This window comes from Syngnathus floridae, chromosome 5, assembly GCF_059516105.1.
Source record: "Syngnathus floridae isolate MCC-2025c chromosome 5, RoL_Sflo_1.0, whole genome shotgun sequence".
Taxonomy (NCBI): domain Eukaryota; kingdom Metazoa; phylum Chordata; class Actinopteri; order Syngnathiformes; family Syngnathidae; genus Syngnathus; species Syngnathus floridae.
The window spans coordinates 8888724-9862494 of record NC_142417.1 but is presented as its reverse complement, the minus strand read 5'-3'; the positions used below and the strand labels follow the sequence as shown (position 1 = coordinate 9862494).

Sequence of the window (973771 nt, the reverse complement as noted above, 5' to 3'; positions counted from 1 at the left end):
CTGTAACTAAGTAGCAATTTGTATGCACTGAACTGTGGCATAGAAATGTGTTTTCAAATGGGCCATAGAGACAACATTGGTACAGTTTATGCTATGGCATTTTCTTAACCTTTACTACAACATTTACATGGACCTACAAAATTCTGACGGATTTTGACAGGCTGCCCTACCTTGAAAAAAAGATGCTCTTGATGTTGTGCACTGTGTCAGCATGCTGAGGATTGACTGACAATTCAACGTCTCCATGGGCCTCATTAGATCCCTTCTCCCCCTGAGTGTGTGCATGTTACAGTATTCAATAGAAGGCAACATATAGTTGACTGCATGACTGAGAATTGCAAAGAGGGTCGCAGTTTGCTTGTTTGCATAAATACGTGTTTGCACTCATATTGTCCCCAGGCAAACAGATCTTGGTTTTTGTGGGCTATATTATGCTATATACACAATGAAAGGCATTCTCTTGAATGCCCACACAAAATATTATATTCCTCACAATGTTTCATGCTGCCATCTTGTATATTAATGAGCTAAAATTATATCCACATCAAGGAAAGTAAATACAGAATTTCAAAAAGAAATTACAGGTCAGGGGTAAATCAGACAAGCATGCTCCAGCAGGTGCAACAACAATTTTTCAGGGCCCATGAATGATTAACAATGTAAATTAAATATCAAAACAGGTTGAGACAGAGAATTGATTCATGCATGCATTAGAAGTTGACGAATAGGGATACGCTCTCACATTCAGTTATGTACTATATCTCAGCCACCGTAGACATGCAGGCAGACTCCTGTTGTTCACAGTACAATGTTGCAGCACAGTGAGACATAACACACTTGTGACAAATACACAAATCTTAGCTGAGATGCTTTATTCTAACAGAATGTGCTTGTTGGAATGAAAGGTGTAATACAAGGAAATACAAGGCTCTTAAAAATAATAAAACAGGTCGGTTCAGATGACGATAGCATTTGGAAGCTCGAAAAGGCAATCATTTGTAAAGGTCATGTTGATGCTTTGTGCCAAATCTTACCTAAAATCTGAAAATAGTCTGTGTTCAGCTTGAGCCTGTGCAGTCACAACCAAGACAACAATGGTGGACCACAGTGCCTTTGTGGCTTCTCCAGCAATGCTCACCAATATGCCAAAAAAGGGTATTCAAGGAACCATCGGGGATAAACTAGGAAGAATAGGGAGTTGGTGAGCATGTGTCATGTTTCTTTCCAAAGTGCTGTCGCCAACTACTGGCCTGGCATGCATCGCGTCATTAACATTTCCAGTCATTTATACTTTAGGTGTGTATGAACGGGAATAGATTTTGCACTGTCATCTGTAAGCCACTTTTTAAATGCCATCAGAAAAACTATTTCTTTTTAGTTGACTGTTGCCTTTGCGGGGCACGGTGGTCAACTGGTTTGTTAGCACCCACATCACTATGGTGGGGGGGGGCAGGGGTCACAGGATCAGGGGTGCAAGATGGTCTCCAGTTGCCCATGTCACATGCACGGCCAACTGCATCATCCTTAAAGGGGAGTCTAGTTTACCGGCTGTCAATGTCATGTATGGGCAATAGTGAGTCTATTTCAGTTTCTGCAATAGACAGAAACTCAACATACTACTGATTTTGATGCAAACAAGGGATGCCATTAGGATTGGCAGGGAAAAGATTACTTCCATCCCACCATGGTGCACAAAGACGCAACATCCCCCGTTTTGCCTGGAGTTACACGCGGCACAACGATAATGATCATACCTACAGTGGAGATCGAAAGTTTAGACACCCCAGGTAAAATTTGCATTAATTTTATAAAGCAGCCAAGGAAAGACAGAAACTTTGAGATTAACATCACCTGCAGACAATATTGTGATCAAGCCATGAAACTATAAATGATGGAGATAAAATTTAACTGAATTGATATAAGAATGTCTCATCTGTACTTTGATGCCTTTTGGAGATTTTTCCGTCCTTCTTTGAGTTCTTCATTGCCATGAATACAAATGTTCACCTGGGGTGTGTAAACTTTTGATCGCCACTGTATTTGTGTTTGTTACTACTCATTTTATAGGTTGTATTCTTTCTGATGCCTGCTATTTGTTAGCCGTCGTCACACAAAGACAAATCTCCCATTTGTACCAATTTAATTAGTTCTTCAGGGTTTGTGGAAATTGTTTATGTATTTTAGATTACATGATCTCCCTATTAACTAACCAAACAGCAATCAATGAAGCCAAAAATATTTGTTAACTTTCCGACATGTGTGAAGTAAACAAAAGCAAATATTTGTGATTCGGCACTTTGACTGGTTTTTCTCAATAACAGGAACTGTCGTCATCAAACTAGCAGCACTGAGAGTGTTTCATAGGGGGTAAAATGTATTCAAAATGTTGTCAAAGTAAATAATGTTTTCGCTATAATAAATGCAGTCTCTTTGCCGCCCCCATATTTACCCAAAAATCCTCTTCCTCCATTAGAAATTGTCTCGTTAGAGTGGGATTGATTTTAACGGCATGATGATGAGGGGTCAGGAGAGATTTGAACAGGCGGAATCTCCGCCCGAGGGCAGATCGACTGGTGGCCAGAAAATGTATTCATAGGATGTTGTCCCACCCCACCCCCATTTGCATCCCCTTGAAGTTGCTCACTCTGCCCTGGCATGTCATACATGACCGGTTCACTCTCCTCCCGCACTTGAACGAGTGTGAAAAGGCTGCAAATACTGATCTGTGTTCCACTAGGAATATGTGGTGCCGTGTGTGTGTGCTTCCATGTTGGAGAAAAAAAGAAACAGACCGAGATGAGAAAAAGAGGAGGGCGAGATGATGCGAGCCAGTTTGCACTTCCTCTGAGAATTCAAGGTCATCCTTCATGCTTTGCCAACCATTGGCCAGTCACGTTCCAATCAAAGCAGTGCTTTAATTCAGCAATCATTTCCATCTCATCATGTTTTCATCCCAGTCTTAATAGAGGAGTTCTTTTTTGATCTGTTTTGCCAGGTCAAAGGAGTAAAGCTCTCTAATGATATTTGTTTTTATTGTATGTGGATTACACAATATATTGTAAATAATGGTGCTCCAGTCATACTTGACTCAACACATTACGGAGGACCAACAGACCCAATTTACATCTCAAATAGTAGTTACAACGGCTGGCAACGATTCGGAAAACGGATGGATGGATGGATGGATGGATGGATGGATGGATGGATGGATGGATGGATGGATGGATGGATGGATGGATGGATGGATGGATGGATGGATGGATGGATGGATGGATGGATGGATGGATGGATGGATGGATGGATGGATGGATGATGGATGGATGGATGGATGGATGGATGTGACTGACTCCATTTTCTTCAATGGCTTTGTCATGACAATCAAATCAAGACATTATAAGAGAATTCTAAATGACCAGTCATACAAATGCTAAACCCTTTCCAAATAAATATGAAATAGCCACATATTTCCAAATGTTAAGGACCGATGAGATTTCGATTAAGTGCAATACTCATTGAGCCAGCTCTGAAGTTCACTTCCTCGGTCAACGCGCTACATCTGTCTGGGAGGCGCTCAGCCAATCGTAGATCTTGCGACAAAAAAAAAAAAAGAACAACCTCATATCCATTCTAATCCATAGATAGGTTCCCTTTCCAGACTGGTATGGGCGTAAATGCCATTTAAGATTATGTGAGGTTATGATTAGGTGACAGTCTTTACTGCCTGTAGGGTGTAACTGAAACACTAAACTGCGCAGAGGGGAGGAAATAAAAGACTTAGTTGCAAAGTTTTACTCCTGCTTTTCTCCTTCTTTCTGGTGTTGTGTTGCATTCACAGGATACCTTTTCCAGATGGGTCCTGATTTCAAGACAAGGGAGCTTTTTCCCTCCGATGAACAGTCAGTGGAAAGTAAAGATATGAATCATGAGGAGTTCCTTACAATTCAGTCCCAGTTGTAATTCCTAAATGTGTGAATGACCACAGTTTTGTTGAACTTTATCCTGCACGTTTTTAGAGACTCCAGATGACAATTTATTATTGCCTCAATAAAATAAGGCGGAAATCCTTAATCAACAAAAGCCATTTATTATTATTTGCAAGAAGACATCAAAAATATATCCGTAGTAGTCAAGTAGGGTTCATTTGGCCTCTTGACTAGAATCTATGTTCATGTTTCCAGCATTGTAAAGGATGCTTTTAAGGAGTATAATTTTCTGAGAATTTCAAAGCCGAATAAGAGCACTCTAGTTTTCAGAGTATGCACAGGCTTGAAAACGTACTTACATTTATTTCCAAATGGGGAGGAAAAGGCCTTCGCCAGTGAGGTCATTTTAATGTGGAGGGAGTTTTCATTGTAAATGGTGACTGTTTATTAGAGTGCTTAGCATTTATAGGTTTGATTTCCCCTTAATTTCAATTACAAGAAGACATTCCATGAAATATTTTTTGCTGTCTATTTGGAAATGTATTTTTTTAATGGTTGAAGTGGAAAAATAGCTCAGCCAAAACTATAAACACTCCTTCTGTGGACGCTATTTAACATGCGCAGGTATTAAAGCACTGTAATTGTCCACATATGCTGCATTTAGGTTTTTTTTTTTCTCCTCAGGTTTTTATTGAATTCAGCTATCCTTTGCAAGGTCACAGTCTTTGGCGTCTGTGTTTTCTCAGCTGAGGATGCATTGCTTCGCATCCTCGGAAGAGTGGAAATTCTTTCCCGTGATGTAAACCTAGCCGAAGTGTGAGCCTGTTGACTTCATTGAGTAGCCCTGCCAGATTTTTATAAGCGTTGTGCAAATGAAATGGTTTGCATTACGTGTGAACTATATGTTCCACAGAGGCATGCGCGGCTGTAGACAGCTGGAAGTAACTTGAACCCCCCTCGGTCACTTATCAGCACTGGCATCCCTGCCATTTCCCATAGCCGTCTTCGGGCCAGAAGAATCCAGACATTGTTCGCATCTCCCTGTATTAACTCTGCCTCGCTGATTGTTGCCCATATTAAAGGAGATTGTAGATATATTTTGGTGGATATACCCTTGCCTGTTGCGGAGGGGGCCGTGGTTAACGCTGATGCAGTCGTAGCGGGCGCCTGCACCTGCACTGTATGTCTGGAGCAAGATCCGGAGCAGACACTCAAGTAGAGTGGTGGTGGCTTTCACACCACTGGCTTCCAGGAAGCTCCTTATTTTGGAAAGGCAACAATGACCATGCAGCTTTCAGGCTCTTTGGCTTTGGCACCTGCTCTGTGTGGCCGCAGGATTATCCACTGACTGCGTTGTCTACATTCGAGATTATTGGACATCCTAACGTCCTCTTGTTTTCCTCCTCTCAAGTTTCCAGGATGCTTTTTTGACTGTCTGTTTTACACATAGAGACAGGATCCCCCCCTGGGGGTTGTTAGGAGGAGGTTACAGGAGGAGGGGCAACAGGGTCAGGGAGAAACTGTCTGTCTATTTCCTTTCTCTGGCCTTGGGAAACTTTGTACCGCAAGTCTTTAGCATATTTTTAACTTACTTGCTGTTTGTGTCCGTGAAGCCGCAGAAGATAAAGTTATTTCAAGTTCACTGGGACTTTTGTTTTTCACACGAATTACATATTATTAGGGTTTTAGGCTCCCTTCTACAGCCAAGTCTTGTCCAGTGTACAAACTGTCAGCACGGTGTATAGCGCCCGGAAGCCGTCATTTTTATGTGGGCTTGAAAAAAAATCTCTCTTGCTTATAGAACTGCTACACAACACTCCCGCCCCCAGTCCCCCAGCTTTCTCATACTCACACCGCAGTTTTCAGTGTGTGCATGTGTGTGTGTCCGCAGGTGTGTATGAGCACACTATGGGGAAGAGCTTTTGAGAAATACAACGCAGCACTGACTCACTATAAAGTCCCATCGTTGATGTTGAGTAATTCAAATTTAAAATGGTTATCCTATTCGTAAGTTGTATGAACCAAATGCATGTAAAATACATAGTTTATTGGTCATTTGTTGATTTTGAAAACGAAAATACTCAGAAATAATCATTATGTGGATTTGGAGTCTGAAGATCTAACGCCTGAGGATCATTAAATATGAAGCTACACCAGAATTTCCAGTAAAAGTATGTCTTCACTTACATGACATCAATCTAAACATGACATCTAGAGTTGATGGTATACTCTACAACATAGGTGTCAAACTCAAGGCCCGGGGCCAGATGCGGCCCATCACATAATTTTGCAGCGCGCGAAGACAAATTGTGGATCGACTTCATGTGTCAATACTAAAATTGAAAATGTCTATAAGTACAATGCGACAAAAATTAGTTTGACACCCCTGCTCTACAAGATCCAATCCAGCCGTCTTCAAATTAACATTGTTGTGTTTTACATTTGCCTTTGTTTTTTTTAGGAGTAGCCATACATGGACAAGAAGAAAAGTTACCGCGAAGTAAGCAGACCCATTCAAATAGCAAAGACTAACATAATGTCCAAGCACTGAATATTGCACTGTCACAATAGCTGGAGACAGTTCTGGATTGGCACATAGAATCGGCCCTGTCATTTTGAGTTAGGCCTGCCGGTCCAGCCCAACCAGTTCTGGCCCAGCTTCTGATCACCCCTGGCTACCACATAGCTCTGCCACTGATATTTATTGGCTTAGTTAGTCATGTATTCTGTGTAAATTGATAAATAGTTAGTGGTGGCGGTAGAATGGAGAAATAGAATAACTAAATACGTAACACCGTATTGTTCCCAAGAGCTGCCGGCTCACCGGGCATCTGCCCTGAATGCTCCATGGCCAGTCCAGCCCAGTCAGGAGCTACAATACGTGGATGATCGGGCGGAACTATCCTTACATCTAACTGGCAGGGAAACAATGGCAAAATAAAACATTTAAAAAACTGAAAAGAACAAACAAGGCAACATTTTATTAATATAATGAAGGTAACATGATTAACAATTTGGCTATCCTCTTGAGTCTGAGGGCAATTACTCAATTTGTGCATTCAGTGGAATCAGTGAGTGGTTGTAGATCTGCTGATCAATTGTTATATGTACAGTGCGTTCATAAACATTTACTGAAAACCGACACAAAGATGCTACGGCCCAGATAATCTTGCTCAAATACACGTCTTACCTGCTGAACCACATTTCCTTGTGTTATCTCAAGGTGCACAAACACTGCACTTGCTCTCGTTAACGTCTGGAGTGAATGATGAGCTGTTCAGAAAATAGTTGCAATATGTCTCTCGAATAAATACGGCATGTGAAACCACAGTTGAGGCTTTCTGCTTGAGCTGTCAACAACTTTTCTTACGTCAAGATCATTCTTTGGCTTGGGGCAACAGTCATTATTTGTGTTTGTCTTGCTGTGTTTGCTGTTTGACTCAAGTATTTGAGCTCCGGCATCACACAAGCACGTGCGGCGAGTTCAGTGCGCAGAATTTGGATATGAAAAAAAGATGTGAGGATCAAGGGAGAGTGCAATGAAATACATTTTTTCCAATGTCAAATTATAGTTCGAAACCCAGCGACTTGAAGGGCAGCTGGACGTTAGAACAAGGCATGTCGAGTGTTTTAGTTGGGCCCACCTATCTGTGATACACAACTGTGCAGCTGCACGGCGGAAAACAAACAGCACAGTGCAGCTGGGCTGCTTAAGACAGCGAATGGGGAATTTTAATCAATTTTTTTTTTCCCTTTGGCACCAGTTAGATTTATTCGCTCATAAAGAACGGAAACCAACCCCATCATATGAGAAGGCTTAAAGAGTGCAATGCAATTTATGCCAGAAGTCATTCTTGCTGACTTAGAAACACTCCCGAAGATGAAGTCCTGCACAAAGTGCGGACGAGATGACTCGTCAGTCCAAATGATGGCACATGACTGTTGGAAATGTGCGACTCACATCCAAGTCCTGCAACTCTTGTGTTTCACTCTATCATTCACAGAAACACTTTTATGGCAACACGTGTCTCTCCAACACTGAAATGTTCCAGAGAGGCTCGAAACAGTTCCAGCTGTCACGTCCCTCAGCCCGTGTATCCTAACTTGATATGACAGGGCATGACAAGGTGAGGGTCAGGCCTGGAGGATGATTCATAACATGTAACTCAAACTACAAGCATTATGCTCATAATTGCCTGTGGTTGAAAAGTGGAGACCGCTGTGCACTGCGCCTATTGTCTCTCATGTTTCTCTAACTATCATCTCATTTTACATCAGACATACATACACTAAGTCCCCACAAATACAAGCATACCAACAATGGGAATAAGCAACAATGTAGTTGTGTAGTGTAACTACTGTACCTAGTGTAAGTATAAACGTTTCCTTCGTAGCCTGTTTTGTTTGTGCAAAATTCAGGAGCTTTGTCATAATTATAATATTCAATTTCTATTTCCACACAATTCCACAATACTAATAGAACATCCATTTTCCCCCCTTTTGTTACTTAAGGCATATCCGCCTAATAAAATTGACTCATCATCATAGTCAAATATTGTCTGAATAAATAAAAACTGGGTATTCTGCTGCTATTTACATTTACAGGGGTAAATATACTGCTAACATTACAGTTATGATTGTTGTACTTTTGGAGATTATTTTTTTTCTACACAATGTGACAGTTTACTTGTTGACAAGAAAACTCTTGCGAAGTATGTTATGCTTGTATGCTTGTTAATCCCTATTAGCTTTTGCTTCACAACTTTTTCTCCCCTCATAATTTTACTTCCTTATTATTCCTTGTGGCCAAAAGGCACCCACAATGTTTTCTGAGAGCAAGTTAACTAATTATATGTGTTAGCTGGCGTTACAATAAAAAGTATGTGAACCGTTTGGAGTTTCTGTACCTGGATTTTTGCAAACATTGGTCATGAAATGTGATCTGATTTCCATTCAAGTTACAATAGACAAACACACCCTACTTGGTTTAATACCATACAAATAATTATGGGCCTTTTATTCATACGTTATAAGTCTAACACAAAGTGCAGTTTAACTGTGCGCATGGGTGGAGGTTTCCTTGGGTGGATTTTTGGGGCATTTTCGCAGATGGGTGGTTGCGCCATTGTGGGAATGACCGTTTTCAAATGTGCCAGTGGCATATCATAGAAAATACCCTGGCTCCGTCGGAAAGCCCAACAAGATTTGTCAAATTCACAAACAGGGTAAACTAGACTCGCTCTGGCATGCAAAGGAAGATGGGCCAGTTTTTACACATGCGTCTGTCAACGACAATAGGGCCCTATCCGTTTCCCTGTTTTTGCCAAGCAAAACATGTAAACATCGCAGTACGAGGTGTAAAAGGCACACCTTTGCTTTTGACATCTTTTTGACCCTCCTCCGATGGCAATAAACTCAACTAAGTATTTCCTCTCGTCGTTGCATATCAAACCTTGACAACAGCCAGGAAGAATTTTTAACCATTCGTCTTTCCAAAATAGTTTCAGCTTTGTAACATACTTTTACTACCTGCACTGTGAATATTTACTTGGTGTAGGAAATAAAAATATGAAAATATATACAGTAAATGTTTATGTGTTATTAGTTATTTGTAGACTGTCAATTGTTTTGTTGAATACGAGACGACCTTTTTGACCAATATATGAAGAAATCCAAGTTCCATTCCAAATGCTTCAGGGTTTCTATGTTTATGTGTACAGTATTGCTAAAACTACAAACCTAATGGTGACCTAAGACTTTTGCACATTTCTGAATGAAAACATGAGCTACTCCATAAGTAAATGTTGTATTGTTATGTATTTTTGCGGTGGGGAGTAATAGGATGATACAAGCCAACATCTGGGATATCATTCAATGCTCAAGCTTGGCTCTGTAAAAAAGATAAATGTCTCTTTGTGAATTTCTGCAGGAAAGCATTTCTTCTTATCCAAACCCCTTCAGCACCTGGAGGCCTAAGACAAGCTACAGGCCACCAAACTGGCCTGACCTACATTATGGTCTTCTACACTAAATCTCATAACTTAAAGCACAAAGTGGCACAGGGCCTTTGTTAGCGTGGTCAATTTGAGAGACGTAACAGTTTCCATTGTGGGATTAAGATGTCTCTGCTCAATGTCGATAAACGTCTGCTGTCATATATCTATTCACGCTGCAAAATAGCACTTATACATTATATGCTTCTTTCAAGCTATCTTGTTCAGAAGGTCATTGCTAGCGCCAGTCTATGTTTGAGCTCTGTCTGTGGTTTTGTGTGGTAAGAAGTCTACAATACAATCACTCTTTTCTTGGCTGGTCTTACTCTTTTAATGATATGGTTACCCCCAGTTTGCTGGTTGGATTGAATTTCCCATATTCAGATTGCTTTTAGACTCAATTCTGCCAGGGGTGCAGGAAAGAAAGCATTAAAGTCATTTGGGATGATCAATGCCACAAAGTTTGTTTTTGTATTCTTTTATCTTTACTTCTGTGAACTCTTGATAGAGACTAGAATTTTGCAGTGACTTGAGGGAAAAGAATGAAGTCATTTTCATTTTTTGTTGATGAAGAGGTACGTATGCGTGCGTGGGGAAGGGGAACTTATCACTCCTCCATCCAACCTCTTACCTCCCCTTTTGGGCTTTTAGGAGCATCCTGTGACCTCTGACCTTTTGGACAATAGAGGCCAGGACGTTTCCCAGTGAGCAGCGATGGAGCCAACAACAGGAACATGAGGGGTGCTCATGGGAAACAAACTGTTTATTGTGCAGCAGGATGGGCAGCCGACCCACCACCCCCCATGTCCAAGTCACTCACTCACACAAATACACACACACATGCACGCACACACACGCACGCACAACACACACACAAACACACTCATGCACACTAGCATATACACTTTTATATTGTAAGATCTTGTCAAGTCCTTTATTATGATTGATTATCAATCGTCGACTAATTTCCCTCAGGAAAAAAGAGAGATGGACCCTTTTGTGTTTGTTCAAATAAAAATCACTGGCAAATTTCAGGAAATGTAAACAAAATATCAAAATAAATTTTTGTTTGTTTGATTTTATTTGTTTGTTTTGTTTGTTTGTTTGCTTTTTGATGAAAACCTAAAACTTAATTAAGGTGATACGATATAACCTTTAATACAGTCTTTCCTCAATACAGTATATTTCATTTTCATTATTATTTTTATTTATTTATTATTTTTTATATTTCATTTTTTTATCATTCATGTTTTGTTGACACACATAAATGTCACAAAAAGCAAAGCCAAAGAGAAAGCAAAACTCACTTCTAGAATTATTCCTTTGCTATCACTGAGGTCTTGATGAACCTCATTTGAAACGTCTCTTTGTCTGGCCACTCTCTGCACTTCATGTGTTGCATATGATAAGTTCACATTTAGAGAAACCTTCTGTTTAAATAACACAGCCATGCTATTTGTTAGTGCCGCTAAAGCCAGTCTGTTTGGTTCAAAGGAAATCCCTCCTTTGTCCTCCAAGGAAACTCGCCTCACTAGGAAAACCTGAAATTGACATAAAAAAAACCAACAGCTGGAACATATTTGATCCTAGATGATAACCACTAAATGTGTTAGTCAACACTATATAGAGCACTGGTGGCGAGACTCTGGGGATTACTCATTGCATGAACCGCACAGTTAAACATTTCAAAAAGCCATCATTCAGTTGTGCAGTGGGACACTTGGGATTGGTCCGAAAGTGCTTTGCCGCATAAGAATACTGCTTCCTTATAATGATATGTTCGGTTTGTCTGGTTTCCCCATGATGCGCATCTGATAAGGGAGGACCAAAGGCGATGGAACAGGATTATGAAGCTTTTAAATTCCTAAAAATAATTGCAGTGTACAAGGCAGACATTGGAAATCACATTTGTTAACATAAGACAATGCAGAGTCGGTTAGTTTTGAATAAAACGCAAGCAAAACAGTTTACAGTTTAAAACTAGGTTCTACTTAGTCACTCTTGTGTCCCTTTACTGAAGTGTATTTCAAAAGTAAATCATTGAACATTCCTCCAAAGGCTAAAATTACCACAAGGATTCCAGTGTTAAATGATGAGCGACACACTCCCTCTCCACAAATTGCTTTTGGCTGATTGTTACCGCATGTGCCTTTATGTACAAACTAGACAAGCGATTAAGAATTATACTCTTACTGTACTGCCTTTAAATCTTTCACATTAAACTTTGTAATGTCATGGAGTATGCCATGCTATTCATTCATGCATTGTGAAGAATTTGTGAGGCTAGCTTTTAATGTAGCCACAGAAAGTAGGGACCACCTATAAGTGTTTTTTTTTTTTCATTAGAATTATCAGGCAAACTCAATTCCCAAAACAAAAGGGTTTAAGGTTTGATACTGAGATGGTCTGGGTCAAGGAGCACTGACAAGCAAAATCAAATCCCAGCCAAGGAAATAAGTCATGAAACACACAGATTGCTTCACACATAATGACCTTTTTTTCCCCTTGCTGAGCTCAATAATTATTTGATTGTGCAGAGTGCTGACTTCACTGTAAACATGAGTGCTACTTGCACATATAGCCTGAGTGTATAATCAAATCAAGACCATTGATGCAAGGGGTGAACAAATATCTCTTAGTGTGTGACAACAATGGATCTTTGTTCTGTGGGAGAACCCTCAGAAAGCTGATACACTGACCCAAGGTAGAACACCTCTAGGGACTGTGAGCCCGGCTTGTGCTCAGAATTAATTGCTTCTGCTTTTATTGGATAATTTGGCCATTAACAAGAGCAATCTAAGTGAATTTGGAAAATGACCAACTATGTGCCTTGTCATGGCGACCATGGGAAAAGGGCCATTGAGGGAAGAATACACTCGGGCTCAGAGTCGGAGTGTAATTGCCACAAAAACGTGAAAAGCTTTCTGTTATACAATTGAACCAGTATGATTCATGTGACCAAAACGATGCGTCGCTGAGGTCTGCTGAGTCCATTGGCTCAAATTACAACACTACAGGCTATAGCCATCATGAGACGGCTCGCCTAAGCTCTCACCCCCACCCATATCGTCCTGGTCCTTACACATTCACACCTTGGCTCATACATCAGTTTAGAACTTGCGCCACCAGTCGTGTAACCGAACACTGAAGTTGGGACTGCGGGTGGGAAAGTCCCTCTACGGCGGGGACAGTGATACTTTACCTTTTGGAAACAAATATGTCAACTAACTTATTGCTGACTATTTGCATTCACCTTGTGCCTTCAAGTGTCTTGTGAGTGTCAACTACAAACATGTGGGTTTAAAGTATATCTGGGAGCAAGCAAAGCAATAGTTAGTTTCTTAACTATTGACACTGGTTGACAACATGAACCAAGGCTTGGCACAAACAGCGCGTGTCTGAAAACCTGATAAACAGTTGTTCCAAAGCTTCCAACACAAGGCCCCTGGTTCTTAAGGAGCCAAAGTGCTACCTCTGCTGCCTGCTGAATCTGATTACAGCAAGGCCTCGGGACAGGCAGGTCATTGAGAGCACAGAGATGAGCAAACAATAAGATATTATCTGAAGGAATCTTTAGTTTTCCAAAGGAAAATGGTCTCTCTCAGTGTCACATTGACGATAGCATCCTCAACCTGACACTGAATCAGCCGTTTAAGAAGAATGAACACTGCAGCCCATTCATGCAAACTCACTAAAATAATGAGAGGTCTTTTTTCACCCTTGTTTAACACATATAAAGGAAAGTTCATGAGCCTTTGCAAAAACAAGGCTGTGCAGAAAGCATGCAGTGCATGCAGCTGAGTCAGAGAACATAATGACTTTATGATGATAGCGTGTGGAATTAGCAACCACGGGAATCTTTTTTTTCCCTTTGCGAATGCATGTAAGTCGATAAAAAAAAGAAAAGAAAAATGCTGCTCCATTGTGTTGGAATTCTGACATCAAATACATGTGATGATATGATCCAGTATAACAACGTGTATTATTTACTGATTTACTGGTTTGATTGGACTCAGTCTGTTTGTTCTTTTCAAATAGTGACATCTTGTGGTTACTTGGCCACACCGTTGCCCTTTTTGTTTTGAACGCATTAGCCACTCGCAATACTCAGAATTTGATTTAAGACAATAAAGTAGGACGATTCTGACATTATAGGGGATTTGACAGTTCGCAGTCAACAGACTACACTAACCCTCTAGATTTTTGTTTCTCTCATTTCTCTCTCTCAGCAACATCATTTTTCATTCAAATACCCTTTCAACCAGCGCAAAGCATTTGGGGATAAAAGCAAAAAACACCATAAAGAGTGCCATGCTATCAGTTTCTGGTTTATTAAACTTGTAGTAGTAGTAGTAGTAGTAGTAGTAGTAGTAGTAGTGAAATAGTGTAGTGAAATCTATTATTATATTTTAATTTTCAAAATTTGATTATTATTATTATTATTATTATTATTATTATTATTATTATTATTATTGCGTTATACTAATTTTAAAGTCCCACGGTGCCTTCACGTGTTCGCAGTTAAGAAACACTGCTCTAGATGACTATTTATATTAATATTTATTCTGTATTCAACTGAAGGTTCTATACCGTAATCTGCGAATGTTTGATTTGAAATAATGGAAAAACTGAAATAAAATAATCAATCCAAGAGGTGAAGTCTCGCGATGATTGCCCAACAGTCTTGCGCCTGCCTTGCAAGAGGGCGAGAATACGATCGCAGGGGTCCTAGCAAACACCTCGTCAATTTTTGGACTAGCAACATAGAGAAAATACGATTTTTAAATGTTTGATGATTACGTTGCTGCAGAAAGCAAAATACCAAAGTAATTGTAGTCCCGACGTGAATGCCTGCATCCTCTTGCAAGGTGTAATTCGGAAATTACGCCACCACCGAACATACATTGTATATGTTCATATCTAACGGTTAGCTGACAGGCTACCAAGCACAGCCATTGGGGCAATGGCGTTGAAAAGAATTCAGAAGGTGAGTGTTTCATTCCTCCATGAGCGAGTTATAACAATGTGTTTAATGATAGAGTCTTTCGCGTGAGATGACGACCCCGGTTGTCGCTGCTGCACACTGACTGATGTTCTTGTCTTTATTTATTTTAACGCTATTCAGCTTGAAGACTCAAACAAAGACCAGCTAACCTAAAGTTAACCATTTTTTCCCCTCGTATGTGCGTTGCCACAGTAACGACGCCTGAGGGAAACTAACCCGTATTACGATTTTTTTTTCCTTGTGTGTGTGTTTTTTTTTTAATGAGAAGCTAATATTTGTAATCCACCGATGTCTTAACGGAATTGTCCCACACAGCTTAACCAGCTAGCATCGGTGAACGTAATAAAGATATTTATGTATATATTTATTATGTATGTTTGTATGTATGTATGTATGTATGTATGTATGTATGTATGTATGTATGTATGTATGTATGTATGTATGTATGTATGTACGTATGTATGTATGTATGATTTATTTATTTAGAACTTGTGCATGACATGTCTTTAATTTAATTACTTCTGAGTCGTTGCTATTGCCACAGCAGGTCTTAGGAGTAAGGCAAGTTGTGTGTTTGAATGACAGCTGCTTGCTGGTTGCCAAAATTGAATCCTAGTGTCGCTGTTTCCATTTATGGGCTGGCAAATGGGGCAACGCGGTTGGCCAAGGTGTGTGTATATTTTTATACTGCGGGATGTTTTTTTTTTTTAATAGTGTTGTAGTCATCATGCATACGACGAGATGCTGTAATGCTATGTTGCACAAGTGTTTGGTGCTGTCTTTGTATTGTGTTATTTCAAGTTAAAGTGGGACAGCTTTTCATTTTGCATGCCCTGTTGGGCATAGTGTAGTTACATGCACCTCATTAATTCATAATAATAAATCGTCATAATAACTCATTAGCTACAACTACATAATCTAATGTGATGCAAGATAAATCGTCTACATTTACAATGGATTTATTTTTACCATCAATTGTCCACTAAAAGACAATGCATTCACCAAAATATTAAAATCTCAATGGCATAGATTTTTACATTAGCGAGAACTACAATTTTAGTACCTAAGCAGTCAGTGTCTTTGTTAAAGTAGAATTTGCTGATTTTTACCTGAGTAATGTTTGTCTATTTGTGCCTTGGGATTGGCTGGCAACCAGTTCAGGGTGTACCCTGCCTACCATCTAAAGATTGCTGTGATAGGCTCCAGCATGCCCGCAATCCTCTGAGGACTAAGTGGTTCAGATAATGGATGAATCTTGCTTGTGCAGGTGTACCTGATATTGTGGATGCCTCATGTTTGTCTGGACGTCCTGAGACTAAGTCACATATGTCTATCCTGGCAACATTCAGCACTATTTTGAATAGTTTTTCTTGCTGCTGTATATTGTTGACTGGCCTTAATTTTATTGATACAGGATATAGATATTTGACACAGATAATCATGTCTTACATACAGATGTTATTATTCTTTGTGTCTTTCCCACAGCCTGTAATCATAGCAATGCGTGTTATGACTGTCTTTAAAAGTTATTCTCAAAATTAGGTTTCAACCCCAAAGACAAGTTGTCCCATTTGGATAATAGTTTTATGGTATGAATTATTTATGCAACTGTTCTTTTATCAGGAACTTAGCTATTAATATAAATGGTATATACCAATGGGACATGAATACACTGATGTGATTTGTCTGTAACTGTTTGCCATAGGAGCTGTCTGACTTGCAGAGGGACCCCCCTGCTCAGTGCTCTGCTGGACCAGTTGGAGATGATTGTAAGAATTTTGTTTATAGCATGTTGTTTTCCTGTTGTATGTGTGTAAATATCCCTCCATAGCGGGCATTATGTTCCCGAACACAATAAGTGAAATCCTTGATCTAGAAATACACCTCGAATTGGTTGTTAAAGCCTTGGGCAATGTGATGGCTTTCATTTTATTTTATGACATGTAGGTGGTAGAAAATATTCAATCAAAAGAAATCTGGACTAAAAATGTAAATATCTCTGTTTGCCGTATATAAAACTGAACCGTCATTCTTGTTTTTTGTGGACAAAATACAATTGAAAGTGTATATGAATGAGTCATGTAACAAAATCCTTGGTTGAATGGAATTGGGGCGATAAGCAAGGTGGCTTCATCCAGTTTCCCATTTCGGTTCCCGTTCTGTTTGTTCAGTGCATACAATGAAAAGTGATGAAGCTGAAATAAACAAATCAATCAATCAGAACTTGGCAGGGCCTCCTTTTGTGTTAAAGACAACATCACTGCAGCCCTGGCATGAAGGACATCAGCTTGTGGCACTGTTCAGTGATTCCAGGCAGGTTGCTTTCAGGTCATCGACATGCTGGAGTTGGGTTTTTCTCATCTTCTTCTTGATAGTATCTTAGAGATTCTTAGTGGAATTTAGCTCAGGCAATTTCGCTGGCCTATCAAGCACAACAACATCGTGGTCATTGAGCCAGCTTCTGATACGTTTGGCAGTATGGACAAATGCCAAATCTCTGCTGGGAAATGAAATCAGCTTTTCTATAAAGCTTGTCAGCCAAAGAAAGCATCAAGTGCTCTCAACCTTTGGGCCAGATGGCTGCTTTGGATGTGGACTTGAAATGATGTCCCAAGTCATCACTGACACTGGAAACTTCACACTGGACCTCAAGTAACGTGGATTCTGTACCTCTCCGCTCTTCCTCCAGAATCCAGGAGCTCGATTTCCAAATGATAGGCAAAATTTACTTTCATCTGAAAAGAGGTATTTGGACCACTGAGCATCAGTCCAGTTCTTTTCCTCCACAGCCCAGGTAAGACACTTCTGACTGACACTGTCTCTGGTCCAGGAGTGGCTTGACGTGAGAAATCGACGCCAGCCTCAATAAGTTTTTGTGGACTCCCCCAAATTCTTGAAGGCTGGAGTTCCGCCTCTTTCTGGTGCAACCTTTCCTCTCACGATTTTTCCTTCCACTCGCCTTTCTATGAATATGCTTGGATACGGTATGAACAGGCTTACTGAGCTACGAGCTTTTGTGCTTTCCGCCCTATGTGGAGTGTATCAATGACTGTCCTGGGGATATCTATCAAGTCAGCAGTCTTCCCCATGGTTGTGTAGTCCGCTGACCAAGATGGAGGCTATCTCAAGGCTTGGTGGAACTTGTTTTGTGGTAATTACTTGCTTCAGATAGAACACTCTGACTTTAAATGATGAACGTTTAACGTTTTCATGATGTGCTGGACTTGTACGGCAGTATATTGTACATTCATCCATCAGGAGTTGTTATCCAAATCCATGAATGTGGTCGATGTATAATGAAATTCCTTGTTTTGTCTTTTTCAGTGTTTCATTGGCAGGCGACGATAATGGGTCCTGTAAGTACTACTGTTGTATAATTTTATTTGCAATAAGCTACACAAGCAATATCTGCTTCTGTTTTTATGCCACTAGAGTGATAGCCCCTATCAGAATGGAGTGTTTTTCCTTACCATCCACTTCCCTACAGATTACCCATTCAAACCACCAAAAGTGAGTAACCATCTTCCCTTAGCGCCAGAGACTAAATTGTTGCTATTTGATTTTATTGTATTGCTATCATAATTTTTCCTGGGAGGTGACAACTTTCTTGTTAAATTACAGGTTGCATTTACAACAAAAATTTACCACCCTAATATTAACAGCAATGGAAGTATTTGTCTGGATATACTGAGATCACAGTGGTCACCTGCGCTAACAGTATCAAAAGGTACGTGCCGATAAATTCACACTGTGCACACTGTCTAAGGGCAGAATTCAGGATGATTTTCCAACCATTGAGCCATCCATCCATTTTCTGAACTGCTTACCCTTTTGGACCAATTTTAAATACAGTCAGTGGTTATTTTTCCCGTGGCCGGAATTCACCTGCTAGCGTTATTTTGCTGTGAACATTTCTTATTAGTCACCGTAAATGAATAGCTCAATAAAACTTGGTGTCACACATTAGCGGTTGTGACGCATATTTTTGTGTGACAAAAGTAAGAGTTTAATTTTACTGTCACAAGATCACCACAAAGTAAACACGTCTGATTATGCAAAAAAGCAAATAAAAAAAAAAAAGCCTGATCTACGTACAACACACACAACACTGGAGCGCATTTCCCCACAAACAACAACACACAAAATGATTAAATCAGCATTTCCTTAAACTGCCTGCAGATAACTTTTATAACATTTAACTTTTATTTCCTGCTATGAAAGTGACCATCTGGTTTGACCTTCACAATTTGCTACGAATGTACAGTTGACAGTACAGCTGCAACATACTGCACTTGTTCCATATTTATAGCAGCGTGTATATAGCCTTTCGAAATAGAATATGAACTTGTGAAATGCCGTGAACCCGTTTGAGTTGTCAGGGGCCCTGACTTGGCCATACATGTGAATTCAGGATAATGTTTCATTTTAATGACGAAATACTTAGGGATAATTCCCCATTACTTTGTGAGGAAGCGTCCGTGTTTGGAGATTTAAGTACTCTCGGCTTGATATTAAACACATGTTAAAAATGTTGCTTGTATTTATCATTATATTATTTCCACAGTATTATTATCAATCTGCTCCCTTCTTTGTGACCCAAACCCTGATGACCCTTTGGTTCCAGAGATCGCTCATACATACAAAGCTGACAGGGAAAAGTAAGTGCACAACTGCATCAAACACATTAAATTGCAAGCTGACTGATGATGCTGTTTGGGTTTTGCAGGTACAACAAATTAGCAAGAGAATGGACCCAGAAGTATGCAATGTGAGGTTGCCAGGGAAATGGAAATCCAAAAGAAGAACAACAGAAACATGTTTGATTTGTTACTGGAGGCATAGGGGAAAAAAAAAAAAAACACGAGACAACAGGCAACCTTTTGGACAAGGCAGCGATGTAAAAATGTGCTGAGCTGATCCAATACGCTGTCCTTGATGCGTGCGTGGGTATGAGCAGGACCTGAAGGGCTCCTGGAACCAGACACTACTCACAGCTCATACGCTACACTCAAGACTTTAAACTGTTACTCTTGCTATTATTGTTCTCGCAGCCATTTTTGTTGCTTTACATACAACCCTTTCATTGTCATGTTGTTTTACTGGCTGGATTTTGGAAACCATCACCCTGACTATGAGGATGCTGCCTATGTCCCGCTGGATGTCTTCTCTTACTGTATTTCCATGGATCTAGTGGCCTTTCTGTGTTCTAATGTTTCGGTCAACGTGCAATTGAGACAGAATGTTCCCAGTTCAACACAATAATGGTGCAGTGCCATTACCAGCAGCTGATCATATGGCACATACTAACACTACCCCAAGACAATGTGAAAAATGTAAGAAAAAAAGAAGGACTGATCAGATTATCTTCCTCTGCTTTAGGAATCGCAGCATGTAGCGTTGATAGCACTGGAGCTTTGCCCTTCCACACCCCCCGGCACACTCGCACGTAGGTCAAATGGCAACTGAATTATTTTGTTACATTTTGTCACTGTTCCCTTGCAGTTAGTTGTCATGCATAAGAATCCATTTATGTTGGGTCTGCCAAATATTACCGTAACAAGACATTGCTTGTATGATCATGGCTACTCCTCGGCATGTAGCTAAGCTGTGTGTTACCTCCAGTACAGTTACTCAGGTATCAAAGCCAATCATCAGCCTTTGTCATAACAGAATAATGCCCGGGGCCCATATCGTAAATTGAATTATTACGCTCATAAAACAAAACAAATGTCCTGAGAGACAAAAGTGATCATCTACCCTGATGTGTGTTTTACAGTAGTATTAATTTAGTTGTTGTCTGGTTAGTTGGAAAGGAGTCTCCTTTCACGCTTTACATTTGTTTTATTCACAAAACTTGGATGTGAACAACTTCACGTTTATGCTACTGATGCTTTTGTTGCTACTCTAAAGTGAAATTGAAGTAATGCTTTTCAGGGTAAGTTAATGTTTTTTTTTTTTTTTATTGAGGTGATGTAAGACTGCAGTACTCCATGCTCCTAATTATGATTGCACAGGTATATCTAAACAACCTCAACTTTACCATCTGTCTGGTTGCCACATTTGTGTAGTGTCTTTAAGATATTTACTTTTAGCCTTCTGTTGCCACATCATCTGGTGTAATCATGATGGGAATGTGTTATATAATGTTAGTTTCAATCTAATACATTGTGACTTTTGGCTAAACTAGTTAGCGTGTGCTATTTTTTTTCCATGTACCGATGCTGCCAATATAAAGGGAAACTATTTATTAGCATAGAGTTCAAGAAACACACCATCCCACACATCCGAAATGGTCCATAGCAAAGCATGAGCATTTACTAGCTTTTATGCTAGGATTTAGACCATGGTTTTGATTGCAATATTTATTGTTGTTGTAAGGAAAATGCCCAAAACACTCTATATTATAAGGTTTTGAAAAGCTGTACTCAATGGAGTACAGATTTAGACTTTGTGTACATTATTTGGCTACAAGCACCTCCTATTGAATGACTGAATGCAGCCTCAATCCATCGTGACTATTATTACCATTGACTCTTGTGCTCAATAAAGTTTATAGGCAGCTTGGCATGCTTTGCACTGTAGAGAACCTTCTCTCGGCCACTTGCCAAATATCAGGGATTTTGTTATAATTCATCGCCTAACACATCTGACATTTTTAGCCTTAATCCACATTTTGTATATACGTACGGGGGCAAAAAAATACATCTTAAGTGTCAGTTACCTAAATTTGATGTCATGGTTTGAGTCCCCCACCCCCTTCCCCAATTCAGGGCTGGCTTTCATGCAGCTTAAATTTTGAAATTGTGCTTGAACTGTAACATTGAGCATCCACATATCTTCACTTTGTCCACACAAGGTAACTGTTGACATTAAACATGAGTAAAATCAATGGCTTTGTTGTCATTTTCAATTTTCTGCAATAAATTTCGAAATGTAATGATTGAGTGAAATGCTGGTAAGTAAAGTGGTAGGTAAAATGCAAAGAGAAAAGAACAGAAGAGTGGGATGGCAGCAAGCCGTGTTTCCCTGCTTGCCTAAACCTTATCAGAACTTCCACTACTTACCAACATCTAAACAAATTTATACCTCTATGTGCATATCAAATGTAATCTGCCCAGGGTCTTCACAATTAGTTGTGTTGGACGATATAACTATATTGGCAATGAGATTTCAAATTTGTCCTCACAAGGCCAGAGAGCTGCCGTGGTCAGGATGTTTTTTGTGTGCACATTAATATGATGCATTTTAATTAAATTGTTTGTCTGTGTCATAAACATCGATTCTCCGGGTGATGTACGTCGCACAGTTGTGCTTTGATATATTAAAATGATTACATTTGAATGAAGTCTGGCGTAATGACAGGAGATGTGTTTGATTTACTTACCTGTACGTCTCTGCTGTTGTTTCAAATCTATTTTCCAGATTTGTCAAAGAAATGAAAATATTCAGTGGTTTAGAATCAACGCATAGAATAACTGAAATGGACAACTTGTACTGATTTGATGCAGCACTTTTGTATACCAAAGGTTGCAGACAAGCACCGCTCATTCGCGCTGTCTTTTGCATGTTAGCCAGTAGCAGAGCAAGCTAAACGTCCTGGTTAGCTGAAAGGTAACGTCAGCGCCACGCCTCCAGCAGGCAAGCAAGGAAGGAAGGGCGCATCCCGGATAGGAAAGCTAGCTGGCTAGCTCAGCCCGGCAGAGCTCAACTCAACAGAACCATGGCAGTAAACCTCAGCAAAAACGGGGCCGCGTTAACAGCGGCGTACAAAGAAGTCGTGAATGAAAAATCCGACACCAATTGGTAAGGCTCATCATAACACACGGAAACTCCGTAGTTGAATAAGGAGACATTGCGATATGATGCTGGTTAGCATCGCAGCATGTCAGCCGTGAAGTAACGTTAAGTTGCCAGTGTTTAACAAATATATTTTCTCGTAAACTCCAACGTATACTATATTGTCAAGCAACATGTATTTTTGTTCGTTAATCATCAGTGCGGTCAGTTCATTGACAATAACTTGTCATCTGATATTCTTTTAATCAATGCCCATGTACTATCATTCATTGGAAATACCGCATCCAAAGTGTTAGTTTTTCCCCCCTCAAATGTTTTGCATGTAGATTTATTTCTGACTAACGAAGGAAATCTCGCAATGCACCCACTTCCTGGTTAAGCAATGATGAGGAAATTGATGACAAATTCAATATGGTGCCACGAACTTTTCTTTGTTGTTTGTCATCTTCACGTACTTGCTCGTTGGTGACATCATAAGCAGTTCAAGTATTCATTGAAACGAGCTACTTTTCAGGGATTTCGATTTTCACCATTCACAATCTTAATATGCAGATCAAAATGGGAGTGTACTTATAAAGCTACCACTGGGACCTTTTGTGATTTGCAACTATTGGGCCAAGGCACATTAATGTGTCATGGAGAGATCATAATCCATTGTCACTTCAGTGTTAATGTGCCATGGAGGAGATCATGGTCCACTGTCACTTCAATGAACTATCCAGAGAAGTCAAAAGCATGCATTTGCCCCAAAGATAAAACGCTTCACTTTCATCTTGTTTACATTCTCTTGCTAATTGTTTGTAATTTGTGCTGTGCAGTTTTTCTTTTCCTCATTGCATTTCTCAACCTGCTTCTCTTCACATTGTTGTTCCAAGAGCGTGACTCATCTGCTGGAATTATTGATCGTTGGTGTATTGTGACTAAGAATATCATATACACGTTATTAACTTATTCACTGCCGTAATAATATATAGCCGCCAAAGATCCATTTTAACTGGGCTGGCGGAGAATGAGTGAAGGTACCAAAAACACCTACCCTGGCAATGGCATGTTTTAAAACAAGTACCGCTGCTTTAGCTCTTTCCACATGCAGTAAAACTAAATATGTAAATGGAGCCTCAAAGTAATACAACTGTTTAAAAAGAGCGACATTGTAATCTATTTTCCGTATCCTCCTCAGGGCCTTGTTCACCTACGAAGGAAACAGTAATGACATCCGCTTGGCTGAAAAGGGAGGTGAGTAATTTGTTACGGCGTCTATCAAGCTTTTGTCATCTAAACACAACAATATCAGATGCGTGTTGGAATGTCTCTGTCAGCATGCAACCGCAGCGCTGGAAGATCAGCACAAAGCAAGCGCTTGCCTCTGCTGTCTCAACCCGTCATTTGCAAAGGCAAAAATGTTCCCTGTTATACAAGCAACCACAGTGGCCATTTGACAATTCCCACAATGTTTTTCTATCAGATGGAGGCTTGGAGGAGCTGGTGGAGGAGCTAAACAGTGGAAAAATCATGTATGGCTTCTGTCGGGTCCAGGACCCAAATTCCGGTCTACCTAAATATGTCCTCATCAACTGGGTCAGTACTGCATTCCACCACATTTGTCCTCTTCCACCAGTAAACATGTCCTCAAGAACCAATTTGTTTTGTGTTTAAGACGGGGGAAGGAGTGAATGATGCCAGGAAAGGACTTTGTGCAAACCATGTGAGCTCCATGGCAAACTTTCTTAAGGTAGCACAGCACCCATTTAAATATACATTTGACTTTTTTTTTCCTACCATCTGTTTGTGTTTAAAACATGCCGAATTGCACTTTGTTAATCTTTGGGGGACGACATGAAGAGAAGACTATTCATCAAAGCCGCATGCATGTGTGGAAAAAGGCTCCGTTGGAGTACTTTCAATGTCATACGTCGTATATCATAGAAGCGAGCGCCTGGCAAGACACCAAGTTAACACCAGCGCTTGTCAGACTGAGCAGTAAATGGAACTTTAATTTAAATGTGTTTCAGGGGGCCCACGTTACAGTGAATGCCCGAGCGGATGAGGATGTCGAGCCTGAGGTGATCATGGAGAAGGTGGCCAAGGCCTCAGGCGCTAACTACAACTTCCACAAAGAAACCTCCAGCCGCTTCCAAGACAGCGGCCCTCAGGGTCCCGTGGTATGGCTTATTCGCTGCTCGTCTCTTCTGCAATGCAGTGTTTAATCTTAACTTGAGACTTTGAAGTAGGTAGTAGTTGGGATGGGAACAAAGTCCTCTTTAGGAGCTATTAAATGGAGTTAGTCAATTCTGATGAGGCTGAATTGATTTCCCTACTTGGCTGTAACCAGCAGATGATTTCATGTTGGTTGTCCTTGTTGCAGGGCTCCGTATACCAGAAGACCAACGCTATGTCTGAAATCAGGAAGACCAACAAGGACACATTCTGGGCACAGGCGGAGGTAGGTCCGCAGGTGCTCCTCAGGTCTTCATACCTGACGCAGACACAGAATGAATCCTGGTTCACGAGACATCTTTCTGGTTTAGTTTGCTTTGTATATTCTTTGAACACACATTGTCACTCCAATCTGTGCTTGTCTTTCCTTTTCGTGCCCCAGAAAGAGGAAGAGAGACGTCGTCTGGAGGAGCGACGCAAAGCTGATGAAGAGCGCCAGCATCTGGAGAAAGAGAGGAAGGACAGGGAAGTCAAGGAGGCAGCGCTGAGAGACAAACGGGACAAGGAGAGGACCGTGCAAATTGAGCAACACAAGTGGGTAGTGACAGCCAAGCGAGCGTATTGACTGTTACAAATGAACATTGGTTTGATTTGATTGTTGCTTTGACAGGAAGGACCAGCAGCAGCAGGAGGCTGAGAACAGAGAGCAAGAGAAACAACGCTGGGTCAGTCTTTGTCTGCTTTTGTTTTGTGGTTGAGGGGGGAAAAAAAGAGCTCAACCACAAACTGAATTGGAGGTTTTGACTGCAGTGTCGTCTTCAATATTCTCATGGTTGACTATTGCGATGCAAGTTGTAAATGATCAGCATGCAGATGTTTATGGAGCATTCAGCAGGGTAGCTGATGAGACCCAAATGTAATGTGACCAACATCAGGAGCAGCAGGCGGAGATGCAGGCGGAGCAGAAGACAGTCAAACAAGGAGAGTCTGTGGAAAAGGTCCATGTGAGTCCCCCTTCTCCAATGTTTTTTATTTATTTATTTATTTTTTATAAACTTTAATGCCATGTTTGGTTTAAAACTGACATTCAAATATATGAAGTCAGTCACCTGCTGTTTTTTGTTTTTGTTTGTTTTAGGAGGCAGCTTCCCTCATCTCTCAGCGAGCTATGAACCCCAGAGAAATGTTCAAGCAGAGAGAGATGGGAATAACTCCCAGTGATGCAAAAGTGCCCTCTGTTGCCCCTTCCAGCCCCCAGCCAGGTACTGTCTATCTTTCGCTTTGCTTGAAAGGTCAGCTTTGCCTCCATTTGCACTCTTGGGTAGCGGTGGCTTCAAGCGATATTTGTCCAAAACCCGCCGCCCTCTTGGAGAGCTCTACCTGTCTGAGATCACACTTAAATTTGTTTGTCTGTCCCCATCATGTTTTCTCATTCTTTCTTGTTTCTCCTCATCCATCTGTGCATGCTTTGGATTCCATGTGCCACTCAGGGCGCCTTCAAAGCCCTTTTCTCTCTAAGTATGAAAGCGAGCGGGCCGACTCCCCTCAGCGCCAAGCCTCCCCGGTGCCGGCAGGCTCTGCCTCCCCTGTCCATGCTGCAGGTGTGAGCTTACACACACAACACAACATATCAGGTGACAGTCAGTCAATATCAGTCGGTGATTCCCCAACCCTTTTTTTTTTTTTTTTTTTTTTTTTTTTTGCACTAAGCCACATTTTCCATCTGGGCCTGATTCATTAAACACAAAGCTTCCATTCTTTTCCGTGAATGGCAATTGGTGGATACAGTGTTCCCACTAAATTGTTCCCACACTTATTTTGCAGTCACACTGTATCTTTTTTTTTTTTTAAACAGTATCCTGATTCATTTTTATTCATTCTTGCACGTGACCAACAAAATTCAGTCACCCTTGCACTTTTCAGCCATTGAACACTGGGAGAACAGTAAAACGCAGTGAGTGCACTTAAGCAGATGCTGTTGTTGGCCTCTCAACACTCAAGTAGGTACCATTTGCCAACCAAACAGGCCCCGCCCCGCCTCTTAAAGGCAAGCCTATAATAGGTACAGTATTTAGTTATATAGACATATGTACTTGTATGTAACACTTGTGTTGGAATAAATCTAGTCTAATTTGGATTTTTTTTCCCCCTCAGTATTGCAATTGAGATTTAATACGTGATCTATTTTTCAAGGTCCTTTTCCCTCATGTATTTTTTTTTTTTTTTTTTTTAAATAAACCTAAGCAACAAATTAATCAGCGTTACAACTGAAGGTTAATGTTCCTGTCACTGGCGCACACCTAATGAGCTCTCGCCAGTTTGCGAGTGACTGGTCTAAATTACAGCTGTCCTTTTTTTGCTTTATTTTGCTATCTCATCCCTTAGTCATTTCACCATTGTACTTCTAATTAATCACCCCGTGTTGACATTTTTTTCCCCTCCCATCCGTCTTCATGTCTGCTCCCGGTGGTGGTTTTCATCCTGTGTGGGCTTGTCCATGTACATGCATGTCTGTTCTTGTATTTTTGGGTGATAAGAGCCAGATGTGGATGATGGACAGTCCAGGTGTGAGTATGATGAGCCGGAGGCAGCCCCCAAGGAGCCCCTGAAAGGTGGGGCACTGGCTGTAGTTTTAACACTTTCACGCACCGAGTGACCAGCTCACTGGCTTCTTAAGAACGTCATTTGCCGCACCTCAAGCCTGCCAGTTAGCAGCTGCAGTCTGCTCCCACCTGCTGGGAGATTTAGCACATGACAAGAATTCTTTTTATTTGAACAGATGACGTACCTGCTGCCAGACCCAGTGTGCAGGAGCCTTCATATGAAGATGCCCCTCAGGTGCTGGTTCTATTCCTTTGTAGTAAACCAAGGTATTTTTAAGACACAAATGAACTAAATTCTATGGCAGGTTGAAGAGAGCAACTACGAGGTGACTGCTGAAGAGACGTCAGAAAAAGGAATCTGTGCCCGGGCTTTATATGATTATCAGGCTGGTAATTACATTTCTTTTTTTTCTTCTGTATTCAGTTGATTGAAAAAATGCAATGCTTCAATATTTTTTTTAACTCGGTGTAATGTAACAGGACATACATATACACTTTTTAAAACCTTCTTTCCATTCATAAATATTTACAAGACGCTTTTATGAAATGTATTCATACTTATAGCAATCATATGTGTTTGGAATTATTTGATTGACTGGCAACTAGTTCATAGTGTACCCTGCCTACCCACCCAAAGACAGCAGGGATAGGCTCCAGCACGCCCATGAATTTGGTGTGGGATGCAAAATATGGATGGAGGGATGTTTAAATGCATGCTTTGAATCAGAGAGACAGTTAAGTAAATAATGGAATTAGAGTATTTGCGTCATTTTTTTAACAAAGGTCAAAATAACAAGAGGCAACAATAAACCAACCATTAGTTGGGCTCCAGCTTACCTGCAACCTTAATGAGGATAACTGGTAAAGGGAATGGAAAAAGGGTTTGGATCTCCTACTAGTTAACTCTTTTATTTCCTAGCGGACGATACAGAGATTTCCTTCGACCCCGATGAGATCATCACCGGGATCGAGATGATAGATGAGGGATGGTGGAGAGGCTACGGCCCCAGTGGCAATTTCGGAATGTTTCCGGCCAACTACGTCGAACTCGTATAGGCACTTGCATTCCCCAGCAACTAAGGGAACCTCCCATGAAGAGTCCCTCCACTGGTCACGTTGCTCCGCACCACGGAGCCATGAAAGGGCAAGTCAATTAAAAGGCCTGGCTAATTCCAATTGATCATTTCAAACCAGTTCCATAAACATGTTTTTGTTGTAAGCAGGTACGCCGTGTCCACCTCCACCACTTTACCTGTAAATGTGATGAGCCTTAGTTTGAATCTTGACTTTTACTGAGCATAAGCAGCACTTGAGTCCACATTCCTTTCAAAATATCTCATTTATCTGCTTTTATTATATCACTTGCTGCAGCCACCAGATGTCATTTTTCATGAGACTGACCCATAGGTTATGTTTAAGTTTTGAGGTTTTTTTGAAGTAGATATTGTTTGAACAGCACACTCACTCTGGGTGTTTGACTGATTGATATGAGGGCTGTCAATAGCAAATCAAATTTGGAGGGTGTAATGTGTCATTTTGGTTCCTTCAATTCAATGCATTCAACTTTTTCCTTCGTGCGCTAAAGACAAGAAAACATTCGCAGTGGCACATTTTCCATTATTAATTTGTAACGTGTGATGTTGCAGTGATGTGAGGTAAAAGCGGAAAAATGCTTTCTGTGACGTTTCAGAGAAACTGAAAGTTAAGTATTTTTCAGAGTACCATTCCTGATCAGTTCCAAATCAACTTGAAATATAGTGTAATGTGTCGTTATATGCCAGAGTCTATTGTAATCCAGCCTTTGTAATAAAAATTATAAATCGCCTTTGTGGTCATATCATCCAGTTTCTCAACACATTTGTATCAGCATATGTTAAGTCGGTTTCCTGGAATGAAATGCCGTGTGGGGAATTCACCCTCCTTAATGCATAAGTTTCATTTCATCTGAAAAATAAAAACCAAAAAAATCTTTACTGCATGCTCACCTTTTAATATAGGGGCAGGCAAACTTTTGCTTGAGGGCAACAATTAATGTTTGAAATGAACAGATGGGCCAGGTCATTTGCAGGTCAGGTAAATGTATGTGTATATATATATATATATATATATGTTTAAAAAAAATGTAATAAGCTGTTTAGACTATTTTAGTTGTGAGATAATGGGTGGGTAGATGTTTTTTTTCACCTGTGCAAATATTTAAAAGGAAAAAATAATTTTAATATATAATAACCAAAATTATGCAAATTTCTTACATTGATATATTTAAAAGACTCAGAATTTTTTTTTTATATATATTAGTTGCTATCTGCCAAACTGCTGCTTGTTGGGAGGTCAGTTGAGCAGATTTCACTACCACCATACAGCACATTTAAAAAAAATTGTGTACAGTACAGTATTGCAAAACGCCATTGCACTACTACACAGAATATTGCAAAGGAATATTTGACCTCTGTGTTTAGTGACTGCACAGAATTCTACCAATAAATTCAATTGCACCAATTTTAAGAATATTTCTATCATTTTTCTGACAGTCAAAAAAATGATTCTCTTTATTCATTATGTTGAGGATGAATTATTCTTTCCTCCTCATTGATGTGGTAGGAAAAAATTACTGTTGAGTTCATGCCTTTAAAGGGGAACATGTGTTTTAATGCTTTGTTCCCAGTAAGGTGACTCATTTCACACGATCATCAAATTTGCAGTCTTACTGTTGCTCATCCATTGAGGCCAGCAAAAAAAGCGCAACATTAAACACGGATCCACAGAACTGTAAAATATCAAATCTCACATCATTTGACAAAAAGTACATGAGATCATTTTGTTATTATGACCTTTGAAATGTCGTTATCTGCCGCAGTGGGCATCCCCTTTCTGTCACAGATCAAATAAATGCAGAGGAAATGTGGAATGTCTTATCTAAGTACTTTTGCGTGCTGTTGATCATGGGAACCATCTGGGGCTATATATGAGGCTAAGCAGAGATAAGGCTGACCTGATTTTGTCAAGGATAGAATTATTTAAGACACCATTAAAGACCCATTTACAGTATACGTATACGCTTGCATTTAATTCAACTACATGTTGGCTTATCATTTATAATTCTTTAATCACATATTCATATTAAATTTTTATTCAGTTCACTTTTTCAAGTGTCCAAATGTAGAGAATTATTTGTATTTTTTCCCTCTACCACCTAAAGCACAGTCACCTGCGTATAATTCCAGCCATAATATTAATTGACAACCTACAGAGCATTCTACCATGTTTACATGTCATTGTGACCCTGGTATTGTTTTATCAATAAAGCCTATGTTTCTTTTTTAAAGTCCTTCAAATTCACAGACATCTCGATATCAGTGCATAAACCGTTCCAGAGTTTCACACCTGCGACAGTTAATGAGTGACCTCGGAGTGTAGCGTCTGTTTGAAATATCAACATGTTACAGTTAAATATAACATCAAATTGTTAGGCTATGCATTTTATTAATGATTCCTTGCATCCTGTTCTTACCTCACAATTACATTCAAAAATCCATTATTTTTATTCATCCCAGATCATTTTGGGGTAACAATAGCAGTGAACTTAATTATTCACAATAATTACGAGCATGCTAATTCTGAAATATTCTATGCATAGTATCAATTTGGTATAATTAATTATTATTAACTGTCTTGGTTCTTAGATGTTTAATTTATCAATATACCTTTTTAAACTTCTTGTATATACTGGTTTCATCTGATACCCTAAAAAAAAAATCTTATTTTTGTGTATATTTTAGTTTATATATGTGTGTGTGTGTGTGTGTGTGTGCGTGCGTGGTTGTGTTTGCATGCGAGATAGGTGTCAACCAATGAGTGTGTGCAGTGCGAGAAACATTTTCTTATGTCAAAGCTTGATCTGCAGTCACAAAACACAACTCCAGTTGGAAGACGTCCTCTAGAGATGGGTGAGAATCTCTTTTTACTTTTGAGTTACTTGAACCAAATTAATTTAGAAATAAGATTTTAACACAATGTATATTTTGAAAACACAGTTCATAGTTTATATAATGTCTAAATTAGCAGTGATGCATTTGAAATCCAGCTCCCATAAATGAAATAGAGAAGTCAGGGGTTATATTGAAAGCAGACTTTGAATTTGAAGCCGCAGCACAGGAAGCGAGCGATCTCAAAAGGAGCATATTGGTTTACACACAAACGAGACAGCGGTTGAAGAGATGAGAGCAGACACCTCCGGCCAGAAGGGACTTTCATTCATTTTAAAATGTAAGTTTCGTATACTGTTCTCCAAAGTGCGGCACTTTTAAAATGAATATTTGTATTTTCTTTGGATTCAATTACTGTATCACAAATAATTTAAAATGGACAAGAAGTCAAGAAGTAGTGGTTAATCTTTCACAAGAGTTTATACGCCAACTTTAAAAAAAAAAAAAAAATTATCTATTGACTTTGGCCAAACCTTTCAACATCATGGCAATATCGGAAACTTAGATTAATGATATTTCTAAGGAACCCACAAACTTCTAAACAGTAATGTATGAAGTATATTCGAATGAGGTAATGCAGCGTTGACAACACACAACCCCAAAAAGAAACATCCCGACGAATGTAGAGCTCTGTGATCAAAAATTCTCATATTGTGTTGGATCTCATGAGAGTGCGTTGAAACTGCAGACTGATTTCATGTATTTGACAGTGTGGTCTGGAAACAACAATATCCTACAGTAGTGTGCACCAGAGCTTGTGTTTATGAGCAGGAAGTGGTTTTTTACCTGTGGTTTCATATCAGACTCCGGTGATAATATGTTTATGCAACTGTTGCAATATTATACTCTATTCAAATGCATGTAGGATAATTGTTGATGTGAAATAATAAAACTTGATGTCTTTGTTGTTCAGCTCCTGAGGACCAGAGTGTGAGGGTGGTCAGCAAAGAAGATATGGAGACACCGCCGGGCGAGGTAAGAAAAAGTGCTGCTTGGCCTGCTGATTGCTATTTTCATCCGTTACAGTTGATGTGTGACTGCAGACGTGACTACATTCAGACGGGTTCTCATTTCCCCTTTTGCCAAATTTCATAAGGTGTACAAATTTGAAGCGCTTGATCATATGCGTCGTTTCTGTTCTGCTTGTGAAATGAGTAACAAGGAACGCGTGATTTGCAATTTGAAGACCCAATTTAGTCCTCTGTACAGGAACTACACAATAACCAGTAAGTGAGAATGAGTTGCAATGTGAGAAACGCAGATTAGGTTAGCAAATTTTCCCAGGCTGGTGGTTTCTGCATTGACCTGAGGTTGGCCTATAGCAGTGACCTTTGGCAATGTCGCCCACACAAAGTTCCCCATTAGTTTGAAATCAACAGCTCTACCCATGTTGCAACTCGCATGGGATATTCCGTGTAGTGCAGCAATGCAAACTGACAGCATAGGATTTACATTTAGTGTTATTTCTTTTTTTTTTTATTTCTCAATAATGACACCCAGTTCAAGATCTATACAATGATCATTGTAACATTTACCCTGGTAGTTACATTCGGTGACATGTATGTCAAATTTACATATATTTGTATGTATATATATATATATATATATACATACATATATATACATATATATAAAGAAACAACTTTGCCCTTTCCTACATGCTTTAATCACAAACTTTTGAAAATGGATAATGAAAATTCAGAACAGAAATGAAAAAAGGGCCACATCAGACAGAAAGAAGTTCCGCAATAAAAGGCTTGCAAAATGAGCAGATCAGACTTTGGCGTCAATGTGACGTTGATTCCACACTCATTATTGGAGTACCCGCGAACTTTGAGGTTGCTTCACGCCCACTCAAATCAGGAAAAATGGTTGCGCGGCAGCAAACGCACCTGCGTCTTGTGCAAAGACTCAAAATTTGCATCAGCCACTCATCAATTGCTTCAACAATGGCATCATGGGCATTTCCAACACAGATGATCACAAATATGATAAAATACCTATCACTGGGAATGGGGAGAGTCATAAGTAGTAATGACGAAGGCAATGAAAAATACTAAATACCATTATGAAGTGGACGGAAGTGCCTGGTTGAGTACATTGCATACAGTATCATTTAGGAAATGATAACTGAATGCAGAAGTCCCCCCGATGCAAATGTTGAACAGTTTGAGTGTGAACCTTCTGAGGTGTAGAAGTACAGAGAGCTCTCATTTTGGATCACAAAGACTTCATAGCAGACCACCGAGGGGTTCCAACAGTGGAACGACAAAACTTGAAAGAACACCTAGTCCCGGGTAGATGGAGGGTGACTCAGTCGGGGCTCGCCTGGAGGCCCGCACCTTCACTATTACTCACTGTACTGGCCGATTTCTCGGAAGCAGGAACCACAGAGAGGAACTTGATTCAACATGAAACTACCTTGAGCTGTTAGTTGTAGAGCAGTTGCCCTAAAAAATATGTTGAGTCAACTGGAAATATCAATAGGATTCGTTGTGGTTTTTCATACAGCCAATCTATTGAAAGTGATGGTTTTGTGTTGGACCATTCGCCCTGACTCATTGTCACCATTTTCGGTGTAGCGTCCACTAGCTAGTATTCGCCTGATTACAAAAGTTGACACTCAATGTCATGTGCATATCAAACACTTTTAATAGCAGCTTCTCTTCTTCGCTGCTCCGGTAAACTTCTCTAATACGACACTTTTGTGCAGACTCTCATTGTTTCATTTCTACTTCCTTGCAAACCACAAATAGCGACATTGCTTTCACCGAGTTTGTGGGCAGTCTGAAATGTGTCAAGGATGCAATATGCATGAAACATTTTGAATAATTATTTTTTTATTTATTGTGAATTAAATTTTCCAGCAAGGGCATATCAAATAATGCTTTCTCTCGGGATGTGTGTTGAGGTGATAGATTGATATTTAATACATTTTATTTCTCTATTGTGTAACAGAATTCCCGTGCTTTAATGAATTTTAAAATGCAAAATGAAATCTTTCAAAAAATCTTTCATTCACATTTTAAAACCGTCATCGTTTCCCATTATCGGTACGCTATTTTTACAACATGCCTGCAGTGTAATAACAATGCATTATTATATTGATATTGCTTTTGATGGTTCCCACTCAACGCCCATTTATTACAGTAGCCTTAGACCATAGGTGTCAAACTCATTTGTGTTGCGTGCCGCACCTTAGTCATAGTGTCCTTCAGAAGGCCAGTATGACTGTCAACTTCTTGTAGACGGGCTACACAACAAACTGATGAGTAACTACTTTTGAAATCAGAGACTAGTAAAAACTGTTCAATTATTAAAAAAATAGAGTGGTAATAAAAATTCCTTGCAATATCTCTATTTTTTAAAAGTGATGACAATTTGTAATTTTAGTATTGGCTCATGAAGTTGATGCACGATTTGTCTTTGCAGGTCACATAAATTGATGTGGTGGGCCGTATTTGGCCACCGGGACTTGAGTTTGACACATGTGCCTTAGACTATATTTACTACTTACAAGACACCAACATACAACATTTTTGGATGGATGGACGGATGGACAGACGGACGCAATGGCTGTCCTAACGCAGTGCTTTCTCCACCTTAGACGTCTCCTCCAGTCATTAAGGTCCATGGCAAATTTAAGGAAGGATCGCGGCCCAGGGTGCAGCACGTGGAGGAGAAGTCATTCGTATCAAGTCTGCACTCCTTTATGAAAGAACGGGGCTCGCCCATCGAAAGAATCCCGCATCTGGGCTTCAAACAGAGTGAGTTTGTGACTGCTCAACACTGTACGAATATTAAGTAGCAGCCAGTAAACTTCAGTTGTTATATGTTTTTTTTTTTTTTTTTACTCCCAGTTGACCTTTGGATGATCTACAAGGCAGTTGAGAAATTGGGCGGATACAATTCAGTAAGTAAATCTTCTGCATGGCAGGATTCCTTTGCTGCTGGTTGAAACAACACAGATTAATGGTTATCAAGCGGAAGATGAGCATTACACACATATTAAGCTGTCGATGAATTAACATTGTTGATTAGCCAGCTCATTGCACATGACAGTGGTATTTAACGTCATTTAAAGGTCACTTTACCACTTCTTGTTCTTAAACTGGCCCGCACGGAACAAAGCAATACGCACCGAGCCCATAAAATATTTCTTAATCTACCTTTGACACGCATCAAATTGTTGATTGCATCATAATTTTTGGCTACAATAAAAAAATAGACTTGATTATTTAGCCCCAGGCGGAAAAAAATCTTGGATCCGTTCCTGGTTGTCATTCAGCAAAAGACAGCTGCACAACTGCTGCCGCACTAATTGTCATTTGAATCTATTCCGGTGTAAATTCCAGTGAGGTATATGTAGGAATAAAACTTCCTCATTAACCAAGAACAAATGTACTCTTTTAAATTGATTTGTTTTTTGCTTTTTTTTAAAAATCTAGAACAACACTCAGTCGAATCATTATGCATGTTATATTTAGATGAAGCAAGTTTGTTTTACATCAACATATATATGAACATCTCTAAAGTATCAAAAAATATGTAATACTGTCAATAGGTAACAGCGCGACGCCTGTGGAAGAAAGTTTACGATGAACTGGGAGGAAGTCCTACGAGCACCAGTGCTGCGACCTGCACTCGCAGACACTATGAGAGGTACGTACAGTTGTTCATCTTCCCTAAAACAGATTAAATGTACAAATTGATGTTGAAGCATAGTTTGGCACATGTCGCAGGCTCGTGTTGCCCTATGAAAGACATTTAAAAGGAGAAGATGATAAGCCTCTCCCACTCAGCAAACCAAGGAAGCCTTATAAAAGGAATTCGGGAGGAAAAATAAAAGCCGAGTGGAAGGGCAAAAGGAGCAAGGCAGACAGTGAAGGAGATTCGGAGGTATTGCGTCATGATGGATGATCGCAACTGAAAGTATCCCGTGTACTGATTATTCAGACTTTCAACGGTTTTGTTTTTCAGAGGCTGCTTTCAGGAGGATCGAGTCAGAGTGAAGCAGCAGCGCATCCTGGTTCTGTTCTCTGGTCGGCTGACGCTGACAGGCGCCAGCCGCAAGTGCCCCTGGCGCCTGACCTTTATGCATATTACCACCTGCTGCACGGCCCCGCAACACCACCTTGGCCCGCAAACATCTCAGGTGTTGGAGAGGTCATCTCTCCACTGGAGAAAAAGAAACGCCTGGCACAAGCCAGCCTTCGAGCGAATCCACAGGGGGAGGAAAGGGACAGGCCTTCTGTTATCCACCGCTCGGCATCGCCAGCCTCCGGCAGCCACAAGTGCGACTCCTCTGACGGCTCGCCTCGCCCCGTCTCTTCTTCCTCGCTCTCCTCCAGGAGCCCGTCCCTGTGCTCCATCTCATCAGAGGATGAAAATCACTCTGCACCGAGTTCAGATTTGGCACCCGACTGTTCCATCCGAAATGACGACACGCCCGTGAGACACGTATCGAAAGATCCATCTGGAGAGAGAAAGGACAGAGATCAAGTCAAAATATTAGAGAAAAATATTGCCACCAAAGACCTTACATATTCTTCTCCCAAATTGAAGTCTGACTGTGTCCCAACATCTTCCTCTGGTTTCATCAGAGTTTTGACAAAATCTGCTCAGCTACCGCGGCCTGCTCCTATCCGGCCAGGCAACAGAATCCAACACGATGCTTTGACGCATCACAACAAATCTTTCAAAACTGTCCCACCTTTGTCTTCATGGGAAATGTTCAGAGCAATGCCAACAAAGTTTCCTCCTGCCCAGCAGAGGCTATCCCACACCACCTGCGTCACGCCATCTTATGACATGTTAAGAAGAGACTCTCATCTCCGGACCACGCTGCAGCAGGCGAACTTCCTACCCCGAATGAGAATACCTCAACCTCACCTCCCGTACCGCCATGCCCCTGTCAGCGCGGCTCACTCTGCTCTCATCTACCCATACCCGTGCACCATCCCTCTGTGGGGTCCTCACACCATCCCCCAATTTTATGCTCCACACAAACTATGAGCTTTCTCTCCACGCTTCATCAATTTCTACAGATAGAAAAATAGTTTCTTCACCATTTCAATGCAGCCCTCAAACCATTGGACATTCTGTGATTCCCCACTAGCTACACGTCAGGAGGGTGCCATGCGAGATCACATTTATCCCTAATATGGTGTAAATGAGTGGAGTGAATATTTATGTTGCAAGTAATAAAGTAATTAAAAAAAGTTAGTCTAGACTCTGGTGTTCCTTGACACTTTTCTGTACCCAAACATTGGACTCACAGATTATGTAGTTTTTCTTATGCTCATGTTTCCAGTGCAGTGCTGAAGACAATATAAACACAAAGCAATGCAATAGAAATATTAGTTGCTATATTAATAACATTTAAGATCAACCTTATTAAGTTATTAACTGAACAGTTTGTGAAACTTGTCTGCTGTGATGTTTCAGATTTCAAATGCGTCTATAGGTATTCTAAGGACACAAAATATCAATTCCAGCAGGCTTCTCAACCATGTTAGTCATGAAATAGTATACATAATAACACAGTATATTAATAAATCCCTAATAATCTCTATTTTTGGTATGCAAAATTATGCATTGATGTAAATGGCAATCTAGGAGCTGCATCAGTGTCTAATTTGACTGACCTTTGTGTGTACAGTAAGGTTGCATGCAAACCCTTTAAACTAATAATGAGTACGGAATGACATGTTTGCAATAATGAGCACGGAATGAAATGTTTGCAATAATGAGCACGGAATGAAATGTTTGCAATAATGAGCTTCACGATGACAAACCACTTAATTGCTTTTATTTAATAAATAAGTGCTAATACTGTATAGATACCATTGCACAACAAAAAAACTCGCCTCGCAGTCTAAAAACGGGTTGAAATATGCTCACTCTCGCGAGAACAGGCGCAGTGGCGCGAATAAACAAGTGTTTTGTTTTTGCTACCGACGGTTAGCTAGCATCAGAAGTTAAACTGCGCTCATATTGTTCGAAGTCACAGTTCAACCTGGTAACATTGTGGATAAGTTTATTTTCGAGCACTTTTGCTAAGGCGAAATAATGTCGGACCCGCTCTCCGACAACGACATCAGCCAAGAAGAATGTCAGGAGGATGACATGACTCCGGCCGACTTGATCGCGAAACTAGAGGAGGTGAGTTTGTTTTGGATTCAATCGTGCGCACAATTCTAATGTTTCTGTGTATTTCGTAGGCTTGGCTAAATGAAAAATTCTCACCCGAGTTGCTGGCCAACCAATCCGAGGTGGTGGAGTGTGTCATGGAGCAGCTCACACACATGGTACATTGACCCGTCCATATTTTTTTTAAACCTCATGAAAACCTTGTGATTGATTTCTTGCCCTTTTGATAGAGTGTCCGTCGTAGTAGTTTCTGTTCATAAACTCAGTGGCGTAACCATGGTAACTACTGTCCACTGTTGACTAACTTGACGCTTGTAGTTGTGATGGTCAATCAACTTAATTTACAAATAAACATAAAGAAAACAACAATATAGATACATTGAACTTCAGTAGGAGCCTAAGAATTTATAACAACTGAATTTAAAAAGTCTACACTCATGTTTAAATGCATTTTTTTTTGTGAAATAAAGAATGAGACCAAGATGTACAGTGTAGTTTCACCATTAATGTGACCTGTAATCAGTACAACTCCACTGGAAAAAAAAATGCATCTGGGTAGTTAAAATAATCGAACCTATTTATTAAATGGGATTCAGCACATCTGCTATTACATCAAGTGCCTAGCAAACCTTGGATGTGCTGACTTTTTATCTCCAGTGTTAAATGTTTGTATATTCAACTCAGTCAAGTCCATCTCTCCTTTCACCAGGAAGCAAACCTGGAGAGAGTGAAAAAAGGCGACCCCAAAGCCGGCATCCATCGCATGGAGATTGACCGCATCCGCTTTGTGCTGTGCAGCTACTTGCGTTCTCGCTTGCAGAAGGTCAAGCAGTTCATCAAATGTTAGCGCATCTTGGTGTCCCTACATACTCTTTAACAGCATGGCCTTGTTTTTGTTTGGGTTTAGATTGAAAAGTTCTTTCCGCATGTCCTTGAGAAGGAGAAGTCTCGCAGCCAAGGAGAACCGGCGCTGCTTTCACCTGAGGAGTTTGCCTTTGCTAAAGAGTGAGCACAGCACGGCTTATTGGAATCTCTAAAGTATATCGATCCATTTTCTACACTGCTATGACAACAAGCAGTAAAACTTTAAAAATGTTAGCACATGAGTGAGAATTTATGAGTATAAATATAGTCTCAAATCTTAAAATAAATTAACATTCTCAAAATAAAATAATGGACCGAATGATTTTCATGGTAACAATGCTCAATCACCCGACAACTGAAACAATGATGTGGTTTTAGTTAAGGACTCTGAAGAGCAGATGCACATCATTTATGCACTGCAGCAACTTTGGAGAACATAGGTAATATAGTGATGTTGGTATTCAACTTAATTTCACATGCAATCAAAAATTCTTGAATCTTACAGTGTAAGTAAGCTGTAGGTACACACAGTACGCTCCTGGTTTAGTGTAGTGTGATTCTCAAAATGTTGTTAAAGTGGGCGTCCTCTTGTGGTAAGACAAAGAATGACTGGCTTTAAACTGCAGAATGTTCTATTAGCTTGATTCATCCATCCATTTTCAGAACTGATCTTTTTTGGTGAAAAAAAGTGTGTGAAAATGTGACTTGCATTTATCTCAATTTACATCATTTTAATAGCAAAAATAGTTTTCAAATATGAAAATGTTGACCAGGATCCCAGCATGGGTTATATTGGAATTTCTTTTGTGTTTCAGTTGCAAGCCTGCTGTTTACGTGTGTGTGTGTGTGCATGTTTCTCCAGGTATGCTGCAAACACTGAAGACCACCTAAAATGTGTGGCATTGAGTCACATGCCCCCCATCCTCCAGACACTTGACATGCTCAAAGCAAGTAAGGGTGCTCTAGTTTTTTTTTTTTTCCTCTCAACATGCGTAGCTTGCAGGCATACTTGAATACTGATTCTATTCATTCTGATGTAAACTCAGTACCAGCGCCATGCCTGGACTCCTTTGTTTTCCTGCGAGTGAAGGAAAGACAAGAGAACATCTTAGTGGAGCCCGAAACCGACGATCAGAGGTACGTCACTCTTCTGAGGTCCTCTGAACGGGATTATTTTCAATATGTGAGCAACAAACATCACTGACTATTCCATCTCTTGTCCCAGAGAGTATGTTGTGGATCTTGAAGAGGGCTCTCAGCATCTCATGCGCTATCGAACCATCGCGCCACTTATTTCAAGTGGAGCTGCACAGTTGATTTAAATGTCAAGGTAAGTAAGCCTCAAGTCTGAGCTGCCCCTACAGCTCATGCACGCGCTCCGATTTTTCTGCCTATCTGAGCAACTGCTTTGTGCTGTCATCTAGATTATTTTTAGCACTAAGATTTTTTTGTTTCTTGGCAACACTTTGAGAATATTTATTCTAATTTGGGCTCCTTCCCACATTAAAAAAAAAAACATGCCTAATAGGTTTATTGGAGACTCAAAACTGTCTATAAGTGGGAATGTGAACGTGAATCAACATTATAATGCCGCTAATACTGTGTGTTGCAGGTTCTTGTTTCTGGTCTCTGAGCGCTTTGGCCTCCAACGGGTCATAAAACAAACAGCAGACAGTTTAACAGATCTGGACACAGATCTCAAACCTTGTGTGCTCAGAGCGTGACTGGTGTCCCAATACTGGGCCATAGCTTCAAATGCAGGCACATCTGATCTTCTTAATATTGATTCCTATTACTATTCCTGTTACTATGTCGTAATGATGAAGAGGAATGGGCCGCTTCTGTGCTACATTAAAAGCCGACAGAATTTTCCCATTTGTGCAAATCTATTCTTTTATTATACAAATGGTGAAGAGACTTGTAGAAAAGGTTTTGTTTGATTGTTTCTTTTCATTTCTGCCCTCTAAACCGTATGTTACCGTGTCTTCCCTGGGATGTAATTGGTCTAATAAGCGCCTTTATGTAAATTTCAGCAGGAGCAATCAGTGTTCATTGTGTGTACTATAATGGGCGCTCAAATTGCCAAATAGTTGTCCTTAATAAAGGATGGAGTACTGATTGACCTGATCTGAAAGGCATTATCTTTGTGAGGAATCATTGCAATAATCCAGTGGGATCAGATTATTAATGATGCACAATATTGTTTTGCATCAAACATTAAAAGCTGCATATAAGTATGAATGTTGGAAACTGGATTTTAATATGACATTAAAAACATACATGAATGATTGTGACAATTTCATCTTATCAGATTCTTCTCACTATCCCAGCTTGATTTTAAGATCATTTCACTGCCTTTTGCAAATAATCTGAAGGCTCAAATTGGTTGTAATGGAAATGTTTATTTTTGTGGGAACACCTCAGCATGTGTCCGGTTTCGACTGCACACTTTCACCCACTGACTGCAGCCAGAGGTGACACATTAGATGACAGCCATGCTGAGAGTGGCGCGTAAGCCTTCGCGTCACACATGCCAACATAGTCTCACACAACGATCCCTTCAGGATTTAAGCCATCCTGCAGAGTGGTGCATTTTACAGATGACCCACGTTAATTTTACCACAACAGCTCATGAGAAGTGAGTTGAATATGAAAAGCTGTGTTTATTTGAAATCCAAGATCTTTGTTGTAAAACGCCTCGTCAATCATGCTTAAGCATTTCAAAATCCCTGTGTGTTGAATTATGAACTAAAAGTAGTTTGCTATCAAACAATGCTCAAATGGCTTAATGGTGAACCGTTTGGGTCTTTATTCACTGTCCTTGATATCCAGCTTAAGGATTGCGTTTGAGTACAAGCTTCATCCACATTAGTAGGTCAACTTTGGCATACCAGAAGGATAATGGTATGTTAGTACTAGTGAGACAAAACTGAAAATTGACATCAATGTACAACCCAGCATGCTGTCGCTTTTCTACTAGTGGACTGAATTGATTTCATAGTGAGGATAAAGAATAACTGAATAACTTGACACTCTAATAGGGAATTCAGTCAACAAGCAAAGGTCACACATTCCTCACAGTGCATCACTGGCTGTTAGTGGAGTGTTGTTAGAAAAGCAAAAAGAGAAAAGCCTGCCTACCTCCAACAAACTGGTCAGTAGAGCAGAGGGGGTGGAGTCCTACAAGATAGCTGGCTGAGTATAAATGGAAGGTCATGCAAGATTCTGGGGTGAAGGGAGCACACAGACCTCGAAGGAGCACTGGCTGTCTACCATTTTGTAAGTAAGATGGGACGTTGGAAACTGTTAGTTCACTAACACTCGCGTTTTTTTCTTATTCAAGACGTCTCTGCGCAACACCAGCAGCATGGAGACCTCCAGCACAACGTAAGAACTTAAGGGGAATAACAGGCATGATTTTTAAGGCACGAGCAAATGGAATTCATTAGAGGTGTTTTCTGATATTAATGCATGTAGAAGTAATGTCCATGAAAATCATGATGCCAATTTTATCTGTTTCAAGTTTCCTGCCCGTATTTGGCCTTGGCTCAATGGCTCACTCCGCTGGACTCGTGGAGATTGCCGTCAGATTGTGTTTGAACCAGCGTAAACAATTGTGTCCTCATGTTTGGGTGCCCATCCTGAAACCGCTGCGACCCTGCATCCGCTCCGCGTCGTCTGACATCCTACGCCAAGTCGGTCCGACCCAGACGATCGCAGGTTACTTTGAGGACTTGGATGATTCCGATGATGATGATGTTTGGGCTCCGGTCAAGAACAAGCGTGTGGTTTTCGCCGACTCCAAGGGCCAGTCGTTGGCAGATGTGCGGGTCTTTTCCGAAGAGGAGGACCACTCCGACCTGGACCCTCTGCCGTCCCTCCAGGGTTTGCTTCAGATGACCGAGGCTGGTTACAGTTGCACAGTCAGCACCTGCTGCCCAGGAACACGACTCACGCTCGGCTTCCCGCAGCCCTCCGCTAATTTCCAGGCCTTTCGTGCCAAGCTGGCCGAGAACATGGTCACCCTGGAGAACTGCACGGTCACCGAGCAAGCCCTCAGAGGCACCGCCCGAGTCCAAAACATCAGCTTCCAAAAAGATGTGCGTGTGCGTATCACCTTTGACTCATGGCAGAGCTACAGAGATGTTCCCTGCAAGTACCTGCAGCAACGCTTCGGAGGGCCCCAAACGGACATCTTTGAGTTTGACATAGACATACCCAAAGTACTTGATGCAAAGAGGAAGATAGAATTCTGCCTAAGTTATTCACCAGGAGGGCAGGGTCAAACTTTTTGGGACAACAACAATGGACAGAACTATACAATTGAAGTGTGTGTGAGTTCACATCTTTGTCACAATTAGATGAGCATGTCATGAAGACCAACTTCAGTGCATAAGTAACTTTTTTTTATTTTGACTTACAAGATTGGTTTATTCATTGTGTGTTGTGCTGACTCACTTTTTTATAGTGTACTAATTAAAAAGCACACTTTGTGTTATAATTGTTCGTTTTTATTGAACACCAGTCTTTCGTGTGAGTCGACACGACACACTCTTACTTTTGACTCTATTCATCCATGCTGTAACAGAGGGTAGGCATCTTTGGGATTCACAAATAGGTCACAGATTACTCGTTGGGGACAAATCCAAACCCCTTAGCAGGATACAAGCTAATCTTAGCTCGATAAATGATCTGACTGATAGCAGGGGGGTTTGAGCACCCATTGTCTTTATCACATCTGTTATGGAGAATTTATTTATTTTTAGGTCTAGACAGATGTTCAAAATACACACTTGACAAAGCAAAGACAAATGAAGGATTCACAAAAGTAATCAAACACTGTTTAAGTGACACATAATTAAAGTAGTTGTGTGGGGCAACCCATTTTAATAGGTCTTAAGGGTCACAGACTTCAAACTCATGTTCAACAATGTGAAAATAAACCAAAACAAGTCATAAGTAGTGTATATGACAATTCACGTGGCCACCAGATGCAGGCCAACTTTGAAGATCTCATAGCTGGCTGTTGCCGAGACTAAATAGGGGGATACGGTTAGGATAGGGGTGGTGGTGCAACATGAGTAGAGGAGAGTGAAGTGACAGGGGAAGGTCAATCAGGGCAGCCGACGTTGTCGAGGCGCCTGTTGCTACTCAAAACTACAATGATGACTGTTTTTTGTTGTTACTCAAAATTACAATAGCGACTATTTTCTGTGTGCTCGTTAGAAGACATTGATGAGCTTAAGCCAATCCTAGCACAGATTGCCAATCACTGCAGACAAACCTTCACACTCTCATTCACACCTATGGACAATTTAGTTGTCATTGAACCTAACATGAATATTTTGGGTGTGGAAGGAAGCTGGAGTATCTGAGGGGGAAAAAACATCTCACTCGAACACTGGGAAACATGCTAACTCCACAAAGTTCAGATTCCACCCCCAAAGGTCAGAACTGTAAAACTGGAGACCGTTGCACTGCCACAAAGTTTGTCTTAATTTCTTTTCAAAATTTGAATCACTAATAATTTGACTGCCACAAATAATACTCAAAACACCACCAAGAAACCAGGGATCACAGTTTGTTGAGTCTTGTGCGTCAGATGTGAGATTGATTTCTCTTAGAAAGACTATTCTAGCCAGGGAGGGATTGAGGGAGAAGCAAAAACAGCATGCACACCGCATGATGCGGGTGTTTTCCTCTGTGTTGTGGCCCACAGATGACGAGCTTCTTGTTTTTTAGGCTCGGACGCTCGGCCGCCCCTAGGCCCGTCCTAAATCATGAGGCGACTCAGCGGCCCACACTGATGTTGCATACTTTGCAGCTCGGGTCTTTCTTGGCATTGGCAGTGGTCAAACTCATGAGCTGGTGGTGTCCACTGATTAGCTCCACTGTGCCTTGATCCAAACTCACCGGCTCTGTGAAAAGCACCTCAAGGATGACGTCACTGGCATGGCAGTACAGTGGCTCCTCCCCCGGCCTCTGGGGGTCACTGTATGTCAAGAACGGATTGTTAGCCAAGTCCAGCCTGGGGAGGCGGCTTCTGCAAAAGTGGTCTCCCTCTGTTTCCACAGGGGCCAGCACCAAAACCACATAGTGGTAGGCTGTGTACATGCAATAGAAGTCAGCAAAGTACAGAGAGATGTTTGGATTGAGCAGGTGTCCAGCTGCAATCTGGAAGCGCAGGGGGCCATATGGAGAGTCTTTCGGGGGGAGCCCTGTATCAAACTCGGTGTTGCAGCTAAAGAAGACTCCCTGCAGTTTGCCATTTATGGGAGAACCATGACTTCCACTCGTGTCTTTAAGGGCGGGGCGCATCAGACCCGCACAGTCCTTTCTAATCCAAGCAACCAGAGGAGAAAGCACAATATTAGCATCATTGTCTTTCCATTTAATAGTCAGTCATTCTCATGGTATGATAGTGCTCCATTTACCTGACGCAGTCAAAATAATCTGGATGCTGATTGCGATAAAAGACGGAGAATTTCAAAAGCCTTCCAGCAGAGCCTTTGGCCTTGTCGTGAAGCTGCTGAAGGTGTTCTATGGCGTAGTCTGCCAAGTTAAAAACAGCACTACAATCATTTCAAAAGTCTGCCCTGCTTTCAAATGCTAATGATGCTACATGCACTTCTGTTCTGCAGCTTTTTGTCTATGCTTATGTAACGTCTCAGGGAGTATATTAGCATCATTCTGGCTGTCAGGCCCCTCACCTCCTGTGCAGAACTCCACCACCTGGCTCCACTCTGACACCAGGTATTCGCCATCAGCCTGTCGAACCGCAGTCTGCACGGCCACGCAGTACTCTGTGCAGGGGCTGAGGAACCAGTGGCCCCTCACCGCCATGGGCAGAGGGACGGCTTTGGCCACCAGTTTGGTTGGCACATCCTGAAAGATGGAGCAGAAACATATTTGGCTGCTGTTTTACTCATCAACATTTCAAAGGAAATTTTAATGACTTTGTAAATCAAGCCTTTGTTGCGATAGGATTTGCATTAATACCGTGATATTGCTTTCAAGCCCAAGTGGCCGTAGCTGGGAGACGCTAAATCGAGCCAGCAGCTTTGTTTTGACTATAGTGTCTAAGAAGCACTGCTAAATACTCAAGAGGCCTGCACGACCATGGCAACGAAAGAAGTGAACAGAATACTACAATGCCTTGAAAAAAAAAGTATTTATAACCCTTCAACTTTTTAATATTCTACCATCTTACAATCACAATTTTGCACATCATTGTATAGTGGTACAGAAATTATATGTAGTTTTGTAAATTTTAAGTAAATAAAAATCACAAAAACATGGTGCGGATTTATATTCAGGCACCCTGCGTCAGTACCTTATTTTTCGCGGCTGATTGTTTTAGGGTTTGTCTCCAGTGGACTCATATTTTTTTCCCATTCTTGGCAATTTTTGCCTCAGATGCTCTATGAGATTTAGGTTTGGGTTTTGGATTTAGGGATGTCATTAGGCCATGCCCCTTAAAGGCACACATTAAATAAACAAATGCATCACTCCCTTTTTTTTTTTTTTTTTTTAAAAATTGATATTCAAGTCACGTTTTTTACACCAAGCACATTTAACTCTGTCTACGAAAATAGGGCATTTGGTGTCTTTCTGATTTGGATAATTAAATGTTGGTATCTAAAATTAGTTAATAATTTGCATTAGCAGTGATTAGCATAATAACTGCTCTATGATGCATGTGTATTTGCAAATGGTAAAAACACAAGTAAAAGTGAGTCACAGGCCCAGAGCTGCTGTTGACTGCACTCATTTTTCCTTTTGCTTCAATTGGAACAGACTGAAAGGGCACAACTGCTGCTTTCGGTGCTTAGATTAGTCTAGAGTAGCCGTTAACCTGGCCAGACCTTTTGAAATTGACTTTTTATTTAAGCCTTTTGCTGTCATGTCAAATGAAGACAAAAAGTTGAATCCAGGTAATAGACAGAGCCACAGGCCGTTTTTGGTTGTCTCACCCTGTGTTTAAAGCGGTTGGGATCCCTGCATTCTTTGCGGCTCAGGTCAATGAAGAAGTGCGTGGCTCTGGCCGTGTCTTCGGGAGTCATGTCCCACACGATGCGAAACGAATCACATGTCACCTCACATATTTGAATGTTGCAGGGGGTGGCGAGAACGCTGTCCATTTCTGTCAGGGTATAAAACAGAACATTTGAAAGCAAAATGATGGGCACATCATTTTTGAAAACCCTTCCATTAAAATCAATGTCACATACTTGCAGAGCATAATCTCTTGAGACTTATGCATATTTAAATATTTAAATGTATAAATAGGCTATGCCTGCTCTATTTGGTTGGATAGATGGAAATAAATACGGTACACTGTTTTTAATATGCATCAGTGAATTTTAAACACTATTTATTTTTACCTCATTGGTACTGTATGTGCTTGTCCTGTCAACAATACCTGGATTTGAAAGTGGATTTACTACATCTACTCCTCATACCAATGTCCAGTTATAGTTTTATGAGGTTTCTGTCAATTTAACCTTTTCCACTACATTCATTGAAATAATTATTATAATATAATAATTATTATAGTAATAGTATGTTAGAGTACTTTGAAAGTTTCGGGGTTTTGTCTTTTTAAATCCCCCAAAAAATCATCATTGATCATTTTGTTGTTTTGAAGAACACTGCAGTTAACTAATTGCATGCTACTGTCTTTCATGTCGATCCCCAGCCGCTTGATTATTTAATTGAGGCATATCTTCCATTTTGAGTTTGGTCTAAGATACAAAATATGGTTATTGGTTCAATGAAGGACTGAAACGGAAGGAATGAGATATGGCACTTTATGATAACAAGATGGAAATATGGCCACATTGTAAAGGAACTACAAAGGCACGCTTTGGTTATTATCTCTCAAAGCTGAGACAAATTAAACTTTCGTCCATGAATAATCTTTCATTTTGTCCCTCGCTCCATTTTCCTTTTCGCATTTGGTGGCCTCAACTGACATTTCCCATCATTATGTAACATGAGACGCTTCCAGATGACTCCACGCCTTTTATAATCACCTCCATCAGTCTCCCAGCAACCACATGTCAGCAGCATCCTACCATCTCCTCAATTCTAAAAAAAAAAAAATCTATTCAACAATTCTTTTTAAATGTATTTATACTTGCTGATTCTTGTCTTTACTATCACGGCCCATCTTTTATTAGACTGTCAAGACTGGACAAGTGGAGATTTAAGTGGTGACTGTGGAAGGTGATGAATCACTACTTGGTCACACATCAACCATTTGATCCTCACTGCTGCACAAAGCCTTGAGGAACAGGCCAGCGGTCGGGCACTTTTTGAAATGTGTTTGATTTGCTGTCCGCCTTGTTTATCTGCAGCCCGGCACATTGCATGTTTCCTTTTATTGTGACCAATCTGTCCCGCTTAGTCTGAGCATTATGCATATGTGTGCCTAAAATAACCTCAGTAGCTGTTTAGGAAGCAACTCTAACACGCTCATAATGCTGCATTGGATAAAGATGCTTTCACTGGCAGACTGTGAGGTCTGCAGAGGTGTTGTTCGGACCTTAGATGATGGACAGGCTGCAGTTTCTCATTAAACCTTGTGAACTGTGAAATGTGTGCGTTAGCCCTTCGTTGCAGAAGCCTGAGGAAAAACCTGGCCTCTTCTCATATCTCATCTCCAAGTTTCTTTCAGAAATGGAAAGTGGGCCAACAATAGATCCTCACAGGACACTCATCAAAGCCTGCTGTCTGTGAATGTTCCACTTAAAGATCCATTGCATGTGAGCACAGTTCAAATTCAGGTTTCCAAATCACTCACACATACAGGTCGCCCTTATTTGTCTGTGAAAAAAAGAGCCAATTTTCTCGGCTGCAGCCCGAACTGTAATAACCAGCTGCTTCAAATCGGGCAATTTAGGTCGGTCTGATGGATCTGACAGAAAAACAACTCATTAGTTTAATTATTTGTGCGTGCTCCATGCGCAGATTAATCCCACCATGGGCGCACACACACGGATGCAGCAGATGCTTATTCGTGGAGTACCGTATAGCATAGATCAAAGTATTTTCTTTTGCGCATTCTATCAAAAAACAACAACACTAAAATCATTGCTTGTTGCATCTAAATTAAATTTGCACTACTTTTTTTGTGAATCTTTACAATGCATGAAAATTTGAATTTGATTGTCATTCTGCATTGATGCTATCTAATTATATGTGGTTAAGTGACACAAAGTTTTTGTAATGAGTAGAGAGATGGGAGGATGTAGTCAGCATCGCTGTGACTGTAATTGCAAAATATTCTGTGTGAAGAAGCTGCTACATAATTAAAGCAAGCATTAATGAGAATAATATGAGGCTAGATATACTAGCTAATACTCGTGCTTGGATGATGTGAAATGCAGAAAAAAAAATACACAAACAGTACACTGCAGAGAATCATGACAACAATTGCATAAATCCCCTTAAGATGAACAAATGTAACATTATAATATCACAGCACAAGATATAATGGAATCTGTTGATTTGTAAAATCTCAAGCCTCCTGTGGAATAGAAAACAAATCCTTACTTGTATGCTGTTCAAGGTGTGATTGAAGATTTTAGATGCTGCTTTTGTTTCCCGCTTCTGAATCTCCTTACGTGCTGCAGTCACTGATAGATCCCCTTGGAAAACTGATTAGGAGGTGAAACGAACATACTGAATCCTCTCTCACTCTGCCTCTTTCTCTCCTGCACTCTCATCTGTGTGTGTATGTGTGCCACACAACCCCCCCCCCCCTCTGTCTCATTTTTGCTGTGGGCTTTGAGCATGATGTTTATTTGACTCTTACGCAGCTGCACAGTGCATGATGCATTCAGAGCTAAATGAGGTGAGCCGAAATGAGAATTGTCCGACACTACTAGCGTATCAGCATGTTTAGAACACAGCATCACTTCTCCAAAGTGTTGACCTCAGGTACATACTGTACACACTGAACTCTGCTAGATATCGCCGTTCACAATTTAGTGATGTAGAGGCTGTGATAAAAAATAAACACAATATAAAACAATATATTGATATAAGAGAATATTCAAAAGATAGTGCATGTGATGTCCCAGTAACTAAACTGCAGTTGTGCCAACTGCATTGCCATATGGACTTATTCCACAGGGCATAACCCCTTCCCCCATCACCCCCACTCCTTCAAGCCCATCCTCCGGCGAGTGATGCCTCAGAGTAAGCAGATTTCCCCTGGCATTAGTTGTAAAGTGAGATGTTTTGCATTGGTTCCATGGGACAACATTTAGGATATCACCAGAGATTAAAAAAACCATGTCAGGAGATGCTCTCCTCAGATTAATGGATGTAATCTCCTTTTAAACAATAGGACTGTATTCACAACAAACATGACAATAAAAGAGGCATTGTCAAACAGTGTTCTATGCTATATTCACACAAACATATAAAAATGGACAGTCTTAATAGACTTTTATATATATAGATAGATCAATAAAGCATACTGTACTGCCTGCACTCGCCAGACTACACCTAATGAGATCAAATAAAATAAAACTCAATTTGAAGTAGCCTATATAACAAAAAGTTAGACACGTACACAGCAATTCAGTTACGTATAAGTTTATTCGGTTATTATTAGGGTTGAGTTATGTAATGGTGCAAGATCCTTATATATATATATATATATATATATATATATATATATATATGTACACATACATATATACATACATATATACATACATATATATACATATGTATATATATATAATATATATATATTATATATATATATATAATAAAATATAAATAACATAATAAATAAAAATAATATAAATAAAATTGAGAAACCGCTTTAAAGAGGCTGACCGAGATGTCTGCGTCGCTGTGCGCAGTTGTGATGCGCCTCAACTTTGGCTGACGACACCCGGAAGTGACTTACCGGCAACGTGTGAATAAGCAACATTGGAACTGGATCTCTTGTCGCGATTCTTCTCACAAATGAGTAATTTTCTTCTAAGGATATATACGCTTCGTTAACGTAAGTGTCCCCGTTTGTGCCAAGACAAGCGCCACTGCATGACATTTCATGTTGCTGAGTTTGCTGGTCGGCCACGTGTGTGGCTGCATTTCTGCTGTGTTGTTGACCCCTGCAAGAGTTCATGCTACTCCGATTTGTCACTGAAGTCTGCTTTGCTACTACAAATGCAATACACTTGTCATTAGGTTTTGATTTTTCTTTAAAGGTACATTTGGACAATGTTGTTATTCAGACACAAATACCTGTACATTTGCCCACAATCTTGACATTTTGCAAAAACTTGTTGGTAAATGCAGAATATTTAGTATATCTTGTTTATGTGCATATGTCGTGACTGGTAGATGGTAGACTTGTAGTCACCAATGATATACTGCTTAGGTCTGCAAAACATTTTCATTTGTTTTTATATTTTACTATGTGTTAAGCATGGCCGATTCAGGCACAGGTGATCCCAGTGGTCATCGCATGCCACCACCTGGAGGGATGGGGAAGAACCCACTGATGGGCCGCCGACTACCAGCTACTATCACTGCGGGTCGCCTCCCTGCAATGCGTTCTCGAGATCTCACCCTGGGGGGAGTAAAAAAGGTCTGTTTCCCCAAAAATATTTGAAAGATTCTGGTTGTCTCTTATTTCACAAGTTCTTGTTTTTCTTCCCATCTAGAAAACGTTCACACCAAACATTATTGGCCGCAAAGTTAGAGAAGAGTAAGTTCACAATACGATTACAGTGTGGAAAAGTACTTCAGGTGAAAGTTGACTGTCATTTATTTTTCGAAGTGTCAAGGATGAAGGTCCGCAAAAGAGAGACCGGATGAATGCCACCCGAGGCAGAGGTCCAAGAGAGAGAGGCAGGGGCCGCGGTCGCCCCGAGATTATCCAGTCCCACTCTATTTTTGAGCAGGGTCCAGGAGAAATAGCCATCAGAAGAAAAGGTTGGCATTTGTAACTACCATGTTTTTGGTTTGGCTCATATCATACAAATAATTAATTTCCATGGTTTATTGCAATACACAATAGGTTATGAAAGTGAACGAGACGCCCCAAGCTCAGGACCAGCCCCCATCATCAATATCAAAAAAGAGAAGAGAGAAACTGAAGAAGAGACCAAAGAAATCCTTCGCAAGCTGGAACATGATAGCGTGAGTAACTTGGTTGCATTTGACACTTCTACAGTTTGATTCTTTAATTTTCCCCTCCATGTTTTTCAGTTCATAGACGATCCATACCTGAGGGGTGAAAAGAGGAGCTGCCCGGTTCAACTTCCCCTTGCTGTGACTGGGTGGGGTTTCAAGGAGGAATTCAGTGCTCCTACCATTAAAATTGAGAAGATGGATGAGGATGATCCCATGGAACCTGCAGTGGAAAGTACTGAACTCTGGCCACCACTATCATGCATGTGGGTGAGCTATGGAAGACAGGCAGACAAATAAGCAAACCTTTTGTTTACAGTTAAGGAGGAGCATGAGGAAACACCAATAAAGAAGCCTGAAGCGACTTTCAAGCCTCCTCCACTACCTGAGCCGGATGTCCTGACGGATCTTCTTCACAAGTGGAGTTTGAGCAAAGGTGAGGAGCTGTTCTTCGTGCAGCTGCCAGATACGCTGCCGGGCCAGCCGCCCACCAAAGAGTACAAGCCGATAAAAACCGAGGTGAAGTCCGAGGACGGTCAGTCTGTTCTCCTGAAAACGGAGTCTCAGGTAAGCTTAATGTCTTTATTACAAACAAATGAAATGATTACATTTATGTGTAAGTACACATTGCATATATAACAGGAGGAGCAAAATGAAGATATCAGCTGTAATTTGAAAGATCTACGAGAGGGTCTTGTTGGAAAAATGCTGGTGCGAAAGTCCGGTCGGGTGCAGCTCATAATGGGACAGATCACGCTGGATGTGTCCCTTGGAGCATCATGCTCTTTTCTGCAGGTATGACAGGAGTTTAATCATGAAGGTTACTCTCTTTCTGTCTGTCTTTGGCACCTGCAGCAGAAGCCAATCCTGCCTGCATTGTCTAGTTATAGAAGGACTGAAGTACAACTCCACCCCTTGTGTTTGTCTTTAATGTCTTTCAGGAACTGGTTTCTGTTGACACTGAAGGACGAACAGGAGACTTGACTGTGTTTGGGAATGTGAAACACAAAATGGTTTGCTCACCAGACTTTGAATCTCTGCTGGAAAGCAGGTGATGATCATTGATGACCTTTGTTGATTTGCTCTGCGGTGTCGTATGAAAGTCTGCTAACACACTAAACTATAAAACTTGAAACAAGATTGAAAGGTTATTTTTGCTTAACACATGAATTCAATGATATGCCATATTCCTTCAGTCTACTGTACATCTGAAATAATTTGGCTGTACATGAATGTAAATGTGTGAATAAAATATTTTTTAACAAACGATTTTTTTTTTTACCCAAAATGGCAAAAATCATGATTGACGATATGTGATGTGTGAATAAAATATTTTTTTAACAATTGATTTTTTTTTTTTACCCAAATGGTAAAAATCATGATTGACATATTACTACAATAAGATACATTCTATAGCGCTTTATTTATATAGCAAACGTGGCACTATTAAGAGGGGAAATAGGATTTCCAGCAGATTTTTTTTCTTTATAAAAAATTGCCATCATGCACAAATGTCTATACTTTTTGATTTATAAGTTACATTAGTCAGTAGTATACTGATTATGATGTTCCTGATTGATATGGCAATATTATTTTAGCAGTCACACTGTACCAGCATCAAAGTCCACAAACAATTTGTTCCTCTACACCAGGGGTGTCAAACTTATTTTTGTTGGGGGCCGCATCAGTCATAGTTTGCCTCACAGGGCCATTAAAATTGTCAACCCAAATAAATGTATGAACATCTCATATTGTACATATAGTATCGGCTAAACAACAATTTGATGAATAACTATTTTTCAAACAGACCAATAAAAACTGTTCAAATATTTAAAAATGAAAAATTGAAATCAAATATTTAAAAATAAATATTATTTTTAAAAAATGTAATAAAAATTGCCAACAATATCTATTTTTAAAAGTGAAAACAATTTAAAATTTTGGAATTCACATGAATTCAACGCAAAATTTGTCTTCACGGGCCACTTAAATGATGTGGCGAGCCGTACCTTGCCCCTGGGCCTTTACTTTGACACCAGTGCTCTACACTTTGATGTCTTTAATTTCTCTTTAATGTATTTTATCTGCTTAGATGTCCTGCATCAATGGGATCGCTCAGGTTCGCTTCACCAAGGCCAGTGTGAATAAAATTCAGAGACAACGCAACAAGTTGAGCGTCTCTTTACAACACAAATATGCAGTTATTAGCTGTCATCTTATCTATATCCTGTAGTAGCCAGTTTTAAACAAGTGAGGTCGCTGTAGAGTTGGGTACGTCTTGGACTGGTTGTAAAAACACGCAGCTATTAGCTCCGCTCCTACTAGTGGCCCCCTGTCTGCTCACGTTGTGCGCCGGGCGGAGTTTGGCATCAGTCTGTCGGGATAAAGACAAAAGATGGACTGGTGCCGCTAACCAAGGTTAGTTCTCTCTTTTACGTGCGTTTTGATAATTTTTGGACGCGCTCCCTATAAACATTCACACAATGCACGCTGACAACAAAAGCTTGGCTCAGAAGTGCAACCTTAGTCGCGGCCGATGGCAAAAGCTAACCTCAAAAGCTGGAGCACGCCTGGGATCAGACCCAATAAAGCTCACTTTTAATCATGGTGGTGATGGCTTAGTAGGCATCTTAGGCTCTCGAGCAACACATGCTAGCGTTAAAAAACAATTATTACGTCGATACGTAGTAGAAATGGTAATGTAAAATAAAATGTTAGCCAAGTGCCTTTTCGTGAAGAAGCTAGCTGTGCCTGTGCTTGTGTTAGCCGTCCCGCTGAATCATCAATAGAGGAGAAGGGGCCCTCTGATAAGATATAAACTCCTCAAAGCTTGATAAGTCTAGTTAAAATGAAAGATTTTTAAAAACATCAAATACAAAACGACTCAAGCAACCGAATGTACACAGCGTTTGTTAAACCTCGAAAATCGACTAATCACAACACGTCGAAGATGCAAAGTAGTATTTGAATCTTTTAAATGAGTATTGTAAGTGAGATATTGTGATGATCAACTTTTTAATTCTTTCCAGGCCAACTTCCCACTAAGGAGTAGAGCGGATCCTCACCACAGGCGATTTACCTGCTGAGTCCAGCTGTTTTTTGTTTACATCCTCCCAATGGGACTCTTGCTATAACCACGAGGACGCTTGGATATTACATCCAGTCAGAAATGCAGATGGACCTTTTTATTTTTTGATGTTGCCCGAGATGAAAATGTTAAGATGATCATCCACTCTGTGCAGTGAGAGAGCGCTCCATCCTATAGTTGTCTTTATGAAGACCTTATGTTGACGCCAGATAAGGGGCCAGTTGAGGCCAAGACGTAGAGATTGAGACTTGTACTGACTCAGGCCGATCCAGAAGACCTCGCCGCTCAGCTGTCTTGAAAATGGAGCTGTTTTTTAACCCTTTTGACAGTTTAGTGTGTATCCTCCTGGGTATCTCCCTCACTGTGTGGTTCACACTGCTGCTCGTCTTCATCATCGTGCCCGCTATCTTCGGGGTGTCCTTTGGCATCAGACGCCTCTACATGAAATCATTGTTGAAAGTCTTTGAGGTAAGCAATGCCACTTAAATGTTGTACTCACAAAATAAGGACTTTGTAACAAAAGTCAAACCTACATTTAAAGTGCAAGTTTTTAGGAGCATTTTAACATTACTGTAATATAAACTAAAATAGAGGAGATAAAGTATAAAGAAAAGCTATTCTCTATTTGAAGATGCCTGACAGACATCTAATAAAGAGCAAGCAGGAAGCTCTTTTTGGAGGGGGATACTGAATTAATGTTTCATCACCACTAGTTTTATGACTATGACTTAGAAATTCAATCACGAGGCATATTTTTCCTGAAAATTGTGCATTTGCACTATTATGAAGCATGCAGCCAAGGTTCATTGCTTTCAGTGGTGGTTATGGATTAACTGCAGCCTGCTGTTATGTAACATGTGAGGTTGTAGCTTGTCCCTAACTAGAGTCTGTCAAACCTCCAGCTGCTTTAAATACACCAAAAAGTTGCCTTCCTCCATAATGGGACTAAATACTACACCATAACACACATTTGTTTATTTTTATCACGATCACTTCGTTAAGATTCTAAATTCTTTTAATTCTTCTAAATTAAAAGGTAAATTCTGGAGGAAAACTGACCAAACTAAGCGAGCCAATGGAAACTGTTGCGATATCTTGTTCTCCAAATCCCTTTAGCAAACATGAGAAATGTGGAAACTGTCAAAAGGACACACGCTCTCGTAAACCAAGTCATGACTTCTTGATTTGTTCAAGTATGACAAGTGATTCCTCTAATAGCGTGTCTGTGAAAATTGTGACCTTCATTTCAAGGAATTGTCCAGTGGGATTTGACTTTTACTTCATGAACAAACTTTTTAAATGCACCGCATGGCTGTCAAAGCATCTGTAATTCCAAGCATTTTTTATTTGCTAATTGTTTTGAACATGTCTTCTTGACAATACGCTCACTTAACTTTCTCACAATTGCGCCACTAAGATGACTCATGCCTTAAGTTTTGCATTCAAATGTAATTGCTTGGTCTGGTGACGTGCGTCCAAGCCCAATTCTTCCCTGAAGCTTTTTTGGCTCACGCTTGAGAGAACATAATGTACTTTTCTTCGCAGTTGAAGTACCTCCTTTTTTTGTTGCTTAAAGGAAGGCCTCTGCATTGAAGTGGACTTGAAAAATGAAAAAAAGTTATGTAATGTGGTTTGACTGTACGGTAACCTCCATTCTGTGGTTTGACTGTACAGTAACTTTCATTCTGAATAAGATGTGGAATACATACATTTAATAAATATGTCAGCTCTTCTGTACTCACCTGTTGTTATTTTTGTAGTGGGCTACACTGAGGATGGAGAGAGGAGCCAAGGAAAACAACCATCCCTTGTATAAACCCTACTCAAATGGTAAGGTGAAATATTCTTGGATTTCATTCTGTGCTAATATTGTGTATTGATGACACCACCCTCCTCTGGATGGCCCCAGCCATTATTGCAAAGCACCCCACTTCCTTGGAAGAAGAAATTAAGGAGATTCGACGCAGCGGCAGCAACAAAGACCTGGACTCGGCGCCCGAGTTTGAGATGTCGGACATCTTCTATTTTGCTCGAAGAGGGGTGGAGAGCATCATGGACGACGAGGTGACCAAGCGGTTCTCGGCGGAGGAGTTGGAGTCTTGGAATCTGCTGACACGCAGCAACTACAACTTTCACTACATCAGCCTGAGGCTGACTGTGCTGTGGGGACTGGGCTTGCTGATCCGCTACGGAATCCTTTTACCTCTCAGGTATTAACTGTGCAAATAATTCAAATATTTGTTTAATCTTAGCTGGAAACAATGTAATATCATAATCGTAATTCAAATCTTCATTGTCAAGACGACCACCGGAGTATCTTGAAATCAATTTTGACAGTAACATTAACTGATTGTAGTGCACTAGTAGCAACTGATTGTTTGGGAAGCAGCATTTAACAATTCACACCTAAAGACTGTAATAAAGTACAAAACTAACATTTTGATTATCGTTTTTGCTCAAACTTTAGAGCTCCTGGCGGTATGAGCAGTCTTACCAATGCAATACGTTACTGTATTCTGTCTTGTGTCATGCCAGGGGGAGAGTTTATTTACTTCTTAACTGGACTTTATCAGGAGTAAAACTTTGACGGGTTGGTGGTTATCTGTACAAGTCTCGCAATTAATGAGTCTGTTCTCCTCGTGTCAGGTCAATGTTGTTTAGCTTCGTTTCTTTCACGCCGGAATGCTCCTTGTAGCATTTCACGGCACTTTGTTTTCACTCCCACTGCTGTTCCATAGTAAACATTAGCTATAAAGATCAGGTTCTGTACAGGCATCGTGTTTTGCGGTAAAAACATTTACCACTTCTCTTTCGCAAAGAAAAAAATATGGTTTCATATCCTCTAGCGTATTATGAAAATGACGATTCAGGCTTTGCTGCCAAGTAGAATGGAGACTACTGGAGGGAATAAAAAATGTTATAAATTAAGTTTATTGAAATGACTGCTATATGTAGGCAGAAGGCTGATGTTTCAAGGCATAGGTTTTAGTGTCCCTATTGGATTGTGAAGCCAAACTAGTGTGGCCACGTTCAGATTTGTGCCTTGACTAATAGCATTTCTCTTTTGGCAGATTAAAGAAGTGTAGTAACATACTTTAAAGATGTGTGAATCGTGACGACTTCATGATTGTACATAAAATTTCGAGGGACACTTGATGTGTCACAAATTGTGAGTCACCGCTGAGCCTGGCTTGCACACATGGTGGGGGAGGCATAATAGGCCACACGAACACCGACGCACATCATTTTTTTGGGGTTCTTTTTTCACCCCCGCACACATACAAGCCTGTGTCTTACCACTTGTTTAGTTAAATTTGTCCAAGTGTGTCCTCTTGATGGGTTTATTCGAAATGGTCACTCAATTTGTCTGATGCCCCTGTCCTGGTTTTAAACAAATAATGTCAATAACAGGAATTGATCTGCCCTATTTGTTTCAGGGTAACCCTTGCCTTCACTGGTGTTGGCCTCCTGGTATTCCTCACTTCTCTTATCGGCTTACTGCCCAATGGAAGGTAGCTATCTGTGTCTTGTGTATTTTTTTTTTTTTTACATGATTCGACCGATATTTTCACCTTTTAACTGAATCCTTTGACTACCGTGCTGTCATATTTTATCAAGCTGAATAGATTAAGCCAAAACAAACGCGCAACTTTGTGGAAAATGACTCCAATGTGCTATTTTTTGCAGGATAAAAAGCGTCCTGAGTGAAAAGGCCCACCTTATGTGCAACAGAATATGTGTCAGAGCTCTTACTGCCATCATAACATTTCACGACAGGTAAGGAGAAACCACCCCCCGCATACAAAACAGTAAGCACAGTAAGTTATTGACATTTGGTCTTTTTATGAGGGAGAAAAGGGAACATGTTTAAAATCTAATTGTTTTCTAAAAAGATAAGAGTTTTTATCTCCTAGCTCTTTATTGTAGTGTAGTACAGCTGTTGAAGTGGCTACAGTCATATTGCAGACTTGTTTATTGCCAGTGTTATTGTAGTCGTCACATTTTTATTGCACTAAACACTGATGTCTTAACAGACCCTCATTTGCTTATTACGGTCTTATCAGTAGGGAAGTTAGAGGAAAGATAGAAGTACACAAAAGGAAAACTAAATCCATCCTTGATAATAACAGCTGTAGCCATAAAGAGGCGCACAAGCTAATTATGTGTGTTCTATTTGATCACTTAATTGAGTTGAAGTTTACACATTATATATAAGCGACTTGTGTCTATATATAGTACATGCAGTTGTCTAAATACACACTTGATAACAATAATTTTGCAAATTGTATAAAAGTTCTTTGTATGTGTCGTTTGCGTTACTTGTATTAGTAGTTAATTGCTTAACCTGTGTGGCCATATGGTTTTGTTATTTTATTCCTTTTTAATTTGAAACTTTGGCAAACATCTGTGAGTTTTGAAATCGTCTCTTTGTGCTAACTTCTAAAATAATGTTCATTTACTCTCCAATTTAGCCTAGTCATAAGAAAAACAGATGTCATTACAATTTCTGCAAAATGAATTAGGGGAGGGAAGGAAATGCCACATTGGCTCTTGCGCGTTAACATTCCCATACCTATTTCTCCTCATACCTAATCTACTCCGGTCTACTCAAGATTACATAATGCCAGATGGCTTTCCTCTAAAGTGAGGAGACACGAGTGGGTTAGAACTCAGTCAGAAAATGAAAGTGGTTGTGAAAGGGAGGTTGCCAGAGGCTCAGACTTGGTGCTTTTTACATTTGATTACATTTTACATTGTTATTAGGTTAGACAGGACACAAACTCCTCAATAGTAATGTCTCTTCTATTAACCATTTAAAAATCACACCAGATTTGAGCCATGTAGCCAGATGCTGACTCTGACAATTCAGCAAACGTTAGTATTCTACAAATTTGACAAACCGTCATTCCCTGTTTTTACCCCTGCACACCTGATGATGTCTCACGACACAGTGATTGGGAGACATTCTTAAGGTTATTGTTTCCCATTTGAAGTGTGTACTTTATGGCTACGTGATAGAAACAGAGAGAACAGTGCTATGCTGTCGAAATTTAAAAGGTGGTGGTGTTTGTTTGCATATTGTGCAATGTATTGGTACAGCGGAAAGTAAGCAGGCAATGACACGGCTTTTGTAGCGTGAGATATCAGTAACATTCTCTATGGCTGGGTGATAAAAATACACCAGTCAGTGATGCTCTTTTGTAACTCAATCTCTGGCATGAACACTTGGTACGTGCATGTCAAATAATTTACAACGTCAACATGATTTACTTTGTTGCCCTTTAGAAAGAAATGACCTTTTATTTTTGGTATAAAAGAAATGGAGTTGATGTGTAACTGCGTCATCATGACTTTCAAGCACGTGATTTGAATAGATGGTTCTTAATGTATGTTAGCAAGTCCTCACTTTATCTTTTTTTTTTCTATTTGAAGTGAGAATAAACCCAAAAATGGAGGAATCTGCGTCGCCAACCACACATCACCCATTGATGTCATAATTCTGGCCAGTGATGGCTGCTATGCAATGGTAAGTGTTCACTCTTTTTCTGTACGACTTGTCTTTACAAATTTCTCAAATGTGGATCCCATTGCAAGTCTAACGTTGCATGTGTGTGTCAGGTGGGCCAAATTCATGGCGGCTTGATGGGACTTATCCAGCGATCTATGGTGAAGGCCTGCCCACACATTTGGTTTGAACGTTCAGAGGTCAAAGACAGACATCTAGTGGCCAACAGGTAGAACTGCTACTTTTTTGTCCGCACCTTTATAGTGATTATTATCATAATTGATGAAGAATCCTTTGAAAGAAAAAGACATATTGTTTTCTCTGCAATACAGGCTGAGTGACCATGCACAAGATAAATCTAAACTTCCCATTCTCATATTCCCAGAAGGTGAGTTAGAGTATTGTATTGGGTTGAGTTTCTTTAAAGCAGTGTTTCCCAACCTTTTTCATCCACAGCACACCTTTTTATTGGAAAAAATCTTGAGGCACACCACCAAAAATCTGCTCAGTGTTACACCAGCTTCTATATTAAAATTAGTTGTATTACAATATATATATATATATATATATATATATATATAAAAAGTCCTATTTCTGTATATACGTTCATGGAGAGAGAGTGGAATCATTTAATAAATAAATAAATATATTTTTAAATTGTATTTCTCTTTTTTTAATAAAAGTGACAAAGGTTTTAGACAGTGTAAGGAATAAACTATTGAAAGTGATTGTGATTAAAATCCAAAACAATCAACATGACTTTGTTTACTGTTCTAGACTAGCTCCATAAATATTGCGACAATAAGAACAAAGTCCCGTTTAAAGACGCTCGCTCTCCTGTTCTGGCTGCTGCTGAGTGGTGATCACAGTCGAGGTGTCCTGACTTGACAGTGTATTTTATGTTGGTGAAAGTGAACAATCCAGATTGTCCTGTTGAACTACATACTGAATATGTCCCGATCAAACCGACACAACATGAAATCTCAAGATTCTCCGATTAGCCACGCATGCGTGATTAACAAGCCTTGGCGAGCCTATTTACAATGCGCTTTGTAATTAATATTGGACAATTTTCCACGGCACAGCTGAATATCTCAGTGATTGGGAAACACTGCTTTAAAGCAAAAGTGTTGTGTTTTTAATAAAATATCTTTTTTGTGTGTGTGTGTTTTTGTTTTTTTAGGTACATGCATTAACAACACATCAGTTATGATGTTTAAAAAAGGAAGTTTTGAAATTGGCGGCACAGTGTACCCAGTTGCTATCAAGGTCTGAGAAATGTTTGTCTTAGTATATACGTCCTTACAATAATTTCAACCATGTGTTGACAATGTCATTTGGTTGTTTGTATCCTGTTCAGTATGATCCCAGATTTGGAGACGCCTTCTGGAATAGCAGCAAGTTTGGAATGGTCAACTACCTGTTACGTATGATGAGCAGCTGGGCCATTGTCTGCAGTGTGTGGTACCTCCCTCCTATGTCTAGAAAGGTACCACTCTGACTTTGCTGCACTATAAAGTCATGCAGATATAATTTTTTTTTTTTTGAGCTCACATTTCTGCATCAACATTTTCCATAGGAAGGGGAAGACGCTGTACAGTTTGCCAATCGGGTAAAAGCAGCCATCGCCAGACAAGGAGGACTAGTGGACCTTTTGTGGTAAGACAAGCTCAACACGCATTTTTCATCATGGTCACACAATCTGAGCTGTTTATGTGTTCACCAATGTCACCGTGTACTGTGTAAACCGGATACAATCCACATTCACTGTTAATAAAAGGAATTTATTTCCAATAAGGTCACACGTATTGAATGGGAGAATGACACACCCAGCAAAAGTGACAGTGACGAATGAATGTTTCTTTGCAGGGACGGAGGGCTAAAGCGAGACAAGGTCAAAGATACTTTTAAAGAAGAGCAGCAGAAGCTTTATAGTAAAATGCTGGTGGGTACCCAAGAGGATCGCAGTCGCTCCTGAAAGACTTGCGAGGAGGTGGATCGGCTCAAAACCCTCAGCGCTGACTGCAAATGATGTCAGCTGTGCTCCAGCTTGAGAATGGGGTTCCTCGACTTTTCTCTGCCTCACACAAACGTCTGCTGTTGGCAGCGTTGTATCAGGTCCGTTGGAGATACATGAAACAAGCCTCGCCTGCATTAGAATGCAAAAGTAGAAGTGCTCTGAGCTAGACTCATGTCTTCCTTGTGGTTGAGGAAAAACTTGATATATCTGTCATTAACTTTCAGTTTTTTCACAGTTTATTTTAACATGTTTTTGTTTCTGTCAGGTTGTAATTTAACCCTGGTTTTACCTGGGTATATAACAGAGTTATAGATTTTTTTTAAGACACTGTTTTGAGATTTTTGCATGACTGGCTTGTGTATGACACGATGCCAGACTTTGTTACATTTAAGACTATTTTTATGAGCTTTTTCCAAGAGAAAGAATCTTGTATTCTAAAGCTTTGTGTTTTACATGAAGACTTATATCAACCTGTTATTACAACAGCAGTAGCTGATGTTACTGAACTCTTGTTGCCGGTTCTTTTTCCATGGAATGTGTAAATGCTCGCATTGTGAAGTGGAAATATGGCACCATTTTCCATCTAAAGTTGGCAAGTGTAAGAACATACTTGTGATGCTTACAATCAACGCCCATGGCGAACAGGTAATCATGCAGGTTTAAACCATTACAACACCCCTGGAATGGGAAGAGGCTAATAATAATTACCCCTCTAACAGACTCCTTTGGCTACCAATTTGTTGCAGCAGCAACATGCCTGTTTAATTTATTTTAACTGAAATCCAGAGGCTATTGTTTTAATTTCCCCTCCTTTGGTGATCTTTGTCCTATTTGGCAGACTCTTAAAGAAGAGAAAGGGTAGCTGTCGTCTGGTCTCTGTCTGGCTGGAGTCAACCAACAAGAACTCCACATTTAGATTGCACCTAACATGTTTATCAAAAATAAACCTTTGAGAATGTCAACTATTTGGATCTGACTGTGAGTTTACTTGCAATGCATAATTTATAATTAAGAATTTTTCAAATTAGACTTTTACCGATGAGGGTTGCACAGGTCCACTGTATTGCAGAATTCACATCTAAAAACCTGGGACTATTCCCAACACATTTGCCAGAGCACTCTTTTTCAGGTCGGCGATCAACAATGTAATTCATTTGTATTCCACAAGTGGAGAACAAAGTGCACTCTACTTTGAGAAGGCTAAAATGGTGATAGAAATGGTCGTGGTTGAACAGCTCTCCAACAGTGCTATGGAAACCATGATGTGCTTGTTGAAGCTGAAACTGCACAGATTCATGCACTAAGCCAAGCGTTTCTCAGCTATTAAAACCTTTACCCTTTGGTCTGAATACTAAGTTTACTGTTTTGCAGACTTGACCTGAATCAGTTCTTTGCAGTCAAATCATTAAAACTTTGGAAATTCGTTAAAATTGTTTAACCTGGGAGAGGTATATTGTTTCGCAGATATGTGATGTAGGAACCTGGGTAGATAAACTAGTTATTAAGAAAGACAAGAAGGCGCAATTCAAATCTTTTTAGTGAAAGAAGATGCCTACTTCCTGTTTTTTTTTCCAGAACATTGGTGCGTTTGTCGTCGCACGAATGGTGCGTTCAAGTTCTTCAGTAATTTTCTAAAATACTCGGTAAACCAAAGACGTGGTTCAATACTATATATTTTTGTGCCGTTGTAATAAGCCAGGTCAAGGTAAGACTACGAGTTGTCGACAAGTTCACGTTTTTGGGTGTGTTGTGTTCATATTTGCCTTAGTGACGCGAAGACGACTTCAAGAACGTCTGCGCAGAAATAGGCGGAGCGCCAGTGTTCGTCAACGCAACGCGACTTGATCTTGCTGTTAGTAGTGGATTCGAATAGGCTGACTTCAACAGCTTTGGCTTAGTCCGCTTACTTTAAGGTACTTGGTGATTCACGCAAGAAGAATATCGAACATTTTAGGGGCTCCGGCTACGCTCGAGATGACAATGAGCGCCTCTGCTGCATTTGACAACCGGAGAGCACAGCCCGCGGTCAGCAAACAAGTTGGACGAGAAAGCGGCACGGGACCTTTTTACTGCAATGCTAGTTTATTTTAAGAGCTAACTACACTGTTCTCACAATAAGCCTTTGTAAGCTGCTGAGGAAGTCGCTTATAGGTCTGATCGTGAAGAAGATTGTCAAGTGTGCGCGCGCGCGTCTGTGTTGGATGTGAGTGGACCATGGAGACACACACTGAGGTGCTTCTTGTCACCGCAAACGTGGGGTCACTCTTTGACAATGTAAGTACCCTGGTTGTTGTCAATGTACAAGTGAAACTACACAAAACAACCAAATATTGTTTATGGGCATTATTGGCAATGTTACGTAGAACTACGCCAAGTGGTATTACTGTACTTCGAATGGGCGCCATCTCGTAGATACGTCACGATTTTATTGTCACGCGCACACCTATACGGTTTACGCCCATCCAAGGTGTTTTTACTCTTACGTCACATTACGTTATTTTGAATGATGTTCCATTTGATATAGTTAATCACTTGCAGCGGGACAATATTTATCAACTGCATGAAATATTTGAGTAATATTTCTCACACTATCAATCAAATTATTTTTCACTTCCTTATGCGGTTTAGACAAGTGTCCTAATTCCTTTATCACTTATTAATAAGTGAGATTCTTTATGTTTATGGATAAAAATGTTTTACCGTATATTTTCGTTTGAGCACTTTTGAAAATAAATTTCAACATTCCTTCTATATTTTCATATTTGCTTTTAGTTCTGGTTTAACTGAAAGAGTTCTAGGTGAGGTCAAGTTATTCTCTGCACTCATGGGAATTTGGCTCAGGCCATGTTTCACGTTTCCGGTTGCCAGATTGAGCTTCAGTGGAAAGATCTTAGATCCCATTGTGGGGATATGTAAACATAAGATTATCTTTACTGAGAACTTTGAGCTTTTCTGGTCAAATACCTTCCACCTCTATTCATATAAACAAACAGTCCCAAATATTCGTCGAGATTTTAGGATATTGGCACTGTTTGATGGTTTTGTTGTTAAATGAGATATCTTATCATAATAACGAATCTTCCTCCTAAAGTCAGCAAAAATGAGAATCACAACTTTAAGAAGCTCAAATTTGAAAGCATTTCCTCAAGAATTTATGGCAGTGATTTTCAAAGTTTCCAAAGAATAATCTAAAGTGATGATAAAAATGTAGACTGAATTTGAGCCTGCAGGTACCTGCACTCCATCAAACTAAGATGTGTTTTTATTATTATTTTGGGCACCTAATTTAGCTATGGTAGAGGGGCAAAATATAAGATAAAGCAGGTCTCAATGTAATGCCATTAAGCTCCACACCAAATGAGAACTTGCACACGATAATGTTATCCCACACATGAGCTGCATCAAACATTTTTCCTTTAATTTAATAATTTTCAGGTTTGATTGACACCGTTGAGATAGTTCTCAATCTATGTACGTTTATTATTTTGCTTGTGGTGTCAAGCTATATGTTGTCATTAATATATTGGCTCAAACTAACTGACTCTAATTATGCATTGCATCTCATGTTCTAGGTGAGTGAATTACAAAATGAATGGCTACAGGAATTATACAAGGTAAGTATGCATATCCCCGCCACTTTATGACTGTTCGCCTCATTCCATATGGCACACACTGAACATACATGACTGCGTCATGTAGTGTGGAAAACGGATACTGTTCTGATCCATTGATAAGAAATGAACACATGGCTTGGCTGGTACGCAAACTAAGTGAGCAAAACTTTCCACTTGACTGACACAAAGTGGAAAATGCCCTTCCTCTTGCGGCAAACAAACGTGACTTTCATCTTCTCTGATTATTATGTAATGTCCTGCTGTGGCTTTTTGCTCTCTGTGTAATAGACCATTCGGACGTACCGGCCGCAGTTCATCGCCCTGCACTTTCAGGAGGTGGGGGGGAAAGAGTACATGGTCAACATGGCCCACGCTGAAGATTTCTTTTGGTAGGAAAAATGAGCTATAAATAATCTGTCTGTTTGTGTTTGTTTTGATCACAGAAAAGGAGTCATTGTTTTGCTCCAAAAAGGGCAGCAACTTCAAATGTTTTTCCATCCTCAAACAGTTAAACTTAAAATTACATGAATATCTTTCCCAAGCAGCAAGCAATGCTAAAAATTTTTTTTTTTGAAGATTTGTACCAAATTAATAAAAAAAAAATGTTGTCTTTCCAGCTTCTTTGCTGGACAAACAAGCTGCAGTTCAGCACTTTTACTAATAATTGGTCTTAATTTTCAGGAGCATTGAATCCAGTGAAGAACTAAAAGACTTTGACAGGCGCTGCATTTACGTGGACAACCAGTTTCAAGCAGAAGAGCGTTTCACGGTGAGAACATGTGAAAGTTGTAACATTGATGTAGTTCTCAGAGTTGTCCTCTAGATAGAGCCCTCATCCTTGGTATAAAACTGAAGTGCACTATATATATATACTATCATGCCATGTTATGATCACCTAAACTGGCAGTTTACTGGTTAGTATCAAGTGTGTAGATGCTAGTTTTTGAAAAATTAGGGCATATACTACATTCAAATGAATTTGAATCAGGAAGACATAGAAAACATGCAGGACACCGGCCTTCGAAGAACGGAGTGCTTCATATGGTCCCCCACTCTCCTTCCCATGATTCTTTTATAAATGGGAATTAAACATAACTGATGCTATAAGGATGATTATGAGATAGGGAGGTCTGCACTGCGGGGGGAGTGATCAATCAAAAGTGACTCTGCTCATTCCTTCAAAATGCAACGCACTAGTCACGTGCTGACAGTCTCGGCATTGTGGAATGCGTAATTGGCTTTTGACACAGGCAAGATGAGTCCGTGGGCAGTCCACAACATCGACAGTGTGATGTGAGACCTTAGAGATCCCCAACGCTGATTGCTCAATGTTTGCAATGGCAGGAAACATGCTTGAGTCATACCACCGTGGCCCTGACATTCAACCTAAAGTTGGTCAATCAATGTGTGTTCTTTAGGTTTATTTGGTTCTTTAAGATTCTCAAAGCAGGCTGGAACCTGCAAACTCTGATCAACCCTGATCTATCATGAAAGCAGTTCTTTGCTCTAAACGTTATATTTATTTAACTATTTGAAGAGAACATCGCTCGAACTTTATAAGTGCACTTAATTCAAAGTGCGACCACCTTTCTTAAACTATTAACCTATACTCCTCCCTTTGGCCAAAATCTGACAGCAGGGGTCAGTGGCCATGTTTGTTGGCTGAGGCATCATAAGTCAAAATAAAAAGTCAATGGCCAGGTGTGCGGGTGACAGGGCCAAGTCAATACATTTAAGTCCAGATTAAAACTATTGATCCCAGCCTATTTGTTTACAATAAATAAAGTGTGTGGGGCCAGGGTGGCAGTTGGGACTAAGTTTCCCCCAGCACTCCGGTGTTTGCACCTTCCACTCTTCGCCCTGAGAGAGATCTTGCACCCCCAGCTCCTCCACGCTGTGTAGCCTCATTTTCATTAGGTCCGTGCCACCTGCATTGATTTTCAATTTGTTTTCTGTTGGCTGCAGATCATCAGTTACACGGCCGAGAAAGAGAAGAGAGTTTGGGGTGTAGGGTGTGTGTGTGTGCGGTGGTGTGGTGTGGGAGGGGAGCATTCTCCTTTCAGACGGGCAGCAAAAGTAAATGGGCCAGACTTGCATGCATTTTCAGTACAAATGGTGTTTTGATAAAAAATCACTTGTAAGTCAATATTTTTTTATTAAACTGTGCACACACCTGATTGATGAACATAGGCGATGGCCAGAGTATATGGAGCAAAATGTGTGCACTTTTCTTGCACTATTAAAACTCAACTAGGCTGAATTTCGACCTTATTGCGCAACATGATTAATATGATACGTCTCACATTGAAGGAAATGTATGACGCAAATGTTTTGGTGTACGTATAGTTTTTCTTAACAACCCTCTTCCTGTCCACGCTCCAGCCGTGAGTTTGGACAAGTTGCTCCCTAATTGCTGCTCACTGACGCAAAGCACAGAGACACCTCTGTTTTGTTAAATGAGAATGACTTTGGCACAGAAGAGTGATGATGTCTTCTGGGAGGGGTGGGGGGGTCTTGCACAGTGGTCCGTCACGCCCTGAGCCCCCCTGAGCAATGGCTGATTTTTCTTTTGCCGCCAGTCCCTCCGAGCAACGTTGGCAGACAGCAGCAGGCCCACTGCTTAATACCTTTTAAATTGTTTTAATCTTCTGTCTTTATTGATCTCACGGGACATGATTAATCAGATCAGTGGAGCAGGCAGTTAGTACATTAAAAATTGTCAGAGCATGTTAGGGATGATTAGGTCCTGAAGTGCACTCTAAGGGTGGGGGGCTAGTTGTATTAAGTTGTGGGTGTCTTTGGCAGTGTAACAAACAATCTTACAGTATCAGTCATTGTGCGAGTCTCACACAATGGCGAAAAAAACATCTCAGTTCATCTGCTCGGCTGTCAGCTTGGGATGATTTCTCCTATTTTTGTCGCCACATTGCCTTTTGTTTGTGGGTCAATGCTTTTGCAGTTTGTAAAAAAAAAAAGCCAAGCATTGCTGAATTGAAACAGCCGATATGTCACCTTGCTCAGGTTCATTATTGCCAAACGTGTACAACTTACCACCTTTTTAACAGATGCCAATACTTGGTCCAAAATAAAAGATGTAACTTCTCTTTAGAGTAATTTTAGTTTGTAGGTATGCATTAAACGAATAGCTACAGCATCTAATCCTAATTACTGTCACCAAAGCACTACATATGACTATGATAATATAAAGTATTTTTGTTGTTATTATATTGCACTGGTATCACACATGACTGCAAATATAAGTAGCCCACAACACATAAAATTATGCGCAGAAATAATATTGAAAACATGAATATTGTACGTCAAGGTGAGGGTGTGTTCCAATGGTATTACTGGTACCATTGTCAAAATCTACAGTTGAAGCCAATCTGTCCTTTCGTCAGGTTGCATGAATGAAATAGTTGTTGTAAATGTGGATAGAAATATGAACAGTTACTTGGATGTCCATCCAAGCGCCAGCTCCACTCGTATGATTTGCAAGAGAAGCAGAGAAATCCAAAAATTACCACATTTGCATGCTAAGGACTATGAATTATTAAATTGCCCTCATCTAATTATGCTGCATTGGTTTTAAAAGTATTTTTTTGTTAGCGTAAATTCTAATTTGTTATTGCTTATTTTGAATTTCTGTCTTTCTTGTCTTGTTCTTTTGCATGTAGGCATTGGGCAGCATGTACTTCATCCACAAGTCATTGAAGAACATCCGCCAGTATGACTTCAGTGGTAAAAACAATCTTGATTGTGATTTAGCAAAATTCTTTAGCAAAAAAAAAAAAAGAGCTTTTAATAGCTGATGCCCACACCTCTTTGCACATTTTCAAAGTGGTGAAATTTTTCAAAGGCATCATTTTCCACCTGCATAGTCCAGTCACGTTAAGGCATGAAAAAGCTCCTCCAAAAAGCTTATGGAAGAACCATAAACATCATGGAGCTGCCACTTGCTGTTTGGTCCAAACTGATAGTCACTCACCAAACGCAGTCTAATGGCTCCTTTATGGATCCCCCTCATCACGTATGCCGCACTGATGAGGTTAACACCAGTTTATTGATTGCTGCTTGCATGTTTCCTCACTCTTTTATATGACAACCGCCTGTCCCTTGCTCTTCGTCTTTGCCCCTCACAGTTAAGGACTTTAAAGCAGTGCCGGAACTGGACAAGTATGTGGGTTCTCTGGATGGGGTCACCACTGTGGAAAAAGAAAAATTCCCAAAGACTTTCTGGCCTGATGTGAGTGTTTGTGTGTATTTGTTGGGGTGGGAGTCATGTTTGGCCCAAAGGGAGACGTTTGGACAAATGAGTCCACTGGGAATAGAGGGGGCTGTCTGCCGCCTCTGACAGGGAGATGAGATAAATTATGTCAAAGGATCAATAATTATCTGTTTGGCTGCTGTTTACCGACTCTTGCTAATTTTTCTCTCTTGTAGTTCAAGTGGTCTAGGAAGGGCTTCATGAGGACCCGCTGGCTCATCCATGACCGGTACGTACATCACACTAATCCCAGCTGATCCGGTTTATACACATATACACTTGCCAGCCACAACATTACGTACATCTTAAATCCAGTGGGAGATCATGATCAGTTTTGATCTTAGAGCGCTATTCATTTAAAAATATCTACTATGTTCATTATTGCAGCACTGTACCATATTGAACGGTCTAATTTTACCTTGTAGCTACCTCACTGGAAAATTGGGTTACATTATCAGTTTACCATAAACATCCAATTTCTACTGCTTATTTTATTTGGGATCATAGGCGAGCGAGATCCTTTCCTACTTGGATTTGTGCAAAACACATAGCCTCTCTTTTCAAGACCGGAGCAAGTCTGATTCGGCACATTTTAAATCTGCACTGAGGCATGTACTTTAGACTGTGTTGGTAATTTCACAGGCAAGATGGCATACTTAAAAAAAGGGGGATTTGCGCTGGGCATGGCAAAATAACCATAATAATGCATGTAATGAATTGTTTTGTTGTCATATTTATTAAAAAAAAACTGTTACACAAGTCCACAGCGCACGGGTGTCTCCATGTTCGTCTGCAGCTTGATCACGTTTACCAAAATTGCATTAGACTGGTGTTCTACCTTGTGTCAAAAGTTACACAATCTTTTTCTGACAGTCTTTGCTGTTTTTCTTCTTCATGCCATGTTACTGCGTGTGTGCATTGTCTTCTCAGAGGGCTGGACCTAGTCAACGTCCACCTGTTCCACGATGCCTCCAACCTCATTGCCTGCAACTCCAGTCCTTCTATTTACTCTGCCAACCGCAAAAATGCACTCAGACACGTCATCAACAGGTCCGAGCTGCCACTGCATCAAAACACATTCTTGACCGACAGCCAACAGCACATACACCTTGGTCACAATTGAATGAGTTTATAAAATTGAAATGTGTTGTTGCTGCAAGTGGCCACAGTCTTAGTTTTAATGGTGAATATTGATAATGTAATTGAAAAAAATATATTTTCCATTTTTAATTTATTACAAAACAAAAAGTTTCCCTAACAAGCTTGAAGTTTTGCATCTATACAAGCCTGTTTTTTTTTCCCCCCCCAGGATATCAGACAACTGCCACACACCGATGCCTTTTTTCCTGTTTGGAGATTTTAATTTCCGTTTGGACACTCTAAGTCTAGTCCAGGTATGCTCAAATGTTGCTGCAGTTTGGTCATTGTTAATTGACGAAAATTCCTGTGTGTGCATTTGAGCAGCATCTGTCTACCTCGGCTGAAGTCCAGACCGTAAAGAAGGACAGCAGTAATGAAGTGGAGAAAATCATCTGTGAGGAGAAAGCTGATCGCCAGGTGGGCAAAACCTGAAAGCTATGGCCTTCACTGACAATTCTCTTTACGATGTAACTCATGTTCTTTTCTCATCAGCAGGTGCTTCTACTGATCGAGGACAAGCTCTTTGCCTACCTGTATCAGGCGGTGTTCAGAGAAGACAATGGCAAAGCGGTGAGCTCATCATCTACACTTTGTGCTGTAACATTTTAGACCACATAAGATGTAATCCAGTAAATCCTATAACAGCCAGGAAGTATTTTTTTAATTGCCTTGTAGCGTAACCTAAAACCATTTGATGCTTAAACTAGTATATATAAAAAGAGGACGAAAAAAAACTTTCTCGATGGCCTATTTAAAATGAGACAAGAGTGAGGACATTTAATACATATTGTCCTCCGTCTTCTTTCCAGCTGCTACAATATGACAAAGAAGTCACAGCCTTCCACGATGTTGTTAGAGAAGAGGAAATCCAGTTTCCACCCAGGTGAGATTCCTACTTGTTCCCTTTTGTTTTTGAACCAAAGCCATTGTTTGACACCGTTCTCATTCTTCTAGCTACCCCTACAGTGAAGAGTACACTAAACCAACCCAGTACATGAACACTCGCTGTCCTGCATGGTGCGATCGGATTCTGATGTCACACACCGCACAACAGTTTATCCGCAGTGTAAGTCACCACTTGCTGCGTTTGTTTCAGTATCTATGCAATTGTGTCTTGTCGGGTCAGCGTAAGCTCGACAAAAGTTTGAACAAATTGTCAACTAAAAAATAATAAGTCAATTAAATCTACTAAGTCTGGTCAGGCATTAAAGGTTGAATGAAATTAGTTAAACTAGGTTAGTTCAAGCAAATGAACTCATTAAGCTCAGTTCACTGCTGGTTTGAAGTACCAAGTGGCATTATTAATGATACTCATGTGGTCTTCTCAGGGCACTGATGGTGAGAGGAGCGTTATTTATGACACCGTGGGCCCTAATGTTTGCATGGGGGATCATAAGGTAACATTTGATCGAAACAAGGATGCCGCCGTCAACAACCAAGCATCAATTTACATGCAGATGAACATTTCATTTTGTCTCTTCAACAGCCTGTGTTCTTATTCTTCGCACTGAAGGCAAATGAGCATTGACCGGGGATCATCTCTGTGGTAAACCAGTGAGTGTGTGTCCATCTTGTACCGGTTGTGGCATGTCTAGGGAACGGGTAGGGGAGCGCTTAGCAATCTTGTTGTGATCCCCAGAGAGACATTAGCTAGACGGGGCCCGCAGTGTTGCAGTATGAACTAAGATGAAGTAGCAGCGGGACAGCAGCTCTCCTTTGTGTCCATGTGCCATCAGCACCTTTCACTGATGTCTTTTACATCCTCTCCGCTGTCAATCTGGACCCACAACACAGTGGCTCACATTTCCCACTATATGGCCGACTAGGGAGAAATACATCGTACCCGACATAATATTGGCATTTTTATGGCCATGATTTTGTTTTGTTTTCTTGAAATTAACCCTATTTAGGATGAAAGGCTTTTTAATGAGGCATTTAACAGTCGAGACCATTTTGTTCGCTTCGACAGGATAAACCGGGACAAGTTCATGAATGTGCCGCTTCATAAAATATTTTAAGTCCTTTTTAGGAAGTCACTATCGCAGAGTACATACTGTACATAATGTAAAATTTGGTTGGACACAAATTCACACATCAAATTTGTTCCTTAAAAATGGGCACCCGCACACGTTTCCTCTATTCCTCAGGTGTCTTCTCAGACTTGCGTCTTCTACTCGTCTTTCTTTTTCATTTTCCTCAAACGCCATTAAATATTCTTTCCATCTTTCCGGCACGTGTGTATGTGTATGTGTGTGTACGTGTATGCGTGCGTGCGTGTGTACGTGCGTGCGTGGGTGCATGTGTCCAACATTTAATTGTCATAAACTCATTAAGGAGGTTCTCACAGACAATCTATTTTTGTTGTGTGGGTGTGTGTCTGTAAAGGTGCAATAACAACATTCTCCTCTGGAAATTGGCACCATACCGAAAGTGGAAAATAAATGAAATTAAGAAGAAAAATGCCTGTTGGCCCTGATCTTCCAAGCTCAAGACCTTCAGGTGACGTTCTCACATTTTTTTAAGCATAAGTGATTATTGACAGACTCTCCCCAGTTGGACTTCACCACTGCACCTCGAAACATATTATTATTAGTCAGACCACTTTGCTATCATGTGTTCAGAACTCTATTTTAGAATTCAATAACAATACCATTTTTAACAGTTAACGTATTTTTGTTTCAACTGTAAATGTGTTTTTGTTTTGGATTTTTATATTTCTAGCTATTTACGGATTTTATTCTCTTTACTGTGGCTGTCATTTCACAAAAACAATTTCAGCAGATGTTTTATGTACTGTATGTTTTTGGGAGGGGTAGAATGGGGGGGAGACATTGTACTGTAGTATAATTCGTTGAAAGCATGTAACAAGTATTATTTTTTAAAATTCACAGAAAAAGAAAAGTGCTTTTAAGTGCTCAAAATTCTGACACGTGTGTTGAAAAATGAAATTGTGTTTTTAATTTTCTTCTTTAATTTCTTTCTCTGCCATTGCAATACTGTTGCATTTCTTATAACAACATAATTTCTTTAAGTGTAATAAAGAAAAAGTCACTGGAACTACATTTGACATATGCACAAATTTATGTTTCATCCCTCTGAAAATAGAACCTAAAATTACATTAAGTGATTGCATTTGGGCGAGAAAAAACAGTGAACCCTGAAATATTAAGTGCTTTATTCCACTGTATTTAAGGAGCTACAAAAGAAAGAGGAATGGATTTGCTTTATTTTAGGAAAAACTTCAGTCTTGTTGCACCCTAATGATTTAATTACTTGAAACATCTGCAAAGGATTCTATAAATAGGTTTTGGGTCTGGTTCAGCAGCCTTCACAGTCACGCAGAAGATGACAAATGTCCAACAAGGGTTCTTTTTTCTTTTTCTTAGTTAATGTCATTATTATTGTATTATAATTATTAGTGTGTGTGTGGATGCGTGTATGTGTTTAAGGTACAATTAGCTGCAAAATTTCAACAGTGAATAATTAAAAAAAACAATTCATTATGTTTATGTGGGTGTACTACATACATGCCCATAAATTTAGCTTATGATGTTTGAAATGTATGTTTTCCGGAAATTTCTCCTCCATACAGCATTGCGACTTATGTGGAATCACAGAGACTATTTGATCAATGAGCTGGTAAGCTTGTATTGATTTCTTTAAATTCGACCATACACCACACATGGGCAACAACAAGCTCAGTTTATTTATACTGTCACCTGCCAGGACGGACATTAAAAATATGAGAAATGACACAATTGGCCCAAAATACACTCATTGTGAGAGCTTAGGAGAGGACCAGGAGGGATTTGAACCCAGAACCTTTCACCTCTGAGGCAGAATTGCTAACCATTACTGCAACGTGTTGCCAAGTTTGATTTTAATACATCTGGATTTTAAAAAAGAAAGGGCGGGGATTACATTAGCTATGATGTTGTTCGTCACGCGGTCTCTGCAGCAAAAACTCCCAAGTTATTTGATTCGGCACAGTTTTCTTAACTGTAGCAATAATGCAATACATATGTGTTTATTTACAAATAACAGTTTTTATATAATCTATAGTCTACATCACCAACCACAACATTTGGTTTAACTGCAGAGCTTAAATAGATGTAATACAAGATTTGTTTCAAACATCTGCCTCTTCAAGTTGAACAATGTTTAATGCATTTCCTAACAAAGTTGCTGTGGCAGAGATTCAATACGTGTTCTTGTTACATGGTGCCTAACCATTTTGTACAACACCCATAATAGATCTTGTATGTGTCATGTTCTGCTGGAATTGAGGTAATGAAGCTGTTTGTGTACAGCAGAGAAAAACTTGCAATGAATATCAGTTCTACACCTTTTTGCAGTCTTTTATGGATGCGAATGTCTTCACAGGATCTTCTTTGATCATGCTTGCGGTCATTCGACACAAATAAATACTTTGCATGCAGGTGCAAGTCAGTGGTGTGTGAAACTTGCTAGATGCCTGGGGTAATTGGCCGCGTATTATGCTCCAGAAGATTATTTAGTCAGTTAGGGAGTGGAATTTTTTGAGCTTGATGAATATTTCCATCAGTGGACATTTTTGAGTTTGATGAATATTTCTATCAAAAGCGGATGGATGCCCAAACAGCCAGTAGTTGTCCCGGCACACTGTCGTTCAAAATTTTCCTTGACCGGTGGATGTGTGACACTGTGAGTTGCCTCTGCACACCCCTTGTTAAATGTGTATCTATACGAGCATGCTTCAAACGTGATGAGGCCCAAGGCGCAGGACTGAGAAAGCTCTGCGGTGTTTGCGCAAAAGCAAACGGATTTTGTCGTCGTCAGAGTCTGGATCCAGGGGCTTGTTGTACTCCTCGTCCTCCACCTCGTTGTCCGAGGTCTCCCCAGCCTGCCCCGAGTGGGCTTGCGTGGAGCTAGGCTCGGACGCGCTCTTCTTCCTCCACTTGGTGCGGCGGTTTTGGAACCAAACCTACAGACAGAAGGACAGGTTCTGTCACAATGGCACACACCCGTTGGAAGTTTTGAAAGTTATGGCCTATAATTGGCCTATAATAATAATGACAGTCGCGTAACCAGCCCAGCCTGTTGAGAGTATTTGATCGTTTAACGGAAACACTCATTTGAATAAACTTCTAAAGCGTAAAGTAATGTCAAACAAAACTAAAAGGAACTTACTTGCAGCATCTAAGCAAACAGAATAAGCACCGGATGGAAATCTCACCTTGACTTGAGATTCAGTCATGCCCAAAGAATAAGCCAGTCTGGCCCGCTCAGGCCCTGCCAAATATTTAGTCTGCTCAAAAGTCTTCTCCAGCGCAAAGATCTGATGTCCACTGAAGGTTGGCCTGGTGTGCTTCTTCCGACCCGACATCTCCCCCAAAGGACCACCTGAAAACAGCCAAAATTGAAACTATGAATATTTAAGGCAAAATTTTAATTTAATTAGAAATCATTTGTGAGTTAAAGACAAATTACATTGCCCCCAGACAAAAAAAAACTCCTTAATTTGAGTAAGATACATTTATTAATTACCTAAACTGCGGTGCTAATAAGCGCACTGCTCAAATCTGTTTTTGTTCATCAGAATTGCAAGTTAACTTAAAGATTAATTTTTGCACTGATTCTGCATCTCCTCTTGTGTTTTTCCTCAAGCACAGCAGGTTATACTACTACTACTACTACTACTAATAATAATAATAAAAAAATAATAAATATAATTAGAATGATAACAATTAATATAATTAGAATGATAATAATTATAATATTTTAAGATTAAGGGCTAGGTTCAGCAACATGCTTTTTTTAGCTGTAAATTACAATGCATGGTAAAATGAGTACTGTGCAAGGTTTCAGACATATTCAAAATATCTCAAAAACCTACTTACGAAAAAAGGTAGACATCTGTAATCAGCGTTAAAAATACTTTTTGGGGACTCCTAAAGTCAACTCTAAGCAAAATTTGTTGTTGATCAATGTGGTTTGGAAGATTTGTTCTTTGCCCTCAAAGCAAAGCAAAATCGGCCATCTTTTTGCTGGGCAATCAATCTCTAGGCACATAAACCACAGGTGACATACTCACGGCCCTTTCTTATTATATATTTGATCTCAGTAGATTATTTTAAAACTGGAACTTTTGTCTTCTGTCTCTTGGCCAGGACTCCCTTGCAAAAGACGTTTTTAATCTCAATGGGATATTCCTGATTTAATAAAAAATATCACGCCTAAAAAAAAAACTATGCCAGCAAATGATGAACTCTATGGGAATTATATGAAAGTATAGAAATGATTGTAATTTGTAGATGTAAGAGACTTAAACATTACGCCATAACAACAACTTGGACAAACTGCACAACAAAACAAAAATCCAACAAAGAATAAATATCATCATATAAATTGAAATATGCTTGCCCTTTGTCAGACAATACATTTCTTCTTACAAGGCTATTTCAAACTTTTTTTCCCTTAAACAGCTTTCTAAAGTGTAATAATATTTGATTGGAGTGGGGACTCACTGTTGGCGCACTGCTGCTTGCCTCCTCTCCAGTCGCAGCCGCTTTCGGCCCAGCAGCTCAAGCCGCGGCCCTTCATGGGGCACTCGGTGCCGGTCTTGGCCAAAGCATTCAAGGTGGAGCTGTAGTCTCGGCCATAATACATGGACGTGCTGGAGACAGGTGGGCCAAACCCCCCCACGGTAGAGTAGCCGGGGACTAAAGTGTTGGTGGTGCCCGTGGAGCCCACCCCCACCATGGAGCGGCTCAGAATGTCACTGATGCCATGCGGAGTCCCGGGTGGCAGCTGGCTGCTGAGGCCCGAGTTGAGCTTGTAGAAAGAGTTTGGTACCGAGTACTGGCATACTGGCGCCTTAATCTCGCTGGTAAACTGGTTGAGGCTGTTGCTGAACAGGAAAGAACTTTGGATATTTGGATCCATGGGAAGACTTGGTCTCAGCAAACTCCAATAAGATCCGGTCAGGACCTTCTTGATGACCTACCACACAAACAAGCAAGGTTTGTTATAATGGAGGTCCAAATGCTGATAGATGAGATCAGCTGCTCACTGTTCTTCCTCACCTCTCGGTCGCCATAATGAGTCTGGCCACGGGTCCGCGCAGTGTGAGACGCTGCCTCCAACTGATGCAGGTACCCTTACATATCATACATAAGAAGCATCTGGACATCCGGACGGGGACATTGATAAAGACAGGCCACATTCGAATGCTGCCCGGGATTGGCCTTAGCCACTGGGCTTCGCCATTGGTTGCTTGGTGAGAGGAAAGGGGACCTGTAATTGGACGGCTGCAGATTAATGACCTTTTGAACAGGTGTAGGGGGAACAAGTAGATTTTTCTTGATGGCCTGATGTGCTTGAGCAAGGGTGACTGGGGAGACTCATTTGAGCCTTGTTTTACCTCTCGGGAAACGCATTTAGTTTTTGTATGACTTTTAAGTGCACATACGCACATAAGTGTAGAATTAAGATGTGTCCACCATGAAAAATAGTTTGAAGTAGTAGTTTGGGAATGAACGTAAAATGTTTCATGTTTCGTGACATGTTCAGAAGTTGAAATGATCAATTCAGAACAACAGCATTGCAAAATGTAGATGTATTTACAGTCAGACATACTGAACACATGTTTTCCTGCAAATTTAGTTGCATTTCAAACAAAACTGTATTGCTCACAGTGGTATCTTTTTTTTTTTGCACTCAGGGAAAATGCTGCTGTATTTTGCTGCACAAAATAAAGACCTTTGAACATCATTATTCAAATCTGACTTTATTTATTCTAGTAAAATAAGGAATTTGTTATCTCCTATATTATTACAACATTCATATGATGACACTAAAAACATTTTTTCCATTCCAATGAGATCATACAGTGCCTTGCAAATCCTCTTGTTTCTGTGAAACGGTCATGTGATTTGATCACGGTAGAAAAGAAGGAAGAAAAAGTTTGTAACTTTCCGACGGATGCTGCTTGGATTCGTGGCCAGCCAATCAGAGTGAAGAGATTGTAAAGGGGACGCTCTCGTAAAAATCACATGACGCGCACTTTCATTTTCGAAACTGCTCCGCATGAGATAGACGCAAAATGCGTGAGCAATTTCTGGGTCATGTTTTGTACTAAACTTGTTTCCCATTGCTTATTCATAGAAGTAATTTCGTGTCTTGCAACAAATATCTGTTTGACGTATTTGACCTAGATCAGTTTCCTGAAACATAAATGTACACATAAACACGTGTACACACTGTGATAAGGGGGAGGAGAAGGTAAATTTCCAAAGCGCGGCCTCTTCCCTTGGCCCCTCCCCTCTCATTTCCCTTATTATTTTACGCATGATGGTAGTCAAATGATGCGAACGTTCACTTTCATTAAAGCAGCTGAAATCAACCTGTTCTACCGGTGCACTAAGACAACATGATGAAGATCAGGACGATTGGTGAGTTTTCTCTTTCCAGATAATTTACAGAAATGCAATATTTGCACATTAGAAATACACAGTTAAATCTGATTATGTGTGATTAGCATGCATTTTGTTTGCTTTCCTTTTTTTCCCTCTTCTATATTCAGTTGCAGTAATAAACACTTTTAAACTGTAAAAAGACTTCTCAATTCAGTTGCAGTAATAAATGTTTTTAAATGAATAACTTTCTGACAATCTGTCAATCAAAACACAAGCTTAATATTTTTGTGCAGACAATTTATATGTTGGATATAATTGGACTGGAGGTGCACCTAATGTAGTGGCCATATAAGGTGAAAACAAACAAACAATTGTTATTGTTGCTCTGAGTAATCTGATGAAATGATCTGTGTAAAATGCAAAAATAATTGTTGCTGTACTCCCAGAATGTACTGTAGACAGCTATAGGGTCCTTAAAGCCCACAAAAGCATTTCTGGAAACTCCACGTACAGATTTGTAGAGTGTAGCGTTCCCTTTGGAGTTGTATGCAAATAATTTATTGCAACATGTATCTTTACAATTTTACCTTGCAGATGATGAGTCCATAAAATTGGAATGCGGTTTCCGGTGCCTCGGTCCAATGATGTTCCATCAGCGGGCCGTAGGAGACAAAATCCACTTGAGTCAGTCCTTCTGCCATGCAAAGAAGTCACGCATCACTTTCAGAGATGGACTGTTGTTCAGCAATCGCCCCGTGAAGGTCCAGGAGCGGATACGGCTACGCATCGAAGACGAGAACGACATATGGCATGGATCATTGCGAGTGGGCTTCACCAATGTAGACCCGGATTCCCGATCTCTACCCCTGCCCCATTATGCCATCCCTGACCTCACTAAGACCCCTGGGAACTGGGCTGCTACCGTGGGCAAGCCGTTTTCCAGGGTAGGAACAATCCTGGAATTCTGGATGTCGCGCACAGGCAGCTTGTATGTTGCAAATCAGAGCGGCGACCAGTGCAGACTATTAGTCAAAGAAATCGACGTCAACGGGCATTTGTGGGCCATATTTGACATGTATGGAAAGACATGCTCCATTCTTCTCTTGGGTAGGTTTCATGTGCGCTATGCAGCTTGTCTGTAGCTCAAGGGTGTTCAAATGGTGTCCTTCCAAGGGCCATGTCCAGAAAACAAGGAAATGAGGGATGAGAACAGATTTCTTCATCTCTTTTCCTTGCTTGCTGCCCATCACGTTGGGCTGCGAATTGCCCGTGGACCCCAGTTTGAACACCCCTGGTGTAGCTATTTGAATGAGACCCTTTAATCATGAGAATCCCCTCCTATTTGTGACAGGTTCTGAGAGACGTACGGGACTTTTCACCAGGAAGTCATGTCAGATAGTCCCGCCCTTGCTCACTTTAGACACGGACTACTTGACATCTAATGACCTCTCCTGCCTCAACCTGCCGGTGCCAAGAGGTATTGAGGGCTCTTTTCATAGAAGCAATTGTGATTGTTCTACAAGGTGATTTCTTATCGTGGTGCGTTCTGTCTCTTGATGACAGATGGAGAAGAAGAGCCGACCTGTGTGGTGTGCATAGCCCAGAAATCCGACATCACTCTGCCTTGTGGACACCGCTGTTTGTGTTTCATCTGCTCTTTCAAAGTCTATTATGCTTTTGGTACATGCCCACTGTGCAGGATGAGCATGGGGAAGCCTTCGGTAACTTGGGTGGCTCTACCTAAGAAACATTGACAATCAGTGAAAGCACCTTCTTATCTTCTATCGCTTAACCATAAACAAACAAAATGCACTTTCATTTTAACGACTAATGCAATGTCTGTTGGATTAACTGTTTAATATTCATTTAGTTGTTTGGTGTTTAATTTGAAGGTGGAACTTTGCACTTTTAATGTTCTGTAATTATGTAAATATATGTGTTACAGTGTGTAGGAATGGGCCAGTCCAATCTACCAGAAGGGTATTGAGTCCAATTGACTGGGTCGGTATTGGCTTCTTATTATTAGAACCATTCCGATCCAATCCATAAGCCTTTATGTCAATTATTGCAAATTCACAGTGTTACTCATGTATTACGTGCCTTTTCTATTTATGTACTGGAGTTGATTCTATTTTAATATATTGTACGGAGTTGAACTTCCATTTTACACATTTGAATGGTGCAGCTGAGTCTGCTTTATATTTTAATAAAGCCACAGCAGTTGCACATGACCTGCGTGTTTGCTTCCTTTCTTTAGGTGAATTTAGAGAATGGTTGTTGCACACTCCTCGTGGTGTCACTGTTTCTGGGAAACAGTCATGTGATTGTTAATCATAACTAAAAAAAAGTTTGTAACTTTCCAACGGCGATGATGTCACTTGGATTCGTGGCTGCCAGCCAATCAGAGTGAAGAGGTTGGCTCATACTAAGGGTAGAAATGCAGTCTAACGCATGCGGACTTTAATTTTCAAAACAACTTTGCGCCATGTGTGACAGACGCGAGCTCCGCGAACAGTTTCTGTGCCATGTGTTGAACTCATCTTGATCTAGATTCCCATTGCTCATTCATTAAAATATTTTTCTATCTTACAAGAAATATCTGGATCAGTTTGCTAAAACATAAATGCACACGTACACATGTACACACTGCTATTCGGTGATAAGGGGGAGGAGAAGGTAAATTTCCAAAATGTGGCCATTTCCTAATTTTGAGCATATTTATTTGGGAACTCACGGAAAGTTTTGATTACTGAAGACTTTCATTTAAAAGTCACATTATAACATAAATACGATAGTTAACATTCTGTTCTAGTCTAGGTGTTTGGCGACACCTGTTGGATTTTGAGTCGTACTGCAGTTATAGAAAAAAAAATTACAGGTCGTGCGTTTGATCTTTGGTTATTATCTTTTCTGACTATTGAAAAGCTGTTAAATATTTGTTTTGGGTGGCCAAGGTGAGATAAACTGTCGTTGTTAGTGCAAGTGAAGAAGGAGGAAGGAGACATTTGAGTTGGAATACACTTATTCGCAATTACATTTCTCAAATCCAAATTGAATTTCTCAAAAGTACTTCTTCAATATACAAAATGCAAAAAAAGTCAACTCTGATTCGAGGAATGAACCGAAGTTATAAAAATGAACTTTACACAGTAGCTTTGTGTTGTTGCAGGTGATCTCCCTGCGAGCAAAAGAAAGCTGGGCCTTCCTTCACGCTTGGCTTTACTGCAAATACAGTTCTGGAACACCACATGGAAACAGTGACACCTCCCTGGGGCCCCGTAGCACTTATGGTTGCTCTTTAACATGTGCATGCATGTGTTGTTTGCAGTGAGTGAGGTGTTCACCATGACAAACCTTCCTTTAAAACACACACACACAATGGAGTTGTCTAAAATCTGTATTTTAGCGGGTGCTCATCTGTCAATTGTCAATCAAATACTACTACTACCACCTGAAAAATGAATAACAAGAAACTCACAAGCAACTACCAGTACAGCAATGCGAACAAAGGTGCTCAAGTTCTTACAAAAACAAATTCCTAAACAAAATTGTGTGGCATAAAATATGAGTTCTTAACTTCTCTGTATGAGAACTATGTTAGTTCAGCAGATCCGATTGTTTCAATTCATCAGTAAAAAAAAAAAAAAACAGTTTTCTATTTTACCTTTGAACATTTCTTTCTACATGTTAGAATCTACTTTTTATTCTATTTTATTCTATTCTACTTTTACAGCTCTGGAGTTCTACAACTTTTACCTTGGGTCTTTTTGTTCTCTACAATTTTATACTTCTACTTAAGTACTGAATCTGAGTACTTTTGTCAGCTCCGCTTTCTTTCTTCACCGATAGAGCGTGTTCTGATTCATTGCATCACAGTGCGGTGCTCCCGCTTCACCGAGGCAGAACAGAAGAGGCTTCAGAGAGAGGTCAACGTCCTGAACGTCAGGCTGTCTCATAAGAGCTGTGGCAGTCGCAGGTGACAACACAGACCCCGCCCACCACCTCTTTCACCTTCTGCTCCTTGGCAGGCGCTACCAGCCTATCAGGACCAGAACAAATACTCTCAGCCATAACGTCTTCCTGTAACCCACCAATGCACTATTGCATATTGCTGCTACATTTTTACATTGAAAACATTCACAACCCCTGTAAAATGTGTCTTGCTGTCCTACGCATTGCATCAAGTCTTTTTTTCCTCAAACACACATTTGGAGTTGCATCATACAATGACAGTAAATGTCTATTTTATTCTATTCTATTCATTTTGTGCCTTATGCAAATGTGGCACATCACATAAAAGACTGTGCAATTAAATGACATAGCCCTCAGTTCAGAGTAGACGACCTCATCGTGTCTCGCATGAAAGGCGCTATCACAGAGCCTGAATGGGCTGAATGGGAAGCTCTATTACTTCCAGCTGTGGATGGAAACTATTAGTGAGCGCCATCTCCCTGATGAGCTATGAAGCGTCACACATACACACACACACACACACACACACGAACACGCCTACCCGCCCTCGCCTACTTCCAGAGAAGAGCCACGCTGGAGGGTTCAACATAAGATAAAGTCACACTGTTGGTGGGAAACAGAGAACAAGAGAAAGAGCGAGAGGAGCAGCACAGCTTCACTCACTCCTCTTCTTTCATTACTTCCTTCCTTCCTTCACTCAGCTGTGTTTTGGAGACACCGGTCAGCCCGCAACTTGTCTGTAAGTACTGCACACATCTTGACCACAACCAGGGAGCAGGTCAAAGGAGATGTAAAAACAATGATGACATTCTTATGCTTTATTTGGTGGTTTCTGATTGGGAATCAAACAGCAAAGGTTGAGCAACATAATCATGTTTTGTGTCTTTATATAGGATGGTAAATATACCACAATTCTAGATAAATGGTTAATATGGGAAGTTTCAAAACACTTCACGATAAAATGTGACCGTCCTGATGGTTATCAGCAGTGCTGTGTGTGTGAAAGCTTCAGACACAAATTACACCAGCATTTACTTATTTATTTAGTTAGTTATTTTCTCGCGAGGCTTGATACTCATTGTTGCGGGACCTGTGTGTTTTTAACTACTATAACAAATCTAGCCTAATCCTTACGTGTTGGTTCTCATGCTTACATTCCTTCAGTGCTACCTTGGAAAACAAGATGTGACACAAAGAAGATAACAGCAGCGTTACTAGTGCTACCTGTTTATTGCGCAAAAGTTTTGGACAGTACCTGTGGACTCTTGCAAATGACACCATAAGTTTGAGCAAAAGTTAACTGTCTGGTTTTTAGGGATGTGTTGTAGCTGTAATAGGGCGTTCCGGAGTCTTTTCATTGCATAACATTTTTTTTCAGTTTGTTTTTTGTCATGGTGCATTCACCTGTGCTTACAAAAGTCACAACTATGAGTTGCTTTTGATGAACAGCCAATGTCAAAAATCAGGTGCCAAGTGTTCACACACATTAAACATATACTGTAGTACGGATGGAAACACTAAGTTGGGTCAGAACAACTCTTAAGTCACCTTAAGAAAGATAATAATCATAGAGGCTTTGATTTAGCAATATATTTATTTGTGCGTGTAACAAGGTAATCAAAAGATCAAAAACAACATCAGCCATCCAGCTTGTCTGTGTTTATGAATCAGGCTTTTCTTCTTCTTCACCATGTGATCACATTTTAGGGGATTTGCGTAAAAGGACGATGGGAGGATTAGAAAAAGAGTCACTAGCAGGCACATTGACAACAGCAGCAGTTCTCCTAATGATGGCTCCCCCCCCTCCCCTCCTTTTAGTCATGGCCTTTTTGTCCCCCAGCACCTTTTAAAGTTTTCAAAAGTGAGCGTTGTTGTCAATGGTTTATTAGTTAGTTGGGTTATGCAAGAAGTATCAATATCTACAGAACTTTGTGGTGGGGTGACACATGCCCAAAGAATATTGCATTACATTCTGGTGAGGATATTGAGGTTGTGGCAGGAATTTATTTTCACCATTTCATGTCTCTGTTATCTATGGAGGTGTCTGTCCACGATGAATAAATGGCACCCTTTGTCTATTTGTAATGTGCATTTGTCAAACAGATCAGGAGGTATGCTAGTTTTAACTTTGTGGTTTGAATAAGGACATGATTGTCTTGATTTAATTTTTTATTGTTTGTTTTTTGCAAGTCAGTTTAGCGGATTTCTATAAAGCATCTAACTATCTATCGCTCTCTCTCTATCGCTCACTATCGCTCACTTTCTATCGCTCTCTATCGCTGTCTGTCTGTCTGTCGCTTCCTTGTTTTTCACCAAACTTACTGAGAAATAGACTGAAATGTGGAGCAGAGGTTCATCGCCAACAATAATATTAAGAGGCCCAAAAAGTGGGCTGAAGTGTAGCTATAAAGTGTAACCACACATTAAAATTGTCAAAGGAATGAATGCCTTTCCCAAAGTGTCAATCAAAATATTTATAATTACTTTAATATTCTTATTCTTGCACCAAATCATTGTCTAAATCAATTCAATGAATGCATTACTATTATTTTCACCTTAATTGTATATTTTTCAAATCAACCACCTGACCTATTATGAGAGAAGACACACAACAAAGTTATATCATGAACTGGATGTGTTGTGAAGTCCGGGGTCAAAGTGTCAATCACCTCTTGCGTGATTTGCCACAGAGTGACAGGGTGTTACATGGGCTCACAGTGGGGACAAAGTAGGTTAACGGCAGCAGATATGTTATTGCCCCAACCCGGTCACCTGAGAGGCAAAGTCTTGCATGTTTATCTCTCAAGTTCAGAGGCTCAACTATTTCACAAAAACAAACGCAGGAGGAGAGCAGGCTTGGTAAATGGATATGAGCCTTGGATAGCATCCCCGAGCCAGACCACTGAATTATTAAAATAGCACAGTCCTTCACTTTCTGCCTTGCACCAAACATAATACACAGAGAATGTTACAATAAACAGCAGTCTTTAGTTTCTTGCTCCAGAGATGAAAGTTCACCTGAGAAAGAAAGCAATCAGATTGTGACAGGTAACTGGATCACTTGGCTGCGACGTGGAGTTAGGAAGTGCCAACACAAATCTATCAGCGCATTTATTTTTTTGGCACAATTGGAGATGTGTTGATGAACTGGAAAGCCAAGTTTTAATTGGGCAAGCAATGGCGTCCTACCAGGCACATTCAAATCAGGAATTTGGACTGCACAAACATATAAATTGCCATCATCGGTCTTTGTTTATTTAAAATGAGCTCACGGGAGACTTTTCTTTATCAAGAGCGGATGACGTGGTGTTAAGTAATGAGCCACTAGAAAAGAAAGAGCTCCCGTCCTCCTTTGGTGCTTTTGGCCTTTATTCACACACTAGGGGAGGGAGTTACGAGACAGATAAAGATACTAAGTGGTGGTGTCACAGAGTCACTGGACAGTGTCTGCGAGGTGGAGGTGATGAACTATTTTCATTCCCCTTTGGTTAACCCCAGAGTGTAAAATAGCACCTTATCACAACAAAAGGGCTTCTTCACGGGGTCAGGTGCCCTGAACTGACAAGCCAAGAGCAGGGGTGCTTTTTGAACGGGGTCGAAGGGGTTGCTATGGTGATGTTTGTCATCTGGGAAGTCTTCTGCAGAGGCATGCAGGGTGAGATCTTGGAAGGGAGGGAGAGAGTGAGAGAGGGAGGGGGGGGTGACTTACAGGGTGAGACAGAGAGAAGGATTCTGTATTGTGACTTGATCGTATAGTGAGAGCTGGGACGTTTTGTAGATCCACTTGGGAGGTGAGTAGACTCTTTGCCTTGAAGATCAATTCATAGAATCAAATTGCATGTGGTTAGAGACTTTTTTTTAGATGTTGAGAAACCTGTCTGGCTGCTCCAAGCTTGCAGGATTGGAACATTTATGCAGGAGTGTGCAAACACCGGGATGCGGGTGCAGTGCACTTTTAAAGTCTCATCACTCCTCCTCACATCTGCACTTGTTGACTGATAGACATTGAAAGAGCAACTCAAAGGAATAATATTTTCCCAGGTTGTAGGTCTTAAAGCATCACTCCCACAGCTCCCCTCGCTGTCAGATCCATTTTCACAGCCACCTTTGATTCCCTTTGTAATATTACTGAGGGTCCTCTTGTCAGCCCGAATATGGGCAATACACCATGAGCTTTAAATATGCGAAATGACAACCAAGAGGATTTGTGACATTTTCCTCAAGGTGTCGAGGATGTGGGCCTTCCTCATACTGGTCCTGGAAAGTTGGAAGCAACAGATTATACAATATGTAATTGCTTGCTCTGAGATGTTTGGCCTGATTTTGGATGTGGTTAATGATGACAAAATGCGGCACTTGAGCAAGGCACTGAAGCCTGCTCAGAGGAGAGAAATGCCCCTTGGGGAACGATAAAGCAGAGTGGCAATGTAGTGGTTCATGTTAGTGGCAGCTGGCAAGTGTTCCATTCCCACTTAAAGCATTGTTCCAAACTGGAGGTCAGTCAAGAGTGTGTTCTGGAATAGAGTCCTGCCCCAGCTGTGACCCTGAAAAGAATAAGATAAACGCATATTGATGGATGGAATGACCACATCTGATGGAAAATAATAGAGAAAATAAATCCAGTGCACAGTAGAGCATTTAGTTAACGCGTCTGCCTCATAGTTGAGAGGTTGTGGCTTCTTCCCACATTCCAAAACCAATGAAGACTCAAAATGGTCGAAAACGGTTGTTTATTTCCCCTATGATTGACTCGTATGCAATCCAGCTGGGATATGATGTAGCTCCACCTTGAACAGAAGTTGACAAGGAATAAACAAGTATAAATCTGCAGTTTCTGTCGTTTTATCTATCAGGTGGTAACCATGCTCAATTTTTAACTCATTCACTGCCATTGACGCATATAGACATTAAATGGCAGACCAGATCAATTCCAACTTTGACGTCTATATGTGTCAATGGCAGTGAATGAGTTAATTCCGTTTTGGAGGATTTTCAGGTTTTGTTTTGTTTGTGTTGTTTTCCTTTGATTTAGTACCACACAGTTCCTTCCTGTTGACAAGAAAAACACTCCAGTCCTGCTGCTGCTCACACTGGAGAAGCACCATACAAGGAGGTGAATATTCCTCGCCTGATGAATGAGCGTATCCCACAACAACTACATACAATAAACGTGTGCTGTCGATCCTTGTATGGGCTCCATCCGTGTTGGTTAGTGCAGAATAGTTTATGATCGATCCCGCAGGCCCTCAAACACCCCTCACATAATTGCAGGCTGACTCACCTAACATTTGGAAGCAAGCAGTCACCAAATAGGTTCATTATCATCTCATCAGTTAAAAATGTGAGCTTTTTTTCAATTTTACAACTACGTTAGATCAGCTGCATCAATTTTCTGGCTGGTCGTTTACTACAAGTTACGAGTTGTGCCACATTGCAACACTGTGATTTGATTAAAATGAAAGAGATTCAATTTATACTCCAAAATGGTCATTTAATTTTTGCAGAATAAGATTTAATGGGATGCATCTGTTGTGGTTTAATTTTTATAAAATGATGCAATGGCACAATCATGTACAGTATATTTTTTTGGGCAGCCATCTTTCTTCCATTGACAAAGATGTTTTTTTTACTATGTTCCAAATACTAACCATAATGGCTACATTTTATTTACTTATACTTTGCCGATCTCTGTATTCTGCAACTGATTTACTGCATCCGGCACTGGGTGTCTTCAATCTGTGCACGGCACAATGCAATTACAATCTCAAGACTATTAAAGTGTTCTGAAGTGCTGCCCAGTGTCAGAAAGATTGGTCTCAGATGGTGATCATGTTTCCTCCAACTAGATAGCGGCCCAACACACACACCTAAAAATACCCAATAACGGCTAAAAACAAAACATCTGAAAAGCCCTGATCTCAATTCTATTATGTGGTAGGAGTTGAAACGTGCTATCTGGAGTAGTAAAGTTTCATAAACGAGATTTAAACACATGGTGTTTGCATTTAGTAAAATGATGTGTTTATTACTATAAAGTCAATGATTAACTTTGTGCGCTGAGTCCCAGGCTTAGTTTGTGGGAAGTGTGACCAAGTGACAGTTGGATTTTCCCCCCAAACCGCCATAGATCAATGTCCCAGCTCACATCATTACTTGGTTGTGTGGATAATTTATGAATGACAGCATCTTCTCTCTGACCACAAATCATTCGCTTCCTATTGGTTCACCATCAGGTTGGAGAAGTTCAGGGGTCAACACCGTGCTTTTGTGTGGTCACCTAGACGAGTTTCAACCATATAGTGACATTTTGTTTGATTTGCTATGAACTTCAATACAAACTCTAAATTGTAGCATTTCTTAATTGTGCTTAATTTTATGGGTGTGCTGAAGTCCACTGACCTGCTGAACTCAATAATCTGGCTCCTTATCTGGTTCTTGTTAAAAACGTTTTCACAGTTATCGAATGAGTCACAATGCAAATGTGTGATAGATGGTCCTGCCTTTGAATGAAGCTCTGTAGATTTGGTTCCCTTTGTAGTGTTTCCTAACATCTGGCCCATTGCTCGCAGTAAGCGAGTTTCCTCTAGACAGAAGCACATTAGCGTAGTCCAAGCTTGTCATCTTGCATGCCCTGTGTTACGCCAAGAAAAACCACAGGTGCTATTTGACCACGCTGCAGATAGGAAGCAGGAAGTCTGGTCTGGTTTGCAAAAACTATTTCTAACGGCTCATTTTATCTTCATCTGAGGAACACCTGGCCCTTTTATGGTGCTATTCTTTTGCATCCTAAAAACGGATCTAGAGGTGATAAAAGATATTTCAGAGTGTGTGTGTGGGGGGGATTAACGCGCTACAGCTCTGCATCTGCTCTTGATACTCAGTCGTTATGTAAGAATTCACCGCACATTCAAAGGCAAAACCAGACACTTGGCTGTTTTTTTGAGCTGTCAACTTTTCCTTATTAGGAAGCATTGATTCCCGCTCAAGAGGCCAACGCAGGCGGTGCTGTATGTTGATCTCCGGAGGAATGAGAAGCAGGCTTACGACATTGCCTTAGAAAGACAGTACTCTCCTAAAGGCATACCGTTTATGATGAAGAAACGAGTCTTTAGTGTTTGTCTTGACTATAGTGATAGCTTGCATGTGTGTCTCAGAGCTTTGGCGTTCAAATGTCCGCTCTGGGCTTCCGATGTAGAGTTTGCATGCTGTCTTCTGGCGGAGGTTTTCTCGGAGTCCTCTGCGGTTCTCCCCAAATTCCAAAAACACATTTTTCAATAAGGCCAGGCACAAAAAAATGGATGGATGTATATAATGCCATAAGTTACTTCATAACTGTCGGGGAAGCCTGGAACAATGAATGAAAAAGTATTGTGACCCCTTTTATATATGGCTTTAAAATAAATGTTACTGTTGCTTTCCGGCAAAGAAAACTATGGTGGTGTGATTCAAGCAAATCTTGTGCAGACATTCTTTTCTGCAAATGCCAGTATATTACTCATGCATGTGCTCATGGGCCTTCAGCTGCAGTCTGCTGAGAGTGACGCTGCACTTTGGCCAACACATCAGAAATTGATTTGTTGTGTATATTGTGCCCATTGTTTTCTACTCAACAGATAATGAGCTGGCTGTGCATGTTTTGGGCAATCTCATCTGTCATCACTGAGCAGAAAAGCCATCAAAAAAAACCAAACTGTTATGCAACCAAGTTTATTAAATGAGCCCCATACAGTGACATAGTTGTCCAGAAAGACAAAACAAAAAAAACATTGGACTCATGGGTTATGTGCTGTGCCCATGGCTGTTTTCACAGACTTGACCAGAATCCTTAAAACTGCAAATTCCATACGGAAAACACATCAGTGCAAATTTTGTCGGACAGCCCCCAGCCTGTTGTGTTTCACTTTCCACCCACACATATGGACTTTCTTACCCATATGCGTAACTCACACTAAAACATTCAAATTGTCAGTCGTCGATAGACTCATAACATCAATCCTGATACAGAGCCCCTTCTATGTGTGTTGACATTTACTGTAGTCTGAGAAAGAAGGATGGCAAATGACAGGAATGTTGCCATTCAGGGGGTCATACGATTTCCTGTCTGCTTGATTCCCAATCCCACTGCAGATAATAACGAGAGGCCCTGAATCTTGAATTTAAGAGGGTCAATTGATTAGAAGCTAGTTTTTAGTAGTTGACCTGCTTCATCAGTTCAGCTTGTTCTAACACAACACTGTATGACGGTCAGCAGATGTGAGTCACAGTCGTTGTTGTGGGTGGATTACTTTCCCTGGCGACAAGAAAAGTGAATGATGTTAACTTTCCTACATAATGGAACATTGTTAACTCTGGCTGAATGTAAAACTTGGCTTATGATGACGCCACAGTAAAACGTAAAAAAAAAATCTGTGCAACTGAAGTGACACACATTCTAATGTGGAGTATTTCTATGGATAACTTTGACTGCGATCTATAGATTTGCAGTGACAAATCTGATAAAAGTAACACATCTAAAACATTTTGTTTGACCCTAAGTTAGACTATAACAAAAAAAACCCATTTATAAAATAATGTCCTGGCATTAGTTTGAACTTTTGTGTATTCTTTTAAAAATAATTTTAAACATATTATTACAGTTTTTTATTAAGTGATCAAAAAAAAAATTTCACTTAAATCACTAAAAAAAAACACATTTGAGAATGTCAGTATTGCTTGTATGTATTGCAAAAACTAAAACTCAAATCAAAGACTGTTGATAGCGTGTCTGTGTGAATGTGCAGCATATTTTGATGTCTGTGTTGACATTTTTTTATTGTGTCTATCCGCAGCTGCTTTTGCAGAGAATCTGCCACACAAGAACGGACAAGTGAGCACATGCAGTCGCAGGTAAAATCTTCAAACCTGTTAGAGAGCGACATGCCTCATTCAGTAGAATAGGAAAGAGTACGAACCTTTGACTGATATTGTGTGTTTTGAAAAGACAATCTCAATGAAGCTCTTTAACAACTCTACAAGAGCATGAGGATATATAAAAAAAAAACAACCTTAGATACACCTACTCAGTAATGATGTGCAACGCAAGAGTATGTCAATCAAAACACCGTTACCCAAGGCACATTTTGGGTCAACTTCTTGAATTGCATCCCATTGTATTGTGCCTAATTTTATGGTCAGTGAGAGTTATGGTGCTACTATGAAGCAGTGGAGCTTTCCCATGACCCCCGGCAACCACACACAGAGCGCAAAGCACCTGATTGAAAAGTTCCAATCGTAGAGTCAGACTGACCATCGTTAGGCAGCAGTAAAAAGATCACCATGGCGACCGTAAGACGACAGCTAGCTTGTTGGAGCGAGGTTAACATCAGTGACCCCTTCTCAACCCCTCTTGCCTAGCTCCACCCCTTGGCTGCGAGATGAGGGGCAGCCTGGTGAATGTTTGGGCTCATAATGGTCGTCTCCTGTTTGTGTGCCCCCGCTCTGCACCTTCAATGAGTTCTTTCTGCATTTGTGGCAGAATGAGATGATGAAGTGGGTGGAACTCTACTGCCCACTAGTCCCGCTTTAAATAAATTAGGGGCCTTTTTATCCGATGCTGTTCTTCCATTATTGTTTAGGGAACAGTTCAGCTCTGATCGTGTTCACTTGACATCTCATGGAGATTTTTTTTTTTTTTTTTAAATCCAGAACTAACAGGAGTGCATGTTAGAAGCAAAGTTAAGTTCTCTCATTGTTACCTTCATGTATGTCTGTTTCATTTGCGATTTTTTTTTTCTTCATAATGGCAGTTTGTTGAAGAGGCTGGCTGTCCAAATGGTTTCTCCAAGAAACCTGGGGGTCCTTTTGGTCAGCACATCATAACATCTCCAGATCTGACCAAAGAGGTGGTCATCTCCCCTGGACTGCCAACTCCTCCTCTTAGTCCCCTCCACTCAGCAAGGTTTCCATCTGGAGAATTCAAGGTATGTCCTGAAATGGGAGGAAAGCTATCTTCTCTCAGGCCAAGTGCGCCCTCGTGTGGACATACGTAGCATCACAGTTTTTATAAGTGACTGGAGGTGTATTTTGTGGCACAATGTTTTATTCACACTGATGAATTTTTGTCTTTCTCAAGGCATCTGATGTCAATGGAAGTGGCCCAACTACTCCCAGCTTTGGATCATATTATGGCCCCTCACATGGTAAGTTTCGAGCTATTTTTGTAGGGTGGGGGGGATTTGGATGTAAAAACTAAATAAATAAAACATTGTACCCCCCGCAACAAGATAAGCGGTGTTGAAAATGGATGGATGGAAATAAACAAACAAATACTACGACAAAATAATGTTTAAAAATAAATAAATAAAACAATTATAAGATTATAGGAATCATGGAAGTTTTGCTACAGCACTAACAAGGCAATTGTCTCCCAGGGGGGCTGACCAATGGGATACAGCCTTCTCCCACAAGGGAGGAGAGACTCATCAAATTCTCTGGAATTGGTCCTGTGGATGAAACGGGAATGCCCATTGCCCCCAGATCTGTAAGAATAAAAAAGCATTTGAAAACATATGCTGTATTTCTTTTTGTGTTACTTTTGCTTTGACATTTTATTCTGAATTGAGACTTTTAACTGTACCTGCTCTTATAGCTCAGATATCTGTTCATCCTCCTTTTTGCTTCTTCCACCAGAGTGTAAACAAGACCAGAGACTGGTACAAGAGCATGTTCAAACAAATACATAAGAAGCCCGAGGGTATGATTGCTCTTCCTTCTTTTCTCACACTTATTCTCTTTTCAACTGACAAGACATGATGACATACTGTAGTCTATTATTATTATTATTATTATTATTATTATTATTATTATTTTGAACATGTGGAGTAGAATATGTAAAAATAGAAAATAATAAATTTAGATGGAAACTACAGCAATTACATGTGGTCTTTTTCTAATTTATTTCTTCTTTTTAGAGAGTGAGCAAGAGGAATCAGACAGGTGGCTGGCTAGACGTAAGTGTTTCTTCTTGGGATAGGCATTTGAATAGGTTGCTTTCACCAGCAATGAACAAAAATATACATGATTTAATCATTGAGTTGTTACTTTTAAAAATATTTTCATTGAGAGAATTTCACAAAACATTCCGAAATCTTTAAATATCAGTTGTGCTGTCATGGATGTCTTTATGGATATTGCTCAACTTCCCTTTGGTAATTTTATATGTTTGAGGGTATAATTGTCTCAGCACCTCCTGCTGGTTGCATGCAACTTTACCCACATATTTTATTAATCATTAAAATGATTATTAATGATTATTATGCCCATCCCACAGTTTAGATTGTTTTCAGTTGTTCTGACATATTGTTTTTCAACCCACAGGCCAACAGGCCACAGAGGACGAAGAAGCCGATAAACATCTCTTTAGGCTAACACCACATGGAGCTTTGCCTGACTGGTGAGCTGATTACCCGTCACGCTCACGCACTGCTGAATATATCTTAGTCTGCTCTGGAGAACACTTGGTGCATGTGATATTCCCAATTACAAAGTCCATCCTCGTATTGTAGGAGTGTGACAAGCAAACAGAATTCAAGCCAATTCTTAGCTTCGTTTGAAATTAAACGGAAATTGCTCACAGCATCGTCAATGTAGCAGGTATTGAATGAGTTTCAGTGGAATTAATAATGTACATATATAACGCACATTCTCTGACTAGTCTGTAACATGCCTCAAGTTAAAGAAAGCCAATATTTGTGTCAGGACTCGGGGTGGGGTGGGCTGCAAGTTGGGATTTGTTGTTACAGCACTTACAATCAGGCAATGATTAAGTTGCTGCCCGTTGGTGTGTGTGTGTTTGCACACTCACTTGGGTGTGATGTTTCAGGAGCCAAGATGTCAGCAAGCTGTCAGATCCAGAGAAGCAGCAGCCGAAACCCAAGAGTATATTTGACTTTGAGCCTGAAAAGTTGTCTTCTGTAAGCCTCAGCCAGGTACGTCTCACATTCTTTCATGTACCAGTACTGTCTTTGTGTTGTTCTCAACACAAAGTAATGGGTAACTTATGTAATAGCTTTTTTTAAACACTTCAACAAACTTTGCTCAATTCACACATGCATGATTTTAGTTAGCATTGTAACAGAAGTTTTTATTTACTGTAGTGCAGTGCTGTGCCTGACAATGACCTTTTTGTGCTATTTAAAAAACACAGATTTAGTGCGTATAAAGTCCCGTGTATGCATTCATGAGTAAAAGGAATCTTTATCCCCCCCCCCCCCACACACACACAGGAGCTGAAGTGTCTTGTGATCTGTATTAAGGTTTTAACCTTATGAGGTACAGCATATCCCCCCTCACCCCCATTTTCTAATGACAGCTATGAGTGTCTTAGACAAACTGCACAGACTACGTCAGGTGCTTGACAGTGACTTTATGGTCTGCGAATGAAATGAGAATAACAGCCAATTTAGAGAAAAGCCTTGGCATACAATTAGGAAGTCTGTGTCTTGCCAACACAGATTTATAGTAACATGATAAAATTGGAAACAGATGGAAATGTGACTATCTTGTTAAACTAAACTGTATCGAGTCATTTTCACTTGTAAAATTAAAATTACCTCTAGTATTATTCATATCAATATAAACAACTTTTAACAGCACCAAGCGTGCTTTATTCGTCTCACAATGGGGAAATATGCATTTAAATATTAACAATGGTGTTTTTCCTGTCGATAGGGTTACCGGTCACCCCCAAAACAGGCTGCGAAGTCTCCTTCACTTGAGGTGAGCGGTCTCCCTGTTTATTATTGCAAAAACATTTCTAAAACGACCAATGCCAACTGTGACATCATTACCTGGACTCAGGCCAGCCTGGTCTCTGAGCTGAGTCGCTTTGAGGCCGAGTTGGACTCTGATATCCAGGGCCTGGAAAAGAGACTGTACCAGAAGCAGCAGCAGCGTCAAGGCTGGGGTGAGGTACTGAGCCCCCCAACCCCCCCGCCCCAAACCCACCTTGACTGAGAGCCCTTGTTAGCCCCCAGAATGCTGCCAACTCCTTCCATCTTGAGCCTCACCGCTTGCTACTTTTGATCGTGTTTGTTGTGTGTCCTGACCTGGATGACATGTACAGAATCCCCCCGTCGTCTTGCACGTTGACTCATCTGTTAAATCATCTGCCTGCAATCCCCCCACCCTCCAACTCATGCTCCCACCTCAACAAAGTGCCTGCCGTAATTGCATAGCACGCCCAAATTCACGGTCCTATACACATTCTTTGGATACGATCCTGCCTATGCGCTGATGTCTTGCTCTTCCCGTTTCTGAATGTTCTAAAATCATGAGTGAACTTGTTTGTGAGCCAAGGAACGTAGGACCCAGTTGATTTCTAACTCCCCCCTGGGAGTGGTCAGCACCACCGTGTTGCCTGCATGTGTTGTTCAAAGAATTCTTCCAAGCTGGGAGACAGTAGCCACAGGAATCAACATTTGATCAAAGTGTACTCTGCTTCCAGGAGACCAGCTCCAGAGACCCAGTGACTGCTGCGAGGGCTGGAAACACAAACTACAGGTCTGTGACCCTTGAAAAATTATAATCGCTTAAACTACAAATGCTTTGACTTTTAATGATTATAAACAAAAGAGGCATTGTCAGATTTCAATTCCAGTTTGTTGTTGTTTGGGCACGGATGTTTCCAAAATGATTAAGTGTTTATTTTTATGACTTTTCGAATTGTTTTGTTTTTATGAGGAATGAATCGTTAGCAAATATGTATCTATACATTCTTGCTCAACCTGAGCCAACCGCTGCCAAAGCATGTAGAAATAAATTAAATTCATACAAATTATTCAACAACTACATAAATCTCTGTTTTGCTATTTCTTTACTCTCTGATTTGCCAACTTAGTATACTTAAAAATTCTACCTCGAAAGAACCCCAACATTTTTAAGTACGGTACATTTACTACTTCAGACAGCATTCCGCATTTCTAACCTTGCGTGTAATGCATTCTTGGAAGATTCTCGCTGTTGTTTGCCGAGTCGGGTCACAGGGATTGACCTTGTATGGTTCCGTGGCATTATTTAAAGAGCCTGTTGGTGAGGACGTGTGGAATTACAAGATGAAGTGACAAAAGTAATCTGTTTTTTCTGCATCTTGTCACACTAACTTGACTTGTTTATTTGCTGCTAACACTGAGCAGGTGGCACTCTCTGTTTGCAGAGTAGTTCAGAAATACTTCAACCATTCAAAAAAAAAGACTGTCAGTGACGTAAAAAAAAAAATTCTAACTGAAATGTATATAAAAGTACAAAAGCAAAAATGTTTGTCATACTCAGAGTTACTGTCAAATTTATAGTAGACACCAAAAACATCTTATACTGTAGTTTCATTGTTTCATAAACTTGCTTGAACTGAGATTAAAATTTACTGGACATGTTTCCAAAACAATGTGTTCCCATAACTTTGCTCACATTTTGAACTGTCTAAAAAAAAAAAAAATCTTAAATAGTGAATAACAGCTGAAAATCATTACATTTCCGATGTTTTGAATGCCAGAAGCTTGTGGTAACTTTTTATCCTGGCACAAAATACATTTTGTAGCCATAGCATGAAGAGGTTCTCTTAAATTAGGTGACAACTTAGTAAAACGAAAAGTAAAGTAAAAGTGCAGATACTTGAAAATGTAATAGTAGCACATGTCAACAAATATCTAATTTTTATCAATTATTTTCAGGCATTCATCTGCGCCAAAGCAGCCCATCCATCACTCTGCTGGCCCATCATCAATCTTTGCTCCTACACTTGGTAAACAACATTCTCTTTCCACGTCAAAATGTTTCAATGCTTAGTGAGCTGTCAAAGCCAAGCCTCTGTTATCAAGGTCTGTTGTTTAAAACACCACTTCAAACCACAAGTCTTAATGAGCTCTCTTGTGACTGGCTAGAATTGCACAGTAATTTAATATACGGTCCCATGATTGTATTCCATTGCTTCTTTTGTCTGCTGCTGAGACTTTTCGAGTTTTAATGGTGGTATGGGAGGGAAAAAAATAAAGAAAAAAGAAAAAGTGGCTGAACAGTGCGTGGGTGTGGAGGGAGGAAACCTTGGGGAAAAGGAAGTAGAGCCTAAAATACTTGTTTGAGACCAGCTTTACCCCGTTTGTCTTCCTGTTTTAGTTATATAAGATCAGACTAATTACTTTGGTTCAGTATATAGTTGATGTTTTCATTGATTGATTGATTGGCATTCCTTTAAAAATTCAATTTTCAATATTAAATGATCTTTTTCATTATAATACGGGAAAAAGACGTATTTTTCTGATTCACTAATCCCACTGTATGATAACTTTGCTCAGCAGATCGATTCTCTGCTTCCAATGACGCTATGGAACGCTCGCCTAAGAAAGAAGAGAAGAAGGTGGATCCTCATGGAAATCATAATTGCAATTTTGAGTTTCTGAATTTTTGTCATCTTGTTTTCAATGAAATATTAAGTTGTTTTTCTGTTTTTAGATGAAAGCAGCTCGGGCCAAATTCAATTTTCAGGCTCAGTCACCAAAGTGAGTTTCTTCATTAATCTGGTTTGATAAAGACAATAATAATAATAATAATAATAATAATAATAATAATAATAATAATATACGTTTATAAAGCACAACTGCATAGAGCTGGTAGAAAACGGAGTATGACAACAGTATGAGATTTATAGGTTTGCTGTTCTCGATACATTGTAACGTTAAATTCATTTCTCACTCAGGGAGCTTGCACTGCAAAGGGGCGACATTGTTTACATCCACAGGCAAGTAGACGCCAACTGGTTTGAAGGAGAACATCACGGTCGAGCAGGCATCTTCCCCACTACATATGTGGAGGTAAAAGACTTCATTGTGGTTCTGAGGTCATGCTGTTTGTTCTACTGTTGGTCTCGTTGTTGAGCTGAGCTTTTCACATTTCCCGTCACAGATTCTGCCTCCATCTGAGAAGCCAACGCCTATAAAGCCTCCCAGTGTGCAGGTGCTGGATTATGGTGAAGCAGTAGCACTGTATAATTTTAATGCTGACCTTCCAGTCGAGCTTCCCTTTCGAAAAGTGAGCACTTTATACATAATTAACCAGCATCTGTGTTTGAGTGACAATTTCTGTAACTGCTGAACTGACTATAGTTGAATTTACAAAGGTAGCTTCACTCTTAAACCTTTAAAGGGCATTCAACGATTCTGATTCACATTATTCTTATAGTGTGACTGAATTTTACATTTCCCCCTTAAATATTTGTTTTCTCTGCAATGGTATTAACTTCGATGTTGACTTTGTCAGGTGAGGTAAAGAATGCAAATTAAGTAACTCTGTTCATTCTGTTCCTTAGGGGGAAGTAATAAGTATAACCAGACGTGTTAATGACAAGTGGCTGGAGGGCAGAATCTCAGGGACCAACCGGAGTGGCATCTTCCCTGCCAGTTATGTTCAGGTCACCAAGATGCCCCGCACTAAATATTCCACGGACGACTACCCAACAAGCCCCATGACTCCTCTGTCCCCTGGACTTCAAAGTCCCGGACGTCCAGTCCACTCACCTTGCTTGCAGTCACCATTGTCCCCTTTCAGCATTAGCCCCAAACAAGCGCACTCCCCTCAGAATCCATCTTCACCTCTGCCTTATGGTGCACGACCACCGTCGCACTCGCCCGTTCAAACATCTCTATCCAACAATTGTGCCTATCGGTGGCCTCAGAATTGTGCTTCACCCGCCAACCACAACACTTTAACCTCTGCGTCACCTTCCGCTTCTGCAGCAGCATCTGCACATTGCACTGAGGCGCCCTCAGCGAACACTCCCAGATACAATGATTCCTCACAGGTCTGCCCTTACTGCCTCCTGCGGAAACTCACTGCATGCCCACATCTCTTATGATGTGCTTCTCTTCATTTTGACATACCTGACAGCAGATGTTCATTCTTCTTTCTAGGGTGCTCTCTCTCATCCTAACTCACTCCCATCTGCACAAGTGCCAAACTCTGCTGACTCCTCAGTGGTGCAACGTCAACCGTAATACAGCACACAATCTTAATTTTAGCAAAGCAGTGTTGTAACTGTACTGAATTTGTGATTTCGTGTCCCTGCAGGTATAAAGCGGTCTATAACTACAAACCACAGAATACAGATGAGTTAGAGCTGAAAGAAGGCGACATTGTTCAAGTAATGGAGAAATGTGATGATGGCTGGTTTGTAGGTGAATAATCAAATATTAACTTATGAAACAATTCCAAAGTGCAAACTTTGTAGAATGCAGTCAATGTGTCGGTGCTGCTCTCTAGTGGACAAAATGAAACATTGCAGGATTTACTTGACCTTTTTCTGTTACGTAATCCATGTTCTCAATGTTTGCTATAGGTACGTCAGAAAGGACTCATGCTTTTGGGACTTTCCCTGGGAATTATGTGACACCAGTTTGAGGTGTTGTTTGATCACATTCACATGGATCGCATCACAAGAGCGCAACAACCACCCTCATCACCTACCTTAAGATGGACATGCATGTTCACCCCTTTTCCATGACCCAAGATGAATACAAGAGAAGCTCTCACCTCCCCGCATGAGTGCATGAGTGTGTTGCACTGGCTTTGAATTTACATATCAACCAAGCATAAGATAGACTGGATGCTCAAGACATCCAAAGAATGTATGATTTTTGTCCCGCAATTATTTGCCGCTGCAGCAAATTTGTTTTTCTTTCCAGAATCAGGAGTGTTCTAATGTCCTGCATTCAGCCACCACAAACCACTGAAATCATTTCGTCTGAATTTGCAATATTTTGTGGAATCGATGACTAACATTTCCATAAAATGTCTGTCTCAGACTATTTTTCAGATCTTTGAAGAAGTTTGAAGAAGCAACATGACCCTAGAAAGGTTCCTAAGTTAGAAAGGGACAGACAATTTGTGCCATTACCTTTATATGCATCCGCAAAGATTTTCAGCAAAGCAAGAAGAATTTCACAGCACATGCACTGATTTCTTTATATTGATTGTAAATATCTAATTATGTTTTTTTGGGGGAATTATACATATTTTGTTTAAAAAACAAAACAAAACAAGAAACACGACTATTTTCTGTTTGGAAGAACTCCGAGTTTAGTTGACAAGTGCTTCTAATTTGTCTGTGTTGCCTATAAAAACTCACAGCGCACATGATTTGCATGCTATTATATGTTTCTGAATGTCTTTGCTGCTTTGAACTACAAGATAAAAACATCCCTCATGCCGATGGTGGAAATATTTGTAATCATGAGAACCATTTTGACAATTCTTTTTCTAAGAATTTATGAGACTGTAAAAACTAATCATGTAATCTGAGGATCGTTGTACACAGTGTAAACATTTAAAAAAAATACAAATTGTAATATATATTTGCCTAAGAACTATTTGCTTTTCCAATGTATGTTGGTATGTTAGTTTTTTTAAGCTATTAAAAAATGCTGAATGTTTGAAAATGACTCCTTCTTGTTTATGTATAGGGTACAGCCATTCAAAAATTAAGGAAAATGAGACATTTTTAAAACAAATTTTCTTCAATGCAGACTGACAAAATAGAATGGTGATGTGAAACAGTTTTAGACTTTAACTAGCATCTGTAATAAATCAAATTCCATGTATAGCACAGACACGCAAAGCGAAAGATTTCCAATGCGCATGTCCAACTTTTTAGTGTACTGATTCAGTTCCTTTTGTGCAAATTGATGTTCGCTAACAAGGAACTGAATGGCAAAATTCACAACAGGAGTTTGATGTTTGATGTTGATTTTTCCTTTCTGGTACTCTTCCTGTATCTCAGTATCTATGTTGCAACATGGTGATGATGACATCTGTGACTAAGCTCAGTTTCCACTTCCCTCTGAAAACATCTTGTTGGAAGCTTCACAATGGCAAGGTTGATGAATTGGTATGTGTCGTCTTTGTCTCATGATGTCAACACGTCAACAGGATGATTAAGAGGACAGTTTACCAAATGTGAACCAGGAAATTCACTGGTAGATAGATTCTCGAATGTTTGAATTTTTCCATTGTGTAATGAAATACAAAAACACCAGACAGGTGAATATGTGCATTGAAAATTTTAGAGATGGTCAAATTAGGTCACCAAAAAAAGTTGAGCCAAAGCCAAATTTTGTGGGGCGCTCTTTGTATGTCATCCTCAAAGAGATCAGAGACCCACATCCAAGCCAATAAAGAGCACCAAGCTATTTATCGCTGCAAAGCATGCTGGGAAAGTGCGTTACCTCACCAACACTACAATATAATACCTTCTTAGCTAATGTTGAAGTAATTGCTCTGTTTTTACTGAAAAAAACATGGCACACTGGTTGGAAATCAAAATGTAGGTTCATCCCAAAATTTCACCCAAATATCCCTAATGATTTATAAAAATTAGAAATTCTCTGTAAAAAGTACAAATAAAGAAAAGCTTCAATACATGTTTGTAAAACACTGGGTTCAAAGAGATCAAATCAGAAATGTTTTCAATTATCAGTATGTGTCATAGTTATTAATAATCATCTTTACTGGATGTGCTTCAATAAAAATATTTTCCTCCTTTTGAGCGCTTCCCAAGCGAACCGCGCCTGCATGTCACGTGAACACAATCAGCCAATTCCATGACGTGCCGAAAGTGAGTTACTCAAGAAGTATGCGCCCGTTTCTCATTTCCGTCAGCAGGTGGCGCGCGATCACTGAAAGCGGACGTGGCGGTTTTGTGGGCGAAATGGCTCAATTATCGTCACCGGGGCGACACCCCTCGCCTCCTCCCCCGCCCCTGCCGTGCGACACGCCCCGGTGGCTGTCTTTGTCAAAGCCTTTATTTTGATCGGAGCACATGGCAGTTAGCGCTCATCCTTGTGAGAACGTCCGGCGAGCAGCCACAGGTGGAGAGTCAGAGTTGACGCGTAATATTACTGAACTGTGCAAATCTCTTTATGCAAAGTCAGTTTTGTGCCTCCTAAATTAAGTTAGAGACTTGCTTGTTGACGCAAATAGTCCTCAGGTGGAGACTGCGACCCACAGCCCTGTGACGTAGCACTTGTCTCGGTGAGTAAGCGTTTCATCTTTACCTGAACTTTCAGGACACAAAAAGTCTGATGGATTTAGTGCAACTTGCCTTTGATTAAAATGTGTTGTCTTGGGAATTCTATTTGCTGACTTAACTAATAAAGAAGGCTGTCATTTTTAAGAATATTTACACAAGATGATGTTTGGTGAAAGTCTTCTTTCATTAATGGCTCTAATTGGTATAATACACAACTCTGCCCATTCACCAGCCACCACTTCTCTATTTTACAACGATGAGTACAAAGTCTACCTGTGCTCATTGCACAGTCAAAATGATTTGTAGAGGACCTGGAGTCTGGACCAAGTGTAGGAATTATAAATATTTGACACGTTCACCACTTAACTGCTATGTTCTCTCCTTGCCTAGCAATGCTGGTGGTGAGAGCTTTCACACAGAAGGCAGCCCAAGTGGCCTCTTCCTTTTTCTCTTTCTCATTCCTTACAAAAAAAGTGTCTAGACATGACTGCACCTCAACAGCTCCAGTTTAGAAATTAACAATCCTAGTGTTACTGTGAATCAGCTGAAGAATCACTCTCCAAAACAGCAACAGGTTTTCTCAGGCTGAAACTTGCATTCTAACAGGAAGTCAATTTTATCAGTACAGCTTGACTGATCAAAGTTTGCTCCCATAGTTGTTTTGTTTTCTTTCCACGTCACATGGCTTTATTCCAGAAACAACTCCTCTCGTAATGCCAATGTTTCAACCGCTTCACAAAGCTTTTTGCTCACCCAGCATCAAACATAATTGAATGGGTCGAGTGTCCCCTCTGATGCTGGATCATTCGAGAGGGTTCATGTACTCAACAAAGTGAGAATAGATGGCATGTGCAAAGGATGTGGTGAACCAGCCAGATCGCTCAACAGTGCAGTGCGGATGGAGCCTTTGCCGAATGAGCAATGGAAACAAGAGGGGAAGTTGGGGTAAATTACTAAACACGTGTCACAGTCTGATTACAAACTATTGTGGCAGGAGAGCTGCAAGCCTGATAATCATTGTAATATTTTGCACGATGGCATCTTAGAACATGCTTTCCCTGTCTTGCAAGGGCGTAGCCCTCACAAATTACAGGTATGTCCCTGTGATTATTTTAGATGACACATAAGCCATTAGTGATAAACGCCATAGTAAATGTGGGAGAAAGACTTAAGTCAACAAACAGCCTCTCAGACTTGATTTGTTATTGTTTGATATTTTTCAATCACCCTGACGACTACAGCTAAATATGACCGAAGGGGTGTGATGAATGAATGAATAAAAAGAATGTTATTTCATGCAGTCCAGGGAGAGGCTTGCGGTTGCATTCCTCTTGTTTTATTCAGCGGGTGTGTCGTTTGCAGGTAGGTTTCGACCTGTCGGAGCGCGACACTGCGCCGCTGTCAAAGCTCAGACAAGCCTCCCAGTCGAGTATGAAGCATCTGTTATGTTAATCAGCCATGCTTTTGGGGAGGTTATTCTGACCCAGTGGATTTTTGTGCAAACATAAAGAAACAAATTCTGGGAGAAAGTGTTGATGTAGGTGTCTGTGTTTTGGCTGCCTTGCATTTAAATGTGCAAAGTATATTATACAGATGTCTGCTAGGTCACTCAAATGCTGTTCACTCTCTGGGAGTGTCTACTTTCCTCTGCATTAACCATTATTTTTATGTAGCACAACCAATAATTTTTTTAAATTATTTTCAAATTTGATGATTGGATAGCATTTGAAATTCCCTTTGTGTAAAATCTATTGTGTTTGAGTTTGATAAGATCTGAAACAACAACTTCAGAAAATCAGATGGATCTCTTCTGTCAAAGTGCTCATCTTAGTCACGTGATATGGTGAATAAAGTAGGAGTTAAAAGAACAAAGCAAAATGCACTTGAAAGAGATCATATGGAAAGGGTTATAGGACAAATAATAAAACGGAACTTATAAATCCCTAAAACAGAACAATGTATTTAAGAGGCAATATTGGCAGTCCAACTTTAAGACAAAATTTTTGATTTGACCTCTAGTTTAAGGTATGGCTATCCTACACTGGCCTGCCTAATCTGTTTAATATGTGGCGATTGGCTGTTAAATGAGGTACATAAAGGTTCCATCAAAACCTCTTCTGCACATGGAGTCCACACAAAAGCCAAGTCTTTGTCGTTTTTGAAAGGGAAACAAGATTACCCCAAGATGCGACAATATCTTTGAGTCACAGAGCAAGGCTTGTACTAATTATATTTTGGGGCTGTTTACAAACACACTTTTGGTCTCTGTAAATATGTGACATGCATATCAAAGTTAATGATACTGAAGAATGCAGTTATCGTCTCGATCACTCTTGGCAATTCAACACTCATCAACCGGCTTGTGCTAGCAAGTTTCACACATTGTGCACCGAGTATGTGTTCCAGCAAAAATGTTTAGTTTACTGTTTTCTGTGGGCATCAGCCAAAGTGCCTTCCAAGGATTTGCGATCAAACCCTAATTTTCATCCTTCTCCATTTTGGTAGCTGCTGTGAAATAATTGACCACCAAGATCCACAAATTTCGATAACACAAAAGTCATATGTGCAGAGCCCCGAAGGCTTTCTGCATGTTGGAGCAGCCACTTGAATTTAAGTGTCACATTAGCCTGCTGGTCTCCCTCACACCTCCTCCTTATGCTTTACCCTGAAGGGAAAATCTGTCCAAATTGTGTCAAAATGACTTCACACAAGTGTGAATTCATTCGAGTGAAAAATCTTCTCAAGAGCATAGTGCAGTCCTGACCTTCGCAACATCTTAAAGTAGCCAGATTTGGTGACTTATTGAAGAGATGCATTTTCACAAAAACAAACTGCAGGACGACAAATATGAATTTAGAGGTTTAAAAACAACGTATGTTTGCTTTGCAGCTCTTCAGAGCAGCTGCATCTTATTCAAGCGTTTTCATCGACCACAGTGCGGTTCAGCTGATGCTGAACAGCGAGCCAAACGATGATTTCATGACAAGAATTCCTTCTATTGTTTGAATGTGTTGTACTGTGTCCAAAGTGATGTGGCAGCAGTTCCTAGAGGTCACCAGAACACAAGTCACCTTTTATGGAATTGCCTTTTATGAGACTGACCCAATAATGCTTGGTGCGAGAGCTGCTTTATCAAACCGTTTAGCACTCATGCAGGTGCAACTTGAACCTTATCAGTGAGCTTCAGTTATGGCTGTCCGCCCCCCCGTTCTCTGTTAACAGTTTTTAATTTGCACCACTTGTCGTTTTACAACGCCAATAGCGGATGTAATAGCTGTTTTAGGCCTAAAGCTACTGGGATTCTTGAAACTGCCGGAAATTGACAATCCAGAGGTTGGACAGTCTTCCTCTCCCTGTTCTGGTCAGAACAACCCTTGAGGCTGCACCGTTAAATGACCCTAATAATGGCTAGTCTAGTCTGGTAACCGGCTGCTGTATATCGAGTAGTTGGAATGAATCATGCTCCAATGCTCCGACTACATGCATTTATTTTCCTCGTCTCAAATGTTCATTTAGATTTGTGGAAACTATTTGCCTTTGCAGCTTCTTGAATAATGTTAGTCATGTGTTCATAGTTCGGTTCGAAATTCTTCCCATTCCTGTTTGATGTGGTTATGCAGTTCATGTCAAAGGGATTTAGTCCAGTCAAAGTGAAAGCCGTGCAGATGAAAGGCAAATTTCAATGATCAGTGTCTTCACAAAATGATGTTGATGTCAAGCAATGCCAGCAGATGTTCAAGGTTAAAAGAAAGTTATGCCTTGTAATTAACAGTCTTTTATTTTTTTAAAGGTTCTCAAGAGTGTGTGCCGGACTGATCAATGGCACTGACTGTGGACTTGATTGGTCCATCGCCATGGGGCTTCAGAATAGTTGGAGGAAGGGACTTCAAAAAGGCCATAACTGTATCGAAGGTATTTGTCCGGACTCACCCTGCTTGCTGCTCAACCTCTTCTCGTCTTATCAAACCATATCCTTTGTTTTTGTCAAAACACAGACTTTAATGGCATGCCATGCAAAGTCAATTTCCTCCTCACTCCGTCCCTTTTCTTGTCTTTGTTTGCGTCCGCAGGCTGTCTCATACCTATTTCCTTGCCTGCCAAAGTCATTGCAATAGAATGGAAGTAGATTACATTAGAAGGAAACCACTGATTACAGCTAGAGTGGAAGTTGAGGTGGGAGGTTAGGTGTTCCCAGTCTGGAGTGCACAGTTGAATTTGTTTTTGTCAATTATAATAAACACGTACCACATGCACCAGTAGTTGACATAACCTTATGTTTTAGATTTTTTGTTTTTTGGTGGGGCGGGGGGGCGTCGGCATGCAGGAGACAGAACTCTGCCCAACCTTCCACTCCTAAAGCATTTACAAGTGTGTTTACTTGTCTCAAATATCAAAGGCCTCTTTCTGATTCCTCACGAAATCCTACTGGGAGAAACTTAATTGAAAACGACCAGCAATGTCCAGTTCGACTAAGAGCCGCTCTTACTATTCTGTAGTTGAGGAGCCGTCTGGCTGACGATGTGAGCCTGCTGGCACTTGGCACTGACATGTTGTCTGAATAATGGTGATTTCTTGTTTCACTTGGGCAAAGACTTAAGAATAACTTGTCGGGCTGCACGCAGTTGATGTTCATCCAGGCACGACCTGATCAGAAAAGGCCCTCGCCATTGTGGGTCACCGCAGCAACACTTAATTGCCTCTTGAAGGGCCACAGGCATGGCCCCCTCTGCCCTCTTGCTTGGCTAAAGCCACTGGCATTCTCTCATTTTCTCTGGAGACTGAAAGCTCACACTGTCCAGCACTTTTATAGTGTTTTGCATTCTTTGTTCTCTCTCTTTCTCTCTCTTTTTTTTTTTTTTTTTTAATTACATTATGCTGAAAATGTCAGACCACAAATTTAACAAAATGTATAATCAGGCCTTGATCTTGGCTTTTGTATTGAAATGTCTGTGCATGAGTCTTAAACAGAAACCAAAGTTTGCTTCCATTAGAATTTCCACTGATGTGGCATTGTGGACATTGGCTTTGAGCTATAAGGAGTCCGCAGTAGTTGCAAAGGTCAAAGCTTCAAGTGTGTTACTAAACTTTTTCCAAAAGGATAAAAGGATGTCAATCAAGCTTCTTACTGTTGACTGACATTAGTCTTTTCCATGCATGCCAATAGCTTGCTGATAGCAAATCCTCTTCGTCTTTTACTTCTATTTGCAAACGCTGAATTTCTGTTATTGCGCAGTCAGCCACTTGTAAACCAATGAGAGTTTTGTGTGTTCATTTAAATTCTTTATTTTCCACCACAGGTCAACGGAGGCAGCAAAGCAGAGCAAGCGGCTCTCAAACCCGGTGATGTCATCTTGGCCATCAATGGGGAAAATACTGCTGACATGCTAAATGCAGAGGCCCAGAACAAAATCAAGAACTCCAAGACCCATCTGCAGCTGACGGTGGAGAGGTATGTGCCAAAAACCAAAAGATTATGATCTTCACATCCTTCTTGTTGATTTAAGCATTTAAATGTGAAGATGTGTACTCGAGATTTTTTTCAGTTTATCCCCTCATTTAATGCCAACACTGCTGTCAGTCCTTCCACCGTTTGGTGTTTTAGTTATCCCATAAACAGCGCACAAACAACACAAGTGATTGCAATCAGGGGAAATACCAGTTTGAATTGGAGCCACATTGTTGTTTTCCCTGATTCTCCAACAAACGTGTTTGGAAACCTAAATAAGGATTCTTTTCAGTACGGCCCGATCTTGGCCGCAAATTTAATGGAAGGAGTTTCCTTCATTCCATTTCTTGTCACCATCTCTCCCATTCCTTCTCCGACATCGTCCTGCCTTCTTACTGATGTCCAATGTGCATGTGAGTGTATTTCACCTCGCTGACCTTGTGTCTCGCACTGAGCCAAAGGCCACACTCTTACTTATGGTCTGCCAGGACAATGCATCCCTATAGGAGGGGCACATCTACTGTCCCATTGTTTTTGGTGGTGTATAGCATAAACATGAAACTCTGAAGGGGTTTTTCATGTTTATACAGTACTTTCTTCTTAGCTTACAACGCAAGCACATCATTTTTCCACTTGGCATGTGCTTGGCAGCGATGTCACTTTGAGCCATTGTCACTCAACTTGAGTCTCGAAAATTGAAAGGGGCTTGGAGGCATAATTATCAAGTGTCTGCTGCTAACCATTTAAATGTGCACATTTATGAAATCATCTTTTTTTAACATGTTCTTGAAGTTCTTTCAAATGTTAAAGTAGCAGCGTGTGACCACATTTTACAACACGACTAGTATAAGCGGTAACACATTTATTTGATTTCCATGCAACTTCCATCTGTGTCATTCTTTTGAGTCTTTTTATAGTCTGCCTTAACTGCACCTGAATAACTTCCAGGTGTGAGGGAACTGAGATGGAATGTGAAAAATGTCCAACTATTTTAGCAGCTGAATGGATGACACTGGTGTATGATTTGTGAGTTGCTTGTTGAATCCAATACAGCAGGCGAGTGAGGTGACCTGAGCTCAGAAACGTACAATCAAGTGTATTAATCCCAAGATTGTCATATAGATGCTTAATTTCAACAAAATGGCACTTTATTTTTAAATTCTGTATAGTATGATCTTGGAACACTCTAAAGAGGCTGTTGCTCTTATTAAATAGTGTTTGTACTTCCCAGGGTGTGTTCACAAAACGATCCATTGTTTGCTCTGAATTCTGGAGGATCTGGTTGTGTTGCAATAACCGTAAACCATTTAATAACCCTGGCTTATTTATTATCATGGATAAATGAGCTGATTTGCATTGGCCTGATTTTTAACCATTGCTTCAAGCAAATAGGGGAGTTTAAGCATTTTTTTTTTTTTATTATAAAAAACTTACTCAAGGGACAATCAGACAAAATATGTCTGACGTAAACTACTTCCAATGCATTCTCTATTGTTCTTTTTTTAAATGTTTCTCACTCACATCAGAAAGTTGCGACACACTTTCTTAGCCGACATTTGGGAAAGATTTGGAGCTTCGCACTTTTTTTTTGAGTATTTGTTAAAAAAAAGTTAAGTCATGAAAAGCAAATGAATGCGATGCTGGAGACAGTGAAAGAAAAGTATCAAGATGGCGCCTGGAAAATCATGTGACCACTTTTTGCCAATCACCATCCTTAGCAGCGAGATCGTAAATCGTAAATTGACCGGACTATCGATTTGAGATTGGTGCAAATAAGCCATGTCTGCCTTCTAGTGGTGAATGATGATATTACAACTTAAAACTACAGTCAACCCCTTCATAATTAAGGTTTGGCACCCACGAATTCACATGTTTTTTAGCCCCCCCCCAATATTTGTTTGTATTTTGGAGTTTTTTCAGATTTCCTCTCCAGTTATTAGAGAAAACATTTATTGAATATTCATCTTTTTTGCAACTGGCTGCCAGTTGTTCATTCCTGCTATATATGCTTGATGTGAAATAGTTTCTCCTTCAATTCAGTCCTGAGCAATTCTTATTTTACTTTTCTGAGAGTAAGTGTTATTCTGCACACCTCTGAGGAATCTGCCTCAGGCAGCTCCCTTTGATGACGGGCTACGAAGAACTTCTATTTGCAAGATGAGTGCTGATTTAGGTTGATAACGTCTACAGTGGAAAGTCACACTCAGCGTTTTTGTCAAAAGCACATTTATCTTTGTAATGGAGAGGTCAGTGCTTATAGACTCAACACTGATGTAATCATTAACCTGGAATACATCTGTTTGTTGGCCACCAAATTGACAAAGGTAAGACGCGAAGGGGAAAAAGTGAATAATTCTCAGTCACGCAGCTCCCATTTCACAGCACTGACGTTTTTTCTAACGTCCTCTGGAGAAGTCCTGATTTTCAGCTTCTGTGCGTCTTCCTTTTCTTGTCATTTCTTTCCTGCACACAGTATTGCAAGCCTAGACGAGGAGAGTTGGTGTGTTTCTGTGTGATTTACCACAGGCATTCAGGCCTTCCTGTGTGCCTCATTACACTACCTCAGGCTTGACCAAGAGCCAGTCATCCTCCGGGGGCGCTGTGTGTTTGAATTGGCCACTGAACTGCCCATTTTTCCTCTTCAAATTTAATCATCAAATTGCTTGCAGAATGTGTTTTTATTCATAGCTAAAGTGACTGCAGTAGTTGGAAAGAGGAGAGCCATCAGAAGAACATTTTTGAAAAAGACACACAGTCCCATGCCAACAGACTTGCTTGAACATCATCCAAAGGACTCGGAAAAATTTCCATAGTGTCATTTTAAACGATATTCCAGACAGTAAAAGTTCAATATGAACTTACACCTTCTATTATTTGACTTTTTTTTATGCAGCCGTAATTGTTTCAACATTGTCGTACTTAAAAACCGAAGGATTGAAAATAAAAGTGACTTTAAAGCGAACGTTGATTTTCTGTTTCTTTAGGCTTGAACACTCCAGCCCCAAACAGACAAATGGCATCAGCACCCCTGAGCAGCTTACCGGGCGCTTTCAGGTCAGTTTTATTTTTGTCATCTGTTCATTTGGAATTTTACAATTAATTTGTAAACTATACTCTAAAATCATGTTTATCCACAAATATTTTTATGTGTGTGTATGATTTACTGTTTACTGTCATTAAGATGTTGGTGAACTAATTGTGGTGCTTCTAAGAAATTATAGAATAATCCAATATTTAAGTACTTTTTAATGTTATGATTTGTAGGAAGCTGTAATAGTAAGTCGAGACGAGAACCAAAACTATAGAGAGTACAGCATATCCAGCCCTGCATCGCTGTCACCTGTGCCGTATTCACCACAACCTCCCGCAAGTCCCGATGGCAAGAAGGAGAGGTTGACAACCACCACCACCAACAAGAGGTAGTAACTTGTAGTTATCCTGAAACAATGTCGCTTATCCATCTATTTAAAGCTCCTTTAGTTTTACCCATCTGGTGAACAGTGTTCTGTTTGACAAGTTGAATAGGATTAAAAGAGGACAAAGTGCTCTCTTGACGCTGCAGCATCCAGAGTCAATAGGTGTGAGAACAACAAAGTGAGGCCACAAGCTTTGACTGTAGTAACAAAGGATGTGCATACGATATCACATTCCTCCATATGCAGTCACTTCAACAATAGCAGAATGTGGAACATTCGCCACACTTATTGTATGTTGGCCGTTTGCGGACTCTCTACGACAACTTCAAAGGTCACAGGTCAAATTTTGGGCCTCAGTGAGTTGTTTGGGCTTTGATTTCATTTGTTTGTTGATTATAATCATTAGTCTATATTTGAGGTGGCCATGAATGCAAAAAAAATATGGTTGGGAATGCATCTTGCATGACATTATTCCTGAACTGTGTACTTCATAAATTATCATTCCATTTATAAATATTCAATTCATAAAGAACACACTGCAAAATTTTACATCCCCCCCAAAAAAAGATTGATTGATTGACTGATTGATTGCCCAAATATTCAAACCTCACAACTTTCTTTCCTTGTGTTCCAGTGTTCAGATTCGCTCATGGTCGCCAGAGGAGAAGAGTTATAGACTGTCCAGGCCACTTTCACAGGTTAGTTCTTGCAAAACATTTTTGAGTTCCCTTTGAAGCTCCTTAAGTGTGTCTGCCTCACAGTCAAATATTTTTTGGTTTGAATCTTTGCTCCGGCCTTTCCGTTTGGAGGTCGCTCTGTGCTCTATTTACTTCCTCACACATTCCAAACAACACGTATGTTTGTCTATATGAGCTCTGTGAATGACTCGTGGCCAATTCAGGATGTACCCCGCCTCGCACAAAGTCAGCAGGGATAGGCTCCCGTTCACCCCTGACCCTGAACGGGATAAGTGGTGGAAAATGTTTGGATGAATGAATGGACGGTTTGTTTTCAGTGAACCTAAAACATACTGTCTCGTCCATTAAAGCATAATCTGAATGAAATGTTAAAGTTTGTTATATATTTTTTAATTAATAGCACTGCAAACTAGACATTTTTAAATATTTTCTATTTCGGATAGACAACAGTTTATATTTTATATTTGCTGTGAAACGAATGGTTTTAACATTAGGTCTTTTGCACAAGACTTCTTATCCTAAGCAGTGAAATATTTTAAGAAGAGGCTTGAGGTTATCATGAGTGCCACCAAACAATGTTGCGCTTATTTACAGTTCCAGTAACAAACCCAAAATGGGCCTGATTGGGGCATCCGCAGTGCTTTCAGAGAGCTTTAGAGAGAACATGTTGTGGGAAAGTTCATTGTGAATTATTTCAGCTATGTGTGCATGCTTGGCTTCACTAAAGACCGAACATGTGAGATGACAGAGCAGGGAAAACATACAAGACCCCTTGTAATGGGCGAAGGAATTCCAGACCTTTTTATAACTCTTGTGGACACTTGATAAAGTTAAATAAATATGCAGAGGTTCAAAATTCCAAATATTTGAGTGTTCCCTACAGGAGGCTTCAAGCGAAAAACATTCATAAAAATAAATATGTTTTCGAGTTTGGCATACTTTGTCGTCAACAAATGAAATGGGATCCTCATGCACTAGCCGCTTTCATACCGCAAGTTGGCACATTATTGAGTAGAGCCATGATTTATTTGCTTGTGCCTTTCAAAGAAAACTTGCTCAAGTGGGCTTTACAACAGCAATCGGGCATGTCCCAATAAAATAACAAGGTGCATCGTGACGTCAGCATGACAGTTGCTTTTAATGCACAGGGGCGTAGGCAGGCAGTGACTCATTAGGGTGTTAAACTTCACATTCTGGTTCTTCTGCCTCTGATACTACAGAAAGTACTCTTAGTACTGTAGTAGTGTCCTGTCAGAAAGTAATTGCATGTCTGGCTCCAGCAGACACATCAGAACACATCTAGGGTTAAGACGAACGAAAGAGAATGAGATTTTGCACACAGCAATTTTAACAAGATAATGACTGGCAGCTTTTTAGGTCATAGTTACTGGTCATTCAATGCTCAATTTGAGTTTGTACAAAAAATATCGATGTGTGGTGGAAATGTAATCAGTGTTGTGCATAGTTCTGCTTTAGGTGGAGTTGTATTGTGGAAAAGGTGGGATTGGGATTGTGGGGTTGTTTGTTTGTGAAAGGAAATTCTGAACACGTACACATTCACACGCAATCACACTCAGCCATCGGAATGAACTTGCTCCGGCTGTGGCTGTCGATCTCAATCAATGTCATGTTTGTGATTATTCATAGCTTCACTCGTTCGTATTTTAAATGGTTTCTTTTTGCCAAATTATTTCCTTTGGTCTAAATTTTCACCATAAATTGTGACTTTACCAGAATGTTACAAATGAGGCATCCCTGTTTTTAACTGAACTACAATTTGAGATTGTTGCCTGTCTTGTTTTTTTTTTTTTTTTCTCTCCCTACTTTTCTGGCCTGTAAGCTGATATAAAATGTAATTTCTGCCTGCCATCTGCGCTTGACAGCTATAGTGTCCACTACTATCATCTAGCCTGGTGGATGAGTTATGGGTTTTGGCTGACCCATTTCCATGAACGTTGTCGGCTGAGGTTTTCAAATGATTGGCGTCCGACTGAAGCGTTGTGATTAGTGAGTTGAGTTCTTTCAGAGCGCCCCTTGGGGAACTGGCCGGGAGGAGTCCTGCCTTGGCCGCCCTGTGCATTATACTGCTTGGACTGGCAGGAACACTGCAGCTCAGTAAATGTGCACTGCAGAGGCTCCATGACAAGGTCCACTGTCCCGACTGGGAGCTGAACAAGACTACTATATCTAATGATCGGCCTGTCTGAAAAGCGCTTAAAAGGCTTTTCCACACTTCTTTTTGGGTCTCTCAGCGAGCAAAGTGGGATGTGCGCAACAGGATCCCCCCTTTTCCAGGGTGTTGGGTATCCTGAGAAAATGCTGCGTACAATAGAGGCTGTGATGAGTTCAGACTGTGTACGACTGGTGCTTGTTTTCCCGACGTAGTACAAGGCTGGTCCTTGTGAGACGAGAGCTAGAAGAAGGGGGGGTGCTTGTGCCATGTTGTGGAAACCAAGGAGCCTGCCGACTTTGCCAAACTGTATTTAAGACATCACACCAATTTGCAATGTCAAGATGTTGCTGAAGTGAAGAAGTACTCTTTGTGCTTGACATATTCTAACTCTTGTCCAAAAATTAAAATCACAAACACACAAGTTGTTTATAGGAAATGATTTGGATTCAAAGGAGGGGCAGGTTAAGATAAGTGTTTGCTTCCTTCTCACGCTTCTTCAACGTAACATTTTCAAGTCAAGTTGTTTACTTTTGTGTTATTTTTGATTGTTTGGGGAAAAAAAAGATCAAAACGAATCAGACATGCACATTCATACATATTAACATGTCTGGATGATGAGACATGGTGATGTATGTATTTGTCATAGCTTTTTTGTGTTATGATTAAAAGTTTGCCTGCTGTGACCTATGGACCAAGCCCTTTTCCTCAGGTGTCCACCATTGTTATGTAAGTGCATGTTTTTTCAGGAAGCATTCAATGCTGCTGGAGGGTGTCACTTCCTTTCCTTTACGTAACATGTGATGATAATATAAGTACTGTTATAACCTTAGAAATAATACATAGCTTGCATTCGGCAATCAAGGAATTCATTTTAGTTCTGAGTGGAGCTGCAGATTTGGCAGTGTTAAGAGTTGAGCTGGCATTGGCCACGTTGAAGGCATATTTTCTTCCTTCATCTATAGTGAGCCCTGTGAATGAAGAGTTTTTTTCACAAGGACTTGTAGCCTTTAAGCTTGGGAGCCATTTATCCCCACCAATCGATCAGCCTGTTTTTTTTTTTCCTCTCCCCAGAGCGGGAAACTTTTTCCCCCCTGCTTTGCAGCCCCTGGCATGTTTTATGTAGGCGGAAAGAGATGAGATGTTTATGAAGGTGGTTGAGTTGTGTCAACATTTCCAAAGTTGCCAAGGGAAATGCATGTATAACTCGAGTGTATTCGTGCAATAGCTGATGCCAGCTTGCCAGCAGTACACACTACTAAGTCTGTTTTATGTTAAATGTTGCCATGACTGAAATTATGGGACATTCGAGCACAATTGTGTTTTTGGGACTGTGACCAGATTTCAAGTTCTGCATACCATTCTATGTGATTGACTTTCAGAATTCAGACAAATTCCCCTAGAAATGATGAGTCTTTGGCTGTATTATAATTGTATTCTCGCAACAGTCCCTATGCCTTTGAAAAACCACAGACCTACCACATTGTTTCTTGTTACCAAAAGGCCTTTGTTGCAACTGTATTGCAAGTCTCATGTCTTCCAAAGTACTGTATTTTATTATTATTATTATTATTTTTTTTAATCAGAAGTGTTGTTCTGCTGTTAAATCACACTACTCTTTTATACACCAGCAGTTATCCTTCACCTGTCCTCCCCATTAGGTGTCACTATCTTTTTGTTCCTTGGTCATGTTGAAACTGTAAAATGAATTTTGTTGCTCTGTACTCGTGACATGAGCAATGACACTAAAACTACAGTACGTTGACAAGATTTATATCGGTAGTCTAAAAGTACTTACTGCATTTGTCACAATTCCCGCACATCGTCTATTTTAGAATCATATTTTTTTTAATGCCTTGTACAGCTATTGTGAACTCGGTGACACGTTGCTCATCACCCCTGTTGTCTACTGTTGTTCGTTTGGCCAGTAATCTTCTACAGATGGTTTGTATCAGGAGTAGCCTCATTGTGTGTGGTCAGAAAATCAAGACAGGGGGAGGGATTAGTACCAGCATCACTTTATTCCATGTTAATGAATGTTGCGCTATGTACTGAAAGTTTGAGCCAAGAAACCTATTTGGTACTAATAGTGGATGCAGAGTCAAAAGCTCCAGTTTCTTACAAGACAACTATACCTCTGTTAAAAAAAACTGGATCCTTGCAGACCTACAGTGAAACCCGTGCAGAATTTTGCTGGACATTAACGATCATGATTTGATCTCTTTGGGTTGTGATTCAATTCAGTATTGATTCTCAGGTTCTGATTTGAGTCAGTATAGAATTAATTAAATACTCCAATATCGATTTAGTAAGATTTAAAAATACGCAATTATTAGTACATTTTGACAGTTTTGAAATATTTATCCCTTCCATGTAAATGTGTGGAATGTCACAACACATTTTCCAGCAATAGATTTAATCTGCACACAACTTATTTGTGCATATGAAGTACAAAATTAAAAACGTGAATGTTGTGTATAACACAAAAAAAAGTACAGGCAAATTGAATATTTCTTCCTGGAATTTATAATACAAAAAATATTTCCTCCTGGAATTTTTAAAACCAAAAAAGCATAATAACTTATACTATGTGTGGGTATGCATATCGGTGTGTATTTATGTTTATCACTGACATCTGGTTGAAGTCTCTAATTTTACAATATGGTAGATTTCACCTTTTTTTGTTTTTTTTTACAAATCTATCATACGGTTTTCCACCCCTAGTACTGCAGAATGTAGTTCAGACCTGGCTAACCTGCACAATTGAGAATGCTATGTTAATAATTAACAGATTATTTCTTGAAGTTCCCTCCATTTAAAGTTTACGGTGTCCATATACTGTATGAGACATCTGAGACCTATGACCTCAGATCTTGTCATAAAAAAATATGAGACCATAAACCTTTAAAGAATTACAATGACTGATATAATTTGCAATGCAACCAGATTCTCTTTCAGTTGTGATCGCTGTTGCAGAATGTGAGCACAGTTTTGCGCTACAGCTAAAACTTAATTACAAGGCTTGGGCAATCAGTGACAAGACCTCCAACAAAGAAAATCACTGTGTAATAAACACTGCATATTCACACTTTCATAATTTAAGGATAGTTTTTGGCCTAATTAGTAAGTTGGCTGTCCCACATTGTTATTCATCATTCACGCTATGCGGTGTGAAGTGGATGAACAGATATTGCACTTTCTAATGGCAAAACCAACTAAGTATCCCAAAATAAAATATCCTGAGCATCTGTACTGTGCAGAGCTGTCCCATGCCCTGTAATTGAATCCACAGGGTGGTAATGATGATGCAGAGTGGCTCGCTTGGAGCCAGACTTAAGGCCCCTCGACTGGCACCATCCCCAGCATCTCAGTTGGGCTTGATCGGAAACAGCTGCTCTCTCTTGAGTTTACCGTTTCCTGGTTTTGTTTCTTGATCTGGTCAATAATAAGAGACTTGGTTAGCTTTTGAATACAAACATTCATATTACTCTCAAACTAAATTATATGCCATGCTGTATTATGTCATACTGTATTTTGTTTGGTTAAATACACCAAGCATCAAGGCCAAGTTTTAATCCGGAGTCCAAATCCTGAGTCACAGACAAGGGAGTTTGTGTGAAAGCGTAAAAATACTCAACAGCAACTAATGACTCTTGTGAAATGCCTTTCGACATTGTAAGTGTATCAGAAATTCTGTCTTTACAAAGGTAATACTCAATTGTCGGACCTTTTGTTCTCAGATATGTACAGTATTCATTTACCTATTGCAACTGAATCGGAAAATCGGTTTTGATTTGAAAGGTGTGGCTGCTTTGAATCTAACTGAATCAAGTCATCTGACATTACCACAATTAGCTATGTATTAAATTTTCTTTGCGGAGAGAGAAAGATTGCTGAAATGAACGCCATATGTCCAACACCGGCTAGTTCATTCATTTTGTAAAACATTGCATACCTATTGGGCCTACTGTTTAGACTTGAATCATTATCCAATGACTTGAATCGTTCCACTTTTAAATCACTTACCCTATCAAATATTTTTTCGATTGGAGAGATATCCACCCTCAATTGTACCGAATATGGCAAGTGAAAAAGTTAAATGATACAAATAAAATCTTTTGTCATAGGTAGCTAACTTGATTCTCTTGATTCGTATTTTCTCATGCAATCTGACTAGATGCACAATGGGACCAAGCAATGGTTTTCCAAGCAGTTTTGTGAGTCTGATCCCAAGCACTTACAGGCTGCACTATGTTTACTGCAATTAAAGCCTTCAGAGGCCATTGGTTTGTTTTCCTTCTTCTTTTTGTTTTTCTTTACCGAACTGCATTCCTCTTGAGTCTCATAGATCTCTGTTGGGATTTTCACTGAGAAGAAAAAAAAAAAAAAAAAACAGCTGCCGTTGGAGAGTATGAAGATTCATACGAAGCAGCCAGACAGTTACATAACACATGATTGGTTTGCATTAGTGAGGATTCATCTGCGCCACGATAGGGCTTCTCATTGGGTCTTCCTGAAGAGATGCACGATGGTCAGGTATATACCCTTGAGATGGGCTCACATAGGTGCCTCTACATTATTGTACTCTTGTCATATGGAATAAGTGAGGCTGCAGTTCTTTTGTTGGGATTATCCTGGGAAGAATCCCAGCGAGCTGTGTCTGTGATCATTTTTGGTAAAGGCACCATGGCACGTAGCACCAATCTGAAAATGGGAGCTTTGTTTCCTCACAGGATCTGGAAACTACTTTAAGAATATTTTAGTTTGAATGTGACTGCAGTGGACTGACTAGACAAATGTGATTAATATATTTTGTGGTGGACACCCGATTTATTTGTTGTGATTCCTGAGTATAAAAGAGTCTTGTGTGAGTTATGTGCGTGCAAACTTTAAGTGCAGGTGTGCTGACTGTTGGCTCACTCATGAAGTCTTATGACATAATTATAGCTAAATCGCTCAACCTTTGCCCATTCTGTAACTTTGTGGGTGCTTGTTTTTTTTTATGCTTGGAACAGCAATAATTAAAATTATGCAGCCCAGTTTAGCTGTCTCTTGTCTCTACTGGGCATACAACGCCCTCTTCCGTCCAAAGTACGTATAGGGGAAAAAAACATGCTGATTTGTGCAGTATTGCAACTTCAGATTTTTGTGAAATTGAGCTTTGTTTAAGTATTGTGACTGATTTTGAAATATGCTGCCACTTAAATTCAAGATTCTTTTCCCATCGGACCAAAGTCACTTGTCCTTGGTTGGAACACTTATAGGACTCGAGTACAAAAAGACTCCACAGTCTAATCAGGATAAAATAAAAAAAAAAAGGTAAGTTGCTGTGAATGTGTTGCCTGGGGAGCAAAGGAATGCGGGCTGTGATTCCTATCAAAGGACACCACAACTGTTTTGGTAATACTGTAATGATTGTGTTTGTGTTAATGAAGTGTTTAGACTTCATTTAAACAAGATTTGTGGCTATAAGCTCTTCATGTCACTTATAACTATTACTTTATCTCTGCAAGCTTAATTATTGTTAGTCTTTGCTGCTGACTAACACTGCATCTTGCCCTTTCTTCACAGGACTTCTCTCCTTCAGACTACAGAAATAGTTCTCTGTCCAGCAGAACTCCGACCCCACCGGGACACTACTCACCTCATAGTGCCATTGATCAGGATGTGCACATGTCTTCTTATCGCAGGTAAATAAATACTATATACATTGTACCTGTATTTTTGGTTTTGTAATGCATTGTCATCAGTACTGTCTGCTTATATAGTGGAGTGACATTGCTAAATAATATGATCGCAATATGCCAAAGTGTGGCGGGCATGCTGTTTGGGAAAGTCTTTGTCTCAAGCGTCAATATTTCCTCCTCCTGGCCTTCTATTGCCATTCATACGGAATTTGGTGCAAGGTTTCAATTATTGGGCTGCCAAGTCAGCACTGCATGTCCCGAAGCCAGGGCGGGGGCCACAACCATTGGGCATGGGTTAGTTTCAGACTGAGGCTGGAGACCTCTCATTCAATTGAATTGATTTGACAGGTTGAATTTTTACCTCAAGCTTCAAGATTATTAGTGCAAGGGTGTCCAGACTTTTTCAGAATGTTTTTTCCCATCCAGTGGGCTTGTATTTACACATGCACATATTCTGTGTTTGATCAATGGTGTTGAACCCACGATACTCTCTTGCCCAATCCACAGCTAAAATCTTGGAGGTCTCAACTGCAGATTTTTAAATGTTTCCCGTATCCAGAATTCCTCTGGGTTGAAACCAGATCCACAGACATTCCATCTGTATCACCGTAGATTGTTCCCTTGTTTCAAAGGCCCGTGTTGAAATTGCAAACGAGCTGTCAGACCAATGTCTCCATTGAGTGTGCAATAGCTGCAGCTGTCTGTGGCTCATCGCAGCTGCAAACACATGTCCGGTTCCTGGAAAAGACATCCGTGAGGGTGCCAAACACACCTCACGAGTTCATTAAGTCAGTCCTGCCATCTTTTGTGCCCATTGTTTCTCCTCTTTTGCATGTGTCTTTTCACATTAGACAAGGGTGGACTTTGGCCCCAGTTGGGAAACCACAGTTGATGTGTCAGCAAAACCAGTCATATGCAAACATCCAATGTTCCCAAAATGTTCGATTTTCCCCTAATTGGCCTCTAGTTTGAAGCCCCCAGTCTGCACAGTGTACACTAAGCCCCTCTCTGCTTCTCCTTAGCCAATCACAACCACTACGACCCACCCATTTATGCATTGCGGCCAATGAGTTGCAGACTAGGGACACACCTTTTCATCAAACTCTGGTTTTTCAGTCGTGTCTGCTCTTGATACCGTAGGTGCCTGCTATGCATCTGTCTGGGTGTGCACAGCAATGTTTTTTTTTCTATGCATGTTGAATTACCAGGAGTAAGTGTGGTTGTGTACCTCTGTTCTGTCTTTGTTCTCACAAAGGTGAGTGCTACCATTTAAAGTGAATTTAATTTATGGTGATGTTGTCGCTTAAACATGAGCTGCTTTAAGAAACATTATCTGCATTTAAAGGGTTCATATACAGAGCTTATATCCGCTCCCTACTTTTAGTCTGTAGTTATCTCAAACATTCCAGAAATATTGGCCACATTTCAATCTGGATGAAATTTTGTCCGACCTTGGTCTATGACGCATTCCCGCAGTCTCCTGCTTTTTTACTGTCATCCTATCTGCTGCTATTTTGTTTCCTCCTGGTCCACCAATACTTTGCATTTGCTCTCAGACGGGATGGTGACCGACGTAGAAAGGAAATGGAATTGCTGAGGGTGGAGCTGAGCGAGCGTGTGGAGAACTTGGAGTTTGGGCTTTCCGTGTCTGTTTTTAATTAGAGCCATGTTCAGGGATACAGAGGAAAGAATCTGAACTTTTGCTTTGGCTGTATTTTTGTTGTCTTGTCCATTTGCTGTCTCTGGTTTCAGCCACGTCCATCTTGTATGACATTGCACATTCAAACGTCGTTGTGGTGAAGTGATTCACCTTTGACCAGCATTCTTTAGAGAGTCAAGCGTTCCTGTTTTGTCTGCTTTGGAAGAAGCCATTACACTGTGTAATGAACCTCGTGGCACCACGCAGTGAATGCCACAGTGACTTTAGTGAACCATGCCTCACCTCACTGCTATTTGTTTTCCAGATAAATGGAACCATGACTAGTTTTGATTCAATTCCATTCTTTCATCCTTGCCTTTGTGCTTTCGCCAAACCTTTGAAATGTTTTGCTACGCTGGCTTGTCGTCAGATCATCAAATTTTTATATCAGTGGAACCATTTCAAAATGAAGATTGCAGAGGACGAAATCATCTGCACTGTTCACATCTTGTCGAGAATATGCAAGTTAAATGGTAAAGGCTTGGCAGCGATAGGCGGGTCAGCCGTCAGGCCAATTTAGCTGTCAGCTCACAATCTCACTTGGCTACTGAGCGATTGCGTGTTTGTTGTTATCATCGCACACCTGACTCGACTGGTGCACCCGGTTTGAGGTGACAGCTGCCACTCGGCAGTTCGCTCTCCACACATATTTGTCTTTCAGGTGCTATTTCAATTGATGTTTTTTTAGTGGGTGGTGAAAGTGCTTCCACATCAAGTGTGGAAGGGCCAGTAAATGTGTTTTTTACACCGCACCGGGAACGAAGAATGTGCTCGTAAACAGCACTACTGTTCTCTTGGCTCCGTCATAATTAGCTGGCCTGTTCTACGACCACCAAACTTACTGCGGCCCCCTGCTGTGCGCTGACTGGCTGCATGTAAGCACACGGAGGTGTTGTGATAACACGCGTGGTGGCCCATTTTCTTAGCCTCGGCGCATGTTTGTGAGTTAGAGTGGTGTTAAATATGATGTCGTCTCAAGCCTGTGGTGTGCACTTTGGATTCGATGCGTAGAGGTCAAAGTTCCAAAGCCAGCTGCTGCTGCCCTTTTTTTTTTTTTTTTTATTTCCTCTACATTCCATCCACACAACTTGTCATGAAAATACTTTCTACCAGGCAATCCCCAAGTTTATTGTTGGTAGATGAAACAATTATGATTCATTTTTATTATAATTGTGTTTTTTTTTTTTTTTTTTTTTTATACAGTAATTCCAGCTCTGAAGTCGTCATGCAGAAGTTTGACAAGGACTCTGAGGTGTACAAAATGATCCAGGAGAATAGGGAGTCTCGCACAGCTCCTCGTCAGTCCAACACATTCAAAATGCTGCAAGAAGTTCTGGAGGCCGACGAAAAAGGTTGGAACAACACAGCTAACCCGTTTGTTTGGCAGTGCAAAAATATACTTTGTTGTTCAATGCAAACCTTTTATTTAACTTCAATCATGCTGTAAAGTAGTGGACAACTTAAAATTGATGTTCACAAGCTGAACTGAAAGCAATTAGTATTCACACGTATATTGGCAGCAGGAAAGAGAGCGAGTCCAATGGCGTGCATGGTTTACATCAGCACAGCCTGGAAGAACTTCAGCTGCTCTGTCAAATACTGTAAGATTTACATCACTTGTTAAAGCTGCCTGCTGGCATCTTTTCATTTGGAGAAAAATCCCATTCCAAATGTATCATGCAATTTATAGTTCCACACGAACGACATTATGTGAGATGTGAGAAGACAAACACGCCAGAGTTTATTTTAATTTGTAAATTTGCAGATGATGAAATACTTCCCAACCAATAGAATTCTTTTATGAAGATGGCCAGCAAAACAAAATGTGTAGCTGCAAGTGAAATACAGAAACACTGATGCAACGCTTTCAGCATCGCGACGTCATTAAGTGTGTGTCAATCCGTGCATGTGTGGGCAATTCCAGAGGCTGCATTGAAGTTCCCAGGAAAGTTATCGCCCAATGTTCCGAAACCAAGCGCACCCGTGGGAGGAGTCAGCAAATACCACATCTGTGAGAAGTGTGGCACCAGCATTGTGTAAGGGTCACATTCTCACTTTGAAAATTTATTGAAAGACCAAGTGCTGCAACCCTTTTTTAAAGAATCAGAACTACCACCAAAATGACATAAGTGTAAATAGTAGCATAATCTATTATTTTGGTTATTAATCAATTTTATTGGTTAATTTAAGTTTATTGTGCAGGACAGTTTTGTTTGGTTTTATTTTCAAAATTTCAATTTCAAATATTTTCTGCATTAGATTAGGTGAGATTGCATAAAATATTTAGATGTCACTTTTTTTCTTTTTTTTTTTTTTGACACTCAATGATGACACACTATGATTGCACCCACTCTTCCTTCCACCTACAGCACACAGGCCGTGCGCATCGTGGACGACCGCTTCCGCCACCCCGAGTGCTACACGTGCACAGACTGCGGGCTGAACCTCCGGATGAGGGGTCACTTCTGGGTGGGCGACGTGATGTACTGTGAGAAGCATGCCAAGCAGCGTTATCAAGGTCAGGCCAGCTCGCCGCGGTCCAGCCTGTCCCCTCGCCATTGAGTCTTACCCCACTGGCTGCCTGACATCCGCCTCATCGAACCCCTTTACGGACAATTGGCACGTGGGAAGGGATCAACAACATGGCAGATTTTTTTTTGTTGCTCATTTCATTTAACAGTGTTTGACGATACTGTATAATCCTTCACTTACTTAACTTGCTTTTCTGACAATTTGGGGAGGTTTTCGATGTAGCTCACAGTCACTGATAATTATCAGCTCTAATAATACGCCTTCCATGAGTCCGTGATTACTGAGGTGACTGTACTTTACCAACAAACCAAAACCTTACCATTTCCAAGATTCTTTTTACTCTTCAAGATCTGGATAATAATTGATAAAATAGTTTGCTAATACAAAGGGACCAAATCCGACCTACACTGCATCCCATGCAGTCAGTATGCAATGTGTGTGCTTGCACTGTGTGCGTGTGTATGTGAATGAGAGGGTGAGAACAAAGTGTGATGTTGACCATTAGAGATTTGAATAATTTTGAATATATATATTTTTTTTGCTAGACCAGCAACGTTTTCTACGTCTCTTTGTAAACAGGATTTAGTAGGAGAAAACAAAAACATGTACAGTATTTGCTGACTTCTTTTGCTGTTGTGTTGCTTATGAGGGTTTTTTCAACATACAAAGATTTTGGATGTTTGTGTGATTGAACTGTATTCTATAATATATATATACATAACATTTTCAATGCATAATGTATGCACAAGACATAGAGTGTCAAAATAAATGATACTGTATTTGCCCAGTTACAGCAGTACTCTGCATGTGGCACTTAATAAATTGCACAACTTGAAGCTGCTTGTTTTCTGTGGGCGTGCAATTTTAATTTGCTCCAACACACATACTCTACTTTATGTCACATCCTTTTAACATGCATGTAATTTACTGTAAAATGCGGCATATATTGCTTCTTGAAAATCACATTGTGGGTCAGGGTTTACACACAGTCTACGTATCCGCAGTAAGTACCACCATGACCAAAAAGAGGAAGAAACAAAGATTAAGTTTTTTTTTTTTTTACAAAAGGTAAAGTTTGATTTTAATACAGTAATGTCCCGTTAACTGAGCTATAACAGCCTTGAGTCTTGCTATGCATTAGGTCAATGATAAACCTGCCAAGTTTCCACCCAGGCTTTTCAGCATTTACAGTGACACCAAGTCAACCACAAGAGGTCAGCATTGCCCAGCAGAGAGAATTTGACGTGACGTGCACATACAGACACACACACACACACACAACACCGTACTATCCACTACCCATATTACTTTTGACCTTGGGATTCAACCTGGACATATAATTACGTTAATTTTGTCAGGTCTGCTCCTACTTTAATAACTATCACTACTTATTAATTTTATTTATGGTACTCTAATAAATGAATGTTAATTTGTAGAGTGACAAATTAGACCCCTTTGCATCATTTCAGCACCTCATAAACCATTAAAACTATTGAATATCGTCAAATATAATTTGAACACGTTCTGGAACGTGTTACTCAAGTATGTGGTACACATACACACACATGATTTATGGTTATTTAATAAATATACATGATTATATATTTGGATAAACTGGAACAAGTAGCACACATCATCACAGGCGAAGTTCTCTTGGGCCTTCGTGTATGTAGTTTGTGTGTTCTGTGACTGGTGTGTCTATATGAGCCCTATGAATAACTGGCGGCGAGTCCAGGTTGTACCCTCACCCTTACTCTCATAGGCAGCGATCCCAAGAACAAGAGCTGGAGTCAATGGGTCGATGGACAAAAGTAGAAAAACAATATGCCAGACTTTTTCTCCCGCTTACACACACACACACACACCCTCGTAGCAGTTCCATTGTTTCGCAACATCCACTACCCTACCACTCATCAATCTCATTTGATAATCCCATGAATTGTGCAAGCCATTGACTTTTTTTCTGAATGCCAAATTAAAAGCATCTCACCAGGAACTGTTGCATGAGTAGCTCATAAAGGGACGCCTGCGTGTGCGTGTGTGCTGTGGCAGATTACGCCACTGGATGTCATGTGTTCCTCTAGGGCCAGCGTGGTTGAGGTCTGCGACGCAGGAGGCCTGATGCTGTTCTTTTATAAATCCCAGCAGTCGCAATCGAACCACACTGCAAATGTTTTATTGTTGCTATTTTTGTTCAAAGGGGGAGTCAATGAGATCCCCCCCGTCCCCATGCATTCGTTCACGTCATCTGTTGTCTCGCGTGTCCTTGCTTAGATTGTCTCTCCCAATTCCCAAATGTTGCGTAACTCCCACTCCATCTCCCCAACATTATCTCAGCTCTCGGCACCAAGCAGCTACAGTTCAACCTCTTCTATTTGACGTGTTCCACATTCTCAACGCTGCACCTGGAATCAGGTCCAGATGTGGAACTGGGAAAGAGAAAGATTGCTTGCTTGGCCGTAAAAGAAAAAAAAAAGAGGCGGGGGGGCGGTGTCTGTCTATGGGGTGCATAGAGCAACGGCATTAAACTTTGCCTGGATGCCATTAAGTACAATTTTGATGTAATGTGTAGTTTCAATGGAAACTGGGTTCTTTCAGATGAGAGAGATTTGGGCCTTCTGGACTGGTGTTGTACTGGAAGCCTTTTTTTTCACAGCTTGGATAAACAGTCCTCTGTTTCATTTGCAAGCAGGCACCCATCTCTTGCTACAATGTCGCATACAGAAATAACAAACCTGTGCGGGTCAGAACACAGGCTTCCATTGTACCGCTGGGCTAGAGCTTGCATGAGTGTGGTGCCTTTACTTTTAACATATAGGAGCCAAAATGCTCTCCAACCTCATAGACTCCTGTGTAGGCTATCACAGTCATTATTATAGAACACTTGGGTCGAATTCACAACAAATGAACTGCAGCCACTAATAGCATTCAATCGCACTTCATTTGCACGGGCAGTTTGCTACCAAGCGAAAGATGGAATTTTCAGAATGTGGTCTTGGGGACATGACCGAAGAGGCAAGAAGCAATTGTCACCATAATTCACATGCACATCTCTACTCATACTCACATAAATCTCAGAAAATATAATATAATAATAATTAAAATATTTTGGAGAATATGGACATAACCATTGTCCTCATTAAGCAACATTAAGCTGTAGTGAGCCGCTCTATATGGAGAGGAAGATGATTATTTCAGGTCTATGAAATCCTAAATACGGGTGCCATCTTTTTCAATGTCAGCATATGGGGGAAATGTGCATGTAGAATAGCAGCAAGGCATTGTAGAAAATGGAGTCATTTATCTCATTCTAATCAGGTTACAACAAATAACTTCTTTGCCATCACTGACATTATCATCACCATCATTGGTTTCAATCATTACCAAGGACCTCAATGTGAGTCAGTGAATAACCACTTTCCTTCTTAAATCATCCTGCAACAAAAACTATATAAAAATTATTAACTTTAATCACTGGTGGGATGTCAGGACCAGCAAGGCCTTCCCTGACCTAAACACTTTCAGAAGCACCGGTATGAGATATGAGATGGCATTAATTCAGTCCCCCAATGTATATTTGCTTAACTTCATGTGTATTTTGACGTTGGAATTTTTTTCCCTGTCCAATCAGGCATCCATGCGCACCCTATAAATCAATCTACTGTGATCTAGGGTTCGCAATTAAATTCAAATTGATCCTCATAGGGCGTGAAAACTGGTCCTCAATGACGTTGGCATTTTCTGTTCTCAGAGTGGTTTTTACATTTTGGCATGTTATTAGAGTACTGATTCTGAATGTTTGTTTGTTTGTTTATTTATTTATTTATTTATTTACGATTCTGATTCTGAATATGTTTATTTATTTATTTATTTATTTATTTATTTATTTATTTATTTATTTATTTACGAATTAAGCAAAAGTAAAAATCATCAGTTGTATTGCTTTTTACAAGTTTCAACAAATGTATAGATTGTATATTCGACTTTAGTCAAAATGTATCGGTACAAATTGCGTGTTGTCCCGGCCGGAAGCGCTAGGACCTGGGAGACCACTTTGGGGCGCACCAAGTGAGTGTGGCAAACGGCTGAAAAGAAGTCCGAGATTAGGATTTGACACTTGAGCAATCAACACCGGCTCCCTTCCAACTCTCTCAACTTTCTTCGCTGAAATTTCTGCAGAGAACAGGAAAGGGGGGAGAAGTGAAAAGAGGCGATGCAACTTGCAAAAAGTTTTGGAAAACTTTCCTCTGCCCTGGTGCACTCGTTCATGCAGATGTCAGTGTGATTTTGAGTCCGGAGTCGTGACTTTCATCAACCGCTGGATTAAGTTTGGGAAAGGACTACTTTCATCTGCACACTCAGAAGAGTCATCGCCAGAGATGGGAGACTCAAAGTGAGTAGAAAGCAATAGTTTGCATTTTCCGTTGGATTTAAAATCACCCCCCAAAGGAAAAAAAAACTGGAGCAAAACGAACGGAGCGCCCCGCCATGACATAACGGAACACTAATAACGGGACCAGTGTTTTAATTATTTAAAAACAATACCGCAGCTTTTGTGTTGTACAGAAAACTGTCCCCACGTTTGCCATATTGGGATCGAGAATAACTTTCCTGTCGACCCTAGTCTGGAGGCTTCATGCCGGAGATATGGGTTGACCTGAGGCTGAGCTGAGATCCAGGCTAAGGACAATGAGCGCGCCCGGCTTTGGCATCCCTGTGCTGCCGGGTCGTTTAGTGGTACTGATGCTGCTGCTCCTGCTGGCCGCCCCCGGGCCGCGGCCGTCCCGGGCGTGCCGCGGGCTGCTCGGCTGCAGCTGCTCGGAGGAGCGCTCCAAGACGCATGGAGCCCAACCCCTTGGAAAAAGGGTCAGCTGCGGCAAGGAGGACCTGTCCGAACCACCCGATGCCAACCTACTGCCCAACAGAACCGTCACTTTGTGAGTTAAAAACCTGCAGCACAACACATTTTAAATTAAAACTATACTGTTCAGACTTAATTAAAGTGGGGTGCAAAACTGGGTACACTGTAGTTTTTTTTTTTTGCACGAATTTGCACGTCATCAGCAGAACATGCAATTTCTTTCGTTTTAATGTATTTGATTTTTGACAACATCCCAATTGAAGAAACTGATTATCATCCACCATCCCGTCATTATTAATTTCTAGTTGAGAAACCAGTATGTTAAAGAACTAACATCCCAATACCTTCTTTTGCACCCATGTCTTTGTGACTTAGTCTTACCATTAAGCAGTTGCTTAATTGATTGACTGATGCCTGACACTATCAGAGACAGATAAGTTTTACTTTAGCATCTTGTTGCTGCTTTTTGAAGTGATGCACTAATCTTTTGCACACCTCATAGGGATCAAAATTTGTGGGGGTATTTGGAAGACAGTATATTGCATTGTAAGGGTTTCAGTATTACAAAACATAAAAAAATAATACTATATGTGATGATGACCACATTTAATTTAACATTTAACACCTTCTCTCTTCTCTTGAAAGTTTTTTTCAGGCTATTTTAGTGTTAAATGTGGTGGCACGCGACTACATTGAGTCAACCAAAACAATAACCACGTTGTCATGACTTCCTCTTTGTCAAACTGAGAATTAATTACCTTCCCAAAGGAAGAGTTTTTTTTTTTTCTACAATTCTTATACCGACTATTCCGCATGTGGCCTTCATACGTGACTGTGACCCATTGAACTGAATTTGTAACGCGGACTTGCTACAATTATAATACACGATGATCCAAAGTGGGCATCTTGAACTACTTTGGCCTTAATTTAAGTCAACTGTGCGCAAGGCATCATCATCATCATAACATCACACCATCATGTGACCCTACCTCTTCGACACAAGCCTGTCACTTTAAACGGTCCTCCCCTTCCATTAGAATAAACACAAACACATTTCACTCTGACTGCTTCCATTAAATATGGCTCCCAATTACCTTGTGCCGAGAAAAGAAACGTGTAGCCTGCGAGAGCGGCGTGACATCATGATAATTTAGCTCCAGTTTTGTCGGATATGTTCATACTGGGATGCACTCGTTTGTGTGGTCTATTTGGACTTAAGTTGAAAGAACGGCGAGCTGTGCCAAAACATACAATCTTAGGTGACGAATGGCCTCATAATCTATCGGTGACACATATTTGGGCGGTGTTGGTGGACACTCCATAGAAATTAGTTGTAACGCTTTCTTCAGCTGCTCTCGGACTTTATTCGTTCCCACAGTGTGTGTAGAGTCGATGCACAGTCAGGGCTCCAGTGAAGTGAACGCATGAGGTAAAGTAAGTGGATTTGTGCCCCGGGAGAGCTCAAGTCAGCCAGTGGTCCATTTATAGAGCCGTATGTTTCTGGCTTAATAAAGTTGGGATTATACATCTGGTAAACACATTGCTGCAAACAGGAGGGTGGAAAAATAGCAGTGGTTGAGGTGATTGAAGATAATTTCCAAGGCCACACCTACTCATTATGGTTGGCTTGTTTGGTAAAAATACCGAAGCGGTGGACAAAAAGCCATTTATTAGAAGATTTGATAGACGTCTCTTATATGGACACGGCACGTTACCTGTGCTATGCTCTCATACACACTCGTGAAATGTTCTTGTATATACTGTTGAAATGCTTTCATACACTTCTGATATTTTTCTGCTCAGTATGAGGGCATTTCAGTAGTGCGTATGAGGTAAAAAAGGTAATCCTGAAAAGTGCTACAAATTCAGTGAGTTTGTGTGGTGGCCATGCTCCAATGATCTTTCATGACATTTGGTCCAGATGTGGAATGTGAGATGCTGCGACCATATTTGTGTTATTCACCAACATTCCTGGATCTGCTCGGAGTAATGTGGCGAGTATTCCAGGTGTGGCGGGTCGCTCTCTCCCCGCATCGGTCCTCATCTCTCCTGGGGATCTCCTTCGAGCCGAGAAGGGCTGGAGGACTCGGCAGGTCCGGAGGCTTCCGGGGCCAGCTTCTACGTGTAACGCGCAACAGCTGGCCCCTGCGAACATTCCAGCCGAGGCCCCTCACCCTCCTGGGAAATCCCAATGTGGATTTGTTTATCAAAACGATTTGTTGGCTGTTTATTTTCCTTGCCAGCTGTAAAAAGGAGCAACCGGTCACCACAATATTTTCACCTCCTTCTTTTGGCTTCACCTTGTCTCTGCCACTTTAACTAGATGAACATGTTAAAATACATCCTCCCTTCTTCCCATAAACTCTTATCAGTGCTTTAATGATGCATTACACAAGTGACAGCTATGCGCTCCAATCATCTGCCGCACTTTCTCTCTTTTTCTTTATCTGCAGCTCGCCGATTCGCTCCCTTTCCCACCCCTTTATCACAGGCTCATCCACATGCAGTAACTCTTAACCTAAATATTTAGGCGTCTTGGTAGGAAACTGCCATGTCCAAACTCCTTCCAGATGTGAGCCTGTGCAGGCTTGTGTTTAGGCCTAATTATGCACGGCTGCAGAGGAGCTGCTTCTCTGGGGGAGGAGGAGGAGAGACGGAGTTAGATAAGCCCAGTGAAAAGTGCATTTGCTCAGGACAGACTGAGGACAAATGATGGACGGTGCATATGCAAGCAAGAAGTGGAGAAAGTGCAACATGAGGTGGAGAAAAAGAGTGAGAGCAGAGGAGGAAGGAGAAAAGTTTGGCTGGGGGTTCAGAGGGATGTGCCTCTGGAGACTCCAAATCCCTGCAGCCCCTGACAAAGAGGGCTCCTCAGTCAAGCAGATCTTTTCTCCAGGACTTTGTTATTATTAGACTTTATACGTGAAGGAGGGGGTGAAAGAAAGAAATTCAAGATGGACACACAATGTATGCATTCTGAAATGAAACACACATCAGTTTCTTTTACAGTTGAGCCCCAAAAGTAAACACCATCTGACCTTTTTCCTCTTAATCCTTTTCCACTTATACAAAGTAGTTAATTGTATAACATAGCTCATATATGCAGTATGTGTATATATATATATATATATATATATATATATATATATATATATATATATATATAATATATGCAGGAAGAGTGTGGTGTGCCTCAAACCCTAATATGGAGTACAGGAAGTCACCTTGCGCCTTATTGCACGTGCTTGTCGTCCTTCTGTCATCATTGTTCCGACTGTTGGTGTCGGCCCGGTGGGTGTTGACCCAAATTAGAGGACAGGCATGCTGTGAGGTCAACATGGTCGTCCTTGGTTGATGCCCCCTCACCCAGAACAGCTGCAGTGTAAGGGTGCTGTTAAGCACAAGAGTGGCAATCTTGTTGGCTCTCCAGTGAGACACTGAGAGTCCCTGTTGCACATGTCCTCTTGTCGTGCACACTAGAATTGCAGCTCTTGGTCACTTCTGTCTCGGCCCAAGGGGCTGTTTCTGCTACTTCCTGCCTTTTGCTACAATAAATCAACAATCGTCTCACTCTCGATTCAGCACAAAGAATACAGAAGTAGCATTTCAAAAACACTTTTTAGAAAAATGTGTCTTCAAACTACGTCACTGTTGAGTATAGTTGAATTTAACTTAAAGATTAAAATGGCATTCCATAACTATTTCGATATTCCATAAAAATTCCTCAGGACGGCATTAAAAAAAAACCTGAATAACTGAACAGGTGGTTTAGCAATGTTTTAGCATTCTTGGCATTCACACAAGTGTCAACGTTTTTAATGGTAAAGCTTCAAAAACCACAAAATGTGGAGAAGGAGAATTATTTGATGTGAAAGTAAAAACTAAATGCAGCTGACTGTCTGACTCATAGTACATTCTGTTCTTCTTTTGTTATTTTTGGACTAAATATAAAGCCGTATTGTACTGCCCAACCACAGAGGTGCATGTGCCATTTAAGCGATATGTTCCTTATTTGGGTCTCTTGCCAATCATATGTTCTACTCTTTGAATCATTTGTATTCTCTGTTTTGGCAAATAACACAAAGGGAGCGAGAGGATTTGGTTATGTGCAATTGAATCTCTTCGCAATAAAAAGAAGACACCGCTGACTCTCTAGTGTACATTTGGTTCCTCTTATTGTTGGATTATGTATAAAGAAACTTGCAAAATAGTCAAATGAAAAAAAAGTCACATAGAGAAAATATCCTGAGAACTGACATGAAGACAGTAGAACTCGGAATTTTTGTCTGACTTTAGAAACAATATTTGAACTAACCTTAGATGTTCCTCTTCCACTATTGCACGCTTTTGTATTCGCGATGCCACGCATCCAACATCCAAGCAGCATGTGCGTGTTATTGCTTACATCTGTTGGCTTCTGTTCACTCAAAGCCAACTCACCTGACGGAATGTTTGATCGGCTACATTGGTATCAATTTGAACCCTTCGGTTGTCGTTTTTTCTTATGAGGCCCTTTGTTAAACTCCAGCTTGCGGCCAAACACGGAGCTCGCAGATGTGTCAGAGCGCGCGAGCGTGTGTCCAGACGGGGAGTACGAGCACGTCAATGAGATGTCTCGAGCAGTCGTCTTATCAGCGGGGAGGATCCCAATAGCGGGAGGAGCGGCGCGGGCTGAGGCATTCCTGCAGCGCTGCAGTTTATTTATGTGGGGGGAAAAGGTGTTGAGAGGAGGGGGCACGCCTCCGCACATGTGAGCTGGGGCAGCGGTCAGCAATAAATCAAAAAAGCAAACAAAGGCCTGACACTGGATACTCGGAGTTTACGGCCTATTAGAGCACCTGCCAATGCCACACAAGGGTGGGATTTTATAATACCCCTGTAGGTCAAGGTAATGTGACCCCTCCACCCCTCCCATCATAGATGCACACCTACTGTGCCGTGACATATCTTCATTACTCGGCCATACATGTTGATTAAAACGCCGCAATGTTTCCGAGCCTTGGCAAGGACACAAAGATGTGTTGTAGTCGTCTCAAGTGGCTCGGTGTTGTTTTAGTTTTTCCTTTCGCTCCAGGCTCTTCTTATCTTACTCCAAATATGCCTGACTTTGACGTTTCCTTGCCAGTGCTAACTTCCCTCTCCCTGTGTTTGACCACAGCGGCCCCCGAATTTCCCGTTCTGGCTCTGCAAACACATGGATACAGACGCACGGACATAATGGCGGTCTATATTGGGAATGCCTGCGGCTATAATGTGTGTGTGTGTGTGTGTGTGATATGCATGACAATGGTGCATTCATCTGCTGTTACAATAACATAGGTCTGCGTGCTTCCTTTTTACAATTTGATTAAACACAATCCTGCTCGTTCACATAATCCTTCAAATAATACATAATTGCAGGTAAAACAATCACATTTAGCGCTTTCATTTGAGTAAAGTCTTTGGACACCACAGTATCTAACTTTCCAACCTTTGAAAGAAATAATGGCGAACATACAAATGATTTATTTTCGGAAACTAACAAAGAGCTATTGTAAAGGGATTTAATGTGCAATGAGATCACCGCATTTCTTTCAACGAGTTCGGCTACATTTTGCACGTTGAGAGCCGGGTGCGAGCCAACGGCCACGTTAATTACAACGGCAGAGTTTCAAAGAGACGAAGGAAAAATAAATATCGCTCTCCGGATCATCCAATTAAAAAGAAGTCACTGGAAAATGAAAACATACATTGTTTAGGCAACTCCTTAATCATAAATAGCTACATTTCAGTTTATGGAAGTATCTGATTGCATGAAAATCAACATCGCAATCTCCGGTCTCTCATTTGTCATTCCAAAAGTTCTAGAACCACACAAACACCTCTCACCATAATTCTTTCTGCAGCATGGTGGTCAAGAGGTTTGCATTGTACAGTGTGAATGTTCCCATGCATGCATATTTTTCTTATGACTTCCTCCCACTGACCAAAATCATGAGTGTGTTGTTAAAAGTGGCTGGAGCCCTTTTCATGGTAAGATCATTGACGCCAGCCCTCATTGAAATTCACTTGTAGATTTTTGGGGCAACATATATAACCTTGTTTTGTTATATAATGTTTTGTCTTATTTTCTGGATTGTACTGTGTAATTCCATTATATTCAATATATCCATCCATTTTCTACAGCACCTGGGGTCGTGCCAATTCCAACTGAGTTTGGCACCTTTATTGTTAAATAGAAGAACATTTTCTTTGTTGTACTCAAACACAATGAAAGTAAATGGCGTTACAATATTGAATTTCAAAACTACACTATTAAGCGATATAATCAATAGCCCCCATTAAAAAAGAATGACTCAATCATTGACTCAATCAGTCAAAGTGATGAAGTTGTGTTTTGGTTTTTGCTGTCTTGTTGTGCTAATCACAAAATCTAAAAACAATACCCCAGGCACAATGTGGTCACAAATGCTTCATAGAGAAAGTGGGATAAATTGTTCCGCTCTTTTGTACACGCAATATTTCCCAGCAGCGGGCTTTGCTCATGAGCAGAACACAGAGGCTGCTTATGAGACCAAACAATGAGACAATGTGTGACCAGGCGTCCGCACCGCATTCCACTCGCGGATTCAAGATGCTAAATTCACCAAATTGCCTCATTAGAGATGTAAAAACACTTAACACCGTGGCTAAGATGACTATTGCGTTCGTGAGAGCCAGTCATAAACATTCCGCTTTGGTTTGTCTCTGACTTTTTATCATGTAGCGGAATTTCAACTGTTAATATTCACGGCAGCTATTTTTTCAGGCCTCTCGACTTGGCCATCTTTGGTAAAACTCTTCATGCACACGTTGTCTAATACGACTAATGCCAAGTAGGAGACCTTCTCTCGTGTGTTTGTGTGTGTGTATGTGTGTGTGTATTCATGGCATCGGTTTGCCTGAACACACACAAACACACACACTTATGTGGCAAGGGCGTGCGTGGCCGCAGCTCTCAAAATAGCCGTTCGGTCCTCCCCACCTTAATTAGAGACGTTTCTAAAACCCTGATTTTAATTTTAGACCAGTAGCATTTGGACCACTCGTGAACACACACACATACACTCTCGGAGTTAAAATTGCACACTTTCCACATTTATACATCTGATAGGGTCACACATGAATGTAAATCTGCAGACCACAAACCACACAGGCTCGCTGCCTATAGCCCCGTCTGCTAAATCGAGCACAATGCAGTGTGTTTTATAATAGCGGGATGCACATAGCAAATGCGGGCGTGCACTCCCTATAGTGAACCTCAAGGTTACGCTTGTGAAGTCAAGCAAAGTGAACTATAATAGCAAAAAGGAAATTAAAAACATTTATGCACATCTCAGATCTTTCTGAAAATCGAATGGCTTCTCGAGCAGATTATTTGTGCAATTTTTATAAACAACTCAAAGTATGACATTATATGTTGTAGTTTTGTTTGTTTGTCTATACTTTTTTACAGCTGCTCCACCTTGGTTGAGGTTTTTTGTTTCTTGCGCCACTGTGTTCCATTTAGTTTGCTTTTGAAGTTACGTAGTCGTTTTTTCCACTTCAGGATGCGAGTTAATAATCTCTTCCACCCCTCAATGCGGTCTCTCAGAGTTCTGACTCACTCCATCATCGTCGACCAAGACAAAAAATATTTTGCGTGCAATTACATGGATGCTCCTTCCCATGACAAGTATTAAACGAACCTCGCAGTCAGGCAGTGTTCTCTGGTGGTGGCTCAAGGACAATGATGACGTTCTAATCTTGACATGCATTTGCTGCTAAAGTGCTTGTTGTGCTCAAGGGCATTTAGTCTTTTTTTTTGCATTGAGCACAGTGACCCTCAGATGATGAGCTCAGGATTGAAGGGGGCTATCGGGATCATAGGCTCAGGTTGTATTTTGACAACGAAAGGGTTAAGCAATTTGGACGTACTCAAATGCTGAATAGTGCGGCATGGTCTGGAGGCCTCTTCAAAAGTACTTATTCCATCAAAGATGACACAGCCACTTTACAGTCTGAGAGATCCCTGCTTGTGCTCCCACTCAGTCCATTCCACAAGAGTCCATTAGAGAGATGAGGATTCAATTGACACGGTTTTTTGAGCCCTGCAAACAATTATTGTAAACATCATCAACTGGGATGATAAAAATCCTATTTACTTTGAGATTAGCATAGGCATAGCCATTGGCAGGAAATGCAACAACATTGTGCCGGCTTGGCACAAACATGCTGGTGTGATATTTATATACAGTTTTTTTTCTCCTTTAACTCACACACAGTTTCCCAAAATGACAATTTACTAGGCCAAAACTATAATCACCAAAAAGCCACATAGTGTCTGGCCAAACCTCAGACATCAGAAGCTAAATTAAACATGTTATCTTGCATCTAAATTCAACAGCAAATTGTTTTTTGTCTTTGAGTTGCATAAAGACGCACACGCACTAGTGACAACACCAAATGAAACACATAAATTAGAATGTCATCATCTCGCCATCTAGCTATGCATGAATCAAATATTATGAAGATTGCATACCAGATAAAATATTCTTATTGGAACCTCTTGTGGCACTGAGGTCTTCATACCTCTGCGATATCACTTGCACATCATTTGCGTATAAAACATAGAAATAAAAACATAGAAATCTACACCTGACCTATCTTTACATCATGTGCTTATCCTTAAACATGAAATATATATTTACATGTTGTATTATCATTTGTTTTTACACTTGTCTTTTACAAGGGTCTTGAGTAATATAAAATGTTGCCTTTACTTTAATGAATGCATCGTACTATTTTGGGCCAAGAATTAATCATTCATTGTAAATGGGTGCTGGGTCCAAAAGGGGCCATGTATTGAAGCTAATATGATGATTGAAAATACTTTTCTAAACTTGATTATGAAGCTTCAAACCGCATCACATATATACAATCACAGTTACCCAATAAGTGGGTTAGCAAATAACTCGATTTTTGTGTGTGTTAAAAAAATGAGACTTGGACCATCATCCTAAAATGGATAACGTTTAGCCTTAAAGGTTCAACTCCCTCATAACTCAGAGGAGCTTCAAAATAAACACTGTGATGATTAACTCCAGCAAAATGCATTTCAGTAATGATTTTTCTGTGAACCCATCTTTGTTTTGGCAGCCCTGTATTGTTGATCTGCCATGTCTGTGCTCATTACTCTGAGTGCAAAGTACGTGATGTACATCCATTTATAAAGCTAAGTATCTTTTTGATCCACAGTCCACTTGAACTAAGACGAGAGGAGAAGAAAAAGCAGTAAAAACATGGCGAGCGCTCCGTAGACTCGTCTGAGCCATAACATACACAAATCAAAGTACTAGTCACGCGATGCAGGCCTGTAATGCTTTCACCAGACCTGAATCACCTCTTCGGAAACTTATTTTATTTACGAGAACGCAAGCACGACTGGGACACAGGTTGTTGTGCATCATGGAGTCAGTATGCTGATTAAAACAAGTTGAATTCAGCCACGAGACTCTCATGGAAAAATCACTCTCATTATCTGGCTCCCATTGGTCTCTGAATTCAGGCTGCTTTTACGGCTCTTTCAAGGGTTTCGCTCTTTCACCTCGCGTGTGGTCCTCCAGTGTAAAGACCAAATCTGGAGTTAAATGGTGTTTACATAGTGGTCCACTGGCTTGTTTTGACACTCTTTATTGGACTGAAGCTGCGCCGCTTTGTCTATGCTGAAATAACTCTTGGGGTGCAATGGTTAAGTATCATTATCTTTATCACCGTGTCTCATTTTATGATTGGAGTTTCATACGTTTGTAGTTTATTAGGGCTGGGACGGATCTGATTTTGGGCGGGAAGCGAGGACTGGTTACTGCTAACTCACTGCAGAGCACAAATGAACAAATAACCATTTACTCTCACCTTCACACCTATGGACAATTTGTAGTCTTTATATAACCTGGCATGTTTACTAAATGTGGGAAGAAGCTGGGGGGAAAAAAAACTCATTAGCACAGTGAGATTATGCAAACAAAATGGCCCGAGCGGAGATTTGAACCCAGAAGCCCACAAGCCAATTATACTGCAATTGCATTCTTTTGCAATTTAACAACTTCATTCTCATTGAGTGCTTCAGCTGCAGATCATAAAGTACAGTGTAGCATGTGTAAATATTTAAAGGCCACACAGGCCTATTGGAGTACACACTAATGCATCTCACTCATGTCCTGAAACAAATAGCAAACCAGGATGGAACATTTCCTGTATATGTATTGTATTATAAATACTAAAAAGATGGAGAACTCTGTCACCAAACCTGTAGTGGCAGCAGGGAGGTGATCATCTTGTGTTTGGCTTTTCGACCTTCTGGTTGCGGTTTGGACTTCTGCACTAGGTTGTGATCTGGAAAGCTTCTGCTTCTGCTGCCGCTGCTGCTGCTGCTGTGCACCACACTTCACAACTCCACCATACATGCAATGACCCGCAACCAAAAGCAGCTGTGGAAAAAAAATGAAAGGCAGCTGCAGTGCACACTACTGACAGGTATACACACATACAGGGGCATGCAGCGTTGACCACATGTGGAAATGAACCATGCAACAGAATAACTTGGTCTCTAAGGACCTGGCTTTGAGACACCAACATATTCACTGATGTACAGAACAGCCAACCCTTAAATAAACAATAATGTCTTGTTGTTTTTGAAATGTAATGTGCGGCATATGTTACCATATAGTATGAGATGACAGAGCAGTAAAACAAACCAAACTGTTAACAAATGCTTGAAACGATTCAAGCGGCATATTTCTCTTTTTTACGTTGTAGCTGCCCAACTCTTTTTGCGACGTAGTAATTCTTAGTAGCCTAACTCTTTTCGGGAAGTAGCAATTCTTAGTATTCTAAGTACGATAGACTAGTATTTTTAAAGAAGAACTCAACCCCCAAATTTTCTTTGTAATAATATGTTTTGTACGGCTCAGCTAGTCAAAACACAATGTTCTGATCAGTGTTTCGTTTGTGGAATATAAATGGAACAGGCAAAATCCACCTGTTTTGGTTTATCTCATTGCCTGACAATTGTAATGTCATTTTCGGTCGACAGCATGTGGGAAAATGGCCGCCCCCGTAGATGGATAAAAGCGGGGTGAAAAATTGCTGCTTGACTCATATTGTACAAATGCAATATTAATCAAAATGCAGTGTTTAGACTCGTTGAACATATTATTGTAAAGTATTTTGGGCTTGACTTCCTCTTCCTCACTCGTACTTGGTTTGATATGCAAGACAATTTATATTGGACTTTGATGGAAAGTAATGTATAAATAGTATGTATTTTCTCTAGTATACACCATTTCAGGTTGACCAAGTTTTACTTAGATTGTACAACTCAGAGCTAATTTGTGGATTTGGAAATTTCTATTGGTGGAGTCTCAGAATTTAAACATGAAAAACTGGCGTCAGTGGCTTGTGCATTGCTTGTAAATGGGTTAGAAGAGGTCATTGAATGCGACTCTCAAGACTGACATGAAGCCTCACTCTTCACATGGATGACATCGACTCAATTAGCATCCAGGGCCTCAATATTTAAGTGAATCAAAGATGTTAAATATGGTCTGGACTGAGTTAGGGTGTCTCTCCGCCATGTGTCGTGCAGCTAATTCGATTAATGTACTCCATCTGCTAGTCTCTCACAAAGCCTCAGTTGACGCACCACATGGGGTTAGATCTTTTGAGGACATTTCGTCCATAGCTGTGTTTACCTTGTTTGGCCTCGTGTGTGTCAGCAGCCACCTGCCCGCCCCGTTCACACTGCTCCGATCCGTCTGCCCAATGGCCGTCCGGGAAATGCTCTCTCTCCTAGGCCTGACCCTGGAAGTCGGCTTCTGAATAAACAGCTAATTGGCTGGGTTTCCTGTTTAGCCTAATGGGAGCGCAGACTATTTCTGTCTGTTTACAGAGGTCGGCCGCTCTCTTTCTCAGAGTAGCTCTCTCTTTATTGTTTTTAAGAGAACAATGTCCTCAGTGTAGCTAAACATCATGCACATGCGAGGGTGCAAAGTCTGGAAGTGCTAAAAAAAAAAATCTGGAAATCCGCGACTTTTTTTGACTGCAGAGAGTTTTACATAACTCACTTTTTGTGGTCCTTGCTTATTTGTGAATGTCAGCTATAAAGAAGATTTAATAGTCTTTGCTGGACTCATATAAAAAAGTTCCACATGTCCGCAACACACAGTCAAATACTGTACATCCATCAGAAACCACAAACTTATATCCACCTTATTTCTGAGGTCTATTCTGGAGGAACAAATGTGGGAGGAACTTCCCGTTAAGAGACTTCCGGTCAAATGCTCATATTGGTTACAATGGATTTAATTTCACGAAACGGTGTATTAGAACAGTAATCAATCATCAGCCCTAATTGCACTGAACAATCGCATGCCTTGGGAACTTGTTTGAGCTGCTGGCTATTGTACCAACAAGCAAGAGAAGTTTAATATGGGCCTACAAGAGCATTATTTTTAACTGGCTTTCCCAAATGGGGAAAGTGCTCGTTGTGAGCCTCCAAAGAGTCCAGCTTGTTCTCGAAAATGAGAAACACAGGCAAATTAATTTGAGAGTCACTTTGACCTTGTGTATTTGATACTTTTCATTTCAGGGACAAACCGTGTCGGAATGCTCGCATTGAATTTTGTGCTAATGAGCTTGCACTAAACCACCAGAGCTGGCCACAATAACTGAGTATTTTTATGTGTGTGGGAGACTAGTATTTCTCAACCTCTGAAATTATCAAAAGGATCATCGCAGTATTTTGAGTTTCATCTAAATAGTTCATCTATCTATATTTCATCTCATCATATTACATATTGGTCTGAATTGTAAGCCTATTCTAAGAGTTTAAAGCATATTTTCTTGAAGATGATAGAGGTGATGCCTGCATATTGAGCCAAACATATGGTCACTCCTCTGACTAATGTACTTTTTTTTTTGTTTCACAATAAGCTGAGTCAAAGAAAAGTAATCTGTATTTTAACTGTCTGCATTGAATTAAATGGCATGTTCCTTCACCAGATGGGACTTTCTCCTCTCTATCTGTTTTGAATTATTCCGCCAGTTCCGGATGTCTTAAGCTTTCATCTCAGGGCTGCTTTCTGTTATGGCAATGATACTGTGGCCAAAGTCAAGTGAGAGACCTTATGTGTTGGGAGTCAGAGGTTCAGACTCGGGTTACTACATGCGTCATTTATCCGCGCTAAAATGTCTTTCAGTCATTGTCTCTATGGAGTCATGACAACATGTCCATTCTGCACCTGTGCTGTGCTACGTGTTGACTGCGGACTATTCTACAAAATGATCCTTATGCGTGACCTTTTAAGATGTTGCGATGTTAAATATCAAGGGAAAGGCCTATTGATTAAATTACAATGATTAAATTGCCAGGATTTAGCAATGAAGTAGCTTACTGGTGGTTTGACTAAATATCTCATGCAAATGACGTATCCGCAATTTTCTATGCTGCATTAGAGTCATTATAGGGTCACAGGTGCCCTAGCCCGTATAAGCATAAAACGAGAATGTTTTCAAATGAATTATGTCTGAGCTGCACATATACGGTCTGGACTGATGCATAGTAACACATGTTCACACTCAGTTTATTCCCCCCAAAGTGCCGGTTATAAACATGGTTGCCAAACATATTAAAAGTGGCTCACTTTTGCTTGCCTTTAAGCAGCATAACGTATTACTAGAAGAGGTTGGACAACAAGCACCACCACACCTTGAATGAAACCTATCCATGTTGTTATCAGTAGTCATTTGTGCAACATTTATGTGGTCGTTAATGACGATGTTTGCAGAAAGACGTTGACAGGCAAAAATTATTTTGCTTACAAGCTGCCTTTCTTTTCTTCCTGAAAGAGTGTTTGTGGAAGGGAAGAAGTGAATGTTGGCCAGTTTGTTCCAGTAAACCATAACTGGATGATTTAATCAGGTCATTAAATGACTTGGAAGGCGTGGGGCTGAAGGCAGTGTTTTTATTGATGTGGCAGGAAACAAGTGAGGAGGGGGTGGGGAGTGGTACACAGACTGTTCACAGCGAGCCCTCCTTTTAAAGGTGCAACCATGCCTTGACTGTCTTGATTAGGGCACATTTAATGTCGCAAACACCCCATTAATGGCCACGTGCTATGAAGGAAAATGTTGTGAAACCGGAAAGGTGTGTTAATGATGGCGGCCCCCTGCAGTGAGTCACCACCGGGCAGCATACTGGGCTATAAACATAAACAAAACTGTCAACAAGCTTGGTTAAGAAAAAGAAAAAAAAACTATCACTCTGTCAAGGTTGAATTGTTGACAAAAAGGAAAAAAAATCATTGAGTATATTTTTGTTAGGCAGTCACCGCATGTTGTGACAAGCAGTTACCCAGCAGACAGCATTATTATTAGGATTAATTCACTTTACGGCTAACTTCCAACCATCTTAAGGGCGGTCCAGACAAGTTGTGACTCAAACCGTGAACCACACCAAATGTAAGCACCATTTATGTTGGTTTTCCTTTCGTCCAAACCAGAGTTGTAAACACAACATTAGTGAACACAAATAAGACATTTAATATGAATTATCTCAGTGTGCATTACAAAATTAAAATGACAACATTTTAAAACATTTGTAAACAAAATGAAAACCAAAGAAATAAAAATAGCTTGCTAAACAGAACATACAGTGCAAGAACATGATTTTGGAGATCATAATTTTAACCTGTATTTAACCACATTTACACTTGGAGCTGACTTCATTTTTGCTGGCAATTTATTCCATTTGCCTGCAGCACAACACCTAAACGCTGCTTCACCATGTCTGCTTGAAACTCCGAACTCCATTATTTGACCCGAGGCTGCAGACCTCAGAGCCTTACTTGATTTATATTCAATCAGTGTTTCTCTATTGTATTCAGGACCCAAATCTTTACATATACACCAACAGCAGAACTTTAAAATCTACTCTACATCTGATTTGGAGCCAATGTAAAACATTTAAGACTGGAGAAAACACATCCCCCTGCCTATTTTTTTTCTTTGCTCCCATTCCCAATCGCACATAGACCAGCCAAGACTGAACAACATAAGTTGGAAAAAATGTTTTTGTGTTTGTTTTCATCTGAGTTTGTGTAGGCCACTTCCTGGTTCGTGGAAGATGTTATATATAGATGAATGGGACTGGACCATTTTAGAATCGGGGACGGCAGGAACAGAGTTTTGTCCTCTCGTGAGCAGGTGACTTCCAGGTTTACAGAGAATTGTTCTTGAAAATAATAGCGTGAGGTTCAGCTCATTGTAATTCCAGTTCTATCCGCCCAGTCATTTTCTAACGCCCATATGGGCACATATAGGCAAGCAACAATTCATGCTCATTTATTTGTTTGTTTGAATGTACAAACAATTAACAAAATATATTAGATGTTATGTGGGCAGAAGGCTGGAGAAATCAATGCATGCACTTGAAGAACATGCAACGTGCACACAGAAAGGCTGGAGCTGAGATTCAAACTGAATCTTACAATTTTAAGGCAGAAGTGCTAACAACTATAACACTGCGCTGCATGCCGAAGGTTCCAACGTGACACACACGTTAAAAGAGAGTACAAAAAGCGGCTTTATTCACATATTTCAAGCAAGTTCGTTTTCATCATGTGCTCCCCTTCCACATGTTTATTAGAAATAGTGACATTTCCACATTTGGTAGGATAATACTAGATGACAGTGACTTGAAGAAGGTGACGCAAGGGTCTCTAATTTTGTCCTGATCTTAAGTTTAGCGCAAAATGCAGTTTAACTGGGCATGAGGGTGGAGTTTCTCTCTTTTTGGCATTTTCATAGATGGGTGAGGTTTGAAATGGGCGTTAGCGCCGTTGTGGGCGTGAACACAACTAACTTGCTTCCTGTCCACTGGAAGTTGTTCATTCCCTTTAAATTTAATGCAAAAAAAGTGCATGGGCTCGCCATGCTGGAGATCAATGCATGCAGTTTGTTTATAAGAAATTGTCTTTCGTGTCTATGAAAGTGGAGTCTGAAATGTTGTCTTTTTCACCACTTAAGTATGGTCTACCTTAATGAAGCCAAAGCAAACATCCTGTTTATGGAGCCCTCCCACATTTCCTGCTCCTCTGCACTATAAGAAAGTCACGTAAGTCACATCGCTTGCCACTCGGACTTCACGCTCACATTGTGATGAGTGAAGAGCCTTGTTGACTCTGAATTTCCATTTCCCATGATCCCTTGTCTCGTATCTCAGTCTCACTTCCACTGTGTCTGTGTAGTGATAAGACGGGCAAGCAATGGAAAAGGCCTACTGAGCTGCCTTGCCATGCGCTTGATGCGGACACACTTGCTTTTGATGTACAAAATGCATGCAAAATGATGATCAAGATTAGCATACCGCTTATAATCTTGATGTTCTTTTCCATTTTTAATTGGAACCATCTAGTCTACTGTCTAGCCAGGAAAATTACGTGTGACTGTTGCAGCAAGTGCTCATGTAGTCATTTGGCTCTGGTCCTTGTTGTGTGCAACTCGATGAAAACCTAACTTCCTCCGCTTTGGCTAAAACAAATGTCAGCCGAATAAAATGTGTTTCAATGTATCCTCAAAGGAATATTTAACACGTTTTCTTTGTGTTTCTTTGCAGAATACTGAGCCACAACAAAATTAGGGTCCTGAACAATGGCTCCTTCTTTGGACTTAATGCCCTGGAGAAGCTGTGAGTAGCTCATCAATCTTTTTCAATAATCAGCCTGGCATGTGTATTGCGCGTGTAGTTCACCATATGTGTGAGCTGCTATTTCACTTTGGAGGCCCGTGGGGAGCAAATCAGACAGGATATGATGAGAACTGAGCAGCTCTTGTGTGCTTCCACTCAGTGGGCTCGAGTCCAGCAAGGAGGATGATCTTCTCCTCTGGCTGGATATGCATTTGTTCCACTGACAAGTTCTCATAGTTTCACCTTAGTCATTCTCAGTCAGGTAAATCCCTCATCATGGGAGGTTGTCAGCTTTACCTCGGTGAGCCATCGTTAGTTGCATCGTTAGTTCTTTCGATGAGCTGTTTGACGGGTGACAGGCATGTGGAATTAACAGTATGGAGATTTTATTAGTTTTTTTGATCTATGAGTGGGCTGACCTTATTGATTCGTTCTTAGTGGATCAAGGTATGGTGCGATTGTGTCATTGTGGCGTAGCTTGGTGCAGTCCTGCCATCCATTTTCTATAGCACTCATTAAGGTCACGTGTGAGGTCTAGCCTTTTCCATTTTGACGCTGGGCGTTTCCCAGACAGTTGCAAGTCACATAGTAAAGTTTCAGTATAATTTTGGTTACAGAATTGTATTTCTATAATAATGGAAAATTGCACACAGACATCAGTAAAATGCATTGCATTACTGTATCAATGTAAAACTGCTTCTCAATTATTTTCTGTTACGTCCCCACCTAGAAGCAGGAAAACATTTTGCGACCCCCCCCACCTCTCTGCCGCAAGTACAAATAGAATTGTTTGACGATATTATAAGTAAACGTCAGCATATCGTATTATCTTTTAAATTTTAAATTTCTTTAAATAATTGTATAAACAAATTCAAAACGTCACCACTAAACAATTTTTTGATGCACTATATTACCTTTTTTATATTACCTTTTTTGATTTAAGAAATATCATTAACCACGGATACATTGATAGATAAATCCTGATATAATATAGTATTTATCATCATCATCCATTAGTATAACAGCATAGGTTTTCATTCATTTCCTCATAAGCGCAAATGGAAATCCATAACAAAACCTTCAACAACCTCCAAGATTTATAAGTTAAAAAGAAAAATTATAATTTCTGTTCAAAAATAAAACTCCAAGTAACTTTAATACAGCATTGTAATGGTGCAATATTTTCCTCACATTTCAGTCATTTTTAAAAATGTGTTTATTGTGACATGCAGAAGAGTAAAAACCATATTAATTTGAAAACAACTATAGCCATTACATAATGTACTCAATCATAACTTTGAAAACTGCTGGATATTCCTACTCTGCTTATCTTCCATAAATGGTTGTACATTCTTTGTCTCTTAACGCCCCTTGTTGAGATAAATCCTTTTTCGGAATAAATCCAAAGTCGAAATCTGAGGTCTTGTAAGGTTCTGTGATAACTTTAGAGGCATATTTTTCCCAAATATGCTGGCCGGACTAAAAATGGTTCCACTGTATTATCAATTTATTTTCTCCTTTGAGGTGTGTGGGATCCCTTTTAACACCCCGCAGTAAATCATAAGTGAGTATTATTATCTTTGTACAGACATCGCTTAGAATCTTATTGGTCAGGTGTGCCTAATGTTTACAAGTAACATCTTGACATGTCTGGCTCTCTGTAGTTGGCTCTTCAAGAGTTTTTTTTCTTCAAATGACTGAAGATGCCAGTAAAGCCTTGAAGCACCCTAGTAGCTAACAACAAACACACTCAGTCTGCATACTGCACTGTCGTTTTGCAAACACACAATAGAGGAATATTAGTTCCACATGCCATGCAGATCTGCCACCCATATGAATATAGCAAAGGAACATTTTGACTGTAAAAGGAGCTGGATGTGCTTGTTTTTCTACGTGCGGACAAGGCTCCCCCGTAAGGCTGAAGGGTCGTTGGGTCGAGAAACCCGAGCTCAGACGCTCAGGCCGGTTTTGTATGTGCAGCAGTGGTAAAACTAGCAGGAGGCAACAGGGTGGAGTTTTTCTTGGAGACTGGAAGAGGTTGACAACACGTATGAGAGTTTCACATTTGTGGGTGTTCGTTGCAAGGAGAACACATACAAAATCAGGCAAGCCTCATTTCACTCCTCTGTTGGCTCTCTGACACACAACAGTGGAGGTCTGCTCACTCAGCCTTTAATTGAGCTGCACCGCTCATCATTGCAATGAAGCGCATGGGAAAATGGCTGTCTGACGGTAAAAATGTCACATTCAAATTCACCGTCGTAGCGATTTGTGGAGAGATGGAGCCGTGATACATTTTCCTTCCTGCAGCTTCAATTTCTGTTTGGACAAATGAACCTGCCATCGCCGCTGTCCTTGCCGTCTCATTGCTTCCAGTATGTCATTTCCATATTCTTGTCATTTGGAACAGTAGTGAACAGTTATTATGTGGTCAGTGGTGTAATCAAAGGGCAAGCTCACTAGGACTGAGCAAACAGAACAGGGAAATACACAACATCTCCTCCTCTACTAGAAAATAAACATTCAGTGGCCTGGGGCTGCATACACACGCACGCACAGACGTACACACACACACATACACGCTTAATTTAATTTAAAAGCATTTCAACATGTATTTTACTTATTATAGTCCCTCAAGTGGAAATCCAACTCTCACTTAGCTATATATATTTTTCCATGTTGCTCGCCACACAGAGAACCGATGACACTCCTGCAGCCACAGAGCTGAGTGATGTGGGGAGATGGAAGCACATGCTCAAGGGCACCTCGGTAGTAGTCAGGAAGCAGACCGAAGGTCAAATTGGGGCTTTAAAGATGAGCGAGTGCTGCCCCTTGCAGGAGTGCCGCGTGTACTCTGAGCAAGCTTGCACCCTCGGTTCTCTTCAGAGCTCTGGTAAAGACAACACTCACACCAGACGTATTCTTTGTGAAGGCAATCTGATCTGCTGCCGCTAGCAGGGCGATTAAATGAGTAGGTCAGCCCGCCCTCGCCCAAAAATCTACACAGTTAGCCCTTTCATTGGGACAAACCTCCTCAAAGCCGCGATTGCCTTCATAACTCGCCAAACCACCCAAGTGCAGTGGAGCAATTTAGGCTTGTTTGTTTTTTGCCTCCGAACTGTGTTTTTGTAGCTCTTTTAAATAGCCGTGGCGTCCAAAAGCTACATTTGGATCTCGGAATGCCTCATTTCTTTTCCAGTTTTGGGGTTGAATCATACCTGGCCTCTGTGGCAAAGCGCGCTAGTGTAGTGTGGCTTCTCACACAAACAAAAGTATGCATAGATGGCTACAATGTTGAGCTGGTAATGAAAGTAAACATAATAGTGGATGACCATATTTTGTTTGTTTGTCCATCTGTGTGTTAGAAAGTTATTTTTTTGGGGCATAATGGAAAATGCATGATAGCCAGGCTAAGCCATTTTCAATGCTGGAGGGAAAGGTTCCATGCAGACCCAAATGGAAACATGAGAAAATTCAAAATCATGGAGTCTGGTATAAGTGTTTGTTTGTCTTTGTACTTGTTGGTTATAAGGGTGTTTTTTTCATTCTTGGAGGATGATTTCACCAATTTTTCATTCTGGAAAACGGCGAATGGTTCCAAAGTGACTTCAGTGGAAACGAGGAACATAGAAGCTCTTCATGGCTTTCATGGCACTGTTAAAATGCCCAGATTACTTTTCACTTTGATACTTGGGAGGATGTTACAAATGCTACATTTACAGGAAAGTAACTCGTATTGATCTAAAGTTGACATGCTAATAGTACAGTACTGGCCATTTGGCCTTCACATGTACCTCCACGAACACCCTTTCCGATGGGAGCTAACAAGCCAGGACCTTTATGAGTTGTGGACAGATCCCAGCAGCCTGTCCAGTGCTGATTTGAAGTGAGGTAATGAGAATAATGAGCAAAAGCGGGCCGAGGCTGCCTGGCTCCTGTCCAACCGGGCCCCCACTGCACCATGGGACACGCAGGACAGGCAGGCAAGGCGCAAGGGGCCCTCATTACCGGGTCTGTTCACCCTTATGTGGGGAGGAGAGAGGGAGCGAGGAGTGAGAGCAGAGGGCATCCATGATGATGGATGAAGGAGCAGCAGGACGCTGCAGTGGACAGGTCTGAACGGCAGCAGTCAACTTGGTGACTCAGACGCTTGGCAACATTATATAGACTCCTCAAAAGTTTAAAATGAGCCTCACGGGCGAGAGCACATCATGCAACATTTAGCTTGCATGTCGGATTGGTTTGGTCCACATCCATGTTATATATACTCCAGGCGGCATTATCACATTATGTTTATTATTGATCAAAGTGAGCACACGTTGTGTCTTTTGCTAAATGGGAGACAGGCGACTCTTGAGCGTTTTGTGGTTAGGAAGTAGTCCAATTTAAACAGGCTAACCGACACAAGGGAGGGGTTGCCATGATGGCTATAGATGGTATGGTGGCCGGAGAGAACCAGCGAGGGAGCGAGAGAGGGCGAAGGCATGCCTCTGCAATTTGTCTTAAATAAATGTGGGGTTGTTTTTCCTGAGCAAGAAATTTCCACAGAGGCTCAGCGAGTGACGCTGATGAGTTGGAACAAAGAAGAGGTGGGCAGCACAATAAGAAAAAATAAATACAGAACGAAGACCCTCTTTCCAGACCCGTCTGGGTTCACACAGGAGCGGTACTCGAAAAGGACGTTAGATGCCATACACTAAAAAATGAAAGTTTACGTCTGCACATTTCCCTGCACCATCTTGCTTGGGTAACCTCGCCGCTTATCACGCAGGGGCAGAGCGGGTGAGGAAAGGGTTAAGCGTGCCGGAGAGAGGAAACAGAAAGGGGGGCGCTGCTTGACTTGATAGACTCCAGATGTGTCTTGCAGATAAACTGGAGGAGCGGGGTGTTTGTGTTACAAGCCGAGCTCTGGCATGGCTCTGGGGCTTTATTGAAACACATAGCGAGTCACCTCATAAGCCAATTACTAAATTGAATGCTTTATATGTCACTAAATCTATTTCACACACTTCCTGGGAAAGGTTGATATGGACAAATGCCCTTAAATCTTGTGCTCTCTCTGGACTCACAACTTTTGTTTTTGCTGAAACACTCTCCTTGCTCACATTTTCTATATGTTCCGCCATCACATCAGCCAGCCTAACATCCCTTCCAGGAGCAGAGAAATGTTACTGCTTGTTTGGTTTAGTGGATGCCATATTATAATGCTTTTGATATTTCTGGTCATCTCAAAGTATTTTGATCACTTGGTTTTGGATCACTTAAGTTTTGTGGTGCATTTTTCCAGAATATGTTCCATGATTAAATTGTACTTTACTTTGGGGCATTGGGCTCTGCAGGCTCCACTGTAGGTATCAAGTCTACTTATTGCTGAAGATTTAACCACAAAAATGAGGCGCCTTCTTCATTGGCCTTTTACAGTCCAAGCTATTGTTCCTGCTCTGTTCCCAGTGCATTAAATGTTTTATCACTGACATAACATCATTAATGGCAGACACCGTGCTTGCTAGTTGTGCCGTGAAGCCAACACAAGCGTTAAAGCAGTAATGGTCTGCTTCTTGGGTCCTTCCAAATGCCAAAAAATGAAGTCAACAAGTTGAAGATTATAAAGTTTTTCTTGGCAGGATAGCATCACACTCCTGTTGCTGCAGACTATAACACATTTAATCAACTCGAGAAATGTTGCACAATTATTCCTGTGCACCCATCCGCCCCCCCCTTGATGTCTCAATTATCGCTCCAATCATTTTAAGTATATCACTAAAATGGAATATAGGATATTATTACATAATGAGCAACAACTTTCACAATAGCTTATCTTTGTTTCACCAACTTATGCTTGACTATTCACAAAGCAGTCAGTTTCCAGACGTAGGTTGATTAGGTGCCCAATCTTAAGGGAACAGAGAATAGAAAGAAAATAATCAGGGCAATGGGTAACAAAGCAGGAAATTAGTAGAAAAACAAGACCTCTGCAGATCCTGGTTTCCTGTTTTAGGGGAAAGGCAGGAGTGTGTTTGGGGGGTGCGGCACAGAGACCCCATTGTGAATAAGTGTGTTAAGGAGTAACGAGGTGGGGGCTACACAGGGACAATTTTGCTCAGCGCTCAATGCCCCAAACCACCTGCCCCTCCCTGAAGGGGAAAAACTAGCTTGTGAAAAAAAAGGAGAAAAAGGAAACTGTAAAAATAAACGAGTGAGGGGCTTTGCTAAGACGGCAACCAGACGGGAAATGACACGTGCAACAAAAATGGTTTCTCTGACCTTTGTCAGGAAACAAGGAACCAGTAAATGCTTGTTTTCGCATTTTCAAAATGTACTTTTAACCCGTAGATACATTTAAAACAGGAGATAACTAGAATTACAGTGAAAAAATTTGCCTGAGGACTGCGATGGCTTTCCATATGAAAATTACAGGAACAGGAAATTCCTGATTCCAGTCTAGCGATAATGAGCGGCCATTCCCCGGCCTCGGTCATTTTTCCAGCTCCCTCCGGGGCCGGGCCCTAAACAATGTCAACGGAGCACTCACGTCTCTGACACGGTTCTCCTTAGAATGGAACTCTATACTATTATACATCTTCATTAGCATTTGGCTCCAAGCACGTTCCTCTTCTTGCTCTTTTCCAGCCAAAGAAAATTTCATTCTTAATGGCAGCCTGTCAGATGTTCGGCCCATACAGTACAGTATCAGATAAGAGGCCTCATTGGAAGGAAGGAAGCAGATATAGCAACATATTGCTACAACCGCAACACTTTTTTCATATGTCATATTCTTGCTCAGCATGCATGAAGCTTTGAAGTGTATTTGGGTCTGATACTATCCTTACCTGCTGACAGCTGTTGTCAGACGTAAAGAGTCAAGGCTACTGAGTTGTGAAGTTCTTGTCAAGGTCTGCTCAAAAGGGCACCTCGCGAGTCATCACTTAAATATCGACCTTCTCGTTTGTGAGCAGCTCGTGAAGAGATTTTAAGGAAACGCAAGGATGTGCAACTATTAACATTTAAATTCTATGTCTTCATAATTTGGAAGAAGTATGATTATAAATTCAATGGTTTATTATTTAATTTTGGACTATGCTGATTATAATTGCACCCTTTAGCTGAAGAAGGAGCTGGAACGTTGGTGGCATTAAATTGTTCAAAACCTCCAGCATACATACAAAGTACTAGATTCTTGAGATTTTGAGAATTCCTTGCTGACAAATTTGTGGTAACAGTTTGGACCTGGCCCCTTCCTCTTCTAGCATGACTGTGCACCAGTGCACAAAGTCCTGACCTCAATCCGATAGAACGCCTTTAGTGTGAATTAGAGCGGAGACAGTGCCGGGCCTTCTGGTCCAACATTTGTGTGTGACCTCACAAATGCGCTTCAGGAAGAATGAGGAACATTTCCCATAAACAAACTCCAAAGCCTAGTAGACAGCCTTCCCAGAAGAGTTGAAGCTGTTAAAGAGCAAAAGCTTTTCGTATTATATACAGTGATCGGAAAATGAAGCTTCAAATTTGCCTCCTGAACCAGTTCCTGACTCCTCCAGATGGCACTGTGCCAAGACAGCGTACTTTCAGTCTAATGTTGTCGAGAGTAGTTAAAAAATACAATAACTGGTTCATGAAGCATAATTGATGTTTCATTTCTTCATCACAAGCAATATAGTGCATATACTGTACATACTTTGCGTAAGGTAGCCATTGCTGGCATCAATAATCTAGAAAAGTTCCCATCCCAGATGTACCACACCTTTTTTGTGGAATCTGTTTTCTGAAACCACAGCTTGATCAAAATACTCTAGCTCTGACGTTATGCAAGGCGTGAGGCAGCACTGTAGAGAACTGAGAGGAAAGACAGATTTTGTCACAGCGATTCCCCTGATGACGTGCCTACTGCAGTAGCATCCTTTATAAAATTGGAAGAGATAAAGGCCACATCCTGTATAGGCTGGTGTTAATGCTCGTGCGCGGAAATCCGCGTGATGAAAGTGTGATGTAAATGGACATTTTTCATGTTGAACGAGGGCGGAGATTCCAACTTGCATCGACCGTGTCCTGCAGATAGCCATCAGTCTCCTGACCTGCTTGGACCTCACTATTCCCTCCAGAGCAGTTAAAAAAAAAAAACTTGGATGTGAAATCAAACACAGGACAAAGTTGATTGGACGCAAGGGAGTTTTGCTAAATCCTTTAGCACATGGGTGTGGATGTGGAATGGGAAGCGGGTGGAGAAGAGAGCGGTGGGCAGAATAAAATTAGATCTTCAAAGGCAGCTGAAAGAATTAATATTCATGGTGTCGCTCGGAGAAAATCACGGGATGAATTCTTTCAGAAAAAGAGAAGACTTATCTGGTCTTTTTAGGGGCATGTTTCTTTTCAAGCCCAGGTGGCTGCTGGGATAAGATTTCCAGTATCCTGCTGTGTCCTGCTTGAAGAACCAAGCTAGGCCATGAGAATCCCTTTCTCGCAGTTGCCTTGTTTTTCATAAAGCGTTCCTGAAGACGTGTCAACATTGCCCCTGTGTGTATTATATCATTTCATATTTTCTCTCTCCACAGGGATCTCAAGCACAACTTAATCAGCACCATCATGCCTGGAGCCTTCCAAGGTCTTTCAGAGCTTCGGAAACTGTAAGTGGATGTGGTTCACCTTCCAGTTCACAGCGGCATGTGCAGTAAGAAGAAATTTGCAAATGTTAAAAGACAAGTTATGAGTTTAGAATCATCAATCTTTTTGAAATAGTACAGGTTTGGTCTGGCAGTTTATGGCAGACGTGAGGCTCTCGCAAAATACACAATGGCAGCAGCTCAATGGTCAGCTGCTCGAATGACTCACACGCAATAACGCACTCAAGATATTTATTTTATATGTAATTAGAAATAGATGAGATCACGCCATTCGCATTCTGGGATGGAGGATACGGTTCCATCATGTCTCAAACTTAGCGGCAGGGTTTGCATCTGGCACCTGGACTCACTTTACTTAATCCAACAAGTAATATATGACAAAAATATTTTATTCAAATACATCATGCTAATGAGAAATATTAAATTATACTGAAATCAGAGGACAGAACAATGCTGATGTTATTTGGCAACTAAAGCAAATTTATTTGGCAAAAGAAACAGTTCCCATTGTCACGTCGAACAGTTTAAATATCTGTCAGCATTATAGAATCTTGAAAGCAGATTTGATTGACATGGACATACAGCCAGCCTGAAATCTGTTTGGGCAAAAAAAATATATACTATATCGCATCCACAATTTCAAAACTCATCTTCAAGCTGCACACCGCACAGCAAGTCGGTTGGGTTGACTGGTTAATTGAGATGCTGGTTGGAGCTGCTGTCATCTGTGCCGCCCCGCGTGACTCGCCTTCCCTCAGCCCCATGCTTGTGTTTTCCCTGCAAGGTCTGGGGCTTCTCAAAACAAACAGGGCGAGATAAACACATGCTTTGGACAGTACTCTGCTGGGTAGTGTCAGAGGAGCACCAGAGCACATCTCTCTGGCTGTGGCAATACATCACACTCAGGCCAGGGGCCCTGCTTTTGCCGATAAACATTTACTGGTGTTCCATGGAACCATGGAGTAAAGATAAGTGAGGTGAAGACAACAGACACTCATCTAACTTTGCAGGCCTTCATGTGGTACAAAACGATGGGAAGTCATATGTTAATGATGGAGTTCAGTCTGATGTCACAGAAATATAACGTGATGGGAGTCATGATATCATCGGTTGCTGGGACACATCAAATGTAACCAAATGCATTTCTTGGTCTTTTCCTTCCGTCAGTGATCTGTCCAACAACCGCATTGGCTGCCTGACTTCAGACATGTTCCAAGGGCTGACTAATCTCACTAAATTGTAAGAGGAAATTAAAATGATGTACTTGCATTTTCTGTGTGTTGGGAAGACTACCAACATATCTTGTTGATCCAATTTGTGCTTGCTTAGGAACTTATCAGGAAACATCATATCAACCTTGGAACCAGGCGTGTTTCAGGAGCTACCATCCCTCAAGCTTGTGTGAGTCTCTTTTGTCAATATCCAATAGCCATATTAATCGTAAACTTACTGTGGACACATGTTGATCAGGAATTGCGATTATCTCAAAAATAGTTGCTGTCTCCAAGCCGAAATTCCAAAGAATTAAATTGCGGAGGGTCTTTGGTGAAGACATCACACAATATCATCATATCATATTATCCATTTCCACCCGAGCCTTGAGTCTTAAATTAACCAAACGTGCACGTTTTGGGAATGTGGCATGACTACGAAGTCTTGTCCCAGCAACGCACATCATGACGGTGAGTTTTGTCACCAGGAACTTCAACTCAGAGTACTTGTCATGTGACTGCGGGCTGCACTGGATCCCCGGTTTCTTTCGCAGCAGCTCAGCTCGACTGGGGGATGAAACCCTGTGCGCTTACCCGAGAAGCCTAAGGGGAAAACCACTACGAGGACTCCGGGAAAGCCAGTTGAACTGTGGTGAGGATCTGCTCAGTCGGGTAGCACCGTGTTCTGTGTCAATCTGAATTGTTGTCCTCTCCGTCGTGCCAGATGGCCCTCTGGACCTGCACACCCTGACGCTGCTGCCCTCTCAACGGCAGGTGGTCTTCAAAGGGGATCGGCTGCCGTTCCACTGTACCACCGCCCTGGTGGATAAAGTCACTGCTTTGCACTGGCATCACAATGGTCAGCTGGTAACCTCTGACCCAGAGAAGGGTGTCCAGTTGGAGAGCAATGTAGTGCATGACTGCACCTTCATTACCAGGTGAAGAGACTGCTTCAGGTGCTTTCAGGTCCAAATGTTTTTCATGACAATGTTCACAAAGTTTCTCCTTTGCTTAATATCCAGTGAACTTATTCTTTTCGACGTACACGTGGAGGCCAGTGGAGAGTGGGAGTGTGTGGTTACAACCGGGAGGGGAAACACATCTCGCTCTGTTGAAATAGTGGTCCTCGAGAACAGTGCCTCTTTCTGCCCAGAGGATAAAGTTGTTAACAACCGTGGCGAGTTCAGGTAAGTTACAGTTGCATGTATTAACGCTGACTCTTTAAATGAGCATTGTTCACTTTCTGCTCTGGTGGGAACTCCAGGTGGCCTAGAACTCTGGCAGGCATCACCTCTCATCAGTACTGCCTGCAGCTGCGTTACCCGTCCCTGTCTGTAGAGAGCGACGCGGAGCAGAAGAAGGCCTCCCGCCTATGTGACCGCTTTGGGAAGTGGCAGGAGGGCAACTACACAAACTGTCACTACACAAATGGCATCACTCGTGTCCTGCATACCTTCATCCTGGTCAGTGATGCTGCCATATGTGCTGAATGTGTTCTGAATGTTAAACAATGCCAACTAAAATGTGTTTTCCAAACACTCGGCTCGCAGAGGCCCATCAATACATCAAATGCTGTTACTTTGGCCCACCAAGTGCGCAAATACACTCTGGAGGCTGCGGGCTTTACCGACTCAGTGGATGTGCTCTACGTTGCACAGATGATGGAAAAGTTTATGGAATATGTCAAACAGCTGGAAGAGGTTTGAAATTTTATTACAAATGTCAAATGCATGTACAGGGCTTTTTATGTTATTTTAAATCTGCCTTTACAAAGATGGTGGGTGTTATGACTAACTGTCAAATTGAATTTCATTCCTGTATTTAAAGCTAATTTCTCTGCAGCACATAACTGAATTGCCAAAGAGTACGCATATAATGTGTGCTGTGTCTGTATTTGCCCCAGTTGCCAGGGGTCTTGGTCGAGATGGGCAGTAACCTGATGCAGGTGGATGACCAGATCCTTGCTCTGGCTCAGCGAGAGAAGCGAGCCTGCAGCTCCATAGTTGGCTCTCTGGAGTCTCTGGCCTGGCCTCAGCTGCACAGCCATGCTCAGGACTTTAACATGGTAGGATCTCTCATCTCATCAAGGCTTGTTTAACAGACTAGAACCCGTTTCAGACAACAGACAATGATTTGTACAGGTTTCAAGGAACATTGTTATGGAAGCCTATTTAATTCGACCAGCCCACTTCACTGGCATAACCTGCACTGCTTATGAGCGCCGTGAGCTCCCAACAGCCACTGTGGGGATGGAAATGCCGGAGTTCACACATGAACAACAACTGCGTTTTCGCTGTAGCACAGGTTCCCATAATACATCTCTGAACCATTTTCCCCTAAAGGTGAGCTTTGAGTATTATCTGTGTGTATTTGCTCTATTCAAATGGATGATTAAACCATCTGTTTGTGTGTTTGTTTCAACATGTAACGCTTGTTTTTTTCCCCCCTTTCTGTAGAATTCAGTAGCCGTGGCCTCCGTGACACTCCCTGGAACATTGTTTCCTTCTGATGCGCCTCCAGACTGCAAGCTGCAGTTTGTGGCCTTTCGAACTGGAAGCTTTTTCCCTCTCTCTGGGAATTCAAGCAATAGTGCAGGACACTCCCGAAGGCGCACTGTCAACACTCCGGTTATCTATGTGGGCCTGGGTAAGGAAGAATGAACACCCCCGCTCCCCTAATTTCAACACCCAAATGTACTTAAATACACAAGTCAACATAAATTTCATGTTCCCTAGTGTGGCTGCTGTCCTTACTTTTTCGGCCTTATAAAATTCCAAGACCTCAATAAATGAAATTTGATGTCAATCAAAATCTAAACTGCTGTTGTCTTGTCAAGTAAAGTCTTAATCCTAAAAAAACTAAATTTGCACAGTAATGAAGTACAATATAGCTCATTTCTTCCCGCCACTTTGTATGACTGACTCATAATGTGACTTTGTATTCATTGAAAATGTCAATGTGACACCACCAGTAATGACTCAGCCATTGGGTTCCCTCCTATGTGATACAGATGGCTGCAGCATGTGGAACCACTCCGAGCCTGTCTGGGTGTCACTCCGCCACTTGTCCCCCGGAAATGATGCTGTGGCGGCCCAGTGGAGAACACCTGGAGGTTGGAGCCCAGAGGGTTGCCAGCTCGTCCACAGTGACAGCAGAACCTCCACAATGCGCTGTTCTCTACTTGGCAACTATGCTGTGTTGCAGGTAGGACCATGCATTTTGAGCCTGCCCATGCTAAAGGAGACCATCATTTGACTGTTATTTGCTATCCAGGAGGTGCCAGACTTCCCCAACTCATCAGCCATCTCTGTGAGAGTGCTCCACCCTGTGGTGTATGCCTGCACTGCACTGCTGCTCCTTTGCCTCTTCACCATCATCATCACTCACATACTACACCACAGGTATCATTGAGTGCTACCTTAAACGTTTGGGAACATGAGTGGATTAATAGGCGATTTCAAATGTGTCTGTTTTATCTTGTTTTTTATTAGTTCCATTCATATTTCAAGAAAAAGCTGGCACACATTACTCAATACTTGCTTTCACATCGCCATGACAACAGCCATCTACGTAGGAGGCATAAGCCTGACCAGTTACCCAATTGTTTGTCAAGCAGTAAGTAATTTTGCAATACAATTTTCAAGTACCATACTTGTCAGTAATGTACAGTATAGGCCTGATGTGTGCGTATTATGCAACAGGTGGGCATCGCCCTGCACTACTCCTCACTGTCAACCCTGCTGTGGATCGGTGTTAGTGCCCGGGTCATCTATAAAGAAGCTATGTGGAGAATGCCGCTGCCGACAGAAGGGGATTCCTCTCTTCCGCCAACTCAGCGACCTATGCTCAGGTCAGAGCAAGAACTCACCTTCACCTCCTTATGTTCCATAAGATTGTTGTTAGGTGTCAATACGGTTTATGTTTTAGAGCGATGCAGATGTTCTTGTGCCCGACCACCCTGTCTTAAAGGCGTTATTGTGCCTGACAACCAAAGTCCCTTTGTTTTGGTTTTTATGAAACCTTGGAGGCATTCTGTAAGACACAAAAAGCAGCAAGGCAAGAAGTAGAGGAGATGAATGCATGAATCCAGCATAACAGGGCAGAGAGGGGTCGCTGTAAATCTGGATGGAGATTCGGGGGGGCACTGTCTTCCCAAATAATCCCTTGTGTTTCTCCTCTCCTTGGCCTCCTCTTGCCCCTGTGATCCCACAGCAAAGATCAGACGCCATGCTGCTCCTCCAGACCCTCTTTGTTGCCCACTCAGATATATTGCACCATTCCGCAATAAATTGCTGCCTCACTGACCTCCTTCCACTCAGAAAATAAAGGATCACACAGCTCTATTCATATTACAGCCGGGGACATTTATGACATACTTGCATACATTACAAATGTCACAGGCAAAGGTCAAACAGATGTGTTTTAACTTTCATTTAAGGTTCTATTTGATAGCTGGTGGAGTTCCTCTCATCATCTGTGGGATCACCGCGGCTGTCAATGTCAGCAACTATGGAGACAACAGCCCTTAGTGAGTACCGGACGTCTTCATCCTTGAGTCTACCCCTTGACTTTATGTTGTTATGCCGAGCGGCAAAGTGAATTATTCAGCGTGATTGGGCCAATTTACAATGACGTCCTTGTTGTGCATTGACCCTTCACGTAGCCTTTACTGCCTCTTGCAGCTGCTGGCTGGTGTGGCGCCCCAGCCTGGGGGCTTTCTTTGTCCCAGCGGGCCTAGTGTTGTCAGTGACCTGGATCTACTTCCTGTGCACTGTGTTCTGCCTGAGGCATCGTACGGCCAAAGAATGCACAGGAACCACACCGTCTTCTCCCATGACTGAGAGCCAGCCTGCACTGGCGGCAAGCGTCAGTCTCCTGTCTACAGACTCTGTTGTGGGCCCAATAAATTCCAGTGTGGCTACAGAGGACCAGTACTCGCTAAAGACACAGTTTTTAATTTTGGTGGCCACCCACTTCCTATTCGTGGTGTTGTGGTGTTGCGGTGCCATGGCAGTGTTCCTGACTGGGCACGCTAGCTTGTTGTTTAGTTCTCTTTATGGAATGGTGGCCATAGCCCTTGGGGTGTTCTTGGTGGTGCACCACTGCTTCCGACGAGTGGACGTACAGGCCTCGTGGCTGCCGTGCTGCCCGGGTCACAGCAGCACCCATCCCGCATCCACCTACACAACAGGAAGTGGCGTACAAACCTCTGAGCAGGGTTCACAACTTTACATCAACTGCCATCAACCCGGTGGCTCGCATAATTCTTCATCGACTCGCTCATCGTCCACACCGAGTGGCATCAGCAGTGTCGGCCCCGGGCCCTGTAAACTCACCAACCTACTGCAGGTGACACAAGACACTACGAGCAACACGTCGCGGGCTGCTGCTGGGATCACCGCCGGCACCAGTACTGACAATGTCAGCAAGCCGTCAAACAATATTTTTCCCAGCGTTAACGCTTCCGTGCCAGTGCATCCTCAGAGAAGGAAAGTGAATAGCAGGACTAAAGGCAGTAGCCAGTATCCCCATCGCGGTGATGGCAGAGGTCACTATCGTCTCAAAGCTTTAAGGACAGCGGGAGGCGGGGGCAGCCTCGGCGCTTTGGGTCCCACGAGCTTGGAGCGCCTCAGCTCATCACACGCCGTCCATAAGCAAGCCACCAGTGAGAATGGGAGCATCCATCACAGCCTCCCAGAGAGCCACGCAGGCCCTCTGACAAATGGAAAGCGTGTGGGTCAGTCAGTGGCCACCAGCCCTTCAGAAGGCAGCGACGGGGGGAGCAGCGGCAGTCGCAAACCCTACCCTCTTCTCCCTTCCGTGGCCAGCAGGGTGGCTATGAACGGCGCGCACCGACGCTGCATCAGCCGAGACAATTTGAAACTCGCGGCTGCTGCAGAGCGAGAGGTCAAGCGCTGTTCTTACCCTCTAAACAGCATCACAACAACTGTGCCGGGAGCTGCGGCCCCAAACGGCACCCTGAAGAACTCCATTCGGGAGCTGGACCACGACATGAGCAGCACCGATCACTCCCAAAGTTCTGTGGGTGTGAAGAGCAGTTTGTGGAAGAGCGAAACCACTGTGTAATTTGGATTTATGCATGAACGGCAGTGTTATCTTTACATCTTTTTAAATGAAGAGACTATGTTGTAAATGGCTTTTGATTGATTATTGTTATATAATTTAAGATTTTTTAAAAAGGGATCCAAGACCCCAAACTGATACTTTTGTTTCAGAGGCTAATAATTCAGTGTAAAATAGTCCCGATTTTTAGACCAGTATAAAACGTTGTTTGTTTTATTCAACTGACAATATTGCAATATTGTGCATATATTGGTTAATGAGGATTTATGACTTAAATTTAATGAGAGATTTATTGTTTTACCTTTGATTATCTATGCATTTCAGAAGACTGTTCATTTTAACAGTACACAGCTTTATGCAATTCCTTTCACGGTCATGTTTGCTTTAAGTATTTTTTGCAAATGCGTGCGCAAGTATGTGTGTGTGTGTGTGTGTGTGTGTGTGTGTGTGTGTGTGTGTGTGTGTGTGTGTGTGTGTGTGTGTGTGTGTGTGTGTGTGTGTGTGTGTGTGTGCGTGCGCATGGGCGTGTGGCTGTACATAATCCAGTGTCAATTAAAAGATGGTGAGGTATTTGAATACAAATTGAAATTTTTTTTCATCATGCATTCCACTGAGCACTCCTTGTAATAAAATGCAATTATGTAGCCATGTATAACCCATTCCTGCAGCATTTAGCCTTCAAATGTAAGTAGACCACTGTAAATCATTACTTTTTATCGTTTACATTTTATACAGCAAAGGAAGTTGGATTACAGGAAATTGGGCTTCCGTTGCAAAATTTATCGTCACTCCCTTTTATCATAGTTTTAAGGAAGTCTGTGTGAAATCCAGAGATCCACCATGTCACAACACCCTAATATGGACACACATCTCGTACCGCATTTTCATTTTCACACCCGAAGATATTTATTTATTTATTTATTTATTTATTTATTTATTTATTTATTTATTTATTTAGTTAGTTAGTTAGTTAGTTAGTTAGTTAGTTAGTTAGTTAGTTAGTTAGTTAGTTAGTTAGTTATACCTCCGCAGCGGTGACACACTAAACAATACATTTTTAGTCAACAATTTTCTGTTACCCAAAGTGTTAACAAACGTTATGAAACGGTCTAGAATACAAATCAAACCAAAGTACTGATGTATTCGAAGTATGTCTTACTTCAATATTTTATTTAAAATAATAACTAATCAATGACTTTGGCACATGCTATATTTTCCAAATTATTAACCACAAACACCAGGTAACGTCATGTACTCTTATTCATTTCTATTGTGAAGTATTTCTTTAGTTAGGAACTTTATGAGTCACTGGACTTTTTTTGTTGACATCAGTGACACGTTCTTTTTTTCTTTTTTCTACTAGGCTGAATGTATGCAAAGTGTCCCGAGCAGTGGCTTATCTCTTTGGTTAACAGTTAACTGAATTGTCACGCCCCTCGTCTTCTCGGTCCAATCACCGAAGGACATCAAATAATGACAGCCACATCTAACCAATCAATTGTCCGCATGTAGAGCCTCAATAGGAATCAGGAAAATCCAGGAAGTAAGGTTTTTAACTTTCTGCAACGCAATATTCAAGAGAGTTGTATGTGTTATCAAATGAACGCCATTTCAAATATTTAATCATACAGTTTGTTTTTGTTTGACTCCATCGTCTGGTACCATACCAGAGTCTTAAATGTAGTGTTACGAGGAAGAGGGGGACGAGCGAACCTGAGCTTCCTTAACCGAAGCCCAACTCGGTAACTCTAAACCGCCAATAATAGGACGTTGAAGGTTAACAGCAGCACCACCGCGAGTCTCGCTTACTAAACCCAATCGGAAAGCTTTGGGGCACGGATCTTTTGACTGCGGCGATGTCTCTGGTTGATCAAAGCCAGCAGGCGTTCCCCACCAGTGTGCAGGTAACGGTGCACCAGGCTCGGCACCTTCGCCCCAAGGGGAAGAATGGCACCAACGACGCCTATGCCATCATCCAAGTGGCCAAAGACAAATTTTCCACCGCGGTTGTGGAGAAGACTATGGCCCCGATGTGGAAAGAGGAGGCTTCATTCAACCTGCCGCTCTTCCACCCGGGCAACGTCGATCGCTGCACTCTGTACATCATCGTCATGCACCGTGTCCAGGCCGGGCTCGACAAGTTCCTGGGCCAAGCCGTGGTCAACTTAGTGGAGCTGCACGAAAACAAGGCTCGCCAAAAGCCAGCGTAAGCGCTCTTCATTTTTATCAACACACTTCATGGTGATGAGGATTGAAGTTACATAAAGATGTATGCAAAACTCAAGTGTAAAAAAGGATTTAAAGTTAATCAGTCTATAAGGAGAAAAACAAATGCATTAAATAAATCTTACATTTATGGCTACTATTCCTAACTTGCCATTGTCCTCCCCCATTTCAAAATATTATCTTCATTGAAGACTCCAAATGGTCCATTAGTGTGTTTAATTGTCTACAAGTGTATGGCCCACATGGTTGGCTGTTGACCAGTCCAAAGCCAGCTAGGTTGCAGCCCACTTGTAACCCAAATGACCTATAGAAAACAGATGTACATTATGTTAATTTTTTTTGTAACTTGGTCAGGTTTACAGCCACTAATGAGACTTTTTATTGCGTGAATGCTTTTTGATAACAACACATGTGAAACACGTCCAAAAGCTTCTTATTCATTGTTGTCATAACGTCCCCACTTGCTCTTATTTCTGACCTTTCTCATCATTTTGATGTAGCTGAATGTGTGGGAGGTCGAGGTGATGTTTTGCAGACCCACCCTGAAATCAATGTCTCACGGTGCTGCTGGCAGTTCTGCACATTCCTCTGAGCCATTACGTCTATGCTGTGTGTGCTCACACCCTGATGTCTTGGATGACTTTGGATGACAATGGTGCTTAAATGAAGCTTGGGTGTAACGCACAGGCACGCACACATTCATGCACACACACGTTAGCCACTCCCAGCGATATTGTCTTCATTTTGGAATGACCATTGTGTAAACCATTTGGTTTGCTATCTTGATTACTGTATTCATATCTTCGTCTTTTGGTTTCATAAGACCTTTTTACTATTATGTTCATAGTTGTATTGTTCCTCTCTTCTTGAATGCTCCACTTTGGTTTGAGGAACAACCAGCTCGAGGCTAACTGGAGTCGATTGCTCCACACCTTACGTGCTAATGTGAAGAATGATTATTCAAGATGAAAGCGCTCTTATAATCAATTTTGTTTTCATAAGATTACATAAAAATGCATATCAAGACCTCATCCTATTTAACAAACTGAGCAATTATTCTGTTTTGCATGAATGCAAGCACTCCAAATGTTTTATTTTTTAATGATTGTCAGTAGAGCAATCGGGAAGATGATCCTCATATAATCAAGGGAGGAGGCTCAGATCAGGTTAACTAAAACTGGATGTAAGATTTCATGTTTTTCTTGTGCAATATTGCTTTTATACACTTGAGTGTTGTTATTGTTTTGAGTCTTGTGTGCACTTATGGGAGTGCAAATTGGTAATGCGGGTTGTTTTGTAGATGTAAATGCCGTCCGTCCAGGCTGTGGTGGGCGGTGAGTTTCGAGCTTTGCCACTTAATCCACATCTTAATGGTGCTATTCCATTGCATAATATTGTGCAACATTTACTAAATATAGCGATACGTGGTTTAGCAGAGTGAGAGAGGCATTTCACAAGTTTGGGGATTAATACCATTATTACTAAAGATGTTAAAGATACTGTTTAGCATCTCACAATCAATATTTATCAGATTACATGACAAAAGCATAAAAACTGGATTACTCACCAAATATTAGTGTTAGGCATTGTTTGAATTTGCACAATTCAGATCCTGGTTCTTCGATGCGATTTTTAGTTCTAGTGGGCAAAAACTAGGCACTTTTCCAATCAAATCATTAATTCTAGTCTTACTTCAATTTATTCAGCTTTCGAAATAAAGGTCCCAAATTAGTCGCTACTCATAGGCACGACATTGCCTGTATGTTTCAAAACAAACATTAACGTGCAACAAAAATACAAATACATGTTGTATTTGTGGCGTTTCATGTTCTTGGAGAGAAGGCGCTGTAAAAATAAAAGCTCATTATTTGGCACCAAAATTAAATAATCTAAGAGGTTACCAGATGGAACCTGATTTGCAGGATCAGTGAGCGAGCGCATACTTGAGGAGTATGGCTGGTTAAGTACTGCGTGTTGATGTAACAATTCATTGTCTCTTTAAACCAACCGAAGACACATCATGGTGACATTTTGACGCCTGAAAGTAACAGCAGACAGTTTCCTGATAAGCTTGACAGAATTTGCCCGCATATACAGTACAGTTGAGGAGCTAAATTTTTGGCCAGTTTTTTTTTTTTTCTACAAGTTATGACTTGCATTAGCCATAATGATTTGTTTATAGTAGTAACACTGCTGTTTACCTTGACTTGCCTCATTTTGGCCGACAGAGTACTGACTTTTGAGACCTTTGCAATAGGTTTAAAAATTACTTACTCATTAGTTATTTTTCCAAAATCAATTTAGCTTTGCTAAGGGACTGTGTTTTCTATTTATTGAATTGATTTAATTATGTAAAAGAAAAGGCTAAATTTGAATAAAAAGAAGCAAAAAAAAAAGAGTAAATATAATCATGTTTCACATTTCAATAAGCAATTCTGAATGCTTCCATTATAAAATTGTTTGCAGTGACCATGATATGATTTTCAGGCCATATCGCTAAGACCTCACTCACTGCTTGCAGCTGATAAATCTCTGACAAAAATTTAGGCAAGAATCACTCAATAGCAAGTGCTGGCTAAAAGATCTGTTCTCAACATGTACATTCAAATAGACCAGGCAGATTATATTGGCAGGTACAAGATAAAACACAAAGATGGGAACACTGAATATTTATCAAACACTACAATATAGCTCCCTTTCCCCATTAAGACTTCATTGCCTACGTTTAAATTGACAAAATGTCTTTAACCCAACCAGAGTTCGGATTGAAATTATGTTCGGATGCACTTTTTTATGGATACTACAAGTATTAATCCGATTAGGACATGACTTTTCATGGATCACACTTTTGATCAGAAGGAACTATTTTGATGTGCAGATTCCCTAAGAATGAAAACGCATGAGGCTTGAATGTCACATATTTACAAAAGTCATTTTGTACTTGACAAAAGGAAAAGTGAGTAAAGAACATGTTCAACATGCAGGGACGAATGTTCTCAAGGCTATGTTGATAAGTTTGTTTTAGTAGCTGTTTTATTATTCATGTTTACAATCTCAATCAAAATAGTCGAGAATTTTTTTTTTTTTTGCCCATAATACTTTGTGGCAGTCAAACATGTCTTTAAAGGCACATTTTGTTTTCTATATTCTATATCAAGTGTGATGAGTGCATACAAACCGTTTATAGTTCTGTGCCACGTCAAGCAGCCTTGTTTAACTTGGCCTGGTCCACTGTGGAAGATGAAACACGGCTCAAATTAGTGTGACCTTCATGACATTACTCAGAGGAATGTTGATTCATTCCCAAGCTTGTCTTTTGACTGTTTTCTTTACAAGAGCTCCACTAGAGGTCTGCCAGACTGTAAATTGACGAATGCAGCAGTAAACTCCCCGTGAACTACAGATAACGCCACATAAACTTCCAATGATCATGTTAAAGGGTAACAAAATGACTAGAGTGAGAACACACAATCTAGTTTAAGTGAAAGAAAATGTTTTTGCTTTTCATCAGTCAAGCATTAACCATTATCCATAATGTCTTGACGTTGCTAAACACATTTGTAGAAATACAAGAACACTCCTTCCTCTTCCTTCAGACAATAAGTGCTAATCCTTAACAACAGAAAGAACACTGGTAGGGAATACACCCATAAATGTTTGTCTTTGAAATTGCAGCCACAGTAATATACACACCTTAACCACTGTCGCAAAGAATCGGATGAGTATTTGTGTTGGTTTTGCTTCTCGTATCAGATCACGATGTCTGAATTGAATATATCAATTACAGCTGAAAAGTCAAAATTAATCTGTTCACAGATGGGTAAAAAATTAAAAATTATGACTGGATATTTGGTCTGATGTCAATAATGGCATCCATTTTAAATCAACCCCAACCCCATTCAGGCTAATTGCTTTCATTGATTGTTTTGTTTTTGACATAATTGAGTCAACATCACACTACACTAATAATAATAATATTAACAATACTTCTAATACTACTACTAATAATACTAATAGTGGCACACTGGTTAGCATGTTACCTCACAGATCAGAGGTGCGGGGTTCAATTATTGCTCTTGGCTTCCTGTGAGGGGAGTTTGCATGTTCTCCCCGTGCTTGCTAGGGTTTATTCTGGGTACTGCAGTGTTCTCTTGGATTCCAAAAACATGCGTGGTCTGTTCATTGGGCACTGTCAATTGTCCGTAGGTGTGATTGTGAGTTTGAATAATTGTTTGTCTTCACGTGTGCCCTGCAATAGCCCAGCAACCGGTTTAGCGTGTACCCTACCTACTGCCCAAAGTCAGCTGGGATAGGCTCCACACACCCTTGACCCTCGTGGGGACAAGTGGTTCAGTTAATGGATGGATGATAATAATAATGCCGCTCATATTTCAAACTCATTGAAAATGAGACACTCCCATGAATTGTTTTGTGTTCTTACTAGTACATTATTTTGCAACTGTTGCTTCTGAGTATAAGTCATATGTCAACAAACTATGAAGGAAATAATACACTGAGTTGATCTGGAATAGCAGTTGCATTTTAGGGAGAAAAGTTAACAAAAACCAAGAACAGTAACATTGACTCTCATTCAAAATCTCTGTTCCCCAATAATAGGTGCGTTTGGAAAATACATTCCAAGCACGCACTACCTTACTCCAACTCAAAAGACAATTCTTCTTTTAACCTTTGGCCGCAATGCCTCACGATTCTAGTTAAGCCATTTTAGACTAAAGAGAAAAACATCTGCCTTAGAAGCTAAATTTAAGAATCCAACCAGAACTCGATCGCTGCTGTCAACGCAATTAGGGTGCCAGTCCAAGTTCTAATTCTATCAATATACAGGTTGCACCCGAATATACAGTAAGTCGCAGAACCAGGCAGACTAACCGGCTACAACTTGTGTTGTTTGAGATCCAGTGCAAGGGCTTTGAAAATCTGTCTTGACACATTGACAGTATTTTTTTTTTACATACTGTGCCTAACTCACCCACCCATCTAATGACTTCCTTTTTTGTGCGTTACATAATGACAAGGTTGTAAAATTGTAGTTTGAGATATATTTTGAAGTTCTCATTCACCTTCTCTCTGTCATCTTCAGTTGGTTTCCACTGGTGGACAAGAGTGGAAAATCGGACAAGCTGCGAGGCGACGTACTGCTTGGCATCACGTTCATGAGGAACAACATGTCAGCTAGCATGGTGGACCTTTCTGTGAAGGACAAGCCACGTTCCCGCATGTCCAAGTTGAAAGACAAAGTCCGCTTGAAGAAAAAAGACAGCTTCTCTGACTCCGGCTCGGCTATGAGCCAAGTCCTGACAGACAGCGAGGGAGACCGCGATTCACTCGCCTCCAATCAGACTGCAGGGGAGAAAAAAAAGTCCAAGTTTAAAAACATCTTTGCACCAAAATCCAACTTGCAGCGCAACACCTCACAGTCCATGTCGACCCTCGGCAGTCTTCCTGGGAGGAGCTCATCCCTTAGCGGCAGCCGCTCATCTGGCATCAATGTCGAAACCCCTGAAGGTAGGTGAAGGTGAACGAATGTGTCGAATTTGTTCGCTTCTTAACTGTTTGCGATGCTGCACGAGTTGACTCTACTTTTTGCCTTACAGTGGAAGAGCATTTATTTTTTCTGCCTGTCACTATAAATTGCTTGTATGAATAGATGAAAAAAAAAATTCTAATTAGGTGAGATTTGCTCAATTCCTGTAGTAGTTGCGATTAGAAATGACTGTTCTAACTTATAACAACAATAGAGTTGGAGGTACTTTTTTCCATGAGTCATTGCCAAGTAAAGACAATGATTATTTTTAAGAGGGCAGCAAAGTTGAGTCTGTGGAGCATAATACTGACCAAACAGTGACTATTGGTGACTATCGTATCAGCACACTTAGATATTCAGGCTTTACAGTTAGTAGAAATAGTACTGAGTAGTATGTGGTTACGCTGATTTTTAAACTGTGAGTAGGTAGGGGCAACTTGTGCAATTCAAATAATGTGCTTCATCTAAGCAATCACCTCACATTGTTTTCTCTTCTTCCATAGTCAAGAAGAAATTCAAATTGCTTGGACACAAGCGGAGTGGAAGCTCTGACAGCAAGGGGTCTCTAGGTCCATTGTCCTTCCTGAGCCGCTCCAAGCACAGCCATAGTGATATAAACAACCCTGGCATTAACAGCACCCAGGTGTATGCAGAAGAGCCAGAGGCCAGGAGTGGCTCGACTGTCAGTCTTAGCAGCTCCGGCCAAGGTTCGATGGAAAATGTACATCAACATAACGCCAGTGTCATGCCAGACAGGCACGTGCCTTTGTTTAGGTCCGAGAGTCGCGATAGGCTTATGATGGAAGAACGGCAGCGTCAAGCGGAAGAGGAAAGAAGCCAGATTGATGCCATGCGATTGCAGGAGGAAGAGGAGAGACAAAGGAGATGGCTGGAGGAAGAAAATCAGAGAAAGGTAGACGAATATGAGAGAAACAGGCGCTTTCTTGAGGAGGAAGAGCGGAGGGAAAAACAAAGGGAGGAAGAAGAAGAACGCAGAAGGCTGCAAGAAAGAGAGAATGAGGAGCGCCTCAGAATAGAGGAGCTAAAAATAAAAGAAGAGCAGAAAAGTCACGAGGAGGCTTCCATGAGCGAAAGGCTCTCATCCCTGTTTGGACTCGCAAGAAAGAAGGACGACAAAAAGGAGGAGACACCACAGCACTCTGATGACGAAGTGACCGCACAAGCGCTTGACTATGACACAAGAGATCAGCAAGTCTTCGAGGCCACAAACTCATTTGAGAATATTTCACTCAACTCTACAACTCAATTTAACAGCAATGAAAGTCCATCTGATGAGAAGAAATCCAGCCTTAACCCACAAAGCTCGTCTGCCATGCTCTTCCTAAATCGTACCGCGAGAGTGTCCACAGTTAAACCAAGGTAGGCCTTCTCTTTGGTTTTCATGGTCAAAAGGGTTTTTCTGTTTGAAAATCAAGTTGCAAAAGAGTCTCAAGAGCACGGGACCCCGATGTGAAAGACCATCGTGAAAGGCAGAAATCATGTTTTACGTAAAAATAAAATTGAAGAAAATCTGAAAATTAGACAATAATAACAGTAAACAAATGAGAAAACAGGTGACGCTAAATTCCCAGGAGCCCTTCGCATTAATCAGTACCCAAAAAGTTGCTGTCGTTTTCCCAAAGGGGACCCCTGCTCAAGACTCTCGGGAAGTTTGATTTTGATGTTGCTTGTGGGCACGTTCTTTTTCTTTTGAATTAATTTGCTGTTATGTGTCTTTTAACTCCAGGCTAAAATTTCCCAAAAATGACTTATCTATCAAAATCTGTCTATCTATTAAAATGCTGACTGAGTCTGGCTAGAAAGGCCACTTTAACCTGAGTGCAACGTGCTGAGAATTTTGAAAATTGGATGATGGGTTCTAGCAAAATGAAGTATTTTTGTGTTAGACAAAGATTGCCTTTCTGGGGAGTGTTTTTGTTTGAGAACACCCTTAGAAAATACGGGCAAAAAACACCTTCACATTAGAGGAACAATTATAACTCCTTGATCCTTTCATTTTCTGCACTACCCTTCTTGGCCAATTGGCTGACGAGTTTCAGTTAAAAATAGCCACCAATAAGCTTGTGCAAGCGGAAATTCCAACGAGTTCTGCAACTCAATAAAAATTAAACAGTGTTAGTGAGATGAGTGGTGTACTTCAATCTTTTTTTTATTTTTGCATGAATTTAGTTGTTATGGAGGATTTTAGAGGCATTGAAGTGCTTATTCCATGTTCCCCCCCCCAAAAGATGGCAGCCACCTGTCAAGTTGCTAATAAAAATGTCAAACATTTTTCCCATATTCTTTTCACCAGCAAAAGAGACATCTTTATATATTTAAACGAATTGTATATTTGACATATTTGACTCTCAGACTGGACACTCTTGGACGACTATTAGTATTCTAGCCAGCAGTTGATAGACCTGTTTAGCCAGACTGAGCTGCTGTGTGATGAGGAAAAGGGCGTGTTAGTTTTTGTGAAGATGTTGTGGAACAGGTTGCAGAAATAGCTTGTCGAAGTTGCTACAGTCTGACTTGTAATGTCAACGTTTTCACTGTGTGGTTTTCTTTTTCTCCTTTCTTACGTTTTTTCCTTCCATTTGGATCTTGGTGGCAAGTTTTGTTGGCTTTGGGTCATCATGGTGAGCAAGCTGCACATTTTTTTGTCAATGAATTGTGGTTTTGTATTAGATGTTAGATTGTGGTGCGAAGGGTGATTTTGATTCAATGATTCTGTTGAAATTAAATAAGTTTGGACAATGCTTTACAATTCAATTTAAAAGTATTTAAGAATGCTGAAAGGCAGTAAAGACGCCTTACACCAAACTATTACATTACTTAAAATAGAAGCCTCTAGCTGGTATTGTTTCTGTTTCTGTTGCTTCTCTGTAGAAGTTAACTGATGTCTTTATGAAACAATTGAAAGGGCTTTTAATGATTACAGTTCATAAGTATGCTCAGTGGTTTAAGGAAAGGTATTAACTGTGGTTTTGTAAAACAATGACAGGAGTCGCACAACGTTTGGCAATGTATTTTTGTCAAAAATGTCGCAATCTGGTAGCTACGAGCTAATTTGGTGATGGGCTTGTACACTGGTGGACCTAAATTTGGGTCATTTGATGGTTTCACTTATTTGTAGGCCTTTTTTCCTACTTCTTGGCAGATTGAGCCATTCTCTGGAATCTGAATCTTCTGAACACCTGCCATTGGAATATTCTGAGTCTCAAACCCCCAGTGTTCCTGCAGACCAGCAGTGGACTTCCCCAGGCGCCTCTGAATCACCCCTCTCTAGTGTACCATATGAGTTCCCCGAGACTTTCTCCAACCTTCATTCATCCTTGGCTCCCCTGAGATTCAGGGAAAGTCCGTCTGGTTCCCTGCGTAAAAATCCGCTGGGTTCAACTTCCTCGTACAGAAGTCTGACTGGTTCCTTGTATAGAGATCCACCTGGTTCCTCGTCTCAAAGTCCGTCTGGTTACCCCAGTAGAAGCCCGCCAGGTTCCCCCAGTACAAGGCCGCTTGATTATCCCAGTAGAAATCTGCCTGGTTCCACCAGCAGAAGCCCGCCGGTTTCCCCCAGTAAGCCACTCGGATATCCCAGTAGGAGCCCGCCTGGTTCCCCCAGTAAAAGCCCGCCTGGTTCCCCCAGTAGAAGCCCGCTTGGTTCCCCCAGTAGAAGCCTGCTTGGTTCCCCCAGTAGAAGCCCGCCTGGTTCCCCCAGTAGAAGCCCGCCTGGTTCCCCCAGTAGAAGGCCGTTTGGATACCTAAGTAGAAGCCCGTCTGGTTCACCCAGTAGAGGGCCACTTGGTTACTCCAGTAGAAGCCCGCTCGGTTCCCCCAGTAAAAGCCCGCTCAGTTCCCCCAGTAGAAGCCCGCTCGGTTCCCCCAGTAGAAGCCCGCCTGGTTCCCCCGGTAGAAGGCCACTTGGTTATTCCATTAGAAGTCCACCCGGTTCCCCCAGCAGAAGCCCGCCTGGTTCCCCCAGTAGAAGGCCACTTGGTTTCCCCAGTAGAAGCCCGCCAGGTTCCCCGAGTAGAAGCCCGCCAGGTTCCCCGAATAGAAGCCCGCCTGGTTCCCCCAGTAGAAGGCCACTAGGTTATCCCAGTAGAAGCCCGCCAGGTTCCCCAAGCAGAAGCCCACCTGGTTCCCCTTTGGAAAGTTCAGCTGGTTCCCTTTCTTACAGTGTAGACGACGTGCCATCATCACCCACAATGGCTGATAAGACAGGAAGGGCCCTCTTGCCACCCTTGTATCCAATATTTGAAGCCCAGACTGGTGGAACTCAAGAGGTGCAGATCTCCAGTCACACAAATGGATCTCAGCAAGAAAAAACACTGTCCCTCCCACTTCCTGATTATGAAACATTGTATCCTCAGAGGAGGCATGGAGTGAAGGGGCACACTCGATGGGATCATATCATTGCTGAGGTCAATCAAAGACGTATAGACAGTGCACCAGAACTGATAGGTCCAGAAATGAGTGTGGATGGCCCCGAAGACCCAGAGAAGGCTGGATCTTCATTTTCAGAGGACAGTACTTCTCTTGGGCATTTACAAACACATCACCAGGAACGAAAACATCGGTCATCAAAAAAAGTAGCTGCACCTCCTCCACCCAAGCAAGCTGTTGACCAAACAAAACCCCCAGAGACCTCTGACATACAAGTTCCCACTGCTAGACCAAGGCAAAAGCCCGCCATGAAAGAGCCAGCAGAACAACATTATTCTGTAGATATTACTGATATGCAAATGAGCAGCCACAACCTAAAAACACCAGAAAAACCACCCAGAACATTGGACAGCCTTCATACCAGCGTAGCACAGAGGGAACAAAACCCTGAAAACTTTGGAATGACAGCAGAAGATCTTGATCAAATTTTCAGTGAGGGGAAAACAGGGGACCCCTTCGCAAGTTTGAATGGCTATGAGAAAAACAACTGGGAAGATGCGGACAGTCAAAGCAGCCTTGGTTTCCAAAGACAAAATTCATCGAGACGAATATCATCGCCTCCTTCAAGAAGTAACTCTCTGAAGGCTTCTAAATTTCAGCAAGAACCTTCGGACGAAGAAGAAACTAACAAAATTCAACTTTCAACAAGAGACGTTGTCATTGAATCCATCACACAAAGGCATCCAGCTGATGGGAAGGCACAAGTGCATTTTCTCAATGGAGAGGATCCAGTTGGCAGTGATCCTTTTGCAGTATCGTCGTCGTTCCCTTTTTCAGAGCCGCTACCTGTTGTCATGGAGGAACCGTCCTCACAAGCTCAAGTGTTGTCTGTGAGAAAAAAGCCAAAGAAAGCATTGATGCCACCCTCTGAATCTCTGATTGTCAGTCCTCAGATTAGCAATGGAGATGACCTTGCCTCCACGCTATCCAGGTGAGATTGAAAAGAATGATGACTTTGCATTTGTGGACAGTTGCTATCTGGATAAAGAACTCTCTGGTCTTTGGTTTTACCTTGGTTGGGATGGTTGGTTTTCTTGGTGAATTAAGGCTTGGATTAATTTGAACATTAGACCCTTGAACAAAGACTCAACTAACCCACATTTCAACTCATGACTTGACGAGACCAGTTTGCTACAAACATCTTTGTCGAATTGCTTCATGCAGGATAATATAAGAAAGAATATGCATTTCCTTACAGGCCTCATCCAGTGAAGCCTATGCACTCTCTTGAGAGTCCGAATCCCACCAGCACTTACTCACTGAAGGACATGCATGCTCAAAGTGGCACCCCTAAAAAGGTAGGGATATACAAAACGCATCACAGTCACTATATGATTTCCCCCAGACTTTTGAATCTAGTCACCTTTTGATTCATTGTCAAATTTTCCCCAAAGGACAACTTCTCACCATATTGTACTTAAACAGGTGGCGAGCATGCTTGACAGCGGACCATTCACTCAGCTGACCCATGAAGAGTTGATCACCCTGGTGGTGAGGCAACAAGCCGATCTGTCCAAGAAAGATTCCAAAATCAGCGAGCTGGAAGAGTACATAGACAACCTGCTGGTGCGTGTCATTGAGGAGAAGCCGACCATCTTGCATGCCGTGAAGACCAACCCAGCATGAGGTAACCACAAAGGAAAGAAGAGACCGGTGTGCATAATAGCCCTGTAAAGCTTTTGTTTGTGCGTGCGTGTCTCACTGTGTACTAAGACGCATCCTTTTGGATGTCTTAAGGCATATGCACTTTGTGGAGCAATATTTAGGTTTCTTTCAGAATGCCAGAAATAGCGTCTGGTTGATAAACAAGCAGGTAAAACGTATTTAAGTCAATGAATTCATTTGTTTGAACCTCAACGGTACTTGGTTTGAAATGTCTTGATTTATTTCCATTACTTAATGTGGTATGTGCTTAATTTAATATCATAGATTTTTTTTCCACTGTACACAAAATGTTTATATGACAATCATTCCACGTGTGTAGCCTCACAATGTACATACATTTTATGCATAGATCACCCCCAAACAATTATTTATAAATTAGTACCTCATCAACAAATTTTCCCTCTACCGAGGTATTTTTTTTCCCCTTCTTATCAGCTGCTTTGCCTTCTGTACAGATGGATGCCTTTCATTAACTTGAGAAAACCAGCACAAATCAAGCAGATAATGTTGCCTTATATGCAATTGCCTGTGTCCTATGAGATGATAGATAGTGCAACAATGCAGTCTTGTTTGAGAACTCGCCAAAATAACACAATGTCAGACTCACAAGGACGTGTTCTTCCAGTTAGTCTGTGATAAGTACCTTATTTGTGAGTGCCTTTGCAGAAATTCTAGCAATATTTCCAACATGAATGTAGAGATTTTTGCAAAGCCTTTTGTGACTTATAGTTAAGGAATTCATTATTGGCTACCTCTCTTCTTCTTGTGGGCTGAGCACTGAAAATGTCCCCAAAATGCCTCATGGATTGTACTTCCATTAACGCGCCTGCCGACATATATAACAAAGAGGTAATGAACGGTGGTTCCATTTTAAATAAAGACACTCAATTTCGTCCAAATGCAAACTGGTTTTATTTGAATGAAATATGCTTTCATCGAACCATTTGTCTTTTACACACGTATACAGATTTTGTTTTCCTGACGGAGTAGATTCCTCATAAGGCTTTCTAAATGTTCCTTTCACAAACATTCAGTTGCAGTTGTCAGTCCTGTCTTGTCTAGTTTCCACTGTAAACATTATTTCATTTATCTTTTAGTTGCAACAGCAATACAAGGTCGTGTTGTAGTATTGAACATCTAATGAAATTATTGATGTATGTAATCATGAGAAACACAAATTATATCAGTGTTACTTGCTTGGTATTCATAACGGACTCATTGCATAGTGCCCAATTGAATTCAAATTTATATATATATATATATATATATATATATATATATATATATATATATATTTGGGGGTGGGATAACAAACAGGATAAATTTGCTTGATATTGAAATCACAATTATTTAAAAGTTAAATAAAACTCCAAATCTCATCTTTACAAAATGAATTCGTAACAATGTCAAATTTTAATGCTGTAAAATAATAGCAATCTAAGCAACATAAAAAAAATAAGTACGAGCTCTTCCTGATCTGCGAGCCTTAGCCTCTCGGGGGCAGTGTGGTGCCGTGTAGTCATGGAGGATAGTTTATTAAAGGGACAGTGTGTATTTTTTATTTTTTTTTTAACCATCTGGTGGTGAAATAATAGAATGCTACAAATGCATTTAGAAGCATGCGCTCAACGGTTCCTCAGAGAAACCAGACTTAACCACCAAGTCAACCCAAAAATGTTTATACAATATGTTTAATTTGTCCCCATTAATCTAAAAACAGCATTCTGATTTATATTGCATATGTGGAATATGATTTAAGCAGCTAAATTTACCTGTTTTTATCCATCTCAGGCCGCCCCCTGTATGAATAAAAACAGGTGGATTTTGCCTCTTTAATTCATAGTCCAGAAATTATCAGAACACTGTGTTTCGACTACTTGGGTTGTACAAAACCTATTATTAAAAGAACATTTTGGGGATGAATTTGGCTTTAACACGCTAGCAGTTTTTGAAAAGTTAATGAATGTTGCAACTAAATTACTCAGTTATCAACATAGCTTTTGTACATGAGCAGCTTCTAGACTGGAAAAGTTCAACCCATTTCCTTCTCACAGTGATCCCTTACTTCAATAATTTCAGAAGCCTTTTTCACAGCACAACACTGGCGGTGGCGCCGTTGTTGGCAGCGATGCCGATACGTCTGTGGCACACCATCATTTTGCGCAGCTCGGCACGAAAGCGGCCATGGAGCCAAGCGTAGAGGAATGGGTTACAGCAAGATGAGCTCATGGCGCACAGGTGACAGAGCAACTGAATGAGCAGGAAGTAGCGCTTATCAATCAGATCAATGTCAATGTCACGCAACACGTTAAAGACGCTGATGGGCATCCAGCAGATGCCAAACGCGGCCACCACCAGGCTGACCAGGCGGAAGGTTTTGCGCTTGCGCAGGCGCTGAGCCTCAGCCTGGCTCCGAGTGTGATAGCCCGGAACGACACAGTTCCTCAGTTTGACGCTGATGCACAGGTAAGAGATGCTGAGGGCAGACAGAGGCAGCACGTAGGTGATGAAGAGAGTGCCGTACGCGTAGGCCAGACGCGCGCCCTCCTGACCCATCCAGAATTCCTCACAGATGGTGAAGCCTTCGGTTTGGAACTCCACATGGTAGGTGTGAGCCACAGCAGGAGCCACCAGAGCACAGGACAGCAGCCAGATAGCACACAGCAAGTAGGTGCATGCCAAGATTGAGATGCGCTTCTTGAGTGGATGCACTGTAGCGTAGTATCTGTCGAGGTGAGAAAAAGCCTTAGTTGACTCAACAGAATACAAAAGAATAGAACGGAATACAGGGTGAAGAGCCCACCCTCGTGTTTGCCACTTGAATTTTTGCAGGTTTTCTACCTGAAATTATTCACTCATGGATTTAATTCACAACTGCTGTGCTGCAGCACATTAGAAATGATCAGTTGTACTGTGTAATTTTACTTAATAGTCTAAAAGGTATTTATTTACTCCAAATAATGCCTCAGGGCCCGACTTTGATTTTCACCCACCTCAGGCAGGTCAATTTCATCAGTGGTGTGACGCTTCATTGATTCCTTCATCTTCTGAACCGCTTTATCCTTACGTGGGCGTGCTGGAGCCTATTCCAGCCGTCTTAGGGCGGCAGGCGGGGTACTACACCCTGAACTGACTGCCGGCATGATGTATTCTTTGAGCGTCAGATTACATCCTTGCCGTAAGGAAGGGCTTGAACACATCTCACAGTCTAGATGTGTACTTTGCCACATTCACAGTTGTCTAATATAAATTATGCAGTACTGGTCTCCCTCCACCTATCAAGGGATGCAATACTGTTGAAGTAAATAATTGTTTAAATAAAGCTGTTTTATATTCTTGGAAAACATTGAGAACTCAAATGAAAGTGGATTATACACTGCATCATTTTGCTGTGCTTTACAATCCATACAACAATATTACATAATATTAATTATGACTAAAAGCCCTGTCTTTTCTTATGAACTCGGCAACACAGCTGTATTTTCATTATGATCATTGTAGCTTGTTTTTTTTCTGAATTTGTACTCAGTGTAAGAGGATTGAGAGCCACTGCATTAGAGCACTCAGAGGAGCTAAGAACAAAGGTAAAGTGACATTGCCCCATGTTTTTGTCAGTGAGGGGTCATTTTTTTCACCACATCCAAAAACATTAAACTGTTTATTTGGTTGCAGCCCTAAACTATTTTTCACCGCTAGAATGTGCCACAGCAATTTTGAGCATTTCTCCTTCCCTGCATTTTGTGTGAAATTCTGCACTGGTGTAGCCTTTTATTTACTTATCTAGTAAAATTAGATGATTGACTATTTCCAACCGGAGAGGCTCTCATTTCCCCTGCATCTGATGATTGATGTGCGCATGTCAATGGGACCCACCAGATTTACTGTATGACTCACCTATCCACCCCGATGGCAGTGAGTGTGAAAACTGACACGTACACCGTCACCGGCTGGATGAGATAGACCAGGTAGCACATGAAGCGGCCAAAAACCCACCCGTGTGGGTTGAGGGCATAGGCCAGCGTGAAAGGGATGCAAGTGGCGCACATGAGCATGTCAGAGAAGGCCAAGTTCCCGATGAAGAAGTTGGTGATGTTGTGCATCTTGCGAGTGCAGCAGATGACGTAGAGTAGTAGGTAGTTCCCGACGATGCCCACCAGGGCCACCAGAGTGTAGCAGGGAATGATGAGCAGCTTGAAGGACTGCAGCAGCTCCACACCCTCAAATTGAGTTTTGCGCTCCGAAGAAACGTTCTGGAGCGACAACTCAAAGATCCCACCTGTGTCATTCAAGCGATGGGTCACGGGCAATGGGGATGTGAGTTCTGGGTCCGCCATCCCAATAGGCAGATGTCACCCTGGGGGTTAGCCTGTGATTACTGCACGTTGAACTACAAATGTACAAGCAAACGTAATTCTCAATTGCTCAGTCCAGGTTATCTGCGGAGATGTCACTGAGTTGACAGACATGAAATGATCCTCAAGGGCGATATGATGGTGAATGCATGGTGGCAATATCTAGTTTGTGTGCAAATAGATTGAGTAGTAGAAGGTTCTGATTGGACCTCATTAAGTGCTCTGACAACTAAGATAGCATGTAGCAACATTGATTAATCATTGCCTGAGTAATTGTCACAAATGACTACAGAACAATGTTGGATGACAGATGAGAAGCTGTTGAATGAGGAATTAAGCTACAATCATGGTTCAGTGCATGGAAACGCTTGAATGTCATGAACTGAATCGCTTGCTGGTACCACTGAGCACTTACTAAGGCGCCGTGGGATTTACCACAACAGCGCCGGTACAGTCCAGGCACGTTTGCTGTGGCCCCACTACAGCAACAGCACAGGGCTAAAAATAAGGCTTTGACTGCAGATTAATTGCAACAATTACAATGGCGGATTGTAGTGTTTGTATGCTTATACATATCTACTTTTCAGAACAAAATAAAAGAGCATGGCACTGCACTGGCGCTCGGGAATGCTGTTAGCCTCGTCAAGAATATGTAACCCCAGTTAAGCCCCTCCAGGATTTTAGTTCTAAATTATATTTCGGTATTATTTTCTCAGCCCGCCTTTCATCCCGGAATAGAAAAAGACCCGGAGCATATAAGAGCCACTATCATCCTAAAATTGAATCGGCAACCACAAATCATAATACAAATCGAGTCGATGTTAATACGAATCGTTATACGCTCATTGGTCATCCTGCTCAGGTTTGCAAGTGGGCCTATTCCAGTGGACGTTGGGCGAGAGGCAGGTTACACCCTGGACTGATTGCCAGAGCATAGCGACAAACGTTCATGAAAGCTCTACATGGGAAGGCCACTAGACAAACTTCAAACACATGACATGAGATGTATTCAAGGTGGACTAAATGGGGGAAAAAATAGAATACACAAACAATTTACAAAGTTGAATGTTGGCATAATACTGAAATGTCCTCTTAATCCTGACGAAAATTACTAAAATGTTCCTTTTATGCAAGGAATTTGAAATTAAATGCACTTTACATTGCTCCATCACACACCCATTATTCACAAGCTGAATTTACAGTAAATCTGCCACCTGTTCTTAGAAGCGACCATCCAGCAAAATGAAGTCATTTACTGCTCAATTTCGGTGATCTCTTGATATTTCCATTTTGTAAACAAATGATAATGTACAGTATGATTAATTTCAAAAGTAATTTGTAAAGAAATGATAATGTACATACAGTATGTTCAATTTGAATAGTATTCAACCTCAAGAAATAATTTTTCCATTCAAGGAAGTGTCCCCCCCACCAATAAAACAGTAAAAGCTCACAGGTAACAATAATTACAGATCTATTTCATTATTTAAAATATAATTTTGATTAAAGAGCTTCTGCATAATAATAACATTGAATATACATAATAAATCTGATATAGTTTTATGTCTAACTGATATTATCTTGTTATTTAAATTAATTGACAACCACATTATATTATTATTATTATTATCACTATACTTATTTGCACTTTATTGCATTACTTACTAAAAACCTTTTTGTAGGATAGATAGTTTCTACGATTTTTATAGAAAACATACTCAACGCGTCGACACTTAATGCCCAAATCGTTATCAAGCCCGTTCCTACCTTGTGTTGGTGGCCGTGCACGGAGCATTAAGGTCCCCGTTTATAAGAGGCAGAGGATCGGCGGTGGTGCGGATGGAGATCGAGCGTGCAGCGTGCATGCGCGCGAGCGCGCGCGCCTCTCGCACGCTTCAGAGTGATCGATGCAACCTCGTGTTCACTGAGCCCAGGCATACTCTGTCCTCTTGAAATTGCATTTACCGCTTTTCGTTTATGTCCGAATAGTGATCTTCTTATATGACGTCATGTTTATGTTATTACAGCAGTTAGGATTGGGCTTAAAGAGCAAATCTATCATGTAATGAGGAAAAATGATATTTTTTTGATACTTTAATACTTGAAATGATGCTTTTTATGTTGAAAATGTGTGAAAATTCATTTTTGATATATACATGTTCCCATTGTATTCAGTTCAGTTCAGACAAATTATGTTCAAAATTATAAAACACAAAACAAAAACAGCATAATATGGAAAGCCATCTCACGTTTTATTAAGAGATCCTAAAATAACATTGTGTATTTTTTGTCTTGACAAATTCCTGCATGAAGAAAGAAACAGAAAGAAATAAAAAAGTGCAATATGAGGCACATCATTTTCCTTTGAATATGGAGAATGAATTACAAAATGTCCTTGTCCACATCAGTGAAAAAGAAAAAAGCAATGCAATCACTGTCAGACACTGTTGGAAGGCTTGTATTCAAATTTATGTTATTAATCCATAATTCTGTGACGCTTTTATTTAGAAACGATGCTGATGTTTTTAAAACCTTCAGATTTATGCTCTTGCACTTGCTAATTGAGTTAGCACGATGTGTTATTAGTTTAGCTGTTGAAGTAATGTTGGTATCTAGTTAATTTGTGAACGTAAAAATTCATATAAACTGTGAATGTAAGCTGTTTTTATTATATTTTTAACATGATGTGAAGTGAAATAATATCACCTTGCTTGACCAGAGTTTGGGTGATGGCCTAGACAGCGCAGCACCTGTTGTCATAGCAATAAAAAAGAGATTTCATATTCAGCGGCAAGCACTGTTGTTTTGAAACTGGGTGTATAAATGTGTACTAATGTCAGGAAATGGATTGATTTGAACTAGCTAAATCACTTTGAGTTGCATTTTATTCTACAAAAAGTGCAGTGTAGTTCATTTGGTTCATTTATTATGAATGAATATTTCGAATATTTCCAGTGATTTTGCAATTGCTGTACTGACAGTTCCTTTAAATTATTTCCTTGGTTTGAGAACCCTTTGACCCATGTTGCCAAGGAAACACCCTCATGAGTGTGGCAAATTAATGCCAAATTGTCTCGTTTGGGTTTTGCTTGAACGATTATGTCCAACATTTGACATGAAGAATGTACGTAATGCTGTCACCTGACTCGGCTGCACCTGATCAACAGCTAGAACGTTATTTTTTCCTGGCAAGCTTTCTAATGGATACACAAACGATTTTTTTTCCAAATACACAATATAGCATCATCTAGATTATTTGTGGCATTGGAAGAGAAACTTCCAATGGCACAAAGAACAGCACAAAGAAGCAAGAAACAGTGAAACAGAATGAAGTGAGTGCTTGTCATACAAACAGCTAATGTTAAGGTCACATTTCGTACACCTGCCCAGATGGTCACCCTGCTGCTTGAATGAATGTTGGACGTGGCTCTCCTGTTTGAGGAGTAATCATTCATTTTAGTCAAACACGTTTGCACAAGCAACTGAGGGTTGTCTGATAAGGATGAGACGGGAAGTGATGTCCGAAGGTTTTGTGAGCCTTGTGGACAAAATGTTTCACTCCAAAAGCAGCCCGGGCTTTGCTGACGTTAGAGGGCTCGTTGACAATCGATCCAGTCTGGTCTGGGGAATCCTGATATTATCCTCACAGCGGGAAGCGTGTTGGCATCGTGTCTCTGTCATGGTCATTTTCATTTGAAGTTAAGTCGGGTTGCTGTCCTGCTGACATGCAACTGCTTGGAGTCACGTCGGCACAGATCTGGTAAAAGTAGACTACTGACCAACTCCTTTATTTTATTATAAGTATTGACGCAAAAGGACTTTTTAAATTCATATTCCCACTTCACGGTCATGGAGTGATTCCTTGTCTTTTTGAATGGGAAGCGCACCTTGTTTGTCTGGTTTGTCTTTTTCATCACAAACAAAGAAAAAACAGCTTAGTGTATCTGAACAGACAGACTGTAATATGAGCAAGGATCAACTACACAATGTACAGCATTGTTTATGGTCCAAAACGTTACAGACCCCAGCGTCTAATGGCTCCAGTTTTGAATGACTGTGGATGCTGATTGTGCTCGGTGATACCCAAAGGTCACAGAAATGAAAAGAAATGACCTACTGCTTCCATTAAATGTCCATTTGCAACCGCTCTATCACAAATAACGGAAAACATGGTGGAAGCTTCGAATTGAAAGAATATTGAAGTTAGTGGATAAAAGCATTGTATATGGGTGGGAGGGGCTGTGCTATATGCATTTACTGCAATTGATTCAAGATTCAAGAGTTTTTTATTCGCCATGTTTGAGCGTGCCAAACAAGGAATTTGACTTCGGTAAATCACAGCCTCTGTTCAACATTTAGGTGACTAACAACAACACTCAGGACATGTGAAGAACGAAAGATATTCTCAAACATCCCCTGATCTTAAACTTCCAAGAGGGCAAGGAAAAACTCAAAACTCCAGCTAGGGGAAATGAGAAACCTTGAGAAAAGACCACAGATGGGAGGGTCCCTCTTCTAGGAGACCAGGCTGCAATGGATGCAGAGAGGACACATAGTACAAACAGTGTAGACAAAAAAGGTGTGGAAAGCAGGATGTTATTGCACAGTAATGACTCTGAGACTCTAAGAGTGGTGTGAGTTCATCAGAGCAACAGCCTGGGGGAAGAAGCTGTCTCTGTGTCTGCTGGTTTTAGTGTACAGAGCTCTATAACGGCGTCCGGAGGGGAGTAGTTCAAACAGGCTGCAACCTGGGTGCGGAGGGTCTGTTGAGATGTTACTTGCACGTTTCCTGGTCCTGGACAGGTACAAGTCTTGGATAGATGGGAGGTTGATTCCAATTATCTTTTCTGCAGTCCTTATTGTCCGTTGCAGTCTGTGCTTGTCTTGTTTGGAGGCTGATCCAAACCAGACAGTGATGGAGGTGCAGAGGACAGACTGGATGATGGCAGTGTAGAAGGTCTTCAGCAGCTCCCGCGGCAGGTTGAACTTCTTGAGCTGTCTCAGGAAGTACAGCCTCTGCTGGGCCTTCTTTTGAAGATCAACACCTGCTCTTCCTAGCCAACAAAATTATATGTTATTTTAATTTAATATATCAGCGGTCCTCAAACAATTTTTGCAGTGCCCCCTTTCGGAGATGAGATTATTTTGAGCAATTTGAAAATCACTAGACTATATATTGAAGTTTTCAAAAAATACAGTTGTTAAATCTCACCTTAGCAGCTAGTGAAAACAAGTTTTAATAGTGATATATGACGTTTTGACCAAAGATAAGTCTCACATGCCCAAAAAAACCCTCTCACGCTCTCAAAAAATCCTCGCTTTCCCAAACACCTCACACACAGATACTATATATGGAGCATTCACAAAGTTACTATACCAATAATAAAAAAATAAAAAATAGATTTATTTCTATAACTACAAGAGTTCAACGCAAACATGGTGAAGCAGCATTTAGCTGTTATGCTAAAGTTACCAACAAATGGGGAGAGTTCTCTAAAATAACGGTCTCATGATATTTTATATGTTATGTAAAATATGAATGGGTTTCGAGGCAATTGCAAGAAAATTTGCTGAACGGAGAGGCAGCAGACCTGATTGACTGATTTAACAGCTGAAGCAAGCAGCACAACAATGGATTCAACATAAAGCCTTTCCAAAAAAAAAAAAAAAAAAAAGGCCCAATCACTGACCTGCTGCATGGACGGAAGCTGTGCCATTGTCCATTTTGCAGCTTTTGAGTGATTGCGCCTTCGTTCAGACAACCACTGGAGAACACGGACAGATTATTTCACGTAGACATTATTTAACCTGCTGCTCTGAAGTAGGATAGAAAAAGAAAAGAAAAGAAAAAAACTGAAGAAAAGTACTTGATTAGCCATGCAGAGTGACGACTCAGGCTTCAACACTTGTTCACAAATACTTGCAGATTGATGTGCATGGATTGTCCAGATGATGGCAGTGCTGTTTAGTGTCATATTCCTACGTACAGAATTGAAGTTGGCCTCTATGGCCCAATACTTCTGCAGAAATTGATTTGTTCCTAATTGTTGCTTGCTCAATTCTCCCAACGGCACTCAATTTAATTTTGGCCGACCTCCCCAAAATGCTCTAGAAAGGGAAAAGCTGTGGCACACATTAATTTTTCATTTGTAACCAAAATGTTGGCATACCAAAAGCAGGTCACATATTTTAAAACTCAAGTTAACATATGATCGTGCAAAAAATGTTGCCATCTGGAGGGAAAAACACAGAAAAACACTAACCCTAACCCTAACCCTAATCTTAATGAAAGCCTTTCACAAAATATTATGGAACTCCTCATGTAGAGGCCGTGCAGGTGATCACCACTGCACAACCTAATTACAATTAAGTAATAAGCATGTTGCTGAATGAATATCGTAGTGAAAGCATAAATCAAAATCTTTGTACAAGCAGAATATTGATTATGGCTCTTTGGGTATCATGATATGAGGCAATCATGATATGGCTGGTCGGTCTATGTGGAAATGTAGTGAGTCCTTCCTAAAGTTGTGCATGATCAAATTACTTGCTAGTAAAATTAGAATAAGCAAAGCAATAACTGCAAAATAAAAGCAAAAGACTACCAACAATAAATTGCACACCAAAACGAAATGGAACTGGGATCAGTATTGTTATATATATATATAATAACTACTGTGAAAAACAAAGCCTAAGATATCAGCAAAGTCCTGTATAAGGAAGACAACGAAGACACAGTCAAGCTATATAGTTCCATACATATATACATTCATAATACTTATAAGTACGAATGTCTTATTTTATTGGTATGATAAGCGCTTGCAAATATTTTCTACCCACATTCTACTTTCTGTATTATTTTCTCGTTACCCATCTATGAAATGAAATGATTTTTTTGCGCAACCTTGCTTTCCAGTAGAGATGGAGATGGAATGCTTACTTTTACTGCCACCTAGTGCACAATATAGCTTGATTACTTACACACATACACACACACACACACACACACACACACACACACACACACACACACACACACGCACACACACACGATACAAATTACAAGACATGCAAAAACTGATTTGTTTTCAGTAGTGTACCGCAAGCAAGATTTTACTTACCTTGTATGACTACAGTACATGAGAAGAGTATATTAAAAGAAGTGCCAGTGCGTAACATTTTGAAGAATCCACAGAAATTACCAGAAATGGACACTTTGAATCAAAATGGAAGACTTCCTGTGTCTTTTCGGTTATGTTATCTTGGGATTTGTTTCTTTCTCATGACAGACAGGAGATGGCCTGTGGGAGATGTGGTGGGTCAGCAGGGAGTACACATGCAACAAATACTTTGCATTTCTATTTTTATTTCTCAGTGCAATACAACTATGGCGCTATCTCACACATAACGCACACAAAGGAGTCAGGGGACAAAAGTAATTGATGAGGTGGATGAATTTTTGCTGTATCTTATCAGATCACTCAATGAACCTGGCGAGCAAGCAGACCGGCGGTGTAGACTACTAGCTTTGTGAGACGTTGCTCTAAAAGGCACAAAAAAAAAAAAAAAGGTGGGTATTCTAGCCTGGGATTTTTTTTAATGATTAAACTGTGGCAGGACAAAATGAATCTGCCATGTATGTCATTTGTGGGGTTCTTTCATGGCATGATTATAATATTACCGCGTACACTGGATTGGCCAATACAGTGCATAACATGCTGCATGTTGTTATGCATCTTGCTTGACACATCCATCAAAAATTGTCCTTAAAGTGGTTTTCCAAAAACAGTTTGTTAATAGCCGTAAATGGAATTGGCGACATTTTATGTGCAGCTTGTCATCTGTTACTGCAAATTGATGGAAAACTCCTGATAGTAATTAACTCGGTGTCCTGGCTTTTGTGGGCAGCAAATTCAAAAAGGATGATTTAGATTAGTATATTTCTTTTAAATTTGTTTATTCATAAGATTTAGATCCGATAACTAACTAATAAGTTCACAGTCTCACGATGAAAGCAGATACCCAAATTGATTTCACAGGACAGTCTTTTAGTATTTGTGACATTAATATTCCTAGACAAGGAATCCTAGGAAGCATATTTTTAAAGATAAATAGATAAATTATTATGTCATATTGTGCATTTTTTTTTTTTTTAATATAAATTACAACCACAAGCAGGAGCCTATCAGTTTGTATGTAAATTATTGCTTGGAAGTTCATCTTCAAATCCATTCAGTGTTAAGTTTCACGTTGATGTCGCTGCATGTGAATAGCTGTTGCAAATCAACATTTTCTCTTGAGCTTGTCCCGCCATCTTAGTGCTGGACCTCACTGTTCACTGGAGGCTCCTCATTGGCTTCTGGGAATCACAGTGATGGCTTCAGTAGTATGGCGCATGACAGTCTTCATCCTTCTTTTTCTTGCAATGTGAAGCTGTGGCAAACACACACACACACACAAACAAGCAGATGATGACCACACTGCCTGAAAACAATGTCACAGTAGTTTGATTTGCTTGCTATTTCTGATCCTTCAGCCCACAAACACTTGATTGAGGTTCCCTTGGATTTGTCTGGGGTATTGCTGAGGACCTTGCGCCACAGGAGACTAAGAATCCAATCTTGAGGGTTTAGTGTTGCAGTGATTTTTGCTGAAAACTGAGTGGATTCCCACTCAGAAGAATGAAGAATAAAAGGAATATATTCCTCTCAGTATTGTTATTTAGTTTGCTCTGGCTGCATGTCCTGCTGCTACGTGTGTTTAGATACGTTCTTTCAAGTTTTACAATTATTGTTAAGTTGGTGCTGTTTTCCTTTGCCCATCTATGGCATTGCGTGGTAGCATAAAGCTAACCATCTCGGATTTTTTTATTGCAACTCATCTTACATTTCTTTATAAATGAATTGGCTCATAGAATATTTGATTTCTGAAATATTGCGCAACAGTGGACATGTATACAGCCTTCACAACCCATAAAATAAAAAAATGTTAACCAATAATGAGACCTCCATTGTTTGTTTGCTTTCTAATATCCATTCAGCGAGGCGAAAACGTACATAATTGACAAATACTCTCTGTAACGTCTGCTAACAACCCAGACCAAACTTAGCTCAGAGTTTTGTACCTTAGTTGAGGTCTGGCTCTTCATCAATATTTACTACAAATTACACCACATTATTACTTTCTCATTGACACTTATATGGTTACAGAAAAATCACTTAAATATCTTAATATGTTACTTTTCAGCAAATACTTAAAGATGGTTTTCACAGAAAAAATAATAATAAAAGAAATAATCGTTGCATTTCAGAATAGCTAACTGCAAATTGGTAGGGATTCACTGTGTGCCGTTTATTTATGTTTGGTTTTGGTTTTTGCTCCACAAACTCTGCCAAGTGGTAGGTGACCAATCAACCAAAATCAAACAAAAACAAAAAAAAGATGTGAATCTTTTTTGGTTTTGCAATGCATGACATATATACTTGTTCTCAACCTGTGCGGTTTGTGACATTCCTACTGTTACTGATAGGAAGAAAGGTATGTCAAACTGTAGAGTACTCTGTGTTGTGTTGTGTTTGGTTTCGTTTTGTTTCATTTGGGGGCGGTCGCTTAAAATTGACCTCAGTTGAATGAGGTTGTGCAGCTTTTTGTCTTGAGTTAGTCGTACCTTGTATGGAATGTGCCTTGTGTTGTTGAGTTGGTCGTGCCTTGTATGGAATGTCAGTTGCAATCAAATACATAATTATCACAATTATTTTACCAGTCAAAATATGTTGTCTTTCTTGGGTAAAAAAAACACACAGTTGGTCTCAGTATACTGCCATTTCCCTTGCAATTTTCTCTCATGGAAATTCATCAGTTTTCCCCAACACGACATTGATGCTATCACGCCCACCGTACATGTCTGTACAGGAAAATTCGCACTCTTTCATACTGATAGGAAAAATACAAAATAAAAATAACTTGAGTTTCAAGTCCTTTTACAACTCGTTTTTGGGGTATGTGTGGTGCCACCGTACCAACAGCATTTATTTTTTATGAGTTTCTATAATTTTTTCTTTAGATTTCATAACAATGGATTTTAAATAACCATTTACAGTGTGATGGCGTAGCTCTTAAGTGTTCTGTTTTCATAGCGCTTGGATATAAATACTGGAGCATTTTGATCTTAGTCTGCAGCTAAAACACACTCGTTTAATCAATTCCCTATAACTCCAAAAAATCTATGAATTTTTGTATATTATATATGTATATATGCTTTTGGGAATATTTAGATTTTTTGTTTAATTACTTCATTGCTGACAGTATTCTAATTGTTATATTTAAGAATGTATTGGATAAGCCTTATCCTCTGTTTTAACTTGGAGTAACTAATGATCATGAAAAACAGATACAATCCCTGAAGTTGTCATCAGGATGGTGTATACGTGACAGACTGTGTGGGCCATTGGCAATGTTGATAAGGGCTGCCGTCATATGAAAGCGAGCATTTTTCTGAAAACAAAGTCGCCTAAGTCACCTTTATGTGAAATGTAGCCCTTTAGCCCTCAAGGGATCAGGCTTTATATTGACTTGTCAAGTCACAGCTGTGAATAGTTTGCTCTCGGTTTCTATCGCAGACACACAGCAGAGCCGTACGACTTTAAGAAACACGTATCTGAGTTGAACTCATCCAGAAAGCGCCCTTCAAATGACGTTTTTTTTTTTATATGCCCCTATGTCTCTTGTTTCATAGCAATATTGGTCTTGCCTGTAAAATACCACCAGTATTTATGATACATACAGTGGCATAAAAGAACAGAGTAAATATTTAGAAATCAAGTATTGTATTTCCATAAAACTGAGTTACATAAGCAAACACGGGTGGGGCAACCGAACACGTGTTACCATATAAAGGAGGAATGACTGAATATCTCTACGTTCTGGCTAACACATTCCAAATATCTGAACTAATCCGTGATAAGCACCTGTAAATTACATGGTCTGGAACAATTCATTTTCACCTCGGCTCTGAAATCACCAGGATTTTGAACAATGTGTATGATACCCACTAAAGGAAAGCGTTGTTACTATATAAATATTGTAAGCTATATAATTCAGCAGTTAGAACATTTAGAACTCACAGAGGCAAAAGCAGCATATAGATGCGTGTTTGAGGGTTAGACTCTAATAGCTCATGGCAGATTATTACGGATTTCTAATATGTTCAATTATTTAATATAACTCTTTCATACTCTTCTTATAAATGGTAAACGGCATCATATAATCATTGTCACCATGATCATGTATTAAAGTTCATAAAATATTTGGTCAATTCAAAGATATTTCTTAAGTTTAATTTTGATTCTATTGGCAAGTTCCCGGCACTTTTGTTGATTAAAAACTGTCCTGTAGTCTGTTAGTGACTGCTCTTACACATTAGCCAAATGTTACGCAGTTCCAAATTCTGAATAAACTGTGTGATAAACACCCTGTGCAGCTAATTGGACAGAGTGTTCTGTGCATATATGATAAAGATTTATCTGATGTGTCGGGTGTTGGGTATGGTCCTCGGAGGCCCTCACGACTGGCAGAGGTCCACGCTAATATTTGCTGATATGCACCACAAATCTCAATGTGTCAGCCATACTGGGATACGAAATCCACTCTCTGAATTCATATATCAAAATACTGACCACAAAATGCTGCATGAGCAGTATGACCATTTCCAATCAATTCAGGACATGAATTACTCACGTTGCAAAATAACTGATAATTTTGAAATTCAAGTTTTAAGTTCTAGTTGAATTTTGTAATCCTGAAACATCAAATGTTTTCTATGATTTGTATTTCCGTACTGTTTTGCTGATCGCACTGAAGAAAGCCTAATATGGAAATCAGCCTTCATAATATGCAATGCAGTGAGTCAAGTTTGATCTATTTTTTAAAATGGAATATTTCCAAATCCCAACTCAGACTGTAATTATCCCATTTTCTAATCAATGGCTTCTGCTTATTTTTTTATTTATTGATCATGGGTTAGGCTCCAGCACACCAGCGACCCTCATGAGGATAAAGCGGTTCAGATAATTGATGGATGGATAAATGCTTTATTAATCTAATGGTTTGTCCTTGAGTTTGCAAATAGAATAACTAAAAATAAAATTCATTATTAACAATAAATCTATTAATATATCAGATTTATTTTTTCTCTTTTTGTTGCGTTATAAAGTTTAGCAGATGAATGAATGCTTTTTAACCTGTTACAGGATATATTATCTGCAACAAAATGCGGTAAGTAATGTGATTTGTTTATTTTTGTTTAGCCTTGGCTTTGGTAGATTATTGATGAACTGTCACATGACAGCCCACTAATGCTGCACTTTGTTGAGGAGATCAAGAGTTAGATGAGGACATCAGACGTCTGTCCCTATAACGTTCATGTGGTAGGAGAATGTTTGCATGTAGAAACAGGCAATATGCAACAAAACAGCTACAGTCAGAAAAACATACCATTGAGTGTTGTTAAGACTCATAAAAACTGTTTGAAGGGAAGTGAAGATTAGAAAAACACTTACAATCTGACCTCCGGTTGTGATAAGTCACTGAACTGTGAGCTGCCATTGGACTGGAGAGGAACTGGGGAAGCCTCTTCGCTCTTGTTCCCTCGAGCACTGGCCAAGCTACCAGTTGGAGTTTTTTGGAAAGAACCCACCAGACCTGACTCAGCTCGCCATTGAAAGCAGGAGCAGCGAGTCTGCACTTCTTTGTAGAATGTATTGAGCCAGAGGGTGGACAGCCACGGACAGCTCAGGAGGTGCTTGAAGGCAGCGCGGAACTCCGGGCTGCGGCAGTAGATGATGGGATTGAGGCCAGAGTTGACATAACCAAGCCAGTTCAAAAGTCTGAAGATCCTCTCCGACGGAACGCTTCGATCAAAAGCGTTGATGATGTTGGCAACAAAAAACGGCAGCCAGCACACCGTAAACGTCCCCATGATGATACCCAAAGTTTTTAGGGCCTTGTGTTCTTTGACAAGCGACAACCGGGATGGTCTTCGCTTAACGCCCTTCCGCGCCATAGCGGTGTTGCCCGTAGCTTGGCTTATGCATAGCGTCTGGAGGGTTGGATTGTTCATATCAGAATCGACTTGCATGTGCATTGTCGGACACTCGTGCTTGAAACGCATTCGGCTTTTATCAATGAGCTGCACCTGCCGTCTTGCTATTAGAAAGACCTTTGCGTACACAAAGATCATTATAAAGAGTGGAATGTAAAAAGACATTGTGGAAGATACGATGGCATAAGCCCAGTTGGTGACAAAGTCACAGCAGGCGGGGTCATCGTAGCACATTCTGGCTTCATATTCATCGTCTGCACGCCAGTAGCCTTTCATAATTGGTACGAAAGAGATTAAGGCGGAAACGAGCCAAACCAAACAAACGATTACCCTGGCGCGCCACTTACTCAGTAAAACCTGGTGTCGGAGCGGCCTGGTAATCGCTATGTAACGGTCCACGGCTATCACGCAGAGAGTTTCTATGCTCGCTGTCACACATAAGACGTCCACCGAAGTCCAGAAATCACAAAAAGTTTCGTCAAGCTGCCAATTGCCCGTCAGCACAACGGTGGCCCCCAGAGGCACCACCAGAACCCCCATGATGAGGTCAGCACACGCCAGTGACATGATGAAGATGTTCGTTGTTGTCTGGAGCTGGGAAGTAGAAGCTATCGCGATGATGACCAGCAGGTTTCCTACGACAATGATAATGATGACAGCGACCAGTACGACGAGGATCCAGGATCCCGCGGCCGGGTGGTAGGGGGTTGTGTGGTTCCTCAAAGCAGCTGATGCACTCAGGTTGCCATCCATTCTTCACCAGTTCAGTCACTACATGTTTTGCACAGCAAGATTTTTCTTAAGTCATAAATATGATAACTGCTTGCAAAAAGCAGATGTTCTTACATTTCTCGCCTCTGGAGGATTGTTTGGCCGCATTCAAACTTCAGCCCGGATTTCCCATGCTTCCACAAACGAGGACCTCTCAATGGAGTCAACATGTTCTCAGCAAAAAATACATTTCCCTCAATGCCGAAACAAGTTCACTGAGTTAGTAATAGTCCAAAAAAAGTCAGTCTTGTACACTACAACATCAGAACAGCCATCACAGACAGCAGCACAATCCACAACTGCTACAGTTTGATCATGACGGAGAACAGCGGCACTGTGGCAAGAAGTGCATGAGTGCATCAGACTGAGAGCCCACCTTTTTCATCTGCTCTCTTTCGCTCCCTCCCTCGCTCTCTCCCTCTCAGCTGTCTATGATTGTATCGGCCGAGGGGAGGAGTTGAAGGGTGTGAGCGTTGTCCAGTGTGCAGAAACCAAACATGCATTAGTGGCTTCACTCAATCATGAAGATACATAGTGTTTACAGTAACAACACCTAAGCAGTGGTTTTACATGCACTGTATTTCTTGATTTCTCCTCATCTTGAATGAAGTGGACGTTGTTAAGTACATACAAGTATAACCTTTATATATATTATAATAAATGTCCTAAGCTGCAATTTTACTCGCATCTTTACTTGAAAGTAGCGTAAATATATAAAAGAAAGATGATAAGAGTCTTGGCATTGTCTAAATATTAAACTATTCCAATTGTATTTTTAAGAGGATTATTTTTTCTGTCTTCCTTCCTTTTTATCTTATCACAACTGAAGTGAATCGCATGAAATGCACAACTCGGTGATGGTCTGTTTACAAAGTTGCTAATGTTGTGTGTTAAACGCGGTAGCCACTCTACTTTTGTTAACCTATTAAGTGTATCTGTCACATGACAGTGTCAACAGTGTGACAGGATTTTCCATGGCCAGCCTCTGTTCACACTCTTGGATGGTAAATGAAACTGGAGTGAGTTAAGCTCTCTGGGGTTTTCCATGAACACATAAATAAAAATGTGTTGTGTGGTTCACTTCTATTAACACTATCTGCGGATGTACTGAAAGCTATACAAGAAGTGATAGTTCTATATTGTCCCTCCAGACCACCAGAGGCAGTCTTTATAAGCACGGAATAGGCCGTTAGCGCGAAAAGTTGTTTGACTGTATGAGGATTTCACCCAAAGCAACAGTATATTAATAACGTGAATTATTAATAACATATGTTTATTGGCAATTTGAGTGCTATTTCAGAAGAGCGAAATAGTTGCCCTTCGGTACCAAAGAAATAGCATTAAGTCCTGCTCTGGACATGTGTACACAATAAAATATCATGACAAAATTGATTTGTAATTAAAAATATTAGTATTTTTATTTATTGTGTACATATAGCACATGTTTGTATCTGGCCTAGACTGCCTGCCCAGACATTAAGGGTGAAATCAAGCAAGAAAATTTCTTATATGCCTATTTGTAAAAATAACGTGTTGCATAACAATGTAGGAAATTTACATAATATCCCCACACACAGAGTTTCTCTGATCATGACGACAATCCAGAGCCACTTTCAAGTGACTACACTGTCTGAAACATCAGCTCAGACTTTTTGGAAATATTCTTATGAAAACAACTGGACCCGGGGAATTCTTTAAGCCAGACTTACTTTTCTAAATCTGGGTTGATTGAAGACAAATACAGCAAGCTATGCTCAAGTGTAGGAGGTAGTGAAAGCAGCACCAGCAGAAGAATATGACAAGAAACGCTTACTGTAGTATTTTGCTGGAATCGTCACAACCGTGAAGGGTATGCTGCACGCTGCTACGGCTCTGAAATGAATACAAGACTGTCTTAGATCTCCGGAGGCGGAGGGACCAGACAAAACTGAAAACACATTTCCTTTGTTGAGCTGAGCACAGATGACTCGAGGCTCAAAGTGTTTACGTTGAACAAACATGCGACACCCATCTGTGTGGATGGATACCTGATATTCCTTCCATTACAAGCATTCCTTCCATTTGCATGGTATCTGTTCATTCAGAAACAACACATTTCATTCATTCATTCTCTTCCGCTTATCCGGGGTCAAGTCGTGGGGGCAGCAGTTTACTCAAGAAACTCAAACTTCCCTCTCCCTAGCCACTTTGTCCTGCTCAGTTCCCGAGGCATTCCCAGGATATCCGGGATACATAGTCTTTCCAGCATGTTCTGGGTTGGTCTCCGGGCCTCCTTCTAGTGGGACATACCCAGAACGCCTCACCAGGGAAGTGTCTGGGGGGCATCCTAATAAGCTAGCCAATCAACCTCGTGTGGCTCTTCTCAACAAGGAGGAGCAGTGGTTTGACTCCGAGTCCCTCTTGGATTATGGAACGTCTTACTTTATCTACACTGTGGGGGAAACTCATCAAACTTTCGTAGTGGAGGGATTTACGTGTCCCAGTGATCCTAGAAGCTAAGCTGTCTGAGGCGTTATGCACTTGGCCGGGTCATCCATGGCAAACAGATCCTAGGTGAGGAACCAGACAAACCACAACTCAAAATACCTCTTACGATAAGTACGTTTAATAGATGTTTTTTCCTTGCCCGTCACCAGGGCCCCCTTCTGGAGCCAGGCCTGGAAGGTGGGGCTCGTTGGCAAGAACCTGGCAGCCAGACCTGCACCCATGGGGACAACTTGGGTCCCCCTTCCCAGGGGATCACCACCTGCGGGAAGGGCCAAATTGGTCAGTGCGATGTTAGCTGGGCAGGCGGGGAAACACTGACATCCAATTCCTAGCTAGCGCTAGGCACATGGAATGTCATACAATTCATTAAAACATATTTCTTCTATTATCGGCAATCTTGAGTCTCCACGAATCTTAGAGATTATAGACAAGACTAATAGAGTGATGGATGGATGTATACTGTTGGGTAGTCTGTACAGTGTTGAATATAATCTGTGATCATTGAACAGTTCTCTCATTCTCTAAAATCTCAAATATTATCTTCTGTACTTAGGAGACCAAAAAACATCCTGAGTGCAGAAAAAAAAGGAAATTCATTGCAGTCCTTTTGTCTCTTAGCTGTAAAGGAAAACCCAGAGATGGCTATCAATCCGGTGAACTGGAGAAGAACATTCGGGCAAATGCCTTCCATGAGTCTTGAGATATTCATCTTGAGGGAGTGCGAAGCTGCTATTGTCACTCAGCATCTCCTTCTTTGGTTCTTAGCACTTTGGATGGTTCTTTGTGTTTCCCCACAACGGATTTAACAAATAACTGTTTTCATTTATGGTTTGACATCTTCTGTGTGGGCACATAGCTGAGAAGCAACATGTACCTGCAGATATCATTGACATCAGCAAAAGATCAATACCATTCAGAGGATCCACCAATTAGTCACAGCAGTAGATAATAGGAGGTTGTCCGGGTTCCGTTATTTTACCATAGACCTTCACCATCTTACTGAGACACATTGGTCACTTGTGGGCTTTTAACTTTGAAGGCATTGCATGACAGTGCTACCTCGGGAGTCAAATGTCCTCATAGCTCCTTGTGTTGTCAAATAATGGAAAATGTCTTGGGTGGTTGAAACCTTAAAAGGAATACAGTGGTGTGAACGGCTTTGATGCGAGTAACTGCAGAAGCATTGACAGCCCTGGGAATGTTCTCTTTTCATGGAAACCTGAAAGACGATCTATTGTAATCATCTGCCATTCAAAAAAACCTCCAGACATTTATCATCTGTGGTGAAACAGCAGATCAGTATAATATCGCCTGATCTGTGTCAGCCATCTGGATTTTACAAGCTTGTTTTTCAATCCCCTGTATAATTCATCTCTTCTTTGCCAAAGATCCCATGGTAGTGCCTCGCGTTCATTCCATCATCCCCTGATAGCAATAAAACTTGGGGGAGTTAACGTAATGTTTATTAATTGCGTCGATTCTTTTTTATTGTATCTTTGGATCTTCAACGTCCTCAGGGGTTCAAAGTCACATTAAATTCACAATTTTTTACATTGAACATTTGGTTGGGATTTTTCAGAGCACACCCTTGTTTCTGTACATTAGATGTTTACAAATTCCTTCTGTGAGTGTTTGGAGATCTCAGAAGACAGGAAACAGCCCATTAAAGACTGGAAGTTGGTCAAGACCGGAAGCAGGAGGAAGGCACTGCTAGATCACTCCGGGAGCTCCAATAAAGGCTCTTGTCTTGTTGTCCTTGAAAACTACGAAAACTATTTACACGAGTGATTGGCTCTACAATTTATTAATTTTGATTTTCGTGCTGAGGCAAGTGTCGTTTCCCGTATGTGGGAATTTGGCAGACCTGCTGCTGCCCCATGCTAGGGACTCTTGTGGACCAAAGACGTTTTTTTACACACCACTGGTGTACCTGACAATTTGGTGACAGAAAGTAAACTAGACCTTAGACCAGTTCGGATCAGGGGAAGGGAACTACACGTAATTATCGAGGCGGAAGGCGGTCTACAAGTACCCACTTGATTGCCAGGCCAATTTGACATCATCAACTGGTGGAGCGCTACAGTTCCTTATTAATGCAGAGCTGGAATTTTCCTATTTTATCAATTTTGTCAGGAACATTGGATTTATAGTCTTATTAAGTTCACATTTAGAACATTAGCTTTAGGGCTATTAAGAAAGGAAGGGTATGAATGATTTGCTGAACACCACATCAATTTCTTGTCTCATATTCAAAAGACGTTCATTCGCCAAATGAGAGAAACTTTCACTCAAAATTCGAGCGGGGGCATGAATATTACATTGTTAGAAATCTTGTACTTTATCACCTTATCATTTGCGTACTTTTTTTTCATCTGAATGGAAACATATGCTGGGGTTTCCTGGGGTCTTTTCTGAGGGATATGCACAGAACACATAAATCACCAATAAATCTCCCATCATAGACTCTCAGGAGAACATTGTCAAGTTATTTTGGAGGCTGTTCTAGATATTTTATTTGGGAAACCCAGGGGCCTTTTATGTCTCAGGCTAAATGGGAAGAAAATGATGGAAGTTGCTTTAGGGTTGCTTTAAGCCATAATTATTTTTGTCTTGTTCTTTGCTTTGAATGGATTCTTGAGGCCTTTTTAACGCATGCTTTTCCATACAAACTGTCTGACATATTCAATCCACCCGTTTTCTCGACGGTTTGTTCTTATTCGGGTCTGTTGCATGCATCTGGAATAGCTATCTTTTTTATTACTTTGTGAAATGTTATTACTATTAAAATAGTATTTGTAATGGCACATACCTATGATTAAAATGAATTAGATATGGATTTTCTGGATACAATTTCTGTACAAATGAGAGAAATCCACATGCAATATACAGTATCTAATAATCCAATGTGGTTTTTAATGATCACCTCAACCTTGATCAGTGAAAAATAAAAAGCAAAGTCAGAAAAATTGCAGTAATGCAGTGGCTCATTATGATAGAGTTGCACATGCAGACTGGCCAAATCCTGAATGAGGAGTGGCATTGTCAATACCGATAAGGTAAAATTGACCCAATTTCTTTGGTCGCTCCAACTGTTAACCCAACAGCTTTGAGGGTGTAAAATTACATTCATACCTATTTTAAATTTGGAGTCATCAATTAACATAATGTTCATATTTTTAAAATTTGGGAAGAAGCCACAGTACCCACTATTATATTACTACACAGTGTGTTTCATTTTCCAGGAGTTCATCCAAGATATATTCCAAAAAGAAATATTAAAAACAAGAAATAATGAACACCAATATAATGAAAGTTCAGTGTATCATTCACATCAGATGAGCGTTAAAACGAAAATAAAATCTGACATGGCTTGTTTTCAGCTCAGCTTGTGACACTTTTATCTGTCGTCCTTCTGGCACAAAGGAGCAAGACAGAGCTTTGCTTATGATCATGCTTTTGAAAAAATGTGAATTTGGCATGTTGGGTATATGGCGCCAGTGTCCCAGACACACCCAGAAAGAAGGAGAAGAAGGTCTGGATCAATAACTAAAGGCAACATCAGCAACATGTTGTTGAGTTGCAGTGACGTTAATTGCTGCTATGACTCATTATTAGCACTTGTGACCTCACTGGCTGCAAACAGCGCAGTTGCGGGTCCAAGAGTGAGTGAAATAAAAAACTGTTAAATAAAGACTGTGCACCTCGGGGTAATGGCAGCAGGCTTGTCATACCCCAGATGAATGGGAGACTGAACAGCAGGCAGTTAATTGAGCATAAAAAGGCAAATGTTGCATGGGAACGAGAATAGAACACGACAGGAAGCTCTGCCTCACGTGGAAATTGTGAGTTCATTAGGAGTTTGCACACTCATTCATTTTGTATTTGCAAGCAGATTATTGTACTCATTCACAGGCCATAGCATTAGGTACACCTCGACAACATTTGGTACAAGCGCTTTAATGATAGTGTTCACTTTTATTGATTCATTTCATTGCCATGTCTTTGTTTATTTTATGATTGCTTCAAACTGATCTTGATATTTTCTACCAGCATCCACTTGCTCTCAAAGTCAGAGTGATGACAAGGTAGCAGGATTAATAGAGTTGTTTTTTTTCTATGACTACGGAGGTGTTTAGCAAATTTATTATGAGATTATTTAGATTTATTATTTTTTAGTATCTAATTCTAATTAACCCTAACCAGGAATGGTAATGACAGCAAAGCTCAATGCGTTAATAGTTTATATGCTTATATATAAAATACAATAATTAGTATGTTACGTAAAGAAGTGAGCAGCACAGAGACTAGTTAGCTCATCAGCCTTAGAGTCATGAGGTTGTGGGTTCAAATCTGGGTTTTGCCCTTCCTCTGTGGAGCTTGCATTTTTTCCCTGTGTTTGTGAAGGGTTTTCGTCAGGTACTTTGTTTTTTCTGTTTAAAGCGAAACATTTTTTTTTTTTGTTCTAGAAATATTTACGGGTCGTTTCGTAAATTTGTTAAAAATTAAGTTAAATTGTATTTCCTCCAAGTCTAAAATAAGAGCTCAATATTTTCTGAGAACAATATGGGAGCATGATGCACCTGTCATTTCTTTTGTGATGTGTGATATGATGAGATGATAATGCAACTTTTATAACAAAGGCACATTTGATCATAAAGTAAAGATGACAGGATTATGCGGGACCTTGTTTCAGCAAAATGTCAGAGCGAGAGAGATACAACTTTCTAGTATATTTAGTACGAAGGCATATTCTATTTATATGTTCATTATGTATTATATTTAATGTATATAGTATATTTCATCAGTATTATTCACACTGATCCAGAAGGACTTTTTTTTATTGCTGGATATTTTTTAAAATAACTTTTTAAAGAGGGTATCTTAAATAGACTGAAAAATGAAAAAACAACGAAAGCAAAAACAAAGACAGCGGTTTGTGTGTGACCAGTTTGTTCTGTTTATATCTTGACATTTTCAAGCTATTTTGGATACAAACAATCTTAAGTATCATTACCGACTAAACAGCTTAAAGTCATTTTTTCTTGTGTTAAAGCACAACATTATATGTTGACACTGAACTTTCTCTTCGATGTGTTTTCTCGGAGCTTGCCTCCTCACTGGATTCCTAAATGATTTGATTGGCACTTGGTAGTATAATGTATGCAAATAGCTGTATGCATTTTATAGAACTGATCAGAAAACTTATTCAATGACATTTGAGTTTGAAATAAATTTTGAACAAGAATGCAAAATCCAAAAAAAGGAATTAAATACAGTAAATATTTAACAGTCAAAGAGCATGTTAGCATTTTGACCTGCTGCATTTTTTTCTTGACATTTACAAACTATTTTGAAAATAAACAAATCTGAACTAATACAACCAAGTAAGCAGCTTAAATTTATTTTTCTATGCGGGTTTCCTGTTTGGACGCACAAGATTGCGCACACTGAACTTCCGTTAACTTCTCCCTTGATAACTTGCTTGTCTCAGACATACACTCAGTGGATCATAAAATGACTTGATTGGCTGATTCGTGTCTCATAGGAGGAATTGCGAACTGCCTGTGCATAAATTGTAGATCCTTAAATGTTGCACTGGTTAACATGTGTGTGGGTCCTGAGCGGGACCACAGACCACCGATTGAAAACCTCAGATTTGAATGTACTCATCTTTAAACAAATTTGCCATTTTTGTTTCATTCTAACGTTTTCAAAATAATGACTGAGAGCAACGTCAAAATTTGTTTTATCACGGTAGCCAAGATTTTGTTTCCAACTGCATGAAATTCCTCCTTTAATCCATCAGGGGAACGATACTGACTGTACATCAAAACCATTTTGTGTATAGAACCCCTGGAAAGCCTCCGAGTATATCTTTAAAGGCGCCCTCATCTTCTGACGTCGAATCGTGGCAATCAAATCCACCTACTTGTCATGTGTAAGCAATAATTCAGTCAGTCTGTTTCAAGGGAAGGCTTTGTATGAGTGCCCGCCATCCACAGCGAGTGCACTCACTGCAACTCAACAAGTCATTTATTCAAGCCATTTATTTCATTGCAGGAGTCAAAGTTGTTTTTCATGCAGTCCTGTTGATCGAGCGCAGGGACAAACCATTTGTAACCAGGGCACGTACCAGCACAATTAGTACGTGGAGATCCACGTGATAAAAGACACGAAACAAGCATACACCTACATAACAAACTGAGCTGGCTCTACCCACTTGGGCGCACACAAGGACACACACACTCACAGATCTTTTTTAGACATCACATGCACTTCAATTTATTCTTAATAGCTGACCTAGACTCTACCGTAATATGCCTGCAACTGTATTGAAAGTAGCGTGAAAACATATTAACTGAGGTGGTTCAAGGTGTGGATAGTGGCTGCATAAAGAAAAAAAAATCTGTCTTTTTGAGGTCATGAATGTGGAAAAAACAACATTCTGACATCTTAAACAGCTTGTTTGTGTCACAGTTGATTTATGTTCTGTTTTAGATGCTGAATAGATATTCACTGTGATTCACAATTCAAGCTTCTTGGCTCTTTGTGTCATGTTGAGACTCAGATGGCGTCGTTGACAACACTTCCTTTGCCACTGGCACTGAACATTAATGAGGTGTTAACACTAATTCTTTGTGGAAGTGCTCAGCCCCCCTTTGCCAGCCATAGCGTACTGATTGAAAGGAAAGATGGAAAGGGAATTCTAGGAAATTGCGTTGCATAATGTACAACAAACTTATTCTTTGTTGAATAATGAATCATAATTGGAATAAAAACCGTGTGTGAAAGCTCCAGACACGAGTTCTCACTCATGGCTCTTGAGTCGATCTCAAGTGGCTGAAGAGATAAAAGGCTCATGAGGCCATTGGGGTGGGGAGATTGGGGCATCTGCCTTCCTTTGTGCTAAATTCCTACTCTGCACGCAAGTCCCTTGACAACCTCTCCTGCAGACTAAGATCGACAACCAGACACACTTCTAGCGCTTGCATTCTGATGACCTGTTTACCTGCATGTTGGCAAGAATCTTGACGGGCCAGTTTATGGTCTGATTGCAATGGAGAGACTGAGGGCAGATTTTGCAAATGTTAGAATGTGCGGGTGGAGTGGGATAAGCTTGAGCGGAGAAGATAGGTATGGCGTTTAAGCGTCCGCATTGAGACGGCGGGCGGACAGACTGCACGGTCTGTGATAGCATCTCCCATCGACTTCCTTCTGCCTGCCACGGAACTTTGCTCCCATTTCTAATGATGACAAGCTCTCTTGCTGAAAATAGAACAACCATTGCCTTGTGTTTGCCAGGCCAGTGCAGCACCAGCCCGGAATAGCGAGATAGCTCATCGCTCGGGGCGAAGGAGGGGTGTAGGGGGCAAAACAAACTGCATCAAGTGGACCCAAAAAAAGAATTCTGAGACATGTGTCTTGTTATTCTCAAGATATTTATCTTGTTAGTTTAGTTTTTTTTTTTTTTCCGAAATGTCAAAAGAGCTTACATCTGTATTACCACAGCTGGACATCAGAAGACAATATTTTGCAAATGTAGAAATCTACCCTGTATAGATTTACAAGGAGAAAGAGTGAGTTGAGCCAGTTTAATGCGTAGCCTCGACAAGGTCACAGTACTTATCTGAGCCAGGAGTGCACAGGTCACATTACAGCCAACTCACATGGGACACATTGCTAATGGAATTACATGTTATTGATACAATAATTCTCTTAATTCTGAGCCTGTGCGCAGCAAGCCGGGGCCAATGTGCTCCAGGCAGTGCTTGTACAGTACACTGCGTGATGCAATGTAACCGATGCAAAAAATAACGCATAGAAATTGTGATCACTGCTCTTATGTAAAGCAAAGCTAAACAGGTCTTGTGATACATGTGACAACTAAAAATGTGCTGTACTACCTCAATTGACACTTTTCTATCATGTGTTGAAAAGATGATGATGATGAAAAGGGAACTCCATCTTGTCCCTTTTTTTTCTTTAGACCACAATGAAGTAATGTATGAACATCCTCGATTATGTCAGCGTTTTACCATCCTCTGATTGGTCGGCCTGAGCAAAACTTGTTAGGGTCAACTTCGACCAGCAAACCACCTCCGAGGCGATCCGCATATATTAATATCTTTATTAATCTCTGGTGAATATAATGTTTTAATATATTTTGTGGATGAGGTGTATTTCTAATATATTGAACATTAACCTCTGTACATTTATAAATTGTAATCGAGCATGTGTGTTTGTTCTTATGCCTTGCTTGTTCAATCTCACACTAGAGTTGGTTTTTTTTTAGAATGTTGTTGATGGAATTCTCTTATCGGGGAGAAAGATCATGGTATTTGTTTCTATGGCTGCAGTTTGTTTGGTGCTTTCCTGCATTCCCTTATCCTACCTGACGTTTGCTGGATCGTTGATGCTGGTAGGACAGTTCGATACAAAAGGGGAGCTTTATTTAGGTCAGACAGTTAATCTTCCTTCTATTCACTGTCTGATACGGTCAGTCAGTTGTGTTGCTCACTGACATCTTGCATCCAGTCATGCATCCAGCGTGACCACACAAAAAAAAAAATGCTCGTGATGGTACACTTTAAAAAAAAAGACTAAATGTATGCAGATTTAATTAGGGGTGACATGTGACTGCTACAGTGATACCCTTGAGCAAGGCACCATTTTTGCCCCTGACAAGCTTGCCATTACCTAAAAGTTATAATTATTTATACTAGTGCATTGCAACAAAGAGCTGATCACTCATAATGACTCACCATAACATCTCAAGTAATGCAGAAATACGGTGCTTTATTTGAATTATAAATGTCTCATTACTAAGACTCTGCATAAAGGATTTATTTTCATTAAACAATTACAGCCGTCATCACCCATGCATTATGAAGACTAATTTTACTTAAAAGCATTCAAGATACTTGAGCACCAGCTCATATATTATCTAAAGCGGCAGAAAAGTTTGTCTACTCAGTGTCACATTTGAAAGAGAAATAATAGCAAGTCTTTGGTGCAGATGTTAGTGTGTGGTCTGAGAAAAAGGCTTTTCTTGCCAAAACTACATTGTTTGTCCTCTTAGTGACTTACACACTCAGTATGTGTACCGACTCACCCAGGCGCCGTGTGTAAATCCAGACACATTACATCAGATGATCAGATTCCTCTCATTCCTCATCAGTTAGACCTGCTTTTCACCTTGTTGCCCGCCCACGTGTTTCTAAAAGGAATCAGTATAAGTTCATCCATCTGCTGATTGGACATCACGAGCTACCACAAGCGATAAACGTATCAAATTGGACCAGTTGAAAAATTTAACAAATTTATAATTTTATGGTGATTAACAAGCAAGCTATTGGCGGAGTACAGCAAATAGTCTTAACACGACCGGTGAATATGGATTTATAAGGCAACACTTGTGTTATGAGACCACAGCACAAAATGTTTTCTTTTGTGTTTAGTGCATAATGACTGCAACTGGAATTGGATTTATGTAAGTGCTATTATTAGCAATCTAAGCAATAACAGGCACTGGGGAGTTTGATTGTATATGAGTAAATTGTTGGCTTGAAAATGCCAGTTTAGTTTCACTACAATGATTAATATCTTTCACATGCACAATTCGCGGCTACACACACACACACTCACACACACACACACAATGACAAAGAATGAGAGTTGTGAGTTCGAACCAATTAGAAAGACGGGGACGATGAGAATCATCAAAGAATCCCTTGAGACGTAAGGTATATAATCCCAATCGCCAAGATGGAGCTTCCTGTGTAAACCTAAAGTATATTGTTTATTTGAATTCCTCACAGATTTATTTTTAAATTGTTTTTTTTTTTTTAGTCTAGTTTGCATTTGCTTGTAAAGTGACATACTGACATTCCAGCCTTGTTCTCAGGACCTCATGCTGGCCTTCCGCTGGGACGAATGAAAAACACATTTTGGCCTAACCAAATCATACAGCTAGGTGCTGTACTTGTACAGTGACAACATCTTAATGTTTTTTTTTTCTAGCTACAATAACTTTCATCTTTGATTTAAGTTGTTTCACAAAAATATGACATTTACACTTAAAAGGGACAGCCAGGAAAAGCTATCCATTTTCCAGGCCTCAAAAGTATTTCTCGTAATTCTATAAAGCCCGATTCCAATGAACAATTTTTAAAAAGTAAATAAAACAGATAATGATTTGCAAATACTTTTCAACCTAGTCAATACACAGTATTCTCTCATTTTTGAGTTTGACATTACTGACATCATGTCACAACAACAAAAAATGCACCTAATTAAAGTGACTGAACCTTTCTTTCTCATTAAAAGAGCTCAGTGACACATAATCTGACTGCAGTTCTCCCATTGGCACTAAAGTCAATGCCTTATGCACCAACTAATTAAAAAAAAGTTATCAACTTATTACAAGCTCATTTTTTATGCAAAGAAAGCCCTTGTTTTTAAGCTTTACTTTCTACGCCCATCTGTTCAGAATCAATATATTGTTAAGTGTTTTCTTTGTTTCAATATACTACAGGCAACTTGCTAAAATAAGTTATTAATTGACTAAAACATGTACTTGCAATTATCTAAAAGTCAGGGGGATGAAGGAAAGTCTTATGAAACTGTAACTAAATGCAGATGTCTTGATGTGCTATCTTTGTTTGATTTTCTTAAGATCCGTTTTGACTCTTAAACCGCAGTGGACTTTTTTTTGTTGGCTTAGATAAATTGTACATCATATGCTCGTTTTACAGCTGCAACATTTCATCTAATATATTAATCGAATCTCCAAGATGATATGATATGAATAGTAATTTAAGGTGTGCATTACATGCGTTAATATAATTTACGAGACACATTGATGACCTTTGACCTGAGAACCATGAAACAAGGTTTGAACAAGCCTCTGGAGAGGGGCTGAGAGAAATGATTGGAGCTTACGTCACATTAATGGATCTGATCTCACCGCAAAGTTGCTATCAGCAATGACATACTGGCCAAAAAGTACCAAAAAGCCATTTCTTGTCCCACTATAATTGGCACGATTACAGTCTTGATTACATTGGCAAATGGCACAGTGAGAGAACTGTTTCAGTGCTGTTGTCACCCAGTGACACACCACTAGACTAATTCTCACAGTCAACAACTTAAATGAGTCAATTTGTTGTTCTACACTGGGAAAGTACCATTTCTAATGGAATGATAAGCGATAGGATTTTCATGCTTGAGACCAATTTAAGAGTCAAGACCAAATACAGTCCAGGCTGTACCCTGGGATAGACTCTGGCTTAATTATGACCCTACATAGATCAAGTGGTAGGATGTCAACCTCACAGTGCAGAGGTTGAGGCCTTTCTGCATGGAGTTTGCACTTTCTCCCCGCGCCTGCATGGGTTTTCTCTGGGCACTCCGGTTTCCTCCCACATCCCAAAAACATGCATGGTAGGCCGATTGTCAACTCCAAATTGCCCGTAGGTGAGAGTGCCGATGGTTGTTCATCTATGTGTGCCCAGCAATTGGCTGGCAACCAGTTCAGGGTGTCCCCCGCCTACTGCCCGAAGTCAGCTGGCATAAGCTCCGGCACACCCGCGACCCCCGTGAAGACAAGCAGTTTGGAAAATGGATGGACGTTATTTGTCTTTCTGATGGAAATAACCTGAAAACCTGCCTAGGAACAATGGATGCCAGAGTCAACTTTAGGCCTAGGCTACAAAATTCTACATCCACAAAAACAGACGTCATAAAAACAAACTAGACCACCATCAAGTAATGAAAAAGCCTTATGGGTGGATAAATCAGGGATAAATCCATCCATCTATTATCAACTGTTAAAATGATTAGAATAGTACCGTGACCAGGACTGTGTTACACTTGTTCATACTGTCGCGTTGCAGATTTATGGCCTGTGGTTTAAATCTTGGCTAAGACAGTTCTGTGCAAAGTTGTATCTTCTTACTGTACTTGATTCAAGGCAGCTTCCCCTGCAGTCAGTAAATTGCGGATGGTTTAATTCAAGATTAAATTGTTAAATTGATTATTATTGATTATCCATGTTCAATACTGCTTATCCTGTTCAGGGTTGCCTATTTTTGCTGACTTTGGAAAAAAGTTTGACCTAACCCTGAACTGGTCACCACCAATCAGTAACGGGAAACATATGGAGACAAACCACCATTTACTCCCAAATTCATGCCCGCGTCAAAGTAAGGTACATTATCAGTGACGCTAAATTTATAAATGTAAATATTGAATGTGAATATTTGTCTCAATGATCACTTTATCATTTGGTTTTCTATTTTATCTTGAAAACTCAAAATGAGGAAACACTGCTGATGCGTAAAACAAGCTACTTTAAGGTAAGCCAATGACGTATTTGTGCAGGATAAAATTGATAGGAAAAAATAGCAGATCTGGGTAAACACTCTTTCTGGGAATAATTCAAATGATTTTATCACATTTTTTAAAAAAAATCTTCAGAAATTATTTATTTATACTTACAGTCGTGAGTTCCAAACCACATGATCACACCAAGAAATGGTGTACATTTTATTTTATGGGAACAGTTTGGAGAAAGATGCATTTTGCTTTAGCATAACTCCACCAGGTGTACAAAGCAACGCTTTGATGAGTGTAGTGTGGAGGAATTAGGAAACCCTGACATCAGTTTGGTTTCACTTTCTGCAAAAACATTGATTTGCAGCGGCGGCTGATCTGTTTGTCTCGGTGTCAACATTGAATGATGGTGAACAATGAGACAACTAATCCTGGTGCCTCATCTGATGCAGACGGGGCAGATACCTGTTCTATCACACTTGTGACGATGCGATAAATCCTCACTTCCCACATGCAAATATGTCTTGCTTGAATGGAGCAGGTGAACACACAGGCACACAAATACACAAATAGGTCTAACACAGAATGCAAATCTCATGTCTCGGGGTCTGCGGGGTATTTTGTCATCATTGTCTAAACAGGCAGACTGTGTAGATCTGCCAAAAATACTTTATTACTTGGCCCAGGTCGTCACCTTTCCACAAAGTATTATGAAGACCGGCTTAGCTTTTATTGGTTTTATTTATTTTTTTCATCACCTTGACACTATGAACTTCAGATTATGTGGTTTACCGAGGAAGGACATCAAGAGTGAAATGAAGGCAAAATTAATTTTTGTTGGCAACTGGCAAGCGATGAGACTTTACAAGAAGCTTGCAAGTGTCACGGCCAAACTTCAGATCCAAAAGGGAAATCTGCTCTCAATTTTATGCACTGTTGTTTGCAATGAAGGGAGAAAGAAAGCCCAGACAGACAGTCGCACGAAAGAAAGCGCCACAAAGGTCCAAAAAGTATTTTAAGATTTTTAGTTAGCAAACTAAGAGGCTGACAGCATCACTGTGTATGACACCTCTGGGCCACTCACTCAACCTGTCATGTTGACTAAAAAAAAAAAGGCCCTAGATACAGTGGAGTTCAACTGTACCACTCTAGCAATTACTTAAAAATAAAAAATATAGAAATATATCAAGTTTAATTCCTGCTAAGAATCAAGTATGGTTTTTCTTTGGCACGCCAGGCTTTATATGTGCAGCATGCCTGCAGGTACAGTATATGCATTATAACATAATTTACCCAATATCCCTCATGGGATAAATACTGTCTGTCCGTCCGTCCGTCTAATTCAGCACAAATTGTTTTGGTGGACTCCAAGTTAAGGTACACACACCACTTACTGGGATGATTGTTACGACAGTATGAGCCCACATCTAAAGTAGTATGATGATGGCTTTTATTGCGGATCTCAAATGGAAACACTAAAAGGCTCTATAAAAGTATCTCCTTGGGGAAGGTGTTTGTAGAGGATGCAATACTTTACCAAATAAGGACTGTGTTAAAAGAGTGATGAAGACCACAAACAATATCATGGGTGGCGCCATGAAGTAGAGAGGAAGCTTTTGCTATTCGTCTTCATTTTGTATAATTGAAACAGGCAAACTGAAAACACAACAGACTTTGAGTTGTGAATTGCCATTGTTAATTGTCAGTTCTATTTAGAAGACCATGAATCATTGGAAGGATTATTTACAAACAAAGAATACTGCAGACCAAATGGCAACTTCTAAAAGCAAAGTACTAATTCAAAACTTGACAATTTTATGATTGTGTGAGCAAACGGGAAAAAAGACAAATGCATTTTCCCATGGGAGGGGTTTGAGAAATGTCTGTAGCCGTTTAATTTATGTGGGTTGAATACCACACAGACTCACAAATATTGTTTGATATCCAAGTAATACTTTGATCTTTGGATTGAACTTTGATGAGACCGGAACTGTGTCAATTCTGTTCATAGAAACCATCAGTACAGTGCATTCATAATAGTGATTTTCATAACCCCGCCTGACTTCCGACACCCTCTGCTGAACATATAAAATTGTACGGATGATTGTATTCTCAGGTGACCACACTAAACGAGCACCGTGTGTTTACCTTTTGTTAATGTTTCAACAGAGAGACGAGACATTGTAGGTTATAGTATGTATAAAAAATGTGTATCGTTATTTGTCACTGGAATACTATTGTAATACAATTGTTTAAACAAGTGTCACTACATTTAAAATTGAGTGCACATCACTGTGAAGGAATTAGCTGAGCAAAAAACGTTGTAAATAAAGAATGGTTTGAAACCTTCCCAAAACAAAGAAATTAGATGATCCTGCAGAAAATTATCTCACCATTTTAATGTCTTACAGTTGCTATTGTAAATATTTGAATATAGCAGAATGAGCATGTCATTCATTGAATAAAATGGAGAGGTGACTTATACACTTATGTGAGCCATATCCTGCATGTTAACAAAATATAGTTTAAAAAATGATAGTGAATAGATGGATTGATGGATCAATACAACTTTTTAAGTTGGTTTTAATCGGTGAATGGTGACCTCTAGAGGAGTAAGGGTTACATTACTCCTTACAACTGAACAAATAATGTAGTAAAGATAAATTGCATTGTGTTTAGTACACACAGAAACACACGCACAATCAAACACGCCCATGCTACAACATTGACTAATTTTGAATTAAAAATAAAACAATACGTGGTGAATCTCAACACAAATTGCTTTTATTTTGAAAGGGGTAGTCATACGTTGATTCTGGTTATGGGCGGGGCTGAGACAAAAGGGGTCGGGAAACGTCGCCGTCGTTGCCCAATCAGAGTGAGAGAAATGACGCCGACTCTTCCAGCCAGCTCCTGTTTGTAGCTCCGTTAGCTTTGTTAATAAGTTATTTGATAAAAATCGCCAGATTTATACAGCACTGACTGCCCGAGAAAGGATATTTGCTGGCGATTTAAAAAAAACGAGAGAATTCAATCTTTTTAGTGTGATGTGATATTTTAGATTAGACGCTTATCGCGGGCATGTGTGATAAACCGCTTTGGGTTGTACGGACGGAGCTACCTGGCTGCCGTATGCAGCTGTCATCGCACCTAGCTGGTTAGCTTAGCCGCATAGGTGCGCTCAGAACCGTTCCTCCGGCAGTGCAGTCATCCCAGCAGTCTTCGGAGTTCACAGTATTTCCACTTTTTGACGCTGATCCACTTCTTAAGACAAGGTCTGATCCTGTATTCTGTTGCGATCATGTGTTAGCCTGAAAATGCTGCCTTGCTTTTTTGTATACTTTGAAGTCCAGTTCGTCAGCTAGCATTCAGCTAGCCGCTGTCATTCAGTCAAAGACAATTACCTCATTTGCAAGCAGCACTTCCATCGACAGACTGATCAAAACTAACGACATACTTTCTTTTGTGCTTTTATACACTTGTATTCAGAATTGTCGCTTTGGATAACACCTGGTGGGAATGAAGAAATTTTTTGACTCACGCCGGGAGCTGGTGAGCTCAGGGCCTGGTCCTGGAGCCGGCGGAGGAGGCGCCGGTTCCAGCGGCGGAGGCAGCTTCATCGGCAGGGTTTTTACCCTTGGACGACATCAAGTGACCATCGATGAGATCGTGGCTGAAGGTGAACGGGCGTGTTTTCCACTTAGATCACATTGAAATCATTTTGCACCCCGAGGTATTTGATTTAGTTGTCAAACTGGTGTAAAGCAGGATTAATTTTGTAATCTCGTGTCCCACAGCAGTGTATGGTCATAGTGAAATGTTACATTTGCTTTTTTTTTTATAAACGCAAAGATATCAAAGCTTGATTAAACACTCCTAGGGAAATGTGTTGGACTGACTTTCTAATCACTTTTAGAATGGTTTGTGTTTCTCTTATTGTGGGTTACCATTTATTAGTGTATATAGATTATGGGTTTTTTTTTTTTTTTTTTTTTTTTTTTACTGTTTTTCCATTTTTCTTTGCATTTAATTGTCATTTTACTCCTTAAAATAAGATTGAAAAGTTAATGCTGCTCTGAATTTCCTGGTTTCATATATTACTGGAGGCTGGGAGTAACTTGGTACAAAGGATATAAAGTGACTGACGTGCTGAGTCATTGGTAATTGGAAGCATAAACACCGGCCTCTACGTTTTCAAGCTTGCACATTCATGCTTGCGGTTTTGCTGCAGGGCGGTCCATATAGTTGGAGTAATGTTGTTAACTATTGGTGCTGATTATTAAATTCATTTCTAACGATAATTTCCTGGTGTTTCACTAAACAGTTAAACAGGGTTGTTGTTTTCCATTACCCCAATGAGAGGCGGCCTTGTTGTGGTAGCCAAGAGGGCTTGTTACTGAATAATAGATTTAAAATGACTGATTAATTTATCAGTGTTCTGGCAGCTGTCCAGCTGTCTGACCACTTTATGAGTGGTCTGGTCATCTGACCACAAACAGCAATACAAAGATAAACAAAGTAATGTCATCAAAACTATATATTTGCTGTAATTTATTTTGATGCAATTAATTGGAAATAGAGGCCAGTTAAATAAGAGTTTCTACTTTTTTGAGAACTTTTTCCAACAGAACACATTACTGTCCTTGATTTATTGGAATTGTGCATGCACTGGCAGCTGTTAAAAAGCTTTTTAATACACAAAGTCTGTATGCTGCCTTGAGCTTCAAAGAATATTTTAGTATGCATGCAAATATACAGGGAGACTTGCTTGTAGTAGTAGTAGTAGTAGTAGTTTTGTTGTTGTTGTTTGTGTCTTTCCATTGGATACACGGCATGTGTGTGTCTTGTGATGGTGTGCATAACTATAACTCTTGTGATGGTGTGCATAACTCCAATGATTTACTCCCTGATCTGTGAAGCAAAATTATTCACTCAGCTCGGAATCTGTAAAGAAAACACCAGGCCCCAAGATCATCTGTCTTCAACCGACAGGACAATGCCGCTTGTATCTTGTTTCATCATCACTGTGTAAACTTGCAGTAAAGTAGTTGTAAAGATGTGGAACATTCTAAAGCCTCATCTATTATGGCCATGGCAAGTGGGACCAAATATTGCGCTTTTCATGACTATGCCCAAAGGGTGCATTTTTGTTTTGTGAGCATTTTGTTGTGGGCGTATGCAGAATAAAACAGCGGGGAATAATCCTGACAGTTGGTTATGTCATCGGGCAGTGGCTATTTGTAGCTCTACTTAGTCTTTTGGCACTATCTTGAGAGGCGACCACAGCGAAATGGTGCTCAAGAAGCTTGGTAATCCTTCTAACTTCTTACAGCCATCTTAGATTAGACAGCAGGTCTTAAATTGTCTCAACTCTAACACACACATGCAAGGTGTGGCTCTCTCATGCAAATTGATTCATTATTAGAGTGTTTTCCTCTTAAAATCTCTGATTTACACCTTCTGTGAGACAAAATAATAGTAGACAAAGTGGATGAAACCATATGAAAATTTCACAATTTAGTGAGCAGAATTGATATTTATCCTGTCATGATAAAAAAAAAAAAAAAAAAAAAAAGCGATCTGTTTTCATTAGCATTGGTGTAATTGCTGACATCCTGTATAAGTCGACTAATTTCTTAAATTGGCTGAGCGGGCTCATGTACGTTTGATAGTTTTGGGCACTGGGAACAGTCAGCATTCCGTTTACTATTAGGTGAAAATCTCTAATGAAAGAAAATTCAATGTGACGTAACATGGCCCAAATGTGCTGTGATCTGTGGTGAATAGTATTTGATGTCACATCGTTCCATCTCTTTGCAGGAGGTTTTGCCATTGTTTTTTTGGTGCGAACAAATCAGGGTCAGCGGTGTGCTCTAAAGCGGATGTACGTTAACAATGAACATGATCTACAAATCTGCAAACTGGAAATACAGATTATGGTAAGTAAAAAAAAAATGGAAAAGATTGTAATTTTTTTATGTCTTAACATTGTGATGGTAACTGTTTCCCTGTTTGTTTATTGATGTAGCGTGACCTTGTGGGTCAGAAAAACATAGTTGGGTATCTGGATTCCAGCATAGCTGCAGTTGGAGCTGGTGATGTGTGGGAGGTCCTAATCTTAATGGACTTCTGTCGAGGTAAATTTGCCTACCATGATTTCTGTCTGTGGCTGTTAACAAAAATACCAAGCACATTTCCCAACCTCACAATAAAAGATCATTTACATGATTAATGTTATATTCAAAGAAATAAAATTAGCATTTCAGTCCTGTGCTTTCATAAAAGGTCCTCAGCTCAGTGTTACCGAGGCACTAGCTGATGTTTCAGCATCTGCCAAATTCATTTTGTAGGTGGACAGGTGGTCAACCTGATGAACCAACGCTTACAAACCGGCTTCACGGAGGCAGAGGTGTTGCAGATCTTTTGCGATACGTGTGAGGCTGTTGCTCGTCTGCACCAGTGCAAGACTCCAATCATTCATAGAGACCTCAAGGCGAGTTCCAAGATTCCAAAGTTAATTTGGTTGCCGCTTTTGTGTCATAGCATCGGAGGTAATTGATTGTGTTCTTGCTGCCTAGGTGGAAAATATTCTTCTGCATGACCAGGGGCATTATGTGCTGTGTGACTTTGGAAGTGCTACAAACCATTTCCAAGACCCACAGACAGAGGGGGTACCTGTCATTGAGGAGGAGATCAAAAAGTTGGTTTCCATGGCTTTTTCCTTGACACTTGTTGTGTTGTGCTTAAGTATTAAGTATGTGTGTGGCTCTCTACACACCAGGTACACTACTTTATCATACCGTGCTCCAGAGATGGTCAACCTCTATGGTGGTAAAGTCATCACAACAAAGGCGGATATATGGGTGAGCTGTTTGACTTCCATGATGATAGATGTGTAGAAGTGTAAACTAACTTGTGTTTTTGGAATGGTGTGCGCAGGCTATGGGATGCCTCCTCTATAAACTATGCTACTTCACGCTTCCTTTCGGGGAGAGCCAAGTTGCTATCTGTGATGGCAGTTTCACTATTCCAGACAATTCACGTTACTCCCAAGATATGCACTGTCTCATCAGTAAGCAGCGTTTGTTTTCATTTCCTAGTTGTTTTCTATGTCAAATGGAGTTGCAGGTTCGCTATGTTAAAATAATTTCTCCATTGCCACAATACTTTGCCAATATTAGAATGCAAGCTTAATTTATGGAATAGCCTCTATTAAGCCATGATACATATTCAGGTCGAACTGGAAGTCTGTTTTCTTAAAAAATATGTGGGTGTGCAGTTTCGGTGCAAGTGGGAAGGAGAATATTTATGTTACGGCAAGCTGAAGATCCCCCGTGTGGATTTTTCAGGATATATACTGGAACCCGACCCCGACATGAGGCCAGACATCTATCAAGTATCATACTTTGCCTTTAAAATGAATCGGCGAGAGTGTCCTGTTCCAAATTTACATGTAAGTTCAGAGTAAATACAATTCTGACTTGGAGCTCCACTTGCTATATGTCAGCACATTCTAGTTCCCAGACAAATAAAAACTGTTGATGGTTTTATGCTCCTTCATTTTTTATGTTGGACATATGTTATTGAATGTTTGGGAGTACTATCTATCTATTTTACAGTATTGTATTTTTTTTTTTTGTTGGTTTTGAGTGAATTTAATTGTCAAATTTTAGAATTCCCTTTCTTCTCACCCCTTCAGAATTCACTTATTCCTGCAAAACTTCCCGAGCCTATCAAAGCCAGTGAAGCAGTGGTCAAAAAAAGTCAAACCAAAGCCAGGTGAGAGACAAGCCAAAATTGATGATTTCTCTTCAAATGAATTGAAACATTACAATGCATTGCAAATATATCTTCCATCACTTCAGGATCACAGACCCCATTCCTACCACTGAAACCTCAATAGCACCTCGACAAAGACCTAAGGCTGGCCAGACCCAACCACAGCCTATATCAGGCATTCTTCCCATACAAGCAGGTCTGACCCCACGCAAGAGGCCCAATGTAGCAGCTGCAGCGCCCCAGGCCATAGGTATGAGCTCCTTTGATCCCTTTACATGTCACAGCTAAAACTCAGTCCTATTTTCATTTGGGGATAAGTAAACATTAACATTGGACTAATAATGATCTGCAGTTGCTTCAAAAAAAATAATGTTTCTTCTTTTCTAGGTGTTGGTATCAGTGTCCCACCTTCAGCTGCGGGTGCCCTCCAGACTTCTCAACAGGTTCCTGCTCCCACGCAGGCTTCACTGCAGCCATTGCAGACCACCAACATTCAGCCTCAAGTCACGCCGCCACCTCAGCAGCTCCTCATGAAACCGCAACAACCTTCCGCTTTGTTACAGCTTCAGAATACCCAGCAGGTAGGCATCGCAGCAAAAGCGAAAGAATACAACTAAAAGGTTTGATCGACCACTGCTCAGGTTTCAAATAATAATCTAATATAGTTGTCTAAAAAGGCATGAAAACTGAAAACACAAACTCACAGTATCTTGGGAAGTGCAGTTGAGCACCTTAGCCTCTGCAGCATGACTTTCGATGTCCCTAACTGCAGGCAGAAATGCAGTATTGAAAGTATGAGTAGAAATGAATGAAAGGACAAATATGACCCAAATGCGGTCGTATTCCTGCGTGGAGTCATCTGGCACAGCGCTTTGACCACCAAGTCCAGCATACTGTCACTGCGACACCCACTCTGCTGCAGTACAAAGCTAAGCCTGATTTTCCTGCTCTCGCACTGCACCAGCAACAGCAGCATGAGGTCCAAGAAAGTCCAGCTCTCCGTCTCACCTCCATACCCGAGTGTTCCGTCATTCGGCCAGCTGCTGACCCAAATGTGGTAACTTCCTGCTAATAGTGCCGTCTGCTGCTGATTCGATTGAACAAGCGTCCCTTCTTCCTTTATTGCTCTCTCTATCCAATCAGTGTGTACTTACTGACTCTGCTTGACCTTGAAAGTGGGCAAACTTAAGGTCTTGGCTTTTATTGGCAGGATGTGTCTGACAGACCTCTAATCTTTTTTTTTTTTTCTCCCTGGTTTCTCTTCAATCACTCGTCCTTGATTCTTTTCGTGTGGGAATTGTTTGTTTCTTCAAAATCATGTAGATACCTTTTATATTCATCCCTCATTGTCCTTGCCCAACACAGACAACTGGAAGGGGAAACAAAGTCGGCTCCCTGACACCCCCATCGTCACCCAAGCTGACGGCCAAGAGTGGTCATCGCCGCATCCTGAGCGACGTCACTCACAGTGCCATCTTCGGGGTCCCCATCAGCAAGTCCACCCAGCTCCTGCAGGCAGCCGCAGCTGAGGCCAGCCTCAACAAATCCAAGTGAGCAGAATGAGCTCCCCTCAGTGATGTGAGGAGCGACTGTCCTTTCATGACGCCGCAATAGAAAGTCCTTTCAGATGACACCTCCAGCGTGGAGTAAAAGCAAATCTTTTACATCCAACAGAATCCTGCTGGAGAAGAATCACTTTGTTCACACGTTTTGTTTGCATTCATGACTACAAACATGGTAAACTATAACCTTCTTCTTCCTGATGTGTAGATCGGCCAGCACAACTCCTTCTGGCTCCCCATGCTCGTCCCAGCAGACTGTATATCACCCATCTGATGCTGACACCCAATCTGCCCATATTACAATCAACACTCAGCCCAGTTGGAACCCCTTTGGTGACGATAATTTCTCAAAGCTGACTGCTGAGGAGCTGCTTAACAAAGACTTTGCAAAGCTTGCTGAAAGTAAGTGCAGGATTGTATGTACTCTGGGCTGCAACTCACAATTTATTTAATAATGTTTTGACTATTGTCAATTGTTGAATCGGATTAAAAACTTTCTTTTGATTTTCATCCCTTTATTCAAAAATAGAACTTTTTTCAAATGAATAGTACAGAAAATAGACAATTTGGATTCAGTTAATGCGCTGCGCCAAAACATTTTGGAATATAGGCAAAAATGTTTTTCAAAGTAAAAGGAAAAGTTTCATTTTGATTCAACACAAAGATAATCAGTCTGCTTTTGTGGAGAATGACAGAAATAGGAGAATGAGGATTTGGGCAATTTTAAATAAAAACAATTCATTGACTCAATTAATTTAATAATGGATTAATCGTAGCACCGTTGTAGTGTGTATTAATACACAGACAAGCGAGAGAGTTGTGAAATGCAAAAAAAACCTTTTTTTCTTTTCTTTTTTGCACACAGCTGCTCCAGAGGAGAAGTCCAGGGGTGACTGTCTCATTCATGGGCTCAATTCATTTGCTGGTAAGAGTTTTTTTTTTTTTCATGCATTCACCTTTTTATTTACCATTTAGTCTTGAAATGAAAGATCTTGTAATATACCAGGGTGTAGAATCATGTCTTGTACTTTATTTAAGGAAGTTTGCCAACATCAAAATTGCAACCAGAGCTGTTTTAAGGAGCCTACCTTAGTTGACATAAGTTAGCTGCTGCACAGTGACTCCTTGTCAGTTGCCATGAATAGTCTGTGGCCTACAGCTAGATCGCATCTCATTTGCAGATCTGTGCTTTTACTGCCACGCAGTACAGCGGAACAAACACGCCTTTGTTAATTGGATTTCCTTTCTGCTGGAGGACTGTGTTCACAATTCAATGAGCCCAGTCAGTCAGTCGTTTATGTCCACTTTTTCTTTGGTTATTATTATTATTTTGTATAGTATTTTGCAGTGATGTGTTGTTATTGTATGATCATAGTGAGTTTTATCTCCCTTACAATCCTTTATTTGATGAAATATAATGTGCCCATTATGTATTCAGTATGTAGTCATTATGTATTTCGTAACGCCTACTTTAATTGTCTTTGCAACGACTTGTATTGGGATGTGTGCAAGTGTACCTAATGATAGGACCAATGTGTGCAGTTTTAGATTCTCTCAACTGGATTTTCACTTTCTGATGTTAGCATTAGCATTTCAACAATGCTCTTTCTTTTAGAAAAGGGAGTTAAGGGTCACATCTGCTGTGCCATTTTCTGAGTCAACACATTCCTTCTCTAAGACCACCCCTGCCCCAAAAAAAAAAAAAAAAAAAACACCAATTTTTACTATTGTGGTTCCTCGTAAGTATGAATGAGTGCTGTGAGATTTTTGCCTTGTGCATGGGCCACATTTAAATATACTTAAGTAAATGATGCTCTGTGTGCTTTTGGAAACTTTAGCTCTGTCTGCTCAGGACTATCATGAGTTGTTAAGTTTGGCAGGGCCCTCTCTGTGCAGTATTTGTTTAGCTGAATGCTTGCTGATGGATTTCCAAGGTTGTCTTCGTCCGATTATTTATACTATATGATACAGATGGCCATAGTTTTGCTCGGAGTGTGTTGCTTCATTCACTGGAACTACACATCATTAACACATTGGACATGGGCATGGCCTTTAATAATACAGAAGGCATGCATTGTATCATAATGAGTCGAATATCAAAAAGTTCGGTTTTTGGTCAGATGGAACGCTGCTTGAATTCCTAACATGGCTTGACCGTCTATACTTTCTTTTCCATTCATACTTATTGGAAACTCCTCCTGTTGCCCTTTTCTGACCCCTTGTCTTGTTCTATTTGTCCTTCAATTGTCTCTCTCCATCACTTAGACAACTTGATTGATCATGGACAGAAGTCTCACGAAACCTCTCTTCTGCACCCTGACCTTTTAACCCTGACTGAGCCTTTGAGCACAAATGCTGGTACTGGTACTGCCTTTGTTGATTTTGAGGAAATGGTTTTATTCCCCTGTGTTTTCTCCTCTCCTACATTCACTTGTTAACGTTCATCCAGCAAAGACAGATGTGTGTGTGGATTCACTGATTCCTGGCTTTGAAGCCCCTCAAGCCCAGCGGCACTCAGGCCAGTCAGAGCTCCCCTCCGCCAGCATGCCAGGTTAGCATTGTTGGTCTCAGTATAGGCGAGTTCACGGCACGGAATATATTTTATTGACTTTTTTTTCTGATGGTCACAGTTTGGCTGAATCTTACTTTTTGTTTCTTGGATTGGAAGCACTAATGTAATACTATATCTTCTCCGCTCATATGATTCCGAAAAAGGAATTTGAATGTACCCGTGTCATGATCAAATGGTTGCCATTGTAAAGTATTTCTTGCCTTGTTGGCAAAGTTTATTCACTGACATTCGTAACATTAGTTGTAGAAGTGAACAATTGTAAAATGAAGACGACACCTGCATTCTACTCATGTCAGCTCACGTTCCGACATGACACAGGAATTAAAAGGAGTTCACTAAAGTTATGTTAAATTGTTACATGAAATGTAGCGAGAAGGTCACCGCAATTTTTTGCCTAAGGAAAGCACCGCTTGGATGAGAAATGTTTCACAAAACATTTCAAACATTGACAAGTGCTGGATTGTCAAGCGTGTTCCTTATCCATTGCACTCGGCTGCTTAAACTTTCACCCCACTCTTCAACTTTGACCCCTTCTCATCATGAGTTTGCATTCTTGCTGTGACCTAGACTCTTTAACTGGGAAGGACTCTCTGCTGGGCTGCCATCTTCTATCTCATACTTCTCCTCACGGAAAGCAGAATGTTTCTGCTACTTCCTCCTATCACTCCTCTGCTCCTCTTGGCTCCTGCTCCGCAACCTGTCTGGAGGAGTTGCATCCTTCTCAGACATCTACTGGTAAGCTCTTGCTCTTTTGCAGCACTTCTTGGCCAGTGTTGTACGTGTAAAATGTACTAATTCTAACCTAACCCTAACTGATCCCAGACATTAGTAAAACTGCGTTAACTTGTTAGTCGCCCCTCCCTTTTTTGTTCTCTTTTGCTTTGGCTGAATTAACTGCTTTCCCCTCACATTTGCTTTTGCGCCACATCCTCTTCTTTTGCTACAGACTCCTCCTCTTTCCTCATGTCGCAAGGAGAGAAAGGGAATAATGACGAGTTTGACCCTATTCCCGTGCTCATCTCCAAAACCTCAAGCCAAGGTAAGAAGAACAGAATTCTGAGATGAGCCCTCGCATCTGCTGTCAGCAGGACCAATTCCGAGCCCCTCTCCCCAAACTTAGCCCCCTTTCCTGTGACTCGTGATGTGGGCAGTCTTGCCAGTCAAACTTTCACATTAGAACATTTGAAACTCCACCCCGCAGGGTTTGGCTTCTGTTATCTCAAAAGTCCCCCACCCCATGATAACTTGGTGCTCCTTTTACTCTCCACTGTGTTGATGCAGCCATATTAAGATTATCCCAGCTCACTCTCTGCTTCTTTCTCTTTTCCTGCCCCCCCATTCATGCACCCCTCTGCTCTGAACATCCTCATCCACTCATCCCTCTTATTTCTTTTCTTCATACATATGACTTATATTTGGCTCACCGCCTCCCTCGGCTCTTCCATGTACATTTCTGTGTCTCGTCTCTCTCTTTCTTTCTCTGACATGTTTCAGGTGGTCACTCGCGCAACAACAGTGGCAGTTCAGAGTCCAGCCTTCCCAACTTGGCCCGCTCCCTCCTACTGGTGGATCAGCTCATCGACCTCTAGTGGGAGAGGTCAAGGGGGAAGTGTGCAACCTTAACGTTAGGACAGGGGAGGAGGGTCAGAGAGGTTGAAAATGTAGCATCTTATAAAGTGAAAGAGAGGACTCGGCATAGACTTGTTCACCTAAGCCCCGATAGGCTGTTTCCATAAAGCTCTGCTCTGCACCCATCAATGCTTAAGCATATCTTCTGCCACTAACCTGGCGACACCATGGCCCTCCTCATGCTTTCCCCCATAATCGCTCATTTAACGTGCGGCCATGGTGGTCTACTTTCATTTCATGTTGAACTGCTCTATGATGGTTGCTTTGCTTTCCCCTTGCCAGTGTGTGTTGATTGAGGGTTGAAGCTTTATTTGAAACCAGTCGAAAACTTAAGACCGACAATTAAAGTTTGATGCACTTTCTCTCCAAACTCGCGTAATGGACTCGCAGGAAGCCTCCTAACTGAAAAAACAAACACCCGGAATACACAAACATACATATTCTTCAAAAACAAAAATATATGTCCAATGGTATAGAATGAGTTAAGATAGAAAGGCCAAAGTAATAGAATAATGACACTGACATGATGATGTACATTTCTTTAAAGATAGTCTTCACGTCCTTGTCAAACTAAGAGAAAAGACAACTCTCCGCTCAGTTGTTCACATGTGCTCCTGTTTGATGCTCAGAACTGAAATCCACCTCAAGCTCTTCCCCGTTTTCATAGGCCACGAGGTCTCAAACTGTCACGCCACCAAATTTGCTCTTGTTCAGAAAACTAACAAAATAAAGAGTTAAGTTCCTTGCTTTTGTCTGTAAAACTAATTTCTGAGTGTGTAATATGTAACTGCATCATATCTGTCATGACTCATTAGTGCTCTGGAGCGAATGTATAAATGTGAAATATGTAAATTGTAAAGGGACATACAAAGACCGGAGTTTATTTATTGTATAAGTGCTAAGATTTCGGCCTTTTCGCCTGTCGCTTATCGTGTCTCGTTATTGCTTTAAGACATCACAGTGGACCAATATCTCCAACCCACTGTTTTTTTTGGTTTTGTTTTTTTATGACAAGAGCATCTGTTTGAGTGGATACATTAAATGGACCTGAGCTTTAAGTTGTAAGCCAACTTTGTTCTTGTTGTCATAATCAATGTGTCACTTTAGTCACAGACACTGAATTGACACTTTCCTCACAATTGCAAGTGCTTGGTGAACACAAATTGCACTCGTGCAATCTTGTGGTTTCAGTTGTGATGAAAACAAATAACAAATCAGGTAGCATTTCTCTTTTAACTCCTCGTTGAGAGCCGCCTGTTAACAGCCGCTGTCGACACTGCTGAGGTAAGAGTGAACCGTGCGTTCCTCTGTGCTCGTCTTGTCTAACCGCGCCTCCCTCTGCTGCCAAGGCACCGACATTCCTTGTTTCCGCTGACTCAAGTGCTCACATCCGTTTGAAATGTGGAGAGCAAGTTAGGGAAACAAGGCTGCTCCATGTTGTGACAATGTTGTAGAATGTCTCGTCAGTGTCATGATGCTTCCTCACTTAGCGCTTATCCTACGTACATGTGACCTGAATATGAGCGTATTCAAGCAATTTTAGATAAACTTGTTCCTTTTCTTTTCTCCGATACAGATGTGCAACTGGACAGGAACGGCTACTCCATGCTCGGCCAAGAAGGGCGCGACAGCGAAACTGTGGGCGATGGTGCACCAATCGACGAATGTGATCACTCCAGTGATGAAGACCAGGAGAAAGTAACCTGTCAAGAAGAGCAGAAGAACTTCGGGGGTGCCACCGAGGGTCATACTTCAGCCCACGACCTAAGCGGCTCCAGACCGCTGCTTCTTGACTCCGAGGAGGACGAAGAGCACGAAAGCCAACCGACGCCAGCTTCCTGTGTGGTATCATCTGGTGTGACCTTCCATCCACCTGCACCCGCCGCCGTTGCCCAGAATCATTCCCTGCTTGATCCCGAGCCAGCCAGCATCTTCTCAAAAGCTCCTTTTCGCCTCGCGCAGCAAGAACAGGGTGACGTGTTTGCCAACGCGCCATTTCCCAGCGGCCCGTTGGCAGCCCAACAGCGGCTGGATGTGTTCTCCCAGGCTCCATTTGCGAAAAGAAAGGAGACCGCACCACCTCCGTACCCTCACGGGGCAGCTGTGATACCTGAACAAGGTGCGTTGGGACAGACTGCACCACATCCGTTCCGTCCGCAAGCGCTAGCCAAATATTCCCGCCACTTTGAGGGAACGGTGACCCAGCAGCATGAGGGCCCTTTTAAAGTGAGCAATGAAACTGGTGTACACGCTGCTGACCCCTTTGTCTGTGCGCCATTTCACCTCAAAGCCCCCCAGGAAAAGCCCTGATGACAAGTGCTGCAGCTGGACTGCAGGCCTGCAACGTACTCTTAAATGACATTATGCAAGTCTTTCACCTTGAAACAACTAGTTCAAAGTTTTGGGGCTACTGATGCAGATTTGTATGGGGGGGCATGTGATTTTTTGCATTTCACCAACCGAGTAGAGAAAAGCACATGCATGCGAGAATGCGAACTGCGACCTTTTCCACGTCGCACTCAAGTGTTTCTGTGCCTAAACCTGAGCAGACCTTAGTATCACCAACACATCAAATGCTTATGTTTGAAAATGAAGGCTGTTCCCCTCGGCACTATAACAGCAAGTACCATACAGTGTATACTATTGGGTTATATGGGACCGCTGCCCCTCGGAAAACCAAAATGTCCTTTTTTGTTACATGTTTACATTCCTTTTTCCCTCCAATCACAAGTGTTGTGCAATTGCCATTTATGTCAGCAGAGTTGTTGCTTTAATCATCTCAAATTAGTTCTCACTGACATTCCTTGACTTCCTTATCCTGTTCTCAATCTTGGTACGGCCATCTAAAAAAAAGACAGCAGGGTGGTCAAGCATGTGTTTTCTTGCCTACCTCAGAGTAGCCTCGTTTGTCCGGTTGAATTCAAGCTGATCATATTTTGCTGCGTCTTTTTTCTCTAGTTCTTTAAGTCACTGACCCCGTCGCTGCTGAAAACGTAACATGCTGTATGTGGCCAATCCATGTCACGTAAGGACCTTTGCATACTTGTAAGAAATAGACTCCATTAATACCTAAACACTGGACACTATTCAATATACTTGCGTGTACAAAATAAACCTACTGCATTTACTTGAGCACATTCAACACCAAGTACAATATCTGCAATATGCATTGTGCACGACTCCTATTCACCATTACCTCTTATGTCCCCAAGTATGCACTGTACAATTTACAAGTAACTCCTGCAATTAATATGTTTCATATGTCAATGAAATACTCAATTAATAGCATTTATTGGTCAGGGATTGGAAAACTGCGGCAATAGGAAAAATCGGTGGCCTATTAAAAACATTAGTTGAATACTGTTTTGTTGTTGCTGTAGTCTGTCAAGTCATGGAGCGCTTTGGATTTCATCATAGCACTTTTTTGTCAAACCAGTTGAACCCAAAGTTGAATGAAAATGTTTAATCAGTTATAAATGTTTTCTTTTCTATTTGAATGTAATGCAACTGGAAAGTGCATCTTGACATATTTGAAGCTGCAGATTTCAACAGCTGACTTACTGTTTTTGGAGGAAAAGTGCTTGAAATACATCACAGCCTGCCTTTGTTGTCCTGAAAAACATTAAATTGAATGTAAATAACATTGTAATTTGTTCATTTTGAAACTGTGCAAATTTAGATCAAACTAGGGAAATATGATGCAAATGTGATATCCTAATATATCAGCAAATTGTTGAACCATTTTTATACAGCCCCAGACTTTAACTTTAAAAAAAGATCGAAGCAATCGCCACTAGTTAAAAATATTTATAAACCTCGAACCTGCACATTCTGAACCATAAACACATGTTGGGGTATTGCGCTCACTAGGTGGCGGTAGTTACCATACACCGCGGATATTACCCGCCATTCTCCCACCAGAAGAAGATATCTCCGTTGTTTTGTACCCTCACTTTGCTTACTATTCTTCACAAAAACGGGGTTAAACGCTGAGTCCCAACATTTTGCATGACGTAGTTGTGCAACATGATTGCATAAAAATATTTTTGTTTGGGTTTATAAGCAACGGTTTTTCATGTGCGTGTCTTGCTAACCTGTAAGGCAACATTTTGCGCCATTGTCGTGCAGGACAGTGGTAGTATTTGAATGCCTTTATGTTCATGGGAATACTGTAGGTAAAGCCAGTACTGACTTTGCACGATGGCGACCCAGAGAGCGCTTCCTCAGAGTAAAGAAAGTCTGCTGCAGAACTACAACAAAAGGCTGAAAGATGACATCAGGTCCATCCTGGACAACTTCACCGAAATCATCAAAACTGCCAAGGTACATGAAGGTGATCGTGGTTATGTTATATCTTTGTTCATCTACTGCAGTGCCTCTTAACTTTTATTTAGAGTCAAGTAACTCGTTTTTACATTAGAAGCTTGCACCACAAAACCAAAACATCACTAAGAATTGCATAAATGATGATGATCATTTATCACTTATACACTTTAATATTAAATGTGGGCGTGTGTAATGTTTTGCACAAATACCTGTATGCACACAGGAGGTGAGAATTATTCTGAATAATCCACAGTTTTTTGGAAATTTCTGCTATTTAATGGAGAGCATCACTATATGTCACTGGCAGCGTTAAATGAACAAAGATGTAATTGTGATTGATAAATTATGTGAAAAAGTATTTTCCTGCGGCACCCCAATGATATTTCACGCCAGCATATTGTGGAATCCACGTGCCGCCATTTTTGTAACAGCTCAAAAGTTTGGAAACACTGCTGCAAAACAGTGGTTCTGAATTGTTGTTACCTTCGGACCTGCATTTTCTGATTGTTATTGTTCTGTCTACCTTTGGGCAAGCAAAACAATTGGAAATCACTGCTCTCAAATGTTGTCATTGTTTTCTCCCTCAGATAGAAGACGAGACACAGGTTTCCCGAGCAACTCAAGCAGAGCAAGACCATTATGAGATGCACGTACGAGCAGCGAATATTGTAAGTGCAAATCCATGGAAAGCGTGCCGAATGTCTATTCATGTAAATGAACTGATTTAAATCCTCATTGGATTTACATGAACTTAATGGTCATCGCTTAAGTCCTCTTAAAATTCATGTCGGTTAAAGAAATTACATTCACATGCATTGCTTTGATAACGTTTCTGACGCTGAAACATGCACGGGTTCTCCAGGTTCGCGCGGGTGAGTCGTTGATGAAGCTGGTGTCGGATCTGAAGCAGTTCCTCATCCTGAACGACTTCCCCTCGGTCAACGACGCCATCAGCCTGCAGAATCAGCAGTTGCGCTCGCTGCAGGAAGAGTGCGACAAGAAGCTGACCTCCCTGCGCGATGAGATCGCCATCGACCTGTACGAACTCGAGGAAGAATATTACTCCTCCAGGTACAAGTAGACTCGTTCTCGACACCCCCACCCACCACTGTCCTGTGCTCCCACCCTCACCACTCTCCACTAAGCCCAGAAGCAATCATCATCTTCATCATCATCATCCAGTTGTAGCTTCGTGTGAGTGGTGGATACACATGAAACCATATAGTTGCCTTCCCTAAAATAATCTAGTGCCTTACATTCTACTGCTGTTTCAAATGAGTGTGGTTGACATTTAAGAAGACATTGAACAAAATATCAGAAGGGTTAGAGCAGTTCTTAAATTATGAGGGGAAAAAAAGCACATTTAAATATTAGGTCCATTTTGCTGACACGGATGATTGCCATAGATTAGCTGTGTTTCACAACCCTTGAGCCAAGGCCGATATTTTAACTGGTAGAAGAGTATTGAATTGTACCACCTGTCGTTGACATAGAGAGATGAACAAAGATATATTATTCGTAGTAAATAAATTATTTTTTTGAAAATAAAATAGGACAAAAAGTAAAATTGGCTCATTTGGCGCAGAATACCTCTCTCAAACTAATGTGCCATAGGATGGTTGGGAATCTCTGGATTAAGGCACCAGGAGAATTGGATTGTTTTTTAAAAGAAAAGCGCTTTTTCTGAACAAAATTATATATAACAGCAGCACACTCGCTTGCCACTTTATTAGGTGCAGTTTTGTCTTTTACATGTTTTTTTTGGGGGGTGACTGTTGCTTTAAGGTGAAATTCTAAATTCACTGGTCGGATAGACATTTTTGTGTTGTGAATGTATTTCCCTCTAAATATTGGTTTCCATCATCGTGTGATGTACTAAAACACGGTCAATCTTACATGGTTGAACATGTGTGCTAGTTGTGCGCAAAGATCATAATAATGATTAAGAAATAAAGTAAAATAAAATAAATAAAATAAAGAAATAAACTGCAATGGTGTGGACCTGCGTCACTTTCTGCATTTGCTCGGCTTCCCCTCCCTCCTCAACTAATCATCTTGACAACCGTTGATTAGCATCGGCTGCAAGTTCTTCGTCAGCTTGTTACCTTCATCAATATTCCAATTCTGGTGCTTGTTGCTTGATCTCCACGCTTGCCTCTGACTGACTGAGCTTTCGTGGCCGTATGAATGTGCTTGTTCTCACTTGGCGCTCTTGTCTGCTCCTCTCCTGCTCCTCTGTACCTCTGCCACGCTGATTCTTTGCCTCCCGCTGGCCTTCCGCACCTCAAAGCTACAATCAGTGGGACAGCGCCGACCTGCCCTTGTGCGAGGCGTACCGGCGCCGGGACAGTTGGGCCTCCCCAGGCAGTAGCTGCAGCTCCAGCCAAGGAGAGCAAGAGGAGATGGAGGGACCTCCGCAGCAAGATGTCAATCCTCAGCACCACCTCAACGGACACGCCGGCGCCGCTCCCATCGATAAACCGTGATTTGGGGAGGATCTACGGAAGGAACCTTACTTCTATGGGTAGCTATGCGATAATTGTTATGAAATACATTCCACTGAGTTTAAGCTGAATGTATTCACACAATAAAGCTAATTTGTTTCCAGTTACAGTACTTGATTATTTCTGTACTGCATTAACATTCAATTAGGTCTTCATGAACGTGAAAGCTATTTGAAATTTTTCATCTACCAAAGTATGCACATTTCCATCACTTGAAACTGGGTTTCTGATAATAATAGTCCCGTAATATTAATTTGTAACGTGTTCTGCCGTTATTCTGTGGCATGATGCTAATGAAGAACATAAATGGTGGTGGTGTTTTTAATTATATTTATTAAAAACAAATGAATGGCAGTCATGGAACTTCAAATATTTACATTATTTACATCATCATGGTAGTGAGTTAAGAAGATTCAAACTCAAACTTTGCTTCTGATGCTTACTTATAGTTCCCTTTCCCATCTCTTTCATAGGGAGTATTTGCCTTCTGTTAAATAATGGTACAGTTTCGAGATTTTAGTCTTCCTCAATTTGTGTACACCTAATCGTTGTTGTTTTTTTTTTTTTAATCTAAATCTAACTAGATCTACCTTGTCTTTTTTTCCATCATAATACACTGAGGCAGCCTTTTTATTTGGCCATTTGATGGGAAGGAGGCTTCATTCTCAGCAGATGTTTTCCATCAAAGCATTAATATCGTCGATTCATCTTCTTGAACTTCTCGTAATGGTAGTCATCAGTAGCCTTTTCGTTATTTGGTCGTTTGCGGAAGTTAGGTGGCTCTGATGCTGTGAAGTGACAAGGTTAAATGAGAGATATGTTGCGAATACCCAAAGGGGGAAAAAAAGTGTTAGTGGATACTTACTCTCTATTCCAGGTTTCTCAGTGTCCCCCACGCGCAGTGGTCTTGGTTTGGGTTCCTCTCTATCCCGTCTGTGATGCCTGTGAGCTGCATTAGAGTCCTCGTGATAGACTGTGGGAAAACGAAATTAGTGTGGTAGGAAGACATTTCACCATTTAAAGATATTTACATGATGTTTAAACATACAGCGATTGTGCTGGACATAGTTGACAGCAATGTTGGTAGGTACAAATGATGTTCCGTTGTCTTTTTTCTTGTTCCTTTGTTCCGCAAGCAGTTTGGCTTTGGCTTCTTCTGTCTGGATGATGTTCTTTATCTTCGCACTGAACAGAAATGAAATGTAAGTTGTGTTTTGTTCTCAAGTATCTTCGTTAAACATGTTGAGAGTCTACATACTCAATCCCAAGGTCGACTTCAGGGATTCCACTCAGCATTTGATTTGACAACATCTCTTCTGTCTTCTTGGCAGAGTTGACCCGAATGTTCTCAGGCAGCTCATACAGGTGGTCCTCTGCGTTTTTCACCTTGACCTTTTGTTCCTCTGCCTCCACGAGGCCTTTTTTTCTTCTCAGCTCAGTTTCAATGTATTTCATCCTGACCGGACACGTTAATGTTAACGAAAATGTGTTGAAGAGCAGGATGATTACATTACATACACACAACACATTACTGTACTTGAGGAGTAGAATATGGCCTCAGCCTAGGCAGGTGTTAAAATGTACATTATTTGTAGCAATCTTATTATTGAAAATGATGACTGGTTTACATTATTAAAAATGTAATTTTGTTCTGCAATTGCTAAAATAAGTGGGTATCAGAGATGCTTACATGTCAGCATCTTCATCTCTTCTGTTTGTCTCGGCTGAAAAGGAGGTACCCAGATTAAGATCTGTATCCTCCTCTGTCCTACAAAAACAAATGTAGTATATTAAAGACAATGCCAACGTGGTGAAGATGAACACAATTACTGAAATTGGGTTTATAGATACTGACATGTCTCGATTCCGATCCTTGACTTTCTTCATGTCAACAACCCCTCCAGTTTTGAGTTTAAAGGGGTCATTCTGTAAAATGAATGATGAGTATATGTTATTCACAGCACTGTACAACAAATGCACAAGTGAACAAGACAAAAAATGCATGTTATAGAAATGAAGTCAATATTAAGTTTAACAGCGTACTCACATCAATCTCAACCTCAGGTGGCAATTTTTCTCCAACCAATAAGGCAGTCACGCTGTGAAAACAATAATAGTTATTGGCTTGTTCGTAAATTAAAATTTAACTTATTCTTTGCTTCAGTTGAAATTGAAAGACTACCTGACTCCATTCTGGCGTCGCCGCAAACTTTGCAGCTCTTTGGCCTCTTCTACTTTGCATCTAAACGGAAGAAGAATAGAACATAGACATTTGCTTGGGTAAGAATGATGAAGATAAATTCATTATGATTACAATACTAGTTTACTGTGGCTTAGTTAGCGCTGTTAGCTTGCTCGACGTTAGCTCCGTGTCCCTCCTGTAATGTTTAATTTGTTACCTGACTTCCTGAGTCGTTTCATCCTCTTCCACATCTGAAGAGTCTCTTCGCCTCCTAAAGTTTTTGCCAGAAGGCATTTTAATCAACAACTTTTAGTTGCCTTCCCTTCTGAGCGTGTATAGCGAACAAAATGTTCCTACTAGTATGAGGGGGACAACTCTAAACAGCGCACAACAACAACGAGCTGGCAACTTCCGGTCTCTTCAGTTATCAAAACAAACATGGCCACTTCCAGGCAGGTCGGCAGTTTGCTGGCTAGGTCTGCAAGACTATTGCGTCCGTAAGTTCTTTTTTTATGTTCTGACTGGACGTTTTTGTTGTTTATAGAAATTGTTGTAAAACACCGATGGCCACAGAAAAGTGGCTGATTAGCTGAGAGCGGCTATTATAGCAAAAGTGTGACTGACATACGTGATGTCACCTGGTTCTAATGACACATGCTGATTGTTTGGGAAATTGGGAAACTATTTTTGCAAAGCTCTTAGTTGTTATTTATTGTCTCAAATATGTTTTCTATTTGTTTTGACAAATATGATGTCATACGGCGTCAAATACCCCCTCTCTCTTCTGAGCTTGTCATGTGCCTGAAAATGTAATAAATGACCAGGAGAGTTTGCATTCACAATGAAGTTACCTGATAAGATTATCCTGCAAAAGTGTATTTCTTGTCCCAATAAGTCTCTTGTTTTCTTATTTGTCATTTTAGCAGGCTCGATGCCCCATGGCAACTTGCTGCCTCTCACAGGTCTGTCTTTGCACGAAAGCAGATATCTGAAACTGATTTGGGGGGGGGGGTTGTATGCTTTGATGGTTACCTCAAATACAATACACTAAAAAAGAACAACGCACGCACGCACACACACACACACACTCACATGCTGCAGTTTTGCTCTGGCTTTTAAAAAGCGCCTCAACAAACCTGAAATCAACATGCATGTGTACCTTTTACCTAGAAAGGGCAAAGGGTTTACATAAAATCTGAATTTCTTTTGGCAATTGTATACTTAATCATACACTACAGTAGTATAATCACTATTAATCATTATAAGTGAAAGGTAAAATATTTTTTACCTTAAAAATGGTTGAGTCAAACTGACATGTATGTATGTAGTACAGATTATGTAAAATGTATTTTCACTGTTTTAACAATTGTCATTTGTCTTGCTGGCAGTGTGTGCCGTAGTGCTGCTTATCACTGGCTTTCACATGACACAGTAATCAAGAGCAGATGGCCTCAGCAATGGTTTGTTCCTGGTCTGTATCTCAATTTTATGGATGTCCATACTGTCGTTTGTTACAATAGTTGTGATGTGTTTCACTGTGCAATGTGTCTTCATAGGGAGGAGCATGTTTGTGCAGACACAGGACACACCAAACCCAAACAGCCTCAAATTCCTGCCCGGACGCATGGTTCTTGAATCAGGAACTATGGATTTTCCCAGCCCTCGTGAAGCATACACCTCACCCTTAGCCAGGTACAAGGTTACGTAAAGATTTTGATATCATGTGACATTGTAGAAAATGAGACCACAAACATTATACACTTGAACCTCTAAGATTGAATGCAGTCAGTTATGGGAAGCCGGACAACCTCTGATTTCGTTTGGATTTTAGATTAAAAAAAACACAAAAACATTAAATAGAAATAGTGTATACCAGGGTCAAATTGCTGTAATCAAAGCTTTTGTTGAATGTCCATTACATTTATTATGTTTTTTGTATATGGAGAGAAACTTATTTTATTCTTATTATAAGACATGAAAAACAAAATGTTAATTATAAGCATTGTTCTGTGTTGTCTGCAGACAGCTATTCCGGATTGATGGGGTCAAGAGTGTCTTCCTGGGCCCTGACTTTATCACCATAACCAGGGTAGAGCATACCAAGTTATACCAAGTTAAATAATAAACACAATGGAGTCAAGTAGTCTGGAACATTTTTTGTGTCCCTTTGTAGGTTGATGAAAATACTGAATGGAAAGTAATGAAACCTGACGTGTTTGCCACCATTATGGACTTTTTTACCTCTGGGCTTCCTGTCGTCAATGAGGATCAAAAACCTAGTGAAGACACAGGTAAATTCGACTGCATCATGGACCGTTCTTTCGGCGGACTCATAAGGGATGACATATTTTACTCTTTGCAGCACCGTCGGATGATGACGATGAGGTAGTTGCTATGATCAAAGAATTGCTGGACACTCGGATAAGGTGGATGGTGTTATTAAGTTGCTTAGATGGTATATAGCCGTCCATCCCTTGGTATCATTGTTTTGTCTTTTTTCCGACATTTTCCTCAGACCCACAGTGCAGGAAGACGGAGGCGATGTTGTGTATTGCGGCTTCGAGGACGGTGTGGTCAAACTGAAGTTACAGGGATCCTGCACCAGTTGTCCGAGCTCCATTGTCACTTTAAAGAATGGAATCCAAAACATGCTACAGTTTTATGTCCCTGAGGTTGAATCGGTTGAGCAGGTTGGTTCTGATTCTTGTTGCATATTTGTTTATTTATTTAGCTCAGAGGGGATAGCAGTTGTTCGTGTCCAGGAATTCTGGGCTTCCCTGCTTAAGGTGCTTCCCTGTGACTCAACCACGGATAAGAAGGAAGAAAATGAATGGATGAACTGTTTGTAGTATGTAATATGTACTTTTATTTAACAATATTTGTAATTAACTCACGCAAAAAGGAGAGTTCAGTTTATAAATATGTTCAACAGTGAAAATGGCTTTTTTTCCCTTTTAAAGTTCTTGTTCTTTTTCACCCCCACAGGTGAAGGATGAAGAGGAGGCCGCTGAAATTTGACTGATATATGAGGACAACAAACGCACATTCCTCAATGCACTGTCCAATAAGTAACTCATATGGCTTGGGATACATTACCACACAGTGGGAGTACTCATTAGCCTTTATGCTAATCATAAAATTACATGATTCAATTTGTGTACAGTATATTCAACACAACAGTACTTCCACATCAGGCAACTTCTTCTTTGCTCAATAGTCATTTCATTTATCAAACATGTCCTCAAACTGCTACTCCAAAGGAGTTTCTTCATTAAACGCACAATATTTATATGAATAAAGTTTATCCATAAACATTCTGTGTGTTCCTGTATCTATTTACTATATTTGTAGATAGAATAATTCAATTTTAAGATATGATTATAACCATGGTATGGATTGTAATTTTACTTTTTATTGTAATTTTTCTAAGATAGAAGTGAAGAATCATGACTTTTTAGGATATTGTGTAACTCCAATACGGATTTCCATGTTCCCCTTATATAAATCAAGCAAGAGGGGCGTTGATTTTTGTTTCCTTTGGGCACATGCAATAAACGCCTGTTTTTGTGCAGTGACGCTGACGAACAGGCAAAACATGGCTCCGCATCCGCTTGCCACGTCAGGGGAGATTACGTTGAAAGGTATGGCTTGATTGACAGACCTCTTTGGCCAATCACGAGAGATTGACAAGACTTCTTTGGCCAATCACGAGGGATAGAGAAGATGCTCCTGGGCTCTGATTAGTCCAAAAAAATTAAAAGGCGTAGTGTATTTGACAGACGTTCCTAGATGCTTGTGTGACAGAAGCGGGCAGCCGAACCAGAAGTCATGTGTGGTGAGTGTTGGATTAATTTAAATTTTAAACCCTATTCGTAAAGAGTCTGTCTTTAACTCAAACTGTCAGACGACTGCAACACCGTTTGGCATATAAATAAGCTTATTCTTCTTGGAGCCAGTTTGAATTACCCAGAGGTTGCTAACCAAGTTAGCTAACTGAATGAGAACCAAATGATGCTGCGTGGCCACTCATATATTAAGTCATCAATTGTGGATTTTGACGACACCATGTCGCGCCTATTCACAAGGTTTGGGTGTCAAAATTGTAATTTAATGGGAGTAAGAAAGTCATACTGTGGTACAAGCTAGCTAGTAATAGGTAATACTAATTGCCGTTCGTAGTGAAGCTACGATCATTTTAACTTTCAATCTGGTCTCCATTATTTTGATTTAACAGAGTCATTAATGTCCTCGAGTCAACTTTGCTTATCGACTGAACAAAGGAGGAACCAATAGCAATAACGAGAGATTTTGACTTAATAGTCATAGTGGTACATTCAGCGCTGATTCTTTAATTCTGATAAGAAGTTTATTGACTCACTCATGTTATCACAACATATCGTCGTACTTTTTGCTTGTCGCAATGAGTGGTAGCAGATTCTGTACCTGTTTCCCATCAATGTCACTGCAATCTCTGATCAAAGTTAACGATTAGGTGATATTTTAAGGTTCTAACCCATAGGTGACCGCCACAACAATTTAAGTGGCCCACGAAGACAAATGACTTTGTGTCATTACTACAATTACAAATTGTCTTCACTTTTAAAATAAGAGATATTGCTTGCAATTAAAAAAAAAATAGAGATACCGCTTGCAATTTTTATTACCCTTCATCTTGTTAAAGAATTTGAACAGTTTATACTAGTCTGATTTCAAAAGTAGGTATTCATCAGTTAGTTGTGTAGGCTATACTGTATATAGAGGACGTTGGCAATCATAATGACCCTCCAAGGGAAACTGACTACGATGCGGCCGGCAACAAAAATGAGTCCAACTTTTTTCTTTTCTGATAATTTTGGAATAGACCGAGAGCAACCCTTTGTCAGACCATTAACTGTTCAATTCTGATAAACATTGAAAATATTCAATAATTTAACATCATTACATGACCTGTCAAAATGCACAGTGTGCAAAAAAATTTATTTGATCGCTTGAAGGTGGCTGCAAATTTTACAACATCCACCTGTATTTGAAAAGAATAGGGGAAATTAAATCATTTCAAATGTTTTTGGTTGTTCTTTGGGGAAAGCAAGGTTCAGAGAATGATAAGTGGTTTTGTTTTTATAATCATTTAAAAAATAATGTTTTAGTTATGTTTGTTGTTAGTTGCTATTGGTTTGAAATAAACTCCCTTATTCATTTTAGAGTACAAATGTCCTCCTGAGTATACCTCCCCCACCTAAAAAAATGAAAGCCTCACTGCTCTATCAAATGAAAGAAAGCTCTGTAGGACTAGGACTGTTGGACTGCTGTGCTACTGCTTCATCAGTGCTTAGCTGTTTGCCCAAACGCACATTGCTCATACTATCATTTGACACATTAAGGCAAATATTTGTACCAACAGTGAACCACTAGTTTAAATAAAAACATTCTGTGCCTGTTTTAGTGTATCTAAATATTAGTTGGTAATCTTTGAACAGCTTTAATGTGAAACTTCCACCATTGAATGTCATTTTGGATCTGGTGGATTGACTCTCTAACTGCGTTTCTTTTATTTAGTTAGTTTTTTGGTCTTTTTTTTTTGTGGTTGTTTTTTTTTGTCAAACTGATCAGTGGTTTGTGTACTTGTCTGACAATCCGACATGTCAGTGTTATTTTTGACTGTGTTGGTACCAATGTACTTTCCATGATTTCCTGTGATGTGGAATATAAAGGAAAAAAGATAGAACCACAACTATCAATCTGTGAAATGTAGAAGATCGTGTTTGACATGGGAGGGGCGGGTTTTTCGTTGCCTCGCTGTATTTTGTCTGTGTACGCCTTACACAATACCAATGTACGTATACGCACACGCACGGACAGTCCACTTCTTGACTCATACCTTTTTTCTAACTATGCTACGAAATGCAGTAACACTTGCAAGACTGGTTCTCGTATGTTTTATGTGCACGGAGGACATTCTCTTTATTTTTTCTGCCGAATGTATTGGAAGAATGTGGTTATATCAGGTATGTTTAGTTGCATTTGTTGACTTTTATCAGTTGCTCTAAGAAATGAAATGAAAAGTAAACAATGAGGGTATTTTTGGAAGGGATTATCAAATGTGTAATATTCTAAACAAAAATGTTAGTCATAGACCTGCCTTAAACTTTCCACAGCGGCGAGGCGCTCGACTCTTGTCATCAATGATAATCTTCTTTTCTTCCCTCCAGGAATCTTCGCTTATCTCAACTACCATGTACCAAGGACTCGGCGTGAGATCCTTGAAATCCTTCTCAAAGGCCTGCGACGTCTGGAGTACCGAGGCTATGATTCTGCCGGTGAGACAGAAGAGAAAACGGTTAACAGCAACGCACTCTGCTTTGTTTATCCTTGGCTGTCTTCTCGCTTTCAACCCAGAGGACAATTACCTTGATTATATCACATAGCTGCTGCCATTCACAGACACCGCACAAAGGAAACATGATTGGCCTTCCCTAACAAAAGTTTCAGAAGAAAGATGTGCTTGCCCCAACGTCATCACTCAATAAATCATTTCAAAACATTTCATAAGCATTGTTAACTGTAGTCTTTACTAGTCAATCAAAAAGGAGACAAAAAACTACATCAGAAAAATATAATTTTGTCCAAAAAACTTTTGGTTTAAACTTTTTAGGCAGAAGTCTATCAGTATTACATGTCTTTTCCTTGAAGACTCAATGGCTTTCCAAAAATTCATTCTTCTGTAAACCCATTTTTTTCACTTAGTGATGATTAAAATGGAATTACTGTACCCTATTAAATTAAAAACTTTAAATGGAATGTCATTCAACACTAGCTGCACGTAGATTCATTATTCTAAATGACTGACGTAAATATCAACGTGGTGTTTAGAGTTCAAGTATTTTGTTTGTTTTCAGGTGTGGGCATTGATGGCGGTAATGGCAAGGATTGGGAGACCAATGCCAGGACTATCCAACTGATCAAGCAGCGTGGAAAAGTGAATGCCCTTGATGAGGAGATCCACAGTAAGCTGAAAGTAGTTGATCACATGACAACAAAAGAATGTCTCCTGAATAGGCCACTGTCTTGATTTAAGGTGTTAACCTAGTCTGTTTTGTTTGCTTAGAACAGCAAGATCTGGATCTTGAAGTGGAGTTGGATGTCCACCTCGGCATTGCTCACACCCGCTGGGCCACACATGGAGAACCGAGCGCAGTCAATAGCCACCCACACAGATCAGACAAGACCAATGGTCAGTGATTTGCTCACCTTGTAAATAATTAGTTCAGTTTTGGTTTGTTAGTATATTGGTATTGTTCAATTTCTTGATTTTCATGTTCAATGAAGCCATACTTGTGGAACGAGTAAGTAGAGTGCGTCATTAGGTTACGGTGTCTCAGGGTTCATTGTTTTTTGTTATGCTCTGCAGAGTTCATTGTTATTCACAATGGAATTATCACCAACTATAAAGATCTAAGGAAATTCCTGGTGAGCACAATTTCTTCTTTTTCATTCATCATTTTTTATCATCACGAATGACCCAGACAGGAATTTACTCTTTGATCCCACCCTGCAGATGAGTAAAGGCTATGAGTTTGAGACTGAGACCGACACAGAGTCCATTGCCAAGCTGGTGAAGTACATGTACGACAACCGCGAGAGTGATGACATCTGTTTTGCCACTTTGGTGGAAAGGGTAACACAGCAACTGGTAAGTAAGGACACGCACACACACACAGACAAACTATTATTGATTATCAATTGAAACGTAGTTCACTGTACTTCCCAGGAAGGTGCTTTTGCGCTGGTCTTCAAGAGTGTTCATTATCCTGCCGAGGCTGTTGTCACAAGGTAAATAGTCACTGTTTATTTATACTTTGTTGGTATTGATATCTTGTCATAAAAAATCATGTTTGCTCGCCCCACAATCAAAGCTACTTTGTGAACTTTTTTTTTTTTAACCATCGTATTGCACAGGAGGGGAAGTCCGCTGCTGATTGGTGTGCGAAGTGACCACAAGCTCTCAACAGACCATATTCCTGTGGTGTACCGCTCATGTAAGTTCCCATTTCAAGTCGTGTTTGTCTCTTTTGACTTTAGTTGGATTAAGACCTAGTTTCTGTTTTTTTTTTTCTCAGCTGGCAAAGAAAAAAAGAGCTGCGGTTCCCTCCCCAGAGTCGACCAGGACACCTGCCTGTTCCCTGTGGATGAGAAAGCTGTTGAGTATTACTTTGCCTCCGATGCAAGGTAAGGATCCCACGGCCTGCCTATTCAACTACAAGCATCATCGTGCCACACTCCCGTGGCACTATCTGAATGGCAAATCAATATTGCGTTTGTGACTACAGTGCCGTTATAGAGCATACAAATCGGGTGATCTTCCTCGAGGATGATGACGTGGCTGCTGTGACAGAGGGAAGGCTGTCCATACACAGGATAAAACGCCGAGCCGGAGATTACCCTGCCCGTGCTATACAGACCCTTCAGATGGAGCTGGAGCAAATCATGAAAGGTGAGTTTGGGGTCCTAAATTGCTTTTTCTGCACCTGCAACCTTCCGCTGTACTTCCACCATAGTGCCCTGTAATTAGTTGTGAAATGTCGCTGAATGCCTTTCACAGTTCAGCTAAACAGTTTTTGTTGTTTATTTTGTCAACATAGGGAACCAAAAAGTAACTTAAAAATTTGAACCAAGTATAACTGCATTTGTATGTACACCGTGAAGTGGTGTTCACTGGTGTCTATTCACTGGTTATCCCGCAGTCGACCAGCAGAGAGCAGAAATTAGCCACTGTTGGCTGGACTCGTGCATTCCTTTGTTGTCCAATCATTTTCTCAGCCTCTTGCCTGTTTCTGGAAGCGATCTGCTGAATAACCTAATTCGCATGACCCAAATTTCTTACAGAGTCAAACTGAAAAACACATTTCACTGTTGCACTTTATTAGGGATGGACAAACATTAACTCCCTCATGTCCCGTCATTGTTTTGCTTGATAGAAAATAGTTGTTTTAGCCGATGTGTCAAGCATGTGTTATTGCTGGTGTAACCTTTTACATTTCCAAGCAAGAAGTGAAACACTATATTGTTAGTAGTGAGTTTAATGTGTCAACCATACCTTCTCATGTGGGTGAGCGCTTTATTAAAAACCATCGTGTTCTTTATCTTCCCCTTTCCAACACAGGCAATTTTAGCTCCTTCATGCAAAAGGAAATCTTTGAGCAGCCTGAGTCTGTGGTCAACACCATGAGAGGAAGAGTCAACTTTGATGACAACACAGGTTAGCAATATTATTCTTGTGATTTTCTTGTCTTCATTTTTTTTGTATAATTTCAAAAGTAGTATTTATTCTTTTACCAAAATTAAATGTTATGTATAACTTGAACATTTATAACAAAGAAATATCAAAATACTAGCAATAAATAAAAATAAATACCGGTTGTGCCTGATGTGCACCCATTGGCCTCGAAGATTACATTGAGATATGAAGAGCAAAAGAAAGTAGTAACTGATCAGTAATATACTGTCTTTATAGTAAAAATATATTTGCAGAAAAAATTGTTTGTGAGTCACCGATGGGCCAGTTGGGTTATGTGGGATTAAAGTCCATGTGAAAACATAACGGATGAAAAATTTCTTTGACTGACTGGCTTCTCTCAGCACATTTAATGATGCGGAAAGTGGTTAAGCATAATGATGGATTGCTTGTTTGCTTTGTTCCCAGTGACCTTGGGTGGACTGAAGGACCACATCAAAGAGATCCAGAGATGTCGACGCCTGATTCTTATTGCATGCGGCACCAGCTACCATGCCGGCGTCGCGGTGAGTAGATACTAAACAGTTTAAGTGTAAATTGTTATCATTCAACTAATTATACAGGCCTGCGCCCAACTTGTTTTGATCTAATGATTTTGTTGGTCCTGCAGACTCGTCAGGTCCTGGAGGAGCTTACAGAGCTGCCCGTGATGGTGGAGCTGGCCAGCGATTTTCTGGACCGGAACACACCTGTCTTCCGAGATGATGTTTGCTTCTTTATGAGCCAGTCGGGTGAGGGTGCAGTGCAGAGCACTGGCCTTGTTTCCATGTCAGGGAGCCAGACTGTAAACTGTTGAGTAAACTGTTTATCGTCTTTTGTGTGATGTCCATCATGAGGTTTCTTTGGGGTTTGCTCAATTGGAGCCTTGTATGCATCACTCTCTACCAAACTAACAAGCAAAATCACAACCTTTACATACATTTTCTGTTGCATCTCATGTTTTCTTACATGTCATCCCTCAGGTGAGACTGCTGATAGTCTGATGGCCCTGCGCTACTGCAAGGAAAGAGGGGCGCTGACTGTGGGCATCACGAACACGGTGGGCAGCTCCATCTCTCGGGAGACTGACTGTGGAGTCCACATCAATGCTGGACCTGAAATCGGAGTGGCCAGCACTAAGGTGAGGCAGGAGAGATTTGGTGCTCTGCACATTTGCCAATGCCAAATGTCTGGGTTGCTATACCATGGATGTTTTTTCCAAAACAAAAGTCCAACTCACATTGGTTCTAATTTCCAAATTCTTCCATATGAAATTATAGAATATACTTTGATGTTTCGTGTCATAACTTCAGTAAGTTAAGTTAGCGACTATTGATGACTATCATAAAAACCTTCTACCACTCAATGACGAAAACGTCATGCAAAGTTGAATTGCATCCTGCAAGCACTTCATGCATCTCATTCATTTTTTTGTATTTGTATTTTTTTTCCCTCACATGAGTCTAAAGATATTTTAACACTGTGTTTAGACTTGTATAAGAAGTGACATTGGGTAGGATTATTGAGTGCTTTGAATATCTATACTGTATTCTTCAGATCACTTTACATTAAAAGAATAAGTTTTACTTGGGAATTTAAAAAAATATATATTTTATGTCATTGGTTAGATGACTTTAAATATCAATCTCTTATATAAATGGGCTGTCCCATCTGTTATAAATTGCTGTTTAGAAACAAAACGTTATCCATCCCTGTTCCATACCAAGATATGGCCGTGCAATGTATATACGTAACATCTTATAAGTGAAGCCCACACCTAGAAACTGTGGATGAAACCCAGATGTCTCAATGGACAGTAGCCCAAAACCTGATAACTTAAAGGGCCAGTATTGTGATAGTTTTGTATTAGACCTCATTACGTTGTGCAGGTGGGCCCAATTACGAGGCCAGTGAGTGCATATATACACAATGGCACGCAACTAAAAATATCTGGGCTTATTTGTTTAAAGAGAGCCAATGACGCAGGTTCCGTCCTGGCCCGGCCCTTGCACTTGGCTCAGGGACTCGAGCGGCTTGCTGCTCCAGAGCCTGCAAGCACGCCTCGGAGACGCCATCATTTACTGCTTGGCTGCCTCGACCCAAGCAGCGCTGCACAACCACATTTGCCAAATCACTGGAGAACATGTGTCACAACTCGAATCTAGAGCAGTTCAATTTGACGTTTTTAGAGCTAGATTAATAAAAAATATAATTTTAAACACTTTTGTCATGGGTTGTCCGATTTGGCAGGTCAACTGACAATGAGTGGAAGACTGTGACTGTACATTTGGGGAATTTCAACTTGGAAAAAACGATTTCAGAGGGATTTTAGTTTTGTTTCAGCTGCATAAAAGCGTGGTCATCATTTTTAGATAAAGGTCAGCGTGTTCCACATGAATTACACTGTGCACCATTTGATCACATTTTTGGGCAGCACGTACGGTTATAGAACTGAGGGACCACAATTAAAAAAAAAAAAATCGTAAAGGTTTTCACAATTATTTTTTGGGCATCGGGTCTTATGTAATGAACTGGCTTCAGGTGAACATTGTCTCTCCCAAACGGATATAGGTCTCTCAACTTAAGGCGAGATGAAGGAACAAGCGCACATTGCTGATGACAGCAGACTTTTGTATTCCCCAAGTTTCAAGCATTTGTTCAGGATGAGCGTTGGTTTTGATTTAGCTCCACATTTGCCTGCACCCACCTCATCTTGCAATTCTCATCTGTTGTGCATTATTAGGTGGAGACAAAATTCATTATCAGGACAGCAGAAAAGAGATCATAGTCTCAGAAATGTTGCTTTAAGCGAGATTGTATTCCTTTTTTGTATGTTTTGCGAGATTTTCATCCACTTGGAGATTTTTGCGAATCAGTGTCATTGTGGTCGTATCAGCTTGCATTGTTTTGTCAATGAGAGAAGGCTGCACTCACAACATTCTTCTTTTTTTTTTTAGGCCTACACCAGCCAGTTTGTGGCCCTCATTATGTTTGCTCTGATGATGTGCGCTGACCGGATTTCCATGCAGCCAAGACGCCGTGACATCATCCAGGGTCTGAAGGTGCTTCCGGGTAAATCAAAGATGCTGGTGTATACAGATAAAAAAAAAAAAACATAAAAAAACATCGGAAACTTCATTGGGTTCACTGAATGAAATCCTCCCAAATTTTAGAAGGCATGCAAGGGCCCAAAGTGAAGAGCCACATGCTGAGCCAGTGAAAGTAACTGAACTGGACAATTGTGAAAAATTACAGCTGTCGACCCCGCACATCAGGCAATGGACCCCAAATATACGCTTGCTACGGTGAAATAACTGCACCTGCTAGTGTTTTCATCAGGAAAAAGATTTTGATGTAGTAAATCATTTGATTGAACCACAAAGAACATGGTGGGATTGTCAAAAAAGAAAGAATTTATCCTGGCTGCTGTAGAAACAATTATCGAAAGAGAGGAAACAGGTGAGAAATAAATGCAGTCCATTGACCAAACATGTGCATTTCCACAACAGACTGTCTGCCAGCATCAGGCTGTTTGGCCATTCTGCTGTTCATAGTCAACATTCCGACCGGACACTTCACATGTGTGTGCTTTGCACCACATGTTTCTGACTTCCAATCCTAATTTGTTTCCCCCCTCCCGTGTGCATCAGACCTGATCAAGGAGGTCCTCAGTTTGGATGATGAGATCCAGAAGCTGGCGACAGAGCTGTACCAGCAAAAGAGTGTACTGATCATGGGCAGAGGCTACCATTATGCTACCTCCTTGGAAGGAGCCCTGGTAAGAAAAAACAATCATCCTTTCCCCACTGGCTACGTGTCTTATTTTTTTTTACCCCCCCTTATTACACTCGAGCTTTTTCTTCTAATGAGTTCAATATCTCTGGAGGAGAACATAGAATGTGTCACTCCTTTCAGCATATGTTTTTGGTATTTGCGTAAGTGACCAACTGTGCGTTTCATTCCTCCTGACTAATTAAGTTATTAGTTACCGACGTAAGTGTTGAACTTCAGTGACTTTTCTTCCCCAGAAAATCAAGGAGATCACATACATGCACTCTGAGGGCATCCTGGCTGGGGAGCTGAAGCATGGCCCTCTGGCTCTTGTGGACAATCTCATGCCAGTCATCATGATCATCATGAAAGACCACACATACGTCAAATGTCAGAACGCCCTGCAGCAAGTTGTCGCCCGCCAGGTAGGACCGACTATACCAATCGCTTCAATGTGTACGCTCAAAAATATTGTGTATTGTTCCACTTAATAATCCTACGGCAATAGAATTTTTCAAAACAGGAACTTATATAAGTATAGCTAATTTTTCATGATGTTATCCAATGAAAACCTGCACATTGGACGAATTTCTTTGTTTTGGGATTTATTGAGATGGAAAACATGCACTTTTATTGCTCTTTGGACAAATGGGGGAAAAATATTTGGCCTTGTGGCGCACCTCTTGTAACATGACATCATCACTATTGGACAGCAGGACCACATGACGTTATTGGAGGTGTAAGACTGATGGAACAGATTTTTTTTTTTCCCCCAAGCCATTTTTACCAGTGATCTAATTATTTTTTTTCTTTAATTGTTTTGCTTTGACAGGGCCGTCCGATCATAATCTGCGACAGAGACGATTACGAGAGCATCAGCAACTCGTGCCGCACCATCAAAGTGCCTCACTGCGTGGACTGCTTGCAGGGCATCCTGAGCGTCATCCCCCTGCAGCTGCTCTCCTACCATCTGGCAGTGCTCCGAGGCTTCGACGTAAGTACTTTAGGCTCGCCCCGCCCGCGCTGACACCAGTTATATTTGTGAGGGTTAAAAACTGAAAGTGTGAAATGCTTAAGATGAAAGTGGATTGTGCTGTGTACACTTAGGTGGACTGTCCTCGAAATCTAGCCAAGTCAGTGACAGTGGAGTGAATAGGCCCATTCGTCACCATGTGGTGGGCTGGAGGACACGTAGACATGGCGAGGGACTGAAGAACAACATGTCCCCGTTTATGTGTCTGGTTTTGTACGTCCTGTCCTCTTTTATGCATTTTACCCATATCTGGCTGTTTCATCTCTCTGTTGGATTATTTAGTGTTGTAGTAGACTGACGACGGTATGGGCTGGGCTGGCACTCACGTTATCCACCTTGCTCTGACTCGGTGCGCCAATAAGCATCAAAATGAAGGTTCTTCTTATTCATACGGCAAACTGGTGAGAGTAGTTTATTTCACTGAGAGCATCTTGAAACCAATGTTACTGACTATGAACAACGTTTTGCCTCTTCTTTCAAGTGCTTTTATTAGTCATTTAGTTGGCGTCTTTCTGTTTTCAGGTGTCAAAGTTCAAGCCATGGTATTCATAAATGGTGCCACTTTGAAGCTGTTTGATTTATGTGCACAACTTTAACTGAAGTAGCAGCATTTGCGTGCGTGCTCTTGCTTTCATGATCAAATCGTTTTATGTTCTTTATATATGTTGTTGTTTTTAATATATAAATCACACAATTTCCTTTTTAATGTTGACTAATACCTGTTCTTGTACAAGAACAAGACTTGATTCTCTACTTTGTCATACGACACAATGAAGTGAGATGAAGTTACTGCCAGCCCACACCCATCATGACTACTGCAAATGCAATGTTGGGACCATTTGTAGCTATTAATTTGATATCTTTTTTCATTTCCTTGTGGGAATTCAGAATTTTGTATTGTTACTCTGACTTAAAAAGTGAATGTTAGTCTTTTGAAGAAAAAAAAAAAAAGTCCTCTCAACCCAAACACTTAATGTTTGGGCCGCTGGAAACCAAAATATGTGTATTTGATATGCAGGTGTTTATGGTGTGTTTGTAGACACATGTAATGAAGATGCTTCAAGGCCTTAGACGGCTCACACACTGTCACCACATGTATTCGATGCTGACAAGGAGAGAGATTGATGTAATTCATACACATTTTTGAAGGAACAGGAGCTGCTATTGTTACCATTTTTACATTTGCTTTCCACATTCCTCACGCTTCGGCAATCAGGCCTTAATCTCAATTTACGCATGTATCCTAAACATTGAGCTTTGGTTTGTATGCCAGATTTGAAACCCGTGTCATTAGTGAGCAAAACTGTCTTCTTTCAATTCAGTGATGTTACAGATATTAGTGTTACACATATTAGTGGGATACTATTTAGCATCCCAGGTGATATAATCCCAGGTGATATAATGGAGTACACTGGTTCTTTTTGTGAGCTCATTTGTTGAGACGGTGCAACACATTTGCTTACAAAAATTGACAAATGTATACTATTCAGGATTCATTCCAATAAAGACTTTTATGATGTATACGCTCAATATGTTTCTATGTTGAATTTTTGTACAATTTAAAATTACTAAAAGAGCATATTGTGCAAGAACATGAAAATCATTATGGTGCCTATCGAGTGTTGTTATTATTTGTTGGATGGATATTGGGTGGATCATAGCAACTTTCTGGACTTGGGGATAAACATGGACAATAGGCCAAAGTCAGTCATCTCGGTGCTAAAAGTACAAATAGAGCCAAATGATGATCTAATACCCAAGAAGTTCATGTATACTATGAGACTGCCAAGACACCAGTGAGCGTTAAAGTATGTCTTATACTGAGTACCATTGGTTGGATGTGTGTGCATTACAGAAGGTGACCGTATACGTCAGGATCAAAGAAGAACTCGTTTTAAAGGCGTGAAAACTCATAAGGGCCGCAGATGTCTCCAAGATGGTCCAAATGAGGTCAGTGAAAGGTGTCTGATGAAGTTGAGATGTTGTAGTCTTCACAAGCGTCACATTTCAATCCACTTTAGCACCAGGCTATGACACATGTTGCGCCACCACTTTGGCCCAAAAAATTTATTCATTTTCCTTATATGCGGTTTATTCTTGACCCAGCAATTTTAAAAGTGCTTAGTATTTTACTTGTGTTTTTGTGTAAGTGCTTCTACTTTATCTCAGTTAAAATATGAAAAAAAATTATCATTAAATATTTATACTTCCTTACTTCCAGCCAGTAACATGTTTTCAGGGATTCTTTGCAGCTGCTCGTGTAGTCACCCACAAAGATTCAATGTTGGTGACTTTCCTCAATGTGAGACGTGGCCTGAGCTCGTCATTGCACTCGCCCGCCAAACCCCGCCAGAAGCCATTAGCACCATTTCGCCTTTCCTAAGGTCTGTCCATATTTCCAGAGGATTAGTCGGGCTCTGCTATTTTCCGTGATGGCTCATGCACATGTGTGCATAATGCAGCATGTGAACATCTGGAGCTGGTTAACCATATTGGTGAAGTTAGGACCCCCCCCCCCCCCCGCCCCTCCCTCCCTCACAGTCTGCATTGCGTACGCTGCACTGCAAAGCCTCAGTGTATGAACCCGTTGATCCGAGTCACTGTGTCACTGTGCTTGAATGCAACAATCTCGATAATCAGCTGAGGGTTTTGTCAGAGCCATTAAGAGTTCACTAAAATGGGAACCAGGTGAAAGTAACAACAGTAAAGCAAAAACACACAGTATCGTACCATTTTTTTATTTTGATGCCATTCAGATTGGCAACCTGCAGCAACATTGTGGAGTGATTAATCTCACCAAAACAAATCTTTACACTGAGCATTGTATATGTATGCTTAGCAAAGTTCATACAACAAATAAATGATGACTATACTATAATTAACCCATAATTGGTGCACATAAATTTGAAATACAAACATATCGAAACACACATAATGAGTAGGGAGGGGACCGATAACCGATATTAGGCTGAGACCGACCTCGTTTTAAGGTCTCAGGTACTCACGGAGGCTGCCGATTCCAGCCGATACATAATGCAAATAAAATTGTCCTTCTCAGCAGTAGATGGTACTACACTGTGGCAGATTGAAACATTAGTGAATCATCATCTGTATCAGAAAGAAAGCCATTACATATGAACTGAAAGGGTGAAGCTAGACATAGTGATTGGTGGAATGAAAATTGTTAACTTCTGTGAATAGTATGTGTAACTACCTCACATTTTTCTTATTTCCTAACAACGATGCAGTGCAGCTGTAATTTATACTTACTTAAAAGCAACCAGGTTTTCGCTTGACACTCGGTATGTTTTGAAGGACTTTACAAGGCTGAAGGTGAACTGTATGTTAAAAAAAAAAGAGGCAGTATGGTAAGGCTTGTGACCATGACCATGACCCTAAACAAAAATGGACGGATGGAACTGGTTAGTTTTCTGTCAATGATCAGGCACGGCCCCGGATTACGGCCTGTCTTTCTCCACATCTTGATGGAATGAGCATCTGCAATCGCAGAGTTGAACATCAGCAGTCATACAAGCGCCAAATGTCATGTCCAAGTTTCGGTTGTTTACTGTGATGTGCATAAAAGCAAGCCAGCTGTGACTCGCATCATGCTGCTTCAGCACAATGAGGAACGTGATGAGGATGCTGAAAAACTCAGTGTGGTCCACGCATGCAAATTAAAAGCGAATAGGAAACATTGGTAGTTCTCAAACTGTCTGCATTATCATACATGAGAGCATCAATTAAAACATACTACAGTAGCTTTGGACCAATTAAAAGTTGTCACTATAGAGACCAAATTGCAAAGTTGCCCACACTGACTGTTTTTATAGAATTGCTGGTCTATGTCGACCCTGTGCACACCAGTGAGCAACAAAGGATGTAAAAATGTCATTTAATTCAATTTAATTTGTTCTTTCCAAAGTGACCCTTGGACCTAAAATTGAGAACACGAGTTTACGTGGATCGAAGTAAGTATTGATTTCTCATAAATTATTTAACTCGTCTTTTAAGCACAGTAGTTGCAATTGTAATAGCAATAACATTTTTTATTTAAGCTTGTTTACAAAAAAAGGAAAAAACAAAAAGTACAAGTTGTATGAAACAAGTTCTCCCATCGCAGTCAAGCTCTGGCGGTACGTTCTATTGTAAAGTGTGTAAACGAGGACGTCCTACACGTTTATATCGCGACAGCGCATGCACAGACCGTTTGGAATGGCAAAAGGAATCACCCATTCTGATTTGAAGATTATGACATCCAATTGTTCAATTGACTCCAAATTTTCCAGAGGTGCAAAGGAGTGTGAATAGTTATTCATGCGCTATAAATCTCTCTCTCTTTCTTACAGCGAAACTTGTTGAATAGTCCGGAATCACAATCGGTCCATTGTGTAGCCAGCCTCATAGACCGCTTCTCAGCCAAAGTCGATTGGGAAAGGCTCCAAAACTCACCCCTGACCCTAAATAAGAACAATCGTTATCAAATTTTAAGGGTTTGTTGAATTCTGCATGATGCAGTTGGAGTCGTCTTTGTACAGGAGCACGCTCCCATGTGCGAGTCCATCATCTCTCTGCCGGACAGGGAGCAGACACTTAAAGCTCTCCACGGTAGAATGGATGCTCTCATGTGATTTCAATGTCAGTAATTCAAGCATCCGTTGGGCTAGATGTGTACAAAAGTCAGTGTAGACAAATAGCGGAAGGAAGGCAGGTCCTCGTTGGCCCCTGCACAAGGCAGGTACGCCACAGCCTGCTGGGCTTTGCTCTCCCGCAGACACAATCAAACATGGTCACGCGCTTTGAATTCTTGCTGGGGTTCTCACTTTGTCAGCTACAGGCCGGGGCGTGGCGGGGGGCGGGCCGGCGGCGGGGCTCGTCCAGGAGCAGGGCCTTGAGGTAGCGGGGGCAGCGTGCCGGAGGGCGAGAGGGGAGGTGGCGGGGTAGGCGGCAGCTCGGGCGTGGCGGGTATGTGCAGAGAGGTGGGTGGGAGAGCCCGTTTGGGAGGCGGGGTGTAGTAGGGAGGGGTGGACGGAGGAGAGGGGCATTCGTCGGAGGGCGTCAAAGGCAGGATGGGCAGGGTAGCGCAGAACGGCGGGCTGCCGGGGGTTGGCGGGAGGGTGCCCTGCGGTGCGGGTGGACTCCTGCTGGGAGGGGTGTAGATGGGCGACGGGTTGTAGTGGGGGTAGCGAGAGGAGGGCGACTTCATGCGAATAAAGTTCATGCATCTGCCCTGAAATGACAAAATGGACCAGATGTTAGACAGACTTTTACAATGCAATTCAGTGACTTTTAGTGTCGAACCAAAGGGGCTATAAAAGCAGAAACGGGCTGGTTAGTTCCTTTAAAGGAGTTTATGTTTTTCTACTTGGCTATTGAGCGTGAGTATTTTTGCAACCTGTTTTGATAGCAGCTTTCAAATGTTTGATTAGATAGTAAAGGCAGGTCCTGACATTGTTTTGGAGTGCATCGGTGCAAGGCTTTTTGCACGTGTACGGAGCTCAGCTTGGGGCTAGCCCAATGATTCTCGTATTGCTGGAAAATACAGTATTGGAGTCCAATCCAAACATGATTGATTGCTTCACTTTTTGCACAAGCTTCTACTAAATGCTCACAAGAAAGCACTCCGTAGGAAAGGCCAATGAGGTTAAGTCCATTTGCATTTTCCATTTGAACTGGGAAATCAGAATCAAGTTTCTTTTTTTCCCCCAGGTTAGCATTTAGCAAAACTGCTATGTAATTTATGCAATATCAGATAATTCATGAAATGATGTCAAAGGTGGAACTTATTATCACTTTTGTCGGTGATGGCCTTTTTCGGTGTGATGTGTGTTTTGAACATATTGTTTTAGTTGTGCCTAATGAGTCTGCTTTTGGTTTGAGCTTTTCCTCTTCAAGATAACATATAACTTGTGTGCATTGCATTTAACAGTGTGTTGATTGGAAGCAGACATCTGCTTTCACTTACAACACTGTTTATTTTTGTCTCTTTGATTGTATACAATTTTCTGTCATTTCTTGATTTATCAACCTGGATTCATTTGATAGGTAAAAATATTTCTCATTGTGTTTCCACTCAATTATGTTGATATTCAACACATTGATGAAATAGTGAATATCCTACAGCACGTCATTAAATTGAATATGTCAGCTAAATCAAGATGCCACTTACTGCATATTTATGTAATCATAATATTACGGAAACACTCAGGCCATAGCAGTCAGTCAACAATGTTAATTTTTTTCAGATGTTTTTTTGTCGTCCCTGATTTACTTGATGAATATATTGAGTAAAAACATAAATGTCTTTTCAGTTCCCCTGTTATAGCAACCTGACATTGAGTTTGCCGCTCATGGATCTTGTTAGTCAATCATTAAGGGGAAGTTATAAAAGGGAGGATCCTAATTGCAACCAGAGCAGCCTGTTTACTGCAAATCCTCACGAAGGCATTTTCTTCAGTGCCCAGAAGAAGGTTTACAATAAGAAAGACTCACTCACGCTCAGGATGTTCACTGTTGTTTTCAAAACCAAACATCCCTGAGCTTGTACGATTCAGTTTCGGCACACAAAAGAAATCAAAAAGCTAATATAAAATATTTTTCTTTAGCTTTTTGATTTTTTTTTTTTTTCGGGGTGGGTGGGTGTCTGTCAGGGCCTTCCCTCAACAAAATGTTATTGAGCATTTTTTTTCACCGAACCGGGCAAGAGCGCATAGTGTGGCACATTCACAAACGGCTATTTTGTGCCATCGTAAGCAAAAAAAAAAAAAAAAAAAATTCACTTACGAATAATGAGGATTTCTGAATTTCAAGCGCCCTGAATTCAAGGGCTTGTGTGTGACATATTGGGGAAAAAATGACAATTAAACCCGAAGCGTAACTTTGCTGGAAAAAAACTCGACATCTAATGTGACGAAACGAATTGGTTAATGTTGAACACCTGCTTTTATTCCTTGATGACTTCACTCAGTCAATAAACCGAACGGCTGAATGTGTGTAAGCGTGTTAACATACTTAACATGTATTATATGTCCCGTGTGTGTTACATTACAGCCATGCAATAATATTTGAATCACTGTCATGACGGAGCTGGCCAATATGGTAGCTAGGCAATCCAACACAAAGCACTGCAGCCACGTGCAAAATGTTACGAATGGATCTTCAAATCATCACAGACTCACCGAATGATTTAATAATGATAATAAGTGAACACTTAGGATTGGTTGCGTAACATGGCCACTTCTAAGAATTATCAAAGCACATTTTGTTTTGCTCAATGAATTTGCTGACACTGGTAAGAACATTTCAAGGATGTTGTTTACAAAGTGTTTTCCTGTCTTTTTTTTTGGAGAGGTTTTGCATTTCGGAATGGTTTGGATGTGTAGCTGCATGCATTTTGTGACATACTCTGTCACAATCACCGTAGGTGTGTACGTATGCATGCAGCCTGCATCTCTATAACGAACAACAACATTTTTAATCCAGGAAGCTGGTTCTGCCATTCGGTCTGTTGTCCTTGTGAGTTAAATGAGAAACACTCGAGATGAAGCAATGACTCACATTGTTCCATACTCCCAGTCAGACTTGAGTGTAAACACAGCTGTGTGCCACCTGACACACTTTTGTGAAAACAATCAAAGGGCTGCTAAACGTATAGTTCATGTGTGTGTGTGCGTGTGCGTGTGTGTGCGTGTGTGAGTGTGTGTACGTTATGTAAAGGCCTCTATATAGCACAGCCTGGCTTGTGAAGCTAACACTGCTGCACAACAGTTGGATCTCAAACATGTTTTTATTCTAAATATAAACGTTTCATTATAGCTGATCAAGTATTATTTTGAATGTCATTAGATAGTGAAAACGACACAACTTTATTTCCATTATCTCTTTGAGGAGTTGGTGAATGTGCCAAAATGTTAGTGCGAATTCCAGTAAAAATACTCATGAAGGAGTCTGCAAAGAAGTTGCTCCATCTGAAGTGAAAGATTTCTGCTGAAGTCATCAGTGGACTAAGCCAAATGTTATTTCTCAATGGACTTTTGGGGGGGGTGATAACATTGCATGTAACTGTTGGCAGTAAACATTCAGTCTTGGCGAGTGGAACACGCAATAATTAATGCAACAATCAAAAATGATGTCGTTGTCAGCGAGCACAAATACTAGTATGTCTCGCCAAATATTCATTTCTGTTTTTAGTGTTTAACTTTCGTGTTGTGATTCATTTTGACCGCCTACAGGAAAGCGAACTGTTATCGCCTTGAATGCACAGCTGGCCATTGAGAAATAACATTTGGCTTGGTCCACTGATGACTTCAGCAGACAACTTTTCCCTGCATGTATTCACACTGCAGCCAGCCAGACGTTAGAGCAAGGTTAACTCCCAATTTGCCATCACTTCACCCATGAGGCTCTCTTTATGCAACGGTTCTCAAATTGGGGTCAGCAGTTCTCTGGGTGGGGTTCACAAAATGATTTGCCGTGCAATCATTTAGCATGTTTACCTTGCTAAAATTAAGGCCTATGTCTTTTTTGACAAATATATTTTTTGCCTGAATCATCCCCTCGGTGAAAGAAAGAATATTCATACTTTTGGTCATATTTTTTGTTTGGAGGTTTGCCGTACGGTTTTTCTTAGGTAAAATGGGTGTCTTGGCTCAATACCATTTGAGTAAACACTGCGGTCTCACAGTGTTCACAGATCTGCCAATTTCTCTACAATTAGCAGTGCAAACTGGCCTCCTTGTTGAACAAATTTCACGTGATCGCTCACACTTATTGCGGTTTCCTGTAATTTTGCGGTAATCTTACCTTATCACCTGGATGAGGTCTCATCACTGACACGCGGTTGTAGGCTTTTCTTAAAAGGGCCCACAATGCATCCAGTTTGCTCTATACAAACAAAGAAGTCAATATGATCTTACTGGCACCGATGTTGGAGTGCATAACTGTTTTCTCCTCACAAAAATGCTAGTCAGCCAGCAAAAGATATTTATGTCCCTTAAACGTGGACAAGAATTTCTGAATCCATAGCCGTATGTGATTATTCATTTTCGTACCTGGATGGGCGAGTACCACTTGTGTGCTCCAATGGGTTTTTGCATGCCGTTGTTGAGAACACGCGTGGGGCACTGCACAAACTCCTGCTCAGGCATCTTCACTTTGGCATTTTTGGCCTTCTCCAGTTTTGCTCCTTCTTCAGTGGAGCCTTTCTCACCCCAGCGGACCTAACAAAGACCAGTTCATTTAGTTCAAGTTGAGAAAAGTCCTAAGGTGGACGAACTTGATGCACTTTTCTCACCTCCATCCTTTTGATTCCCCCAACTCCCCGTCCTCCGTAGTAGGACGCATCTACAGTGGGCCATTTCTTCTTTGGTGTATCATCGTCTTCATCATCCTGAGGGTTGTGGAAAACTATGATGAGGGGCTTCAACTTAGAGTTTGCTATAGTGTAGAACTGCATTGCATCATATCAAGTATTGAGCATAGTATTTTGATCACCTTTTTTACATACAGGGTCAAAATATATTTAAAAAAATACCCTCAGTGTGATACTACTAGTTCTTTTATGTCCTTCTCCGCTCTAACATCCATCCTTTTTTTCCTCTGTCTGTCTGTGGCGGTTGACAGATGCAAGGAAATAAGACAGAAGCCCAAAAGGAAAATCTCATGACATATACAGTCCATTTGACTGATAATATATCATCGAGCATGCCAGGCTATTTGTTTTGGGCGTAAACAGCATAATTCGTGCAAATGCGGTATTAGTGTCTTAATGGTTGGCTGTAATTTCCAACAGCATGCTTGGAAGACTCGAGGCTATAAATTAAAATCAGCCGGAAAACTGGGATGGGTCGGAAAATAGCAATAGTCTGAATTTTATTGTTAATGTTGGAGGGCGTGAACTCGCAACACATTCAAGAGATTGTTGGACTTTCGTTCCAGGGCGAGAGGGAATGATAGCACTTGGTCATAGACGTTTAAGATGTCAAAATAAACAAAACACACAACGTGAAAAGGTGCCGCCCCTACCGAACTCTCCTCCGCAATAGGTGGCGGTGGCTCATGGATGATCTGAGAAGAAATAAACACAGGGAGAGAGAAGATGGATCTGCATCAGATAAAGCCATGAAAGCATGTTGAAAACTTTGTTGTCTCCACCCATGGCTGAGGAAATACTTTGTCCACCTTCCATGACCTAGAAATCTGCCTTCCACATTTTGGGGCAAAAACAAACTTCTAAGCTGCTATATTATCTTGTTATTTGTTTATTTATGGAACAATATCCTCTCTATGGAATATATTCATCATTTTCTCATATTTTCAGATGTGCATTGTTTGAATTTGCTGCAAGGCTGCATATGTTGCTGCACGCACATCGCACGTACAGTTTAGTCTGGCTGGCACCGGCTGCACGCGCCTCTCATGTGTGGTTTGGTGTCATTTTTCCCCATCTACAGATGAGCTGTCAGGTTGATTATAAACCAAATAAAGACAGCAAAATTAAATGCATTGCGTGACCCTGACTTTTCTTATTTGTGATTTTCCTCCATCCTTCTCCAAATCCTGGAGCTAGAATGACTCTCCATGGTAACCCGGCATCATTTTCCTAAACAGACACGCATGGGCTTCGAGTGCCATGAAATAGACAAGAACAGAGTGAGTAAAGGGAGCCATAATGTAAAAATGGACAGATTGCTGTGTTTTTTTTCCAGCTGTGGTAATATTAGACTGCTTTTTTTTTCAAGAGAAAAAGACTGAATTTGACTGTGACGAGATAATTTGTTGCAATATTCTGATGCTGGCACAGATGGGCTGTTCCTTGCGTTTTACATTGTGCAGAGCTGCTGACTACTTGACAAATCACCTCACTTTTGGTGATTTATAATGCTATACCATATTTTGTCATCAGTCTCATCCAAACAAAATATTCCAATTATTCAGTGATTACTGATGAAAAAAGTATCAGGGGCCACACCGGGGAAAAAAAAGTACAATTATGTGATTAAAGGTGTAGAGTTTAGAGAATAAAGTTACAGTATTATGAGGAAGTCTAGCTGATGGTGTAATATACCCCCCAAAATAGGTGATTTCTGTCACAAGAACAGAGAAAATATTTTCTCAATTTGATTCCACTGATTATTCTGATTATAGTGTTGATGTGCCAAAACAGTGACTATTTCATTGTTTCGGCATTTTGAAGCAATTATGTTTGTGATTGCGGAAACAACGTTTAAGAGGCAATATTATACAGTTATAAAGTTTAAATTATGCATTTCTTATTGTAAGTGTACAACTTTATTCTTGTCGCATTCATATTTGCTCTTGTGAGATTTTATTCCTATTAAATTTTTTTCTTTTAATATGGTCTTAACACTGCTTTCTAAGAAAAACATAAAAATGAAAAAATGCACTTGCTTTCTTAGGTGTAAAGAACAATGTTAATTTCGGTTGACCCTATTTAAGTGAAGTTCTACAACTACATTAATAATCATATCGTTAGATGATGCCCGTATCAATGAAAGCATTATTATTTAGGAATAATTTTTGACACCACTCTTGTTTTAAATCTCATTAATAGTGCAGCTGCCTAATGTCCCATGATCAGTGAGGATATTAGTTGGCTACATACTACATATACACTGCGGTAGTAATGTGGACTTGAATTTTTAAACAAATAGGAGAAGCAATTTCAACATCCCATATTACTCAAACAGTTACACAACAGCCTTGACCTCCTCTGTTTGTTCCATTCTGAAATATAAGCCCGAAACTGTTGACTGTTGTTTAGGTTAACCAGATGACTTGGGGCAGCGTTGGCCGGACATGAGAACGGCAAACCAAGCTCTATTAGTGCCTTTCAAAAGCAATTCCTCATCAGTGTCACTACTGATCTGTATTAAAGGGTGGACTCACCACAGTGCAGCAGAGGGGCCAGAACCACCATAAAAGAGCCAAGATGAGGAGCAGCATGAGGATGAGCAGAGTGATGGCCAAAATGGTCCCATCAGACTGTGACATATAAACACAGCATCACACACAAGGTAAAAATATATAGTGCAAAGAGTTGCTTTGTTTTTTGCTCCATGTCATTTCTTTGTCATGAGAGGAAGAAATAAACACTGGAAACCGCTGAATGGTTTGTTACTACAGTTGAGTTGCCTCAAGCTTCAAGGCAAGCTTCTTTGGTGGCAGCAATGTTTGCTGTGTTCTAGTCAAGTATAATGGATCTTCCAAGTTAAAAGATTATTTTTTAATTCTTTTACTCACACAACTGACAGTCGTAATGGTGACCGAACTGGAGATGAAACTGAGCCCTTCGTTCATACTGACATAAAGATTTGCTGCCCTGGAAAAGAAATGAGAAAACAACTCAATTGTCATGCTGGTGACATTGTCGGAAAAACAAAAGGGGCACGACGGTGAACTTACATTCCCTCATCCTGAAGCACAGGAGCCTGGCAGAGAAGATATGTATCCTCCACGATCAAAGGTTTCACCACTGGAGACAAAGATGGAAATGTGTTAGGAAAACATGAGCATTGAGTCAAACATTCCAGTCTTGTCATATAAAAGAAAGCCAAAAATAATTGTTGATCTGAAATTACTTTGTTGTTCACCAAAAGACATCACAGTCATTGAATGAATGTTGGGCAATAGGAGAAGGGACTCCAGGAACATTTTCACGGAAAGTTGTGACTTTCACGAGAAGTCACTTCCCAAATTTCGGAGAAGCGTGTTCCCTCAAAATCAAAACAAATACTGAGCGAATGAAGTCTCTCATACAAAACCCTCAATAAAACTGACGGCTTTTGTTTTTGAGGTAAATCTAGGTCTTGTCCGTTTCCAGCTGGCTTTTAGGAAAGCAGCTCCAACAAGCATCATGACCAGGCCGCTGTGTTTATTCTGGCAGGGGGAGAGCATACCCCAGAACTGAGGAAATCAACACGAGAGTCACATGGGTCATGGCTGATCCACTCTTGAAACTTTGTGCAGGATGGAAGGATAAGCGAATAATGTGGCCAGAAACAGCTTAGCCTCAATAGGAACGGCGCCAGATCATATGTGATCTCGCTCCAAGTTCATCCCAACATCCCCTGTGCTTTTTCTTCCATTAAAGAAAGATAAATTGGACTCAGAGGCTTCTCAAGAACAACTAAACAAATCCAGTGAAACGCACACAGAGTTTAATCCCCGCAAGACTACAAAATTCCATCTAACTCCCTGTTGGAAGAATATTCAGATTGTACCCTTTTGTTCCCAAGTTACCATTCATGGGGTCAATTTCATTAAAAGAAAAGTTCATGTCGTGCAAAAAAGTTAAGCACCATTAGATGTAGGGAAATGTATAATATTGCCTCATTTAGGAGACGTGTTTGATCTTTCTTTGTAAACTAGACCAACACCACCCGCAGAGCTGTGGTGTGCACAGTAGGAAGCGGTTTCCACAACTATTTCATTAAGCCACCAGCAAAGACTGGGGAAATTGTTTGTTGCCCTAAAGGCACTTTGTTGCATGTGTGGCACTGGTTACCATTTTCTTTACAGGCAGTAACAACAGAACAACTTTTAAGCTAATATAAAAAAGCCAAGGCTGTAAACTTGGCGCCTTTTTTGATCATACAGGTCTCCAGCTTTGCATTGGACTTTTAATTTACACTTCCCCTACATATTATAATGAACCCAATTATTAATTGAGGGGTGTTTTTAAGTTTTTTTCATATAAAAACACTGTCAGTCTAAACTACAGCCAGAATAATACACATACTGGTCATTTCGGATTTTTGAAGATATGTTTCACTTACTTTTAGTAAGGGTGTCGTTAATGCGAAAGCTGCACAGGACCTTTTCCACATTGCGTGCATGGAGGAATCCATTTCCTCTTACGACAACCTGGAATGACTCTGATGGAGGAGAAATGAAAACTCAAAATGTCATTTCAACAATTTGTGATGACCCCCAAAAATCTTCAGTGCCATGTTTACGATTCTCAGCATGAAAGGAAAGCCTGCTTCCTCACCTCCTGCACAGATACTGGAGGGCTCAGCTGCCAGAATCTCAATGCAAGATCTTTTCAGGATCTGAGGAAATGTAAATGGAAAAAAAGCATTAATGGGAATCACTTGGCATTCTCCACAATATTTTTTCCGTGTCAGTGTTTTCAGTTGTTATAATCTCTTTTATTTGTTTGTTGACATGATGCTGCTACTTCAACAGTTTTAAACCGTTCCTGACGTCATTGAGAACATGGCTTGCTCCTTGAAATTCAAATTAGATGATAATGCGCTGCAGATGACGAGCCTAGCCTATCAAAAAGCAGCCCCGTTGTCACGAAAAACTGTTTTATTTTATTTTTATTTCCTGACAACGCTTAAATCACAAGAGATCCAGAAAGCTCTTTGATCCAGTTCGGCCAAACATGAGCCTCACTGATCAAAAACAGCAAAGTGACAGTCACAGCGAGTATTTTCTGGAATTTTGTCCCAGGCACAGTTTCAGGGATACAAGCCCTTAAGGAAGGCTTATAGTCCTTAGGTCTGGTATGCACTTATGAGTTTAAAGTATGAGGTCATTGGGTGCAGGTGTTATATGTCAAGGTGATTTCCTGTGGGCCGACAATCTATAGTCACTCATTTCCACACACGTGTTCTTTGTGTGGACAAGAGTGACATACTCACAGAATCAATGACCCCCTGCAAAGCTTCAAATCCATCGGTGACAGGGAATACGTGGTCCTTACTGTCAGCAATCTTTGCCAGCTGAAGGTGAGCAATGAAAAACACAAGTGAGACATTAAGTGTAAATTCACTTCTTAGTCATTGTCCAGATTCCGATATTTTTAAACTTGACCCACATTTCTTACGAAATGACAACAATGTATAAAGGAACTACAGCACTGTTTTGATGTCACTGTGCATTTTATATTGAACTCAAAATAGTATTCAATTGGGAAAATTTTACTCATTCGATATTTTATGGAACCTAATTAATCAGCCAATGAATCGGTTTTGGGATTTTTTCTTCTAACGAATATTACAATTTGCATCAGCCTAAAAAAAATCCATATCCATCGAGACCTACAAATTTCAATCTAACATTGCCATTGGAAGAGACAGCAAGGCAGTGTGCTATATTTTGCCTCTGCATTTTTTTATATATATATAAATTCACCATTATAAGATTCTTAAAAATTGCACATAATCAAAGGTTATTTATTGCCATTGTTAAGCACACTAGTTGGCAGCTTGACCTTTAAAGCATTGGCTGGGAAAAAAAAAGCTGTAACCTGTTTATTGAGAATTGATGGGTTTGCTACAACTGCATTTGCCGTAAAAGTAGCTTTACTCTATGACAAATGTGAGTTTTTTTTCATGTTTGAGAAATATGTGCAAAAAGTTGATGTAAAAAGCCACCTGAGTCTCATTGAAGTCCTTCACCCCAACGCAGTAAACTGTGGCCCCCAGACTCCGTGAGCGATTGGCCTGTCAGGTTGGCGAAGATTGAGAACACAAATGAGACAACATTCCTTGCAGCACATGGATTCTGTTACAGCTCAGCATTTTACAACATTTTACAAAACAAAGTTACACAGCTTTGAATTTTGTCATGCAACTAAATGTTTTTACAAGACATACAACAACCAAGACCATGTTGGATAGCAGCGTTTTCATTAAGTAGTATAATTTCCCTGGCTGGCCACATGTGCTTGAACGAACATTACACAACAAAGTCCAACACATCTCACCTGCTCTGAACTCTTATAGAAGCTCTTACGTAGCAGAATGAATAAATAACAAAGCGGTCATGTGACACAGTGTAAAGTGGTTAGTGGTGCCCAAATTGACACTTGATTGCAATTATTGTGAAAGTTGATTTGTCTCTCTGACCTCTCTCTCGGCATAGAAGAAGAGATCCTCATGTAGCTCTCCATCTGTCAGAGCTATAATAACACTGGCGGTACGATAACCTGCGGGTGTAAACCATTTGATCAGATCCTTTTAGTATAAGTATATGATCTAGGCTTAGCTAGACACTTTTGCAAATGTAACCTAATTTATAAGCATGCAGTCAAGACTTTGGCATGACAACAAACCCACGTAGGAGAGTAAAATCTTGATCATACGAACCTTCTGTGTTTCCATAATATATCTGCTCACTGGCCTGTGGAACAAACACACTGACGATAAGCTGGCAATCAACCACATTCTACAAGAAGGTAATATCTGTTCAATTTATTGAGTCATGTGTTTAGTGTTCACGTTAGGTGAAGAGTGAAGACAGAGTGGTGCTGGAGCTCACCCTCAGGATGCCCTCGTGCATGAAGGTGTCTCCACCTGGATGAACTCCCTGGAGCTCCTCCAGACCTTTGCGGATGCGTTCTCTGAGGTGACATACACAAAACAATCACAGCTCATACATATATATTATCATGTGCTTTAAATAAAGATTTATAGCTTTTTTTTCAAATCAGGTAAATTGTGTAGAATTTTTTCACGAAACGGTTCAGATAATGGATGCGTTGCTAGAAAGATATGAGTCATGAGATGCACTATTACGCTGTGTACTGCGTAGAAGATAAAATTAGGTCACGTTGCTGTAAACATGCGCACCACCAAACTACAGTAAAGTCTAAATGGCTGATATTGATTGTATACAATATGTAGTATAGTATGCAAAATAATGCTCCAGATCAGAACAAACAAACAAAAAAAAATCCCATAATAGGTCATATGTACTCACCTGTCCTCTGTTAGGCGCATTAAAATCTTCCCTTCAGTGGAGAACACGATAAATGACATTCTTAATTGTGGACTAAAGCAAAGCAGAAATAAACACTGTGAGATCAGAAAATAAATCTTGAAGGCTTTTGCCCAAAACGTCCATGAGTTTACCTTATAAATTTATGAGCTAAGTGCTCAACAAAATGGTAGATTTCAGTCCAGTGGTCCATCACACTCCCAGATCTAGCAAGAAGAAATGTCACATGGTTAATTTCCTACACATAGAACAATCTAAAAGAACAGAGAGCTGCCTTTTAATTGAGGGTTGTTAATTAAAACCAGATTTCTTGCACAGAAGCAAATCAGCAGGAGTTTGGATCTTTAAGCTGCCTTCCCCTGAGGGAATCCACACTGCTCAAGTTACTGCTAACATCCTTAGAATGCATCCGCAATTAATTAGGTCTGTTCTGAGAATCTGAGAAATGCATTCACCAGTGGAGTGTTGATGCTAATCAATTTTGCTCTCTTTGTTTACCTCCTTATAGTGAATGCGCTCCAAGTTGAGCTATTGGTATTATTTTTTCCTTAATGTTTTTATTGGGCCATAAATCAAATGCCAAAAAATCCTCTATTTCCTGTGCAATTACAAAATAAACACAACAGCATCACATAGCGGAAGGAAGCCATTCATCATTCAGTTACTAACAAATATTGACCATAATAAGACGACCAAATGACACTGAATTATAAAAAAATATATATGTGCATGTATCTCTGAATCACATGTCCTCATTTAAACTTTGCTTTTATAACCTCAGATTCCACCCTCTTCCTCCTTAACAAACCTATTTTTCATTGTTACCATGACATAAGTTCCAATGCAAAAAGCCCAAAACAACATGCTGAAACTTTGAAACATCTGGAGCCAATAACAGATAGGCTGTGAAGATACCAAGCGATGATGAAGCTAATACCGGAGCAGGAGGGTGGGGGCAGGCGGAGGGCATGGTTGCTGCAAGTTCAATAGGTCCACACTAAGATACAATGTAAAAACAATAAAGTGCAAATGGATGCATTCCTTTAAAACATGGAATGGCGTCTAGATATCCATAGACTTTGACACATGCACGATTCCCACTTGGGAAAAATAAACATTTAACAATGCAGCAGCATGTCTGGAGCTGATGACACGCACTCAAGTCCCACGTCCCAATTTCCACTTGATCAACAAATCCCTCTATGACAATGTATTGAATACAATTATCATTCTAAAGGTAAATTTTTTCATACTAGTTTTGCAGTGAATCTCACTAGATTGTGCAAGTGTACCTAATGAACTTCCCTGTGAGTTTGGTGCACGCAGTTTAGGTTTAAATATCCTTCCACGTGGACTGTTATGTTGATGAAAACAAACACAGCTTTGTTTGAGCACTAATGTTGAACATATGTGTCCCATGCTGAAATAGTTTTTGGAGCCTATGACACCACCATCATTCTAAACTTACTGCTGACATGGCAGTACACCTCATCACAAAGTGTATTGTTTTATTTATTAAAAAAATATCACTAGTGATTAAAAATGCCAATTCATTACTTATATGCTTCAAATTCAATGGGTCTTCATACATATGCTTGTATCGTACTTTTACAAGAATGATTTCATGCACTGCATCTAAATTTGGTGTCACAATTTTTTTCTTGTTGTACAACAGAGTTGAACTCACTTGTCCAAGACAAAATAGAGGTCAAAGCCTCCGTAGCATGAGGACGACCCTGCCAGCCTTCTCTCGTGGTCGGATCCAGCATGAACAAGTGGAACAACCAGAGTGGCAGCAAACAAAGCTGGAAGCCAGGATCTTCTACTCCAACATGAAGGCATTATTCCATCTGAAAACCCCACAAAGGTAACGGGGAAAATCTGAGCACCTTTCTCAGGATGTCAATAAAGAAAGTGCCAAGACAGTTCCTCTTTGTAGATCCCTCGGTCAGTCCTTCACAGTGATCTGCAGCATCTCAAAAAAAAAAAAAAACCAACAACAATCATCCAAAGCAGAAGTGTAACTTAAGGGGCAAAGTGGAGAAGAGGGAGAAGTGAGCGTTGTGAGTTTGAGTGGACTCTTTCATCAGTGGGTCCAACAAAGATGATGCAAAGGACTTCTCAATTCGCAACCTCCCACTTGAGCTTTTTGCTCATCAAATGACCTTGCAAAGCAGTGATCTTTTAAACTCTTACTATTTACATTTTTCCTCCCCCACTGCCTTAAGGTGATGGAAGCAGAACAATGGGATCCATCACCAATTAGTATATTCTGCCCCCTAGAGGCAAAAGTATAGAGTGCCATGAAGCCATACTGACTATGATCTGTAATTTTCGTTGTATGTATGTTGAATTATCATATGACTAATGGTAGCAGCAAGCATTCATATTTGCTTTAGATTTTTTTCCCATTCTTCCTTGCATCCTTATTTCATCCGATTTGAAAAAAAAACATACTTTTCCAACTCCTGTCGTCTAGTATTTGCATTACAGTTTGTTTTTAAACTTGGACAGATAATATGATTCAGTCCACGTTGCAATTTTTTATCTTATAAAAGATAAACAAAAACACAAATGAGACTTGAGTGAAATAAAAACATACATATATACATACATAAACAGATTCTTATATTTTAAATAACACAGACAGATTCAGTCAACGTTGAAATTTATTTTATTAAAGATAAACAAAAACACAAATGAGACTCGAGTGAAATAAAAACATACATGTATACATCCATAAACATATTTTCATATTTCAAATAAAATAAATAAATAAATAAATAAATAAATAAATAAATAAATAAATAAATAAATAAATAAAGACTTCGCTTCGTTCTTTACACTTTGCAGCGAATCTGTCTAGTCAGTGAGTCAGACAGAGAAAATCTGTCTGACAAGAAATGCAAAGAAATCTGTCGTCTTCAAAATGACTTCTGTAGCAATTTGCTGGTCATGTTAATGTTTACTGAATGATGAGAAAAGACAGATGTCTTATGTCAGGCGTAAAGTCCATTTCATCATACGTCAGTGGTTTCTCATGTATCCAACAGGGGGCGACAGTGTTGCCCTCTCGTCGCCAGAGGAAGAACCTCGGTGGGTGCAGTTGATGTTAGCTGTTAGCGAACAACACGTACGAGACCGTTGCCTTGCCAAAATAACAATCCCCAGCGCCGCTAAACGGAAGCGTGGAGTTTTAATCGAGCCACTCCGACGACCGCTTCGCCAAGATGAGCTTTCTATTGTAAGTAGACGTGACAAACATTCTAACTCGTGATCTAATTTTGTCCTCGGCGCTTGCGGTTAACGTTAGCTAAAGTTCCAGCAGGGGAAGTAACTTATAACTAGAAGACACCCTTGCTTAAAAACAACTTAACACCATTGCGATGACGGTGTAAACTACTTTGTAGTAAAAAGGTTATTATTATTCATCGGAATGCGTTTTATGTGCTCATTTCGTCTTTTCAGCCAGCCGCCATTTAATTATAACTTCCATGCTAGCTAGACCGTTAATGCTAGCTTTGAGTTGGGTTGCTTTCGTCTGACGTGTAATCCGAATGATATTGTGAACATTCGTAACCATTTATCTCTATCTACATGTTAGTTGTCACTTATTTAACACCATTCTGCTTAGTTATGTCTGAGGCATTTAATTGACCCACTCTTTTGACCATTGTCTGTGGTGACACATTTCATGTACAGCAAGTACACTTTCACATTTATCGATCTAATACCTATGTCGAGAATTCTACCTTAACAAATGTTGTCTCGCACAGTTTTGCTTAAAATCTTCCAAGGGACTTTCAATAACAGGGCACCTGAGATACCTAAACTAAAAGTAGTAAAATAATGTTGATATTCTTTGAGTATGAAAATTAAATCTTATTGACATAAAATTAATCGATTTGTACCAAAACGTTTAGTTTTAAGTTTGACAAGTCCACGTGCTTTCATTCGCACCTATGTTGTAGTATCAGGCAGCTTTCAGCTCTGTTTGTGTTTACCTCCAGCAGTAGTCGCTCATCCAAGACCTTTAAGCCCAAGAAGAACATCCCAGAGGGCTCTCATCAGTATGAACTGTTGAAACATGCTGAGGCCACGCTGGGCAGTGGGAACCTGAGGCAGGCGGTCATGCTGCCGGAGGGAGAAGATCTCAATGAGTGGATCGCAGTCAACAGTGAGTGCAAAAACAAAAGGGACACCACATATTGAGGAAAAGACATTGGTTTACCGATGCATTGAACTTCTATGTATCACAGACATATCGTTCCAGACCCACCAAGTAAAAATCCACAGTATAAAGACAAAACAACACATTTAAAAAGAGCAATTACTTGAGTCAGTCGAGGACCTTCTCTGATTCTGATTCTCATAATTACTACACCCCCCCACCCTACCATTAGACTTTAGTGCTTATGAGTTGTTGTTTTTTTATTATTATTGTTATGACATAAGGTATTAAGTGCATTTTTCTGGATTTCAGCGGTGGATTTCTTCAACCAGATCAACATGCTGTACGGCACCATTACAGAGTTCTGTACTGAGGCCAGCTGCTCAGTCATGTCTGCTGGCCCCAGGTAAGGCAGTAGAGCACACTGAATAAAAAGGAGTCCCTCGACCCCAAAAAGTTCAACAACACCTTATCTAAATGGTGATTTTGTAAGAAATGTCTCCACCAAATTCCCGTTGTCTATAAAAATCTGTTTATTTCCAGGGAATTTAGTAATAGCATGAAAGACTTTATGGGTCTAAAATGTGGCTTGCAGTCTCTTCAGACGCTTGCTGTTTGTTGCTTAAATCTAGATCTGGCACTTCCTCTATCCTCTGACGGTCAGAGTTTAATCAGGAGGAAGGGCTCACTTCCTGCTCACGAAGCAGCAATCAGAAATATCCACATTCAGAAGAGCTAGCCCTGCATTTCCCACTCCCTTGCATATTTTATCTTATCTCTTGCCAAGCAAAGTTTGCATGAACTCAGTTGATATGTAGAGCTTTTAAGCCATTCTGATCTTCTACTTCTCAGTCATATTGCTGTTAGGTTAAAAGCTCGCTGAGTTTAACTTTGTCACCTTTTGCAGATATGAGTACCACTGGGCTGATGGCACCAACATTAAAAAGCCTATCAAATGCTCCGCACCCAAGTACATTGATTATCTGATGACATGGGTTCAAGATCAGCTGGATGATGAGACACTTTTCCCCTCTAAGATTGGTAAGATTTGATTTTGGAAGATTGACACGTTGCCTGATGAGATTTGTGGGATCTTCATTGCAATGTATGCTGCAAAGTCACCAAAATGATCAGTGCTCTTCTGTGTTCATAAGGGAAACCAATTTTTTCCCCCCATATATTAATACTTTCATAAAACAAAGTGCTGTATTTAGATGGGAGAATTCATCATTTAACTACTCTGCAGCCCGAGGACAGATCTGCAGCTTCTTAGCACAAATGACTAATCTTGTGACTTTAGTTATATGGAGCAGTGTGATGAGGTCATGTGTTAAAGGACTCTAAGACTCTTCAGATGAGTGTAGTTAGCACCATCTGGTGAAAGTTTGAGGAAACAAAGTCAGTCAAATTGCACACAAAACAGTATTCCAGACATGACCTTTAGAGATTTGATCACGTTTTATACAAAGTAAAATCTGTTTTCCACCGCAGGGGTTCCGTTTCCCAAGAACTTCATGTCTGTGGCCAAAACCATCCTGAAGCGCCTTTTCAGGGTTTATGCACACATCTATCATCAGCATTTTGATTCTGTGATGCAGCTGCAGGAAGAGGCTCACCTCAACACCTCCTTCAAGCACTTCATTTTCTTTGTCCAGGTAGGTTCCTGCACCACTTTTCAGCTTCTGCTTGACTGAGATGGTGCAGCAAGTGTGTCCTACAGCCATTTCCGTGTAGCTCAACCACTTATTGTGAAGGGAAAAATGGGGTGAAGCGGTTGGCAGACTGCTGAGATGTGTCACATTAAATCTGGTTGAAAAAGTTTTAAAACGGAGTGGCTTCGAATTCAATATCTATTCTTAGCCCATATATTTTATATATTTCTGTCAATGTCACCTGCAGGAATTCAACCTTATCGACCGGCGAGAGCTCGCCCCCCTGCAGGATTTGATCGAGAAGCTCGGTTCCAAGGACAGATAGACATTATATCACACTCCTCTCCTGACTTTTATGCTGTTACTTTTATGCTTTTGAACACTTTTTCTTTTTGCCACTCCCCCTTCTCTCGGCCTCTGCTACCTCTGTGACGTCAGGTCTCAACTCTGTGTGCCTTCTTGTCATTCCTCTCAGCTGAACATTTGGATTGTACTATTTCTTTTGATCCATTTGCTGTCTTTTACATCTCCCGACCCTTCTCCCCATCTTTATTTTGTCCTTTTGAATATGAATTAACATTATGTAATCAATGTATTATTTGCTGGACTGATTAATAAGATAAAAAGTGTTTTGTTTACTTTTTAATTGGACCAAAAAATTTTGAAAGTAGAAATGAGCTGCGTGCTCTTTACAAGCTGGTTAACGTTTTTTTTTTTTTTTTTTAATATATATAAATTCAGTGTCAATCTGTTTTGACTGAACAAATGTCAAATCCTTACATTTCAATCACTTACTGCTATATAGTTTGTGTAAAGTGAAACATTTTAAGAAGTAAATGGGTGAATCTAATCACATTACATTTTTAGTGCAAATTGAAGATGGTTGCTGTGCTTGATGCCATGTAAGCAATACAATGCATTGACGAGTGATTGCAAGAAGCCTTTTTCACTTGTATGACTGCATTCGTCCATTTTATAAGGTTTGTTTCCCATTATTATAGAAGGTAAAATACAAGAAACAGAATAGGGCTTCCAGTAAACAGCTGTATAGTGAAAATATGATATATAGACTGAATGCAAATTTGTAGGTAAATTAGTTTTTTGTTATTGGGTTATTTCTTTCGTGCCAATCATTTGTGGAACTCTGGGTTGTCTTGCGTTTCCTCAGTGTTGGTACTTATTTCCCCGAAGGATAACAACTATTGCCTCTGTGCGCCAAAAGGGCAGAAATATTGTAAATATAATGGTTGTGATCCTGTCTTGAACTCAGGCTACAGCAGCAGGGCTGTCTGTGTGTACTGCCATCTTTTTACCAAACAATTGCAGCTGGGATTCTAATGGATGGTTTTTGGATTTGGCAACATTGACTGCAAATGGACCTTAATTCCTGAGATAGACATTTAAGAACATCAGGAACCAGCAGCTGCCATCTGGTGCAGTAACTAGTCATAATATTTCAGTAATTCTAATGCTTAAAAGCCCTTTGAGTTTTATTTAATTACAGGAAACTTGTCAAATCTTGTCCCATATGTAGCCAGCCACATTTCATATTTTTGTACTTGTAGAATTAGAGAAAGAACAAGGGCTTGCAAGGAAGTAGACGGTTTTATTGAATCCTTTGGTGGTCATTTTGACTGGTAGGGGGTGCACAAATGTACTGTGTCCAAACATTTGCTGTAAATAAGATCAGCATTTTTACCTGATAAAACTGTGCCTTTACATTATTGAAATGTCTTGATATGATGGTATTGGCATATTTGAAGCTCAATAAAAACAATAAAAGGACAATGCTGTTTTTATTTTGTGTATATGTACACAGTACTGAAAAGAGCAGGACATTGATTTGATCACTGCAGATACCCTTACTTACATAAAATGTGTTTCTGTATTTTAATTAGTCCCCTCCTACACATAGTTTGTTCACAATGTTACGTATTATTTAAAAAAACACGTAAATATAATTTTAAGTATGAAGTATATTTGACTAATCAAATACGCTTTACTAATTTACCCTCGGTTGTATTCACAAAGGTTTTCATTTGCTCGATAATATATTAAACTGCTAATACAGAATTAATTTACGCAATAATTAAGTTGTTTAATTCTGTCGTTTTCTTTACAGATAAAAAAAAGTGCATGCAAATTGCAGTAGGATTCTACATCTTCATTTTGTCATACGTGGACCGCCTGTAAGACAAGACTCTGGGTAAAGTGTTCCACTTGTGTTCACGTAGCAAAGAAGAAATTGAATGATCGTGCGAGAGTTGTAGCTATTAGCCTGCGTCTGCGATTTTCTAATTTATTCTCTACTGTTATTTCAAATTATCCGTCATGGTTGCTTTAAGTAAGACTATAGGCGTGCAACATCACTTCTTTTACCTGTTCCGGTTGACAGAACTGTGATGATGCGATAGTTTCTTGGCTCCGATCGCCAGGCTCGTTTGCTAGCACCAAGTTGGTTAGCATTAGCTCAGGCAAAGCTACACTAACGACGTTGCTAAGCTGCGTAGAAGGGCTGCAGGCGCCTGTGTGAACGCCATTTATATTTTATATGTGGTTAAAACACTCCCGCTGGCTTCAGGTGAAGATGCTTGCTGTTCCTCGTTACTGAAGACCGCTTCTGTGTCTGCTAACGCTAACTAGCCGGGTAAGCAGAAGTGAAAGATCTGTCAACCACTGTCATTTTCTTATGTAAATACATGACTGTGTGTATTATATAGTTCGGATTAGTCAATGGACTACGCAGTACTATGTATGCAACAAAGTAGTATCTCTAAGCTAATGATTTAACTATACCGTCTTTTTATTACCGTCTTTTGCTTCAAATAGATGTGATTTAATTTCTCTCAAAAGACCGCTGTAATACTGTTGTAATTAAATGCAGGCTTCAGTAGGATCATGGAAAATGAAAAAACTCAGTTCTGCGGTAATTGGTAAGTGTACAAGTCAAATTAGTCAAGCATTTTTATTTTGGGTTGAAAAATGCTCTATTTTTATTAGTACTTTTTATATTGTAGTAAACATGACATTCCGGAAGCAAATTTCACTACCCATGAGATCCACTGTCGGAGAAACATCGCACTTTGTGATGTCTGCCAGGAGCCGGTGCCACGCTCGGATCTTCAGGAGCACAATCAGCAGGAGCATAGCCAGGTAATAGTATACAGAATTCTGCAGGTGTAGGCAACATTGTGTATTATGCATGAGTGCTGCAATAGTCAAAGCAGGAATGATAGTACACATCTGAACAATTCTGAGTTATCAATGCTTTCCCCTTTCGTTACAGATTACATGCAAGTGTGGCCTCAAGATAAATAAGAATCAAATTGAAGTTCACCAGGTATTTATTAATTCTCTGTTTTATTCCAATTAGCACCAGGACATTGACAGATGTATACATATATGTATTTATTTTTTGTTTGACACTACAACATATTTAAAATAATACAGTCGCTGCAGTCACCTTCATTGTGGCCATTTGTCTTTAAGTGAAAAGCTTGGGATCAGATTCTGAAATGGCTCTTAAAGAATATTCAATTTAGCTGCATCCATGAAAAGGTTGCTCTCAAAAGACTTCTCATAAGAAGGGATTTTTTTATCACCAAGGAAAAAAAAATTCTTATTGTGACGTTATTATAAAATGGATTTTCCACCATGTTCTAACACTATTACTAGTTGCCACTAGTTGTGAACTGGAATCTATCCCAGCTAACCTTGGTTGAGATGCAGGTGGAGGGTACAACCTGGAATGGTCACTAGTCAAGCTCAATGCATATATAAACCAACCATTTATACTCACATTCACACCTATGGACAATTTACAGCAGGCATGTCCAAAATCCGACCTGGGAGCCAAATGCGGCCTGTGGTCAAATTTCCGCCGGCCCACATTCAATTAATCATGTGTGGCATGTCAGCACTGTTGGCCCCAGTACAGATAGAAAATAGACATGTACAAAAACCTATTTTATATTTCACCAGTAGATGGCAGCAGACCAGTGGCAGTGCTCTCGGGTGCTTTTGGAAATATGCTCTCTGTATTATGAACTCTGTGCCTCCCTGAACACACCACTCAAAGTGGTGTTAGGTGTCAGACTGAACCTCCCACTGCATGACCCTTTCCAGACCATTTCTTAAACGACTGTAACACAGAAAAGGAAAGACTGTTGCAAAGAATAGGAAACAGAGCAGCGTCGCTTCCAAGAAAAGTGTAAATATTTTTCCTAGCTGAATGTTACAATAAGAACCTTTGACTATAACGCAGAAAGGCTTTCTGCATTTGTTAACTGCCTGAGTGTAGAACAGTCTTTGAAGACAAAGAAATTGAGCATTTATCCTTCAGTGGCTTCACTAATTTTGCATTTCCACAATTTTCCCTCCTGTAGAATTCTGACTGCTCTCAGAGACTGGTGGCATGCCAGTACTGCGAACTGGAGGTTGCTTTCAGTCAGTCCAGAGAGCATGAGGATTACTGTGGCGCTCGCACCGAGCCCTGCCCGCAGTGCAAGTGCAATGTCATGTTGAGGGAAAAAGCCCTGCATCCGATGTTATGTGGCAGTCCCACGCTGCTCCAAGAGAGAAACAACAGCTACTCCAGTCGCAGTCTGGCAGACCTGCAGCCTCCGGGGGCCTGGTTTGAAGGCCACTCCATCCGAAACACCCTCAGAACCGAAGAGCGAGGCCCCAAGGAGAACAACCTCAGTGCAGCGAAACATCAGGTCTTTCCCCGCGCTTTTGAGTCCACATTTTACAACGCTTCAAGACAAGGAAGCACAGACTGGAAGAATATTGCACCAAGGAATATGACATCCGCCCAATGTGAGTTGATTCTTCTCATTCATCTGTCTTTTTTTTCTATATAGATATATATATATATAAAGTTTATCTCCTTTATGGAATTGCAACAAATGAGGTTTTAAAGTACAAACTGTGAACCTCATTTGTCACAGAGCTACAGCTATCAGGTAAAAAATAGTGATATTAATATGCTTTTAGTTTTACCCACTCACACAAATTTAGCATATAACAAGAAAGAATTAACTATTGTATGTTCAAACCTACAAATGATATATCAAACTACAAAAAAATATCCATCCAGTTCTGCTGAACAATGTTTGGTTGAACCGTTGTTATTATTGTAGTCGAAGAGAACGACATCCTGAGTCGTAGCAGCGCGTGGCCACTTCAAGACGAGGATTCATCGGGCCTCGACTACATGCTGGCCCTCAGCTTGCAGACGGACGGCGAGTCCTTGGCTGGTGGTGGAGAAGCCAGTCTCTGGAGTGACATCTGGGACCACACAAAGATGCCCAACAGCTCTGCTGGCTGTCAACTTCCCACATCCAACAACAACTACACCAACTTCCCCTCTCGCACAAGTGCCCTTCTGGAGCGTGATCAGACAGGTAAGTAAATAGTACTTAAAAACCAGCCACGGTGTTTCTTTCGAACAGTACAGTTTGATGGTCTCCAGTTGACGGGAATGTAAATGATTTCTTACAGACATCATGCTTCCCTGTGAGTTTTGTGAAGAGCTGTTTCCTGAAGAGGACCTTATTTTGCACCAGGTTTGACATAATTTTAATAACATCACCCACAAGCAAGCTGACAAATGTTTTAGAAACAGTTCGATTTGGTTGTGTTGAAGTTTCACTGGAGTGAAGACATCAAGAGAGAAATGTCAACTTCCTCCCACCCCATAATGGCTTTGGTATTGTCTGTTGTTTGTGTATCATTTGATATAGTGTAACTAATGGCGACATCTTGTCAGATATTATGTAGCAGACTTCTCTTTATCTTTATACCTTTGGTTATCGGCAGCTTTTGCCTGCATGTCTGTTTATCTCTTTAAAGACAAAGTCAAGTCCAAAATTATAGGTGAGGGAAAGTCACTTAACAGTTAACATACGCCACAGGATAATCTTTTCGAGACGTCCGCCAATGATTTCATCAGAAAAGTCTTTTTTCAAAAGTTTTCACTTTTTTTTTAAATTGTTTTTCAGACCGGCTGCAGCCCCGCGTCTGCTTTTGCGTCCTTCAGCAAGCAACCGCCGTCCCCCCCTAAAGAGGTCAGGAATGCTACAGGGATGATGCGCAGCCTCCCAAATACGCTGGCCTCTAACATCCCCACCTTCCCTGGATCCGTCTCACCGGCTTCCTACAGTCCACCAGCCAGCCCACTAGAGGGCGACGTGGTGATTCCATGCGAATTCTGTGGGGTTGCGCTGGAGGAGGCTGTCGTCTTTCATCATCAGGTATGTCGCTCCGCTGGTTGGTTCGCCAACTCCTAATGATCAGCTTCCTGTTACTTAGATAAAAACGCCAATGTGCCCTCTCTTTACATCAGCTTCCTGTCTTTTGACCTTATTTCTATGTATGTCTTTTCCCATACAGGACAAATGTGACATGCGCCCTCAGACCGCCTTTCCACTTAACAATATGACAAAAGCATCTTTCAAAAAAACTCAAGCCAAGGACGCGTTTGGACAAACATCTCCAGATTTTCACAGGAGAATAAAGCACCAAGGTTGTGTCATGATAGTGTTACTATAAATGCTAAAAAGGCAGTTGACAATTCTAAGCCATGGAAACCACTTTGAGAGCTTGAGAGATGTTTGTTTCGCATATAGGTGACGTCTCAGATGAAGATCTTGGATTGGCTGGAGCTGTCCCACCTGGACAAAACCAAAGGGAGTGGCAAAGAGGCTACATTGGGCGGCCGAGTCAGAGAAAAACATCCAACTGTGAGGTTTCAGCACAGAACAGAGCTCAGCATGGCAGAGAAACAGAAGGAGCGCTTTCATCTTTCTTGGACTCTGACAAGCCAGGCGCGGACTATCTAAAGGGGTACGTTTAATAGACACGTAATCATAAGCATAGTTATCTGAACATTTTGTGCTAAAACACCAGATGTGAGAAGTGACGTCTTTTTATTTATTTTTTGCATGTGTCAGACTTCATTCAACAGAGAACAAAGAAGGGAGAGGAAACAGAAGGAATGTGTTAACAAAGGTACCGTTAAAATTTTAAGCTCCGTCATTTGGCTTTGTTTGGAGCAAAAAGATTGTTGCAAGCGCCATGTGAACAAGCTAATGTGAAACATACAGTCAGCCATTTCACATTGTAAGCTGCCAGTTTAATGAGGAGGTATAAAAGCAATGTTTAAATTCTTTTGAAGGGTGGATTTCCCCCTTTAGAGTCTAGACAATTTTATTTGGCACTGATTTTTGTTTTTTTATTGACCTTTCTTCCATTCACAGCTCCCTAAGAAGCAGAACGAAGATCAGCAGGAAGAATGAGTACTGCAACATGCGGCAACAAAGATGTTTATTCGCTCTCTGCTTTTTGTTTCTGTCCATGTTTAAAAATCTGAAATATATCTGATAAGTGCCTGTGTCAGCAGCAACACCACTTTACATTTAATAACTGAGGTTGATTTGGTTTTGCTATGAATATTCTACATTTGTCTCAGCTGATACTAAAATTGTTTTGATTTGTTGCAAGCATTTTTATTCACCATCCCTAATTTGATTATTTCTTCATGTTAACCTTAATAGACTCTTCAATTTGTGTGTTTTTATACCATTAAATATACATTAGTAATTTAGCTAATATTTGATGGATTTCACCGTATCCTTAGATTTGTCTCGTTGCAATTACTTTTTCTGCTGTCTCCTGTTTGGTCTCCATTTACATTACGTGTCATGGATTAAAAAAAAAAAAAAAAGGTTTTATATCAAAGAAATGCAATTACAGTATACTGTGTAATTGTACTCATGTGCCACAAATGTCTGAACGATGCAGCAAATCATTTGTTCAAAGAGATGATCAACTATGAGTCAAATATGGAAATCGTACCAGAGAGGAACAAGTGAATGGTGAAATCTCCTGGTTTGGTGTTTGTTCATGCATGTGGATGATCATTCTCTGTGTACCGTGACCATGTCAATGCTCTCAACTCTGTGACTCTCTTTAGGTGTTTTGTAACGTCAATAAATGTTCACGTCTACAGTTTGTGCTCTGATTTCAAAGAACACAAATGCGCAGTTATGGACAACAAACAAAAGTAAAGTATCATTTTGGTACTTGAGTGTGAATGCATGTTTTCCTTTTGGGCTTATGATTTACAATGATAATCCAATCCAAAATATGCATATTTATTTTGTCTGGCTTTCACTGAAACAAAAACAACATATCCCCTCTAATGGTCTGGATTTATGGTAATGCTTTATAGTAGTTTAAGCAGGCTCCATGGGATTTGGGCCACTAATCACCTCCAATGCACAAGTCTTGCGTTTTACAGAGCATTTATGCAATATTCTATTACTGCTCTTTGTCCTCATTAGTAAGATAATTAATGCGCATATGCAGATGTTTTAGTGACGTTTATTTCCATTATTGCCTCCCAGTACAATGTGTAGCATTCCATTTCTATATGCTCAAGTATGATATCGGATATATGCTCAACTGCGATTGTCAGATTTGAAAAATGTCTTTATTTTTGTACGGTTGTAAATCGTTCCACGAAGTGGTGCGCTTTAAACGCTCGCGGGGAGCAGCAGCCGTCCGGCCCCAGAAGGGGCGGGGCTTACATCGTCCACTCTGATTGTGCAGTTCAAAAAGCGGCCAACATTTCCCGTTGAGTGAACGTGTGGCGGCTTCATACTTTCACTCAGCGCGCTGATCTGCAAAATGCTCTCTTCTTGAAAAGCTCATTTTCCAACTTTTAAAATTACCCTCGCAAAGTAAAATAGAGGAAAGACACTTGATCAAAATCTGCCAGCAAAGTTGAACAGGTGGAACGTCGTCGTCGGGAGTCAAGAAGTCTCATCTACGTGGGACTGAAGCCTCAGAAGGTTGCACGTCACCTGAGTGTGATAACGAGACAACATGTCTAAAATGTCCCAGGAAAGTTATGCTGCCTTGGATGAGTCTTCTCTCCGAGCTTTGGTGAGTAGACAAGATGATTTCCTCCTGCTGCCAAAGAACGTGGATGCCCTTGTTTATCACTGCATCTACTCTGGAAGTTCGTCGACAGCTCTCTTGCAGACCGTGTTGTGTTTTCATATGAGCGTCCGTCAACTTTAATTTGGACATTGCACCTATTTTACTATAGATAAATGTCACATGAAAGAAAAAAGTACATCTAAATTAATAATACTTAATAATTTGTTGTTGTTTTTCCATTATAAGTATGGATAGCTGGACCAAGATATATGGTGATTAAATAATTTGTGGAACAATTAAATACAATTAGATAATTGCTTGTGGCAGACCTGATGAACTGTCAAGACAGTGTATCGGCACACTAGATCCGAATTGGTGACTTTTGTCTCAAATTCCACAAAAATTTCCATTGTATGTTTTTTAAATTGCATTTGTTTACATGCAGTAAACTTTATTCAGAGGACTTCTTTGGAAGAGAGCCGATGGAGCAATGTGGGTTCATTGTTTTCCAAAAGTCGGACAAAATTATTCCAGTCACTCACCAATGTCAACTAAACAAGAGACTTTTGATTATTTTATTAGTATTTATTATAGTCTCAATTGCGGGTGAACTGGAGCCCGCCAGCTAATTTCCACTAGATGTCAGGTACAAACCGGTACAACCAAACAACTACAAACAATATAGAGTCCTCAATTTGCCTCAGATCCATGTTTTTGGCATTAGGCAGGAAGCCACTATAATTTAAAAACCTAGAACTCAAGCGAGAACAAGCACTGTAGACGAGATTCAAAGCCTAACCTCAGAACTGCAATGCAAAAATGGTAACAATTTGCACCTTGCTGCATTTGTAAACTGTGTTCATGTATATTCTCTAGAGTAGTAGGAGTCACAGAGATTAGTCATGTGAAATTGAGGCATGTCTGCATTCTTAAGTATGCAATGGGTGAGTAATCAAATGAAATCAAAGTACAGCAAGTTCCTCTCTGTTGTGTAACTCCACGTTGGTTCTGCTCAGACATGATATCACTCATTGATAAGTGTCTGCATCTTCGTTTATTGACTTTAGTCATGTCTTGAATATATTAGAGTGCAACATTTTTTCCGAACGACACCTGGAGGACATGGGGGATATTTCCGAGGCAGTTTGACTCACTTGCCTCCAGCACAACTCGTATCGTTATGCAACATTTGTACATTTATCCATCTGAGCTCTGGCTGCCTTGAACCTTTTTAATTCTTTTAATACTCGAACAATTTTCACTGACCACAACATTTTGACATACCTGCACAATATAATTAGATCCATTACACAAGCTCTATTAGAGTTCCACCTTTACAAAGGTGATAATGTGCACTTTTGATTGACACTGGCAGAGGTATTCAAATTACAATCTAGATGAATGCCTCAGGTTGTAACACAATCTTTTCCAGGAAGATTGTCAACCTGTGATTTGTTTAGATTTTGCCTTAGGAGCTAATTGACTTATCACAATGATCTGCTCGGAGGTCATCATAAATCTTTATTCACACTTTTGTAAAGTAATATTTATGACTGTTGTACACCTGTGAAAAGAATTTAACCACTTCATATTAGGGCAGAATAGCTTTTTTCGGAGGGGGGTGGCTAATTGCTATATCTGTGCTCAGTTATGTGATTTAATAAGGTCCTCCTTTTGTATTTTTCATACCACAAATGATAATTCTGCATCGTAATAAACAAATGTCAGCTTGATTATGCACAATTGAGTGTAATGTGGTGCAAGTAATACATTTGACAACCAAGGCTCAGTTGGTGACTGCCTACTGTCAAGAGACAACTGTGTGTGTGTTCACTTCTAAAATACTTTATTCTCACAAGCTTCCTTTCCCAAGAATTAGTTTTAAAAAAACTCACATTTTGATTTCTCTGCTTAGCTCTCACTCATTAAGACAAGAAAACATTTGTTTACTCTAGAACAAAGGGGGAAAAAATGTAATGTTCTCTTGACCTTTTATTGTGCTATTTTTCCAAATTGTAATCATCTTGCCAAGTTCTTCCTAAATCACCAAAGAGATAAACTTTACCATATTTCCCCCCCTTTCAGTGTAATAGCTGTAATTAAAGTCCTGAATGCTTTGATCAGACACTTTATGAGTCTATTTAAAAAGGCAAAGGGCAGAGCTGTGGGAGTAATGATGAACTTGGATTTTTCTCACCAGGGGGATTTGGTTCATGGTCCCTGGCGTCTGATGTCCGTGTAGGAATCAAGGCCTCAGTTCCCATTGTGTGGAATTGTGAATGTGAGTGGAAGTGATGCTCTGTTTGACTGGCGATCACTTCATGGTGTCGTCTGGTATTTGCCTGAAGTCAGCACCTCTTTATTCAAAAGCAACTTTTTTTTTTCCTGAGTCTTCTCTTATACATATGCAGAACCTGTCTTTAAGAATGGCGCTGTAGAGTGCTGGAGCAAAACAATGAAATGAGGCAGACGCTAGTATCCAAGACTTTTGTCATCATGTGATGCTGAGTTAATCACAGCAAGAGCTCAATGGCGAGTGAGCTTCTCCATCCTGTTGTGCTTCCTCAAACGTGATCACCCTTATAGGTCAGCAAACTCCCACATTCTCACTCAACATGTTTGTGGTGACAGAAGAGTCCACATTTTCCACTCTCCACATCCCCGTGGGACTGCTATCCGGTTTCAACATGGCTCTTGGTACGGTTTTCATTGAAGTTCTTGGTGGTGCAGCTATTAATGAGCACACGCTCCCATCCTGTGTTGTACTTGATGAACTAAGCGGTCAGGAGGTCATATGGCGGCCTCTCTAAAGCCGCTAATCCCATCGCCACTCATCTATTCAGAGCGCTGGTTGCTTTTTATTTGCGCATCTAATCCCCTCCATGGCAACCAACATTTTTCTTTTTGCTCGCCCACTACTATTTGAATATCCCCCAAAAAATAACCAGTTGGTGTCCAAGTTTGTGTGGCTGATGCACAGCATGTGTGGTCATCCGTCTGGATGGCAGAATTCAAGCTCAAGCTCGTCCAACTAAATCACCAGTTTAAGCTACTGTGTACTACCCCACTTGAGCAGTTTCAAATGTTTTTCTCCCCGCTCTGGAAATGAAAATCCCTGCTCAATAGTTACAAATATTCAAATAAAAAGTGAATGGAAAAAGTTGTGGGCTGTCAAACACTCCAAAGCAACAGGTGGCGCTATAACCCCTACCCCAAGGTCCAGTAAAAAGTAGATACAGAAAAGGTGAATTAGTCCTTATTTTTGTTTTGTTTTGCTAAACCTGCACACGCAGTGCTCTCATGCAAAAAAAAAAAGTGCATTTTCCCTTCATCTGAGTGCTGAAACGTTTTTTGGGGAAGCGTTGACAGCACTCCAAATTTTGTAACATTTACTTTGTATGTTGACAAAATAGCTAAGCATCAAGTACACCAACAAACTGTAATTAAAAATAATTCATCCTGGCCTTTGAGAAAATGGCTTTGCAGCTTGGAGAATGGAAACTATCAATATGTGGGCTATGCAGGAAGTCAAACCTGTAAGACGAGCAGGTGGTTTACTGAGCGCGGCATATGGCAAGCTGCTTCAAACTCCTTATTAGCTCCTCAAACCTGCTTTACAACATCAAAAGAATGAAGATTGACTTTCTTCTTCCTGCTCGTTATTAATGCAGTCATTTTGGAAGAAACATGGCCACCATAGGGGGTCTTTCTGAGCATGGCACCTCTTAGGCTGATCTCCCACGCTGGATGCCTGGCACATTGGTTTGTAATTATTCCTACCAGTTGTGGTCCCCTCTCCCTGGTGATCTTGAAGTATTTGTATGTTTAAGATGTAGCAGCTTTGTGCTGTGATCAGGCCCCCGTGATATACCGCACCTCTCCGGCCTTTATTTTATGACCCTCTCTGGACTTGTGTGCATTTTAGCACAGTGAGAGTGGATGAATGAGTTTGCTTGTCAGCTCTCTGTTGTCCCCCCCCAAGAGACATGTTGAAAAATGTCAGCCTCATCAACAGGGGAGCAATAAATCAGCCAAACTGTGCTGTATTATATAACATGTCAGCAACATGGAAACAACAATAATGAACTTTACCATTGCTTCAATAAATTAGTCTCATTCTATTCTGATATTTTTACCCTGTTGTCCATAAATGTCCTTCACGCAGAGCAGATTTTTATGAACATACCAAAGCAACAGATGTGCGACATGTAATGTCTAACCATAAAACCATTTCAGTGAATATAAAATCTGAAGAAAGTTATTTGCAGAAAAGCTATAATAAGACCATCTGGAGCTCAAGGAAGAATCATAAGTTTGGTCTGCATGATGGAAAGCCTAATTTTGTTCCCCCAAGCCCACCATCATTCTTACAGATGTATACATATTAGCGGGGCAGCATAGCATATTTCCTATATAATGCACTTGTAAATGTCCATAATCAGTTTTAGCAGTGAGGAAATGTTCTCTTCGAACAAAAAGCTTTGACATCTCCGACCTATCCCAATAACACAGCACAGAGATAAGAAGTCATAGAATGAGTTTCTTGGATTCAACAGGAAACCTCTTTTGTCACTACAACTATAAATGGTCATATTTGGTTTCCGTCTTATACGCCTCAAAGTCTATATTTACTTTTGGGGCTTTGAGTTTATTGCACTGAAACAATGCAACTTTTCCCTTCCATCTATACTTTAGTAAATCTTTCCTCTCAGCCTGAGGTTGAATTAAAGTTCAGCTCTTTTTTCCATCACCCAAGCGAGCATTTGTTTTGTCATTTTCGAATGCTGCTCTTTAATAAGAAGTGCTGTGTTACTATTACGGCAGTATCATTGTCCCGTAATGGCATAACGTGGCAGTTAAACACGTAGATGACCAAATAAATGTCCCAGAGATGGATGTCGGTTGTGTTGGTGTGCTAATGTGATTACATTCTTACAGTAAGTGAATTACAAGTTTGACAAAGTGCACACAATGCTGCTTTTTGTCTAAAACATCTAGCAATGCTATCCTGCCATGCTTACACATATGTTCTGATGCTCATACCGTATTTATTTATTTTTTTGTTACTAACCAAGAATTTCTGTCCCGCAATCTCCGCGATAGATGTCAAAATTAATCCCTTATCAAACTAATCAAATATATTTGAGTAATTGAGTAATCATTTAGAGCCATCGGCAAATACAAGATACAAGGGCAGCGCCTTTTAAAAGAATGAAAAATTATATTTATGCAAAAAAATAGAAACTCGCCGTGGACAAAGTAGAGGCACAAGCAAAACAGCCACCGTGGACGACAACAGTGTTGTTGTTGTTACTACATCCAGCTGAGTCGCATTACTTGCATATGTCAAATTCTGTAGTCACAGCTGTGACCACACTTTCAGGTAGGACCCATGAAGTAAAAAAAAAAAAAAAAAATGTGAATAAGTGTAGGATTTCTTTTTGATGTTTTTCTGTCATTAAATGCAATAAATAAATATTTATATTTGGAAAATAGTGAATATATTTTTACTTAAACAATAGTGAGGCAGAGGATTCTACTAAGAATCTAAGAGACAGAACATGTGGCATGGGGACCAATAAATGTAGATTGCGAGATGAAATCTCAGAGGAAAGAGTCATTTCCTCACATCTTGCAGGAGTCATCAGGGGGATGTTGATGTTTGGATTTTTAGCTCACTTTTCTTAATGCTTCGGGCTTCTGGAGATATCAAACATAGCTCATCGGTTCAAGTGGCACAAGTTTCATCACTCTTATTAAAGTTGAGTCAGCGCGCATCTGTTTGGACTAATAATTTATGTGTTTCCTGCTGAGGCTTATCCATATTCAGCAGAAACTGGCATGCTAGCATTTTTCAATGAGAAGAAGCCCCATTTCCCATGTGGTAACCACTCAGGAAAATGCCATCTTATCTGTAAACGTTCTGTACTCTCCTTCCCAGTTTTCTTCTTGGTCTCTAATGAGAGAAGCAAGACTCCTTAACCTCGGAAACAACCATTTTTAAAGTGCAGTCTTAAAAGAAAATGAAACATGTATCATTAAATACTTCAATTGCTTAAAATAAATATTGAGTTGATCAATGCTTCATAGAATCTTTCAACTTTTAAGTGTTGTTTTTGCCTCTTGTTCCAGCACACTAAAAAAAAAAAAAAAGATTTTATTGGCCCAAAACTGTTTGGGAACACGGAAATATTTGTTCCATTTAGGCCAAATTTACTTTGGAGCCCATTGTTTATCCGGAGGTTGTAAATTTAGTGTGGCTTGAACCTACAAGGTCACTATTATGCCCCAATTTTAAACACCGTAACGCAACACTTTGCATCACAAATTGAAATAGTCTTTCAGTGTATTCATCTATTGTGTTCTATAGAATGTCATTTATGCCCCCCCCTAACATCCATGCATTCCGCCATGTGTCCCAGTCTTTGTTTCTGCTCTGTGGACTGGAAAGCGGGACAGTGTTTTCCCATGTCTCTGTCTGTCCTCGCATCTACATACTAGCTATGCTTGAAATCTTATCTTCCCGGCACGTGGAGCTTCAGTCAAAGCAAGCACGTTGCCACAAGTACATTTAATCTTTCAACTTTTATTCATCAGCAGTCCCTGTTCAGTCTTGTTTCCACACTATGCAGGCCCGGTGGGCTCTGCACTACAATGCGGCTCCACCTTGAATCGAGTTCATTTCTTTGTTGAGCTTCCAGCTGTGAGGCAAGCGAAACTCCCTCATCTATGAAACGGATTGCCTTGAAGGGCTCTCCTCTTTTCTGACTTCTTTCCCACTTTCCAACAGGGTGTGCACTTGCCTTCTGTCTGCACTCATTGTTTTCTTCCCGGAATTGAATTTGACCTCATTTTGAGACAAATCATTTGAGGGTGTACACTTTTTTTTTTCTTTCATGTATTCTTGAAAGCGCTCATCTGAATGTCTGCATTTGGACAGCGTCTACAGTGGTAGCAAGTAACTCACCCTGAAGCATTGCTACAAGAAGTGTCTTCTGTCCTTATAAGGCAAAACCTCTGGTCTTGACACCAGAGAGCTAAAAGCTCACTGATCCCATCTGCTGCCTGGATGCACTCTAACCTTAACGTGCTCTGGAAATGATTATTCCAGCCTCTGTGGAGCACCCGTGATACCCGTGCACCTGCATGCTGAATTGCACGTGTGCATCTGTGTGGTCTTTCATCAAATATCACAAATTAGTGAGTCGATGTGGTGCTGCAAACGTAACGCGACACAAAATGGGAGTCAAAAGGTCGACTTGAAGGGTCCAGACAGGTTCAGTGAGTTTTCAGGAAGATTTCGCTCACATATAGACTGTGAGTGTTTAAGTGGCTTCAACTGCAAGTACCTTCTCCTCCTTGTGGTGAAGCAAATTATAATGCATAAGAGACCAAAACGCTGTGCAGGACTCCCAGGGGGGGTTAGGTTGAAAAATGTGTGGTCACTGTACTGACAGAATTAAACCAGCTGACCGATTCCGGACTTTCCTGACTTTCGATTCTTTTCATCTTCATGCTATTATTGTCTAATTACGTCCGTCTGTATTGCCACTTATTTTGGCTTCTGTAGTCAGCATCATATTTCCATCTCTGAGAGATACACATTCTTTGGTGGCCTCACAAATTAACCACACAATCGAAAATAAGCAGACAGCTTGCCTGAGTTCTTTGGTGAGATGTTTTCGTGTGAATTTAGAGATGCCTTCACCACAAGAATTTTTGGTTTTAGTCCAAATTGTTCCGTTTAAAGGTCGTCTAAGTGTTCAGATTTATGTATGCAGTTTAACACTGTACTATTTCTTTTTTCTATATATGGTAATTGAGTTGAGTGGTCCGTTTGTTTTTCAGTTCGTTCCAATCTTGTGCCGACATCTGCTAATTAAAACGCAGCTTAAAGACTCACGTAATTGTACCTTTCTGATGTTTTGTCTACCTGAGTAACTTTAAGCATCTGCCACGTTTGACCACATTCCGCTTTTGGCCCAATAAACTAAACTGACCTTGCGTATGTTAAAATTCAGTTCCCTCCGTGGTCTAGAGTGTGTGCAAAAGGCGGCGAGCCGGAGCATTTTGCCACCTGGATGGGATTAAAGTCAACCACCAACGGACCTTAATCGACTGTGATTGATTGAGCTGCTCAGTCAGACATTTGGAGGTGGCCTGCCAGCATCACAACATTACTTAGACTAGTATCTTGCCAAATCACATCCTGCCTTTCTGGTTTATTCCAAGCATGCATGTGAGACTCTGAAACTAACACTATCATTAGTATGTAATATCATCTGCAATTAGTGACCTAGTTTGTTTGATCTCCTGTCATTTTGTCACTCATACACGTCCTCCACCTTCCTCTTTGCCAACATCCTATCTAGTCAGGGCCCCCTGGTAGGTGTGTCGGTTGTTGACAGGTAGCTCAGACTGTTGCATGATGAGACTTAACCTTTTCACGAGCTTGAGTGTTTGAGTGTGACCCACTTGTGTATGAGTTCTGGCGTTTTGTTGGCAAGCAGGGTGGTGTGAAAAGCAGTTCTGTATGTGCTCAACGGCTACCCTCTTACAATGAATGTTTTCGATGCATACACGGAGTTGTATTGGTTCATTTTGAAAAATGCCTTGAGACTTGGTCACTGGCATAAAGGTGTTGCTGCCATGTAAACAGAAGTTTCCTCTCAGATTTCCCGTGACACACTGCTTTCCTTCACTGTGTGAAGGCCTCTGCATCTGGACTCATTTCACCCTCTGGTTCTTTAACGGCTATTCTTGTTTTTGTTGGCATGTGCTCCTGTCTGAGGTGTTTTATTTGCTGTCGTCATGGTCACTCATTACTTTACAGTGCCGGGACAGTATTGGTCGTATTTTTCCCCTTGCTCTCTTTCAAATGCCTGGAGGAAGAACGTTGCAGCAGTTGGCTTTGTGCCAGGTCGGTAATGTGTCAACTTTAAACGTAGGAACCAATCCAAAGGTACTGTGTCCTTATTGGCTCATTTTAAACATCAACTAGTTTGAATTTGTGTCAAAGTCCCGATACGTTTTGTTATCAAGATTTCAAGGTGTTTCTTCCAGTTGTAAAGTCAACCAAGGCCCAATTCTCAGGGGACTCTGAAACTTGGAGTTTGAAATGTAAAAAAAAATGTGCGTGTGCCTGTACTTTGTCTTTGGATTGAAAGTGTCAGACCGGGTCCCCTCCTCACGCCATTCCCTGCTGTTTAAATAAAAAGCAAGTTGACCCCAGTTTCTGAGTCTACTAACATCTCTTTCCTTGTGAGTCAGCAGGAATGTGAGGAATGACCTGTCCCCTTTCCCGCCCAGTTCTCCTCTGCCCATTTTTAGGCAAAGACAATCCCAACTTCATTCTCCCTTATATCCTCGTCAGCATACCTCTATGCTGTTAACGATTACCACTCTTTTCCTTCTCCTCCCTCTTCTGATCTTTCCTCTTCGGCACGTGTTCACTTGTTTGTCTCAGTTACTTTAAATTTCCACGAATGACGGCGCAAGAGCGACTCTCAGCGACTGCATATTTTTGTCAAAAACCGCAGCGAGACCTCAAAAACCACTTGTCATCCTTGGTGAGATCCCGCCTCCTCATATGGGGAGGCGACCCCCAGTTTGGCCTAACAACCACATCCAGCAAGCTGGTATGAAGAGGTGTTCCTCTGCTGCACATTTTGGGCTGAAGCAGCAGGATACCCTGTAAGAGTGCAGCTGAGTGTGAGGACTTCTCAACCCTCCTTGGATCACTCACCTCACCTCGGCATGTGTTGACAGGCTCCCGCTGTCTGCCATAAGAAAGATCTGTCTCTCTTGTGACCCCACACAGCACACCTCTACCCTCTGCTGCTCACAGCTCACAAAGCCTCACGTCTTGTAATTATTAGAAAATTAGTAGCGCTCTTAAATTAGCCTGAAGTGATGAAACAAAAATGTGAGGCCTGGAGAGCGCTCAGCAGCTGTTTGTGTTTTTCCTAACCTGGTTGGACTAATCTCCTCACATTAGAGGTCTGGGCAGTGTGCACTTGTCAGCACCAATCCGCTCTCACCGGCTACTTCATTCTGTATACCTGCACACTCTAATGAAATTGAAGAGAAGCGCAGGAGCAAACATTCTGGCTTTAGAAACGCAATGCTCAGCTTTGATTGGGAGCGAAAGATGTTTGACATCAATGTATTTATTGTTGTATTTATTGTAGCTATCTTACCAACGTTCTAAATAAAATAATCCGCTATGTATGATCTTGTGCATGAAACCTATTGTGCAATTAGTTATGTCTAATTTTTGAGGATGAGGAGTCTCTTGTATTTTATTTATATTATTTATTTTATTTATTTGTTGTTGTTAAAAAAGGGACAATACGTATACTGGTATTTGAAACTCATCTGTAACCATATTAACAAACACAGATTGTGTTTTTTGATACAACTTTTTATTGTCACATTGGACTTTGCTTGTGTATCTATTGTTGCAGTCAATGAGTCTGTGCTTGTTATCACTTTCCCGGCCCATCAACGTAATGACGTTATTGGTCAACTCTGTTACACGACTGCCACTGTCAGACTAGAACTGGCAGCACAGTCTTGTATTTTTCCAGCAACATTCAGGATTTTTTTTTAGTCAGTGCAGCTCAAGCTGTAAAGACTGCAATTTTTTGTAATGTGACTATAATTTAGAAAACAGTATAGCAAAAAAAAAAATGGTTGACTGTGTGACGCCTTGTTATGTCTGCACCTCAATCATTCAGCTCCCTCTGTTTGTTCTTTTGCGGTGGACATGCAGCTGGATGGAACCGTGGATCTGGACGAGAGACGCCTCATCCGTTCAGCTATCCGCGAGTTGAGGAGGAGAGAGATCGAAGACATGGAAGCCGCGTTGGCCAGCAAGAGGTTTCGCCACACACGACTCAAACAGCAGGAGGACAAGGAAAACCAGCACAGGTGAGCCCGCACATATAAACACGCTGAACCTTGGATGTCCTAATTACAAAGCAGTCCAGGTGAAATGGATACACTGTGCTGGGAAAGCGACATTCCTTAACAAACCAGTTGGAAAAGTCTGGAAATGCAGAGTCGGTTAATCGTAAATGGCAACCACGGTAGACTTTCCATTTTCCATCATGGTTGACATTTTTACAACGAATAGGCCAATTTTTTAGGTCATCTTGATATCAAGTTACCAGTCCTCTTTTTAACTGTGATCCAGATTGATGAGGAATTTTATGAATGCGTTTTCTTTTTTTGGGGACTCTATATTAGAATATTTAGCTGAGTCAGTTGAGCGTTTTCTCACGGAAACATAATGAGAAACGCTAGAATTAAAGGTTTTAAAGTCATCCCTAAAGATAATCTTGGTATTACAGTAAATCACTTGCAACTTAAAAAAAAAAAAAAAAAGTTTTTTGCAATTAAGACTGCACAACTTTGCTTGCATTGGCTGCACGCTCCTTTAGTGACAAATCCTTGAAATCTCCCGAGTTAGGCCAAATTGCATCGCTAAGAAGTTGAGCCACAAAATCCTTGTTTGGCAAGTTTGACCGATTAGAGAAACGAATTGGATTACAAGAAAAACTCCTTGGGGAAAAAAAAAAACAGAAATACAATTTGATGTGAGAAGATGAAGCATCAGAAATATTCACTCTATTTTGGTGAACAGTATTTTGCACCGAGAAGTGCTTGATTGACTATTTGATTAACATTTGTGTGTTGTTTAAAAAAAAAAAATCCAATATATACCACACAAATATTATCACGTCACGCTTTCTCGTGTTTGATGCCAAGATATATTTTATCTACAGTAGCGCTTGTGCTGATTTTGGGTGAGACGCAGCAAACTTCCTCCATTGTTTGCCAGTCAATGACAGTGCTAGCAACAAAAGAAAAGCAAAGGAGAACTCAAATAGTGTTTAAGTAATAGACAGCAAAGCAGAGAATTGATTCCAAAAATAAAGAGGATGAGATGGGTCTTTTTCAAACCCGCTGTGTCTCCGATGCCAAATATCTTCTGCTGCAGTATAATTATTTCCAGTTATGGAATATTTTTTGCACAGCTAAGAAATTGAGTGTCTTGCTGCCTCTTCATATAAACCAGTGGAGCCATAGTTTGTATTGTGAAGTTACGGGCCAGTGATGATGACCATGTTTTAACCACTCGGTTTCTCTCTTAGGTCAGAATCCAGCGTGGCTTTAGATGGCCTCTCACACAGACTAAAAGCAATCAGTGATGTCGACGAACTCACCAAGATGGTGAGTATCAGCGGAGGGATGGAATTTTAACTAGGCATGGACATCTAAAGTGATTAATCGCTTTATTAATCGCTTTTGAGTTAGGCACAAATCTTCGTCCATAATATGGCAACATCACTTGGCAGAAATTGTTCTTGCTCAGTACAACGCTAGCATTATGAGATTAACTACCGTGTCATTGCTTGAGCCACACATGGAGCAATACCTCTCCCAGATGCTTGTCGCTTCTCGCCCATCTGTTTGAATAGGAAATGTGCAAATTCAACTATTTTAATTATTTAATTTTTGTAAGAATATAAAGCATATACCGCAAAAATATGAAGTGATACAGTAATGATGAGGGAATGAGCAAACGAGTCTGAGCACAGGCTAATTTCTGGATGTACTCGGTAGCTCCGTGCTGCCGTCGAATACGAGGAGAGGAAGATGATTCGAGCAGCCATTCGACAAATCAGAGACGAACAGCAACAAGGTGAGTTTGATGATGTCACGCTCTGCCTAACAGTTGACTAGACATCTGCACCACAGTATTACTGTTTAAAAAGTCACGTTTCACACAACAATAATTCATATATAGTAAAAAGTGTTTGAATTACAGTTACGTATGAGAAATTTTAGAGGGTGGCTGAAGAATTCACCTTGGCAGCTCTGTAACTGTGGCGACACAGTACGTCTGATGCCCTATCAGATAGTGGATTCCTACCATTCTTTCATGACGTCTACTGTGTGTAATGTTTGTGCCATTTTCTATCGATGTGATAATTGGACTACGTGCTGTAAACACACACTCGCGCACACAAATGCACATTGTGTCCTCATCCAAACTTGTTGCGCTTTCTTTCCATGAGGACACTGTAAACATTTCAGTCATCTCAAGGTTGTTTGCGATCTTTCTCACATGTTAATTGATCCGGCGTAAGTTTGTGCCATTGTTGTAAATTGTGTCTTTTAGGACAAGTGGAGAGGGTTAAAGGCCCTGGTCACAGCCTGGAGACAGAGAGTCTGGAGCCCCACAGCATTAAGGGAATTGCGGTGAGTAGAGGAAAATCAGCTTTTGTAGCAATGCAGAGATCATTTAAATGTTGGAGGCTTATACCAAAATAAATAATCTGAGTTAGGTGTCACATGACAGCCTGCGTTTGCAACTCTGAATTGAGCTCTGGCTTATTTGTGGGTGTTGTTAGCCGGGCTGTGGTGGCCATAGGTGCCTCTGCTGCCACAATCAAGTTAGCAGCACACAATAAGGAGCGTGTGACTTGAGTCACAAGTGCAACGTCTTAAAGCAATGCTAAATGCAATACTCATGTGAGATGCTGGATAAACTCACGGTTGGGCTTTTGTTTTTCATTTTTGTGCACATCCATAGACAAGTGCTTCGTGTGGCTCCTTCCTTCCCGTGGAGCCCATTTTTATAGTTGAGGCCGCTCATTCTCATAGGTGACCAGTCCTGTTGTGGACTGCAATCGCTCTGTTTACAGTTACACTAATACCAAAGATTTTGTAATTGATATTATTGTTCCAGTGGATAATGTGACAGCCTCCCTGGGGCCAGATTTTATCTACTACGTTTGATCAACATTTTTGCGAAGGAAGTCAGAATGGCTCTGACTGTAGGTGGCCACTGTTGTGTTGTACTCAGATTAGGAAGCTATGACAGCAGGTTGGCGTCACAGGATGCTGGAGCATTCAAGTTTTTCTTTTGCCTCACTTCCTGTAAGACAGCTGAGTGCTGTACAGTTGAGTCACAGGAGGTGTGGATGTGCGGTTCTGAGGACAGGGGGGGTGGGGGGCAGCCCAAGGCAGACTCACAAACACAAAGGCGGCGCACCAGCTGTGCTCCAGTAGCCTAAAATCAGCACAGGAAGGTGTACGTGTCCAAAAGCAACACCAGTAGCAGCAGCCAGGGCTCCTTCCAGTCACATCACAGTAGTGGATCTCTTTGAGCCGCACGCAATTGTATCGTGAGAGATAAACGTCTCAGATAGCCCCCCTGTCAGCAGCCACACACACACCATCCAAAATGCATGCCACAATCATCAAACTAACATCAACTTGCGAAACATCAGATGGAAACTATGTAGGCTCGGTTAGTGGATTAGTGCGTGTGTAGCCTAAGCGTTGCCAAAGCCATTACTTAGATATTTATGAGCGTTTTAAATGGCATGATGAGTTGCAGTAAAATATTGCGTTGGCTCCTGGAGAATCAACTTGTGATAGCATAATAAAATTTATTGTATTAAAGACCAAAAGGCACATACGTCAGCGAAGTAATCTTGATGACGTGTAAAAAAAATATTTTTTTTACTCTATTTGATTGAAATCAAACCGACCAAAAGATATACTACAGTACAGTACAACGTAGTATATTTTTGTGCACTATTTACAAAATGACCCATTTGCTGTGGAACGTTTCCCTAGATTTTCCCAAAATAAATCACTTATTGGCAGTTTAGAGGTGCCACCAGATACTGCCAAATGGCCTGCCTAACTAGTAAAGTAGCGCATGTGCAGCAATTTCTTTCCAAATTCAAATCATACTTTTCATTTATTTTAAGAGTAATTTTATATATTTAGGGGTCTTGGTATTTAAATGTTAAACCATTAACAATGGCAATTTTATACATTGTTAGTGGGGTTGTTAATCAATTACTGTTAATTTTCCACTATTCACAGCAGGTCTATATCCATATTGAAAAGCTGCCTTTTTGTTTGGACTGGGCTGGAAAAATGCAATTATCTTTCAGAATGTCATGGAAGTTCAGCGTTTTGTTGATACTTTAATTGATTTGTAGGACAATATATTAATTTTAATGGCTTTTCTGTCTCTATGTACTCTTCAACCTGGTATATCTAGTGAAATATTTTTCTGAATTAATGTAAATGTGGCATTTTGGGGAAAAAACAAGGTCAAAAGGTAGGTTGAGTGTCAGAAGTTAATGTGTCAGCCAGGCGACCCATTAACGGTGTGTGCATTGGGGGGTGTTCAGATCCCTGTGGAGGCAGAAGGGAGGTAGAGGAAATCGAGGGAGTGGCTTGTTTGTATTATGTGGTGTGTGGGGGGTGAACTATATGTTTGTGCACATGGCAGAGTCTGTGTGTAATGAGTTAGCGGACGTCCTGACTCCAGAGGGTTAAAAGAGAGCGAGACAGAGAGCGAGAAAGGGGGCGGTCGCTCTTGCTAAGAGGTAAATGTCAGTCTTCTTTTCCTCCAGATGTGTGTCACACGCCAAGTGCTCCACTGACTTTTTTTTTTCCCTCTCTTCCCGTGGCACCGAAGAAGCCAACTTTACTCTTAGTACATTTTTTACTATCTGACTGAAGAATGGAACAGTTCTGCCCCTGTGTTTATATTTCAGGTTTGTGGAGAATTTTGTCCATCTTAAGTGAGCGTTTTATTCTGGGGATGGAAATGATACGTACCTTCTTGATGCATGCAGTCCAACTTGGTTCATAGAGACACTTTGGGTGATGCTAGCCTTCCGATCATGTGGTGACCTCAGGCCCACTTGCGTGTTTGCATGCCATATAAGACAGGTGTTCCTAACCAGAGATTCACAAGTGAGGGAAGGTTTATGGTTTTGAGGGAAAGTGCATGATTATTTGGTGAACGTAAATGTCTTTTAGGTGGGACTGACACGAGAAATAGCATAAGACTTTAAGATGTGGTTAAGAAATATGTTTAAAATATTTATAAAAAAAAAAAATGACAAGATAGTTGAATGTCAAATGATTCGGGCGATTTCTCAATACAAGCAATGTTGTCAATGTAGTTCTGATTAGAATGTCTTATGTACTGTAGTCTTATGATGATTGTTAGGCATGACCAAGATCTTTCAGAATGCTACAGAAGTTCAATTAAATTAAATGGGGCATGATATGAATGAAGAACTGTTGTCGAAGTACTAGTATAGTATACATTGCATATTGCATTCATGATATGACTGCATCTTACGCTGTATTTTCCTTTTGTAAAGAATGTCTCAATCTAAGAATGCTCATTGTAGAACATGTCTTGAAAAGAAACGTAACCCAAAAAAATTGCAAAAAAATCATTGCTTGTGAGGGTCTAGGAATGGGCAGATGATGAGCAGAAAGTAATGGGAATGAATTTCTTTTGCGGGTTCCGTCATCCCAGACTGTGATGCAGATATGATTGCTACTGTAGCTTTGACTTTGGAGATGAGCCAAGTGTGTGGAGGCAGTCATGGAAAAGCCGCCGGCTTTCGTCTCCCTTCCACGTGATGGCATGGAACACTGATGCAAATTCCATGGCACTGAACCTCACTTTATTAATCCATATGTTTGAAACACATGGCGGAGAAGGAGCTGGCCTTCTTTGAGCTGTCCTTAAGCCGCAGTGTTGCTACTTGCTGCCTTTGGGGCTTCAGAAGAGCACAGATGGCCTACGCCTTGCTGTGGTCGCACAGTCCCCATATTTTTGGTCGTCGCTATGAGCTTTTGTAATTATACTCTTAGCACAAACATGCTCCTGTGGCCAAGTTGGGGTGAGTTCTTCAAAGAAGCGGGGCACCAGACCGGTGTCACTGTTGACTCTTTCAGGTCTCAGTTGTCTGGGCCAGTGGGAAGCCGCTAATAACAGCATGGCGACTAGCAGCAGGTTTGGATCTCCATCCTCCCCTCTCGACTTTCCTCTGAAAAACATGTTCCCGGTGGTTAAGTGGGAGCTGTGAACTGATGGCCGTCACTGTTTCTAGAAGCAACAGGCAGGCACGGAAAGGCTCTTTCTCTCTAATTGTGTTTATAGCTCAAACACTATTATTACCCCCCTGCGGCTCCTGTGTGGGTCTACTTAGTACCTACACAGAGGATGCCCTTTGTATTCAACTTGAACCAATTAGACTTTCCAATGTCATTTTTTTCCTGTGTGTAAAATAGGGCAAACCCCCGATTTGTATTGAATCAAGCTCATCAAGCTCCACAGTATCTCATTAAGGAAGCATTCTTAAGAATTGAGGCGTTTTGATGTGGTTGGATTATCTTGATTTGTGAGCATTGGCTATAGTCTTGAGAATTCGAGATTCTAGTGAGGCAACATCCTTGGTTGCTTGAGACTTTTGTTCCACAAGCGGAGAAAGTGAAATGGAAAAAATGATGGGACGGCAGGCATCTTGGTTCTCCATTAACTTATGTCGGCCACAATATTTCAGTTTATTACTTTCAGGGGTTTTGCACACAAAGTGAACTCAACTAGACTCAAGCAAAGCCTCATAAACACATTGAAGCTTTTGTGATTGCTAATAATGTGGTATGATTGTTAATGCAGAAACTCCGTTCCTATATGACTTGGCTTGAATTTGAAAGGTTAATGTGCAGAGTGTTTTCCTACAGTCTGGGAGCAGGTAAACCATGAAGCAAAATGGCTAACCTATATCGGACAGCTTGTAAAAATTCTGGGTCATCACTGAATCTATACGATGTGTCTTTCTTTATCCCCAGCCTGTAGCAAGGAAATGAAACATGTATGCACTTTTCCAGCTGGCCAAGCATGTTGCACAGCATGGCTGTGTCTCCTAGCTAAGCAGTTGACCTCTAACAACAATCCTCACCTGACCTCAGAAATTAACTTAATGGTTTTCCCATGTTATTTTTTATTTTGCAGCGAAGAGAGCAGGACTGTGAACAAGACCACATCAAATCTCAGATCCGGGAGTTACGTGGCCAGCAGACTAACCAAAGCAGAGAGCTACAGAGACTAGGTGAGAACCAGCTTTCTATAAGTAAGGCGCACCCTCACACTTTTCTCCATTTTTCACATCCCACACATCAGCGATTGTTGCCACACAAACCTTGTATAGGCTGTAAACATTCACCTGAAGGTCAAATTTTGATAACTTGGAAGAAAACACTAACCGTGTCTGTGCAATGAACCCGTGGCTGCGTTAAGGCAGCTAAATGCAACTTCCTCTCAAAGGCTTGTTAAAACAGCCACCTAAAAGAGCTTTTCTTCTCAGATGGCAGTCAAAAAGTCATATTAGTTTTGAATCTTGAAGACCTTTCATGTAACTTTATGAACTGTGCAGAGGCGTTCAAGCCATCGGCTTAAATTGTTTTGCCTTTTAAGCGTGAAGAAATTTCATTGCCTGTTGAGGCCATCAGTGAAACAGCACGACTGCAGGGCTTGATGCTCGAGGGCTCACTATACTCTATTTGCACTTGACACATTTGATCCACATCTAAAGCTGTTGTGTAATCAACCTTGAGTTATGACAAGTGCAGTTCTTGTACAATTAAAAACACGCTCTACAGCCATAGTGTGATTCTACTTTCCTGAGTCCTTCTCATGGATCTGGACTTTGGTTACAGGTTTTCCCAAACCAAGTGGGAAACCCAGCAGCCACAACTCCGCTAAATAAAGCTGATACGGGAACGGAACCGATGTTTTCTTGATGTGGCACAGCAAATCTGCTAATGTTCCTGATTTGTTCATGCCTTCTAATTTAAAACAGGGTGAAGCTTGTGTCAATAAAAAAAAAAAAGACCACCAGTGAAAAGCACTTGTCAACAAAGACAGAGAACATTATGTGGTTGGGACAGGAGTGAGTAGGCAGTGTGTGCCGGTGGTTTTCCAAGTGGCTAGTTGTCCTTTTTTAAGGGTAAAAGTATGTGAAAATGAGAGATGAGCCTGGAGAAAGCGCATTCTTTGAGACTGTCAACATCACGAAAAAACATTCCCATGCTTCTCAGACAAAAAAAGCTTTAACGATATGACAGTCACGTCTTCAGCCATGTTGCATTTTATAGCAACTCTTACTGCCAGGGTTATGATTTAGAAAATCAAATGTTTTTGTAGTAGGGCGCATTCTATCCTTGTTTGACATGACCACTTGATGTTCTGCCCACCATGCTTGCCCAAATACAGTCTTAGCACTTATGTATTTGCAAAAATAACTCTAAACAATGACAACCATGCAACTATCCACTCTCGTTTATTTTTCGGCTATTTCCTGTCTTTGTATTCTTAGATGTAGTGACCAGAGCAATACATTTCTTCCTTGACAATTGTGTTACGTTGTTTGTGGTTCAATAAAGAACAATACAGTCCAGTATATAAAAGGGTAACAATTAGATTTTTTTTTTCCATCAATAAACAACCGAACAAATAAGAGGCTGTAATGTGAATATAGAACAAAACAAAACCACAACAAAAAACAAATGGCTATCTTCTTTGTGGGAGTAAAGGCAGCTGTTTGATAACTTGAGTCTGATCTGGTTTCTTCCATCTCTGGAATGTGAGCGACCACAGATATTCCCCCATAAAATGCTCTGTTGTGTGTTTAGAGGTAGAAAGGATGTGGGCTTTGCTGTGTAGTTTGGAGTGTGGTTTCCTGAAGAAAGAGGGAGCGGTGGAGCAGCTCAGATGGAGGGGAATGAAAGCTCTTGTCTCCATTTCACTTCCATTTCCCTCCTTGACGTCTTTTCACCTTCAGCAGCGCCGTCTCGCCGCTTCCTCCTCTTTTATGCGCAACACAATCTGACGAATCTATCTCAGGAACCGAGGCTAGTCTGGAGGAAATGCAGACATCCCGTCATGTCTCCACGTGTCTCCTCTCTGATCCTGAGTGATATTTTCTATCCCGGTCTCTCTTTGAGCTGTGTGTGTGTCCGGAAGTATTTAATTTCCCCTGTTTTCCGTCTCTTAAACACAACCTGTTTCTTTTGCTCATATCCAATGAAAAAAAAAGAAAGCAATATTCGCCGATACCAAGTACTAGTTAATGCTATTGCGTCTTCTTACAATTGTGATTAAAATGTGTTTTACTTTTAACAATTGCGTACTACAGCCTTGACATTCCTACCTTAAACCTCACTTTGTATTGTTTATCTTTGGTGTTTCAGGATCCAACTCAGGCATGGTACTCGTTCTTGACCATCTGGTGAAAGAGGACGGCTCTGGTCCGCTGCTGATCCAGCCACAAAGAGAAGCAGTGGCCACAGAGCCCGACCTGGTTCTGTCCCACCGTCAGAGGTCTGATTCTGCCGCTTCAGACTGCAGTGGGGGCTCTTTAATTTCCAGATCCAATATGGAGTCTATGACCACAGAAAAGAGCCTGAGCTCAACCTACAGAGCACGATCAGATTCTGGAGCCTCAGACAGAAGCCAGCGCTCCTCTCAGCGCAGTAGACAAGACTCTGGGACGTCAGAGCATAGTCTCGAATCCCAATCTTGCGTCAATCAGATAATCGGCACAGATGGTTGTGATTCTTGTATCGGGCTCCCTTCAGGTTTTGACAGCACTGATTTGTCAACAAACCATAAGGACTCCGATGGCGGTATGAGTATGTTCTCTGAAGAGAGGTGTCCGCCAGATGAAGAGGAGGTGGACACGAGCGTCGCCGCTCACAGTCCTGACTCAGAAAACGAGACCAGAAGCCACGATGTATGGAACGTAGAGGTTCCATCCAGCGATGACCACCTCCTCAACCAGGATCATCCAGATGGAGCCGTCATGTCTCGAAGAAACCTTGAAACCGGCTCAGTCAATGGTACAGCCGAGGAAAGGTCCGACATCCTGAGACAACAGGTAAAGATATTCCGTATTGTCGACTTTACTTTTACTCATTACGACCTTTGTTAAGAACATTTTCCTTCCATGTCAGTCATTGACAGTTACTTTCAAAAGCTTGCCACCAGAGGGGGCTATTTAGTCACAGAGCATGTGTGTAAGAACGCTGACTTTCCCCTGACACCCACTCGACAACTTATGTGACACCCAGGTTACATTGGCATCCATAAACGCACTGTGTTGACATCCAGTTCGGGGCCGTTTATCTTTTGTTGCTCAGCTACACAAATAAACACATCTGCACCTGAGTAGCTCTGCTTGCTGTCAACACAGTATGTGAGCTTCACCTGCTGTCAGAGAGGAGAAGAACTGTTAGTTGTCCTCTAGGGCTCCTTCTTTAAATGGGTTTCCGCAAGGCTCACCTCAACTGCTTTGACCCGTCATTTCAATTTAGGCTGATGCTCAGTCGCCTGAATGTAATGTAAACATTCTGGGGCCCTGCAGCCAAAAATAGAACCAAGGCCCACAAAACACTGATGTTACATAATAAAAACAACACCACCAATTTTGTACTGTATGTTAAATTGTGTAGCTGTCACAACAACCATGCATAACAACTTAAAAGCATATGTGAGACCCTGCATGCTACGTAGAGCACTTTGTGTTTGTTAATCCAATCCAATTGGACTGCAAATCTCTGTATCCCTCTCCACTGATGACTCTGTTCTGTTTTTGGTTTCCTTCATATAGACGGCAGCATGTGATCCAAATCTCACTCATGGCAAGGATGCTGGTAAGAAAAAAAAAAAATAGCATCTATGTGGCATTGTTATAGTACTTTAAGCAATCACTGGCATATTATCTTTATCCTCTGCAAAAACTAACTCGTGGAACTGCATAATACTATTTCGTCAGTATTTCAGAAGGAAATTTTATACATGTTGAAAAAGTCATTGGGGGACTTTAAAAAAACTGTCTTTGTGAGCATTTGTGACCTTGAGTGAACTCTGATGGAAAAACATTTGCTCCATGCGCACACACTCTGAGACCTGCGCAGCTCAGTGATATATGAGCCCAAAACAGATGTACAGCTACAACATTATGAAGATATCAGAACTTCAAGTACCTGGCATCTACATAGAATTACAGAATTGAGTGATTGGAAAAAAGCATTATATAAGTGTGGTATCTTTAGATGGAGGGATTTCACCTTCTCTCCTCAATGTCTTCACAGCACCTGAGAAGAAAGATGTTCTGCCAGAGCAATCCAAACGCACCAACTCTGTACGCGATAGGATGCGCAAGTTCAATGAACCCAGTCAGAACATAATTCTCCCAGCTTTGAAGAAGACTCCTTTGAGCAGCAGTGGCCAGACAAACTTCTCCAGAGCTGCGGAGGTGTTTACTCCCTCTGCAACATCCCTCATCTCATCTGGCAACAGACCAGCATGGGTGCGCGCAGACTCCGCAGCTCACACCTCTGCTGCATCCAAAAGTCAGGCCACACCTCAGCTCAGAGGTGTGGCTAGCAAACCTCTGTCTTCAACCGGCCAATCCCAGCAGTCCATGGGTGGTACGAGGCTCCCGACTGAGAAGAGCGAGTCTGTCTTGAGGGATTCAAAGGAAGACCAGACCCCAGGGAGAGAAGCTGGGCAGCAGTCCATCCAAGAAGAAGCAGACCCAGACATGAAGACGTTTCTCACCATTGAGATCAAGGATGGACGCACTACATCTTCATCCACATCTTCTCAGAGGGGCAACATCGTGCCCATCAGCAACATGTCCCCGCACATCACCGCAAATGCTCTGGGGCAGAGAACAGGTAGGCCATGACAGCAACAGGAAACACATCCACTGCAGTTTCTATTGAATGGTTTCGGTACAATTTCGATCATTACGGCACTGTTGTTTGGCAGCTAACTACTTTGCAGGTCAGAACCAAATCCCGTGTTGTGGGAGGTGGCAAGCACCAGATCACAAGTGGGTTGATGACAAAGCTTTTCGTCAGACTACTGAATATGAAGGAGCTCGCTTGTTCTAAAGGGCGCTTGTTATAGAGAGGCCTTGTTGAGTGGGTGAGGTCAGAGGTTCACCACAGAAAGTATATCAGGACAAAGGACACAACAACTGTCCCTCTCAAACCACATTGAGGAGTAGGATAGACCAGACCTTGTAAACCCGCACAGTGCATTGCTTTGTCTGCTATGTGATTTGCTTTCAAAGTCAAGAAGTCCGAGGGGAGAACCTTTAATATTTAGTCCATTGGACCTCATAGAATTTATACCCTCTTGTTACATATGGTTCATTCTACAAACACATTTGAGGATGCACACTGTTCCATTTTAGGCTCTGCGTTTCAAACTTGTCTTTTCTTCATCCTTTAACAGGATATGCAACCACACAGTTGTTTATGAACAATGTTCATTTGCATTCATTAAACACTGTCATGTTTTTACTGTTATGTAACTGACTAATGGCCTTTCCTGTACTGTATGCATGTTAAATCCCTAAAATGAGAATCTCTGTCTATTTCAGAGCTGACCTTTGGCCTCAGAGCCACACCATTCAAGATCTCCTCTTCCTCCAGCTTCTCCTCTGGATCTTCCATTAAGGTACTGACTTTAGGAATACTAAATGATCATCGAGGCTCTCCAAAGCTGATCAAAACATGTAGAGCATGTTCTCCGACAAACTCTGTGGTGGCTGTTAAGTTCAAATGATTCCAGTGTTTCTCTGCAACAGAAATCCTCCCCTATAAAGGAAGCCAGGATGTCTGTTCAGTGAAAACGGGACAAAGTAAGAGAAGCAGAGGGACGAGCAGTGTTTATCAAATACGGAGAGGGTAGCCAGTCACGTCTTTCCTTCTAGGGTATGTGAAGGAGAGCAAAGGAGGAGGAGGTGCTCAGGGCATTCCTACTTTTCTCTCAGCAGGCAAATGCCCACTGAGATCCATCGGAGAAATGTTGGTTCAATCACATCTGTCTATCATCCATCATAACGAAAGACAAGTTATCCCATCGAGTCTTTATTTGGCCACGCTTCAGATGCATTTCTTGCGGAGGGAGATGACTGCTGATGGAGGAGAGCGACTGCTGTTAGGCTCTTCTCTCCCCTCAGTGAGCAGTTAAAATCCAATTTGTTGCCTTCCTTAACCTACACTGCCCTCCAAGAAAGGAAGTGTTCTGATGAACTGAGGGGAAGGAGGCGAGAAGGTGATGAGAGGTGGGCTCTTGCCTCCTTTTTAATGGCCCTGGTGAGGGCAGACATTATCTGGTTTTGGGATCAGGGAGTTGCTTAATTGGGGCTAGGAGGAGTCTCCATCAGACTGTAGGCTTGATATAAGGTGTTGGAATGAGAGCGTGTCCATCATTTGACGCCTCACTGAGACAAAGGTCCCAACTAAGACACATTAACAGTGTTTCACTAGAAGAAGGTAGCGTTTTGTAGGAGATGAGACCGACAAACCCGAGCACAACAACTTAACGTACAGGTAACCTCTTGGTGTTTTTAAAGGACGTGTACAATTCAGGTAAGTGTTATGAGATATTTCAACCAAGCGGGACATCACTTTATCCAGCGACCGATATACACCAATCAGTATTTTAGCCTAAATTGTTGCTTTACTTCTGAGTTTGTGTAAGCGCACACATTAAGCGCAGACTCGAGGAAACACAACAATGGTATCGTTATTGTATCACTTCAACGTGGATGTCAAAAAATTGATTTTAGGACTATGGCTCTTTAGTTTTTATCTCATTTGGTTTATTTTAATAAGAAATATGTTAATACAAGTATTTAATGTTATAATACATAATATGTAATACAGAGCGGTATAAATGTTTTTACCGTTATATAATTTTGCCTGACACAAACACAAAGGTTATGATTAAACTGTATTTTTATAGTGCTTGTTTTAAATGTGGATTTAGATTAGATTATCGATTAATCTAAATCTGATGAATTAGATTATTCAATAACCACGATAATTGTTTTGTCATTAAGTTAAAATTGGCCAAATCCTTTTAGATTTGGGCATCTCAACAGTAAATGTTTTCTGATTTCTGAAGTACGTCATGAAAGCCAACCGTTTGTCTTTTGTTGAATCAAAATACTGTAAGACATTTGCTAAATTCAGATTTTATTTTAGAAAACATTGAACAACATTTTACAGACCAAACCAGTTACTGAATAATAATCAATTTATGGACTTTGTAGTGTATATCCAATAATCAACATTAAATATTTATCTGATTATCAATCGATGTAAAAATATACAATAGTGTGCAGGTGCACCTAAATTATCCGCGGTGCATCATAAAATAGTGAGAAAACATGTATCCAACAATTTTATGTATTTTATTTTGTTAGTGTCGTAGCAAGGATTCACAGATGAGTTCTTTTATTTTTAATCGCTGGTCACAACACTCTATGATCTGTTTGTGTGGTCGTGGCTTCTCCTCGGTGGTCCTCTAATGAAAACCTCCACTATTTCCTCCATTGTATTTTTATTGCTCATCCATTGGCGACAGCTGTGGCCAGAGGCAGAGTTGCCTCTTTGCTTTGTCTTCCATATGGACATCTGCCCATCATAACTGTTGAGCCCCGGCTCATATTTGTAACTTGCCGCTGGCGTTATCTCTGGACCCCGGTGGCCCGCAGTCAATGAGGGATTGTCATAGATTTGCACAGTGCGATGATGACCCCATTGTTAAAATACCACTGAGCTGTGGCACATGATGCTCGACTGACCACTTCACATACTGTACATTGCAGATAATTATTTGCTTTGCAAAGTGGGTGCACTGCTTACTAGAAAGTTTTACACCCCTACTTGCCCTCAGTTATTCAAGTTTTCAATTTCTTCAGGTTTAATAATTTTCTTTGGCTACCAAACGCCTTTATTTCGAAGCTTTATGGGGTGCTACAATGTAGTATTTTTAGAAACACAGAGGCAGGGCTTTATGCTACTCGCCCTCCCTCCTTTCCCTCTCTTTCTCCCGCTCCGTCTCTCTCACACATTGACATGAAGGGAAGAAGATTAAACTCAAGATTAAGAATTCACTTAAATGATTCCACATTTAAGTGTTTGGCAATGTTGTCACCTTTTTTTTAAGATGAAATGCAGAGTAATTTGAGTAATATGATTGATTGGCGCTATATCCTCATGCTGATGTTCCAGTTGTCGAATTGTTACTTGGAAATGGACTACAACAATTAAGAAACATTTCATGAATAACAACTCGCTCAAAAACTCTACTGGAGTCTGTTGATATGAACATACGTAGAGGAATTTGAGGCGGCAAGTGACGAGTGTCTCGACCTTTCTTGTTTGTGATCAAATGTGTGAAGGACAAAAGGTAAATGATATATGATTGTGCCCTCTCAGGCTTCCACCATTGCCCCACAGCTGACCTTCTCAATGGAATAATGTACGAGGCAAAGATTAATGCCCATGTCTGTGGCACCTGGAAAAGGGGGATGGAACTCCTGTTGCCTTGGAAGCCAGATTCCTTGCATGCTCATTGGTTGGCACGAGTTGAGTCGCTAAAGAGGGGTGGTTTGTAGGGTGTATAAAGACCATGTGTTGTTTGACAGGTCCTAGAAAAGGATTTGGAAGGGAGAACATTTGTCGTGTTGTTATAAGAATGACATTTTAATTTGATACTTTTGGCAAAAAATACAAAACATAGAACTAGAAATTCATGAAACGCTCAAAGTTTTGCTATTGATATAACTTTGGACAAGAATTGTGACGATGCCGGGTGTTAACTTGAATTTCCTGCCAGCCTCAGAGGGTCCAGAGGCACTAGGTAGCCCAGATAGTGCTTGTTCTGCATCTGGCCTAGAGGAGGTCATTGGAGATCTGCTTTCACAAGAAGAGTTTGAAGAAGAGCAGTTTGCCGAGAGGAATTTTGAATTAGTACTTAAGTGTGCGGTGGAGGAGATCCATAGTGACCTCAAATCATTTAGAAAGCAAGTGGATTCACAGCTGGAGCAGGCAGAAGTTCAGATGGCACCCCTGGCCCAGGTACTGGCTAGTTTGCAAGAGGAGAACTTGAGGCTGAGGATTCAACAGGAGAAGCTGGTGAGGCAAGTGGAGGCACTTTGCAAGGCGATGGGGCTTCCTGATCCTTTACCACAAGTCAACTCCAGCTCTCCATCGAGTGATGTCCAAGTCTGCACAGAACCAAATGTAAAACTTCATCCTACCCATGAAGAAAACTCAAATATTTCAACTGGGGATGCGCCACCTGTTGAACCGCAGGAAGGGGAACCTGAACCCCAGGAAGGGGAACCTAAAACCCAGGATCTGGAGTCGGGTTCAGAATGCTCAGACCCAACACCAACTTTGGACTCTGAGCCCGCACCAGTCTCTCACCCTCCGGCCTTTGCATCCTGTCGCTCTCTGTCTGCTCCTGCCCTAATGGGAAACATTTCAGGCAACAACAGCATGGTACCACTCATGTTCTGATTCTCGTTATGATCTCTTTGCATTCTGTTACTTTAATGGGAACATATTTTGTTCCTGTGTTGATGATTGTTGAAGATACCACAGACCTGACATTGATTTAACTCTGCTGAATAGTTGTGCTCCATCTCAACTATTGTAGCCCAAAGGTCAAAAATTACAATTCTTAATTCACAGTATTTCAGATCTGATAACAGACCTGATTGCTTGTCCTGCATAAGTGATCGAGAGAACTGAACTCAATTGGCCTCAACTTTGTTCCTACAACAACTCCAAAATACATAAGACACCAAACTTCTTAAACATGACTTGCACACAAAAGATCTTTTTTTGCCACCCCCTTCAGGCCTACGCTCATTCTGTCTTTGCTAAATTCAGAGGCCTTGTTTGGCCGTGTTGCAACCCAAAACATTCCTTGTCAGTCAAGTGACTCTCAATCCACCCAGTCCCAGAGGCCACAAGTTCACAAAGATTTGGTCAACAGAGATCATGCAATGCTGGCTTGTCTTGACTTTGTCCCTCTCTGGGGAGAGCCGGTCAGGCAGGGGCCTTCCTAGAAGGGTGCTGGACCGGGATGGAGACAGCTGTCTGAGCTATATCTGGACCTGGACCTGATTACGGCAAAAGCGCAGAGGCCAGGCCGCAGCTACAGTGGTCTTCCGCAGGCATTCGGCACCACGCGAACATTTACTAAGAGGTGTTTTGTTTAGGATTCATGGTCACTGACTATATTTTGGTATACGCCTAAGGCGTTTCCCCTCCCAAGCAACTACACCAAGGTATTTCAAGGCATTATCTCAAATACTTCCCTCGGTGTTCCAGCTTCAAAAAAGGCACAAATTGCTGGAAACTACATGAAGTAAATTTCTTTGCTTTTTTTTTTTTTTTTTTTTTTTTTTTTTTTGTCTTTTGCTATCGGTGCAGAGCCCATGATTTAATTAGCCACATTAATGTCAAATTTTATCCATGATGTTCATCCTTGTGTGCTTGGTGAACAGACTGTTCCTTCTTCCTCATGGTTTTTACTATATTTAGTTTGACTTTTAAAGTCAAACTAAATATAGTAATAATTTAGATTGGCTTTAAATCTTCTATAAAGTTGATGCGTATTCTCCTAATGGCGTAAACGACGGGTTCTCGGCAGCTCTGTCACATTTTACAAAACCTCTGTCAGTCACACGTGATGAAAAAGTGACTCTCATGCGCTCGCTGTCTCTCCTTCGGCCATAGTGCAGGGGGTGGAAAAAAATAATGAGCTATGGGAAGTAGGCAGTCTTTGTCCGAGAAGAGATTATCATACGGAGGGAAAAATGTGGGCTTTGAAACCAAGTTCACTGATTCAGGCCTATTATGGTGTTCCGCTAAAATCCTTCTTTGCCTATTACTTCCTAAATGTCAACAAACTTTGGTTGTGTTTTCTTAACATCACCCTGGTCTCTTAATGATAAAACTTAGTCTACGCTTCAGGCTTGGAGATTGTATCCAACTATGGTCAAAGTTGTGCATGTTTTTCTTCTGTCTCTTATTGTCTTATGTTTTATCTTGTGCAGATGGAGACGGAGCCTGTCACTGCCTCAGAGCCGGTGTTTTCATCCGGGCCGTCTGTCCAAGTGCACATCCCCGCAATCCCGAACGGTTCCACCATCCAGGCCAACGCTGAGGAGTGTCCCGGAAAACTGACCGCTGAGCAGTTGGCTGCTATCGAGGATGAAGAGCTCCTCGATAAAATGGTACTTCACACCCAAGTAATGATTGGGAATGAGTCATAAATGCACTAAATCTCGTTAACTGGGCTATTTTTGGAAAATTCACATCATCAGAACGGCGTGCCTAAACAATTATGATCCTCTCATTGTAATTCTTTGTATCTCTTCCAACAGCTTGATGAGTCCAAAGATTTTGAGGAAAGGAAAATGATCCGTGCAACCATGAGGGACCTTCGCAAGAAAAAGAGAGGTAACAAAAAAATCGACGACATCTATTATGAATGACACTAAAATGCAAAGCTCTAAAAGTCACCAAGGCAAGAATGGGTTGTAGCTCAGTGGTCCTTTTCCAAATATTTCCATTCACTCTGCTCTCAGAGGCCATGCTGGGATGTACTCAAGTGGAAATAGGTAGGACGGGTTGCTTTGCAGTGCGGTTTAACGAAACTTTAATACGCTTGTGTCTTCTACTTTGCGTGTGTGTTTGCACCAAACCACGCTTGTCCAATACTTGGAATGCAGAAAATATACATCCAATATGCGCGTTGGTCGACGCAAACATAGTTTGATGCATGCTTCTTTATTTCTGTTTGAGTAATGTTTGCCTGTATGAAACTTGAAGTGCATGATACTCTTTCAAATTTGCAAGTAAAGTAAAGGCTTAAATCATTTGGAATCGTTATGTTTTGTCAGTGTGTTTCACGTTACACTCGACAGAAGTCTTAAAAAAAAAAATCATGCGCTTTCCCTCGAGGGTCTTTCTTTATCCTTATTTGTCCAAGTGTTGTTTGATAAGCATCATCTGCGCCTCTCTTTTTTTCCACCTTGCATCCCTCTATCTGCTCCCCGTTCCATCTATTCATCTCCTTTCCAGACCAGAGAGAAAAAGAACGCGAGGCTCGTCTGCAGGAGCTCCGGCAGCAGAGAGACGAGCGTTCCAACAAAAGTCGTGCGGGAGTCGGGGCGGGAGAAGTGGTGATGAGGAAGGTGGAGAAATCTGCAGATGGCTCAACCCTTAGCCAAGTCACCAAGATGGACCGCTTTGCTCATTCCGGTATATTTACCTCCCTAAAATCCTGCATTTTTATTGAACCTGCTGAAAATGTTCAAGCTGCGCTTTTTTAACTGACTAATATCAATGTGTACGCTTATAGATGATGGAAGCCGATCATCTCGCAGCACGGTGGTTGAGGCTAGTTATGTGCAGAAAACCGACAGTGAGTCTTTCCCCACTTCTAATATATAGCATTTGCTGCCTAATTTGCTTGAGTGTTTTAGTAATATGTTTGTCTCGATATTTTAGGAGGGACACTCCAGTCTAAGTCTTACAGCTATACATCTTCATCCTCCTCTAATACAAGCAAAAAAGTTGGCAGGTGAGTTGTTGGGACTGAAGCACAATATTATCCCACCAGTGGTTACATCATGGAAGTCGTAGTTTTTTATATATACATGATCAGATCTGATATATTATTTTCCAAATGTAAAAAAGGGTGTGAGTAATTTAACAACCAATTGTATCATCTCCAATGTGGTTGTCAGTCACCTACTTTGTGTTCCTTTGCCGACAAAGTGTTGCGTGTTCTGGTTATTTCAGCGTGTTTGATCGCGAGGACGAGACGTCATCTCGCAGCGGCGGGTTGGCCGCCGTAGAGCGAAGGCAAGCTGAGAGGCGCAAGGAGCTGACGAGGGCACAGACTTTGCCCAAGACCTCGGCCATGCAGGCCCGCAAAGCCATGATAGAGAAGCTGGAGAAGGAGGGAGGAGGGTGAGGATTAACACTCAGATGGACTAACCAAAAAAAGAAAAGTATTGACTTGATCTCTCCGCTTTAAGCCCGGGACAGCAGGTGGTCTCCAAAGTAAACAAGGTGCAGCGTTCCACCAGCTTTGGCGTACCTAACGCCAACACCATCAAGCAGATGCTGCTCGACTGGTGCCGTGCCAAGACACGCTCGTATGAGGTGCCACGTGCTCGCCACTCTCCTTCCATACCACCCAAGTCAAGCTCAACCCGCTAATGCGCCCTAGGCTGGGATAATAACTGACTACCCTCGGAATGTTTCCATCACTTAACTCGTTCTGTCTTCTCTCCCCAATCAGCACGTGGACATCCAAAACTTTTCATCCAGCTGGAGCAACGGCATGGCGTTCTGCGCACTGGTGCACAACTTCTTCCCGGAGGCCTTCGACTACAGCTCCCTGAGTCCCAGCAACCGCAGGCAAAACTTTGAGGTGGCCTTCAGCAATGCAGAGTGAGTTCAAACACATGAAACTGCGAGATGTTTTTCTGCAATTTTCTCTTTTCCTTATTTAGCTGCACGAGGCAGGAGCCAAGAACAAAGGTTGCAGCCAGTGTTTAATTATTTTCAAGTCGAATGGAAAATGCATTAAAATGCCAAGCAAGTGCAGTGCCCTTTTTACACATTGAACAGCATTCCTTCTGAATACAGGCTGTCTTCAGTTTACGACAGTGCCGACATGACTTTCCAAGACTGCGAATTGTCACATGGCACAAGGAAGGAAGCGAGGCTACCTCCGTCCTTTTTTTCCTTTTGTTTATAATTTATGACTTCAAGCGTTGTTCAGACAATTATTTGCTACAGTTAGGACATTTTAGAGTTATGAACGGCGTGCAATCAGCTCGTTTGCCCATTTGAATAAATCCGCTCAGTTAACGCTTTAGTGACCGTTTTCTTCTATGGCACAGAACAGTTTATAGTAATTTTGACTTAAATGCCTAAAATGCTTTTTAGTACGAGATCGTGATAGACTAAGTCATAAAATAAATACTGATAAAACATAATGCTGATTCAGTCCTGAGTCTCCACCACGACCCCCGCCATCTCATCCTTTTTCTAAGCCGCTGCCCTGGAGGCACAAATCCCCACCTGGTCAAAAAAAAAAAAAAAATCAGCCTTGCGATATCCTCTCCCTTCTTTTTTCTCTTCTTCCAACACTCATTTTGTTTTCTTCTGTCATCATACCATACCTGTGATGTCGCCCATGTGCACCACTGGTTCGTAATTTTTGGACTGTCACGTGACCACAGTCACCACTTGTGTGCTTGTGTGTGGATGTGCTCTCTTCACATACTCACCTTATTTGCATTTTTTTTTGTGGGAGTCGCACACATACTGCACACGTGAACGTTTTTTTTAGTCACCTTACAATTAGTAGTCGAAATGTTTAAACGCCCCCCCCACAAAAAAACCCACACACCCCGAATAGGCTAAATGAGCATCGCCTGATGCTCATTTGACAATTTGTTGCGTCTTATGTCTGTTTGTGTATTGTTTGCCACTGCATATGATGTATCATGATGTTTAAGAAGCATGTCACCACACGTGTGTGAACACTGAGAATGTAATGTTATTTGTTTGTCTCTCTGCTCTCTCTGTCCACTGAATCTCTATCATGGCTGCTCACTGCATCATCTGTATTATCTCCTTCATGTCTTTCCCACTCGTTGTCCTCTTTTCATTTTCTCTCCTTGTATCGTTTGCCTCCTCCTCTCTGTCTCTGTGTCCATCTTCCCGTTCCTTACCGGGCGCAGGAAACTATTGGACTGTCCGCAGCTGCTGGACGTGGATGACATGGTGAAGATGCGCGAGCCCGATTGGAAGTGTGTGTACACGTACCTGCAGGAGTTCTACAGGGGTCTGGTGACCAAGGGCCTGGTTAAAACCAAAAACTCCTCCTAAAGTTGCACCCGAGCCTAAAAGCGAACCCATGGTGAGAGAGGGAAAAGAAGCCTCGCTGTGGTAGACTTCTAGATTGTGCATGTTTTGTGAAATGTAAATCCAAAGAAGACATTTTGTTCATGTTTGAGAACAAGAACCAAACATGGTATGCTGGTGTCCCTTTGTGCATATTATCCAGACTTTGACTGAGGCATCTGGTCAGGTCAACCCAGCTCTTAAACACTTTAAAAGGAATAAATGTATCACAATGTTTCAAACAGACAGCTCCAGAGACAAAACAGACCAAAAAAATCATCGGAAAGCTTGTGTCGTAGCTGGTGGTTTCTTTTAATTAAGTGATAGTTTACACGTGTTTATGCATTAGGCTTTTAAACCCTTTTAAAGATGCTTTTAAGGTCAGAACTGCTTCTGGCTGTGCTCGCTAAAATAGCAGACTTATTTGACTATGTTGATGTTTATGTTCTCATGCAGGTGGGCCTGACCCTTGTATGTGTCTTTGCCATTTTGGATAGACTGCACTGTGGACAACACTGAGATACAAGTGTCCATACTGGCATCATGTGGTCATTGTGTGTAGTGTTCACACGTGAAGCTTTAGAAGCCAGCCACCCGCAAGATTTGAACTGCTTTAAGGATGGATCTAACTATTTTCAACTCGCTTGATGCGATCGGTTATAAAGTATAATCTAATAAGAGCAATACACTGTAAGAACAGTTTCACATTTCAGTCTTTACAAAAACAATGCTCAGTTTTGTGACCCAGTGTGGCCTGCAGGATAATCTGGTGTATTTAAGACCACCATCAAATCAAAAAAGATTTGTAGTTTTTGCTGGCTCATCTAATGTCTCTCTCGTCGTCATCCTGCTCATGTTGTCTCTCTCTCAAATGCCTCCCCAGGACATATGCCAACTGCATGCCGCTCCTGGAAGTGGAGGACATGATGATCATGGGAAACAAACCTGACTCCAAATGCGTATTCACCTACGTGCAGTCTCTGGTCAACCACCTGCGCAGGCACGAGATGGCCATGGGTCGACCTTATGACCTTTGACCGTGTGCTCCGTAACCAAGGTTTGGCCTCGGTGTGGCGGGTCACACCTTCACTAATGAACCAGGCAGGGCGAATTATGTGTGCGAGTGTGTGTTAAATATTTCCGTAAGCAGTGTTGATGTGTTGTCCTCTCCTGGATAAAATCACATACATATTTTCCAGCAAAATAGTGTTGAAGGAGCTAACATTTTTACAAGTACCCATTTCGTTGCTATTTAAAAAAAATCAGCCGTTTGTATGCTAGTGACACACAGCAACTGAGGAAACAATATACGCTACTTTTTTTTTAAACTTATTTATACGTATATTTTCAATTTTACATTCAATGACATCAGTCCGACTAAACAAGAAATATTGGATTGCATAATTGCTGTTTAATGTTGGTACTTGGAAATTTTAGACCCAACTCTGGTCAGTTTATTTAAAGTTATTGTTCTCCTTCTGGTGTCATTCAGCATATTGCTATTTAATACGCTCGCACTGGGTTGTTTATTTGTAGTAATCTATATATCCGTATTTATAGCAATGTTAAGCTCAGTTGTCTGGTCTGCAGTGCTACTGAAAACAAACATCACATCACGTTTAAACAAAACCTGTGTACTGTCACAGCAAATGATCTTCCCGCCACGATCATCACACTTATTTTTATTCTTATTGAGGACGTTATCAAGGGAAAAGGGCCATCTCTAATAGTAGATTAAAAAAAAGGTGATTTTGTGGGCCTGATGAGCTCCAGCTCTCAGTTAAAACAAAATTAACTAAACTTTAGTGCATGTGTATATTTACAAGAAAAAAAAAAAGATTTTTTAAAAAGTTTTTATTTTATCATGCCTACAATTTGCAGTGTTTTACATTCTTGGTTGGATGAAACAAAATGTATTCACTTTATTCTGTAGAGCAAAAAAAAATGCTATCCCAGTGCTGCCAAATACGACAAGCTTTCCGCAAGGCAGGGAGTGCTGTAAATAAATAGTTTGTGCACCGCACCTCAATGTGAATTCATTAAAGATGTCAAGTCCATTTCGTTGTGTGGGATTATTGCTCTTTGGGGTCTAAATGTGACTTTCTCTAAATGACGCAATGGTCATCGTTCAGATAACTGATCAATCAATGGATTGATGGAACTTTAACACAGTTTCAAAAATCACAAGGAATATTTAAAAAACATTTGAGAAAAGCAAGATTAAGTCCTGATTAGTTAAAAAGTTGTCCAAAAATACTTATTTTTCCAATGTAATGTCTGTGTGGGAAGTCATCCTGAACGATGCTCTTGATGGCTCTTCATACAATAGTAGCCAAAAAAAAACATAATGCATTTGTTGGAAACATTTTATTTTTTCCAGTGGTGACACTTGAACCTCATTGTGTTTAGCAACCTATCCACCACTACATGTAGCATCAGCCTCAGACCAATCAGCAGATTTTTAGCCTGCAGCATCATTGGGTAGCTCAGTGGGTCAGAAGCAAACACAAGCAAGGCGAACTCAAAACAACCACTGACGGAAAATGAAAACTAAGCCTTAAACCAATCAGTGCATCAAAAAAAAAAAAAAATCATTTAGTGAAGCAAATGGTTTGTCCCTCCTCTGTTCCAGGATCTGCTGGCATTGTCTAGCAGCAGTCCCGTATTGGAGCATTGTTATAAGTCAGTGTGCTCGACCTTGGGTTCAGGCTCTGAGGAGGATGGCTTCTGAGTGACCTCTGAGGCAGTGGCAGGCTTATTCACTCGCTCACTTTCAAACGGGCTGTCTTTGGCGGGAGCTAAGCGGAACTCTTCTGGCACTTCATCATCTGCGTGAGCCTTCTTGTAGAAGCCCAGTGTGGCCAAAAGCTCGTTGATCTCCGAGCGAGTCATGTCAGACAAGGCGATCCGCTGAGGAAACGAAAATGTATGCGTTTACTATGACGCCATCAATTCGCATGTGAGCATGTGCACATATTTGAATCTTGACTAAACAGAACTTACATCCAGCTCCTCAAAGTAATGGTTCAGGAGGACAAGCTCAGGGTCGGCCCCAGGAATGTGCTTCATCACCAGATTATGGCTGAGGAGCGCTCATTAAGGATTAAATTGATTAATTCTGCAAGGGGAAATTCAGGATTCTGAACTGACAGACATCTCATTTTCCAAAGCTAGATCACACTCAGTTATGAAGGTTGTAGTTCATTGAAGGATACTAAAGAGGAATGTCCTGGACCACAAAGGCTTTGACCTGCACATACAAGTGGCTGTTCAGTGACATCTTTTACCAGAGATGATTAATGTCTTGAAGAACATTAATTTGATTGCAACCCAACTTACCTCTCTGAGCTTATTTAACTGTCATCCACCACAAGTCTGGAAAGAGAGAAATATTGATGATCAATTATTTGGTTAAATGCCTTTAATTGAAGTTGAATTTAATATTCTCCAATCTGTCATCCTCCATGAAAGTAGACTGACTATATTTGTGTTGAATCAAAATAATATACTGAATATTCTCTGGAAAACAGTGATCAGCATTTTTCATTATGTTACGAACAAAAACAGTAACTGAATCTAAATTATTTTATATTGTTACTACAATAAAATTAGTATAATTTTTTCAATAACATAATGGAAATTTAAAAAGCCGCATTGCTTAATCGACAAAATGATCAACAGATTAATCAATTATTCAAATAATCATTAGTTGCAGCCCTGCGTGTCACGGTAGTTTAATTTACCCAACATATTTTGCTTTTCCTGGAGTATTACTGCCAATTCTTATTTTGAGCTCCTCATTCCACTTCTATTATCTTTATAGGATTATGAAATCATCTCTGCCTGATGAGCACATTGTGCTGTAAAGACCATTTATTGTGGTTACATTTGCCCTAATCCACCGTGTTATTGTTTTACTTAAAGTGGTATTGTTGGGGAATATTAATTTGCACATTCATGTATTTCCACTTTAAATTATAAGTGGTATTTAACAGTCTTTATCATCTTGTTCACATTTTGTCATCAGATCAAGACAATCTTTTCCAATTGATTTACAGAACTTCACAATTGTGTTGCTTTAAACAGAATGAAGGGAATTTTGCCATTCAGCCACTTTGTTAGAGAAACAGTTGAGGTCATAAAGGGGTTAGTATTTTGATTAATGTGTTTGTCAAATATGAATTAAGCAAAACAAATCTACCATTTTTAATCCATCTCAGGCAGCGACAATAAAGAAAAAGAGCCCAGGTTATGAGTCCTACGAATCAGGGGTTAACATGTTTTCTGGTTGTGGTCATGTGACTTTCAGAAGCCGAGCCTTTAAGCACTGTGATGTCAATTTCTGCTCAATCTACTTTGTGGAAATGATACTCAGGTTTCGAGTTGCAGGCGTTACCTTTCCAGCAATAGTGACAGAAGCAAGCTTTTGTTAAAACTGTGAAGACAGGCCAGGTATTCCCCTAAGGTGGTGCAGCAGCATATCACAATTTTCAATAGTACAGCACATGACTCTTTCCCATCCCACCTCTGTTTATGCATACTGTGTATATGGAATTAGATTTTGGTACTATATTGTTATGTTCTCTTTTTTTAGTATGCTGATGCTGTTTTAGTATTCTGCGCGTGCGCACAACGCTATTTGTTCCTAAAACTGCTTTCAAAGTAAATAATTACAGGTGGTACTCGGTTTACGACTGATACGTAAGTCGGAACGCGTCTTAGTGTATCACTAACCTATGCTAACGCGGTGTTAAAGACGTGACGATTGCAGTAAAGTTGTAAAGACCATAAATGTATAACAATGCATATGTATTCTCGCGTCGTTCGTAATATGTCGTAAACCAAGAACCCGTACCTCCACCCTGGCTCGAGCCAGCCCCTCCAGCTTGTTGACGTCCATCTCGTATGAGGACGCACAGGAAAGCAGACTCAACAGTAGCAGCCACATTGTTGCGAACCACAGCGAGCGGCGATGATACACAAGCTGCAGCCGATGCTGCACACCTGAAGATGTGCAACAGAAGTGAGGATGAGGATGGATGATCGGGGGCAGAGCAGGATCGTGCTTGGAGATGTCACATCCGGATCGCGTGCCACGTCAAAGGTTTTTCCACGGGAAGAAAGTGGGCGTGGTCAAACACTGATAGTTGTACAGTCTCAGATATTACGTCTTTACGGTTTATCTCAAAAATACAAAAGTATGTATTTGTTGTTTTCAGGGAAGGTAAAAGTAACTGAATGATTAAAGAAAGAAAAATGCTGATTAGCTAATCTGTTTACGTATATTTACTAGCGAATTAACTGTCATAAATCAGAAGCCATAAAAAATTAGTGCAACCAAATATTTAAGTATGCTGTACACTATTGATTGTTATTTTCAAGAAAGCGTTTGGTGGGAAAGAATACTTTAAATACAGTATATGTATATTATGTATTACAAATATCATTATCACAGTATTTTTATTATCATAATTATATTATTTTCGAAAAATTTGAAATTGCTTTTGAGATACATGTTTTCTGCCATTATGAAAAGAACAAACCAATTCACCAGTAAATATGAAGTAGACTACTTGCTTTCGCGGATAGGAGTCTGGGTTTGGGGCAAATTGTCAATTAAAGCAAACTGATTGGTTTTTTTTTCTTAATTCATGAATTTGAAAAATCTAATCTATTATGATCATTTAACTACTCCCCACCCCTCTTTTTGGTGAAAGGAACGATTCTATTTTGTTCTGCACATGTGCAGACTTGATTCAGGAAGACAGTGTCAAAATAAACCTGTTGGCGTGGCAGTGAGGAAAATGAAGCGGCGTTACACCTGGGCCAGTGGGGAAGACAAGAGGAGAAGGCAAGAGGTAACCAAACATTTTCTTTAGATAAAATTTGCGGTTTCAAGTGACGCCGATGGTGTAAAACCGATAACAGCAGGCCATCTTGCCAGTTGGAGTAGCACTGCTGACAGTGTCTGTGACGGAGGATGCAATAAAGATAGGGGTGGCTGGGGGGCGTAAATATGACTAAATACGCCCCTGCCCGTGCGTGTCCGCATAACCACGCTCTTCCTGAGAGTGCACTTCTCCGCAGTGACCACCGGGGGGCAATGTGGCTTGAATTCCCCGACGAATAAGCGCCCCTTAGTCCCTTTAGTTTTGCTTATCTCGGTCCAATCATGTCCAAGCAACCGGCCCACTCACAAACAGAAGCTGTTGGTGTGACTGTGGGTGTGGTGTGGGGTAGGGTGGAGGTCGTGCCAGACTTGTTCAAGTTGTAGGTGTCACGTTGCCGTTCAATCAGATTCGCCTGTTGTAGCCGAGTGTCCTTCGCTTGCGGTTTCCGGAAGCACTGTATTATTGAGGCTGATTTGAAGGACACTCGGTGGCATCACGGCGGTGCTTGTGTGTCTTTAACGCTCAGTGGAAAGAGGAGGAGAAATGTAGGGTGCTGCCTTGGCCGTGTGTGTGTCTCCAGCATCTGACCCACCTACTGTGCTCCCTCTGGACGAGGACGACAGATAGTCGCTGGGATGCCGATGCTGTCACTAACACCTTTGTATTTTAAAGTCAACCTGTGACAGCCTTTCTTTTTTCTTTGAGTACCGTTTGAAGAACTATCTTTTTTTTAAATCAGCACAAAACAGGTGAGTGACGAATTTAAACAGCCGCATGCGTGCTTACGTCATCTTTGTATTTATGCTGTAACGGTGCCTCTCGTTTGTGTGCTTAACAATTGCATTGATGTGTTGCTTTTGTTGATGTTCATATGCAAAATGCAGGCTTCCGTAGAAGGACCTCATTTAACACACTAAGCAGATGTTAATTTATGGAAAGCTGTTTGAGCATTATTTCAATACCCTCGATATGCAGTTTAAAGGAGGAGTTTGCCATTTTTACAGTTCATTTCCAAAATATTTTTCTGTCATCATGACTTGACTGTAGTACATCATGAATATAATCTGTGAGGAATGTCAACTGTGTTTGGCCCCCATCTTGTGCCTGTGATATAAAAACACTGCACCTGAGAAAAAACACAACCAAAGACAGCTGTCACACGGACACACCCCTGCAGTCTTCCAAAAAATAAAACTTCAAGCCAATAACATTTAAAGGTGAAATTCGATTTCGGATAAGTGCTTTTGTTGGGTAAAATGTCAGCCCGTGTATTTATCATGCATGACTTTCAAGTCATAATGACTGAATCAGCGATGCAACAAAACCCTTTTTGGGTTGAAAATTGCAAACTGCCCTTGTTTGTTGTCCTGACAAGACAATTTAGCACCCTACTAGATCGACTAGGATGCACTAGTGAACAACTGTGTTTTACCAGTAAAAATCTTTCCTTCCAATCTCAGCATTTGCAGAATTATTTTCAAGTTATGCTACTTTATGAGAAACTCACCTATTTACTGTTATTGTGCCAAGAAAATATGTTTGAATCATGGAGTTTTATTTGAAGTAAGTCGTGTTTTTGCATTTATCGACTAAATGCGCAAATAGCTTTTCATAATTGCAACAACAGTTACTCCTGCCATAGACCTTGTCAAGCTCTTTTTCATGCCTATGTATTGTATGTAAAATTTATGCACAGACTCAACTAGCATGATAACGCCACAACAGGGAATCAAATGACCCTCATCCTCTTTGTCCAATCACTCAAATGTCCTTGAAGCCGTTCTGTAATTAGGGCACATGAATACGTAGCCCCCAGAGATGTTAGTCATTTCTTTCGCGATATGCAAATGAGCTGTGACCCCCGGGTCACACTGTGGCTATGGCTTAATGTGTTACTGACAGAACACATTTGCATTATGTACAATATCATTAGTCAGGTGCTACAGCTACTTTGTGGTGTGATATAATTCTAGGTTATAATGAGTGTGTCTGGTTCTTTTCATTTGAGTTGAATTTGCCTCTATCACTCGCTCGCTTCCTCTTGAGAAGTAAATGGTGTGAAGATGTTGCGGTGCTTGTGCAACGCTTTTAGCTTTGGTCTTGACAGGAAGGAAAATGCAGGCAGTTTAGCTGCTCACCCTTTTGCACAGAGTGTAGACACATTAGACTCTAATAGCTCAAGTTTCAGTGCCTTTATACTGTGGATTTTAGTTTCTCTCCCCAGGTGAGTATCAGTTAGACCTCATTATAAAGTTTCCCAGCAGGCACAAGTTTGCTGTCTCAATGGGTCATTGTCTGTGATTGTGGTGAAGTGTAACACGGAATCTTACTTTTCTTATCTCTGATACATGATGATCGGTTCATTGAAGACTCAAAGTTGCCCATAAGTGTGGATGCGATTGTGAACAGCGACCAGTCTGGGTGTACCCCGAGCTAAACCACGACCCAAATGAGGAAAGGCGCTATAAAAAATGGATGGATGGATATTTATTATGTGCTATTAGCTAAATAGTTGTGACATCCTGTCACTGACACTGTGGCTGATCAGGAACAAGATGCCAAGGGTGAGGCGCTAGGACCTGGAGAGAATATTTCCAGCTGTGGCATGATGTCATTAGCGTGAAGGTCAGCATTGGTGGTCAACATTGGTGTGCCTCTCTCACAAGGGCATGTGGCACTGGAGGCCTTGAATGACAACACTCTCTTTTGGCTGCGATGTCAAAATGTAACACCAGGCAATATGGACCAAACACATTCAGCATTGGGCTTGCAGGCTACACATATGTTGAAATCTTTCATCTGATAAAGTCTCTAAAAAAATAGGCAGATCATCTGTCTAAATTCGGGAAACATATGATCTATTTCTCATTTTACCTGAAAGACATCAATTTCTTGACCTAATTTTCTTCTCTAGTTAAGAAGTCCCATTTTGTGGTTGGAGGTGTTGGCAAGCGATTCCTGCCATCTACTGGTGAACACTGTTATTACAACGTAATCAAATTAATCAAGGACTGGCAGTTTCCCATCCGTGGTCTAAATGTTTGCTGTAGAATTGTTGCCCACATGCAGTTGTGTAGAAATTCAGATACAAATTGCATTGCACATTATCAGACTGCACACATGACTTTTCATTAACCCTTTACAAACTCAAAATAAAACCAGCAGTAGTCATACCAATTTCCAAGCCAGCGATGTTGTCAGCAATCGACTCGAGGGTCTACGCAGGACTAGATCAAGCTCATCACTTGAGGTCCTCTACATCCTTTTCACTTGCATCTCTCTCGCCCTCAGGAGCCTGCATGTAAACACCATGACACATTGGTTATTATCAAATTGTTCCGCTCTTCCCTCCTTTGCGGACGTGAGCAGAATAGGGAATGCTAATCTGTCCCGACTGTTGTCGGCGCAGAAAATAATTTTTGCTCATGCTGTGACATACATTTAGAAAAGAAGTAGGGGGGGGGGGGGGGGTGAAGATTAGCTGCAATGTGAATGTTTATTTGACTGTATGCATCGAAGCTTCCGCCTGACCTCAAGATGTCCTTCTGATGTGTTTCTTTGTGTCTTTCTGGCCTTCATTGTGTACACAGTAAAATCAGATTGGATAAAACACGAAACAGGGATTCAGATTGTGTGTGTGGTGGTCAACTGCACACGAGATATTGAAGGAGTTGGGCAAAATAATGTTTTCATGGCAACGCATCAAAGCTAAAATCTGATTGGACAAAAAATAATAATAACCTACAAACGATTGGACGCCACGCGACCAAGACACACGCCATAAAATGAAGACTGTCGGGATGAATTATTACCCTTTCATGTAGGTTGAAAATGTCCTTGATTCTGATAAGTGTTTGTGCCTGCAGAGAAAGTTTTGAAGACCCTGATGACACGCCACTTGTTAAACTGCTCCCTTCTTTGTCATGCCTGACTTAATTTTAGCAGAAAGATCATAGAGTTGAAAGTAAAAGTAAAACAGCAATTTGATGAAGTCAATCAGTCAGTCATAGGATTTAATGCATGGAAGTTTGGTCGATTTTTGCTTCAGAGCAAGGCTAGAGTGAGAATTAGAGAAAGCAAAAAAAGAGAGGGGGGGTTAAATCTTGGTGAAATAGACAGTGCTCCAAGGAAATGATGTTGTTACCGCTAAAATGGGACGGACGGCGGACACTCAACTGTCCATCTGTCTCTCCTTTTATGGATCCACCCACTGCCACGTGAGCACAATTGCTCACCATTCCAAAGTCCTTACTTGCTAAGAGCCATACATGGAGCATCGCTCCCAGGCAAAGATAAGAGCAGAATGTAGCCATGCAGAGCGTTCTGCGTCACGTCACCGTCAATTTTTCTTCAAGGTCATATGTCGTTATGACACAACACTGTCGTTTCTTGGTTATTAATAGTATATATAGCATAGTTTTGTTGGACTGAAGAGAACATAAATAATCATCCGGGTAAAGTTGTCACAGCTTTTTTATTGTAAGAAGAAATCCGTGTCTTTTTAATAGTCATCATTAGTGAAGGGATTATAACAAGTGCACTGCATCTTAACATCATTTTTAATTGTTCAAATGGCTGCAATGTGGAATATCATGTTTTATCAGGCCCATAATCCTATTCTTAGATATAGCGTAGCTCGTACAAGCTTTGGATTAAAATCTCTATTGTGTCTTGGCATTCTCGGCCCTCAGCATGTCTTACATTATTTATTTAATGATTAACTTAGCCTTTTGCTGGACGAAATGGTCTTGAAATTCCTCCTTTATTGCCGCATTACTGTTGACTTGTGCCGTGATGTGGCTCCTTCAGCTCTTCCATCTGTTTGGTGTGGTAGTGTTTGTCAAGTGCTCTGAGTTGATAAGAAGTGACCAAGCATCTCCCTGGTTACTGCAGGCAAGGTGGACACATTTGGCAATAGGGAACAGTGTGCAATGTGCACAGGTTTTGTTTTTTCTGCCCCCAAACACATGAACCGTACCTTACATTTCTGTTTTTCTGTGTTTCTTTTACGATGGATGTCCTTGAGCAATTCATGGTGCTGCAACAATGAGTTTCCAAGGTTTTGAAACAGTATTCAGGAAATAGCAGGGGAGCGTTTCAATGACTAAGGCATCCTGTAGGGTCAACAGAGTAAATTCAATTGACTTGTCATACAGCACAGTCTACCAAAGTGAAGTAGCAAATGAATGTAAATGAGAATAACATTTGACAAGTGCAAAATTCAGGTTCTTTGGATGCATGGTTGGTCATGTTTGGTAATGTCAGAAATGTTCTACGCAAGTACAATTCTTGAAACTCAAACATCCTCTTTGTTTAACAGAAACCACAGGAAATGGACCAAGACCAACCTCTCCAAAGCCAGATGCCAATAGACAACTTGAGTGAAGCAGCAGACACAGTACCATCTCAAAGTACTGCTCCACATCCTTCAGATCCAACATGTGAGCCCACCACCGGACCGCCCACCGCTACTGCCAGGCCCCGACGGCCCCAGAGAAGTGCCAGAGTTGAAGGTTCCGTCGACGTATGCGAACCCAAAGCTGAACCCACACAAGGCGATACGCAGGGCGAATGTGATCCTGATGGCGCCGTGGCAAGTCGTGCAAAAGCTGCCCCCAGCCCACCTGTTAAGCTCTCAGGGGACCGGCCCGGCCTCCACATCAAAGCCGGTCCAAAAGGTCCGGGGCACTATGCGGTCCGGGCTGCCTCGGTACCCCACACTACTTTAAGCAAGGCCGTGCCGCATCACCTGAACCCTCACGCCCAGAGAGCTCTGTCGGTCGCAGGTACGGCCGACACTCAGGCCCAAACTGTGGAAGACTTCAGGCAAGTTCCTTGACTCATGTGTGAACATGCCTCCTGTACACAGCTTGTCAATACGTAATTATTTTGAAAGCCACAAAGGCACTAGAACACCTCGATGCTGTGTACAAGCATTTAATGTCCTTCGATTGCTGTAAATAAATAGTTTTATTGCGGTTGTAATGCGCTTGAGAACTGCACTGCACACTGTGCATTATTTCACATATGTGAGAGCAGGGAAAAAAATATTTACTGTACTGGCAAAAAGATGTACAGCCAAACATTATTTCAGTTATGCAGCAGACAGCAGTGTCACAGTTGCCCAGCCCCACTGGCAGAATTTCATGTAGCCCAATCATTTGTGCACCAAAGATTAAGTTGGCATACACAATTTTGTTAAAGTGCATTGTCCATTTTAATCAGTGAGCTATAAATCATGTAAAATACTATTTAAATTAAAGAAAGACAGCAAAATCTGGCATTGGGGGCCACTGCAGAAGAGGTGCAAAATGTGTTAATATAAAACAAGTGTACATTTATTTTTGACAACACTCGATTTAAATTTATATCATACAAGTCTCCTTTCAACCCGCGGTATAGTATAGAAACAATAATACAAATATTTGTGCTTCAAACAACATTCACTGTCTCCAGAATATTTGCCAGAGATGCCACTACGTTGCAAAGGTGCAACATTAACACATTAAAGCGTCAAGTTAGTCATTTACACAAGGAAAGCAAAACAACAGTTGATTGTATCTGTGGACAGATTAGATTAGACGGATTAACAAACCGTACTTGCTCCTTGATGTTTGTGAACCAGTGCCAGAGTTCTCAAATCATTAACCTTTCAAAGATTTCCTACAGGTACGCACTTAAACAGTCTTCACAAATACTGCACAGCCAGGACATAATGTTTCCCAGATGCTCGGGCGGTTGTTCAAATCATTTTAATTAGCTATTAGTCGGAAATAGTACGTGAGAGAGAGCGAGACGAATGTTAATAAGAGTCTTTGCCGACAGGGTGCACATCATCACTTGGAATGTGGGTTCGGCCACACCCCCTGATGACATCACCTCATTACTGGGCTTGAATATAGGTGATGGGAATACAGACATGTATGTGATTGGGTGAGTGTTTACTGTAGCAGCGCTGGTTTGCCCATGTTGCTGTCATCCGACATACACACATAAGACTAAAGAGTCCTGGAGTCATTGCTCATGTCAAAATGTTAATCTATGAGACAATCTAAGGATCTTATTCTGCTTGCACTTGCTGACCCATGTGCATTGTGTCCTGTTTCTCCAAGGCTGCAGGAAGTCAACTCTATGATAAACAAACGGCTGAAAGACGTCCTCTTCACGGACCAGTGGAGCGAGGTTTGCATGGAGAGACTCAGCCCCTTTGGATACGTGCTGGTCAGTAATGGTTTCTAGTTAGGAACATGTGCTCGCTGATTAAAAATGCACTTCGGCTTCCGTCCGGATGATGTGATGGTTGATGAGGTTTGTGCTCATTGCCTTTTTCTGTGCTGCTGCCTCCACTCATTTTGTTGCCTGAGCAACAAACAGTAATGATTTTGAACAAGCGTGTAATGTTAGCGTGTCCGCTGTCTTCCGCTCTCGACCGGGCTCATTGGGCACAGTCATGTGGTTGTCGTCGTCTCCTGGACTCTATTTTTGCTTTTTTTTTTTTTCTCCTTTTGGATGCTCCCTGTTCCAGCTCAATCACTGTATCTGTATCGATACAAACAGAGACGAGACCACAGAGAAGAGTGTTTTTAACAAGAAAAAATGGACACTTCAAGAAGATAAGACATAACATGAAACAAAACCAAATCCAAGTTGAACAAAAACACAGATTATGACATTTGTAGGTATTTGTTGGTTCATCACCACATCTGCCACACAGAATTTTTCAATGCAAAACACTGCCCACTGTTTTTTTTGGTGCCCTATGACAATTAATACAAATAACATTTGACGTAGCCCGCAATGTTATTTTAATTAAAATTGTAGAGCTCAAATAGTAATAGAATTTCAGAATTTAGAAAATTAAATCAAGACAAAAACAAAATCTAATCATCTCAAGCACTACCTTGCATGTCGATATTTTCTATAGCTTGAGAGTTAACAGGAAATACCATTACAAGCAGCTGGTTTTCCTGTATCCTGTTGTCAAAGGACTTTTGCAGGTATTGCTAGCATGCCAAGCGATGTTATGTGAGCGTAAATCAGCTGTCGAGCCAAAAGAGTGAGACAAACGACTCCCAGGGTGCTGGTTTATTTTGGGATCAGAACATTGTCAGTGTTGATGGGCCTCTGGCAACAATACTGATGTCTTCCGACTGTTATGGTCAGCTGCATGAGTTGAATGATGTTGTATGATGATGTTAACACTTCTGGGCATTAGCCAACAATAGGTGTCTGTAGCCATTATCAACAACAGTGCACAAAAGACTTCATCTCAAATTCACAATGGAGCAGCAATAAAGGGCAAATGCATTTCATATTGTATGACCCAATTAGGCTTACAGTGGATTTGACAGCGTTGCTATTTTTTTGGCAAGTTTATAGAACTACGAGGGCAGTTTTTGCTTGGTCCCGTGCAGAAGAAATGCACACATTTGTGTACTAAATTGTGAATTTAATGGGCACACACCAAGATGCAGTAATTCACTCTGTGATTTCACTCAAGAGTTTTATTAAATATTCCACCTTTGTAAACTTAACTATATTCACTTTGTTGATTGGTGTTAATTTAACAATCTGTTTATTTTCATGGTTGTAGCTTTCAGTGGTATAGATTTGCACCGCGTCATAGTGAGAGGTACTGATATACTTTGTCTCAGGTGCTAATTTAAAAAAGTGAATCAGCATATCATGAATGTTTTTAATTAGGGTGGAGAGCAGATAATTAACTATGTTAATCTTTTCTTTGGATTTCCTTCGGTTGTGCAGGTGTACAAAATGACTGATGTACACATTGTATGGTGGTCTCCGAACAGTCACCATAAAAAAGGTGGTCAACTCCACGCTTCAGTAGAAATCATTATGCAACAAAAGGCGTACATCTAGCCAGTAACAACACAAGTAGGAGGGTCTTCAGTCACGTGGCGATGTGTGCATCCATTACTGGCCATGGGGCATTTCAGGCTCAGTGTGATTATGCTTCATTGGCCTGCAGTTGAAATGAGTGGACTAGTGGAGGAGAATGAGGGGGGGGGCAAAATCACAATAGATATATCCATTGGGGAGCTTGGCATAGCACGAAAATATGTCATCTTCTACTTTAACTAATGCATGTGCTTTTCATTTACATTGTGAATCGTATTGTGCTGCTCAAAAATGTCAAAACATGCATAGCATGGTTTAAATGAGAGCCACCGAGAAAGAAAACAAATGACCTTCGGACAAGCGACATTTACTCTGAAAACCGCCAGCCTTCTTTCACAGTGAGGACTGACCGCGGGCAAAAGCTTGGTTCATTTGTGTGTTCATGTAAAGTCGTGGTTGAGCTTGGCCACAGCCTCCTGTAGGCTGAAATGGAGGTTTAGCACCATCAGCAAGTTGGGATTGACATCATACAACGTGTTTATTGACATTAAAGTTCAGTCTGACACATGCAAAATACTGTATATACTATAACTTACCTCTCTTAAGAATCATGTATCGTGTTTAATGTTAATAATTGTCCATGTGTTCTGCCATGCTGACCTTAGGTGACCTCTCAGAGGATGCAAGGCGTGTTGCTGCTGGTTTTTGCCAAGTACTACCATCTGCCCTTCCTCCGTGGAGTCCAGACGGAGACCACCCGCACTGGCCTGGGGGGTTACTGGGTGAGTACTCTCTTTAACGCTTTACATATGAAAGCATTACACTGAAAAAGAGATGGACATCCCTGACACTAAAACCTACATAGAGTATACATTCACCGGTCACAATATTAGGTACACAATTTAATAGATCTAATAAGCTACCCGCCGCCTGCCAGTATGTCGCATTCACGTGGAAAAGACAGCCATCTCGTGAACGATCGGAGAAATGCTAGTCGCTAAGCAAACTTGTTTTGCACCGACCACGAGCTTTAGTTGGCTGGCTGGTATATGAAAACACTGTTCTCAATAGGATAAGCAATGTGGAAGATAGATGGATTGTGTCTTGCGGTTGATTACATATACAATATTTCTGCAGCACAAACATCCTGACTAATTCTGCATATAGTGAATTGAGTTACTATATGGTTACAACTTAAGCAGAAGACTTGGTGTGTAAACTGTGTTCATTAATTTGTGTCTTCTATACTCAGTACACAACACACTCGTAGTATATCTACAATGACATTAGTAAATCCAAGAGCCGCATTGCTAAAGTTTAGATGGTCAAGCAAATAAAATATAACTACAGCGCGACATAATTTGTACATCTTTACCGTAGTTATTTTGGTAAAAATGTGGGTGCAGCACATCCCAATCATGCCATCACATGGAGATAATTTGGCCGCATTGTCCTCATTGCTGAGGTCTCTGCCTGCGGAGTTATGCAATCCTGACTTTTAAGTTAAATCCCACTGTTGTCGGGAGTGCATGATGGGTGTCAGCACATTCTACATGTTTTACACACTGAAGCGTCTTTCGTGATTCAATGAGGCAGAACATTGGGGAGAGCAGTGGGAGGAAAGCCACACATGAGTCGTTCCAACCCCTGCATTGCATGAAGTTTTTGTTTGAGTCAAATTTTTTGACTCACAATGGACACATTTCCTGTTATATAGCAGTAATGACGTGCGCACAATTAATTCACACATTTAAAATGCCGTTTTGATTTTAATGTAACCAATTACTCTCCCTCTGTACGCCGTAGGGAAACAAAGGTGGAGTCAGCGCCCGCATGTCAGTATTCGGTCACACGATCTGCTTCCTCAACTGCCACCTGCCGGCTCACATGGAAAACTCGGATCAGCGCATGGAGGACTTTGAGAGCATCCTGCAGCAGCAACAGTTTGAGGGCCAGGCGGCCTCTGGTGTCCTTGACCACGAGTAGGTCACATGCACACACACACCCACGCAGTGATAACGTCTATTGTATGTGATTGCATGGTTTTGGTATTTTCAGGTGAAGAGTGTGTTTAGAAAAAAAAGTCACTTTTAATGATCATCTGAAAAATGATGTCCTTTTAAATTGAATTACAGTGTGGTGTTCTGGCTTGGGGATCTCAATTTCCGCATTGATGACCTGGAAATGCACATGGTAAAAACGGCTATCGACAATAACAAGCTGTCCATGTTGTGGGAAAAAGATCAGGTAAGAAATAAGTTCTTTATATTTGCAATCAAGCCCAAAATTATTCATACCCCTGGAGCCTGAATAATTTCAGGCTTGACTGTGTGATTCATAGGAGAAGTGAACGAAAATGACAGTATGTAGGAGAATGCTGTACTTATTTTTCATTGTTACTACATACCATAACTGGTAGAAGTGTACTAAACAATACTTGTGAAGGCTCGACAAAAAAAAAATAATTAACACTCGATACACTGGAAGTGGTACGTACATCCCCTGTACTACTGACTAGTCATGAAATTCGATACAGGAAAAATAAAAATTATTCACGAAGACCACCCATATAATAACACAGTCAGTTATTATCGCTTTGATGGTATCGATCAACATTGAGAATCATTGATACGGCTCTTGGATTGGATCACGCCCGGTACCTTAAGTTGTCTTGTGAGGGTATGATTTGTAATTTGAGTCACTAGGGGGTGGTAGAGAAACGCAAATGAAATCATGGTAATCATCATCATCGTTATTATTGTTTCAGTTAAACCTAGCAAAGGACAGTGAGACGGTGTTGGAAGGTTTCCAAGAGGGGCCCCTCAAGTTCCCCCCCACTTACAAGTTTGATGTTGGGACAAATGTATATGACACAAGGTTGGTGGTGAAGCAGCTGCAGCACCAGCGTCAGAGCGCTTTTAAGATTTGTCATAGTATCTTAATTTCAATCATTTCATTTGAGGAAATCTTCTTTGTCTTCATTCCCAGTGGAAAGAAACGCAAACCAGCTTGGACCGACCGCATCCTGTGGCGCCTGAGGGCCACTGTGCCTTCTGCCAACAGCGGCAAACGTGCTTCTGTTTCAGGGCTGACCAGCGGCACCAAAGTAACGCAGCACTGCTATAGAAGTCACATGGAATACATTGTCAGCGATCACAAACCAGTCTCTTCCATCTTTACCCTGCAGGTGAGACTGTCCTGTTTGTGATTCTGAGGTGTCCTTTCATTCATAAACCTTTCCTCTCCAGTTCCCTTACAAAGTGGATGTTCCCTTGGTCACAATCTTGGTGGAAGATGAGTGGAATAGTATTGCTGATGCCATAGCCAAGTTCAAACTGGCACCCAGTTTTTCTCGCAGCTCCTGGGACTGGATTGGATTATATAAGGTAGAAAATGTCACATTCACCGTGCACACCGAATCTGATTACCAACCATTTCTGATTTCGCCTATCTCAGGTGGGTTTCAAACACCACAAAGACTATGTGGGATACGTGTGGGCCAAACAGGAAGAAGCAGATTTTCATCGACAAGAACATCAGGTAAGATGGACGTGTGCTGTGATCTCTTCTAAAGACAGCTTCCTCTCACATTAAAAAAATATATCTCACAAAACTCTTTTGCAGGTAACCTTTACAGAAGAGGAACTGCCCAAAGGCTCTGGAGATTTTATCTTAGGTTACTATAGCAACAACATGAGCACCATTGTGGGTGTAACGGAGCCATTTCAGGTAATCGCCAACTGTATTATTATCCCATACCACTTTTCTTGTCCTAACAGTGTCTACGTCTTCTCCGCTCCATCTTACAATCTCAGATCCAGCTTCCCACATCTGGCAATGACAGCAGCTCTTCAGACAGCTCCGACTTCAGCTCCGAGGACGACAGCACTGTTGTTCTCACAAAGTCGAGGTCCCGCAGTTCTAGTCCCCACAAAGCCAAGCATCACCGCCGTCGCAGCGGCAGCCACAGCCGCCCTGAAAGTCCCTCGCACGATGAATCGAAGGAGCGCTCTGACAAAGCTCCATCAGAGAGTGAGCCTGCAAAATGCCCAGGAGAGGGCGACCAACGACCTGCTTCTGAGGAGAACAAACAGAGAGAGGAGACCGGAGTGTGATGTTTATAGCAGAAAAGCGAAAAATATATGTGGTTAATTTCATAATAACCATACTCAAAGTTCCTGTTCATAAAACTGTGCGGTTGGGACGCAATCTTTCTCAGTAACAAACATCAAATTCCTCAAAAGGGTTTGCTTTGCCTTGAGATTTTATTCCTAAATATTTCACTATGTCCCGCATTTCCTCAGTCTTGCTCCATCCTTTGGTGTGGAAAATACAACCATGCATGATTGTATTTTTTTAAAAGAATATTTTAAGGGCATTTTCTCGCCTTGTTGGGAAATGAATGCATTCAGGTGCAGATGCATGATGACCATGCTGAGGATGTGATCTGGCTCAGGGGGCATACAATGTTTGTTTTTTTACCTCTTGAACACAGCATGCATACTGTCGCATCATCAAGTATTAGGAGAAAGCCCCATTCAGCACACATATCCATCTTGAATGATCTTACGCGGGTTGTAATGATGCATTTTAATTCATTGGAATTTTTTTCTGTTTCAGAGCATAAATCTCACCAAGTGGTCATGACTGCCAGATCACATCTGCACTGAATACAAAAAGCTATCTTCCACCGTTCCCTTTGGAACTGCAAGACCACTGAACATATTGTCACTCTCTTAAAAATAATGGCCTAAGCCATATTTAAAAAATATATATACAACAATACAAATTATGATTAAATATATATGATAAGTATTTGGTTTATTTTTTGTGTATAGTGTATGTTTTCAGAAAAACTGAGGGGGGGTGGTAATAAGATTTGGGTCATTATTTTCGGAAGGTGACAATATGCTTTTTCTTTTATTAGTTTTTATCTACAGGAACATGGTGACTTGGCAATTCATCACTCAGTGGGAGTAACATCGCTAATCTCAAAACTAAATAATTCCAGGATGAGCTTTTAGCAGGCCTCTTCAACAAGCCATGTCAGCAGCTTTGCACGTCAGTGCAGTGAACGTGTGTGTTAAGGGCCTTTAAATAGACCCCCGAAAGAGTGCAGTGAAAGGTGGTGTCCTGTGGGAGGATCACTGTCAGCTGACACAGCACAGCTGTTCTGCCAGACCTCATTTTTAATGGCTGCAGGGCAGCCCATATTGTCAAGCTAATTATGACAACAGACAAAATCAGATCCCCCTACGTTTAAACAAATTAGCAAAAATAGAAATGACCAGTAATTTCTCTCCTTACCATCATCAATTCTGAGCAGTCGCATGACTTCTGGAAATGTGAGTAAGCTCTCCAACGTGGAGCAACTTCAGGGCTTTGCATTTGCATTGTGAAATAAAACGGTCACACGTCGTAATGAAATATATCCCACCTCTGATGTGATAATATACGACATGCTCGGTCCAGTTTAATTTCTATCTTTAGTTTTTATCGCCAGTGACTGTGTTCTCCTTCACTGACCCCAGTGTTTAATCGCCAGTGCAGTACTTCTGTGACATTGTTAGAGTGTGACCTCTGATGACTTGTCTAACACAATTTTGAACTCTTAGAGTAGCACAGTATTGTGTAGCTGTTACCTCAGTGTGTATGTTGTCTAAGATTCAGTATGGATGCGTGCGTGTTTTTTTGAATGGTGTTTGCTAGGACTCCGTTTGCATGGTGTGGACATTCTCTACATTCCGCTACTGTGATTTTTTGTGCCGTCAAGTGCTGTTTGGGACTCTTTGTGGAAGTTGTTAGAAATTTAGAAAAGATATGACGATTGAAAATGTATCGTCTGTGTAAGTGTTAAGTGAAGAAAACTACAAGGATAAGTACGCCTGTCTAAATTTTTTGAATCATTTCAAAGTGTAACAATGTATTTTATTTTAGAATAAAAATACAGTGTAGTATAATAGACCTTTATTTTGAGTAAGGTGTAAAAAAATAAGAATGTGAGATGAATTAGACAAATATTGTCTGTCATGATCAGTGACCTGTAAAAAAGATATCTGTCTACAGAATGTCATTGTTTTCCTGTGTCTGAAATAGAGTAATATGTATAAGAAAGACAAAAGTGAAGTATCGTATCAAAAATAGACAATCTATGCCACAAAGTTTATTTTCTTTAAATTATGTATTTATTTTCTTATTTAGATCTACTGTACGTGTAACTATTAAATGAGCCTGAATTCTGCTGGCCAGTGAGGGAACATTATTTCAGTGGGTTGTGGGGAATCATTGATTTTTTTTTCTTAATGTTATGAGCTTGATTGCTCAAGTTGCTTGAAAAAATAAATTTTAAATAATGTTATATACACTGTCCAAAATGGCTGCATTACTTTCATCAATATGAATACAATCTGTCATTTCAGTGAAGACTATGATAACATGCTGTTCTGTAATGAAACTGACCTGATAGTGACTCAACTTAAATATGTCAATATTTGATAGAATGGGCCTTTTGTCTACATAGAAAGGTGTTAACTTTTTGGATTTCAATTCTTGATAAACATGAGCAACAACAAACATCCTGCCTTTGTATACTATGTTCAATCGAGGCCATCAGACCCCCGCCTCTAGTTTCATTTTTGCACATTTATTTTAGTTTCTTTTTAGCAGTACTAAATTAGGTGAATTTGGTTTGGATGTTATGTTATGCACTATGGTATCATGTCTAATCATTTTTCAAATTATTTTCTCTTATTTTATACAAAGACCGCATTTTGGTACTTATTGGGATAGATCACAAACGTAACTATGATGATGATGATGACTATGATGCTGTTTTCTAAATGACAGCATGGAATAGGAACAAAAGATCACATGACATCCTGCAGAGCAATAGCAGGTGCATCTTGCATCATGCTTTTAGTCCCCTGAAAAGAAAGTATCTGTTCTGTAAATTCCTGTTTGTTTCTTTTTAGCAGAACTAAATTAGGCTGATTTTGTTTGGATGTTGTTATGCACTATATTATCACAAGTCTAATCATTTTTCAAATGATTTTCTCTTATTTCATACATAGGTCGCATTTTGGTACTTATTGGGATTGATCACAAACGTAACTATGATGATGATGACTATGATGCTGTTTGCTAAATGACAGCATGGAATAGGAACAAAACATCACATGGCATCCTGCAGAGCAATAGCAGGTGCATCTTGCATCATGCTTTTAGTCCCCTGAAAAGAAAGTGTCTGTCCTGCAAATTCATGCTGACTCATTTGCACTGATGCAACACCAGACTGGGACCGTACCATTTTATTGTAATGGGAATGGGAATTTTGAGTACCATGAATGGTATACAGATTGTGTACTATACTCTAGAGCACAATTACAGTCTGATTTGATTAGATCGAGTCCATAAACGACATCCAAAGGTCAAAAGGTCATCTTAGCCTTGCCTCCGTAATGATTACCTTTCATATCTAATCATGATGATGGGAAGAAAGTTTTTTTTTTTAATAACAGCTGTTGCATACAAATCGCCGCAAGTCGACAGTAAAGTATTCTTGATCTTGAAATATTGCATTAAAAACATCTTGAGCTACTTTAAACAATAAAGACAAACTGTATGAGCTATACTTATTGTATTTATCTTCTGCTATATCTTGAAATTCATTTCAAACCCCTGCTAAACCAGCCTCCGAAAAGTCATCGGTTAAATTTGTTTAGTTACCAGCCAGACAGGTATAACATGTTCACAAACAGGAGTGAAATTATATTACACATCAGAGCCTGGAGCAAAATAGATATGAGTATTTTTCCACAAAGAATAATCAAGTTAACGTGAAAGCTAACTTACGCAATCCTCACTGCTACCTGTGGTTCACGTTTTTTAATGTATATTGTAGCTCCAGTTTATGTATTGCATAATATGTAATATTAGATAAAGGGTAATCATTCACCTGAGGATCAATGTGTTGTTTCTAATTATCATGACTGTTCCCTTAAAGTACTGCAACTGTTTTTAACTTTAATGGTGCTTTATTCCCTTCTGGTACACACGAGAAGATGGTAAATCACATCCATCCATCTTCTTGCCTTTCCTCATTGGGGGGCTAGGAAATTTCCACATGTGACACTTAATTTCTAGAGATCTATGCAAGTGTTGACATTATCCGATGATCACTTTTACACAATGCCACCGTTGAGCAACTTTTAAAACATACCCAGGAGCTACTGATGTGGTTCTTGGGAGATACCTGGTGTCCATGGGCACATTGGTGACCCTGATTTAAAGTTGTCAATGAGTCAGAAGCTGGTGTACCCAGAAGAAAAAACTTAAACACAAAACAGGGAGGCTGCAGCTAAGATTTGTCCCTGAACCTTAAAACTGTAAGGCAGATGTGGTAACTAATAAACCACCAGATAAACTCAATCCATATTATATCCCATTCAGAGTGGTGATTAACGATAAATGATTAAACAATCATTGTAAAAAAAAAATGTTTAAGTCTTAGAACGAGCCTTTGCTTGTATTCAACACTGGAAAGCCAAAATGAATATATTTTTAAATTTGACACACCACAGAGTTGTTGACAACCGTACCAAAATTGAACCAATAAAAAAAAAAACTCAGGAAGTGAATGAGCCTTTAAAATTGTATAACTAACTAACTATTAGCGGGGGAGTTGTCACTTTTCATTCCTTGGGAATGGACACTTGTGCGTCAGTAAATTGCGCAAGGACTCCAACACACCTGTCATATTTCAGGAAATATGACGATGGCGTGAGCCGTAGATCGCGTGAACAAAATTTAAAAAAATAAATACGTGACTTGACTAATTCTTCCATCATTGGGGACATTATCTCACCTTCATTTTTTTTATCACTTCACTGAGTATCTGAAAAGCACAAAGCAAAAAAAATATTACATATCATATATAATATTATACTATAATTTACTAAAATGAATGAATGAATGAATGAATGAATGAATGAATGAATGAATGAATGAATGAATGAATGAATGAATGAATGAGCAAAACTGGATAAAAAAAAAAACATAAAATACAACATATCAATCCTAGAATCTGGACATTAAAAGGGATTTCCATAGGCGACTAGTGACGGCAGGAGACCCAGTGCGTCACCGTTGATAGCCGTGCCCCAAAAACTCAGTTCTGTCTTTACACATGTTTTCAGCTTCAATTGTGAAGATTGCATATAGATTCAGTTCTACAGTTTCACTTTACAGAGATTTTAGGCCTTCTTGACTGTCAAGTGGATTAGTACATTTCTTTGTGTTTACAACAGCCAACAAGTTAGTTGTGGAAAATTCTATTACAGTGTAAAACCCAAGTCCTGCGGAAGAGGATTAGGGCCATTGAAGAAAAAAAAGGGGAGTGACAGGATTCTGACTTTTTTCCCTCAGAATTCTAACTTTAAAGTGAGTATGACCACTTTAAAGGAATAAAGTGGGAATTCTCATTTTCTGACTTTATTCTCAGAATTCTGATTTTAAAGTGATACTTCCCACTTTAAAGGAATAAAGTGGGAATTCTCATTTTCTGACTTTATTCTCAGAATTCTGACTTTATGGTGAGAATTCCCATTTTAAAGTCAGAATTCTGTGAATAAAGTTAGAATTTCCACTTGGAAGTCAGAATTCTGAGAATACATTCAGAATCCTGACTTTAAAAGTCAGAAAGTCACTTTAAAGCTTTAAAGTGGGAATTCTCAGTTTAATGTCAGAATTCTGAGGGGAAAAAAGTCAGAATCCGGTCACCCCCCTTTTTTTTCTTCACTGGCCCTAATCCTCTTCCGTTAAAAGTCCCCATAGTTCATGAATAATAAACAAACAAACATTTGTCCTTACTCTAGCTTTATTCAGGAGAGCATGCTAAGTACATTGGAAGTAAGGACTGCTACACCCCTTCAGTCACGTCATTGGTATGGCCCACTTCTTTTGACGTCATGTCTACTGACTTCATGGATGGCATAAATATCCGAGCAGGGCGCCAAGAGGATTACTTAGACTGCGAGGACCTGTCCAGAAAGCGAGGGCAACCCACCGTCGTCAGAGTTGCCAGTCTAAACACACTCCCTTTGTTGATATTTCCACTGTTACACCCTCTTTGGTCTCTTCACAATCATTAGTCGTGAACGATGATGAACGGCCAGATGAATGGTTTTCACAACTCTGTCATTGACGAGGACTGCTTCTTGTTCACCTCGGAATCTGTCGGAGAAGGGCATCCCGGTAAGTACACGCTGACCTTCTAGCCTATTTTTACGTAATTAGCCTGCGGAATGCTAACTGTAATACAGAATCACCGTTTAAATACAAAGGTCGCGTAGCATATTCGTGTCTCAATGTAAGCTGAGGAATTGAGGGGCCGGCCGGCGCTTTGAGGCACATGCGTCAAAGCTATCTTGCTAATCGTGGCTCCAATAGCACTTTGGATTTGGTGCGTCCAAACATCAATTTTCAGTTCAGATTGCGGCACTTCCAAATGTTTATGTATTCCGAGTCTTTTGTTATAACCGTTTTTGTTCGAGATGAGATTGAGTAATCACTATGCCTGTCGGTTAGATAAGCAGCTAACAACATGCGAAGGATAAGGAGTTTTACGGCTTCTAGTGAATGAGTCACTTCATTAAAAGAACATGATATTGTTTTTGTATAGTGCAATGGCAGAATTACACGAGAAATTTGATATATATTAAGTCTGGAACAACGCTAGCATTACGTCTAGAACAACGCTGGCTCCTCACACATCTGAGATTCCAACCGAGCACAGCGTGAACTTGCAAGAATGGAAAAGTCCATTTCAGGAAGAAACCTCGAACAGAGCCGAGACTGTGGGGCAGTGGCGTGCCATTTCGGGTTGCCTTCCCCGTTACCTGTTAGCAGTGGGCCCACACCACATGTGCACATGTTTGAAATGGCGGCTCTTGCGCTTGTTGGGCCACTCCCACTGAGCACGTGGGCTGCACTCTGCAATGGTCCTGTGTTTCGCTGCAACCTTGTAATTGATTGTGTTTCCAGACAAAATCTGCGATCAAATCAGTGATGCGGTCCTTGACGCTCACCTCAAGCAAGATCCAGATGCCAAAGTTGCCTGTGGTAAGACTATTTTTGTCCATAATAACGTGTTGCATATGTTCGTTTTGATTACATCATTCTAACAGGATGTGTGTTTCAACAGAGACGGTTACCAAGACGGGTATGGTCCTGTTGGCAGGTGAAGTGACCTCACGTGCTACGGTGGATTACCAGAGAATCGTACGGGACACTATTCGCCAGATTGGCTATGACGACTCTGCTAAAGGTGTTTGACTGTTTCTGAATGACTGTTTTCTTTTTGTTGGGGGAGCCGCCACTATTCCTGAATTCCGGAACAGCTCACAAATTGATGCATTTTAATAAATAGTAGATGACATCATCTCAATGTTCTTTGTGTGCAGGCTTTGACTACAAGACCTGCAATGTTCTTGTGGCCTTGGAGCAGCAGTCTCCTGACATTGCTCAGGGTGTCCACGTTGACCGCAATGAAGAAGACGTTGGAGCTGGCGACCAGGTCAGTTTTCCACTCATGGTCTTGTTCAGAGTTCTGTTTTCCTAAAATGATTCTTGAACATGACAGAGTGTTGTCTCCCCACTTTGAAGGGCTTAATGTTTGGATATGCCACAGACGAGACGAAGGAGTGCATGCCTCTCACGATTGTGCTTGCTCACAAACTCAATGCCAAGATAGCTGAGCTTCGACGTAACGGCACTCTGCCGTGGCTCCGACCTGACTCAAAGACACAGGTAGTGATCTGTTCTATTTATTTAGTACAGAGATTGCAAAACTTTACCCTAAGGATCAGGCACAGGAAAATGAAAGGAAGAGGAGGAGGCCACAGATGCACCTCACCTCACTTTGATCCACTTAGAACATCATATTAATTTTATTGGTAACAGAAGTTACTTGTGCTATAAAGACGGTGTCTCTATTAGATTTAGAGGGGTAACGATGAATCAACAACGAATCCCTTTCTAAATTAATTGACAATGGTTTTTGATAAGCGATTTACTTCTTTTTAATTTTAGTTTGTCAGCAGTTAATAGTGAATTGAAATGATTTCAAATCGTTACTGCAGAAAATATAAATGAAGGTCCCGTTTTTGAGTAAAGTAATGGATGTTAAAAGCTTTTCAATTGATTAATGGATTATTCAAATCTTTACTTGCAGCACTAGAAGATTCTATGGTCGTTAAACATTCATTCTCTTTTCCTGCCTCTCAGGTCACCGTGCAGTATCGTCAGGACTGCGGCGCCATGCTTCCAGTGCGTGTCCACACAATTGTCATCTCCGTTCAGCATGATGAGGAGATTTGCCTTGAAGAGATGAGAGATGCCCTCAAGGAAAAAGTCATCAAGTCTGTGGTTCCATGTAATTATTTGGATGATGACACCATCTACCACCTGCAGCCGAGTGGCAGATTTGTCATTGGCGGGCCTCAGGTAGGAGTGCAGAATTCCAACGCGTCCTGACTTGACTGTTGTTCACCCATCGACGCGTTGTCACTGCGTTTTCACAGGGCGACGCCGGACTGACGGGGCGTAAGATAATTGTCGACACTTACGGCGGCTGGGGGGCCCACGGAGGCGGAGCTTTTTCTGGCAAAGATTACACCAAAGTGGACCGCTCTGCTGCATATGCCGCACGTTGGGTTGCCAAGTCCCTGGTGAAAGCTGAGCTCTGCAGGAGAGTGCTGGTTCAGGTCAGTTAGCCGCTAGGCTGTAGCCATTTTGAGACTTGAAGTTTCTGTCACCTTCCACGTTTAAATGGTCTTGCTCATGTCTCTTGTATGCTGCGTTAGGTGTCCTATGCTATAGGAGTTGCCCACCCCCTTTCAATTTCCATCTTCCACTATGGGACCTCCAACAAGAGTGAACGGGAGCTGCTGGACATCGTCAAGAAGAACTTTGACCTTCGACCCGGAGTCATTGTCAGGTAATGTATGAGTCAAGCCCCCAGATGTTCCCTTACATCGGAGTTTCTTTTCTTTTCATTCTTTTCTTTGTATGAGAGCTGTGCTCTTGGCTTCATGTAGTTACATAGGAATTTAGTCGACCGCGGTCTTAGCTCAGAGTTGCATGGTGAGAACTCAGAATTAGTTTTGGGAAGTTGGAAGTTACCACGTTGCAGGGAGGAAACAATGGTAGGTGCGGTAAGTCATCAATTTTATTTTCTCCCACAATTTTCACAAACGAGGTACAAAATGACTCTCGACCTTCACTGAGTTTGGCTTGTGTGAAGTTGAATGTGTGTGGTAGCTAGCTGCTAAACCTGTTGATTATGTATTTTAGGGATCTGGATCTGAAGAAGCCCTTGTATCAGAGGACGGCAGCCTATGGCCACTTTGGCCGTGACTCCTTCCCATGGGAGGTTCCCAAAAAGCTCAAATACTAAATCTGTTAAGCTTTTCGCCCCCAGGCTTGTTGGTGTATACTACAGAGAAGCCTCCAAGATTCAGGGGGTGAAATGCCCTTAGCTGTCTCTTTCTCTCTCGCTCTCTCTCCCTCCCTCCCCGTCTTTCTCTCAAATGAGTCATCATTTACCACTTGTCCTCTGTCTTTGCATTATTCATGAAATCATTCTTTTTTTCTTTTTTTTTTTTTCCTCTATTCTATTTTTTTTCTTTTACTTTGTGGTTCCAAGAACATGTCCATTATTCTTTTTGCTCATTACTGTGCTAGAGCCTGATCTGCTGAAGTCCTCATCTTTTTAACATCGGTCTAGTCTGGTTGAGTTGTTGGTTTGGAAAGTCTTGGTGTCATTTCTGTAGTTGGCCTTCACTCACTGGTGCTACTGCAAGAGGAGCCAGAATGACCTGCGAGGTAAATCTTCATCTCGTCGTTTTGGAAGGTCCTCTGATCTTACTGAGCAACATTCCTCCTTGGTCAGTCTGGTACAAATATTCCTGCACCTGATGGTCTTGATATCTTTTTTGCTAGCATTGCTCATTTTCTTAATGGAGGATGCTAGAGTGGCACAATGAAATGGAATTGATTGAAAGGTTGTCGCTGTTCACGTTAAAAAAAAAAAAAAAAATTGCTATGCATTGCATGCCGAAGAGCTGCCAATTGTCGCACCTTCAAGCTCTTCTATGAAATGAATGGCCCACATGCCACTGCAGACCTTTGCTGTTTTCTGACGTCATACAGAAAAGTCAGAGGCTGCTATGTCGCTGCTCTGGTCTGCAGAGGTGTTGGATGAACATAGCGATGAAACATTTGGATTCAATTTTTTTTAAACAGTCTTTTTTTAAAGTGGGTGGGGGGGTGACAAATCTAATGATTAAGCCCCATGGACTCATCAGGTGTATTTATGGCAGGTGTACTTACAGAGAAACCTGGCTTCCCATCTATATCCTGGTGAAGTTTGTTAGACTTATTGGATATCCAATGTCAATACTATTTATTTGTTCTCTGGAGCTCAGCGTGGATACAGAGAAGCTGAGCTTTCAGATGGCAGCTTTAAAACACTTGGTTACTGAATCCAGAATTCCTTTTGACTTGATAATTTGTTGAGGCTCCAGAGTGTTGTACAGAAAAGCTTTGGGTTGCCTCTTCAAATAGCAAATGTTTTTATATTTGGACCGCACAAATACTGTTTTTTTTTTTTTTTTTTTTTAAGATATGCTGACTTTTTTTTTTTTTAATATAAACTGAAACCATCTGCAAATCTTTGGCTCTCACAAATCCTCATCAGTGCGATGGCAACAATTGGTTGGTGTAGTACAGAGAAACCAACCTTGTTTACATGGCCATCCAAAGTAGTGCTCTTATTGCAGGTCATTATTGTTGGCTACAGTAAGTGTAAACGTGCCTTTTCTAGTTCTTTCCCTTTTGCTTTTCTTCCACACTCCTGACACAAAAATGTGCTTCTGTCAAGAATACGTAGCTCTTTCTTGTAATGTGTTTCATGTTTAGATCGAGCACTTTCCTCGTGCTCTGTAATAAACAAGATACTTGCAACCTGCAATGTCTCAATTAATTAATTTTGAATGTACAAATTTGTTGTACTTTACACACAAGTTTATCATGGCCTCTTAGATTATATTTAAATGTTCACGTACAAAACTACCGCTGGTGTCACTTCAACATTAGCTGTCAAACTTCAAATGATAATTTATTGATAAGTTATTTATGAAATGTAAGTATAGGTATTTTCTTGTAGGGGAAACTTGTAGGATTAAGAGTAAACACTGAAGGAAGGAAAAATATTTGTCAAATTAGTAAGCAGAAACTGAACATGGAAGGAAGGAAATATATTTGTCAAATTAGTAAGCAGAAATTGAACAAAAAGCGTGAAAGGGTAGTTTTGCTTCAAGCCCTTCAGGCCTTATTTGGCGGATGTACCCACTTGTGTATTTGTTTTTATTCAGGGACTTGCTCTAATTCAAACTGAAATGAGAATGTTTCTACGTGGAGATCCTTCCCTGGGGACACATTTAATCTGTGAACAAAGAGACACAACACTCCCAGTTTCACATGGTCTCGTGGTCACGAAAGTTGTTAGGGAGGAACTGGGCAACAGCTGTTGTTTGGGTCAACTATTTTGTCTTTCTTAGCCTGAGAACAGCTTGGATTTAGTTTCTTTAGACTTAGTCATGGAGCATTTGGACAAAGATGTTGCCTGCTTTGGAATATCTTTGCCAAGATGTTTTTCCCCAGGCCGCATAATTAAAACTAATCGATTGCGAAAGGATTGAACGTCACATATGTTTTATCACACTGTTATGAAACGGTCTAATTTTCAATGCTGAGTGGAATGAAGTCAAAAACTACTGTACTCACACTAGTTTGAACTTCAGTAAGAAGAACTTCACACTCAAAATCTCTCGTAATATGCTAAACTACCAAATTAAGTTAGTCTTGGTTGAACAATGTTTTCATCTTTAGCCAAACAGTCCCCTGGGAGGCAAATAATGAAACCTAAAACAGTAAACATTAGTTAACTGAGTAAATATGACTTTGCATGCTTTGCTCACCTGCGACACTGAAGCAGGTTTGCAGACTTTACAGCATTGAAGCAGACATTTGACCCTGTTGGCCTTTTATTTCAATGTCATTGATCAAAATTTATATCATGTCACGAACAGATGGCTTTGCATATAAAGTCGGATCACTACTGCAACAGTATATCAGGCTACAGTATATTTGCGGACAAGTTACGTCATCACATTCTGACTGCCTTCCTTACAGTGTAAATACAGTGGCTTTGCATTTCCACTACTGCAATGGCTCACTCAAACGTCTATTTTTAACCAGTCGCAACCAGTGTGGGGTTGCAATGTTGCAGCCTTGAATGGGAAACTCCACTTGAACTTTTAGGAATAAAGCACAAGGATCGAGGAGACCGCTCATTCAGACATGTTCTAAATGGTATGTTCCTCTTGAAGCAGCTTTCAGTTTTAATGGTTTTAATGTCAAACCATGCATTATTATCTTTGGTTTTTTTGTATGTTTTTCAGGTTTTCCCCCCCCTCCAAGTCCGGGGCCTATGGCCTAGTGCCATCCTGCTGTCATAGAGAGTCAAAGAGCTACAATTGCCATCGAAAGGCCTCATGGGACTGCTGGGTCACTCGCAGCACGATCAGCACCATGCAGCGACATAAGTGCGCACTCGGGCCAAATATTTTCTCGAGGTCAGTGACATTTACTGCAGGCTTAAGGTGGACAGCTGATGTAATATTTTTTCATGGCGTGATATCTTGTGAAAGAGTGAGATCCAACACGCATGCATATATATATATATTTGATCACTCCAGGTATCCCAGTAACATTTAGGACTTTTTACACCACCAAAACGAATTATTACAGAGTTTATTTTAGAATAAAAAAAGATCTGCTGGTGTGTAAAGTTCAGATGCTTTTAATGATGTTTTACAGAATATATGGATATTTGTATCGTGTCCATTCTATTATATAGTACACAATTACTTTGCATAATATTTTACTGATCTACAATGTAAATTCCATTACAATTCTACTTTGTTCAAAAGCAGGTTAACAAAATGTGCGAGAGAAAATGCGATGAATAAGCAGCAGTTGCATGTTACAACAATACTTAGTGCCCTGACAAGAATCGATACGCTTCTACTTTATATAATGCCAATGTGAGGGAGAACCTCCTATGTGATTGGGTTCCTTTCAGCCAATTGCTGCAGCCAGCATGAATGGTGGCAAGCTCGAGGAGGCTCCATGGGAATGCATTAGTCAGTTGCTGGCCAAGTCACATGCTGGTTGAGAAGTGTAACTCAAGAAGAGGTGTGTCTCTTTCCCACCAATAGTGGAGCACATCTGGATCCTCCTTGAGAAAGTTTTGCATAACATTCTTGAAGCTTGGCAAACCACAAGGCCTAACGAGACCAGTCCTCATAGTTTTTGTCAGTTCACTTCAGAGTAAATGTCAGGTTTATTGTTCATGCCCGTCACAAAATTGCATGCAATGTTACTTCTGGGACAGCTCAACATTCTTAAGTCTTACTATAGGCAGGTTGGGACCTGTGCTTTAGGGAACTTAAAGTATGCAACTAAAGCAAGTTTGAAACAACTGACAGGTTCAGACTTGTAAAGTTATTCCAATGATGAGAAATGCCTGTGCTATGTAAAGTCAAATGACACAGCAGCATCCAAATCTGATCACAATTAACAACAACTCAGATGGTAAAACTGTGGCAACTGGCGCAATACACCAGTTTGATTTAACACGGCGAAACAATATTTATTAAAAAGCAACTCCTGTGCAGGAACATTGACTTATTTCGCCACCTGCTGGAGAAAACCCGTAATGACATGTCTATCGGTCGTTAACGTTATCAAAGAACACTTGAAACAGAATTGATGGTTGGAAAAGAAATGTTTGCATGCCATTTATTGGCAGTATGCCATGTAGAAACAAAATACATTGTAATGCTACTTACCCTAAAAGTTGCACTATGATACATTTAGCGCAAAAAAAAATTGTGGGTGAAAAAAGTTGTCCATAAAAATACATTACAACAAAACAAAATAAATTACAATACTAGAGGTAATGAAATAAAATAGTTACATGGTAAAAGCTAAAATTCACACATTGGTGCTACAACTTTCAGCACTTTATTCAAACCTGAAAGGCTAACAATTACAGAGGAAATGTTCTCTTTTCTTTTTTTATTTCTTTGTCATCGAGACAAGTACTATTAAGGTGCACAAAACTCCCCAGTGAAATGCAGCTACGACTGCTCTCGACTGTACGTCCTTCTTTTTGAAACCCAACAGGAATGCGGATCGGATATCTGCTCGCCGACTTGACACAATCCTCCATGTCTTCTTTCACGCCAGCTCTGTCTGCAGCCTACCTGCTAATCAGGATGATGACGTTGCAGGCGGGTCTTTGCCTGTTGCAAACTACTCTCTTGCATTGCTCCCTCAGCGTTTATCTCTTCTTTTGTCCATTTCCTTTCGAATGCGAGCCTCCAGGACCGCCCTCATGGCCGAATCCAGGGCGTTCTTTTCAGCAACGCGTTCTACCACTCTCGCTGGTTTATCATCCTAAGGGAACAGAGAAACAGATTAATAAGCAATGAAAAATGAGCGTGTACGCAATTAGCACAGAGGACGGTTCAGCCACCTTGTGCACAAGGAAGGATGTGACACTCCCCGAGTCCGCCTGATAGTCAAGCCAAAAGAGTTCAGTTCCCTGCATCTCTGTCTCAGTACTTGAGCCACTCTCATTCCACTCTTCGGCCTCGGTGCTCGCCTGAGGTTCAGATTCATCTAGAACATTAGAAGTTGTGACTTTCACTTGACCTAGATGAGGATCTAAAAAAAACCTCAATTATGAAAATGCCTTACGTCTTTGCCTGGGATGGTAAACCTGAATGTCAGGGCGCCTAGGTCGTTGAGGAGTTGTGGTGTGTCTTCGTCGTTGAGATTCTTTGGCTAACTTTACCTCTTTGTCGTAGTCATCTCTTGGAGGAAAAGACAGCCAAGAATAGTCACAGATTGTCCTGCCACTCGATTTCAAAAGCACTTGTTCTTTTTTGGGTCACGGGTGAGTAAAGAGCTTGAGGGTTCTCCCTGGAAGGACCGCCAGTCAATCGCCGGGCACATACACACAAACAGAGCATTCCATTTGATCGTGCACCAATTGAATACTTCTTTAGCATAACGTGCTACGTCCCCTCTCAAAAACATGCCACTACTGCTTGTTTGTGTGATATCGAACCAAAAACTACGACTCAAGTAATTGCGTCCTTGTATTTAGCTATATATAAGACATAATTAAGTAGAAATGACTACCCTGATGATTTGCATTACTCTATTAATTGGTTGAGACTCTCTGCGAATGAATGAATGGAGGACCATTATCGAATTTGCTAACATTGTAGCCGCTAACGTTAGCTCAGCCGTAGACACCTGGCAATCTGGTTCCTGCGGATATGGTGCAGGAAGCCGTGGCTCATGTCCAAACGCCCCCCGCGTTTGTACTTCAAGTCGTGCGCTTCTTCGTCTCTAAAAATATCCATTTCATCAGACATGGTCCACGAACGTGGCAGTATGTTTACGCCAATAATGCAAAAAGACAAAAAGCTACATGGATAACTGCTAGTAAGTGGATGACAGACTAAGCACTTCCGGGGTCAATATTAAACGTGAACAATTTTTAATAATAATAAAAAAAAAACTACTTTAGAGTGTATCAAAATTAAACCTGTCTCATAATAAGTGCAATATCACTTGTTTTACAAAATAATGTACTTTCTATTGGTGAGTATTTATATAAACTCCTGTTTAGATTTTGTGGCTACCGTCCGTCGCATTGAGTGACGTAGCACGGCGGGCTCCGACGCATATCGTGTTCGACCGATTGGTTTGTGTGAAACAAAGTTTATGGTGGTAAATTCGCTCTGTTTGGACCAATAACTTATATTATGATAACTGCAATGGATACTCTGAAGCGAGAAAGAGATGATGATCTAGACGATGAAGACAACGAGGAAGGTGGGGGAAAACAAGTTACAACATTCATTCTGGCTGTAGATTAGCTCGTGGCTAACGTCAAATATATATTCCAAATCGCGGTAGTTTTAATAGTGTTTACCCAAGCCCACATAATCTAAGCATATATTTTAAACAATAATAAAAAAAAAGCACACAATAATTTACCAAAATCGTCTCCTATTTAGTATCTGATGGTCTTGCTGATTAGCATGCTTGGGTAGCCAGTTAGAAGCGTGAGATGAATGAAACATTTCACTACCTTTGCTTCACTTCATGTCTTAGTGCCAGTCAAAAAAGGACGAGGTCGTGTTGCAGAGGACCGAAGAAGCCGTCACTGTCCGTATCTTGACACCATAAACAGGCAAGAGGCATTCAGTCCTACGCAAATCTCGGTGCCATCATGTCCCCTAGCTCAGCTCATCATTTTCTGTGTTTGTCCTTCAGGAGTGTGCTGGACTTTGACTTTGAGAAGCTCTGCTCCATCTCCCTGTCACACATCAATGTGTACGCCTGCCTCATATGTGGCAAGTACTTTCAAGGTAATGTGCATTATTTCAATGAAACATCACTTTCTAGTTTTTAAGATGTACTCACATGCTACTTGCCTTCCTTGTAGGTCGAGGTTTGAAATCCCATGCGTACACCCATAGTGTCCAGTTCACCCACCATGTGTTCCTCAACCTGCACACTCTCAAGTTTTATTGTCTGCCTGACAACTATGAGATCATTGACTCATCACTAGAAGACATTACGGTGAGTTGCTCACTGAGGACCAAGAATAACATCCATCCATGTTTTAGAGCTGACTTTGAATGAGAGGCCAAGTCTAGTCAAATTAAGTTTTGCTGATGTCCAGCTCGGCCCTGCGCCCATCAGATTTTCTTTTCTCCCACAGATATGGGGCATGGTTAACATAGATGTTAGCGCACAAAAACATGATTTTTTTTCAGACTAATTGATTCAAATTGCAAATATCAATTCACACCAGTGAATGTCTAGCAAAAACTAAATTATGGCTAGGGAAAAAAAAAAATCACAAGAATTGCAGGTGTGTGTGAGCATTTACTTCTGTGATTCTGCATCATCATTTGTTTGCCACTATTTTACCTTTCACAGTATGTTCTGAAACCAACATTCACCAAGCAGCACATTTCGGGTTTGGACAAGCAGGGAAAACTTTACAGAGCCTACGACGGAACGACTTACCTGCCGGGCATTGTTGGCCTCAACAACATTAAAGCCAATGACTATGCCAATGTGGTCTTACAGGTATTAATATGTCTTCATTCTATGGCACTCCAATTCCTGAGAGGCCGCAATTGTACTTAACTGCTTTGTATCTTCGAGGCCTTTTCCAATGTCCCGCCATTGAGGAACTACTTTCTTGAGGAGGAAAACTATCGAGGGATCCGCAGACCCCCGGGAGACATCATGTTCCTCCTGGTGCAGCGTTTTGGTGAGCTGATGCGCAAACTTTGGAATCCGAGAAACTTCAAGGCCCACGTGTCTCCTCATGAGATGCTCCAGGCCGTTGTGCTGTGCAGCAAGAAGAACTTCCAAATCACCAAGCAAGGTCGGGATTCGGTGCTTTCAGTTGGGAACAATAGTGATGGAATGACTTGCCTATCTATGGAGTTGACTGTAAGCCTGTGATGTGTGCTTTGTAGGAGACGCTGTGGACTTCATGACATGGTTTTTGAATGCGCTGCACGGCGCTCTCGGAGGTACAAAGAAGAAGCCAAGTGAGTGGGAAGGAAAACACAAGTGTTATTTTATTGTCATGTTTTAAAATCATCAATGAAATCAACTCATCAATCAAATCATGTTTTCCTGCCATCTAGCAATCCTAACAAAAGCGTTCCAAGGCTCAATGCGGATCTTCTCAAAGAAGCTACCACACCCAGATCTGGTCAGTCAACTACACAATTGACTCAAAGAATGCTTGTCACTCACACTTTAATGCTCTCGATCCACATTTAGTTTTTAAAATGGACGAATGGGGTAGGTCATAATTAATGAGGTAAATAAATCTGAAATTTGTGTATGGAAAATAGATAAATAAATCATTATATTATTCAAAAAATAGTTTGAAGTTTATGAAGGTCTTTTAGGGGCTGTAAAGTTCATCACTCCACTTGACTACTTCTACTCGATTTCCACTTATTTGATGAATCCTCATGATTTTTCAATATTCCCAGACACCAGAGGAAAAGGAGGCACTGCTCCTATCCGACGAGTACCAGGAGCAGATGTCGGAGTCCACATTCTTATTCTTGACCCTTGACCTCCCAACTGCCCCCTTATACAAGGATGAGAAGGAGCAGCTTATCATCCCACAAGTCCCTCTCTTCAACATACTGGGCAAGTTCAATGGCAGCACCGAGAAGGTAACAATTCATCTGTAGAGATCGTGTGATAGGACAAAAAGTCATTGCCAAAAAGAGATTTGACTCTAAAAACTCGTGACTCGTGTTGAAATTGTTTTCTGATACTCATTCGGTATTCAAAAAGCAGCCCCTTGTCTGGTGTGTCTCCAGGAGTACAAAACATACAAGGAGAACTTCCTGAAAAGGTTCCAGTTGACCAAACTGCCACCGTACCTCATCTTTTGCATCAAAAGGTTCACAAAGAATAACTTCTTTGTAGAAAAGAACCCCACCATCGTCAACTTCCCCATCACGTAAGCGTTGCGCTAAGACAAAGGAGTTTAGTCAAAGAATCGGATACAACCAACACCAAACGTGGGCCGTCCTTATTGAACCGAGTGCTATCAAATGTGATCAAGTGTTGTGTTGTCTTTATCAGGAATGTAGATCTTCGTGAGTACTTGACAGAAGAAGCCCAAGTCACAGAGAAGAACACAACATATGACCTTGTCGCTAATGTGGTGCATGATGGGAAACCAACTGAAGGAGCCTACAGGATTCATGTCCTGCATCATGTAGGTGCAGCCTGAAGATGTACACTGCTTTGAAAACATATTCACACTCCTGGAACTTCGTACTCTGATAGCATTAAATACCATTCAGTGCCATCAGTTAAGTTCAGAAGTCACCTAATTAGTAGGGACAGGGAAGCTTGAGTAGAGTTGATTGGAAGATGGGAGTTGAAGTTCAAGGGGTATGAATACTTTTTCAAGTCACTCATTGTATAATACTGAGAGTATGAATCTGTGTGTTGACTCGGTTCTGCTGACCAAACATTGGTTCTATCAGGGAACTGGAAAGTGGTATGAGATGCAGGATCTGCAGGTGATCGACATCCTGCCCCAGATGATCACGCTATCTGAGGCCTATATCCAGGTGAGCTGTCTGTCTTGTTGCTGAAGTGGTGTCATTTATCACAGTTATCCATTTGTTGCAGTCATTTTAATTTTTATTTCATGAGTGCTGAGTCAAGCATTGTCAGTCATGTTAAACAGTGAAAGCGTATATATTTTTCAACAAATCCAATTGTGCACAATAGATCAAAAATTGTGGCTGTGAAAGTCTCATTATTACTTGTCTGAAATTCAAATAATGTCCAGTGGAACCTATCAAGTTGACTTCAACTTCATTTGCATTTTACACTTCTGTACAAACAATTACAATTGTTCAATTGTGAGATCCCTGAGGCACACTACATCTATGGTGCAAATGAGCTTTGTAGTCAGTTCTATCATTAAAGACTATTTTAGTTTTGCTCTTGTATTAGTTTAAAATGGTAACACCAAGAATCCTTTGAAATAACCAGAGCTTGGAAGTTAACCAGCATTCCGTAATTTGCGTTTTTGGCTACACTCGATAAACAAATCAAATTATTTATTTGCGGTCGTATTCGGTCATCAAATGATTATAGATTCCATTTTCATCTCTTGTAGATTTGGAAGAGACAGGAGAGTGATAAGGACACGAACAACCACACTGCTGCGTAGTGGGTAAAAGAAGCCTAAGACAGAAACACATTTTTTTCCACGACCCAAAAATCGAAATCACGTATGTATTTTTTCCACTGTTTGTGTTTTTATGTTGTTTCTAAATAAACATTCTTTTGCCCTTCCGAGCAAGAACAAATATAGCTCTTCACTTTGCCTTTCAACCTAAAGACATTTAATATCATCCACAAAGATCATTTCCATATTCATTGATCAAACACAACTGAACAAATGCTGGTCGCAATTGAATTCTGAGTGTTAGTTATTTGTTTTCATGCAGACAAATAAGGAAGGCAAAAAATTAACAAAAAAAAGGCAAAAGTGTGTGACTGTGTGTAACCTTGCATGTATTTGATCACAAGCGATTCACTTCTTCCACACATGCTTCTCACAGAAGGCCGTGTTCTGAAAGAACAAATACGTCATCGTCATTAAAAAGGTGACAAATGTAAATATATGCTCACAGGTGGCTAAACAAACAAATAATTGTATGTAATTTAGCTTTGGGTAAACGGGTTAGGTAGATGTGGAGTCATGCTGGCAACAAACAACAAATTCAGCTCTCGCCCTGCACTTTGTGCTGGTTGGTTCTGGTTAATAAGTGAGCAAGGTCTGTGACTATAACTTACGCCACACTTCTGAGCTGCGTTTGTGTCTTTGCACCAGTAGCTCGGCCCCCATGTGCAGGGATTGCTCCCCACCAGCTCCGACTTCTTTGTAGTACACAGATCGACTCTCTGGAGGACAGACAAAGTTTTTGCCTCAGAACTTACTCATCAATACAAATCTAACGTCAGTCCAGTGAAGTGGTTTACCTTCTGTACTTACTTCACAAATGTCCTCATGGTCCGCCTGCTTTTCCAACACCTGCTGCAGTCTAGCACCATATATTTTGGTGAATGACTCGCACTGAAATCACAATAGCTCATTGCTTATTGATGTATCATGGCTGTTGACCTAAGACAATCTTTGATACCTACAGGCAGTTTTGAGTCTTCAATTGATAGAGCAGCTATTTTAAGGGGAATGTGGAAGCTAGTCATAGGCATTATCCACCTAAGAACATTTGAACCCATGCCTAACAGATTTGAAAGACTTTAGCTAGAAGTCACACCTTGGGGATAGCATTTGGGTGTTGACCACACACAGACTGCAGGAAAGAGGACATCTGAGGCTTTGTGGCGTTGACACCCAGTTGAAGCCGGCTCAGCGCAGCCAGTGTACGGCATGAATTGCAGTCCGAAGGGGCGGGCACCTCTAGAAAGTTATCAAAGGATTGTAACTTAATTAGAAAGTTGGCGATATCATCAATGAAGCTGCTACTAACCTGTGCCAGTTGAGTCCCTGAACAAACAGACGTGCAGCAGTGTACATATGGTGTGAGGGGCAGCTGACGACAACAGGAACTCTACAATCTGTACGCCATATGTGCCAACAAAGTCGTCACATTTGTCCTTGTAGCTCTTAGGGAGGAGATCGCAGACTTCGTCCATGATCTTCATCAACGCATCCTGCAAGAAGAAATTGGGTGACAGGCAATAGGTACAACGAAGAATGACAGCAAAAATAGCTACACAAACAGACCTCAGTCATGTTTTGGGGCAAAAGAGTCTCCAGTTTCTTGATGATGAACAAGCACAGGGTGCAAGCCGGGTTGAACTGCTCCTGGATGAAAATGAAAAGGAATACATGGAAGTTGCCACAAAATTTAGGACCATGTGCGCAATGTTATGCGATGCAATGACAATGCTGCTCTTACAAAATAATACGATGATCTTTGATTAACAAAAAGAATTAAAAGATCAAGTGATCGATAAAGTAAAATGACATGCCAGGGTCTGTCCGCACGCCTACTCGTGCGGTCATCTTCTATAGCACTTATCTCACTGGCTTTCCCAGTGGATCCATTCTCACATTTATACATAGTTCCTCATTAGATTTCGCAAGTGGTTATCATGTTTGATATACAGAATATTTCCCTTCTGTGACATCATACGCACATGCGTTTTGGTGAGCGCAGGGACATCTTCCCCATTGTCATTGTGGGGAAGTGTCATCTCTTCCTCATCCTTGTGGGCAGCACACAGTCCAAAAGCCGAGCAGGTTGCTTCCCCGTCCTAGAAAAGGCAAACACATCATTGTAGAACTGATGTCAAACTGTTCAAATTCAGAACACTGGACAACTCATACCCCGTGACCAAATGGTTGCAGCAGGATTTTGGATAAATTCATCTTCAACTGAAAGTCACATTCCAATGCCTGTTTGTCTGGGAGGTGCTGGCAGAGTGCATGCAAGGCTTGGTATACATGCTCCTGCAAAAGCACAGACCGTAACGCAATTAGCCCTCAAGCAACAATCCTTGGAATGTGTGCAAAGTAATTGGTAGACAAAGGCACATTTTGAAAGGGTCACATTTCTTTGAAAGACAAACGCTAACGACCATCACCTTACTGTCTTTGCTGGGAATCACGTTGGCAGAGAGCTGGATAATCTGGCTGCATTCTGAGCAGATGCCCTTCTTCCAAGGAGATGGCACAAACAATAATTATCACTAACGTCCAAATGTGTTTAAAAGCACGGTGAGAACATTTGTCATGAACAAAATATTTAAGATCATTTATTTAGATAGCAATTTCAAAACGGCTTTCGCCATAACAAAGTGCTTAACAAAAACATAAAATAAGAATACCTTTCATTATTTTAAGTCTTACCAGAGAAGTGTCTTTAATGAATGCCACAGGGTCTTTGATGAACATAGAGTCTCCTTAGAATACCAAGACACAAAAAATATAGGTTGAAAATTTTATCAAATGAAAATACAAAATGACACGGATGATAAATGTAATCTCACATATTCAGCATTCCCACGAAAGTAAATAAACCGCACCCCATTTTGTACAGAATAATACCCAACAGTGCTCGTCAGGAAAATGTGAGGTGATGTCGATGCAAACATTAAAATTTCCACCTTTAATCTTACCGGGGCAGAGAAACGCCGTTACGACCACTAGGAGAAACCCAAAAGACGACATCATGTAGGAGCAGGACAGAAACAGCACTGACCAGATGATATGTATTTATTTGACTGACGAAAAAAAAATAAATCTGGGTGACGCTCCGGAAGTTCTCCCAATATGGATGTAAACTTGGACGTCACATACCACCTGAGAAGCACGAATTCTTAACAAATTTAATTTCCCACATTATACATAGTAAGATTGTATCTTTTCTCGGAGGCGTTGTCAAAATGGCAAGTGAGAAGCAAAAAGGAAGCAAAAACGTAGACCCTGCTGTTACACGTTAACGCACCCGCCATGTTGGATGTGGTAGCGCACTAATAAACCACAACATGCTCCATGCATATTTTTCAAACTACTGAAGGGGGAGCACCAGCAATGTGTACATACTCTTATTGGTTTATACCAATTTATATACTTTATCATATCTAATCAATGTGTAAATATTCTTATTCATTTATGCAAACATATTTGCTCAATCAGAGCACAGACACAGTATACAGAGTTTTGTAAATTTCCAGTACAGTAATCCCTCGTTTTTCGCTGAAGTTATGTTTCCGAAAAGAACCCGTGATAAGTGAAATCCGTGAAGTAGAAACCATTATTTTTTTACCATTATTATACAGGTATAACATTGACACCATAGGAAAAAACTTGTTTTCAGGCCCAGCCATTTGTTTAACAAAGAGAAGTAAACACTTTCTTCCAGATAACTACCCTAAAATAATAATTTTAATCATCAGTTCATACTATATAGTGCGCCTCTGCGGCCTGACTCTGCTTTGTCGTGTCTTTTTCATCTGAAGCCATAGCACAATGCACTGTGAAAAAAATCTGTGAAGCAGTGAGGCCGTGATATAGCGAGAGATGACTGTACACATAAGGCACAGCTCAGTAACCGCATATAAAAAGGGACTTTTTTTTAAGTGATCACTAGATATCAGCAGAGAGAATAAATTCCCTGGTACTGTAATTATTTAGTAACACCTGGTAGGCCTACGTAACAAACGTGACACGGAAGTAAAATAAAAACTGCCACTGATTTAATACATAAATATTATAAATTGTAAATATACCCCAAAAAATATTACTGGTGCTTGTTAGAACATTTGGCTTAAGACAGAATGTGTTCATTTAAACCCCACAGTGCAGTGTCACTGTACATGATTCAACTGTCCAGAGGTTAACTCACCCCTCAGTGAGTTGTTGGTCGCCATGGCCACCCTACTAAAAACTGTCTGGCGACATCTTTGGACAATGGATTGGTTGCCAGACAATCGCAGGGAACATTCAGACAAATGCTTGCTCACTCATTATGGCACACCTCCACACAGGCATTGTGTTTTCTCTCTAAAATGCAAATGATCTGATTGAATAATTAGCGCAACAATTAAATATTTTCATGCAGCCAGCCTCTTATATTTGTTTACAGATGCAACACATTGTCATGAACAAGAGCCTGACCAATTTATCTGTGAGTTGAAAATGATTCAGATTACAACACGTCACTGTTAAACTGCTCATTAAAAAACTGATGTAATATTTTTATATTATATATTATATTTAGATTATATTTTTTTCTGTTACACACTGGCAAAGTACAATACAGGAGAAGTACAATTGAGAGAAAACACAAAACAAACAAAAATATTTCCCTTAAAAATAACATTTCAATTTGTAAAACAATATAACATTGTCAGAGAGCATTGTATAAATTTTCTCACTTTATCTTTAAAGACTGCAGCGTGTTAATGTTCTTTGTGGTAATATTCCGAGATTATTATGTGGTTTAATGTTTCTGAATTTAACATCTTTATGAAATGCATGGTAGGCCGATTGAGCACTCCAAATTGCTCGGAGGTGTGCGTGTGAATGGTTGTCTATGTGTGCCCTGCGATTGGCTGGGGACCAGTTCAGGGTTCACCCGCCTTCGCCCACGACCCTCCTGAGTGTAAAAGGTTCGGAAGATGAATGAATGAATGACTGAATGCGAAAATCTGGGATCTTTGTTTACATGCAAAAATGATTTTTAACTCGGAATGAATATCAATGTTGCTACACCTAAAGTTAAAGCTCGGTGCAAAAAAATCTTTTTAAGGTGTGACTTTGAGATCACTGTATGCGGAAACAGCACACAAGCAGAAATCCCCGCCTTGCACTAATTGTAAAATGAAAGTCTATTCTTGACACACAATGGAAATGTCATACATGAAAAATCCCAAGTACTTATTTAACTGTATGGTCACTTGACGTAAATGAATGAAATCCTTGCTTTATTCGGAAGTTTTCTTTGCTCTGCTCGAAATGGAAGAAAGCAAATTACTTTTTGACAAATGACTCTGTATGACTTTTTACTGTCCAACTTATTTATGAATGGGAATAGAAACCATTCATCACGATACAAACCTTTATAACCAGGTCATATAGTATACATATAATTCACTACTTGTCCTGCAATATGATAAAAAAAAATGTGTCTGGAAAGGAAAGTTTTTGCATTTGTTTTGTGATTCATTTGGCTCTAATGAAACAGCAGTTGAACAATGCCAAGTATGTGGTCAAACTTCATCCTCACCCTTTTTAATATTTTCCAGGTGAACATCACATGCTAAAAATAAGTTTAATCACTTTATAAAACCACCTCTATTGCTCCAGTCAGTAATAGACACTTGTGTCATTTGACTCACAACTAGAATTACTTTACTGTTACCTGGTACAGTTTTACCATGAGTGCAAAATGTGTCGTGTAATAAATCTGGAGCCAGCGAATGAAAGTGTTTGTCATCAGTAATGTACTTTATGTTTGTTTGTTCATCCAGTTTCAACTGTTTAATATTTTTGGTTTAATTGTAGCAAATATTGTAATTTGTTATACTTGAATTGTAACTGTAATCAGTTTTGTGTTGACAGGAGGTCAGCACAAAATTGATTGCTGTTGGACTCACATTATTGTACAAGACAATGAAAGGAAGCTGTTGGAAATGTAAAATACAAGAAAGATGATGATTTAATCAACTTACCAAACTGGATTTTTCTTTCATTACTTCCGCGTAATAAAAGTGAAAAGGTGCCATGTGTTGCAAGAACTCATTAAACTGGTTGAACGCTGCTTTAAGGTTAAGTTACTAATAAATTGTGTATTCCACAATAAGACTGGGAGACAGAAACAACCCAAAAAAAACCGAACAACTGTTTGGCACGTTCAACTGGTAAATAGGTTAATTGGTCAGTGGCAGTGGAGTGGCATGATTGGGTAAAGAGGTATACTGCGTACTCTATGTTATTTGACTCCTGTCTCTTTAGCGCACCAATGTTAACCTCAAACGCGTTTGATACTTAGTAGGCCAGATTTTTAAGCCGTTTCATTCACTGATGAATGTCATACAACTAGTCCTGTGGTTTGGCTCTCTGGTTGATGGCTCACCTTTTGCAACAAGACCACAACCTCAACAATGAGGTGACTGAATGCTTTTTAATTAATTTTTTAAGCTGTTGAAATAATGGGGAGGGAGATGGAAGTCCTGATTCCTGCCATAGTGTAAAAAGAATACATGTGCAGGTGATGGAATGAAACCAAGAGATAGAGGAGAAAGTTAGAACAGTCTCAATGAATACAGGGATAGAAAAGCAAGTGAATGACCTACAATGAACTCAGTTTAAGATACTTTAAAGTGCTTGTCCTATTAACATGTGTAACATGTTTATGTTGAGCCAGTCGCACAGTAAATCTGAAACAAAGCATAATATGACTCTTATTGTAAAATGTTTGTCACTGAACAAAAAGGTGTGTGATTTAAATCTTGTATTGTTTGATCTACCTTGCTGTTGTTATAAGTGTGTGACTATTGTGTGTGTGTGTTGAACATAGCTGTGGAATAAGAATGAAAAGACGGAGAAAACAAAACAGAAAACAAAAGGAGGTGGGAGTGAAATTGCTGTGTGACAGAGTGATTGTTTAATAATAGTCGTACATTTTATAATGAGGGAAACAGCAAAGTGCTACAGTACAGGGTTTAAAGCATATTACAGTAAACGACAATAATGCAGAGTTTCAATCAGTTTGTACATGCAAGAATGGCTGAAAAGAAAAGCGGTCGGTGAGTGACAAAAGTAATGAGGTTGTTCAAATTTAGTGATCCCATGACTACAAGGATTTGTGGTGTGTGTTGATCAATATACCGTGGAGGAAGAGGTTGAAGGTGACATGGGGTAATGGGGAAAAAATGGATTTTATAAAATATTTGTGATGTGGGACGTAAAGAGCAAGGTACATGCATCTTACATCAACTTAAAAGTATTAAGAGCATTTCATTGTGGATTGTGAAGGAGATAGAAGAATCAACAAGAGACTTTGTAAGAACTTTGCTGGTATCAAGGATGACCATCAACAGATAATAAAGTCAAGAATTTATGTTGTGGCAATCTCTGACATAATTTCATGATCACAATGGAGCTGGAAGATAATGGATTAGTTAAACAAAACAGCAGATACAAGCAGTGGAAGTATTAATTTGTTTGTGGAACAGAATGTAATATTGATAATGAAATGACTGTGGCCATTGATGATCTGATGAAGACAGGACATCTATTGGGCATTAGTGACGTGCGGACAAAGTTGACAAGGATATCTGTGCTGCAGACGCTGTGGTAAGAGTCTGGTGGTGTGTAGGAACTTTATTTAGGGCTGTGATTATTAAATATTTTTTGGGGTTGATTATATACAGTACAAAATTCTTGTGTATGTCTTTTGTTGCAATCTGCTAATGACACTTTGAGCTCAGTGGGGACTTTCCATCTTCCTGCTCTCGTGATGGGAAAATGTGAACAGCATGATGAAAATAGTTTAAATATAAATCCTCACCGAACCGGAAAGTGTATTGGTCCAATTACGGCTCAGACAGTAATCGTAAATTTTGCCCTCCAGTTCCTTGTTACTGAAGAGCCGGTTGTGCAAAAGAAAAGCACAGAAATATTGAACATTATATGTGCATCTAAAAGTTTTGAAAAATTCAAATTACGCTCACCTGCAAAGGTTATTGTGGTTGTTGATTCTCAAGAGACTTTGTGTGAATCAGTATTTTTTCTTTCATTTGTTTTCGTCAACAAGACTTGGTTTTCATTATACTCTGCGTCTTTCCAATCCTGTAACCACTAATTAAGTCGTACCGTCAGAGGGTGTGTTGCTTGAGTGACAAATTGTGTCGGTTGGAAAACTAAAAATGTGACTGCTTTATGAAGTTGAATAAAACTTTACCGCAACAGGTGCTGCAGGGCAAGGAGCAGAGAAACAGGAAGCCAATTGCTTTTAAGCTCAACTAATTTCCATTTCCAGGCAATGAGACTGATGAGTGATACAATAAGAGAAACTCAACCATGAGACCTGACATTTGAACAGACTACTTAAAACATACTGTAAGATACGTACATATGTAATACCTTTTCCCCATTCTTCACGTAAGGCCACCCATCGCCCTTGGGGGAATCATAGTACCTAGTTCCGGGGTTGTTTATGAGCCGGATGGCGGTCATTGGTTGGTTTTCCGTTGCTGAATCTGTTTCAGAAGATATATATACTGTATTTCCTTCAAAAACTTTTATCCCTGCATATTCAATGGACTGATGTCAATGTGTCTGATTTGGATTTGCTGAAGCTAAAAAGGTCATGCATATGCAGACACCTGTGTGTGACTTCTTATAGACACAGTCAAAGTAAAATCCAAGGTGACTAACTGACTGAGTACATTCCCTCAATTCAAAGGCTTGTACTATGTCAGTATGTCTGTCTTTGGTACACTATCCAGAATATGCTCCTTAAAATGATCTGTTACAAGTAAATGATCAAACTTTGGAATGATTTTGAGTCAAATTAGTATTGTACTATTCACACACAGTCTGCGGCCGATATAGAAAGCCCCTGCTCCACTTGAGTTACACCTTTCTATGAACATCCAAAGCATGTTGCACAACCTGATCTGTCAGGGAGTCGGTCTACTGTAGTTCCTCCAAATGGCAACTCCAACTGTAAAAATAAACCTAACAACATCTTGAAAAGATAGAATCCGGATAGGATCTCTTCCTCCTCTGGCTGGAATCAAGAGCTGCAATAAAAGTCAAAAGTTTGATGAAACCAAATACTGTCAACATTGAAGCCCAGCAAGACCTACTTTGCTGGACTAAACACTATCAGAAGCACTGGCCTGCATTTCTTAGCAAATTTTAATGTTTGTCCCATGAAATTGTATAAATCTACTAAGTCTAGTTTGTTTTGGCTTTGTGGAGTTAAGGTTAATCCAAGGGACCTGAAGTAAATGTTTTAATAAACAATAAATATGTATGTCAATACAGCAAATGTATAATTGATTTCCTTTTTTCATATAAGTCTTATTTATTCATGTGTAACAGAAAGCTATATTTCTTGTCTAGAATGTGACCGTTTATTTAACAAATCCAATTTCAAATTTGTCCAAAACAAGGGCACTCTTATGAGGGACTGTGATGGTGTTAATTTAACAATACTGTACATTTATTATGCTTGGAGTTTGCAGAGATGGAAGGTAACCAAAGCTTAACAAAGCTGGCCTGACTTCAAGCCAATAGAGCAAGCTTTGAACTTACTTGAAGAAAAAATTCAAAGCCTTGCATGCGTCTTCAGATGAGGAAGTTACAATTTGGCCAGGTTAATGAGCTTCATGCTTCTGTCCAAGATGCAAGAGACTTCAACAGAAACATTTAAAATGATGTCTTTCTGAGCTCATGACATTTTAGGTATTCTGAACATTTTTTTTTGAAGGGGATTCAAATGATTGCAAAGGCAATTAGGTCACAACTGGAATTATTCACAAGACGGCTTTGAACATGTGTATATTAGCCTATAAGTGATATTTGATCAAGTCATTTTTCAGTTTACACTTACCGTAACGACAAAATCAATTTAAAAAAGGCATCATGTAAATTACACTTGTCTAAGTGTGTGTGGGTGTTGAAGACTGGAAGGTTTGGTAATCAAGCTTTGCGTCTTGTCACGAACACAGTTCCAGGAAGTTGTTATCTTTGCAATCATCTGTCAGTTCGATTTTTTGTGCACCCATTGTTCATGCATGTTATGTTACTTGTACTTTTTTACACATCGCCGACTCAATATGTTTTAGGCAGCAGTATACAAATACTGAGCAAACATTGCAGCATCATAACAATAAATCCCAAAATATAGTAGAAAAACAATCTATATTACATTACAAGCAACTGATGACTTGTATCTTGTTGCACTTATTGGATTCCTTTGTTGGCGCCATTGTGAGTGGCAGCCTTTTCTAGGAGCCTATTAAGTATGTCCGAAAACCGAATTTTCCCCCCCAGGATAAAAAAAAAAAATCTATCTATCTCTATCTATTTACAGATATTTTCTTAAATGAGCTTTGTCTAATTGTAATAATGAGTAGGTACTGCGTTGCTACCTTGTACAGTTCTCATAATTGCTAAAGTTGAAGTGGTTGAACCGGGAGCTCAAGGCGGAACAAAGAAAAAAAAAAAACGCAACAAAAGAAAAACAATGAAAACAAAATGCTTCAAATTCTTGATGACGTAAAGTGTTTCCAGTGACGCGCCCTTTATAAAAGGTGCCATCATAGCAACTTTCTTAGTATACAGCCTGCCTTTGCTGATTTACAAATCTTGGAGCTGCATCTTTTCAGGTCACTAAATATCTTTCGACTAAAACGTGAACATTTTCTTTATTTCTATTCATGATTGCTATTTAATCATATTCATATAAAATTTCAATTCTATGCGTTTGAAGAGGCAATTTAATGTTTTCTATCTCCTCACCAGATATGTTTCAGCTTCTGCTGCTTGCAGCAATTTGCCTGCAGTGGCAGGTGAATGCCCGTAAGTAAAAATAGCTTGCTAACCCGCATTTAATTTTTTACAGTTTAGCTTTGATATACTTTCTATTTTCTTCCAGAACATCTGAGCAGGGAGAGCCTTGAACAAGCTGTGAATGCTGCCATCACTAAAGTGGACTCGGCGTATGAATATTCAAGACAAGAGTGAGTTCATACATTTGATAAAGTGACTTTTTCTACTGAAGGGGGGAATATTGCATACAAACCAGTGCTGGCACATTTTGATGAGGAAAAAAATGATTCACACGTCAGCGCTGCAAGCTCAGGTTTATTATTAAGATAGTAGTGCATCTTATATATTTTATTATAATTCCAAGCAACATTTGAGGGACAACTCAAAACATTTCTAAAAATAAAAGCATTTCTTGGGCTGTCTGATTACCTCATTAGTAAATCAGTCTCACAGGGGTTCTGGCGGTAAATCTATTGGCTTGGGCTGTGCTATGTAGTACTAGAATACTCTCATTCATCTTGTCTGGGTTTTTTCCAAAGTTCGAAACGTCCTTCGATTAATTGAACACGAAATCATACCTAGAGAAAGTTTATAATTTATAAATGTTGACTAAATAGTAATATAATGGTATGATGCATAATTTGAATGACTGTTTATATTTTTTTTATAATTGGTATTTTCTAGTTTTCCCTAAGTCAAGCAGCACCTTGTTAAAACGAGAAAATTTAATGCTTTCAAATACACTCACTTAATATGGACCAAGTTGGTGTAAGCATGTTGACGTGACCCTTTACAATTGTTCCAGTTCTTTCTGTGGTTACTTTGGACAAAAAATTGCCCAGCCCTGCCCTAAATCTGTTTGTACCCAGTGATTGGATGACAGCCAGTCAAGGGTGTAGTTCATCTGCCACCCAAGGTCAGCTGGGACAAGCACCTAAAGTTATGGCGAATGGCATCCTTAATGAGGACAGGGAGTGTAGACTGGTTTTTAACGACCTTAATCAGCCATGACTCAAATCCAACAGCATGTCACTAAATATGTACGCAGAATATACTAAAAAAACTGATCTTGTCTCAATGTACTCACAAATTTACTTACTCGGTGTAAAATCGAGTTTGCAAGGTTAAACTACCAACACATTTTTTGTCGTGGAAATGGAAGCATGGCTTCACAGGTTCATTGGACCGACTGTCATCTAGTGGAAGAGCATTTAATTGTTCTCCCTGTCAATATACATCGCTGGCATAGCTAGATGAACAGGAGTATTTGGAGCAAATACATAACAATTTGGACCAGTTAAGAGTAACCCCTCACCCCCACCACACCCTCATTGTTGTGCAGCAGTCATTATTGTAATAATTAGTTCCGTGAGTTGATTCCTACATTGTTTTGCAGGGAATGACGCAAACTGCTGTTATATATATTAATTAAATAAGATGACGCCCATCTCACATGTTTGCGAAGCTCAAAGTCTGTCTTCCTATACTTTGATCAAATTACACCATTTGCACCACAATTTAGACCTGTTTTAGCAGTTCTGTCACTAAATTGTCAGGTGCGCCAAGGGCATGAAATGGAAAACGCCAGCGCCCATTGAGGCGCAAACCAAACGTCAAATTACCCAACACAATAAACAAGACTTGTTCTGGCACGAAAATAAAGATGTTTGTGCGCTGTCTCCAAAAATAGGGCTCAAGACTGTGCACATTTACCAAATGACGGAATTTACTCTGAGGCTTGCTGCTTGTAAATGTGACCTCTTGATGCTCCAGGTGCCTTGATCGTATCAGGCGGAATGGAGCCAGACCTCAGGATGTGTTGCGCTTTTTCAAGCAACCTATTGGAATTACCCGTGAGGTGGCCCGATCTGCTGATTACATGGACACCACACTGAATATCATCAAAACTTCTGCAGAAAGACGTCAAAGACGTTCCATTAATGCCACAGGTGAATGGAAATACTATCTCAATGTTAGTCAGAACTCAACATTTGGGACTCTCCAAGATTGGGTTTACCTTGTTTACCTTCAGTGGTTCTGCATTCCTACCCTGATGTGGATTTCGTAATGAGGGGCAGAAAAAAAACGTACTTGTGTAGCCCGTCAATCACTGGTCTGATTTTGTTGCCAGATCTGCTGTCTGAAGAAGATCTGGAGTTTATTGCAGAACTGACAGGTTGCTCCCCTCGTCAACGCATGCCCTCATGCAAGACAGTCCCCAACCTTAACATCTTTCGCACCATCAGTGGCGTCTGTAACAACGAGTAAGACAACAGTGGTTCTTGCTTCCCAATTGGATGCATTGATTAGGTTTTACTTACTAAAGAGAGGACTACCAATGAAAGCTCTGATGAATTTCACTCACCTGCAGGCACAATCCTCGATGGGGATCATCTAACATACCGTTCAGACGCTGGCTTCCTGCTCAGTACCAGGACGGATTCTCGTTGCCCCGAGGTTGGGACCCCTTGAAAATCAATGGCTTCCTTCTTCCCTTGGTACGGTCATTCTTGTTTGTTTCTTGATTATATCGAACGAAGGATATCCAATGGAGCATATACAATTGAAACACCATCGTGGTTAAATGATGTCTTCATCGTTTAAGGCAAGAGAGCTGTCCAACCGCATCCTTGGCGCAGCGATCGGCGATGTGGTGGACGACTCAGTCTTCAGTCACCTGTTGCCCTCCTTTGGACAATGGACGGACCACGACCAGACGTTAGCGCCGCATTCACCCGTCATCCGTTCATTAAGCAACGGTCTGGACTGTGACGAGAGCTGTGAGCGCTCCGAGCCTTGCTTCCCTATTCTGGTCAGTGACGTCCCATAGTGTCTGTCACGCGTGTCACCCCCACAACAAAAGACGTGAGCCACATCCAGACAAACGCTCTCACCGAGTCTCGCCTTCTGTACAGATTCCCAAGGGTGACTCGCGCTTCGGCAAGCAGGAGTGCATCCCCTTCTTTCGGTCAACGGCGACTTGTGGATCTGGCGACACAGGCTTCATCTTTGGTTCTCGCACAGTACGGCAACAGTTGAACGCCCTCACGGCTTTCATCGACGGAAGTCAGATATACGGCTCAGATGAAGAGAAAGCTCTAGAGCTCCGTGACCTCACCACAGATGAGGGCTTGTTGAGGGCCAACACAGAGTATACTGACAAAGGCAGAGAACTGCTGCCCTTCACCAAAATGATGGCCAACGTGTGTGCAACCCGAGCTCGCATCACCAACAACCCAAATGCCGAGGAGGTGTTGTGCTTTTTGGCAGGTGAGTGGCAGGCTGAACAAGCTCATTTGGTATCTTCTCCTTAGGATTCCATCAGCAACCATTTTATTTGATGTCTACTGTGAAGGTGATGAACGCGTCAACGAGAACATTATTTTGACATCGCTGCACACGCTATTCTTTCGTGAGCATAACCGTCTGGTTCGAGCCCTGGCCAAACTAAATCCTTCCTGGAATGGAGAGAGACTGTACCAGGAAGCTCGCAAGATTGTGGGAGCGTATCTCCAGGTTAGAGACTGCCGCTCTTGCATTAACATTAGTCTTGTTTGATGAATTTGGCTGTTTACATTTTATGTTGTCCCTCAGATTATTACGTTCAGAGACTACGTTGGCTACATTGTAGGACCTGACGTTGTGGCGAAGAAGCTCTCCACCTACCCTGGCTATAATAAATTCGTAGACCCATCTATCTCGAATGTATACGCAACAGCTGCCTATCGATATGGCCACTCAATGATTCAGCCATTTGTTGTCCGTCTCAATGCCGCTTACGAGGAACATCCGTTGTACCCATCTCCATTGCTGCACACAGCCTTGAACACACCATGGAGGGTTGTCTTTGAAGGTATGGTCATAATCTGCAGATGTTTTCTCTTACATGTCCTTGCATTTTATTACAGTTCATGTAATAAAATGATTTCAGGTGGCCTAGACCCAATATTGAGAGGACTCGTAGGTCGGCCGGCTAAGTTGAATGTTCAGGATGCCATCATGACAGAGGAGCTGAGAGACTTGCTGTTTAGATTCTCTTTTGAGATGGCGCTGGATCTGGGCGCTCTCAACATTCAGCGTGGACGTGACCATGGACTCCCTGGTATCTGTTTCTGTCTTGGCACATACCTGTTCATTATCTCCTGATTGGATTTTTATCACGTATGATATGTCTTCTCAGGATATAACGAATGGCGAAAGTTCTGTGGTCTCTCACAACCCCGAAATTTCGAGGAACTGGCTGAGGTGTTGAAGAATAAGGAATTGGCTGAGAAGCTTCTGGATCTGTACGGCACACCCGACAACATAGATCCATGGCTCGGAGGAATTACAGAACCTTTGGTAAAAGGAGGAAGAGTTGGACCCTTGTTTGCCTGCCTGATTGGACTTCAGTTCAGCAAAAGTAGAGAGGGAGACAGGTAAAGAGATAACACCATATAGTACATGTCCGCAATCTGCTGTCAAGTATAAACTCAGTGACAAAATGTTCTCATTAGATTTTGGTGGGAGAACGAGGGTGTCTTCACAAAGGCCCAGAGGGCGTCTCTGCTGACGACATCAATGTCCCGCATTATCTGTGATAACACCGGTGTCACAGAAGTTCCAGACCAACCTTTCTTGTTCCGGCCACGAGGGGACGGTTACAGCAACTGCGCCTACATCCCGGAGTTTGACCTCACTCCATGGATGGAAACTCGTAAGTCCCATCAACAGAATCTTGACAAAAAGGGTGTCCGTTGTCTTTGGGTTTTGGAATGATAGACCTCGCCATTTTATGTGTCCTAGCATATGGCTTTCCCGACACCTTTCCAAACGCACCCATGCCCAGTCCAGGTATGTGAAACACAAAAACACCTGTTAATTGGATCTTCTGCTGTAATATAGACATATATCTGTCTTTATAGCTTACTGTATAAACATATATATACATTGCAAATGGGATTGAATCGTTTCTAAATTTTCTTGACTAAAAATTGTGTATATTAACTGACTGCCATCACACCTTGATTGATTCTAGCTCCCTGGTCAGCGTGGCCATCCTTGCCAGGACCGGCACCAGGAGGATATGGACCTGGACTTCCTGGACCCCCTGGACCACCTGGTAAATCTATCTATTTTCTTTTCAGGCTTGAGGTACATACATATGCCTAAAACTGCTGGATAGTTTTTAACCCAGCAGTTTAAGGGTATTACCTATGTTTTTCCTTTTCCAGGAGCTCCAGGTCCCTACCTATCTATCTTTGTTTTTCCTTTTCCAGGACCTCCAGGTGCCCCAGGATCCTATCACAGTGAGAAAATGGCCTTTTCTGTACGACTGAGCAATAATTTCCCCAAAGCCGGCGTTCCGATCCCCTTCCACGAGGTCATCTATAACGGACAGAACAGCTTTGACACCAACACGGGCATATTTACTTGCACATATCCAGGGGTATACGAATTCCAGTTCTCCTGCACCATCTATGAGCATGCTGCCAGTGTCGATCTATTGCGCAATGGCGAGATCATTTTGCATTCATACACTACTAGGCAGGATGGTTACATTACAGCTAGTGGAGCTACATACATCAAACTGAAACGGGGAGACAGAATATGGCTTGTGGCTAACTTTGGAGCCAATGGTCTGACAAGAGACAGCTTCTTCAATGGGCATTTACTCTTTACAGAGGACTAAACACTAGACCGAAACAATTTGAAAAATAGATATGGAAAAGCCCTTTGATCCTGTATAACGCAAAGAAGGTATTGCACATATGCGTTGAGCCCCGTTTTTTAAAAAGTGTGGTTTAGATAGATGGGTGGATAGATGATAGATGGACAGACAGAGTGTGTGTTTGTGTGCATGTGTGAGCGCATGAGCATATACAATTTGTCTACATACCTCACAGTCCTTTCCATTCCCCTCTTCTGAAAAAAAATGACTTGTAACATATAATGGGCTAATTTCGAAGCAACACTATTAACCAAAAAGCTTTTCTTTTCTGAATTGTTATCATAATTTAATTGAATACGTCAATAAATAGATGAATAAAGCAGGTACTTGCTGTCTTAAATTTTCTTTTCACGTAGACAACAGAATTATCACTTTTTATTGGCTGTTTCCAGTATTTCACAAGGTTTACACATTTTAAATAGTAATTACTCATTTAAAATATGAGCCAGAAAAATACATTTTCAAGCGCTACAAAAGTGACTTCAAATGACCGTGACCCGAGTAATTTATTGAACAGAAAGCATTTGTGTAGTGGCATAATTTCTTACGTAGGGTAATTATCTTGAGTTTGTTACACCCACACTTCTTCCCTTCCCAAGCAATAAAAAATTAATAGAAGCTTTTTTTCTCTTGACCAGTAGAGGACGCTAATATTCAAGGTACCGTATATGAAAGAAGGTAGCGCCACAACCTGTGGAATTTTACTTTTTCAAATTCAGTAGAGAAATGCAAAACCTTTTACTCTTCTTCTCTTTAAAAGCCTGAGAAAAAGTTTTTTATATCCTAATGAGTGTTCTTCTATTGTTTTAATGTCTTAAATTATCGTAGATTGTTTTTAACTTTACTGTTTTGTTCATATTATGACTCGAATATGTGGGGGCCACAGAGACTTTTTGTCACTAGAAAATCCTCTCAGAATTAATAACATGATCTATCATTTGTAACATTTACTGATAATAATAATAATAATAATAATGATACTACTACTACTAATTATAATAATCACAGTTTGCTGCATTTATTCTATTACTGGGCAGCTTCAATTGACCTATTGTATGAGTTGCACATAGGCCTACTTTCGTACTATGAACAATACATAGTAAATTTTGTCGAGTACATTTTAGGACAAAATTAGTCTATTTGGTCATGCACTCCCAAATTACTCTGAATATTTTTTATTCTTGTGTTAATTCTGTGTTCAGAGAGGAACCAAATAGATTTGTGTTGGAGTAAAATGTACTCTAAGAAATTAACTGTCCAAAACAACAGACATATAGGTACAGTATTTTTTACGGTCTCTGTTATAACTTTGTTTGACTTATGTTTGTTGTTGTATGACTTAATTTTGCTCCATTTACTGCAGAGCACTTTGTATGCAGCGGTGGTTGCTTTAAAGTGGTCTAGAAATACATATGAGTTTAATTGAGTTGAGTTGAGAAAACATACATTAACAGCATGATTAGTAAAGTGCATTCACAAATTCGAAAGTTTTGAGTGCATTATATTTAAAGGCTCAAATTGAAGTCTTTAGAGTGATGACAGTGCGGCAAAAAGAACATTTTAATGCCATGCAATTCAGATCTCCTCAAGTGACATCTGTGGTAAATTGAGCAAGCTCACTGGCGTTATGCATCTTAATAGGTCAAGAAAACAAAACAAAATAAAATAAAATAAAATAAAACAAAAACAGAATAAGAGTCCTATAGACAGGCAGTCAATGGTAGATGGTTGTGGTGGCTCACATTAGTTCTGCCATTGGAAGGGAGGGACAGGAACCAGCTGCTGTCTCCAACACACGCACTTGACATGTGCATGCTTACACAAACCCACCATTAGCAATATCAATGCGGAGTAGTGAGGTGAACTCATGGATTAATCAATTTAACAGTTCAAATTCTAAAATGTCCTCATTGATCTAAAGTTTGGGATTTAAATCTCTACTGCGGCCTTCCTGTGTGCAGTTTGTACTTTCTCCCTAAATCCTACAATTCAAAAGCAGCCATGTTACTTTAAGTGAAGACTCTAAATTATCAATAGGTGTGAAAGTGACAGTGATTGTTTGTTTATAAATGCCATAACCAATTCAGGCTTAGCCTACCTCTCGCCAAAGTTGTCTCCAACTCAAATAGCAATAGACGGTATGTGGTGCAGCAAGTAGATCTTTAATCCCAGGTTCGGTCCTCAAAATGTGCCTAAGCCTAAATTTCTCCTGGTACTGAGTCACCCATTTGTAAATGAATTTATTTCCTTCCATACATCATCATTGTGTGCAAGAAAAAAAATAAGATTAAGATCGGATATCATACATCATCATTGTGTGCAAGAAAAAAAAAAAGATTACGATCAAACATTAAAAATGAGCAACTTATAAAGGGACAATCATGAGAGTACTGGAAATGACATTTTTAACAACAACAACAATAATAATAATAATAATAATAATGCAAAATAAAATTAATTACTTTTCTGTTGAATGAATAAGCGAACATCATTTTTTGCAGTAAAGGAATGTGCTAAAAGTCTGCAGACTTTGGGGTGCAGTGGACCTGTCAATCATGTGATGGGACGTGCGCGGGGACCAAGGCGACAATGCTGAGTGGAGGTCGCGGGGTGTTGTTGGGGGGGGATTTGATGCAGGGACCACAACTCCCCGGGACGGCTCTTATAATTGGGGGGAACATCTGACTTTGTCCCGCGCTGGCGGCAGATGGTGGGCTGCGGCGGGACCAAGGGGGGAGATTTACTGTCATTGTGATATTGTCCCGGCCAATGAAACAATAGGCTAAGGGGGAAGGACTCAGAATTGGGCAAAACTTGAGGGTTTTAACAAGAAAAAAAAAAAAAGAGGAAATCTTATTTTGTTGACTTACGTACGCACTTAACCAAAACGCATGCACAATGAAAAATCTGATCTGGTTCTCTTTGTGAGATGTGTGAAAAGTGTTGAGAGGTAATTGTGCACAGTGGGTGAGGATGGCGGACCTTTAGTAGCGCTTCTGTACAAGACATTTTATAATCAAAATAATGACGCGCAAAGGAGAGATTGCTCAATGGGTCTACAGGCCCACGGAAGTGTTTTGAATGTGCAAAGTTTGTGTAAGCCTCACGGAGTGGATGCTGAATGTGGCCGTGGTCCAAATAACGGGACGCACTTCACACCAATGAGAGCATCCATTGCAACATATGGCACCGAGGCCCCTCCTTCTCCACGCTCCATCCTCATTCATGCTTCACGACAGTGGCTCACTGCAAGCCTCCTGGCCCTCGGACCAACTGTTTGGATGCGGGTTGCTCGTTTGCACTGACAACCAACGAGACTTGCACACAATATTGTGCCGCGGTAGTTAGTTGCACGGAGCAGATGATTGCTCGCGCTCTACTTGGACCATGACTGAAAACTGTGACGGGATCTATTTATTTACATCTTTGCACCTTTAAACGCAACTGCAAGTGGATTCATATCACGACACACTTGCAATACATCACACTTCATCAGCAACTTAAGCTCTAAAGCTCCTTTTTTTTTCTCCCTCACTTGCTGCGCACTGGAGGAGCGCGGCGCTTCTTTTGGAGTGTGTTTTTTCTCCTACTCTGGCTCTCCGACTGACTTTTTATTGAGTTTCAAAAAGTGCCCTCACCACTCAGGACAGGGCTTAAATGTTCGGGATCCAGGAGCATTTGATGCGAGAAGTGAGCGGATTAAAAGAAAGAAGTATAGGAGAGGAGATGGATCCAGTCCGCTCTTGGGTGCGTAATGTCGGCGTGGTGGATGCCAACGTCGCTGCGCAAAGGTAACGTAGCTCCATCATCTGACTTTAGATGGAAAAACTTAAGTGCCTGAATTACTGGGTAAAGTGCCGCAAACCTGTCGTGAAATGTAACTCATATATTATCGCAAAGTTATGAGCTAAAAGCCTTCAAAATAAAACACAATATAGTGTCAGAATATCGACAAAAGGGCAATAAGCACATATAAGGCAACTGTTTCATTTATAATAATAACAATAGTAATAATAATAATAATAATAATAATAATAATAATAATAAATGCATGTTACACGAACCTCAAGTTCACCAACACATTGGAAAATGAAACATCAGACCACAGAATGTTTTGGAACTTCTTTAGTAGAGGCACACAGTTGGATTGAAATAATAATAATATTATTATTAATAATAATAATAATAATAATAATAATAATAATAATAATAATCTTAACATAAAAGAGCAACATGTTGAATTTGGAAAAAATGCTCTCATTTGTCTGTTGTTTCATATTTTAATTTGCTTAAATACGAATTCTATGTATTCCCCTTTGAAAAGTTTATAGAATAAACAATAGTTTCTCTCAAAATTAAAACCAAGAGGCCTGAAGAAAAGTTAAAAGTTAGTTGATTTAATGCACTTTATTAAAAAAATGCTACTGACGGTTTAATTGGTATTTGGTTTATTTCCCCTGTGTTTGTTTTTGGTTTATGTATAAACAAATATATAAATTTTATTGTTTGAATGTCGCAGGAAAGAAAATGCGTTTGGGTGAAATTTGAATACACAAAAATTGCCTATAATGTGTGCGGTTTTGATTCCCTTAATTTGGCTGATGTTATCAATTCGCATCAATGATCTATAATAAGATGTATCGAATGTTAATGGGTGCAATACAAGGTGAAGATATACTAATGTTAAGTGTTTCCCCCTTCTTTGTTGTTATTATTTAATTTGTTATTTAATACATTTCACCTTGAGTTGCGAAAATCAAATATGGGAACGCTTCAATGTTGTTCCTTTAAAACTTTGATATGGAGAAATGTGCATTTAATTATGTGTAAATGAGTCTTAAGTTGAGAGCTATATACTTCATAATGATAATATATTATATGTGATCTTGTAATGCTAAAATTAATAACAACGACTTTATATGGAAATTATAGCTTTTATTAAACTTGTGTTTTATTGTTGTTGATATTTGTAGAATCACAATATAAGGAACCTTGGCTTCAGTTTCATTCTGAAGCCCGTCTTTGGCTTCATCCAAACACGACAGTGTGACATGATGCCACCCAGAAAAAGTTGTGATGTCCTTCTAATAGAGTGTGCACCTACATGTTTGTCCCCAGTGGAGTGGCCCTGTCCAGAGCTCACTTTGAGAAGCAACCTCCCTCCAATCTGCGCAAGTCTAACTTCTTCCACTTTGTGCTGGCGCTCTACGACCGACACGGGCAGCCAGTGGAAGTGGAGAGGACGGCTTTTGTGGACTTTGTGGAACACGACAAGGTGTGTTATAGTTTTACTCTCCAAGTATATTTCCCCACCGTTCTCCACGAAAGGCAATCAGTCTCCTCAAGTGGCAACAAGAACATACGATAGCAGATTTCATCAATAGAAACCAGTTGCTCCTCTTGATCTTCAGCGCTTGCATGGAACAGCTGACGGCTTCATGCTTACACAAGCTCTGTATAGCCTCAGTGAGCTGATGATGTGGGATTGAAAAAGAATATCTAATGACTAATTAGCAGCTTGCCTCATTAGAAGGCGGGGGCCACCACTACTTAAAAAAAATGCAAATTATTCCCACTCGTGTTAAGTTATCCACAGAGAAATAATCATCAAAGCCTCGTCTCAAAACAGCACTGTAGGGCAAGGGGCGAATTCCTCAGGTTGGCCAAGTGGGACATTGCATTTGAGAAAACTCAAAACGGACTACGGCCTCATGTCCACTGTTGACAGACACTTGTGTCGTGTGTGAGCCCGTCTTGGCTCCCAAGATCTTGTCAAGTCAGGTTTGCTGGGAATGTCAGGGATGGTGTGTGTGCGTGTGTGTGTGTGTGTGTTAACGCCAGGGTTGAGAGCTGTCAGTGTGTGCCAGTGGGTTCATTTTCTGCATGGTTACCCTGGCATCTGTTTTGGCTTTGTAATTATGCAGAGGTAGAACGATGGCACGACTAAAGTAAACAGCCCCCTGTTTAGATTGATAAAACCTACAAAGGCAGTCATCAATCTATCTCCTGATATTACAAATTCCAGCTTCCCCACTTCTCCAACTTCATGCATCTTAATTTGCCCGCTTCCTCTTCCCTTTTTCCCAGTTGCTCTGCTTCCCCCAGCCTTCTTGTTCTTCTCCCCTTGCTCTCATCTTTGAGATGCCTCCTGGGTTATTGGACCAGAGAGCATTCCTTTGAGACCACTTAGAAAGACCAGTAGAGGTAGAAGACAAGAAAGAGAGGGGGAGCATATGAGGAGGTGCGGGCTGAAGGCGAGGAGAAGCAGAGTGCAAAGGAAGTTTTCCCGTCAAGGTTGACCGCTGCTCATTCTTACATGTACTATGGTCAAACACACTTGTCGCACTCCTAACTTCTTCGGCAGCCAATCTCAAGGCTTTTGGAGTTTCCATGAGACATGATAGTTCAGCCTCTCCTATGCGGCGGTGTGACCCAAGGTTAAGCGTTGAGCTTATGGCAACAACGCACACAATGCTGAGCCTTGTGATCTCAACGCCGCTCCCGGAGAAGGTCAAACTGCAGGATTTGGAGAGATTGGCTTTGTGTTAAACCGTGTCCCTAACGTGCTTAACTACATGCTCTGTGTCGTGTGGGTGTGTGCGTGTGTTTCCAAGGAGCAGACGGGAGAAAAGACCAACAACGGCACCCACTACAAGCTCCAACTACTCTACAGCAACGGTAAGAAGCAGAAAATCAAAACCTTTGCACATACAAGTCAATGTAGCCGTTCTGCATTTATGTACCGCACATAGGACTTGAAGCGATAGTCGATTAGTCGACTTTACGACTCCGCGGCGTCGTTTGAGGCTTGAAGTCAACTAATCGCTAATCACCTGTTTCTGGCACTCTATTTACATAAGATTTATAACTCGCCTGTCTGCTGCCACCGCCAGACTTTCACGCTTTGTGGAGCAGCGAAATGTCCGTCTAACAAAGCGATGCAGAATGAAAATATCCGTATAAAAATATAATCGTCGTGGATTTGCAGCCTCACGAGTTTCGACTCGTCGGTCTTCGACTAGGTGTTAAAGTGTGAGAGCAGTAGGCCAAACCAAAGCTCCATGTTCATTGCCAACTGCTATGTCCAATACTGTGGATGCAGCAACTCTGTGAGAAGAGCATGATTCATATCTTGACATGCATCAACCAACATCATAACCCTTCTCGATGCTGTTTCATAACACTTGTACATTGCACATGCTAAAATGAGATAGTTACCACATTCACTTGCAAATTAATAAAGACCATCCTCGAAAATAGAAAAAAGTGAAACAGAGAATTGCTTAACTTTTGGAAGCCTAGTTACGAGATGTTGCCAACTCAGACACTCCAGAGCACAGAGATCAGCAATTTATTAAACATTTCCAACCACGCCTCCGATTGTGTTTCCCACATCACATTAGGGATACATGGAGACATTTGGTTCCCATGAGCAACCACTGCCCCTACTCTGCCATCACAGTGGCACCCATGGGAGAGAAGATAAAAGACATGTTCTCCGGCAAACCCCTTGTACAGCGTACACACACACACATGCACACACACACATGCATCGAAAGCACTTCCTCTTCATCGCCTTCCTCTTGCGGTATCAAAGACATTGCAATAGATGGAGGGAATTTTTTTTTTTTCACCACTGAGATCTTCTGTCAAGCAACAGAGCAGACTCACTTTGGCCTCCGATTAAATAAGACCGGTCGAGCTGGATGTTGTTGTTTTACCTGTTGGTGTACACACTGTAGTTACATAAAGTCTCCAACAAGCTTTGGGAATATGTCATCACTGTTGATAAATTGTAAGAGCGCAGCTGTAAATTCCGTCTTCAAACAGAAGACAACTAATAATCATCAAACAAGAAATAACTTCCAATCCCCTCAGAAACCTTCAGAGATAAAATATAAAGTGCATGCCAATCGTATTTCTTCATGTTTCTTGGATGGAGTTCAATGTTGTGTATTTTCTTTTATTAGGGGGTTGACTATAGGGGATAACATTTAGATCATAAATCTATTTCCAGTTGAAAGAACTAAAAAGCTGATGTATGTATATCTGTCACGCCCGTGCTAGAGCACGCTCGGCCGGCAACTTCCCTCAGCCACACCCCTCCATCATCGTAATGTCTGTCACCTGCTTCCTCTTGTTACCTTTTGTTTTTAAGCCCTGCCCGTGTGTTTCTCCCTGTCTGTGTCCGCGCCTCGTGTCCTGCTCGCCCAGTCTCCCTCCCCCGGTCTTAGCTGGAGGCTCACGGTCAGATTTTTATCCTTGTCCAAGTGGACTTCTGTCGGTCGGTCGGTCTGTCTGTCTGTTTGCTGGCCGTGAGTCTCTGTCCCGTATGTGTCTTCGGTTCCCCACCTGACTCCATTCCAACTCCCTTTCCCTTCAATAAACCCTGGTCCAAGCTGCATTTGGTCGCCCTGCTCCAGTTATTCCTGACAAGATCACTGTTTTGGTAAACTTAAGTCTTTAATTATTATCAGAGTAAAATCAGCATGTTTATGGAGCTGTTTTGATTCCCCTTCCAATTTCCAACGGAAACAGTTTTGCTAATTGTTTTTATACACTTGGGATCAACTGTAATGTATATTTAGTTATCTAGACTATATAAAACCAAGTGTAATATACAAATTCAATTTTAAAAAGATTCACAGATTGTTTTCCTGTTCATATATTAAATCTACAAAGCAATAAGGGGCTGATGAGTGAGGAGTTCTGCAAGTTAATTGCCTCTGTGGTGACTAAATAATTGTCACAGTTTGTGATAACAACATCCATAGGTATTAGTAAAAGAGGTCTGCCGTGCCAAGATATCAGAGACAAACATCTGCTCTTTTTGTGCAGGGGTCCGTACAGAGCAAGATCTTTATGCACGACTTATCGACTCAGTCACAAAACAGGTAGGTAGGCTCTTCTTTTCCTGATGAAATTCAGCTTTCAAGGGAATGAAGCAAAATGATTTGACATAAAACTGATATATTCTGTTCCTTGTTTTCCCTCCTCACAGCCAATATCATACGAGGGCCAAAACAAGAATCCCGAGATGTGCAGAGTTCTGCTCACGCATGAGGTCATGTGCAGGTGGGTGGTCTCCACATCTACTTATACATAGCACAATGTAAATCATGGGCTCTATTTTCGTGTAAGGCGCAGTCAAAATTTGCACAGGAGCTGGGTTTTAGTATTTTCAAAGGCACCAGCAATTTGCCTCAGTTAAAGAGAGGAGTGTTGCACCGTTGTGGGTGTGAACACAGCCAACTTGTTTTGCTGGAGCTTCTTATTCTCTTTGAAATTGGCGCGTAATTTGAGCACAGTTCTTGATAACCGAAAAGGAAACTGATTTGCTGGAGTACATGCAGGACGTCAAAGCGCACAAAGCAACATCATAACAAGCAAACCTCCACAGGTGGATGATATGAAGTTGGCCTGGGAGATCACAGCTCACTAACGTGAAGTGACCACCTTTCACTCCGATGATGTGATCAAATCCACCGCACATTTCCACAAAATTTACCCAAATCGTGTTGCAATACTTAGTTCCAGCAGGTAAAAGGAAACTCTGAAGACCCGAACGCCCAGTCAACAACACCAAAATAAGGATGCGCCAATTTTGACAGCCCAAATGCACCTGTGCATATAATATGATATATATATATATATATATATATATATATATATATATATATATATATATATATATATATATGAATATGAATATGGATCCCATGAGTATCCACATCTGTCCTGCAAACGGAGATATAATGCAAGCATTATTTTTATACCAACCTCCTTTGTAAAACATTTTCAACACAAAAACGAGTTTTCCAATAATTAGTTTCATGTTGTTTCACACTATGTAATAATATAATAAGGCATACATTTGGTTCCACAGTCTAACTATAAAGCAGAATGTTGCCACCCAGTGCACCGACAGCTGACATAACCACAAGCGCTTAAGTGGACTGTTATTACAATTCTTTCATCAAATTGACAGACCAGGAATGAGCCTAGACAGCATGTTTCAACTTTGTTAATGTATGATGAGTGACACGTTTTGCAGATGTAGCTATCATAACAGAGCTGGCAGCTTGAAGAGCCCGTTTGCTCCATATCACAGGGTTTGGATAATAATGATATAATAACAATGTGCTTTATGAAGGTAAATGGATAAACATGGGTGTGTGCAGGAAGAGGAAGGAGAGATGAGTGGGCCAGTGACCCAGAGTTGGAGGGCAGCAGCAGGGATAGGACGGGGGGCTGAGATGGAGTGGGCTCTGCCATTGTGTAGCTAGCAGATGCCCGAATGTGACTCACAGCTGGCTAATAACAGAGCCGAAGAGGCAGAGGGCAAGCGTCACAGCTGGGGAGTGAGGCCGTCTGACAGGGGGGCGGAGGGGGGCAGGGCAGGGCCAAGCTGGGACACGAGAGGGGTGAGGCGAGGTGTAGGGGTGGCAGATGGTAAAGGGTGGGGGCACTTTTGTTATGCAGTGAAGGGGACTTCGCTTTGGGGGGTGAGGGGGGGTGACCAGCAGGCTCCTCGGACAGGACTGCTGACGAATGGTGTGTATGTGTGTGCGTGCATGGGGGTTGAATTTGATTTCGGAATCAATGTGACAGATTGGCTGGCTGCCTTTTCACTTTTGAATGGTCTCTCACTGTTTGTAGGGTGTGTTGTTGTACCTTTTCTTCCTCTTCTATTCTTTTACCCCCTCCTCCCCTCCCCTTTCATGCCTCCTTTGTGTTCCGCTGGATGTTGGTGGACTGCAGAGTCTGGGCCTGTGGACAAATGACGGCTCCTCCTGTTTAAATTGCTTATTTTCCCGGCTGACTTTTCCCTCTTGTTGTCTTTTCTGTCCCTTTAATTGCCCACTCAGCCGCTGTTGTGAGAAGAAGAGTTGTGGTAACCGAAATGAGACGCCCTCTGACCCAGTCATCATTGACAGGTAAGGAGCTCTAATACAGTACACAAAGCACGGACTCGTACTTAGTTGCACACTGAGAAAGATTGCGCTTTTGTGCAAATTTGACCACTCACAACACACTGTTGCATTTCCACTCTGTAACACACCATCTGGTTTAAGATCTGTGTACGGCTGTAGTAGAAGATGTTGATGTATTCGTGCAGGTTTACTTGGAACAGAGCTTTGGCCATGTCACTTAAAATGACTATCGCATAGTGACTATAAAAATAGATCCAGCACAAGAGGTCATTACAAAGATTGAAATTGCTCCTCAAGCCTATTGATTGACACAGCATGTGAGGTATCAATTCAACAATCTGTTTATCATTGTGGTGCTAATTTGCATTGGTGTAATTTGAGCTCCATCATACATTGTAGATGTAAATATCTATGTAAACATATAATTCTTTCCCCTATTACGTTTCAATCCTATGAATTCAGAAGAGTAGAAAAGCCCAAACGTATGACTTTAAAATTGTGTATAGTTTTGGAGAAGAGCCTAATTCTACTATTGCCTTGAGATACAAGTCACTTGAGATACAAGCTGTCATTTAGATTATTATTTTTTTTGAATTTTGACTTGTGAGCGCTATATTTGACCTCATCTTACTTCCCAATGAGCAGCAGTTTGGCAATTAGTGATTGATTCTGAAAAAAGGCCTTATTTCCACTATTGCCCCTTCCAGTTAAATTTGACTAAATATAAAAGCAAAGGAATAAGCTCTAAATATCATTCTGTTATGCTACTTTAACCCTTGAACAAATGTGCTGAATACAAATGGTGCAGCAATACACGTAGAGTCCCTCTTATACGGCTACTGTTGGTCAAAGCGGGAACATGAGAAAAAGCGGAACATTCATCTAGTTACATCATTACTGTGTGTACAATATTGTGGAGGGTTATTTTTGGGGAAGTCTGTAATGGATTCATTTAAATTTCCATTTTTTTAAAGGAAAAGATGATTTGATATAAATTGTTTTGACCTGCAATTATGGTCACGCAAAGAATGAAGCTCACATCTCATAGCAACACTGTATCTCGAAGTTAAATGCGGCATGGATGTTGGGAAAACGTTTCCATGCTTAACAGTGTCAATCATACTTTAATCCTATTTGATACAGCACTTGCATTGGCTTTTATTAGATTGTCCAGGTGAACCTAATAAAATGCTGTGAGAGTAGAATTATTGCGGACGTCTTTTCACTTCTCACCCTTCTTAGGACCAGTTGCACCTGAGCGTCCCCCCCACACTGTCTTACCCGGTCAAACACATTAATCTTCATATGTGAAGCATGTGCATGTTTCATATCTCCGTTGCAGACTCACACATGTAGTCAATGTTCACCCTGACCGCCACTTATCACACTCTAACCACCACGGTAATCAGAGTGTGTGAAGGCCCTCACATTCGAGCGATTTCGGGTTTTCACGGGATCTGTCAGCAGAGTGATGAATGGTCATAAGCAGAAATACTTTGGTTGTGATGTCATCGATGCAACCTTCATTGGCTCTCCCTCCTGCCGCACCTCCTCTCCTTCCGTTTTGCCTTCAGTCCCACTTTCATAACAATTGTGAAGAAAACACTCACTTCATTTATGTCAAGGACCCTTTTCTTCCCCTTCTCAGTTCAAGCTGGCTGCCTGTTGACAGTCTGTCTCATAGGAGTTCTGCTCAGGATATTTTTCATATCATGGAAAAACTAGGCTGTTGTCTTTTCAGTGTTCCCAGATTGCCTGGGAGCAGCTGCTTTTCTCATTTGCACATTATTCTCGCAATGTCCCATCCCATATACACTTCCTCCTTAAATGCCTTAAACCTCAATTTAAGTATCTCCACAGCCTGCTGTGGAGAGAGCAAATCATGTACACAGTATTTCCATTGCGAGATGTTATGACTGATTTGAGATGAATCGTTGACCTCTGCTCCTTTCTAATCGCACGGGGAACATCCCATCTTGGTGGGGGTCTCTCCCTCTTGACTACCCTGCAAAATCCTTTCCTCTGGGAATAGCCCATTAGGAGCTAGTTAATTTCTGATAAGCCAAGAGAATTTGGTGAGGTCCATTTTATTTCCTATTACGTGTATTTTTTCATTTTTCATTTCTTTTTTTTTCATTTTTCATTTCACTGTATGCATGCGTGTTGAAAAAAGGTGTGTGAATGTTGTCAGCGTTTGCATGGTGAGAAACAGAGGTATGCTCAGTGTTTTTGGAACCTCATACGTTTATTTATGTATATGAATGTACGTGCAATTGTATATGTGTCTCGGTGACCCCTAGTCTGACCTTTTTCCCCAGTCACTGCTTGGATCTTAAATTATTCATGTGTGTGTGTGTGTATGTGTGTGTGTGTGTGTTCTTGTGTGAAGGAGGGGGGCGTATAGTCTGTTTCTGTGGTTCCAATAATCAGCCTCCTGCTCCCAGCCCCAACACCTGTTCTCCAATTAACATGCAGTGCGCGGGGGCCCGCTCACGACCATCGCCCATGATGCTTTCCACCCGTTTCGTCCTCCTTTTCCCTTGTTTTTGCCTTCTCCCATCTCGTCTTCTTATCTCCTGATCTCCTGCACCCCAACATGCTCTTTCACACCACTTCACCTCATATTAGCGAATTCACTTTCTTTTTTTCCCCATTGTTAATCATCTCAGTAAACCTTTTCCGTTGGCCTGTTTAATTCTACCATAATTAGCCAGTGTCATTAGGACACCTACCCAAGCCCAAGGTAGTTTGCAATTCCCCAAATGGCCCAAACCCCCACTTTTCTAATCTCCTTTCCATATTGTTTCAGTTTCCCCTCTCCCCCTTCCCCTGCTGCGGCCGTCTCCCCCCCGCCCCCTTCTCTCCCTAATCCCGAGTTGAGTGAAAGGAGAAAGAGATCACAGCTGATCCATGAGGAGGGGTGAAAGGATGGATAGAGGGTGGAGGGAAGACGAGGGCACAAAGAGATGACTCCGGAGTTGTCCAAGGGAGAAGATGATTTAATAGGCCACTGCCCGCTGTGTTTAATAGTTTTACAACTGTCTAATCTTAACTCAAGCCAACTCTTCTATGCGCTTCCAAGACCAGTGTGACGTCTCTGTTTGGAGAGCAGCACTTATCTTTGACTGATAGCCAGTGTTGCTCACTGATTGGTCCGACAAGTGATCGATAGACATATAGATTGACTCCTTGGGGCACATCATCATAAATCTTTGCTAACTCTTCTCACTGCGTTTTCTAAAAACAAATAATTCTTCGTAGCTCTACTTTCTTAATTGACTGCTTGATTGAGGCTCCTTATGTAAGAAACCATACGCGGGTATAGAAACAGAAGCTATGCTCGTTAAAATGCCTGATGTGTATCTAATATGAGACTATCAGAAATCGTTTTAAAATTTGACATGACATCAATTGTCAAATGAAAATAAAAGAATCCCCTTTGGGATCTTAAAATGGGAGAATATAACAAATGTACAATAAGTGCTTGGGCAAGTGTGCAAAAATAAATGAACGAAGCATTGTTAAGGCACTGTTTACTTAAATAACAGTCGTGTTGTTTTTGTAAGGCATGTTGACTTAAAATATTTGGCAATATTTGACCACACTTCCTTCTGAAAGTGCTAAAAATCTGTTTGTGAGAGATCTTGTACACAGGTCGATTGCGATTCCCCCACATATTTTCAATTGGATTCAGGCCTGCACTTTGGCTAGCTTTTGACCATTCAAAATATATTCTTTGGATGGATATCTGGAGTGAAATCCATCATTGTCTTCACCTAGCAAACGTAAATAATCTGGGCCAAAAGTGATTGCTATTTGGAAGTGTTCAAAATCCCTTCCAGTCTGACCTAAGTCCCAGTTGCAGCTAAAGAAAATCTTCTTCCTCAGACTCAGCAATTCTCAGGTACGCCTGTTATAGCGCAATAAAACACAATCTGAACTTTTGACTACAATTCCAAAAGGTATGTGTGGCATGGAACCAATATTTAGCAGTCGTAGAAGAATTCCACAACAAAGTATCTGGAATCGGCGCTGTAGTCACGATTGAAGAGCGCCAGTTACTTTTGGCTTGTAACCTTTCGAAGTCTGTGAAAAAGGTTGAAGGCAAAAAATTTTATTTGTCACAATTTGGCCCGATTTCAATCTTGCAAATTTGTAAGCTGTACCTTTCAGTTGAAAGCTAATGAAAAAAAAATATATATATATATATATATATATCACAATTCTATTTTTATATCGTCTTCTGAGAGGCTCTTTGGAATTAACCCGGCAAGATTTTTTTTAAATGGAGGTATTATTGACGCGATGACCTCTGAGCTAGAACTTATATTGGTTGTGAGCCCAAGCTGACCTTTGTATTTATGAGTGCTGTGGTGGCTTTACAATGGAGACAAGCAGCTGTCAGTATTAGTATTAGTAAGAATGGACTGTGTGCTTTGCATTGGAGAGGTCAGCATTCACTGGGAGGGTGTGTGTGTGTGTGTGCTTTTATATTGGGCTAAGAAGCGGAGATCAATAGTTGGTCATAAGGAGTGTGCGCGGGGATCCATCGCGAGGCAGCGGTCTTGTGGTGTGGGGGTAGGCGGGTGATCAATGGCCAGCACTATCTCACTAATTGATCGTGTTTCTAAGAGCGGTCTTTTTTAACAAGCCGGCACTCCGAGAAAAGAAGAATAATCAATAGGAATTTTCCAATGCTGTCAATATTGCTGTATCCTCCCCCAGACTCAAAATGAGCTCACTAAACCTCCTGTAAGGATCAGCAATTTTTCAAGTCCGCATTTTACAAGTGAGAAAAACAGTACACCACATTTGATGTTGTGTAGTTTTTTTTTCTTTTTTTTTTTTTTTTTAGAGAGAACTTGTGCTTTTTAAGATTTTTACTCCCCTCGTTGAGCAGTCATTATGTGTGTCATGGTTTGACTTCAGATTCTGGACAGCAAGTGGAATCCATTAGTCTTAATCTTGGCTTGTATTGATCTATTTGTTGTCTTCTAGTTCTAGTTATGTGCACAAACCACAATATGTGTGTTTTTTTTTAAACTAGTCTAATCTCTTTCCACAAAAAACATCTCTTTGACAAAATACCCACGTGGAATATTTATTATTACTGATATTGTTTTCTAAATCCTGGGTATATGGTCACAATATAAACTTAAATCTCTTTGGTTAGTGCAGTAAATCTGCAGCCAGCAATTTTGAATGGATTAACACTGTCTGGGTAGTTTGACAAAAAAACTATTCAGAAATCACTTATTGTTATATGTAAATGTCTTGCGGTGTCTCGGAGACCATCTGTTTCAATGGTGGTGGCTCCACCTGCTTGAGCACGGCCCACTTAAACCCATTAAAAAAAACTAGGAACATTGCTTCAGAACTCAACTGTTTTCTCAGCAGTCATGACGGCGTACCCCTGGGCTTGGCGCAGTAGGGGACACAGCTTCCTGAACGCTTGCATCGATCTCAAAGGAAAAATATAATCATTCTTTGGGAAAGAACATTAAACTTTCATCCAAAGAATAAATTCAGCAACAATTTTGGACTGTGTCAGAGGTCACATTCCTTCTATTTCCCAGATGTACACTGATGTACCGCAATGTCCTGTGAGGTCACCATAGTAGAAGCACTCAAAAGCTGAATGTGTGACTCAAAGTCATTGTATCAGGCATACAGTGGGAAGTGAGGCAGATGTGAGTGACGTGATGTGATCACGACATTACAAGATGTTGTTGGTTGTGTTATTTTTAATATTTCATCTCATGTGTTGTGCAAAGTGCTTTGTTATGGCTGCAGCCGTTGTCAAATAAAGTTGTGTTGAGTTGAGGTGAGTTGAGAAATGCAGGGGATTGCTTGTCCTCTAGTCACTGTGCCATCTTGTAGTTCTTCCTACAGAAATCACTGTGGTAACTTCCAATTTATAGAGACAGTACATTGGAACCTTGGAGGATGAACACCATACAAAACATTATTTTAATTGGATGAATCTGCTCTTGAGTCAAGCGTGCAGGCAACCTACAGCCATTCTAACATCCTTAGCAACCATCAAGTATGCTGCTAAATCTGCTGTAATATTTATAAATCAAAACAGTGAAGCCCACTTAATAATTTCTAGACTTTAATGGTCAATGAACAGATCATGTATAACTATGCAATTGGCGGGTCACTAATGACTATTGTCAGCTAGGATAGGCTCAAGCAAACACCAACACAGAAGTGGCTAAAATTGTATAATAATAATAATAATTAATGTGAGCTTCATTTCTCACAGTAAGTCAATTGAAAAATGTTTTTTAGATCACAAAAGTAATGGCCTCATAATCAATCATGAGATGGATACTCTTTTGAATTTATGTCTGGTGTATATTTGGCATCTCGACTATTCATTGTATTACTCACTGGAGAGTTTAAAAATAGTTCATGGAAAAAGCATTTTCACCTCCACTATGGAGGTCTTGTTTTCACCATCATTAGTGTCTGTGTTTGTCTGCTGGTAGGATTACATAAATATTACTGGGCTGATTCTCACCAAACATGGTGCGCAGCATCTGGCATGGATGGAACTTGTTGTTCAGTCTGCCTAAATAACTCTTGGTAGTCATATCTTATGAAGCATTCTCTTACTTGCCGTACAATGTTGGTAGTAGAACACACAAATGCAGAAAATTCTATGCACATATAAAGTCATGACCACTGGTCCCTCCGGTCCACTGTCACGGTGTCTCCCTGGTGGTCGAACCCTGGACACTCTCTTCACACCCCCCTGTCAGTAAGTCCATCAGACATGGGTTGGTGTGCAGGGTGGGGGATGCAGCCTGGCGACCGGGCCCTGAGGCTCCAGTGCACACCATCTCACTCACACAGGCTGGACCACTGAGCAGCTGGCACAGGACCATGGGATGCCTCCTCCCTGGGGGCAATGCAAAGGGAAGAAGGAGACAAAGACAGACAGGGAGAGACCATGCATAGTCCACAAAATCACTTTTTTTGACAGGTACTGTCTGAGAGCCTCGGTCAGAGTCAGACTGCTAAAAGTTTACGGACCTTTATGTCGGGCTCAGGCAAACTCACAGGGGAGGTTTGCTAAGGCAAGCTTTTCACTTGAGTTTGTGTGCATTTGTGAGTTAAACTCGACTTGAGAGCAAAAAATAATGTGACTCATTGTTGCACTAGCAGTTCAGTAAATTTAGCTGATATGATAAAACCGTAAAAACAAAGGTTGTTGTTGCTGTGACATGTTTCCAAAGAAATCAAAATAATTTAACTCCTTATTAACTTAGACTTCCCATACTTAGGGTTAGGGTCGCCTTCACTTTACCCCATAAAAAGAAAATCTGTGTTACCACTGGGTCACGTTCCTTTGTGTTGCTGCTATTTCTATTTTTTTTTCGTGTTGCTATCTTCCGAGGTTGGAAAAAGTAACAAGACTATTTTGACAAAGTAAGGAGTAGAAAGTAGAGAATTTTTATTTTAAAATGTAGTGAGCAAAAATAAAAAAGTTGCTTGAAAAATTAATTCTCACATACAGAACAGAAGCTGGTAAGATGTAATTAAAATATTTTTTTAAGGAGCATTGGAGGAGCACTTTCCACCACTGCTGTTGTGTAAATATTCCATGAATTGTGTGGAGCAGCGTCAAGCGTTCCCATTTATCTGAATCCTAATAGGGTTCACCTTTGCTTGAGCAGTTTGGAGATTAACTGGGGGGGCAAAGAGGATCATAGCACGACAGATTAGCATGATTTAGAGGGCACTTCAGATTGCAAGTAAGTGAGCGGTCTTATGTGACTTTCCCTTCTTTGGGTTTGGTTTCCAGGGGAAAGTTCTCAGCATCACAATTAATTTTGCAAATCAGTCATGTCATATGTGTAGCATAATCAGGCACTTTGTGTGTTCCCCGTGTGTGTGTTTTGCCAAGTCATAGGCCAGTTAGCCGTGGTCTTTAAGAACAAGGGCTGTTTTCTTTAGTTGGACACAAGTGTTGTTGGTGTGTGCGTGTGTGTGTGATGGAGCCTGGTCATCCTCCTGTGTAAAGGTTTTAAATTTCACTAATGACTTCACAATGCCCCCTGGTGCTGCACAGACCCGGCAAGCCTCCCAATTTTGTTTGTTTGTCTGTTTAGCTGCAATCTGGACAGACTAAGTCTCTCAGGAGTTGGATTTCTCATTTTTAAAGAAAACATCCAGGAATGCTAATATTTACACTTTAATAAACCTAAAACAGTTTTATCCTCAGGTTTCTTGTTGGCTAATGCCACAAGGGATATTGTTCTTTGTGCACTCCCCCAAAAAAATTACAGAAAAAAACCCCTAAAAGGATTTTTTTTTTATTGACTGGTGCCACACAATTTTATTGTTAGTTAAAATGGAAAACCATTTGATGTTTTAATTATATTTTTAACATCTAAATTGTTTGTGTTTAATCAACAAGATAAAATGTGAAATAAATTATTCCTAAGACTAAATGACAAACAAAACCCCTGACTTCAGTTAGGTTGCTGTTGTGTGAGGAAGCATTACTTAAAGTCAATTAGTTTTTGTTTTAATGCGTGTACTTAAGTGTGTATTCCAAGCAACAAACAGTCTAATGTGACTTTGATGGAGTGATGCATTTCTCTTTTCATGCAGTCATTTTTTGGACAGACAACAATGCAGTAGATAAGCCAAAAAAGATGACCTCTAATAGTCTTGTGTTTCCATCATTCACGCAGCAGATGTTGCGTAGTCCTCTTCAAGGAGGAGAAGCAAAATACGAGTCGGGATTTAACTATTTCAATGTCACAACAAAGTTTTGGGTGTGTGCTTGTGTTGCTAGCAGCCCTGATGAATCTGTCAGCGCTGAGGGCAGGGGGGGCATGTGACTGCTGACAGGCTCCCAGCAGGCATGCTGTGAGCCCCAAAAGTTACTGTGCCCCCCAACAACACCCAGCAGGCCTGACCAGCGCTGGGCTCCTCTTTACCTCTCATGGTCGTGGACTCCACACATTTGCTGCGTATTAGCCACAGACTGTAAATTACTGCACCCTGGACCTCAGAGCGATTCCATTCGCGTCTCTTCACACGTTCCTCCAGCTCCCCACAGGACCATTATCCAGCACACCTCCTCGCAGTGCGTCTATCTTCCTCCCCATCTTTCCTCTCATTTTGATCTCTTTTCCTCTCCTCTGTCTGTCAAAGTCATCCTGGCTTTTTAGACGCTTTCAACCCTGTCAGATTTCTCTCCCCTGTCTGTCTGTCTTCCTCCTCATCCTTCACTCCTCTATTGTGTCACGCTACACGGCATTCCCTCCCTCACACGTCTCCCCCTTTACTTTCTTACAAGCAGGTCCCTGTTGTGGAGACTTCACAGGTTTGCCATTCGAGCCCCCCCCCCGTCTCTCTCTGTCACCCCCCTTCTCTGGCTTTCAGGAAACAGATGTTGTTTGTCAGATCTTATCATTACTGGCTAATTAAGAAGACATCTCTTCTTCTGTCGCTTCTCCTCTTCTCTCTCCTCTCATTTGGAGGCATCCATCCAAGATCTGCGCTTCCTCTCAGAGAAATGTTTGGGTCACGCTTTGATTTACACATGGTAGCAGTGAAAGTGATAAGCAGTTGATTGATAATGAAAAAGCTGGATTAGTGTTAGCGTATTGCACATGACCTTTTGGCATGTTCAAATCTGTTCAGCTGTAAAGGAGGCTGCATGTCACCGTTTGACAGTTATGAGAGTATATTTTGAATGCTTGTCCCTCAGGAGGAAGCAAACATTCTGGGAGAGGTCAGGCCACTGATGGGACTTCTATTCCCTGTCCTGGTTGTGAATTCATGTTCTGCAGACTCTGAATATCTTTCATATCCATCTATTTGGCGAGCTGACCGCTGTCCCATGTGGTGGCACTCTTTTGGTTAAGCCTGGGAGAGTTCACATTCAATTCAAGTGAAATTAAAAGCACATTTACAGCAAGTAAGACCATGAAGTAACAAGATGAAACACCCGAGTACCTCTTGTTTACTTTTGCTCCCTTCTTGCAGCCTTCCTTTCCTCTCTTCTACACATGAAAGTTTTACAACACCTCCAAGCACTATAAATCAGGACGAGTGCTTGAAATGTTGGCTTTTGTCACAGTTCTCAAGTTTAGAGGTGGGTCGGACAATTCCAGGGGTGAATTTGGAGGGACGCAGTCAATCTGGAGCTTAAAGAATTCCAAAGTCGTTTAGCTCTCTGACCTTTGATTTTTAAAACAAAACCACCAAAATTCCCAACACTAATGTTTTATCAGGCATGATGGTTCAGGTGGAGGGAGCGCCAAAGTCAAAATTGATGGAATGTTCAATTAATAAGTACCAAGAAGACCAAAAAAAGCACTTTGTATATACTTAGAGTTAAAGGAACCAGATTTTGTAACTCAAAACAAAATATGGATAACTGGAGGCTCAAAATTTCTCATAGGTACAAGAGTCTTTAGTAATATGTTCAAGGTAATGCTCCTGAATAGTCCAATGTCATCCACTCAGGATGCCGTTGAAATGCAAGCAGTTGCAAACATTAACTCATCTGAAATGAGCAAAGAGAAAAAAAACAAGGAGTCAGTTTGACTGTGAGAAGCTGATGCCTATGATATGGCTGTATGTTTTAAGAGGGGGTATGTGTGTGCGTTTGTGTGTGTGTCGGGGGGGGGAACTGGATGGCTGGTGTGAAAGGTCTTGTGGTGGTATGCCACAGTGGGTGTATCAGTTCATTGAGGGTTTTCTGTGCCCCATTAGCAGTGTCAAAGGTCACATGCCCCGGGTGTTAACCCCAGTGACCAGTCTAGCTTCCAGTCTGCCAGGGGACCCAGATCCAGGGGTATTTATTACCGATCCACCTCCGCCCCCCCAAACATAGCTCTCCCCACAGAAGAAAACAAAACATCTCCAACCCTCCCCCTTGGCCAGTCTTCGGCCTGGGCACATGTACTAATTGGATGCATATACACACACTGATGCATGACGAGCCATCTGTAGACTTTGTCTTGAGGTGAAACATATCCTAAGTCAGCATGGCTTTATCATAATTCTCACCCAAAGTCGCTGGACACAATTTGGGTCCCATATCCACAACATTTGTTTTGTGGTTTTGCTTATGTGTAATTGACATTAATGTGTCATAAATAGTGTGGAGATTTATTTCTTGCAAGCCAAGCTTGGTCTTGTATATTTTTGGAGCGAACCCACACATGTATGAGGTCTACGCGGCCTTTGCTCATGTGTGACACAGGCATGATGCATACGTGCATATTTGTAGGCCTGCTGTATGACTTAGTGCTCCCAGTGTGTGAATGTGGCAGAGGAAGGCCCTCAGCATGTCAGTATGGTTTAAAGCTCCACATCTGGTTTCTTAATTTTCCCCCCACCATGTCAGGACAGTGTTTTTTTTTTTTCTGTGTGGTGTGTAGGTTTGTGTGGACGTGCATTTGTGTGTGTGTGTGTGTTTATTGAATGAGTGATAGCCTTGGATACAGGACATCAGTAAATCTCCATCTCTCTTCCTCAGTTTTTAAGCGCTTTTGTATTATTATTATTTTTTAATTATATATTTTTATTTTTCATTTATTTATTTTAATTTTATTCTTGCTCTTTTAGTCACAATTAAATTAAATTCAATCTACCCTCCATGAACCAGGAAGTGTATTAGCTGACAAACGGACGGATAATCTTCATTGCATTTTCCACCACAAAATCTCTGCAACAAATCTTCTTGTGGCCTGTAGAATCATCATCATTAATATTATTATCTAAAGTGAGGCCCCAGCTGATTATTTTTAACAGCTCACATTTTCCTCTATGCAGCATAAAGTGGCTGGCTAACCAACACAAATATAGTGCTTCACTCTTTTATTCTCACTTTTGTTCACTGCTGCACAGTGCTGTTATTTTTTCTTTGGGCCATGTTAACATAAGCGGGGATCTCAAGCCTCCGAGTCAAGACCCCAGTAAGGAGTAGAATAAAGTAAGGCTTCTATAACTCTTTTACATCTCATGCCTCAGCAGTTGCTGCAACTGGTAAGCGTTCATTTACAATGAACAGAGAGGGCAAGGTCTTTTATGCCTGGGTGAAACGGCAGTTATGTCAACAGTCATTAGTGTTGATGAATGCCCATGAAAATTTTGTTGGAGGTTTTGTGATGCTTAGGTGTACCCTTCGTTATTAAGCCCATGTGTAAAGCTTAATAGTCTGCCATTATGTGCAACAGATGCACCAATGGACAGAAATGTACAACAGAGTCCCAGAGAAAAGAGGAATCAGAAACCTACTTGTGTTTCCTTAGGGTGATTGTTGTCATTTAAGTTGAGCGAGTTGTCACCATTTGGCCATAGTGGCTGCATGCTGCGAGGCCCGTGTTTAGTCTTGGGAACTGAAACAGATGCAGACAAAAGGGGTTAACAGAGATGTAGAAGTGAAGACAGAAATGAAAAAAACAGACTCCCCGTGGTTCCAGTGCGGAACGTGATCCCTCGGTTTAAGACTTTTGTCTTCACTTTGGGTCCACTGGTTTGTCTACGCAGAGAAGATAATAAAGAAGTTAGATCTTGGATTCATTTTTTGATTTCCTAGTTAATTGGTCATTTTCTCTATTGGCTTCACTTTCACCTTTTTCACCCTATTCTGTGTCATAATACAGATCTTTACATTCTCTCGCAGAAGGGTATGCAAACAGTAGGCCTTCTATATGTACTAGAATATTTGCTAAAACACATAATAAACATAAACACAATTCTTTTTGAAAATCGCCCTTCTCTGAAATCCCCCCCATGGCATGAAGATCACTTCCACTTCTTTGTATGTTCTCCTCTTCATCTCTGCTTTGAGGATGCGGAGGTGTGTGGGTGTATTACATTACCAAAACAAAAACAAACAACGGCAATATTAAACTTTTGCAACCACAATAGATGAGGGGGTATAAAAAAAACAGAGGGTCCTCGACTTCTTATTAATTATGCAAGATTAGTCTAATTATAATTCAGCAAATGAATGTGTGGCAGAAGGTGCGAGGCGACGGGGCTGGGAGATTTGCATGTTAAGTGGGCAGGGGAAAGCAGCTAATACATGCTAATATATGCGTCAATGTCTCGCTTTAATTTCAGCATTTGCAGCTGTGTGCGTCCGAACTGAGGGGGGTGAAAAGTTGACTCAATGGGATTTTTGGAAAGGGTTGGGTTGGGGTGGGGTGGGGGGGACAAAGGTGGGGGTGTCAATGAATTAGAGTGTGCATGCACGCATGTGAATATGTGTTTGTGTGTGAGGCATCTGGTGTCATACAAACAATGAATGATGAGAAGAAGTCAACAAACAAGGTCAAGGGCCCTCATAAAGTGTGCAAAGCCGGAGGGTGTAGGCGATGGTTCCATTAGTGACTGACTGGCAGAAGACATGAGTGGCAGTTGCTAGTCTATTGAACTTAACAACTTTTTTCCATTTGATCGTGGCCCCCAATACTCCCATTGACATCACAATTTCCCGAAGGCAGATATTATTAACCGGAGTGACTGGATCGCTCATCCTGAAGAAAAAGATCAGGCTGCTGACTCACAGATGTGAACGTAGCACTTAGCCCATCCCAAAGCCTGATTAAAAAATGTTTAGTCTTAAGCATAAATATTATCACTCCCTGCCAACAACAATATTGATTGTTCTCTGATGTAAGAGCCGAAATGATACATTGCATACACAATTAAAGTTGGAGATATGCAAACTGGGTTATTCTCACAAGGGAGGATGTTGGAGAGAGTGATTGGAAAATTATTTTTAAAAGATGACAAAATGAAGGAAAGATTAGAATTTGATGGGCGTGTTCGAACCTCCGGAGCTAAAGTCAAGTTCCCTCTCCACTTTCCCTGAAGGTGATTTATATTTGCACAGTGCGCAGTGTGGGTGGGGGAAAAAACTCTCTACAGCATTGTTGTTAGTTTTATTGGGAGCATTAATGGCTGTTTTTCATCGGCAAGTTGTTCCGTGTAAGGCATAGACTTGTTAAGGACGTTTTATTTGCCAATTGCTCTTTCAAATCATTTTTGTTTGCTTTGGCTCGCATCATGTGACTAATTGAATATTACTGCAAGACTAATGTGTTTTTTTACTCAGCGTGGTCCACCCCACCCACCCCTTCACTTAATTTTTCTGCATCTCACCTTGCAAAGCATCTCATTTTTTTTTCTGTGTTTGAGTGGTACAGGATGTGGTCATGTTGTTAGCTTCTCTTTCGCATCGCTGTCTTCGCCTCTCAGCGTGGGGACTTTGGGATTGCGGCAGAGCTGCGTTGCCATGGCAGCGGGCTATGTTGCCGAACTGCGTACACCTGGGATTTGGAGTCTCTGCGTAGTCTCGCTCTCCCCTATTTATCCTATCTTTTTCTCTGGTTTTCTTTGGTGGAGGAGAGGCTATCGGCAGCCGTCCCGATGCATCCATGCAGCTTTTCCCACTCCAAATAAACTCACATACATAATGAAACACGTGTACCTGCCAACAAAATTCATGTCCATGCCACTGCCTCTGTCTCCATCACAACCTTCCTCTTCCTCTGTACTTCGTATTCCAGTTCATTCCCATGTGGCGTTTTCAAACGTGGCATTGTGGGATTCGGCGCTCCCTTGGGTCTGCAGGCCTACATCACCGTCTGTAGTTGACTTTGAAATACAACAGAGCTTTTCACCGGACTCTACTTCTCATCGTATGATTTCGACTTTAATGGCATTGACTTAACAGACTATAAACTTAACTGCTGAGATTGATGTCAGAGCTGCAATCAGCCCGATCTGCATCAACACCCACGTAAAACTGCACCCACGGCGGCCGCCTCTGAAAATAATGAACGTCTCATTTGACTGTTGGAGTGTTGTTTGTGAGCAAAGTAATCATACACATGATCTTTTTCATGTTATTTCTTACTTGCTGTCGTTGTGCAAATACGTGTCCTTTTATTTACCTCTGCAGGTTCTTCTTGAAGTTTTTCTTGAAATGCAACCAGAACTGTCTGAAGACGGCAGGAAACCCCAGGGACATGAGGAGATTCCAGGTACCAGCGGATGAAAAACAAATGCATGCTTGAAGGATGAGGGCTTATGATGAGATGCAGAATTGAGTACGTGCAGAACTCATCGCAGTTCGAAACAACACAGATGTGCACAACTTTAATGATTATTTTTTCATTCCGTCGAACCTTGGAGGTGTTTGTCAAAACATGAATCACAATCAAGTATTTGCTAAAGATCAAGAGGGATGGTGAAATCAATAAGGATGACTCCTCCAGACAAAAGAAAGTATTTATATGTTTAAGAGAGGCTGCTGGGATGCAGGAAATAGGTTGAGGTGTTTCAGGAAGTTGTCAAGAATTGAGTGATTGGCTCCAGATGGACGAGGTCACACTCTGTGACCCAGGAAGTGGTCACCGGGGACACTCCTGCCTCACTTCCATTGCCATCCTTCAGCACCAGCGGCCCCTGTCTGGCATTTTGTTTCTCCCGGCTAACCCTGTCCCCTTTTCCGTCTTACGTGTTCCTCACTGTTTGCTTTAACTCCTGGGATGTGACACATGCTGAGAAGTTATGAGCCCGCAAAGACTCTCATCTCTGGGTTAAAAGGTGCTCAGTGCCGGACACAAGTCAGCTGCTTGATCGATAATTTACAGTTATTTTTCTTAGAGCTACCCTCCCTTTCTACCACCTTAAGCGTGTGTTTTTTTCTCTCCTTTTCTTTTCATTGCTTTTTCACGTGCAAATGTATTACCATGTGTTTATTTTCAGTGGTTTGATTTAAATAATAATAATCATCTCAGCTCTAAATGAGTGTTGGCTACAAAAAAATACCCAAGTACCCAAACCCAGCCCCACTCTTTATTTATTTATTTATTCATTTATTTATTTATTTATTTATTTATTTAAATAAACACATTCTGAAATCAATAAGGACAAACCACAAGTGTCCTTTCCTCAATTATGTCCGTGTCATTCTTGCACGGCAGATGTGTGCTAGAACCCACACATGGTGTGTCCAGATCAAATTAGGGTCACAATATATCATGCCCTGATTTAACAGCCAGCAAAAGTGGGAGATTTGCTCCATATGTTTGCTGTCATTGAAGGATCACACAGCCGTGATGAGCCGACTGCATGCTATATGAATCACAAAGTTAGAAGAGGCCATATGGAGTAGAGAGGTGCCTGGATGCAGATATTTTATCAGGTTCCCACTCATGTCACATTGCAGACTGAGAAATCATACAGCATCACCTCTGTGCCGAGACAAATTGTTTCACTTGAAGTATTTGCTGCTTGAAACCAGAGATTGTAACTCCCAGCATGCTGTCCAAGTCATGCACAGAAACGCTCATGCTTCATTTCCTCTGTGTCAGGTGGTCCTGTCCAGCACGGTGAGCGTGGACGGCCACGTCCTCGCAGTGTCTGACAACATGTTCGTCCACAACAACTCTAAACACGGTCGGCGGGCTCGCCGACTGGAGCCAGGCGAGTCCGCGGAGAATACCATGGAGTATGGTGAGAAAATACTGTGTGACATTAACATCTGTATTTGCATTTGTGTCCAGAAACGGCCATTGTAATTGCATATACTTAAGGTACTCAACTCTCATTCCTAATTATGTAGGAAATTGATTCGTTACTTATGCCACTGAGATTATTCAAAGCACTGTTACAGTACTTGAGAGTGCCATTTCAGAATCAAAAATATAACAACTGCTTCAGGAGACATATATGAAGCTTCATTTTCCTATAAGTTATATTTTGTCTTTCTTTACAGCCACCCCTTGTATCAAAGCCATCAGTCCCAGTGAGGGCTGGACTACAGGCGGGGCCATGGTCATTGTCATTGGGGAGAACTTCTTTGATGGGCTGCAGGTGGTGTTTGGAAGCATGTTAGTTTGGAGTGAGGTAACAATGAACTTACTGTGGCTGACATTTTACATACACATGGGTTTTACATTTATTCCTCTCCTTCCTTTTCTTCTGCCATAAATTTGTGATTCTCCCCCAGCTAATCACGCCGCACGCTATCCGTGTCCAGACTCCGCCTCGTCACATCCCAGGGGTGGTGGAGGTCACACTGTCTTATAAATCGAAACAATTCTGCAAGGGAGCCCCTGGACGCTTCATCTACACAGGTGATTATGCAACAGAATGGGGGTTTTGCCAATTAGAGGTGGTGCTGGTGTTAATGTTAGCTGTTAGAATATGTGACAAATGTTTAAGATACCACATGCCCGTCTATTTTAGCCCTGAATGAGCCGACAATAGACTACGGTTTCCAGAGGCTTCAGAAAGTAATTCCACGACATCCTGGTGACCCAGAAAAAATGGCTAAGGTGAGAGATTCACAAATGTATGGTCATGCTAAACAAAAAACACATTTCAGCTGTGGACTGAATTTTCTTATTTTCTTGGAGATAATCTAAAACGTTAACATAAACTATTTGCAGGAAATTCTGCTTAAGAGGGCAGCAGATCTTGTGGAAGCTCTGTATGGGAATCCACACAGTAATCAGGTAAAAAGGAAAAAGTTTGGACCAATTACCACGGGAAATGACTGGACATTCACCCTGCAAATATTAACTACATATAAAATAATGTCTTTCACACATTGTTTACATTTGAGATAATCTGATCTTCACTAATTGTTTCAGAGGTTTTGCTTTATTGGGAGTACAAAAAGGTGTGACATGACAGTACTTGTTATGGTGTTCATCTCCTGTAGGACATGTTACTAAAAAGAGCAGCGGACATTGCGGAGGCCCTCTACAGTGTTCCCCGTCCTCACAGTCAGCTGCAAGCACTTCCCAGCTCACCAGCCCATGGCAGCGTCATGGGTTTGGGTTCCTACCCTTCCCAATTAGGTGTCAGCATCGGGGAGCCAGGGCAGAGCAGCCAAGGTGAGCGGAACGGCTTGTAATGTGAGTCCAGCTTTACCTTATGCAATGTTTCTTTTCTGCAGGTTATATTCGCAACTCAAGCAGCTTATCGCCAAGAGGTTACTCCTCAGCTTCCACACCTCAGCAGTCAGGCTACGGAGGCGGCGGTGGTATGACGGGAGGCTATGGAACCGTTCCTATGACCAGTCTCGGGGTTCCTGGCTCACCTGGCTTCAGCAGCGCTTCCCCCACGGGATCCCCCTACAGTAAGACAGTTGTGCCTGGCCAAACCTGGTATTGTGATGACACGACATAAGACTGACGGCAAGCTCTCGTCCACAGTAATGCCATCCAGCCCGACCATACCCGGAAGCTCCAGCTCGTCGTCATCTCTGTTGCCTTTCTCCTCTTTCCCCTCCGCTGCTAAACAGAAGAGTGCTTTTGCTCCCGTGCTCAGGCCCCAGGGTTCCCCCTCCCCGGCCTGCCCCGCCTCAGGGGGGAACAGCTTCAGAGGTAGCCATCCGACTCACTATCTGACCCCGCTCTCCGAACTTACGAATGCAGTCTAACCCCTTCCTCTAACCACGACGAGCTTTGACTGAACCAGATACAGAAAGTTGCTGGATGTGCAGTACATGAATGCAAAATTAGAATCATAGATTTTGCATATCTTTTTCTCTCCAGCGATGACGGGCCTGGTTGTTCCCCCGATGTAGCAAATCTACCCCAGACCACTGCTTCACTTAGCCCCTCTTTTGGCACTAAGAGGGCAGGGAGGATGGAAATTTGATCAATAGCAACCATGCCTAACTTTGCTAACTGAGCCCATCCTGCCGTTCCTTAGTCGTCTTTTACGCAGGTCGACGAAAAGGGCAAACGTTAGAAACTATCCAAAGACACGACATCTTTTCCAGTTGTATAGAAAATTATTTCAAACCTAGTGCAGATAGGCAATGATTCTTTGCAAACCAGAGGACCATACCACACTGTGACATGAAGAAAACCACCGGGTCCTAATTCAATCACAAGCTTCAAAAGCTCTGCGCTTTATTCTGGCATATATGCCACATTCAGCATTCTTCCATCGCCTGCCCGAACTTTTGCCAGAGATGTATACACGAGCACTGAACATTTTTCAATGATGGACAGCTCTGATAAGCAGGGTGCTATTCGTCTGTGTATGGACACTTTAAACAGCATGTGTGTACACTGTCTGTGAGTTAGCGACATGTTTTTGTAGTAGATTTTTTGAAGACAATTTACATTCCAGAAAAAAAAATAGACCCTTTATTTTTTGTTCTGATCTCTAAGATTTTACAAGTGAGAATTGTTTGTCTCAAGGGTTATTGCTAAAGGAATTCATATATTGATTTATTTAAGTACAAGCAATTTAACTTATTATAGCTAGTTTAGGGAATAATATAAACATGTCTTATAAAAGTGATTCTTTTTCCAACTGTTGATTAAGTTAATTGAAAAACCATGCGTTTCAATTTTAATTTTTTTCTACATGTGGATTTCATCAAAAATTTGGTACGTATGACATATCCGCAGTTTGCAAGCTCTTTGCATAACTACGATTAATATTATGCATTATGAGTCAGGTCATAAAAGACGCTTATTGTCCTTGTATAAAGGAAAAAATGTTAGTTAGCCTTATGCATGCTTTGTTGAACCAATACGGCGCTGTAATTTTGTCATCCTGCGTTGCAAATTTGAATAACATTAAAATTTTCAGCTTCATTCGACATGTTTCTGCAGAGCACATGTTAGTTTCTATGCAGTACAGTAGATGAAAGCACAATAAAAGTCTTCGGTACATTGTGGGTACAACATACATTGATATTAAACCCTAACACAAATGACATTCTCAGGATGTGAAAACAAAGAACACACAGAGTTGAGGACTTTTTTATACATTTCTTTTGAGAGTTTGGTTAATTTTATTTATTTAAAAATATTAGCAATTTTAATATTATGTTTTGAACCCATCTTTCTTTAAAACGGTACAAACATGGTGTAAAAGTGATTTGTATATCGCAAGGTGTAATTATATTTTGTGCTCCAAATAAAACCATGAAGCAAATTTGGACTTTTGTGTTAGTTCCAACTGCACGAATTTGAAATTGATTACTGACCTTCAATAGTTTCCAAAAGTCAGATCTATTCTCATTTCTATTTTCACCTGTATGGTTGCACAGATTTTTTTTTTGCATGCTAGCTGGCTGATGAGGCAGAGCATCTTAATTGTGATGCGAGCGTTAAAGGAAAGACTGAGTAGAGCATGTCAAGATAAACAACAACACCCACCTCCATCCCCCATCTTTCTCCCTTTCTCCTCTCCAATAAGCTTGCTTGTCTCTGAGGACTCAGCCTCTGGGGGCCCCAAGTGAGAACCACATGAGTCTCCCTCCAATGTGGCCTCCTCCTCTTCATCTTCCCTCAGCTCTGAAATTGCAATGCCGTATAGAGCATGGTTTTCTTGGCTTTTTAAAGTCTTTCTCTGGCACGGGCACATCACCACTTTGGTGCTTGTATCTGTTTTGTTCTGCTGAAATGGCCCTTCATTGTTAATGTAATTAGCACTGGTAAAGGACGACAGTTAATTACCCACTCTATTTTGATCGGGTAATTAATGTAATGCCAGGAAACAGCAAGTGTTTCATTAACATAGCGCTCAAAGCTGTAAGGGGGCAGGGTAGCACCCATGCCTTTATATTATATATTTATGGATAAACAGAATCAACAACTGGGATCATGTGACCTGCACAGTAGCGCCACCTTTGTAAGCCACAAAACTTCCTCCTTGGCTCTTTCCTGCTTTGATACGGCATTAATTTGGTGAGTTCAAGTCAGCTTTGTTCCTGATGCCACGGCATTCATCTTACCGAGTGCTCCTCTTGCCCAGCGGTGCAGGAGCCATATGCTCCTTCTCCACTTGACTGTTCTCACTGTTGCTGTTGTTGTGGCAGCGGCAACAGTGCCATTTACTGCCTTCTGATCACAGTTTGGATAAAGACAAGATGAGATGCCACCTGCTACAGAGGCGTTACACATCACACTGCATGCACCGCTTGAGAGAAAAGCCAGCATCTGCTCTGATGAGAGCAAAGACCACGTTATCTTTCATTATTGGTACTGCAAATGTATTGATGAGTTTCCAAGTTGAAGGCCCAGTACTGTCACTCTCACAACAACATAAAAACAGACATCCCCTCTTTAGTCTCAAGGGAGGTGTTTGTGTTTATATACCCAATTAGCCCTCCGGCCACAGCATGGCCATGCATTAGGACGACATTAGCCTCGGGTGTATGCAATATGTGTGTGTCTAAAATATGCAGCACCCCTTTCTCATTTGAGCCATGCCTTATTAGGCAGTTTGAGGATAAGCTTGACAGGGGTGGCCTACTGTTTTGTCAAAAAGATTGGCTTCCACGCACAGCCAGTGTCCTTTGACTTGAGCCGGTCAGTAAAACCTGCATTGTTGCTCATTAGACCGTTGGACCCCAATTCCTTTTTCTAAAATGAATCCCCTGCCCCTTATGCCATTCCCCTGGGTGTCAGTAGAGTGGGGTGGCAGATGGGACAGACACAGAGCTGCCCCATGAGACCCTCCCCACTCCCCCCAACTAAACACACACAAACACGTATAGGTGCACACACTCAGACATGCATGTATACACGTATGCATAAATAGCATGCACACACACAGGAGCAGCAGCAGCAGTAGCGACACACAACTTCCCTGCCCCCAGACACAAGCCTCATCTGTCAGCCTGCCTCTTTTGTCCCAAGCATTGGACGATGTTCTGTGAACGCACAGTGACGTCTCTGTCGCTACCTCTCAATCTGTGCTCTGTCCACTTAAGCTTGTGCGTGAGCTTGGCTCAAAGAGCTGAAAGGTAATCAGGTCCATTGAACGAGAGCCCAATATGGTCTCAACACTTTCATTACGTAACTTTGGCCTTATGATGGTCAAACTCTTGAGCAAAAAAATGGAGGCCAGTGGAACACAAAGTCTTGAAGTGTTTGTGCTTGTAACTTTTGTCTGGCAAAGTGTTCTATCACTACCTCAAAAATGACAAAGCCATATTAATATCACCTATTCAAATCCAGAGGCCAAAACTTTTTAGAATATTATGACTCAAGTAAATGTAAAACGCAGTCCCTGAAATAATTACTTGGCCAAGAGAATGTACTGAGTGAAAAACTTGATGATGGAGTGCTTTTTTTTTTTTTTTTATCATAGCATGAACATCTAACAAATGAAGTTTTTTTTTCCTATTGGAATATTTACCTGTTTACATGTTCATTAAACTAACAAACAAAAAGAAATAATAGGTAACATTTGTTCACTTTTATTATTATGCTTGTGGTCACGTTTTTCTCTTAGTTCTGTAAATATACTGCTATGGTTTTCCACGTCAGTTTTAGAATGTTAGACAATGCAATACATAAAACATGTGGTCAGACGCGCGCTTTGTTGGATGGTGCGCGCCCGCGGCGGAGGTGAGGGGATCCCGCGTGGCGTGGGTGGGTGATTAATTACAGACTCGGCGTGTGACAGAGGTGAACTCCGTGGTGGTACTGCCTGCTGCCGACATGCAGGGAAAGTCTGCCTGGCTAATTGACCTGGCTTCTGTAAGGCCATCCATCAAGCGTGGCCCGTGTGGCCCCGTAAGAAACACATTATTCAGAGGTAAGTTAGTTAACCGGGCCGCCATTCATTACCCGTATTAGCTTCTCTCCGTCTGTCTCGGCTTGCGCGTTGTGAAACTCGCAACTCCAATTGAATTAGTTGGCAACATAACACACTTTTGTTTAACAAGGGCTCTCTCTCTCTCTCTCTCTCTCTCTCTCTCTCTCTCTCTCTCTCTCTCTCTCTCTCTCTCTCTCTCTCTCTCTCTCTCTCTCTCTCATAAATAAAAGGCCTGCATTCACTATATCCAGGTCTGTTCTGGAACGTAAATGTTATTAGGTATAGATATTTAATATTAGTGTTTTTATTATTTTGCAAAATATTCACTCATTTTGAATTTGATGCCTGCAACTTTCCCAAAAAGTTGGGACTGAGGGATTTTTACCCTTTTGTTGCATCACCTTCTCTGCACTCAATAAGATTTGGGGAACTGTGGATGCAAATTGTTGAGGCTTTGCAGGTTCCCTCTTGCTTCATCCTATCCACATACTATCTCAGATGCTGCCCTTTGAACTAAAAACTTCCCAAAACAATTTGAAAGTTTGAAAAAGATTTGCAAGTCCTTGCATTATGTTTTTATTTGCATTTTACGCAACTTCATTGGGATTGGGGATATTTTGTGACTGTTTCAGGCCGCCTGAAGTTGACTTAATATTAAATTAAAATATGTTGCTGTATTGATTGTGGTAAAAAAGGGTGAATCAAGTAATTTTAACCATCACTGTTCAAGTGCCCGCATGTATGGAAGTCTTCAGCCTTGTGGGTGGTGTGGTTTAGGCCCCCAGAAAGATGGAGTAGCGTGAAGTTGTAGTTCCTCAACCTGGTCATGGCCCACATGTGCTTTTACTCTCCCACTTATAGGAAAATATATTGGAGTTTAGTGAAGGCAGGGGGGAAGAAGGGATTACTCATCCCACAAAGATGACTTGTCATATGGTGTCTTTCCGCTTGTAAAGTACAAAGTTACAGTAAGTGCTTGCTTTAGTCTGTACTGATAGAAACAAGCTGGATAAAGATAAAATCCGTTTTGATTAACAAAAATTGAACAAAATATGTTCCAATATGCTGGATGACTTCAGGGTTGCCATCATAAAACTTCTGCTCACCTGTATTGACTTGGGGCTAGTGGTTTGAGTCCTGCTGCGGGCAAAATAAATAACTTCTAATTGCTGACGCAATGCTTGTCTGCATCCTGATTGCTGGCAAGATGCACGTAAATTTATCTTTGGTTGGTTTCTGAAGATATGTCATCTATTTTACCAGGGACAAGTAGTACATTTTGAAGAACCTGAAACTAAGCCCAACTGCCTTGACAGCTTATGAAATATAAGATACAGTTTACAGTCCTTCTAATCACCTCCAAAGCTGTGCTTCTCGGGGCATTACAACACCAACTGCCCCCTTAGGTCCTCCAAACATTTTTTTCTGTCGACGAACACCCACGCATCTCAAAACTCAAGTTGATAGATTTGTCCCAACCTGCAAAATTGAGGAATAACTTCAGATAGCTACTGACTGACTTTGTTTGCTTTTAAAAATGAATTATATAAAATGAGACAGAATACCGCAATTAACAATGCAAACTGCAATAATAAATACAGGCTAATTCAACGAAAAAACTCTTCGCGTTGCTGTCTTTTAATTCCACCTTTTTGTTTAGGTGTACCTAATCTTATGGGAGTCTGGTGCAAAATCACAACTTTTGCAAGCAGATGTGAGCAGTGCGTGTGCAGCCTCAAAGCGCCACCTACCTGTCAGTTTGTCCTTATTCCCTGCCAAGTTCAGAGAAAGCATTTGTTTAATTTGTCAACACTATCGTTGTGTCAGTGCCCATCCATTTATACTCCAACCAAACACAACATTATGCACAATTGCACAAAATGAGATCTAATACACTAGCTGTTTCAAATATTGCGTTTAAAATGATAATGTTCCATTTAATTTGACACTGCCTTAAGGTATAATAGGTCCATAATATTTATGATTGTGGTTGTATATCATACTGAGAGTTGCTCTTATCGTTGATTCTCCAAATGAGCTAAAACAAAAGTATTAGTTTTCTCTCATCATGAATTCAGTAAACCACACCAATAAACAATACCATACATTAACAGCAATTGTCATGACCTAATTTTTTTTAAAACTCTGTAGTGATTGGTACACCAGTATGTCCATGCTCCTTGACTGAGATGATATCTTTGCTGCTAATATAATTATTGTTAACCATTATTTTGTTTCACAAAAACACAGAAAAATAGAAAAACAGACATTGGCTGTCAAATTCTTATTTTGATGCATTTCTGAGTACAAAAAAAAGAAGAAGTTTAAGTGGTCGAAGTTTGAAAATTCCCATTCCTGTACAAAAATAAACATCGAGAGGTCACCAAAATTTCAGAAGTGCGCATTAAAGCATTTAATAATGCTGCATAGTCACTTCTTGTTTTTATGACAGGTGGTCAAAATAGACATTTTAAGTTCTGTTTATATGCATATTGGCATACGTATCACATATAAATAATGTGATTACATGTTTTGAATGGAGTAATAAGCCTGGCTGGTGTAGATGTGGCATACCAGTACTTGCGAGACTGTGATGACAACCATTTGATATCTCCCCTGTATACCAACATGCTTGAATATGCAGGAGGATAACTAATCAAATAAATCCACTCATTACGAAGGCTGCCGGTATTTCTGCTTTTGCATTAATTATATACTCATTAGCATATCAATCAGAGAAATCAGAGATCATGTAATTAAGGTTTAAGCAAAAGCACCTGCTGCCTGTGAGTCGTAGGGCGCTTTGTGTGCGTGTGTGCATGCGTGCGTGCTCGCGTTTCAGACCTAATCTAATCTGGCCTTTGACAAGATGCTCCCTCATCAATCCTGAGCTGTCGGAGTTCTGTTTTTTGTTTTGTTTTTGTTTATAGGGTTGGGTGGTGGCGTTTGGCAGAGGCATCCTTCACACTGTTGTCATGGTGATCAAATTGATTGGCAGGGACGCCTGGTTAGAATGAAAGAATAGAGAACAGGTGGAAGGAGGCGGGCTGTACATCTAGTCGAACAGATTGGGACAAAGTGAGGACTCGCTGGGTGTCTGAGGGGAGCCACTGTCCGTTTTGGCTCTGCTTACACCTTTTAAAAGACAACCAGTAATTACTCCAACCGTCTGTAATGGACTACTCTGAACCTTTCACGGTATCACCAGATGTTCTTGTTTCTGGGTTGGATCAAATTAAGTGGGACTAGGTACTTTTGAAATTGCCATCTTGACAGATTTGGTAGTATATTTTGTTTCTCCAATAGTTAATCTCTACAACAAAAAAATGCACGTAATAAACCAAAGTTTTGTCTTTTTCTTTAGAAACACCAACATTGTTATTTGGAACAGCATCTTTCTGTGTGTAGCTATGGAAAGCTGCCTTTAAGTACTACATGACTATTGAAGACATGCTTTTGATTGAGGGTGTGCTTGTTTTGCAGAAGACGTTGACCACCTGTGGGGGAAAGATTGATGGGGCTGAAAGAAGGATGAAATAATTTGTGCAAAGGGAAAACCAGAGGAAGCCATTTGTAAGAAATCCATGGAAGAAAAATACACAGAGGAAAAGAGACGGTACGGGAGAAAAGATGAGGAATGAGAACAGGGAGGAGCGAGAGCGAGGGAATGGGACTCGGGGGAGCGAGTCTCAACTGTTTGTGGTGACAGCCTCCGGCCTCTGGCCTCCTCCCCAACACTTCCTGCTCCATTTCCTTTTCTTTCATTCCTCATTTTGTCTTACTTTCTGAATTATTACTTGTGTTCACTCCCAGGTTCTGTCAAGTTCTCACAAACCTTGTTAAAAACAAACATATGGCAAATGCACTTTAATTCTCACCATACATGTGGTACTTTATTGACTAGTAGGAGTAGTTTTGGATGCCCTTTAGATCCCATAATAGAGGCAATCCTATGCATTGATTTTGGACCTATTGACCTGATGACATTTTAAGTTGATACATATTTTTAAGATGTACCTCGATTATGTAAATCTCCTGTTTCAGAGCCCATCACATTATTATGTTGTGAATGCATAAGCGATTTCAGTCCTGTGAAGTCATTAGTTATACCAATTCAGGCTACCTGGTGTATGAAGGCGATGCCTTGTGAGGCATCTTTGAAAGCTGTGACAAATCTATTTTGATGGGACGGTTTATTGACAGATTTCCTGTTTGTGTCGTTCCCAGCCTTTTGCGCCACGCCTTTTATCCATCCCTGGAAATATTCTTTACAAATCCTCTGCAGCGTCGTTCGCATCCTCAAAACGATGACCCCATTAAACCAAGTAGGGCGAGGATGGAGGTTGTAACATGCAGCCGGGAACTGTTGGATGCTCCTTGTAAACAGGCTGCATCATGGTGAAGCAGCCCCTGGTTGTAATGCCACAACCCTCACCTCGTCTCTCACACTCAACCAAGCAAACGCTGCAGAATCTCTGTAGACCTGCTGATTCATCATCTGGCCAACATTTGTAAAACCTTTCGTGGATCTTTTAAACGCACCTTCGTTTTTGTACTACTTTTGCAGTGTCACAGTAAAGTGAATTAAGCATTTGCTTGACATCCATGCAAGCTCTGTGGGTCCAGTTCTCGCTGATAGTGTACAATACATGTGAATAGTTGTCCCCGTGCCTGCGTGGGTTTCCTTATACTACTACTACTACTACTACTACTACTACTAATAATAATAATAATAATAATAAATTTAGCAATATTGTACAAAGTCTGCTGGGCACCAGTTCACACATGACCCTACCCTTGCAAGACAAGCATCAAATGTCCTTCATTTGGATTAAAACCTGTTCCATGTCGTACCTCTGTCCTACCACTGGAGGGCAGGAGTGAATTGGCCTTGGCGCTCACTGTATCCATAAATAGTATTACAGTACGGTTGATTTGTATTAAGTGTTTCAGACACCAGATGGTAAGAATTTGACTTACTTTTGTATGTTTTCCTAGATGGTTAGAAAAAAAATACAAATGCTATTTGAAAATTCAAGGATAACTGGTCTTGTGGGCTAATTCCCATTTTCATTACTATACTTTATGATCATTCCTAATTTAAAACATTGCATTAGCATAAACTGTTTTATTTTTTTTGTTTTAGTAAAACTGATGAATTATGTTATTTTGGAACAAATACAAACATTGATGGGAATTCCCTTTTCTCCTCTGTAGTACCTCCTATGCACCAGCAGAGGAAGCCTGGTCACCTTTAATCCACACTGTCACCATTCCAATTAATCTCCTGCAAATGCTGAATGGCGATCTGGTTCACATTGTTATGTTCCTTTGAAACTCTGAAAATCTCAAAAAGGTCCATGGACTTCAGCCATACTGTGGTAGCATAAACATAGCTTGTTCATCATCCCTCCCCCATGCTGCTAAAAGAACTCTTGATGGTGCAGCGGATGCTGCAGGCCCACACAGAACTGTAGTAGGCCACTGTAGGTTGAGGCCCTCTGCCAACTAACACACTAGAGACATTTGCTATCAGAAATGTCCAGGCTGATCTGACATGAGCAGCATAGTAAACATTTGGCTGAGCGCCTGCTGTTGTCCAATGTGCAACAACAGAATAGATAAAGCTGTTGTCTACCACATCACCCATGTGATCCATTTGTGACAAGGCTGAATAAACATATTAGATTTGATTTATTGTTCAGGGCAGCACCGTGAAAAGTGGTTAACACATCTGCCTCATAGTTTTGTGGTTTGGTGTTCAAATTTCTGCTGCAGCCTTCCTGATGGGAGTTTGAACATTCTCCCTTGTGGATGTGAGACTTTTCTTTGGTACTGTGTGTTAGGCTAATTGTAGACTAAATTGTCCATAGGTGTTAATATGAGAGGGTATTCCCTTTTTTTCCCCACAAATATCCAGACGCGTACTTGAACTTTCTCTCAATTCCCCAAAACATGCATGTTTGGTTGTGATAGTTTGTCTAGAGGTAAATTAATTCTTGTCTTGCCCGGGTGATCCTAATGAGCACAAGCAGTATAGGGAATGGACGGATGGATTATAAATTTCAGAGCTGCAGTGAACAACTCAGTATCTTTTCACGGTTATGTACATCTGGCCAAAATATGATGGCTCCAACTGAATTCGGTTGAATAGCTCTTTAAGACGGGCTTTATGTCTCTTATGTTCTTCTTAGCTTGCATAAGTAGGTACAAACTCCAGTTACAATGAAGTTGTGATGTTGCAAACTAAATACATGCAAACAATATGATTTGCAAATAATTTTCAAATTATGTTAAACTCAACTATCACAAGATGTGCAGGGGCAACAAAAGACTAGAAAAGTTGAGGAATGCTAAAAAAATGTTTGAAACATTCCTCAGATGAACAGGTTAAGTGAAATTAGGTTTGTGTGTCATTATTGGGTATAAAATCAAAAGTATCCCTGAAAGGCTCAGTTGTTCACAAATAAGGATGTGGCAAGGGTCATACAATCTGAAGACGTCTGCACACAAGTCGGAACGCCCAAATCCAACATTGGATGCGTGTTTTTTTTTTTTTTTTTTTTAAATCACAGGAGCTGATTTTGTGTTGGGAAATGTAATGTGTTGTTTCCCACTAAGAGTAAAAATATAAAGAAACAACACTGTGATTTCGTTTGAGTGAATATCATTTCAATGAGGAAGAGCCTATCACGGCCATACTGAAAATAAATCGGCCACGCAAGCCTGTCTGTGCAGTGTGCATGACAAATGCGTCGATTTTGGTGTGCAACAGTCGTTTTTCAACATTAATCTGCGAGTTCTTTCAGTGCCATGGTGTAGTGGCACGACATGTTTGTGAAATATGTACGTATTTGTAAATGACAGCTGAAGACACTGGTCGACTGACACAAGGAACAGGCTGAAACGCTTAAAGGTGAGTCTGACAAAAGTTACCTGCACGATTTTGCATGTCTTATTATTCTCCGCTATTTTAAAGCGCTCTCTAAATAAGGGTGAGTTGAGTTATGTGACTTAATCCCGCAAAACTCGAAACGGCTGTCACCAGAATATGTGGACATATTTTTTGAACGAAGCATTTTCCTCATTAAGCAATATACTAAGCTGTTGTAGTGAGCGCAACTTTATAGAGGAAAAGGCTTTTTGTCCTTAAAATAGAAAAGCCGTATATGAAGAAAAAAAAGAAAAGTGAAATGATGTGCAAGAATCTCAGACAATTTGTCATGATCTAATCACTGGTCTGGAATCCAAACAAAGCCAGAAACGCAGGTACATGTCCACCAAATCATCCAAATTCAGGTTTTGTACAATACAATTCACATTTCCTTACATACAGTACGTATACATAGAAAAAGGAGATTTTAAAATAGCTGTTGCATATGATGTATATGATGTATTGCATTGGATGAAAAATGGAAACAACATCAAATATGCACTTTGACCATTGCTATAATTTTAGGTGGATGTCCTCATTTTATGCAAATTATTGCTGGTCCCTCGATTACTGGGCAGATAATGGTTTTTTGTTACCTTGACAAATCAGGGTGATGTACTTTTTGCCCTCCTAAGCTTAAGAAAGCAAACACGAACTGTGAAAGGCACAAGCCCCCTAAAAAAATGACACTGATTTGTGTTTTCACTCATCGGAGAAAACACTTCATCATCAGCCCCCAATTTACACTTCACTGTATGTGGTGCATGGAGTGGATACCTCGCCTCAAGACCTTAATTAGGTCAAAACTAGCATTCTGTTAGAGAAGCAGGAGTGTAGCTTTATGAGACCTATCTGGTTGTCTTAGCAAAAAAAAAAGTCCTTATTATGATTTCAGTGTTGCAGTGATGATTGAGTTGGGAACATTCCCAGGAGTTCGATATTGTGATGAATGCGCTTGCCACCGAGCTGTCAGTCCATCAGTATTTGTGTTTGTCTGTGTCAAAGCTTAGCTTTGCATGTGAGTGATTTATGTTGCAATGTTGCAGACTGAAGGCAAAATCATCCCCAAGTCAACTCATTAGTATGCTGCTCAATGTGAATCTGCTATCGGATTATAGGAGATTCCTTAATAGGAGAGTAGAGGGTGACGGGGAGCAGTTTGTAGGGGAGAATTAGGCAAAGCAGTATTTCTCCAAAGCAGCCAAGAAATTCTACTTTGTATTTCAAAATCATAAAAAAATAGGATTACCTCTTTTGCTCTGTATACTGTAGCGTGTTTGATCACGTGGATACCTCATTAGGTATGTGTGATGTATAGTGAGCCAGTAAAACGCTATTAAAGGATTTATTTTCTACCTGCGTCAGCAGCATTGTTGGGAGGAGCAGGGAAAAAATGGAACACGGGGAGAGGAGAGCGAGAGTACCAGTAAACATGTGCAGACTCCATCTAAACTTCTTTTCATTCACCTAAACCTTGCCATGCAAATCTTTGAGCAGATGCAGAAAAACAATGTCATGCAGTAATGACATGAAATTTTACAAACAGAAAATTGAAAACTAGAAGAAAGAAAAAAATGATCTCTGGAGTAATTATGAAATGTTTTCGATAGACTGTGAAGGAAAGAGCACTGCATAGCTCTCAGACGTTGCATACACAAGCACACTGCACCAACATCCTTAGCCAGTGCTACGTATCTACTGCAGTGCTTCACCAGAAGAGCAGGAAGAGGGAGTACGGAGAAGAGGAGAGTTAACGAGTCAAAGGCTGTTTTATTTTTTCCGCCCCTCATGCATATTTTACATTTCTTTTATTTCCTCCGGTATGCTGGTGTGTTTTAGTGATGGGTCCCTGTGTAGGACACATGGTAGGAGCACAACATATACTGCAATGGAAAATGAACCAAAATCAATGTCATGTGAGAAGGAAAAAGTAAGCCTTTGATTAAAAGATGCTGAAGCTTTTCCCGAACTGAGCGTTCCGTCATCCCCTTATTATCTTACTCATTGGGGTGGATGGATACAGAAAACACTGTGTAGTAATGGACAAGAAAAAGGGAAGTCATCCTCTCAATTTCATTTTTTTCAAGAAACACTTCTCTTTCTTTTCTTGCAGAGGGACACAAGTGGCGAAGGCTGCAGGAAAATAAAAAAGGAATGAAGGGAAGTGTACATTAACGATCGAGTGAGTGCTGTGCTGCATTCGCATCCCTCAGCAGACGGCTGAGGACTGCCGCTGTGTCTGAGCGCATGTGTGTGTGTGTTTGTGACTGCACTGCTGAAGAGGAGGAGGAGTAAGAGGCAGAGTGAGCACGCTCAGACTCTACAGGACCATAGAAGAACGCAGCAGCAGCAGCAGCGCTAGTGTTGGCACGCGCCGGGTAAAAGTCCCAGCACCGTAAGAACTGGACTCGCCGACGCCACCCAGACCCCTTCAAGCGCCATGGCTCAAGCGGCCAAACACCTCCGCAAAAACAAGGATTTAGAAGCCCAAGCAGAGCAGGAGCGCAAAGAGAAAGAAGAGGAAAAGGTCAAGAAGAGGAGCCGCTCACGGGATAAAAAGCGCAAGGTACTGGGATGATACGCAGGTGTCTTAGTCAGTCAGGGATGGGGTAGATTCGGGAGGGAGGGAAAGAGGGGGGCTTCAAAGCTTGAGATGCCCCCCCTCCCCTTGCTAACTAGTCTGGGGTGCCTGGGCACACATGGAAAACCAGTCATGCTGTGTTTCCACTGTGTGTACTCACATCCTCCCTGGCACACATGTATGTCATGTACATACAAACACGGGAAACGTTCCAGCACACTGCATGCTCTCCTAATCCTTCCTTATTGCCCAGTTTATTGAGTATCTTCAATCAATTGTCTGCCAAGGAAGCAATTTCCCTGTCTCCGTCCCTGTTCACACTTTTTTCGATCCACTCTTAAATTTTCACTGTGGTACTGTCAAATTTGACATGAACACGAGTCATCTAGTGGCCAGTGCGCCGACCTGCGTTTTAGCTTTTTGCTTTTATTTGGCTTTGGAAATCTTGCAGTGGTGGAATACCTGCAGGCTTCTGTTTTCTGTCTGAGGATTCCCATCGTAAACAAGAAATCACTGCTCCGTCACTCACCAACTGCAGGGACCTATGCTAAAACTGGCATGTGCGCGGCGTTACTACCCCTGGTTCAATTGCACCTTTTTTGTTGACATTTAAATGAGTCATCTGCTGTCTAGTGTTGGTTGGAAATAGCTCATCAGCAACCCTGTCAATGTGCATAGTGCCAAGCTGGCTGAAAACCAATCTGGTGCTGATGCGGTAGAGTGTTGTGGCCAAACACATGACTACACCCTCCCTCGAGTTCAGGGAGGCTTACATTTTTCATTTGGTAGCTATCTCAAAACAAAGGAAGGCAGTTTGGCTTCAGCGTTGCGCAAGAGCGCCGAACCAATATTGTTGACGTCAACTTGTGCTCTTGAGCTCTCATACATGTACAGAAGTGTGAGAGCAAACCATTTTTTGCACGTGTGTGTGTGAGTCTGGGAAGAGGAGAATGTAAGTAGGGAAAGCCTGCAGCACTCTAACAATATGCATGATCACGGCTAAGGTTTATGCTGAGGGTCTTAATGCAGCCCAAGTTTGACTCAATGTGCATTGTTTCAGGGGATCCCATATCAGTTACATAATCATGGAGCTTGAGTTGCTTAAATAAGCCTTTCCACCCTCCTCTCCAAACTCCCCCCCCAAAAAACATTTTATGCCTAATGCATGCCTTGTCAAACCAGCAGCTGGTTTTTCTTACCTTGTCAAAGTGACTTTCTGTAAAAAGCTCCTATGGCTGACCACGCTTTATCTTAGTTAGCTCCATAATAAACATTGAGGTCTAATAACAGAGCAAATTCAAATTTAATATGACGATGTTAAGTTGTGGCTACATTAGGGTTTTCTTTCTCTCGTGTGAGGAATTGTCTAAAGCATGTTGTTTATTCCTCAATTCTAGTATTGCTCAAGGTTGTGGGTGAGGCCTGGACCCGACCTAATTACTGTTTGACGAACATTCACGCATACTTGTGAACAACAATTTGCGGAGTGCTGTATGTTATTGTATATGTAGTCAGTGTCTTGATTTAGCTAAAAGGTCACCGTTGCGTGTAGTCTGCTGTTTAGTAAGATGGTTCGATACGAGGCGGGAAATTGCGATGAAAGACAGTTGTGGCAGTCCTGACCCATTAGTGGTACGCACTCACAAGTAAGGCTCATTAATGGAATCCGTCTAGTCAGTATGCACTACGGCTACTTTGCCACTGTAGACGGTGGAGAACTAAGGTGTTGGCTGCAGCACTTCTTTAAGGTAAATCTCAGCGGTATAAGAATGATAAATAAAGGTTGAGTTGGTTTGAATTTAAGTTTTGCCTCTGTCTGCTTTTCACTGCCCTCCAAACTCTCTTCCTTTTCCTGCCCGAACCCTCTCAGAGCTACCTGTGCCAATGTCTGAGAGAGATTGTAATAGCTGTCTTAAGTGTTGATGCAATGTTAATGCATGTGTGTGTGTGTGTTTGGCTGCGTGTGCAGGTTGCTGCAATGGATTAGTGGTGCTGCAGTGGTGACTAAGCCTATCACAGTGAGCAACTGGAGTCTGATCATCTCTGTCCGCTTCCCGGGATTCTTGTTATCAGAGATTAAAGTGAACATTTTTGAAGCAATCCCTCTGTAGTTCCAACCCCTGGCAGTGCACTTTTGCTATTGGCTGACTGATTCATCGTCTCATTAGTTAGTCAGTTTTATGGACAAAGATGTAGCTCTAATTACCTCTGCAAAGTCAGCTATATTTTAAACACGCCTTTCTGTGTGTTGGATTGAGTGGAGAGTTGTAAAAGGCAGTGAGCACTTTCCTCGCCTAGACACCATCATAATCTGGTACCTAATTGTTTTACCAATACAGGTAGGCTCACTGTACTTTGTAAATTACCCCGAATAGTTTATTCTCGTCATTTGATTGATTGCACAATTCATTGCACAGTTTTACTCTTAAGCAAACTCAGCCTTGTGTTGCTACAGCATGTAACATTTGCAATCACCTATAAATTCAAATAATTGATGATGAAATTGTTGATCCTGAGATTGTTTAGCCAATTAGACTTTGAATAATTGAGAACATGGCCATCAGCAGCATCATCTACTGTATTTAAGCATAGTTTGTGGGAAAAACGATTATCTTTGAAATGGAAAATACAATTAAGAGCGCAATATTCTTTTTATACATTTTATAGTTTCATTTGCATTTGTTTTTACAATCAAATATAAGAAAGTTATGGACTGAGATTTGTGGAAAAATTTACCAAATTTTGATATAATGTGCATGTAATATTGCACAGCGGTAACGCAACATACATGCTGACTTTTATATGCCAGCAAGCACTCAAAATGCGACATTTCAGTAATTCATTCAAATTCCATTAATGATGACGCGGCAATAGCAATAATACCTGCAAAGAACACGGTGTTACATATAATGGTCAGCATGTCAGCCTTTCAAGAATCAGTACATAGAGTGGAACCTAGGGATTGTTCGCCGATTGGACATTACTTTTTTTAAGCCACTTTAGTTTCTTTGGCTAAAATTCAACAAATATTGTAAATAAAATTAAACAAATAACCATACACAACGGGGTAAAAAAGGCAAAAATTACAGGTGCTTGGATTTGTAATAAAAACAATTAAATTACATCCAGCCGAATCACACGGAATTGATTTTGAAAAGTTTAATTTACTGCTGACATTTCTAACGTTAGGTGGGAGTATATCGCAAACGGAGGCAGCTCTTTAATGAACAGTTATCATCTTGATTTTTTTTTGAAGGCGGGCGTACAAACAGGTGACCTATGCACTTGTCTAGTGTATCATTGATTGCGCCATAGAATATAACAAACATGGCCAATTCTGGTACCAGCTGACTTTGACAACTATTATCCAAAGGAACATTTTGAGTGGTTTTAGACACTATTTTCTACTTTCTGCGGGGTCTGACAAATCAAGGTTCTACTGTAATTGTTAATTACAGATGCACTTTTGAGCCATTTCTTGTCATTACGTTTGTGAGCTCCTGTGTCATTATGTCCAGGTCAAGGCAAGTTTAGGACTATGTAAGGTTAAGATTAGGCAATAGTTTTACCATGGGGAGTATTCAGGGAAATGGTTGTAAATCACTTGTGTCAGTTCCATGTCCTTTGAATTGATGGAGTGTGCGTTCAGGTGTCCCAGTGGAAGCCCACAGTCAGATGACTCAGCAGGCTTGGTCCAGGCATTCGTTTAGGTTGACAGAGGCTGGAACTGATTGTATTTGAATGCTGCATGGGCAGGTTGGCCGGGAGCTGCAGCGTACACTTCTTTAATTAACATTGCAACGCAAGATGCACATGAGGCCAATCCAGCAACACCACCACTCCCTCCTCCTTTCTTCAGGCTTTTTCGTATGAGGTTGCAGAGAAGGAGTTTGTAGCCAAAGCTCACTGGGTGAGGCGGCGGAACTCCACAGCACCAAGGTCTTGGCCACTGGTTTTGCAGCGATTCAAAATTTGAATTGCATCTCTATGCTACTGTATGAGGAGCCTCAGAATGCAATACAACGAGTCCTTGTGCTATGTCACCTAATGTGCATTTGCCCACCGTAATTTTTTGCAATGTCCTGCTCCTATTCAAATTCAGAAACATCACTCAGCGTGTGTCTGCCCCAACCCGTTCAGGTTTATTTTCTTCAAGAAGAAGGCTGCCCCTATTGTTAGGTTGATTTAAATTCTCTTCTAAAAACAGATGAATGAGAAGAGAAAAGAGTAAACATCAAACATCCAGCTGGCTCTCCTTGTCTGCAGGGGGTCCGGCTTTCCCAGAACTCTAAATCTTTTGAGTATATAGTAGTGAAACACTTTCATTCTGTCACTGATGGATTTTTCTGCGACTGTAATGATTCATTCGAACAAGCTCGAAATTCCGCGTCATAAAAGCACAAATCCACGTGACTGCTGATGGTAAATAAAGCTGAGCCGACACATAGGCACAACTGCGCCAGTCCCAGCGTTAAACCCAAATGACGGCAGCATCTGCCTTTGTTCATCCTCCCACTGCAGCACATAATCTATTTATTTCCGAGACAGCACGTGAAATGATGTGTCATATTGAGAGGGGCTTCCTCAGACTCTCCGTCAAGTGGCCCCCTCTCTCCCGTCTTCCTCACAACGTCTCTCCTTGGCCACTTGCGCTAATCTCTCCCCTCAATTGTTATTCTGACAGTGCAGCTATTACATAACTCGATGAAAAGAGAGAGATCGTGGTTATTGAAATGTATCCTCGCAACGCCAAAATAAAACGGAAGAACGATAGAAACTAATACAGATGCAATACAGTGAGTGAGTAACGGGACAGATAATTGCTGTTTGTTATCAGAAAGCTTTTTGCTGTACAGACCTCATCTCTGTCTTTAAGATCCTTGTCGGTGAGAGAGCAGAGAGGGAAAAGACAGGTGGTGGAATCACGTGCTTATTGCTCACAGATGCTGCAGGTTCTGCAGAGTCTCTCTCTGAGACATCCATAAGATACAAGCCTGGGAAGTCTTGGATCCGCTCCCCATTGATGAGCTCTTAGCTTGCTCGGATTGTCCTACAAGACTATTTTGAAAATGAAATCTCATGTCTTTGGCACAAAAAGAAATTAGCGTGGTCTTGAAGCGATAGTGTGGAGTGCTTAAATGCAACCAGTAGCTGTGCTGTGGAGTCAAGTCTTGTGGTTTGTGAATGAATGAATGAATGAATGAATGAATGAATGAATGAATGAATGAATGAATGAATGGGAAAATGCCATGACGTAAGAAGTTGAACTCCATCCAAGCAGATCTTGCAAATCCACAGAGAGATGGAATTTAAGTAAAGTAATGTAGATTTAGGATGGCAAGACAAATTAATATAAATTAATCCCTACATCTTTGGGGTCCAGTTTCTTTGTTCTCTTTTTTGTTTGTTTGTTTTCTTAGAAAATTAAAACATTAAAATAATTAATTAAAATATTTGTAAAAAGATTTCTAGACCAATATATGATATTGATATCCCTATTTTGACTGCTGAGCAGTAGTTCAATGATTCTTTAAAAAAAGAAATAGCACTACTGAAATGCATCTTACTTCTGTCGTGTGCGTTTGTTATGGCACACATTATCATACAATTCATGTTCTCTCTTGAATGTCCATATGTCTGCGTTATTTCACAAACTACAACTGAATATTGTCAGACTGTTTGTCGTGTAAATGCATGAAACCTGAAAGCAATCTGTGTTATAGCAAGTTTCCATGATGCCGACCTGTCTGTGGCCTATATGTGCTTCCAAGGATACTCAGTGCTCCCAAATGACATTTGACTTTGACTGAGTGCAATGCAGATTTCTTAAGTCGTCCAGTCATCACAGTGTCGTAGCATCATTGGCCATTTATTAAAAGCCTAGCCATTTGTAAACCCCTTCATCTGTATCCTCGCGAGGGGAAGAAATGGTTTCACTTTGATTTGATTCTGCTCTGGAGGAGGGCAGCCAATAAAAACAAGAGAACACGAGAGCTGTGATTCCGTTAACCAGATACATCTTTCATCATTTACTTAAGATGCCAGCATTTTTAGCACATCTGTTACAGCATAGTCCTTTATTGATGAGAGTGTGCGTGGTTTTTTTTTCCCCTTGAAAACTCAAAACATGATATTTGTAAATACAAATTCTCAAATGACAGGATATTAGTAAGTAAAAAAAAAAAAACAACGCTTTTGGGTGGTCTTTTTTGCCATGCTTGTTTTCCTTGGGGGAAAGAAAAATCATAAATATATATTATATACATTCCCCCCCCCCATTCCGTTGCTGTACCAAATATGAACCAAACCGTTGGGCTCGTCTGCCCTCGCATTTATGGAGCAGAGGCACGTGGCACATAGAGTGGCGCAGGATTTACTAGCTAGCTGCGAGGAGAGTCGTGTCACCCTCCTTCTAATTGGCTGACCCTAGAGATTGTTTTTTTTTTCTTCCTCCAGCTGATGCAGAGGCAGGTGCCCACGCCTTTCTCCCTTCCTCTCTCTCCTCATCTCAGTGTGTATCCCTCCTATAATCAATTCTCTTGCTCCAATATAGACTCTCCTTGCTTGTTTCCACCACTCTGCTGCAGTTACACCACTGCAGGATTTCTGATCTCAACACCTCTTCTGCTCACATTCTCTTAAAGTCACACAGGAGTATACAACAAAGACTGAAAAAAGTCTGAAAGACTGGAAACAAAATGAAAAATGAACCTTCAGGTTACATTTTGGTTTCATTCTCTTTCACTGAAATATATTTGTGGGCATAAGTGTGCAGTCTTCTGGGGGGTCTATTTCGGATGGAAAAGAATCTGTGTGATTGCAGTAACTCCACAAGGTCAAATGCACCTCCAACTGGATCACGTTAGTACACACATGCATGTAGACTTGGCACACCCACTCACTGTCAGCAAGCCCTTAGTCAGCAACCTCCGTGGGTGTAGGATGTCGCCACCTAGTGCTCACAGAGAGGGCTCTAATTTGAGTAAGACTGACATCATCTACTGTACTGTACTGTAATGCATGAGAATTGATTGTTAGATGACATACGGTTGCATTGGTTAAAAAAAAAAAAAGATGTAAATAGCCTGTATAAATTCTTCTAATTGGTCAGAGGAAAATATTTTGACACAAAGTACCAAGCCTGGCCTTTACTTGCCCTCTTGAATTCTATCTATTTCTAATCATCTACTACATACTCTGATGTGCCACATGGCAATACACTTTTTTGACTCGGACAGTGGATTGACAGTGAGATGAAGATTATTTTGTGAATTATTCATGGTTATCGATGACTCGAGTCGTATTCTGACAACTCAGCATTCTGCTCTCTTCATCTTATGCTCTTCCCTGTAGCCGACACACAAAGTCAAGCCGCTCCTTCCCTGGTTTCCTTGGCCCCTGGTGCATTTTCCCTGCTGCAGAGTTAGTGCAAGTGCAAGCCAATCTATAGCAGGGCTTGGGGCATCTCAGGGTGCTTAGTTACTGTTAATGGAGAAATTATTTGTTAGAAGAGAGAGCAATGTGACTTTGGCTTCTGCACTCCTCTGGCAAAGACACTTAATTGCATGTACACCCATAAGTGGGCATGCATTTGTGAGTGAGAGAAGCCAATGTAATCGTTTTTGTTTGTATGACCATATGGCCTCTGGGATGTTCGCTGAGTCAAAAATAACCCATATGGTAGATTGATACATTGTCATTCTTATTTAAATGCAATTTCTGGCAGATTCATTGAAGATTTTAAAAAATCGGCAGTTCTGCTATTAAACATAAAATGACACTTAAAATATACAGTTTGTGTTTACTTCTAAGGATGAGCTAATTTCAAGTTCATCAGTTTTCTTTGCCGCCACTCCATTTCAGTCACTTTTGCATTCTTGCATCGTGCTGAGGCAAGGAAACAGGACCCACCTCACCACTTTCTTTATTCCCTCGTACCACATCGTATGTGGGCATACTTCTCAATTTGAATAACAGTCGCAACTTAATCAGAAAAAAAAAAAAACATGGCATTGTGGGAAAGGTAGAATTCTAATGAGTCTTTAACATGTTTCATTTACCTTGAGTATTTCCTCTCAGCTTCAGTTTTCTGCATCACGTTTATTTTTAACACTTGTTTTTAGAGACTTGTGGAATCCTTGACCTTCAGCCTCGGTGGTTATGCAATGTGCTCGGAATATCCTCATACTGAGCTGAGGTGTGTGCGGGAGTGCAAAAATCTGTTTTGTGTGTCTGATGAAGTGCTCCACACTACACTTAATGCAAATCCTTTTGATTTAGCCATTTAAGGCTCTAATCCTAGACAACCAACAGGTTTGCCCTATTTTAGAATCCTACAGCAATTTGTCATAAAGATGCTAGAGTCGGTTTTCTTAGGGTTTATGGAGATTCAAGTCTTTTCGGAATGCTGAAAAAATAACAACAACATATTTAGCTGGGTGTGAGCCAATGGAAAATTACAAGGTCTTACTGTATATCTTATTGTTGCTATTCCACCACATTTGCTAAGAAGTGTTAAGAATTAACTGGTTGTGCTCCCCCTGCTGGTCTGAGCTCTTATTTGCCTGAAGCCTCAATGGTATGATATTGTGCTGGAGGGCAGCACTCCTCGTTGAGGAATGAAAGGATGGAATCTTTCAATAATGTGACACTGTTTTTCCAAGTTATGGTGTTTGTGATGCTTAGAGATAGCCAAGGAGTGTACATTTTGATACAAACACGCACATCCTCGCATAAACATGCACTGTTCACACCCGCCTTTCCCTCACTTCCAATGCAGCAATTCAACGCGGCTCTGCAATACTGGTACGCAGACTCATCTATTATTCATTATTGTTCAGCAATGCACTTGACAAAGAGTGCAAATTAGATGTTAAAGAACTGGTAACTTCCCAGTATGCGTCAGTGAAACAGCTCCACAGCTACACCCTGTTAACCCTGATGGTCAATCAAATCTTAAGCTTGTGATGAAATTGAGCAGCAATTAAGGCCATTTTGGAAAACACCAGTGCACTGCTAGTAAAGCATATTGCAAGCTCGGTACAGCTTCCTCCTCAACTCAACACTTGCTCTCAGCACTGATAGTTGGGCAACTTCTATAAATAACCACCCCACTGCAGCATATTTATGTTGGAATCAGCAGTGAGCGTCTTATTAAAGGGGAAATCAACCTCCAAATTTTTAACAATAGTTGTTGTATATGCCCCCATGAGTCTAAAAAACAGCATTCTGATTAATATTGCGTTTGTGGAAAAATAACAATTTCGCTGTTTTTATCCAACTCAGGGGGCGGCCAGTTTGTCACTTGCTGTCATCTGAAAATGACATCACAGTTGCCAGCTTTGAGGTGACAGCCAATCATGACTCAGCATCAGAAAACTGGTGAGCAGCGATTAGTTGGGATCTGAGTTCTGGCAACTGTGATGATGTGATTTTCAATCGACAACAAGAGGCAAAATGGCCGACCCTGGATGGATAAAAACAGGTGATTTGACCTGTTTAATTCAAATTCTGCATATGATACATTCGGAACACTTCCGATTAGTTGGGTTGCACACATATAATTTATTGTAAAAAAAAAAGTGGGGGTTGACTTCTTCAAGTGGAAGACCTCTGATTCCGTCATAGATCATTTTTTATTTTTTGGATCATTTAAACAACCACCTCAAAGCGGATATGGAGAAACGGAATTCTACCCGCAGGAATCGTAAGGGGATACTTCATGGAGGGAATTCTTCTTTCCCGCACTACAAGCAGATGAGATTTATTGGAACGCTAGTGATGCATTCACTGAGGGCAGAGAAGAGGTGAATGGAGTAATAAGAGGGCCACAAACAATGACTGTGTTTTTTTTTAATATATGTTATGTATCTATGAAGGGCAGTTTTAGTGAGAAAAATTAAACAATGAATCTGGTGGGGCAGGCTGACTCTTGGTGCGGAGATGCAGATTGTTACTGGTGTGGTGCAGGGTCATGAATGATTTAAAGACAGCAGAGGTGACCGTCATCCACCCGCTCTCAAGATACATGTTGTCATTTATGACCCGGCAAAGTAATTCAGTTTCTTGACCAGACCAAACTGTTCTATCAGCAGTACAAATAAATCTGAATTCATGTGTGTTGCAATTCTGCTGTACTCAATCAAGGCAATTGTTATATTTATTCGGTGAACATTGTCTCTTCTTGAGAGTCTTTCAATGGTTCACAAATAGCAATAAAACAAGGAGAGAGTTAATGGGAAGGAGATAGACATTGCAGTTACATGAAGGACTTAACCACTACAACTCCAACTAAATCAGCATTTGAGTAGTCCATTCATGCTAAGATAGTTGGGCAGTCAGTAAAACAGTTGCTATCCAATCGATAATAATTGGATGCTTGTCTTGATCTTCTGCTCTGGTCAGTAGTAATGCAACAAGAAAGAGATGTACTGTAAGACTGACTTCAAGTGCCAGTGAACCAATGAGGACAATTGAGGCTTTGTAGGCAGGAATCTAATCACAGAGATCTAATTGCTCTCAGAGCCCAGATAGACGGAATCTTTCGATATTTTAGTCGATATACCAATTTGGTGTCAGTGCTGTTGCAAATTCATACTGTGGTGAAAATAGATTGATATTTGTATTTATCATGTGCCATTATTGAAGACATCATTTGAAATGAGCCAAAGGATACTTATGGTAACCTATGGTTCCTAGCTTTGAAAGAAATTCAACAAGAAATAAATGTCTTGCTACTTTCTCTCAGCAAACGATTTTTTCACTTAACTTGATTACGCTGTACATCTCACATGTTAATGTCATGTAGGGAATTGCATTGTAATTATAAGGTATCATTTATAAAGAAAAGTTCTGAAAGTCTCTTACTGTTAGGTTATCAATTGTTTCCATATCATTGTCCACTTTAACCACTAAGCCTCTTCCAGAATTATTGTAGATTGACTAAAACTAAGGATTGGTATGATAAAGAAATTATGATGGGGCTGCTTTGGCTCGAGTACAGTATTTAAAAGAACACATTCATCGATTATACATATATTTGTGACGGCCACAATAAATTGTAGTACATTGTCAATGTTATACTATACTACATTCATTACTACATGTTACAGTATACTGGAAAATGTTTAGAGAACTGATTTGCGAAATAGCAATCTAATAACGCCATCGAAGCGTGTGTGTGTGTGTGTGTGCGTGTGCGTGTGTGTGTGTGCGTGTGCGTGTGTGTGTGCTCAGTTGCGAAGACAGCAATTGAAATGCATAGGACACCCTTGCCAGTTCTGGAGAGTACTTGTGTGCAAACACATGTTTGGCATTACTGGCAAAAGGACACATTTGGCAGAGATTAATAGCAGCTTGTGAGTAATAGAGCAGAGCTGAATGCCGCATATTGAGGACGGTGTTGGGTGGTAGCTTGTCTTTTTTTCATGCTGCATTGTTTATTTTAGAAAGAGAAAGCAAAGTGCTGCTTACAGTCGATACTGTTTTAAGGCTTACGGTCCATTTTTTCAGCCTTTTCTTCATAGGTTTTGGTAAAAAAGGGCCATATTGTACATTTTCTCTCAATCTCCTCATTATAAAGGAAAGTTCAAGATAAAACGGAAATGTAATATTTTATGCCATGCAAATTTCTGCTCATATATTTGCCTCCTCATTTCATATCTTGTATTCCTTCAAAAGAGCCATCAACTCCCACATCTTCACTTTCATGCTTTCATTCGAGCCTTCTGTTACAATGCTTGCTCTCCTCACACATCCAAAGCACTCTTCGCTTTTCTTTTTCCAGTTATTGTTCTCACTCCTTCCATCCACTCAGCTTTCTTAGGCGTGCTCTCATGCTTTTACGTGTTGCTTTTCTTTCTTGTCCCACCTCAAGTTGACCATGGTCCTCTTCATGTTTGGTACTTTCCATTGCATGGCTTTGACAACCCACTTCAGTCACTCATGTCCTTGAAATCCCATTTGAAGTGTTCCCTTTTTTTGCTGAGGGTGAGAGTCTCCTCTGTGGTTGTGAGAGAGCAATATGTTTTTTGTGAAAAGAGAAGTGTGTGTTTTTCACAGGCTGCAGGTGTGCAGCACTGGTGACGTTTTGTTTGTGTTTCTCCTTGCTTGAATCATGTACCGAAAGTTAATTTAGGTTTTTGTTATGACCAAAAGAATCGACTACAAAGGCCAGGAAGTTATTAACTGAGTAAAGAAAAAACAAAAAAATGGCTATCAAAGGGTTAGTGGAAGTATGTGAACATGGTTGATTCTCTTTTAATTGTATCCCAGCCAAGCAATGGGATTACATTGGATTTGACTCATACAAGAATCTGTGGTATTGAATCTCTCTCTGTATGCTGTTCAGTCCACCAAATTAAGACTAAAAAATAGTGAAATCAATCTAAAAGTGAATTCAAGCAAAATATGCCACTAAGGTCCCACAAAAATTTAAAATATTAGCATATTAAAGTAGTGTACTCTATGAGCATTAAGAAAGTACCGGATAATTATGTGCTAATTCTTTGACAAAAATTATTACTTTTCTATTTAACAAGGTCTTTGGCGCCATCTTGTGGTATCTTGTTGTTACTTGGATGTTACAATAAGGCCACAAAAACACAAATATGTGAGTTTTTCAGCAATTGACTGAATACAGTTTCCACAGAAATATTAGAATTGGTGAATAGTGAACCGAATAGGCGGGCATTCACTTTGCTGTGAGGATTGGTGGGTGCGTGAGCAAGAGGGTTTTTTTTCAGTTTTATATTTGTTCACTTTATTAACTGAGTTGCACAACTCACATTCCAGATGCTTAAGCCACCATCACTAATGCTAAATTTATTGCCTAAATATGTTACACTATTCAGAATTTTAAAATGTTACTTAAAAGATTGTGTGCATTTTTAAAGATACTATTTGAACAGTTGTAGTTTGGAACAGATTGACAAATTGACATCCATATATCAAACAGAGTCAAATCCGCAAATCAAGTGCTATACTTTGTCGACAGTATTACTTTATACACAGTATGCTTCATAATTAAGTGAAATAGTCTGTTGCATGAGTTAAATTTGTTTGCCAGCTACTGCGGATTTGGGTGACCTTGTGACTTGTTCACATATGTCCCTTTGCCGAGCGCTCTCGTCCTTCACACTAGTCCAGTGTCCGGGTGTCAGCTACCATTGTTTTCGAAGCAAGAAAAAAGAAGAAGAGGGGACGTGACCTTGGGAAAACAAGTTCGAATTTTTACGTGATAGAGGACTAGCGCTGAAAACAGAGTATGAAGAGACTGTGAGGGTGGTGAGACTGAGAAAGCTCCATGAAAGCGCTTTGACTGTCCACGAACTGAATGAGGCCCGCTTTGCTGATAAGGACGATGAAAGGAATAATGATGACGGTGGGGTGCAAATGCGATGCTATTTTTAGATGCATTCAGCTTTCCTGCTGCGTGTGCATGACTGTGCCGCATGTGTGAGGATGGATCTACTCGAATGAACAGGTCATATTTGCAGGCATGTGCTTGGCTTTATTCAAGATCAGGTTTACAATACGGCCCGTGTATTGTTTCCTGCCCGGTTATGTGTACGGCTGTAGTTGGATGTCTTGTTTGTGCCGACTACTCACAGAATCTGAGAGCTGCAGCAAAGTGCTCGCCCACATAGGGCCTGCTTTAAAATGATCCCACTTAGTGGGCACTAAATTGCAAGTTCACTCAAACAGATTGCACGTGCTGTTGCACGTAATCTACCAAGATTGCAATATTTTACAAAAATCACCAAATTTTTATCTCCCAAGTAGGGAAACTGGGATTCGTTGCAAATTACGTGTATGGCGTATGTCATAAAAACAGATACATTGGAGAAAATGACAAAAAGTGTATAAAGTTTGGACAAACACACTGGATACACAATTTGTATTTGCTAATGCATTTTCTACATTCCTTATATAGCCTGCCTTTTCAAAAAAAGTTTTAATTGCTCAATTATTTAACAATACTAATAATATCTCCTCTGGAAGGGGGAAAAAAGCTACATTCATGAAAAAATGAAGACCACTCAAACTGTTCAAGGGCTGGCACCATGCAGTTTGGATTTATTGGTTAATTATTTATGCAAGTGGATAGCAGCCACTGCTGGATAGAAAACATACAAAGTCTACGCATGAGATCAGTGTCAAGATGCAACGTGACAACATTCCTATAGTACGCTGGTGTTTAATCATCACACAATCTTACACTCAGCACATTTCCATCTCACTGCAGTGCTGTCAATCGCACAAGCCAAATGCACAAAAGGGAAACATCTAAAAAGCTCTCAAGGAACTGGAGTTCCCTACCCCTGTTGAAGGTCCAAAGCATATTAATATGTTGATCTTGGGGCCATTAACTTGATAATCCGAAGTGAAATAGTTTATGGTTTTAATTTTCCAACGTGAGGAGGTATGGCCTCACTCTGAATGGGATTTTATGGCTGATCCACATTGTAGCACCGCAGGGTGGACATATTCCTGTTGGGTTCCTTGTATTCGTCCTCTGTTGCTGGTTGTTCACATGAAAAACCTTCTATAAAAAAAAGGGTTAGTCTAACTTTGTCATATGTGTTATATAGTAAGCATGCAGGTGCAGTGGGGCTCATTTAGAACCAGTGATTGAGGGGGGGCTTCAGTGTTTCAAGTCCCCAGAGAGAGCTGGATAGGCTGAGAACAGCTCTGATAGATGGACTCCAAAGCTCCTGACCCATTCTGCTGACTGCTAAGTTCATTTAGAAAGCACTTTTATTCTAGCATGTATGATACTCTCATTTTTTTATACAATATATTAAATAATGGCGGCATGGTAATGCACTGGTAAGCGCGTCCGCCTCACAGTTCAGAGGTGTAGGATTAGAAGCGCCGCCAGCTTTCCTGTGTGGCGTTTGCATGTCCACCATGTGCCTGTGGGTGCTCCGATGTCCTCCCACATTCCAAAAACATGCATGGTAGGCCGATTGACCACTCCAAATTGCTCGTAGTGTGACTGCAAACCGTTATTCGTCTATGTGTGTCATGCGACTGGCTGGTGACGACTTCAGAGTGTACCGCCCGAACACTGCTGGGATAGGCTCTAGCTCACCCGAGACCCTCGTTGGGATAAAGCAGTTGAGAAGATGGATGGGTGGTTATTAAATCATACCAACCGTGACAATTGAGGCAAAATGTCCTTTATATAGCTACATGACTGTCCTTCAATCCCTGGGTCTATTCACACCTACAATTTAGAGAATTATTTTTCTACCATACATGGTGTACTCTGAAATAAATAAATAGATAAATAAATAAACAAATAAATGTTTCTCCTTATAATCAATAATGATTTTGTCCTTTACAAAGTTCAATGTCCTCTGCTTTACAACATACAATGTATTCTCTCACATTACAATATATTCAAATAGGTCTAATGTTAAGCAAATGTTGTAGTCTGAAAAGCAGGTGTCGATCACTTTTGAACTTCTAATCTTATTGCTGTTGGATTTTGTGGCATGACGCCCTTTGTATGTTTTGATCAAACATTTTATGCTGATTATTTCAGATTAGACTGTGTCCACTAATATGACAGCCATGCCCTGGTGGAGGTATTGTTTACCATGATGTATGTGGCACAGCAGATGTTCCTGCTGGTTTCGTCTTGGCATGGCTCTTTATTGGCTTCACTGATTAACGCATGTAACGTTTGTGCTGCAATTGGCAAGGGAGTTTACTGGAGTGGATGCGGGTAGTGTTGCAGTCTTAACATGAGTCTGCGTAATCCACCGGCTGTTCCACTACGCGTGAGCAAGGCTCTAGGCTGGCCCCATACAAAAGGCCAGACCTGAAAGCACAATAATGAGGCACAGGCTGAAAGAAAAGACATGTCTCTTTCCATTTCTCTGAGCAAAAAGAAAAGCGCAACATAAAAGAATAAAATGCAAGAAAGAACGATGAAAATAAGCCTCTCAAATCCAGATTTTTGGCCACGCTGTCTTTTTGAGTTTATCTTGTTTTCATGCATGTGTTTTATTATGGTAATGCATCAGTGGATAAATCACTTTGGTATGGAAAACCATTGCTGTGTAATAAAAACAGGAGTACAAAAACTTTAAGAGACAGCTCAGTCATAGATAAACATCAAATCTAAAGGTCTTCACCTTTTTCCACCCACAGCAGCCAAACAATACAAATCCCATGTTGGGAATGAATGTTTACTGAGTATCATGTCATAGTTCACAGTGCACCTTGACCCCCTGTGTATACACTCTACACAATGGTGTCACAAACGCCTATGTATGGCCTTCAATTAAAACCTTTCCACGTCTATGGAAAATAAGATGTCACACCAAAGAGCCAAGATGGTGAGAAGGCACGGCCAAAGTGAAACTTGAGTTAATTGCACCATCTTTCTCTTCCATACCACCTGGAGCTTCAAACTGTGCCCTTCCAGAATTTACCTCACAAGCTCAATGAGCTCTGTTTGTGTGCTGTTTGCTGTGAACAGAGCTTGCCAGCTGTCTGCAATACATTTTTTCGAGTTTTGTTCCGGCCTTGTTCAGACCAGTTTACATTAGGCCTTTTAAATTTGTTTTCCTGCCGAATCATTGGCCTAAAAAAATCCATATTGGCCAAGCCCAATTCATTCATAGCACTGCATTGGAACCCCATAGGTCGACGGAGAGCCTTTCTAGGTGCTGGTTAACTTCCAATTTGTTCAGGTTTAGAAACAAAACAGTTAAATCCACTTATTTGCAATTTGGTAATATTGAAGCTTCCTATTTGCATTTTGTAGTGGGGGCATATAATTCCTTGCTTAAAAGTCAATAGTTGTTTTTTTTTTTGCTCAGGCATTTGCTCAAATTTCCTGTAATCATTCTAATGTGGTAATAATGAATGTTTTCTGACTTTGTTCATATGACATTCACACGCTGAGCCGTGATTGGTTGTTACCTGAGCCATAGGATTTGTGACGTGGCGGTGTATCCAGCCCTGAGATCGACAAAAATGGGGATTTTCACATTATCAAATGATCACTTGTACAACATTCCGAGGAAATCACAATGTCGCATCACTGATTAACTATTTGTAGAACAGGTCAGGGCCACTCAAGTGGTCCTTGGAGCCTGCGGTGGTGACCCTTGCTCTAAAGTTTAGCGCGTCTAAACCCTACCATAGGAAACAATTGTAAAGACTCACACTTTGCCACTTAGATTAATGATAAAACATTTATTATCATTATTGTATATGCCGGAGCTCAGGTGCGCTACTTTGGAGCTTGGCTCTTCGTATAAAGTATGGCACCTAAACAGAACACATCTGTTCAGGTGTTGTTCAGGCAATGTTTTTTTCAAATCAAAATTCACAATATGCTCATTTATAGTCTAATTAGGGACTAATAGTTTAAAATGATTATCCACATATTGATGTGATAAAGAAAAATAGCGACAGTGCAGAAAGCAGAAAGCCAATTAACAGCTCTTAAAATAAAAAATACCCTGTAAGCAGAAATCCTGGCAGTCTCGCAGATAATTTACCTCATAAGTCATGGTCAGCATGCTAGTTTGGTGCAAGTCATTTTCGGCTAATCTAATTGAAAAAGTTTTAAATACTCCCACGCCTGTAAAGTCAATTATGCTACAGCCATATATTTTTTTCCTGCAGGAAGTCAATATGAATTTTCAATTAAATTCCTCTACTCTGAGGAAAATAAAGGATATATAAATTTGTATTGTATCAGGCTCTCATGCAGTCAATGTAACCACTGCTTTTTCTTCTCTGCTCTTTCTGATTCTATCGAGTATACCCAAATAGCAAGGCGCTGCTAGTTAGGTGTCCAGGGACTACGAGTGTTATCCCCTTTATCCTCCTAATCTACAGCGTAACGCTTTGAGTTCCCTCTGTGTCTTTTTGGCTGCCTTAAGGCTCCCAAAGGCTCCTCAGTGAAACGGCCTTTTTCTCTTATCAGCACCTCTCAAGCCCCTCAGCCGCAGCCGTTTCCCACCTCCTCCTCTTTATCCTCCACCCCGTTGCCCCTCTTCTCCCATCATCACTACCCGTCTGCCACTTAATCCAATTATCCTTTTAAGCTGACACGCTCTGTAACTCACCACAAACTCTGCAGATGACGCCGCCGCATATCATTTGGTGACCCAAACATACAAACAGGACCTCACAAACCACCAACGAAACTAACAACCGAGCTCCCCAAAAATAAAGAAAGGTCACACCAAGTGCAACTTTGACAACTTTGTGTGTAAATCCACACAACGTGCTGCAGTGCCTTCACCTGGTTTAGTCTATTTTAGGCTTTCCTTTCAAAGACTTTGGCCTCTGCTGTCACCGTGTGATTCACTGTACCCTTGGGGTGACTCCATGTGTGTGTGTGTCGTCCTCTGCTGTGTGTTGACTGTTGCATCTGTTGTGGCTGACACCTCACCTTTGCCCGTCTCTTGATGAGTGTGTTAGAGCGTGTGGATCTCATGAGAGTACATGAAACTTCCTCAGAAGAATCCTCAGAGAAAACGACACTCTGGCTTGCTTTTAATATCTGACCTGTTTTATGCATTTATGTTCACGCTTGTCGCATTTAGTTCCCTTTAAAAAAAAAAAAAAAAAAAAGAAGTCAAACAAACTTGAGGAATAAGGTCTCAGTTTGCATCCAAGCAAACTCTGGTGTGGTGCAGTTCAAAATGTGAAAACCGCACAAAACAATAACTTTGGCCAGCATTTAAATGACAGTAGAAAACAAGGAGTAGAGTAAATCCTCCAGCATTCACATGGACCGAGCCTTGTCCCAAATAGTGATCAAATGTGGGTAGTTGATGCCTCCAAAAATGTATATTATTTCCTATATTGATTGAATGACGGATGGATGGGTGGATGGACGGACGGATGGGAGGCCGTTTGTAAATATTATTCGAGTATGGATGCATTTACATCATTGGTCAACGTCATGTTGCCAACACTGAGCTTTATCATCATTTAGTATAAAAGCAATATCCTGTTGCAAAGGATGCACCTACCAGCATCACTTTATCGTGAAGTGCCATATCATTGCCAGTGAGTCAATTGTAGTTGGGGCCATGACAGGGTGATTAATCTGTGGATTGTACAAATCTTGACAGGCATTTTGCTGCATAGCGGTGCCTGACGGCACAAAAATAGCTGTGTTCGGTTGTTGGGGTTTTTTTGTGCTGACGCCACAACAGTCAAGAGAAACAGATGGGAGTTTGTGTGTGTGCGCGCGTGCATGTTGCACAGTGATGCCTCCCAGCAAAGGTGGCTATAGTAGCCAAAAGTTGTACTCTGGTAAGACAATAGTGACTTCTAATTCTTTTTATCAATCATCATTAGATGGACAAAAATCTAATTTATGAATGTGCCACTTGAGATATTGCCCAACAATTTCACTTTAACTGCAGCAATAATAATCAATAATAGTATGAATAGAATTGTGTAGCGGGATTTAGTTCATTGTAATGGAATAAAAGTTTCTCTCATACCAAAAATTAAAAGAACATGCATGGCGCATCAAATTTACTCTGACAAGTACAATTGATCCACCAGGTGACTGGAGTGAAAGTACTAGAAGGGGTCTTGTTTTGATTATTCGTGGGACGATGACACAACAAATTTCCACAAATATTTGTCAATGTGTGGTGTATGAACTAATGAAAAACACAGTACTTTTTATGGGTGGGGGGGGGCTGATCTGTCCCCCCACACTCTGGTTCTGGGTAAGTATACATACATGCAAACCAAGAAGGGAATCCAGATTCACTTGAACCATGACTCTGCTGATTCATGTGTGAGCATCAACACCACCACCTCACCTCGCCCATTGCCATCAGTGGCCCTCTGCCCCAAATGGTCATCGCATGTGTGACATCATTGTGTTGTGCACAGCCATGCTACCTGTTTCCCACAGACAGAATATTTTTGTGGGGGTGGGAATTTTGGGTTGAGTGGTCGCCCTTCACGTTACCCTTTCTGTCTTTTCTACCCGTGTTTCAATATGATGTACATTTGTTGCTCTCTTAATCTTCCTTGCTTCTGATTTCAGTTCTGTCTACTGCTCTCCTGCCTGTCTCTTTTCTATCACTCCATCTTTTGCAGCTCACTGTTGCTATTAACTGGGCTCTGTCTTTATGTCGTATGTTCTTTTAGGCCCACGCCGTGCATCGCTGGCTAATCGATCAGGACAGTAGTGTGAGCTCTGAGATGCCCGATGGCCAAGGAGTATGGCTCTATGATGATGAAGTAAATATCTGCAACACGTATATTTGGCTTTTTTATCTATTAATGTGTATATATATATTCTGTATTGGTGGTCATCCCGTCATGTAAATTTTGTGTCACTCCGCTGCTGTCGTTTTATGTTTTGGTATCACTTTTTCTTCTGTTGCTTATGGTATTGTAGTTGCTGGTTCATTCAAGTGGTGCTGTTGTGCTGTGAGCTAATTCAGTCATACAGGTGTCGTGGGTCACGCTGGAGCGTTTTCACTCTTCCCTGTCCCTGCTTGACTTATTGTACTAACGTGCTGATTTACACGTTTCATTTATTTGGTGAGGTTTTTTTTTTGTTGTTGTGTAGAACTTTTTTGTTGTTGTTTCACGTTAGAGACACAAGTGTGTGTGTTTTGAGATTAACATCTTTCTCAGTGTCTTGTGATATCACAGGAACTGGTGTGCTCAAATCAGCATATTACATGGCAAGAGTCCACGGGCAAAATATAGCTTGTTCTTAGAATACCTGTCGATCGCTCCACACATAGTTTGTAGTTGATGCAGCAGAGGTTCACACTAATGATAACGCAAAATATTTTTCCTGTGGGTTCTTCTAATTTAGTAAATATGCTTGTTTCATCTGTATCGCTGTGATTGTATTCAGGCTTAAATCAAATTCAAGAGGGTGTGTGGGTGTGTGTGGGTGTGTGTTGCGTATGTGTCTTTGCAATCAAACTTATCAATGCATTGTGTGCATGCTTATTCTCAGTTTTGCATGGCATCGTCAGTGTATTAGCATTTAGGTAGTTGCGAGTCAACTGTCTGTGCTATGTCTGTTTGCCGATGCGCTTTTTGGCCGCATCATCATGGTTGTGCATGCTTTTTACCTTACCTTTGATGTGTCGCTGTTTGTGTGTATTGTGGCTCTTGTGTATTTACAATGTGACAGCAATCCACATGCTGTGTCTGTCTTTTGTCTGTCTTTATCTATGTAAACAGTCTGGGACTCGTCCACCAATGGCTTCATTGCAACTATCTTATAGATGATCTTGAATCCATCTTCACAAAGTGGAAGAGAGTTCATCTAAGTGCAATTAAGCTGCTGGGAACCTTGTTCCAGACCTTTCTTTCCCCTCAATTCCTCGCTATTGCTATCCCAAATTACAAATCTCACCCTTTCTATCTCCATATTGCTCCCAATGGTGATGGAGCAATATGAGGAGCAATATGAAGAAACAAACAAGAAAAAAAAGCCAGAAAATTGGATTGTGTTCACTCCATGCCGATACAATAGAAGGCAAGTGGAAGCAAGTAAACTGGCAGTTCAAAACAATGCTGATAATACTTTTCCTGTGTTGCTCATTATGGCAGTTGCATATTTCCTTCTCTCCTTTGATTCATATTTTCCCTTGTACGGGTGGGGTGGACTACATGCAGCACTAAAGACTTAATCATTCGGGACCAACTTTACCTAAATGAAGAGTGGAGTTGTATTTTTTCAAAGTCAAAAAGATGTGGTTAAATTTTACACGGTGTAAGTCACACACTTTACAGCAATTATTATCATGACAAAATAAGCAAAATAATATTCTTGTTGTTTTGATATGGGTTCGGTCTGCACCGATAATTGAGCCAGCCGCTTGGTGATGAGAGAACACAAGCCTCTTCATCAACCTACATTGTATGCCCCCTCCTAAAAGTCATAGTTGTGTATTGTGAGTGGTGAACCCGTGTAAAGGCCGTGGCCCCTCTGCTACTATTAGCACTTATTAAGATTGGAGAAGGGCCCCCGCAGCTCTAACTAGCCCTCATTTAGTCCTCAGAGACAGATGCTCTGGAAGCCAAGCCCCATTCGTCACACTGTGCTTGCATGGCAGATTCAATATGAAGAAAAGCAAACTGTCACACTCTGCACTGTCATATAAATTCTCCCCCGTCTCAGTTTCTCTGTTCCAGCTGCTCCCCAGCCCACTGTAGATGCAGACTACATTAGAACGCCCATTCACATCCAACCACCAGCAGTTGGTTGTAATTTGTTTCAGCTAGGGGGTGCAGGGTGTCATTTACATGTGAAAGGCCATGGCCTATTCAAATATTGTAACACTCATTTTTATCTCAGGGTTATGAAGACCAGCTTTGAAAAATTCAGATTAAACGCTGGTGGGTTTGGGTTTTTGGTTTTTTTTTTGGGAGGGGGGGTGGTATTGTGTCGAAGCACCAGGTCTCAGTTGGCTTCAACGAGAAGACATAGGAGCATAAATCCTCTGAATTTGCTAAACTTGAGATTTTTACAGCAGTGTCATGATAGAGATATATATAAAAAAAAAAGTCCATTTGATGATAAGTGATGTTAAGAAGGAGAGAAACTGAGTGACAACAAATGCATGTATGCATGCATGTGCATGTTATGAAGGTGAATGCACAGACAGCATGGGGAAGGTGGTCAGAAAATTCACAAGGTTACGATTCCTCCTCTGTCCACCTTTCACCAGTCTAAGACGGTCTGCTTTGGGAATTATTGACGTTCCTGTCAGCTGCTTATTCAACATGTCAAAGTGCTTGGAGCTAATGTACAGTGGGACCTATAAGGGCAAACAAATGCCCTTTAGGGGCTCTCAAGTTCCAGTTTTTCATCCAACCATCTAACCTGATTAAATGTCACACAAGTCAACTGCTGTTAATATCACAGGCCAATATTTTTTAAATAAGTGTCACAAGCAAGCTAAAGAAAAGGCAAAACCAATTCCCAGAGTTAACCTTTTGATGCTTAGCAAATCATGATGATTATCAAGACAGAATTTTGCGCAAATTTTTAACAACGCTGATCTTATTTAGCATTTTACAAACTGACTTTTCTATTTTGTTCTTTTAAAATATGGGATTGGATTTCAACACTACCATCAGTAGTTTCATAAAGGAGACGTGATTCCCTGTTCATGGCATATGACATGGTGTTCCTTTGGATTTTACTTTTATTTTCTACCAAGGGAAGTCATGAGCCATAGGAAGGCTGCAGTCTGTCTCATCTCACTGGCGTGCACCCTAAACTTAGACTACTTGGAGTGAAAAGTGTCAAAAACACAGGGAGAAAATTAATCACTAAATGTGCGATTTAAAATTTAAAGCCCTGAAGGTCCTTTCTGTAAGGCAAACGTGTGAATCTAATAGACTGAAAATGTCTATACTATACAAATCCTAAATATTATTCCTGAAATCGGTGTGTAGCCCAATTACTTTACATCACTTATAATGATACCCCAATTACAATGTTCATCAAAATTAATTTTACTCCATTTGAGTACACTGCCTGAAATATCCAGTTTGCCTGGTATGCATTTGGATGATTGCTAATTGCTGCATTATGTTACTATGAATTAATAACTGCATGCATTAACTAATGTGTGTCTGTGCCGGTTTAAGGGTCCATGAACGTGTGCCATTTTGAATGTGTATGCCTGTGTTAGGCAGCATTTAAGTAGTTCAATGAAGCCAGCTTTGTTTTTAGAGTTTATTCAATATTAGGTTGTACTTGCTCTAACTGATTAGAGTTGAGTTGATGAGAGATATAATTTTTTCTTATGTGACTTCAAGATAGTTTTAATTCCAAGTCGTCCAATTTATGTATCGTAATATTGCGGTATAGATATCAAGATTCGTTAGCGGTATCTCTGGAGGGTGTTGCTTCTGTCACTTTATATCCAACTGGAGAAGTTTACGAAGCAGGACACGCCCATCTGCAATATGATTGCCGTAACCATACGCGCCGCCATCTTTGCGAAGCGCTCACAAGAAAAAAAGTTGTGTAAACAGAACAAAAGGAACTGAATCAAAACTTTTGAGCCAAATGGTTTGGATAATTTTCAAAAAAAAGTTTTACCTGTAATTAAGAGCTGTCTGTGCAATGATGCTTTAATGAGACCTTTTCCCTGACAGGTGAGAAACAAGAAGCTTGCTCACTCAGCATGCAGGTTGGATAAAGGCTCAAACTCAATTGGAGATGGAGTCTGGGTGTGTCATCAAATATTCCACAAAATATGGTTCAACTATTCAAAACAAAGTCTAATCTAAAAATCGAATCTTCTCCGTCTTTATTATTGAGATCAAAATATTAGCACTTTTTAAGATTGGGATCAAGATTGGTGAGCAGATCCTTTCTCTCATCTCCTCAGCATGTCCACTGTAGTTGAGTCATGACCATCTGATTCCTTGCTTTCTTTTTCTGTGCATTCAAGACATGTCAGGGTGCACAACAAAAAAACATTCTGTCGCCTATTTTTCTTCAAATTTTGGTCGCCAACCTTTCGCCTTGATCACATATGTTGAACAAGACGTGACTGGGACTGGGTGACAGAAGATCTCTTCCTTCCACTTGTGCCTTTGCAAAATTATGTTCGCCAAAAGCTGTCATGAGCTATGGTCACCAACAAATAATTTTTAAAAAATCATCAAAATGTCATTCTGCATGCCGCAAATGGGCCCCTTGGCCCCAAATTTAAACAACTGAGTGAACATCATCTCAGACTGGTGATTTTATCACTTTTGCCAGGCATCATTTTTGGGTTTCGTCATTTCCCAGCCTAATACGAAGATTTGATGATCTGCGAGCAGATGCTGTCTGTTGCCGACTCATTCGCAGTTCTTTGAAGCTGAGTTAATTTTCTCAGATCGTGCTCAATATCAAGACTTGTGAAGATATATTCACTTCGCTCTGCCCTCTATTTCCCAATCGCTGTCTGTCCACTTAGGAAGACGAATGGAAGCCCGGACCACCGATGACACATCTTATGCCATCTTTTTCTTTTCACACTGTGTTTCTAATACCTTGAATTTTTTCTCCCACAGAGCTTCGCAAATTCAGGAAGGCTTTCAACATCATTGTCATTTAATGTGTGTGTGTAATGATGCGTCCTAACATACATACGTTTTTTTTACCCTTTCAGACAGGTTAAATGTCGAATATTTGTGTTTGAAACTTTTACTGCAGTCAATTTGCCGCAGAGAGTCTCGGTGACACCTGCATGCCATTAAGACAAAAGTATTGTGAGCTATCACAGTATATCACCCCAAAGCTTTCAAAGTATGACAACCTAGCCGTTTCATGGTGGAGAATGGCATTAAAGTCAGCCAAATAAGAAAACAGAATATTTGTTTGCATCACCTGTATTTTACTTTATTATTTGGCTGTTAATTATCTTGCAGGGTACTTTTAGAGCAGATATTCCTTATTCTAAGAGATACTGATGGTTAAAGGAATGCGACAAGTTGAGGCAAAACAACTGAGAAAGGGTCATTATTGATGTTGATTCTTCACTGAGCCTGTCCGGCACCTCAGGACAAAGGCAATATAATCGCTACAAGCAGCACACGTGGACAGCCGAAGCCCTTTATCTTGTCAACAGGGCAGACCCGACATCGGGTGCAGAGGCCACGTCTGTCCCAAATCTAAATCAACTCTACCACCAAACTGGAGTGTGTCTTGGTTTATTTTAACTCCCCCAAAGCTTTATTATAGACATTGATGATCTTTTTCTCAGATGAACTGGATGGCGCTGCAGCAGATTGAGATTACTATTTTGCAGTGGTGTGGTCCTCACTACATTTAGTATGGACAGGAAAGATGTCCCATCTAGTGGTTTTTTTCCCAGGTTACGGTCTGGTGCTACCAAGTTCTATATAGCCGTCTTTCTACGTCGCCCCCCTTCTTGGTCCCTCTCCTCAGCATTTATCTCTCTGCATGGTTTTGGCAGTGATGTGCTTTTCCCAGCATTTAGCCAGGAGAGGCAGTGAGGAGGGGAGAGGTAGAGAAAAGAGAGCCTTTTCAACTAAGGAATGACGGACGCTTTATTAAAGGAGGCAGGGCCTTTTGAGGGGCTGGCCCCCTTTATGCCCCCCCAAGCCGAGTGTCTGGCCCATTGTCATAGGGTGGTGGCAGCAACCCCTTCGCCAAGCGCTTTGTCACTGTAAGTCACCTCACAAACTGAAACAGATCTGCACCCCCCCCCCCCCCCCCCACACACACACACACACACACACACACACACACACACACCCCTAAGGGAAAAAAACACCCATTTTCCACAGTAAGTCTATTTTGGTCTATTTATGGTCCGTGAACAAATGATTGTGTAGCTGTCACAAAACATACAGGGGACGCAGAGATGGGCGTGACATGTTGGGGAGACAGGACAAGAGAAAGGAGGGATAAAGTGGAGGTGATGGTGCAACCAAATCTTGAATGGTGGAGGGTATGTGAGGTAGAAAGCAGAGCAGAGTCTGGAGTGTCAGGGTGGAGGATGAGGGCAAGGTTAGAACTCAAAGATCTGGGTGAAAAGTTGGACGGAAATTCCTCTGGGCAAAACCAAAATCATTTACCAAGGATGTACAGTAGGTAGGAGATTCTTGTTGAGGGTTTGCGGTGCTCATTGGTTTTTGCTGGCTAGTAAAATGTGTGTCTTTAGATACAGGCAACATTCCTGCAGAGATAAAACCCTGGGCCCCTTACCCCACCCTCCCCCCATCTCTCCACCCACCAAGCCGGCCGGGTCCAGCTTACTGAAGTGTGCGCGCCTGTGTGGGTGTGTGTGCTTGTGTTTACGTCGGACGGGGATCGGCGTGCCCTGCATGGTGGCACTTGCGAGGGGCAATTTGAAAGACATCTTTCAATTTGGGAGAAACAGAACATAGGAAAGGCAGTGGAGGGCCAACAGGCATGCCGGTCAAGACCATCACTTTCCGAGTGAGTACGTTTTACTTCCTCTTCTTCTTCTTTTTGGCCATTTATTACTATGGTTACCAAAACATTTTCTCAGATAAGTATCTGCCAGAGGTCCAATTATATCTGCTGGGCTCTCAGTTTTATTGACGTTATCCAACAACTCTTCATATATACATTCAGGTTTCTTACTATCTTCCGTTTAAAAGACTGCCCCTGTCTTGTTCCCCAAATAATTTCCCTCTTTAATTTACCTTCTGTCTGACAAAGTGATTGAGCAAGGAAATCAGAAAGGTTGCAAAAACTTTTACCTGCGATGTTAGTTTAACCTGCCACTTTCTCTTGGTTTCTGGCAATGCCTTCCACAGATTTGGTAGTTGTTAAAAGCATGAGCCAAATTGTTTATTCAGTGCTCACTTTAAAAAGGAGTTTTTGATCAAAGTTATTGAAATGAGAACAGCTATTTCAAAATGGGAGGTTTCCTGATTGCTCAGAATTATCTATGCAAGTGTGTTGTGTGCGCCTCAAAGATTAGTGTACATGTGAGTAGTCTTGTTTTTGACTTCACTTGTTCCTTTATTTGATGTTCCAATCCTATGATGTCAACTAGGATTAGCCGGTAAGTAAACTGTAGGTCAGCGACTAATTAGCTGGTCAATTAATTGAAGCCATTCAGAGTAACTTTACTGAACACTTTATAGACTTTATAATCCAGAGAGCCAACAGAACCACAAACAACTGTTTCAGCTTGCATGTAAATCATTAGAGATGAGGAGTTATCGAAATCCAGGTCGAGTTCCGTTCTTTGTAGGTCTGAAAATGAATTGCGTCCAGTTTACATTGTGCAACTTGTAATTTTGCCCCAAAGCAAATATCCACAATGCTAGCATACAGTATGTCGATAAATTCTGGCCTTTGCTGATTTATTGTGAAATTTTATGTGCGATAACTGTAATTTACTTCATTGGGTTTTGCTGTTGGCAAGTGCAACCTGATAGATTTTGTTTATTCACACTAATGATACAACCTTGGCAGCTCAAAGCTGTTAGGTTGCAGATCAGTCATCTGGTCATTAGAAGATAATGATGTGTACTTAATTAGAGCCAGCTACTGTGTACATTGTGTTTACCATAGCTCCTATTTATGAGCTCCAAAACACTATGGCTTCAATCATTATTTTCATCCGCTCAAAGATTGTCAACAAAAATGTCAATTTATCTAAAAGCAGTGTCGGTGAAGCAGGGACAGCTAGCTGATCAATAAGTAAAGTGAGAAAGTAAATAATAAAGACGGAGATGGTGCTTTGTCATTTTTGGAGCCCGGCTTTCCATGCTGACAGACGTGTTGAGTGCAACATTGTAACAGCTTCATAGGCGTGCTCGCTTTCTGTAAATGTGCCCGATGCAGAGAGCGGTCCCACGGGCCTCCAACTGACTGAGTCAACACTTACTACGTACGTCTCTGCATCCGGAACCAGCTCGCAATCTGATGGATCAGCCTGAGAGACGAAAGCAGAGATGTAGGAGGCTAAAGGGGAAAAAGCCCGAGAAAGAAAATCAATTTATTGAACAAATGCAAGTCAGCAGAAAAGGATGATGAAATAGCTGTTTAAGTACTCTGCAGGAATTTTCATATCCGCTGCTCCATCTTCCTGTAAACTGTATAGAAACAGTCCCATCCCACTCTGTTGGGGTTCATTTAGGCACTATTTTTCAAGCCAATTGGGCATTCAAATTGAGATTATCAGGAAGGCTTCAAAGATGTATGATTCAATCCAAAAAGAAGGATGAGCGCAAATATACAAGCCGAGAATGTGCTGCTGAGGTTCACTGAAACAGTATCCGAATGTTTGGCAGTGATATTCTTCCATTGACATTCTGTGGAAGAGCTAAAGGATTTAACTCCCTGTTGCACTGGTAACAAGGTCCTAGTTTAATCCCTAGCTTGATTTCCCTTACCGAGGCCAACGTATTTAGACTGTGAGAAAAGAGATGTGGATTAAACCAGCAATCTCTGGGATGAGTCGAGCTGCTAATAGACAATTAGCGGTATTACGTGTATTGCATTACTTGTACTGTACCGAATAACAAGTTACCCCTGATTTACCCCAAAGTTTTAGACCCAAAAAATATGATTCTGAATAAACATCAGAGACAAGTAAGAAAGGTAATTAGATGAAACACCTTCTCAAATGCAAATGTCTACAATTATATGTTATTTGTAGTCCACAAACGTTGATTCTATTATCTCGAATAATCGACTTTGTGTTTCTCTGTTTACGCGCTCAGAGACACAATTAGGGCTTTGTAAAAGCTGGAGATTCTTCGGATGTAGTCATCCATTTCAGAGGGAGACGTGGATGTTGATCTTGCACACACACGCACACAAAACGGCGAGCTTTCAAACACTGCAGTCCACCGGCGAGGGGGTGATGTCATTTCTGACTGCTGCAGCACCAGCAGAGCAGAAAGAAGGTGGTGGGGAGTTGATAGCAGTCCATTTTGCTCAGAAAAATTGTATCCTCCGGTGTGTGAATTTAATTTTGCCTTCTCTTACGCCAAGCACGTCCTCATTAGCATGACTCAACCGCGTGCAATTGCAATGTCGCACTTGTTTATAGGGGAGCTGTGGAGCAGTTTATTGTATCTTGTTTCTTTCTCTACAAATAGAATGATTAATTGGCTCACACAGCTTTGCTCAGCGTTAGAGTGTGAAGCGTGTCCTTTCCGTGGGAATAATCAGGGAGCAACACATTCATCTAAATCATGCCTTGGCCCTCCCAGCAAGCAACATTTTCAAAACGTTTCAAGGGTGTTGCTCTGCGTGTCAGTTTATTTCTGACTTTAGAAATGGGTGGAGTTCACTCATCCTTATCTCAGTGCGCACACATGTTCTTGACGCAAGCAGATACCCATGCAGACGAAAACGCTTTGCTTTGGTGAGAAAGTTTGTTTGTCATTAACGTGTTATTAACATTCAGCTCTGTCGGCAAGCTGTGCCATGAGCTCTTGTTTGGGAGGTCTCTAAGGTGTCTCCATGGTGGATGTGTGCCTGCATCAGCTGTGTTTGTTCCCGCAGTGATGACAGGATGTTTCTGGTGTCACCATGACACTTTTCAAACATTTCATGCAACAGAATGCCACTCTGTTGTCCCGGGTGCATTTTATGGCTTAGAATGAGCAGTTTTACACATTTAGAATACCGGTTTTGCTTGCTTCACTAGCTCAACCATCCCAGATATAATCAACCAGATTGTTCTACGAATGATTTTCGATTCTTTTTTTCTAATCATGGTTCTTGATCAAGTTTGGAAACGAGTGAAAATTTGTCAGAGTGACTGACTCGGGCAAGTGGCTCAGCAGGGTCAGCGTGCTCACACAAAGGAAGACAATTTATGCCGCTCTAAATGCTTTATTTTGAACTATCCACAAAGAGTAAGTATTTTTTGTCAGGAACAAGGAGTGTGTTGTGCATACAATTAATCCAGGAAGTGTTTTAGCTGGAAGCAGCTTTTGCTTTTTTTCCCATTTTCCTTTTCCAAGTACAATCACTCCAACTGTTTTTTTCTCAAGTGACCTGTCTTTGCACTATGCTTTGCCATTAGAGTCATGCTGAGGCTCTGTTGTGTCGTTTGTTGCAATGCCTCTCCTGCAGGCATGTGGAGCCTTTCACTTTTTTTTTTTTTAAATCAAGCTCAGTGCCTCTGTCAAAAGAGGACTAACATGCTGCAACAAAAAATGACAAAGCTTAAGGCACTGAAGTTGAAAGAGAGCAAAAGCGGTGTGTGTGTGATGTAGCATTAAGTGTCGTCCGGTTCGAATGAATGCATCGCTGAACGAGTAGTTTGACTGACCGCTGGCTTTAGATGGATAGTAAAGTGGGGAGGAGGAATATGGCGGGCAAGAGAGGAGATTATGCAAATGAGATGAGAGGCTGCAGAGTTTGCCGCAGTCAGGTTGTGTTTTTTCTTGCTTCTGCTCATTTAGATGCTGCATGAGTGATCATGTTTGAACAGCACCCCCGCCTGTCCAGGAGTGATATGTACACAAGCAAAACATGCATCAAAAAAAAAAAAAAAAAAAAATCCTAGGTATCCAATGTATTTTTCCCATTGTGACTTGCTGTTGCTTTAAGAGACAATGGCTATGCCGTGCAACTGCCAAACACCTTTTTACTCAACTCAAGTGCATGTATTTTGGGTGGAAACATTAAAAATGTGATCGAAATGATACCTACCTTGGACTTAAATTGTCTTTGCTTTGGGGTTGCACTCAATTCTTTTCATTCAACATTTTGGCATCTTTCATCAGACTCATACATCAAACCTCATAAGTACCCAAGATCACAAAATGCCCGCCTGGATACAACTGCAACAAAATTTGTTTACTTTTCCAATAAACTTCCATTGAACTATCCCACTTGGGTAAAATTAGATCACCTGCCTATCACAGCATTCAATGCACTTCTTTCTTAGTGCAGATATTTCAAAATGCACTACCAAAAAACAGAAGGATCTTAAGCGAGGAATAAAATGAGTGGAAAGCCAATGGGTCATTTTGAACAGTCCCAATCCTTAACCCAACTGTCTTTCTCTATTTTCCTCTTTATTCCTCTTCTTTGTGTGTCCTTTACTTTACCCCGTATCCCTCCCTCCTCTCCTTTTTGTCGGTTGTGTTTGCAGGCTGACGCTGGAAACAGTTTTCTCCGAGCGGCCCGTTCTGGCAACTTGGACAAGGCTCTGGAACACATTAAGAATGGCATTGATATAAATACAGCCAATCAGGTGAGAGTTGCAGGAGCTCCATTTTCAGGATTTGCTTATAATGAGTTTTTGCAAATGGAGCCACTCTGTGTTTCCACTTTCAAAGTCTTAAGAGAAATCACCTAGAATGTGTGACCTGCTGGATTGTTGCCTCCGCTGCCTTCGATGCTCTGTGTTTTGAATTTAAATTTTCGGTCTGCATGATGAGTGCGGTAATCCATGCACTATTATAGTTTTTTGTGCCATTGCACTCTGCTATGTATTGTATATGCATGCTCAGGCCTCCAGGGCAGGTGATAAATGGGCAAATGGTGTCTTCTTTGCCCCCACCTCTTTCATCCCACATCCTTTTATCTGACGCTTGCTCTTCGTGGTAATAGGCCACGGACTGCTGCCCTCAAGCACTTGTAACGTCACCAAAAACATAATGTGTGTGTATGACTGCCGTCACACTTTGTCACAATCTTCCTTCAACATCATGTTATACTTTTTAGAAAGACCTCAACAACAAAGACACCTTATAACAAATGCACTTAGTTTATTTTATCTACTGTAACACAAATGGAAATGCATTTAAAACATTTAAAAACTGTCTTGCCATTTTTTATTGTAATTTAAAAATGTGTTACTTTCACTCTTATTTACTTTTTGCTCAGTGTGTTGAAGTCCCTGTAATGTGAAAGTCAAAAATTCTTAAAAATTTGGCACATTACAGAGAAGAGTGTTTCATCACCTTGTCATATTTGAATGATTAAGAACAATCCCCAAGAGGCTTCAAAATTGTGGAACATTTGCCTTTTTCTGCATGATGTGTTTGCACTCACGGTTGACAATGAGGCCAGGCACCAAAATCAAGATGGCGCCATCCGCCGCGTGTACGCTGTCTACGAAAATAGAGCCTCAGATGATACAAATTGCTGGTTGTGACTTTTACATGATGCATTGCCATTCTGTCTGCTGGTGTACTATTTTGGGTGCAAGGGGGGGTCTAAACTGTGGTGATGGTGGTGTCTTGAGAATGGCTTGCTCACCAGCACACTGCTTCACTCTGTTTTCCTTTCTCTCTCCACCCAACAACAGCACCCCCCGTTTTAGTGTGTTCTTTATTTAAGTCGCCCTCATTTTTTTTTGCATCTTCCTCCTTCCACACCGCTCCCCTGTGTTTGCAGTAGAGTGATGGTCTGCTGTGGTCTCTCCACTCAGAGGAACAATATCAGTGGTGCGGGAAAGGTCCAACCTCACATGTCCTGTGCGGCTGAAGGAAGGCTGTGTGAGGTCAGACCTATCCCAAACGGCTTGTATTCTTCCCAGCCACGAGACCAGCGGCCTGCCATCTCGCTCCAGTCCTCCTCCACCTCTGCCGCCGTCCGCTCCTTCTGCTGTCATGATCATTGATCAAATGAAAATGATTTCATTCTCATTTTCATCTTTGTAGACTTTGTTTTTTGCGAATGATCTGTGGTGTTCTGTGTAAGTAATGGCCTGCTCTGGTTTGAGTGTTTCAGCTTCTGTGTCAGCAAACTAATTTTTTTATCATGCATGGTTTCTATACAAGTGTCTGCCTTGTTGATGTCATTATGATTTGTTCTTTAAGGAATCATTGTGTAATCCCTTCATGATAAAATGGATTTTTCCCTCAGAATGGGCTCAATGGGCTTCACCTGGCCTCAAAAGAAGGCCATGTCAAAATGGTGCTGGAATTACTTCACAATGGAATTGTACTGGAGACTACTACAAAGGTAACACAACAGCAGTCTGTCCGCAACAACAGCATTTTTACCATTTTGATGAAATGCATGTGCAGGACACCTCCCAGTGTTATAGAAATCCAGTTCCTGTTATATTAGCTAATTAGCATGAAGAAGGTCATGTCGTGAAACCACATCATAAAATTAATGGCATATTGATTAAAGGGTGAACCTTACAGATAAAGTTGAGTTAAATAAAACATGGAAGCAAACCTTTACCGCTCTAGCGACCAATCTGATTTTTTTTCTTTTTTCTTTCTCCTCACTGTCCATCTCTAAAACTCAAACACTTAAAGTTCTTTGTAAATAAAGTTGAATTGGTTACGGACTGAGTTACAAGCCAATCAAACTCATGTTGATGCAACCCACTGTATATAAATTGCTTTTGGTGCGGAATATTTACCGTACCGAACCGTACTGAAGACAAGTTAATTCCAATCCCTTATCATGTGAGAATATTATCGACACTTCCAGTACGATGTACGCACACAGAATGACCAAACTGTTCAAACATTTTGAACATCTTGTCTCACTGTAGCTGTTTATGCACTCTCATTGCTATGTGTATGTGTTTACCCAGAAAGGAAATACGGCCCTGCACATTGCAGCTCTGGCAGGGCAGGAGCAGGTCGTCACGGAGCTGGTTAATTACGGGGCCAACGTCAATGCTCAGTCCCAGGTGAGGCCCCATGCTGTGTGCTTTCCCTCTCAGCTGCTTTTCAATCCGGCGCCTACTGTGAGACCATTGTATTGTTCTGACAATAGCGATGTTCACACGTGTCTTTGCTTCAATATTTCTGTGTATTAGTGTGCATCCTCGTGTGTGTGTGTGTATCTGTAACTTTCTATCTCGCTTTTGGCATCTCTGTTGTGCGTGCTTGTGTGCGTGTGTGTATGTTTATTTCTGAGACAGAAGGGTTTCACTCCACTCTACATGGCTGCACAAGAAAACCATCTAGAGGTTGTGAAGTTTCTTCTGGAGAACGGGGCTAATCAGAGCATTCCAACTGAGGTATCAAAGAACAAACGACGTTTTCTGTCAGTAATCTGACAAATCTGCTCAATGCTATCCCGCTGATCCTGTCAAACCATCCTGTTGTGCGCTCATCAGCTTTCACTTGCTGACACTTGCTCTAATTGTATGTGTGCAATCAATCAGGTTTCTGAGTGTCTGCTCTTCTACAGGATGGATTCACTCCTCTGGCCGTGGCTCTCCAGCAGGGCCATGAAAATATTGTAGCCCTGCTCATCAACTACGGCACCAAGGGGAAGGTCCGCCTCCCGGCGCTGCACATTGCGGCACGCAATGACGATACACGCACAGCTGCGGTGCTTCTGCAGAATGACCCAAACCCCGATGTGCTCAGCAAGGTATGTGATGTTGCTCGTGTTAAGATAATCCATTCAATGAGTGGCAAGTAAGTCGAACTTTGTTGTCCTTGCAGACTGGATTCACACCCCTCCACATTGCCGCACACTATGAAAACTTGAACGTTGCTCAACTTCTTCTCAACAGAGGAGCGAATGTCAATTTCACCCCAAAGGTATAGAATTCAGTGAAACGCAGTTTATCATGGCGGATGCAATTTTTTTTTTCCTTCCACACATTTTGAAACACTTTTGCTTCTGTATCTCTTCCAGCAGTGCTGTGTGAATGATAGAACAATGTCTGCTCATGTGCTTTGTTGTTTTTCCACTCATTTCATGCATGTATCTTATTTGCATGTATATATTTCTATAGAATGGGATTACGCCTCTGCACATCGCATCCAGACGAGGGAACGTGATCATGGTCCGACTCCTCCTGGACAGAGGGGCACAAATAGATGCCAAGACCAAGGTGCCGCATCTTATCGTAGGCTTGGATTCACTCCATGCTTTTCACTGCCACTAATAGAAAGTGTCTCGCTCCAGGATGAGCTCACTCCTCTGCACTGTGCAGCCAGAAATGGTCACGTCAGAATAATAGAAATTCTTCTTGACAACGGAGCCCCCATCCAGGCCAAGACCAAGGTAATGCATTTTGAGTGGAGAACTATGCTGACCTTTTTTGAAAGCAAAATGAAACTAACATTTTTTTTTTAATATAGTATATAGTATTAAAGTATAGTCTGCTATTTTGCAAGGGACTCGAATATCAACATTTATTTCTCCAGAATGGCCTGTCTCCAATCCACATGTCAGCACAAGGGGACCACGTAGACTGTGTCAAGCAGCTTCTACAGTATAACGCAGACATTGATGACATCACGCTGGACCACCTGACACCTCTACATGTGGCCGCACACTGTGGACACCACCGAATGGCAAAAGTTCTGCTTGACAAGGGCGCCAAACCCAACTCTCGGGCACTGGTCAGTGCTCATAAAACATAAGACCATAAAACTAAAAATGGATGTGAATTTAAACTATTTTCCTATTTTCAGAATGGCTTTACTCCCTTGCATATTGCCTGTAAAAAGAACCACATGCGTGTGATGGATCTTCTGCTCAAACACGCAGCATCGCTAGAGGCCGTGACTGAGGTAAGGTGTTTGACTCATGAAATGAAGAACCATCAAATAAAAGAATCAAACAATTGTGTTGTACTGTATAGTATGACCACAATCCTTCTAAAGCCCCATTCTTTTGAAATAGTCTGGCTTGACACCCTTGCATGTGGCGTCTTTCATGGGCCACCTCAACATTGTGAAGATCCTGTTGCAGAAAGGAGCTTCACCCAGCGCTTCTAATGTGGTGAGTTATATTCTTAACTAAACTGCGTAAGAGCACCTTAATGATGATGTTTTTGGAAAAGTGTACATTTATGAATATTGATTATGTACTTGATGTGTGTATGTGTCATTTATGTGTGCGTGGGCAGAAAGTTGAAACTCCCCTCCATATGGCTTCCCGGGCAGGACACTTTGAGGTGGCAGAGTTTTTGCTTCAGAATGCAGCACCAGTGGATGCCAAAGCCAAGGTAGAACTTTATATAAGTTTGTTTGCCACACATTGAAGCAGCAACTTTAATATTGTTGAGCTAAACACCACAAGGAAGCAGCCAATTACATTTCAAATCATCTTTCACCACCTCTGCTAGGATGACCAAACGCCTCTGCATTGTGCGTCTCGAATGGGCCACAAGGAGATTGTGAAACTGCTGTTAGAGCACAAAGCCAAACCAAATTCCACAACCACAGCAGGACACACGCCTCTCCACATCGCTTCCCGGGAGGGCCACGCGCAAACTGTGCGTATCCTGCTGGACATGGACGCACAGCAAACTAAAATGACAAAGGTACGTTGCAAAGCCAGTTTTTTTTTTTGTTTTCCAATTGTTAAAATCCATTTCTTAATGGGTCTGTGCAGAAAGGCTTTACTCCGCTTCATGTGGCGTCCAAGTACGGCAAGGTGGATGTGGCCGAGCTGTTGCTGGAGAGAGGAGCAAACCCTAATGCTGCTGGGAAGGCAAGAAACACTGTTTGAAGTTTAGAGTAAATATAATGATTTATACAAAACAATCACTTCAGAATATATTTTTGCAGAATGGTCTGACTCCACTGCATGTCGCTGTGCATCACAACAACCTGGATGTTGTCAATCTGCTTGTCAGCAAAGGGGGTTCCCCACACAGTGCAGCCAGGGTACAGTACTTTTATACAGCTCATGTAATCGATGATATTTGACTCATTTTTCATTTGTATTTAGAACGGCTACACCGCCTTGCACATTGCGGCCAAGCAGAATCAGATGGAGGTGGCTAACAGCCTGTTGCAGTATGGAGCTTCAGCCAATGCTGAGTCTCTACAGGGAGTCACGCCTCTCCACCTGGCCTCGCAGGAAGGAAGGCCCGACATGGTCTCTCTGCTCATCTCCAAACAGGCGAATGTCAACCTTGGCAACAAGGCAAGAAGAGCATTTAGACATTTTTGTGCTAATGTGTGATTTAAAATGAGTATGACTTTTTTTTTTTTTTTCTCCCCTCCACACAGAGCGGATTGACACCCCTCCATCTTGTGGCACAGGAGGGACACGTTGGCATTGCTGACATCCTAGTGAAGCAAGGCGCATCGGTCTATGCTGCTACAAGGGTAAGGTTTCTAAAAATCGATCTTTTGTATCAATCAGAAGCTTGATTCTCATCTCTAGAGCCCAATATCCTCGTGGATTACTGACATACAATAGCCTTGACTCATTGCACTTCCACATTGTTACTGTACTCAAGGTCATGGTTGTTTTGTCACTAATAGACCATAGATCGGATCTGGAAATGATGTCCCGCATCCAGCCTGTCCATAATCTTTTACCAGTCCTTGCAAGGTCATTCTGAAGTCACAATCAAACATAAAAATAGGCAGTGGGGTTTTTTTTTTAGATCACTGAACATATTGTTTGTCAGACAACTTTCATTTCTTAATTATAACCGCTGATACATTTGCATATCATCTTATGCAATTTATTCCATCATAGTATATATAAGGTCAATACGTCATCCCTTTAGAAAATGAATTTTCCCCCACTACCATCTATACTCATGTCTCAGGAACCCAAAATATAGAGTGGAGAATACAAAAATCAGTGTGCATATGCATGAAATGTCAACTATGATTGAAGGTCAGCCATTTTTAAACCGTTAGGTTGGATTTTATGTTAAAAGTCATTGGTTGTAAATGTGTCATCTCAGATGGGCTACACACCTCTCCATGTTGCGTGTCACTATGGCAACATCAAAATGGTGAAGTTCCTGCTGCAGCAACAGGCCAACGTCAACAGCAAAACACGGGTGAGCTCCTCCTTCTGGTTGTGAAATTCATCTGCAGCAGTTTTATAGCCGCACTGCTGTAAATGAACTCATTTGGACAATGAATTTATAGTACTCTTATACCCTACAATAGATAGCTATTACTCTTTGTGTATATACAGAAAAGCCACGTATAAACTGCAAATTGTATACACTGTACTTGTGTGTACTCATTTAACCTCCCAGGATTAATAAAGTGTATTTATCTATGCACATGCAAATGATTGCAGAGGATTTGACAGAGGACTTCCTGTGGAGATTTCGGGAAGGTCAAAGCGAAGCCTGAATAAAAGATTTGCCTGGAATGTGGCCAGGAACATACTGTCAGCATTCATTTTTATATGAAATGCTTTATGAACACAATGTCCAGCCAATTCATTTCAATCAGGTTTCCGTGTCAGCGGAGAGCAAACATCTTCAGATATGAGTGTAGAGTATGTTTTTTTTTTTAATGAATGGTTGTAAGCAATGTGACGCTTTATAGGCACAGATGCAATGTATCCTTCAGGGAATAACAGCTTGATGTCATTTGTCTGTCATAAGTGCACTAAGGAAGTCAGAAATAAATTGATGCCGATGACGGCTTTCTTATCTTGTCTAGCTCGGTTACACTCCCCTGCACCAGGCCGCTCAGCAAGGACACACAGACATTGTAACACTGCTGCTGAAGCATGGAGCGCAGCCGAACGAGACCACCACGGTGAGCATGGCAGCACCTTCTCCTTCGTGAAACGTTACTATCATGTGATCATTGTGTGCCTTTTAGAATGGGACGTCAGCGCTCTCCATTGCCAAGAGGCTGGGCTACATCTCTGTGATTGATGTGCTAAAGCTTGTGACTGAGGAAACTGTTTCCATGGTGAGATGTTTGGAAATCTTGGTGCAAGATAGACATGGACAGATTATTTCAATGTTTTCTCTGCCCTTTAGACTACCACAGAAAAACACCGTATGAGTTTTCCAGAAACAGTGGATGAGATACTGGATGTGTCCGAAGATGAAGGTACGACACCAGAGTAGTCAGTTAAATATCAATATATATTTTTTAACAGGTTCACTGTACGAAGAATATATTGAACTGGACCTCTCGGTTATTCATGTTTTACTCTTCTGTACCTTTTTTAGGACTTGCACAGCTAACTTTAGGTATGCATGTCTTTTTATCTCCTCCCATTGGGAGGTTGCCGTAATGAAGTACAGTGTGGTTCTCCATTTCAAGCTCACCCTCTCCATTGTTATCTTGTCTGTGCTGGTGTTCACTGTGATATCTCGCTGCCATGTGCGCATAGCCACACTCTTAACCTTTATATGTCTTTGCAATAGCACTCATTCACTAACTTGAATATTTGTGGTGGGGAACACATTTGCATGGAGTTATGTTGTGTACCATTATGTAATACAAGTGAATCATGTTGTTAGTGTTATTTTCATCGCACCTAAATTTACTTCTGCAACATTGAACACTTGTTGTAGGACAGCAAAATATTTCTATATGCACGTTAATGTTTCTGGGTGTCATGCTTGAAGATCCCCCCCCCACACACACACACACATGCGTACTGTATACGCGTCACACACATTGTCATGCAAACATATCGGTGACACTAATACATATAACAATATGATTCATTCTCATGATTCTGAATTTATTTTCTGTCGATTTGCATCTCTATTCAAGTTAATACCGATTGGTGCACAGCTCTAGTATCTAGTATTTTGTCGCTCTAAATATAGAAGGTAGCTTAGTGGACATTTAAAATATTCATTACATGTGACAACACACATATGCAAGACAAGCTCCAGGTCTCTCGTGATGTAATAACCCGTATTAACCAGTGAACTGTGCACTTTTTTCAGAGGGCAAAAAAAATAGCTGACATGGTAAAAAATAATTGTTTTTATTCATTACTTGTGAGCTAAACACAAATGGGCCGTTTTATGGGGGTAAGTAATTAACTTTACTCACATTAGATTTTGCTGGCTTGCTTTCCGTTGTGAAGACTTTGTTAGAGTAATCATCTTAAATGTGTAATCATTGTTGTTCTCTTGAGTCTTTAAATTTGGATGAGTTGGTCTTTCATAAAACATTGTCATTGTTGAAGTGTTGTGATGTTGTTAGTTGCGTTAACAAGTGACTGTGCACATCCACATCATTCATGCTTCATCTCGCCTGGTTTCCATGATGTTTAACCCTTCGGACGGCTGATTAACACCTTGCCCTTTTCTCTCTTTCTCTCTCTTCCCCTTTTTGCGGTTTGACCAACCTGACCTCGGTCTGTTCGCTCTCTTTGGCATGTTATTCTATGAAGGAGAGGAGCTCCTGGGGACAGAAGGGGCCAGGTACATGAAGATGGATGACATGAAAGACCATGATGACGATTTCCTCTCCCCCAAGAAATCACTGGAGTACGAGAGAGGGCTGGGCACAGCGTAAGGGGGCTGGGAAGCAGGGCAGACAGACAAACTCGATAGCGGGGGACCCAACATAGACTGTTTACTTACCACTTGAGAAATAAAAACACCAGGGGGGAGCAACAGCAAAACAATCTCAGTCTGACTTTTTGGTTTGTTTGTTTGTTTCTCAAACAACAGAAATTACTCTCCAGCCATTCCCAGGATTCCACGTGTTTCACCTGAGACTGTAATCCTGAAAGAACACGAGCTCGATCAGGTTGAGTACATACATTAACGTATTTGACATGATAGGATGTTTTTAATCTAAATTCAGATATTTATTGCAGCTTTGGTTTACCAGTGTGGTGATAGGGTTGTTTTTTCTGTCTGTAGCACACTCCACTCCCACTGCCGAAAGAGTACGATGAAGATTCTCTGATTCCCAGCAGCCCGGCAACTGAAACATCAGACAACGTCAGCCCAGTCGCCAGTCCCATTCACACAGGGTCAGTTCGGCAAAACCTTTTACAACCCTAAACTGTGATCAGTATGTGAAAAGAATGTGTATGGGTCCAACAACAGGTTTCTGGTCAGTTTCATGGTGGATGCCCGTGGCGGCTCAATGCGAGGCAGTAGGCACAATGGTCTGCGGGTTATCATCCCCCCAAGAACATGTGCGGCTCCCACCCGCATCACCTGCCGCCTGGTAAAGCCGCAGAAGCTTACCAGCCCACCTCCGCTTGTGGAGGGAGAGGGCCTGGCCAGCAGAATAATCTCCCTCGGCCCAGCTGGCATGCAGTTTCTTGGGTGAGGAAGCAATTAACTTTGGACTTTTTTCGCAAGCAAAAGTTCTGATAAAATATTTTTTCAGGTCTGACATTGCAATAAAATTAATTAGAACAATAGATTTTTTTCTAAAACCTACTATTTGAGGGAAATGGGCTGAACCTGGAGTTTTGATTTGATTTCTTTGGTTGGACAGAAGAATACAGAAATACATGTTTCACAAAATGGTAAAATTATGCGTGAGGAAGTATTCATAAAATAATTTATTTGCTAATCCAGACCAGTGATTGTGGAGATCCCTCACTTTGCTGCTCTGAGCCGTGGCGACCGCGAGCTTGTGGTGCTGAGGAGTGAGAATGGATCTGTGTGGAAAGAACATCGCAATCGCTATGGTGATGAGGTTCTTGAAACAATCCTCAATGGGATGGACGAGGGTAAGAATGTTTCCCCGATGAAGGTCTTCTTCACTCATGACCACGGCCAATCATTTCATGGTGTCATTTTCTTATCCGCACAGACTTGGAAAGTCAGGAGGAACTCGTGAAGAAGCGAATTCGCCGCATCATCTCAACCGACTTCCCGCTTTATTTTGCCGTCGTGTCTCGGGTCCAGCAGGAGAGCGACCTGATTGGGCCCGAAGGAGGTTCGTTGACGAGCAAACTGGTGCCGCTGGTCCAGGCGACGTTTCCCGAGACGGCGGTCACCAAGCGAGTCCGTCTGGGACTGCAGGTGAGATGGGACGATGAGGAGAAGGAAGGAAGGAGGACACAGTCATGAAAAGCATGTTGAACAAAGTCCTCATCATATCAGCTATTGCCTTGCATGGTTGTGATTTCTTTTTTTTTTTTTGTTGCTGTCAACATCACACAGTGCATGCACTTTGCACCTTTAGACTATTGGATGCTTGTTGGTGGCCTTGTATTTTTTCCTCTTTTCTTTCTCCTACACTGTATGGACATACATTTTGGGACACCTTTCTAGATGTGAAAATGAAAGTCATTATAGAGGTTGTCACAACAAAAACAAAACTATAGACTAGTGTCCAAAATTTCTCTAAAAATATCTTGACCCGTCCACATATGTCCATACATTGTAAAAAGCACACTTTTTTTAACCTGGTAATTTTTTTTTCCATCATTGTTTGTTATAATTTTCTGCCATTTGATTTCATGTATTTTGAAAAACAAAGGCCTGATGTATGTGCCCTTACCAAATTCTGAATAATGTAAACTCTCTTTATCTTTATTGGACCTTGAATCTCCTGTATCTGTTTGCTCCCTACGATGATCATCTGGACCAGTCCAGACACTTTGTAGACTTTAGAAACTGGAAGAATAGTCAGAAAATCTACTGTGTTGAGCAGTGATTACTCACCATACTGTACAGTATAATATACAACAATACATTTATCAGTCTATTATATATGTTTCATATTATTAGATACAACAACAAACCTCATTTACAAATATGACAAGAAGAATGCCTGTTATAAATATTATATATATAATATAATTATGTATAATGTCTGAATATATTATATTACTCAAATGAAGTTGTAGACCAGGGATAGGCAGTTTAAATGGAGGGGGCCACAATAATTTTTTTTAATCAATGGTACTGGGGGGCCGCAAAGTACCACACACCTCCTAACAAGATAATCAAAATAAATGCCATGGACAAAATACATTTATTTAACTTCATACTGGGATTTTTTTTTGATCATTTTGTGAATGTTATCACTGTAGACTTGCACAAAGATTTTAAAATTATACAACCAAGGGATGCATAACTATTCTTATTTTCCACCAATACCAATAACTTTTTTTATACTACACACGATACATATATGCACTTATGTAAGTTTTTTTCCCACTTTTATTGATATCAAACCAATGAATGTGATGACTTAATTTTTTCCGATATCAGTCCGATAGTCTGTCCATTAGTTAACATGCATCCCTATTACCACCATGGTTTTTCTGTTCTATGTGAGTCAAATCCCTAAATTTGTAGCTTTGCTCACTCAGCTATGTGAACAATGCATTAAAGTTACTAGTCCTCGATACATCCTCTCCGTAAGACGAGACCATCAAACTGGCCACTTGTGCAGTTAGGCAACCGTGTGTTTGTAACACTATTAATTAAGCATTGAATATATCCATGTTTTGGGAAGAAACAAATTCACCGAATTATCATGCACTTTAAACCAACTGTTAGCGCTGTTAGGGAAAGAAATATATAGTTGTTTGGGAACTATTGAGAATAGTGTTGAAGAGGCGATGTCTGCCATGTGGTTTCAATGGTTCAGCAGCAGCAAATATTTATGGGCCTTCATCTTGTCTGTTAGACAGGAGAATTTATTTTTATTTCTAACTTAAAACTACCATTCATGTTGTCAATGGTAAGCGAATGTAGGTAAAATTACTAATGTGGTCCTAAATTTTACCCACTTTTTAGTCGTATGTTTATGTTGCTGTTTTAGTCATGTTTTATGTTTCTTCCTTGTTGGGAAAATATCTAGAAAACTTTGATATCAAGTCTCACACAATAAAAATGATTTATTATCTTGTACAAACAGTTTGGTTTGATTTTTCTCTACGTATTATTCAAAGCAAGGTTTGTTTTCTTTTATTTACTCTGCTCTCACCTTTTTTTCCCTTCCATCTTGCTTCTTTTGAATTCATGACTCTCTCCATCACATTTGTACATCTTGCTCCATCACTTCTGCACCCTTGGGGTGTTCCACTTCTCCATCACTTACATTTGACCTCAGGCTCAGCCCGTTCCAGATGAGTTGGTAGCTAAGCTGCTTGGTAACCAAGCCAACTTTAGCCCCGTGGTGACGGTGGAGCCTCGGCGGCGAAAGTTCCACCGACCCATTGGCCTCCGCATCCCTCTGCCTCCATCCTGGCGGGAAAGCCCACGAGACTCTGGGGAGGGCGATACCACCAGTCTGCGCCTGCTTTGCTCTGTCATAGGTAGGACATGCTCCTACATCATGAAGACAAGTTGAAAATATTTTAGGTGAGTTGTGCATAGTCACTTAAATCTCATTTTGCTTCTCAGGTGGAACAGCTGCCGCTCAATGGGAGGACATCACTGGCACAACTAAGCTTGTCTATGCAAAAGAATGTGCCAGTTTTACAACCAATGTATCTGCACGGTAAGGTCACCTGGTTACATTTAACCACCCATACACACAGTAGACAATGTTAGGTACAAGAGCTGGAGCTAAAACCACACCTTTAAAAACAGCCGGCACTCTGGGACACTCTTGTAGCAATTAAAAAAAAAAAGCATTTACATTCAATGTTTCGTTAACCTAATGTCGGCATTTTTGTTGTGGCTCCAAGGTTCTGGCTGGCGGACTGTCCTCGTACAGCAGAGTCTGTCTCCTTTGCCAACCTTCTCTACAAAGAGCTGTCAGCTGTACCTTACATGGCAAAGTTTGTAGTTTTTGCCAAGATGAACGAGTTACGCGAAGGCCGCCTGCGTTGTTACTGCATGACCGACGACAAGATGGATAAAACCCTGGAACAGCATGAGAACTTCACAGAAGTGGCCCGCAGCAGAGACATCGAGGTCGGTCGGCTCGAACTATAAAAGCATTAAAAGCAGAATTCGGAAATCTTGCTTACTCATTTCACAGGTGATGGAGGGAATGCCACTTCACTTGGAATGTTCCGGGAATCTCATCCCAGTGCGGAAGGCCGCCCAGCAGCCTCGCTGCTTCAGCTTCCAGGCCTTTAGAGATAACAGACTTCCTGTTTCTGTGAAGGTGTTAAACCATTCATTTAAAAGTACAGCATGTCAGTAGTGTGTCTTCATTGCTTCTTTTGTGCTTGTGTGCAAGGTGAGGGATAGTAGCAAAGAGCACACGGGCTTCCTGTCGTTCCTTCGCAAGACCACCAAGTATGAAGATAGTCAACATGTGTTGTGTAACCTCAACATCACCATGCCTCCATGTATCAAGGTACACCACAGAGTCAGCGAACATCAACATCGTCTCTCTCTCTCTCTCTCTTTCGATCTATAAACCACGCTCATTGTTGTGAACTTGATTGGTAGGTTATTGGAAGTGAAGACCGCAGGCGAACTTTGACCCCGCTGGCTCTAAGAGAACGATACAGTGCGCTGAACGAACCTGCCATGGGTATGAATCACACGTCGCTACTTCACATGGTTAATCAAACCCACCTGAACAGGTTCTTACTGTGAAATAAGTAGTTTCATGTTTGTTGTAAATCTGCAAAGTTAACCAACTAAATGAATAAAGAATTGAAACAAAATGGGTAGCAACATTTCACTGGCATTTTCCTCATGAGAATGAGTGTCACGTGTTTTGCCCATTGCAGCATCGATGAGTGCCATGGAGAGGACTGAGCTTAAGATGGCTGTGATTGCAGAACAGTTGGGACTGAGCTGGGCTGGTAAGTTAACACAATTGTTCTCCATATTGCTTTTCATATTTGAAAGTTGAGGTCGTCCCTCCAACCACAGACACGGAAAAAAGGGATTTAAATTCACCTCTTTTGTTTTTTTGCGATTCCTTCCCCTTAGAGTTGGCCCGTGAGCTTCAGCTCAGTGTGGATGACATCAATAAGATCCGTGTGGAGAATCCCAACTCCCTGCTGGAGCAAAGTTCTGCACTACTCAACCTGTGGGCAACCCGCGAGGGCAAGCGAGCCAAAAGTCAGCGCAGACTGCCCCAATGTCACATTCACCAGCAGCTACCGACTGACCTGAGAGTAATCTTAATTGTTGTCTTGCACGGCTGCAGTGGAGACCTTGTACACAGCCCTGAACACCATCGACCGCATGGACATCGTCACCATGTTAGAGGGCCAACCAGCACAGCCCGCCAGACAAGGCTCCCGTGAACTCGGCAGACGACATAACGAAAGAGAACACCTCTCTCCTGCGATGACCAATGGTGAGCTCCCTACCCCAAATTTGATTTTGTATGAATCTTACCTTCCTCCCTAACATGCTTTGAAGACCTCCCTGTTATTTCCTCACTCATCGTATGAATGCTGCCTTGAAACCTTTGCAGGAAGTAACCGCAGCAAAATGCTCATGGACTCAGGACACTCCTACTGCAGTACATCCCCTGTAGTGCCTTCCACTATTTATACTCATTGGGGGAAAAAATGGCATCTAATGAGATCAAAAACAAGAGTTGCACCAACAAAATTTCCTTTACAGAGATAATAAGACTCAGTTTGCATTGGACACTTTTTTTGTCCTTCTCATAGAGCCAATTATTATCCTTGTAAAGGGAGGATTTTTGAAGTAGCTCCTGTATTGGATCTCATCTCAGATCTACCTACTGTTGTGTATGATCTTTTCTTCAGGGTTGTTTAGATAAGATGCAAGCATCCACTTTCTAAGTGCAGCACATTGTTGTACATGATCAGACCATACATCGATCACAAGTGTTGCCTGACGATCAAGAGTCAGTACGCAGTTTTTTTTTTTACTCCTTTTTCTTGTGGTTTCTTTCACACATGCCTTACATCTTATTGATTCCATTTTCAACCCTGTTTGTGAGGTCTGACAGGCAATTCTGTGAAAACTGGAAGCAATATAACGAGATGTAACCAAGCATAGAAACCAAAGGCAAAGAAAGGAAGAAATAATTCAGATCACATCACATGTGAATCTGACTGCCGTCTTGTCTTGTCCTGTCTGCCTCCCAAAGGCATTTTCAGCTTTGTCATTTGAATTGTATTTTTTTAATCTAATTAGTAGTAATACAATACAATACAAGATAATCATTTTCCTATTTTGATCATTTCATAACAATTCCCGTACCCTTAAATTTAAGTCTTTCTTTAAAATAGATTCCTGACTATATTACTGCCGAGAACAACGGTCGTACCTATATATAGAGAGAGAATTAAAAATGCATCCTCTGAGTCCAGAGAGGCTTTCCTATTTAATTTTGATGAACTTGTCGTGCCTGATGTTGCATGGAGGCCGGTTTGAGTTTCTTGAGGACTAATAATGCTGTTGGTGCACTGAATGTCATTTTGGGAGCCCTGTTGTCATTCCCTGTGAATCTGTCCTCCACTCTTTCTGTGGACATGTCATTTGCAGCCTTTACTCTTCCTCCTCCTCACTGCTCTCCGAACTCTGACCTCATGCCGACCTCATGTTGACCTCTGACCCATATTTTTTCTTTGATTTTCTTGCGACGTTTTTGTGCATTTTTCTTTCGTGATTTCTTTTTTTTTTTTAAGAGCCTTGAAACGCCCACGTTTGTAAATGTCCGCTGTGTGAATGATTCACCTCACATAGGCTGTGTGTGCACTCAGCACCCACTGGGAGAGGGGAGGTGACCCTTGCTCTCTCCCCTACTTTGCGTCTGTGTGCATCTCCCTCTCCTTTCTATTTTCTCTTCCCCCACAATGTCCTTCCCTTGCCCTGCTTGCCTTGTTTGTGCATGCCTCCGCTGCATTTGCGCACACATTGTTGGATGTGAGCAATATGACTTCTGATCTCTAACAATGCATTGAAAACGCATGCCACGGTACCTTTGCATGGCATGCCTACTATGCACGTTCTTTTCTGTCCTCGGTGGTCTTCATAATTTGGGTGAAAAAGGTGGGGAACCTTTTTTGTAACCAATGGCAAGGGTGTTCATGGATGAATGTTGTGGTTTTGTGGCTGATTCTCTGTCAACGGTGTTCATTTGATGGGTTGTTTTATGTAAACAATCAAAGTGTTGTACTCTATTTGTATCAATTTCATATCACACATCTCCTCTATCCCAATACCCAATATGCCCTTGTTAATTTGTCAATCTGTTTGGCTCAAGGTGAACATCATGTTTCTATTATGCCGATTTATGTCCTCCTGTAAGTGTGCAGTTTGCCACCTTATTTCTGTATTACAGTATATATATTTACAATGCTGTGCAAGGGTCTGTGAAAAAAAAAACACTAATTGACTCGAGCTCCCATTTCTCAGAGGTCTACTGGAGTTATACTGAATTAGCATTCATTCATTAGCATTGGACCCAAGTCCAAGGTGATTTATAGGCCAGGAACCATTCAGGACCCAAGTCCAAGGTGATTTATAGACCATTAGCATAATTTTAAAATCTATTCTTCAGGTGACTGGGAGCCAGTGTAAAGCCTTAAGGACTGAAATGATATGTTCTGATGTCTTTATTCTGGTCAGAATCCAAGGTGCGACATTCTCAACTCAACCCAACAACTTTTTGTATAGAGTACAACCACAGCAAAATGCTGTCTATAAAATCAAAAAGTAGACTTCTGAATTTTTTTTTCAATCCAGGTAACTGTATCTGTCCTTCTGAGTAACATCTCATGAAAATAAGAAAGCTGACCTTTGCACAGTAATGTACATTTCACATCAGTGTCACTGCTTTGCTTTCCTGTCTTAATTCGTTTTATTTTATTGATCACACTGTCAACGCCATCTGTTTTACAGACGTTTTTCCAATAGGTTTTGATTTATTACATGGAAGAGGGGAAGCTAGATAACTACTGTAATGTATTATGCTGCATTGCAGACTGCTGGGAAAAACTGGTGATCTCAACAAGTGGATGCTGATTTTTAGTAAAACCAATGAATACAAATTACTATACCTCACAATATATACAGGTACCTAATTGGATTCAAAACAACTGACTCCAACTTTGAGCAGTATTTCAAAATACTCACCTTGGTCAGGGGCAATAAACTGCATTGTTGCAGTTTTCTGTAGCAGAGAACTGCTTATTTGCAATTCATTAAGTTAACTGACTTAAGGTTGTTGTTTTTTAATTTTTTATTTATTTTTTAATGTAAACTACTGGTAACATGGGAAATAGTAATTATATTCCCCCTATTATATTTGTTATCACAACATAAAGGCCCTTTACAATGAATTTCATATTTTTAGACAATGTAACTAGCAACAGGCACTCGTCACTGCAGCAGTTTGGAGTGTGAAAGGCAGTGTAGCATGTAGGTCACAAGGTGGTTGAGGTCGCAAGTTGTCTCGGATGTCTGCTGCAGTCTCAGCAGTGCTCAAGCATGAAGTGAATGAAACGCTGACACTTACTGTCCTCTTGCTCTCTTTCTGCTGTGCATGAACGCATGCTTATGGTGGGAGGGGGGGGGGGTATATTCCTCCTATTTCACTGTATGCTCTATGTTCCACTTTACAGCCTGTTTACTTTGCTTACATCAACTTAAGTTCACCCCAGCTCATCACTTTCATGCAGATTACAAGTTATGTTTTGGTGCAGTCTTATTTGGAATAACAAATTAAAATGAATAGAACTTCTGCTGCTGTGCTGTAGTATATACAGCAAGCCTTCCAATTTGTCACAGATGTGGGAGTGACCTGAGTCCACAGCCGTTTCTCTAATGTGATTCATCTAATTTAATACTGAATATTAACACAACATAGAAACTCTCCTGTACCTGTAAGTTCAAATGTTTTGATTGGATGAGATCTTTTTGAGACCACAAAGAGCGTGTGTTGTATGTATGTGACTGAGATTGCCTGCATGCATGCTCTCCAGCCTGACATTATCAACCTCCGGGGTTGAATGCATGCAGACGTGTGATGGCGATATAGTGTGTCTGGATGAGAAGCACATGTTGCGAGCGGGTTGATTACGGCATGTTGGATGGACGAATCAGCTCCATTTTAGGGGGAGCTGTTACCGTTGTCGTCTCCCTGCAGGTGGCAGCCAGCAGAGCAGCATCAGTCTCAAGTGGGCCTCGGTCTAACTTTGTTGGTCCATATGTGTCTGCTGCTGCTTCTACTGAAACCCCCCAAATCTTCCCAAAAACATCCTTGCTCTTTTTTCTCAGCACTTTGCACTCCTATACCTCTCTGATTGTTTTGGCTCGTTTTGTAATTGCTTCCTAGTCCTTTCCCGTTTCCATCACCTTCAGCCTCCTCTACCCCTCCCCATTTTGCCAAGCTCCTGGGCAAAGGGGCACTCTCCCCTTTCCCAGGTTCCCAGTGCCGCGCTTGTGAGGTGGGGAGCAAGGTGGGGGGGGCCGGGTGTCAGTGTGCTTTTCTGTGTGTCACTCCAGGTTATGGGCTGGCGCAGGATGAGCTTCTGTCCCCGGCCTCCATGCAGTACAACCTGCCCTCACCTCTGGGCGCTGAGCCTTACTGGCAGGAGGTCTCCAGCCTGGACTGCGCGCCCATTGCCACCACAGAGGAGGACACCCTCATGGAGATGTCCGACGTGCAGGTGTGGCCCTCGGGCAACTCCCCATCCCTGGTGCCTGTGGAGGATTCCTCGCTGGAGTGCAGTAATGCCGACGACTCAGAGGGCCTGCTCGGGCTGCCCTATGGAAGTCTGGGTCGGCCGGCCAGTCGGGCCAGCGCCGCCAGCGGAGGGGGCGTCGTGCTGAGCGGCTCAATCGAAATGCCCGAGGACGATTCGGAGATGGGCGTTGACTCGCTTAGCACCGCCACGCCGGCCTCGCTCGGCGGCACCATCGCTGGTATCAGTCTTAACGGACTGAACAATGGTCAGGGGTCAGAGGCGAGTTCGGAGTTGTCAGCCGTCGCTAGCACGACTGGTGGCAATGAAGGAGGAGGAAGAGAAGGAGGAGGAGGAGGAGGAGGGTGTCAGGGCTCAGAGGAAGGGCTTTCTCTTGTTTCAGGACAGCAAAGGGTGTATGCCCGACTCAGTGAGTCACCCGGTCTCACCTGTGTTGCAGATCGGAATGGTGACAGGTGAGTTTGACCCCGCCCCCTTCCATCAGAAAAACAATCTGTGTCAATATACAATGGAAGTACTGCATGTCACATGGGGTCCATTGTGCCTGAGGGCTCATTCACACAAACACGAGCCTAAACAAAACCATACAAATAAATTTGGAAGCTATTAGTGGGCCAAATCTTATATTTTTTTGATCCAGCCATTTTCTATAGCAGGGGTTACCAGTGTGGCACCCATGTTAGATTTTGTAACGAAGGCATGTACCTGACAGGAACTACAGAAGTTTATTCGAGGCCTCCCCGTTATGTATTAGAAAGAATGCCATTTAAAATAAAGTGTAAAGCCTCATTACTGTATTTTAGTGTGTATTACCATTGAGCATGTGCTCTTCCATTTCAGGTCATCTAATGGTGGAAGTGGAAATGGAGGCAGCTCATTCATTTCCTACCTGCAAGAACAAACAGCTCCAGGGTGGACCCCAGTCACAAACGCACAGGCCTGGGTGGCCAACCAGACAAAATCTAGACCGGTCATTGACACCATGATATCGTCATGCTGCAACTCCATGGATGGAGACCAGTCTCATTTGTCCCAAGAGGCTTTGCTGCAGCCCGTGAGGGACATGGGCCACTCGGAAATTCTACGAGGGCACTTCCGGGGCACCCAGCCGTTTGAGAAGGGTTTAGGCTTCCCGCAGAGGTCCCCAGAGATGAGAGCCTGGGATGACGTGCGTTTCAAAGGACAGGTGAGCAAACACTCAGCGTTGCTGCTAACAAACAGTAAAAAATGAAAAGCAAGTCATCATCTTGTTAGACTGCCGGTATAAGCCATGACATATCCTATTTGAGTAAGACTCACTACACACATTTTTAAGTTAGCAAGATGCTGTCAAATTTGACAAATTTGTATATTTTCTCAGTATACCTAGTCATTCTTAGAAGCATCGGATTCCTCCCGCGATATCCAAAGTGTACATAAAGCAAGCCCAGTCCAAGGCCGAAAATGGGCACGAACAGCATGTGGGGCCAAATATAGCAAGAATTTGCACTGTCTTACTCATGTTACACAGTCCCCGCCCAGGTCCGTCCCACGTGTTGACTTTCATGACATCACACTGTAAAGGACAAACACAACTTTGGAAATGTGGACGCACAAATAGACATTTGCTTCCAGACCATCAGTCATTTTTGTGTACTTTATCAGACTTTCTTTTTATTTCAAAGTCATGGAGACATTATTAGTATTTTACTGCAGTTTATTTGTAACTGCCCATCATGGCGATGCTTTTGTTTACTTGTATGTGTTAATCCGTGCAAAAGCCAGTAAGTGCGAAAAGTAATGACTACATCAAGAATGGCTATGTGTGGCTGCCCAATGTCACAAAAGTATCTCGAGGTATTTAAAGCTCACAGATCACATGGCCAAAGCGACAGAGAGGTGGGAGTAGAACCCCCCCCAAAGTCATTGACAGGGTGTCACTGATCCACCAGTGGGAAGGAATCGTGTCCTGAGGGAAAGGGCCCACTGCCCCGCTTTATGGAAGGATAGGAACGAAAGAGCAAAATTTTGACCGTGAAGGCAGGCCGGGGGCAGCAGCTGTCGCTGGGTTCGTTTTTTTCGGGGGAGAGGCGTCGCTGAAGGCTTGGTGAGCTCTCTGCGGCGTGCATGTCAAAGGGCTACGCGAATCCAAGGCTGATCCAAGCGGGGCAATGTGGGCCCTGGTGACAGAGCTCCTCTTCAGCTTGGTGCTGCTGGCCTTTCTGGTCATTAGCTGTCAGAACGTGCTGCACATAGCCAGCGGCTCCGTGCGCTCGCTGCTCACCTTCATCCACGTTCAGCTTGACCGCGAGCTCGGTGAGGTGGAGGGCGTGGCTGACGAAGAGGAGAATGTCACTACAAGGGTGGTCCGCAGGAGAGTCATCCTCAAGGTACCTCAGGGAGGGAGGACAGGAATATTGGCTGCAATGTTTGACCTTGCTATTAAGAGCAATTTGACTTTTTTATATCTGCGGAACACCTTTGTTAAGTTAAATGTACGAGTTTGAAGATATTGTTTTGGACCACATGTAATGGCGGAGTTGGCGGGGTGGTACAAGGTCGTTGCCCCCCTGCCTTGAAATATGCTTGGACCCCCTCCCAGGTGCCAGGCCAGATAATTAATTGACTGTTGGATATTTTAAGATTTTAGCAGCAATTATTTCTCAACATTGCTTAGTATCTGTGTTAAAGTCAGGGCAATGTTGTTTTTCTCACAAGCTACAAGCAAGTCATCGTAAATAGTCTAAAGCAGTTACATTGAGGTTAAGCCTGTTCCAACAAACAAGACCAATTCCTTTCATTGTGCAATTGATTTTCCTCAATGTTTTCTATAACTACTAAAGGTAGTTACAGAATGTTGATCACTTTCTGGTTCGCAGGGGGATGAGGCTGAAGATCTTCCGGGGGAACAGGTCAGCGAGGAGCAGTTTACGGACGAGCATGGAAATATCATCACTAAAAAGGTCAGACACTTGTCATTGTTGTGTTACTGTGTAAAACCATTTTATTGGACACTCAACAATAGTTGGTAACTTAATGCGTCATAATCATAATCATGATTTCTTGTTGAAAAAAAACATTTTTTATTACCAACTTGGTATTATGTTGAAACATGCCATCTTTATGCTATTATGAATATTAAATTGTGAAAATGTCTGTGGCCCACTCCCCACTCTACCGCTGCTTGTGTCAGATTGTACGAAAGGTGGTGCGCAGAGGCAAGGGCGAGGACGGCGTTCAGGACGTGAGCGTGGACGGTTCTCTGCAGGACGCCAACGAGCTGGAGGTGGACGCCGAGCAGTTCATGAGCTACGCCATCCTGGGCCGGGAAAGCAGCAAGGTGGGCTTCTGATCTGCAAGCTGGTTGTGTCACCACTCCCCTGCCCTCCCTTTAGACCAGATGGACTGAATCAAATCAGATGATGCAGTCATCTGATGTGGCGCTTTGATTTACATCATGTTTCTTGGTGAGGCTTGAGTGAGCTCCTGAGTCTTATCAAGATCACCAAGAAGCTTAACATGCATGAGCTTCACTATGATGATGATCATAATTTTAAAGAGGCTAAGAAGAAGCGTGTGATGTATGTGGGACAAGCGTGGAACCTCCAAAGTTGAACACAATCCGTAATGCGATGTTGATTTTCTTTTCCCTTCATTCATCCTTTCATCCATCCATCTATCCATCTATGGATTTTGTATCGCGCTTGTCTTTAGCTGGAGCCTAAAATTGAACCATCCGCACTAACATTTACACCAATCAGCTATTTAGACACTTCACATTTATATATTTTTTAAAATCTGTTGCCCTGATTTTATGCCATAGCTAATATAAAAATAAATGCATTAGTTATTGTACTGATCATCATCCCACGTTTTCTTTCTGTCATTTATCACCACTTGGGCTTCTTTGATGGGGTCACTAAAATGAGTTTGAAACTGTCATGTTAGGTCAATCGTCTCACCACATTTGCTGTTTCACGTCAAGTTTTCGTCTGACGCGTATTTATCCCAACCATTTTACTCAAACTCCATATCGCGTCACTCTTTAGCGTTCACCTTCGGAGGTTCCTCTGCATGCACGTTGAAAGCGAAATTGCTCCGCTGCTGTCATCAATCCAGCTTTAATGCTCGCAAGTCACCAATCACTCGATTAGAGTTTCCAGCGATTGTAACAATCACTAAACTGCACCTACCTCACGTGTTTGTCCTGTATGTCGACGAAGCCTTCATGAATGAGACCTCATTAAAGTCTGTAGTACTTCAATTGTGACTCTGTGCTGTCAATCCACCCTTCATTTCTCCAGTTCACATAGGTTCTTATCTTCAGTTGCCAGCCATCGCTTTTGTCCTTGCCTGCCTCTTAGTATATTTATATATCTATATACGTGTATATCATTTCTTTCTTCCCCCTTGTTTCCCTCTTTCTTCACCTCTGACTGTTTTTTATTCTGTCCATCCCCCTTTTTTTTTTGCCTCCCTGGTTTCCCTCAACTTTTTGCCTCACTAATATTCCTTCCCACCTTTGGTTCCGTCCCTGTCATCCCATCTCTTCCTCCGACTGTAGCCCGATACTGTGGATACTATGAAGAAAGGTGCTCAGATAGTGAAATGTGCCAGCCTGCGAAGAGTTAAGCAGTGAGGCAGGCTGAGTGCTGCTTTCCCGCAGGTACGGGACTCACCCACAGTGCGCCTCGTTATGACGTGTGCTGGGCGAGACCATTTAATCCACTCTGTGGATTAAATGCCATTGAATGTACCTTTAACTTCACCACTAATACTACTGCTATGTGATGCTGGCACAGCAAAACTGAAGGATGACTACTAAATCATTTTGATGAACAGCAATATTTTGAGTATATTCATAGAATTGCATTTATAAAGGCAGCATTTTATTTTGTTCTATTTCTATCTGTGTAGTAATATCCGGAGTGTGAAGATTAAGGTTCTGGGTCGGAGGGGTGGATAATGTAATTACTCTTGAATTCAGAGTAGCCATGATGGAGGTGTGTTTGTTGTCAAGGTCAACGTGACCTTGCTTTTGTGCGTCTTTGTGAGCTCTGTGTGTATGTGTGCATGCGTATGTCTATGCGTGAGTGTGTGGTACTTGCCCTTTCCAACTGCGGGGGCTATTACATTCCTTGGATTGTTGGTATTTCTAGTAATTGACAGCTGAACGTTCAGCAAGCTCGACAAGATTCTTTATGCTCGCTTACATGTTGTTAACAGGATATCCAATGCAAAGGGAGGTGGAGGATAGATAAAGTTCAAATATGGACAAGTATTTCTTTCATGAGACTACTTTTACGGTGAACACCTGCGTTTTTGAAGGGGGTAACCTAACATTTCCTGGAAAATCTCACTTATTCACTGTTTTAATGCTGAGGCCAAAGCAATAACAGTATTGCTTTGTCACCATCTGGTGGTATCTTGCTGCCAGTGGACTGTTGAAGAGAGTTGAGGAGCTTTATTTAGGCAAGATTAGTTTCCCCCCACAATCTTGTGCAATTGACTGACAATTACAGTACAGTAATGTCTTGAGCTGTAAGTGACCCGACTTGAGTTTTGCAATCTGTTAGTCATCATTTTGGGTGATTAGAATTTTTGGGAGCAAACATTTATGATAGTAGCTCTGTATGGTGGGAGTGAACTCACCTCACTTCACGTCACAAGAAAAAGCAATTTGCCCAATAATGAATGCTTATTCTATTCTACCTGCGTGGGTGCATTATATTGCCACCCGTAGCCAGATTGCATACAACAGAATGAGTCGCAATGATTTCCAAACTAAATTCTACCCAATCTTGTTATAACTACATTCTTTTGCAAAGCAGAATATTATAAAGTGACATTTTCCTTATTGAGAAACACATTCATATTTTGTTGTTGTTATTTGGAGTGTGGATTAACATAATTTCAATTTCAATGGGCAAGACTATTCCAGATACAATTGTTTTGAGTTGTAAGCATGAAACAAATTATACTCAATATCTCACGGCAGTACTGAATAGTATAAACCTGTGATAGTTCAGAGTACATGTTGACCCCAAAGGCTCAGCCACTGTAGTTTGCATGCCTAATAGTCATTGTTATCATCAATAGTGGTTTGAAAATATGGTCTGGGGAAATTGGCATTGTTCTAAATGAGCATGTGTTCCTCTGTCCTCAGAATTCTCTGCAGGAGTCGAGTCCGTCCCCCAAAACCTCCTACATGGACACATGACCAGCAACAGCTGACACAAACTGAAGAACACTCACAAACAAGCAAACAAACAAAAAAGGCAGACAAAGGAAATGAATGGCACCAAGTCACTGCTGTCGCACATACCAGAAGGATAATTGTAGTTTTTACCAACCTCTTTATTTTTTTTTTATTTAAAAACAAAAACAAAAAAAAAAACATGAGGACAAACTCCTAAACTAGAAGCATGATTTCCTATAAAACAAAACAGACAAAAAAGTAGCACCCAAAACATGCTTCCTGTTGTCTGTCAGCATGAGCGACTGTCGCCGCATGGCCTGTCTTTAGCTACAAATTCCGAAAGTGGGTGAGGGAGCGGGTGGGGGGTTGGGGGGGCGCATGGGACAAATCAGCTGGGTGCAATGCAGGCTACGTGTGATCCAATCAGAAAATATCATCCAATCAGGAAACAGTATTCTAACTTTCCAAAAAACGGGAGCAACAACAGTTACAGTAGAGCTCTGTGTAGTGGCGACCTATGACCTCTCCTTGAGCAAAAAGCAACACTACAAAAAAAATCTGTGCTACAACCATCACCTAAGGATAAGTGTCATGTACATATTATGGTATGCACTAAATTGTAGTGTATTGTTGTTTAACATCCCACTGATGCTGCTACGGTACTCTTCCCTCCCATTCAATCTGAACCTATACTGTATAATTATATATATATATCTATATCTTTGTGAGGACAGCAACATACAAATGTGACCTACCTTTTCCCATGCTCTCCATGTGCTTTTTTGCCCCTCTGATTTGACACAAAGAGAGTATGACATGTCATTTACTGTTACAGTAGAGATGTGAAGGAGGCCGTGTGTGACCTTCCCGCAATAAGACATTGGAAGTGGCAGATAACCTGGAGAAGTTAAGTCGCAATTTTCTTATACTCGTGAGGTTTATGTTTATCAATGTGAGCCAAAGTACAACTTTTGCTTCCCGTTATGACCTGAAACAATGTAGCAGTACTGTCCACCTCCAGAACCCCTGATGGCATCCAAAGTCATCCCTATCCTTGAGGCTATTAGGATGTCACCCGTTTTGGTTGAGGGCCGTCAATATGTTGAGCTTCCGTGTTTGTCCGCTTGGCCACGTGTAGCAGAGCCGGCCAGCAATCACTGTGAAGAGAGACTGAGCCACAACTGTGAGCCCACCCTCGCTCAAGCGTGTTTAGTTGTCATTATGTCTTGTGCTGAGGAAGCAATAATTGTGCTAATAAAAAGACACGGAGAGAGGATTCCGGGGGTCACAGTCGGGCTTTCAGTCTGTTAGTCGCAGCTTTACTCCATTCAGAAATGATGTCAGTACATTTGAATTGCACATATGATCACTTTGCCTCTTTGAAACAATTTTTGAAGTCGTTCAAAGAGGCCGTTGATTTGACATTAGGGAAAAATGTCCTCATGCTGATCATTTGTCAGCAAAGTAGTTCACTATTTGTTTCGTCACCACCATTACAGTCAATTCCCAAGTCGAAAGATTGATTTACCTTGGGAAAATGTGCCATCTCATATCATTTGACTACCTGCAAGCCTTTTCTTTATGGGGTTGTGTTGACAACCACTGATTAGTCTCACAAAAAGTTGCAATAAACATGGATCTATTATGTGTTTGTTTTTTAGCAGCCACAGATGAATGTAAAGTCTTGGTAATACTGTACTTGTTATGTGTTAATGTATTGACTCTATTCTATAGTAGATGAAAAATATACTGTACACACTGTACTTGCTGTTGATCATCAATCACCCTCATGCAAGCAGATGTTACATTAATTTGACTCGAACCACAAACATTGTTGACACTACGCATCCCTTTTCTGTTTGATGCATTTCCATACACCAATGAGGTTAAGAGAAAAAGTGTAACGCTACACTTCCCCTTATGTTTTGCTCATAAGGGCTTTGTTTTTAAAGCAGGGGCTGCTATTGATGTCAGGGTTGGGTTGGGGTTGGGGATCTATTATGAAGACAATAGATGCTGCAACAAAAAGTCCCAGTGGCTCCAATGGTTAGACGATGACGAGTATTTTCCCTCAACACAGCCCACCCCCAATCCGCCCCCCCCACCCCCCCGCCTTACCCTATACTGTACAGTATTTTCCTCATGGTGACACGTGGAGGAGTCTTGCTATTATGTGCACGCAGAGAGACGCTTTATTCTGATGAAGAAATAACAGAAGTGACACCATGCACCAATTCACGCAAAAATATTTCCATTGCAAAAATTAGGGAGGACATGTACTGTATATTCCTTTTAGAATGGATGGATATTAACGCAATAGCATATTACTCAATACTAAGGAATGCAAATGCACACATGCACAGAAAATGTTTTTAACATAAAAGGCTATACATATATGTATATGAATATATATGAGAATATATATATTTACTTAGAATGCTATGCACCCCTACGTTTCAACTGGGATTCTAGTTATGTTATGGATGTACTTTTAGCATCAAACCTTCAGATGTAGCTACAAAGAGACTGTTGACTTCTGGGTAATGCCTGCACCTGAGGATGAATAAGGGTCTCGCGGGTATTTGAACTTGTTTTGTTTGCATTTTTTTATTATTGTTATGGGGAAGCGAACATGAATTTTAAGTCGACATGTACAAAAAAAAAACTTTCAATCAAATCAAATCCAAGAACATCTGTTGACAACCTACTCTGTACACCAGCTCAACATTTACAAAATTAATAAAGAAATGCAATGTGTTTGTGGATGTTTTATTTTGGATGATCAAACTCATCATGCACCTCTATCTTACACAATTGCTACAACATAGTGATGAAAAACAAAATATTTTGGTTACTTTATTAAACACCTCATAATAGTAGCTGTTAAATTCCACACCAAAAAAAAAAATCGTATTCTCCTCAGCCACTTGGTCCAGCTCTTCTGGGGGAAGGCCCAGGCTAGACAGGAGACATAATCTCTTAAATCTAACATGTCCTGGGTCATCCCATGGAGCCTCCTCCCAGTAGGATGTGGTGGAACATCCTCACCAAAGAGGCATCCAAGGAGCATCCTGACCAGTACTTGGACCCCCCGCACCCATGCACAGATGTGACTGGAGCTTGACTGATACATAGGGCGGCTGAGGAAATAATTGGTAAATTTATTTTAGATTACTGAATGCATGAATCACTGTTGGCCACTTGGGGGCGGTGTCCGCTCATTGTGTCCATGTGTAGATGTTACTGAGCCTGTCTGTCTGGTCTGGTTTTGTGTTTGTGCAAGTAAGGGGACGTGTTTAGTTCGTAACAAAGAACCTGAACCTTCCGTGCATCTGTACGCGCCTGCTTAAATGTGACAGTTTTTACACGTATTTGCACTTAAAGATAATCAGGTATTTATTTTTGTTTATGCAAGAATTGTTGTATCCGAGGCACGGCGCGGTGGTGGAAGCTCAGCTGTACTGGAGCTAAAAGCAGATTGTTTGGTTAGCTCCATTCCACTTTGGTTTCAAACGTGTCCTCTGGACTGGAGAACATGTCCACCGACTGCCAGACGAGCAATGCTACGGCCATCCCGTCGATCAGGAGGGTGGCCATCCACGATGCTGAGCACATGCCCCAAGATTACTCCACTACTCCCGGCGGCACCCTTTTCAGCACCACTCCGGGTGGTACGTACATTTTTTCGTCATCACTTTGGTCATGTGAGTCCCCCATGAGCGTGGATAATGGATGTTGCAGACATTTAGTTTGCCTTCAGTCGATACAAGCTATGCTAATGCTAGCTGCTCTGGTTCACGGTCGCTTATGGCAGGAAATGTTTCAGCTTGAGCAGCAAACTTCCATTAGTTTTCACATGTATTCTGTGTTTTAAGTCATCACTAAAGCTAAAGACCCGCTCCACTCTGCAAGTTCAAGAGCATCGCTTGCAGAACAAAGAAAGACAATAGTGACAAAACGGTTTTAATCTTGTCTGCAAGTAATGTTAGAGGGACATCCTCAGATAATTATCTTTCATCTACATGGGTTGTATTAATTGACTGCCGCTCGGTGTGTGACGTCACTCATTATTCAGGTATACGTACATTTATAGGAACGTATTAGGAGTCAGTATGTTATAATTGACGAGATTCATCCATTCAACAAATAACAGCTACCAAACCAACCTTTCCACACTTTGATTGTTGTATTATGTACAAACGTGAAACCTCCTGCCTTGAATGAAAGAAGGAAAGCAAATTTATAAATATACTATCAGCAACCTTCAGCTGAGCGTGGCAATAGGGATAAAGCAGTCCAGAAAAGCATTGATTGGATTAAATCAGGCATGTTTTTCAATGATGATTTGTGTGTCTCCTCTAAAGGTACCAGAATTATCTATGACCGAAAATTCCTGCTGGGGTGTCGCAGCTCTCCGCTGGCCAAGACCCCTCCGCGCCTTCCAGACATTCCCGGTGTGACAAGTCCTCCCTCCGCAGGAACCAATGACAAGAAGGCCAGCGATGGAGAACGACTAAACAACAGTGGTGCAGCTCCAAACAACACCAGTGGTATGTTCAATAGAACTTTTACAAATTCTTCATACAAGCCAAGTCAAATATAAGATGCCCTATAGTTTATTGAATTAAAATAACACAAAAATATGTCGAATTAAAGCTACAGTGAATGGTTTTATAAAATCTTAGGTGCACAGGTAATGCACTAATTATCATTTTGTTCAAACTAAAAGTCTTACACTTGCACAGTTTATGATGTTTTGAGGTGACAAATGATGTGCAAGGAACTCATTTGCCCCAGGGATGTAAGACTGTGTCACTCACTGCGAGCCATGTTTTTTATTTGATCATTTTATGTTTATGGACATCAGTGGTTTTTTTTGCACAAGACATTACAGCAAATATGACTTTACAATTAAGGTTCAAAGATTAATTGCATTTGCCATTTAAAGAAGTTTTGAAATTGTTATTTGCTAATCGCAAAGGCTGAGATTTGACTGGTCATCAGAGCAAATGATTCTGCAGGCATACACCTTAACATCTCATAAATACAAGGGAAATACAAACTGTGTCTTTGTTTGTTTTTAAGTTGATGACGCACAGTTTGAGATGGACATCTGAGTGGACCAAGTGTCGCGTGAAACGTACCAACAAGATCCTGTGAAAAGAACCTCAGTACTAACATCTTGTCCAAGAGGCTGGTTCCATTCTCTGTTTTCACCACCCAGATTGAATGTGATTGCCTTAAGGCTCAAAGCAAGTGTGCCTTACTCCAAGTTGAAAATGTACACTTAGCAACTTGCCTGTTAGCGTACTGTGTAAACTGAGACAATCAGAATTGAAGAGACCAATCACAAAATATCTCCACAAACTCTTTTGAAATTTCTCAAGATATCATTTGTAATGTATAAACAGGTTAATTTCCTAAAAGAGTACCATTTTTAATCCGATCCGTAAGTTTGTGAGAGTCACAACATTAAAGATACAATAAGAGAAAATTCTTGTGTGTGCTTGTGATGTGCTTTTGCTTCTATTTAAATACACAGTCCGTACCATCTCTGATTGCCACATATATGTACGTACATATCCTTGCTTAAATGTTATTCAGAACAAAAGACACATCAGTTTGACCTTGAGTTTATCTTTATTTCTACACAGTGTGGGGAAGGATTTTCTTTGGGCGTTGCAAGGTCTCCTGCTGCAAGGTCTCAGTAAAATTCCTCAAAGGGCTCACCACCACTTGATAAGCTCAGCGGCCTGTGTGTAGAAGAAAGGTCAATATACATGTGTGCCAACTCCCACTACTACTCTGCCAGGGCTCACTGTTAGAAACATTTGAAAGTGAAGTAATATTACCGCTAAACAGGGACATGGTATTTAATAAAACACACATTAATTCCAAGATGTTCATGCCATATTTTTCTTTAACACAAATTATGTTGGTGTGAATGTCCCAATACATTTGTACAAATAGTATATGGTCTTCCAGCTGCAAAAAAAAAAAAAATCCAATAATACAGTATATTGTGAGCATTTACGACCATAAATAGACCCAATGGACCTTATGTGACCGACAAAATAATCAAAGCTTGACGAGCCAGCCGAGTGAGAATGTCGTCCGTCTGCATGTGTTGCTGAAAGTGAAGTGTGGATTGCACTGTTTCATGTGATCACTTCCATTCCAGCCTGTCCTTCCTCTACGGTAGCCTCCTGGACATCCAGACGCTTGTGCTCACCCCACTACCCCCGCCGTGGTCTGCTGGCCTCAACCCTCTCCTTGTCACCTTTGCTTCCTGACACCCCTTCATCTAAATAAACAAGTGCTACCGCTTTTTCCCCCCTCCCCTCATTGATCCATCACAGCCAGCATGTGTGATCACAATCAACAAAAGAGGCCAGAGATGGCCGTTGATGACTAATGATGTGACCCCAGCGAACTATTCACAGGAGCAGACGGATTTCAAATCATGAAGAAATGTATATTGAAATATTTTTTTGCCTAGTACACTCCTTGGTCTTCAACATACTGTACATTATTATCAGTGGATATATTGCTGTCATTTTTGTACTTATCCTGTTCATATTACACATTAAGGCCTTCTACTCAAGTGCTTCATATTGATTTATTGTTGTCAATCAGATTTCAGCCTCTGTGTGTTACTATGTCAATCTAATCTGCCTTCAGGCTCGCAAACGTTGGAAGCTGTAACTTACTTTATTAGCATTAGAAATGTGCTTCTATGCAATCAGATTTCAGAAGCTTACAAGGTCAAGATGACCAAATGGTTGGTGACATGAGCTCTTACCCGGCAAGAAGTTGGTTCGATCCCAGGTGTGGGCATACATCTAAATGTGCTTTTGGACTTGGAACCTCGCTTTGGATGCAGTTTTTACGTTTAGCTCCTGCAGAACGTGAAAATGAACAAAATCTTTTCACGCAGGTGTGTTTAACGAGGGTATCTTGGAAAACAAATTGGAACGCGGCCCCGAGGACTAGTATTTCCCTAATAAAGTGGCCTGTTATTAGGTACACTTGAAAATGGCGGTGTACCTAATGGAGTGTCCGTGTGATTCCCTCGTTAAGTGCAGGTGCGGGAAAACTTTTAGCTCCTTTTGACCGTGAAAGAAGCTAAAAGTTTTCACGCACCTGCGCTTAACGAGGGTCACTTGGAAAACATGTTGGAACGCGGCCCCGAGGACTAGAGCTTGTCACCTGTGACCTTTGACCATGATGTTTCCCTAATAAAGCGGCCTGTTATTAGGTACACTTGAAAATTGCGGTGTACCTAATGGAGTGTCCGTGTGATTCCCTCGTTAAGTGCAGGTGCGGGAAAACTTTTAGCTCCTTTTGACCGTGAAAGAAGCTGGAAGTTTTCACGCACCTGCGCTTAACGAGGGTCACTTGGAAAACATGTTGGAACGCGGCCCCGAGGACTAGAGCTTGTCACCTGTGACCTTTGACCATGATGTTTCCCTAATAAAGCGGCCTGTTATTAGGTACACTTGAAAATGGCGGTGTACCTAATGGAGTGTCCGTGTGATTCCCTCGTTAAGTGCAGGTGCGGGAAAACTTTTAGCTCCTTTTGACCGTGAAAGAAGCTAAAAGTTTTCACGCACCTGCTCTTAACGAGGGTCACTTGGAAAACATGTTGGAACGCGGCCCCGAGGACTAGAGCTTGTCACCTGTGACCTTTGACCATGATGTTTCCCTAATAAAGCGGCCTGTTATTAGGTACACTTGAAAATGGCGGTGTACCTAATGGAGTGTCCGTGTGATTCCCTCGTTAAGTGCAGGTGCGGGAAAACTTTTAGCTCCTTTTGACCGTGAAAGAAGCTAAAAGTTTTCACGCACCTGCTCTTAACGAGGGTCACTTGGAAAACATGTTGGAACGCGGCCCCGAGGACTAGAGCTTGTCACCTGTGACCTTTGACCATGATGTTTCCCTAATAAAGCGGCCTGTTATTAGGTACACTTGAAAATGGCGGTGTACCTAATGGAGTGTCCGTGTGATTCCCTCGTTAAGTGCAGGTGCGGGAAAACTTTTAGCTCCTTTTGACCGTGAAAGAAGCTAAAAGTTTTCACGCACCTGCTCTTAACGAGGGTCACTTGGAAAACATGTTGGAACGCGGCCCCGAGGACTAGAGCTTGTCACCTGTGACCTTTGACCATGATATTTCCCTAATAAAGTGGCCTGTTATTAGGTACACTTGAAAATGGCGGTGTACCTAATGGAATGTCCGTGTGATTCCCTCGTTAAGTGCAGGTGCGGGAAAACTTTTAGCTCCTTTTGACCGTGAAAGAAGCTAAAAGTTTTCACGCACCTGCGCTTAACGAGGGTCACTTGGAAAACATGTTGGAACGCGGCCCCGAGGACTAGAGCTTGTCACCTGTGACCTTTGACCATGATATTTCTCTAATAAAGTGGCCTGTTATTAGGTACACTTGAAAATGGCGGTGTACCTAATAGAGTGTCCGTGTGATTCCCTCGTTAAGTGCAGGTGCGGGAAAACTTTTAGCTCCTTTTGACCGTAAAAGAAGCTAAAAGTTTTCACGCACCTGCGCTTAACGAGGGTCACTTGGAAAACATGTTGGAACGCGGCCCCGAGGATGATTTCTTATTATCACGTGCCATAGTGGTGGGATTAAGAGGTGGCTTGAGTCAGTCAGTCAGGTAAAACCCCACTGAAGGTTTAGTTACCTGGCCAACCACTGTTCGATTAGTTTTATTTGGGATTTCAATGAGTACCCTGAATAGGTGAGCTATCATTATTCCATTTACCCAAATGTGTCAGAAAAGATAAAGCACAACACGTTTTAAAAATAAAGTTTTAATAAATTCGGGATATTTTATGTACAAAATATACAATATAGAGTATAAATATATAAACCTTTTCATACTAAAGACATAAGGAAGTATTGTGTAACACTCTGTATAGATGATGGTAGCATCACCCTTGTTGCCAGGGGGATGTTTGTTGAACTGCGTCAGGCCACTCAGTGACAGCCGCACTCTTCAACGATCATGTCCTCGTGATGGCGCAGGGTCAGGTCGTCGTTCTCATAGTACAACATGGACAAAGGCCCGAGGCGCGTCGGTACACAGGACGGGCAGCTCATCCTCTCTGGGTGGTGGTATTTCAAAAGGCTCTGTAACAACAACACGAGAGAAAACATGAGTCAGCAGCTCCGATTATCAAACCAACCGCGGTCAAATCGTCTTACTTGCATGTACGCGTGGTTGGTGGGGTTGAAGGATTCGTCCAGGGGTGTCGGACACTCCCCCTCGCAGCGATAAGCGTTGAAGCGTTTCGGATGTATGATCCACTCGTCCCAGCCGATGTGCTCGAAGTCCACCCACATGTCCACTTTGCGACAAAGGGCCCGCTGCATGACATCTGGCGGCGTGGTGGGCCCAGGTCCGGCTGCCATCATTACCGTCTCCATCCTGTTCCTTTTGTGGCGCCGGATTTGGCTTTCGCCTCTGCTCCGCTCCATTGTGATGTACTTGGAGTTTTCCACAGTGTGTATTAGGCTGTAGGCTGAGTGACCTTCCTGAGGGGTGTCATGTTTGAAGAATAGCACCATCATTGCTCGAACAGAGGTGGGACAACTTTGGTTTCCTGGAATTTTGAAAAGACCCTTGCTTGGTATCTCCCCAAAGTCCCCAGAACCGCTCCCAAGGTCCAGTTCTCCCAAGGCCTCTTGGCTTGACAGTCTGTCTCTTTGGTAGAGCCTGTACCTCAAAAGTGTAGTGACATTGAAAACCTTCCATGAAGACTTGCTGGCTGACGCGCTGACGCTCCCCAGGAGAAGGCGCTCGTCGTGGCAGGACGGGTCCACCTCATGCTCACAGTTTCGGGAGTGATACAAATCCACTAAGGCCCGTCTGTGTGCGGATAGGCCCGGCAATCGGATGCGGAGCTCTGCTAAGTGGATTCTGTCGCTGGTTGAAATGGATGACATGTCGAAAGTAACAGTCCATCTGTTGTCCGCTTGACGGCAACCTTGGTGTAAAAAAAAAAAAAAAAACGTGAATAGAAAGCAGAATGTGGAAGCGGTTTAAGCACTTGTTCAATTTCCAGTGGGAATCTCATGTACTATTATGCTCTGTCAAAAGACAATTCAGTGCACTAGAGGGTTAGCAAATGTCATTTACGCAATATCCTGCAGGCGCTCTGAATTCTGAAAGACAAGCGGTATAGAAAATGGATGGATGGATGGAAACTAAAGCAAGAAGAATAAATATTGGAACAACTTATTTGAGCGTTGATTCACTATCTGCAATAAATTAGTGAAAAATTTTGTGTTGCAAATGATTCTATTTGATAGCCTTGGTATCTAGTTAAGCACACTGTCTTAAGCGTGACTATGTTTATGACACAAGTTAGTAGTGTTGCAAAACTGCGCACTAGTAGACAGTGGTTAGTGAAAGCTAATGAAAATGATAAAAAATGAAAATTAAAGCCACTATTAAATATATTAACTACAAATGAAAACATTAAAAAAAAAAACAATAAATAACAAATTTACTCTGCAACAAAAGTCAAAATTAATTACAACTAATGATGTCTTAACGTTTATTAGCAGTAGTAGCATGCACATGTAAAAGTAGTTTTGCCTCGCTGTGGTCCTACTCGGGTGCCAAATGTCACGGAGTAGCGGAAAACCATTAACTATTAAAACCCAGTTCTACAAGTGTGATGAATGAACTTGTGAGGACACAGTGTGTACCAGGAGGACCTTCTCATGAATATTGAATAAATGTTCAAAGGGTTTTCCAGAACAGAGGGAGGCTTGGTGACTGGACAAACCAGATCCTTGGACAAATGTCAAAACACTGAGGTGGGAGGCGAAACAGGACAGGATGTATATTGACCCCCTTGTGCAAGGCCGTCTGAGGGCTAATATACACACCCTCACACATAAAACGGACAAAGCCTTTAAAGTGGAATAAGCATTTTGACACTTGCTGGGCTGTAAAAAAGGGGGGGTCAGATCTCAGATAACAGCGGTCAGAGATCTACTGGAGAAACGAGGAGCAAATACAAAACTATTATTCACTCACCATTTGCCATGAGACTGATGATGGAGTCTGACTCTCGAGCAGGTCTACTGGTGTAATCGGCCGCTGTTGACACGTCGGCCGCTCGGAAAGAGCGATACAGCTGCATCATGTACAGAGGGAACTTGCCGTGAGGGTGCAGGGAAACGTTCCTCAGGGCTACACTGCTTCCCGGCGCTGTGTGGTACTTAGGCTTCTGCGTAGACCAGACCAATCCAAAAGAACAGAAAAGAAGCACGTAGAAGACCATTTTGGAGTAAAACTACAAGCACGAGAGGTTAAGGTCTTGCTTCCCTCTCTCAACTTCTCTCAGGTTGAAGTGACCCACAGACTGAAGAGCAGACAGGCCCCTTTATAGCAGACAGCTGCCCTTTGATGACCCCTGACCACTCCAGGAATCCCGATGGGCCTTCTGATCACCAGAGCACATCAGAGACCACCTCAAACAGTGGATCAACAAAAAAAAAAAAAAACGCTATTTCACCAAGGTCATTGTCCTGTCACACAGCCCAAAGCTTTTATATTCACTCAAAAGCCTTAATCCTGTGGAGAAGCAGCAATCGGTTAAGAATTAACACCTACAATGCCTACAGCCATTAACACCTCAATGTTAAGTAGAAGCAAGAGAAGACCACCAAAGTGAAAAAGACAAAACTTTATTAACACAAACTAGGAGCGTGCTGTATTAAAAAAACACAAACATGTAATGTAACAAATATCACAAGTCATGTCAGAAGTTCAACCAATTGTGTATTATGTCAGATGGATGAATAATAAAAGTAAAAATATGCCTTCACAAAATAATGCTCAGTTTTGTCTTGTCTTATTTGAAACACATTGCCGTTATCTATGATACATTTGTAGTTGCAGTATGAGATGGAGAGAGATTTCTGAGAGCAAAATAGCAAAACTAGGAGGAATTAACACCTAACAGCAGAAATCAGAAGCGAGCACTATCTTTCAAAAGACATTTTGATGAAGCTTTGGATTGGATCACCTTACTTAGCATGTAACAGAACAGAGCAAAGCAATGCAAGTGAACATTCAAATAAAAACAATGGTGCTTCAAGCTGTGATCCGACAGTAATAGCATATTACCTTACTGTAGAAGTCAACTTTTTAATGACAGAGTGTGGAGGTCAGGATTCACGTCTCATGCCCCTTTCGACTGATGTATTCACACGTGCAATGACACTCTCCTCATAAAGCAGTGAAAAAATCCTTCACCTGAAGGATGAAAAAGACCAAACGTTCATTGCTGAAAATGCACTCATAATTCCAACGTGAACAAAGCGCCCTCTTGTGGCGAATGTTTGCATAGCAGCAGCGATTTTCTAACAGTCCTCTCCCCACCTGTGTAATGAAGTCCTCTTGTGCTTTGGGATCACTCTGAAACTCCACACTGGCATCCAGTTCCAGCACGGGGATCTTTTTCAACCACTCAAAATGGATCCTAAGAGAAGATAGTGGAGCCATGTTTCACTTTTGACAAATTGAAACCAAATAAAAACAAACTTTCTTACAGTGATTACATTCAATGAGATCCAGTATAGAAATCTCATCTTCACAAAGATAGCATCACTTACTCAGTTTTTTTCTCCACAAGCCACCTCTCATGCTGCTCATGTAACTTCTGGAGATAGTCCAGCTGCACGGTCTTCTCCTCCTGCCTCCCTCGACGATGCAGGCGCTCCATACATTTCTAACATATACATGTTTGTCACGAATTAAACACGGCCACAAATGCAATGTTGATACCTTTAATGGTAAGAGCTTGTGCAGACCTCAGGTGGTGCTTTGAGATAGATGATGCCTTCTAGTGCCACCTGGTGTCCAAACTGGTTCACAAGCAGCGAGTGCCAGTCCTGGTAGATGGCCCACTCTGTCGAGTTGATACAGCCCAGTTCATACATGTTCAGGGCAAAAATGTATCTGCAAGGGAAAAGTATATGAGAGAATATTTTAAAGTCACATTCAGAATAAAATGCTACTTTTTCAAAAACAACATAAATAGTCCAACCAATTATGCATTTAGGCTAATGTCATTAGATTTTATGGGCACTGTGGCCCCAAGTCCTCCGGTGCAATAATAAAGCATCTGACTGACCTGTCACTGTAGACGGAACGTTCATAAACCTGCACGGGCGTTCCCTGTGAGGGAAGTTGGCGAGCAGGCGCGGGCTGAAGCTGTGTTTTGAAGCGGCTCATGCACGAGTATGTCTGGAAGGTGTAGGACCAGCGCTGAGGATCCTGGTACATCATCTCCAGCAGGTTACTCACAGTTTTTTCCTGTAGTGACAAAGCAGCAGAGATCATATAAATAAGTTGTGTTGATGGTATTTATTTTTGCAATGAAATTACAAAAAAAATCAGAGATTCTTTTCATTTGTTTCCCCTTTCTTATTTCTCAAGCACTTTGAAGCATGACAAGCATCAGCATTCACAAGCAATTTCTGCACAAATAATTGTTTTTTTAGATTTTTGTGGTGATGACACGAAAGCCTGCACGCACCTTTGAGGTCCCGCTGTCAATGTTCTGCCATTGACTGACAGGTTCTGAAACCACCTCCCAGTCTGGACAAGCTGCTCTCAAGAGTCCTGTAAAGGTTGACTTTCCAACAGCTAAAATTTCAAAAGACACAGGGACAGTTGCAATTGTTGTGGTGGATTACACACAATCTCTGGAAAATGGAACTTACCAATATTTCCCTCTATAGAAACTCTCTTGAGTCCATCTTGAGTTGACAATGCTGCACCGGAGTACATTCTTTTAGCCATGGTACTTCTGTTATGTTTTGGTGGAGCAATATCTCGGAGCAAGTAGTCACGGGTTTCACACAGCTGCAAGAGTCTTGTTTGCGGTTTTGTTATGAACAACCGACTGAGGATACACCTGTGCAGGAAAACCATCGTGCCAGGTAGCAGTGCTACTCAATTCATTTTGTCAAGTATTACTCCGTTCTTATCGTGGTCTTGAGAATTTTGGCATTCAAACGTTTATCTAAAGAACGTTTATCCCCATCTGCTTGACCGAACGAAACGAAATATCAACCACTACAGCTTTCCATGATAGCGATTAAATAACACGACCTGACCCCGGAAAAGATTGATGACGTACTTCCGGCATGTAGGTTTTCAAAACAAACCATGGGACGGGGGATATCAGTTCGGCACTGTACTTTTCTGCTTTAAATGGTTTTTCAATAGTCATTATTAGAAATACAGTTTTCTAGGAACCTAACAAATTCTATTTTGGATGGTGTGTGAGACCTTAATAAGAATGACATTTTTTCTGAATTAGTCTTTTTGCAACCAGCAAAGATCACTTCTATTAAAATGCAATTCTCCTTAATCATGACATTCTTGTCAAGAGCTACATTGTAGTTATGGTTTCCTTCCAAGGGGCCGTTATGACTGAACCCGTATTACGACCTCATATTACACAAACACAACTTTTGAAACCAGAAAAAAAAAACCTTTTTGCAATTACATTTCAATTGAATAAAACTGTGGAGCCATTAGAACGATTTATTCACTTATCAGTTTACATGTGATTGGACTGAAAGGAATCAAAGTTGCTTGTGCTCCAAACGGCTCACCACTGGATCACTTGTGATTGAGTTTAGCATTAATAACTTGTGTTTTTTAGGGTGATCTTTTGATCCACTTTTAGTTTGTAATCAGCAATACCTAAAACACAGAAACAATGCAGCAATATGTAAAACAACTCAAGATTGAGGAGCAAAACAAGTTAGTTTTTGTATTATGCGACTTTTGGACAGCGCATGTGTGTGTATGTGTGTGTGTTTTCACCTTCGGTGAGAGAAGTGCCGTCAGACGAGAGGTGCCAGTATCTGCGGTCACTTTGTCTGGCCCGCTCTCCATTCACCACACTTATGAATGGTCCCCATAGGCTTGATTCATTCTCAAACCTGCATGCACCCACCAATTTATATTTCAAGAACACATACTATGAAAAAAATAAATAAATAAACTTACGTGAAGTCATTGTTTATTTCCTTGAGGAGGTGAAGGGCCTCCAACAGAGTGCTTTCCTTGGGCACATCCAGTGAATACACAGTGGATGTCCCGCTTGATGTCACCACTTCCACCATCACGGCCACTTTGGTCGTACTGGCCGTGACGACCACAGGGTCGGTGGGCTCGAGAACCAGCGTGTCTGTATGTAGGCAAACAAGTGACTAAAGGTCACAAAGACCACCAGGCCACAGATGTAAAGACTAAAGCGGCACTTACTGTCCTCATTGAGGCAGCTCTTGCTTTGAACAGTCAAGTAGGATTTCTGCTGCAGAGCTGGTAGGACCTGAGATATTGCCATGGGGTTCTGGTATTTGTTGCCTCTTGCATCCCTCCTAATGGCCTCCAGTGAGGCAGCACACTCTGACACCGGAATACCCATTGCCTGAAAAGCCTGAACACAACATTCAAGAAGATTTGGGCTTTGGATGATGCGGAAACAAGAAACGGTTGATCCAACTACTGTAACACCATACTACCAGACTTCAGCGGTTCCACTATAAAAATGGTTCTTACTTGAACAGCGAGGCCAGTGCTGAACTCATTTCCAAAATGACCATCGCTCCTTCGTGATGTCAAGAGCTTCTCCTTGATGTTGGTCAGGGCCGTGTCAAGCTCAACAGCATTAAGTACATAACTCCCAGAATTCTTCACACACTGGAGGGCCATTGCAGCCATAGCATACGTATCTATAAACCACAAGTGGGAGAGGCCTTGATGGAATTATCAAAATGAAGGCTGATGACACTTTTTATTGGACCGTCTGTATTTAATTCAAATATTTACTACGTCTGTATTTATTTCAAATATTTACTATCAATAACACCTATAGTACAAGCATAAACTATGACAGCACACATCTGAAAGAAGTTTACCCACCAATGCTCTCACTGTTTCCATGCTGGAAGCCCTCATGTTCGACTGCCTTGATGAGCTTGTTGACAATGTGGTTGTTGACCCTGATGCCGCTCACGCATAGAGCGAGTACACCCAATGAGTACTGGTAATAGTTAGTCAAAGGGCGTTGGCTGACTGGACAGGAGAAGACAGATCATTTGAACTACTGGATAAAATTTAAGACCAACATCCTGGCAATGATAATGAAGGGCTACAGTCAAATAGAATTTATGACCAAAAAAAAGAAAACAGTAGTAAACTTACAGGCTATGTATTCTTTCTCTCGTTCCATCTGTTTCTTGAGGACCATCAGCAGTGTCTCACTCTTGTCACCTACAGTGAAGGTGACTGTGTTGAGGTCATAGCAAGATGACTTCAAGGCCAGAGCATACAATGCCAAGCGGCCGGTTATAGGCTGACCACCAGAGAGGACGCTAAAGTGCACAAAAGGTCACGACACAGCCAGATAAGCGATCCAATCTTCATACTCAACTCAAAAAGTGGCCATTCTGACAAATTACCTTTGAAGGTCATTGTGTAAATTATTTGTCAGTCGATTTAAATGTTCCCCCTCTTTTAAAAGGTTGTGCAAGTGTGATAGCCGTAATGCCAAGTGGACGCTGGGATTAGGAAGTCCTTCTTGTCCCTCCAGAGAGCGTAGAAGATCTTTATTTAATGAAAGCAGCAGCTCATGGTTGGATCCAGAATTATCTGAGTTAAAACAGACAGACAGAAAATGGCACACTGTGCATAAAAGCAGTTGCTGAACCCACGGCTTGCTGACTTCAACCTGTCACACTCAGAATTGCTGGTTCAGCAAGAACATCAGGACGAAACTGAGGCACGTGGACTTCAGTTTTATACAATACATAAAGGAGCCTTTGTTACTAAATCTTCTCAATATGCTCATTAAAGTGATTGTTCACTGTCTCAATTTTTAAAAGGGCAAAGCAGTTATGCCTTTACAAAGATGATTGGTTTTAATTAACTGTGATGCACGTGTATAACGGCATTCCATGATAATGAACGCTCCATCTTATATACTGCATTGCATCATAGCTAATAAATTAGGTAACAAGAGTTTTAGACAGCAAGGCAGTTCTACACTTATGTAAACTACGTTAAACTGGTCCATAACATTAACAATATAAACTGGACATGATTGTATTTCTAAAACGGCAGGATATTTGACCTGACTTGGACCCAGATCGTGCAATTGATCATGCCGAAACCGTTTGGCGGAAAACAGCTATTCACCTATGTGCAAGTGTGCCACAGGACTTTATCTAATTTAATTGACTTGATCTGAAATTTATTTTTTAAGATTTGTGTGAATCTTTCTTCAATTTCCCTTTTGAACAAAACAAGTTTGGACACACTTCCCATTTTTAGTACTATTGAATAAGACTTTTTTGTCTTTTTTTAGACAATTGTTGGTGTACGTGACATTTTGAATGCAAAAATATGCCTTTGTTCAGAGATTGGGAAACACTCATAAGGAAATTGCAAAATCAGTAGCCATCCAGATCATCAAATCATGTTTGTTTTTAACCTGGATTCTTCCCAAATTTCACAATAGTGTACTAACACTTACCACAAGGTAAACTGGAGGCCAATGCCAGTAGCCCGAAAACTAAGACTAAATGATACATCCTGGTTACCTTCAAAAAGAGAAAAACAAAAGAAGATCCAAAAATTACTAGTGTACCAAGTGTTTGAACAAATAAGACAACAACCAGAAGTGTTCAATACAAAGTCCTGAAGTATTCATCAACAGTTTAATAAGTTTGAAGGAGAAAACGGTACGCTCTAAATTGCCAATCAAATCACATCAGTATAAATAAATATCCACCAACAGCTTTACATATAAACACGCTCTTGGTGACGTCATATTAAAGTAACCCGTCATCATAACGTTACTTTTGTCAAACATGTAGAGTCATGTGTTACCTCCTTGGAGCGTCAATCCAGAGTAAGGCGACAAGTTTGTCAACTGGGATGATAAGACCTCCACGGTGTCACGTGACTTACTATTTGCGAACACAGAGGAGGAGCTCGCCAATAACTCGGAAATTCAGAAAATCTATCTTGTTGCAGAATTTATCCAAGTTCTGTCTTGTCTCACACACTGTGTTGCTTATGGAGTCAGAGTGAGATCAAAACATGAATTTTCGACGTTTGCACGAACGGGATTTGTTCCTCCCACTGCCGATTCGTCAACAACTACAACTCCCAGAGTTCTTTGCGCGTTTTCCAGAATCTTGTCGATTCTTCCGACGAGTTTGCTACGTGCAACTATCTGCATTTACTGCAAGCTGCGGGGACCAAACATTGGACGCAATTCGCGAACGCTACTTTATTAGGTAAATAAGGTTGTGCATGTTTACTGTTCTATTTTGCTATCTTACTGGGGTGTTGAATGTAACGTACACGAGCTAGCAAAACAAACAGTAAAGCTAAACAACATTGCGAAAATGGGCAGGGCAGTTGTCGTTAAGCAAACGTCTTATTTTAGACACCACGAAGTTGCACTTTTAGGTGGATGATGCTATAATATGTGTATACTATACATATATTTTACAGCAGTAATTTTGTTTGAATGCGCTGATATTCAAAGAGTTGCCCCCGTCTGGTCGTCTCTCTGACATGTTTACGAACACTTAAAGTGCTAGGTTGTAATGAAATAGTTCTGTAAATCAAGACTGTTTGAGCTATCTTTCCACGTTTCACCAACCATGTTTTTTTTTAAATGTAGTTTGAACTACTGAACCATCATGCATCACTTGGCGCCCTCCAGCAGCCAGCTGGGTTTTCTACCAAGCATGTGCACGTTTTCGGGGCCCACAAACCTTCCTGAATTCGATCTTGGATCTACATGTACATCTGGTCAACTGCAGAGTGGAACCCTGTCCAACAGGTAAGGTTTAGTTATTTGTATACATTTCCCCACAGTTTTCTACCAAAACATTTGCGTAAAATATATCCTCTATCACAGCAGTTGGGAGACGAGGTGCCTCAGGAAGCACAGGAGGAGAGTTGATGATGAGTATGTATAAGACAGCCTTGGTTATGATACAGTGGAAGTGTGTTAGATTTTTTTTTCCCAAAACCTTTTTCTATTTTTTCAGAGGATGTCTTGCCAAAAGGAGAAGAATATCAGCGGAAACCGAATTGGACATGTCACACGTCACTGGGAGTCCTGACTGGCCTTCTCCAAACAATTGTTCTACTTTGAGTACCCAACAAGCCAGCCATGCTCCACCACAGCCTTGCCCAACCCCTCGCAACCTGACACCACTGCTGCCCTCTTCTTCCCCATCCCGACCTGAGACGGCGAGGTCCTGCATAGAGATCGAGGCAGCTCAGAGGAGACTTCGGGAGATTGAAAATAGGTATGTAACAGCTGCGATGTGGCGGACTTGCAGTACATTTAAGTCTTCAGATGTGTATTTTTCAGCTTTAAGCTGCATGACCCAGCCTGTTCCGTACCACTGGATCAATTATACTACAATACTCGAAGGAGACAAAACACCCGATCACAAATTTGCCACTCAATGACTACAGCATACAGTGCACTGATTAAAACTAATTTGTAATGACATTTTGTTTGTATCTCTGCTGAAGATATTGGTGGGAGGCTTGCGTGGTCACCATAGTGTTTGTGCTTCAAAATGCAGACACTTCAAGCTTAGCTCATTGCATTCTCAAGATGGCATTGAAAAATCCAAAAACTAACACTGATCTATCATTGACTAGAATAACGCTGGAGGACGATGACGAGGATCTCGATGTGGAACCAGCCCAACGAAGGCCGGTGTTGGTCATCTCGGACAGTTTGAAGGAAGGCCTGCAGCGAGGCATCAGTGACATTCTCCCACACACAGTAGCCCAATCTGTGTACGTTCTCTGCTTTCAGATTGTCAAGTGAAATAGAAAAAAGAAAAAGAAAAAAAAAGCTCTCTTGACATTTTACTTTGCCACTGACTCCTGCTACGTCATTTGTTTAGGAGCCATTCCTGCATGGAGCTGGTGTTGTGGCGGCCACCAGAGAACCCCTTCTGTCGCAGACTAAAAGGCTCCTTGCAGAAACAGAGGAAACAGACTGTTTTGCGACAGCCCCCCACTCCATGTCCTTCGCCCACCCCGCACAGCAGTCCTGTCGACACGCACAGCCCTCTCCTTAACTTTCCAGTCGCTGAAAGTTGTGGAGAGGAGGACATGGAAATGTAAGAAGGAGCAAGACTGCTCGGACATGTCATGCTTGAGACTAACTTGGTTTCTCTAGACTTGTCGGGATCATCCGCTGCTTTGGTCACATTTTGCAACTTGAGTGAAATCTGTCACAACTTGCTTCATAGCAACATTCACACAGCCTGTGTCAGGGTAGAGGTATTCATTCTCTTACCAATTCGAAGCATTTGCCAAAGTCGAGTAAACATTACACAGTTTACATTACACTGGCAGGTGTATTTTGTTCTTTTTTTTTGCTTTGCTTTTTGGTAATCTGCAGAGCACAACCCCTGATTTTTGTACCCTTTTGCTGTCATAAATAGGAACATGATTCCTCCCAAATGCTAATATGCATGACCTTGTACTTGCGGTTGAAGGATCATATTTCTATATTGTTTAGCAAGTATGCTATTTGAGTTTATAGGAGTTTACGAAATCTTGGAAATTTCTCTTTTGATTGGATTTGTATTTTTCTGCATGCTCGCAGCAGTGAGACATTTTTCCTTTGTATTTGTTTTCTAGTAAAATGATGCTTCATTCTTTTGTTGAAAAAGTGTGCCGTATGTATGCAAAAACCAACCATCCTTTGATACGTGACACTAATCCGGATTCTGGTTCATATAGGTGACAAAATGTTTATTGCAGAAGTTGAATGTATCTTTGTGCCGTTTAGCCTTTACAACTTAACATGATGTAACATTTATGAGCATATAAGGGATTCCCACAAAGAAGAGCTTTATGAGATTTCAGTGTGAAATCTGTAAACCTCTGCAATGTTAAGCCATAAAACCTCAACACGGAGGAAAGTTCAAAAGATGACTAAACCTTGTGTCATTTGTCACCGTGACCTATCTTAAGTACAGGCAACAGTGAATGATTCATTGTAAAAGATACAAAAGCAAAATGCAACAGCTATATCGCCTCAAGTGACAAGACAATCTTTAAAACAATACTGTAACGTTTCAAATCCTTAACTTGTGGTTGGCCTGATAGGCGAGGTTCTCAAGCTTTCATACTCTCTTGCTTAAGCTGTAAAACAAACAAAATTGAGCAGTATTAGAAATACTACTTTGCATGCCCATTGAAAATGCATCACACAAAAGTGTTGCCATATTGACACTAAAAAATGCACTGACTGTATGAAGGTTAGATCCTGTTGGCATCCATGTCTGGTTCTCTACACGGAGCTGCTTGACTCTGCTCTGTAAGTAATGCACAAGCTTTAATGAGGCCACATCTGAAGTGCTCTGGGGTGCAGCGGCGGCGTAGACGTATGTCAAGCAGTCCGAATGAGGAGCATCGTGATGCTGATGGAAACAAAAAGTATTTCCTCAAACTATTCACGTGCTTGTAAGTTTCTCGTGATGAGAAATGGTACCTTTGCACTAAGCTTTCTTTGACCTTCTACCCTCAGCTTTTCCTCTTCATTTGTTGACGTCTTTCTGAAAAAGAAACAGAAACACATTTGGAGATGTTAGCAAACCTACTACATTAGTCATATGTTACATCAATGGGCAAATCAACTGATTGTGAGATATCAGTTTGGGTGATGGTTACATCATGCTGGTTAAGTACAGTATTAGTAACTGTGACTATTCTTCAATTGGTTGATAGGCTACAGCACATTTACCTGCCACTTAATAACTTTATTCTGCACCTGTAGGATGGCAAAAATGAATGGCACATTTTAAATACACAATCAGTGTGAGTCTGTAAAAGATTTTTTCCTGTTCAGAGGAACAATTTGATTGCAGTGCAATACATTTCAATATCATATCAGAGTTTATTTAATTCTGTAGTTTGATTTAAGAAAGATATATACAGAATAATTAAAGACAGGAAAATACTTTTCAGTAAGCCAAATCCTAAAGAACAATGTTTCATTATGCCATAGTCTACTTTTTTTAACCCTTAGATGCATACATACGTGGGTAAAAAATGACCCGGTGAGCTTTGTTTTTTTTTTTAATCTTTTTTATTTTTTCTTCATAAGAAAAATTGTTAAGGTAATTGTCTTTTTCAAAGAAGTTAAAAAGTTCAAAATAAAGATATTTCAAACATTAAATCATTGTTGTGTGGTCCTAGATATAGTAACACCTAATATCATAGAAGTGAATTACTCTCAAACAAAATGGCATAAAACCACATTGATTCTAATATTGGTCATTTTTGAATGAAGAGTGTCACTTGTCACAGTCACTTGTGCATCTATGGGTTAAGGTGGTAAAATGTTGGGATTTTGTTAACTATAATCATCCAAATCAAAATCATGTAACATTTCAGTCTGGTTTGCGTAATCTATGTTTCACTTTTTGAATTGAACTCCTGAAATGGTGTTCAAATGTTGCCCTGATATGCATGTCACCTTTCCAATTCGGCAGTCAACTCTTCCTCAAACTTGCAGGCTAGTCGGGCAGTGGTCTGTTCCTTCCACTGAGTCATGTTCTTCTGGACTTGCCTCAGCTCCATGTCTTTGGCCTCCAGTTGCTTGCGAAGTGAGACCTCCAGTCCTCCGTCACTCACATGAGACCATTTCAAACTACTGAGCTCCTCAATGTGCTCCTGGGTCAATCAAATTTGATTCATCCAGCAATTCAGTTTGGGTACAACCGGACCAGTTTTTTGTTTTTTTTTAAACACACACACACATCCCTGAAAGTTACATGCATACCTGAATGAGACACTCCTTCAGAGAATCCAAGGCTTGGTTTCTCTCCATCCTCATCTGCTCCCTCTGAATCCTCAACTCTCGCTCCTGGAAGCAAACCCTTCTGAACTTATCTGTCCGTAAACTGGGCTACGTGTGAATATTCACTTGGCCAAATTTTACCTTGTCTTTGAACAGCTGTTGACTTGCTTGCCTTTGAGAATCAACCTCTTGATGAAGGGACTCAATCAAATGCTTTAATGAGTCTTGTTGGCCTTTCAGTTGCATAAGAGCCTCGTCTATGGTGGAGCTGTAATGTGCAAAACCTTTGTCAGGAATGTGTCTACTAAATCATTTAATTCAATGTGTAGTTTTGTTATAAATTTTGAATACATTTGCTTTATTGTTTTTGCATACCCGGGAGGGAGCTGCACGGTATTTTGTTGGCCTCCATTGTTCTCTACCAAGAGATGTAGAAACTCGCATTCCGCCACCAGCTCCTGAGCCCAAACCGCGAGTTGCTGCTCCTGCTCAGCTCTGACTTCATTTTGGATGATCTGCTGCTCTTCAAGCATCTTGCGGATCTGCTCAGTTTCCTCCTTGGCCTGCTGTGCAGCCTGCTCAAGCTTCATCACAGTCTTCTCACTTTCCTATAAAAGAGGAGCAGCAGGTTTAAGAGTGCAGGCTTAGAGTTTGTGAGGAGGTCATCTCGTACTTGCAGCATGTGTTTCTGCAACTTGTCCAGCTCGTCCTGTTGCTCCTGCTTTAGCGACCTGCAAATGGCGGAGAGCAGAGACTCCTGCTCTCGCTGCTGCAAAGAGCGCTCAGCCTCCAGCTCCTGCACACGCTTATGGAAGTGAAAGTGACAAGAACAACTGATCGGGATTAGAAATTTTTCGACAAGCTGAATTGTCGAAAGTTAACGTACATTTTGCAGCTCCGTCACATGACGCTGAAGAGTAAGTGCCTTGGTGTTCTCTCGATGCATCTCACTCCTGGTAGCTTCCAGGCTCCTCCTGTTCTGTTCTTCTAATAAACCACAGTGGAAGTGTACAGCTGCAATCTTCTCTGCCTCCCACTTAGTCCTCTCCTCATCGATGGCTTTTTGCACCTGAATGAGAGCGGGCACAATGTTCAGGTAATGAAGAGTTCAAAACTCAAATGGTTGATGGTACCTTCTGTAATGTTTGTGCATGCAGCTCTTCTTCATGTTTCCTTGACTCCTCCTTCTGGTGCTTCAGTGAATTTCTCAGCTGCCAGTATTTGATCAATCATATACTCTTCAGTCACTCAGCTTATTAAATCTTTATTGTTGTAGAGGTGCAACAATTTACCGACAAGTAATCGATTATAAATATAATCAATAGTTATTTTTAATAATTGAGGAATCTTTTAGATATGTTTTTTTATTTAAAATTGTCCATATGGTTGGAATTTCAATATCTTATTTCAATATATTTTTATTTTTGATTTTAATATTTTGAAATGGGACTGATTATCTATGTATTGAATCAAAATAAAACATTTGCTTTTAATTTGAAAAACTATGATGACCACTTACCGTTTGTACTTGCTCTTCGTGAACCAAGGCTAAATCTTTTCTCTGCTGCTTCAGCGCTGCCTCCTAAAATATTTCATGAAGTCTTAGTCAAATGTTGTGAATAACTTTGACGATTCTAAATTCTCACCATCTTTGCGTGGGCGTGTTCTTCGGCTTCTTTAACAGCACTGCGCTGTTGGCTTTTCATGAACTCGAGCTCTCCTTTTAGTTTGTCTCTTTCTGTTTGCAACCCTCCATGCTGTTCCCGTAGCTCTTGCACTTGTTGCTCCTTCTGATCCAACATTTTCTCCAGTGTGTCCACCTTGACCGTGCATGCTCCAAGTTTTCCCTCCAGTTCCTGTGCTTGACATTCCAGGGCCTAAAATCAAAACAGCACTTCTGTAAAAGTATTGCGCAACTGCTGTTGTGTGATTTACTGGACAGGAATTAGAAGCACAGTTCCTAAAGAGTCACCTCTGTCTCCTTGTTTTTCTGATTCTGCATCTCTTCTAGACATGCACATCTGTTCTTCAGTGAGGTCTCTGCCTCTGAGGCCCTCATCAGTTCCTCACAAGTTTCCTCCAGCATCTGTTGGTTCAATAATATTAGCATAAAAGTACAGACTTGGAAAATGATGTCGCCCTGTAATATTGTACTTGTTGCATGGATTCTTGCTTCTCTCTTGCCCGTCGTTGCTCGGAGAATAGTTCAACTTTGGCAGAAGCCAACTGTCTCTCCAGCTCCGACATCATTGTGTTGGTCTGTTTGTGAGGTCGTTGGACTAATAAGTCAAGTGTGCCCCACCTCAAAAAAATATATATACCTGAGATTGCTGAACTGTGAGCACCTTTTCCATGCAAGACAGCTGCTTCAGTTGTTTGTTCTTTAGTTCTTCTTGCAAATTCCGGACTTCACAGAGGAATGACTCCTTTTGCTTTTGAAGTTTTTGCAACTGGCAACTGTACAACACAACAAACAACTTTTTGAAATAAATGTGTCTTAACACAGTCCTGCTTTATGCTGACAAAGTTTGAATCCATACCTTAATGAATCTACCTCTGCTTTGCAATCCTTGAGCAAGACCTCTAACTGCCTCTTCTCTGTTTCTAGGTGCCCAGTCTCTGTACTAAGCCGCTCAAGATCATGAAAGGCATGCTGGGAAGAAAAAAAAAACATAATTAATTTCTCTGATAAATGGTTGAATGAATATTTCACACTTTACCTTTCTTCTCAATTGCAGCTCAGAAAGGGAGAGTTCGACCTCTGTTAAATGAGACTTTTTCATGCGGAGAGTCTCCTCCTCTTTCTCACATTTCTAAATCAAACAAACACAAGGATGCTTGTTCACAGGCAGTTGACCAAATGCACGCCATTTGGCGGCAACATACTTGTCTGAGGGAAGTGAGGCGCTCGCTCATCTTCTCCCAAGCTGAGTGCATCTTCTCTGAGGCTTGCTCAAGCTTGGACCGCCTGCTCCGGTGTCCTTTCGAGCCTTCCTTGTCATCGTCCTCCATAGACAGAGTTCTAGCAATGAAAAATAAATTACAACATATAGAAACAAGTGTGCTTTGCTGTTCCTCTCTTTTTACCTGCATGTATGCTGCTTTTTATGCAGAGTACTTTTGTTTCGGACAGCTCCGGTGGGTCGTTGAACTTTGAAGACAAAGAACGTTAGTCATCTTTCCTGCCTTGTTTAATTAATTAATTAATGCCTTGTACTGTGAAATGTTGGGAAAAAGTCGAATCCGAATCCAAATGTAGATTGAAAATCTGTTGTGTGTGTGTGTTACAGCAGGAATGTGAGCGTGCTACCTTGAATGTTGCAAGTCTGATTCAAATTTTTTATTTTGATTGTATTTTGTCATTTATTGTGCATCCAATCCAATCCAAATCCTGGATAGTTGATATTGTCTCTCTTTGTCAATTCTTACCAGCTCGTCTGTGGAGGACCTGCCTGACTTGATCTGTGCAGACCGAATCAAGGTCACTGTCAATGGACACTGTGTCAAAATTCCACACAGGTACTCCTGTGAAACAAAGAATAGCATTGAGAAGTAAAGTTATGCTAACTGAGCGGCGATAAAACAGAATATTGTTCAGAAAGGGTCGTTTAAAACTGATCCTTGTTGTCTTGTGTTGGACTGAACAGGTGCACATGCAAATGCAGCAATGTGTGTCGGATACCTGCTAAGCGCCTGACCTTCGGAGAAGAAATGTGCTTTGGGTTTTGGTGTTCTTTTTCAACCTCTGTGCTCAAAAAGACTGAAAGGGAAGAAAAAAAACAGTTAAATAAAGTCACTCACACAAAATCAGCGGGACTCTGTTCGGTTTCGTGTCTGTGAATCCTCTTTTCTCACCACCGTGTGAAGTCTGAACTCCAGATGTTTCAGAAGGACGTCTTGCCAGATCCTCACTTTGGTCTGGCTTATGTTGGATGAAGGCAACGCTAGCTATGTTTTTAGAACTTCCAATACCATTTTGGTCACATAGGCAAGGGTCCACGTCTGATGTCGTCAGTGTCCTTTCAGCGTCCTCTTTGTTGAGCCCTGTAATGTTCCCCTCTGGCAATGCCAGTTCAACCATCTCCTCTCTAAAGCACCTCACAAAGTCTTCCGTGCAAATACTTTCAGAAGGAGGATGAGGGTCCCTTGACATATCCCCCTGCTTACAAGTATCTCCAAGAAGTCTCTCTAGTCTCCACATGACCTGTTCCTTGTGAGACTCCATCTGCACTTTGCTGCTTGTCCATACGTCCAGCTCCCACGTGGCCACTTCACGTGTTGCAGGAGCCACGGAGCTTGTGCTCTCTGCAGGCAAAAAGACAAGTGTCATACATGAGCAACACATTTATAGATGTTCGTCGGATCGGGTCAGCATTGAAAGGAATTGATTTAAATTTATGGTTTGTGCAAATAAAGAAAACCATTGATATTTACATCCTCATAATCTGAGAACCAAAAGACAGCAGATTTTACCTAGATTTGATTTTTTTCTTTCAGAACCAAATGTCAATTTAAGTCTTCCAATTATATGAAATGAACAATTAAATATTGAATAAAGAATAACTCCGGTATGGCAAAAACTGTAGGCAGGAAAAACGACAAGTCACAGCTCACAACAAAACTTTGCTGTCGTAAAGTAAATCCGTTTTTCTCCTGAATGACATTACATCTTACCCAGTGTTTGTTCCACTGCTGGAGTAACTTGCAGTTCCAGACAAGACATTGGGGTATCATTTGTGTGGGACACTGTGCTGCCAAGACCGGTATCTTTACTCAAAGACTGACTCAACCTAAAAGGTGCAACTGAACACACCAGATGAAAAAACATCAACAGAAATAACATTAAAATATTCGATGAGGTGCGTCTTACCTGAATTGATACAGTCATGCTGCTGATGCTTGACCTGCGTGCATTTGTTTCAATCAAGTTTATTTATTCACTGAATATTTGATGTACGATTTAGAACAGAAAACGACAGACTTGCAGCTTCCCGAGCTGAGCGTCAATGGCATCCAACAGAAAGTCACAGGGATCCGCTTTTAGAAATGGTCGACCTGGTTCAAACCCACTGCTGCTGTTGAGTTGCTCTTTAAGCATAGAAAACAAAACACAACTGTTGACATAAATGGATGACTGTTCTACTTTTATAATTGCAGACCTGAGTGAAATTCCTCATTGTCCCCTCTGTCTTGGCTGAGCTGGTCCATTTTGTTGTACTGGGTATACAAATGCAGTCCAAGTAAGGCTGCTGGTTCACAATGTTGCTCGGTTGTCATGGAAACCAAAGTAGTATATCTTAAATCACGCCTTGCAGGCGTTCCACAAGGAGGCTGAATGACTTGATCCTACACTTTCGACAGCTGGATAGTTCTACAAACGCAGAGAAAGCTAAGCGGCTTGAATTTACTTTCGAGGAGAAACAAATTGTTTTCCAAGCAGCTGCAGTGGGTCGCAACTGGGGGCGTCGAGTTGTCATAGAAACCGCACGCAACCAATTTAAAGTTTAGCTTGCTCACAGTAGAAAGAAACATTGACTGCTGCTAATTTGCTGGGAGAGCACAAAGTAGACTGTGCATGTACATACATTGAATATGTGTATATTCATATAAATGACAAATTGTTGTATTTCATACATTTGACTAAAAAATGCAAGCAGAAAAAAAACTCCAGGGTCTCTTTCTATTTGTTGATTTGTTAAACTAAAATACTTTTAAAAAAAAAAAGACATATGCAGTGTCAACAACTTTGTTTTATTGTTGTGCCTTGGTTGTTATAAGACAATGTTATAAAGTGAGGGGAAAATACACAATTTATGTAAAAACAACAGCCTCTAAATTTTAAAATTACATTTGAATAATACACCTACAGTATGTGTATTAGGAAAGTGAGAGAAGTCAAATCATGACAATAACCTTTGATATTTCCAGACCACTGTTGTGTTATGTTAAATTTCTTTTTTTTTTTTTTACACAGATTAGTAAAATCAGCAGCATTTACCTAAGCAAACAACAGGTGACAGTCCCAGGACAAAGCAAAAAAACAACAACACATTTCCATCTTCCACACACTTTACTTCTGTCTTGGAACTATAAGCAGCTTGAAACTGGAAGAAAATGAGTGCCGTTAAGAGGACACCAAATATGACACATTACAGTCAAGATACAAAGTGTAGAAATGTGCAGACATTAGAATGGCACCCATGAGGTTAAGAGAAAAAGCATCCAAAATTTAAAGATGAGCTCAGGTGAAGAACCCTCCAAACAAAGGAAAGGCAGATGAAAATGTTGTTTAATCTACAGCACACCTCTACGTACAATTTAATTGTTTTCCCCCTTTTTTGCACGAGACTGGAAACGGACTTTTGTGTGTTATTGCTACGGACTATCTGATCCTGATCTAGTGTCGTTTTGGGAACCACACTGATGAAATGGATGTTGTCAATCATTAATACAAACTTTATTTTATTAACTTTTTTAAATTTATTATCATCACTTCCTTTTTTGCAAAGGATTCTTTCCCATAAAGTTTCTAATTGGCAGTCGCTTATGCTGTGTATACTTGCTGAAAAATTTGCAGTCTATATTTTTGATTTTTAAAACTTCACAGAATTTGAAAGATGCTGCTCTGTATGATAGATAATTGATTTGTGTGACACTATCACAGCTAAAAATGTGACCTATTTTTTCCCTTGTAAGATGCTTTTGAAGTACAGTGAAGTTCTCAGAATTGTTATTTTTGTATTCAAATGAGCGCAATGAGTAATGTGTTAACGTATGTCCTACCTATCCTGTTCTTAAAAAAAAATATGATTTTGGAGCTATAAATGTGAACTGCCCAACCAAATTAGTATGCATGTTTTTTAATCTTTTATTATTGTGGAGTCTTTTGTAGTTCCAATTCATGTTTTAAATATGCTGTACAGATAACTCAATTCTCATGTGACTTTATTTTACACTATAATTTTCTTATCACAAAATATTCACACAAAGAGACCAGGGGGAACATAGAGTACCTCTAGTCTTGAAATCTACATTCCTACCAATAATTACAAAAAATACTGACTTTTCATAGCTTGCCACTAGATGAGGCCAGTCAATTAAAGGCAAAAAACTGCGGGTACCTTGATAGGCTGATCCCAGATCATTGTACAAACACTGTGGACAACACACTAGAACTGTGATAAGCAAAGACCTCTGTGGCTTCTGCTGACAGGAACCAGCCCTGTTTTTTCTACGACCTTCCCCCTGCTGCCAACAGAGACTCGCACAGTGCCACTGGAATCAACTACAGTATAAAGTCGATATTGAGGAGGCTAAGGAGCAAGTTTTGTGACTATTGAACAGCGGTGGCTGTCACTGGAAGCGATATGCTATGCGATGCTGTGGGAAAGCACCAAAAGAGAAGAGAAAGTCCATTTGGTATCAACAGGAACACAAGGATTAAGTTGTAGCCTCAATTCATGCACAATGAATATTGCCAGGTCCGGTGATGCCTGATATGGATGCATTTCAACTGAATATTGAATGTGCAAGTTTGAACACAATCTCAGCCAGTCAGGGAAAAGTGACTTTTACTTGTTCCTAAAAATACAGGGAATTCAGTAAGAAAGAAAGAAAAAGATTGCTCAAGGGACTTCACAATCAAGCCTGTTTCCTTTACTTTCCTACTAAACACTTGCGAAGACAGACTCAGATTAGGTTAATCTCGAGTAGTAATTGCATGCGCAGGAAATGAAATGCAGAATTCCGACAGTCTCACTGTGTTTGCAAGTCGACATGAATAATACATTACAAAATACAGAGCTGAAAAACAATTTCTATCACTTTCAATTCCTCCGCCGTTGATGTTAAACCATGTTTGTTTAAACCAAAATTTGCCTCTAAAAGCAATTTTTATTATACGTATTTTTCATTAAAGGATGTCATCATAGTTTGTTACAACGAAAGCAAACTCATTCTATCCGACTGGGGGACCTGAAATAATTATTTTAAGTAACTCATAAAAATGTGATGAACCTCATGAACATTTACTGTGAAAATTAGATTAATGACAGTTTCATTATATGACACAGTACTTCCTATATGTAATTCAAATTAAAAATCTAATTTTAAAATCTGATTAAAACCTGTTGTGTCCTGTTGACCAACTACAAACAAGTAGAGTGCACCAATTTCTTCCAAGTTAATTACATGAGCGCAAATTGGAACTCATAGACAGAAAAGTAAGAAATTAAAAATTTAGTCTAGCTTTACAAACGATGCTTACTGTAACTCACTTGAAGACTGACATTGTTTGGACATATCTCCTGTTGCACTTTTGACAATCCACGGTCTCAATCGCATTCTGTTTCAGGAAACTCATCAGGTGCCTTCATAGTGTGATTTTACACCTCCGACAGAATCACACATCCGCACACTGGGATAAAGATCAGCCCATCATCTGTAAAGCAGTCCGAGTGTACATTTGGAGGTACAAAAAAAGGAAGTTGTCACATTCACCATCTCACAACGCTCCACTTAGAGCTCATAAACCTGCTACACCGCACTGTTGAAGAAGCCCAGGCCAAGCAGCTCCGTGTCTCCTGAGGTTCTGATGTGGGGGAAGCGTTCTGCATTAGAATATATCAGGACACATGGTCCAGTCCTGTCTCTCCTTAGCCTCCCAGTAGCCCCCTTTGTATACAAAGTTTGTTTCTCCAGTGACCGAGTCCCTCCTCTGCTGAAACCACAGCGGCTGGTAGCATTCGTATTCTCGACCTGTGGAGAAGATCTCGGTGAGTTATGCGGTTGCTGTCATCGAGTCGCGCCACGGTCAGGAAGCCACATTTGCAGGCAATGTCCTCCATACACACACTATGATTATGCACACGAGAAAGCAATCAGATGCTGTGTGCTGCATTTGGGAAGGCTCCAAATGTGAACCAGCTTCATGTTGCAGTGAACGGTTTGAATGTGTGCAAAACAAGAATTCAGATCAATAGACAGTTGCACTTAATGTCCTATCGTTCTTGTTAAAGGGATATCAAGACGATTTTTTTTTTTTTATACAATATGTTCAATGCATCTTCAATCCTCTAAACATATGTGGACGAATATCGCATTTGTAAAGTATGAATTAAGCAATTGCCATTTTTTCTTGTGCAACCACTTGCTGTCAACTAAAACGACATCAAGGTGCCCAACCAAGGGCTCAACTTGCCAACGTCACATGACCATACCCAGAAAACAGGTGAGCCATTACGGTCGGGACCTGAGCCCTAAGACACCGTGATGTCATTTTCAGTCGACAGAGATTGACTGTAAAAGACAAAATGTTGTGATGGATTAAAACCGGTGGATTTTATTTGTTTTTTGCTTAATCCACATTTCACAAATGTAACACTAATCACAGTACCAAGGTTGGATTTGTGGGGGCCATAATAAATTACCATAATATTGTAAATAACTGTTTTCACTTGACTTCCCCTTTAACGAAAAAAAACACACACACAGTGAACGTATCTTTACACAAGGTTTAAGCTTATCTCGCTCACACACAGCTGACGTGACTATATTGTGTAGATTTAGACATTTAAATATAATTTGTGAACACTTTGAAATGAACTTATCACATACAAAGGGGAAAAAAAAGAGTTTTTTCCTGATTCATTTTCCAGAAAGAGACACGAAAGTAGACATCATGCAGGTCCAACGATGGCAGAACACAAAGAAAACACACAGAAGATGTCCGTGTATGCGTGTGTGTCAACAGAGGGTGCGGAATAACCCCCACTCACCAGAGTCATTATCACATTCTGACCACCATAGGAGGGAGGGGAAAAAAGACAAGTCATGGATGCAGCAATACAATCTACCCAGCACACACGCAACGCACCACACACAAACACAAATATAGAATGATTGCAGTCATGTAAAACTCCACTGCAATGACGTACTGAAAGGGACTTAGGACACTTTTATAGCTAAATAAGGTAATTCATTTTTTTAAATAGCGTAATTGATTTTTGGATGGTGCAATTTTGCGACGTGTTTAGCATAATCTACATTGTAAACCAAGCATGTCCAAAGTCCGGCCCGGGGGCCAAATGTGTTGGAATTTCCACGGACCAGCAGCCTCTGCCATAAAATAATTATGTGTGCAAGTTTGGACACCCCGCAGTAGATGATGCCGGCCAGTCAATAGAGGGCGCTGGCGGTCCGCCACACCAGCACATTAGGTACTCAAAATTAAACATACTAATAGCAAAGTACAAATATTTAAACATTTACCCATCTATTTTTTTAGATGATCTGTTATATAAGCAATAACAGATCACAGTCTTCTACAATAAGTATTTACCTCTACTTGTGTCTCTAAACCAGTTGATTTTTTTCTTACCTTCATCTAGAGCATCTGAGGCCTCCGCTTCTCTCCTCCTTCTCACGGCTCTTTGTTTTTCTTCTAACCTTTGTTTCTCTGAATTGGCTTCATCCCATCGACCTTCTTCCATCAGCCTCTGGTCAGGTCTCAAACGGCTGTCGGTCAGACCAACTCCATCTTCCGACTCGTTCAGGGTCAGCGCCAGCGCTGAGAAGTAGTACATGTTCTCAGCATTCTCTCTAGGTGCAAAATATAAGGAGACAAGATTCAGCCTTTTATGACTGCTGCGAACCCCCCCAAAATATTATTGCAGCTTAATGAGCCTCATGAGATGTGCACTTACGGGAGAGAATACTTCTTCCACAAAAGTTTGGGGGACAGAGTCTGGTAGATGGTCTTCTGCTTGCCTTCGGATCCACTACCACCTCGGCTGCTCTGAACGATCTTGGCACTCTCAATTTTCTCATCCCACGTACCAGACAGGATGTAATGAGCTTGGCCGACACTGTCAGCCACCACACCCGTCACCTGGAAAGAAAATGAACATGCATCTCATTTTTCAAGTGTAAAAATATCAGAAGTGAAACAAGTCATTTCGTCTCTCCTGTCCTTCATTTGCATGGGGTCACTGGTTCCCCGGTGCCGGTGTCTGCTTGTCCCCATTGACGACTAAGCACCATTGAATCGCTAATAAACTGCTATTTAGATATTTTTTTATTCGTCCCTGTGCTTTCATTTCGCTCATTGTGTCCTCACAAACCTTGTTCTGTCAGAGTGCATTACCAATAAATATCACAACACAAACAAGCACTACGGGAGTGTTTTAAACTCTCCCGCTGCACATAAAAACAGTTGCAGCATAAAAAGGCAAAGAGATCCTTTATTCTACATGACTAAGCAGCTGAACAAGACAAGTTAAAAAAAAAAAAAAAAGAAGAGTGGTGTCAGCAAAGAAAGCAAAAAGGAGGATTTACCTTCCGAGGAACTTCCCTGGAGAAATAACTGTACGGCGAGAATTTCAGTTGGCAGGTCTCTTTGGTCCTGTGATTCACTATCTCAATGTCCCCTGACTGCACTCGCACGCACACACACACACAAAAGTCAATGCAATTGATGCAATGTAAGCAAGAAGATAATTTTGAATAACTGTGCATATACATTTTACAACTCGCTTATTTCCCCGCATCGGATTAATAAAGGATTTATACAAATTCCCCAAAGAAATAATGACTTCCCATTTGAGAACAGCTGGCTAAGATGCCGGTTGTGCAGATGAATGGCAATCGATGAGAAGTGCTTTGTAAACAGACCTGATCGATCCACAGCTTGCCCACAATGATGTTGTGCACCGTGGATGTGACTTTCCTCCACACATAGTGGTTGCCGCTAGCGTGGAATTGCAGATGAATTGCACCTGGAAATGTAAAACCACAACAACCATCTATGAGCGTTAGCGTACAATGATCATGTGGTTTGAAGGATTGAGTTCAAACTCTAAATGCGTGTTAAGTCCACAAAGACTCCAAGACCTGCTACGTTTTGGGACTTCACAAAGGCTATTGATTCTCACCTCGGCCTGAAGATTGCGAACATATTTGACCATAAACAATTGCCAAGTTATGTGTTTTCTGATACAGGACACCTCCCAGAGGCATCATTAGAGCGGAATAATCAACTCCCCTTAATTCCATTTTATGTTTCTGTCAAAAGTGAAACAAAGCGATCCCGATTTTCTTTATCCCCTTGGCAGTCACGTGCATAGGAGGCAGCTGCAGCTACAGCGGTCAATCTCTCGAGAGTAGGTGCAGTCTCTTGGTTTACAGTTCATGCATAATTTAGCAATTTATGCTCTTGAGATTAAGCATTTGTTTGAATTGAAGGTTTCCTAGCCAGCAAGAAATACACATCTTACCCAGAGGCATTATGGAGAGGTATTTTCCACGGAACTTGCTCGCAATTGTAATTTCCTGCCACAAGGTCCAGCCTCGTTGGGAAATGACATGATGTGCAGCTGAAGGTGGGTGATGGCTCACCTTACCGCAATGGATATAAACTTACAGTAAATGACGTGCGTACAATTCACAACACCAAATATCCAGTTTGCATCTGTGAACTAAACATGCTTGTTGCTGTGCTTTTTACCTGCTCACACAGTGAACGGTAGCCAAACTCCTCGAGGCGATCGAGCTCGTAGGTCTCCCCCAGAAGCGGGTTGAAGGGTTTGGCTGTCCGGTGGACAGTCGTGGAGTAAGAAGAAATGGAAAAGGCGGCAACCAAACACATTTGCTCCAGAGAGGAGTCACAGCGCGCCGCCTTATCCAGTAGTTCGTGATACTCCAAGTCTTCACTGAGTCGCTGCAGCATTGACAGAGGCTCGTTGAAGTTGACCTGCAGATGTAGAAGGCAAGATGGTCAAGGGAAATTCCTTAGAAGTTGTTCAAACTAGGCCACAAAGTTCTGCTCACTTACAGGCATGGGAATTTTGGAGAGCTCCTTGCCAATGCAGTTCTTCATGATGCTCCACAAATTGAGGGAGTAGTTAGGCTTGTCAGGGACACGAGTCCGCCGTTGTCTGCGTGGCTGCAGCTCCTTCCCTGACACATCGTTATAGTTCGGAGACATCTGCGGACATAAATGAAAGAATTGGACCATACATCCAAGTTTGACAAAGTTAAACTTGACCGCTGAAAACAAACCCAAAAAGTGAATGAGCGAGCAAAAAGAAGAAGAATGGGAATGCAAGACAAGTTGGGGAGCAAAAAGAAGCAGCAATGAAGGGTGACAGGAGCAGACGTTGTTGCTGCTAATTAAGATGTGAACTCCACCAAATGTTTCTCTTAAATGCCACAGGGCCTCCAATGAAAATGGAGCAAGCATGATATATGCAAAGAGGGGTGCAAATTGGATTGCCCATGCAAATAGAGAGAACCTTTGAGAACTTTTGTCTATTCACAATGCAGTTTTGGAAGCTGTGAAGGAGGGGCTGACTTGGAGCCAATGAGTCATGCCATGTCACCAACAACAAAACTCATTTCAACTTTGCATTTACATGCATCTGGAACATTTCATTGAGCTGCGACATGCCAGACACCTCTCAGAGCATTTGTTCAGGTGTCCACGAGCAGACACATGCACTTAGAGTGAGTATGATTGCTGGCTTCTCCCAAATTTTCAAGGCACTGGATTTACTCTGTGTAACTCAGTAATGTGTTGGTTCGCCTCTTCCGGGAGTACATCAGGTTTGTTTTGCAAAGCTTCCTGGTGAGCTGATTATTTGACTCGGCTGTGCTGGATAAGGGATTCATCAAAAAGAAGCTGGATAGGGGCAGACTTGGACACCGCTGTGTTAGAGTGAACAAGCAGTCTAGTAAATCAGGCCCTTGATCCCACGGTGTGTTCGTTTACTCGGGGGGGGAAGCAACAAGCAATGAGTACATTCCAGCAACTCGGAGCAGTGAATTAGAAACGTCACAGCTACTAAGTTAGAAAAGACGCTTACATGGTCGTCCTGGTTCCAGTCGTAGGAATTGCCTCCGCTTGCTCCACTCAAACTAGTCTGAGATCGCCTGGAATAGACACAAAGACGGCCCAATTGTATGAATAGCAACAAAGTGCAAGGAAACACCTGAAATTCTGTAAACACACTCATCGTAAAAAAAAAAAAAAAAGCATAAAATATTCGCAGACCTGTGCTGTGTGTTGTCTGTGGCAGTCACTGTGATAAATGCAGGGGAATCTTCCATGGCATCAAAGTACTCAGTGTCCTCATCTTCATCACTCGCCTCTCCTTTGAGCGGCCTTTCACCCCCTTCTATCAGAAGCACATTCAGTACGTTTAAAGAGCAGCGCAAACACAGGCGTCACATGCTAACCTATATGCATTCGACCCGGTTCAGGAATGAGAAGTACACTGTATAATCATGCACACATGGCTACTAATTAAGAAAATAATCATCTTAGTAAAATTGGCAATGTTCCCACTGTTTAACAAGCATGCTGCTCTGGGACTCCCGCCTGTACTGGTAATAGCGTTAAACGGCATTATTGTTAACGCTACATTTTGAAGAATTTTGTTTTCCCATCTACTGTACATGTATTTTTTTTTATTTTCAAGTCATATATCAAATCTCTATCAATGTTGTAAATAAGCTCCCAGATGTAACAACAGTAAATTGTACGTATGCATGACATTAGAATCACATGATCTTAAAAAGAAGAAAAAGAAGCGGGTGACTTATGCTTACCCTTCTTGTTGGTCGGGGCGCTGGGTGTAGTGGATGAAAGTGTCGGTGCTGCTCTCCACGCTCGCTCCAGACTGTTGTGCTGCTTGGCTAGCTGCTCGATGGTCTCTTCCAGGTGGATACGCTGCTCTCGCTCATACTGCAGTGCCCGCTGCCACCTTCTACTGTGAGTCTCCGCCAGGTCTAGGAAATCTCGACAAGCCTGGGGAATGACGGTGTGCCTGTCATTTGCTATGACAACATTTCTTTTGGATCTATGATGTGCATCTGTTTTTTTTTTTTTTTTTTTTTTTTAAAAGAGTCTATTTACAGTTCACTTCATTGACCAAGGTACTGACATACGATCTGGATTCATTCTCAGGCACTGGCCTGTCATTCTATGTAGAGAACATGTAAGGAATGTTTATCAGCATTTTCTGAATACATTTTAGGGTTTATAAAAAAAATGTTTTCGTTTTACAGACCCCCTGGAGGTCGCCTTGGCCCCCCCGCCCTCCCAACAATAAAAGCCTAGCGCCACCACTGCTCCCAGGCACTAAAAGAAATTTCGCTGTATATATACAGCACCTTAAAGCAGTATTGCCTCTTTGGTTTCTGTCGATGTTACTCGGAGCATCTTGTAAATAAGCAGAAGAGAGTGAGTGATGAGCTACACTTTCATGCTGATTGCACGGTGGAGGACTTTTGAGTCAAGAGGGTGGGCAACATTATTCTTGCTGTGCTCTGACTGCTGAGCCAAAGGGGTTACGTTAGAGCACGCAGAAATGACTTGTCAGCATTTGCTGGCACTGCATGTTGTGCCTGATGTTCCTGCCACACAGTAAGCACAGCTGTAAATGAACCAGAACACCTTACAGCTGACAACATGTAAGAGGAAAATGTCATGTGACAGTCACTAAACAGGAAGGGCCTCTGGAATTGCAATTCTGCATTTCTGTAGTGTTGAATGACTTTTCAATGTCATTCATCATGATTGGGCAGTTACAGCAAATAAAAGTAAACTGCGCTTATCCTAATAAAATGTCTGCCATCAACATTATCTAGGACCTGCATTTATTAAACCAGAATCCAAATGCTCCACTCTACAAAGTATACATGCAAACACACAATTGGATATTACTCAGTCAAAGATGACAACATTAAAGGCAAAACAGTCCAGAAACAAATTCATAGACTTAGATTTGAACAAACATTAAGAATGAGTCAATGAACTTTCCCATGTTTTTCATTCTAATACTTTTTGACACTGTCAGCCAAAAAAGGTTCATTTTCATATTCAATGTTCCATAAAATAGTAAATAACAGAAAAAAATTGTTGAAAATCCAAGAATCTGAAAATATTTCCCAAGCACCATTCCCTCTTACCTTCAGTGGTCAAACATGAAGTGTCTCAACCACTGTTGGCATCACTCAATTTAAATGCTGGACATGCATATGAAGTTCCAGTTCACTTCCTCAGACGTGACTATGAAACCAACACCCATATAAAAAACATACTCTAGTTCCACATTTTTACTGCTGAGTCCCCACTCCAAGAACAGACGGCATGTGACGTCCAGTGGCGATGGAGGATGAGGTTAATCAAGGTTAAAACCAGTGGATACCAGAACTGGTGCTGCTGGTATAAAAATATGACACTCTTTTGACATTTAAAGACCCACTGAACTGGGAACCACTCCTGCGCACATTTGCAGTACATACCATGCACGTGTGACATATGTGGAACGTTACATCACACCTAAATGGACAAGAGTGATATCCACGGTCATACTACAGAGATCTGTGCATGTCTACAGGCATCTGTGCTATTTCTCTGGAAGCGGCATTTGGAAGACCAACCACATGGCTGCAGCAGTCCCTGCATTCCGTAATCTAAGCCGCTTCCCCTTCAAGAGAGCCATTTAGATGTATGACAGTAAAATGACCACAGGGAGTTTGTGCTAGCACTGACCTCTTGTCAGAAGCACATTCTTGCTTGATCTAATGACATTAAAATAGATATGAAAATCCAGGTGGGCTTGTCTTAACATTTATCCAGTTGGTTGAAATTCCCTTTACTTGTTGGCAAAAAAAGGATATTACAAATAGAACAACAGCTTTGGGTATAAAGGAAATCACTGTGGTCTGGTTTTTAATCGAATTGTCAGATGAGAGTAGTTCCCCATCAAACCAAAATGTGGTCAGTGACTATCAGAAACAAACATGATCATAGAAAAATCAAAACACTAAACAAGTATGACGCTCAACACACCTTGTGCAGTCGTCCGCTTAGATTGAAGTCCGTTACTGCAACCCAGAAAGCTGTGACACTCAGCAGTCAGAGGGAGCTCAGTTTGAAAGAGAGAAGGTGGCTATCCCCCCCCTCTCACACACCCACAATCATATTTAGAGTCATTACTTCAACCCCTGAAAAAACTTGCCACTCTTGTGCCGCTACTACTCAGATCCAACATTATTGGATCAGTTATTCTGCTTTACATTTTGTGTGATTAAGGTAACAACATTGACAAGATGTGCATATTCTTGATTTTAAAGGCAAAATAGCAATATTTTGATTAGGATTATATAATTCAGATTGATTTTAACTCACTCACTCACTCACTCACTCACTCACTCACTCACTCACTCACTCACTCACTCACTCACTCACTCACTCACTCACTAATCTTAAGGGTGCAAGTAGAACATTTAGGGGTGCACACTGCAAGTTAACTTGTGAAGTAAATATTCACTTCACTTATTTTCTCTATAACACTGACAGATGGGTTGAAGTGCGGCGCAGAAGTATGTTAGCAAGAAAAACTACTCAGGAATAGTAATTACTCCTTCCTCTTCGTTTCACAGTGAACAGCAGTGAGTCGGCAAACGTGACGTAACCACTGGGATTTAACGCAAGCAGAAGAATGAAGCAATACCACATTTTCAATGTGACTAGCTCTCATTACACAAAAAAAATGGCTCAGCATTTAACAACTTAGAGTTTTCATGACTACTGAGTTACCTCAATAGCCACAAAAAGCTGCCAAACTGATAATAAATTGGAATTAGGCACTTGGACCTGCAGGAAATTCCAGCCTTTGCACCTTTGATAATACTTTGCGACTTTAACTTTTGGTAGGAGCACATCTCGACGCATACTTAAGTAGAATCCCTTATTTTGTTCTCTATCCTGATTCTTTTGCATATAAGAGTCAAGATGTTTATGTGTGACAAGCACAGTAACAACACAAAAGTAGTGTACGTAGTAGCAATGGATATTAAGAAGAATTAAAAAGAATTTGCAGAGGTATATTTGCAGTGCATCGTGAAAATTTTCAAGTGAGCAGAACTACTGCACAGTGTAGTTAACAGATTGGAATGCCATTTGTTCGAGAGTCCGATGGCATGTGTGTAAAAGCTGTTTTTTTTTTTATTTTGTTGTTCTGGCTGTGACTCTCCTGTACTGTCTGCCAGATGGGACAAGTTTGAAAAATGTGTGTTGTCGTGGACATGTGCTGTCTGATAATGTTCTGTGCCGTCTTTTTGGCTCAGCTGTCATATATTGTGACTCGATATAGAAAGTGGCAAAATGACCCATTTTTCAGAAATGACTTTTCCGCAATCAAAAAGAGAACAATCTCTGCTTAAGCATTGCAATGCTACTCTTAACATTTTCATTAGTCATTAAATCATTCCCACAAAAATGAATAGGTGGATATGAGCTGTGTGCCTATAGCCATGTCAGCAAATTGCGTATGTGTGGAGTCCAGTAAGAATCCCAAAAGGTCAAGTGTGCCAGTACATTGTGCTGCATACAATTGCGTAAAACGATGAACTATTAATACAAGGGTGGTGCGAGTGACCGTACACAAGTATGGAACCGTTATTGTCTTTTTCCGTACGCGTTCCGATCACATCTTTGCAAACTCACTCGTGTGTGTTAGCGTGAGGCTACTTACATTGATCATAGCATTGGAAGTGATACGGAAGAGGGTGGCTCGCTCGTTGACTGCTTTGATTTTCTCGCCTCCTTCCACGGGAACCTTCAGGCCCTCGAGTTCACTGAGAGAACGTTGCAAGGCCGCCCCGTGCTTGGCAATCAAGTCATTACATGTGCTGAGGTCATCAAGCTTGCTGACGAGTATCTTTAAAGTTCCCTGAATCTCACTGCGGTCCGATTGGGATGCCGGCTCCTCGTCTCCTGAGTCATCTGGAACACACAATGGGACATTTTTTTCAAAATGTTCACCTTTTGACATTTTCTTTGTACAAAGCACAACCTCCATTATATGACACACTTTCCCTAATTTTTTTTGCTGATTTTCCAAGCTACAATATTCAACATGCTCAATCACCAACCCTGCCATACTTGAATACATATAAAGTACCAAACATTAAAATACACAGAAGCTCAGTGTTTATTTGTTCTCCATGAAAATAACGTGTTCTCTGTCACACCCACACTAACCTTTAGCACCTTCTGCAGTTGTACATGTAAATCAGGTCAAAGGCATTTACAGCTACATAACTTGGTCCATACCCACAAGGCTTTGCTGTACCAGCTGACTTTTTTGATAACGTCTCATAAAAGAGGCTACTTGAGGTTAAACGGAGCATACGACAGAAAGAAGTGTTGCAGTGTCAGCTTTGCATTAGTCACCCAGACCCCAGTCATCGACATCCTTGCACACGTGAACACAAATACACATGTGCACACGCACACAAAAACGGAAATAAAAGTTGCATTTCGAAGAGGAAACACCTCGTACATGAACAACCAAATGCAATCGTTTAAAAGTTTTTCATAACAACTTATGCAAGACATAAAGATAAAACATTCTATCATACATCTTTTTTTACAATTTCAACTCAAATACAAATAATCATTTATAAACAGCCTAAAGCGACTCACTCTTATTCAATACAGCTAAATACAAAACTGCACCTAACTAAGCTGACTACATTATTTCAATTTAAAGAAAGACTGTGTTCTCCTATAACCTAAAATTCTTTCATTTTTAATTTCATTGATAATTATGATAATTTTTTACTGTTTGTACTTGTTTACATTGATTTGCCCTGTTGAGGAAATGTGTTATTTAATACCCTTTGGCTTGACTTGTTGAATTTTGCACTCATAAATCCCAAACTAAAAGCATCTGTGCTTGTGTGTTTTCATAAATGAAACTGAAAAAACAAGACCATATGGCTAAATCTAAAGGGGGCATATGTTGGAAAATTGCTTTTGAATGACTTATGTAGCCATAGTTGTGTCTCTGGAGTGCCTGCCTACCCATTAAATGTGTTAGTTTGTATATTAATAGCCCCCCCGCACAGAATTTCTTGACTAAATTGTGTGGAAAAACTATGTCAAAACTATGTTTACAATTTACCACTACCAGCCCCCATAGATAAAACAAGATAGTTGTGAGACAACATGGGAGACGGGATGGGCGGATAACCATAATTACTGTGGATGCATGGTGAACGATGTGGCGGAAAAATCGAATTGCCCTTAAGTAAAAAGGTACCAAAACCTGACAGTAGATAATTGGGCAGAAATGTGGTGCCGCTCTTCTCAACTCTTCTAACGGTAACTGACTCCAAAAAATGTCAAGGGTAAGAATTGGAGCATCAGGTGTGGTGGCAATGTGAAAAAAGAAAGTCGTAGGTGTATGTGAGGAAGGATGGGAAGGGGGGGCAAAAAAAGGTCTCACGGTGTCTGCATTCCCAAGCTTCCATTTTCACTAAGAGGTAACAAAAGTTCAGCGAGGGAGAAGCAACATCATCATAGACTGCTGAGCTGAAGCTGTGCACAAGCTGTGACGGATTCCTCACAGACATTCCGCATGAGTCTAACTGCACTGGAAACAAGAATTTGAATTGCAAAGTCCAAAGTGCATACTACCACCATTTAAAAGAAATAAAGCATTGAGGGAGTATTATATTGATGATGCGTGACGGCAACAGGGCAGAGATAATTGGAGAGGTTGGCTTGATTTTAAGAATCATCTCATGAGATCAGAACAAGACTAAGCCCTACTTACATTTTCTTGGAATTAATGCTGGCACATTGTGTCAAACGCGAAGAGAGTGTAACCTTTGGGAATACTAAAATGGCATAATGAACACACATTATGACCAATAGTCAGAAGGGTTTATTCTTGTGGTTGTAGTATGCAATTAACATTATTTTGATTGACAAAGAATATTTTAGCTGGTTAATTATGATTATAGTATACTTTGTGTTTTATGCATACGTTTAGTTTTGTGTATAGCTTTTGTGCATTACATTGTACAGTTTGTTGAAAATGTCCATGTATTTGCTTTTATTTCACCCTGTCTTACTCTTGCAGAGTCAGCATTGCGAAAGAGAATCTGTTCACTTGCCTTAAATAATAACCCCCAAAAAAAACCTAAACTTTTTCAAGATTGACTCTACATCTTAACAACAGAGTCACTCCCAAGTCTCTAGTCAGAGCTTCATCTTTCCCTTCAGCCTTTGAATATAACACAGTGCTAACAAGCAAGGCGTCAATAGCAGCCCAGTGATACAATCGATATACAGAACATTTGGGAAGTGCAAATGCATTTACTGCAGCAGGCACTCTGATTCTTCAGCCTCAATTTGCGAGCAAGTTTAGCAGCTTTCGGGAAGACCACTTAAACTAAACTGTCACATGTCGACAAGCATGTTTGTTATAGCAGTGACGCCTGCTCTACCAATTCCCTTTCCAAAAAATCAAGAGCCAGGGTTGGGGGCTGGAAGCTTGAAAGAAGAGTAAATACAGGGTATGTGTCAAGTCTTTGACTTTCGCAATTAAATCGTATTGCAAAACTGAAGAGACAGTTTTCACGCTGTTTTATAATGCTGGCAAGATTTGAAATATAGGCTGACTTCACTAATCGCCCCCTCAAGTCTCTGAGCAAAGCCACACCCTTCGCTCATGTGCACTGTATGTGACGTGTATTAAATACAAGCTGACTTCAGCAAAAAAATAAAATAAATTGCAGTTATTTTATTTTATTTAGAGGAATTTCCATCAAGCGCAAGTCATCAGAGTAAGGGAATGACAAAAAAATTGAAGTTGTATGTTGCAACATCACTTCATGCAAAATTGAAAGGAACACCAACAAATACTGTACGTATAAACAATACTTAATATGTTCATGAATATAGTTTCAAATTTTAACAGATGGAAGTAGATTATTTTGAACATTTTATAAGTAGCTTGCATGCTGAAAAATCATGTGCAGCACCGGCCGGTGTAGAGAATCTAGCGCCATGAGGCAACGCTTGGAGCACATTGTCACACAAGTCATGCCTCAAGGGCAGACCACCTCCCCCCCACATACTGTACGAGCACCTTGGACAACACCCTACATGTGTTTCCACCAGCACCACCAACCTTCCCCTTCTCGGAGGAGGATGACATAATCTCTGCAAATATGATCTTGAATCCAAATTGACAGCATGGGAAGTTTGCGTTCCTCCTTTGACCTTCATTACATCTTACATGTACATGTGCACTCTCTACTCAGATTGGTAAGAAAAACCATTTCCAGCATTCTAATTGGGAGAATGTTGCCCCATTGCAGGGGAACACCTTCCTTGTCCCTGTGGAGACAAGCTGCCTCTAGCTCACATGTCACCCGGTGACAGCAGATGAACACTTGTTGGGGAAATGACATGTAAAGAGAAAAGTAGTGTCAAGAAAGCTGAAATGCAAACGGAATATTGGGAGAAGTTTCCCCAAATGAGTGGAATTTAGGAGCAGTCCTGATTTTTTTTTTTTTTTTTAAATGCTTGTTACAACATTCTTCTTTATGTTTTAGCTAGCCTTAAAAAGCATATTTGACAAAAAGATTTATTTGGCATGCATGTAGAGCATTGTACACCCAATATGCTGGTATTTATAGTGCTGTTTTATAGGGTGTGAAGGAGAAAGGGAATATATGAGTGTATACAAAGAGAGGCAAGCGCACACTCGATGAAAGGATGGGTCTCCAGGGGGGGCAAAGTGTAATACTGGCCAGTAATTGCTAACTGGCTCCATACATCACGAGGAGACATACAGAGGAGACGAGAGGTTAAAGCCAGTTACGTCGCACTTGGCTCTTCGCAAGCAAATGAGAGTGTGTGAAGCAACTCATCAATGCCTGTCATAGCTGTGAAGCCCAGAAAAAAAGAAGGGAAGATTCATTGGAGGAATAAATGAAGCAACGTGTTCCATTTTTCTAAACTTTCATTATAAGCTGAGATGATGAAAGGGAAAGTCAATCGTTTCTTTACAATTTTCTCAAAGTAGTCTTTCCATTGAAAAGGCAAATTAGTGCAGTCAACTGCGAATTGAAAAATACTGTCTGAATAAGAAAGCAGCCTGATATTACATCTCTTGTTTGCAATCTTATATATAGACCTAATAGAAGTTTTCTAGCAACTAGAGATTCAACAATATCAAACGTATATGAAGGAGCAGTGCGAACTGTAAACAAATAAAATAAAATAAATAAATATTAATGACAATAATAATAATAATTATTATTATTATTATATATAATTATATATAATTATTATTAGGAGGAATAATTAGGAAGATGCCTTCGTGTGGAAAACTAAGTACCATAAATGTTAACCTTTAAAGAAAGGTTAACACAATATCAAAATTCTGACAGTGGCACCGAAAGGATACCGAAAAAACTCTCAGTAAAACTCCAGTAAAAAGTGTACATCATAGGGGAACATTTCAGAAGCCCTTCTTTCATCTGCTGTTACTCCCTCACACCGAATACCATTGCTGGAAATGGAAAACAATTTAGTGAGAACCATAAGCCAGTGACCCAATAACACGGCAAGATAGACATTTATCACACTCTCAGTAGCCCGGTGTCAGTGCTACAAGATAATCAGCCATGATAAAGGCCATCAAAACCAGGGCAGAGATCACGGATAATACTGGTAGTAACCTCAAAGCACTCTTAACATTAGTATCTGCACGTTCTAAAATAATGGACTCAACATGGTCCAGCAGGAAGTGATTATCCAATGCAGAATCTCACATGGTGATCCATAACCGTGTCAACAGACCTCTCATGATACTTTAAATCATAAATTAATCCTCCATAATGCTTTGCGTATGTCTTGTGCTTATAGTACACAAACATGAAACAAAATCACTGAGTATCACATGCAGATGTCATACTTTAGCCATATTGTAGCGTCTGTATTATTCAGTGAATCATACAGTAGATACTCTAGTCAATTTTTAAAATGTGATTTTGAGTAGAAATAAGCCAGGAATACTTTTCTTTCTATAGGTCGGGACCCGCAACTTTTGCTTCACTAGCCTGGAGCCTCTACTAAACGAGGGAATTTAAAACGAGAACTTGGACTTGACTTCCTTGCTTCATGAGTGTTGTACAGTTTACATGTTATTTATATTATATATTTTTTTATGTTTCACAATTGTTATGCTGTGTGGCTATGTAATGCTTGACTGTGAAGGCCTCCACTTGTCATTTACAGCCTTATTCTTGTCAGAATACAAAAACAAATGTGATTTTTCAATTTGTTAACAGTTCAACATTGGTGGAAGCATGTGCAACTCTGGAAATCATTCTAGATTATTTTTGTTGGTATACAAGGCGACATGTCACAAGGACTACTGCTTGGGGTGGAAATGAACTGGATATGACTCATTGTTTTGTGTTACCTTCAATATGGAGGAGTGAGTGAGTGAGTGCTGAAGCAGACAGTGAAAGGCCTTAAAAGAATCCCATCTGTGGTGCCAAAGTCAAACTCATTTGAATGAACAAACAGCAGCTAGAGGGGCCAGAGAGCCCAGGGCATAAGAGCACAGCTGCTCAACAGAAAGTTGTCCAACATTGCCAGGGGCATGAAAAGGATATCTAAAGTAAGCGCAGTGAAAAGAAAAATAGAAAATTTGCTCGCTTAAAAAAAAGTGTATTGATTTGGTAAATGTAAAGTCTACTTTCTTCGATTAGAAATAGAAATTACTTCTCGACAATTTTCAGACAAAACATACCTGCTAGGCCAGCGTGCCGCCTCGGGCTCATCCACACATACGAATGGAAAGTGGAGCAGGCGCAAAGGAGAGAGAGGAAGTGGGAGCTAAAACCAGCACGAGAGGACGGCAGAAAGAAATGAGCACAGCATGCAGTGAGAAGGGCAAATGGCAGGAGACGCTGCTTCTTTCCCAATTACAGCATATACCTGCATTTGCTGCAATGTAGGAGGAGGCTGCCAAATTCCGAGCATCCTTGCTGTCAGATGCCAGGAGGAGATGGAAGGATGGATGGATGGATGATGGCTTGAGCTAGGCTGAGATTCAGATAGCATGACGCGGAAGGTTTCTCATTTGACAGATGGAGAGGAGTGTGACAGCGCCGTGTTTCCTGGCCAAAGCGGTACTGACCCTGGTTGAGTTTACTCAAGCAGCCCGAGGCACAGAGGGAGCGGACGCTTCTCGGATCCCAGCATCTCCGGCCCTTCATCCCACTCTGCGCGGCCCTGATTCCACTCCGCGCACCTCGAGACGCATCGTAGAGAGTGGAGGGGGGGGCTGAGGCGGCCACTTTTTCCAGTCAGCATTGCAGTGTACCGGCACACGCATGCATATTCACGGGCATACGTACAGTGTCACCGCACGGATGCGGGGAAGGAACGCAGATGCTCCTTCCAGTCATTCTCATCCCCTCCCTCGCTTTGCTTCCGGAAACACGTACGCCACACAGAGCCTTGCACATTTTCAATTCCCCTCCACACGCTTTTCTCATTGCAGTGCAAATTGGAGAGGGAGGGAGGACGGGAGGGAGGGAGGGAGGGGTAGGGGGGGGAGTTGAAGCAGAGAGGAGACAGGAACGGTCAGGCCGGCCAACAGTGATCTACTCAACTCAGACCAGAATGCACAGCACTCCCGTCTCCCCGCCATCCCCGTCTGTCTGCTGCTGACAGCAAAAGTCAGCTATTTCTGGAAAGCTAAATGGCACGGTATTAGGTTAGGCTGGTGTGTTTCAAAAAGAAACCTACGTATCAAATTAAGCTAAGGAATATTAAGTCACACTGGTGTGTCAACACCAAAGGAAAGACCATTCTTCAACTGGCCGCTCTGTTCGCCTCTCTGAGAAGCTTTCCTAGTTCCAACCACATATTTTGCCCCGCTGGAGCATCTTTCTTCTATTGGAGGCAAATCTTGGTCTTGCAACACAGAGAGATGGCTTGATACCAGACCCGGACATTAAACGGCCCATCCAAGGTCTCTGACCTGCCATTGTGAGGTTATTATGCAGTCATAAAAAATGTCGAATAAATGCGGTGCTTTTATCTTAATAGCAGTTCTCCATAGATTCTAATTATAAATAGTTATTTTACAAGTTATTTTGGTACCTACAGACATCACGTAGAAACATGTAAATACAGCAAATATTTGTGGTGCTCGGTAAGTGAGGCGATTACTGCTGACAGGGAAGATTTACTGAAGTGGAAATAATAATATACCCTGAAGGTCCTGAAGCATGTTTTAAAGCGGTACTGAAGCAAAAATACAAGATTAGTCTGATACTTGACCATAATCACATCTGTTCTTCAGTGCATTCAATTTAACCAAGCAAGTGAGAACAGTAGCCTTTTGTGTGATGCATATAAATCTTAGCCATCCAAGTAACCGACGGAATCTAAGACAATTCTAAAAAATTTGTTAGTAACAGCTCTAGTTATTATTAATGGCATTCATTTATGTGACAACACTGATCATGCTGATTTTGCACAGCAATTGGCAAACGGATAAATACCAATATGCAACACTTCATTTATACAACATTCCTAGAAAATCACAATGCCCATGGGTTGCTCATGTGGTCCCTGGGGGCTACCTGGTGTCAACGTTAAACCGGTATTAATGTTTCCCTGTTTATTTGCTCAAAGAAAGTTGGCGAAAAGCCGAAGGCGCTAGGCAAACTAAACGAAGAGCCAACTGTCTCATTAAGTCACTTACTGCATTTAGACGCAGGAGCAAAAACAATCCCCAAAGCTTGAGAGGGGAGAGAGAAAGTACTGAGCTCATTAAAGCCAGACAAATGTAACCAAAGAGAAGCTGACATTTTCAAAGTTTGAGCTATTCACCTCAGCCAATTATAGCGGAAAAAGATGAATAAATGGTATTGATCTAGGGCAAAAAGAAAAGACATTATGTTCCACTCAGTGCTTTTTCTCTATCGCTGAGATGTCAACAGTCCACTAACACAGAGAACCTGAGAGGCTAAAAACCAAAAGCAGTAACGAAATCAAACACAAAGACTTAATGAAGCACAAACACAGGAGTAAATTGCTTCCGTTGCAAACCAGCTGTAGCATCATTAAATCAACTCGATGAAATCAGAAGCAAACACTTCATATCATGACATATAAAAAAAAAACATGATGCATTCCCAGTTGAATTTGACAAACCCTTGAGTTCAGGAGAAAGTTCCAGATGGGTATTATTTAAAGACAGAAGTATGTAAGAGTTTAAAGCAATTAATCATGAACTAAGTTGAAAGAACACTCAATGATTGATGCAAAATGTATAGTTCATGCCATACAATAGACTAGATAGGGCAGCGCGACGATTTTCCCGCATTGATTTTGTTCTCATTATTATTTATACTGTCCACCACTAAAGAGTATTTTAGTCACACAATCTTTCTATCTACCATTTTAAAACATCAAAGCACAAATAGATGCAAAAAGTAGGACAGGGTGCATGATAGATCCTAGAGCAAATATGGAAATGGGGCAGATGCAAATTGATTAGGTTGCATTGCACAACGGAGGATCGCCTCATACAGGTCTATATTGTAATAGGTTTGACCATTCAAATCAATTCCAAACTCACACGATGACAACGAAGAAAAATACATGTTAAATTGTCAGTGGTGTAAGAGTAAAATGGCAGACGGAGAATATCCAGCAACTAACAAGCAGAGCTCCTGTACACACACGCGTGCACGCACATGCACTCACATGCACGCGCGAAGACAAGACAAGACAACAAGGAGAGATGAGCCACATACCTATAAGAGAAAAATCACTCTAGTCAAAAGTTAAAAAAAAAAAAATCACACCAGAAAAACCATGAAGTGTTTACTAAGAAAGACGCAGGTATCAGGAGGAGGTGGGAAAACCCGACAGAGTAAGCAGGCGGATGACGAAGAGCGGGTATGGAGAACGTGGGGGTGGGTTGGGTGGGAGTGTTGGAGGGTGTGATGTTGGATAAGGGGAGGAGGGGTGGAAAAGGCGAGCAAAAACCGTAATGAGGGAGGGTTTTGATCTTTCTTTGCATTGTCTTAGATTCAGGACCACGGAGAGAGCACCAGAAAAAAACAGACATTAAACTAACAGAGCCAGAGGATCAACATTAATTTTTTAATCTATAATACTGGACCAACATACAAAATGAAGAAGAATTCCTAATGGCCAAGTGATATAATTAACAAGTTAATCACAAACTTAAAAGACCCACTTTAAATAAAGGAGCACAGGAGCTTGAAGGCTTCTGATTCAAACAGAATTAGTTATAATAGCTACCATAAATTCCATATTATAACCATGGTGGAGTAGTAATGAATGAGAATATATTGCACTTATCAGAGTAATTTTCATGCAGTAATTTACTTTTTCATGACATTTGTTTTTTGTTTAAAAAAAATGGTACTTTTACTCTGTTACATTGAGCTACAGTCCGCCTTCTATTTGTATTTCTATCTTGAAATTTTAACCTGCAAGAACTCCACTTGAGAATTATGCAAGAGAGTGTATCGGCCTGTACAATAACTCTATGGAGGATGGGTTTTTAGTTTTTTTTGAGCAATATTATTCTTAAGTAATCGTACTCTAATAATTTGGGCTACTTCAACCACCTCTGATTTACACCGCACATTCACCATCCAACTTGCTCAAGCACCAACGGTTCAGAGTGAATGAACAGTGCCATCTGCTGAACAAACCAGGGCCTACAGTGACGTAAGGCTCTTTAAATCCAATCCACATCTGATTTAAATCAAGATCCATACATGAATGTGAATGAAGCATTACAGGTATAAAACTAGCATTTAAATACATGGTTGGGCTATAGAGGTGTTGCATCAATGTAAAGATTTAGAAAAAAAAGGAGAAAGAAAAGAAGCCCCATATTGCAATGCCTTAGAAGTGGATTCATACAGACGATGTAATAAATCCTTGCAAAAAACTCAGATCAATAGCAGGTCTTTGTCCCGAATAGAAAAGGGATGGTTGATGAACAAAGGTACCTTGTCACTGAGGTGTGTTTGCCCAACGGTGACGAATGGGATGTGCTTCTCTGTAAGCGCCATGAATGCCTGATTCTGATAAGCGCTTACAACAGTCACCCACTGTGCACCCGACCGCCCGCCTGAACAAGATACCTCATTCATATTCTAACCGTCTTTGAAATCGTCTACTTATTGAGCATGAATTACCTATCCTCCTCCTTTGAGGAAATGCTCAGAATCTGTCCTGCAAAAAAAAAAAAAAAAAATCAAGGGAAATACACAAAAAGCTACTAAAGGTTCTGTAAGTTCAATGCCATTTTATGATTAGACAACCTCTCCTTGGATGCAAAGCAGATCCTTCATATTTATTACATTGTCAGTGTATCTTTAGTGATCCGACTTTCAAATTGAGGGCAAAGGAATATTTAGCCTCACTCAGTCTATCAGCAACCAATAAGAAAAGTGGAGGAAAAGCTCTGCATTTCTCCCACAGCTTTTCCCACAACCTCTGACCAGCAACACCAGCCAAGTCTGCATGCCCTTGGAGAGGACAATGCTCTGTTGTCACGTTACCAGGTCCTCTGCTTTGTTATCCAAAAGCAGGGAGGCGACTTGGCTGCCCTCTCCTGGCTCATGCTGGAATGCCAATGGTTTGGAAAACAAATGGGTGAACGGAAACATTGCCTCTGCTGGACCTCAAGAATGAGCGCGCAAGGAGATCAGCACTTATCTGTGTTGACATTAAGTCTACCAATGGTGTGACGGAACAGTGGCTAAAATTTAGAATTTCACAGATGCTCCAAATGAATAGCCACCTGTACTTCTAACTTACCCGACTGGTCATTCATCATGCGAATGGCTTTAGCTTTAGCCAACTCCAGAGCCGTGATCCATCGCTGCCGCTCCACTTCAGTACTAGCCTTCAGATGGTATGTGCGGCCACTGCTGCTCAGGACAATATTGCAGGCATCCTCTGTGTCGATGTGAGCAGTGGCCAGATTGATGGTCCCACGACATGTGTGTGCCATTTCCGCCTGTGTCCTGCAAATAGAAAATATATGTGAAGAGGCAAGTTGAGACAGAAAATATTAGCTAAGACTAGATGAAAACTTGCAAATAAACGGAATCTTTGTTGAAGCCGCAGGGGTAGACTGTATAGAGTTGAGTTGAGTAAAAACAGCCCTTGTGACATCGCGTTGGTGGCAATGGTTGAACATAAGTTTACATTACAAAGAACAGCCTTTACAGGTTTTATGAACTAACATCCGGAAACCAAAGCGTAACGTCACATGCTAGAATGTCTAGTTAGAGTGCGATGACTTTGCTCTCATATGATCGCCCATTGAATTGGTCCAAAAGCATCCTTTGAGAAGCATACAGTCATGTAGTCTGTGGTTGCTAACACCCATTCAGTCATTCCAGAGTGAGGCCTCACTGCCACTAGCAGCTGCCTCTCAAAGCACTGAGCTCAACAATAACACCACTGACAGTGACAAGGTGGCTGCCGCCCCATTATGGGCCGGCGCCGACTCCCCTCACACAGCTTTTACGCGCTGGTCGTAATCCGCAACAAGCAATGCATTCAGTTGAGACGAGAAGCAGTCGACAGCCGAGTTTTCTTCCTCTGGCTCAGATGCAACAGTGGGCTAAACGGGTTTGCTCCAAAGGAAACTTCAGTGGTTCCTCCATTATCGCTGCTCAGTGAAACCTCCTCTGTGTGAGATCTGGACTGAGGTTAACTGGTGCAAAGTGGACTTAACAGTGCTGAGCATCTTCTTTCCTGAGGTTGAGAGGAAAGTGTGAAGAGAAGAGCACATTCACTGATATGGTAGATCAAGCAGCATTGAGCCATTTAATGCCCTGTAATCTTCTCTAAAGCAGCCAGACAGATCTCATTTAAGTGCATAAGAAAAGCTGAGAGCATTAAAACTAGAAGGAAAAGTAAATTAGGACATTGGAATGAAGAATTGAGGAAGTAAGAAGGCTGTCTGTGTGAATAGACAACATGAAATTAGGGGAATTTAAAAACAAAGAAAGTACCCTTGTCCTGTGAGTCCAACTTTTTAAATGATGACTCTCATTTAGTAAAAGTCATTCCAATTTAACTGATGCAGGTGCTGAGTGTGGCAGTTGTGGCATCGATTATGCTCTTTAGTAGGTGCAATTTGCCTTCTCGGTGACAAATTAAGGAGCGTTTTGCTTTCTAGAGGGGCAGGACTTTGGAATAAAAGAGATCTCTCAGACTGGACTGCTAATTGCCCTAAGTATTGGCCACCGCCAGCACAACTCATTTGGCTTGAATAAAAGAGGACCTTTAAAAAAAATAAAAAGCAAAATAAGACCGAACATAGCTTCTCATAATGTGGATAAATATGCATCTGTTTGTGACACAAATCCACAAAATTCAAACCCAAATACTATAAAAGCAGTAGAACTCACAGAAATATCCAAGTGATGTTTTATATATTGATTTGGGGTGTAGTTAAAAAAAAAAAAAAAAGCGATCAGAAAATGTTTTTTTTTTAAATTTGAGTGCATCATTTCAGACGAAATCAAAGGTTTGCAATTTAAAATATATCAAAAATAGATATGTCTCAAATTGCCTCTTATTATGTATATGTGTCTATTTCATAGAGGGAATTCAACCAATCAGCTAAGGGTGTCCCCCGCCTACTGCCCAAATTCAGCTGGGATAGGCTCCAGCATGCCTGCGACCCTTGTGAGGAGAAGCGGTGCGGAAAATGGATGGATGAATGTTTAACAAAGGACGTAGCCAATTTTACCACAAGGAGATGTTTACGACATTTTTTTTGTCAGTCCATTATTATTTCATCACTGTTGATTACGAAACAATGAAACAGAAAGATTTAACATGTCATCTCTTAACTTGCAAATAAATTGGTAACACTTAACATGTCATGTCTGGCACTTTCTATTTTTACATCTCTCATAACATTAAAAAAACACACACATATAGCCTCCCATTAAAAAACAGTCCTCGGGTCAGACACACAGTGGGCTCAAGCAGAGGATGAGAAAACAACTTGTCCGGACTCAGATGTCGAAATGGCCTTACGATATAATGGACTATTAATGGAGGGCAGCGGCAGCAAGCGGCTCTGATTTCACCAAAGCCTCTGACATCCATACCTTTGTATCAAATAACACGTACCTGATGACAGCAGGCAAAGAAACTTCCTGAGTTGATGTGCTGATACAATAACCCTCCCTGGACTGTTTTCTGAATGTTAAGAATTATGAAAGAATTTTAAGGATGCTTAAGATAAACTACAATGGGAACCTGCAGCCTGTTGGCAGAGGTCATTCAAGCCTGCCATACAATTCTATAAACACATTTTGACATTTTTGTGGATAGGTGTTTAAGATTGCCACCTGCATGCTTGAGCCTATCCAAGCTGGCTTCACGCAGTAGGTGGGGGACACCCTGAACTGGTCGCCAGCCAATCGCAGGGCACCAAGACAAACAACCATGGGCACTTACAGTTACACCTACGGGCAATTTGGAGGGCTCAATTGATTGTCTTTGGAATGTGCGAGGAAAGCTGTGAAAGGAAAACCCAAGCAGGCACAGGGAGAACATGCAAACACCATAGAGAAAGGCTGGACAACTTCTGCACTGTGAGGCTGACGTGCTAACCAGTGCTCCACTGTGCCACCCTGTTTACAGATAATTTGATTATGAAAACTGCAAGTAAAAGCACATGCATCTGTAACTTCCACGAACGACCCAATCTAAAATTTTCTCCTCTTTGAAAGCTTGTCTGTACCACTTTGACACAGATTCCTTTTTGGATGAGTTTAGTCAGCATATTGCTGCATATTAGGTCCATTTCAAAAAGAGCAAAAGAGTCACTAAATTGATTAAGAATGATGAATTCTGTTAATTGATTTCCTTGGTTTGCATCTCCCTGTGCCCAGCATGAAGCACCTGCGCCACAGGTGTCAGATTAACATAGTTTTTTTATTATTACAATAAAGCATCTTCAAGCGTCACAACCATCGGTTAAAACTTGGCCATAGAAAAATGTGTGTGTGTGCAGCTTGCACGTATGTAGCGTGACTCTCATCAAGAATGAAACTGGCTAGCTTCTTGTGCAAGCTGGGATTTTGTCACCCACAATCATTGAGGTTTTATATCACAGGCGTGGCAAGATCCACATTTGTAACACATAACGTTGTTGGGGAAGCGCAGGGGACATGCTGTCGCCACTGCCAAACCAGCTGTCACTTGCAATAAAACGGCCACGTTGTTGTAGTGGCTGTCAGCTGGCCGCCAGTTAGCCTGCTAGCTGGAGTGATGCACCAATGCATGCACCGTGTCCATTCTTTTCACCTAATCTCTGTGTTTTTACCTGTAATAGGACAGCAGGCCGTTGCTTAGGACGAACCATCGCCGCTGGTACCCTTTCAGATAGTTGGTCCATTTAAAAAGCCAACCTTTGTAAGTATCCGAGCCTGCAGCTGCTGCAGCTGCTGCTGCTGTTGCTCCTGCAGTTGCTGCTGCTGCTGCTGTTGTTGACGGGGCCGCAGCACAAGCGGATGCCGAGCCCTTTCCTTGCTCACTCATCCTCCGCTCAGCCGCACGCAGGCTTGGCCGGCGACAGGAGCGACAGGGACACCGCCACTAGCACCCCCCGCCTGATAGAGAGCGAGCAAGTCGGTGATGACGGAAGGGCGAGGCGGAGGCGGAGGAGGAGGAGAGAGCGAGCGAGCGAGAGAGAGAGAGAGCGGAGCTGGAGAAGGGACGAGAAACGTGGAGACACTTGAACTGGTTCAGACTACAGTTCAAATCACAATTATGCAGAGGCACACGTTTTAAATGGGAGAAAATCTCACAATGCACCACCCAAGAAAAATGTCACAACGTCACAAACAGGTTGATTGCAATCTGAGTGTCCAGACAAGCGCTATAGCTATACATCTGAATCATTATAAAAAAAAATATATTTTTTTATCATCAATCATGATTATTATTATTATGATTATTATGATTATTATTATTATTATTATTATTATTATTATTATTATTATTATTATTATTATTATTATTATTATTATTATTATTATCAAAGAAGTGAGGTATAATCATTTCTTATAACCAGGGCTGGACTGGCCACCTTGACAACAGGGCAGATCCCGGTGGGCCAGTGTATTTTAAGGCCAATGCATGCTGTTTTTTGTTATTTGTTTTTTTTTTTCATTTTCCTCTATTTTACCCATTCGCACCTATGGACAATTTAGAGTCTAACCTTAATCATCCTAACTTTCCAGAACTACCTCAGTTAGTGGTGTGCCTGGAGAAAAGTCATGCAAGCGCCTCAAGAATATGCCTCACAAACTCAGTGAATCAGATGTGCTAACGCCTTGGTCACTATTGTATCATCAGTATAACTGTGAAAGTACATACTGTACACTAGATGGCGCTGTTGTCTAAATGTTGCCACGCCGTGATGAAGGACACAAAACAGTCAAAAGTTGCAACGGATTATGTCAAAATATCTCAACACTGGCAAAATAAAACAAAATACAAGTTTGTTACAAATCTGTAGCCCTTTTTATTTGGAAATACACAGACAATCTGTTGATGAGAACTCATGCTACACGCAGTTGCTGCTACATGTATTTTTAAATTTGGAATAGAAAACGAAAACAACTAAAATAGCAACCTAACCTGACAAAAAAATCAGCACTACATCACGAGCTAATGCTCCCACATGCCAGTGTAAAACAATCACTCCACTCTGCAACTCACAACACAGTCGGTCAATCATGTTACCAAAAAATAAATACAGTATCACATTTTCACATCAGTGCAATTAAAACCTGACTTGTTGGATCTGGTGCCAACAATAGCATGCAAGTCAATTACTCCATAAATTCCTCTTAGGTACAACAGTGCAGCCATTTTCACAAACTATAAATCTCACAAAATTGCCATGTACCTTTAAGAGCCTTTTAGGAAACCTTTATTATCGTTCTCTCTGTCTGGGACACACTTGTGTGATGTTTGGTTGACGTCTTGGAGCACTACTGCAGCATTTTTTTTTTTTTAAAGTGTGGATTAGTGGATGGTTTAATTGACGGATTCTAAACACAGTACAGTGTCTTCTCTTTGTCGGTCAGGTGGAATTTTATTGCTCCTTCCTGTGACAAAGCTTTCGGCATCTGTTTCTCATTTGCTCGTTCCGTCCTTCTGCTTGCTTGAATGTCAGCGATAAAGCACACACACACACACACGCACGCACACACAGCAGTGCCTTTTTTTCAGGCTCTGCAAACTGGTCCATCGTTCCCTTGCGTTAATGTATTCACACCATTATCAGCCACTGAGTGTTGGTGGGGGGGGGGGGGGGGGTGATGAAATGGGGTGGGGTGTTGTGCAGGGGTCCTACGGTACATCACGATAAGCGACTGCAGCATTTTCCGCTGCCCAAAAACTATACAACTCCCTTCGCCTAAACAAACATAATCTTAAGTGCTGTGTGGATAGGAAAGAAAATGTCATTAAATCAGGACAATGTAGGCTACCTTACTGATTCTAGAAAGATACTAATCCATCTCTTTGAGAAGAACTCACCAAATATCTTTTTCTGTTCTTTTGTCACCTCCTTCCTCCACACTGAATAGGACATATTCAAAAGGAAGACTCAACCAATATTGCTGCCTCTCACTTTCGAGTCTCACAAAAATAGCTTCCTTTCAATCAGGCTGCAAGGCAAGCCTCACAAAAAGAAGTAAGGGAGTCAGACACCTGAGTGTCTATGCAATACAAGGCCTTGTGTGTCATATGTTGACTCCTCCTACTTTTATGCCAGAAAAGTGAACTGAATCGGAAGCAGTTGGATGACGCATGAATGGAATCGTGCAAGCGCAGCTTCTGATAAATCTCATGATGTAAGATCAGCTCAGTAATGCAGGAGGCCACAGGGTATTTAGTTTCCAGCCATTTAGATCTAGAAGTCCTTTGCTGCCCTGCTGAGGTGAGAGGGTCACATGATGGTGCAGCGGTTCCTCTGCAGTGCCCCTTGCAGGCGGATGGAGGTGTGGTTCTGGCGCAGGCCCCGTGCCACGGCGATGCCCAGCAGCTCTTTGAAGAGCAGTACCACGTGCCAATTGAACTTGGCCGAGCATTCCACATAGCCGCACTTCCACGTCTTCTTGACCAGAACCGACACCGCTCTGCGAGGCATGAAGCGCTGACGCTGCAGGTCTCTTTTGTTGCCCACCACCAGAATGGGCACCTCGCTGCTGCTGCCTTCCCTGCAAAGGTTGACACGTATTAGCATGTGGGTGCATGCTGGGTGTGTGCAAGCTGAGCTATTTGCAGCTTTGCCTGCCTTTCTTCTGAGGTGCGAGGGGGCGGATTGGAGGATTAGAGCTCATGGGCTCTGGGTTGGCGGGGGGGCGGCTCACACCACACATTGCTTACGAGCAATATGGAGTGTGAAAAGAAATGGCATGTGAGTGGTAAGCATAAATTAGTGAGTGTGTGGGGAGTGTTTTAAAGGCACGATTGTAGTGTTATCAACATCCCCGGTTGACATTGGCAATCACAGGCATTTCCTGGATAGAGCAAGTATCATGATGACAATACCCTTGTTATGTAACCCCTCCAAAAAATATTTGTATGGGTATGAATACTGAACGAAGATATTACATCTTTTAGATGTCGTTCGAACAATGCCTGTGTGTAAGGCAGTCGAGTCCACCACTGATGAATATATTCTACTATTTTCTATGGCCGCATTGTGAGACTTCGCTGACAACATTTGGCTTTATATAGACGCTTACAGTAGTTGTGCAACTCGTCTTCGTCAGTGTCTGTAGAATGCCCCCCTGGTGGCCGCTTAATTCTTGTTGTTTTATAATATACAATATTGTCGAGTGACATTTCTCTTATTTGAAATACCCAAAACAGAAAAATAATCTCAGATATAACACTTTGAGTTAAGAGCATTGAATAACTTAAACTTTCGAGGCGCGACTAGATTTTTGTTCTTGAGAACTGCAACGTGTAGTATTCAAACAGCATTGCTAATTTTAATTATAGTAAGCGAGGCAGACCTGATCATTTTTTATGAAAACAAGTTAAATAAGATCATGTACAGGATAATGTATTTAATATTCTATTAGTTAAATTACAGTGCATGAAGACCGAGTGACAGCTTCAGTTCAAACAACTTATCTGATCCTCTCTCAAGGCTTAATAAGGCCTTCTCTTTGTTACAGCACGCCTCAATTGTGACAAAGACTGGCATATTAGCACATCTGACAGGACAGATGGCACGATAGCTCAACAAACCGGAAAACGCAATCAAAGACTTCAACAGAGTGAGGTGAAATTTGACTTGAAAAACACATTGCAGTAATCACAGCACTTTTCTCCTTTTTACAGACTCTTTACACATGGCTGCGAGTGGAACAAGATGTGTCAAGTGTACGACAATGTGGTTTCATGCCAGTGGACTGAAGAAAAGCAAATGTGATCAAATATATAAATAATAACTGATGGCGGAACAATGTGCCTTCTGTCCAAACAAGCAGAATTATTTTTAATAGAAACCGCCAGATCTGAATGTTACGTATACTTTTCTCCGATATCCGTACCTCATGCATATTTTATCCCGGCTTTGGTTTAAAGAGCTACTATGACACAGACCGTAAAGCTTCACACTAACACATGCAGAACTTAAGATGGCTACATTGGCTGCATGGGGTCATACAAAGCAAATAAAGTCAGCTATTATACCTTTCAAAATGTACCTTATGTAATATTATCTTCATTTCACTATGTCGATTTAGCACATCTGCTGCCCATTACCAGCAGAAATATACGCAAAAAGTCATCTTGGTATCAATCTCGTCACATTTGAGGCCTTTCAAATGTGGCAACGTAACAAATGCCATGACAAAACTGTCAAGATGCTGGGAGATTCTGCGGAATTAAAAGATATATTACCGCTGCAGCCTGTCAATCACTGTCACGCTGTCACAAAGGTGTTTATTGTACACTTTGGGGTCTCGTCTGTGAAATTTGAAGCAAGATACTGCGATTCTGTTGCAAAATTAGCGTGATAGTTAACAAGCTGCTTGCCAGTAGTGCTGCTGACCATACCTGTGTTCGACTATCTGCTGCCTGATCATCTTTACATATTCAAAACTCTCCACGCAGCAGATGTCGTACACCAAGATGTAGGCGTTGGCGTTGCGAACGCCTCTGCAACGCAAATCCAGCCACTCCTGGAAGACACAAATACAAAAAGAAGGCTTAATTTTAGACATGAAGTTACAGAAATGTCTAAACTTATCTCAGACAATCCAAAAGACAACAACAAATTTGATTACTTGAGTGAGCTGCATTTTATCTCAAAACGTTCAGTGCATTTTAAGATAGACCAAATAAAAAGTAATGTACAGCGTTTTGAAATTCTATGGCATACAGTGGTTCATAAAAACTAATTTCCCTTGACTGCAATTCAAACGGATAATGCAAGAATGCTACAGTTCAGCAGGCAGATGTTTATCACCTTCATTTGTAGTGCTCTTTATATTTTACTTGTTGGCATCATAATCATAACGCTATATTTGTAAGACAATCAATAAATAGCATTTTTTGTTTTGATATTCCAAATGACTGGCTCAGGCTCCTTGAAAAATCAGAGTAAGTTGGTGCTGAGAGGCGGATGACCCACGGCAAAGTCATAAGACATGGTGAGTGTCTGCCGTCAAGGACCGAGGAAGAGAAGCGACAACACAAAATGAATGAAAACATAGAGCAGGAGAATGGATTTTTTTGTTTGTTATTTTCATATAAATTAGTGAATAATGGTAAAGATATTCCCCACTGAAATTGATTTTGAAATCAATTAATTTGACTGACAGGAGTCCAGTCGTATTTGAATTACTGGCAATTGTTACTTCATTGTGTCCATAATGAGAGACAAGGCGGTATAGAACAGAAATTTGAAGAACTGTCTTTCAATTATTAATGATGTGAATAACAGTAGTATGTGAAAATGACCCTGTAGATGTCAAAGTATGAAGTATGTTTGACTTGAAAAGAAACATAGTCTTCATCCACATTATATTCATAGCGCTGTCCTGATCTTGTCACCAAGCTATAACCAACTCATTGAATTTGATTACTCTTGCTGGAAGATGGTGATGGAAAGAGAGAGGACTTTCAAGGGCTGTGATGTGAAGGCTTGTTTCGAAGGGGAAATGAGAAAAGAAACCCAGCCTAGAGATAACATCCTAGAAGATGGGCAAGATAACCTCGTGAACTAAATCAAGGTTTGTTTTTATAAGAGCTGGTGACCATCATGAACTCAGGCTGCCACTTTTTATGTGAAATTTTAACATTTATTGGCATTGAGCAAAGGATTAAATACGAAACGTGTGTCAGGACCTATATGACTTAAAATGTGACCGCTAAAAGGATTTAATGGTGAGGTACAGTTTTTCAAAAATGTGTATAGTTAATTTGTTTCTATGTGGTTCCCTTGAAATTTTGGTTTTGGAGCTGCGGCGATGAATCGACAGCTAATCGATTATCATATGAATAAATACATATTCTTGATAACTGATGAAGAGAACTTGTTAAATTTAAAATGAGCAAAATCCTCTGATTACCTGGTTCTTAATAAATGTTCTGAGATTTGACACAAAAGTAGGCAGATTATGTTTTCAGAAAAAGACATTTGCAAATATTTGCTTTTACTTTGGAAAATGAATAAAAAATGATTGTTGTTGATGATAACGTGCAATCATTATTTTGAACGGTGGTTTTGTTGTCTCTGACGTGTCTGTAAGCCACAGCACTTAAAAAAAGAGTCACGTATCAAGGTGGTGATTATGAATCCATATTTTCATTTCATGCTTCTGATTAGCATTTGACCCCTTCTTTTGAAACAATGATAAGTCTAATTAGCAACACTGTTCCCGCCTGTTGCATTTATATTACACTACTCCATCCCAACATCCCATATAACAAAACTTTAATATGTGAAATTTCTCCGCGGTGTTGAAAATGAGGCTTCACGCTGCACAGAAACAAATAAAATCATCATTCACGTGAACGGCGGTAGGGAGCGGGAGCGAGGATTGGTGTAACTTGCAAAGATGGAAAATGCAAAGACATTGGAGCGAGGTTGGTTGGCAGAGTGTGAGGCATGGCACACATCTGCAGGGATAATGAGGCTGCTCAAACAAGGAGGCAAACATGCATCACTGACATCTCCGACATCAAAGGTGAAAGACAAAAGGAGCACTGTAGGGAAGTGTGAGCACAGCTAAAGAACGCCGATATAAAACCATCAACATTAACTATGGAAAAGGCACTCAGTTACCACACGATACATGTTATTGAGTTTTTAGGATGGCAATCATATAAGTGCATTTGTGCTACTAATAGTTGAATATGTATTATTAAAAGATGTCAAGTCTTTGTTTGATTATTGACATTGCACAGTTGGGTTTTTTTTGACACCAGCATCGGCCGCCATCGTGAGAGAACACACACACACACGGACTAATGGAACACAAGTGATTTAATAACAGCATGTCAAGACAGCGTGGCCTCATCTGACAATCGTCAGGTGCACAGTGACTTGAGTTGCAGCTGATCTATAAATAGCATCTTTCATTCTCATTGCATATCCTCCTTGTGGTCCCAGTGCTGTTTTTAAATGTGGAAGGCAAGGAGGAAGAGGAGTGGGAGGAGGAGGAGTGGGATGATGAGGAACGTAAGGGGCAGTGGCAGCTGAGCAAGACACAAAAGGTAGGAAAGGACTTGAGGAAGAGACAAAAACACTGCTGATGAAGTCAAGTGGAATTTTTAAAAATGCATGTACGGGCATGTTTATTTGTGGCACAATGTGCTTGTGGGAGCACGGTTGTGAAGTGAGATGATAGTGTTTGGAGACAGTCTTCTGGGAGGAAAAAGAGCATCGCCTCCTTGTCTCCTCAAGAGCCAAAACACAACACGTTTCCCTGACAACTGCTGGCAAATGACAAAGGACAAAGATGTCCAAGTCTTCTAATCTAAGGAGCCACCATGAATCATTGTGATGGATGTCGACTCATGTAAACTGTTGGGGGAGGGGTGTCGGCTAATTAGTGTCAACCCTAGGTCACGCAATCAGATTTGCAATTAAAATCTATTGGGTGACCTTATAAAAAAAATTTCAATCTGTCCGACCAAAACCTTTTTAGAAATTCACACCCTTTTACATAATACAGAGATGATTGCCCATAGCTCATTAGTTGTACTTGTGCACAGAATGACAAAATCGGACTACTTTTGGGAAACTCTGTCAAAAATGAGCTAATAAGGATAGGGCGGATGGATGGATTTGATGGATGGATGGATGGATGGATGGATGGATGGATGGATGGATGGATGGACGGACGGATGGATGGATGGATGGATGGATGGATGGATGGATGGATGGATGGATGGATGGATGGATGGATGGATGGATGGATGGATGGATGGATGGATGGATGGATGGATGGATGGATGGATGGATGGATGGATGGATGGATGGATGGATGGATGGATGGATGGATGGATGGATGGATGGATGGATGGATGGATGGACGGATGGACGGGCGGACAGATGATGACGGACGGAGGGATGGATGGATTTCCAAAAATTTAATTCAGGATATCCTCTTGTTTTCTATTCAATTCTTGCAGCTGTTGGTGTGCATATAGTAATCCCTGCCAGGATTTTTTCTTCTGAAAAAAAAATCTACTTGCTGCAGTCATGTGCCATCACCTCACTTAAGCACACTAATCCTGACACCTGTGACTAAAGTGTCCTCGAGGCACCTTTAAAGCTCCCCAAACACCATTTGTACTCACACAAATGCACAAATATACAAAGACCCAAACACACACACACACACATGCCCTTCAGGGATGAGCGTTTCATATTTGGAAGGCTCAAAGTTACATAACGTGTAACATTATGTAATTCCAAGCTGACAGCATGGACAGAGGAAACTAAGACAAATGTCCAGACGCTGGTGTCCAAAATAAAATGGAATTAATGAGCCAACTGTGAGGCTGTTATCGCATCACACTGACGTACTGTGGCAAATGGTCAATATTATCAGCAGTAGACAGGCGCTCCACACAATTACCACTAAAGTAGAATGATGGACATCTTCCTTGTTTCCAATTTTAGACTAGATTTGAAAAACAATAATAATTGTTTTTTTTTTTACACTTTCCCCAGATATAACATGAAGTGGTGAGACATTGCTCTGAAGCACGGAGGCGCACTGACCATGCAGCTTATTCATGACAAATTAGGGAACTCTATTTGGTCAGTCGTCCTTCAACAGCGTCCGTTAAATTCAATGCAACCTTTCTAATTGACTGCACTGAATTCCTTTTATCCCCTCCGTTGCTATTTTATTCCTGCCACTCTTGAGGCAAAGAATATCGATTCCAAAACTCATTGTTCAGGTACATCCAAGTCAAGGCCAGAAAAACTGATACCGTGGCAAAAGTGAATTGGCTATGAGTATTCTTAACCTGTACGTTATAATCAGAGATTCTTTCATGTTCTAAATCACACAAAAAAAAGGGGAGGCCCTGGAGTCCTGGTGGGTTAGCTGCAGCTCAAGGGGCGCCCATAAATCTTGCTCATAGAAATGTTGTGGCAGCACTCAGCTAATGGTTTCCTCTGTGTGTGAACACCTTCCCGAAGCTACGAGTGACAACAGACCGCGTTCGCCCTCACAATGGGATGAAATGCTGCTTCGAAATAATTCAACACATCTGTGTGCTTTGCTTAAAAGCCTCCTCGTGTGACTCAAAGCGTGGCCCGCACTCCAACAGACACATGGCACACTCATCGTGTCTCATTCCAGCTCCCTTTACATCTCTTCAAAGTGGGTTAAGCATCATTGAGATCAGCCTTTCTCAAACTGATGCCGGCTCCATTTTTACTGGGTCGCCGACTGCCAGCGTAAAATGCTGGAAGTCATTACCCTTGCACAAAAGTGATTTTCATGGAGCAAAAACTGGCTTTTTTTTTTTTTTTTTTTAATGCAAATCAATATAAGAGTGATGATTTGCCAGTTGGCGCCATAGAAATGTTCCCCTCGCCGCAGAATCCGAAATGGTACATTCCCACGATCCTTCGTTTTCTTTCATGTACCACATTAGTGTTATTGAGTTAGGTGCTTCGTTTATGTTGACGTGTTGTGTTTTACTACAAGATGCTATATTGACGTCTGAGTTTTCATTTAAAAAAATAAAGTGTGATAAAGATAAAATACTTAAAAATGGTAGCAGAAAGCCAGAAGGCACAAGAGCCGCATTGCCGCAACTTGCCGCAACTTGCCTCATCTTGCTATATTTTGTTGGACCATATTTTTCTTTAGAATCCAATTGGAATTCTGACTGTCTAGACATTGTAGATGTTCTCGCAGTACATGATGTAGTTGAGTAACTTTGGGTCCTGGGGAATTAAGCTAAGAAAGTTAGTGAAATAAAGACAGAGGAATCTCAAGTGAACTCCTGCAAGCAAAATGTTTCTTTCATTGCACTGGGACTGCTCTGAACCTGTTCAAGTCAATTCTTTTGTACTTCTGTGTGTTTGACACGGTGCGGACAGCCACGTAAGAAGGCTCACTTATTTGCGTCGCCAAAGCGACAGGAGAAATGAGCCACGCTGTCATCAGGTGTTATGAAGCAACAAAATGTGGCGACCTTGGAGATTTGGCACTTCAAAACAGTACTCTCGAGGACATGAGTCACACCATCAACTCAAATGGTTTAGTGTGCACATCCTGCACTTAGACACGGACAAACTTGAGATGTTTTTGCACCTTTTGGCCAGTAAAATCTCAGGTTTGTGATATAATTAGATGTACTTGTTCAGAAAAAAAAAGCTATGATGTTAATAGTGAAAATTTGCTGGACCTTTTAGGCACTTGACCCAGCAGACAGATACCGGTACACATTTTAATGAGACCAATACAAGAGCTGCATGAAAAAAACAAATGGGATAATTATAATGATATAAGAGGAGGAGCTAACTTGGGCATTTTTTTCTACAAGCATACAAAGTCACGCTGTAGAAGACACACCACGGTTAATAAATAACAATACACTGAACTGTCCTCACTGGGGGCACTTTAACGTCAAAGTGAAGTGTTAAGTCAGTTGTGTCTCCATAGCAACTAGACCAGGGACATCTGAGTGTGCTAAAAGAAATAATATCAGTGTTGCGGTCTCTGACGGTTAACAATGTGAACACAACTGATCTGAGTACAAGGATGTCATTGTTTCATGTGAGAAATAGCATGACTGCAGAAGTCACCGTTTCGAGGTATTGTCTTCACATCTGCGATTTTTAAATGCTCTACAATGATTCTCTCAAACAGCATTGAAATGATTTTGTAGTTTTGAGCCAGGTGAATGCTTTGGATGAAAATGCTGGTGGAAAAACAATAGTGCACCTCAGCAGGGGAGCACCATAGGCAAGGTTATATAGTCACATCAACAAATGGGCTTCACCTGAACAAAAAACATGGCCCAGCTAGGGACTACTCCGAGCCGAGACCCTCGACTGACTTACAACTGAAATATTGTGGCGAAAAATGAGAAGCATGCACTCAAGAGATGACTCTCACAATGTGGCAGATCTCTTTTTCAAGAGAGCTGGCAAACAGGCCAATTTAACACAAATGCCCTTTGATTTGGAAACTGACCAATATTATGTGGAAAAAAATTACTGTCACAATAGCAGAAGCCAACATCGTCACCCAAGACCTAAATCAGAGAATAATTACTGGTGACATTTCTGAAATTGGAGGATTTGGACAGTAAATTATTACTTTATATGTAAATTTGATAAGAAGATGGGGAGACAAACTGCTTGGGAGAGATTGACTCTATATTTGAATAATTAATTTATATTTGATTTTACTTTTTTTTTATTTAGTCCCGCTCGTGGGGCATAAAATAGACATTTATGGTGACTGTAGTAGCCACATAGACAGTTCATTTATTATGCGTGATAATGGCGTGACATCATCTTTAATGACATATGATCGAAAAGCTTCGTCCCATCTCACCCAAAAATAACCTGAAGTCTTGCAACCAAAACCTTTCCCTAGATGTGAGGGTGGCCAAAGGGTGGCCATGGCCTCCACATACTGTAGCTTTGCACCTGACCACGGAGGGAGGGTGCAAAAAGTAACATGCCTACTTTGACAAAGATGTGGAAATTACACAGTACAACTGTTTTCAAATGAAGGAATTTGAAGTAAAAAGTAATCAGAAAAGCAAATACACAAGTACTGATACTTGAAGCACAGTTTGCAGTCACATTTGTAGTGTAAAAGGGAGTGCTGCGTTACCTGACTGGAGCTGGACGGAAAGGAGGAGATCGGAGGGACGTCCAGGACCTTCAGTTCGTACATGCTCCCGTTGAGGATGACGGAGGGTCGGTACACATATCTAGAACGGGTCGGCGTGTACACCTCAGAGAAGTCGTTGTAGATGAACTGGCGAATAATCGAAGTTTTGCCCACTCCGGGAGCACCGATGACGGCGATACTCAGCGTCTCCACCATTCCTGGTGCCCCGGGTCAACACCATGGACACCCGGAACTCAAGCTCGATTTGTCGCTCGTGGATCACAGAGAGCCAAGTTACAGCTCCAGGCTGGAGGGCCGAACAAATAATCCACGCAGCCAGCAGACTTGTGTTCTCTGTAAAAGCATCCTGTGGAGTGGGAAGGACAGCCGGGTCACAAATAACAACCCAGAAAAACATTTTCATTTGATGTTTTAAACGCGTGTAAAACAAAGTTTCTAATTCCTTTTTAACAAGGCAATTTGAATATACATACTGTGATTTGTCATCAATGATAATAGAAAGATTTGCAAAAAAATTAAATAAAAATACATGAAATTCAATTAATTACGACAATAAAATCAGAATGATGAATTAATTACGGCCGGTTTACACGCGCTAGAATTATATATAATGAAATAATTAAAACCCTCGGACACGGATGAGAAACTGTTTTTCCCCCCCCAATGAGAGACCCCCTTCGTGGGAGCCCACTTGGGTGTCCTCCACATGGACAAAATTATAGCCTGGCTCCAATCTGACCTTGGCCGAGACGCGCAGGAGCCCTCGGTGTCTTCATCCCCACGATGCACCGTTTCCACGCACCTCCATCACACGGCACCCAGACGCGCTCCACGTGTGCTAAAATCACACACTATCGCACATCTTCCACATATTATTCTTGCTCAAATCGACGGCATAGATGGACTCATTCGGCTTTGGGTCGTATTAAGAGAAAAAAAAGGTAATCCACGCAGTCGTGTGTCAGGCGTGGGGTTTCTGTTATGGCATCCTATTGACGAGCACCGTGCGTCTGCGGATAAGGCACCAGCTTCTCTCTTTCTCTCTCCCTCCTTCTGTCACGTGATTCAGTGTGGAAGCTGTCACGGAGATGCAGGCGTGCACATCATCTCGCCGAGGGACACGACTGATTAGTGGAGAGAGAGGGTCCACGGTCAGGGCAGGGACGATGAGCCCAATCCATCACAGCCCCACCATGGTCACGGATCCACGTATGGACACCACTTTTATGTGCACTTGCGCAGGTCTCCCGTGATGTTTATAAAAATCTTCATTCTTTTAAAATTGGAAGTAGACCTGCCTGCCTGCCTGCCTGCCTGTCTGGAATTTACTAACACTCGGTGGCCACTCATGCAGTGTGTCCCAAACTTTATTGAGGCAAGCCGTCTATTTTACGAGGAGCTCACAGGACGCTGCCAGACAAATATTTCACGAAAAGTATCCACTCATCCATATTTTACACGAGCTTACTCACTTTTCCAGAACGCGCAGTCAGTGACCGCTAGGGGGCCCTACTAGAGCCTGGGGTATTGAGGGAAGACAGTTATGCTTGCATTTATGTTGTTGGTGGTGTTGTTTAATTAAGGTTTTGCACATTTTTTACAACACTGCCAGAGCTGCACAGTGGAAGGAGTTTACTGACTGGGTGTGATCAAAATTCACCAAATTCTACCTTTGCTTAGGGTTCCACGGAGGAATAGGCCATTTCTGACTGGTCCTCATTAGGTCACTATTTTTATTTTTATTTTGGCTATACTTGCTTGAGAGCCATTTCTTATGTAAGATATGTCCAGTGGAATACATTGTTGTTGTCTACAAGCCTACACCTCCTACAGCTTCTCGACTGGACTGGTGTATCTAATGTTGAGTCCAGTGTGTTTAATAGTGTGAGGCAGTTGACCTCTTTTCTGCTTCACTCCTCATAAAACATTAGGTGGATAAGAAAATTGGAACAGCTTTGGCATCGGCAGGGACAGTGCAGTGGAGTGCATGCAAAATCTTGGTCATTCATTAACAGAAGAAGCCAGGTCAAAAAGTGCTGCTAAGACATTGATAAAAAGCTCGTAATTAGCACAGTGCACGGCTATGAGCTGCTGCCGAAACTATCACAAAACCAGATCATATTCAGAATATTTGAGGTTGCCATCAGATATTTGCTCCAATAATCTCTAATATTACTCACAGAATCATAAGTGAGAAAACACAGCCTTGTGGCTGTATGCTATTGAGAGTGAAGCCAGGTGGTCTAACTGAGAATATGTAACGTGATGTAATCTCACAACATCTTTGAGAAAATATTCCGTAGAGACAGGGTTGCCCTAAGGCGGAAGAGAACAAAGTGGCTGCTTGGGGGCCCTCTGGCCTATTCAAAGAAATGAAAAAGACGACATACACATCAAAATCCTAATTCCCTATTAGTAGAGTCATGCAGAGGTGACGCCACAGTCAAATGATGTTTAGGGCCCCATAAAGGCTTGTATATGGTGTACTAAGTCAATCACTGCACTGCAGGAGTCCGTGTCCAATTCAGCGATGCCCTCTGTTGGCAGGCACTTACAAAACTTGATCAATCTTATTGATTGTCCGGAAAACAGAGACAATAGTCGCAACAGTGACTGAAGGGACAAGGAAGTCAATACATCAGCTTATGACCTTGATTGCCCAGCGTAGCATAGTGGCCCCCTTTGAAGCGACACGGCTAAAATGGTTGTCGTGCCCTCTGAGCGTGGTGCAGACCTTAAACAGCCTCCCAGGCGAGCCACTTCGACTTGAGGATCCAACAGGAATCTATTGACAAAGGTCTACTTAGATCTATCACTGTATTTTCTATAATATGAACTATAACGTCAACAGGACTACGTATGGCTTAAAACAGCACTGGAAGAAAAAGTAACAAAGCACTACTGATCAAGAATTTTAATATTTCCATTTTGGATGATGGAGACTCAAAGGACAAACAATCAAAAAAACCAACTGATTCAGCATTACCTTTTTTTTTTTTCAAACATCAGATGTCCCCACAAACACCTGTAAGAGCCACCTGCAAAATAAATTGATATAAAAGGTGATAGATGTATACACCTTGCAGAGCTGATGAAAAGGGCATCAGTGTAGTGACTGGTGGGGGGGGGGGGGGGGGGGGGGGAGAAAGAATTCAATTAATCTTCAGAGTACAAGGGTGAGAAACCGAGCACTGTCCTAGCCAGCCATACTAACATGCACACATTACTTTGGTGTTACAAACGTCTCCTTCATCATTTACACTTAGTCCTGTTCCGCCTTCATCTCAGTTGGCCACATTCTGCTGCCCTGATGCAAACACACACACACACACACACACAGGCACATCTACCAACAAAAAAGCAAAGAATGCAATGACTACAATAGACCTCAGAGGGATCTTTCAGTCTATCCAAAGTCCAGATATGGTGTCAAAATGAAAGAAACACAAACAAACACACACATAGTAATGAGGAAGCCAAGACCATCTGCTTGCAGTTCACGTGCGCTAGACCTGCACATTTGGATGAGCTGGGTCATTTAGAGAAAGCTGACTCATACAAAGTCAATCAAGTTGAAAAGAAATCTAAACTGAGCAATAAATGATGGAAAAACTAATGAAGAGCTGGTAGATAGTTTGCAGCAACCACTGCATGACAGTGTGACGTGGTCCACGGGCAGGAGAACCAGACGGCAGCATCTGGCCCATCATTGTTTATTGTTTTATTTTCGTCCCTCCTCTCTCAGTTCTTCAGCACCGCTTCGTAGCTCTGGAACACACACTGGGAAACCTCGGGGGCTCTGCATCTCAGAGACACCTGCGAAAGGTCACAAAGAAGCCTTTAACAACGTGATGACTGTTTTAAGTGTTGATGTGCATTTATAGTAGAAGGTTCCATATTTCTTTCATCACTAGGTTAAAGGGGCAGGGTTGGCTAAAATTGACACAATTCTGTACACTCTTCACACATGATAGGATTTTTGGACATATTATACTGAAAAAAAGATAATTTCTAAATTTATTCCACCATTAACATGACTTATCTAAGTCCCCCCCAAAATCCAACAACAACAAAATGATACATATTCAAAAGGAGAGGTCAAAAGAATTGAGTTAATGTGGTTGCATAAGTTAGACACCCTCTAATAATTAGGGGTAGGGCTATGTTCAGAATTATCCCATCACAATCAAAGTAAGGTGAAATAGGAGCGAGTGACTGAGCTCAAATCACTTTTTTGCTCTTCCTTCTTTCCTCCTGGGGTTAGATAGTGAATGTTTAAAATCAGTCAATCCTAGTCAAACCTAGTATCGACGTGGAGTGCAGAACTGGGACAAGACTAAAATATGCTAGGCCAAGAAGTTAAGTGTCATGGGAGAACTGAAGCCAATTAAGTTACTTCTTTAGGGAGAAAGCTGCTAAAGTGAAACCATTTCACGTCCATGTTCAACTGTTGTAACAATTAGTGTTAACATATTTTCTTCCAGAGTGCAACGTGGGCCAAAAAATACGCAGTGGCCTCACTCTCCTTCTCATCTAAAAATAGCCCCCGCCGTTGTGGTTTCAGTGTGTCGTGCCAATGAAGAAAGTGCAAGCAGCCAGCAGCTAGGAGGCAAGCGACGCGGTCACAGAACAGTGAACAAGGAGCACCATCTTTGCTTTTCATTGCTAATGAGCAATAACCTAACATACACATAGATCAATGCCCACAAACTGCTGAGTCTCAACATAAAACAGAGAGAGCATAATCATAAAACTGTTAGCAGCATATATTAAGAGCAAAAAACCTATCAATTATTTAAACCTGCTTTTACTTCAGCCCGAGTCTCACCAGTAAATAAGGAAAACCAATCACTAGCCTTTCCACACGTAAGTCACATGAGTAACTTTTCACAGGCATGACTTTGAAATTTTTTTTTACCACTGTTTGTTACCTAATAACATCGGTGAATTGATTTATTCACATTACTGAAAAAGAACAACGAGGTGTCAAATGGAGTAGTGGAAACGGAAGAAACAAAAAGATGATGCGTGCAGCGGGAGGGTTGAGGTCACGCCAAGGTTGTCATTCAGGACCCATCATCCACAAAGTCTAAGCCAAACATGATCCATCAAGGCTGAGACAAGTTCAGACATGCAAGGTCACAAAACAAACACACACAACCTATTATTGATATGTCATGGAACAATCATCACACGTCTCTCTTTCCTTCTACTCACTCATTACTGCACATCAGTATCTAATCATGTCTGCCTTCTCTACTCAACAATTTGTTTGTTTTCTAGTCTTACACTGCGGAAGAGATACAAAGCTATAAAGGATATAATTACATTCCGGTCAATAGAAATGCTTCAGTGATTCATCTACAGTTCAACCAGTCATAACCAGAAAGAAAAAGTCAGCCAGACATCGCAGAAACGACTCAAATTCAACTTTCAAATTGGGGTTGGAAAAATCTTACATTAAAGCTGAAAAGGTTTTGAAACCCTGTGTGAACTCACCGTGTAGTTGGGGTTTCCTGCCTGGGCCCTGAGCTCAGCCAGCACCCAAATTCCATTGGTGAGTTTCATGGACTGGTACAGCATGTCCTGACCCTCCACAGTTCGCTTAGCTATGGTGAAGATGTTGCTGCCTTGCAGTTTACTTGATGCCGCATCTTTGAAAAACCAAAGAGTCATCTGAACCACAATATGAGCGCATGTCAGGACTTACAAATCTAGTCAATGATTTACTATTAAATAGTCCTCCAAAGGCTCTGACTTGATGTGATGCACTAGGCTGCAAAAGCGTCATTTTTTTGGCTCAGACTTGTGAATTATCCGTGAGGGAAAATATCCATTAAGCGGTCATTAACATTCCTTCTCCAGCTCAGCTCCTTCGCTGCTTGCATAAAACCAAATTATCCAACACAAATAGGGATTGAAGCTTATGAATTGTCACTAAATACAATTTGCTTCAAATGACTACAAATGATTTTCATCTTTGTTACGCTATATGATGTGTGACACCGCTCGACAGCAACGTCTTTCTCACCTGCATTAAGATGGCAGTCGTTGAGCTGGAACTTGGACTCATTTTCATTTGGAATGTCTTTCCATGTGGCAAGGAACACCTGTCGCTCTACAAATAAAAAGCCAAGTACACGGTAAGGCCAACGTTTTTGTGCTAATGAGACAATATCACTAAACAAACAAGGCACGGGAGATACTCTGTTTTGGATCTAGCAGCAACACATTTAAACACGCACAAGATGTAGATAAGTGCATATGAACCTCCACATCACATCTAATCTATGAGTTAAGGGCTCTTCCTGACAGATGCTGGCCTTAGCTACATTAGATGGATTTGAGGGCATTGAGTGAAGAGCTGCGGCAAAATCACTCACCCATCTTGCCGTCCTCTACGAAGAGCATGCTGATGGGGTACTGGCAGCTGAAGTAGAAGACGTCAATGTTGTTCTTAACGGCCACCTACGAGACCAGCCGTGTTCAAGATGGGGGGGAAGAAAACAACACAAAAATAATTGCCACTTGTCAAGTGCCCTACAAAATATTCCCGTACAGTCATTTCTACTTCGTCACATTAGCACAAAATTTATTCACAAGAGTGGAGCATCTCAGGTCATCACGCAGTGACCTTTTCTGCCTCAAAAATGGGTTTCTTCTAATACTGTTCAATCTTTGATCGCCCCTCCAATTCTAATGACCTTATGTAGCTCACAGAAGAAAAATAGCAGAAATATATTTTATTGTGAGGCAGTGCAGCTTCTATTTGGAATCTTAGTAAATCAGACACCCCATTTCTTTACATTGCTGGCTTCCGAAAACCCAGCCATCATGGACTATATAGAACTTGAGATCCATAATGGGCAATCCACTTTTGTCAAGCGTCAGCTGTTACCACAAGTTGCTAGGCCACCTACATGAATAACATTTGAGGGACATTTTAACACAAAGTCAGTGAGATAAAAAAAAAAAAAAAGAAGAAGTGCTGATAAATTATCAATGATGCTGCAGTTAATGAAGCAATCTGCTATCTTAGCTAAACTGATCACTTGAGGGTTTGGCACCCCGCTCAACGCAGCGGGGGACTATGATTAATAATGAAAAGCCTGCAGTCACAATGCTTCTCTCCAAAGACACTGAAGCTTTTTTCCTCTTTAATGTGCACATTTGCCATAAAAGCTTTCAGCCAGTGAGGATGCTACAAAAACAGAAACTACTTATCGGTGGTTTAAAGAGTACTCCAAATAATATTCTGGGATGCTACCTTCCATCAGCACTAAAGAATGAAAAAAGCTTCAGGAAAAAAAAGATATATATCTGAGAGGGTGTCAAACTAGAGTGTGGTGCCCATGAAAGTAGAGTAGCAAGCCAGAGAAGGTTAAAAAGAAATAAAAGAGCCACGTGTTAAATGACTATTGATGATTGCTGCCCCCCCACCTCTAGAAGCTTTTAGCCTTCTTTCGACAGCGACTGTTCCATCTGCTATTCTTCCTGCTTCAAACTATTACTGTATAATGCTATCGTGTGGGGGCTACTGTTTCTATTGAAAAAAAACATTTTAGCGACATTGTTAAGCAGCTAATAGGACTAACACCATGATCACATTAATAAAAATGAAAAAAAAAAAGATCTGAAATACTTACACCACTAAAGTGCTTAGTGCTTCACATTTAAGCATTAGGCATACATAAAGTAATTTGAAAACTGTAGGGATATATTTTATTTAATGTCCTTGATGTACGGCAACCTTGAGAAAACTTATTATAATTATAAATTTGGGCAGACAGAAGTTAGTTTTCAATATCAACCCTAAATACACGTGACATATTCAAATGAAATGCAAAGGCCACTGTTCAGATTAATTATTATGATCAGGCAATAACATCTCTGCATCATTTATTTTCTTTTATTGAAGATCCAACCCCATTTCTGCGGAAAACATATTGAATATTTTCCAAGTGCATTTCAATAACTGTTAATTATACAGGACACAGATTTTCACTATTCGCTGGCTAGCATTTATTTTGTCCATATTTCCATCATTTAAGTTACCCACCCTTGATCTACGTAGATCAATACAAAATAAAGATGTAGTCTTCCCTTATCTGAAGTAAACAATTTGAGTTTGGTACCTGCAGGTTATTAAGAGGCTCCATCTTCATGACAGGCCCCACAGTGTTGAGAGGAAGGACCGCTTCAATACTCTGGTTCGGGCTAACTGGTGTAAGAACCTGGAGAGGACCAGCGGGAGCCAAACCAAAACTAAAGCCGGAGAGGAGCAAAAGAGTGTCAATGACAGAAATGTGCAGTCACTAATCACTAACATCCAACTAATACAGTGTTACCTATTTCGGTTAAACTGAATGGCAAAATCAGTCATGACACTCATTGCTTTATTTGTGAGGGTCATCTCCATTTGAACAACCCCAGCTCGACGACCAAAAGTGCCCGAAATCTCTAGACCCTTAGCCTTCATAGCTGGAAGCCAAAGCTAGAAAAGAACAACATTTCTATCAATAACAAACCCAGAGGTATTCCCAAGTCATTCAACGGCATTTATTCTTTAAACTTACCGTTTTAGGAGGTACATAAACTCCCATCGGCATACCAACTCCACCGCCGAGGTCAAACAAGTCATCAAGACCCCCACTTACAGGGGCGGTGAAAGAAGTTGGTCCGGCAGTGGGTGGAGCACCAAAGCCAGCTGTCATCTGCAGGTCACAAAGCAAAAGTCAATGAATGGATGCAAAGCCGCTCAAAGGTTGAGGTGAATTACAACAACTTACAGCAGGACTTCCTCCAAGGTCACCGCCAAGCTGGAAATGAAATAAAACGTTAAGTTTATGACTTGTGTAAGATAAAGTGATATTGTGCTGTTTTGAGGAGGTAGGATGAGTGAGCAAGCAACTCTAAGCATGGGAACTTGGTGGGTCACATAAAACAATCTACTGGGCATACAAGTACAGCTGAATATACATTTCTAACTAACGGTGGTGAACGTAGTAGAAGGTGACATCAAACAATGACAACTGTAAACTATTGTGTGAGGTCACAGCGGTACATTGGGACAAGCGTGTATTCTACTCTCTCGCCGGGGAGGTCCTTTGGACCAACCTCAGTGGGGCTGTAATCTGGGGGCGATGGGGACTGATGGGGGGGCTGCGGTGACTGAGGAGTGTCTGTCCGCAGGGGAACGGGTGGCTGATGGAAAGATGAAACAGATTGCAGAGCCCGCATTTAAAACAAAGAGATGGGGCTCTTGGGTGTAACTTTATATCTCGGTAATAGGCAAAAGGTGAGAAATGAAATTATGCATGTGGACAAATTAATTTTAATGCTTAAAAATGTTCCCTCTCCTCACTGTCATTACCGGCTCAGACTCATCCCCCATCTGCAGGTGCAGCATTGAACAAAGGAGGAAAAACATTGTGAAAATAATTTTTAGAAAGACGGCAGATTAAAGTATAATAGCATGAAGGAAAAATAGCACAGACGGCAGAGGAAAAACATCTGCAAAATTACTAAGAATTGTTGACGGGCTTTACCAGGCTATCCAGTCCTCCTCCAAGAAGGTCCATCGCTCCCATCTGCATGCCAGAGGAGGGTGGTGGTGGTCCAGTTGTGGTCGTAGGTGTCAGGTCTAAGTTGAGCAGATCTCCCAGAAGGTCCTGGGATGGGATGACGGCAGGGGGGGCCTCAGAAGCAACGGGAGCAGAACCTGTGTCTGGGCTCTCCACGTTTTCACCGCTGGCGGAAAGAGAGTGAGGAAAGGCAAAAGTAAGTCAGCTGGAAGGAGACTTGATAAAGTATTTATACTTTTAAAACTGTAAGAAGCAAAAGTAAACTGTGCAACAGAATCAAAAGAACAGAGTAAAGTGACTCACGATCCAGCACTGCCAGGAAGTCTTTTGTGCTGAACGCCACGGCTGCCCTCGACAAAGGCGCTGGGCGGCTTATGATAGACGGACGCCAGAGTACCAATGTGGCATATGAGCTCCTCCAGCAACGTGGGTTCAATCAAGTCGGTCTCCTCTGAGATCAGAGGCTTCTCAGCAAGAACCACCTCCTTAGCAGCCGCTGGGTCAGTGGAGAGCAGACGCCAGTAGATGTAGCCACGATCTCTCAGGTCTGGATTATCAGAGTCCTGGCCAAAGACAAAATTGGGGAACCTTTAATGCCTACATGTCCATCCAGTTGAGAGCAGTAGCATGACTGGCATGGAACTGGTTTGCTCTTACCTGAGTAGCCAGACTGAGGACCTGCTGGACCAGCTCTTGGGTTTCTGTCGGCTTCTTGAGAAACAACTTCACAATGGCTGTTAAAAGCTGCAACTGGACCTGGAGCACATAATGAAAAGACGTAAATAAAGTAAGACAGTTTAAAAGCACACAACAATTACTTGAAACACATTTACTTTGCCCAAGGTTAACCGTTAAGAATGAATCTTTCTGTCTGATCTTCAAACAACTGCCTCATGCAGACTGCAATAAACTCACCTTTCTGCTCAGGTTTCTCATGAATCCAAAACACACTAGCCGGTAAGACTTTACAGTGTGCAATTAAACCAATCGAATCCAATTTCCCATCCGTGAGAGTGAGCCCCAGTGGTTGCATATCGACAAAAATGGTCATCAGCTTGCATTCTATGCAACTCACCTGAGTGCTTTCATCATGGAAACCCTCCAAAAAGCTCTCAAGTAGTTCATCAGCGTTGTCAATACGCTCAGCATACTCCCCCACGATCCAAATCATGGCCGCACGTGCTTCCGGCTCGTCTAGCGAGTCCAGGTTTTCACACAAAGTGGCAATCACGCTCTCATACCTGCAAAAATCATCACGGTAAGATGCACTCAGAATGGAACAAATACAGAAGACAAGAGCTGTTTTGTTGATGAAAGAAAGAAAATGGTTTGTTGTTTTCCATGGAGGATAGAGAATATATGCCTGTGAGTTTGGATGTTCGCTGTTTAATTGATACATGAAGTTTGTGTTTTATGTTCAGTGTTTAGTGTTGCTTGTGAAGTTTTCTGCTACCATCTGGCACTAGTAATTGAAATTTCAGCTCGAACTTCCCCGCTTCTCCCTGCAAAAAGTGTGCAGTCACTCCTAAATTGAGGTACCACAGTACTGTGTAGCCTTGTTGGTTGCTCTTCTATTGTTATCAGCATGAGCCGAATATCAAACAAATGTAAATGCATCACAATGTGAAGAGTTGGACTTGCAATAACAGGCGTGACTAACATCTCAACAGTGTGGAAAATGGACAGCAGACTCGCCTACACATGAAACGTGACCAGACAGGTAGTCTTTGATGTTTCATGGTGACCTTTTGCAGCTGCTGTGAATTGATTCCTTCACCTTTAGTGGACCTCAATTTAGCAGGCTTATTATAGGAGAAGTGGTTGTCTGTTAAAGCAAATTCTCAGTTAAATTAAAGCACTTTTTTTGTGGCCTAGTAACACCAAATACAAGACAAAATGATAGTTTTGTACTTTTTTTGTGGCCTAAAAATTCCCATGATAAATAGATATAAATCGTTTGAAACTGCCTCCCTATTGAGCAAAATGCGCAAAAAGCACATTTGAAAGAGGCTTGATTCTGATCATTTTTTTCCCTCAACGTTGCTGTGGTGCATATCCAAATTGCCTACAAGGCTAGATTTTTTTCTGCAGGTCTGAATGATTCATATTTAATAACAATATGTATCTGATTTTGACAGCCTATTTCCATGCAAAACACATCCAATAAAACTGTCAACAGTCTTACGAGTTATTATTAAAAATGTTTGTGTGCCCTGAAGGTAAAGCGGAGCAACTGAGTTGGCATTTGATGCATTAGGGTTACTTACTTGTTAGGGTACTTGCGAAAGATATCCTTGATGACCACAATGGCTTCCTGTACAACATAGTTGACCTTTGTCTGGATGAGGTCAAGAAGGGTACTGACACAACGTTCTGCAGATTGCTAGTAACAAAACAAAACGAAAATCATTATTAAGCACGACACTCCCATTACACAATTTACAGTATGATCACTCATACAAACCCCAGTTGCATTACATTTGGGGAGTTGAGTACAATTTAATAAAGATACAATAGTTTGCAAATCCTTTTCAACCTATATTCAATTTTATTATGCTTAATTTTTTTGCACTCAATATTTGCATTTATACAAAATTTTTTTGCACTCAATATTTGCATTTATACAAACTGTGTCATTTACGAACAACAATATCTCACCTCCACTTTAATGGCACAGCGTCCGATGGCCCTGACAGCTTTACGGACAAAGTCCACATCTACCTCAGTGGCGTACTCCTTTAACTCAGCAAGCACCTGCAGCAAGACAGATGAATCATCAGGAGGCTGCCCTATTGTCCAGAACATCTACATCCCCCACTGGATGGTATGAAAAATTCTTTAGTTATTGTTAGTATACCTGGGCGATGTTAGCTTGAGATGCCAAGCGGATCATAATGTCCAGTTTCTCCAGTTTGACATAAATTGGGTCATTGTACTTCACAAAGAAAACCTTCATCTCATGTTTCAAGATCTCCGGTCTGAAAGGTCAACACTTATTATTTTAGCCATCTACAAAGCATGTAACAAAACATGTAAACCAAAACTACAGTACAAAGGTCATCTTGGTTTATATGTATATGGACATTCCAAAAAGACACAGTTGACACATTTACCGTCTTTGTACAATGAGGTTGATGTTTCGCAGCGCTACATATTGCAACTCGGGCTCAGCAGAGAGGAGAGTGACCAGTGGAGGCGCCAGCTTCTTCAGCAGGGTTCCATAATAGTCCAGGTCTTTAGGCAACATCTCCATGAACTTCATGAGAACTTTTACAGCTGACAACACCACGGCAGAGTTTGCATGGGAGAGCCGTGGGGTGACACGCTCACAAATGCTGGTTTGAAAAAATAAAAAGGGTTCGGGGTTAAAAAAATAGGGTAGGGAAAGAGGAAATGAAATGGTGGTTGCAGTGCAATCCACTTACCTTTGGGATTCCCGGTCATCTCGAGGTGTGTAATTGGCCAGGCAATCCAGAATGAAGATCTGTCCCCACTCTGTACACTCATTAAGAGCTGTCAGTAATTTGTTGATGGTTTGAGGGTTCAGGTCCAGAAGATTGCTGTTGGGATGAGACTCTGCGATTTCTGACAGTGCCGCCACCGCGTTTGCAACCACCTGAACATTGAAGCAGCATCGGTATTAATATGCGGCCAATCTCTGACTAGCATGTTGGTCTGATGGAGTCGTACCATAGGGTTTGAGTCAGAGATAAGGTCTTTGAGGGTGTCCAGGAAGCCTTGATCCTCCACCAGTTGTGCGTTGATATCATGGAGTTTGGCTACACACACAGCTGCGGTCTTCCTCACATAGGGGTCTTCGTCTTTTAAGCACTTTCTCAGAGGCTCGCACAGGTACTCTGTGATCTTGTCCACGCGAATGCAGCCCATGGTGCGAACAGCCAGGGCCCGGATTAGGGGATTGGGGTCTTCACAGTCCTGGATAGTTTATTAAAAAAAAAATAAAAAATAAAAATATATATATATATATATATATATATATATATATATATATATATCAAAAGCCAATTAATGTTGCTGTTTTAGTATGCAATACCCAGTTGCATTAGAAAAAATAGATTAAACAATTTATGGTTATGTACCTTAACAAAGGTGTTGACAGCCATGATGGCCATGTCTGGCTGACTCTTGGCATAGTTCATCAGATAGAGGTAGACTAACTTTTTCAGTTCCAGGTTGTCTGTCTGCATGCAGTTCACAACATCTGGAAAGAGTGCACTGCAAAGATGATAACATGTCAATGTGAGGGCAGGGTAAACATGGGAGGCAGGCATCAACCTGGTCGATCATCAGTGGCTTACCTGACATCCTTGCCAACAGTCATAGATGCAATCACCTTCTTCACTGCCTCCTTCTTCTTCTCTTTTTTATCACTGTTCAACTCAGCCTTCAGCTCAAAGATTTCACCTGCATGAATAAAAAACATCAAGGGATCATTATAAAGCAAAAAAAAGACAGCTGTATAATCATTGATTGTATTTGATATACTTGACATAGGGGCTTGTGCCGAGGTGAAATACTGCTAAGTAAACTCTTGTTCAAAGTTATAAAAACGTTTGATCCATATCTTCATTTGCACAATGATTCACATAAAAAGTATTTGTTGTTTGGAAGGTAATCATTTACAACCAACTAAAATGCTCAGCAATCACATGAAACCAGACCTTTTTTGGTGGTGGTGAAGTACTTCGAGTCTGTCATCTTGGAGCCAAATTGTCGGTTCTCCTGAAAATTGCAAACAAATGGAAAAGATGAACCTCTATCTTGCAAGTGAGGACATGCCACAAAAGCAATAGGAAAAGTAAAAAGTGCAAGCGCAGTGAAATTAAAGGACTTCCTGCCTTCTGGAAGACAACATAGCCAACAAAATACAAACACAATGGATTTTGCTGAACAAGGCAAATATTTCCAAGTTAGGTCAACAATCTTTTCAACCATATTGGTGATGACTGTCAGGAATGAGAACGATCCTGGCGCAATTTCATGTTGGCTGGAGGTGACTAGGCAAAAGGACAAATAGCTCAGATGACAAATAATGCGTTTTGAAATACAATAATGCCTTGCTTATCATATTTTGGTAGAAACAGACAGAAAAATCCCGCGATATTGAGAATGATCTGGAAGTGCTATTTTTTTCTTTAAAATCCGCAATACAGTGAAAATGCAAAAAGTGAACTACGATACAGCAGGGGGCGACGGTATCTTTTATTCCTCACAAATGTCAACATATACTTATTGTATCCGTTGAAAAGGATAGTACATGGTACTTGAAGATAACAGAACTCAATTTTGAAGTACGAATTCCCATAATCGATAGCTGCAAACACGAGAAGTAAGGCAACAAGTAGTAACGCAAACAGCTGGAAAGCTTGTATCGTGTAACAATAAAAGATGCTTGGGGGGAAAGAAATCCTGGCGTCATTTATTTAGCTCGAGCCAATAGTCACCGTCAAGAGAGGCTACTGGCCTCAAATTGACCAAATGGTACTGACAAGCTAGCTACTTTACCAAACAGCGTTGAATCACAAATAACACCTCAAACTGACTCCAAACTGCTATGGCACGTTTTAGTCATTTTCAGACCAGCGCTGCGTGTCATTGACGCGGACTGACGCTCTGTTAAATTAGCCAGAAATGGCACTAAAATATTCGCTAGCATCGAGTTAACACCATAGCATAGCAGGCTAGACGGATGATAATCCAGCACGGTGCAGACTTAAAAAAAGACAACAATTTGAACCGACAAGTTTCTTAAACATGTGCTCCTGGTTATTCGTGTAGTCGCATTCTTTTGCTAACTACTTACGCATAGTTGGTTGGCCCATTCCTGCATGTTTACAAGTTAGATGAACGAAAGAGTTGCTAAATGCTAACGTTAGCTGCTAGCACGGTGCGGCTGTCAGTGTCAGCTAGCCACTACTTCAGCGAGCTCAGCTGAGACATGACCTTCTAAGCACAAGATTAAGGAAGCTTTTGCCGGGATGGTTAAGATCTTAATCTGTCGGCCTATTTTAGAAGTCACACAGCGAATTAGTGCGCACTTTGGATTTAAACTCACAGTGTAAAGACCATGAATTTGGCGATACACCTTACCTTGACAGGCGCAGAAAGAGCTCTGTGCTGGTTATGATGATGTTTGCCTTCGTCTCCTCCCACTTCCGTCTTTTCACAAAAGTATCGTTTGTAAACACGCGGAGTTTTATGTAAGTATGGTTCCACTGATGGATAAAATGTTTTATTGTAGCACTGTGCAGGTATTGCTTTTAGTTTGTTGGACCTTTTAAATTACGTAGCCCGAGCCTTGACTGATTTAAAGATTTCAAAGCGGTGAGAATGGCTATGAGAATCATCCAGTTGCTTTGTGCTGCTAAAGTTAAAAACAACAAATAGTAGACGAGTGATGAGTAAATGTAGTAGTATACAGTGAGAAAATCTTTTAGTTTTAATTTCCTGGTGCCCTTTTGATGATTGGTTTCTTTGTAACTGCATGAGGCCAACCTGGGAAAGGGCTATTGACCTTGAGTTCAAAATACATTTTAAGTACACAACTCAATGTTTTATTTTCTGACCCACAAGTAGTGAATTATGCATGTAACGATACAGAACGATTACATTACAATGATGTAGGAATGCAGATTGTGTGGTTATGCATGATAGTATGATTAAAATGGTATTTAATGGTATCGTGTCATTTTGTTTTCACTTTATCCTGCAAAATTTGCACACATGAACAATATAATCCTCATTTTTAAGAAAAACAATACAATCCGTTTATAAAGTTCAGAAGGAAAGTATTTATTAGAAGAGCAGAATTTTCACCTTCGAAAAAAATGAAGTATTGCTGACATTTGTACATCAAAGTTTCACAATTTAGTGCATTTAATGGATTGATTCAAGTGAGAACATTAGCAAACAAGAAATTATGAACATTCAGATTTTGCTGGTTGGGGCAGACAGAATAATCCACTTTTTTTCTGGGATTGATAACCTAGACAAGTGTTTTGAAAAAGTCATACTTTTCCAACTGGGTAGACCGTTATCAAAACCAAATGAAAGTATGTTTGATGAAGCCAATAAGATTTTCTCAATTTAAACTTTTCGGAATGTTACAAGCATACGTATATTTGCAAATTTACCCCTACTAATGGATTGAAACAGTGACGATTTCTAATAAATGTCTTTCAATTAATCTGAACTAAAACTCAATGTAGAGCAATAATGAATTTTTTTTTTACAGATAGGACTCTTATTTGGTCAATTTCTTTCAAGACAGATTTCATTTACAGTACCTTGGCCAAGGATGCCGCGCAAGTCCAATAAGACATCACTTTATAAATAAATAAATAAGACCAACATTAACCCCTCTTTCATCCCACCCATACAGTATGTACACAAACATATGCACAACCCTTTTAACCCCAGTCAATGTATCAATTCCTTGCAATCTCTGGAGATGATTATGTTTGTTAAAAAAACAAAACAAATAAAAACATTGTGACATGAAATAGAAGTAGTGTGTGAACCATTTTTCAACAATTTTGTAGCTTTGTCTGTAGGGCACTGACACAACAATACCATATTTTTTACAAAATAAAAGTTTGTATATAACTTAGTACCTAATGACAATGTCCTAACTATTAGGTTTAATTCTTCCTTCTGTTTTTTTTTCTTTTAGTCAAAATGAACAGGATCCATGGACAAAAAATAGGCAATGGCCCTTTCAGTTTTGAACATTCTCATTCAATTCCTGCAATTTAATTAACCATTAATGGTAGCAATGTAGTGTTGTGATTTTTGAAAGAAACATTCAAAACCTAACTTGTGAAAATATTTTAAGGCAAAGGGAACCATCAAGGCATTTCACCACCCGATATTGCATAGCTAAGGCAGCCCAGGACTTAGTACAGCCAATATGTACATTATGTTCAATGCATTCTTATATACAAAGCACCCACATTCCTCAGTGGGCACATAAACATGTATTTACACATTCATTCACTACTATGCAATTGAAACCTGTACATGTGTGGGTTCGTAAGTAGTTGAGTTGGAGGCGGAAAACTCCACATTTTTGTCAGTGAAAATGACGACAAAGCAATATAACCTTCATTGGCCCATACACAGTTATTAAAAAAAAAAAAGTATAAACTAAACCATTGCACTGCATCAAAGACAATCTAACCCATGGATATTATGGTAAAGGAAAATAAAAAGTTTTACTTGCAAGGCCGTGGAAAACCACAAGAGGGCGCCAATAAAATTGACTAAGGTTTTGAGTTTGGAAAAATTGCAGCTTTAAAATCTCTGGCACTTAACCATACCTACCCCTCATTGGGGTTCATGGCAGCACATATGTTCTCTCTCCTTCGCCCTGTTAAATATCAAGCAAAACCACCTTAGTATAGGCAAAATGTTCCCCAAGCACACCTTGATAGTAAAAAACATGTTAAACACCATTCCTTTGGTAATAAATGATTTGGCTAGAGTGCAAAATAAAAGCAAAGTGACATGCAATTAAAAAGTCTATAGCTCAGTCCAAAGTATGTATATACTTTTTACACAGTAGTCAACAGTAAGGACAACCGCCCCTGGTGTTATTTCCAACAGCTCTGTGCTACATGCAAGCTTCAGTGTCCAGGCTCCCTGACTTTCCAGGGAAGGTGCGATCCTTCTTGCCCATGGCAGGAGAGCAAGGTTGAGGATGAACCACATCAGTAATGGCCTGGTGCAAGATGTTGCAGGTGGCAGGGTGGGAGTTATGAGGGGAAAGGGGTGGCGTGTGACAGGGTGAAAGTGTGTCGCGAACCTGCGCGTCTCTGAAGCTGACAAGTGTGGGGATGCGTGAGGGGTTGTTTGCTGGGCCGTTGTTGACGCGAGACCTCATTCTGGTTGGAAGTTTGTGTTTTGAAATAGGGGCGACTGCGACTATTCCTTCTCCACCTGTGTTGCCATTGGCCAGGGGAGACGTGGGCGGGGGAGATTCAGAGTGGGATTCGCTTAGGCTCAAGCACATTGAAGAGTTTTCACTGGAGGAGTCCTGGTAGGAGCAATCACAGGCCTCTGGGGGTGGGAGGTCATCACTCCCGTTACTATTCTGTACATCATATGGTAAGTTTGGCTGGTGAGCCTCCGGAGGAATATCTCCTTGTGGATTTTTGTGCCATTCATTATCTTGTTGTCCCCCATGGTCTCCATTCATATTTGTACAGTTGACAGTTTGAGGAGCAACCTGATTCACCAGCCTGTTAGTCTCTCCGGGACAAGAAACGTGTGTTTTCTGCCCCGTGTTGCTCGAGATGGCTGGGAGTTTCTTGAGACCCCCACCATGCTCCATCCAGTGTTCTGCCTCCCCTTGACCAATGTTGTGTCTGTAAAGTAAATTCAAGGGGTCCTCTAGGGGAAAGTGACAGGGGTTAGCCCTTTTGGACTCCCTGAGGTCCGGCAGGGCTCCATGCTTTGCACCCACGTTCAAGGAGGACGAGGAGGAGTTAGAGGATGAATAAGCAGAATCTGTGACATTAGAATCAGTGAGCACTGGTACCGAAGGGGTTCTCGCACCATGCTGGCCCATTTCTCTTCTCGACACTCCTTTGGCTTGTTGTGTGTTAGCTAAATACTCGGCCTCAAAGCTGCGATACAGGTCCTGTTCTCTCTGGGGGTCCAGGGTTGGCAGCATCTGGAAACCACAGCCCAGTTTTTCCTCCTCAGGACCCTGACGGTCCAGACCGGACCAGGTTCTACTGAGGCCTCGCCCGTTTGGTCGAGTGCCATGGGACGGTCGAGGAGGGTGGGCGGCATGGAAGTGAGAGTTCCGGGGCAATGAATGAGGTGACCGCCGTCCTCCAGGAGTGACTGGGGGCAGAAGTTTGGCTTTTGCCGTGGAGGGTATGCGAGGGGGTCTGGGAGTGGTTATTGTCTTCTTACTGGGGCTGTTATTGTTGTTGGTTTGTACTCCTTTAATGGGTGAGTTGGAGCATGAGGCTGACTGCCTCTTGGACAACACACCACCTAGTCTGGGAGACGACGGGGGCACTTGTTTATTGCGAGAGTCCTCTCGTCTTTCTGCTGGTTGGCCGGCGCCAGGTCCTGCTATGGCTTCGCTGGATCGAGCGTGGCCAGGTACCCTACTCTGGCTTTGGGAACGAGGAGCGTGTAGCCTTCTGGGACCATCGTTACCAATAGATCTGCCCCTTTCCGTCCGTGCGCGTCGTAGCCCATCAGATGCTGGAGGTGGGTTAGGTTTCAGCGCGGATGGGAGCGCTGAGCGTTCCCGAGACTGGCTGCGTGCACGGGGCAATGAGCTACGTGGTGTGCTCGGGTTTGCGGGCCTCTCAATCACATGCTTGCCTTCTTTGCGATTTACAAGTAAGACAATCTCCTCACTAGAGCGATGTGATGTCCCGCTAAGAGACAGACGTCCTCCTCCTCCTCCTTTGGAGGACGCTGTGGAAGAGTCACTGTCTCCAGAGAGACGTCTGGTCACCGGCAACATTGTCTCCCTATTCCTGAAACATGTGAAAGGCAGATTCAAAATCACATACCCATATTTGTTTCATCATTATTTTCCGCGAGTCATCTTTCAAGGAAGCAACACATCTGCATCTAAGCAACTTTTCAAAAGACATACTTTATAAAGTTCACCAAAAGAGCTTTGTGACAAGCTGACTGATGAAAGAATGTCCCAAGTGACCCAAGGCTCAGTGTTTCTCCGTACTGTGGGCTGTGACGGCCGAGGGGGGGGGGATTACAGTCAGGATGAGAACAAGTGGGAGGATTAGAACCAAACACACAGTACTGTTATTTCTCAATTAGGCCCTGTTCCACTGTAATGCACCGGTGGGACTATCCACCCTGACTGCTCTTATTGTGCACTTAAGAGAAGCAAGTAAGTAAAGGTTGCTGTATAAAAAATGAGTTGTGCACATCCTGTACATCATCTGCATTTTGCCTCTGCCTCACCTGCTCATGATCTAAAACAGAAACAAACAAAAATATCCTTAAAAATTCTTATTTCCATTCTATTCTCACTTACCTATTGTGTTTCAGTAAATATAAATACACTCAATATAACTTAATCTTAATGATCTACCTACTGTATCATTAATGATTGCTTTAAACCATCACAAAATGAATCATCCATAGCAAATGAATGTACATGTGTCCAAACTTGGTCATTAGTTATAGAAAGCTAGGCCACCTGTTGACCTACTTCCCCAGTTAGCTTTCGACAGTTGTCGAGGGATAGTCGGCCAATTACCATTTTGCTAGTCTGGAATCCATCGCCCACTCAGAGTTAATTTGAAAGTGCTCTGGAAATCACATTTACTTGATGTCATTTCTAAATATAGAATATTGACTTCATGTCAAAATAGCCACATCATTATGTCTGCAATGCCCTTTTGCTTGATGTATGAGGAACGTCTGAATTGAAGCAAATGTATCAGGCTAATTGTCTGTACACGCAGCAGACGGGACAATGCTGCTAATCTGGCTTTGTCACTACGACTCAATCACGTACATGCAATTTCTTAAATACATCTGTTTTTTTTTTTTGTTCCATTCAAGCACGAGCAAAAAAGGTCATCACGTTCACTTCAGCGATGGAATGTGTGACAAGTGGTTAGAAAGAAGAGCATATTGTTGAATGGTCTCCACTAGAAGGTGCTGAAGAGTGACCGGTTGCGGCAGCTTTATCATGGCAATGTCACCTGAGATTAGATAAATCTGTTCTAGTCTAATCTGCTTCCTGGTATTTGCACTGGTTGTGGTAAATTTCTTTTCTCTGTCTGCCCTGCCAGGTGACACAAGAATACAAGTGGCAAAAGATAACCTAGTATGAAAGCACTTGAATCCAAACTTTATAGGCACACACTCACCTCAGTGGGTTGAAATGTCGTGGTTCTGAGCGATCTCTGGGTGGCCGTGGAAGACCAGTACGAGGTTCTGTTTCAGCGGGAGCAGAGGAGTTCTGAGGGTGGCTTGGCCTTGTGGAAGTGGTTGAGGCACAAGGTGTGGATGAGGGCTCCAGCGAGCGTCTGTCGGGTGTTTTGTAAGGTGCCATGCCATCGTTTCGCCAGTGTGGACCAGGACTTGTGGAGCGGGAAGAATGTGCGCTTGAGGACTTACTCTGGCCTCCCTGATTTTGGCCGCTAGCCTTGGCCTGATGATACCGATGGGCTGCAAGAGGATAAGTGAACACGTGGTTTAATAAGAGAAAGATAACCAAATCAACTTTTTGAATTTCAAAAGTGTGACTGAGGTGGTTAACTATGCAACGCTGATTAAAAGTAATAGCAGCTTGCGTCAGCGGTACGGAACTTCACGACATCACCACTTCATAAACAGTTTGGACCTGCTTCTAAAGACTTATTGCATTATTAAATGTGGGTTCTTTCAGGTCGTGGTTGAGGTTAAAGCACATTTTCCATTACAAACCTGGATGAATGTGTTCATTTCTTGGCTCATGTCCAAACAAAATAAAAGGCGTATACACAAAGCCGAATGACAGCAATGAATGGATACAACTTGAATTTCCTCTCACGTTTGACCCTTACGGTGTCCACACCTTGTCTAAACACAGTCCGCCCATTGCAGATGATTTGTTTATAACCTTGAATCAGATTGCATTCAAGCAAACAAAATGGAGCTATGTTGCTTTTTTGGTAAAGGAAAAAACTAACTCACCAAAGGCAGCACAGCGACATGGGTCATGCTTGTCCAAATAGTGTTCCAATGTGTCCCAGCCCCCTCCAACGCGCACCATTACATGAGTACGAAGGACCTGAGGGGAAGAAAGAAAAAAAAAACTGAAAACAAGGCTTCAATAGACAAATCACCTGGTCATTTATGGCAATATAAAATGCATAATTTGTTTTCATGTGTTGCTGCACAAGTCAATAGATGTGCATATTCTACAAGTGGGACAGCTTGCCGAAGATGTTACGTAACACCTAGATGGCCCCTTATTTCGCCCTCCCCTTCTCTCTCCTCCATCAAACCCAGCCGCTATCATTAATTCATTGCCATGCCAACTCAGAGTTTTTTTTAAAAAATGGTAGCATAATAAAGAGCCATTACTTTCATTTTGGCCCTTTGCATTAGGCTCAATTGATATTCCTTCAGAGGGTAGCATGGTTAAATTAGCATGGTAACAACTCACCCCCTGCTGTCCTCTCTGGGAATTTAGTTGTCAGAAAGAGAGGCAGGGAAAGGAGGGGGTTGTGTGTGTGTTGTGTCCCTATAACAGAGGGCGAGGGGGTCATGGATATGTCACTTCCGACTCTCCTCTGCTCTCTGAGGCCCACACATCTACAAGATCGAGCAAAGAGCCACACACCCTCCAGGCAGAAGCTGTCCCCACTGAAGCAGCACACGCCGCCTGATGTGATGTGCCGCCCCGCCTTGTGTTGTGTAATAGGCGCTGCCAGCCACATGTTTTGAAAAGGTCGTACCTGGGTCTCCCAGCCCATTTTTTTTTTTATCCTGGTGCAAAATTTCTTTTGGGCACATCACACGTGGTATACCATCTAATCACTGGGTCCCAAATGGTGGTCAGGGAGAGGGCACAGACACCTCCGTCTGACCCCCACCTTCTCTGTAATACGTTTGCCGTCATCAATCCACTCGTCGCTTCATCTGGCTCACCCTGATTCCCTCCTGCATGATGATGCGTCAAAACAGCTGATCTGCTTATCTCTATCAGAGCATAAACTGCTTACTCTCAACTGACCTGGCTTTAGGCTGGTGACAGCTTCACTGGTTGTCTGATACGACCACCTAAGTTTAATTACTTTCTCAGTTTTTTGATGTGTCCTCGAGTACATCTACTCATGGCACTACTCAATTTTGTGTTGCATCTCGGACGGTGCACATCCTGAACAAGGCTTTGTGGATTGAGTTATAAAATCTAAAAAATTGTGTGAATAAGTTGTTGCGATTTTGATCATTTATTTAATTTTGTTTGCCTTGTACATGTACAGTATGTCCGCAGATAATCGTATTTAAAGTGATGTCATTTTTTTGTGGGAAGATAATACAGGGTGCATTATCTTTCCATAAAGTGAGCCATAAAATGAAAAAGTACGGATCACTTAATACTAAAGTGCCAGAAAAAAAAAAGAAAGCCAAATGATTACAGAGACTGAATGATGCAACAGTGAGTCGATATGAAACCAGTATTCGAGCAGATTTACAGTGTCCCATGCCAAAGCATCTATTACATTATTCAACAACGCACTCCATTTTGTCTTGGGGTTATAGTTGCAAACTATACAATCATGTCTTTGTTTCATTTTATTACATCATCAATTTTACATCATATATTTATTTCCGGATCCCACAAGATGGCTTAAAAGATGCTCAAGAACCCCCTTCCACTCTGCATTGCTGGCTCAGCTGCTGAGCTGAGAGACACTCGATCCCTGTTTCTATGGCAACAGCATTTTAATAAATGCAGGTGTTGAAGCAATTTCCTCTCACGTTTCATTGATCAGATCCTACATCCATGATTGAAAGCATTCCTTTCTCAATAAAAGTGGCCTCCCTTCAGGAAAAGAAACATAATGAGCTAGCCCTCTATAGGAATGGATCAATTGCTTTATCTATTTCGTGGCCTTGTTTAGCCTCAAGACCCTTGACAAAGCTTTAGCTGCTGAATAGTTTTTTGTTTTTTTTGGCATTCAAGTCGGCCGCAGCTTCCTCTGCTCAGTAGAATCAAAGAGGCGTGTTGGCCACACTTGTATGGCTGTTCGGGCATATGCATAATTACTGCCATCCTCAGAGAGGAACCAGGAGCGGGCGGGTGGAGACAGTGGGAAGAAGAGAACTAATCTGACAAGTGAAAAACACTCCCAGAACGGCAGATGAGCACACACACTCACGTGCACACCCCTACAATGCACTTGTGAATAAAAAGTGGCAACACAGCAAACCCATAAAAGACACAACCACCCACAATAATAGTTAATTTTGAATGGTATGATGAGATCTAACAAATTATTCTGTTCTTACAAAGATCATAGATGGATTAGTTAACTGTTTCGGTTTTTACTACCTTAAACGCACTAAGAGACACTACTTTTAATTCATGCAATTCCACTATATATTGACATGGTGGACCACTCAGTGAAATGTGTATCGACATTGACAGTATGGCAGATCTAGACTGTAAATGCTCACAATTTGCTATACCGTTAAAAGAGGCCATTAATCTGACAGGGGGGCCATTTAGGTAAGCGAGAGCGAATCAATATTGCCTAGCAGTCTCCCCACCCAGTCCTGTGAGGCTTGATGCGGGTATAGTGGCAACTCCTAATCTGAAACGGACACAAAATACTGCCGAGATAAAGGCCAATGCAGGAAATGACCTAAAGCTCTATTTGTGTCTCAGTGGGAAAAAGTGCAGTTCTGGGAGTGGGCCAGATAAATACTCTCAAAACAGTCAACACAGTGCAATCACAATTCTGCTATGCATACCGTGGAACCTCAAAATTTAAATTCAATGCAATTTAGCAGTAAAGTTTAGTAGTGTAGAAACAAACTTGGAACATGATTAAATTGACAATAAATTAAACTCTGTTCTTGTATTAGGGTCATTTGTTTTTATTATTGTTGATTTTATTAATGTTTTTTTAATTAAGCTTTTATCTTCAACTGTCTTGTGTTTGATTTGTACTTTGCAATAATGTACAAGATATTGTCTTTAAAGTGCTTTATGAATAAAATTGGATTTGAGAGAGTGCTTTGTTTATTGCTACACTTTTGTGAGTGCAATTCTAAGGGAGTCATAATTGCATGTGCATGCATGAAGTCATCTGAATCAAGAAGGCCTTCCTTCCCACTAGGGCTGACTCAGTCATATGTCATCCAAGTGTGAGATTGATTTAGTTTTTGTTTTATAAAGATTATTATGCTACTTGTTTCATTTGTATGACAGTTCAGAACAGTGAAAAGGGTTTTAGATTGTGGATATCTTCAACGTGAACAGAGAAATTAAATTACTATTGTTCCTTACTGGAAAACCGGTTTCTAAATGTGACCACATCGGAGGTGAATCGGCATCTTGGAGTAGACTGTGCTTGTCCTCAAACTTTTCCACTGTTCTACGATGACTCGTTCAGAATATGACGTTCAAAAAAAAAAAATCTGAGCTCTTCACATGCTGAGACAGCCCTCTGTCATCCCTCCTACATTGAGCTTGATTTATAAGCTCTCACCATATGCTATGATGCAACTCCAGCAGACCTCAAAAGAACATAGTAATAATGGCAAACTACAGGATAAATCCAGTTGATTACATCATATTTCGCAGTAACTTGAAGCTTCTACTCCATGCAGAACGTGTGCTCCAAAAGAGATCAAAGTTAAATTTAAAGCAATTACACCGCAGTCACGTTTTTGACTGTAACATACAATTAAATATAATTAGACTTGAAGAAGACAAAGGTTGACCGACATACCCTTATGAAGATTAGTGCACTGGAGTCCCCCACTTTGTACTTTCCTTCCGACACCTTGATCATAGGAAACTGAGCTGGACAGGAACACCGGCCCAGAATCTCACGAACCTGAAAGGAACAAAACGCAACACACACGTTAGAGCTCCGTGAACCTCTTCCTGTCCCCATATGTCTGGAAAGTTAATATGAGGTCATTCTTAGTCACGTATCTGTACTTGTGACCTTTGCAGAGAAAAGTGTCACAGACACAATAAGTTTGGGATGTGCGTCATTTTCCTGCCAACTCCACTCTTGCCAGGTAATCGAGTGCCTCACCCCTTTAAGCACTTCCTGCCTAATTTCTGAACATAATTTGAGTTAAAAAAAAAAAAACGCAGATATGCCAGTGAATACGCTGTGTCCTATGTGACCCTGTTGCTGTTTTGAGCGATGGCAGGGAAGGAGCCCACAAACCAGCGTGGTAGCAGAGGGGGTGGTGGTGATGATGTCAGCAGGCCAGCCCCGCCAGCTGGATTTTGAATTGTGATCACGAGCCAGCGCCCTTGCTGTGGTTGGGGCTGCTTATTAGGCAACTGGAGTCAGACACGACTGCAGGGTGGAGTGAGATCCGCCTGTGCTACACAGCCCAGGGCTCTCACGTGATTGGACAACTCACATGTTGTTCCTGGCATCTGTCTCAAACAAGTGTGCCGGATCTTGTTGGCTTACAGAACATAAAGCAAGCAAAAAAAAAACGTTTCTCTAAATGCGTGACGGAAAAAAGTTACGGCGCAAATACTTAAGCACAGTTGATGAAAGATGCAATAACTTATAATGGTAATCATGCGAGTCAATCCAACAAAATTCCATGTGGATATAATTTGATGAGAGGTGATGTGGGGTGAGCAGTGACATGCAGCATTTATTTATTCTCAGAAGTAACAAGTGTGACAAGTAAAAAGAACACTCCAAAAACAAAGAAGTTGAGTGTGCTCAATATTTCAAGCCAACAAACTTTCAACATTCGCTAAAATAATTTAGCTGTTGAGAAACTTGACTTTTCCACGTTTCACAACAAATAAATAGGAAAGAGTTTCCGTAGCTGATTGTTGCCTGTTTTGTCTCCCAACTTAAATAGAAATAAAAAAACAACTCAGCTAAATTGTTTTGGACCAAACAACTTGCTGGCTTTATTATGGCTAGATTTGAGGATTTACCATTTTCTCTCCCCAAAATACAAATTGTGCATTTTTTTACAGTGTAGTAGTAGTAAGATATGTGGGCCTTTGCATTCCAACTTGGCAATGTTTTGAAATAAGAGCCAATTATTGCAATATAATGTGATTCAGATGCTACAATGCTGCAGCAGTGATAAATGCAGTGCAGCCTTCATCTAGTGTGTTGCTAAGATTCTCGGTTCCTTTAGGGGATGGCCTCGTGGGAATTACGACTAGGGTGGAATCACAGCTGGCATGCAGCCTCCCACCTGGCCCAGTCACCTTTACACCCGCTGTGCTTTGTTTGCTTACATTGCTACAGTGTGTGCATGCGCCTGCCCTCTTTCTGTCTGCTCTGTCACTGCGATTCTCAATATGCGAGTCGCCCTGTTTGGAAAAACCCCAGCCTGTGAGTTAATGGAACCATTTCCATGGAAACCGACACAGAGAGGCAAATACACACACACATACACACACACCGCCTTCCCTTTACAATGGTTCAGTTTGCCATATTTTTTTCATTCTTTGCTCTCAGCTGTTCAGCTTCATGAGGTCACGTCTTGAAGCTGAAGCCTCGGCCGTGTGTTTTCCTCTTAAAATGAAATGTGTGCTCTTCCCAAGCCGTTGCTGTATCGACAACACAGGCACACACAAGGCGCAGACGTCTTACACATCCACAACCAGATAGAGGGGGAGGAGAAAGACAAGGTCAGTCGGGAAATATTAGGAAGAGGGGCCTGAAGGCGGTGAAAAACTGATGGATGAATTATAAATGAATGCTGGTCACATGAGATACTTGGAGTCGGATCTGCAGATGTTCCAAGCGGGAAAAAAACAGAGAGAAAAACGGAGTGATCCACAACATATCTCGTAATAGGAATGATAGATGCATAAACAGAGTGACAACTTGTTATTCTTTTTTTCCTATGAAGAAAGACACTTTGGTTTTGGTTGAACTGGAATAACATGTAATATCTGTGACGGAGTCATATCTGCACAGTGTGAGTCAAAACGTCTTCATTCCATGCCTTCCTGACCTGCAAACACATGAAGGAGCATTCGTGGCAGAGATGGACTGATACTGAGGGCTGAGCCTTCCCCCTCAGGGACGGCAAACAGGGGAAATGGGAGGGGAAGGGATCAAGATTTTGCATGCTAGTCCTCGTTTTCTTCACATGTATGACTCGGCTCTGAAAGTTTTGTACAAATAACAATCTATGTTGGTTTAGTGCTTTTTAACAAACATAAGGTGTGCTTGCGTGCAAGCACACGGACGGGCTCATTACAGGATTGTTATACAAGAGATAATTATTACCAAACTTCAATGATAAAAAACTGGAGATTATAGAAACTCCCAAGACAAGAATTTACAGGAGGCATTTCCATTATTTGATGTCTGTGAGTCAATCACAAGAAGGGAGAGAACACACCATGTTTTCAAAGGGAATTAAGATTGTGATGATATGGCACTTTTACACAATGAAAAGGATTATAATATATGAGCTTGGGTCATGAATGGAAATTCATACCTAGAAACCATGCCAAATCTACTTCACAGTGGTCTGACTAACCAAAAAAGCATAACAGATTGAAAGGTTTCCCATGATGCATAATTCTGACTATAATGCTACATAAAGGAAACATCACCTATTTAGATCTTACCTTAGTTCCATTCTTTTTTTTAGTACAGTTTAATTTGTAAAGCAATTCATAATAATTACAGTAACATAAATTGTGATTTTGTAACATGTACACGCTTGATTGAAAATATGGTGTTTATCTCAGAACATAGTTAGTTTAACAGGCACTTCCAACCCCAAAGCAACAAGTTAGGGAATGTGTTTGAATGTTGCGCAACTGACTATCCTCTGATAGCTGTAGTGTGACCTCGTCCAAGCTAAAATGATTAAGCATTGAAGACCTAACAATCACGTGATGGCTGACTATTTATTTTTCAACATTCCTGGAAAATCAACTGTGAAAGTTAAACTGGAGGAATCAATGGTTTCATTCTGTGCAGTGGCCACCTGAGACCTACTTGAAGATGCTGCAGGCAGGTGCAAAAAATAACCACATTGGACAGAACCCCGCTCAGACAAACACGCAATTAAAAAACAGATCATGCGGACAAGCAGCTGATTTGAAATTGCTTTAGAAGGAGCCATAAAACAGATGACATGCCAATAAAGTCAGTTGTTTCTCACAGCCAGGACGATGGACTCATTGGACCCTGTGCAAAGTCCCCGACTCGAAAACGGGTGACACCTTGCAGCCATGTGAGCATGTGACAAAGGAGACGGGAGCAGTGAGTGATGCGACGCTCTCTCAGCAAAGCGTGTCAGCCAATGCAAGGCAGGAATGACCTACTTTTCCTGCGCTCTACTGTAGCTCTCTGCTCTCAGAGCAGCATCCACTGCAGTCAGGTTTAACCGAGTGTACAGTAAAGTCACTCCGGGCACCCGCTCTTTTGTCTGCCGTGCTTTTTGTTTTGGCATTTCATCAATGCATGAGCTGGAGCATGTGTTAAATGAAGGTCTACGCCGTATACGTATTCCCTCATCTTCGCCTCGACCTCTGCTCCGATCTCCATCCAAACAAAGACTTTGATTGAAATGACAGCATTTAGTTAGGGTGCTGTCAGTAGTGGCAGTCTATTCATTTACCACAAGACAGACTGTACTGTTTCTTATTTGGCAAGAAGAGGTGGGGGATGGGAACTACTGGTCCTGCTCAAGTCGCGGGTGAGGAAAAAGATGAACCAGTTGGAAATATGGGAAAAAAAGACGGTGTTTTGTCTTCAGATTATATACACAGCACTGCGTATATGGGAACAATGTCCATTAGAGATGTTTCTGATTGCAGTATAGAAGCATTGTTGCACTGCCCTATATGAGTAGCTCAAGGCCTAACAGCAACCTAGAAAATATATCAGCTAGAAATGCATATTGTGGAATGTATATGAACTTGGAGTCACTCTCATAATCCCTCTCTAGTGGCGATATGATCAAATCCTCTAAAGCAGAGGATAAACATCAGACATATAGACTGAGGACAATGTCAAGGAGGAATGATGTCACTCATATTGCCTTTGCAGAACTATTGATGCACATGCCACTGACTCAAGTTTTGATGAAGGAAATGAGTGCTTGGTTACTTCCTTAACTTTAAGGGTAAAGCCGTCTCACGGTGAGATGAGTAAGGCCAAAGGCGGCGGCCTAGCACCGCAGGACAACAATGCTGGAAATGGGTGAGTAGCAAGGACCAGGAAAGTAAACCGGACATGGCCTAGCTTTGCAAACATGACGCCATGCTGTTTGCTTTCAGGACATTTAAGTAGCAGGAACTATCATTATTATTATGGAAAATAGGACAACTGCATACTTATTTACTTTAATTGTGATACAATTGTTTTGGTTTCTCTCTCTGGGAATCAATAACCCAATGGTAGCGATGGCAGATATTAATAGAGAGCTGCTTTGCGAGTCAGTCAAGCAATGCTGCATTATTAGAAATCAATGACAAAAGGGAAACAAAAGGAAGTCATTAAGGAAGGAGTCAACTGCGAGCTATACTGCATGATGTGGAAACGCTGCATGGTGAAAAGCACAAGTCGCACAATCTCCTACAACAGCTGTGGGCCAATAAAATTAAACCCTGCAACTTTCCCTTCTCTGACGAACATGACTAATCACAATGAGATTTCCAGTTAATTAAGGAAGACTAATCTCCAGTCAGGCTGTGACTTTTAATAGAAATACAAAAAGAAGCCCCCAAATAATCTGGAGGATAAATTTGTGAGCCCATCAAAACAAGAAATGGTTGGTTTGTATTTCAAACACACTTTAGGAATGTTTACACAACAATAGACAAGAACGTTGCTCAGACAGAAGGCTACAAAAAAATCTGAAAATATCATAATTTGTGGCCATTAGTTAGCAATAAACCCAAGCAATACGACCAAACGTCAACTGATATAATTTTATAGCTTTTGGAACACACAACAGTCAAATGAAATAGTCAGTGTCTATTGAAAATGCTTTTGAATAGTTTATAATTCTAAACAATTGTGGTAAACAGTTAAAAAGTCACATTATTCAGTGCTACCAAGTAAAATAAAGTGGCAATTTTGGAAGTAATTACCAAAGTAGGGATCATAACACAGATAACCTGCACTTTACTGTCTCACTCCGAGTGTGTAACCCCTTAAGTTAGGACCGGTTATTTTTGTCCACACCCAACTTCCATTAGTCTTTACATTTGACTAAACAAATGGCCTCAAGTAGGTAAACAAAAATGAGAATATAATTAAAACAAATGAATATGTGCTTCTGTGAAAGCAACCAGGCGAAACAAGCCAAACTCTTCAACATCCTCCAAAAAGTCTCTGCTTGAATAACAAAATAAGAAAGACAGGGAACATTTGTCCTAAAATTAGTATCATTGTATAATCCTAAGTCATATGAGCGTGTACCCAGTCTGGACACATCCTCCTCCGCAAACTTACAAAGTCTATCCACAGAGGCCACGTCAGGAGCGCTCTGCTCTGCTGTCTGACCAGCGTTACTGCCGACAGAGCCCCCTACTTCTTCCCTCAAATGCTCTTCTCTGCTCTGTCATCTTTTTGAGTGTCAAAGAGCCACATTGTTCAGCTCATCAACGTGCAAACATTAACTTCACCCTCGAGCGTGTGTGCTGCTGCTCAGACTGCCTCGCTCATTAGCTTCGCCTCTGACGAGATCTTTGCCTATCTCATGTGCGTGCCCTGGCAAGAGGTCAATACGTTTCACCACAATGACAGGAAGGAAAATGTCATCAAAGCAAACAAATACTGTATATGTTGGTTACGGGGAAATAGTTGGACATAAAAACGCACAAACGTCCTGATTTGCGAGTGGCACAGAATATGGCAGAGATGATTAAAAAGCTGCCTTGACACTCTAATGACGAGAAATGTCATTCAAATGAACTTTGACCAGATCTCTCTTGCGCGAGTTTAACTCTTCAGGTTAGAAGGCATGCAATGCGCCTCTCACACAACCCTAACACAAAAAACACTGACGTGCTACCTTAACGTGCTTGGATACGCTCCACTTGTCACGAGTTTCTTTTGCAACACGGATGTGGGAGGAGAAACTTGACTGGACACGACATTAGGTACAGGTACACTGATACCTGACTCAGCATTTCTACAAATGAAATTCTACATATGGTCATTTTCTTCTTAGCTCTTGACAAGGAGTAAACTTAAAATGTGTTTTGTCTGCTGCTAAACAGGAGGTACAACTATTATTTATTTTAGGGGGGGGGGTCACTATCCTTTGCACGAGACTAAAAATTAAAAGGTATAGCTGGAGAGTTACCCCAAATTGTGGAATGCGCCACAAAAACCGAAGTCCATTTGTTTTGGTAGGCATTGCAATAAGACTGAACTGTTTTTCTTGTATTAACTGTACGTTTTTGACTGTATGATATCTAAACATAAAATTGACTTCACTTTACTTGCTCCATAATATTCAGACAGTAAGTCTGACTGGGCCATGTACAGACTTGATATCAGAAATGAGTAACAATGAGTCAAACAAACTGAATGTTTTTGGTATTTTGGTGCATGGGCACAGGTAGAAAGGGGCGTTTGCGCCGTTGTGGGAAGGAAGACAGTCAATTTATTTGTCGTCAAAGGGAGGCACCTCCCCTCATTCCCATTTATTTCAGCTAAGAGGTGCGTGGGAACTTGGAGAGCCCCTTCTACCCCGACTACGCATTGTGCCGCAGCTAGAGTGCCTTTCAAAATATATTTCAGATAATAATTTCTACAGTGATTGAGAGAGGGTTGGATGCATGCTGATCTCATAGTTATGAATGAAATACGATGATATCCATCACACATATCACTGAAGAGCAGAATCTGACTGCTTGCACCATTAAAAAAAAAAAAAAAAAAAAAAAGGTCTGACGGAAAGCCCACCCAGAAAACACGGTAAACTAGACTTGCCCCCCCACTGTATTGTTTTTTACACTGAGCGCATGTGCACTTGTCTACAAAAATAGTGACCCAAATGTGCTTAACCAACAACAACAACAACAAGAACCAGTTGCCGGTTGCAGTAGTCACATGTCAGTTGAGGAGGACACAATACAGACTTCTAACTTCTGACATGTGTGTGCATGTCTGTTAGGCATAACTGGGTGAGTGAGAATGACTTACCAACTCATCCAAATTTCTCATGTCACACAAAACTCTCTTCTGGGGCCACACGAAAGGTTCCGGCTCAGGCTCGTCTTCCACACTGTGGTTGCTCTCCCTGCGTCCGAAGCACCTGCCGGGTGGGCTCTGCACCTCTGGTGGCTCTCCGGGGTCCATCTGCAGGCCACCCTGCTGGTCTCGGATCTCCTCTTCGATCTCCTCCTCCAGCTGGATGAGCATAGGGGCCAACATGCCGAACTTGGCGCCGCGACGCGCCACCTCAAGCAGACACAAGACGAAATTCTTCTCGTTGCATCTTTCCACCAAGTCGTTGGTTTCAAACATGAGCACGTCCTTGATCCACAGCTCCCGGCGACACCAGCTGATGAAATTGGACACGTTGTCCCGAGCCAAGAATGAACCCGCACTGACGTTGCGAGACTGGAAGACAACGTCTTTGCGGGGCAGCTTCATGGACTGGGCCGCCTCAGGGTACTCCAGCTGGAAGTCTTGGGCGGCTCGGTTGACGTTGTTGGCGTGCCGACACAAGGCGCAGCCCGTCTCCAGGCCATCCATAAAGGTTTCCGCGCTCAGGTCCAGGTCGTAAAGAGTGTTCAGCCATTCCGCCAGGTCCTCCTTCATGGCGTACAGGTACTCTTCACTGGATTTAAAGGGCCGGATGCTCTTGGAGGCGGCGGACTGGATATTGCTTTGATCGGCCATATTGTCGGATTATGTATCAATAAAAGTCTTACTTGATTCCAGATCGCCTCATTGCGCAACCGCGTTCCAAATCCTCATCTGCAAAATAAAGCGCAGTAAGCGTGTGGACGCACCCATGCCGTAGCGCATGTGCGGTTAGTGGAGGCCAGTCTTTGTGCCGCTGTCACGGGCATAGCGGGATGCGAAGTGGCCGCGGCCGTGGCGCGTGGATGCGTGTTGCAGTTGGGTCTCGGCGAGCGAAGACCGTTTTCTTGTTCCGAACAGTCAACGCGCCCCCTGGCCGCCGGATCCTGATGGCCCGCAATCATCCACGTGTGGCCGCGTGTTTGTCTCTTTCAAGATCAAATCAGCACCTCTGAGCGGCAGCGAGCCAACGCACTGCCACGGAGAAACTCGGCCCATGCCGCGCCGCCTCCTGCGTTCAAGATGTTGACCTGCCGCGGGGCTTAAGGCAGCCGAGCGACGCGGTGGCACATCCCATTATGTGGATCAACTGAGGAAGGAGGAGGAGGAGGAGAAGTTAACCCCATAGTCACCGGGTCATGCGTCAACCAATAGAAGCCTTGCAACAACTTCAAATTACTTTCAGACACAAATATAATGCGATCAGAAAAGATACATTTTACGCCTTCTCTTGCTGGATATCCAATTCAATGAACAAAACGCGTAGCATCTCTGAGATAAAAATGTCTGTCAACTGAACTGAACTACAGTTTCGACTTTTCCCGCACATTCAAAATCAGTGATAAAAGACTAAACGTCATTGCGTTTCATCTTAAAAGACGAAAACGGACTGACGTCATCACGTATGCTACACAACATAACCAGGTATGAGGAAAAACGTGCAAACCCTACACAAAAAATTCAGGCCCCAACCTGCGTTGCCTTTTATATGCAACAACAAAAAACACCAAATATTTGTACAAGGTGTTTGGAAAGTAACTGCATGTGCACTTTGACAATTTTTTGCATCATTTTTTTGTGTTTAGTGCTTTATATTGCTTCTAGACTGCTAAATTTATCATTTAGAAATAGTCAGTGCAAAGCAGTAAGTAACCCAAATTAGACACATCTGACTGGGCGACTTTTACCAAAGCTCATTCTATTATCCGACTATAAACATGATACATTGTGACAATATATGAGCAATTTATTTTAAAATACTGCACAGTAAACAGTGGTTTGATTTTTGCCAAAATGAAGTCTTTGTATGACACTGAGGCCTCTCAAGATCATGGGACTGTCATCCTGCAGGAATTCTCCTCAAGCTGTATGACCTTCAATAAATATTGTGCGTCTTCAGTGGAGCTTGAGCTCTCTGTTAAATATATTCGAGGACTAATACACCAACTTATGAACAGAGTATTTTAAAAGAGCCGATGTCAAATTGCAGAGAAGTTAATTTTTGTCCGCGTGGTCCACTGTTATATACTTACAATACATAAATTTTCTCAAAGATCTAAAGGTGATCAACAGTTGGGCCAACAAACCTGATTATCAGGATCTTTTGGGGTGTAATGACAATAAGCAAAAACGTCACCTGCTTGGGGCCTTGAGGAGTCTGTAAACAAAGAGTTGGTTGGTTGACACTACTGTCAAAACAACACGAACAAAATTCTAGCATCTTTTTTACGCAATAGCAATTTGTTTTTGAAAATGAGTACAAAATAAACATGAACGTATTTTACATTTATCCTCCATTGGAGCATCTTGTGAGTTCTCATGGTTTGTGACAGTTTCAAGGAGCCTCGACTGCCAAGGAGGAGGGCTTGTTTTGATTTAAAACAAGAAGGATGTGTCTGTTCTGGAACGAGTGAAGAGAAAGAAGGGAAGGGAGGGGGCGGAAGAGAGAGTGAACGAGGGAATGGGGGTAGCAGTTGTGATGAGATCATTTTCTGGGCCTGGGTGAATCAGTTTCACTGTCAGTAAAGCATTTGTACGTGTGTCGAAGTTCATTAATCAGTCACTGAGAACTATTTCCTGTGTCGTTGGAAACAAATATTTGGAATGTTAATCCATTTGTTTGCAAATAAAATAACACTCCATGTGCCCCACTACTGACCATGTGGGATTCAGTGGTGTTTACCTACATAGACTAAAGTTTCTCAACACGAGGTAATCTTCGAAGGTTTACAAGTCACGTCTTATTACAAAATGCGCCACCTTCTGGTATGAACAAACACTGAATCCAAGGATTTGGACAGCCGCCAAATTATGAATCGTTACAAGGCAATTAAACTATGTATATTTAATTAGAACACGCGACAACAAATTCACATGTATTCTTGACTAGAATACACTTCATGTAATAAAGAGGAAATTTACAGTTTGTTTTGCAGATTGGGATGACGCACTTGAGTCAAGGGATTGTCTGCATCCCCAGAAACTTTCATTCAAATAACGCAAAACAGACTGCATATTATCCATAAAAGGTTTATTGCCCACAACAATTTCTGTAGGAAAAAAGGGCAGGCAATTTTACAACAAATACTGTGTTGATTACCGACAAAACTATCCTGCATTAAAAAAAAAAAAAAAAAAAAAGACATGCACATAACAAGGAGGCATATTATAAACAAACTAGAATAAAGTAAAAAGGGAAACTGCACAGGATGTTTGGGAGCAGTTAGATAATCTATCAACATATCGTCACCTTCGTAAAATGGCCTAAGTGCCCCATAACAAAAATGAACCAAATACAGTTTAAATCGTACTTAACTTCATTTGAGAGGTTGACCTGAATGATCTGTATGTATAATGTCGCAGGTGGCCAACGTAAGAGGCCGAAAAAATAAGTTGCCAAATCTGACCTATGCCATTATTTTAAGAATGTGACAATATGGAATCATAAATTAAAAATGCTCATCTTAAAAAACAAATCCCATACAAGGAAGGTTAATGAAGAATTTCAATATGGTCTGTCTCTGCGTTCCTGGCGATGGTCCCTGAAAGAGAGCAACAAAAAGCAACGCTCATTAGCTGGCATCTCAACAGCTTTCCAGCTCCTGCCCAATCACATGGTAAATGAGAGTATTTTGGCTGGTGCTGTACCTCATATCCATCTTGCCACCAGGTGGGCCCATTCCCCTTCCTCTGCCACCCATGGGTGGGCCTCCTCGGCCGGAACCACGGAAACCGCCTCTGTCCATGCCGCCGCGGCCCCTGAAGCCGCCGCGATCGCCTCCCCTGAAGCCACCACGATCGCCTCCCCAGCCTCCTCGGAAACCTCCGGGGCCACCTGAGGGGCCGCCGCGGTCCATGCCCCTGCCTCCTCGCATTCCCATTCCACCTCTGCCTCGTTCACCTCCAGAAGGAAATGGAGGCCCACCGCCCATGCCCTCAGGCTTAGGAGCTTTGCACTGGTTGCACTCCATCCTCCAGGCAAAGTTTTGGTTACCACAACCCCTGAAATGCAAAGCACATATTGAAGCAAGAAGCGTTCACACTGCACTAGTGAGCTAAAAGATAGACAAGTACATACGGATTAGGGCACTCCCAGTCCCCGGCCCTCTGTTGCATGTTGCCTCCTGTAGGTCCGCCACGGCCCATGCCGCGTGGGCCACCTCGAGGCATGAATCCACCGCGATCTCCACCACGGCCCATCATACCTAACGGGTTATGTGCCACAATTAGAAAAGCCCCCATCAAGCTGAATATGTAAAAAAAAAAAAAAAAAAAAAAGCCCTCCAGAAGAGAATCATTCTCCACTTACCTCCACGGCCCATCATGCCATCGCGCATGGGGATCTGGGTTTTACGGCGTGCCATCGATACCTTGAGTTTGCGGCCCTGAAACTCCTTACCTGTAAGTTTGACAACAAAAATAAGCATCTCCATTTCACACACACGACATGTTGAAAACTAAACCAACTCTTCTACCATCAAAGTGCTCCACAGCGGCTTTGGCGCAGACAGGCTCCTCGTACGAGAGGGTGGCATCCCCTTTGGGCTTTCCCGAGTCCTTGTCAGTGTAGATGTTAATGGCAAGTTGACCGAGCCTGCGATTGAACTGGAGGAAAAATGAGTAGTTAGCTTCCAACCATTTGGTTCCCACGATCTTCCAGCGCTATTCATACTCTGATTGGTCCGACGTGCTTAAAGAATTCAGCCATCTCGTCAATGTTGGCCTTCTCAGTCAAGCCAGTGATGTAGATGGCACAGTTCTCTGATTCGTCTTGCTCCTCAGGTCGTCCTAAAGAGAAACGGTTTCATTTTATAAAGATTTAACAGCAAATAAATGATCAGTGTGCTCAAACTGAACTCACCCATCTCACGCTCTTCGCCGCCCATGTGTCCTATGGTCCAGTGAGTGGGGGGCAAAAGAAATAAGAGAGTGAGGGAGGGGGGGAAATAGTCAGTGCATCCTTCTCAAATCACGCATACAACACTTGAGTACTACAAAACAGAGTTTAGACTTCATTACACACTGTGGGGCCATGTTAAACCATCATAGCGTACACACGATTGAAAACGTAAAATACCTCAGACCGCAATGAACAATAATTTTGTGTTCTGTGAAAAGCCTCTTAGACCAGTAAGTAAACGCTCCCCAAAAGACCAAAAGTAACATTTGAGATAGATTGTATTTTTTTAAAGTCAACCCAGTCATGAGCGGCATTTTTCCCATTACCCTTTGGAAATTTGGTCACGCAATAAGCAATGGTTGAATTTCACCAAAAAACCCTCTGAAATTGGTCTCAGGCACTGGAAAAATTCCCCCCAATTAGGACGTGTTCATAAAATTGACATTGTATACCACAATAGCAAAATGAATACTCAAAACATAGTTGGAAGTTATTAAGGCTTGTAAAGGACTAACCAGTGTAATTCTCGTTAACTTACCACCAGGCTTACTGAAGCCACCTCTGTCTCCAGCGCTGCTATGGGGGAATAAATGAAGATATGAAGGCCATTTCCCTTTTACAGCCACATCCCATGGCTCGAGCAAAGTGGCTTGATTGAGGGAGTCAAAAAACATTCTAGCGTGGCTAACAGCAATTAAAAGCCCCTACTGTTGTTATACACAATGTGGGATCATGTGTTAACTTATTACTAGTAACTTAGAGGTAACAGTTGTGTATAGAATCTTGAAAAGAATGTGACAGAAGTTAAACATTTGTAAAATGATTTCAGATGCATTGACAAATATACAATTGCTTTTAACATTATGGTCTAGATTATGTTACAGATGATCCAGATATATATAAAAAAAACATTAAAATGCATCTGGAAGTTTACATTAACCACTGCATACATTTAAAGTAAATTAAATAATGTTACATGGCAAAAAATGTAAACAGTACACATTTTACACGAATAACCAGTGATTTTTAACACTTGTTCATGTATTAAAAACAAGACAAAATAAAAACACCCATCATGCTCAGAAACACCACCATCCTCTGTTGTTGGCAAATAAGGCAGACCCCCAATCTGTTTAAGATCCCTCCTGTGGGGCTTAAGTTGGCGCCTCTGCACTGAGTACAGATACTTTCTAGAGAAAAGATGCTTTTAAATGGCTCTGTTACCTGTACGGTATAAATGTGACAAAGCATGTTAAAAAGTTCTCAATTTGATCAAAACAGTTGAATTCCAAAAACACAATACACAGTTTTAAACATTTCAGAAATGACAGTGACCACCCCCCCTCATACCCCTGTGCAATTCTAAAGTTCTTAACTGAAATATTTACATCTACACCCTGTTTATATCATTTCTGCAGAATTGCCAACTTATCACATGCCAAATTCACTCAAATCTGCCTTTACCAAGAAATAAGCAGTACTATATGCTGCATTATGTCATATTTGAACACCATTTCATGAACGGCGGCATTTTGATGATTATTTCGGATATGGGAACCCTTAAACATTAAAGCGCATTCATGTTTGCCCTACGAATAATTACACACATCTGACAAAGTGCCTTTCTGTTCAGCCCATCCCCAAAATCCCGTCACAAAAACAAAACTTGGCATCGTACCTCAGTGACCTCTTTACCTGCACCTAAATAAATTAAAAAAAAAAAAGCGCCTGCTTTCAAACATTAAGAACCTACTCATCGCAGACACACATTAAAGAAACTTAAGTCAGAAATATCCCACTGTGGTTAGTTTTGTGTTATATGGCTTGGGGGAAACCAGCTAACACGCACACGTGATGCATATCAAAAGGCACCAAATATGAAATGGGCCAATGTGTGCAGAGGGCTAAAACAAAGTAGCATGTGACCCACCTCCCTAATTTTTGGAGACTTCTTTCTCTCCAATATCAAATCACTCATGACCACACAAGTAGCATGTGACCCCGCCTCCCTACTTTTTGGAGACTTCTTTCGCTCCAATATCAACTCACTCATGACCACACAAGTATATTTTCTTGTTGATAATACCATCACTCATAAAGAGAGTGCATTTGTAGGATGTATTCAAACATATTGATTTCCGGTAAATTGAGTGGTTAAAAAAAAAAAAAAAAAAAGACAACACTGACCTTTTCAGTTCAGTAAAATGTGCATTACGTTTGTTTTTGTGTCCACACCATCACTTAAATACAGTACTGGTTTGGGATAAATTTACAGGTAAACCCACCAAATAAAAACTGTTAGCCACAGATATAACCTGAAACAAAATTTTCGGAGAAAACCAAGAATGTTTCCCCGCTCATTTGACCTGCCTTTAGGTACACATACATGTTTTTCGGAACTTAGAGAAACACCTTTACCCTTGTTCAATTGCCTAACCGTTGTTGGTGATAATTAGCCACTTAGTGCAGGGATAAACACTGAATGCTGTTGAAAAATACTTTTAAAAAAACCCATGCTGGTTTATGCGAAGGGCAAACAATTTAGTTGGGAATATTGTTTAGAGACAACCTTGATGTACTCCCCCCAAAAAAAAGAAAAAAACACCCAAGCAAGCTGGTTTATGCGAAAGGCAAACAATTTAGTTGGGAATATTGTTTAGTGACAACCTTGATGAACATCAGTCCGAATTTACTGAAGTCAAGTAACCATTTGCAAGACCCATTCACTCCAACCTGATGTGCCGTAAACGACAAACTTATCTAAAAACAGTACAACATGAAGGTCCCTCACGCCGCTATCTATAGAGTATACCAGTGAAATAGTGAATAGTGAAGGTTTAAGGTGCATTGAAATCCAATGAATTGAGCGCGAGTTGAATCAACTGTAGACGAGACGCTTTAATCCTTTTTTGTCTAGCAATTATAATTGAAGTCTGATTTCCGATAAACCTTTGCTATTTAAATCATTCGGCTGAAACCTTTAGAGATGTTCCCTTCCTATATTATGCACAGGCCCCAATAAATCGATTGAATGAATATAAAATGTTCACTTACCAAAGGCAATTTAGTGACAGAGCTGAGAAAAACAACGGTGCAAATGTCTTAAACTCATAGTGGCAATTGAAAAATCCCTCTGGTCATCATCAGCTTCAGAATTTTGTCTTATTTTCCTCAGCCCTGCCCTAAGTAGCCATAGGACTTGCAGAGTCAAAATACAGAGTCAGCCACATGCTCAAGAAAGAAACTTACCCCATGCCACGACCCATGCCGCCACGGCCACGATGCATCATTCCTCCTCTGTCAAAACCGTCACGGCTCCTGCCCTCTGAGTACCTTGAAGACTCTGAGTAGCCAGAGCCTCCTCCCTGGCCATCCTGTCTGTAATTATCTGGAAACAATGACAACTCCATCAAAATATGAATGTAAATAGCGCAGTAGTAAAACAGGAAGTGATCTTACTGTAATGGTTGGACTGATAGCTGGGCGGTCCACCTTGTTGGCCGTACTGGCCGGCTGGGGGCTGCCCATAGGAACCAGCAGACTGGGGTGGATAGGAAGGGGGAGGCTGCTGTTGGCTCTGCTGCTGGTACCCACCCTGAGGTTGGCTGTAGCTGGTCTGCTGGGCTTGGTAACCAGACTGCTGCTGGCCATATCCTGTCTGTTGGGAGTAGCTACTTTGGCTGTAACCAGTAGGCTGGCTGTTCGCACTGTAACTAAGGAGAGGGGGGGAAATGCATTACAAAAAAAAAAAAAAAGCAAAACGCTTTACTAAATTTGTGTCATCAAGATTTCATGTAAATGGGCACACACCTCTGCGGTGCAGCAGGAGCTGTCTGCTGACCATAAGCAGGATATGCAGGCTGAGCAGTATAACCGGGCTGAGACCCATAAGACTGGGATGCGGCTGGAGCAGCAGCGGCTGCAGCAGCAGCAGGAGCGCCATCATAAGCCTGAGCGCCATAAGCCTGGGAGGCTTGAGTGTAACCGTGAGCTGTCGACTGGGCAGCGGGATAGCCAGCTGAGAAGCAAATAAGACATTTCCCCCTTCAATTAGCCCATGAGCAAATCACGTCAAAGATCTTGACATTTGGTAATCCACTGATTCCATCTAGAATCCAATCAAAAACTTCACATACCTTGAGCTGCCTGGCCATAGGAGGAGCTGTACTGTTGCGGCGGCTGCTGTTGAGCATAACTCCCGGCAGCGGGGGTTGCCTGGGTGTACGAATTGTCAACAGCAGCAGCAGGCTGGGCATATGATCCATAACTTTGCTGGCCATAACTCTGCTGTTAAATTAAAAGCTAAATTAAATTACTGTGGTATCATAGACAGACATTTGGACCAATTAAATGGCAATATTGGTATATCATAATACACCTTTGCCAATAAATCCTGTTACGTGACTAGATTATCACTTGCTACATTACTTTAATTTGAGATTGGTTTAGTCTAATTTCCCCTCAATGTTCTGTATCATAACGCATATTTTAACTTGGTTGTTTTTGTTTATGCGTGTGAATATTGCGTTAAATTCTCTCACGGGATGCACAACCGATCAATAAATAGTCATCATTTACCTGGGCAGATTGTCCATAACCTTGCGAAGCCGGAGCAGCATAGGAAGCATACCTGCAAAAAAAGCAAGTTCAAGTTATTTGTTATTGCTGTGTTCAAATCATATGTTAGCCAGGTCAAATTTCAGTTTTCTTTTGTTTCTCTCTTTACATGATTATGGTAGTATTATAATTAGTATTGTTGTAATGTAGATTGTGTGCTTGGCACTGGAACCTTGGTTGTAATCGGGACGGGATTAGATAAACAGAACTAATTCAACCCGACTCCCTTTTTGACAAGTCACGTAAAAGAAAACGTGAGATGAAGTTGTAATAAGCGTGTTGTACTTGCCGAAATGAACAGAATCAAATCAAATACTCGTGAAGGATATGTGATCGCTAAACAATGAAAATACACAGAATATTCATTACATGCAGTTCATTGGATACTTACCCCGGCTGAGAACTGGACTGGTTGTATGAGCTGTAATCTGTTGTACGGAGCATGAAAAAAAAATACAATTGTTAAGATTTGAATCTTTTTACTCGCGCGATGCTAATGTTAGTGCTAACACCACGTTCAACCGGCCCGCGGTTTAAGCGCCATTCAAGCGCGACCATGAATGGCGAGGCTTCAACGCTCATACAGCTAACTGCAAATTATGATTCCTAATATCAAAAAGGAGATGGAAAGCGAGAAAAGCTCGTCAAAATGAAGAGGAACTGTGCAGCGGGATGGGGGCAAATCGCGAAGTACGTCGAATCACATTAGGCCTTGTGCCGGGCGCCAATTCACGACAATGGATATTTGCTTCAGTAGAGCTAAAACAATACAATTCTCAGACGCCTGGCAATAATTAAGTAAAACACTCACGCATTGATATATGATTAAATATTGCAGACTCTATATAACGAAAATCTTCCAAAATCTACACTTACCAGGAGCCGACATTTTGTGTATCTTGTAAGAGACGACTGGACAAAGTTGATTGTTGGAGAGACGCCTTTGAGTGCGCAACAACCAGGAAATATCGCGAGATAACAGGCTCATCTTTTCAAATAACGCGATACTTGGTTTGACCTACTAACGCAACTACTTCAACAGTGTCTTTCGAAAGTCTTTTTCGTATATGACGATAACAGTGCTCGTGAGCTTTATTTTATGTATTTGTACGAAAATATGAAATCGCAATTCGTAACAGCGTTCAGTTCCCCCGGCTCCTTGTTACCAAGCAGTTAAGACACAACAACAACAACAACACAGTTCTGCAACACATTAATGAACTTTACATTAATTTCTTCATTTTCAGTTATATCGAGCAGACGTAGGACATAAACAAATGTACAGCAGAAGAATCACTACACAGGTCAACAAATGTTTACAGTTTTTAAAACAATTTTTAAATATTTCTGGATATTTTGAAATTTTTTGGGACTGATTTCAAATATGACCGTGTTTTCTCTGGCACATTCAGGTTATAATAATAAGATAAGGCAATAAGTAAACAAACAAATGAATAAAAGTAAATACTAAACTCTGGTTACTAGAGAATTCCAATTCTGGAGGAAATTGCGTGTGAAGGCTTAGAGGCTGAAAAAATATGTGGATTGCTTTGAAATAATATTGAATGATGTCAAATGATATCGAATTGTATTAGTGAACCTGAAAGTCTCAGTATGTCCAACAGGTGGCAGTGTCACGCTCTCTGAACTGGTAGCGAAGAAAAGCGTATATGACGTCACACGGAAGTAAACAATACACGAAGCTTTCAAATCGCAGTGTTCTTACTAAATCGTGGATGTTTTGGACTATATATTTTTTGACATTTCATCAACGTATGGAGACTGTACAAGAACAAACGACAATATTCCTGCCATTAATAGCTAATTATTACACAGAGTGCAGATTTTCTGCGATCAAAATAGATGTAATCTATGGCCACTTCACTCCAGACTAATATACCAACGTAGCACAAGAAAAAGAAGAAGACGAAGAAAGCTCAAGTCAATTAAGTCATGCGATTTCGTGTATTTTCAGTATGGCTCGGATCAGATCGTCCAGGATTCTTTCTCGGGACTACCCTGCTGATAGCGCTCATCTTGATGGTGTACGCTGCAGGTCCCCAAGCCAGTCTCAGTTTAGGTCCAGGTGGAGAATTTCCACGTTTCAGAGGTATCAATTAATAAAGGGAATAGTTACGGTTTGACTGTAAACAACACTTGATTTACTTTTATTTTTCCCAATTAATCTGCCTCATAGACGTGTTCCTGTACGCCCTCAATCATGATGATTCGCCCTCCTTGCTTGTCAGCGTTGTGTTGCTGCTGCTGTTGGGGCCACGTCAGGAGCGTCACTGGGGCACAGTCGCCTACCTAGCCCTTTCCGTTCTGACAATGACTGTATTACCTCTTATTTACACGTTGGTCATCTTTGTCTTCAGTCTCGAGGCCAGCCGATTCTGTGGCTATGCTGCCATTCATCTGGCATTGTTAACAGCCCAGTGCCGTCACGTATCAAATAGGCGACTACAAGGCTGTTTGCCAGTTTGGATTCTGCCCTGGTTGCTGCTGCTGCTTTTTCTGATCATGCTACCTGGCTCACCTGCCCTGCTTAATTTCTGTGCCATATGCATCGGTCATAATTGTATCCTTTTTTAAAATATCACCAAGTGATGTAATTTGTAAATATTTCAGTGTGGTGGCAGTAGTGGTTAGCATTATCAATATGTGATTGTGTCAAATGTCAATGGGCCTTCCGATTGTTTTAAATACTTTTTCTGTTCTTTGCCACTGATGTACAGTCTTAGTAGAAAACTATTGCTTGATCACACTGTGAGTGAGGAAAAATAGTTACTGAAATTTTGAAGGTACTTTGGAAATTTCAGATTCTTCTTGTGATACTTAATGAACCTTTCAGATAATCACAGCTTCATTGAAATGCTACAGGAGCTGGAGAAAGCCAATTTCCTGACCTTCATACCCTCTTCAGTTTATATTCCCACATTGTGCAGACTAAGATTGCCAACCTACAACTCCTCACAGATGTACGAGTTATCTTGTTTCCACCCATTCCATTTAATAATCACACTCTCTTTAACTGTATTTAAAATCATTTTACTATACCCTCTCAAAGTTCCAGGTCACAATCTCAATTTATGCATGACAATCATGCACCCCCTTCAATGAGGGACCCCTTAACATTGAACCACTATCCGTGGGAGGAGCCACTGTCTGTCTGGAGCCCAGAGTCCGAAGCAGAGGTTTTGGAAGAAAACATGCTGAGGGCCGGAATACTTGCCTCCTTACAGGATGCCCCGGAGGAAGTGGATCAAAAAGTAGAAGTGCCCAAATCATCTGTTTCTGCACTTAGGTCAGTACCGATACAAATTTCCCTAATTGTACATTTCATGTACATGATGGATTTTAATTTGGCAGGATAACGACAATTGACAACAATGTTTCCCCCTAGACTCCAGCAGCTGGAGAAGATGGGCTTCCCCACAGAAAAAGCAGTAGTGGCACTTGCAGCCTCCAAACAGCTAGATGACGTTATTTCCTTACTCGTAGATGACGGCGTTGGAGAGCAGACTGTGGTCATCGCAAAGGGGAAAAAGACCACCCCACCCAAAGGCCCCTAGATGACTAAACACTGACATGAAACCTGGAAAAACTCTTGGCCTTTATACTCCAAACTGGACTGTTACTTAGATTTTTGCAGAGCTTGAACATAACACTTTTATTTCTTGTGAAATAAATTCGTATTGAACATGATTTCAGAGTTGGGCTGGGAATTTGAGATTACCTTTATGCAGTGCGCTATGGGTTTAGGGTTAGGGTAAGAATTATATATATATATTTATAGCTGTTATGTTCATCTTTGGACTACAAACTATTTGGTTCATTAATTTCTAGACCCAAATGTCCAATATTTAAACAGTGAACATCATTTTATTACAGCGATCATCAGGAGACAGGATTATATTAACACATTTGCAAGAAATAAAAATTCAAAAGAAGAAGTTGTTATACGACGGCATACAAAACAAACTACGATTGACAATTTTAAATACGTTCACAATAAGCTTGATTTACGATGAAAAATAAAACAAGTCTTCGGACAGCACCAACATAACAGTGGTTCCAGTTTTGTTTTTTCCTGTGTTGATTTTTTTTCTAAATGATGAAATAAAACCCACTGGATTATAGGATATGCAACAAATGTAAATATGTTGTGATATATTTTCTCACTTTTTCAGTGTGTATTTTACTTGGAAAACACATCATGCTCACATATAGCAACACATCTCAGTTATAGTAGTGATGACATCAAACTGAGTTTAACAATATAAGAGATACAACAAAATGAATAATAGAGGTTTGTCTGTGTAGTTCAGGAAATCGTACATGCTCATAAAATCTCATGGCATCGCTGTTCAAATTGAAAACGAATTACAAACTCAAGTCCAGTCTTCAATGTTACATCTCCACAAATGGATGAAGCTAAATGACCCTTATTGCCAAGATTTGTGGCCCGAGGAGCACCACAAGTAATTCAGAGCTTCCTTTTGTCAAACATGTGAGACCCTGCAGCTGGAAGTGGCTATGGTGATAACTTAAGGGTTGTCAAACGAGTTGTCGCGGGTGCAGGAGGACATGGTGGAGTATCATAAACATATCCCTGAGGTGTCCCCCAACCGAAATTTGACAGGAAAGCCCTCTCAAGAAGGCTATCAATTAGGTGTTGAGTGCCGATGCGATCTATAGGAAGGGAAGCCAAACCAGCCTGCGGTCCTCAAGGAATGGGGGGTGGGGGCTACTTCCCTCGAACCTTGGTGTCGAAGGACAGAGGAGAAGCAGGTCGATACGGAAGCGCACCTGCCCGCTTATCTCGGTAGAAACTAGGGGAGGCTGTGCCAAATGGTCCATCCCCAGAGCCTAGATCAGGTTCTGTTGAAGAGAGACAGCAGTTGGAACAGGGCCTCCCTGCCCAGCACTGGGTTTGACCAGGTGCAGACTGTTGTCTTCATCTCGCAATTTTTTTTTTTAAAACTGGAATTATCATAAACATGCCATCATTTTGATCAGTCACACATTTTTACAGTCTGTTTGGCGCTACAACTTGCAACAAAGTGTGTGTCTGGTGAGTGGGCTGCAACAACAGAACATTCAGTACACAACAGACCAGAGGTTAATGCCGTTATTCTTAACATAATTTGTGTTTGTGTATTTGAAAATGAACAAATGTGTTTTTGTGTTGTTCTTAACCAGTTGTGAAAAAAAAAGTTTGGGCAAACAATTTGGACAGAAAAAAAAAAGCATGGATGTATATTAGAGTTGAAGTTGTATAGAGTTGATGTATATTAGAGTTGTCCATATCAGTGATTTAGTTCAGAAAGGGACACTGCTAATAGATGAAGTTATCTAATGTTTCAGCAAAGGGCCAAAGGTTGATGAAGCTGTAGTTCACAATTTCATCACTAGAAGACGCAATTACAGTACACTTGAATTGTGCTTTCATCCAAATGCATAATGGAATGTATGACAAAGAGGGAAGAGGGGTGACCAAGCCTTTTAAGTTATCGACAATGTCAAAACTAACAAAATCTGATTTGAAGGGAAAAAAAACATTAAAATTAAATCCAAATGTTGCAGCACTACTCTCCAGACTCGCACAACATATATATATACTCAACCACATTAACCAACAAAGCACATTGATTTTCATCATTTAAAAAGCAGTTTCTTTGCTCGATTGTAAACGACTCCCAGAAGAAAAAATTGTACATAAATTTCAAGTCTACAAAACATCTAGTACTTTAAAGCAACTACACCAACATTCCTCAGTGCAGTAAGATTTTGTAATGTCATGTTTCCAACACTCCCTAACACTCCTTCTCTAGATTGGATATTTTAGTGTGTGTGTCTATTTGAGGGCCAGCAGAGCCGTGGGTGAGGATGTCTCATCGTTACCTGGCCAGACGATAGCCTCCAGCAGCGTCACCCTACGAGCCAGAAGCTCGAGATCAGCCTGCAAGTCGCGGAACATCTGCAAGCTAAAGTCCTATCAGAGAGCAGTGACAGGGAGTGCTGTATGAGGGGGTGTGGAAACACCAGCCTGAGTCCTGGGGGCTGCTCGTGACTGTTGCCACTCCCTGTCCCAGTAGGTGAGGTGCAGTGGGAGTTGGAGCCCCCTACCTTGACCCCCGCCTTAAACTGACCCTGCCTCAGGCCTCCTACTCACCATGAATACCGATCATAGTCTCGAGGATTAAAACCCTCTCAGCTAAGATCTTCAGCGCCTCTCTGATCTGATGTATTCCGTCCCCCTGTGAAGATAGATACAGCCGTCAAGGTTAGGAGCGCAAGCTTGAGGAACTGCACGCCAAGATGCAGGTCATTTGCTTTTTCTTCTCAATACACTTGAGCTGTTAGAAGGTTAAACAGTCCACACATTTGTCCAGCATTGTCGGCTTCCTACGTGGCTCTAGCTCCCTCATTCTCTGGCCATGCCGCGATACAGTATGACATCAGTCTCTGCCATGCTGGGCTGGACAACAGCAGCATGCATGTCACAGTATGACACACGTTTGACACACCAAACTATTCCAGGCTTTTTTACATTCACTCATGCTATGTACAGTTTCTGTTTCTGCAACTCAGACAGGGAAATATGTCACCACAACTGCATCGTTAATGTTTTTGTGGTCATGAAAAGCTACTATGCACTCACTGGAGACTTTTTTTTTTAACTCTGTTAAAACTTAAAGGACCATAATTCACCATCACAAAAATAAGGCATGCAAAAGGGGTGTTGCGTAGTAAGATTATTAGTAAGAAAAAAAAAGGCAATGATTTTGTTTGCAGAAAAAAGGCAATCAAAGTACAAAGTAAAATGTTTAGCTAATACAGACTATTTCATTTCAAGCAAGAATAAATGTTATATGATAAGGTGCAACTTTGCCAGATTTCAATGCAGCAGCCATGCAGAAAATGAGTCCTTTTTTTTTTTTTTTGCAAGACGGGGTAAGAGAGGGTAGCTGTATCCACTCCACAACACCTCTGAACCCAACGGAATCTACGACTTGACACAGTAATGAAAAGATTTGGCATATGCATCACTTGCATTTTACTCAATTTAGAAGACCACAAATTTAGAAAAACGTGCTCAAGGATTTAGCCATCTCCTCTCTGCTTTGGTTGAAGTGTCTTGGTTTAACCAGATTGATGGTAGTGATGCTATTTTGACATATATGCCAAAGTCAGATGCTGCCAAAGTGACTGTGAAAGGTAGCCATAGCTTGCAGAGGGAGTCAAACAGCTTCAGGGTCAAGAGGACAATGTCATGACGGGGGGGAGCTGCAGTCTGGAGCGCACCCCGAGGACCAACAACACAAAAACACAAAGTCTGAAGTTTTCCACACACAAATGCATACGGTTCACCAGCTGAAATCACATGTACACAAAAAAAAAAAAACACATGGTGAGTGAGAAGACATGAGAGGACAAGAAAAACATGTACACTACACATATCCTGAATAGAAAATACCTTACATTTAGATTGCTCTTGTAAAATGAAAAAGAGGTCAAAGAAACGGAAGGATTAGACAGACAGAGCAAATATAATACACATTAAGAGGGTTCTTCAAAGAAAAATCCAAGAGTTTGTTCAACCAAATGTGCTTGTACTTTACCGCCAAATGAGCTATTTCCTCACCGGTAAGCCCTTTTCTCCAGGCTCTCCTTTGGGACCCGGTAATCCCTGTTAAAGAATTGTACAACTAAGTGTGACTTAAAGACAATGAAATGGTTTTAAAAAGATCATTGCCATGATCCTTATAATGTTAAAAACACAGGTTAGGGTTTGGGTTAGCTTACCGGCTCGCCCCTGAAGCCCCTGTCCCCTGGGTAACCCGAGGGACCCTGAACCAAAAGCGTATCACACCGTTTTGTTTATGCATGAAGGATGAAGAAACAGAAAAGCTGGTGAACAAAAATCAGTGGCACTCACTCGCTCTCCACGCTCTCCCTTCGGTCCCATAGGACCTTGTCCTCCAGGAATCCCAGGTTTACCCTGTCAACATAAACAATTCTGATTATAACAAATGTATAGTATACTGACCACTCTTTTTCTTTTTTTTTGGTGTTGGCCCTCTTACGCTCTGTCCCTGTGGTCCCGGTGGTCCTGCTGGTCCTTTTGGACCTGTGGGACCTACACATGAATTGGAAGACATTAGTGATAAGGAAATTGGGACTCAAGGATGAAGTATGCGAGCAACAATATTAAAATGAACAAAAAATAATATCTTTGATTAAACTGTTTGTGATTGATTGTATTGATCTCTGGCAATTCTAAGATACTACATATGAACAATGCAAAAAATTATGTACAGGGGAAAATGTGAAATGATTGGCTTGTCGATGAGAAATAGCCTGGCGTCAAAATTAGACCACTGATAATACCAGCTGTGTACATTCATGCATTAAAAATGAACTTCAATTTCAAATTTGGCCAGAGTTTTGGGATAAACTGTGCACATAGGACATGTATTTTAAAATGTAAAATCTCCTGTCCAAGTCAGTTTCTATTATGCAGCAAAAGACACCAACCAATGGGGCCAGGAGGACCCTGCGGTCCTGGTGTAGAATCATGGAAAGTGTTGGTGAAGAAGGGGTCTTTCCCTCGCTCTGGAACCAAAATAAAAACAGATTATTAAAAATAAATAAAAAATACCATCATCATTCTACACACTCTACAGTTATGCTAAAGGTTTTGCTTGCAATTCATATTTTGTTTCATTAACGTGGCTATTCATTTATCATGTGACTCACATTGGTTTTATTTGTTTTATTAATAACCAATTCCAGGAAACATTGGTATACTTTAATGAATTGCAGCTCTAAATTGTAAATTGTGCAAAAAATTCCACCTCTGTACAAAAATGTTGTCCAACACAAAATGCTATACCTCTTAATACCACACGGTAGCGCTGTGTTACAAATAATTACAGTAAACTCAAGTATGCAGGCAGGGCAAATAGCAAAACCTTGACATTTTATTATTATTCATCCATTCGTTCATCTTCCGAACCGCTTATCCTCATGAAGATCATGGGCATTATTATCATTATTATTATTATTATTATTATTGCATTTCATGACTATTTATCTAAATAGTCATGAAATGCATAAAACAAAAATTGTTGCACATAGGCAGTTTGGAATCTTTTGGCTTATTACAGTTGAGGCTGCATTTGTGAGTTAAACTTTGATGACAGGCTAGAATATTAAAAGAGCAATGTTTGCAGTTAATCACTGATTTTCATTCGTTTCAAAAGTAGGCTAATTTGTGTAACAGCACAGAAAAAACAAGTTTCGATAGAAAAGAAAGTCAGTGAGAGGAAGTGTTTGTTCTTGCAGATGAAACAGCATAAATCCAATTGAAGTTTTTGACTTTAGGGAGAGCGAGAGATGACGATGAGGAGGAGGAGCCCAAGACGACAGGAAACATCATCCAGCTGAAAAATCATTGAGCGTCTCCGATTGAGTTAGACATCTAGGCCAGTTGTCACCGTCTGTCTGTCTGTCCGTCTTTGCATCTGCTTTGTATTCCCTAACTGTGATCTTGAACGACGCCACCTCCAGGTGAACACAGCTCATTTTCATTCTTAACATTCTGGGTGCAGGTTTTTAAGCACTGGTGGTCCGCAGGAAGAACATTGAACCCCCTCATGGATACATACAAGACAAATAAAGCAGTATTTTCCCAAGTAAGGTCAGCACAGATCGGCTCGTCCGCCTTCCTGTCCTCCCGCCATTCCCTGCTGTTACTTTGATGTGAACGAAATGCCTCCCAGTCTCATTATGCCAATCCTAATACCTACACAGGAAGCTCACGCTGACAAATCTATGCTTTAAATACTTTTCCCCCTTTAAAACCAGTGGATCAACAAATAAAAGGTGCTAACGCACCGACCTTGAAAGAAGTGAGGAGCCGACATCTGGTAGCAGTTGAGTGACAGCAGAAGTGGACAGGTTTTCATCACAGCATGTCAAGTTTTAAAATTTGATTTAACTTCTCTTTTTATTCATACATTGCTGTATATCGAGTAGTTAGATTTTATAATGGGGCATTTTATGAAATTAGGTCACAGTATTATGTATTGTAACAATGTTTTGACACATTTGTGTTGAGTGTTTAGGATGGGGTCTTACTGTCTGGCGCAGGGATGCGGGCACTGGCGGGAGCAGGTGGTCCTGGAGGCCCGGGTGGACCTGGTAGACCTCTCTCTCCTGGGAGTCCTGGGGGACCCCGGGGGCCTGAAGAGACAAAGAATCAAAAAAATGAGATAACATTGAACATACTCAATGAAAGTCCTGACCTTGTCTGCTAATGAGGGCAACACGATTCTTGTTGGCTAGGAAACATCACAGTGACCATGGCTGGCGTACATATGAGACTCGAGGAAAAAAATGAATGCGTTTACATTGCAACGTCAACTAAATTTCAAATGGAAAGTTTTATAGTTAGTTGCATGCATTGGAGTCTGTGGCCACATTTTTTTGTCGTTGACTCAGATTTAATGAGGTACTAATTTTTGCTGCTTTACTTTCAGTGATTATGCTTCACGTTGCCAAGAGTTTAAAATTGTTTTTCTAAAAGTGTATAAAGCCTGAGTGAATTAGAGAAGTACTGAAAAGAAAAAGGCATTATGACACATATTTTGAACAATTTTCTGATAAAAGTTTCCCTTTTGACATGAACAAAATATCAAATATTTTTTATTATAAATGCCGCGCGGCTAGTGTGGTTAACAAAATCACGACTTTAACGTTTATACCAAACTTTCATGGAAAAACACCACAGGGGAAGAGAGGAGGACCATTATTAAAATAATGTTTGGTGCATGATAGTGCCAATGTGGTGCATATGAGTGATTTTACTACAACTGACAGGCGCTGTCTGAGAATTATTACTTTGCAAGGTAATGTTATTATAACCCTGATTCGACACCCATAGAGGTCATTTTCACTTAAGGTTGCAGCATAAGCAGCTGGAGCAGTTTGGGAGCGCGGGAGGGAAGTCTGAGGCTCAGTGACTCAAATGACCTGCTTACCTAGACCAAAACATATTCAACCATATTTGCATTTCATACTGTAATCTATAATGCCACAAAATTCAATGTATGCCTAATTTCCCCATGTACCTGTCTTGACAGATCATTTGTCTTTGCATTGTATTGGATACAATCCAGTCCCATGTTTGTCTTTCTATAAAAATGAGCAAATTATAGCTTTGGTTACAATATATGGCACTGGTTTTGGGTGGCTATGAAGTAATGGAGAAAGAAAAACAATAACATCACGGCCACATGGAAAGCATAAGGACCTGGGATTTGTGTATATATGGCTCATATTCATTTAAGGTTGGATTTGCAAGGCGTTCCTCGGAGAGTCGCTTTGAAAAAAGACAAATTAAGTTGGTCAATGTCTGGTCGTTACCCAGCAGCAGGTTCAGAACAGGGGTCATTTTAGAGGCCTTCGAGATTCAGAGTGGAGAAATAACAGCGCGTGTTGAGAGCAGATGTTATGACACACATGCGGCACTATTTGCTTTATTATCATTCAAGTCACAGCTGCCTGTGGATTTACTTTTTCCTACAGTTGATTTATTCGGGGTCTGAATACATAGAGCAGGTTTATTCCTCTGTTTACTCTCTGATTGGTGACCATGAGCTGCAGCGGCACGTGTCGGAGCTATAGTTGACTTTACACGTACTCAAGACTCAATGGCCGCTGATAAAGCACAATTTAAGTCAGAATTCAGAAAGCTAGCAGACCAAATGTCTGGAACACGCTACTGGTTACAGCTGGAGCTCCTTTTGGATGGACCAAGTGGCTTAAGTGGAAGACAAACACCCCAAAGCCGGATATCATGGCTCAGTCTTGTTTCCACAAGTGTTTGGTTAATACTCAGGCAATCAAATGCCTCAAAAGTAGAGAGAGGCAAGAAATGCAAAGGCTCTCCCTCAGCAAGACACACAAGCTTAAGAATTGCTTGATTTCATCTCAAAATCCTCATTTGGTGCTTTTTACGTTCTGTGAGGCCCCATCTTACCTGAAGGTCCGGTGTTTCCCTTCAATCCAGGGCTTCCAGCTGGGCCCCTTGCGCCCGCCTCCCCCCGAGGCCCAGTGGGACCTGGCGAGCCTCGAGAACCTGTTTTGCCTTGGAGGCAAAGATTGTCATCACTAATTATACGGACGAAATTGCTGATTGCTTCGACATCAACTGTGAGTACAATTTTACCGTCTCTGCCTGGAAGACCATCGCTGCCCTTTTCCCCCTGAGGACCTGTAATAGAAGGACTTAATTGAGCGATTGTTTAACGCTTGCGCTCAGCTCAAAAGCACAAGTTGATAACTGTGTCCAAGATACAGCAGGAAGGCTGATTTTGGTGCAACTGGGAGCATTCCTATGTAATCCAAACTCCTGTGAGTTGTACTTTTTTTTGTAAATGATTAAAAAAAAAGCTGATTAATTGAAATAGAACAATTTGACTCAATAAACGTGACAATGGTTCTTTTCTAACCAAGCGTTCGATAGAGCGGGGTTCGTGTGCCCGATTTTTATTTTATTTTTTGCAGCAGCAGCTATAGCCAAGGCTGGGCTCAAGTCCAGGAAAGAAAAGGTGAAGTGCTCGCCTTGAGCTCAGTAAGCATGCACCTCAAATGACTCTCTTTCTTAGACTGGAGGAAATGAGCGTATGTGGAAAGGTGGAAATAGGATATACTATAATAAGGGCTTATGTGAGCAGGTAGAAAAGGGTTGATTGATAATAATGAACGATTGTTCAAAGTGTGAACTCACACTTACTGTATTTATTGGACTATAAGGCTTACTGGATTATAAGGTGTAGTCTGTTTTTGAAAATTTCCATCCATGGGGCGCACTGGCTCAAACTTTATTTAACTTCAATTCAACATCCTTACATCAAGAACACCTTGATTATAAGGTGCATTATCAATTTCTGAGAATACTAAAGGTGCCCTGTAGTCAGAAAAATGCAGTACATCAACTACTCATAATTTAATATTATAGCTCTAAATAGAAGACGACTACCTACCGGCAGGTCCCTGCTCACCGGGAGCCCCCTGAGCAGGCGCGGCCCCCAACAGTAAGGCGGCCTCGGGTGTAACTCTCCCTTTGGTCAGAGGGTGGCGCTGAGATATGGACGGCAAGGCGGTGAGGACTTGGACCTGGTGATGCAAGATGTTAAAATGAGCGTGACGAAGCATCGTTAAGCACATACTTGACTATCTGAGATTGCAAAAACCTTTGCCTCCAGCGAACTCAGCCTGTCATTCATTGCCGTGATTCGACTGCAGTTGAGGCAGTCTGGAAACAGAAAACAGTAATTTACATCCAGTTCTTTTTTTATTGGCCAAGTTGGAACACATGGTAGCTTTTACATGAAAGGGGCTCCCCTGAGCGTGCAGGTGGGCGACGCAGTGTGGACGGTTTCCTTATTGCCTCTTGAGCCCCCTGCTGTTTGCCTGCATCTGTAGAAGATAGAGACAGTATGATGTCACCTCCTGTCATTTAGACTTGAAGTCATAATGCGGTTTTGAATTTAAAAGTCTGATTAGTCGACAAATATATTGGTATCAATGTGGAAAAAACATTCAAGCTCAGCAGAACGTGCAGATTCAACACCAAATTCCACTAGACTGAAAGGTAGACATGCCAACGGTCCTAGTGCTGCCATGAGTTCAAACGATACGGTTAAAATAAAAATGTCTCACACCAAAAGCCATACTAAAAATGCCGGTCTTAAGAATGGATTTAAAAGTGGACAGTGAGGCCTTCTGATGTGCACCGGCTGGGAATTCCATACATGGGAGCAGCAAAAGCCTACAAAGCTCAGTCCCACCCTGAGCCTCCACTACATCCTCGTTCCATCTCGGAGCAGTTGGTCAGCTGACCTGGGTAACCGAAATGGGAAATGCACGTGCAGCAGCTCAGAGGGCGGGGCTAAGAAGAAAAAAAAACAAATAGTGTTGCCTTGCGGTACGGACGACCCCACTTTTGCCAGCAGAATTTTCAAATACTGCACAAGAGCTGAGTGGTGGCTATGAACTCAATCCAAGCGACAGCTCAGACCATTTCATCAATTAATCATTGCCATTTTTTTTTTGTGCGCAGCCACTTCTGAAAGAGACAACTGTGTGCGCAATGCGCCCCTTGCCAAGTTCCCCTTTTTGTATTGTTCCTTGTGTGGAGTAGTCAGCAGAACATTGGGAAGCCATGGGAGAGAAGGAGTAAACAATAGGTTGCTTGTGCCAAGACAATGAGCTTGCATTCTGCACTGCCTTCGTTTTATGAACTGTGGGAGTTTGTGTCTGTGGGTTCCGAATGTTTTCAGTTGCCTTTCTCATACCGTCAAATATTTTTGTCGCTGTTACTCTGGATCTGTTCGGGCCAGGTGCTCGTGCTACAAACAAGCGGTTAGCAAAGCACCTCATTAGCAACCAGGAAGTAATACTTCCTTGCATTCTCTCACCACCAGCACCGAAAAAAATGTCAAAGCACCTGCAGCTATGAGTTGCAAAGGTCATGTGTCACGATACGTGTTACTGCAATGTAACATTTCACAATCGACTGTCTCTCTCGCTAGTGAAAACACAGGAGATGAAAAGTAGGACTGACTGTCCCACAGGGAAAAAAAACCCAAAACATTTGGGAACTTAATGCAGCAAAGCATAACATCTTGAGTGATTACTCCAAAGCGTGGTTATGATTGCTTATGATTTTTGGCTTGTGGGTATTTCTCTCAGAGGATTATAGGCAAAGATGGATTTAAGCGGTATGATACTTTGTCGAAAATGTGGCAACCTTCTCCGTGTTTAGATATCAATAACAAGAATGTGGCAGTGAAGGCAAACACAAACTTGGATGCGTTGGACATTCTGCAGTGACGCACCGCACCGTGTGTTTATCCACAAGCGATGGCTGGTTTTAATTACCAAAAATGGGCTTTGGACAGGAAATGTAGACATCACCCCTCGCAAGCACCACTTCTCGCGTTAGAGCCTCAATTTCCCCACTCACACATGGGTTATTGTGTGAGCCATAAGCTGGATTTGGCACAAGGACAAATGTCTCCTACACACTTCTTCTTACACAATTACTCTCAGTCTCTTTATCTTCAAAGGTGAAATAAATCTCTTTGTCAGCTCCTGAGTGAGTTCAATGAAAGGCAGGATGGTCCTTCCTGCCTCCGAGGCTTCGCACGGGATCCAACACCATAACATCATCATTGTTTGGATGCCACCATGCCTCTTCATGGACATTCAATGTTTGCTTCTCAATGGGCTAATTGCCCCACCGGGGGGCGGGTGTCAAATAAACGTGTGAATATATTTGGCCTCTTGCCCTCGCGGTGCACTGGGCCCTAATGAGTGAGCCAGTTAGGGCTATTCATTAGAGGAATAGCCCGCTGAGAGTTCAGTGGGCCAGAGGCCATCCTGCCTCTGGGTCGTGCGTGTCCTATTCTGCTGCACATGCTGTCTTTGTCATTTGTTTGTAAACACTCCTTGAATTATGTCTTCCTCTGCGGCTGCAAAATCTAGATGGAGATGAGTGCGGATCTGAGTGAACCTAATTTGACCGCCACACCAGAATGATGTCTTGTACAGTACTGTACGTTGTAGCCTATACGAAGATGCAACATGATTTTAGTGAATATCTCCTCTCGCCTCAATTATCAAACCTCAGAGGGCTTGTTAAAAAGTCAGAAGTCTTTTGCGTGTGGGCTGCCTTACGTCACGCTTATAGTTGAAGATGAAGGTCAGAAGGTCGTTTTGCCAGAATCTCATTAATAGGCCTGCCAAGCCTCATGTCCAGGTTTTTTTTTTTTTGCAATTACCATATTTTTCATGCAATAAATCACTGTAGAGTGTAAGTCGCATTTTTGGCGAAAATATATTTAATAAAAAACGAGACTAAAAACAGTAGCGCATCCAAAATTATCGTTCTCTAATAGCAGGAACACGAAATAGAGTTTTTAAAATAAACTTTTTGATGACAGATCTTAGCATGTTTTTATAGGTTCACTGAAAGTTTAGATTATTGTAATGATCCATCGTAAAAGGGTAATCGTGTGTCTCTCTTTGCGCAATCACACTGTTCCTGCTACAGTGTGATTGCGCAAAGACGCACGCACACGCACGCATACACACACACACGCACGCATACACACACTACAGCTCGCAGACACAGCAGAGCACAAAGTTCCTGATCCATCTCTGTCTGGTCAATTAGCTGAGCTCAGCGCTGCAGCATCATTAGTGGGCCCTGAGGGTGTTTGTCTCTGTCGCTGCACAGCATCGAACAGGATGAATAGCACTGCTTTGCCGAGCACCCCCACCCCCCTCCCACACTCACACTAATCACCGAAAGCACAACTTTTCTAACTAGGACGAACTGGGCTGAGCAAAGTGACTACAAACTACATCCGTACACTTAGTAGACACTTTGTGTCATCAGTTCTAAAAGGGAAGAAAAATCCAAATGATGTGCTTGTGGATATTCTCATTCATCCAGGTCATTTAAATCCTTTACAGGACAACACGTCGTTGTGTGGAAACTCCCGCATTAATATTCCATTCAGTTGTAAACAATTGCTGTAAAGTGATTTTATTATTTTTCCTATTCCTATGGTTGGTCAAGAACAGATCCTGTTTCGAGAAACTTTCCATGGAGCATTGTGGTGATCATAAAGCTTGTCAAACTGGCCCTCAACTGCCGTCTAGTATAGAAGAATCTCTTGCCAGGCAGCAAATTTTGCACCATCGGGCCAACTGCCAACGTCAAAAATCGTATAAGCTCTCAAATGCTGTTAGCCTCACAACTGTCTTCATGTATCACTGCATGAAACAAAATAGAAGGGTATAGGTAGGGACTTTTGGAACACCTTGAATTTATGTTATATAATTTTTAACAATTCTATCATTTTGTTCTGCGGGTGTTCTTACTGTATCAACAATGCTGCAGTTTTTTTTTTTGGGTGAGTCAATTGAATTCAAAGCAATTCAACATTTTTGGTGTTTATTAACAAAATTGCTAAATACTTTTGACACGGTAGACATTCCAAAATATATCTAGCTCTCCCTGAAATTATTTTTGCGATTGTATTTATGTATTATGCTAGGCTTTTTGAAAAAATGCTTTTATCAATTGCTTATAGCGCTGGCTTACTGCTCTGTGCATTGCAAACCTGCATCTGAACTTGAGTGTTTATTTTCTTTTCCCATGGTAACACCCTTTTTTAATTAGGTGATTGACACACTTCGTCATCCGCTTCCTCCACAAGTGCAACTCTACCTCCTCTTAGTCAGAGAAAAGGTACTAGCCCACACACTCCATAGGCTTCACTGTAATTACACTTGAGGGGGTCTCATAATCGATCCCCAAGGAAAATTCAAGTTAAACTAAACCGATACCTTATGTTTAAATTGCATTGGAAAACAAGTGGGCATGGAGGTCTGCATGGGATCTGCTTTGCAAGTGTCAAGGAGGTGTTGCGAAGGAAGTTTCTAAGACCTTGAGGTGAGAGCATGGAGGGTCAGAGAGGTCCCCGCCGACAGCACACACATCTCACCTCATCAAGCAGCACAGACACTTGAGCCAAGGCAGCATCTGGTAAAAAGGATGCTCAAGGATGCAAACAATGCCTCAAAAGTAGGTGCGGTTAAGAGTCAAGACAACTCCGCTTTGACAAAAGCTTTAAAGGTCAGATTTGATGAGTCCGTATGAATCGATGTAGTTCTACAACACTGCAAGGTACAAGTACACTAATGAACAGGTGTTCCTCTACTACTGTATAGTCTTGAAAACCAGGAGGACAATAAAACACAACAAGCATACTCACGCAGAAGCTGCTGTTTGTCATTGCTCACACCCAGACACCCACATAGTCTTGCAGAAATTACGCAACACCTCCCAGGCCCCACATATGAGAAAAAGAGAGCAGTGCCCAAGAAACAAACACAATGCATTTTTTCGTAATAATTATTATTTCTGGCTCTTTTATACATCTTTTGAGCACGATTCAATAAGAAACAGATGTGTGTATTTTGTCCACATGGCATTTTTCTCATATATCTGGTTAAGAAGTGCGTGCTCCTCTATGCCAACCCCCCCGTCCCCACACACACACACCATTATCCCTCGCGCCAAAGTAGCACAGATGAAAAATTGTGGCACCTTCCATCCTTGAAGTTGCCCATCCCTGATCCCTGCCATTTATTGGAATATCTAATTATCGTTGATAAATCAAAGCATCTGCTTTTCTACGAAGACTTCCTCCAAAATGTTAGAGTGCATCTGGGGACATTTTGGAGGAGAGGTCAATGATATTGGCTTTGCCACGTTCATAATACTTGAGGTTAGGTCCTTCTTTCTTTATGGACTTTGCTTCTGGAAAAGAAAATGATCTTTCCAAACCTTGGTTGTCAAATGTCTAGCTCAAATGATGACTTAAGAGGTCCACATTAACCACTGTGGGTCAAGGTTTCACCCATTTGGTCAGCACAAAGTGAATATGATCCTACTCTGGGCTATTGGACAAATAAGTCCCATTCCTCTTATACGTATGTCCAGACCATGCAGATGTTCTTAAACTCACGCACCCTGTAATCTCTCACAGGAAAGAGGAGGCTTCTCACCTCAACCCAGACAGCGCTGTCTTTACCTCACCTTCCTTCTCAGTCTCCCGCTCTCCATCGCTGGCTGTTTTTCCAACACATGCCTTTAGTGATGCTGACGGCACTGACAGCCTTTCAGTTCCACCTCCCCTTCCAAGCAGCACGCTGTGGTGTGTAATTACAGAGCAGCCCCAAGCCTGGTGGTCAGACCAGTGGGCTGACTGCTGACAGCCGTGCTTGTTTGGCCTACAGACATGAGTTCCCATTGGCACTCGCAGACAGGAGCTGTGGGTTAGGTAGACCCTCTCTGAACAGGATGCCTTCCATAAATCTTCCCCTTTCACCCCTAATTCTCCCACTTCCTCAGCAGAGGGTTTCATCAGGGGAAAACGCCCCGTAGAGCTTTGGGCCAGATGGACGGGAATACCTGCAAATGATACTAATCATGGGAAAATGGAGCGCTGCAGACAGTTCACATCTTCCCCTCTAATCACTAAGCAGGTAGTCCAGCCCCTATGCTTTGGCTCGTTTTGGGGTGTGACGGTGTGGTGGTGGTCTGGTTTTCTATGAGACAGTAAATGTTGTCTCATGACCCATCTCAGCCAATAACAGATGGAAGCCTGACAATATTGTTCAGTTTAACAAATTTATAGGTCAGCATCCAATGTAAGGTTTATGCCAAATTAATAGCATTAATAATCATGTCATAAAATCTGATTAATACATCCAATTATAGATATCTACTTGCATTCCTGGACAGGAAAAAAAAAGCGTTAGTGGTTGAATGTTGTGCTTAATTTCTGAATAATCACACAAACCCAGTGAGCTGGTTCAAAGTCAGAATTTGCTTGACTCCCTAAATTCTTCATCAAAATGACAAAATGTTGAAAGCTCAATAAATTATACGGCTGCATGAAACTTCTTCATGATGTTGGTGGTCTCTTCTTGCTTTTATGATTGGTGGCCTGATGGATTTATTAAACAGCCAAGGGATTTGTCTAATAATAAGTCATGAATGGCTCATTGAGAATCCTCACGATTCTCTGGAATTGACTGAAGAAGAAAAAACATGACATCAACTTTGTGCTACAACAACGCAGACCTCCTTTAGTCAGAATAAATCAGGTCAGTATGACACTGACAAGGAAACAGGAGGGAGATTCTTCCATTGCTTTAACTGCGCCCCTGCACACTGATGGAAAATGATTAGAGTGAGTTTATCCAGGTTAGCGATGTTAGCACCAAGTTTCTACTGTGACAGTTGTAAAAAGAGGCTTAGTCAATCACGTGGCACATAAAGAGACAACCAAACAAATTCACACTCACATGTGTCAATATGTGGAAATTTATTTGAACACTCACTGCCTCAATGGAAGTTAGTGAACCACCACAATGCTGGCGTGAATGTGAGTTTTTTCCTACGATATCTGACTATTTATGACTCAAGCCGCATCACACACTAAAAAGATTAGAAACCTGAAGCTTCCTCGTGATTTATCTTTTCAATCAAACTTGGAACTCGAAAAACTCATATTGTAAGTTGGGGCACTTGTAAGTCACCTGGGTGTGGTATCTAAAGGAAATTTTGGGATAAAACCCAAGAAAACAAAACTGACCCGGCATGCACATTACAGCACCAACTAGCCAAAGCAGCGACTCTGGCATTTACATCAAATCCAAAACTCTTAAGGACATGTTTTTTTTAACGATCTGCACTTGCTCCAGTCACTCCCTCACAAACAAGCAGTGACATAGAGACCATTTTTTTCATGTAAACAAACGTGTGGTCCACTTAAAGTGGCTAAAGTTAGCAGTGGGCACATCTGCTGAATTGCAAAGTTAGATTTAAATGTGGTGGGACGAGCTGCGCCACCCAATCCAATAGTCTTCAAACATTTCCTGCACTTGAAAGGAGCAGATGTCTAATAAAAGTGTGTGACGAGCTGACAACACGACATACACACGTCACTTCTATTAAGAGAGACGGACACCTGATAAAAGCTTTCGCGGTGACCCCGATCGACCTTCAACTCTGTGACGCACTCCCTCTCGTTCAAGAAGCGTGGTTGACATCGTCTCCATTGATGCGAGACCCTCTTGCCTCTTTTTGTGATCCAACTGCGTTTTGGAAAATTTGTGTGAAAACAAGAAACCACACACTCCATTGCTGGTTTGGTGTGGCAGGCTTAGCGCGGGTGACCTCTCTATATAAAACACTCCCGACACACCGCAGCCATGAAATCTCTGTCCTCAACACGCTGCCACAGCTGGCCAACACGCAACAGCTCGAAAAACAACACCGAGCAGAAAAAGACGTCCAAAATAAACGCACAGAAACAATATATTTCTTGCTGTTGAAATATTAGATGGGCTGTTCGCAGCTGCACTCTGGGACTAAAATAATGAACTATATAAATTAATGTTGCTGTAGCTGGTTGTGTTTTACTGTAACTGTTCTTGTTTTCATAGTGGTTCATAATTTCATCATTCATCGTTAGTCCTGCCATCTGGAAACACAGACAATATTGGCTGTGAAAGTCAATGGTGAAAGGAACACAAACAGTCTGGAAACCTGACAGGTGATAATCAGGCCAAAAGTTGAACAAAAAATGTTTCAGTGTAACCGAAAATGTTGCAAGTAATCCCCGATTTCACATAGCGGCATTTACTATTTGCACAAGTGCTCTTTTAAAGCCTCGTGTTATCGTTATTTCTCGTACTTTGTATAATAAGAGTGTATTATTTTTAGCCCTTTTTATACTACGTCTCAGAGGGAGATATTGTGTGTTTAATGGCACCACATTTATTTGACAGCTGTACTTGTAGAGTGTAAGAAACTCCATCATATCGAAAAATATAGTCACTATTTTTTTTCAACGGTACCAGGTAATATTTCACGAAAAGTCTAAAGTTCAAAATCTGAAAACCAAAGCCAAGAAGAGGATAAAATGTTACCTTACAATGACAAAAATCTTGATGTCTTGTATTAAATATGGTCTTTCTTTGTGGTGGACTCAATTCATCTACTTCAGGAGTCATTAATAATCGGGGATCAACCAGGTTAGCACTACGCTTATGCCAGCGATGTATAATGACAAGTCAAATTAAATGTTCTACTAGATGGCAGACGGCATGTCTACATAATTAACGCATCAGTCCACTTTTTGTAACATTTCTGTTGGTTGGCATGCCATTATAGTCTTTATGAACCTTTGCTCCGGGCAACATTGCTCTTGAGAATAGGAGAAGCTGCTCTCAAGAAACCATGTAGGTGAACTCCTGACCAAGAAACCCTTTTGTCTGACCCCAATTACTTCCCAGAGGTTGACAAGTTCTCCATGCTCCGTGTCCTCAGCTGTAGCCAAGCATGGCCCAATCCGCGAAGCTTACATCCGAACACGGTCCATGTCTTCTGTTGTACACACTCAGGAAGTGGCTGAGGGAATCTTTGGCCCCTCGCTGTAGGCTTTACTGTCTGAGGCTGTTCTGAAGACTTACAATGTCTCCTGTCTTGTAATATGACATGAGCACATGTAAATATTGGAGTGGGCTGTCAATAAGCTAAATCTGTCCACAGCCAGCCATGCAAACAGAAGAAACGGTCGAGTCGTCTCTGACGAATGTGCAGACATATCCACGGCAACCAAGCACAAAAGTGCTTGTTGAGCACATCCACTGTGTGACAGAGACTGCGAGCGCCTTCCCTGAGCCAAGACAGGATTGCCAAACTGCAGTCATCAGGACCGTATAATAAATGAACAATCGTGCTTTCATCACAAACCACAAACCTGCTTCTCTTCACATGCCTCTAAATGAACTGAGAACAGCACGTATGTGTCATGTTTTGTTTTTTTCCTCGTGATTTAACTTCTTTTGGACAACATTGCCCAATTCCACCACAATTGGATATGTCATCTATTGAGGGAACATCTCGTATAACGCTTAAATTCTTATTTTCCCCTCGGATCATTCCAGTGGGGCGTTTTTGGGGCTTGCTTTGGGATTTGTCTGGATGAAAAATGTCCAATGACACTTTCTGAAATTGCTGTCAGATTGCAGATGTGGGAAAGAGGCATTCGATATCTTAAATAACTCCCCCAACATTAGAACACCCCCCCTCATCAAAAATGTGAGCATCCACTTGTATTTACTTTGAGATGAGAAGCTAATTATAACCCTGGTTTTGAGGAGTTTATGAAAGCTTGTAAGATAAGAATATACATATTGCCAACATTATTTTTAAAAATAGTAAGTGTGCATCAAAATGACTTCAACCTGCAGAAGCTCGTTTTGCAACTCCCGACATTAACGTTTTAATTAAGCAGAGTAAAAATCCGCCTGATCAAAGCATAGCTGTCTAACGTGTCCGACATTCTGCAAGTGGGCGAGGGGAATCTTTTGTTGTGGGCTTGATTTAAGCCATGTCACATCTATTGTTAAACATACGAGCTTGGCACACTCAGATAGTCTTTGATTTCGACAGCTCCTATTCTTTCCCCAAATAGAAAGCTCATTTAAGGCAACAACATGTCAGAAAACCATGAGGAGCGCTTGCTAAGAATAACTGTGAGTTTATGAGATTATAAAACATAAGAGACAAGTCCGATTCACTGAATAACATATAATCAATGGAATGACTCTTTTACATATGAATACGCTGTCAGGATCAACATTTAAGTATTATAATACTTGGTTATTATAATCCCCTTCTCCCACTCTCACGGCTATAATAGCTTCCACTTTATATAAAATTTCGGTCCATCTATTCATAAAGAGGAAATTTTGAGAGGCAAAAAGATTAGGAATACTGGATTGCTTGATGCGGTGGTGGTTTCACACTAAACTCAACCAAGCATGCTTTTATGGTTCTTTCTTTTTATTTATTTTTTTTTGCACTGGCATAAGGCCCGTCTGAAACCTGTTATACAAATTTGGCGGCATAGAAAATGACTCCAGTTAAAGAATAGAGCTTTAAATGAACTAAAAGATAGCCAACCATGAATTAATCAGTTGTTTAAGAAGTATACGGGTATCTCAATACTTTTGTTTATATCATATACTCATGAAGACTGAGTGGTGAAGTGTTTATTAATCAGATTAAATTAAGGTTTGCAACATTGACGGGCTAAAAAAAATTATTGTTTTCTCAGAAAAATTAAAACCGATCGATAGCATTTTGGAACATAGCACTTCATAAATAAGTACTATAATAACCACTTTTCCCACACCTGCCTATTTAATAAAAAACGTAGCACTTGTTGAATTTTCTCTATGTGGCCAAAAGTGGGAAAACAATGTACACCCCCTGATGTAGTAGTATAATTCCAGTGTTCATGTAAACGTACGTGTACACACACAAGTAGGTGTAAAAGTGCACAGCCACACTAAAACACTGCACGAGTATAAGTAAGAAGCGGGAGTGAAGTAAGTAAGAGTGTGATGCTGAGCTGAGTCTAATCCTCGAGTGAATGGTGTGCTGTGTGCCAGGCATTCCTCTGTGTCTTTTTAAGGCTTTTGGGGGATTAGACCCCACTTACTTCCAGGGCCGCAGGGTGGGATCAAAGCTGACTTGACTTTTTCAGGCTCAGTTTGCAAAACATTCGGGTGGCACCGTGGAATAGAACACCACGGTCAAAATGCGAGTCGCACCTGGTGGGGGTCAAACTTGGCATAATCCAACACAGCACTCACTGTCAATCTGCTCACTGATGGACGGCACCGAGGTTCAAGTGGCAATGACAATAAAGCGCTTAGGGGAATACAACTGAAAACGAAGCCTCAAGAATGAATTTCACAATCTGGTTTCCACGGCACAGTCATTACAAGGGCTAAACTTAGATCCAGTAAAGCAGACTACAGACAAAACAAACCTGATCTCAGGTGACCTCTGAACAGCGGTGCAGATCCGTATAATATCTGACCTTTAGCCCGTTACAACAAACCTGTTCGTCAGTAATCCACCACAATCTCCTTTCATGTGCATGTGACCCGGCTCCAGAAGCTATGTGCGAGGGATGACACTAATTACGCAAACGGAGGAATTTGAGAAGCTATCTCTAGCATCTCAGGGGTGATGACAAGTACTTAACCTAACTTGGTCTCACAAAACATGTTCCCCCAGGAAATAAGCACAATGATGTCCAGAGGATTTTATCACAGTAACCTGCAGATAAACATCATGATAACAGGCTTGGGCCTGCACAAAAAAAATATACGCCCCACTTGTTGGGTCTGGATTATCTTCTCCGTCCTATTATTGCTCTTTTTTTTTTTTTGCACATGTGGAAGGCTATTTTGCTTGACAGCCAATTGTAAGCCTCATATACCCTCTGCACACATGTCCTTTTAAATCTTCATGTTCCATGTCTGCTTTTTCTGGACACACACACAAGCAGCCACCCAAACCCGAAATGACGACACCCCAGGTCTGGCAAATGTTTCTCCAACATGAGGTTCTGTCTCATGTCTACATCCTCTGAGAAGAAAGTGGGCCTTCGTGCATGCAGGGACTTGGTGTGTTTGTGTTTTGCACCACTGGAGATAAGTACGCATGCTCTCTGTGTTCAACAAAGGGATGATAAAGTAAAAAACACAGACACAGGGGATGGGGAGGGAGATATATTTTTTTTTTACGGCTCGAGATGAGGGTCGAGGAGTGTTTGGTCAGGCATTGATGTGGCAAAAGCGGCTAAAAGCAATGAAAAGACAACAAACGCAAAATCCAAAAATAAACTGCTTGGTCTCTTTGTAATTGAAAATAAAATAAATGCTGTTTAAAAGTCTACCAGTGGCTTTTTTCACGGCAGTAATTGGAGATTTGCTTCCATGCAATTTAACTTTGATATGCAGCTGTTTGCCTTAATTGTGGCCATTTTTAGGCAACATTTTGAAAAACGGTTTTGATGTAAATTTTATCGCATGTGTACGTGACAAATGTGACACATCGGAAAGATTTAAGTGAAAAAAGCTGGAACTATTATTGCTCACATGCAGATAAAATGCACTTTGTCTATTTTCCTGATTACATCCATTAAACAAGTCCAAATAGGATGAATAATACAAAAAATAGTTGAGGCCAAACATTAAAATCAACAGTGGTTTCCCTTGGGACATTTTCTGTTTCAAAGGGAGATTTATGAGCTGAAGAAGGAGTGCTCCTAGTTGTAGAACAGATGTAGGGATGCTTTTTTTTTTGCCTCATTTTTGGCAGCAGCACACCAGACTGATGATGCAGTCAAAGAAGACACTTGGTAACACATTGTTTCTCGCTCACTGTTATTTGATTCCCTGCTCAAATGGCTAAGAAACAATTTGATCCCTAAATTCTCATCTTTGCTTTGAAATCGGTATATGGAAATATTTTCTTTCTTTTTTTTATTTAGTTTGACCAATAGAAAGCTTGCACAATATGGATTTATTGTGATTTTTAGCTATGATGTTTTAAAAAATAAAATACGCCTGTTGCCCAACCAACTCAATATATTATATGATTATGATTATACCTGAACATGATAAAGGACAAAAAAATACACCAGATTATTGCATCTCTGGTTAATATATTTTTTTTTTAAAGAAATTCTTGACCGGTGTAACAGGCACAAGGAGAGGAGATAGCGGAAGGAAGTGTTCTCACTCCCTTCATGCTCTTTATCCTTCTGACTTCACACCAGAATGTTGGCCTTATCAGTACAACATGTCCACAGTTGACAGAGTGAAGACATGCGCACCATGATGAAAGAACACACAAATACACACAAACACAGAGAGCGCAAGGGGAGGGTGCCATGCAGAGGACTGGAAACAGATTACACAAGGAGCAGCCGAGCGGGGAAACAGATGAAAATTTAGCTGAGCCGTCAACGCCTCCTCATCGCCGACAAACAACAGGCCAGATGAGAAGCGAACAACTGCGCCATCAATCATGCTGCCCGTGTCAGCTAATAAAAGAGAGCGCACGATGGGTGCAGGGCCGTGAGGGTCTGCCGACCATCCAGCCGGACCTGGTGCTTACAAAAGAACCCCAGCTCCCCTCTCCAAACGCCCCTATGCTGGCACCCAGTACATTTTACAACAACAGTCTTCCCTACACTCCTTCACACCCACAGTGTGAGAAAGTGCTGATGGAGGCAAAGAAAAAGTCCAAGAAAAACTCCACAGTAGACACTCTTGTAGCATCCAGAATTTCCCTGCATGAGTACAAGTTGCTTTGTTCACATGCAACCGGCAGATTCCTAATATCAGAAATGCAGCGCTGTACATGAGGAGAAGAAAAAAAAGTTTCCATCACATTTGGAAATATAAAACAGGTTGAGTTTTGTTTTACGATCATAACCACATCGGAAGGTGAGCACGGGAACCTTTAGTTATTTGGTAGATCGATTTCACAAGGAGTGACTTCGCTAGTGTGCTTTACTTTTTTGTGATACTTATTCTAAATACCACTACAAAAAAATGGAAATCAAAAGGGGGAGAAAAAAAATGTGCTGTCCTGGCTGCAGAGTATTTTGAAATTACAAAAAGGTGACAAAAAGAACACACTGTACACTAGAAAGTTGGCTCTTTTGTGTGAATGTTACTCACATTCCAATCCCATGGGGAATAACAAGAGTCACTTGTATGTAAAAGCATGACTTTACTTAGATCCTTTTGTATTTGTTTAATTGTTTTACTGCTTCAGGATGCATGAAGGGGGAAAAAAACAGCATTTGGAAGCGCTTAGGACCTCCGATATATTGCAGATGGCTTTGTGATTTCATTATTGCATCAGAACAAACATAATTTAGGACTCGGCAGTTGCATTTAGTCAACGAGGTCAAAATAAATTATCAAAGTTTCATCGACAGAAAAAAAAAGGGGAGGTTTTGTTCTTTGGAGAACTTTGGAGTTTCACTCATATTCGGTTACATCGTCCAAGAGACTTGCTATTAATTATCAACAAAGTTGTAGTCATGGCAGCTGGTGATGACATTTGGATTAACTCAACTAAATATGTCTGAAGCCATGCTCAAAGTGTTCACGTGTGTGTATGTGTGTGTGCGTGTGTGTGTCTTCCTCTTCTGTGGCATTATCAGACAGTGTGTGTTATGTAGAGCAGGCAAATCAGCAGGTAAGAATTTGGCATAAAACAGATGAATGTGTTTCTTCAGGCAAATAAAATCTACACGAAAAATTGTCCTCACAGAATGAGCTGCGTCACACGCTGTGTTAAAATACTCTGCATAAAACTGCACATGACTATATAGCCAGGTCACGATAAAAACGTATTTTTGTTTTGAAGGCTTGTATTTTAATTGCACATGACATCATCTGCGGGAAGATAATTCTCCAAGGCAATTGGAAAATGGAAGTTATTTTATTGTTTCCTCCACATTCTTATGAGGCCATGAGAGTTAAATCCTTACTATTATTTCTACATACGAAACATATCAGTAGAGTTTCAGGACAAATGTCACAAAAGACTTAGTATTTTCAAACTCAAATTATCCATCCGTCCATCTACAGAGTAGTGACGGTTTTTCATCCATTATTTCACTTATCCATGCATTTATCCACCCATCTATGTGTCCCTGCAATCCATCAGTCTGCGTGTCATTCATTCAATCCTGCCAATAGCGTAATAACAGTGGAGTGTCGATGTGTAACGTGGAAGATGACAGACAGAGAAATCCATCCAACATTCACCTCCTTCTCAACCTTCCAGTTGTCAGCAAGCTTCTTAGCAGCCAGAGAGCTGCTGGCTGCCCAACTTCGTTGTCATTACAAATTACCTACACTATGTCAGACAAGCACACACAATGCAACCAACCGTCTCGCTTATGCAAAGCCTCTCGTGATTTTCCAGGAATTGGGATGTCTAAGTCATAAGAGTGTCATGGAAGGGTCTAGTGTTGACTATAGAAATGATGTGAGCCTTTTCCCCCATACTATATAAAAAGATATTTATATTGGATTAATGAGCGGTTATAAAGTGCACTACACATCACACACACTTGTGGCCATATGTCTCCAAGTCAGACCTGGACATGATGAAGATGAGAAAACAAGGTGACAGATTAAAAAAACGAAACAAATCATCTTTATAATATTTATATTTGTCAGCTGCAGCTGTATGCAATGGCTGTGCCTAAGGAAGGTTGGCTTCAATGCAGAACTGGACTTCCAGAACCCATTCGCCTTGAACTATGAGTAACTAGGTCAGCCTTTCCAGCGCCAGACCCCAAAAAGCACGCAGAGTCCTCGGCTTTCTACCTTTGTGTGATGACTTGACTTTCTATCGCGTTGCTGCTTTTCTTTGCGAATTAATATTGGAATAATCCTGCAAATGAGTCATTAGAGGATGAGCAGTGGTGAGCAGTGGGCTCTTATCCTGTGAAAAAAAATCTCAAGCGAGAACATGGGTTGAAGCCTTTACTCTAACTTCAAGTGACATCTTTGAATTCCCGACAGGATCCACTCTGGCCTCCAAGATAAGCTTAGGAGCCAAAATGAGAGAAGAGAAAACAAAAGTCTGGGAAACTATGGTAATGGCGACAATTTTATTTCATACATGTACTTTTATCTCTCGCAATCTTCTGAAATGTTGACGGTGCTGTCTTTGAATTACTGATACTCCATAACTAATTAAGGTCACAGTGTACTCACCCCATTTCTAAGGAATCTAACCCAAACCCTGAAAAAAATTTGTTGGGACATCGCTAACACTCAAACACAAATGAATAATGTTGTTTTCATTAGTCACTTCCAATTGTTTATTTGCAGTGACAATTTTATCCAGTAGGGTGGGACTGTTAAAGACTGCCTTATATCTTATTTGTCATGAAAATTTCATAAAATTGACCTTTTATGTTTAATTATGCTTATTATTTCGGCTGTGCCCAACGCCAGCTGGGGTAGGTTCCAGCATACCTATGACCCTTGCGAGGGAGGATAAGGCGTTCCTCACAGTCCAAACATAACATCTGATTTGCACTTTTTTAGCAACATAGAACTTGAAGGAATTGGCACCTATAGAATGACATCATTTTCGCTTTAGAATGTTCAAGAACTCACTCTGAGCACAAGCAAGGAAGGAATAACAAAAGAACTCCATCTTTAAGACCTTCCGTTTTGTCTTGGGGTCAGGACCCATCTGGCCAGAGATCTAGTATTGCTCTTCTAGCAGGTCTTTGTGTACCCAAGTCACTCAAGTTGTTTATACAGGAAAGTGAAGAATTCATATTAAAAGACTTAGCTAAGGTTAGCCATAATGTCTAAATTGGACATAATGATAGTTAATGCCCAAATAAGTTGAAAACCACTTGTGTGCTCAGGGCCAGATCCTTCTCTGGAAGGTTTACTTTCTGACACACTTCATTACCTAATGTTGTAAATATGTCAGGCCCTGGTTATGGGAACAAAGGACATGAGAAATGTGATTTATTCAAAACCAACTAAATTGAATCTTTTATTTCAAAATATTGTTTGTTAGTTTCTTTGTTGGTTGGGCAAACGCGTTCTTGCATTTTATCATCTGCAGTGAATATTTTTCTGCCTGGTCAACTTTTGGTCTAGTGATAAACATGCCATTATGAAAAGTTAAATAAACCTAGACCAAATGGGTGAATAATTCTCAATGTAGCAGACATAAATTGCATCGGTCCAGAACAGAGCACCAAATTATAGTTACACCAACAACGTTTTCATCCACTTTTACCTCAAATTGCGTACGTAACATTACAGTGGTAGAGTTGGATCGAGCTAGGTGATAAGTGTGCAGCACGGTGTCTCACAGTTTGGACAGAGTGTGAAGGTCTGCCAAGAGAAATAATAGTGCATGACATAATCTTTGTCCATCGTGGTTTCATCCACAGGACAGCGCTCCAAATTTGGCATATTAGCTGCGATTTACTGCCAATGTGTCACAGAACAAATGCAGCTTGTGTGTGTGTGTGTGCTTATGATAAAACACAGGCAGCAAAATCTGTGCCTGTGTCTTGTGTGGGATCTTTTTTTTAAACTCTCTGACGAGCAAGCAGAGCATCCTTCTTTGTGTGGATGTATGCTGATAAGAACAGGTATGTTTTTGAAGGTGTGTTTCCAGCTTGGCCTCATACTGTGACTGAGTTGGCATGATCACCTCGGGAAGCAGCAACATGCAGACACATGTTCTGGACTTTATTTATGGTGCTGATAGAGGCGGAGGAGGTCATCATGCACAATGCTGGCTGCACGTTGTGGACGTGGCATAGGTCCAACCAAAACAATAGCCCTGGTGCAGCCCCCTGGATGAGTCCCATGGGGGCAGTGGAAAGAGCGGAATGCAAGACTGGGTTTAGAGGTTCAAGGGTACGTCCTGTAGTTAATGAGATCACCTCGCTAGGCCCCCCAACATTGTCTTACAGCAGGACCGCTGCAACAACGTCCTCCTGATGTGGGCCACTAAAACACAAAGTCCACAATGCTCCCCTGAGGTAATCAAAACAAGATGTCCCTCCAAGGATGAAGGTGCCAGAAAGTGCCATGCTCTGCAAACTAGATGTTGATGCTTTGCAGCTAAATTGCACATGGCCGCCTGCACTGGCTAATTTGTTCAAGTAAAAAAAAGGACGTGACCTGAGGAAATGCCAAAGAGCAAAGCAGAAACAAACACTTTGCTTAATGGGGCATGCCTCACATGGTCTATGGATGCAAATGGTACTTTCACTTGTTATGAAACATAACAGTGGTGGGATTCTCCGCATGATAGTGAAATGGACCGTGGCCCTAAAATAATGCATAAAACAAGTGAGCATTACAGAAAAGTGAAATCATAATGATTCAACAAGAATTAAGCATTATTTTGCACAGCGGGTAAATTAGCACAGTGGAACTCCTGATGGCAAGTTCCCCGAGGTAAGACATTGCAAGTTGAGCAAAAATTCTTCCTCCAAAGTCGCAGAACACTTAAGAGTTGGAATCTCACTCACTCATGCTTTTTTTTTTTTTTTTTAGCTTTTATTCCAACAGATGGAGACACATTAAGAAAGAAATGTAAAAGCTATGTGTGTGAAGGGTCGAGGTCCTGACTTATGTGGAGTCCTTGGAGGGGGTGCGCTCCGGCTGGAGACTCCCCTTGTTCTGCTCGGGGACTTCAATTCTCATGTGAGCAATGACAGTGAGACCTTGAAGGGCATGATTAAGAGGAAATGCTCCATGACCTAAACCTGAGTGGTGCTTTGTTATTGGACCTATACTTGAGGTTGTCAAGGTGGTTAATAAAAAGCTCCTCAGACAGCAAAGATTCCAGGGTTGGACTCATAATACTTGAAAATGCTCCAGATGGAATATGACTTAGTAAGGTTCTAATCCCTAAGCAATTAGAGGACGACAGTATTTTTGGAGCAATTATTAGCATCATTGCATAGACAGATCATCTCATTGATGTCTACTGGGCCAACAATACCTCACAGTCCTTGGGCAAAGATTCATTCACAAATTTGGGAGTGTTTGTTGAATGATTTGAAACTTGGCACGGTGGAAATCCTGGAAAGTCACACAATCCTGTAGTTATATTTTTCCTTGCACTTCCTGTAAATCCCGCTTTTGTTTGCCATGTAATCCAACAGCTTCATAAAGTATATCAGTCACTTGAGCTTTAGAGGCACGTAGTGTTGCGCTCCACTCTTCTCATCTGGCCCTTGAAGTAAAGTCATTTATCTTTGCTGGAGACTATTCAAAGCCGAGCACTCAAGCACGCGGCCGCAGATCATCTTTACTCGCCTTTTTCGTCCAGAACTAATCGTAACCATCAGCACCGCTCATCTCATCCCTGCTCGGCGTCTCTGCTCGGCATCGAATGAGACGCCACGTGAACAGATGGGAACCAACGTAGCGGTTAAACTCACAGCACAAGCAGAGTCAACTGTTGCATTCAAAGTTTGGCTGGGAAGAGGTGACTGAACCCGAGGGGGCGGTGTAGTTAGGGAGGTCTGCGATTGAGCGCCCATAAGTGATGTCACCACTACAAACCGCAGTAAAATGTGTGTGATGTGGCTTGTTTGTGGTTGAGAGTACATGGGAGCGGCGGCTTCAAGGTCGACTCCATAATATCCCACCCACTTAGAATCAATCGACGTTATACAATGTGTGTTTAAGAGCTCAGAACAGAGCCAAACAAGCAGCTACGTCGTGAAAACCAGTGGTGTGTATAAAACCACTGACTACTACAGCATAAGGAATCAAATACATTTGATTAAGTAAGTAAATAATTCACGCAAAAACAGAAAGACGCCGTTGGATAACTTTCAGTTTACAGTTTTTATCACCATTAGGGCTGACCAAAAAATAATTTCCTCCTTCAAAATGCACCTTCAAGTCAGACTGATATTTTATCTGCCAATATGGGCAATTGGGTTTTCCAATAAGACCATGATCTCAAACATACACTAAAACGAGTTCCCAAATGGAGAAAGCAGTCAAACATTAAGGTTCAAGAATGGCCATCTCATCAAAATAAAAAATACTTCTAGAATGGCCCTCCAGAAAGACTCCAATGCTATTGAAAATTTGTGGATTATGCTTAAAAACCAAGTTCGTTCCAAGAAAGCAACCAATTTAAATTAATCATGAGGAATTCTGCCAAAAGAGTGTTTAAATATCCATCTACAGTAAAAAAAAAAAAAAAAAAAAAAAAAAGGATCTGGTAGCGGTGACTCTAGCTATGGGACATTTATCCAATATCAGTGGCGGTATATATTTTTATTATTATTATTATTATTATTTTTTGAACTGCTGACGAGGCCCACTTTCTTTCTAAGTGTAGGAAAAACAGATTTGAATGAGCTCCCAGGGGAAGTGTTGGGAAATAATAAATAAATCAGTGAGCGGAATTGCCGTTTCCAGCTCAGCAGCCAGATACATAAAACTTAACTCAGATTCAAGGCAGACTGATCTGGAAAGTTTGCACGTCACATGAAATCTATAAAATGTGCCGTGCCATTAAGTGTAGAACAAAATATTGAAATCCATCTCACACATTACTGGTGGACGGCTTGTTAAGTCTCTTATCCGCTGTGTTGGTCATCTCCAAGTACATCACAGTGTGGTCTTTCACCTAGTGTGAAAAGATATATGTATAAAAAAAATATTTGTACATACTCTGTGTAGTGTTGCTAGAATCTACTGACGTTATGCTAATTTGGACTTGTCAGTGGTGGATCTGTTAAATTTAATAAGTAGTCAGTCGCTTCCCATGAGGGACGCCTGGTGGGCCAGAGAAAGCCGCTTGCTCATCTGGAGCCGTGAGGCCGCTTCACCTCAAATTCAGCTGCTTCCAATTTGGGTCTCAACACTTGCCATTGCATTTGCCATTGACACCAGGAAGATCAGCTGCTGTGCGGCCTTTCTGCAGCTGCCGACCTCAATGCATGTTTGCGTTTTTGTGTCTCTCTGCAGACTTTGGAAGGACATGGGGACTATGTGTGTGTGGGGGGGGGTGTACCTCGACTGACAAGAAGCCAAACACAACACGGAAACATCGGCAATGCCTCCAGGAGAGTCTGGCGTTTGAATGGACGATGTGTTGGCAGTTTTAAAATATTCATAGCTTTGTTGTAGTAGTGGGAGAGGAGATCATCTGCTCTAGTTCACCTCAGGCTGGTCTTCCTCTACTCACAGCTACTAAAGCCTGCCACCTTGCAGCAACTAATCACACCAAACAGCCGCATCTGTCACTGAACAAATCCTCGTACGCAACATTTCCTGCCTCCAAACCCTCATTCGCACTTTGGCGGGCACATATAACATTCATGCGCACTCCCACTCTTGCTTTGCAAAGTGTGACTGAATGATGTTTAAAGCACGGGGTTTAGTGTGTATGCCGGTGATAAGGCCAGGCAGAGCTGTGAAAACACAGATTAGGTTTCCGCGGATTATTAAGGACAACGCGCCTCAGCCTCCCGGCCATACCGCAAATTGCATCTGAAAAACCGCGGCCTCCTCCGCATGGCTTTGAGATATGTCTTGATGAGTACCCCCTGCGGTGGAGCTTTGACAGCCATGTTAATTCGTGCGTAAATTAACCCAGCCTGGCAACCCCCCCTGCCCACCTCCTACCCCCACCTGATAAGGTTCGCTCATGTCTTTGATGGCTCTTGTCAATACATCACAAGCAAGGTATCGAGCGTCGTCGATAGTCACGGTCTCAAGAGAAGATAAATGTTCCGATAACTTTTGGCAACCAGCTTCATTTTAGCATGAGGATAAAATATTTATAATCCAATTTGAAAAGTTGAATTCATCCTGATGCCGTTGTCTCTTAATGAGGTCTAATTTTTCATATTTATTTTGGATGCTATGCCATCTGAAAAGAAGCATTTACCGTACTTCTATGGAATGCCAATGCTAACCAAGCATACATTAAATCTCGACTCCTGGCAGCCTATGAAATTTCCCCCATCTGCAAATACTTAGACATTTTTTTTCTCCTTTGGACTCAATCAGCGATAAAAGACCATTATGTTCGCGGTCCAGAGGTAAGACAATATCTCCCAAACCTCATAGAAAACAATTAGAAGTCAGTAATTACACCACTGGTCTGGAATTCCAGCCAAAGCCTGAGGTCGGGGGGTGAGACGGTCAGCAAAAGCGCGCATGTTGGATGTAGTGTTATCTTACCCCGCATGGACTTTGAAGGAGTGCAAGCTTGGTTATGAACCCTGATGTGATGTCATGTTTTGCTTTACAAGTAAGAATACGATTAGGCCTGAAATCCTGTGTGACAGCATGGCACCATCATTCCGTATTATCCTCCCTCATTTATCTCAGCATGCTGCTGCTGCTGCCGCCTTGGTTTTGGGAAAGGCAAAACTAAAACAGAGACATGTTATCTCGACTTATGTTTGTCGATTGCTGGAAGGCAGGGGGCTGGTGAGAACGGACGGACACAAAAGAAAACAACTCTCATCTCCTTTTAACCACATCAGTGAGAGCACTGTCGGCATGTGCACAGTTTACACCCTAAGGCAGCCGGGATGTTAATACTGTAATAATGCATACTGAGACTTGGAGTCAGTGATGACCCAATGAAAGAACGATGGGGGGGGGGGGTCAAACTAAATGAGCGGATCATACCCATTTTCCACAGTCTGACAAGCAGAACAATGGGGATGATGGGAAGGAGAGGCCTGTCAAAGGTACAATATATGTATGGCTCCACTTTTTCAATGAGATTAGTAGATTGTTATCTTAGAGTGGATAAATTAGATAAATTGAATTTAAGGTAAAAAAATATATATATATTAAAAAGTAGAAAGCAAGACGGGGGGAGTCCCAAGCAGATATTAAGAAGTTGCCTTTCAAACTTGCACTCATTGAACTGTGTGCAGCTTTCACTTTGCTCCGTGGCAACAGATTTAAGCCCACACCGTGTTTGAGCTTTGCCCATGTGGCCGGCTTTTATTTCGGCTTCAAGCTGTGAATGAGGCGAGCGGCAGTACGCTCTCAGGTTCTGAGGTCCCCTTCGCATTTCTGCTCACATGGCGCGGACAGAACAAAGCGCCGGTGGCCCTGGATAGCGTCCGCCGTGCCAGAGCGTAAGGCCCCCGTCAATGGAAAGTGTCACGTCTACTCAGCGCAGACTGTGATCTGAGCCACCCGAAACAGAGCTCAGTTAAGTGGTTAATCCCAGTATCCCTGCTGGCTCAACAGCCCCCTGCTACCATGACAACCGGAGGGGAATCTCCTTTGGAAACAACTTAATTGGATCATTTCCTCTCTGCGCTGCTTTTGTTAAGTCTAGTCCGCTAGTGAACTTGGCGTTTTTGTATTGTGACTGTTGTGATCACGTGGAGCTCACCTGCAGGCTGTTGGACAAACAGGCCCTGCTTTCATCAAAAAGTGACCACCTCAATCTTAATCTGCTTTAAATCACAAAATCATGACAATTTAGGACCCCCAGACAAGTGCGGACCTAAATAGGAAATCCACCCACCTTCCGAGACAGTCTGTGCATGGGTGCCTGTGCCCGGGAAAGACATTACACATGTGCGCGTACCTCAAGCGGCTACTGTGGTCGCAAAAAGAAAACAGCCACACTCACATGGCACTTTGAGAGGATGATGACTATTTCCAGCCACACCACAAAACCACACTAAAGCCCCATGGCAACATTGCAGCAGCTCAATTTAACCTGATGAAACAAGGCTGAAGTATTTCATTTACTATACACCTTATTATTATCATCATTGTTCATTAATAATAATAATAATAATAATAATAATAATAATAATAATAATCATAATGGATTTGATTTCCCCTGTTTGGACTTACCTTCTTCACAGGCGGTCCCACTAAATCCTGGACAACATTTCCACTCCAGTGAGGTCACAGTGCGGTACACCGTTTTATAGGATGGTCTGACAACTGTCCTGTAGCTGGAAAATACAAAATGGACCCACATGACACACAATTCATCACCGTAAATATTGGAACAATAAAGTTTGATCAAGCTTTTGTTTGCACAATAGGCCCCTGATGGTTACGAGAACTGCACAGACAAATTTAACAAAGGGTCAGGAAAAGGGACGTGACTAAGTAAACAAAGTTTAAAAAAAGGAGGGGCGGGACAGCCAACATTTCATGCTCTTCTTGTAGAATAGCTGTTTCCTGAATGAATAAAGCTTTGTTTAAGTAATGGCATCTTCTGTGCTATTTCCATTCCATTTCTTTAGTGACATCTTAAGGATAAATCTCAGTTGACCAATCAACGGGTAGAAACATGCCAGTGTTCTACCCGAACGTGGTCAATGAACAAGTTTATTCATAATTTGGGTGAATGTGAACTGAAAATACTGTTCAGTATTTCTGCCGTTTTTGTGAACATTCTGGCATCTGTGAACGGGTTGTTCAAGAGTGGAGTGCCAGGTTTTAAGACTTCCAGGAGAAAAAAAACAGCTACTTAACACATGGCAGCCGAACCTTGTTACAGTATGAAGCAAGCGAACTTGAATTGCTGTCATCAAGGTGTAAAAAGCTTGATGACAGATCGGAAGGGCAAATAAAGGGTGCTTACCTCACTTATGAAATCTGTATTGGTTGGCAACAAAATGTAAGCTAAGGCAGGTTGCAGGTGAGTCATCATTTTACAGTCACCTGAAGGTCATATTTTTGAGATTGTAGTGTGAAAGCTGCAGCTGTCTATATGAATGGGTGCCCAAAAAAAAAAATCGTGAAATGCCAGTATTTAAGCATTCTGCTCACCTGCCCCCGGCACATCCCTGCGGCCAGCGGCACGTCTGGTAAACTCTCTGGACGACCGTCCCATTCTGCACTTGGCAACTCACCGTCTTTGTGACCGTATGAGGACACCAGTTTCTGAAGGGACACAAAAAGAAATCTGAAGACACTTTTGTTCTTGAGATACATGAAAATAGCATTCCAGGAGGTGAATAATTCAAGTAGTACATCTGAAAACAGTTACGAGGACACTCGCATGGCAATTGTTACGACAGGAAATTAGCTTGACGGTCACATTCACTATCCCGTTGTCTTGATTCCGTTCTCCCTCCCCCAGCCCTTTTGTTTTGAAACTCCTTTATGGTGTTTGCACAGTTTAATTCCACCAAGAGATATGCACAAGTGCATTGTAAGTCCTGTTTACACTGTTGTGTCCATTCATTTGCATTCAGCTCTCAGATGTCCTCCTAAAGAGCAGATGAGGTCTCATACTGAGATGGGAGTGTTTCAGCACATGCCAATGCAAGGTCAGGAGTCCTCTCTGTGTTCTCAGAAGCTTTGTCAGACATTTTCCCACCCGGTGCCTGGGAGTGTGAAATACACTCTGACATGACAAGAAGCTTATTCGATTGAAAATAAATAAATAAATAGATAAATAAATAAATAAATAAATGTTTCGTCACCACGCAATTTGGGGTTATGTTGTAACACACACACAAAAAACAATCACACACTGAGGTAGTTGAATGTGATGTGTTCCCATGATTTTATTAACAATGATGTAAACACAGCTCCCGATTACATTCACATGTTGATGGCTGGAGGATAAACATGGCAAACTATTACCACGGTGTGTTTACACAATCAATAACTGCGCAGCTCTGTAACTGTGAGCTCCATTTCAAAACCACAAAGGAAACTGTAGGCCACTTAGCGCAGAACTTTGTGTGTTCTGCTGCCAATGTGTTTGCAAGCATAAGGGAGGAGGGGAGGGGGGGGGCACCATCATCTGTTTGTCAATACGCATGACCATATGTTAGTGTGAGAGGAACTAAAAGAAAGCGCCAAAGGCAGAGGATGCTAAGCAGCTCCCATTAACAATCTCCACATGTGGTGGTGGCCGCACACATAGATCTGCCTGATTGAAGAAAAGATTCACTCTACTATAACTCTTTGTATAATCGCTCAAGGCACTTAATTAGGTACACCTTAACCATGTTGGGACTGTTTTCCATCTGCGCTAGAATTGGAAACACTCCTATTAGATTTGACTCTATAGTCTCCAAATAGAATCTTAAAGTTGAGGATTTTAGGGCTGCACATCCGTACTGGAAATCTTCTGAAAGCAATTTATCTACAACTTTAACTTGGAGACTTTGATAACGATTTGACATCAGTTCACTGCAGTAAGAATGGGATGGACATCAAGTAACCTGAAGTCCACCTTCTTCTTGATCGTCTTTCACAATCCATCAGTCACCGCATCTAGTCTATGACGTTGTATGTTGCTGTCATAACACTGCTTCCACCATGTTTGACATTTAATGCGGTATGTTCCTTTCCTTCTCCATACTTTCCTCTTCCAATCACGCTCATACGTGCTGACCTTGGTTTCCTCTGTCAGTCACTGTCGCTGTCTATTTTTCCTGAAAAGTTGAACCGGTCTTTCCATACTTAAACAAAGCAAAGGTCTACACATTGTTTAAAATATCTGATTTTTACATGACATAATTGAAACTACTCTTGACTTCTATTGATTTTATGAACTGTTTTTTTTTCCATCTCCCAATGTAGTCATCTTCCGTTAAGGTCAAGGCCTTTTAATAACATGGCATTGCATTGGACTTCATATTAGTCACTCCAGTCAAATAATATCTCTAATTTGGAATCCTTGCTATTTACAATTTGCGTTCCATAGTCCAATCATACACAAAACACTGAGAAAATTATTACAACAGGACGTATTAAACGCAGAAACAAAAAACTATAAGGAAACTCGGAAAAAGACGTTCATTGAGCACAGCAATTTAGATTGTCGGTAACAAAATATCTCGAAGATTACAGCATGACATCCCAATGTCTTCACATGGGGACACACATTTCTTATCATTAGTGGAAATGATAGCAAAGGTGATCCATCCGGTTAAGTTGAGCGGCATTGTGCAGGGGTGGTCTTTTCTCATCCATTTATCACCACGACCGACTGATAAAGATCAGTTTCCCAGGCTCCGGGTGGGAGGTGGGGGGACATGTGGAGGTACCTGGGAACTGCTAAAGATTGCCACTAGCGGGGATGACTTTTATGGCCTCCTGCTCTCTTTGCCTTGCACTTAGGTAATTATCACAGAGGAAGCACCAACTTTGGTGACTCCACCGGTAATAAGAAGAGCATTTAATAATTTCCGAAGTAGCTTACCTTAATGAGCAATGACGTATGACAAAACAGAGAACAATACTTTCTGGAAGCATGGGAGCATACAAGGATACATTCCTTCTTTTTGCCTGGGAGAGTAAAGATAATTGTCTGTCTTTATAGAGCACAGTTGTCTCCTGTAAGATCCAATTAAATGAATAATGTCAAACAAGGTTGAGTCATTTCAAGAACTATTTTCCAATGCTTTGTTGTCATAGTTAGTAACACTCCCATTAGTTTATTTCAAAACAGTCAATAACATCCCCTTACTGGAGTGGGTTTGAAAATGACATTCTGGTAAATCCTCAGTGTTGGCCCATCTGGTTGCCCTGCAGTGCCCACAGCCTGCATCTTTCATGAGACGGCTTAGTACACTTTGTGCCGAGGACTGGGAGAAGAGAAAAAAAGCTGGCAATTGCATGGGCAGATGCTGCTTGGAAACGTGTCAGTGATTTTTTTCTATTAGGGGGTGGCAAGAAGCTTGACTACTGTGCCAAGTCCTTGGACTGCCATTAGATGTAGTTTTACCAATGTTATCATAAAATGGGTGTGTAGTTAAGAACAGGGAGGGGAAATAGATTTGGGAAATGTTGATAGGCTACGACCAAAAATTGGTCTTTGTTTGTGACAGAGGGTAAACTGCCTGGGCAAGACATGGAAGAAAGAGGAGAGGATTTTTGTCACAAGGATCACACAAGAACCTTCCCATGGAAACATGGTCAAAAGAGGGAAAGACCCATATATGTAGATATAAAAGACCGACCTAATTTCATAGCATAGGAGAGGCCAATGTGCTGAGGACACATTGCAAAGCCATTACTAAAGTGGAGTGCAACAATCTGCAGTTGCTTGAAAAGCCAAAAGACAAATTGCTTTGTAAAAGAAATGAGCCAAAGAAGATCCGACCCACAAGGGATGTTGTGCTGCAAGTTCAAAGCGTGTGTGTGTGTGTGTGTGTGTGTGTGCATGTGACACGCAGAGAAGTCCAAAGCATGCTAAAGGTCATCAAAGGTCACAGTGAAGTGTCTCCTCACAGCAGTCATGAAGAAAAACAAGGGGAACCCTCATATGTCTTTGTCTGTCTGGGCTTTTCAGGTGTGGACACCTGTTGCCTTTGAGTGTGTCACGGCTGTGTGCATCTTTAAGTGTTGGCAAGTGAGAGGGCGGATTCAAAACATTCATCAGGTAAAATAATGGGCACATTTGCCCACCCTAAAAAATTGTCTCTACATAGACAAGTGATTGTAGATGACCAAAATTGGCTTTCTTTTTGTAATGCTGCAGTGCTGATGTGCAGCTGCAGGTGAGGGAGAGGAAAAAAAAGAAAAATGTGATCCAGTTCATCATGACTAAACTACTATCAAAATTGTCAACTCAATGAACATTAAAGCACCCCCCCCCCCCCCAAAAAAATATATATATATATCACAAGCGCAACATTCACAGTTGTTGGACAAATGGAAGCCTGCACTAACAGCAACAGAGTCCATCCAAAATATCAACTCTTTTAATTTTGAAGAAGCACTTAATATTGCATCTGAACTTAATTAAGCATAACCAGTGTTATTATTTGTTGCAGCTTTCAAATATACTTTTTCATTGAGTTGAACTCTTTCCGCTTTAAGCCACAGAGCGCTGAGCCACTGGAATCCCAGTCCTCTCTATTCCCATACTTAAAGAAAGGTGGACGTGGTTAAGATGGATGAGGAATGAGGCGGGCCACGGGGCTCAGACTGCCTGTCAGACCATGACAAGTGCTCAAGGGGAAGATAAAGAAATGGACGAGGCACCAAATAAAGCCACCCCCCTCCTTTCTGAAGACTGAGCTGTGTAGATTTAAAAGAGGGTGAGGGTGAATGAACGCTTTATCAACTCGGCTACAGAGTGACCGCACCAGTCGAGAAATTACTCAAGTAGTGTTAATCCCCTTTCATTTAAGTAATACTGCTGTGGGAATGCATTCCTTTTTTTTTTTCACTCTGCTATTATGAGAACGTCTGAACTTCATTGTGCTGATTCTCACTGGGGGACAACGGACTCACCAGGCCAACACATCATTTATTATATCTTAAAAGAGCTGCATTAACAAAATAATAAGATCAATGGGCAGTTTTGTTTAACAGCATCAAAAAGGTGTTCATTTAGGTTTACTTTTTTTAATTGTGATGTTAAATTGGACTGCATTTTAGTAGGAGCTGTCAGATATTACAATATTCCCCTTTTATGTACCAAGCAAAATGTCATGACAACCTTTCTTACATCTTTCCTAGTCTCTCTCGATCCCATAACTCCGCAAACCCCGCTGACCCCCGAGGATGCCGCAGCAGCTCCCGTCCCGAACATTTTATCTACCACTTACAGATCCACTGTAAACTTCTCAACTTTCAAGAGAAGAAAGTGAGTCCAGATGCAATAAAGTCTCAGATGCTTGTGTTTAGTAAATATGTCCACAGACCTGAGGCCATGAGTGGGAGGGGGCCAAGCAGCCAGGTTGGCCAGTACATACAGCACAAGCATGAAGGCCACCTGGCCATGCCTCCTTGTTTTTCTAAATTGAAGCCCCCCACGGCCCCACGGACCCACTCTGAGGGCCATAAAGCCTATCCTTGGCTGAGATGTTCAACCTGGATGTTTTAGAGCAGACACTTTCTAGCTGCGAGGCAGAAGGGCTCAGTGCGCATCGTCCCAAAAAAGTTCCACCATACAGATGAATTCATGATCACAGTGGACATTATTTTATCACACGTAACCAAAATGCCAAGAATGCGTACTTCACAATTAATCAATAAATAAATTACAGGTCTTTCTTTCTTTCTTTCTTTCTTTCTTTCTTTCTTTCTTTCTTTCTTTCTTTCTTTCTTAATTCAAAGCATTGTGTAACGGTCTCGTCCAAACAAGATTTCGCAAGCACTGCATAAATAAATAATATCCCCTAAAAATAAATGAAGGATTCAAATGCAAACATTTTGAATCTAAAACGTGAGGACAGGCGAGCATCCCTTTTAAATGGAATTTCATGATTTGCTGGTAGATTAGATCACTACTAGTGCAGATCCTGACAATTAAATATAAATATTTACAAGAGGTCTATTGTTAAAACATATCAGTTTCCTTTTTCAGAAGAGAAGCAAAGAAGCTAAATTTAATCAGGCACCAAAATAAAAGATAACTTTAGATGTTGCATCTTGAGGGTGGGCTAACTTCAGGATGAGAGCACTCAGCACACATGGACAGGAAAAGGGAAACCAAATGTCAGGAATACAATAAGACCCGTTTGATTGATGGAGAAGGAAAGAAGCACGCGTCGACGCACAATGTGAGTGCGGGTTTTAAAAATAGCGTCATGTCATCTCCGCGCGCGCAGAATGCATGAATGAAAGATGCTCACCTTTTCAGATAGATGGAGGTATGAGAGGCTGCAGTTTGCTCTCTGCTTTTGTAAAGTCCAGTCTTCCAGGTTCCTTCAGCGGGCATGCACAGCCAGAGGACCAGCACTGTCCAAAGCAAACTTTTCCTGCAACGCTCGAACACGTTCTCCCTTTGGCAATGTCCCATTGCCGTGGCATCAAATGCAAAAGAGCAGCTGCGAACAATTTAACGAGCCGCACTTCCTCCGGTAGAGAGCCAACTCGGTGAAATGGGGAGAAAGTTAGGAGTGAGATGTGTCAAAAAGAGGCAGTTCAAGAAAACACGCGCATCCCATCCACTTAATTATGTTGGTGTCCAGTGAGCTTTTGTGGCACGATTATTTAATCACTCAAAGCGATTATCGTGACGTGCGTTAATTGTTCGCCTCGTGTGACTGCGCACATGGAGCTGGAACAATAACGGGGATGAAAGCACTTTTTATAGGCTCCTCTGGTCTCTTTAAAGCACAGCCTACTTAGTCCTTTTTACCCTGCCCCGTTTCTATCTCTCTCTCTCTCAAGAGGACAATGCATGCTCAAGTCAAGAGCTGTTGAAATTCACTGGCCACTCATGAGGTACTCTTAATGAGATCCAATATCATAATAATAATAATAATAATAATAATAATAATAATAATAATAATAATAATAATAATAATAATAATATTAATAAATAAAATGCATTTACTAAGACAATGCTCACTTAAGATTGGCCTGATCGTCAAATATTGTGGATGCAGTAGGCAGTCTGTACTCCATGTTTCTAAATATAATTTAAGGCATTATTTCCCAACCTTTATTAAGCCAAACCATATATTTAATCTTTGAAAAAAGACAAAAAAAAAACGCGGCTTCACGACCAAACAAAAAAATTCACCAAAAATGATGCACACACATTAATTATACATTCAAGTGGGAAAACATTTAATTGTTCTGCCTGTCACTTTATATCCCTTGCATAGATACACAAGCAAACACACATTATGCGTATTGAAATGAATTATGTGGGTCCCAAATTCTGGTCTGCGGTAGAAATTGTGTACCAGGCAGTGCAGTATAATCATGTTAACTTTTAATGACTAATACAGCACTTTCTGATTTGCTTGTGCAGGTGTGCCTAATTTGATGGCCGTCACCATTCAAACACTAAATGGTTTTAAGAGTGGTAGTTCAATTATGCTCATTCAGCACCATCACGGCCTGTATATTTAGTGTCAGTATGGTAGAATCATCAGTGCCCATGTAGACAGGCAGACAGACGGACAGAAAGGTGGGAGGGAAGCAGCCGCCTGCCCATACATATGGGACATGTCGAGTTACAAATCAAGCAGCCACAAACCACAGAGCTGTGCTCCTGATCCAAATTAAACACATGGTGCTGAAACTCAGGACCACGACCCACGATGCGAATGTGCCGTATATGCAACTTTACTTCTCATACATGCTGATGCGGTCCTGCTTATTCCCGATTTGTTGGTAAATAAAGCGCTAAATGATTAGTGCTGTTAAATGTTTGGACACTCAGAGGCATTTTGAATGGAGGAGAGTGGCCAATGAAGCAATCAGTGCACACACTTGCTTTCACACACAACAAACAGGAATTTTGTTAGGCACCTTGGCATGTTATGTAGCCAGTCCGTGCAAGCAGTAGCACAAAGCAGAGTTAGAGTTAATGTAAAACCCTCCAGTCACAAGCATCTGAAAATAATTTTCACCTCTGAGGAGTGATTTGTTTTCCCTCTTGCTCTCCTGCCGTGCAAACACTATCTATTGTCTATAGGTGTGCAAATATGAAAGATCTGACTTCATTTCGAAACTGGATTCACATTATTTTCCTTTGTTTTCAAGATGGACATTTGAATATGCACAATGTTCAAATTCTTACCCCCAAAAATATTCCAATTGATGTCTGTATAATGTCATCATGCAAACAAAGATATAGGAAAAAAATATTTATATAATTAAAATCAGTATGGAGCAAATGAGCATCTTTTCAACTGGATTAAATGTTTCAATCATTAATAGCCAAAATGGCAATTGAGTGCAACATAAATGAAAGGCTTGGATTAAGAAAGCTACATTTGGTTTCAGTAAGACTGAAAACAATAAAAAAGATAAAACTGTACACAAATATAGAAGCAGTTGTCACTGGATTCTGTAGTCCACTGAAAAGGTTCCTCCTGGTTCCTGCATCTGAGTGAGGAGCTGCCATCTAGTGAGCAAAGGATGAAATGGATCATGAATTAAACATACCCTGATGCAGTTAAATCAGAAGCTCTAAAAGCTATCATCAAGCAATGACTGTGGGTCACTAACCACCAATGGCTGTCTTCAGTCAGTATTGAGGGATAAACAGACACCCTGAAGGACCCAGTGGGAGAGGTGCTCCGTGGTGTAAAGATCAGCCTCAAAAACCAAACCCACACCCATCGCATTCCTCCGTAACGATGTAGTGTACACTGGTGTCCGCAAGGTTTTCTATGGAATGCAACACAATCAAAAAATTGCCCAAAGGCAACATCCATACTGTTCCCATTTATTGTGGTCCACACCTGCAACCTGAGGCGGCGGGTCTCAATGGGGTTGACTCTGAGAATGGGCAGCTGAACCTCCAGAACTTTTGGTTTACTCTTCACCAAGCAGCCAACCTCCATGTCCCAGTCTGCTCCTTCCAGGTACAAACCAGACACAAAACAACCTGCAAGAAGGGGTCACAATCTTCTTGAATGTGAGAACTATTTCTTTGCTACTGATTAGTCTGAAGGGCTACTGATTTGAACTGTGGGCATCTTTGAGATGCTTGGCCTATAAATTTGACTTGAATAATAGTGCATTTTGTAAATATTGTTATTCGTCATGGTGAATAAGCATGTAAATGATCTCTCTTCATAATTAGGAAACATAAAACTTTGTTATGCAACACAGTCTGTTTGTGAATCTCTACTAGCGTTCATATTTTGAAATGATCACTTCTAAAACATTGTAGAAAATTACAATGACCTGTCACTGGTATGCTATTTTTAGAACAAACTTGAAGGCTATTCATGCGGTGACCCCGTTCTAGAGTGAGTTACTACGTATTTTAGTTGTAAATCTTTTCTTGGCAATTTTATTATTCTAGAAAAGCTCTACAATTTGTTAAACCAATGCAACATTATTTTTAGTAATATTACTATTTTTAGTAGTAGCAGAAGTCAAATGGACGCAACCAAGGTACAGTATAATGACAACACAGACCACATCCGTGAGTAATTTTAGTAGATATCATAAAATATCAAAAAATGGCCCATAATTTGTTTACCACTACTCTTCAAAGAGTTTCAGTCCATTACCCTGTGAAGGTCTGTCAGTGACTTCATCCTCCTCACGGTAGCGAGTCACCTCAGTGTAAAGTGTGGAAAGATCCAGAGGCCAACCATTTATTCTGCATGCAGCTTGAACTAAGGCAGTCAGGTAGGATTCTGGGATGTGGAGTCCTGATAACCACATGACCTTTGGCTCTGTTGAATCCACCTTTGGATTGACAGAAAATAATGCAAATAAATCTGTTGCACAAATGCACATGATGTCATGCATGATTTTCCTCACCCATGACTTATACTGCTCAAATCGCCTCTTGAAATGAATCATCCAGTTGCCCAGCGACTTGAGTGTGTCAGGTGCCAACTTCTTCCAAATAGCAGGGATCTGACCGTTAAAAAGGGCCCGGGCGACTTCATCCAGCTCACTGCTCATGCCCACCTCACCAGCCAAGGCCTACACACACCGGACAATCGTAATCGAGGCAAGTCTGCTAGAGACATAAAAAGCCACAAGCGTGTCCCTCCCTCTCACCCTCTGCAGCTCAGCCAGAGAACGCTTCATGCGAACGATCAGCTTGTTGAAGCGCTCTAGTTCTTGAAGCAGCACCACTGATGTAGGAGAGATTTCAGTGCCAAATTTCTTGCGGATAACATCCAGGTCAAATACTGCAGGCAACTTGTTCTGGATGTCCTGGGCCACCTGAGTGATGTACTCGTCCCGGCTGATGCTTCCACCAGACTCGCCTGAAGCAGCGGAGAGCAGTTGTGAAATGGCAAAGCGCCACATAGAACACAAGTGAGAAAAAGGAACGACAAGTGCCACATGGTACCTGTCTGCGGTTGCAGGTCGATGAGATGCAACCACATGTCTTTTGCTGATTGTGTGTAGTAGCCGATCTCTGCGTTGGAATGAAGACCCATCACCTCGGGGGTGTTTGCCAGTGGTAGAGACTCAATCTCGTCTGTAACCACCCAGTGACAAACCATGAATGTTGACAGCTGAACTATTAAAAGTAAGGAAATCAAGAACAATGCAAACAGTAGCTGACCAACATATACTGTCTTGGGTCCATATGGTGGAACCTTGTAGTCGACATCAGTGTTTTTGAAGAAGTGAAACCGGCAAAAGTCATAAAAGAGGAAGTCTCCAAAGTACTCATCCATGTAGACGTTCAGGATCCGGCGGTCAAAACTGTCAATGACTCGTCCACCGTACATCACCTGCGAAATGTGAACATAATTCATTTGCAGCACTGTTGCATGACGTGCTCTAATCTCGGAAACTAACCTCGCCTACGAGATACTTTATACTTCCCCAGGGAATATTGCTCTCTTTCTGGTTGTGAGCTTTGGTCAGGTAGGTGTTCAAGATCTCCAAACACACCTGTCGAACACAGTTGCAACACCGAGGTAACGCAAGCTGGTCCGGATCAGTCCAGACAGTTCCTAGGACCGCTTACCAAGAAGTCTGATTCGCTAAAGTCGTAGGGGACATTCCATCCAATTTTGCCATACTTGCGCCTCTCTTGTACCACGGCATGGAAGAAAGACAGCACGTAGACCAGGCTGCGGAAGGCCGTGTGAGGGCAATCCGTCATCGTCTGATGGGAGATTTTAGAGTAGGTGGCTCTCATGTTGAGCTTGAGACCGTTCGGAGCCTCGGTCACAACCTGCGGGGCAAGACATTGTTCAAGGAGGAAAGCAACATTTATGTTTCACGCAGTTCCGTTGCTAAACGTAACGAGAGCTGGTCATTCCACCTTCAGAGACTTTTGAAGAATGCCAATGGGGAAATCATCAATAGGGTTGGTGGTCAACCAAAGGCGAAAGTTGGGATGAGGCTTGGTGACCCTCTCGATGCACTTCTCCAAATCTTTCAGCCATTTAACCAGCAGGTGACAGTTCTGTAACATCAACCACTGACCACGAGCCGCCGCCAGTTCCAGAAGGTGTAGTGCAACCTTCAGAAGTGGGCAAAAAAGAACATCCAGTTTCACATTCTTTTTCAAATTTTAAATAGTAGACAGTTATTGCTGACACAACACTGTGGCCAAAAACTGTATATAAGGTTCAGTATTTCCGTTATTGCTGAAAATCAAGAATATTCATGAGAAGATGCTGATCCTTTATGGCGGTACGTCTGTTTCACTTCATGTCTTGTGTTTGGTTTGCCGTTTAGAAAGTTATGTTCAGATGGATATTTTATTTTGGCGATACTTATTTGCGTTGTCATGTTTGTTCAAGCCTTTTCTCTCTGATGAGCTTTTCCCCCTGTTTTTTCCTGTTCTTATTTGTATTGCCTAGCTCTTGTCGGATTTGTTTGTTATTTGGTGTTTGTTCTAGTACTGATGTGTTATTTGAATATTCTGACATACTCTAAAATTGACCCCAATGGAAACAACCTGTTTCTCCAGAAATAATACACAGTATCAGGACCAGCTGGAGGTCAAATGTCTTGGAAAATATTGTCTGGGATTGGGGGAAAAAAAAGAGGTCCAACCATAAGATGCCGTAACATGTTTTGCACTTGTGAGATGGACATTCTACCGCTCAGCCATTTCATAAGCAGCATGATAATGCCCTTTTAGAGTGATATAAGGAAAAAAATAATCAATGGTACCTTCTCCTGGCCTTGGCCCATAGCAAGGAACTTGAACTTGTTCCCAAAGCCAGTCCTGTCAGCGAGTTTCATGAGGTCAGCTCCGGGGTCAGAGCCAGGGCTCAGGATGAAGACAATGGGGGAGAACTGAGTGCTTTGCTCATAAATAACGTCAAAGCTGATCACCGGTGGTTGAACATATCTGGCAAAAAAGATATTAAACATTATCTCTAGGGACGTTCGCCCGATTTATGTCATTCAATACACCTGAACTAAAAGAAAGACCTCTCGCCCATGGTGATAGTGACGTAGTCGGTGATGGCTCTGTAGACTCTGTCGACCCGGAAACAACGCAGCAGGAGCAGCTTCTGAAAATCTGTCAGCCTCTCGCCATATTTCATTGGCATCGGAGCCTGTTCCGGTGCATCAAGATCATACCACTGCAAAGACACACAAGGAAAAGGAATGAGGGAAAAGCTTGCGATTAAATGGGTAGAAGGAGCGCCACTTACCATTTGCCACTCTGACGAGTTTCTAGAAACATCGTCCGGCAAAGACGCAAACTGGCCAGGAAAAAGCTCAGAAAGTTTCACGACATCTTCCCAGGAAGAATCGGGAAGCCAGTTACAAGTCTTTTGGCGCGAAGTCTTTTCCAGGGACAGATTACCTTTGCACAAGACAAAGACGGTCTGCCATGAGTGCAAACGCTCACAACCTCCGAGGAGTTTCGTCAAGTCGGTCACCTTTGATAAAGAACTCCAGTTCCTCCTGGGGCACTCGATCTTCCGCCTGTTCAATTTTGATGGTCATGTTGAATGAGAAGAGAAGCTTGTGTTTCTCAAACAGGCCTGTGAACAAAAAAAAGTATCCCCGATTATACTGTGAAACTGGAAAAGAAAGTCATATGTTTGGAAGATGTGCCTCACCTGTGCAGCCATAATTGTAAACGTTATAGGTCAAACTGTTCCTGATGTTTTTCAGTCTTTTTGGCAGGGCTGTATTTGGTGGCGACTTACGCAGGGAAAAGTCAAACACTTCCAGATACGAGGCTAGAGAATACTGGTACATGCTATTTACCAGAGCCATTTCCGTCAAAGCGAAGAACAAAATGGCCCCGCGCTTGGCAGCCGGTCGGTAGCCGTTTCGGAGCACATCGATGTCCACTGATGTTGTCACAGCCAACTTGAGTTTCTCAAATACCTGACCATCACACGGTCGGAAAGTCAAACATGACAGCTAACTATCAACGCTTCTTTCTCTGGGCAAACTGACCTCGCTGGATTTGGACTTGGTTTCCTCCAAGGTGTAGACCAGCTCCGTGTTGTCCAACATGTTTCCCGTGGACGTGGCCAGCTCCCTGAGCAGGGTGTCACCGAGGTTCTTCAGCAGCTTCTTGTTGTCGCTCGTCTCTTGGATCAGAAACTCACGCTGCTCTTCCAGCTCCTTCTTCTCGAAGCCCATGATGACACTGAGCAACTGGTCCTCCAGGCCCTTCAGGGTCACTGCAGGTCAATTCAAGTCTCAGCCTGGGCCAGAATGCGCACCAAAACGGAGGTTGTCAAACGGAGCGCTCTTACCGGTATAATTGATAACCATGGCTTTTCCAAAGACAGATGGAGAAAATTTGGGGTTTCCGAGCTTGGTGTTGAGGTAAAGTCTGAAGTTGGGATCATAGTCCACCTCTTTGTCACCCAGCATGACCACCTGCCTGCCCTCCGCTCCTTTCAGGTTCTTCTCAAGGACATTGTCAATCACAGGGTCAATGTACTCATCCACGTCTTGGAATAGGAACGGGAATCCATATTTAATGGCCATTTCCAGATGTTTCAGGAAGTCTGGATCGTTGAAGGACGAGATCTGTGAACAAAAGGAGGTCGCCATTTGGGGGAATGCTCGAATTTTGTTCAAAGGAGCTGTTCTGAAAATTGTGAACAGTGACAATGCATCACACGAAACAATAATGAAATTTTTTGTACCTTGAGGTTATTGCTCGCCTCCTTCTTCTTAATCCAGTTGAGGGCTTGCTGTTGCGGGTCGATGCACATGGGGAATCGGCTGCCTCTCGTCGTGAGTATCCCATTCTGCACTGACAGTTCGTCCGGGGGCAAGCCCTCCGACCCCCACCTGTAAATTCCCGACGTTGAGCCAAAAGGAAGACAGCGGCGGGTCGTTCTCGGCAAGCACGTGGGTGCCTTCTGACCTGCTGATCTCCACCTCGTCCGTGAGTAAGTTGTCCACTTTAAAAGGTTCGCTCAAGGGGATGCCTCTCTCCTTGACGTCGTTAACCCAGGTTTCATACACCATCAGATTCCTGAAGTCCCAGCTGAAGGCTCCCTCGTAGCTCAGGAAGCCAGCCGAGAGGAGGCAGTCTCCGAGGAGACGCACGCGCCGCTGCTTCAACTCCTCTAAATCTTGTGTCCACCTAAAAACGGAAACCAGGAAAAAGAATAAACAACAAGTTGGCATCTCTTTTGGAGTGCTGTTCAGCACTTCCACGGCCATCTCACCTCACATTCTCAGAGCTCAAGCCTGAGATGAGTTTGTCGGCAGCTATCAGTCTTCTCTCCATGAGTTCGGCCTCCTCTTGCAGTTTCTGTTTCTCCGCAATAGCGGTTTGATATTTGTCACCAAGAGCCTTCAATTCTCTCTGGATATCAGTGAGCTCACTTTGAATGGTCTCCAACTCTTTCTTACTCTGAAAGAAATTTCTTTCGAGACGGGCCACCTGCAAAATACGAGTCACATTACTGTTCATTCTGTAAATCTAATTCGCTGACCTGATTTTACGTTACTTTGTCCCTTTTGGGCTTGATCTCTCGGGCGACTTCGCAGTAACCGACGACAGCCTCCACAAATTTGTACATTCCTGAACCTGCTTTGCTGATGCCCTGCATTTCTTCAAGGCTGGTCCCGAGGGCCTTCAAGAAGCCTATGAAGCAAAGCGCACAAGGAAGTCACTGTAGCAGACTGCATGGACAGCAATGCAAATTTGACCATGATGAATTTCATTGATTATTGCCTCCTAATTGATCAGTAAGTTGCCCTACCTTTGACAGTCTTGACCTGGTTGGGACCGATTGCATCACAGTCCATCTCCATCAGTGAACGCAGAAAGCCAGGATCTGACATCATCGCCTTGGCAGCTTGCCAGCTAATTTCCTTTTTCTTACACAGCACCAGGATGCACTCACACACCACCTGGACCTGCTTGGGCGGCTTTGCGAAGGATCTAAATGAAGGAACGAGCGAATGGCAGGATGGGCACGCCAATCAACTTCATCCAATAAAATGAATGTACACTAGACCAATTTCGTTGGACAAGTCATCCTGCCAAACTTTACCTGATCTCAGTGACGTCAGATTTATCGAGGTCTTGCAAGGCAATGCGAGCGGCTTCTAATGCCGGTAGAGCTTCAGCCAGGGATGTTTCTGCTTCTGCCTTTTCGACAGCAATCACTTTGTTTTGTTCTTCAATCTCCGTGGCTTTCTCTTCGGCCAGTGTCTTTTTCTCCTCGGCTAAAAGGGAAAGTTTGCATTTACCAGCGGTACGGTAGCAGTACGTTATGTTTTTTTTTTCCCAGCCAGGACAATCTCATTGAAGCTTTGCAGGTTTTCACTGACCCACAGTGGTGTTGGAGGCAATCTCTATCAGCATGGCCTCACAGGCTGTGGACTTTTCCGCGAGAACCACCTTCTGCTCTGCCAGTTTAATGTTCAGCTCATCCAGTTGCACGCTGGCTTCCTTCAGCTTATCCAAGCCTCCTTCGAGACGTTTGCACTGCGCTGGAACACATCAATGATCGTCACATTCCCACTGCAAATTTAACCATTCTATTATTTTCCATCCTCATACCAAGAATATACTGATCCTTTTCCTGCAGCAGGCTAGCATACGTGCTTATGAAGTCTAAGTAGTTTTTCGGGGTGACATAGTTAGAACGTCGAAGTTTTTGCAGGAACAGAATGCTGTAATCGCCAACAGATGTATGGACCATGCAGACATGCTCGATAACGCCTGGAGCGTGTTCCTTAGGAATCATTTCACTTTCACCTGTACAAATGACAAAAGCACAACAACGCTATTAAAATCATGTTGAATTGACAGCTGAACAATTTGTCAGCTACCACGCCATCTACTGTTATGGACTTTGGAACGATCCTAGTCTGACAGTCGAGCTCATAGTCTCATTAATAGTAAGACTAATGCATATTCTATATCCATCTATTCTATATCTTAATTCTATTTTAGTCGATTTATTCTTGTTTATATGTGTGCGATACTAACCGAGGAAAGACTCAGCGACAGCAAGTAGAGCTTGCGTAGGCCATGGAAAGAACCAATCTATCACAGTGTTGTTCATCAGACCTGTAAAAGAATAAGAAAAGGTGACTTGTAAAATAATACTATATATTCTCTTTTCTTGCCCTCATTTTACCTGGAAAGTTTCTGCAGCGTGTTCTCAGGGTATCTCCGACAGGGGACATGCCTAAAACGATGTGTAGGTTGCTGGCACTTTTATTGACAAAATACTGCCACACACTGTCTTTAGAAGGACCGGATCCATTCATGAGGGCTTCTTCGCGAAGCTGGTTGAGAACCGCTTCTTTCTCATCATCGGGAAACAACGCAGGAACAATACCTACCAGAAGAAAGGTTATATTATCAAATAACTAAATCGTTAAATATAAAACATTAAGAGTTACAGTATGTCCAACCTGACGTAAGCATGTTGTTAATGAGCTCCAAAAAACCTTCCTCAGCAACATGAGCATCAGTGAAGAGAAACACGGTCTTCTTATTTTCAATGCCAAGTTTAAGATACAATATTTTCAAGTCGTCACGGAACGTTGACTCGCAATAGCCTCTGCTGAGTGTGATCTCGAACACCTGGGGAATTCAAAAATGTATCGCATCATTCAAATCCCCTCGCATCAAGTTTTACTTGAAACAAGTCAAATATTTTTACAACCTCGCATTCAGCAGCGAAGGCGGCAAGCTTGGTGATGGACTGCTTGCCCGAGCCTCCCACACCCACTAGCAGAGCATGACCTCGATCGATACGGATGATGCGATGCACCCGAGTCAGATGATCCAGGGCGTCATCAAACAATACCAGATTCATCCTCGAGATTCTATCATTGTATTCCTCTAGAATCTCCTGCAGAATACAAAAATGGTTGTCTTTTCAATTTTAGACAGTTTCCTAATAATGCCATCATCATACCTGAAATAGATTTTTAGAAGTTTCATAGTCATTTATGTCCTCATATATTCTTGGTTCTGTCTCACTCAAGGCGGTCTTGTAGTCTCCAAACAGAACTGGCTCTCTCATTACATCCTCCATGACTGCCTTGAAATGCTCCTCAACTAAGTTCTTGATGAGGCCCTGAACCTGTTAGAAAAAGGTAAAATGATATAAACGTACTTTTTCAATTTAGATAGATTTGTTCATACATATGCTGTACTTTACATTTTTTACAGTGGATAAAATGAACGATTCTCTTTCAAATTTACCATGTTTTTGTCTTTTTCATCAATGAGCCTATCGTGGAAAATCCTCAGACACTCATTTCGCCAAACCCGTACAAACATATTGACTGTTGAAAATCTGTTATAGTGGAATAAAAGGCAAAGTAAACACAAGTACACACATAACTAGACAATTTACAACACACAACAATGCAAGACCTATTAAAACTTTTTATTTGCTTTTCATACCTTTCAGGCTCAGTAACTGTTAGTCCATTGTACACCCTTGATAAATCTCGCAGATTAAAGATGTAATGAAACTTTGCTGGAGTTGGTGGAAGGTCTTTGACGAGGCCGTTGTACAGTTCCAGGGTGCAGACGGTGATTTTATCACAAACTTTCTGTACTGCATCGTCAAAGTTCTAAAATATCCAACCAAATTAATGAGACATGGCATGCATGAGGTGCATTGAGACCAGTTGCGACTCACCTTGGTGTGGCCTTTAATAATGGAGGCATAGATCAGGTGGAGAGACTCCATAGCAGGAAAAGGGATGCTGAAGACGCTGAAGAGTGAAACGAAGCGAGTGTCCACCTCGTTCCTCCCACCTCCAGCTATACCCATGGCTGCGACGAAGCCGAGGTCCTTGAGGGTTTTGTAGGTGAGCTCCTTCCCTCGATCATAGATGCCTCCTCTGTCCAATAAGAGCTTCAGAAGTGCAATTGGCTGCTGTGTGCCATAGCTATCCACCTGAAAAGGAAGAACGAAGATGGCTCAATAACAGACATTCACTTCAAATCGTCAGGTTAAAGTAGATCATACAAAGTAGATACCTTTGGCATATTCATGTCATCTATATAGACCAACAATCTCTTGCCCATTGGAGGACCGTATATCTCTTTGGTTCTTTTTTCCACATTGGCCTCCAGGTTCCTCTGGAGGTCCATTGATGTTGTCCTGGATGAAAGGTTGATGGTCAAAGTAATCTGGTGGCAAACAAAAACATGAATAATACCAAGACCGCAGTGAGTGAAGACAAATCTAGTGAAATATTTAACTCACATTTGAATCTCCACTTAGGTGTTTCAGAAAGTTACTAATGGTCGCAGTTTTGGAAGTTCCAGAGTCTCCAACCAAAAGCACAGACTTCTTTATTTTCACCATCTGTTCCAATATCCAGCTGGTTCTTGTGGTGTCCACAGTTGGGACTGAGGCAAAGGTGGAATTTCAGAGAGTCAAAGAGAAACAAATTTGTCAACAAGGCAATTTTTAAAAAAAACAATAAGTTTAGATTTTTGTTTTCATTGCTAGGATTTCTAGAATATATTATCCATAAAATCTTGTCTTTGGAGGACTGGTTCCAGTAACCCGTGCTAAACAGCTAGAGAAAACAAATGCAGACTGTGGATTGAGTGACTTCAAAAACTTGAATGAAATGAATGGGCAGAGCGAGAAGGAACAAAACTGTGGTGGTCACAATTGCCATACTTGCTTATCCTTTACAATTAGCTCGCAGTGAAACCTTACCCAAAATATCAGCAAATTTCATTTCAGGGTTGTGGACGTATTTGGTGACCAGGGTAGTCCAGGGAACCCACTTTGTGCCATCAAAGTGGAAATCATATAGTGTTGGCTGCTGCCCTGTAGGAGTGACGTGTATTAGAACATACTAGAAACGAGTCATATAGTAATAACTATCGACAAGCACAATTATGTTTTCATTATATTTCAAATTGAATACACAGTATGGAAGGGTAATACGTTAAGAAGCTCTTATTCTTAATGAAACTTGATGTATTATAAATAAATATGAATCGTCCTGTTGAAATGTGTCTTTTACCTGGGATCTCACCAGGTCCAGCCATTTTTTTTTCATCACATACAGTACTTAAGCAAGCAGTTCTTTTGATTAAGTCATCAAATTTCTCTCTTCCGTCATCCAACAATGTTGCCCCAAGAGAGCAGTACAGAGCTTCCAGGTAGTAAGACTCTAACACGTCAGGACTCAAGTTCTCCGTTTCAAGTAGGGCATCAAGCATCATGCACAACTGCGACACCTGAACAGATCACCGGCACAATATGAATCGTCGTCACCTGACTGGATCACAAATGATGCCACCTTTCTTGCAAAAATCAGGCAACACAGGTCACACAAACCATATTTAGGTCAGTTTGCGGGACAACAGTCTTCAGTTTCTGTCCTTGTTTCCCATCCACGATACCTTCCACAATCATGTCAATCAAGATGTGCACGTACTTTTCAAAAAGCTTATCAAGATCTTCTTGTTGCTAAAAAACACATACACAGTAAAGGTACAGAAATGACTCAAGTGTGAATAGTACATTTCCAATAAAATGAGTGTGGTCTACTTTGATGGGTCTGTCTGTCAACCACTTCTGCCAATATGGGGTGTAGCGCAGATTTTTGGGGTCCACATAAACCATTCCACAGCGTGAGACGGTAGCAGGGGAAGCATACTGCAGATCTCCAACCTGGAATCAATGTACGTTATTCACACGTATGTAGATCATACATGCGTGACTGCAGTAAATGACATACAAACCTCAAACAGCATGGCACAGTGACCTTGTAAACGAATCCGTTCTCCGTTAGCCAGAGTGAGAAGCTTGTTGTCGTCCATGACTGAATTCATGTTCTCAACCCAAAGAGCATCCACATCCCCATCAAATAGAATATATCTGGGAGTAATTGTGTGATAAATTGCAATTGAATTTATATCAACTCTTATAGATGAAGAGAGTTAGTGTTGGCCTTACCGCCTCTCTTGCTTATCGGTGGGCTTGTTGATCTCACGGAAGATGTTGGATAAGACCCCGTCCGTCCAGTCCCGAGTGTCTGGATCCAGAATACCATAAAGTTCAATGACACTCACAGCTTTGGGGTTCAGAGGGTATAATTTGGTGTGAAATCCCAATCTGGTGATGAGATCGGATGACAACGTCACATAGGCAGTACAATATATGGCAGCAGTTTAAAATGAGTTTGTCTGAAATAACACTGACTTGGTTTGAGCTTGACATAATGTGCTGATGACAACCGATTTGCCTCCCCCTGTTGGGCCCACTATCATAGTTGTGTGTCGTGTCATCATTGTTTCGTACATTTGCACCACTTTATCCACCTGAAAGCACAGACACCATCCCAAGACTCAAACGTGAAATGATTGTTGCACACAGTGGAAACCTGGGATTTAAATAATTAGACACTACGAACCTGGACGGGCAACAAGACATATTTGTTGTCTTCCAGGTTTCCTTCGACAGCATCATTGAAATTGGGATAGCGAACACGAGGGCATTCCAGCCCTGGAAACAGGTCTGCGATCAGCCCAAGGAACAGAGGCACATCCTCAAATATAAACTTTGGAAGATTCATATCCCTCAGGGCTCGCATCAATACCACATCCTGCAGAGAAAGGAGGGAACCTCTTCAAAAAGGTGTCACCGCATAAAATGTGAAAAAGCAATGGCTTCAAGGAAAACAGCATTAAATGAAATCATCTGGAAGTAGTTGCCATGCAGGAATCAAATGTGTCATTTATGATGATGATTGTACCTCAGTGATGTCTGGAGAGCCTCTCTTCAGTTCTCCGGCCATGACAAGGACAGATTTCAAAGCTCGCAGGCCAAAGTCATAATGAGACTGCTTGGACAGCTGCTCACGAGCCAACTTGTACAGCACCGTCATCTTCTTTGCAAGGACCTGGATCAAACCACAGTGGAGAGATGTTTTCAGGAGAAAATGTGTTTGTCAACGTTTTGGAGTGTTGTCTGAATGCGAATATCAATTGTGGCTCAATTGCTCGCCTTGGCCATCAGGAATCCCTCAGAAAACAGCATGATCTCACAAATCTGTTGCAAGTCGGGCACAATCACCACCACAGGCCTGAAGAGCGCTTTGACTGATTCAGGCAGCTCTGTGCGCCCCGCATAGCCTGGGTTCATGGTGATGAAGATCCCGATTCGACTATCCAGGGTAATCTCGTGACCTTCAAACTGATTTCCAAAAGGATATGGTGGTGGTTAGCTACGGTTCGACGACGCAACAATTTATAGCATTTCAAAGACTTACATTGAATATTTTAAGGTACAAAATGAGAGCATTGCGGATGGTTTGGATTTGGGAAGAGATAACTGAAAGGACTGAGGCATCGATACGGTTGAATTCATCGAAGCAGCCCCAAGCTCCACATTGGGCCAGGCCGGAGAGGATCTTCCCCACAGCCTGCACAAGGAAGGGAATGGTTCACACACAAATGTCAAAGTGATCTGTGAAGGCAATGCAGTCGCTGCTTCTGATTGGCTACCATGTAGTCCATGCCTTCACCACAGTTGGTAACCACACAGAGCAGGCCCAAAGCTTTGGCAAGATCTTTGGTGGACTCTGTCTTTCCGGTGCCAGCTGGTCCGGCAGGAGCTCCACCCAGGAACATGGAGAGAGCCTTCACACAAATATCGACAAGTCAACAACTATGTGCTTTAATGTGTGTTAAGTCTTCCCAAACCTGTGTGATGGTGAGGTAGATCCGGTCTGTGAGAGGAGTAATAACCAACCGACCATTCAACCCCATGTATTCGTAGCCGTAGCTGAAAGTCGCACTGCACTGACGCACGAGAAGATTGTCCTCTTCCTGGACCCAGTAGAATCTCAATTGGCTTTCCCACTCAAACTCCTTAGCATTTGTAATACTGCAAAGAAGACCACGACACTCAAGTTGGTCTTTATACGCAAGTGGATGATCGTTGTTAGCCCAAAATGAGCTGTACCTGTTCAAGACAAAGTTGTCTACAATGTCTCTTGCGTGGACATCGATAATAAGGACGGTGTTGATCTTCTTTCTGTCATTTTTCTTCAAAGGCTGTGTGGAACGTGTCACCAGCTCATCAATCTGCTGGTGCATTTTTGTTGCATAGTTCTTTAAAGCGTATTTGTCTCCCTTTTTCAAGTTGTTAAAAACATCTTCCACCTCCCACGTCCACCACACTTGATTTGTAGCCAGCACCACCATGCCCTGGAACAGCAACATCCAGTCCACCCTGAGGGACAAGCAGACTCGTGGTGGGTGGGAAAGGTTTTACTCGCAGTCGGAGTTATAAACACGCTGACACACACCTGCCTCTGTCCTCACAGTAGCGGAAGATTGCTTCCTTCGTGATGAGTCGATTCGTTCTTCTCATCTCGTACAGAACTCCTGTCATCCACTCCTCCACCCTTCCTTTGACTGGGACGGCCTTTTGAAAGTCCATCACCTCACCCTCGGCGGACACCATAGCTCCCGCTGATATTTCCCCACTGCTTTCCGAGTCAAACCGGAGAGATGCGATGTTATCATACATCTAGCGGAAGAAGGGAGAGGAAAGGTCGGAACATTTTACATTCTGTACCGGCTACTTTGAAGGACAATATCTGCCCACTGTTACCTTGATCATATGTTCCTGCACACATTCATGGTGACTACTCCCTAAAATGCTGAGCAGTTCATCATCAGAGATGAAGAAGAAGCGAGGGAAAGCGTCACGTTTGGAATCTAAGTAGTCGTTGAGACTCTTCTGACACCTCTCCAGGTTCTCACTGAGGGTCTGTAGATCCATTAGCCGGTTAGGAATCACGCAGCAACGCTTAATGTTTGGGTTGGTCTGTGCATCATCCATTATCTAGACACAAAAAATGAATTGTACATTATTTACACTTCAGTCATTTTGTCAATATTTGGGCAACAGAATACTCACTTCTTTAAACTTTTTGTTAATGATATCAAATTTTTTGGCTTCCTCTGGTAACTGTGAAGAAATATCTCCACCAATGAATATGCTCTCCAAGTACATCCATTTCCGTTGTACTTGCAACCAAACCTGTGGCAAATATTTGTGATTAACCTTTGAAATTCATCTAAAAAAACCTTTGACGATTGAGTGTCTGACCTCTATGGTCTCACTGATAAGGGACAGGTCCTTCTCCCATTGTTGTATGGTGCTTAAGAAAGGTCCAACAAATCGACTCCCGGCCATGCTCTGCAAATTCATGGCATCGTTGTCCACGATCAACATAATCTCTTCCACTGGACCCAACACAGCACACTGCTGGGTACCTTTACTGTAGGACTGTATAGTGAATAGCATGGTTCCCCAAGTTTCTACCACCTCCCTCACACCCTGCAACACAAAATATTCATCATCCATTTTAAGTTTTACTATCATTTCCGTCCTCTATAGTGAGAAGGGCTTACCTTTTCAATACCAAGCTCTTTTGAAGCTGAACCAACAATGTCACCTATGACAGCGGCATATTTATGAAGCTCCATTGCAAACATGTTTTCTAGCGTGAAGGTGGCAGGGTTCATCTCAAAGCTTGTGCCGGTTCGATCCATCAGTTCTTTCCAGTGTCTATTGGAGGAAATATTTCAATTTTCAAAATTCAATGTTTTTAAATCCCCTCTGCATTTAATGTCATGTCATGTTCCGTTTCGATTTTGTTTCTTTTTTTTTCCGCAGTATCCCATTTCTTGGCACTTCTTGTTTATCAGTTGAGGCGTCAAAAAGGGCCACTTGCACACTCACCTTTCTCTGAGGGCTTCATTCTTAAGATCCAACAGAAGAGGAAGCGAATCTCTGAATTCCTTCATCCTGCCCTCGAGGATGTAGGCCACAGGTAGCGACCGCACATCCTTGGGTAACTTTCTCATATCTTTGAGAAATCCTTCAGCACCCTCTTGAAGCAGCTGGATATTTAAATCCGCCCATAATGTCTGAGACCATTTGTTCTTTGCCACCTGTGAAAGAAAATCAGGGTCAACAGAGGTGTGCCTGAATTTTGAGTGCTATCAAAGTTTTTTTTTTTAAGAAAGCCATTAAAATGAACCTTTTGCTCCTGGAAGATGTCATAAATCAGCCTGAAGCCATTCATGTCTTTTTGTATGCTGACAATCTCTGGGTACACAGTGATGGGAAGGTCCAAGAGCTTCTCAGCATTAGCTAGCTCCTGCCTTCTCTCCACAGCCTTGGCAAGCTCAGTTTCATAGTATTCCATTTTTGATAGGCCTGTATGGATAAAAAGTGACCAATGCAAAGAATACACAAAATACTGTATAACCTGGCTAGTTCCAGAAATATTTTTAATTACCTTGATCCAAATCCTCGCCAACAGCACCAGGACCATCCGTGTTAAAGCTTGCAAAAAAGATGGACAAATTCCGCTGAAACTCTTCAGTCATCCCCTTGGTAGTCTGTGTGTGGAGCAGAGTGACACGACAGATGGACATTTTGGTAGTGGTTGAGATGAAAAACTAGGATTACCGTGGGTTCTTACCTCTTTAAATGACACCTTGACATTTGTTAAACTCCGATCCACTCGTTTGGATTCTGTAAAGAGGTCACTCCATATTTGGTTAATGTTTTCCATGAGCTCCTTTTCCTCTTCTGCAACCTACACGTAGAAATCAAACTCAGGATATACAACATTTAAAAAATACAGATGAAATGTACGATTTTTAATACCCTGAACGACATTACCTCCACTTTGTACATAGCGAGTGTTCTGTATCTTTCCTCGATATCTGTGATGCTCAGTTTCACATTTAAAGACATGTCTTTAATGTCTGAGATCGTCCCAAGGACATTCTTCAAGCTCTCAAAAGTATCAGGACTCTCTTTAAGCTTCTCTGAGAGGTGCTGATGAACACAAAATGTAAGATATGAAATTTATAGAAGGTAACACAGTAAGCCAAATGAGTCATAGTCGTTTAAGATTACACACATTACCATGAATTCTTCTTTCAAATTGAAAAGTTCTTCTTTAGCTGATTTGTTGAGTAAACTCCCCAGTGAACTGATCCAGGACTCTGCAGTCTCTTGAACAGTGCGAGCAAGTGGCTCTAGGTTTAGTTGAAGGATGTTTATATTCTTAAAAAGAGCCTCCTGTACCACCTTTTGATTTATTTGAGCATAGAACTGCAGCCTCTGATCATACATAGCACATGTTGGGTTTTTATCAGCAAATTTTTCACAGACTGTGGCGTTGTCCTTTTCCCACAGGGGTTGGTACTGTTTCCAATGAATAAGGTACTGATCTACAGAAAGCATTAATTGCTGAATATTCTGGGATACAGCTAAGGCGCTTTCGTTGATTTGAGGGTGATAACACACTTCCTCAAAGAAGCTAAAAGTCACAAAGTCATCACCCTCTATGTGTTGTGGTGGGCACTCTATGCATGTTCCATTCATCCAACGCACAAATTCCTGGAACACAAACATGGGGATGGATCACATTACGAATTTATTTATTTTTATATCTTGAGCATGCTCACAGAAGAGGAAATAATATTCCTACTTTGGTGCTCTCGACACACTCTTTGATACACTGTATAAGTGTGCGGGAGATCTCATTTGTCTTGGGCTGCAACAAAATTTTGGGGGGAGAAAGGATGGCATCAACACGGAACAGAGGGACGTTCCCCATCAGAACAGAATTGAAAGCCTTGATGTTCCTAAACATGACAATCAACAGAATATTTGTTGAAAGAAGCAGGCACTTTGCATATCTTGTTCCAAGATAATGATTGAAACTAAAACGTAACCTGCTCAATAACTGCTGTTAGTTTCAATTTACTCCAAATTACCTCAACACCATGGTAATGAGAGCCTCGTGCACCTTGCGTTCCCAGTGTGCATAATAATTTGCCATGCTGCTGCACTTGCCGGTGTTTGTTTCCAAGATCAAGTGTTCCACTTTCGAGATGACAGGTCCAATGTCAGCATATTTGCTTCTCATCAAATTTGTTGTCTTGATCCGTTCTCGATCCATACATTCATAAAACTCTCTGACACCTGAAAAACAGAAAATGTATGAAATTCACATGATGGATGACATTTGATTCTAACATGTTTTGATTTAACATACTCGGTAAAAGCTCTGTTTTGTCTGGTGCTGGACATTTGAGGATCTCTGCCATCATAATGGATTTCAGCTTGGTTTCAATATCGAGCTCATTGTTCAGTATTTGATTGACAACTGACTCAAACTTTGAGAACTCCGGGTTCCCATTGTTGATGAAATCTGCAATTGCTAAACGTAGAGAGGAAAAAGTAGTCTCATCCTATCTAGAATCCAAATAGATGAAATGATAACAACATTTTGGCACCATACCTAAGGAATTCCAGTTTAGCCTTTTGCATCCCGGAAATAACACCGTTTCGACCTTTCTTATGTTATGAGACAACATGGTGATTTTTGAATCACTCAGACTATCAAGTGTAGAGTTGTAGCGGTTGACGAGCTTGTACAGTTCTTCAGTGTACCTAAATCCAATGTGAAATGTGGAGGTTAAAGTGATTTGTGATTTTGGGGGATGTCATTGCAGATTTTGACAACCTTATAAAGTTGGACTCCTGCAGAGTCACGTTTCGAGCGACCTCAGGCATGGAGAAGGACATTGAAATTAAATTTTTTGTCTCTGCGATTATTGTCATGATCTCTGGTGGAAAGTTAACACGGTATCGCCGATCCCTCTGGCCCTTGATGTCAGGTTTGGCTGGGACGGCCTTCAAATTGGAAACACAAAACAAACAAAAAACATGGACATTCAGTAGAATGCCATTTTGTCAGAAAATAAAATTTTGTCAAATAGCCAAAGCATACCAGCTCACGTTGGGTTTCCTTCGAAATTATAACCAAAACAGGTTTTCTCAATAATAATGGCAAGCTGCGTTCAGTTTCAGACATCCATGCCTTATACTTCTTAACTCCATACTCACTTACTTTTTTTGCCATTTCCAAGTATTTGTTCTTTGCCTTGTAAAATTCACAAAAGAGAAAGCAATGATTAAAATGTCACACACATCCATCTCTTTTTCTAAAAAGGAAATTTTTTACAATGTTGTATGTGTCCTCACTAGTCTAAACACAGCATTCTGATTAATATTGTGATTAATATAAAAGTTAAGCAGCTTCATAGAATTGGTGAGCCGTGATTGGTTGGGACCTGAGACCTGGCAATTGTGTTATCATTATCAGTCGACAGCAAATAGCAAAATGGCCACCTCCTGAGACAGATAAAATCCGGTCCACTATACTTGTTTAATTTACATTTAATTCACAAACTAAACATTGATCAGAATATTATTACAAAGAACATTTTGGGGTTGACTTCCACTTTAAGCTAAATTTTGCACATATATAGTTTTGACAGTCACCTACCAATAAGCCCATTTCGCATTCCAATAAATCTGGCATTGTCAGGAGAGGAAGCATGCCACCTTTTATGCGCTGAAAGAGGGAATGTGTCCACCTGACGCTGCCTGCCGTGGGAGGCTCATTCTTATTAATTTGTGGCTTATCCCTCTTTTCCTCAAATATTTCATTTATACTGTCCACCTGACAAAGACAAGTAGCATTCACTTACTGTAGAAAAAATAAATGACTCCATTTTTCAAATGAAGCTTCTGGGTGATCTCAGACAAACCTCTTTGCAGTACTGAGACAAAACGTCATTTGTCTTTTTCATCAAATGGTTATTTATGGCTGGTCTAGAGCGAATGTCTTTGTATTTCACAAGCATTTCAAAGGCAGCAGTTGAGGAGCGCAGTGTCTTGAAGGACTGGTCAATGAAGGCAATGACTTCCCTCTCAATAGTCTGATCAAATACAAAAATAAGGTCAAGAAAATCCACAAATACATTGAATCCTTAAATCGTCTGCAAAATCAAGTGAAAATGCATCCTGAACTTACGTAAACTGAACTGCTGAAGTTTTGCATGATGATTTTCCAGCTGCTAATCTTACAACTATTGAAAGGATCAAAAGTGGCTTCCTCAAAAGGAATGATGAGGTTGTCGACTTGGCCCTGCAGTTCATCAAAACGTTTTGGGTCCCAAGTCACACTTTTTAACTCTGGGCAGAAGATGTTGTAGAATTCTTCCAAATTCTGCAGAAAACAAAACAAATAGCGACATCAATATCAAGCTACTTTGTGGCTTAAGTCCTCATGCAGCAGGTGTGTGAATGAGTAAGAACACTGACGTGCAAAACATTGGACAAGTCCTGGCAGATGGCAGCCATGTAATCGGTTTTCTCAAAGAGCTTTCTCCTGTCAAACTCCCAACGTTTACCAGTGCCTCCTTCTTGAATTTCAGCACGCACATCATAGTAAGAAGACTTCCACAATTCCAGAACCTCCTTGGCATCATCCACCTTGGATTTGGCGACAACTCTATCATCTCTATTAAAAACGCAGAATCAGACCAACAGGGAACTGGCAGCACTTCCATTAAAGTGTACGTATTTGACAATCCACATACTTAAAGAGTAGATGGATATCAATGGCTTGAGCCACTCGCTCAGACAGTTGCCAAACAATGCGCTCCATCAACGGGACCATGCGATCGTTCCTGTTATAGTGGCAGGAGATTAACCACACAACTTGTAGGCTGTTCATGAGAGGTGGGATGGTTTCTAGAAGCACACTAAAATTTGCTCCTATAGCCAGATTCTAAAAAAGAAAACATTTGCTTTAAATGTTGAAACAATTGCACAGTAATCAATAAAGGTTCAGCCATCTATATTATCATAAATGATGATTTTTACTAAATGAGGGTCAAACACATTGCTCACCTTGAAATGCCTTTCCAGTGTTTTTAGGAAGCCCACATTTTCATCTGCTTCCAAAGTGTATTTTACAAGTTTAGCCACTGTAGCCTCCATAGTGGTAACCACATCAGCTTGTGCTTTGGTCAATACCAGCAAAATCTTTTTTACCATTGGGTGATTAAGCTTTGCTGTCAGAGCACTCAGGATGGAGGAACGTTCCTGCCAAAAAATGATTTCTGCCATCGGACGAGGACTCTCTGGTTTCTTGAGGTCTAGCTCCTCAAGGATATCAGAAAGATGAGTATGCCAGCTTGTCACGCACTGCTCCAGCTCATCTACCAGCTCTGAATTCATCACGAGTTGGTGAACATCTTGCTCCAGATCTAGCTCAGGGATGTGCAGTGCAATATCATCTGCAACATTTTGTTTATTTAATCATTTTGTGTTCAACAATATCTAGCCATATTAATTGTATGTACCAGAGGATAAATTAGTGAAGCCTCTGGTAAAAAAATAAAATAAAAATAATGTACAAGCCATGTATGAGTGATTTTTACATGTGATTAACTAACCTTGGGCTTTAAGCTGTTGAATAGTTGTGTTGACAACTCCCAAGAACTTTTGTGTGCTGTTAAGTAACTCATTACGAATAGGTGCTTGATCACTTGGCTTGATTGTCCCACTACCACTGTTGGTCTTATCATCAGGAGAAGTTTCTTCAGCCTCTTCTTTACTTTTCTTCATCTGGTGGGAGGTCATCATTGGAATATAGATCTAAAAAGAGATACATTGGCTAACATAAGTTTTCTTGGTAGGGTTATTATCTTCACCAAGGCTTATGGTGCTTCCTGTCATTTTATTGGTGGTTGTTGTGAATATTCACCTACATGGATCAGTTTTTTCTGCAGTAACTTGAGGACGTATTCGTTACTCCTGATAAGCTCCTCGGGAGTAGGTGACAGCTCTTCTTCCTCCTCTTTGTCCTCATCTGCTTCGCCTGACAACTCATCGAGAATTTCACCTCCTTCATCTGAGAAGATTTGGGAGTCCGACTCGTCTGGATCCTCCTTAGGACCCGAACTCGAGTCTTCTTGTTGGTCCTCTTCCATTTTAACCACTTTCACCCGGTGTGCTGTATTAAACCTCCGCTTAATTCCGCTATCAATTTAAAAAGATTTCATCTTGGATTCTAGATTGCACGACACAGCACTTTACTGGAAACATTGTTATTCAAAAACAAATTTAAGGAAAAATCGACTTAAAATTTAGTCCACGGGGAAATCTATGGTTAGATGTCAACACACGAATAAAAAAATATGTATGATACCATTGCGTGGCACGCTGACGTAAGATGACGCTAAAGTGCGTAGAAAGTGACGCAAAAAGGTCCCTATCTGACACTCTCATTCCAATTAACCGTATTTTAACACAAACTACACAATAAAAGTAAACATTAAACAAGAGGGGGAAAAGATCAATCAATTAAGTAAATATTAAACATGATAGAAAAAGATCAATCAATCGAGTGCCATTATTTTTGTATAGTGAAACAAATTAAACTTAGCTTATAAGGTGTTGATAATAATAATTCAATTAAAAAAATTCCTTCGTAAAGGCTAAAACTACTTATTATAGACTTATTGGTACTAGTCTGACCCAGCTAGGTTGTCTTGCAGGTATGTTGAATAAAAGAACTCAACGTGACAATACTGAATCCTTTATCTTTGTATTTTATTGCAACCCCTATTGAATGTTTGATGTCCTGCAATTATTTGCCCAAACAAATAAAATAAAATCATTTACATTTTGCATAATGTTTACCCACTGTCTGTGTTATGCATTTCAGCACCATTTGAATAATTTCATTATTACTGTAAAAGTAGCTTGTACTGTATGTAACAGATGACATTATGACTGGACTCAAACTGTCTTCTGAGATGGCTAGTGTGTGAGAAGCCACAAACAATTTTTTCTTATGGCAAAAAAATAACGTACCTCTGATTGCACCTGATGTGAAAGTACATATTGATCCACAGAAATATTAAACAATTTTTTATTTGATAACAAAAGGGTGTAACAACAGATATACACAATATAAACATGAACCAGCAGTTGTAAGAACATTGACGTACGAATTTCTGGCCTGTGTGGACATAGCAAGTTTTACCAAATATATCAAAAGAGTGAACCCACACTGTTTGTCTTAAATACTGTACATAACTATAACAAGTATCTCTTCAGGAATCCTCTATTACAGTGCGAGAGGAATTACTCCATGCCTGCCGGATCTGCCTCCAGGGAGTCCCAAGAACCGCAGCAGCAATGAAAAAGAAGACCAAGATCAGGCCTTTGGCCAAAGCCTGAGAATGTGGCTCACCTAAAAGAAAAACAAAAGTGTACCGTATTTTTGATTATCTTAAGTAACAAAAAGATCTTTCTTTTTAGTCTTACCAGAGTAATATTTGGTCAAGGGGAAGGCGAGCTGAGGCCAGCATACATCATTCTTGTCACAATCATACTCAGTGAAATTTATTTGGAACCTGAAAAACAAAAAGTGTAATATACAGTATTCCAGTTCAACTCAGATGAAAGCAGTGGTTCTTAACATTATTTGAGGCACTGAACATGCAAATTATATACATGCATTCCCCCCAACCTTTCATAATGAATGATAACAATACATCATGAAAAAAAATAGTAATTTTAATATTACATTTGTGCAAAAATAAACTATATATCAGCTGCACCCCCAACAAAACATGCCTGAATCCAAAGAGAATAAAAAAATGAAATAGCTGTAATGCTAACTGGAAACAAATACTGACATGATCTAAATAGTTTGGTATGAAATTACCTTTTGAAAATAATGTTTGAAAATTTCCTCTGTGTCATAAGAAAAACCTTTAACAATTTCAGCTAAAAATTGTGGTCATATGAATACTGAACAGGATGGCGGACAATATAATATAGTATATACCTACAGCATTTTTAAATAAATTGCTGAAACTAGCATCAGCATTTGTCCGGCGGGTTTTGACATTATAATTACCTGGTTTTTGGAGGTCCGGTACCAACAGGGATGTCGATAAAAGTAACTGATGAGGTCACTTCAAACATCTCTGCCTCTGCAGGATCTGCACATGGGGCAAAATCACCTCCTCCGCAATCTATTGTCCAGGTGGACAGTGTGGACCTAAAAATGGTCAAAAACAAGAAGAAAGTCTCGAGCTATATTCATAGTATACAGCATGAACTGAATTTCTATACTCACTGCACTTGTACAGCTTGGATCATCCTTTGAGCATTTCCTTCAGTCGTTTCATTGACTAAACTCCAAATGTTGATGTGGATATGGGATGGAATTCCGCTGCAAGAACCTTCTCCATCTTCCTTCGAAGTGCTTGAGTTTCCATCTAAAATTCAGTTGACATGACAGTAATGCGCAAACGTAGTTCATTTCATGAGCTCACGTGGTCATCCACAAATCTAACGGCCTTGTTCTTCCTGTGTACTCACAACTTATTTTGATCCAGTCTGCTTCTGTTTCAGAATCCGGGTTTCCACTGTTTGCAGCATATGTGGCTGTGATCAAGTTTTTCTGCATAGAACCAACTGTGTCCCTGAAAGACATTTTACGTCGTTTGAGCACATGCCCTACATCTTTTTTTTTTTTTCACTTAATCAATACAGATATTCTCACCTCAGGAGCTCACACTGAGTCAGGTTTTGTAGGCTGACAAGGAAAAGACATCCTGATGTTGAATTCACAGCAAATAGAACTGGTTGTTTCTCAGCAGTGGAACACAGCCCATCGCGCACTTTACAGCACAACAAAGAGTTGGTTCTTTGTCAATCCATTTTAATACAAAAAATGCTATCATTCAATTGTAGATAATATAGATGATAAGCCAACCAATTGTGATCGCATCACCTGATTTCCAGAGATTGATTGATGTCCTCTGCACAGAGAAAGTATTATTTTCTGTCCTCTTAATCCCAGCAATGACGGGCTTTCCCACTTGGTAACCTGTCACATGCATGCGTTAACAACTTGACAGAAACAAATGTCTCAGCGGTTCCCCGGATAAAGTGCTCTCACCTGGATTCCCCGAGTTAGAGTCTCCCACATAATCTCTTGTTAGAAAAACAGCAGAATATCTTGTCGTTAACTTCACTGCAAAGAGAAACTGATTAGGAAACAAAGTGCCCTCATAGTGATGGGAAAATGAAGCTTCAAATTTGCTCCATGAATCAGTTGTATTTTTTGGCTCCTCTAGATGGCACTGTCGGTTTAAAGACAGTGTGCTTTGTTGTACGGAGAGTGCCATTTAGGAATAAAAAAGACAAGTGGTTCATGAGGCAAATTGAAGCTTCATTTTCCCTCATCACTAAAATATAAGGATTAGATAAAATTGTGTTATGAGCATGTACCGCTTCCATTTAAAACGACTGTTCCAACAGAGCGTATCAGGGTGATATTTGTGATGAGATTCCCTTTCCAGTAGAATGTATAATCCAAAGACAAGGTCACATTCTTACACACCAGGGCTCCATCTTCAGGGATATAAATCAATTAATCACAGAGGACACAAATCAATTTAGCGACAGTACGATGTAATATGTACCTGGAGTAATGTCTGCATTTGACAAGAAATTACTCAAATCCTCGATCGATTTGTCCTTGACTTCTACTGTGACATCACCTACAGTAAAGAGAAATGATTTAGTCAAACCATAATATTTACAGGCAATGTTACAGTTTTCCGAGATCTAGTACAAACCTCCTTGTCCATTGTTCACTTGAACCCTCAAATCTGACGGACGTGTTTGTAAAGGGAAATCAGTTGGACATGAATCCAGCAGGTTCAAACATTTGAAATTAAAGTTCTCCAAAAAGGCAACAGGAGCATTGGAAACACAGTGTCCAATTGCCATCTGTGTGCAAAACACAGCAAATGTTTTGGTAAGCTTTGACAACACAAACATAACAAAATAATCATAACTAATATAACAGACATTACTAACCTGGGGAATAGTGAACAACTGATCATCCATAGTAAAAATGGGATTTCCTTGTTTGTAGATATTAAAAACTGGTGCAGACAAAACAGGCATTTGGAAGGAGGGGCGAGGCTTTGGTGTTCTAAACAAATTAAATGACAAAACCAGATTTTTATAACAAATAACATGATGAGATATTAAAAACAATGACTGAATAATTTTCCCACATTGTGTCTCCATTATAGAAGAGCCCCAGGTATGGGTTGTTTTCAGGTGGGGAGATGACACACAGAAATGGAAACCAGTCTGGGGAGTCCTCTCTCTGTGCAGAGCAGTGATAATCTGGAACTGGAGGGAGCTGTCCACCAAAGGGTCCTGGGAAACAGTGCAACTCAAACAGCTTCAACTCCTCAGGTGAACAGTCCTGTTAAAATAAAGGTAAACATAGAAGATGATAAATAGAGAAGCAAATCAGTATTATATCAGCCTTTTTTGTACCTTGTCACAACAACAGCGGATATCACATGTCTGAGGAGTGAGGTCACATGGACAGGAGCCCAGAGGTTCGTACACTTGGTTTGGGATGATCGTTTGATTGGCTACAATAGAAGGGAGATTGACATTTAATGAAAATGCTGACTCTCATGATATGTAGAGCTTAGCAGATTCATTATAATTACCAGATCCAGGATTAGCAGAAATCAAGTGAGCATGAATCTTGACCTGGATCAGCAATGATGCCTTAACTGTGTTGCCCTCACAGGCAGATAACTGCAGCGTCTCCAGGACACACAGCGGCTTTGGGCAGCAGTCTGTTTCGTTGTCACCGCACAAATGCAGACTTTTATTTAGCTTCATATTAACCTGGAGTGCATTCTGTGGATTCACAAATCAAACAAGAGGGTCATTGTACATCAACGTTTTTAAAATCATTCAATTTCAGCTTGCGTGTAGTGACAATATATTACAGTTGAGGAATTACCATTCCAACAACTTCCGTTGTCACATTCCACAATGTTTTCTCAGCTGCACACGATGGAGGATCAATACTTCCTGTCAATGGACATATAAAAGTGATCACGTGTTTTCCCCTATTTAGAAATTGTTATATTTAAGGAGTTGTTGTTCGTACCTGTTAATTTGGATGGAAATACAGTGCGCATGTTCAGAGAGATGTCTTTTATATTGCCCAGTAAATATGCCTTGATTCTTGGTCCAGTGGCAATCATAGACGATGGTTGGAAAACTGATGACAATGACATGTATTTTAACAACTAGACTTTTAGATGTATATTAAAACATTAAACTGCCGTGTTTATATGTACAAAGTGAACTCAGATATGTCATTACTTACCAAGATTTTTGCTATCCGCCCAACAAAACAGTAGGAAAGATAGGAGAGCCACCACCTTGGCCATTGTATTCAAAATAGCTCGCGAAGACTTACATTTAAGACTTTACTCCTATAGTCATCGAACACATGTCTACAAGACTGTGCTGTTCGCAAACAGACTAAGATTGAATATTAAAGCTACTTTTGAGTTGAGCGTCGCTCTGCGCTGTTACTTAGCGACGCAAGACTCGAACGAACGTGACGTCATTTGTAAGCGACTTTTGTATGATAGCGCGATGTTAAGGCAATTCGTGTTGTTGCAAAATAATGTCTTGAGTTAAAAATAACTAATTTTAGCGCAAATTACTGTCGTGTATAGAGAATTAATAGAATCAAAATTTCACCGAGATGACAGATGCATAGATAATAATAAAGCAACCGCGCGGTGAATTATACGTACGTCCGGTTCTCAACATTTCTTCCTGTTTCAGGGGCGCTTAAATAGATGGAATAAATATAAAAAATTAGTAAGTGTATCTGAGTTTGCTTAAAACACCAGCTTCCCCTCAGATAATAAAATCCTAATAATAAAAAATAATAGTTGCGTGAAAAGAATAGTTATAAATAAAATAAATCAAAATACGTCAGTATTATTTTCAAGTTACAATTTTTCATAAACACATTTAATACGTCGATATTTATATGACGCTTTTAAAATGCGTTGCGTCTCTGCATCTTATTCAGAAGTAACAATTGTTATTTTGTAAACGTTTTCACATGTCGTGTTTTTAAATCATTATCTTGATCAGCAGTTTGATTCAAGTTTTCAATCCACAGATTCTTGCTTAATTCGTGTATTTAATTGCAGTCATATTTTTTGGCACAAAAATAAAACTCAATTCACATCAATTCTTTTGTGTACGATCGGCCCGGTCACGTGTAGCCCATTTCAAGCATTGAACTGCTCAATGCGCAGACTCCAAAACAGAGTGACGTGGAGAGTCTACTAGCGTCCTCTGCTAAAACTTTAGAAACTATGACGATATTGCAAATCAAGTTGCTTGCTGGTTGATAGTGACCCAAACATGTAAGGGCTCGCCGAATGAAGTTGTTCTTTTTAACGAAGTTATCTTCCTCTAGTATTAACAAAGGCGTATAGTGATCTAGCCTTTAGCTGATATAACGACAGAGAGAGAACCTGTGTATGGATAACGTCAAGTAAGTCAAGTGTATTTTACCACAGAATTCCAAATATGACACTGGATGAACAGGATGCAAGTTGCGGGACCTTTGCTGGAATTTAATGAACGGTAACTGTTGCCGACCTGCTTATTAGCTTGCTAACAATTGCTACGATCATAAGAGAGAGGATCAGCAAGCTGTCAAAATGAGCTCTCTGCTGCGGGGTGAAGAAATGTGTTTGGCCCAACTGTTCCTTCAGTCTGGATCAGCTTACGACTGCATCGGTGATCTTGGAGAACTGGGCATTGTCGAATTCAGAGATGTAAGTCCCGAAATAATTTAGATTGTGTTCAAGAAAAATGTATTTGTGATCTACTTTTTGTTACCGTTCTTTGCATCTGTTTCCAAATGAAAGGAAAAGCATCATGTTTAATTGCATTTTGTTGATGTTTGTGTGTCTCCTGTTTCAGCTTAATCCCAGTGTTAATGCATTTCAACGAAAATACGTAAATGAAATCAAAAGATGTGAAGAGATGGAGAGGATCCTTGGTAAGTATTTATTGATCTGTGATACATGTTTTTTTTTTTTTTAGAGGAGGCCTATATGATAATATTGTGATCGTTTAAATTAAAAGCATGAATGCAGTGATTTTTCTTTCAAAAACTGAAGAAAGCCCTTGTATAGTAGTAATACAATGAAGAACAGAGCATCTTCTCATTCAGTTCAATTGAAAGTCAATGACTGCTGTCATGAAAAATGCCATCCTGTGTTTGTTGAGTTGAATGTGATGACTTTCACTATATTGAACTCTTTTACTCAGTCAAGAAGCGTAGTCGCTTGTGTAGCTGGCAATAACATTCTGCTTGGATACACAATAGCACAATACAGGATTTTGCTTAAATACACAATAGCACAATATGGGATTTAAAATGTCCATATACTGTCAACAGGCTATTTGTTGAGAGAAATCAAGAAAGCTGATATTTCATTGCCAGACGACGATGTTAATCCAGTGGCTCCTTTACCAAAACACGTGATGGGTATAATGGTATGTAAACAGCCTTTATGTTACATGTTTCTTTTCCTGGTCAACATCGCATTGGTTGTATGTGTTCAACCAGGAGCAACTGCAGAGGCTGGAAGTTGAGCTCGGCGAGGTCATGAGGAATAAAGAGAGATTACAAAAGAACCTGTTGGAGCTCACAGAGTACACACACATGCTGCGTATCACCTGCAACTTTGTGCAGAGAAGCACTGATGTAAGTGGGGTCATATTGTAGTACTAGTTGAAATTGTGCATATGTACTTTCTCATTTTTTATGCAACACTGGAATGCAGTACAGTACAGAGGATTCCAATATACTGTTTTATAAATTTTACTCCCATACATTGATGATGTATTATTTTCCCTCCAGAGAGAGCCATTGCAAGCCACTTATGAGGAATTTCCTTTCCTAGAAAAAGACACAGTGATGGATTACAGCAGTATGCAGAGGCTAGGAGCCAAACTGGGGTAAAATGACAACTTTGCTTGTATTATCATACTTCTTACATAAGCGGTTAGGCAGGTTTGAGTTAATGTATGAATGTTGGAACACACAAACATGGTCATGGAAATAATGGGAGTGATCCAAACTGGAATATGGAAATATATAATATAATATATAGGATATAATACATAGGAATATGGCTGTTTATGAATCTTGTTTTCATTATCGCAGTTTTATCTCTGGGCTCATCCAGAGGGCAAAGATCGAGGCCTTTGAGCGCATGCTGTGGAGAGTATGTAAAGGCTTCACCATTCTCAGCTATGCCGAAGTCGAGGAGTATCTCGAAGATCCTGACACTGTAAGTTTTCCAGTTGGCTCTTGTTAGCTGCATAACCTGCACATTTTAATTAGAAGAACATTCTAAAGGAATTAGTGCTACTCCAGCATTTTCCCACATTCCTAAAACATGCATGTTAGGTTAATTGAAGATTCTGAATTGTCCGTTAGTGTGAATATGAGAGTGAACGGAGTCTTTCTTCTTCATGTTACGGCGTTAACATTCTTAATGAAGCCTTTTTGCTTTTTCACAGGGTGAGCCCATCAGAAGTGTGGTGTTCCTAATCTCCTACTGGGGAGAACAAATTGGCCAGAAAGTGAAGAAGATCTGTGACTGGTAAAATGACACACATGTTTTGCTGTTGAAAAGAAAGATCTTCCTCCAAGTCATACCTGTTTTCTTTCTGCTCTAGCTACCACTGTCATGTGTATCCATATCCCAGCAGCAATGAGGAGAGGAACGATGTTGTGGAAGGACTAAGTACTCGCATTCAGGACCTGAACACTGTATGTCAGTTTTTTCTGTGTCATAATGCAAATTCTGTTTGGTTGTCATTGATTAAGGTATTTCTTGTTTGGCATCTTGTTAAAATGTAATATGCAGAGGTTAAATATCTCTTAACGTGCTTGCTTCTGAGAAAAAAAAAAAAAGTCAGGAGACAGCATACAGTAGATGGACTGAAAATATTGAAAATGAAAAAGTACTCAGGCCACATTCCAAGCAATTTTAAAACATTTTAAAAACATCTAACTAGATCATCTTTAAATTCAAGATGACATGAAATTAATTTTCAAGAAATGTATAGCCCATTTAAAAAAATAATAATGATAAAATAAAGATCTATTCTATCCAGATCACGTGCGTGTTTAGAAGATGCATGAGTAAATATCGCATCACTACAATCCGGTACAGACGTAAAAGTAGCCACAAAGAGTCTCTTTGAAACGATTAACCAATTTCCTCCAAGTTAGCGAGCCGGGAAAGTTTCTCTGGACGGGTCACTGCTTTGTAAATCAATTGCTAGCTTTAAGAACTACGACTGAAAAATCAGATTGCTTTGCACATGACCAGCATGAGATCCTGGCTAGCCTTTTTTTCCTCAAAATGTTGCACACCTACTTGAACTCTATCCCTTCTGAATGGTTTTGTTCTAGCTCAAGCTTGTAAAGTAGTTGGAAATATCAACATTGTGTTTATATCGCCATCATAAAAATATAAACAACCTGTAGTGGGCCTTTTGCTGGTAATTTTCTGAAACTATATTCTCAAAGTCTGTCTTGTTGCTGTTTGCAGGTACTTCATAGAACGGAAGATTACCTGAAGCAGGTCCTGATCAAGGCCTCCGAATCGGTCTACACTTGGGTCGTGCAGGTCAAGAAGATGAAAGCCATCTACTACATTCTCAATCAGTGTAGTTTTGATGTCACCAACAAGTGTCTTATTGCTGAAGTCTGGTGTCCTGTTGATGACCTTCCCACCCTAAGACGAACACTCGAGGAAGGATCGGTAAAGAATCTCATCAACATTTATAGACTTCATTGCTCAGTTTTTTATGGAACTCGGAAGATTTATATAGTTCACGTTCCTTTTTTTTTTTTTTTTAATATATTTCATGTTCAAACTTAATTTTGTTCCAACTGATGTACGCGATGTCGCCACTATTACCAATGTCGTTACTCCCATCACTGTTCGCTTTAAGATTGGTTACATGTATTGTACATATTTTGTTTGACAGAGGAAAAGTGGATCAACAGTTCCTTCTTTTGTCAATCGCATACCCACCAATGACACTCCACCTACTTTGATAAGGTGCAACAAATTCACTGTTGGCTTCCAGAACATTGTGGATGCCTATGGAGTAGGCACATACAGAGAGGTCAATCCTGGTAAGTGACAAAATATTTATTTACCATGTTTATGGAATCCTTGTATGATAAAAATATACTGCGCTAACGTTTTGGAGGTAATTACACCGCATTGCTGTTCTTCCCCTAATTGTTTCCCATTCTTTATTGTAGCTCCTTTCACAATCATTACATTCCCCTTCCTGTTTGCTGTGATGTTTGGAGACATGGGTCATGGTCTTCTTATGGCTGCTTTTGCTTTTTGGATGGTGTTGTGTGAGAACAACCGCAAACTTAAGAACACCAGGAATGAGGTAAATAAATTTCTTTTCACCCCAAAGTGTAACAATTTGCTGATGAGGCTGACGTGTAACTGGGTGATTTGGTGTGCACATGCAGATCTGGAACACCTTTTTTGAGGGTCGATACATCATCCTAATGATGGGCCTCTTCTCCGTTTATACCGGCCTGATATACAATGATTGCTTCTCTAAATCCATTAATATCTTTGGTTCTGGATGGAGCGTCAAAGCCATGTTTACAGCTAATGTGTGGAAGTAAGTGATCACAAAGGCAATGAACAAAAGCTTCTACGATCTGTTGGAGTCAAATACTTTGCTTTCAACTCACAATGGTTTTTGTTTAATCTTCTCCAAATAGTGCTCGGGATGTCAACAGGAACGGCTTTCTCACTTTGGATCCAAACGTAACCGGAGTGTTCAGAGGCCCCTACCCTCTTGGAATTGACCCAGTAAGTGGACAGTACTGAAGTCTCTCCACATTTAATAAAACAATAAACATATCATGGTGTTAAATGATTTCGTATCCATCCGTAAAACCTTGGTGCATCTTTGTAACTTAATGGCATTTAATATTTTCACCAGTTCGAGCTGCTTTGTGCTGCTCGCTATTTTTATATAATACATGAATATGTTTGTCTTATTCAAGATTTGGAACCTGGCTTCAAACCGTCTTACATTTCTGAACTCCTACAAGATGAAAATGTCAATAATATTGGGCATCATTCACATGAGCTTTGGAGTGATCCTCAGCACGTTTAATCACTTGTAAGTTTTTTTTTTTTATCTAAAGTTGACATTAGATGATGAAACTATAGGAATTAATTGTTTTTGTTTATTGATGAAAACAGGCACTTCAGGAGGAAGCACAATTTGTACTTGGTTTTTCTTCCTGAAATCTTGTTCCTGCTGTGCCTCTTTGGCTACCTGGTGTTCATGATACTCTACAAGTGGCTTTTCTTCTCTGCCAAGAACTCCAGACATGCTCCTAGCATTCTCATTCACTTCATAAACATGTTCCTCATGCAAGGTGACTCAATGCAGCCCCTCTACCCTGGACAGGTGAGGAACAAAAGTGTCAACAATCGGATTTACTGATACTGCTGACACTGAAGTCAGTCTTTATAAAAGTCCGTATGACACGTGAATGGTTCTTAAACTACAGCAAATAAAAATAGTTATCTGTTATAATTAGTCATTATTGGTGTGTCAAAGTCCAAATTATTTAAAATAATTTTGCTATTCTCCAATTTTAGTTAGTAAGTATGTGAAATTGATTTATGAAAATAAAGATATTTATAAATGAAGCTAAATGTTTTTTCTTGTTGTTTCCAGAGCGGCTTGCAGGTGTTTCTGTTAGTCATCGCTTTGCTGTCAGTGCCTGTCCTATTCCTAGGAAAACCGCTTTACCTCTATTGGCTCCACAATGGAAGTCATCGGCTTAGATTGTACAGGGTGAGTAAAGTGCTTCTTTGACAATCCAAATATCTCAAAGTATATTTAAGCAAATCTGAGTTGGTGACCTCTTCTTTCTTAGGGCTATGAGCGCGTGCGTCGTAGCAGTGAAGAGGAGCTCTTCTTGTTAGGAACTCATGACATGGAGGAAGGCAACAGTCACAGTGAGCTGTCCTCAAGCGGGGAGCAGCACACAGAGAAGGTCAGCCACTCAGCATTGTCAGTTTATCGTACGCTAATCAAATATTGGCTCAACCAATAAGCTATCATTTGTTGTTGTCAAAACAGTTTGACTTTGCTGATGAGTTCCTGCACCAGGCCATCCACAGTATTGAGTACTGCTTGGGCTGCATTTCCAATACAGCCTCTTACCTCAGGCTCTGGGCTCTGAGTCTAGCACATGCCCGTAAGTATGTAGACTTGTAGACCAGAATAGCCAGTGCAGGTTACCTATCGCTCCTTGATGTGCCTTGGTTTCTTTTTTTTCTTTCTTTCATTAAGAGTGACGTACTGATAATTTTAGCATTGCATGTTTATTTGTTATCCAAGATTAATTTGAATTGCACATTGCTAATTGTTTAACTCAATTACAAAGCCTGTAATTATATATATATATTTCATTGAATCCCACAAGTATAGTCATTGCACATTATCATACTTTGTCTAATTATTTTTTTGCACACAGAGCTATCTGAGGTGCTTTGGGCCATGGTGATGCGGGTAGGACTACGAATGGAATCGACTCTTGGGGTGTTATTCTTAGTGCCGGTGTTCGGCCTGTTTGCCGTCCTCACCGTGTCCATCCTGCTGGTGATGGAAGGCCTGTCTGCTTTCCTCCATGCCCTTCGACTGCACTGGTAAGTTGCTCTCTCAAGTGCATGAAATACTCACATGTGCCTTATTAAATCTTTTTTAATAGATATCACATTTTTTCCTCACTCAGGGTGGAGTTTCAGAATAAATTCTACAGTGGAACTGGAGTCAAGTTTTATCCATTTTCCTTCGCTCTCCTCCCCTCCAGCTTTGAACAGGAAGGTTTACTGTGAAGTAAAGGACATACTCTTGTTGGATTTAAACAGCCAAGATGTGATTATTCCAGTGATTTCTTTGAATGATTTCACCCTCACCCCTCTTATCATTTTCCCAAAAGAACTGAACTTTTAAGAGGACCACAACACTGCCAATTTGTTCATTGTACTGTTGTTTTATCAGTATGCAGTATGCACAGTGAATACCTTTGGCTATTTTGTTCACTTTAGAGAACATTTATTGATTTCATTTGCAATTTCAATTTTCTTATTGTGCCAAAATGTATTGTTAGTGTCATGTATTAGAAAGCACTTCTGTAGTAGATAATTGAAGACGATTAAAAGTAGAGAATTGATGAGCACAGTGTATGTGCAGATAAGGCTTGTTAGATTAGCTAAGATTTGTTATTTATAAAAGCGAAGCATCTTTGCATTTCCCACCCACATTTCGTATTTGGTCCACAGTATAATTTTTTTAAATTTGTATTTGTTCAGTTCATCTTTTTTTTCTTTTCTTCTCAGAAGTTTAGGTTTTGGAATGTTTGGTTTCCATGCACGTGGTAGAAAGCAAGCCTTCATTAGAAGTTCAGCCTTTTATTGCACTGCTTGCCTTAATACAACCAAATAACACCATAGAAGCCTTTACTCGTCTTCTTATTTTCTGATACCAAAACGCGACGTACGATGTGATATATATGTATAGATATATTTTTTGTTTGTAAATGAAAAATGTAAATCTGAACGATGTAAAATGATGTGTGATACTTTTACAGGATTTTTAATTTATTCACATTTAAAAATGCTTCACAATTAAAGATAATGCACAGTTGATTTTTTTTTTTTTTTACTGAATAGATTCATATTGCCGTCTTAGTATTTTCCCATTACTGCACAATCTAGCATTCTATGCAGGGATAAGTGAATTTTACTGCAGCTTCAATGAGTGGTTAACAGTCATGGCACAGCACTTTATCAAATGTGGTTATAGGATCATTTCGCAGTGAAGTATGGCATTTGGAGTACAGTGTGTTAAAAAGTAAATTATTACAACTGACCTCTGCAAATCCGGAGTGCTACATTTGTTTATTTACACTTATTTGCTGTCCCACGTTCTCTGGAATTTACCAGTTGTAGAAGATAAATGTTATACTCATTATCATCTCGTGTTTATTTTGCCATTTGTGTTGTTAGTATAAACACTCCAACCTTTTCAAAGTTCGTGCAAGACTGTCACTTTTACATAATGTACGATGATATAAATGTTTGGAGAATGCTGAACTAATTTAGATCATTTGTTTAGGAGGATTTAATAAAGTTATTTTTGCACCCATTATAAGATCATTTTGCTATTTTTAATTTGGCAACAGTATGACTTTTTGCATATGGATAAATAATTTCTCTCAATCAATCAAGTATATTAAGTGTCGTTGAAGTTTAAACATAACACAACACATATGTCGGGAGAAGGCACTGAGCAAAATATCTGTCAGCAGGTACACAAGTGACTTTGGAAATCACACAAATCATTTGATTACAATGATTGCCTCAAAAGTTTGCGCAATAAAATATCAATTTAGGGGTCCAGTCCAGCACCATATCATTTTGATCCAGACAGTTTCCTTTGTTTTTTCTTTTAGTTATCTGTTTGGACCACACAAAAACACTTGTTTCTAATATTAGTATAATTTTTTTCCCAGATTTTTTTTGTGCACTGATCTGAACATCTCTTTATTATTAGACATGTGAGCCTTTAATTATTATTTATTTGTCAGTGAGTATTAAATGCAAGTGTCATTGCATTCTAATGAGTTTTTTGCGAATTTTGACTTCACTAATGCGTGTATTTGATAGCAACGACTATATTTGCATATTTGTCCGTTGACATGGACCAAAAAAGAAGCAACTCGTGAGCTTTTACGACCGCTACCCCCTTTCTCTTGTCTTGGCGCAGGAAGTCCCTCCGTTTGTCCGTTGCTGGGACGACGCGCGTATAGGAAGGACTCCATTCCGTGCGCGCACAAACACTTGCCAGTGCACAATATTAGATTAAAAAGAAAAAAAAACTACACTTGTACTCATGGCCCACGACGATATCCGCGTGGAATGGATACGACAGCGAGTTCGTGTTTGTTTCAATTTAGCTGATAACAAATGTTTCGACGAGCTTCTGAGTAGGAGAAATGGGAAAGAGGAGGATGAACTTATTCGCTTTTTAAATGTCGTTTCTGCAGAAAACATTGCATCGTGCCTCCTGTTTATGAAAACTGTCCGAGAGGAGGCGATTGAAGTTAAAATTCCTCAAGGTGAGTTTCCTATTTATTAATCTGTCATTAAATTATTTTCATGTTCTCTTTGTACCATTAACATCAGAAAAGAGCAGCTCCAGTGAGTCTTTGGATCATGAGGGGCAATTGGAGATCCAACGAGGAAACAAGACTCCTGAACAACCACTCAGTCATGTGAGATGAAAAAAGAAGAATATTTATTATTGGAGAATAAATAAGACAACTATTGTGTTATTTTTTGTTTTCAGACAATTCAACTAGTCTATCACACTGAGCTTCACATGGCAATAAACCGAGTTCCAGAGAGATTTGCCAAATCTCGGGTTTTGTATTTCCTCAGGACCACAAAGAGTAAGAGCAGTATCAAGATCGTCACAATTCCGGTGGGAAAACCAGTGCATTATTAGTGTTTCATTTCAGGGGCCATTGTAGAACCATTTGACATCATCGAAGCGAATAATCTGATGCCCAAGTTCTTGGAGACCGGTTTTCATAATGGACACAACCTACGAACACTGCAGAAAAAACTTGTTCATGTAAGTGACAGTCAAAGCAGTCAACAACAAGACAGGACACAACAAGAATTTATGAAAAAAAAAATCTACTAAAGGGAATTTACAATTAAGTAGTGTACATTTTTTAGATCTATATTCCATTAATGACTGCCCATCAGTTGAAGAAAACTAAAGCTGGCTGTCAGACTGAAGCAGGTTCTCCTCATGAAGAGTTTTGTGGTGGTAAGGAGACTCCAACCAAGCAGCCAAGTGACCAAGCACCCGTTCGAAATGAGCTACTCAACAGCACACACAAGTTTTTGACCTTGGTCAATTCAACTATTCAACAGCTTAAAACTCAAGGTTTGTATGCAACTTTATTAAGCTGTCCATCTCTTGTGCGAATTATCTCAGAGGGATCATAATACGATTTGTCATCCTTTCTAGCATCATTTCCATTTATGTAATGGCATCATCACACCATGTCAGTGTTGAGCAACTTTTTCTGTTCTATTTTCATTGTAGATGACATTGCACTGAGCATCCCAGAGTTAGATCTGAAACCAGATGTCAGTGACCTGCTGACTAATTCAGCAATAGTCGAGAAGTTGGAGCAGTGTGTGATGAACTGGCAGACCCAGCTTACTGTCGTTATTGAGGAGCAAGAAAAAAAGAAGCCTCTGACGCCGAGTCCGATGGCAGAAATCGTTTTTTGGCAGGAGCGTGTGTCCATCCTGAGTGCTCTGAGAATGAAGCTGAATCAACCTGTGGTAAAGAAGATTCTACTGGTGCTGACCAAAGCAAAAGCAGCTGTGATCCCCACTATGGAAGCGACAGAAGCGAAACTTGATAAATACTGCCTGGAGGCAGATGAAAATGTCCGCTTCCTCCAAACACTGGAAAGACATTTCAAAGTGAGCTATATGTTTTATCCAAATTTGGTGAAATGTTCATATATTTGAAGAAGAAAAAAAAAAGCCAGCCAGATGTTAATTGACAGGAGGAACATTATAATTGTTTCACCATCCTCACCAAGTGTTTTATGTTGTAGAATCTGGCCACAGGAGCAAACTTCAGTGTGATTTTGGAGACCATCCCATCTCTTATGAACAGCCTACAAATTGTGTGGTTAATCTCCAGCCATTATAACAAGAATGAACGCATGGTCCCGTTGATGGAGCGGATTGTTTGGCAATTGTCTGAGCGTGTGGCTCAAGTCATTGATATCCATGTACTCTTCAGGTATGTGGATTCTAATTATGCATGAGGTCATTTCTTCATCATGAGAGTCTGATTGTGTCTCTTGGATAGAGAGGAAAGAAAATTGGCAAAATCCAAGGTGACTGATGCCAAGCAAGTTCTGGATTTGTGGAAATCGTCTTATTTTGAAGTGCGTGCTGAAATTGAAGAAGGAAGAACTGGTCAATGTTGGGAGTTTGATAGGAGAAAGCTCTTTGAGAAAACTGATTACATGGCTGCCATCTGCCAAGACTTGTACAACGTTTTGGAGGTCAGTGTTGTCCTTCCAGGCATCGTCACACTGTTAACTCAATATTAATATATGTCCTGGTTAATGCAGAATTTGGATGAGTATTTCAACATCTTCAGCCCAGAGTTAAAAAGTGTGACTTTGGACCCAAAACGTTTCGATGAGATGCTGATCAAAGTCGACACCCTCATCATTCCTTTTGAAGAAGCCACTTTTGATCCTTTCAATAGTTGTAAGATGAGCAGCTGGAAAATCATCATGCAAAACTTTAACAGTGGTCTTTATGTAAGTTTACAATTCAAAGGCGTTTTCATGATGTATATGTACTTTGGATTAATTTTGCTCTGCACCTTCTATTTTGTGTTTGACCAGGCCATTGAGAGGGAGCTCATTGCCTTCATTGACAAGTCCTTCAAATCACTGCGCTCTTCAACTGCTGCTTTTGGAATGCTTATGAAATACAAAGACATTCGCTCTAGACCAGCCATCAATAAACATTTGATGAAAAAGACGAATGAACTTCTAGCTCAGTATTGCAAAGAGGTTTGTCTGAGATCACTGTCGTTACATACAGTATTTTTCCCAGAGAACGAGACAACCCCATCTTCAAGTCCTCAAAGCACATGATGATCCACCAATAGATCTTACCAGTGATCCTGAAGATTCCTGTATTAAGCATATGTCACTTATATTTCCTACAGGTGGACAATGTGAATGACCTATTTGAGGAAAATAAAAACAAACCAAAAATAAATAAGAATGAGCCCCCCGTGGCAGGCAGCATCAGATGGGCACATACACTTTTTCACCATGTAAAAGATGGAATGCTTCCTCTCCTGACAATGCCGGATTTATTAGAGAGTGAAATGGGGAAATTGGCGAGTGATTCTAATTTTGCACAATTGCATTGACACGAATGGTAAAACAGATTTTTCATTTATTCTAAATGTGACTCTTGGGATTTTTTTTTCTCAGGCAAAAAATAAATACTTGGAAATGGCAAAAAAAATGACAGAGTATGCCGTTAAGAAGTATAAATCATGGGTATCTGACACTGAACGCAACTTGCCGTTGTTACTCAAGACACCCATTTTGGCCATCATTGTGAATGAAAGCCAAGACCAGAAAGAGCTGGTATGCATCATTGTCACTGGATTACCTCACAGTAAATAAGTAATTTAAATATATATATATTTTTTTGTTTTGGAAATTTCTCATAAAGGTCATCCCAACCAAGTCTGAAATCAGTTCACAAAAGGACAGACGATACCGTGTTAACTTTCCACCAGAGATCATGACAATCATTTCAGAGACAAAAAACTTGATTTTAATGTCCTTCTCTGTGCCTGAGGTCGCTCAAAACGTGACTCTGCAGGAGCTCAACTTCATCAGGTGGTCATAATTTCAGACATCAGAACAACAACAAAAATGTTAACCTCTGCATTTTACATTGGATTTAGGTACAAGGATGATATACACAAGCTTGTCAGCAGCTACAACTCGACAGTTGATAGTCTGAGTGATGCAAAGATCGCCATGTTGTGTGAAATCATCAAAACGGTTGAAACACTCTTGTTATCAGGATGCAAAAGATTGAACTGGAATTCCTTGGGTAATGTTGCTAAAAAGTTGCTATAACTTCTTGCTCTGAAAAGAAATTTAGTTGAAATGAGCATATGTTTGAATTTAGCAATTGCAGATTTCATCAATGAAGCCAATCAAGAGCTTTCAAAGTTTGAGTCAATTGTCAGTCAAATAGACAACGACGAGACTGATATTGAAGCCAAGCTGCGATCGATAATGATGGCAGACCTCCTGAAATTCCCTGCTCCACATCAGACAGACCTTTTACCAAGTACATTTAATCAAAACATAATTTTTTTATATCAAATGTCACGCACCAAACTAATAATCTTTTTATCATTTTTTTTCCAGGTGTCAGGGAGTTTTGTGAATGCATTGATGGAGAGCAGCTCAAGACATTGCAATTGTTGAAAAGCAAATACACTGAAATTGGACCTATCATCACTAAGGTGGAACATTTGATTATGGAAACAAACACTGGCAAGTGCAGCAGTATGGCAAATTACTATGCATACTGGGAACGCAAGGTGCACGATTCGCTCATAAACATGATTCTGAGGTAATTAAGCAATAACAATTATTGAGCATCACACAAGGGCCATCTCGATAACAAGCATTCTGTTGATTGCCACATTCAGGAACATCAAGGCCTTCAACGCTGTGCTGATAGGGAGCGAGCCTCTTTTCCGTATTGACGCCATCCTATCGGCCCCCAAGATTTTGTTGCAGCCTAAAACAAACGAAATCTGCCAGTTACTTATGTGCTGCATCAAAGATTGTGTCGAGAGCACCAAAGTAGGTGTCTTCTTGTCAGTCTTCCTGGACTGTTACAAATTTTAGGCTAGAGATGTGCATTGGCATTTGAACTCCGTCCACCTCCATGTTTGTGTTTCAGGAATTTGTGCGTTGGATGAATGGAACCTGCATTGAGTGCCCACCACAACATGTAGATGGTGATGACTTGGTGACTTTTAGCTTCTATGAAGAAGTGTGTCAACATCCTCAAATCAACGAAAGTGCCTTTGCCGTATCCCAGAACATTCAGCAGCTGCTGCTTTCTGTCGACCAGCACCTTAACCACTGGAAACAGTACCATGTTCTATGGGAAAGGGACAAAGCCACAGTCTGTGAGAGGTTTGCTGCTAAAAACCCTTCAAGTGCTATATATGATCAAAGGCTGCAGTTCTATGCTCAAATTTGTGAAAAGGTGGTTCTGGAGCCTTTGTTTAAGAACGTACACATTGTCCAATTAAACCTGGAGCCACTGTGCCGGACGGTGCAGGAGATGGCTGAGTCTTGGATCAATTCATTGGGGAGTTTGCTCAACAAGTCAGCCAAGGAGGAACTCTTCAACTTAAAAGATCAACTCATGGTAAAATGCATTGTGAAAAACTTTTTCCCTATATGTTTTCCTTTGGATAATTTTTGTTCTACAGCAACTTTCTGAGAAGCTGAAACAGAGTCCTGACACTTTTGAGAGCTTGAAGAATGTCCTTAGGACTGTCTCAACCATTAGAGATATGTCTCTTAATGTGGAGTTGTGCATCATGGATATCCAGGAAAGATACAGAACGTTGACTCTGTACAAAGTGGAGGTACTGTAAAATTATATATTATATGCATAGTTTTCAAAATAATGGAGACGTTCTTTATGTGTAGGTTGAAAAATCTGAACTGGAACTGGTAGCAAATATTAAGAAGATTTGGAAGGACCTGTTTGCAAAATCCAGACAAGTGGATCTGAGTTTGACAGACATAAAAACATCATTCAAAGAGGTTAGAACATTGAAACTTAGCATAAACAATCACATCACATAAAATAGCAAAAATAAAGTACTACTGCTGCAGTTTTATATTGATCACCTGTTTGTTTTAAAATGACAAAAATAAAGTAATTACAGTAGTACTGCTGCAGTTTTATATTTATCACTTGCTTTACATCCAGACTACTAAGAAGATGGCAGAAGACTTTCAAGAGGAGTTGTCCATCTTTTCTGAAAGTTTTAACATGCATGGTCCTGGAGTTGTTGGAAATGACTTAGATAAAGGTATTTCGTTTTTTTTATTTGTAACCTGCACAGTAATTATGTGAGTATCATTCAATGTCAATGCATTGAGCCATCTGGATCTTTTCTTCTAGGACTTTTAATCATGGAATCCTATGAAGCAGAGCTGGCCAAGATGGTGGAAAGACGGCAGGAGCTAGCCAATGCTGAGAAGCTAATGGACCTCTCCGTCCTCGCATATCCAGAGATTGTAAGCATCCAAAAAGACATGAATGGCTTACGGCAGATTTATGGCATCTACCGTGATCAAAAGGTCAGCTTTAAATTTCTCTTTTAAAAATTCACACTAACACAAATATCATGATATCAGATTTTATGGACAATTCATATCTCTGGTTCCTGATATTGTTTCTCAGATTGCAAAGACCAAGTGGTCACAGACCTTGTGGGTGGATTTAGATATCCACTTGCTTCAGCGAGGTATTGAATCCTTTGTCCAAGATTTGAGGAAGCTGCCCAAAGATGTGCGAGCCCTGCCTGCGGCTTGCTTTGTCGACAGCAGATTGAAGGAATTCACAGATTCTCTTCCTCTTTTGCTGGATCTGAAGAATGAAGCGCTCAGAGAAAGGTCAGTGTCCTTACTTGACCATAATCATTTTTAGATTACAACATATTTTTAGATTAGAACATAAATGAACTGGTCATTTAAGAGATTTGGATTTTCGAAACTTTTTCCATTTTTCGACAAATGGAAGTTCTGTGGTTTTATACTCGGTTGCACCAGACACTGGAAGGAGCTGATGAAAAGGACTGGCACAAGCTTTGAGATGAACACAAGCAGCTTTACTCTGGAGAACATGTTTGCCATGGATCTTCATAAATATGCCGATGTCATTGATGATATTGTCACCTCGGCTGTAAAAGAGCTTGGTATTGAAAAGGTAAGCGCGTCTGTCCATTGATGATCCTGGATTTGAGGTGGATGCAAATATCTAAGAATTTCTGTGTGTGCTTCTAAGGGTGTGAAGGAGATGGTGGAGACCTGGGAAAAGATGAAATTCATTGTACAACCCTACAGTAAAGGCACCCAGCAGCAGTCTTTTGTCTTGGGTGCGGTAGATGAGATCCTGTCGATTGTGGACAATGACGCCATGAATTTGCAGAGCATGGCTGGGAGCCGTTTTGTTGGACCTTTCTTGAGCACCATTCAAAAATGGGAAAAGAACCTGTCCCTTATCAGCGAGACCATAGAGGTTACAAGTCAAGCCCCGTTCAACACTTGAGCTGAATTTGAAAATACTGAATGAAAAATGTTTTGCACAGGTTTGGTTGCTGGTACAAAGGAAATGGATGTACTTGGAGAGCATATTCATTGGTGGTGATATTTCTTCACAGTTACCGCAGGAAGCCAAGAAATTTGACATCATTGACAAAAAGTTCAAAGATGTGAGTGTTGGTCAAATATGAATATAATTCATAACTGAACTATAAATTGTATAATATTATTTGCTATGCAGATAATGAATGAAACACAGAGCAACCCAAACATAAAGCACTGTTGCCTGGTCCCAAACCGGCTAACGGACCTGCAGACCCTCAGTGAGAATCTTGAGAGGTGTCAGAAGAGTCTCAACGACTACTTGGATTCTAAACGGGACGCATTCCCTCGCTTCTTCTTCATCTCTGATGATGAACTGCTCAGCATTTTGGGGAGTAGTCACCATGAATGTGTGCAGGAACATATGATCAAGGTAACAGTGGGCAGATATTGTCCTTCAAAGTAGCCGGTACAGAATGTAAAATGTTCCGACCTTTCCTCTCCTTTCTTCCGCTAGATGTATGATAACATCGCATCTCTCCGGTTTGACTCGGAAAGCAGTGGGGAAATATCAGCGGGAGCTATGGTGTCCGCCGAGGGTGAGGTGATGGACTTTCAAAAGGCCGTCCCAGTCAAAGGAAGGGTGGAGGAGTGGATGACAGGAGTTCTGTACGAGATGAGAAGAACGAATCGACTCATCACGAAGGAAGCGATCTTCCGCTACTGTGAGGACAGAGGCAGGTATGTGTCAGCGTGTTTATAACTCCGACTGCGGGTAAAACCTTTCCCACCCACCACGAGTCTGCTTGTCCCTCAGGGTGGACTGGATGTTGCTGTTCCAGGGCATGGTGGTGCTGGCTACAAATCAAGTGTGGTGGACGTGGGAGGTGGAAGATGTTTTTAACAACTTGAAAAAGGGAGACAAATACGCTTTAAAGAACTATGCAACAAAAATGCACCAGCAGATTGATGAGCTGGTGACACGTTCCACACAGCCTTTGAAGAAAAATGACAGAAAGAAGATCAACACCGTCCTTATTATCGATGTTCACGCAAGAGATATTGTAGACAACTTTGTCTTGAACAGGTACAGCTCATTTTGGGCTAACAGCGATCATCCACTTGCGTGTAAAGACCAACTTGAGTGTCGTGGTCTTCTTTGCAGTATTACAAATGCTAAGGAGTTTGAGTGGGAAAGCCAATTGAGATTCTACTGGGTCCAGGAAGAGGACAATCTTCTCGTGCGTCAGTGCAGTGCGACTTTCAGCTACGGCTACGAATACATGGGGTTGAATGGTCGGTTGGTTATTACTCCTCTGACAGACCGGATCTACCTCACCATCACACAGGTTTGGGAAGACTTAACACACATTAAAGCACACAGTTGTTGACTTGTTGACATTTGTGTGAAGGCTCTCTCCATGTTCCTGGGTGGCGCTCCTGCCGGACCAGCTGGCACCGGAAAGACAGAGTCCACCAAAGATCTTGCCAAAGCTTTGGGCCTGCTCTGTGTGGTTACCAACTGTGGTGAAGGCATGGACTACATGGTAGCCAATCAGAAGCAGCGACTGCATTGCCATCACGGATCACTTTGACATTTGTGTGTGAACCATTCCCTTCCTTGTGCAGGCTGTGGGGAAGATCCTCTCCGGCCTGGCCCAATGTGGAGCTTGGGGCTGCTTCGATGAATTCAACCGTATCGATGCCTCAGTCCTTTCAGTTATCTCTTCCCAAATCCAAACCATCCGCAATGCTCTCATTTTGTATCTTAAAATATTCAATGTAAGTCTTTGAAATGCTATAAATTGTTGCATCGTTGAACCGTAGCTAACCACCACCATATTCTTTTGGAAATCAGTTTGAAGGTCACGAGATTACCCTGGATAGCCGAATCGGGATCTTCATCACCATGAACCCAGGCTATGCGGGGCGCACAGAGCTGCCCGAATCAGTCAAAGCGCTCTTCAGGCCTGTGGTGGTGATCGTGCCCGACTTGCAACAGATTTGTGAGATCATGCTGTTTTCTGAGGGATTCCTGATGGCCAAGGCGAGCAATTGAGCCACAATTGATATTTGCATTCAGACAACACTCCAAAACGTTGACAAGCACATTTTCTCCTGAAAACATCTCTCCACTGTGGTTTGATCCAGGTCCTTGCAAAGAAGATGACGGTGCTGTACAAGTTGGCTCGTGAGCAGCTGTCCAAGCAGTCTCATTATGACTTTGGCCTGCGAGCTTTGAAATCTGTCCTTGTCATGGCAGGAGAACTGAAGAGAGGCTCTCCAGACATCACTGAGGTACAATCATCATCGTATTGTGACAAATTTAATTCCTGCATGGCAACTACCTCCAGAGGATTTAATTTAATGCTGTTTTCCTTGAAGCCATTGTTTTGTTTAGTTTTTTCACATTTTTTGCAGTGACACCTTTTTAAGAGGTTCCCTCCTTTCTCTGCAGGATGTGGTATTAATGCGAGCCCTGCGGGATATGAATCTTCCAAAGTTTATATTTGAGGATGTGCCTCTGTTCCTTGGGCTGATCGCAGACCTGTTTCCAGGGCTGGAATGCCCTCGTGTTCGCTATCCCAACTTCAATGATGCTGTGGAAGGAAACCTGGAAGACAACAAATATGTCTTGTTGCCCATCCAGGTTCGTAGTGTCTAATTATTTAAATCCCAGGTTTCCACTGTGTGCAACAATCATTTCACGTTTGAGTCTTGGGATGGTGTCTGTGCTTTCAGGTGGATAAAGTGGTGCAAATGTATGAAACAATGATGACACGACACACAACTATGATAGTGGGCCCAACAGGGGGAGGCAAATCGGTTGTAATCAGCACATTATGTCAAGCTCAAACCAAGTCAGTGTTATTTCAGACAAACTCATTTTAAACTGCTGCCATATATTGTACTGCCTATGTGACGTTGTCATCCGATCTCATCACCAGATTGGGATTTCACACCAAATTATACCCTCTGAACCCCAAAGCTGTAAGTGTCATTGAACTTTATGGTATTCTGGATCCAGACACTCGGGACTGGACGGACGGGGTCTTATCCAACATCTTCCGTGAGATCAACAAGCCCACCGACAAACAAGAGAGGCGGTAAGGCCAACACTAACTCTCTTCCTCTCTAAGTGTTGATATAGATTCAATTGCAATTTATCACACAATTACTCCTAGATATATTCTATTTGATGGGGATGTGGATGCTCTTTGGGTTGAGAACATGAATTCAGTCATGGACGACAACAAGCTTCTCACTCTGGCTAACGGAGAACGAATTCGTTTACAAGGTCACTGTGCCATGCTGTTTGAGGTTTGTATGTCATTTACTGCAGTCACGCATGTATGATCTACATACGTGTGAATAACGTACATTGATTCCAGGTTGGAGATCTGCAGTATGCTTCCCCTGCTACCGTCTCACGCTGTGGAATGGTTTATGTGGACCCCAAAAATCTGCGCTACACCCCATATTGGCAGAAGTGGTTGACAGACAGACCCATCAAAGTAGACCACCCTCGTTTTATTGGACATGTACTATTCACACTCGAGTCATTTCTGTACCTTTACTGTGTATGTGTTTTTTAGCAACAAGAAGATCTTGATAAGCTTTTTGAAAAGTACGTGCACATCTTGATTGACATGATTGTGGAAGGTATCGTGGATGGGAAACAAGGACAGAAACTGAAGACTGTTGTCCCGCAAACTGACCTAAATATGGTTTGTGTGACCTGTGTTGCCTGATTTTTGCAAGAAAGGTGGCATCATTTGTGATCCAGTCAGGTGACGGCGATTCATATTGTGTCGCTGATCTGTTCAGGTATCGCAGCTGTGCATGATGCTTGATGCCCTACTTGAAACGGAGAACTTGAGTCCTGACGTGTTAGAGTCTTACTACCTGGAAGCTCTGTACTGCTCTCTTGGGGCAACGTTGTTGGATGACGGAAGAGAGAAATTTGATTACTTAATCAAAAGGACTGCTTGCTTAATTACTGTGAATGATGAAAAAACATTGGCTGGACCTGGTGAGATCCCAGGTAAGAGATAAATTTGGAGGATGGTTTTTATGGATTGATATTCACTTATTTTAAACAAGTTACGAACAAGAAGTAAACTAGTTTTTGCACGGAATCAAAGCCATTTTCAATGTTGATGATGATTAATGTTTTCTATTTTTTATTCAGGGTACCTGCCCACTCTCTTTGATTTTCATTTTGATGGAACACAACAGAAGTGGCTTCCCTGGAGTTGTCTGGTCTCAAAATACATTCATAATCATGACATGAAATTTGTTGATATTTTAGGTAAGGCCATTATGTAAAATTTACTGTGAGTGATTTTAACCAACCCAGCTTCTTCCTGCTCATATCTCAAATGTTTGGCCTTTGCCTCAGTCCCAACGGTGGACACCACAAAAATGACCTGGATCCTGGAGCAGATGGTGAAGATAAAGAGATCTGTTCTTTTGGTTGGCAACCCAGGAACCTCTAAAACAGCCACCATTCAAAACTTTCTGAAGAACCAAAACGAAGAAAAAAATGTGAGTTCACCATCCTGTCATTGCAACATTTGTGACTGCCCCAGCTGATTTGCATAATATTTCCCAACAGATGACTTTGACCATCAACCTTTCGTCCAGGACAACATCAATGGACCTCCAGAAAAACCTTGAGGCCAATATAGAGAAAAGGACCAAAGATGTATACGGTCCTCCTGTGGGCAAAAGATTGTTGGTCTTTATAGATGACATGAATATGCCAAAGGTATCTACTTTGTACGATCTACTTTAACCTGACGGTTTGAAGCGCCATCTTCATTCTTCCTATTCAGGTGGATAGCTATGGCACACAGCAGCCAATTGCACTACTGAAGCTCTTATTGGACAGAGGAGGCATCTATGACCGAGGGAAGGAGCTCACCTACAAAACCCTCAAGGACCTTGGCTTCGTCGCAGCCATGGGGATAGCTGGAGGTGGGAGGAACGAGGTGGACACTCGCTTTGTTTCACTCTTCAGCGTCTTCAGCATCCCTTTTCCTGCTATGGAGTCTCTCCACCTGATCTATGCCTCCATTCTTAAAGGCCACACCAAAGTGAGTCGCAGCACATCTAATGCACCTCATTCATGCCATGTCTCATTAATTTGATTGGATATTTTAGAACTTTGAGGATGCAGTACAGAAGGTTTGCGATAAAATCACCGTCTGCACCCTGGAACTGTACAACGGCCTCGTCAAAGACCTTCCACCGACTCCAGCAAAGTTTCACTACATCTTTAACCTGCGAGACCTATCGAGGGTCTACAATGGCTTGACCCTCACTCAGCCTGAGAGGTATGATCAGGTCAATGATTTTGATATTACATTGTGCTTTGTATTTGTGTCCTTGATATTTGCTTGACTTCATTTCACCATAACAGATTTTCAACGGTCTCTATATTTGTACGGGTTTGGAGAAATGAGTGTCTGAGAATTTTCCATGATAGACTCATCGATGAAAAAGACAAAAAAATGGTATGGACTCATTTTCTGTTCACTATAATAATATTGCTTTAAAGATTTGATGACACCAGTGGATCCCCTTCCTCCCCAGGTTCAGGCTCTTATAAAGAACTTAGTTGAGGTGCATTTCAAGGCCAACTTGGATGATGTTATGAGAGACCCGATTCTTTTTGGAGACTACAGAGCAGCGCTTAGTAATACAGAATCAAGAGTATATGAGGACTTGCTGGATTATGAGGCTTGTAAAGCTCTATTTCAGGTATAATGATGTTGTTATCAGTGAAAGGTTGTTTTATGGTTTGAAATTGGACCTGTCAAAAAGACCAATGTTGTATTCTGCAGGAGATTCTGGAGGAATATAATGATAGAATCTCAAGGATGAATTTGGTGCTGTTCTATGACGCTTTGGAACATCTGACCCGCGTGCACCGAATCATCCGCATCGATCGAGGTCATGCTCTGCTTGTGGGTGTGGGAGGCTCGGGCAAGCAGTCCATCACCAAGCTTGCTGCCTTCGCTGCTGACTGCGAGGTTGTAAAACAAATAATACATGTTGAAAATAAATCGCATCTAATCGTTTATGGCTCTCATACGTTCGCCGAAATAAATTATATCAAGGTCCGCAAACTTCAGTTCCAATCAGTTTGTATAAAATGTAAATAAGTGTAATGATTTGATAATTCTTTTCAATCGTTAGTCAATTGATTACTACACTATAAAGACATTTAATGTTCAAAATGAAAAATTTTAATGGGTTTTGTTGTTAAAAGGAAAGGTGATATAACAGTGATAAACAAACTGAATTCCTAGCTTTTCGGAATCCGTTGTGGGCATCAAAATCAAATTGAGAGAATATTTAGAGGGGGGGGGAACTAACTAACTAACTAGCTTGAACATAAAATATCTTGTCTTTGTATTAAATTGAGTATTGATTGAAAAAGATTTGCAAAACATTGTATTCTGTTTTTATTTACATTTTACACAATGTCCCAAATTCATTCGAACTGGGGTTTGTATTTGAAATCATGACTTTAAATTCTAATAGCCTTTTTTGTCCTCCTCAGGTGTTTGAAATAACACTCAGCCGAGGATATTCGGAGTCAAATTTTTATGAAGAATTGAAAACATTGTATCTGAAACTTGGCATTGAAAATAAGAAGACCGTGTTTCTCTTCACTGATGCTCATGTTGCTGAGGAAGGTTTTTTGGAGCTCATCAACAACATGCTTACGTCAGGTTGGACATACTGTAACTCTTAATGTTTTATTTTTAATGATTTAGTAATTTGATGAAACAAGCTTTCTTCTGATAGGTATTGTTCCCGCGTTGTTTCCCGATGATGAGAAAGAAGCGATTCTCAACCAGCTTCGCGAAGAAGCCCTCATGAATGGATCCGGTCCTTCTAAAGACAGTGTGTGGCAGTATTTTGTCAATAAAAGTGCCAGCAACCTACACATTGTTTTAGGAATGTCTCCTGTGGGAGATACCCTGAGAACACGCTGCAGAAACTTTCCAGGTGAAACCGAAAAATATTTTGTTATTAATGTCATTGATAATTATATTGTTCTTGTTTGTTTTTTTCAGGACTGATGAACAACACTGTGATAGACTGGATCTTACCATGGCCTCCCCAGGCATTGCGTGCTGTAGCTGAGTTTTTCCTAGGTTTGTAGTGAACATATTTTTGGAATCTGTGTCTCAGACACATAGCATGCTTAAATTGAGTTCCTGACTCAATTTGATGTCCTTAGTTTTTATGCCATTTAGTTCTATCTCATTCCAACCATGATTTACAACATAATCTGTTTCAGCCATTAATCATGAGGTTTGTGCTGGTTTTGTTAATTGCCCTAATTAGTCAATTCAAATGAAACATCAAACAAAACTTCCACAGCAGTGATGTGTGGGTGGTGAGGATAATATTGCTACTGGAATGTTGTGCTTTGTTATTCGTACAGGTGAAAGTGAAATGATTCCCAAGGAACACGCTCAAGCTGTTATCGAGCATGTCTGCATGGTTCATAAATCGGTTGGCGACTACAGCATTCGGTTCCTGCAAAAACTTCGACGTTCTAACTATGTCACCCCGAAGAACTACTTGGACTTCATAAGCACATATGCTAGCCTGCTGCAGGAAAAGGATCAGTATATTCTTGGTATGAGGATGGGAAATAATGGAATGGTTAAATTTGCAGTGGGAATGTGACGATCATTGATGTGTTCCAGCGCAGTGCAAACGTCTCGAAGGAGGCTTGGATAAGCTTAAGGAAGCCAGCGTGCAACTGGATGAGCTGAACATCAAACTGGCAGAACAGAAGGTGGTTCTCGCGGAAAAGTCCACAGCCTGTGAGACCATGCTGATGGAGATTGCCTCCAACACCACTGTGGGTCAGTGAAAACCTGCAAAGTTTATATAATATTGTCCTGGCTGAAAAATAAAAACATAACATACTGCTACCGTACCGCTGGTAAATGCAAACTTTCCCTTTTAGCCGAGGAGAAAAAGACACTGGCCGAAGAGAAAGCCACAGAGATTGAAGAGCAAAACAAAGTGATTGCTGTCGAAAAGGCAGAAGCAGAAACATCCCTGGCTGAAGCTCTGCCGGCATTAGAAGCCGCTCGCATTGCCTTGCAAGACCTCGATAAATCTGACGTCACTGAGATCAGGTAAAGTCTGGCAGGATGACTTGTTCAACAAAATTGGTCTAGTGTACATTCATTTTATTGGATGAAGTTGATTGGCCTGTCCATCCTGCCATTCGCTCGTTCCTTCGTTTAGATCCTTTGCAAAGCCGCCCAAGCAGGTCCAGGTGGTGTGTGAATGCATCCTGGTGCTGTGTAAGAAAAAGGAAATTAGCTGGCAAGCCGCCAAGGCGATGATGTCAGATCCTGGCTTTCTGCGTTCACTGATGGAGATGGACTGTGATGCAATCAGTCCCAACCAGGTCAAGACTGTCAGAGGTAGGTCAACTTCCTGATACATTGAGGCAATAATAAATGAAATTCATCATGGTCAAATTTGCATTGCTGTCCATGCAGTCTGCTACAGTGACTTCCTTGTGCGCTTTGCTTCATAGGCTTCTTGAAGGCCCTCGGGACCAGCCTTGAAGAAATGCAGGGCATCAGCAAAGCAGGTTCAGGAATGTACAAATTTGTGGAGGCTGTCGTCGGTTACTGCGAAGTCGCCCGAGAGATCAAACCCAAAAGGGACAAAGTAACGTAAAATCAGGTCAGCGAATTAGATTTACAGAATGAACAGTAATGTGACTCGTATTTTGCAGGTGGCCCGTCTCGAAAGAAATTTCTTTCAGAGTAAGAAAGAGTTGGAGACCATTCAAAGTGAGCTCACTGATATCCAGAGGGAGCTGAAGGCTCTCGGCGACAAATATCAAACCGCTATTGCGGAGAAACAGAAACTGCAAGAGGAGGCCGAACTCATGGAGAGAAGACTGATAGCGGCCGACAAACTCATCTCGGGCTTGAGCTCTGAGAATGTGAGGTGAGATGGCCGTGGAAGTGCTGAACAGCACTCCAAAAAAGATGCCAATTTGTTGTTTATTCTTTTTCCTGGTTTCCGTTTTTAGGTGGACACAAGATTTAGAGGGGTTGAAGCAGCGGCGCGTGCGTCTCCTCGGAGACTGCCTCCTCTCGGCTGGCTTCCTGAGCTACGAGGGAGCCTTCAGCTGGGACTTCAGGAATCTGATGGTGTATGAAACCTGGGTTAATGACGTCAAGGAGAGAGGCATCCCCTTGAGCGAACCTTTTAAAGTGGACAACTTACTCACGGACGAGGTGGAGATCAGCAGGTCAGAAGGCACCCACGTGCTTGCTGAGAACGACCTGCCGTTGTCTTCCTTTTGGCTCAACGTCGGGAATTTACAGGTGGGGGTCGGAGGGCCTGCCCCCGGACGAACTGTCGGTGCAGAATGGAATCCTCACGACGAGAGGCAGCCGTTTCCCCATGTGCATCGACCCGCAACAGCAAGCCCTCAACTGGATTAAGAAGAAGGAGGCGAGCAATAACCTCAAGGTAAAAAAAAAATTATATTATTGTTTCAAGTGCTGCATTGTCACTGTTAATTTTCAGAATAGCTCCTTTGAACAAAATTCGAGCATTTCCCCAAATGGCGACCTCCTTTTGTTCACAGATCTCGTCCTTCAACGATCCAGACTTCCTGAAACATCTGGAGATGGCCATCAAATATGGATTCTCGTTCCTATTCCAAGACGTGGATGAGTACATTGACCCTGTGATTGACAATGTCCTTGAGAAGAACCTGAAAGGAGCGGAGGGCAGGCAGGTGGTCATGCTGGGTGACAAAGAGGTGGACTATGATCCCAACTTCAGACTTTACCTCAACACCAAGCTCGGAAACCCCAAATTTTCTCCATCTGTCTTTGGAAAAGCCATGGTTATCAATTATACCGGTAAGAGTGCTCCGTTTGACAACCTCTGTTTTGGTGCACATTCTGGCCCAGGCTGAGACTTGAATTGACCTGCAGTGACCCTGAAGGGCCTGGAGGACCAGTTGCTCAGTGTCATCATGGGCTTCGAGAAGAAGGAGCTGGAAGAGCAGCGTGAGTTTCTGATCCAAGAGACGAGCGACAACAAGAAGCTGCTGAAGAACCTCGGCGACACCCTGCTCAGGGAGCTGGCCACGTCCACGGGAAACATGTTGGACAACACGGAGCTGGTCTACACCTTGGAGGAAACCAAGTCCAAATCCAGCGAGGTCAGTTTGCCCAGAGAAAGAAGCGTTGATAGTTAGCTGTCATGTTTGACTTTCCGACCGTGTGATGGTCAGGTATTTGAGAAACTCAAGTTGGCTGTGACAACATCAGTGGACATCGATGTGCTCCGAAACGGCTACCGACCGGCTGCCAAGCGCGGGGCCATTTTGTTCTTTGCTTTGACGGAAATGGCTCTGGTAAACAGCATGTACCAGTATTCTCTGGCCTCGTATCTGGAAGTGTTTGACTTCTCCCTGCGTAAGTCGCCACCGAATACAGCCCTGCCAGAAAGACTGAAAAACATCAGGAACAGTCTGACCTATAACGTTTATAATTACGGTTGCACAGGTGAGGAACATCTTTCAAATATATGACTTTCTTTTCCAGTTTCACAGTATAATCATGGATGCTTTTTTTTGTTCACAGGCCTGTTTGAGAAACACAAGCTTCTCTTCTCGTTCAACATGACCATCAAAATTGAGCAGGCGGAAGATCGAGTGCCCCAGGAGGAACTGGAATTCTTCATCAAAGGTGACCGACTTGACGAAACTCCTCGGAGATTGTGAGCGTTTGCACTCACGGCAGACCGTCTTTGTCTCCTGCAAAGGTAATCTGTCCCTAGAAAAGTCTTCGAGCCAAAAGACTTGTAACTGGCTTCCCGATTCTTCCTGGGAAGATGTCGTGAAACTTTCGGAACTTTTTCCTGGCCAGTTTGCGTCTTTACCGGACGATGTTTGTAGAAACTCGTCAGAGTGGCAAACGGTAAGTGGCACTCCTTCTACCCATACGTGACGTTTAATCGCAAGCTTTTCCCTCATCAGCCATCCGACTGCCCTTGTGTTTCTTCGCAGTGGTATGATCTTGATGCACCGGAACAGGCTCCGATGCCAGCGAAATATGGCGAGAGGCTGACGGACTTTCAGAAGCTGCTCCTGCTGCGTTGTTTCCGGGTCGACAGAGTCTACAGAGCCATCACCGACTACGTCACCATCACCATGGGCGAGAGGTCTTTCTTTTAGTTCAAGTGTATTGAATGGCATAAATTGGGCGAACGTGCCAAGAGATAATGTTTAATATCTTTTTTGCCAGATATGTTCAACCTCCGGTGATCAGTTTTGACGTTATTTATGAGCAGAGCACTCAGTTCTCCCCTATTGTCTTCATCCTGAGCCCTGGCTCTGACCCCGGAGCTGACCTCATGAAACTCGCTGACAGGACTGGCTTTGGGAACAAGTTCAAGTTCCTTGCTATGGGCCAAGGCCAGGAGAAGGTACCATTGATTTTTTTTCCCTTATATTATTCTAAAAGGGCATTATCATGCTGCATATGAAATGGCTGAGTGGTAGAATGTCCATCTCACAAGTTCACAAACAAATCAGACATGAGCTAGGCTAGAGATGATGCAAATAGGAACAGGAAAAACCAGGGGGGAAAGCTCATCAGAGAGAAAAGGCCTGAACAAACATGACAAAGCAAACAACTGTTGTCAAAATATAATAACGCTCTGAACATAACCTTCAAAACTGCACAACTTCTCATGAATATTAATATTCTTCATTCTTAGCAAAAATGGAAATACTGAACCTTATATATAGTTTTTGGCCACAGCAATAGCTGTCTACTATTTAAAACTTGAAAAAAGGATGTGAAACGTGATGTTCTATTTTGCCCACTTCTTAAGGTTGCGCTACACCTTCTGGAACTGGCAGCGGCTCGTGGTCAGTGGTTGATGTTACAGAACTGTCACCTGCTGGTTAAATGGCTGAAAGATTTGGAGAAATGCATCGAGAGGGTCACCAAGCCTCACCCCAACTTTCGCCTTTGGTTGACCACCAACCCTATTGATGATTTCCCCATTGGCATTCTTCAAAAGTCTCTGAAGGTGGAATGACCAGCTCTCGTTATGTTTAGCAACGGGACCGCGTGAAACATAAATGTTGCTTTCCTGCTGGAACAATGTCTTGCCCCGCAGGTTGTGACCGAGGCTCCGAATGGTCTCAAACTCAACATGAGAGCCACCTACTCTAAAATCTCCCATCAGACATTGACGGATTGCCCGCACACGGCCTTCCGCAGCCTGGTCTACGTGCTGTCTTTCTTCCATGCCGTGGTGCAAGAGAGGCGAAAGTACGGCAAAATTGGATGGAATGTCCCCTACGACTTTAGCGAATCAGACTTCTTGGTAAGCGGTCCTAGGAACTGTCTGGACCGATCTGAACCGGCTTGCGTTACCTCGGTGATGCAACTGTGCTCGACAGGTGTGTTTGGAGATCTTGAACACCTACCTGACCAAAGCTCACAACCAGAAAGAGAGCAATATTCCCTGGGGAAGTATGAAGTATCTCATAGGCGAGGTTAGTTTACGAGATTAGAGCACGTCATACAACAGTGCTGCAAATTAATTATGTTCACATTTTGCAGGTGATGTACGGTGGACGAGTGATTGACAGTTTTGACCGCCGGATCCTGAACGTCTACATGGATGAGTACTTTGGAGACTTCCTCTTTTATGACTTTTGCCAATTCCACTTTTTCAAAAACAATGAGGTAGACTACAAGATTCCTCCAAATGGACCCGAGGATGTTTATGTTGGTCAGTTTTTAGTTGTGTCCCTCTGTGAGCATTTCTATAGTTCACTATTATGCTTCATAGCTTGTCATTGGTTACAGACGAGATTGAATCTCTTCCACTGGCAAACACCCCCGAGGTGATGGGCCTTCATTCCAACGCAGAGATCGGCTACTACACACAATCAGCAAAAGACATGTGGTTGCATCTCATCGATCTGCAACCGCAGACAGGTACCATGTGGCACTTGTCGTCCTTTTGCCTCACTTGTGTTCTATGTGGCTCTTTGCCACTTCACAACCGCTCTCCGCTGCTTCAGGCGAGTCTGGTGGAAGCATCAGCAGGGACGAGTACATCACTCAGGTGGCCCAGGACATCCAGAACAAGTTGCCTGCAGTTTTTGACCTGGATGTTACCCGCAAGAAATTTGGCACTGAGATATCTCCGACGTCGGTGGTGCTGCTTCAAGAACTAGAGCGCTTCAACAAGCTGATCGTTCGCATGAAGCAGTCTCTGGCTGAGCTGCAGAGGGTGAGCGGGAGGGACACGCTTGTGGCTTTTTATGTCTCTAGCAGACTTGCCTCGATTATGATTGTCCGGTGTGTGTAGGCCTTGGCTGGTGAGGTGGGCATGAGCAGTGAGCTGGATGAAGTCGCCCGGGCCCTTTTTAACGGTCAGATCCCTGCTATTTGGAAGAAGTTGGCACCTGACACACTCAAGTCGCTGGGCAACTGGATGATTCATTTCAAGAGACGATTTGAGCAGTATAAGTCATGGGTGAGGAAAGTCGTGCATGACATCATGTGCATTTGTGCAACAGATTTATTTGCATTATTTTCTGTCAATCCAAAGGTGGATTCAACAGAGCCAAAGGTCATGTGGTTATCAGGACTCCACATCCCAGAATCCTACCTGACTGCCTTAGTTCAAGCTGCATGCAGAGCAAATGGTTGGCCTCTGGATCTTTCCACACTTTACACTGAGGTGACCCGCCACCGTGAAGAGGACGAAATCAGAGACAGACCTGCACAGGGTAATTTACTGATCCCAATTTGATCAGATGTCACTTGAGACTGATTCATAGGATTTTTTTCTTGCAGGTTGCTTCGTGTCTGGTTTATACCTTGAAGGAGCAGACTGGGACGTGGAAATGGGCTGCCTGGTGAAGAGTAAACCAAAAGTTCTTGTGGTTCAGCTGCCCATTCTCAGAGTCATCCCAATAGAGACCCAACGTCTCAGGTTGCAGGTACGGATCACAATCCATGATGTGTGCATCAATCAATTTATTTTTTCCCCACCTAAAGTTTGCGCCAATGTTTGTGTGTTTTTCTTCACAGAATACTTTGCGGACACCAGTGTACACTACATCGTTGCGGAGGAATGCAATGGGTGTTGGTTTGGTTTTCGAGGCTGATCTGTCCACCACGCAGCACCTCTCCCATTGGGTGCTCCAGGGTGTCTGTTTATCCCTCAATACTGACTAAAAATACTATTTACCATTTACATCATCATCATCATCTCAAACCAGGCTTGTTGACATGACAGACTGACTTTATTGGCTACATTGTTTGGTACACCTGCACAGAATAATGGGGTGAAATGCAAAATAAAAATATTGTGCCCATGAAACATAATTTCCTGTTTTGATTTACATTGTCAAGTTTAAAATGTATTTATGATGATTTTTTTATTGTTTTAGTTGTTGCGCTCTACCCTTTTGCTTATCGTTCCATCAATGTGCAGTATTAAAAGTAAGAGAACTGTACACTCCGTCCACCAGGTGGCAGTAAGTCACTACGAAGCCAGAATGACAACTTTCCAACTGGTCGTAGCGGTGTTGTGATCCATCGTGATTGTGATCCACACCTCCACGGTTGTCTGTCTCGTGATTGCTGTCAATGCGGCGGACTTAATGATGTCTTTTGAGGAACTTCTGACAAGTCTACAAAACTGTGTCATCGACCAAACGTATGCCAATGGAAATCAAGAACTTGAGCGCGTTTTGGATAAACTTTCGGAGTGCTCCAGGTTTGTTTTTGTTTTTTTTCACCCTCCCAGCCTTAAGGATGACATTAATATTACCCCGATATATACCCTCTGTGAACAGGAGCGATGTTAAAAGGAGTAAAGAGCGCAGTTTGGACGAGGCTGCCCAACTGTTGAAGATCGTGAAGCTCCATATTCTGGAGCGTGATCATCTCCAACTTCTGGTCAGACTACTCGTCTCCTTGCAGCTTCACATGGTGCAGATATCCACAGCTTGTAGAAAAGTGGACCAGGTCGATTCTCCAGTTTGCTTGCTGATCAAATTCAAGTGTCATCTCGCTTATGCTTCCAGTTGTTCCTTCTCTGCAGATGTTGCAACATCTGGCGAAGGTGGATCACCAGCTGGTGTTTGACGAGATCTACATCTGTTTGAACTCTGTCGTTCACTCTGAGCAGGTACACAGGAACTCGGTTCAAAACGTTGCTGGCATTCCCAAAAGCTGCAGGAAGGTAATGCCGACTGTTTCATTTTCCAGATATTCTCCCTTGAAGACCTTCAGAGAGGTTGGTGTTCACCGTATTGGTGCACTTTTCTGGCATATTATATGCTGTCATTAAACAGCACCATGAAAGAGAGAAAAAAGATTGATACAATTCTTGAATCTCATTAGACTAAAGAAGTAATGTTTTCTTTTTTTGACACTTTTAGCCTGTATGCTCCTGGAGGTCAGCGCTGTGGGCCGTGATGTGTGGCGCGAGCTTTGTCCTTCCTTTCTGGACAAACTGGCCAAGTTCTTCCCTTTAGTACTGCAACAAGAGTCCCTGCGTGATGGGCAGCTATGTTACATGGCTGTGAAGGTTAGTCCACTTGAGGTAGAATCCATGATCTTCCTTAACAGCTAGTCATCTTGGCCCTAATATGTGATTTTTGCAGGTTTGCCTCCAGATATTTCAGTTGTTGTCTAAAGAGGTTTCATTTGCAATATGGGACAAAACAGAGAGGAGCCCTGTCATGAAGGAAATCTTGCAGGCGCTCACAGAAATAATCTTTGGGCAGGTTTGTTATTATTTTTGTATGTTTATTATTTAAAACCATGTTTTTGTCAGTGTATTTTTTTCCAGTCATCCTCAAACCTTTCACAATGTTTTTCTTTCATCCTTTTTTGTCTTACAGAGCAGGAACAGAGACACTCGTCTTTTGGCGGGGACCGCCGTGGCCATGCTTATCAACACGGCATCAGAGAGCAGCGCAGGTGCAGCCGCTGCCTGGGCTCTTCTACAAAGCTCTCATTCAGGTACAACATCACTGCTGGGCTACTGAGCACTAGCAAAATATCGTAGAGGTGTTGTAAAATTCGCTACCATTTCTTTAGTATAAATTTTTAAATACTACATATGCACGTGACTGGTCGGAGGCTTCTAACAAAGTTTTGGTCCTCAAGAGTTGCTGACTGTGGGGGCCCTTCGGGTGCAGTGTTGCCCCCTCTCGGTGGACGGAATGGGTCAGCTGGCAATGAGCAGGGGCCTCCTGACGGGCTGTCAACCTCACATTTTGCTCAGTTCCTGTGCAGCGGGCGCAGAGGTAAATATGTTGGCCTGCATAATTGACATAAGATGACCGACATGTTGACGTTATTGACTAAATGGTGCACAGTTGTCTTCACAGGGCAGCTTACTGCTGGATGCTTTGTTTCCTCTGCTTTATGATTTATGCGAGGAGAAGCTGAATGGTCACTACCTTGCCTTCGAGGGTGAGTCAGATAAAGACGTGATTCATGCAAGAATCACCTATTTAAATATGACACATGATTGCAGTGTTCTTACTGTGGCTGAAGAAGGTTAAAGAATGTGTGCCTCATATCTGGAAGATGACGGGTGGCCGTTTTCTGGCTGACGGTAGCAACCTGCAGAAACAGCTCGTTTCTCTCATTTGGACCAGTGCTGAAAGTCCAGTGAGTTCAACTACTTAATTGGAATAGCTTTACATTATTTGTAGTGTTAATTTTGCATATTTACTTTGAGTGATGAGATCATTATTTTTTTTTTTAACCTATTAATAAATTGTCTTCATGTGCATCATTAGGTGGAAGGTGTGTCCGACTGTGCCCGTGTTACCTTTAGCTTGCTGTTGGAGCTCTATGACATGGACTGTGAGCGCTTTGGTGACATTAAGAAGCCTCTTTATTTGACTCTACTAAATCGAATTATCCAACTCCCTTGGGAATCCAAAGCCAAGTATCATCGCCTCTGTGCTCTACTTCCATATTTGGGGACCGACACGGTGAACAAAAATGATTTTGTAGTGTTGATCTTTGCGCTGTTGTTTAATACACAACCATTTCATCAAGCAGGTGCTGGATCACTATGCGGAAATACCAAATCACCTCCTGAAGTGCTTGTCAAACGATCACTTGTCTCCATGCGGGTCGGAACTCTACAAGTGTCTGATCCAGCAGCAGAGAAGGGAGCTTTGCGCTGACGCTGTTTCAGAGTCGCAGCTGGGCAATAAGTGGGCGGAACGGTGGTTACCTGTCCTTCTTGAGGCGCTGACCTCATATGTAGTTATTCTTCAAAGTAACAGTTGCACGTATTTACTCCCCTGCACCTTCCAAGTATTCCCTTCCGCTGTGGAGCCTCTGCTGGCCTCTCTGGACCCGTGCTCACCAGGCCACCTCTGTGCCTGGGCATTCATTATGAGTAGCTACAGGGCTGTGACTGGGAGCTCTCCCTGGGTTCTGCAGGGGAGCTCTACCCTCAAAATCCTCCAGCTCGCCCTGGGCTCTGCAGATGACAAAGTTCGACTCGCTGCTCTCAATTTACTGTGTTGCAGCCCCAAGACCAAAGAGATTCCAACACAAGTAGAACTTGCTATCATGAGAGCCTTTATTCCTCAAAACTTAAACTCGGAGTCCTCGCTTTTTCGACAACATTTTCAAGCAGCGGTGAGGAAATTTTTGGTTCGGATCCGAGATGGCTGCTTGGCAAACATCAAACTACAAAAGGCCAAGCAGGATACCAGCCAGATGGGAATACTTGCCCTGGCGATAGGTGAATAAGATAACATGAAGTTTTGATTTAAACAATTTTGCATCTTTCCATTTTTGTTAAAAGTTAGATTTTTCTCTTTAAATAAGAAAAATCTTATTTGTTTTCCAATTTGTCCAAAATTTGTTTTCATTGATGATAGGAATATAATAATAGATGTATAATAGTAATAGGAATATATTTTCATGTCATTAAAATTGTTGCAAGTCTTTGCAAATTGAAATTAATTTACCACAATATTAAAAGCATTTTGATGCAACTCAAGCATTGAATTATGCAGGTCTGCATAATTACCCGTGAGTGATCTGTGTGTGCTTATAATGTATCCCTATTTTTGTTTCTATTTGTCATAGGTTTCGTGGACTGGTTGAGCCAACTGATATTCTGCAATTTGACACCAGATCACAGTTATCAGAGGAAGAAAACTGTCTTACTGTTACTGTCTGCACTGCTGGAGACTTGCACTGACACCTGGAGCCCCGACAAGAAGAAGGGACAACCGCCCGGTCAGTATGGTCACTTTGACGTGTCAATATATTGTCAAATATTATTTCCCTCACGGGATCAATGATATCTCCTTTCCAGTATTTTATAAGTCTGGCCCCTTGATTTGTTTTTTCCAGTGAACATGGGATCTCTCATTAGCTGTGCTAGGTCGAGAGGACAGTGGGACTTCTTCTCCAGAAAAAGACTTCTGGTTCTCATCAGCAGTTTGGAAGATTCCACAAATGAAGTAGAGCTGCTTAAGCCTCATTTTTATTCTCTTCCTCTGTTTAAGATAAAAAACTAGATGTTTGCTCTTTCAGATTCGCGAAATTTCCGCGGGATTACTGGTGAAATTCTTCCCTTCCGTTCTGCCTGCTGATGTCACCACGACTCTGCTCGTTCGTACCAAGCAGCTTGTGTGCAGTCCTCGCGTCCAGCAGGCTCAGATGGGGGCACTGATGATGAAGGTCCTCCATCACAAGTAAGTCCAACCACCAAACACATTTTTGTTGACCTGCTGTGTACAAATAACACAAGACCTGTGTGAAATGTCTGACTGCAACCATCCAACAAATTTGACACTTTTTTTCCCCCCCATATGGGGTTTATGAGTTTTTCTTTGTTCTCTGGACGGGGTTTAGATCCAGGTATGTCGTTAGTATTTGTCAACTGTGGGCCTTTGCAATGAGTTATACATACTAGCTGCAGACTGCAACCACAAAATAAATAAATTATTAAATTAATACCTGTCTAAATATGTCAAGCATAATTGATAAATCTCTTGTGTTAGAAGGTGCTGCTGTACCTAATGCTTTGACTTTTGAGTGTGTATGCTTGAAGTGCTTGCAGCTCTAGCCTTGTGCCTCCCTAAAAACTTACAGTACTTCAGATATTTGACCTTTTTTTTTTTTTTTTAGATGGCAAGGTTTTCCTGATGGCAAAGTGAACAGCGACATTGATGTCAGTGATCTCCATGACATCAAGGCTTTCAGTTTGATTAAATTCCTTGTGAAGGAACTTGAAGATCACTATCTCACAGCCAAGGCAGATGTGATGCTTTCTGCCAGAACCAAGCCTATGCATGGTGAGTCTCAATATAAAAGTTGGACACCATTCCTTTAGTTTTTTAAGTTTAGTTGTTATTTTATCAGTCGTGACTTTGGTTTCAGGTGTTCTGAGCGCCCTACAGAAATGTTTATTGGAGGACACATGCGGCATCTGTGATTCACTTGGTCCAACACTGACCACCGATCTGCTAAACCTGCTGAAAAACATTTCGTTGCTCCTGCTTGGCGTACTGCACGGACAGCAGGATACTGAAAGTGGTAATCTTCACTAAAAATGCTTTGAATGTAAAGGATAAAGCAAACTACACTATCTGAAATCAATTCTCCTTTAGATGCCCCACCTTCTTTCTGCGATATGGGGAACGCCATCAGCTCTCTGATAGCTCACTCATCTGGAGAAAACCAAGGAGATGGCGAAGACGAATGTGTCTTGTTGTCTGAGGAACACAGCCTTGTTCTCACCTGCTGCTGGGTGTCACTTAAGGTACCAGTGCAATCTTGTGACCTTTTAATACTCCTATGGCTCATTTGTATTTCTATCTTTTTCATTAGGAAACGGGGATCCTTTTAGGATCTCTTGTGGAAAGAATTCTCTCTGAAGCCAAGCCTGACACATGCTTTCTAACAAAACAACATTTAGAAATGGCATCAGATGTTTTTAGAAATATTCTCCTCAAATGCCGTCACTGGGTAGGTTGAAGTGTCTGTCACATGCTTCTTGCGGTACATCATGTTTACTTACAGAGTTACAGTCAAAATTCTAACACCCCCCATTGGAAATATATATTTAAACAGAAGTTATTTACAAAACTATTTTAATACAAAAGTCATTTAAAACTGTCAAACAGCAAAAAAATTAACTTTTTTTTTATTATTTTGCATTCCCAGGCAGTAATGACTACATTTCAGTGACCTGCAATGCATTTTGAAATTTGAAAATGACGAATTTATATTGAACTACCACATGTGCATGAAAATAACAAATCTGCTCTTTGTCACTAGGGGGCAGTAGAGGGATGCTGTGTGGGTTTCACCAGATTCTGTTCAGCTCTACTCAACAGCAGTGAACCTGAGCTCAGGGATATACCATCTCACATGCTCCAACAAGTAAATTGCTTTCACATTCCCATATTGACACTGCCTGAATAAATATAATAAATGCTTCCTTGCTTATACTCAGGATCTCACTCTCTCACTCTCATATCCTCAGGCATTGCAAGTTGTGCAATCTCCTAGTTGTACCTCTGTAACACGGCGGGCTGCAGGGTTGCCTATGCTCATCCTGTGTGTTGTGTCAGTAGAGGAGGCCAGTAAAGCACGACCACTCTTAACACATGTCATGCAAACCTTACTGGACACTGCTAGAGTCCCACTTCCTGAAAACTGGGACCAGACGCTGGACCTCCCACAGGTGCATAGGCAAATGTATCGCAATAGTGTTTTCTGACTACAAAGGCAATTCATGTGAGATCGGAATGTGTTCAAATGTTTTTAACGCTCCATTTGCCCATCGTAGGTGTGCGCAGTTCACACGCTGCAGGCTCTGGTACGTGGATCTTGCTTGAGTGTCGCCATTCTTCAGTTTGCCCCAAGTGTCGCTATTTTAGCGCTCACTCTGCTCAGTTCTCCTTGCTGGGCCATGAGGAATGCAGCTCTGCAACTTTACAGTAGGACACCAGCGCATTACGCTTCACCTGGATGGTTTTATGAGTGCTCATGTAATATTTGTTCACCAGGTTCTCTTTGCTCACGGATGCTCGGTCAGAGGCCCACGAGTGAGGGTGGGACTAAGCATGGCATGTCCCCCCACGCCTTCTTGCACCACTACCCCACACTCCAACCTTTCCTCCTTGAGAAGCTGCGAGAGGCAGCTTGTGACCTACCGTGTCGACCTGAGGAAGCTAGGCTCCGCCTACAACCATCGCTCTTCCCGATTCTTACCCTTTTATCCCAACTGCAGCCTGGCGTCCAGGGCTCAACAGAGTAAGGTTAAACTAGTCAGTATCACAACATCAAAGTATATGGCAGTATAAATGTATACATTAAAAAAATGTGTATAATTTCCACCTATCATGTATAGAAAGTTGAAGTTGTCATGGCTGTAAGTAGAACTTCAAATTATTAATGCAAACAGCCCTCAATTCGGCACCAATAGGTAATCATAAATTATTTTTGTTCGACAACTTAATATTTTCTCTCATTTTATCTGTTCAGAACCTCAGCGGACTTCCTGCCTCCTCTACTCCAGCTCTCTGCCAGTCCTATTTACAGTGTAAGAGTGATGTCCTCCAAGGCGCTTGTCGCCATGACTCCCCCCTCAGACTACATGAATATCCTCATCAATCTGACAGCCCTGTTGCCCCGCACACCGGAGCGCTGCTGTCACAACTGGCTCCACGGGCAACTGTTGCACATAAAAGCTGTCCTGGATAAAACTCTCGGAAAAGACTGGTGAGTCGTTAAACTCAGACTTAGTCATCAGACCCATCAGACTTCTTTTCTCATCTGTCTGCGCAGTGTGTCTGCAGCAGAGCTTCATGCAGTGGTGAGCAGTGTGGAGGCATCAGTGTGGCTTGCCACAGATGCTCAACGCTGCCCGCTGGTGAGAGCAGCATATGGTGCCGTTGTGGAGTCACTGCGAAAATTTTGCAGCGAGACTTTTCTCTTAAAACTCTTTGACGTTCTCATATACGAACTCCGTACACCCCGGCCGGGGCTTCAGGTGTGTGACACTGTAGCGCTTCGTTTTTATACACATTCTGATGCATTGCATTTGAACTGCAAAACAAAAAAATCCAAAGCCCCCTCCCTATATCTATATGTATTAAAAAATATTAATACAGTACACATAAACAGTGTCTATTATCCAACAATGCTATCAAGATAATGACAGCTATTTCCTCAATTTCAGGTTGGCTTGTCTTCCTTCCATCAACAAGCTATACAGTTGCTCTGTACCAACCCCGAGCGGGCACGTGACCTCTGGGAAACTTTTAGATCTGCTAGCTGTGATCTGAGGCTGGCCTTGGTCACATGGGTGGTGGAGGACCATGCTTCATTGAACACCCACTTGAAAGAATTGATCCAGAGTGTGCTTCGGGTGAGTTGCAGACTTTTGAGGGCTTTTTATAAGGCAGTGCTCAACATGAATGAGAAAATAAATAAAAAAAAAAATAAAAACTGGATAGAATTCTAAATATATGCAACACGCAAAGAGTTTTGTACACACAAACATTGCTTATTTTGTAGCATGTATGGCAAGATGAAGCGTGGTTTATTTTGGTGCTCTCTATTTGCAGTCCAGTCTGAAGGAGGCACTGTTGAGCCCAGTTGAGGAATACCGCAGGGCCCATCTTGCAGCCTTCGTAGCAGTGATGGCCACCGGGGATTCTCTTTCTCCACTAGTCCCACTTGAGGAGTCTATTCTTCTCGAGTGTGTAGATTTGTTATTGACAGACCTGGAGGATCAGAGAAGCAGCTCTGAATTTTTGTCCCAGGCTTTGCATGGCGCAAGCCTCTTGCTTTCCCAATGGTCAGAATTCAAGTTTACACATTTCATTCCAGCTTAGTTCGGAGTTATTTTTTAGCTCTGACTTCCTGTCTTTAAAAAAAAGTTCTCACAGTTCTGTAATCCAACGCTGGTGTGATGTCTTGGAGACTCGGCGGTCCCCTGATGCTGCTGAAGTTCTGAGGATATCTTGTGCTGAAGCTCTCTGTGTGGCTGGCCTTCCCCTAATGCGCCACAATCTCATTCCTCCAACTGTCATGATCAAGTACTGTTAGATTATATCCACACAGTTTTTCCACTTTAATGCATCTGTAAAGCAAATACTACAAAACTGTCTCTCATGCAGATTGCTGAACACTGGCCTGTACTTGCTGCAGGACCAAAGCCAGGTGGTGAGGACGAAAGCAGCTAGCTTCATCTCCCAGCTGCATCATGCCAGAGGAGGATCCCAGAGGAGCGTCTACCTCATGCAGGTCAACCTGGCTATACCACTTCTCTTAGATTTGTTGCTGGAGGAGTGCTGGGACACACCGAGCACACTGGAGGTGCTTCTGTGCCATGTGCCCCACTCCGAATTGAGATCTCTGCTAAGCGAAGTTGCAGACAGCGGGTGGGTCGCTTCACTGATTCGGCATCAAAATAGAGTTGACTAGAGGTTAACCAAGATGTGGTGTCATCTTCAGGTGTAGGAGTCTTTATGAGCAGGATGAGGCCAATGTGTTTGCTGAGCCCTCAGTGATGTGTGCACATGTGTTGCCTTACCTGCTACGCATGGCTGGAAAGTATTCAGAATCTTTAGCGACGGCAGAGCGCCTCAGCACGTGGGCGGAGGAGAACTCTGCTCTGCTGCTGGACAATCTTGCATTGTGTCAAGGCTTCCAGCCGGGTAGGTGTCGACATAGAAATTGTGTAAAATGACACATCTATTTTATATCTGTATTATATCTGTATTTTTGCCAAATCCAACAAAAACTAGTATTGTCTCCAATGTTGTTCTTCCTAGCTGAGACGCTGACGCTCCTCACGGATCCCCGGTTTCACAGCACCCTTTGCGGCTTGCTAACAAGAGCCACCTTCCTTCTACACCTTTCCAAAACGTCTGAACTTGTGCAACGTCTTTGTAATTCTTCAGCCCTGGAGATGACTTTAAAGGATGTTTGCAGTCGTCTAAGTGAGCACGGTGTCCACTTGAGATCTTGTCTAGCATCTGCTATAGATGGAGACGTCACATTTTCACACCACGGACTCACAATAATATGCAAAGATAGCTGAGGAAATTTCCTCTGGACGTTTGAGTGTGATTGGACTAACCCTAACCCTAACCTTAAAACATGACAGATTGGATTTTGAAAACAACCAGGCTAAACGTGGTGCCGTCTCTACATATGAAGAAGTAAAATCATTTAAAATGTATGTCATTACTGTGAGCTTGCAATTTACTCACATTGTAATTAGAGCAGTGTGGGACATTTCAGGTCTAAAAAAAATACTATGAAATGAAGGAAGTACATTTTCATGCTCATTGATGTCCTAATCTGTGTCCAACTTTTTGCCACTTCTAACAAGACCTCAAGAGTTTTCATTATTTGCGACAAGTTAACTGAGGGCTTCTAATAAGGGTACAAAAGGCACTTTTGGTGTTATTGATTCCAATGTTAATTGCCCAGTGCAATAAATTTAGTATTTATGAAATCTTCAACTAGGCACTGAGCCTTGGCAGGTCTCCTCATTTTACTGTGTGCCATAATAGTTGTGTACATATCTGTATTTGTCTGCAGTGTCCTCTGTATCTGCAGACAGTGCATCAAGAGAGGCTGGCTGCTTAGTGCCAAGCTGGGGGAATACCATGTTGTTCATGTGCTCCATTAGAGGCCTCGTGCCCGCATAAGTGTCCATTTCTCTAACCACATGAGAGTGCAAGATGATGGACTGGCTCTGAGTTGACCAAGTGCGGGCTCGCTTGTTGACAGCCTACACACTAGAAGAGTCTTACATCATCACATTGCTTTCGGCTTCTTCTTGAGGTGGGCGTGATAAATGACTCACTCACAGACACTGGTAGGACGTGTTCGTTTTCTTTTGTTTTTAGCCAAAGAAAATGATATTTTTGACAATGACGCATCATGGTGAATCAGAACAAGTTCTGTAAAAGTGCGTCATTACATTTAGGATGCCTTATTTTTTGCTTCTATGATTAAAGTTTCCCTCAAAGGATAATTCCAAATGATAGCTTGAAACTTTGCGACACAATTATGCAAGAAGAGAACACAATGTGAGGGATTGTTTCTCAAAGAAATGAAAAACAAATAGTGTATTCATCGTTTGTCCGGGTTGTTTATGCATTCAACACTTTTGAAACATTGTAAAGTTGTAATTCTAAAATGTCATCTGTGAATGTAATTCTCTGGCCTCTTTGCAGCCGGCCTGCTTCCTGTTTAATTAAAGAGACCAACTATGGCAATGTGGAACAATGCCAAGTGATTTTGTGCACACATTGAAGCACATGTTTACCATCTGGACTGGGAAGGCGCGAGTGTTTTTCCATTGTGTCATCCATCGCTTTATCCTGCATCTTAAAAGAGTCCATGTGGAATTGTCGTACAATACAATTTGTTTTGGAATTTCCAAGGTACTTAAACTGTTCATGTTTAGGTGCTATTCCTGCAATTCCAATGTTACTTTGTTGACAGTTTAGGTATCCAAAACGATATACAATATTTTGACCGAAGGCAGACGCAGTGGAAGCGTTGAGGTCGAACATAATGGGACCTCTGATTTGTTGTCCTATGGAAACAATAACAAATATAATGTGCAGTCCATAGCATTGTGTGTTTTATTTCCACAGTTTGAGTTTGTGTTGATGGAATATTTTTCCTCTGCACGTGCACACAATGTCGATACAGTGCAGAGTGCAGATGCTGCTGTGTTTGCACAAGCCTTTGCAAGGAACTATGCCTGGCTTCTGCGAGTTGCCTGAGTGTGTCACGAGTTGGCTGCATCAGCACGGCCAACAATCCAGACTGACGATGAGGGAAAATAAGCACGAGAGCTGCCATTTCTCTGCCTCTGTGGAGTCTTCAACTTTTTAGCTGAGTGGAAAAACAAGCCTCGTGAGTTGGAGGGGAAGATCACAGACACATGAGCGCTTACTTAGTGCCAGATAAGACTTGACTTGGATTATAAATGGAAAGCAATGAGTCAATGTAGGTCAGACAAGAAGCTATGTATAGACATGAAAAGTAATCCTACAGTTATAATGGTGCAATTGTAAACACATAGTATTTGAATGGGACAATATGTTTGTTCCATGTGTGCATATGTATTGGCCCCCTGGGGCAGCATAGTCTTTCTCTAATCTACTGTAATACATTATAAGGTCATCCATAAGGTAAATATTGTGAATCACAGTATCAAATAATCATTAAAAAAACAATGCCACGTGAATAATTTCTATACCTGAATCTGCGCATTATAGTTCATTGTGTAACCATTTACTGTAAATTTTCTATGAAATAAATCTGCCTGTCAATAAATAGGAAACATATGCATTGCAAATTCCATGAATACTTTAAATAACGTGAAGAACACTTCTAGGCCATATTTAAAGTATTTGTGTGACACACACACACCTATGGTGAAGTACATTGCGCAATCCAGTTTACAGCACACAATTCCATGTCACCTCAAAATGATCTGTCTATCTATCTATCTATCTATCTATCTATCTATCTATCTATCTATCTATCTATCTATCTATCTATCTATCTATCTATCTATCTATCTATCTATCTATCTATCTATCTATCTATCTATCTATCTATCTATCTATCTATCTATCTATCTATCTATCTATCTATCTATCTATCTATCTATCTATCTATCTATCTATCTATCTATCTATCTATCTATCTATCTATCTATCTATCTATCTATCCGAAAAATACTGAATACAGTAAGTAACGTACTTTTAACACCTACCTGTTGATGATATATTGTGACTGGCGGTAACTGAGCGTGTCTCGTGTTACATGACGAGGCATTACTATTTGTAACGTCGAAAGCGCGTATGTCGGAACCGTCGCAGGCTTTAGGACCTGGAGGTGTGTTTTTCCTTCTGTTGCTGTTGCTGCTTGCTCCTCACGCAGCTCCTCCTCCAGCCCAAGGCTGTTTACCAGGAAAGGAGAGATCTTTTTGGCAAAAACAAGGGCTGAGACTTTCTTCGAAGGGAGCAGTGTGTCTGTCGCCCTCAGCACAGGCTCTCTTTTAATTTATATTAAAAAAAAAAAAACTACCTTGAGAAATGAATTCATTCCGTCATCCATGCAGGATGTTTCTGTCTTTGCACGTTGTTTTCCTGAGCGCAGCCTTGGTGGACAGCAACGTTTTAAATGCAAACCAGAAAGGTAAATATCCGACACTTTAATTCTCTCTCATACGGTACTGAAATTGTTTATTTTAAATCAATCTAGAATTCAATCTCTGCAAATCTCTCAATCCTGTTTTGATTGGAGCCATGTTGTTGTTATTCTGCAGAGTGCATTGAGTCGAATGGAGTGGGATACAGAGGAAACGCGCACACTTCCTCATCAGGTCTGACTTGTCTCAATTGGGACAAGTCCACGCAGTATAATCCTTACACAGGTAAAAAGTAAACACATCTCAGATTTATGAATGATGAAAATAATGAAAAAAAAATGCATCTGATTGTTTCTATGCACATTATTACCAGGAATGAAAGCAATCTTTATTTTTATGTTTATCTTGATAGCCATCTTGAGCTTTATCCTCACCAATAACACAAAAAATTGCTCTTGGAGCACAACTTGGGTGGAATTGTGTAACTGGCTAACTATTACTATTTATATTCTCACCATGTAGTTATATGTCCCCCCCGCCCATGACTGTATGACATTTCTGCTCACTTGTAGAACAACTTTAGCAGCCGAGCAGATCAACTTAAGTTACTAGTACAGGAGTGCTGGGGCAAATCTGTGTTACTAAACGTTATTAGTGCTACTGTGCATCTAAAAATAGATGAACTTCAAGATAGGTAAGGAATAAATGCTAAAATCATTTTCCATAACAGTGTGAATAGCCCTGCTCGTGTTTATGGTGTTAAATGGCTTCCCTTTGCACAGCAGAAACAACAGCTGCTTCTTCTTGTCTTTGTCCCCATGGCGGCTTGCTCATTGTTGTGTGATGAAGTTGTGTGAATGATTAATGAATCCAGCGCTTGGTAGCCACCGCAGGACAAGTGCGTGTGTGTGTTTGTGTGTGCGTGTTTGAATGGAGCCATCACGCTTCGGTAAGTGATGCGTGTGTGTTTTGCTCCTTCCTGATCTAGGTGTTGGAGATCACAATTACTGCCGAAACCCAGATTCCTCTGAGCGGCCTTGGTGCTTCATATCGGGCCCCGACGGAACGGTCCAGAAGCAGTTCTGTTCCATCGACACATGTCAAGGTGACTTTTAACCTCCTTTCCTCGCGAAGGTTGCCTGATTTGCGAACATGCTTAAAATTGAGTTATGTTCTGGAGAAACACGATGACATTTTTGCACAGCTTCCAAAACATTGTCAAGACGGGAAAAAAATGTCATCCTCGTTTAAAACTTTGATGGATCGCTGGTTTTAATCCCAAACAATCCAAGTGCAATTAAAACAAGATTCCTCCCCAACTAGTAGGTCAGTAGGGCTCCGTTAAAGCTAAAGTCGAATTTTTCTTTCGTTTCCTTCCTTCCTCAAACAAACAATAACACCGTCACCACAGTTATGTGTTTCCAAGTTCAGTTGCCAGACTTTTTTTTTTTTTTTTGCCACCTCACACCACTTTCCATTGGCACGCGTTAGCCTTCTCACCTCAGAGACAGAACCGTATTGGCTGCTCCGCTTGATGATGTCACTTATTTCTCAAACGTCAACTTTGTAAACAGCCAACTTGTTCTTCCAGAGGAAACGGGTGATGTGGGGAAAATGTTAACGCACAGATGTGAAGACCAAACTTCCTTTGACTGATGAGCATGCAGGGCCTTTTTATGAGCGCTGCTGCCTTCCAAAAGATTCTTTTTCAAATGTTTTGCAGTCATACCGCTCAACAAAAGCACGATTGCAAAACTCTTCCATCTCTGGCATCAGTGGTCTCCTTACTGGAGCAACCGCAACCAGAAAGCACACATGATTTTGAAAAAAGGGCTTTGTTTCGCTCTACACATTATACAACAAAATCAATATGTACACTTACACAATGAAACCCTATTCAATACGTAAAATAAAATGTTTGAATAAAAACACCAATTTGAAATTATTTTGATCATAATAAAGCACCAGTATAGGAAATATACAGTTAATATTGCGAGTCTATTTTAACTACATGCAGTCATATGAGTTGGGCTTCAATTTGCCCGCCAAATTATGGAAAATTAATAAACTGAATGACAGCTGAAGTTCCGCCAAAACTGCTTGATAGTAAATTTAACACACCGCATATTCAATAAGTCCCATTCAACTGTCTACATTTATTGATTAGATGTACCTTGTGATAATGGACACAAATACAGAAAGAAAGAAAGAAAGAAAGCAATCCTTATTGATTCATTCCTTTGGCTGTTGTTACTTTGGCAGAGCTCCAAGTTTTAAAAGTTGTTAACAGCAATGCTTCTTTGTTGCGTTCCCAGAGCTGACTTCCACCGAGGCACCGGAGTCGGCCGAGCCAAGAGCAGCCACTCCCTCCCTGGGCACCGATGTCCCGTCAAAGACGTCATCTTCGGGAGATGCCGCCGCTGTTCAGCCGGTGATGGGCATCAGCCAGCGGGCGCGCAGCGGACCCAAAAAGAAAAAGGATCTGGGCACGCTTGGTATGTATCCAGCCTTCTGAAAATATACACGATGATGTTTATAGTTTCTAACTTGCCGTTTGCCGAATGTCTTCTTCAGGTTATGCCCTCGGCATGGTCATGATGGCGGTTATAATCCTTCTTGGTGCCGGCATCACGTTTGGCTACTTCTACAAAAGGTCAGTGTCTGAAAAAGTAGTAGAAATACAGAAAGTTAAATCATCCGAGGAGGTCGAAAAAAGTAAACAACATATTTTGATGAACAGTAGAAAGTACATATGGTAAAAAAAAAAAAACTGTGCAAGAAGAACACCTAGTCATTCTTTGTGTGTTTGTGTGGGTGTTTCACTGCTAGAGGCAACAGTTCAAATTTTCGGAAGCACAATGGCTTTTATTCCTGCTTTGAGCTCCGCGTTGGTCAGCGTCCGTTATATTGCACGCTAACTTTAATGGCGGTGTGTGTTGAGGGTCATCAGGTCTTATTGGACATTCCGCACGCATTGTTTGTCTTTAACATGATGTTAAGGGGGAAGGCAGGAAATGAAAGTAAAGCTTTTTCATTTCAGGTTTTTGGAAATAGGATAATGTGGATGAGACATTCAATTATGAAGTCCAAATCACAAACAGGACATGAGTCGCTTATGCGTTACCAAACAAGCTGCGTAGGCTATTTGCTGTTATTTTTAGAGGCTGATTAATTAGGAGGAGGAGAGTGTTACATCATTCATTTTTATGTGCAAGAACAGCTTGGCCCTTGTCTTTCGGATCACGCAGACATTGTAGAAATAACTTTTGGAACAGGCATGTGGTGAGCACATCTGCCTCACAATCAAAGGTTCTCGGTTCAATTCCTATACAGTGTACTGAATTGTGCCCTGCGATTGGGCTAAGGTGTAACTGTCCTCTCAGTCTTCTACATAGGTAGAAAATGACTAGACGGATAATACACATCTTGTTTGAATGCTCATCAGTGCAAATATGGCTCAGCCTCAAAATAGATGAGTCATGCCAGCATGTTCTGTTCACCATCTGCGCCTGTTTCCGCTCGAGGCGCGTCACGGCAATGAACACAATTCTGGCCGTGGGCTGTACAATAATTAAATGAATCCATTCAGCACTGATTTTGTTTTTATTAATGTACAGAAAAGCTTTCCCCTGAGTCACCCGGGATATATTTGAGTTTACTACCACCATATTGCACTCATTTAAGGCACAATTGTGCACACAAAAGCAAATGTCCTGAGAACTGAAATCGCTGTCCCTGCTATGGTTTTGGAAAACTAAGAAAGTCAATATAATGACACGCTTGTGCAGGGGCCGAGACCTGAAGAAGCAGCACGAGCAGCGAGTGCACGAGCGCGAGATGCAGAGGATCAACCTTCCCCTGTCAGCCTTCTACAACCCCACGTGCGAGCTGGTGGACGAGAACACCATCGTGGTGATGGCCGAGCCTGAGATCACCCCGGTCCAGGCGGAGGTGGAGGGTGCCGACCCCCTCATGGGCCAGGAAGCGGTCACACCTGGAGCATGAGGCAGGATTTTGGAATATGTTCTTCTAACCTAGTGGACCAAAATGACCCCGCTGCCTGTTTGGAGTCAGGATGCCGTGTCCCGTTCGTCCCGTTTCCTTTTCTTTTTGCCTACATGAGACAAATAAGGACATATATGCAAAGGAGGGGGGAGCCATTCAATATGTTTTTTCATATATTTGATAGCCAAAAAATAAGCTGGTTGCCTACCTGCCCTCTTTATTAGGAGAGTTCAGTGTTATAACAATGTGACATGATAAGAAGCATGGGCGTTATTCGTAACCTTTTGTTTTGTACACGGAGAGAGTGGACTCCTTTATGAATATGTGATAAATTGCTTTGTGCTTTGATCCGCTGGCTGTGCCAAGCAGAACCATGTATATAAATATATTGTATATAAAAGGTGGGCGTCCTCCTCAAAGGCAGGATTAGTGGAAAAAAAACGGACGCAGAAAACAAAAAAAACATCCCCATCCACAAATGCCTTAGTATGGTACTTGGGAATGTACGTACTTTGAGAGATGTGTTTTAGTTCCACAGGTTAAGGAGTGACAGGAATTATGTTTCTCTCAGGAAGCATGAGAGGCAGTAAAGTTGGTCCTCTGGATGACATAACACTGCCCGTAGTGAACACAGCAGGCACCGGCGGAACAGGAAGTCCTGCCTTTGTAAGGGCACGGTTGCTGTAGAAGCCTGTTGGCATTTTACCCACATGCTGTTTGTGACATAAACCCAGTCCGCTAACGTACTTTCCCAGATGCATGTACCTACAGTGTTTGCACCCTAAATATTTTTCACCGACACACCAAGTCTGCTGCATCACTGGAGTTTCTGATTACTGCTGTTTTGTGTGTTGAATTGTTTTCATATAACAAACATCCTAAATGCAGTTGCATTGAAATTAAGTGCTTGTGTTTGAAAAAGTGTTGGATTTTCAGTGAGACTGAAATAAAAACAGACAAACGTGGGAAATTGGAATGTTTAATTGCGTTCATAGATATTCATACAGACTGAGCAAATCCCTTAAGGAGGAAAACTTGAACTCTCTCTGCTGGTGATTCTATGCAACTACATATTTGAGTCGCCTTGGAAGAGGGCAGGCTCCTTTTGTATCTTATTTATCATCATTAATCATCAGAAAATGTTTTCAGAAAGAATTTCATGGCTGCAACACGTCCAGTAGAAGTTGGGAAAGGTGGCAAAATATACTGAGATAAGCTCATCAAACACCTATTTGGAACATCCCATATGTGATCAGGCTAATTGGGAACTGGTGGGTACCATGATTGGGTATAAAAGGAGCCTCCCCCCAACATTCTCTGTCATCCACAAGCGTGGATGACCTGCGTGAAGCTGGCCCCCCAGCCCACGCAAAATTTAATGAAAATAATCTGTTTTGTTTGTGCTGGTTTGTGCCGTAAAAATGTTTGTTTGTGCTGCAGGGGTTTTTTACTTATGAAAGATTATTTTATAGGTCATCCAGAGTTCACCCAGCCCCGCATCTGCTCCAAAATGGTACCGTTCGTTTGTGCTTCGTTTGTGCTAGTTTGTGCTGCAAAAACTTTCGTTTGTGCTGCTACGGTTTCGTAGATATTACACATTTAATTTATAACGATGACGTCACTCAGCCCCCCATTTACTTCCAAATGGAGACAAAATGGTAGTTTGTTTGTGCTGCAAAAACCTTTGTTTGTACTGCTATGGTTTCGTAGATATTGCACAAACGAAAGTTTGTGCCACTGCCGGAAACTAAGACTCCCTCAGACGGCACTGCCTTAAAAACCAACATGAGTGTGTAAAGGATATCACCAAATGGGCTCAGGAAATCTTCAGAAAACCACTAAATACAGTTTGTCACTACATCAGTAAGTGCGTGTTAAAACTCTAGCATGCAAAGCAAAAGCCGTTTATGAATAACAGCCAGAAACGCCGCCGGGTTCTCTGGGCCGGAGCTGCCATTCAAGTGACGTTTTTTTCTTGGACACCGCTGCTTATTTCAGAATGTTCACCAAGCCACATTCTAACCGTGTTACAACGGCATGGCTTCGAAATAAGAGTCCAGGTTCTCCACTGGCCCGCTTGCAGTCCAGCCCTGTCTCCCATTGAAAATGTGTGGCACATTATGAAGTGTAAAATAAGACAGGGAAGACCCCTGACTGTTGAACAACTGAAGTGGTTCATCAAGCAAGGATTTTCAAATTATTGTATTTTGTTTTTATTTACATTTTACACAATTTCCCAACTTCAACCAAATCCGGTTTGTAAATACACAACTTTAAAAACAGAAACAAGTCAGTGGTCAACAAAGAATCACATTTAACACTCGACCTAATGACCAACACCATTACACCAATAGTGATGCTTCATCATTTTTGTTTCCTCCAACAAGTGTAAAAGACTGTCACAAAGTAACACCATCACAGTAATCCAGAAGGTAAACTATCAAAATAGTAACACAATGTGTGCTGTCCAATAAAATTCTACAAGTTCTACAAATTGCATGAGAACAATTGGTAATGTCAGTTTTTTGAGGTGCTATATTAATTGATGTATTGTATTGTCTGGGAAGAAAGTTATATTTTGTCCCTAAAAAATACAAATACTATAATGAACTATTATATCAGTGGGTAAACAGCTGTCAGTACCTTGACACTACTAAACCAGCTAATAAATCAACGCCTACAGTCAACTGAAATGTCTAAAATCAAAGATTCCATAAAAAAAAAAAAGAGACCTCATATTGAGCCATATGTACAATATCCACACTAAAATAGATGCGAAAATAACAATCCAGTTCTGTACAAAACAGTTTTTAAGGTCATAGTGTCTCAACAAGCCCTTTTTGAAAACTAAAAGCAGCAGGTAATGTACAGTATATGGAATACATGACTTGGGTGACAGTTTGGCAAACAAAATGTGAGAAACTGCTACAAAAATGTAAAAAGTGCAAACATCGAGCAACAACCTTGCATGGAATTTAATGAGTGGTCCGTCCCCCTTGCCTGCATAAGTGGTGGAAGGAGGGATCCCTCTGCTGGGCAAACTGATCACTGAATTTCCTAAACAATGGCAGAAACGCCAAGTGTTGTAAAAACCTGACTCATCAAATGCGGTGGAGTTTGTGTTTGGAACCAGACCGCGATCGAGCTGCTTATTGCATTTCTGCGCCGTAAACATTAGAAGAAGAACTACGTGCATTAAATGCATGTGTCATAAGTAACGACGGGATGTTTTTCCTCTCGCTGTTCCGTGTTATTGGTGCAGCAGGTCACACATGGCTCGAGAAGAAGGGCCAGTCCTAAGTACCGTTGTCTGACGTCCCGGAGCAGTCCGAGGGGGCCGCTTTGGGGGATTGGGGCTCATCTGGGCTCGGCGCCGGGGAGGAACTGTCTTTGGGCCAGTGGAGTCGACTCAGACTCTGATGGAGTTCATCTAATTCGGATGGGAGAGGGATGCCCAGCTCCTGGTTGAGGGACAGAGCTTTGAAGCAGTCCTCCAACTTTTGGAAAGGAGGACTAGAAAGGAGAGTAAAACATTAGCCCATGGATTACTGTACATATATTGTTTTCTTATGACGGATGATTTCAGACGGTGTCTCACCGGTTGTCTGGTGTGAGGTCGCAGCACGCCACAGCCAGCGGGAAAAACGCTGGTGGACAGTCTTCAGGGAGGAACTTCTCCACAAACTTTCCCACATTAAGACCAAAGTCCAGGGTTCTGGGTAGACATTCTGGATCTGCGTAGACCTTTCCGATGATCTGGGTGACAGGATAGGCGGGTGAGGGTCCAAAATTGATAAGTTTTAATTTAACTCAAACCAGGGCAACATTTAATTTCATTCTGTCAGTCCTCACCTCACAAAGAACAATTCCATAGGAGAAAATGTCCACCTTCTCATCATAGCGTTTACCTGAAACCAAAGCAATTGTGGGATTGAGCAACCTCTCTCAGACACCAAAGCACTGATTTGTTACAGAACTCACCATTAAGCATCTCCGGGGCCATCCAGTAGGGATTTCCAACCACGGTATACCTTTTTTTCCGGTCACTACGGCGGAACAGCCTCTTCTTGGTGGAGTTCTTTTCAGGTGACGGCTTCACTTTCTCTTCTATGATGAGTCGGGAGAGTCCGAAGTCAGCGACGACCACAGTGTTGTCCTGTTGACAGATTCATTTAGAGTCCAATGTGGTTGAACTTGGGAATTTGTGAGTGGAATGTGCTTCCAATACTTTGGCACCTACCAGTTTAACCAGGCAATTGTGAGAGTTGAGGTCTCGGTGGATGATGCTCATAGAATGAAGGTAGGACTGAAAGAAAAAGATATTTTGGGGAAAAATGAAGACTGAAAAAAACTTGCACAAAAATGCACATGGAAATATTGCACTGGACCTTCATTACAATAAGTGCCTGTAAAATGCACACAGCCGACTCACCATGCCAGACGCGATGCTCTTTGCGAAGCTCACCCTTTGCTCCCATGGAAACGGATCCTGTTAAGAAAAAAAGTAAGACAAATATGAATGGAAATATAATTGCGAGGGCTTAGCAAAGAAAAGTTTGAACATCAATAGGACATTTTCATCACGACAGAAAACTTGCTGTCATCTTGGCCAGCCCACTCCAGCCTCCGACACTGATGTTTTTTGTTTTTTTTAATTCCTTGCAATTTAAAATACAATTACTTTTTGAAGGTCCACTCCCCATGTATTTTGGACAAATTCAAGCAATGTATTACAAAAAAAAATAGATTTACTGTACATTCACAGAATTCTTCTAGTGTGGCAAAAATATAAAAAAAGTCTAAAATAATAATGCAAACTAAACTGTGGCTTTGTTACTTTAATTTTTCATGTTTCTTTAAACAATGTAAACACTTGATTAGTCTAAACTCACAGTGTCTCTGATGAAGTCCTTGAGGGTCCCTCCTTCGATGAACTCCGTAATCAAATTGAGTCTCTTGTCCTTGTACAGTACGCCGATGAACTTGAGGACATGAGGATGGTCCAAGCTCCGCATGACTTTCACCTAAAGATTAGTAAGGAAAAAGAAAAAAAGGTGAAGATGATCTCAGTCAGCTAATAGTGAACTTTGACCCAGGAGGAAACAAACATTAAATGTCCAAATAAATTCTTTATAACAAGAGCGGAAATAATGTTCTGCATGCAGCAGAAAACAAAGACATCATTGTTGGAACATGTGGAGCTCTTTTTGTAGAAGACGGGGAAAAAAACTACAGGTTGGCACAATGGACTGTTTTGTTTGTGAGGAAGCGCAGGTCTCCTGCAACTCATTACCTCCTTGAGGAAAGTTTTCTGGGTCTCCTCATCACAGCGAAGCAGCTCCTTCATCACCATCACTTCTCCTGTGGCTTTATGAGTCACCTGCCAGTCCAGCAAAAGAAAACAAGTGCTTGCAACTTCACGATAGTCAAAGGAGGAATCGGTCATTAGGAGAGAAGAGACGGAGGTGGCACCTTGATGGCCTGTCCAAAGAAGCCCTTTCCCAAAACCTCGCCGTGAATGAGGTCGCATGGCCTGAAGATGCGATGAGAGCAGCTACTGGACGACCTCAAAGACTCAGAGCGTCCGAGGTCTCGGGTAATGAAAAGATGCTCATTGGGGGAATTCGGCCCGGGGGACTTGCATATGCTGTTACTCCGTCTGAAATGGACAACATGGTCACTTACATCAACCATAAGGTTGTAGTTTTCCCAAGACAAACCTCAATGATCTCCTCTTCAATGTGCTGTGGTCCAAGTCAGTCCTCTCCAGGACCGCATTTGGTGGCGAGGACAGGCGCATGCGGGAGGTCGCCGGGACTCCCAGGTCGTTCCTGGACGATTCCAGTCGGAGCCGATCCAAACGTTGCCTCACCGGGTCATACTCGAGAAGCAGCTGTAACGTTTGACTGGTGCGATGAATGAGGTCATCAACCTAAACAAAACAACAGGTGCCTCAACATTTAGATTTGATCATTTATTCTTATAAAGATAGAATTTGTTGCTTGTATTTTAAAATAAAAAAAACATGGTAAGAGGACCTTGGAAAAAATAATCTCATATTGAATCGCAATCATACTATCGGGTGGGGGGGAGCACAAACGCTAAATATGTCTGTAGCTAAAAATTTCTTCTCATGCTGCGTGACCGCAAATTCTTCGAGTTCATTGCACATAAACAGAGAACCACTGTACTTGTTAAACCGATACGTCACCGGCGTTGTCAATTAAAACTGAGAATCAAACACCAGTGAGAGAAATGTTTGTCTGTGATAATGGTGTGACAGTGAGGCTTTGAGAACACAAAGTCTCTAAAGTACTGCAGCTCTTTCTCATAGCACCCTCTCCCTGCTGAAGAATGTACCAACGATCACAGAATGATTGGAATGGCAAAACTGCCACGTGCAGTTGATACACTAAAAGGGCAGAAAGAATTTCTGCGGGAGGTGAGATGAAACCATAACACTCATTAGAATGTGCGTCAAGCCTCAGTGAATCTTTTTGGGATGGGCAAATGTGCAAAGTCACCTCTTCCTCCAGCAGTGCCCCCACCGGAACACCATTAATCTCAAGGATCCTGTCTCCAACGTGGATCGCATTCCGCACCTCGGGACTAATGAGCATCCCTCTGACCCTGGTGGGAATAAAATGTCACGTATAAGCACATCTGGCTATGATGGAAATAAATAAATCAATAATGCTGATCAGAAATTCAGTGAAAATGTTTTCTGTGCAGAATGCGTGCACCCAATCCGAGCGCCACTCACTCTTTGACTTGGACGCTGGCCAAACCGTTGACGTCCCGCAGCACCGACACGGAGAAGCCTCTCTTGCCGTTGGCGGCGGAGGGCATTGAGATGAGCGTCACTGTATGGGGGTGGGAGTCCAGGACGGAATCATGCGTGCGCTTTTCCAACATGGGCGTGAGGATCACCTGCTTGTAGCACTTCCCACTGCGTGCAAAAGCAGAGGGGGGTGAGATTACATGCGCCGACAGGCTGCCGTTTCAAGTTGCAGCACTCAAAGGAGCGACACCAATGAAGTCATGGAAAATAACTACGATTGAAGAAGACAACTTTGAATTGAATCCATTCTTAGGAAACCACAAAGAGATTACGAAATATTGTCGTACAATAGAAATGACGGGTTAAGGGTTGGGCTGCTTCCTCCGTGACCTGACCTTGTTTAAGTGGAGGATGGATGGATGAAAAATTCAATTGTACTTTTACAGAAGCTTTACTTTGATGTCATGCATATTTTACCACTGAAAACGTCATATTCATTTAAACTACTAATAATCTACCAACACCTTTACCATTGCTACTCTAGGTTTTGTTCAAAGAAACTTTATCCAACCAAGACAAATTCACTGTATTGGAAAAAAAAAAAAACACAGCAAAGAAGAACTGTCAAATTAAAAATACTGAAAATTAAAAAATAAAAAAAGTGGGTTTATATTCCAATGCAGTTGTAAGATCAAGAATAAGGTAAAAGCATTACATTGAGTTTTTTTTATATATTATGGCCCTTTTGAATATTAAATATTAGAAACGACACTTACCAGTAGAGTTTAGAGCGCTCCACTAAAGCGTAGGTATCCCGGTCCTCAATCACCACCTTGCAGCTGAGACACACAAAGCACTCAGGGTGATACTTGTGTTCTCCAGCCACCTGGAATAACAAACACAAGTGGTTGAATTTTTTTTGCCGCCTTGTGTTTTTGTTTTTCCCCTTCCCAATAAAAGAATGGTCTTGGCACTTCTTGCCGTCAGTGCCGACACAAGGCACAACACCTGCTTCTGTTTCAGCCAGTCTGGAATCTGCTATGATGTCACCGACACGTGAACAACTGAGACGCTCCGTCTCGTTTTTCAACACCTGAAAGCGGTGGGTCGCATGCAGAATCTTGTTGACGCTTTTATCTTTCTGGAAGATGCTGCGCCCCTTGTTGCTCTTTGCGCTCATGCAAGATGAGCTCATGTCTCAGGATGAAATATGGTTGCTAAAGGGTAATGTTGAGACTTGAGCAAAGCAGAAAGTAGCTGTCATTTCATCCTGAGTTTTTTCTCAACCAGCGGCAGGCAGCACCTACTAAAATTTGCGCTGGGCCTGATTGACGAAGATCCCAAACGCTCTGGTACTAAATCACATGTTCACTTGCGTGTGCTGTTCACAGCAGGATTAGTGATTTAGCAGGATTTCACTTAGTAAAAAAAGTGATGGAGAGCACTGTATTGAAAAAAAAAGAAAGTTTTGCATTTTAAAGATTTGAGTTTTAACTGGGGAGATCACTGCAGGCGCAAATGAGGTTGAAAGCAATGAAAAGAATTTCATCATAGATCATATAGCATGACAGGCTCCAAGTTAGCGCTAAAATCTTTTTTGTTTGTGGTGTTTCAAAATTATTCACCTGAGAGAAAAAAAGCTTTTCTCCTTTGTCATTGCTCCTTTTTGCTTCCACCTTCTCAACATGGTTATTTATGCATATCACTGCAGTTTGCACCCGACTTTCAGACGCGCTATTACAAGACGCAAAAACATCCATCGCAATATGTCTGGAGTTTGATTAATCACGCCGCAGGTGAAACACTAATCTATTAGCGTATAATCCTCTCAGACTGTGCAAAATAAACTGCTGGCCAATTTTGCACACTTGGCACACGCTAGACTGGGTGTGCCCAGCTTCCATTCCATCTGTTTGTGTGTACAATCAAGTTTCCTCCAGCCTTATTAGAAGTTTTTTTTCCCCATCAAATTTTACTACAGCTTATTAAAATATATTTAAAATACAAAGAGTTGAGAGTACAGTCGTGAGTCAGTATCAAGAGGATGATGTCAGCATGACAAGTATGACATTTCACTCATTTGTTTGTGACTCACTTGCCAAGAAAATGAGGCTGCACTCACAATCCGCCTCAGGGATCACAACAACTTGAACACTGAGAGGCTTTGATAAGATAAAAAAAAGAAAAAAGAAGCTAATTCTAGATTTGACTAAATAATAAACTATATTAGCACAGTGGTTTCAGTGGTTGGAAGCAACATTACCTTAAGATCGGATTCTGTGTACTGCAAGAAATGTCTTTTTTCCCTTATTTGTCATTACTCATTTTAATGCATGGTGCCCGAGCCTATCCTAGCTATTATGTTCTACCCACTATTGAGTAAAACATCCCTAGCCAATACAAATAGAGAAAGAAACACCAGTATACTTAACTATCACAAACAAGGCCGTGAGCTAAATTTCATTTGGATACCCTGCAAGTCGCCAAACAAAAATAAAGAGCTCCAAATGCTTTTTTGTTGACTTTACCGTGCTGCTGCTTCACTACAGAAGACTGAACACGAGGTGGGGCCCCCCCGAAGCACGATCTGAGTGCTGCTGGAGTAGGTCAACTGTGGAGAACTTTTGGTCGAGAATGAGGCCTCAAGGGGGAAGCTGGTTCGCAAATGAGGTTGGCTGATGGCTGCCATGTTGGGCTGCGGCCGATGTAAAACTAGCAGTCGTCTGTAAACGTAATCACCGCAAAAGCATACACTCTCTTGACTTGTAATGTGTGTTCCAGAAAACTGGAACACACCGTGCTTTGACACACTCTGTGGGCATTCTGGTATTATCTAATTAGAGAGGGGGGTGGGGGGGTTGGCTCTAGTTTGATGGCAGCAAAGCACACTGGAAGGGGCAGTGTATTAGTCTACACATACAGTTTGCCTTTTATAAAATAAGTAGCAGAAGCGGTAACAAAAATGCAAGTAATACAAAGAAAGCATTTCAAGATGGCCTCTTATTTCTCAACTCAAATTTGAGAGTACTTGAACAAATCACAGCTGTAATAAAATGCTGTACACACAACATTTCTAATAATTAAATACTTTTAGGGTTTGTTGCTAATGTCTTGTGACTTTAAATGAAAATGTTTCCAAAACTTCTCATATTGCAACTTAAATTAGGCATCACATTTTTGTCACTTTTGCAACCACTTGTTTGCAACAAAACATTCAACATTATTTTATGTTAAAATAAAGATGTTTTTCAATGAAAACATGCAAGCATCAAGCGTCATCAAGTGACAATAACACAACGGCAGTTTGTATATATGCTAATCTTACAGGCATTAAATCCAATATTAGATATCATCAAATCACATGGATGTAGTAAGGCAGTACACAGATTGTGTCAGGTTTACCATTGCGGGTCCGGTCATGAGCAGAGCACATCCGTGACACAGTTCTCCAAACCTCTCCCAGTAGTGTTTGCGACAGTACAACTTGCCATCCTTCTCATAATACCAGTTTGTCAGGTGGTCACAGCACACAGAGCACCTAGGAGGACAGAAACAGGTTGCGTAAACCTTTTGGTTTTGTCTGAAATTGCCTTAAAAGACCAATTAGTGAATGAAATGCAAAAAGTGTGACGGTGGAAAGAGCTGCTGCAATTTGGGGCCTTCAAACTTTGATGGCTGACATACCAAAGTTTTATAGTGTGTTAAGTTGATAAGGGGGTCCCCGGTTGTTGACGTGAGAGAGATTTCAGGTCAGCAAGGTCAGTGAAACCAACAGGTTGTTTATAGAGCACCTCTTATCTGGGTTACCACATTAGCCTTTTGCTCCGAAGTGTGAATCTTTTGTAATCCAGGAGAACTGCAACCTCAGTAGTACTGCAGTATCGCAAGCCAGGTTTCAAATAAAACAATTAATGCCACATTACATAAAAATTAAGGTGTGGAAGTTGCAAATTACGGTTAATTCATCTGATTGTACCCATAATGTCACCAGGAAGGGTGTAGGCTGGAGGAAGAGGACATTTTGAACCCTTAAGTTTAGGGCAAAAAATATTCAAAAAGCAGACCAGTGCAAACAGGGACGCAGCTGCAGGTTGTGAACATTCACCAAACGAGATTTACAGGTTAAGCAAAACTGGGCAGTGGCTTTGAATGCCGGAGGACAATCGACTGCGGAGCGCTCTGATAAGGTTACTGAAGGGCTGCTTATTGAAATTGTTTTACACATTGCTCATCCTCAAACTAATCTATTTGCATTTATGTCAGCATCAGGAAATTCGGTTTTGCAAAACTATGATGAAACTTGTTCTATCCTTAAAATTGATATAACAGCTATGGATCCATTCAACGGGTGTGGTCTGAGAACAATTTTAGAAGAAAAAAAAATAAAAACTCACGACCAACTGGTATCATATAACATTAATTATTATCCTTTATGACACTTAAAGCCCATTGAAAGGTCCTTCAATCCGTACTGATAACAGGAAGGTGTTCAGAACAAACTCAGGTGGTTCTCCAACGAACAATGTAACAGCCCCAGCCTATAAAAACACAGCAAAGTAAACATTCCCGATTTCCTTGAAGCTGCATTCCTGCCTGCCCGAGTATATTCTTTTGTTTGGAGCATGGCGTGGTAGGTTGCACGACCTTTAGTTGTGACGTTCTTTGAGGGGAGTGTTTCACCTTTCATGGAATCGTTATCTCAGGGTGTGGGATTGTTGCAATTTTTCTCCAGTACATGATGAGTGATAAAATTATGTTTCTATTCATATGACAGAAAATGCAATGTAATCCCGGTGGGTGTAGTGACCTTTGATTTCAATTTATGACCAAAATATCTGACAAGGTCATTCAACGATAAAGTCGAGTCTAACAATAAAATGAAGTTGGCAAGATTGAAGCTTTTAAAGTTGTCAACTCAAGCACTTTAGTCTGGTGTTAGCTGTTCCAGCTCGAGGCTCCTGACCAAGCTCTGTCTGCTGCCTGAGGGCCCAAGTCAGAAAGACCTAGACTTTGGGGGCTAATTCCCCATTTTCCCTCCACTGCCAAAATAAGTGGACACAACTCAGGTTGCGGTTCTCTCTGTAGATCCACATTCTTTATTGTTTACGTGCACACATATGGCTACACTTAGGATGAGCCAGCGGTAAAATCAGCCAGTGGCGGGCGGCTTTGCGCAAGCACGATTTATTTGCAGTCTGTGTCACACGGTCTGAAGCTCACTCGCCCTCTTTAAAGGGTGCGCAGAGCACAATATAAACTTGGAAAGATACCTGAAACTTGAAAAGTAAATACTGTACTTGTTGACTTTTATGTGTTTGATGAATGTAAATAGTCACAATGGATGTGTCTAGTTGAATACACATCTTAATCAGGGGTGTCAAAAACTATTTTGTCACAGGCCACATTGTGGTTATGTTTTCCTAGTTTTGAAGTCAAACAAAATATCAGCCTTGTTCAACTCATTTAAAAAGTGATTTGGTAAAGGAAAATGGTTACAATATCATTACATTATCTAAATTTAAATCAAGTTGCAATTTTGGTAGACTTTGGAAAGACGCACAAAGCGGATGAGAAACATGATTTCCTTTTGGGGGTTATATAAAATGATGTGGTGGGCCGAATCTGGCCCTGGGCCTTACATTTGACATCGTTGGTGTAACTAAAACAGTCAATGAAAGGAAACTGGAGAACTAAGAGAGACACAAACATAGGAAGAAGAACATCTCAGAAAAGCCCAAACCTTAGCTTTGAAGATTTGTCCAAGCAGAGATTCTGGACCCAGACATTTTTTTTTTAAGGAATGTGAACGCTCTGACAGTCCTACACTTATGATTCCATGCCGGTGTTGTATTGAACACAATATTGCTTTTGAGTGGGTTTGTGCCATGGTGGAGGTCTGATGTATTGCGCAACTTCTCACAGCTCATCTCATGTGGCTCTTCCTTCGATCGCAAACTAATTGAAACGGCAACAATGTCTTTACTGCTCGTAACCAAAAAGTGAATTGCATTTTTCTTTAACTGCCCAATGACCAATCAGTTCGATACAACAGAAAATTGGAACAACATTCCTTTTTTAGGCAGGTTAATTTAGGTCATGACTCTTATGACGGTTACCTCCCACATATTTGCTCAAGAGAAAAAATATCCTATATCGTGCTAAATCCAAACGCGAAAACAGAAAGTTAGACACAAATAACCAAAGAAACATGCAGCTATGAGAATGACAACAAAAACTATTCCACCTATTTTTCCAATGAAAACCAAAAGAACAGGCACGCTTCCTTTGCAGCAAACAAACAAAAGGTTTCACACGGTCGCCGTCTGAGACAGCAGACTCCCATCGCTGAATCGTAGCTGAGGAATGCAGACATAGCGCGGGAGGGTGCTGCTACGTATAGGCCTCAATACTGCCAGGTTGACTGGAACAAAAGTGACATCAGTGAGTAAGAATGTTATACAAGGTGGAGGTGGTCCGTTGGCAGAGTGTGGACAATAGCCATCACGCAAAGCACGCTTAGCTCACTTTGTTATGTCCATCTAATGAGGTTACAAATTTCTGACCAAGTGTGTCATTACTGTCACAATGGTGCCATTCTAACAATCCTGCACATTTAGATAAACAATACTGTATCCACCGCACACATCTGATCTGGCGTTAGTGTAAAATAGCAAAAGTGGAGAAGTTACAGACAGCATGACATCATGGATTAGGATGTAAGTAATGAAGCAGCAGCAGGAGAGTATCAATGGTGAGAGGAACTCAGCCTCTGAAACAAGGACAGGCTCTGTGGACATATGCTCTTGAATAAAAATTTGGCAGGACTGAAATCTGAGGTTGTTTAAGGACAGTGTGGATTCATTTCAGTGTTTTGAGATAACACACACTTTTTTAATTTGGAACACTCAGCTCTCCTCAACAGTCAAAGACAAAGGTTGAAAGTGTAAAAAAAAAAGCCAAATAGGCAACTCAAACATTTTCTTGGATGGTTCGTAGTTTCACACCTAGTGTGAATTGTCTGTGGGTGCGAATGTGACTGAATCTGTGCTCTGCAGTTGGCCGACGACCAGTTCAGGGTGCACCCAGCTCTCCCGTGACCCATGGAGCAAAGAGGTACGGAAAATGGGTGGATGGGTCGATTGGAAAGTCTCCCTGAGACCAAACAAGTTGTCCACAAGATTATAAAGTAAGGATTTTATGAAAGTATAATGTACAAGTATAATTATAAAAGTAAGTATAATAATAATAATAATAATAATAATAATAATAATAATAATAATAATAATAATAATAATAAAAGTATAATTATAAAGTAAATAAAATATAATTGTCAAGAATGCTAAAATTGTATTTTAAACCTTTGTACTTTAAATTTACTGTAGCCTAGAGTTAACAGTTTTTTTTTAATAGTGAAAGTTTCACAGAGTAATTCTTTTACTACAGTTTAGCAGGCAGGTCTTAGAATTTTCTGCTCAGATCTCAGGGGGAATCAGTAACTGTTTGCAAACTGCTTGTTAGGCAATGCTCAATGTCGAACCGCGACCTGTAAATACCACGTTCAACTCCACTTTGTCAATCATTAAAATAAGCACATAGCCCGCATTGCTGAACAGTCTGGACTCAAGCCTGCTGTGCAAGTACAGATTGTCATCAACCATCATGACCAAGTCAATTTGTGTTTAGTCTATTTATGACACAGAAGCTTCTTGGATTATCCTCAAGGCCATTTGCGACTAAACCAAAACAGTGCCTTGTTGACCAAGGATGTGTATTGTGTCAATGTCACCGCAAAACAATCGGTTCATTTCATGCCATTGGCGTATCTCCCCACATGTGCCTTGCAAGATGTGTATGAGAGACTTACTGGAAGCAGGCGCCGTGCCAAATGTCCTGCAAAACCTTCATGCGGAACGGCTCGTGGACTCTCGTTCCACATCCCGCACAGTAGCATTCGTCTGTACCTACAACAAAGAAATCTCATTTTCAAGAAGACTGCTGCGACGTAACACTTGAGTCAATCAAGTCAAGCAATCCTGTGTGAAAAACATTGCAGCTTCGCGCTCGTGTGGTAAGTATAAATAATTGATCGGCATCTTGAACCTGAACTAACTCCTCACCTTCTGTGTCTTCCATCTGCTCACTTAGGCGAGCGTCGTTGTATCCTTTTACACCCGTTGCATTATGCAAAAAGCGATCTCCGTGTAGAATTACGCTCCTCGACTCGTAGCTCCCTGTGAAAAATAAGACTGATATGCAGGATGACTGACGTCATGCTGGCTACAAATTCCTGCGCCTGAAACCGGAAGTGCTCAGGAACAGCACCTGAAAACAGGAGAATACCAGCAGAGTACAACAAAACAACAGTAGTGCCCCCTGCTGTAAAAACGTATAAAGTACACCAACGTAAAATCAGATAGCGACTGAATCCATCCATCCGTCCGCCCGTTATTTGGAGCGCTCATCCTCACGAGGGTCTCGGGCGCCTATTCCAGCTGACTCGGGCTGCAGGCAGCGTACACCCTGAGCTGGTTGCCAGGCAATCGCAGTGCACACACAGACAAAAAAACATTCACAATCACTTCTAAGGGCAATTTAGATTGCCCAAATATTAATCCTGCCATGCATGTCTTTTGAAAGTGGGAGGTAATCGGAGTACTCGGAGGAAACCCACGCAGGCATACAAATTTATGCATCCATCCATCCGCCCGTCCATTTTCTATTCTGCTATTTCCACGTTTCAGTAAAATTTGTAATTCGGTCAATAGGTTATAAGAAATAAATGTATTTATTGTTAGTGGTGGGCCTTGCTGGCCTTGGCACATGCACCTTTGCCCCTTGATGATCAAAAAACCCTTTAATCTTGTTTTTCCAGTGTCTGAGAAAGGTTGTTGTTTCTGAGTTAAAGATTGTTCTACGTCCATCCAGATTTTATAGTTAAATGTTCCTTTGCCGCGCATGACCGATTTTCAGTTGATGATCAATGTTTGTCCTACATACTTACAAGGACATTTCTGTTATTGTAAATCTGAAAGACGGCAGCAGAGAGGTAATCAATCCTAACTAGGAGTGTAACAGAGAACGATTTGAATTGGTAAATTGCTTACCAAATCAAAACATTGCATTTTTAAATGGTTGCTTCATTGTCCTATGAATCATGATTCATACAGAATTGTTCTTTCAGGGATTTACAAATCCTGATGATTTATTGTTTCTTTGAATTTAATTAACTTGGATTGTTTGGTCTTTGGACAGCTTTTAAATGTTGCATATTAATAAACATGAGAAACTCTGTGCCATGTTCAATATCATAATTCTACCGAATTTAAACAGAGTTGAATCGTTACATTTTTTTTACATACGAGCTTGTCGGTTTAAGCGTATTATTATTAGGTTAGCTTTAGAGGTGTGTACAGTATCTGCCTATGTGACAAACACTTGGCAAGTTGTTGAAAAAATAGAACCTGTTTTGAGTCAAATACGCACAGTGTGTGCCTCCAAGAAGGAAGTGGACCAGTGTGCTGGAGGACATTTGGCAAAAATAAGCTTCAAAGTAAAAAGCGGGTTCATGGCCATCATGTTGGTATTGCAAAACTTCCATGAGGAATCTTATCATCCTTTCCTTTCCTTTCCTTTCCTTTCCTTTCCTTTCCTTTCCTTTCCTTTCCTTTCCTTTCCTTTCCTTTCCTTTCCTTTCCTTTCCTTTCCTTTCCTTTCCTTTCCTTTCCTTTCCTTTCCTTTCCTTTCCTTTCCTTTCCTTTCCTTTCCTTTCCTTTCCTTTCCTTTCCTTTCCTTTCCTTTCCTTTCCAAATCTACAGGTTGCTAGGTGGATTTCCCTTTGGAGCCACTCTCTCCATAACAACAGTGGCACTGATACACTGCAGAGATGAGGCTTTAATAAATGTGTGTCAGATGGTTTTCATTTCTGTCTCACAGTTCTGAGACTCTGGGGTCCTCAAGAGGAAGAAAGAAGAGGAAATGAGCCCTCCTGACTCACATGGACTTTTTTTCCCGTATTCCAAAAACATGAAATATTTGTAAGAGAGAAAAGATCAGACATATACATATTGCTGATGTTTTATTATATTTGTTTGATTTATGAGCTCATTTTGTTGTAATCTAAAAGTAATTGAAAGTAATCAAATTACATGTATTTATTGTGACAGGAATTGGATTACTTTACAATCTACATTTATGCCATGAACCAAGTAACTGTATTGGAATACATTAAATACTGTATTGGAAAACTGTAATATATATATATATATATATACACATTATATGACATATATATGATATATAGGGTTAGAGAAATAAGCTTACACAAATTCCCTACATTAATAACATGTAATAGTTTTGCACAATCTGCAAGTTCTGCATTTGTTTGCTTTGTTGTTTTTTAGTCTCCATGCTGCATTGTATGTGGTAATGTATTTGTATGTTTAATTGCATCTTGCAGTTGCGTCGCATCTCTTGCATCTGTTGCAAGAAGCCACAACTTGGGTAAAACACCTTGAGCATAAATATACAAACAGCAAGGCCAGATGGTACTGTAGGTCAATGCATCCGCCCTTAGATGTAGTACATCTGTCCATGTCTCTAATTCTTGTATTTCTTGCAATCCCCCCATTCTGTCACACACGGTTGTATTTGTAAAACAGATTGGTTACCATAGATGTTAGCTCCAAGCAATTATTGGTTTGAAAAGGCTTCCCTTTTCACAACTTCTCCTATTACTTTTTGAGCTCTTTATTTTTAGAAAATGACGAGTCAAATGTTTTGCATATTATCTAACAGTGTATTGTAGTTTCAAAAGAATTGCATCTTCAAAAATTGCTGCACGTTTCCACATCCAATGTGGCAACGAAGTCTATGTACGTTGCAGTAACCAGAGCGGTATACATTAACGTTTTAGATTCTCTACTGCTCTGCATGACGTTCGCAAGCTTTATAGAAAGGGGAACTTCCTGGAACAAAATTGATGTTTTCAAAACAAAAGCATAGGGTGAGATGTGCTGCCAATTTCAAGGTGTAAATTGGACATTATATCTTTTATTTTGAAATTACATTTGAGCACAACCTTTGCGTGACAAAATGTGACTATTACCAAACGCATGACTTACAGCTTCCACCGGCCGGTAACGGCGGCATCCTTTTAAGAAAACAAGTTTTACCTTTAGCGTCAAACCAAACAGTCAGTTTATTTCTCAGGTCGTGAATATTACAATTAATTACCGTACAATAAATTATAATCATCAGAGCAGCGATAGAAGCCGCCGGTGAGTCGACCATGAGTGACGAGAAAACGAGAGCTTTGTTAACCTCAGATGTTCAAGTGACCTCCGTAGAGACAGATGTAGCGAGACCAACATGGAGCGGGCGACTGGAGTTCATTCTGGCCACGGTGGGTTACGCGGTCGGGCTTGGCAATGTCTGGAGGTTCCCCTACCTGTGCTACAGCAGCGGCGGAGGTACAGCATGACTGATGATATCATAGTTGTATAATTTTTCCATACGTTGAAAAGTTTTTCATAACTGTTGGAAGAAATGTGTCATTCTTTATTTTATTTTGTATTTGTTCTCCTTCATCATAGACTTTAAAATATTTGTACACGGCAGAGCCACAACAAAGATGTATTTTGTAATAATGTGTACTTCATTCAGGGACAAAACCTATTTTAGCTGTTCAGGATGTACTTTCAGTCGATCAAATCCATACTATAAATAGGGGACCCGTTTTAATTTCCGTTTATTTAAAGACAATATTATACTAGAGTCGAGTAAAAACATGCAACACAGAAAAGTTTTGTTTTAGTTGAGTTGAATATTATAGTTTTGTTTTGTAATCTTTCCGTCACTTGCTCAGTACATATGAATACTATTTAAATCTAAAGTCAACTGTAGAATAGACTTCAATGTTTTGCTTTTGGCAGTGGCGGTTCTTCACTGAAATACTCTCTGGGCGGGACTACTCCCGAGTGCCCACCCTCCCCCGATTTTTAAAATTTTTTTATTAGAACAGGATATGCACAAAAATATTTATGTAAATATCATAATAATGTAAGGAATAATTTAATAAATAATAATAATAATTATTATTATTACTAATACTACTACAAATAATAAATATTAATGTAATAAATGTCATAAATGACAAAAATAAAACCCTGCGCAACATGCAGGCTGCACTCGCATTAAATTTTTATGCCAAATAGGGGCCACGAAATATCATGTGGACCACAAATGGACCCTGGGCAGCGTTTGAGACTTCCACAGAAACGAGAACTCCACAGAAATGCTAATTGTTTTCAAACTCAATAGGGCTCTTTCTTATGTTTGCAGATGCAGTTAGTCAATCAAGTGTGAATGCCTTTCAAGCCAGGTTAAAAAAATATCTTCCCGTCTTATCTATGATTGGGGACTTGTGTTGTATATTTTTTGTATAGTATTTTTAGTCAGCTACTTTTTATTTCTTTACTTTTGTTTCAAATGTATTAATACATTATTATTTTTTCAAATGTTGCATTAAGGAACACTGAGATGGCATAAAAAAAAGGAATGACAATGAAAAAAGGGTCGTTAGGCATTAATTTAGATAATTCACACCGTGAATAATTTATTTAATAATTTTCCCCCCTCTTCTTTCCTATTGATCCAGGAGCTTTTTTGATCCCCTATTTCATCATGTTATTCTTGTGTGGCATTCCTCTGCTTCTCATGGAGTTTGTTATTGGCCAGTTCACTCATCTCGGGTCAGTGCACGCCCTAGCCAAAGTCTGTCCTCTCTTAAAAGGTGAGTCACTTATTTGATTGACTTTCAGTCAAGTTTTTTTTCCATTGATCTTCTGATCATATGAACGTTTTTCTCAATGTTAAGATCCATCCAAACATTTACTACACTGCTTATAATGTGACCCAAATCTTTTGCTGTCACCACACAATGACAATGTTGTTGGGAGGTGACAGTGGGATTGGGTTGCAATCATGAAGTATCATGTTCAGAAGCTGACCAATGCTTAAGAGCTGCAAGTCATTTATTTCTTCAGCCCTTCTTTGAAGGGATGTGCTGTTGTGTTGAATTTAGTTTGCTCATTGAGTTTGAGTCAGTGTGTTAGTTCGGGTCATCCTCCAGTGTAAATGTCAACTTTTGTGGAAAAACAGTTTTTTCTAGGTACAAAGCGTCCACATTGAAATACCTTTATTATCTGTACAACAAATTTTTTTAAATCAGTTTTCCTGTTTTAAATATGAGTCTAGCCCTGTCCAAATACTCGCACTTCCTCTCTTGTGACCCACAATCGCACGTTCCCATTGAAGGTTTCAAGTAGTTATGGTGTCCAAATTCTCAGAAGTGCGCCGTTGTTGCCCCACCCCTTCCGCACCCTTGTTCCACACTTGGGTTGAGATCATGCGAAGGCCCTTCAGATTCAAGATTCAAGATTCAAGAGTTTTTTATTCGCCATGTTTGAGCGTGCCAAACAAGGAATTTGACTTCGGTAAATCACAGCCTCTGTTCAACATTTAGGTGACTAACAACAACACTCAGCACATGTGAAGAACGAAAGATATTCTCAAGCATCCCCAGATCTTAAACTCCCAAGAGGGCAAGGGAAAACTCAAAACTCCAGCTATGGGAAATGAGAAACCTTGAGAAAAGTCCACAGATGGGAGGGTCCCTCTTCTAGGATGACCAGGCTGCAATGGATGCAGAGAGGACACATAGTACAAACAGAAGATCTTAAACTCCCAAGAGGGCAAGGGAAAACTCAAAACTCCAGCTATGGGAAATGAGAAACCTTGAGAAAAGTCCACAGATGGGAGGGTCCCTCTTCTAGGATGACCAGGCTGCAATGGATGCAGAGAGGACACATAGTACAAACAGTGTAAACAAAAAAGGTGTGGAAAGCAGGATGTTATTGCACAGTAATGACTCTGAGACTCTAAGAGTGGTGTGAGTTCATCAGAGCGACAGCCTGGGGGAAGAAGCTGTCTCTGTGTCTGCTGGTTTTAGTGTACAGAGCTCTATAACGGCGTCCGGAGGGGAGTAGTTCAAACAGGCTGCAACCTGGGTGCGAAGGGTCTGTTGAGATGTTACTTGCACGTTTCCTGGTCCTGGTCAGGTACAAGTCTTGAATAGATGGGAGGTTGATTCCAATTATCTTTTCTGCAGTCCTTATTGTCCGTTGCAGTCTGTGCTTGTCTTGTTTGGAGGCCGATCCAAACCAGACAGTGATGGAGGTGCAGAGGACAGACTGGATGATGGCAGTGTAGAAGGTCTTCAGCAGCTCCCGCGGCAGGTTGAACTTCTTGAGCTGTCTCAGGAAGTACAGCCTCTGCTGGGCCTTCTTCCGGACAGAGTCTATGTGGCCGGTCCATTTCAGGTCCCGAGAGATTGTGGTTCCCAGGAACTTGAAGGTGTCTGATGAGAGAATAGTATTACTGCGGATAGTGAGGGGTGAAAGTGGTGAAGGGCCTCGCCTGAAGTCCACTGTCATCTCCACGGTCTTGAGCGGGTTCAGGTCCAGGTGGTTTTGGCTGCACCAGTGGACCAGCCGCTCCACCTCCTGTCTGTATGCAGTCTCATCACCGTTCTGGATCAGTCCGATGAGAGTGGTGTCGTCTGCATACTTCAGGAGCTTCACAGAAGAGTCACTTGCGGAGAAATCGTTGGTGTAGAGGGAGAAGAGCAGTGGGGAGAGGACGCACCCCTGAGGGGCTCCAGTGTTGGTAGTCAGAGTGGAAGTACAGTGGAAGTACATTAACTACAATTCATTGCAGATATAAATAAAATAGTGAGAAACTGGCAACGTTTGGTAAAATTTCTGAGCAGATTCATTGGAAGGGAACCAGTCCTTCTGGATGTTGTGGAGCAATAATCAACACTCAGACTCATGCGACAGTTGAGCTCACTCTGAAGTGGATGCAATTTTTGAATTCCTTCGCAAATTCCAAATGACCAAAGTTGGTTTCTCGGCTGATGATTTAGTAAATCGATTGACGCCAGAAAGTCACAGGCCACAGACCTTCAAGGCTGACCAAATTCTTGTCGGCCTGCTCCCCAAACATCCGTTATTGTGCACTTTCCCCCTGGATGCAGAGTGTGGTCTGGATGCTGGCATCCATATCAGTCCTTACCCGTCCATCCAAGGGTCCAAGACTGCTATGCCAAGGATGTCTCCACAACAATGAGACGATAAGAATGGCCTAGCAGCTGTGGATGCTCTGATACCCACCCACTTGCGTGATATACACGTGCATACACAACCTTCTTATCTTACTTTTGTTTGACTCATTTCCCCTGCATCAACATCTGTGCTGCGGATGCGTATGCCTGTTTTAGAGCTGCTAGTTAGCCTGGTTTTGTCACGTTTCCGCATTTCCCCGCATACACCAGCCCAACCGTCCTGATTTACTAGATACTACATGTAGTCTTGTCATAGATTTTTCTTCCAGACTCAAATTATCCACCAACAAAGAAATTAGTTTGGGAACTTTGTGACTTTCTGTCTATGAAAAGTGCCATACAAATAAAGTTATTTCTTTATTTCTTTTATTTCTTTAACCTGGTGATCCTGAATGGGGGATCCTTCCATCTGTGGTCCCTTCTCAAGGTTTCTCATTTTCCCCTGGCAGGGTTTTTTTGAGTTTTTCCTTGCCCTTTTGGGAGCTTAAGATCAGGGGATGCTTTGAGAATAATTGTCAATTTTTGGCTATGTGAAGCCCTTTGAGACTGTTTGTGATTTAGGGCTATACAAATAAACTTGACTTGACTTGACTTGACTTTGTTCAGCACGTACATCCCCAACAGGAAGTGCCACAGCCAAACGAGTCCTCAGTGCAACAAGTCGAGTAAAGAACACAAAACATGGATACAATAATAATAATAATAATAATAATAAATCAAACAAATTAAATGACAAATAATTTGGCAGTTAAATTATTTCTTTGCTTTACTTTTACTTACATAACTTGCAGTGTCTCGATTCTGCAGTTTTCTCATGCTTGTTCCCTACGCCGTCAAACACTTTGTGCACTTCTACTATTTGTACACTTCAGTGAGGACCGTAAGGCGTCGTGCGAGAATTTGGACAGGGCCTTTGTTTCCCTTATGGAAAAATGGAAATTTGTTCTATTGCTGGTATTTGCATTTTGGAAGAGTTTGGACAGGTAAATCCTTATTCACAAGGTGCTGCAGATTGGCAGTAATGTGTCTGTCTCTTTTGCTCATAGTTTACTTGACTTACTGTTCGTGCTGTTTAGCTCATTTTTATGTAGCACAACCACCAGACCTGACATATCCAACCATGCCCATGGAAAACTTACTTACTGAAACATCCATATGTTTCAGTTACTGCATGGCTCAGTGGTAGTGACAGCCCATTCACGACATTTAATTTGGATTTAACACTCAGCGGTTAGCACAGAAGAAAATCAGGCTATTTCACTACATCCAATTTAAATGGGACATTCTATGAGTAAATATTTTTTTGGTTGGGTTCCTGGAGTGCCCGCTGAGCCGACAAGTGTGAAAATACATCGATTTCTAGTTTCCTTGAATGAAGTCCTTTTATTTATATAATAAATTGTTCTATCACGTTGATGGATGAGAACTTGCCTGGCCAAGGTTAATTTCACGCAGTTTATTGACCTCAATTTGATTTAAAAACTGAAAAGAATGTACAGTATGAAATCATGTTTCAGATGAATGATAGTACTGCACTTTCTAAGTTCCAACCTATCGCAAATTTATGGTGGCATACACTGACTTGTGAAACAGTCTTGTCAAATAGCACAACACACAAGAGCTCAGCCATCAACAAGCTGCCCAAATTCTTTGCATTTAAATTGTGCTGTCTTTACTGTTCTAACTGGTTTCTCTCCATAGTTTCTCTTTAAAGACAGAGATTATCTACCCGATCAAATCAGGGGCCCCCCCTCACTTGTTTTCTCACTCCTTTCTCCCACGTTAATGCTCTGTGATAAACAAGGGCCAGACAACAGGTAGTTTTTTTTCTGTACACTCTTGAATGATTTCTACATGAAACTGTGAAATGTGCCATCTTGTTCCCTCCCCAATTACTGAATCAATGGAAATTCTCGAATCAGTACCCATACGTGGCATGTCAGTGCCACTTGAACGATGTGTCTCCTGCCGGGGTAATAAAATGACAAAAAAAGACAAGGAAAGCAGCAATTGCTGAAGGTTTTTCCATGTACTTTTGGTTTGATGCACTGGTGGGAGATTCCGGTATGTACATTGCATGCTGGTTTCCTTATAGGCAAAAAAGGAATCATGGAAGTCAATCCTAGTTGTGGCTAATGTAGCTTCATATTTGAGCACTAGTACCTATTTGTTTCTGTACTATATATGAGGCCAGGAGAAAAAAAATGTAAATGCTTTTCCAGCATTTAATGTGACCTACAACAGATTTTGCCCAACAATTTTCCTTAAATTAAAACTAATAATGCATTCAATCTTTTTATAACATAAATCAAGACAAATTCAGCAACAAGAAATGGTATAGTAAAGTAATGACGTAGAAAATTGTTCTCTTGCGTACTGACATTTGAGATTTTTAGGCAGACATTGATGACTCCGAATGGCAGATTTTTTTTTTTTCACCTTCTGTAATGCTTGAAAAAAATTTTGTCTCTAGGGTATGCAGGGCCAGGCCTTCATGTAACATTCTTGGCTTGGTTTGATTCATTGGAGTAAAATAGCAGTCATGTAACATCGCCCGAGGCACTAGTTTTTCTGACAAACGACAACTAATAGCTTGTGTAAGCAAAAATATATAAACATTTATATGTCATAACAGCGGAATGTTGCTCAATATTCATGTAAGAGTAAAAGGTAGGTTGCATTAAAACCTCTCTGAGAAGTAGTTGCACAAGTAAGGGTAAGAGAGCCCATCACTCACCACTTTCCTCCATTTATACATTTCAACTGCGTTTTTGGAAAAGATAGCAGGGCACAGATGTTTTTCTTAGTAAGATAAGGCTTCTGTCTTGCCACGCTAGCCTTATCTCAGACACACTGAATGAAGTTGACCTGAGATTATTGTCACACGTAGTAAACGGCCAGTACTTCTTGCATATCTCATTTTGCAATGCTGCTGTCAGCTGCAGTTAGCAGTGTTCTTCTCGTCTTTTCCTCTGTTGTTTTTAGGGGTGGGTGATAAATTCTTAGTAATGCCACTGCTGTATCTTAATTTCTCTGGTTGATAGCAACTTTTTACACTTTTTGTTTCTTAGTATACATTTTGGATCAGTCTCCTGACTGATAGCTTTGTGTGGCGATTTCCCAATTGACATGAGTTTGAATTTCATTCATTTCAAACACAGTCACACGGCCAGTTAAAAAGTTTGCACACTGGCAACCACATTACCTCATTTGTCAACTTTCAAGATGGTTTCATTTTTTTTCACTCGAGCTGTAAAGTCACATTAATGTTAGGAAAAGCTTTGAAATTATTTTACCTGGTCTCATCTTATAAATGGAACAACAAAAGCCTAACCTTTGAAAAAACAGGAGTGTGTAGACTTTTTACATCCACTGTGGTACATTGGAGACTGAAACAGCCGTATGTCTCTCCCCGTGATGTGTGACAAAATATTTTTTTACCGCAGGTGTTGGCCTTGCCACAGTGGTTATATCCTACATCTTCTGCACCTACTACAATGTGCTCATGAGCTGGGCCCTTTTCTATTTGTTCCACTCCTTTGGAGCACCACCTCCCTGGAGGACTTGCAACAACAGCTGGAATGTCTTTGAGAACTGTTCCAGTGGATTTCCCGGCAATGCCACTGATCTGCAGTCAGCGAGCCAACAGTTCTTTGAGTGAGAAGTGTTCATTTTCTATTTTTTTTATTTTTACCAAGAGTACTTCACGTTTTATGTCACAGCCGTACTCTAAAACGGAAAGGAAACGTATTCTTTCAATTCTACAAACAGCATTCCGTAATATAGGCATCAAAGACATTTTGGGGAATATTATTTAATTATGCCAATCTATTAGAAATTGAAAACCCACATTAAAATCACATGTTCATAAACATCCACACCCTTTTCACCTTTGTGATTAACTACAGCCTTAGGTAAGTCTTTTGGAAACACATTCCATTTGCTGTTGGCACATGTTGTCACTTTCATTCATCCTCAAAGCACTGCCAGTTTGGATGGGCTGTGTCGGCGTACAGCCCTTTTCCAGGTCTCTCCAGAGACATTCAATAGCATTCAAGTCTCAGCTCTGGTTGGTTGGTGCCACTCAAGGAAATTTACAGAGTCAGCCTCAAGCCAGCCCCCGCCCTTTTTTTATTTTTTTATCCAAGTTTTGTATTTTTCCACCGTACTTAGGTTCGATGTCCCGCAGGAAGATAAACCTTTGTTCCAGGCTGAAATTAAGAGAGCGCCAAAGCAGCTTTTGACCCAAAATATGAGTGTATATTTTTGCATCTACCTTTCCCGCAATCCTTTTTTTTTCTTTCCCCACACAAACCCTCTGCCACTTGAAAATACTCCCATGCTTTACGGTTGTGATGGTATTGGCCAGCTGATGAGTGGTGCAAGGGTCACTCCCTACCAAAGAGTTCATACCCAGTTTACACAATCGGTACTACGTCTTCCAAGGACAGCTGATGAAGTTCTTTGGCTCATTAGAACATTCAAAGCAGCAGAATTTCTTTCACACCCTACCACAGAACTTGACCTTCTGACAATAACATGCACTGATAGTTGTAAACCTGATAGACAGGTTTGCACATTGACAAATCATGTCGTGTAGAATTTTGAGGAAAATTCAGACCATTGTGGACGAACGCTTTAACAACAAAATCCAGAAAATATGAAGCACTATGAATTCTGCTTTTTCTGAAGTTACATACATAAACCACAGCAGCCTAGATTAAGCTCCTCATTTATACGACCCAAAATGTACATTATGTAAATTCCACTTGGGTTGTAAACTGTTTTCTTTTGGCCTCTTTGGTGTGGACTAATTAGCCCTCTGAGATAGTTTTTAACGATGGTTCATAGAGGGACAACAATGGGACCCCACTATTCTTATTGTTACTGTACATAAATGAATTATTGAACCATTTGTATTTTTACCAGTCATCGGCTTCTGGAGAAAACCAGCGGCATTGAAAATGTTGGTGGTCTTCAGTGGGAACTCTTCGGGTATCTTCTACTTGCCTGGATCATTGTCTATTTATGCATCTTTAAAGGAGTCAAGTCAACAGGCAAGGTCAGAACATGCAAGATATGTTTGTTGATAAGATAATTCCAAACTTTTAAAATCTTAACATGGAAACATTTTTTGATGCATCTCTTATTGATTCCATCCCACAGGTTGTTTATTTCACAGCTACGTTTCCGTACTTCATCTTGTTTGCCCTGCTCATTAACAATATGCAGCTACCTGGTGCCAAGGAGGGTGTCCAGTTCTTTGTGACTCCTGTCTGGCGAAAACTTTTTGAAGTGAAGGTGAAGTATTCCGTAAACAAATTTGACTGTTAACTGTTTTACAGTGTTTATTTTTATTTATTTAAATTTTGTGAAAATGACATTCTCTCCGTAACCTGGCTGTGTGTGGGAGGTGTACTTGAGCAGATATTTTTGCGGGATAAAGCAAGTAGGCAAATACATCAGTAACCTTTGGAAATAATAACATTGTTTGTACAAATAGTGTTTGGAAAGGAGAAAACAGATGGGGGATGTAGAGCTGGCAAGATTCAAAGTTCAATATTACCATCATAACACATTTCTGGTCAGTTGATTGATAAAATAATGACAAACACATTGAGTACAAAAGTTTTTTTTATTCATTCGTCACCAAAGCATCGCACATACACTAATGTGAAGGAATCAGGGCGGTTGAAATCGTATGTTTATCCAGGCAAATTAAGTAATAGTATTTATGTTTTTGTTTATTTGTCTGTTATCTTTGTTTTCCATGGCCTCACACACAGGTTTGGGTTAACGCAGCTGCCCAAGTATTTAATTCACTGGGAATTGCTTTTGGGTCAATGATTTCCATGGCAAGTTACAACAAGTTCAACAACAACATTGTCAGGTAAGATGTCATGTGTGTCCCCAAATATAGTATCGGTAAATGGTCTATTGAATATTACTTGTGTTTTTTCTATTGTAATCATTTGTAAAACTTTGTTTAGCCAACAGAAAGTCTTACATTTATTTATTTACACGTTTAATTTTGTCTTTATTTCCCTTCTTCTCTTCCAGAGATGCTTTGATTGTATCATTCATCAACTCATTCACAAGCATTCTGGCTGGCTTTGTGATCTTCTCAGCTATTGGCTACATGGCACACATACATAATCTCCCTGTGGACAACATATCAACAGATGGTAGGACACGAAGATACATGACTGAACAAGTCACCTTTTGTGTCTTGAAAAACTTATTTCAATCCGGTTAGCACATGTGCCTCATAGTTCTGATGTTGTGGTAGGTTGATTGATGACTCAAAATTGTCCTTGGGTGTGAATGTGAGCCATGAGACTGGCTATCAAGCGGTTCAACCCGCCTATTGCCTGAAACCAGTTGGAATTGGCTCCAGTGTGTATGTAAAACTATTAAGCACAAGTTATATAAAATTTTAGCTTTGGTATTTTCCCATGAATAGTGCAAATGTAAAGACATTATTGTGGATATTAGCCAAGTACGTTTTTTTTTTTTCTCCTGTTACACTTCATGGACGGTGCCTGCATAATATTGTAAAATCCAACCCGCGATTACAAAGTTATGAATGAATTATTGCTTTTCGCACACGAGTTAGGAAATAAATAATGGATAAATTTGACTGGCAGAAGATAAAGACACATACTCAGTTGGTTGACTAGATTTGTAAATTGTAATATGAGGCGTATTGTGACGAGACTACAGCCGAAGGAATTTCTTAATTTATTATTGATAACCCTCAAGACAAAGGTGACCATAGAGGTGCTTTAATCCTTCAAGTCATTGACTAGATTAGGAAAAGCCTGGTCTACAATAGTCCGGAAAAGACACTATCTATATTATTATTGTAATTAGAATTATGTTAAATACCCCATAGAACATCACAGATGAATACCTATAGAAAGAAAATAACTAAATTGAAAAAAAAAATGATGGTGTAAATTTTAAATGATTAAATGTCATAGTCTGACTTTCCTTTTTTAGGTCCTGGTCTAGTGTTTGTTGTTTACCCTGAAGCCCTTTCCACTATGCCCGCCTTTCAGCTGTGGGCTCCTCTCTTCTTCTTCATGCTGCTCTGTCTTGGTCTGGACAGTCAGGTCTGACCTGATAATTGCTCACTTAACACTTTCATTTTGATTTATGAACAGCAGCACATAATACGACGGTTTTTAGTTTGAGGAATTTTATACTTAGATTCGGCATGACTTCCAAAGGCCTGTACATGTCTCAGTTACTCATCAAAAGTCAGTTTGCAAGATCATTGTGCAACACAAGAAGACAATGTTTCCTTTCTGCTACAGTTTGCCACAGTTGAGGTGGCTTTGACATTCATCAAAGATGAATTTAGAGCCCAAATTTTGCAAGTTTTCAAGAGGGAAGAGCTGCTAGCCCTGGTCATCTGTGTTGTCAGTTTTCTTCTTGGACTTCCACACGTCACAAAGGTATTGTCGTCGAGCCGTGCCCTTTGTCCAATTTCTTACCTCTTCAACTGCCATGCTATAAATGACCGGTGACTTTTTCTTTTCTTTTCTCAGGGAGGTATTTATGTATTTCAACTGATGGACCACTACACTGCTGTGGTGTCCCTCGTGATCTTGGCTTTCTTTGAGGTTATAGCAGTCTGCTGTTTTTTTGGTAAGATCGTCACTTTGTGTTGTACTGTGAATGTCAAATTGCAAGACTGTTCAGGGAGGCACATTAAATTGATGGCTTGTGATTTATCTAATTAGAAATTGCCATATTCCATTAGGGGTCCACCGCATCTCATATATGATGGAGAAGATGCTAGGAAAATCTGCGAACATCTACTTTCGCATTTGCTGGATGTTTATCTGTCCTCTGCTGGTGCTGGTGAGGTTCAAATATGCCATTAACGGCAAGAGAAGCTTTAAATGGCCACCTGTACTGCACACCTAACCTGATGTTTTCCCATTTGTAGTGCATCCTGGTCTCCAGTATCATCCAGTACGTTCCTGTTCAATATGGGACGTACCGTTACCCATTGTGGGCTGACTGGGTGGGTTGGTGCGTCTCACTGCTCCCTCTGATATGGATTCCCATTGGAGCCATTCACGAGATCTGTAACAACAAAGGCTCTTTTCTCTCGGTGAGTAGGGCATCATGACTGTGCAAAATAGTTGTGCACCTCACCTCTATTTGGCTGTTGTTCTGATGGTTATCTCTTTTTGGTTGGACGTCACCCTCTAAACTTGTTCTGTAATTCATATACTGATGAATTTCTTTTCAGCGGCTGCTACACATTAACTTGTACATTTTCATGTTTCATGTTCAGTTGTTTATCCTCTATACATCATCACTGTCTACATATTTAGTTTAATGGGAATTATTACTTTAAGTATTTATTCACTTGTTTATATTGTGGCAGACCTTAGGCAGTCATGAATAAAGACGTGTTCCCCACTTCTTCCACAATATTAGCTTCAGTCATATAATTGATGCTCCAACTTTGAGAGCCACAAGGCCAAATACTATTTTGTCTATTTTATGAACTGTTTTCGACACATAGCATCCTGTACATAGATAACAAGATTTCAGTTGTTATTTCTACAATTTGTTACCTTTGACCGAAGCTGTACTGTATTTCATGTCACAAACTTTTTAATATGAAACACTGCCCTCTACAGAGCTTAATTGGAACAGCTATAAATCTTTTTCTCTTGGCTGTACTTTTACTTTGTTGTTGAACTTGCATATTGCCGGCAATCATTTCAGGGTAAACCCCACCCCGTCCCCAAAGTCAGCTTGGATAGGCTCCAGCTAACCCGCAGTTATAGACATTTCATTCTTTTTTTTTTTTTTTTTTTAATGAAATCTTTCCCTTTGTTCTTTTTAGAGATTGAAAACAGCTCTAACTACCACAGTTGAGCTGGTTGTTGAGGATTCTCTGCCTGAAAAACAAAACCTTGGCAACCCAGTGGCTGAAACATCAGTAGACCTTCTCAACACAACACTTTGATATAGTAGGTTAACAAACATGTAACTGATCCAGCATTTTATTTGAACTGTGTATAAAATACATTGTTTTATTGCAATCATTATCCAAGAAATCATTACGGATCAAGTTTTTAACTCCACGCATATTCTGAAATATATAATGCAATACAAAAACCAAATAATCAAATAACCTAAATATGCCTGTCGTGTATCAAACACAGGAGGAATGTGTTCAAAATATATGCAGTAGGCTGCGGCCAAGTGAATTATATATGAACATGAAAGCCAAATTGCGAGTGATGGTTCAACCCAAATTTGTGTTTTGGGGAGGGAAATTACATGAGTTGCTATGTACACAATCATGTCATCTAAAATGACACATGCGCAGACTTTCATAACTCCAATATTTTAACACATGAACTGAAACTGAATGAATGTACTCTACTTGCTCTAAAGCTTTAAACAGATGAACAAAATTCTGAAATTATATAATTGTTTCACAACAATTATAAAAATATGTATTGTTTGATTCCATAGTTATTTTTTGTATTGTACTTCTTTTTGTCATAAAGTGCGTATGCAAAAAAAAAAAAAAAGGCCACACACCTATTTTAGAGATGGGAAATAAAAACAAACAACTAAGATGTTATTGTTACAGAAGTGTAGACAGCCTCTTAACTAACTTGTATAATTTATAACTTGGGATGTGGCTGATTCCAGAAAGAAGCAGTTATGTTAAAACTCACATTAATGTGAGCCAGCACTGCTGTCACCATTTAAAGTGCCTCCGGTTAACCACAAATGAAGTTCTAGTAGGCTTTTCCTGACATTTTTGTAATTACACCACGTGGTGAAATGTGTTACAATCTAAAACATCTCATCCAAAATTCCAAAAGGTTTGTTTGGCACAATTTCCGCAAACAATACTGCTCGTCATAACAACAACATTACTGTTGGCACATAACGTTCAGACATCTTCTGGAAAACACAAACATGTCAGGAAAAGGTTACGAGAACATCTGTTGATTTTCTGAGAAAATCAACATTATCTCAGATGTTAACTTTACTTCTCTGAATATTTTTCCTCCCCATTAAGTTGTACAATGATGTATCTTGTTCTATTTCTTATTTTATTTTTTACATCACAAAAACCTTGCATATGTTGACTTTTTATATCTACTGTATGTGTGTAATGTGTCCGATACATTATATCGCTGTGCTTATAAGTTTGCATATACCCAAGTGGAATTTGAAAGATACTGGCAATGAGGAAAATGCTGACTGGGACCACTGCCTTATTTTCGTTGTTAAATGATTATGCTATTTTGAAATGCCTTATAGTTGAATTTAAATCCCATTTAACGGGGAAATAAATGTTAACTTATTAGCATACTTGTAAGTATTGGTTAACAAATAACTTGAAACCTGTGGCAAATTGCACTTTGTTGACCCCACCAAAGACAAAAGTGATTTCCCAATTAGCTGATACTACCATGTTGGCTGTAGGGTTTTTTTTTTTGGCCTTCACACCCTGTAATCACATGGTTGGTAAATGGGCCCTGTCAGAAATAGATTATCATGATATGCTTCATGTTAGAGTTGTATTTCTATTATTTATGCAATTGTTGATTTCGATTTACAATTTGATTGGATTTGCAATCGTTGATGCAATATTTATTATCACGTGTAACAAATACATGCCCTTAAGAAACTATGCTATTTACCAACGCGTTTCATTATTGACATCGAAATGCAAATTCACTTTTATTCAACCTCGTATATTAAATCATTTCTTTTGTATTGTAGTTGGTATCACTGTTCTTATCAGATGGACATTCGATATGTGCTGTCATCTTGGTCAATAAAAGAATGATTTGCTCTTTTTCCATTTGTTTCCTTTCCCAGTGGCCATCACTTGGTGGCAGTATAGTAGCAGAAAAGAACTCTCAACAAATGTATTTTTGCAAAAGCCGGCCTCTGTGTGTGCATGTGTGTTTTGAGACACATCTATCTGATATACTATACTGTGGTGCAGGGCAACCACACATGACCACTCACATTCAATAGCATAACTCAATTTGGGTTTGAGGGAAAACACCACTGGCACATACTATTGAGAATCAATTGGTATGCATCGTATGGATGTGGGTGGATGATTTCACTACATTGCCTCTATTGTCAGAGTGGATGACCCAGCTGGGGCACGAAGGAGAGCAGAGTCAGGACAAATGTGAATGCGATGCTCATGAGGTTTGAAAGTGAATTAGGTGAATTGTCATAGAGGAGTGCAGCGGCCTTAGCAGAGCAGCATGTTAATCAATAGTCCTTTCCTGTTTGGCTCATGGCAAAACGTATCATGGCCTCTAAATCAGAGCATGGAGCACTGTCAGATCAATAGTCATAGACAGGAGCGGGCCAGGAGGCAGTAAATAAGTGGTTATGCATGGCAGAGGGAAAGTGATTGTGAGTTTCAATGGGCAATTGAAGGCCTTATATGGTTGTATGGGTCACTGACTCACTCCTGTTATGGTGTGAAAATGTTCACTTTGTCTATTTTTCCTTTTGGCGTTCTGTGAAAGAGATAAAGCGAATGTAATCACATTTAATTAGCACAGGCGTTCGTGCACGTGTGTGTGTGTGTGCGTGTGTGTGTGTGGGTGCGAAGATAAAGCGTTGGTGCTGCAAATATTATCAAGCGCCTTTGTTTGACAACTCCATCGTGATGACTCCACTGCAGCCCTTCATCAAGTAGGGAACATAAAGCTTTACAGTTTCCACTTATTGCCCGTTTTAAAATTCGCTGTTTCAACAAAGAAGAGAGAATATACACTTACGAGTATTGTTGATTGTGTGTGTTTTGTTCTGTGTGTGTCGAAGTAGCAGTTATTTCAAGGTTTATAATAACAGTAAAACGTGGTGTGGTTATTTCACTTACCCCGTCAATGGCATTTTGCATTATATGTTAGCATTAAGCTATGGGATGTTTTGTCAAATATAATTATAAGGTTTGGTTGAATATTTGGATGGTTGGTTTAAATACAATGTTTAATTGTGTTTTGTTATGAGACTCCTTCGATTATTTGAAGCCCTTTTGAGACTGGTCTCTCTTTTAAAATCAATTTTGCTAAGCTTTTATGAAATCTGCTGAGATCCTAAGGGACATGTGTGATTGCGGTTTAAATTGCACAACTTTTGGGGTACTCAAAGCTTGACTCGAGCTGTAATGTTGCCGATTTTCCAAAATTACAGTGATGGTAATCAGGAAAGAGGAATGATCAGTGTTGTGAAAGAACAGCTTAACCTCAGAGACAAAATGGAGAAAAAAAATGTAAATAATAGCATAGTACACTTTTAGATTACCCTAAAATACATTTTTTATGGGGCCACAGTGTTAAGCCTCTATTATGAGGTGTCTGTGTAGTATTGTATTAGTAAGAAATGATAAAAGAAACCTTTTTTTTTTTTATGGGAGTGACACAGACTTGTAATCACAGTTGATACCGGATCATTCAGTCAAAGCCATTTGTCTGGTTTTTTTTTTTTTTGCCCAGTCCTAGCTATATAATGTCACTTGTGTGATAAATGCATAATCTCGTTTCCCCTGGGGTTGCTGACTTGCTTGAAGCAAGTGTTCATTGTGCAGACAATCTATCTGTAAGATGAATCTGTTGTTGTTAAATGCATGTGCAATGTTCCTCATAGACTTTCTGTCTTTATCTGTGCGTTATCTTATGAATCAGTCTTGGGGCGGAATTGATACATTACCCCGGTGTGGTGCACAGCACGAACCCATAGCCAGGTAAACATGTTAAACAGGATCAGATGTTTGTATTTTCAAAGGGCAGTGTGAAAGCCAGTAAATCATTGTGCACCGATGAAAACAGTTAACACGATTGTCTTTATATTGACTCCATACAGGATTTGTCTGGAATGTCTGGGTAAACACATCTATTTAGTTGTGCTTTTCACTTCAGTGGAATGCTAATGAGGATGTCTTGCTAACAATTCATATGCAGATGAGGGCTTTTGATGCCGGGATGCTACAGTGTGCTCTTGCTGCACGCTTGCCTTTGTTTAATAAGGATTCTTTGGAGCTTACGTTAAGGCTGTCGGTCCCTAACACGTCCTCCTGGTAATGAGACTTCACCTCTAAGCATCACTTAGGCTTTCTCCCAAATGTAGTAATATGCTAAAGGTGAGTCAGTGCTCAAATGACAGTACAAAGGTTTCCTTGGAGTCTTACAAACCTGAATGGAAGTTCATTATGGCTTGATTGAAGTGGGAGCACTCTTTATACTGCAATTGTATTTTATCTTTTGCAACTGCAATCAGTATCTTCCTGGTGCGTGTGCATGTGTGTGTGTGTGTGTGTGTTGGGAGGTGCCTTATTTATGTACATACAGATGCTGCAGATGCAGAAGGAGTGTGAAAGCTGCCATAACTGAGCAGAGCTGAAGGCTGAATATGAGATTTTGGAGTCATGTGGTGATATCCAAGCAGAACCACATTTGCATGAACCCTGCGGGTAACAAAAAGCTTTCCAAAAAATGACCTCTGTATTGTGTGAACGTCTTTCAATCTCAATCCTGGAAAATGAGAAAAAGCAATAATAAGGAAAAGGCAGTTTTGGCAGTCATTACTCGGTAAAACCGCCTATGAAGAATCATATTGCATCCTGGATTAGCTTGGAATTTATGTAGGTGTAGGTGTGCAGGCGTAGAACGTCTGATATGTTCTCTGCATAGCATAAATCTCCGGATTTTGGAGTGAGCTGATTCTGCTTGCAGACTAAATGAGGTTGCACAGAAATAGTAATATGTCATGTCTGCTCTCATAAGGAATGTAGGAAATTGAATTTGACCCAAGGATGATGAATCTTATGCATCGTTTTTTCTCTCTCACACATTTACACCTTTATTTGCCGTAAGGATTCTTCCATCAGTGCCCAAATCCAATTTGAAGTAAAGTCATGTTGATGTGGACGTGGGGCAGCAGTGTCATTCTCCTAAAATGAACATGTGCTCATGTTGACTAAACAGCGTTTTATTTCTTTTAAAGAAACATGTCACACAACATACCCACATGTACAGTTTGTAGCGCACTCAATTGACAGTTTTTTTCTTTGAATACAAAAAAAACACATTTCACTTCAATCACATGACGAGAGCAATTACAAGCACGTATTTATACAAATACGCTGCGTTTCATAATATCAAGGTTAGACCATGATCGTATCTTCAAAACAAAAACAACAAGTCCTTTCTATCCAAACCCGGCGCATGAAAAGGACTTCATAATGAAATTGCTTGAACAATCAGTCATCCATTCATCATTTTCTACACCAATTATTTTTTTTCAGGGTAGCTGGAGCCTGTCTCGGCTGATTTAGGGCAAGAGGCGGGGTACACCCCTGGATGGATCACTAGCCAATCGCAGAGCAGATATAGAAAAACAACCATTGGCACCCTGCGACCCTGAATTGGATATGCGGTGTTGAAAATGGATGGATGGAACCATTGGCACTCACATCGGTGTCACACCGAAAGAACAAAAAATGTAATATATGATTAGGGCATGTATGATTAGGGATGTGGGAGGAACACAGAGAACTTGGAGAAACCAAGCAAGCGCCAACCTCAAAGTGTGATGTGAGTTGTGGGGGTGATAATTACTCATTTTCATCTCAGTACTATTCATTAAAATAGAATGAAAAAAATATATGGTTGTTTTCATTATTATGATTATTATTTTAGCTCAAATAACATGAGCAAAAATCTTGGGAACCACCTTTTAATGAATCAGTCTGGGGGTTGTTTTTGTGCTGCTGAATGAATCTGCTATGGACAGTTATTAATTTGGGAAAGGCCATTTTCCGTTCCGGCACAACTGTGGCCCAGTGCACAAAGGCATGATTGGACAAGTTTGTTGTGGAACAATTTGTACATAACCCTGACCTCAACAAATTAAGTTTTTCTCTTAAAATGGAACTTCCTGTAGCTGCTGTGGTCTGATGTCCCAAAAACTGTGTTCAAATAGGAGTTTATTCCAAATGTCAGGTTTATCAATACATTTTGATACAGAAATACATAAATGATTCAAAGTGGAAATTCTATATAATTGTATTTCACAATTACACAACTTTGATGTCAGAAAAAAGGCACATGTTACGAAATTATATTAATTAGTTGTTTTATTCGTCAGAACCTGTAGGACCGTACACAATATACGTAAGGAAAGGAGCATCAATACAAAATAGCAATATAGATGAGGCTTTTTAAATTGGATCTTAAATTCATCCTGAAACTGAGGTTGAAGCCTCCGGTTTAATTTATCATTCATTTGAGCTTCTTTGGTCTTTTATTTGAATATTCATTTAAACGTTAGAAGAGACCTCTGGGATTTGAAAGTCTCAAGTCAGTGGGCAAGACTAAATAACCTGTGCCAAACACAAACGTTAAGCTGAATCTTGTTGATCCACACTGAATGTAATTGTATTTGAACGGAATCAACATTGACGAGACACCAAAGTTGACTATTGCTTCCGTTCAAGGTCAACTGAAGTAATTTATGGTGACTGGCAGGATAAAACAGACGTGAAGGAGTATGTCACTGAGACAAATTGCATCAGAAAGTGGGTCAACTCTCCTGGGCATGCTCAATGAGAACAGTGTCACAACCGAGGTGCCGTTTGACAGCTGCGTTGAAGTCTATATTATTTCATTCTCTTAGAAAAATACAATTAACAAAAAAGGCAGGCTTGGAAACTGGGGCCTGACGTGATGGGAGGTTTCGCCCCCTTAGGCTCCAGTTTAACATGTTGTCTCGACATGTACCAGTTTAACATCTTGAAAATGATGTTGGCAGATGAAATGATGACAATTATTCACCTCAAGTTTCCTCTTATGTTGTAGGGTTCTAGTTTGCACGTGGGTGCGCGGGAGCATGCGAACGGCTTTCATTGATGTATTATTAGCACCGCAGGGCTGGTGTTGTTGGCAGTGCTTTAAAAACAATTTGATACCCTGCAATTTCCTGACGACACAAACCCCAATTACCAGATTGAGGGTTTTTTTTTTTTCCCTGCTTGCTCAGTAATAAATAAACACTTCAGTGAGCACACAAAATAATTCATTTTGTTGTACCGCGCATGGGAATAGCTAATGGATTCAATATATTTGTTATCGGTTTAAAAAAAAAGTATCAAAACAATTAGTTTTCCTAAAACAAGGTTTTTTACTACATGCATATAATTATTATTATATTGACGGAAGCCAAACTCTGCACAAAGCTAATGCAATCATGGTTCATAGTATTAACATATGAAAATGTTGTCATGGCAATATTTCTGTTTTTATATGCAGTTGCAAAAAAAAAAAAAAAAAAGACATTTTACAGACCTCGAAACTGAATTGATTGGATTTTTATTGGAGCAGCTGCAATCTTCTGGTTGAGATTTGTCAAGCACTTTAAGTACTGTAGTTGAGCCTGCTGATTAAAAATACAGTACATGGACAAGCCTTTGTTAATCCTATTGAGAGGCAAATCCTAATCTTCAAATGATAATAATGTTGACTGCCGCTGTTTTAAATTGAACTCTAAAAGCAGATTTCTGGCCTGGGTTGTGGTCCATTTTTTTAAATATATATTAGCACAAAAATGCACAGCAATGATTTATAATCACTTTTCTTTGCAGAGAAAATGCCTTCTGTTTTCGATTTGTTTCAGTAAAAAAAAGAAAGACAAAAATCTGGCACATTTAATCGTTGTTTCATTTTCTGCCGTTGCTCTGCAGTTGAATGGGATTATAGTCGTCTTTAGAGATGGCTATGCAAATGTGTCTGTCATCTGCATAATTAATGTAGCATATTTTGTTGTTTTCCATAATCTGAGCTAGTGGGAACATGTGATGAAAAAAATGGAGCCTTAGAAATCTGTGTGACATTTTTGTCTCCGTAGATGTGACAAAGACAATTTGAAAAGAACACGAAGAACGGACATACATATATGTCGCGTCTTTTGTAAAGCCTACGTTTTCCTAAATAATGGGAATCCACCACATATTGCTTTCGTGGGCAGTTTGAGTGGTGTTTTCATAGCAAACCCCCTCCTGGTCTCCAAAAAGCCACACACACACACACACGCACACACACCACATCTCGCTTTGTCTCTGTTGTCAGTCATCATTCACACTGCGGGCATTAATAATACAAAAGCAGGCAGAAGAGAAGAGGAGGAGCGCTCAGACAGTTTGGCAGCTATGAGGGATTGGAATAAAGCCACTTGAAAGAATGTGTCTCATGTCTGTAATTCTTTTAGCCATTTTTAATGCTTCTGGCCTTCACAGCGAGGACAGCTTCATTGTGCTGCGCTGGACAAAGAGCCTACGATCGGACTGCAGGAGAAATATGGATTGCGTCCAAGCAGCCCAAATTTCCCACTTGTCCGAACGACGCCTACAACTCAATGAATGAAGACTGCGGACCGAAGCTTTCCAAACTGTGTCAGATCAGTCTAATGAGAAACAACAGTCAGCAGTGTCAAAGGGATCAAATGAAACGCTGTGAACGAATCATTATTTTTTCATAGTGACCGAAAGATGTAGGTCTGCGGTAATACTAGCCCCGGCAGCAGCAGTGACACTGAGACACTTCCGGAATAACAATTACAGTGAAGGTTGAATTTCGCCATCCCAGTTAGCCAGCGTATGAAATCTACAACAGAATATATTTGTCCATTGATTACTAGTGCGAAACTGCCCGGGATCTAAGTCGAATGCTTAGTATAATCTCATTAATTATAGATATTTCGAATTAACGCATTGCGCCCGTTAAATTATTGAGGATCTATTTTGTGGTAGTTTTCAAAGAGACTGTTGAATTATTAATACCTGCATGACTGGGTTTCTTAGATGAGGACCGCTGCTACCTTTTTCAATTCTCTTCCACCTGCTCTTTCCTCACGCTGTCGTTTGGCCTTTATTAGAAGCAGACCTTTTTTTTTTTCCCCCCCCACTCCCTTGACCACCACCGTAAGACTATCTGAGCACATTTCATCACCGTTCGTTACACTAGAAGCCCATATGTCACGCTGCTGCCATGTGCTGCCTGAAAAAGGCCTAATCAGGTTTCACAGTGAAGGCCAAGGGTGAAAAGAGAGGGCTTTCACGTTTCAGATCGGGACAAAGCAATCTCGTATAATTATGACAAAATGATTCCGATTGAAGCAAAAACATTTTGAATGTGTATTATTGGAGCCGAGGGACGCTTATCAGTCCGGTACTTGTCCGTCCACACAGCTTCTTGGAAGGTCATACTGAAAATAAGTCAGGGTCACTGGCTGTCACCGGATCTTGATGTACAACACCTTTTAACTCGCAGCTTTTCCATTTATCCAGACGGTCCTTATCACCTCTAAAATAAGAATGACGCAGCAGTGAATTATAAACTCAATAAATCAACTCCTAGTACTATTTTTGCTACGGCATCTTTCTTTACATGGATGTGAGAAATATCCGGTGACTCTGTCTCTTCCAATGATAATGATGGATGATGACGATGCAATTGCGACCCTCACAAGATAACTGTTGCTTTCAAAGGCTCAAAAGAATATTCGTTCATTTGAAGTTCTGAGGAACTGTGACGCAAAAAGATACATTCTCATAATATGACGACTATTTCGATGAAGAGCAGAAAACAAACTGGTGCATAGTGCAAACGCAACACTAAGACCAAGGTATTAATGTGTCTCCACAGGGTTATTGATTAACAATCAAGTGATGCAATCATCCATGTTGCTTCAGTGGGACTAGAAGCCAAGGTTGTATATATTTTTTTTATTCCGTTTGGACTTTTTTTCCCCAAACAACCAGCTGGTATGAATCTGTGAAAACCTGAGCTTTTGCGAGATGAATACACGTCTAAGCTCAAGTTGTTTTTTCTCTACACGGAATTACGCCGTAATCAATCGTTTTCTTGCCTTTTCACCTTGATCTTAAATCGCTTGTTACTATTCCATCTTTTTTCATGAAATAAACATGGAATAGTTGGAGGGCATTTTATGGCTCTTTGTGTGTTTCTTAGTACTCAGGGGAGAACAATCAAAAGCTGCAGCAATACATTTCGCATTTCTGTCAAAAAGGAAAACAAAGTAGGCCACTGAATCCTATTGTAAGGCTATCAAGTGTTGCAAAGCAATATTGTGTCAAATTCTATACTGTATACTTTGAATTTGTACAAAACGTCTTGAGTTGGCAATCACAAATGGTCATGAATGTCCTTGAGTTGCACTCAAGAGAAACATTTAAGGCTGCAGCCTTGTTGCTGTTGTTCTTTAAGATTTAGAGATCTGCTTTCTGTCCAACAATTATTATTATTGATTACGCGTTTTATGTGCCCATTGTAATTCCATCCAAAATTCATCTCTTACCATCAGTGAGAATAATCATCACAGGAGAATGGAGAGAGAGAGAGAGAAGTGTGTTTTTATTGGCTTGATTTCACTTTGCATCCTTTCAGACATTGGTGATTGGGCCCCTCAGGGTGGGTGCCGGGGGGGGTGTCAGCTTCAAGGGAGATAATGAATCAATACAGAGGTCAATGAACATGACACATAATTATCAACTGTTTGACACCAGAAAGTAACTTGTTAGCAATATCTCAGAAGTAAATGAGAAAGTGAATGTCAAATCAATGAAGACAGTTGGTCTTGAAAACAAGCCAGTCGTATTGATGTACGTCCACAAAGTGCTGATCTGTATTGCAATGGAGTAGCTCTAAAACAAATATTAAAATTGGATTTGCACACGCTCTGTGCAAGTATGTCATTGAGTGATTTGCAACAGTTGGTGGCCTCCATCTTTTTTTTTTATAAATCAAAATAAAACGAATTAGAAAAGGGCAAATCAAAATGATTTTTTAAATAAGTGTGTTTTGAGCCGTGGTTTGAATTGAGTGAAAGAGTCTCTTCAAAATTCTGCCCCCATTCTGCTTTTGACATGTGGGTGGAAATCTGTTTTCAAACTTTGTGGGTGTGTTTTTGCTGGTATGTCATGAGCAGAATATCCTTTCTGAATAGCAGCAGTTCATTCTTACTAGATTTGGTCCTTTTCTGATCTCATGTGACAATTAAGCGTGACATACCACTTCAAAACATGACACAAAAGATGTGCGTCAAATTTTTACAAAGGCTGTGGGTGTTTTGATTCCATGCGTAAGAAACGTGAAACCAAACGACAGGCAGTGACGACACGTTCTCATGACATTACAATAGTGACCTAAAAAAAAATATCCATTTCTTTGTGACCTTATTGTATCATATGTTAGCCCCATGTGACATTGCAAAAACATGTGACAACCTTGTTTTTCATGCTGCAGTCTCCCCACACGTCGTCTCCTGCTAGATTTCCTCATGAGGTTCTGTTGGCAACACAGGAGCAGCGTTAGTCCCTTGGGTGGAAAGTCCTTCAAGAATACAAACAGGGGATGTATGGGACTGAGCATACAAGTCCCACAAATAGATTGGCCTCATGCATGTGCTCAACAGAGTTGATACTGCAGATGTGAGATAAAAAGGTTAATTTTTGGAAAGTGTGTATAAAAACCGTCGACATTAATCGGAGACATCAGAGGAATGTTTTCACTGGTGGTCACATTAGCAAAGAGACGCTTCGCCCCCCACCGGTTTCATACCTCCGCCAACGTATTCCCCTGAGAGATGAGATTTTGCACAATGAGCCCATTATCATCTATTTACTTGTCTTTTGTATCTGAGTGGGGGATAAAGCAGTAGCGATATCACGCAGGCCAGGACAAAACGACGCTAACTTGTGATAGAGATATATGAGAGTATGCAACCAAGTTGTCTGGGCCCCAATTGTATCCCTTGCTTGATAGAACCTCCACTTTTGACCTCAATAATGCATAATTTTGTCTCCGAGCGGGGCGGAATAACACCGAGGATGCTTTGCATTTATTTGCAAACGCAGGGATGCGAGGCCTTTCCATGCGCTGTCTGTGCGAATAAACCAACAAATCCTTTTGCCCCGCCATAAACATATACATTTTAGGATGCTGTTGTTTGGCCGTGGTCCCGTCCTGTCTGCTTTATTCAGCGTGAGTAATATCGCCACTTGCGCGCTGGCGATTTTTAAAGTGCCTCTCTAAGTTGGAGACCATCTCTGAGTCACCATGCAGAGAAGAGTAATTGTAGGTGACAGCACTACGGGCGACAGCACAGACAACAAGCAAAGCATGAATTAATGCTGCTGGAATATGCACAGTCATCTCTGTTGTGTCAGCACGAGATCCCTTAAGGACAGGCCAACATTTAATAGCCTACTCAATCTGCTGATGATCCATGGGACATCCGCTAACCTCGCGGGTAGGGCGTCATTTTTTTATTAACTCTTCTTTGCGTAAAATTGATCGACGAGTATGCCTGTGTCCTCTTGAATATCTCCGCGCGCATATCTTGTGCGCACTGGCTGCCTGCATGCCAATTGATTCTACGTGTAAATGCTCTTTAAAGATCGGCCCAGTACAGTTGCTCTAAGACATTGATTTAATTGCAGAGACTGTCAGGGATGAGAGTGAAGGGGGCTGATTGAAGAGGCGCAGTTTACACACAAGGAGATTTGTGCTGGAACAGAAAGGATGATCAGACCCACTCTAGAAATCCTGCGTGCAGCAGCAGCAGCCACACAGCAGCTGAACATCTGGAAGTGGGTTTGAGTGAGGTGAGGCAAATCCAGATGTCAGGATTAAAATCCAAATTCACAGCAGGCGGAATTAAAACCTATCCATAATATAAATATTTTCAGATTGTTTTTTTAATTATTGTAATACAGTTTCCTAAACAAGCTTGTTCGATATGAACAAAATACTGGTCAGACTAAAAATGCGGTACAGTAAAGAGCAATGGCAACCAATAACAAAGCACCAAAACAGCTAGAACAGTATTAGGAAGAGATTTTTAAATAGTTGTATTGGATTTCTTTAGGTAGTACAAATATCCCCAAGAATGTGTTATAAAATATAACTTTAGTGAAAGCTGGAAATAAAACACTTGCCCTGTCAAACAAACCTCCCACTTTTTCTTTTTCTTTTATTTCAGCAGTATAAAAAAAAAAACTGTAATGCTCAATGTCATCAGGTCTGATGTTATCTTTTCCATTGCCATGTTCCATTTTTACAGTGAGGCAGTCACCAGTTCCCAACAGACCAACAGACATTAACTGCGTTGGCAGGAGAGCTATTTCTTATCGCTCTATAATTTCCTTTTCAAATAGGTGAGCTCTTTTGGGTGAGTTGTGCATGAAAACGCTCTATAAACTGCAACTGATTATTCTCAAGCACATGTGCAAAACTCACTTCAGCTCACTTTCACTGTATTTTCAATCTTGCAGACCTTGCAAAAAGAAAAGAATACTTAGAATAATGGAAAAAAAAAACTTAAAGTGGGCTTTTTTATGTATTATGTATGTAAGTCAAGTGCATTTGAAATGTACTGTAAAATTCTTAAACTTGACTTAAGTGCATGTGTAAGATAATTGCAATACATTTTAAGAATGATGTCAAAGGGGAGCAGGTTCTGCCTTGCTCAGTGGCACATTGGTATGATTTGCAAAGCAAACTGATTTCTCCAGCAATCACTCTATTTACTGGTCTTGATCCCATGTTACCTTTGATACCAAAACCCAGTCATTCTATCCAGACTGATCTGTCTGTATTTTTGGATATTTTACCAAATCCTCTGCTGCTCTGTAACCTTGAACATGAAAGTGTACAACATATTTTGTAACAGATAAGCCACTGCGAACCTTCAAATGCGGTGTGTGCTGAAAATAAAAAAGTGCACATCTACACCAGCAGACTACTAGTGTGATAAATAGACTTGAACTTTTTTGTCACTTTAAGCGTGTGTGTTTATTTTCCAAGATAGGTGTAAAGAAAAGGCTAACTTTACATCACTGTGAATGTGTTTGCAACAGTGACGGTTAGGGTCATTACTGGTGAGATGAGCCGCAATATTTCACAGACTTCAATTAACCTAACTTCCATTATTTTTTTCGTTGTAAAGTGGAACTGCCAGGCTGTTTGGCTAAACATTTAAAAGCCATACATCTTACACACCAGTAATTCTGTATTTGCGCGGTAAAAAAACAAAAAAAACTATGCTTAATGTTAGAGTGTCCTATTTTTTTTTTAAATCAAGTACAATAATCTATTTGCATTGAATTGTTTAGTTTCCATCCATCCGTCCATCCGTCCGTCCATCCATCCATCCATCCATCCATCCATCCATCCATCCATCCATCCATCCATCCATCCATCCATCCATCCATCCATCCATCCATCCATCCATCCATCCATCCATCCATCCATCCATCCATCCATCCATCCATCCATCCATCCATCCATCCATCCATCCATCCATCCATCCATCCATCCATCCATCCGTCGGTCGGTCTGCCCGCCCATCCTTCCGTCCATCCGTCCGCCCGTTCATCCATCCTTCCGTCGGTCCGCCCGTTCATCCATCCTTCCGTCGGTCCGTCCGTTCCAACTGTCCCTCCCTCCCTCCCTCCAACATGAATAGCCATGTTTGAGAATGGCGTTTGTGCATGCCAGTGAGAGTCATGACCTTTGTGTGTGAAGTAAAATCTTGGTTTTAAAACTACAAAGTTGCTTTCAATAATATCTAAGCATATAACCTCTGCTACTTGGATGAACACTTGGGCCTACTACACTACTGTATTTTAATAATAGTGATCATTAGGCTGATATGATGACAGAGCCAAGCACTATTTTGAAGTGGTACTTAATGGAAAACGTTTTTCAATCACTACTATAAAACAGCGTTTTTTTTTTTTTTTTTTGGTCATATCTGGCGTGTATTCGGAGACTCCAGCAACAAACACTGGTGAAAAGCACTACCCCTATAGTTGTCATTGAAGTAATTTGCACATGGACGGTCCCCATCAAATTAGTGTGCGCCGTTGCCAAACATGTCCCAGAAAGACAGTCCCAAAAGAGCCAAAGAGCGCACTAGCGCTTCTCAGTTCTGTTGTGTCTCTTTAAGTGCACCAGGCAGTGCTGTTGGTCCGCGTTTGGAGCGCACCGTGCGGCGCTGCCTCTCCGCAGCGTTCGAGCGCCGTCCTTCAGCTCGGGCGGCCGACTGAAGCTCAAAAGCTTATCCCCCACAGCCCGGGTCGCAACTACGCCGCGGCCAGAACAGATGACAGGGGTCGGGGAAGCGGAGGGTGGGTGGGCTGCCTGGAGCGGACAGGTGAGCCTGTGGGGGCCAGATTAGTTAGTGTCGCCCTTTCCGGGTGCTGGAAGCAGCGTGTCGCGGCACATCTGCGGTGCTGTAGATTATTGAAGAGCACTCTGACGGCGTTGGAGCTGATGGGATTGGGGAGAGAAACTACAGACGTCGCGAGCTGCCTGCTTTCCAGAGGGCATCTTGAGTTCCCCCAGTTGACGTGGAGATAAAACATCTTGCCACAACAAACCAGTCTTCTGAAGCCTGTTCCCGACTCAGGTAAAAATTTCCGATCTTTTTTTTTTTCTTTTCTTAAATCTAAATCCTATGCAACTGACTTCGGTGCGCACTTTTAACGATGTTACAGAAGTGTGCAAATGCCTCAGATCATTGCTGGTAAATAGAACATTATGACTCAGACAGAAAGGGTATATTTTACTTTGGATGTTTTTTTGTGTGCGTGCGCGCGTGCATTGCAACTTGTTAAAGAAAAGCATGATGTCTTCTTGTTCCACACACCTTTTTATTTATTTGAGTATTTTATTTTTGTTGAATTTCCCCCTGACTTTAGTGCATTGAATGACAGATGTTTATGGGAATCGCCCTTACAAGGCGCATATGTCACCAGTAACTTAATCCAGTGATTGCCAACTGGTGTGCTGTGACATGACCCAAAAAAAAAGAGCCAACATCACTTAATTGATCCTAAATTCATTATTTATAAATGACACCTATATTTTTGTCATCTATCTATCTATCCCAGTGACAGGCATGAAATTTAAGAAAAATTAAATTCTCCTCCATTGAAAGACAACAAAGCCATGTATCCACCTGTTGTCATTCATACATAGAGAATGAAGATATCTAAATAAATTAAAACAAGATCATTATTATTTCAGTATTGGGACATGTGGACTGGTGGTGTGCTGTCAGATTTATCAAATGTAAATGGGTGTCTTGCCTCCATAAAGGTTGGGAAATATTGGGTTAAGATGCACACAGGAGAGTGGACAGTAATCATTCACTCCCAAGTGAGAAGGAGCTGAACCTCCCTGCTAATTTTTAACCAGTGGCAATTATGATGCAGAACACAACCCTAAACTAAACCTACATTTCCGCCTTTCATTTTGTAGTTTATAAGATTAGTCATCACATAGAACATCAGCCTCCTTTGTACTGTATGTGTCCACTTGGTCAGCTCATTGACTCCAACATGAGATATTCAAATGAGAAACACTGCTAGAGCCGTTAAAAATATTTTGATTGACACTATCGGTAAGATACTAATTTAATAATATATGTATTATTTTGACTGCGACCATAAATTTATAACACTCTGTATCATATTAGGAGGTGTTCCTTATGCTCCGCTCCAGTTATCGCACTGTTAATATGATGAACTATCAAATTCCTCTGAGTAGGATGCATTGCAATTCTCAGCCGCAGTAAACTGCAAGCAGGGGTATGAAAAAAATGTTTGTCATAAATCTCAGCTAATATCAGTAAAAACTGAGTACCAGTATAGTTGAATTTGTTTGTGTCCCACTGCAGACAAAAATGTGACAAACAGCAACTGGGTGTTGGCGAGATGCCAGTCACTTTGCTGGCTACTGTTGAGGTGCCCTTGAGCAAGGCACAATCTTCTCCCCCTCACAGTGGTGGTGCAGCACTGTTTGGGGTTTTTTCCATTACTCTGAGTTTCTCATTGCATGGCTGCGTTTCTGTGATCCCCATGTTGTTAAGTTTCCCCTTAAAGGGTCATGTTCAGTATAATATAAAGTTTTAATATATTGATGATATAAATAGGAATGTACTACATAAATAAAAACGGTGTACAATGATGTATTCAATTCACTATAAAGACAATATATTTAAAGGTCAAACTTTTCCCCAGTTTTATGATTCCTGCTTGCTGTACAGCTCTAGTATTTCACTCTTGGGTTTTGTTGTCGTATTTTGCATTTCATGATGCCACGCATATTTTCAGTGGGTGACAGTGGGAGAATGTTGGCAGGCCAGTTTAGTACTCACCCTCTTTTACTACAAAGCAATGCTGTTGTAACATTTGCCGAATGTTGTTTGGGATTGTCTCGCTGAAATAAGCAGTACGTCCCTTGGATGGCAGCATATGTTGCTCCAAAATCTTTCCGCATGAATGGCGCCTTCACAGATATGCCATGCCATGAGAACTAACACACCCCCATATCATCACAGATGCTGGCTTTTGAACTTTGCGCTGATAACAATCCAGATGGTCCTTTTTTGGCAGAGGACATGACATCAATTTGAAATGCAGAATTATCAGACCGCACTTTCCTCTTTGCATCAGTCCGTTTCAAATAAGCTTGGGCTTGGCCGGGAAATTCCTCCAAAATAATAAGAATACAAACCTTTAATGGGATTTTCAATGTGAGATGTCTCTTGACATGCAAAGGGAGTGGAGGCTTAATTCGTTTTATTTAACCCATCCTGATGCCAACTTTTCCAGAATGTATATTTTGTTCTTTATTGACCATCTATTATGTCATTATCTGAATATTTGTGTAGTTTACAATGTTGACAGTGACATATTGACATGACTTCAAAATCACCTTGGCGTACGGCAACACCACACACAATCATGTTAATGATTTTAATGAGTGAATGTCTGCACACTCAGCAGTCGGCGCCCCCCTCCCCTCCCACCCCGTTTGTTCATTGTTTCAAATGGCCTCGCTATACTGTAGATCACCATATCGAACTCTGCACTCAGCGCTTTGTGCAAAACGCAAAGAAAGAGGTTTACGGGGGACTTTAAGAAAGATTGCAGGAGCGAAGAAATGGGCTGATGAATGGCAACTAATTGGTCATGCTGCTGCTCTTTCAGCATTGGGGATGCCAGTAAATAAGAAGCATAGAGCACGACAGAGCCCTAGTTATACCGGTGGCGACACAGCGCTCAGTTCATCACTTCAACGTCCAGGCCGAGCCGAATTGATCAATAGCGGGAGTGTCACTGTTTCACAGAAATTATAGCTCCCCTCCTTGTTGCTCAGTGCTGTAACACCCCGCTAATGGAACTTTGAATCCCATTATAGCCTTATTAAGGTGCACAAATGTGCGGACACTCATTTGAAAGAAAAAGAAGGAAAAAAAAAAAAGGAAAGAATCACATGAATTGCACTGCTGGCAGGGTCTGTGTCACCCTGCTGGCTCCGTCCTCCCCGAGGCAGAGGTGAACAAGCGTCAGAGAAATATGCCAACTCCAAGCAATTCATATTTGTGCGCTGAAGAATGAGAGCGTGCTGTTCCCACTGCTGCTGTGAATAATCATGGTCAAAGTCACAGCATTTTGCGCCACCAGGAGCTCCCCTCTTTGCTATCACGACGAAAAAAGAGCTTCGGCCTCAACAATTATACGGCACATTTGGTGTTGAATTCAAGGGGGGTTCGAGCTTGGCTTCTGCCGCAGAGGAGAAGCCGAGACGCACTCCTCACAGACCTGAAGTCTCGCGTAGTGACGGGGTGGCTGGCAGCAGAGTGTGAAGGCTTTGAATTCCTCCAGAGCTTATCTTTTCATCCTCTCGGCGACCTCTTGGGGACGTGCTGTGGATCATATCCAATGGCCGCGGGCTTTGAAGATGGCCGGAGGAACTGACAAGAATTAGACTATGCTTTCTAGTGCTTGCCATTAAAGTGACATGACAAAGGTGTCATTCGAGTTGCGTGTCTGTCGGATAGTGCGCTCGCTCCTGATCCTGTATATCAGCATCAGGAAAAAGGATGTCAAGATCCTCATTAGAGCCAGTACAGAAATAGCCTGGCATTAAATACTCCGCTTTAACAGTCGGTGACGCATGGAACCTCTCAGACGCTTGATAATGTCAGACGTGCAAAAAGCAAAATATCACATTAGTCAGCTGAATTAAGCATTTCACTGTAGCTTGTTTTCCTCAAAAAAGCACCGGCTCTTTCTGAAAAGAGGATAATCTTTCAAACACAGCTATCGCTTCACAGATCCAAGGAGAGGGTCAACCTTGCTGCATGCACATCTCAGACAGATTTTCAGCTTATGGAAGGATTATTCACAACACTAGACCTTTTCTTCTTCTTCTTCTTTGTCTTTTTTTCTTTCTTCAGTTTTTTTTGTTTTTTTTTTGTTACAGAAAATACCCCCAGATAATCATTGCCTTCACGGGTGGTAGGGAAATGCCAAGTGTTTTGTGGCATGTATGTGTCAAGCATGTCAAATTAATCTTTGTTGAACACTTGGTCGAGTACTGATAACAGGTATCGGTACTAGTTCCATTACTAGTCTTATTTGACGGTATCCGTACTCTAGTGTGGATATTTTTTACGATCAGAAACTTGAAATTAGATTGCCTTTAATTTCATGCTATTCAAAGGAAAATAGCTATACTGGATTGTAAAGGTCTTTTTGAAAAACTATTTGACATTGTTTTTCGGGAAATTTTATGAATCAAAATTACTAGTGGTATCAGTGCTCGGTATGTGTGAAATTGAGCTTCAGCCACTTTGGCGTCCATTACAACATCTTCAGACAGCACTATTTTGCTCAATACGACTAGAAAATGAAGAGCTGAAAACATTCAGAAATATTCCCACATTCCATTGTAAAAACAAGATGGTGAAAACAAAGAATGAAATCTTTGATTGGGGCTGTTTGCAGAAGATGGCTTCGCAAAAAAATATAATTTACCCACTTGTTCCTCCTTTTACTCAGATGAAAAATATGCCAAGGAGAGTATTAAAAATACAGTTGGATGAGAAGGAAGCAGTTAGTGTGTGTGCATGTGGTATGGGCACAGTATTCAAATTACAGTCTCCGGCTGTTTTTGCGGTGTCCTTGTGCATGGGGATTGTTTTAGAAATGTTGTTGCCTTTACGGGAAAAAAAAAAAAAATCTAAACTCTTGTTTTTACTGCATTGTTCTCGTGTAAACAAGCCCTCGGTCAAACTTCCGTCCCAATAACCAATTTTCCCAATCTTTTTTATTTAAATAGAAGTATAGATTTTGCCTCTGGCCTTCTCCTACAATTATGAAGTATAATTGACTTTAAATCGTTACTCATTAATACTATTTCCCAGCAATAAATTTGTATTTGTTTACAAGATGTCTCATGTAAAGTTTATTAGTCTTGAAACTACCTGAACACTACCGACCCCGGATAAGCGGAAGAAGATGGATGGATGGATGGATGAAAAAAAAAAAAGAGATCATTTTCATTCAACTGTCCGGGTTTTATTTTGTATGTAGTTAGATTTCACATTTTGTTACCAATAATGACTGAATGGCTAAATTGATACTGCAGGTGAAGCTTTCAGGCGTAGAATTGCATCCTGCTGAGGGTACAGATGTTGTCTTATTCTGTCAGGTCTGATATGAAGAGAGGATAATGTGAAAGACTCTGTGTGTGTGTGTGTGTTTGTGTGCGTGTGTGTGTGTGTGCGCGCGTGGGACTGAAGCAACATCCTGCTCATCGTCTGGCACACAGCCTTTTCAAGACATGCAGGGAAACAAATATTGCACCAAGGGTGCAACATAATAGCCTTTTGTCTATCAGATGCCAAAAAAGTGAATTCATTGACCTTGTCTTCTGCATTTTATTCACAGTTACTTTCTTGGAATGAGTCATTTTAACAACGCGCCTGACTGTGGAGGTGTCGAACTAGCATACATTGCATCATACGTACAACTGTTTTTCTCATCTTCTTATTTTAGTTACCGTATGTGGCTTAATGAGGGAAGCAAAATACTATAAGGGCACCTCTGAGTCGTATGTTAGCGAGTGGTCACACACCGTTGCAATCTACAGGCGCAATAAGCACATTGGTAAAAGAATCGCCATCTAGAAATGTTGACCAATCTCGCAGACAAACAACTGTGATATGATGCAATAACAAATATGCAAACAGACGATATCAGTAGATACCCTAATGTGATGCTTGATCTGCTTACACCAAATCACTAAATGAATATGGACTACATTTAAAACAGCATTGTGATATTTGTAAAGAGAATGATTGTAAGTTTTTACTGGTGTTGCTATTTTATTACTTTTGTGTGTAAAAAAAATCTAAATGGGGGAAAAAACTCAAATGACGATTCCAAGTTCAATAAAAGGGCATTTAAAGTCTCAGATGTGTCATCAACGCTGGCATATTTTCATTCTCATTCAAGTAGGCGGTGGTCCAGTAGAGCCGAATCTGTTTATTTGTGCAAGAACAAGGTGACAGGAGGAGGTGTGATAGTAATTGAGCAAATGGAAAAAGGTGCCAAAGAAAAGTGGGCAACCAGTGTATGTAAAGTGACACCGCCGCCGTGTTGAGCAGATGACCTTGAGACGATGCCAGTTGCTCAGATTAGCACATCACACTGTAATTGCTCACCTCGAGAAGCACACCCCCTTGTCCTTTCTTCAATAGGATCCCTGCCTCACAAAAAAGGCCTTTGTTGGTGTGAAACAGCTGGGCTCTCTTCTGTGTACCTGCTGCTCCATCCTGGCAACGGCAAATTCCTCCAATAAAGATTTGGTGAAGTGACTCCCCTGTTAGGAACCGGGGCCATCAAATCTTGCCAGTTAGTTCAAGACTCATTTGTCTTTGACTAATGGGCTTTCTTTCAAAAAATATTGGCCAAACGTGTAACACAAGAAATTACAGCTCCCCGCTGTTACAAAGTTGACATGCTGAAAAAAAAGAAAGAGGGAGAATTAAGACGCATATATAATACATCACATTTGCTAGCGCTCCCTTGACATCATGTAAATATGCCCCTTGGGGGCTGTGAGCAGCACATGGCCAACAGTAGAGCTTATTACTTACACCTTATGAGGTGATGTTGTGATATCACCACTGTCGCTTTTCTCTTCTTATGTGATTGAGGAAAAAGTGCACAGATTTGGAACAGATAAGTATTTGGGTTTAGATACCTAACCTGTTTCGAATGAGGTGCTGCTGCTAAGCAAGTAAATGTAGCAGATACATTAAAGGATAAATTTTTTGATGCACATGAGATGTAAATTCTGATCTCTGGGCATCCACTGAACCAAATGTCAGGCCAATGAAATCGAAATTGATTTCCAGAGAATTTTAGAGTGGATACGAGAGCGTCCATATCGAGGAGGAGCCAAGCGGTGCTCCCTCCGCTTCGAGACCACCGCTTGCTCCGGGCGGCTTCCGTTGATCTATAAAAACACATCCATCCGTATTTGGACAGCAGCGTGAGAAAAAAGACATGTTTTTTGCTCTAAAGAGGATGGCAGGAGATGTTGACAGGGCCTGTCTTAACAGTACAGCAGAAGGAGCCCCAGTGTGACAAAGAATCAGACGGCGCAAATCAGCCAAACAGCCCCCCCACCCAATGGTCCGCCACTACCCACCCACCTCTGCGTCTGTCAGTTGCAGCTTCAGATCTCCTTTCAGTCTTCTGGGCCCTAATTGGGCTGTCACACTAGCTGGAGAAATTTGTCAGGTTGCTGTGAAATGGACAAGTTGGCTAAATCAAGATGTGTATCTGTAACCCCCCACACCCTCAAAGTAGAAAATGAGATTATCGTTGTCCTCGCTCATTTTTGCCCTTTAAGGAACTATGTTTGGTAACTTAAGGTGGCCAAAATGGACCCTGCATGCCTCACTTGCAGATGCACACAATTTCTCTTATCAAATCAGTACTGATAATAAGAAAAAGTCTGCTCTGGCTGTTTCATCAAATCCTAAGTAATTCAAATCAAAAGATAACAAAAGTCAAATGTGTGGCTAAGCGCATTGTTGACCACAATTTGTAATGCGATATTTCTTCCCATGAGAAATAATACAAATAGAAATAATCAGCTAAGTGTCCTCATAAAACATTGAATAACTATCCGAGCATTGTCTTAAATTAGCTCAAGGAGACCTGAAGAATAAAAATGAAGGCAACCACTCCACCGTAATATTAATATGCTATTGTTTGCAATCTCCCCATGTGGACTTGACAGTCTTTTCAGACTCCCAATCTTCACAAAGCTCACTCATCCCTGTCGGTACTGGCTCTGGTGCTGAAATACTTGGGAGCTCTGGACACCCCAGTCTGATCTCAGTGGCCTCAGTCAGACATTAACTATATGAAGCATGGAAAAAAGCGACACTGTACAGTGATAACAATTAACCGAGTGATTCGTGCAACAGAAATGACGACGTGGATCGACAGACTGGAGGCAGGACTTTGCACAAGGCACCTTGGAAAAAAAACAATTGGTGATCTACCGTGGAGGATTTTGCACATTTGCAAACACTGTGTGTTTATCTGTTGTTAATCCTGCTGCTTTTGCCCATTGATCACATTTCCTTGTTTTTGGCAAGTGGTGTCTGGGTTGTGTGCAGACTTGAAAGTGTCAGTTCTGCTCAAACTATATAAGTGCTTAGGCTTTATAATGTTCATTATAAATCATTGTCATGGGTGGCAGTGGCTCAGTTTGTGTGTTGCTTGAGGAATGGAGGGTGGCAGGTTCATAATCCATAGGGGGATACACAATAGCGAAGAGAGACTGGTTTACTACTTGAGTACGCGTTGGTGAGCAAGGCACCAAATCCCCCTAGTAGTTTCATCTCAAAAATCAGAAAAATAGAGTTTATTTCTTAAAACAATATGGTAAAAAGCCATAATTTGGAATTTCCAAGTATTACATGTAGTGATCCATATAGGGTGAGAGCACAGTTCCTAGTTACCATCGGCGTTGCGGTTATGAAAATTAAAGTGCAGTCTGTTGATGACTCCAGGCCCAGTTATTGCATCCCGTAGGATTTAGTAATTTGCAAAGATTCGCAACAGAAATAGAGGCTTCTCTATTATTCTGTGCTTAAAGTAAGAGCTTGTTACTTTTAGGTAGAGCAATACATGTTGCTCTGATAATTTCCTACGCTGGCAGCATCAAGCAGGATGAGCGCCGAAAGTTGATCCCTTTATCAGCTACTTTTGTGGATCTGCTTGTAAGCACAGCACACGCATGAGCTCCTCCGCCGCCTTAACATTCTCCATCTGTCAGTTAAACTGCTCGGGCTGGTGCTGATGTTTGGAACATGCAGTAAATGAAGCACACCTGGTCAGCCAAGAGCACATTGCCACATTGTCAGCTCTCATCGCCTCCGCTGTCTGGGTGAGCGAGCAGATGTCTTCCCCAGGTTGCTGGCGGCGATGGCTGAGCTCAAGCTCGGCGCTCATCACTTCGCTGACCCTCGAGTCAACCCTCTTCTCAGTCAGCCGACGGAGCTGCACGGTTACACCGAGGCTAAAACGCTCACTGCTGTTTGCCTTGTCTCATGTGGCTTTGCGGACCTTAATGTAACGCTTGGGTAGGTGGGAGTTGCACTTCTTTTCCCGACCCATTAACACCATCATGGAATTCTGCTGGTGCTTTTTTTTCTTCTCAAACGTCATTTCTCGATTAGTGGAACTTCTTTATGTTCTGCCTGCTTTTTGTTTCTGTATGTTAGACCTTATTTTTATCTAGTAAACTCAGCGGCAGAAAAATCCAGTCTGCCTTTCACAGATAACAAGGGCGCTCAAGAACACAGACCTCAACCATAGCTTAAACGCGAGTCACCCACAAAATCGATACACTATATTAAGTGCTTTGGCCGTAGAATAATTTTCAGGTTGGGATGAATAAGTTCCAGCGTGTTGTTTTCGTTTAGCTCTTCCAATAAGATGTCACAAGCGTAACAAATTACAGTTTGACGTTTGAGAGTGATATGAAATGTAAAAAGGGATTTTTCATGTGGAGTGACACAAATTCAGCATCCGGATTAAACCGGCGTAATCGTGACAGCATAAACCATGCATACACATATTTTGTCCAAATACGTCAAACAACAAAAGTTTTCTTCATCATTTGAATATCATTACTATCAGGCATCTCACCAGTCATTTCATTGGAAAATCCTTGCATGAAAGCCTCCCCATCATAAAAAATCCAGGCACAGACAGGAAGGTGCATACTGATAAGTAAATACCTCCATGACAGCGTCACTCACAACCAGTGTTGGCAATCTGTAGCCGCCTCATAATTGGATTCGATTACGATTCAGAGGGCTGCCTGTGCAGATTCTCAGACATCCAGGTCATAGTAATCCCCCAAGGTTGATTTAAGGCAACTGGATTCCTGCTTCTTTATTCTTAAAGGCTGCAGCAACAACAACAACAATGCACTATTGTTGACCTCGCCCTGGGGACACACCCACTGAGAAAACTCCTCCCCTAAAAATTTACCAGTGAAGAAGTGTTTAGATAAAAAGGTGAAACATCTTCAACAAGCAGGAGAAGTCAAGCAGCCTCAATTCAACCTTTGCGAATTCAGAGGGGTACAAATCGATTTGTGACCAAGATCACAGCATGTCAGTGCAGCTTGCAATTTCTTACTGTGTGACAGCTCTTACTACAATGACTACTTTTAAAACGGTTATACATAAAACATTTTATATAAGTGATGGCTCTGGATTTTTCATCCCCTTCTACTCTTGGTCAGAATTCTTCAGTTTCGTATTGGATGTGAACATGTAACTAATGTTCTGGCCAGTTAAGTTTCATTGTGTGTATTTATTTCCTAAAAGGATTTTTTTTGCGTATTCTAGTTTAATTTTCCTAATTGTCAGATAATGACAATGTCTTGGTTACCTTGGAAATATCTACATGATGAATTGGTATAGACCAGGCGTGTCAATCTCATTTTTTTCACGGGCCGCATTGGGGTCAGAGCTTCTTTCGGAGGGCCATTATGACTGTCAACCCAAATAAGTGTATGAGCACCTCATGTTATATCCAGTAAAAGCTACAAAACAAACTGACAAATAACTCGTTTTCAAATCAGATGAGTAAAAACTGGTCAAATATTTAAAAAAAAAAAAAAAAGATATTAAAAGTGAAGACAATTTGCAATTCTAGCAATGACACACGAATTTGATGCACAATTTGTCTTCGCGGGCCACAGAAAATGATGTGGCGGGCTGTATCTGGCCCCCGGGCCTTGAGTTTGACACATGAGGTATAGACCGTTTCATGATCTATTGCAATATTTTTTGATCAGTTACTCGGGGTCATGGTCACTGTATCATTCTGTAGCTGCTTTCTGATGTTTTTTACATTTAGATGTGTTTTCCAGCAGCAAGCTTCTGGTAGCTTATAAATCGACGGGTCTTACTGGCTTGGAAGAAAGAACACCTTCATGTCTTGAGGACTGGAGAATTGGCAGGAGCAAGTCACTTTCTATTTTCAGAGCTTTTATCTTCTCCTTTATAAATGTTTTTGGAAAAAAAGCCCAAAAAAACAGTATTTAAAAAAATTCAACAATCGCCCATTCCTCTAACAAAATTGCACAGTGGGAAAAATCAACAGAGAAGCGTTTTCTTGGATGTCTTCCTTTAAAAAGTCAAGTTTTCACGCTGTTGTCACCATCATCTTCATCCTTACGATCAATCTTCAACAGCTTCCCTATCTCGCAAACGCACTCGCGCGTCTTTTTTTTTTGTTTGCTTTTGAGATGTTGTTCCGTGTTGCATCAGAGCAACGGTGAGCCGCCACCGCGTGTGCTCGTCATATTTTATTCATCATAGCAGGGGCTGCGGCACCGAGGCTTGCTCCTTCTTCCTGCCAGCTCAAAGTAGGCAGCTGTCAGAGAGCCCAAATCCCCAGATGCTTTGCCCATTTTACCTCGACATCACACAAAGGCACATTTCATCGCATGCACCTCTGTCACCGAGCGGTTCCCATCATTGCAGAAGTGACCCTTTCTCAATTTCCCTTCACTCTTTAGCTGCATGTGGTAACTTTTTACATTTTGAGGTCAGATTCTACATCCAACTGCACCCAAAAAGGTCTTCCACTTGCACATTTTTCGATAAGGAAAAAAGGCAGGAAATGAATGAATGAATGGCTTAAAATATATGCCGAGGCACAAGTCCACCTTGAATACATTTCTGTTCCACGTCGAGTCGAGCGGTGCCAGTGATTTTGTCATTTCCTATCGAGATGATGGTGCTGCAGTGAATGACAACGGCAACTTCTGAAGCACATCAACAGTTGACTAAAAATAGGATAAACATGCAGCGGGGGCTTCTAATGATGATCATTTTTAATTGGAAAAGATATGTTGACAACTGGCCTCTGGTGCTGCTCGACCTTCACAAGCAGATTTGCGTGAGGCTGATGAGGCCGCATGCTTCGGTACACATTTTGCGCGCCATATGAACAACGCATGCACACACACACGCACACGTGCAAGCACACACATGCACACACACAGAGTCGTTCCTCAAACAAATGCATTCGGACCACTGCACTGTTCCCTGCGTCATCGAGCACAGTGAGCATCCCAAACAGCGCGCTGGTTTGAGCACGGCGCTGAGTGACAGACGAGCTGGCAGCTTTCACGCCAGGCTTTCTTTCTGCTTATTAAAATGAAATAATATCATCGACTTTGCTATTGGTTTTATTATACTGCTTCGACTTTTATTATGTCCAACATCTTTTAGTTTTGGCTGCAGTTTAAATACAGAGTCAAATCTTGGTCCAGAAAGTGAAAAAACCTGCCACAGTTTAGATTTAGCCATGGGTACTTCTAATTAGCTCCACGGCTCGTTTACCTACCAGTCGATTTGTAGCACCTTTGGCTAAAGCCAAATTGCGGCAGGGTTTCTACTTTGGAAACCTGGATTGGACACCCCTGTTTAAAGCGTTGTTTTGCTGTAATCTGCAAATGTTACTAAAACAAACAACAAGAAGCACTGCAGGCTAATGCACTTATGCAAGTGTTAAAAGTGTTTAAATTTTCATTATTCTGTTTTCAGGCTTTTTTTCGCTGCCTCGCTCACACCATTCATTTTAGATAATCACAGACAAGGAATGTAAACAAAGAGTCAGCGAAGATTGCAACATGCAACAGGTCCTCGACAAAATTGTTATTTCCTAGAAAATAAAGACTACTCGACTGTTTAATTAAAGCCAACTGTTAAGTGTGCTCCATGCAGAGACAGCAGCTTGCTGTTTAATGATCCTGTATTGTCTGAAGTGATCCTAGCATGTAGTGTTTAGGATTAGGATTCTCCCCCTCCCTTTACCCGAGACATCGTCTTTATTAACGACTTGAATCCTCGTCTTTATTGATTTGGGTTTATCTGATTCGCAAATGATGCCCGGTGGTCAAAACCCTCAACAAATAAGTGGTTATCAAACCGCACTCGCCCAGCAAAGCAAAAAGACCATTTGCAATGATTTTTTTTTTTTTTTTTTTTTTAATCTCGTTGGAAATTGATTCAGCTGTTTAAGAGGAGGTTCTGCACTCGCAGCGGTGGTTATGAAACAGAAATGTCCCTTGCAAGCGGCAAGTGAGGTTTAGTCAATACTGATCACTTCTAATGCAACGAGCCTCATCTTGGCACCTTTTCATTTCACCGCGGCTCTCTCCAGTGCTTGCGCGGCACTTTACCTCCCGCTCATCTACCCCAAATGGTGGGAGCTTTTTAAGACGTATGCGCAATCCTCCTTTCATTCCTTTCCTAGTGAAAGTAAAGGGCTGGGATGCACGTCAACGATGCTCGAAGATTTGGCCACCTCCTTAAAGACTCTCAAGCCGAGTGGGTGCTCGATCACCTAGGAGCTGGAGCCGTTTTACAGTAGAGGGCCTTCTTTCTGTCCGCTTGCACCAAGGAGCATGGGGCTGTTTTTTTCCTTCTCACATTGGTCAAACTGAGAAGAGGGGGGTGGTGGTCATGTGATACATCTCCCTCTGAGAATTCTTTCTGCTGCAACACTGAGGCTACTCGATTATAGTAAGCTGTTTCTGTTCTTAGTAAAGATCCTTTCAGTTATGATTCTTACCAGGAATGTTTGTTAGTCGCTCCTCAAGTGGACAGAAGGATTCTAAGAAATCTTTATAAATTGCTCCACTTGTCCTTGTTGGTAGTGAGATGAGCACACAACACACAGTGACATTTGTGAAAATGTTGTCCTTTTCCTCTCCCCCTCTCTCTCTCTCTCTCTCTCTCTCTCTCTCTCTCTCTCTCTCGTTTGCTCTCTCTCGCTCTTTCAGACAAAAACTGAGCTTCCAAAAGGCTTCTAAATCTTCCAGAATGTCCGTTTATGCTTTAAAAAAAAAAAAAAAAGTTCTTGTGCAAATGATGACATAAGCTGGTCGACAAGGCTTGGCTTTGTGCACCAGCGAACTTGCAATAGTTCTTGTTTGTCAGTGAGTGGGATGGTTGTTCAAACAGATCCGGAGCTTGAGCTACATTCAAAGATGAGCAGAGAAGTTGAAAAGTACATAATTGTCTATTTTTTGCCAAGGAATTTTTCAACAACTCTTCCCAAGCCTTCTTGTTGTTTTCACATCTGTTTCAGTAAGGTCGCCCGTTTTTTTTGTTTTTAAACAATACACAGCAGAGATTACTGTTTGAAAGACAATGCATAAATTCCCCATACTGAGACAATGTTGTCTGCAAATCTTTACCACTACATGGAACGTATTATACATGATCTATTTGCTGGTGGAATTAGTCTGTAATCAACGTTTTAACCTTACAATACATAGTTGAAAGGTACCTCCAGAAAGTTCCATGCAGAGGCATTTCCTTTTTCCAACTCTTTCCTTGTCTGCCTGACCAAACAAACATTTGCTGAGACCCTCTGCAATCCCCTCTTAAATCCACTCGAGCAGAGAGGCCTGCCATTTGCAGCATAACTGAGCTGGGAGAATTCGCTTTTAATTAATGCCCAGATCCAGTGCGCTTAGTTCAGGTGGGAGAGGAGAAGGGGCAAAAGGTCTCTTTGGATAAAACTGCTAATATTCTGTTTGGCCATGAATGAGGAGCTTTGTTCATGGTGAATAGCGGAAGACATCATTTGATCTCCCACTGATGGTGCCTCGGCTGCAGAATAATTGCTTCTTTTATAAAGCCGTTTAAGAGGCTCGATTCAAGTGATTGTTTGTCAAATGGGCATCGATGTGGATCGAGGGCAGGGAGGTGTGGCAGTCACTCAAGGGGCATGAAACCCTGGAAGAGCCTATTTTAACTTTCTCTTGCTGCTTTGTGTGTCATTAGCAAGGATAGGTTCTCCTGCTGATGCTATTTTTTGGGAACTGATAACCTCTCTTTTTTTTAACTTGCCTTTTTTTTTTTTTTTTTTTTTTCCTGTGGCCCGATTGAACTTTGCGCCTGCAGGCACAAAGAAGCTATTATATTGTCCATGTCGGTTACAAATTACTGTTTAATGGAGAGGCATCCTGACCGTCAATCACTCTATTACAAAGCGGTAGCTTAATGCTTCTGTGCAGCGGTCAAAGAGGGGGATTAGATTATTTTTAGAGCCTTTAACTTAGTACCTCTTTCAGTGTAAAAGGTCACCACCGATCTTAATGGACCATTGAGTATTATAAGGATTACAATGAGCTCTTCTTCGTGCCATACCGGGTTTAATTTCTGAGCTTGCTAGACTGAGTTTAAATTGTCTTTCTGTGATTTGTTCATCCTCTGCAATGCAAAAATGTACGAATATTTGAATTACCCTAAGGCTTTGTGGATTCAACAATGGAATCATTGTAGGACCACGAGAGAATTTCTAAATGAATTTGTGTGTGGTTTCCAAAAAGTTGCAAAAGAAAACAGTTACGAGAACTATTCATCTGTTGCATTATTACCGTAAACTGCCAGACTGGCGACATTGTCAAAGAGCAGGACAGAAAAGCCTTTTGTTTTTCCTCCATATGTTTAGGACTCAACTTTGCTTGCAGGCTCTTACTATAAAACAAGAGTGGAGCCACTTTTCAGTTTAGCACCGTGGTGTCGAGTGTATCGACACAAGACAGCAAAAATGTTTCATTGTGCTTGTTTATTTTGTCAGTATCCGTGTGAGCACGCCCATTTTAAGCAGCCTCTACAGGATTGGCTCTACAGTTGTTGAAGTTATGAGAATATTTTTAGGAGTTTTGATCTCAGGTTTTGGAGCGCAAACTATGTCAGAAACTCCTGGGACGAAACATCTCTGTGGTTTCTGATGTTGGCATTCAGCTCGATTGTTGAGTCCTTTGTGAAAACGTGTAAATATGTGATGTTTTACTCACATATTGGGCTATTTCCTTTTCTTTGCTTTCGGGAGCAAAACTGTCAGAATCAGGTAGTTCAGATAATGTGTTACAATCACAACCCTCGATGGGATTTTTATCGTACTTGCACAATAGTGTACATTGAAAACACACACGCACGCACTCGTGGAGCGTGGTGGATCTTTAATCTGAAATAAATCAAAAATGCAAAACGGCACACTTCAAATATTGCCCCATTTAGCTCTCAGCAATCAAGTCATTCAGTTGGCGGTAATGTGACAAACAGAACTATTTATGTGTTTGGTAGAGAAGATGAAAGGGATATTCTACTGTTGAATAACAATTACCATGACAGACTCCGGAGTGGAGGTGCATGCAGCAAACGTTTTCTTAATCTTCGGTTTGCGAGTCACATTTAATGAATAAACGCAAAAGCACATCAAAGCTTGAAAAAAAGCTTTTTACAATGTGTCACCATATAGAAATTCTTGCAAAATCATTGACTGATGTGTTTCCTTTTGAGTAGCCACCAGCAATTAAGCACATCAGGCATCAAGCCAAACCCTAATGGAGGCACACACTGGGATGAACCATTTGTTTAATTAAAGTGACTTGCACGAACGAGGGGAGCCAAAAGTGGAGCTCAAAAACTGTACCTCGGTGATATTTCCCAGAAAGACACATTGGCATTGCGATCGTGTTGTTGTGGGAAGCAGCCATGTTCCCACTTCCCGTTTCAGGGGTCAGGCACTCCGTCGAGCAACCATCTGCGCTCAGTGAGCCACTTGAGCACACGCTTGGCATCCAGCTGTTTGCTCACGTTTTATTTTGACATTTGCAACGGCTGTCTCTTGTTTGGAACGCAAAGTGCTTTGTCTTACCGGAACCACAGTTCCGATTTAGATTGCTCGGCTGTGACGCCAAGTTAGTGTTACAAGCTCATGGGACTCACAAATAAAACAAAATGAGCTAAATTAAATCATTGTGTGGTGCTTTTGATGATGAATCCATTTTCTGCATTTGAATGTGAACATAAACGCCACACTTGTCTCTGAAGTAGGAATGTGATCTTCATTGTTATTTGATTTGATAAAACATGCTTATGTGCATTGACTGGCCAAACATTGGCTCAGAATGGAAAGACAGTCCCCAGGGTGAGGAAAAGGGTCAGGTCTGTGGAAGCTGCACTTTTAACTCTTCTACTGCTGGGGTGCTGAAGACACACTATATGCCACAGTCATTCATCACCCGCCTATGTGTTGCGGCCTGTCTAGCTGATATCTCTCACCTCAAAAGATTCTCATCATAGCTGCGTAACTGCGTGTGAACCCGCTGATGAATTGAAAAGAAGAGGAACATAGTATGCAAACTGCTCATTACGTTACTTCAATATATACCGTATTTTCTGGACTATAAGGCGCACCTAAAAACCTAAAATTTTCTCAAAAGCCGCCTTATAGTCCGGTGCGCCTTATGTATGGACCAGATTCCTAAATTTAAACTGGCCCGAAGCATTGTGTCATGAAATCTATCATAAGTGGCCCGCTGAAGACTATGAATCATAAATCAAAAAGACTATGGATCATTATTTTGTGATTATAAAATAATTTGTTGCATCTGAAGTTGAAATAAAAAAGATAAAATGGAGAATGATTTGATTTGGATTAAAGATCTGACATGATGCATTAATGGTGCGCCTTATAGTCCGGTGCGCCTTATATAAGGACAAAGTTTTAAAATGGGCCATTCATTGAAGGTCCGCCTTATAGTCCGGTGCGCCGTATAGTCCGGAAAATACGGTAACCTAAAGAAATTGAGAAGATGAGTAAAGGTGGACTATCAATTCAAGCCATAGGCCAAAGATTTGCTCTGAAGAAAAAAAAAAACACTGATGCACTAAGTAACAGATGTCAAATAGAAAATAGCTGACAACAGAAACAATTTGCTCTAAAGTAAGACTCCTACAACAGTCCTCACAAACAACCTCCAGAGAGTGAAAATAGGCAAGCAAAACCAGACTTTCTGTTCAAATACTTGTGCTGACAAAAAATGAGGCGCTTCGATTGTATATCATCTGATACAGATGTGTAGCTATACCAGGCAATAAAAATTGAAAGAATCTCCTGTGGCATCCTCATCTTTTTATATTAACCTCAAAGTTTCTTAGTCTACAGCAAGATTTATGAAATTGTAAATAAAATGTAGAAGGGGAGTGTAGATGCTCTCAAGAGATCTTGCAACTTCAACCAATTCTAAAATATTTTAGAATAGGGAAAATCAGCTGGCGTGATGTTTGCTCAGGGGGGTTCGAGGGAAGAATTCCATTTTGCAGCAGCAAAAAAAAAAAAAAAGAAGAATAGTAGGGAATTTGACAACATCTGTAGATACTTATCCAGCTGGCTAGTTATAGTCAGCAAGAGATCTTTATTTTAAATTCGAAAGCATTTTCCAGGGCAAATGAAAATGTTCATCAGAGGCTATTCTCTTACATATCACGTATTCATCGTACAATATTTTCATGCAATATTATATATATTTTTTATTTTCACCCTGTTAATCTCTGGCCTGTCTCTGTTAGATGCTCAGTTGTCAAACTTGCAAGACAGAAATGTACATTTTGATCACATTTTCATCGAGATGCCGTCACTCACGCAAGTGATATTGTGTTCCTGCGAACACCAGATGAGGTGTTGATCTGTTGAGCTGTCTTGCACAACTCAACTCTCTATTCAACAATGAGTCCCGAGACGGATACGAATAATGTTTATGGCTTGACTCATGGAACCATTTGCCTCCAGCGAGAGCTGAGCTGAGTTGGCTGTCAGCCCGCTCACCAAAGATGAACTTTGACGTGAGCTCCCCTAAATCCTCTATGATTAAATATTTGCTGGCTCATTTAATATGAATGCGAATAAATGGTCATGCAGTGGGTTCATGTCCGTTCCGCCGCAGTAATTGCCATGATTTGACAAAAAGACCTCCATGGCACCTCGTCCTTTTCATTTCCTCCCTCTCGCTCTTCCGGAGTTGTTGTCGTCAAAAGTCATGACTTATTTTTAGTTGCCACTTTTCTGGACTAATTGAATGGAATTAATATGTGACAGGTTCATAGAGTATATGCATCTAGTAGAAATATGCGGGGCTTTAAAAAAATGACAAAGAAGCACAGGCAGATAATTTCATGATTGATCATGTCCTTGACGGTTCTCCTCTTTCCTCGCCATTGACAAAGCCCAGAAAGTATTTGAATACATTAAAGTGTGCCACAGTATTCCCGAAGGACACTATCGTCTTACTTCGAGGGGACGCTGACTTTTTCCAGCAATGGCAGTGTTGTGATGTTTAACCTTCATTATAAAATCTACCTGGTTCTTTTCGGACGATGTCATTTGCAGTAATATTGAGGCCAGTTGTACATTCTTCCATATACGATAATAAACTGAGAGAGACGGGAAGACACGAAAAGCAAATACTGACGTCACAGATATGCACAAGATTCATTTAACAAAATGTATTAAAGTAAGGGCGAATGCAAAAAGTCAGTAACTAAAAAAAATGTATTCAATTAAAACAAGACAAAAGCTCAATGCTTATAAATAACAAAGAGAACAAAAAACTAAGAGGAAAAGGAGGCAAAGCCACAGTTGATAACATTAAAGATCAGGAAAATCAGAATGGTATTTTTATACAAGAGTTTTAACACAATGTGCAGAATTAGGAAACTAATGGAACTAATTCTAGCCCAGGACACACAGAGGAAAAACTTTGGGAGGGTAGTGCTAGACAATGAAATTGATCCAGTGCCTTTCTGCGGCTTCAGCTGCACGTAAATAGCCAGCGGAGAGTAATCAGGAGCAGGTGCAATGTCCAAGACTTTGCCCACCGACGCTCACTGCGGAAACTGGACAAATACAACCACAAGCAGGCACAAACACAGCAACATGATCAAATTGGAAATTTGAATACAAACAGTTTGCCGAGAATGTTTTTTTTCAAGCACTGTCAGTACAATACATCAAATCCAAATAGTTCTACAGTTCTACATAAAGCTTGCTTGCATTGTTTTTAATAAATCCTCATCACATTTTTTTTGTTGGTCTTGCTTGATTGGTAGTCTAGCTTGCTTGCTGCTGTTTCAACTCATAATGAATTACAACTACAAAAAGTTTGGTTGCTTGCTGATGATATCATTTTGTATTTAAAGTCACACTTGTTGCAATGTTTTAGGTGCTCCTGATAACTGTGCTATTTCTGGTCATTATAATTATGAGGTGGAATTTTCATACCGTTTCATCTGTAATTGGGAGTGAAGGGGAGTTAATGTTGAGCATAGAAATCATAACCAATGGCAATCACACGGTTGAGGGATTTGAGTCCATCGAGGAACCACCATTAACTCCATTACACAACCCTGAGGGACATGATTGTTGACGCTGCAAGGTATGCATGGGGATACAAAAATCTCCAGTTGCAAAAGGATGAAGTGAAAATGATTTATTGTATCCAAAAGTGCTACTCCTTGTGATAACAATTTCCTAGTCGCTACCATATAGCCGAGACGGTGATAACACATGGCGCTGTCAATGTAAATGCACTTTTGTGTTCAAACTGGCCGGAGGAAGTGGAGGCACAATTGAGACGCAGCAGCGGCCTCATCTGAAGTCAAATTTAATTTTATTTTTCAAAGTGTGGAATTATGAAATCCAAGCAGTAATGTAACTGCGTGTGGCCTTGTTGCACAGGGTGAGAGGCAAAGTGAATAGCAGTCCTCTATCCATCCATTTTTTTTTTTTTTTACCAGACATGGGTTTTTTAACTCAAGCTCTTTATCCTTGCTGAGCAATTTCTCATGAAAGCAACCTGAAACGTAAAGCAAAATTCTTGATCAGCAGGCTGCTATAAATTTCTAAATACTGTTTCTGAGCGCATGATGAGCTGCAACATTTGCTTGCATATTTCATTCACGCCTTCTAAACGAAGGCCCCCACACTGAGCTGTGATTCAGTTTCTCCAAGACAAACAAATTATGGAATTTGCAACAATGGCTTACCGTTGAGCTAGTTAGTCTTGCAATATGAATCATCTTGAAATATGAATCATTTGTACTCCGTGGGCAAAGTACTGACACAGGGTTGAAAAACTGCCATGACTACAGAAAGTGTGTAGGAGTTTGTTTGCAAACTGTTTCTACAGCTGTATTCTATATGTAAATTCATTGCATTGTTGGCGATTCACTGCCTCAAAGGTTCTTCACGTGGAACAGGTACATAAACCTTTCAGATAACAATGATTTGAAGGATGATATACTGGTTTTATTCATTTAATGGCAGAGGGCAAGATAAGATCAATACTTTGCATGTCTGTTGAATATATCTCAAGCCGGCTGCAAGACAAAGTTTGCACCAGTGACACTAATATGTGTGTTTGTTTTTTTGTTTGTTTTTTACCCCTGAGTTCTTACAAGGATTAAACATACAACACAATGATTAATGAGAGGTGGGGGACATCAGTTTCACACTGTTAGCAGGCTTTGGATAGAAACTGGCTCAAGCTAGTTTTAGTCATAGAACTATGTCATTATTTTGAGAAAAATGTAGGCGTACTTGTAACAGATGTTTTTTTTTCCTGTAAAGCCGCCATCTATGTTTACAGCTTTTAATGACGATGGTGGTCCCACGCGGGCCAGCACGCCATTGTCGCTACATCACAGATGTATTTATGCCCGTATGCGAGCTATAAAGCTAACAAGACATCTCTGTATACAACTTTGATCAACGGAGGTGGTCCCATGTGATCCAACCACCTACAGACTCAAACACGCACTGCCACCACCCTCATAGGTTGCGTGCAGTACCACTCAACAGCCAGCAAGCGATGATCTCTGGTGTTAGTCAATTGTGTTTTCTAAAGTCCAGAGTCAATGCAACTATCTTCCAGGAAATTCTGCAGCACTTCATGCCTCTGCTTACAACCTATATGGAGATGCTGATTTTATTTTCCAGCAGGAATGTGAACACCCTTCCGAAGGTCCAATGACCAGGGTGTTAGTGTGCTTGAGTGGCTGAGCTAAAGTAAAGGCCATACAGAATGTATAGGGTAGACTGTCAAGAAAAAGATGAGAGACCCGACATTGCAAATGACCTAAAGGCAGCTATTAAAACAACCTGGGCTCCCATTACACCTACGCAGTGCCACATGGTGATCGCCTCCATGCCATAGCGCATTGATGCAATATATCATACAGACGAAGTGCAAAGAAATTAACATACTTCTCAGAAACTTGATATTTGGGCTTTGAGCATCCCTTTTTTTTTTTGAGACACTATTTTTGTTAATCATTATCTCTAAAGCATTATCATCATTGCAAAAATAAAAGCTTGTGATATTTCTCTGCATAATCTAACATGTTCACGTAATAATTGACAAAAATGTTTAACTTTTTCACATTATTTATTTATTTATTTATTTATTTGTTCTTAATTATAGACACTATGGGGGTCCTGTACCTGTAATTTGTAGGCTACCCCAAAATGAGGGCTGCAGGGAAATTTGGGGCAAATTCACAATTAACCTCAAAGGTTAGCATATAGACTGGCCCTGTCCAGTTTGTGCCTTAGAGCCTCAACCGAAGCGGTGCATTTCTTTGCCATTTCCCTCCCTTTCTTATGAACAAATGAGTCTCTAATGGACATTTTATATCCTACTGCCCTGACCCCATTTAAGTGATTCAGTGATGCAGTGACCTGTGACTGTCATCATTTTTAAGTTCAACATTTAGTGTTTGGCATTTTGGAAATTAATTTGACCCGGGAGAAGATATTTGGTCAGAGTGAGCCCAATTAAAAGGCAGACATTTCTAATCAAAATCCTTGTATGAAAGTCATCCTTAAGGACACGCAAGTAAAGTTTGGTCACTTAGCAGTCAAACAGGGTGAGGGGTGTCTTTGCCGAGCGCTGCTTAGCAGAGGGTAAAATGGCTGTGCGGGTGGGGGTGACGGCGGGCCAATGCCAGCGAGGTCTCGGGTGACAAGCACTCTGCAGTTTTGTCCTGTTGGCAGATGAGAGTCACTAAGTTGTGTGTCCCCTTGAATACTCTGGAAAATTCTCAGCGGAGCGTTGTGTTACACCTACCAATTATCGCCTCCCGGAGTCCTCTCAGAACAGAGGACTTCTTTGAGGGAGGCTGCGGGATTTATACCCAAATGCACAAATCTGTCTTTGATAGTTATAAGATAACTTTTATTGGTCTAATGGGGAATAACATTCAAAATGTGGTTGTGCCAGTAGCTTATCCATAAGGACTTGAGCTTTGCACTTTGAAGAAATGCTGGTCTGCATTCTGACTACTGACGGGGGTGTCCTTGAGCTCAGCTCGGGGATGCAGTCACCTTCCGTGCGCCCCATCACTCTCACATCTCTCCTTGCATGCGCCGCCTGTGTGTTCCGGTTCTCAATGTGCTGTGCAACAAAAATATACACAGCCAGTCGAATTTCCCCCTGAAGGGATCATAACGAGTATGCATCCATCCATTTTCTCTATCCTTTATCCTGTTGAGGGTTGTGGGGAGCAGGAGCCTATCCCATCTGACCTGGGGCAATCAGATTGATTCCAGTCAATCACAGACAGCAGAAATGATGGTAGCATTTCAAACTCTAGCATACAGCGTCTCATAAATTTATATGATTTTTTTCCAAATTTGACCTTGCTCTGTTGATTTGAAATCCATTGTGCTGTGTAAAATGTCTCTGGACAAAATCATAAAAACTCAGTGTCACTGTCTAAATAAATACGTCTGGACATAACTGTGAATTGTGTTGTTCAACCTTGAAGGTGCTTTAACAAAGTTGTCTTGAGTGTTCTGCCGTGGAAATAAAATAAGCAAGTCATTCACACGCTGATCACAATCAAATTTGAGTTCAGTCTCTTACTCAAGGCTACTTGAAAAAGACTGGAGGGGATCGGCATCCTTAGCCTTGCTGCCCCGGCTGCATCAATTAAATTATTTTTCCCTTTTAATGTCTCAGAAGAGTCAACAAAAGTTCAAGTGATCCAACATCTCAGAGCAAATCTCGCTTTTTTTTTTTCCACTCGCATCTCCCCCTCCACCACTACAGAGATGTTACACTTGCTTAATTAGTAGCTTTGCTTGTTGTCAAAAGATGTTCTAATAGATTGAGTTGAATCATACACGTTGTTCTTTTATTTGAAATTTGCAGCGTTTCACAACATTGCGGAGTCTTTGTTACTCAAATGTTGTCAGTGCTTCTCCAGCCTCTGAACATGATCATCACCTCGCCATCTTGACTGAGAATGTTTTTCATTTTTATGCAGTCCCACTCCCAAAAGACATTAGTGTAAGTGCCAAAGGGTAGAGTTTTGTTTTTGTTTTTTTCCCTTCCGGCTTAACCCAGTTTATGCAAGACAAAGTACTTGTACAACTCCTTGAAGTGAAGCTTTCTGCCTTTTTGAATAATAACACAGTTTCACCGTTTTTTAATTGCTTACTTTTTCTATTGTGTTTTCAGCAGAGGCTGACGGGAGTCATTTGGTGTTGCTCATGCGAAAAAGCCCACTCCGCTCCACTTATTTCTCAATTTTTGTGTCCTTTCTGCAGGTGGTTAGTCACGCCATGACTCCCTTGGATCCCCGTGAAGAACCATCCACTCAAAGGTGAAAGGATTTCGACCTGACCACTAAATAAAACCCTCTTCTTTCTGTGGACCGATAACTGTCGCAGAAGCCGTGGTGAGTGATCATCTTTCACTCTTTTCATTCTGGATGGACGGAGTGAGCACTCTGGGCTTTGCTGTCAACAGGAACCAGCAGACACTCTTACTCGCTTGAACACACATGCCTGGCAGGTGTAAGGTGTCTGAAGACGCACAGACGGACTTATTCATGCCGTCGTGAGGATGACCTGATTAACACATCAAAACGATTTTTATTTGGACTTTTGTTCGTCAACGGGAGTCTTTTAGCTTTATGAGTGTTCATCACTGGGCTGACGTGCTCCAGTGGCAGGGTGAGCCAGCATGGCCAAACCTCTGCTGAAGATTCAGCGTTATTTCCGCAGGAAACCTATCCGCTTCTTCACCCTTAGCTTGCTCTACCTGACTGCCGGAAGCCTCGTCTTCCTGCACGCCGGCATCGGTGGCGACAGCTGTTGCGGGAAGCGAGGCATGCCTATATACACTGTGGTGGCCTCGGAGACGGGCGGCCAGATCACATCGTCGGACGGCGGAGGGCTGGGCATCATGCGGGTATTTAAGGAGGCTCATAGGCCCGGACGAGGTTACGCCCCCATGTGGAAAAAAAAGGCAGGGCAGATTAAAGAGAGCAAAGCTGGGGACTACACCAACAAGCGGAGCCATGCGGTGAAAGGCCGCAATGCAAAAGAGGCAGATGACGCACGAGGTGGGTTGTACGCAAACATATTATAGTCACATGTACACACAATAGATCTCCAGTCTTGCAGTGTTTCATATTTCACATGGCGTGATATCCTTTTTGGCAGGCGGAATTAATTAACAGAAACCAAACTAATACAGCGCTTTTCACAACAGAGGCCGTAAATCACATTTACTCACTCACGAGCCCAATTTGAAAAAGGCAAATCATCACAATGCGCTAATTATTGCATGGAAATTATTGTAATCGAGGAAGTTATTGTAACCATTTCAATAATAATTCCATCTCGTGTTTGTGTTGTGAAGTTACTAATTACATTTTCTGACTAATTATGAAACGACTCAGCATTTTTAATATTCTTATGTATTATACATATCCAGTTGCAAACACACTGGCAGCCTCCAACATGATACTGTATGCTAATGCAACATTGATCCAAAGTAATCTCTGATTTCAAAAATGATAATGATTCAACATTTGCTGCCGTGCCGTAAGTCGGCCGGCATCATGAGGATGATTAAGTCCTCATTTGGGAAAACCACTTGAGAGTTCTCCTCCGCCGTGCTTCCTTCAGCTGCGCTGTGCGCTGCCACGCAGACAGCTGAAGAATCACAACATCTAAATAACTTAATAGCAAGGTTCACAGCGTCTTTATAAACTTGGTGACTACAAATTTCCCTTGCTGCGGCACTTGTAAAAACCCGTAGTATTGTATAGCATCCAAAGTCTTTAAAAGGTTTATTTTAGGAGGCAAGCGTCCTTTCTGGCTCAATAATCCCCATTTAATAACATCAATATCCTGGAAACGCCCGTTAGTGTGTCATTTAACTTAACTGGAGGGTAACTTAGCTGATCCCATCATCTCACTCATGTCTGCCAGATCAAAATTAAAGAGTGTATGCTGTGGTATAGATTGAGTAAATATTATTAATGGGCCTTTCGTAATGCTTCCGGGTGCTGCGTTTATTTAACCAAGGCGCATATTTTTAATTAGAAATGTCTTTCAGCACAATACCAATCAAAACTGTCATACACGGGTTAATTGCAGCATTTTTAGTATAGTGGAAGAGCATTTCATTGTTCTGCCTGCCACGAGATGCTGCTGGCGTTCGTATATGAAAAGAAATATTTAGCAAAGAAATTCAGTGAAGTTGGATTATTTCGGAAAAGGGCCCATTAATGTTTCACTGCACAGCGGGTGGGAATCACTTGCCGTGTTATGCAGGATGGATGGATTGATATTATTATTACTATTATTATTATTAGCACCAAATGTGCTGTATACACACTCACATCATGGCTAATTAGAAAAAATGTCGTCCTGTCTTAGAAGGGTAATAGGCATAATATTTTCCAATAACAATTGCAAAGCAAATTGCAGCATATTCATCTCTGAATTGCAGCAGGATGGACGTTTCAAAGCCGACTCAACGAGATTAAAAACCTACGCATGACTTGTGTGACAAAACAGACAATAAATACAGCACACGATGGCACAATCTGAGTATCTATTCTCATTCCATAATGGCTAATATTGTAAGATTGCTGACAAAATTGTTAATAAAGCACCTCGGTCCCCTTCCATCACTGCTGTTAAAAGTGGGTAGACCCACCAAAGCACTGCGGTGGCGCCATTAGCATTCAGCAACATGACTAACCTCTCCAGCTGAAAGTCATTTTCTGTAGGACAATGAGAAAATGGCTGTATTTTGAATTGTATAAAGTGCACGCTCATTTTATCACTTCAAGTCACTCCAGACTCCCCTCAACTTCCACTGAGCGGAAGATAACACGCTCTCTTTTGTGTATTTCTATTTATTCATTCGTAGCATCTTTAAAATAGATATCAAGAAGCGTGTATTTCCCCCCCCCTGTGCGCCATTGTGATGTGTCGCTTTCACGTTTGCCCCTGTTAACGGCACAGGCAGACAGAACATTATTATGATTGAATAACATGGCAGGATTCAAATAGACAAACGATGGCAGTCTAAATGTGGCGCCTGCTTTGTTGAGGTGAGACTCGCGTGAGACCTTTGTCAGGCGGGGGAGGGAGGATCAGGCTGCTGGAGGACATAAAAATGTTATTCCACTACAAAAGCTTTTCTCAATTTTGTAAACCACCACTCAGACTATATATCATTATTTAATATGCCAGCAGGGAAGGAAGGTGTTTTTCGCCACAGGAAGGAAGGCCTTGGAAACCAACGTATTTACACTATACATACATCGAAGCTCCAGGTTATCTGATTAAACCAAGGTCTTTTGGATCCGCCGCCCTTGTCCTTTTCCCCGCAAATTTCAAATCTCGTAGGGCTGCAGCCGAACGTGATGATGGAGTACTTAGCGGCTTGAATGCATTGGCTTGCTCTCATCGTTTTACATCCAGACCCTCTCATTACTCCGTAACCATCTTCAAAATCCTGTTATGCCGGAGTTAAGAGACTTTTAGCCTCCTCTCACTCTGACTGCACCCATTCTCACTGGCTCGGAATCTCATTTGGAGGGGAATATTGCAGCTTGGGCTATCGCCCCAGCACACATGAACACATTTGCACGGCACGGCGCAATCGCACAGGATGTAATGCGCAAACAGGAGTAGGGTGACGTGCGTGGGGAGAGGCGAAAGGCAAGAACTGAATATAGCTGAATTAAGTTGACATTTGAAGGAAGGTGTCGGTAGAGTGAGGCCAAAGTGGAGAAACTGCAGGAAGTATAACATCAGGTTGCATCCTGATGCAATTTGACTATTTGGTTAACAACAGATTTTTTTATCCTGTAATCCGCCGTATTTAATTTTTTTAAATCCGAACAGTAGTCACTAGGAAGATTACAGGCTGGTTGCATCGCATGCGGCTTAAATACGGAGCTTAAAACCACAACAATTAAAGTAATGCAGGGAGCAAGACAATGGTGGGCCATTTAGCTATTAGTAGCAGCTCAAAGCGGTAATGGCACATCACAGATGGCAAAGGGATTGTTTGCTGAAGATTCAGCTGAGCTCCGCTGGTCTGGTGGCTGGAGAAGAAGCCAGAAGTTCAATGCAGCTCGATTCCCCATCGCCCTCATTCCTTGCTTAAACACACACACACACGCGCGTGCATACACGCGCTTTCCACAAATGCAGAGATGAGCCACTACAGTTGCTGGCCACTAGAAGGGGATGTGTGCCTTTATAAATAAATAAAGATTGTGCCCCAGTTTGAACTCCTCTCCTGCTCACTAAATACTGCACACGTGAAGTCAAAGAAAATGGTCTGTTTTTCCAAGCTAGAGTCAATTATTCTGTGCGAGGTACATACTGCATTAGTCCATGCATTCATTCAAAGTGTCTTTTGCGAACTAATTTAACCTTCTATCTTTTTTCTTTTATGTTATCTACAGCAAAGTATCTTGGCTGCTACGTTGACTCAACACAAAAGCGGGCACTAAAAGGAGTTTCATTTTTTGATTACAAAAAAATGACTGTATTCCGTTGCCAGGACAACTGTGCCGAAAGGTATGAAATACAACAACAAGAAATAGACACTTTCGTTGCTTCTTCCAATCTTGTCAGACTGAGATACAAATTAAAATGGCTTGTCCAGTTGATGTGATGTAAATTCACGCAGGTTGATTAAAAGGCTCTCCCTCATTAGAGGTGCTGGATACATGTACGCTTGTAAATAGCAGCTACTGAACAGCATGCCCAGGTGTCTGAGGACGAAACTGTACTTCTGAGGTTCATGCAGCAACCTATCAAATAATGTAAAACATTCGATGCCCTCCTGCAATCTAATGAGCTTCAGATCCAGAGCTGTTAGCTCAATTTATGACTGTGGATTATTAATAATTAGCTTACTTTATATGTATTATAGATTGATGAGGCCTCTGAGATTAGAGTTGCGCATTTCTCCAACTGAAAAGGCAGTGCAGCTGTACCTAATGAAATGACCCGTGAGCATATATATTGTTAAGCACCCGCTTTCAAAGCTTCACTCTCGTACTTGTGTTTGTGTGCCTGTTGGCAGAAAGGCTTTTTGTTTATGAGAGGCCTGAGAGTGAGTGTGCACAAAGCTCCATGAAGAAATGTTTTTCTGACTTTTGGTGGAGATGAAATTGACTGGCCAGGCCCGAACCTCACCCTCCATCACCTTTGTGATGATTTAGTCGGTGGGCTAAATCGCGTGTCTCTCAACTGGAAAAATACCTGCAGCCAGCTTTCGTAAATGTGCGGAAAGAAATTGTCATTAAATGTTGATCTGTTGGCCAAATTCATTTTTGCTCAAATGCACTTGAGTTACTCTTTCCAGCCAAGTCTCCGTACTGGAATTGCTGCGACGTTTTGCCTTCACAATGTGCACAAACGTCCACTATTGGAGCCGCTCTGCCTTTTCCTTGCAGTCATTCCAATCAGTTTAATCAGTGCTCATTGTTTGCCTCTGAGCTCTGCTCCTCTCCTCTATTTTCCCTGCTCCCTTCCTGTCTTCTTTTCTCCTCCGCCGTCTTTCTCTCGCCTCTTTTCCTCCCCGAGGAATAGCGGGGACGGCTCTATCGAATGCACTGAATTACACCCATCACTGATTCGCCGAGTGCAAAATAGGTGCAGCGAGCCGCTTGTTTTCAGATGCTTTCTCCTCACGCTGGCTTTCTGCAGCCGGCCAGCCCACCTGCTATTTCCAGAGCAGGGTTTAATAAAAGAAGACAAACAAATGAGAAGCAGCGGCATATAATGGCGAACAGAGGTTTGGGTTTGATTGGCAGGGCTGCGGGGTGTGTTGGCTATCCTGTGTGAAGGGTTTCTAATTGCATCCGAAAGGCCTCTTGGGTGTCAAGTCAACAGAGAGGGGGGGCCACAGGAGGAAAGCCTTTTAAAAAGTACTGCAATCATTTATAATTGGCCGTGTCTCAAAACCTCTTAGCATGGATAAAGGCGTTCGTCTTCAAGCGGCAAAAGAGCGAGAGAGATTGAGAAAGTGACGTCTGGACGTGTTCTGATGTGTACTTCAACATCCACTGTGCATCATTTCTTTGCTTTTATTGACTACAGTTGCTCTCAATATGAATCGACATTAACCAGGGAAGGATTAAGGCGTAATGAACGCTCAGGTCATTAGCGCTCGCCTCTTCGACTTCGCTAATGATGGTAATCCTTCTTCCTTCTCTGCGTGCAGAGGTTACATGTACGCCGGTTTGGAGTTTGGAGCCGAGTGCTACTGCGGTCACAAGATTCAGACGGCCAATACTTCGGAGAGCGAATGCAACATGGAGTGTAAAGGAGAAAAGAGCAACATGTGCGGAGGAGCCAACCGGCTATCCATCTACAGGCTGGAGCTGAGCCAGGAGTCGGCACGGCGCCGTGAGAAAATCCCCTTTGCTTCATTGGAACCACATGCTGGTCTATGTACTCGCAGGGCTATCGACTATCAAGGGAGGAATGGGATTTCGGAGATGAGAGCCATGATTTTAACAACTTTCTTCATTATTATGATCTGTCTCTCTCTCGCCTCCCCTACCCAAGCACCAGAAGGAGGCAATAAAAAGCTGCCCATAAGAAATCCGATCATTCCCACAATTTCACCCAAAACAACTGAAAGAAATTGAGCGTGCCCCAAGAAAGACCTAACAATAATTCACAGTGACCACCGAGATGTAATTTGGCTCCTGAAATGTAACACCATGGCCTTTTTTAAGGGGAAATATTTGTTTTATTGGATGCTAATACCACATTTGGGAGCTGGCCGCCCTGTCGTGTTTACTTCTTGCCTGGGAGAGATGTGCAAGCTGCCTCCCCCAGCATGCCGTGGTCTGCATCCTAAACACTCGCTGCCTGCTGTTTTACAACCGAGGTGATGGCAGTAAAGGCTGATTATCGGAAATAGGGATGGAACCTTGTTTCTTGTTGCAGAGTGTGGGCTGTGTCTGGAGTGCTTGCTTTGTTGAAGATTCCTTCAAATTCCAGCAACAGGGAGCGCTTCACACAGTTCCGATTTCGTTTAAGATTACAAGACATCATGTAATACGGACCTCGTCTTTGCATAAAATACATTTTGCAAATAGTGATGATTACTACTTTCCTTCCACATGCAAAGCTGTTTGTTTACTGTTTTCATTTCTGCTTTTCCCTGTTGCTTCGTCAGCGCGACACGTCGTCACCTCTGACCCTTCTTGGTCATGTGAGCCGCAGTGGAAAAAAACAAAAAAAGTCAAGAGGAAATACTAATGCGTTCGGACGGCTGCTTAGCACCAGCCATTGCGCTAATACGATTTTTTTTTTTTGTATTTGCTCGGTAAAAGTTGATAAATTGTCCTCCTTTCGTAGAGAACGTGCAGCATAAATTTTCTTCGACTTCCTTCGTTTTGTTTTAGAGGCAGCGTCGGAAGGCCTACGCACGAAGAGTATTTGCATTATTGGCCTATCATTCATCCTTCGAGATTGTGTTTATGTGACGTTTTTGCATGGTGCACATGTGCTCAAGGCAACAGTGCACGAAAAATCCATGTCGGGAGGAATTGAAATGCATAGAAGGACAAAGATTGGTGATAGAGAAAAATATATTATAAGGGGAATACGGAGAAACATGGACATGACATTAAAAATGCACCCTTGGTGAGATAAAAAGGTTAAAGATTAATAAAACATTAGATAGAGTCACATGACTAGAGCTAAAAAAAAAACTATTTTAAAGCTTTATAGGACGTATACAAAGACAATATAGTTTATGCTTCACTTGTGCCGGCATATTAGTGTTAGAAAAAAACACTCAGCCCTTCATGCTTGAATATTGTCGTTGAAGTCAGTTTCACTTGTATGTAAACAGCCTGCATGTCAGCAAATGAGCATTTTCATTTTCTCCTTTCCGCTTTTTCACCCTTTTCTTATGCGCTATAGAGCAGTGGTATCAAACGTGTTTTTGTTTTGGCCCCCTTTTGTAGATATGGCTTCTCTCAGAGGGCCGTTATGACAGTAAAACTAAATAAATGTTTAATCGTCTCATTATACGATCACATATTACGAATGATAAATAAATGACTAGCTTTGAAATCAAATGTCAAGTACAGCGCTTTGTTCAATTATTGTTCAAAAGACTGCAAAAATGGTAACAAATCTTGCAAAATCTCAGTGTTAATACACGAGACAAACATTTTGGTACAGAGTTTAGCGAGGGTCATGGAAGTTGACATGATTCGCTTTCACGAGCCACATAAAATGATGTGTCGGGCCGGATCTGCCCCCCGGACCTTGAGTTTGACACCTGTGCTATTGAGGCACCACAGGACATTTTGCAGTATTTGAAAGTAAGTGAAGGAGCAAATGAGATTATATTCACAGTGAAACAAAAATCTCTGGTCTGCTCTTGTCAGGCCCAGCCATTAGACCAGAATGAGGTTGAGGGGTTAAAGGTCATCAACACACTGTGAAAATGGGAGTAGTAATAGAAAAAAGCAGGTCAGGGCCTCAATAGACTGGAGGCGAGATCCCAGTGGGTGTTCTTCATCGGGGGTCAGCGGATGGAGGTCACGAGTGGAGGCTGCGCTCGGGAACCGTAAAAGCCAAGGATATATTGTTTTCTTCCTGTCGGTAAGCAATGTTCTGCTCTTTTTAACTTTTCAGACGGCAGCGCCATTTTCAAGGGATGCTTCCACAGGCCAGACAATATCTCGCTGGCTCTCCCTTTCCGAATTTCCATCCAAAACATGTCTGTTGACAAGTGTGTCGACACGTGCACGGAGAAGGTGAGGTGGTTGCCGATGTGCATGACAGGCTGCCTTCAGTGTTTAATGGCCGCTGTATTTCAGGAGAAATCGCTCGCCGTCCTGGCCGGAGATCGATGCCACTGCGGCTTCCCGACCTCCCTCTTCTCCCTTCATGAGCCGGAGGACGAGGGCATGTGTCTCCACCGCTGTCCCGGCGAGGAGTTTGAGAGTTGCGGGAACGACGAGTACTTTGTGGTGTACCAGACGCAGGTTCAAGGTAATGTATGTATGTTGTCAAGTTGGCTTGCCTTGCCCGAGCGTGAGATGCGGTGAGGTGAGGTATGGTGCGGTGAGGTGCTACGAGCAGAAAGTGTGACAGTCACTTCTTGTGTTTTCACTAAATAACAGACAAGCTAGGGCGCAGTGGTGCATTAAGGGGGAACAAGTCAAAATGCTGAGTGCACCACTCTATTTAATGCATGCACCTTCATGTACGAGAAACTGGCGAGTGGCTATTTAAAAGAAAAAAAACGTCTGTTGTTGTACATTGCGCAAAAACTACTTCTCATATTTCCAAAAACTTTGCAGAGCAGTGTATTTGCCAAAAAAGTGGATTTTTTGGATGGCGGTAGGATCTTTCCGTTTTCACGGAATAATAGATGACTCCTAATGACATGATTTCGACAAATGTAGGAAGTGAGCGTAGAAGTTCCTGTAGATCCTAATTACGATGTTCTGCCCTGATGGAGGTCTGTACTCTTCTGTGTGTCTCGTTTGTTATGTTTTCATATCTAAATGCGCAGGCGATTCATTTTGTGTTATTCCAACATAGCAGTTGGCCTCAAGTGTCAGCATGTATGCACCGTTGTGGGCGATGTTTCCTCAGGGCAAAAGACAGCAGCGGCTTGGCTCGGCAAAAATAAACGGCCTGGAAAAAAAGAACACACGCGCACACAATCAAGCGGCAGTGTGAGAAGAACTTGAAGAGAATATTTTGTGAACTGCGGTATCTATCTTGTGTTTGAAATTTTCAAATTTTCCACTGACGTTGATGAAAGAAGAAGCTTTCAAGTCGCCCACTATAACAACGCAAAACATGCGTGCGTTGACCTTCTCTCTGGAAGACTTCACTTCCTCTAATCACTTGAAGAGTCTCCCACATTATTCCAACATTGTGTCATTTCCAAAAATCTTCAGCTGATCAGCAAAATGGAAAATAAGCATCGAGCCATCATTCTCTACCTTTTTTATTTTCAACTGGCAAGACTATATTGACCAGATTGCTAATAATTTATGTTATTAAAACATTCTTGAATATCTTTCAGCTGTTTTAATGAATCTCTTGTTTTGAGATGGGCTATTAGATTTTTCGGCTGTACTTAATGTTGTGCCTTGTCAGTGTAGTTGAGGCACAGTCACATAATATGAGTCTGCCACCATGTCATTCAATACCTATAATAATAGTAAACGAGAAAATAATTATATCTTGTCTTATCTTGCATCCAGACAACCGCTGTATGGACAGACACTTCCTACCCACTCGTGCTAGTCAACTGGTCGCCCTTGCCAGTTTCCCCGGATCCGGTAATACCTGGTGTCGCCACCTCGTCGAGCTTGCCACTGGCTTCTATAGCGGCAGCTATTATTTTGATGCCTCGCTCTACAATAAAGGTAAAAGCACTCTTGCTTTTATAAATCAATCTACACTCACCTCAATGCCTTCAAGGGAGAACTGCATTTGGTGCGTGCTCCCATCCTTTCACAGGATTTAAGGGTGAGCGAGACCACTGGCGGAGCGGAAGGACCATCTGCATAAAGACGCATGAGAGTGGTAAAAAGGACATTGAAGCCTTTGACTCCAGCATTCTCATCATCCGAAACCCCTACAAGGCTCTCATGGCGGAATTTAACCGCTTATACGGCGGGCACATTGGATTCGCCTCCCAGGCCAACTGGAAAGGGAAAGGTGAGTCTCACAAGATGGAGCTAATGTATTTCACATGTTATGAGCTGCCTCGTTGCTGAAATATTCAAGAAAGTCGAAATACTTTGAGGTGAGTGGCTGGAACAGGCAACCTCAAATAGAACAACTTACAATTGCATGAAAGAAAGCTCAAAAGAAAAATTCCACTTGATGAGAGAATTTGAACTGGATTTATTAGCTCCTAAAGGAAATCTGGTGTTGATAAAATGACACAAATTGTCTTACTTGATTACAAGTAAAACCAAATGACCAAATTATGACCAAAACAATTTATGCAAAAAGTTACTTGAGTATAGAGTTAATGTGGTGTATTACGACCCGCCTCCGACAAGGGCATGACTTGAATGCATTTTGTTTGAGATAGAATGCAAATTTTCAGATCCAAAGTACTTTACATAAGTCAGTTATTTCAGAGTTTACCAGCGAGAATGTCATGGAAGGCCTTAAAAAAAAAAAAAAAAAGTAAAATGCTCGACACTTACACAACACAGACATACTCAAAAACAAATGGAGACAAGTGGCACAGAAAGAAAGCTTCCAACACATTTACTGGTCTTCACTGTCAAATATCTGGGAGTCCTCTATGCTTTTTTTTTTATCTGTCATTTGCAATTGAGCTTTGAGCTCTAGTGAAGCGAGTCTCACCGCAGTTCACTTGCAAACAGACGGACACACACTACCTCTTCCCGGTCTGCTTGTTTGCTATGCACCACATATCAACTAACCCAGCAGAGTTACATTTGAATCAAACATGACAAATGTAAAACGGGGACTTGAATTTAAGACACACCTCACGACAAAGACATTCAGTTTCATATAAAATGCTTGTACTGACATTTTCATGGGTTACATTTGTTAATTGCCAAATACTTCAATCATTGTAACATTTTAAATGCTCCCAAATTAGTGAAATTCAAATGTTTGACATTTCAAAAGTTCACCTGCAAAGAAAGAATACATTTTTTGCAACTTATTTTTTGCCCAAGCTGGTACAAAGTGTGTTCTCTTTTCATCCTTTCCATACATGTGCAGTTTGAAACGGGTGGTTGCGCCGTTGCGGGAGTGAGCAGAGCCGACTTATTTCATGGCCAATGGAAGTGGATCATGATAGTAATAATTAAATTAATTGATTGTCACAATAATTCTGAGTGCTTGATGCATGAATGAAACATGATCCATCCACCACATAGGTTCACAGAGTTCAGAATTTGTCTGCCTGCACCTTGATCTAATGCACCGAAATCATTTTATGCCACATGTGCAACAACTTAGACCAGCTTGCAGCTGGTTTAAAGGTTAGTCTACTTTCAGCCACCACGTTGTCAGGTGCTTTGGGGTAGTGTAAAAGAAAAAGCCTTCGGTCCGCCTGAGTGAGCAGGATGGTGCTGTGCAGCTTGAACAATTCTCAAACATTAAAGGGCGCATGTACCTGCTCGAAAATCATGACGTGCCACTTTTGCTGATGTGAATTTTGTGCAATTTTTCTGGAAAAAAAATAATTAGAAAATGTATGTAACTTAAAAACAAGAAGTTGAATGCATGCAATAAGGAATATGTTTTTTCACATCTAATTGCCTTCAGCAAGACACTGGCTTCTTGTCAGGCAAGCACTATTTGCTTCATAACCAAATGGCCTGTACTTACTGTAATGTGAGCGATGAAAATGTGCACATCCAATCATTTTCCAGTTACATTATCTCTAATCAGGGGCTATGATTTCCACAATGTTCCTAAAATTGAAACAATTAAGATTATAGTAATTTATGTGAAGCCTTGCGTAAACTTGGCCTGCTTTTTAAGTGACAGATCATTGCTCCAACCAGTAAGCAGCAATAGCAAGCGAGGTCTCCTTTAGAAGTATATTCAGTGGATTGAGGTCACTCTCTTTTATGGGCTGTGGTTGTTCTGTCTGTTTTTCATTGCTTTTTATGAAGTGCCATTGTGCTGTTCAATTGCCAGCCACCGTGCAAATACTTTCACATGCTGCTGGCGAGAAAAGCAGAGTAAGGTAGAATTAAAAAATGTGAGCAATTGGCTAGAGAGAGAAACTGAAGCGCTTCTTATGCGTGCGTGCGTGTATGCGTCTCAGTGTACTTCGATTAAGATGATGCAATAAATGTTGCGTAATGCAACCACTCTGACAAAACATCCTCTGCTCCCAATAGGTTAACATTTTGTTGACGTACTTCAATTCTATTACAATGTTGCAGTTTTTCTTTTTTTGAGGAAATGTTCAATGATGTGGAACAAACAGGAATTGGAGGAAATGACCACAGAGCTGAGGGTTGACATGGTGGTGACCTTTCTTACCCCCAATGTGGCAATGTTTTCAAATATCAAGGCAAATTATTAGGCTGCGGTGATGGCGTCTGTTTAGAGAAATGAGAAATGAAACAAGGCCTTAGTCACGCTGCTTGATGGCATGATGAGTCATGTCATCGTGCACAACCAGCTCGTTCCTCAGGCACCCGTGCCAAACTTAATTAGAGACTGCGTGTGCATCTATCTATACTTGGGCACACATTCATGATAATTAGACATGTTTGTAAGCTGCTGGGAGGTGTTATGTTGTTGTGGTTTTGCTTCATGTCAAAGTGCACTGACAGACTAGGAATTACAATTTCCTTGGAAATAGCATTTGAAACAATGCTGCCACTAAAATGTCAAGGACGAGTCATGTAAAAGATGCCACACATTGGGTCTTATTTATTTGTGCTTCTTTCTTCTGATGGTGACTTAGAAATAAAGGATCGGATGTCTTGACCAAAGTGCAGTGAAATGTGACACATTTCATCTTCATGTCTTTGCATGAGGATACTTTTTTTTAATTTTCATCGAGTAATTGTTGTTGAGCCAGCATAGTGGGTGTGAATCGCTGGCATGAAGCACCCACTCTTAATTATGTAGTGTTTTTTGGGGTCATACTGTTGACTCTCATAATGGAATGGTCGTGCCAAAAACACAAATTATAGTTGAAGGTAATCAATTGATTAAAAGTTACCGTGCAATTAAGGAGTACCGTGTGCACACATCCCTCCAATTGTAGCTTTTTCTCGGTAAGACATTCATAAAATAATCACAAAATGTGTTGACTTGTTCTGTGATTGCCCTAATTGGGTTGAAATTGGAATATCTCCCTCCATGTCAAGGTAATGAGTATTTTGTTTTGCATTCATTAGTCAGCAGTGGAACGTTTTAATTGAATCTCTTTCCAATTGTGTTAACTTGGAGACTAAATGGACTTGGATAAGAATTGAATTTTTCTTCGTATAATGCAAAAAATGAAATTGAAGGACTTGGCTCTCCCACGAGGCCAGATTATGTGCCCCTTGTCGGCCTTTTTTAAATTTCATGCATATTCCCTTTCCCCCAGTATATCAATTTAGGTACGGTATGTCTTTGTAACTATGGCAACTAGTTTTGTCTGTTCCACGTATCTTCTCTGTGGAAAAATCGATTTTCCAGAGGCTGGTGAGTTGCCGACCCAGCAGTTATATCTCTTTGTGAAAACATCAGCACATTTGGTCTGCCATTTCCAATGAACGTTTCCCTTTTGTGTTGGTGGGGGAAATGATGCGATGGCATCAGTAAGCGAAAGACCTTTTGACAGCTGCCACTTCACATACGAGGGGAAGCTGCGAGCTTGAGAGTTAGCATGACAGCGCGTTCGGGGAGCCGCATGTACTGTATCATTTGACGCACTCACCTCTGCATCTGATGCTCCTGACACGGATGCCTTCCGTTGGGACCCTTCACGTCCACTTGGGTAAAGTGGAATTTATTTGAAAGAACTGTGACTTCATAAAGCATCGGCGTCTTCTTTCTGCTTTTTATGCTTACATTCACATGGCATTGGCGGTCTAATGTCAGCTCGGAAAAGAAGCACCGCAGACGATCCATCACAAGTGAACAAAACAAAATGTGTTTCATTTGGTATGATGCTACTTTTTTGTCGTATGGGTAGATAGATGCTACGATAAGGTCCATTGTAATATTAACGGTGTCAGCCCTGTTATTTATGAGAAAACAACTCAAGGCTCCCAAGCTTTGCCGAATATCTAAAATGCACGAAAAATGACACCAACCCAAAAACAAACATGTCCTTTGTCGGTAAAAGGTTTCTGAAACCTTTTACCGACAAAGGACAATGAAATAGATTTTCATTCAATGAAACAGATTGAGCTTTACAGATGACGTTATTGTTGTTGTTTTTTTGCCTTCTGGGTGGAATAATGCTATTACTACTGTTCGTACTTCATTCCAGATCCCAATTTGATATTTTAAAGTTGCATGCACCACTGCCCCCCCCCCCCCACACACACACACACACACACACTTTCAAAATATCAATTGCTAAATATTAAGATTTGATTAAAATTTCCCCCTGTTCCCCCCTGAAGATTTTTGGGGGGTCTATAACTACCCATGTAGCTACCCATGACGAGCTCTGCCAATTACAAGCACACTCTATAAAATTAACTCTCTCGAGTAAGCTGTCTTATAATTTATGTGGAAATATTTGTTAGGAAAAAGACATCCAGCTGATGAGCAAACAAACCCAAGAAAAGATTTCAATTTCTGTCCCAAATGTATGTACAATCACTCTATTGTACTTTTCAAATATTTAGAAACAAGAAGTAAAGACTATCTTTGTGTGTAAGATTGCACATCCAAATAATGTGACACGACCAGACAGCTTGATGTTTGTCAGGCAGCACCAGTGGCCCACAGCCACAGCCCACAACACTTTGAGAACGATCGCCTTAAAAAGGATTTGTCAATGCCAAGCGACAGAACAAACATGTCTGAAGTTACTACACTTGACTGTTTTGTAACCTCACACATCGTTGTCTAGCCACCATGACTTTTGAGCGTGACTTCTTTAACAATTTGCTGGTTGTGCAATAGAATTCTAGAGGTCAGGTTTAGTGGTTTATTGATTGATATACTTTTTTTGAAAATCCTTCTCTAAAGTTAAAATGAAAATGTTATTGGATTTAGACTCTTCCTTGAATTTAATGGATCACACAAGAGTCTTAAAAGTGGTCCAGTGCAATTTTTGCTTGATATGAGTTTTTCCCCTCCCTTAATGAGAGAACTAATTAAGAATACAGCATTTTATTTGCATTCAATTTTCATACATAATTTTAGCCTGAGTTGTGATTTCCCTAAAGTGCGCTGCTTTTCCTGTTTCATATTAAATAATTCTCACCTAAAAATAATGAATAACAAACAAAGACGGTATTTGGAGAACTAAACACTTGGCGTATGAAAATTATCTTTTGTAACTTCGGCTCTTGGTCCTTGTTGGTGGCTCGGACTTTTTATGTCTCCAATTTCTCTCTCTGCAGAGTGGCCCGAGTTTGTGAAGAGCCACGCACCTTGGTGGGGGTCCCACGTCATGGACTGGCTCCAATACGGGAAGAACGTCCACGTGGTCCACTATGAGGCCCTGAAGAGAGACTTGTTCTCCCATCTTAAGGGAATGGTTGAGTTTTTGGGCCTGAAGGTTTCCGAGGAGCGTCTGCTCTGCATGGAAGGCCAGAAGGATGGCAACTTCAAGAGATCGGGGCTTCGCAAACTCAAGTATGACCCCTACACTCCTGAAATGCGGGCAAACATTAGTGAACTGATAAGAAAAGTCGACGCTGCCTTAAAGAAAAGGAACATGTCTGGTGTTCCAGATGAATACATGCCAAGATAATACACATGATACTCTTTTTTTTTTTTTTTTGCATTTGATTAAGAAGAATTTTGCTTTCACACAGACAGATACATTTTCCCATCTGATCCTGTGTGTGTAACCAGATAATACAAACTGAAAGGAATTGAGTTGTGAAAAGCACTCGTTGTCCTCTTCTGTGCACGTGCTGCGTTGGCATGTGCACTCGCCTTAAGACAAAGAGGCTACGATCGAGCGATATGAGCACGCCGTGTTTCATCCAAACAATTTAATACTCTTTGGTATGTTAAGCTTATTTTGTAAAAACAAGATTAAAGATTTCCTGCTGCTCCTTTAGTTACAAATAATTTTTGATGAAGTTGTGGGGGGAAAAAAACCCAACTACTTTTCTGAGAGGGATAAATGCAATATGCAGGCTATACCTACCTGACAATGATACTGTGTGATTCCATTTTTTTTCTAAGCTTGTGAACTTACTTTTTGCAAGAGGAATTCTGTTGTTGATGATAAAGTTCTCAGTTCCACGTACTAAAGAAGGCACTGAGTCGAAGAGAGATGAGGATTCATCCCGACAGCATTTATTTATCTCTGGTGTGCAGTGCACACACGTCTGCTTGTGAATACGTTCTCTTGACACTGGATTCAAAGCCGAAACCCAAAAAGCACTCGATAGTGCCACACTGGCCCCAAAGATATCTGAAGATTCACATCTGTATGTACGTATGCTGTAGGTCAGATTAGTTCAGTTCTTTTGGGCTTGTTTTGACAGTTGATGGCAGTATATTCAACTTTTATTTTATTTTTTTCTTCAAATTGCCTTTTTGTGATTAGGGCAATTAAAAAGTTCAACTCGGAAAATTTAAAACAAATCTCCACAGACTGCAAAAACTCCACTCTTGATATTAGTATGTCTCATAAGTGCTATGCCACATGCTTGGAACAAAGCAAGCATGTACATTAAATGAATATAAAGCTAAATAGATAAAATGCTAGGAGGCAGACAACAATAACTGACTTCCATTTTCAGGATGCTATTATACTGTATACCTATATTTTTGTAATGTGTGCTGACACATCCAAATATTTGTACAACAGCAAACAAATTATAGAAATTGTGTCTATTTTTAACACGCTTTAAACATGATTGGCTCTTGCCGTCATTGACAAGCAGGCACTTGAACCACGGTGTTGTATTTGAATGTATCGCCATGGAACGAATGTACTGTGATGAAGCCCAATAAATGCGTAAATTGGATAATACATGCTGTTTGTCATATGTCACCAATATGATGAGCTCATTACAATGCTTTTCTTTCACGCGTCGCCATATGAACCCATCAACCTGAAACAGAAGCTTCGCTGTTTCTGAGTTGATGGCATGTTTACCACAACGTGATTAAAAGTAGGCTTCCTGCTGTTTCTTTCATTGTCTCGTCTTGATTTTAGGCACATCACGAAGGCCTTGAATATTTCATTGGACTGTTATTCATACATCAAACGCTCTTTTTGTTTTTACCTGCAGTCAATGATAACAATCTAACAGTTTAATGATCAAATGGATTGTGGAAATCAGGCAGCAATTGCCAGAGAATTTCAGGGAGGGGGTTCATCGAAATGAACTTTTTTGGGACTGTTTTCAAACCTAAGCTCATTTCAGTTGTCTGAAAGGCAAACGAGATAAATTTTCAGTGCCAAGTAAAAACCATCACAAAAATAGGTTGCTAAAATTTCAATTGTAACGGAGGGAAGGATGCCCGTACGATGCTTAAAAGGGGCAGCACGAGGTTAGCGCATTCGCCTAACTGTCAAAAGTGGAGCATGAATTGTTGTTTGCTTGCATGTGCCCTGTGATTGTAAATGAAACTTGTCCAGGTGGTAGCCTGCTTCTCTCCTACAAGGTCATATGGCTAGATAGACCCCTAACCTTGAACGGGCTAAGCGATAGAAAATGAGTTGTTGTCAGGGACATGATGATGAATTACTATTTTTCTGTCAAAGTCAGACCCAATGTTGCAATTTCCTTTTTGTTTTACTTGAGTGCTTTCATTTTTTGGTTAAATCACATTGGATTCTATTTTGAAAACACAATTTAAACAGATGTAGGCTACTACATTGGGTTGAAAGTACGGTATTATTTTTTTATTTTTTAATTGACTACTATTAGACGTCTTGTAAACAGGCATTGACAGAAGTAGCACAAAACACATTTTCATCCACTAGTGTTTATTAAAATCCCTCTCAGCTTGTCAAAGCAAAATTTCCTCTCACCTCCTTGTATGTTCATTGCAGAGGGCATGTCTGAGTTGCAGGTAATTCAAATGTGAGTCATTTGCATTTAAATGAGACTCACTCAGCTTTAGATGTCGTAGACAGAAAAGGTCTACAGTTTGTGTACAAATGGGTCAAGTAAGAACTGGATTGTATTCAGTTCTGCTTTGCGTCAACATGGAAACACGGATATGACTACAATATGAACACAGCAGCACATTATACACACACACACACACACACTATATATATGTACGTATATGTATATATATATATATATATATATATATATATATATATATATACTTGATGTTATAAATAGATTGGGATTCATTCACTGTGATGAAAATATACACAACTGCAATTGTACTGAGTAAAAATCCATTATAACGATCTCAAACGCCCACCATTGTGCTGTTCCATCACACTCATTTTCTACTATCGATATAAATGGCTTTACTTTTGGAGGTGACAGACAGGTTCTTCTGCAGCATACATATGGATGCCCCGTGGGTCGTTATCAGATGTCAGCGCTATAAAGTATGACCTACCAAACTGTAAAGTCAGCATTTATCTGGAAATGTTCAGAGTTGATTTTGGAAACTGTGACATTTACCAGCTGCTCACATACTAAACACATTCTGCGCCTGAAGCAGCAAGGTTAAAATGATAGAAATAGGTGAGAGAGTTGTGGTGGTGGTGGGGGGGTGTATAATGTACAGATGACCTTGACCTAGGAAGTCAAACCAAGGGATAGGATGTGGGAAAGACATAAAATCGACATATGGTTGAGGTCGGAAGGGCGCTTGAACACAAGGACACTTCGTCTGCTGTTGGATACCGAAGTGCAGGGATGTTCAGTCCTGGTCCTCGGGGTCCCCTGTCCTGCCTGCATGTTTTATGTCTCTCTACTGCAATCCACGTCATTCAAATAAGCAGATAATCAGCAAGATCTGCAGAAGCCCTGATCATTTCAATCAGGTCGGTTGGAGTAGGGAGGCATTTAAAACATGCAGGACGCCAAACCCGAGGAACAGAATTGAAGACCCCTGTCGTAGTGGATGACGTGTATGGAGCACAGTGCATATTTTGGTGATTGATGGAAGAAAACAGACAGACATGACAAAAACTGCACCTAAGCTGCATGTAGGCAGCTCATTTTTTACTGTTTTAAATCAGCCATGCTAAATGCTAATCGTTTTGTTTTTAGAGGTTAAAGTGGAGATGCCCACATACATTTTTATTATTTGCACAATATTGCCAATGTATTAACAATAATGTTGAATGAACAAATCGTCTCTGGTTCCTCTCGTGAATCCCACCAAGATATGAAAGGAGGAAAGGGGGCGTGCCCATATTCCTCATTAAGATGGGCCGTTCGACTTTTATTGAGTTCTCCAAACCAAATTGATCAAATTGAAAATGATATCATTTTCCAGAAAGAAAAAAAAACATGAAATGAGCTTGTTAATGAAAAGCAGACCACCATGGCCGACTTTAGAATTTATAACGTGCAATTGAGAACAGTTCTTGGCTCATCCATTCGCGCATAAAAAAAAGACAAGATAGAAGCGGTTGAAAAAAAAAAAAAAGCTTTTGGACTGGAAATGAAATGATCAGGGTATCAGTTTCCGTGGGTTTGTTACGGATTCACTTCACACTACCCATGCTCTGCTTGTCAGGATATTGAAACAGATTATTGTCGCCTCTATAGTGGCTCAGTGATGTAACCACACAGGGTAGCTTTTCTCTATTAGGACATCAAAAGGAGCAGGTTTTTTAGCTCTTGTGATAGAATGGTTTCTGCTGTAGGAAATAAGTGACTGCGAAACTCATTTCCAAGGTCAACAGTGCAAATCAGACACATTCATCTTATTGTAGTGCATAGAGAATTTATTCTTAATATCATGCGGCACCGTATAAAAAAATAATCCACCATCATTAATCATGATTTCAATCACAGTAGTTTTTAATTCAACAACAGTATGAGCTGAGGTGACAGTGTACTTGAGCTGAAATAATAAATTATACATTTCCTCAATGTCATCAGTGCTTTTTAATTCAATTCAGTGAATAACTAATGATAAGATTAATGATTGAATCTATATTGGTCATTGTGTTGATGGAATGATATTTTGCAGATAAGAGCACCCAAGAGGTAATTGCACTATTGCAATCTTTATTTTCATCAATGAAAACCGAACATAAAAAAACATTCATTCACACATGTAAGGAGAACATTGTTAAAGTCTCATTCGTTAAAATGACAAAAAGCGGTGGGCCATTCAACAAGCTGCTTGCTGACTGGCGAGAACAGCTGGACGTGTTATATTTGAACTGTAACATGATTGATGAACGTTATTGTTCAAAGATATCTATTCATCATCTAATAATCTCCTGTCCAAAAGCAATTATAGCGTGCAGGGCAGTGGAGTGAATGAAGATGTTCATTTCCCAGTGTCATTAGAAAAAGCTTTCATGTGAGAACTAACTGCATTGGGTTTCAAAAAAAAAAAATACATCCACTCATTTATCCATTACATGTATCAACTACAGTAAATAAACACTGTCACACAAATATAATTACAAATCTATTTTGGGGCAGTGAAGGATCAGTAGAGTTTTTTTCCTCAGCACGGAAATAACAAATCAATGTTGTTATCCTGAGATGATCTCAAATGGCACACTCTTTGTGTGTTTAGTTTTTTGCTTTGGTGGTAGATTTGCACCTTCGGGTTCAAAAATTGATGAAAAAAAAAAGAACAAATATTCGGACAAATAATAAATTCGCACAAACAGTCCACCATCCGGAAAGCCCTCTGCATTTTCTTTTCTTAATGACCACCATTTTGTTCTATTTCACAAGACAGGATGTACATTGTTAATTGGATACATGTTTTCAATCATAAACTACATATATTACATTAATTTCTAGTCCATGTATTTACATCATGTTCTTCTCAGTGCTGCACTTTTTCACTTGACCTTTTTTCTTCTCTTTAGTGATTAACACGCACGTCAACACATCCCACCCCCCGCTGTTGTTTTTGACACTGACTCAAACGGAACATGAACGTGACATATTCTCTTTCTTCCACTTTTTCAGTAATGATTAATTTTTCATAGGCTTGCGCAACTCTGCAGAGTATGTGCTCAGATGCTCATGAATGCCATTGCCGCCAGTGTGAATTGTTTGGATGGGGAGAAATGCAAGTCATTTGCATTTCCATTATTTATTTGTCACACGCTTGAAGAGTGGGGGCCTGTGCTGAGGTCATCCAGCAATGAAATGCAGCGTGAAGTTAATGTCAGGATTGCTGATTGCCTGTTGTAGACCACGCAAACTCACAATCGATGCTCAAATTGCTCACAGCTCTTTCCCTATGGAGTTTTGTCGTGCAAAAGACTTTAAACAAACTTATTGTGTGTTGGAAGATTTTAAATGTGTGTGGACACCTTGCCGTCTACGGAGCTGGAGCGGGAGAAATAGCGGCTGGTGGTGCGACCATCGTCTCCCATGGCATTCTCCATCTTTGACAGCAAGGAACTCTTGAACCTTTGCTGGAAGTCATTACCCATGAAGACGTAGAGCACCGGGTTGAGGAAACTGTTGGCCGCCGCCAGGCACGTTCCGATCTGCTGTCCGACAGTTAAGAGGTAATGGTTGTAGTTTTGGTGGTTTAGCTCAAGCAGGATGAAAACGTGGTAGGGCAGCCAGCAGATGAAGAAGGTAGCGATGAGTGCCGTCATGACTTTGAAGGGTTTGGACGATTTGGTCATCCGGTTGGAACGAAGTTTGAGGATGATGACCGAGTAGCAAATGCTGATGATGATGAAAGGCACTGCAAAGCCAGCCACGAAGCGGCTGATTGCGATGATTTCGTGACTATGTTGGTGAGACGTGTAGTTGTTGTAGCAAATGCTCCTGCCCAAGTGATGCTGAACGTCACGGAAGACCACGGAAGGAAGGCTGAGCCCGATGGCGAGAACCCAGGCCAGGATAACAATAACCGATGCCTTTCGGACCGTGCGGTGGTTCTGGGCCCAGACGGGAAAGACGACGGACACGCAGCGGTCAACGCTAATGATGACCAAGAGGAAGATGCTGCTGAACATGTTGAGGAACAACACGGCCGAGGTAAACTTGCACAAGAAGAGTCCGAAGAGCCACTTCTCCATGGCCATGTTGGTGATGATGAAGGGAAGAAAGACGCAGAAGACAAAGTCCGAGATGGCCAGGCTCAGGTACCATGTGGTGTTGACCGTCTTCTTCATCTTGAAGCCAGAGATCCAGATGACCAACGCATTACCGCAGAAGCCCAGCACGAAAATGGCTGCGGTGATCGCCAGCAGGGAAACACAGAAGGCATCCCTCGTACAATTGGATTTATGCTGAAATACAGACTCCTCATGTGGCATGACACCCTCTTCATAAGTGTAGTTGCCATCATATTCATAAATAAGCTCATCCATTTTCTCTCGACAGAAGAAACAAGATTACTGCGGGAAAAGAGGAAAAACGCACATGAGGAAATCTAATCTGACAGCAGGATACGTTCGCGTCTCGCTACAAACCTGTCGTCGCTGTTGACTCGACGCTGCCCAGAGACGAGTGTCAGCAGAGATGTGTCGGTTCCTCCATGTTATAGAGAGATTAGCAATCAGCTGACCGGATGGTTTCTCAACACCACCATCCCCAGTGCTTCAACACTTTCAGTACTGCTATTTGAGGGGAAGATTTTAAATGATGCACAGAATGCAGAAGTCTTTCAAAGGAGAGGCCCAGATATTTATATACACAGCAAGCAGTTCAAAAGTCAATTACACATATTACAGAATGAAGAAGTTCCACTGTCAACCAAAATGTGTTCGGCAATCGTGTCCTTTTTCTCTCTTGTGAACATGAAATGTATAAAATATTCAGCCATGCTGTTGTCAGAGTTTTGGGAAATGGCTCTGATGTTTAGGGAATTGGATGCTTCTGTGTTGTGTGCCAGAGGCCTCTTGTCAGCCACATGTGTTTGTTCAAAGCTGACAGAAGAAGACTGCACTTGGGAGCACAGTCCTCAGAAAACCATCATGCATCGAGTGGCAGGGTAAGAAAAAAAATTAAAACTTAGCTTTTAAACACATTTACACATGTGGACAAAGCTGTTGTTGTCTTGCGTTTTATCCATCCATCCAATTTCTATTCTTATCCTCGTGGCGGGTGTGCTGGAGCCTATCCCCCAGCTGACTTGACATCCTGGATTGGTTGCCAGCCAGCCAGTCGGCGTCATGGGGCATTGACGTGCAAGCTCCCTGCAAACCATTCTGTGCTCCCTGCCACTTCTGTTTCCTTCCTGCCAAATTTTATATTCAAAGTATAAATCTTTTTAAGTCGCTAAGAGTGAGCTAAAATAAGACTGAGGAAAAAAAACTGTGCTGCTAATGCATGTTTGTGATACAGCCATCAATGTTCTGCACACATGAAGTATCTGATGGCGATGCCAAGTAAGCTGAGACGGCTTTCAAATTTGGCCAAACATTTTGTGCCAAAATTCAGCGTCCGCTTTGAGAAACGTGTTTTTAGACCACAGGCCCACTTGGCTCCGTGTGCATAAGATAAAACACACAAATGAATCGAGAGTAACAAAGACACTACACCCACCAAACCAAAGAAAAGTTCATATATAATATACTGTTCATATATCTATCTTTAGATGAGCAGAGTAAATAATAAATACTTAATGGTGCGTGCTGTCTGATTAACGATGCCTTTTCGGTCTGCTGCGCGCAGATTTTTACTCATTGGCTGTTGTTAAAAGTTTGATGCACAGTAGCTCTTCAGTGCAATAGATAGGAGCAAGGTGGGGTGCAACATTGATAATACAAATTCATAAACGTAAAGTCGTAACGCTATTCCTCGTCAATTTGAAAAGTTTGTTAATAGCTGTTGATAGCTTACTATCATGTTGACTCACTACAGACAAGTTAAGATGTCGCCGACGCTGAAGGAGCAGAAATATGCGGACTGGAGAAGAACCCTTCAACCTGGATGGGAAATAAAAACTGTCGACAATTCTGTGTAAGTTACAACCGTTTTTTTTTTTCTTATTGTATTGATTGCCTGAAAAATGCTGTGATATTAAGGTCAGTGTTGTAAAGTCACTTTGATGCATACACCTTTATTTGTCTGGTTACATTTTGCAGTTTGGAGAATTTTTTCAGTGACCATGGTGGGTTTAACTTTTTCAACTGGGGGTATACTAAGAATTGTATCATTGTGAATGTTAGTCATTTCTGACAATCTATTGCGAGGCCATGTTGTTAATAGGCAAGCTGCTTTTAATGTCTTTTACTCTTATGTCTTTGTTCCTGGAGGCAACATGGAACCAACATGAAGCAATAATACACATGGCACAACATAATGAATATAGCAGACTATTTTTTCCCCTCTGTTCCAACAAATCCATGCAGATCTGCTGGTCCAGTTCACTAAAAGTACAGCCCACTAAGGATGGTGTGTATGGTTTCCATGGTAATAACTGAGAAACTATCCTCATTATTATAACCTCCCGTCCCAATGATTCAGAGGTTGTTATTTGAAGGGAAATTGCCTCACTGGTTCTTCAAGGTTTCCCTCCAACTCGCGATTTTGCAATTTTTTCCCCTTTGTAATATAAGCAGTTATTAGATTTTCCAACATAACACAAATTTTAGTGAGAAAGGTTTTTTCTCACACTTTTTTTTATACATAACACCATTATTTTTGAATCCACAATCATAGCATTTCTGAAGACATCAAATGTGTCATTTTGGATTTTGTACTTTCTTCGGCTTGCAAGAGCATAACATTTACTAAATGTACAAATGTCTAACTGGCATGAAAATGAAAAGAGTCACAAAAGTATCTTTAAAAGCCTTCTCATTCATCAGCACATAGTAAAACATCATCCGGAGTGGCCTCATATTGTTGAACTGTTGTGTCCAAATTCCTCCTGACCATCATGGAGGTCTGATCTGCAACTGCAGGAAATGTTTGTTTGAGATTATTGCTGCCCTCGGTGGCTCAGCCGGTTATTAAATCCAAAGATTCACACACATTTTCCACCCTGCACTGTCTGTGACCTTTACATGTTGTGTTCAAGAAAAACACAGAAACAAATGTTGTCATGCAACTAGTTGAAGAATTTTCTCTTTGTTTATTTGCTGTGATTTTGATGACGATCAGTCCACATTTTATAACCCGTTGATGCAGATATCCAAATAATTGCGAGTGCATTCCCGCGATAGTGTATACGTTCTATTTCCGACTTATGCTTGAACTTGCACTAATGAAGCATCTCTTTCTTCACCTCTTTCTTCACCTGCCACTCATCCTTGCTCTCGCTGGTTCACCACATTTCAGTAATGAACAAATCCTCTCCACAAAGGCCCCTTAGGGGGGGAAGAGTGACCTTCGATTTGATCATAATGAGATGATTTGGTGGCAAGAGCGGTGTCACAGTGTCACAATGCATTCAAGTCATTTGTGGCTGGCACAAAATTAGAATCCTGCTCTCCTAGGAAATTGATGAAACATCTAATGGAATTGATGTTGACAGCATTTGAATTAGGGTAACTTTCTGTGCAACCTTTTTCTTAAAAGAAATTGACAGAAACACCGCTAGCGAGTGTAGTTGCTCTTGCAAGGCGCTCTTTAGGAGCCTGTTTCTCTGCAGGCTTGGTGGTTATTTTATTTCTGCTTGAATCACAGAGGGTCCGTGCTTGTACTGAGTCGTAATTGTTCAGACAGATCCAGCCAGCCACAATGTTTGCGGCTTCTCTTGAACACGAGAATGTGGCAGCAAGGACATCTGCTTCAAGAAGAAGCACAGATGACAAAGTTCTGCCATTTCTAAAAGGTTATGATGAGTAAAGAGGACAGCGATGTGTACTGGCAGTCGGTTCCCGATTCCTCCCGCTTTTCCAGCCCCCCGCCCCACAATGAATAAAAGAGATGGATTAACATCAAGAGATTTTCATTTTAAGATAACATGATAGATGGGGAAACAACATTTCCACATACATTTAGTCATGAACATAAACCCCGAGCTCTCATCTGCTTAATAATTTAAATTGCCAGCCTGAAAACACCAGATCTAATATAGACAAATGAGAAAAAAGCTATTCTAATAGATGCTATTTATCTTAATGTTGACATTCATACTCTCCACAAAGTGTACTTTTATTGGTGTGTATTTGTGCGTGTGTTATGCTGTGCGATTGCATAATCATAATTTATTCTTTGTCCAAATGTGCTAAACATTTTATGAAGACTTTCGTTTGCATAGAAAAGGTATTTTTACAGCCCGTACAATTTCTTCGGCGACTCGAGAAATGAATCTATTCTTCCCCTTGCATGCCTCATCAATGACTAGTCACCACTTCTAAAATACCCTTAAAAATGCTGGGTTAAAAATGACCCAATTTGGGTTAAAAATTGGACTGACCCAGGAAGGAAGGAATGGGTTTTAAATGAAATACAGATAAAAATGAGAAGCCTTCTTTGTAAAAGTAACTAGGGAAAAGCGCAGATATCTGTTTTCAAATGTAGGAAGTAAAAACTACACAGTCATCAGAAAATACCTCAAGAATACATTTAAGCACAGGAGTGGAGTATTTGTATTTTGTTAATTCCCACCACAGATTTGACCAATTTATTTCCATTTTGTGCTTGGCTATAATACTGGATTTAGAAGAGTTGCCCGTACAATTAATAAACGATTTATGACAGTGACATTTTCTTTGGAACAGATTATTTTAATTCAAATTATGCCCTATGGGGATCATTCAAAATGAAGATTTCCAAATCTATATTCATTAGGTTTGAAGAAGCGCCGTTCAGAATTATGTGATGGATGAGGTTTACCAGGCTCACGTTTTAAAAAGAATAGATAAACACATTGCAGGGACAATACAAGCCACTTGTTTAAATGAGGAAAAACAGAAGGTAGTAAATGAAATGTAATCAAAAAAGCAAAAGGAATTGCTGCTGAATGTCAGCGTGGCGTGGGGCAAACAAACACATTACTGCTTAATGCATTTTTTTAGCATGCAAAATGCAGTCAAAGTGTTTATTTGCTCGCAGCATCAGGTTGAGTGGTTTTGCTGCGGCCAGGACGTGCAGCCGACTTGCCCGCACCGCAGATCAATGTGCAATAACAAAGTCATGTAAATATAAAAGCACGTCTCCAGGGATGTCATGATAACAAAATATCCATTACAGGGCTGTACACTTGGAATGGTACGTCACATTTGTACTCTTCTTTTGAAGCCTGACCTTCCACGTAGAGCAGGACACTTTTGAGCCATCACTTTTGATATGAGCACTGCTACTGACCCTGAAGGGTGAAACTGCCACGAAAGATTCTATTACCGCCACCAAGGAATTCATTTATAATGTGAGAAGTGTGAAAAGCACATCTGGATGAACATCTCCAGAAGCTCAGATGGCTTCAAAATAACAGTTGTCCCTTTGTTTTTGCACTATGCATCAGCATCAGCAAAAAAACAAATTGGACCATGCTCACAAAAAAAGTGCGACACTTTTCCGGCTTCTTTTTTAATTTTGTTTATCGTAATATGCCGGGTAGCTGAGACAAAACCAGCAGTTTCCAGTTTTGTACTCAATTAATCAATTCTTTGGGAAAGTTTTCATTGCAGAAAGCGAAAATGTGAAACTCTCGAAGCTCAAAGCTTTGCCCGTGCTGCGTTAACAAGAAATATATCTCCCTCATGCCTCGATTGGTATGATGAAGAGGCAATTTCAGGATAGCATATCATGCATGTAAATGGCGAGCTACAGTATGTGCAGCTCTGTGGTAAATTGGGAAATATTTACTTGTATTCGACGGGCCTACTTGACCCACTTAGATAAATTTCAACTAAATCACTTTCACTGCAGAGACCTGCCGGTGCCCTGCAGATTAGATTTGCTAATGAAGATTGAGGTTATAAATAACCAACATAACCAGGCCTTTCTCTGGGAAATGCTCCGCAGTCCCTCTGAGAAAATGTCGATTCCTTTGTTATGTTTGAGAAGATACTCATCGGTGCAGTAAAAAAAGAATGCTTTGCTTTGCTTCGCTTCCTTCCTGTTTTTCTTGAAAACACCAACGCTTTAATGGCAAAGGCATACATTTGTGTCTGCCGTCTATGGAGTCATCAATGACTGCTTTGCTGTCCTCAGCAGTGAAATTGAGATTCGCATTGATCCTTGATCAATTCTTCCTTGACATTCATGAAGAGCCTTAAGTCCGGGGAGCTGAATGCTTTGGAAACAGCCGTCTTTTTCCCAACAGACAAATTCTGAGTCATGCTTAAGTGCCCTCCAGAAAGCAGATCTACACTGAGCAGCGGTTTGAAGTCCAACCATAGGATTTGTAAGGAACCTTTACATATCAAATGTTCTGACAATCTCTTTTTGTTGGTTCTGCTGACTCAAGTGGGATTTGACTAGATCATGCATGAAGTTGTTTGAAGTTGAATTAATTTTCCTGTGGCGCAGAAAACAATCTGTGGAGCTAGATTAATTTTGTCACCATCAAATTGCAACTACTGAACGCACCATTAGTTTTCAGCTGGAAAATGTTTTATCTGTAAAGACTTTGGTCCTTTATCTGAAGTTTTTCTTTGATCAAGTTGCTTTGCGCTCAAATTTTTCCCCAGAGAGGAATGTTTCCCAGTTTCCTCAACATGATTTGAAAATTGAGCAAATCAAGTAAAACATGAAAAACATTTTTAGGTCCATAACAAGTGCGTTGAATCTAAACTGAAGCTCAGTTACATTTAATACGGTTTGTTAATTCCACTTAGGCTGCTGTCTATTCTCCTTTCGAGGCATTAAGCCAATAAAAGGTCTCTTGCACTGAACAATGACTCACTTGTTCACTGACTCTTAAAACGGAACATTTGATGGGGAAGCAAATTGACAATGTTTTCTCTCGCTGGCCGGCCACCCTGAAAACTGCTCACCCGACTGGCTACCATGCAAGTGACCCACCAATCCTTCACACGTTGTGCTCATTTACAGGCTGTGACACAGTTAAACTGTCCATGTCGATTATATGGGCATCTGAGAGTGATGTAGCAGTAAAACTTTGTCCTCCAAGAGCAGCTCTCCCGTTCCCTTTCGAGAGTCAGACGCTGATTGGCAGACAATTTCAGGAAATGAAAGTATTCTTTTTTTTCTTTTTTTTATATTCCCCTGAATTGATGACTGTATCCGAATGCTGGTTTCGTGGCAACTCCAAGCGCTCGCTTTACAGTCATCATATTACTAATCCAGTTACTCAGCTCCATTGGGTGTTCACCGCTCGCAAATAGCACAACTCGTCCATGTGCTGACTTCACACTTCAAACAACGTCTCCTCGAGCTTCCAGTCGGAGCGCAGAATCACTGCATTAGTGATTTCGAAACGTGTCCTCATTTCGGAAAACTTCCCCAGAGCAAAAAACATCTACAGGCCAATCAGCGAATGTGTTTTTCAGGCTTTTAAAGCAGTCATCAACTGGCAGCTAGTAAAGCGGCTGCAATCAGGAGGCCGTCGAGGTCCTCGGCCGTATTGGGTTCCGCTCTTGCCTCGCTAGCGCGCCGTTGAAATTGAATTTCAAGCAACATGAGCGCCATGACTGCATTTACACTGTGTCATCTGCTTGAAACCCATTTTATAGATTACAGAGTTGCAGGGATGTGCCAGTCAAAGCAATAATCTGCTTACCTAAACTCCACCTCTACCATCCTGATTAAAATGGAGCCAGGTTTTAAAATCACAGTCGCAGGAATGGATGAGATGCGTTTGATGTGTTGAACCGCAGAACGCGGCAGCAGCAGCCATCAGAATGGAACACGATGTGACCTCAATCTGACTAACTAACTGCAGGCTATTGTTTTGAAAAGTCGCCTTGATGATTGACAGCCAAGCTAACAATTATCTGCTGTTTGAAAGACCAGACAAATGTCAAAATGTATTTGCATGCTCACGTCGTGGCACTCATGTCTGACTGTCTAATTAGAGTCTTTCATCAACAAGCAAGTAGAAAAGTCGATGCGTGATCCCCTCTGACTGCGCAAATATTGATTTCCTCTGAGTGTGACGTGAGTGAAATCCTGCTAATTTGCCGTGGAAATATTAGCCAGCCAATAATTATTGGCCTCAAACTGTTGCTTCCGTGTCTGTAACGCAATTGAGGAGATGATTTTCTTGATTTTTATTGCACCCGCAAGGCTAGGGAAATATTACTCTTATGCGTTCCTAAAGGAAACAGCTACTGCTATCAAGATTTTGAAGAATTTTATTTTAATTCATGTTTTATATTTGGAACAGGGGTTCAAGGAGACATGTAAAAAGCAAGATATGAGCAAATCATCCTTTATTGAGCCCCAGCGAAGAAATGCAAGACATTAGGCCAGTTGCCAATTTACATTTAGCAAACACTGATTTAGCAGTCAAAACCCGAGGAGCAACCAATATTGAATTTTTTTTTTTTTAATTAAGACAGATACCGCAAACTAGCGAAATTTGAGCATTTTGGATCAAAGTCAGATGTCCAAGGTCATTCACTGTAATAAATAGAATAAGCAATAAATATATTTATCATATAATAATTTGTACTTTTATGTCCATGTCATATCAGGCAACAGTGGCAAAAAAGGGCACACAATCTATTATCTAACAGAATATGTGCTGGCTACCTGCCAGCATTAATATGCAATGATAGAACGGCATGACTTCATACATTTCCTTATTTACATACACATTCTGATTCATCCAAACACAGAATGACAGAGCTAGTGCATAATCATGGAGCAGTTGCTTGATACTACTGAGGAGTACACAACTTTGGATCTTGATTTGTCTCAACCAAGAAATTTGAGAGCTGGATGAAGACTCTCTAGTGAGGAATGAGGTATTTATGAACCTGAAGGCCCACATGGCGGTCAGTAGGACATGAATCATACTGCAGAAGGGGATCATGAGAAAAAAGACATCGAATTCAAATGTAGAGCTTTCAAGGCAGCCTGTTACTTTCACTGAGCTGCCCCTGCTGACCTCTTTTAAGGGAAAATCCAAGTCCAAAGCAGCACTCAGGCCGCATGGGGCCCACTGTACTTATGGACTCCCACAGTGATAAATAAAAAAAGAAAAGAAGAAAGAAACAAAAGAAAAAAAGAGCTGCAGAATAACAAACACACTGTAGTGTTTCCCATTCTCATTAAAAATTCCTTTGAAAATTGTGTTGCTTTTCATTTTTAAAATGTTGCATTGGGAATTGAAAAATACAAATGCGGCAGTTGCTGATGAAAAATCTTGATAGAGAGCTATCTTTGGATGCAAAATAATAGTATAAAAATTGAATATTTATTGAATTAACGACAACTTGGATTCAAACCCAAATTCCTTGGTCATTATTTATGTTCACATTGACAAACAAGTACAGATTGAACTTTAATTTGTTACTTACTCTACTTTTCCCAAAAACAGCTGGATGGATGAATCTTTTTCTAATTCATTATTTTTCACTTAAGCAAAAACAACTCTTAATCATTGAGTAATCAAACAAAAAATCAGTTTCCAATTCGGGTTTTGCCTGTGAAGACTTCATTGATACTATTAAGTGTTCAACATGAAAACCAGAGAGCTGTCTACGGGCGATAAACAAGCAATTATGAAGCCAATCAGAGCTATTGTATAAACGTTGATTAAAGCAAATACACCAAATGAAGAAGAAAGACACCACTTTCTGTGTGGCAGATGTCGAAAACTTAGGTGAGGATAAAAAAAACCAACTGACAACAAAGAATAGCCTTAAACAACTGTCGGTGACAGCAGTAACAATCTCAAGAGAGTTAAGGTATCACCTTCAGAAGTAGCAGAAGACTTCATGACCCAAAGTGCAGAGGCATACACGCCATGATTCAATCCACTCATTTGCAAGAAGAAACTGAAGGTCAAGCTGGAATTTGCCAAAAGATGCCGAGACGACAAAGTGAAGAAAATTTATAGACTGATAAAATACAGATTAACCTTTATCAAAGTGATGAAAAGGCAAAAGCTTCGACAACGATAGGACCTGCTCATAATCTCAGACCTAAAATGTTATCTGGCAATCTCAGTGGAGGTGATGTCTTGGCTTGGCCTCACTAATCTTCATTGATGGTGCAGGCGGCAAGTTTGTCAATCAGTTTTTGAAAAAAGTTGCAAACAAATCGACGCTTGTGCAGCAAATTAAGGATTTCAAGAAGCAGACGGTCTCAGACTGTCTTAGTCAATCCACTGATTTAAATCCTATAGGACGCAGAAGATTGAAATCTGTTCTGAGAATCTTACCTCCTCCCTAAGGTGTAGTTTACTGGGTTTTTCTTGACTTGTGCAGTCAAACTTATGTTCCTTTTGTTGGGCGAAATTAGTTCTTTGCTTTAAAGAGGTAGTTCTTTGTTGGACTTTGACATCCACCTCCTGTTGCGTAATGTACATTGCTATTAGAAGAGTTTGGTCTGTTGTGTGCCTCTGTGAATGCGTGCAAGTTCTGTGAGAGACATTAATGAAGCTCTGGCACCTACAATTTGTCATGGCATGGCACAGCACAACTTGTTAATGCAACCCCGAGGGGAACGAAAGCTGCCACAGGCTATTTGTTTTTGTTTTATAGGTTGAAGTGCAGCCTCCAGATGGGATCTTTGGATAATTACCGTATGGGCTCACAATATTTGATCAGATGTTGCTGGCGTTTGATGCTTCCGAAGCGCAAACCAGCAAGCGGCAGCCATGTAAGCGTGTCCGGGCCGCACATCGTAGCCTGTGAACTGTGACTCTATGATTAGACGACCGACTCGGCTTGGGCATCTGTTGGTGACGGGAATCGGGATGGAGCGCGAGGTGGATTGCCAAATTAAGCCATGCGTGGATGCTGTGTGTGGTGCAAAAATGGAAAATCTGGAAAGGAGAGCGAAGCAGGAACACGAGCCACTTTCACACAGACATTTACCGACGGTGAAGTAAATACAGACTGCGGATTAAACCAAACTACTGTGTTGTTTTTTTTCTCCTGTCACAGAGTTGGGCTTTGATTTTTGTAACTCTTCTGCACGTTACCAAAGACACCAAACAAATGGTCCAAAGAGCCCTCTTTGCTAGGTGAGGAAAATAACGAGGTACCTAGTGTTGCTGAATCATCGCATTGAGCTGGAATCGGTTCATTTGACAGAGCTGGCGGCTTGCACGCCCACTCCACTGGAAGGCAGTGCGATAATAAGTGAAACAGCAAGAAGGGTCTGAGGGAGGATCCTGCGAATAGTATGCCCCCTCTGTGGAGACCTAATTATCTCTGTCTAGCCCTTTTCTCCACATTATTTGCTCACCTGTTGGCCCTGCTTGGGCCCTCGGGCAGATAACCAGCCAGTGACGCCTGACGGAAAACTTGAAACCGGCCCCGGGGGAGTTTGCCTTTAATGTGACTCATGCTACAGCTGAAAAACAAGCAAGCGTCAACACATGAAGAAAACATCAACGCAGCCTGAACATGACGTCTGCCTCTCTTATGTAGTGCCACAAATTAAATATTTCCCAGAGACGCACACACACAAATCCTCTTCTTTGTTCAAACATTCAGAATTGGTGAAACGTCTCCCTTTGGGGGGCCTGCGATGATGAGAGCAAGGCGGAGGACAGAAAGCAGGATAAAGTGAATTAATCATGTGCAGTTTCTCCGGGCCGTAGACGTGAAGTCACTAGGAAAGAGAAAAAAACAGAACTACGGCATCTCAATCCTAGCACAACCTTCCAGTAAAATAATTATCCGTAATCCTCTTTGTTTTTGTATTGCTGCCTTTTATTGGCTCGGAGGGTGCTGTACATTGAAGGAGACAGCTAAAGTCTCTCAACACCAACAAAGCTACTTGATAGTAAGTCACATGAGCAAGTGTTTGCAGCAAAACTTTGGAGAGCTGGATATTTACTGTATTTGTTGCGGCATTGAAGGGCATATCATTTTCTACTCCTGAGAAACATTGTTACTTAAGATCCTACGAGATGAATTTACAATGAGGTATCCAGATCCTCTGAAGTCTGAACAAGAGAATAAATGAAGAACTTTACTCATTCATTTGATAGCAACACTTGCAGAATCCAGTTTGGATCGGCTTATACCTCCGGAGGAATTCATAGGAATTGTTTTTTAGTAAACATGATTGATATTGACTTTGAATTGTTAACGTTTAACAGTATCGTATTAGATATCAGATTGAAAGTCTTTATTGAGCCTTTTCCAGCTGACTTGAGGGAAAAGCTAGGGTAGATTAGATACCCTTAACTTGAAAATGAAAAATATTGTGTCTTCAATTAACCTAACAAGTGTGTTTGAAAAATGTGTGCCTTTGCAGTTATCAAATGGATTCAATCTAGTTCTATAATATTTTGTTTTAGAGTAAGGAAAAGGAAAGCGACTGGGTTTCTCTCCCCCTCTGATAGTATTGTTTTATCGCTTTTGTGTGAGACAGCAAGTTGTTTGTGTGTGGCAGTTGCATGAGGCAGATGATAACTGCTCGTGTTTGTGTGTATATACAGTCTATGACCTCGCCTGAAGAGAAATAGACAGACACTTCTTAGAGCAGCCATCAGGTTGTATTGAACTGTCTCCTCACATACTAGTTTTTTATCCAATACTATCTCTTATTATTTTCTAAGTGCTTGGCCTGTCTTGTCTACTAAAGAGTTACATTTTCCCTTTACATGGCATAGTTTGTTTAGTTCTTTAGATGCAGGAGCAAGCCAGAATACCCAGCGCTCAAGATTTGAATGCAGAACCTCTCAACTGTGTGACAGGCGTGCTAACCACAATACCACAGCGTTGAGGGTGGCAGATGGAGGAAATTAAAATAAGCCATGAACAGATGAGTCCTTAAAGGTATCATTTGTCTCATGCAGGCATTTCCCAAGAGAAGCAGCGTTACCATCGCACTGTGTCTTGTCTTAGTGTAGCAAAGCCTTTGGGGCGAGTACCAGTTTCAGTAATCACTTGGTTAACACCTGAGGCCTCCACATCCCTTCACTTACCCATTGTTACTGCCCAGAGGGTGGACTCCTCCATTAACTACTTGGCTTTGGGAGTTGAGACTTCTTCCCTGAACTGCTGTACTATCAGATTATATTATTTGTGTAAATTATTATAAGTATTTTTATTATTATGAGTGTAAATTGAGTTTGAATAGATAGATAGATAGATAGATAGATAGATAGATAGATAGATAGATAGATAGATAGATAGATAGATAGATAGACAGACAGACAGACAGACAGACAGACAGACAGACAGACAGACAGATAGACAGATAGACAGATAGACAGATAGATAGATAGATAGATAGATAGATAGATAGATAGATAGATAGATAGATAGATAGATAGATAGATAGATAGATAGATAGATAGATAGATAGATAGATAGATAGATAGATACTAGAGAGAGAGAGAGAGAGAGAGAGAGAGAGAGAGAGAGAGAGAGAGAGAGAGATAGATCTCTTCTACTTTTTCTAGAAAGCTTTTGGTTGCAGGAAGAACAAAGGAAGTCAAAGATAAGCGTGTAACAAGTGTGGGGCCTATAAAATGGTTTCTAATCTAGGTGTTCTCGTGTACACGGCAGCATCCCTGAACAGGCAAGGGGTAAATCACACCCTCGCCTGCGCTCATTCCACCGGAGAAAAAAGATGCCTTGACCTCCCAAATCGGCTCGTAACAGCTGTTGTCAGTCTGCCAACGAGTGCGGATCTTGACATTTAGGGGCAGCATCTCGTTTTAAGATAGATATTTAGGCTCCTGACAGTCAGGGACATTTGTTGCTCCCATAGGAGAGCTCCTTCACTCACTGTCGTTACAAGCTCCTCATTGGAGCCGTCCACACCAGGGTGCAAAGAGAGCCTCCATCCCTCGCCTCTCTCGCTGACTGCCTAACTAGATCCTCTATCTCTGACACGCTGCTCTGTCACCCAGAACAAAGCTCCCACCCCAACTTCCCCCATTTTTGACAGAGAGCCAGGCAAACGGATGCTCCACAGAGGCTGGGAGGAGAGAGCAGAGCGAGATGGTTGGACAAGGCGAAGGGGTTTGAGCCAGAGGGATTTATTCCCTGTCCTGACAGGTCGCTTTTTTTTCCCCAGGTGAGCTGATGGATTTTCTTCCTCTCAAAGCAATGTAGCAGCGACACGAGGTGTTGTATTAATAGTCGGTGACAGGTCATCTCTGGGGCGGGCTTCAAGTTAACATGTCAGCTTGTGTGAAGTTCATCCTGGAGCCTGTTCATCTATTAGAAAGAAAAAAAAAACAGAGAAGATGAAGTAAAAGTGTACAATGCATGCATCGGCATCATGTATCAACTCTGATGCTGCAGATACAAGTGGAGCGGAGGAAGCATTGAAGGATAAAAGTAGCTTTGTAGCTTTGCTATTCGGATAACAATGATCCCTGAGTGATATGAGCCGTTTAATTGCATCAACACGGCAAGAAAACGGCATTAGCACTCATCAGTGATTTCAAATGCTGCCACTTTTTATTTGTTGCCACAGCTGAGGGTTTGTGCCAGCTGGGCAACTAACAAGTCAAAAACATGACCCAAGGGCTGTTGTTTGCATGCCATCGTTTATTCTTTGTCTTTGGCCTATTCGTCCACATTTCCTAAACGTAAAAGACCTGAGATGACGGCACGGCCGGGAACTGCAGCGGGACCCGAGCCAAATAGCAGAACCCAAAGAGCTGAGCAAATTTGCTATCTTTAGCCTCCACTTATTATATTAAACATCACTTCAAGGAAACATTCATTATCTTCATTAATTTCCTCCTCGCTGCTGTTTTGGAAACGAAGCAGCAGCAGGAACGAACACATAAAAGGATCACTTTGAAGTAAGTAGAATCCACATCATACAGATCACAAAACCATGAGGGGGAAGCCAATTTATTTTTCAAAGGATCAAGCGTCTAAGAATTGGCAAGTGGACATCAGCAGAGAGAGTAACTGGTTAACTGTTGCGACAAACCTTAAGTCATGATGAAAGTCGGTCTTCCCTAGAACGGCGACAAAAAAGCGACACTTCCTGAGCCACAGCAGATTGGCGTTTATGCATCTCTGCCATGCGAGAAGGACGCCTTGTACCAAGAGCCAAGACACAAAGATGCAGCCGACTCTCACTCACGGCTTTGGAAAGGCAAATACATGCGTCACAATCTCCTGCAAAGCTTCTATTTTTGGTCGAAGTACTCGCTGCCTTTATGTCTGTAGCCAACTTTTACATTTAGTTGGTTGGAGCAGATATTTTTGGCCAGTATGGGAGCAGGTGTACCTTATCTGCATAATCTCAGTGTGATCTAAGGGAGCAGCACTTCATCAAAATGGAGCAAGATGCCTACATGGAATCCCTGGATACCAGACCTAGATCCTTTTTTGTGAGTTTGATGTGGCTGATGGCTTCATACGTCAGCAACGGCTGTTTCATTGTGTTCAACCGTAAAATGTGTCTCTTGGCACACGTTTCATAAATGTGTTTTTTTTTCAATAATATTTCTGTTTGATTGTCTATATAGCTCAGTCGGGTCACAGGTGAGCTGAGGCCTCCATTCTTCACTCTGCACTGGACCGGTTGGCCAAGTAATCACAAGGCACATTTAAACCAACAACCTTTCACACTTATATTCACAACTGTAGACAATTTAGAACCCACACAAGAAGGTCGGCTGCAAGAGTCGAGCCCCAAACCGCAGAACTGTGAAGTAGACAAGCCAACCATTAGTTCAACGTGCTGCCTGAAAGCAGCAACAAGACTACATAATCAAATGTTTTATATGTATTTTTAATACATACCATGTGATATAGTATAGACAATAAAATACATTATTTATATAGTGCTTTCACAACAACAAAAATATGCAGAGGCACGTCTTAATCGACTCTTCGTTTTATGATTGCAATAAAGCTTTTTGATGTTCCACCATGACTGTGCCCCGGTGCACAATACAAGTCCAGAAATGTATATGTGGTTGCGCAGAATTTTGACCTCAACCCCATCAATTGCTTTGCAATGAACCAGAACAGAAATGTTCAGCCTAATCCTTTTTCAGATCCAACATGAGTATGCTCTGACATCAGACATCATCTGGATGGATAAAAATTCCCACAGACTCACTCCAACATCTAGTGGAAAGTCTGGAAAGATATCAACTCCCCCGACATTCCATTTTCACTGTGTGCATGTGTGATCAGTTATTTGCCCCAACTTGTACAGCGGGTTTTATTTAACTTTTTGATAGGATTTCAAATGTTTTGCTTGTTTTCATGTCCATTTGGTATGGAGCTGGTATACAACTAAACAGCACTTGGAATCAATCCCTTTACTCATCACTGCTAATCATCACGTGTTGATGAATTTTCAGAAGGGGAATATTAATCCCAATAAATAACTCCAAATTCTTCAGTCTACCTTTTAAACTTTGCAAGCGCACACATTAATAACGAAAGAAAATAATGCAGATCAAACACACTCCAACAGGTTATTCTCCAGGGTGATACCTCTGCAGAGACGCAGCGGGACTCTCCGCTTTGAGAGACAGATGACGGCATCAACATTCATATGTTGCCTGCACTTTGGGGGCCACAGTTTGCTCCTGCAAAGCGTCAAGCTGGGCGTGTGATAGTATCAGCTATTTAGAGCTGATAACACACGATGGCCATCTGCTGAAGATATGTCAGCTCTGGCATTCAGCCAGGAATCAATCGACACTACATTACCACCGGCGGTTTACAGCTGCAGGCCAATGCAAGTAAGGCTATTTATCTTTATTTATACATCACATATTAAAGTATCAAATCCCTTAATAAAAGTCATAAAATCTCATAAAAGTGTGAAGAGGATATGAAGGACGGCTTGAAATAGAATTAGCAGACTATCCTGAAATTGGATCACAGCAGCTGCATAGATCCACTCACTGTCCTCAATAATCAATAAGCCCTTTTATAATAATAATACAATTTATTGGTGACAACTTCGATGTTACTATTGTCATCAATACTGGGTGTTTGTGTAAGTAATACAGCGTTAATTATTAAGTTCTCCCAGACTATCATAGAAATGGAAGCATCGCTCAAAACATGAGAATTCAAGTTATTAATTAATTAATTAATTGCAACAACAAAAAATACAATTTCAAGTACTGTTCAGTAATTATATCTTTTCAACAAAATTTAATTGTGCTAATATACCTATTGCTGGGGCCTGACTAACCAGTTAAATTTAACATTATCCAACAGGTAAGATGATGAATATTATTTTCTACTAATTTGTTTATTATATTATCACATGATGACAAAGCAATGTGATCTAGGAGTTCAATACGGGCGAGGAAATGTGGCAATAATTATAAAAGCTGATATTTTTTTTATTGAAATTCTATATCATTTTGTGTGAAATTTATGAAATTTTGTAAAAAAAATCTCATCTCGTTCTCATGGTACTCATCTCGTGGGATTTATGCGTTGTCCCATCCCGTGCGTGCGTATACGATGAAACCTTAAGCCACCTGTTGCCACTCTTTAAACAGAATAAGCAATGACAATGACGTGAGACTAAATGAATTCTGTATAAATATTGACGAGATCCATCATTATTTCAATATTTACATACTTTTCGTGACAATTTTTTTATGGTGTTCCAATAGATTTTCCTAATGTAAATACAAAACAAACACACATAGCTTTGCTCAGTATGATTGGAATACGGTCTGGAGACTCCTGCTCATAGTGTTGCACAGCATGTTTGAGAAATTATACACTGCTGCCCTCTTTGTGTTATCAGTAAAGTTGCACTTAGGAGCGAGATATACTATGGCGAAACATCAAGGTCTGCAGTACGGATGGTATAGTCATGGAATTATTTACGAAAAATTATGTTGAAAAATATTGACCATTGAAGTGATTTGAAGACTGATTTAATCATGCGCATTAACCTTAACCGGTTTGTAATTTACATTAGACTTGTGACGCCTAGTTTTGGCTCGTGAGTGAACGATTTGTTCAAAGAAACGAATATTTTTCAGTGAACGTGAGTGAACGAATCACTTCCTAAAGTGATTCGTTCGTTTTTTAGTTCATATGACTTCAACCAGTAGGTGTCGGTAATGTGCATTGAAGCTGGTGCCACCTCGCCACGAAACAAAACGAAGAAGAAAATGACGTAACTTCCTGTTCACGAACGAGTCGTGAATTGCATTTCCCGTTCACCAACCAAACGGATCTATGAGTGAACGAGTCAGTGAGTGATTTGCATTTGCAGTTCATCGCGAGAACGGATCCTGACTTTCCCGTTCGCGAACGAGTTAATGGGTGAACTGCAAGGACGTGCATTAACGGATCAGTCAATGTGTTGCGTCTCCTGGCGTGAACTATGTAAGCCAGAATGTAGATATACAATTTGCCAAGGAAAGAAAGAACCACTCACTGAAACACCACTTCTTTTATGCACGTTTTCGCCAAGCTAACGGCTAACTTTATTGCATGAAGGGATGCGCCGTTATGCAACAACGGGGAGATTATGCTTCTCTTTGGGTAATCTTGATTTTATAACACTTATAGTTGTTTTTCAATAACGTGTATGCATATAAACGCCTAAATATTGTTATCCAATATATAAACTGCAATTTGAAATTTACTTTTAATATATATATATATATATATATTTTATTATCATTATTTTTTTAAAATAAACATTTATGTTAAAACTTGTCTGGTGTTTTATTCCTTGTTTTTATATTCGCCAATTAAAACATAAAAATCAGACATTTGGTTCACTGCTTTATATGATGTGTTTTTCGTTGTTATATGAGTCCGCGCCCCCAAAAATAACAAATGTCGGCATAACAGATTTTTTTTTCAACCTTTTATTCAAACATAAACACATTCGATATAATAACACCGACCAACTGCAGTCCAACAAATACAAAATTAAAACATCAATGTCGGCATAACGTGTCGGCTGGCATCGCCGCCAACCTGAAAATGGCACATCACTAGTACAAAACAGTGCAGACGGCCAAGGTGATGCCACGTTGAAATAGCCGTCTGGTTAGTGACATTGGCTGATGCTCGGAAGGAACTTGGTTCAATCCCAGGTTTGATCGAAAAGTGCTTTTTGGAATCGGATCCTCGCTTTGTATGTGTACACATATGCAAACAAATGAAAGTATTTAAATGTAAATACATTAGGTGGCCCTGCCCCCAAGTTGGCGGCGTGCCACAACTGCCCTCACCCCCACTTTCTAATTGGCTGTTTGATCTATGACATCACTCGGACACTCCAATAGGTACACCGCCATTTTCAAGTGTACCTAATAACAGGCCACTTTAGTAGGGAAATATCATGGTCAAAGGTCACAGGTGTCAAGCTCTAGTCCTCGGGGCCGCGTCCCAATATGTTTTCCAAGTTACCCTCGTTAAGCGCACCTGCGTGAAAAGTTTTAGCTCATTTCACGTTCAAAAAGAGCTAAATGTTTTCACGCACCTGCACTTAACGAGGGAATCACACGGACACTCCATTAGGTACACCGCCATTTTCAAGTGTACCTAATAACAGGCCACTTTATTAGGGAAACATCATGGTCAAAGGTCACAGGTGACAAGCTCTAGTCCTCGGGGCCGCGTTCCAACATGTTTTCCAAGTGACCCTCGTTAAGCGCAGGTGCGTGAAAACTTTTAGCTTCTTTCACGGTCAAAAGGAGCTAAAAGTTTTCCCGCACCTGCACTTAACGAGGGAATCACACGGACACTCCATTAGGTACACCACCATTTTCAAGTGTACCTAATAACAGGCCACTTTATTAGGGAAATATGGTCAAAGGTCACAGGTGTCAAGCTCTAGTCCTCTGGGCCGCGTTCCAACATGTTTTCCAAGTGACCCTCGTTAAGCGCACCTGCGTGAAAAGTTTTAGCTTCTTTCACGTTCAAAAAGAGCTAAAAGTTTTCACGCACCTGCACTTAACGAGGGAATCACACGGACACTCCATTAGGTACACCACCATTTTTAAGTGTACCTAATAACAGACCACATTATTGGGGAAATATCATGGTCAAAGGTGTCAAGCTCTAGTCCTCGGGGCCGAATTCCAACATGTTTTCCAAGATTCCCTCGTTAAGTGCACCTGTGTGAAAAGTTTTAGCTTCTGCAGAACATGAAAATGAACATAATCTTTTCACGTAGGTGTGTTTAACGAGGGTAACTTTGAAAACATATCGGAATGTAGCCCCTCGAGGATTGGAGGTCGACACCCCTGATTAAAGAGAAAAGGGCCATGCTTCCTTTCATGGCCACCTGGGATCGAACTATGTTCCTTCCAAGTAAGAGCCCAGGTCACTAACCAGTCGGCTATTTCGACCTGGCATTCGCTGGCCGTCTGCAATCTTTTGTACTAGTGATGTGCATTGCAGTTCTCAACTGAACTGAATCTTTAGAATCGGTTCACTCAAAAGATTTGTTCAAAAGAATCGTTCACCAAATCGTTCGCTACACTTTCTTATTTGTTTATTCTTTTTTTTTTTTTTTTTTTTTTTTTTACCTCGTGTAGTGTTCCTTTTGAAGTGTCCATGAGGCGAACCCAATCACAGGCCACTTCATTAGGGAAAAAGTTTAAGTGAAAGCGAAAAGTGCCGCACCCGCCCTCACCCCCACCTCCTGATTGGCTGTTTGACCTGTGATGTCATTCAGACACTCCATTAGGTACACCGCCATTTTCAGGTGTACCTAATAACCAATTCATTAGGGAAAAATCATGGTCAAAGCTTAAACACTGTGTAGGTGTTGTATTATAGAAAGAAATGTGTGAATTACCCGAGCCAGTTATTACTATTATGTATATAATTTTTTTTTTGGGGGGGGGGGGGGGGGTGGAGTTGTATTGTTTGATGTATATTGTTCCCACGGGATGTTGTAATATAGAGTGTTTACTTGATATTTTTGTTGTTGAACTGGAATGCACATCACTAGTGACGCCTGACAGATCAAATGTAGGGCATAAATATGTATCTATTCTTCCAATCAGAGAAGACTACGAACCTTCTCTGCATTGCAGGTTTTTAACCAATCACCGTCGTCCTTCTACATGCGTCTGGCCAATGATTTCGCTGTATGTTTACAGGTCCGGACGAGAAAAACACCGACTGTATGTTTAGGTGTTATAAAGAGTTGTTATACCAGTTTGGCCATTTTTTGGATATTTCTCGTCGATCAGCGTATTGAAAAGCTCCGCAGAAAAATCTCCTTAATGCAGTAACTGGAAAAGTGTTTTGTTCATTGACGAGTCGCTGGTGTTCCATTTGTTTCCAATCTCAGCCATCCGAGCTTCAGCTTCCCTAGCTGGGGTCCAAATAGAAAGTGTGGCGTGGTGTAGAGAATGGAGGATTCAAATCAGAATTGTCATGGCGGTTATGACGGCGTGGCGATACACTAGCGACCGTCTCCTCGGAGGATGGGGCCCACTTCTGTGTGTCTTCCTGGGATCTCTGGTGGCCCTGCTAACGCCCTTGGTTGGAGTAGAGGAGTGCAATGGTTCCTTGAATGCCATCGCACAGTTTCGATGCCGGCTGTGGGGGGTCTCACTGCAGCCCCCAGCTGTGCAGACCACCGGCCTCACTCTCCCTCTTACGGGCCTCGACCTGCTTCCGCTCAGATCCAAGCCTAGCAAAGGTACATACACAATGCCTAAACGTACTGCTTTCCATCCATTGTTTTACAAAATTTGAATATTTCATGTGATCTTCTACAGACATATTGGCCACCTAAGAGTTTAAAAGTCCATAGATACTTTGTTGATACAACTTCAAGGCAGCGTGACATGTACAGGATCAAGCTTTGGCAGAGTTGGGGTGGTAGCCCAAGTTGCTTTGATATCAGCCTTCAGGGGTTTCTGTTCCCTCATCTTCCCCTTGTCTTGACAATTCAATCGGGTTCAAGTCAAGCTAGCCCACCACGAAACAAAAACAACACTGAAAGTAGTGTAATGTACATGTGTTTTCATGTCGTGTCTATACCTCTTGTGTGTTTTTTGCTTGACCTGAGTTCTCCCTCCTGTTGTGATCTAGAGATGATTTTTGAGGCCCGAGCAGCTCTGCAGCTGGCCCAGGAGATGAGGAAACATGGCAAGAAGGAGAAAGCTCACAAGCTGCTGGTACACGCACTCAGTCTGAATCCAGACTTTGCAGACGCCCTGACTGAGCTCGGGACTATTTTGGAGGAAGAAAAGGACGTCGTGCAAGCAGACCACCTGTACACGAAGGCGTTGGCTATCTCACCTTGTAACAAGAGAGCACTGGTGAGCCGAGACCGCACCCTGCCGTTGGTGGAGGAGATTGACCAGCGTCACTTTGGCATCATTGACAGTAAGGTGCGTAGGCTCATGTCCATCCCTAAAAGCAACTCTGCGCTACGCCGGGTGATGGAGGAGACTTACTACCACCACATCTACCACACAGTGGCCATAGAAGGCAACACTCTCACTTTATCTGAGATCCGTCACATCATCGAGACGCGCTACGCTGTCCCCGGCAAGAGTCTGCAGGAGCAGAACGAGGCCATTGGCGTGGATGCAGCCATGAAGTACATCAACACCACACTGTTGTCTAGAACGGGAACAATCAGAGTTAGTGACATCCTGGAGATCCACAAAAGAGTGCTGGGTTACGTGGACCCTGTGGAGGGAGGGCGCCTGCGCACCAACCAAGTGTTTGTAGGCCATCACATCCCGCCGCACCCGCAGGACCTGCAGCGGCACATGCAAGAGCTGGTCCAGTGGCTCAACTCAGATGAAGCCTTGCAGCTGCACCCGGTCGAGTACGCCGCTCTTGCTCACTACAAACTGGTGTACGTGCACCCGTTCGTGGACGGCAACGGGCGCACGTCGCGGCTCTTGATGAACCTCGTGCTCATGCAAGCGCGATACCCGCCCATCACCATTCGCAAAGAACAAAGGGCAGAGTACTACGCGGCTCTAGACACGGCCAACGAGGGCGACGTGCGTCCTTTCATTCGTTTCATTGCCAAATGCACTGAGATTACACTGGACACTTTGTTGATCTCCACCACTGAGCATGCGGTGGGACTCCCGGGAGCCCGGCAGGATCAAGCCTGTCCTGACTGCAAACACACCATCCCAGTTCACAACTGATTTGGGGACTGGAGGGCACTAGCATTCACCCTAAGAGGTCAAACATCAGCTCATGTCTTGAAACTGCTGAAAATTGGTTTGAGTGAGAAGAGGCGACTGTTGTGACTTCAATAGCTTCAATAACTGACATTCTCATGCAGAGTTCTTTTGGGAAGAATGTGATAGCACTTTCATCATATATTTATTTTATGCAAATAAAGTGATATTAACTTTCAGTATGAATCAATTTGATATGCACTTGGAAGTAACACAATATCGCCCCGGTGAGGTCGATATCTTTATTTCATAACGAGACTTTTCAGCTTTCAAATCAAAGGTAATATATGGATTAACAACCATAAACTAGCCATTAAACATTTCAATGAACTTAAAAATTAATATTGTATTCACAGTCTATAAAACAGCCACACACTACATAATAAACAGAATCTGTATTGAATATTACGGTAGGCCACTGTGGTGAGCACTTTACATAGCTTATATTCCAAATCATAATTGTCATTCACTTATTTGTACTTTTTTTTTTTCTTAAGTTGATCTAAGACTTAGCTACTATAACCGATGAACACTGGCAAAAGTGCATAGTTTTGAAATTAAATGTGAGGGTCTGAAGCAAGTCAACCCCAGCCAGTTAATTTATTATGCCTTTTAAAATGTGACGTTTTAAGTCAAACTGAAATTTCAAGAGATCACGTTCAAGTTCATGTCAAAAGAGTGTTGGACTAGTTTTAATCATTTAACTGGTTAACATGGTCTTTCAACTCACAAAGTCTAACAAAAATAATTTTGCACAATTCTGTTGACAACTGATAGGTATGTCTTCTTATTGTATGTACACACACTAATCTACACATTGCTTAACACTGTTCGATCCAATGTCCGATTCGAATAAGAAAATGTTGAAGTTGGGAAAATGGTGTCTACCATTTTTTTCAAACATATTTACAAACATGTATTCTACACTTGTTTCATAAAATCTGACAGCAACATTTAAACGCAACCAGGAAGGAAAAGTAAAAATGGCAAGGGTCCAAAGTAGTCTTGGGGCTGGTGTAGGGCAGCAGCTCTGCAGTTAAGGCAATCTCGCGGGAACAAGGACGAGAAGGCTGACATTTGCAGAAAGTCAGTTGCAAACACTTACTATTTTGGAAAGGATGGCATGATTGCTTTCCATGTGAACCCAGCCAGCATCCTTTCACTTCTTCAGGAGCATCTTAGCAAAGTCTGCATTGGACAAAGGCTTGGCGTCTCCAGCACCATCCTCAGAGCTCCCGTTCTCCACTTTGCTTGATGGCCCACTTTGGCGATTCAGAGAGCGAGGGAGCAATGACACCTGTGTGCGTCCTCTCCCTCTCCTGGGAGGGCAAATGTTCAACGGCAAAATTAGGCAAAGCTGTTAGTGCTCATTGAGAGGATTGAAGAGGCCTACTTACGCGCCGTAGGCCTGGTGAGGCGTCAGATTTGTGGCGGGCTGGCTGGCACCAGGCTTGCTTGAGTTTCGCCGAGGAGGGTTGCTTATAGCAACAGAGATTTTGTTCCCCTCCACGTCCGTGCCGTCCATTTTCAAGACTGCCTGAGATGCCTGAGCTTCATCTGCAAACTCAACATATGCTAAACCCTGCACAAGCGAACAATACCAAAAGGTCAGCCTGTGTCCTCATCATTCTCATGCTCACCGTCTTGCACGGCCCTCACGTCTCACCTTGGGCTTTCCTGAACGGAATGTAACGAGACGAACTTCCTTGACGGTGCCGTGACTCTTGCTTATTTCTTCCAGTTGCTCCTTGGTGCAGGAAAATGGCAGCCCGGAGATGAAGATTTTGTGTTTTTCCATATTTGTATTGTATTTGAAGACCTATGGGTGTGAATTAGTAACTTGTATGAAACAGCAAGAAACAATGATATAATTACTCAAGTCAATAATCTAATTGTGGTTGTTTTGTCACATCATCTGGTCTCTATCGTGTCAGCTTGAAATGTATTCCCACAATAAACAGAGCTTCACTGCATTTCATAATTACCTTGAAGTCTGGGTTCTTGTTCTTGTCTACACATGGTGACACAAACATAGGCCTTCCCTCCACTTCCCGTCTGTCGAGTTTGAGGGCTTCTGAGACAGACTCTGCGTTTTCAAACTGCACGTAGCCGTAACCCTTGAAAGTCCCCTTGTTGGAGGAGACCAGGCGAATCTGTTTGATGGTTCCACAGGTCTCAAAGAGTGTCCTCAGTGTGTCCTCGGGTGCTTCCAGGGTATATGACAGGTTGCTAATGAATACGCTGTTGTCATCGTTGCGAAGCTCCATTTTATCGTCGCTTTGATTCTGGGCACCGTCCTGCTGGGCTTTGTTGAATCCAGGCCTTGTTGAACCTTTGTAGCCAGGAGGAGCTTTCTTCTCACTCGTTTGAAGCCCAGGACTCTGTAAATACTCCTCTTTGCTTTGCTCACCATTTCCTCTATGTCGCTTTGGAGCTTGTTCTGTAAACAGAGGGGACCAAATATGTCTGCTTTAACATAATGGTTGAGACCACTATCAATAATTCCCAGTGATAAATCTGCTACGGCCTAAAACCTTCAGATGTCTGATAAAAAGCTGTGTTTGGTGGCAAACAAATGGCAATAGAACAGGTTGTATACCATTGTCATTTTGGGGCGGGAAACTCAAATTATTTCAACAAGAGTGTTTGGTCTTTTAGACTACGTCTCCAATTTACCTGCATGGTCAGTCCACTCATCCTGCTCTGCTTTCCTCTTCTCCCCGAAGCGACCCGTCCCTTTCTGAACTTTCTTCTGATTCCTTTTGTCTGCCTTGCCCTTCCGCCTCTGCTCCAGTTGTTCCTCCTCTTGTAAAGCCTGGATGGCTTCTTTCTCTGCCATCTAACAAACAGCCCAAAGGTTTGTGAGAGTCAAAAAGCTTCTAAAAGACAGACATGCTCAAACAAAGGCGAATGTCTGCTTCAGACCTTTGCCCGTTGCTCATTGACTCTGTTCAGACGAGTCTCGGTTTTTTGGACCGCCACGTCCCAGTCCTCCAAAGAGCCTGGGTGCATAGATGTATCATGAAAACCTCCCCAACTCCAGCATCAGCATGTCATATGTGGGGGGTAGGAGCTCACCTTCCACCCTCTCAAAGGTGAGCAGGACCTCACAGACGTGTTCCGGGTAGTCAGAGGTGCACTGGACCGCTCGGTGAAGCGCTTTCCGACAGTGGACAGAATCTCCATAGGCTCTGGCGAGGAGGAGCGAAATACAAGTCAGCATGCTGTCAGGTTTGTTTGATATCTCACTTTGCACATGACCGACCTTTCGAGGTTGTAGTATTCCAGCCACATGTTGGCATATTTGGCATTCCCTTTTGTCATGATGCTGTCCCACAGTTCCCGGGCTTTTTGCATGTTTTTACAATGCCGGGCCTGTGAAGAGGTCAAGTCAAGTATTTGTAAAGCCCTTATGCACAAAAGAGTCTCATAGTTGTTGGCAAATTTGATACAGACTGAAACGAGGGCAAATACAAAGGAGGGCCATCCATTCAAAACCGTTGCCATAGTAACAACAACTTGCCTCTATCCTTGCCCAGATCTGCATTATGTTACAGGAAGGGTCTCCACTTTCTCCAAATCCTAAAGTCAGGACACAACGAGTCAGAGTGGAAAAGCACTTTCAACTCCAACAGAACATTCTGAATGAGAGTTCACCTACTTTCTTCAACATCTTGTTTCATGTAGTCCAGACAGCGAGTGAAGGATCCTCGTAGCTCCTTCAATTCTTGACTTGATTCTGCGACACACACAGGGAAGGCCACCAGCAGAGGGACAATGCACCAATGTTTCCAAACAAACAGACAAGTGCGGACTTTGCGTAACGCTGCTCTCACCTTGGCTGAAATCCACACGTCTCCTCAGGTAGTCGAGATAAACCTGCCAGATCTCCACATAATCCGTAGCTTGAATGAAGCCTGCGTTCAGAGCTTTTTCAAACAAATCTGTGGAAAACACCAAGATCTCCTTCAGTTTTCCTTAACACAGACACTTAAACTATGTGCAGATTAGTCCAATTAGTATTTGCCTGGAACTGTTTGATGAGTGCCCCCGTGCCTCTCGACAGCTTGCAAGTAGCTCTTCCACAGACTCATAGTCCATGGACAGTTTCGGACAGCGCGATCATGAGTGGAGAGAACCAGATCTTTGATTTTCAGTTGACGGTCCTAGACAGTCCAAAGAAAACAAAACCAACTGTGATATGCCATCGTCTTTGGATTTAATATTGTTAGGGCCAATTGCTAATTGTTCACCAACATAAAACTCCACAATATTACAAAACTATTTGACTGAAACAAAAGTAATCCGCAGTGTACTCACGAGATATATCGTGTATTTTGTCCACATGTCCGGTACCAGGCAATTCTCAACCAGAGCCCGCTCAAACGTCATCTGGATGCGGGCCGGGTCCCCTTGCTTCATTTCAAAGTCGATATAGGCCTGGTACTCGGCCAGTTTGGGCGTCTCCGCTACTAGCTGCGAGAAGACAACCGAATAAATCAAGAGACAGCTTGCAGAGTCATGTGACCCAGCATGAAAATCAAGTCTGATTCCTCATTGGTGGTGCTTACCAGTGACTCTTCAAAGGGCTTGTACTTCTCCCTCTGCTGCAAAGCAGTTTTGTACTGATGCAAGATTTCCTCCGGTGCCCCTTGGTCAGCCCATTCTTCATACTCTGCATATGTTGCCTCCATGTCTAAAGAACCAAACATTTTTAATTTATGAAACAAACAATTATTAAAATCATAACGTGTATAAAAAAAAGTGACAAAAAGGTTGATTGGTTTTTACAGTCTTCAAGATTTATTCTGACAATCGTTGTGCAACAACTTTGGGTTTTTCCCCGCCACCATGATTGGTGTACATTTCTTCAGGCTAGGCCGGCCCACACAGACCAGACTGTTGCTCATTTTCTAGCACCCCATCTGGGGCAAGAGGAAAACATCCTTACCCATTAATGGAATGGTCAGCTGGCGGCGAAACAGCGTATGGATGCGCTGAAGCTGCTTGTTCAGCAGCTCTTGCTCATCGTGGCTAGGAATCTTGCCAGGAGGAGGCTGAAAGCAAAGACAATAGAGAAAATGAACAACACAACAAAATGACTACAAGGAAAATGAGCCAATCCAGAGGCATTAACACAGAGAAATGTCGCTGTTGTGAGGCCAAGGGAGACAATTTAAACCTTGACTGGGGAACGGCTACATCAGACATTGGTAAAAATGTTGCTCATGAAGACGACACTGACCTGTACTGTGGCCAGAATGGCATTCTCAAATTCTCTGTAGGCCTCCCACACCGTTTGCCCCTTGGTCATGTGAAGCCCAACAGCTGTGATGGCTCTCTCAAAAACGGATCTCACTCTCTCGATGCCACCCGGCGAGCCCATGCCGCCGATAGAATACTGGGCATATTCCAGCCAGATATCTGGGCCTGAGTGTAACAATAAGATGCCGAGTCTCAGCAAACAAAGCTACGTGTCAAGTCTTTAGGTTTGTCCGTATGCACTCACAAATGTAGTCTTTTATAGCCTTCTCAAAAAGCTCGTTCACTTTTTCTCGGTTTGGTTCTTCTTCAGTCAGGCGGATCTCATCCTTGAGCCAGTCGAGCCAGATCTCTATGGGGTTACACGCAAGAGGTCAGCTATGAAATCAAAACAGATCAACATGTTTGTCTGCGTCTGGACCTACATACACCAACCTTCCGTGAGAGGAAAAAGTTCACTCATCTTCTGCCTCGCCTTTCGCAGCCGCAGAAGTTCACCCTCATGTTTGAGTAGTTTGATGAGGTCAACATGGCAGTTGTAGTCGAAGGCGTTGATTGATAGCTGGAAAACACAAAACGGTATTATTCAACATGCGAGATTGGTGTCTTTTTGACAAGCGAATGGTAAAAGTTGCAGTTACAAATAATACAGTGAGACATCTTTCTTTCGTGTGTTTTTACTAATCCACAGGAGTCCTTTGTTTACAATGGTAGTAAGTCTGACAAAGAAAATGTGTGCAATGGCATGAGGAACACTCAATTACTGCTATATATATCATGTTTTTGTAATACTTTTATGACCTGGATTTTGTTCAGTTTCTTCTATGGAGTTTTTCCTGGAGTGCTATCACCAAGTCTGGTGTTTAGTTGGTTTTCTTATATGCATATATAAATTTATTGAATAAATGTGGTGTGTTGTTTATTTACTGTGTTTCTGTTGAGGGAGATTATTTCAACTGTTACGACAGTGAGCTAAATACGAAGAAACATGCATTTAATAACATTCATACATTAGATTCGTACTTTATTTGCACACTTTTTTGCAAACTATTTAGTAGAAGCTTAGGATACAGGCATTCAAGTTTTCTTTTGTAGAAGGAACATATAAAACAGATAAAAGAAAAAATTCGAAAATGCAACACAAAACTTAAGATTCATAAACATTTTTTTGCACTCTGATAACTTGTTACGTCCTGGGGCTGTGACGTCACAAAGCAAAACGCGCGGCGCGTGTACTGCTAGCATCATGTCACGCCACGAACGTCGCCATTGTAACAACTTCAGACGACAATTGTTTATTCTAATCCTGTGTGAACACAAATAGCGTAGCGAGCTTTCGCTGGTGAAGCTGTCGGCGACTGTTTCCCACTCATTCATTCGCGTTTAGCTTCTCGGCTAACGTCACAAAATTAAGAGTTACCTGCTCTTCTAGCCGTTGGATTTCGGCTTCATTTTCTTTCTCGTCTTCGGACGTGTCGTCCTCTTCATCGTCAGAATTGTCTACTCCCATGCTCTCCCCGCCGTCGCCCTCCGAGTCCATTTCCCGATCGTCCATCTCCTCGTCGTCCTCGTCCATATCTTGCAAATGCGTAGGCTCTGCTTTGCCCGTCGCTGCCATGTTGGAAAGGCTGTCTTGCCTAGTAACAAGCCGAAACAGCCCCTAGTCCGTGCTGTAATAACAAACCCAAGCCGCTAGTGGGCGCTCCAACCCTTCGTTCCCCGAACACAGTGTTTATCAATAAACCCATCAAGACTCGTGTTTACTCGTTCATTTCCGGAACTTGTCGGTTTTTGAACATGGCGATGGCCTTACGAAAGTCTTCGTCGTTGTTGTTGAACACAAGGTTGCTGTGCCCGGAGCTGCAAATCACCTGCTCATATCACAAGAAGGTAATCAAATAGATCGTTATCAGACCTTTTCTTACTTTTGCAACGAAGCTCTAGCATTTGCCGTGTTCTTTGCTCGTCCGTGCTGCCTTATTGGGTCAACAGTGCTAGCATTTAATCGATATCCTGATTAAGTCAACGTCCTAGTTCGTCCTTGTCCTTACTAGTAAGTCATTTCAGTGCACTTGGAGAATGAATGTGTATTGTTATCGTTTTACTTCCCCACCAACTGTCTCCCATTGCGGTGTATGACATTTCTGTACACCAGGACAACTGTCATACTAGCAGAACAACTACATGTTACAAGTGGGCCTTTTGATGCCTCTAGAAGGGTCCTAGTGGCCTACGTGCTTACTATTAGGCCTAGTAGTGATACTAGTGCAGCCCAGTTGTTTACTAGTGAGGTTTAATTGTTTACTTGAAGGCCAAAATTAGCACAAGTAACTAAAATACTTTACAAGATAATGATTCCACTTGTGTGATTGTCCATCAAGTTAGGACAGAGAGCACGAGTATATCAAGGTGGATATTATGGATATCGAATAACCGCTTTGCTAAACAAACGTCAGTCCTGTTGCGTTGTAATGATTCTCTCTTGTATACTTCTGAAGGTTGTAGACCACTATGAAAACCCAAGAAATGTGGGGTCTTTGGATAAAAATGCCAAGAATGTGGGGACGGGTTTAGTCGGAGCACCAGCCTGCGGTGACGTCATGAAACTCCAAGTAAGTGAAGTGGTAAAATATATATAACTGCTGGTGTGTGTCAAGCAGATCTAGTGATTCAGATCTAGTGATTTATTTTATCTCTAGGTTGAAGTGGATGAAAATGGTAAGATCGTGGATGCCAAATTCAAGACTTTTGGTTGCGGATCGGCCATTGCTTCCAGCTCTCTGGCGACTGAGTGGGTGAAAGGGAAGTCGGTGAGTCTGCAAAGAATCAAACATTTCGGGGGGAGAACTTTTGCATTGATTGAGGTCGCTCTCATCCTTTTTCTTGCAGATCGATGAGGCTTTGAGAATCAAGAACACAGACATTGCAAAAGAACTCTCACTTCCACCTGTCAAGCTTCATTGTTCCAGTAAGCAATGACGCAGTATGAAGCGATATTTAAAAGCAGAAATTGATGCAACATAACAGATGTCTATGTACCTTATAGCAAAAAGCATACCTCAGTGCAGGTTTAACCAATATTTGGGCGGAGCTGGGTAGGGAGATATTAGTCAAGGGACACTACCCTCTTTTTATAGAGGTATGACTTCAGATATCACCTCAGACACCTGCTCACTCTTTTCTTCTTTTGTTTCTTTCAGTGCTTGCAGAAGATGCCATCAGAGCAGCCCTGTCAGACTACAGAATAAAACAGAACAAGGAAGAGCAAGGTGTCAAAGCCAGCGGTTAATTTCTCATTATTAATTTTCCATAACGGGTCGGTGTACCTCAGGGATGTGTCGTTTACGTACAGCATGTTGTCACGAGGACTTCCTTTGAGATTATGACTCATCCCCTCTCTTTTCTCAGCTAATAATGTAACAAGCCTATTGTTCAATAACATTTGCATTTATGATGCTGCAATACTAACATTTCTTTAGCATCAATCACATACCAAAAACGATGTCTATGTAGTTTTATTTTAATCACGTTTGTCATGGAGATTTTGAAACTGGAAATTAAAGATCAATATTACAATAATTCAGGTGTGTTCCTTTTATGCTCGTTTTTATGTCTTGATAACATCATACATTTAAGCATAGAGGCAGAAATGTTTAGCACTAGTCACAACAGCAGCATGAGGAGGAAACCACTAGCAGCCAAATGAGCACTGAGTGAAGGAAGTTGGGGGTAGACGAGGTAGTGTCGTTCTTTGTGAAAAATGAAGCCCGTGACACTGTCTGATGGGTTGTAATCATCTGAGAGCGGTGGGGGGTGGTGGTGTCGATGTGCTTTTTTTCTTCATAAGGGCTTGGAGTTGAATGGGACAGGCTCACGGTTTGGCCCTTATTCAAGGAAAAACACTCATCGTAAGTGAAAGTGTTAAAAAATAAGTGTTCTTCTAAAATCCAAGTCAGTGGGACTATTTCCACATTGGCTTCATTTTCAGGAGGATGGCCTGCATAGAGGTCTTCTGCTAATTGCCGTGCTGGCCAGCCATTCAAATATTTCTCCTTCAGTGAACTTTGGACCCAAGTTGACAAATGATTCACAGTCAAAGCCTTCAGCTGAAGTGTCTTGTCATTTGACTTGACACCAGGACAGATTGCCGCCATCGAGAGGATTAGAAGCAGATGGTAAGCAAGATGGACTGGCTCAGTGCATACCAGGTCTGTGCTGGTCTTCCTTGACTTGCTGCTTGATAACCGGCTGTGCATATACAAAATGTCACACAGAGAGGGCAGGCCTATGGTTAAAATGCAGTTAGCAGAGAGGTCTAAGTGGGTTAAAGAAGCCGGCAGGTTTAGAGAAAGGCTGGTCAATTTGTTGCCCTTCAGCAAGAGGATCTGCAACTTCTTCAGGCTTTGAAGCGCCCCTGGCTGGATGGCACGAATGCGATTGTCTTTCAGATCCAACCGAGTGAGGTTCCTCAGTTGCGTCAAAGCACCTAAGGTGATGTAAGTGATTCGGTTCTGCTGTAGAAAAAGCGCTTCCAAGCTGGGAGGGAGGGCTCGGGGGAAGCGGGCCAATAAATTGTGACTGAGGCTGAGCTCCTGCAGGTTGGTAAAGGGACGGAGTAGACGGTCCACGTTACAGAGCTGGTTTTTCGCCATCGACAGGATGGCGGTGTTGAGAGGGACTAAACGAGGAAGTGACTTAAGCCCCAAGCGCTCACACAGAACCAGAACTCCTGGATGAAAACAGCAACAGCCAATGGGACATAAAGATGTTGCGCCACATACTAGTGAACAGATGCAGAAGATCACAAGAGTGCCATATCTGTACAGCATAATGAATTGCTGCAGGAGAATAATAACACAAAAATAAGAATGCAAAGTAAACAATACAGGGAGCTATTTTGTCTATTATCCTTGTTCTTACCTTTCTTCGATTCTCCACCATGTCTTCCCAGTGGAGATGAACGGTCTTGTGTCTCTTTTAAAGATCCTCTCTTTATGTAAAATCCCAGGCAGATACTCATCAAAGTTTAAAGGCTCTTCTTTGAGGTGCTGTGTTACCTATTGGGGATTCTTAATACATTTGCGAGCTCCTTCTGCTGTTCTCTGCAATACAAGAACAGGGTCCTTGTCTTCATGTTAGAGAGTGTCGTACAAATTGCCAGGTGTGTTCAAGAAGCTAGTTGATCTCCCACCATCTGCTGCAGTTTGTTTTTCCTCGAATTATTTAGAACCTGGTTGACCAAAGAGGTCGAGAATGTATATATATATATATATATATATATATATATATATATATATATATATATATATATATATATATACACACATATACACATATACACATACACACACAGTAAATAACTATGACAAACGCCTTTATCCACAGTTTTATTCAACAGAAGAAAATCAAGGAGCAAGAGAAAAATAAAACACACAGCCTTAGTTAGAGTAACAAATACAAACTGTCAAAATTTTGTCATAAGAATTGCATAAACTGCTCGGTTCACATTTGGATGAAATATTTTTAGTTATGCATCAATAGCCGGACACACATTGTATCAGATTAGATAAATACTTTAACTTAAGATCACCACTCATATATTGGCACTGTTGAAACAAAACCATGGGCTGTTTATCAATACTGGTGATACTTTGACCGCAAGAAAGTAATATATATATAATAGTCATAATTAGATAATTTACCCTTTTACATAAGGAAGTAAACAAGAAAAAAGAATACAAAATGTTTACACACAACAAAAATGTATTTTTTGATGGTGAGAATGAACATGCACGTATAACACTTAAATTGTCTTTCTTTTGTTAAATTAATGTCACATGTATTTGTACATGCATAAAAAGTTGTGGGGAGATAAGATAAATGCCAAAAACATTTAAAACAAGTAAATAAATCATTAACATGTGATGAAAGTGTCTACAAAGAAATATTTGGAATGTAATCAAGACAAGTTTTATGGCAACTCGTAGCACCAAGAAATTAATTCTCAAGCGGAATTGTCTTGATTGCATATACAGCAGGACATTATGAGGAGCTTCCTCTGTCTTGGCAGGCATGTGTTTACACTTAAACACTATCTTAGTATTTATATGAGGCAAACATATTACAATAACCACTTGGGCTGCAAAGTCTATATATTATTTTTTTTCTTAATTATTTTTACTCAACTTTGGTTGATACAGGACATGGACAGTGCTAATTATAGCATTGTTTTTTTTTAGTAATCTTTTTTACATATGTATATTAGTAAGATACTGTCAATTCACCATCCACAACATTAAGTACGTCTATATACTGAGGAAATCTAGTCCGAAAGCTGTATTGAAAATTCAGAAAATTTACAAGCATCATAATTGTCAGTTTGTCAGATTTGATTGACACAAACTGACACAGAGGCATGATTCTAATGCTGTGGTATTGTAAAAGTATTTCTAAAATAAGGTACTTGTTGGATGCCTTACATTAAATTTCATACAACTAGATATTGGTAACAGTCATATTTTAAATCCCTGTAAAGTCAAAATAATAATAATACATTTGGAATGCCACAGAGAAATGTCGCGAACAACCCTGTCAAATTTGGATTAAAAAAAACATCAGCAAATATATTCATGAGGCTTTCCAATTTGGATAACAATTCTCAGCCTTTTCACGTTTTCAACAATTATCTTCCAACATATATATATATATATATATATATATATATATATATATATATATATATATATATATATATATATATATATATATATATATATATATATATATATATATATATATATATATATATATAGCACCAAGTCTCAAATTGACTTTATAGGGTCTTTTAGGACCATGTACGTAGTTACGAGAGAGCCATTCGGCTGTACTAATAGAACAACTGTCATATCAGTAACGTCCTTTTTTTTCTATTACCTTCCTATAAAAAGCTGTTCCATCTTAAGGTCGATGTACTGACGTGTTCTTCACCCTCACAAGTAAAATGAACACCAGTAGAACAACTAGCGTGCACTAATACAATGAATGTCTTAGGCATAATGATGTCTGACATTAGTCAAACAACTGAATGTTATGTGTGAGGCCAAATTATGAACGAGATGCCACCTGCAAGCTAGTCAAGCACTAGATGTTAACTAGTGGGATTTTATAAATACGCAAACATCTTTCTACAGCTTCCCGTTTGCAATGTCAATGCAATGCAGGCAGCAGGGGTGAGCTGAGCACGCTCTAGTAGTGGGCCTTCTTCAGATGGCAGGTGCAAACAGGCTGACTGGAGGTGTGCTGGACTTCCTCCCTGCGTTTCGTATACTCTCTGTGTCTTGGCTCCTCTCTGCGCTTCTCCACTTCCTCTCTCCGCTTCTCCACTTCCTCCACCTCCCTAACCTTCCTCACCTCCGTGCGCGGTGACAGCCTGACGTCCTGGCCCCTCTCTCCTACCAGAGCCTTGGAGGGCATGCGCAGGTTCTTGGGCGAGGCGCTGCTCTGTATGTGGACCCTCTTGACGTGGTCCACAGCGTAAGGTCTCTCCTGGGGCTCGCTCATACCTCTGTGTAGGATGTTTTTTTCCACAGGGTACTTCCTGGTAGCTTGAGGGGGGACCTTGTAGGCCTCCAGCTTGCGCTTCTGACTCATGGCAGAAGCGCAGCAGATAATAAAGACCAAGACGATGAGAACAGAGGTCACGACAATGATGATGAGAAGATTATCCTCCAGGAAATCCACCACTCTGGTCAGTACAAAGTCCTTTAGACGGATGATGGTAGTTTTGATGCTGTTAGTGAACGAGGGGGCGTCGGAAGCATCAGGTGGATGAGTAGCGGCGCTAACTTGGGCGGGTTCACGGGTGGAGAAGTACTTCGGAAAGAGAAACTCCAGCCCGTCATCACCGCTACCATCCATGGACATGTTGTAGAACATCGGAGCGCCCTGTGTCACGGCGCAGCACAGTGACAGCAAGGTCAGGCAGGCCATATGGAGAACCAAGTGGGATGTCATCTTTCCTGCAGGATCATCAAAACAATTAGGTACTATACAAAACTACACAATGAGGTTATGTCTTTCTGGCCACCCTGCTGGAAACAAAAATTCTGGAGTCTGTCCTAGTAGCAGTGTACTCCCAGGACTTGTTCCCAGACAAGCATGTACAAGGAGAACATGCAAACTCTACACAGGAAAGCCACTGAGTTGCTCACCACCTGGTCCTGATCTGGTCCATTTGTCTGTTTTACAATTACAATGTGGCTCCGAAGCAAAATGTTCCTACCCCTGGTGTAGATTAAATACTGAACAAAATGGGTGGGAGGAAAGACTAAGCACAAATCTGTGCATTCTCGCCTGCACATAGCCTCAAAGAGAAACATTTTTGGTCCTTGGGTTACTTCCAAGGTCAGAACCTTTACAAACACAATGTTTTATTTAAGAGCAATCATCATACGTATTTTGTGACGCCTTGGTGGGTCCTTAACCTAAAAAAAGCCCAACCCAGGATCCATCTGTAACCTTAACTACAAGTTTCCACCTTGATTCAGGTTTTCTCCTCTTGCTCATCTTGCAGTAGATCTATTTTAGCAGGCAGCCGAGCCTTTACTTATTTGGGGTGGAGACAGTCAGTTTGGTGCTGTAGGCCTTATAATTTGTAGAGGAGGGAGACGCCACCCATCCACCACACTAAAGCCAGCAGGAAGTTCGAGTCCAGATTGTGCTCAGGCGTGGGACACCAGTGGCTGACGGCCTCTATATTTACACTGGGCACCAGCTGCTGTGGGCTGGTGCACACAGAGAAATATGTTGACTTGCTGAAAAAACTCCAAACTAAATATGATTTACTAAATAGACTTTTCTACCTGGCGTTTATCCTGTCATTCTGAAGAGAAAATGTGAATAAAAAATGTGAACAGTGAGCAATGGCAGCTTTTGAGTTAAAATAAAGATGCAACTCCTGTATGGACACAGTGAAGTGGAAATTGGCCTCCCTGTGTGGTCGTATAGACAACCAGATGGTTGGCTCCTCAGCTATAGAACTGTGCTTCAACCCCCCATAATTAGGGCCATAATTCCATTTACCACATTACTATGCTGGTTGGTTCACACTACTTATTAAATAGCGACTAGAATCATGCAAAATAAAGCAAATCATTTATGTTATTGGTATTCAGATTTACAGTATTGGGTGTCACTTCAGACCACTTTGTTAGTAATAGCAGATTTAAAAATATACTTACACAAGAGGCCAAAATCAACAAAGGTGACATAAACCAGTATGCAGTGCTTGTTTGCTTTTGAAACACTTACTCATGTTTGAATACCAAAAAGCAATAACTGTAATACTCAATACAGAAATATTAGTATATCATACACAATGCAATATGTGACAGCAGCTAAATTGCAGGTAAATGTGTTTATAGGCTAATTGCATCAACAGCATTAAAACTAATCATAGTAATCAAGTGAACATGTTCAAATCGCATGCACATTAAAAAAAAAAAAAGCATACATCTTAAACTACTGTGTGGATGCTTTCCATGAAGGTCAAATTTGAAAAGAATCCAAATATAAATCCATACTTACAAGTTGTCCTGGTTGATGTTGTGAGCAGGACCAGAGTGAGCTGAGGACAGAGCGGGGGGGAAAGAGGGCAACACCAATGTAGACAGGAGGTGGAGAATTTCCGAGCATTGCCGTCCCTGTTATACTGAAGCTTTTCTTAACCGCTCCCAAGAAAGTCATGTCCATCCCTCTATTTTCAGTTTCTCCACCCTCGTTCATTCCTGCTCGACTTCCATGACACGGTTGGGACGCAGAAGAATGAGAAAGTGGCAACGATTCTAAAGGCCATAACTGAAGGAGTCCTAGATTGAAGTTGTCTGGTCATAAGTGATATTCTTTAGGGCCCGAGCCCCCGGGCAAAAGACATGTTGAAACCTTTTACTCTATTTATTTTTTTGTATGATAGAGACAAAGCATGCAGAGAAATTATTTTTGCCCATGCACAAGATCAATTTCAAGTAGAGCTCGTGCTTATTAAGTGCAATAAAAGCCAGCAGCTGCTTAATGTACATTAAACTCATCAAATCAACAAATATACACCGATTATACTTCATCTTACATTGACCACGTTGCATTTGGTACATGAGGCCCGCATTTCAGGGTATTTCTGTTCACAGTGAGGCGACTCCCAGTGCCTCTCTAATTACGGGCCCTTGATTACAGCCTGTCCCTGCAGAACGTACATGACCAGTACAGGGAGAAAGCAAGCCTCTCATCCCAAAACACGTGTACAGAGCCAGCATATAAATTGAAAGTCTCTTAGAAAAGTACTCATTGCAACATATGGGGAGTCTGTATTTGGGACATTTCAGGGTGAACAGGGTGGTAATTTAGTCAAACTTTCCACTGAAACGCGCAGCTAGCACAAGATTGTGGCAGTACTTGTGTTAGGTTTGAATAGTAGCATAAATACGATTTTGGATTTTAAAAATAAAGGCTAATTCCAGTGAATGTACAAACTAGGGAAGCTAAAACGGTTGAATCAAAGTTGACTAGGAAAAACAAACGTGAAAATTTTATTCCAGTTATCCTTTAAACTGCTGTTGATGTCTTCAAATTTGTTTATTACAATAAGATAAATTATTTAAAAAAAAGATAACTTGAAATGTTAAGAACTGGAAGAAAACTTGTTTGACACAAAATTTTCTCGTGCAAATATCAAACATATGCATTGTTGTGAATCTTCAGATACAGTGAAATATTGTTTAGATGGTTTACTAACTGAATTGCATAAAGGAAGTTACCAATTGCATTTAATCAAATCACCCAATGGAATACGAGCCCGTTTTAAAACGTCTTTATTTTGTAATCAACGTTTGATACTTGAAAGCAAGAAAAATAAAAAAAAGCTGAGCACACCTCGGCATGAGGCTTCAACCTGGTTCACTTGATTTTTCTTTGATTTCCATACACGCCCTTGAGAATAACAGAGGTTTCAGCTGTTGCATTATGGCAAGGTGCAGGGAACACAAAACAAGGAGAAACTTTTAAAAGCCACCCACCCTAAAATAACCCTCTTCGGCACAGCCACAAAGCAAAGAAAATGTGATTAAAAAAAAAAAGTCATTTAACAGCTTCCACCCATTTTCTAGACTTTAATACAAACACACATCTTTCAATTTAACAATTTCCAACCTACAGTGTCCCTTTGGATTAGTTGTCTTGCACTACTTTTCTAAACCTAGCTCAGGTGCCAACCGAGAGCAGAGCACCACTATACTCCATCCACCAATATTGACTTGGTGTTACTTGTTTTTAATGGCTTGTAAAGAGTCCAAATGGGGACCATTAATGCTGCTTGTTGTAATTTTCAGATGTTTTAGACTTCGTGAGGAATCAAGCCCGATGAACTTGCACATTTTGGCACCCTTAAGTGGTTTTAATATCTTCCTTTTACGACGTTACTTGAACTACACACACTAATACACAACAGTCCTCTACAAAACCTCCATGGCACTTTCAGGGCTTTACAGTGGCAACAAAGCAAATGACAAAACACTTTTACCCGTCTCTTCTTCAGATGGAAAATAATAAAAATTAATCTTTTTTTTTATGAACTCATGAGACAATCAAGGTTCTTGTTATCGACAAGAGTCAAGAATTGGCAAAAAAAAGTGGAGGTTCAAAGGGGGATATAAGCATAGCTGGAATGAGAAAGTGGCTAAAAAATAGTGAAGCAAAAACCAAATTATTCAAATAACCCACCCCCCTATTCGCAAAGACGGAATGTCCATACTGACAAGATATTTCAGACAGTGGGCAGCTCACGCAATCAAATTTTTTTGTAACGAGCAATTTTCTGTGGCAATCTTCAATCTACATGATTGTTGGAGTCTATTAAAGGCATCCAAAAATTGTATTACACCTGACTATAGTTGTGTGTGGAATGTGCCTGAACCGCTCCCATAAGCAAAGGAAAGTTCTAGTGACCAATGAATTGGTTATATCTGGTGGCCGCACATTTAAAAATGGGAAAAAGTTTTGTTTCATTTACTGCACCAAGCATACAGTACAAATTAGAAATTGGAATGCATGTAAGTGTAAGAAGAATATGGGGATGTAAGAAGATAGGAAGGCAGATGTTGATGGGTGCCGTCACAACCATGAAGAAAAAGTCATCAGAGTGAAGACAATGTAAACAAATAGTTCAATTTGACTCCATTACAATTTTGTTATATGGCAACAGAACGGTTAAAAGAAAAAAAAAATGGGAATGCTCATATTGGAAATTATTTGGTAAGACATGATAGTGTAAGACATGAAATTATACAAGAAAAAAAACTGCCACAGAGTGAAAGAGAAAGTTCTTTGCTGGGAGAGGGGAAAAAGAACACTTCCTGCAGAAGCTCCCACATGTCCTTATACCAACTGTGTTATGCAGAGGGTTTGGGTTTGCCTAGTAAAAGTTCGTCTGGAATGTTGCTAGGGATTGTTGCTAAGGCGGGCCTCAGACGAAATACTGCCAAAAAGAGAGGCAGTGATTGGTCGCGTCGTCCTCCCAGCCAATGGAAGGTAGTAGATTGCAGCAGGTCGGGCAAAAAGTCCCTAAATATCAATTTTGGACATTTTCTCTTCAAGTGCGACAAGTCGCTTTTCCTGACTGCTGACCAGGTCTTTGAGAGATTTCATTTCTTTCAAAATCTCTTCCAGCTTGGCATCTGATGTCTGTTGGCACAGTAACATCAATATATTGAATAAGGTGTCCAGACAAAGCAACATTAACATGAATGTTGGTCTGTATAGCTTGCTACTAATATCTGTTGGTAAGAATGATGGATTCCAAATTTCGATTTGATTTCTTAAAGAGCTGTTTTTGGGGTGTCATGAAATACACAAGAAGGCCAGAGCCAACATTGGAATGCAACTAAATGAAATAAGTGACTATAAAAGAGGTAAGGTATGTCTTGTGTGTAATTATAATGCAGCAATACTCACGACTGATGAATTCTGGGAAGCTGAGGAAGAGTTTTCTGTGCTCTTAGTCACCTTGGCGTCTAAAATGTTCCTTTTCACAACAAACTCACGGGTCTTGGTTGGAACGTAGCCATTCTTGAGGGAGATTAGGATGGGGTCACCATTCTTGCCCTCAAACCACTCCTCGGCCTCCAGGGCCGACTCAGGCCCAGCTGTGTCAGGGTACAAGTCATCCTGAAACAGGTCAGACTGACAGCCGAGAAAAGAGGAGTCAGTTTGTTGGTTGGTCTGGCTGAGGGCCAAGTGTTCCTTCAGGATGAACACTCACCTTTCGTGGTACAGTCATCACGATAGGCTCACATTTCCTTTCGTGTAGTTTATAGTACCTGGCGGTGATGAACAAATGATTACCAAGAGCTAAGTGGCTGCCGTTTGATTGTTTTGTGGGGATATTCTGCCCTCTAGTGGTGAGGGTAAGAATGTATCATTTGACAGCGGTTAAGGTCCTACCTTGCTATTTCACACTTGTTGACATCGAGGCCTCTCTTTGGCATGCAGCCCATGCCCCTCTGAGATTCCTTAGAGATATAGCTGTTAAGGTAGTGAACATAGGGATCTTCATCTGTGACTTCAAAGTAGCGGATGCTGCTGTCACCCTGTCAAGACACAAAACAATTTTGGGATGCAGTTGTAATTTCCAAGAGGACTAATTTGATGAATTCGACATACCTTTCCACAACAGTAAACCAAGTTGGTGTCTGGGTCATAGAAGGGCAAGAGCACTCCATTGCTAGCATCCAAACAATGCATATTCATGGGCTCCTCCAAGTTTTGCTGGAATTGCATATGAATGACGTTTCGTATGAAAGTCTCGATGACTGAATACAAAATAATAGAAAATGAGCAAATGTAGCAGCCTAAAAGAAATATCATACCGGGTCCCACAGGGCGATCAACCTCTCACTCCTCCGATTGAAACCTGTGGTGAGAACTTTGCCGTCTTTCAGGAAAATAGCCCTCATGGGACGAGCGCCATCGTGTGCCTTTTCTTTCTCCTGGAAGGATAGTTCATGTCATGTCAATGAAAATGTTCTTATTTCAAGAATTTGGCTCCCATTGCTCTTTTTTCTCTTACAGCAACAATTTCCTCCTTGCGGGGGTCGATAATACGGATGGACTTGTCCTTGCAGGCACTGCAGATGAGACTGCCATTGCGATTCCAGCAAACACTGTAAATCATATCAGGATGCATGTCATCCAAACTGATCATGGCCTCGCCTGTGCCCACATTCCAGATGATGATCACGTTGTCACATCCTGACAAGGTAAAAAAACAAAAAAAATCATTGAACAGGAATGTAAGCAATGGTTTTCCAATATGTTAGGGCTCACACCACAACGTTATTATCAGTATGTAGACTTTAAATGTTTTATTTTTTTTAGCAGCGACCGATTTGATGAAAGACAGAAACAAGGCGAGCACTCACCTGCACTGAGAAGAACATTGCGAGCTGTGGGGTGCCATGTGATGATGCCGACACGCTTGGAGTGACCCTTTAGTTCCACAGCAGGCTCGGACATAGGTGCCACGAGGCCATTCTCTGGAATTTGCCACACCTGTAAAAAACTGAAAGCTTCAACCAAGAGCAACTTCAGTGGACTAATCTCAGACGATAGTTTTGATTATATAAATTCATGGGCGTCACAATTAACTGATTAATAAAACCTTTTTGAGAATTGAGAAACATTTTTGCCTATTCTTTCACAGACCAAACCATGATCATCAAATTATGGAGAAAGCTACAGTCATCTTGATCTTATATTAACATTATTTGCAGCTATAGTGTGGATAACTAGTTAATGACAAGTAGTTAATTAATTGATCTAATTAAAAATGTTTGCAATAATCCCAAAAACTAATAATCGTGACATCCCGAATGGATTCATAAAATTACTATTGCTATCATAAACTACTGGATAAAAACAATGTTGGTAATTTTCTAAAATAAAAACCACCTCAGGGGGGCAGCAGCAACCATAGCATGAAGGGCAGAATATTACACAACAACTTCATACATGTGTGATCTAGCAGTTAATGGCATCAAAATATCTGTGGTAATTTGGTAAAATATGCAAACACCGATTCTGATGTCTCGAGTTTTAGAAAGTAAAGTTATGTTGGGCACTAGTCTACTGCATAAAGGCTAAGAAATGTAGCATAGTGCAACAACCATAGACCAGGAAGCGCCTTCACCATCCTGGAAAGGAATAACTAGTAACTTATTTTAACATACTGATTTCTGTCCTCTACCCTGTCAGAAAAAGAGGTGCTGAATTTGTAGTGTAGAGAGTCCGATGGTTTGTCACTGAGCAGTCCCCTCGAGGATACACGTTTTAAACAGGTTGCATATCGGGACCCTCACGCTTTGTGCCGTTTGTAGGTAAATATATATCACAGGGTACCAATAAAACTTTCTACCTTCACATGCAAACAAAAAGTAGCATGTGGAACTCTTCTATAGGGTTTCAATTGTGAACCTGTACATCCCAAAACCTTGGAGTACCAAAATAGACACCTTCAGTACCCCTTTTTCTGAGAGAATAGCCCAAATAAGGAGTCATGGAATAAAGCACAATAGCTTCTTAAAAAAGCTAATGATCTCAGATGCAAAAGAGCTGAACAATCTCCCCGCTATGATTTCCTTAAAATATTTGAAAGCCTAATCTAATCTGAAGGGTGAGCTCCACACCCACGCATGAGTTACAACAGGCTCGTCTTTCGCAATACCAGCATGGAGTTTCTTGTCAGTTGTTGGCAAAACCTGTGTGCTAAATGTGCAGCAGATCTTACGTGTGTGCTAAATATGCAGCAGATCTTACCATGACCGAGCAGTCCTCGGAGCTGCTGGCGATAACCTGATCATTGTGGGGGCACCAGTCGATGTCTAACACTGGACCCGTGTGACCGCACACTGTTGGGTAGGCTTTGTCGATACGTCCCGTCTGTAAAGACAAGGGGTGATAATGTCACTCTCACCTATTGCTCACCTTTGATGGATGAGTGTTTTGAAAGAGGAGGAGAAAGTACAATGAAGAAAGTTAAGAACTCAAGAGCAAAAGAAACAAACAAAAAAAAGAAAGAAAAACCTACTGCAAAGAAAAATGAAAAACTGTGCAGCATGACAATTGTCATTACTAATTGCACATTGCAAAAAAATAAAACAAAAACCTCTAGTTAAATGACTTAAGCTTTTACAATGTTGCCTCTAGTCTTGTTTATTAGGGTGTTGACAAAACAGACAAGGGGAGCGAAGGATCGCAGGAGCAACTTGAAGATCATTTACATGACCTGTCCCAGCTGCCCCAAACAAAAAGTGCATGTATTTGAACCCAAAAAGGATTAGAAGGCTTTCGTGGAGCTACACAGGGGGCACAAAGATTAGAGTTACAGCACTGGTGAACCACACACAGCACTTTGGGAACGTTATTCGTGACCTGATTATACAGTCAAGGCCTACAGTCCTGATATCGCCACATCTGTCTTCTCAAAATAACAAAATCCTAAATGTCTTTACGTAACCAACTCACTGAAAAAATGATGGGATGGGGGTTCGCCTGTGTGTATTCTGACATTTGGCAGCTCATCCAACGACGCACTTGTTTCATGAAACATCAAAATGTATAATAGGAGATATGACGCTGCACGCTAACGGTAAGCTTGGCGGCAACAAGACATTTTTTCCCTTTTATTATTTTTAACTTCTTCTGCTCAGTCTATTAAAGTCCTTATAGACGAGCTGACTGATGAATAAGCAACAATCACTGTGGGCAAGACGGGAAAATACAGTACAAGTTAGGAGTATTGTTCTATCCTTAGTGTGTCATAAATTATGCAAACAAAAAACTCTTTTATTTACTTAAGGCCAACTGCATGTGGACTTTGTACAGGGGAGGGTGAAGTCTGCTTAATGTCCTGTGCAACTGATTAGGGTATCCATAACTGCAACACACACTGCTCCTCTGGGTAATTTCTAGATAAGTGCATGGGAGCAGCTGAGCTAAGTGCTGGAGTATTGACAAGCGTCTTATTTCATACTGCCCCATTATGGCTGGAAATGACTCTGCAACCATGCAGCCATCTGACTGACACAGTTGGGCTGTGAAACTGATTGCAATTTTGTAATTAGTATGCCAATTTTAGGTTCAATCAAAATCTAACAGAATTGCTTTTCTTTCAAATTGTTTCCCATCCCCTTGTTGTGAATGCCACATACTAAAGAATTTGATGGTAATGCAACTAAAGTATTTGCCAAGTGGCCAAAAATTAGAACAAATGAACAAAAAATAAATAAACGGAAGTACTAGTTGCCATGGCAACGTTTCATTCTAAAAATTTTTTATAAACAATACCATGGTTTATCATGATAGTTTCTGAGTATGTAGTTTGTCCAAAACAATTCATCGTAACTGGCCTCGCAACTATCAACGCTACAGGAGGATCAACCTGGGCAGAGGGGCAGACTTTGGCTAGACACAAGCATTTTTCAAATTCCACACTTGGGAATTAGCCAGCCCTGGTTCTGACAAATGAGAGAAGAGGGACAGCTAGCGTGTCAAATAGAACACACACAGTGCGTGGGGACACCCCTTGATCTTTCCTCTTGCCAACTAAATAATTCCGTAACATTCGGGGGAAAGTACGAGATGAGTGAGATCACTACTTTTTTCAAACTTAAAATAAGCACTCTAACTAACTAGCACCCTTGAATCAAATCTGAATTTCCCTCTTTGCATTGGTTAAATTGGGACAAGTGTGTTCACAGCAAACTAACCGGTACGCACCAGATCAACCGGTCTGAAGACACCTATAGTATAGGAGGGTCGCATTACAGTCCTAAATACACTCTAGTGCAGTTCGTATGTGTTGACAAAGGCAAGCCATCCATTCTTTGTTAGCTACAGCCGTCACAAGTGCATTTTTACACTGCAGATGTGTGTTCTACCCAAAACGTAGACATTTGGGAGTACGATGCCCTCTGACTGATGCAAAACTGGAAATTCAATTTGAAATTCCTCATTCCTGATCCAAATGATAAAATGCTGAGCTCTCATAAATTTGCAAATTCTAATTCTCTCCAAAATTCAAGCAAAAACCTTTTTGCAAGCAAAACAATTGTTTTTATCAATCTAGGAAAAATATATGTGTGTCAAATGGTTCACCCACATGCATAAAATTACAAAATTACATTTACACCAAAAGTTTCCAAAACCTACTGAAGCACCAGTTGCACAGCAACCAGCAGGAAAGCAGCAAAGAAAGGTGATTCACCCACACTCACACATGTATGCACATGCACAAGCACAAAGCAGCACTTGAGCGAATAACAAAAAACATTTGAGGAACAGCATTCCATTGGGCAAGACAGGACATTCTTTTCATTGACACAAGAAGCCTGCACTCTTTCTCCCCTTGTAGCCCAAGGTATGATTCACACATCTCTTCAATGAAGATGCTGTCCATTAGACGGCAATGGAAAATTCCATATACAAGTTATCTCTAAGCGTGTGCTGGACACAAGCAGGGTGGAAGCAGAAGGAATATCAAAAACTGGAAAGATTTGCAATCCTCTTCATGATCGGCAGAAAATATAAGAGCACCACAAAGTGATGAAATTACAGAAAGATCATTGTTCGCTCAATTATAGCTCGTTTCAAAATAATCAACATTGGCCCAAATTTGGCTGATTATCAAAATTTGGCTGATTATTCTATAAGCCTCTCATAAAACTGTGCATACATGACGAATGGTGCACAATGGTGTCCTTGCACTCTTTGTCCATTAAATGGATCTGTGACCTCATTTAACCCTCAAGGCTTCTCTGTAGAAATTATTACAATAGCGGGCTGAACAGAGCAAACAGGTACATTTGTGAAATTAACAGTGACTCAACATGTCTCCCATTTTAACTCTCTTGTCTCATGTGTGCATGATATGCTTTGTTTTTCCAGCTTTTTGTAAAGGATGCATTGCTAAAGTTTTAAACCTCTAATTTGCAGCAATAAGTGCAAGACCAGTGGTATTCCCACACTCATTTATGAATTGATTTATTTTTATTTCACTTAAATAATTTCCTAAAGCTTTAATGCTTTAATTTACATTTTCTGCATGTTTTTGTGCCTAAATTTCTCTGTTTATACTAAAAGGCAAAGTAAGGTAAAACAGTTAAGTGTTATATCTGTGATTCATGTTTTTGTTGGAAGTTATAATATTAATATACTCGGTATGTATGTTTAGAATGAATTGGTCATTCGGAAAGTTTTTCTTTCAAAGATCGGTATCAGCCTCAAAAATTCATATTGTGCCCTTACAGACACTATAAAAACAGAACGCAAGCATGTCTAAGCATGCAAGACATTTATTTAATTTAAAAACAGACGAGCATGATAACGTTTGAGATTCCCTGCGTTGTTACCTCATTGTTAACTAAAACATTTTCACCGCAGCAACCAATTTGTAACAAAATTGTTACAAAAAAAAAAAAAAAAAACACCTAATGGGAACATGTGATTCCAGCAGAGTTTTCTCATCAGAGCCGCTCCACATTCACATGTCGACTGACACTGCATGGAGCAGCCAATAGCAGGCAAAGAGGAAATGCTCTTGGAAGGCTGTCAGGCAGGGAGCAGATTTGACCATATATGGTAAATTCTGTACTCAGCAGGACTGAGCGGCAGAGGCGGCAAAGGCAGAAACAACCGACTGAGCAATAAAGCAATCAGCTGATTCATGCATGAGAAAAGGCACTGTGTTTCCAGGTTTACATGTATGAAAGTGCAGATTTGAAAATACAATCAGGTCCATAAAATTTGGACAATTTTCAGCATTCCGGTTCTGTACACCACAACGGATTTGAAATTAAACACTCGAGATGTGTCGAGAGTGCAGCCTCAGTTTATGAATACATCTAAATTACTAAGTCAAGGGTGTAGGAATGACAACACATTTTATGTTCCTTTTTATTAAAGGGCCCAAAGCTAGTAATCATAAATCAGATCCCTTTTTGTTTCAAATCCTTTGCAAGCAAGAACAGCCTACAGTCTCGACCCCGTGGACATCAGCAGATGCTGGGTTTTGTCTTTGATGATTTCATAGCACAAGGTATATTTACTGTTTTAAAAAAAAAAAAAAAAGGTTTTAAAACGACACGTTCCTTGACCAATATTAAACAGTTGTGTCTTGCCTGTTGACTGTTTAGAAAAAAAGGAACAAACAAAAAAATGTTCAAATAAACTGCTTCTGCAAACAAAAGCTGCAGTAAAAAAATGCCTCCCGGCTACTTCCAGTGATTTACAGGAAGTCGCACCCATAAATGAATCTACATCAGAGCCCTCGGGATTTAGGTGGATAGGAAACCGAGCCAAAATGTGCACAGAATGGGGAATGTTTCACTCGCTTCCCTCCCACTGCTTCCTTCGTATGGAAATCAGGGAATAAATTAGCAGACATCCTGCTAAAGAAGACAAAGGATGAGATTGAAGGCATGAGGGGAAGGAATGGTGTGTTCCAAAAGGAGGAAACGATATGCATGGCTTTGCTGACTCACCCCACACTCAGTCATACAAAGAAAAAGCATCCTTGGTAAACAAGTTTTATATTTTACATTGTAATGCAAAGTTTTACCTTGTGAAGAGGGAGAACCAGGAAAGCTCCGCCACCGCTGGCTTCAATAATTATGGCAACAAACTTGGTGTTAACTGCACAGAACGTGCTATCCCATGTGACTCTTGACACCCGGATATCGTCGTAACACTGATCATTTTTCGCCGCCTGGCCAAAGACGTGACGGAATTTGCTATTCCGTACAACTCTTTTCATATCTGTAGGAGAGACAAAAACAAGACACGGTTAGTTGGTGAATAATTCACTGTTTGAAACTGAAAAATTGCACATACGATACAAGGGATGTCTTGGATGGAAACGCCAAAACTAGTTTATAAAAAGCATATTTAGGCCAAAATGCAACAAACTTGGATTGGTTTACTTTGTTACCGGTTTAAAAAACTTCTTGTGGTTATAAAATAATACTACAAATTGCACTACTTAATCTCACCGGAGCCTTTTACAAACAAAAAGCAAAGCTCGACCGAAACCAACCCAGCCAACATCAAGTGACAAATCACTAAAGCGGTTGTGGTTTTGGTTGACGCATTTCTTTTTGTGTCACAGCACTAACCAAAGAACAAGATGTGAGACTTGTTTTCTCGAATGTTTTTTTTTTTTTGTGAGGGACAGAAAAAAAACTGTACGAGTGGAGGAAAAGCGCATATGGTTTTATAGGACAAGGATCATAACACGAGCAGGAAGCTCTTCCTGGAAGGATACGAGAATATCCTAACAGCCCAAATCTGACAAAGGTCTGCTTTGAAATGTTAACAAAATGATGATAAAGTGCCAGCTTGAAGTTCACAAAGGAAGAAAAGACTTATATTTCCTAAAATAAGACTTTTTCATGGCAATTTGGTGACGAGAAGAGCCACGAGTGCAGGTGAAAGACAATAACAGGTAATCAAAAAGTAAAAATTCATGTGATCATTTGTGTCGTACGCTTCATGGGATAGTAAAAGCGAGAGTTCAGCGCAGGAAATGTCGACAAAAGCGATTCAATAGTAAAGAACATTATTTCACGCAAAATTGATGTCACTTTCTTGATTTGTGGGATATTTTGACAAAAGCATGCTCCATGTTAATAAGACATCAGGAAACGCTTTCAAATTGTACAAAACACTGTACACACAGTAATAAGAGTGACATTGAAAACATGTCAGCAAAGGGTTGTTTATGCCAGCATTAGTAAGCACCAGTTTGACAGCCATATATCCTTAGTTGGACACACCTTGACTTTCCAGTAACATTTTACAGCCCACTGACACTTAGAGCGCTGCTCTGTGGCCTATACTAAAGTCAAGCGATTTCAAAATCTGTCGTTAGCACAATACAATATTGCCTCCTGAACCAGCAAGAGTTGACCCTGATGTGGGGAGACAGAAAGAGGACCCCAGAGCCTGAGGACATGACCAAGTGAAAACCACCATGACACCATTTCAGCAGACGTCTCACAGTTACCTGCCTTAAGCCTGCTACACACATAAAGCCAATCGGCTCTTTTTGACTGGATTTTGCCCCTTCCCAATTATTCTATGTGACAATCCTGTGGTCTAATGTGTGCTTAGAGTAGATTAGTCCCGATACTAAGCATTAATCACGTTTAATGTTTACGACCAAAAATCTGTTTGGTGTGGGAAAAGCTTATGACTCCAGATTGTAGACTGTAAATTCTGTGACGTGAAATATAATGCAGCCAATCAGAGATCTGAATGAGGAACAAGGAAGAAGGTAAAACTAAAACTGGTCCTGACTGACACACATTCTGCAGGACTTCAGAAATGGAGCACTGGCTCATGGAGCTGTGGGAAGAAGAGTCCTGATTAAATATCTTCCAAATTTCCACAGCACACAAATGATACACATCCTTTAATATGGACTATCCATGCCATGTTGAGTTATACTGTCAAACTCCAATTAAAATAGCGACTACCCCATTCTGTCAGCAGATATTAGAACAGGGGTGGCCAAACACTTCATACTTGCAACAGCAGCTGATTGGCCAGTTACTTGGGATCATTTTACGATCAGGAAGCAAAAGCATGTTGTTTGACAGATGCAATTTCTATAAGCATGTCTAGAAATTTGTCATTAATTTCATGCAACTTTAAGGGAAAAATGCTATACGGTCTTTAGAATTATCAGTCAATGTTCAGGGGAAATTTTATCTAGAAAAAATAAAAGTAGTATCGGTGCTTAGTATCGGTATCAATGACTACTCAAGAGTTGTGTACTGTACTGCTCTTTGTGGTATCAAACAGCCCTTGTTCTTCTAGTACTGAATAATTTTAATTGAATAAAATTACTATGCAAGAAAAAAAAATAATGCTCACTAAAATCAAGGTATGTATATAACACACTATGTTTTGATAGTGTTTAGTAGAGAGGGACATTACAGTCATTACAATAACTTTCACACACAAGTCTTTTGTCAGCAAGACTGCATGGAACGCCGCCTAAATCCCCTTCCTGTATCCGAGGCCAAAGACCACCAGTGTGATCAGATTCCCCACTACATTCCAGTGCTTTGTGCATCAAAGAGATAAGGTGCTGTTTTTTTTTTTTTCACCTCCGATATGGTCTCCTCAGCCTTCAAGTGCATAGAAATATACGTGGAATGCAATGCATCACATGCAACAGTTTTATAATTTGTAGGGGAAATGAAATTTGCAGACAAGATCAAAACGAGCTCAAAGTTTATCTCAGTGCTGAGGAACCAAGAGAAAAAAAAAAGGATCTAATGCAATTGAATTGTGATGATGAAGAGGTAAAGGCAACGTGTGCACAACAGCCTCTTGGACTGTGTCGATAAATTCGATTAAGCAGTCAATGCACTTCTAAAGACTTTGCTCTACAGCACAAGCACTAAAAGTCAGTGTCTGGAATGGTTCACGAGCCTAAACACAGCTGGAGACTGCCAAGCCTTTGGGACAGTGAGTCAGTGACATTCATCCTAAAGTAGGACTCTGGAAAAAAAAAAAGCTCCTGTAACTCAAAACATCACGTAGAGTTACAATTCTGAGTGTGGCTCAAAATACGCAAATGATGAAGTCTGCCTGAAGCTTTTCCAGCTGGCAACCCACTGTCTTCATTAGCCATTCTATTTGGCATGCAGAAGAGATCTGAGCTAAGTAGAGTTTATAGGCTTGTTGTTGAAACATTGCTGATGACACTATTAGTTAAGAGGCATCGAAAAAGGGCAAGGCCAGACGAATAGTTATATTTTGAGTCATGATAAAAGCAAGCCAATAAATTGTAGATTCTGAACCAGTGTGCCACAGGAAATGAACCATTTTCACATAATTGGCATGGAAATTATTTTATCCACTACAAATAATGTATCTTTGTTCAACTATTATAACAATCTTCTGCTATACAACTGAAGGTACATAATAAACCTGTATTTCCACTTTGTGTGATACTTTTGTCTGGTTAAGAGCGGTGAGATTAATTTCTCCTTTAGTGGTAAATGCCCTGGTTCAAAAAGTTTGGGAAACATTGCAATTAATTGAAACCCCAAATTTTGCCTAGCAATGAGAAAAATTCAAGCTTGTGGTCTGAAAATATTTTTAAACTGGACTGACCAGCCTGAGGGGGTTGAAAGAATGGCCCTAAAAAAGGAAACGCTGTTAACTTGAATAAAACCAGGGGAAAAAACGCTCATCTTGCTAAATGTGATCTAAGTGGAGATAATTTCCCACCAAGCCGCGTGTCGAAAGGTCGCAGCGATTAAGACATTGGGATCAAATTGTTCAATCGGGTTCAAAGAAGGGCAATATAGCGAGCAAGTAATAAATCCGCATTATTATTCCTCTCGTCTGTGAAGGTGCAAAGCGGGTGCGGCTTGCCAGCCAGGGGCCAGGGGCTGCGCTTCCTCCTCTACCTCCACCTCCTTAATCGCACATAAGTTTTTACTGGCGCACTTTGGTTTCCCACTCCACGCAATGTCCTACATCCGCCGATTTCTTCGAACCGAAACCTCTATCACTTCGGGACTATTGTTTCCGTTTCACTGACAGCTCGGTTAAGTGCTGTCGCCGGGCTAAGGTTAGCTTAAAACCACCCAGTGTAAGATTCCAAATCGCTTGCATACTTTTTGGATGATCGCAGGTAGACTAATTCAAAATTCGAATAAATGAATCAAAACCTACCTTCTGAGAAGGGGGTAAAAGTATTCCCGAGGAAAAAGAGAGATAAAACGGCGTTTCCCAAATGATTGCACCCAATGACTGAGAGGTTGATCCAAGTTGCTTTTCTCTCTGAGCGTTTTTCCTGCTCAGCAGATAGACCCGCCTCCCGGCAAGGCCTGGCCGCCGTTGAGTAGTGCAGTGGATTTGATTGACATCTCTATGACTCAATCAGGGGAGGTTCTGTAATAACGCGACTTTTTGGGAGCGCTGGACGCTTTTCATTTCTTCCATTCACAGAGCCCATTGGCAGAAGCGAACTAAGCACCTGTTTAGCGCCCTGCGACCACTAGGGGGCTCCCAAGAACAATAGAAATGGGGAAAAATTGATACATATAAATAACAAGTGACGTATTACGTTTAAAGGTTGGTATCAGGGTAATTTGTTCTGTTTGTTTTTTAATATTGTGCTTATTTGATTGAGTTTATTGTACTTAGTTTCATATAGAGGGGGTGCCATATAAATAGAGAAACAATAAAATAAAAAATGAAAAAATACTCATATTTTGTCACTTATTTCACTGATGTGATACTACTGTATACCTACATTCATCTAATGACACAACTGTCACCCATGTGATACTTTTGTGCAGAATACAAGCATTATTTTATTTATTGCATATTTGTCTGTACTTGGCCTCAGTCTTACTACTTAGTTTGTGGTAAAAATGACTGCTGAAACTCTTAAAATTTCAAAGACCAGAAAAGCAGATGGTAAATTGCATTATGTAGCTCCCACTCAAGCCCCTCGAATTCCTGTGATGCTGTAATGTCCCACACACGTCCAGTTTGCAAACGCCTTACCTTTTCTGACAGACGGCTTCCTCTCGACGGGTTTTTCTGGAGATTTGTGAGGTGAGTCAAATGTGGCCTTCATCTGCGCTACCTTCACAGATTGATTATGCTCATCAGATTTGACCTCAGAGGGCTTGGCCCAATCCTGGTGGCGAAGTTTCTCATGTAGCTGTATGTTTTCTTTTATGAGATCAGAGACAGGCCTGGTCCTGGCAATGTCGGGGGACTTTTCTCTCATTAAAACGCTATCATCACTTTCTCTGGCAGATTTTTTATCAGGCTGCTCTGTTGTTTCAGTTTCTTTGTTGGTCGTGGGAAAATCTTGCTTCGGGTGGCTTTGTTTTGTCTTGGATGGGATGGAATCCGAGCTGACATCCTTATTTGTTCTTTGGAGAACATGTTCCGAGTTTGCCGTTTGGTCATCATTTTCTATGGGAGAGGTCCCAAAGGATGGCGCGACCTCAGTGGTCAAAGACTTGACCTCACATGGCTTTTTTTCATGCAAAGCTGTTTGTGCCGAGTTTAAAGCGCCTTTATTTGGTACGCTCACCTTGATGTCTGGAGCCTTTAATTTCTTCACCACATCATTTTTGGAAAAAAGTGATTTTTTGGATAAACGGTCAGCGGGATCTTCCACTACAAAGTCACCCTGTGTTGTTTTGATTGGTGAAGATGATAATATGCTGCGGGTGACTGTGTTCTTTTCCTCAGTGAAAGCATTCGCTGCAGTGGCAGGCGTGGTCATGTCTAACTCCACTACTAATTTACCAGTTTCCATCTCCTGCATTTTGTCTAGAGCTGGACATGTCTCCTTTCGGTTTTTCTTCAGTAGCTTCTCCAAAATAAAACCGGGTTCGGTGTCTGTGGCTGGTTCAGGGTCCTGAGCTCTGTTTGCTTCCATTTGCAACATTATAGAGTCTGAATCCCAAGAGGGTGTAATGTGTAACAACTCACATTTGTTTTGGTTTCCCTCACCTTGGTCCTCCATTTTGATCTTCGAGGAGACTTCAATGTGATTCTCAGCAATCTTTTCTTCAGTCTTGTTGAACAACTTGTATGTCGAAGCTCTTTCCTCGATTGTTACGCTACCTTTGTGGCTTTTGCCTGGTGGATCCAATGGATTGGCCCTACCTCCTCCTTCTCCTTTACAACTTCCTGACACTCCTCTTAGTTTCACCCCTCCTGCAGAAAACTGTCTCTCCCACAAATTAATATGCTTCTCATTGGAAGGTGTTATTGGCTCCTGATTGTGGCTCCCATTCAAATCCTCCGTGTCTGGCTCCTCTGAATATTTTTTTTCCTTTGAGTTGCCAGTCTCCTGTTCACAGGCACTTCCTGCCTTCATGACATCATCTGAATGATCTCCACAGTAAGGGTGCGCGTCCTCCAATCCGTCAACAAATGTCGATTCTCCGCCTTCTAATTTGTCCTGGATCTGTCCCATACTGGTCTACGGAGAAAGAGATGGCATTAACCTCACAAGACAGAAGACACCAGGCCAAAAATTAATCCAACAGAATGAAATTAAAAAATATATTTTTAATACAGTTCCTACTATGTGTCTTAAAAAAATCATATTTTTGTCAATATACCCCACAAATCTAGAATTTAATATATAAACTGACATTCATTGTATTTGTGGAACATGGACACATCATCAAAAACATATGACACCAGTCAAATTCATCATTAAAGTATTCTTACTTTTTGTGACATCTTTGCTTGGTCGTGCACCATAAAGTTTTTACGATGTAAAATGGAAGCCTTCAAAGCCAGACAAAGGAATGCTGGACATTCTTTGAAGTGAACCCGCTGCTGATGCTAGTTAATTCAAAGTCATATGATTATGCACACCATGTTGTGACCCAGCTTCCATTTCTAGACCTGGAGTATGCTTGGTCAGTTTTTGACTTTTGTGAGTGGACTTTTTAGCAAAATTGTCTGTTGTGAGGCTGTAGCTAGTTTTAGTTAGTTAGTTAGTTAGTTAGTTAGTTAGTTAGTTAGTTAACTATTTTGTTTGTTTGTTTGTTTGTTTGTTTGTTTGTTTGATTGTTTGTTTGTTTGTTTGTTTCGTTAGTTAGTTAGTTAGTTAGTTAGTTAGTTAGTTAGTTAGTTAGTTAGTTAGTTAGTTAGTTAGTTAGTTAACTCATATTCAATACAGCGTGCGACACATTGTTTCCCCCCAAAAAAACACCTGTGAGAGATCAAACATCAAACAAAATCTTACATCATTACTATAAACATAAAATTAATGAGTTCATGTTCTTACAGAATGTACGTACATTTTTGAAAAGGGGCTATGACTGCACTCACCCCTTACATGGAACTGACAACTCTGACAATCTTGGTCAAAATAATGTGTCTTGTTTTAATACTTACACACCCTAATAATTTAATGGCAGAGAGATAGTATTCGAAAAGGTCAAAACTGAAGCAAAAAATAATAGTCACTGTGTTCATAATTGTTGAGTGAGAACAGAATCACATTGCAAACAATTCATCGTCACACGGTGGTCATTTTTGCGGTTGCTGTGAATCACAGCATCTTATTACAATAACTGCTGTTGTATTGCTTCTGCATTTGCAATTTCACCACTTGCTTTGCATGCACATTTTTAAAACAAATTACAGTCACAAGATTTTTCCTGCGCAGTCAGGCCTGATGGGCACATTCTGCTTGTTTACCAATAGCGTCAAATGAGAGCTATCAAATTTGTGGAACGGTCAGAATCAGGCCTTCAAATGTGATAGCCTTAACTCACCTGAGACCCTACAGAGGACAAGTAGTGTAGAAACTGGTTGGCTGTGTGTGAGTGTGTGTGCAAATGGAGAAAATGTAGTCACACAATGAACAATAACAATCTGCCATGAGTCTTGTTTTCGCTCCTCTCCTCTCCATATGACTGCTGGAGCTCTATCATCTGACAAGTCTGCATATTGGCCAAACACATGGCCTAGGAAATAAACACTATCAGACTCTCTAAAGCTGCACCTGGCAGTAGAAGCCCACGGCCAAAAGTGCAATACCAAAAGATCTTGTGTGGAGAGGTAAAACAACCAGAAGAGGTGAAAGCCACAATTAACAATTTATTTTCTTATCCATGTGACCTCATCAGTATAAAGACACCCATCTCTCAACATGGCGAATCCCATCCCAGCACTATTCACAAGCAGCCTGTTATTCTGTCCGATCCTCCCTTTAATGCCTAAGGCTTCCCACTTGATCACCATGTGCTCTACATCATCAACATACTCACACATATACAGGAAGTAAAACTCCCAAAACTTTTCCATAACCTTTTTTTGTACATTAATATTCTATGACCCTTGGCTTTACTCAATCTAAAATAAAGGCTCTAATAAGAATCTCTTATCACGTACAGGTCAGTGAAGGCTTACACTTACCAGTTTGAGGATGCCGAGTGAATCTGTGTATCTTTGCCTTGCTCAATCTCACTGGCAGGAGCGACAGTGTCTTCTTTGTTGCTTGTTCGAAGATGATCTGTCCTCCCTGAAACACGCAAGCAATGGGTGCCTTATATTATAGTCATGTGATGTCACAGCTCGTTTAGCTAAGACCAAGGATAAGCGGTGTTGAGAATGGATAGATGGATGAGGTGAAACTTGTACTTTTTCTCTGTTGAGAAACGTCAACATTAAGATTGGGCTCACATTTGTCATTTTTTACAAGGCTACTATGATTCCTGTAGTTTTCTGAGGACAACTCCATTCAACTACCTTTTTCTTTTGTTGCTAATTTTTTCTGCTCAAAATATTCTCAGGCTTGTGTTTGTGTTTGATGTGAAAGGCCCTGGATAGTACGATGAAGCAAAAACCACTTGGCATTTAATTTTTTGGGTATAAAAGAACATGTGACTTGTATGTTCTTCAGTTGATACACCTAAGTGGACTTTGGAGTCTAAAAGTAAACAGTCATTAAAAGTGTGAATGACCCTTAAAAATATTCTATTCTCATAACTGTTGTTTGCTGCTTACAAGAAGTCTTGGTAGGTTTAAAGTAGGGGTGCATTGGAAATTGTAATCATTTTCTCATGGTAACTATAGTAACGCACAAACAGACCACATACTTGAATAATAAAAGAATAATAGTGGGTTGGAGACCCACACCTGGTGACTGACTGTAGACTGAGGTAGTTTGCATGCATGATGTTTTCTAACAATCGCTCTGCCTCACATTGAGAAGCAGCTTTAAATCAACACATTGTAGATAAAAATAAAAAACTAACAAAAAATAATAATGCATCTTACAAAGAGTTATTAGTTGCTCATATTAAATCTGTGCAAAACAATTGTAATACAATCCGGGTAGTATTTCACTAGGTTAAATTCTAAAGCCTTTATTTTCGGGAGAGGCTAACCCTATAAACAATGGTGAGACATGAAAAAATATTTATGCGCACATACAGACGCCACCACATGACAGCGTCTCATCACGTTATTGTACACAGACCTATTATTCCGTTGGAAGGCACGCGCGGTCATTCCGTTCGGGCCAGCAGAGCAACAAGAGCGTGTAACTTAAGTCATTCATTGATGTCATGCAAAAAGGGTGGGGAAGCTGAATGTTATATAACCCGGCTATTAGGAATAACGCTCTCCAGCCAAAGCACACAAATGACAGCACGATGACGTAATGATGAAACGCACACACGCACCTCAATCAAAGTTAAGTCATTGGGCAAATATGAACGTTCGGGGCAGTTTTCCCGTTTAAAAAGACCCCAAAGCTGCAACACGCGTGTGCTGGAGCTTGTAAAGTAATTCTCCTATTTTGGGTTGCTTTCTTACCTGTTCGACTTCCCCTAAAGGCTGCGCATTTTTCATCATCAAAACAGCCCCATTAAATACAATATTATCCGTAATAATAATAATAATGCACACATCTAATTATATTTAATGAAAAATTGTTTATTTTCATAATTGACACGTACAGTACAATTAACATAAAAAGTGCAATATGCATTCAAACTACAGCGATGTACAGTACAAAAGTTACTGCATACTTTTTTAAAAAATGGTTACCAAATAAAATGATGTAACCTATCGTGATCGTTGTTAAAAAAAAAGTGGATATGAGCATAAAAGCCTAACAGCAATAAGCCCAACAACTCCCTCAAGTTTTTTCCGCATTTCTCCCAAATGTGCAAAATGGTGTGACAGCATTTAAATACATGATTGACATGATGGTTACATTGTACAGCTTTAATTTAATGAGACAGCCACAGAGCTTTGGTTTTTCACATTTAAAAATAATGAATTGAATGTTGGCAATCCTCAAGGTTGACTTCTTTTTGTACTCACAGCTTGTCAAAGATGTTCATAGAACTATGGCAAAAGAAAAAGAATTTCTGATATGAAATCCTGAATTTGCATTACATTAGACAGACAGCATGATTGCTCATTACTTTCCCAAAGATCAATGAAGGGAATGATGAGGTGGTTAACATCTCAACGTTATTTTGGAAGATAGCTTGTTATGTACCAGTATTATTTGTAAAAAATAATATGCAGCACAAAGGAACAACACACTCAGAAAATTATTCTGATGTTGGCTGAAGATTGTGAAAAGCCAAGCTCTCACCACTTTTCATTTCAATCACTCATTCAAGCTCACAATTCCTCACGCATCAATTTCATCACTTTATCTCAACGTCAGGGAGAAACAGCTTTCGTGAATTCAACATGAAAGCCTGTGGCACCTAAAACAAATAAACTGTGTAGTAAACAACTACAATCATTAACACTTACAGAACAACGCTTTCTGACAGGAATTAAACAGGGTGTCAATAAACTTTGTACCAGGCGGATTTAAAAAAAAAAAAATATGCAGATGGATACAATACCATTTTTCAGTACATACCACCCATGGTATGTGAATTGGAGGTTGCTCTCATCCTCTTATCTGCCTTCTCCCTAAAACCGTGTGCCTCTCTGGTCTCAAACATAAGGCACTTGTTTCTCCCAACCAAATCAGAGGTGATATGATGGCTTCTCTTGTCAGATACAGCAATATGACTTTCACTGTCAAAGTAGTTTGACAAACAATGTGGCAAATAAGTGAATGCTTTATATATCTTTTTTTGTGTCCACAATCTGTACAACCCTCCACGGTGCTACGTGGCGATAAATGAGGGGAGGCCGGAGTACCAGCGTGCGTGTCAGCTTATGGGCTCCCCTGCTCGAACTTTCTCTGCTGTGTGCAAATCCCGGCAGGGTCGGGATTGAACAGGGGTGGCAGGAGACTCCCAGTCCATGCTGTGATCTGGCTCCGGAGACAGTGAGAGAAGCAGTAGTGTTCCTGCATCTGAAGAGCAAGCGGAGCACAGGTCCTCAGAGGAGATATCCAGGCTGTCCAACTTGGCCAGCGAGTTGGACCGTTTGAGCCTGGACGACACAGTAAGGCCCGCCAGACGCATCCGTGTCTCGATCTCCTGCGCCCGCTGACGGACCAGGCCGGGCTTTCCTCTCACGCTGCGCAGACTGTCACTGCTGGAGCTGCGCGTCAGTGTGGCGCCGTGAGGCGAGGAGGTGGGGGTGAGCATACCTGACCCCACCACCCCCAACAAGGCTTCATTGGTGAGGGGAACAACCAGAGGCTCCAACCTTACTTGGCACGATGTAGATGATTTCATCAAGTCTCTTGGAAAGACAGCGAAGTCTTCCTCTTCCTCCTTGTGCTGAAAGTTCTTGGACATGTGCAAAGGTTTAAGAGAATGCAGGCTCTCTTGGGTCAAACCCGAAAGTCTCTCTAGTCTCTCTGCGTGGCGGCGCACCACACCTGACCTCTGCAATGTCACAAAGGTCTCCATCTGCTGAGTCGGGTGGCAAGCCACGGCGGGTGTATCTTTGTGCAACTCCATGGCCACCAGCTCAGGGAGAACCTCCGAAGAGCCTACAGATGGCCTACTATCAAGCTCTATGTTGACATGCAACACATCGCCACAGTCCTGCACCCCGACAACATGAAGGGAGTCAGCTGGCTGCGGCAGTACATCGGGGAGCGCTGCAGAAACAAATGAAGCGCTGTTGGCACAGGCGGACAGAGACGGGGTGGAACACTCGAGGTCGTCAGAAGATAGCAGGAATGGAGTGTTTGAGATGTCAAGAGGCTGGAGTTTAAGGCAAGGATCTGAAACCGAGGTTCGAGAAATGTGCTTCCGCTTGGAATTCAAATCCCTCCGTGAAAATAAAGACACATCGGCTGCAAGAGTGGCAGCTGTTCCCTAAAAAGAAAAAAAAAAAAAAGAAAAATATGTGTGTGTGTAACATATGCAAAGCCTCATTTTCATGTTTCCAAATACAAACTCACATTGATGTTCTGGTAAGAGGTAAAACGGTTGTTATTGTTGGAATTATCGTTCAGGGTTGCCAGGTCCATGCCGTTGCTGTCGGCTTCCGCTTCCACCTCAACATCCTGCGTTTCCTCCACTCCTCCGCCTCCATCCCCACCCCCTCCGTCATCTGGCTGCATCAGGACCTCCATGTCCGCCTCCTCCTTTTGCACATCTTCCTCATCCTCTTCCTCCACTGTGCTAAACTCTAGTCGCAGACGCAGCTCCTCCAGGGGCTCCGGGCCACGGTTGGAGGTCTGGGCTGCGGTGCCCTCCGCTGTCGAGCCAAAAGGGGGAAGACCCAGACCCTCCCGGCCATCAAATGCCTCATCATCTAGCAGAGCGTCTCGCTCAACATCTTCAATCTCAATGAAGACTTTCTCCATGCCGAGAAGTGGGGGGCCACGCACGGGGGTTGAGGGCTCACTATCCAGCGCAGAATCAGACAGCCTCCGGAAATAATAGTTGTTGTAGGCAGGGTCGATCTCCAGGGCCACTTTTCGGCAAGGGGAGGGGCATGCTGCGCCTCTATCGGGCAGTGCATCTTCACAGCAGGGAGACATTGCTGGCTCTGGGGTCAGGTGATCTCCCTCTTCCTCACCAGAGCACTGGGCTGAGACCTGCTGGCCCTCGGTCATCTCGCAGTCTGCGTCCGGTTGCCACAGCTTGTTGTGACGCTGTTTGCTGAACGGAGAACCAAAGAACAAGTCAGTGTGCACAGAGGATGTTTATACAACAATGTGCACATACCTCGCATCAAGGATGCCCTCATACTCTGCCAGCTGTCTCATGAAACTTGGGTTCGGTCGCGTGATGCTTCTCTTTTCCTTGACAAAGTTGTACGCCTTCTCTAGCGACCAGCCGTACTCTTTCATGGCGTACGCGATGACTGTGGAGGCAGATCGGCTGACACCCATCTTACAGTGAACAAGACACTTGGAGTAGTTCTTCCTGGTGAGGAGAAGGTTAAAGTCATCAGTTAACATTTTGGGAGTGCGCGCTCGGAAAAGTTCGGGACATTTGACTAACGAGTGTCATTCTGGGACCCGCCGCAAATGCAACGTAAGCCGAATAATGTTAGTGAATAGCGACTGACAGACGAGCTGATTATATAAATGGGTCAAAATTGTTTTTCTGCTCCATCAGGACTCACTTTGCTTTAACAATGAAGTTGTACGTATCATTCCAGTGAGCCAGCAAGTCGGTGGCCTCTTCGTCATACACGCGTATGTTGTGATAATGGAACGTGCCTGGAAAAAAGTTGTCTATCTCTCGGGTAACATTGAGGATATAGCCCACCCTGAGGAAGAGAGATAAAGGTCATTCTTTCTTGCTCAGATTACAATTTTGCATGTGCGTGTGATCATCACAGCTATTGTATAATATTAAATAAATCACCCCGTCTCTTGCAGTTCTTCCAAATTTGACGCATTCCATTCAGAGCCCTTCAAAGAAAGAATAAATACATAGGTGAGGCAAAGTATATTTTCATTATCCTTCCAGACAGTTTGTCGATTCAAGATAAGCAGCTCTACCAGGTACACGTGGTCAAAGATGAGTGTGGCTTTGTCCATCTGGCCCAAAATCAACAGCATCTCATTGTCGATGAACTCTTTGAATTCCTTCAGGTTGCAGCTCATGTGCTGCTCCAACTCAGTGCGGATCTGTCAAAATAGTAATATTATGTACACAAAAACATGACAGTGTGCATATATGAAGAACACACTTGGTTTAATAATAAATAAATAATAAAAGAATAAATATGCCCATAAACCTAGTCATAAGGAAGCATAACTATGAACGTAAACAACAAATGGAATCAGGTGCCCCATGTCAGTCATAGTTACCTGTTTGCACGTGACGTTCTCAAGATCCTGGCATGTCATGATGCTTCGGAGTTTTGCTCTGATAAGGCACTCTGTTCTTTCTCTCTCTGAAGGCCTATCAAGGAAAAAGTTTGTTTATAATCTGACACATAAGAGATAACACCATTGCAAAACTCATACACACTTTCAACACTAAGGTTGAAGAGAATCATCTTGCATAACGTTCAGATTTTTATGTAATTTATGATGACTGACTTGTCGACAAACATAGTAGGCGAGTCTGGGCGTGTGGATTCCAAGTCCTTCATGGTGTTCCATTCGTTGATACAACTCTGCTCTGAAGCAATGCAGCTTTCATAGTAGCCCATCCAAGTGAGAGCCATGCCCCCAGGGAAATAGTTGTACCTACGGGACACCTCGCAGGCTTTGTGGAGCACCTGGAGAGCTGACCTATGAAAGCAGGGAAACGCTTTTCATCCAAACCAGCTAAACAGTCACACAAATGTGCCGTTTTGTGTTCCAACTCGAGTAATGTGCACAACGCTGTCATTTCCAGCAGGTAGCGTACTGCAGTGGACAGTAAGACAAAAAAATCCTTTGAGGTGCAGACTGGCTGTGTTTAGCACATGCCATCGGGAGATTTGTTGTGCTGTGTGTGTGTCATGAAAGAAGACCGCACAATACGAGACACTCCGGAGGATTACTCACCACATAGCCTGCACTGACACCGGTTTAAAGACATGAGTCCGCCCCGCCGTAGTCACAGTAAAGCCCCTGCGGTGAAAACAAAACAGATGGTCACTCTACCAGCTGGAATGCCATAAACTGTTGTTTGCGGTGTTGATATGAAGGCAAATGTGACTGTGGCACTCACCCATCTCCATCCAGATGGATTTTACTGTCACTCCACAGAGGTAGCACCATGCCAATCGAACAGCTTTTACTGGCAGGAATACGAAAACACGAGTGTAATATTGTCAAATGAGCAAAGCAAAACAAAAAGCAGCCCCCCCCCACACACACACACACACATGACAATGCGAGTGTTATTCATACGAGCACATTCTACAGCTGTCTTCTCACCAGTCTTTGTTAGTAAAGTCGATTCCCAGTAGGATGTTCTCCTCTGTGTCCTGCCGTCCACTGGTGTATACAACCACCATGTATCGCACACGATCTAACCATGCACTCTCCAGCCGCACGGCCTACTCAGGGACACACAATGTACATTCATTGAAAAAAAATAAGAAAAAAACAAGTTGCAGCTGTATTCATGCTCATGGCAAGGACATTTTCTACTACAACTATGCTGCCACGCCAAATGACATCCAATGGGCAGTCTAACCAGTATGTGTCTGTTTCATACTTCCAAGATTCCTTCTAACTAACGCACGGCATGGAAACATTTGGTCACACTTTTTAAACCATGCTGCTCAAACCTGCTCTCACAACTGATAATTAGAAAGAACAAGCGGAGTACGTACATATATTTAGCACACAATAAATGACATCCATTTGACTGTGCCAGGTAAGACACTAACTGGATGTGTGCGTATGTTTTTGGTTAGTAGCGTGACTACACTTACAGTGTATCTAGGGTGGCAAAATGCTTCACTTTTTCCACATTTTGTTATGCTACAACATGCATCAACAAAGTATTTAACAAGTCTCTCGGTTTTTTTTTATTTATTTTAAAATAAATGTTAATTATTTTAACACTACACTATTTTTCTACACTATACAACACTATTTTTAACATGAACACTCATTAAGGGGCGCTGTGTGTAGAATGTTGAGGAAAACCTTTTTTCCTTCAATTTTGGAAAAAGGGCTGTAACATAACTTGTGTAAAAAGGGAAGTGCTGGGAATATTTTTGGGATGCTCTAGAATGTTGTTTCTCACCAGTTTGATCCGGTCCTCTGAGCGAAGAATGTTTATCATCACTTGGAGGTGTTGTGGTAAGTCCCCTATTACAGAGCATTGACAACAATTGTCTCAGACAGTGAGTGATTCAATTTAAAGGTCAAAGAATTCCAAGGGGTGTAAATGGTCCCATACTTCCAAACAACACCCTATTATTTTCTACAGATGTTTTGATTCTTGAATTGGTTTCCCCTTTTAACATGAACAAAAGAACAAGAGATATCAGTTAAACTGGATTGGGAAACTGAGTGTGCAGGACCAAGTGCGATGACAGACAACTGTTGATAGGAAGCCAACGTCGTTTGAGTATGTTAACAGACTCAGTGTTTCAGCAAGACAGGTGTTAATTACAACCTTTAGCATAAAACAGAATGTACAAGATTGTTTGGTCACGTACATTGCAGCTTGACGTCATGTCTTACCTCAGGCATTAACAAAAGCCTGATCAAAATGTGTGTCAGGCTGTAAAGGTAATGTAAGTAGATAATTCTGATTTCCAATTTGTTTAAAGGAAAGTTTCAGACAAGTTAAATGAGTTCAAGGCAGCAAGCATTTCCTTATTAGACAAAACTGACCAGCTTGGCAAGTCTGACAAACAGAAAGCAAATATAAATAAAAATAAAAATGCAGAACTACCATCAGGTGTTTAGTGTAGTTCTCACCTGCATGCTTGTGGTGAGGATGAACTCTTTGGCCCTGCTGAGAGCTCCCCTGCTGCAGGAAGAGCGCAGCACCCTTCACCATAAAGAAGCTCTCACTCAGGCTGCAAAACACAAAAGAGACAGGTGACATCAGTCGATGCGACAGATGAAAATGTATTCCTTTTTTTTTGCCTTTTAAAGAAAAGGGCCAGTGAGACTCAGAACTAGGACATGAGTCACTTAAAAAGAGGGTTCAGTTCACTTAATGGCACGTAAAAACATTTTGAACATAACTCATGTTATGCTGGTGGTGAAATAACATCTCAACTCAGTGAATACAACAACCCTGTTTACTTGTTCTCTCTTCACCTCAATGTAGTCCAACCTCAAATGACAATTACGATTCCCAAGCTTCATTATAACCAATTAACTGCTCACACCTGCCTATAAAATCTGACAACAACAAAAAGTGAAACGATTCCTCCAGGCTGACTTCAGTCGTTCCATTTCTTTGAAAATCAATGTGAGCACATTCATCCTTGAACTTGGCAGATGGCGGGCGCCTGCCTTCTTGCACGTAAACTATGACATCATTAGGAAATTTCGAAACTGTTGAATGACGGGTACACACGGTAATTCAGGCAATTGCAAAAGACTATGAAAATAAAAATGTATTGCTTATATCCTGCTGAATAGGAGTCATTGATTTCAGAAAAAGACCGTTACTAAAACAAACTTAGTGTGGCGACTGCTTTCTATGAAAAGCCACCGATAGGCTTGAACGGGCTCATAACCGTATGACGCAATCAGGTTCAAACAAATCCATGCTCCTCCATTCGTGGTGGTTTAAAATGGTACAATACAAAAAAAAATTACAAAAAATTAATAATAGTGTACCTGGTAATTTGACCTAACAAAGTATCAACCCCTATGTCCCAGTAAACAGGTGTCAATTTTTTTTTTTAAATCTGTGACGATATCTACCAATTACTAGAAATATTAATACTATTCAGAGCCTAATACACATTTATGTCCTTACACTAAGAACACAAAGAAATTGACTTTCTCTCAATCTCTCTGTCACACAACTAGAAATCTGTACAGCAGTGTAGTGTCTAAAAAATCCAGAAGAGCAAGCTGGCAGCAAACAGACCTATTTGACAGGAACAATGAACTTCCTTTTGTTAGCCTCACAATACATTCCCTCCGCCCTAAGCACCATGGAAAAAAGGTTCCACAGAAACAAAGCATGTGGGTAGACTTTGCAAATGACCGCTTTTGTTACACTGTGGTGCATTTACTTTTAATTTGTTGGATATGAGATTTATACATGTCAGAGAGGGTCTCGGGCTGTAATAATAATATGAGCCTGAACAGCCGGAGCAGAAAGAGAGACAAGCAAATGCTTGCTGGTCAGTATGGTGGACAAATTCCAGCTGCTCATTTCAACAGCAAACTCAACACAAAGGTCACAGGACTTAGATAGGGATAGCTTCAGCTCATTCGCAAACTTTCATTAAAATAACTGTGTATAGAGTAGCAAAGAAAACAGCGGACTATGGGAAAATGCTTCACAGATTCCAAAGTGCTCATCCCTTTCCAACGGCGTAACCCAAAGCTGATTTTTTTTTTTCTTCTGAAGATCTGCTATACAGTGACAGAATTATTAAATTTACAGGTCTGGACAGCATGACATTATTTTAACAATATTGACTAATGAATTAAATTTGAAGGGAGGGAATGACATTTAAGTGACCGCGTCTTCTGAGTATTTTTGCAGTTGTTAGAAATAGAAAATGTTAGTTCCCAAGCTTAAGAGCCTTAACTTCACTCACAGGTGCCGCACCTCACTATGGGTCGACATGGCATTCTCCACAAAATAAGGCAGCTTCATCACAGCCTCATGAAAGGCTTCTATAAACAGAAGCATCCTGTTGGATCCACAAGCCACTTCCTCTTCGCCAGCCTTCAGAAAAAAAGAGCCATGAGGCGGTGCCGGTTCCGAGTCTTGACTCGATCGCTCTATGAGTGACGGACTGACAAGACAGCCTCGACTCATCCACTCTGCTCGGTGCTGTTTAAGATTCCACTCCTTCTGGAGCTCCCTCCCTTCCCTGAGTGTCTGTGTGTGGCTCGCAGACTGGATGAACATGCTGCAGTCTCCACCCGCCACCTGAGACAAACACAACCGTGCTTATGTAGTCTGTCTACGCTGGCTCACAAGTGTGGCAAAAGCAAATCATGACATTTTCTTGCTGCAGAAAGCAGTCCTGCTGTTACCAGATGTATTTTTTGTATCCGTAAGCTGAAAATAAGTGGTTTCGTCTGCCATTATAATTGGCACTGTAAATGGTACGCATTTGATTTCAACTTGTTTTGCCAGTACAAAAAAAAATGTCCACCTACAGGATCTTGTTTTGATGTTTGTAAAGTTTCACTTGTGATTTCCACACATGTCTAAACACAACGGTATGTCAGAAATGTGTACAATCTTGAAGCTAGACACGACTTGTCTCATGCAGAGTTAGATCACTATGCACAGTTAGGGTCAGTGCAGAGGTGTTGCAAAACATTTTGAGGCCTGGAGTAATTTTATAAGACAATTCTCCATTTCTTACGAAACGACACTAGTTTTATTTGCAAAATAAATACAACTTTCTCAGTAGATATATTTTGTACTTATCAACATTATACAAGCCAGTGCAAACTTTGAGAACATGCAGGAAGACATAAGAGCAGTTATATGGCTCAGATGTAAAAGGATGGCGTGCTCTGGTGACTCCGAACTGGAGAAGTCAAAAGGAAGAGATCGACTTCTATGAGTCACAAAAAAAAAAAACATTTCAGAAACAGGTTTATTGCGCTGATAAAAATAGAAACAGGTCTGTTTCCACAACAGTCCTCAAAACTCCCAAAATATCGTGGCCATTCCATGTTGAAAACACTTTTGCCACTATGTCCACATTTTCTATTGCCTTCATTTTAAAGGGTTAAGGCAAAGGTTAAGCTTTTCAACCCTTTGCCAAAATGACACCTTTGAACCAAATTCTCCTGAGGAAAAAAAAAAACATTTAGAAATGTCTTCAATTTGATACTAAGTTTTTCTTGGCTGATGCCAACTCTCATGTTGCCATTGTAAGAAAATTGTAAAACAAGACTGTGTATGAGCACACAGGGTTGCAGAAATATCCTGCCTGCGTCTGTTTCTGTGTAAAATGCACAGGCGGACAAATACATACATCTATTTCATGGTGACGTGTAAGTGACTTGAGACACATCTTACCTTTGATTCATACGCCGCTCATCTTCACTCCCAAATTCCTGAAATAGAGCAAGGAGAATATCTTAATTACACTGTGCAATTTTTAATGGTATATAAGGCGGACAAGCTAAAACATACAGCATACATAAAGATATTAGACAATCATTATTTGGGGTCCAAGGAGTTACAATTCGATGCTATCGGGGCGCCTGTATTGTGCCATGATGCTAAACTACTACCAGGTAAATTGCTATATTATTAGATGATACTGTGGGTAAACGTTGAACGTTTTCAAAACTAAAAATAAACGTTTGCTGATGTCTTATGTTGAAAGAAAACAAAAACAAAATTCGTCTGCTTTCGCTGAGAATGCCAAACACCAGAAAATATTGACTGTTGAGAAACTGAAATGCAAAAGATTTGTTTAAATTTAAATCAAGCATCTCTGAATGATTTAATTATCAAAATATTTATCAATTAATGTAATAACCGATTAATCGATTCATCATTGCACCATGAGTATGATTAAACAATGTGGTTAACGTGATATTGTGCAAGCTTGAGTGGCAGATGTGGGTGGTATATGCAGATGGGAAGGGTATGTTTATTTCTGATCAATCATTATGCAGTTATCACATTTCATTTCCCGTCCGATGCTCTTGAAGTGTAAATCGGGTGAACTAATCTTAAAATACAAGCTACTGAACATTAGCATCTATTACATTTCTGTTCATGCTTTCTTTTCCTGCAGTAGTACTCCACCACTGCACCCACCCCTCATAGAGCCGATGACATCATAGCTGCTGCAGCAGTTTTTACTGTTCCGTGTCACCGGACAACAGCAGGCTGCGCCAACGAATACTGATGCCTTTTTCAATTAGCAAAACTAAATGTAAAAGTAGGCACTACAGCACAAATGTGAACAGCTACTGTGTTGTAAGAAAGTCATGCATGCTTACACTGTGCTATTTGGCCAAGGTTATTTCAACACCACTTTTTGTGGATTTAAGATAGCTGTGGCCAATAAAAGAAATGTAGTTTTTAATCAAAATGCTGATTATTGTTTCAAGCTATCGAGTAAGTACATACTAAGAATGATAAATGAGTATGATACAACACAAAGCATGAAGTGAAAGGCCTACTTCAACAATTTTGTCATTTTGATTGCAGTAGGGGTGCACAATACTAGTGAGAGATTTTGGTCCGTGTTGCCTTTCATTGGTTAAGTGATCAAATTTTAAAATGCAGCCCAATACGAGGCAGTGCAATTAGACATTTTTAGTTCGGATCGTTGCTAAACTAAGTAGTTAGCGCCCCCATCAGATAGTAAAGAAGAAGGTAACAAATCTGTTGTTAAATTTGAAATGGGAAGTTGCTGTCATTCTGAACCAAACATTAATTCCAAGTGAACCGCCTCCCCCCAAAACGACAAAATAACACCGCTATGAGGGGTGAAAGTCTTTTTAATCGACAAATCCCAACAGAGCCGTCCAACGATCTGTTTCTGAAATCTAAGCAGCAATATGACAATCCAAGCCATCAAATAAAACAAGAACGTCTCACAAGCTCTAAGACTAAATGTCTATCAGAGAATGAAGGACAACTTCAATAGAAGCGCATGGATGCAGTCTGCGTTCTTAGAGTGGGCAGAGTGTTTAATCAAATCAAATTAAAACGTCATTTTCACTGCTAGCCAAGCACGTCGCGATCAAGCTACCGTTAGCTGCATTGCTTAGGAACCCAGCGCAAGCTAATCTTTGTTATCGTGATATCCCTGACCACGTAAGCAAATGTAATGGAAGCACTGATTTGTTTGCCACTTCATTGGGCTAAAAAGCAACGAACGGCCGCTCGTTAAGTCTTCCGGCAAAAGGCCCTTCCTCCGGCACCATTTCCCCTCGTTAGCATCTTCCCATAAACACCACAACCCCCTGAACCATTCGTTTATTTTTTAATAATAATCTTAATATTATTATGATGACTATCATTATTATCCTTATTATTATCATTTCCATCATCATCATTATTATTATGATTATTTTTATTATTATACATCCATAACACTCCCCCACGGAGAGAACAGACCTCGCCCGCAGTGGTGGTCGCGGTGCTGGCGGTGGACGCGGCGCTGGGGGTCGGGGACCGCTGCAGAGTAACTAACGCCATGGCTGGAAGCGGAAGATGCACCGGCGGCCGTTGTGGCCTGGTGAAGCTGCCTGCTTGTGCTAGCTAGCTGCCCGGCTAACGACCCGCCTGGCGCAAACTGAATGAACAGATGGACGGAAGACGGAGGGGCGGTAGAGAGTGCCTCCACCGATCTCACGTCATGACACTTTCCATTGATTGGTACAGTAGTGTCGTACAGTGTACACTACTTGCTGTCATAGTTTGCGCGGATGATTCAAATGCAACATTCAGAAGACGTGAAGGGAAAAGAGTATCAAAATAAATTGTGTTCAGAATACACGCACACTTCGTACAGTACACACGTGACTTGAATACTCGAATATTGTGTATTTGATCAAGTTGTACTGGTATCTGTCAGGGGAAAAAAAGTGGCATCGAACATCTCAAGTTAAAAAACACTACTTGTATACACTGTTGTCATCATATTTTGTTTTATTATAAACAATAGGAACATAACCAAATTTATTTCCCCTCGTAATTTGGATTTAAAAAAGTAAATTCTTTTCGTAACTGGAAAAAACATTAATGCAAAGTTTTGTACTAAATTCAATACCAAAGCCATCCTTTCTCTATATTACAGCTTTTTTTTTTTTTTTTTACAAAAAAAGCGTACAATATGAATTCTTCACATCGATTATAAACCAGATTTTAAGTAGAATGTTAATTATGTTCACTTTGATGTGTTTACCCGCTTAGGAAACAAACAAACAAAACAATTTCTGAACAAAAATAAAACTGAAATCCATACCATTACATTTATCATTAACGAATACTATCGTCAGTGATAGACTCCGCCCCTCGCACAAGCGACATCTGCTACACTTATTTGTGTTTTCACTCACGTCGTGTGTGTTGATCGGCTTTTACATTGACGGTACAGTAAGTTTCTTCAACTCTAACACTGACTCAACGCGTTTCGCCATCACGTGTGTATTTTTGTAAGCTGAACCAAAAGTCATACCAGGTGAAGAGCGATGTTTGCAGAAATGCTAAATTTAGCCCTTGGGAATGTATAATAATTCCGACACAGCCGGTTAACTCTGGTGGCGAACTTGAACTGTAAAAATAATATATCTAAATAGTTGCAGAGCAAAGACCATGTGCCCGGATCTAACAGCTCTAAGTGTTAAGTCAGCACAATCCTATACAAAGAAATATTTGCAAAGTTGCAAATAATCCATTCGTGTCCTTTGACACCAATAGTTATTTAAATGAGAGCAACGAGTAATAATATAATTTGGTATATATTAGTAATAATATAATAATAATTCGCACGCTAAAATTGGTTCTTGTACAGTACATGCTATTGTGGTTGACTACAAACTTTACAATTTGACTTACACTTGGATATTCCACTGTACCGGAAATAGATGTGTGGATTATCCATTTTGTGTTCTGTTATTCCAGATATGCGCGTGGCTGTAATAGGTGCTGGAGTCATCGGTCTGTCCACAGCTCAGAGCATTTATGAGCAGTATCATTCCATCGTCAATCCGCTGATCATCGAGGTGTATGCAGACCGCTTCACCCCACTGACCACCAGTGATGGAGCGGCTGGCCTTTGGCAGCCTTATTTCAATGACAAAGGCAATCTTCAGGAGAGGTACTTATTTTCTTTTTGACTCCTCTTGAAAATGTTCTGGTTTCAATGCCACATTCTTCTTACCTTCAGGGAATGGTGTAAACAGACCTTTGACTACTTGGTGAGCTGTCTCCGTTCACCAGAGTGTGTAAAAATGGGTATTTTCCTCCAATCTGGTTACAACCTCTGCATAGAACCAAAACCAGTGAGTAAAACTTCGCATTTCACCTAAAAAAATAACTCAAACAAAAATTTGGACGTGATTTTGATTTATACTTTTAAGTGAAATATACAACTGGAATATCTAGTCACATGCTTGTCTGATAGTCCATATAACTTTAATCAATGATGAATATTGTCAGCAACAGTCATAAAATAATAACTGAGATTTTATGAAGGCACTTAAAACCGCAAGCAGAAAGTCCTCAAAGATCATTGCAATAGATAACTATTACGTATCTAGTCACAAAGTTTTTGTTTGCAGGAACCAACATTTAAAGACACAGTCCTGGGCTTCAGAAAACTCACAGAGCGAGAGCTGAAGATGTTTCCTGGCTACAGGTAGAATCTGACACACTCTGCTGTGTGAACACAAAGCACAGTCATAATTTATAATTATACTGGTCCCATGAAACCTTCATCCTATAGTAGGAATCGTTTACTGCACGACTGAGTTAATTTGTAACACACCTATTAAATTGCCCAATACCCCTTTTTTTTTTTTTCTTTTTTTAGTCATGGCTGGTTCAACACTGCTATCATGTTGGAAGGTAAAACATACCTACCTTGGCTAATGGACTGGTGAGTTATTGCACAAATGCACACAAATATAGTCTCAATATTTCAGTTCATACTACTTAGCTTAGTGTCTTAATCCATGAGCCAGTCTGATCTGCACAGTTTTTAAAAAAAATACATATAAAATATTACCTGGTTGTTGTAACCTGAATTGAACCAGGCAAAGGTCATGTTAAGACTATTTTGTAAGCCATTAAACTATGAATGGAGAACTTGTATTCCATATTGTATTACTTTGCCCCTTGTATGTAGAACGGAATCATCACAACAAAGCCAAGTAGATAAGGGAATCAAATAACTCTATTGTTAACCAGTGACCGCTTTTGACAGTAGTATCATCTGTGCAAGCTGGGACGAGAAAGCAGTTAAGATTCATTAAAAATAGACCCGTTGCATATATTTTTTTCCTTGATGATTCAGGAAAGTGAACTCTGCAAAAGCACTTTAGATAGTTCAGGTATAGTCGACATGTCAAACCACACTATAGTAAATCAGTAGCATAGCAGAAATGAAAACATCATAATGAGCACATGTTCTGTATTAATATCAAATTTGGTGTCCTCCTCAGGTTGGCAAAACGGGGTGTGAAGTTTTACCAGAGGAAAATCGGCTCATTTACAGAGGTTAGCTTTTTAAACACTAGCTGCACTCACGATTAAAGCCCCACATTCGTTGGAATTATTATATATTGTAAAAATAAAATCAGAATTTCTAATGATACTGTGAATCAGTATCATCATTTAATTAATAGACGACACTTTCAACTGAACATTTATACATTTAGTTGAATTTGAAGATGTTAAGCAAATATGTACTTTTGTTTTGTGTGTGTGTGTTTTTTCATAAAATAATTCTTCTTCCCCATTTGTAGCTGCAAAAACATGGTGCCGATGTGATAATAAACTGTACTGGGGTGAGATCCGGAGACCTCCAACCTGACTCTGAGCTCCAGCCAGCCCGGGGACAGATCATAAAGGTTAGGCGGAGGTTCAGTCTTTGGGGTAGAGTGAAAAAAGTAATTACTTCTTCATATTCCTATTTTCTAGGTGGAAGCCCCATGGTTGAAGCATTGGATTTTGACCCACGATGAGGCGATTTACAACTCACCATATATCATACCAGGGTAACACAAGTGACCTGACGCTGACAATTTCTCAGCACTCCAAAGCCACTTTTCACTGTATTCCTGGTAATGGTGGAGCTGGGATTTGTTCAACTGTCCCTTTATGACAGGACGCCCACCACAAATGTTTTTTTTGCTGGAGATGTGAGCATTTGCACCAGACAGAATCGATTAGATGCGAGACTGCAGCAACTACATTTAACTTTTAACACAAGGGGATGTGGACAGTGAGACTTAAAAAGTATCATTTTTATTTTACACGTACTGTATCTTTTATACACGCGAGAAGTGGTTGCAACGTTGTGTTAGTGTTAATCATTCTGCTGTCTTGTTGCCAGACTGCTGCTTTCTCTTCTCTCTTTTCACAAGTACGTGTCTGCAGAAGTCGGTTTGTGGCAGTTGGCGGGGTGTTCCAGTTAGGAAACTGGAATGAAAGCAATGATACTGCCGATCATAAAAAAATATGGGAAAAGGCTTGCCAACTTGAGCCAAGTCTAAAGGTCACGTATTACAATTCTTAACATGTACAATGTGCACCTAGAAGAAGTAAAACTAGGACATCTCAGACGTTGTTGCTAACACGACGAACACACAGTTACCCTGGAACAGAAAAGCGCCTTCCCAAAATTGTTCCCACAAAATTGGAAGCATACAAAAGGTCTTAGATGAGAAAAAAACAGGGGGGGTGGGGGTATACATTAACCTACTTTCTGCTAAGGCAGATAAAAAAAATCATGCACTGTGACCTTGCATTGTCTGTGTTATTGTTTTCTTGCCACAGCATGCTAAGATAGTGGATGACTGGACCGGCCTCAGGCCAGCTCGAAATAAAGTCAGACTGGAGAGAGAGACCATACTGTGTGGTGCCACTGCGGTCGAGGTGATTCATTCAAAACATCTGATTAGAATTCCAGATATAAACACTGGTCTTCAGCGTCTTGAGTTACTGTGATTTTCCTGTAGGTGATTCACAACTATGGCCATGGAGGTTTTGGACTGACCATTTGCAGAGGTTGTGCACAGGAAGCAGCCAGGCTTTTCGGTCAGATTTTAGAACAAAAGGGAGCGGGACCAAAAGCTCACTTGTGAATTACTAAATAGCATTTGAGACTTAATTGTAATTAAATCCAAACCTAATAATGTCTTTATAGTAAGGGACAATTGTTATTCACTCATATATATATAAAAAATAAGATTAACAAGTTAAGTTTCACTCAAATATAAATGTGCCTTAAATATAGCTTGCAAAATCCCTGTAACAAATAATGACATCAAATTGTATCTTTTACAATTTACTATCATGATGTGGTACATTTACCTTTTTTTGTATGTTGACAAGAATAAGTGTACATTAAATCTTAATACTGATTCAATTAAATAAAATTTCAAATAAAGTGCAAAAATACATCCATCTATTATTTGAACTTGTCATACTTCATATCACCTTTATCCAAAGAAATGGAACAAGAGCTGATGAATTATTTACAGAGGTATACATTAAGTTTAATGACTGTGTTTAGTCTGAAGTAAACATTACTATAGATCCAGTGTAGTGTTTAGAATCCAATGAGAAGCAAATTGTCACATTATAGGTATCATATTGTAATCGCAGAATTTCAATATTTTTCATCAGACTGATTAGGCATTGTAGGATCTGATGGAAAATATATAAAATACTTCGGTACTTGAATCCAATCATGTATTTTTAGGCAAATGCAATTTAGTCATATTTAAAAAATATTGCAGATGACACACACTCACACACACACGGCACATACTAAATATTTTGATGAATGTACTGTCAACATATCTCACCAATGTCAAAAATGATCATGGCGTAAATTAATATTGCTACTGGAATTGACTTCTCCATTTTTTCTTTTAAATTGGTGTTTGCGCTTGGGTCATTATGATACACATACTAATTAGTTGGCTATTTTCTCTATCCTGCAGTGAATGAAAAAAATGAATTGAAATGTTTTCCAGGTAAATAATATATGTGTATTTTTTTAAGGCTATTTTTTGTTGTTGTAATATTTGAAGTAATACAGTTTTCCAATGCTTTTATTTTCCCAAGTCTTAGACCAGTGATTCCCAACCTTTTTGACTTGCGTACCCCCAAACTTTTTTGTCATACCATGAGTTTCCCCTCACTCGTGTTGACGATTCTCCAAAATATAACACAAACTATCATTAAAAAAAATAGTTTAACATCTGATTTCTGTTAACTCAAATTAAACATAAAAGTAAATATATTGCCTTGAAAATAAGTTAAAATACATTTTACATAGATTACTGCATTTAAATATACCTCATTTACCACAAAAAAATGGAGATCATTGAACAGTCCCCCTTTAAAGAATAATATTCAGACCCACTGTAGCAGTTTTACTTTCTTTTCATCAGTCATCAAAGTTTCAATGTGTCACTCGAGTTGATACATGGCCGTTGTAATTTTGGCGCAGGAAATCATTAAATGCTCCCATGTACCTCCTGAAATGAACTCCCGTACCCCTATGGGTTCGCCTACCCCTGGCCTACACTGACCTATGACTGTAGCACGTTTCACCTTTTCACTTGCACACCAAGATTCAGACCCCCCTCCAACTTCTTCTTGATTCCACTCATTCACTGGTCAATGCCATGGATTTCAACCATTCTGTTGGAAGCATACAGTGGCAAAACGGATGGCAATGGTGGATGAAGAGTTAAGTGCAGTGACATGACATTTTGTGCCGTCTTCCTCTCTGAAGTCATGTTTGTGCCTAGAACGTAGATGGGACTTGAGATTCTGCAGCTTTTTTGTCCTTCATGCTTCACCGTTATCTCAAACATTGCTCAGCCCTGAGAGCCGGAGCTGGAATGAGGGATTGGCCCTGAGTTTTGTGAGGAAGAGGCTCGACCCATCATTTCCTGACCCCACTGGCGGTGGCTGGATTCCTGCAGGCCTCGTCCCGTTGTCTCAATTGGCAGTGCGCAAGATGCGATGGCGGCGAGCAGACAGCAGCAGCAGTACACCGAGAGAGCCAAATACACAGATGACTCCAACAGCACCTGCAAGAGAAACCAAAATAGTCACTTTGTATTCTACTTTGTTAGTTAAGTGCCAAATTTACCTGTGCAACAAAAGGTGTGATGAGGGCACCAACTCGAGCCATCCCACTGCTTGTTCCCAAACCCAAAGCCCTGGTTGCAGTTGGATACACCTGTAGAACATAAAAGACTGTGAAGGTCCTACTAATTCTCTTTCTCTATGACTGCTGTCTTGATTTGATTCAAAATATTCACCGCAGAGTCTCTGTGAATACTAACCTCTGGAGTATACACATAAGCAACCTGAAATCCTCCAGCAATGAAAGCTCTGGCAATAAAAATCAGCACTGTCATGGAAACTCTGCAACAAAACGAGAAGACACGCCGGCTTTATGACGATGACATAACTTGATTAAAAACAGGACAATATCGAGAACAAGGTTCTCCTTTTACCTCCCCACACAACCATAGAGTGGAATGATGCACATGGAGAAGACAAAAAAACACAAGGCCATGGTCTTCCTTCTTCCTAAGCGATCGATCGCCCACAAAGTCACCAACAGTCCTGTGGAATAGGAACCCATAAAGTCAAGATACAAAAAACAGAGATACATTGGAGGCGGTCAATTTTAATATCTTTCAATGTGTGATCTAGTAAAAAAAAATAGTCTAGAAAAATATGTACAATTTTAGTCCGTTTCAATTTTACCCGGGAATTCCGATAAGGTTGTCCACAAAAGGTCTTTGTAGTCATCGCTGTTCAAGTATTTACACTCCAAGTTGCAGCTACTCTCCATTTTATTACCTTTGCGCTCTAGGGGAAAAAAAACAACACAGGTTAGAATTTTAGTTTGGATCAGTTCAAGTGTCTGTGGTTTTATGCTAACTCCCCAAGAACCGAAAATAACAAAAAAAGTAATCGTATATAGGGCAGTAACTCACTTCCGCATGCCCCTCCCTCCTGAAAGAGTTCTGTGGTCAGCAACACAAGGCCGTAATATGAGAAGGCGTTTGCAAACCTGAAAACAAGAGACACAATAATCTGAATATGAAGCTAAATACGTATATTAGAAAAAATTGAATGACATTTTTGTTTCCTCCATTTACCAAATAAACCACAGAAGGACTGTTGTCCAGCGGAATTGTGATGAGAACAAGTCCCGAAACTTCCCACGATCCTCCTGATTAAAAAAACTGAAATCAAGAGACTGACTGACATCAATCACAAGTCATAGTGCAAAAAAAAGTGGAATTAGATTTGGAGCGTTGCAGAAAGTGATATACTTGTTTGGCTGCAATGAGTTTTCCCAGCGGCATGGGTACGCCATTCTCCATGGCGATCCGCTTCAAAGTCGCCAGAGCTTTTTCTTGATTCCCCGTCAACACATCGTATCGAGCACTTTCAGGTAGCCACTGCCGCCCAAGTGAAGAGATTCATCAATCAACAAAGCTTCTTAATGAGCATGTATGATTTAAATGAGACGCATCTGGCACTTTGGTGACAGAAATTTGAGTAGACTTTAGACCAGGTAAAACTAGGTCTAAGTTGTGGTGCAGGTGGTGTAACATAATTTTGAAAGTCTTTGTGCCAACTCCTAACTTTATACTCACAAAACAAAAGATGGCAAAGATGAAAAGAGGGATGGTAGAGAGGCCGAGAAGCCAGCGCCAGCCCAGAGATGGCATCACGAGAATTGCAAGAAGGACCTCAAACACCGTGCCCAGAGCCCAGAATATCTGTTGGGATAAAATAATCAGCACAGAATAAAACGTCCAGATGAAAATGATCTGTACTGGACAGATGACGACAGATGTGCTTGACAGTACAAACCTCAATAAGCAATATACACGTTGCTCTGGACTTCATGGGAAGAAATTCAGCATAGAGTGTGACCCTAAGAAATAGAAAACACACACTGCTAATTTGAAGTCTTGCTTTGTAAATCATACAAAACGGATGGATGAGGAATACGCACGACTGCGGGGCTCCACCGATGCCAAAGCCAACCAGAGCACGGAGGAAGAGGATCCAAGCATAGATGGGTGCAAAAGCACTCATAATACCATAGAACATTGTCCACAACACACTCATTGTCAGACCCTGTGTATGAAATGCAAAAATAAGATAACAGTACATATATCAGCATTATGGCAAAAGCTTGATGTTTGCATTCACAGTACTGTGAAAATTTATTTTTGGCACCTTGCTCAGTGGCACCTCAACAGTTATCATGTACCTGTTTAGCAAACTGTTAAATTATTTAAGTAAATAAATTTAAAATTAAATAAATTGAAATAAACAGTTGAATTATTTTTTTATCCACAGACCTAACTCCCTCCTTTTCCAAAGAATAAACCCTTACAGATGAGCTACCACCACCCCCATTTTGGTCAGAAAATGTATTTAATCCGCTTCAACAAAAGAAAACAACCGTAAACACGGAGCTCCTCAAGAACACAAGCCAGTCAAAAAGGCTTAGAATGAAGCTATCAAGCTATCAGCAACCCGTCAACACAAAAAATATTCATCATCATCATTTTCACTCATGAATAAGTGATTCATGCTACAGAAAACGTACTTACCGTCTTCCTTCCGTATTTGTCAGATATGTTTCCCCAAAGAGAGGAGCTGATCATCATTCCAATAAACACCGCCTGTGGTAATTGAAAAAACATATGGGTCAAAAACTTCATTTATTTCAGTAGTGCAATTCAAAAAGGAAAACTCACATTCTATGAACTGTAAACTCACTCCACAGATTTACGTCGACGCATCAAATTCAACTTTTCAAGAAATTATATCACTCGCGAAATAAACAAATAGATAAATGAATGAATGAATGAATGAATGAATGAATGAATGAATGAATGAATGAATGAATGAATGAATGAATGAATGAATGAATGAATAATATTTACCGATGTAAGAAGTGCCACCTCCAGACTTGGAAGTCTCCATTCACAGTGAAGCTGTGGAGCTAAGATGCTTAGAATCATCATCTCCATTGCGTCTGCCATCTAAACACAATAATCAGGAGTTCAATAACAAAATATATCAAATATAACACTGTACATAAATATGTAATTCAGAGGTGTTGTAGGGAGATCCTCACCCAGGACAGACCAGTGAGGATGGAAAGCTTCCACTGGAAGGTTCCAAAGCCAATTGCCTCCACGGCATCCTCAACCATGAATGTGTCTAAAGGAAAGTTAAAAAGCTTGTAAATATAAAGTGGGAACACAACACATCTTGCTTATAAAATTCCAGAGATAAAATCCAATGACGTCCCATCATACTGCCTACCATCAGTTGGGTTGGCAAACTCCCGAGGGACAAGAGCTCCATCTGCAAGGGCCACAGGCTCCACCTCTTTTGGCTCTGCCACTCGCACTGCTGCAAAAGGCTCTCGACTTTCACCATCTTCCTCCGAGCGCGTGCTCTCACCCGTGTGACGGAAGCGAATGACACTAAAAATGAAATATGAAATCTGTAAATCAGCCTAAACGGGGAACCCCAGACGAGGGGAAGTCCTGATGGAGGGATCCCAGGCCAGCTGGGAGACAATGTCTCTCCAGCATGTCCTGGGATTCTACGCATTGGGATCTCTTCAAAATGAGTGTCATTTGATTTACTGGTGACCCAGTCCAGAGTGTACCCAGCCTAAGTCAGTGGGAATGAGCTAGAGACCCTTGTGAAGACAACAAACGCAAAATGAATGTTGACTTTATATAAGAGTTATGTGGCTGTCATACCAGTTCCACACAACTGCATTTTGATTGATAAACAATATTTTGTATAACCCAATTATTATGCCATAGTGCCATTTTTTTGGCAAGGACAAAATATTAAAATCTTGTGATCGTACATAATCACTTATAAAGTATATAATGGCAGGGGACATCAACATGCTCCCTGCTGACAATATATAAGTTCATTACAAAATGTAAATGCTTGGAGATTTCGAAAGCGTTGCATCTTGATATTCATTCGTCCATTGCTTCTTTTCATTGCAGTCATTGCTTTTTGTGATTAACTTTTGAAAATTGTGTTTGACTTTATGTATTTGACCTTACACGATTATCATATAGCACAGACAAGGTACAGTACAACAGTAAAATAACACCACGCCCCCCCCCCCAATAAAAACAATCTCAAAATGAAATAAAACCCCTGTGGAACCCCCCACCCAATAATTGACCAAATTGTACACAGGACACAAACTTTGAATATAGACAACAACAAAATGAGAAAAAATAGAGGAGTGGTAACAATAGCACGCACTTCATTTTATCTGCCATCACTAATCATGCAAGAATACCATTGGCATCAGCACCATGTAGTATTTTTGCCACTCATACCTCCTTATTGTGGATTTAAGCAATTGTTATTTGAGTAAATGACACAAAAAGAGACGGTATACGCTTCATAAGATCAGAGTAGTTAGCATACCTATGACTAATTACAACCCAGTATTACTTTCAAGTACCACTGGCGAGTAGGCTGTCATTAAGGAATCAATTGAGTGTTAAGGTAGAGAAGTCATCATTGTCTAAATCAGAGCATACCGGCCTCCTACAGACAAACGACACGCCAAAACGACGACGCGGCTTCAGAATGCTACATGATTTTGACGATTTCCCCCAGCACTATCTCCTGGTAGTCTGAATGTGTTGACATCGGTTTGCATCACATGACGCTGGCGCTTTAATACAATGTGAGCTAGCTGTGTTGTGTCGCGAGCTGGCCGCACAAACAAGTGACACACCGATAAATTAGATGCTAAAGAAAATGACAAATGTTTTCACTCACGGCAATTGTCTCAGCTGGAATAGATCATCGTCCATTTTGGTGTTTATATTCTGACGCTCCGTATCCCCTCATCGCCATACATGATCACGACGAGCTGCGATTTCAGCACCGAGGAGAGCGACCCACTGATGGCCAATGAGAAGCCACGATACACAGACAGGGCAAACACTGGACGAGTTTAAATGACAACGAAGTAGATTGTAATAAATCCCTGAATATATCATTATTTATATTTCAGGTATTTTATATCTTTCATTTAGTAGCACTTGATCTCTAGAAAATGTAGGAAAAAATAATGGGAGACGAACACAACTCATTTAAAATATATATATATATATATATATATAATAAATTACAATATAATACTTTAACGGGAAGACTCGATAATGAAGGTAGTAAAATATAACATGAATTTATGGGTCGGAACTTTTTTACAGTGAACACATTGGTACGCACTTTTGTGGCTCCCCTCAAACAATGCCGTTAAAGACAATAGTTCCGCAACAACAACAGCATGTTGTGGTGTGGACCGGAGAGCTCAGATAAGCTTGTGAGACAGTACCTGGGCACTGGACCAAGCGCCAGGTAAAGTATTCTCCTTGAAAGACACCACATTAAGCTCCTTATCGTTAATGGTTCACTTGGTCAAAATAGAAACGGGTCATGACACCGCCATGCGTCGCGCTCAGCTGACAAACAAGACAGACAAACAAGCGACCGGTTTAATGCCCTTGTTACTAATCCTTAGCCAAGAAACACCTACCAGTGCAATGTATCAGAAATGGGTTAATATTGGACTTCTGCGAATTTAAGACTGCACATCACGGGAAGATAAACTCGGTGTTACTGGTAAGTTAGCACACATGCTAATGCTAGCATAAGTACACATACAAATGGCTGGCTTCTTCCTGTAAACGCATGCTGGATTTATGAAATTTCAGCCAGTGGTTTGGTTGAGACACGAAGCAACATGCGGACTTTGTCGATGAACGATCATTACACATTTGGACATTTACACGCGTCGTTTCCTCAAGCCAAGTCTGTTTTTATTTTTCAACATGGTTGCAAAGGTAAAGTCAGTGATTGCACTGTTTTGTCTCTACTTGCCTTGAGGTAGGAAAGACATTAAGGAAATTGTTTCTACACGACGCAATTAACGACATTCACCTTTAAGGGGCGTGCGAAAGGACCATTTAAAAACTATACACTGTATATAAGAATACAATTCAACACATAAACACACTTTGTAAAATAATTTATACCAGTTCTGCGCAGTATTCCAACCAGTCCCTCTCTTTGCAGCAATAAGAGCGTGCTCTCCCTGAATAATCCTGACCAGCTCAAATAAATTCTGCTGTATTGCCTGTAATTGCCGTGCTTCGAGAGATAATTGAACAACATTCATTATATCCTGTCTTCATTAGAAACAAGATGCTCAAAAACTGGGGTGTCATTGGTGGTGTTGCAGCAGCCATTGCAGCTGGTGTCTACGTTTTGTGGGGCCCAATCACAGAGCGAAAAAAGAGAAAGAGAGGTGAGAATTGATACGCAATGCCCGCCGTGTAGTGTTCTAACAATGAGCCGTGTTTTCTTCCAGGCATGGTTCCTGGTCTGTTGAACTTGGGCAACACTTGCTTCCTGAACTCTTTGCTTCAAGGTCTGGCAGCATGCCCGTCGTTCATCCGGTGGCTGGAAAGGTTTTCCAACTCACCCGCCATCCAGTCGCATAAAGAAAACAAATTGTCCACAACACTTCTCCAGCTTCTCAAAGGTTATAAAGCAATGTGGGAGGTGTAAAAGCAAAGCCTCCTTGACACGGGGTTACAGTTCCAAATGTAGACGTGAGGGTTGTTTCTGTTTTGACAGCTCTGTCCAATAATGAGCCTGGAGATGAAGATGTGCTGGATGCAGGATCCTTGCTGGATGTTCTCAGACTGTACCGGTGGCACATCAGTTCATTTGAAGAGCAGGTTTGTCTTTGTTTGTTTTTTCTATTTATGGAAGTTGGTTTGTTTTATTGTTATTACTCTTCCTTATTAGGATGCCCACGAACTCTTTCATGTTCTAACATCATCTCTCGAAGAGGAGAGGGACCACCAGCCGAAAGTAACACCCTTGTTTGATATGCAGTCGCTTGAGGTAAGCAATCGTTTTCCAACTTTAAATGTTCGAAGATTTTGAAACACATCACCTGTGTGCTAATGCATCTAGGATTTGTGAACAGATTTTTGCGCAGTTGTTTTCCTTTCAACACAAACTATTTTTTTATGAAACACAGCGTATTTGGTACATTGAAAAGGTATACCATGTTAAGAATTAATGAATAAATCTCTGTCTTTTTTGCTCAGAGTCTTCCCAATCAAGATGAGACAACTAAGACTTGCAGAAGTCGAGGTAAAAAGGGAACTTTGACTTAGTCTTAGATCAGAGCGCATACATCATCAAAATAATTTTTCTCTCTTCCTTTTTGCAGCCCCTCTGCACCCAATTCCAAACCCTTGGAAGTTCCAGCATCCCTTCCATGGCCGTTTAACGAGTAACATGTTGTGCAAGCGCTGTGAACATCAGGTAAGTTTATTTAAATGAAAACACAAAGGTGGGAGCTGTTTTTGGATGGTAGCGAAGAGCTTAACTTATTTCCATTGTTGGAACTCAATACGCCTTGCATCATCCTCATGCAGAATATTTTATTTTTCAGAGTCCGGTGCGATATGATTCCTTTGAAAGCCTTTCATTATCGATCCCTTTGCCTCAGTGGGTAAGCAGAATCGAACTGACCAAAATGTAAATGTTGCTTTACTGTGATGACTACAGTATTTGTGTTTAGGGTCGACCGGTCTCTCTGGATCAGTGTCTACAGCATTTCATCTCCTCCGAGACTATTAAGGAAGTGGAGTGTGAAAATTGTACCCAGGTGATTACTCAAATGAATTTCCTTGGATAATGCATGGAACTAAAAGGCTTATCCTTTTCTTCTCCTTTTTTAGCTTCAACGTGGGACCAGAATTAACGGACAGCTTCTGGAAAGTCAGCGGACAACGTTTGTAAAGCAGCTTAAATTGGGAAAGGTAATCTGCATTTTATGCTGAATGGTTGACTTTGGACAAAACCAAAATTGCTTGGCAACATTTTCCACCCACAAAGTACGAGCTCTATTGTTTATTCTTGCAATCATTTTTTCCCCCATCCAATGTGCTCCTTTCTCTATCAGCTGCCCCAGTGCCTTTGCATCCATCTGCAAAGACTCACATGGTCCAGCGAAGGAACGCCAATTAAACGACAAGAACACGTTCAGTTCACGGAGTATCTATGTATGGACCGCTACAAACACAACGCCTCCATACAGACGAGTCTGCGCACCAAATGTGCAAGGAAGCACCAAAAGGGAGAAAATTCCAGCAAGAATGCGGAAAGGCCTACTGCGAATGGCACAGGTATGGGTTAGTCATCATCAAGCCCGTTTCTATTGTCACATGCATTCATAATTTTTTATTATGTGCTCTGCAGATGCAGCGCATCATAACAACAACAAACCCTTTGCAAATGGAAACTGTTCATCTGTCTGTTTACATTCTACTTGCGGGACCACTCAGCTCGGCCTTACATATGACTACCGGTAAGCTGCCTTGACTAATACATCTAACTATTACAAGGGAATATCCAGTGGAACCTAAATCCACTTGTTTGGAAATTGATAATAGAATTTGAAATCAAAGTTGACCATAACCTTATTGCTTTAAATGTGAGTCAGTTTACATCTCTGCAACCGTAAAGGCTATGCAGGTTTCTTTCAGCGAACGTAAACACAATCTTTATCTCCTTTCCACCAGATCCAACGAGTACCTTTTCCAACTCACGGCTGTGCTGGTTCACCATGGTGACATGCACTCAGGGCATTTTGTAACATACCGACGCAGCCCCTCCCCGCCTTGCAGTTCCTCGGCGTATACCTCCCAGTGGCTCTGGGTGTCCGACGACTCGGTTCGCAAAGCCAGCCTGCACGAGGCTCTCTCCTCCAACGCCTATATGCTCTTCTACGAGAGAGTCCAGAAGCAGAGCGCCCCGGCGCATTCGCAGGAGTAAGTGCTGGCTCAGAGGCTAAATTCATTCTGCTGCCTTTCCAGTCACACTCACACAAACGGATGCGCCCAATTTTAGCACGGTTGATGGAGTTGACAAGAGCATCATTTGACTGTAGGGTATTTTGTGTGTGTGTGCGGATCACGCAACGACTTGCCGTCATGGGATGTTGCTGCTTTATCCAAAGTGGGAGATTCTAGTTCCAAAGACTGCGGACATGACTTCAAGTATTTGGTTTGCAAAGGAAACTAACTGGGAAATGTGATAGTACAGTACATTCCTGGTTCAAATTTGAATACGTTCATGTATGACAAATTTACTCTTGATGTTTTAAGAACTCAATTTGAATGAAGGTTGGAACTCGATCAGAATTTGATGATTCGGACTCCATGACACTAATGTAAATCATTCCCAGTGATTTTGCAATGTATGTAGACATCTTGTGTAAATTATGCAGTTATTTGGATCTGTTTGTAATTGTCGTAAATAATGACTATTTTCATACTATAGCTGCACATTTGAAGTTCAAGTGCCATGTTGTGTGAAATTTTTAATATGAAGCCATATGTGTGTGTGAGACAATTGTTTTACTCTGTAAATATTTGAAGGATTATTTGGTGGCCAAATTCAACTTTGTCATAAGAGGAGCTGTATTAGATAAGTCCAAATAGTGGCTTCTCCAAGTTATCCTCAATATTTTTTTAACCCTATTACTTGTAACTGCCACTTTCCTTCCAAACCAGTTGAGAAGCAAGGATGTGGAGCGGATGCCTATTGTTAATATTTACAATTTGCACTTTAGTACAATATATTTGTGTGAAATGTTTGTGTGCAATCTCTAAAACTAATTGTTTTCTGATATTAAAAAAAAAAGAATAAAGTAAATGTTGTAGTTTTATGTGCAAGGTACGGCTATTTACAGACAAACCTCTGACACAGTTCCTGCAAGCAGAAGATTGGTGTAACTTGTGCGCCTGTCAACAAGAACACCGTTCCTTGTATGAAATGTGAAGGAGCCTTAGCCCTGTTCTGGGGCTGCTTTGCTTCATCCAGCACAGGGATGCTAGTATCTGTGCAGTATGCAATGAAATCTCAATTACATTAAGGTATTGTTTTTCTCTCACCCTAATACCTTCTATTTTATTTGTTTGTTTTCCCCAACAATAAGTAAAGACATTATTTTGTTCTTTACACCACCCATTATATTTCATTTACAGTATCTTCAACAATTTTCTTTGTAATGTCCAGAGCTGAAATTAGTAAAGTATGTAGAAGTCAAGGATGTGGCGATAGTGTCTAGTATTTCCTGGTGGACACAATACGTCTAAATGTGAGGTTAATGCGAGGTAGGAGGACTTTCCTTCGAACGGGAAGGCTGTGATACCAGAAAGTGTTGGTAGGCGAGTTCATGAGGAGCAAGCTTCCATGGGCCAGGACCAGCTTGACAGGCTCGATATGCCGACTGCTTTGTTTACCTCGAGCATCCCTGTGGCGGAAAACGAAATCTCGTGCAGCGCCGAGCGAGACTGAGGCAATGGGAGACTGAGGATCTAGCTCCTTCTCGTCATCCCGATGCTCACCCATGTGATCCTGGCCATCTTTGTACCTGGAGAAGACAACGGTTAGTTCAGTTGAGTATCAAATCCATTGTAGCCAATACTTATATTTCCTACCTGTTGATCAGGACAAAATTGAATGTATGTCCTGTTATTTTGGTGACACAATCCCGAATATATTCCAGGGTGGGAGTCCATGGGCAGGCTAAACGTGCCACTCCAGAATAAGTGTACATTAATCCTGTATCTCCATATGTCGCCTGTTTCCTGGGTATATCGTACACCTTCCCAAACACTTGCACCTTTGCTTCTTCCCCTGGAATATAAAGCCAGAACGTGTCACTCAGCCACTCCTTACCTTTAGAATAATACGACTACTCTCACCTGTTGAGTAGACCACCTCCTCCTCGAGTTTTTGGAAAAGGTGGTCAGCTTCCTGCTTGGTGAAAAGCAAAGCATAGTCACAGTCCAGACCTTCTGATTCTACTTTTTGCCAGGGAACAGGATCTGAGAAGTCATCTTCCTCAGCATCCACTGATTGTTCCTTCACTTCAATTCGCTCTAGTTTGAGCTTCTTGGGTGGACTTGTTATCTCGGTGTCATCAGGGCATAGCTTCTCCATTTCATTTATTTGAAGACTGACAGCATCTGTACATATAACAAGATATTATTGTCTTTGTGGCACTTGTCTGCATTGTCCATGTAGATAAGACTATCCGTTTATTTGACATTTTTGTTTCAACAAGTTTGAGAGCCCCTGTCGTAATCCGAGCTGCCATGCATATTGTAAAAAGCCCCCAAACACTGTTAAATTTAGCATGAATGTGTTCAAAACATAAACTGGTCGTGAACGCCCCACAGCGCGTTTCGTCACTTCCGTGGCGCGAAATTTTCATTCCGGGAGTTGACACCGCAGCATCATTTCCACCTTGCTTTAGTTTGCATATTTCAATTATATATATAGTCATTGGTGGGGAACTTATCGCCTAAGTAAAAACATGATTAGGCAGAAAACTATTAATTCATTTTTCATGCCGACCTCCAAAAAGATGTCTTGCAAAGTTTCAAATGAACCGGAGCGGAATGCTAAAGACTCGGTAAGCGTCACCATTACGGGTGACTTTTATTTTTTAAAACGCACATGTGCAAGTAGCTCCAGCGACGCGTTTGAACGAGCTGCCGTTTTCTTCAAGCAGCAGCGACAACTACGCTCCATTCAAAAGCACCACTCCGTTTTGCATCGTTCATAACTCACGGGAATATGTTTGCACCGCGCTGCCGACGGGTTTGTCAGGTCGTTTGCTTCCGTGTTCACGCCTTCTCACCTGCTTGGTGTTTTGCACACTTTACTCCAACCATGCAGAAGAAGCGCAAGTTCTCGGCGGTTGATCCGGAGCCCTCCAACCCACCGTCGGCTTCCCTGTCTCAAGAGCAGATGGACATGATCGCCCGTAAAAAGAAGGCGGCGTTGGAGAAGCTCTATTCGTCTCAGACCCCTCACGGGTTTGGAGAGAGTTGGCAAAAGGCGCTGGCTGCTGAGTTTGGAAAACCTTACTTTAAACAAGTGAGTGGGCCACCTCTGATTCTGCCAGGGATGGCGCTACAACGGGGCTAGGGGGTGCTGCAGCACCTTCAGCTATCTGTGTAGTCTCACTGAAAACCACCTTTCAACATTTGTTATGATATTGTAAAATATTATTTTAAAAAAATACATATTTTTACTTTGCTAGGCAAAATGGGAAGTCTGGCAGCAAGAAGTCCAGCTTCCCTCATGTTGCACAACTGTTTACAGATACTTTAATATGTACTCAAATTTTCTAGATTAAAATATTTGACATTTTCTGTGTTATTTTATTAAATTCAAACAGCAGCTAAATTGCGAGGTGAGGCAGATGGTACAGCACAGCAACAAGATTTACCATTGGTAGAAAATTGGTAGACAAAATAAACTTGTCAAGTTTTTGAGAAAAATGATGCAAATAAACATTTCTCCTTGAAGCCAAAACGTTTGAGACCTAGATTTGCACCCCTTTCATATCCTCAGTTGCTGCAGTTTGTCAACAATGAGAGGGAACATCACACTGTGTACCCACCTGCTGAGCATGTCTACACGTGGACCCAGATGTGTGAACTTCGTGATGTGAGTTTCCTATTGCTCCACTTGCACAAATTATCTTCAACTAATCACATATGTCCATGATCACAATAACAATGATCACTACTTTTCCATTTCTTAATTACAATAAAATTAAAATGAAGTTAACCACCGTAAACATGAAAACAACAACAAATTGTAAATTTCCCTTTTAACCCCCCCTAAAAAAACAGGCAAAGAAAAATATTTGATCTAAATTTGTTCATAGAGACGATATTGATCTGCAAATAACTTACAAATTGACTCAGTAGGAATCTGAGCCTGTTTAATCGTCATTCATATATTTATGATTGATTCATGAAATTTAAATAGAGATACCACTAATGATTTCACATGGTACATGAGTGCCTTGTCACCTAGATGGAAACATCACTAAATAAATATACTAAGTAAAAAGAACTGCTGAAGGGGAGATTTGGTTCAGAATCACTGTAGTCTTTGCTCTTTTTTCTACCCTCAGGTTAAAGTGGTGATCCTCGGTCAGGACCCGTACCATGGTCCAAACCAAGCCCACGGATTATGTTTCAGTGTCAAAAGACCAGTGCCTCCTCCTCCCAGGTCCTCTAAATTTGAAAGTATTCTGTTGACATCATTCGTATCCTTTTTGTGTTGTTTGTGTATATTTTTAGAACATGGTGCCATTGTTTTCCATCTGCTTTCAGTTTGGAGAACATGTACAAAGAGCTAGGGAGTGACATTGAAGGCTTCCAGCACCCAAAGCATGGAGATCTCAGTGGCTGGGCAAAACAGGGTTGGTTTTGAGTAATATATGTGTTGAAGAGTGCTGACGAGTTTTCTACTACCTTACAGGTGTGTTGTTGCTCAATGCCGTGTTGACCGTGCGAGCACACCAGGCCAACTCGCACAAAGACAAGGGTTGGGAGACATTCACCGACGCAGTTGTGGAGTGGCTCAGCAATAACTTGGAGGGCCTCGTATTCATTCTGTGGGGGGCCTATGCTCAGAAGAAGGGGGCCACAATTGACAGGGTGAGTGCATTTTTTTTGCTTGGAATACTTAAGTGCGTGAAATACAAAAATAATGATATTCCTTGTCTTCATAGAAACGTCACCACATCCTGAAGGCAGTGCATCCTTCTCCCCTGTCTGCTCATCGGGGATTCTTTGGCTGCAAACATTTTTCCAAAGCCAACGAGCTGCTGATACAATCTGGAAAGTCTCCTGTTGACTGGAAGGCACTTTAAACTGTTGCACTTCTTTGCTCCCCCTACTCCCCTCACCATGTTACACAACTACAAAGGTTCCCTTGTTAGCTCGTCTGCAATTTCAAAGTTATCCATGTTATCTTTACACGAAAAATGCTGTTATGTTTTGTGAGAAGTTACTTTATCACCTTTTGTTGGGATACATATTTGGAGTTTTAGTGTTGCATAATGTTTGTACAGTTTTATTTTTTTTTTTTACATTAAAAATGTTACTGCTGCTAACGTTTGGTAACTTGTCTGGCTCACTTGTGTAATTGAAAAAACGGCAATGTTACTCAAAGAGCACTGTTAAACTGAATAGTTTATCTTCAGCACATATCTACTGATTCATCAGATAGTATTTAGCCATTGAAGCACTTGGGGAAATGATTAAGAATATGAAACGATTGGGGGCCTATTGAATGTCAACTGATGTTGAACATTGGTTTTTGTTTTATATATCACCAGTCAACCACAAGAGACCTTCTGTGCCGGGTAGCAAGAAAAGAATTTGGAGAGCTTCAAACTGTGGAAAAAGTGACAGGATTAGACAAGAATCTACAACTTGCAAAACAATATCACAGTCCTACTCTACAAAAACAAATAAAGCCCACCTTCAATATTCTATCGTGGCAGGCTTGCTAATGAGGCCGAATGCTTCCGGCGTTGTGTGATGACGTATGAGCCTGTTATGACGAGCCACTTTATCCGGAAGCGTTGGAAGAAGCTCCGCCCTCGCAAAGTTCGGGATATGTTTATTGTTTAAATAATTTAAAATTCACGTGGCAGAAAACGTGACAATGCCTGTGCAAAGTGTGCCGCTTCGGGATGCGTCGATTCAGTATCGTTTACTTCATCAGTATCTATTTCTTCTGAAGAAATATCCCATTCTGACAAAATCTGTTACAAGGTTCGTAGTGAGTGGACTTTGACATGTTTGCTTTGCTGATGCTCTGCAGCCAGTTCTCAGTGTCCTCAGTTGACAGACACCCGAGTTCTCTCAATTTCCTTCAGTTATCACTTTTAAATTGTTGCAGTGGCCACAAGTATATCGACAGTTTCTCTTCAGCCAATGCGCTTCTATAAATTTCCTCCACCATATGGTGTAAAAGTATTATAGACGTGCACACCAATGACTATTTACATGTAAATTTTGGCACTTATTTTGCTGTGTGTAATTTTTTTTTTTTTTGTCGTTGATACTTTCAGTGGCATCCTCTCAGCCTTAGGAAATCTTCTTTCTCAGATTTTGGAGGCAAGAAAAAAGTCCAAAAGTAATGCTTCAGGCAAAGAGATTAACGCAGCTGGAGCTGCACGGTTTGCCATTTATGGGTGAGATATTTTTGTTTTTGCTTTTATTTGAACTTACTTTTTGACCTACTTGGATTTTTTTTTCATAGTTAAACTACAGTGGATCTCTGGAGAAAGTCTACACAGCCCTTTTCTGTAATATAAAAATATTAGACCGGATAAACTATTTATAATCATAATGAATAAACAAAACGATTTTCTTTTGAAAAAAGTAAACAACTGAAATAATGTGGTTGCACAAGTGTGCACACCCTTTAATTGGGGATGAAGATGTGTTCAGAATTATCCTAATACCAGTGTCTTCTCACTTCCCCAAAACATGCCTGTCAGGTTATTGAAAACTATATAATTTGTCTATAGTTGTTCACGTTTTTGTATAATGAATCTACAAAATGGATACATCGATGGACAAACTGTGACAAGCCATTATTTGAGCCTTTAAAAACTTCGCTATTCATAAATTAGAAGCCATTTGGTGACAGTCATTCTCTGGTTTTCTATTCCAGTTTGTTCATTACTGGACCAGTCAGTCATTACTTTTACCAGCTGATGGAGATGTGGATGCCAACAACTGATCAATACTGTGTCATCAAACGTCTCCTATTGGATCGCCTTGTTTTTGCCCCTGGATTCCTGATGATTTTCTACTTGGTGATGAACATCCTGGAGGTGGGTAGCGATGATCACACGAGACAATTATGAAAACCTAAATGTTTATCCAATAATGAAAGTGTACTTAAACACCTTAGTTAGTTATGGTTGGTAAAATGAGGCTATTAGTTTTTGTTTTATAAACATTAAATAAGCTTAAGGAGTTCACAATTGCAAGTGTGAATTTTGGAAAATATCAACGACCAGAGTAACAGTAAATGCTCACCTACCTTTGATTTAATTCATGCAAAACATATAAATAACCATTTAATCTTTTTTTCAGGCAAAAGGGGCAGATGACTTTAAAAAAAAGATTAGAGAAAGTTACTGGACTGCTCTGAAGATGAACTGGAAAGTTTGGACACCTTTCCAGTTCATCAACATCAATTTTGTGCCTGTTGAGGTATGTACAGTATGTCACTGGCATTCTGGCGGCAGTCACACCCTGACAGCAACCTCTGATGTGTTTTCTCTTTCAGTTCCGAGTGCTATTTGCCAACATGATCGCCTTATTTTGGTACGCTTACCTTGCAACGGTGAGAAAATGAAACCTCCCCAAGGTTTCAACAGAGGAAATTGATCATCCTGACATGCTCCGGGATGATTGTGCCTGCCAGAAAACGGAGATTCTACTGCCAGCTGTCCAGCAGTTAACTGATGTGGACAATAACACTTTACAATAACACTGTGATTTAATTTTCATACTCGACAGATTTTGCAAGAGATTACAATAAGAGCACTTCATGTGATAATAATCACCATCACAGCATAATAGCTTTAGTGCTGAAAATACTATAAATAATAATAATGTACACAAAAAGGGATATTGGGCTTTAGGTGAAATTTTGGGATCAACCTAAAATGCACTATAATAACATTGGTCAACAAATTTTAAAATTTTTCAAGGTTTTCAAAATATAATAATCAAATTTAATGATATTTGTGAAGGGTTATGATCAGCCAGAGGTGGATTTCTTTTCTGTTATAAATTACAATGCATGGTAAATTGCGCAAGCTCTTATGGTTCAAACTTAAAAAGAAAATAGGTCAAATACCTCATGTGCAATAATAAGACATTTTCTAAGGTCAGCATCTTGCTGTTGAGCAGGAGTGACCAAAAATTTACTGTTGACAAGCATCCCAAAATTTAATGAATGTCAAAGAAAATTCACATGTAAAGGTTATAGTTCATCTTTGGTGCACTCTGCACTTTCAGCCTAAACCCTAATATCCCTAAAGTTTTGTGAATGTGTAACAAAAAAAAACAAGTGTTACTTTTTATTTGCCTCTGATGATTTGTGGTAAAAAATGTGACAAATGTCTGCCAAATGTGAATGAAAGTATACTGAGATGTCTGATTTATGTGAAGCTCACTGCTTACATCTAAAATAATAAAGAAAATAATTAGACTCATTTGTGGACTCTTAAGAATATACACACACCAGCTATGTTGATGTTTAAAGAAGTGGATGCAGTCAATCTGGCCAACTCATCAGCCTCCTCTTAGGTAAAAGTTCATGTGGATGGAGCTCAAAGCTCGGACACAATAGTTTCCCCCCTCACCAGTTTGCAGCCTTAATGAATGAGCCTCTGCTGGCTTACGATAACACTCTCTGCTCTCCATTGAGCCATTGTGGATCTTGTAAGTACTCATTTTTGCATCAAACAGAAATCTAACTACATATGTGACAATAGGCTTGTCACATTAGCTGCGACCAACTGAAAATATCAATGTCCTGAGAAAATGCATCGAAGCTAATGATGCAATAATTATTATGATGAAAAACAACTTTCTTGATGTCAGAATTCAGAGTGTTTCAACATGGCAGTCCGCTCTTCCCTCTTTGGTAAAGGAATATTTCCTATGGTAAAAGAAATACATTTTTGGTGGACTGGGAAGAATTCATCTATTCCAGCAGCACTATTTTTAAAGAAAGCAAAACTTTGTTGGTGCAAATGTCTTACCTGGTGGTGCCACATAATATTCCTCCACTGTGTTTTTTGAGAGCTGCAGAAGTTCTTCTGCATGGTTGCCTTCTATTACTGCATCCTCCCTCAAGTATAAAGCCCTGGATGTTCAAGGAAGACATACAAACATGCTCCCTGTGTTGAAAAACTGGGACTGCCAGCCAACTATGTTACGACACACCGAGCAACGCACCTGTCCTCCAGAACCGAATCCATCGGCTCGACTCCTGAGGTGTCAACAACATGAAGCTCATCTGCAAATCTGATGGCCTTCTCCAAACAGGCCAGTCCCTCTTTGGTGCGGAAGTCCACCAAGGCCAGACGCTCAAGTTTGTCCACCAGGTCGGCTGCCACTTGAGTTGGCTGAAAAAATAAAACAATGACACATTGATATGTGCATCTTTCATGCAAATATTCACTGCAAATTATGACTTCTCTTTGTCATAGAACGTCGCAATCCGATCTATGTACGAGATCGGAACCCGATTGTAAAACGAGGACCACAAATGTATATTATCATTGATCTACTTAATTTATGACCACATTTTAAAGGTATCAAGGTCATACCGGAGGCAGCTGGTCCTCTGATATCGTCTCCCATGTTGCAGCTTTGGGCACCTTCAAACACAAGCAGGAAAGCGAAAGAGCACGTTGTTACCTGCAATCTGTTTTGCTATGTGTTGGGTGGGGGCTTCACGTTGATCCCGTCAATTTACCTTCGAGTTGTGTGGTCGAGAACTCAACTCACGTGTTCCATTAGCAAGGTGACAGCAGCGAGAACATCTTCTTGCACTAAAGAAATCTGACAACGACTTGCCTCTTTGAGAAGACTTAGCAGAAGTGACTTTCTGTGACACCCTGCGGCACATTCGCCCGAAAGCGACGCAACACGTAGCAGTGTTTAGCATTGTTAGCTGTGCAAAACTGAATTTAAGATTTGTTAGGTGTTTTTCAATTACGCCAGTTCTTTGGCGTTGAGAGCATAATACAAATAACAGACGACCTCCTTTCTTAAAGATGGGCTAACAAGTCACAGATATTGAGATAAGATAAATACGAAAATAATCCGGTCAACTACAACTGTTTTGGTCCTGTGGATACCCTCGCGGTACTGCTCTGCGCATGCGCAATGCACGACAGCTGAATAACAAAGCGAGAATGTTACTTGTTCGATAAAAGCATTATCCAACAAGATTTTTTTTTTAAAAAAGATATACACTTATCCCTCTACTCAGTACAGTATAACACATTTCGAATTTTATTTTGAGTAATTATTTGAGGCCGGTATACGACGTCACATATGCAAAATACAATACGTTAAATTGATCATACTCCGCTCTGATCCAAGCCTACGTTAGTTACCAAATGTAGTCGCCATTGAAATTTCATACTCAATGTACGTTAGTTACCAAATGTACTCGCCATTGAAAGCTCATACGCAATATATAGTGTATATAAAATGACATTGACCACCACAATGCAGAGCCCGGATAGCTCAGTCGGTAGAGCATCAGACTTTTAATCTGAGGGTCCAGGGTTCAAGTCCCTGTTCGGGCGTAGCTATTTTACCCCCGCGTGTCGGAATTATTTGCGACATGTCACTATCTTTATTAATGACGAATTATAGCGTGTATGTTCTTAGCGTTTTGCCCCTTGCAGAGAGAAATACGACATTTTTATATAATTACTTTGGTATCATAAAATGGTCAGCAATATTACTATCTCCTTGAAATGCAAATGGTTGCAGACAAAATCAAATTTTTTTGTGTCTGTTTTGTGTAAAAAACATGAGAAATTCTTTTGATGTTACAATAACGTATACCATTTAATATATATTATATATGAGCTCTTAGAATATAATTTTATAATCATTTGTCTTACAATACAGTTAGAACTTGGCAAAAATAAAATTACAAGTTTTACCAAAATAGCAACGTTCCATAAAAACATGAAAAAAAAAAGCAAACAAATGAGACAACTAAAGTAGGCTTACTGACATCAGTTTGCATTCACAAAGAAACATCAATGCAATTAATTTTACCACATTCATAAACAGAGGCAATAAATAGGAAGCTTGAAATTTGGGAAATTATTATGAGTAATAACTGAATGGTTAAAAGCACATAGTATTTATCATCATCATCAATGATTAAATATGCCAAAACATTAAAATAGCTGCTCTTCATCATATTTTTTGCAAACAACGTGAAAATAAGTCACAAGCATGGACGTGTTTCCTTTGTACCTCATTGGATCATGTAAAAAACGAAAATCATCAGTGTTTTCTATAAATTATGTCATTGCTGCAACAAAAGAAAACTGATAAACAATACAAAAATTGAAGTGGTATGATGGACAAAATATAAAACTCTTCCCAGAACAAAAACACCACCAAAAGAACGTGAATGATAGTATATGTGGAACGTGCGTTGTTAAATATTTTGATATTTACTTATCTCACGAGTAACAATTCCCACACAACAAGGACATCCCGTTTGGCAGGAAAGCAGCTTGAGAACATTGGAAACACTGAATATAAAATCACTGACGTGGTAACTCAGCTCTAAATAGTTTTGAAGTGTGTCTGTAAAACTAACATTCTTTCCTTCCTTCACATGAGAGGAAAAGTTGGGGAAGTATATATATTTGTCATCTAATCTTGTAAACATTGGCTATTTAACAAGTTTAAACAACATACAGTACTTCTTTATCAATAAGTAGTCATTCAAAATAGTTGGAATTTATCTCTGTTTTGTTTTCAAATACGCAACTAACCTAACGTTCTGATTAACATTGACACTTAAGGATTTGACGTAAAACACAAAGATGTATTTGTACATAGATACTGACAGGTACTCTATAAAGTGTAATATCATAGACCTGTTGACTACACAATTAACATAGAGGAGCATACTGTACACTCATTGAGGCTCGATCAAGGCTGCAACCAATGATTGTAAAGGCATTTTAAAGTACAGTATAGTGTGTGTGTGTGTGTGTGTGTGTGTGTGTGTGTGTTTGCGTGCATGTAATGCTGCTACAAATGATTACACTTGATTGGAAGGAAAAAGAAGACACGTGACTATCACTTGTTCTCGATCAGCATCTGCACCTTGTAAACCAGATCTCTTGCCAAGGTCAAAATCTGCTTGATATCGTGATGTTCGGCCATCTCTGAAAGACAAAACCTGCGTATTAATATCATGAGAACAGGAAAAAGCCAAAAGGTAAAAGGTTTAATGTCGAAAAGCAAAATTATATTTTATCAATAGTTTGATCACTCATGTTTACACATTTACTACATGGCTAATGAAATATCACAATCCAAATGTGTATTTGAAAACAATCTCGCTAGCAGCAATAAAGCCTTGTGTTTTACCATTAAAGAATTTAATAATTTCAGTGAAGTCCATATTGTTTTCCAGAATGATGTCCCTGTAGATCTCCACCAGGGCCAAGGCAATGAAGAGGACAAAATGACTAGAGGAGGCAAATTTGGCCGCCCAGATGGTTTCCCAGACTGCAAAGACATCGTCGTAGACCAGCTCTGCAAAAAAAAGCACACAACGGGCTTGGGATTGAGCCAAATCAGTATATTCTTTATTTTTTTTCCACAGGGAAGTTGCATTTTCTCAGCAAGATATTTCTAAATCCCTTCAAGCACATCAGGCTAACAAGACCAGTTGTTTGACATGTTAAAACCCAGACATGGCTTCCGGAGATCTCTCGCTCCCCTAATTGGCACTCTGTCGTGTTTACCTCTTTTGAAGTCTAAGAGGAACCAGCGGTAGCAGAAGTAGAAGTGAGTGTAGTCTCCGTTTTGGTGCATCAGCTCAAATAGCTCTGAATCCAGAATCTGCATGAAAGGGGATCAAGAGATTTTCAAGGGAAAAATAATCAGAGTAGTTGCTGGAGAAACGGTTAAATTCGTGTGTGACGTTGAATTGATGAATTTCATTTCCACTTGGACAACTAGTACCGGCTTGTATGAGAACGTGGCTGATACTGCCTTACTTGGATCAGAGAGCGCATGTTGGCAAAGTGCGTATCCATCGCCCCTCCATGTGGAAAGTTTTGATTCATCCTCTTCATAAGTTCCGTGAAACAGCTGAAGGCCAAAGCCTCTAAAATAACGAAGGAAGAAAAAGATGCCGCGAGCCAGGAAAGCAAACCAGGAAATAGAAGAGGTGAAGGAAGGTGGTGGTGACTCACCATCATCCAGAATGACGAGAAGCGGAGCCAGCAGATCACACATACCCTGAACGTATCCGATGTCGAGGTGCCTCCAGATATAGCTGCAAATACACAAAAGAAAGTTCAAAACGTCCTTCCGCTGCTTTTATCCGCCACACTGACTTCAGTGCTTGCACTTAACATTCTGAAGATAGATGTACTGGATAACACAAGTGTGTGAGCTGCCATTATGAGAACTTGGCACTTGCTTGACCACAGTTTGAAATCTTTATTTTTCAACATAGTGTGCCATTTTGTTTTCTTATTTGTTGTGCAGTGTGCAAACCTGGCAACCCACCAGGACATACTCCAAGAAATAAAACTGTGGCAGTTTTAAAAATGGATGGTGAAAACATGTGCCAGTTGATTGTTCCAAAAAGACTATCCCTCAAACCGAGGAACCAGGCAGGGGCATAAAAATGATACGAGAGCATTTAGATATTTGAATATATATCACAATTTCTTTAAACGTGCTCTCAAGTGCACAGGCAGCCAGTGGAGGGAGCCCAGAATAGGAATTTTACAATTAAGGAATAAAGTACAATTATTATGAGAAGGAAAAGACTTTCCGGTGAAAATGTAATATCACTTTATTATTCAAATGTTTAATTCTATTATTTATATTCTTGAGAATAAATAAAAAATATGGAAAAAAAATGAAGTTGTAATCTTAGAAGAGAACAAACATATGTACAATAAAGTATTATTACAAGAATGAATTTTTAATCTTATAATGCTTGACTCTAAACGTATATATCATATCATACTCATGAATAAATCAAGTCTGTCAGTGTTGTACCTGCACATGATGTTACGGAGCTTTTCCAGGTTTGCAGGAGTGAAGTACCAGTAGTTCCTGTCACAGCGCTGTACATCCTTTTCAATGCGGTGCAAATTCAACGTGTACAAGTCTAAAAGCTCTTGCTGAAAGCAGCAGAAGAAAAAACGTAAGCATGAGCTCACTGGTTAATGCGTAGACAATAAATATGAAAAGATTCTTAGGAAAGAGCGGAACATACGGAGAAGGCGCCTCCTGCAGATGCTTGCGAGCTGGCTTCTGCGCTGTCTGCACAGCCATCCAAAGACTCAAAGTGAGGGTAGAGGCTCTCCATCTCTGGCTCCTCAGACAATATGGACTCGGTGCCTTCCGGACTGGGCTTTTCCTGCCCAACCTCAGGTCTCAGATCCGAGTCTTCGGAGGACGACAAGGGCTCACAGTGAGCCTTCCTGCTCCAGGGCACCATGGAGACATTGGCTTTGGGAATCTCCTCCATCTCTATGGCTGAGGGAGACTCGTCAGACTCAGTCAGGACCTGCGCTTCGGCCTTCTGAGAGGCACAGTAGGCTTCTCTCGCTCTTGATACCCGAGCGTCTGGTGATAAAGATAGTTTCTTGTCAAGTGTTCTGGGATTTGGGATGGCAGCATCTCCTCTCGCTTCTTGGGATGTCTCACCTTGGCTGGATTTCTCTTCCACTTTGATCCATTCAGTCTGACGCTCTCCTGGAGTTTTTGTTGCATCTTTGTTTTTCAGTCTTTGTTCAGCGTGATCTTGGGATTCTGTACATGTTCCTGGTGTCAACATACTATCTTTGACAGGCACTTTGCTTCCTTCAGTCTCCAGTGAGGAACCACCTCCATGCTGAGCCTCCTCTACTTTGGGATCTGCTGACTTGATGGACTCTTCCGGGTCATCTTGCACTTCAGTCTTGGTCACATTGGGTTTCTCACGTTTGTCTTGCTCTGTTAGACCTGCATCCTGAGGAGGTTTGGCCGAAGCTCTTGGTGCAGCCTCGGGTGCGGCGCTGTCCTCTGTGCTGAGCGAGCCGTCTGATAGGCCGGATGTAACCGAGAAGTTGCGGGAAGAGGGATGCCCAGAGTCAGGAGAACTTGGGCCGTTCTGAGCTGTCCCACTGGTCATCTTTGGCACCTGCTTGGCTTCTTCGCTCTTGGATTCTGTCTCGATCTGCTCCACCTCTTCCACAGACTCAAACACCTGCAACAACAAGCCAAAGGGAAGCCGACTACTCCAGGGGAAGGGATGGGATGATGTGAAGAACTAGCAGGAAGAGAGTGGAGGGATGCTGTTTAAAACATCATGCAACTTTACAGTTTGATCTTGCTTCAAGGTGATTACAAGTAAATGTGACATTTTTGATTGTGTTACTTGCGAGTGCGATACCTGTGTGCTGCTGCTGGAGTCACTCTGCAGACGAGCCAGACTTTGTCTGTCTGAACTTTGGGAGGACCGCGACTGGGAGGTAAAGACAATCAGGCCACGAAGTCATTGCATGAACTGGCAACAATTGTCACTTTCCTGATTATTTGATTTGAAAAGTAACTAAGCTAGACAAAGACCTGATTATTTTATTTGAAAAGTAAAAAAAAAATAACTAGACTAAGTTCCACTATGTATTAGTTACATAAATACATACATACATTAGTAATATAAAATTGACGATCGGTTTCACTAATAGTTAAATATAACTTGGAAGGGCATTTATAACACCTAGAGTTCATTTTCAATTAAAATAAACCTTTTTTGACCTAATGAAAAACGAGACTATGGATTTCATTCAACATAAGCGAGTTACTTGGTTTTATAAAAAATAAATTTTTGGAGCTGTTAATATTGTCATGGCATGTAAATTAAAACACCATTGTTATGTGACATGTAATGTGCTAAATTGTGAAGTCCCAGAATGCTTCACTTTAAAATGTAAGCACTAGTTCCACTTGATGATGTATTCTATTGTGTATAGTCGTTTGCTTGTTTTTGTTTAGGCTTTTCAGGATTTCTAATTTGTTAGTTTTGTTTCATGAAGGAACTCCATGATTGAAAAATATGTGATACCCATTCAAGCGTTTTTCTTATCGCTGCACCAAACAAGCAGTAAATTACATTGCAAGACAATACTTGGTAGCTTTCTTTTGTTTTTGAATAAGATTATTCTGGCCCTACCAACCTTGAATCTAAATAACCGTTCAAATACGTTTCCTTGCTTGTAGCTGTGCGTCACCTCATTACTGACGGTTGAGTCATGATGAACCATCTTTGAACTGGTGCTGTCCATGCTTGCCCCTGAAGAGCACTTAGCTAAAGCTGCAGCGTGTTGTTCCTTCTCCCGCTGCCGAACGATCTCCTCGCAGCCGAGCCATTCACGCATGGTCTGCTGGTAGCGAAAGCGCACCTGCTCATCCACCTGCAGATAGAAATCAAGTGTCAGTGTGGGAAAAGGTTTCTGGAAGAAGAAAAAAAAAACCTTCATTGTGAATTATGTCTCACCTCCTTCCTTTCTGTTTCAGACATTCCAAATCGGTAATGCCCCAAGAGGAACGGCCACACTTGCTTACGTAAAGATGGGTCCACACCGCCGAAATAGACCAAACGAAGCAGCTCTTGCTCCTTGTAGGTCTGAATAAAAAAATGTATACATTCTCACTTTTATGTACAAAACCTAGTATGTTTTTATTGCACTTGTCAGCAAATGATGGATGTGAGAGTCTGTAATGGTTTTCAGTTGATTGGAGATCAATGTAATTTTCTTAAAATGGGAAAAAAATAAAACAATATCGATAGCATGTTAATTTTGCGAACCAGGAACACGCTTGGAGGATTTAACGAGCCGATGTATAATCCCAAATGTGGACAGTTATACTGACAGAGCCATTAGCGACGCTTCATGCACACTGCTGCGAGACTAATGATGTGAGCAACATAATTAGCAGAGAATGAGCTTGGGTGAGACGGCTGAGTGGCAAGCCTAGAGAGAGCGGGGGGGGGGGGTTGTGATGGGATGTGCCTTTGTGTGCCTATATGAGGAAGTGCGTCAATGGAGATTTATGGGAATGCTTACATTACAGTCCTGCAGGAACATCTGCCACACATCTGCAGTGAGTCCTTGGTATGCGTCGCACGGCACGTCAGGTGACACAATGGTGTGATTGACGAGAGCCGAGAGGTGAGTCCGCACGGTGGACAGGTGACGGCAATACGCCAACCCTGTTTGATGAGATAGGGAAAATATTCAATTCTTTTACATAGGCTGCGTTTAAAGTCAGGGGATACTGTGTGCATGCAAACATTGTTATAGGCTATTCAATTATTCCATTCACATTTACTGCATAAGGAAATATTCCCTGTTCTAGATTTTCTCGGGATGGATGAGGCACAAAGTGTTACAGTGACATTATTAGTTTTAAAACATCCTGTGCCTCAGATAATGAAACCTCCCTGCAGATTAGTTTTGTCCACTTTCATTCAGATGATTTATTACATGCCCAAAATGTATTATTTCATATTGATGCTTTACTGCATGACCAAAATGTATTAGTATTTCATATTGCGAATACATTTTCAAGAGAATTGTTCTCTCTTTATATCAGAATTAATTTCAATATATCATCAGAAACTAGCTGAACTGCATCCAGAATGTAAAATCAATATTGTCTTAGTATATATTTTTCCTCAAATAAAGGATCAAAATGAAGAATGAAGATTTTTAAATGGCCTATACAATATTTACACACCGTATATGCCAAAATTGTACTGAGGATGGGAGAGTTGGATCTATTTAATGCCAGCCCCAGTACATCCTAACATTTCGCGATGGGTTAAGGTGCGAAAGAGTCTGTGGTGGAATTGTGACAATTCTCTCATTTCACTATTTGATCTCCAGCATTGGCATTATAGAATGTCATGGCATTACTCTATGTCCATCCCATCAGGTAAGGAACACATTTTGAAGTAAAAACAAATTCAATCAGTTCACAAGGGCCACTAATAACATTTTTGGGTAAATAACATTTCTGAACCTAGCCTTGGATTAAATGAAGACCAGATCATAAGACGCCCCCCGGAAATCTCTAGACATGATGGCTGCATCACCTTATCTTTCTTTCGTCTTTCCCTGATGTGCCCAACATTCTGGAACAATTGGTACTGATTAGAGCACATAACCTTTTTCCATTGCCTCATTGTTCCTTGCTTTATGTAACCAAGACCACATGACCTTCTTCCATTGTATAATGATATGGAAAAACTGTCTACCTTTTGCTGGTATCAACATACGCTTTTGTGGGGCACAATTCCACTGGAAAGGTGAATAGTGTGAAATGAAAAGTTCACATACAGCCATAAAATGCCCTAGAGATGATCTGATACTTCATGTTGTCACATAGCAGCTTCAGAGGAGTCCTGAAGAGAAACAAGAACAATTTCACATCTCTGCTCATCTTTACATCAACATTATACTGTCATGACGGCAGATCAATGCCTCCAGCGGAAGTTAATGAAGCTCTTTATCTAACTCGTGCTGTCATATAGAAAACACCGACCAGATGCTCTGACGAAGTTCCAATTACCTTTTTATTTGCTTAGTCCCATCTCATTTTCCCCACGCATTCTCATGTCAGTGGGGAAAATGTCACACATTTTCCACCCCTATTGCAACATCCTGCTGTTGTCTCCGCATGCACAGATGTGGCCAGCCAGTGACTGTGCCTCAGCAAACCTTAATTGGTTGAAGCCAAAGCTTATCTGAAGCCATAACGTGATTATTTCTCACCTCTCTTGGTTGCACCCTTTGGGCGTGGACCCATCAGAGAGGCTGCCCTGGGAGCAGGATGAGCATGAAGACTTCCTGAGACTGGGATGCCACATTGCAGAGCTCTGGTCCATCAAATCTGGTGGAGTCACTGCAAAAGGCACGCACACACACATCATTACTGTCACAGTCAAGATGTAATTGCTTCCTGTGCACATTAGCAGTTAGATGAGGGACTAATGTCATCTTAATTATGCTATTCAATGCACAGAAATCTTAAAAAGACAAAATTATTTGCACCGTTGGATCACAAATAAAGTAAATCTAAAATTATCATTCACACAGTTTTAAAGACTGACAACATGTAGCAAGAAAAAAGAAATTATTTATAAGAAGAGCAAAGGAGATAAAGCAAGCAAAAGTCTTTCTGGGCAGAGCGCCTATAATTAATCCATCACTTGTCAATCCTCCTGTTAATTGAAGGCTGCGTTGTCACAATGCATGGAAGAAGGTGTGACAAGGCAATAGGATGGAGTTAGCGGAGTTTTATTATTGGGGCACTTGAATAAGCTTGACCAGAGGGACAAAACAGGTCAGTAGGATTTTAATTGTTGGGAATGAAAGCAGATCACAGTGAAGACGGCCAGACAATAGCAGCTGTGACAGCATTAGAGCCTTTGGAAGACAACCAAAAATTATAATATATCAAAATATAATTATATCAGATGTGGCAAAACACTCATGTAACATTTTTCCCAAACCTCCAATTGTAATCAATGGAATCAAAAACAAAAATCGACACATATTTGTCGACTGCTGGAAGAAAAAAACAGATGTGCACGTAGAATCAAATAAACTGATAGTGAAGTTGATTTTTTCCACAAAATGATAAAGTTACAAAAATAATACATAAGTGAGGAGATACTGTATAACAGCCAAGAAAAATAAATGGTTTGTAAACGACAAGTGTCTCACCAAAGTCTGACAGGCTATTTGGAAAGAGGATGCGGAAGACATAGTCTGTTGCCTCTTCCTCCTCCTTATCTGAGACAGAGTCTGTTGATCCAGATCCTTGAGGAACTCTCTTCTTCAGTTTCGGGAATACCTTCCCCTGCATCAATAAAAGAAGAATAATTTAGAGTAATCTGAGAGAACAAACCACAGCTTACTCATTTACCAAAAAACAATAAAGGCTATAAAGGAGTGCTTTCTAGAACTTCCTTTTGATTCAAAGAAAGAAAAAGAGCTGACATGGGCACAGAAACTTAAAAGAGACTTAAACTTGACAGACATGTAAAATTTCAGTACAAAATGTACATTTACTTTTAAATTGCTTTGCCGAATTTTGTTATACTGAACCTTTGCCAAAACAAACAGAACTATGGACAAACCCTCGCAAATAAAAAGCTAACCTTTTTGGCAAAGTTTACAAAAAGCAGATGAATTCATTCATGTGGATTTAGGATGACGAGCGTCTGCATGCCCGTGATTATTAATAGTCAAGCGTGGGTGTTTTCTATTTTTCCGTTTGCTTGCACTGCACACAATAAAACAATGGGGACCTCATCATGTGTGCCGGTGCATGTAGTGAGAACATAAAGACAAAGAGTCATCAGCTCTGCACTTCATCCGTTATTGGTTTTATTGATCGGATAAAAAATGATTTAGCACGGGCATTGTTCCTCCGTAACAATAGCTAATTGTTTGAGGGCATCGGGAGATATGGGATGACCTCACGTGCTGACCTTTCCCCTCTGAGACCAAAGAGGAGGATCCAGCTGACCGTGCGGAAGCAGACCATTTTCCAAGCAGGAGAGAAACTGAAGCAGGTGACCTCCTTTAGGAAAGCGAAGTGGAGGCCTTTGGATGCCATCCTGACTGACCAGCACCACCGTGCCCCCACTGTCAACTGCAGGAGAAATGTTTTCAATATCAAGCTTCATTGCCAGGTTGAATAAAAAGAACTTCAGTGGAAAAATTTCCATCTCCTGCCAGCCTACCTTGTTGATGGCAGTGCAAGTACACAATCTCTTCAAGAGGGATTGTCATAGCGTAGTCCCAGTACACACTGCAATTCATCCAGTGAAAATGATATAATAGTCAGGCTTGTGCAAAGAAATAACCAAAGGGCAATAATCAAACCTTACTAAGAGAAAGCACACAGTCACACACACAACCACCGACAGAGGAATATTACATTGCTGGTTGGTCTGACTGTGTCTCGGTCAATAAAGCACCTGCAGGCTGTCTGTCTGCTGAAAAGAAGCCTAATTAGATGAGCTGTGTTTACTCTGCATACACAGTCTCTGGGACACTCGTACGCACACACTCATAGTCAGCAACAACCGAGTGTTTAAGTCTCGACTGATCTTTCATCCTGGCTTCATTTCACTCAACACATACACACCAACATGGGACATCAACGCAAACACACAACAATACATCATCACCTTCGTTCATAGTCTAAGTCACCGACGGAGCCGTTCATAAGTTGATTGGGGGTCCACTTCAGTGTCATGAGGTCAGCCGTCTGGTGAAGGGAAAGGTAACCCGGGATAGCCTCCATGTCGTCCCTCTGCAACAATGAATTACTCTTTTGACTTAAAATCATATTCAATACAACAGGGGTATCAAATATTTATAGAATAGATTTATTTATCTTTGGTCAAATGCTTACAGGCTGAACGAGCACATTGTTTTTGCCGAACAGCAGGGTGGCCCTGTTGTTTTGATGCAGTGACTCCACGTAGTCGCGTGCTGATGGCGACGGAGAGGGGCGCTCGTCCATGCTGCTGCTGGAATGCCGCTTTTGGATCTGAAATATGATTCATTCCAAAGAGCAGTAAGAAAAATCACACAGTACCCAGGTACAGAAAATTCTATTCACTCGCAGTGTCAAGTCTAAATGTTTAATGTAATGTTTGGTCTTGACACACACTGAGCGACTTTAAACGATTCATTTGAACTTGACACACCCGCAGTCAAAGAAGAATAAAAGCAATTTGTCAAGAAGTGACAAAGACATAAAGGTGCGCCTAACTCTTTACTTACACACAACGCAGGCCTCTTGGTGGGCGAGTCCTGCCTGCAGTGACCACTGTGGATGCGATGCCTTTGCACCAACTCGTCAGCCGAGGGGTCGGTCCAGAAGTGGTCGGCAGTCTTCATTTTTGTATACTCCAAAGCGCAAGGTCCAACTGTCACAGGGGAGGTTTCACAATTAAATCAGGAAGCCAACTAACCCTAACCCCAACACACCTCCTTGCTGACAATGTAGTTTTTTGGGGACATGGAAGCCAATTTCATCCTGCAAGGAATACCTCTGTATCATTTCCTCTACATCAGTGTTTCCCAACCTTTTTTCATTCCCGGCACACCTTTTCATTAGAAAAAATCTCGAGGCACACCACCAACAAAAATCTGTTAAGTGTTACACCAGCTTCTATATTAGAATCAGTTATATTACAACAAAAGATGTAAAGTTATATTCCTATATATGTATGGAGAGTCGAATAATTGAATAAAAATAAATATTCTTTAAATTGTATTTGTTTTGTAAATGAAAGTGACAGTTTTTGAAAAAAAGTTTTAGACAGTGTAAGGAATAAACTATTGAAAGTGATTGTGATCAAAATCCAAAAGCTAGGGTTAGGGTTAGAGCTAGGGTTTCCAAGGAGTCTTGCTATCGCTAATTCAGGTTTCAAACTAGGGTCAGGGTTTCCGACTAGGCTTTTAAACCAAGGTCAGGGTTCTGAACTAGGTTTTAAAGCTAGGGTTAGGGTTTCCAACGAGAGTTTCCAACTACTTTTAGGGTTTCTTAGATTAGGCTTTGTAACTAGGCTTTCAAAGCTAGAGTTAGGGTTAGGGTTAGGGTTAGAGCTAGAGTTAGGGTTAGAGCTAGAGCTAGGGTTAGGGTTAGTCTAGAGCTAGGGTTAGGGTTAGGGCTAGGGTTTCCAAGGAGTCTTGCTATCGCTAATTAAGGTTTCAAACTAGGGTCAGGGTTTCCGACTAGGCTTTTAAACCAAGGTCAGGGTTCTGAACTAGGTTTTAAAGCTAGGGTTAGGGTTTGCAACGAGAGTTTACAACTACTTTTAGGGTTTCTTAGATTAGGCTTTGTAACTAGGCTTTCAAAGCTAGAGTTAGGGTTAGGGTTAGGGTTAGGGTTAGAGCTAGAGTTAGGGTTAGAGCTAGAGCTAGGGTTAGTCTGGAGCTAGGGTTAGGGTTAGGGCTAGGGTTTCCAAGGAGTCTTGCTATCGCTAATTAAGGTTTCAAACTAGGGTCAGGGTTTCCGACTAGGCTTTTAAACCAAGGTCAGGGTTCTGAACTAGGTTTTAAAGCTAGGGTTAGGGTTTCCAACGAGAGTTTCCAACTACTTTTAGGGTTTCTTAGATTAGGCTTTGTAACTAGGCTTTCAAAGCTAGAGTTAGGGTTAGGGTTAGGGTTAGAGCTAGAGTTAGGGTTAGAGCTAGAGCTAGGGTTAGGGTTAGATCTAGAGCTAGGGTTAGGGTTAGAGCTAGGGTTTCCAAGGAGTCTTGCTATCGCTAATTAAGGTTTCAAACTAGGGTCAGGGTTTCCGACTAGGCTTTTAAACCAAGGTCAGGGTTCTGAACTAGGTTTTAAAGCTAGGGTTAGGGTTTCCCACGAGAGTTTCCAACTACTTTTAGGGTTTCTTAGATTAGGCTTTGTAACTAGGCTTTCAAAGCTAGAGTTAGGGTAGGGTTAAAGCTAGAGTTAGGGTTAGAGCTAGAGCTGGGGTTACGGTTAGATCTAGTGCTAGGGTTAGGGTTACAGCTAGGGTTTCCAAGGAGTCTTGCTATCGCTAATTAAGGTTTCAAACTAGGGTCAGGGTTTCCGACTAGGCTTTTAAACCAAGGTCAGGGTTCTGAACTAGGTTTTAAAGCTAGGGTTAGGGTTTCCAACGAGAGTTTCTAACTACTTTTAGGGTTTCTTAGATTAGGGTTTGTAACTAGGCTTTCAAAGCTAGAGTTAGGGTTAGGGTTAGAGCTAGAATTAGGGTTAGAGCTAGAGCTAGGGTTAGGGTTAGTCTAGAGCTAGGGTTAGGGTTAGAGCTAGGGTTTCCAAGGAGTCTTGCTATCGCTAATTAAGGTTTCAAACTAGGGTCAGGGTTTCCGACTAGGCTTTTAAACCAAGGTCAGGGTTCTGAACTAGGTTTTAAAGCTAGGGTTAGGGTTTCCAACGAGAGTTTCCAACTACTTTTAGGGTTTCTTAAGTTAGGCTTTGTAACTAGGCTTTCAAAGCTAGAGTTAGGGTTAGGTTTAGGGTTAGAGCTAGAGTTAGGGTTAGAGCTAGAGCTAGGGTTAGTCTGGAGCTAGGGTTAGGGTTAGGGCTAGGGTTTCCAAGGAGTCTTGCTATCGCTAATTAAGGTTTCAAACTAGGGTCAGGGTTTCCGACTAGGCTTTTAAACCAAGGTCAGGGTTCTGAACTAGGTTTTAAAGCTAGGGTTAGGGTTTCCAACGAGAGTTTCCAACTACTTTTAGGGTTTCTTAGATTAGGCTTTGTAACTAGGTTTTCAAAGCTAGAGTTAGGGTTAGGGTTAGAGCTAGAGCTAGGGTTAGGGTTAGTCTAGAGCTAGGGTTAGGGTTAGAGCTAGAGTTTCCAAGGAGTCTTGCTATCGCTAATTAAGGTTTCAAACTAGGGTCAGGGTTTCCGACTAGGCTTTTAAACCAAGGTCAGGGTTCTGAACTAGGTTTTAAAGCTAGGGTTAGGGTTTCCAACGAGAGTTTCCAACTACTTTTAGGGTTTCTTAGATTAGGCTTTGTAACTAGGCTTTCAAAGCTAGAGTTAGGGTTAGTGTTAGGGTTAGAGCTAGAGTTAGGGTTAGAGCTAGAGCTAGGGTTAGGGTTAGTCTAGAGCTAGGGTTAGGGTTAGGGTTTCCAAGGAGTCTTGCTATCGCTAATTAAGGTTTCAAACTAGGGTCAGGGTTTCCGACTAGGCTTTTAAACCAAGGTCAGGGTTCTGAACTAGGTTTTAAAGCTAGGGTTAGGGTTTCCAACGAGAGTTTCCAACTACTTTTAGGGTTTCTTAGATTAGGCTTTGTAACTAGGCTTTCAAAGCTAGAGTTAGGGTTAGGGTTAGGGTTAGAGCTAGAGTTAGGGTTAGAGCTAGAGGTAGGGTTAGGGTTAGATCTAGAGCTAGGGTTAGGGTTAGAGCTAGGGTTTCCAAGGAGTCTTGCTATCGCTAATTAAGGTTTCAAACTAGGGTCAGGGTTTCCGACTAGGCTTTTAAACCAAGGTCAGGGTTCTGAACTAGGTTTTAAAGCTAGGGTTAGGGTTTCCAACGAGAGTTTCCAACTACTTTTAGGGTTTCTTAGATTAGGCTTTGTAACTAGGCTTTCAAAGCTAGAGCTAGGGTTAGGGTTAGAGCTAGAGTTAGGGTTAGAGCTAGAGCTAGGGTTAGGGTTAGTCTAGAGCTAGGGTTAGGGTTAGAGCTAGGGTTTCCAAGGAGTCTTGCTATCGCTAATTAAGGTTTCATACTAGGGTCAGGGTTTCCGACTAGGCTTTTAAACCAAGGTCAGGGTTCTGAACTAGGTTTTAAAGCTAGGGTTAGGGGTTCCAACGAGAGTTTCCAACTACTTTTAGGGTTTCTTAGATTAGGCTTTGTAACTAGGCTTTCAAAGCTAGAGTTAGGGTTAGGGTTAGGGTTAGAGCTAGAGTTAGGGTTAGAGCTAGAGCTAGGGTTAGTCTGGAGCTAGGGTTAGGGTTAGGGCTAGGGTTTCCAAGGAGTCTTGCTATCGCTAATTAAGGTTTCAAACTAGGGTCAGGGTTTCCGACTAGGCTTTTAAACCAAGGTCAGGGTTCTGAACTAGGTTTTAAAGCTAGGGTTAGGGTTTCCAACGAGAGTTTCCAACTACTTTTAGGGTTTCTTAGATTAGGCTTTGTAACTAGGCTTTCAAAGCTAGAGTTAGGGTTAGGGTTAGGGTTAGAGCTAGAGTTAGGGTTAGAGCTAGAGCTAGTGCTAGGGTTAGGGTTAGATCTAGAGCTAGGGTTAGGGTTAGAGCTAGGGTTTCCAAGGAGTCTTGCTATCGCTAATTAAGGTTTCAAACTAGGGTCAGGGTTTCCGACTAGGCTTTTAAACCAAGGTCAGGGTTCTGAACTAGGTTTTAAAGCTAGGGTTAGGGTTTCCAACGAGAGTTTCCAACTACTTTTAGGGTTTCTTAGATTAGGCTTTGTAACTAGGCTTTCAAAGCTAGAGTTAGGGTTAGGGTTAGAGCTAGAGTTAGGGTCAGAGCTAGCGGTAGGGTTAGGGTTAGATCTAGAGCTAGGGTTAGGGTTAGAGCTAGGGTTTCCAAGGAGTCTTGCTATCGCTAATTAAGGTTTCAAACTAGGGTCAGGGTTTCCGACTAGGCTTTTAAACCAAGGTCAGGGTTCTGAACTAGGTTTTAAAGCTAGGGTTAGGGTTCCCAACGAGAGTTTCCAACTACTTTTAGGGTTTCTTAGATTAGGCTTTGTAACTAGGCTTTCAAAGCTAGAGTTAGGGTTAGGGTTAGAGCTAGGGTTAGGGTTAGAGCTAGAGCTAGGGTTAGGGTTAGATCTAGAGCTAGGGTTAGGATTAGAGCTAGGGTTTCCAAGGAGTCTTGCTATCGCTAATTAAGGTTTCAAACTAGGGTCAGGGTTTCCGACTAGGCTTTTAAACCAAGGTCAGGGTTCTGAACTAGGTTTTAAAGCTAGGGTTAGGGTTTCCAACGAGAGTTTCCAACTACTTTTAGGGTTTCTTAGATTAGGCTTTGTAACTAGGCTTTCAAAGCTAGAGCTAGGGTTAGGGTTAGAGCTAGAGTTAGGGTTAGAGCTAGAGCTAGGGTTAGGGTTAGTCTAGAGCTAGGGTTAGGGTTAGAGCTAGGGTTTCCAAGGAGTCTTGCTATCGCTAATTAAGGTTTCAAACTAGGGTCAGGGTTTCCGACTAGGCTTTTAAACCAAGGTCAGGGTTCTGAACTAGGTTTTAAAGCTAGGGTTAGGGTTTCCAACGAGAGTTTCCAACTACTTTTAGGGTTTCTTAGATTAGGCTTTGTAACTGGGCTTTCAAAGCTAGAGTTAGGGTTAGGGTTAGGGCTAGAGTTAGGGTTAGAGCTAGAGCTAGGGTTAGTCTGGAGCTAGGGTTAGGGTTAGGGCTAGGGTTTCCAAGGAGTCTTGCTATCGCTAATTAAGGTTTCAAACTAGGGTCAGGGTTTCCGACTAGGCTTTTAAACCAAGGTCAGGGTTCTGAACTAGGTTTTAAAGCTAGGGTTAGGGTTTCCAACGAGAGTTTCCAACTACTTTTAGGGTTTCTTAGATTAGGCTTTGTAACTAGGCTTTCAAAGCTAGAGTTAGGGTTAGGGTTAGAGCTAGAGTTAGGGTTAGAGCTAGAGGTAGGGTTAGGGTTAGATCTAGAGCTAGGGTTAGGGTTAGAGCTAGGGTTTCCAAGGAGTCTTGCTATCGCTAATTAAGGTTTCAAACTAGGGTCAGGGTTTCCGACTAGGCTTTTAAACCAAGGTCAGGGTTCTGAACTAGGTTTTAAAGCTAGGGTTAGGGTTTCCAACGAGAGTTTCCAACTACTTTTAGGGTTTCTTAGATTAGGCTTTGTAATTAGGCTTTCAAAGCTAGAGTTAGGGTTAGGGTTAGGGTTAGAGCTAGAGTTAGGGTTAGAGCTAGAGCTAGGGTTAGGGTTAGATCTAGAGCTAGGGTTAGGATTAGAGCAAGGGTTTCCAAGGAGTCTTGCTATCGCTAATTAAGGTTTCAAACTAGGGTCAGGGTTTCCGACTAGGCTTTTAAACCAAGGTCAGGGTTCTGAACTAGGTTTTAAAGCTAGGGTTAGGGTTTCCAACGAGAGTTTCCAACTACTTTTAGGGTTTCTTAGATTAGGCTTTGTAACTAGGCTTTCAAAGCTAGAGTTAGGGTTAGGGTTAGGGTTAGAGCTAGGGTTAGGGTTAGAGCTAGAGCTAGGGTTAGGGTTAGGGTTAGATCTAGAGCTAGGGTTAGGGTTAGAGCTAGGGTTTCCAAGGAGTCTTGCTATCGCTAATTAAGGTTTCAAACTAGGGTCAGGGTTTCCGACTAGGCTTTTAAACCAAGGTCAGGGTTCTGAACTAGGTTTTAAAGCTAGGGTTCGGGTTTCCAACGAGAGTTTCTAACTACTTTTAGGGTTCTTAGATTAGGGTTTGTAACTAGGCTTTCAAAGCTAGAGTTAGGGTTAGGTTTAGGGTTAGAGCTAGAGTTAGGGTTAGAGCTAGGGTTAAGGTTAGGCTGAGGCTTAGAGTTAGAGCTTGGGTCCATAAAACCATATATATTCCATAGAATGTGAGGAAGGGTTCCATAGTGTATTGGTTAGTGCTCTGGACTCTCACCCCAGTGACGCGGGTTCAAATCCCAGTGAGACCTAAATTATTTTATCATAGATAAATTTCCAACACAGTTGCTTGTGTGATGCACCATGTATATATTTGTTTGTGGGCTGCCCCATAAATCCATATATATTCCATGCAATGTGAGTGAGGGTTCCGTAGTGTAGTGGTTAGTGCTCTGGACTGTAATCCCATCTATTTTATCATAGAAAAATTGCAACACAGTTGCTCGTGTGCTGCCCCATATAACCGTTGTAAATATTTGCTTGTGAGCTGCTCCATAAAACCATATATATTCCACGCACTGCAAGCGAGGGTTCCATAGTGTACTGGTTAGTGCTCTGGACGCTCACTCCAGCGACCTGGGTTCAAATCCCATTGGGACCTAAAACATTTTATCATAGGGAAAAAGCTAAGTGAAAGTGAAAAGTGCCTCACCCCCACCTCCTAATTCACTGTTTGATCTGTGACGTCACTTGGACACTCCATTAGGTACACCGCCATTTTCAAGTGTACCAATAACAGGCCACTTTATTAGGGAAATATCATGGTCAAAGGTCACAGGTGTCAAGCTCTAGTCCTTGGGTCCGCATTAACGAAGGAATCTTGGAAAACATGTTGGAATGCGGCCCTGAGGACTAGAGCTTGACACCTGTGACCTTTGACCATGATATTTCCCTAATAAAGTGTGTACCTAATGGAGAGTCCATGTGATTCCCTCGTTAAGTGCACCTGCGTGAAAAGTTTTAGCTCCTGCAGAACGTGAAAATGACCAAAAACTTTTCACGCAGGTGCACTTAACGAGGGACTCTTGGAAAACATGTTGGAACGCGGCCCCGAGGACTAAAGCTTGACACCTGTGACCTTTGACCATGATATTTCCCTAGTAAAGTATCCTGTTATTAGGTACACTTGAAAATGGCGGTGTACCTAATGGAGTGTCCGTGTGATTCCCTCGTTAAGTGCACCTGCGTGAAAAGTTTTAGCTCCTGCAGAACGTGAAAGGAGCTAAAACTTTTCACGCAGGTGCACTTAACGAGGGAATCTTGGAAAACATGTTGGAATGCGGCCCTGAGGACTAGAGCTTGACGCCTGTGACCTTGGACCATGGTATTTCCCAAATAAAGTGGCCTTTTATTAGGTACACTTGAAAATAGCAGTGTACCTAATGGAGTGTCCAAGTGACATCACAGATAAAAGAGCCAATCAGGAGGTGGGGGTGAGGGCGGGTGTGGCACTTTTCACTTTCACCCTACGATAAAATATTTGAGGTCTCAATGGGATTTGAACCCCAGTCACTGGGGTGAGAGTCCAGAATACTAACCACTACACTATGGAACCCTCGCTAAAGTTACATGGAATATATATATGCTTTTATGGAGCAGCTCACCAGCAAGTAGTTATAGCACACAAGCAACTGTTTTGCTAATTTTTCTATGATAAAATAACTTTGAGCTCACTGGAATTTGAACACAGGTTGCCAGGGTGAGAGTACAGAGGACTAAGCACTACACTATGGAAACCTTGCTTACGTTGTGCGGAATATATATGGTTATATGGGACAGCACACGAGCAACTGTGCTGCAATTTATTCTATGATAAAATAATTAGGGTCTCACTGGGATTTGAATCCAGGTCACTGGGGTGAGAGTCCAGAGCTCAAACCATTACACTATGGAAGCCTCGCTTACACTGAATGGAATATATATGGTTTTATAGAGCAGCTCACAAGCAAATAGTTATAATGGTTATATGGGGCACCACACGAGCAACTGTGTTGCAAATGTTTCAATGATAAAATATTTTAAGTCTCGCTGGGATTTGAACCCAGGTCGCTGTAGTGAGAATCCAGAGCACTAACCACTACACTATGGAAACCTCGCTCACATTGCATGGAATATATATGGTTTTATGGACCCTAGTGGCTGACCAGGCCTTGCACTGACCGACCTGTGGTTTGGCGATCCTGTTTACAATGCGCTCAGTATTTAATGTTGGACAATTTCCCACGGCACAGCTGAACATGTCTCACGGCACACCAGTGTGACGCGGCACACTGGTTGGGAAACACTGCTCTACATGATTGGCTTCAACCATTTGCATCGACTATTTAGGAAAACAAGAGACAACCAACTTTTTCATCATAATTTGTAACCTAGTGTAAATAGTCAGTTAGATATAGTCAGAAATGCTTTCATTTAAAAATATGGTTTTTATGCAGCTGTAAATAACAGTGGAGTAAAAACATCATAGTATAAAAGAAGTAGAAGTGCTTGAAGCTTTAGAAGAGTAGTCTGGGAAAGCAAGTTTGACTCTGGGGAGAAAACTTGGAGATCCTTTGAAATAAATCTTTTGTAGAATCAGTCCTGGAACTTTTGTGACGTACCTTGTTCGCAGCTGTGTGATGCCGTACAGCACATCATAATAATAAGCCTACTGCAGTATTAAACGAAAACCTCTTTGACAGTCCCAATCAAAACAGATCATTATTACCATAATTATGATGAAAGTCATTTTTTTTTCATACAGCTCTTGTATTAGATTTCATCACATTATATATCAAGATCCCTGAGTACTACACATAAATCTGATTAAATCTGAAATTAAGGTCCTTGCCACAATTCACACTAACGCTTTTAGGCATCAGTAGAGGTACAATTAACGCCACAAGAAAGGGTACGGAAGAAAAGCTTTTAGTCTGAATTTAGCAGCTATGATACGTGTATGAATGAGACAAAAAACATGTTTGTTAGAAACTCCAGTAAAAGCTTGCTAATAAAGTCACAAATTACCCAGCAAAGAAGCAAGGATAGGTCCATCTACAGGGTCCATTAGAACAGCCTCTTTCTCATAATATTTACTGGAAGACAGATAAATAGGAATAGAATCAGGTAGGTGGGGAGGACAGAATGTTCCAGTAACTTGCACGTACACACGATATTTTACACTTAGTAATGCACCTGCTGTTTTCCACCAAGAAGAGGACAATCTTGTCTAGGACCTTCTCGAAAAGAGCCGTCCGAATCCATAGGTTCTTAATGGCCTTTGGAGTGAGGCTGGGAAGCCGAGGCATTCTGCGCAGGCTGTCCTGGCTTTGCAAACTTTGGCTTCGTCTGCAAGTAGACATGATAAATTGGAGAGAAATAATGATGTGACAGAAGCGACACGGAATCCTTGTCTGCAGTGTGCTCTGCGTTGCTCGCTCACTTAGTCCCGATAATCTGCTCCAGCTCTTGGGCCTTCTTGCACAGTTCCTCAGCGGGGGGAAAGCTCTTGCCCACCTTCATGAACAGGGCGGCGATTTTGTTGCTTCGGAGAAAGCCTGCCGCTCGACGTTTCAGCCCGTGCAAAACACATGCCTCCACCGCAGCTGTTTCAGCACACGAGGTTGGAAAAAAAAAAATATTATGATGGAGTAAATAACAACGTGCATTTTGCCAGTAGATTTTATGCCACAGGCCTTCCATTGATGGTCTTTTCTTCAGAATATGGATAGATGAGATTTTTATTAACTTAATTGATGAATTACCATATTCAGTGCCATAAATGCATGTGCATGAAATTTGCAGATTAATGCAAATGTATTGATTTGTGAAAAATATGATGACTACAGTGCAAATGTTTTGTTTACTGCGATAAATTAAACCTAAATGTAGCTAAAATGTGTTTCTTAGATTACAATGAGTGAGTGGTATAATGCGATGAGCAAAATGATGTATAATAATGTTAAAGTAAAAAGAACAACTTTATTTATGCAAATTTATAATGTAGTATAATAATTTGTGTAAATGTAAAAAAAAATAGCTCTTATTATCGGAATATATTATGTATTCTATAATTAGAGAATTAGAGATGGATAGAGCAAGTGTGTGTGCTAGTACATTAGAATAATATGTAAATTTAAAAAGTAGCCCTCCACATAATTATTTGAGTGTAGTAAAAAGTACCCAGTGAAAAAACTACAAGTACTAATTGGTGACTTAACTTCTTTTTTTTTCAATCACCGCATGAACATAAAAAAGAAAAATAACTAAAACATGAATCTGCAAATTTAAATGCCCAAAAAAATCACTTTATACTGAAAAATAATAAATATAATCTCACATTACAAATCATTATGAAATAAAATGAATTTGAGGTTAATTCAGCCCCAAGTAGAATGGTGCCAAAAAAATGTTACACCATTAATGTGACTTGTAAATACTCAAGTAAAAAAAATATAATGTTGCCTCTTAACCAAGAACAGTAGCCTGAAAACTGCTGTTAACTGCATCCACATAAGCATCTTTGCAGTTTCTTCCCTCTTCCACATGATATGTCCATAACAGGATAGCAAACTTGAAGAATTTAGAACGAGCAAAAACGCCGACTGCCCTCTGCTTGATGGCCTACATGGCAGCACCTGAAGCTGTGTTGACATTTGAGTCCTCTTCAGGGCTAATCCTATGCTTCTGTTCACACGGGGGCACATGGAAGACCACGGTTGCTGTGGCAACCCCTGTTGATACTGAGATAAAGCTTCGGAAGAGCTCGCCGAGGGAGGGGCAGCCGAGACTCATCAGCATCACAATCTGTGTTTTCATCATCCTGACTCCTTCAAACACAGCGTCTCATCTCCTGCATCCTGCCGCTCTGCAAATGCGATCGCTGTCACCGCTGAAACCGCATTCACAATGGCTCCAAGCCAGGTTCAACTTCAGCGTTGCCAATAAAACTGTCACTTTCCAACAAAACTGTACCACAGGAACAAGTCTACATCTTTGTTGGTTATGACATTCTCCCATCTTCCTTGATTTGTTTTACTCAATGTTTCCCTTTTGCTGCTTTTAGCCAGAGCCATTACTGTAGTAATCTCACAAAGTGTAATCTTTTGCAAAAATGTAATTTATCATCAATGATACCGATTGTCCTTGGAGAAACAACAAAAACATAAAAGAATACATTTAGCCAAGTATACAGCGGCTATAAAAGGTGTACACACACCAGATTAAGAATGAGACATAATCATCTCAGGACTATTTCCACAATTAACTCATTCATTGCCATTGACAGCTATAGACGTAGAAGATCCATTTTAAATGGGCAGGCAGTGAATGAGTTAATGTGACCTATACACAATTTGCAAAACAAACTTTCAAGAAAAAGTAACAAAAAATGCTGTGCATGAGTGTGCATATCTGAGATGAGATGAGTCTGTGTTTTACAATTCGCCAAATTCAAATCCATGTTAAATGGGAATCAGCACAGACCTGCCTTCAATTATAGTGCCTATGATTAACACCGCCAAAAAACATTTAAAATGAGCTTTTCTGACATTTTATTGCTTTGCGATTCTAGCAGAAGCATGAATGTTTTGTTCCAACACCGCTTGCTATTTGAAACTGTTCATAATTTCCTTAACCTTGACTAAAACCCCAGCTGAAGAAAAACTGCTCCAAAGTAGGATGCTGCCAATGTGTTGCTTGTATTTTTAAGGGGTGTGTAGACTTTTTGTAATCACCGCATGTCCCGATAGAGGTCGACATCCATCCATAACACAACGTCTCTGCAAAATTTCAACATTTAACACCTGTCATATCATTTATTTTCACGCCACAGTCTTTTTCACTGTGTCTCAAGTGTTCTGAGCTTCTGCGGGCAGCTCATCAAAGTTGCCACTATGTTGAAGGCTAATTGCTCCCTGGAGAGCCGGCTGAGCTCTTCTCCCATCCTCCATTCGCTCAATTCTAGTCTACACGAAGCACAACCCAAAGAGGATGGTAACAAGAGCCACGGTGACATGGCGAGAGGAGGAGGATGAAGAGGAGGAAGATGGCAGACAACAAGACAGAACATGGAGAGGAGATTTGGTGAACTGCTTCGTGCCCATTAAGATAAATCACCATAAAAGAAACGCTCTCCTCCGAGTGACCAGTCGGGCTTTTAAAAGATTCATTGCGTAATGTTTATAGTGACAGCAAAGGAACTTGATGACTCTTCCATGTAGGCACTATTAAACACAAAACCTACCACATTAAATATTAAACACACTAAAGTGTTGTGTAAAAGGAGACGTTCAATCATATTTGAATAAAATGTGTCTAGTACCTAACACCACATTTACATTAGCTTTCACGAGCTGAACTGTAAAATTTACCCAGACTGAAGTTTATTTCCTCGTAGAATGTTAAATGAAAGAATTCTAATTGCACGCACCACAAAAAAAGATTCGAAATGTGAAATCGGGTTTATAACAATTTGTAGTAAAACCTTGTGTCTTTCAAGCAATTCGATTTCATTTCCTCTCGGTCCTCTCGTGCATTCCCCCCAGGCGCTAACATGTTCATCGATGTGGATTAAGGATTAAATTGAATTAAATGTCACGGTGACCGCAGCTTCAAACAGTTCAACTGTTCTGACATCTGTTTGGAAATCAGACAAATTAACTTTTTTCATTATCATGCCATGAGGTAAGGTGTCAGAAATGCTTTTAGTGAACTACAGCTTTGTTTCGATTCCTACTTTTGTGTTGTAAAAATTAGTTTTAATTGATAGCCTTAGTTGTAATAATTTAATATTTTGTAAATACAGATAATGTAGGTTGCTTGTTTTAACTTTTATTTTTTTGCTCGTGTTGAACCATTTCATCGTCATGCAAATATCAGTCTGTACAAAGTGATAAAGTGAGTGCCACAAATAAATCTTGTTTGGTCTGAGCCACGCAGATGACAAGTGTGGCGTGCACGTGGGCAGTGTGTTTTTCACACACTATAATAATATCATACTTCACTGCCAGCATTTGGTGGAAAAAAAAATAACTTTAAATGCCAATGGTAAAACACCAATAAAATTGCTAAAATGTCATGTTGACAGCCGAGGTAATCTAAAGCACAAACAAGTGTTGGTGTCTTCTAAAAACTAAAATTATGTTGCTGTTTCAGCAACATAGATGAGCGCAGTCGATTTGTCGATAGTCACTACTAGCCAAGTACTTTTCATAGGAAGCACTTCAACATAAGTGTGCAGAGTAATCTTAGGAGCGATTAATCATGTTAATCAACGGCCTGTTCCATTTTGGATAGAGAAGGCTTGGCATCATTTATTGTGCCTTGGAAGGATCGAGACGAACATTTCAATGATGATAAATGTTGATCGGTCTACTAATATATGTCCGAGCCATGGCCATCAGATAGAACTAGATAAAAGTACACAAAGAGTACATCATTGCATCTAGTGTACGATACTTGACATTCTTGAAACTTTCCATTAATTAGTTATATTGGGTGCTTTTGGGTAGACTAATTATTTCTATGATCACGATTCCCTTGGAAGAAAAATTGGCACCGACTGGCATACCGGAACAAATTGTGCGTGACTTCCACTAAATTAATAAATGGGCTGCCTTACAGCTCATGATAATTAGGTTAGCACACAATTTACAATAATGGGTTGCCTCTTTCCGTTATCTTTTTACTTGATGTACCTTTAACAAGAAGCAAAGTCTCCGCCTTTCGGGGCGTTATAAACGTAACATAACAATACATTTCAATTAAATGGAATTTTGTGAGCAATAAAGTCAGGAGACAGACGAAATGGCTTTTCTCTTGCAGGCTTGTTCACAGTGTTCCAGCTATAGTATGTTTGCTTACTCACCACAAAGGGAAACAATATGGCTGCTGTCTTCATGAACAAATTTCCTGGTGACTGCTTCCTCCATAATCTGCTTCACCTGTCAATGACACGGGAGATGCAGCATGACTCACTCATTAATATGCCACAGATGCACACACACGGTCTCCGAAGGGATTGTTGAATGAGTGATAAATATATTTCGGAATAATCAGATGGATGCTGTGGAAAAAACAGAATGTAGACAAATGAGGCACTTTAGGGGTATTATCGACAAGTTAAAGAGAATAAAAATGGAGTGGGATGAGTGCTAAGTTCAGTTGATGAATGAGTCACCATCTCTCACCCAGAGGATCTTTCCAAGGAAAAGTGTGACATTTACAAGTAAAAAGGAGATTTCATTTCTACATCAGCCTCCTTTTCCACCTTGGGTGGGAGCAATTGATGATACATATTGTTAGGAGTTCTTTTCATGATAACATGGGGGTTGAGGACGTGCTGGGCAGTAGGCAGGGGACACCCTGAACCGGTTGCCAGCCGATCGGAGGGCACACAGAGACCAACAACCATTCGCACTCGCACTCACGACAATTTGGAGTGCTCAGTTGGCCTATCAAGGATGTTTTTGGGATGTGGGAAGAAACCGGAGTGCCCGGAGAAAATCCATGCAGGCACGGGAGAACACGCAAACTCCACACAGGGAGGGTCGGAGATGAAATCGAACCCGCACCCTCTTAACTGTGAGGCGGACGTGCTAACCAGTGCTCCACAGAGCCGCCCTGGTCTCAAGGTAACACTTGTAATTGGTCGTCATGGGGATCTAGATCGAGTCCTCTCCTGACAACAGCTAAGGAACACTAGTTAAGAAAATTGAATAAATCAATTGCTGTGCGGGTGTGGGTGTGTTTGGCTTTATCTATAAGCCTACATGAGTAACAAAACTACGTCAATCGCCACGGACATTCACGCACACATCACTGCCAATACTCACATCAATCTGAAATTATCAAAACAATCAGCTCAATATTTATGATTTTCAAGTCAAGTCAAGTCAAGTCAAGACTTGATTGACTTGATTTATGATTTTATGGAGCTTAAGCTCTTTCCTTAATGAGACAAAAAAGAGTCATTGAATGTAAATATAATTTCAATTTGATGATTTCATTCCAATATTTTACTCATGTAAATATCTGTTACAAGCTTCAGAAAGTAGCAAAATGCGGCTGGGCTAAGGTCTTCATCCTGGCAGACCTCTGTTTGGCACATTCTCCAGGCAAAAATATTCTGCTCATTCTAGCACTTGGAGATTCTCCAGCCATTTATACACTAATGAAAACTGACGATAGCTATGCGGGCTAGTGTATCTGATCATTATGCATTTTATCAAGGGCAAACATTGTTTGAACTACGGAAAGGAGCTGTGAGTTTGAACCATCCTGACAGCTGTGAAGGCCGGTGGCCGTGCGGGGTTTGAGGCCATCTTCAAATGGATCTACAGCCTTTGCAAAAACAGACCCTTTGAAGCTAACCATTGATAGATTTGCTGTTCTTACCGCTTTTGTGTCAAAGGGGCATACAATGGTTCACAAACATTTCTAGAACTGAGACTTTAGAAGCTCAAAGTTCCATAGTTACCAGCTAGCTGTCAAGAAAGTTCATTTTATTCAGCCAGTATCAACAAAGTCATCAAGTCACCATCAGGCCAAAAACATTTTCTCACAATGGCCAGCACTAAGCGGAATCTGATGACATTATAAAGTATAGCACTGGGGGCATTTTTTCATGGAAACAGTGTCCGCACTCTTCTCCAGGACTAGCATGGACACAAAGTTAGCTACTTGCAATATTTGTTGATCGTATTAGCCCATAATGGATGTGACAGGAACATTTGTCCGAGCAAGTTTCCAGTTTTAAGTGCCTGCTCTTTTCTCGATTGCTTTCATTGGCTTTTTCCCAGATAGAGCGGTGTAATAATGTTTTGTAAAATGAACAGTCTAGTGGGTCTGTTTTACTACCCCTTGAGTTTTGAATAATTTATCTAAAAAAAAATAGAAAACAAAAGGGAACAAAAAACATTTGAAAGCCTTTGTTTCTTAACACATAACAAGTTCATGATTAATTCACCAGCCTGATTAGATTCCTTGACTTTTGGCAGCAGTAATCTTTAGTTCACATCTGTTATTTGGGGGTTACTGATCAGGTCTCAGATGTATTCCTTAGGCAACGGTGTCCAAGCACAGACAGCCTGCAGGTTGCTATGGAAACGACACGTGTTGCACAGTAGAGTTCCGCCAAAGACCATACGTCAATAATATTCATTTATCTCTAGGAGTAACTAAATGAAAGCGGTCCCTCAAATATTAACCTCACAGGAGCTAAGCCTTGTCAAAATTCTGTGCTCATTTGGAATCCCAGGGAATCAATCTAGACGATTTGTCGATGTTATTACTACAACTAAAATGTCACCTTAGTGGATTTGTTTCCCATCAGATTGTGACCGTACTTGCATCTGTGGTAAACCTCCAGAAGCCCAGTCCAACCACTGACCATCACAGATACTGAAACAGTGAGATTTGAATGCAGACAAAACAAAGATGGCCCAAATCCCACGCCCGCACGACTTGGCCGCCGGGAACAGAGTGTAAACGTAGCCGCGGCTGTGACAGTTTGATCAATGTGTGTTTCAGCAGCCTGGTAAAATGAGGCTCCTCGATGCACTGCACCCAGAAGGCGTCATTCAGAGTGATAAAGGATTTACGGACTATTCCAATTCACTTCGGCAATAGCACAGCCAAGAAAGTAGACGATTCATCGACCAATCTTCATTATTAATCGTCTCACTGGCACTGTTGAATAAGAAGGAAGCATACATTCCTATTGTTCATCCATGAAAACTGAAGATGGGCACAATAATTCTCAATGGTTACGAATCGTTTCAATTGTCTGGAATCGAGTGTTGATTTATCTTGTCTTAGAAAAATCGAAGCAAATTGGCATGCATTACTTGGCTGCCACAAGAAGACACGCCGTCGATACACTCTTAACTCATTTGCGGCCTGAAGAACACGATGGCAACGATGGAATGTGCATTATTCTGTACTACACTGCAATAGCATCGGAACATGGGTCCGAACAGTCCAGAAAATTCCCAATTAAAATGAAAAAAATTAAAGAAATTATCGTTCTTTGTTGATCAGTGAATTGTAGTCAGTTTCCCAAATGCAGACACAAATGCTGACGTACACTACAAAGGCCAAATAATATGAAAGTGAGTGAAATGAATTCCACTTTCCACGTTCACGCAACCATATCACAGCCTGAGAGGAGCTGACAATGCAATCTTTGCCAAACATCAGTCTTGACCTGACATCATTTTACAGAATATATATATGAGGCTGCTATCCAGTTTAATTGAAAAGAAAGGCTGCCATCATTCACACAGTGCATCTTTAATCCTTAAATGTCACACCAGCAGCCGCTTGTGACCGAGTTTGATTTTAAGGAATGGACAAACTCATTGAAGCCTGGTCTTTATAAAACACCATCTTCTCTATTCTCCCAGTACAGCCAGATCAGATCACATTGAGATCCATTCAATCCTGTGAATATATTTAATTGTTCCAACGTCAGTATCGATGACAACAATGTTTGATTATTTCCCTTCAGTAGCTTCTACGTGAAATCTTCCATCTTTTTTCTTTTCTTTGGCAATGAACACATGTGTAGAAACACACAACAGAACACAAACACCCGGTGACACAGAAAGGTTATATATATATGAAAGCTGCGGCAAATAAGAGGTCTCATTCAAACTGATTTTGTGCCAGAAGTGGATTCTGCTGCCTCAGACATCCTGTGCTCTCTCGATAATGGCCCATGTTATTTGACAGTGCGTTTGAGTGGACTGATTGCATATAACCGAGTGGAAAAGGATCACATGGAGATGGTGTCGTCTACATGTGTACAGATAATTAAAAATACAAGAAAGTGTATGGAACAGTCAGTCTTTAAAAACATAATCACTGTCAGCTTTAATTGACAGAGACTAATTCAAAAACAAGCATTTATATTGCAGTATTGTGATTGCAGTTTCTGACACTGCCTCACTGATGTCACCAAAGGAGAAGAGAGTCAGCGGTGAAATTAATGGAAATTCCATTCATCCATTCCAGCCATATTTTTATGTGCTTTTAACGAGGAAAAATGTAATTCCACAGTTTTCGTCTTTTTAAAAATATACAGAATGAATAGAGTGTAAAAAAATAGAGTTTATGCATTGGAATATTACGCTTTTATTCATTGCATTGGTCTTTCTGGTGTGTGCCCCTTAGCCACAAGGGGCAGTATAGTTAGTACATGTAGACATAGCATACTATGCATAGATTTGATGATGAAACACATAAGAGGGTCGCAACTCGGCTGCCGTAATCAGCAGTAATTTTATATGATTTGTCTGTATTTTTTACCAAATTATGCAACCAGGCAAGGAATGATCCACGACATTAAAAGAAAAAAAGTAAGTTGGGTTAATTGTAGTAGTATAGCTTATACCTTCATTACTACCACGAAAGGAAATTTTAAGTTTTACAGCAGCTACGCAGATAGTAGGATAATAATAATATTGGATGAATTATTTGTGTTGTGTTGGTTCGAAGCCAATAGCAAATTGTTCCGCTCAAGATTGGAAAGAGCATTATTCTGCTCTGTGGCACGACTACTCAAGCATTATTCTGATTATAAATGCCATGTGTTTTTAATACAGTTTTTGTTTTGATTTGAATGTAATTGCCCACCACAGCTGTATCTTATATTATAGCATTCATTTGTATAGTGAGTGCAGAGTTCATCGTGGAAAGGGTCTGGTTACCACTGATAAGAAAACTCACTTGAAAACTAATCAGACTACATTTTCAACACTCCTCTTTTCACAACTTCCTTGATTTAATCTCAAGATGCAAAGCGGAAATAAAGCACCTTCCTTTTTTGACCATACGCAAATAAATGAAATAGAGTATACAGCCAAGGGAAGTCTAAAATAGCAAAAGCAAAAGAGTGACACTCTAGTTCACTGTGATTGTACACCAAAACATAACAAATTGTTCCCGCTGATTTTTTTCTTTCCAAGGTGAGGCCCTTGGTGTGTTGGGGATCTCCATAGTAACAAGGTGGTTAAGAGAGAAGCTCCTAAGCAGAACAAACAGAGGGAAGCTCCGACCTCAACTAAAACCAGACCAACATTGTACGCTGCAGTCCGTTAGGCACTTAGCCTTTGTGTTTATCATCTATTTCCAATTCAATGAATCATAATTATTTCATGACGAACTCGTTGTACCTTGAACATTTGCATCCATCAGTGATTCATTTTGGCTTGTATTGTCCTACTTGCCTTTTCTAAATGCAACAGGATGATTCATACAACTGTGCTTGTGACCAAAAAAAAAATCTTTGACATGTTCCCATTTTTGCTGCCTAGTTTTGATAATTGGTCGCTAGTCATTTGGATTTAAGTGAAAATTAAGCACACACACGCACGGACGCACATTTTCCCAGCGTCGGATTGGTCTATCTTGGCCTATCTTGGCCTTCAGGAGAAAAACATGAATTTGGATCCTTCTTTCCACTTCCAAAGAGCTGTCTGAGCAATTTAATGCATCTCTTGGCATCCTAAAGCAGAATTTGTCAGAGCTCATTTTACAGTGTTCTGCATTGCTTTTGTGTCCATGATGTTGCTTTAGCGCTATGATTGTTTTTAATCACATCGCTAATGATTTCCATTTGGTTGTAAGAGGAACTTTTGCATTGATTGCATTTAATTGCCGTTTTGGTTGTGTGGACCTAGAGTAATGAAACAAACAGCAAACTTCCAGAGACAAACAACTCCACGCTTGGATTCTTCATGCGTAAAATGTCACATAAAAACCATCACCATCAGAGATGTCACATGAGACTTTAGTTCAGTGAGCGTAACTGATTAACTCCTGTTTTACTCGTTATGGCCGAGAAACGGTGCAATGGTGGTTATTATGTTAATGTTAATGTTTTCACAAATAGATTTACTTCATTTTAAATTGTGGGTTATAGAGGTGTGGCCATTAATTGGTTAATTGACAACTAACTGTTATTCAAAACCTTTGAATTTCAGCCTCTCAACCCAGTAAATATTTTCTAATTTGTGTATGACCCCACGAAATCAGACTTATTATTTTCTGGTGAATCAAAACCAAACAGTTGCTGACAACTACTTTTACTTTGGAAAACAATTATGAGCATTTTTGGCAATTTCAAAGTAAAACTTGTTTTTTCAAAAATTATTCAACACATCATTCACGTATTGAATGATTATTGAAATAACTGTTAGTTGCAGTCCTAGTGGGCTAGTTTACTCACTAGTCATATGAAAACTAGTTTTCAGACAGTACTCGGGCATGCCGTTAATTACATCATTGCTGTGGCATAATTAAAGTGTAACAGTAAGTTCATGTTCTGCAATAAAATTCAGAACAAATAGCTGCATTATAATAACGTTAGATTATTTTACGATGGTGTTTTATAAATCAAAACAAATAACACATTTTGGCATGTGTCATGTAGTGTCACTTGTACAAATACAGTATGTTCAAATAAACAAACAAAACAAATCATCTCATGATATAAGTACATAGATAAACAACAAATTGATGGATGGATGGATAGTTTGGAAATCAGAAGTCAAATCTGAAATATATACATACATGTTGATAGAGATTTTAGCATCATGGACATTGACAAATAATTTGCTTTCGTGGGCCATACCAAATGATATGGCAGGCCGCAATTAGCCCCCGCAACCTGACTTTGAAACCTGTTGTATAGGCCACTGTACAGTAGATAGGGAGTGATTCTGAGCAAAGGCAAAGTTGGTGTTACCACAGTAACATGACATGATATGCATATATTTCAGAGAGTGAACAAACCAAGAGTAGCTTCCATATTTGTTCTATTGCACGTCACACACAACACACACACACTTTTATGTGCCAATGTTGCAAGCAAATAGATTGGTTGACAAAAAGCTGTCGTTCCCTCTGCTAATGACACCACTAAGACCTGCAACACAATCTGTCTCATGCATACTACTTCTCCTCACGCACTCACAAACACACGCGCGCGGGCGCACACAAGCACGCGCGCACACGCACCCGTGCGCCGCGCCCGCGCACAACATAATATAGTTCTACGGAAGAGGAGGAGGGGTGGACACTGTACTGTACTTAAACAAATTTGAAGAAGCATCCAACACGACAGGTGTTATGAGGACGATGAAAGCCAATCAAGAGTACCAACGTGTTTTTAGGGTTAGGAAATTTAAATGGATTCTATCTCACCTGCACCCCTCCAAAAAATAAAAAAAATAAAAACAAAGAAAAAAAATTAAAGTGTTTTGCTTTTGTAGCTAGCAGAAACCACCCACCTCTTTCTTGACAGTGCGCAGCAGCTTCTGGCGCGTCTCAGCTTCTAACGACACAAAAGAAACACATGCCATTTTAAAGCTAACTCGGCTCAAGCTTTATAACCTGAAAATAGTGCCATGTCAACATATGGATGCTGGACTTATTCGCGATTCCCACCTGCCATGATTGTTGCCATGGGTCCTGTGTTCCTGCAAGCGCAGCACCTCCCATCAAACAGAGACGTGCGACTCGGAGAAGTGTCTTGCAACTCCGCCTCCACCCCGTGAGGATCCGCCTCTTAAAGGTACAGGCAGGCCTTGCCCAAGACACTTTCGCAATCCTCTGTTTGATTAAAGGGTGGACAAACACTTGAAGTTCCAGTGCGACACTTTATTAAAATTGTTATTCCCGTATATTTTAGGCCGTTTTAATTATCCATCACATTTCACACAGAAGCCAATGTGCTTCACATAAGCCAAGATACAAAACCTCCAAGCACAGACAACAGTTAACAATACCTAAAAGCAAAACTGAGAAAACAAAAGTAGTTTACAAAATTACAGCTCAATTCATGATCATCAATATCAGTGATTAATTGCTGTTTTGGTGTGTGACGAGATCCAAAATTGATGTAAAAAGTTTTGTTATGGGCCCATCTTGTGGTGCATGTGGCAAACTACATACATAAATTAAATACAAACATGAAATGTAACTAACTTCTTATCATATTGTACAAACAGTATGCATATCCATATCTATGTTTTCTTTATATTGTCTACATAAAGGTAAAACACTTTAGGTATGGGGACAACAAGAAAATTCCACATTACTATTTACCCTCATTGTGTACAGCAAAATTATACAAAGCAGAGGCTGTGGCAATTTATAGTAATTTCCCACCACATACAGATGAGAAATCAGGGATTAATTCTATTTCTCCAAAAGAATAAAACTACCAGCATTAAGTGGGTGTATAGACATCATTATTCCAGATGGTGGAGTCTCAAGGCCATGAGTCCCACTCTGCCTTGGAGGCACCGAGCTGTCAGGTGGATCACTTGGCGAAAGAATGTAGTGATTATCCAGCATGACAGACTGAGGAGGTGGATGCCCCCCAAAGATGCTTTTATGGTCTCAGCATCAGAACAAACAAAACCCAACTGAGAATGTGAATGTCAAGATGGACTCTTGGCAGCCCAAACAGTGTCCACATCCAAACATGAACTGCAATCCCTTAGTCTTACAGATCACTTTAAATCCAAGCAAGGTAACAAAAACTAGCAAAAACAATTTAAGAATAATAATAATAATAATAATAATAAAGTATTTACTGTATTTCAGTATTGCTGTACTGGATCTGTCCAGAAGAAGAAAGGTAAACAGTGGTTTGAGGATTGTAGTTTACTTTGCTTTATTACACAAAACGTAGTGCTCCACTTTTCTCTTTTCCCCCATGAATGTCAAAAAACTCAAACTAATGAAAGAACTAATCATTAAAAAGACATAAGTATGCAAATTTGCTTTTAAAATGAATTAAAATTAAGCGAGTTTAAAAACAAGTCAAAATGATATAAAAATTAACTACAATGAAAAATGCATAAAAATTAGCACCTGTCAAAGACCCACAAAAATGAGATCAATAGAGAAATACGCAGAGGAAAGCCCAGCATCTTGTAACGCTTTTCTTTTCTCTCTCTATTTACTTGCATTTTTTCTCTCCTTTACATGTTTGTCTTAGGATTCCATTTCAGGAGTGACTCACACCTGACAGTGACATGAGGTTGAGGTAAAAGCACATTGTTAAATGTCAAAGCAGGGCTTCTGCTCGAGTAAACAGCACAGCAGAGCTCTCTCCAAACTTCATCATGTGTTTGGTTTTATCATCACACCAACAGGTTCAGTATCATCATTGAGAGGAGAATGAAAAGAGTCACCAGGATGCCATTTTGGTGAAGGATCAGTTGGAACAATCCATTGCTTCATTGGATCTGTAAGTTTGAGCAACATCAATGGCGTGCCATCTCTGTGTGTGTTCGTCTACTGGCAGCATCCGCGGGCATGGCTGACATGCACATGTCCACGTGTGATTGGAGTCGACGTGCTCGTACAAGCGATGGAGGCTCCTGTCAGTCTGATGTTCTTCTACTGCCGTGTGCCAATGTAGATTGACAGAATGGTATGCTAGAGAAGGCCAAAGCAATGCGAGCTGTTGTCTTTTTGCTTGTAGGCCCTCGGGAAGCGCACACCTCGGCTGAGCAGCCACAGCTTGCACCCTCCGCCCTCAGCTGATTGCTATCCATGAAGGCAGTTTGCTGTGGAAGAACATGAGCCGACCGACCATATCGAACTCCTTTGAGAGGGTCGAGACTTGAAATTGTGAGCCAGGCCACCTCACACCAAATCAATTATCTCTGATATTGAAAATGTTCTTCTGGATGAATGGACAAAATTCCCCAGACGCATTTCAGCATCTAAAAAGAAATGTTACTTGTCCCAGAAGAATGGCTGCTATTATATTTGCTGCAAAAAATGGGAACAAAAAACATATTTTTCCATTTCCTCGCGCTGCAATGGCCATTTAGTTTCTTACAGGCTCTATTGCTCACCAGACACAGACATTAGCTTTAAAGGTGACACCTTAATGATGGAACTGTATGTGTCTCAATTTACCAGACTAACTTCATTTGATGCACTCTGCTCTCACAGAACCAATGTGAGATCTCTTCCGGTGTGCAATCTTTTTAATACACTTCCTGCTAAAAGCGATGGATTTGATTTATCATTTATCAAGTTTTCTTAATTAGAGCATTTTAGCCTCTGTGATTCTATTCAAGCAAGCAGTACACTTGCCTATCAACAGCTTTCTGGATTAAACTTTATACAGTAAATGAGGCCTTCTTGTTGGCCTTCATTTGCATCAAGTCTGACATTTTCAAAACTGATTTGGTAAATAGATGTTGTGTAGGCCAGTATGATGCAGCACTTATCTTTGCGTGGTTATAATGTGCAAATATCATTCCCAATACTTTCATACTCCTAATTCTAAAAAGGCTTTATTTATAACTTGTCCTAAAAATTCGAATGTGGTTTTCATCAATCCAAACTTCATCACATATACAAGGTTATAACAAAATCTTCCTTGCATTGCAAAAGATCCTCTCTGGTGAATCGAGCCGTATATCAAGGTCCCGCCCACAGCGCCCGCTCACCACCCCCGCCCCACCCCTCATGGAGCTGCTCCTGTGGCTGACTTTTCGCAGTCCGGTGGCCCAACAGATCTCAGTGGTCATGGCCGGTAGTCTGATCCACCACGGGTCCCCAAAACCCGGATACGCGTCCAACGCGGTCCAGATGCCAATCATCACGCAAACTGACTCAAGGGACAAATGGAGCAAAAAGATGGACTTTCTCTTGTCTGTCGTGGGCTTTGCTGTGGACTTGGGAAATGTTTGGAGGTTTCCTTACATATGTTACCAGAATGGTGGCGGTAAGATATGTATTTTTTACTTTCACCATTGTTCATGTATGTTAAGAAGGCCATTTGCATGTAATTTTAAGAATTATCAGAAAATACGCTACAAGTGCACGCACGCTGTCCATGGTACTGAAAGTACCTTGTTTCTCGAAAAATGACCGTATTTTCCACGAAAGAGGACTAAATGACATTCATTTTCTCATGTTTAGAACACCAGAAAATCGTTTTTTAAATCATATTCAGATTTAACAGATTTTAAGAAGAAGCCAATGACACTTCATCTCCACCAGCACGTCAAAACAACAAATAATAAACTTAAATTTCTAAACAAATAAAATACAACTTTTAAATGTGTTGCTATAATTAGGGTGATATTTGTTAAGGAGCTGTTCGTTTTTAACCACACTTTTGATTAGATTATGATTGAATTATTGTAAATCCCATAGACAGCATAAATTATTAGCAATTTCATTAGCAAGTGTGGTTTATGCCAATGAAATTGATTGCAGAAAAATGCAATCCAGGTAAATCACAATGAAACATTTTAATTTAAGCCTAAAACCTTTTAATTGAAGCCTCTTAAACATCTTCAATTTGCCTGTCATCATATTACAAACTCTATAAATATAAATAATTATCCTGAATACAATACTTTGTGGAACTGTGTATCCTAATTTTGGCTGGTGTGCCTTCGTCCGTGTATGTTTGTGTGTGTGCGCGCGCATGTGAGAGTGCAGGAGCTTTCCTTATCCCTTATATTCTGATGGCCATCTTTGGCGGGGTGCCGCTCTTTTATATGGAGCTGGCTCTGGGACAGTTCCACAGAACTGGAGCCATATCCATATGGAAACACATTTGTCCCATCTTCAAAGGTAAGCCAAATGCAGCCAGGAAATCTATAATATTATCTACACTTTGACGACAATAAAAAATGTCTCAAAAAAAATCTGCCCTTTTGTGCAAATTTGAAAAATGACAAAGATTTTACTTTAATCATTGGTCTGCTTTTTTGTGTGTTTTAGGTATAGGATATGCCATTTGCGTTATCGCTCTGTATGTTTCTTTCTACTACAACACCATCATCGCCTGGGCCCTCTTCTACTTCTACTCCTCCTTCTCCACCATCTTGCCATGGACAAACTGTGACAACGTGTGGAACACTGACAACTGCACCAATTATTTTGGAATGGATAACGTCACCTGGACAAATTCTTCACGATCTCCGGCAGAGGAATTTTACACGTAAGTGCATGTAAGTTTGACTAATAAGAAAAGGCATGTCAGGATTGAAAGTTGTTGAAGGGGTGCTGATGGCAGAATGTGTTCACCCCTACCAGGAGGAATGTCCTTGAGATCCACAAGTCGGCGGGTCTGGGAAATGTGGGAGGTGTTCGCTGGCAGCTGATGCTCTGCCTTTTTCTCATTTTCACCATTGTTTACTTTAGTCTGTGGAAGGGGGTGAAGACTTCTGGCAAGGTAACACCTTGTCACTGCTATTCTCTCCACCCCCTCCTTTTCTCACTTGTCTCCTTTCACATCCAGGTTGTATGGGTGACCGCCACTCTGCCCTACATTGTCCTTTTCATCCTGTTGATCCGCGGTGCAACTTTGCCAGGTGCTTGGAGAGGAGTGGAATTTTATCTCAAACCCAATTGGGAGAAACTGCTGGAGACCAGTGTGAGTGGTCCTCTTCCCTGAAAAGTAAACATATCCAAAACAATTAGACAATCCTAATTCACTTTGCATTATTTCATTACACTGATCAAGACTCTATGCTCTATATTACACAGCATTCTAATAACTACTAATTTAAAACATTGACTATGCCTGTATTGAGAAAGCATCTGAACCATTTTGAATATGGAACAATTTTGCCGAGATAGAAAATAATTGTATAGAAATGTAATCTGTGATCCCTTGAGATACTGACGATAAAAGGTTTTCTGTGGCTCACCGAGGCGTTATGCTAAAACCTGTGTGCGCTTTGGTTGGAGGCGAATATGGATGAGACGAAATGAGATGCATAAATAAGCTACAGAGGGGCATAATAAGATGCATAATTGGTTTAGATTTTCTGCCCATTAACAAAGGCCTCCTTTTTCTCACTCACAACGCTGCCCTCTTCTTTTTAACACACTGCTCTTCAGATCTCCCTGCGAACAGCTGGGTGGCAACAAGGCAGCTACAATATATGCTTTAATTGCACAACACCACTTGGCGTCCACATCATTTGGGCTAATAACAATGATGATTTATTTGGGATTTCGCCTTGAATATAATGGTTTTGTCACAGTTAGAATTGCATTTGCAGACTCATGGTTTCCTCTCTGCATTTTTTTTAAAGGTGTGGGTTGATGCTGCTGCTCAGATCTTCTTTTCCCTCGGTCCAGGCTTTGGAGTGCTCCTGGCACTCTCCAGCTATAACCCTTTCACTAACAATTGCTATCGGTAAGAACGGACTCGGGTTAGACTATTCATATAATCCAAGACACTAATTGAATTGTATTACAAGAAATAAGCTTCACATTGAATTGTATGTTTTCTGTTGCGCTTCTTTAGTGATGCCATTGTGACCAGTTTGGTGAACTGTGTGACCAGCTTCGTGTCAGGGTTCGTCATTTTTACCGTGCTGGGTTACATGGCGGAGATGAGGAAAGTGAAAGTTGAGGATGTGGCCAGAGATAAAGGTGAGCCCAAGACATTAAAAATGATCCAAATTCATACTGACCTCATAAAATGTTGGCTTGATCACAGGACCCAGTTTACTCTTCATCACGTACCCTGAGGCCATCGCCAACATGATGGGCTCCACTTTCTTCGCCATCATATTTTTTGTAATGATGATTACCCTGGGGCTGGACAGTACGGTACATCCTGACACCTCCATTCACTACACAATCGAGTTAAATAACATAACATATGGAAGTGAACGCTCCCCTTGTGTTTCATGTAATCATCGGGTCTAATGGCAAATTAACTTTATATCCCACAGATATGATATTACAGTTGGACAAACTGAAGTTTTGAAATGTACATGCTGTGATAGATAGAGGAAATAATGTGACACCGTGAAGACAATTACTCTCTATTTGTTTCAGTTTGGTGGGCTGGAGGCGATCATCACAGCCGTGTTGGATGAATACCCCGATCAGTTCTCTCAAAGACGTGAACTTTTTGTTCTTTGTTTGGTGGTGGTCTGCTTTCTGGGCTCTTTGAGTACTCTTACAAATGTATGTTGTTAGTTTTTTTAATATTTTTTATCATTTGTCTTAACGTGGCTTAACATTGGCTGAATGGTAGGGCGGTGCCTATGTTGTGAAGCTGCTGGAGGAGTTTGGGGTTGGCTGTTCCATCATTGCTGTGGGATTCCTTGAGGCCATTGCAGTTGCCTGGTTCTATGGTACACACAAGAGTGGTTGATGGCGTAATTGTTTTCCTGTGACAGCAACGAAAAGCATCAACTCCAAGACATATCGGTTTTGTCTTCCATCTCTTGCTTTCAGGTATCAACAGATTCAGCAATGATATTGAAGCCATGCTGGGCAAAGCCCCGGGAATGTTTTGGAAGGTGTGCTGGGTTGCTATCAGTCCAGCCTTTCTGGCGGTAAGAAGTCTCTGTTTACTTTAGGACTATTTTCAATAAAAACAATTAAATTATATGTTGTTATCTTTATTAATATTATTTTCCCACACATGATCTAGTCGGAGGCCACAAAGGGCTAACACTAGTAAAAGTTTGCGTTCAAAACATAATATTGGTGTGAATATATATGGTCATGCCATGTCTCTCCTCTATTTTCAGTATATCATGGTGAGTTCACTACTGAAAGCCCCACTACTCACATTGTTTGACTATCAGTACCCAGACTGGAGCATCACAGTTGGATACATCATTGGCTTTTCATCCCTAATGTGGATCCCCATTTACATGATTTACAAAATGGTGTGGACACCAGGATCTCTCAAACAGGTCTGTGAATCCGCAATGTCAATTTAGAAAAAAAAAAATATATATATATGACCTGGGTAGAAAACTAATGTTCTCAATGGAATGACTTTCCAAATGGCAGAGGCTAGCAGTGTGTCTGAGACCGGAGAGGACCTTACCTGACATTCACACCGACAGCCTAAACATGGCCATCGTTCCATAGGAAAGAAGATACTACAGATGAAAAAAATACCTTTGTCTGTCTTGTATCGGAAGGTTTCTTTTTTATCTGTGACATAATGACTGTTTACAGCTTATGTGGTGAGTTTATTTTTTTGGTAACTTATCAAGTTAATAAGGAATTACAAGGTACATTTTGATAATATTAAAAATAAATACTTGTTTGTGTGCTCAAAGATACGTATGTCTGGATCAATGGGACAATGTAAAGTTTTCGCAAGTTGGTGTTTCATAGCGTTATAGTCTCTAAGAGTCTGTACCTGGTATTGTTTTCACAATAACTGATAAAGAAGGAAAGAAAATAACAGCGTGCATTGCCTTGCATGGGGTATTTCCTCAAGTCAATCGCTGTTTACAAACTATGATAAAAGTTGGATGTGTGTTCAGCTAATTTTTAACCTGTCAATAACCTGTGATTTTATATAATTAACAAATGATGTATTTCTGGCAGCAGTTTGAAGACACATTGTGGGTTATTATTTTTTTTTAATTGTGACTTTTACTCCGTGTAATTATTTGTAATACATCATCTTCACATGATGTGTAGGTTTCTATATCAGCTGCCAATCATTTATAAATGAAAATGAAAACAAATGAGACAATGATGCTTGACTGAGGGATTCCCCCCCCCCCCCCAACGTTACAGTCATAAGTCTGTCAATAATCTAAAGAGCAGGGCAATTTAGTGGAAACATAGTGATGAGATGGTTGCGCAATGAGATCGTTTCAAACTTTTGTCTGATTCGTCACTTATCTTCGAATAGACTCTTTGGCCTTAATCTTCCTAAATATGTCAGTGGATGTACATCATGGGTATTGGTTTTTTTGATATTGTGCCTCTCCAAACAGTGTTTTGACTTGATAATTGAAGATGCCTATTTATTTTTTTTCAACATTGGTAAAAACTCATATACAAGCGCTTTAACTTTTTCTTTTTATCCAGTGAGTAATGTGATGAGAAAAGTGATGATTGCTGTATGAATTACATTATTTCAGTAAATGTCTGATTTAAATTTAGTGTCCATTATTCTATAAATCATTTGAGTGGGCTGGTTTTCCTGTGCTCTAACAAGAGGAGGGAAGTTTAACAAAATGTGCTGCTAAGAAAAAAAACAATAAATTGCAATCACGATTTTATATTTATGAGATGGTTAACGTAATTCCAATTTGCTGTTTTGTTACATCATTTCATAACAAATTTGATTAGCATGCTCATTTGAAAACCATAAAAAAAATCCCCTGAACTGAAAAACTAACAAGCACACTTGCTTTTTGTCTTCAATGCCAGACAAGTTTGGACAGGATACACAGTACTGAGGACTACATGCAAACACTTATTATGGTCCATTAAAAGCCCATTTTAGATGTCATTTTGGTTGTGGTAAAGAAACCAAGCCCATCACTACAAAGACTACAAGTAGGAACATACACAAGAGTCTAAAGTAGTTTGTAACATACAGTACGATCCACCATTGAGCTTCTCGCCGATGTTGATCAAAGCTTCTTTGTGTCATTGACCATTGAAGTATACAACAGGAAACACATAAAAGAGATGTTTCTTAATAGGCTGCTGCTCCTAAATAACATGAGCGGCAATTGGTAGAGAAAAACCGACAAATAAATCAAATTGATGCAGCAATTTTTAAAGGAAATGAATAAATATAAATATGTCCATTCAAGGATTGTTCATGTATACGGGGATCCAAATTTGGTTTAAAATAGTAGTGTATTAAATTGTTTAAACATTACTGCAGTAATGTTCAGTTCAACAAATGGTACGAAGATTTATTATAAGCTATGGCAATGCAGTAACACATATACATGATTAGGCACACTATGTATGTTACTATTAATGAGAACTCCCAAAATATATAAATTGTATGTTTATAGTTACTTTTAATTATGGAGTCAACATAAATAAATATTGGGGTTGAGGGGTAGGATTTTAAACTTCTTTCAGGAAGTGTATGACAAAACATACACATCGAAGACATCACATGAGGGAAAGGTATTAGTGTGGATATTTCATTCCATCCCTCAAAAGCTTTGCTGCAAATCAGGGGCAATATGTGTTATGAAATGGTTCTTTCGGGATGAAGCTAAAGGCCATAAACATTCATGCAAAGTAATTATAGAAGGATATAACCCCAAGGAACTTGACCTTTACATAATTCTTGATTGCTCTTTGACATTTCAGCCATGTGAAATGTGATGGAGGCCTGACACTTGCATGATGGTTTCCAATAAGACATGAGGTTTTATAATATTTGTAGTGTAGGTTTGTTGACAGCTACCATAACTACCAAGACCTGCGAACATGCCTGCTGCGTGATGATCCAACTTTGATTTTATATTATGGCTCATTGTAGTATATGGAACTGCTTCAACTTTTCTTACAGTAGTTTCATCACAGTGACATGATAATTATGATCTAAAAGTCAGCTTTTGTGGTTGATTACATCTTAAAACTTTTTTTTTCTCTCATAAATAACCATTGATGTGCTGGCTAACAGAGTGATCAATACTGCGATTGATGGCCCATTCATTCAAATCATACCTATAAATCACAATGTCACACATAAATTCTACAATTCAAAATTCTAAACGATTTTTTTTTTTTTTACTTCGGTTTGTTCTTAATTGTTATTATGAAGTGTTGGCCAAGAATGGTATGTCATTTATTTATTTTTTAACCTGAAACCATGACTTTGGATGGTATAATAAATTTAATTCTCAGCCATATACGTTTAACATTTAATAGAAGGGGCTATAATTGAATCTTTCTTAGCGAGCGTCATATTCTTTGAAAATTATTTGAGCATTAGTTATTTTGTTTCGCTCATGTAACAGCTACAAATCACATAACACTATACAGTTTATTTTTAATTAATCTTTTTTATTTTTGCTGAGTCAGAAAATTCGACGTTTGTAGGACCCCGATCCCGTAGCGGAAGCGCTCGCTCTCATCAGCATCATTCTCATCACCATCCGCTTCCACTGCTGTGATGCTAGCTGCCTTCCCACAGGCTTTATTCATAATGTCACTAATGATATTGGTAGATGGCCAAGGCGAGGAATTTACTGTAGCCGAGAGACCTTACGTGGTCCTACTGAAGCAAAATTTAGGTAAGAAATAAACACGTATGTTTGGCTGACCGCGCCTTTTCCTGTTACGTCCTTTTGCTGCTTAAACCAGAAACACGTCAAATTAGGATTGAATAAATTGAAATAAGGTTTTTGTGCACAGTCGCGCTGGGGAGCGTCCTCGGTGTCCTCCTGCTGCTGATGATCATCATGGCGGTGTGCGTTTACAAGCCTCTACCCAGGCGCTGAGCGTGCCCTCGCTCCTCAGTCACGGAGACAAAGGACTCCAAAATAAATAACCTGAGGGGCCACTCAACTGTCATCAAATCCACCCACCAGAGAAAAGTGGGCTTCACAATGGCTGGAGTGGCTCTGCCACTTGCCCATTTATTAGGGGTTACCTTGATCCCACCTCAGGCAATATACTGTACATTGTGTTTTCAAATTGAATTTTGAGTGAGTTTATATTATTTATTTGGAGTTAAGACTATACCATATGCGATAAAATGCATTTCATTGATCTCGTGATGTAAATACATGTTTTGGTTGTTTACAATGCTACCTGAGTCGTGTGTTGTTCATTAAATTTAATATGACCCAATATGAGTGATTTTTTTTTTTTAGTTAATATTATGAAGGTTTAACAAAGGTATGTCTGCATTCTCACAAAGTGCATGAAGTCACAGACAGAATATATGTAAGTAAAGTGCTTTATTTTAGGAACAACTGTAGCTCAAAGATCTCCGTTGACTGAACCAAAAGTTGTCCTTTATTAAAAGGTTGGCAAAATGATATCAGCTCATTTTTCATCATGTACCACAGAGGATAAGATTAGCTGAAAGCACTCGGGTTAGTGGTTGGTCATATATGTAAAATAACTACATGACAGTGGTTATTCAACATCACGATGGGTACAACTTGCTTCCTGTCGGATAAGGAAATAATCAAAAGGTTTTAGGTGGCAAAACAAACTTTCCATCAAGTAACAGACAAAGTGTCTGTTGGCACATGCTGAAAGAAAACAAATGAATGAATCGGATCCTGATGTGGCCTGCACGCACTCAAGAGGTTTGAAGTTGTTTGTGGCTACAGGAGGAACAATCAAGTCCGACTGTCTTCAGGAATATAGAGACTGCTTGCACAGGACTGCACCCTGCACAGGCTGTTGTTGCATTTTTGAACTGAGGCATTATTGCTGGTATTTCCTCAGGCAGCAAAAAAAAATCCCTACAAATTCCACTTAAAACAAAACAAACCAACAATATATACAACTGCTGCAGGAACTTGCATTCTCTCGCAGCAATTTCTTCTTGGCCTTCTGAAAAGTACAAGAAACCTGCATGTACTTTTAGTTAGTAGTATGGCAGAGAGATATGTGATAATAATAACCAGTAGTTTAAAACTTCTAAAGAAAGCATTGTTACAACTTGACCCTGAGATTTCTGTTATCCAATGGAAATGGCTTGTAGCATTAAACCCCTGGTGGTCCACAGCAAAGTATTATTTTATTCCCCAAACTCAATCACATCAGAAATTTAAGATTAAAACCACACCAAGAATATAAACTGTGCTCTGGCACTTAATTCTTAAGTGGGAGTAGCAACTTAGGTAAGTAGTCATTTTTGATAACATTCTTGGGAGCTGCCGTAAGACTACGATATGATGGGGCTGCCGTTTAAAGTACTAAAAGCCCACAACGCCTCAGGACGTAGATATGAAATAACGTGGAACCTCTTAGCCCAAAACACTCTTTAAAAAGTTAACGAGAAGGAAAGTTTTGCCTGTTTAGGCTAGGCTGTTAAAGGGAAAATCTGCGGTCCCAATTTGAATAGACCGCTTTACGGCCCAAGTCACGGTGTTAGCTGGATCTTTTTGCCTCCAGCTAAGGCGCGCCCCCAAAAATAAAGAAACCCTAAAGAGGTCTACAGAAGACAGGAAAGTGTCAATGAGGTGAGGCGGCCGCTTTGGGGCCGTTTCCAATTCCCTCTTCGTCCTTCTACTTCTCAGTGAGAGACAGCTGCAAAATCCGCTCCAGGTCCTCTTCCTCCTGCTTCCTCAGCTGCTCCTCTCGCTCTTGTGCCCGCGCAGAGAGCTCCATGGCCAAGTGAAGCTCTGAGTCGTGGCTTGAGGTGGAGAAGGTGCTCGTGGGGCTGGAGGTGTCGCCATAATCCACGAGCACCCCCTCTGGGATACTCCTGGAATCACATAGGCTGCTTATGAGACGGATCAGAAATGTATGACCGTTCCACTCTGTGCCATTTTTGTTGTAGCAATGGCGATGTGAGATGAAATATGAGCATCATTAATGGCTGCAAACACTGCCATAGATCACCAAACATCACCTAAATGGCCTTAATGTGGATTTTTCCAATATGCTTGGACCAAAAACATCAATGCACAAGTCATTTTTAACTTACGGTCACAATATTAATTGTGTGCTTGCTGCAATAGGTTCAGTCATTTTATCAACATCAAAAAATCTACCTGTCACTCTGGCTGTTGACCATGACGTCATTATATTGGCTGTGTGGCTCATCCCCTATTCTCTCCTACAGTGACAGAAAGGTGACAAGCATTCCCAATAAAATAAATGAGAGAGTGACATAAATAGAAGCTCGCTGAGGCCTCACCTGCTCTCGGTTCATGTGGGAATCCAAGAGACTTTGATGGATTGCGTATTGCAAAAACTCCTCGTCATTAGCGGGAGTAGTGACGTGTCGGCTGCCCCCTCGGCGGTGGTAGTGGTTGGGTATCGCAAACACAGACGGACATACCTGGAATGTTGGCGCGACTGGACACGCAGGTAAGCGGCGGTTGAGAAGCAAAGTGAGTTGAATGCATTTGGTTGTTGAATATGCGTCTACCTCGAGCCTCGTCGTCGTCTCCTGAGGACGACGGTGTGGTTGCTGGTGTTTTGCTGGCTTCCTCTTCAGTACTGCATTTATTCACGTTACCAAAAGTAATCCTGGCATTCAGCACATGAAATAGAGGAATCTCTGCAAAATAGAAGAAATCGCTACATCATTTAGATGTTTCACACAAAAAAGAGTGGGATTCTCCCAGCGACGACAATCACCGATTTTGATAGGAAATCCAGGAGGGAATTTGAGCGTGACAAAATCTCGTAGCCGTGCAAAATGCGAGCTGGTCCGAGCCATCAGGTCAATGATGGGGGTCACCTGCTCCACCAGGGACAGAGGATGATCTTCACTCATCCACAATGTCCCTTTGAACCTGTGTGAGAAGGTCACACCGCTTGAACATGCGGAAAACGTTTTTTGAAGTATCTTAAGGATCGTTGTCTCACTTCTGCGTTCGCACGCTCAGCTCAATCGGTCGGCCGATGTCTCTGTTCCCCAAATCGAAATTGGGATTAAAATATTCCGCTGGAGTGATGGCTGTGGGATTTGTGGCTGTTGCATATTCAAGTGTCAGGTCCTGTAAGAGTGAGCAGGCAACTCATCAGCTTGTGGGAAGAAAAAAACTTAAATTCACGCACAGACAAAATTACAAAAAATAGACACGGTGTATTGTTTCAGCAATAAATCAGTCTGTTAGTGTGTATTGTATGAAAGCCATTAACCAATCCCCATGAAACTATCGAGAAATGATGTCAGGACAAAGAAGGCTTTAAGTTATGACTTGGAAAAAGGTTCAAATTGCCAAACTTCTTGGCACTTTTATTCTTGGTTCAACCACTAAACAACATCAAAACGTCACTTCGAGTCCATTTGTGATGTTTTATGTCATGCTCTTGGATGCAGGAAGGAGGTTGCTAAACGACAAATGGACTTTTGTGCTTTTGCTCCTTGTTACAAGTGCCATTCTCGTGTTCTTTTGTTAAGAGCACTTGGATTTGATCTCAATAGATTGTGGTTGTGGATGTCGTTAATGTGTTTGAACACAGGATGTGCGTATTACCCCTTGTGCACTTATATGCTGTTCAACTGTGCCAAGCAGAGACTCCAGGATGTTCCTTTCACCTTTTAAGAGAAATTCCACATTCACTTTTCTCCAATAACAAAGCTTTACACATGCGCACACACTCACAAAATGTATGTATCTTAAACGGGACAGATTATAGAACATTTGAATTTTTGCGAACAATTGATTCTCTTAAGTGCCTGGTCGCCCATCAAGTGGTAAATTAAGCAACTAAATAAATGCTTAGTTGTCTGGCCAGTTTTAATAATGTCTATGTGAGCAAGCCTTTCTGCTGCACTCATGCCAGTGTAATTAACATAACAACCGTTCCTGCACTTTCCTGCAAGTTATTCCGCCAATGAGTTGATAGCTAGACTGGCTAAAATGCCAGAGTGAGAACAACTTTGGCGACAAATGAAGCCCTACCACGTGAAAAACAAAAAGAAATACACATGGTGACAAGTGCGTCTTGGTGATGAAATTCCACACCCACCATTTTCTTATAAACTACACTTCCTTGATTGCGCCATGAAGTTGTTGCAACTTTTTTAAACAGAGCGGCTTCCTACATGATGTAATTTTCTAATCCAAGTAAAAACGTCCCCTTTAAAGGAGAAATACAATTTTCTTCCACCTACTTTTTATCCTGGCTTTCTCCTCATCTGTAAGATGTTCAGTCCTTGTCCTGATGACGACATTCACATTGTTTACACTGAAAACCTAAGAAAGTGATGGCAGAAGACGGTAAGTCACACAAATGTGAAATTTCATACATTTTAATTGTTTCTCATTGGCAAAAGAATTATTTGAACCTTTGTTTCAAAACCATTGACTACTTCGGTTTTGTCTGTCCTCCAGCCCCAAATTCCAGACATGTTCCTGTTAGAAGACAAAAAAAGAGAACAATATCATTAAAAGGGGAAGTGCATCATAAACAATATCAGTGAGATTGGATAGTGTAAACTAACTAGCTTAAAGCTCAACATCGGAATTTGTTGTATTTTAAAGCTGTCAATGTGTCATGTCTTTTGCACTTTTATGACCGTACGGCTACGTAAACCAATATATGAGCGGGATTGATTGTCAACAATGTTCACACTCAATCTGTAAAAGCAGTAAAATGGGAAGGAATCCTTTCAAAGTGCAGTTGGAAGCAAGCACACACTGCAACCTGTGAAGAAGCCAGCCATTAAGTGAAGAAAATGAGATCCTTGCCTTTCAAAAGCAATGTCCTTGGTGTCCAAGTAAGTGTTGACAATTGGCGTGGTCAACCTTTTGGCCACTTCTTGTTCTGCTGGCTGCATTGACTCCAGAGTGACATCTTCCATTTCTTGTGATATTATGAAACGCTCCGTGTCCACAATCTGATCATCATGGTTCACCTCCATCAACTCTGCACACGAATCTGCCAAGAAGCTTGTTTAGTTCCATTTGATCAGATAACATCATTCTCTTCATGTTTTTATGAACGCACACGCACCATCTCCTCTGAAAAGATAGCTCCTTCTCCCTCTGATCCAAGTCATGTTCTCGAAGCCTAGAAGAGTAGCATCCACACGAAGGTTTGCTCCACTTTTCCAAATGCGGCACACGTCACTTGGGCAAACCCGGGACACAAGAGGGACTGTGAAGCAACAGTGCATGAGGGAGATTAAAAAAAAAAAAAAAAAAAAAAGTGAGACAAAACATTGAGTCATTTTAATAAAGAAGGTTAATTATGTGGTTGGGACAGGAGGACTCGGAAAGGCTATGCTTGCGTCATTGGGTATATTTTTAAGTGCAGCAAAACAATGTTTATTCAGTCCACTCCTGACAGTCAACGTGCAAAGAGAAACAAAAAAACTTGCTCTATTTTTACATAGAACTTACTCCAGCTGGTGAATTCCCACTTCATTTCCATATAGAAGTCTGGTGACTGTGGACGAAAGACAGAAAGAAAGTAATTACTGTTTCCTTAATCACATTAAATGTTGTTGTAAATAAAGGAAAACATATTTTATGTTAAACCTCTCGGATCTTTGACAAAAGCCCGGGTACTCCTTCCAAAGCAGTGGATGCTTTGAAGTAGTCTCTCCGTTGCAGAACTAACTGAACCATCTCTGGATCTCCCGTGCTGACGGCTTCCTGCAGCACTAGATAGACAAATGCAAGGACAAATGTTTTGATAAAAACAGTTGAACCGTGCACAGACAGCAAAATAATTTCCATCAGTGAGACACATCGAGGAAAAAGCAGTGAATGGAACAGTTAAATGCAAACCTGTCCAATTATTGGCATTTTCTTTTGTAACTTGAGCTCCATGTCTCAGGAGGACTCTCACCGACTCCATGTGCCCAAGTGACACAGCCAGATGCAAAGGTGTCCGACCTCTCGGATCCACACACTCAATTTCATCCTAAGGAATTTCACATTAAAAAAAAAAATGTTACAGAAAGGGAGCAAAATAAATGAGGTTGGTCTTCTATAGGTTAAAACGTAGCAGACATAACATGCGGGTGGGGTCATCATTATATAGAGTGTATAGAAAGTCTACACACCCACAACCCAATTGAAATATGACATATTTTGACAAAACAAAATACGTTAATAAATATGGCGTAAATTATGGAGTGTAATGCTATTTGAGAGTGTCAATCAAAACTGATCATTGATCAAAGATTGAGCAGGTGTACCTCATTGTGTGGTCGGTGATTGTACGTTTATAGTAATATGTAAATGACTAATTTACAATAGTACCATTGAAAAATCGTGCATTTAGTGCATCAAACGTGTAGCAATGAGCAGATCTGTCAAACAAGGCGGCCTATTTCCTCGTAGCAATTTCCTAGCTTCGTTGAGCTAACAATGGTTAGTGCTTTACATTTCTGACTACATGATGACTAGGTTTTACTAACCTGCAATAGTACAAGTTGCTGCTCCAGCTTCCTGTAATTATTCTCCCAAACTGAGGAGTGCAGTGGGAACTCCATTCGAATGTTTTCGCTAACATTAGCTAAAGACATCTCTGTATGTGGACCCTAAAGCAACGTTAGCGATCTTTTTCTAAACACGACCACGGTGATAGCGATGGCTTCTACCAGCACACTTCTACGATTGTTATCGATCATGGCGTTGACATTATCAACCAAAATAAATCAGAGTAGTCGCTACCTCACTAAACTTGTGCTAAGCTCTCTCCAAAACAAAAGTTCGAACAAGGAAGTGGCAGGAAGAATCCATAACAAAGGCAGGGGTAGCCCATTTAGAAACTAAATAGTATTGCACCAAGATGTATGCTATTCAAACGCGTAGGAATATATTCTAGATTAAACACTTTCATGGCACTAAATTGTCATTGCGATAAAGATGAAATAGATGTAATTCTTTTGCCCACAAAACTATAAATAGTCAGTTCCAGCAGGACACGTCCATCCAACGTAATAACATGGGGGTGTCGAAATATTTTACAAAGGTACGTTTACGAATCGATAAAACGTCACTGCAGTTGTGACGGTCATACGTTCCAATCACAAAATACAAAGTGTATTAATATTAACTATGTGCATATATAATACTTAAAAAAATAAATGAGAAATACAGCGCAAGTTAATTATGCATCAAATAGGATCGCCTGTTGCATTTAGTGGGATAATCAAAATTGTATATCCTACTGACGCGCCAAGATAATTAACTTGTAATAAACACGTCTGTCACCACGTTATGTATTTCATTTCAGATTGTTTGTCACCTTACGAACAAAATGTAAACTAAACAATGGCACACGAATGCCTCTCAAGTCTGACCTCATTCAAGCATATGGACGTGATTCTAGTTTAAACTCATCATAATGTGATTGTTGGAACTGAAGCATCCCCACTAAAATCTTCATATGCGCCGAAAGGAGCGACCAATATAATTTAGTTTTTCCTCAACTGTGTATGCCAGGCAATTTGCTCCAAATAAGTTAACTAAAACTGAATAAATACTTCAGTTTATAAAATAAAATGCTATAAATTATGACAAAACAATAAATTAAGGACTATTTTAAGACATTTTTGTTCATATGATGGCAAAGTTTTCCTGTAAGACGTAGCTGGGGGTTTGGCTTTTATTCACCAGCAGACACTGAAGCTCGCTGTCGTGTTGCGGCTGTCTGTCTACCAGTAACCGCAGCGCGTCTCATTAAACGGGCGTAGTGTTGTCGACTCGCCAGCTGCTAACTCGGCAAACTTTAAGAAGATTGGCATTCAGCGCTGCAGGGGAAATGGCATTATAATGGTTTTCAAAACAGCCTCAATCGGACGTCGCGTCTTGCTGTTTGGTGTTGCCTTTAATTGGCTAGCTTTTAGCTAACGCGGAAGGGATCTCCAGGGAGTCATCAATGATCAGCGTGCACACTGCCAAGAAATTGAGCTAATTTCTGCAAGCATTTCCATCGTGGTTTAGGATGTCTAAACGCACGAGGAACACGGAGGTGTGTGCAGACTGTTGCGTCCCAGGTAAGTAAACATTGTAGTCGACCGGTCAACATTAACCCGACGTTTTCGACACATTAAGTGACGTGTGGATTCTTGACAGTCTGTCCACAAGTATCACACCCCATGATTCTGATTCTAATCGGATTATTGGTACTCTGCCCACCCATGCACGCTACTGTCTACTTAACTCTTAAATACAATGTGACGAGTTTAATGTATTTGACATCTGAACTCCCAGAGGAGGATGCCATTTGACCTCAAGCGGTCGTTTCCGGTCAGTTCTTGTTTGATTTGAGCAATCGGGCTGTGATCAATACTCAAAAACGAACGGTCTGTGGCTGGGTTTGATCAGGCTATATACCATGGAACATTTTTTTTTAAATTCATTTCTTCAATGAATCCATTGCCTCTTTTTCTTTGTAATGCGAGACACAATGATCCCATTTTAATGTGACTTGTTTGGTTGCACAGATTGGATAGTATGACTCAAATGGAATTGAATACCATCCGAGTTTAGCATTTTCCTGAATGCATTGTGAAACCAAATGTAGCAAAGTATTTCAAACCAAAGAGCTACTGTAGTTGAAAACCATTCCTGACTGTTAATACATTCATTCTAGTGTGTGAAATCCCCTTTCTATAGTTGTGACGTGATGTTTTTCAGCAAGCCCAGGAAGCCAAACAGGATGCTTACTGAATTGACAAGTGTTTCCAATACGGAAGTCTTTTTCTGAGGGGGGATATCCTGTTAAAATTATACATTAAAATACAGACGTGAACATAATTGATCAGAAGTGAATATATATGTAATTCCTCATGTTTTAGAACCCTGCTTTGCTCCTCATCTTATTTGTGTTAGGTTTCCACAGCAGCTGGCCTCACTTGCCCCTCCCTTGTAACTGTGACCAGTTGTTGGCTGTGAATATTTTTAGATTTTCAAGATCTGCTATCAAATTTAGAAGCACTTGTTTGAGGAAAGCGTAAAGGCCCACCAGCAGAGAGGTCTTGAAGGACAGTAGTTTGGGTGAGACTCTTCAAAGTACAAGCAGGCGCCATAATGTGACTCGTACCCCCTGCAGCTGTTCCCACTACACTTCAGCTGCTCTCCTATCTCAGCATCCGCCAATCACATGGATTACAATTTATTGGCTGTAGTGGAGGGGAGTATAAACTTACTGTGTTTAGAAACACACATGGAATTAGAGAAAGTGTGGTGTGCACGTCAGAGTGGTAGCGAGTCTACATTTCAAACCCTATCATCCACTGTCAATGTTAATAAATGGATCTGGATGACAATTAGTAATTTCTAATTAAGTGTAGTGTGCCAAGGTAGATTCATCATACATACATAATAATCACATGCGTTGGTGTCCAGTGATTTATAGTGATAGGTAGAGCCATTAAATGCTCTAACATTTCAGAAGAAAACTTTGTATCTTCCCGTTGCCAATTCTGTAACTGAATAAGTCATGGATTCTTGCCTTTCAACTTTGTATGTACAATTGAACAGGTCCAGATTTCAGACTGATTTAGTAAATTGAGATGAGATTTACTTCACGTATTTATGTTTTTGCACCTTTTTTTGTTTGGTGATGTGGTGAGAGATTTTTCTAATATTAAATGGGTGCCTTGGCTCAGTAGAAGTTGAAAGACTGTAGCTATTCACTTCATGATGTTTACGGGTGACAACTATATAAGCTTTGGCCAAACCTGCCTCTACTCTGTTCCTTATGATAATAACATTCTAAGAGGCTTTTTATCAAATTGTTAGAAATCATTAGTTATCATGTTCAAAAGAGGCTAGGCAGTAGCTGCTTATTGCTTTTGTGTGATTTGCCCAAGGAGCACCCTTTAAAATCGAAAAAAAGAAAAAGGCTTTGCACTCGTTTGTAATGGATGTCTTCATTTTGCATCTCGCTTAGAAACGGAGTTAACAGCGAGTAAGTGTTCTGTTCCCCCCGCCTCGCAGAACCCCGCTGGGCCTCAGTGAACAGGGGGGTGTTGATTTGCGATGAGTGCTGCAGTGTTCATCGAAGTCTGGGCAGACACAGCTCTCAAGTCCGTCACCTGACGCACACGCCGTGGCCTCCTACTCAGCTACAAGTAATTCTTACTCTTATTTGTGTGTCCAAACCTTTGACTGGTAGTGTGCATACAAGTGTGTCAATTTTTGGCTGAATTAAAAATTGTGACTGCATTCTTCTGAATGGCTTTCGGGAAAAAAAAAAGTTTTAAATTTCACCTAGATGGTTCAGATGTTGTACAGCAATGGCGCTAATTCCATTTGGGAGCATTCCCTTTTGGACCCAGCATCTGTGATGAGTGGAAAACGCAAAGCCAACCCCCAAGACAAGTTGCAGTGAGTAGTTCTAATATTAAAGCGATGAACATTTTCCTCCTCCTTGTCTCTCTATGAACTGATGTATCTCCTCATGTTCCCGATAGCCCCAACAAGTCCGAATTTATCAAAGCCAAATATCAAATGCTGGCATTTGTCCACCGGATGCCTTGTCGAGAGGATGACAGCTCAACAGCCAAGGATCTGAGTAAGGTGAGGAGAAATACTGCCGCTGCTCACAAGGAAAGCATAACTTCAGTTCAGTCGCAATGTAGGTTGTTTTCTTTTTTTTTTTATTCCAGCAACTTCATTCAAGTGTTCGCACTGGAAATCTTGAGACCTGCTTAAGGTTGCTCTCCCTGGGCGCTCAAGCAAACTTCTTTCACCCAGTAAGATTCCCGCCACTAACCTCATTCATTTTGAATCCTAAATCGCCTTTTATCCAAGTAGTATTGAATTTAAAATTAGACTCCCACACATGTTCTGTCTGATTTGGTCTCACACGTTCTTTTTCTTCAAGGAAAAGGGCAACACTCCCTTACATGTGGCAGCAAAGGCAGGGCAAGTCTCTCAAGCTGAACTGTTAACCGTTTACGGCGCCGATCCCGGAGCCCCTGATAGCAACGGGAAAACTCCCATTGACTATGCGAGGTTAGTCACAGGGTTGTTACGCTCACACAAGTCTTGTTGAGTCTGCTAGGGTTGTAATGCGTGTCACCTTAGGGAGGCGGGCCACCATGACCTGGCAGATAGACTGGTGGAGATTCAGTACGAGCTGACGGATCGGTTGGCGTTCTACCTGTGTGGGAGGAAACCAGGTGTGTTTTCAGTGATCGGATATGGTTCAATTCATGATGCACATACAGTAAAAAGTAGAAAACACTGTTCATCATTCAGGTGTTAATGTCAGCAAGGTGATTGAAGGTCATGAGAAATCGAGCCAAGAATGATTTTAGATTAGACTGACTCAAGGCAGTTGATAGATTGGTCCTCAGAACTGATATTGAAGCAGGAATTCAAGTTTACTTTAGGTAATCTGTTAAACTGTACGTGACTTTTCCTACTTTTGAATTTGAGCTCTATGTACACAAACTTTCTTCTTGTTCCTTTAAGATCATAAAAATGGGCCGCACTTCATCGTTCCTCAAATGGCCGACAGGTAAGCGAGTTAACCTAATGTTTTCTCACTGAGCCACTTCAACTTAAGTTGAAACTGCAAAGTGAGGCGGTTGCAACAGCCAAAAGTTGTCTTTGCTCTCAAGTGGCTTGTTGGGACTCGCTGAAACATTGTCAGAGGAAGTGGAGTACCTCCAAATAGGTCACACTTAACCCTTTTAGCCCTTTTTTTTCTTTTCTTATCACAGAACTAGCGCAAACATTTAAATGTTGTTGTTTGATCTTTTGTTATGCATTTTGTCGGTGGATTAGGAACATGTAAGTGTGATCGAGTGGCATGTCATGCACATCAATATTTGACCTTAGGCTTCAGCAGCATGTTGATAAAAAAATATCTCACTGTAGCAGTTTAGATCTATCCGAACTGGCCAAGGCAGCAAAGAAGAAGCTGCAGTCAGTAAGTGATGGCGTCACCCGACTATTATTTCTCCACTTTGTCTCTTTTCTCCTTAAAAGTCCCAACTTTGTGACTCTTTTGCAGCTGAGTAATCATTTATTTGAGGAGCTGGCCATGGATGTGTATGATGAGGTAGACAGGCGAGAAACTGACGCAGGTAAAGTTTTCTGCAGAGCCGGTTTTCACACTGATCTTTATAATGAAAAGCACACTGAATTGATTTGATTTGTCACACTCTCTCCAAGTGTGGTTAGCAACGCAGAATCACAGCGCCCTCGTGACTGAGACGACTGTGGTGCCTTTCCTTCCCGTCAATCCAGAGTATTCATCCACAAGAAACCAGGCAAGTTCGCGCCCCAAAATGCATTCTTTCCCTCTTCCCATACTGACCACATAAGAATGAGCTGTTTTTTTGTTTGTTTTTTTTCTTTTAGGGACGCCAGAAACTTGCTCGATTCAATGCACATGAATTTGCAACGCTTGTGATTGACATACTCAGCGATGCAAAGCGGAGACAACAAGGGAATTCAGTCGCCAGCCAAGGTGAGTAGTAATTAAAACTTTCTTTTGACCAAACTCCACAGTTTTACCTTGTTATAGATTTTTTGGGCGGGGCAAAAATTGTGAATGGGTCACCAACCACCAACCGCAGAACTGAATTCCGTTCGATATGTTGACAGAAAATCATCACTGACACGTAAGGATCAGGAACACAAGAATGTTCTCAAAACAAGTCTTGTCTTTTTGTAATAGGATGTACAAAGTGCTACATTACTTTCTTTGTTAAATCCATTGCAGTGTTGCACTGAGTCATGCTGCTGTGATGTCACACTAGTAAATTATCTACACCCTTCCAATTCCAAACCATGCTGAGTTGAGCTTTTTTGAAGTATGACGCAACACAGAATTCCAATTTGTCCCTTTTAATTGCAGATGATGTGGAACTCATACTGAAGAGCATGTCCGGCCGGCCGTGCAGTGACAGCCAAGACAACGACCAGCCCGATTATGATAGCGTAGCGTCCGATGAAGATACAGACCAAGAGCTCCCTTCAAGTAAAGGCGATCGGACAAAGGTAAGGTGCTTCGCCTTTTTCGCCGTGAAACCACGAGCTTCACCATCGGATAATCTTATGCACCATTCCAACCATGGATGTATTTTCTGACCCCCGCAGAGCCTGGATTCGGACCTCTCCGACAGCCCCATCTCCATGCAGGAATACCTGGAGGTGAAAAATGCTCTCTCGGCCTCCGAGGCCAAAATCCAGCATCTCCTGAAAGCCAACAACAACCTGAGCGATGAGCTGCGACTGATGCAGAAAAAGGTATCCGCCGGGCTGCAACAATAAGATCACTAACATCACCGAGGGCCAGGACTGAGTCAGGGTGGAGGATCGGTGTCGGGGGCCACAGCGGCTCAGCCCGTGCCTTGTAATTAGGCCCCCTGTGGGTGACCACGTGAACGGGAAGGCCGCCGTAACACCCTCCTGCTCCACCCTCCCTCTGTTGTCGGCCAGCATGCTCACTCACTCGTAGTCAACGGACGAGGAAATCACTCCGGTTCATTTCACAGTTGATTTTTCTTTATTTTTTTAAATTTAAGAATGTTGTCCAATTACTAACAAGAATGTTTTAAAATGCATGTTTTTTTTGTTTGTTTGAATTCATTAGATAGGTGATAATGACTAACTTCATTTGTATGAGTGTGCCTTGCTTCATCACATTATTGTGCGCTCTCGGTAATGTTTATCTGTCTTCCAAGTGGTTCATAGAAAATACAGACGATGTAATTTTAGCAATTTATTTTTGTAGGGGTATTTTGTAAATGATTGATTAGGGCCCTAGAATCTGTGAAAAAAAAGTGATTTACCTTTTTACTGCTTGGACAGAAAAGGCAATTTACTTCCATAAATGTGATAGAGGCCATTCTTATTTGTACTATAAATATTACAGTAGTCTATTATTTTAGTCTCCTCAGCATAGGAATATTTCAATCTGGCAAACACATGATAGTATTGTGGTCCTCAGAAGTCGATTTTTCTTCCCAATGTTCAACGTCAATCCATTTCCAGTGCAGTGCGATTGTAGTGACGCACTACAGTATAATCAAGAACATCAGTGACAACAAAAACCTCTTTCTTGAGTCAATTCCCAAATCTCCATTGCTGCCAACGCTTGATCTGTAAACGGCACCTCTGATTCCCCTCGCTCGCTCGCTGCACAATCCGTCCTTTGCTTGCTTACCTCTGGCTTTTTCGATGTGAGCATAAACACTCGTGTGACTTGAAGGCTTGCTTTGCTGCGACCGTCTCTTCCAGCTGCAATGTCTGCAAAGTGAGAACACCTCTCTTAGGCGGCAGGTCACAGCCAATATCTATCAGATCCCCAGCACGTCAGACTATCCCGACCCCGCCAGTCCTTCAGCCCTGAAACGCCGGCAATCCGCTCGGGCCAGTCGGCCCATGTCTATGTACGAGACCGGCTCGGGCCTGAAGCCTTATCTCCCTAAAGGGGAAAGTCCTTACCCAGAGGAGGCTATTCCCACCCTGCATCCCTTCCCACCTCATGTAAGTAAGACCTGTTCCCTGCATTCCTTCGCCTTCGCCTTTTCCTCCCCACTGGCCCCATTTCTCCTCTCAGTGTCCTCCATTTCGTTTTTTTTCCCCCCCTTACTGTGAGCATCTCTAAAAATCACAATCACATCCTCTCACACCTCATCTTGTTCAGTTGCAAGGCCAGGCCATTACATCTGTTGTTTACTGGTGTGCATCTTGTCTTTTTTTTTTTTTTTTTTAATAGACATTAATTAGTTGTACACTGGCTTGCAGATGGTGTTATCGTGATTTTATATCAGTTTTGTACTGTCTTCTCTTTTATGTTGATGAAGCATTAAAACAACCATACAAAGACTGTGTTTTTGTACTGCATGACAAACTCATAATCTCATCTGCTTTTCTTTCTGTTTGGTTCGAATGAAAGTGCTTTCTCTCAGTTGATTGCAAAACTTTGAGGAAGCATGTGTTCGATAACAAGAAAAAGCTCAGCGGTTTCATTTTTATTTACTTTTTTAAATTAGGATTTAACAATTGTTTTTCTTAGATTTATTTTTAAAAAAAGTGCTTTAATTAGAAATAATTCATCCATTTTTAGTTATAACAATTTAACAAGATCTTTGTCTCCCTAAAATGTGATTTGGACCACATGTTTAGAAGGAAAAGGGCGCTTTTGTGACCACCTCTTCATCCCTCCCCTCATTTCCGTCCACCCTGTCCTGGTCCAAGGATGAAAGTAATCTAAAGGTTAAGTACTTCCTCATGCGGGGCTCACCTTGCGGGACGCAGCGAGTCCACTGGGTGCTTTCATCACCTTTTTCCTCGCCTCACTCGTTATTGATCTCTGCTTCCTGCCTGCCAATCTGCATGAGCCACCTCCTCATCAAACACCCGCCTTAATCAGCGTCACACTCACTGGATGGCTAAACAAACGCTCAAGGAAACAAAAAAAATATTGTCATTTTGAGTAGCGTTGAATTCAGAAAATATTGTCACTATAGTGACAAAGGTCTGTTTAATTCATCATTAGTTATTAATTCTACACGGCAAACGACAATGCTAAATATGATTTACAATATTTTTTACCTGTACATGGTAAAAAAATGGGCAATTCGACAGAACACTTTAAGTTTTGCTAAAAAAAATTGGCTTTCCCGCATTTTCAACAGATGTTTACAGACCTATTGTCCCCCAAGTTAAAAATATATACGTACAAATAACTTAAAGCTAACAACTTGCTTGCTTTGTTGTGCTAACATTGTAGCCATAAATGTCATAATTTAGCTTTTAAAGTTGTTTCAACTTAAATTTCAGTTTTAGCCCCACAAGACATTTTTTTTACATCATCCATTGTGACTGAAAAATATAAGATAGAAATAAATATAAGATTAAATAGTAATTTTCCTAGTTTCAGCATTCAAGCAACAGTGCTGTTGTCGCCAACAATGCAAAATCTTTTTGCACAGTAAAGCAGCCCGACCCGTTCCCATCTGGTAATGAAGTGATGATCCAGGAGTTTGTGGCTTGTGTCTAAACATATCTGCTATAATTTCGTATTCTCCTATGAGCAGCTTTTGTTCCTCACATGACTTTACAAAGACAGTGAAAATGTACCCGATACTGTCTGTGAGGTTGGATTGTCTCTGTTAATTTTCTTGTTTTGTTTTGATGGTTATTTTTTGAAGCCATCTGTACTTTGTCATCCTCATCATGAGCTTTCTTCACAGTCCCCTCTAGAAGAAACAAGCCTTTGTTTCACAGTTATAATGCCATCATTTGTTTTTCTCATTTTTGCTGTCTCTAGATGAAGGTTTCAGTCGTATTTATTCTGGCAAAGTGCAAACTTAATTGGTTAAAGATGCAGCATAGCAGTCCCCCCCTAATATTGTGTTTTTAAAAAAAATCATTTTCCATTGCTGTCAGCGACTGTACTTACTTTCTGCAGACTAAACAATCTAACCGTACTAATTATCATCGTCGAGATGGCTTCAACATTGTGCACTCTTGCTTCACGGCCTCATTAGCCCGTTTCAGATGTTTTCTGCAATAGCTTTTATGACAGTTGTGATTTGGGCACACTCTTGTTGGCAACAAAATAAAAAACACACTGCAAATTACAGTTGCTTTTTATTTTTTAGACGGGTGAGTGTGATGCAAAACTCAACTTGTGTTTTCAGCACAGATGTTTCTGTTTTCTATTTCCAATGACGCGTCGCATCGATCGCTTCCTCTGCAGGCCTCCAAGTTAGAGAAGCAGAGCAGCATGCCTGAAAGCGACTATGACAATACATTCAATGAATCTGAAGTGGACGATTCAGGGTAAGAATGATGACGACATCAAACTGCCCTGTCGCCATTAATAAGTAGTTGGCTGCAAACGGTAAAGTTGTGTTCCCTCTGTAGTCTGTGCAGGAGAGGAAGGTTGAGGAGCAGTGGCCGGCTGGGTGAGGGCAGTTCCATCCCTGAGTTGGATGACGCGGAGGTGGAGTCGGACCCGGCGCTTCCCAGCACCGAGGACGTCATCCGCAAAACGGAGCAGATTACTAAAAATATTCAGGAGCTCCTGCGAGCGGCTCAGGATAACAAACACGAGAGGTCAGGAAGATCTGACGGGTTTACTCAAGTTCCTCTCTTTCATTTCAACACCTCTCGCATCTCCCGTTATTTTGTTGAGTTTTTGTTGACTCTTCTGGCATCTTCACTCCTCTTCTCTCGCCCCTTGTCCTCGGGCCTCATGCCTGTCAGCAGGCCATGTGAGCGCGAAGGCGTGCGCCGCCTCAGGCACAGTTTGGGATGTTTCAGCACTCTGATGCCCTGGGCTGAGAAGCCTTCCACTCTTCATCCGCTCAACCTGCGCTCCCCTGATCCCTCCTCCTGGTACTCTGGCTTCTGTCCCTGCCTCCCAGGCATCGTTTGCTCGTCCTCTGCCTCCGCCCTATCTCTTAAATTGTGAATAATTAGCCACAAATGTTTCTTACCATGACGTGGTCCTGATTTATTCATGGTTTGGCTTTCATCAGCATGAGTTTGTCAGTTTGTTTGAATGACCATGCCTAACACAACATCTTTGTCTTTTACACTTTTGTCATACTAAAACCTCATTCAACTACTAGGTCAACTCTAAGCTGCAATGTTGAATTGATTTTTTTCTGGGTCTGATACTTTCAGAGTTCTTGAAGTGAAATTAAAGGGCACCTCAATGATAGTCAGGCTGCATCTGACCAGCAGCAATTGGTTACAGTTTGTGTCCATTTGCTGTGGGTGATTCAAAAAGGGAAACTCGTACAGATTAGCTAAACAAAGAGGAAAGTCTTTTGTCGATGTATATTTTGAAATCAAATTTTTGTAGATGATAAATTTGGGGTTTTGGCTAGTTGTAAACTATAATCAAAATAGTAAAACAATAAAATCTGAAATATTTCACTTATGTGCATGAGTGAATGACAAATCGATACTCTTTACTGTTTGAATTAAACTGAAATATATTTCCTACGATATTTGTTGAGATGCACCTATAAGTCAGAGCTCAGTTGAGTTTCTTATATATTGTTTCATTTATCGTTTCTCTTAGCATCTTTAGTTGCGCCATTGGAACACTTTAATGACAAATGTTATCTGCTATTTTGTATTGCGGAATGTTTTTGAAACAGTGCATATCTAAAATGTGTGCTATTTTGCTTGAACTATTGAGCATGGATTTACAATAATTGAATTTACACTTGTGTTGTGAATTTATGCATAGTACACTTGTTCAAATGAACCAATCTTGGTAATGCTTTGTTTTGCTCTCCCACAGCTTTATACCCTGCTCAGAAAGAATACACGTGGCTGTAACAGAAATGGCTGCACTCTTTCCAAAGGTAAGAAACCTGGTGTCAGTTTCTGTTCATTCAGAAGTGGCTAGTCAAGATGTCTAATGATGAATGTGAAATGGCTAGAAAATACAATATTCAGCCTTCTGCACATATTCAATTTACCGAAACATATTTCACTTGTCTCCACAGCGGCCGCGCTCTGAGACTGTAAGAAGCTCTCTGCGCTTGTTGACTTCCAGTGCGTGCAGGCTTCAGAGCGAATGCAGGAAGGCGGTGCCTCCGGAAGGCTGCCCAGGACCGGACATGCAGCTTGTCACCCAGCAGGTCATTCAATGTGCTTATGATATTGCCAAGGCAGCCAAGCAGCTTGTCACCATCACCACTAAGGAGAACACCCACTGACAGGGCTGCAGCGCCACGTGCATCTCAGTCCTTGGGCTCAAATTTTTTTTTAGAACTGGTTTTGTTTTCATCTTTGTGGTAATAATATGCATGCCTTCATTTTTTTTAATTATTATTTTGATGGGACTTTTACCAACTCTGAGCTTTACAACAAATACTGTTAATTGCACAATTTAACTTGAGGTTAATTAATGTTCCACAAGTCCTCTTCTAAAAGCCAATACGATCAAGCACAGTAGCGGATTCATTTCACACGGCACGTGAATTTCCAGAATACGCACAGTGGGTGTGTCAGAAGTCTGGACGGGAGAATCGCCGCACCTTGAAAGTGCGCAAGACCCAAATGTAAAATAACAACTTCATCGCGAATGGGAGAATATGCTCCCAATTGTGCAACGTAGGGGTGTTGTTGTGATAATGAATACATTTTTGTCGCTATCTGTCGCTTCTGTGGTCTACCATTAGCAAGCTGACAAGAAAATGTTTCTACTCTGCACTATGATGCAGTCCGTGTGCCACTACAGTGTTGGCACTCTTACAAATAGTTGGAGCTAAAAACCATGTGTACGTTCGTCCGTCCACGTGTTTTGTGCTCTGATCTGTTTTGTGTTGTGCAACATTATCAGATAGAGCTGTTCATGTCTGTTTTTTCTGACTGTGCAGCACAACTTAATGTATCTGAATGGAGTGCAGCGATGTACTGTACTGTATATGACGCAGCTGTTTAAGCTGCAATTTGGGAAAAAAAAATAATTTTCTAAATAAATTTAATTTATTTAAAATGAACATTAGAAAGTGTTTATTCCATATACAATGCTAACAATGTATTTGTTAAAAATTAGTTCTACAATTTGAAAGTACAAAATGTTTTTTTCTTGCACACGTTTATATCAAAGACTGCACACAAGCCTTTTCATAAGGCAATAACTGATGAATTTAAATGAAAAAACAATTGTTTTGATGTTGCTCATGTCCACGCTACTCGAGGCTTACTGTATACCTAAAATGAGGGGGAAAAAGTTTAGTTAATCATTTACATACAAGAGTCAAAGTTTCCTGCCAGACCTCGTTCGCTGAATTGTGATTTTACCTTTGGCTGGTATGCGTTATTAATTATCCTCTGCTTTGGCGCCTCCTCCTGGATGAGGTGAGCATCCTCCTCCTCCTGCAGGTCCTCTATCCTGCACTGCTCCTCCCACTGCTCTTGTAGCTGCTGCTCCTCCTTCAGGACACACATGCAAACGGCATTACATAGCTGAATAATATTGAGAGTACATAGTCTCTTCATTCCATTTCCTCATCAGTAAGAACAATTTGAATGCAGCAATCCAAAATCTGAGCACCGTTCTCTTGCACGTTTGCTTTTCTTTGGCACCGCTGTTCTTCCCTCTGCTGGTGTTCAGCTCCAACTCCTGGATCAGTTCTTCTCGTTTCCTCAGGGACTCTAATTGAGCCTCACGATTTTTTTGCTTTTTCAGCTCCAAATACTGCCGTCTTCCCACAAGCACCTTTTACAAAGCAAAAACAAGAATGCTCAGTTAGCCTTTTAACAGTGACGAATAATTAGTATTTTTAAAATTGCTTATTAAGAGACGAGAGCACCTCATGCATGAGTAGTTCTCTGGCTTTTCTCTCCCGTTCCCATATTGCTTCTCGTTGCTCCCACACACGTTGGGCTTCCTCTCTGAATTGGAAGGTGCATGTAGAAAAGCAGAAGAAAGAAGGGTGAGTTTGGAATCTATTCATGCAAGCAAAGCACCTTATGTACATCTTTGTTGCTTTACTTTTATTTTATTTTTTTTGCAACATATAGCTTGCAGAGCTATCAAACAAATCAACAAAACACATCATGATTTGATTTCCTCTGCATAATTGTTATTCATTACTGTTCAAGGCGCACTTTTAACACGTTCAAACAGCATTACAAAATGGCTGACTCACTCTCTTAAATTTAGGATCAACTTTTGGAGAGCAGGCTTAACGCTGGCGCTCACCTATGGAGGAGGTCAAACTCGGCCTCCCGCTCTCTCTCCAGCTCAAGCTGCTCTTCAATCATACGATTCATCCAGGAAACATCAGCAAAGACGCTTTCTCTTCGTGCCCCCGACTTTCTAACCTGCTCTTGGTCTCCCTTCAGCAAAGCTGCCAGGATCTTATGATCAGACTCCTGGAGGGTATGAAGGCATACAGATGCCAACAGTTTTAAGTACAACTTTTTTTTTTTTTTTAAATTGGATAATTTGATTTGGTGCAAATGATTTGGTTTCACAAGGCTTCAGGAGTAAAACTTTGTTGGCAACTCACCAGCTCTTCCTGCACCTGCTGCGCTCGCCTCCTAAGCTGGGCTCTATATTGTCGGATCAGGAAATTGCTAATTGGAGAAATATTCAGAGATCTTAGTTTGCCACCACTTGAATATCTCTGCACCTAAAGAGTTTTCCTTACCGCATTTCCGCTTTCTTGCGCCTTTCCTCATTTGTTCTCCTCTGAACTTCCATATTTTCCAACTGCCATAGCTTGACCTGTAAAGTTTCTTCTTCCTTCTTAAGATGAGTTGCCTTGGCCAGGAAAAAAATGATTTGAACTTTAATCATACCATTTTCCCCTCAACATCTGCTTTTATAGATTCCCGAGTACCTCTTCTTCCATCAACTTCAGTTGTTCCATTTTTTTGTGAATCTCCCGTGACCTCACATTCTCTTCAAGTTTCCTGATTTCCTCGGCCTGTTCGATCTCCTTGATTTCTTTTCTTTGGGTTCTCTCACATTCTTTTGGAAAGCTACACATCTCCTGCGCCTTCACGTCTTGCTGCACGTTGTCAACAACAATTTACATTAGGAGTATGGACGTGAGAATATTTAAGATTTGAAACTGAGCTCATAATTGACAAGAAAACTGATATTATGGCTGGATTTCCTACCTGTTTCATTTCAGTCAATGGCCTTTGCAACGGATTGACAATCTGATGTTGCTCTGAGGCCGTCTCAACCTGTGAACAAATCAAATGCAGAAAGAAACTTCAGCCCCTGGACAGAATACATCTTTAAGCCAGTGTAACAAGCATTGTCTAACTTATTATTTTTTTAAATCAAATTGTCTACCTGTTGCAATTCAGGGTTGCTTCTCTTACGGTGCTCCTTCAGAAGCTCCTGTGCTAGCTAGGAGTAAAAGACAATAACAATAAGCATAACACGCAGGCCGAAAGGAAATATGCTTCTAATAATTGATTGAATCTACCTTTTTTCTCCGCTCTTCTTTCATCGAGTATGTAGCATCTGATTTTCTTCTCATCATTGCACATCTGTGAGGTACCACAAGATCCAGCTCTGCCTCTATTTGTTTTTGCTCCTCTTCAAGCATGTGCTTGAGTCGCATCCTGCGCTGTTCCAGATTGTTTATTTTGTCTTCCTCTATCTTCTGTTTAGAATATGCTGCCATGCTGGCAAAGTACATACATGAGTTATTTCCCCCAGGATTCCACGTTTGCAAATTGTGCACTTATATAAGATACTCTATTGAAATAGTCTAATGATAACACGTTTTGATGTTATCATGTTTTTATATTACTGATCACCAGCTAATTTGGGTCGTTCATATACATTTTAAAAAAAATCAATGCAAGCAAATATCATTTGTTGTGTGCTGTTTACCTGTGCTCGAAGTAGTGCCGGGAGGTCCACTCGGAGTGGAAATGGTTGATGACACTCAGGTCCCTGAAGTACTTAGCATCGAGGGCGCACTGCTCCTGCCTCCGGCATTGTTGCTCCCTCTTCCAGGCCAGCTGTATGCCAAGGTTCCGATACCGATGAGACCTATATGTGGAGAAGGCCGGCAGAGCCATGGACCTGCAAAGACACACTGATTAAACGACAAATGCTACAGCCATCCTCTTTCCTTGCTCCATCTACGTCACGTAGCTTCTGTTTCGTTTGTATACAACCGTTAGCATAATTAACAAAACACGCAGAAAGTATATTTTAATAAACATTTAGATCTAAAAACGCCTGATAGGCATTTTCTAATAAGTTCACTTTGGCCACGGGTTTGTAGTAAAACGCAAGAACAACTAAAAAGACTTTACCGATGTCATCCGGGTTTTCACCGTTTGATTCAAACTCCACTTCCTGGTTACTCGCCCCCACGCTACTACGGAAAGCCAGACAGCCCAAAGATAAGTGAACTAACAGAATTCAAATTTTCTGTGCGTGCGCGTGCGCGTGTGTCACCCAGTCTCATGGAGGTCACTGAAACTCTGTCAGTCTGATACATCACCTCTGAGTGGACAAGTGCAGACAAGACACTATGGCTCTGCTACTGGAGCACCAGTTCAGACCACTGCCTGCTGACAGACAAGTGGAAACCAGACCTTTTCTTGAGGCTGCCACTTACCTTCCACCATTCTTTGGTAAGTATGATATCATGCAGGTTTAACTTTTGATATCAGGCAATTTTGTTGAGTCTGTGCCCAAATTAGAAAAATATCCTTTATTCTGTCTATGAATTTTAGATACTGGAGTGGAGGATGTTAATTGACAGTGTGATGATAAAAAGTCATTTTGGTTTTTAAATGCTTCAAACTGTTTGGAATTGATAAAATCATCTAATTGGTTGATTTGTTCAATCGTTACAAATAAACTGGTTTGTTTTTTTCAACCAAATTCTTTGGATCGGATTTCTCTTCATCAAGCTTTCACCATTTGTTTTATCATGCATAATTTAATTCCCTGCCCTGGATTTGAAGTTGTGAAAATGATTAGTATGGTATTATGTTCCGCTTGCCCATTCATCTGTGCAGGGCATCTTTGTGCCACTTCATTCTGTATTAATATGTCAAAGGTTCTCTTTAGAAATTGTTATGTGAGACCTTTTAGAAGAACCAAATCGGATGTCAATATTGAACACTGTCCCTCATTCTTTTTAATGACCCAGAAATGTTTTGGTCATGACCCATTACGGGCCCACTCAGTCATGAAATGAGGATGTGACTGGCACTGTCTGGAACGAATTTCTCCTTTGTTTTGAGAGATTATACCGCAAATGTGGGTTCTCTGATAAAGGTTTAAGGCATTTGGGCCAAACTCAGCTTTTTCATTCATTCCTTTGCCTTTTTTTTTTAACATGCAAAGCAGCACATTTGCAAAATTGCTCTGAAGCTTGTTGACTTATTGGAAAAATTAGGTCAAATTCTGCTGCAATTCCCAAACAAGATGTGCCTTCATGAACAAAACGGAAAGTATTGTTGACAGGTGCCTGTGAGTTGAGAAAGCACCATGTGGGTCCACAGATCTCATTGTTCACTTTCCTGACACCAAATACTCCACTCGTCTAGTAGGCTAATTAACAAACAACTCATGATAATACTGTACTAATGGGTCCATGAAAAGAGACACTACAGTGGCGCCATTCTGAGGACTGTGCTTGCACGATACCATACTATACATTTTATTTGAATTTGTTGATTGTTGATAACTAATTATAACATTATATTTTTGAAATGGACAAGGTAAATTAAGAAAAAAAACTTCATCCTGGTTGTTCAATGAAGTATGCAGAAATAACACATCATTTCATGGAATACTGTTATTCTTTTGTGATACTTTTGGAATGAATGCAAAGTGCAAGTTCAGTTCTCTAAAGTTTTGGATAATATGTGTCCCCAGACTGCCTTGGCCCGACTATCTTTGCACCCATCAAGTCTGACATATTAACGAATATTACAGTAAGTACAAGTGATTTAATAAATGTAAGCAAATGTAATATATTCAACGCTAATGTATTTCTACCACAGTCATACTGTACTTTATGGCAGGGAGTCATATTTTCTTACTCATACTACAATACATACACACACTTTGAAGCAGAAAGTCAGTGAGTCCATGCAGAAGATCATAGCGTGTAAAGATGTAAAGTTGGTGATCACAAATCACTGCTGTGAGGTATGGGCACTTGGATTGTGATTATTTATGTACATATGTGACACCCTTGTGAATGAATCACAAATACGACATCTAAAGCAGCAAAGTTAGTCGACCATAAAAATCTTGCCCCCCTTTGTTTCTGTGTATTATTTTGTATCATACATAAACAATATCTTCTCCATTCATAATTATTCAGTTTTATCACAAATTGATACTGTTGGTCAATCCCCATATGGCTCTGTTATTTAATGAGCATTATCCACTCGACAGCAACGATATATTTGTCACATCATAACAAAATATTTGTGATCAAATGTTTAGAAAATCAAGGCAGTCTATGACACCAACCCAGGACGCTTTAGAACCCTTCAACAGATTTTGGAGGTTGAAAAGGAAATGTATGGATCCCAATGGCCCAAAGTTGGAGCCACACTAGCACTCATGTGGCTGAAAAGGTTTGCAAGTCCAAATTACACGTGTGACATATTTCTGTGTACTGTAGTGTGTGATCATAATCCCCTTCCGTATCCCAAGGGGTCTACGCTTTATCCAAGTGTTCCTTCAAAGTCTGCTTGATGGTGAAAAGGATGAAAACAACCCGAACCTCATTCGAGTCAATGTGACCAAAGCATATGAACTGGCGTTGAAGCGATACCATAGCTGGTGGCTTCAGCAGCTTTTCAGGGTGAGTTCTGGCGTGCTGTAAAAGAACAGTACATCATCACCCAGACATCTTTTCGAAAGCTCTTGTGCGGGACCTTGAGCTGGAGCACAATCTTGCTGACTATCACATGTGCCTATTGATAATTTAGAGGGCTCACTTAATATGCATGCTTTTGGAACATGGCCGAATAATCTGGAGTGAACCCGTGCAAGCACGAGAGAACATGACAAGTCCACATAGGAGGCCTGAGTTGTGTTTTATACATCTGACATTTGTGTTTGCGTCTAGGCAGCTTTGTTCGCTGCCCCATACAGATCGGACTTCCTGAAGGCCCTCTCCAAAGGCCGGGAAGTGAAGGAAGAAGAATGTTTGGAAAAGGTAAAAAAATTCCTGATCAACTTCTCTGCCACAGTCGATGCAGTATATGAGCTGTACAATAAAATGAATGCTGATGTTGACTACAGAGTTTGAGCGTGAACTAATCCTAAATCCTTCTCTGATGTGTTTTGTTAGCAATTTTAGTTATGACAAATGTACCACAGGTGTCTGTACACTTTTGTGTATTTGTACTTTTAATGTAGACAGTTGACATGATGGCAAGCTGTCCAAGCTATTGTTAGCCACAAGACTTTGATTACCTGAATTTACAATGATCTGTTTTGTTTTGTTTATTGCTTAAAAAGTATGTCCCCTTGAGATGCATCATTCCATTTTCATTTTCCTCCTTATCTATAATAAATATGCTCAACATGGGCGTTAATTGTTTTAGTAAATCTCCAAAACCTCGAATTGCTGCTGTATTTAATTCATAATGTGGTTGGGCAAAAGCATGTCATATGTTTGATAACAAGCATCCCACTATAGTACAATAAACAAAACATGCAACATTTTATTTGTTTTTCCGTGTGCATTTCACTTTTGTGGTGATTCTTTAGCATCGATTTCATCACAGTAATTGACAATCATTTAACTCAGTAGGTTATATAGAAAAATAACATAACATTTTATCAAAATATTTACATTTTCAAATTATCACTTAGACAACATTCCTAGGAATTATAATAGAAGAGCAAAACCCTATAAAAATATTTTTCAGTTTAGCTATCTTAGTTTTTTCTTTTTTGTAAATACGAAGTTCATTTTACCCTTTCCAAGTTTGTACTTGTATTATTTGTAAAATGTGTATCCTCCTCTCATTCTCTGTTCACGATTAAGAGTCTCCCCCTTGCGGTAATGTATGGTGCTGCATGTTTTACTGCCGCGTCAGTTCCAACTTTGGAGCCAAGTTAGTAAATGACAACTCCACCCTAAATCCCAGCATGAACCGTGCGTGGTTGTGCTGCGTTTTACCGGCGGGTTCGGCCATCTCTCTTGAAGCGCTTTATGTCACCTGAAAGTCAAAAGTTGAAGAGAGACTAAAATTCAACTGGTGAAGAAAAACTGGAAATGATGAAGAAGGACTGAGAAGGCAAAGAAATAAAACCAGCCTTGCAGATTAAGGTAAAGACTTCATGCTTTTTAATACTAGGGCCTCTTATTATATGTACATCGATTTTTTTTTAAAAACAACTTTAGTGTCAAGGAGCAGAAGAAATACATTTAGTTATTTTTATTCTGTTTGCTATTTTCTTTAAATTAAGAAACTGTGTTTTTAATATGAAAAGAAAAACCATCAGTGGAGCATGTTATCCTGTTAATGCCAAAATTGTCACAAGAGAAGATCCACAGTTCAGCACTGTACCTGCAATATGTGTGTGGGAGAGCAGTGTCATGGATTTGGGGGCCTGTGGAAAAAAAAAAAAACATTGTACCCCATCACTTCAATACTCCAGATTGAAAATACTGCTTTTTAGGCCACCGTGAGTCACAGGGGCTTTTAGAATCTTTATTACTTTTGTGAGACTAGAAATTTCAGAGCATCTGATCCATCAAATCAGACAGCTGGTCTGTACAGAAGTGCCCCCAGACACCTCCATTAATCTTCTCATAACTTTAAACTTTTGTGAAACTATATTAAGGTCATCATCTTTTTTGAGTGTGTGTTCACTCTCCAATGTGAAATGAAGTGTAACGGAATGATAAGCCAGTGTGTGAGTCATAGCTGTCCCTCAGAGCCAGAACCCCCCGCAACACCCCTCTTGTGTTTGTCTTGTTCCCTTTCAGTGCTTAGATAAGATTGCATTGACATGAGCCAACGCAGGTTTTGAGAGGATGCTTTAAGGGTTGACATGTTGTATAAACGTTCGTAGGGACCATATCAGCGACATGTATGTTTATGTTCCCACAGTGACTTGGAAATGGAAGATTATTTACGGTTTAGTGCAAACCTGTCATGCATTTGAACGTGCAGGTGGTGTGATTCTGCCTGATGGGCTCTCTGACCAATCACAGAGCAAACGCAACAGTCACCTTATTGGCTTTGGCGTCTGTTTTCCAAATTTCCAAACGGCAGACACAAACCACTTTTTATTTCATGGTGGTCAGATGTTTTTTTTTTTTTAAAGCATGCATAAATGTTAGAGTGGGTTTGCAGTAACTCCGTTTGTATTTTTTAGGTTGAACCCATGCTTCAGCATCATTTCCACTCCCCCTGAAGAGGAATTTACCACACTGTTGTGAGAAAAGGGATGAATGAGGTACGCAAGCCCTGAATGCAATGCAGTATAAAATTTTTTTTAAAAAGTGTCACAACCAAAGCTGAAGTAATTTGTACAAAATAAAATCATTCTTTATTTGAGATTAGTGTTTTGAAAATCAGCAGTGTTTTAAATTTTTGGCACCGTCCTTTTCTGTTTGTCTCAGCTATTGCTTAAGTCCTTTTATGTTGTGAAGTGTGACGTTTGTAATTCCAGGGTCGCTCTGCAACGACCCTCCTGAGAAGGTGCCACCTCGCCTTGTCCAAGACCGACACCACCTCAGCCAGCACAGCCCTCTCGATCGATCCCGGCGATGGCGATCTCGCTCAGGCTGAGACCGAAGGGCAGTTCTTGTCAGAGTTCTCGGAATTGTTTGAGAGTGCAGATGGATCCCCATCTACTCAGGACACCAGCCAGAATTCAGCCCAGGAACTGGTTCAGTCCGGACAACCTGTGGATGGGAGACAAAACCTGCGGATGAAGTTCCAAGGTGCTTTCAAGGGCATTTCCAACCCCATGGATCTCCTGGAATCCACCATATATGAATCAAATGTGGTTCCAGGCCCAAAGAAAGCACCCATGGACTCCCTTTTTGACTATGGCACCTACAGGAACACGAGCAACCAGAAACGACGCAGGAAGAAGCTGCCCAGAGGGTGAGCAGGCACTTTGCTAAACGATACCATCACCTTATAGACACCATTTAAAATTACAGCAACAGACCGAATACATTTTCTTTCATTGGAAAAGTTTAATCTAAAAATATTCCAAGTGCTGTGGACAGAGGTGTGCCACATAAAGTGTGAGCTCACATACATACACTGTGGGCCTCTTTCAGTAATCTAACAGAGCGCATGTTGTTGGTGCCTTCCGTTGCCGTTGAGGTAATATTTGGATAACTACCTCCACCCTGCACTTTCCTTGCTCATGCACAGAGCTCTACACTACATGGGCAAAAGCATTAGAACACAGAAAATGGACCTGAAGTGAAAATGGAAGAACCTGTGGAGTTGGTTCCTTTCTGTGGGAATTGTTTATTCTTCCAGAAGAAAAATTAGTGAAAGTCATGTTGGACTTGCGAGAAGACCCGATTTCCAGTTTGTGTTTTGCTTGATGGGGTTGTGGTCACAATTCTCAGATTCTTCTGTGCTCATGTTTGTGTATATCAAATTGAAGCATCTTGCAGATGATACATGACAATTGTACTTTGTGTACCTTCATAGTAAAACCGAGACATCCAACGTGGACGGTCCGAGTGAGGACCCCCCAAAGGTTATGAAAGTATTCAACCGCTCCGTCCTCTTTGAATGCGTGTCACGTGGGGATCCTGAAGCCTTGGAGGGCCTGTTGGAGTACTTGCAAAAAAACGACAAGAGGCTGACGGATGAGGAGTTCAAAGGTAGGACCGGGAGTGTCTGCATTCTCAGGATGTGTTTAAACAGAGCTAGCAAAGGCTGTGCATTTCGCTATCCAAGCAGAACCTATTGTAATCTCCACCTTGTTGACTTTCTGTTTCCCGTTGATCCTCTGGGATTTTGCTGTTCTTTGACCCAGATAGATTTGACCGGGAAAGGGCGCTGATGTCATAGACTTTGTTCTAGCGTGGGGAGTCGCAAGAAAAGCTTCCTGTGTATGCTCAGGACTTATAACACGGAGCAAGGAAAAATCACAGCAAAGTGTGGCCTACTGGAGGACTCAGACTATTTAGAAGGAGGCTAAAAATAGAGACCTGACTAGATTACTTCTCTTCAATTTAACCTGTTGACTGTAAAAATAAGTGAGACAGTGTGGGGGGCCACTGTAGACCAACAATGTGACAAACTAGTCATTTGAGGGGAGTTCTGCATCTCCAGTCCACAAATGTGTTCATTTATTTGTTCCAATAACCTTCCGACATTCTTTGTTTTACTGTCATTTCCCCATTAGAGCCATCCACTGGCAAGACGTGTCTTCCTAAAGCTCTGTTGAACCTCTACAGCGGGCAGAACGACACCATCCCGCTGCTGTTGGACATAGCGGAGAAGACGGGAAGCCTGAGAGAGTTTGTCAACACACCTTTCAGGGATGTCTACTACAGAGGTATGTATGACGATGGCTCATTTTTCAATCTAAGTTGAGTTCTCCTTCCTTGTGTCGAAGCTACCAATGTTTAGAGTGGAGGGTGAGGTCCTATTGTGAGAAAAAGGAATGTACAGTGTCAGTATTTACAGTGCAAATGTGCTTGGTGACTGTTTACAGCTGTAGAAATGTTGCTCTTTTGAGTACCTGACTTTTTCCATTCTCTGCACAGACTTAAAGTCACCGGGAGGTTAATTAAACTTTTTGTTTGTGTCTGGTTCAGAAAAACTGTTAAGTTTATGTGACAACGCCGAAACACTTGTTTCCATAGAAACACTTTGCAGCTCTCACTCACCTTTGTTTGACATCTGCCCTAAAGGTCTCCACCACTTGCATTTGCATGATTGAAAGAGTTTGCTCACACAGCTTGAAAGTCATTTTCACAAACACTTTATTCTATTTGAATAATTCTTTATTCTAAATTTGTTTTGGTCAGGCCAGACGGCGCTCCACATTGCCATCGAGCGTCGGTGTAAGCAATATGTGGAATTACTTGTGGAGAAAGGAGCCGATGTTCACGCACAGGCCAGAGGACGCTTTTTCCAGCCCAGGGATGAGGGGGGCTACTTCTACTTTGGTAATAACCTAAGTGCCTACTTTAAACTGTGCCTCTTTGTCTCTAACTGCACTCTATTAAACCTCAGATTCTTCTTTAAGTCATGAAAGACTGTAGACAAGGAGCAGTGTTGAGGAAAATTACGCAGAGGTAATGATGCGCCGTGTCTGCAGCTTTACCAGTCACTTTTTTCCCCACTCTCAATGCATTTCAAGCAGCTGCCAAGACGGAGAAGTACCTTGTTACAGGTTCTTGGCAGAGAAAGAGTGACACTTTTTTACTACTCCCCCTTTTAAACTGGCCAATTCAGAAAGTGCTAGTGTCTTCGACTGAGTCTCCACTTTTCAGGGTTTCTTGAAGGCAGTTCTGCAATGCTCTACAGACACATGTGTATGTGTGTACAGCATGGCACGTGTTCAAGTTGCATCAGAAGAAAGGTGTCTGTGTTCTGTCGTGGAAAACAAACATCTGTTGAAAGGCACTATTTCACTTAGAGTAAAACGCAACACTACCCTCTGTTGGTAGATGTGGCTCACTTACAAGCAGAGGTGGCAAAAGTACTAATTCAATTCCTGAACTCAGTACAGCTTCTGAAATGCACCAAAAGGAAATTAACTTTATTTATTTATTGTCAATTATATATAAATACACATTTTGGGGAAAGGGGTAGTGTTATGGCCAACCCTATAGCCTCAGTTAATCCTCTCCAGTATTTTGTTCATTTGATATTTCAAAAATAAAGTATAAAGTATTTTCTCAGAATTTGAGTAGGATTTGATAAAATGTATGTATCTCTGTTATGTCACTATTTTTGATTTGACAATGAAACTAAATGAAATAAAAAGCACCTAATGAAGAAACTACAGTAGATGAAATATTTACAACAGCTCTTTCTCATTATTATTAAAAAAACAAAACAGGATGGATTAAATATTTCCATGTAGCACTGAAATCAATGTAATTTGTGGCTTCCTTGATTTTGGTCCCGTCTACTCAATATAAAGGCATGTTCGCATTTGATTGTAAACGCACATTTTACTCGTCAGCCATCACAGAGGAGATGATTTCTATTTGCACGTAGCACGGTTGTCATTCCCAAATCCCAGCGTGTCCGTGCACAGTGTGAGTAATTTGCTGCGGAGCTTTGCGGCGAGGTGAACAGGAACCTGGCAGGGCTGATGGCTAATGGGATTTCGACTCACGCTAACACTCAGCGTGCATCCGTGCAAATCCATGAAGAGGAGCGTTTCTATCTGAGGTGACAAAGTAATCTGTCACCCATAGCAACGGCTCATTTTCTGCAGCTGCTTTTTGCACTCTGGCCCCATTGCAACCTTCCCTCCAACAACTGCTAATTGTGCTGTTTTCATAGCAGGGATTAGAGTCCAATCTTTGATCCATGTTTAGTATGCTTCGCAAACACATCCCGAAAGAAGCCAGCAACAGTTCCTAATTAACTCTTGCATTCATTAGCTGCTTTATCAAGCAAATTGCTGTCCTCCCTAGGGAATTGACAATTTTCCCTTCTGGCTCCCACAGGTGAGCTTCCTCTCTCACTGGCCGCATGCACCAACCAGCCAAACATTGTGCACTACCTGACCGAGAATCCCCACAAGAAGGCCGACCTGCGGCGCCAAGATTCCCGTGGCAACACGGTCCTGCACGCCCTGGTGCACATTGCGGACAACACTAAGGACAACACTCGCTTCCTCACCAAGATGTATGACCTGCTTCTGATCAAGAGCGCCAAACTGTATCCAGACTGCAGCCTGGAGAGGGTGCTCAATAATGATGGCATGTCTCCTCTTATGATGGCGGCCAAACTGGGCAAGATTGGGGTAAGATGGATGGAAAATAGCAACCAAGAACAACAATTTTACAAATTCAACTTAGGAGCTTCCCACCCAACAATGGAATGCTCATTGCTTGCAATAAGCTGGTGACTATTTGTAAATTCCATAATTGCACTTTTCATACTCGCATAACTTTACAGTACTTATTTTTAGCATCGGTACAATCCAGTGAAAACAACAACAGAATCACTCTATGTAGTTCTAATTTGAGATTGGATTTGGGTTAGGGCAGATTTGTCAAGCTTGTTATCATTACGGGCCATATTTTATTTATGGCTGCACTCAGGAGGCCGGTTGTAATGGTGGAACAGTAAAACTACAGAAATGTAGAATCGATAGAAGTGTTGAAATCACGGTTTAGTATGTAGCTCACATGTAGGTCACGGTTTATCTAACATATTTTACAGTAAGGGGATAAAATGCAAAACAAACTGTTAAATACTTGTGTGAACAGAAACACATTTAATGACATTTTAAGAAAAGCGACAACATACGGTATTTAATCGTTCTTTTTTGGAAAGTGGGACGTCAATAATTTGTCGTCTGTTTTCTGAAATGTAGAATGCAGACAGGTGCAACACTAAAAGTTTAAATAGTAAGAATTATTATGCGATGCTATGAAAACATTAACTTTATTGTTTTGTGCCATCAGATGTGCCAATGTGAGGCTGCTTAAATGCCACTTAATGTTGCCTTGTTATTGCTCTTGTTTTTCCCCCCATTACAAAAGATTTACCACGTTAAATGTTCTGCCAAAAGCATTTCGCTAGCCGTGATGTCGCTGAGTCAAAAACTGAGCTGCACTGCACTTGTTTACACGTGCGTGTGGCTTGAGTGTGAGGCAGTTGCACTTTTTTTCTTTTTTACCCACGATATTCCAAATGGTGCCCCTCATTATCACCACATGATATAAAAAAATATATATTTGCCCACTCATTTGAATATCAAATGTTTTTGTTATCAAGTGTTTTTGATGAAGACTTGCAATATGCAATGACAACATGAAATCTTGCATAAAATCATTAATTCTATTTCACAGGTTTTTCAACACATCATCCGACGTGAGATCAAAGATGAGGACGTCCGGCATCTGTCACGCAAGTTTAAGGACTGGGCTTATGGACCAGTGTACTCGTCCCTTTATGATCTGTCTTCGTTGGACACTTGTGGAGGGGAACCATCTGTGCTTGAGATCCTTGTTTACAACAGTCGTAGTGAGGTAAAAAAAATAAAACGTAAAAAAGACGCATTAATCTATGAATAAAAATAGTTTCTTCCTAGTCCACCGTATTAAAAAGTCAGATGACAATGTCCCTTCATCAGATCCGTCACGAGATGCTAGCAGTGGAGCCCATCAACGAACTGCTGAGGGCCAAGTGGCAGAAGTTTGCAGCTGTGACCTTTTACATCAACGTAGTTTCCTACCTCTTCACCATGATCATCTTCACTCTGGTGGCTTATTACCACCCGACACAGGGAACGGTGGGTACTAGAAACTGTGAGTCAACATCAAATGCACTCACAAACTATACCAGACATGGACAACAAATAATGGAAGGGGGGCACAATTTTTAATCCGCCTAAATCCTAATGTGATGTCTGACAAAAATGTCATTTTAAAAATTGGGACCACCTACAGTGTGCAGCCTCCAGTTGCCAATCCCCGACCACTATACTGTCATAAAATCAGGTTATTTAATTCATCATGTACACGTTATGGTTAGATCTCATAATATTTTGTAGATGTACCAAATATATTTTGTATGCTATACTCTGATTTTATCTCCTTGAATGCTTCTAAATATCCTTCTGATCATGCCGTTTATGTTGTAGCCCCCGTATCCTTACACAACATCCAGTGACTACTTGCGGATGGCAGGAGAGGTCATCACATTAGCATCGGGAATCTTTTTCCTCCTAACCAACGTGAGTTCAAGTCAAATATTTAATGGCTGGTTGCTCACTTGCGTCTTTAATGAGTGTTTGTTGTTGCATTTATGGAAATGTGTCTTCAACTCATTGCAGATTAAGGACCTCTTCTTGAAGAAGTGCCCTGGGGTGAAGTCGTTATTTATTGATGGATCCTTTCAACTGCTGTAGTAAGTCTCGCACTACCTCCCACACAGCAAGCACTCTTCCTCACATCTTGTGAATTTTCACCCGCGGCAAATTCTGCTTCCTCTTAATTGAATCGTCTAGTTTACCTCCTCCCTGCCATGTTTTCAAGTTTACATCTTTAATTAAAGCCGTGATTAAAACAAAGGGCACTGAATGTTGAACACCTTTGTACATTCCTTCGCCTAGCAAGTAATGTGTCAGAGTTTAGCACCGCAAGCGCTTTCCTTGACACTCTTGTTTTTTTCTTCTGTGTCCTTTCAGTTTCATCTACTCGATACTGATCATAGTCACAGCTGCTCTCTACTTGTCTGGCATTGAGGCTTATGTGTCTGTGATGGTCTTTGCTCTCGTCCTGGGCTGGATGAACACACTTTACTTTACCAGAGGCCTCAAGCTCACTGGTACCTACAGCATCATGATACAGAAGGTGCATTGATATTCATGAACCATGCAGAGAAAATGAAGTATTTATCAAACCTCAAATACGACTGTAATACAATTATGACGTGTTTGTGCTTGATTCCCAGATTCTTTTCAAAGACCTGTTTAGGTTTCTACTGGTGTACGTTCTCTTCATGATTGGCTATGCATCAGGTGAGACCAACATGAACCTGAAAGCTATTTGAGTTTTAGCATATTTTCTACCATAATGAAATCATTCTTTTTTTTAATATGTTTCTTGTATTGATCTTAAATATCATACACTATTGAGTATCGTTCATACAATATGAAAACAAATTGTAAATAAATAAACGTGTGTTCTAACCCTACACAGCTCTTGTATCGCTCCTCAGTGTGTGCCCTCCCCCGGGCACGGACTGTGATGGAGACTGCCCAACGTACCCCAAGTGCAGGGACCCTGACACCTTCAGTACCTTCTTACTGGACCTCTTTAAGCTGACCATCGGGATGGGAGAATTGGACATGATCCACAGTGCTCAATACCCTGCAGTTTTCCTCATTCTCTTAGTGACCTACATCATCCTCACCTTTGTGCTGCTACTCAACATGTTGATTGCCTTGATGGGGGAGACGGTGGGTCAGGTGTCCAAGGAGAGCAAAAAAATCTGGAAGCTACAGGTCAGTTGATTCTTACAATAAAAGTGAAAGAGTTGCAGTCACACATGTAACTTTTTCAATTATCCATGCATACTGTTAATTTTTTTCTCGTGTTCTGCACCATCTATGAGCTTCAAATAGACTCTTTTAAGGTAGCCCTTTTCTAGCTATGGAAAAATATTTTCTAACATACACGTGAATTGAAATGGACATCACATGCCTCAAAAGAATATATTGTCAGCAAATTTAATTTATGAAGATAATGATGAAAATGAATATATTGAACCTATTGTAACATTATATTATCAGAACTATTGTGCTAAACAAAATAAGTGTTGTAAAGTACTGTAACAATGTTAACTTCCAGGTATTTCAATGAAAAAAATAATATTGTGTCTGTTTGCAGTGGGCAACAACCATCTTGGACATCGAACGCTCATTCCCAGTTTGTATTCGCAAGTCATTTCGAGTTGGTGAGATGGTTACCGTAGGCAAGAACTGGGATGGAACACCTGACCGACGATTGTGCTTTAGGTATTTGACATTTCATAGTAATTTTTCCAAAAAATGTTGAATGGAAACTGTAAACAGGGAGTTTAAAAAGTAAAGCTTACAAAGACCACACATATTTTAACAGAGTGGATGAGGTGAACTGGTGCCATTGGAATCAAAACCTGGCAATAATCAATGAGGACCCGGGCAAGAATGAGACCTGTCAGGCCAATGGCCTTCAACAAAGTGTTAGAGCCTTACGGAGGGGTGAGATTGTCGCTGCACTTCATGACTATGAATGCACAAAAGCATGAATATGTATATATACGAATGTGTGTGTGTGTGTGTATATATATAAATATATATAGAATATGTACTATGTATGTATATGAACATTCCACACCAGACTGCGATTCATTAGAGAAAAACAAATCCATTCTCTGTGTGTGCCCCCTCCCTTCAGACCGCTGGTCCACCGTGGTCCCACGGGTGGTGGAGTTAAGTCGGGGGCCACGACCTCGCGATCTGGTGATAGAGATGGAGCCCCTCACGTCCAAGTATTGAAAGCCACAGTGGGCTAATTGTGATTCTAGTTCCAAGACAGCCGATATGTGTGTGAAAGGAGATCACTCTGCTGGCACCCGTTAAAGTGCACTCATTTGCACGCCTTTTATTCATGGCACCCCATTGTAAATATTTATTGAAAGCCAGTGGGATTGGGAGTAGCCCTCATAAACTGGCCAATGGATGTGCAACATGTCAAATAACCGGCTCCTTATAGAGAAAACCCTGAAATCAAGAATGTTAACGAAGCAGTATAGCTGTAATATATGTCATAAAACATCATGAAAATATTCCGTGTAATTGCATTTTACTCAGGGACTTGACACAGTCACAGTAGCGCATTCCTATAATTGAGTCCTACAGAAACACAATTACTGTATCACATCTCTTACAGTGCTGACATTTTTTAAAATCTATAAATGGACAATCGCAGCAGTAAGAAAGACAGCAATAAATATTTATCTATTTTAGGATTGTTAGTGTTGCTACTGTTAAATATGATACTAGTTGTAGTGTGTTTTTATATGGAATTGATTATATATTTTAAAACTAGTTTCAAGCCTGGGTTGCCAGCTTGGGTAGGCAGCTTATTTTGGAGTTAAACAATGCACTGTGCTCATCCCCAATACATTATTGTTGCAAAAGGCAGACATTGTTCTGCAAAAATGGGCCTGATGAGCAAGGTTACTGTTGTCAAGCAAGTAGTAGACAATAGCATTACGTGCTGTGCGTTGCCTTTGAATTTCCGGAGTTATTATGTTCCTTGCAGCTGCGAGATATTTGCATAATCAAGGCGGAGGCCTTGCCTCTATTTAGTAGAGTATTTTTTATGCATTTGGCTCCTTGCCCTGTACAACATTTTGTTTTTGTGCTTCCTATTTATCTATATGATGCATGTATGTACTGTATGGCCATATTGGAGTTATTTGAGCAGTCCAAGAGGTATCATTGGAGGTCATTTTCATTGATGCTTTACAAGTCACATTTCACTATGTTTACATTCCTGTCATAATTATTTTTTGTACAGTTGATTGTTGCAGAGAACAATAAACAGAGAAAAGTTGATCAAATGCAGATTTGTATCCAACAAGTTAGTTATTATAATTTCTCCCTGAAAGTAAAGATGACTCGTCATTAGCATGTCTGCTTCACAGTTTTGAAGTTCAATTTTTGAATCTTGGTTCTGGAAATAGATGGCTGAATAATGATGACTCATTTAAATTTAATAATCTTTTTTTTTTTTTTTTAAACAAAATATAAAATAAAGGGTAAGCTTCCCTTTTCTATGAGTTTTTTTTTTTTTATTTGAGGGTTTGTGCTGTTCTTGCTCATTGCCTGCTGGTGGCAGTAGAGGTCTGAAATGCTGCACTTGGCATACTTAGCCGTTGAAATTACAGTAACACGTAAATGTAATGTAAATATGATATTCAAGTACATACTCTCATTACCATGATGACAAATAATTTCTAAAACACTTGAATACATTTCTGCCAAACGACGGCTGACCTCACTGTAACACCCGGCCGGTAATTACAGCTTTTGCCTTCTTAATGAAAATACGCTGGGAACCATTTATGCAATGCTTCAGTGCTTTTCACCTTTATTTATTATTCCTCACCTTTCCTCCCCTTTTTTGTTCTCATTCTTCCTTTTTTAAACATGCTACAAAGATGATTCTCACTCAGATAAGTAAGGGCACAACCTGGGGCACTCAACCCCCTCGCACTTGCTCTCATCCCTCTCTAAGGCCAGCAGTGCTGAAGGACATGCAGGGAATCTCTTGCCACCTCAGAAGAGAAGAGGCTAATCCTCTTTGCCCCAACTTTAACTGGGCCACTAATCCTGCAGGTTTATCTAAGCAGCAAGCACCTAGTGCTGCTGACAAGTTGGCCTGCCCTCCTCTCTGCAGCCCCTTAAGTAGGCCAGGCCTTGGTCCTGCAAGTATCACTGTCAGCAACTCTGGAGATGCACGCTTGCAGAGAAAATGCGTGTGGTTAACAAAATATGTGTTCTCACCGCGACACCAATGTGTGTCAACCAATAGGTTAGAATCATGCTCGCTCTGCGGTAGACTCTCAAACTGCAAATGAGCGAAAGCTGATGTAAGCTCAGCAACTGGAAGCACAAAATGTTCAGCCATTGTCCAGCTAGTTAAGCTTTAAGGTGTTTAGGCTGATAAGTAGAACGCAGATTCTTTGCTGGGATTTAGCCAACTCGTTTATGCACGGCACGATGTTGCTGACCGACTTGCTCGTGCAATGCAATTTCCACTGTCTGAGCAGCGCTAAACTCAAGAAGGAGGCAACCCCCAGGGCAGCCGTAGGTTTCATTTTCTCTTTGCTGAAATAATTGCGTGAAATACTTCCCATGATCCCCAGTGAAATATTACACCAAGGTGCGGAATTTCTAAATTGAATGAGCAATCACTGGGAGCACTGGGAGACGATGAGCCGCAGACATATTGCTTGCGTAGCCTGTGAGATGACCTTTCAGTTCATCAGAGATGAAACGAGGTCACTGAACCCAAAATGATTCAGGGTGCCTAAAATGACAGGCGAGGGCACGGTGGCGTCACGGCGTCAGTCTGCTGCCGGGCCTCCATGGGTATTTCTCATGATTTATTGCTAAATTGCCAGGGAGTCAATGTGGCGTGCAGGTGAATGAGTTTTGCTAATAAGAGATGCATTTCTGCTCCACGGAGCTCTTTTTCTGTTCGAGTGAGCGTGTATGAAATCAGTGTGCAGTCTCCCAGTAACGCACGCTCTGGCGGAGGAGGCGGCCTCATCAGTCTCCAGCTTATCTGATGTTTTTAGGTGGGTGGAGAGCTTGCGAGTGACGCGACAAAACTAAGAGGGAAAAACATTAATATCGATAGTTCTTGAAATTAGCTGTGTAGTTTCAACAGGAAGTGTTATTACAACAAATATTGTCACCATGAATACCAAACGAATATGCAAATGTTTGTTAACTAAGTGCATCTTAATTATTGTATTTTGTGGGTCTTCTTTGTCCTAACCCTAACCCTCAAACGCTAACCCTAATCGTAACCCCCTAAACCCTAACCCCAAATCCTAACCCCCAACCCTAACCCCTAATCCTTAACCCCTAAATCCTAACCCTAACCCCCAAACCCTAACCACTAATCCTTAACCCCTAATCACTAGCCCCAAAACCCTAATCCCTAACCCCAACCTTGATTTTGATTGACAGCATTACAAATGTACGAATTTGCCACTGCTAATTATTGTGGATGTAGTTCGGGGGAGTGTAGAAATGTGCTGCATGATGAAGGGAGCTGTTTTGAATATCTCACCTTACTGAGAACATTTTTAAGGATAATAATAATAATAATCATTAAAAATAAATAATAATAGTAATAATAATAAGGTAAAGATATCCTGATCGGAAATCTAAATTATGCTCATTACCAATTTACTTTTAATGGCAAATATTTTATTAATATCTCTATGATAACATCTTACGCCACTATCTAAATAATCACTGGGTTAGATGTACCTGAACCTGTACCTTTTTTAAAAAAATTTTTTTAAAAAAAACACTTGCATTAGGAGAAATCAGGTTTGTTCCTGTTTCATACAGATGGATTTTGTTATGCTTTGTTAGAGATGAGATTTTAAGAATTGCAATAATCTTCCTTCGAAGAGACTTTAGCTTGACCACTTAGGCCAGATGCATGCAAAGAGACTTAGCTTTTCTTGGCCTCGGTGCTTACAACACTGTCATCAAATCCTCGTGCAAAGAGTATGATTATGCCTGCGGTCTTATACTGATCATTTAATATGGGCTAAACATAAAAAGAATGTCCATATGGTGTTAAACCTTCCAGCCAGGGACGTGCGGTCAGAGGAGGCAAGGGTTAGCCTCCCCTGCCATCATGGAAAGGGGAAAAACAAATTCAATTG

The 973771-nt window shown here is 41.1% G+C and overlaps 77 protein-coding genes, 6 long non-coding RNA genes and 1 other non-coding gene across 170 annotated transcripts; 50 read left to right on the top strand and 34 right to left on the bottom strand.

Moving 5' to 3' along the window:
• Window positions 1-14595: 14595 nt before the first annotated feature.
• ube2d4 (ubiquitin conjugating enzyme E2 D4) lies at window positions 14596-21810 on the top strand. Its single transcript, XM_088375970.1, has 7 exons — window positions 14596-14903; window positions 16627-16690; window positions 18246-18277; window positions 18354-18431; window positions 18543-18648; window positions 19486-19579; window positions 19648-21810. Exons 1-7 carry the CDS (start codon window positions 14880-14882, stop codon window positions 19691-19693), a joined length of 444 nt encoding a protein of 147 aa, XP_088232096.1. The 5' UTR covers window positions 14596-14879; the 3' UTR covers window positions 19694-21810.
• A 718-nt stretch (window positions 21811-22528) lies between these two features.
• Window positions 22529-29302, top strand: dbnlb (drebrin-like b). 5 transcript variants are annotated; one of them, XM_088375965.1, is made up of 15 exons: window positions 22529-22724; window positions 23899-23954; window positions 24184-24296; window positions 24376-24450; window positions 24731-24880; window positions 25084-25161; window positions 25318-25469; window positions 25546-25600; window positions 25811-25879; window positions 26014-26137; window positions 26366-26509; window positions 27413-27487; window positions 27655-27713; window positions 27784-27868; window positions 28398-29302. In XM_088375965.1, the coding sequence occupies exons 1-15, from the start codon at window positions 22642-22644 to the stop codon at window positions 28532-28534; spliced, it is 1455 nt and encodes a 484-aa protein (XP_088232091.1). In that variant the 5' UTR covers window positions 22529-22641; the 3' UTR covers window positions 28535-29302. The 5 variants fall into 5 exon arrangements, with proteins under 5 accessions (XP_088232091.1, XP_088232094.1, XP_088232093.1 ...); XM_088375966.1 differs by having other exon boundaries at window positions 22531-22724; window positions 26366-26476; XM_088375968.1 differs by lacking the exon at window positions 26366-26509 and having other exon boundaries at window positions 22530-22724.
• A 2028-nt stretch (window positions 29303-31330) lies between these two features.
• arid5a (AT-rich interaction domain 5A) lies at window positions 31331-37689 on the top strand. Of its 2 annotated transcripts, none has more exons than XM_088377298.1 (7): window positions 31331-31425; window positions 32378-32439; window positions 35072-35231; window positions 35325-35377; window positions 36029-36126; window positions 36207-36363; window positions 36445-37689. In XM_088377298.1, exons 1-7 carry the CDS (start codon window positions 31362-31364, stop codon window positions 37477-37479), a joined length of 1629 nt encoding a protein of 542 aa, XP_088233424.1. In that variant the 5' UTR covers window positions 31331-31361; the 3' UTR covers window positions 37480-37689. The 2 variants fall into 2 exon arrangements, with proteins under 2 accessions (XP_088233424.1, XP_088233425.1); XM_088377299.1 differs by lacking the exon at window positions 31331-31425 and adding an exon at window positions 31460-31744.
• Window positions 37690-38359: 670 nt separating this feature from the next.
• Window positions 38360-41765, top strand: gins4 (GINS complex subunit 4 (Sld5 homolog)). Its single transcript, XM_088376839.1, has 8 exons — window positions 38360-38628; window positions 38688-38774; window positions 39326-39439; window positions 39524-39621; window positions 40343-40431; window positions 40527-40617; window positions 40706-40810; window positions 41093-41765. Exons 1-7 carry the CDS (start codon window positions 38536-38538, stop codon window positions 40800-40802), a joined length of 669 nt encoding a protein of 222 aa, XP_088232965.1. The 5' UTR covers window positions 38360-38535; the 3' UTR covers window positions 40803-40810; window positions 41093-41765.
• Window positions 41766-42519: 754 nt separating this feature from the next.
• Window positions 42520-43981, top strand: ppp1r3c2b (protein phosphatase 1 regulatory subunit 3C2, duplicate b). 2 transcript variants are annotated; one of them, XM_088376837.1, is made up of 3 exons: window positions 42524-42759; window positions 42824-42867; window positions 43004-43981. In XM_088376837.1, the coding sequence occupies exons 2-3, from the start codon at window positions 42848-42850 to the stop codon at window positions 43839-43841; spliced, it is 858 nt and encodes a 285-aa protein (XP_088232963.1). In that variant the 5' UTR covers window positions 42524-42759; window positions 42824-42847; the 3' UTR covers window positions 43842-43981. The 2 variants fall into 2 exon arrangements, with proteins under 2 accessions (XP_088232964.1, XP_088232963.1); XM_088376838.1 differs by having other exon boundaries at window positions 42520-42867.
• On the bottom strand, window positions 43865-50198 carry phyhip (phytanoyl-CoA 2-hydroxylase interacting protein). Its single transcript, XM_088376836.1, has 5 exons — window positions 50038-50198; window positions 47454-47623; window positions 46191-46365; window positions 45915-46032; window positions 43865-45817 (listed from the first exon to the last, which is right to left on the bottom strand). The coding sequence occupies exons 2-5, from the start codon at window positions 47619-47621 to the stop codon at window positions 45271-45273; spliced, it is 1008 nt and encodes a 335-aa protein (XP_088232962.1). The 5' UTR covers window positions 47622-47623; window positions 50038-50198; the 3' UTR covers window positions 43865-45270.
• A 1150-nt stretch (window positions 50199-51348) lies between these two features.
• On the top strand, window positions 51349-53907 carry polr3d (polymerase (RNA) III (DNA directed) polypeptide D). The gene is made up of 9 exons (XM_088377287.1): window positions 51349-51508; window positions 51934-52096; window positions 52173-52216; window positions 52289-52443; window positions 52529-52650; window positions 52720-52876; window positions 52961-53208; window positions 53284-53436; window positions 53583-53907. Exons 2-9 carry the CDS (start codon window positions 51935-51937, stop codon window positions 53694-53696), a joined length of 1155 nt encoding a protein of 384 aa, XP_088233413.1. The 5' UTR covers window positions 51349-51508; window position 51934; the 3' UTR covers window positions 53697-53907.
• A 947-nt stretch (window positions 53908-54854) lies between these two features.
• Window positions 54855-64220, top strand: gpat4 (glycerol-3-phosphate acyltransferase 4). The gene is made up of 13 exons (XM_088376109.1): window positions 54855-55059; window positions 55671-56197; window positions 57490-57559; window positions 57639-57939; window positions 59167-59241; window positions 59417-59506; window positions 61163-61256; window positions 61349-61464; window positions 61568-61623; window positions 62419-62504; window positions 62596-62724; window positions 62815-62894; window positions 63105-64220. Exons 2-13 carry the CDS (start codon window positions 56030-56032, stop codon window positions 63211-63213), a joined length of 1374 nt encoding a protein of 457 aa, XP_088232235.1. The 5' UTR covers window positions 54855-55059; window positions 55671-56029; the 3' UTR covers window positions 63214-64220.
• An 817-nt stretch (window positions 64221-65037) lies between these two features.
• Window positions 65038-75338, top strand: inpp5l (inositol polyphosphate-5-phosphatase L). 3 transcript variants are annotated; one of them, XM_088376111.1, is made up of 16 exons: window positions 65038-65529; window positions 66828-66869; window positions 67158-67258; window positions 67551-67638; window positions 70547-70610; window positions 71012-71115; window positions 71313-71365; window positions 72067-72186; window positions 72446-72530; window positions 72601-72693; window positions 72769-72846; window positions 73086-73159; window positions 73231-73342; window positions 73605-73673; window positions 73763-73833; window positions 74649-75338. In XM_088376111.1, the coding sequence occupies exons 1-15, from the start codon at window positions 65470-65472 to the stop codon at window positions 73802-73804; spliced, it is 1185 nt and encodes a 394-aa protein (XP_088232237.1). In that variant the 5' UTR covers window positions 65038-65469; the 3' UTR covers window positions 73805-73833; window positions 74649-75338. The 3 variants fall into 3 exon arrangements, with proteins under 3 accessions (XP_088232237.1, XP_088232236.1, XP_088232238.1); XM_088376110.1 differs by having other exon boundaries at window positions 65043-65529; window positions 73763-73830; window positions 74662-75338; XM_088376112.1 differs by having other exon boundaries at window positions 65045-65529; window positions 72772-72846; window positions 73763-73830; window positions 74662-75338.
• Window positions 75339-76302: 964 nt separating this feature from the next.
• On the bottom strand, window positions 76303-79540 carry nkx6-3 (NK6 homeobox 3). The gene is made up of 4 exons (XM_088376114.1): window positions 79341-79540; window positions 78783-79257; window positions 77492-77658; window positions 76303-77239 (listed from the first exon to the last, which is right to left on the bottom strand). The coding sequence occupies exons 2-4, from the start codon at window positions 79198-79200 to the stop codon at window positions 77012-77014; spliced, it is 813 nt and encodes a 270-aa protein (XP_088232240.1). The 5' UTR covers window positions 79201-79257; window positions 79341-79540; the 3' UTR covers window positions 76303-77011.
• A 795-nt stretch (window positions 79541-80335) lies between these two features.
• Window positions 80336-82903, top strand: LOC148398051 (E3 ubiquitin-protein ligase NEURL3). The gene is made up of 4 exons (XM_088376446.1): window positions 80336-80708; window positions 81267-81779; window positions 82024-82149; window positions 82236-82903. Exons 1-4 carry the CDS (start codon window positions 80687-80689, stop codon window positions 82424-82426), a joined length of 852 nt encoding a protein of 283 aa, XP_088232572.1. The 5' UTR covers window positions 80336-80686; the 3' UTR covers window positions 82427-82903.
• A 2210-nt stretch (window positions 82904-85113) lies between these two features.
• Window positions 85114-103105, top strand: sorbs3 (sorbin and SH3 domain containing 3). Of its 8 annotated transcripts, none has more exons than XM_088376878.1 (22): window positions 85115-85383; window positions 89677-89757; window positions 93473-93530; window positions 94430-94603; window positions 94756-94822; window positions 95054-95163; window positions 95313-95376; window positions 95594-95632; window positions 96000-96075; window positions 96505-96610; window positions 97353-97400; window positions 97482-97592; window positions 98128-98183; window positions 99350-99420; window positions 99971-100032; window positions 100128-100174; window positions 100372-100486; window positions 100578-100703; window positions 100981-101472; window positions 101582-101661; window positions 101739-101845; window positions 102007-103105. In XM_088376878.1, exons 3-22 carry the CDS (start codon window positions 93519-93521, stop codon window positions 102066-102068), a joined length of 2025 nt encoding a protein of 674 aa, XP_088233004.1. In that variant the 5' UTR covers window positions 85115-85383; window positions 89677-89757; window positions 93473-93518; the 3' UTR covers window positions 102069-103105. The 8 variants fall into 8 exon arrangements, with proteins under 8 accessions (XP_088233010.1, XP_088233004.1, XP_088233006.1 ...); XM_088376879.1 differs by lacking the exon at window positions 85115-85383 and adding an exon at window positions 88365-88435; XM_088376884.1 differs by lacking the exon at window positions 89677-89757 and having other exon boundaries at window positions 85114-85383; window positions 100981-101082.
• Window positions 103106-104433: 1328 nt separating this feature from the next.
• On the top strand, window positions 104434-127178 carry pdlim2 (PDZ and LIM domain 2 (mystique)). Its single transcript, XM_088376735.1, has 10 exons — window positions 104434-104696; window positions 108485-108606; window positions 109992-110143; window positions 113125-113194; window positions 113405-113559; window positions 114191-114254; window positions 121996-122114; window positions 125014-125162; window positions 125735-125846; window positions 126180-127178. Exons 2-10 carry the CDS (start codon window positions 108514-108516, stop codon window positions 126370-126372), a joined length of 1107 nt encoding a protein of 368 aa, XP_088232861.1. The 5' UTR covers window positions 104434-104696; window positions 108485-108513; the 3' UTR covers window positions 126373-127178.
• Window positions 127179-130408: 3230 nt separating this feature from the next.
• On the top strand, window positions 130409-164458 carry adgra2 (adhesion G protein-coupled receptor A2). Its single transcript, XM_088375910.1, has 19 exons — window positions 130409-131279; window positions 147876-147947; window positions 156497-156568; window positions 157733-157804; window positions 157895-157966; window positions 158265-158428; window positions 158501-158714; window positions 158799-158963; window positions 159041-159239; window positions 159327-159476; window positions 159680-159841; window positions 159918-160118; window positions 160233-160422; window positions 160787-160980; window positions 161050-161177; window positions 161268-161391; window positions 161478-161626; window positions 162215-162304; window positions 162459-164458. Exons 1-19 carry the CDS (start codon window positions 131032-131034, stop codon window positions 163861-163863), a joined length of 4071 nt encoding a protein of 1356 aa, XP_088232036.1. The 5' UTR covers window positions 130409-131031; the 3' UTR covers window positions 163864-164458.
• Window positions 134437-143209, bottom strand: LOC148398048 (uncharacterized). Its single transcript, XR_015858702.1, has 3 exons — window positions 142954-143209; window positions 141510-141690; window positions 134437-134594 (listed from the first exon to the last, which is right to left on the bottom strand). It is a non-coding gene; the product is annotated as an uncharacterized LOC148398048 (long non-coding RNA).
• Window positions 164459-165266: 808 nt separating the features above from the next.
• rab11fip1a (RAB11 family interacting protein 1 (class I) a) lies at window positions 165267-178644 on the top strand. The gene is made up of 6 exons (XM_088375909.1): window positions 165267-166066; window positions 171188-171612; window positions 172135-173011; window positions 174795-177011; window positions 177279-177378; window positions 177506-178644. The coding sequence occupies exons 1-6, from the start codon at window positions 165717-165719 to the stop codon at window positions 177704-177706; spliced, it is 4170 nt and encodes a 1389-aa protein (XP_088232035.1). The 5' UTR covers window positions 165267-165716; the 3' UTR covers window positions 177707-178644.
• Window positions 178645-182122, bottom strand: prlhr2a (prolactin releasing hormone receptor 2a). The gene is made up of 2 exons (XM_088375911.1): window positions 181640-182122; window positions 178645-180470 (listed from the first exon to the last, which is right to left on the bottom strand). Exons 1-2 carry the CDS (start codon window positions 182077-182079, stop codon window positions 179834-179836), a joined length of 1077 nt encoding a protein of 358 aa, XP_088232037.1. The 5' UTR covers window positions 182080-182122; the 3' UTR covers window positions 178645-179833.
• A 7321-nt stretch (window positions 182123-189443) lies between these two features.
• Window positions 189444-196397, bottom strand: adrb3a (adrenoceptor beta 3a). 2 transcript variants are annotated; one of them, XM_088376761.1, is made up of 3 exons: window positions 196043-196394; window positions 194655-195967; window positions 189444-190530 (listed from the first exon to the last, which is right to left on the bottom strand). In XM_088376761.1, exons 2-3 carry the CDS (start codon window positions 195947-195949, stop codon window positions 190503-190505), a joined length of 1323 nt encoding a protein of 440 aa, XP_088232887.1. In that variant the 5' UTR covers window positions 195950-195967; window positions 196043-196394; the 3' UTR covers window positions 189444-190502. The 2 variants fall into 2 exon arrangements, with proteins under 2 accessions (XP_088232887.1, XP_088232888.1); XM_088376762.1 differs by having other exon boundaries at window positions 194655-196397.
• Window positions 196398-202008: 5611 nt separating this feature from the next.
• On the top strand, window positions 202009-227972 carry LOC148398043 (AP2-associated protein kinase 1-like). 11 transcript variants are annotated; one of them, XM_088376512.1, is made up of 21 exons: window positions 202009-202296; window positions 214277-214466; window positions 216608-216726; window positions 216816-216924; window positions 217138-217280; window positions 217366-217487; window positions 217569-217650; window positions 217727-217859; window positions 218137-218240; window positions 218487-218566; window positions 218653-218816; window positions 218954-219147; window positions 219531-219623; window positions 219932-220116; window positions 220337-220530; window positions 220994-221053; window positions 222394-222492; window positions 222578-222679; window positions 223268-223435; window positions 223647-223739; window positions 225906-227972. In XM_088376512.1, the coding sequence occupies exons 2-21, from the start codon at window positions 214307-214309 to the stop codon at window positions 226637-226639; spliced, it is 3138 nt and encodes a 1045-aa protein (XP_088232638.1). In that variant the 5' UTR covers window positions 202009-202296; window positions 214277-214306; the 3' UTR covers window positions 226640-227972. The 11 variants fall into 11 exon arrangements, with proteins under 11 accessions (XP_088232638.1, XP_088232641.1, XP_088232644.1 ...); XM_088376515.1 differs by lacking the exon at window positions 202009-202296 and adding an exon at window positions 213649-214062 and having other exon boundaries at window positions 219537-219623; XM_088376516.1 differs by lacking the exon at window positions 202009-202296 and adding an exon at window positions 213650-214062 and having other exon boundaries at window positions 219537-219623; window positions 222394-222486.
• A 246-nt stretch (window positions 227973-228218) lies between these two features.
• Window positions 228219-231712, top strand: med22 (mediator complex subunit 22). 3 transcript variants are annotated; one of them, XM_088375057.1, is made up of 5 exons: window positions 228219-228406; window positions 228505-228652; window positions 229243-229323; window positions 229518-229726; window positions 230946-231712. In XM_088375057.1, exons 2-5 carry the CDS (start codon window positions 228530-228532, stop codon window positions 231139-231141), a joined length of 609 nt encoding a protein of 202 aa, XP_088231183.1. In that variant the 5' UTR covers window positions 228219-228406; window positions 228505-228529; the 3' UTR covers window positions 231142-231712. The 3 variants fall into 3 exon arrangements, with proteins under 3 accessions (XP_088231183.1, XP_088231182.1, XP_088231181.1); XM_088375056.1 differs by having other exon boundaries at window positions 228219-228425; XM_088375055.1 differs by having other exon boundaries at window positions 228221-228652.
• On the bottom strand, window positions 231467-233743 carry c5h9orf78 (chromosome 5 C9orf78 homolog). The gene is made up of 9 exons (XM_088375051.1): window positions 233559-233743; window positions 233342-233401; window positions 233207-233258; window positions 233015-233085; window positions 232850-232927; window positions 232418-232615; window positions 232208-232344; window positions 232025-232132; window positions 231467-231947 (listed from the first exon to the last, which is right to left on the bottom strand). The coding sequence occupies exons 1-9, from the start codon at window positions 233633-233635 to the stop codon at window positions 231850-231852; spliced, it is 879 nt and encodes a 292-aa protein (XP_088231177.1). The 5' UTR covers window positions 233636-233743; the 3' UTR covers window positions 231467-231849.
• nfu1 (NFU1 iron-sulfur cluster scaffold homolog (S. cerevisiae)) lies at window positions 233719-236658 on the top strand. 2 transcript variants are annotated; one of them, XM_088375054.1, is made up of 9 exons: window positions 233719-233838; window positions 234268-234303; window positions 234730-234812; window positions 234898-235033; window positions 235364-235430; window positions 235515-235632; window positions 235704-235767; window positions 235857-236031; window positions 236327-236658. In XM_088375054.1, the coding sequence occupies exons 1-9, from the start codon at window positions 233780-233782 to the stop codon at window positions 236357-236359; spliced, it is 771 nt and encodes a 256-aa protein (XP_088231180.1). In that variant the 5' UTR covers window positions 233719-233779; the 3' UTR covers window positions 236360-236658. The 2 variants fall into 2 exon arrangements, with proteins under 2 accessions (XP_088231180.1, XP_088231179.1); XM_088375053.1 differs by having other exon boundaries at window positions 233720-233838; window positions 234265-234303.
• A 366-nt stretch (window positions 236659-237024) lies between these two features.
• Window positions 237025-248946, top strand: gfpt1 (glutamine--fructose-6-phosphate transaminase 1). 4 transcript variants are annotated; one of them, XM_088376654.1, is made up of 19 exons: window positions 237025-237176; window positions 239551-239658; window positions 240238-240345; window positions 240447-240572; window positions 240750-240808; window positions 240897-241031; window positions 241110-241171; window positions 241298-241377; window positions 241459-241567; window positions 241669-241832; window positions 242502-242597; window positions 243042-243139; window positions 243244-243364; window positions 243596-243753; window positions 245570-245684; window positions 246263-246390; window positions 246641-246808; window positions 247216-247377; window positions 247491-248946. In XM_088376654.1, exons 1-19 carry the CDS (start codon window positions 237170-237172, stop codon window positions 247533-247535), a joined length of 2049 nt encoding a protein of 682 aa, XP_088232780.1. In that variant the 5' UTR covers window positions 237025-237169; the 3' UTR covers window positions 247536-248946. The 4 variants fall into 4 exon arrangements, with proteins under 4 accessions (XP_088232780.1, XP_088232779.1, XP_088232778.1 ...); XM_088376653.1 differs by having other exon boundaries at window positions 243244-243424; XM_088376652.1 differs by lacking the exon at window positions 237025-237176 and adding an exon at window positions 239304-239346.
• A 334-nt stretch (window positions 248947-249280) lies between these two features.
• Window positions 249281-266168, top strand: LOC148398038 (uncharacterized). 3 transcript variants are annotated; one of them, XR_015858669.1, is made up of 5 exons: window positions 249281-249366; window positions 251342-251387; window positions 259313-259451; window positions 263672-263793; window positions 265841-266168. It is a non-coding gene; the product is annotated as an uncharacterized LOC148398038 (long non-coding RNA). The 3 variants fall into 3 exon arrangements; XR_015858668.1 differs by lacking the exons at window positions 249281-249366; window positions 251342-251387; window positions 259313-259451 and adding an exon at window positions 261808-262172 and having other exon boundaries at window positions 263660-263793; window positions 265841-266032; window positions 266105-266168; XR_015858667.1 differs by lacking the exons at window positions 249281-249366; window positions 251342-251387; window positions 259313-259451 and adding an exon at window positions 261816-262172 and having other exon boundaries at window positions 263660-263793.
• On the bottom strand, window positions 251445-266332 carry antxr1a (ANTXR cell adhesion molecule 1a). Its single transcript, XM_088376586.1, has 18 exons — window positions 265853-266332; window positions 264300-264371; window positions 264148-264219; window positions 263707-263788; window positions 263535-263568; window positions 263295-263374; window positions 262821-262889; window positions 262086-262166; window positions 261428-261488; window positions 261213-261311; window positions 259840-259909; window positions 259678-259756; window positions 259324-259419; window positions 257440-257481; window positions 256709-256804; window positions 256467-256634; window positions 256219-256299; window positions 251445-252646 (listed from the first exon to the last, which is right to left on the bottom strand). Exons 1-18 carry the CDS (start codon window positions 266005-266007, stop codon window positions 252248-252250), a joined length of 1836 nt encoding a protein of 611 aa, XP_088232712.1. The 5' UTR covers window positions 266008-266332; the 3' UTR covers window positions 251445-252247.
• Window positions 266333-267220: 888 nt separating this feature from the next.
• On the top strand, window positions 267221-271776 carry LOC148398036 (MOB kinase activator 1A). 2 transcript variants are annotated; one of them, XM_088376891.1, is made up of 6 exons: window positions 267221-267409; window positions 268179-268342; window positions 268649-268742; window positions 269244-269377; window positions 269828-269991; window positions 270236-271776. In XM_088376891.1, exons 1-6 carry the CDS (start codon window positions 267396-267398, stop codon window positions 270311-270313), a joined length of 648 nt encoding a protein of 215 aa, XP_088233017.1. In that variant the 5' UTR covers window positions 267221-267395; the 3' UTR covers window positions 270314-271776. The 2 variants fall into 2 exon arrangements, with proteins under 2 accessions (XP_088233017.1, XP_088233016.1); XM_088376890.1 differs by having other exon boundaries at window positions 268176-268342.
• Window positions 271777-272202: 426 nt separating this feature from the next.
• On the top strand, window positions 272203-277996 carry trafd1 (TRAF-type zinc finger domain containing 1). The gene is made up of 12 exons (XM_088377102.1): window positions 272203-272635; window positions 272873-272921; window positions 273006-273141; window positions 273275-273328; window positions 274374-274806; window positions 275130-275393; window positions 275491-275555; window positions 275991-276242; window positions 276382-276514; window positions 276618-276834; window positions 276942-276999; window positions 277248-277996. The coding sequence occupies exons 2-12, from the start codon at window positions 272887-272889 to the stop codon at window positions 277284-277286; spliced, it is 1686 nt and encodes a 561-aa protein (XP_088233228.1). The 5' UTR covers window positions 272203-272635; window positions 272873-272886; the 3' UTR covers window positions 277287-277996.
• A 618-nt stretch (window positions 277997-278614) lies between these two features.
• On the top strand, window positions 278615-313646 carry smtnb (smoothelin b). Of its 3 annotated transcripts, XM_088375047.1 has the most exons (21): window positions 278616-278937; window positions 289709-289866; window positions 291093-291171; window positions 291565-291643; window positions 292124-292203; window positions 296792-296888; window positions 299029-299714; window positions 300447-300489; window positions 300931-301518; window positions 302232-302308; window positions 307716-307895; window positions 308046-308121; window positions 308250-308282; window positions 308746-308925; window positions 309026-309088; window positions 309175-309247; window positions 309469-309639; window positions 309708-309834; window positions 309974-310125; window positions 311427-311605; window positions 312473-312622. In XM_088375047.1, exons 1-20 carry the CDS (start codon window positions 278878-278880, stop codon window positions 311572-311574), a joined length of 3150 nt encoding a protein of 1049 aa, XP_088231173.1. In that variant the 5' UTR covers window positions 278616-278877; the 3' UTR covers window positions 311575-311605; window positions 312473-312622. The 3 variants fall into 3 exon arrangements, with proteins under 3 accessions (XP_088231172.1, XP_088231173.1, XP_088231174.1); XM_088375046.1 differs by lacking the exon at window positions 311427-311605 and having other exon boundaries at window positions 278615-278937; window positions 312473-313646; XM_088375048.1 differs by lacking the exon at window positions 308250-308282.
• Window positions 313438-316699, bottom strand: selenom (selenoprotein M). The gene is made up of 5 exons (XM_088375058.1): window positions 316445-316699; window positions 314929-314964; window positions 314805-314839; window positions 314593-314671; window positions 313438-314499 (listed from the first exon to the last, which is right to left on the bottom strand). The coding sequence occupies exons 1-5, from the start codon at window positions 316535-316537 to the stop codon at window positions 314266-314268; spliced, it is 477 nt and encodes a 158-aa protein (XP_088231184.1). The 5' UTR covers window positions 316538-316699; the 3' UTR covers window positions 313438-314265.
• Window positions 316700-317338: 639 nt separating this feature from the next.
• Window positions 317339-332697, top strand: inpp5jb (inositol polyphosphate-5-phosphatase Jb). 2 transcript variants are annotated; one of them, XM_088375049.1, is made up of 13 exons: window positions 317339-317447; window positions 322801-323306; window positions 324306-324413; window positions 324593-324701; window positions 327005-327121; window positions 328146-328321; window positions 328475-328586; window positions 329107-329216; window positions 329328-329526; window positions 329588-329725; window positions 329796-329879; window positions 329964-330068; window positions 330155-332697. In XM_088375049.1, the coding sequence occupies exons 1-13, from the start codon at window positions 317394-317396 to the stop codon at window positions 330452-330454; spliced, it is 2118 nt and encodes a 705-aa protein (XP_088231175.1). In that variant the 5' UTR covers window positions 317339-317393; the 3' UTR covers window positions 330455-332697. The 2 variants fall into 2 exon arrangements, with proteins under 2 accessions (XP_088231175.1, XP_088231176.1); XM_088375050.1 differs by lacking the exon at window positions 317339-317447 and adding an exon at window positions 317758-318229.
• A 3647-nt stretch (window positions 332698-336344) lies between these two features.
• Window positions 336345-341367, top strand: mat2ab (methionine adenosyltransferase 2Ab). The gene is made up of 9 exons (XM_088376778.1): window positions 336345-336590; window positions 337380-337457; window positions 337540-337662; window positions 337799-337911; window positions 338001-338144; window positions 338622-338840; window positions 338918-339100; window positions 339200-339333; window positions 339690-341367. Exons 1-9 carry the CDS (start codon window positions 336497-336499, stop codon window positions 339790-339792), a joined length of 1191 nt encoding a protein of 396 aa, XP_088232904.1. The 5' UTR covers window positions 336345-336496; the 3' UTR covers window positions 339793-341367.
• A 2861-nt stretch (window positions 341368-344228) lies between these two features.
• On the bottom strand, window positions 344229-346002 carry c5h2orf68 (chromosome 5 C2orf68 homolog). The gene is made up of 4 exons (XM_088377301.1): window positions 345789-346002; window positions 345225-345340; window positions 345001-345146; window positions 344229-344921 (listed from the first exon to the last, which is right to left on the bottom strand). The coding sequence occupies exons 1-4, from the start codon at window positions 345908-345910 to the stop codon at window positions 344799-344801; spliced, it is 507 nt and encodes a 168-aa protein (XP_088233427.1). The 5' UTR covers window positions 345911-346002; the 3' UTR covers window positions 344229-344798.
• A 185-nt stretch (window positions 346003-346187) lies between these two features.
• On the top strand, window positions 346188-350425 carry usp39 (ubiquitin specific peptidase 39). Its single transcript, XM_088376787.1, has 13 exons — window positions 346188-346373; window positions 346656-346734; window positions 346818-346912; window positions 346990-347126; window positions 347490-347642; window positions 347721-347946; window positions 348041-348115; window positions 348215-348282; window positions 348572-348760; window positions 348911-349053; window positions 349179-349314; window positions 349589-349675; window positions 350233-350425. The coding sequence occupies exons 1-13, from the start codon at window positions 346304-346306 to the stop codon at window positions 350284-350286; spliced, it is 1512 nt and encodes a 503-aa protein (XP_088232913.1). The 5' UTR covers window positions 346188-346303; the 3' UTR covers window positions 350287-350425.
• On the bottom strand, window positions 349727-353503 carry sftpbb (surfactant protein Bb). 2 transcript variants are annotated; one of them, XM_088376789.1, is made up of 11 exons: window positions 353268-353503; window positions 352999-353051; window positions 352734-352802; window positions 352477-352599; window positions 352287-352403; window positions 351871-351951; window positions 351614-351797; window positions 351401-351543; window positions 351115-351195; window positions 350916-351023; window positions 349727-350691 (listed from the first exon to the last, which is right to left on the bottom strand). In XM_088376789.1, exons 1-11 carry the CDS (start codon window positions 353320-353322, stop codon window positions 350653-350655), a joined length of 1053 nt encoding a protein of 350 aa, XP_088232915.1. In that variant the 5' UTR covers window positions 353323-353503; the 3' UTR covers window positions 349727-350652. The 2 variants fall into 2 exon arrangements, with proteins under 2 accessions (XP_088232915.1, XP_088232914.1); XM_088376788.1 differs by having other exon boundaries at window positions 352734-352805; window positions 353268-353497.
• A 7399-nt stretch (window positions 353504-360902) lies between these two features.
• On the top strand, window positions 360903-367194 carry LOC148398027 (eosinophil peroxidase-like). 2 transcript variants are annotated; one of them, XM_088376679.1, is made up of 16 exons: window positions 360903-360995; window positions 361132-361188; window positions 361265-361349; window positions 362932-363107; window positions 363290-363422; window positions 363530-363656; window positions 363764-363970; window positions 364074-364428; window positions 364514-364674; window positions 364753-365011; window positions 365090-365260; window positions 365339-365576; window positions 365655-365854; window positions 365944-365991; window positions 366176-366259; window positions 366417-367194. In XM_088376679.1, exons 2-16 carry the CDS (start codon window positions 361134-361136, stop codon window positions 366827-366829), a joined length of 2712 nt encoding a protein of 903 aa, XP_088232805.1. In that variant the 5' UTR covers window positions 360903-360995; window positions 361132-361133; the 3' UTR covers window positions 366830-367194. The 2 variants fall into 2 exon arrangements, with proteins under 2 accessions (XP_088232805.1, XP_088232804.1); XM_088376678.1 differs by having other exon boundaries at window positions 366372-367194.
• A 3116-nt stretch (window positions 367195-370310) lies between these two features.
• Window positions 370311-397426, top strand: ebf2 (EBF transcription factor 2). 2 transcript variants are annotated; one of them, XM_088376909.1, is made up of 15 exons: window positions 370311-370659; window positions 371987-372143; window positions 373489-373546; window positions 375707-375762; window positions 375870-375943; window positions 377737-377805; window positions 392753-392834; window positions 394170-394311; window positions 394574-394704; window positions 394808-394934; window positions 395047-395135; window positions 395250-395315; window positions 395525-395699; window positions 395762-395944; window positions 396021-397426. In XM_088376909.1, the coding sequence occupies exons 1-15, from the start codon at window positions 370526-370528 to the stop codon at window positions 396245-396247; spliced, it is 1770 nt and encodes a 589-aa protein (XP_088233035.1). In that variant the 5' UTR covers window positions 370311-370525; the 3' UTR covers window positions 396248-397426. The 2 variants fall into 2 exon arrangements, with proteins under 2 accessions (XP_088233035.1, XP_088233034.1); XM_088376908.1 differs by having other exon boundaries at window positions 373483-373546.
• Window positions 397427-403402: 5976 nt separating this feature from the next.
• On the top strand, window positions 403403-406908 carry LOC148398025 (uncharacterized). 2 transcript variants are annotated; one of them, XR_015858492.1, is made up of 3 exons: window positions 403403-403575; window positions 403861-403993; window positions 405595-406908. It is a non-coding gene; the product is annotated as an uncharacterized LOC148398025 (long non-coding RNA). The 2 variants fall into 2 exon arrangements; XR_015858491.1 differs by lacking the exon at window positions 405595-406908 and adding an exon at window positions 404605-405046 and having other exon boundaries at window positions 403410-403575.
• Window positions 406909-407042: 134 nt separating this feature from the next.
• On the top strand, window positions 407043-469489 carry ank1a (ankyrin 1, erythrocytic a). Of its 4 annotated transcripts, XM_088375289.1 has the most exons (47): window positions 407043-407293; window positions 409425-409493; window positions 409593-409877; window positions 430047-430139; window positions 441500-441601; window positions 443221-443319; window positions 443909-444007; window positions 444242-444340; window positions 444514-444699; window positions 444774-444872; window positions 445070-445168; window positions 445243-445341; window positions 445485-445682; window positions 445755-445853; window positions 445966-446064; window positions 446192-446290; window positions 446411-446608; window positions 446680-446778; window positions 446856-446954; window positions 447019-447216; window positions 447303-447401; window positions 447995-448093; window positions 448713-448811; window positions 448878-448970; window positions 449042-449114; window positions 449237-449257; window positions 450421-450541; window positions 450704-450782; window positions 450899-451011; window positions 451088-451312; window positions 451571-451725; window positions 451809-452020; window positions 454065-454269; window positions 454358-454454; window positions 454645-454873; window positions 454941-455069; window positions 455145-455264; window positions 455360-455444; window positions 455647-455721; window positions 455852-455983; window positions 456072-456224; window positions 460355-461009; window positions 461395-461740; window positions 463413-463496; window positions 463727-463873; window positions 465098-465199; window positions 466700-469489. In XM_088375289.1, the coding sequence occupies exons 3-46, from the start codon at window positions 409752-409754 to the stop codon at window positions 465170-465172; spliced, it is 6111 nt and encodes a 2036-aa protein (XP_088231415.1). In that variant the 5' UTR covers window positions 407043-407293; window positions 409425-409493; window positions 409593-409751; the 3' UTR covers window positions 465173-465199; window positions 466700-469489. The 4 variants fall into 4 exon arrangements, with proteins under 4 accessions (XP_088231415.1, XP_088231416.1, XP_088231417.1 ...); XM_088375290.1 differs by lacking the exon at window positions 465098-465199 and having other exon boundaries at window positions 407044-407293; window positions 409425-409877; XM_088375291.1 differs by lacking the exons at window positions 407043-407293; window positions 409425-409493; window positions 409593-409877; window positions 430047-430139 and adding an exon at window positions 436626-436842.
• A 444-nt stretch (window positions 469490-469933) lies between these two features.
• On the top strand, window positions 469934-472226 carry LOC148398023 (eukaryotic translation initiation factor 4E-binding protein 2-like). Its single transcript, XM_088377164.1, has 4 exons — window positions 469934-470124; window positions 470223-470403; window positions 471097-471282; window positions 471818-472226. The coding sequence occupies exons 2-4, from the start codon at window positions 470268-470270 to the stop codon at window positions 471847-471849; spliced, it is 354 nt and encodes a 117-aa protein (XP_088233290.1). The 5' UTR covers window positions 469934-470124; window positions 470223-470267; the 3' UTR covers window positions 471850-472226.
• A 3431-nt stretch (window positions 472227-475657) lies between these two features.
• Window positions 475658-478276, bottom strand: spaw (southpaw). The gene is made up of 3 exons (XM_088376093.1): window positions 477795-478276; window positions 475952-476733; window positions 475658-475876 (listed from the first exon to the last, which is right to left on the bottom strand). The coding sequence occupies exons 1-3, from the start codon at window positions 478039-478041 to the stop codon at window positions 475724-475726; spliced, it is 1182 nt and encodes a 393-aa protein (XP_088232219.1). The 5' UTR covers window positions 478042-478276; the 3' UTR covers window positions 475658-475723.
• Window positions 478277-478431: 155 nt separating this feature from the next.
• Window positions 478432-480915, bottom strand: dguok (deoxyguanosine kinase). Its single transcript, XM_088376094.1, has 7 exons — window positions 480491-480915; window positions 480304-480413; window positions 479899-480080; window positions 479576-479723; window positions 479378-479493; window positions 479145-479244; window positions 478432-479018 (listed from the first exon to the last, which is right to left on the bottom strand). The coding sequence occupies exons 1-7, from the start codon at window positions 480699-480701 to the stop codon at window positions 478992-478994; spliced, it is 894 nt and encodes a 297-aa protein (XP_088232220.1). The 5' UTR covers window positions 480702-480915; the 3' UTR covers window positions 478432-478991.
• Window positions 480916-481088: 173 nt separating this feature from the next.
• Window positions 481089-484853, bottom strand: tcn2 (transcobalamin II). The gene is made up of 10 exons (XM_088376092.1): window positions 484677-484853; window positions 484321-484387; window positions 483248-483437; window positions 482991-483160; window positions 482709-482861; window positions 482346-482518; window positions 482049-482223; window positions 481791-481971; window positions 481605-481723; window positions 481089-481481 (listed from the first exon to the last, which is right to left on the bottom strand). Exons 2-10 carry the CDS (start codon window positions 484376-484378, stop codon window positions 481420-481422), a joined length of 1281 nt encoding a protein of 426 aa, XP_088232218.1. The 5' UTR covers window positions 484379-484387; window positions 484677-484853; the 3' UTR covers window positions 481089-481419.
• On the top strand, window positions 484710-487509 carry ccdc117 (coiled-coil domain containing 117). Of its 2 annotated transcripts, none has more exons than XM_088376097.1 (6): window positions 484710-485089; window positions 485482-485643; window positions 485725-485772; window positions 485855-486118; window positions 486483-486623; window positions 486734-487509. In XM_088376097.1, the coding sequence occupies exons 2-6, from the start codon at window positions 485501-485503 to the stop codon at window positions 486954-486956; spliced, it is 819 nt and encodes a 272-aa protein (XP_088232223.1). In that variant the 5' UTR covers window positions 484710-485089; window positions 485482-485500; the 3' UTR covers window positions 486957-487509. The 2 variants fall into 2 exon arrangements, with proteins under 2 accessions (XP_088232223.1, XP_088232221.1); XM_088376095.1 differs by having other exon boundaries at window positions 484712-485089; window positions 485722-485772.
• Window positions 487510-487575: 66 nt separating this feature from the next.
• LOC148398018 (uncharacterized) lies at window positions 487576-495083 on the bottom strand. Its single transcript, XM_088376098.1, has 25 exons — window positions 494805-495083; window positions 494627-494733; window positions 494516-494549; window positions 494320-494448; window positions 493501-493950; window positions 493328-493405; window positions 493075-493170; window positions 492733-492796; window positions 492532-492667; window positions 492366-492458; window positions 492186-492298; window positions 491967-492102; window positions 491800-491904; window positions 491618-491731; window positions 491292-491522; window positions 491165-491227; window positions 490779-490856; window positions 490532-490714; window positions 490319-490450; window positions 490021-490253; window positions 489787-489913; window positions 489628-489711; window positions 489322-489518; window positions 488335-488398; window positions 487576-488158 (listed from the first exon to the last, which is right to left on the bottom strand). Exons 1-25 carry the CDS (start codon window positions 494920-494922, stop codon window positions 487967-487969), a joined length of 3357 nt encoding a protein of 1118 aa, XP_088232224.1. The 5' UTR covers window positions 494923-495083; the 3' UTR covers window positions 487576-487966.
• A 294-nt stretch (window positions 495084-495377) lies between these two features.
• osbp2b (oxysterol binding protein 2b) lies at window positions 495378-523253 on the bottom strand. Of its 2 annotated transcripts, XM_088375247.1 has the most exons (14): window positions 522888-523253; window positions 519347-519555; window positions 508185-508435; window positions 504250-504448; window positions 503693-503816; window positions 503505-503571; window positions 502475-502627; window positions 502148-502393; window positions 501918-502038; window positions 501316-501419; window positions 500980-501075; window positions 500349-500533; window positions 500024-500244; window positions 495378-498402 (listed from the first exon to the last, which is right to left on the bottom strand). In XM_088375247.1, exons 1-14 carry the CDS (start codon window positions 523100-523102, stop codon window positions 498260-498262), a joined length of 2334 nt encoding a protein of 777 aa, XP_088231373.1. In that variant the 5' UTR covers window positions 523103-523253; the 3' UTR covers window positions 495378-498259. The 2 variants fall into 2 exon arrangements, with proteins under 2 accessions (XP_088231373.1, XP_088231374.1); XM_088375248.1 differs by lacking the exons at window positions 519347-519555; window positions 522888-523253 and adding an exon at window positions 514662-514921.
• An 813-nt stretch (window positions 523254-524066) lies between these two features.
• On the bottom strand, window positions 524067-538064 carry rasl10a (RAS-like, family 10, member A). The gene is made up of 5 exons (XM_088375249.1): window positions 537926-538064; window positions 535679-537724; window positions 534919-535285; window positions 527651-527775; window positions 524067-525795 (listed from the first exon to the last, which is right to left on the bottom strand). Exons 3-5 carry the CDS (start codon window positions 535132-535134, stop codon window positions 525525-525527), a joined length of 612 nt encoding a protein of 203 aa, XP_088231375.1. The 5' UTR covers window positions 535135-535285; window positions 535679-537724; window positions 537926-538064; the 3' UTR covers window positions 524067-525524.
• LOC148398016 (uncharacterized) lies at window positions 525979-527503 on the top strand. Its single transcript, XR_015858479.1, has 3 exons — window positions 525979-525995; window positions 526765-526866; window positions 526931-527503. It is a non-coding gene; the product is annotated as an uncharacterized LOC148398016 (long non-coding RNA).
• Window positions 537839-550730, bottom strand: ap1b1 (adaptor related protein complex 1 subunit beta 1). Of its 4 annotated transcripts, XM_088375246.1 has the most exons (24): window positions 550348-550576; window positions 549206-549266; window positions 548843-548948; window positions 548624-548759; window positions 548214-548459; window positions 547949-548139; window positions 547637-547858; window positions 547381-547501; window positions 547182-547277; window positions 546791-546906; window positions 545599-545764; window positions 545181-545279; window positions 544827-545086; window positions 544488-544689; window positions 544313-544333; window positions 544057-544143; window positions 543729-543758; window positions 543516-543653; window positions 543288-543433; window positions 543075-543204; window positions 541323-541407; window positions 540971-541057; window positions 540439-540593; window positions 538637-538755 (listed from the first exon to the last, which is right to left on the bottom strand). In XM_088375246.1, exons 1-24 carry the CDS (start codon window positions 550372-550374, stop codon window positions 538681-538683), a joined length of 3003 nt encoding a protein of 1000 aa, XP_088231372.1. In that variant the 5' UTR covers window positions 550375-550576; the 3' UTR covers window positions 538637-538680. The 4 variants fall into 4 exon arrangements, with proteins under 4 accessions (XP_088231369.1, XP_088231371.1, XP_088231368.1 ...); XM_088375243.1 differs by lacking the exons at window positions 544057-544143; window positions 544313-544333; window positions 550348-550576 and adding an exon at window positions 550635-550730 and having other exon boundaries at window positions 537839-538755; XM_088375245.1 differs by lacking the exons at window positions 544057-544143; window positions 544313-544333; window positions 550348-550576 and adding an exon at window positions 550600-550684 and having other exon boundaries at window positions 537839-538755.
• Window positions 550731-551311: 581 nt separating this feature from the next.
• On the bottom strand, window positions 551312-569611 carry gas2l1 (growth arrest-specific 2 like 1). Its single transcript, XM_088375241.1, has 5 exons — window positions 568400-569611; window positions 560999-561106; window positions 557226-557322; window positions 556418-556718; window positions 551312-555046 (listed from the first exon to the last, which is right to left on the bottom strand). Exons 1-5 carry the CDS (start codon window positions 569099-569101, stop codon window positions 553156-553158), a joined length of 3099 nt encoding a protein of 1032 aa, XP_088231367.1. The 5' UTR covers window positions 569102-569611; the 3' UTR covers window positions 551312-553155.
• LOC148398013 (uncharacterized) lies at window positions 555291-556858 on the top strand. The gene is made up of 3 exons (XR_015858480.1): window positions 555291-555426; window positions 556107-556202; window positions 556340-556858. It is a non-coding gene; the product is annotated as an uncharacterized LOC148398013 (long non-coding RNA).
• A 1907-nt stretch (window positions 569612-571518) lies between the features above and the next one.
• ewsr1b (EWS RNA-binding protein 1b) lies at window positions 571519-579026 on the bottom strand. 3 transcript variants are annotated; one of them, XM_088375520.1, is made up of 15 exons: window positions 578898-579026; window positions 578413-578449; window positions 577983-578034; window positions 577541-577691; window positions 577215-577422; window positions 576864-577111; window positions 576654-576792; window positions 573943-573980; window positions 573366-573395; window positions 573177-573292; window positions 572980-573109; window positions 572814-572903; window positions 572583-572709; window positions 572153-572506; window positions 571519-572046 (listed from the first exon to the last, which is right to left on the bottom strand). In XM_088375520.1, exons 1-15 carry the CDS (start codon window positions 579007-579009, stop codon window positions 572010-572012), a joined length of 1869 nt encoding a protein of 622 aa, XP_088231646.1. In that variant the 5' UTR covers window positions 579010-579026; the 3' UTR covers window positions 571519-572009. The 3 variants fall into 3 exon arrangements, with proteins under 3 accessions (XP_088231646.1, XP_088231644.1, XP_088231645.1); XM_088375518.1 differs by having other exon boundaries at window positions 576864-577117; window positions 578898-579025; XM_088375519.1 differs by having other exon boundaries at window positions 573943-573977; window positions 576864-577117; window positions 578898-579025.
• Window positions 579027-579212: 186 nt separating this feature from the next.
• rhbdd3 (rhomboid domain containing 3) lies at window positions 579213-581729 on the top strand. 3 transcript variants are annotated; one of them, XM_088375528.1, is made up of 6 exons: window positions 579214-580131; window positions 580219-580378; window positions 580481-580602; window positions 580876-581002; window positions 581092-581328; window positions 581428-581729. In XM_088375528.1, exons 1-6 carry the CDS (start codon window positions 579975-579977, stop codon window positions 581594-581596), a joined length of 972 nt encoding a protein of 323 aa, XP_088231654.1. In that variant the 5' UTR covers window positions 579214-579974; the 3' UTR covers window positions 581597-581729. The 3 variants fall into 3 exon arrangements, with proteins under 3 accessions (XP_088231653.1, XP_088231654.1, XP_088231652.1); XM_088375527.1 differs by having other exon boundaries at window positions 579213-580131; window positions 580219-580602; window positions 581098-581328; XM_088375526.1 differs by having other exon boundaries at window positions 579218-580131; window positions 580219-580602.
• Window positions 581730-581879: 150 nt separating this feature from the next.
• emid1 (EMI domain containing 1) lies at window positions 581880-622108 on the bottom strand. 6 transcript variants are annotated; one of them, XR_015858534.1, is made up of 17 exons: window positions 621653-622106; window positions 615876-615989; window positions 614946-615049; window positions 591426-591515; window positions 591290-591351; window positions 591080-591212; window positions 590263-590307; window positions 590074-590181; window positions 588171-588275; window positions 586566-586643; window positions 586115-586167; window positions 585967-586029; window positions 585834-585878; window positions 585673-585717; window positions 584200-584284; window positions 583929-584019; window positions 582848-582905 (listed from the first exon to the last, which is right to left on the bottom strand). XR_015858534.1 is itself a non-coding variant. In XM_088375524.1 (16 exons), exons 1-16 carry the CDS (start codon window positions 621817-621819, stop codon window positions 582772-582774), a joined length of 1428 nt encoding a protein of 475 aa, XP_088231650.1. In that variant the 5' UTR covers window positions 621820-622108; the 3' UTR covers window positions 581880-582771. The 6 variants fall into 6 exon arrangements, 5 of the variants coding, with proteins under 5 accessions (XP_088231650.1, XP_088231649.1, XP_088231647.1 ...); XM_088375524.1 differs by lacking the exon at window positions 584200-584284 and having other exon boundaries at window positions 581880-582905; window positions 590074-590172; window positions 621653-622108; XM_088375523.1 differs by lacking the exon at window positions 584200-584284 and having other exon boundaries at window positions 581880-582905; window positions 591296-591351; window positions 621653-622108.
• Window positions 622109-623475: 1367 nt separating this feature from the next.
• On the bottom strand, window positions 623476-645968 carry LOC148398008 (dynein axonemal heavy chain 10-like). The gene is made up of 75 exons (XM_088376702.1): window positions 645532-645968; window positions 645217-645418; window positions 644669-645057; window positions 644356-644546; window positions 644078-644276; window positions 643788-643982; window positions 643522-643692; window positions 643257-643433; window positions 642699-642851; window positions 642432-642601; window positions 642207-642358; window positions 641961-642125; window positions 641680-641887; window positions 641391-641547; window positions 640823-641299; window positions 640574-640732; window positions 640371-640487; window positions 640185-640287; window positions 639924-640102; window positions 639623-639834; window positions 639292-639448; window positions 638987-639217; window positions 638795-638917; window positions 638486-638719; window positions 638178-638401; window positions 637832-638101; window positions 637570-637753; window positions 637372-637506; window positions 637137-637289; window positions 636872-637060; window positions 636621-636767; window positions 636279-636470; window positions 636068-636186; window positions 635822-635980; window positions 635608-635743; window positions 635414-635536; window positions 635201-635332; window positions 634884-635100; window positions 634571-634684; window positions 634106-634251; window positions 633877-634029; window positions 633533-633793; window positions 633292-633464; window positions 633088-633181; window positions 632798-632965; window positions 632543-632731; window positions 632289-632460; window positions 632009-632212; window positions 631858-631938; window positions 631426-631623; window positions 631194-631355; window positions 630914-631088; window positions 630620-630801; window positions 630365-630501; window positions 630080-630297; window positions 629773-629994; window positions 629549-629696; window positions 629150-629429; window positions 628845-629074; window positions 628499-628772; window positions 628316-628420; window positions 628085-628239; window positions 627858-628012; window positions 627594-627774; window positions 626734-626934; window positions 626434-626643; window positions 626262-626357; window positions 626023-626194; window positions 625804-625935; window positions 625506-625717; window positions 625260-625427; window positions 625004-625184; window positions 624224-624369; window positions 623988-624149; window positions 623476-623883 (listed from the first exon to the last, which is right to left on the bottom strand). The coding sequence occupies exons 1-74, from the start codon at window positions 645751-645753 to the stop codon at window positions 624003-624005; spliced, it is 13365 nt and encodes a 4454-aa protein (XP_088232828.1). The 5' UTR covers window positions 645754-645968; the 3' UTR covers window positions 623476-623883; window positions 623988-624002.
• Window positions 645969-646683: 715 nt separating this feature from the next.
• On the bottom strand, window positions 646684-651421 carry tctn2 (tectonic family member 2). Its single transcript, XM_088377300.1, has 18 exons — window positions 651000-651421; window positions 650778-650891; window positions 650628-650698; window positions 650326-650521; window positions 650144-650244; window positions 649873-650069; window positions 649670-649787; window positions 649426-649579; window positions 649270-649347; window positions 649076-649198; window positions 648744-648818; window positions 648576-648671; window positions 648345-648462; window positions 648161-648264; window positions 647916-648057; window positions 647694-647837; window positions 647096-647184; window positions 646684-647021 (listed from the first exon to the last, which is right to left on the bottom strand). Exons 1-18 carry the CDS (start codon window positions 651061-651063, stop codon window positions 646882-646884), a joined length of 2124 nt encoding a protein of 707 aa, XP_088233426.1. The 5' UTR covers window positions 651064-651421; the 3' UTR covers window positions 646684-646881.
• Window positions 651422-651938: 517 nt separating this feature from the next.
• Window positions 651939-659950, top strand: atp6v0a2b (ATPase H+ transporting V0 subunit a2b). Of its 2 annotated transcripts, none has more exons than XM_088376819.1 (21): window positions 651939-652196; window positions 652315-652482; window positions 652631-652709; window positions 653112-653209; window positions 653283-653420; window positions 653577-653674; window positions 653883-654009; window positions 654242-654324; window positions 654401-654494; window positions 655282-655494; window positions 655724-655874; window positions 656007-656146; window positions 656232-656389; window positions 656493-656583; window positions 656781-656899; window positions 656983-657193; window positions 657467-657586; window positions 657669-657788; window positions 657875-657992; window positions 658272-658443; window positions 658530-659950. In XM_088376819.1, the coding sequence occupies exons 2-21, from the start codon at window positions 652366-652368 to the stop codon at window positions 658630-658632; spliced, it is 2550 nt and encodes an 849-aa protein (XP_088232945.1). In that variant the 5' UTR covers window positions 651939-652196; window positions 652315-652365; the 3' UTR covers window positions 658633-659950. The 2 variants fall into 2 exon arrangements, with proteins under 2 accessions (XP_088232945.1, XP_088232943.1); XM_088376817.1 differs by having other exon boundaries at window positions 651940-652065; window positions 652222-652482.
• Window positions 659951-660676: 726 nt separating this feature from the next.
• Window positions 660677-682183, top strand: LOC148398005 (dynein axonemal heavy chain 10-like). The gene is made up of 77 exons (XM_088377075.1): window positions 660677-660917; window positions 660985-661073; window positions 661148-661250; window positions 661320-661435; window positions 661543-661756; window positions 661919-662307; window positions 662445-662635; window positions 662705-662903; window positions 662973-663167; window positions 663255-663425; window positions 663584-663760; window positions 663858-664016; window positions 664105-664274; window positions 664343-664494; window positions 664573-664737; window positions 664818-665025; window positions 665105-665261; window positions 665362-665838; window positions 665903-666061; window positions 666126-666242; window positions 666412-666514; window positions 666607-666785; window positions 666889-667100; window positions 667257-667413; window positions 667492-667725; window positions 667796-667918; window positions 667990-668223; window positions 668308-668531; window positions 668608-668877; window positions 668956-669139; window positions 669203-669337; window positions 669420-669572; window positions 669649-669837; window positions 669942-670088; window positions 670249-670440; window positions 670533-670651; window positions 670739-670897; window positions 670976-671111; window positions 671183-671305; window positions 671387-671518; window positions 671619-671835; window positions 671983-672102; window positions 672193-672338; window positions 672409-672561; window positions 672629-672889; window positions 672957-673129; window positions 673216-673309; window positions 673389-673556; window positions 673640-673828; window positions 674362-674533; window positions 674610-674813; window positions 674882-674962; window positions 675256-675453; window positions 675524-675685; window positions 675790-675964; window positions 676077-676258; window positions 676375-676511; window positions 676579-676796; window positions 676882-677103; window positions 677180-677327; window positions 677446-677725; window positions 677801-678030; window positions 678103-678376; window positions 678455-678559; window positions 678636-678790; window positions 678880-679034; window positions 679118-679298; window positions 679710-679910; window positions 680001-680210; window positions 680287-680382; window positions 680450-680621; window positions 680699-680830; window positions 680917-681128; window positions 681207-681374; window positions 681450-681630; window positions 681698-681843; window positions 681935-682183. The coding sequence occupies exons 1-77, from the start codon at window positions 660692-660694 to the stop codon at window positions 682079-682081; spliced, it is 13704 nt and encodes a 4567-aa protein (XP_088233201.1). The 5' UTR covers window positions 660677-660691; the 3' UTR covers window positions 682082-682183.
• Window positions 682184-682387: 204 nt separating this feature from the next.
• Window positions 682388-693317, top strand: LOC148398004 (tRNA (32-2'-O)-methyltransferase regulator THADA). Of its 3 annotated transcripts, none has more exons than XM_088375032.1 (31): window positions 682388-682625; window positions 682705-682876; window positions 682953-683039; window positions 683120-683147; window positions 683293-683441; window positions 683518-683640; window positions 683758-683878; window positions 684026-684165; window positions 684250-684334; window positions 684399-684535; window positions 684667-684864; window positions 684935-685631; window positions 685982-686134; window positions 686252-686361; window positions 686435-686595; window positions 687032-687198; window positions 687284-687439; window positions 687514-687665; window positions 687734-687871; window positions 688184-688288; window positions 688392-688592; window positions 688698-688848; window positions 688918-689164; window positions 689396-689632; window positions 689699-689903; window positions 690093-690281; window positions 690481-690713; window positions 690796-690954; window positions 691036-691299; window positions 691373-691575; window positions 691693-693317. In XM_088375032.1, the coding sequence occupies exons 1-31, from the start codon at window positions 682510-682512 to the stop codon at window positions 691959-691961; spliced, it is 5553 nt and encodes a 1850-aa protein (XP_088231158.1). In that variant the 5' UTR covers window positions 682388-682509; the 3' UTR covers window positions 691962-693317. The 3 variants fall into 3 exon arrangements, with proteins under 3 accessions (XP_088231158.1, XP_088231156.1, XP_088231159.1); XM_088375030.1 differs by having other exon boundaries at window positions 684238-684334; XM_088375033.1 differs by lacking the exons at window positions 691373-691575; window positions 691693-693317 and having other exon boundaries at window positions 684238-684334; window positions 691067-691232.
• A 1512-nt stretch (window positions 693318-694829) lies between these two features.
• Window positions 694830-700020, top strand: pik3ip1 (phosphoinositide-3-kinase interacting protein 1). The gene is made up of 6 exons (XM_088375036.1): window positions 694830-695092; window positions 695223-695330; window positions 696034-696150; window positions 697361-697540; window positions 697620-697698; window positions 698834-700020. The coding sequence occupies exons 1-6, from the start codon at window positions 694990-694992 to the stop codon at window positions 699048-699050; spliced, it is 804 nt and encodes a 267-aa protein (XP_088231162.1). The 5' UTR covers window positions 694830-694989; the 3' UTR covers window positions 699051-700020.
• A 1219-nt stretch (window positions 700021-701239) lies between these two features.
• Window positions 701240-714138, bottom strand: limk2 (LIM domain kinase 2). The gene is made up of 16 exons (XM_088375034.1): window positions 713949-714138; window positions 713696-713792; window positions 709234-709369; window positions 706608-706717; window positions 705814-705999; window positions 705575-705680; window positions 704771-704982; window positions 704523-704709; window positions 704344-704430; window positions 703943-704074; window positions 703483-703539; window positions 703291-703356; window positions 703032-703206; window positions 702903-702958; window positions 702649-702806; window positions 701240-702563 (listed from the first exon to the last, which is right to left on the bottom strand). Exons 1-16 carry the CDS (start codon window positions 713962-713964, stop codon window positions 702347-702349), a joined length of 1998 nt encoding a protein of 665 aa, XP_088231160.1. The 5' UTR covers window positions 713965-714138; the 3' UTR covers window positions 701240-702346.
• A 2769-nt stretch (window positions 714139-716907) lies between these two features.
• On the top strand, window positions 716908-731869 carry LOC148398001 (sodium- and chloride-dependent GABA transporter 1). Its single transcript, XM_088375035.1, has 13 exons — window positions 716908-717299; window positions 718487-718621; window positions 724459-724669; window positions 725942-726074; window positions 726179-726313; window positions 726799-726902; window positions 727073-727197; window positions 728015-728127; window positions 728332-728472; window positions 728566-728665; window positions 728781-728881; window positions 728970-729137; window positions 729885-731869. The coding sequence occupies exons 1-13, from the start codon at window positions 717119-717121 to the stop codon at window positions 730005-730007; spliced, it is 1770 nt and encodes a 589-aa protein (XP_088231161.1). The 5' UTR covers window positions 716908-717118; the 3' UTR covers window positions 730008-731869.
• Window positions 731870-745025: 13156 nt separating this feature from the next.
• On the top strand, window positions 745026-787329 carry wscd2 (WSC domain sialate O sulfotransferase 2). The gene is made up of 10 exons (XM_088376742.1): window positions 745026-745525; window positions 769935-770065; window positions 770137-770734; window positions 774110-774224; window positions 775879-776063; window positions 778320-778441; window positions 778505-778679; window positions 779909-780073; window positions 780168-780368; window positions 785738-787329. The coding sequence occupies exons 3-10, from the start codon at window positions 770353-770355 to the stop codon at window positions 786088-786090; spliced, it is 1698 nt and encodes a 565-aa protein (XP_088232868.1). The 5' UTR covers window positions 745026-745525; window positions 769935-770065; window positions 770137-770352; the 3' UTR covers window positions 786091-787329.
• Window positions 787330-790496: 3167 nt separating this feature from the next.
• Window positions 790497-793058, bottom strand: LOC148397999 (chemerin-like receptor 1). Its single transcript, XM_088377157.1, has 2 exons — window positions 792913-793058; window positions 790497-792837 (listed from the first exon to the last, which is right to left on the bottom strand). Exon 2 carries the CDS (start codon window positions 792808-792810, stop codon window positions 791776-791778), a length of 1035 nt encoding a protein of 344 aa, XP_088233283.1. The 5' UTR covers window positions 792811-792837; window positions 792913-793058; the 3' UTR covers window positions 790497-791775.
• A 20437-nt stretch (window positions 793059-813495) lies between these two features.
• ficd (FIC domain protein adenylyltransferase) lies at window positions 813496-815767 on the top strand. Its single transcript, XM_088376415.1, has 2 exons — window positions 813496-814075; window positions 814471-815767. Exons 1-2 carry the CDS (start codon window positions 813808-813810, stop codon window positions 815550-815552), a joined length of 1350 nt encoding a protein of 449 aa, XP_088232541.1. The 5' UTR covers window positions 813496-813807; the 3' UTR covers window positions 815553-815767.
• Window positions 815768-815816: 49 nt separating this feature from the next.
• On the bottom strand, window positions 815817-822535 carry sart3 (spliceosome associated factor 3, U4/U6 recycling protein). The gene is made up of 19 exons (XM_088376414.1): window positions 822271-822535; window positions 821286-821412; window positions 821098-821202; window positions 820834-821018; window positions 820540-820645; window positions 820160-820284; window positions 819909-820064; window positions 819616-819754; window positions 819425-819532; window positions 819250-819327; window positions 819112-819170; window positions 818854-818963; window positions 818667-818779; window positions 818514-818590; window positions 818265-818427; window positions 817574-818028; window positions 817255-817407; window positions 816986-817170; window positions 815817-816907 (listed from the first exon to the last, which is right to left on the bottom strand). The coding sequence occupies exons 1-19, from the start codon at window positions 822466-822468 to the stop codon at window positions 816748-816750; spliced, it is 2802 nt and encodes a 933-aa protein (XP_088232540.1). The 5' UTR covers window positions 822469-822535; the 3' UTR covers window positions 815817-816747.
• Window positions 822151-824429, top strand: iscua (iron-sulfur cluster assembly enzyme a). The gene is made up of 5 exons (XM_088376416.1): window positions 822151-822740; window positions 823349-823462; window positions 823550-823660; window positions 823740-823818; window positions 824051-824429. The coding sequence occupies exons 1-5, from the start codon at window positions 822648-822650 to the stop codon at window positions 824137-824139; spliced, it is 486 nt and encodes a 161-aa protein (XP_088232542.1). The 5' UTR covers window positions 822151-822647; the 3' UTR covers window positions 824140-824429.
• Window positions 824430-827646: 3217 nt separating this feature from the next.
• Window positions 827647-830705, bottom strand: tmem119a (transmembrane protein 119a). The gene is made up of 2 exons (XM_088376185.1): window positions 830436-830705; window positions 827647-828868 (listed from the first exon to the last, which is right to left on the bottom strand). The coding sequence occupies exon 2, from the start codon at window positions 828861-828863 to the stop codon at window positions 828096-828098; it is 768 nt and encodes a 255-aa protein (XP_088232311.1). The 5' UTR covers window positions 828864-828868; window positions 830436-830705; the 3' UTR covers window positions 827647-828095.
• Window positions 830706-831696: 991 nt separating this feature from the next.
• Window positions 831697-851066, bottom strand: coro1ca (coronin, actin binding protein, 1Ca). 4 transcript variants are annotated; one of them, XM_088376181.1, is made up of 13 exons: window positions 850945-851066; window positions 849879-849984; window positions 846483-847923; window positions 841510-841706; window positions 836709-836831; window positions 835316-835445; window positions 834964-835145; window positions 834764-834883; window positions 834558-834662; window positions 834339-834484; window positions 834157-834214; window positions 833850-834077; window positions 831697-833579 (listed from the first exon to the last, which is right to left on the bottom strand). In XM_088376181.1, the coding sequence occupies exons 3-13, from the start codon at window positions 847915-847917 to the stop codon at window positions 833460-833462; spliced, it is 2844 nt and encodes a 947-aa protein (XP_088232307.1). In that variant the 5' UTR covers window positions 847918-847923; window positions 849879-849984; window positions 850945-851066; the 3' UTR covers window positions 831697-833459. The 4 variants fall into 4 exon arrangements, with proteins under 4 accessions (XP_088232307.1, XP_088232308.1, XP_088232309.1 ...); XM_088376182.1 differs by lacking the exons at window positions 849879-849984; window positions 850945-851066 and having other exon boundaries at window positions 846483-847959; XM_088376183.1 differs by lacking the exons at window positions 849879-849984; window positions 850945-851066 and having other exon boundaries at window positions 847449-847923.
• A 315-nt stretch (window positions 851067-851381) lies between these two features.
• ssh1a (slingshot protein phosphatase 1a) lies at window positions 851382-863781 on the bottom strand. 5 transcript variants are annotated; one of them, XM_088375098.1, is made up of 17 exons: window positions 863564-863659; window positions 861500-861537; window positions 860258-860389; window positions 860052-860182; window positions 858238-858338; window positions 857555-857619; window positions 856735-856856; window positions 856526-856594; window positions 856360-856425; window positions 855907-856101; window positions 855673-855766; window positions 855361-855489; window positions 855224-855270; window positions 854979-855125; window positions 854576-854776; window positions 853804-854509; window positions 851382-853717 (listed from the first exon to the last, which is right to left on the bottom strand). In XM_088375098.1, the coding sequence occupies exons 3-17, from the start codon at window positions 860366-860368 to the stop codon at window positions 852653-852655; spliced, it is 3249 nt and encodes a 1082-aa protein (XP_088231224.1). In that variant the 5' UTR covers window positions 860369-860389; window positions 861500-861537; window positions 863564-863659; the 3' UTR covers window positions 851382-852652. The 5 variants fall into 5 exon arrangements, with proteins under 5 accessions (XP_088231224.1, XP_088231223.1, XP_088231226.1 ...); XM_088375097.1 differs by having other exon boundaries at window positions 860052-860389; XM_088375100.1 differs by lacking the exons at window positions 860052-860182; window positions 860258-860389 and having other exon boundaries at window positions 863564-863781.
• A 679-nt stretch (window positions 863782-864460) lies between these two features.
• LOC148397992 (D-amino-acid oxidase-like) lies at window positions 864461-868483 on the top strand. Of its 3 annotated transcripts, none has more exons than XM_088375109.1 (11): window positions 864461-864539; window positions 865073-865268; window positions 865338-865452; window positions 865732-865808; window positions 865983-866048; window positions 866614-866668; window positions 866917-867021; window positions 867092-867168; window positions 867551-867668; window positions 867950-868048; window positions 868132-868482. In XM_088375109.1, the coding sequence occupies exons 2-11, from the start codon at window positions 865075-865077 to the stop codon at window positions 868255-868257; spliced, it is 1032 nt and encodes a 343-aa protein (XP_088231235.1). In that variant the 5' UTR covers window positions 864461-864539; window positions 865073-865074; the 3' UTR covers window positions 868258-868482. The 3 variants fall into 3 exon arrangements, with proteins under 3 accessions (XP_088231235.1, XP_088231237.1, XP_088231236.1); XM_088375111.1 differs by having other exon boundaries at window positions 864522-864544; window positions 868132-868483; XM_088375110.1 differs by lacking the exon at window positions 864461-864539 and adding an exon at window positions 864607-864629 and having other exon boundaries at window positions 868132-868483.
• svopa (SV2 related protein a) lies at window positions 867266-875052 on the bottom strand. 3 transcript variants are annotated; one of them, XM_088375108.1, is made up of 16 exons: window positions 875012-875052; window positions 873506-873669; window positions 873315-873400; window positions 873121-873219; window positions 872785-872856; window positions 872178-872302; window positions 872033-872096; window positions 871813-871938; window positions 871486-871614; window positions 871309-871382; window positions 871144-871220; window positions 870911-871015; window positions 870655-870766; window positions 870481-870562; window positions 870285-870374; window positions 867266-870222 (listed from the first exon to the last, which is right to left on the bottom strand). In XM_088375108.1, exons 1-16 carry the CDS (start codon window positions 875044-875046, stop codon window positions 870007-870009), a joined length of 1656 nt encoding a protein of 551 aa, XP_088231234.1. In that variant the 5' UTR covers window positions 875047-875052; the 3' UTR covers window positions 867266-870006. The 3 variants fall into 3 exon arrangements, with proteins under 3 accessions (XP_088231234.1, XP_088231233.1, XP_088231232.1); XM_088375107.1 differs by lacking the exon at window positions 875012-875052 and adding an exon at window positions 874768-874890 and having other exon boundaries at window positions 867269-870222; XM_088375106.1 differs by lacking the exon at window positions 875012-875052 and adding an exon at window positions 874652-874852 and having other exon boundaries at window positions 867269-870222.
• On the top strand, window positions 874932-879989 carry usp30 (ubiquitin specific peptidase 30). 3 transcript variants are annotated; one of them, XM_088375105.1, is made up of 14 exons: window positions 874932-875211; window positions 875449-875596; window positions 876436-876545; window positions 876609-876782; window positions 876878-876981; window positions 877052-877150; window positions 877360-877405; window positions 877485-877579; window positions 877710-877769; window positions 877839-877925; window positions 877999-878079; window positions 878223-878445; window positions 878519-878627; window positions 878842-879989. In XM_088375105.1, exons 2-14 carry the CDS (start codon window positions 875526-875528, stop codon window positions 879092-879094), a joined length of 1512 nt encoding a protein of 503 aa, XP_088231231.1. In that variant the 5' UTR covers window positions 874932-875211; window positions 875449-875525; the 3' UTR covers window positions 879095-879989. The 3 variants fall into 3 exon arrangements, with proteins under 3 accessions (XP_088231231.1, XP_088231229.1, XP_088231230.1); XM_088375103.1 differs by having other exon boundaries at window positions 874932-875249; XM_088375104.1 differs by having other exon boundaries at window positions 874932-875596.
• A 211-nt stretch (window positions 879990-880200) lies between these two features.
• alkbh2 (alkB homolog 2, alpha-ketoglutarate dependent dioxygenase) lies at window positions 880201-885131 on the bottom strand. 2 transcript variants are annotated; one of them, XM_088375114.1, is made up of 5 exons: window positions 884621-884696; window positions 881973-884532; window positions 881032-881295; window positions 880765-880963; window positions 880201-880697 (listed from the first exon to the last, which is right to left on the bottom strand). In XM_088375114.1, the coding sequence occupies exons 2-5, from the start codon at window positions 882004-882006 to the stop codon at window positions 880388-880390; spliced, it is 807 nt and encodes a 268-aa protein (XP_088231240.1). In that variant the 5' UTR covers window positions 882007-884532; window positions 884621-884696; the 3' UTR covers window positions 880201-880387. The 2 variants fall into 2 exon arrangements, with proteins under 2 accessions (XP_088231240.1, XP_088231238.1); XM_088375112.1 differs by having other exon boundaries at window positions 881973-885131.
• pxmp2 (peroxisomal membrane protein 2) lies at window positions 881799-887381 on the top strand. The gene is given in 10 exon segments (XM_088375116.1): window positions 881799-882211; window positions 882692-882787; window positions 883263-883360; window positions 883465-883553; window positions 883613-883656; window positions 883658-883791; window positions 885216-885338; window positions 885824-885986; window positions 886252-886371; window positions 886448-887381. Coding segments are annotated over 10 exon segments (1239 nt in total). The 5' UTR covers window positions 881799-881908; the 3' UTR covers window positions 886517-887381.
• Window positions 887234-889410, bottom strand: gatc (glutamyl-tRNA amidotransferase subunit C). Its single transcript, XM_088375115.1, has 5 exons — window positions 888653-889410; window positions 888504-888554; window positions 888130-888299; window positions 887934-888037; window positions 887234-887830 (listed from the first exon to the last, which is right to left on the bottom strand). The coding sequence occupies exons 1-5, from the start codon at window positions 888842-888844 to the stop codon at window positions 887769-887771; spliced, it is 579 nt and encodes a 192-aa protein (XP_088231241.1). The 5' UTR covers window positions 888845-889410; the 3' UTR covers window positions 887234-887768.
• Window positions 889411-889420: 10 nt separating this feature from the next.
• trnak-uuu (transfer RNA lysine (anticodon UUU)) lies at window positions 889421-889493 on the top strand. Its single transcript has one exon. It is a non-coding gene; the product is annotated as a tRNA-Lys (tRNA).
• Window positions 889494-889731: 238 nt separating this feature from the next.
• Window positions 889732-922348, bottom strand: sgsm1a (small G protein signaling modulator 1a). 3 transcript variants are annotated; one of them, XM_088376701.1, is made up of 26 exons: window positions 922260-922348; window positions 922103-922146; window positions 914677-914752; window positions 910252-910414; window positions 910005-910157; window positions 909837-909904; window positions 900765-900910; window positions 900391-900528; window positions 900164-900288; window positions 899714-899781; window positions 899459-899622; window positions 898689-898824; window positions 897735-897864; window positions 897300-897364; window positions 896025-896170; window positions 895454-895582; window positions 895188-895370; window positions 894350-894421; window positions 893623-894226; window positions 893189-893541; window positions 892969-893093; window positions 892149-892231; window positions 891951-892060; window positions 891696-891792; window positions 891316-891483; window positions 889732-891110 (listed from the first exon to the last, which is right to left on the bottom strand). In XM_088376701.1, the coding sequence occupies exons 1-26, from the start codon at window positions 922276-922278 to the stop codon at window positions 891022-891024; spliced, it is 3654 nt and encodes a 1217-aa protein (XP_088232827.1). In that variant the 5' UTR covers window positions 922279-922348; the 3' UTR covers window positions 889732-891021. The 3 variants fall into 3 exon arrangements, with proteins under 3 accessions (XP_088232827.1, XP_088232825.1, XP_088232826.1); XM_088376699.1 differs by having other exon boundaries at window positions 893189-894226; XM_088376700.1 differs by having other exon boundaries at window positions 893189-894163.
• Window positions 922349-925366: 3018 nt separating this feature from the next.
• slc6a4b (solute carrier family 6 member 4b) lies at window positions 925367-930833 on the top strand. The gene is made up of 13 exons (XM_088375995.1): window positions 925367-925569; window positions 926295-926429; window positions 926580-926799; window positions 926895-927033; window positions 927100-927234; window positions 927902-928005; window positions 928117-928244; window positions 928312-928424; window positions 928656-928787; window positions 928858-928957; window positions 929061-929161; window positions 929360-929527; window positions 929628-930833. Exons 1-13 carry the CDS (start codon window positions 925371-925373, stop codon window positions 929706-929708), a joined length of 1755 nt encoding a protein of 584 aa, XP_088232121.1. The 5' UTR covers window positions 925367-925370; the 3' UTR covers window positions 929709-930833.
• Window positions 930834-932560: 1727 nt separating this feature from the next.
• Window positions 932561-933410, top strand: LOC148397983 (uncharacterized). The gene is made up of 2 exons (XR_015858453.1): window positions 932561-932851; window positions 932973-933410. It is a non-coding gene; the product is annotated as an uncharacterized LOC148397983 (long non-coding RNA).
• Window positions 933411-933503: 93 nt separating this feature from the next.
• On the bottom strand, window positions 933504-940319 carry ankrd13a (ankyrin repeat domain 13A). Its single transcript, XM_088374972.1, has 15 exons — window positions 939628-940319; window positions 938993-939128; window positions 938741-938865; window positions 938603-938648; window positions 938214-938357; window positions 937949-938138; window positions 937546-937612; window positions 937372-937453; window positions 936731-936792; window positions 936117-936247; window positions 935886-936043; window positions 935674-935805; window positions 935440-935600; window positions 935294-935358; window positions 933504-935004 (listed from the first exon to the last, which is right to left on the bottom strand). Exons 1-15 carry the CDS (start codon window positions 939733-939735, stop codon window positions 934806-934808), a joined length of 1806 nt encoding a protein of 601 aa, XP_088231098.1. The 5' UTR covers window positions 939736-940319; the 3' UTR covers window positions 933504-934805.
• A 302-nt stretch (window positions 940320-940621) lies between these two features.
• Window positions 940622-952656, top strand: git2a (G protein-coupled receptor kinase interacting ArfGAP 2a). Of its 7 annotated transcripts, none has more exons than XM_088374965.1 (21): window positions 940622-941211; window positions 943160-943293; window positions 943437-943549; window positions 943636-943741; window positions 943831-943917; window positions 944049-944179; window positions 944252-944346; window positions 944642-944687; window positions 945053-945101; window positions 945186-945258; window positions 945347-945444; window positions 945536-945644; window positions 946035-946177; window positions 946277-946426; window positions 947420-947668; window positions 948311-948400; window positions 949890-949972; window positions 950057-950248; window positions 950402-950530; window positions 951450-951513; window positions 951658-952656. In XM_088374965.1, exons 1-21 carry the CDS (start codon window positions 941160-941162, stop codon window positions 951868-951870), a joined length of 2406 nt encoding a protein of 801 aa, XP_088231091.1. In that variant the 5' UTR covers window positions 940622-941159; the 3' UTR covers window positions 951871-952656. The 7 variants fall into 7 exon arrangements, with proteins under 7 accessions (XP_088231091.1, XP_088231090.1, XP_088231095.1 ...); XM_088374964.1 differs by having other exon boundaries at window positions 940624-941211; window positions 945050-945101; XM_088374969.1 differs by lacking the exon at window positions 947420-947668 and having other exon boundaries at window positions 940624-941211; window positions 945050-945101.
• On the bottom strand, window positions 952647-961099 carry tchp (trichoplein, keratin filament binding). Of its 2 annotated transcripts, XM_088374974.1 has the most exons (14): window positions 960194-961099; window positions 955952-959842; window positions 955521-955715; window positions 955108-955309; window positions 954972-955028; window positions 954791-954859; window positions 954508-954678; window positions 954316-954428; window positions 954175-954241; window positions 953865-954037; window positions 953473-953554; window positions 953214-953378; window positions 952961-953092; window positions 952647-952870 (listed from the first exon to the last, which is right to left on the bottom strand). In XM_088374974.1, exons 3-14 carry the CDS (start codon window positions 955709-955711, stop codon window positions 952838-952840), a joined length of 1455 nt encoding a protein of 484 aa, XP_088231100.1. In that variant the 5' UTR covers window positions 955712-955715; window positions 955952-959842; window positions 960194-961099; the 3' UTR covers window positions 952647-952837. The 2 variants fall into 2 exon arrangements, with proteins under 2 accessions (XP_088231100.1, XP_088231099.1); XM_088374973.1 differs by having other exon boundaries at window positions 955952-961099.
• On the top strand, window positions 955976-959364 carry gltpa (glycolipid transfer protein a). 2 transcript variants are annotated; one of them, XM_088374976.1, is made up of 5 exons: window positions 955976-956275; window positions 957531-957613; window positions 958110-958243; window positions 958323-958473; window positions 958741-959364. In XM_088374976.1, exons 1-5 carry the CDS (start codon window positions 956173-956175, stop codon window positions 958921-958923), a joined length of 654 nt encoding a protein of 217 aa, XP_088231102.1. In that variant the 5' UTR covers window positions 955976-956172; the 3' UTR covers window positions 958924-959364. The 2 variants fall into 2 exon arrangements, with proteins under 2 accessions (XP_088231102.1, XP_088231101.1); XM_088374975.1 differs by having other exon boundaries at window positions 957531-957589; window positions 958741-959356.
• trpv4 (transient receptor potential cation channel, subfamily V, member 4) lies at window positions 959774-971091 on the top strand. The gene is made up of 17 exons (XM_088374963.1): window positions 959774-959952; window positions 961008-961088; window positions 961305-961744; window positions 962312-962487; window positions 963015-963167; window positions 963643-963783; window positions 965302-965600; window positions 966655-966834; window positions 966939-967097; window positions 967449-967541; window positions 967641-967714; window positions 967995-968160; window positions 968261-968327; window positions 968509-968813; window positions 969199-969326; window positions 969430-969551; window positions 969748-971091. Exons 2-17 carry the CDS (start codon window positions 961080-961082, stop codon window positions 969846-969848), a joined length of 2613 nt encoding a protein of 870 aa, XP_088231089.1. The 5' UTR covers window positions 959774-959952; window positions 961008-961079; the 3' UTR covers window positions 969849-971091.
• Window positions 971092-973771: the final 2680 nt, after the last annotated feature.

What these genes read in the sequence shown, in the direction of transcription:
- limk2 (XM_088375034.1), bottom strand. An exon ending in GCCAGCGTCCAAGTCAAAGA is followed by an intron (nt 705,681 to 705,813) that starts GTGAGTGGCGCT and finishes TATTCCCACCAG; the next exon opens with GGTCAGAGGGATGCTCATTA. An exon ending in GGGCACTGCTGGAGGAAGAG is followed by an intron (nt 704,983 to 705,574) that starts GTGACTTTGCAC and finishes TGTTTTGTTTAG; the next exon opens with GTTGATGACCTCATTCATCG.
- svopa (XM_088375108.1), bottom strand. Translation starts at nt 875,046, where the DNA reads ATGGACGATGATCTATTCCAGCTGAGACAATTGCC. An exon ending in CGTGTATATTGCTTATTGAG is followed by an intron (nt 871,939 to 872,032) that starts GTTTGTACTGTC and finishes TTATCCCAACAG; the next exon opens with ATATTCTGGGCTCTGGGCAC. An exon ending in TCTTTGCCATCTTTTGTTTT is followed by an intron (nt 871,615 to 871,812) that starts GTGAGTATAAAG and finishes CTTGGGCGGCAG; the next exon opens with TGGCTACCTGAAAGTGCTCG.
- sart3 (XM_088376414.1), bottom strand. Translation starts at nt 822,468, where the DNA reads ATGGCAGCGACGGGCAAAGCAGAGCCTACGCATTTGCAAGATATGGAC. An exon ending in AGCCCTTTGAAGAGTCACTG is followed by an intron (nt 820,065 to 820,159) that starts GTAAGCACCACC and finishes GTCTTCTCGCAG; the next exon opens with CTAGTAGCGGAGACGCCCAA. An exon ending in CCTCACCAGGCCTACGGCGC is followed by an intron (nt 816,908 to 816,985) that starts GTAAGTAGGCCT and finishes TTGCCCTCCCAG; the next exon opens with GAGAGGGAGAGGACGCACAC.
- gatc (XM_088375115.1), bottom strand. Translation starts at nt 888,844, where the DNA reads ATGCTAAACACTGCTACGTGTTGCGTCGCTTTCGGGCGAATGTGCCGC. An exon ending in CTCGACCACACAACTCGAAG is followed by an intron (nt 888,555 to 888,652) that starts GTAAATTGACGG and finishes TTGTGTTTGAAG; the next exon opens with GTGCCCAAAGCTGCAACATG. An exon ending in CAGAGGACCAGCTGCCTCCG is followed by an intron (nt 888,300 to 888,503) that starts GTATGACCTTGA and finishes TTATTTTTTCAG; the next exon opens with CCAACTCAAGTGGCAGCCGA.
- nfu1 (XM_088375053.1), top strand. Translation starts at nt 233,780, where the DNA reads ATGGCCACTTCCAGGCAGGTCGGCAGTTTGCTGGCTAGGTCTGCAAGA. An exon ending in CAACTTGCTGCCTCTCACAG is followed by an intron (nt 234,304 to 234,729) that starts GTCTGTCTTTGC and finishes TCTTGCTGGCAG; the next exon opens with TGTGTGCCGTAGTGCTGCTT. An exon ending in AAAACCTAGTGAAGACACAG is followed by an intron (nt 235,633 to 235,703) that starts GTAAATTCGACT and finishes TACTCTTTGCAG; the next exon opens with CACCGTCGGATGATGACGAT.
- dbnlb (XM_088375965.1), top strand. Translation starts at nt 22,642, where the DNA reads ATGGCAGTAAACCTCAGCAAAAACGGGGCCGCGTTAACAGCGGCGTAC. An exon ending in CCATGGCAAACTTTCTTAAG is followed by an intron (nt 24,451 to 24,730) that starts GTAGCACAGCAC and finishes AATGTGTTTCAG; the next exon opens with GGGGCCCACGTTACAGTGAA. An exon ending in TTTATATGATTATCAGGCTG is followed by an intron (nt 27,869 to 28,397) that starts GTAATTACATTT and finishes TTTATTTCCTAG; the next exon opens with CGGACGATACAGAGATTTCC.
- spaw (XM_088376093.1), bottom strand. Translation starts at nt 478,041, where the DNA reads ATGGTCTTCTACGTGCTTCTTTTCTGTTCTTTTGGATTGGTCTGGTCT. An exon ending in CATCAGTCTCATGGCAAATG is followed by an intron (nt 476,734 to 477,794) that starts GTGAGTGAATAA and finishes TTTTACACCAAG; the next exon opens with GTTGCCGTCAAGCGGACAAC. An exon ending in CCAACCACGCGTACATGCAA is followed by an intron (nt 475,877 to 475,951) that starts GTAAGACGATTT and finishes TTGTTGTTACAG; the next exon opens with AGCCTTTTGAAATACCACCA.
- atp6v0a2b (XM_088376819.1), top strand. Translation starts at nt 652,366, where the DNA reads ATGAGCTCTCTGCTGCGGGGTGAAGAAATGTGTTTGGCCCAACTGTTC. An exon ending in GTGAAGAAGATCTGTGACTG is followed by an intron (nt 654,325 to 654,400) that starts GTAAAATGACAC and finishes TTTCTGCTCTAG; the next exon opens with CTACCACTGTCATGTGTATC. An exon ending in CATGCCCTTCGACTGCACTG is followed by an intron (nt 658,444 to 658,529) that starts GTAAGTTGCTCT and finishes TTCCTCACTCAG; the next exon opens with GGTGGAGTTTCAGAATAAAT.
- c5h2orf68 (XM_088377301.1), bottom strand. Translation starts at nt 345,910, where the DNA reads ATGTCTGATGAAATGGATATTTTTAGAGACGAAGAAGCGCACGACTTG. An exon ending in CGCAGGAACCAGATTGCCAG is followed by an intron (nt 345,341 to 345,788) that starts GTGTCTACGGCT and finishes TTTTCCTCCAAG; the next exon opens with AGATGACTACGACAAAGAGG. An exon ending in TTACCATCCCAGGCAAAGAC is followed by an intron (nt 345,147 to 345,224) that starts GTAAGGCATTTT and finishes CTAATGTTCTAG; the next exon opens with ATGAATCTGAACCTCAGGCG.
- sgsm1a (XM_088376699.1), bottom strand. An exon ending in AAATAGCCTGTCAGACTTTG is followed by an intron (nt 897,865 to 898,688) that starts GTGAGACACTTG and finishes TGCCTTTTGCAG; the next exon opens with TGACTCCACCAGATTTGATG. An exon ending in ACTCAACCGTCAGTAATGAG is followed by an intron (nt 894,422 to 895,187) that starts GTGACGCACAGC and finishes TTTACCTCCCAG; the next exon opens with TCGCGGTCCTCCCAAAGTTC.
- c5h9orf78 (XM_088375051.1), bottom strand. Translation starts at nt 233,635, where the DNA reads ATGCCTTCTGGCAAAAACTTTAGGAGGCGAAGAGACTCTTCAGATGTG. An exon ending in CACCTGAGGTTGAGATTGAT is followed by an intron (nt 233,086 to 233,206) that starts GTGAGTACGCTG and finishes TTCATTTTACAG; the next exon opens with AATGACCCCTTTAAACTCAA. An exon ending in CTATGTCCAGCACAATCGCT is followed by an intron (nt 232,133 to 232,207) that starts GTATGTTTAAAC and finishes GTTTTCCCACAG; the next exon opens with TCTATCACGAGGACTCTAAT.
- tcn2 (XM_088376092.1), bottom strand. Translation starts at nt 484,378, where the DNA reads ATGTATCATTTAGTCTTAGTTTTCGGGCTACTGGCATTGGCCTCCAGT. An exon ending in GGCCTCCAGTTTACCTTGTG is followed by an intron (nt 483,438 to 484,320) that starts GTAAGTGTTAGT and finishes GTTTTAACTCAG; the next exon opens with ATAATTCTGGATCCAACCAT. An exon ending in GAAATAAACAATGACTTCAC is followed by an intron (nt 481,724 to 481,790) that starts GTAAGTTTATTT and finishes GGGTGCATGCAG; the next exon opens with GTTTGAGAATGAATCAAGCC.
- med22 (XM_088375057.1), top strand. Translation starts at nt 228,530, where the DNA reads ATGGCGACCCAGAGAGCGCTTCCTCAGAGTAAAGAAAGTCTGCTGCAG. An exon ending in AAATCATCAAAACTGCCAAG is followed by an intron (nt 228,653 to 229,242) that starts GTACATGAAGGT and finishes TTTCTCCCTCAG; the next exon opens with ATAGAAGACGAGACACAGGT. An exon ending in ACGTACGAGCAGCGAATATT is followed by an intron (nt 229,324 to 229,517) that starts GTAAGTGCAAAT and finishes CGGGTTCTCCAG; the next exon opens with GTTCGCGCGGGTGAGTCGTT.
- gins4 (XM_088376839.1), top strand. Translation starts at nt 38,536, where the DNA reads ATGTCGGACCCGCTCTCCGACAACGACATCAGCCAAGAAGAATGTCAG. An exon ending in TGATCGCGAAACTAGAGGAG is followed by an intron (nt 38,629 to 38,687) that starts GTGAGTTTGTTT and finishes TGTATTTCGTAG; the next exon opens with GCTTGGCTAAATGAAAAATT. An exon ending in TGCGTTCTCGCTTGCAGAAG is followed by an intron (nt 39,440 to 39,523) that starts GTCAAGCAGTTC and finishes GTTTGGGTTTAG; the next exon opens with ATTGAAAAGTTCTTTCCGCA.
- ank1a (XM_088375289.1), top strand. Translation starts at nt 409,752, where the DNA reads ATGGCTCAAGCGGCCAAACACCTCCGCAAAAACAAGGATTTAGAAGCC. An exon ending in GAAATATCATCACTAAAAAG is followed by an intron (nt 463,497 to 463,726) that starts GTCAGACACTTG and finishes TGCTTGTGTCAG; the next exon opens with ATTGTACGAAAGGTGGTGCG. An exon ending in TGGGCCGGGAAAGCAGCAAG is followed by an intron (nt 463,874 to 465,097) that starts GTGGGCTTCTGA and finishes CTCCGACTGTAG; the next exon opens with CCCGATACTGTGGATACTAT.
- LOC148398004 (XM_088375030.1), top strand. Translation starts at nt 682,510, where the DNA reads ATGATGTCTTTTGAGGAACTTCTGACAAGTCTACAAAACTGTGTCATC. An exon ending in CATATTTGGGGACCGACACG is followed by an intron (nt 684,865 to 684,934) that starts GTGAACAAAAAT and finishes TTCATCAAGCAG; the next exon opens with GTGCTGGATCACTATGCGGA. An exon ending in GAAGAAGGGACAACCGCCCG is followed by an intron (nt 686,135 to 686,251) that starts GTCAGTATGGTC and finishes TGTTTTTTCCAG; the next exon opens with TGAACATGGGATCTCTCATT.
- mat2ab (XM_088376778.1), top strand. Translation starts at nt 336,497, where the DNA reads ATGATGAACGGCCAGATGAATGGTTTTCACAACTCTGTCATTGACGAG. An exon ending in AGATGCCAAAGTTGCCTGTG is followed by an intron (nt 337,458 to 337,539) that starts GTAAGACTATTT and finishes GTGTTTCAACAG; the next exon opens with AGACGGTTACCAAGACGGGT. An exon ending in CTATGACGACTCTGCTAAAG is followed by an intron (nt 337,663 to 337,798) that starts GTGTTTGACTGT and finishes CTTTGTGTGCAG; the next exon opens with GCTTTGACTACAAGACCTGC.
- ficd (XM_088376415.1), top strand. Translation starts at nt 813,808, where the DNA reads ATGGCGGTTATGACGGCGTGGCGATACACTAGCGACCGTCTCCTCGGA. An exon ending in CAGATCCAAGCCTAGCAAAG is followed by an intron (nt 814,076 to 814,470) that starts GTACATACACAA and finishes GTTGTGATCTAG; the next exon opens with AGATGATTTTTGAGGCCCGA.
- ankrd13a (XM_088374972.1), bottom strand. Translation starts at nt 939,735, where the DNA reads ATGTCTTTAGCTAATGTTAGCGAAAACATTCGAATGGAGTTCCCACTG. An exon ending in GGAGAAAGCCAGGATAAAAA is followed by an intron (nt 936,793 to 937,371) that starts GTAGGTGGAAGA and finishes TTCTCTTAAAAG; the next exon opens with GTGAAAGGAACATCCTGGAG. An exon ending in CCCACATGAACCGAGAGCAG is followed by an intron (nt 935,359 to 935,439) that starts GTGAGGCCTCAG and finishes CTGTCACTGTAG; the next exon opens with GAGAGAATAGGGGATGAGCC.
- coro1ca (XM_088376181.1), bottom strand. Translation starts at nt 847,917, where the DNA reads ATGGGACAGATCCAGGACAAATTAGAAGGCGGAGAATCGACATTTGTT. An exon ending in CCGAGGACTGCTCGGTCATG is followed by an intron (nt 835,446 to 836,708) that starts GTAAGATCTGCT and finishes AGTTTTTTACAG; the next exon opens with GTGTGGCAAATTCCAGAGAA. An exon ending in TGGTTTACTGTTGTGGAAAG is followed by an intron (nt 834,485 to 834,557) that starts GTATGTCGAATT and finishes GTGTCTTGACAG; the next exon opens with GGTGACAGCAGCATCCGCTA.
- gpat4 (XM_088376109.1), top strand. Translation starts at nt 56,030, where the DNA reads ATGGAGCTGTTTTTTAACCCTTTTGACAGTTTAGTGTGTATCCTCCTG. An exon ending in GTATAAACCCTACTCAAATG is followed by an intron (nt 57,560 to 57,638) that starts GTAAGGTGAAAT and finishes GGATGGCCCCAG; the next exon opens with CCATTATTGCAAAGCACCCC. An exon ending in ATCATAACATTTCACGACAG is followed by an intron (nt 59,507 to 61,162) that starts GTAAGGAGAAAC and finishes TTCTATTTGAAG; the next exon opens with TGAGAATAAACCCAAAAATG.
- adgra2 (XM_088375910.1), top strand. Translation starts at nt 131,032, where the DNA reads ATGAGCGCGCCCGGCTTTGGCATCCCTGTGCTGCCGGGTCGTTTAGTG. An exon ending in AACAACCGTGGCGAGTTCAG is followed by an intron (nt 158,964 to 159,040) that starts GTAAGTTACAGT and finishes TGGGAACTCCAG; the next exon opens with GTGGCCTAGAACTCTGGCAG. An exon ending in TGAACCATTTTCCCCTAAAG is followed by an intron (nt 160,119 to 160,232) that starts GTGAGCTTTGAG and finishes CCCTTTCTGTAG; the next exon opens with AATTCAGTAGCCGTGGCCTC.
- LOC148398023 (XM_088377164.1), top strand. Translation starts at nt 470,268, where the DNA reads ATGTCCACCGACTGCCAGACGAGCAATGCTACGGCCATCCCGTCGATC. An exon ending in TTTCAGCACCACTCCGGGTG is followed by an intron (nt 470,404 to 471,096) that starts GTACGTACATTT and finishes TCTCCTCTAAAG; the next exon opens with GTACCAGAATTATCTATGAC. An exon ending in AGCTCCAAACAACACCAGTG is followed by an intron (nt 471,283 to 471,817) that starts GTATGTTCAATA and finishes TTTGTTTTTAAG; the next exon opens with TTGATGACGCACAGTTTGAG.
- tchp (XM_088374973.1), bottom strand. Translation starts at nt 955,711, where the DNA reads ATGGCTCTGCCGGCCTTCTCCACATATAGGTCTCATCGGTATCGGAAC. An exon ending in AAGAAGAGCGGAGAAAAAAG is followed by an intron (nt 955,029 to 955,107) that starts GTAGATTCAATC and finishes TTTTACTCCTAG; the next exon opens with CTAGCACAGGAGCTTCTGAA. An exon ending in GAGTTTGACCTCCTCCATAG is followed by an intron (nt 953,555 to 953,864) that starts GTGAGCGCCAGC and finishes CTTCCAATTCAG; the next exon opens with AGAGGAAGCCCAACGTGTGT.
- sorbs3 (XM_088376877.1), top strand. An exon ending in AGACAGGTGGCTGGCTAGAC is followed by an intron (nt 95,633 to 95,999) that starts GTAAGTGTTTCT and finishes TTCAACCCACAG; the next exon opens with GCCAACAGGCCACAGAGGAC. An exon ending in GCTGGAAACACAAACTACAG is followed by an intron (nt 98,184 to 99,349) that starts GTCTGTGACCCT and finishes AATTATTTTCAG; the next exon opens with GCATTCATCTGCGCCAAAGC.
- rasl10a (XM_088375249.1), bottom strand. Translation starts at nt 535,134, where the DNA reads ATGGTGGAGACGCTGAGTATCGCCGTCATCGGTGCTCCCGGAGTGGGC. An exon ending in TTCCGTCCAGCTCCAGTCAG is followed by an intron (nt 527,776 to 534,918) that starts GTAACGCAGCAC and finishes TGTGTCTTCCAG; the next exon opens with GAGTGGCTGGATTTGCGTTG. An exon ending in CAGCAGATAGTCGAACACAG is followed by an intron (nt 525,796 to 527,650) that starts GTATGGTCAGCA and finishes CAACCTTTGCAG; the next exon opens with GGAAGGCAGCAGCAGCGAGG.
- gltpa (XM_088374976.1), top strand. Translation starts at nt 956,173, where the DNA reads ATGGCTCTGCTACTGGAGCACCAGTTCAGACCACTGCCTGCTGACAGA. An exon ending in GTACAAGTGATTTAATAAAT is followed by an intron (nt 957,614 to 958,109) that starts GTAAGCAAATGT and finishes TCAAATGTTTAG; the next exon opens with AAAATCAAGGCAGTCTATGA. An exon ending in GCACTCATGTGGCTGAAAAG is followed by an intron (nt 958,244 to 958,322) that starts GTTTGCAAGTCC and finishes CCGTATCCCAAG; the next exon opens with GGGTCTACGCTTTATCCAAG.
- LOC148398027 (XM_088376678.1), top strand. Translation starts at nt 361,134, where the DNA reads ATGTTTCAGCTTCTGCTGCTTGCAGCAATTTGCCTGCAGTGGCAGGTG. An exon ending in TATGAATATTCAAGACAAGA is followed by an intron (nt 361,350 to 362,931) that starts GTGAGTTCATAC and finishes TTGATGCTCCAG; the next exon opens with GTGCCTTGATCGTATCAGGC. An exon ending in GGTGTTGTGCTTTTTGGCAG is followed by an intron (nt 364,429 to 364,513) that starts GTGAGTGGCAGG and finishes TCTACTGTGAAG; the next exon opens with GTGATGAACGCGTCAACGAG.
- inpp5l (XM_088376111.1), top strand. Translation starts at nt 65,470, where the DNA reads ATGGAGACACACACTGAGGTGCTTCTTGTCACCGCAAACGTGGGGTCA. An exon ending in ACACTCTAAGTCTAGTCCAG is followed by an intron (nt 72,531 to 72,600) that starts GTATGCTCAAAT and finishes GCATTTGAGCAG; the next exon opens with CATCTGTCTACCTCGGCTGA. An exon ending in GAAATCCAGTTTCCACCCAG is followed by an intron (nt 73,160 to 73,230) that starts GTGAGATTCCTA and finishes TCATTCTTCTAG; the next exon opens with CTACCCCTACAGTGAAGAGT.
- ppp1r3c2b (XM_088376838.1), top strand. Translation starts at nt 42,848, where the DNA reads ATGGAGACCTCCAGCACAAC. An exon ending in ATGGAGACCTCCAGCACAAC is followed by an intron (nt 42,868 to 43,003) that starts GTAAGAACTTAA and finishes ATCTGTTTCAAG; the next exon opens with TTTCCTGCCCGTATTTGGCC.
- alkbh2 (XM_088375112.1), bottom strand. Translation starts at nt 882,006, where the DNA reads ATGGTTGGAGTAAAGTGTGCAAAACACCAAGCAG. An exon ending in GTGTGCAAAACACCAAGCAG is followed by an intron (nt 881,296 to 881,972) that starts GTGAGAAGGCGT and finishes TTATATGTACAG; the next exon opens with ATGCTGTCAGTCTTCAAATA. An exon ending in AATTTTGTCCTGATCAACAG is followed by an intron (nt 880,698 to 880,764) that starts GTAGGAAATATA and finishes TGTCTTCTCCAG; the next exon opens with GTACAAAGATGGCCAGGATC.
- pik3ip1 (XM_088375036.1), top strand. Translation starts at nt 694,990, where the DNA reads ATGAATTCATTCCGTCATCCATGCAGGATGTTTCTGTCTTTGCACGTT. An exon ending in AAAGGATCTGGGCACGCTTG is followed by an intron (nt 697,541 to 697,619) that starts GTATGTATCCAG and finishes TGTCTTCTTCAG; the next exon opens with GTTATGCCCTCGGCATGGTC. An exon ending in TTTGGCTACTTCTACAAAAG is followed by an intron (nt 697,699 to 698,833) that starts GTCAGTGTCTGA and finishes ACGCTTGTGCAG; the next exon opens with GGGCCGAGACCTGAAGAAGC.
- LOC148398036 (XM_088376890.1), top strand. An exon ending in GTCATGTCTGCTGGCCCCAG is followed by an intron (nt 268,743 to 269,243) that starts GTAAGGCAGTAG and finishes CACCTTTTGCAG; the next exon opens with ATATGAGTACCACTGGGCTG. An exon ending in ACTTCATTTTCTTTGTCCAG is followed by an intron (nt 269,992 to 270,235) that starts GTAGGTTCCTGC and finishes TGTCACCTGCAG; the next exon opens with GAATTCAACCTTATCGACCG.
- ebf2 (XM_088376908.1), top strand. Translation starts at nt 370,526, where the DNA reads ATGTTCGGGATCCAGGAGCATTTGATGCGAGAAGTGAGCGGATTAAAA. An exon ending in GCATGTTAGTTTGGAGTGAG is followed by an intron (nt 394,705 to 394,807) that starts GTAACAATGAAC and finishes ATTCTCCCCCAG; the next exon opens with CTAATCACGCCGCACGCTAT. An exon ending in TGGACGCTTCATCTACACAG is followed by an intron (nt 394,935 to 395,046) that starts GTGATTATGCAA and finishes CGTCTATTTTAG; the next exon opens with CCCTGAATGAGCCGACAATA.
- trpv4 (XM_088374963.1), top strand. An exon ending in ACCACCCGACACAGGGAACG is followed by an intron (nt 967,098 to 967,448) that starts GTGGGTACTAGA and finishes TTTATGTTGTAG; the next exon opens with CCCCCGTATCCTTACACAAC. An exon ending in TCTTTTTCCTCCTAACCAAC is followed by an intron (nt 967,542 to 967,640) that starts GTGAGTTCAAGT and finishes AACTCATTGCAG; the next exon opens with ATTAAGGACCTCTTCTTGAA.
- polr3d (XM_088377287.1), top strand. Translation starts at nt 51,935, where the DNA reads ATGGCCGATTCAGGCACAGGTGATCCCAGTGGTCATCGCATGCCACCA. An exon ending in CATGGAACCTGCAGTGGAAA is followed by an intron (nt 52,877 to 52,960) that starts GTACTGAACTCT and finishes TTTTGTTTACAG; the next exon opens with TTAAGGAGGAGCATGAGGAA. An exon ending in CATCATGCTCTTTTCTGCAG is followed by an intron (nt 53,437 to 53,582) that starts GTATGACAGGAG and finishes AATGTCTTTCAG; the next exon opens with GAACTGGTTTCTGTTGACAC.
- git2a (XM_088374964.1), top strand. Translation starts at nt 941,160, where the DNA reads ATGTCTAAACGCACGAGGAACACGGAGGTGTGTGCAGACTGTTGCGTC. An exon ending in CAAAGAAGAAGCTGCAGTCA is followed by an intron (nt 945,102 to 945,185) that starts GTAAGTGATGGC and finishes ACTCTTTTGCAG; the next exon opens with CTGAGTAATCATTTATTTGA. An exon ending in CAGGCGAGAAACTGACGCAG is followed by an intron (nt 945,259 to 945,346) that starts GTAAAGTTTTCT and finishes ACTCTCTCCAAG; the next exon opens with TGTGGTTAGCAACGCAGAAT.
- LOC148398051 (XM_088376446.1), top strand. Translation starts at nt 80,687, where the DNA reads ATGATGAAGATCAGGACGATTG. An exon ending in GATGAAGATCAGGACGATTG is followed by an intron (nt 80,709 to 81,266) that starts GTGAGTTTTCTC and finishes TTTACCTTGCAG; the next exon opens with ATGATGAGTCCATAAAATTG. An exon ending in ATGCTCCATTCTTCTCTTGG is followed by an intron (nt 81,780 to 82,023) that starts GTAGGTTTCATG and finishes TATTTGTGACAG; the next exon opens with GTTCTGAGAGACGTACGGGA.
- rhbdd3 (XM_088375526.1), top strand. Translation starts at nt 579,975, where the DNA reads ATGCGATTTCGTGTATTTTCAGTATGGCTCGGATCAGATCGTCCAGGA. An exon ending in AGAATTTCCACGTTTCAGAG is followed by an intron (nt 580,132 to 580,218) that starts GTATCAATTAAT and finishes TCTGCCTCATAG; the next exon opens with ACGTGTTCCTGTACGCCCTC. An exon ending in ACCTACAACTCCTCACAGAT is followed by an intron (nt 581,003 to 581,091) that starts GTACGAGTTATC and finishes ACCCTCTCAAAG; the next exon opens with TTCCAGGTCACAATCTCAAT.
- emid1 (XM_088375521.1), bottom strand. Translation starts at nt 621,819, where the DNA reads ATGGGACATTGCCAAAGGGAGAACGTGTTCGAGCGTTGCAGGAAAAGT. An exon ending in TGGGACCGCCTGTGAAGAAG is followed by an intron (nt 591,516 to 614,945) that starts GTAAGTCCAAAC and finishes TATCTTCTACAG; the next exon opens with ATGCAGGCAAACAGCAGGGG. An exon ending in GGAGGCTATCGTCTGGCCAG is followed by an intron (nt 582,906 to 583,928) that starts GTAACGATGAGA and finishes TCTCTTCAACAG; the next exon opens with AACCTGATCTAGGCTCTGGG.
- smtnb (XM_088375046.1), top strand. Translation starts at nt 278,878, where the DNA reads ATGTCTAAAATGTCCCAGGAAAGTTATGCTGCCTTGGATGAGTCTTCT. An exon ending in AGTCTTCTCTCCGAGCTTTG is followed by an intron (nt 278,938 to 289,708) that starts GTGAGTAGACAA and finishes GTGGACATGCAG; the next exon opens with CTGGATGGAACCGTGGATCT. An exon ending in CACTCATGGCAAGGATGCTG is followed by an intron (nt 300,490 to 300,930) that starts GTAAGAAAAAAA and finishes ATGTCTTCACAG; the next exon opens with CACCTGAGAAGAAAGATGTT.
- prlhr2a (XM_088375911.1), bottom strand. Translation starts at nt 182,079, where the DNA reads ATGGCGGACCCAGAACTCACATCCCCATTGCCCGTGACCCATCGCTTG. An exon ending in ACTGCCATCGGGGTGGATAG is followed by an intron (nt 180,471 to 181,639) that starts GTGAGTCATACA and finishes TCACCTCGACAG; the next exon opens with ATACTACGCTACAGTGCATC.
- wscd2 (XM_088376742.1), top strand. Translation starts at nt 770,353, where the DNA reads ATGGCCAAACCTCTGCTGAAGATTCAGCGTTATTTCCGCAGGAAACCT. An exon ending in AGAGGCAGATGACGCACGAG is followed by an intron (nt 770,735 to 774,109) that starts GTGGGTTGTACG and finishes TGTTATCTACAG; the next exon opens with CAAAGTATCTTGGCTGCTAC. An exon ending in CCAGGAGTCGGCACGGCGCC is followed by an intron (nt 776,064 to 778,319) that starts GTGAGAAAATCC and finishes TTAACTTTTCAG; the next exon opens with ACGGCAGCGCCATTTTCAAG.
- usp39 (XM_088376787.1), top strand. Translation starts at nt 346,304, where the DNA reads ATGATAACTGCAATGGATACTCTGAAGCGAGAAAGAGATGATGATCTA. An exon ending in CATCACTAGAAGACATTACG is followed by an intron (nt 347,127 to 347,489) that starts GTGAGTTGCTCA and finishes TACCTTTCACAG; the next exon opens with TATGTTCTGAAACCAACATT. An exon ending in AGCTACCACACCCAGATCTG is followed by an intron (nt 348,283 to 348,571) that starts GTCAGTCAACTA and finishes CAATATTCCCAG; the next exon opens with ACACCAGAGGAAAAGGAGGC.
- antxr1a (XM_088376586.1), bottom strand. Translation starts at nt 266,007, where the DNA reads ATGCCTTCATGTTGGAGTAGAAGATCCTGGCTTCCAGCTTTGTTTGCT. An exon ending in CCATTACGACTGTCAGTTGT is followed by an intron (nt 259,420 to 259,677) that starts GTGAGTAAAAGA and finishes TATATGTCACAG; the next exon opens with TCTGATGGGACCATTTTGGC. An exon ending in AGTGGTACTCGCCCATCCAG is followed by an intron (nt 256,300 to 256,466) that starts GTACGAAAATGA and finishes TTGTTTGTATAG; the next exon opens with AGCAAACTGGATGCATTGTG.
- phyhip (XM_088376836.1), bottom strand. Translation starts at nt 47,621, where the DNA reads ATGGACAGCGTTCTCGCCACCCCCTGCAACATTCAAATATGTGAGGTG. An exon ending in CCAACCGCTTTAAACACAGG is followed by an intron (nt 46,366 to 47,453) that starts GTGAGACAACCA and finishes TCCATCTTTCAG; the next exon opens with GATGTGCCAACCAAACTGGT. An exon ending in GGTGGAGTTCTGCACAGGAG is followed by an intron (nt 46,033 to 46,190) that starts GTGAGGGGCCTG and finishes TTAACTTGGCAG; the next exon opens with ACTACGCCATAGAACACCTT.
- gas2l1 (XM_088375241.1), bottom strand. Translation starts at nt 569,101, where the DNA reads ATGGCCGATCAAAGCAATATCCAGTCCGCCGCCTCCAAGAGCATCCGG. An exon ending in TGAGAAATTTGGATGAGTTG is followed by an intron (nt 561,107 to 568,399) that starts GTAAGTCATTCT and finishes TGTTCCTTTCAG; the next exon opens with GTTCGTGAGATTCTGGGCCG. An exon ending in ATGTCGCTGTGCTGCCTTTG is followed by an intron (nt 556,719 to 557,225) that starts GTGAGTTAGTTT and finishes ATCCTCTTGCAG; the next exon opens with CCCATCGGTATCATCAGGCC.
- LOC148398018 (XM_088376098.1), bottom strand. Translation starts at nt 494,922, where the DNA reads ATGACAACCGAGCAACATTGTGAACCAGCAGCCTTACTTGGACTGCAT. An exon ending in GGTCCTCCACAGACGAGCTG is followed by an intron (nt 492,797 to 493,074) that starts GTAAGAATTGAC and finishes TTGTCTTCAAAG; the next exon opens with TTCAACGACCCACCGGAGCT. An exon ending in TCACAGTTCAGCAATCTCAG is followed by an intron (nt 491,905 to 491,966) that starts GTATATATATTT and finishes CCTCACAAACAG; the next exon opens with ACCAACACAATGATGTCGGA.
- pdlim2 (XM_088376735.1), top strand. Translation starts at nt 108,514, where the DNA reads ATGGCACTGACTGTGGACTTGATTGGTCCATCGCCATGGGGCTTCAGA. An exon ending in CACATGTCTTCTTATCGCAG is followed by an intron (nt 122,115 to 125,013) that starts GTAAATAAATAC and finishes TTTTTTATACAG; the next exon opens with TAATTCCAGCTCTGAAGTCG. An exon ending in TCTGGAGGCCGACGAAAAAG is followed by an intron (nt 125,163 to 125,734) that starts GTTGGAACAACA and finishes GGGCAATTCCAG; the next exon opens with AGGCTGCATTGAAGTTCCCA.
- LOC148398008 (XM_088376702.1), bottom strand. Translation starts at nt 645,753, where the DNA reads ATGGAAGAGGACCAACAAGAAGACTCGAGTTCGGGTCCTAAGGAGGAT. An exon ending in TTAACAAAAAGTTTAAAGAA is followed by an intron (nt 638,720 to 638,794) that starts GTGAGTATTCTG and finishes TTTTGTGTCTAG; the next exon opens with ATAATGGATGATGCACAGAC. An exon ending in TGACAGACAGACCCATCAAA is followed by an intron (nt 635,333 to 635,413) that starts GTAGACCACACT and finishes TGTGTTTTTTAG; the next exon opens with CAACAAGAAGATCTTGATAA.
- slc6a4b (XM_088375995.1), top strand. Translation starts at nt 925,371, where the DNA reads ATGGCCGGTAGTCTGATCCACCACGGGTCCCCAAAACCCGGATACGCG. An exon ending in CCGGCAGAGGAATTTTACAC is followed by an intron (nt 926,800 to 926,894) that starts GTAAGTGCATGT and finishes CACCCCTACCAG; the next exon opens with GAGGAATGTCCTTGAGATCC. An exon ending in GGATGTGGCCAGAGATAAAG is followed by an intron (nt 928,245 to 928,311) that starts GTGAGCCCAAGA and finishes GCTTGATCACAG; the next exon opens with GACCCAGTTTACTCTTCATC.
- ube2d4 (XM_088375970.1), top strand. Translation starts at nt 14,880, where the DNA reads ATGGCGTTGAAAAGAATTCAGAAG. An exon ending in CGTTGAAAAGAATTCAGAAG is followed by an intron (nt 14,904 to 16,626) that starts GTGAGTGTTTCA and finishes TGTTTGCCATAG; the next exon opens with GAGCTGTCTGACTTGCAGAG. An exon ending in TGCGCTAACAGTATCAAAAG is followed by an intron (nt 18,649 to 19,485) that starts GTACGTGCCGAT and finishes TTATTTCCACAG; the next exon opens with TATTATTATCAATCTGCTCC.
- ap1b1 (XM_088375246.1), bottom strand. Translation starts at nt 550,374, where the DNA reads ATGCAGGAATGGGCCAACCAACTATGC. An exon ending in TCCTCAGTCTGGCTACTCAG is followed by an intron (nt 545,087 to 545,180) that starts GTAAGAGCAAAC and finishes GTCTTTGGCCAG; the next exon opens with GACTCTGATAATCCAGACCT. An exon ending in ATTCAGTTTAACCGAAATAG is followed by an intron (nt 543,205 to 543,287) that starts GTAACACTGTAT and finishes CTCCGGCTTTAG; the next exon opens with TTTTGGTTTGGCTCCCGCTG.
- sftpbb (XM_088376788.1), bottom strand. Translation starts at nt 353,322, where the DNA reads ATGATGTCGTCTTTTGGGTTTCTCCTAGTGGTCGTAACGGCGTTTCTC. An exon ending in AACGGCGTTTCTCTGCCCCG is followed by an intron (nt 353,052 to 353,267) that starts GTAAGATTAAAG and finishes TGGTATTCTAAG; the next exon opens with GAGACTCTATGTTCATCAAA. An exon ending in TGCCCCAAAACATGACTGAG is followed by an intron (nt 351,798 to 351,870) that starts GTCTGTTTGTGT and finishes TTCTTCTTGCAG; the next exon opens with GATGCGTTGATGAAGATCAT.
- rab11fip1a (XM_088375909.1), top strand. Translation starts at nt 165,717, where the DNA reads ATGTCTCTGGTTGATCAAAGCCAGCAGGCGTTCCCCACCAGTGTGCAG. An exon ending in CAATGTCGAAACCCCTGAAG is followed by an intron (nt 171,613 to 172,134) that starts GTAGGTGAAGGT and finishes CTTCTTCCATAG; the next exon opens with TCAAGAAGAAATTCAAATTG. An exon ending in AAAGTGGCACCCCTAAAAAG is followed by an intron (nt 177,379 to 177,505) that starts GTAGGGATATAC and finishes GTACTTAAACAG; the next exon opens with GTGGCGAGCATGCTTGACAG.
- gfpt1 (XM_088376651.1), top strand. Translation starts at nt 239,319, where the DNA reads ATGTATTGGAAGAATGTGGTTATATCAG. An exon ending in AAGATCTAAGGAAATTCCTG is followed by an intron (nt 240,809 to 240,896) that starts GTGAGCACAATT and finishes CCCACCCTGCAG; the next exon opens with ATGAGTAAAGGCTATGAGTT. An exon ending in CAGTGCTCCGAGGCTTCGAC is followed by an intron (nt 247,378 to 247,490) that starts GTAAGTACTTTA and finishes GTGTACACTTAG; the next exon opens with GTGGACTGTCCTCGAAATCT.
- LOC148398043 (XM_088376512.1), top strand. Translation starts at nt 214,307, where the DNA reads ATGAAGAAATTTTTTGACTCACGCCGGGAGCTGGTGAGCTCAGGGCCT. An exon ending in GTCCTGTTCCAAATTTACAT is followed by an intron (nt 218,241 to 218,486) that starts GTAAGTTCAGAG and finishes TCACCCCTTCAG; the next exon opens with AATTCACTTATTCCTGCAAA. An exon ending in CTTTGCAAAGCTTGCTGAAA is followed by an intron (nt 220,531 to 220,993) that starts GTAAGTGCAGGA and finishes TTTTGCACACAG; the next exon opens with CTGCTCCAGAGGAGAAGTCC.
- tmem119a (XM_088376185.1), bottom strand. Translation starts at nt 828,863, where the DNA reads ATGACATCCCACTTGGTTCTCCATATGGCCTGCCTGACCTTGCTGTCA.
- usp30 (XM_088375105.1), top strand. Translation starts at nt 875,526, where the DNA reads ATGTTGTGGTGTGGACCGGAGAGCTCAGATAAGCTTGTGAGACAGTAC. An exon ending in GCAAGCGCTGTGAACATCAG is followed by an intron (nt 877,580 to 877,709) that starts GTAAGTTTATTT and finishes TTTATTTTTCAG; the next exon opens with AGTCCGGTGCGATATGATTC. An exon ending in GGCCTTACATATGACTACCG is followed by an intron (nt 878,628 to 878,841) that starts GTAAGCTGCCTT and finishes CCTTTCCACCAG; the next exon opens with ATCCAACGAGTACCTTTTCC.
- arid5a (XM_088377298.1), top strand. Translation starts at nt 31,362, where the DNA reads ATGTCAAAGCTTGATCTGCAGTCACAAAACACAACTCCAGTTGGAAGA. An exon ending in ACTCGCAGACACTATGAGAG is followed by an intron (nt 36,127 to 36,206) that starts GTACGTACAGTT and finishes CACATGTCGCAG; the next exon opens with GCTCGTGTTGCCCTATGAAA. An exon ending in ACAGTGAAGGAGATTCGGAG is followed by an intron (nt 36,364 to 36,444) that starts GTATTGCGTCAT and finishes TTTGTTTTTCAG; the next exon opens with AGGCTGCTTTCAGGAGGATC.
- trafd1 (XM_088377102.1), top strand. Translation starts at nt 272,887, where the DNA reads ATGGAAAATGAAAAAACTCAGTTCTGCGGTAATTG. An exon ending in TCTGGAGCGTGATCAGACAG is followed by an intron (nt 275,394 to 275,490) that starts GTAAGTAAATAG and finishes GATTTCTTACAG; the next exon opens with ACATCATGCTTCCCTGTGAG. An exon ending in GAAGGAATGTGTTAACAAAG is followed by an intron (nt 277,000 to 277,247) that starts GTACCGTTAAAA and finishes TTCCATTCACAG; the next exon opens with CTCCCTAAGAAGCAGAACGA.
- LOC148397999 (XM_088377157.1), bottom strand. Translation starts at nt 792,810, where the DNA reads ATGGATGAGCTTATTTATGAATATGATGGCAACTACACTTATGAAGAG.
- LOC148398005 (XM_088377075.1), top strand. Translation starts at nt 660,692, where the DNA reads ATGGCCCACGACGATATCCGCGTGGAATGGATACGACAGCGAGTTCGT. An exon ending in TTTCCTCAGGACCACAAAGA is followed by an intron (nt 661,251 to 661,319) that starts GTAAGAGCAGTA and finishes GTTTCATTTCAG; the next exon opens with GGGCCATTGTAGAACCATTT. An exon ending in ACTCGTCAGAGTGGCAAACG is followed by an intron (nt 678,791 to 678,879) that starts GTAAGTGGCACT and finishes GTTTCTTCGCAG; the next exon opens with TGGTATGATCTTGATGCACC.
- LOC148398001 (XM_088375035.1), top strand. Translation starts at nt 717,119, where the DNA reads ATGAGTGACGAGAAAACGAGAGCTTTGTTAACCTCAGATGTTCAAGTG. An exon ending in TTCAACAACAACATTGTCAG is followed by an intron (nt 726,903 to 727,072) that starts GTAAGATGTCAT and finishes CTTCTCTTCCAG; the next exon opens with AGATGCTTTGATTGTATCAT. An exon ending in GGACAACATATCAACAGATG is followed by an intron (nt 727,198 to 728,014) that starts GTAGGACACGAA and finishes TTCCTTTTTTAG; the next exon opens with GTCCTGGTCTAGTGTTTGTT.
- osbp2b (XM_088375247.1), bottom strand. Translation starts at nt 523,102, where the DNA reads ATGAGTGAGCAAGGAAAGGGCTCGGCATCCGCTTGTGCTGCGGCCCCG. An exon ending in CTTCCAATGCTATGATCAAT is followed by an intron (nt 504,449 to 508,184) that starts GTAAGTAGCCTC and finishes GTCATTCCCCAG; the next exon opens with GCTTGTCGAGATTTCCTAGA. An exon ending in GCAAGCTGTGGATCGATCAG is followed by an intron (nt 501,076 to 501,315) that starts GTCTGTTTACAA and finishes GTGCGAGTGCAG; the next exon opens with TCAGGGGACATTGAGATAGT.
- iscua (XM_088376416.1), top strand. Translation starts at nt 822,648, where the DNA reads ATGGCGATGGCCTTACGAAAGTCTTCGTCGTTGTTGTTGAACACAAGG. An exon ending in GTGACGTCATGAAACTCCAA is followed by an intron (nt 823,463 to 823,549) that starts GTAAGTGAAGTG and finishes TTTTATCTCTAG; the next exon opens with GTTGAAGTGGATGAAAATGG. An exon ending in AGTGGGTGAAAGGGAAGTCG is followed by an intron (nt 823,661 to 823,739) that starts GTGAGTCTGCAA and finishes TTTTTCTTGCAG; the next exon opens with ATCGATGAGGCTTTGAGAAT.
- adrb3a (XM_088376762.1), bottom strand. Translation starts at nt 195,949, where the DNA reads ATGGATGGCAACCTGAGTGCATCAGCTGCTTTGAGGAACCACACAACC. An exon ending in TCACAACCGGAGGTCAGATT is followed by an intron (nt 190,531 to 194,654) that starts GTAAGTGTTTTT and finishes TGTTTGCCACAG; the next exon opens with CTTCACATTGCAAGAAAAAG.
- tctn2 (XM_088377300.1), bottom strand. Translation starts at nt 651,063, where the DNA reads ATGGCCAAGGTGGTGGCTCTCCTATCTTTCCTACTGTTTTGTTGGGCG. An exon ending in AGACTGGATCAAAATAAGTT is followed by an intron (nt 648,058 to 648,160) that starts GTGAGTACACAG and finishes ACTGAATTTTAG; the next exon opens with ATGGAAACTCAAGCACTTCG. An exon ending in CTTGACCAAATATTACTCTG is followed by an intron (nt 647,022 to 647,095) that starts GTAAGACTAAAA and finishes TTTTTCTTTTAG; the next exon opens with GTGAGCCACATTCTCAGGCT.
- dguok (XM_088376094.1), bottom strand. Translation starts at nt 480,701, where the DNA reads ATGGTTTTCCTGCACAGGTGTATCCTCAGTCGGTTGTTCATAACAAAA. An exon ending in ATCTCAAAGCACCACCTGAG is followed by an intron (nt 479,494 to 479,575) that starts GTCTGCACAAGC and finishes TGTATATGTTAG; the next exon opens with AAATGTATGGAGCGCCTGCA. An exon ending in CTTGTGGAGAAAAAAACTGA is followed by an intron (nt 479,245 to 479,377) that starts GTAAGTGATGCT and finishes ATCTTCTCTTAG; the next exon opens with GATCCATTTTGAGTGGTTGA.
- ccdc117 (XM_088376095.1), top strand. Translation starts at nt 485,501, where the DNA reads ATGCATCACTTGGCGCCCTCCAGCAGCCAGCTGGGTTTTCTACCAAGC. An exon ending in AGTGGAACCCTGTCCAACAG is followed by an intron (nt 485,644 to 485,721) that starts GTAAGGTTTAGT and finishes CCTCTATCACAG; the next exon opens with CAGTTGGGAGACGAGGTGCC. An exon ending in CACACAGTAGCCCAATCTGT is followed by an intron (nt 486,624 to 486,733) that starts GTACGTTCTCTG and finishes TCATTTGTTTAG; the next exon opens with GAGCCATTCCTGCATGGAGC.
- nkx6-3 (XM_088376114.1), bottom strand. Translation starts at nt 79,200, where the DNA reads ATGGATCCAAATATCCAAAGTTCTTTCCTGTTCAGCAACAGCCTCAAC. An exon ending in CAAGCAGCAGTGCGCCAACA is followed by an intron (nt 77,659 to 78,782) that starts GTGAGTCCCCAC and finishes GGCTGTTTTCAG; the next exon opens with GTGGTCCTTTGGGGGAGATG. An exon ending in TGACTGAATCTCAAGTCAAG is followed by an intron (nt 77,240 to 77,491) that starts GTGAGATTTCCA and finishes TTCTGTCTGTAG; the next exon opens with GTTTGGTTCCAAAACCGCCG.
- ewsr1b (XM_088375518.1), bottom strand. Translation starts at nt 579,009, where the DNA reads ATGAGCCTGTTATCTCGCGATATTTCCTGGTTGTTGCGCACTCAAAGG. An exon ending in AGCACGTCGGACCAATCAGA is followed by an intron (nt 573,110 to 573,176) that starts GTATGAATAGCG and finishes TTTTTCCTCCAG; the next exon opens with TTCAATCGCAGGCTCGGTCA. An exon ending in CGCTGTGGAGCACTTTGATG is followed by an intron (nt 572,904 to 572,979) that starts GTAGAAGAGTTG and finishes TCAAACTTACAG; the next exon opens with GTAAGGAGTTTCAGGGCCGC.
- inpp5jb (XM_088375049.1), top strand. Translation starts at nt 317,394, where the DNA reads ATGAAGCGGCGTTACACCTGGGCCAGTGGGGAAGACAAGAGGAGAAGG. An exon ending in TCTGGTGTCCTTGACCACGA is followed by an intron (nt 328,322 to 328,474) that starts GTAGGTCACATG and finishes ATTGAATTACAG; the next exon opens with TGTGGTGTTCTGGCTTGGGG. An exon ending in CTTCCATCTTTACCCTGCAG is followed by an intron (nt 329,527 to 329,587) that starts GTGAGACTGTCC and finishes TTTCCTCTCCAG; the next exon opens with TTCCCTTACAAAGTGGATGT.
- ssh1a (XM_088375097.1), bottom strand. Translation starts at nt 860,368, where the DNA reads ATGTTCATCCAGTCTGCGAGCCACACACAGACACTCAGGGAAGGGAGG. An exon ending in CAGAGGACCGGATCAAACTG is followed by an intron (nt 856,857 to 857,554) that starts GTGAGAAACAAC and finishes GTCCCTGAGTAG; the next exon opens with GCCGTGCGGCTGGAGAGTGC. An exon ending in GTGTCAGTGCAGGCTATGTG is followed by an intron (nt 856,102 to 856,359) that starts GTGAGTAATCCT and finishes CTGCTTTCATAG; the next exon opens with GTCAGCTCTCCAGGTGCTCC.
- LOC148397992 (XM_088375111.1), top strand. Translation starts at nt 865,075, where the DNA reads ATGCGCGTGGCTGTAATAGGTGCTGGAGTCATCGGTCTGTCCACAGCT. An exon ending in CTACCTTGGCTAATGGACTG is followed by an intron (nt 866,049 to 866,613) that starts GTGAGTTATTGC and finishes TGTCCTCCTCAG; the next exon opens with GTTGGCAAAACGGGGTGTGA. An exon ending in TCACCATATATCATACCAGG is followed by an intron (nt 867,169 to 867,550) that starts GTAACACAAGTG and finishes ACGTGTCTGCAG; the next exon opens with AAGTCGGTTTGTGGCAGTTG.